The 1153433-nt window shown below is 44.3% G+C and overlaps 1 protein-coding gene across 9 annotated transcripts; it reads left to right on the top strand.

Moving 5' to 3' along the window:
* The first annotated feature begins 308057 nt into the window (after positions 1-308057).
* Positions 308058-900701, top strand: FBXL20 (F-box and leucine rich repeat protein 20). Of its 9 annotated transcripts, none has more exons than XM_073608330.1 (15): positions 308058-308278; positions 409530-409591; positions 409772-409826; positions 428656-428730; positions 428842-428936; positions 429020-429088; positions 435311-435406; positions 448673-448799; positions 629520-629594; positions 645549-645682; positions 646142-646202; positions 653190-653234; positions 679283-679339; positions 685363-685575; positions 720769-721460. In XM_073608330.1, exons 1-15 carry the CDS (start codon positions 308063-308065, stop codon positions 720880-720882), a joined length of 1494 nt encoding a protein of 497 aa, XP_073464431.1. In that variant the 5' UTR covers positions 308058-308062; the 3' UTR covers positions 720883-721460. The 9 variants fall into 9 exon arrangements, with proteins under 9 accessions (XP_073464431.1, XP_073464440.1, XP_073464436.1 ...); XM_073608335.1 differs by lacking the exon at positions 720769-721460 and adding an exon at positions 899798-900701 and having other exon boundaries at positions 308060-308278; XM_073608334.1 differs by lacking the exon at positions 720769-721460 and adding an exon at positions 801645-802046 and having other exon boundaries at positions 308060-308278.
* The last annotated feature ends 252732 nt before the right edge of the window (positions 900702-1153433 follow it).

Raw genomic sequence — 1153433 nt, 5'->3', positions numbered from 1 at the left:
GTCCCAGCATTATGACTCAGCCACTATTTCTAATATGGCAAATCCAGGGTCCCCAGAGTCTGTGTGTCCTGGGGGACCAGGACCCGAATCCACAGTAATACCACCTCAAGGGTCCCCAGGCCTACAGCTCACAAAGGACACCGTTCCCCCAAATGACAGGGCCCACGATCGACCGGCAAGAGGCTAGCAATCAGTCCCCTCCAAAAGTCTCTCTCCCGGCTAGGTCTGTCACATTTCTCCCCTTTCGGCAGGAGACTAACACAGGAGGAGACCCCAGACGGGTCGACTCCGAAGTTAGTCAGTAGTTCCAGTCCTCTAATGCCTGTACCCACACAGTACCCCAAACAAATTGTTCCAAACAAAGCATTACTCACCCAGCCAACCTCTGCCTTTCTCAGAGAACATAACTGCCGCTGGGGAGAGGCCTGGACTTGCCCTTCTCCCTGGAGTCCTTTCTACCGCTGGAGAGAAGACAGGGTGTCTGGGCTCACTCCGTCATGCTGTTGGGGATCTGGGCCGACTGCCCAGCATCCCTGGGGTATACAGGTGGAGACTGAAGTCCCATCCACCTTCACAGGAAATCCATCCTCTGTTAGTTGAGGGCAGAGGCCAGCAGTACTCGGCCCTGTTGCCAGCCCTTCTGCTGGAAACCCCACACCATCTGCTCCGGCTAACTGTTGGGGAGGGAGGCCGACTGCCCCGCCTCCCTGGAACTCTGTAGTTGTTGCCGGGGCTGGGCAGAGGTTGGTAGCACTCTGTCCTGTTGCCAGCACTTCTGCTGGGGACTCCGCATCCTCCGCTCCAGCTAACCGTTGGAGCAGGAGGCTGGCTTCCTCCACTCCCAAACTGTGTAGCTGCCATTGGGGAAGTGAGCCGGCTGCTTCCTTTTCCATTCCCTCATCTGGATGTTGGGACAATATGTCTGTGGTACTGTCTCCCAGGTGCACGGATCTTTGCTAGGGAGGAAAGACCACTTCCTCCACCCTGGCCAACTGTTGGGGAGGGACGACGAACACCTCCTCTCCCTTCTCCCCCTGTATCCTGATCTGCTGCTGGGAAGTGACCACCTCCTTCTCACCCTGAGCCTCCGGAACCGCCGCAGGTGTAGGGCAGAGATCTTGGACCCTCTGTCCAGTTGCCAGTGCTTCAGCTGGGGAAGTTCCTTGTAACTTCACAGATACTTCTGTTGGTGCTGGGCAGAGCACAGTGAAGTTTGGCCCTAATAACAGGTCTTCTTCTGCTGGAGGCTCCCCAGGTTGTTGTTCCTCAGCAGAAAAGTCTATCAAATCCCCTGTCTCTGCAACTGGTGTCTGGGGATAAAGGTTCACCATCTCCTGTCCCTGGAACCCAGAAGATGCTATCAATGCTGGGCAGAGGTTAGCAGAGCTCTGCCTTGTTGTCAGCACTTCAGCTTTGGGGATAGCGATCTCCAGATTTTCCACTGCTGATTCTCTGGCATTCTGCTGGACAGGCACATTCCTCCATCCAAGATCATTCAATGCAGAAACAGGTTCATCAAGGTCAGTCAGCACTTGCTGAATCCGCCAGAAGACCTCCGCCTCCATAGCTGTGGGGGCAGGTTGGCAAAACACACTGTTACTCTTCCACATTGTCAACTCTTCAGGCAGGATTTCAGAGTTGTCAACTGGTATTTCCTGATAGTCCCAGGCAAAGGGAGCCCCACCCTGCTGCTGAGCAGAGTCTAGCAGCTGTCTGTAGGCAATCTCAAGCTCCCATTCCTGAATGGCCAGAAACTCCAAATCTTCCTGTGCCCAGTGCACTTCTGAGACATTCAGTCTTCGCTCTCTGTGCGCCATTATTTCCTCCAAACGCCACTCCCAATCACTCCCAAAGTCAGGGTCCCCAGACAGCCTCCAGTATAACAATCCCAGGCCATCGTAGTCAAAGCCTTCCGTGGGGCTGTCATCCGCTGTCCACTGGCACACTTGGGCTACATACCACCGGAGGGCTCTGTAGCTCTTGTCCAACTGCATTTCTGCCCGGATCAGCCTACTTAACTCGGCTGTCCACTCCTGGTTCGGCTGTTTACCCAATAACAGCATTCGCACTTCATACTGCGACCAGTAACTTACATGGATGGAGGGGAGAACTTTTCCCTGGTTTCGCTGCTCATGGGCTAGCGCTTCCTTCCAGAGTTCGCAGCGGATAGAATCAAACCATCCTAGCAGGACCTGCTCTGATACTGGTCCTCTGTGCTGTATCTGCATCTCTCGCAACCTCCTTCTGAATTCCTCTTCCATGGTGGCTGGTATCTGTACCTGTCCTCTCCTGCTATCTGGACCTTGGATCCAGGTGATGGTTTGGATGTGTTCACGGCAAGGAAGCACGATCCCACCATTCCCTCCACGGCTCTAAAGTAAGTCTTTCAGCGTGGCTCTCCTGCAGGCTGGTTTGGAGTGTCCCAGTAACTGGAGAGCAAATCCCACAGCTGCCAACCAATGTAACGAGCCCCTGCTCACTCGATTCCACTCTCCCGACACTCCTCTGCGGCTATAGAATCAGATTGCAGTTCGCAACATCTGATGGTTCGGTCATCCGATGCTCCGGGACTAGAACTACAGCTATGTGCCGTCCTAATCCAGTTGTGTAGCTCAGAACAAACACCAGGCAGACTGTATGTAAGTTCAACCAGGAATCTCTTTTATTGAAAAATACAGGCTCTTTTATACAGTAAAAGAGGAGGTGTACACCTCCTGCTCATATTACTCTGAACATACACCTGTGACCAGAAACCTAATTAACATGGGCTAATTAACTAATCCCTTTAGACAGCCTAGATGACTCAGACATGACCTTTAGGCCAGACTGGCTGTCTTGTAGCTCAGAAAACCCAATCAACATTATCACAATAGCAGAGTTAATTAACACAAACAACAATGAGGATCTAATGACTCTTAGATCCCATACTAGAGACTTATTTACAATACACATTCTAGCAGGCAACAGACAGACAGGTGGCTGGAATTGACATCTGTATTTCTCCCAGCAAAGAGTATTTGTCCCAGCATTATGACTCAGCCACTATTTCTAATATGGCAAATCCAGGGTCCCCAGAGTCTGTGTGTCCTGGGGGACCAGGACCCGAATCCACAGTGATACCACCTCAAGGGTCCCCAGGCATACAGCTCACAAACAGCACCGTTCCCCCAAATGCAAGGGCCCATGATCGATCGGCAAGAGGCTAGCATTCAGTCCCCTCCAAAAGTCTCTCTCCCGGCTAGGTCTGTCACACCCACTTTCTCATTACACATGCATTTTGATTATCTAACCTATGTTTAAATACACAGATAACAATCTAACATCTTATTAATCACATAATAACAAATGAAATAACAAACTTGATGATGTATATTTGGTCATGCTAATGCCTAGAAGTGGAGATGAAATACATCCCCTGCGGATCCCCCAACATTGGGATCTTCATATAATATATCAAAATATTTTGTAATTATTTGTTCCTGGTAGGATCCATAGGGGGGAAACTCATTTTTGCGAATTTCCCCTTCTTTGCAATAGCTATAAATGTCCGCTTCCTTTTCTACCCCTCTATATATTTATCGTTCGGACTTTTGTCATAACTGTAAAAATGATTAAATACAATATATAGTATACTAATTGTTATAACTAGGGTTGTCCCGATACCGATACTAGTATCGGTATCGGCACCGATACCGAGCATTTGCCCAAGTACTTGTACTCGGGCAAATGCTCCCGATGCCTCCCCCGATACCTGGACTGTCAGCTGTGATCGGCGCGTGGGGGAGTTACAAGATTCTCCCCCAGCGGCTTTCACTAGCTTTAGTGACAGACAGCGGTGATCGCTCACAGCTGACTGTCACTGCATCCTCCTCCATGCCCCCTCCTTTCCTCTGTCCCTCTCAGCTGTCCCCTCCGTTCTGCTCTTATCTGTCCCCTCCGTTCTGCTCTTATCTGTCCCCTCCGTTCTGCTCTTATCTGTCCCCTCCGTTCTGCTCTTATCTGTCCCCTCCGTTCTCCCCCTCAGTTCCTCCGTCCTCCCCCTCCTCCTTCCTTTGTGTATGGATAGAGTCAGCTGACTCTGTCTATTCACATAACTGAAACATTGTAATCTTCTGTGATTACGATGTGTCAGTTTATGAATGGAGAGAAGCTGCGGTCTTCTCTCCATTCATTGTCAGTGCAGCTGACGCTGCAGAGAAAGGGACTGGGGATTCTCTATCCTCTGTCTCTTTCTCTGTCTCAAGGGGGAGATATCAGAGGTCTGTTAAGACCCCTGATATCTCACCAAAGCCCCCCAAAAGGGCTGATTAAAAAAAAAAAAAAAAAAAACAATAAAGAATAAAAGAAATATTATTGTAAAAAATAAAAATTGTAAAAAAAAAAAAATAACACACACATACAACGTTCACCCCCCCCCCCCCAAAAAAAAGCAAGCACTGTTAAAAAAAAAAAAAAAAAATGAAAAAAAAAACACTGTCACGTGACATTAAAAAAAAAGTATCGGTAATCGGTATCGGCGAGTACTTGAAAAAAAGTATCGGTACTTGTACTCGGTCCTAAAAAAGTGGTATCGGGACAACCCTAGTTATAACCATAATAATTTTCAGGTGTCTGCTTCCCTTCGCTTCCCCCCTGAGAGAGCATACCATTCTGTGACCACTTGTAAGCCTCACTGGCCATTTTGCTCCTTTGGGGTAAATATGAGGGCAGTTCCTTAGCGGGGTCCTGCCTTTTTGATGTATTTATAGAAATGTAAGAACCCCCTGAAGAAGACCAAAACCTTTAATGTCGAAATGCATTGGGGCTTTTCTTAACATTGGATGGTATAATCAAATACTGTGGGTGTCACAGAACGTCCCACACTCCGCTTGAGTGCTTCCGTCATATACCACTTCCTCCCAGTCTGTATACAGATATCAGATATTCCAACCTCTCTGAGCACAAAACAAGGCGACACTTGCTTGTTGCTAACATGAACTGTTTTATTTAGAATCAAAATTACAAGACTTTATATGCCATTGGAACCTCCTCTAACAATACAACTGTAACCTAATTAACATAATTAACATGAGCTAATTAACTAAAAAATTTACCCAGACCAGATGACAGACTTGTGGGCACTGAGCTTCACACAGTAGTATAAACACAATAGCTGGAGCTAATTACAATTAACAATACAAACAACAATCCCCCCCCCTCTTCAGCCTATTCATCAACAGTTCGTCTCCTAGCCAGTCCTGGAGGCTAATGTGATCAGCTCACTCAATTAACAGGTTGAGTTCAGAATCAACCAAACCAATAATAGTCTCTACATACATCCTGGGAGATATTGTGGACAAATATTACTGTCCCCTTTTAAGTAGTCCAAGATATATTTTCTCACTCACCCTGTGCCAGGATGGCACAGGGTGACTTAGACATAAGATGTTCCACGGGCCCTCCCGTCACAGTGGGTAAACACCCATTAATATACATTTTCAAATCATACCATAGGGCATTACCGTTTTTTCTTTCCCAACTCAAACGGTCTTGCATTGTATATACCAGAGCTCATATTTTAACTTTTGTATTTGATCAATGTCTAACTGTTTTCTGATAATAAAATTAGTGATTTTTTACAAACTTTTTTTTTTTTTTTAATTTTATTAACTTTTAAGACAAACAATACATATACAACTTAAAAACAACTATGGTGTACATCCGGTATGACATATACAACACATGGCATGGTATTACATTGTGCAAAGTGTCTCATTCTCAAGCTGACTCACAGTATATTGTTACCAATATATCCTTACATATTGCAGAAAAGACTTCCCGTCTATTCCTTATGGTGACACTAGTAGACTCTCAAAAGTTCATGATAACCACCCTTGTCATAGTACATTAAACATCAACCAGCTGTGTCTTCTTTATCTAGCCAAACACGCCAGACTCTATCGTATTTTGCCAGGCATCTTCTATTTGAATAGGTATCTTTATAAAGGGGAAGACTAGTATTTATCAGGCTTTTCCACTGTGTCAACGAAGGGGGGACAGTTTTCTTCCATTGCAGGGCAATGGATTTGCGGGCATAAAAGAGTAACAACCCAACCAATGTGCGTTGTGCTATCCTTGGTATGTGTGTTTCAATCAGTCCCAGAAGACAGACTTCCATTGCACAGGGTAGTGAAGTGGATGCAACCCTGTTTACCACTTCAAGTACCGCACTCCAGTATTGCTGGATTTGTGGACAATGCCAAAAAATGTGTGAAAAATCGCCTGGAGAGATTCCACATCTCCAACACTCCACCGTGCATGAAGGGTTCATTTTGGCAAGTCTATATGGGGTAAAATAAGCTCTATGAAATATTTTAAATTGTATAAGGCGGTCTCGCATAGAAACTAATGATCTAAATGGAAAATCCAAGACATCGTCCCAATCATCATTATCTAGCACGGGGATGTCACGCTGCCAGTTGGACCAAACCTTGTCAAGTGGTGGGAGAGACACATAGATCAAATGTTCGTATAGCTGTGAGGTGGGTTTTTCTGCACATTTCATTCTTAGTGTCTTCTCCAACCCAGATTGGACCATGGCACTGGAAGCGTGAGGGAATTGTGCGGCAAATGCATGTGACAGTTGGTGGTAGCGAAATTGGTAATGAGGTAGTAAATTATACATCAGAGAGAGCTGTGAAAATGAAAACAATGACATTTGTGGTGATATGTTAGAAAGGGCTTTTATACCATATTTGGTCCATGCATAAGGGTCAGGAAGTTTGTTCATATGGGGTAGGGTAGGGTTCAGCCATAACGGAGTATTAGGAGAGAACTTGTTTGCTTTATACTTTTCTATGGCCAGACCTGCCTGCCAAGCCCGCAGGGTGGTACACATTGAGGGAGTCAAGGGATACGGTGCACGAAGACCTCTGAATAGAAGTAATTGTAGAGCTTCTAACGCACCTAATATCGTCGCTTCTAGAACTGTGGATGCATTCGTTTTGTCAGGGTGGAACCACCAGGTCGCCGTCACCAGTTGAGTGGCTAAGAAATATTTGTAGCAATCAGGAAATACCATACCACCCTGCATTGTCGGCCGCATCAGGGTTGTTAAACGATATCTGGGTGGTGAGAGGCCCCATATAAAGGATGAGAATAATTGATTCAATTTATTGGAAAAGGACTTAGGTATCCACTGGGGGGAGTGGCGAAACAGATAAGTAAATTTAGGGATTACTTTCATTTTGAGGAGATTTACTCGTCCCCAAACTGAAAGAGGCAGGTTACTCCATGTTTTAAATTTCTTCTTTGTTTCTAAAAGCACTGGGGCTAAATTAAGTGAGATAAAATCCGTCGCTTGGGTGGAAATGTAGACCCCTAAGTATTTAAAGGTTTCTATCCACTGTAGGGAGCAATTTACGGAAGATGTAGTTTTAGCTGCTTGGTCAATTGGAAACAGTATGGACTTTGACCAGTTAACTCTTAATCCAGTGACATCTGCAAACTTGTTTAATATATCCAGAACTCCCTGCAAGGATGGACCTGCATCATTTAGAAACAGCAACATGTCATCCGCATAAAGGGCTAACCTCTCCTCCAGCAAACCAATACGAAGACCTCTTATATGCGGGGATGAAGGTAATGCTTCCGCCACAGGCTCAATTGCTAAGGCAAATAACGCTGGAGAGAGAGGACAGCCCTGCCTCGTTCCTCTTGTAAGTCTAAAGGGAGCCGACAAGCCACCCCCCAATCTCACCGATGAAGTGGGTCATTTGTATAATATCTGAAGCCATTCAATAAACAGCAGAGGAAATCCCATTCTGCGCAATGTTTCCCAAAGAAAAGGCCACTCCACTGTATCGAAAGCCTTTTCTATATCTAGTGAGGCTATAGTCCTGGAGCCCGTATTATGATGTTGGGTATGTATATTAGGATATAGTCTTCTGAGATTAACATCAGTGGATCTACGGGGCATAAAACCGGTTTGATCTGAATCAATCACTGATGGTAGTAGAGGATATAGACGTAGTGCAAGTAATTTGGTCAAAATTTTGAAATTATTATTTAAAAATGCAATGGGTCGGTATGAGGCGCAAGATGTTGGGTCCCTAGAAGGTTTGTATATTAAGGTTAAGTATGCATGATACATAGATTCAGGCAACTTTCCAGCTCTAAAACAGGTGTTATATAACTGGGCCAACAACGGTGCCAAAAGTTCCCCATGTGCTTTATAATCTATTGGAAGGCCATCTGGCCCTGGTGCCTTTCCAGTGGGAAACGATTGAATGGCATTGAGAATCTCCGGTACCGTAAACGGCCGAACCAAGGCCTCACGTTCCTGGTCCGAGAGCCAACCCAATGCCAAGGTATCTAAAAGGTCTTGCAGTTGTTCAGGCCGAAAATCAGAGGTCAGAGTAGAGAAGTACAACTTGTCATAAAAGGCATTGAATGTTTGTAGAAGGGAGATGTTGCTATCCCGCCATCTGGGGTCCTCAATGTGGAGACAAGTGTAAGTGGTTGGTCATTCTGTGCCAATAAGGCCAACAGGCGACCATTTTTATCACCCTGTTCAAAGGCTCTCTGCCTGCCCTTATGTGTGTCAAGTCGTGTGACCTCTGCCATATGTAAATTCAGCTCCCTCTGAGCCGCCATAAGCAGATCAAAGTGAGCTGGTGTAGGATCGGAGCTATATGTAGCTGTATTATTTATCACTGATTGTTGTAACTGTTGGGTTTCTATTTTTTGCTGCTTTTTTACATGAGCTATGGATGAAATGTAGTGGCCCCTCGTATACGCCTTGAATGCATCCCATGTAATTTCAGGGGAAGAAGACCCTTTGTTCTGTTCCCAGAATTCAGCTAAGAGGGGAGGTATTATTTCAGTTAGTTCTGGATGAGAGACCCAATGTGCTCCCAGCCTCCACAATGCAGCACTGCGAGATGCAGGAGAGCGGAGCTTTACTACTAATGGGCTGTGGTCGGATAAACCACTGGGCAGGTAAGATGCCTCCAGTACATCTGCCAACAGTGGGGTATTCTAGAAAGCCAGATCAATACGGGATGCGGTTTTGTGCAATGCGGAAAAACACGAATAGAGTCTGGTAGCAGGGTGTTTCTACCTCCAGATTTCCTCCAGACCAACTGCCTGGGCCCAGGCAGAAAGCTCCGTACAATGGTTTTTGGATGGAGCAGGTCTATCCAAATCCGGGGACATTATGGCATTAAAATCACCCATTATTAGAATTTTCCCAGGACTAAAAGGTGCAATTTTGTTAATAACCGCATACAATATTTCCTGCGAGAAAGGTGGGGGTATATACATGTTAATGACTATATATCTTTGCAACCAAAGTGTAAATACAACAATAACACATTTCCCTTGTGGGTCAGTACATACTTCCTCAATCATGCAAGGGAAGTTCTTATGTATGAGAATTGAAACTCCCTTTGCATAAGTAGAGTATGTGGCATGTATAGCCCTCTGTATCCAGGGTTTTTTTAATGTCAGGATTTTGCTGCCCATAAGATGGGTTTCTTGAAGAAGAATAAGTTGGGGTGATTGAGATTTTAGATATTGAAAAAGGAGAGCTTGTTTAAATTTAGATCCCAGACCCCTGACATTTCAAGAAAGAACAGTGAAGTGACCTGCAGAGGGGTTAGCCATCTAATATACACCGCATGATCCACTGAGGATAGGTGGGAAGCCGAATCAGAAAAGAGACCATGAGCAGCAATATCCTTAATAGAACATACCATGTATTAGCATCCGTTCTATGATATTCAGAGTCATACACCAAAAAGAAAACAACAAACGTGAAACAAAATTTTTTTGCAAACATTGCTAAACAACCCAGGCACAATGTGCCTTTCCTACTATGCCCCATCTCTCTTCCAAAAATCAGGGAGATGGAAGGGGATAGTTTTACCCCTAAACAAAACCTTTTTAGAACTGCAGTGGCAACCTCAAGTTGGTGCACTACACGTATATACTAGTCCAGAACTAATGACAAACCTCAGTCAGTCTTCTGCAATTGTGAGGTCTGGGAGGAGCGTGTTCAGATGTGGACGCAAACCACCCTCCAATAGCCCCACCAGTGAAAGCAGGCAAAAGTAATGGCCCTGGGATGAGATGAGGTAACCTGAGGGGGGGAAAGGAGGGGGGACCATCACAAAAAGGACTTTTGTCTTGCATATCCAGAAATTATTACGTCTGCCTTGTGAGACGAGCAGTCCGGCTCGATGTAATTGCCCAGAAAACTCCAAACAAAAAAAAGGGGCTGAAAGAAAAAGTGTAATGAAGAGAACAAATTAAAGGAAAAAAAAAACAAAAATTCCTTCTTCTCTTCTTTTCTCCTCTTCTCCTCTTAAAATAAAAGATGAATTTTTTGATAATCAGCAGGGGGGGGACCTTACGGGCCCTGTTGAAAACTTGGTTCTCGTTATGGCGAGTGCTTCTATTCAGTTGCAGCACAGATCCAGTCAGGAGAATTAAACTATAGTCCTCTCAGGTAAAAGGCCATACCAAATGAAGCATGTTCCATCAGAACTTGCAGGGCTATCCCTTACGACTGTCCAGCCAAGATAATGCTGACTCTGGGTCAGTAAAGAAATGGGCTGTATCACCATCAATCACCCGTAACTTGCTCGGGTACAGCAGGCTGAATTTCAAACCCCTTTCCCGGAGACGTCGTCTGGCTTCGGTGAATGAGCGGCGACGTTGCTGTATCTCTGGTGAATAATCTGGAAACAGCATAATCTTCCCATTGTTAAACTGTAAATCCTGCTTCATCCTGGCTGCCGCGAGTATCCTGTCCCAGTCCCTATAATTCAACAGTCGCAAAAGAAAAGGTCTCAGAGGGGCACCCGGGACTGGTGGTACAGGTGGCACCCTGTGTACCCTCTCAACCACGAAGGTAGGAGGCATGGCAGGCAAATCCAGCAAGGAAATCAAAAAGGTTTCTGCAAATTCAGCAGGCTTGGTACCTTCCACGCGTTCAGGGAGGCCTATTATACGGATATTATTTCTGCGAAGTCTATTTTCTGTGTCAATAGACTTGTCTTGCAGGGCTTTGACTTGTAGTTGTAGCGTGCGTAGGTCCCTGGAGTCTGATCTAGTGTCCTCTTCCAACTGAGAGATGCGGCCTTCCACCTCCGCAAACCGGGACCTAAATTTATCCAAGTCATGCCTGATCAGGCTGACATCAGTCACTAGGTGGTCTATTTTGACCATCACTGAGTCATTCCCGGCTTTTATGGCAGCCAGGAGCTCAGCATGGGATGTTGTCTGTGCTGCAGTTAGGTCGGAGGGGGTCTGAGTACTCACAGACATCGTGACTGCTGGAAGCCTCCTGTGTAATATGGCGGCCGACGACCGGGTGATTGCCGCGGAGGAAGAACGGAGGTTTCCCGGAGACGGCAGAGGAGCTCTCGGGTGCTGGCTTTCCTCTTTGGCCCCAGGATGCCGGAGAGGATCCGAAAGATTGGAGTTTTTGGCAGTGAAATAACTGTCAGGATAGAAGTAAGAGCGGAGCTCGGTCTCAGCACGTCTTCTTCCTCTTACATCCGGCCACGACCCTTGATTTTTTTACAAACTTTTTTGACTCATATTTGCTGCTAAAAAGCCCCATGGGGAATCTTCCACTTTTTTCAAATACTTTTATCAGGGTGTGCAGCCCTATCAGAGTCCTATATATGTGTCGTTCTATGTTATAAGTGTGTCCTAGGCAGTAATTCTAACTGTGGGGGGGAGGGGCTTCAACACACATGACAGCGATCACTGCTCTCGATGACAGAGATCAGTGATCTCTGTCATGTCACAAGGCAGAACAGGGTAATGCTTTGTTTACAAAAGCATTTCCCCATTCTACCTCCCGTGACACGATCGCGGGCACCCGGCGGACATCGAGCGGCACTGTGGTTGCGGCGGGCGCGCGCAACCGCAGTGCCGCTTGTTAAAGGGGATGTACCTGTACGCCCTTTTGCCCACCAGTGCCATTCTGCCAACGTAAATCGGCGTACGCTGGTCGGCAAGCGGTTAATGAGTGGCCACGAGTCTTGTTAAACTCCCTTCCACCAGGGTCACCAGTATGGTATTTGTATATTGAAATTATTATTCCCTCTCAAGCGTCTCTTCTCCAGAGAGAATAAGTTCAGCGCTCGCAACCTTTCCTCATAACTAATATCCTCCAGACCCTTTATTAGCTTTGTTGCCCTTCTTTGTACTCGCTCCATTTCCAGTACATCCTTCCTGAGGACTGGTGCCCAGAACTGGACAGCATACTCTAGATGCGGCCAGACCAGAGTCTTGTAGAGCGGGAGTGTGACAGACTCACCCGGGATAGAGGCTGTTGGAGGGGACTGAATGCAAGCCTCTTGCCGACCGATTATGGGCCCTGGCATTTGGGGGAACGGTGCTCTTTGTGAGCTGTATGCCTGGGGACTCTTGAGGTGGTATTACTGTGGATTCGGTCCTGGTCCCCCAGGACACACAGACTCTGGGGACCCTGTGTATGCCATATGGGAAATGGTGACTTGGAGGGTATGTCTTGGATTGCTTAAAATGGGGCAGTAATATTTATCCCCAATATCTCCCAGGATATATATGTAAAGACTATTATTGGTTTGTTTGATTCTGAACTCAACATGTTAATTGAGTGAGCTGATCACATTAGGCTCCAGGATTGGCTAGGAGACGAACAATCTACTCCTACTATAGTTGTTGATGACTAGGCTGAGGAGGGGGGAGAACACTGTTTGTATTGTTAATTGTAATTAGCTCCTGCTATTGTGAAAATGTCCTGTGGTTGTACTTATGATAATGTATAACGTACTGTGTGAAGCTCGGTGACCACAATTCTGGGCAAAAGGTCATGTTAGTAAACTAGCTCATGTTAATTAGGTTGATTAGGTTACAGATGTATTGTTAGAGTAATATGAGCAGGAGGTATGCACCTCCTCTTTTACTGTATAAAAGAGCCTGTATTCCTGTCAATAAAAGAGATTCCTGTTTGAACCTACATACAGCCTGCCTGGTGTTTGTTCTGAGCGATCACAACTGGATTCGATGGGCACATAGCTGTAGTTCGAATCCCGGAGCATTGGATGACTGAACCATCAGATGTTGCGATCTGCAATCTGATTCTATAGCCACAGAGGAGTGTCGGGAGAGTGGAACCGAGCGAGCAGGGGCTCGTTACATTGGTTGGCAGCTGTGGAATTTGCTCTCCAGTTACTGGGACACTCCAAACCAGCCTGCAGGAGAGCCACTCTGAAAGACTTAATTGAGATCTGGGAGGGACCGGTGGGATCATGCTTCCTTGACGTGAACACATCCAAGCCATCACCTGGATCCAAGGTCCAGATAGCAGGAGAGGAGAGGTACAGATACCAGCCACCATGGAAGAGGAATTCAGAAGGAGCTTGCGAGAGATGCAGATACAGCACAGAGGACCAGTATCAGAGCAGGTCCTGCTAGGATGGTTTGATTCTATCCGCTGCGAACTCTGGAAGGAACCGCTAGCCCGTGAGCAGCGAAACCAGGGAAAAGTTCTCCCCTCCATCCATGTAAGATACTGGTCGCAGTATGAAGTGAGAATGCTGTTATTGGGGGAACAGCCGAACCAGGAGTGGACAGCTGAGTTAACCGGCTGATCCGGGCAGAAATGCGGTTGGACGAGAGCTACAGAGCCCTCCAGTGGTATGTAGCCCAAGTGTGCCCGTGGACAGCGGATGACAGCCCCATGGAAGGCTTTGACTACGATGGCCTGGGATTGTTGTACTGGAGGCTGTCCAGGGACCCTGACTTTGGGAGTGATCGGGAGTGGCATTTGGAGGAAATAATGAAGCACAGAGCGAAGACTGAATGTCTCGGAAGTGCACTGGGCACAGGAAGATTTGGAGTTTCTGGCCGTTCAGGAATGGGAGCTTGCAGACAGCTGCTAGACTCTGCTCAGTAGCAGGGTGGGGCTCCCTTTGCCTGGGACTATCAGGAAATACCAGTTGACAACTCTGAAATCCAGGCTGAAGAGTTGACAATGTGGCAAAGTAACAGTGTGCTTTGCCAACTTGCCCCCGCAGCTATGGAGGCGGAGGTCTTATGGCGGATGCAGCAAGTGCTGACTGACCTTGATGAACCTGTTTCTGCATTGGATGATCTTGGATGGAGGAATGTGCCTGTCCAGCAGAATGCCAGAGAATCGGCAGTGGAAAATCTGGAGATCGCTATCCCCAAAGCTGAGGTGCTGACAATGGGGCAGAGCTCTGCCCAGCACTGATAGCATCTTCTGGGTTCCAGGGACAGGAGATGGTGAACATTTATCCCCAGACACCAGTTGCAGAGACAGGGGATTTGATAGACTTTTCTGCTGAGGAAGAACAACCTGATGAGCCTCCAGCAGAAGAGCTGGTATTAGGGCCAAACTTCACTGTGCTCTGCCCAGCACCAACAGCAGTATCTGTGGAGTTGCAACAAACTTCTCCAGCTGAAGATCTGCTAACTGAACAGAGGGTCCAAGACCTCTGCCCCACACTTTTAGCAACTCCAGAGACTGGGGATTTAATAGACGTTTCTGTAGAGGAGGAACCATAGACATGTCATCCAAGCAGCCAGATGAGGGAATGGAAAAGGAAGCAGCCGGCTCACCTCCCCAATGGCAACTACACAGTTTGGGAGTGGAGGGAGCCAGTCTCCTGCCCCAACGGTTAGCCGGAGCGGAGGATGCGGAGTCCCCAGCAGAAGTGCTGGCAACAGGGCAGAGTGCTACCAACCTCTGCCCAGCACTGGCAACAACTGTGGAGTTCCAGGGAGCTGGGGCAGTCGGCACCTCTCTCCAGCGACAAGCTGATGTAGTAAAACAGCTACTCCCAGCTGAATCACTGGCAACAGGGCAGAGCGCCGCTGGCCTCTGCCTGTCACCTACAGTGTCTCTACAGTTTCAAAAAGCTGGGGCGATCGACCCCTCTGCCCAGCAGCAGACCGAGCCCTGGAATGTTAAAAACCACCCAACTGAAGCGCTAGCAGCCGGACAGAGAGTAAATGACATCTGCCCCACACCTACTGAGGTCAACTATTCCTTGCAGCCAAGAAAGGAGATCATGCGGACAGACTATGTGAGTTCCCTCTGCCTGACTAACGCATGTCCAGACCAGGTGGAGGTCTGGGACATTGTTAGTCAACCTTTGATGGGGGAGAAATGTGACAGACTCACCCGGGATAGAGGCTGTTGGAGGGGACTGAATGCAGGCCTCTTGCTGACTGATTATGGGCCCTGGCATTTGGGGGAACAGTGCTCTTTGTGAGCTGTATGCCTGGGGACTCTTGAGGTGGTATTACTGTGGATTCGGGTCCTGGTCCCCCAGGACACACAGACTCTGGGGACCCTGTGTATGCCATATGGGAAATGGTGACTTGGAGGGTATGTCTTGGATTGCTTAAAATGGGACAGTAATATTTATCCCCAATATCTCCCAGGATATATATGTAAAGACTATTATTGGTTTGTTTGATTCTTAACTCAACATGTTAATTGAGTGAGCTGATCACAGTAGCCTCCAGGACTGGCTAGGAGACAAACAGTCTACTCCTACTATAATTGTTGATGACTAGGCTGAGGAGGGGGGAGAACACTGTTTGTATTGTTAATTGTAATTAGCTCCAACTATTGTGAAAATGTCCTGTGGTTGTACTTATGATAATGTATAATGTACTGTGTGAAGCTCGGTGACCACAAGTCTGGGCAAAAGGTCATGTTAGTAAACTAGCTCATGTTAATTAGGTTAATTAGGTTACAGGTGTATTGTAGAGTAATATGAGCAGGGGGTATGCACCTCCTCTTTTACTGTATAAAAGAGCCTGTCAGTAAAAGAGATTCCTGTTTGAACTTACATACAGCCTGCCTGGTGTTTGTTCTGAGCTATCACAAATGGATTCGATCGGCACATAGCTGTAGTTCGAATCCCAGAGCATTGGATGACCAAACAATCAGATGTTGCGATCTGCAATCTGAATCTATAGCCGCAGAGGAGTGTCGGGAGAGTGGAACTGAGTGAGCAGGGGCTCGTTACAGGGAGAATTATCATTTTATCTCTGGAATTAATCCCCTTTTTAATGCATGCCAATATTCTGTTTGCTTTGTTAGCAGCAGCTTGTCATTGCATGCCATTGCTGAGCCTATTATCTACTAGGACCCCCAGGTCCTTTTCCATCCTAGATTCCCCCAGAGGTTCTCCCCTAGTGTATAGATTGCATTCATATTTTTGCCACCCAAATGCATTATTTTACATTTTTCTACATTGAATCTCATTTGCTATGTATTTGCCCACCCCATTAATTTGTTCAGATCTTTTTGCAAGGTTTCCACATCCTGCGGAAAAGTTTTTGCCCTGCTTAGCTTAGTATCATCCACAAATACAGAGATTGAACTGTTTACCCCATGCTCCAGGTCGTTTATGAAAAAATTAAACAGGATTGGTCCCAGCACAGAACCCTGGGGGACCCCACTACCCACCCCTGACCATTCCGAGTACTCCCCATTTATCACCACCCTCTGAACTCGCCCTTGTAGTCAGTTTTCAATCCATGTACTCACGCTATGGTCCATGCTAACAGACCTTTTTTTGTACAGTAAACATTTATGGGGAACTGTGTCAAATGCTTTTGCAAAATCTAGATACACCACGTCTACTGGCCTTCCTTTATCTAGATGGCAACTCACCTCCTCATAGAAGGTTAAAGGGGTTGCTTTCAATCCATCCACTGCAGCCAATCAGCGACCAGGCTGAGCTGCAATGAAGATGACGAGGACGAGCAGCGAAGATTCGAGGCGTCAGGTAAGTAAAACGGGGGGGCTGGGGGCGGCGGTACTGTCAAAAGTTTTTTCACCTTAATGCATAGAATGCATTAAGGTGAAAAAATTTTTACCTTTACAACCCCTTTTAATAGATTGGTTTGGCAAGAATGATTCTTCATGAATCCATGCTGATTACTGCTAATGATACCGTTCTCATTACTAAAATCTTGTATATAGTCCCTTATCGTCCCCTCCAAGAGCTTACATACTATTGATGTTTTGCTAACTGGTCTGTAATTCCCAGGGATGTATTTTGGGCTCTTTTTATATATTGGTGCTACATAGGCTTTTCTCCAATCAGCTGGCACCATTCCAGTCAGTAGACTGTCAGTAAAAATTAGGAACAATGGTCTGGCAATTACTTGACTGAGTTCCTTAAGTAACCTCGGATGCAAGCCATCTGGTCCCGGTGATTTATTAATGTTAAGTTTCCCACGTCTAATTTTAATTCTGTCCTCTGTTAACCATGGATGTGCTTTCTGTGATGTGTCATGAGGATAAACACTGCAGTTGTGGTTACTGTAGCCCCTTGATTCCCTCGTGAAGACTGAGGAGAAGAATAAATTCAATACCTTCGCCATCTCCCCATCCTTTGTAACCAGATGTGGATAAGTAATATGAGAGTGAGAACGGCGCTGCCCTCTCCGTTGTTAGATAATGGGTACAGGTGTTATAAGTTACAAAGTAGTTTTATATAGCTAAATTATATATAAACTTCACCATCAACTATCATAATAGGGTCCCCAAGCAAAAAAACCCATATATTCGGGCAAACCCAAAAAACTCAAAACACCAGTGGTTTAGAGAATGGTAAATTAAGCTGTTAAAAATATGTCCCTCCAGCGAATAAGGATTGCTGCCACAATGAAATATGTGATAAATCGGTGGGAAAATAATATAGTGCACAATGCAGTAATTTGCGAGTGAAAAAATATAAATTGACCCCAAAGTTCAAAAGTATTGGGACAAGATGGCGCCCAAAAAATTTTTTTAAATGATAAGAATTATATGTGCATCCTGGTGTCAGTGGAATAACCGTGTTAACCTTTCCATAAGTGTGTGAAAAAATGATGAGTGAGATAGTGATTAGTCCCAATATTCAAAGGTATTGGGACAGTAAGGCGCTTGTAGTCCTAAGGATGTGTGAAACAAAATCAAAGTCAGATCACCCACTCCCTGTGCATTAAATACAATAAATAAAGAACAAATAACTATATAAATATAGAGATGACATATATAAAAGTAGATTCCAGTTATTCTTGCTTAAACCAGGTGATGGTTAAACTGCTAGAAGATATTTTATATATAGTCCACAAAATGGGTGTTGTAAGCAGATATGAGAACAAAGTGTAAAAGTTGATTATTTCACCCTATCGGGCTCACCACAGTGACTTCTGTGCGTTTAGTTCAGATGGTGACTTGAAGTGCTCACCCCCCAGTGCTACCCTACTCACCAGAGATAACCACCCCTGCAGGGGTACCGAGCGACAGAGTGGGTGCCCAGGGTCAGGTGATGATGACTCCAGTGATGCTGCCGTTCCTCTGCTCAATGCGGTCCTTACGGCTGTTCCACGGGAGATATGTACTTTGTATGTAACCTTGCTACTCCATCGGTATACCACCTTAAGCTGTTAGACTCTCCAGAGATGCAGATAAAAGAGAAACACAGAAAGGGGGCTTCCCTGGTGAAGTAAGTCAAGCTCATTTATTGCACATATCAAAAGAGTCCAAAAATACAAAAAACCATCCATAAAGTAAGTATGTCGGCAAGGTTTAAATAAAGGTCTTTATTTATTGTATTTAATGCACAGGGAGTGGGTGATCTGACTTTGATTTTGTTTCACACATCCTTAGGACTAGAAGCGCCTTACTGTCCCAATACCTTTGAATATTGGGACTAATCACTATCTCACTCATCATTTTTTCACACACTTATGGAAAGGTTAACACGGTTATTCCACTGACACCAGGATGCACATATAATTCTTATCATTTTAAAAAAAATTTTTGGGCGCCATCTTGTCCCAATACTTTTGAACTTTGGGGTCAATTTATATTTTTTCACTCGCAAATTACTGCATTGTGCACTATATTATTTTCCCACCGATTTATCACATATTTCATTGTGGCAGCAATCCTTATTCACTGGAGGGACATATTTTTAACAGCTTCATTTACCATTCTCTAAACCACTGGTGTTTTGAGTTTTTTGGGTTTGCCCGAATATATGGGTTTTTTTGTTTGGGGACCCTATTATGATAGTTGATGGTGAAGTTTATATATAGTTTATATATAATTTAGCTATATAAAACTACTTTGTAACTTATAACACCTGTACCCATTATCTAACAACGGAGAGGGCAGCGCCGTTCTCACTCTCATATTACTTATCCACTTATGCAATTAGACCCTTAGGGGTACTAATTAGAGATAGGCAGCAGCCCTCATACTGTCCTAAGCGCGGATTCATTTATCTATATCTTTGTAACCAGATGTCCTTCCTCATTCTTTATGGGGCCAATATGGTCTGTCCTCCTTTTTTTACTGTTTACATACTTAAAGAATTTCTTGGGATTTTTTTGCTCTCCTCCGCTATGTGTCTTTCATGTTCTATCTTAGCCGTCCTTATTGCACCCTTACATTTCTTGTTTAATTCTTTATAAAGTCTGAATGCTGATGATGATCCCTCAACCTTGTATTTTTTGAAGGCCTTCTCCATGAATTCCTTTCTTGTCCACAGGAACTGGCCAATCCAGGATAGCAGTAACCTTCTGAGGATCTATTTTGATACCTTCAACTGAGATAATTAGCTCAAGGAATTGTATACTCTTCCGTTCAAATTTGCACTTTTTGGTCTTGGCGTATATGCCGACCCCATACATACCTGACATGCTTGCGATGGGTGTCCACAGAAGAAGAGAAGATCAGAATATCATCTAGATATACTATGACAAACAGGTCTAGGCAGTCTCAGAAGATATCATTAATGAAATGTTGAAAATTGGCCGGGGCATTATACAATCCGAACGGCATCACAAGGCACTTGAAGTGCTCAAATCGGGTGCGAAAGGCCATCATCCTTTCATCTCCTTCCCTGATGCGGACCAGGTTGTAGGCCCCCCCGAAGGTCTAGTTAAGTCAAAATGGTTGCAGCTCTGAGTCTCTGAAATGATTCAGGCACCATCGTAAGAGGGTAGCGATTCTTAACCGTAATCTTGTTAAGCTTGCGATAGTCAACACAGGGCCATAGTGTGTGGTCCTTCTTTTCCACAAAGAAGATGCCTGTTCCTGCCAGAGAGGTGGATGGGCAGATCAATTCCTTTTTCAGGTTGCCATCAATATATTCTTTCAATGTACCCAACTCCAGCTCTGTTAGAGGGAAGATTCTCCCAAAAGTAACTTCGGCCCCTGGAAGGAGCTTGATCGGGCAGTCATAGCCCTGTGGGGAGGAAGATTCTCTGCTCCCTTTTTACTGAAAACATCCATGAAATCATGATACACTATGGGAACGGATTGGTGTATTTCCGAGTCAGAGTCCAGACACAGCAGAGATGGAGGGTCACTGGCAACTTCTTGTAGACAGAACTGATGACAGTACGATGAAGGAAATGTGATTTCCCTAGTGGCCCAGTTGATGTGTGGATTGTGGGCCTGCAATCAGGGCATGCCAAGGATGATGGGAAACAAAGGTGACGTAATGATATCCAGGTGTAACAGTTCTTGGTGAAGGTTGGCAATGATGGCAGGTAAAGGAATAGTTTCCTGAGTAACTGGTCCTGGCTTAATGGCAGACCCATCGGCGAAATGTGTCATTAGTCCCTGAGCCTTGGGTTGTAAAGGGATAAGGTGTTTTGCTGCAAAATATAAGTCCATGAAGCAGCTACAGGCTCCGGAGTCAATTATGGCAGAAATCTGGATATTCCTTCCTGGGAGCTGCAACAGAATGGGAAGAGTGAAGTGAGAAGAATTGTTTGGCATAGCACATGAGTGGTCAGCAGAAATTGATAAACACTTATGGAGCTTACGTAATGCCATGGCTCCCCACAGTACAGGCAGAAATTGTTCTGGGGACGACGTTTCCGCTCTTCAACTGTAAGTGAGGTACGCAGCAAGCCCAGCTGCATAGGTTTGGAAGTATCAGGAGTGGAGGCTGACGGCACCGGTGGAGCCAGATTTGAGAAGCTGGGGAATCGGGGTAACATCCAGGTGGGACAAGATTGTCCCGTTGCTCTTTCCGACCTTCATTCTCTCAAGCATCGGTCAATCTGTATGGACAGGTTAATGAGTGCATCCAGAGATTGGGGCACCCCTACTTGAGCCAACTCATCTTTAAGGGGGTCCGACAGTCCCATGCGAAACTGATATCGGAGGGCCGCATCATTACAATTGGTGTCAGAACTCCATCTTCTAAACTTAGCAACATAGTCTTCGGCCGCTCTGCGACCTTGCTGGAGTGTATGCAGTGCGGCTTCAGCGGTTGCAGTAAGCTGAGGGTCCCCGTATAGTTGGGACAAAACATCAAAGAAGGTGGTGAGATTTGTTAGTGATGCTGCTTTCTGTTCCAGAAGTTGGTGTGCCGAGGATTGATGCTCACCTTGTAACAAGATTACTTCTTGTAACAAGAATTTGCTGCGTTCTCCAGAAAACCTCTCAGGTATAGGGACACTAGGCTCAAGAGGTAGCATTACTACTGCATGCGTAGGGGGTGCACTGGCTGAGAAGGCAGAGGGATGTGGAGATCCCTGAGTTCCGGCCGGAGTTGACAGGGCTTGAACGCGTTCTTCAAATCGGTGTATCTCTTTTGTAGATTCTTGACGGCCTGTGTCAGGCCTGTCAGATGTTGGCAAAGTTCATCCATAGGGGAGGCTCCTCACTAGGGCTCAGACATTGCGGTCTGATACTGTTATGTACCTAGTAGATGAGCCCGATTATGCAGAGGAAGACCTCCCTTATGCCTCTGACTCAAGGCCCCTGATAGAGCAGACAGGGGCACAGGAGTGTAGAGTAGCACAGGTGTCTGGCAGGATCACTAGCAGGCAAGCTGGTCCGGACTTCCTGATGACATCATGGAGGCTGGTCAGTGAGATGAGAAGCTTGGGACAGCAGACTGGCTGAAGACGGGAGCAGGCTAGTATCCGGGTGCCACACACAGGAATGCAGAGAACAGCAGGCAGAGAGGATGTTCCCAGAGGACTGGAACACAGGAGAGTACAGACAAGCCGGGTCATACACGAGTGTTTTAATACTGGAAAAAATGCAGGAGCAGGGTCCTGGCACCTGCGATTGAGCACCAGCCCGCACAGCTCTTCTCACAGGGATTCTGGCACGGATTTCCTGACACACATCAAACAGATATGGGGATAGGGGACTCTCCTGCCTCAGTCCTCTATGCAATCTAATAGGGGCCAACAAGAGTCCATTTACCAGAAGACTTGAACTTGAGGATCCATATAGTATCTTTATCCATTTCCTAAAGACCTCTCCGAATCCAAGTTTCTTCAAGGCGATCTGCAAAAATGGCCACTCTATTGAGTCAAATGGCTGTATCCAGTGATGCCAGGACACTCGACTGAGGAGCAAACTCCATTAGTTGTATTATTATCTGTGTCCTTCTAATATTTATCGAGGTTGATTTCCCTGGCATGAAGCCTGTCTGGTTATTATGTATAATGGATAGCATTATTGTCTTCAGTCTTTCCGCTAAGATTTTGGCCAAAATTTTGTAGTCATTATTTAGAAGTGAGATTGGGCTATATAATGAACACTCATTACCATCTTTTCCTGGTTTTAAAATTAAAACTATTGTTGCGTCATCAATGGATTTTGGCATCTTCCGTCGCACTAAGGCACTGGAGTACACCACTGTTAACACCGGTACTATTATATCAAGATATTTTTTTAATAAACTTCCAGTGGTATTCCATCCGGGCCAGGAGATTTGCCAATTGCCATGGATTATATTGCATTTCTAACCTCATCTCTCTGTCCATCATCCTCATTTGTTCATCTGTAATTTTTGGACATTCTAAACCTCACAAATATTCCTCCATTCCTATATCTGTATTATTAACTGAAGAGGTAAACATTTTGACCTCTTCTATCCCACTCTTCATTTCTCCCTCCTCATTCCTCACTTTTAGGATTGTTGAGATGTTTGTTGTTTGGCTATGAAAGCCAACAACGCTCCTGGTTGATTACCCTGCTCATATTGCTGCTGACTGCGACATCAATTTTTACACTTTGCATTCGCTGTCAACTGCTCTTTATATTGATGTTTGCCCTCTGTGTATTAATTGTGGGGTTTTCTATATATTCCCTTATGCCTTAAATGTATCCCAGAAAACGCAGTCCCTCTGGCTACTCTAATGTGCCTCCAAGAACATTTCTAATTGATCAGGAATAAGATCATTGGGCCAATTTGAGGCAGCCAAAAGGGCTGAATCCTCCCAACCTGTCGCCTTCCCCTCGGGTACAATGAAAGTCCAAACAACAATGGTGAATGGTTCGAGATTCCACGCGCTAGGTATTCTACTGTAATAAAAAATGGCAAAACTTTGTCATTACCCATCAAAAGATCGATGCATGACAAATACCCTCTTCTGTTTGTGAACCAGGAATAATTTATTGTATATGGGTTTCTAGTCTTCCAAACATCTATTAACCCAACCTCTTCATCAAACCGTTTTAATGTACGTGTTCCCATTTTCCAGGTCTGAGTAGACATCCTATGCCTGTCCAAAGCGGGATCTAGCCACGAGTTGAAATCTCCCATATACGCAACAAATGCTTCTGGCTATTGTGCCATAAACAGAGTTGCCTCTCTCAATAATTTTTTTTTAAATATTATACATATTAAAAATATATATGTATTAAAAAAAAACACAGTGAGTTGCAGTATATTGATTTGTACTAGAGTCTCTTCCAGTCTTTATAGTGCAAAAAAAAAACACTCAGTTTCAGCATATCAATTTGTACTAGAGTCTCTTCCAGTCTTTTTAGTGAAGAAAAAACACACACTCACTTGCAGTATATCAATTTGTATTAGAGTTTCTTCCAGTCTTTAAGTGCAGAAGTGCAAAAAAAAAACAAAAAACACACTTAGTTGCAGTATATCAATTTGTACTAGAGTCTCTGCCAGACTTTTAGTGCAGAAAAAACACACTCAGTTACAGTATATCAATTTGTACTAGAGTCTCTTCCAGTCTTTTTAGTGCAGAAAAAAACAACTCAGTTACAGTATATCAATTTGTACTAGAGTCTCTGTCAGTCTTTTAGTGCAGAAAAAATCTCTTTTCATTGACGTTTCTCTAATCTCCTGCTGCTTAATTATCACTTGCTATATGTCCTGAGCCACTCCTGTGCCTGACTTGAGGTAGTAAAAAAACATAAACTTGCCTTTGTCCACTACCCTTAGACGGGAAGGGTATGCCATCGAGTGTATGATCTTTCTCTCCTGGAGTCTTCGCTTAACCTCATTAAAAGTTGCCCTCTGTTTCCTCTCTGGGAATATGATACTTTGGCTTTTTCATATTGAATTGTCCCCTTTTGCCTTGCCTTACGAAGTACCAGATCCCGATCTTTATAACTTAATAAATCTTACCAAGAGCAGTCTAGGGGGCGCACCAGACTTAGGGGGTATGGCGGGTAATCTATGCGCTCGCTCAATTGCAAATGCTGTGGAAAACTGCACCTGGAAACTGCGATTTTAGCCATTTTTCCACAAATCCCCCTGGATCCTGACCTTGCACCCTTTCAGGCAAGCCGACAATTTGGATAATTTTGCGCCGCATACAATTTTCTAAATCATCAACTTTTTGCTGGTACATTAAAATTTGTTTTTCACACATTGCCACTTTCTCAGATATTGGTGCCATTGTATCCTCTTGAGTAGATATCCTGATTTCAGCCTCTCCTATACGGTCCCGCATCTTTTGTATTTACCTGCTCAAGTGTCAGCTTTGCTTGTTTTTCCATCTGTTTTTCAGGTGTTTTTTTCAAGCTGTGTAGGATTGGGTTTCTGAGCTCCTTGTGGCAGCTGGGCCGTACTCCTTGGCTGCGACCTCCCTCTTGCTTCTTGGACTTGGCAAACTCCTTCAGTTGATCCTTCGGCGTCAATGTATGGTCCCCGGTACTCGCTGTCGGCTTTCTTGTCAGTGTATGCTGGCGGTTTTTACTCCCACTGCTCATATTGCGTGTATCATGCATGGAGTGTCCCTGTATCCATGCTGGCTGGATCAGGTAGGAAGGTGGGCTCTAAACAGGATACTGCCGAGAGTCTACATGCGGAGCACAGAGCTCACACTAGTCACCAGTGGTGGCTGGTGCTCAAAATTTTTGGGGGGGCGCAAACTGAAAAATTCTGAAAAAAAAAAACATCAATTGCAGCTACTGTGCCATCAAACGCAGCCACTGTGCCCATCATAAGCAGCCACTGTGCCCATCAAACGCAGCCCCTGTGCCCATCAAACGCAGCCACTCTGCCCATCGAATGCTGCCACTGTGCCCCATCAAATGCTGCCACTGTTCCATTGAATGCCACCACTGTGACCCCCCGCCCGCCGTCTGCCCGGCACTTACCCTGTCTTGGTAGGCAGCAGGTGATGGCGTAGAACGGTGTCCTCCATGCATCCCTTCCCGTCCTCTCCTCCTGATAGGCGTCCAATCACAGTGCCTGTCATTTCAGCCAATCAGGCGACTGTAACAGACCCGAGCACCTGATTGGCAGAGAGGCGGTTTAGTGTTTGGAAAGGGAATATTCATTCGCTGTTCTAACACACCTGGGTGAACTGCGAGCGCCAAGTATGGCACTCGCAGGTCACCTTTTTTGACGCCTATGGCTCTAATCAGGTGCTTCAAAAACACACCCTGCCACTGTAATTCAGGTGCCTGGTGCCCAAAAAGGGGCCGGGCACCTTAATAGGGGGTGGCAGTGGCGACCATGGATAGATTCATGCTATGCATGAATCTATCCATTGGTCATAGAGGGGGTGGCTGGAGAGAGGGGGCGGCACCCGTGCGCCCTCAATGGACCTTCCCTACTGACAGAATGGTGATCTGCCTTGTTTACATAGGCAGATCGCCGTTCTGCCTGTGTACCGAACGATCAGCGGGTGCTGGCAGACATTGGGTTGTAGAATCACAGCGGGAGCAAACCGCCACTGGCGCGCACTCGTGCCCAATACTCGGAAGTGCAGGATCACACATATATATATATTTATATGTAGCAATTAATCACGGTGGAGCTGCTGGTTTATAGCGGGCTGTTACCATCACCTTCGTTACCTCTATTTCACCAGAACCGGGTCTAGGGTCCCGTTGAGTTTAAAACCAGACAATGTAGGCACCGGACACTTGAGTATCTTTTCCAATGCTTTAATAAACGTAAATTGAAGGAAGTAGCAGGAAAGAGGTAGGAGGAGAGTTGCAGGGAAGTTTTTCTTAGTGTAGTATTAGGAATTGAAACTTGTAGATGAATATGCTCTCTCTGTAGAATTGAATCTTTGCCCGTCTGGATAGGTTTCTCACACTAACCTAGCAGCCAGTATGCAGCATGAACAAAAGTCTCTGCCACAGACTTGATTGGAACAAAACCCGTACGATCCTCTGCCACAGGATGTAATGGTTTACGATGAACAGCAAACACAGCACTAAAACCTTTAAGCCGACCCGGCAGTACTATGCGGTAGGATTACTTTAGGATGCGTCCTCAAACTGAGTCAGCAGGCCCCTCTCCAGACCAGCACTCTGCATGATCCTTCCATGACGGGTCCTCCCCTGGGATCTTCTCAGTTGTCCAGCTTCTTCCCGTTGGACAGACAGCCCAGGACCATTCCCACCCACATGCTGCAGCGACGTGGGCCTCCCGATCGGAGGACCACGAGGTAGTACTCTTAGCACATACCTGTCGGCCAGGAGGGCCAGCAGGTGGAACGAAAAGGAACCCTAAAACATGGCGTCTGTTCCATAAATACCCTCTCCCAGAATGCAACTCAGAGGACCGCCTCCACGAGTTATCCCCGGGACAGAGGAGCACTCATACGCTTCAACGTGTTGCCTTTCCAACACCAACCCATGGTGACAATGACACCCACAGGCACAGTGTGAAACTACATGCAACTCAGCCAAACTGGAACAGAGGCAAATCTGACTACGTATAACAGATAACCCACTATATTTACCTATAAGCAGTAGATTGAAAATCTACCAGCGCTACATATATACACACATATATATATATATATATATATATATATATATATATATATATATATATATATATATATATATACACACACAAGATCTTGCACAGTGCACCTGCCCTGTAAAACTAAAACTGCTATAAGGCGACCTGCTAGTGGATATAAAAATATTCTTTGCATTAAAATATATATATATTTTTTTTATTTTGTCACATTAAGTAACGAGAAAAGCATTGTGTAACAAGTGACTTGCAAATTATTGTACTGATTTTTTTTTTATTCATCATAAAATAAGGATCTCTTAGTAATACACCACTTTGATATTAAAAATAAATCTGAAATGTTATTCTGCTGCATGCTAAGCTCAGTGATAACCAGTGATAACCTGTAGATGTCACTGTTGCTGCCCACGGAGAATAGCAAGGCATGAGAAAGACTAAGGGGCTTATATATAGTAGACTTTATTGTTGCTGATAGCAACCAATCAGGTTATAATTGTCACCTCTGTAGTGGAGAAATTAAAATGGAATAAAGTTTCTTACTGGTTGTTATGGGTAACATGTAATGTCATCTTCAGCACACTTTCCATAGATGATCTCCTTCTTTTGCATACAGTATGCTCTATAACCAAAAACAGTGTCCACTGCTATGGGTTATAGCACTTTGCACATGGTAATTACTTACCTGATTCGCCCTGATTTAGAGTCGGGACACACTTATAGCACCCCCCTCCCCCCATTCTCTGCGGGAGGTCCGGCACTTACCTTGCTGTGGTGTCCTCTCCTCCTGCTGTGTCTCCTTCAGTGGACAGCAGCAGTGGTGGAGGAGTCCGCTTCTCATGCTTCCTCCACTCGGGCGCACTGGCACAGGGAAAACCGGAAGTGACATCGTAACTCAAATGTCAATCAAAGCACCCGACCGTAGTAATACATACTACGTGTGCTGGGTGGAAGTTGTTCAGCGCGATAGAATGCGCCGCAAGGTGGGACAAGAGCCTGCAAATGAAGCGCCTCATCTGCAATCTCGTGATTGCATAGACGTGGCGCTTCTCATAGTGCACTGTGTCCGGTGCCCGAAAAGGACCTTTTTTTTCTATTATTTTTTTTTAAAGGGCCATTTAAAAAATAAAAATACATTTTTTGTGACTGTACAAAATACGCCCCCTAATAAATTATTTTTCCAACCGATTGCTGAAGTGTTTGTCCCAGACCAAAATATTTGTGTGGACGAATCCCTTATCCACTTTACTGGCTGGCTGCAGTTCAAACAATATATTTCAAGTAAGAGGGCCAGAGTTGAAACTGAATAAACTATGTGATAGGGCCACTGGATATGTGTACACCTTCCGCGTGTATGAAGGCAAAGACTCCCAGCTCCAGCCCCCTAATTGCCCAACATATATTGGAACCAGTGGTAAAATTGTCTGGGACCTTGCATACCCCCTGTTCAAAAGGATATAATTTATATGTAGACAATTATTACAGCAGCTTGCCCCTTTATGTCACCTGTATTGTGAAAAAACCCTGGCCTGTGGTACCTTCAGAAAAAACAGGAATGACTTCCCACAGAATTTATTATGAAAAAGGCTACAAAGTGGGGAATCCGCATTTATGAGGAATGAGGAAGTGTTGGCCATGAAGTGGCGCAACAAGAAAGATGTTTACATGATGTCTACCATCTACAATGACACCTTGGTGGAGATTCAGACGCGGCCCCTTTGTAAAGCTGAACGTGTCCATGATTATAATCTGTTCATAGGGGGGATTTAAATTCTTTTTCATATAGCCATGTTTAATTTGTATGTCTGCTATCAAAAATCTGCCAAAAACCAACCCATCACCTACCTCAAATATATTGAAGACATTGTCACTGCCCTGGTTTACCAGCAAGGACCCACCCCAGGAAGCATTCGCTCTGATAGTGTGAGTCACCTTCATGAGCAACATTTTCCCTATAACATCCCCCCACAGAACCTGGAAGAAGACGCCAAAAGAGATGTCGTGTATGCAGCAGAGGAGGAGTTAGAAGAGATACCAACTATTATTGTCCCCAATGTCCATCCCAACCTGCCTTGTGTATCGGAGATTGCTTCAGAAGATATCACACATCCATAAGATATTAGTTCCCCTTATTTTTAACAGACTTCCCCATTTTAAATACCTGTTCGATTATTTGCCTGCTACCACATTTCTACTTTCCACGTTAACTGACCCTGGCCTGTTTACCGATGATGCCTTTGCCTGTCATTTTAAACCACGTTTCTGACTTCCACGTGCACTGACCTCGGCCTGTTAATTGACCATATTTTTTGCCTGCCACTTGGACTGATCTTTTGCCCTTCTACTTTCAGTACACAGGGGTCTCACATATGTGAGGGGCTTCAAAATAGCGCTCTGAGTAGTGAAAACCAGGTTTAGAGAGAGAGAGACAGTTTACCCAGAACAGGGTCTGGTGTCCGAAGGCTTCAAAGAGATTTGGGTGGGAGAAGCCTCTACCCCTGTCCCCCTGGCCACCTGGCCCTAAGCTTGATGGTCCTTCCTGCTGCCTGGACAATACTTTGGCTGCGCTGACCATATAGCTGCCTGTAATGACCCAGGACTTAATGGACCATGTTTCTTCCTGCTGCCTGGACCAATACTTTGGCTGTGTTGACCATATCTCTACCCGCTGAATCTACTTACTATGGACAATATTTCTGCCACTGCCTGCTACCCGGACCGATGCTTTGGCTGTGTTGACAGTATCTCTGTGTAGCGCTGACAATTTTTGTCTGTCTTTTTAATGTAATGTAAAAAGTATGGCAAATGCATTCTTTGGTATTTGGCGCCATCTAGTGGCTAAAATGTGAAATGGACTTCATTTTACATTCTGTTTCAAGTGCATAGAGGAATGTTATAGGAAGTGACTGTTTACATTTTACAAAGAACTGACCTACCCACAATGCCAAGTGACCTCCCATGGACACTCAGCACTGAACTGCATGCTGGATAGGTTATAAAAGGCCCCGCGTGGCCATTTTCTTTCTCTTGTTCCTGGGACACATGGCCTGCCAGCAGGGCTCTGTGGGTGTGTGTGTCCCACAGAGTTGCAGCCTACCCTGTGCGGAGCGGAACAGCAGCCTTTGATCCTGCCTTACATCACAGCATGCTGGAGCAGCAGTGTGATCGTTCCAGAGACCCTTGAAGGAGGTAACCAAGGACTCCAGGTCGTCTGTGAAAACGGAACAGCGTGACGGCGTGGCCGCAGACAACGAACTGAGATACTGTGGAGCGGAGGCATCCATCTGTCTGGACCTAGATTGGTGAGAGGGCTGATGCCCAGAATGTTTGTACCATACCTTTTCACACTTAGACTGTAGACACAGTGTTGCTGGGACCTGTAGTCCCACAGAGAAGATCTTGTTCAAAAGGACAGAGTTTGAACAGGCCTCAAGCCTACCCTTCACTGTACTACTGACACTGTGTTATTCAAAGCCAAATTGCACCGGAGGCAGTTGCAGGTGTATTGCACTACAAGAATAGTTCTAGCATTCGTTTTCCTTTGACCTTTGTTTGTTCAACTCATCAGATCAGATTACAATTGGTACCACACAAATAGCTAGCAGAAGACAGAAGACCGAAAAGACTGCATCTCTAGTCGTGAATACCTATTGGACTGTTGCATTACGTTTGTGTGACAGTGCAAATACTGTAATTACTATTTTATACCAATTCCAGTAAAAATACCTGGTTAAGTACAATTGGTGTGGAGTGTTGTTCCTTTTCTAGCAGGTGGAACATCGGATACCCAGGTAATAACAAAGGTATACTGTTATTATATTGTACATTGTGGGGTTATCCTTCATTATTATCTTCACACTAACACTGCACCACAGCTGTGTCAAGGGGACTGAGCCAAGTTATAGGGGGTGTGAAAGCAGAGTACAGGCCCAATCAAAATTTAGCAGCTCCTTCGGGGGTCCGTGCTACATCTGTGTAAGAATCCAGGGCGCCAACCCGCACTTGTGCAGAAGACTTGATGGAAAAGGGTAGGAAAATCCCCAGGAGGTGCACAAGAAGTGACCTCAAACTTCCCTATATAAGCCCAGCCCAGACACTGCCAAATTGCTGGATTATCTTCAGTCACCCCTTGTTCTTGTGCTAGTGTGTGATCTGTCTGAACCTGTTGTGATCTGGAAACCTATTTGACTACTTTTGATTGCTGCTTGCCATTGACCTCAGATTTGTACCTTAACCATTCTACTTCTTTGCCCCTTTTGTACTGCCAGATTGGAACCAACCCCGGCTTGGATTTTGTCCATTCTTCTTAGGGTTAACCCTTTTATGCTTTGTTGCCCAACTGGACTTGACCTCGGCTCGGATTTCGGACTAAGGCTTGCACGGTGCTCCGCACCCCTGGCACCCCTGCCACCCCTGCCACTTGGTGTTCACCAAGTCTCTGTCTCCATCTCCAGAGGCTTTAAGGACCCGGGGTACAAGAGAGGCCTCCCCACTACTTCGGTCTCATATCAGGTACGTGGCCCTCATGACAGGATAATCCAGCCATGTCTGACACTGAGGAGTGCTTCCGCATTCGAGGCCCTGTGCCAACAAGTAGCCTCTGTGCCTCAGGCCCTGACTTCCATACAAGAGAGGTACTTTCAACTGGAAGGTCAGCTGACTGCAATGGCCAATCCCTCAGTAATGAGCCCTGCAGAACCACCTGTTATGGCTATGGAGCAGCCCATCTCTACTCCAGCTCCTGAACCACGGGTTCCTATGCTCAAAAGCGTGCGCACGTGCGTGGTGTTTGGCGCCAATCTGCCTATTTAGGTTGCCTGCACACTCTGCTCATTGCTGTCTGATCATCAGCTCGAAGTATCCTTGCTCCTGTTACCTGTACTTGTGTTCCTGATCTCCTGACAACCCGGCTTGCTACTCGGATACTCCTGACTTCTGCCTGCACTTGATCTCGGCCTGTTTTTACTCTGCTACTGCTTGCTCCTCTGTACCTCGCTGCCCGTCTGTTGCCGAACCTTATTGTGTCCAGACCTGCCTGTCCTGCTCCAGCTCAGCACGTTACCAGGTTCCAGCCTGCCTACCTGCTGCTTGAAGATTATCTACCCTCCTGCATCTGGAACCTTACTACCAGGCTCTCATACCATTCTGCACTCCCGTGCCTCCTGTCTATTCTACCAGGGGCCACGACTTGGACACGTAAGGGAGACCACGCTCTGTGCAAGCGAACTCACTGGTCAGGTATGTAGAAGTCTGACAGTATCAGACAGCCATGACCAAGTCCGGGCAGGGGGCCTTCCCCATGGAGGAACTTTGTAGACACCTGGCGGGTCTCACCCAAGCGGTAAAAAGCCTACAGGAAGGCTACTCAAGACTGGAGGTACAAGTCCAGGTTCTGTCCTCTCCTCCCAATCCCCAGGGAGCATCTTCTGCCGGATTCTCACCTGCATCCTCAGTAGTGATGTTTCCTCCAGAGCCCAGAGTACCCACACCCGAGAGGTTTGCCGGAGAACGCAGTAAATACCGCGCCTTCTGCAAGGCTTGTGAACTCTATTTTGCTCTGCAACCTTCTCCTTGGAAGCAACTAAGGTGAGCTTTGTTACCTCCCTGTTGTCCGATGAGCCTCAAACCTGGGTCCACCGCCTTCTGGAGCAAAAGTCAGGATCCCTGTACAGTCTTTCACCCCACCTGGATGCTCCCTAAGGTTCCCAGCTCTTCTAGTCAGTTTCCTCCTACTCCTACCTCACCAGTCCTAGATGCTCCCGAACCTATGCAGATTGGTCTGCTCCGTCCCTCCCTCACTTGGAAGAAAAGCTGCGCAGGCGTGCCTGTATTGTGGAGAACCTGAGCAATATGTGAGGGCCTGCCCCAACAAGACACGTAAGTGCCTTCCAACTTCTGCTATGTGTGCACCTGTCTTGCCTAAATCCGGTACTCACCTTGCTCTTTCCATCACATTACTGCTTCCAGGAAGGAATATCCCAGTTTCAGCCATAATTGACTCCGGAGCATGCAGCTGCTTCATCGACCTGATCTTCGCTGCCAACCACTGCATTCCGCCCCAACCCAAGTCTCAAGGACTGCTGTACACCTTGCGAATGGCTCCACCCGGTTCCGTCACAGAGGACACCGTCCCTTTGCTGGCCATCATGGGCCCTCATCATCAGGAACTTCTACGTCTGGATGCCATCTTCTCCCCTCTCTTCCCTATCATCCTGGGAATGCCCTGGCTGCAGGCCCATAATCCCAGTATTAACTGGGCCACGGGGAAATTAACTTCCTTTCTGAGTATTGCCAGCAGCACTGCCTATGTGGAACATCTGTTAAAATCTCTCAACTCCTTTGCCTGGACTCAGACACGGAACTACATCGGTCTATTCCTGAACCTTATCAGGACTTTCTGGATGTGTTTAGCAAAAAGGGGACCCTTCCTCCACACAGGCCTTATGACTGCCCGATAGAACTTCTACCTGGAACAGAAGTCCCTTTTGGAAGAATCTTCCCATTAACTGAGCAGGAGCTAGACACACTAAAGGACTACATAGACGAAAACCTAAAAAAAGGGTTCATCCGCCCATCCACCTCTCCAGCCGGTGCTTTGATTTTCTTTGTTGAAAAGAAAGACCATTCCCTGCGTCCCTGCATTGACTACCAGGAGTTAAACAAGATAACCATTAAAAACCGTTATCCACTTCCTCTGGTGCCTGAACTTTTCCAAAGGCTAGGAACCGCAGTCATTTTCACTAAGCTAGACCTCTGCGGAGCTTATAACTTAATCCATATCCGAGAAGGGAACGAGTAGAAGACAGCCTTCCATACTCGATTTGGGCACTTTGAGTACCTTGTCATGCCCTTCAGTCTATGTAATGCACCAGCGACATTCCAGCACTGTCAACAACATTTTTCGTGATTACCTGGACCTGTACATCATAGTCTACCTTGACAACATCTTAGTCTTCTCTTCTTCACTAGCCGATCACCGCAGGCATGTCCGGAATGTTCTAACTCGACTCAGGCAACATTGACTTTATGTTAAGCCTGAAAAGTGCGAATTCAAACTCCAGTGCATTCAATTCTTGGGCTTAGTCCTTTCTGTCGAGGGCATCAAAATGGATCCCCAAAAGGTATCTGCCATCTTGGACTGGTCTGCGCCCACAGATAAAAAAAGGGGTACAGCGCTTTATTGGCTTTTCCAAATTCTACCCGAAGTTCATCAGAGGCTTTTCTGCGATAATTGCTCCCATCACCGAGCTGACCAGGCAAGGAACCCAATTCTGTTGGACTCCTAAGGCACAGTCAGCTTTTGAAAGACTTAAAGAACGGTTTACATCGGTTACCATCTTGAAACACCCTAACCCTGCTCTAACATTCGTTCTGGAAGTCGATGCCTCAGAAATTGCAGTGGGAGCGGTGCTTTCCCAGCGGCAAGGTGCCAAAGCCCTTCTCTATTCAGTGGCTTTTTTTTCACGCAAACTCTCAATGTCGGAAAGGAATTATGACGTGGGGGATCGGGAACTTTTGGCCATCAAGGCGGCTCTGGAAGAGTGGCGTTACCTACTGGAGGGTGCTGCACATCCCATTTTGGTCTATACCGACCACAAGAATTTGGAGTACTTGAGAACAGCCAAAAGACTAAGACCATGGCAGGCAAGATGGGCACTTTTTTTCTCCAGATTTCAATTCCACATTACTTACAGACCCGGTTCTAAAAATATCATACCAGATGCACTCTCCCGCATGTTAAATGACTCTGAGAAAACCTTACTGCTGGATACCATCCTTCCTTCTGGGAACTTTTTGCTTCTCCAAGGGGATCTCATCTCCTGGATAAGACAGGCCTCTATGGAAATGTCCCTGTCTGTGGAAACCAATGTAAAGGACGGCCTGTTTTGGCACAAGGACAAGATTGTGGTCCCTGAGGGCTTAAAGGTAGCTGTACTGGAGCTCTGCCACGACCATAAGTTGGCCGGACATTTTGGTGCTCTGAAGACTGCTGAGCTGGTACAGCATACATTCTGGTGGCCTCAATTGCTCAATGACTGTAAAAATTATGTAGAATCGTGCAGTACTTGTGCCCCAAGTAAGAATAGCCGGACGAGAGCTTGGGGCCTATTGAAACCCTTACCTGTCCCGGAAAGACCGTGGAAAATGATCTCTATGGACTTCTTTGTTGAAACTCCCTCTGTCAGAAGGCTTTTCCACTATCCTTGTTGTAGTGGACAGGTTGTCCAAAATGGCACACTTCCTGCCTATGAGAGGTACACCCTCGGCTATGGAGACGGCAAAGATATTTGTCAAGGAAATAGTAAGGTTACACGGGGTCCCAGCAAGTATTGTGTCCGATCGAGGTGTCCAGTTTACCTCTAGGTTCTGGAAGGCCCTCCGGGGCTCCCTTGAAATAGAATTGGCGTTCTCTTCGGCCTACCACCCCCAGACGAACGGGCAAACTGGGAGAACCAATCAGACTTTGGAACAATACCTCCGCTGCTTCTCCATCTTCTCTCAGGATGACTGGGTCTCTTTACTACCTGTTGCTGAGTTCTCCTACAATAATTCCCTGCATTCTGCCACCAAGCAAATGCTATTCTTTGACAACTATGGCTTCCACCTGTCCTTCCTACCCAGTTCAATACCTAAACTATGGATTTTTTTCTCAACTAATAAGACTTTTACAAGAAACCATGGCCAAGACTCAGGAGTATAACAAGAAAATCTTTGATAAGAAGAGGCGTGGAGAGCTTATCCTGGAACCTGGCAACCAAGTGTGGTTGTCCACAGTCAACTTGAAAATGGCCTGTTCCTCTAGGGAAGCTGGGCCCTAAATTCATAGGCCCTTTCCCAGTGAAGAGAAAGGTTTATGATGTCACCTATGAACTTGACCTGCCCGACTCTCTAAAGGTACATCCGGTCTTTCATGTGTCACTGCTGAAACCCGCTACTCCTAATTCCTTTGCTGGCCATAGTACCGGCCCACCTGAATCTTAATCAATAATGAAGAGGAATTTGATGTAGAAGCAATTCTGGATTGCAGGAAAAGGTGCAACCAGATCCAGTACCTTATTAAATGGAAGGGCTATGGTTCCGAAGACAACTCCTGGGAGTCCGAGTGCAATCTACATGCCAAGGAACTCTTACAGGCATTCAGGAACTCCCATGCCACCAACTGGGGATCCGGAATCTGCCCTTGAGGAGGGGGCACTGTCACAGAGGTTACCTTGATGGACGCGGTGCTGGCCACTCTGGTGCGTACCGGCGCGCGTTCCTGTGTGCGCTAGTGCTCACGCCCCTGTGGGCACTGGTGTGCATGGTCCTGTGGGCACTGGTGTGCGCGCTGGTGTTTGTGCTCGCCGGCGTGCGCACTTGCGTAGTGTTTGCCGCCAATCGGCCTATTTAGGTTGCCTGCACACTCTGCTCAGTGCTGTCTGATCATCAGCTCCCAGTGTCCTTGCTCCTGTTACCTGTACTTGTGTTCCTGATCTCCTGAGGACCCGGCTTGCTACTCAGATACTCCTGACTTCTGCCTGCACCTGATCTTGGCCTGTCTTGACTCCGCTGCTGCCTGCTCCTCTGTACCTCGCTGCCCATCTGTTGCAGAACCCTGCTTGTGTCCAGACCTGCCTGTCCTGCTCCTGCTCAGCACCTGTTACCTGTGTTCCAGCCTGCCTACCTGCTGCTTGAAAATTATCTACCTTCCTGCATCTGGAACCTTACTACCAGGCTCTCATACCGTTCTGCACTCCCGTGCCTCCTGTCTATTCTACCAGGGGCCGCGAGTCGGACACATAAGGGAGACCACCCTCTGCCCAAGTGGACTCACCGGTCAGGTACATAGAATTCTGACAGCTTTTCAGGGGTTCGCCACAAGTTCCGGGCTTTCAGGAATGCCTGTCGGCTAAGCTTTACCTTACAGCCTTCTCTTCAGAGGATACACAGGTCAGGTTCGTAGTAGCCTTACTTACAGAAGAACCTCAAGCATGGGCTCATCAGCTATTAGAAAGGGATCTATACTATGCAGTCCTATACTGCAATCACTGTCTTCTTTCTTCGATGCCATGGCAATCCTCTATGATGACCCACAACGAACCACCACGGCTGAAACAATGGTGAACTCTCTACAACAGGGTAAACGCCCTGTTGAGGACTACGAAATGGAATTCCGCAAGTGAGCTGCAGACACTGCATGGAATGACGCTGCCTTGCGCCATCAGTTTCGCTTGGGCCTGTCCGAGCCCCTCAAAGATGAATTAGCAAGAGTGGGGCTCCCTGATACTTTAGAACCTACAATTCAGTTGGCTATCCAACTTGATCGCAGACTCAGAGAACGTCGCAGGGAATGATCCGGTATGGCCCGTCCCACATGGATGCTCCCATGAGTACCCATGGCTGCACACCTGAGAACCCCTGAGACCCACGCATCAACCCCAATTCATGACGCAGAACTGATGCAACTCAGCTTAGTTCGTGCACCCCTCACATCCAATGAGCGACAACGCCGTTGCTTGAACAATCTTTACATCTCACTCTCTGCCTCTTTGCAGATACCTGGAAGGATAATCCGAGTAGCAGCCATTATTGACTCTGGGGCTTGCAGCTGCTTTATTGACATCCACTTCTCCAAAAAGTATGGAATCCCACTATGCAAGAAGCCCCAGCCATTTACCGTTCATCTGGCAGATGGCTCCACACCAGCCTCGGGTCCCATAACCCATGAGATCACCCTCATATTGGCCGTCACCGAAGCAGACCGATGGGAATATCTCCGGCTGGACGTGTTTAATTCCCCCATTTTTCTGGTTATTTTGGGGTTACTGTGGCTTCGACAGCACCAGCCACAGATTGATTGGTCCACTGAAGTTGTCTTTCAGCTCACCCTATTGCTTACACCACTGTTTCCCACAACAAGCCTGTTTGATGGTTCAACCCCTTTCCACAGATGACAACACTCTTCTCCCCCAGGTTTACATAGACTTTCTGGACATCTTCAACAAGAAGAGGGCTGATTCCCTGCCTCCTCACTGGCCGTATGATTGCCCCATTGAGCTTCTTCCTGGTTCTGCAATACCATTTGGGAGGATCTTCCCACTCTCTGAGCCTGAATTAGAAGTCCTCCGAAAATACATTGATGACAATCTTAGGAAAGGGTTCATCCGGCCCTCTACCTCTTCTGCTGGCGCTGGACTCTTCTTTGTGGAAAACAAGGACCATTCTTTAAGACCATGTATTGACTACAGAGAATTAAACAGTATCACAATCAAGAATCGATACCCGATGCCTCTAGTCCCTGAGCTCATTCAGAGGTCTTCTCAAAATTGGACCTATGGGGGGCCTACAATTTAATATGGATAAGAGAGGGCGATGAATGGAAAACGACATTTTGTACTAGGTTTGGCCATTTTGAGTATTTGGTCATGCTATTTGGGCTGTGTAGCGCCCCAGCAACTTTCCAACACTTGGTGAATGACATCTTTCGGGATTTTCTTGACCTCTTTATTATAGTGTACTTAAATGACATCCTTGTTTTTTCACCTTCCCTTGAGGCACATCACATCCACATGCGAAAAGTCCCTTTTCGCCTCCGAGCCCATACACTCTAGACCAAGCTTGAAAAATGTGAGTTTGAGAAAGATACAATACAATTCCTTGGCCTCATTATTTCGACTTCTGGCATCTCTATGGACCCCCAGAAGGTAACTGCAGTTCTTGAATGGCCAGTACCTTCGGACCTAAGAGCACCTAAGAGCATCCAGCGGTTCGTGAGATTCGCCAATTTTTATAGAGGATTCATCAAAGGCTTCTCGTCAATAATTTCACCTATCGCACAACTCACCAAGCAAAACAGCCATTTTCTGTGGTCCCCCTCAGTACAAACGACTTTTGACAAACTTAAGAAGCAATTCAGCTCTGCCCTGGTCCTTCGTCATCACAACCCAGTACTACCTTATGTTTTGGAGGTCAATGCTTCAGAGATTGCGGTTGGGGCAGTCTTTTCTCAGCGCCATGAAATCACAGCCATCTTGCATCCTATTGCCTTCTTTTCCAGGAAGTTGTCCCCAGCCAAAAGAAACTATGATGTAGGGGACTGGGAACTCCTTGCTATTAAACTGGCCTTGGAAGAATGGCGATATCCATTGGAAGGAGCCTCGCACCCTATGCTTGTCTACACTGATCATAGGAATTTGGAATACCTCCGTACAGCTAAACGTCTCAGACCTAGACAAGCCAGATGGGCTCTGTTCTTCCTCTTTTTCACCCGATTTCAAATGCATATCACGTACCGTCTGGGATCCAAGAATTGTAAACCTGATGCTCTATCCCGCATGTATCCCACATCAGATAACTCACCAACAACGGACGTGATACTCCCTGCCTATAATTTCTTCCTGCTTTTGGGTGACCTTTTGTCCAGGATAAAACTGGCCCCCTCTCTAGACCAACTGCCCTCAGGAGAAAATCTGCAAGAAAAGGACGGACTTTTCTTCCACGACCATGCTGTGTTTGTGCCCCTTCAACTGAGACTTCCTGTGCTCAAACTCTGCCATGACAAGTTAGCAGGGCATTTTGGGATGACCAAAACCACCAATCTGCTTTTGCAAACCTATTCGTGGTCTACCCTCAAGGCAGACTGCCACGCTTACGTCAATTCCTGCCTGGTATGCAATCACAGCAACACAGAAAAGAATAAATCATGGAGTCTCCTATGCTCCCTGCCTGTTCACTCCAGACCTTGGGAACAGATCAGCATGGATTACATAGTGAAGTTACCACCCTCTGATGAGTTTACATCCATATTTGTTGTTTTGGCCTGCTTTACAAAAACTCCTTTCCGCCCCAGAAACGGCTCAGGCTTTTATCAAGGAGGTCATACGCCTCCATGGGGTCCCCAGCAATATTGTATCAGATCGTGGTGTCCAATTCACCTCTAAATTCTGGAAGGAGCTCTGTCTTGCTCTAGACATCGAGAACCACTACTCTTCGGCCTACCACCCTCAGACCAATGGACAAACGGAACGCACAAACCAAACTCTTGAACAGTACCTTTGTTGCTTCTCCACCTTTGTCCAAGACAATTGGGCATCCCTACTTCGTTGTGCAGAATTTGCGTACAACAACGCAATACGTTCTACGCCAACCTGGGGTACCACCCTCATTTTTCTCCTGTCCTACCCGCTTCCGCTTCGGTCCTGGCTGTCTGGAACAGAGTGGAGTTTCTACACAACAAAGGATACCATGGCAAAGGCACAGGATTACAAGAGGATTACAAGACCATCTATGATCGAAGACAGCGGGGACCTGGATCTTCAACCGGGAGACAAGGTTTGGCTGTCTACCAGGCATTTAAAGTTGGCCTGTCCTTCCAAGAAATTGGGCCCTAAGTTCATTGGCACTTCCCTGTCCTGTTCCGATTCAACCCTGTTGTCTACAAACGCAAACTGCCCTCAACTTACTGGATCCACCCTGTCTTCCATGCCTTCCTCCTGAAGACCATGGCCTCGAACCCCTTTGGGGAATGCGGGTTCATCCTTTGCCTCCCTCTATGATTAAAGGGATTGAGGAGTGCTAGGTGGAGGCCATCCTGGACTGCCGTAGAAAGGGCCGCAGATGCCAATTTCTGGAGGGGTTACGGCCCTGAAGACAATTCCTGGGAACCCGAGTCACATATCCATGCTCCAGATCTTCTCAGGCAGTTCTTTCAGCGAGCTTTATCCCAGATGGGGTGTCCGGTGGCCGCCCCTTTGGGGGGGCTCTGTAAGAGCCCAGGGTGCCAACCCGCACTTGCGCAGAAGACTTGATAGAAAAGGGCAGGAAAATGCCCAGGACGTGCACAGGAAGTGACGTCAAACTGATGGAAAAAGGCGGAAAAATACCCAGGAGGCGCACAGGAAATGACATCAACATGATAGAAAAAGGTGGGAAAATCCCCAGGAGGTGCACAGGAAGTGACCTCAAACTTCCCTATATAAGCCCAGCCCAGACACTGCCAAATTGCTGGATTATCTTCGGTCCCCCCTTGTTCCTGTACTAGTGTGTGATCTGTCTGAACCTGTTGTGACCTGGAAACCTATTCGACTACTCTTGATTGCTGCTTGCCATTGACCTTGGATTTGTACCTTTTTTTTATAATAAACATTTTTTATTTATTTATTTTAAACATATTTAATTTTGCTTAAGTTTCACTTAATACAACTCTTATTTATAGCTTATATCTGTGTACAATTCAAGGTTTTACCATCAATACTAGGGATGAGCCGAACACCCCCCGGTTCGGTTCGCACCAGAACCTGCAAACGGACCGAAAATTTGCACGAACATTAGAACCCCATTGACGTCTATGGGACTCGAACATTCGAAATCAAAAGTGCTCATTTTAAAGGCTAATTTTCATGGTATTGTTCTAAAAAGGGTTTGGGGACCCGGGTCCTGCCCCAGGGGACATGTATCAATGCAAAAAAAAGTTGTAAAAACGGCCGTTTTTTCGGGAGCAATGATTTTAATGACACAACACTGCAACTTCTCACAGAAACTCTAGTTGGAACACAGGAACGAGCCCTGCTGCAAAGTATTGCATCAAAAATTGTAATTACATGCCCCTGTTGAACAGGGGCTGAAAAATTGGGCCTTAGGAACCAGTGCTGGTGCCACAACACTGCAACCCCTCACAGATACTTTAGTTGGAACGCAGGAACGAGCCCTGCTGCAAAGTATTGCATCAAAAATTGTAATTACACGCTCCTGTTAAACAGGGGCTGAAAAATTGGGCCTTAGGCACTGGTGGCGGCACCCAGAACCAAAAATGTTCTTAAAAGCTATCAGCGTGATCATTTAGGAGGAAGAGGATAATTACTCAGGATAGTTACTCAGTATCAGCATAGGCAGTCTTTGAAGGGATCTGAGATTTCAAAAAAAATTATTCGGTTACATCAGCATCAGGTGCTTGGTAGCTGGTGGTGATCCAAGACTGATTCATTTTTATGAAAGTCAGTCGATCGACCCAGTCGGTGGACAGACGCACCCTGTGATCGGTTACAAAGCCTCCAGCAGCACTGAATGTGGGTTCCGAAAGAACGCTGGATGCAGGACAGGCCAGTAGCTCAATTGCATACTGTGCAAGCTCTGGCCAGTGATCCATCCTCAAGACCCAGTAACCCAGGGGATTTTGGGTGGGAAAGGTGTCCAAGTCAGATCTTGCCCCTAGGTATTCCTGCACCATGTAAAACAGACGCTGGCAATGGTTGCTGGAACCGATCATACCTTGGGGCTGCGGACTAAAAAATTGTCTTAACGCATCGGTCAGATGGCCACCTTTTCCACCACTCCTTCTTTGACTGACCGAAGCCTTAGCAACACGTTGTCCAGAAACAGGAGTTTGTAACCTCCCAGTCTCTGGGAACGCGTTGCACAGACCTTTCTGCAAGGCCCCCTGAAGATGTTTCATCCTCTGCTCCGTCTGTGATGGCAAAATAAGGTCCACAACCTTACCCTTGTAACGTGGATCAAGGAGGGTTGCCAGCCAGTATTGGTCCTTCTCCTTGATACCACGAATACGAGGATCCTTACGCAGGCTTTGCAGGATCAGGGAGGCCATGTAGCGTAGGTTTGCTGAGGCATTCGGTCCGAAGTCCTCTGGGTCACTAAGGACGACATGGTCCGCAGCCACCTCCTCCCAGCCAAGTACAAGTCCATGTGTTTCTTGGGACTGATCCCTTAAAGACTGCTGCTGATGCTGAGTGCCAGGCTCCACCTCCATACTGACAAAATCCTCCTCCTCCTCCTCCTCCTCTTCCTGTGTGATCGGCGGGCACGCAGGAACAATGTCTGGATAAAGGGGGCCTTGAGAGCTAAGGAAGTCCTCCTCTTCCTGCCTCTTTTCTGCCTCAAGTGCCCTGTCCATTATTCCACGCAGCGTGTGCTCCAACAGGTGGACAAGGGGGACAGTGTCACTGATGCATGCACTGTCACTGCTCACCATCCTCGTGGCCTCCTCAAATGGTGACAGTACAGTGCATGCATCCCTGATCATGGCCCACTAGCGTGGGGAAAAAAAAAAGCTCCCCTGACCCTGTCCTGGTGCCATAGTCGCACAGGTACTCATTGATGGCCCTCTGCTGCGTGTGCAGCCGCTGCAGCATGGCCAACGTTGAGTTCCACCTGGTGGGCATGTCACAGATTAGGCGGTTCTTGGGCAGGTTAAACTCCTTTTGGAGGTCCGCCAGCCGAACACTGGCATTATATGACCGGCAGAAATGCACACAGACTTTCCTGGCCTGCCTCAGGACATCCTGTAAGCCCGGGTACCTGTCCAAGAACCGCTGCACCACCAAGTTAAGGACGTGAGCCAAACAGGGCACATGGGTCATTTGTCCCTGTCGGAGGGCAAAGAGGAGGTTGGTGCCATTGTCGCAAACCACCATTCCTGCCATAAGTTGGCGTGGCGTCAACCACCTCTGAACCTGCCCCTGCAGAGCTGACAGAACCTCTGCCCCAGTGTGGCTCCTGTCCCCCAAGCACACCAGCTCAAGCACCGCATGGCATCTTTTGCCCTGTGTACTTGCGTAGCCCCTTGAACGCCTACGGAGCACCGCTGGTTCCAAGGACAAAGCACAGGAAGAGGCCATGGAGGAAGAAGAAGAGGAGGGGGTGGAGGAGAGAGGTGTGTCACAATCAGTAGTGGCATTTTGGAGGCGTGGTTGCGGAACAACCTCCAACACTACTGCACCTTGTCCTGCATCCTTCCCAGCTGCCAGCAGGGTCACCCAATGCGCAGTGAAATTTAGGTAACGTCCCTGTCCATGCCTGCTGGACCATGAGTTAGCGGTAATATGCACCTTACCGCTGACCGCCCTGTCCAGCGAGGCATGGACATTGCCTTCCACATGCCGGTAGAGAGCCGGAATCGCCTTCCGTGAGAAAAAGTGGCGTTTGGGTACCTGCCACTGAGGAACTGCACATTCCACAAACTCACGGAAGGGGGCAGAGTTTACCAACTGAAAAGGCAGCAGTTGAAGTGCTAGCAATTTTGCCAAGCTAGCATTCAACCGCTAGGCATGTGGATGGCTGGGAGTGAACTTCTTTCGGCGGTGCAGCAGCTGGGGCAGGGAAATTTGCCTGGTACAATCTGACGTCAGTGTACCGAAAGCAGATTGCCCACAAGTACTTGGCTGTGACACACCTAATTCTACACCTTCATTCCTCTCAGTGCAGGTCTCAGAGAGGACTGAAGGTATAGTGGGGTTGGAGATCTCAGCTGATGAGGAGCAAGGAGAGGTCCTCTTTGTTCTTTGGTGTGGGTCTTTTAGATACACTTGCCAACGAACTGCATGGCAGGTCAACATATGTCTGGTCAAGCATGTGGTGCCCAAGCGGGAGATGTTTTGGCCACGCGAGATACGCTTGAGACATATTTTGCAAATAGCAGCGGTGCGATCTGATGCACTCGTCTCAAAAAAGGCCCACACCAAAGAACTTTTGGAATAACGCGAGACTGCAGCGCCCTGCACATGCGGAGCTTTGGGGTGTGATGCAGTCAGTGTGCTGCCCTTAGGCTGGCCCCTGGAGGGCATCCTGCCTCATTGGTGATGTGCCTCCTCCTCCTCCTCTCTCCTATCAGGCACCCACGTTGAGTCAGTGACCTCATCATCCCCTCCCTCCTCATCACTGGAGCAAACCTGGCAGTATGCTGCAGCAGGGAGAGCAAGACTGCCAAATTGCTGTCCTTCTTGGGCACCCCCTCTGTCCGTGCTCACGTTACTGCCTTCATCTAGCTCAGTATCATCATCAGAGCCTTCCAAACGCTGGGCATCCTCCTGGAGCATGTACCCAACACTGTGGTCAAACAGTTTGAGGGATTCCTCAGGAGGACATGGTGGGGCTAGGGAAGGAGTCACTGATGACATTGAGCCGAGGGAAGAGGCCGCTGCTTTGCCAGACAAAGTACCCTGAGCATGGGTGAGAGAGGCTGAGGACGGCTTGGTCATCCACTCGACCAAGTCTTCAGCATGTTGCGGCTCAACACGGCCAGCTGCCGAAAAAAGGCCAAGCGTGTCCCACGGCCACGTGCTGATGAGGATGCACCGTCTCCACGACCAGCACTGTTGCCTCTAGACACAGAGCCTGCTTGCCCTCTTTTCTTGGCTTGTGACTGTCTGCCTCTCCTTGTTGGCCTTCCAGACATACTAATGGCCTGTAGCTGCACTAAGCTGGGATATATATATATGTACTGATACTGCAGCTAGCAAAATCAACTGCCTGCCTGTAGTATGAGAACACCACCAACCTTCTACAGGTAGCTTTAGCTGAACACTGTGCAAAGCTCGCACTACACTAACTTGTAGCTTATTTAGCTGCCTGCGGTAGTAATAGGATCAGGAAAACACCACCAACCTTCTACAGGTAGCTTTAGGTGAACACTGTGCAGAGCTCGCACTACACTAACTTGTAGCTTATTTAGCTGCCTGCGGTAGTAATAGGATCAGGAAAACACCACCAACCTTCTACAGGTAGCTTTAGGTGAACACTGTGCAGAGCTCGCACTACACTAACTTGTAGCTTATTTAGCTGCCTGCGGTAGTAATAGGATCAGGAAAACACCACCAACCTTCTACAGGTAGCTTTAGGTGAACACTGTGCAGAGCTCGCACTACACTAACTTGTAGCTTATTTAGCTGCCTGCAGTAGTGATAGGATCAGGAAAACACCACCAACCTTCTACAGGTAGCTTTAGGTGAACACTGTGCAGAGCTCTCACTACACTAACTTGTAGCTTATTTAGCTGCCTTTGGTAGTGATAGGATCAGGAAAACACCACCAACCTTCTACAAGTAGCTTTAGGTGAACACTGTGCAGAGCTCGCCAAAAAATAACTTTTAGCTTATTTAGCTGCCTGCAGTAGTGATAGGATCAGGAAAACACCACCAACCTTCTACAGGTAGCTTTAGCTGAACACTGTGCAGAGCTCGCAAAAAAATAACTTGTAGGTTTAGCTGAACACTGTGAGGAGGAAGCACTACACTAACTTGTAGCTTTAGCTGAACACTGTGCAGAGGTCTCACTACACTAACATGTAGTTTTAGCTGAACACTGTGAGGAGGACGCACTACACTAACTTGTAGCTTTAGCTGAACACTGTGCAGAGGTCGCACTACACTAACTTGTAGTTTTAGCTGAACACTGTGAGGAGGACGCACTACACTAACTTGTAGCTTTAGCTGAACACTATGCAGAGGTCTCACTACACTAACTTGTAGTTTTAGCTGAACACTGTGAAGTGGACGCACTACACTAACTTGTAACTTTAGCTGAACACTGTGCAGAGGTCACACTACACTAACTTGTAGTTTTAGCTGAACACTGTGAGGAGAACGCACTACCCTAACTTGTAGCTTTAGCTGAACACTGTGCAGAGGTCACACTAAACTAACTTGTAGCTTTAGCTGAACACTGTGAGGAGGACGCACTACCCTAACTTGTAGCTTTAGCTGAACACTGTGCACTACACTAACTTGTAGTTTTAGCTGAACACTGTGAGGAGAATGCACTACCCTAACTTGTAGTTTTAGCTGAACACTGTGCAGAGGTCACACTAAACTAATTTGTAGCTTTAACTGAACACTGTGAGGAGGACGCACTACACTAACTGTAAATAGTCTAGCTGCCTGACTGTGGTACTAATAGGATCAAAAGAACACCAGCAATTTTCTTCAGGTAGCTGTAAATACTGTAACAAGACAAGCCTGCCTGTCAGTAGCTCGCACTACACTAACTTGTAGCTTATTTAGCTGCCTGCGGTAGTAATAGGATCAGGAAAACACCACCAACCTTCTACAGGTAGCTTTAGGTGAACACTGTGCAGAGCTCGCACTACACTAACTTGTAGCTTATTTAGCTGCCTGCAGTAGTGATAGGATCAGGAAAACACCACCAACCTTCTACAGGTAGCTTTAGGTGAACACTGTGCAGAGCTCGCACTACACTAACTTGTAGCTTATTTAGCTGCCTGCAGTAGTGATAGGATCAGGAAAACACCACCAACCTTCTACAAGTAGCTTTAGGTGAACACTGTGCAGAGCTCGCCAAAAAATAACTTGTAGCTTATTTAGCTGCCTGCAGTAGTGATAGGATCAGGAAAACACCACCAACCTTCTACAGGTAGCTTTAGCTGAACACTGTGCAGAGCTCGCCAAAAAATAACTTGTAGCTTATTTAGCTGCCTGCAGTAGTGATAGGATCAGGAAAACACCACCAACCTTCTACAGGTAGCTTTAGGTGAACACTGTGCAGAGCTCGCTCTACACTAACTTGTAGTTTATTTAGGTGCCTGCGGTAGTGATAGGATCAGGAAAACACCACCAACCTTCTACAAGTAGCTTTAGGTGAACACTGTGCAGAGCTCGCCAAAAAATAACTTGTAGCTTATTTAGCTGCCTGCAGTAGTGATAGGATCAGGAAAACACCACCAACCTTCTACAGGTAGCTTTAGCTGAACACTGTGCAGAGCTCGCCAAAAAATAACTTGTAGCTTATTTAGCTGCCTTTGGTAGTGATAGGATCAGGAAAACACCACCAACCTTCTACAGGTAGCTTTAGCTGAACACTGTGAGGAGGACGCACTACACTAACTTGTAGCTTTAGCTGAACACTATGCAGAGGATCAAAAGAACACCAGCAATTTTCTTCAGGTAGCTGTAAATACTGTAACAAGACAAGCCTGCCTGTCAGTAGCTCGCACTACACTAACTTGTAGCTTATTTAGCTGCCTGCGGTAGTAATAGGATCAGGAAAACACCACCAACCTTCTACAGGTAGCTTTAGGTGAACACTGTGCAGAGCTCGCACTACACTAACTTGTAGCTTATTTAGCTGCCTGCAGTAGTGATAGGATCAGGAAAACACCACCAACCTTCTACAGGTAGCTTTAGGTGAACACTGTGCAGAGCTCGCACTACACTAACTTGTAGCTTATTTAGCTGCCTGCAGTAGTGATAGGATCAGGAAAACACCACCAACCTTCTACAAGTAGCTTTAGGTGAACACTGTGCAGAGCTCGCCAAAAAATAACTTGTAGCTTATTTAGCTGCCTGCAGTAGTGATAGGATCAGGAAAACACCACCAACCTTCTACAGGTAGCTTTAGCTGAACACTGTGCAGAGCTCGCCAAAAAATAACTTGTAGCTTATTTAGCTGCCTGCAGTAGTGATAGGATCAGGAAAACACCACCAACCTTCTACAGGTAGCTTTAGGTGAACACTGTGCAGAGCTCGCTCTACACTAACTTGTAGTTTATTTAGGTGCCTGCGGTAGTGATAGGATCAGGAAAACACCACCAACCTTCTACAAGTAGCTTTAGGTGAACACTGTGCAGAGCTCGCCAAAAAATAACTTGTAGCTTATTTAGCTGCCTGCAGTAGTGATAGGATCAGGAAAACACCACCAACCTTCTACAGGTAGCTTTAGCTGAACACTGTGCAGAGCTCGCCAAAAAATAACTTGTAGCTTATTTAGCTGCCTTTGGTAGTGATAGGATCAGGAAAACACCACCAACCTTCTACAGGTAGCTTTAGCTGAACACTGTGAGGAGGACGCACTACACTAACTTGTAGCTTTAGCTGAACACTATGCAGAGGTCTCACTACACTAACTTGTAGTTTTAGCTGAACACTGTGAGGAGAATGCACTGCCCTAACTTGTAGCTTTAGCTGAACACTGTGCAGAGGTCACATTAAACTAACTTGTAGCTTTAGCTGAACACTGTGAGGAGGACGCACTACCCTAACTTGTAGCTTTAGCTGAGCACTGTGCACTACACTAACTTGTAGTTTTAGCTGAAGACTGTGAGGAGAACGCACTGCCCTAACTTGTAGCTTTAGCTGAACACTGTGCAGAGGTCACATTAAACTAACTTGTAGCTTTAGCTGAACACTGTAAGGAGGACGCACTACCCTAACTTGTAGCTTTAGCTGAGCACTGTGCACTACACTAACTTGTAGTTTTAGCTGAACACTGTGAGGAGAATGCACTACCCTAACTTGTAGTTTTAGCTGAACACTGTGCAGAGGTCACACTAAACTAACTTGTAGCTTTAACTGAACACTGTGAGGAGGACGCCCTACGCTAACTGTAAATAGTCTAGCTGCCTGACTGTGGTACTAATAGAATCAAAAGAACACCAGCAATTTTCTTCAGATAGCTGTAAATACTGAAACAAGACAAGCCTGCCTGGCAGTAGGAAGATAACAGGAACGGATCTAGCTAAACTGAATACAGTGTGTGTGTGTGTGTGTGTGTGTGTGTGTATATATATATATATATATATATATATATATATATATATGCAACACCTGGGATGCATATATATATATATATATATACACAATACACTGTAAGTGCAGCTAACTCACTGACTGTCCTGCCTAATCTAGCTAACTCAAATGAAATGACACTGTCTCTCTTTTTCTCTCTAAGCACGCCGGAACACACTACACAGGGCCGCCGAGCAGGCGCCCTTATATAGTGTGGGGCGTGTTCTAAACCCCCTGAGCCATAATTGGCCAAAGCCACCCTGGCTCTCTCTACCGACGGCGCTGTGATTGGCCAAGCATGCGGGTCATAGTGCATGCTTGGCCAATCATCAGCCAGCAATGCACTGCGATGCCGCAGTGAATTAAGGGCCGTGACGCGCCACACGAATTTGGCGCGAACGGCCCATATCGTTCGCAATTCAACGAACGATCGAACAGCCGATGTTCAAATCGAACATGCGTTCGATTCAAACACGAAGCTCATCCCTAATCAATACTTTATACATTATCATGAAAAGGAGAACATTTTTTTTTTAAATCCCCCCCCCCTTTGCAATCCCTCCTCTTCCCCTCCCTCCCCTCCCCTTCTTCCTCTCCATATTTTAAATGCCAAACACATCCCATCCCCCCCACTTCCCCTTAAAATAACTCTCCCCCCACCATTCATTTAAATTTAACCACACCACATCATAAAAATAAAAATCCCCAATCCAAATCACCACCACATAAATACTTTTCCCTTCACCCTTCCCTCCCCCACCCCAGTGGCTCTATACTTAACACTTTTACATCATTATATTCACATTACTTCAACAAGAGTCTACACCACCAAAGTACCTTTACCACTCCCCTCATTTATATTTAACCACTCCACCTGATTAATTCAATAATCCTTCCACCAAGTCCCCTCCACAAAAGTGCATACCCCCTTCATCCGTGTATTCCCCCCTCCCTCCATCCCTGTGCACCTCAAATATCTCCTGTGTTCTTAATCTCTTTCACTCTTCCACCATTGTCTTTATATTTAAATTCAGATTTCTTCTTAAGTATCACCATAACAAAAACACATTCTCCCTTTGTGCATACATTTGTCTCCCCCCTTCCCCTCTCCCTCCCTTGTATGAGGGGATGAAGAGAGGATGGAAGAGAAGAGAGAAAAAAAAAGGAAAAAAACAAAAACCCCCAAAACCATAATCAAGACCCCCTCCCAACAACACCCCCCCCCCCCTTTCCCTCCTCCTTCTCTCCAAAAAAAATAATCATTAAGGATAGTTGGATAGAGCGGGGACTTATCTCCCCATACTCCCCCACCCCTTCTACCCCAGGCACATCTTGGTAGGGCAAATGCTCCCCCCTCTTACTTTGAACAGAGCAGCACGGCAGTATCCAACATATCTATTCCCATCTATAATATCTCAGGTGAGTGATATCTCCATATTTCCCATATATCCTTAAATTCCTCACATTTGTCTTTAATCATATATACCCATTTTTCCGCTTCCATTATTGTATCTACTTCCTTTTTCCAGTCAAGCAATGTGGGGCAATTGGATTGCTTCCAATACCTTGGTATCAATACCTTTGCCGCATTGTGTGGAGTAATACTTTTTTTATATGTTTTATTCGAGGATGGCATTCCGTGGAACAAGAAGTGCATAACCAAGAATTCTATAGGTCTTAAAGTCAACCTCTTGATCCAAGGGGCCACTGCCTCCCAAAATTTTTTAATCTTAGGGCATGTCCACCATAAGTGGAGGAATGTACCCCTTTCCTCACATCCCCTCCAGCAGCATGCATCAGCTTTTGGAAACATTTGTGCTAAACGGGCTGGGGTAAGATACCATCTGGTCAAAAATTTATATGCCATCTCCTGGGGATGGGAACTTATTGAGGAGCTATGGGTTATTTTAATCATCTTTTGTATCTGTAAAGTTGAGAACCTCTGTCCTATTTCTCTTTCCCACTCCTTAATATAATAAGGTGTTGATATATTTTGAGTTTTAAGTATCAATCTATACATCTTAGATAGTAAATGCTTAGCTTACACCAAGATTCAAACGTGGTGGGGCAATTTAGGGGTCTAATCAGTGATTTCATTTTATTGTAAAAATCTGCTATTTGGAAATATCTCCAGGTGGACATTGGGATGTCTCCCCAGTTCAATATTAAATCCTTTAAGAGTACCAGTGTGCCCGATGGAGCTATCCTAGCACACGTTACCCCCGTCTCTACCCCAACCTTCTACATTTCTTCCATCCTCCCCCAGTTGGAACCATGGGAATCCTTCCATTGGTGCTAATGGGGATATTACAGGGGCGAACTTGCCGAGGGCATTTAACTTATCCCATACTAATAAGGTAGGTTTAGTTATTGGAGATGTCTATTCCGATAATCCCTTATTCCCAACTGGAATCCAGGGCGCTCCTTCTAAATTCCTGCCAGCTATTGTCTTCTCCAGATTTGCCCAAAGTTTGTTTGAGGAATCATGGCGCCAGTTCATTATTCGTACTAAGGCCATAGCCTTATAATACAGATTTATGTCTGGGAGTCCTAACCCTCCCTCCAATTTATGTCTCCTTAATATATCATATGACAACCTTGGGTGCTTATCTCCCCACACAAAGTTCGAAAGAACCCTTCTCAGCTGCCTAAAAAAGGATTGTGGGAGCTTCACAGGGACCGTGAATAAAATATAAATAATTTTCGGGAATACATTCATTTTGAGAGCATTCACTCTTCCAAACCAGGTCAGCAGGTGACCCTTCCAACTTTGCAAATCCCTTTGTATATTCGCTAACAACAGGCCGTAATTAAGATGATATAACTTCTTTAAATCTGCTGTAATATGTATCCCCAGGTATACAAATGAGTCTAAATTCCAAATAAAAGGGAAATTATGTTGGATGGAGGTCCTCATCCTAGTAGGGACATGGCTTGGCATCAAAACTGATTTTCCAAAATTTATCTTAAAATTGGACAAAACCCCAAATCTATCTATTTCCTGCATTAATTCTTCTAATGATTCTTGAGGTTTAGATAGATAAAATAAATGATTGTCCGCATATGCCGACACCTTGTGCTCCACTGCCCCAATGCGGATCCGTGTGACCCCCCCCTGTTCCTCCTAATCTTGCATAGAAAAGGCTCAAGGACCAAGGCGAATAACAATGGGGAAAGTGGGCACCCTTGTCTAGTCCCATTGCGAATATTAAAATAATCTGATAGCCCACCTTTACCTTAACCCTTGCTTTAAGGTTGTTATATAGTGCCAGAACCCAACCCATCATGCGTTCTCCTAGACCCACCTCCCTCAGGACCTCGGACATAAAGACCCAATTGACCCTATCAAATGCTTTCTCAGCATCCATTGACAGCACCACCCTTGGAATTTGCTCTGGTCCATTTTGGGCCCAATGTAATATCTGTAGAGCTCGGATTGTATTGTCTCTAGCTTCCCGGCCTTTTATAAACCCTGTTTGATCTAGGTGTACTATCTTTGCTATATGATCTTGCATTCTAAGGGCCAAAATTTTTGATAGGATCTTCATGTCCGAGTTCAGGAGGGAGATGGGCCTATAATTGGCACAAAACTGAGGATCCTTCCCCACCTTCGGGAGGACCGTCACATGAGCCATTAATGCTTTTGGGGCAAGGGGCTAGATGTTGTTATAGAATTGAAATAGTTGCATAAGGGATGTATTAAAACCAAGAGAAACTTTTTATAATATGCATTCGTAAAGTCGTCTGGGCCTGGACTTTTACCCGGTGGTAGTCCCTTTATTACTTTACCCAACTCCTCCACTGTAATTGGCTGTTCCATTTCCTCAAGGGCTGCAGTTGGAATAGCGAGTAATTCCGAGGCCCTTAGGTATTCTCGGATCTTATTCCGCACCCCTTCGTCCCCAGCTCCTGTTTAAATCGCATCTATATTATACAAAGATTTATAATAGCTTTGGAACTCAGCTGCTATTTTTTGGGTGTCAATTACTTGTTTATTATTTGCTATTAACTTATGGACATGCCTTGCCTCCTGTTTCTTTAATTGTCTCGCCAGCAACTTTCCCCCTTTACTACCCTGTTCATAAAAGCGGTGAGCATAATACCTTTGTTTATTTTTGACCTTCAGATCTAAACATCTAGTTAGGTTGAGTCTCAGTTCTCCCAACCTATTGGCGTCTTCTGGGTTCCGACTATTTTTATGTTTAATTTCTAATTTATGTGTTTCTTCTAAAAGATCCGTAATTTCCTTTTGTTTTTCCTTCCTAAGACGCGAGCCCTGTGCGATCATTTCCCCCCTAATAACCGCTTTATGCGCTTCCCACACTGACTGATTGGACACTTCACCTAGTATATTGGTTTCAAAGTACAATATCAGTTTATTATGTAGGGTTTCAAAAACCCTTTTATCGTCCATAATGGACTCATTTAATCGCCAGGTCCTTTCCTTCTTACTTACCCCACTCATTCGTAAGCTCAAAGCTATTGGGGCGTGATCAGATATCATAATTACTGAAGATTGCACAAGATGTAAATCAAATTTGTCAACCAAAAATAAGTCGATCTGTGAGTATTATGTATTCTCGAGTAATTGCTATAATCCTTTTCTCGGCTATGTAATGCCCTCCAACTATCCACTAGATGGAGAGATCTAATACTCTTTTTTAGATGTCTTTGGGCTCTAAAGGATAATGTTGTCTTACCTGATGAAGTGTCCATTTCAGGCTCCAATGTAAGAATAAAATCCCTCCCCCAGTACTAGAACACCTTCCCTAGTCCTCTCCAGTTTCTTCAATGTTTTCGATAAAAAATCTACCGTACAATTATTAGGGGCATAAATTGAAGCAAATGTATAGCACTGTCCATGTATTCTCCCCTTTACAAACAAAAAGCGACCCTCAGGATCCACCTCCACTTCCATAAGTGAAAATGGACATGACCTGTTAAAGGCTATTGTGACTCCTCTAGCTCCACGAATAGGAGAGGTCGAATGAAACCATTGGTTGAATGGAAAACAGGGCATACGGGGGGTGTCGACCCTACTGCGAAGTGCATCTCCTGGAGAAATATAATATCTGCTCCCAGGGTACGCAGTTCACACCAGAGACACCCCCTCTTGCTCGGAGCTCCCAGGCCCCTTACATTATATGATATTATCTTCACCTCTGCCATTCAATCCTGAGTATATATACTTTCCTGTGTCCACTGCCGTGCCACTCCATTCCAGGGGTTCCCCTTGTCATCTCCACTAAATATATCCGTTCCAAGAAAAAAGTGCCTGGGATGGAGAGAAGAAGCAGAAAAAAAAAAAAAAAAATTAAAAGGTGCAGGTTGCAGAGCAGCAGATGCAGGTCAGCAGATGCAGGTTTGCAGAGCAGCGGATGCAGGTCAGCAGATGCAGGTTTGCAGAGCAGCGGATGCAGGTCAGCAGATGCAGGTTTGCAGAGCAGCGGATGCAGGTCAGCAGATGCAGGTTTGCAGAGCAGCGGATGCAGGTCAGCAGATGCAGGTTGGCAGAGCAGCGGATGCAGGTCAGCAGATGCAGGTTGGCAGAGCAGCCGATGCAGGTCAGCAGGCAGAAGCGGAGTCAGACTAGCCGGGTCATACACATCCGGGAACACAGCAGAAATGGCAGGCAGAGAATAGTCAGAGTCCAGGCTGGGTCTTGGCATCAGGCAGGTAACAGAGCAGGGTCAAACGAGCCAAGGTCAGGATTGGAGACATAAGCAGGGTCAGGAAGCCGGGTCAACACAGGAACAGAGTACTGGTACAAATCAGGAACACAGGAAACAGATCAAACCGCAAGGGGCAGCACCATTGAGCATCTTTTATGGACTATTGGGCGCCAAAGCGCGTCTAACATGCGCGCATGCGCACATTCGTGTGCGAAGTCCGTGATATGCGCATAGGCGCACGCCTTCTGGAACGGGCAGTACGTCCCTGACAGTGCCCCCCCCCTTAAGGGCAACCTCCAGCTGCCCAAGAGAACTCTTTTCTGGGGGTGACTGCGGAAAAAGGCCTGAATTTATTCCTGAGCATGAATGTTCCATTGGGGTTCCCAGGAATTCTCTTCCAGACCGTAATCCTTCCATTTGATCAAGAATTGTAGCTGGTTCCTTCTTCTTCGGCAGTCTAAGACGGCCTCCACTTCAAATTCCTCATCTCCGTCAATGATTACAGGTTCAGGTGGTCTTGATCCTCTGGGAAGGGATCAGGCACTGTAGGTTTTAATAGTGAAACATGAAATACCGGGTGGATTTTCAAGGACTCCGGTAAGGCAAGTTCGTAGGTAACGTCATTTAATTTCCGTTTTACTGGGAAGGGACCAATCAGTTTGGGTGCCAATTTCCTTGCGGGGCAAGCCATCTTAAGATTGGTGGTGGATAACCATACTTGATCGCCTTGTTGCAGACATAATTCCCCTCTCGTCTTCCTGTCAAACATCCTCTTATTGGTTGCTTGTGCCCTGGTCATGGCTTCCTGCAATATCTTGCTATTATGAGTCAGGAAATCGACGGTACTCTTGACTGCCGGGACTGTTGAATCGGGGATGAGATCAGGTAGAAAGGTTGGATGGAACCCGTAATTGGCAAAGGATGGAGACTGACCTGTAGCTGAATGATTAGCATTATTAAAGGCAAATTCTGCCAGGGGTAGTAAAGATACCCAGTCATCTTGAACAAAGGAGGCGAAGCGTCCAAGATATAGCTTGAGCGTTTGATTCGTCCTTTCAGTTTGCCCATTGGTCTGAGGGTGATAGGACGAGGACATGGACAGTTCAATCTTCAAAGCCCTGCACAAAGCCCTCCAGAAGCGAGAGGTGAACTGCACCCCTCTGTCCGAACAATGTCCGCAGGAACCCCGTGTAGCCTTACTATCTCTTTAATGAAGACCTGGGCAGTTTCCATGGCAGAGGGTGTGCTCTTTAGTGGAAAAAAGTGGGCCATCTTTGATAAATGGTCAACCACGACAAAAATGGCTGAGTAACTTTCTGATGGGGGAAGTTCCACTACGAAATCCATGGCAATCATTTTCCAAGGACGGCCAGGGACTGGTAAGGGTCTGAGCAAACCCCAGGCCTTGCCTCTAGTGGTCTTGCTACAGATACAGGTAGCACAAAAGCTTTTATATTCCCTGCAGTTCTTCTCAAGATCCAGCCACCAAAACGTACGTTGGACTAGTTCCAGAGTCTTATGCATCCCGAAATGGCCTGCCAGGGGATGATCATGACACAAATTCAGCACTGTGACTCGGACCTCCTCAGGCACAAAGATCTTGTTATTTCTCCACAGTAGTCCATCCTTAAGTAGCAGAGTAACTCCAGGAGGGCCAGACACACCTGCAGAGGCTTGTTTCAAGCCGGACATGAGATCAGACTGCAAAAGTAAAAAGTTACCTTCCGATAGAATGGTGTCTGGGGCTGGTACTTCCTTCGGGTCATCAAACATGTGGGAAAGAGCATCCCTGTCTCCCTGTCCCCAACGTCATAGTTTTTCTTAGATGGGGTGAGCATCAAGTCCTTGAGACCCTGGCGTTGGGAGATGACAGCTCCAACCGCTGTCTCTGAGGCATCTACCTCTAGCAGATAAGGAAGTGCAGGATCAGGATGACTCAGAATAGGAGCCGATGTGAAAAGTCCTTTTAAGTTTGTGAAGGCGGCCTGTGCCTCGGGAGTCCAATGAAACCGGGCATTTTGCTTGGTCAGCTGCGTAATTAGGGAAATAATAGCAGAGAAGCCTTTGATGAATCTCCGATAAAAGTTTGCGAAGCCAACAAAGCACTGCACCCCTTTCTTGTCTGAAGGTGCAGGCCAATCCAGAATGGCTGAAACTTTCTGAGGGTCCATCTTGAATCCCTCTGTTGAGATCACGAGGCCAAGGAACTGGATACTCTGTCGCTCAAACTCACATTTTTCTGGTTTTGCGTATAGTCCATGTTGACGAAGGCGACAGAGTACATTCTTGACATGTTCTCGATGCTGCTCAAGAGAAGAAAGAAATATCGTCTAGATAGACAACTACATAAATATCCAGACAGTCTCTGAAAACGTCATTAATCAGGTGCTGAAATGTGGCAGTGGCGTTACATAACCCAAAAGGCATTACTAAGTATTCGTAATGGCCGAACCTAGTACAAAAAGCAGTCTTCCATACATCCCCTGCACGGATGCGGACCAAGTTGTAAGCCCCCCGCAGGTCTAATTTGGTAAACACAGAGGAAGTTCTAATGGGGCGTACACACGGTCGGACTTTTCAGCTACAAAAGTCCGACAGCCTGTCCGACAGACTTTCAACGGACTTTCGACGGACTTGCGGCGGACTTTCTAACGAACAGACTTGCCTACACACGATCACACAAAAGTCCGTCGAATTCTTACGTGATGACGTACACCGGACTAAAATAAGGAAGTTGATAGCCAGTAGCCAATAGCTGCCCTAGCGTGGGTTTTTGTCCGTCAGACTAGCATACAGACGAGCGGATTTTTCGACCGGACTCGAGTCCGTCGGAAAGATTTGAAGCATGTTTCAAATCTAAAGTCCGTCGGATTTGAGGCTGAAAAAGTCAGTTGAAAGTCCGGAGAAGCCCACACATGATCGGATTACCAGCCAGCTTTAGTCCGTCAGCGTCCGTTGGACTTTTGTAGACGAAAAGTCCGACCGTGTGTACGCGGCATAAGTCTTTGAAAGAGTTCAGGTACCAGGGGCAAAGGGTATCGGTTTTTAACCGTGATCTTATTCAACTCCCGATAGTCCACACAGGGCTGGAGAGAGTGGTCCTTCTTTTCTACAAAAAAGATTCCTGCTCCTGCTGGAGAGGTGGAAGGGCGAATGAATCCCCTTTTAAGATTCTCATCAACGTATTCCTTCAGTACCCCTAGTTCCCGTTCAGATAAGGGGAAGATGCGTCCGAAAGGGATCTCAGCACCGGGAAGAAGCTCGATTGGACAATCGTATGGACGATGCGGTGGAAGAACTTCGGCCCCACGTTTACTGAAAACGTCCAAGAACTCATGGTATTGTTTGGGCACAGAAGAGCATATCTCTGGATCTGGTTCCAGGCATAGCAAAGGACCAGAGGTGCTGGGACATGATGGCATGCAATGGTGCAGGCAGTAAAGTGACTGGAACTTAACACTTTCGGTTCCCCAATCGATCTGTGAAATGTGTGCCTGAAGCCAGGGTAGGCCCAGAATGACTGGAAACAAAGGAGATGAAATAGCATCCAAGCTTAATAGTTCCTTATGATCCATAGAGGTGATTACAGGCAAAAGAGGGGTGTCCTGGGTCACTACTCCAGACTTGATGCGGGACCCGTCTGCCAGGAAGATGGAAAGTCCCTGGGCCTTGGGTTGGAGAGGGATGCGTTGTTGAGCTGCAAAGTCTAAGTCGATAAAACAACTACATGCCCCTGAGTCGATTATATCAGTCACTGGTATTGTTCTTCCCGGTAATTGGAACAAGATGGGTAGGGCCAGGTGAGTGGCACTGGTAGAGGGAGATGCGTGGTTGGGAGAATAGGTAGTTCTGCTGCCACAAAGTCGTTCTTGGGCAGACAGGGAATGTTTCATTAGTCCAAGCTGCTTGGGTTTGATGGAAGCAGAAGTCTGGTTAAGAGATGCAGTCTTGACTGGAACTGGACTGGTGCAGATGGGATGCACGGAAGCTGGTATCCGGGGTAGCATCCAAGCTGGGCGGAGCTGCTGAGTGGATTTTTCTGCTCTGCGTTCCCGGAGTCGTCGGTCTATCTGGATGGATAATGAAATTAAAGTCTCTAGAGCATCAGGAATACCAACCTGGGCTAACTTGTCCTTCAAACTCCCAGACAGACCGAGACGGAACTGGTGTCAGAGGGCGGCTGCGCTCCAGCGCCTGAAATCGGTTACATAGTCCTTGACCGCTCGGCGACCTTGCTGGAGCGTGTGAAGGGCAGCCTCAGCGGTGGAAGTCTACTGGGAGTCGTCATAAAGTAGGGCCATGGCATCAAGGAGGGATGACAGAGTCCAGAGCCATATGGCGCACTTCAAGCAGGTTATGGGCCCAGGCCTGGGGCTCCCCCTGTAGCAAGGTGATAACAAAGCCTACTTTGGTAGTTTCAGATGAGGAAGTCCGAGGTAGCAATGAGAAATATAGTTCGCATGCGTTGCGAAACACCTGGAATTTGTTTTGATTCCCAGAGAACCTCTCAGGGACAGGCACCCTAGGCTCAGAAGGTGGGTCTGCCAAGATGGTCAGATCTTGTGTCCGCTTTTCCATTCGGACGAGGCTGTCTTGCAGGGTCTCCATGACCTGAGTGAGGGCTGTGAGAGTTTTACAGACAAAGTCCATAGGTGAAGTCCCTCCTGCAGGCTCAGACCTGGCGGTTTGATACTGTAACGTACCTGGGATGTGAGCCTGACGTGTGGAGGGAGACCTCCTGTACCTCCCTGACTCGGAGTCCACTGGAGTGGGAACAGTGGCAATAAGAGCACAGTGAGGTAAAGGTGCCTGAGTCCTTACTGCTTGCAGTGGTCTCCTCGCGTGGAAGCTGGAGTGACGCTTGCAGGTCAGCAGATGCAAGTTGCAGAGCAGCGGATGCAGGTTTGCAGAGCAGCGGATGCAGGTCAGCAGATGCAGGTTTGCAGAGCAGCGGATGCAGGTCAGCAGATGCAGGTTTGCAGAGCAGCGAATGCAGGTCAGCAGATGCAGGTTTGCAGAGCAGCGAATGCAGGTCAGCAGATGCAGGTTGGCAGAGCAGCAGATGCAGGTCAGCAGATGCAGGTTTGCAGAGCAGCGGATGCAGGTTGGCAGAGCAGCAGATGCAAGTCAGCAGGCAGAAGCGGAATCAGACTAGCCGGGTCATACACATCAGGGAACACAGCAGAAACGGCAGGCAGAGAATAGTCAGAGTCCAGGCTGGGTCTTGGCAACAGGCAATCAGGCAGGTAACAGAGCAGGGTCAAACGAGCCGAGGTCAGGATTGGAGACATAAGCAGGGTCAGGAAGCCAGGTCAACACAGGAACAGAGTACTGGTACAAATCAGGAACACAGGAAACAGAAACAGATCAAACCGCAAGGGGCAGCACCATTGAGCATCTTTTATGGACTATTGGGCGCCAAAGCGCGTCTAACGTGCGCGCATGCGCACATTCGTGTGTGAAGTCAGTGATTCGCGCATGCGCATAGGCGCATGCCTTCTGGAACGGGCAGTACATCCCTGACAGACAGCCTTCATGCTCTATCCTAGGATTTTTGCGGGCTGCATTCATAATTGCCTCTTTCAGTGTAAACTTGCAATTTACAAACAATATCTCGGGGTCTGTCCGTATTCTGACTGGCATAAGGCAGAGAGCGGTGTACTCTATCTATTTCAATAACATCTGGTGCTTGGGACCCCAATATTTGGCGAAACAGATCCGTCACTGTTTGAAGTCCATGGCCCCTTTTACCTCAGCTAGACCCCGTATGCGGATATTCTGCCTACAGTCTCTATTTTCCTGGTCATCCATTTGATCTAATAGGGAATTTTTTATTTTTCTTCATGATTCTTCACTGCTTCTTGAGTATCAACCACTGCTTGCTTAATATCATCTTGACTTGTCTCCATCTCCTCCATTCAATGTCCCAAAGCTATTTTGTCCTCTCTGAGCCCATCCACCATTTGCTTACAGGACAGTTCAACTGCAGAGATAAGTAGTTGTATATCATTTTTAGTAGGGAGGGATCTCAAATGTTCTTCTTTGTCCAGGTCTATGCTTGTTATTTCTGTTTGGGGTATCGCTTGATCTGTGGGGGGGGGGATTTGAGTCAGAGGCATCGATTGCTGTATCCGTGTCCCTGAGTCATCATCTCCCCTCAGGGTCAGTCCCTGGCTAATAAACACAGAGTCCCCGCCAGGGGTTTCACTCCCACATTCAGCCCCCGGAACATTCTCCCCCGGGACACCCCCGGGTCTCACCCCTCCACTTCCTCCTATATCTTGCCCCCACAGTCCACCGTCAAACTTGTTACCTGTTCCCGGGTATTCTTTATGGTTCAGTCCCGCCATCCAATGGCTATCCCTCTCAGAGAGGACTTCCCGTTCAGCCCTTTCCGGTCCGCACACCGCCAGGTCCTCTATAATTATTGGACTTCTCTGGCCATAACCCGGTGAACCCCCGCCTTTCAATGGCGTCTCCTCATCTTGCCTTTGTTTGTTTTGGAGATCAGCGAGACCGGGCTTTATCCCTCCATGCTCAGAAGCCCAACGGTCTGTCTTTCCTCGGTCCGCACTCTGTGGAGATAAATAAGCTCTCAGTCCACCTGTCTGTGCCTTCCCTTTATTAGGGGGCTGGGTGGTGGTACGCCGTTGTGTCGACATTCCCGGCTACGATCTCCCAGATGGGTGAGGGAAGGGGAAGCTATCACTGCAGCTCACTGCTCCTTGTGTCTCTCAGAGCCCGGAATTAGCCGCACGCTCACGCAGCGTGTCTTCTCTCCATACCACGCCCCCCCGGATTTGTACCTTAACCATTCTACTTCTTTGCCCCATTTGTACTCAGCTGCCAGATTGGAACCGACCCCGGCTTGGATCTCGACCATTCTTCTTCGGATGAACCCTTTTATGCTTCGTTGACCAACTGGACTTGACCTCGGCTCAGATCTCGGACTAAGGTTTGCACGGTGCTCCACACCCCTGGCACCCCTGCCACTCGGTGTCCACCAAGTCTCCGTCTCCATCTCCAGAGGCTTTAAGGACCTGAGGTGCAAGGGAGGCCTCGCCACTACTTAGGTCTCACATCAGGTACGTAGCCCTCGTGACACTCTGCTGTACTAACTATGGACAGTATTCCTGCCTGCTGCCTGGACAATTGCTTTTGCTGTCACTGACAACATCCTTGCCTGTTACCTGGATCAATGCTCTTCTCTGTGGACCACTGCACTACTAAAACCACAGGTAATCTTTTGTTATTTGATATATATATGCTATGTGTTAAAAATATGAAGGGCCTTCAAAAATGTAATCGGTAGTCAGAAAATTATATTTGTAATTTATGTTCCTAGAATGACTGGAGGTGCTACTTGGATGTTGGGCCACTGTATATGGCCAGGCTGTGTAAAAGTCTCACACACGGGGGGCATGGCCTGGAGCGGCATGAAGTAGGACGCTGTTGATCGGAGCTCCGCCGGCTTAGTATCCTGAATCGCTTATCCTGAGACCCTACCAACTCCACAACACCTGATTCTTGCTGCTGCTGTGTCCGGAACCTCCCTGGACCATGTCACCGCTAAAAAAAAACACAGAAGCGGCAGCTAAGCTGGATAAATAAAGACGCCAGGACAAGGACCCCCTGGAGCAAGATGGAAGCACCACGCTGGGTGAGGGAGCATCTGCAGGGGCTGATACAGTGAGAGTGCTGGAGGCCATTACAGTCTGCCAGGAAGCCATCCTGCCAAACCACTCTGATGGCCAAGGTCCGAGGAGGTAAAGGTTGATATCTCTCTGGTGAGGCAAGATTTCCAAAAGCTGAGGGAAAGAGTCACAGAAGCGGAGACTCGTCTGAGCAATATGGAGGATTCCCTCCCCCCTCTTCAAAACACCTCAGACTCCATGCAACTACAAGTTAATCAACTACTGCAGAAGCAAGACTAAATGGAAAACAGACTCAGTTGCAGTAACCTCAGGTTCATAGGTCTGCCTGAGGGAGTTGAGGGAATGAACCCCCCCTACATTTTTGGAACAGCTACTCTGCGACACATATGGTAAGGAGACATTTTCCCCCAAAATTGTCTTGAAAGGGCCCACCGCATGTCAGACCACCCCCAGTTGGCGCACCACCACGCACATTTATTGCAAAATTCCTCAATTACAGGGACAAAGATACTATCCTGCGCTTAAACAGAGAGAAGGGTAATATACCTTTTGGAAATAAAATGATCGCTGTGTTCCCTGACTTCTCAGCAGATGTACGACAACGCAAAAGCTTCACAGAAGCCAAATGGCGCCTCCGCATCAAAAATATTAAATATGCCATGCTGTTCCCTGCACGCCACAGGGTAGAAGGAGAAGACAGAGTATATTTCTTTAAAGATCCAGAAGCTGCTATTACTTGGCTTGAACAGAGAATAGCACCCAGATAAGTAACTTTATACATTTACTTTTTCTCACGTCTCGCAGTTCTGTTGAGTTTCCTCATTAATACATGGGCTATGACTATTTGGAGATGAGCTTTCCCTTTTTACACTCCCCCTCTTTTTTTATCCTGCTGGAATACCCTTTCAGCTCTTCACCTTCACCTTCACAATCGAAGAGATGCCATTTCACCTTTGAATCCCAGCATATTTGAAACACAGGATCACATCTTAATTGAACTCACAGTCACAAACACATGAAATATGTCTCTTACTTTACATCACAACCACCACCAGAGGTCACTGCTGCTTAACCACTTTAGCCCCGGAGCATTATGCTGCATAAGGACCAGAGGACTTTTTCCAATTTTGCGCTGCGTCACTTTAACTGCTAATTGCGCGGTCATGCAATGCTGTACCCAAACGAAATTTGCATCCTTTTCTTCCCACAAATAGAGCTTTCTTTTGATGGTATTTGATCACCTCTGCCGTTTTTATTTTTTGCGCTATAAACGGAAAAAGACCGAAAATTTTGAAAAAAATTATATTTTCTACTTTTTGTTATAAAAAAAATCCAATAAACTCAATTTTAGTCATACATTTAGGCCAAAATGTATTCAGCCACATGTCTTTGGTAAAAAAAATGTCAATAAGCGTATATTTATTGGTTTGCGCAAAAGTTATAGCGTCTACAAACTAGGGTACATTTTCTGGAATTTACACAGCTTTTAGTTTATGACTGCCTATGTCATTTCTTGAGGTGCTAAAATGACAGGGCAGTACAAAACCCCCCCAAATGACCCCATTTTGGAAAGTAGACACCCCAAGGAAATTGCTGAGAGGCACGTTGAACCCATTGAATATTTATTTTTTTTGTCCCAAGTGATTGAATAATGACAAAAAAAAAAAAATTACAAAAAGTTGTCACTAAATGATATATTGCTCACACAGGCCATGGGCCTATGTGGAATTGCACCCCAAAATACATTCAGCTGCTTCTCCTGAGTATGGGGATACCACATGTGTGGGACTTTTTGGGAGCCTAGCCACGTACGGGGCCCCGAAAACCAATCACCGCCTTCAGGATTTCTAAGGGCGTAAATTTTTGATTTCACTCCTCACTACCTATCACAGTTGTGAAGGCCATAAAATGCCCAGATGGCACAAATCCCCCCCAAATGACCCCATTTTGGAAAGTAGACACCCCAAGCTATTTGCTGAGAAGCATGTTGAGTCCATGGAATATTTTATATTTTGACACAAGTTGCGGGAAAGTGACACATTTTTTTTTTTTTTTGCACAAAGTTGTCACTAAATGATATATTGCTCACACAGGCCATGGGCATATGTGGAATTGCACCCCAAAATACATTTAGCTGCTTCTCCTGAGTATGGGGATACCACATGTGTGGGACTTTTTGGGAGCCTAGCTGCGTACGGGGCCCCGAAAACCAATCACCGCCTTAAGGATTTCTAAGGGTGTAAATTTTTGATTTCACTCTTCACTGCCTATCACAGTTTCAGAGTCCATGGAATGCCCAGGTGGCACAACCCCCCCCCCCCCCCAAATGACCCCATTTTGGAAAGTAGACACCCCAAGCTATTTGCTGAGAGGTCTGCAAAATACTCACTATACCTCTCAGCAAATAGCTTGGGGTGTCTACTTTCCAAAATGGGGTTACAGAGGAGGTCTTCTGCTAAAATTACTGCCCTCGATCTGACCTTCGCGGTGATACCTCACATGCATGGTGCAATTGCTGTTTACATTTGACGACAGACCGCTGCTTGCTCCTTAGCGCGAGAGCAGGGGGCGACAGGGGTGCTTTTTTTTTTTTTTTTTTTTTCTTTATTTTTTTTTGCTTTTTTATCTTATTTTTAAACTGTTCCTTTCATTTTTTTTTTATCATTTTTATTGTTATCTCAGGGAATGTAAATATCCAATATAATAGCAATAGGTAGTAACAGGTACTCTTTTTTGAAAAAATTGGGGTCTATTAGACCCTAGATCTCTCCTCTGCCCTCAAAGCATTTGACCACACCAAGATCGGTGTGATAAAATGCTTTCCCAATGGCGTTGTTTACATCTGGCGAAATCTAAGTCATGAAATGCTCGTAGCTTCCGGTTTCTTAGGCCATAGAGATGTTTGGAGCCACTCTGGTCTCTGATCAGCTCTATGGTCAGCTGGCTGAATCACCGGCTGCATTCTTAGGTTCCCTGTTGAGACAGGAGAGCCAGAGAAAAACACGGAAGACGGTGGGGGGGGCATTCCCTCCCACGGCTTGTAAAAGCAGTCTAGAGGCTAATTAGCCGCTAGGATTGCTTTTACATGAAAGCCGACCGCTGGCTGAAAAGAATGATACCAAGATGATACCTAAACCTGCAGGCATCATTCTGGTATAACCACTCAAAGTCGTGAATGGCATACCTGAAGACAAAAAAATGGTTAACAATAAAACACAGTAAACGGTAAAGTATAAAAAATTGCATACCTAAAAAGCAAACATGATAAAACATAATAACAATAAAACATTGCAGAATAGAATACAGTAAAAAAGAGCAGAACAATAGAGAGAGAATAGAGAGAGAGAGAACAAAAAACGACAACTATTTTTTTTTTATTTTATATATATATATATATATATTTTTTTTTACACTTTTTTTTGTAACTAACTTTTATAACTGTAACCGGTTCCAGGTTCGGGTCTCTCAAAATGCGATGGCATCTTGGGAGACCCTGTGAAAGTGTGTCCTAGTCTGTGCAATGCTGTACCCTACGCTAATACTCAACTAGTGAATGGTAGCGTTCAAAACATTCACCAATGCAAAGACCAGGATTGTCAGGACAGGAGGGACAATAATAGCGGGTGTCACGCCTATATCCGCGCTTGCTGCAGACACAACATCTTTTTTGGGGGGTTCGTTGGGTAGGGGTACTCAGGAGGACATAAAGAAAATGCCTCTCATGCAGCCGACTGCATTTGGTTGGGGATGTGAATGGGGGAAGTACGGGCGCTGCAGAAGTGTTCGGTTCCCAATTAGGATTGGCGAATGCAGCAGGAAGGGCATTATGGGCACGACGGGCCTGTGTTTGTCTTCTTGGTGGCAGCGGGACACTACTTGTGCTTGCCACCTCACCAACTTGAACTGCACTTATAGGACACGCCACGTCACCAAGTGTTACTGCAGTGCTGGTTTGACTACGACCGGGGTGTACTAGGCCACTGGTGCTTGCCAGTTCACCAAAACGCTACCAAAAAAACTGTTAGCGATCGCAGGGATCAGGCCTGACTCTGCGAACGCTGCAGTTATGCGTTTAGTGTTTTGTAAGTGTCAGTGATCGATCGATACTGCACTTGGGTGGGCTGGGCTGGGCTGGGCCGGGCGGAGGGGCAAAACGCAGGTGCTAGCAGGTATCTGGGCTGATCCCGCTAACACTGCGTTTTTGGGAACCCTAAACTGCTGGGGACACTAGTATAGATCTGATTGGATCAGATATTGATCCTTTCAGATACTATAGCACTAAGGGAGGCGTACGGTGCGTGAGTGGGTGTTAGTGGTACTGGCGCTAACCTGACCCTGCCTGGGGCTGGTGCTTGCCAGTTCACCAAAACGCTACCAAAAAAACTGTTAGCGATCGCAGGGATCAGGCCTGACTCTGCGAACGCTGCAGTTATGTGTTTAGTGTTTTGTAAGTGACAGTGATCGATTGATACTGCACTTGGGTGGGCTGGGCGGAGGGGCAAAACGCAGGCGCTAGCAGGTATCTGGGCTGATCCCACTAACACTGCCTTTTTGGGAACCCTAAACTGCTGGGGACGCTAGTATAGATCTGATCGGATCAGATATTGATCCGATCAGATACTATACCACTAAGGGAGGTGTACGGTGCATGCGTGGGTGTTAGCGGTACTGGCGCTAACCTGACGCTGCCTGGGGCTGGTGCTTGCCAGTTCACCAAAATGCTACCAAAAAAAATTGTTAGCGATCGCAGGGATCAGGCCTGACTCTGTGAACACTGCAGTTATGCATTTAATGTTTTGTAAGTGACAGTGATCGATCGATACTGCACTTGAGTGGGCTGGGCTGGGCCGGGCGGAGGGGCAAAACGCAGGTGCTAGCAGGTATCTGGGCTGATCCCGCTAACACTGCGTTTTTGGGAACCCTAAACTCCTGGGGACGCTAGTATAGATCTGATCAGATCAGATATTGATCCGTTCAGATACTATACCACTAAGGGAGGCGTATGCTGCTTGCATGGGTGTTAGCGGTACTGGCGCTAATCTGACGCTGCCTGGGGCGACGCATATCACCGCCGGGCGATCAGGGGGCTAAACCTTTATTCGGTAATAAACGGCGGGTGCCCTGACACTATAAAAAAGAAACGAACTAACCAGCGTCACCCGTAACGGTTATACGGTGATCAGTGGTGAAAGAGTTAACTAGGGGGCAATCAAGGTGTTAAAACATTTATTAGGTAGTATATGGGGGTCCCTGTCGCTATAAAACGCTGACGGTGAACCTAATTATTTACGTCCCTAACTAGCGTCACCAGCAACACTAATACAGCGATCAGAAAAATGATCGCTTAGCAACACTGGTGACGGGGGGTGATCAAGGGGTTAAAACTTTATTAGGGGGGGTTAGGGGGGTATTCTAGACCTAAAGGGGGCTAACAGTAACTGCCCTAACACAGTAATACCGAGCCGAGGAGAGATGACATCATTTCCTTTGCTGCTGTTTAGCATACAGCAGCAAAGGAATGATTTGATTGGCCGGCGGCGATCGCGAGGGGGGCCACGAACGGATGGTCTCCCCTTCATCTCTGATCGCCGCTGGTCAGAAGCGGACCACCTTGGGCACCGGGGGGGGGGGGGGGGGGGTCCGATTGGAGTCTATGTATTGGAGTCTATGTACGTGATTCTGCCTGCCCGTGCCATTCTGCCGACGTAAATCAGCGTGAGGCGGTCCTTAAGTGGTTAATATTTGCAATGATCCACAAAGGCCTGCCTTTCTTCAATTAACTAATGCATTCCCCTAATGCTATAGGGTCAGACTTTCTCTTTATCCTCTTCAAGTTATTTACCCAGGTTCCAGCTCTTCCTGGCAGAAGACAACAAACCACTGCAGAGCCCACCTTACCAAGTGGGCACAGTCCTACGATGTGTAACGTTAAACGGCGAAGTTTCGCCCCACCTGGAATGCTATGCAACCTGTGTTGGATGCTGGTTATCAGCAAGTTTTGTTATGTATCCTTCATATTCATCTACTACCTAGGCACGCAAGCACTAGCTGCTGCCACTGGTCTATTGACACCACGCTATGCTTTTTTTACAGGTTGGACATTTTTGAATAATTGTTGGCAGTTTGGGGTATATGACCGCACAAGTTGGGGATGATGCAGGGCGGGGAGGAGGGTTTCTAATTTCAAGTTGCTATGAGACACACTGCTATGCACAGATTACATACACATGGTACGATGAAAAACTTACTTTGTTGTTGAGACTTTTCTCTCCACAACTCACCCACCCACCGCAGAGATGTGGCGGAGGGTGGGAGGGGACCGGGAACCCTGGAGCTCCACAGTTTCCCCTTTTTGATTTATAGCCTCTTTAAAATTCCTCACTTGGAATGTCCAAGGCATGAGTGACATAATTAAGAGATCTCCTACATTCTCCCAGCTTAAAAAACTATATACCGACGTAATAGTTCTAGTAGAAATGCACGCAGAGGGCCAAATACAGAAGGCGCTTAAACGTCCCTGGATTGGCTGGGCTTACCACTCTGTACATACAACTCACTCACGAGGAGTCTCCATCCTCACAGCAAAAGCCACCCATTTGGAGCTCCAGGGTTCTGAGGTCTACCCATTGGGCAGGTATGTGTTTTTATATGCGGTTATTTATGGGGACCCAATATTGATACTTGCATTCTATGTACCTCTGCCATTTAATTCTACAATTTTTGCTGAGGGTTTTAGCTTTATGGCACTATACCCCTAAATACCAGCTGTCTGGCTGGGTGACTTTAACATCACTCTTAACCCTAGTCTAGATAAGCTATACAAGACCCCTCCAACACAACCCACACCTAGGACCACACAATTTGCCAGGCTAATTGCTGACTTTAATCTGGTGAACACATGGAGATCTACTAACCTCACAACCCAGGCATTCTCCTGCTTCTCCCCCTCGCATCACTCAATGTCCAGAATAGATTTTATTCTTATCTCCCAATAACTCCTACCCAGACTAAAGGCTGCGGGCTTCTCCCCAAGGTCACTTTCTGATCACAGCCCATATTGGGCCACATAACTGCCCTCCAGCTACGTGGCGACTAAACCCCTTCTGGTTGACATTGCTCCTGGAAGAAGACAACCTAACGATAGCTTGGGGACAATATTTCTCAGATAACGATGGAACTACCTCACTACCGGTAATATGGGGTGCCTTTAAGATACATGTGCGCTCTACCCTAATAACTAGAATTAACAGAATGAAAAGGACCTCTGAGACAGCCCTCACCCAGGCATCGGCTGATATGCAATCTTTGGAGAAAGCATTCATAGAGGAACCCACGGGCAACAGGGCAAACAACCTAAAAATAGGTTCTAAGGTAGTTGAGCAAATGCAGTATGAAAAGTCTAAGCGCAAATTAATCTTTCATAAGCAAAAATTATTTGAGCATGGGGAGAGAGTGGGGTAACTTTTGGCCTACCTAGTACATTGCGAGGAGAGACCACCGGTGGTCTGGAGGTGGACTGGTGACTGAGCCTAGTCAGGTAACGGCAATTTTCTGGGACTTTTTTTCAGCATTATATACAACCACAGTCTCAGACTATGTATCCTCCATGGACTAATTTCTCTCCAAGATTCACATACCTCAACTTACTGAGGAACAAGCGGCAGAATTAGAGGCACTACTAATGGCAGAGGAAATAGCCGAAGGCATAGCCAAATTTCCCCGTTCTAATGCCCCGTAAACACGGTCGAATTTTCCGATGGACATTGTCCAATCGGAGCGTGTTGTCGGAAATTCCGACCGTGTGTGGGCTCCATAGGACATTTTCCATCGGATTTTCCGACATACAAAGTTGGACAGCAGGAGATAAAATTTTCCGACAACAATTCCGACCGTGTGTGGCCTGTTCCGACGCACAAAGTGCCACGCATGCTCAGAAGAAATTCCGACACGGGACAGCTCGTTCTGGTAAACTTAGCGTTCGTAATGGATACAGCACTTTCGTCACGCTGCAATGTTCAAAATGGTTTAATACAGCGCACTCTCTTCTTCTTTATAATGTGACAAGAATTAAATCTTCTCACAAACTTCTTTCGTTACTATTTATCGGGATTCCCTCAATATATTTTGATTTCTCACATCTGACAACATATATTTTTTTTTTTTTTTTTTACTTTAATGTAGATTCTTTTTTTGTGTTTCTCTTTTTTAATTTTTTTTTTTTTTGGTGATTTTGATTTGTACTCCCGAAAATGTTTGTGTGTTTTTTGTGACAAGTTCCCACAACACCATTGATATGTTGTTCTATTTAATCTGTAGGAGATTGTTTGGTGTTGTTGTCCCTTGTTAATTTCACATTTTATGTTTTTATAAATGTACCTGAATCCTCACCAACAAACTGTCCTTTTTGGATGAAAACACACACAGGAGAGTAGAATTTACCTAAAAATATTTTATTAAGGGGTCACAACTATAAACAAAGAGGGAGGCAACGCTGTAGAAACTGCAGAAGTGGGCGAAGCCTTGGACCCCCAGAGCACACATCAATTATTTAAAAGCAAAATTGGTGGCCTGAGGAGTCCATATCTAAGGGAGGGCAGTCTGGTCCAGAAGTCCCAGAGATCCGGAAAGCAGCAGATGACATCTGTGTTCCCAGGCTGTGGTCATACGAGAGACTGCATCTTCTGTCAGACCAGACTGAACCCAGGGTCATCACTCTTTGGTCTTCCTTCCACGCCTCCTTCCAGCCTTTACAAGTAAAAAGGCGCAAAGCACAGTTACCTTGAAAGTAAAACCGATTAGTCCAGAAACTGAAAACTGTAAAAATGCATGTGTAAGTTCATGCATATATACTGGGAGTATATACAAGAGGTCAGTCAGGGCGGCCACCAAAGGAACCAAAAGCAGGGTCCAGCAAGCTAAAACAACAACAAGGAGAGGGGCGCCTCTGAGTATAAATCATAAATACATTTTATTAAAACAACAATATCCACTCACATGGAAGTTGCATTAGGGTCGGTTGGCTGGGCTGGAGAGATGCGGTGGAACTACAGGTCACAGCGGTTCCTGCAGGGCATGCCAGGTCCAAAGAGGATTAGTTCTTGCAGCCGGGTTCAGTCTCTTGCAGCGAACAGTCCAACACAAATCCTGCTGGGTTGGGAGCCAGGTTATGTCCCAGATGCACAGATAGGGGTTCCAGGGAAGGAAGGGAGAGATGTGTAGGACGCCAGAGCATCCGTTCAGCCGTGCTGCTGCTCACTGATAGAATGGTGTGAAGCCTCTAGGAAGGGAAAAGGCCGGCCGAACCGAAGATCTCAAACGAGGCTTGGAGAGCAAGTACAGCGTGGCGCCCGGTGATGACGTCACACGCATGCGACGCGTTTCAGAATAGGCTTGCCATTGGTGGACGAATGGCCGCATTCCTTTGTCAAGCATAGGGAGAGGAGGACACAGTGGGCTTATATAAGCTGAAAAGAGGGGGGGGGGGCCAGAAAGTCCTTGATTTGCATAAAAAATAGGTAATGGGCGGCATTAGATGGCAGGGGGGATAAAAACAAAAGGACCTTACAATGACATAGTGCAGAAAAAATAAAAAAGAGAATATATGTATATAATTTTACAACAGGGCTCCAGTTAAGACAAAACATTGTGAATAAAACCAGGTAAGGTAAGATAAATTTAGGAACAAGCATTTAAATCATCATGAGGAAATAAATCATAAGGTACAGTGCAATAAAATAGATCAAATAAATATAAATAAATATACAGTAAATACAATAGACTGCCATAAGATGTTATGTATAGAGAGTGGGAGATGACTGTCAAGGATAGGGGATTAATAGTTGTAGTCTGCACCGTCTGGCGTGCAATATGGAATAAAACAATGTAAATGTAATTAATAAATTATAAATTGATCCTGGGACTATGATTACAGAGAATATGGAAATAAACACTGATGGATTTTAGTATTTCAGGGTAAGTGGGGGGAGGGGGGGGGAGATATGTACATATATAAATGTGTGAGGGGGAGATGCACATGCACATATACATATATAAAAAAAAAAAAAAAAAAAAAGGGGGGGGTAAAAAAAAAGGGGGGGGGGTAAAAAAAGGGAAAAAAAAAGGGGGGGGTAAAAAAAAGGGGGAAAAAAAAACTGCAACTGAGACAAAATTTCATGGTAGCTGTAAAGTGGTAAGAGGAAAGGTTGTTAACGGACTGTGGATATCTCTATTCCTTCATTGAGGCCGCCAGGGGAGAGTACATCTAAACAGTATATCCAGAAAGTCTCTCTGGCGCAAAGCTTTTTGAACCGTTCAGCTTCTGACATGTGTTTAGGGATTTGTTCAATAACCCAAACAGACAGACCGGTGGTAGATTTGTTGTGACACTCGGCAAAGTGCCGAGGGACACTGTGTTTGTCCTTACCACCCTCAATGAGTCGTCGATGCTGGCCGAACCGCTGCCTGAGTGGGCAGATAGTTCGCCCAACATAGATTAACCCACAAGGGCACGTGAGGCCATACACTACAAAATTAGACGAGCAGTTATAGAATTGTTCCAATGTATAAATTCTGCCTTTAGATAGAAAAGATTTTTTGCCATGTTTCACAAACATACAAGTCTTGCAGCGGGCTTTCTTACACTGATACATGCCGACTAGTGGTATGAGGGTGGTGGGGTTGGAAATGGGCTTGTCGATGGGCAATTTACTTGGGGCAATCCTATTTTTGAGACTCGGAGCCTTTCGGTACGTGATTCTGGGTATAAGCAGAAGGGAGGTTTTCAGAAGTGGATCCTGTAGCAAAATGGACCAGTGTTTCTTTAGTATATTTTCCATTTTTTTGTACTGAAAATTGAAGGTAGTGATAAACCTAGTGGAATGATCTGTTATCTCTTTATCTTTTTTGGCAGGTTTGCCTTTAGCGTAATAGTTGCATGCTTGATCAACTAGATCTTTAGGATAGTCCTTGTCGGCGAACTTCTTTTTAAGTTGTATACTCATGGTGTCATGGTCGCTGTCTAGGGTGCAGTTCTGTCGTAGGCGGCAGAACTGACCTTTAGGTATGTTTTGTGTCCATTTTGGATAGTGGCAACTCCTATAGTGCAAATAGGAGTTGCCAGCGGTAGGTTTGATGTGGTTTTTTGCGATAATCATGTTGTCTAAATGACCCAGATCTAAATCTAAGAAGGCCAGATTAGTAGGATCGACAACGTGAGTGAAAGACAAGCCGTATGGATTGGAATTGCAATGTTGGACAAAAAGGGGAACTAGGTCGACAGGGCCATCCCAAATGATGATTATATCATCAATGTAGCGGCCAAAAAATACAATATTGGCACAGTGGGGGTTGTTTTGTGTAATAAAATTCTTTTCCCAATAACCCATCGCCAGGTTGGCGTAGGAGGGAGCGAAATTCGCTCCCATCGCAGTTCCCTTAGTTTGTAGGTAGAAGTCGCCATTGAAATCGAAATAGTTATGGGTGAGGCAAAAATCGGTTGCCTCCAAGATGAATGCAGCTTGTCTGGGGTTGATAAAGGGATCTTGTGCGAGAAAAAATTCTAGCGCAAGTAAACCAAAAGAGTGTGGGATTGAAGTGTAAAGTGATGTGACGTCCAGAGATAACCAGAGGTAAGATGGTTCCCACTTGTAAGATGCAAGTAGTTCCAACAAGTGTGAACCATCTCTGATATAGGACGGTAATTGTTTAACAATGGGCTGGAGATATAGGTCAATATATTGACTAAAACCGGTAGTAACACTCTCCATGGCAGCCACAATGGGCCTGCCAGGGGGAGAAGTGAGACTCTTGTGGATTTTAGGTAAGTGATAGAAATATGGGATCTGGTAAAAGTTTTTGGTGAAGAAAGAGGCTTCCGTTTTGTCGATCACTCCGCCATCAAGAGCTGATTTTACCAAAATGTTAACTTCAGCGGCAAATTCAATGGTGGAGTCCTTGGAAAGTTTTTTATATGTAGTCTCATCTGAGAGGAGTCTAAGGGCTTCGTTAATGTAATCTGTCTTGTTTTGCAGGACAATACCTACTTTTGCAGGACAATACCTACTTCAATTTTCAGTACAAAAAAATGGAAAATATACTAAAGAAACACTGGTCCATTTTGCTACAGGATCCACTTCTGAAAACCTCCCTTCCGCTTATACCCAGAATCACGTACCGAAAGGCTCCGAGTCTCAAAAATAGGATTGCCCCAAGTAAATTGCCCATCGACAAGCCCATTTCCAACCCCACCACCCTCATACCACTAGTCGGCATGTATCAGTGTAAGAAAGCCCGCTGCAAGACTTGTATGTTTGTGGAACATGGCAAAAAATCTTTTCTATCTAAAGGCAGAATTTATACATTGGAACAATTCTATAACTGCTCGTCTAATTTTGTAGTGTATGGCCTCACGTGCCCTTGTGGGTTAATCTATGTTGGGCGAACTATCTGCCCACTCAGGCAGCGGTTCGGCCAGCATCGACGACTCATTGAGGGTGGTAAGGACAAACACAGTGTCCCTCGGCACTTTGCCGAGTGTCACAACAAATCTACCACCGGTCTGTCTGTTTGGGTTATTGAACAAATCCCTAAACATATGTCAGAAGCTGAACGGTTCAAAAAGCTTTGCGCCAGAGAGACTTTCTGGATATACTGTTTAGATGTACTCTCCCCTGGCGGCCTCAATGAAGGAATAGAGATATCCACAGTCCTATAACAACCTTTCCTCTTACCACTTTACAGCTACCATGAAATTTTGTCTCAGTTGCAGTTTTTTTTTTTTTTTCCCTTTCCCCCCCCCTTTTTTTTTACCCCCCCCCTTTTTTTCCCCTTTTTTTACCCCCCTTTTTTTTACCCCCCCCCCTTTTTTTTTTCCATTTTTTTTTTTATATATGTATATGTGCATGTGCATCTCCCCCTCACACATTTATATATGTACATATCTCCCCTCCCCCTACTTACCCTGAAATACTAAAATCCATCAGTGTTTATTTCCATATTCTCTGTAATCATAGTCCCAGGATCAATTTATAATTTATTAATTAAATTTACATTGTTTTATTCCATATTGCACGCCAGACGGTGCAGACTACAACTATTAATCCCCTATCCTTGACAGTCATCTCCCACTCTCTATACATAACATCTTATGGCAGTCTATTGTATTTACTGTATATTTATTTATATTTATTTGATCTATTTTATTGCACTGTACCTTATGATTTATTTCCTCATGATGTTTTAAATGCTTGTTCCTGAATTTATCTTACCTCACCTGGTTTTATTCACAATGTTTTGTCTTAATTGGAGCCCTGTTGTAAAATTATATACATATATTCTCTTTTTTATTTTTTCTGCACTATGTCATTGTAAAGTCCTTTTGTTTTTATCCCCCTGCCATCTAATGCCGCCCATTACCTATTTTTTATGCAAATCACGGACTTTCCGGCCCCGCCCCCCCCTCTTTTCAGCTTATATAAGCCCACTGTGTCCTCCTCTCCCTATGCTTGACAAAGGAATGCGGCCATTCGTCCACCAATGGCAAGCCTATTCTGAAACGCGTCGCATGCGTGTGACGTCATCACCGGGCGCCACGCTGTACTTGCTCTCCAAGCCTCGTTTGAGATCTTCGGCTCGGCCGGCCTTTTCCCTTCCTAGAGGCTTCACACCATTCTATCAGTGAGCAGCAGCACGGCTGAACGGATGCTCTGGCGTCCTACACATCTCTCCCTTCCTTCCCTGGAACCCCTATCTGTGCATCTGGGACATAACCTGGCTCCCAACCCAGCAGGATTTGTGTTGGACTGTTCGCTGCAAGAGACTGAACCCAGTTGCAAGAACTAATCCTCTTTGGACCTGGCATGCCCTGCAGGAACCGCTGTGACCTGTAGTTCCACCGCATCTCTCCAGCCCAGCCAACCGACCCTAATGCAACTTCTCCAACTTCCATGTGAGTGGATATTGTTGTTTTAATAAAATGTATTTATGATTTATACTCAGAGGCGCCCCTCTCCTTGTTGTTCCTTCCAGCCTTTGGCTGTGGTGGTGGAGTTGTGGCAGCAGGAGGAGGAGAAGGAGGAGGATCGTCGATCTCAATGACATCCGTCTTGGGTGTCAGTTCCCCACTCAACCCCTTACGTAGGACTTTATAAATCAGGTCCTCAGAGATCTTGCCTTGGCCCTCCTGCATGCCCTGCAATTTGGTGGCAGCCATGCAGGCAAAGGCCTCTTCAGGACTGGGGAAGGCTCTGAGGGACGCAGAAGCCTCCTGGATCAGCCTGTATGCTGAATCCTGCACAGGACTGGGAGTGGCCTTCCTGGCCCTTTTGTATGGCAGGTGGAGGGGAGGAACCTGAGTCTCAGTCAGGCTGTGACTTGTCCCAGGCTTCTCTTGGCTGACACTAATCCCCGCCTCCTCCTGACTGCCACATTCCACAGCCTCCTCCTGGCTGAGGTCTTCCTGTGTATGAAAAAGGGACATAGTTTAAGTTTTTTTTTACATCAATCACACACAATTTTCACCTCCTGACTGCTGCAAATTCAATGTTAACAAATATAACAGACTATCCTTCTGAGCCCAGCATTTTGCATTCTTGTCCCAATTTTGGGTGCCCACTACTGTCTATTGATATGTAAAACACTTTTTTTAATCAGCAATTAATGATCAATAATAACATCTAGTAAACATCATTTATTTATTGCCCAGAAATCTGTAGAAGAATGCTATACCTGACTCCAGATGGGCTCCTCCACTTCTTCCTGGCTGGAAGGCCCAGGTTGGACATCGGAAGCCTCAGCTGGGGTGGAAGGAAGCGTGGAAGGAAGAGTGGAGAGGGATTCCCTGACTTCAGTGTGGTCTGACAGAAATCGCAGTCTCTCATAGTACCACAGCCTGGGGACATAAATGTCATCTGCTGCAGCTCCGGACCTCTTGGAATCCGTGACCTTCTTGCGCTCCCTCAGATATGTGCTCCTCAGGCCACCAATTTTAGCTTTTAAATAGGGGATGGTTGCTGTGGGGACCACCGGCTTCACCAACTCCAGCAGTTTCTCCAGCGCTGCCTGCCTCTTTTGTTTGTGGTTATAGTGGGGGTGTCTCACTTGCCACAGACAGGGCAGCTCCCTGTACTTGTCAATGAACAGGGGCAGGAAATTGTGGTCGTTGAACCCATCCATTTTCTCTGCAAGACACAACACAAGACAAACCCTAATGTCAGGCCAAACTCCCCTAATCTTGTTACAATATAGGCTTCAATTTCGAAGCAGTATAGGCGCAAGTTTAGATCCTACCTTCATTAGCACGATCGGCGTCTCCGATGCTCCTTCCTCCGCTCACAGATCGTACGTAAGACGCACGCGTTACGATTTATACACACTGCGCATGCGTATAACTCCGCCCGCCCCTGACGTTCTTTCTATTCTATTCCCCGCCCCTTTTCGTTCGGCGCAGTGGAGGAAGAGCACATGGCGGATAGACAGCAGGCTCGTGCTAATTACAGCAACGAGGAGGAGGAGGAGGAGGAGGAAAGGCCGGAGCCTGAAACGTCCCAATCCAGAAGGAGATTAAAGGACTCAAATATGTCCTTTGGGGAGATGTTGGAGATGGTGGACATCCTGAAGAAGGCCGACTATGATGGAAAGTATGGGCCTTACCCCAACCACAATCTCAGAAAGGCCAAGATCATGGCGAAAGTGGTCAGGAGTTTGCACCGGAAATTCGGGGTACGACGATCGAAAGATCAGCTCAGGAAGCGGTGGTCGGACCTGAAATTACGAGAACATGAGCAGTACAGAAAGATCTGGAGAGTGCTGCAAAAAAGTAAGTAGTTGTGCTGTGTTCCTATTGTTCTTGTGTTTATTACGTTCGTGCTGCTCCATATGCTTTTAGGAACTGTTGTACAGTTTAAAATGGCAACTTTCATGTTCATGGGCACATTATTCGTTCGGATCACACATTTTTATTTCGGACGATAAAATATCATTGTTTAGGCCATATGCATTTGGCCACCATTTTGACGCCCTATACTTGTCTTCAAAGAATTGGGTTGTGTAGATGGCTTTGTTACTAGAATGAAATGCAAACTAGATTGTGTGTAAGGAGAGGACACTCAGCAGCTGTTTTCACATCTGGACACTGGAGCACTAGTGTGGGACCCCAGAACACCCTTTTTATTAGGGGGGCCACACAGGTGCTCCAGTGTATACTATAGGGGGGGATACATCGGTGAAGCTTGTACCAAACAGGTAAAGTATTGCAGGTTGACAAAGGACACTAAAAAAGCTACATCTTGGAACTCGGCTAAAATAGACAATTGTACCCCACTTCCAAGCAATGTTTCATCTTTATAGTTCTGACATTAAATATCTGTGTGCTAATTATACCATTTTTGTTTTACATAGGGGAGAAAAGACTCGGAGGACACCCCTCATCCGAGGAGACCAGAGCCCCCCCCCCCTGGAAGAAGGGGAAATCCACCCAACACAAGATGAGCAGGAGGAAGAAGACGTGGTGGAACTAGTCACCACAACAGGTGAGTGTCTGCAACCACAGGCTCCGATAAGAGATGGATGGCGGCATTTTTTTTTTACCTAATTTATTTTGGGTTTCCTCTCTTTTTAGGTGATCGTGAGGTTGTGGATGAAGATCCTTTCACATCAGAAAGTGCCCAGATCGTGATCGGGGAGATCATGGGGTGTAATTTACAATTGGAAATCATCAAGCAAAACATCAATGACGTTATTCCAAAATATAAAAACATCATTGATGTTTTGGGGCGAGTTTAAAGCCCCTCCAAATCACTTTCTTCTTTTGTGTGCTACAATGTGCAAAATGTTTTTGAGATTTTTCCCAAAGCCAAATTTGGAGGATGCACACAGTGTGTCAACATGTGCTATCTGCCATCACGGGAGATCAATGGACGCGTTTTGGGGGTGCAACCCCTTCCTCAATAATAAATTAGTGGTGAGGAAGGGCTTTCTCCCCCAAAACACGTCCCTTCATCCCCCGTGATGGCAGATAGCACATGTTGACATTGTGAAATTTGTGTGCATCTTCCAAATTTGGCTTTTCCTGGGGTGATTTCCCCCCATCTGAACGCAATATCAAACACAGTTCCTAAATACTCATGTCTGATATTGCCTTCAAGTTCTACCAAATGTGAATTTTGTAAGATCAAGATTTGTGTCTTTCTTGTGTGTTTTACACAGGCCTGTTTTCTATAAAATGCACATTTGGATTTTGGATAATGACACCGCAAAAATTGTTATACAACAAACATGTCGGTTTGTCAGAAAAACCTTTGGTAAATGCACATGTGATTGTGCAGGTATTAAAAAGATTGCTCATCAAGAATGTGTGGATTATTGTCTCAACGCTACAACACTTTTGGGGTGATGTAATTGTTGTTTTATGAGAAAATGGGGGTAATTTCCTAAGGGCAAATCCACTTTGCACTACAAGTGCAGTTTCAGTGCAGTTGCAAGTGCACTTGTAGTGAAAAGTGTCTTTGCATTTAGTAAATAACAGCCAACAGTGCTTTGTATAAGGTTACACAATCACAACATTTTCTGGACTCCACACATTTCTGTCAGGGTCAGCTAAAACAAACACAAGCAGTAAATGTCCACAAAGAAGAGCCTGGGGGGAGATGCCTGTCGAGAACTTGAGGTCCTGCAGGCTTCTCCCTGTGGCCAAATACCGCAGGGTAGCGACGAGCCTCTGCTCCGGAGTGATGGCTTGCCTCATGCAGGTATCCTGCCTGCTGATATAGGGGGTCAGCGAAGCCAACAAACGGTGAAATACGGGGTCCGTCATCCTGAGAAAGTTCCTGAAATCATCAGGATTATTCTCACGGATCTCACGGAGCAAAGGCATATGAGAGAACTGGTCACGCTGAAGCAACCAATTTTTGGTCCATGAACTCCTCCTCACCCTGTTCATGGACTGGACTTGTGTCAAGGTCAGGACCCCAACACCAAGCCCCCGCACAGCACGAACTCTACGAGGAGTACGCATACGAAACATGGCTAGAAAACGGTCGGCTGCTCAGAACGAAGTAACAGAACGCACTGAAGAACAGCAAGGCCTGTGAAGAGCGACCTGAAAAACAGCAACGAGCGGGCAAGATCGCACAGAAAACTCCGATCCGAACTGACTGCACGCACTGAAGAGCAGATACAAACCCACAAGCACAAACTGAACGGCAGAAAACGATCTGAAAGCCACGAGTCTGAAAAAGTGCGAATCGTCTCTCACCAAACTTTTACTAACACGAGATTAGCAAAAGGAGCCCAAAGGGTGCCGCGCTTGGTTCTGAACCGGCCTTTTCTAGTCTCGTCGTACGTGGTGTACGTCACCGTGTTGTTGGCGATCGGAAATTCCGTCAACTTTGTGCGGCCGTGTGTAGGCAAAACAAGTTTGAGCCAACATCCGTCGGAAAAAATCCTAGGATTTTGTTGTCAGAATGTCCGAACAAAGTCCGACCGTGAAACTCATCCTATCCTTGATACAGGAGGATCATTCGGGAATGGAACACCTCATTCATTCTTAGGAGACTATTTATTAATCTTCAGACTTCACATGAAAATGTTGGTTCCAGAGTAGTGGTTGCATTGGACACAGCCAAGGCAGTCGACTCAGTCGAGTGACGCTACTTGTGGACTTGCCTAGCAAAATTTGGCCTTGGACCTAGATTTATAAAATGGGTGCAACTGCTATACCAAACTCCAGTAGCTAAAGTACTGGCAAACGGGTGGACGTCCAGTTTCCTCCTACCAGGGGCACAAGGATGCCCCCTGTCCCCATTGCTATATGCACTTGCAGCAGAACCATTGGCGATAGCGATACGCTCACATCCTGATGTAGTGGGACTGACAATAGGGCCTATAACTGAGAAAATCAGTACCTATGCAGGTGACACCCTACTATACCTAGATGCCTCAACCGAGTCTCTGCCCACTGCTCTGTCATTAATAGAATGATTTGGTACTTTTTTTGGAATCAATTGGGACAAGTCCCAAATACTACCACTGGACAGCTTCCCACCACCAAAAGACCAGGCTAGTTTACCCCTACAGAGAGTAGATCAAATTAAATATCTAGGAATACAAATCACCAAACCCCAGCAGACTACATTCCACTAAACGTAGTACCCCTTTTTGCAATGCTTAAGCATAAAACTCAATTGTGGGCCTGGCTACCCATAGGAGTGATGGGACGAATAAATCTAGTAAAAATGGTGCTACTGCCCAAAATGTTATATATGGTATGGCAATCACCGGTATATCTGGTACTTAGGCATTTCAAATCTTTTGTATGGGGAGACAGCAGGCATAAATTTCCTTGGAACAAATTAAAAAACCCTACAGATCTTGGCGGGATGGCTTTACCAGAATTCAACATGTACTATTTAGGTGCACAACTGTCACAGATATTCCACATAGACAAAATTGACAGGGCCAGATTAGTGACTTTCTTATGTCCTCAATGGTCGCGCTCAACAACAGATCCCTTTGTAACTGTTACGGGGGGAGCCGGAGGTGCGGAGAGATGGGGGGATCGTCACTCCCTACTTTACCATTACAGAAGCGTATGGGAAGTCGTTTCCGACAAGCTCAAAATACCACACCCACATGACTTCACCCCCCTATGGCATAATACAGCTCTCCCCGAGTTCCGCTCCATCCCAGATTTGAAGTTGTGGAGCTCCAGGGGAGAGTTTTACCTATCACACCTTAAGCACAATGGGCAACTAAAAACCTTTTGACAGATTGAAATCCAAGTATGAGTTACCAAACTGAATGTTCTTCAGATACTAACAAATTTGCCACGCTTTTAGAACACAATTCCCCTCTGGCAATCTCCAATTGGCCACTAATCCCCTCATGGAAGTGATTAAAAGCCCTGACCCAAAACAACTGATCTCTATCTTCTGTAATATGCTCTTACTCCCTCTATCCTGCACATCGGCGTATGCATTGAAAACCAGATGGGAGGGAGACATGGGACTTACGGAGGATGAGGAGTGGAGTGATGCTTTAGATACTTGTAAACTGGTATCCCAAACTATCTGACTGCCTGACCCACATATATTTATATATATATATATATATATATATATATATATATATATATACACACAGTATATATATATATATATATATATATATATATTACACAAGCATACCTCACACCACTTAGGATATCTAGATACAAACAAGATCAATCTGCCAGCTGCCCGATGTGCAACCAAGATACAGGGACGTTTTACCACTTAATATGGAGCTGTCCAAGAGCACAAGGTTTCTGGACCCAAATGGTACAGTTTTTGCATGATACAATGGGTTCCCCTCTAATGCTGCACCCCAAATAGTGTCTTGTGGGTATTTTCCCAGAGCCGGATATAGACATATTCACTAAAAGCTTCCTAACGAAACACTATTCTTTGCACGGAAAGTTATAGCCAGGCACTGGATGAGATCCAAGCCACCTGAATTTACTCATTGGATGGTAGAAGTCAATAATAGTCTACCTTATAAAAAACTTATGTACACACACAGAGGCTGCCCGTCCAAATATAACAAAATCTGGGACAGATGGCTACAGGCCCCTGAAACCTGTAGTTAACCATATAACCCTCTGCTACAGGCAATTGACCTCCCAAGGCCGTGGCTAATAACAGGAGGACATTGTGGGAAAGGAGAACATGTGTGTGTATAATGTATATAAATTATGCTACCTGAAATGACTTATGTGTGTCTCACGTTACTGTATGTTTTGTGATGGGATGTCTTATTGACATACCGGTTTGTAATATTTTCAACCGTATTTGATATTCACTTTGCATATACTTACTTTTGGGTTATCATTTTTTCTATGTACAAGCTATGTGTTAGAAATATCCTAAAAATTGACAACTTTGTTTTCAATCTCTTTTTATTATTTTTATACATACAAATACATATTCACAGCTTCTAAAATCTTTCAGAGTGACTGATTCTATATGTTAACTATAAGTTAAAACAATCTCTATATTCTATTCTTATACATAGGGTCACTTACATTATCTTCCTACCATTCATTCTTAACAACCACACCCCCCCCCCCCAAAAAAAAAATGTAATCAATCCCCTCCCTACGGGTGGTTCATTCCTTTCATAAATATTTAGATATCTTTGCCAATGACCTAAACTCTCCCCATTTTTTCAATTTTTTTAACATTTTGGATATTCATTTTCTCTTCCATCATTATCCTTGTCTCTATTTGCTGTATTTCACTAATTTCCCAAATCCATTCGGCTATTGTGGGACTATTAGCTTGTCGCCACTTTCGGGCTATTATCGTTTTGGCAGCTGTTATCATATGATGGTGGATATCTGTCTTGATCCCTTTTCTAGCTCCCGGAATAATATTCAGTATTGAGATTTTTACACTTTATTGTATCTCATGACCCAATATCTTCCAATATACTTAAAATATATAATTCCAGAACTCCTTCACCATAGAACAATTATGCCAAATACAGTCGGGGCGGGAAGTATTTAGACCCCCTTAAATTTTTCACTCTTTGTTATATTGCAGCCATTTGCTAAAATCGTTTAAGTTCATTTTTTTTCCTCAATGTACATGCAGAACCCCATGTTGACAGAAAAACACAGAATTGTTGACATTTTTGCAGATTTTTTTAAAAAAGAAGCCCTGACTTAAACCCAATTGAGCATCTCTGGAGAGACCTGGCTGTCCATCAATGTTTACCATCCAACCTGATAGAACTGGAGAGGATCTGCAAGAAGGAATGGCAGAGAATCCCCAAATCCAGGTGTGAAAAACTTGTTGCATCTTTCCCAAAAAGACTCATGGCTATATTAGATCAAAAGGGTGCTTCTACTAAATACTGAGCAAAGGGTCTGAATAATTAGGACCATGTGATATTTCAGTTTTTCTTTTTTAATAAATCTGCAAAAATGTCTACAATTCTGTGTTTTTCTGTCAATATGGGGTGCTGTGTGTACATTAATGAGGAAAAAAATGAACTTAAATGATTTTAGCAAATGACTGCAATATAACAAAGAGTGAAAAATGTAAGGGGGTCCGAATACTTTCCATCCCCAATGTATGTGTCATGGTCCCCCTTTCCTCAAGACATCTCCAACATATTTCTGAATTCTCTTCATTTATTTTATGCAATTCCACTGGAGTCCTATATCATCTTATAATAATTTTATAGTTCCTTTCTTGATTTCTTATCGCTATTGAGTTTTTATGTGCCAAGGAAAATGCCTTATCCCATTCTACCGATGGGATCAAGCTCCCCATTTCCCTCTCCCATTTTTTCATATATATCAGTTCATTTAACATTTCCATAGGGAGTAGGAGCTTATATATAAGTGATAAATTATGAGTCGGTCTTTGTTCCTTTATTAATAATTGTTCAAAAATGGTTAGTTGTCTCTCAACTAAGGAGGGTTGTATATTATTCCTAATATATGTGTCCAGTTGTTGATATTGCATCTATTTATGTTTATGTTCAGGTCCCAGTTCTGACAATTGTGAAATCTTGCCGTCCACTAGGATCTGGACTATCCTCACATTTTCAACTTTTTTCCATTTAAGAAAGTTTTTGATCCCTAATGCAGGAGGAAATTCTGGATTTGAGAATAATGGAGTCATTGGTCCTATCAATGTGGATAGATCTCCCCTACTTAAGATTTTATCCCATATCTTTAAAAGTGGATACCGTAAATAGTGGTAATTCTTTTTTCTCCGGTCTAAACTGGGGTTTAACCCAAGGAAGAGATTTAAGTTGCAATCCATGATCTCTTTTTCCAAATTTACCCATTGTTTATATTCCATATTATGGTACCAATCTATAATCCTATTTAACCTCTTCGCGCCCACGCTATAGCCGAAAGATGGCTGCAGCGCTGACGCTAATTGCCGGGAGGCCGTCCCTGGACGTCATCCTGTTTACTTTCGCAATGCGCGCTCCCGCGGGTGCGCATCGGGGAAGTTCTGTGCTGGCCGTGTCCCTTGGACACAGCCAGTCACAGATCGCTGAAAGCGGCCAATCATAGCGGCCGTTTTCAACGCGATCGGCGGTACCAATGAGAGTTGATCTCATATGTAAACATATGAGATCATCTCTCATCGCCGGCTCTCCCTCCTCACACAGAGACAGCGTGTGAGGAGGGAGAGCGAACCGCTGCAGTGGTAAGTATAAAAAAAAAACGAAAAAAGTGTCCCCACTGCCATCTGTCCCCACTGTCATGTCCCTGCCATCTGACCCCACTGCCATCTGTACCCAGTGACACGTATAAGTGCCATCTGTCATCAGTGCCACATATTAGTGCCATCTGCCATCAGTGCCACATATTAGTGCCATCTGTCCTCAGTGCCACCTGTCAGTGTCACGTGCCATCAGTGCCACGTATCAGTGCCATCTGTCATCAGTGCCACGTATTAGTGCCATCTGTCATCAGTGCCACGTATTAGTGCCATCTGTCATCAGTTCCACATATTAGTGCATCTGTCATCAGTGCCACGTATTAGTGCCATCTTTCATCAGTGCCACGGGTCATCAGTGCCACATATTAATGCCATCTGTCATCAGTGTCACGTGTCATCAGTGCCACGTATTAGTGCCATCTGTCAGTGCCACATATTAGTGCCATCTGTCATCAGTGCCACGTATTAGTGCCATCTGTCATCAGTGCCACGTATTAGTGTCATCTATCAGTGCCACATCAGTGTCATCAGTGCCACGTATCAGTGCCATCTGTCATTAGTGCCACATCAGTGTCATCAGTGGCACGTATCAGTGTCATCTGTCATCAGTGCCACGTCAGTGTCACGTGTCATTGTCCTGGTGCTCTAGGGCCTTCAAAAGTGTAATAGGTAGTCAACAAGTTAGATGTGTAATTTATGCTCCTAGAACACCTGATGGTGCTCCCTGCATGTTGGGCCTCTCTATGTGGCCAGGCTGTCTCACACAAGTGGTATCGTAATACTCAGGAGTAGCAGAATGTATTTTGGGGTGTTATTTGTGGTATATACATGCCATGTGAGAGAAATAACCTATTACAATGACATTTTTGTGGGGGGAAAAAAAAATCTTCATTTTGCAAAGATTTTCCAAAGAATTGTGGGAAAAAATGACAACATCAAAAAGCTCACTATGCATCTTACTAAATACCTACTTTCAAAAAAGGGTCATTTGGGTGGTATTTGTACTTTCCTGGCTTGTTCGGGTCGCAAGAAATGAGATGAGGCCACCAGTACATCAGGTGTGATCAATTTTTTATGATTTGCACCATAGTTTGTAGACTCTCTAACTTTCACAAAGACCAAATAATATCCACTAATTTGGGTTATTTTTACCAAAGATATGTAGCAGTATAAATTGTGGCCAAAATTTATGTTAAAATTAATAATTTGCAAAATTTTATCACAGAAACTAAGAAAAATGCGTTTGTTTTTCAAAATTTTCGGTCTTTTTTCATTTGTAGTGCAAAAAATAAAAAACCAAGAGGTGATCAAATACCACCAACAGAAAGCTCTATTTGTATGAAAAAAAGGACAAAAAATTCATTTGGGTACAGTATTACATGACTGAGTAATTGTCATTCAAAGTGTGAGAGCGCTGAAAGCTGAAAATTGGTCTGGGCAGGAGGGGGGTTTAAGTGCCCAGTTGTCAAGTGGTTAATAATGCTGCTTGTAAATATTTTGTGAAATCAGGTAAAGCGAGGCCTCCATTCTTTTTTGTGCTAATTAATACATCCCTTCTTATTCCTTGAATTCTATGAGCCCAAATAAAACTTCCTACAGTCTTACATAGCTGCTCCATTAAGTTACTTGGGAGTATCAGGGGTATAGCTTGGAACAAATTCAGCAATTTTGGTAATACATCCATTTTCACCGTATTAATTCTCCCCATCCACGAGTAGACCAATTTATCATATTTTGGAAGTAATTTTAAAATCTTATGTATCATTTTGGAATAATTGGGGAATAATTCAATTCCTGTAGTTTAGTCATATCAGTTGGGATATATATCCCAAGATATTTAATTGCCACTTTTTGCCATTTAAAAGAGAAATTTTTCTGAAGAAGTTCCTGATCATTATCTGGCAATGATATATTTAACATCTCCGACTTATCATAATTAACTTTAAAGTTACTTAAACTCCCAAATCTATTAAATTCCTTCACAAGATTTGGTATGGTCATTTTTGGGTTGGTGACATAGATTAATAAATCATCCGCGTATACCGACATGTACTCTTTTCCTTTAACTCTTATCCCTTGCATATCCCCATTGTTTTGGGTAGCTGTTGTTAAATACACGGAAGATAAAGGGCATCCTTGTCAGGTACCATTTGATATTTTAAGATAGTCTGAAAGTATGCCATTTGTTCTTTTTTGATCCTATATTGCATCTTAGATCCTATCCCAAGTTGGATTAAAGCTTCCCTCAGAAATCTCCATTCCACCCGGTCAAATGATTTCTTAGCATCGACCGATAGAAGACATGCTGGAATAGCTGCTTTTTGGGCATATTCTACTAATATACATGTTTTCATTGTATTATCCCTTACTTCCCTACCCATAGTGAAACCGGTTTGATCTAAATACATATGTGCGGGTAAAATAGTTGTGAATCTATTTGCAATAATCTTAGAATATAGATGTGAGTCTATTTTCAGAAGGGAAATTGGTTGGAAATTACCACATATCGTGTGATCCTTTTCTGATTTAGGGATCAGTACAATATGGGCTTCCATACTCTGTGGTGTAAATAATTGGCTGTCAAATATGGAATTAAATGTCCTTCTTAAGATAGGAATAAGTATTTCCTGAAATTTCTTTTAGAATCTTGCAGTATATCCGTCCGGGCCTGGGTTTTTGCCAAGGGCCAGGGCGGATATAACTTGCTGTAGTTCCTCTGCTGAAATATCCTTTTCTAGTTCTTCTATTGTTTCTTTAGATAAACTAGGTAATGCTGTTTCTCTCATATATTGGCGTATTTTCTCTAGATTATCTTTTTTACCTTTACTTTCTTGCTGCATTGATAAATTATAGAGCCTAGAGAAGTATGTATGGACTGTTTTAACAATTTCCCCAGGATCGTTTGCATTTTAATTATAGGGGTCAAAGGTTTCTGTTGTTTTTAAATTTCTCGTTAATACTTACCCTGGTTTATTCCCATACTGATAAAACAAAGTTCTAATTCTATCTCTTACTTGCAGGGATTGTTCATCCAACACTGTTTGTAGTTCAATTCGTTTATCACTTAATCTTATTTTATCCAATGGGTTAAGATTTTATTTATGCATATTTTCTAATTCAGAGATTTCTCCCATCAATTGCATTATTTTAAGCTCTCTCTCTTTTTTCAACCTAGCTCCATGTTTAATGAACAATCCCCGCAATACACATTTCAATGTTTCCCATTGTGTAGGGATTGATTTATTATCTATTTCATGGATTTGCAAGAATTCTTTTATTGTCTGCCGCACATGCTTTTCACATTTATCATCTTTAAGGAGGTTGTCATTTAATCTCCAAGACCTTTGGAGTTTTTTATGTTGGGACACTGCTAATTCCAGAAATCTTGGAGCATGGTCTGACCACAAAAAATTACCTATATCGGACAATGGCGTCATCATTAATCCTATTTGACTAACCAAGAAATAATCTATTCTATGATATGTATTGTGTATGTTCGAATAATATGAATAATTTTTCTCTGTCTGGTGCTGGACCCTCCATATGTCTATAATTTGATATTTCTCTAATAGTTGTTTAAATTCCTTTAATTGACCACTGTTTCTATTTATTCTATTTGATGTTGTGTCCAGTTTTGAGTCCATTACAAAATGAAAGTCTCCTCCAATTATTACCAGCCCCTCTATTTTCCCCATTGCCTCTGACAGCACTTGTATTCCCATCTTAATCTGACCATAATTTGGAAGGTAGAGATTAATAATTGTATATATTTTCCCATATATTGAAATTTCCAAGATTATGGATCTACCATCTCCACCCTTCCAAATTTGCAAAACTTGATGGGGCAAAGTCCTATGGATTGCAGTGGAAACACTTCATGATTTAGCGTATGGAAATGCATTGTGAATCCAGGTTGGATAAAAAAAAAAAAAAAATCTCACACGTTAACTTCTATCTGACTTATGTAGTCTATCGTACTGTGGTAAGGTCTCTATTGGGGGGGGGGGTGTTAGGGGCCACACTACCACCAACTGTACCACACAACATTTTAGGCTAGCCACCATCATACACGTATACTTCATTTATTTTATAAATCCCTTATTCAGAGAACATTATTGCCCGAATCTCCATTTATTCTGATTCCTAAGCCTATTATAGATCTAGGTTCCTAGGATTGAAAAATAGAAAAAAGAGTGAAGGGAGAGAGGGAGAAAAAAAAAGAAAAAAAAAAACCCTTCTGTGCCATGTGACCAATTCCTTAAGGAGAAAAGGGGGACCCCCCACCCTATTATAGTATCCCACCCTATCTATACCCCCCTTTCTCTGCATCTAAATGTGTGTGTGTGTGTGTGTGTGTATATATATATATATATATATATTTATATATATATGTGTGTATACTTATTTGTGTATCTATTGTGTCTAGAAAACAACACCAACAACAAATAAAAAAAAAAAAGGTGCTATACATATATGAGCTAGCTGGTTCAATTGAGTGATATATACTGTGATTTTCTCACCTCTATTAAAATGGTTACCTTTAAATTCTTATATGCGACTCCACTTTCCTCCCCTCCCCCCTAGAACCCCCCATTCCTCCCCCCTCCCTCCTTCCCCCAATATTATTGTCTTGATCTTTTCAATTTTAGTGTTCTTAAAGATTATTTTCACTCCTTTCTTCTGAACCTGGTCATTGATTCAAAGGATGTTCTAGGCCATTCTGGTAGTTCTATCTCCGGGAGTTGGAGCATTTTCAAAAATCTAGGTAGGTCCTCTATATCTCGATAGATTATTGTAGAGCCCTTATATTGCACCTGGAGTTGAAATAGGGAAATTCCATCTGTAATGAATGTCTCTTTTTTGAAGAAGCTCTAGGAGAGGCTTTAATGCTCTTCTCAGGGTTAGAGTATGTTTAGAAAGATCTTGATACAATATTAAATGTGCTCCTTCAAACTCTATGTTCTTCCCCTGTCGGGCTGCTGACATGATCTTTTCTTTTATTTGATAATAATGAATCCTACAGATTACATCTCTTGACTTTGTAGGATCAATTTTCCTATGCCCTATAGCTCTATGGGCTCGATCAAACATAATGTCCATAGTCTGTGGATTTTGCAGCAGAGTATTAAATATACTTCGTAGTGTTGGTATTAAATTCTCTGGACTCACACTTTAAGGAAGACCTCTCACTCTTTTATTGTTTCTTTTATTTCTATTTTCTAGATCATCCATAGTACATATAACATTTTTTATGCATTGATCTTGTTCTTGTATCTTAACTTCCGTTTGTGCCAATTTTTGCTCCATGATCTCTAATCTGGCGTCTATTGTTTGCACCTTTTCCTGCGTATTTTGTACAGATATTTTAAGATCTTGCATTTCTGTTTTATATAAGGATTCTAACCTATAAACTTATCGATCCATATCTTCCCTTGTGGGAAGAGAGCAGATGTATGCTTTCATATTCCAGTTTTCTTTTTCTATTTCCTTTATCTCCTCTGTCGATCGTATTATATTAATTGAAGAGCTATTCCTAAATTGACCCATTTCTTCCTCTGTTGTACTTGAGGTTATAGATGTTTCTGTTGTATTAGGCAGACCCTGTGTGGGTTGTAGTTGTTGAAAATATTCTTTAATGTCTGTGGTTTGAATTGATTGTGCCCCTGTAGTGTGTTTATTTGCTTCATTGATTGTTCCCTTTTTGTCTTTCTTCTTCCTCTGAGATTGAGGGGTTTTTGTTTTTTTCGGTACCATATCAAGACAAAACAGAACAAAACAATGAAAAAAAAAAGGGATCCAAAAAATCAATGCGCCAGATGTATTTAGCCGCAGTCACCCACAGTCAAATATTTGATAAAAGTTTATATCTAACACTAGTAGGAGTTTTTTCTTATTTCCTTCTCCCTTTCTATACTAGGGAGGATATTGATACAATCAGGAGATTTCTATTCAAAGAAATAACACATGCAGGTACCTACGCAATCATATATGCTTTAACATGTTCAATCCAGTTTTTCCTATTGATAACATGTCCCCATTTGATCATCAATGTAGGCAAATACCTGGGACTAGGTGTTGATTTTACTGCTCTAAAAAAAACTCTGTCTCTCACCAGGAATTTTCGGGCTTTCCTGATCCTCCACATAACACAAGTCTTACCGATCCAAGATAATCTATTCCAGGACCTCAGCTGCAGTGACGGGTCTCTGCCATAGGAGACTGGAGGGAGCCGTAAGGAGCCAAAAAAATTCTGAACATTCCGGCAGCTCCAGAAGCCATTAGCCACGCCGCCAAGCAGGGACGCTGACCTTCTCCACCCCAAGGCCACGGAAACAGCCGAAGGTACCTGAGAGTATACACGGGGCTCTGGCAGAGATCCAACTTTCAGGTCCTCCCACTCTCTCACTCAGCAGCATTCAGGGCAACATCCACAGTCCGTTCCGCACCAGAAAGCGGCACACGTCAGCAGACCCACACCAGCCAGCTCACCAAAGACCACTCCAGATTCAGGTATCGTCAGGTATCATCTGCTACAGCTTTCAGGAGCCTTTCAGGGGATACTGTTATCATCTAGTCACGGCAGTACTCCATACTGAGAGTTACAGCTTCACACAAGCATAGTCGCGGCTTCACCTGTTGATTGTGCGGCCATCTTGGCTAGCAACTCCTCCCCCCCAAATTGACAACTTTGTGTAAAAAAAAAAAAAAATCATGGCTGTTTTTTCTCATGGTCTCTTGGATAACATCAAAGATGAGATAGCAGGCCGAGACATACCCACTGAGCTGGAGAAGTTGATCACCTTTCCCTGTCTCATTGACTCCCAACTGGTGGTACTGAGTCTGCCAGTGAGGTAGAACCCATGCAGTTGGGCTTCACATGTCTCTCTGCGGATGAGAGGGCCTTTAAGAGGAGGGAGAGATTGTGCCTTTATTGTGGCCAGGCAGGTCACTTTTTGAAGTTTTCTCCTACCCGTCCCAGGAGATGCTTGCACCTGAGGTCCTGTAGGGCTGTGGTCATCAACCCTGTCCTCAGGGCCCACTAACAGGCCAGGTTTGAAAGATAACTGAAATACATCACAGGTGATATCATTTGCTGCTCAGTAATTGCAGTATTTTAGTCTGCATCTCTCTAAGGTAATACATAAAACCTGGCCTGTTGGTGGGCCCTGAGGACAGGGTTGATGACCACTGCTGTAGGGGACAGGCCTGTGTTGTTACGTCCCCAGTTATCCAGAAGGATAAGTCCCTGGTTCCGGTTACCCTTTCTTGGTCTGAGTCGTCCATCGAGATAGAGGCTCTAATCGACTCTGGGGCTGCAGGACTGTTCATAGATGGTGCCTTTGTGTCTAAGCATTCAATACCGCTGCAGGTTCGTGCCACTCCACTTGCTATTGAGGCCATTGACGAGAGACCTCTACAACCTGCCCATGTGACTCATGAGACTGCTCCGTTGACCATGGCCATAGGGGCTCTTCACCATGAGACAATTCAATTCCAAGTCATTTCCTCTCCTCATTTTCCAGAGGTTATTGGTTATCTTTGGTTACAGAGGCACACCCCTGTTTTGATTGGCTTTGTGCTGGGGTTCTTTCCTGGTCACCTCAATGTAGTAAAACATGTTTTCAGAAAGTGGCTAAAGTCTTGTGCATCTCTTCACTCTCCTCCCTGCTGGAGGACTATCACGATTTTAGCGATGTCTTTGACAAAGGTCAAGCTGGTAGTTTGCCTCAACACCGGTCACATGATTGCACAATTGACCTTCAACCTGGTGCCATACCCCCTCATGGCCACGCTTACCCTTTGTCTGTCTCGGAGGACAAAGCCATAGAGGAGTATATTGTAGGTGCACTCTCGAGGATTCATCCACAAATCCTTGTCTCCTGCTGGTGCTGGTGTCTTCTTTGTGAAGAAGAAAAGTGGTGAACTGAGACCTTGTAATGATTATAGCGGTCTCAATTGTTTCACGATTAAGAATGCTTATCCCATTCTGTTGATTACAGAGTTATTTGACCTCCTCAAGGGAGCAACGGTTTCAACAAAGATGGATTTGAGAGGGGAATACAATCTCGTGAAGATCAAGGAGGGGGATGAATGGAAAACTGCGTTTAATACCAGAACAGGTCATTATGAGTACCTTGTAATGCCGTTTGGCCTTTGCAACGCTCCAGCAGTTTTTCAGGAATGTAATCAACGATGTCCTCCGAGATTTGTTGCAGCTATGTGTGGTGGTATATCTCGACAATATCCTCATATTTTCCAATTCCCTAGAGAGCCACCACACAGATGTCTGTCGTGTGCTTCAGAGGCTGAGAGAAAATAACCTGTATTGTAAATTGGAGAAGTGCGTGTTCCATCGTGAACAGGTTAAATTCCTCAGTTATGTCATTTCTACTGCTGTTTCGATGGACCGAGAGAAACTTTCTGCAGTCCTACAGTGGCTCCAACCCATGGGTTTATGTCCACTGCAATGTTTTTTTGGCTTTGCCAATTATTATCGGAAGTTTATTTGTAACTTCTCGTCTCTGGTCAAACCCCTGACAGATATGACTAGAAAGGACAGTAACCCACAGAATTGGTCTTCGGATTCCATTAAAGGGGTTGTAAACCTTCGTGTTTTTTTCACCTTAATGCATCCTCTCCAGGAATCCTGCCGGGTTTGAAAGGGCACTCCATGCAGATATATTAAGCGTCTACACACCCCTAGACCATCAAATCCTTTCAGAACATTGGGAGCTCGTCATGGATCGTCATTTATGTCCGGTAAGTTGATTATATATTTATTTTCTCTTGCCGTGGCCTCTATTAGAGACCGATCCCCTTAAGGGACTAGTAATTTGTGTGATAATTGTATTAGACCTCGATAAAAGATTACTGTTTTGAGAAACAGTAAAGGAGGAACTCTGGGGGAGTTTCGGACTCTGAGAAGTCCTTAAGATATATTTATACAGTACTGTAATTATAAGAAGTCTGATAAAGTGTGCCGGACAAACCCGATCTCTTTTGCTTATCTTTCTGTCGCATAGATAGATAAGTATAATCTGTGTGTGTGTGGAATTTGTCAGGAGTTGCAAGGTAAGGCAACACCGTCCACTGTATTGCAATGGGAAAGATTAATGGAAAAACTGTGCCACCACCAGAAGTAGGGGAGACTTGTAAATGTTATGTTGCTCGTGTATGTGGGACTGATTATGTGTATGTTAACCATTGGGTAGACAATTTAGAAGTTCATGGTCAATGGTGGTTGATGCCACAGGACAGGTATTCACCCAAAACTAGGTACGGAGTAACATATGGTATTGAAGGCGCTACACAATAACCTTTACTGGCAGTAGGAGATGTTTTAGTAATGAAACCCATTGATATTGAGGACATTAACCGCATTATTAAACACTGTCCCAAACCCACTACGTCATCCGCAGGCGCAATAAGCTACTTAAAGAAAGCCTGTACTGGCAGGAATTATACACAAGAGGATAGAAGACTTATTATAGACACTTTAGTCAGTACTACCTCTCCTTGGGATTGGACGAAGGTGCCACTGCCCACCATAAACACCCTTGAACCCCCCCACTACAGCTGCTGCCCAGTATAAATTAAATACTGTTGACGGCCGGACCGCCATGTGGACAGAAATAGAAAGTGAAATGAAAAGAGCTTTCACAAATAAATCCTCACTGCCTACCGCAGTAGCCTGCAAACAAAAACCAGCGGAGTCTGTGTTAGAGTTCTGGAAAAGATTTCTAGAAGTCTGGACACAGGACGCCGGGCTCAGCACTCATGATGAGATGCATAGCCTTTTGATACAGACATATCTTAGCAATCTTGGCCCTAAATATGCACTCACAGTAAGACAACAGATATCAGACTGGGCCACTAGCACCATAGCTGATTTCCATAAAAAGTTGACAGAGAAAGATGCTGCAGGATGTTTTGACATCCCCAAGCAAACACCTGTGCAAACACATTACCAGAGTAATTTCCCAGGAAATCAAAATCAAAGGGGAAACTTTCAAAAAGAGAGGAGTTTACAAAGGGGGTTATAGAGGAAGGGGACAAGGACAAAGAGGGGAGTTCCAACAGAAACAGCCTAAAACAGGATGTTTTAATTTTGGAGACCCCGGACACTGGAAGGCACAGTGTCCTTACTATGAGAAGGAATTAACAAATTCCGGGCCCCCAGCTCCCCCACAACAACAGCAGAATTCACAGCAACATAATGTAAAATTTCCCTTCACCTGGCAACAGCAACAACAATGAAGCTACCCTGAAGGCAGTGTCCCAGCATTTCCCCTGTCTCTCACTCTTACCAAGAACAATCAATCATTTTGCTACATGTGAATGGAAAAATAATTCCTTTTTTACTTGACACTGGAGCCACATGCAGCACAATTAGGAAGGATTTTTATAGAGGAGAGGTCATAAATGCTGAGCCTTCAATGGGAATAAATGGTATACTGACCAAAACTTTTAAAACACCACCTCTTTCAATCATTGACCTGAATGGAGCGGGATCAGTGATTCAACATTGTTTCAGAGTAATACCTGGCTGTCCGGTGAGTCTCTTGGGTAGAGATTTGCTAGGAAAACTGGGAATTACAATGAAAGTCACAAAACAAGGAGGATAACATGTGGAATCTGACAGAATAAACATTCTCACCCTTTTCCCTTCCATTCTCGCACAGGAGAGTGAGATGGAGGAGGGAATAGAGGAGGCAGTTTGGGCAGAAAATTCACTGGATGTGGGATTTATCCCTTGCACACGTTACAAAGCCATCTTAAAACCGGGGGCCCAACCAGTATATCACAAACAATACCCAACAGCCAAAGAAAAAGAAGATGGGTTGCAGCCTATAGTGGAGGATTTCTTAAAAAAGGGGATTCTGAGAGAAATTATCTCTCCTTATATCACACCTATCAACCCAGTCAAAAAGTCGGATGGCAGTTATAGATTTGTACAGGATCTCAGGGCCATAAACAACCTAGTGGTACCAATTGCTCCAATAGTGCCTGATGTGCAGAGTAGTTTTCAGTGATTGATTTATCAAACTCATTTTTTTCTGTCCCTGTGGATGAGGAGACAGCCAATCTTTGCTTTCTGTTTTAAAAATCACCAACTAACATGGTGTAGAATGCCCCAGGGCTATATAGACTCCGCTACAGTCTATTCGATTGTTCTCCAAACTACTCTCAGAGCTTGGATACCAAGACACTGTTCAGTCCTGCTGCAGTATGCGGACGATCTCCTCCTCTGCAGCTCTAATCGGGTGGCCGCCCTGGTGGATGGGAGAGATCCTTTGAAATGTCTTTTTGAAAGTGGTCATAAAGTGTCAAAGAAAAAGTTACAATGGTGTTAGGAAACAGTTGAATACCTTGGTTTTGTACTCTCAAAAGGAGAAAGGAAAGTCAGTCACAAAAGAGCTGCTGCTCTTGTGGGTCTGCCCCGCCCACTTACTAAGAAAGACATGCTCACCTTTCTTGGTATGATTGGTTACTGCCGCCAATGGATACCTTACTGTTCCTACTATGACAATCTCCTGAGAGAAGCCATAGGCTCAGACATGCCTGTATAAAATGGTGAGATGAAATGTGCAATGCTTTTGTGTATTTAAAAAATGCAATGGTAACAGCTCCGGGATTAGGCCTCCCCGAATATGGCAAGATGTTTCATTTGTTTGCCAGGGACAATTGTACAACTTTGGCAGGTGTCCTCTCTCAGGAGCATGGAGGCAAATTGCACCCTATTGCTTTTTTCTCAAAGATGGTTCCGGTGCAGGTTCAAGGCATGCCTGCGTGTCTCAGAGCTCTGGCATCCTGTGCAATGGTGGTGAAAATGGCAACATCATTTACTTTGGGTCATGATACTACTTTACATACTACTCACAATGTGTCTATCCTGCTGAAAAACATACACACTCAGCACATGTCTGCTCAGAGGTTGAATGACTATGAAGTAATATTACTGTCAAACCCAAAACTACAGATTAAATATGCTTCTCCCACCACAGGACCAGCACCAATTTTAAACGCCCTTTTAGGATTAAAAGGAGAGCAGGATGATGTGCCACAACATGATTGTGTACACCTTATACACCAAGACACATCACCCAGGTCTGATTTATCTTCCACAGCTTTACCAGATACACAAAATGTTTTTGTAGATGGTTCCTGTTCCAGACCAAATGATCACACATACCATGAAGAGTATGCAGTTGTGCAACTTCCAGATGTCATACTTGAGGCCAAACCTATTCCATATCAATCAGCACAAGCTGCAGAGCTGATTGCACTCACTAGAGCATGCCAGCTTTTTGACGGTCAAGATGTAAACATTTACACTGACTCAAAATACGGGTATGGAGTGGTACATGACTTCGGTGTCATATGGAGTAGGCGGGCCTTCATTGCAGCATATGGAAAACACATCTCACATTTTTCTCTGGTAATGTCATTGCTAAAAGCTATAAAATTACCCAGAACACTGGCCATAATACATTGTAGAGCACACACGGGCTAACAGACAGAGATAGCCAAAGGAAATGCCCTGCCTGACCTAGCTGCTAAACAAGCTGCTACATCACAAAATGCACAGGTTCAAATGTCCATGATGGTACCGGAATTGCCCCCACTTGACCAAACAATCTCAGATCTCCAGAGTTATGCATCCAATTATGACTTAAGAGACTGAGATAGACAAGGTGTGCAGAAAGATCCAAAAACTGGACTTCTCTGCAAAGAGGGGAAACCATGTATACCAATGGCCAGTGCATCACTTTTCATTTCAAAGTACCATGGAATAGGACACAAAGGTTCAAAAGCTACTAGTGATCTGCTAAGCAAAGACTTTTACATTACAAAACTTTCATTTTTAACCCAAGATTTTGTATCCAGATGTATCACATGTATCAGGAACAACCCACACAAGGCAAAACATGAACACCTGATATATCCAACAACTCTATTCACACATTTGCAGATTGACTGACTTCACATGCCCAAACTAGGCAAAAGACAGGAATATCTTTTGGTAATTGTTGACATGTTTTCAAGATGGGTTGAACTTTTTGTGACCACAAAGGAAAACGCACAAACAGTAGTGAGAATCCTCTCTCAGGAAATTATTCCTCGATGGGGATACCCACTTCAAATAAACTCAGACAATGGCGGGGGGGGCGTGACCGGATGCTGAGGTGAGAGGTAGCTGCGTTCCTGGACCTCGCGCTCGCTCCCATGCCTGAGATGATCGAGGTGTAGGAAGGAGGAGAGAAGGAAGACGCCGGGAGAGAGAGAAAAAAACGGTGCTCGGGTACATTGGAACCTGGGACACAGGCGGTGAGCTTCCCTGTGGCTCTCCTGCGGAGGCTTACAAACAGCGTACACCTCGGTGAGAGTGAGGTGATGCTATCGCGGGATAGAACGGCCGTCCGTGAATTCCACAAGTGATCGGACAGACCCGCCTCCCAGCATGTCTAGGAGACGGGGGGAGGAGGCAGCCACACAGGAGGGAGCGGGGGTAGGAGTGAGTGCCCAGGCCCCACGTGGACCTAAGGAAAAGATAAGCCAAGCTGCTGCTGCTGCTACAAAGTTGGAGTGATATGCTCATTCGCCAAATCAGTCGCCCAAGAAGAGCTGGTAAGCAGGAGAAGCCACAGCATCCCCACTCAGTGGGGAGGAAAAGCCAAGGTTCAATGGCAGATGTGTCAATAAAGACAGCAACAAAAATGGGGAAATCAGCAACAGCATTAACGGTAACAACAGCACCAGTAACAACAGCACCAGCTGCTCCAGCAACAGTGGCATCCACAACCCCGGAGATTGTGCAAGCAGCATCCATAGGAGCAGAGGAAAGTATGTCTGTATTATCCCTGGCATCAGGGAAGGAACCGTCTTTGAAAGAGATTCTTATGGCAATCAACAACTGTAATTCATCTTTGAATGAATTATTTGATCAGCTTAAACATATTAGAGAAGATGTATTATTAGTAAGACATGATATACAGGAGGTATCCACACGAACAACAGCCCTTGAGGGGAGACTTAGTCAAATAGAAGATGATATAAACCCAATAAAACAAGAGGTCCAATTGATGCGAGAACAGCTAAATATGTGCATTCATAAAATAGATGAAATGGAAAATAGATCACGCAGGAAAAATGTAAGGGTACTAGGTCTCCCCGAGAAAAGTGAAGGTAACAACCCCACAGAATTTATGGAGACATGGCTTAAAGAAATGTTTGGCAGAGATTCTTTTATAAATTTTTTTGCTATTGAACATGCACACAGAATCCCTTTTAGGACACTGCCCTCGGGAAGCCAGTCCAGGCCCATGATTATTAAACTTCTGTATTTCAAAGATAAAGTCACCATTCTCCAAAAAGCAAGAATGATGAGGAACATACAGTATAATGGCGTAAGGATTTCATTATACCCGGACTTTTCCCCTGAATTACAGAAACAAAGAGCCAAATTCATAGAGTGTAAGCATAGATTGCAACATCTTAAAGTCAGTTATGCATTGATGTATCCAGTGAGCCTAAAAGTGACAGCCCTTGGGGGAACAAGATTTTTTAATACACCTGCAGAAGTGACACTATGGTTGGAAAAGAACGAAGGGAAGATACAGAGGGGTGAAGAGACATGAGGACGATCAGAATATGGAAGAATTTTTTCCCTCATTTACACCTGGACTTTCTTTTTTCCTGCTTTTTTTTTTTTCTCCTTTCTTTTTATATATTTGCACAGAAATAGGAGCGAGGGAGGGAAGGGGAAGGGAGACTCAGGGTAGAGTAGGAGGATGTATGGGTCCTTTTTTCTGTGAGGGGAATATCGGTGTATTATTTTCTTTTTTGTATTTTGTGCTAATGGAGACATTTGAAATATTTTAGACACCGGGGACTGATCTCCCCCTACCTAATCAAGATCACAATCCACAGAAAATTTTTTTGTAAGAGCTATCACTTTGGGGAAGAAATACGGTCATGTTAGAAGCCCTCAACACGGGCCCAAAGATGGGCAGAAAAGAGGTAGTAGGGGAGGTGGGAAGAGGAGGGAGTGGGGTGGTAAAAGTAGGGGGGTCAGTGGGATGGGGGAGGGGAGGGGAGTGAATTTAAGGTTGTAAGGGAAAATAGAGAAAAGTTTTGGTTTGGATTGGGCGTGAGTGGGGGGGGGGGGGGAGGTGTGAGTAAGAGATGTGAATCACGTATGGGTTGCAAGAATAAACATGGGAAAGGTTATAAGTTTACACAAGAGGGTAAAACACTAAAAACACTAAAAAGAAATTATAATACACAAGGGGAAGAGTATCTGAGAACATTAAACACGAAAATAAATTAAATAAATTTAAGGAATTATTCTGATGAGGGAAATAAAAGTGGGATAATAGAATGACAGGGATTGGAGATGAGAGCGGGAAGACCCTGGGTCAGTTTAGGAAAAGTAGGAATGTTAAGATATGTTCTTGGAACGTACGGGGGGTAAAGGACCTGTCTAAGAGATGAGCAATTTTCTCTGTGGCCAGTATGGATGGGTCTGGAATACTTTGCCAACAGGAGACGCACCTTGAGAAAGAAACAACTAATGTTTTAGAACATAAGAAATTTAGGGTGCAATATCATTCGACTCACACCTCCTATTCAAGGGGGGTGAGTATATTGATAGATTCCAGTGTGGTTTTTTCCTGTAGGCAAAGTAAAATAGATGAAAATGGAAGATATATTTTTCTTTTTTGTGTGATTGAAGATAGAGAATTCGTGCTAGCTAATGTATATATTCCTCCACCATTTAATACGGAAATCTTATGTGACTTGATGGGGTTTATCGTGGACAAGCCAGGAGTGTCTGTCATAGTGGCAGGAGATTTTAATATGACCATGAATAAAAACTTAGATAGGTTCCCGCAGAGGGCCTCTCCTAATGAAACATTTGGTGGCCCATTGTTCCGATTTTGTGACGAGACAGGGTTGGTGGATATATGGAGGAGGTGGCACCCCGAGGTAAAGCAATACTCCTGCCACTCTAGGACGCACTCTACCTTGTCAGGATTGACCTCTTATTGTGCAATGAGGAAGCCTTGAAAATAGTGGAGGAGGTAGATTACAAACCAAGGGGGATCTCAGATCACTCACCTTTTGTTTGTTCAATAAAAATAGGGGAGAATTATAGTAGGGGGGACTGGAAGGTGAACCCCTTTTGGCTGGAGATAATTGAGCCAGTCTGAAGGAGTTTTTAGAGTTAAATTCAGGAACCGCATCATTGGGAGTGATCTGGGATACCCTGAAAGCATATCTGCGAGGCGTACTGATACAAAAAAATGGATTTTTAATACAGCTTACCTGTAAAATCCTTTTCTTGAAGTACATCACGGGACACAGAGCACCATAATAATGACTAATTGGGTTATACGCTACCTTTAGGTGATTGGACACTGGCAACCAATAGTAAGACGGTTCTTCCCATATAACCCCTCCTATACAGGAAATACCTCAGTTTTGTAGCAAGCAATGACAATCCCAGAAAAGAGGGGAGGGACCTCTGTGTCCCGTGATGTACTTCAAAAAAAGGATTTTACAGGTAAGCTCTATTAAAAATCCATTTTTCTTTATCGTATATCACGGGACACAGAGCACCATAATAAAGACTAATTGGGATGTCCTAAAGCAATGCACCTGAGGAGGGGGGCACCATATCCCTAAGCCCAACGGACCATAGACTATAAAGCTGCCTGCAACACGCTGCGGCCAAAAACAGTCTCTTTTTGTGATCTAACATCCACCTGGTAAAACCTGGTGAACGTATTAACTGAAGACTAAGCAGCCGCTTTGCAAACCTGAGCCATAGACACCTGTTGGCGTACTGCCCATGATGCACTAACCCCTCTAGTGGAGTGTGCTTTTAAATGCCAAGGTGGAACCTTGTGCCTTAATCCATACGCCTGGATAATAGTCTGGCGAATCCACCTGTATATAGTTGAACTTGTTGCCAGCTGTCCTTTTTTAGGACCTTCCGGCAGGACAAAAAGGCATGTTTTCCGAAAAGAAGCTGACATCTTTAAATAAACTTTGATCGCCCTCACCACATCAAGCAAGTGAAGTGACCTTTCCTCCCTAGTTTTAGGGTTTGGAAAAAAGGAATGTAGAATGATATCCTGATTCAAATGAAATTTGGAAACTACCTATCCGCATGAGGGCGCATGACCACCCTGTCCTGATGAAGAATCAAAAAAGGTTCTTTGCAAGAAAGGGCGGCCAATTCTGACACCCTTCTAGCCGAAGTTATAGCCACCAAAAAAAAGAAAATTTCCTGGTTAATAGGACAAACGGAATATGCCCAATAGGTTCAAACGGTTGATACTGTAAGGCTGACAGGACCAAATTTAGGTCCCAGGGACATAAAGGCGGCTTAACCGGCGGCCTTAGGTGCGTAACTCCCTTAACAAAGGTTCGTACCAAGGAATGGGATGCAATTGGTCTTTGAAAAAATACAGATAAGGCCGAAATCTGTCCTCTAATTGTCCCTAAAGCCAGCTTCAAGTCTACTCCTGCTTGAAGAAAGGCCAGAACTCTTCTAATCGTATACCTACGAGGGTTCCACTTCCTTTCCTCACACCAAGAAATGTATGACTTCCAGACTCTATAATAGATAGCTCTAGAAACTGACTTCCTAGCGTTTATCAGAGTAGACAAGACTGAGCCCATGATACCACGGTCTTTCAATATTCTGATCTCAATAGCCATGCCATCAAATTCAGCAACCGTAAAGAAGGATGGAATATGGGTCCTTGAGACCCATATGTCTGCCAATTTCACAATCTCCGAGTACCAGGATCTCCGAGGCCACGTTGGGGCCACTAGGATCACTTGCTTTCGTTCCTCCTGTATTCTGCGTAGCAAGTGCGGCAGAATTTGGATCGAAGGGAAGGCATATATCAGAATACTGATCCCAAGGAACTACTAATGCATCTATCCCGACAGCAAGCGGATCCTTGGTCCTGGACACAAACTTGTCCAGTTTGGCATTGAATCTGGATGCCAGCAGATCCACATCTGGGGTCCCCCAGTGTTGACAGATCTGTAGAAAAACTTCGGTTGCAGGGACCATTCCCCTGGCAACAAATTCTGGCGACTTAGGAAGTCTGCCTGCCAATTGTCCACCCCCGGTATAAACACTGCCGAAAGAAACGGCACATGTTTTTCTGCCCAAGTTAATATGTAATTTACCTCTCTTTGAGCTGCCCGACTCCTGGTACCTCCCTCGTGATTGATATATGCCACTACCGTAGAGTTGTCGGACTGGACTCGGACATTGAGACCCCGTAACCTGGACGTCCAGAAATGCAGAGCCAGACGAGCTGCCCGAATCTCCAATAGATTGATGGGCAAGGTCCTTTCTGCCTGGGACCATATTCCCTGGACAGACGCCTCCTCCAGGCCTGCTCCCCAGCCGAGGCGACTGGCGTCTGTAGTTACCACCCTCCAGACTGCTGGTGGAAAAGATTTTCCTTTTCTCAAATTGCTGGTTTTTAACCACCAAGAGAGACTCCATTGTACCTGTGGGGATAGAACCATAGGATGATCCAAGGTCGAGCAGACCTGTCCCAGGCTTTCAGAATGCTGTTCTGGAACACCCTGGAGTGGAACTGTGCATATGGAATTGCATTGAAGGATGACACCATTTTGCCCAGCAACCTCATGCACAGCCGAATAGAAGGCCTTGGTTCTTTTTTCACCTTCTGGACGAGTTCCACTAAGGAAACGACCTTCAAGGGGGGTAAAAACACTCTTTCTTGGGCGGTGTCCAAGACCAGAACCAGATATACCAAGGCTTGGGTTGGACAAAGGGTTGACTTGTCCACATTTAGAATCCAACCCAGGCGTTGTAAAACCTGCACTGTTCTTGACCCATTTTGGATCAGGGTGGGGCAAGAGCAATCCCTCAAGAGAAGATCATCCAGATAACCTACCACGGAGATCTTCTGGGACCTTAGGGACGCCAATACCGGGGCCAGAATCTTTGTGAAAACCCTGGGGGCCGTGGCTTGACCGAATGGCAGTGCCACGAATTGAAAATGACAGCCCTCTACTGCGAAACGCAGAAACCTTTGATGTGGACCGAAGATCGGTACATGAAGGTATGCGTCCTTGATATCTATGGACTCTAAATAATCTTCTTTTCTCAGAGATTTTATTATTGAACGAACCGACTCCATACAGAAGGACCGGACGTTTACAAAAAAGTTGAGAGCCTTGAGGTCCAAAATGGGCCTTACTTCCCCATTTGGTTTCGGCACGGTAAAAAGGTTTGAGTAAAACCCCTTGAATCTTTCTTCATGCGGCACCTTGACAATTACCCCCTGCTTCAGCAGATGCTGCAAGGCTAGGAATAGGCATTTCCTTTTCTCTGGATCCGATGGGACCCTTGAGTACAGAAAACGGCTTGGAGGGATTTCCCGAAATTCTATTCTGTAATCCTGTGTTATAGTGGAAATAACCCATCTGTCTTGGACCAGATTTTCTCATGCTTCCAAAAACAGCCGAAGCCTGCCCCCCACCCGTGAGAGCGGGGGCGTCCCTTCATAAGGTTGACTTGGAGTTGGACTTGGCTGGCTTTTGGTTCCAGGGCTTCCTCTAACCCTGAGGTTTTTTAAAACCTGACGGCTGAGGCCATCGATACCACTTGGGGGAAGAAGGACTAGGTCCTGGAGCATTGGGAATTTTATAAGAGGGTTGCTTACCTCTCCTTTTAGTAGGGAGGAGGGCACTCTTTCCTCCAGAGATCTTTTGGATATATTTATCCAGATCTTCGCCAAACAAGCGTTCTCCATGGAATGGAAAAGCTGCAAGTAGCCTCTTGCATGGCGCCTCAGCAGACCAGTTCTTTGGCCACAAAACCCTGCCCATATGTACGGACAGTAACGCAAAACTAGACATCTGCTGAATTGAGTCTTTCAATGCGTCCACTGTAAAACATAAAGCATGAGGAAGCTCCGACAATTCCTCGGAAGGTTCCTCCTGACAAGGCAGATTTTTTATTAACCTTTTAAAAACGGTCTTTTAGGGATTGGCAAATCCCAATAGCTGCAACTGCTGGCTGAACTGCTGCACCAGCCACCACAAAGGAGGCTTTTAATAAGGACTCTAGCTTTTTATCGGCTGGATCCTTAAATACCTGGGCATTATCCACTGGGCAGGTTAAACTCTTATTCACTGAAGAAATGGCGGCGTCCACCAAATAGAGGATGCAAAGGGAACGCTTGGGAACCTTGCTGAGGTCACAAGGATCCCAAAGTAGAACAGGAGAGTCCAGACTCCTGAACCGGAGGTAACTTAAACCCAACTCGGGTTGTTGGATAAACAATTTTTGGGAATGGGAGGCTGAAATTGGCTTCTCCGAACCTGAGTCCTCAGCTGAGGATTCTTCAGCCTCTCCTTCTTCCAGGTCTTTTATGGCCACCTCCTCCAAATCCTCAGCCCACTCTGGTTCCAGATCACCTGGACTTATCTGGCTATAAGAGTCCTGGTGCTCTAGTAATTCTCCATTTGGCCCAGGCTCAGGGGAGGGAGATCTATTACGCTTCTTCCCTCCCTGTGTTACAGAAGTAATCATGCCAGCTATTTTGCCTTTAAGGCCTGCTAAGGCAGATGCCAAATCATCCTTTGTAACATAAGCCGAGGCAGGAATGGTGGCCACTATGCCTGACAAATGCAATGGCTCAGCCAGGCCAGATGCTGCACGTCTTTCAGGGGAGACTGAGGCTGCATCAGCATGGGGCTGGTCTCCTGTTTTCAAGGAAGGTAAAGCCTGCCTAGTAGTGAACTGAGCGCATGCATCTGCTGTGCCCAGGCACACGCGGCGCATCCCTGATACGCACAGCAGCGGCGCACGCCAATAGCACGCACGCTAGGAGCGCACGCACACAACGGCGGTGCGCATGCGCACGCCCGCCATAAGCGCGCGCCTTACTGGGCAATCTATAACTTTCCAGACACAAGCAAAGGCATTCCAGTGGCACAGAGGGAATATATATAATATATAAAAAATTCCCAAAGGGAGTACTCACCATCCCAAGCAGCAGGGCTTGTCTTATCAGGCCCAATCTTCCCACATCACGGCGGGTAGCGCCTCTGAGAACCTTCAAGGACCGGGTCCCCCATGCTTGGGAGCCACACCCTTGGACCTGTAAAGCACCCTTCTGGTTTACCTTGGGCAAGTTATGACCAGGAATACCATTTTAACAAGGGTCCAGCGCCACATAGGACACATTACAAGCAAAACCTTGCTCTTGAACCAAGGCTCGGGTACCATCCACTTTAGCTATCTTATGCCATCCGAATGGATCCGATTATAACATCCTCACTGGGACATTTATTTGAAGAATTTTGAAGATCTTCAACAGCCATGACCATCACCTTCAAGACACTGGCGAAAAAACTGAGGTATTTCCTGTATAGGAGGGGTTATATGGGAGGAACCGTCTTAGTATTGGTTGCCAGTGTCCAATCACCTAAAGGTAGCGTATAACCCAATGTCACGTACCTTACAGCAGAGCCCGAAATGATGAGGGTGGCCTCTTGCACGGTTCCGGTCCAAGCACCCCTGGTGGTGGGTACAGGGAGTGCGAGGGCAACGAAAGTGTGCAGGTGCCTGCAGGCAGCAGGCTGGAACTTGGAGATATAGGAACCTCTGCTAAGGAGATGTGAAAACTGATCACCAAACTTGTTCAGCGGGAGCCAGATCAGGATCAACTGCAGAATCAGGAACAGGCAGGAGTCGGCAACAGGCTGGCAGTGGGGTACCAAGTCAGAAGGCAAAACCGTAGTCAGGAACAGGCAGGGGTTGGCAACAGATGGGCAGCAGGGTACTGAATCAGGAGGCAGAGCCGTAATCATAAGTTCAAGCCAAGGTCAGTATTGCAGGTATAGGCAGGTTCAGCAGGCAGGGGAGATCCAAGAGAATGGTCAGAAGATAGCCGGGTTTTCAGGAACAAGGTCAATCAGGTAGAGTCACAAACAGGAACACAGGAACAAGCTGAAGACAATCCAGCACTGATGCTAGGCAGACTCTCTGTTTATATAGGGTGCTGTGTGCCAGGATTTGCGCCAGTGTACGTGCGTACACGCATTAGCACCTTAGCACATTGGCACATGCGCGTTAGCACATTAGCACCTTGGCACATTGGCACATGCACGTTAGCACATTAGCACTTTGGCACTCGCGGGCGCGCATGCGCGTTCGCATAGAGGTGCCATTGTGCATGCCCACCCTGGATCTTATTTGTCTCTGGCTATGGTTCCATGCATGCACATTAGCATTAGCAGAACGAGGATTGGCAGCTGCTGCACGGAGGTGGGTGCCCATTTGAGCCATCTTCTCTGGGTGGGAACGATGAAAGGCCTGTATCAGTCTCTGAGTATGGAGATTGGTCTCAGGTTCCCAGGAATTTTCCTCCGGGCCAAAACCTTTCCACTTGATCAGGTATTGGTCCTGCCCCTGTTGTTTCCTACAATCCAAGATGGCTTCATCCACCATTATAGCTTCTGGGGGTCCCACTTCACGATTCGGAAAGGGATTTGCTACGTCAGGCTTCAGTAGCGAAGCATGAAACACAGGGTGGATCCTAAATGAGTCAGCAAGTTTGAGTTCAAATGCTACCGGATTAATCTTCCTCTTAACTGGGAAGGGTCCCAAGTATCTGGGTCCCAGTTTCCTGGAAGGGCATGCCAGTTTCAGGTTTGCTGTTGAAAGCCACACACGGTCACCAGTTTTCAGGTCCAGTTCCCCCCTTCTTCTTTTATCAAAGAATCTTTTACTATTTTCCTGTGTCTTGGAGATGGTTTCTCTCAACACCTGATTGTTGGTAACAAGGAAGTTTAATCTATCCTGGACAGCTGGCAAAGGAGAGTCCGGCACTAGTGTTGGCAAAAAAGAGGGGTGGAACCCATAATTGAAAAAGAAGGGTGACTGGTCTGTGGTAGAGTGCGTGGAATTATTGAATACAAATTCTGCCAGGGGCAGTAGTGAGGCCCAATCTTCCTGGGTGAAGGAGGAAAAACAACGTAGATAGTGCTCCAACGTTTGGTTGGTACGTTCAGTCTGCCTGTTGGTCTGGGGGTGGTAGGCTGAGGAGAAACTGAGTTTGATACCCAGGGCTTCACACAATGCTTTCCAAAACTTTGACGTGAACTGTACCCCACGATCAGAAACAATGTCACCAGGAATTCCGTGAAGTCCAACAATTTCTTTAATGGCCGTCTCTGTTGCTGAGAAAAAAGAGAAGGGGGCAAGAGGAGGCCTCCTAAAAAAGATGGTCCGCTCAAGAACAAACTGTTGTGAACCTGAAAAAACTTTATTGTGTCAATTTACTAAATAGAAACATAATCCACTAACCATGTATATTTAAAAATAGGGCAAAGAAAGTCCTATTGTGTGCTGGTGGCCACCACAGACATTACACATACATCAAAATTTCATGCACTCCCACTCATCAAATTAATGTCACTGAAGACCCGGGTCTGTACAATTTTCATGGGATTCCAGAGCAAGGAGATGGCTTCATGAATAATAGACATTCGGTCCTTCTAGGATAAAGTGCAAGTGCTGGTGAAAAACAAGGGTCCCATACAGATGTGAGCCAATAACTGATTAGGCATATATGTGTGTCAACCGACAAGGAGAAAGGGGGGGGGAAGAGCGTCCTGATTGATTAGTGAACGACTGCAACTCCAAGGGGGGGAGGGGGAGGAATGGTGGAGAGGGAGCAGCCTCACATGTATAGCATTGAAGATAGACGGAGGATAGCCATAGATAAAGTGCCTCCTATATGTAAGGGTACATTTTTAGCTCACCGTCTGACGTCTTCAGTAAAGTCAAGGGCTGCTGATGACCGCACTCATGTGGGTAAAAGACACCTTCATGCGGCGTATAAGTTTATTGTAAACGTGAGCTGTTACTTCCAGGTATCCTCCAGCAAGATGTGCGGTGAGTCACAAGGTTCAAACATACTGACATTTCATACCTAGTAGATTAAGCAGTCATAGGGAACACTCAGAGTCAATGTTCACCACAAAGGCTCCGTCTGATGTCCAAGATCAGGTTGAGACAGTTAAAATGTTCACATCCAATTTCGGGAATATCCTTGTTGATGTGTGAAAGTCTGTGTGCCACCTGCACATAAGTCAGGTCATGACGTCTCTGTTGCTGATGGAGTCCCCATCATGGGGATAAAATGTGCCATCTTAGAAAGACGATCAACCACCACAAAGATGGACGAAAATCCTTCAGAAAGAGGAAGCTCAACAATGAAATCCATTGCAATCTTATCCCATGGTCTTTCAGGAATGGGCAGCGGTCTTAGTAACCCCCAAGCCTTGTTTTTACTGTTTTTATTCTTGAGGCAGGTTAAACAAGAACTAACGTAATCCCTGCAATCCTTTGCTAGATTGGGCCACCAGAAATGTCTTTGAACTAAGTCCATAGTCTTGTGTCCCCCGAAATGACCCGCCAAAGGATAGTCATGGCAGGCCTGTAGGATAGTAGTGCGCAGGTCCTGTGGTAGAAATATTTTATTTCCCTGCCAATAAAGCCCATCTCTTTCTTGCAGGTTCCTGCCTGGAGGTAAGGAAGTTTTCAGGGATGCCTGACGGATCTGCGATACAAAATCGGATTGGGTTAACAGAAAATTTCCAGCTTGCAGGATAGTATCTGGAGCTGATGAAACTTCGGTCTCTGTGAACATGCGGGATAACGCATCGGGTTTGACATTTTTGGACCCTGGCCGGTAAGTGATATGGAAGTTAAAGCGTGAAAAAAAAAGAGCCAATCTCGCTTGTCTGGGTCTGAGGCGTTTGGCAGTTCTGAGATATTCTAAATTTTTATGATCCGTGAAGATCAATATTGGGTGTGCTGCTCCCTCCAAGAGGTACCGCCACTCCTCCAAGGCTGATTTTATTGCCAACAGTTCTCGGTCCCCCACATCGTAATTCCTCTCCGATTACCCTAGTTTTTTGGAGAAGAAAGCCACGGGATGCATTAAAGACTTAGGTCCTTGACGCTGGGACAGGATGGTCCCTACAGCACTCTCAGAAGCATCCACTTCCAGAATGTACGGCAAAGCAGGATCAGGATGCTTTAATACTGGAGCGGAGGTAAATAGTCCTTTAGCTTTTCAAAAGCAGCTTGAGCTGCCTCAGTCCATTGGAAACGGTTTTGTTTCTTTGTGAGCTGTGTAATAGGTGCTATGATACCAGAAAAATTTTTGATACATTTTCTGTAGAAATTGGAAAACCCGATAAAACGTTGTACCCCTTTCTTGTCGGTTGGAGGTGGCCAGGACATTATAGCTGAGACTTTCTGAGGGTCCATTGCCACACCCCCAGTTGATATTACCAAGCCGAGAAAATGAATGGTCTGACGTTCAAATTCACATTTCTCGGCTTTAGCGTACAATCCGTTCTGTCTCAGTCTGTGGAGAACTTGCTTCACATGGCTACGGTGTAATTCTAGAGAAATTGAAAATATCAAAATGTCATCCAGATAAACAATCATGAATAAGTCTAGGAAGTCCCTGAAGATGTTATTAACAAAATGCTGAAAAGTGGCTGGTGCGTTACAAAGTCCGAATGGCATAACAAGATATTCGAAGTGACCAAAACGTGTCCGAAAAGCCGTCTTCCATTCATCCCCCTCACGGATTCTGATTAAGTTGTAGGCACCTCGTAAGTCTAGTTTTGTAAATATTTTTGCAGAACGGAGTCTCTGAAAAAGCTCTGGGATCAGAGGAAGAGGATAGCGATTTTTGACTGTTATTCTGGGCGAAGGGAATGATCTTTTTTCTCAACGAAAAATATTCCTGCGCCAGCTGGAGAAGAGGAGTGTCGGATGAACCCTTTCCTAAGATTCTCGTTGATGTATTCTTTAAGGACCAGGAGGGAAGATCCTTCCAAAAGGGATTTCTGCCCCAGGCAACAGGTCAATTGGGCAATCATAAACCCGGTGAGGAGGAAGGGTATCTGCCTTCTGTTTGTCGAACACGTCCAGGAAGTCATGGTATACAGATGGGACGAGTTTCCGGGTTTCAGATACGGATTTCAAGCAGCCGATGACTGGAACTACATTGTGGGAGGACTTGAGACAGTTCTGGAGGCAGTAGGAGGACTGGAAAATCACCTGGCCGGTAACCCAATTAATTTGGGGGTTATGGGCTTGCAGCCAGGGCATTCCCAGAATGATCGGGAATAATGGGGAGGAGATGACATCAAGGCATAACAGTTCTTGGTGATCTGGCAAAATGTCCGCGGACAAAGGTTGAGTTTCATGGGTAATAGGTCCTGATTTGATGCCTGACCCATCAGCTAGCTGTATGGAGAGTCGCTGTTGTTTGGGTTGCAGAGGAATGTTGTGCTGCTGGACGAAGGCATGGTCGATGAAGCAGCTGCAGGTGCCTGAGTCAATTATAGCCTGGACCCGGAGTGCCCCTTCTGGAAGCTGTAGTGAGACAGGAACAGCAATGTGAGCAGATCTGGTCAAAGTCAATACACAAGAATCGTAAGGAGGGGAGTCACACTTACGGATCTTGTTGGGGCACATGCTTGCATAGTGGCCAGCTCCCCCACAATACAGACAGAGGTTATTCTGACGACGACGCTGCTTCTCCTCTGGGGACAGCGGTGAGCGAAGCAGGCCTATCTGCATTGGCTCTGGGGCTTCAGTAGTGGCGGTAGGTAGTGAGGAAGCAGGAACAGATGGACTGCTAGGTACTTTGGGCAGCATCCACAGGGGACGAAATTGGCTGGTCCTCTCAGATCTTCATTCCCTTAAGCGACGATCGATCTGGATGGATAGTTGGATCAAATCTTCCAAAGCACTGGGGACCCCAACTCGAGCCAGCTCATCCTTAAGTGCTTCAGAGAGTCCTAGATGGAACTGGTAGCGGAGAGCGGCATCATTCCATTGTGTATCAGAACTCCACCGCTTAAAGTCAGTTACATAGTCCTCTACTGGCCTGCGCTCCTGCTGGAGGACGTAAAGGCTAGCTTCTGCCGTTGTGGTACGCTGGGGGTCATCATACAACTTAGCCATTTCATCCAGGAAAGAGTCCATGGAATTCAAAAAAAGGCTGGTTTGTTCCATCAAGCGGTGAGCCCATGTTTGGGGTTCACCCTGGAGTAGTGAGACGATGAACCCCACTTTAGTGCTTTCCAAAGAGAAGGTGCATGGTTGTAGCAGGAAGTATAACTGGCATGCATTCTTGAAGGCACAGAACTTGCTGCGATCTCCCGAGAATCTCTCAGGAGTAGGGACCCGAGGTTCTGGAGGTGGCACCACTACTGTGGGGACCGATGCTGATGTTGCAGGAGCAGAGGGTGGAGGTGCTGTGGCTGTCAGATGTGCTGAGGTGCCTGGAGATAGCGACTCTACTCTGTTCAAGTTGACGATAGCCATCTTGTAGGCCCTGGACTGCCTGGGTAAGGGCTGCGATCTGTTGGCACAGTGCTTCCATGGGTGAGGCCCCCTTTTCGGGCTCCATGTGGCTGGATTGTACTGTCACGTACCTTACAGCGGAGCCCGAAATGATGAGGGTGGCCTCTTGCACGGTTCCGGTCCAAGCACCCCTGGTGGTGGGTACAGGGAGTGCGAGGGCAACGAAAGGGTGCAGGTGCCTGCAGGCAGGAGGCTGGAACGTGGAGATATAGGAACCTCTGCTAAGGAGATGTGGAAACTGATCACCAAACTTGTTCAGCGGGAGCCAGATCAGGATCAACTGCAGAATCAGGAACAGGCAGGAGTCGGCAACAGGCTGGCAGCGGGGTACCAAGTCCGAAGGCAAAACCGTAGTCAGGAACAGGCAGGGGTTCTCAACAGACGGGCAGCAGGGTACTGAATCAGGAGGCAGAACCGTAATCATAAGTTCAAGCCAAGGTCAGTATTGCAGGTAGAGGCAGGTTCAGCAGGCAGGGGAGATCCAAGAGAATGGTCAGAAGATAGTCGGGTTTTCAGGAACAAGGTCAATCAGGTAGAGTCACAAACAGGAACACAGGAACAAGCTGAAGACAATCCAGCATTGATGCTAGGCAGACTCTCTGTTTATATAGGGTGCTGTGTGCCAGGATTCGTGCCAGCGTACGTGCGTAAGCGCATGGGCATTAGAACCTTAGCACATTGGCACATGCGCGTTAGAACATTAGCACCTTGGCACATTGGTGCATGCGCGTTAGCACATTAGCGCTTTGGCACTCGCGGGCGCGCGTTCGCATAGAGGTGCCATTGTGCATGCCCACCCTGGATCTTATTTGTCTCTGGCTATGGTTTCGTGCATGCACATTAGCATTAGCAGAACGAGGATTGGCAGCTGCTGCATGGAGGTGGGTGCTTGCTGTGTGAGTTCTCTGACACCCAATTAGTCATTATTATGGTGCTCTGTGTCCCGTGATGTATGATAAAGAAATAACGTATTCCAAAAGACAATCACAGGCTACAGAAGTCAGGGCGAGGGAGGAAGTGAGGGGAGTGGAAATGCGGTATGTGGAGACATCAATCCCTGATAGATATGACGAATGGGTGGCGAACCAAGAAGAATATAAAAGACTAGTCCTGGAGAAAATAGACAATAAAAAATGATTTCAGAGGCAGGCCTTCTTTGGTGAGGGAGAGCGAGTAGGGAGATATTTAGCTCTAATAGCTAAGGCAAATAGCCCTCCAGCTATCATACCAGCAATACAGGATAGGAAGGTAAAATTAGAAGGACCACACCAGAAATAGTAAACGAGTTTAAGAATTACTATAGTAGCATGTATAGTACATCACAGATAAATGTAGAAGGGGAAATGTGGGATTTTTTCCAAAAATTGAAAATACCCCCACTATCAAAGGAAGACAGGGAGGAATTGGAAGCTCCGTTGACACTTGAAGAATTATGTAAAGCAACAGCAGATATGGCAAATCAGAAAGCCCCTGGGCCAGATGGCTTGCCAATAGAAACTTATAAAAAATATGGGGATATATTATTACCCAAACTTCTACAGGTGTTTAATGGAGCTATAGGGGAAGGGAAACTCCCATCCTCCATGACAGAAGCAACAATAATTGTATTACCAAAGGAAGGGAAAAATCAAGTAGAGACAGCTTCATATAGGCCAATATCTCTTCTTTGTTCAGATGTTAAAATCCTCGCAAAAGTACTGGCAGCAAGATTGAATAAAATAACCGGTAAGGTAATACACCCGGACCAGACTGGCTTTATACCGGATAGATCCACGAGTCTAAATGTAAGGCGAGCTTATCTAAATATGCAGATCCTGGTAGAAAATGGAGGGAATAGAGTTATTCTATCGTTAGATGCAATCAAGGCTTTTGATAGCTTAGAATGGCATTAATTGTGGAAGGTTCTGGTGGAATTTCAGTTTGGACCGCAATTCATCCGTTGGATAAGATTATTATATGAGAGCCCCAAGGCCAAGGTAAGAATAAATGGGGAGTGTTCTGAGTGGTTCCAATTAGAGAGGGGAACGAGACAAGGGTTCCCTTTGTCCCCCTTGCTCTTTGCCCTAGCAAAGTGCCCTTTGGCCATTGCCTTAAGAGCATCCCAGGAGGTTCAGGGTTTCAAAAGGAAAATGGGAGAAGAAAAGGTCGCTATGTATGCAGACGACGTTTCGTTGTTCCTTGGGGACACACAATCCTCTTTGGAGGCTGCTATGAGACTGGTACAAGACTTTAGACATTTCTCTGGGTTGGCAATTAGTTGGGAAAAGTCTGCACTTTTGCCTATAGACCCCCTTACAGATTCACTCCTGCAACAGGTAACCCAAATAAGAGTGGTTAACCAAATGAGATATCTGGGTATTAATATGACCAAGGAACCAGGACAGTTTATAGCAGGAAATGTAGTCCCACTTATGGTAAAACTCAGGCAGAAGAGTAAGGTGTGGAGTTGCTTACCCCTCTCGGTGGCTGGTCGGATCAACCTAATTAAGATGGTGTGGATGCCGCAAATATTATACATAATACAGAATTCATCAGAATCCCAAAACTATACCTCTCACATGTGTACAGATAGAGACAGCGGCGCTAATATAAATTGTGTAAAATAATGGGTCGGAGCAGCATAATGCCTATGACCCTCTACTTATACATAAAAATAATAATAGTGTCATGAAAAAAATTCTTTTTATCATGAAAAAAATTTCTTTAACACCCAGTGAAAAGTGTCACTATAGATAATAAATTACAAGTAATGAATGATCAAGCTCAACAGTTGTTTTTCAATCTTCTTGTGTGAAAAATCTTCTACTCTTCCACCACACCACCATGATAGTAATACCACTCCCTCTGAAGAGCGCACTCACCAGATTGTATAGCCTCCCACTCTCGTGTTCAGCAAAACAGCAATTGAACCACACCTGGGTTGCATGTGATGAACCGTAAATCCAATCAAGCCAGCTCCATATGTGAAAAAATGAATAAAGTGCTCCACATAGCGTGATACCATTTTGACAGATTTATTCAAATCACTCCAAACACACTTCAATGGTTACACTCACTTTTAAACTGAAACATAAAAGCCTTTAAAAAAATCCACAGCAAGCACAGCAAGCAACAGGATCAGTGATCCAACGGTGAACCGCGGTCACAGCAGACCTGAAGTGTGAACTGGTGTATCTCTCACCCAACCAGGGGCAGATCCGGGGGGGGCAACGGGGCAATTGCACCCCTCGAGAAAATATTGCAGACTGAGGCTGAGCGCGCCCCGGGTAACCAGATCTGCGGCCATTCTAAACATGAATTATTGCTTAGAAACTTTGGGACTCCACTCTCCACCCCCTGTACCTCCCCCTGCAGTTTTTCAGCCTCTCTCCTGCAGGCTGCTGCTTGAGTGGGCGGGATGGGGAGGTGCCTTTTCCCCGAGATCACGCTCGTCTGGAAGAGGGAGATGTGTGCAGCTGCTGAGCAGAGAGAGCTGTGCGAAAGTTCCTGGAGGTGAGCTCTGCTGCCAGAACTACATTGTGGATTTGTTTACAGGCACCATTATGCTGAGTCTGCTGAGTTACTGCAGCTTATCATAGAGGTGCTGTTAGAGAACAAATGAGATCTTCATCTTCTTTTCATGACAAGTGAGAAATTGAACTCATTAAAAGATTATGACTGCCCCCTGGTGTATGCCCTCCTGATTCTCCCCCCCCAGTGTATCAGTGTATGCCCTCCTGATTCCCCCCCCCTCAGTTTATCAGTGTATGCCCTCCTGATTCTCTCCCCCCCTCAGTGTATCAGTGTATGCCCTCCTGATTCTCCCCCCCCGTGTATCAGTGTATGCTCTCCTGATTCTCCCCCCCCCCCAGTGTATCAGTGTATGCCCTCCTGATTATCCCCCCCCAGTGTATCAGTGTATGCCCTCCTGATTCTCCCCCCAGTGTATCAGTGTATGCCCTCCTGATTCTCCCCCCCCAGTGTATCAGTGTATGCCCTCCTGATTCCCCCCTCAGTGTATCAGTGTATGCCCTCCTGATTCTCCCCCCCGTGTATCAGTGTATGCCCTCCTGATTCCCCCCCAGTGTATCAGTGTATGCCCTCCTGATTCTCCCCCCCCAGTGTATCAGTGTATGCCCTCCTGATTCTCCCCCCCAGTGTATCAGTGTATGCCCTCCTGATCCCCCCTCCCAGTGTATCAGTGTATGCCCTCCTGATTCTCCCCCCCAGTGTATCAGTGTATGCCCTCCTGATCCCCCCTCCCAGTGTATCAGTGTATGCCCTCCTGATTCTCCCCCCCCCAGTGTATCAGTGTATGCCCTCCTGATTCTCCCCCCCAGTGTATCAATGTATTCCCTCCTGATTCCCCCCCCCCCCAGTGTATCAGTGGGGGGAATCATGTATGCCCTCCTGATCCCCCCCAGTATATGCCCCCCCATCCCCCCCAGCGTGTGCCCTACTGTTCCCTGCACACTGCCCTACAACCTACTGACCTCTGTACACCACCCTATATACTCCTGACCTCTGTACACCACCCTACATTCTACTGACCTCTGTACACCACCCTACATCCTACTGACCCCTGTACACCACCCTACATACTACTGACCTCTGTACACTGTATTATACTTTAAATTCAGTTCCGTAAGACCGTAACACCTTATTTTCTGGCAGTGCCCCTCCCGAGACTAGACTCTGGATCCGCCCCTGCACCCAACCTTCTAAGGCCCAGCCATCCGATCGGTGTAGTCCTCCTCAGACAGCGGCGTCTAATGTCAGTGCGATGGAATGCCGTGTAACCATGCCCAAGACCATGTTTCGTCGAAAAGACTTCTTCAAATGGGATTGGCTACACAGACGGTTCATCAATCCTTATATACTATCTATGATCAGTCAGGTGATCATCATCAGTCATTTGACCTCCTGCTCTGCACATGCTCACACTTCGTGTTCCCCTGACCGTGAAGCACAGGTACAAAGACTGAATAAATTATTGGATCACAAACATTTTTACGGTGTGTAGTTAAAATGCTGCGTCCATCATTACCATATATGACATATGTCATATCCTGACTTATAATCTACCACTAGTTACAGTGCTAATGTGGAAAAGCAACCAATAGAATAAAATAACAGATAATCACTGATGGCGAGGAAGATGTCTCGGAATCTTTAAAGAATTTGGAAAATCTTTTGGAGAAACAAGTTAAAACTTGGTGGGATATTTTCACGTTTGAACATTAAGCAAAGGAGAATCTCATTTTTAGAAGCCTGAGATGGGAGGTGTCCCCTCAGAATGGTCGTACTGAATAAGTATATGGATGAGTGGCTTGAGGTGATTTCTATTCATTGACCACTGATGATTAGGGATGAGCCGATCACCCCCCGGTTCGGTTCGCACCAGAACCTGCGAACGGACCGAAAATTCACACGAACGTTAGAACCCCATTGACGTCTATGGGACTCGAACGTTCAAAATCAAAAGTGCTCATTTTAAAGGCTAATTTGCATGGTATTGTCCTAAAAGGGTTAGGGGACCCGGGTCCTGCCCCAGGGGACATGTATCAATGCAAAAAAAACTTTTAAAAACGGCCGTTTTTTCGGGAGCAGTGATTTTAATGATGCTTAAAGTAAAAAAAAGTGAAATATTCCTTTAAATATCATACCTGGGGGGTGTCTATAGTATGCCTGTAAAGTGGCACGTGTTTCCCTTAGAACAGTCCCTGCACAAAATGTCATTTTTAAAGGAAAAAAAGTCATTTAAAATTGCTTGCGGCTTTAATGTAATGTCGGGTCCTGGCAATATGGATGAAAATCAGTGAGACAAACGGCATGGGTACTCCCCAGTCCATTACCAGGCCCTTTGGGTCTTGTATGGATATTTAGGGGAACCCCGCACCCAAATTAAAAAAGGAAACATCAGTATACAGGCTCTGTACTCTGAACAGCAGTATACAGGCGGTGCAAACAAGACAGGGACTGTAGGTTTGTTGTTAAGTAGAATCTGTTTGTAATTTTGAACTGGTACATTTTTAACGTGTTTAGCTCCAGCCAAAAAATCTATTTTAAGCTTTTTGGAAAACATAGGGAAGGGTTATCACGCATGTGACATTTGTTTTGCTGTCTGTGCTCCTCTTCAGTAGATTTCAGCTCACTTTTTGTCCCAATGACAAATGTTTTTTGAAAATGTGGGTTTTTTTGTGAAACAAGGATTGGTGATAAAGCATCAGTGGAAAGGAGAAATGTTTTTCCCATATTAACTCATACAGGAGAGCATTTCCCTTCCTAGGGGTAGATTTCATCTTACTTCCTGTTGTCTCCTTCCGTTTGCAAGTAGGAGTCTTTTGTAAGTTGGATGTTTGAAAGTAGGGGCCTGCCCTATATACTCAGCAGAAATTTGGGCCTTAGGTGTTGTTGTGGCCACAACACTGTAAGCCCTCACAGGGCCCTGCTGTGAAATATTAGATCAAGAATTGTAATTACATGCCCCTGTTGAACAGTGGCAGAAAAATTGGGCCTTTGGTGGTGGTGCTGGTGCCACAACACTGTAAGTCCTCACTCGCTCTTGGTGGGCGCAGAAACGGGCCCTGCTGTGAAATATTAGATCAAGAATTGTAATTACATGCCCCTGTTGAACAGGGGCTGAAAAATTGGGCCTTAGGCACTGGTGCTGGTGCCACAACACCGCAACCCCTCACAGATACTCTAGTTGAATGCAGGAACGAGCCCTGCTGCAAAGTATTGCATCAAAAATTGTAATTACACGCCCCTGTTAGGGGCTGAAAAATTGGGCCTTAGGCACTGGTGGCGGCGCCCAGAACCAAAAATATTCTTACAAGATATCAGCGTGATCATTGAGGAAGAGGATAATTACTCAGGAAAGTCACTCAGCATCAGCATAGGCAGTCTTTGAAGGGATCTGAGATTTCAAAAAAAATTATTCGGTTACATCAGTATCAGGTGCTTGGTAGCTGGTGATGATCCAAGACTGATTCATTTTTATGAAGGTCAGTCGATCGACCGAGTTGGTGGACAGATGCACCCTGTGATCAGCTACAAAGCCTCCAGCAGCACTGAATGTGCGTTCCAAAAGAATGCTGGATGCAGGACAGGTCAGTAGCTCAATTGCATACTGTGCAAGCTCTGCCCAGTGATCCATCCTCAAGACCCAGTAACTCAGAGGATTTTCAGTGGGAAAGGTGTCCAAGTCAGATCTTGCCCCTAGGTATTCCTGCACCATGTAAAACAGACGCTGCCGATGGTTGCTGGAACTGATCATACCTTGGGGCTGCAAACTAAAAAATTGTCTGAACGCATCGGTCAGACGGCCACCTTCTCCACCGCTCCTTCTTTGACGGACCGAAGCCTCAGCAACACGTTGTCCAGAAACAGGAGTTTTTTAACCTCCCAGTCTCTGGGAACGCGTTGCACAGACCTTTCTGCAAGGCCTCCCAATGTTTCATCCTCCGCTCCCTCTGCGACGGCAAGATAAGGTCCGCAACCTTACCCTTGTAACGTGGATCAAGGAGGATTGCCAGCCACTATTGGTCCTTCTCCTTGATACCACGAATACGAGGATCCTTACACAGGCTTTGCAGGATCAGGGAGGCCATGCAGTGTAGGTTTGCTGAGGCATTCGGTCCGGAGTCCTCTGGGTCACTAAGACGACATGGTCCGCAGCCACCTCCTCCCAGCCATGTACAAGTCCATGTGTTTCTTGGGACTGATCCCTTAAAGACTGCTGCTGATGCTGAGTGCCAGGCTCCACCTCCATACTGACACAATCCTCCTCCTCCTCCTTGTCCTCTTCCTGTGTGATCGGTGGGCACGCAGAAACACTGTCTGGATAAAGGGGGCCTTGAGAGCTAAGGAAGTCCTCCTCTTCCTGCCTCTGTTCTGCCTCAAGTGCCCTGTCCATTATTCCATGCAGTGTGTGCTCCAACAGGTGGACAAGGGGGACAGTGTCACTGATGCATGCACTGTCACTGCTCACCATCCTCGTGGCCTCCTCAAATGGTGACAGGACAGTGCATGCATCCCTGATCATAGCCCACTAGCGTGGGGAAAAAAAAACAAGCTTCCTTGACCCTGTCCTGGTGCCATAGTCGCACAGGTACTCATTGTTGGCCCTCTGCTGCATGTGCAGCCGCTGCAGCATGGCCAACGTTGAGTTCCACCTGGTGGGCATGTCACAAATTAGGCGATTCTTGGGCAGGTTAAACTCCTTTTGGAGCTCTGTCAGCTGAGCACAGGCATTATATGACTGGCGGAAATGCACACAGACTTTCCTGGCCTGCCTCAGGACATCCTGTAAGCCCGGGTACCTGCCCTAGAACCGCCGCACCACCTAGTTAAGGACGTGAGCCAAACAGGGCACATGGGTCATTTGTCCCTGTCGGAGGGCAGAGAGGAGGTTGGTGCCATTGTCGCAAACCACCATTCCTGCCTTAAGTTGGCGTGGCGTCAACCACCTCTGAACCTGCCCCTGCAGAGCTGACAGAACCTCTACCCCAGTGTGGCTCCTGTCCCCCAAGCACACCAGCTCAAGCACCGCATGGCATCTTTTGGCCTGCATACTTGCGTAGCCCCTTGAATGGCTACGGAGCACCGCTGGTTCCGAGGACAAAGCACAAGAGGCCATGGAGGAAGAAGAAGAGGAGGGGGTGGAGGAGAGAGGTGTGTCACAATCATTAGTAGTGGCATTTTGGAGGCGTGGTAGCGGAACAACCTCCAACACTACTGCACCTTGTCCTGCATCCTTCCCAGCTGCCAGCAGAGTCACCTAATGCGCGGTGAAACTTAGGTAACATCCCTGTCCATGCTGGACCATGAGTCAGCGGTAATATGCACCTTACCGCTGACCGCCCTGTCCAGCGAGGCATGGACATTGCCTTCCACATGCCAGTAGAGAGCCAGAATCGCCTTCCATGAGAAAAAGTGGCGTTTGGGTACCTGTCACTGAGGAACCGCACATTCCACAGACTCACGGAAGGGAGCAGAATCTACCAACTGAAAAGGCAGCAGTTGAAGTGCTAGCAATTTTGCCAAGCTAGCATTCAACCGCTGGGCATGTGGATGGCTGGAAGCGAACTTCTTTCGGCGATGCAGCAGCTGGGGCAGGGAAATTTGCCTGGTACAATCTGACGTCGGTGTACCGAAAGCAGATTGCCCACAAGTACTTGGCTGTGACACACCTAATTCTACACCTTCATTCCTCTCAGTGCAGGTCTCAGAGAGGACTGAAGGTATAGTGGGGTTGGAGATCTCAGCTGATGAGGAGCAAGGAGTGGTCCTCTTTGTTCTTTGGTGTGGGTCTTTTAGATACGCTTGCCAACGAACTGCATGGCGGGTCAACATATGTCTGGTTAAGCATGTGGTGCCCAAGCGGGAGATGTTTTGGCCACGCGAGATACGCTTGAGACATATGTTGCAAATAGCAGCGGTGCGATCTGATGCACTCGTCTCAAAAAAGGCCCACACCAAAGAACTTTTGGAATAAAGTGCAGAGACAGCAGCGCCCTGCACATGCGGAGCTTTGGGGTGTGATGCAGTCAGTGTGCTGCCCTTAGGCTGGCCCCTGGAGGGCATCCTGCCTCGTTGGTGATGTGCTTCCTCCTTCTCTCTCCTATCAGGCACCCACGTTGAGTCAGTGACCTCATCATCCCCTCCATCCTCATCACTGGAGCAAACCTGGCAGTATGCTGCAGCAGGGGGAGCATGACTGCCAGATTGCTGTCCTTCTTGGGCACCCCCTCTGTCCGTGCTCACGTTACTGCCTTCATCTAGCTCAGTATCATCATCAGAGCCTTCTAAATGCTGGGCATCCTCCTGGAGCATGTACCCAACACTGTGGTCAAACCGTTCGAGGGACTCCTCAGGAGAACATGGTGGGGCTAGGGAAGGAGTCACTGATGCCATTGAGCCGAGGTAAGAGGCCGCGTTGGCAGTTGCTTTGCCAAAGTACCCTGAGCATGGGTGAGAGAGGATGAGGAGGATGAGGACGGCTTGGTCATCCACTCGACCAAGTCTTCCGCATGTTGCTGCTCAGCACGGCCAGCTGCCGAAAAAAAAGGCCAAGCGTGTCCCACGGCCACGTGCTGATGAGGATGCACCGTCTCCACGACCAGGACTGTTGCCTCTAGACACAGAGCCTGCTTGCCCTCTTTTATTGGCTTGTGACTGTCTGCCTCTCCTTGTTGGCCTTCCAGACATACTAATGGCCTGTAGCTGCACTAAGCTGGGATATATATATATGTACTGATACTGCAGCTAGCAAAATCAACTGCCTGCCTGTAGTATGAGAACACCACCAACCTTCTACAGGTAGCTTTAGCTGAACACTGTGCAAAGCTCGCACTACACTAACTTGTAGCTTATTTAGCTGCCTGCGGTAGTAATAGGATCAGGAAAACACCACCAACCTTCTACAGGTAGCTTTAGCTGAACACTGTGCAGAGCTCGCACTACACTAACTTGTAGCTTTAGCTGAACACTGTGCAGAGGTCGCACTACACTAACTTGTAGTTTTAGCTGAACACTGTGAAGAGGACGCACTACACTAACTTGTAGCTTTAGCTGAACACTGTGCAGAGGTCTCACTACACTAACTTGTAGTTTAAGCTGAACACTGTGAGGAGGATGCACTACACTAACTTGTAGCTTTAGCTGAACACTGTGCACTACACTAACTTGTAGTTTTAGCTGAACACTGTGCAGAGGTCACACTAAACTAACTTGTAGCTTTAACTGAACACTGTGAGGAGGACGCACTACACTAACTGTAAATAGTCTAGCTTCCTGACTGTGGTACTAATAGGATCAAAAGAACACCAGCAATTTTCTTCAGGTAGCTGTAAATACTGTAACAAGACAAGCCTGCCTGTCAGTAGGAAGATAACAGGAACGGATCTAGCTAAACTGAATACAGTGTATATATATAGATACCGAGAGAGGTGGGAGGCTTGGCACTGGCGAATCTGAGTTACTACTTTTTGGCGGAGCAATTACAGTATATGAGGGGAAGTAATAGTACAGTAGTGGGGGCAGTGGAAGCAGATTCCTTTGGATCTAGGTGTCCAACAACCCAATTAATGGTGAGAATTTGGGAAACTGTCAGGACCATGTTGGGTTATGGTGGTTTTTCCAAATTTTCTCCTCTATGGAACAATAAAAGTTTAAGGAAACTTAAGGTAATGGGGAAAATAGTGGAATGGGATCGGAAGGGCATCCACTACCTAGCACAGATGTATAGGGCTGGTAGACTAAAATCATTCCAGGAAATAAGTGAAGAATATGAAATCTCAAACCGATTATTCTACAGATACCTACAAGTTAGGCATGCCCTAGATATGCAATTTAGAGGGAAAGTGCCAGAGCTGAGCGAAATGCCTTCTCTCAGGAAATTGGTTAATGTTAAAACATCTAAAGGATTAATATCCGAAGTGTATGAGTGTATAAGGGGAGCAGGACAGGAAGGAGAGGTGGAATACGGTAATAGGGTTAAGTGGGAGAAGGATGTTGGGCCGATAACGGAGGACCAGTGGAAACGGGTCCTGGCTTTGGGTCCTAAGGTCTCGCTTTCACCTTCACAGATTGTATCCCACCCCACCTGCAAAATTGTTTGTTTGGGAGAAGATCGAATGCAGAATGCCAAAGGTGTGGGGATGGAAGAGGCGATCTGATACATAAGGCTTGGGGATGCCCTAAGCTATATAGGTATTGGAGTGGAATAATAGGAAAAATAAATGTTGTGTTTGGAACACCATTGAATACAGAGGCTAAGGTGTGTCTTTTGGGCCTAATAGAAGAGGAAGGAATGTTGGGAGCCACACAGACTGCAGTAACTAGATGTTTGTTTCAAGGAAGGAAGCTGACTGCACATAAGTGGCAGGATAAAAAACCCCCGACAGTAACAGAATGGGTGCAGGTGATAAAGGACACGATTGAGAAAGAGAAATATATATACAAGAAGAGGGGGAATTATAAGGAATTTGTTAAAATATGGAAGCAATGGTTTGAGTAAGAGAGGAAGTTTGGTTGAGAGTGAAAGTTGTATGTAAGGATATGTGGGAAAGGGGAGGGGAGGGAGGAGGGATGGGATGATAAAAGAGAGAATATGGTTTGTTCTCTTGCCTCTTGTTGCTTTTTCCCTTTCCCTTTCTTTGGTTCTGTTGTTTTTGTATTTCACTTTGGGAAATGTACACCGACTAAATAATGTGATTTTTTTAAGATTGGAAAATATTTATATTCTCTCAATAAAAAAGTATTAAAGAAGGGGAAGAAAAGAAAAAAAAATTCAGACAATGGCCCTGCATTTGTGTCAAAAGTTTGCCAAGACCTTGTAAAAACCCTTAAAATAGACTGGAAATTTCACATTCCCTTCCATCCTCAAAGTTCAGGGATAGTAGAAAGAATGAACAGAACAATTTGCCAATTGGAAAAAGGTTCTCCCAGCAGTCCTGGCTAAAGTAAGGATGACTCCTTCTAAAACAACAGGGTATTCACCTTTTGAAGTCTTGATGGGTAGACCTTTCTCCACCCCAAGGGCCAGAGCACCTCTGATGATAGAAATGGGAGACTTAGACTTAATACAGGAAGAATATGTAAGAAAACTGGTTGAAACATTGGATACAGTTGAGAAAAATGTTGCTCGCACCTCTCCTTTTTCTTCACAGGATGCTACACACCCCTTTAAGGTGGGAGACATCGTGGTAGTCCAGCGGCTGAACAGAAATAAGAAGCAAGAGTATCCCTTTGGACCTCCTACCACGGTGATCTCAGTGACCAGAACAGCCATACTGGTGGACAACTGCCAATCCTGGATCCACGCCAGTCAGGTAAAAAAGGTCAACCAGGACCTTACAAAGCAAGACAAAGGCAAAGACAAAGTACAGAGAGGCGAAGCAGGTGAAACAAGTCCTCGAAACAGCGAGTGAAATAGGTGGTCAAGTCTCTGAAAAAAGATGACCTCGCTTATTTCACCACAGACTTCTGGCAAGAGATTCTGCTTCCCGATCTCTCTGGTGCTGTTCCTACCCACCCCACCTGGATCATCACTAACTGTATTTATCACCCAGAAGATTTGGGTGCGATCAAAAACATTTGTGGAAAAGAACACACCGACACAAACACTTCTGAAGTTAGAAGTAAAGGAAAAAGAGAAGTCAGAGATAGTTTTACTGATAAGATGCTACTGCTAAAGTTTAGGTATGCTTATGCCCAAAAGTCAGGATACAAAGAATGTTGCATATGTAGCAAATTACATCCTAGCACAGCCAGAATCCCTCTTTTGGCTGTACCTTTAAATATTTCCTCCTTCCTCAACGAGACGCCTCCTGTCTTCTTAACTAACATATCTACTCTGTACATAAACAACACTGTTACCTTTCTAATAGCAGGTAGAAGTCATTCCCCTGATTTGTGTTTTAATTTAGGGAATGAGACACAGACTAACCCCTCCACCTGCAGCAGGTCAATATTTAACATCTCCATGTGTGAATCCAAAGACTCTGCCCCTGCCTGCTCACTGTTTCAAGTATCTGACCCAGAGCTAAACCATACTTTGCATAAATTTTCCTCCCTCCCTGATAATGTAAGTGATATATTACACCAATTTATAATCGCAACACAGGACAAGTACACTCACGAGATTGTCACTAAGAAGCCATTTGCATTACGACAAAGTGTCTATGTATGTTGTGGAAAAGTGTGTTATCCCTGGGTGCCCCTCCATATTAAAGGATGGTGTTACCTTGCTTCCTTGGTACCTGTCATGGGAGTGGTAGGGTATGATAAAAGGGGACATCCCCTAGAGGCCCGTACACACCCTAGGTATCCCCTCAAACACCGCAGTAAAAGAGAACTGTTCTTTGGGAAAGATATGGCCTTGGCCTGGGCTTGGTTCCCTTCTTGGACAGGATGGGGTATAGACATGATGAAAAGGTTGGCATCTGGTGCTAGAAAGATGAAATAAGAGGAGTGGAGCAGAGAGAGAGAGCCCAGAAGCAATGAAGGTGCTTTATGTCAGCTCCTAACCTACTAAGAACCTGTTTATCATCGTGAGTTGGTAAGCACAATCTACAGCCACGGTGGTGGGGTTTTTTTCACTTCCCTCCCCCCTTTTTTTTTGGTTGTTTTTATGTGCACACCAGGGTGATTGGTATGTTCGTATGTCCATGTTTAGCATTTAACATACTACACTATGGCCAGTTTTTTTCTTGTGTTTGCTTCTCTCCTGCATTCATTGAGGGGATTTTGATCTGACCACGGACGGTGCTGATTGGTCCAATACCTCAGAGGCCCTGGCAAGGGTTTTTTGCCATCCGCTTATATCTTTGGATTTCTGGTAAGAGCAATCATAGCTCATTTGGAACAGCATCCACATTTATACTGAATACCTACTACTTTGGGAATTTGGACTTTTATTTACTGGACTTGTTTTCTATATTTTTGTTGGTGTTAGGTTACACTATTAACTTACCCAACATATATAACCTTTGTTTTAGCGCAGTTTATTTATTTTTAATTATTCAAGTATATTGGATGAGATAATGGAAAGGAATTCAGATGATATTGCTATGTTAAACATAGAAACTAGAGCAATTAGAAAACGGCTAGAACTACATGAGTTGGCTATAGAAAGCATGAGTGCAGCTCTCACAGGTTTATGTGAAATGACTGAGGACTACGAATGCTGCACCTGGATCTATAACACAAGTGTCGAAGTGCCTGACTACTATGATATTATTGCACAACACTGAAAGGAAGTAGGCCAACTCCAGCAGGAAGCTAGGGACATTGCTAAAACATGGAGCCCATTTGACAATGCAGGATTTGGACTTGGAGGTATATTTTCATGGTTGAAAGACATTGTCCTTATCATTGTGATACATATCTTTGCCCTGATTCTTTACCTCTTTTTAAAATGTTTCATTTGCATAATTGCACGCATCCAATCTCCTAAAATCATGGCCTGGTAAGGTCATACGTTTCCATCCCATATCTAAGAAGAGGAAGCAGAAAAAAGGGGGGGGACTTTAAATAAACCATATAGCAGCAAGAAAGTATTCGGTGGACAACAGAACTTTATTGGTATAGCAGGATATAACAGACAATACTAGAATCAGATAATTTGTATGCATGATAATGACAATGCAGATAATACTGGCAAAATGTCTCATAATATAGCCACTAATGGCAGTAATATAATTGATAAGAATGATACTATGTTCATTATTTTGCTTATTTTATAATGTAAATGTAAAGTTCTGTAGTTCACCATAGACAATTGGATAATATCAATGTAGAATTCAAGGTACTGCCTGCAGGACCTATGGCTTCACTGAACCTGTGCAGATACGGGTAAAAGAATAACTTGATGTAGATGGACAAAGACACAGCACCAAGAAGCTCTACGCCTTTCGTGGCACTGCGCCACTCGTCAGGAGCATGCACGTGATATTTCTACAATGAGGGTATAAAGGAGCAATAAGTATCTGCAAAAGCATAGACATATTAAGGTAAACAACCCCAACACCAGGATGTACTTACTGCCGTGAAGCAGTGGGTGGAGACCAGGAGCCGTCAGTTGGAACTGGCATCTCCGGCTAAATGGCACCCGTGTGTCTCTCCCATTAGCCCACGAGTATGGAGACCAACAAGCCATAACTATGAAGGCATCGTAGGCGCCGCACGTATAGCGTGGAGTGCGTGGCGCTGACGCGCAGGGACAGCGCATCCACCTCAACCAGGGCTCAGAGAGGCGGGGGTGGGCGGAGGCCCGCAAAGCGCATCACGGCTCCCGGGAGACTCCCCCTCACCCACCAGCATTGGCCACCTATTTTCACCTTCACCCTTCTCATTGTTGTTACTCGGTTTGTCAATCTTTTTTTCACTTCACTCCAGAGATGCCCCGTGGTTCCATGCCCACCCTGGCTGGCCTGTGTGTTTCACCTCCGCTGAGATTCCCACATCTGCTCCCGGTGAGAGATTGTTCCCAGAGGTCTGTGACACCCCAGCACCATATTACACAATAATTTCAACCACAACCAGTAAGTACATCCTGGTGTTGGGGTTGTTTACCTTAATATGTCTATGCTTTTGCAGATACTTATTGCTCCTTTATACTCTCATTGTAGAAATATCACGTGCATGCTCCTTACGAGTGTCACAGTGCCACGAAATGCATAGAGTTTCTTGGTGCCGTGTCTTTGTCCATCTACATCATGATTATCAAGTTATTCTTTTACCCACATCTGCACAGGTTCAGTGAAGCCATAGGTCCTGCAGGCAGTACCTTGAATTTTACATTGATATTATCCAATTCTCTATGGTGAACTACGGAACTTTTATATTTACAGTATGAGATAAGAATGATACTATGTTCATTATTTTGCTTATCAGTTTTATTACTGCCATTAGTGGCTCTATTATGAGACATTTTGCCAGTATTATCTGTATTGTCATTATCATGCATACCAATTATCTGATTCTAGTATTGTCTGTTGTATCCTGCTATACCAATAAAGTTCTGTTGTCCACCGAATACTTTCTTGCTGCCATATGGTTCATTTAAAGTCCCACCCCCCCTTTTTTTTTCTGCTTCCTCTTCATACATGGAGAATCACCAGGCAATCTATGCCACAATCCCAAAGAAGTACCAGAACACAGGATAGAATGTAGAGATCATCTTACATGATCTAAGAGTGGATTGAAGGAATATTAAGCTTTGCTCGCATCCATTTTAGGCATATATCTGTTCTCCATGCCATGAATAGCTATGCACACGTATTACTTTCTGTTAGTTTTGTTTTCCTGTAAATCATGTGATTTATTGTAAATGATGTAGCACACTAAGTTTTGTTTCAGTCACAAGACCTGTTATCTTTCCCTTGTATTTTGGGAAGTGCCTATATATACTCACACAGAAAGAATAAACGTCAGACCACTCTGAGAAAATGTACCTTGTACGTGTCTGAGTTTTTTAAGGGTGATCTCCAGGAATCCTGCTGGGTTTGAAAGGGCACTTTATGCAGATATATCGAGGGTCTACACACCCCTAGACCATCAAATCCTTACACTGGTCACATGTAAACACTGAGATGCCAGTAGTTGGCTCTCATCGCCTCACACTGATAGAGTGTGTGGCGAGGAGAGCCAATCAGATGCATCTCCTCCCTGGGAACATCAAGACATGTAATCAGGGCACTGCTCATCAGTGCCCTACATTTCCTGATAGAATTCCAGCAGTTTGTGAAAAGGTTAAAAGTTATGTTCAGATCGCAGGTCTGATCACTAATAAAGGGTTCTGAAACTTTAGAAACAAATATTATATTTTTGTTATCAATGGTAGAGCATGTCTGTACTTGAAAGGAATTGTTTTGCTCTTATTAAAAACGGTATAGTTAAATTTTTACAATAAATAGTAACTGCTGCTAAAATGCTAAAAGTGTTGGGGTGAGTATCCTACCTATGTGATGGCTTGTAAACAAGCCATCATTGTGTGGTGCATAGGTGATAATTCATACAAGTGAAAAAATTATTTATAAATACGTGTATCAAAAATGTTTGTATCAAAAATATTATTATGCGTGTAACAAAAGTGTTAGCAAAAGCTGAGGTGTCTCAAGTGTAAACAGTCCACCTAATAGGTGTAATGCGATAAAGTGCAACGTGCTCCTAAAATGCATACAAGAATCCCATATTCAATAATTATATGTGTATAGAGAATAATGCATATAGCTTGAAAAATGGCAGAAAAATAGAATCCAATATATAAACAATTGTGGCAATCAAAGCAAACAATTAATTAGGGAAAAAAATGTGGAAATAAAAATAGAAATCCCCAGCATATTGTGCATAAAAAATCCAAACAGGAAAAAATACAATTTTTTGTTTAGTGTGTAAAAAACAACAAGGATTTATGAAAAGTGAGTGTCCACAATCAAAAAGTCCTAAAAATGCGTCCTTCTGGTGAAGAAAAGCGTAGTCACAGCATTAACTGTTAATATCCCGTCCTTCACTGCACCCCCACTCGTGTTTGCACTCACCGGACTGCCTCACCCCTGCAGGGGTAAAAGGCATATACAGACAATCCTGCGATAGCGAAACCGGGAAGTGATCCTCCGTCCAGGGGTACTTTATCCTTATAGATAGACCCCAACGGGTCTAATGGGGCAACAGTGAACGACCAGCCTGTTGTTGAAGCTTTCCTCACAGCTTTCAAGGGATCACTGCAACTTTTGTCCGATCCTTGCAGTGATGCAGTGATTGCAGTGATCCCTTGAAAGTTGTGAGGAAAGCTTCAACAACAGGCTGGTCGTTCACTGTTGCCCCATTAGACCCGTTGGGGTCTATCTATAAGAATAAAGTACCCCTGGACGGAGGATCACTTCCCGGTTTCGCTATCGCAAGATTGTCTGCATATGCCTTTTACCCCTGCAGGGGTGAGGCAGTCCGGTGAGTGCAAACACGAGTGGGGGTGCAGTGAAGGACGGGATATTAACAGTTAATGCTGTGACTACGCTTTTCTTCACCAGAAGGACGCATTTTTAGGACTTTTTGATTGTGGACACTCACTTTTCATAAATCCTTGTTGTTTTTTACACACTAAACAAAAAATTTTATTTTTTCCTGTTTGGATATTTTATGCACATATGCTGGGGATTTCTATTTTTATTTCCACATTTTTTTCCCTAATTAATTGTTTGCTTTGATTGCCACAATTGTTTATATATTGGATTCTATTTTTCTGCCATTTTTCAAGCTATATGCATTATTCTCTATACACATATAATTATTGAATATGGGATTCTTGTATGCATTTTAGGAGCACGTTGCACTTTATCGCATTACACCTATTAGGTGGACTGTTTACACTTGAGACACCTCAGCTTTTGCTAACACTTTTGTTAACGCATAATAATATTTTTGATACAAACATTTTTAATACACGTAAATCATTTTTTCACTTGTATGAATATATCACCTATGCACACATAGTTGGACAGCGCCAATTCCCCTGCTTATAATAATTTTTTTACGTTTTGGATTTCACCCCAGTGATTTTCATTTATAGGGGGGCAGCAGTCTTTCATTGTTTCTACATTCCTAAGCGAGGAATTACTGTCATTTATTGTGTGGTGCATGTATGTTGTTTTACAACCAAACTACAATGGTGAAAACTGCATTTCTAAAACAACAAAAAAATATATTTTCTGTGTTTCTTAAGAAGTTCTTTTTTCAGATGCTCATTACGTTGTCCTCCCCTCTCCGTACTGAAGATGGTATGTTGTACCCGCTGTTGGATGCACAGCCACAGAAGCTCACAAACGAGCACTCATCTTCATTCCCTATCAACCTATTTGAGGTCCACTCCTTTTCACTCTCACAGAAGACAGAACTGTGGGAAAGAAGGGACTATGCATGCGTAGGTAGAGAATGAAGCAAGGTTTCACGCATCCAATGCTTGGTATATCTAGCCATCTGCAGGACGGAAATGGTAGGACAATATAATGAACATCTAAAGAAGTAAGCATTTATTTACAAAATGGATCACAACATGTTAATGTATTGAGGACACTGTAACGCATAGGGAGGTTTATGACAACAGTAAGTAAAGGTAAACTAGCCCTCTAAAATAATCTTACTGGACGTTTTTGGACATTTTTACAGCAGCTGTTTTTGGCTTCAGACTTTTTTTCTACAGTCAATAAACTTCCCATCATGTTATCCTATGTGTCCATGTACACATAGGCTGTTATCAGCAGTTTTTGGCTGGGGAGCGTTTTTTGGCCTTAAAAAAAAACCAAAACTTGTGGGTCTTGAGAGGAGTTTTTCAGCCGTTTTGAGCTGTAAAAACGCTCTAACGTCAAAAAACGCTGATAGACACCGATAAACACTCAAAAACTCGGCTCACCAGCATTTTTTTATGTTTTTGATCCATTGAAAAATAAGAATGTTAAAAAAAAAAAAAAAAAAAACGCTAACGCGAAAAAGCACTAAAAAATGATATTGCAAGAACATTACAAAACTTTGAAAAACTCACAGCACAGCTACTGGCGGTTTTATAATGTTATTTTAACGTCCAGTGTGCATGAGGCCTGAATCACTTGAATAGCATTATGCCGACAATGTTTTGGAGCTACATAGGACCAACTTTATCAAGGTGACCTTGATAAAGGGGTCCCAATGTGGCACATTGTTTGTATAATAGCCATTCAAGTAATTCAAGGCTTCTTACTTAATATTGCAAATTTCCAGGCTTGACCTTTATTAATGCTCACATTCTCCACCTATTCAAATATGCTAAAAGTGTTACTAAACCCAGGACCCCGTATTCACTATATCTTGTCTCCCACAGTAGACAGGGCATGGAAATGCAATTACCGTATTTATCGGCATATAACGCGCACAGGTGTATAACACGCACCTTCATTTTAGGAGGGAAGTTTCAGGAAAAAACTAACATTTTAAATAAAGAACTTTGAAGCAAAATAAGGATCAGTGCCCATCAATGCAGCCTCACCATTGCTCAGCTGCAGCCTGATCAATGCCCATCTGCAGCCTCACAATTGCCCATCAATGCAGCCAGATCAATGCCCATCTACAGCCTCACAATTGCCCATCTACAGCCTGATCAATGACCATATGCAGCTTCACCATTGCCATGAATGTAGCCTGATCAATGTCCATCTGTAGCCCCACCTCAGATTACTGCTGCCTCGGAGGGGACAGGGAGGGGGGGGGCGGGACGAGCGCGGTCAGATCACATACAGCGAGAATCTCCTGTTTATTCGGCGGCCTCTTTAATACAAAGCCCCGCCTCCTGGACTGGCTTCTATGATAGACAGAACACTGGTCCAATGCCGGCCCAGGAGACGGGACTTCCTATTACAGAGGCCGCTGAGTAAACAGGAGATTCTTGCTCATGGGCGTCCGCAGGTAGGGGCAAGGGGGGTCAAGTGCCCCCCCTGGAATCAGGGATCATATCTTAAATTCAGCAAAGTTGTGTTGCTATTGGGATGCGGGCAGCCCGCACCCGGGTGCCACCCACCAGTGGGGTGACATCATCAAGGTGCTGTCAAGCCCCCCCATCAGTTTAGTGTGACTTCAGCTCTTTTCCCTGCTCAGTGCAGCAGAGAACTCGGCGACGCTGTGACAGGAGAAAGGCGAGCTGCAGGCTGTCAGAGGTTTCCCCCACTCACCCCCCCTTTTTCCTGTCAGGGAGAAGAGACGACGGCTCTCACCAGTTCCCCGCCCAACTTCCTGCCTGCTCCATTCCTTCCCTATTGGCCATAACTGAGGGCCAATCAAAGGAGACTAGGAGTGGAGAGCATTATGGGACATGTAGTCCCAAAGATTGGCGGCCCCATTTTCCAGGAGGAGGAGGCTACAGCTCGATCAAGAGAGAGATTGACAGACTGCAGCCTGGAAAAAAGCTGAGGGAGAGAGCGCTACAGGACAAAGAATGAGGAGTGTGCTGGGCAGAAGCCAGAGAGAGAGCCACGCTGCCCAGTACCACCAGAGAGAGCAAGACTGAGCCACTACCAGGTTACAGACATGCTACACTACTGACCAGAGTGGCCGCTGGGGAACCCAGAGTGAGCGATCATCCAGCCGGAGGGATCAGCCATTATCCATTACTTATCCTAGGGACTGTAATACATCTGCAGTCTCTGACCATGATAAAGTGATAATGACATTGCCGAAAAGGGGCGGTGCATGGGTGACCCTAAAATGATGCCCCCCCCTGAAAAAAGTTCTGGGGACGCCCATGTTCTTGCTGTATGTAATCTGACGGCGCTCGTCCCGTAACCCTCCCCGTTCCCTCCTAGGTAGCCCAAATTGCAGTATCGGCGTATAACACGCACACACCATTTGCACCTGATTTTCAGGGTGAAAGTGCATGTTATACACCAATAAATACAGTATTTTAGTAAATATAAACTGCTAAATACCTTTTCTCGTCAGCAGTTAGAGAAGTCTTGTGACTTTTATCAGTGTCCAGCTGAGCACTGATTAAAGCTTGTAGGAGGAGTTTTCATTCTCCCCTGATTGTCCTCTGAGGCTGCAGGACCCCTCACCCTGTCTGGACAGTGCTGATGGGAGAGTGCATGTGATCAGCACAGGGCCAAAGAAAAAAAAACTCTCTAGCAATACACACTAAACTGAGCATGTGCTTGCCCCCAAGGCTCTGTTCTATCGGCAGATAGATTGGGGATTGTGGAAGAAGGGGAGGATCAGAGAAGGCAGGATCAAACAGCCTTTTTACACAATGCAGAGGATTAACTCCTTAGGTTCCAAAGTGAGTATACCAAGCATGCTTTACTGCATATACATACTGATTTTACTGTTTGGGTTTAGTAACACTATAAAGTGGTTGTAAACCTCAGACAGAAATATGATCAAAGCATATCCCTATATGGGGTGTACTTGTCTCAATTAAGAGCACTAAGTATAATTTCTATCTGCTGCCTCATTTCTCTATTATGAGCATGAATCACTTCTAACACGTTTTCCTGACACCAAAAAAAAAAACAGGTGACAGGAAAGGGATCTTCAGGTGATTGACAGCATCAGCTCTGTTCCTTTGTGCTGTGTGGTGGCGGGGGGGGGGCTTCTCTCCAATCAGCTCTCAGTGCTCTCCTCACTGAGCTCTTCAGTGTGTAACTTCAGCTGTCTGCCATCTCATTACAGAACTCTCAGATAAGCTTTAAAAATCAGCGCTTTGAATAGGTGTAGAGAAGAGAAGACTGCGGGTAGACAGGTACAACTTATGTAGGAGTAAGTGTCTGTGTTGTACAAATAGGGGATATATTTATGGCATTTTTAATTTTTTTTTTTTACTAGTAATAGCAGTGTGCAATGATTTTTAGCGGGACTGTGACATTGTGGCAGACAGATCGGACACTTTTGACACTTTTTGGGGACCAGTGACATTTATACAGCGATCAGTGCTTAAAATAGGGAAGGGGTTAACACTAGGGGGAAATCAAGGGGTTAAGTGTTCCCTAGGGTGATGTTTCTAACTATGTGGGAAAAGGACTGACTGGGAGTAGAGAGAGATCGCTGTTCCTGATCACTAGGAACAGCAGATTTCTCTCTCCTCCCCTGTCAGAATGGGGATCTGTTTGTTTACATTGACAGATCCCCATTCTGGCTCTCTGTGGAGCGATCGCGGGTGGCCACGCGCATCGGCTCCAGCGTCGCGCCTCCTATTGCTCTTAAAGCAGCTGCGGCGATTTGCGCAGCTGTGCCAACCTGCTGCAGTATAATGACGGCAGCTGGTTGGCAAGGGGTTAACCAAGCTTTTTAATAAAATGTAATTGACTGTCAATAAATAGACTAAATGTATAATGATATGAATGAATGGTTTAAAAAAACCCATGCTCGCTCCTTCTGTCTAAGTAGAGACATTGCCTATGATTAAAATGTGAGGGAAAAGGCTTCAAGAAGATCTCAAGCTTTTCCTCCCCAAAACAACAGATGCATTGTGCATGTAAATAAATTACAACTCCACTGTCAGTTTACCTTATTTAACAGTATACAGCAAGTTTTGTGTGTCTGTGATGTCACTCCTCCTCCTGGCTGAATTTCAAAGTTCTCTACTACATGTCCAATGATCATTTGAGCCTCTGTAGCTTCAGGGGGGCTATGGGAGTTACTTGTGTCAGTTCTGGGAATTAATGTGGGTAGTCCTAGGGTTACTGTGGGTTTTTCTGGACCTTCATGTGGATGGTGAAAGGTGTAAATGTATCATACCTCCTCCTGTATCATTCCTGTCTTGGAGCATGTCAAAGCGTAACGGAAAATTGAATACTCACCTTTCCGTAATTTTTCTTTCCTAGTGCCTACCCTTGGCAGCATACCAATGGTTGGTTGCTCCGCCCCCGGCCAACCCACAGGACCCCTTAACTTTATAAAAAAAGAGTTGTTCCCCCCTCAGGTATTCTTGCAACTAGTCCTCAGAACTTTAAAGATTATTGAAGGGAGGGTATGTTGTATGGGTAGGCAGAAAATTAATGAGATCTACAGTTGAAAGGTCTTTTTATCCCCATGTACTGCTTGTCACCATTTCAGGATTGATCCCCATATATGGTATGTCACTATTTCAGGATTGATCCCCATGTATGGTATGTCACCATTTCAGGATTCATCCCCATAAATGTGTAGCACCCTCTACCTAAAGGTAGGTGCTAGAATAGGATTTTTCTAGCTCAGGGCCCAAGTGCAGGTAAATTTAGCCAGGCCTGCACTTTAGGCTAGCCCTGGTTGTTTTGATTTGGGATTGGGAGTGTTCAGTGTAGTGGTGGGTGTGGCCATCTGCACTCTGACTCAGAGATGCCTCCCCTGCTTTCAGAGAGATGATTCTGGAAGAGAGGTTGGACTTGAGATCTGAGTGGCAGGCAGTTCATGTGAGGAGCCTTGACCAATTATCTTCTGGTATTGGCAGGGGACAGGCCTCCCATATAAACTGGGTTCACATGCTTCCAAGGAGGAGTCTGGAGTTCCAGGAAAGACAGCATGGAGTAGTGAGGTGCTGTTCTGGGCATCCCCATGCGGGGATGCAACGAGCGTGGAGGAGGGATGGAGGAACCGCAGAGAGGGAGTTTAAGATCTTTGTCTTAACAAAGTATCAGGCTGCTGTGGACGGGGAACACAGGACTTGAATGCTGGACAAGATCAATGCAGAAGAAGTAGCAGTAAAGCGGAAGAGAGTAGAGCAGCGTTCTGTGACCGGGGACACAGAATGGCCAAGTAACGAAAGGTCAGTGTACAGAACAAGAGAAGTTATCAAGAACAGTATAAAATGCTGTGGCCGGGGAACACAGCATTGATAGCAAAGGACTTTACTGTACTGTACATGGGGAACAGTAGTCCGCCTATTACTATGTGTCAGACCATCGGGGGGAGATACCATGCTACCTCTGGTCTGGTTAGCACATTGGTAATATCTTCCAAAGACTGTGTGGCTGTCTAACTCATTGATCCATCGAGGAGAGGTTGTGTTAGGCCTCTGGATCTTTGATTCCCAGAAACCATCACAGTCTGCAAGGTGGAATTATTCAGAGTGATTCTTCTTTGTCAAAGTTGGAAGTGAAGAAGTGGAGTTTCCACAGTTTGCTGAGAATACTAGATGTACAACAACTTTCAAGCCAAGGATATTCAGTATTGTCATGCAATATACCAAATGCTATGGGCATCTCATATCACCCCTTGTTTCCACCCAAATTCTATCCTGCAATAAAAGCAACAAAACCGTGCAAATGACTGTCTCTTGTCTTGTCCGAATGTGGGGAGCCTGGCAGCAGGGTGATTGGCAGATTGCTAAGTAACCAAATCAGCAGCCCTTACGAGGGTACCGCTACATACAGTCAGGTCCATAAATATTGGGACATGAACACAATTCTAATCTTTTTGGCTTTATACACCACCACAATGGATTTGAAATGAAACAAACAAGATGTGCTTTAACTGCAGACTTTCAGCTTTAATTTGAGCGTATTTACATCCAAATCAGGTGAACGGTGTAGGAATTAAAACTGTTTGTATATGTGCCTCCCACTTTTTAAGGGACCAAAAGTAATGGGACAATTGGCAGCTCAGCTGTTCCATGGCCAGGTGTGTGTTATTCCCTCATTATCCCATTTAAAAGGAGCAGATAAAAGGTCCAGAGTTCATTTTCTTTCCAATATTTTTATTGAATATAGCATATGGAAAATATACAATACATATTTCTTAAATATAAACGACAATGTAGAAGAGATTAAAGGAACAGAACTCGGCCAACATGGCCTACACACATTACATGTAGCAAAATGTAACCGTTTTACTGGTTGAGTATAACATCTCTACATCTGTCTGTCCTTATATTTTAGTTGCCCCAGAATCATTACCATATCACTTATGTGTTCCTTGTAGAGAGGGAGTGGCGCTGGGCGCCCACCCGTCCACCCCCTATGGGATCTACTCTGTGGACGTGAGGCCCCCAGCCCCCCCCCCACTTATAGGCAGCAATGTTACTATCGCTTCTTGACTCTTTGCAATATTGCGAGGGCAATAACACCAAGCAGGAAAACCTGCGTAAACTAACAAAAGTAAAGAGGGGAGAATTAAAGAGCAAGGGAGAGAAAGAAGATGAAAAGAAGAAGTGGGGGGAGAATTGGGGTTGAGTGCACCCCTAGGGATCTTCTCTGAGATCCATTAATTATCAAAGCCCACAGATAGGTATGTCAACCATGGTTCCCAAATCCTGTTGAAGGCCTGTTGTTTATCTGAAAGGATCGCCGACAGGCGTTCATTAATCATGATCCATGTCAGTTTAGCTTTTACCAGTTCAAATGGGATCAGAGGCTTTCTCCAGGATGTATTTTTTCGTGTACCGAGGCACTCCTTCCTTTGGACCTCCCAGTAGCGCCTGTTGTGGGGATTTGGTTAGGTTAACTTGGGTCAGTGAGTAGATAAAGTTATAGATACATATCCAAAACCGTCTAACTTTAAGACAGGTCCACCAGGTATGATATATTGTACCCTTCCGCCACACCCCCTAAAATACAGAGGGGATGCGCTGGGGATGTATGTAGCAATTCTCGCCGGAACCATATACCACCGTAATAAGACTTTATAATTCGCTTCTATTAGAGACGTATTTATATAACCTTTTGAGGCTAACTGAGCCGTATTAAACCATGTGTCTGTTTCCATCGTTACCTCCATATCTTGTTCCCACTTTTGCATATAAAATAATTTTTCTGTCTTAGAGGACAAAATACCATAGATTTTGGATATGTGACCCTTATTGGAGAGAACGTCATAATATCAGATTTGCGCTGTAGAGTTTTCAAGAAGTGTACTATCTGGAGGTAGTGATAGAATTCTATATTAGGTAACTGGTGTTTTTCTATAAGAGATTGTTTTGATGATATGCCTCTATGGTCACATAAATCAGCTATACGAATCAAGCCCTTGTTGGTCCACCATGATAATCTTTGAGGATTAAGACCCGGGGTGAAGTCTGAGTTGCCCGTTAATGGGGCTAAGGGAGCATGAGGTGAGCGGAAAGTAAAAGGTTTTTGTAATCTATCCCAGAAGCTTAATGAGAAAGATAACGTGGGGCACAAAATGGTAGGTCTGTCTTTCATATGGAGCCACAGCAAATGGCTAATCGGTTTTGTGGGGTATGGAGATGATTCCAGTTTCATCCAAGAAGGTTGAGGCAGTTCAGAATGGGCGCGAATTAGTTGGGCCAATTGGGCTGCCTCAAAATACCTGGCCAAATTTGGTACTCCCAACCCCCCTTTAAGTTTGGGGGTGTAGAGGGTTCGCTGATTCACCCTAGGTCTTGTATCTCCCCATATAAACTTCATGATCTTTTTCTGAAAAGCCTTTAGATCAGTCCTATGGATTGCTATTGGGAGGGTTCTGAACAAATACAACAGTCTTGGTAAGAGATTCATTTTAATGGAATACAGTCTGCCAAACCACGACGGAGGGCTTTTAGCCCATGATAATAGATCTGCTGATAGCTTCTTATAAAGAGGGGGGTAATTGGCCTGGTACAGAGTCTGTAGGTTGCAGGTTAGGAAAATTCCCAAATATGGGAGTTTATTTTGTTGCCATTTAAACTGAAACGATTTTTGGAGAAGTTGTACTGTCTGCGGTTCTAGAGTTAAATTTAGGGCTTCGGATTTGGAATGATTTATCGTGAGACCCGAGAACGCTGTGAAGCGCCTCAGGATTCGGTATAAATTAGGAAGGGATGTGATCGGAGAGGAAAGGAACATGAGGATATCATCGGCGAACAGAGAGCATTTCTGCTCCCCGTCTCCGCAGCATATGCCTTTTATGTCTTGGTGATTTCTAAGCTTTAGGGGTTCTAGTGCTAATATAAATAAAATAGGAGATAGGGGGCACCCTTGTCTCGTTCCCCTGTGCATATTGATTGTGTGAGATTTGTAGCCTTTTATCTGGATTTTGGCCGTGGGTGTGTTGTATAGTACTTGTAATATATTCAGAAAATGAGGCCCAAATCCATATCTTCTCAATGCGTAGTATATATACTCTCACGTTACCGAGTCGAAAGCCTTACAAAGGTCTAACGACAATATCATACCCTTCCGCGAACCTAAATTGTCCCAATTTGAGTTAAGTGCTGCAATGATATCTATTGCTCGTCGGGTTTGGTCCGGGGCCTGTCTATTGGAACAAATCCCACTTGATCGGGATGGATATATTTGGCAAGAAAAGAATTCATTCTGGTTGCCAAAACTTTGGTCATTAGTTTGAGGTCCACATTATTAAGCGAAATCGGGCGATAATTTGCAGGATCCTCATGATCCTTTCCTGGTTTAGGGATTACTTGAATGAGGGCCTCATTTTAATGTAAAGATAGGGGGTTGCCTTTCCGTATCGCATTAAAAAAGGAACACAAATGAGGAGTCAGTATGGCTGCAAATTTTCTATAATAGTGGCCCATAAAGCCGTCTGGGCCAGGTGCTTTTGTGGGGTTCAAACACTTAATGGCTGCCAGTATTTCTCCTTCAGTGAAGTCTATTTCCATTAATTCTGTGTGTTCCTGTTCTAATGTTGGCAAGGAAATGTCGTTGAAAAATTCCTCTGCCCGGTCCTTGGGAAATGGGGTTGGTTTATTATATAGGTCAGTGAAGAACTTTGAAAATTCTTGAAGTACCTCTTGGGGATTTTGAGTAATTTTCCCATCTCGAGTACGCAGTCTAGGCATTGCAGGGTTAAATGGTCACGGGGTTAGTTTTCTAGCTAAAAGTGTGGTAGGTTTGTCTCCCTTGGTATAATAACGATGTCTAGCCCAGCGTAGAAATTTCTCTGCTTTGTTTGTTAGACTAAGATTTAGTGCCATTCTAGCTGTGTCTATTTTATGTCGCAGATCAAGATGAGGGTTAGATTTTTGTTCCTGAACTATTTTATGTAGTTCATCTTCCTGTTGTTGGATTTTTTGTGCATCTTCCCTTTTTTTCCTAGAGGCCACTTGAATCAATTTGCCACGAATGGTGGCTTTATGTGCCGCCCAATTAATACTTGGGGACGTGTCGTTAGCTCGATTAACTGTAAAGTATTGTTGTATAGCCTTCTCAATCTCAGTGTATATAATGGGGTCATTGAGTAATGATGCGTTAAGTTGCCACATGGAGGGTTTTGGTCTTTTCCATAAGTCAGTTAGTGCCATTAGCACTAATGAGTGATCTGACCATGAGCCAGGTACTATTTTGACTGATTCAATTGAGGGTAAAAGTGAAGATTGTGTTAATAGATGGTCTATGCTCGAATACGTTTTATGGACCTGAGACTAATGGGTATAGTCTCTGGTAGAGGGATGGGAATCCCTCCAAGTATCTATGAGATCATAGGAATGTAGGATCCGGGCCAGTTTAACTCCCTGTTTGGGAGTATGTTTCAGGATAGGTTTATTTACATTGGTCCTGTCTACGGCTGGATCTAAGGAGACATTGCTGTCACCCCCCATTATCACTTGGCCTTGTATATGAGGCATCAGTGTTTGCAACATGGTTTCGAAAAAAAGTTACCTGACCCGTGTTGGGGGCGTAATATGAAATGAGAGTGACAGCACTGTCATTTACTTTCCCTACTACCATAACATACCTCCCCTCATTATCTCTAATGACTGTTGAGAGGGGAATGGTACCCTTTTTGCGATGCAAATCGCTACTCCTCTTTTTTTGTCTACCCCATTTGATAAATAAATCAAGGGAAACCTAGCATTCAGATGTTTGGGAGCTGAAGTGCGTGAAAAATGCGTTTCCTGAAGGAGCAGAAAATCTACATCCAGTTTATGGTAATCAAGTAAGGCTTTAGCACGCTTAGTGGGAGAATTTAGGCCTTGCACATTATGTGTTAATACCTTAGTGTTTGAAAGAGGCGACTGAGAGTTTAGCATTGTGGTCTGGCAGACTGTACTTGCCTGTTGTAGATGGTCATTCTGATTCTCGAGTAGGAGGTGTTTCGGTGGGCTTCTTCAAATTTCAGGTGTAGGGGTGCACTCAGGGATAAAGAGAAAAGGAAAGAAAAGAAAAAAAAGAAATCAATGTTGGGATAAGATGAACTGGACCATTGTCCACCCATCACCTCAGAAATAAAGTACATAAAAAACTGATTTATCAACATGAACATATTCGTAATGGTCCCGGAGACTATAGTCTCCTCTAAGTAGGGCGAGGTTGTCTCCATCTAAGCGATGAAGACAAGCTCGTCAAGAAGTGGCATGCGGTTTCGCCTCGGCACTTTCCGTATAAAACCTTGTAATGGTATAGAGGGGAGTCAGTTAAGTCCAGGTGGTTTAAACTATTACCATTCCTCAAGTCTAACTAAACAAAATAATATTTTTCTAGATTTAGCTTTAGATTGGGGGGTTCAGGGTTTACTATATCTAAGAAAACATTCTAGAAAACAACAAATAAACATAAATGAAACAGCTCTAAACTTTCTATATCAAGAGGGAGGTTTTACCCCTCCAGGATGTAGGCAGTCTCTTTGGCGTCCTGAAGACGAATAAAGCTAGCTAAGGTTAGCTAACAGAGCAAGATCTAGACTGCTAAAGGGAAAACCCATATGGGTTTACGGTGGTATCAAATAGTAGTATGTGGTGGATACTTCTCCTAAAAAAGTCAAAAGTAGAAAATTAGAAAAGAGGGGTTTCATCCCCAACTTCATCCATCCGGTCCAGCTGCTAGGTGTTGCCTTCTGGAAGAATATCGCTGGCGTTGTTGTTCCCAGAGGGGCGAGATTGGGCGATCCATTTCCTGTTGTGCCTTGGGGGCCGATGAGTCTCTGGATATCAAACCAAGACCCAAGAGGATATCTTCTCCATCCGGAAAATTTGCAAAGGTGTATGTTTTTCCCTTGAAGGAAAAAGACAGTCGAAACGGGAACGACCACCGATATTTGATTTGGTGATTAGTGAGCTGTGCCAATAATGGTTTCAGGGCCCGTCGTTTTTGGATAGTCATTTGCGAAATGTCCATGAAAATTTGTATCTGGTGGCCCAAGAGGTTAATATCGCCCCTAGCCCGGGCTGTAGACATTATTTGTTCCTTGATTCTATAGAAATGCGGATTAACTATGACATCTCTAGGAGGGCCATCTTGTCTTGGAGCCATCAAAGCTCGGTGTACTCTGTCAATTTCCATGTGCTGTGGGGAAATATCTGGAATCAAATCTTGCATGAGGGTATGTACTGCGTCTTCTAGATCAGTAACCGCCTCTGGTAGACCGCAGATTCGAAAATTATAGCGTCTGGATCTATTTTCCTGATCTTCAATTTTGGCGTTAGCTTGGTCTAATTGATCTTGCAATGAGGCTATCATACTTGAATTCTGATTTACCCTCCGCACTGTGCCATCCATTTTGGATCCAATGGTATCCAGTCTGTCACCTATATCATTAAAGTCATGTTTCATTTCTGCTGTAATTAATTGGCAAGCTTTTGTAAGTTCTTGCTGTAATAGTGCTGAGAAGCGAGCAAGGAGGACAGAATCCCCTGAATATGTTGCTGGAGGTGGTGGCTGTTGTTCACTTCCTATGCTATTTTGACTTAGTGCAAGCTCTGCTATTTCAGCCATGTTCCTCTCCATGGAGGAAGCAGGGGAATCCATTCCCCCCCCGATAAATTTGGGAGGGGGAGAGAGTGACCCATCTTTCTGCAGCCCTGTGATGTCCTCCTGTGACTGGGAGGAGAAGGGGTCTCGTTCTCTATCTAGGCCGGTAGCCGCAGTGTTGTGAGGAGAGAGTCTTTGTGCAGGGGGGCCCTGATGTCCTTGGGTCCCACTCACCTGCTTTGTAGTGTCTGCCTCTGTCCTCCGGCCCGACGCCATCTTGGATGGGGGAGTCCTTGCTTCAGCGTTCCCTGAACGGAACGAATAGCTGGAAGTCGGGGGTTTCTTTTTGGCTGTCCCCCCTCCTCTTGGTTCATAGTGCGGATCGCTCGAGGAATGGCGATGTGCGTGGCTTCCCTCTGGCTTATTCTGGCTAGAAAAGGCCGGCGGCGTGCGGAGCAGGTCAGAACATGTCCGCTCCCGTGCCCGCGCGCATGCGCACTCCTCCAGAGTTCATTTTAAGTGTGCTATTTGCATTTAGAATCTGTTGCTGTCAATTTCAATCTCAATATGAGATCCAAAGAGCTGTCACTATCAGTGAAGCAAGCCATCATTAGGCTGAAAAAACAAAACAAACCCATCAGAGAGATAGCAGAAACATTAGGTGTGGCCAAATCAACTGTTTGGAACATCCTTAAAAATAAAGAACGCACTGGTGAGCTCAGCAACACCAAAAGACCCAGAAGACCACGGAAAACAACTGTGCTGGATGAATGAAGAATTCTTTCCCTGGTGAAGAAAACACCCTTCACAACAGTTGGCCAGATTAAGAACACTCTCCAGGAGGTAGGTGTATGTATGTCAAAGTCAACAATCAAGAGAAGACTTCACCAGAGTGAATACAGAGGGTTCACCACAAGATGTAAACCATAGGTGAGCCTCAAAAACAGGAAGGCCAGATTAGAGTTTGCCAAACAACATCTAAAAAAGCCTTCACAGTTCTGGAACAACATCCTATGTACAGATGAGACCAAGATCAACTTGTACCAGAGTGATGGGAAGATAAGAGTATGGAGAAGGAAAGGAACTGCTCATGATCCAAAGCATACCACCTCATCAGTGAAGCATGGTGGTGGTAGTGTCATTGCGTGGGCATGTATGGCTGCCATTTCATGGAACTGGTTCTCTTGTATTTATTGATGATGTGACTGCTGACAAAAGCAGCAGGATGAATTCTGAAGTGTTTCGGGCAATATTATCTGCTCATATTCAGCAAAATGCTTCAGAACTCATTGGAGGGCGCTTCACAGTGCAGATGGACAATGACCCGAAGCATACTGCGAAAGCAAACAAAGAGTTTTTTAAGGGAAAGAAGTGGAATGTTATGCAATGGCCAAGTCAATCACCTGACCTGAATCCGAATGAGCATGCATTTCACTTGCTGAAGACAAAACTGAAGGGAAAATGCCCCAAGAACAAGCAGGAACTGAAGACAGTTGCAGTAGAGGCCGCAGAGCATCACCAGGGATGAAACCCAGCGTCTGGTGATGTCTATGCATTCCAGACTTCAGGCTGTAATTGACTGCAAAGGATTTGCAACCAAGTATAAAAATGTGAAAGTTTGATGGATGATTGTTAATCTGTCCCATTACTTTTGGTCCCTTAAAAAGTGGGAGGCACATATACAAACTGTTGTAATTCCTACACTGTTCACCTGATTACGATGTAAATACCCTCAAATTAAAGCTGAAAGTCTGTAGTTAAAGCACATCTTGTTCGTGTCATTTCAAATCCATTGCGGTGGTGTATAGAGCCAAAAAGATTAGAATTGTGTTGATGTCCTAATATTTATGGACCTGATTGTATGGTATGTCACTATTTCAGGATTGATCCCGATGTATGGTATGTCACCATTTCAGGACTGATCCCCATGTACTGCATGTCACCATTTCAGGTTTCATCCCCATGTATAGTATGTCACCATAACAGCATTGATCCCCATGTATTGTATGTCACCATTTCAGGATTGATCCACACGTACTGCATGATTGATCCCCATGTATGGTATGTCACCATTTCAGGATTTATCCCCATGTATGGTATATCACCATTTCAGTATTGATCCCCATGTATGGTATGTCACCACTTCAGGATTGATTCCCATGTATGGTATGTCACCATATCAGGATTAATACCCATGCACTGCATGTCACCGTTTCAGGATTGATCTCCATGTATGGTATGTCACCATTTCAGGATTGATCCCCACGTATGGTATGTAACCATGTCAGGAATGATCCACATGTACTGCACGATTGATCCACATGTATGGGATGTCACCATTTCAGGATTGATCCCATGTATGGTATGTCACAATTTCAGGATTGATCCCCATGTATGGTATGTCACCATTTCAGGATTGATCCCCATGTATGGTATGTTACCATTTCAGGATTGATCCACATGTACTGCATGATTGATCCCCATGTATGGTATGTCACTATTTCAGGATTGATCCCCATGTATGGTATGTCACCATGTCAGGATTGATCCACAAGCACTGCATATCACCATTTCAGGAATGATCCCCATGTATGGTATGTCACCATTTCAGGATTGATCCCCATGTATGGTATGTCACCATCACAAGATTGATGTCATGGTTATGCAGTAATCTTTCTCTGTCAGCTTACCTTCTCCTCTTGTGTTCAGACTAAGAGGCCAGCCACTCACACCTGGCTGGTTTTATAACCTCTCCTCTAAGCATGGCCCCACCCCAGGCCCTATCAGGGAACCCTATATTAACCTGTGCACTGCGAGCCAGCAGTGCTGATCAACCATTGTGTGTTAGCTTTTGTATGTACTTGCTGTGTTTCCTACGTCTGATTCCAGTTACTGACTTTGGCCTGTTCTCGACCTTCCCTGTCTGCTTGTGACCCTGACCTTTGGCGTGTCCCCGACTATCCCTGTTTGCCTGTGACCCTGAACCTTGGCATGAACTCTGTTGTCCTTGTCTGCTTGTGGCCCCGACCTTGGCTTATTCCCTTACTATCCCTATCCTCCTGTTGCCTACTGTGGGTGTGAGCTGGGGGACCCTGGGGGTCGTGACCTGGAGCCAGTTGCAGCCCAGTCCATCCTCACCACTAGAGTCTCTGGTGAACACTTGCTGGCTCTTAGACTCCGCCTCCCCAGTGAATCTTACGCTCTAACCCCGGTGGGATCCGTGTTGGCGTTCCAGCGGCCCTGCCTTCCTTACCACCCTGACTCCCATCCGCAGCATTCAGCCGTAGGGTCCACTACCATGCGGTGCACTCATGAGCCCAACGGTGTGCATCTGTCACCTAGCCTCAAGGTGACCTGACAATTGATCCCTGTGACAGGAGTCACTGTTGGGCGCAGGGTGACCAAGAAAAGAATGAACCCTGAGAATATGATTGGATTACTTAAAATGTTACAGTAATATTTGTCCACGATATCTCCAAGGATATATGTAAAGACTATTCTTGGTTTGTTTGATTCTGAACTCAACATGTTAGTTGAGAGAGCTGATCACATTGGCCTCTAGAACTGGGTAGGAGCTGGACAGTCTACTCCTACTATAGTCTGTTGCCTACTAGGCTGAGGAGGGGGAGAGATCATTGTTTGTATTGTCAATTGTAATTAGCTCCTGCTATTGTGAGAAGGTGTCCTGTGTTTATACTAACGTGTGAAGCTCGGTGACCACAAGTCTGTCCTAAAGGTCATGTCTCTGAGTCACCTAGTCTGGGTAAATGATTTAGTAAACTATATTAGTTAGGTTTCTGGTTCCAATTGTATTGTTATAGGGCGTACACACGGTCGGACTTTGTTCGGACATTCCGACAACAAAATCCTAGGATTTTTTCCGACGGATGTTGGCTCAAACTTGTTTTGCCTACACACGGTCGCACAAAGTTGTCGGAATTTCCGATCGACAACCACGCGGTCACATACACCACGTACGACGAGACTAGAAAAGGCCGGTTCAGAACCAAGCGCGGCACCCTTTGGGCTCCTTTTGCTAATCTCGTGTTAGTAAAAGTTTGGTGAGAGACGATTCGCGCTTTTTCAGACTCGTGGCTTTCAGATCGTTTTCTGCCGTTCAATTTGTGCTGGTTTTCAGGTCGCTCTTCACAGGCCTTGCTGTTCTTCAGTGCGTTCTGTTACTTCGTTCTGAGCAGCCGACCGTTTTCTAGCCATGTTTCGTATGCGTACTCCTTGTAGAGTTCGTGCTGTGCGGGGGCTTGGTGTTGGGGTCCTGACCTTGACACAAGTCCAGTCCATGAACAGGGTGGGGAGGAGTTCATGGACCAAGAATTGGTTGCTTCAGCGTGACCAGTTCTGTCATATGCCTTTGCTCCGTGAGATCCGTGAGAATAATCCTGATGATTTCAGGAACTTTCTAAGGATGACGGACCCCGTGTTTCACCGTTTGTTGGCTTCGCTGACCCCCTATATCAGCAGGCAGGATACCTGCATGAGGCAAGCCATCACTGCGGAGCAGAGGTTGGTCGCTACCCTGCGGTATTTGGCCACAGGGAGAAGCCTGCAGGACCTCAAGTTCTCGACAGGCATCTCCCCCCAGGCTCTTCTTTGTGGACATTTACTGCTTGTGTTTGTTTTAGCTGACCCTGACAGAAATGTGTGGAGTCCAGAAAATGTCGTGATTGTGTAACCTTATACAAAGCACTGTTGGCTGTTATTTACTAAATGCAAAGACACTTTTCACTACAAGTGCACTTGCAACTGCACTGAAACTGCACTTGTAGTGCAAAGAGGATTTGCCCTTAGGAAATTACCCCCATTTTCTCCTAAAACAACAATTACATCACGCCAAAAGTGTTGTAGCGTTGAGACAATAATCCACACATTCTTGATGAACAATCTTTTTAATACCTGCACAATCACATGTGCATTTACCAAAGGTTTTTCTGACAAACCAACATGTTTGTTGTATAACAATTTTTGTGGTGTCATTATCCAAAATCAAAATGTGCATTTTATAGAAAGCAGGCCTGTGTAAAACCAACAAGAAAGACACGAATCTTGATCTTACAAAGTTCACATTAGGTAGAACTTGAAGGCAATATCAGACATGAGTATTTAGGAACTGTGTTTGATATTGCGTTCAGATGGGGGGAAATCACCCCTGGAAAAGCCAAATTTGGAAGATGCACACAAATTTCACAATGTCAACATGTGCTATCTGCCATCACGGGGGATGAAGGGACGTGTTTTGGGGGAGAAAGCCCTTCCTCACCGCTACTTTATTATTGAGGAAGGTGTTGCACCCCCAAAACGCGTCCATTGATCTCCCGTGATGGCAGATAGCACATGTTGACACACTGTGTGCATCCTCCAAATTTGGCTTTGGGAAAAATCACAAAAACATTTCGCACATTGTAGCACACAAAAGAAGAAAGTGATTTGGAGGGGTTTTAAACTCGCCCCAAAACATCAATGATGTTTTTATATTTTGGAATAACATCATTGATGTTTTGCTTGATGTTTTCCAATTGTAAATTACACCCCATGATCTCCCCGATCAGGATCTGGGCACTTTCGGATGTGAAAGGATCTTCATCCACAACCTTACGATCACCTAAAAAGAGAGGAAACCCAAAATAAATTAGGTTTGCAAAAAAATGCCGCCATCCATCTCTTATCTGAGCCTGTGGTCGCAGACACTCACCTGTTGTGGTGACTAGTTCCACCACGTCTTCATCCTCCTGCTCAGCTTGTGTTGGGTGGATTTCCCCTTCTTCCAGAGGGGGGGGGGGCTCTGGTCTCCTCGGAAGAGGGGTGTCCTCCGAGTCTTTTCTCCCCTATGTAAAACAAAAATGGTATAATTAGCACACAGATATTTGATGGCAGAACTATAAAGATGAAACATTGCTTGGAAGTGGGGTACAATGATCTATTTTAGCAGAGTTCCAAGATGTAGCTTTTTTAGTGTCCTTTGTCAAGCTGCAAGACTTTACCTGTTTTGTACAAGCTTCACAGATGGAGACCCCCCTATAGTATACACTGGAGCACCAGTGTGGCCCCCCTAATAAAAATGGTGTTCTGGGGTCCCACTTTAGTGCTCCAGTGTCCAGATGTGAAAACAGTGTCCTCTCCTTACACAGAATCTAGTTTGCATTTCATTCTAGTAACAAACCCATCTACACAACCCAATTCTTTGAAGACAAGTATAGGGCGTCAAAATGGTGGCCAAATGCATATGCCCTAAACAATGGTATTTTATCGTCCGAAATAAAAATGTGTGATCCGAACGAATAATGTGCCCATGAACATGAAAGTTGCCATTTTAAACTGTACAACAGTTCCTAAAAGCACATGGAGCAGCACGAACGTAATAAACACAAAAAGAATAGGAACACAGCACAAATACTTACTTTTTTGCAGCACTCTCCGGATCTTTCTGTACTGCTCATGTTCTCGTAATTTCAGGTCCGACCACCGCTTCCTGAGCTGATCTTTCGATCGACGTACCCCGAATTTCCGGTGCAGACTCCTGACCACTTTCGCCATGATCTTGGCCTTTCGGACATTGTGGTTGGGGTAAGGCCCATACTTTCCATCATAGTCGGCCTTCTTCAGGATATCCACCATCTCCAACATCTCCCCAAAGGACATATTTGAGTCCTTTAATCTCCTTCTGGATCGGGACGTTTCAGGCTCCGGCCTTTCCTCCCCCTCCTCCTCCTCGTTGCTACAATTAGCACAATCCTGCTGTCTATCCGCCATGTGCTCTTCCCCCACTGCGCCGACCGAAAAGGGGCGGGGAAAAGACTAGAAAGAATGTCAGGGGCGGGCGGAGTTATACGCATGCGCAGTGTGTATAAATTGTAACGCGCGCGTCTTACTACGATCTGTGAGCGGAGGAAGGAGCATCGGAGACGCCGATCGTGCTAACGAAGGTAGGATCTAAACTTGCGCCTATACTGCTTCGAAATGGAAGCCTATATTGTAACAAGATTAGGGGAGTTTGGCCTGACATTAGGGTTTGTCTTGTGTTGTGTCTTGCAGAGAAAATGGATGGGTTCAACGACCACAATTTCCTGCCCCAGTTTATTGACAAGTACAGGGAGCTGCCCTGTCTGTGGCAAGTGAGACACCCCCACTATAATCACAAACAGAAGAGGCAGGCAGCGCTGGAGAAACTGCTGGAGTTGGTGAAGCCGGTGGTCCCCACAGCAACTATCCCTTATTTAAAAGCAAAAATTGGTGGCCTGAGGAGCACATATCTTAGGGAGCGCAAGAAGGTCACAGATTCCCAGAGATCCGGAGCTGCAGCAGATGACGTTTATGTCCCCAGGCTGTGGTACTATGAGAGACTGCGATTTCTGTCAGACCACACTGAAGTCAGGGAATCCCTCTCCACTCTTCCTTCCACCCTTCCTTCCATCCCAGCTGAGGCTTCTGATGTCCAACCTGGGCCTTCCAGCCAGGAAGAAGTGGAGGAGCCCATCTGGAGTCAGGTATAGCATTCTTCTACAGATTTCTGGGCAATAAAGAAATTATGTTTACTAGATGTTAGTATTGATCACTAATTGCTGATTAAAAAAAGTGTTTTACATATCAATAGACAGTAGTGGGCACCCAAAATTGGGACAAGAATGCAAAATGCTGGGCTCAGAATGATAGTCTGTTATATTTGTTAACATTCAATTTGCTGCAGTCAGGAGGTGAAAATTGTGTGTGATTGATGTAAAAATACTAAAACTATGTCCCTTTTTCATACACAGGAAGACCTCAGCCAGGAGGAGGCTGAGGAATGTGGCAGCCAGGAGGAGGCGGGGATTAGTGTCAGCCAGGAGGAGGCGGGGATTAGTGGCAGCCAGGAGGAGGTGGGGCTAAGTGTCAGCCAAGAGAAGCCTGGGACCAGTCGCAGCCTGACTGAGTCTCAGGTTCCTCCCCTCCGCCTGCCACATAAACGAGCCAGGAAGATGACTCCCAGTCCTGTGCAGGATTCAGCATACAGGCTGATCCAGGAGGCTTCGGCGTCCCTCAGAGCCTTCCCCAGTCCTGAAGAGGCCTTTGCCTGCATGGCTGCCACCAAATTGCTGGGCATGCAGGAGGGCCAACGCAAGATCTCTGAGGACCTGATTTATAAAGTCCTACGTAAGGGGGAGAGTGGGGAACTGACACACAAGACGGATGTCATTGAGATCGACGATCCTCCTCCTCCTCCTCCTGCTGCCACAACTCCACCACCACAGCCAAAGCCTGGAAGGAAGCGTGGAAGGAAGACCAAAGAGTGATTGCCCTGGGTTCAGTCTGGTCTGACAAAAGCTGCAGTCTCTCATATGACCACAGCCTGGGGACATAGATGTCATCTGCTGCTTTCCGGATCTCTGGGACTTCTGGACCAGACTGCCCTCCCTTAGATATGGACTCCTCAGGCCACCAATTTTGCTTTTAAATAATTGATGTCTGCCCTGGGGGTCCAAGGCTTCGCCCACTTCTGCAGTTTCTCCAGCGTTGCCTCCCTCTTTGTTTTTTTATAGTTGTGAGCCCTTAATAAAATTTTTTCGGTAAATTCTACTCTCCTGTGTGTGTTTTCATCCAAAAAGGACAGTTTGTTGGTGACGATTCAGGTACATTTCTAAAAACATAAAATGTGAAATTAACAAGGGACAACAACACCAAACAATCTCCTACAGATTAAATAGAACAACATATCAATGGTGTTGTGGGAACTTGTCACAAAAAACACACAAACATTTTTGGGAGTACAAATCAAAATCACCAAAAAAAAAAATTAAAAAAGAGAAACACAAAAAAAGAATCTACATTAAAGTCAAAAAAAAAAAAAAAAATATGTCAGATGTGAGAAATCAAAATATATTGAGGGAATCCCGATAAATAGTAACGAAATAAGTTTGTGAGAAGTGTGTGTGAATATGAACATCAAAACTACTTAATTCTTGTCACATTATAAAGAAGAAGAGAGTGCGCTGTATTAAACCATTTTGAACATTGCAGCGTGACGAAAGTGCTGTATCCATTGCGAACGCTAAGTTTACCAGAACGAGCTGTCCCGTGTCGGAATTTCTTCTGAGCATGCGTGGCACTTTGTGCGTCGGAACAGGCCACACACGGTCGGAATTGACGCGATCGGATTTTGTTGTCGGAAAATTTTATCTCCTGCTGTCCAACTTTGTGTGTCGGAAAATCCGATGGAAAATGTCCGATGGCGCCCACACACGGTCGGAATTTCCGACAACACGCTCCGATCAGACATTGTCCATCGGAAAATCCGACCGTGTGTACGGGGCATAAGAGTAATATGAGCAGGAGGGGAGAACCTCCTCTTTAACTGTATAGAAAGACATGTAATTTTGGTTCTAATAAAGAGTCTGATTCCTGTTTGAACCTCCGTACAGAGCCTCGTCTCGTACTTGGGGGGAAGAATTATTCGTATGGGTTTCTTGTTCGGCTGATTGGAGTGTTTCGGTAGCTACCTTTGTGTTCGAAAATGGGATGTCCTAAACGGCTTTAACCCCTTTCATACTCGGGGTATCATCACAATCCCCATATATAGTATGTCACCATTTCAGGATTAATGCACATGTACTGCATGATTGATCCCCATTTATGGTATGTCACCAAATCAGGATTGATCCCCATGCACTGCATGTCACCATTTCAGGATTGATCCCCATGTGTGGTATGTCACCATTTCAGGATTGATCCCCATGTATGGTATGTCACCATTTCAGATGGTGCACAGAGCAGATACAGCACAGAGGACCAGTATTAGAGCAGGTCCTGCTAGAATGGTTTGATTCTATCCGCTGCGAACTCTGGAAGGAAGCACTAGCCTGTGAGCAGCGAAACCAGGGAAAAGTTCTCCCCTCCATCCATGTAAGGTACTGGTCGCAGTATGAAGTGCGAATGCTGTTATTGGGGGAACAGCCGAACCAGGAGTGGACAGCCGAGTTAAGCAGGCTGATCCAGGCAGAAATGCGGTTGGGCGAGAGCTACAGAGCCCTCCAGTGGTATGTAGCCCAAGTGTGCCCATGGACAGCGGATGACAGCCCCACGGAAGGCTTTGACTACGATGGCCTGGGATTGTTGTACTGGAGGCTGTCCAGGGACCCTGACTTTGGGGGTGATCGGGAGTGGCGTTTGGAGGAAATAGTGGAGCACAGAGAGCGAAGACTGAATGTCTCAGAAGTGCACTGGGCACAGGAAGATTTGGAGTTTCTGGCCCTTCAGGAATGGGAGCTTGAGATGGCCTACAGACAGCTGCTAGACTCCGCTCAGCAGCAGGGTGGGGCTCCCTTTGCCTGGGACTATCAGGAAATACCAGTTGACAACTCTGAAATCCTGGCTGAAGAGTTGACAATGTGGTAGAGTAACAGTGTGCTTTGCCAACCTGGCCCCACAGTAACGGAGGCGGTGGTCTTATAGCAGATGCAGCAAGTACTGGCTGACCTTGATGATCCTGTTTCTGTGGATGATCTTGGATGGAGGAATGTGCCTGTCCAGCAGCATGCCAGAGAATCGGCAGTGGAAAATCTGAAGATTGCCGTCCCCAAACCTGAAGCTCTGCTAACCTCTGCCCAGCACTGATAGCATCTTCTGGGTTCCACGGAGAGGAGATGGTGAACCTTTATCCCCAGGCACCAGTTGCAGAGACAGGGGATTTGATAGACTTTTCTGCTGAGGAAGAACAACCTGGTGAGCCTCCAGCAGAAGAAGAGCTGTTATTAGGGTCAAACTTCACTTTGCTCTGCCCAGCATTGATAGCATCTTCTGGGTTCCACGGAGAGGAGATGGTGAACCTTTATCCCCAGACACCAGTTGCAGAGACAGGGGATTTGATAGACTTTTATGCTGAGGAAGAACAACCTGGTGAGCCTCCAGCAGAAGAAGAGCTGTTATTAGGGCCAAACTTCACTGTGCTCTGCCCAGCACCAACAGAAGTATCTGTGAAGTTACAAGGAACTTCCCCAGCTGAAGCGCTAGCAACCGGACAGAGGGTCCAAGATCTCTACCCTACACCTGCGGCGGTTCCAGGAGGCTCAGGGTGAGAAGGAGGTGGTCACTTCCCAGCAGCAGATCAGGATACAGGGGGAGAAGGGAGAGGAGGTGTTTGTCATCCCTCCCCAACAGTTGGCCAGGGTGGAGGAAGTGGTCTTTCCTCCCCAGCAAAGATCCGTGCACCTGGGAGACAGTACCACAGACATATCGTCCCAACATCCAAATGAGGGAATGGAAAAGGAAGCAGCCGGCTCACCTCCCCAATGGCAGCTACACAGTTTGGGAGTGGAGGAAGCCAGCCACCTGCCCCAACAGTTAGCCAGAGCAGATGGTGTGGGGTTTCCAGCAGAAGGGCCGGCAACAGGGCCGAATACTGCTGGACTCTGCCCTCAACTAACAGCGGATGGATTTCCTGTGAAGGTGGATGGGACTTCAGTCTCCACCTGTATACCCCAGGGATGCTAGGCAGTCGGCCCAGATCCCCAACAGCATGACGGAGTGAGCCCAGACACCCTGTCTTCTCTCCAGCGGCAGAAAGGACTCCAGGGAGAAGGGCCAGTCCAGGCATCTCCCCAGCGGCAGATATGTTCTCTGAGAGAGGCAGAGGTTGGCTGGGTGAGTAATGCTTTGTTTGGAACAATTTGTTTGGGGTACTGTGTGGGTACAGGCATTAGAGGACTGGAACTACTGACTAACTTCGGAGTCAACCCGTCTGGGGTCTCCTCCTGTGTTAGTCTCCTGCTGAAAGGGGAGAAATGTGACAGACCTAGCCGGGAGAGAGACTTTTGGAGGGGACTGAATGCTAGCCTCTTGCCGATCGATCGTGGGCCCTGGCATTTGGGGGAACGGTGCTCTTTGTGAGCTGTATGCCTGGGGACCCTTGAGGTGGTATTACTGTGGATTCGTGTCCTGGTCCCCCAGGACACACAGACTCTGGGGACCCTGGATTTGCCATATTAGAAATAGTGGATGATTCATAATGCTGGGACAAATACTGTTAGGAGATGCTGATGTCAATTCCAGCTGCCTGTCTGTCTGTTGCCTGCTAGAATGTGTATTGTAAATAAATCTCTAGTATGGGATCTAAGAGTCATTAGATCCCCATTGTTGTTTGTGTTAATTAACTCTGCTATTGTGTGAAGAAGAGTCTGTGTTGATTTGTGATAATGTTGATTGGGTTTTCTGAGCTACAAGACGGCCATTCTGGCCTAAAGGTCATGTCTGAGTCATCTAGGCTGTCTAAAGGGATTAGTTAATTAGCCCATGTTAATTAGGTTTCTGGTCACAGGTGTATGTTCAGAGTAATATGAGCCGGAGGTACGCACCTCCTCTTTTATTGTATAAAAGAGCCTGTATTTTTCAATAAAAGAGATTCCTGGCTGAACCTACATACAGCCTGCCTGGTGTTTGTTCTGAGCTACACAACTGGAGAAGAACGGCACATAGCTGTAGCTCTAGTCCCGGAGCATCGGATGCCCGAACCATCAGATGTTGCGATCTGCAATCTGATTCTACAGCCACAGAGGAGTGTCGGGAGAGTGGAACCGAGCGAGCAAGGGGCTCTTTACAGTATCGTCTGCAAATACAGAGATTGAACTGTTTATCCCATCCTCCAAGTCATTTATGAACAAATTAAATAGGATTGGTCCCAGCACAGAACCCTGGGGAACCCCACTACCCACTCCTGACCATTCCGAGTACTCCCCATTTATCACCATGCTCTGAACTTGCCCTTGTAGCCAGTTTTCAATCCATGTACTCACCCTATGGTCCATGCCAATGGACCTTATTTTGTACAGTCAACGTTTATGGGGAACTGTGTCAAATGCTTTTGCAAAATCCAGATACACCACGTCTACGGGCCTTCCTTTATCCAGCTGGCAACTCCCCTCCTCATAGAAGGGTAGTAGATTGGTTTGGCAAGAACGATTCTTCATGAATCCATGCTGATTACTGCTAATGATACCGTTCTCATTACTAAAATCTTGTATATAGTCCCTTATCATCCCCTCCAAGATTTTACATACTATTGATGTTAGGCTAACTGGTCTGTAATTCCCAGTGATGTATTTTGGGCCCTTTTTAAATATTGGTGCTACATTGGCTTTTCTCCAATCAGCTTGTACCATTCCATTCAGTAGACTGTCTGTAAAACTTAGGAACAATGGTCTGGCAATCACTTGACTGAGTTCCCTAAGTACCCTCGGATGCAAGCCATCTGGTCCTGGGGATTTATTAATGTTAAGTTTCTCAAGTCTAATTTTAATTCTGTCCTCTGTTAACCATGGAGGTGCTTCCTGTGATGTGTCAGGATAAACACTGCAGTTTTGGTTACTGAAGCCCCCCGATTCCCTTGTGAAGACTGAGGAGAAGAATAAATTCAATACCTTCGCCATCTCCCCATCCTTTGTAACCAGATGTCCTTCCTCATTCTTTATGGGGCCAATATGGTCTGTCTTCCCTTTTTTACTGTTTACATACTTAAATAATTTCTTGGGATTATTTTTGCTCTCCTCCGCTATGTGTCTTTCACGTTCTATCTTTGCCGTCCTAATTGCACCCTTACATTTCTTGTTGCATTGAATGCTAATGCCCCCAATACTGCCCTCTGGAATATGTTCCGTGCTGACTATCTCTACCTCTGGACCCTCCCCCCCATCACCTAGTTTAAAAACCCCTCTAACTTTTTGGCCATCTTCATTCCCAGCAGATCTGCACCCTGCTTATTTAGGTGCAGTCCGTCCCTTCTATAGTACCGGTTATCGACTGAGAAGTCGGCCCAGTCTTCCAGGAACCCAAACCCCTCCTTACTACACCAGCTCTTGTTTACTTCCCTATTCTCCCTCTACCTTTCTGGTGTGGCTCGATGTACCAGTAGTATTCCTGAGAATACTACCTTGGAGGTCCTTTTCCTCAATTTAGCTCCTAAGTCCCTAAAATCGTTCTTTAGGACACTCCATCTGCCTCTGACTTTGTCATTGGTGCCAACATGCACCATGACAGCTGGGTCTTCCCCAGCCCCTCCCAGTAATCTGTCCACCAGATCCGTGATGTGCCGAACCAGAGCGCCCGGTAGACAACATACTGTACTGCGCTTCAGGTCTTTGTTACAGATTGCCCTCTCTGTCCTTCTAAGAATTGAGTCCCCTACGACCAGAATCTATTTTTCCTTTCCCTTCCCTTCCCCCCACTCTCACTGGAGGAGTTCTTCCCCTGGCAGCTAGCAGAGTCCCTCGGCTCCAGCAGTGCTGGTCCCTGACTGGTTTCACCAATGTCACTCAATGGAGCATACTTATTGGGATGCTCCAGCCCTGGATCTGTCACCCATTTACTCTTTGCTAGTGCCTCTTTGTCTCCACCCGCCTCTGTGCTGGCCCCTTCCGGCACCTGTCGTGTACGTTCCTGGCTCTTCTTTAGTATGGAGGGACTTCTCAGTGCTGACAGTTGCTTCCCCAGATTCAGAACCTGGGCTTCCAGGGAAACAATGTGCTTACATTTTGCACAGCAGTATTCGCCCTCGATCGGATGATCAAGGAACGCATACATGGCGCAAGATGTACAAAGAGTCGCCTCCCCACACCCACCGGGCATCGTACCTATTAAATGTAATGAGGATTGGGGATTATACCCTGTCCAAATTACCTAACAGCTATCTTCCTGACACTAATACTCAAGACAATACACAGGTACTCACAAACCTACGTGCACTCGCAGAACTCTAGGAGACCTACGTGCACTCGCAGAACTACGTACACTCGCAGACCTACGTGTACCCGCAGACCTACGTGCACTCGCAGAACAGTCGCAGACCTACGTGCATTCACAGACCTACGTGCACTCGCAGACCACTCGCAGAACTACATGCACTCACAGACCTACGTGCACTCGCAGAACACTCGCAGACCTACGTGCACTTACAGACCTACGTGCACTCGCAGACCACTCGCAAAACTACGTGCACTCGCAGATCTACGTGCACTCCCAGATTACTCGCAAAACTATGTGCACTCGCAGAACTATGTGCACTCGCAGACCTACGTGCACTCACAGACCCACGTGCACACGCAGACCTACGTTCACTCGCAATACACAAGTATACAGTACACAAGTACTAACGATCCACACACACTACTCAGACAACACTCAGGTACTCACACTACACAGGTACAATAACCCCTGTTATAACCTCCTGTTTTAAACTCTGGTTTTAACTCACCACTTAGACCAGTTCAACTTGGACAGAGTTCCAACAGACTCAAAATGAGCAGGCTCACAATGAGTTCTACACAAGGTTATATAGGCCTCAAGCACCTGTGAGCAATTAACCACTCCCCTTAATTAGTAAGGATTTCAGGATTGATCCCCATGTATGGTATGTCACCATGTCAGGATTGATCCACATGTACTGCATGATTGATCCCCATGTATTGTATGACACCATATCAGGATTGATCCCCATGTATGGTATGTCACCATTTCAGAATTGATCCCCATGTATGGTATGTCACCATTTCAGGATTGATCCCCATATATGGTATGTCACCATGTCAGGATTGATCCACATGTACTGCATGACTGATCCCCATGTATTGTATGTCACCATATCAGGATTGATTCCCATGTATGGTATGTCACCATTTCAGGATTGATCCTCATGTACTGTATGTCACCATTGCAAGATTGATCCCCATGTATGGTATATCACCATTTCAGGATTGATTTCCATATATGGTATGTCACCATTTCAGGATTGATCCTGATGTATGGTATGTCACCATTTCAGGATTGATCCACATGAACTGCACGATTGATCCCCATGTACGGGAAGTCACCATTTCAGGATTGATCCAACGTATGGTATGTCACAATTTCAGGAATGATCCCCATGTATGGTATGTCACCATTTCAGGATTGATCCACATGTACTGCACGATTGATCCCCATGTATGGGATGTCACCATTTCAGGATTGATCACAATGTATGGTATGTTACCATTTCAAGATTGATTCCCATATATAGTATGTCACCATTTCAAGAATGATCCCTATTAGGGATGAGCCGAACACCCCCCGGTTCGGTTCGCACCAGAACCTGCGAACGAACCGAAAATTCGCACGAACATTAGAACCCCATTGACATCTATGGGACTCGAACGTTTGAACTCAAAAGTGCTCATTTTAAAGGCTAATTTTCATGGTATTGTCCTAAAAAGGGTTTGGGGACCCGGGTCCTGCCCCAGGGGACATGTATCAATGCAAAAAAAACTTTTAAAAACTACCGTTTTTTCGGGAGCAGTGATTTTAATGATGCTTAAAGTTAAAAAAAAGTTAAATATTCCTTTAAATATCGTACCTGGGGGGTGTCTATAGTATGCCTGTAAAGTGGCGCGTGCTTCCCGTGCTTAGAACATTCCCTGCACAAAATGTCATTTTTAAAGGAAAAAAAGTCATTTAAAACTGCTTGCGGCTTTAATGTAATGTCGGGTCCTGGCAATATGGATGAAAATCAGTGAGACGAACAGCATGGGTACCCCCCAGTCCATTACCAGGCCCTTTGGGTCTTGTATGGATATTAAGGGGAACCCCGCGCCTAAATTAAAAAAAGGAAAGGCGTGGGGCCACCAGGCCCTATATACTCTGAACAGCAGTATACAGGCGGTGCAAACAAGACAGGGACTGTAGGTTTGTTGTTAAGTAGAATCTGTTTGTAATTTTGAACTGGTACATTTTTAACGTGTTTAGCTCCAGCCAAAAGATCTACTTTAAGCTTTTTGGAAAACATAGGGAAGGGTTATCACCCCTGTGTCATTTGTTTTGCTGTCTGTGCTCCTCTTCAGAAGATTTCACCTCACTTTGTGTCCCAATGACAAATGTTTTTTGAAAATTTGGGGTTTTTTGTGAAACAAGGATTGGTGATAAAGCATCAGTGGGAAGGAGAAACGTTTTTTCCCATATTAACTCTTACAGGAGAGAATTTCCCTTCCTAGGGGTAGATTTCATCTCACTTCCTGTTGTCTCCTTCCGTTTGCAAGTAGGAGTCGTTTGTAAGTTGGATGTTTGAAAGTAGGGGCCTGCCCTATATACTCAGCAGAAATTTGGGCCTTAGGTGTTGTTGTGGCCACAACACTGTAAGCCCTCACAGGGCCCTGCTGTGAAATATTAGATCAAGAATTGTAATTACTTGCCCCTGTTGAACAGGGGCTGAAAAATTAGGCCTTAGGCACTAGTGCTGGTACCACAACACTGCAACCCCTCACAGATACTTTAGTTGGAATGCAGGAACGAGCCCTGCTGCAAATTATTGCATCAAAAATTGTAATTACACGCCCCTGTTAAACAGGGGCTGAAAAATGGGGCCTTAGGCACTGGTGCTGGTGCCACAACACTGCAACCCCTCACAGATACTCTAGTTGGAACGCAGAAATGAGCCCTACTGCAAAGTATTACATTAAAAATTGTAATTACACGCCCCTGTTAAACAGGGGCTGAAAAATTGGGCCTTAGGCACTGGTGGTGGCACCCAGAACCAACAATGTTCTTACAAGCTTACCAAGCATCAGGTGCTTGGTAGTTGGTGGTGATCCAAGACTGATTCATTTTTATGAAGGTCAGTCGATCGACCGAGTCAGTGGACAGACGCACCCTGTGATCGGTTACAAAGCCTCCAGCAGCACTGAATGTGCATTCCGAAAGAACGCTGGATGCAGGACAGGCCAGTAGCTCAATTGCATACTGTGCAAGCTCTGGCCAGTGATCCATCCTCAAGACCCAGTAACCCAGAGGATTTTCAGTGGGAAAGGTGTCCAAGTCAGATCTTGCCCCTATGTATTCCTGCACCATGTAAAACAGACGCTGACGATGGTTGCTGGAACCGATCATACCTTGGGGCTGCGGACCAAAAAATTGTCTGAACGCATCGGTCAGACGGCCACCTTCTCCACCGCTCCTTCTTTGACTGACCGAAGCCTCAGCAACACGTTGTCCAGAAACAGGAGTTTGTAACCTCCCAGTCTCTGGGAACGCGTTGCACAGACCTTTCTGCAAGGCCTCCCGAAGATGTTTCATCCTCTGCTCCCTCTGCGATGGCAAGATAAGGTCCGCAACCTTACCCTTGTAATGTGGATCAAGGAGGGTTGCCAGCCAGTATTGGTCCTTCTCCTTGATACCACAAATACGAGGATCCTTACGCAGGATTTGCAGGATCAGGGAGGCCATGCAAAGTAGGTTTGCTGAGGCATTCGGTGCGGAGTCCTCTGGGTCACTAAGGACGACATGGTCTGCAGCCACCTCCAAGTCCATGTGTTTCTTGGAACTGATCCCTTAAAGACTGCTGCTGATGCTGAGTGCCAGGCTCCACCTCCATACTGACACACCAGCTCAAGCACCGCATGGCATCTTTTGGCCTGAATACTTGCGTAGCCCCTTGAACGGCTACGGAGCACCGCTGGTTCTGAGGACAAAGCACAGGAAGAGGCCATGGAGGAAGAAGAAGAGGAGGGGGTGGAGGAGAGAGGTGTGTCACAATCATTAGTAGTGGCATTTTGGAGGCGTGGTGGCGGAACAACCTCCAACACTACTGCATCTTGTCCTGCATCCTTCCCAGCTGCCAGCAGAGTCACCCAATGCGCGGTGAAACTTAGGTAACGTCCCTGTCCATGCCTGCTGGATGATGATTCAGCGGTAATATGCACCTTACTGCTGACCGCCCTGTCCAATGAGGCCAAGACATTGCCTTCCACATGCCGGTAGAGAGCCGGAATCTCCTTCCGTGAGAAAAAGTGGCGTTTGTGTACCTGCCACTGAGGAACCGCACATTCCACAAACTCACGGAAGAGGGCAGAGTCCACCAACTGAAAAGGCAGCAGTTGAAGTGCTAGCAATTTTGCCAAGCTAGCATTCAACCGCTGGGCATGTGGATGGCTGGAAGTGAACAGCTGGGGCAGGGAAATTTGCCTGGTACAATCTGATGTCCGTGTACCGAAAGCAGATTGCCCACAAGTACTTGGCTGTGACACACCTAATTCTACACCTTTATTCCTCTCAGTTTAGGTCTCAGAGAGGACTGAAGGTATAGTGGGGTTGGAGATCTCAGCTGATGAGGAGCAAGGAGAGGTCCTCTTTGTTCTTTGGTGTGGGTCTTTTAGATACGCTTGCCAACGAACTGTATGGCAGGTCAACATATGTCTTGTCAACCATGTGGTGCCCAAGCGGGAGATGTTTTGGCCACGCGAGATACGCTTGAGACATATGTTGCAAATAGCAGCGGTGCGATCTGATGCACTCGTCTCAAGAAAGGCCCACACCAAAAAACTTTTGGAATAACTCACAGAGACAGCAGCGCCCTGCACATGCGGAGCTTTGGGGTGTGATGCAGTCAGTGTGCTGCCCTTAGGCTGGCCCCTGGAGGGCATCCTGCCTCATTGGTGATGTGCCTCCTCCTCCTCCTCTCTCCTATCAGGCACCCACGTTGAGTCAGTGACCTCATCACCCCCTCCCTCATCACTGGAGCAAACCTGGCAGTATGCTGCAGCAGGGGGAGCATGACTGCCAGATTGCTGTCCTTCTTGGGCACCCCCTCTGTCCGTGCTCACATTACTGCCTTCATCTAGCTCAGTATCATCATCAGAGCCTTCTAAATGCTGGGCATCCTCCTGGAGCATGTACCCAACACTGTGGTCAAACAGTTTGAGGGACTCCTCAGGAGAACATGGTGGGGCTAGGGAAGGAGTCACTGATGCCATTGAGCCGAGGTAAGAGGCCGCGTTGGCAGCTGCTTTGCCAGACAAAGTACCCTGAGCATGGGTGAGAGAGGATGAGGAGGATGAGGACAGCTTGGTCATCCACTCGACCAAGTCTTCCGCATGTTGCGGCTCAACACGACCAGCTGCCGAAAAAAAGGCCAAGCATGTCCCACGGCCACGTGCTGATGAGGATGCACCGTCTCCACGACCAGCACTGTTGCCTCTAGACAAAGAGACTGTTTGCCCTCTTTTATTGGCTTGTGACTGTCTGCCTCTCCTTGTTGGCCTTCCAGACATACTAATGACCTGTAGCTGCACTAAGCTGGGATATATATATATATATATGTATATATATACTGATACTGCAGCTAGTAAAATCAACTGCCTGCCTGTAGTATGAGAACACCACCAACCTTCTACAGGTAGCTTTAGCTGAACACTGTGCAGAGCTTGCAAAAAACTAACTTGTAGCTTATTTAGCTGCCTGCGGTAGTGATAGGATCAGGAAAACACCACCAACCTTCGACAGGTAGCTTTAGGTGAACACTGTGCAGAGCTCGCAAAAAACTAACTTGTAGCTTATTTAGCTGCCTGCGGTAGTGATAGGATCAGGAAAACCCCACCAACCTTCTACAGCTTTAGGTGAACACTGTGCAGAGGTCGCACTACATTAACTTGTAGTTTTAGCTGAACACTGTGAGGAGGACGCACTACACTAACTTGTAGCTTTAGCTGAACACTGTGCAGAGGTCGCACTACACTAACTTGTAGTTTTAGCTGAACACTGTGCAGAGGTCACACTAAACTAACTTGTAGCTTTAGCTGAACACTGTGCAGAGGTCGCACTACACTAACTTGTAGTTTTAGCTGAACACTGTGCAGAGGTCACACTAAACTAACTTGTAGCTTTAGCTGAACACTGTGAGGAGGACGCACTACCCTAACTTGTAGCTTTAGCTGAACACTGTGCAGAGGTCACACTAAACTAACTTGTAGCTTTAGCTGAACACTGAGGAGGACGCACTACACTAACTTGTAGTTTTAGCTGAACACTGTGAGGAGGATGCACTACACTAACTTGTAGCTTTAGCTTAACACTGTGAAGAGGTCACACTACACTAACTTGTAGTTTTAGCTGAACACTGTGAGGAGGACACACTACACTAACTTGTAGCTTTAGCTGAACACTGTGCAGAGGTCACACTACACTAACTTGTAGTTTTAGGTGAACACAGTAGGGGGATGCACTAAACTAACTTGTAGCTTTAGCTGAACACTGTGCAGAGGTCGCACTACACTAACTTGTATTTTAGCTGAACACTGTGAGGAGGACGCACTACACTAACTTGTAGCTTTAGCTGAACACTGTGCAGAGGTCGCACTACAATAACTTGTAGTTTTAGCTGAACACTGTGAGGAGGACGCACTACACCAACTTGTAGCTTTAGCTGAACACTGTGAGGAGGACGCACTACTCTAAATTGTAGCTTTAGCTGAACACTGTGCAGAGGTCACACTAAACTAACTTGTAGCTTTAACTAAACACTGTGAGGAGGACGCACTACACTAACTGTAAATAGTCTAGCTGCCTGACTGTGGTACTAATAGGATCAAAAGAACACCAGCAATTTTCTTCAGGTAGCTGGAAATACTGTAACAAGACAAGCCTGCCTGTCAGTAGGAAGATAACAGGAACGGATCTTGCTAAACTGAATACAATGTATATATATATATATATATATATATATACACAACACCTGGGATGCATATATATATACACAATACACTGTAAGTGCAGCTAACTCACTGACTGTTCTGCCTAATCTAACTAACTCAAATGAAATGACACTCTCTGTCTATCTAAGCACGCTGGAACACACTACACAGGGCCGCCGTGTAGGCGGCCTTATATAGTGTGGGGCATGTTCTAAACCCCCTGAGCCATAATTGGCCAAAGCCACCCTGGCTTTGGCCAATTACAGCTCTCTCTACTGACGGCACTGTGATTGGCCAAGCATGCGGGTCATAGTGCATGCTTGGCCAATCATCAGTCAGCAATGCACTGCGATGCCGCAGTGAATTATGGGCCGTGATGCGCCACACGAATTTGTCGCGAACAGCCTATAACGTTCGCAATTTGGCGAACGATCGAACAGCCGATGTTCGAGTCAAACATGGGTTTGACTCGAAAGCGAAGCTCATCCCTAATGGTATGTCACTATTTCAGGATTGATCCACATGTACTGCACGATTGATCCCCGTGTATGGGATGTCACCATTTCAGGATTGATCCAATGTATGGTATGTCACAATTTCAGGATTGATCACAGTGTATGGTATGTCATCATTTCAGGATTGATTCCCATAAATGGTATGTCACCATTTTAGGTTTGATCCCCATGTACTGAATGTCACCATTTCAGGATTGATCCCCATGTATGGTATGTCACCATTTCAGGATTGATCCCCATGTATGGTATGTCACCATGTCAGGATTGATCCCCATGTGTGGTATGTCACCATTTCAGGATTGATCCCCGTGTATGGTATGTCACCATTTCAGATGGTGCACAGAGCAGATACAGAAAGCGAAGCTCATCCCTAATGGTATGTCAATATTTCAGGATTGATCCACATGTACTGCACGATTGATCCCCGTGTATGGGATGTCACCATTTCAGGATTGATCCAATGTATGGTATGTCACAATTTCAGGATTGATCACAGTGTATGGTATGTCACCATTTCAGGATTGATTCCCATGTATGGTATGTCACCATTTTAGGATTGATCCCCATGTACTGCATGTCACCATTACAGGATTGATCCCCATGTATGGTATGCCACCATTTCAGGATTGATTCCCATGTATGGTATGTCACCATTTCAGGATTGATCCCCATGTATGACATATCACCATTTCTGGATTGACCCCCATGTATGTGTATCGCTGGTAGATTATTATCTACCGCTGATAGGTAAATTTAGTGGGTTGCTTATTATAGGAAGTTAGATTTGCCTCTGTTCTAGCTTGGCTGATGTTGCATGCAGTTCCGCATTGTGCCGGTGGGTGTCGTTGTCACCATCGGCAGGTGTTGGAAAAGCAACGTGTTGAAGCGAATGAGTGCTCCTCTGTCCCGGAGATAACTCGGTGGAGGTGGTCCTCCGAGTTGCATTCTGGAAGAGGGTATTTATGGGACAGACGCCATGTTTTAGGGTTCGTTTTCAGCTACCTGCTGGCCCTCCTGGCCGACAGGTATGCACTAGGAATACCACCTCGTGATCCTCCGTTCCAGAGGCCCGCGTCGCTGCGGCATGTGGGTGGGCCCAGAAGCCTGTCTGGGGCCTACCACAGCAGCGGAGAAATGGTCCTGAGCTGTCTTTCTTGAGTAAAGAAGCTGGACAACCGAGAAGATCCTAGGGGACTGGATAGTACTGCCGAGTTGGATTAAAGGTTCAAGTACTGTATCTGACTTTCACCACAAACCAATACATCCTGTGGCAGAGGATCCTATGGTTTTTATCCCAGATGTCTGTGGCAGAGACTTTTGTTCATGCTACATGCTGGCTGCTAGGTAAGTGAGAGATGTCTATCCAGACGGGCAAAGATTGAATCATACAAAAAGGGGGTACCATTCGATTGCAAGTGTTCAATTACAAAGAATATTTCTGAAGAAATACAACAGAAAGGTATTTGAGCTTCCCTGCAGCTTTCCTGCTACCTCTTTCCCGCTACTTCCCTTGTTTATTCTATTAATGCATTGGAAAACCTACTCAAGTGTTTGGTGCTTATATCGTCCAGAGGTAAACTCAACGGAACCCTAGACCCGGTGCCGGTGAAACAGAGGTATCGAGAGTGAAGGTAACAAGCCCGCTTAAACCAGCAGCTCCACCGAGAGTTATTGCTACATATGTTATGTCACCATGTCAGGACTGATCCACATGTACTGCATGATTGAACCCCATGTATTTTATGTCACCATATCAGGATTGATTCCCATGTATGGTATGTCACTATTTCAGGATTGATGCCCATGTACTGTATGTCACCATTGCAACATTGATCCCCATGTATGGTATGTCACCATTTCAGGATTGATCCCCATGTATGGTATGTCACCATTTCAGGATTGATCCCCATATATGGTATGTCACCATTTCAGGATTGATTCCGATGTATGTTATGTCACCATTTCAAGATTGATCCCCATGTACTGCATGATTGATCTCCATGTATGGTATGTCACCATTTCAGGATTGATCCCCATGTATGGTATGTCACCATTTCAGGATTGATCCCCATATATGGTATGTCACCATTTCAGGATTGATTCTGATGTATGTTATGTCACCATTTCAGGATTGATCCCCATGTACTGCATGATTGATCCCCATGTATGGTATGTCACCATTTCAGGATTGATCCCCATGTATGGTATGTCGCCATATCAGGATTGATCCTTGTGACGAGAGTCACTAATAGGGGCACAGGGTGAATGAGAACTCCACTATGATCTGTGCTAGTCAGACTCAATGCTGTATATATGTATATATAATGTGTGCTGTCTCATCCTGTTGTGGACTCTTTTCTGTGATGGTTGGAGTGTGACTGTATTCTATTGTGGCTGTGTGCCTCAACTATTATGGTTTTGCTGTGAGGAAAGAGGGAGGGGGGGTTCCTCCAGCAGCCCCCCTGTTAAGACTGTTTACTGATGAGAAGTAAGGCACACCTGGCCTGTGTGTCCATTGTTATTGGGCAGTTTAACTCGCCCTGTTTTCCAAGGGTGGGAGGGAAGTGTTTTGAAGTGGGATCTGTATAACATGTGTTTGAATAAAGATTCATTCCTGCTTGAACCTCAAGACAGAGCATCTTGTCTTGTATTTGGGGGAGAATTATTTGTATGGGTTCCTTGTTCGGCTGATGGAAGTGTTTCTTAGCTGCCTTTGTGTTTGGGTATGGAATGTCCTAAACGACTTTAACCCCGTTCATACTCGGGGTGTGGTTACAAGTGGTGGCAAGCAGCGGGATCATTCCCACAGCCCATAAGGACAGCTACAAGAGGGCACAGGCCAATGGAAGCACAGTATGAACGGCTAAAGCGCTCTACCCTCAAGGACTTAATGGAGAACCGGGGCCGACCAGCCAACAACTGTAAGAAGAGGGACATTATCGCATTACTGGTTGAAATGGATGGAGCCGAAAGACCCAACATAACCGAAAGGCACAGCGTAACAGACAGGACACCCAAAGAAGCAAGTTTTGATCGGGCTGTTAATATAATACTGGCACATTATGGTCCTAACTGGGGATGAGCTTCGAGTTCAAGTCGAGCTCATGTTCGACTCGAACATGGGCTGTTTGCAAGTTCGCCGAACAGCGAACAATTTAGGGTGTTCGTGGCAAATTGGGAGAGATCAAAAGTGCTAATTTTAAAGGCCTATAGTCATGGTATTGTCATAAAAAGTGTTTGGGGACCTGGGTCCTGCCCCAGGGGACATGGATCAATGCAAAAAAAAGTTTTAAAAACGGCCGTTTTTACAGGAGCAGTGATTTTAATAATGCTTAAAGTGAAACAATAAAAGTGTAATATCCCTTTAAATTTCATACCTGGGGGGTGTCTATAGTATGCCTGTAAAGGGGCGCATGTTTCCCGTGTTTAGAACAGTCTGACAGCAAAATGACATTTCAAAGGAAAAAAGTAATTTAAACTACTCGCGGCTATTAATGAATTGCCGGTCCGACAATACACATAGAAGTTCATTGATAAAATGGCATGGTAATTCCCCACAGGGGAACCCCAAACCAAAATTTAAAAAAAAAATGACGTGGGGGGTCCCCCTAAATTCCATACCAGGCCCTTCAGGTCTGGTATGGATATTAAGGGGAACCCCGGCCAAAATTTTTTTTTAAAAATGATGTGGGGTCCCCCTAAATTCCATACCAGGCCCTTCAGGTCTGGTATGGATATTAAGGGGAACCCCAGCCAAAATTAAAAAAAAAAATGCGGAGCGGCCCGAGGAGAAGAAGAGAAGAAGACACAGACGCCACGGAGGAAGATGCTGGACGAGAACACCGGAGGAAGAACCAGAAGAACCAGAAGAAGAAGATGGAGGAAGAAACTGAAGGAAGATAGAAGAAAGAAGAAAGAAGGAGCATTTAAATAAAGGAATTGTCAAAAACTGTCTCTTGTCATTTTTAACATTTTTGACAGTTTTTTAGTGAAATGTTAGGGGTACTTCTGCACCCCTTACCATTTCACACAGGGGGGAGGGCCGGGATCTGAGGGTCCCCTTGTTAAAGGGGGCTTCCAGATTGCGATAAGCTCCCCGCCCGCAGACCCCCACAACCACCGGCCAGGGTTGTGGGGATGAGGTCCTTGTCCTCATCAACATGGGGACAAGGTGTTTTGGGGGGCTACCCCAAAGCACCCTCCCAATGTTGAGGGCATGTGGCCTGGTATGGTTCAGGGGGGGCACTCTCTCGTCCCCCCCTCTTTTCCTGCGGCCTGCCAGGTTGCGTGCTTGGATAAGGGTCTGGTATGGATTTTTAGAGGGACCCACGCCATTTTTTTTTTTTAATTTTGGCGCAGGGGTTCCCCTTAAAATCCACACCAGACCTGAAGGGCCTGGTATGGAATTTAGGGGGACCCCCCACTTCATTTTTTTTTTTATTTTGGCCGGGGTTCCCCTTAATATCCATACCAGACCTGAAGGGCCTGGTATGGAATTTAGGGGGACCCCCCACGTCATTTTTTTTTTTTTTTTATTTTGGTTCGGGGTTCCCCTGTGGGGAATTCCTATGCCGTTTTTATCAATGAACTTCTATGTGTATTGTCGGACCGGCAATGCATTAATAGCCGCGAGTAGTTTTAAATGACTTTTTTTCCTTTGAACTGTCATTTTGCTGTCAGACTGTTCTAAACACGGGAAACATGCGCTCCTTTACAGGCATGAAATGCCAGGTACGAAATTTAAAGGGATATTACATTTTTATTTGTTTTATTTTATTTTATTTTATTTTTCACTTTAAGCATTATTAAAGTCACTGCTCCCGAAAAAACGGACGTTTTTAAAACTTTTTTTGCATTGATCCATGTCCCCTGGGGCAGGACCCAGGTCCCCAAACACTTTTTATGACAACAACTTGCATATGATATGACTGATTTCTGATTGAGACTCTAAAACAAAGTTAATACTGCAGCTGCAGGAACAGATTCACAGGACTCAATCACTGTGTTTAAAATGTCCGTTCAGTGAAAATTTATTATTACATGTTATTTTATACATAGATAAGAAAGGGGTGGTGTGAGATGTTATTAAAAACTAACAAATAGAAATATGTTATTAAAAGCTAACAAATAGAAATATATTATTAAAAACTAGCGAATAGAACAATTGCAAAAGTAAAACCTTGAGAAGGGAGGGGGAAGTAGAGAGTGTTTAGTAGGAGAAGTGTCTGTGTGTTAGGTGAAGGTTACAGAACACATTTCAACAGTGAGAATAAAATGGAGTCTCTTGTGCTTAAATGAACAGTACAGTGAATGTCCATGTCATTTCCCCACTTTTGTTTATTTGACACCATTCTTCTCCGCGTTACATTCAGCTGATTGCTGGTAACTCCTGTTACATTGGCGCATAGAGACGGCGTCCTGTTCAGCTCTCTCCTAGCTTTCTCACAATAATGGGTTCATCAGGGCTGGTGGTACATTTGTTGGTACAGCGGGTAGTCACACAGAGGCATAGCCTGATGAGGAAGTAAATAACAAATATGAGAAATAGGAACATCACAATGTAAGCGCCTAGTTTCTGTAACCATTTTGCTATGCCATATAAAAAATCACCAAAACCTCCTAAACCCTGAAAGGGATTCCATCCATCTTTAGCAATATCTTTGGCCTTATTCTGTAGTTCTCTTATCTTAGCAAGATGCCCTTTAATAATGTCCTCATTATCAGAAATGTATATACAACAGTCAGTGCGAAATACCTTACACATCCCACCCTGAGCTGCACTAAGATAATTTAGCGTTAATCTGTGCTCTAATACTACTTTTTTAAGCTGAGCCATTTCTTCATTTAATAAACCTATATCAGTGGTAGTAAGGTTAATAATCTCATCTACAATTCTAGTGTAATTATTTATTATTTTCATTGCTTCAATTCCCCATCTTGTCCAGGAAGGGAACCATGACCATGCCATGTCACCTTCAGTGAACAGCTCTCTTTTGAACACTAAAGGGTATTCTGGACTTTGATCTGGTCGCATTGTATCTTTGCGAACAGCCAAAGCAGGTACTAACTTCCCAATATAACATGTAACTGTAACATTAGTAGGAAGCCAGGCGTAAGCTTTATTTCCACATATATAATATAACCCTCTACGTATGGACGGTATGCCTGCTCCTAAAAAAACTGGAAGCAATAACATGGAATCTCAGGTAACCGATATTTTGACATATTGGGAACTGTGAGCAATTTGTACTATAAAGGGTTCTATTTGGTTCAGGATCTGGGATATAATAATATTGACCATAGTTTCCTCCATAAACTGTAATTTTTGCTCCGGTGCAATCTGAATTGGCCAACCTCGTACATTTTGTGTTAAACGAGCATGTAATGTTTAAACAAATCTGTGAAGTGTTTATCTGTTTTGAAACCATCAAAGTTACTGATCTGTGCTCATTAGCTGTGGAGACGATGTATGAGCCATTTATTCTGGTCCTGTTTAGATCAGTGAAATTGAGAGGCATTGCTATCATGGGTATTGTTCCTGTTTGGGGATGTAAGTGAGAACACACCCGGCAGTTACTAGCGTTGCTATGGGTTGCATACAATTTTAACATTTGGATGAAAGGGTTATTTTTCCATGTCTCAGTTCTCACAAACAACAAAAAGAAAAGAAACATTATCATCATTTTTTCAAAGGATATCATCACTTCAGGATTTTCTTGCAGTAACTGGCGTGAATCCAGGTGGGCTTTCCTTCCAACTTGACAGCAGAACCAGTTGTCAAAAGCACCAAATGTGGTCCGTCAAATTTTGGTTCTAGTGGCTTTCTGACATGTCGCTTGACCACCACCCAGTCACCTGGTTGGATTCTGTGAATACCTGAAACAGAATCTGGGTCGGGGATAGATTTATAAACACCTTCATGTATTTTATTCAATGTTCTTTGCAAAATCTGAACATATTCTAACAGATTAGACTGAGAAGCCTGCAGCTGTTGGGGAAAATATAGCCCTGTTTTGGGTGGCCCTCCAAATAAAATCTCATAGGAAGACAGCCCATGTGGTTGTTTATGGGTAGTTTGTACAGAATATAGGGCTAATGGCAAAGCTTCCACCCATCCTTTTCCTGTATCTGCTTTAAGTTTTGCACATCTGTTTTTCAAAATTCCATTAAGTCTCTCAACTTTACCACTACTTTGTGGATGATAAGGTGTATGGAAAGCTGGGCATCTGAATGTAGTCTATTTGAATTCTTTGGAAAGGGAAATCTGGCTTAGGAAAATGCTTTTGGGGAACATGGACAGGCCTCCCTGCATTGTAAAGAGAACAAGTGAAACACGAAGCACAAAACCTGGCTGCAAATGCACTAAATCCAGGTGCTATCCAATAGCAGTCAGTAAGTGCCACCATCGCGCCCTTAGCAAGATGACTGACGCCATGCGCCAATTGTGCTAAAACTGGGTACAAACTCCTGGGTAGACACCACCTGTTGTCAGCGCTCCACAGGCCCTGCTGATTTTGGGTAGCATTACATTTGATCCACTTATCCTTCTCTTCATCAGGGGCCTGGTTCTGCAACTGAATTAGAGTTTCTACATCCCACTGCTCTTGATGAGGGGAATCTGTCCCCGCTACCTGGGCGACCCCTACAGTGGGTGTGACTCCAAATGCCATGAGGGCAGCATCCTTTGCCGCTTGGTCCGCTAAAGCATTTCCTCTAGCTGTTATGTCATTTCCCCTTGCTTGCCCTTTTACCTTCAAGATGGCAACTTCTGCTGGTTTCTGAAAAGCCTAAAATAGCCGCTCTATGAGTTTTGCATGTCTCACTGGCTTCCCTGCACTAGTCAGAAAGTTCCGTGCTTTCCAGATAGGCCCAGAATCGTGGGCTATTCCAAATGCATATCTGCTGTCAGTGTAAATGTTTCCCCTTTGATTATCTAGGAGATGACATACTTTGACTACAGCACACAACTCCGCTTCCTGTGCTGACATCTGGGGTTTCAATGCTTCCTGATGTAAAATGGTGTCTGTAGTGGTTACAGCAAACCCTGTGTGTGGCTGACCATCATCAGTGTAAAATCTGGAACCATCTACGAATAAGTGTGTGTCACAGTCTGATAAAGGCTCATCTTTTGCTGGTGTGACAGAGGCCCTTTCTACCTCCATAAGAGCCATACAATCATGAGAAAAACTCTCAGGTTCTACATCAGTACCATTTGTTGCATCTTCCTCATCAATTATAGGAAGAAGAGTAGTCGGATTTAAAGTAACACATCGTTTGATTGTTAAATTCGATGGAGCAAAAAGAGCAGACTGGTACTTGTCAAATCTACTGGCAGACACATGTCTGGTATTTACTTGATTCATGATTTCCTGTACTGCATGTGCCACATACAGGATCAGAGCAGAATCTAGTACAAGCTCAGTTACTTTGTCTAGCAGCAAAATGCAGGCTGCTAAGGCTCGCATACAACTGGGGGAGCCTTTGATGGCAGGGTCTACTGAGGCTGTTACATACATCACAGGCCTCTGTTTGTCTCCATGTAGCTGGGTGAGTACACCTGCAGCAAATCCATTGACTTCATGACAGAACAACGAGAAAGTTTTAGTATAGTCAGGAAGTCCAATGGCGGGAGCTTCAGACAAAATTTTAATAAGCTCCTTCATCTGCAATTCATTGTCCCATGTGAGCTTGAAAGGGTTTCTTGTGGTAGCCTCATATAGAGGAGCCATAAGTTCTGATGCATTTGGAATCCAGTCCCTACAATATCCCACTAACCCCAGGAAGGCACGTAGTTGCCGAACATTTCTTGGCTTTTCAAAGTTTTGTAGAGTTTTAACTCGATCTGGGGTTAGGTGACGGATTCCATGTGAAATGCAGTGACCCAGGAAGATCACTTTCTCTTGGCAGTATTGTAGCTTATCTTTGCTTATCTTTGCTTTGTTGTTACTGTTATAGAGAAACATGAGAAGGCTTACTGTTTCTCTGCTACAAATGTCCTTTGTATCAGAACAAATAAGCAAATCGTCTATGTACTGAAGCAAAACTGTGTTTGGGTGTGAGGGGGACCATTGGTCCAATACTTGCTTTAACGCAGTATTATATTCAGAGGGGCTACTCACACAGCCTTGGGGCAATCTCTTCATGCTAACTTTTGGGCATCATGGGTAAATGAAAAAAGGTGCCAGCAATCTGGGTGCAGGGGCACCGAAAAGAAAGCATTTGCAATATCAATCACTGTAAAGCAGGTGCTGGAGGCAGGTATTCCACTTAGTAAAGTGCGGGGGTTAGGCACGATCGGGGTATCTGCCTCTATTATATTGTTAATGGCTCTCAAATCAGGCACCATGCTGTATGTCACCTGCCCACCCTTCTTGTCTGGCTTCTTTGCAATTGGGAACAGGGGTGTATTGACCTGGGACTTAATTGGTACAACAACCCGTGCTGCTTTCAGTTGAGTGATTTGATCCTTTATCCCCTCAGTCTGAGCAATACTCAGTGGGTGCTGTTTAATCTGTGGGAGATGGGCTCCTGGTTTAATTTTTATCATGACTGGGGTGCAATCCAGCAGACCTATATCATATTTGCTGGTGGCCCATAATTCAGCGGGAATCACTTTCAATTCTGGTGGAAATGGCGGAGTGGAGTCCTGGATTAAAAATACTCCACAGGCAGAATTTAAAACTTCTCCTGACAGACTACTGACCACTTGGACTCCTGTAGGAGTGTAGTCTATGTTTGCTAAAATTTGGTTCAAAATGTCAGCTCCCAAAAGATTGGTAGGAACTGTGTCTGAAACTAACACTTTAGTGACAATTTCTGTTTGCTGTCCTAGCCTGAGTTTAAGTGGCTTGGACTCAACCAAATCAGTAGAGGTCCCGGTTAGGCCAACACCAGAGATAATATTTGTAGATAATAATCCTGGAGGTAAGTCCTCTATATTAAAAACATTTCGGCTTGCACCAGTATCAATTAAACAGGTTAATTCTGTTTCTCCTCCAGGATAGGGGAGTTCTTGTAAAAATACTTTTACTCTGGCCTCGGGACCATTGTCTCCCCTATTTAACATGATTGATACTGGCATGCCATTTTCCTATGCCTGATCCACTGCTCTTGGCAGAGAACTGGGATCAGCATGAGGTGCCTCTAAGCTCTTTTCCAGTCTACGGTCAGGAAGATGGCAGAATTTGGCTATGTGTCCTTCCCCATCACAATTGTAGCATATAAGTGGTCCCCGATTGCCATGATTTCTGAAATTGCCTTTGCCTCTTCCTCTTCCTCTCTGCTTCCCCATGTACATAAACTTGGGTTTGCTATCTTTTTGGTTAATCCTGTTTTCTATGGATAACAGGATAGGCAGGACGTCTCGAATAGACATATTGCCTGCCTCAGGCCTTGCTGTGAACAACTTTTCTTTCAACTGGGGTATTAAACCATCAAGAAACCTTTGTTTCACCAGTTGTGTAGATGGACTTGCAGTTTCTCCCGCCTTCTCTTCCTCTATTTTAATGCCTGCTTCCTCAGCCATATCACTTAACCGCCTCCAATAAGCCCCTGCGACTTCCTCTTTCCCTTGCTTAGCATTCATAAATTCAGCATGTCTGGTTTGTCCATATATTTGGGGCAATTTTTCCTTCAATTTCTCACAAACCTCCCATCCACTAACCGTCTTACCTAGATTTTTGACGTCTACACCACATTCTTTAAGTATATAGCCAGACATGTTGCTTCCCATTGCTTTAATAAGAAGCTGATGAATGTCAGTAGCAGAAGCCTCATATGCTTCCTGTGCAGCACTAAGTTTGTTTGCAAACCCAATTGGATTCTTTCTAGGATCTCCCAATGCCTCTAATATGGTTCTCATATCTTGGGGACTAAAAGGTACATGCCATTTAATTTGAGACTTACTGTCAACAGCATCACCTTCAAAAACTAATTGGGTTCTGACAGGATAAACTGCAACAGATTGCTCTATGCCAGGGGCAGAAGGGCTGGCTTCTCCCTTCCTTCTCTCTTCATCTTGCTGCCACAATTTGGAAATTATGGTTTGCTCCGGAAGTTCAGACTCTATTTCTCTTTCTCTGGCCAAAGCCTTAAGTTCAGAGAGATCTAGTTTTGCATATGTGCCTTTTGATTTATGCCAATCATCTGTTTCTAGGATATGAGCCAAAATCCTCTTTGTAGGTTGATATGGGGCTGTTAAACCTCTGCTCTCTACTATATTGCATAGCTCATCTTTTGTGTGTTCCATGTAATCTAATTCTTTTGCTTTTGTGCGTGGACCCCTTAAAGCCAAACTGGCAGCCACATAAGGTGGGGGGTCCTCCTCTACAGAGTCTTCTGGCCAAACGTAGTAAATTTGGGCAGTACTTTTATTAAATATCTCCGTCAAGCCAGTTTGATTTGCTACTTTAGCTTCTGTCTCCCATGTGCAAGCTATTCTCCACGTTCCTTCACTGCACAGTAGTGGGCCATAATCGTGCAGAAAAGTTTGCCATACTTTTAAATCAAAAGTCCCTTCAGATTTTGAAGGTTTAGCTGTTCCCTTTGTCCATTCTACCCATTTATCTAGGGGCTCAGTATAGGCGGAACTGTACCTTCGGTTCATATATTCACTAGCGCTCATCTTGCGCTGGGCATTTTCTGAAGGCCTCTCTCCCTTCATTCCCTTAATTAATTTAATGCCCATAATGACTGGCCAGTCTTCTCTACTTGTGCCTATACCCTCTTGCCTCTAAAACAAATAGTACAGCAAATCTGCAGATTTACAAGAATAGTCTCCACTTATCTACATGGATAGAAGGGGTTTATGACAATAGACAAAACACTCATTAAGAGACCCTCCTCGTCTCTTCTCTTCTCTGTGAGTTTTATCTGACCCTACCATGCGCCTCTGACCCAGGTCCCCCACAAGGAGTCAACGCAGGGAACTGCAGAGGATTTTCCCTATCCACACACAGTCCAACCCGTGAAGGGGGACACATACACATTCACACACACACATTACCCAACCAGAAAGGTCCGAGAGTGGTCTGGTTTCCTTGAGAACCGACAGATAGGATACATAGGAAGAGGCAGAAATATAGCAAGCTTAAGGGCAGCTTACCTAGCCGGCATTTGAGGTCTGCGTTTCCCGATGACCCCGATCGAAGCGCGGTTCCTTCTGGAGACTCTGCCAAACTCCTGTTATGACTTGCCAAGCTCATATGACTGATTTCTGATTGGGACTCTAAAACAAAGTTAATACTGCAGCTGCAGGAACAGATTCACAGGACTCAATCACTGTGTTTAAAATGCCCGTTCAGTGAAAATTTATTATTACATGTTATTTTATACATAGATAAGAAAGGGGTGGTGTGAGATGTTATTAAAAACTAACAAATAGAAATATGTTATTAAAAGCTAACAAATAGAAATATATTATTAAAAACTAGCAAATAGAACAATTGCAAAAGTAAAACCTTGAGAAGGGAGGGGGGGAGTAGAGAGCATTTAGTAGGAGAAGTGTCTGTGTGTTAGGTGAAGGTTACAGAACACATTTCAACAGTGAGAACAAAATGGAGTCTCTTGTGCTTAAATGAACAGTACAGTGAATGTCCATGTCACATATAAGCCTTTAAAATTAGCACTTTTGATTATTCATGTTCGTGTCCCATAGACTTTAATTGTGTTCGCGTGTTCAAACAAATTTTTTGCCTGTTCGCATGTTCTGGTGCAAACCGAACAGGGGGGTGTTTGGCTCATCCCTAGTCCTAACCCTACAGCGGAGATCATAGACCGAGTTATGTGGATGCAACTTGGCTACAGCAAAGAGGCGCTGCAGCAGCAGAAGTCACAGCAGAACCAACTGAAAGGAGAAGAAAGGTACATTTTGCTGCTTTTAAAAATTTCATTAAAGCAGAAGGGGAGATTGATGAGTACCTTGCCGATTTTGAACGGCAATGTGCCCTACACCGGGTGCCCACAGAGGAATGGGTTACTATTTTGTCTGGGAAATTGTCCTGCCAGGCCAGTGAAGCATTCAGGGCCATCCCAGACAAGGAGATTATGAACTATGGGCTGGTAAAAGAAGCACTTTTGGCCAGGTATGCCGTCACACCAGAGGCATACCGAAGGCGGTTACGAGAGACGAGCAAGCAGACTGGAGACTCATATACTGAGTGGGCATGCCGCCTACACCGCACGGCATCCCAATGGTTCGCTGGATGCCAAGCAGTATCCGGGGAAGAGGTGCTGCAGCTGTTCCTGCTGGAGCACTTCTTTGACAAGCTGTCCCCAGGAGTCAGAGAGTGGGTCCAGGACCGAAAACCTTTCACCTTGCCTGAAGCAGCTCGCCTGGTGGACGAATACACAGACGCCCGCAAACTGGATAACCCTGTGGTCAAGACAACAGCTCGGGTGGATTATCGATCAGCGGCACCCACTCCAGTTGGCGCCTACCAACCACAGTCGTACCGCCCTGCAGCACCACCTCCAGCGGCCACTTATTCTCAGCAGTCCAGGTTCAACTCCCAGGCCTACTCACAACCCATCAGGTGTTTCGGGTGTTAACAGCTAGGGCACAAAAAGTCAGCCTGTTCATTGAATCCAGCCAGGCAGTCCCAGTCGTGGAGAAAGCCAGCAGGGGGGAGTCCCCGCACATCCATGCCTGCGGCTCACTGCGTTGAGGAGGAAGAACATTGGGGCGTCCTGCACGAGGCTGATCCAGTACAGGCAGCTAACCAGGACAACAGGCAGCAACACAGGCAGACTGTCCGGGTTAATGGAAAGGTAGCCAATGGCCTACGTGATACTGGCGCCACTATGACCCTACTATGGAAGAACCTCATCCCAGAGAGCCATCACACTGGAGACACTGTAGACGTAAGGGTTGCAGGAGGCACCATTTTCTGGCTACCCGTGTTCACCTAGATTGGGGGGTTGGTTCGGGGCATTTGAATGTGGGGGTGATGAAGGATTTACCAGCAGATGTATTACTGAGGAATGATTTGGCCCCCTTCGTTTCTGCTTGCACCCCGATGGGCCCCACTGAAGCCAACCCAGTGACTACCCGTGCCCAGACCTGTGCTGGTGGAACCGGCCCACTTGCTGCTGAGACCCAGGTAAGACTATCTTCCCCAACATGTCCCTTAGATCAGGCTTCCCTAGGCTGGGATACCAAAGAGGCATTCTTGAGGGAAACCTGGGAGGACCTGACCTTACACAAGTATAAGGCTAAGGCAGATACTTAGGAAAGGGAAATAGATGGGGAGATTTATGAATGGGTGGGGGATAGACTGTACAGGATCCCTAAGCCATCCCCGGGAAATAAAGCCCCCTTCGCAGAAACGACAGCTGGTGGTACCTAAGAAATACCAGCTGGAGATTCTGCGAATTGGGCATGATGTACCACTAGCAGGACATCTAGGGTCCCATTGCACAGCCCATAGAATTACACAGAATTTCTTCTGGCCCAATTTTAACCAGGATTTGCGACAGTACTGCAAAACGTGTGACACATGTCAACGGGTAGGTAAGCGGGGGGACCACCCTAAGGCCAGACTTATGTCCATGCCTATTATTGGGGAGCCCCTTTACCGCATAGCTGTTGACATTGTGGGTCCCTTGGCCAGGCCTAGTCCATCCAGGAAGAAGTATATTTGCACCGTGGTGGACTACGCCACCCGTTACCCAGAGGCTGTAAGAGGCAGTAACTATGTCCAACATTGAAGCAGAGACAGTAGCTGATGCCCTGGTTAAGCGGGAGGGGACCCCCATAGTGCCCTATGTTCTGGAACTCAGGGACCGCATGGAGCAACTGTCTCTTTTTTTTTTTTTTAATTCAATGCTTTTTATTCATATTCATACAAAATACATCATACATCATATTAAGCCATATACATATAACCTCTTAAAGTGGTGTTCCGGCCGAAATTGTACTTTTTAAATAAAAATACCCCTGTAATACACAAGCTTAATGTATTCTAGTAAAGTTAGTCTGTAAACTAAGGTCTGTTTTGTTAGTTTATAGCAGTAGTTTGTTATTTTATAAACTTACAACAGGCAGTGGCCATCTTAAGTGTGGGCATCTGAAGCCAGACTGTATTTCTTTCTGGATCTTATCCTTGCAGATCTCGCACATGCTCAGTGCAGCACAAGCAGTGTAATAGGTTTCAGGTCAGGTTTCCATAGCAACGGCAGTGTCAGAGGAAGTTGCCGCCCCTTCCCAGAAGGCATTGCAAACAGGAAATGATGCGATGGGCCGCGGCCAGGGAGGAGGAAGTGAAAAATGAATACAGCAGATATACAGTAGGTGCTGAGAAAAAAAATAAAAAAATATCCAATTCGTTTACAGTGCACAGTTTAGTGAGGGATGCTGAAGAGTTGTAAAAGTGGGTGGAACGCCACTTTAATAATAAAACCAACTCCTACACTACACGATGCATCTATCCGCCCTTCCGGGTATATTCTACTAATTTTCTTCCCCTTTTTTTTTTTACCCCCCTTTATAGCCCTGATAACAAACCCACTCTTCATCTTAATTACCTGCACGCATACTTTAACATAGAGCCTACACTTTACCCCGTCCTCTTTTCCTGCTATACTCTATCTAAGGTGATCCAGCTTCTCAATCCAGGGCCTCCAGATTTTTTTTAAATTCTTTTATATTCCCTTCTCTAATATACACTATCTTTTCCTTCCCTATTCTTTCTGATACTGTTCTAAACCAGTCCTCTACTGAGGGGGGTTTCTCTGCTTGCCATCTCTTTGCAATTTCCTTTCTTGCCTGATAGAGGCATCTCCGCACCGCTTTACTTTTCACCCTCCTGTTATCTAAATTCCCCACCACCCCCAAAATACATAATTTCGGGTCTATATTAAGCTTTAGATCGAAAACCTTATTTATGTTTTCAACTACTTCTGCCCAATAGCGAAATAGCCTGGGGCATTTTCATAACATATGTAACAAATCTCCTGTATTTTGACATCTGGGACATTCAGCATTTACCCTTTTCCCATATTTAAACAGTTTTTTAGGGGTATAATACGCCCTATGTAGGAGCAATAGATGCTAAAATGTCTGGGCCGGTGAAACCGAAACCTGGTGACCCCCCTCCAGAATCTCTTTCCATTGAGTATCCGATATTGTTCCCAGGTCCCTTTCCCATTCCCTCCTACACTTAAGCTTATCTGGACCTTCCCTACTGTTTTTGCATATATGTTGATAAAATTCTGCTATTAGCCCCCTTGAACCCTCATCGCTATTTTTTGGGGAATGTGGGATTGGCTCCAGTATGGACCCTGTTCTCCAAATTGGGCTTGCCATGCGTGTGATCTGTAAATAGTTAAAGTATGACTGATTCGGAATACCGAATTCCTCCTTTAACGCAGCAAAAGTTTTTAGCATATTACTGTTATATAATTGTTCTAATTTGATTATCCCCTTTAATTCCCAAGTTTTAATGTTACCTATCTGTAATAGTTCTTGCAAGTTCTTATTGTCCCAAAGGGGGCTACACCTCGCTTCCCCCTCCATACCCTTCATGCCCTTAATGAAGTTCCATACCTTTAACATTAATTTAACCGTGGGTGTCCTATAGATGAACGAGTTCGCCTCTAAAACCTCCGAAATTTACCTTGGAGCTCCAGCAATCATTATTTCTGTGTTGTTATTACCCATAGGACCGCTACCTGATCTCAAATGTTGCAGTTGGGTTGCCAGGAAATAATTACGAGGGTGTGGAACCGCCATACCCCCCTCGCAGGTCGCTAACTGCAATGTTTGTAGACTTATCCTGGAATGCCCTCCCTTCCATACCAACCCTCTAAACAACATATCTATTTTCTTAAACCATTTTCCATAGATCCATACTGGTGAATTGTGCAAGATATACAATAGCTGGGGCAGCCATAGCATTTTTAACAGGTTGCACCTACCCGTTACCGACAATGGAAGTCCCTTCCATATATCACTCTTTTTTCTAAATTTCTCCAGCAGCGGGGTCAGATTATTATTTAGAAAGTCATTCGGTTCTTTGGTTATCTGAATGCCTAGATATTTTGTTTTTTCCACAATTTTTAGTGTGGTTTTCTCCAAGAGGGTACCTTGCTTAACCGGATCTATTGGCAGTAAAACCGATTTCTCCCAGTTTATGGAGAGACCCGATATCCCCCCGAACTCTGCGAAGACGTCCATCACCTGACTAAGAGAACCCTCTGTATCTCCCAGGAAGATAAGTACGTCATCCGCATATAGTGCGATCCTCTCTTCCCCAGTACTTCTCCGGAAACCTTCCATACTCCTGTTTTGCCTTATAGCAGCAGCCACTGGTTCCATTGCCAAAGCAAAGATTAGAGGCGACAGGGGACACCCCTGTCTTGTACCTCTCTCCAAGTAAAACTCGCTCGAGAGTATATTATTACTTCTGACCTTTGCTTTAGGTTTGTTATATAGAATTTTTACACATTTACTAAACGAAGGACCAAACCCATATACCTGCAATATATGCCAAATAAATCCCCATTCCAAGCTATCAAATGCCTTTACTATATCTAGCAACACAACCGCTCTGGTGCCCGAGTTTTCTATTGGTATTTGAACATTCAAAAAGAACCTCCTTATAGTTTCACTTGTTGACCTCTGGGGAATAAACTCAGTTTGATCCGGATGGATCAACCTATGTATTATCCTTTGAAGTCTGGTAGCTAATATCTTTGTCAATATTTTTGCATCTGAACATAGCAAAGGAATAGGTCTGTAAGAAGCGGGTTCCAAGGGGTCCTTCCCTTCTTTAGGTAGTATTATTATTGTAGCCTCAGTCATTGACTCAGGCAATTTTCCTTCCTGGTACGCCCATTCAAATACCCTTAAAAGCTCCGGTAATAATATCTCCCCGTATTTCTTATAGATCTCCACAGGGAGGCCGTCTGGACCAGGGGACTTCTTATTAGCCAATGCCTTTACTGCTGTTCTAATCTCTTCTAATGTAATCGGGGCCTCCAGTGCCACAGTATCCAATCCTGACAGGGAGGGCAGCTTTATTTTCCTAAAAAAAACATCCATATCCACCCCATCCGCTGACCCCCGGGAATTGTATAGTTCCTCATAATATTTTTTAAATGTTTCATTAATTTTATCTGGCTGGGATGTAATCACCCCATCTTTAGTTCTAATAGCGGGAATCGTCGGGGGGGGGGAGAATCTGATTTAACAATATGGGCCAGTATCTTTCCCACTTTTTCCCCTTCTCCAAATATTATTTGTTTTTGAAATAGCCTCTTATTTTCAGAATTTCTAGTTATTACCTCTTTATATGTTAGCTGTTTTTTCTCCCATCCTTGATGATTCTCCAGGGTTGGTTCCTTCACAAGCTCCCTCTCTGCGGCTCGTAGCTCCTCCCTGGCCTTCTCTTCCCCTGCCATTGAGACTTTTTTTGATCTTGATACCTGCCGGATCATCAGACCCCGCAGATACGCCTTTAAGGCATCCCACATTACCCCTCTTACTGTGGAGTCTTCATTTACACTTATGAACTCCCTCAGCCTAGTTATAACTTCATTTGGGTCCGCAAATATCTCAAGCCAAATTGGGTTTAGTTTCCACGTACCACGTTGTTTATTTAACCCAGTACCCATCCTAACAGTCACCGATGAATGGTCTGATACCCCCCTAGGTTGATAAGTAATATCTCCAACCATATGAGCGGCTAGACCATTACCTAGTACAAGATCAATTCTTGAGAGAGAGGAGTAAGTGCCTAAATAACAAGAGAACTGTTGCACCCCTGGATTGCTCATTTTCCAGAGGTCCAGCAATCCTGCCTCTTTAAGAAACTGGCCCATTCGGATTCCATATACACCCTGACCCTTTTTTCCTGGGGGAAATCTATTTCTTTATTTATTGCCACATTAAAATCCCCTACAGCAATCACAGGTATATTCAGTTTGTCCACTAAAAACTCCAACAGACAATATAAAACCTCTAACTTAAAAGGTGGAGGGTTATAAATATTCGCTAATATGCATTCCCGATACCCAATTATACAATGCAAGAAAACGTACCTCCCCTCCGCATCTATATTGCAATGCCTACATGAGAACACAACCTCTTTCCCAATTAACACCGCCACCCCCCTTGAATAGGAGGTATATACCGCATGAAACTGATGCCCATATTTTCTGTTTCTTATTTGAGTTTTAGTGTCTCTTGTCAAGTGCGTCTCCTGCAGACAAGCAATATTCACTCTAAAGGTATCCAATATATCAAACACCAATGCTCTCTTAGATGGAGTACCCATCCCCCTAACATTCCATGAGCCTATCTTTACTCCCATTTACTAATACAATACCTCCCTTCACCCTGCAACGGAGCCTTTCAGCCTGCTTTCTGGAGACGCTCGGGACCAAAGGATTGCTACTGTGATCTCAGCTTGTTCACCACATCGCTATACTTCAGCTGCCTGCTTTGTTCCTAATTCCGCCGCTCCAGCCCGCACACCGAGCTCCACTTATGAATTCTTCCCAGCGCGGTTACCTCGTATGCTGCTGAACACACTGAAGTTCCCGCCTCCGTCAGACTCTGACATTTCCTTGTCCACACAGACGCTTCCATGTTTGGACTGGGGGCTGTGCTGAGCCAAATCGGGGAGGATGGAAGAGAACACCCTGTAGCATACCTGGGCAGAAAGCTATTACCCCGGGATGTGAGCTATACAGCAGTGGAGAAGGAGTGCTTGGCCCTGGTCTGGGCCCTTAAAAATTTGAACCCTTATTTGTACGGACAGGAATTTTCATTAGTCACCGACCACAACCCATTGGTCTGGCTTAACCAGGTCTCTGGAGACAATGGCAGGTTGCTGAGGTGGAGCTTAGCCCTGCAACCTTAAAATTTCACCATCAGCTACCGACCCGGTAAGCAAAATGGCAATGCTAATGGGTTGTCCCGGCAAACAGACGTCACTCCGGCCTCCTAGTTCCGGACATCCCCAAGTTGACCCGAGAAGGATCAAGCTGGGTCTGCCGGAGTGTCCCACAAGGAGGGAGCCATGTGACAGGAGTCACTAATAGGGGCACAGGGTGAATGAGAACCCCACTATGATCTGTGCTAGTCATACTCAATGCTGTATATATGTGTATATATAATGTGTGCTGTCTCATCCTGTTGTGGACTCTTTGCTGTGATGGTTGGGGTGTGACTGTATTCTATTGTCTATTGTGGCTGTCTGCCTTAACTATTATGGTTTTGCTGTGAGGAGAGGAAGAGGGGATTCCTCCAGTAGCCCCCCTGTTAAGACTGTTTTCTGATGAGAAGTTAAGCACACCTGGCCTGTGTGTCCATTGTCATTGGACAGTTTAACCTGCCCTGTTTTTCAAGGGTTGGGAGGGAAGTGTTTTGAAGTGGGATAAGCACACCTGGCCTGTGTGTCCATTGTCATTGGACAGTTTAACCTGCCCTGTTTTTCAAGGGTTGGGAGGGAAGTGTTTTGAAGTGGGATCTGTATAACATGTGTTTGAATAAAGATTCATTCCTGTATGAACCTCAAGACAGAGCATCTTGTCTCGTATTTGGGGTACAATTATTTGTATGGGTTCCTTGTTTGGCTGATGGAAGTGTTCGGTAGCTGCCTTTGTGTTTGGGTATGGAATATCCTAAATGACTTTAACCCCTTTCATATTCGGGGTGTCGTTACAATCCCCATATATGGTATGTCACCATTTCAGGATTGATCCCCATGTATGGTATGTCACCATTTCAGGATTGATCCACATGTACTGCACGATTGATCCCCATGTATGGGATGTCACGATTTCAGGATTGATCTAATGTATGGTATGTCACAATTTCAGGATTGATCCCCATGTATGATATGTCACCATTTCAGGATTGATTCCCATATATGGTATGTCACCATTTCAAGATTGATCCCCATGTATGGTATATCACAATTTCAGGATTGATCCCCATGTATGGTATGTCACCATTTCAGGATTAATCCCCATGTATGGTATGTCACCATATCAGGATTGATCCCCATGCACTGTATATCACCATTTTAGGACTGATCCCCATGTATGGTATGCCACCATTTCAGGATTTATTCCCATGTACAGTATGGTATGTCACCATTTCAGGATTGATCCCCATGTATGGTATGTCACCATTTCCGGATTGGAGATCATTAGAGAATAATTTGGAATGATGGACTTTATAGGCATAACACAAAAGATTAAAAAAGTTTAAATATTTATTACAAAAAATGTGATTAAAAAACATGTACATAGACTTACATATATCCACAAATAATACCTAGGAGCAAATTAAATACACTATCTACATATTAAATGTATGTTTAAACAAGGTATTCAATCATTTTACTTGTTCAATCATAACAGGTTTCAAAGGAGACAGTGTAAAAAATAGCTCCACTTGCTCTACATGTTACGCGTTCAGTAACGCTTCCTCAGGAGCTTTTGACATATTCTATGAACAAAAGAATAAACATAAGTTCATTGCATTCTACATTAAGAAAAAAAGGGGGAAAGAAAAATTACTGTATCATGTATCTATATATGGAGTATAATATTACCACCCCTGTGAAGTAAAGCAATTAAAAACATGTCTCTATATCATGGCTCCAGAAAAAGAAGAAGAAAATTAGAAGAAGAATTAGAAGAAGAAAAGGGAAGGGGCTGGAATATGAGATATGGGGACTATGGGGACAGATATATTATAAAGATGGTTGAAACAATGAGAGTAAGTTTGTCAATATAAAGTTGTCAAAAAATAGACATAGCCAGGTATTTACTTACATTTTCCACAAAGGGAAAGACAAAAGGGGAGTAATAAAGTAAAGTGGATGGGCTGTGCTGTCCTCAACCTCAATGGACGTCCACAAAAGAAGGTCCCCATATTGGATAATACGATCTATATATGTATACATATATAAATAATGTAAATTCAGTGCCATGTAGTTAATTGAATTTGAAAAAAAGGGGGGGGGGGGGGGGAATTGGAAACGGAAAAAGATTGTAAGAAAAACAAAATGTATAAATATAATAGTGATCATCTCACCCAGCAAATCCAAAGTTAGCCAGGTCCAGCAAGAAATTGGCAATAAATTTGTACCAGGGATAATAATATCATCCAATGCAGCCAGGTAAAAGCTGGATCAGTCTAAAGCATCCCAGAGCAGCATTAGTGGGATTGTTGTTGGTGTACTCTCTGACAGGTGCCTGTTAGAAGGATAATAATGAACAGACTACTCAGTGCTATAAGTAGAGTCAGAGACTAACTCTGATCAGTACACTTGCAGTGATAGTGTATAGGCGAACAGGGATGAAGTATTTACCTTAGACTTATATGGTTCAGGAACTTCCCACTTGGTGGCAGCACAGACGCTGAGTGTGGACAGCTGTGAGAGACGCCAGGACAGAGCGTCTCTTATATGTAATCGTTCCGGTAGTGACGTCAGTTCGTAAGTCGGAACTGACGTTCACATGACTGGCCAAAGTGCGCATGCGCTCGGCCTGGGGGACGCTAGCCCATATCCATGGAAGCGGGGAGCAAGCCCGATGTTGACACAGGCTTAAGGCGCATCAACAGGAAGGGAAATTTTTTTGGGACTGACGGCCAAAGGTTGTACCACAGCAGTGCCCAGCGGCCAAATAGTGCGCCACAGCGCTGAACTAGCCAAGAGGGGAGAAACAGGGAAAATAAAGACGAGCACCAGACAGTAGAAGTCAGAAAGGAAGCAAGCAGGGCAGCAGTCAAGGTAAAGCAGCTGGAAAAAGGGCATGAAAGCAAAACAAAACCAATTCAAAACCATTCACAGGGGACTGCATGGTAACATCATCAACAGAATTTGTATTTATAAAAATATAGCTAATTACAAAAAAAAGTAACATAAAATTCTGAAGAACTATCAATATAAATAGGAAGGGGGAGGGGGGAAAAGGAGGAGGAGGAATGAAAGAGAAAAGGGAATATGGAAATTGGGAAGATGAAAATTGTGATGAATGATGATGAATAAAATAATAATAGGAAAAAAGAACCATCATGCATAATTAATGTGATATTGTTTGCTGAACAATATATCGCTACAGAAAGGGCCTATAAGACTGTGTCTCATTGATACCTGGAGCGTTGGTAGCGTTTAGCCGCTCAATCCATAACGTTTCTTTTTGTAGGATTACCTTTTTCCAATTGACTCCATGGGGGTCCATCAGGATCACCACTAGGGCAATGAAAGAGGCACATGTCGCTTCAAAGCCATGATGAAGATCAAGATGTCTGCTGACCGGAGTCAGCATTTTGCCATTGGTTGAGAGATAAACATGATCTTTGATATGTTGCCAAAAGCATTGGGTTGTCATTCCAACATAGAAGACCCCGCATACACAGGACATTAAATAAACCACCCCCTGTGTATTGCAATCAGCTCTGAATTTGGGACAAAAAGATTCCCCATTGGGGAGTGTGAAGGGAATATCCTGGCATAACCAGGGGCAGAATTGACATTTGCCACATCTAAATGTGCCACCTGTATTAGCTCTAGAGCGAAGGGTTGGAGAGTAATGGCTAGATACAAGTCTGTCCCGCAGGGAACTAGCACGGCAAAAGGTGAGTTCTGGTCTAATACCTGCATGTTTTGACACAATAGAGTCTTGTTGTAGAATGTGCCAATGTTTCATGAGTAAGTCCCTGACGTCTTGATGTTGAGATGCGAATCATGTGATAATTCTCAGGGGTGGTTTAGTCTCAGATGTATGGTCCTTTTTGGGGAAAAGTAAGTCGTTTCTTGACTGTTTCAGGGCTTTGTTGTAGGCTTTCCGCAGAAGCGATTTAGTGTAACCCCTAGCCAATAGACTTGTACGGAGTAGTTTGGCTTCAGATATGAAATCCGCCAAGTGAGCACAGTTTTGACGCAAACGTATGTACTGTGCATACGGGATGCTACGAATTAGGGCTGCGGGATGAGCACTAGCTGCATGCAGCAGAGTGTTGTCCGCAGTTTCCTTACGGTAAAGACTGGTAGTCAGACAGTTGTCTTCGTCTTTGAAAATGGAAAGGTCCAAGAATGTGATCTTCTGAGCATTAAAGTTCAGAGTAAATCTTAAATTAAGGAATTTTGATTTAGCCTTTCAACAAAAGCTGTTAGCATGGTATGTGGACCTGTCTAAATCAGAAAGACATCATCTATGTAGCGCATACAGCACATCACTTGGTCGGTGTACAAAGAAAGTCCATCATCCGAAAAAATGTGCCGTTCCCACCCCCCAGGTACAGGTTAGCATAGGCCGGTGCGCAGCATGTGCCCATGGCCACTCCCTGTAACTGGAGGTAGTGGGAACCTTTGAAACAAAACCAGTTGTGGGTAATAACGAATTGTAAAAGAGTAAGGATAAACTCGTTGTATTTCCATTTTTTATGTGGCTCTTCATAAAGGAAGGTGCGAACCATTCCGAAGCCCTGCTCGTGAGGAATGCTTGAGTATAAGGACTCTACCTCCAGTGTCATGAGCAGGGCGTCAGGAGGGACCACCATTCCTTCAATCTTGGTCAGCAAGTCGAGTGTATCCCTGGTATAAGAGGATAGACTAGTAACATGGGGCATAAGTACTGAATCAATTAGTCTGCTGGCATTTTTTGTTAATGATCCAATTCACGATATAGTGGGCCTACCTGGGGGAAACGTGCAGTTTTTGTACACCTTGGGCAGTGAGTAGAACGTAGCTTCCTTTGGGTGTTTATTGTTAAGTTAGTCATAAGTTTCTTGATCAATGAGGCCTTGTTGATAGCCCTCGTTGATAATAGTTAGGTATTGAATTTTGAATGTTAGAATAAGTAAAGGGGAAATTGGCTGATACCAGTCCTTGTTGGACAGTAGATTGAAACACATTGTTTCAAAATTTGGTTTAGTCATAAGGACAACATTGCCTCCTTTATCTGATGCTTTGATCACCAGATCAGGATGTTGATTGAGTTTGGAAATGGCCTGTTTTTGGGCAGGTGTAAGATTGTCACTTTCAAAGACGACTTGCATACGTTTAATATCACTCACTACCACCACCAAGAAGGCCCAGATATGGGAATTGGTGGACAGGTCAGGAAATCTTTGTGACTTGAGTTTAAACTTTTTGGAGATGATGGAGTCAGTGCATGTTCTAGGTGTTGTTGTCGATGTGGGAGATTCCTATGATATAGCCTGTGCATTGGTGACTGTAGAATTCAATGTTTCATTGTTTTCTTCAAGTAAAAGCATCAAGTCCCGAAGGGCTCGAAATTCTGCCATCGTGTAGTGTTTGATACTTTCTGAAAATTCCCGTTCTTGTTTGGTTCTGACACCATCTTGATCAAACATGTATCTATATGTCAAACTTCGTACAAACATGTATATATCCTTTATCAGTTCATATTTGTCCAAGTTAGATGGACAGAAGCTTAACCCGAATTTTAAAACCTCCAATTCACAGTCTGAAAAGCAATAGGGCGTGAGATTCAATTCATCAAGTTCTAAGTTGGGGGTGGGTAAGGCTCCGCCATCTGAAAATTTGGAGGTAGCAGACTCGGTACTGTCAGATGGGAGTCCAATGCACTTTGTTTAGTGAACATTTGTATGGGGGTACATGGGACAGAATATGTCGGAGGTCCAGAGTTAGTCAAAGATAGAGAGGTAGATGCCGGAGAGGCAGAAGTTAGTGACGGATTGGGCAGGTGCATTTGAAGTGGTGTACTGGATGGAGTTGGGTCTGATGTTGGAGTTGTTTTGGGGATCTTGGGTATGTTCAAGATTTGGGCAGCCTGATGGGCCAACCCCCCCATATATTTTGTATGTGAACTGACCCCGCCACCACTGTGAGATCGATTTGCCGGTGTTTGTGTATGATTTCTAGAACTGGTCTCACCACTAGAGGGATGTTTCGAATGGGGTGTGTAGTGCCTACCACCATGGCCCCGCTTACGTGATCCTGAGTTGGTATTGTTGGATGCAGGTACTCCTCGTCTAGTGGGTAACTGTGAAGGGAGAATAGAAATAGATTAATCAGATTCAGTATCATCCTCTGTGAGATCAAAATAATTTCCCACATAGTGAGCCCTCGGGTTCTTTTTTGGTCCTCTTCCTTGATGGGGGTACTGCCACCGATATGCAAAGCCCTTCATAAAGGCCACTCTGTCTTTAGACATTTTATTTTGTTTTTTTTAAATAATGTCTTTTGTTATTCTGGTAATATAGTCTTTGATCTCTTGCCTACGTTTGGTATAAAGGGCATGTTCTTTAATCGAATCATTAGTTGATTGTAATAGTAAGATTTCTTGATCAAGACTATTCAATTATGATTGATATTGTGTAATTAATAGTTTCATCAACTCCATACTACAGTGTGTTAGGACCTTTTCCCATGATTTCTTGAAATCCTGCGTAAAGTTCTGAAAAGAGGGGTATTGACGGACTTGTAGCCCGATTGGGCTAATATTTTCCCGTACATATTGTTGTAAGAAATCAACATGCCAATGCAGATTGGACTTCTTTTTAAGTAGTCTTTTCATTTTTCCCATATATTGATTAATGTTAATCTCTGGTCCTGTATCTGCATTGACATTGGTGTGAATTTAATTCATGTAGCCCGTCCAGGCTGTACCTATAAAGTCCATGGTAACCGGCCACTGAAGGTATTGGCTAAAGACCAGGAGGAGAGAGAAAGAAAAAAAAAATTATTTATGCACCGTATCCACAGCGCCACTCTGTGGTGATACGAACTCTTTTAGAACCATTTCCGGATTGATCACCATATACTGCATGTCACCATTTCAGGATTGATGCCCATGTATGGTAAGTCACCATTTCAGGATTGATCCCCATGTACTGCATGTCACCATTTCAGGATTGATCCCCATGTATGGTATGTCACCATTTCAGGATTGATCCCCATGTACTGCATGTTACTATTACAGGATTGATCCCCATGTACTTCATGATTGATGCCCATGCATGGTATGTCACCATTTCAGGATGGATTCCCATGTATGGTATGTCAGCATTTCAGGATTGATCTCCATGTATGGTATGTCACCTTTTCAGGATTGATCCCCATGTACTGCATGTCACCATTTCAGGATTGATCCCCATGTATGGTATGCCACCATTTCGGGATTGATTCCAATGTATGGTATGTCACCATTTCAGGATTGATCCCCGTGTATGTTATGTCACCATTTCAGGATTGATTCCCATGTATGGTATGTCACCATGTCAGGATTAACCCCTGTGCACTGCATGTCACCATTTCAGGGTTGATTCCCATGTATGGTATGTCACCATTACAAGATTCATCCCCATGTATGGTATGTCACCATTTCAGGATTGATCCCTGTAATGACACCCCGAGTATGAAAGGGGTTAAAGTCGCTTAGGACGTTCTTTTCCCGAACACCAAGGCAGCTACCGAACACTCCGATCAGCCAAACAAGAAACCCATGCAAATAATTTTTATTGAAAGGAATACAGGCTCTTTTATACAGTAAAAGAGGAGGTGCATATCTCCTGCTCATATTACTCTGAACATACACCTGTGACCAGAAACCTAATTAACATGAGCTAATTAACTAATCCCTTTAGACAGCCTAGATGACTCAGACATGACCTTTAGGCCAGAATGACCGTCTTGTAACTCAATCAACATTATCACAAATCAACACAGAACTCTTCTTCACACAATAGCAAAGTTAATTAACACAAACAACAATGGGGATCTAATGACTCTTAGATCCCATACTAGACTTATTTACAATAAAAACATTCTAGCAGACAACAGACAGACAGGTGGCTGGAATTGACATCAGCATCTCCTAACAGTATTTGTCCCAGCATTATCAATCAGCCACTATTTCTAATATGGCAAATCCAGGGTCCCCAGTGTCTGTGTCTCTTGGGGGATATGGACGCGAATCGAAAGTAACACCACCTCAAGGGTTCCCCAGGCATACAGCTCACGAAGAGCACCATTCCGCCAAATGCCAGGGCCCATAATCGGTCGGTAAGAGGCTAGAATTCAGTCCCCTCCAAAAGCCTCTGTCAGGGCTAGGTCTGTCACATTTCTCCCTTTTCGGCAGGAGGAGACCCCAGACGGGTTGACTCAGAAGTTAGTCCATAGTTCCAGTCCCCCAATGCTGGTATCCACATAGTACCCCAAATAAATTGTCCCAAACAGAGCATTACTTACCCAGCCAACCTCTGCCTCTCTCAGAGAACATGCCTGCCACTGGGGAGAGGCCTGGACTGGCCCTTCTCCCTGGAGTCCTTTCAGCCGCTGGAGAGAAGACAGGTTGACTGGGCTAACTCCGTCATGCCTTTGGGGATCTGGGCCGACCGCCCAGCATCCCTGGGGTATGAGACTGAAGTCCCATCCACTACCACAGGAACTCCCTCTTCTGTTAGGTGAGGGCAGAGGCTTGAAGCACTCTGCTCTGTTGCCAGCTCTTCTGCTGGGTTGGTGGCATCATTCTGGGGTGCCATCTGCTGCTGGGAAGAGACAATCTCCTTCTCACCCTGGGCCTCCGGAACCGCCGCAGGTGTAGGGTCAGAGGTCTTGGACCCTCTGTCTGGTGGCCAGTGCTTCAGCTGGGGAAGTTCCTTGTAACTCCACAGATACTGCTGTTGGTGCTGGGGAGAGCACAGTGAAGTTTGGCCCTAATACCAGCTCTTCTGCTGGAGGCTCATCAGGTTGTTCTTCCTCAGCAGAAAAGTCTATCAAATCCCCTGTCTCTGCAACTGGTGTCTGGGGATAGAAGTTCATAATCTCATGTCCGTGGAACCCAGAAGATGCTATCAGTGCTGGGCAGAGGTTAGCAGAACTCTGCCCTGTTGTCAGCACTTCAGCTTTGGGGATGGCAATCTCCAGATTTTCCACTGCCGATTCTTCAGCCAGGATTTCGGAGTTGTCAACTGGTATTTCCTGATAGTCCCAGGCAAGGGAAGCCCCACCCTGCTGCTTAGCAGAGTCTAGCAGCTGTCTGTAGGCGATCTCCAGCTCCCATTCCTGAACGGCCAGAAAATCCAAATTTTCCTGTGCCCAGTGCCCTTCCGAGACATTCAGTCTTCGCTCTCTGTGCTCCCTTATTTCCTCCAAATGCCACTCCTGATCACTCCCAAAGTCAGGGTCCCTGGACAGCCTCCAATACAACAATCCCAGGCCATCATAGTCAAAGCCTTCCGTGGGGCTGTCATCCGCTGACCATGGGCACTCTTGGGCTACATACCACCGGAGGGCTCTGTAGCTCTCGTCCAACCACATCTCTACCTGGATCAGCCTGCTTAACTCAGCTGTCCACTAATGCTTCGGGTGTTCCCCCAATAACAGCATTCGTATGTCATGCTGCGACCAGTACCTTACATGGATGGAGGGGAGAACTTTTCCCTGGTGTCGCTGCTCACAAACTAGCGCTTCCTTCCAGAGTTTGCATCAGATAGAATCAGACCATCCCAGCAGGACCTGCTCTGATACTGGTCCTCTATGCTGTATGTGCATATCTCGCAACCTCCTTGTGAATTCTTCTTCCATGTTGGCTGTTATCTGTATCTCTCCTCTCCTTTCAGTTGGTGCTGATGTGACTTCTGCTGCTGCAGCACCTCTTTGCTGTAGCCAATCTGCATCCACAGCCGCTATAACTAGGTCTATGATCTCTGCTGTAGGGTTAGGACCATAATGTACCAGTCTTATTTTAACAGCCCGATCAAACCATGCCTCTTCGTGTGTCCTGTCTGTTATGCTGGGCCTTTTGGTTATGTTGGGTCTTTCGGCTCTATCCATTTCGACTAGTTAATGTGATAATGTCCCTCTTCTTATGGTTGTTGGCCAGTCGGCCCTGGTTCTCCAGTAAGTCCTTGAGGGAAGAGAGCTTTAGCCGTACATACTGCGTTTCCATTTTCCTGTGTCCTCTTGTAGCTGTCCTTTTGGGCTGTGGGAATGACCCCACTGCTGCCACCAGTTGTAACGACACCCCGAGTATGAAAGGGGTTAAAGTCGTTTAGGACGTTCCCTTCCCGAACACCAAGGCAGCTACCGAACACTCTGACCAGCCAAACAAGAAACCCATGCAAATAATTCTCCTTCAAAAGAGACGAGGCTCTGTATTGAGATCCAAACAGGAATTAATTTTTATTGAAAGGAATACAGGCTCTTTTATACAGTAAAAGAGGGGGTGCATACCTCCTGCTCATATTACTCTGAACATACACCTGTGACCAGAAACCTAATTAACATGAGCTAATTAAATAATCCCTTTAGACAGCCTAGATGACTCAGACATGACCTTAAGGCCAGACTGGCCGTCTTGTAGCTCAATCAACATTATCACAAATCAACACAGAACTCTTCTTCACACAATAGCAGAGTTAATTAACACAAACAACAATGGGGATCTAATGACTCTTAGATCCCATACTAGACTTATTTACAATAAAAACATTCTAGCAGACAACAGACAGACAGGTGGCTGGAATTGACATCAGCATCTCCTAACAGTATTTGTCCCAGCATTATGAATCGGCCACTATTTCTAATATGGCAAATCCGGGGTCCCCAGAATCTGTGTATCTTAGGGGGATATGGACGCGAATCTAAAGTAACGCCACCTCAAAGGTTCCCCAGGCATACAGCTCACAAAGAGCACCGTTCCGCCAAATGCCAAGGCCTATAATCGGTCGGTAAGAGGCTAGAATTCAGTCCCCTCCAAAAGCTTCTGTCCTGGCTAGGTCTGTCAAAATCCCAATGTATGGTATGTCACCATGTCAGGATTGATCCCCATGTATGGTATGTTACCATTTCAGGATTGATCCCCATGTATGGTATGTCACCATTTCAAGATTGATCCCCATGTATGGTATGTCACCGTTTCAGGATTGATCCCCATGTACTTAATTTCACAATTTCAGGATTGAACCCCATGTATAATATGTCACCATTTCAGGATTGATTCCCATGTATGGTATGTCACCATTTCAGGATTGATCCCCATGTACTGTATGTCACCATTTCAGGATTGATCCACATGTACTGCACAATTGATCCCTCATGTATGGGATATCACCATTTCAGGATTGATCCAATGTATGGTATGTCACAATTTCAGGATTGATCCCCATGTATGGTATGTCACCATTTCAGGATTGATTCCCATATATGGTAAGTCACCATTTCAGGATTTATCCCCATGTATGGTATATCACCATTTCGGGATTGATCCCCATATACTGCATGATTGATCCCTATGTATGGTATGTCACCATTTCAGGATTGATCCCCATGTATGGTATGTCACTATATTAGGATTGATCCCCATATATGGTATTTCACCATTTCAGGATTGATCCCCATGTATGGTATGTCACCATTTCAGGATTGATCCACACGTACTGCACGATTGATCCTCATGTATGGGATGTCACCATTTCAGGACTGATCCAATGTATGGTATGTCACAAATTCAGAATTGATCACAATGTATGGTAGGTCACCATTTCAGGACTGATTCCCATATATGGTATGTCACCATTTCAAGATTGATCCCCATGTATGGTATGTCACCATTTCAGGATTTATCCCCATGTATGGTATGTCACCATTTCAAGATTTTTTTTTTTCTTTTTTTTTTTTTTTTAACCCAAGTTTACATATACAGAAAGAAGAGAAAAAAAAAACACAACCCCTCCACTTCTCCCTCCCCCCTTCCTCCTCCCTCTACTCCCCCCAAATTCTGTGATCTCTCCCTCCCCTCCCTCCTTAACATTAATTATATTAATTTATTCCATCTCTTCCCCTTCAGTGTAAAAACGTGATTTAATTATGAAGTGCATTGAGTTAGGGTATAGGGTGAATTTCCCCCTTATTCTATTCATGACATTAAACACTGTGATTCATAATTATGTAAATTGTGTATGTGGAAGAAAAGAAAAAAAAAAGCAAAGTGAATTTCCCCTTTATTCTCCTTGTGTAATAAATCCTTTTAATTCGTAATTATATAATTCATGCATATGTGTTTGAAAATAGTGAAAAAGAAACGTTCCCTTCCCTTCAAAACTTCTAGTGCCCATGAGCTTATTAATGTGTAAGTGAAAAAAAAACCCCTGAGGGGAAAACCCCAAGAAGAAATGAAAAAGAGGGAGAGAAAAAAAAAAAAAAAACCCAAAACATATCCATATAATCATATATTACCTTACCCCCCTCCCTCTTGATTAGCATTAGAGAATCAGAGAGGACAAATCACTATTTAAATCTTTCCTTCAGGGCTAATCTTCTTCTTTTTTTTTTTTTAACTTCACGACTATACCACTTCTTCCTCCCTTACCCATTTATATTTCCCTCTTCTATTATCTCTTTATCACACTGTTCCCAGTTCACCCACGTCATTTCAAATTTCTTTTTTTGATTTTTCACCACATGTATCCACCTCTCCGCTCCCTTTATTATATTAACCTAATTTCTCCGCTCTATAACTGACGGTATCCGGTCCTGTCTCCAGTACTTCGGAATTAGTTTTTTTGCTGCGTTTATTAGGTGGGGGGTTATACTTTCTCTATACTTTTGGACAGGTCCGGGCTTTTCATGGAATAAGTATTGTATAGGCCCAAACTCCGGGGGGTCCGTTGTTGTTTTTTTAATCCAATGGGCCACTGATTCCCAAAATGGCTTAATTATTGGACATGTCCACCATAAGTGAAGAAAAGTTCCCCTCTGTCCACAACCCCTCCAACACCTATCATTGGAAGCTGAGGAGATTTGTGCTATTTTTACTGGTGTCTTGTACCACCTAGCTAGAAACTTATATGCCATTTCTTGCACCTTTGAGCTTATAGAGGTAGTAAATGTTAATGATATCATTCTATTCATTTGTCTATCTGTCCAAACTTGGCCCAGCTCCCTCTCCCATTCTCTTATAAAGTATGGGGGTTTCTTTTCTTGTTCCCTTATGATCATTCTATACATCCGAGATAACATATGCCCAGCTTCAGATCTCTGTGCACACTGTCTCTCGAATACAATAAGTGAATTTATGGGTCTTAATGATTTTGTTTTCTTAAGAAAGCTTGACATTTGACGATATTTCCATTCCGCCATTCTTATCTCCCCATATCTCAAAATCATCTCTTTCAATGACAATAGAGCTCCATTGGGGGCAAACTTACCACATCCAGTATTCCCATCTTGACCCCAGACCCCCAGACTTCCCATCTCCTCCCCCGGAGGGAACCAAGGGAATCCCTCCAGAGGAGCCATAGGGGAAGTCCGTGGGGCACATTTACCCTCTCTGTTCATTCTGTCCCATACTTCCAATGAGTTCAGGGTCATCGGAGATGTCCATTGTGACAGCCCCCTCAATGACCCTTGAATCCATGGAGCTCCTGCCAGATTTCAACCCGCCATCGACATTTCTGCCTGTACCCATGGTTTTCTCTTTAGATCATGTCACCAGTCCAGTATTCTAACTAGCGCCATGGCCTTATAATATGATGTTATATCCGGGAGTCCTAAGCCGCCCTCTACTCTGCTCCTTCTTAAGATATCATAAGCTAGTCTAGGTCTTTTATCACTCCACACAAAGGCCACAAACAGCCGGCGCATTTGTTTAAAGAGAGTCACTGGCAACCTGATTGGCACTGTTCGCAGAACATAAACTATTCTCGGCAATATGCTCATTTTTATAGCACTGATTCTCCTTTCCATTTCTTTAGCTCTTCAGTTATTTCTTTCAATAATGAGCCATAATTATGCTCAAACAATATTTCATAATCCGCGCTAATCTGTACCCCCAGGTATGCCAGCGACTCCTTATTCCATATAAATGGATACATCTCTTTCAGTGAACTCTCCATCTCCGCTGGGACATGACTAGGAAGGATGACTGATTTCTCAAAATTAATCCTGAAACCGGACACCCTTACAAATTTCTGTACTTCCACCATCAATGCGGCTATCGATGTCTGAGGAGCGGAGAGTAAGTCATCCACATATGCCGCTACTTTATGTTCCATATGACCTATATATGTCCCTGCTATTTCCTTGTTCTTTCTAATTCTGCGCAGAAGTGGTTCCATTACTATTGCAAATATCAAGGGGGACAGCGGGCACCCTTGCCTAGTGCCATTTTGTATGTTAAAACATTCAGATACTGTCCCATTAAACATGATTCTTGCTCTTGGTTTAGCATATAAGGACATAACCCAACCCAGCATTCTTTCCCCCAATCCTATCCTCCCCAGTACTTCTCTCATGAAGCCCCAGTTCACTCTGTCGAAGGCTTTTTCGGCATCCATCGACAGAGTGATTCCTGGGGCTCTATCCAGTCCGTATCGAATCCAGTGCAATACGTGGAGTGCACGGGTAGTATTGTCCCTTGCTTCCCGTCCCTTTATAAACCCCATTTGGTCTGGGTGCACCAGGTCTCTTACATCTTCCTGAAGTCTCAAGGCCAAGATCTTTGCCAGTATCTTGGTGTCGGAGTTCAGCAGAGAAATAGGCCTATAATTAGCGCATTTCTGAGGGTCTTTTCCCTCTTTTGGCAGAACCGTTATATACGCCAGTGATGCTTCTAAGGAGAGTGGACTTGCAGCGCCAATAGAGTTGAAATAATTACAAAGTGGGTATTTCTTATAGTATGAGTTTGTCAACCCATCCAGCCCTGGGCTTTTCCCCGTTGGCAGGGCTTCTATCACTTTGCCCAACTCTTCTACCATGACTGGGCGTTCCATATCTTTAGCGGTTTCTCTAGGTATTATGGGCATAGCGGCATTCTCAATATATTCATCTATCATATTCCTCCTTTGTCCCTCGCTTTCCCCTGCTTCGGGTGGTTCTGTTTTGGAGATATTATATAATACCTTATAGAATTTACCGAATTCTTTTGCTATGACCTTAGTGTCCTCTATTTTCCTACCTTGAACCAGTAAGCTATGCACGTGTCTAGAGTCCTGTTGTTTTTCAAGTTGTTTTGCCAGTAGCTTTCTGCTTTTATTTCCTTGTTCGTATTCTCTGTTTGCGAAAAACCTAATTTTGTTCTTCGCTCTATGTTCTAAGCATTGCTAAAGCTCTGCTCGTAGGCTCTCCAGACACCTACCATCTACTGGGTCAAGGTTTTTCTTATGCTTTACCTCTAGGGCACTGATCTTCTCTAGTAATTCATCTATTTCTTTTTTACTTTCCTTCTTTATATATGTACCAAAAGCAATTAAGTCCCCCCTCACAACTGCCTTGTGCGCTTCCCATACCACTTGATGTGATACTCCTTCTGTTTTATTTATTTCAAAATATTCCTTTATTTTAACACTTAATTTCTCCACTATGTCCTCCTTATCCAGCAATGACTCGTTCAGACGCCATGTTCGTTCCGCCCAGGCCATTTGAGTTGGTCGAAGGGTCAGAATTATTGGGGCGTGATCAGACATGGTTATTGGTTCAATTGTACTTGTGTTGACATTCCCCAAATAGAATTGATTCACCAAGAAAAGATCTAGCTGCGAATACATATTGTGTGTTTTAGAATAATAGCTAAAATCCCTGGTACCTGGGTGTAGGGCTCTCCAGGTATCCACAAGGTGTTGTGTGCATAAGATTTGTTTAACCCGCTTTATGGCTTTAAAAGACAGAGCAGTTCTACCCGTGGAGGTATCTATACTCGGTTCCAACACCATATTGAAATCTCCTCCTACCACTACACACCCTTCCTTAAATTCTTCCAATTTTCTAAATACTTTAACCAAAAAATTAGCAGTCCCATCATTGGGTGAATACACTGAAGCAAAGGTATATCGTCTCCCCTGCAACATGCCCTTTACGAACAAGTACCGACCTTCTGGGTCACTTTGCAAGGTCTCCATTATCCAAGGGCATGATTTCTTGAACGCAATTGTGACCCCTCTTCCCCTCGTTATTGGGGATACCGCATGATACCACTGATTCAGTATATTCTGGGGCAAGCTTGGGATTGAGCTACTCTTAAAGTGGGTCTCCTGCAGGAAAACAACATCAGCTCCCCAGTACTGCAGCTCAACCCATAAGCGCTCTCTTTTGATTGGTGAGCTCAAACCCCTCACATTGTACGACAGTATTTTCAAAGTGGCTGTCATTTTGTTTTATCTTCAGAGCCCCCGGCCCCTTGTCCTTGTTCTCTATCTTCTCCTCTGCCAATCCCACCCCCCCCTTCCACCCCCCCCCAATCATTCGATACTTCATTAAACACATACCCATACCTAGAAAAAAGAAAAACATAGAAAAAACAACAAATATACCACATATATATCATAAACCTAGATCTTACATACTTGCATACTACCCCCCCATGCCAAAAACCTCTCATTAGGGGTATATCTAAAAATCGGGTATGCAGCTTGCGTGCACCAACACCTCCTGCACGCCTGCTACCTCCCTTCCCTGCCTTCTGCAGGATTCTTCTCCCCTTTAATTGGGGCTGGCCTATTGACCTGCCTAAGGTCCACATTTTCCATTACACCCCCCCCCCTAATCCCCCCCTCCCAGGCATTACTCTAATGACCCCCTCTTGAGTGGAAAGGACCCGGGAACAGAAAAAAAAAAAAAGTCCTTTAAGTCCTTCTTTGGGCTATTCCCCTATTAACCCTTGCTGGTACTTCTTGCCACTTCTCTGCTCGTTGCATGGGGGGCCCTAGAAGATTTATTCTCCAATCCACAAAGTCCACCATCGGGAGGTCTAATTTTTCCACAAATACTTTTAAATCGTCCTTTGTTCGCAATGTTGCAGTTCTCCCATTCCTGGAGGCTGTTGGACTGAAGGGGAACCCCCACCTATATTTAATCTCAGCCTTCCGTAAACTTTCTAGCAGTGGGCGGACCGCCCCTCGCTTAAAGAGAGTCCTTTTCGATATATCTGGATACAGAGCTATGTTTGAACATTCAAATGTAATCCTAGGATTATCACGTGCCCTCTTCATTATACTCTCCTTCACTGCATATTTGTGAACTTTGCATATAACATCTCTAGGAACATCAGTTTTTGTTCTCTGGGGATGGACCCGGTTTATCCGGTCTATTTCTATGACATTAGGGGCTTAATCTCCCAGAATCTGTCCAAACACTTTTTGTACCGCTGGGGCTAATTCTGTCGCTGTAATTGACTCTTTCAGTCCCTTTATACGTATATTTTGACGTCTGTCCCTATTCTCGTACTCGTCCAGCTGGTCTCTGTATGCGTTTAATATTCTTCATATTTTTTCATGGACTCTTGAACCTCCATCACTGCCTGAATAGTAACTTCTTGTTCTTTTTCCATCCCCTCTACTCTGTGTCACAGGTCCCTGATGTCCTCTTTTAAGCTCGCTACTGCTTGCATGCAGGATTGTTAAACTGCGTTTATTAATTGCTGAATATAATTTTTAGTGGGGAGGGCCTTCAACAGAACCCAGATATCCCTTTCTGGATCCACACTCTGTCCATTCTGTCCCTGTGGGTTCCCTTCACCATCTTGGGGGCTCTCCTGGTCACAGTCCATGACTTGTCTATGCTGTGACCCACATCTTCCCATACCTCCTCCTGTTGTTCTTAGGTGTTCCTGACTATTACTTCGGTCCATACTGGGGATTGGGTCCTCTCCTTTTCTTCCTTTCATCATCTCCATGTCTATGGTCTGAGTCTCCTCTGGAGTCTGTCTATTATCCCCCCTTTGTGTCATTATGTCCAGGCTTTCAAGATTCAAGATTGATGCCCATGTACTGTATGTCACCATTGCAAGATTGATCCCCATGTATGGTATGTCACTATTTCAGGATTGATCCCCATGTATGGTATGTCACCATTGCAGGATTGATTCCTATATATGGTATGTCACCATTTCAGGATTGATCCCCATGTATGGTATGTCACCATTTCAGGATTGATCCACATGTACTGCACGATTGATCCCCATGTACGGGATGTCACCATTTCAGGATTGATCCAGTGTACTGCATGTCACCATTTCAGGATTGATCCCCATGTATGGTATGTCACCATTTCAGGATTGATCCCCATGTATGGTATGTCACCATTTCAGGATTGATCCCCACGTATGGTATGTCACCATTTCAGGATTGATCCCCATGTATGGTATGTCACCATTTCAGGATTGATCCCCATGTATGGTATGTCACCATTTCACGATTGATTCCCATGTACTGTAAGTCACCATTGCAAGATTGATCCCCATGTATGGTATGTCACCATTTCAGGATTGATGCCCATGTATAATGTACTGTGTGAAGCTCGGTGACCACAAGTCTGGGCAAAAGGTCATGTTAGATAATTAGCTCATGTTAATTAGGTTAGGTTTTAGTCATCCTGCTGTATATATTTGTGTGAGATCTCAAATAAAGAGTCAGTCCATGTTAGCAGTGAAACAAGTGTTGCCTTGTTTTGTGCTTATGAGCGGTTGGAATATCTGATATCTTTGTCCAGACTGGGAGGAAGTGGTATACTGACGGAATCACTCAAGCGGAGTGTGGGACGTTCCGTTAAATTGGTGGCAAGCAGCGGGACGCTTCCTGCAGTCTGGGACATCCAAGCTTCCACCTGTATCCAAGGTCCGGATAGCAGGAGAAGAGAGGAGAGGTACAGATACCAGCCGCCATGGAAGAGGAATTTGGAAGGAGGTTGCGAGAGATGCAGATACAGCACAGAGGACCAGTATCAGAGCAGGTCCTGCTGGGATGGTTTGTTTCTATCCGCTGTGAACTCTGGAAGGAAGCGCTAACCCGTGAGCAGCGACACCAGGGAAAAGTTTTCCCCTCCATTGAGGAAAGGTACTGGTCGCAGTATGGATTGCGGGTTCTGTTTTTGGGAGAAAAACAGAACAAGGAGCAGACAGCGGAAATAAGCAGGCTGGTCTGGACAGAGATGTGGCTGGATGAGAACTACAGAGCCCTCCGGTGGCATGTATCCCAAGCATGCCCTTGGATAGCAGATGACAGCCCAACGGAAGGCTTTGGCTACGGCGGCCTGGGACTGTTATATGTGAAGCTGACAGGGGACCCTAACTTTGGGAGTGATTTGGAGTGGACGAAATAATGGATTGCAGAGAACAGCTACTGAATGTCTCGGAAGTGCACTGGGCACTGGAAGATATAGAGTTTCTGGCCCTTCAGGAATGGGAGCTGGAGATCGCCTACAGACGGCTGCTAGACTCTGCTAAGCGCCACAGCTGGGCTCCCTTTGCCTGGGACTATCAGGAAATACCAGGTGACAACTCTGAAATCCTGGCTGAAGAGTCGGCAATGTGGCAGAGTAACAGTGTGCTTTGCCAACCTGCCCCCACAGCTAGGGAGGCGGAGGTCTTATGGCGGATGCAGCAAGTGCTGACTGAGCTTGATGATCCTGTTTCTGCATGGGATGATCTTGGATGGAGGAATGTGCCTGTCCAGCAGCATGCCAGAGAATCGGCAGTGGAAAATCTGAAGTTTGCCATCCCCAAACAAGAAGTGCTGACAACAGGTCAGAGCTCTGCTAACCTCTGCCCAGCACTGATAGCATCTTCTGGGTTCCATAGGCAGGAGATGGTGAACCTCTATCCCCAGACACCAGTTGCAGAGACAGGTTGATTTAATAGACTTTTCTGCTGAGGAAGAACAACCTGATGAGCCTCCAGCAGAAGAGCTGGTATTAGGGCCAAACTTCACTGTGCTCTGCCCAGCACCAACAGCAGTATCTGTGGAGTTACAACAAACTTCTCCAGCTGAAGATCTGGTAACTGAACAGAGGGTCCAAGACCTCTGACCCACACTTTTAGCAATTCCAGAGACTGGGGATTTAATAGTGTGACAGACTCACCTGGGATAGAGGCTTTTGGAGGGGACTGAATGCAAGCCTCTTGCGATTATGGGCCCTGGCATTTGGGGGAATGGTGCTCTTTTTGAGCTGCATGCCTGGGGACCCTTGAGGTAGTATTACTGTGGATTCGGGTCCTGGTCCTCCAGGACAAACAGACTCTGGGGACCCTGGATTTGCCATATTAGAAATAGTGGCTGATTCATAATGCTGGGACAAATACTGTCAGGAGATGCTGATGTCAATTCCAGCCACCTGTCTGTCTGTTGCCTGCTAGAATGTGTTTATTGTAAATAAGTCTAGTAGGGGATCTAAGAGTCATTAGATCCCCATTGTTGTTTGTGTTAATTAACTCTGCTATTGTGTGAAGAAGAGTTCTGTGTTGATTTGTGATAATGTTGATTGGGTTTTCTGAGCTACAAGATGGCCAGTCTGGCCTAAAGGTCATGACTGAGTCATCTAGGCTGTCTAAAGGGATTAGTTAATTAGCCCATGTTAATTAGGTTTCTGGTCACAGGTGTATGTTCAGAGTAATATGAGCAGGAGGTATGCACCTCCTCTTTTACTGTATAAAAAAGCCTGTATTCCTTTCAATAAAAGAGATCCCTGTTTGAACTTACATACAGCCTGCCTGGTGTTTGTTCTGAGCTATCACAATTGGATTCGAATGGCACATAGCTGTAGTTCAAATCCCGGAGCATCGGATGACTGAACCGTCAGACGTTGCGATCTGCACTCTGATTCTATAGCCGCAGAGGAGTGTTGGGAGAGTGGAATCGAGCGAGCAGGGGCTCGTTACATTGGCTGGCACTCCAAACCAGCCTGCAGGAGAGCCACTCTGAAAGACTTACTTGAGAGCCGGGAGGGACCGGTGGGATCGTGCTTCCTTGCCGTGAACACATCCCAACCATCACCTGGATCTAAGGTCCAGATAGCAGGAGAGGAGAGGTACAGATACCAGCCGCCATAGAAGAGGAATTCGGAAGGAGGTTGCGAGAGATGCAGATACAGCACAGAGAACCAGTATCAGAGCAGGTCCTGCTAGGATGGTTTGATTATATCCGCTGCAAACTCTGCAAGGAAGCACTAGCCCGTGAGCAGCGAAACCAGGGAAAAGTTCTCCCCTCCATCCATGTAAGGTACTGGTCGCAGTATGAAGTGCAAATGCTGTTATTGGGGGAACAGCCGAACCAGGAGTGGACAGCTGAGTTAAGCAGGCTGATCCGAGTAGAAATGCGGTTGGACAAAGCTACAGAGCCCTCCAGTGGTATGTAGCCCAAGTGTGCCCGTGGACAGCAGATGACAGCCCCACAGAAGGCTTTGACTACGATGCAAAATGACATTTCAAAGGAAAAAAAGTCATTTAAAACTAATCTCGGCTATTGCATTGCCGGTCCGACAATACACATAGAAGTTCATTGATAAAAACGGCACGGGAATTCCCCCCAGGGGAACCACGAACCAAAATTAAAATAAAAAAAAGACGGTGGGGGTCTCCCTAAATTCCATACCAGGCCCTTCAGGTCTGGTATGGATATTAAGGGGAACCCCGGCCAAAATTAAAAAAAAAAATGACGTGGGGGTTCCCCCTAAATTACATACCAGACCTGAGGGTCTCGTATGGATTTTAAGGGGAACCCCGCGCCAAAATAAAAAAAAAAATGGCGTGGGGTCCCCCCAAAATTCCATACCAGACCCTTATCCAAGCACGCAACCTGGCAGGCCGCAGGAAAAGAGGGGGGGATGAGAGAGCGGCACCCCCCTCCTGAACTGTACCAGGCCACATGCCCTCAACATTGGGAGGGTGCTTTGGGGTAGCCCCCAAAAACACCTTGTCCCCATGTTGATGAGGACAAGGGCCTCATCCCCACAACCCTGGCCGGTGGTTGTTGGGGTTTGCGGGCGGGGGGCTTATCGGAATCTGGAAGCCCCCTTTAACAAAGGGACCCCCAGATCCCGCCCCCCCGTGTGAAATGGTAAGGGGGTACAATTCCCTCAGGTCTGGTATGGAATTTAGGGGGACCCCCACGTCATTTTTTTTTTATTTTGGCCGGGGTTCCCCTTAATATCCATACCAGACCTGAAGGGCCTGGTATGGAATTTAGGGAGACCCCCACGTCATTTTTTTTTTAAATTTTGGTTCGGGGTTCCCCTGTGGGGAATTCCCATGCCGTTTTTATCAATAAACTTCTATGTGTATTGTCGGATAGGCAATGCAATAGCCACGAGTAGTTTTGAATGACTTTTTTCCTTTGAAATGTCGTTTTGCTGTCAGACTGTTCTAAACACGGGAAACATGTGCCCCTTTACAGGCATACTATAGACACCCCCCAGGTACGAAATTTAAAGGGATATTACACTTTTATTGTTTGACTTTAAGCATTATTAAAATCACTGCTCCCGAAAAAACGGCCGTTTTTAAAACTTTTTTTTGCATTGATACATGTCTCCTGGGGCAGGACCCAGGTCCCCAAACACTTTTTATGACAATAACTTGCATATAAGCATTTAAAATTAGCACTTTTGATTATTCATGTTCGTGTCTCATAGACTTTAACGGTGTTCGCGTGTTCGAACAAACTTTTTTTCCTGTTCGCATGTTCTGGTGCAAACCGAACAGGGGGGTGTTTAGCTCATCCCTATTCCCCACACCTGTAGCAGTTTCGGAGGCTCAGGGTGAGAAGGTGGCAATCACTTCCCAGCAGCAGATACAGGGGGAGAAGGGAGAGGAGGTGTGTGTTGTCCCTCCCCAACAGTTGGCCAGGGTGGAGGAAGCGGCCTTTCCTCCCCAGCAAAGATCCGTGCACCTGGGTGACAGTACCATAGACATGTCGTCCAAGCAGCCAGATGAGGGAATGGAAAAGGAAGCAGCTGGCTCACCTCCCCAATGGCAGCTACACAGTTTGGGAGTGGAGGAAGCCAGCCTCCTGCCCCAACAGTTAACCGGAGCGGAGGATGCGGAGTCCCCAGCAGAAGTCCTGGCAACAGGGCAGAGTGCTACCAACCTCTGCCCAGCACCGGCAACAACTGTGGAGTTCCAGGGAGCCAGGGCAGTCGGCCACTTTCTCCAGCGACAAGCTGATGTAGTAAAGCTGCTACTCCCAGCCTAATCACTGGCAACAGGGCAGAGCGCCGCTGGCCTCTGCCTAGCACCTACAGTGTCTCTACAGTTTCAGAAAGCTGGGGCGATCGGCCCCTCTGCCCAGCAGCAGACCGAGCCCCGGAATGTTAACCACCCAACTGAAGCGCTGGCAGCCGGACAGAGAGTAAATGACCTCTGCCCCACACCTACTAAGGTCAACTATTCCTTGCAGCCAAGAAAGGAGATCATGCGGACAGACTATGTGAGTTCACTCTGCCTGACTAACGCATGTCCAGACCAGGTGGAGGTCTGCGGCCTTGTTAGTCAACCTTTGATGGGGAGAAATGTGACAAACTCATCCGGGATAGAGGCTTTTGGAGGGGACTGAATGCAAGCCTCTTGCCGACTGATTTGGGGGAACAGTGCTCTTTGTGAGCTGTATGCCTGGGGACTCTTGAGGTGGTATTACTGTGGATTCGGGTCCTGGTCCCCCAGGACACACAGACTCTGGGGACCCTGTGTATGCCATATGGGAAATGGTGACTTGGAGGGTATGTCTTGGATTGCTTAAAATGAGACAGTAATATTTATCCCCAATATCTCCCAGGATATATATGTAAAGACTATTATTGGTTTGTTTGATTCTGAACTCAACATGTTAATTGAGTGAGCTGATCACATTAGCCTCCAGGACTGGCTAGGAGACGAACAGTCTACTCCTACTATAGTTGTTGATGACTAGGCTGAGGGGGGAGGGGGACACTGTTTGTATTGTTAATTGTAATTAGCTCCTGCTATTGTGAAAATGTCCTGTGGTTGTACTTATGAAAATGTATAATGTACTGTGTGAAGCTCGGTGACCACAAGTCTGGGCAAAAGGTTATGTTAGATAATTAGCTCATGTTAATTAGGTTAGGTTTTAGTCATCCTGCTGTATATATTTGTGTGAGATCTCAAATAAAGAGTCAGTCCATGTTAGCAGGGAAACAAGTGTCGCCTTGTTTTTTGCTTATGAGCGGTTGGAATATCTGATATCTGTGTCCAGACTGGGAGGAAGTGGTATACTGACAGAAGCACTCAAGCAGAGTATGGGACGTTCCGTTACAATCCCCATGTATGGTATGTCACCATTTCAGGATTGATCCCCATGTACTGCAGGATTGATCCCCATGTATGGTATGTCACCTTTTTTAGCATTGATCCCCATATATGGTATGTCACCATATCAGGCTTGATCCCCATATATGGTACGTCACCAATTCAGGATTGATCCCCATGTATGGTATGTCTACATTTTAGGATTGATTCCCATGTACTGTATGTCATCATTGCAAGATTGATCCCCATGTATGGTATGTCACCATTTCAGGATTGATCCCCATGTATGGTATGTCACCATTTCAGGATTGATGCCCATATATGGTATGTCACCATTTCAGGATTGATCCACATGTACTGCACGACTGATCCCCATGTACGGGATGTCACCATTTCAGGATTGATCCAATGTATGGTATGTCACAATTTCAGGATTGATCCCCATGTATAGTATGTCACCATTTCAGGATTGATTCCCGTATATGGTATGTCACCATTCCAAGATTGATCCCCATGTATGGTATGTCACCATTTCAGGATTGATCCCCATGTATGGCATGTCACCATATCAGGATTGATCCCCATATATGGGATGTCACCATTTCAGGATTGATCCCCATATATGCTATGTCACCATTTCAGGATTGATCCCCATGTATGGTATGTCACCATTTCAGGATTGATTCCCATGTACTGCATGTCACCATTTCAGGATTGATCCCAATGTATGGTATGTCACTATTTCAGGACTGATCCCCATGTATGGTATGACACCATATTAGGATTGATCCCCATGTATGGTATGTCACCATTTCAGGATTGATCCCCATGTATGGTATGTCACCATTTCAGGATTGATCCACAGGTACTGCACGATTGATCCTCATGTATGGGATGTCACCATTTCAGGATTGATCCAATGTATGGTATGTCACAACTTCAGAATTGATCACAATGTATGGTAGGTCACCATTTTAGGACTGATTCCCATATATGGTATGTCACCATTTCAAGATTGATCCCCATGTATGGTATGTCACCATTTCAGGATTTATCCCCATGTATGGTATGTCACCATTGCAAGATTGATCCCCATGTACGGTATGTCACTATTTCAGGATTGATCCCCATGTATGGTATGTCACCATTTCAAGATTGATCCCTATGTATGGTATGTCAGCATTACAGGATTGATTCCTATGTACTTTATGTTTGATCCCCATGTATGATATGCCAAGATTTCAGGATTGATCCCCATGTATGGTATGTCACCATTTCAGGATTGATCCCCATGTACTGCATGTCACCATTTCAGGATTGATCCCCATGTATGGTATGTCACTATTTCAGGACTGATCCCCATGTATGGTATGACACCATATTAGGATTGATCCCCATATATGGTATGTCACCATTTCAGGATTGATCCCCATGTATGGTATGTCACCATTTCAGGATTGATCCACAGGTACTGCACGATTGATCCTCATGTATGGGATGTCACCATTTCAGGATTGATCCAATGTATGGTATGTCACAACTTCAGAATTGATCACAATGTATGGTAGGTCACCATTTCAGGACTGACTCCCATATATGGTATGTCACCATTTCAAGATTGATCCCCATGTATGGTATGTCACCATTTCAGGATTTATGCCCATGTATGGTATGCCACCATTTCAAGATTGATGCCCATGTACTGTATGTCACCATTGCAAGATTGATCCCCATGTACGGTATGTCACTATTTCAGGATTGATCCCCATCTATGGTATGTCACCATTTCAGGATTGATTCCTATATATGGTATGTCACCATTTCAGGATTGATCCCGATGTATGGTATGTCACCATTTCAGGATTGATCCACATGTACTGCACGATTGATCCCCATGTACGGGATGTCACCATTTCAGGATTGATCCAATGTATGGTATGTAACAATTTCAGGATTGATTCCCATATATGGTATGTCACCATTTCAGGATTGATCCCCATGTACTGCACGTCACCATTTCAGGATTTATCCCCATGTATGGTATGTCACCATTTCACGATTGATCCCCATGTATGGTATGTCTAAAGAAACAAAGAATTTTGCCCGTGGGACTTTAAATGAAGTGTCCATGGTGATCACATATGAATAAAAAGAGTATAATAGTAACAAAATTTATTGGAATATATAACATCCAGTATAGATCATACACATAGGTGACAGTTACATAGAAACAACAACATGATAGAAAGGTCCAAAAAACATGACCATCATGACATAACATCAAAGTATAAAGAGTGCAGATATACATGATACATCTCTAACCCGACGCGTTTCGCGAGCTCTCCTCGCTTCATCAGGGGCTGATGTGTATATCTGATGTCTGTAATAACAAGTAAAGAGTATATTGAAGTATAATGTGTAATTGAACAATAACATGAAGTCAGAGCTAGTAATCCGATACCTACTTATCAGGTACTTGACCCCAAAGAGGGCGGCCCCAGGCAGGGGGCGGCGGGAATGCATCTCCCCCGGGAGCTGAGGGGGAGGAGACCACGACGCGGAGGTCCAGGATAAGGCACAGGGCAGGCATGGTAAATGCATGAAGAAAAGAAAGGAAAGATGGACCCGACTGGCACCCATAATAGTTGAAGAGCGTACCCACTGTAATAAAGTATAAACAAAAATATGTATATATCTAAGATAATGGCAATAGCCATATCCAAAAATGTATGCAATAATATGCTTGAGTATGGTGGGTACTGGGTGAACAGCAGGGCATAAAAAAGAAGAAAGAAGAAAGTAAAAACAGAACAAAAAACAGGAAAAAAGTAAAAATGATGTCAGCCCACGTGTAACCCATGAATCTAGCAGGGCAAACTCTCTATAATAAAATATATAGATGTAAATATATTAATTAATTGAGGTCTACTTAATCACCTGAAAGTCCTACGTAGCATGTATATAGTACTAAGGTACATGAATATGTGTATTTAAAGAATTTAAATGGTTAATGTCCCATTGTAATGAAAGTATAGCATAGTAGGCTAGGGTACAAGAGATACAGGAGTGTCCTGCAGAACATGGGGAAGTGTAATGTGAAGGGGAAGGAAGTGAGAAAGAAAGAGTGGGGGGGGAATGATGGAAGAAAAGGAAAAGGGGGAAAGAAAACAGAAACAAGAAAAGAAAGGAGAAAAGAAGAATGAGGGAAGTTAGCAGAGAAAGGGGACAAGAGAAAATGCAAAGGTGAAGTAGAAAGGGATACAAACAAACAGTGAAGTGAAAAGAATATTAAATATTGTATTAGGTGAGCAGAAATAAAGAAGTAGCAAGTGATGTATTCAAGGTGTACCTATAAATAATGGGTGCATTGGTGAAGTAACATGTATAGATATGGGTATAATAGTGATGCCTACCAGTATGGTCTCTCACCAGTGCACGAAAGGAGCCAAGCAAAGAGAAGACTGACATGCCAGAACCCCCGCCTAAATACCCGGACGTCCGCCGCTGTCTCCGCCCCCAACGTCATACAAACGTCGGTGGGGAGGAAGCCGCTCCCACCGCGCCCGCCAGCGTGCGGCGGAACACAGCAGAGGCATCCGCCCACCATCCGGATGTTGACAGTGCTACGGAAGTGGGGACATCGCAAATGCGGAAGTCTCTCACAGAAGCACCGGCATGACGCCGATGCACTGGTGGCTCCGCCCCTTCTGGGATGGAGAGGCGGAGACAGCAGGGGAAAGTAAACCCCATTTGTGCATCGCAGCTCCCGGGGGAAACGAACCGCCACCCCCAAGCCCGGAGCCACACACATGGAGCCAGATCCGCAAGCAGAGAAGGGGGGTCACCTATGAATAAACATGTCATATTGTAAATGGGTAGTCAAGTATATATGTATATTGATTAATGTATTCATAAACTGGATCTAGGAGCAGCAACAGATTGAGGGCATATGGTGTCTTCCACCTGGATTCAATAGAAAAAAGAGAAAGTCTGAGAGCTGCTCCCTAACATGAGACACCTCCATCCCTATATTGCATAAAGAAACAAAGAATTTTGCCCGTGGGACTTTAAATGAAGTGTCCATGGTGATCACATATGAATAAAAAGAGTATAATAGTAACAAAATTTATTGGAATATATAACATCCAGTATAGATCATACACATAGGTGACAGTTACATAGAAACAACAACATGATAGAAAGGTCCAAAAAACATGACCATCATGACATAACATCAAAGTATAAAGAGTGCAGATATACATGATACATCTCTAACCCGACGCGTTTCGCGAGCTCTCCTCGCTTCATCAGGGGCTGATGTGTATATCTGATGTCTGTAATAACAAGTAAAGAGTATATTGAAGTATAATGTGTAATTGAACAATAACATGAAGTCAGAGCTAGTAATCCGATACCTACTTGTCAGGTACTTGACCCCAAAGAGGGCGGCCCCAGGCAGGGGGCGGCGGGAATGCATCTCCCCCGGGAGCTGAGGGGGAGGAGACCACGACGCGGAGGTCCAGGATAAGGCACAGGGCAGGCATGGTAAATGCATGAAGAAAAGAAAGGAAAGATGGACCCGACTGGCACCCATAATAGTTGAAGAGCGTACCCACTGTAATAAAGTATAAACAAAAATATGTATATATCTAAGATAATGGCAATAGCCATATCCAAAAATGTATGCAATAATATGCTTGAGTATGGTGGGTACTGGGTGAACAGCAGGGCATAAAAAAGAAGAAAGAAGAAAGTAAAAACAGAACAAAAAACAGGAAAAAAGTAAAAATGATGTCAGCCCACGTGTAACCCATGAATCTAGCAGGGCAAACTCTCTATAATAAAATATATAGATGTAAATATATTAATTAATTGAGGTCTACTTAATCACCTGAAAGTCCTACGTAGCATGTATATAGTACTAAGGTACATGAATATGTGTATTTAAAGAATTTAAATGGTTAATGTCCCATTGTAATGAAAGTATAGCATAGTAGGCTAGGGTACAAGAGATACAGGAGTGTCCTGCAGAACATAGGGAAGTGTAATGTGAAGGGGAAGGAAGTGAGAAAGAAAGAGTGGGGGGGGAATGATGGAAGAAAAGGAAAAGGGGGAAAGAAAACAGAAACAAGAAAAGAAAGGAGAAAAGAAGAATGAGGGAAGTTAGCAGAGAAAGGGGACAAGAGAAAATGCAAAGGTGCATTTTTGCATTTTCTCTTGTCCCCTTTCTCTGCTAACTTCCCTCATTCTTCTTTTCTCCTTTCTTTTCTTGTTTCTGTTTTCTTTCCCCCTTTTCCTTTTCTTCCATCATTCCCCCCCCACTCTTTCTTTCTCACTTCCTTCCCCTTCACATTACACTTCCCCATGTTCTGCAGGACACTCCTGTATCTCTTGTACCCTAGCCTACTATGCTATACTTTCATTACAATGGGACATTAACCATTTAAATTCTTTAAATACACATATTCATGTACCTTAGTACTATATACATGCTACGTAGGACTTTCAGGTGATTAAGTAGACCTCAATTAATTAATATATTTACATCTATATATTTTATTATAGAGAGTTTGCCCTGCTAGATTCATGGGTTACACGTGGGCTGACATCATTTTTACTTTTTTCCTGTTTTTTGTTCTGTTTTTACTTTCTTCTTTCTTCTTTTTTATGCCCTGCTGTTCACCCAGTACCCACCATACTCAAGCATATTATTGCATACATTTTTGGATATGGCTATTGCCATTATCTTAGATATATACATATTTTTGTTTATACTTTATTACAGTGGGTACGCTCTTCAACTATTATGGGTGCCAGTCGGGTCCATCTTTCCTTTCTTTTCTTCATGCATTTACCATGCCTGCCCTGTGCCTTATCCTGGACCTCCGCGTCGTGGTCTCCTCCCCCTCAGCTCCCGGGGAGATGCATTCCCGCCGCCCCCTGCCTGGGGCCGCCCTCTTTGGGGTCAAGTACCTGACAAGTAGGTATCGGATTACTAGCTCTGACTTCATGTTATTGTTCAATTACACATTATACTTCAATATACTCTTTACTTGTTATTACAGACATCAGATATACACATCAGCCCCTGATGAAGCGAGGAGAGCTCGCGAAACGCGTCGGGTTAGAGATGTATCATGTATATCTGCACTCTTTATACTTTGATGTTATGTCATGATGGTCATGTTTTTTGGACCTTTCTATCATGTTGTTGTTTCTATGTAACTGTCACCTATGTGTATGATCTATACTGGATGTTATATATTCCAATAAATTTTGTTACTATTATACTCTTTTTATTCATATGTGATCACCATGGACACTTCATTTAAAGTCCCACGGGCAAAATTCTTTGTTTCTTTATGCAATATAGGGATGGAGGTGTCTCATGTTAGGGAGCAGCTCTCAGACTTTCTCTTTTTTCTATTGAATCCAGGTGGAAGACACCATATGCCCTCAATCTGTTGCTGCTCCTAGATCCAGTTTATGAATACATTAATCAATATACATATATACTTGACTACCCATTTACAATATGACATGTTTATTCATAGGTGACCCCCCTTCTCTGCTTGCGGACCTGGCTCCATGTGTGTGGCTCCGGGCTTGGGGGTGGCGGTTCGTTTCCCCCGGGAGCTGCGATGCACAAATGGGGTTTACTTTCCCCTGCTGTCTCCGCCTCTCCATCCCAGAAGGGGCGGAACCACCAGTGCATCGGCGTCATGCCGTGTGCTTCTGTGAGAGACTTCCGCATTTGCGATGTCCCCACTTCCGTAGCACTGTCAACATCCGGATGGTGGGCGGATGCCTCTGCTGTGTTCCGCCGCATGCTGGCGGGCGCGGTGGGAGCGGCTTCCTCCCCACCGACGTTTGTATGACGTTGGGGGCGGAGACAGCGGCGGACGTCCGGGTATTTAGGCGGGGGTTCTGGCATGGTCAGTCTTCTCTTTGCTTGGCTCCTTTCGTGCACTGGTGAGAGACCATACTGGTAGGCATCACTATTATACCCATATCTATACATGTTACTTCACCAATGCACCCATTATTTATAGGTACACCTTGAATACATCACTTGCTACTTCTTTATTTCTGCTCACCTAATACAATATTTAATATTCTTTTCACTTCACTGTTTGTTTGTATCCCTTTCCACTTCACCTTTGCATTTTCTCTTGTCCCCTTTCTCTGCTAACTTCCCTCATTCTTCTTTTCTCCTTTCTTTTCTTGTTTCTGTTTTCTTTCCCCCTTTTCCTTTTCTTCCATCATTCCCCCCCCACTCTTTCTTTCTCACTTCCTTCCCCTTCACATTACACTTCCCCATGTTCTGCAGGACACTCCTGTATCTCTTGTACCCTAGCCTACTATGCTATACTTTCATTACAATGGGACATTAACCATTTAAATTCTTTAAATACACATATTCATGTACCTTAGTACTATATACATGCTACGTAGGACTTTCAGGTGATTAAGTAGACCTCAATTAATTAATATATTTACATCTATATATTTTATTATAGAGAGTTTGCCCTGCTAGATTCATGGGTTACACGTGGGCTGACATCATTTTTACTTTTTTCCTGTTTTTTGTTCTGTTTTTACTTTCTTCTTTCTTCTTTTTTATGCCCTGCTGTTCACCCAGTACCCACCATACTCAAGCATATTATTGCATACATTTTTGGATATGGCTATTGCCATTATCTTAGATATATACATATTTTTGTTTATACTTTATTACAGTGGGTACGCTCTTCAACTATTATGGGTGCCAGTCGGGTCCATCTTTCCTTTCTTTTCTTCATGCATTTACCATGCCTGCCCTGTGCCTTATCCTGGACCTCCGCGTCGTGGTCTCCTCCCCCTCAGCTCCCGGGGGAGATGCATTCCCGCCGCCCCCTGCCTGGGGCCGCTCTCTTTGGGGTCAAGTACCTGACAAGTAGGTATCGGATTACTAGCTCTGACTTCATGTTATTGTTCAATTACACATTATACTTCAATATACTCTTTACTTGTTATTACAGACATCAGATATACACATCAGCCCCTGATGAAGCGAGGAGAGCTCGCGAAACGCGTCGGGTTAGAGATGTATCATGTATATCTGCACTCTTTATACTTTGATGTTATGTCATGATGGTCATGTTTTTTGGACCTTTCTATCATGTTGTTGTTTCTATGTAACTGTCACCTATGTGTATGATCTATACTGGATGTTATATATTCCAATAAATTTTGTTACTATTATACTCTTTTTATTCATATGTGATCACCATGGACACTTCATTTAAAGTCCCACGGGCAAAATTCTTTGTTTCTTTATGCAATATAGGGATGGAGGTGTCTCATGTTAGGGAGCAGCTCTCAGACTTTCTCTTTTTCCCATGTATGGTATGTCACCATTTCACGATTGATTCCCATGTACTGTAAGTCACCATTGCAAGATTGATCCCCATGTATGGTATGTCACCATTTCAGGATTGATCCCCATGTATGGTATGTCACCATTTCAGGATTGATGCCCATGTACTGTATGTCACTATTGCAAGATTGATCCCCATGTATGGTATGTCACCATTTCAGGATTGATCCTCATGTATGGTATGTCACCATTTCAGGATTTATTCCCATATCTGGTATGTCACCATTACAGGACTGATCCCTATCTATGTTCTTTATGTTTGATCCCCATGTATGGTATGCCAAGATTTCAGGATTGATCCCCATGTATGGTATGTCACCATTTTAGGATTGATCCCCATGTACTGCATGTCACCATTTCAGGACTAATCCACATGTATGGTATGTCACAATTTCAGAATTGATCACAATGTATGGTAGGTCACCATTTCAGGACTGATTCCCATATATGGTATGTCACCATTTCAAGATTGATCCCCTTGTATGGTATGTCACCATTTCAGGATTTATCCCCATGTATGGTATGTCACCATTTCAAGATTGATGGCCATGTACTGTATGTCACCATTGCAAGATTGATCCCCATGTACGGTATGTCACTATTTCAGGATTGATCCCCATGTGTGGTATGTCACCATTTCAGGATTGATTCCTATATATGTTATGTCACCATTTCAGGATTGATCCCGATGTATGGTATGTCACCATTTCAGGATTGATCCACATGTACTGCACGATTGATCCCCATGTACGGGATGTCACCATTTCAGGATTGATCCAACTATGGTATGTCACAATTTCAGGATTGATCCCCATGTATGGTATGTCACCATTTCAGGATTGATTCCCATATATGGTATGTCACCATTTCAGGATTGATCCCCATGTATGGCATGTCACCATTTCAGGATTGATCCCCATATATGGTATGTCACCATTTCAGGATTGATCCCCATGTACTGCATGTCACCATTTCAGGATTGATCCCCATGTATGGTATGTCACCATTTCACGATTGATCCACATGTATGGTATGTCACCATTTCACGATTGATTCCCATGTACTGTAAGTCACCATTGCAAGATTGATCCCCATGTATGGTATGTCACCATTTCAGGGTTGATGCCCATGTACTGTATGTCACCATTGCAAGATTTATCCCCATGTATGGTATGTCACTATTTTAGGATTGATCCCCATGTGTGGTATGTCACCATTTCAGGATTGATTCCCATATATGGTATGTCACCATTACAGGATTGATCCCTATCTATGTTCTTTATGTTTGATCCCCATGTATGGTATGCCAAGATTTCAGGATTGATCCCCATGTATGGTATGTCACCATTTCAGGATTGATCCCCATGTACTGCATGTCACCATTTCAGGATTGATCCCCATGTATGGTATGTCACTATTTCAGGATTGCTCCCCATGTGTGGTATGTCACCATTTCAGGATTGATCCCCATATATGGTATGTCACCATTTCAGGATTGATCCCCATGTATGGTATGTCACCATTTCAGGATTGATCCCCATGTACTGCATGTCACCATTTCAGGATTGATCCCCATGTATGGTATGTCACTATTTCAGGATTGCTCCCCATGTATGGTATGTCACCATATTAGGATTGATCCCCATATATGGTATGTCACCATTTCAGGATTTATCCCCATGTATGGTATGTCACCATTTCAGGATTTATCCCCATGTATGGTATGTCACCATTTCAAGATTGATGCCCATGTACTGTATGTCACCATTGCAAGATTGATCCCCATGTACGGTATGTCACTATTTCAGGATTGATCCCCATGTGTGGTATGTCACCATTTCAGGATTGATTCCTATATATGGCATGTCACCATTTCAGGATTGATCCCCATGTATGGTATGTCACCATTTCAGGATTGATCCACATGTACTGCACGATTGATCCCCATGTACGGGATGTCACCATTTCAGGATTGATCCAATGTATGGTATGTAACAATTTCAGGATTGATTCCCACATATGGTATGTCACCATTTCAAAATTGATCCCCATGTATGGTATGTCACCATTCCTGGACTAATGATGGAATTGTCTGTGAGTACTCTCACTGATAGAGTGAGGCTGTTGTATAATGTTTAATGTACTGACACATATGTTTTGTTTATGCTTATGTTGTAGTTTTACAAAGTTATTCGGGATAAAGAATACATACAGATCTGATGTCTCACGTTTCTTGACTTCTGAATTATTGTTAAGCTGTCTGACTAGTATTATACAACAGTTCAATAACGCGAAGCAGAACAATGCCCATGTACTGTATGTCACCATTTCAGGATTGATCCTAATGTATGGTATGTCACCATTTCAGGATTGATTCCCATATATGGTATGCCACCATTTCAGGATTGATCCCGATGTATGGTATGTCACCATTTCAGGATTGATCCACATGTACTGCACGATTGATCCCCATGTACGGGATGTCACCATTTCAGGATTGATCCAACGTATGGTATGTCACAATTTCAGGATTGATCCCCGTGTATGGTATGTAACCATTTCAGGATTGATTCCCATATATGGTATGTCACCATTTCAGGATTGATCCCCATATATGGTATGTCACCAATTCAGGATTGATCCCCATGTATGGTATGTCACCATTTCAGGATTGATCCACATGTTCTGCACGATTGACCCCCTTGTATGGGATGTCACCATTTCAGGATTGATCCAATGTATGGTATGTCACAATTTAAGGATTGATCACAATGTATGGTATGTCACCATTTTAGAATTGATTCCCAAAATTTGTATGTCACCATTTCAAGATTGATCCCCATGTATGGTATGTCACCATTTCAGGATTGATCCCCATGTACTGCATGTCCCCATTTCAGGATTAATCCCCATGTATGGTATGTCACCATTTCAGGATTGATCCCCATGTACTGCATGTAACCATTTCAGGATTGATACCCATGTATGGTATGTCACCATTTCAGGATTGATCCCCATGCATGGTATGCCACCATTTCAGGATTGATTCCAATGTATGGTATGTCACCGTTTCAGGATTGATCCCCATGTACTGCATGTGACCATTTCAGGATTGATTCAAATATATGGTATGTTACTATTTCAGGACTGATCCCAATTTATGGTATGTCACCATTTCAGGATTGATCCCCATGTACTGCATGATTGATCCCCATGTATTGTATGTCACCATATCATGACTGATTCCCATGTATGGTATGTCACTATTTCAGGATTGATCCCGATGTATGGTATGTCACCATTTCAGGATTGATCCACATGTACTGCATGAGTGATCCCCATGTACAGGATGTCACCATTTCTGGATTGATCCCCATGTATGTTATGTAACATGTCAGGATTGATCCACATGTACTGCATGATTGATCCCTGTGTATTGTATGTCACCATATCATGATTGATTCCCATGTATGGTATGTCACTATTTCAGGATTGATGCCCATGTACTGTATGTCACCATTACAACATTGATCCCCGTATATGGTATGTCACAATTTCAAGATTGATCTCCATGTGTGGTATGTTACCATTTCAGGATTTATCCCCATATATGGTATGTCACCGTTTCAGGATTGATCCCATGTACTGCATGATTGATCCCCATGTATGGTATGTCACCATTTCAGGATTGATCAACATGTATGGTATGTCACCATATCAGGATTGATGCCCACATATGGTATGTCACCATTTCAGGATTGATCCTGATGTATGGTATGTCACCATTTCAGGATTGATCCACATGTACTGCACGACTGATCCCCATGTATGGGATGTCACCATTTCAGGATTGATCCAATGTATGGTATGTCACAATTTCAGGATTGATGCCCACATATGGTATGTCACCATTTCAGGATTGATCCCGATGTATGGTATGTCACCATTTCAGGATTGATCCACATGTACTGCACGACTGATCCCCATGTATGGGATGTCACCATTTCAGGATTGATCCAATGTATGGTATGTCACAATTTCAGGATTGATCACAATGTATGGTATGTCACCATTTCAGGATTGATCTCCATGTACTGCATGTCACCATTTCAGGATTGATCCTCATGTATGGTATGCCACCATTTCAGGATTGATCCCCATGTATGGTATGTCACCATTTCAGGATTGATCCCCATGTACTGCATGTCACCATTTCATGACTAGGATAGCCAGATACCTTACTGTCCCCGCCAATATATGTATAATGCCTTATGCTACTACTAAATAATGACACTGACACTTGCTTGGATATAAATGGCCTTATTGGCCTTTATTAACAAAAAACAAAAACTGTAATCTTTTTATTTCAAATATTTCAAATAAAATAATAAACAATTTAAAATATTCAAAATATTTGATCTCGAAAATCCCAGTAATTTTGGTTGCTGGTCCCTGACGACCCCCTTTTACTTTTTGAGCCTGTAATCCCTTTTTGTTAGCATCTGTCCCCAGCCGCCAACTCACCTCGCGGACTCACTAACTGACCACAGACCCCCACAACTTATTACTCGTTGGTCCAAACTGACACTAGACCCCCGGAAAGACTCCATCCTGGGATGTGTCCCCAACGTTCTTTCAATACCTCATTTGTAATATATATATATATATATCCATATATATATATACTCCTGTCGCTAAGGACCCAACGCCACCGTGGCAAAAGTGTGACACCTTACACTTGTGCTCGCAGCCACACCAGCAACTCCCTCCTAATACCATCTTCCAAGCCCAATGCCCAAAGATCAATACCAACCGGGTTTAGATGAACACCATCCCCTCTCAAGTACATCCAACTGTCAACCTCCAGTTCCCAATGGCGTATCACGATTCCCCCATTCCGGGCATTTCATCTAAACATGCCCACCTCTTTGTTAACTTTTATACGTGCCTTGTTAAGTTTTTCCCATGAACGGACCCCCCTCCAAGACACCCGGGCTACTATATCAGACCATACAACAATCATGTCCGGAAAGGATGCCCTGAGCCTGAGAAAATACCATTGTATATCTTTTATGACCTGCCTCATGGGTCGAATGCCCAAGTCATTTCCTCCCACATGAAGGACCAATACGTCCGGAGACCTGTCCAACCTGGAAAAACGATGTACCTCTGGTACTACCTGTTGCCACAGCATACCCGGTACACCAATCCATCTAATAGTGCCCTCCTCCCTCTTAAGCCTAAGCTGTCTACCGTCAGGCCTGACGTCCGCCCTTCTTGCCCCCCAAAAAATATATGAATGTCCCAGTATCCAAATGAGACATCTTGGGGATCTGAAAAGACATAACAAAGAAAAATACCAGCGACAATCTAAACTTTAAGCCGCATAAACATAATTAACATGCACAGAATGGAGAATCACAACAAAAGTGGGCAAACATACAATTGATACCTGTTTGACTCCCATCTGCCTATCTTTTTGATTACATCCATAGGAAGTCCCCAGCGAGCCACCTCCGTGGCTGCCCCTATGCGGAAAGAGTGCCCTGCATATTCTCCCGGAGAGAGCCCACCCTCTTTTAAACACTTCCGAAGCACTGCTGTAAACTGAAATCTGGACAAGTACAATCCATCCCTGTGGATGAACAACGCACCCTCCCCTAGTGGTCGAATAGCCATGAACTGCCTCATGGCTGTCACTGGACAAAACTGGGTGTCCAGTCCCCTGAACAATTCTACTCTGACCCCCTTTCCTTCCAGGTCTGTTTTTGATCGCCTTATCCAGTTCGAACACTGCACATCACCTAACCTCAAACCTCCCACTACCCGTTTTGAAGGCGAAACTAGCTCACCGATCCTGAACGCCCCAAAAAACGCCATCATAAAGGTCGCCCGGAATAGCACCTGTTCGAAGTGTTCTGAACACACCTTCCCCAAATTTGCCATAATCGTCCCCAGCACTGCAAACGACACTGGGCGTCTGGAGTCCTTTTTGTGAGAACCTTTTCTATAACTCCTTAACGCCTTGTGAACCAAGAATGATTTTGTGAAGTCCCTTAGTCAGTACAATTGAAATAAAAAGGCTTAAGCCGCCATCTTCTTCCCCATAGAAGGCCCCGAGACCCCCTTAGAATAATTCTTCATTCAAATAAAACACAACACCCATGTTTGCATGTCTTCTGAGTCCTCTGACCCTCCTACCTCCTCCATCAAAGCCAACCACTCCTGCCACACTTTGCAATAGGCCTTCCATGTTCCTGCGCTGAAGGACTGCCGTATCAATCCTGCAGTGACCCCAACGCAATTCTCCACAATTCCGAAGGGCATGGTTCCCCTACCCGGTTCGCCTCCGGTGCCAGCTTGCGAAATTCTTGCCACTGGAAACGAGACAAAGCATCCGCTAACTTGTTGTCAACCCCAGGGATATGAAATGCGTAAATAAATGCGTTTATACGCAAACAACTGAGCACCAGGTGCCGTAACAATCTAATCAAGGGTGGGGAAGAAGCCGAGATGTTATTAATTGCCCCAACCACCCCCAAATTGTCACAATTGAACCGAACCTTTTTGTTACGCAATTCCTCACCCCACAATTCCACTGACAAAACAATGGGAAATAGTTCTAGCAGGACCAAGTTTAGAATGAAACCTGCCTCCCTCCAACTCTCCGGCCATGGACCCGCACTCCACTTACCTCGGCCGATCCTGCCCCATCTGTAAACAAGACCAAGTCAGCGTTGCTGACCGGTCCCACCTGCCACATAGAGCGCCCATTAAAAGATGCCAAAAAGGCATCCCACACTTTTAAATCTGCCTGCAGCTCTCTAGTCAATCTCATGAAGTGATTGGGAACCCTCACTCCGGCCGTGGCAGCCACCAACCACCTACAGAATATACGACCCATGGGAATGATCCTGCATGCAAAATTCAATTTTCCCAACAACGATTGCAATTCCTTCACCTCCCTACACAGGGCCACTAATTTGTCTTCTGGCAGTCTACATTCCATGGCCATTGAATCGATAGTGATGCCCAGAAAAATCAACTCTGATTTTGGTCCTGTCTTGTCCGCCGCCAACGGGATCCCAAATCTCCTAGCCAGGTGTTGTAAAGTCCCTAGCAACACTCCACAACAGCGGGAGTCTGGGGGGCCCACACACAAGAAATCATCCAGATAATGGATGACTGAATTAACCCCTGCAGCCTCCCTAACCGCCCATTCAACGAGCTAAACGCCTCAAATAGTGCGCAAGAAATTGAACAGCCCATAGGCAGGCAATGATCTACAATATACGACCCCTGCCAGCAACACCCCAACAGGTAAATGCTTTGGGGGTGTACCGGCAATAATCTGAATGCCGATTCCACATCAGTTTTTGCCATGACGGAGCCCCTGCCATATTTTCTAACCCAGGAGACAGCCGCATCGAAGGATGTATAGGTAACCGCACAGGCTTGCGGGTCAATACCATCGTATTGGCCCACCTTCTTCTTTGGAACAACTCCCAACGGGGAAACTATTAACCCTGGCAACGGCGGGGCAGGGAATGGGCCAGCCATGTGGCCTAGCGCCACCTCCTTAAACAACTTAGCTGACACCACCTCCGGATGGAGGAGTGCCGACCTCAAATTTTCAGCAACAGACGGAACCTCCCGCAACGAGCTAGGAATTCTAAAACCCTCCTTGAACCCTGTTTCTAATAAATGTGCTGCCACCCTATCAGGATACCTATTTAAGAAAGGCAGCATCCTTTCTAGTCTCACCGGCATCATCCCTTTTTCCAGCAATGTCCCCTGTGCGACCCTTTCCTTGTCTGAAACAGCGAACGAAGGGGTGTGCGCCACTGCATCCCGAGCATTCGTGCTTGTATCGACACGAGTTTCCAAACCGGCATGTACTTTTGTTGAACTGCCAGCATACCCCTTTCTTTTTCGGGGCCGGCGATCCAGCGGAGGAGGTGCCGCCGTCCCCCTGGAAAAAACGGGCTTGTAGCCCTGGAAGAAGTCATCAACTTCATCCAGAGACTAATATCCTTATGGTCCCATCTAATCGAGGGGTGAACGGCCTTCCGTTGACGAAATTGTTTGTCATACCGAAGCCATGCTAAACCCCCATACACCCTATGTGCTTCACTGATTGCCTCAAGGTAGCAAAATAATGCAGAGCAATTCTCGGGGGCTTTTTCCCTGATCACACTTGCGAAAATCGCAAATGCTTGCAACCAGTTTGTGAACGTGCGCGGAATGAGTCTGTACCTCCCCTTTTCCTCTTCTTTTTTACTCTCATCTGGCTTTACCCTGTCTAAGTTGAACTTCTCTAACGGGAGCAGGGAAAAAATTTCCACAAACTCATCTTTCCAAAATTTTTCCCTTACCTCTTTCTTCAAATGCGCCCCTAATGGTCCCTCGAAACATACGTAGACCTCGCACCTTGCTGAGGCACTCATCCATCAATCTGACACCACACGCCAGACGGATATATTTGTCTCACCAGAAGTGGAACGCTGGGACATTGATCCCTGGGCTATTTAGCCTAACAATAATGTTATTATTCAGCTGTTTGGTTCTATCCAACGGGAGCAAACAATAGGAATACGCCCCTATAGACTGTGCAAGTGCTATGTACCCGGAGAGCGCACTCAATGTCTGTGATGCCTACTGGTGGTGAGGCGTGCAGTGCTAATATGGACTTACCGGTCCTAATGTTCATTCTTGACATTGAATTTACCATATTGGAATTTATTTTTGAATGTAAAACTCTCTGAACCCTTGGCCCCTGAGGAAGGTATTGGAACACCTTATACCAGAAACGCGTCGGGCATTTGGGCATTCATGTTGTATTTTTGATGTTACTATAAATTCAATGGTGAATTTTTCATGTAGCACACGTTGTGCATCTTCGTCATATGTGTTATCTTATGTATTTTAATCCATTATATTACAGAATTTTTTTTATATACATTTGTTGAGTCGGTGGTCCATGTAAAGTTCCACTAAGGGGGCAATCAATCTTATTTCTACTACAAGGGATGGGACCACCATGCTCTATATGATATGATGGGAGCCTCCATTTTGTTGCTGCAACCGCTAATCACACTTTTTCCGCATCCTTATCCTGCGGCGTAGTTTTTGTAGTCTCTCCCACGCCGTCACTTCCAGTCTGCGCCTCTGCCACCACTGATGACGCCGTCCGTTGTGGAGGATCTGTAGCGATATAATATGTGTAGTAGTATAGTAGTATCGTGGGTATGATAATTAATTAGTAAGTACTGTATTTATTGGCGTATAACACTCACTTTTTCACCATGAAAATCGAGTGCAAATAGCGTGTGCGTGTTATACGCCAATACTTCAATTTCAGCTGCCTCGGAGGCAACGGGGGGGGGCGGGGCGCCATCAGATTACATACAGTGAGAATCTCCTGTTTACTTGGCGGCCTCTGTAATAGGAAGTCAATAGATGGCAATGGCGAGGCTGCTGCATTTATGGCAATGGCGAGGCTGCTGCATTTATGGCAATGGCGAGGCTGCTGCGTTGATGGCAATGGTGAGGCTGTATTGATGTGGACTAATAAGGCTGCATTGATGGCACTTGTGAGGCTGCTGGTGGGCATTAATCAGGCTGCATTGAGACAATGGTGAGGCTGCAGATGGGCACTGACCCCTATTTTGCTTCAAAGTTCCTTATTTAATATTTAAGTTTTTTCCTGAAACTTCCCTCTTAAAATGAATGTGCGTGTTATACGCCTGTGCGTGTTATATGCCGATAAATACGGTACTCTTCCGCAGCAACCCAATTCTTCCAGAGAGATGCACTTTATTGACTTCCAACACAGAACAAAGTCCAAAGTCCACAGATGACAAAAAATCTGACAGAGTATATAATTGAGTCCCATTTTTTCCTAGGTCTGTGCCTTCATAGTCATATACAGACAAAACTATACTGACTAAATGCCAGCTTGAATGTCCTCTCTGAAATACTAGTCCACTAGGAGGGAGTTTCTGCTAGGTCAACCCAAAATACTCTTTGATCTTATTGTTACCCCCTCAAGTCTAATTACCATCAATAAATACTTCTTCTATGGTTCTTTAAACAATGTACCCTTTGAAATGTTCAGTGAGGTTTACAGACCATACCTCACACACCTAGGTAGACTTGCATAAGATCAACACATCAAAGGGTCTTCAGCTGTTATATTAAAATTCAGTTGACTTGGACAATTCAACTGAACTTCTGGTCAACATGGCACTCCAATACAACATTATACATAAATCGGCCAACATATTACAACATATACCCCCACTTGGGTCGGTTCTAACTACTAGAACTGACCCATAAATTAAACAACAAAAATATTATGATTTAATGTACTGAATGCTTTACAATGGCTCATATAAAATGTGAAGTTGAAACTGGTTACATCTCTCTTCACCAGCCTCTAAAATATCCCCATGAAACAGTTATTAGATAATATAACTTTTAGACTATGACTGGAAAAGGATTTGGTAAACGTCAGTGGCCCATATAGTTGTCAGGCCTTATTATATCACATCAAGATCTTGAATATTGCACAAAGATGAGCTGATGTCACAGTCCATTCTTCGGTCTGACTTCCTCACATCTTTCACCATCTCACCGAAATTAACTTGGTATGCTCTGGGAGCTCCAATCCACATAAGTCCAGGATTCTCTCATCCCCAGGCTCAAGCTTTTCATTTTTAAAGATGCTTTTACACAAATATTCTACTTTCATCTTTATGGTAAGAAGAGCTATCAATGTACCAGCATTCACTTTCAAGGTCAAAAAGTCTGGATATGGCAGTAAAAACTGTGCTGCAAACTATTTCCTTGCACTTGACATTCATGAGTCCATCTTGCAAGCATTTTACAATTCACATCTGCTTCTTTCCATTTCCTATTTGAAAAATGATGACCGGGTTGTGTACCTGTCAAGCACCAGAATTTGTTGATTGCCAGCCACAATTTGCTTTTGTAATTTGCTGTAGGCCGACCCCTCATTGCCTTCAATAGAGCAGTTACTTGGATCATTCAGTCCATAATTCCACCTGAATGGTATACCAACATATACATATACCCCCAGACGATTTTTCAGATAGAGTCATCAGTGTTTATCAGATCTTCTATCCAGACAAAGTGGAAATTCTTGCCAGTATCCTCACCATGAAAGGTAGAAAGGTCTTTTTCATCCATATATGTCATAGCCTTTAGCATATTATAAACAACTGAATCAACAAAGTTTCAAATCATGACTAGAGTGATGAATTTCACTCACCCCTCTTATAAATTTAGGAAAACCACCCAACATACTATAATTTATGCTATGCCAAGCCATTGTGCAGCATCTCACCTTAGATGTCAAATATATTGATCAATAATAAGTAATATGTACAGATGTTATGAAAATTATTTTAGGTTTAAATGCTTCTCTTTGGTTTTAAGATAAAGTTCAAGAAATAAAACATAAATAAAATAAAAAATGAAAAGCAAAATATATCAGGAAAAGGGAGAAGAATTAAAAATTAGGGCGTTGAAGAAAAAAGAAAAAAAGGTCCATTGCTTGATGAATATTGAGAGTCCATGAATTCTTTATAGTTCCTTGTTGTCTATTCAGCATTTCTCCCATAATTCTCCCCCACTAGCCAGTAATTTCAGACTGTGCTTCTGCTATTCACATGCAAGCAAGTATCTCCAGACAATATCTGAAAAACAAAAAAACTCTCCAACAAAACTAATTAGCAAGGTCCTTAAACGTTGTTTGAAGTTAAAACAAAGCACTATTTACACGTTTACAGTTTGAAGCTAATTCACCCCCACTGCTAGAGAAGTGTCATTCAAAAACAGATCTGGAGAATGTACATCTTGTACCCCCTTCAACTGCTCTAATAATTTATCACGTTCCCCTCTCATCTTGTCATACTCAATCTTCAGGTGATCATATTTCTGTTTTAACTGAGAAAACAGTATCCAAGTCTTGGACCTTTTCTTATTATTATTTTGGTCAGATCTGTTTTTCATATTAATATCACCTATATTTGACCCAGTGTCTCCTCTCTGGGTGTTATCATAGGATATTATCTTCTGATCTTTATGTTCAGTATTTGTCCTAAACAATGTGGCTAAATCAATTTTGACAGCCTGCTCATTTGACTTTCTCCATAAATGGTCTGCTCTCAACAATATGTCTTTTAAATCATGAGGATTTGGGGTAACTAATAAAATATTGTGTTTGATATCTTCATGCAACACGTCTAGAAACATACTTATATCTATCAAGCCCCCACGCTCAAATGCAAGATTATTACCGACCAATAATTCCATAATAGTTGCTATCCTGTGTGACAATTCATAGGGAGATTAATTTTGCATTTGTTGGATCTTCCCATGAATAGTAACATCTGAACGTACACCATACAAAACACATAATAATTCCAGTAATACGTCCCCTGTCCTCAGAGGCTGAATACAGGTCTGTTTAATTCTCATCCAAAGACCACTTCCTAAAGAATGTTGCAAAACTCTTTCTAAGTCAGATGGGTTTAGATTGTACATATCTCTGACCTGCTGCACGTCACAAAACCATTTTAAAAATCTGTTTAAATCATGGTATGGAACCATTCCTATTTCTTTAAGAATTGCGTCTAATTCTTTTGGTTTCAAAGGCTTCATTACAAGCTGGACTTCACCTGTATTATTATTATTGTTATAAACTGTGGTAGTCACAGTGGGGGCAGTTGGTAATGAATTATCAGATTTAATATGAGGTTCTGTTTCATTTGATAGAAAGTTTGTGTCTGTATTTTGATTGCGGAATCCAAGATTTGATGCATATCTACATTCTTGAGATCTCTTCTCTAATTCCATAATTTTTAATTTTAATCTCTCATTTTCCTCTAATAATTCATCACAACATTTAGATTTCTCAAGCAAAGCTCCCCCAATGGTAACTGCATGCAATTTTAAATTTACTGTCTCAGTGTCTGATTGGTTTTGTAACCTCTCACAAACATTGTTGCTATTATCAACTGCCTTCTGTAACTGGGTAATTTCCTCAACCTTACCCTTCAAAGAACTTTCCATTGTTAAACAGCAAGATAATAAGCCCTGTATAATACAACCTTTTCTTTTACTTTCTGAAATTTTGCTATCAAAAAAATTTTTCTCTAAAAATTCCTTCATCATAGTCCACGTCTGCTTAAATTTTTCTGGAATTTCATAAGGACCGCCATGGCGCTTAATACATTTTAATACCCATCTGTTAACTTTATCAGAACTGACACTAGCTTCACACTGAGTAAGCATTTTGACTATATTACTAATAATTTAAAAAAAAGGAAATATTTTACTCACCGCATTAGTTACTCCTTCAGCTTCCAGTTCAGGTCTTCTGGACCTTTTTTTGTTGTTGTTTCCAGTCTCCAGAGAATAATTCTGGGGTTCCCAACTTGTTAAATTTTGTAGCTCAGACTCTCTTATTTCACAACCAGACATTAGAGTCACAGCACAGCTCTTGGTTCTTCATCAGACTTCTGTCCACCTCACGGGATTGTTGTCAAAACCGACTTCTGTTACTAAGTCCGAAAATGCTCTTCTGGTCACTTGAACAGCACCAATGTAGCGATATGATGTTTAAAAAACAGGTCAAGGCCCCAATGTAGCGATATAATATGTGTAGTAGTATAGTAGTATCGTGGGTATGATAATTGATTAGTAAGTACTCTTCCACAGCAACCCAATTCTTCCAGAGAGATGCACTTTGTTGACTTCCAACACAGAACAAAGTTCAAAGTCCACAGATGACAAAAAATCCGACAGAGTATATAATTGAGTCCCATTTTTTCCTAGGTCTGTGACTTCATAGTCATATACAGACAAAACTATACTGACTAAATGCCAGCTTGAATGTCCTCTCTGAAATACTAGTCCACTAGGAGGGAGTTTCTGCTAGGTCAACCCAAAATACTCTTTTATCTTATTGTTACCCCCTCAAGTCTAATTACCATCAATAAATACTTCTTCTATGGTCCTTTAAACAATGTACCCTTTGAAATGTTCAATTAGGTTTACAGACCATACCTCACACACCTAGGTAGACTTGCATAAGATCAACACATCAAAGGGTCTTCAGCTGTTTTATTAAAATTCAGTTGACTTGGACAATTCAACTGAATTTCTGGTCAACATGGCACTGCAATACAACATTATACATAAATTGGCCAACATATTACAACAGGATCCACCACTACCGGGGGCTCCCTAACACTTGTTGGTTGTGATATCCAGGGGCTAACTGGGGCTGAGGGCTGTGGAGCCCCATTCTCTAGACGGCGCAGTAGCTCCCGCACTGACTCCCACAAGCCCCCTTCCCACCTCAGTGTACCCTGCACATTACTCTCTACACTCACTCTACCCACTGAGGACAACATAGGTACATATGTAGTAGGATTAGAAACTTTTTCCTTACCAGGCTGCCTTATGTGAGAGGACCCACCAGCCGTCTGTCCTGACACCACCGCTGCCTCCTGAGGATCATCGCTCAGCTCTCCCTCCTCGCTGCTGCTGTCCGTCTGCGTCAACTGCCACTGTGCATCCTCAGTCCTTCTAGCACCTCTGTGTACTGCAGCCTGGGCGACCAGAGGGCTCAGTCCGCCATGAGTGCTGTGTGTTGTGATGACATCATCCCTTTTCTCTGCGTCCCGCGCACAGGCAATGTCCTGGCCAACCCTCCCAGGCCCTTCACTGAACCTGGAGGCGGGACCTCCTGACCAACAAACCTGAAGCTGACTGGCTGAACCTCCCCCACGAGGTAAGATGGCGCCGCCATGTGGCAAGCCACCAGCCGCATCCGAGGCAAGGCCGGCGCCCGACCAACCCTTCCTCCCTCGCTGGGTTGCCACCCCGACCGGAGCATCGCTGTAGGTGGCAGCCTGATGTCTCTGAGTCTGTACGCTCCTGGAGGGGATCGGCCTGGTGGCCTGTATTAAGTCCCCCCCTCTGGGACTATGCCGAGATCGGGAATTCCTACCAGGCCCCCCACCCACCGACTGAGGTGTCTGCTTCTCAGGGGGGCCTGAGAGGGTCCGACTAGGGCTCCCAAGCCTGCGATGAGTCCTGGGAGTGTTGTCGGGGCTTAGGCGCTCTGGAGGTCTGGACCTCCGAGCCCGTGCTGAAGCAGGCCTCGCTGTGGATGGGCCCTGCCCTACCCCCTGTAGTGTAGAGGCAATCTGGCTCTGTAGCCATTCTGTAACATGCATCTCCGCTGCCTCCCTAAGCTGTGTCAATAGCTGCTTCAACCCCATCATCTTTTTTCCTTCTTTTTCTAAGGAGCTCGTGGTGAACGTTCCTCCTGTCTAGCTAACCACGACTGCTGCTTCTGTTCCCCCTAGCTCCTGCAACAATTTTGCTCTCCTCCCATCTACCCTGCTCCACCAATCCAGTAAGTGCAGTTAATTTTTGAACCCCTCCTCTTATTAACTTGTTCTCTCCCTAAGCTCCTTGCACCCTGTCATGGATGTACTGCGCTTCCTTTTCAATACTGCTGTGTACATGTCTGGATTGATCTCCATGTATGGTATGCCACCATTTCAGGATTGATTCCAATGTATTGTATGTCACCATTTCAGGATTGATCCCCATGTATGGTATGTCACCATTTCAGGATTGATCCCTATGTACTGCATGTCACCATTTCAGGATTGATTCCCATGTATGGTATGTTACCATTTCAGGATTGATCCCCATGTATGGTATGTCACCATTTCAAGATTGATCCCCATGTATGGTATGTCACCATTTCAGGATTCATCCCCATGTATGTTATGTCACCATTTCAGGATTCATCCCCATGTATGGTATGTCACCATATCAGGATTCATCCCCATGTATAGTATGTCACCATTTCAGGATTGATCCTCATCTATGGTTTGTCACCATTTCAGGATTCATCCCCATGTATGGTATGTCACCATATCAGGATTCATCCCCATGTATAGTATGTCACCATTTCAGGATTGATCCTCATCTATGGTTTGTCACCATTTCAGGATTGATCCTCATCTATGGTATGCCACCATTTCAGGATTAATCCCCATGTATGGTATGTCACCTTTTCAGGATTGATCCCTGTGACAGACCTAGCTGGGAGAGAGACTTTTGGAGGGGACTGAATGCTAGCCTCTTGCCGATCGATCGTGGGCCCTGGCATTTGGGGGAACGGTCTTTGTGAGCTGTATGCCTGAGGACCCTTGAGGTGGTGTTACTTTGGATTCAGGTCCATATCCCCCCAAGAGACACAGACTCTGGGGACCCTGGATTTGCCATATTAGAAATAGTGGCTGATTCATAATACTGGGACAAATACTGTTAGGAGATGCTGATGTAAATGTCAGCCACCTGTCTGTCTGTTGCCTGCTAGAATGTGTTTATTGTAAATAAGTCTAGTATGGGATCTAAGAGTCATTAGATCCCCATTGTTGGTTGTGTTAATTAACTCTGCTATTGTGTGAAGAAGAGTTCTGTGTTGATTTGTGATAATGTTGATTGTGTTTTCTGAGCTACAAGATGGCCAGTCTGGCCTAAAGGTCATGACTGAGTCATGTAGGCTGTCTAAAGCGATTAGTTAATTAGCCCATGTTAATTAGGTTTCTGGTCACAGGTGCATGTTCAGAGTAATATGAGCAGGAGGTATGCACCTCCTCTTTTACTGTATAAAAGAGCCTGTATTCCTTTCAATAAAAGAGATCCCTGTTTGAACTTACATACAGCCTGCCTGGTGTTTGTTCTGAGCTATCACAACTAGATTCAAACAGCACATAGTTCAGCTGTAGTTCAAATGCCGGAGCATCGGATGACTGAATCATCAGACGTTGCAATCTGCAATCTGATTCAATAGCCGCAGAGGAGTGTTGGGCGAGTGGAACCGAGCGAGCAGGGGCTCATTACAATCCCCATGTACTTAATTTCACCATTTCAGGATTGATCCCCATGTATGGTATGTCACTATGTCAGGATAGATCCACATGTACTGCATGATTGATCCCCATGTATTGTATGTCAACATATCAGGATTGATTCCCATGTATGGTATGTCACCATTTCAGGATTGATCCCCATGCACTGTATGTCACCATTTCAGGATTGATTCCCATATATGGTATGTCACCATTTCAGGATTGATCTCGATGTATGGTATGTCACCATTTCAGGATTGATCCACATGTACTGCACGGTTGATCCCCATGTACGGGATGTCACCATTTCAGGATTGATCCAATGTATGGTATGTCACAATTTCAGGATTGATGCCCATGTATGGTATGTCACCATTTCAGGATTGATTCCCATATATGGTATGTCACCATTTCAGGATTGATCCCCATGTATGGTATGTCACCATTTCAGGATTGATCCCCATATACTGCATGATTGATCCCTATGTATGGTATGTCACCATATCAGGATTGATCCCCATATATGGTATGTCACCATTTCAGGATTGATCCCCTTGTATGGTATGTCACCATTTCAGCATTGATCCACATGTACTGCACGATTGATCCCCATGTATGGGATGTCACCATTTCAGGATTGATCCAATGTATGGTATGTCACAATTTCAGAATTGATCACAATGTATGGTATGTCACCATTTCAGGATTGATTCCCATATATGGTATGTCACTATTTCAAGATTGATCCCCATGTATATGTCACCATTTCAGGATTGATCCCCATCTACTGCATGTCACCATTTCAGGATTGATCCCTGTAACCACCCCGAGTATGAAAGGGGTTAAAGCCGTTTAGGACATTCCATTTTCGAACACAAATGCAGCTACCGAACACTCCGATCAGCCGAACAAGAACCCCATACGAATAATTCTTTCCCCCTCAAATACGTAACGAAGCTGTGTCTTGAGGGTCAAACAGGAATCAACTCCTTTATTTTCACACATGGACACAACAGATTAACTCAGATTAAAAAAAAAAAAAAAAAACTCAGAGACTCTTTCTCCCCACCCTTGGAAAACCGGGCAGGCCAAACTGTCCAATGACAATGGAAACACAGGTCAGGTGTGTCCAACGTCTCATCAGCACACAGTCTTATCAGCAAGAAGAGCTGCTGGAGGAATCCCCCCTCCCTCCATAGAAATACACATCCTGTGATCCAAGGCAGACAAACACAATAGAACAGTGGAATACAGCCCCACCCCAAACTAGCACAGCAAACAGTACACAACAGCATGAGACAACACACAATAGATACATGTAATGTATGAGCCCCTGCTCGCTCAGTTCCACTCTCCCGACACTACTCTGCTTCTATAGAATCAGATTGCAGATCGCAACGTCTGATGGTTTAGTCATCCGATGCTCCAGGACTAGAACTACAGCTATGTGCCATTCTAATCCAGATGTGTAGCTCAGAACAAACACCAGGCAGGCTGTATGTAAGTTTAACCAGGAATCTCTTTTATTGAAGAATACAGGCTCTTTTATACAGTAAAAGAGGAGGTGCATACCTCCGGCTCATATTACTCTGAACATACACCTGTGACCAGAAACCTAATTAACATGGGCTAATTAACTAATCCCTTTAGACAGCCTAGATGACTCAGACATAACCTTTAGGCCAGACTGGCCTTCTTGTAGCTCAGAAAACCCAATCAACATTATCACAAATCAACACAGACTCTTCTTCACACAATAGCAGAGGTAATTAACACAAACAACAATGGGGATCTAATGACTCTTAGATCCCATACTAGACTTACAATACACATTCTAGCAGGCAACAGACAGACAGGTGGCTGGAATTGACATCAGCATCTCCTAACAGTATTTGTCCCAGCATTATGAATCAGCCACTATTCCTAATATGGCAAATCCAGGGTCCCCAGAGTCTGTATGTTCTGGGGGACCAGGACCCGAATCCACAGTAATACCGCCTCAAGGGTCCCCAGGCATACAGCTCACAAAGAGCACCGTTCCCCCAAATGCCAGGGCCCACGATCGATCGGCAAGAGGCTAGCATTCAGTCCCCTCCAAAAGTCTCTCTCCGGGCTAGGTCTGTCACAATACACAACATTGTGAAGCAGTCACTATTTATAATATGGCACATACGGGGTTCCCAGAGTTTTGTGTTTTGGGGGGACATGGACTTGAATCCAAAATAACATTAGTTCAGGGTCCCCAGGCATACACCTCACAAAGAGTATTGTTCCCTTACAATCCAGGGCCCATAATCGAAAAGCAAGAGGTCTGCATTCAGTTCTCTCCAAAAGCCTCTGTCCCGGCTAGGTCTGTCACATTTCTCCCCTTTCGGCAGGAGGAGACTCCAGACGGGTTGACTCCGAAGTTAGTCAGTAGTTCCAGCCCCCCAATGCCGGTATCCACACATTACCCCAAATAAATTGTCCCAAACATAGCATTACTCACCCAGCCAACCTCTGCCTCTCTCAGAGAACATGCCCACCGCTGGGGAGAGGCCTGGACTGGCCCTTCACCCTGGAGTCCTTTCAGCCGCTGGAGAGAAGACAGGGTGACTGAGCTCACTCCATCATGCTGTTGGGGATCTGGGCCGACTGCCCAGCATCCCTGGGGTATACAAGTGGAGACTGAAGTCCCATCCACTTTTGGTAGGTGAAAATCCCCCAGTGCTTGCAAAGCATGGCTGCTATCCTCCTGTCCCAGTGCCACACCAATTTTTGGGGTTGTGTCAGTGAAGACCGAAGTCCCATCCACTACCACAGAAACTCACTCTTCTGTTAGGTGAAGGCAGAGGCTTACAGCACTCTGCTCTGTTGCCAGCTCTTCTGCTGGGTTGGTGGCATTATTCTGGGGTGCCATCTGCTGCTGGGAAGGGACCATCTCCTTCTCACCCTGGGCCTCCGGAACCGCCGCAGGTGTAGGGCAGAGGTCTTTGATCCTCTGTCCGGTGTGTAGCGCTTCAGCTGGGGAAGTTCTTTGTAACACCACAGATACTGCTGTTGGTGCTGGGCAGAGCACAGTGAAGTTTGGCCCTAATGAAGGCTCATCAGGTTGTTCTTCCTCAGCAGAAAAGTCTATCAAATCCCCTGTCTCTGCAATTCATGTCTGGGGATAGAAGTTCACAATCTCATGTCCGTGGAACCCAGAAGATGCTATCAGTGCTGGGCATAGGTCAGCAGAACTCTGCCCTGTTGTCAGCACTTCAGCTTTGGGGATGGCAGTCTCCAGATTTTCCACTGCTGATTCTTCAGCCAGGATTTCGGAGTTGTCAACTGGTATTTCCTGATAGTCCCAGGCAAAGGGAGCCCCACCCTGCTCCTGAGCAGAGTCTAGCAGCTGTCTGTAGGTGATCTCCAGCTCCCATTCCTGAACGGCCAGAAACTCCAAATCTTCCTGTGCCCTGTGCCCTTCTGAGACATTCAGTCTTCGCTCTCTGTGCTCCATTATTTCCTCTAAACGCCACTCCCGATCACTTCCAAAGTCAGGGACCCTGGACAGCCTCCAATATAAAAATCAAAGGCCATCATAGTCAAAGCCTTCCGTGGGGCTGTCATCTGCTGACCATGGGCACTCTTGAGCTTCATACCACCGGAGGGCTCTGTAGCTCTCGTCTAACCGCATCTCTGTCCAGATCAGCCTGCTTAACTCAGCTGTCCACTCCTGCTTCAGCTGTTCCCCCAATAACAGCATTCGTACTTCATACTGCGACTAGTACCTTACATGGATGAAGGGGAGAACTTTCCCCTGGTGTTGCTGCGCGAGAGCTAGCACTTCCTTCCAGAGTTCACAGTGGATAAAATCAGACCATCCCTGCAGGACCTGCTCTATTACTGGTCCTCTATGCTGTATCTGCATCTCACGGAAGGCGATTCTGGCTCTCTACCGGCATGTGGAAGGCATGTCCATGCCTCGCTGGACAGGGCGGTCAGCGGTAAGGTGCATATTACCGCTGACTCATGGTCAAGCAGGCATGGACAGGGATGTTACCTAAGTTTCACCGTGCATTGGGTGACTCTGCTGGCAGCTGGGAATGATGCAGGACAAGGTGCAGTAGTGTTGGAGGTTGTTCCGCCACCATGCCTCCAAAATGCCACTACTAATGATTGTGACACACCTCTCTCCTCCACCCCCTTCTCTTCTTCTTCCTCCATGGCCTCTTCCTGTGCTTTGTCCTCGGAACCAGCGGTGCTCCGTAGCTGATCAAGGGGCTACGCAAGTATGCAGGCCAAAATATGCCATGCAGTGCTTGAGCTGGTGTGCTTGGGGGACAGGAGCCACACTGGGGCAGAGGTTCTGTCAGCTCTGCAGGGGCAGGTTCAGAGGTGGTTGATGCCATGCCAACTTAAGGCAGGAATGGTGGTTTGCGACAATGGCACCAACCTCCTCTCTGCCCTCCGACAGGGACAAATGACCCATGTGCCCTGTTTGGCTCATGTCCTTAACTTGGTGGTGCGGCAGTTTTTGGGCAGGTACCCGGGCTTACAGGATGTCCTGAGGCAGGCCAGGAAAGTCTGTGTGCATTTCCGTCGGTCATATAATGCCAGTGCTCGGCTGGTAGACCTCCAAAAGGAGTTTAACCTGCCAAAGAACCGCCTAATCTGTGACATGCCCACCAGGTGGAACTCAACGTTGGCCATGCTGCAGCGGCTGCACACACAGCAGAGGGCCATCAATGAGTGCCTGTGCGACTATGGCACCAGGACAGGGTCAGGGAAGCTTGTTTTTTTTTCCCCACACCAGTGGGCCATGATCAGGGATGCATGCACTGTCCTGTCACCATTTGAGGTGGCCACGAGGATGGTGAGCAGTGACAGTGCATGCATCAGTGACACTGTCCCCCTTGTCCACCTGTTGGAGCACACGCTGCGTGGAATAATGGACAGGGCAATTGAGGCAGAACAGAGGCAGGAAGAGGAGGACTTCCTTAGCTCTCAAGGCCCCCTTTATCCAGACAGTGTTCCTGCATGCCCGCCGATCACACAGGAAGAGGACGAGGAGGATTGTGTCAGTATGGAGGTGGAGCCTGGCACTCAACATCAGCAGCAGTCTTTAATGGATCAGTCCCAAGAAACACATGGACTTGTACGTGGCTGGGAGGAGGTGGCTGCGGACCATGTCGTCCTTAGTGACCCAGAGGACTCCGGACCGAATGCCTCAGCAAACCTACGCTGCATGGCCTCCCTGATCCTGCAAAGCCTACGTAAGGATCCTCGTATTCGTGGTATCAAGGAGAAGGACCAATACTGGCTGGCAACCCTCCTTGATCCACGTTACAAGGGTAAGGTTGCGGACCTTATCTTGCCATCGCAGAGGGAGCAGTGGATGAAACATATTCGCGAGGCCTTGCAGAAAGGTCTGTGCAATGCGTTCCCAGAGACTGGGAGGTTACAAATTCCTGTTTCTGGACAACGTGTTACTGAGGCTTCGGTCAGTCAAAGAAGGAGCAGTGGAGAAGGTGGCCGTCTGACTGATGCATTCAGACAATTTTTTAGTCCGCAGCCCCAAGGTATGATCGGTTCCACAACCATCGCCAGCGTCTGTTTTACATGGTGCAGGAATACCTAGGGGCAAGATCTGACTTGGACACCTTTCCCACCGAAAATCCTCTGGGTTAGGGTCTTTTGGATGGATCACTGGCCAAAGCTAGCACAGTATGCAATTGAGCTACTGGCCTGTCCTGCATCCAGTGTTCTTTCAGAATGCACATTCAGTGCTGCTGGAAGCTTTGTAACCGATCACAGGGTGCGTCTGTCCACCGACTCAGTCGATCGTCTGACATTCATAAAAATGAATCAGTCTTGGAGCACCACCAGCTACCAAGCACCTGATGCTGATGTAACCGAATAATTTTTTATGAAATCTCAGATCCTTTCAAAGACTGCCTATGCTGATGCTGAGTGACTATCCTGAGTAATTATCCTCTTCCTCCTCAATGATCACGCCTAAGGCCCAATTTTTCAGCCCCTGTTTAACAGGGGCGTGTAATTACAATTTTTGATGCAATACTTTGCAGCAGGACTCGTTCCTGCGTTCCAACTAGAGTATCTGTGAGGGGTTGCAGTGTTGTGGCACCAGTGCCTAAGGCCCAATTTTTCAGCGCCTGTTCAACAGGGGCATGTAATTACAATTCCTGATCTAATATTTCACAGCAGGGCCCGTTTCTGCACCCACCAAGAGCGAGTGAGGACTTACAATGTTGGGGCACCAGCACTACCACCACACCAAAGGCCCAATTTTTCTGCCACTGTTCAACAGGGGCATGTAATTACAATTCTTGATCTAATATTTCACAGCAGGGCCCTGTGAGGGCTTACAGTGTTGTGGCCACAACAACACTTAAGGCCCAAATTTCTGCTGAGTATATAGGGCAGGCCCCTACTTTCAAACATCCAACTTACAAACGACTCCTACTTGCAAATGGAAGGAGACAACAGGAAGTGAGATGAAATCTACCCCTAGGAAGGGAAATTCTCTCCTGTAAGAGTTAATATGGGAAAAACATTTCTCCTTTCCACTGATGCTTTATCACCAATCCTTGTTAAACAAAAAACCCCAAATTTTCAAAAAACATTTGTCATTGGGACAAAAAGTGAGGTGAAATCTTCTGAAGGGGAGCACAGACAGCAAAACAAATGTCAGAGGGGTGATAACCCTTCCCTATGTTTTCCAAAAAGCTTAAAATAGATTTTTTGGCTGGAGCTAAACACGTTAAAAATGTACCAGTTCAAAATTACAAACAGATTCTACTTAACAACAAACCTACAGTCCCTGTCTTGTTTGCACCGCCTGTATACTGCTGTTCAGAGTACAGAGCCTGTATACTGATGTTTCCTTTTTTAATTTGGGTGCGGGGTTCCCCTTAATATCCATACAAGACCCAAAGGGCCTGGTAATGGACTGGGGGGTACCCATGCTGTTTGTCTCACTGATTTTCATCCATATTGCCAGGACCCGACATTACATTAAAGCCGCAAGCAGTTTTAAATGACTTTTTTTCCTTTAAAAATGACATTTTGTGCAGGGACTGTTCTAAGCACGGGAAACACGCGCCACTTTATAGGCATACTATAGACACCCCCCCAGGTACGATATTTAAAGGAATATTTCACTTTTTTTTTTTAACTTTAAGCATCATTAAAATCACTGCTCCCAAAAAAACGGCCGTTTTTAAAAGGTTTTTTTGCATTGTTACATGTCCCCTGGGGCAGGACCCGGGTCCCCAAACCCTTTTTAGGAAAAATGAGCACTTTTGATTTTGAACGTTCAAGTCCCATAGACGTCAATGGGGTTCTAACGTTCGTGTGAATTTTCGGTCCGTTCGCAGGTTCTGGTGCGAACCGAACCATGGGGTGTTCGGCTCATCCCTAATCCACATGTATGGTATGTCACCATATCAGGATTGATTCCCATATATGGTATGTCACCATTTCAGGATTGATCCCCATGTATGGTATGTCACCATTTCAGGATTGATCCACATGTACTGCATGATTGATCCCCATGTACGGGATGTCACCATTTCAGGATTGATCCAATGTATGGTATGTCACCATTTCAGGACTGATCCCCATGTACTGCAAGTCACCATTTTAGGATTGATCCCCATGTATGGCATGTCATCATTTTAAGATTGATCCCATGTATGGAATGTCTCCATTTCAGGATTGATCCCCATGTATGGTATGTCACCATTTCAGGATTGATCCTGATGTATGGTATGTCACCATTTCAGGATTGATCCCGATGTACTGCATGTCACCATTTCAGGATTGATCCCCATGTATGGTATGTCACCATTTCAGGATTGATCCCCATGTACTGCATGTCACCATTACAGGATTGATCCCCATGTATGGTATGCCACCATTTCAGGATTGATTCCAATGTATGGTATGTCACTGTTTCAGGATTGATCCCCATGTATGGTATGTCACCATTTCAGGATTGATCCCCATGTACTGCATGTCACCATTTCAGGATTGATCCTCATGTATGGTATGTCACCATGTCAGGATTCAACCCCATGTATGGTATGTCACCATTTCAGGATTCATCCCCATGTATGGTATGTCACCATTTCAGGATTCATCCCCATGTATGGCATGTCACCATATCAGGATTGATCCCCATGTATGGTATGTCAGCATTTCAGGGTTGATCATCATCTATGGTTTGTCACCATTTCAGGATTGATCCTCATCTATGGTATGCCACCATTTCAGGATTGATCCCTGTGACAGACTCCCCCGGGACAGAGGCTATTGGAAGGGATTGAATGTGAGCCTCTTGCCAACAGATTATGAGCCCTGGATTTTAAGGTAACAATACTCTGCAAGGTGAATTAGAAACCCAGTCTGATCTGTACTAATCAGACTCAATCATGTATATATGTATATATTGTATGTTGTCTCATTCTATTGTGGACTCTTTGCTGTGGTCATTTGGGTTGTGTGTCCCTGTAGAGGGAGGGGGGATTCCTACAGCAGCCGCCCTGCTGATAAGACTGATTCATAATGCTGGGACAAATACTGTTAGGAGATGCTGATGTCAATTCCAGCCACCTGTCTGTCTGTTGTCTGCTAGAATGTGTTTATTGTAAATAAGTCTAGTATGGGATCTAAGAGTCATTAGATCCCCATTGTTGTTTGTGTTAATTAACTCTGCTATTGTGTGAAGAAGAGTTCTGTGTTGATTTGTGATAATGTTGATTGTGTTTTCTGAGCTACAAGACGGCCAGTCTGGCCTAAAGGTCATGACTGAGTCATCTAGGCTGACTAAAGGGATTAGTTAATTAGCCCATGTTAATTAGGTTTCTGGTCACAGGTGTATGTTCAGAGTAATAAGAGCAGGAGGTATGCACCTCCTCTTTTACTGTATAAAAGAGCCTGTATTCCTTTCAATAAAAGAGATTCCCGTTTGAACTTACATACAGCCTGCCTGGTATTTGTTCTGAGCTATCACAACTGGATTAGAACGCACATAGCTGTAGTTCGAATCCCGGAGCATCGGATGACCGAACCATCAGACGTTGCAATCTGATTCAATAGCCACAGAGGAGTGTCGGGAGAGTGGAACCAAGCGAGCAGGGGCTCGTTACAATCCCCATGTATGGTATATCACCATTTCAGGATTGATCCCCATGTACTTCATTTCACCATTTAAGGATTGAACCCCATGTATAGTATGTCACCATTTCAGGATTGTTCCCCATGTATAGTATGTCACCATTTCAGGATTGATCCCCATGTGTTGTATGTCACCATATCAGGATTGATTCTCATGTATGGTATGTCACCATTTCAGGATTGATCCCCATGTACCGTATGTCACCATTGCAAGATTGATCCCCATGTACTGTATGTCACCATTGCAAGATTGATCCCCATGTATGGTATGTCACCATTTCAGGATTGATTCCGATGTATGGTATGTCCCCATTTCAGGATTCATTCCCAAATATGGTATGTCACCATTTCAGGATTGATCTCAATGTATGGTATGTCACTATTTCAGGATTGATCCACATGTACTACACGATTGACCCCCGTGTATGGGATGTCACCGTTTCAGGATTGATCCAATGTATGGTATGTCACAATTTCAGGATTGATCCCCATGTATGGTATGTCACCATTTCAGGATTGATTCCCATATATGGTATGTCACCATTTCAGGATTGATCCCCATGTATGGTATGTCACCATTTCAGGATTGGTCCCCATGTACTGCATGATTGATCCGCATGTATGGTATGTCACCATTCCCAGATTGATCCCAATGTATGGTATGTCACCATTTCAGGATTCAACCCCATGTATGGTATGTCACCATTTCAGGATTCATCCCCATGTATGGTATGTCACCATTTTAGGATTCATCCCCATGTATGGTATGTCACCATATCAGGATTGATCCCCATGTATGGTATGTCACCATTTCAGTATTGATCCTAATCTATGGCTTGTCATAATTTCAGGATTGATCCTCATCTATGGTATGTCACCATTTCAGGATTGATCCCCATGTATGGTATGTCACCATTTCAGGATTGATCCCCATGTATGGTATGTCACCATTTCAGGATTGATCCACATGTACTGCATGATTGATCCCCATGTACGGGATGTCACCATTTCAGGATTGATCCAATGTATGGTATGTCACCATTTCAGGACTGATCCCCATGTACTGCAAGTCACCATTTTAGGATTGATCCCCATGTATGGCATGTCATCATTTTAGGATTGATCCCATGTATGGAATGTCTCCATTTCAGGATTGATCCCCATGTATGGTATGTCACCATTTCAGGATTGATCCTGATGTATGGTATGTCACCATTTCAGGATTGATCCTGATGTATGGTATGTCACCATTTCAGGATTGATCCCGATGTACTGCATGTCACCATTTCAGGATTGATCCCCATGTATGGTATGTCACCATTTCAGGATTGATCCCCATGTACTGCATGTCACCATTACAGGATTGATCCCCATGTATGGTATGCCACCATTTCAGGATTGATTCCAATGTATGGTATGTCACTGTTTCAGGATTGATCCCCATGTATGGTATGTCACCATTTCAGGATTGATCCCCATGTACTGCATGTCACCATTTCAGGATTGATCCTCGTGTATGGTATGTCACCATGTCAGGATTCAACCCCATGTATGGTATGTCACCATTTCAGGATTCATCCCCATGTATGGTATGTCACCATTTCAGGATTCATCCCCATGTATGGCATGTCACCATATCAGGATTGATCCCCATGTATGGTATGTCAGCATTTCAGGGTTGATCATCATCTATGGTTTGTCACCATTTCAGGATTGATCCTCATCTATGGTATGCCACCATTTCAGGATTGATCCCCGTGACAGACTCCCCCGGGACAGAGGCTATTGGAAGGGATTGAATGTGAGCCTCTTGCCAACAGATTATGAGCCCTGGATTTTAAGGTAACAATACTCTGCAAGGTGAATTAGAAACCCAGTCTGATCTGTACTAATCAGACTCAATCATGTATATATGTATATATTGTATGTTGTCTCATTCTATTGTGGACTCTTTGCTGTGGTCATTTGGGTTGTGTGTCCCTGTAGAGGGAGGGGGGATTCCTACAGCAGCCGCCCTGCTGATAAGACTGATTCATAATGCTGGGACAAATACTGTTAGGAGATGCTGATGTCAATTCCAGCCACCTGTTTGTCTGTTGTCTGCTAGAATGTGTTTATTGTAAATAAGTCTAGTATGGGATCTAAGAGTCATTAGATCCCCATTGTTGTTTGTGTTAATTAACTCTGCTATTGTGTGAAGAAGAGTTCTGTGTTGATTTGTGATAATGTTGATTGTGTTTTCTGAGCTACAAGACGGCCAGTCTGGCCTAAAGGTCATGACTGAGTCATCTAGGCTGACTAAAGGGATTAGTTAATTAGCCCATGTTAATTAGGTTTCTGGTCACAGGTGTATGTTCAGAGTAATAAGAGCAGGAGGTATGCACCTCCTCTTTTACTGTATAAAAGAGCCTGTATTCCTTTCAATAAAAGAGATTCCTGTTTGAACTTACATACAGCCTGCCTGGTATTTGTTCTGAGCTATCACAACTGGATTAGAACGCACATAGCTGTAGTTCGAATCCCGGAGCATCGGATGACCGAACCATCAGACGTTGCAATCTGATTCAATAGCCACAGAGGAGTGTCGGGAGAGTGGAACCGAGCGAGCAGGGGCTCGTTACAATCCCCATGTATGGTATATCACCATTTCAGGATTGATCCCCATGTACTTCATTTCACCATTTAAGGATTGTTCCCCATGTATAGTATGTCACCATTTCAGGATTGATCCCCATGTGTTGTATGTCACCATATCAGGATTGATTCTCATGTATGGTATGTCACCATTTCAGGATTGATCCCCATGTACCGTATGTCACCATTGCAAGATTGATCCCCATGTACTGTATGTCACCATTGCAAGATTGATCCCCATGTATGGTATGTCACCATTTCAGGATTGATTCCGATGTATGGTATGTCCCCATTTCAGGATTCATTCCCAAATATGGTATGTCACCATTTCAGGATTGATCTCGATGTATGGTATGTCACTATTTCAGGATTGATCCACATGTACTACACGATTGACCCCCGTGTACGGGATGTCACCGTTTCAGGATTGATCCAATGTATGGTATGTCACAATTTCAGGATTGATCCCCATGTATGGTATGTCACCATTTCAGGATTGATTTCCATATATGGTATGTCACCATCTCCTTCTCACCCTGGGCCTCCGGAACCGCCGCAGGTGTAGGGCAGAGGTCTTTGATCCTCTGTCCGGTGTGTAGCGCTTCAGCTGGGGAAGTTCTTTGTAACACCACAGATACTGCTGTTGGTGCTGGGCAGAGCACAGTGAAGTTTGGCCCTAATGAAGGCTCATCAGGTTGTTCTTCCTCAGCAGAAAAGTCTATCAAATCCCCTGTCTCTGCAATTCATGTCTGGGGATAGAAGTTCACAATCTCATGTCCGTGGAACCCAGAAGATGCTATCAGTGCTGGGCATAGGTCAGCAGAACTCTGCCCTGTTGTCAGCACTTCAGCTTTGGGGATGGCAGTCTCCAGATTTTCCACTGCTGATTCTTCAGCCAGGATTTCGGAGTTGTCAACTGGTATTTCCTGATAGTCCCAGGCAAAGGGAGCCCCACCCTGCTCCTGAGCAGAGTCTAGCAGCTGTCTGTAGGTGATCTCCAGCTCCCATTCCTGAACGGCCAGAAACTCCAAATCTTCCTGTGCCCTGTGCCCTTCTGAGACATTCAGTCTTCGCTCTCTGTGCTCCATTATTTCCTCTAAACGCCACTCCCGATCACTTCCAAAGTCAGGGACCCTGGACAGCCTCCAATATAAAAATCAAAGGCCATCATAGTCAAAGCCTTCCGTGGGGCTGTCATCTGCTGACCATGGGCACTCTTGAGCTTCATACCACCGGAGGGCTCTGTAGCTCTCGTCTAACCGCATCTCTGTCCAGATCAGCCTGCTTAACTCAGCTGTCCACTCCTGCTTCAGCTGTTCCCCCAATAACAGCATTCGTACTTCATACTGCGACTAGTACCTTACATGGATGAAGGGGAGAACTTTCCCCTGGTGTTGCTGCGCGAGAGCTAGCACTTCCTTCCAGAGTTCACAGTGGATAAAATCAGACCATCCCTGCAGGACCTGCTCTATTACTGGTCCTCTATGCTGTATCTGCATCTCACGGAAGGCGATTCTGGCTCTCTACCGGCATGTGGAAGGCATGTCCATGCCTCGCTGGACAGGGCGGTCAGCGGTAAGGTGCATATTACCGCTGACTCATGGTCAAGCAGGCATGGACAGGGATGTTACCTAAGTTTCACCGTGCATTGGGTGACTCTGCTGGCAGCTGGGAATGATGCAGGACAAGGTGCAGTAGTGTTGGAGGTTGTTCCGCCACCATGCCTCCAAAATGCCACTACTAATGATTGTGACACACCTCTCTCCTCCACCCCCTTCTCTTCTTCTTCCTCCATGGCCTCTTCCTGTGCTTTGTCCTCGGAACCAGCGGTGCTCCGTAGCTGATCAAGGGGCTACGCAAGTATGCAGGCCAAAATATGCCATGCAGTGCTTGAGCTGGTGTGCTTGGGGGACAGGAGCCACACTGGGGCAGAGGTTCTGTCAGCTCTGCAGGGGCAGGTTCAGAGGTGGTTGATGCCATGCCAACTTAAGGCAGGAATGGTGGTTTGCGACAATGGCACCAACCTCCTCTCTGCCCTCCGACAGGGACAAATGACCCATGTGCCCTGTTTGGCTCATGTCCTTAACTTGGTGGTGCGGCAGTTTTTGGGCAGGTACCCGGGCTTACAGGATGTCCTGAGGCAGGCCAGGAAAGTCTGTGTGCATTTCCGTCGGTCATATAATGCCAGTGCTCGGCTGGTAGACCTCCAAAAGGAGTTTAACCTGCCAAAGAACCGCCTAATCTGTGACATGCCCACCAGGTGGAACTCAACGTTGGCCATGCTGCAGCGGCTGCACACACAGCAGAGGGCCATCAATGAGTGCCTGTGCGACTATGGCACCAGGACAGGGTCAGGGAAGCTTGTTTTTTTTTCCCCACACCAGTGGGCCATGATCAGGGATGCATGCACTGTCCTGTCACCATTTGAGGTGGCCACGAGGATGGTGAGCAGTGACAGTGCATGCATCAGTGACACTGTCCCCCTTGTCCACCTGTTGGAGCACACGCTGCGTGGAATAATGGACAGGGCAATTGAGGCAGAACAGAGGCAGGAAGAGGAGGACTTCCTTAGCTCTCAAGGCCCCCTTTATCCAGACAGTGTTCCTGCATGCCCGCCGATCACACAGGAAGAGGACGAGGAGGAGGAGGAGGAGGATTGTGTCAGTATGGAGGTGGAGCCTGGCACTCAACATCAGCAGCAGTCTTTAATGGATCAGTCCCAAGAAACACATGGACTTGTACGTGGCTGGGAGGAGGTGGCTGCGGACCATGTCGTCCTTAGTGACCCAGAGGACTCCGGACCGAATGCCTCAGCAAACCTACGCTGCATGGCCTCCCTGATCCTGCAAAGCCTACGTAAGGATCCTCGTATTCGTGGTATCAAGGAGAAGGACCAATACTGGCTGGCAACCCTCCTTGATCCACGTTACAAGGGTAAGGTTGCGGACCTTATCTTGCCATCGCAGAGGGAGCAGTGGATGAAACATATTCGCGAGGCCTTGCAGAAAGGTCTGTGCAATGCGTTCCCAGAGACTGGGAGGTTACAAATTCCTGTTTCTGGACAACGTGTTACTGAGGCTTCGGTCAGTCAAAGAAGGAGCAGTGGAGAAGGTGGCCGTCTGACTGATGCATTCAGACAATTTTTTAGTCCGCAGCCCCAAGGTATGATCGGTTCCACAACCATCGCCAGCGTCTGTTTTACATGGTGCAGGAATACCTAGGGGCAAGATCTGACTTGGACACCTTTCCCACCGAAAATCCTCTGGGTTAGGGTCTTGAGGATGGATCACTGGCCAAAGCTAGCACAGTATGCAATTGAGCTACTGGCCTGTCCTGCATCCAGTGTTCTTTCAGAATGCACATTCAGTGCTGCTGGAAGCTTTGTAACCGATCACAGGGTGCGTCTGTCCACCGACTCAGTCGATCGTCTGACATTCATAAAAATGAATCAGTCTTGGAGCACCACCAGCTACCAAGCACCTGATGCTGATGTAACCGAATAATTTTTTATGAAATCTCAGATCCTTTCAAAGACTGCCTATGCTGATGCTGAGTGACTATCCTGAGTAATTATCCTCTTCCTCCTCAATGATCACGCCTAAGGCCCAATTTTTCAGCCCCTGTTTAACAGGGGCGTGTAATTACAATTTTTGATGCAATACTTTGCAGCAGGACTCGTTCCTGCGTTCCAACTAGAGTATCTGTGAGGGGTTGCAGTGTTGTGGCACCAGTGCCTAAGGCCCAATTTTTCAGCGCCTGTTCAACAGGGGCATGTAATTACAATTCCTGATCTAATATTTCACAGCAGGGCCCGTTTCTGCACCCACCAAGAGCGAGTGAGGACTTACAATGTTGGGGCACCAGCACTACCACCACACCAAAGGCCCAATTTTTCTGCCACTGTTCAACAGGGGCATGTAATTACAATTCTTGATCTAATATTTCACAGCAGGGCCCTGTGAGGGCTTACAGTGTTGTGGCCACAACAACACTTAAGGCCCAAATTTCTGCTGAGTATATAGGGCAGGCCCCTACTTTCAAACATCCAACTTACAAACGACTCCTACTTGCAAATGGAAGGAGACAACAGGAAGTGAGATGAAATCTACCCCTAGGAAGGGAAATTCTCTCCTGTAAGAGTTAATATGGGAAAAACATTTCTCCTTTCCACTGATGCTTTATCACCAATCCTTGTTAAACAAAAAACCCCAAATTTTCAAAAAACATTTGTCATTGGGACAAAAAGTGAGGTGAAATCTTCTGAAGGGGAGCACAGACAGCAAAACAAATGTCAGAGGGGTGATAACCCTTCCCTATGTTTTCCAAAAAGCTTAAAATAGATTTTTTGGCTGGAGCTAAACACGTTAAAAATGTACCAGTTCAAAATTACAAACAGATTCTACTTAACAACAAACCTACAGTCCCTGTCTTGTTTGCACCGCCTGTATACTGCTGTTCAGAGTACAGAGCCTGTATACTGATGTTTCCTTTTTTAATTTGGGTGCGGGGTTCCCCTTAATATCCATACAAGACCCAAAGGGCCTGGTAATGGACTGGGGGGTACCCATGCTGTTTGTCTCACTGATTTTCATCCATATTGCCAGGACCCGACATTACATTAAAGCCGCAAGCAGTTTTAAATGACTTTTTTTCCTTTAAAAATGACATTTTGTGCAGGGACTGTTCTAAGCACGGGAAACACGCGCCACTTTATAGGCATACTATAGACACCCCCCCAGGTACGATATTTAAAGGAATATTTCACTTTTTTTTTTTAACTTTAAGCATCATTAAAATCACTGCTCCCAAAAAAACGGCCGTTTTTAAAAGGTTTTTTTGCATTGTTACATGTCCCCTGGGGCAGGACCCGGGTCCCCAAACCCTTTTTAGGAAAAATGAGCACTTTTGATTTTGAACGTTCAAGTCCCATAGACGTCAATGGGGTTCTAACGTTCGTGTGAATTTTCGGTCCGTTCGCAGGTTCTGGTGCGAACCGAACCATGGGGTGTTCGGCTCATCCCTAATCCACATGTATGGTATGTCACCATATCAGGATTGATTCCCATATATGGTATGTCACCATTTCAGGATTGATCCCCATGTATGGTATGTCACCATTTCAGGATTGATCCACATGTACTGCATGATTGATCCCCATGTACGGGATGTCACCATTTCAGGATTGATCCAATGTATGGTATGTCACCATTTCAGGACTGATCCCCATGTACTGCAAGTCACCATTTTAGGATTGATCCCCATGTATGGCATGTCATCATTTTAAGATTGATCCCATGTATGGAATGTCTCCATTTCAGGATTGATCCCCATGTATGGTATGTCACCATTTCAGGATTGATCCTGATGTATGGTATGTCACCATTTCAGGATTGATCCCGATGTACTGCATGTCACCATTTCAGGATTGATCCCCATGTATGGTATGTCACCATTTCAGGATTGATCCCCATGTACTGCATGTCACCATTACAGGATTGATCCCCATGTATGGTATGCCACCATTTCAGGATTGATTCCAATGTATGGTATGTCACTGTTTCAGGATTGATCCCCATGTATGGTATGTCACCATTTCAGGATTGATCCCCATGTACTGCATGTCACCATTTCAGGATTGATCCTCATGTATGGTATGTCACCATGTCAGGATTCAACCCCATGTATGGTATGTCACCATTTCAGGATTCATCCCCATGTATGGTATGTCACCATTTCAGGATTCATCCCCATGTATGGCATGTCACCATATCAGGATTGATCCCCATGTATGGTATGTCAGCATTTCAGGGTTGATCATCATCTATGGTTTGTCACCATTTCAGGATTGATCCTCATCTATGGTATGCCACCATTTCAGGATTGATCCCTGTGACAGACTCCCCCGGGACAGAGGCTATTGGAAGGGATTGAATGTGAGCCTCTTGCCAACAGATTATGAGCCCTGGATTTTAAGGTAACAATACTCTGCAAGGTGAATTAGAAACCCAGTCTGATCTGTACTAATCAGACTCAATCATGTATATATGTATATATTGTATGTTGTCTCATTCTATTGTGGACTCTTTGCTGTGGTCATTTGGGTTGTGTGTCCCTGTAGAGGGAGGGGGGATTCCTACAGCAGCCGCCCTGCTGATAAGACTGATTCATAATGCTGGGACAAATACTGTTAGGAGATGCTGATGTCAATTCCAGCCACCTGTCTGTCTGTTGTCTGCTAGAATGTGTTTATTGTAAATAAGTCTAGTATGGGATCTAAGAGTCATTAGATCCCCATTGTTGTTTGTGTTAATTAACTCTGCTATTGTGTGAAGAAGAGTTCTGTGTTGATTTGTGATAATGTTGATTGTGTTTTCTGAGCTACAAGACGGCCAGTCTGGCCTAAAGGTCATGACTGAGTCATCTAGGCTGACTAAAGGGATTAGTTAATTAGCCCATGTTAATTAGGTTTCTGGTCACAGGTGTATGTTCAGAGTAATAAGAGCAGGAGGTATGCACCTCCTCTTTTACTGTATAAAAGAGCCTGTATTCCTTTCAATAAAAGAGATTCCCGTTTGAACTTACATACAGCCTGCCTGGTATTTGTTCTGAGCTATCACAACTGGATTAGAACGCACATAGCTGTAGTTCGAATCCCGGAGCATCGGATGACCGAACCATCAGACGTTGCAATCTGATTCAATAGCCACAGAGGAGTGTCGGGAGAGTGGAACCAAGCGAGCAGGGGCTCGTTACAATCCCCATGTATGGTATATCACCATTTCAGGATTGATCCCCATGTACTTCATTTCACCATTTAAGGATTGAACCCCATGTATAGTATGTCACCATTTCAGGATTGTTCCCCATGTATAGTATGTCACCATTTCAGGATTGATCCCCATGTGTTGTATGTCACCATATCAGGATTGATTCTCATGTATGGTATGTCACCATTTCAGGATTGATCCCCATGTACCGTATGTCACCATTGCAAGATTGATCCCCATGTACTGTATGTCACCATTGCAAGATTGATCCCCATGTATGGTATGTCACCATTTCAGGATTGATTCCGATGTATGGTATGTCCCCATTTCAGGATTCATTCCCAAATATGGTATGTCACCATTTCAGGATTGATCTCAATGTATGGTATGTCACTATTTCAGGATTGATCCACATGTACTACACGATTGACCCCCGTGTATGGGATGTCACCGTTTCAGGATTGATCCAATGTATGGTATGTCACAATTTCAGGATTGATCCCCATGTATGGTATGTCACCATTTCAGGATTGATTCCCATATATGGTATGTCACCATTTCAGGATTGATCCCCATGTATGGTATGTCACCATTTCAGGATTGGTCCCCATGTACTGCATGATTGATCCGCATGTATGGTATGTCACCATTCCCAGATTGATCCCAATGTATGGTATGTCACCATTTCAGGATTCAACCCCATGTATGGTATGTCACCATTTCAGGATTCATCCCCATGTATGGTATGTCACCATTTTAGGATTCATCCCCATGTATGGTATGTCACCATATCAGGATTGATCCCCATGTATGGTATGTCACCATTTCAGTATTGATCCTAATCTATGGCTTGTCATAATTTCAGGATTGATCCTCATCTATGGTATGTCACCATTTCAGGATTGATCCCCATGTATGGTATGTCACCATTTCAGGATTGATCCCCATGTATGGTATGTCACCATTTCAGGATTGATCCACATGTACTGCATGATTGATCCCCATGTACGGGATGTCACCATTTCAGGATTGATCCAATGTATGGTATGTCACCATTTCAGGACTGATCCCCATGTACTGCAAGTCACCATTTTAGGATTGATCCCCATGTATGGCATGTCATCATTTTAGGATTGATCCCATGTATGGAATGTCTCCATTTCAGGATTGATCCCCATGTATGGTATGTCACCATTTCAGGATTGATCCTGATGTATGGTATGTCACCATTTCAGGATTGATCCTGATGTATGGTATGTCACCATTTCAGGATTGATCCCGATGTACTGCATGTCACCATTTCAGGATTGATCCCCATGTATGGTATGTCACCATTTCAGGATTGATCCCCATGTACTGCATGTCACCATTACAGGATTGATCCCCATGTATGGTATGCCACCATTTCAGGATTGATTCCAATGTATGGTATGTCACTGTTTCAGGATTGATCCCCATGTATGGTATGTCACCATTTCAGGATTGATCCCCATGTACTGCATGTCACCATTTCAGGATTGATCCTCGTGTATGGTATGTCACCATGTCAGGATTCAACCCCATGTATGGTATGTCACCATTTCAGGATTCATCCCCATGTATGGTATGTCACCATTTCAGGATTCATCCCCATGTATGGCATGTCACCATATCAGGATTGATCCCCATGTATGGTATGTCAGCATTTCAGGGTTGATCATCATCTATGGTTTGTCACCATTTCAGGATTGATCCTCATCTATGGTATGCCACCATTTCAGGATTGATCCCCGTGACAGACTCCCCCGGGACAGAGGCTATTGGAAGGGATTGAATGTGAGCCTCTTGCCAACAGATTATGAGCCCTGGATTTTAAGGTAACAATACTCTGCAAGGTGAATTAGAAACCCAGTCTGATCTGTACTAATCAGACTCAATCATGTATATATGTATATATTGTATGTTGTCTCATTCTATTGTGGACTCTTTGCTGTGGTCATTTGGGTTGTGTGTCCCTGTAGAGGGAGGGGGGATTCCTACAGCAGCCGCCCTGCTGATAAGACTGATTCATAATGCTGGGACAAATACTGTTAGGAGATGCTGATGTCAATTCCAGCCACCTGTTTGTCTGTTGTCTGCTAGAATGTGTTTATTGTAAATAAGTCTAGTATGGGATCTAAGAGTCATTAGATCCCCATTGTTGTTTGTGTTAATTAACTCTGCTATTGTGTGAAGAAGAGTTCTGTGTTGATTTGTGATAATGTTGATTGTGTTTTCTGAGCTACAAGACGGCCAGTCTGGCCTAAAGGTCATGACTGAGTCATCTAGGCTGACTAAAGGGATTAGTTAATTAGCCCATGTTAATTAGGTTTCTGGTCACAGGTGTATGTTCAGAGTAATAAGAGCAGGAGGTATGCACCTCCTCTTTTACTGTATAAAAGAGCCTGTATTCCTTTCAATAAAAGAGATTCCTGTTTGAACTTACATACAGCCTGCCTGGTATTTGTTCTGAGCTATCACAACTGGATTAGAACGCACATAGCTGTAGTTCGAATCCCGGAGCATCGGATGACCGAACCATCAGACGTTGCAATCTGATTCAATAGCCACAGAGGAGTGTCGGGAGAGTGGAACCGAGCGAGCAGGGGCTCGTTACAATCCCCATGTATGGTATATCACCATTTCAGGATTGATCCCCATGTACTTCATTTCACCATTTAAGGATTGTTCCCCATGTATAGTATGTCACCATTTCAGGATTGATCCCCATGTGTTGTATGTCACCATATCAGGATTGATTCTCATGTATGGTATGTCACCATTTCAGGATTGATCCCCATGTACCGTATGTCACCATTGCAAGATTGATCCCCATGTACTGTATGTCACCATTGCAAGATTGATCCCCATGTATGGTATGTCACCATTTCAGGATTGATTCCGATGTATGGTATGTCCCCATTTCAGGATTCATTCCCAAATATGGTATGTCACCATTTCAGGATTGATCTCGATGTATGGTATGTCACTATTTCAGGATTGATCCACATGTACTACACGATTGACCCCCGTGTACGGGATGTCACCGTTTCAGGATTGATCCAATGTATGGTATGTCACAATTTCAGGATTGATCCCCATGTATGGTATGTCACCATTTCAGGATTGATTTCCATATATGGTATGTCACCATTTCAGGATTGATCCCCATGTATGGTATGTCACCATTTCAGGATTGGTCCCCATGTACTGCATGATTGATCCGCATGTATGGTATGTCACCATTCCCAGATTGATCCCAATGTATGGTATGTCACCATTTCAGGATTCAACCCCATGTATGGTATGTCACCATTTCAGGATTCATCCCCATGTATGGTATGTCACCATTTTAGGATTCATCCCCATGTATGGTATGTCACCATATCAGGATTGATCCCCATGTATGGTATGTCACCATTTCAGTATTGATCCTCATCTATGGCTTGTCATAATTTCAGGATTGATCCTCATCTATGGTATGTCACCATTTCAGGATTGATCCCCATGTATGGTATGTCACCATTTCAGGATTGATCCCTATGTACTTCATTTCAACATTTCAGGATTGAACCCCATGTATAGTATGTCACCATTTCAGGATTGTTCCCCATGTATGGTATGTCACCATGTCAGGATTGATCCACATGTACTGCATGATTTATCCCCATGTATTGTATGTCACCATATCAGGATTGATTCCCATGTATGGTATGTCACCATTTCAGGATTGTTCCCCATGTTATGGTATGTCACCATTTCAGTATTGATTCCCATATATGGTATGTCACCATTTCAGGATTGATCCCTGTAACGAGCCCCTGCTTGCTTGGTTCCACTCTCCCGACACTCCTCTGTGGCTATTGAATCAGATTGCAGATCGTAACGTCTGATGGTTCGGTCATCTGATGCTCCTGGAATCGAACTACAGCTATGTGCCGTTGGAATCCAGTTGTGATAGCTCAGAACAAACACCAGGAAGGCTGTATGTATGGTTCAATACGTTTTTATTGTTTGTTTTCAATAAATATTTAAACAAAAAAAAGAAAAAGTATAGACAATGCCAGTTGCCTGACATGAGGTCTCCTGGTATACAAATACGATTTATACAAATGCTGAAATAGTGCAATCGAGTACATGTGCAAAGGTCACTTTAAATAAAGCTTTATGTTAAACCCCTAAACGTGTGTCTGTTGACATGTAAGAATTATTTACCCTGGTCTTGGGTGCCCCATTGGGAACCTGCTGCACCCAGAGGCTCAGGGAGTCTGGAAAGTTAAACTAGAACAAAAATTGTCAGGAGTATTTTCATTGACAAGATTCATGAACTCTTAACAAGTAGAGGGTGGAGAAACACCTTTTGAGGGAGAGGAAATCTTGTGAGGTGTATTGCATCTAAGGGAGATCATAGGAGACATTGAAGAAGAAGTTAAGAATAACAGGAAAGCAGAGAGGAGAATAAGTGTAGGATAGTTTGTAGAGGAATAGGAGGGAGGGGGAGGGGGTAGAGAGACAGCGAACCTCAGTCTATAGATATGACCATAGCCCCAGGCTATGGTCCTGCGGGTGTGACATTTTTATCTCTTAGGTGGAATTCTTCCCCAAGAGTCTCTGTTTGAGTTTATCTGACGTAGAGTAATTCCTCCAGATACTCCAGACAAAAGAAAACTTAGCTTGTTTGTCCAGGGCTTTGGCCTGCATTTCTTCCATGAGCATAATATTGTTTAACTCACTTACCCATTCTATTAGAGAGGGGGGCGTAGTGGTTTTCCAGTGCCTGGGTATAAGTTGCCTTCCTGCACTGATAAAGAATTTCAGTAGACTATTTTTTTGTGACTTGATGGTCCCGGGTAATATGGAGAGGAGAGACATAATGCCCGTCAACATTTTCGGACCTAGACCTAATTGGGAAAGGGTGGCTTGGAGAAAAGATCAGCTGACCCTATCAAAGGCCTTCTCTGCATCACAGGAGAGAAGGCAGGCCGGTATATGATGGCATTGAGCATATGTGATTAAGTGTATGGTCTTGGTGGTGTTGTCTCTGGCCTCTCGACCAGGAACAAAGCCCACCTGGTGTTTATGTATTGTTTGTGGTAGCAAAGGGGAGAGACGGTTTGCGAGGATCTTAGCGTACAGTTTTAGATCAATATTTAGAATGGATATCGGTCTGTAGTTGGGGCAGATGGAGGGGTCTTTACCAGATTTGGGGATGACAACTATTTGGGCTTGGAGTATAGAGGGAAGGCTGTATGTAAGATCAAACAGGAATCTCACTTTTATTGATGCACACAACACACTTTTATACACAGCAGTTTGAACACCCCCCCCCCCAACAACCACTTTCCTATTGGTCAATTGTAAAGTACACTCTAGTCTTCACTCAGGTCATCTTGTCCATGAAAATGAGGACTTGAAACAGGGTCAGCAGAGATTGGTCCGATAGCTTGAATAGGAGGACTCATATGTGTAATGACAGAGAGAAGCCCCAGGGGGTAATTAAAGTACATAAACAAATGGTCAAACACAGAACAATGCCTTCCTTCCAGACCATGGAGCGGTCTGGAGGGGGTTAGCCTTAAGAAAGGGCAGAAGACCCCCCACTGTGTAATAGAATCAAAGGAGAAATACTTCAGTATTCCAAGCTTCATGACAATCCAGTATTCCAAGGTTCATGACAATCCCGATGTATGGTATGTCACCATTTCAGGATTGATCCACATGTACTGCACGATTGATCCCCATCTACGGGATGTCACCATTTCAGGATTGATCCAATGTATGGTATGTCACAATTTCAGGATTGATCCCTATGTATGGTATGTCACCATTTCAGGATTGATTCCCATATATGTTATGTCACCATTTGAGAATTGATCCCCATGTATGGTATGTCACCATTTCAGGATTGATCCCCATGTATGGTATATCACCATTTATGGATTGATCCCCATGTATGGTGTGTCACCATGTCAGGATTGATCCACATGTACTGCATGATTGATCCCCATGTATTGTATGTCACCATATCAGGATTGATTCCCATGTATGGTATGTCACCATTTCAGGATTGATGCCCATGTACTGTATGTCACCATTACAAGATTGATCCCCATGTATGGTATGTCACCATTTCAGGATTGATGCCCATGTATGGTATGTCACCATTTCAGGATTGATTCCCATGTATGGTATGTCACCATTTCAGGATTGATTCCCATATATGGTATGTCACCATTTCAGGACTGATCCCGATGTATGGTATGTCACCATTTCAGGATTGATCCACATGTACTGCACGATTGATCACCATGTATGGGATGTCACCATTTCAGGATTGATCCAATGTATGGTATGTCACAAATTCAGGATTGATCCCCATGTACTGCATGTCACCATTTAAGGATTGATCCCCATGTATTTTATGTCACCATTACAGGATTGATCCCTATGTACTTCATAAATGATCCTCATGTATGATATGTCACCATTTCAGGATTGATTCCCATATATGGTATGTCACCATTTCAGGATTGATCTCCATGTACTGCATGTCACCATTTCAGGATTGATCCCCATGTATGGTATGTCACCATTTCAGGATTGATTCCCATATATGTTATGTCACCATTTGAGAATTGATCCCCATGTATGGTATGTCACCATTTCAGGATTGATCCCCATGTATGGTATATCACCATTTCTGGATTGATCCCCATGTATGGTATGTCACCATGTCAGGATTGATCCACATGTACTGCATGATTGATCCCCATGTATTGTATGTCACCATATTAGGATTGATTCCCATGTATGGTATGTCACCATTTCAGGATTGATGCCCATGTACTGTATGTCACCATTACAAGATTGATCCCCATGTATGGTATGTCACCATTTCAGGATTGATTCCCATGTATGGTATGTCACCATTTCAGAATTGATTCCCATGTATGGTATGTCACCATTTCAGGATTGATTCCCATATATGGTATGTCAGCATTTCAGGATTGATCCCGATGTATGGTATGTCATCATTTCAGGATTGATCCACATGTACTGCACGATTGATCCCCATGTATGGGATGTCACCATTTCAGGATTGATCCAATGTATAGTATGTCACAATTTCAGGATTGATCCCCATGTACTGCATGTCACAATTTCAGGATTGATCCCCATGTATTTTATGTCACCATTACAGGATTGATCCCTATGTACTTCATAATTGATCCCCATGTATGGTATGTCACCATTTCAGGATTGATCCCCATGTGTGGTATGTCACTATTTCAGGATTGATCCCCATGTACTGCATGTCACCATTTCAGGATTGATCCCCATGTATGGTATATCACCATTTCAGGATTGTTTCCCATGTATGGTATGTCACCATTTCAGGATTGATGCCCGTGTACTGTATGTCACCATTGCAAGATTGATCCTCATGTGTGCCATGTCACCATTTCAGGATTGATCCCCATGTATGGTATGTCACCATTGCAAGATTGATCCCAATGTATGGTATGTCACCATTTCAAGATTGATCCCGATGTATGGTATGTCATCATTTCAGGATTGATCCACATGTACTGCACGATTGATCCCCATGTACGGGATGTCACCATTTCAGGATTGATCCAATGTATGGTATGTCACAATTTCAGGATTGATCCCCATGTATGGTATGTCACCATTTCAGGATTGATTCCTGTAACAAGGGGTTAAATTCTGTGCTACATCTATTCATTGGTTCATTCATATATTTACCCTTTCAGATATGTGGTCAGTAAATGCAAGGATTAAAACACACAACACAAAGAATGTAATAAAAAGTTTTACTTAGCTTTGATTAAAGATGTATTACAGATGATACAATACTGGATAAATACAGCATATTTAAAGGCTAGGCTTTTAAAGGCTAGATGGAAGGCGCGAAAAAGCTGGTTTTATCTGGTACTAACAAAAGACTAGCCATAATGGTCCCGAGACAACGTGACCATCCGTGAGTGACCATCTGTGAGCTCAGAAACATACATATAAGTAATCACTTTAAAACTATTACTAAGTTTCTTGTAATTCAATAACTAGTTATATATGAATATAGACCCATACTACAATTCCCATATATGGTATGTCATCATTTCAGGATTGATTCCCATGTACTGTATGTCACCATTGCAAGATTGATCGCCATGTATGGTATGTCACCATTTCAGAATTGATCCAAATGTATGATATGTCACCATTTCAGGATTGATTCCCATATATGGTATGTCACCATTTCAGGATTGATACCCATGTATGGTATGTCACCATTTCAGGATTGATCCACATGTACTGCACGATTGATCCCCATGTACGGGATGTCACCATTTCAGGATTGATCCCCATGTATCATATGTCACCATATCAGGATTGATCCCCACATATGGTATGTCACCATTTCAGGATTGATCCACATGTACTGCATGATTGATCTCCATGTATGGTATGTCACCATTTCAGGATTGATCCCCATGTATGGTATGTCACCATATCAGGATTGATCCCTGTGCACTGCATGTCACCATTTCAGGATTGATCTCCATGTATGGTATGTCACCATTTCAGGATTGATTCCAATGTATGGTATGTCACCATTTCAGGATTGATCCCATGTATGGTATGTCACCACTTCAGGATTGCTCCCCATGTATGGTATGTCACCACTTCAGGATTGCTCCCCATGTATGATATGTCACCATTTCAGGATTGATCCCCATGTACTGCATGTCACCATTTCAGGATTGATCCCCATGTATGTTATGGCACCATTGCAAGATTGATCCCCATGTATGGTATGTCACCATTTCAGGAATGATCCCCATGTATGGTATATCACCATTTGAGGATTGCTCCCCATGTATGGTATGTCACCATTTCAGGATGGAGCCCCATGTATGGTATGTCACCATATCAGGATTGATCCCCATATATTGTATGTCACCATATCAGGATTGATCCCCATGTATGGTATGTCACCATTTCAGGATTGATCCCCATGTATGGTATGTCACCATTTTAGGATTGATCCCCATGTATTATATGTCACCATTTCAGGATGTATCCCCATGTATTGTATATCACCATTTCAGAATTCATCCCCATGTATGGTATGTCACATTTCAGGATTCATCCCCATGTATGATATGTCACCATTTCCGGATTTATCCCCATGTATGGTATGTCACCATTTCCGGATTGGTCCCCATGCATGGTATGTCACCATATCAGGATTGATCCCCATGTATGGTATGTCACCATATCAGGATTGTTCCCCATGTATTGCATGTCATCATTTCAGGATTGATGCTCATCTATGGTATGTCACCATTTCAGGATTGATCCCCATGTTTGATTAGTCACCATATCAGGATTGATCCCCATGTATTGTATGTCACCATTTCAGGATTGATCCTCATCTATGATATGTCACCATTTCAGGATTGATCCCCATGTCACCATTTCCGGATTTATCCCCATGTATGGTATGTCACCATTTCTGGATTAACCCCCATGTATTGTATGTCATCATTTTAGCATTGATGCTCATCTATGGTATGTCACCATTTCAGGATTGATCCCCATGTACTTCATGTCACCATTTTAGGATTGATCCCCATGCATAGTATGTCACCATTTCAGGATTGATCCGCATGTACTGCATGATTGATCCCCATGTATGGTATGTCACCATTTCAGGATTGATCCCCATGTACTGCATGTCACCATTTCAGGATTGATCCCCATGTATGTTATGGCACCATTGCAAGATTGATCCCCATGTATGGTAAAAACACAATATCCCCTGTCGCTCGGGAAAACAATCCTCTGAATTTCTCCTGCCGGAAGGAATACAAAGTATGTCTGGCGGAGTCAACGGATAGATATTATCAATTTGCAGGAAATACTAATTTCAGGAATGATCCCCATGTATGGTATGTCACCATTTCAAGATTGATCCCCATGTACTGTATGTCACCATTTCAGATTTGATCCCCATGTATGGTATGTCACAGTTTCAGGATTCATCCCCATGTATTGTATGTCACTATTTCTGGATTGATCCCTATGCATTGTATGTCACAATATCACGATTGATCCCCATGTACTGCATGTTACCATTTCAGGATAGATTCCCATGTACTCTGTAGTATGTCACCCTTTCAGGATTGATCCCCATGTATAGTATGTCACAATTTCAGCATTCATCCCCACGTATTGTATGTCACCATTTCAGGATTGATCCCCATGTATGGTATGTCACCATTTCAGGATTGATTCCCATGTATGGTATGTCACCATAACAAGATCGATCCCCATGTATGGTATGTCACTATATCAGGATCGATCCCCATGTATGATATGTCACCATTTCAGGATTGATCCCCATGTATTGTATGTCACCATTTCAGGATTGATCCCCATGTATGGTATGTCATCATAACAGGACTGATCCTCATGTATGGTATGTCACCATTTCAGGATTGATCCACATGTACTGCATGACTGATCCCCATGTATGGTATGTCATCATTTCAGGATTGATCCCCATGTACTGCATGTCACCATTTCAGGATTGATCCCCATGTATGGTATGTCACTATATCAAGATTGATCCCCATGTATGGTATGTCAATATTTCAGGATTTATCCAAATGTACTGCATGATTGATCCCCATGTATGGTATGTCACCAAATCAGGATTGATCCCCATGCACTGCATGTCACCATTTCAGAATTGATCCCCATGTATGGTATGTCACCATTTCATATCAAGATTGATCCCCATGTATGGTATGTCAATATTTCAGGATTTATCCAAATGTACTGCATGATTGATCCCCATGTATGGTATGTCACCAAATCAGGATTGATCCCCATGCACTGCATGTCACCATTTCAGAATTGATCCCCATGTATGGTATGTCACCATTTCATATCAAGATTGATCCCCATGTATGGTATGTCAATATTTCAGGATTTATCCAAATGTACTGCATGATTGATCCCCATGTATGGTATGTCACCAAATCAGGATTGATCCCCATGCACTGCATGTCACCATTTCAGAATTGATCCCCATGTATGGTATGTCACCATTTCAGGATTGATGCCCTTGTATGGTATGTCACCATTTCAGGATTGATCCCCATGTATGGTACATCACCATATCAGGATTGATCCCCATTTATGGTATATCACCATTTCAGGATTGATCCCCATGTATGGTATGTCACCATTTCAGGATTGATCCCCATGTATGGTGTCACGGAACATCCCACATTCCGCTTGAGTGCTTCCGTCATATACCATTTCCTCCCAGTCTGTATACAGATATCAGATATTCCAACCTCTCTGAGCACAAAACAAGGCGACACTTGCTTGTTGCTACCATGAACTCACTTTTTTTAGAATCAAAATTACAAGACTTTATATGCCGTTGGAACCTCCTCTAACAATACAACTGTAACCTAATTAACCTAATTAACATGAGCTAATTAACTAATCCTTTATACAGCCTAGGTGACTGAGACATGACCTATTGCCCAGACTGAGTTAATTATCACCGGACACCTTCTCACAATAGCAGCAGCTCCAATAGGAGTTGTCCCGTCTCCTACATTGTATAGAGGACAATGTGACCAGCTCATTCAATTAACAGGTTGAGTTCAGAATCAACCAAACCAATAATAGTCTCTACATACATCCTGGGAGATATTGTGGACAAATATTACTGTCCCATTTTAAGTAGTCCAAGATATATTTTCTCACTCACCCTGTGCCAGGATAGCACAGGGTGACTTAGACATAAGATGTATTCTGAGTTCCACGGGCCCTCCCGTCACATCTCTCCCCTTTCGGCAGAAGACTAACACAGGAGGAGACCCCAGACGGGTTGACTCCGAAGTTAGTAAGTAGCTCCAGTCCTCTAATGCCTGTACCCACACAGTACCCCAAATAAATTGTTCCAAACAAAGCATTACTCACCCAGCCAACCTCTGCCTCTCTCAGAGAACATATCTGCCGCTGGGGAGAGGCCTGGACTGGCCCTTCTCCCTGGAGTCCTTTCTGCCGCTGGAGAGAAGACAGGGTGACTGGGCTCACTCTGTCATGCTGTTGGGGATCTGGGCCCACTGCCCAGCATCCCTGGGGTATACAGGTGGAGACTGAAGTCCCATCCACCTTCACAGGAAATCCATCCTCTGTTAGTTGAGGGCAGAGTCCAGCAGTCCTCGGCTCTGTTGCCAGCCCTTCTGCTGGAAACCCCACACCATCTGCTCCGGCTAACTGTTGGGGAGGGAGGCCGACTGCCCCGCCTCCCTGGAACTCTGTAGTTGTTGCAGGTGCTGGGCAGAGTTTGGTAACACTCTGCCCTGTTGCCAGCACTTCTGCTGGGGACTCTGCATCCTCCACTCCGGCTAACCGTTGGGGCAGGAGGCTGGCTTCCTCCACTCCCAAACTGTGTAGCTGCCATTGGGGAGGTGAGCCAGCTGCTTCCTTTTCCATTCCCTCATCTGGTTACTTGGACGACATGTCTACGGTACTGTCTTCCAGGTGCACTGATCTTTGCTGGGGAGGGAAGGCCGCTTCCTCCACCCTGGCCAACTGTTGGGGAGGGACAACACACACCTCCTCTCCCTTCTCCCCCTGTATCTGCTGCTGGGAAGTGATTGCCACCTTCTCACCCATGACCTCCGAAACTGCCACAGGTGTGGGGCAGAGGTCTTGGACCCTCTGTCCGGTTGCCAGATCTTCAGCTGGAGAAGTTGGTTGTAACTCCACAGATACTGCTGTTGGTGCTGGGCAGAGCACAGTGAAGTTTGGCCCTAATACCAGCTCTTCTGTTGGAGGCTCATCAGGTTGTTCTTCCTCAGCAGAAAAGTCTATTAAATCCCCTATCTCTATAACTAGTGTCTGGGGATTGAGGTTCACCATCTCCTGTCCATGGAACCCAGAAGATGCTATCAGTGCTGGGCAGAGGTTAGCAGAGCTCTGCCCTGTTGTCAGCACTTCAGGTTTGGGGACGGCAATCTTCAGATTTTCCACTGCCGATTCTCTGGCATGGTGCTGAACGTGTTCTAGCAGTTTCCTGTATGCCCTTTCCAGATGCTGTTCCTTCCTTAGCAAATTGTCCAGATCAGGCTTGAGCTCTGAACCCCTGCAAGACCGAGCATAGCCTCTCTATATTCTCGCAGGTCCTCAAGGTCCGGCTCCCCTTCATCGCCAAACATAAAATGATCTGTAAGGCTCTCCCACAGCAATCCAGGGCCTCCAAAGTCATATCCCTCCGGAGAGCATTCTGTTGTCTCCCCTAAATATCCCTCCTCTGCGCGCCATTGCAGAGCCCGATAATGATTGTCCAGCTCTATCTCCTGCTGGACCAGCCTGTCCAACTCAGTCACCCATTGCTCCTGGGGCCGCTCTCCCAGGAATGCCGTCCGCAATGCCCGTTGGTCACTGGCCTGTTGCTCTTGGGTTGGAAAGCACTTGCCCTGTTTTATACCAGTGAGCTGGAGGGCTCCAGTCCAGAGCTCCACCCGAATCTGCTGCCTGAGCTCGTGGTATTCATCCTTAGACACAGTCCTGGTGTATGTTGAAAGGATGATCCGCAGCAGCCCCGGGAACTCTGATGCCAGGTCCATATCTCCGCTGGGGTGACTGAGGTCTGCTATCCTGATCTTGGATCCAGGTGGAGGTTTAGATTTCCCAGACTGCAGGAAGCTTTCCCGCTGCTTGCCACCAATGTCACGGAACGTCCCACACTCCGCTTGAGTGCTTCAGTCATGTACCACTTCCTCCCAGTCTGTATACAGATATCAGATATTCCAACCTCTCTGAGCACAAAACAAGGCGACACTTGCTTGTTGCTACCATGAACTCACTTTTTTTAGAATCAAAATTACAAGACTTTATATGCCGTTGGAACCTCCTCTAACAATACAACTGTAACCTAATTAACCTAATTAACATGAGCTAATTAACTAATCCTTTATACAGCCTAGGTGACTGAGACATGACCTATTGCCCAGACTGAGTTAATTATCACCGGACACCTTCTCACAATAGCAGCAGCTCCAATAGGAGTTGTCCCGTCTCCTACATTGTATAGAGGACAATGTGACCAGCTCATTCAATTAACAGGTTGAGTTCAGAATCAACCAAACCAATAATAGTCTCTACATACATCCTGGGAGATATTGTGGACAAATATTACTGTCCCATTTTAAGTAGTCCAAGATATATTTTCTCACTCACCCTGTGCCAGGATAGCACAGGGTGACTTAGACATAAGATGTATTCTGAGTTCCACGGGCCCTCCCGTCACATATGGTATGTCACCATTTCAGGATTGATCCCAATGTATGGTATGTCACCATTTCAAGATTGATCTCCATGTATGGTATGTCACCATTTCAAGATTGATCTCCATGTATGGTATGTCACCATTTCAGGTTTCATCCCCATGTAGGGTATTTCACCATTTCAGGATTGATCCCCATGTATCGTATGTCACCATATCAGGATTGATCCCCACATATGGTATGTCACCATTTCAGGATTGATCCACATGTACTGCATGTCACCATTTCAAGATTGATCCCCATGTATGGTATGCCACCATTTCAAGATTGATCCCCATGTACTTAATGTCACTTTTTTAGGATTCATCCCCATGTATGGTATTTCACCATTTCAGGATTTATCCCCATGTACGGTATATCACCATTTCAGGATTGATCTCCATGTACTTCATTTGACCATTTCAGGATTGAACCCCATGTATAGTATGTCACCATTTCAGGGTTGATCCCTATGTATGGTATGTCACCATAACAGGATTCATCCCCATGTATTGTATGTCACTATATCAGGATCGATCCCCATGTATTGTATGTCACAATATCAGGATTGATCCACATGTACTGCATGTCACCATTTCAAGATTGATCCCCATGTATGGTATGTCACCATTTCAAGATTGATTACCATGTACTATATATCAACATTTCAGGATTCATCCCCATGTATGGTATGTCACCATTTCAGGATTCATCCCCATGTATGGTATGTCACCATTTCTGGATTCATCCCCATGTAAGGTATGTCACCATTTCAGGATTCATCTCCATGTATTGTATGTCACCATATCAGGATTGATCCCCATGTACAGTATGTCACCATTTCAGGATTGATCCCTATGTACGGTATGTCACCATTTCAGGATTGATCCCCATGTACTGTATGTCACCATTTTTTTCAGGATTGAACCCCATGTACTGTATGTCACCATTTAAGGATTCATCCTCATGTATGGTATGTCACATTTTTAGGATTCATCCCCATGTATGGTATGTCACCATTTCAGGATTGATCCCCATGTATGGTATGTCAGCATTTCAGGATTGATCCCTGTAATGACACCCCGAATATGAAAGGGGTTAAAGTTGTTTAGGACATTCCATACCCAAACACAAAGGCAGCTACCGAACACTTCCGTCAGTCGAACCGAACCAGGAACCCATGCAAATAATTCTCCCCCCAAGTACGAGACAAGATGCTCTGTCTTGAGTTTCAAGCAGGAATGAATCTTTATTCAAACACATGTTATACAGATTCCACTTCGAAACATTTCCCCCCCACCCTTGGTAAACAGGGCGGGTTAAACTGTCCAATAACAATGGACACACAGGACAGGTGTGCTTAACTTCTCATCAGTAAACAGTCTTAACAGGGAGGATACTGGAGGAATCCCCCTCCCTCTTTCCTCACAGCAAGAACATAATAGTTGAGGCAGACAGCCACAATAGACAATAGAATACAGTCACACCCCAACCATCACAGCAAAGGGTCCACAACAGGATGAGACAGCACACATATATACATATATACAGCATTGAGTCTGACTAGCACAGATCACAGTGGGGTTCTCATTCACCCTGTGCCCCTATTAGTGACTCCCTCCTTGTGGAACACTCTGGCAGACCCGGCTTGATCCTTCTCGGGTCAACCTGGGGATGTCCAGAACTAGGAGGCCGGAGTGACGTGTTTGCCAGGACAACCCATAAGCATTCCCATTTTGCTTACCGGGTCGGTAGCTGATGGTGAAATTGTAAGGTTGCAGGGCTAAGCTTCACCGCAGCAACCTGCCATTGTCTCCTGAGACCCAGTTAAGCCAGACCAATGGGTTGTGGTTGGTGACTAATGAAAATTCCTGTCCATACAAATAAGGGTTCAACTTTTTAAGGGCCCAGACCAGGGCCAAGCACTCCTTCTCCACTGCCGCATAGCTCACTTCCCGGGGTAATAGCTTTCTGCTCAGGTATGCGACAGGGTGTTCTCTTCCATCCTTCCCAATTTGGTTCAGTGCAGCCCCCAGTCCAAACATGGAAGCGTCTGTGTGGACAAGGAAACGTTTGTTGGGTACTGGGGCAGCCAAGACAGGGGCATTTTCAAGTGCTTGCTTGAGGGCTAGAAACGCGGCTTCACAAGCTGGAGACCACAGGACCTGCCTAGGTAAATTCTTTTTCGTCTGGTCAGTCAGGGGATTGGCGATAGCACTACAATTAGGGACAAAACGTCGGTAGTACCCTGCAGTCCCCAAGAAGGCTAATACCTGGGTCTTAGTACGGGGTGTGGGCCAGTTAGCTACTGCCTCTACCTTGGCTGGCTCTGGTCTCTGGTTCCCACACCCTACTCAGTGTCCCAGGTACTGCACCTCCGCCATACCTAGATGGCACTTGTCTGGTTTCAAGGTCAGGCCTGCGGCCCAAATCTTGTCCTGAACCACCCCTACGTGAACCAGGTGGTCCTCCCAAGACCCACTGTAGATCGCAATGTCATCCAGGTATGCACATGCAAAATCCTGAAAACCATCGAGGAGCCTATCCACCATAAGTTGGAAGGTAGCCGGGGCATTTTTCATCCCGAATGGCATGACCTTAGACTGGTACAGGCCAAACGGGGTAACAAATGCCGACTTGCGGATAGCATCCTCGGCCAGGGGAATCTGCCAAATGCCCTTACACAGGTCTATTGTAGTTAAATAACGTCCCCTGGCTATACTATCTAGCAGTTTGTCTACCCTGGGCATCGGGTAGGCGTCAGTGGTGGTCTTCTCATTGAGTCGCCTGTAGTCCACGCAGAACAGGGTAGTTCCGTCTTTCTTAGGCACCAGGACTACAGGCGAGGCCCAAGGGCTGTCAGAGGGCTCAATGACTCCTAACTGAATCATCTCTTGTATCTCCTTCCACATTCCTTCTCAGGACTGCTTAAGGGATACGGTAGGGGGGCTATCGAAGGGGTGCTTGTCCAGGGGTCTCTACCTTATGCACAGCCAGGGTCGTGTAGCCCAGTTTTTGGGAAAAAGTCGCCTGTTTCTCCAACAGAAGCCGCTTGGCCTGTTCCTTCTTTGTGGGGCTTAACTGGTCCCCTAGCTGTACAAGGCTAATGAGGTCAGTCTGGGGGTCTCTCTCTAGTAAGTCAGGGAGGGCTAAACTTTCGGAGTCGTCCGCAGCAGGGGCACATACTGCAGCAACATCCTCCCGCCGTTCCTGATACTCCTTCAGCATGTTCATATGAAAGGTTCGCTGGTTTCTTTCATCTGCACAGCTGGCAATAACATAGGTAGTATCACATACCTGGGCTACTACTTTATATGGGCCCTGCCAAGATGCCTGCATCTTGCTGGTCTTCACAGGCTTGAGCACTAAGACCTTCTGCCCAACCTGGAACATACGCTGTCGGGCCCCCCGATTGTACCATCTCTTCTGTCTCCCCTGGGTCACCTGGAGATTCTCCCTTACCATTAGAGACAGTTGCTTCAATGCGGTCCCTGAGTTCCAGAACATAGGGCACTATGGGGGTCCCCTCCCGCTCTGTCTCTCCCTCCCAGTGTCCTCTAATGTGATCAGGGAGTCCACGGACCCTTCTCCCATAGAGTAACTCGAAGGGAGATAACCCAGTAGATTCCTGGGGTACCTCTCTGTACGCGAATAACAGGTGAGGCAGAAATTTCTCCCAGTCTCTGCAAGCGTCCGAAAAGGTCCTCAGCATTTGCTTGAGGGTCGCTTTAAAGTGCTCGCAGAGGCCATTAGTCTGGGGGTGGTAAGGTGAGCTCAGCAAGGGCTTAATATTGCACACCTTCCACAACTGCTGGGTGAGCACAGCGGTAAACTGGGTTCCCTGGTCAGAGAGAATCTCCTTAGGGAACCCCACTCTAGTAAATATCTTAACCAAGGCATCAGCTACTGTCTCTGCTTCAATGTTGGACATAGCTACTGCCTCTGGGTAACGGGTGGCATAGTCCACCACGGTGAGAATATACTTCTTCCTGGATGGACTAGGCCTGGCCAAGGGACCCACAATGTCAACAGCTATGCGGTAAAAGGGCTCCCCAATAATAGGCATGGACATAAGTCTGGCCTTAGGGTGGTCCCCCCGCTTACCCACCCGTTGACATATGTCACACGTTTTGCAGTACTGTCGCACATCCTGGTTAAAATTGGGCCAGAAGAAATTCTGTGTACTCCTATGGGTTGTGCGACGAGACCCTAGATGTCCTGCTAGTGGTACATCATGCCCGATTCGCAGAATCTCCAGCTGGTATTTCTTAGGTACCACCAGCTGTCGTTTCTGCGAAGGGGCTTTATTTCCCGGGGATGGCTTAGGGATCCTATACAGTGTATCCCTCACCCATTCATACAGTAAATCTCCCCATCTATTCACCTTTCCTGAGTATCTGCCTTAGCCCTATACTTGTGTAAAGTCGGGTCCTCCCGGGTTTCCCTCCCGAATGCCTTTGGGGTATCCCAGCCTAGGGGAGCCTGATCCAAGGTACATGTTGGGGAAGATAGTCTTACCTGGGTCTCAGCAGCAAGCGGGCTGGTTCCACCAGCACGGGTTGGCTTCAGCGGGGCCCATCGGGGCATAAGCAGAAACAAAGGGGGCCAAATCATTCCTCAGTAATACATCCACTGGAAAATCCTTCATCACCCCCACATTCACATGCCCCGAACCAACCCCCCCAATCCAGGTGAACACGGGCAACGGGTAGCCGGAAAACGGTGCCTTCTGTAACACTTACGGCTACAGTGTCTCCGATGTGTTGGCTCTCTGGGATAAGGTTCTTCCGTAATAGGGTAATGTTGGCGCCAGTATCACGTAGGCCATTGGCTACCTTTCCATTAACCCGGACAGTCTGCCTGTGTTGCTGCATGTTGTCCTGGTTAGCTGCTTGTACTGGATCAGCCTCGTGCAGGACACCCCAATGTTCTTCCTTCGCAACGCAGTGAGCCGCAGGCATGGATGTGCATGGATTCCCCCCTGCTGGCTTTCTCCACGACTGGGACTACCTGGCTGGATTCAACAGACAGTCTGGCTTTTTGTGCCCTAGCTGTTTACACCCGAAACACCTGATGGATTGTGAGTAATCCTGGGGGTTGAACCTGGGTTGCTGAGAATAAGTGGCCGCTGGAGGTGGTGCTGTAGGGCCGTACAACTGTGGTTGGTAGGCACCAGCTGGAGGGGGTGCCGCTGATTGATAATCCACCCAAGCTGTTGTCATGATCACAGGGTTATCCAGTTTGCGGGCGTCTGTGTATTCGTCCGACAGGCGAGCTGCTTCAGGCAAGGTGCAAGGTTTTCGGTCCCAGACCCACTTTCTGACTTTCGGGGACAGCTTGTCAAAGAAGTGCTCCAGCAGGAACAGCTGCAGCACCTCTTTGCCAGATACTGCTTGGCATCCAGCAACCCAGTGGGATGCCGTGCGGTGTAGGCAGCATGCCCACTCAGTATATGAGTCTCCAGTCTGCTTGCTCGTCTCTCTGAACCACCTCCAGTATGCCTCCGGTGTGACGGCATACCTGGCCAAAAGTGCTTCTTTTACCAGCCCATAGTAAATATTATCCTCATCTGGGATGGCCCTGAACGCTTCACTGGCCCGACCGGACAATTTCCCAGACAAAATGGTAACCCATTCCTCTGTGAGCAACCGGTGTAGGGCACATTGCCGTCCAAAATCATCAATCTCCCCTTCTGCTTCTATGAAATTTTTAAAAGCAGTAAAATGTACCTTTCTCCTTTCAGTTGGTGCTGCTGTGACTCCTGCTGCTGCAGCACCTCTTTGCTGTAGCCTATTTGCCTCCACAGCCGCTATAACTCGGTCTATGATCTCTGCTGTAGGGTTAGGGCCATAATGTGCCAGTCTTACAATAACAGCCTGATCAAAACTTGCCTCTTCGGGTGTCCTGTCTGTTATGCTAAGCCTTTCGGTTATGTTGGGTCTATCGGCTCTATCCATTTCGACTTGTTCCGCGATGGTGTCCCTCTTCTTACGGTTGTTGGCCGGTCAGCCCCGGTTCTCCAGTAAGTCCTTGAGGGAAGAGCGCTTTAGCCATTCATACTGTGCTTCCATTGGCCTGTGTCCTCTTGTAGCTGTCCTTCTGGGCTGTGGGAATGATCCCGCTGCTTGCCACCAGTTTTAACGACACCCCGAGATTGAAAGAGGTTAAAGTCGTTTAGGACATTCCATACACAAACGCAAAGGTAGCTACCGAACACTTCCGTCAGCCGAACCAGGAACCCATACAAATAATTCTCCCCCCAAGTAAGAGACAAAATGCTCTTGAGGTTCAAGCAGGAATGAATCTTTATTTAAACACGTTATACAGATCCCACTTCTAAACATTTCCCCCCACCCTTGCAAAACAGGGTAGGTTAAACTGTCCAATAACAATGGGCACACGGGCCAGGTGTGCTTAACTTCTCATCAGTAAACAGTAAGCCTTAACAAGGGGGATGCTGGTGGAATCCCCCCTCCCTCTTTCCTCAGAGCAAGACCATAATAGTTGAGGCAGACAGCCACAATAAATAATAGAATACAGTTACACTCAACCATCACAACAAAGAGTCCACAACAGGATGAGACAGCACACATTATATATACATATATACAGCATTGAGTCTGACTAGCACAGATCATAGTGGGGTTCTCATTCACCCTGTGCCCCTATTAGTGACTCCCGTCATAATCCCCATGTATGGTATGTCACCATTTCAGGATTGATCCCTATGTACTGCATGTAACCATTTCAGGATTGATCCCCATGTATGGTATGTCACCATTTCAAGATTGATCCCCATGAACTGTATGTCACAATTTCAGGATTCATCCCCATGTATGGTATGTCACCATTTCAGAATTCATCCCCATGTATGGTATGTCACCATTTCTGGATTCATCCCCATGTAAGGTATGTCACCATTTCAGGATTCATCCCCATGTACTATATGTCACCATATCAAGATTGATCCCCATGTACTTTATGTCACCATTTCAGAATTGATCCCCATGTACGGTATGTCACCATTTCAGAATTGATCCCCGTGCATGGTATGTCACCATTTCAGGATTGATGCCCATGTCACCATATCAGGACTGATCCCCATGTATGGTATGTCACCATTTCAAGATTGTACCCCATGTATAGTATGTCACCATTTCAGGACTGATCCCCAGGTACGGTATGTCACCATGTCAGGATTGATCCACATGTACTGCATGATTGATCCCCATGTATTGTATGTCACCATACCAGGATTGATTCCCATGTATGGTATGTCACCATTTGAGGATTGATCCCCATGTACTGCATGTCACCATTTCAGAATTCATCCCCATGTATGGTATGTCACCATTTCTGGATTCATCCCCATGTAAGGTATGTCACCATTTCAGGATTCATCCCCATGTACTATATGTCACCACATCAGGATTGATCCCCAAGTACGGTATGTCACCATTTCAGAATTGATCCCCATGTACGGTATGTCACCCTTTCAGAATTGATCCCCATGTATGGTATGTCACCATAACAGGATTGATCCCCATGTATGGTATGTCACCATTTCAGGATTGATCCTCATCTATGATATGTCACCATTTCAGGACTGATCCCCATGTCACCATTTCCGGATTTATCCCCATGTATGGTATGTCGCCATTTCTGGATTGATCCCCATGTATTTTATGTCATCATTTTAGCATTGATGCTCATCTATGGTATGTCACTATTTCAGGATTGATCCCTATGTATGGTATGTCACCATTTCAGGATTGATCCCTATGTATGGTATGTCACCATTTCAGGATTGATCCCCATGTATGGTATGTCACCATTTCAGGATTGATCCCCCTGTATGGTATGTCATCATTTCAGCATTGATCCCCATGTACTTCATGTCACTATTTCAGAATTGATCTCCATGCATAGTATGTCACCATTTCAGGATTGATCCACATGTACTGCATGATTGATCCCCATGTATGGTATGTCACCATTTCAGGATTGATCCCCATGTACTGCATGTCACCATTTCAGAATTCATCCCCATGTATGGTATGTCACCATTTCTGGATTCATCCCCATATAAGGTATGTCACCATTTCAGGATTCATCCCCATGTACTATATGTCACCATATCAGGATTGATCCCCATGTAAGGTATGTCACCATTTCAGAATTGATCCCCATGTATGGTATGTCACCATTTCAGAATTGATCCCCATGTATGGCATGTCACCATAACAAGATTGATCCCCATGTATTGTATGTCACCATTTCAGGATTGATCCTCATCTATGATATGTCACCATTTCTGGATTGATCCCCATGTATGGTATGTCACCATTTCTGGATTGATCCCCATGTATTGTATGTCATCATTTTAGCATTGATGCTCATCTATGGTATGTCACTATTTCAGGATTGATCCCTATGTATGGTATGTCACCATTTCAGGATTGATCCCCATGTATGGTATGTCACCATTTCAGGATTGATCCCCCTGTATGGTATGTCATCATTTCAGCATTGATCCCCATTTACTTCATGTCACCATTTCAGGATTGATCCCCATGCATAGTATGTCACCATTTCAGGATTGATCCCCATGTATGGTATGTCACCATTTCAGGATTGATCCCCATGTACTGCATGTCACCATTTCAGAATTCATCCCCATGTATGGTATGTCACCATTTCTGGATTCATCCCCATGTAAGGTATGTCACCATTTCAGGATTCATTCCCATGTACTATATGTCACCATATCAGGATTGATCCCCATGTACGGTATGCAGGGCCGGACTGGCCTACCGGGATACCGGGAGATTTCCCGGTAGGCTGCCTGAGTTGCGGCTGCAGTGCTCCCCTCCTGCTCCTGTGTGTCACGGAGCTGGCTGGATCTGTGTTCGGCGGCCGCGCTGTAACACGGTCCCGCCCCCCTAGACCGGCTTGTGTGATAGTGGATAGAATCAGTGTTCCGCCTATCACACGAGCCGGTCTAGGGGGGCGGGACCATGTTACAGCGCGGCCGCCGAACACAGATCCAGCCAGCTCCGTGACACACAGGATCAGGAGAGAGGGATCCAGTAGATGCCCGCCCGTACAGTCCGCCCTGTGTGCCTGTATAGAAGGATCGGCGGGGGGGCGCATATAGAGGAAATTAGCTTTCTATATTCCTCCATGCAGCCGCTGAATACTTGCAGGAGGGAGAGGAGGAGAATCAAGTATTCAGCGGCTGCATGGAGGAATATAGAAAGCTCATTTCCTCTATATGCGGCCCCCCGCCGATCCTCCTATCCAACTTCTTTTACTGACCCCCCCAGTTCTCTTTGTGCTCCCTGGCTCCCCCCCATGCTCTCCTCCCCTCACCACACTCTCCAGCCCCCCCCTCACAGTTCTCTCCACCCGTGTTTTTTCTGCCCCCCCTGCTCTCCAGCTCTCCCCATCCTACTCTAGCCACTATCTCAGTGCTCTTCACTCCCCCAGTGCTCTCCACCCATGTTCTTTCTTCCCCCCCCAGTGCTCTTCAGCTCTCCCCATCACACTCCAGCCCCCACCCCAGTGCTCTCCAGCCACCCATTCTCCGCACCCCTGTTTTCGGTCCCCCCTGGTGCTCTCAAGCTCCACCCATCGCTCTCCAGCCCCCCCCCCCGTGCTCTTTGCCCCCAGTGCTCTCCACCCCTGTTTTTTTTGGCTCCCCCTCCAGTGCTCTCAAGCTTCCCCCCAGCACTCTCCTCTCCCCACCCCTGTACTCTCCACTCCCCCCTGCATTTTGCCCCCACCCATGTGCTCTCCAACCCCCGCCAGTGCTCTCCAGTCCCCCGTGCTTTCCACCCCTGTTCTTTCTGGACCCCACTGGTGCTTTCAAGCTCCCCCCCATTGCTCTCCACTCCCCCCTGCTCTTTGTACCCCCCAGTGCTCTCCACCCCTGTTTTTCTGCCCCTCCCCCACTGGTGCTTTCAAGCTCCCCCATTGCTATCCACTCCCCCCTGCTCTTTGTACCCCCCAGTGCTCTCCACCCCTGTTTTCCTGCCCCTCCCCCACTGGTGCTTTCAAGCTCCCCCCATTGCTCTCCACTCCCCCCTGCTCTTTGTATCCCCCAGTGCTCTCCACCCCTGTTTTTCTGCCCCTCCCCCAGTGCTCTTTGCCACCCCACACTCTTAGCCCCCACAGTGCTCTCCACCTCTGTTCTTTTTGGACCCCCAGTGCTCTCAAGTGTCCCCCCCCCAGCGCCCTCCGCTCCCCATCCCTGTGATCTCCACTCCCCCCTGCTCTTTGCCCCCACCCATGTGCTCTCCAACCCCGCCAGTACTCTCTGCTCCCCCTTCTTTCCAGCTCCCACCCAGTGCTCTCCACTTCCCCAGGACCAGAGGACAGGCTGACTGGGACCAGAAAATGAGGATGGCTAAAGGTGCAGGTGGCCAGGGACCACTCCATCTCACAGCAAACAGATCCTCTGGAAGGAGGACTGTCCCCATCCAAAACGAGAACAGACCCTGCCTGCTGTTGGCCATCATGGATATCCTGCTGGCATGCAAGGTACCGTACCGAGCATCAACAACACACCTTCCCACAGACAGGGACTGCTGACTGGGCCATGGGGCACAGGAGGGGCTGCAATGATGGGCACAGTGAAGCTGCATTCCTGGGCACAGTGAGACTGCATTCACTGGCACAGTGAGACTGCATTTGATGGGCACAGTGAGGCTGCATTGATGGGCACAGTGAACCTGCATTGATGGGCACAGTAAGGCTGCATTGATGGGCACAGTAAGGCTGCATTGATGGGCACAGTGAGGCTGCATTTGATTGGTACTGATGAGGCTGCATTTGATTGGTACTGATGAGGCTGCATTTGATGGGCTCTGGTGAGGCTGCATTTGATGGGCACTGGTGAGGCTGCATTGAGCTCCTGTATCATGTCTGCAGTCTCTGACCATCTCCTGTATCATGTCTGCAGTCTCTGAGGGAGTCTGCAGAGGACTCAAGAGTGGGAGCACCGCCGGGACGGTGCACCTGAGAGGAGGTCAGTGACAGCACCGCTAGGCCAGTCTGAAGGGGGGGGTCACTGATGTAAGGGGGGAGTGAATACGATAATGTAAGGGGCACCGATATAAAGCACAGCCTTATATCAGTAACCCACCCCCCCTTACCTTAGTGTATTCTTTCTGCGGAAAGGTGGCTCCCCCCCCCTCCCACGTTCTGAGTTCCTGGGGTCCCCCTTGATGATTGATCACTTACCACTTTTAACTGGAATTTGCTTTTATTTATTTATATATATATATATATATATATATATATATATATATATATATATAAAGCCCTATGTGATTTCATATCTGTCTTATCTATATATAATACACTCTTCAAATGTGCATTTTATGGTTTTCCCTTTCATGAACAAGAAATCAATGACGTTATGCTGTTGCGGTGGTATAATAATGCTGTGGGGCTGGTATGAAATTTTTTCCAGGGCTGGATGTTATTCCCAGTCCGGCCCTGACGGTATGTCACCATTTCAGAATTGATCCCCATGTACGGTATGTCACCATTTCAGGATTGATTCACATGTACTGCATGACTGATCTCCATGTATGGTATGTCACCATTTCAGGATTGATCCCCATGTATGGTATGTCACCATATCAGGATTGATCCCTGTGCACTGCATGTCACCATTTCAGTATTGATCTCCATGTATGGTATGTCACCATTTCAGGATTGCTCCCCATGTATGATATGTCACCATTTCAGGATTGATCCCCATGTACTGCATGTCACCATTTCAGGATTGATCCCCATGTATGTTATGGCACCATTGCAAGATTGATCCCCATGTATGGTATGTCACCATTTCAGGAATGATCCCCATGTATGGTATATCACCATTTGAGGATTGATCCCCATGTATGGTATGTCACCATAACAGGATTGATCCCCATGTATGGTATGTCACCATTTCAGGATTGATTCACATGTACTGCATGACTGATCTCCATGTATGGTATGTCACCATTTCAGGATTGATCCCCATGTATGGTATGTCACCATATCAGGATTGATCCCTGTGCACTGCATGTCACCATTTCAGTATTGATCTCCATGTATGGTATGTCACCATTTCAGGATTGATTCCAATGTATGGTATGTCACCACTTCAGGATTGCTCCCCATGTATGATATGTCACCATTTCAGGATTGATCCCCATGTACTGCATGTCACCATTTCAGGATTGATCCCCATGTATGTTATGGCACCATTGCAAGATTGATCCCCATGTATGGTATGTCACCATTTCAGGAATGATCCCCATGTATGGTATATCACCATTTGAGGATTGATCCCCATGTATGGTATGTCACCATTTCAGGATGGAGCCCCATGTATGGTATGTCACCATATCAGGATTGATCCCCATGTATGGTATGTCACCATTTCAGGATTGATCCCCATGTATGGTATGTCACCATTTTAGGATTGATCCCCATGTACTGCATGTCACCATTTCAGGATTGATCTCCATGTATGGTATGTCACCATTTTAGGATTGATCCCCATGTATTGTATGTCACCATTTCAGGATTGATCCACATGTACTGCATGATTGATCCCCATGTATGGTATGTCACCATTTTTTCAGGATTGATCCCCATGTATGTTATGGCACCATTGCAAGATTGATCCCCATGTATGGTAAAAACACAATATCCCCTGTCACTCGGGAAAACAATCCTCTGAATTTCTCCAGCCCGAAGGAATACAAAGTATGTCTTGCGGAGTCAACCGATAGATATTATCAATTTGCAGGAAATATTAATTTCAGGAATGATCCCCATGTATGGTATGTCACCATTTCAAGATTGATCCCCATGTACTGTATGTCACCATTTCAGATTTGATCCCCATGTATGGTATGTTACAGTTTCAGGATTCATCCCCATGTATTGTATGTCACTATTTCTGGATTGATCCCTATGCATTGTATGTCACAATATCACGATTGGTCCCCATGTACTGCATGTTACCATTTCAGGATAGATTCCCATGTATTCTGTAGTATGTCACCATTTCAGGATTGATCCCCATGTATAGTATGTCACAATTTCAGCATTCATCCCCATGTATTGTATGTCACCATTTCAGGATTGATCCCCATGTATGGTATGTCACCATTTCAGGATTGATTCCCATGTATGGTATGTCACCATAACAAGATCGATCCCCATGTATGGTATGTCACTATATCAGGATCGATCCCCATGTATGATATGTCACCATTTCAGGATTGATCCCCATGTATTGTATGTCATCATTTCAGGATTGATCCCCATGTATTGTATGTCACCATAACAGGATTGATCCCCATTTACTGCATGTCACCATTTCAGGATTGATCCCCATGTACTGCATGCCACCATTTCAGGATTCATCCCCATGTATTGTATGTCACCATATCAGGATTCATCCCCATGTATGGTATGTCACCATTTCAGGATTGATCCCCATGTACTGCATGTCACCATTTCAGAATTCATCCCCATGTTTGGTATGTCACCATTTCTGGATTCATCCCCATGTAAGGTATGTCACCATTTCAGGATTCATCCCCATGTACTATAGGTCACCATATCAGGATTGATCCCCATGTAAGGTATGTCACCATTTCAGAATTGATCCCCATGTATGGTATGTCACCATTTCAGAATTGATCCCCATGTATGTTATGTCACCATAACAGGATTGATCCCCTTGTATGGTATGTCACCATTTCAGGATTGATCCTCATTTATGATATGTCACCATTTCAGGATTGATCCCCATGTCACCATTTCCGGATTTATCCCCATGTATGGTATGTCACCATTTCTGGATTGATCCCCATGTATTGTATGTCACCATTTTAGGATTGATCCCCATGTATTGTATGTCACCATTTCAGGATTGATCCACATGTACTGCATGATTGATCCCCATGTATGGTATGTCACCATTTTTTCAGAATTGATCCCCATGTATGTTATGGCACCATTGCAAGATTGATCCCCATGTATGGTAAAAACACAATATCCCCTGTCGCTCGGGAAAACAATCCTCTGAATTTCTCCAGCCCGAAGGAATACAAAGTATGTCTTGCGGAGTCAACGGATAGATATTATCAATTTGCAGGAAATATTAATTTCAGGAATGATCCCCATGTATGGTATGTCACCATTTCAGAATTGATCCCCATGTATGTTATGTCACCATAACAGGATTGATCCCCATGTATGGTATGTCACCATTTCAGGATTGATCCTCATCTATGATATGTCACCATTTCAGGATTGATCCCCATGTCACCATTTCCGGATTTATCCCCATGTATGGTATGTCACCATTTCTGGATTTATCCCCATGTATTATATGTCATCATTTTAGCATTGATGCTCATCTATGGTATGTCACTATTTCAGGATTGATCCCTATGTATGGTATGTCACCATTTCAGGATTGATCCCCATGTATGGTATGTCACCATTTCAGGATTGATCCCCATTTACTGCATGTCACCATTTCAGGATTGATCCTCATCTATGGTATGTCACCATTTCAGGATTGATCTCCATGTACTGCATGTCACCATTTCAGAATTCATCCCCATGTATGGTATGTCACCATTTCTGGATTCATCCCCATGTAAGGTATGTCACCATTTCAGGATTCATTCCCATGTACTATATGTCACCATATCAGGATTGATCCCCATGTACGGTATGTCACCATTTCAGAATTGATCCCCATGTACGGTATGTCACCATTTCAGAATTGATCCCCATGTATGGTATGTCACCATAACAGGATTGATCCCCATGTATGGTATGTCACCATTTCAGGATTGATCCACATGTACTGCATGACTGATCTCCATGTATGGTATGTCACCATTTTAAGGATTGATCCCCATGTATGGTATGTCACCATATCAGGATTGATCCCTGTGCACTGCATGTCACCATTTCAGGATTGATCTCCATGTATGGTATGTCACCATTTCAGGATTGATTCCAATGTATGGTATGTCACCACTTCAGGATTGCTCCCCATGTATGATATGTCACCATTTCAGGATTGATCCCCATGTACTGCATGTCACCATTTCAGGATTGATCCCCATGTATGTTATGGCACCATTGCAAGATTGATCCCCATGTATGGTATGTCATCATTTCAGGAATGATCCCCATGTATGGTACATCACCATTTGAGGATTGATCCCCATGTATGGTATGTCACCATTTCAGGATGGAGCCCCATGTATGGTATGTCACCATATCAGGATTGATCCCCATGTATGGTATGTCACCATTTCAGGATTGATCCCCATGTATGGTATGTCACCATTTTAGGATTGATCCCCATGTATTGTATGTCACCATTTCAGGATGTATGCCCATGTATTGTATATCACCATTTCAGAATTCATCCCCATGCATGGTATGTCACTATTTCAGGATTCATCCCCATGTATGATATGTCACCATTTCTGGATTTATCCCCATGTATGGTATGTCACCAATTCTGGATTGATCCCCATGTATGGTATGTCACCATATCAGGATTGATCCCCATGTATGGTATGTCACCATATCAGGATTGATCCCCATGTATTGTATGTCACCATTTCAGGATTGATCCCCATGTATTGTATTTCACCATAACAGGATTGATCCCCATTTACTGCATGTCACCAGTTCAGGATTGATCCCCATGTACTGCATGCCACCATTTCAGGATTCATCCCCATGTATTGTATGTCACCATATCAGGATTGATCCCCCATGTATGGCATGTCTCCATTTTCAGGTTTTTATCCCCATGTACGGTATGTCACCATTTCTGGATTGATCCCCATGTATGGTATGTCACCATAACAGGATTGATCCCCGTGTATGGTATGTCACCATTTCAGGATTGATCCCCATGTATGGTATGTCACCATTTCAGGATTGTTTCACATGTGTGGTATGTCACCATATCAGGATTGATCCCTCTGCACTGCATGTCACTATTTCAGGATAGATCTCCATGTATTGTTGTGAGTGTGGTATGGAATCTTAATAAAACATATCGGAATTTGAATTATGAAAGGGGTTGTAATGATTCATGTTTTTTCACCTTAATGCATCCTATAAAAATCGAAACTTTAGAGTCACTTTAAGATCTTAGTGTTTTGCTCAGTGCCTCCAACCTTACGGTAAAAATGTGAACTTTGTTCAGACAATCAGTAACATACCACAATAATTTTCTAAGTTCGTTAATCTATGGGGAATTCTTACCAATGCATAAATATCTCCCAATAAAATTAATAAGTAAATAGTTTTTATTAATTTACAAGTATAATTATACAATTTCATACAGAACCGGAATTTCTGGTGATTAATATTTCATACACCCTACCAAAGACATCAACACGGCAATAATACTATTTTCCTTAATATTTTGACAAATAACCCAAGGGTAGCCCTAATGACTTGTTAAAAAAATATTTGCGGTAATCGTGCCTTAATTTAAAAAAACACAATATCCCCTGTCGCTCTGGAAAACAATCCTCTGAATTTCTCCAGCTGAAAGGAATACAAAGTATGTCTTACGGAGTCAACAGATAGATATTATCAATTTGCAGGAAATATTAATTCAACATAGCTACCAGATTGAATGGGGTGATAAATAATTTCCCTGGGACCACAGTAGCCAAAATTGTTGTAATGCTGGTCTATACATAATTTTACCCAGGCATGGCTTCAATACACAGCCTAGACAAATAATGTCTGACAATGATTAATTGCAAAACTGCCCTACACACTGTACATGCTAAGGTTAAAACATAAACTGTAAAATACAATCCCTACAATTTTGAGAGGAAAAGGTTAATTAATATCCCTATGGTCTGTATCTTACCACAGTTTAAAAGGGGAAGATATCCAACAAATTACAAGTACATTCGATTAGTTCCAGTAGCAAAGTCCAGCAAGATGGGGAGTGGTCAATTATCAGCAGGCTTCTTGTTCGTCTAGGTAGTGTATCCGGCATGTGGGTCTGTGGTCCTGCCTGAATCATCTGTGTCTCCCCTTTTTTATAGTGCAAATTTTTGGATGGTTACCTCCCTAACTTCGTGTTGCTGCGTGGGTGAATCGAGGCTGTCTCTGCAAGTCTGTGTCTGCACATATACCAGTTTTCCAGTGATTGACCCTTTTAAGGGTCTTTTCAAGCCCCCTGGTGGACAGATCCCCTCGTTTGGCCATAGACTGGCAGGTCCACGGCCCGGGTCACCTCTCTCTGCTCGCCCATTCCTTTGGCTTTCCTCTGGCCAGAGGGCCATACCGGCTCTTCCTTTGTGTGGGACCTTTTCCTTCCCCCCTTGCCTTGAGGCCTGTTTCTTGTGATGATGCATTGGACTGCCCTGCGGAGTCGAAGGTTTCTTGAGCCAACAGTTGCAACGTTTATCTTTTAACACTGTTCTGGATATGATGTAAATTCAAGAGCCATACAGTCTTACGATGTTTTTACGTTCTGCGACAAATCGCATATACTCCTGATGAAGAAATAGCAATCCAGGCAAATTTTGAAATGCGTCTGATTTTTCTGTTGGGTTCACCTCCCATTCAGCAGATCTTTGCGGTTATTGTCTGTACAATTCCAATGTATTGCATTGTTTCTCATTTCCAGACTAGTATGTATCTGTATTCTATGTATGTGCTCACTATTTTATGATATTCCTTATTAAAAATTGACATTTTTTTATATTCTCCTCACACTTCATTTGCCATCTGCCCTGTTTAAAGTCCCACCCATAGGAATTTCTTTTTTCAATTTCCTCTCTAACTTCATGTTTATCATCTCTTGATTGGTTGGTTCCAAATATGGGAGGTAACTGCCCTGATTCTCCCCCGCCCATATGTGATCATGGTAAAGGTGTAATCAGAATGTTATTATAAAATGTGTTTTAACATGTTTCCTGTTAATGTAATATGGCGATTGCCGGCCTTTTTCTGCTCCCATCTGGTGTACCTTGCTGGCTATGAAATCTCTACCTAATCAAATATATTGAGATAGACAGAGATTTATAGAATTAAACATCACCTTTTAACCATAACAGTCTGGGGCCAGGTAAATCAACACTACTGAGGAGGCAACCTTGTTCTTGAAACAATGGGGCTTGTTAGATATGGACTTTCTTTGATCAAAGACTTTTGAGATCCAGACTTCAAGCCATCACTTCACCATTGTCGGCTGGGGTTGAGTTAAGCAGACACCATTGTCCAGGTTGCTGCTCGGTATATGAGAGTTTGCGTACAATCCCCCACCTCCAACCTGTGAGCATAATTCAATCAACATTTCCTCTGGGGGGGGGAACGCTACTCTGGTCTGGAATCTCCTTGACTGAGTATTCTATGAATTGTAAAAATGTTTATGTATCCCGACCATGACAAAATCCCCCTTTGCATTCCAGGTATGTAAGGGAAACGTACATGGAATTCACTCCATAACATGGCGATGATTAGATGTTTGTTTGTAGCCTCTACTGATAGGTGGCAACTTTGTAGGGATCCGGGGCCTTTTTCTGTCAGTCATTTCAGATGACTCCAGGTGCATTTTGGGGAATGAAGATTTCAGAGGAAGGTACTGGACGGGCGATGAGACCGGCCTGAGTTGGAAAGGACCCCCCTTTTGGTGCTCGGTCATTACTACTTCCAATCACTGGTTTGGATGGCGGCAGGGACCTCATTAGGCTCACGCATACTGCAAGTAAATAGACAGTTTGCGTATCACATAGATTTAGAAAGATATTGATATTCTGGTGAGTAGGGATGAGCTTCGAGTTCGAGTCGAACTCATGTTTGGCTCGAACATCGGCTGTTCGCAAGTTCGCCGAACAGCGAACAATTTGGGGTGTTCGCGGCAAATTCGAATGCATGGAACACCCTTTAAAAGTCTATGGGAGAAATCAAGTGCTAATTTTAAAGGCTTATATGCAAGTTATTGTCATAAAAAGTGTTTGGGGACCTGGGTCCTGCCCCAGGGAACATGGATCAATGCAAAAAAAAGTTTTAAAAACGGACGTTTTTTCAGGAGCAGTGATTTTAATAATGCTTAAAGTCAAACAATAAAAGTGTAATATCCCTTTAAATTTCGTAGCTGGGGGGTGTCTATAGTATGCCTGTAAAGGGGCACATGTTTCCCGTGTTTAGAACAGTCTGACAGCAAAATGACATTTCAAAGGAAAAAAAGTCATTTAAAACTACTCGCGGCTATTGCATTGCCGGTCCGACAATACACATAAAAGTTCATTGATAAAAACGGCATGGGAATTCCCCACAGGGGAACCCCAAACCAAAATTAAAAAAAAAAAAATGACGTGGGGGTCCCCCTAAATTCAATACCAGGCCCTTCAGGTCTGGTATGGATATTAAGGGAAACCCCGGCCAAAATTTAAAAAAAACGGCGTGTGGTCCCCCAAAAATCCATACCAGACCCGGAGAAGATGATGAAGAAGAGAAGAAGATGAAGAGAAGAGCGGGAGCCTCCCCCCATGCCATGGGTGCGGAGCGGCCAGAGGAGAAGAAGATAGAAGACGCCGCGGAGGAGATGCTGGACGAGAACACCGGAGGAAGAACCAGAAGAGCAAGAAGAAAATTAAAATAAAAAAAAAAAAATGACGTGGGGGTCCCCCTAAATTCAATACCAGGCCCTTCAGGTCTGGTATGGATATTAAGGGGAACCCCGGCCAAAATTAAAAAAAAACAGCGTGGGGTCCCCCCAAAAATCCATACCAGACCCGGAGAAGATGATGAAGAAGAGAAGAAGATGAAGAAGAGAAGAAGATGAAGAGAAGAGCGGGAGCCTCCGCCCATGCCATGGGTGCGGAGCGGCCAGAGGAGAAGAAGATAGAAGACGCCGCGGAGGAGATGCTGGACGAGAACACCGGAGGAAGAACCAGAAGAGCAAGAAGAAGTAGAAGAAGATGAAGGAAGATAGAAGAAAGAAGAAAGAAGAAGCATTTAAATAAAGGAATTGTCAAAAACTGTCTCTTGTCATTTTTAACATTTTTGACAGTTTTTTAGTGAAATGGTAGGGGTAAAAAGTACCCCCTTACCATTTCACACAGGGGGGGCAGGATCTGGGGGTCCCCTTGTTAAAGGGGGCTTCCAGATTCCGATAAGCCCCCCGCCCGCAAACCCCCACAACCACCGGCCAGGGTTGTGGGGATGAGGCCCTTGTCCTCATCAACATGGGGACAAGGTGTTTTGGGGGGCTACCCCAAAGCACCCTCCCAATGTTGAGGGCATGTGGCCTGGTACGGTTCAGGAGGGGGGGAGCCGCTCTCTCGTCCCCCCTCTTTTCCTGCGGCCTGCCAGGTTGCGTGCTCGGATAAGGGTCTGGTATGAATTTTTGGGGGGACCCCACGCCGTTTTTTTTTATTTTGGCGCGGGGTTCCCCTTAATATCCATACCAGACCTGAAGGGCCTGGTATGGAATTTAGGGGGACCCCCACGTCATTTTTTAAAAAAATTTTGGTCCGGGGTTCCCCTGTGGGGAATTCCCATGCCGTTTTTATCAATGAACTTTTATGTGTATTGTCGGACCGGCAATAGAGTAGTTTTAAATGACTTTTTTCCTTTGAAATGTCATTTTGCTGTCAGACTGTTCTAAACATGGGAAACATGCGCCCCTTTACAGGCATACTATAGACACCCCCCAGCTACAAAATTTAAAGGGATATTACACTTTTATTGTTTGACTTTAAGCATTATTAAAATCACTGCTCCTGAAAAAACGGCCGTTTTTAAAACTTTTTTTTGCATTGATCCATGTCCCCTGGGGCAGGACCCAGGTCCCCAAACACTTTTTATGACAATAACTTGCATATAAGCCTTTAAAATTAGCACTTTTGATTATTCATGTTCGTGTCCCATAGACTTTAACGGTGTTCGCGTGTTCGAATGAACTTTTTTCCTGTTCGCATGTTCTGGTGCAAACCGAACAGGGGGGTGTTCGGCTCATCCCTATTGGTGAGGTAACCTTTTTAATTGACCTTGAATTTAGAGGTCACCAATCATGACCTTTCGATCACCAGGGAGGGGTAGGAGGGTTAGTCCTCCAACAACTGTAATTGAGACTTGGGATGGCAAGCACGTAATTGATTGATATGCACCCATCTCTCACTGATTTCACCATTCCGTGGAATATGCAATTTATATACCACAGGGGGAGATCCTGTCAACAATGTTAAATGGACCTTTCCAGGATGGCAGGAATTTCTGTTTCTTTACCTGGTTCCTCGCGAAATTGTAGAGATATATCTTGTCCCCAATTTCATACTCCTTCTTGGTGGTCTTAAAGCGGAAGTGAACCCGCTGTTTTTTTTTTTTTTTCCCCTACACCTGTAAGGGAAAAGGCACAATGAGCTAGTATGCACCACATACTAGCTCATTATGAGATACTTACATTAGAACGAGGTGCCGGCATCTCACCCTGTCCACGCCGAGGGAGCTGACATTTCCCCTCGGCATGTCTTTCGGGTATCACGGCTCCGGCGCTGTGGGTGGCCGGAACCGCGATGTCGTCACTCCCACGCATGCGTGCGGGAGACTTCTGTCCGGCAAGCTCCGGAGTTTGCCGGGCTGTCAGCCGAGAATCCCCTGTGCGCATGCGCGGCTGCAGTCAGCGGCTCATTGCAAGGGGAATATCTCCTAAACCGTACAGGTTTAGGAGATTTTTTTTTACCTACAGGTAAGCCTTATTATAGGCTTACCTGTAGGTAAAAGTTTAAAAAAAAAGGTATACAACCGCTTTAAGATCATAATATGTCTTAGAGCTAGTTGCGGCTCTTTGAATATTTCTCTGTGCGAAGGAGAACGCATTTTGTAAGTGTTTCCGTAAATCTTCTATGTATTGGTGAGTTGTGGTGGCATTGACCAAATTATGGTCAGTGGTGCGGTATAAGAGGTGTTGGGGCAGGACCATCCGCCTTCTGGTCATGAGTTCAAAGGGTAACATTTTCGTGACATTTACATCCCAGTCCTTGCCTGTTTCCTTGCCAAATTTCTTGAGCATGTTTACAATTGTCTGATTGTACCGTTCTACTCCAACACTAGAGGTGGGCCGATAGGCGATGTGTAATTTCCTTTTTACGCCTCGAGGCGGAACAATCATGCAGCTCAGCAAGGCCCTGGGCCACTGGACTTTTCTTGTTCTGTTTGTATCGAATTTTCAGGGGCCACCCTTGAAAGGACAAAGTCCAAGCAGTGATGCGGCTTTTAGACACATTTCCATCCCTAATACGTTCATTCTGTAAATACTGTAAAGGCTGGTGTGCAGTCTCAACAATAATTCTTTCACCTTGAATATAACTGCGGAAATTCTGTAATGCCCAGTGTGACATACCTATCCGGGACAGAGGCTTTTGGAGGGGACTGAATGCCAGCCTCTTGCTGACCGATTATGGGCCCTGGCATTTGGGGTGCTCCTTGTGAGCTGTATGCCTGGGGACCCTGGAGGTGGCATTACTATAGATTCAGGTCCATGTCCCCCAAGACACACAGAATCTGGGGACCCTGGATTTTAAGGGAACAATACTCTTTGTGAGGTGAATGAGAAATCCAGTCTGATCTGTACTAATCGGACTCAATGCTATATACATGTATATATAATGTGTTCTTTCTCATTGTGTTGTGTACTACTTGCTGTGCTAGTTTGCGGTGGGGCTGTATTCCAATGTTCTATTGTGTCTGTCTGCCTTGGATCACAGGATGTGTATCTTTATGGAGGGAGGGGGGATACCTCCAGCAGCCCCCTGCTGATAAGACTGTGTACTGATGCAAAGTTTGAACACACCTGACCTGTGTGTCTATTGTCATTGGACGGTTTAACCCACCCTCTTTTCCAAGGGTGTGGGGAAAGAGTCTCTAAGTTATTTTATTTGTTGTGTCCATGTGTGAAAATAAATGAGTTGATTCCTGTTTGACCCTCAAGACAGAGACTTGTCTCTTATTTGGGGGGAAGAATTATTCGTATGGGGTTCTTGTTCGGAGTGTTCGTTAGCTGCCTGTGTGTTCGGAAATGGAATGTCCTAAACGGCTTTAACCCCTTTCATACTCGGAGTGTCGTTACAACTGGTGGCAAGCAGCGGGATGATTCTCACAGTCTCCTGCCAAAAGGGGATAGGCTTTTGGAGGGGACTGAATGCCAGCCTCTTGCCGACCGATTATGGTATATATGTATATATAATGTGTGCTGTCTCATTGTGTTGTGTACTATCTGCTGTGCTAGTTTGGGGTGGGGCTGTATTCCAATGTTCTATTGCGCCTGTCTGCCTTGGATCACAGGATGTGTATCTCTATGAAGGGAGGGGGAATTCCTCCAGCAGCCCCCTGCTGATAAGACTGTGTACTGATGAGAAGTTTGAACACACCTGACCTGTGTGTCTATTGTCATTGGACGGTTTAATCCTGCCTCTTTTCCAAGGGTGGGGGGAAAGAGTCATGGGCATGCTGTAGCATTAATCCTCTGAATTTAAGTGGTACTACCCATTGTTGGATACCCCCTTTTGACGTGCAGATCAACAATCTCTGATGCAGCATAAACTGGGATTTGGATTTAATTAATATACGTACATCTTCCTTGCCAGTATAATTTTCTTGAATAAGGGGATTCTGGTCATGGCGTTCTAAATGGTTGTAAAATAAGCCAATTATTGGGTCTTCCTTTTGGGCTGTGATTAAATCTTCAATTTAAGTGGTACTACCCATTGTTGGATACCCCCTTTTGACGTGCAGATCAACAATCTCTGATGCAGCATAAACTGGGATTTGGATTTAATTAATATACGTACATCTTCCTTGCCAGTATAATTTTCTTGAATAAGGGGATTCTGGTCATGGCGTTCTAAATGGTTGTAAAATAAGCCAATTATTGGGTCTTCCTTTTGGGCTGTGATTAAATCTTCACTTCATCTTCACTTAACCCGCCCTCTTTTCCAAGGGTGGGGGGAAAGACTCTCTGAGTTATCTTATCTGTTGTGTCCATGTGCGAAAATAATTGAGTTAATTCCTGTTTGACCCTCATATTTGGGTGGTAAGAATTATTCATATGGAGTTCTTCAGCTAATCGGAGTGTTCGGTAGCTGCCTTTGTGTTCGGAAATGGAATGTCCTAAACGGCTTTAACCCCTTTCATACTCGGGGTGTCGTTACACCCAGACAGTGGACAATAAAGCTTTTTCGCAGTCAGAAAAGTTAATCTTTACTGAGGACAATGTTTTACTGGCGTAGGCGATAATCTTACTGACATTCTCTTGTTTTTGGTAAAGAACGGAACTCATACTCACCTGCGTGTACCCTGTCTCAAGAAAAAAAGGTTTACCTCCTTCTGGATACGCAAGGCAGGGGGCCTGGGTGAGTCGTACTTTCACAGCGTCTGCTTGTTCCTTGCCCCATGACCATTCAGTGTCCTTCTTCAGCACATGAAGCAATGGTTTGCTAATCTCGGCGCAATTGTCGATGAACTTACGCGAATAGTTAACCATTCCTAGAAACAATCTTAATTCTTTAAGATTAGTAGGGACCTTACAGTTAAGTACTGCCTCAACCTCTTTCTTCTGGGGATTTAAACCTTCTGAGGTAACTTCATGGTCTAAGAAATTTACCTGGCCCAAGATATGTCGGAGTTCTGTAAGGTGCTTGGTCATATCAGTACTTTGGCATACGTCGATGACATCCTCATCAAATGTTCCTCGCTCTAAGGCATCTGGCATAGCCTTGTGCATGAAAACAGCAAATTCATAGCCAGAATTAATATAGCCGAAAGGCATACGCACCCAGCAGTACTGTTGCTTCCCAAAACTGAAGGCTAGTTTATACTGATCTTCTTCGCTGACTCTTATGGTCCAGTACCCCTGGGCACAGTCGAGAGGCAAGAATACCTGGGACCCTTGGAGTTGGGCAAGGCACGGGTCTATGTAGGGTATGGGCCAGTGGCGGCCCGTCCATAGGGGACGCCCGGGCACCGCCTCCCCTGCTGTGGTCACAAAAAAATAAAAATTTTTTTTTGAAACTGCCCCTTTAAGAAAAAAAAAAATAAAAAAAAAGTCCTTTAACCAAGTGCACTGTGTCTGGGTGCTGGACACAGTGCACTATGGGAAGCGCCACGTCAATGCAATCACCAGATTGCAGACGCGGTGCTTCATTGACGGGGTTTGGAGATGCTTTGCGGCGCAATCGATCGCGCCGACCAGCATCCGCCCGGCCGGGTGCTTTGTTCTCAGTGTGAGAACAAAGTCACTTCCGGCGGGCCACAAAAAGATGGCCGCCATGAGGACAAATCCCCGTGTGTTCAGTGGAGAGGGGAGGCCCCTCCCCTCTCCACTGAGCACACAGAGAAAACAAGAAGGGAATAGATGGGCCACAGCTGCTGGCTGGTCTGAACACGAGCAGAGGAGTTGGCCGGTGATCGGGACACATTACTGAAGCTGCTAGCAGGTAAGATTAAGCAACTTGTGTTGTGCTCTCAGACCTGCAGCAGCTGCCTGTGTAGTGGATCTGGGGAGGAGGAGGGGGAGTGCAGTGAAGGCTTGAGAGAGAAGCTTTTAGCACATTCCAGAGACAGTACATCTGGATGGGGCTGCTAGTGTTGCAGGTAGGGGAAGGGGCAGCCTGGCGCGCAGTGGATAATGCTATGTTATGCTAGTTGTTCAGGCTGTCCTCTCCTCTCATCCAGCTGCATTTACACCCAGTCTGAGAGCAGAGACCAGAACTTCTCCCTGGCAGGGGGGATCTGATCATACTGGATGGCATGGTGACATTGTGCTGGGAGGATAGGAGATGACAGCAGGAGGGGAAGATGAGCTTCCTTCACTGTACACTGATCTGTGATGGATCAGAACACTGACAGGCAGATCTACCATCTCCTGATCATTAAATATCTCCTTCCTCACTGCACCCATCCACCCCATTGATCCATCCATCTACCTCATCCATCCACCCCCCCCCACCCACCCCATCCATCCACCTCACTCATCCATCCACCCCACCACATCCATCCATCCACCCATCCCATCCATCCACCCCACCACATCCATCCACCCCATCCATCCACCCAGCCATCCATCCAGAAAAGCTTCCTTCACTGTACATTGATCTGTGATGGATCAGAACACTGACAGGCAGATCTACCATCTTCTGATCATTAAATATCTCCTTCCTCGCTGCACCCATCCATCCACCTATCCATCCCATCCACCCACCCAACTATCCATCCACCCACCCCATCATCCACCCACCCAACTATCCATCCACTTATCCATCCATCCACCCACCCACCCATCCATCCCATCATCCACCCAACTATCCATCCACCCACACACTTATCCATCCATCCACCCACCTATCCATCCATTCACCCACTTATCCACCCACCCCATCATCCACACACCTATCCATCCATCCACCCACCCACCTATCCATCCCATTCATCCACCTATCCATCCATCCACCCACCCACCTATCCATACACCAATCCGTCCATCCACCCACCCACCCACCCACCCACCTATCCGTCCACCCAGCCACTCACCTACCTGTACATCCATCCCTGCACACCCCTTCCTGCTGGTTGTGTATATCCTGGCTATCCATCCTCTTTCCTATATGAAAGCAGTTTATTTCTTGGTATTGCCCTAAAGCTGACCATACTCTGTCCACTCCCATTTTTTATCAGACCATACACAATACAGTCTGTGCAATCTCCTATAGATCTGCCATCTACCATGTAGTGCAAGAGCCCGCCTGGGGGGGTGCGAGTGAGAGGGCCAGATCCATTTTGTGCCCCCCCTAAAATTTTGACCACCAGCCGCCACTGGTATGGGCCATCCTGACATGTAGACATGTGTCGGAGATCAGCGCACAAACGCCACTGTCTGTTGGGTTTCAAAATCCCCAGGATGGGGTGGTTGTACGAGCTGTGAATGGGCCTAATTATTCCCCATTCGTGCAACTTCCTAATGATCTCGGCGAGAGACTCATAGGGGGCTAGCGGAAGTCTATACTGCTTTACAAATACTGGTGGGGCCTGAGGGTCGGTCTGGATTCTGGTTCTTAGACAATCGTAAGAATCCTGAGCAAAGATTTCCTGGAATTCAAAGAGAAGCTTGCGGAGCAATTGTCGCTCAAGATCATTGGTGCATGCATCGGCTAGGGCTATTATCTCCTCGACTATATCTTTGAATCCAGGAAAGCTTTCAGGTTGCCCTATCTCATAGGCCTCTAAAAGCCTGGTGGTCAGGTCATTGGGTATGCGATGTGTACTTCTCTCCCAGTCAGGTCCCATGGGGTACTCTTGTTCTTTGATTGGTTGATCAAAGACGAGAGACGTCTCTTCAATTCTACAGGTACCATCCTTAGAATCAAAGGGGTACATGGACTCTATAATGAACATACCCTCGGGTAAAGAATTGAATGATTTTTAAATTAATTTCTCCTCAGGTAAATATTCATCTGGTATGAGTCCAATCACTTGGTTGTTGACTCCAAACGTATAATACCCCGTCTCTACCGCAAGGCCGATAAGGGTGCCCTTGGTTAGGTTAAGGTCCTGATTTGAGAGGTTGTGGACGTAGATGAATATTATAGACTGATGTGTATTGATCAAAGGTGCGTGAGTAATTTTTATTCCCTCCTCCTGTATTCACTGGGAAAGGTATACTAATGCATCTGAACCCTTCAGTTTTTGTCCCTTTTTTTTAAATTTATAGGGAGTAGGAAATTTTTTTATGTCCCTGGGGATAATTTCTCAGGCTACCTGAATTTCAACAGCATAAGGCATATGTTGCTGCAATTTCAGGGCTGAGGTCATATCCTGGTATTCCTCGGGGGCCCCCTTTAGTCGACTCTATAAGCAGTCATTTATCAGGTCAATTTTGGTGGCAAAACGATGCAGTACGTCGTTGCCGAGGTAAATTTGGGATTGGGGATTATCCAGCACTATGAACACATGGGTGGTCTTATTACCTATAGTGATATTTAAAAGGCATCTAGGAAAACTTCCGGTTCCGGCGCCACATGAGGAGGAGGTAGGAACCCTCAGCTCCCGCCACACTCTCCGTCTAAACGGCCATAAAAGTCCAGCAAACGCCTTGGGGAGACCCCCCTTCCACCGGTGAACAGAGGAGACACATATGGATCGCTTTGTGGAGCGATCATATGCACGAGCGGCATCCTCCTCACTGACACAGACAGGAGGGACAGAGACAGGCGCAGCTGAAATGGCGGCCGTGATCTCTTCAGCGGAACAGCTGCAGCCGCCTCCACTGCCTACACAGCCATCCTCACAGAACCCCTCAGCCCCAGGAACAGTAGCCGCCGACCCTGCCTCTTCAGAAGGCATAGCCCAGGCAGTTGTAGCACTGCTGGGACCTACACTTGCTGCCACAGTAGACACAACAGTTAACAGAGGGCTGGAGCTGCTCCATATAGAAGTGCAGGCACAAGCACAGAGGGTTACAAACACAGAGGAACGGATCTCCTTTCTGGAAGATGAAGCTGTTGCTAAATCTGCTGCAGTAGCACGTATGAGCATTGCACACAGAGAGATTTGGGATAAACTTGATGATCTCGAAAATCGTTCGAGACTAAACAATTTAAGGATAATAGGACTCCCTGAGTCAATCATTACTCAACATCTAACAAACATATGTGCAAAGTCCATTCCCGAACAACTGGGCCTCCGCATACCATGCATAGTGGAAAGAGCGCATCGCATTAGACAATACTCGGAAACCCGTACCAAACCCCGACATGTTATTGTCAAATATTTGAACTATGCAGATAAGAATGCCATTATGCAAAAGTTTCGCTGCTCCCGCTCACTAACAGTAGATGGCGCAAAACTGCTATTGTTTGCGGATTACTCTGTTGAGGTCATGAATAAGCGCAAGGCATTTTCTCCAATATGCTCCATTTTGTACAACAATCAGCTCACATTCTCCTTGGCCTACCCGGCAACCCTCCGCGTTCAAACACATGATGGGGAACAACTCACTTTCGCCACGCCTGATGAAGCGGAAAAATTTGTCTCTACTCTAGGCACGGAAATGGAACATATCAACTCTACAGAGGACTATGCTACAACATCGATGATCCCTCCATCTTCATCCGCTAAGCCCCAACGTAGTGCAACCAAACCCCCATACAAGCGCATTCGTGTTACACAAAAAGAGGATCGTTCAGGACACCGCTGATGACCTACAAGGACCGGATGTTGTTACACTTATCTGGAAGACAGGTAGTATTACTCCCCCCACATGCTCCCTTTCTTCCTTACTTGCGTTATTTTTACTACTTCTATACCTTATATGCCTAAGCGAACTGCCGCAGTTAGTATTATAACATGCTGCTATGTTTAGGCACGGTTATGTTTGCTCAATGTTTGCTCGGTTAACCATGGATGTATGGCTTTGTAAAACTCGCACTGTTTACGAGTTTAGTTGTTTGACCACCACAGAGGCTTCAGTTACAGATCCGCTCCTCTGATTCCCCCTATTTCTAGTTCTAATTCACAGGATATAGTCCTATATTGGCGCCTCCCTCCTAGGTGTGGAGTCGATATGCTCCATTTAAAACCTCAGTCCTTATGACTTGCAATTTATTCACATCTCCTCCCCCATGCCCTTCTACCCCCCTCCCTCTGGCTTAACACCTGCAGCCAAGAGTGGAATGGGAGATTGATGGGAGCCATGAAAAGTAGTCGAACCTCATGTGGAAAAAAGTGAATCTTATAATCTATGTTAAAGATTTTTCCCATTTAACTTTTGCCAAGCTGTTTTTCTTTTTCCATAGCTATGTTTATTTATCGAATGTATTCACCTGTTCAATACTTGTAACCTCAGGAAACTTTAGTGACCTCCAGATTGCAGATGCATTGTCTGATTGGGGGCCTTATTACACACCCTCAACCCAATATACTTCTCAACATCAGACATGGCCTCTTCAACTGGTGAGAACCACTTAAAGTTTACTTCATGGAATGTCAAGGGGCTCCGCTCTCCATGCAAGCGGATGGCTATTCTTAGACATCTGAAGCGTCTTCGGACAGATGTGGCCCTACTACAGGAAACACACCTGTCTGCAGATGATCTAACCCGCTTACGTAAATTGTGGGTGGGTACGGTGTATGGATCACCTGCACTTGGCCGCAAAGCGGGTGCGGCTATCTTATTACATAAGAATTTAAAACACACGTTAAGGGATGTTAGGATTGACTCGACAGGCCGCAAAATGACCCTACACATGACTTTAAACACCAAACCAGTGGCTATCACTAACATCTATGCTCCTAACTCTCCAGACATCTCTTTTTTCCAAGACATGGTTCAATGGATACTCTCCGCTCCTGAAACACTGCACCTAGTAGGCGGGTATTTCAATTCGATCATGTTCACACTAGCAGACCGCACAAAAGACTCAACCCACCGAACACATAACTCCACACCGCAAACACCTGACTCTACTCTCCTGGCACAAGACGTTGCTTCCATGCAATATGTAGATACTTGGCGTCTGAATCACCCGACTGATAGGGAATATACTTTCTTCTCGCCCCCACATAACTCCTTTTCTCGCATCGATTACTTCTTTGCCTCCCCTACACTAATCAACACCTTATGCGAATCAGATATTTTAGACGCTAGGATATCTGATCATAGCCCCATTTCTATACACATGTCACAGGCCACACCTTCATCCCCCTCGCCCATATAGCGCTTTCCATCTTACTTGATGGACAACAAAGATTTTCGCCACACACTAAACACAGCTTGGAACGACTATATCTCCACTAATGGAGCTCATATTACCGAACCCAATCTCTTTTGGGAAGCTGGCAAAGCCTTCTTAAGAGGGACGATCATTTCCTATACCACACAATTTAAGAAACACACTAAACAGCAATACAGACAAGCTAGTGAAGCTTTACGTACAGCTCATGAATGCTTAACTTTAAATCGTACACTTGATAATATCCGAACGTGGAGACAAGCTAAGTGCACGTTTGATCTCTGGGCGGAACAACAGGAGGCGGCTAAAATGGCATACTCTAAATTGCATTTTCATAGGTATGGCAACAAGGCGGGCAAGCTACTGGCTAAACTATGTGCAGGACCGAGACGACCCACTCGCATCTCTACTTTGAGAAATGCGGATGGATCCCTAACTACATCTACTGATGAAATCAGCAATATAATCATGAAATATTACACAGACTTATATGCCGCTGACCAAACTGATCCAGCCACTACTGAAGCTCTCCTGTCTAAAGTACGTCTACCCAGACTTCAAACTGCACAATTAGAGGCACTCAATGCACCTATCACAACCGACGATATCCGGCGAACGATCAAAACTATGTCATCTAATAAAGCCCCAGGTCCTGACGGATACACGGCCGAATTTTATAAAATGACCAACGATTTTCTTCCCGACACCCTAAAACATGTATACGCAGCCATGTGGGATGGGGGACCATATCTTCCTACGGGGACGCAAGCCCACATCAAACTGATATCTAAAAAAGGGAAAGACCCCCAACTGCCAGGTTCTTACCGCCCAATCTCCCTAATAAATGTAGATGTCAAAATCCTCTCTAAAATCATTGCGTCACGCTTAGCCCATCTTCTCCCTTCATTACTACACCCAGCCCAATCAGGATTAGTTTCGGGTCGATCAGCCACTTTAAATATACGAAAAGTACTAATGGCGTTACACTACGCTAAAACACACCCTGATCAAGATGTCGCTATTATATCACTAGATGTCGAAAAAGCTTTCGACAGCATTAGTTTGTCCTGGCTGTTTCGAGTATTACAACAGTTTGGCTTCACAGGTCCTATCTTGAGTTTTCTTCAACAAATGTATGCATCTCCAACAGCGCGACTTGTCACTCCTGACTTCGTGTCAGACTCGATCCCTCTGACTAAGGGAACGAGACAGGGCTGCCCACTTTCCCCCTTACTTTTTAACTTAGCCATAGAGCCACTATCCAGAATACTCAACTCACACGATGGAGTCAGCGGGATCGAAATAGGAGACCAAGTTCTCAGATCCGCTTTATTTGCAGACAACATACTGTTGTTCTCCACTAATCCTCTTTCAGACTTTGACAGACTACGAGACCTCAAGTCAAATATACTCATCAGAGATACTATAGTTGCCTGGAGAAAAGTACGAAAATTATTGGGGCTCCCATCAAATATTTTGAGACATTTACCCATTCAAGGAAACCCTATGTTTCTCCCATCTACGATGCACAAAGCATTTGACCAATGGGGATCCAACGGCCTCACGAAAGTAGCCTCCATATACCAAGGCACATCGGGAGACTTCAAACCTTCCCGATCACTAGCAAGCGAATTTTCCCTACCATCAGCACACATCTTCTTTTACTATCAATTGATCGATTATTTGAAGTCCTGCTATGGGCCTAGATCTGATCCCTTCCAGAAATCTTTCATAGACACGGTTCTACAGCAAAATGACTACTCCATCACCAATTTATATTCCTACCTCATCCAACATCAATCAGCAAAATACCACCTCAAACCATTTAAAAAATGGTCTGTTATCCTAGGAGATGACGAATTGTCAGAAAAAATACTTGAAGGATACAGGCAAGTAAGCAAACTTACGATATCTGAAACGTGGCGGGAAACCCAATTCAAGATTATACACAGAGCCTACTACCCTTTTTACTTCACCAAGGACAATCTAAGTCAAATGAAATGCCCTTGGTGCTCTGAACCACGCCCCACCTTATTGCACCGTCTTTGGGAATGCACAGCCATAACCACATTCTGGAATTCTATCTTGGATCACATTGGCAAAATCAGTAAAGCACAAATCCCAAAGGATCAACTATTATGCCTATTTGGATACACGCCCCAATCATCCCCCCCAACAACCAGAGGACCTATAAATATTCCTCAATGGGCACATCTACTCCTTCTAGTGGCCCGCAGAATGATAATGAATCACTGGATTTCAACGACTCCACCTGCCCTACCCGAAGTGAAAAAAGCTATGATGTCACTTTTCTACATGGAACGGCTTGACACCATTACACTGAACTTTCGCTCTACTTCGCGTTTCTTCATGAGATGGCGTAAATATATAGAAGCCACGTTAACCCAGACAGATCTACAGGACGTCATGCGCCCATTCCGATACACGGACTGGTACCTGAAAAGAGATATCACAAACTCTCTGGGCAACCTTAAAATTCCTATTCAGACTGATCCCCACAACTTTCAATCACCATAATTCTTCACAAGGTCATTACAGCTCCTTGACTTCCATGTCTCCCATATCTCTGACACTGGTAACTCTCACAACATACATTGTTACTATTAGAGCATAATGCATCCATATAGGACATTGTTGTCTGCACTTTGCTTCCACTCCTGAGGTTATAAAGATACAAGCACCCATCGTACTATGAAAAGCGCTAGTTAGCTATTATTCTTTAGGTGAAAGTAATCCGCTTGGCATACCCCCCCCCTTTTTTTTTTTAATTTCTTGTTTACAGGTTAGCTTCTTTTTATTTCTACTTTATATATACTGAGAAATATGCATTTATATGTATGTATATGAGCTAACCTGCCTTGGCATTACTGCATTGTACATGTTTATACTATGTAAACCTCAAAAAAAAATTAAAAAAAAAAAAAAAGGCATCTAGCAATTGAGTTATGGTCCTCAGAGTCATCAAGGGCATCTGACATCCAATGTTGCTGAGGAGAGGAGAAACGGATCATTTCCATTTCGGGAAGGTGGTTAACAAGCCCATGGCTCACAAAGCTATGCTCTTGCTTTAAATCAATTTTGGCATATTTTGACCTATTAAGACCATTTATCCTGTTAGGGATAAATAGGTCGTTGCTAACCCTTTCCACTTCTGTCAGGAACTGGGCGTGATTTCCCTCTTTCTTAGTCTTATTTTCCTGATGGAAGGATATGGTCAGTACGTTATCCTGGAGTGAGATCTCTTTTATTTTATCACAGGGAATTTTAAAAATATGGTCCTCATCTCCTACTCCCAGGCCATGATTGTTAGGTTGGATAACCGTAACATCTGGGAACTGACTATTCCTGAAGTGGATTTCTAGTGAACCAGGCCTTTCTTCCACCAGGTGGCAGTGTCGTCGGGAATAGGGGGTTTTAAGTCTTTCATATTTAATCGGGAGTTGACTTGTTACCACATTACTTGATTCACACAGTCAACAATTGTGGTGAGCCTCTTAAGGAGATCCATTCCAATTATCATGTGATGGTGTGGGAGATTTGCAATAATAATAGGGTGCCTAATTTCCTTATTACCTAATTTGAGTTTAAGCCAGGCCCTAACCATGACTTGCAGTGGCTCTCCCCACACCCCGATTAGTGAGCAATCAAAGCTCCTAAGTTGTGGTTCGTTGGGCATTGAATTTATTACTTTAATAAATTGTACCTGTGACAGGATGGTGGCTTGGGATCCCGTGTCAATTAAACCTGAAATGGGATGATCACCGGCCTCACGTACTTTTACCGTAGTGAAATATCTTCCATCAGATTCAGTCAACTCACACATGAAATTAGCATGATTGAGGATCTGTGGGCTTTCCAATAATTAACAGTTGGTATTTATCTCACCGCATGTCACAGCTTCTTTGCGCTTATGATTACTGCAGGATGGCCTGCGAGGCCTACTCGAGACAGAAGCACACAGAGTAGGAGGCATCCCACCCGATTGGTCATTTACAATGACTCCCAGCGGCTCAGCTACATTAGAGGGGTTAGAAGGATACTGAAAAACAGGAGCAGAATTAACAATCCAACACTGATCCCCCCTGTTTAGGGGCATGTCAGGGGTATGGTGTGTGTCTCCTGTCATCGCCCCCAGGGTTGTCCCCTGCTGGAGGACTGTCTGGGGTTTTACGCATTCTGTGACCCTGGGTTGGTCACAGGAGCGACCCCTAAAAAATACGGGTTAGCAGATTTTCAGTTAATCAGGTGTATCATTTGTTCGCACATTCGAATAATCTGGGTCTCTGCTTGTTCAATTTGCCGGCCCATGGCACTTTGGGGATTTGCCCTATTTCGCCTGACCCGGTTGCGTTCAGGACGGGACTGCAGAGATGTATCAGACTCATCACCACTCCTCTGGTCTTGATGCTGAGGCCTTTCTCTTAGGGGTTCCTGTGGTCCCCTTTGATTTTGGGGAATTAGGGGAGCTACACCAACCCTGGGGCTACTGACATGTTCCTGATTAGGAGGTGACCTGCGATTATTGGGATTTTCATTAAAATTAGGGTCTCTTATGAAGTTGGGGTCTTGGTTAAAGTTGGGGTTTCTGTAGTAACCGGGGTGCCCATGGAAGTTGGGGTTTCTGTTAAAGTGGGAGTACCCCTGAAAGTTATGGTCTCTGTTAAAGCTTGGGTACCCTTGGAAGTTGGGGGTCTCTGTTAAAATTAAGGTTTCTGTCAGTTAGGGTTCCTGTAAAGTAGGGGTACCTATTAAAATTGGGACATTGATTCATATTTGAATGTTGGTTGTTCTGGGACCCTTGCGGATATCCCCTCTGACTGTTTCTGTGCCTGGGACCCCCCCACCCTCACTACCGTAACCTTGCAACCTCTGTCTGTCCTCCATCATCCGCTGCGGTGAAACTCCGGGAGGTCCCATGGGTTTCCCATCTCGGACTGCCTCAGCATATGATTTTCTCTCTGTTTGTAGACCAAGAGGTTGAGGGGTCACAGTGGTGGCTGCTACGGTTTTAGGGTCGGGTTTGGCTTCTCTTTTTACCCCACCTTTGCTAGATTGCTGGATTGAGTATAGATGATCACTCTCTCTGACTAACCAATCCAGGGAACGTTCCTTTTTAAAATCCCTTGCCAGCCCCAATTTTATATAAGCAGGTAAAGCTTCATAAAATAGTCTTAAATTCTGGCTAGTCCGGATTGGGGTCCTTTTCAGGCAGAAAGTAAGCGCTTCTCAATATGGCCAGAAATTCTGTGGGACACTGATTAGGGCCACATTTCAAATTGTAGGCCGCGGCTTTGGCAGCGGTGACAGTTTTGTAGGGTCCAAACTCCATTTGACACCTATGTTTAATCTCCCTCCATGACTGACCAAACAGAGCTTGTAATGAATCAAAGAATCGTCTGTACTTTTCTTCAAATATCCATGGTAGTAACTCAATCTTGGTACGATCGTCCTAAATGTCTAAGATTTTCAAGGTACGTTCGTATGTAACTAGATGGTCAGTGATGGTTGGGGATCCCTTCTTGGAAAAAACGGTTTCTTTTAAGAATGTTATCATTTTGGGGGCGTCATACCTTTTAACTGGGGTCCTAGGCTTCCTTTTCTGCCCATATGAAGCTCTTTCTACTTCCTCCTCTGTACACTCTGGGGAGTATTTTTGCAGCTTAGGGGGTGACCTGTATTCTGACCCTGTCTCATTGTGACTTACCCGTGTCCCCTGTAAATATGAATATTTCCTCTAAGACCCCTTACACACTGGGGCTCTTTAGCGCTAAAAATAGCGCCTGCAAAGCACCCTGAAAGAGCCACTGCTGTGTCTCCAATGTGAAAGCCCATGTGGAGCGGTACGCTGGCAGGATGGTAAAAAAAGTCCTGCTAGCAGCATCTTTGGAGCGGTGTATACACCTCACATATCCTCACTTCTTTTTTACACTGTTGGTGGACTTTAACTTGCTGGCTCCTGGTGGTGCCAATTCATCTTTTTGGACTTTTATCATTTATTTGGCATCACTTTTCACGTTTTGATATACACGTGTTTTGATTTATTTCATATATATATAATTTTTTTTGGTATATGTCTGTAGAATTTTCTCACACATTGGTTCACACCTTTGTATATTACATAGATGATATTTGGTTTCTCATATCACATGTAACCAAATGGTATATTAATATTTACTCACTGCATTTGACCTTAGATAGGTCACCTATGTTAGTATAATCCCTTTTTTTGAGTCTATAGCTCCACATTTTTTACATATTTTTTCAACTACCTGGGTCTAGAGGTGTGTTGACAGCTGTTCACTCACGTTTTTACGCAGCGCTGTTTTATTTATATTTTTTTATACACCGCTTCTTCACTGTTCCTGCCCATTGAAATTAATGGGGCAGCGCGGCTATACCGCCGGCATAGCCCTGCTGCAGTTTTAATCCTTTCTTGGCCGCTAGCGGGGGGTAAAAGCGCCCCACTAGCGGCCGAATAGCGCTGCTAAATTGGCGGCAAAGAGCCGCTAAAGATATCGGCGTTTTACCGCTGACGCCGCCCTGGTGTGAAAGGGGTCTTAGCGACTTCTGCTCATGGATTCATAGTCTACCTGGGACGTTAATTTTTCTATCCCTTCCTCAATTGCTCTCTGCTTGGATTTGAGTCTCTCAATTTCTGCCTCACTCTATCTCCAGCAGCAGAGTTTGCTTCAATAGGGCCTTTTCTCTCGTTTGTAACGTTCTATATCTTGTTTACATTTTTGATATTTCTCTTGCAGTTTTTTAAATAGGTGACGGGATTCTCCATATAAGGCCTGAGCATTTTGGATCTGGCCCACTAACTCTTCCTGGCCTTCTCTAGATTGTCTGAGTCTACCATCAGCCTGTTGGGTCCCGATTGACAGGGATTGTCTTCTCTTTTTTGTTATTTAAGGTGGGGAGGGTTTCCAATTCTTTCTTTAGGGCTGGCATTTGTTTGGCAACTTCATTACACAAAAACCATACGATCGGCAAGGACTCCATAACGAGATGATCTCGATTTTTTTGTCTTTTGCGCCAACAAAAGCCATAATCAGTTGGTAAACAGGGCCATCTTCAATAAAAAAAAAAGATCACTTAACCTCTGGGCCTGTTCTTTCTCCTCTTTGATAAACTTCTCCAAATTGCCTCCTAGGTCTAATCTCTTAGGAATGTATTTGATTACATCATAGTCAAGGACTCCGCTTAAGTTTTCCCGAGGCCCAGTAGCCTTTTTCAGGTTTGAGGTCACATAACAGGATTGATCCCCATGTATGATAGGTCACCATTTCAGGTTTGATCCCCACATACAGTACTACATGTCACCATTTCAGGATTGATCCCCATGTATGGTAGGTCACCATTTCAGGATTGATCCCCATATATGGTAGGCGACCATTTCAGGATTGATCCCCATATATGGTAGGCGACCATTACAGGACTGATCCCCATGTCTGGTAGGCGACCAGTTCAGGATTGATCCCCATGCACTGCATGTCACAATTTCAGGACTGATCCCCATGCACTGCATGTCACCATTTCAGGATTGATCCCCATGTATGGTAAGTCACCATAACAGGATTGATCCCGTTTATGGTAGATCACCATTTCAGGATTGATCTCCATATATGGTAGGTGACCATTTCAGGATTAATCCCTATGTATGTTAGGTCACCATTTAAGGATTGAGCCCTATGTATGTTAGGTCACCAGTTGTACTGCATGTCACCATAACAGGATTGATCCCCATGTACGGTAGGTCACCATAGCAGGATTGATCACCATGTATGGTAGGTCACCACTTCAGGAGTGACACCCATATATGGTGATTGAGAGTAATGGAGGGATATTTGTACAGTATATTATAGAGGGTAACTCCCTTGATGTTAAGGTGAATTGATACAGCTGCACCCCTTCTGGCAGCCACATGCCCAATTTGGGACTTATGACGTAGGCACGACTCTGTCCCTTTAAATCCCTGGCTCGACACGTCCTGATTCCCCCGGTAACGAAGTCACGTCTCAATGTTCCACAACACATTGAACGCCGCGCCTCCGGGAGCACGGACATACAGACTGGAAGGGCTCAGGCTCGGGGCTCGTGATCACCGGGCTGTCCCTGAAAATCCTGTAGGCCGGATGCCGGTGCCCAGTCAGTCCCCGCGGCTCCGATCAGCTGTCAGCTGCCGAGCTCCACCCCTTCTTCGTAGAGCAGCCAATCGCGGATGTCAATGCTGGCAGGTGCGGGTGTTATTGTTTTGGGCTAAAGTTAAAGGCCTCAGAGACTGGAGAAGATCTTGGGGTTCTGTCGCTCGAGTCCGGCTCACCCGGCAGCGAGAGCAGAGCGTCCACACTGTAAGATCCGGACACAGAGAGGGAGAAGAACCACCGCCTCCATGAGGAGAGAGATGAACGGGGTTAGCAAGAGCCGGTTTGAGGTTGGTGATGGTGGTGGTATAATGGCAGGGTGACGACAAGGCTCCCTAGTGGGGTAAACAGGGACCCTTTATAGGAGAGCTGTGGAAACTATGGTCTTCTGGTGACTCCATGTGAGGTCTGTGATGACGTGTAGCCTTACATGAAATGGGGAACATATATAACTGGTAATCTGTACTGGGCTCATTAGAAGTAAGGAGGGCACTATGGATGCAGCCTGGTTGCTGTGAGTACATAGTGTGTCAAAGCTGAATAGGTTTGTGTCAAGAGTGGGACAGTAATGTGTCCTAGTAAATTACAATGGGTTCAACAGTAGACTGGCCTTTGGAAGAACAGTAGTGAGCTGTGCCTGGGATGACAGGTATCTCTGCTTGGACAAAGGACTCTGATGAGCTCATTCTAGATCTGTTCCAGGTCTGCGGGGGCAGGGGGTCCGCTTGCCAGCAGAGAAGCTGCCTAAACATCAACAGGCAGATTTGTACCCACTTATCCGAGAAGTTACATGTGATTAGGGGCTCTGACCGGCCTTGAACCCAGGCAGTCTGTGTCCAGGGCTGATCGTTCATAGGTGATTGCTGCATAGCGAATACATTTGAGCAACTGGGATTAGCTGCGGGATCTGGCAGCCTCCCATTGCTTTCAGTAGGGGGTTACCCACAGCTAATTGTCAGGAACCGTGTTGGTATTCGCTCAAGTAAACTCTGTTGGGCAAAATTCCAAGTGTGAATGTGTCCTAAATCTTTAATTTTATTCTTGTATACCAACTTACTGCCCACCCTAGTGCACCATGAGCTGTAAATATCGTAATGATTAGTACCGGTCCCCCTGACACCTGAAAGTTTCCTGCATGTCAAAAAGTTTGAGAGAATTTGCTTTTATATATAATAGGGGTCCTTTAGAACACTGAAAAAAAAATAACACCTTATTAAATGAATGAATTAAAAAAATGCACTGGTTCAATACTTATTGCAAACCTCCAAAATCTGGATACATTCTCAATATACCAAGTAAACAGAAAATATACTAATGGAGTAAAAAGTAGTATTACAAAATTAATTGACGTAAGTCATTGGACTTAAAACAAACTTGTGTAGAACCATCAAAAATCATATTTTGCTATATAGTAAAATACTTATAAATGGCATAGTGGGATTTTTGCTACTCATTTAGCACCCTAAGGGCTAGTTTACACTTGTTTTTACCCCCCTAAAAGGCTCCCCCTTTTGCTGCAGAGGCAGCAGCTGGAGGTGTACAAATGCAGAAGCAGGAATTGTACCCACTGTTGTATTCAGCGGGTGATATTGCACACTGAGCCTGACCCAAGCAATGGGGCCTGCTGCCGCGTGCTGCTGCATTCTGGTTATAAGGTATTTAAAGCATTAAAACGGGTAGTGAGAAGGTGATATAATTCCCCCTCACCCCCTGTCAAATGCTTTCTGAAGAAAGAGAGCAAAGCCTGTGTAAAGGAGCGCTTATTTTTGGTTTATTTAGGTATTTTTGACTTGCTTGTTATCAAGGAGGCTACAGGATGTGTAATATGACTTTTATAAGCACAACTCTGTCTACCTGTGTTGGGATATATGTGATGCAGTCATCCTGTAACCAGAGCCTGCCAAGATCAGGCCCTCTTTTTTTACATGACTGCCATGCCTAGAATACATACTAGACTTGGATATAATTGTGACATCACCATGATCTGGATGTAGGATCTATGTCCAGCAGTTACAATATTTCAGTGGCTAATATCTTGCTCGCTACAGATTTCCACTGTGTTACACTTAGAGTGTATAGTGGCACTGATTGTTTCACAGATTTGTATATCTTCATTTATGCTTTAATCACTTCAGCTCGCACACCAGAGAAGGACCTGAACAATTTGAAAAAAATGCGCAATGACAATAAATTTGTCATTGCCTAAGAAAACAAATAATATATATATTTTTTTAATTCCTTAGGACAAACAAGGCTTTCTTTTGGTTACCTTGTCCTGCATAGATGAGTGTGTGTGTGACAATACTAAAAAACAAACAAAAAACCCACTTTGCTTAGTCCTCTTCCAGGACATGAGATGATCCTACCCTCTTACTGAAACACAAGCGGATAGTTTAAATAAAGGCTCCTCCCACCCTCTCATCACACTCATTAGATTCTGTTTCTTACCTTCCTGACTGGATGGCCAATAGGTCAGTGGCTCACCTCTGGTTCCAGATTCACTATGGCCTGCCTGTGCTAATACAGTGCTTTGAAAAAGTAATCATACCCCTTGAAATTTTCCAAATTTTGTCATGTTACAACATAAAAACGTAAATGTATTTTATTGGGATTTTATGTGATAGACCAACAAAAAGTGCCACATAATTGTGAAGTGGAAGGAAAATATTAAATGGTTTTCAAAATTTACAAATATGTGAAAAGTGTGGCGTGTATTTTTGTTTTCAGCCCCCCCTGAGTCGTTACTTTGTAGAACCACCTTTCGCTACAATTACAGCTGTAAGTCTTTTTGGTTATGTCTCTACCAGCTTTGCACATATGGAAACATTTATTTATTTTTTTTTTTGCCTATTCTGCTTTACAAAATAGCTCAAGCTCTGTCATTGGATGGAGAGCATCTGAGAACAGCATTTTCAAGTCTTGCCACAGATTCTCAACTGGATTTCGGTCTGGACTTTGAGTGGTCCATTCTAACACTTGAAAATGCTTTGATCTAAACCATTCCATTGTAGCTTTGGCTGTAAGTTTAGGGTCGGTGTCCTGCTGGAAGGTGAACCTCCAGCCCAGTCTCAAGTCTTTTGCAGACTCTAACAGGTTTTCTTGTAAGATCGCCCTGTATTTGGCTCCATCCATCTTCCCATCAACTCTGACCAGCTTCCCTGTCCCTGCTGAAGAAAAGCATCCCCACAACATGATGCTGCCACCACCATGTTTCACGGTGGGAACCGTGTGTTCAGGGTGATTTGCAGTGTTAGTTTTCCGCCACACATAGCATTTGCTTTTAGGCCAAAAAGTTCATCTGACCAGAGCACCTTTTTCCACATGTTTGCTGTGTCTCCCACAAGGAGTCTCATGGCTTTTTTTTTTTTTTTCTCCAACAGTGGCTTTCTTTTTGCCACTCTTCCATAAAGGCCAGATCTGTGAAGTGCGCGACTAATAGTTGTCTTGTGGACAGATTCTCCACCCACCTACAGCTCCTCCAGAGTTACCTTGGGCCTTTTTGGCTGCTTCTCTGATTAATGCTCTCCTTGCCCGGCCTGTCATTTTAGGTGGATAGCCATGTCTTGGTAGATTTGCAGTTGTGCCATACTTTTTCCATTTTTAGATGATGGATTGAATAGTGCTCCGTGAGGTGTTCAAAGCTTGGGATATTTTTTTTTTTTTTATAACCTAACCCTGCTTTAAACTTCTCCACAACTTTATCCCTGACCTGTCTTGTATGTTCCTTGGCCTTTATGATGCTGTTTGTTCACTAGAATCTCAAACAAATCTCATAGGGCTTCACAGAACAGCTGTATTTATACTGAGATAATATTACACACAGGTGGACTCTCTTCTAATAAGGTGACTTCTGAAGGCGGTTGGTTCCACTAGATTTTAGTTAGGGGTATCAGAGTAAAAGGGGCTGAATACAAATGCACATCACACTTTTCAGATATTTTAGTTGTAAAAAATTTTGAAAACCATTTATCATTTTTCTTCCACTTCACAATTATTTGACACTTTGTGTTGGTCTATCACATAAAATCCCAATAAAATACATTTGTTTTTGGTTGTAACATGACAAAATGTGGAAAATTTCAAGGGGGTATGAATACTTTTTCAAGGCACTGTAACTGGAGGTGGCCACCCTTAAAGTGGAAGTAAACTTCCATCTCCGAATTTTACATAATAGGTAAGCCTATGACGGGGCTTGCCTATAGGTAGTGTAAATTGCTCCTAAACATGCACCGTTAAGGGGATCTTTACTCTATATGCAGCCAGTGACATCACTGGCACACGCGCTTTGAAGGAACGGCCACCTGGGCCATTCCTTCAGAGCCTTGTACTGTAAACGGTGGCTCCCGCATGAGTGGGAGGGACGTCATTGCGGCTCCAGCCAGTCACAGAGCCGGAGCCTGCAAACCAGGACACAAGGCGGGTGAAGATGGGAGCACCTGCAGCTCTGTCATCTGAGTGCTGGAAGGGCTTCGTTTTGAGGTAAGTTTAACATACTGTGCTAGTATGCAACGCATACTAGTAACTTTATGAGATTACCTTGCAGGGTAAAAAAAAAAAAAAAATCAAGCGGTTTTGAAGCTCTTTAAGGCATGTTTCTTGCAATCAGGATTGCTAGCTGTTGTGAGCATTATGAAGGGTACGTCCTCCAGGGCTTTGTAGTGAAGCTTTCCAAGTTTCTAGCCAATTACACTGGCTGTTGTGGGTAGCAGGAGATTATATTTACAGCAGCTAAGTGCGGCATGGACCGGGGCATTGAGAGTTAATTTTACCCTTTTTTAATTTTTTTTTTTTTTTTTTTTTTATGAAAAGGTGAACTTATCATTTAATGGACTTTGAGTCAGAGGTTAGGTGGATAAGAAACCTCTTTAGCTTTCTTTATAAAGCAGATGGTAGTTCGCTCCCATCTTCAGTGGAGGCATACTCCACCTGTTCCTATGCATTGATCTACACAGAAAGAGCAGGGACATTGGAAGACCAAATCTGCAGGGATGCTACATAGTTTATTTAAGACACCATCAAACATAGATAGATAAATAAATAGCGTGGAGGTTCTTTCTCAGAAAGACCTGGTCCCTAGTCTTTGGTAGGAAAGTTGAACAAAGTGTTGTCCTGCCTTGAGGTATAAAGCTTTAATTGCTTATCCTCTTATGTTGCTGTCCTAAAAGATGATTTTGAAACTTTGCCATTTTTCTTGCCAGAAACAGTTTAGTAGTAGTTTAGGTATGCATATGGCGGGGCGATGATGGCACGATCTTTGTCTTGTCCAGACAGAGAACGGTTATCGCGAAAATGCAAAATTCTTTGTGAAGGCTGATTGTGCCCAGTGAGCGACCTCTTGTGTTCATTAAGCAGCAGGGCAGCTTCTTAGCATGGAACCGGAAGCCAGCAGCGATCACTGTAGTCGTGGTGCCCACTACAGAGATTTCTAGCTTCCACAGGCATCTTCCAGTTATGATGCATACATACTTAACATTGGTCCAAGCTGGCCCAATATAACTTTGCAGAAATATGCATACCTAAACTTCTGCATTAACTCCCTTTTTAAACTGCAGGATTGCATGGCCGGAGTCATGGCCTGTTTTCGGATACAGAGGGTGTCGATCATCCCATATTTAGACGATTTTCTGGTCTTTGCCCGAGACAGAGAGACCCTTGTTCAGGATCTACAGTTGATTTTACGGACCTTTCAGAAATTTGGAGTGGAAGATCTACCAGCAAAAGTCTTGCCTGGTGCCCTCCCAGAACATACCTTTTTTGGGTTATCTAAGAGACACTGTTGCCCAGAAGAGTTTTTTTCTTCCGGAAGAAAAGGTTTTAAAGATTCTTCTCTCCGTGCGGAGCTTCAGGTTGCTCCCGCAGGCCTCCCTTTGGCAGATCATGCAGTTATTGGGTTTGATTGCAGCCATCCCAGGGGTGCCTTGGGCCCAATTGCATTCCAGGCCCCTTCAGGTGTTTCTTCTGTGCCATTGGGATTGCAGAAAAAGCTCATTGGATCAGCTCGTTCAGCTTCCAAGAGGGGATATTCTCAATCTGTCCTGGTGGGAGCAGCGGGAACATCTGCAGGGAGGGAAGGACTGGGTGCAACATGCCTCGATAAATGACCACAGATGCCAGTCTGTGGGGCTGGGGTGCTCACTCAGCAGACTGGCAGGCCCAGGGAGCCTAGTTGCCGGAGGAGACATGCCACTCCTCGAATTTCAGAGAACTGTTAGCTGTGGGGAAGGCTTTAATGGCTCTGGAGGAGAGTGTCTATTCAAGATACCTGTTGATTCTCTCGGACAATGCCACAACCGTGGTGTACCTAAACAAGCAAGGGGGCACTCGCTCAGATACTCTTCTAGTGTTAACCCAGCAGATTCTGTCCTGGGTGGAGGACAATGTCACTTCAGGGCGGTACACATCAGTGGGACGGAGAACGTCCTGGTGGACTATCTGAGCAGGGTGAATGTCAGTAATAGCAGTTGGGAACGACATCAAGGCACGTTCCAGGAGATCGTGCTGAAGTAGGGTCTTCCCGCAGTGGATCTTTATACTTCTCAACAAAAACCTGCTGGCCGTCTTCTCACTGGAAAAAGAGAGTCCTTAGGGACAGATGCACTCTCCTTCCTGTGGGATTTCACTCTGGCCTACGCCTTCCCTCCATTTCCCCTCTTACCGCTAGTAATTTATTCAGGACCAAGCGGAAGTTATTTTGATTGCCCCTTTGTGGCCCAGGGGGAGTTGGTTCTCCTCACTGAGAGCCCTCTCAATAGATTACCCCCCCCCCCCCCCCCGGCCCCTGCTAAAACTGAAGAATCTTCTCCGTCAGGGGCTGGTGCTTCATCCAAACCCTCAGACCTTCCATTTGATGGCCTGGAGGCTGAGCGGTGCATCCTACAGTTAAAAGGGTGTTTAAGAGGGTTATTCAGACAATCCTGGACAGCCGTGAGTTAGTCACAAGGAAGATCTATGGGAAATTTGGAAAACTTTTTTGTTTCCTGGCAAAAGAAGGTAGGAATAGATTCTTTTTCTGCTCCCTAAGGGCAGCAAAAAAAGACTACGAGAATAAAGCTCTCTTTAAGAGGGCTGAAACAGAACACTTATAGTTAGTACAAAACTAGCTTTATTAGTACAAAAAATACCACAGCAAACTAAATTAACAAAAAATGAAGCACAGATAAATGGCTGACAGACTATTAAAAAATTGTACAACGTTGTCAAATTGTTAAAAACATAGGAAGCTGCGGCTGCATATCCCACACATGCACACTAGACACTAACCTAACCACTTGCATACACTGGTTAGAAAAATAAGGCTATTAGGAATGTAAGAATAGGCATAGAGATTCCTTGGTAAGGGCTCCAAATAATAAAGTCCATTAAATATAAGCCATATAGGTTAGGTGCTGGTTATTAGTATTAGGTGGGAGACTTGAGTGTACTGGTCCTGTTTGCATGAACATAACTATACAGCGGAGTCTATTAATGATCAAAACACAGACCATCAGCATAAATGGATAAACAGGCAATGTAGCAGTTGTAACAAGCAGCTTAAACAGCGGAGGAAAGAAGCAGAGGCAAACATAGCACTGAAATATTCAAAGTAGATATCAGTAGGGGGAGTGTTGTAGTGAATCAAGCAGGCATCCATATAATAGCTTCTAATTAGGATGTGGATACTCTCACCAACTGTGTAGGGTCCACCGTCTTCCTGCAACGTGACTCTACCCCTGACTGGATGGATGGATAGCGACTAAGAGCCTCGCTCTACATTAGCCAAAAAAGTATTCGACCAGGGAGGAAAACCTCCTCATAGTGTTTGTTGTCTCTGTATGTTTCAAAGTAGATCCGGAAGAAAGAAAACAAGCCATCAGCTGTTTGTTCCGTGCTGACACTCAAGTCAAGGAGCGCACGGCTTCCAGTGATGTGCTGATGTCACACCTGTTTATCCATTTATGCTGATGGCCTGTGTTCTGTTCCTTAATAGGCCCCGCTGTATGGTTATGTTCATGCAAACAGGACCAGTACACTCAAGTCACCCACCTACTAACCAGCACCTAACCTATATGGCTTATATTTAATGGACTTTATTATTTGGAGCCCTTAACAAAGAATCTCTATGCCTATTCTTACATTCCTAATAGCCTTATTTTTCTAACCAGTGTATGCAAGTGGTTATGTTGGTGTCTGGTGTGGCATATGCAGCTGCGGCTTCCTATGTTTTTAACAATTTGACAACGTTGTCCATTTTTTTTATAGTCTTTGTCAGCCATTTATCTGTGCTTCATTCTTTAATTTAGTTTGCTGTGGTATTTTTTTTGTATGCCTATCGGAACTGCATCCTACAAGATATCGTATGGGTGAATGCTATCTACAAACTCGCTAAACTTTTATATTTGTATTATTTAGTTTAGGTTGATCCAGGCAGTTTTTTTTCAGTTTTTATTTCTACCCTTAGGGCAGCAACCTGAACCCTATCTTTATTTTATAGAAAAAAGACTAGCTGAGAATCCTTTGATCAGGAGGTTCCTTTCAGCCAGATCTAGACGTAAACCCTGGGCTGTTAAACAGATTCCTCCCCGGGATCTGGCATTAGTGTTTAAAGTGGATGTAAACCCAATTTTTTTTTTTTTTTGTCATAACGTAGAGTATAAGATTTCCTATCATTTGAGCCCAGTCTTGCCACAAAGAGTTAATCCAGCTCTGAGCAATCCTCTTTTATTGTTCAGTGAGGTAAAACTTGACAGAGAGAAACTTTGTCAAATCTTCCCCCTTGCTGTGAGTGACAGGTGATTTTACATATCTCGTGCACTAGCCTAAGACATGCATTATTTTTTAATTCCCACCCCCACTCCTTTCTTCAGGAGCTCTGCAAGGATTGGCTGTTCCACACCTCAGCATGATTTGGCATGCTGAAGTCATGTGGTTACTTTCCTGTCTTTTCACTGGATGTTAGAGATCATAGCAGAAGTTCAGTATAAGGCCTCTTTCACACTGTAGCGGTTTGCAGGCGCTATTGCGCTAAAAATAGCGCCTGCAAACCGACCTGAAAGTGCCGCTGCTTTGTCTCCAATGTGAAAAACTTGAGGGCTTTCACATTGGAGCGGTGCGCTGGCAGGACGGTAAAAAAAAGTCCTGCTAGCAGCATCTTTGGAGTGGTGAAGGAGTGTGTATACCGCTCCTGCCCTTTGAAATCAATGGAACACCGCAGCAATACCGCCGGCAAAGCGCCTCTACAGAGGCACTTTGTGGTGGTTTTTAACACTTTCTTGGCTGCTAGCAGGGGGGGGTGTAAAACCGCCCCCCCCCCCCCCCCCCCCGCTAGCGACCGAATACCGACGGTAAAGCGTAGCGGCATTTTAACACCGCCCCCGCCCCAGTGTTCCAAATTTCACAGGTCTCAGGAGGTAGTTCTTTCTAGTTTTTGTACCTCTCCCAAGAATGCAGAAGAGGAAAGATTTAGTTTTTGGGACGTGAAAAGATGTCTTCTGCTTTATCTTGAAAGGTCTAGTGAGTTTAGGAGTTCCTCCCAACTCACACGGTCGGACTTTCCGACGGCAAATGTACAATCGGCTTTATCGGACTTTTTCCATCGTAGTTTCTGATACACAAAATGTTTAAATTACGAGATGGAAGCGCTCGGTCTGGTAAAACTAGCGTTCGTAATGGAGATAGCACATTCGTCACGCTGCAAATTTTTTCAATCTTTTAATGCAGCGCATTCTCTTCTTTATAATGCTAGAATAATGAAGTTGTTTTGCTGCTGATATTCACACAGAGTTCTCACAAAATGATTTTATTATTTCTTGTGATCTCCTGAATAATATTTATTTTTTTTCGTCCGATCTCCATATAATGTTTAGCATTTTTGTTTGTTTTTTTTATCAAGATCTCATTTTTATTTTTTTTTTATTTTTATAGTGATCTCTATAATATTATTTATTTTGTGTGTCAAGTTACCACAACGCCATTATTATCTTGTATTTTTTAACCTCGAGGTTGGTGTTGGTGTCCCTTGTTAATTTGACATTGTATTTTTGAAATGAACCTGCCTACTCACAAACAAACTGTGTCCTTTTTGAATTAAAACAGGCAAGTATTTCTTTAAAAAAAATAGCCATTTATTATGGGTCATAATAAAATAGAGGAAGGCAATGCTGGCGAAACTGGTGAAATTGGCGAAGCCTTTGTACCCCAGGGCACACATCAACTATTTGCCAGCCAAAATTGGTGGCCTGAGGAGTCCATAAAATAGTGAGCACAATCCGGTCCAGGACACCAAGAGATCAGGAACAGCAGCAGATGACATCTATGTCCCCAGGCTGTGGTCATACAACAGCCTGCATCTTTTGCCAGACCAGACTGAACCCAGGCCATCACTTTTTTTGTCTTCCTTACACGCTTATTTCCAGGTTGTGGTGTTGGAGGTGTGGCAGGAGGAGGAGGATGATCCAACTCCATAAAGGTGTGTTTTGGTTGTGAGTTGGCCCCCTCAATCCCTTATTTTGGGTGATCACCATAAGTTCCTCACACAAGAGGCCTTGGCCCTCCTCCATTTGCTGCATTTTGTATGCAGTCATGCATGAAAAGGCCTCTTGGAGAGTGGGGTTGGCTTTGAGGGCCTCATTAGCCTCCCTAATCAGCCTGAGCGCTGCCTCCTCCACGTTACTCCCCTTCGTGGCCCTTTTGGTTGGAAGGCAGAGGGGAGGAACCTGCGATTCTGTGAGGCTCCTACTGGGCACAGCCTCCTCCTGGCTGCCGCATTTCCCCCCCCCTCCTCCTGGCTGAGGCCTTCCTGTCTATGAAAAAGGGACATGGTTTTAGTTTATTGTTCATCAATAACACAATTTTCAGCTCATGACTGTTGCAAATTGAATGTTAACAAATAGAAAAGACTATCATTCTGACCCCAGCATTTTTCATTCTTGTCCCAAACCTTTTTGGCTACTACTGTCTATTGATATATAAAACTTTATTAAATCAGCAACTAGTGATCAATAATATCTATTTCACATTTATTTTATGACAAGAAATATGTAGAACAATGCTATGCCTGGCTCAAGCTGGGCTCCTCGCCTCAGCTGGGGTGGAAGGTAGGGTTGAGAGGGATTCCCTGACTTCAGTCTGGTCTGCCAGAAAATGAAGTCTGTCATAGTACCACAGCCTGGGGACATAAATGTCATCTGCTGCTGCTCCTGATCTCATGGATTTCTGGACCTTAGTACTCTCACGATTTTATATGTGCTCCTCAGGCCACCAATCTTTTTTTTTTTTTTTTTTTTTTAAATAGGAGCTGTCTGCTGTGGGAATCTGCCGCTACACCAACTCCAGCAGTTTCTCCGTCGCTGCTTGCCCCTCTATTTTGTTATTATAATGCGGGTGTTTCACCTGCCACAGACAGGGCAGCTCCCTGTATTTAGTGGGATCTGTGTTAGTATTCCAGTAGACCTGCTTCCTGAACCTCCCCAGGGTTCAATCCGCAGAAGTCAGTCCTAGGGTCCACTACTTTAGCGGTGCACTCCTGACTTCCACGGAGTGCATCTGTCACCTGGTCTTAGGTTACCTGGCAGTGGACATCTTGAAGAGGGCCGACCTATAGCATGGACCTTGCCTAAACCCAAATGTGAGAAAGGCCAAGATCATGACTAAAGTTGTGAAGAGTCTGTACAGGAATTTTGGGGTACGACGATCCAAGGAACAATTGAGGAAACGCTGGTCAGACCTGAAATTGAGGGAGCAGGATCAGTACAGAAGGATCAAGAGTTCTTCAAAAAAGTAAGTAGTTGTCATGTGTATTATTATTATTATTATCATGCTGCTCCATGTGCTTTTCTCTACTGTTGTACAGTTTAAAATGGCAACTTTCATGTTCATGGGCACAGTCATCGGTCATAGGAAACATCGTTCGTTCGCCCACTTATAAGATGTTTTGGGCAGATACAGGTTAACTGCATTTGTTCAGGCCTATTTGTATTAAAAGAAGTTTGTTGTCTAGATGGGTTTGTATCTAGAATGAAATGCAAACTAGATTCAGTGTAAGGAGAGGACACTCAGCAGCTGTTTACACATCTGGATGCAAGAGCACTAGTTTGGGACACCAGAACAAACTTTTTAGGGTGCCCCACACAGGTGCTCCCGTGGATACTAGGGGTGTCTCCATGTGTGAAAAATGTTTCATATTCCTATTTCTGCCATCAAATATCTGTGTGCTAATTATACCCTTTTTTTTGTGTTTTTTTTTATTCACATAGGGAAGAAATGACTCGGGACATCAGAGGACACCAGGGACCCCCCCACCTCCGAAAGAAGGGGAAATCCCAAAACCACAAGCAGAGGAGGGAGAGGTTAATGGAGTGGGCGAAATAGTCAGAATAGGTGAGTGTCTGAGACCACAGCTTTAGGTAATAGATGGATGCCTGCATATTTATAATACATGGTGTGTTTTTTAATTTTAGGTGATGTGAATGTTGTGGAAGAAGAATCTCATTTCACAAGTGAAAGTGCCCAGATCCTCATCGGGGAGATAATGGGGTGCAATTGTGATTTAGAAAATAAAAAGGAAAACCTTAATGATGATTAACAAAAAATGCAGAACATCATTGATGTTTTAGGCAGAATATAAAACACAATAAAACGGTCCAATTTATGTGTAATTTTGATTTTAAAAACAATTTTTAAAGTATTTTAAAAGCCAAACTTTGAAGATGCACACGGTGTGTCAATATGTGCTATCTGCCATCACGGTATATCAATGTACACGTTTTGTGGGTGCAACCCCTTCCTCAAAACCCAAGTAAGTGAGAGGAAGGGGTTCCAAAACACGTCCATTGATCACCCATGATGGGAGCTAGCACATGTTGACATTAGGCATGGGATCAGGAGGGAAATCCCCAGTTTGAATCACAATTTGTGTGCATCTTTAAAATTTGGCTTTTACAGGGTTGACATCACCCCATCTGATGAAGGCAAGATCGACACGGTTTGGACATACTAGTGTCTGATCTTGCCTTCACTTTATCAAAGTTGAACTTTGTAAGTTCCTGAGTTGTGTATGTTATGTTTTGAAGCATGCCTGTTTAACCAAAAAAAGGATATTTCTAATGTGACAAAAAAAAAAAAATGTTATACAACAAAGATGTTGGTTTGTTCAAAAACCCTTTTCTAACGCACATGTGAATGTGCTTTGAGTAAATTGTTTTCTACTCAACAATGTGTGGCTTCTTCTTTCAATGCGCAATAGCAATTTTTGTAGTAAGTTGGTCTTTACAGTAACAATGGTGGTTATTTACTAAAGGCAAATCCACTTTGCACTCCAAGTGCACTTTTGCAGTGCACTTGGAGTGCAAAGTGGAATTTCCTTTAGTAAATACCTCCCACAGTCCTTTATAATTTGCCACAATCAGGCCATTTTCGTGACTCCACAAATTTGAGTCATGTTGCTGAAAAAGATGAATATTTTTATCGGTAATGCATTACATACATTAACAAAAAACAAGGTGTGTGTAGCAGACCCACAACATAATAGTTCGCCGAAGAAGAGATTGTCACCTCATGTATCCGTTTAAAAAAAAAAAAAAAATTATTTTTCACATGTTTGTTAAACATTTTGTGGCATATCAATGGCCCCCCTGCCCGCAAAGTACTCTAGATACTTTTTACGAACTTCACGGGTGTTTTTGGGGGGGGGGCGCAAGCCAGGACGGCCAGCTTTAAGAGCCGTCAGGGTTGTTGTAGCCGGTAATAAGCCGGCCTCAGTCCCAACTGAGGCCACATAGTTAGATGCATTTTTTCTTAAGAACTTGTGCAATATGAAGCATGCCATAACAATATGATTGATTTTATAGTTACATGTTTATTGCAGCGAGGAATAGGCAGAACCGGCTGGCCATTATTCCAAAGGCATTTTCCACCACTCTTCTGGCTTTAGCCAGCTGGTAGTTAAAAACCCTCTGCTCCGGGGTGAGGGTCCTCATCGGGAACGGCTGCATCAGGTGTTCACCCAGAACAAATGCTTCATCTGCACCAAAAAGGAACGGGAGTCCTTCCATGTTCTCTTTAGCAGGTGGCAATCCCAAGCCACTATTCTGGAGCCGTCTATAAAATTCAGTCTGGGCGATGACCGACATCTGTCCATTCTTCCCCACATCCACATACAGGAACTCATATGTCGCCGACACCACCGCCAACATCACAATACTATTAAACCCCTTATAGTTATAATAGTATGATCCCGAGTTGGGACAATGTGGACATGCTTTCCATCTATTGCCCCTCCACAGTTGGGAAAGTCCCACCGCTGGGCAAACTGGGATGCCACAGTCTGCCAGTCCTGTGGCGTTGAAGGAAACTGTGGAGTCAAACAAGAAAAAATAAATTTAGTAATTTTGCACATAAACATTGCAAGCAGATTAGACACAAACATTCTTGGCCAAAATCACTATTAAACTTTTTTTGAAGGAGTATTTAAAGACAAAAATTTAAGGTCCACTTATCAGATTCCTCACCTCCCCTGATAGCCCATTGTACAAATTGTATTGGGGGGGGAGGAGATGTTTTGGACAGGTAACCCTTTCCACTTCATTGAGAGCTGAATGCATAAATAATGTGTGTTAATTTGGCCAGCCCCTCCTTAATTACACTATTGGCAGCCCACTGGACAGGTAAGAATTTGAATACACACTGTACAAATTGAAGCACATCTTTACATTCTGCAATTACTTATCAAGATAATAGGAGAACAAAACTTGAAACAGTACCATTTGAAAGTATTCAGGCAGGCCCTTTCACTACATGCTTTGGTAAATTCATCCATAAATATGACCACAAAAGAGGTAGGTATAGTGTGTATGGGTTTGGCAAAGTCAGCAGATAGAGGATTGGTATCGGTTGACTTAGCGTTTGGGGACCCCAAAAAAAAGCCTCTGACACTCTGCCTGAATTTAAGGACAACAATAACGTTTGTACACATTTTAGGGGTATTTAGGGTAAAGCACTACTATGGAGCTGACAAAATACACTAAGTGACTAGACTAGGTGTGTATTGGCCAAGGATAGCATGCTGGTGAGATTAGTGAAGGCAAATATGCATGAAGGACAAAAAAGGAAGTTTAAAAGCTTCCAGCATGCATGCGAACAAAGGGGACATTCACAGCATATTCCAAGCATGATAATTGGGGAATGATGAAAGAAATACAATACATTAGCAAACCTTAAATATAATATAATGTGATGTTAAAGGAGAAATCTTACCTTTTTTAATATAGTCCTTCTGCAGGACCTGAATGATGGCGGAACAGGTCTCTGGAATAATGATTCCCAGAGCCTGGGGGGAGATGACTGTTGAGAATTTCATGTCCTGCAGATTTCTCCCTGTCGCCAAGTACCGCAACGTGGCGACTAGCCTCTGTTCAGGAGTGATGGCTTGCTGCATGCAGGTGTCCTGCCTGCTAATATAACGGGACAGCAAAGCCAACAAACAGTGAAAAACGGGGTCCGTCATCCAGAGATAATTCAATAAATCGTCAGGATTATTCAAACGGATCTCCCACAACAAAGGCATGTGCGAGAATTGGTCACGCTGGAGTAACTAATTCTTTGTCCATGAACTCCTCCCCCACCCTGTTCAAGGACTGGGCTTGGGTCAAAGCAAGAACCCCAACACCAAGCCCCCGCACAGCATGAACTCTGCGACGAGTACGTAACCGCAACATGGCTTCAAAACAGTTGGCTGGTCAGAATGAACTAACAGAAAGCACTGAAAAACAGGCCTGAGAAGAGCGAGCTGAAAATCAGAAACGAGTGGACAAGAATGCATTGAAAATCAAATACGTACTATAAAAATATGCACTGAAAAACAAATGTGAATTGACTACACATACTATGCACGCGCGTATCGTCTCTCACCAAAATTCTACTAACACGAGATTAGCAGAAGGAGCCCAAAGGGTGGCGCACTTGGTAGTTAACTTCCCTTTTCAACAACATTGTGTGACCATGTGTATGCAAGACAAGTTTGAGCCAACATCTGTCGGAAAAAAAAAATATGGATTTCGTTGTCGGAATGTGCGACCGTGTGTACGGGGCATAATTGGTGTTCAGTGGCCCAAGAAGGGGACCAAAGCGTCTAGGAGTTCCATTGCCAGATGGATTATTGAAGCTATTTGTGAGGCGTACAAAGCATCAGGTTGCACCCCTCCTTTCAGAATTAGAGCTCATTCAATGAGATCCATGACCACATCATGGCCAGAAAGAGCGGCAGCATCATTGGAAGAATTTTCTAAAGCTGCTGTCTGGTCCTCCTCTCATGCGTTTAGTCCAGATGCTTTCTAGCCAGGACCTCTCCTTTTGGTAGGAAAGTGCTTCAGGCTGTTGTCCCTCCCCTAAGGTATAGAATCTTGCTTATCCTCTCAAGTAGCTGGCCTAGAAGATGAGGGGGGCAAAACCACCGTTGAACGTAACAGTATTTCCATGAATCTTCCAGGACAGCGTCTATATTCCCACTAGGGCTGAAACAACTAATCGATTAATCGACAGCTAATCGATTATGAAATTAGTTGTCAACTATTTTCATAATCGATTAATCGGCCAGCCGATTATTTGGCCTGCATACAGAATGCATTATTTGTTTACATATCAGGAAACACAGTGCAGCACACGTACAGCTCAGTACACCATCCATACATGTCAGGAAGTGCCTGAGAACTTGTGAATGTGAATGTGTGAGGAGCAATGCCTTATGGAACATGTAGTCCTGGGCAGGAATTGAGTGGGTCTAAAAGCAGAAGTTTTTTTACCTTGCTATAGGGGTACACTATACTATAATTTGCAGCTTGCTATTTATTGGGGCACTCTAAAGGAAGGAGGAGCCAGAGGCATCTGTGAGGGACCCCAGAAGAGAAGAATCGGGGCTGCTCTGTGCAAAACCATTACACAGAGCAGGTAAGTATACCATGTTTGTTTAAAAAAAAATTACTTTAAAGACTGTGCAGGGAAGATCAGCATCTGAACCCAGAGAAGGTGGAGGCTGATAGACTGGAGGTAATAGAAGGCATTACTATTACATTTAAAGTAAACTTTTACATGGAGGCAAGCCACATTACGTGGGAGCAGGGCACATTTCAAGGAGGCAGGGCACATTACGTGGGAGCAGGGCACATTACATGTGCCCCAGTGTGAATGGGGTCTAAATAAAAAATGTGATCTCTGAGTCTGATGATATTTACCAGATTCAACCTCCAATAGTATATACAGTATATCTCTTCTGTCTGTTATTCTCAGAGTGGATTAGAGATTTTGCTCCCTAATCATATAGTTGATTATTTATATTTACCACTGCATATAGATTTTGAAGAATAAATTGCCTTTTTTTTAAACTTTACATATTAAATTATACACCACACTTTTTTTAAGGTTATTATCCGATTAATCGATTAATCTAAACAATAATCGGCCAACTAATCGATTATGAAAATAATCGTTAGTTGCAGCCCTAATTCCCACCCTATTCTGTATTCACTGGTCGCTTTGTTTACCTGGTGGTGGTGTTTTTATGTGAGTTTCCTGTTTTTTTTTTTTTTTTTTTTTTTCTTTTCCTCTGCCGAGTGCACTTTTGGTGGAGGTTTACTTTATCTTCTTAACAACTGAGGGGCAGAGTAGAGGGAGGGGCCTTTTAAATTGTCTGATTTGTGTTTCCTGTGGAGGGCGGAGCCAATCATCTCTCAGGTTGCTGTCCTGGAGGATTCATGAAAATACCGGTAAGTCTAAAGGGAGTTTTTCCCTATTGCATTCTATGCAGTAAGGTAAAAATAACTTAACTTCTGCATGCAGCTCCCCTCCACAAACCCCCCCCCAAATACCTGAATTCGATCTTGATCCAGCACTGTGCATGAGAGCCAAGGATGTGTTGGCTCTTGTAATCATTGGATCAGATACAATAGCAGGTGCCATTGGCTCTCGCTGCTGTCAATCAGAGCCAGTGACAAGGGAGTGGGGGTGGGGCCAAGCTCTGCTCTGTGTGTCTTCTAGACACACACAGCAGGACTTGATAGTGAGCATGCCCCCCCCCCCCCCATGGCCTGCCTTGGTGGCAACCAGTGGGGGGAGGAGTGCTGGAAGAGGACACGAGAAGAGGAGGATTGAGGCTGCTCTGTGTAAGCCATTGCACAGATAAGTCTAACATGTTTGATATTTTATTAAAGTAAAACATGAACCCATAAAATCATGTTCCTTTGTATATCTCCTTTCTGAGCAGTCTTTATAAATACTGTAATAGCTGCTGTATTTACTTAGCAACTCCTGGCTGTCATATTGGTGGTGGGTGGGGGGTCTGACAGTGAGGCAGAAAGACATGGGACAAATGGATACATGTCCTGTATACTTCAATGAAAGGGTTGTGTAATTTTTTTTTTTTTTGATTGTGTTACATACAACAGTTACCTCTACCCCTTGTATCGTAAGCACATGGAGGGTAGAAAAGTGGGAGGGTTGTGCATGTATGCCAAGAATGATTTGATAGTGAACGTGAGCATGAGGGACAAAATTGCTAATGGGGCAAGGGTGGAGATGGGATCCTTGTGGCTAGTTTTAATGGGAAGAAACAAATGGAAAATGAATAGTGGGCGTATGCTACAGGCCCCCTAACCTGAAGGATGAGGAGGAGTCTCCTCTCCTGTCGCAGTTAGGAATGGTGGCAAGGCAGGACGATTTTATTATAATGGGGAACTTCAGTTATCCAGATATCGAGTGGCTTGTCATTTCTTAAAGAGGATCTTCACTGCTGGGCACCACAAACAAAAAACCTTATTCAATTCATTTTTAATATTCAAAGCAAACTCCCCCATTTATCTTGAGTACAGGCAAATGATTCATGTAGCATTTACTTCCTAGACTCCATCTGCCCTTATCTCAAGCGTGCATGCAGGAGAGTGTGCTTGGCTGAGAAAACCCCCTCTCCTTTCTTTTCTCCCCCTCCTGAAAACTCACCAGGAAGTGAAGAAATGTAAAAAAAAAAAAAAGTTAAACAAATATGCTATACTTTTCTATCTATTTACTAATGCTAGCACCATGAGTATTAAAAATGTTGCTTGGGAGAGTGAAGCTCCACTTTTAAATGTTTTGCAGGACAATTTCAAATTTCTAAACTACGCTCAGTACTACAAGGTATTAAATGATATAAAGTGAGGGAAAAAGTATTTGATCCCCTGCTGATTTTGTATGTTTGCCCACTGACGAACTTATCAGTCTATAATTTTAACGGTACATTTATTTTAACAGTGAGAGACAAAATTATCCAGAAGAATGCATTTAAAAAAAAAGTTATAAATGGATTTGAATTTTAATAAGTGAAATAAGTATTTGATCCCCTATCAATTAGCAAGGTTTCTGACTCTCAGGTGTCTTCTATACAGGCATTGAGCTGAGATTAGGAGCACTCCCTTAAAGGGAGTGCTCCTAATCTCAGCTTGTTACCTGTATAAAAGACACTTGTCCACAGAATCAATCAATCAGATTCCAATCTCTCCACCATGGTCAAGACCAAAGAGCTATCCAAGCATGTCAGGGACAAGATTGTAGACCTACACAAGGCTGAAATGGGCAACAAGACCATCGCCAATCTCCCTTGGTCTGGGGCTCCATGCAAGATCTCACCTCGTGGCGTTTCAATGATGATAATGGCGAGGAATCGGCCCAGAACTACAAGGGAGAATCTTGTCAATGATCTTGAGGCAGCTGGGACCATATTCACCAAGAAAACAATTAGTAACGCACTACGCCGTGAAGGACTGAAATCCTGCAGCGCCCTCAAGGTCCCCCTGCTCAAGAAAGCACATGTACAGGCCCGTCTGAAGCTTGCTAATGAAGATCTGAATGCTTCAGAGGAGAACTGGGTGAAAGTGTTGTGGTCCGATGACCAAAATCGAGCTCTTTGGCCTCAACTCACCATGTGTGTTAAATAAAAATAACTGTGCTGTATCCTATAAACCCTAAAAAAGGGGCAGCATTTCTGTTGTGAGATATACACAAAAGATAAAGCATTTGTCAAAAAACCATGAATCAGACCGAGACAGAAGTACAGTTAAATCACACTTGTTTAATAATAAAAGTAAATAGAACAAGCATAGCCAAAGTTCGGTAACTGGAACAGATAGTCAGACAAGCCAGGAAGCCAGGGAATAGTGTAGTGGAACAGCAAGCAGGATCTAGAGCCAGAAGGAATGTCAGCCAAGCAAGTCTTTTAACAGGAACACAAGAGATGGTCTCTGTGATGTTGACCAAGGCGAAAGGCAGAGATCATCTGGGCAGGATATCATCAACAGGTGAGTCACTGTGGAGAGATAGGAGCTGGCAATTAGCCGACAGCTGAGCGGCCAGCTCAGAGAAGGAAGGGCTGAGCCCAGCCCTGACAGCAATGAAATATGGGAGCTGCGCTCTTAAAAAAAAAAAAAAAAAAACTAATCAAGTGACAATATAACCTGTTGCATGATGAATATGGTTTAATCAATCCCAAAAGATTGCTATGAAACTTGGACAGATGAATCCTTCAAGGATAGTGCTGGTGAACAGTACATCATGTAAACGGGCACGAAATGTTTTAATTTTCTCAACATTCGCTTCTAAACTGATCATAACAACTGCATTGGGGATTTTTTTTCTTTGTTCACCTTGTTTCCAAGGCTTTCTCTCTCTTCCTGTTTCTCCCCTCCGTGGCGATATACGTAGTTTCCTGCAGCGCACTGGCTCCTGGGAGATGTGTGTCATGATTCCCAGGAGTCAGTGGGCATCGCCACCTCTCAGCATCGCTAGAATTTAAATGTGATTGTGATGGCAACTAGAGACGTATTCTGCGCTGCAACCTGTGTTTAATGCGTATGCGTGAGATCGAGAGGTGCATGCTGTGTAGCCAGCAGCACAATATCCCAGAAAAGTATCCTATTGGGCATCACGTGCCCACAAGTGAGATGGAAGCGTGCAACACAGCCAAAGCAAAGGTTAGTTTTATGTGGGTGGAACTCTTCTTTAATGTCCTCCTCGTGTAGATAATAGGGGAGGACTTCACTGGTCTCACGATTCGATTACGATTATCTTGTCAAGAATTCAATTTGATTCCGTGATGCATCACGATTACTGACGCGCTCCCACTTCCGCTTGGGCTGCCTAGGTGGCCCTTCCTCCCTGCAATCTTCTGGGACACATCACAGTTCCCAGAAGATTGCCTGGCTGTGCAGGACAGCGCAGTGAGACAGGCGCACCCGGCTGTGAAGCTGCAAGCTGTCACAGCCGGATGCCCACAGTAGTATTGCCAGCGCTGTGGACAGGCAGGGGAGAGAATGGAGGGTTTGGGTGGCCACGCCGCTGGATTGTGGGACAGGTGAGTGTCTTTTTATTAAAAGTCAGAAGATACACTTTTTTTTTTTTTTTTTGTAGCTGCTGACTTTTAATAAACAAAAAATTTACTAGGCGGCCCCTCCCTGCCAGCGATCTTCTGGGTCCCTGATGATTGGCTGGCCAATGGCAGGGCACAGTGCGGCTCGTGCAGTCTGCGCCCGGCTGTGAAGCCATAAGCTGTCACGGGCGGGTGTCACTGCCCACAGTAGATATGATGGCGCCGAGGAGAGGAGGGGGAGAGGAGCGAGGCTCCGTGCGGCCGCATCGATGGACCGTGGGACAGGTGAATGTCTGATTATTAAAAGTCAGCAGCTACACTTTTTGTAGCTGCTGACTTTTAATAAACTAAAAAATGGGTGGAACTCCACTTTACGTAGTACACTAATCCGGTGCACTGCAAGGTACAGGAATTCACACACACGGCTGCTGGGAGGTCAGGAGGGATTACAATCCACAACTGACAATCAGCCCTGTGAAGTTCCTGTACTACTGTCTCTGTGATGGCATTTCTCTGGGCTCCCTCGTTTGCACCTTCCAGCACACTAGGAGTTAACACAGTGGAATGTGCAAACTGGGGGGGGGGGGGGTGGAGAAATAATGTCAGCACAGAGCATGTGTAGGAGACGGTGTAAGTAGAATACAAACAAATTTGTCCTCTACATACTGGTGTTAAAATACCTGTGGTAAAAAATGCAGTTATAATCCATTCATTAAGTGCCCACCGCTGTATGTGCATTTTAAAATTTATGCAGCTTCATGTCTTATTTTTTAGTCTGTGTAGATAACTGTGTTTTTGTCAGAATGGCTTTTGTTAATAAATGCAATTGTAATCCATTAAGTGGTGACCGCTGTATGTGTTATTTTTTTAAAATATATGCATCTTCATACCTCCTCCTTTTTTTTTTTTTTTTTGTCTGTGTATAAAACTGTATAAGCCGCTCATGTGACTGCTCAGTCCGGCCCGCATCTCCTCTGTCTCATGTCTCTCTGTCTCTCCTGACGTCAGTGGGAGTTCTCAGCCCCGCCCACCAACTGTAGCTATCAGATCAGAAGAGAGGCGGGTGGGGCTGACGTCAGGAGATACTGAGAGGAGAGTGGCGGGCCGGACCGAGCAGTCACATGAGCGCTGGGATATACACAAACTAAAAACGAGGTATGAAGCTACATATATTTAAAAAAAAAAAAAAAACACATACAGCGATCACCACTTAATGGATTACAATTGCATTTAATAGCAAAAGCCATTTTGACAAAAATGCTCGGAGCACACTTCCGGGAGGGGCCGGGCAAGTCGGGATGACGTTACACCCAACATCGATTTTTTCGGGGTGCTTGCATCGGGGACCCCCGAATCGCAATGCAGCGATTTAAATTCCACACCCTTAGTAGATAACATATTCACACCGACATGCAAAGTGTACCACATGAAGTGCACGCTTACCAGTTTGCACAAGCTGACTCGCTTGCGGCTAATACCCAGCCAGGGCCTTGATCTCCAGGGATGGCAAATGGATAGCAAATCCACCCAGAAAGGCCCTCAAACACACACACTTTCAAGCGGATAATCTTTATTTTTAACAGGGGCTAAAAAGGGTCCAGGGTCCTCGCTCGATAATGGTGTTTACAGCAACCCAAAAAAGGAAAGGCTTGCCATAGGTAAAACCAGACTAATATTTAATGTGTAAAAACAGAAACCCTTACATCTAGGTAATGTACATCAAACATAGATAGTAAGCCAGCCGGCTGAGATAAAAACGCCCATCCTTCCGGGACGTTGAACAGCGTGGTGACTTCAGCATGTTGCTCCTTCAGACGCATTTCCTCACAACTCTGACATCATCCTGGGGCACGGGCGACGTTACTGCAATACATAACACCAAAGCCCTGCCTTGGTCTGAGCCGCCGGCGGTCGGCGCAGCATGCGCCATCTTTGAAAGGGGCACATTGCCAGTAACGGACAACTCTGTCACTAACGGTCTCTTTTAAAAGATCTAAATAAAAATGAAAGTACCTGGCTGGACGTGATCAAACTAGTGTGTACTATACAAACTATAGACCTATGCATCTATGCTCAAATTTAAAGGCGAAGTCCAGCCTGAGCTTTTTAGGCTGGGCTTCTCCTAATGGTCACAGGAGTGCAATTCGTTTTGCGCTCCTGTGACCCATTATTAGCGGAGAGCAGTCTGAAGTCCACTCTCCGCTGACGTAACTGCAATCAGTCGAGGCAGCGCGTCATCGCAACTTCAGAAGTCTGGATCCGCCAGCTGCCTTGACATGGCAGTCTCAGCTCTCAACGACCCGCTGAGACAGGCGCTCCCCTTCCATCCACAGCTCAGCGCTCCAATGAGCGGAGAGGAGAGCTGCTGACTGACATTTAGCAGCTTTTCTCTCGAGGATCTGTAAAATAAATAAATCCAAGACATCTCAAGCTTAGAAATGCTTCTTGTCAAGGAACTACCTCTCCAATGGGGACTATATTTGTCTATCCCCAAAAATATAGTGTTGGTAGGGTCTTTATTGTGTGCTGTTAATAATGTTTGGAGACAGAACGTAAAGCTCTTTCTGATTAATATTAATGTGCTAAACCTGTAGGGGGCACTTGGTCTTGCCCACATACTGCAGTCCACAAGGGCACTGCAATAAGATTACCCTCATGGTGGAGCATGTAATAAAGGGCTCTACAGTAATACCTTGGATTGCGAGTAATGCGGTTAACGAGCGTTTTGCAATACAAGCTATTTTTTTTAAAATCCTGACTCGGTTTGCGAGTGTTGTCTTGCAAAACGAGCTGGATTCAAGCCTCTGCGGTGTGCAGTACTGCATTTGGCCAGAGGTGCTGGGGCACCGGCGGCACTCGGAGCTGCTCGGATGCACTCGTAAATGCTCAGTTTCCGAGTGCATCCTAGCGGTCTCCAAGTATTTCATAGGCTCTCTGGCGCCCCGACACCTCTGGCCACATGTTGTACTGCAGGGCTCAAAATTTCAAGTCCTGAGCTACTAGCCAGTCCTCAAGGGTTACTTGCCACCAGTTGCCCCACCCCCTAATTCTGCCCCTAATCATGCCCTCATAAATTATCTCCTGATATGACAGTAAAATGTTTTAAGCAGAATTAAGTTATAAAAATAACTTTATCCGTACCCACCAATGCAGCCTGTGCCAACTATGCAGCCTTCCTGTGCAGGGGGCGGAGAGGAACAGGAGAGACGCCCGGATGATCAGAGCACAGTGCAGGGAACACCACGATAACCGCTTTCATTTCAATTGCTGTGTTCCCGCTCAACGTCATATACAGCCCCTGGCTGGGGAACTTTGACAGATCACCGTCTCGGGATTGAATGGGTGATCTGTTTATCAAAGTTCCGGGACCAGGAAGAGGGGCTGTATCTGACAGCGAGCAGCGGGGAACACGGCAATGTGAAATGAAAGCCGTTATCCTTGTGTTCCCTCCGCTGTGCTCTGTTCATCTGGAAGGCTCTCTCTTCCCCTCAGTGATAGCTGGGAGAAGGATTCCCATTCCACCCAAGCTGCCGGTGGTGCTCGCGCCCCCCCTCCCAGGCAGCCATAGCTCACCAGCCCTCAAAATCCACTCCCAAAATTCGAGCAGGCGAGTTTAAATTTTGAGGGTTGTTGTAGTGCATACAATAGAAGTCAATGTGAAACTCATTTATCTTCGTTTCCATTGACTTCTATGGGGAAACTTTCTTTGATATTAGAGTGCTTTTGGATTACAATAATTCTCCTGGAACAGATTATGCTCGTAATCCAAGGTTCCACTGTATCTTAAACTCAGCAGAAGTGCTACTGGAAGCAAAGCTATTTGTCCTCCTAATTTTACACCCATTTAGAGAACATACTTGACATTTTCTGCACTGATAATACCCAGTAAGGTCATAAAAGAAACTAGGTCTCTTTTAGTGGAGGATTCAAAACATTAGAGGCCAATCTGTCTCTCAGGGAGGGAGCGACTCTAAATAACACCTGAGGTTTGGCAGGTAAAATGGTATTCAAAACCCTATCATTGCCCAAAGTGTGCCAATGTTTATGTATAATATGTTTAATATTTCGATGTTGACTCGAAAGACTAGTAATGGTATTTTAAAGGGATAATCACTCCTCTGATCATGGGGGTGTGTTGTGTTTTTTGTTGTTTTTTTTTTTTTTTTTAATTACATTTTATGAAAGACATACAGTACAGGAGAGTGGCCTTGACACAACATCAGGCCACTCCAACGACCAACATGGCTGAAAAATACAGATAACAGCCGTACTAACATCTTCTGGCTAAACGCCAAACACTTCTTACCCTCCCACCCATAAGACTCATAGGATCTCAAGCTCTGTTATCCCGCCATTACACCTAAATTGTACCAAGCCTGCCACATCTTTTTAAAATTTTTCACACAGCCTCTGGATCGGTATATCGCCTACCTTCCATAGAATTAAAAGGATATTTGGTAGCGTTCTATGTGCTCTGGACGGGACCACCTCCTCCACCAGGCCCAACAGACACGCTCTAATTGATAGGGGAATTGGCACCATCAGAACCTCTGCTATGCAGGAAGTCACCCCATACCAAAAGGCTTTGATCTGGCGGCACTCCCAGAAGACATGGCTTGCGTGTGCTGGGGAAAAAGAGCATCGCCAGCAGTCCGCCGGAACAGATGGATAGATAGCAGACAGTCTAGCCAGTGTAAAATAAATTTTGTGCAAAAATTTGAAGGGTATCAGTCTATCCCTTGCAGAAACCAAATGTTGGAAGGGGTGGTCCCACATGTCATCCCACTCCCTTCCCTTGAATGTCTGATACCTCCACCTCACATTTTTTCCCTACATTTTGTTACCGCCGGTGGCCTCTTCTTAAACAGCTCTTTGTAGGTGCCAGATAGCATTTTGGAAAGGTTTTCTACCCTGAGCAAATCTTCCAAGGCAGAGGGGATTGACTCTATTCTCAAGTCCTTAAACTGAACCTGAAAGGCATGGTGGAGTTGCAAGAACCTGAAAAAAAAAAGTTAGGAAGTGAATGTCTAGCCTTGAGTTGGTCAAAAGTTAGTAGTTCCCCATCCACAGTAATATCTTTTAAGTAGCTTGATGCCTTTAGTCACCCATACAGTGGGATCTGAGTAGGAGTAAAAGTGGGGTAGTCTAGTGTTCATCCATAAAGGAGTTAATGGTGAGAAACCTAAGTAATGTGGGCACGCCAGCTTGACCGACTCATCCCACGCTTTGATAGTGGCTTTCATGGACATTGTAATGGGCAGGTCAGACTTGGGACCTCTATATAGGGCCAGTCTCAGGGACTCTTAAGACCCCAAATGGGCCGCCTCCAGTACTGTAGCTGAATCCCCATCATCGGGCATTAATCAGCGGCGTGCAAACACCATTTGGCTAGGTAGTATTTCCTCCAATCAGGTTAACACCAGCCCCCCTTGACCCCATGGTTCCTGTAACACCTTAAGCCCTATGCAGGGCGGTTTAGAGGCTCATAGGAACGAGCTAGTGATACTATCCAGTTTTTTAAAAAGGTATTTAGGGACCCACACTGGGGTATGCCTTAAGAAATATAGTATGACTGGGAGATCATCTTCAGTAGGTTTATCCTTCCTATAAGTGACAGGGGAAGCTTCTGCCAGGCCTGAGCTTTTTGTTTAAAGGAAGTGACCAGGGGCAACAAATTAAGTGACATGCAATCAGAACTCCTTGCTGTGATTTTAACTCCCAGATATTTAAGGGAAGAGACCTGCCGCTTCCTTAGCCCTGTCATCCAAGGGCAGGATGGAGGACTTATTTCAATTGACTTTTAGGCTGGATTCACACCTATGCATGTTGCTTTTGAGCGTTTTTGGAGGTTTTTTTTCATGCTTGACACGTTTTTGAGCAGCGTTTTTGTAGCGTTTTTGCGGCGTTTTTGCCGCGATTTGCGTTTTGCTTTTTTTTTTTTTTTTTTTTTTTTTACAGTCTTAAAAAAAAATTACAAAAAAAAAAAAAAATAAAAAAAAAAACGGCAAAAACGCACCAAAAACGCTGCAAAAACGGTGCACTTGCATTTTTGATGCTTGTCCATTGAAATCCATTACATGCAAAACGCTGCTTTTTGCATGAAAAAAAGTCCCCGACCCTTTCCAAAAACACAGAGATACAAAAAAGCATTGATGTGAACATGTTCCATAGGAACCCATGTTAAAAAATTCCCATGCATTTCTGCAAAATGCAAAATGCATCAAAAAACGCGCTAGTGTGAATGGAGCCTTAGGCCTGAAAAGGTGGTAAAATATTAATATTTTTAAGCGCCGCTCTTAGTGAATTTCCTGGATTTTTAAGGAACAGCAGGTCATCGGCATATAGAGCCAGGCATTCAATAATGTTTCCTACTCAAATACCTTCTACTTCCCTGGATGATCTGAGTATGACTGCCAGTGGCTCCATCATGAGGGCAAAGCGAAAGGGGGCACCCGTGCCTCGTGCCTCTACCCACTGAGAAGAAAAGAGAAATAGTCTCAGCCTAATTACCACTCTGGGTTTGCTATACAGTAAGGATATCCACTGCCTAAAGACCTGACCAAAACCATCACCTCCAAAACCCGAAGCATGAACTGCCAGTTGACTGAGTCAAACACCTTTTCTATGTAGATCAACACAATGATTCTGTTGGGTGACTCATCATTTGGAAATTGAAGGTGTGTAAAGAGTCTCCGTAGCTTTTTGTCTGTAGACTTGCCAGGCATAAAGCCCGTCTGGTCGATATTGACCAGGGAGAAAATAACCCCAGCAAGCCTATTGGCCAACACCTTTGTTAAGATTTTGAAATCCATGTTTAACAGAGCTAAGTGGTTGATATGATGAGCATTCTAGAGGGTCCTTACCAAGCTTTAATAATAGAATCATGTATGCATCTAGCATAGAGTCCAGAAGCCTATTCAACCTTAAGCATTGTGTCAAAAGTACATTGAGTCTAGGGGCCAACTCATCTGCGTAGCACTTGTAAAAGTCATCGGGGGAAACCTTCAGGCCCTGGAGCATTATGAGGAGGGAAGGAAGAAATGTCTGCCACTATCTCTTTAGCTGTGATCTTGTCATCTAAGGCTACCCGGGCTGCGTCAGACTACCTCTGGAGGGCTAGGCCCTCCAGGAGGGCATCCAAGGCCGTGGAATCAATTGCTGGAATAGGTGCATAGTGGGCGGAGAAGAAATCGGTGAACTCCGTCAGTATAGCAGAAGGTTCACTAACAAGATCCCCCACCCCTGCCCCTAATGATCGGGATATTGGTCATCTGATTATTGTCTGCCACCAGTCGTGCCAGCAACTTTCCATTTTTACCACCCTCCGAAAATAGAGTTCGCTCTATTGCCCTGTACACACGATCGGACATTGATCGGACATTCCGACAACAAAACCCATCAGATTTTTTCCGACGGATTTTGGGCCAAACTTGTCTTGCATACACATGGCCGCACAAAGTTGTCGGAAAATCCGTTCGTTCTGAACGCGGTGATGTAAAACGCATACGTCGGGACTATAAACAGGGCAGTAGCCAATAGCTTTTGTCTCTTTAATTTATTCTGAGCATTCTGAGTCGGATTTGTGTACACACGATCAGAATTTAAACGATTGGATTTTGTTGTCGGAAAATGTTATATCCTGCTCTCAAACTTTTTGTGTTGGAAATTCCGACGGAAAAAGTCCGATGGAGCCCACACACGATTGGAATTTCCGACAACACAATCTGATCGCACTTTTTCCATCGGAAAATCCGGCCGTGTGTACGGGGCATATGAGTTGCCTCTGTATGGGCTAGATTGGAGAAGTGTAGGGAAAGAAGACACCTGGCCTCCAGCAGAGATGAATAGGAAGTATCTGAAGGATGGTCGGTGTGTTCCTCTGCACTCTCCCTTTCTTTGTCTTGTAGCAGCTGGATCGCAGCATTATGAGCCACCCCCTCGGATTTGATGGCAGAGATGCACTCTCCTCGAACCACTGCATGAATGCATCCCATACCAGAGGGGGGTGGTCCGCAGACTTCTCATTAGTTGACCAATAAGAGGTGACTGAATCCTGTATGCGGGAGGACACCTGTTGTCAGATTTCCTTTCCAAGGCTGAGATGCTGAGATCGGCTCCCCTTGCAGCTGAGCGCAGTATACCCCTGAAGTTGGCACAGAGGGTATAATGCTCAAAGAAGCATGGGTTGCCAGCAGGATGTGCAGGACTTGAGCAGATGACCACATGCAGGCAATTTTGAGGAGGTGCTGGAAGCAGTCCTTAACCCCCCTGGCGGTATTCCCGAGTCTGGCTCGGGGTGGATTTTTAATACCAAAAGCGGTATCCCCGAGCCAGACTCGGGATCGCATCGCAGGATCCAGGAAGAGTTTACTTACCTTGTCCCCTGGTTCCTGCGATGCCTCTCCGCTATGATCGGCGAGCCGCTGTGTCTCGCTCGATTCACAGTGCCGAGCTCCGTTCCCTGCGAGCGTTGCGACGCATGGGGGCGGAGTTCGGCGGCAAATTCAAAAAGTGAAACACACAGTACAGACACAGTATACTGTAATCTTACAGATTACAGTACTGTATCAAATAATTACACACCCCCTTTGTCCCTAGTGGTCTGTCCAGTGTCCTGCATGCAGTTTTATATTGTAAATACTGTTCTTTCTGCCTGGAAACTGGAGATTGTCCATAGCAACCAAAACTGTCCCTTTACATCAAGAGTGGCTTTAGACCAGCTAGAAAACAGCGATAATAAAATAGAATCACTCGCAGAATTGAGCGATAGTGATTTGTGGGGAAATCTGTCACCAAACACTAAAAGTAACGAAAGCGACAATTCTGCAACTGAGCAAATTTCAGTGTTTTTGATTTGATTACATTATTGAATAATTTTTATTATTATTATTTGTTATTATTTATAGTTATTTATATTATAATTTTTTATTTCGTTTTTCAAACTTCATCATACCCGGGATGTCAACTAGACTCTTGTTTGGACATATTTAAGTGAATTATTCCTAACAATTACAGACCTACAATATAAAACGCCAAATTTATGTGCAAAATAATGGTACCGCTTTCAGCACCTAAAATCTGAAATAATCATACCGCCAGGGAGGTTAAGGAGTGTGGACAGGATACAGGGCGTAGGGTATCCAAGGAAGTTGGCAAAGGCCTGGCTGAGGATCCAACACCGATGATCATACACGGGTAGGTAGACTGGTGTAGGAAATGGCAAAGTCTCTAAGGCAGGCCAGGGTCACACACAAGTAGCAAAGATATTCAGATAGAAACATGTCCTTTAAACAGGCCAAGGTCATACACAGGCAAGCAGACAGGTTAGGCAGAAGAGTAGTCCTTAGAAGATCAGGGTAAGCCAAGGAACAATCCACGTTGCAGCGAGACAACAGGAAACTGGTGCAGGTTCAGGAACTCGGAGAGCTGAAGAAAATCCAGCAACTTGGGACAGACAGAGGCAGACTTATATAGGCCAGCAGGGGGAACCATCTGTCACATGATATGCCTATGGCGCCCATTTCTTCTTCTGGCAAGATTTCCAGTACTTCCACAGCCTATTCCCTGACACCTGCTCATTCTGCAATCAGCTTGGAGAAAGCCTCCCATCCTCCTCCCTGCCGGAAAGCTGAGAGAGAGAGACAGCGTTATGATCAGATATGCCCCCAGCCAGGTACTCAATCTCCTAGGTATAGGGTAAGAAGGTGGAATTGCTGAAGGCCAGATCTATCCTGGCCGACGAGCAATGGGATGCCGAGATGTGCAAGTAGGATTTACCTGAAGGGTTCCTTGATTGCCACAGCTCAGTCAGCCCAGTCGCCAAAGCCCAGGAGAGGAGATCAGCCAACCCCCCGCCCTCCCAGGATTCGATGAGTCCAAGGCATCCAAAATGGTATTGAAATGACCCATCAATATCAGTGGGAGATGAGGGAAGGGAGCCAGCTTAACAAAAAGGTCATACAGTAATTGAACATTGAATGGAGGGGGTAAGTATACATTCACCAGTAACAATTTTATAGTAACAAATATCCAAAACCACTGCCACATATCGCCCTAACCCCCCCCTCCCCCCCGGATCTGAGAACACATGGTGTATAGTACACGGAATAGCCTTACTGATGAGAATTGATACTCCTCTAGCAAAAGTGGAAAACGTAGCATGGAAGGCTAGAGATACTGGAACACTGAGGATCCCTTGAAACTGTTATTCAACCCTCTAACGTTCCAAGATACAATTTTTACATAACTAGCCATTCATGTGCATTTCAAAATCTTCGTACCAGGGTGCAATACCCTATATAATGTTCAAGTACTTTTAGAGAGATGGGAACAATGCCAAACATAGTCAGCACTAGATATCCAAGATGAGTGGTGAGCGGTGTTGAAACCATCCCCTCCCTGCCATTATACCAGAACCAAACTGGAAAAGAAAACAAGTCTGGTATGTAGCTTGATCCCGAACCAAAAATAGTGCTGGAAGTTTTAACCATAGAACCAACTGTTCGACAACTCAAGGTAATTTTTTTGTGTTTCCGCACGGAGCCCTATGTAGAAAAGGATCAAGGAACATAGTGATGACATAATGTTAACTGGAGAAAGAAATGAAAGCCGATGATCTCCTGGCGCCATCTACTGATGCTAAATAGGAATGACAACAGTTGTAAGTGAAAAAACAAAATGAATGATGAGATCTATGAATATAACACCAGCATGGAAGTCCAGGGAAAAGGCACAACAAATTGCTATAGCATGTAGGAGCCGGAATCTCCAGGGGCCATCTTGAAATAGCGAACAGCAAAACAAGGATTGCAGTGTAGATTTAAGGATCTCTGTCAAGCCACTCGCTGGCCTCAAGTGGGTTATCAAAGAGTTTAATAGCTGGGATAAAGCATACTGTATTGGATTGCTTTATCTCTCAACCTCTTCCTGACATCATTAAAGGAGCGCCTCTTTTTTTTGGGTTTCAGCTGAGTAATTGGGGAACAACATTACTCGAGTGTTCTCAAATTGCAGTTCCTGGTGTTTCCTAGATTCTGCCAGGATCATATCCCAGTCTCGATTAATTTAGGAACCTGACCAGAAAGGGCCTTGGGAATGTCCCAGGGGGACGCACACCTGTGGGAACTCTGAGCTCGTTCCACCACATAGGTGGGGGACAGGTCACCCAGTATCAGGATCTGTTTAAAAACTGATCTGCAAACGTGGTGGTCTTGGACCCCTCAGCCCCCTATGGTAGCCCCACCACCCACACATTATTCCTCCTCTGTCTGTCCTCAACATCATCTGCCCTGTGTTGGAGTGATCTTACCACCTCTTTTAGCTCAGCTAGCTGCGAGCCCTGCAAGTGGGATGCATCCTTCACTTCAGAGATTCTGTACTCCGCTGTAGTAAGCCTGCCATGGATTTTATCCAGGTCATGTCTTATAAGCGTGCATTCGGTGGCCAGGTGATCTATGCTCATCATCACCGCAGCCCTGCCAGCGTCCATAGCCTCCAGGATGGGTTTGGTGATGGCGTCTGGAGCAATCTCCAGCTCTGGAGAAGCAGATTGTGAAGCCTCCTGGACAAGATCCGCGGCAGCTGCTGCTTTCTCCATCCTCTGTGCCTGCTTTTTGGCGCTCTGTGATGTCTGCACAGTAGGCAAGATGACGGAGGCGAAGCCTTGTTCCGGGCCTCATGTGGAGCGGGTCTGGTGCTATGCTGGCTGGACTTGTTTCCCATTTTTGGGCACTGCCGTTTACATGTCCAGGATGTCCCCCACTCAGTCTGGTATCTCCAGGAACGAAAACATTGCAGAAAAGCTCCTAAAATCAGATGAGTTTCAGGAGAGTTGTGGAGCTCCAGAGAAACACTTGCTACCTTGTTCACATCCGGTCACGCCCCCCCATGGGGTTTTTCTTTTAAAGGGTCCACCCTGTTCATTTGTGTGACCTGAGCCAAGGTTTCACCCAAAGATTCAATGGCGTAGCCCTTCTCCAAAAATCTCTGGGTCAAATCTTCTTCCTATACTAAAAATTCATTATGCTCAGTACAATTGCGTTTAAGTCTCATATTGGCTCTTGGGGACTGACCTGAGCCAGGAAGCATGGTGGCAGCTATCCACCAGAATATAAGAATTTCCATCAGTAGGTTTTAAATGTGTAGAGGTGACAAATTTTTCACCCCCTGACAAAAATTTTGAGATCATGTTTGGAGGAGGAGGCATGCTGCCTATGACCCCAAGAACACCATCCCCACCATCAAACATGGAGGTGGAAACATTACGCTTTTGGGGCCTTTTTCTGCTAAGGAACAGGACATCTTCACCGCATTAAAGTAACAATGGACAGGGCCATGTACCATCAAATCTTGGCTGAGAACCTCCTTCCCCCAGCCAGAGCATTGAAAATGGGTCGTGTATGGGTATTCCAGCATGACAATGACCCAAAACACACGGGCAAGGAAACAAAGGAGTGGCTCAAGAAGCACATTTAAGGTCCTGGAGTGGCCTAGCCAGTCTCCAAACCTTAATCCCATAGAAAACAACATGTGGAGGGAGCTGAAGGTTCGCATCGCCAAACGTCAGCCCCGAAACCTTAATGACTTGGAGAGGATTTGCAAAGAGGTGTGGGACAAAATCCCTTCAGAGATGTGTGCAAACCTGGTGGCCAACTACAAGAAATGTCTGACCTCTGTGATTGCCAACAAGGGTTTTTCCACCAAGTACTAAGTCATGTTTTGCAAAGGTGTCAAATACTTATTTCATTCATTAAAATGCAAATCCATTTATAACTTTTTTTAAATGTGTTTTTCTGGATTTTTCTGTTATTCTGTCTCTTGCTGTCTAAATAAAACTACCATTAAAATTATAGATTTCTTTGTCAGTGGACAAACGTGCAAAAGCCAGCAGGGGATCAAATACTTTTTTCCCTCACTGTAACATTCTAGAAACAATGAACAGTGAGGGGGAAAAAAGGAATGCTTTAGGAACATATTGAAGAGGAGCTCCAGTCCCCCCCCCCCCAAAATTAAGTTAACAGCTACAATATTGGTAGCTGCTGAGTTTTAATATGAGGACACTTACCTTTCCAGGGATTCAGCGATTTCGGCACCCAAGCCGATTATTCAATGGCCTATGGGTGCAGGCGCTGGCATCTCCACTAAGGGAAACCGACAGTAAAGCCTTCAGGCTTCACAGCCGGTTTCCTACTGTGCATGCGTGCATCGCGCTGCACTTTGTGAGAAAAAGTGCCAAATGGCATTAGCTGATGTATTATAACGGGCAACAAATGTAAAAGAGCTGGGTGGCTACACAGTTAAACTCTGTGGCTAAACTTTACATAAAAAGGCATATAAAAGAGAAAATAAATGGTCTTTAACCACTTCCCACCCGGGTGGGCGCTTCCTCCTGAGTGGATGTTCAGAGACGTCCCTCAGAAGGAGCGTGATCACGCAGCCACGTGCCTGCGCAGCCACGCGATCCTGATGCACTTGCGTTACCCAGGAACACAACGCATCTCAGATCGTCAGGTGGGCTCTGTGATTGGCCCTCCTGATCACATGATGGCTGTGTCCAATCACAGCCGGCATGTGTTGTAATTAGAGAGCCCATTGCTAGGCGATCAGCTCTTCTCTCCTTACACAGAAGTTGTCAGTGAGGAGTGGGAGAGCGGATCGTTGCAGCCAACTGGTGATCTGTGAGTATGAGCTGTTTTTTTACAGCTTTTTACACACTGATAACCGGCCTAGTGTCGCCCCACAAATCCCACATTGTAAAAACATGATATGTCCCAGTAAAATCATCTGCACACATGTCTGTGATCATCTGCGCACATCTGTACATGACAGGGGCAGGCTGACAACTCATGGGGCCCCCGGGCAACAGGAGATCATGGGGCCCCCTGTAGCCACACCCACACAAAGCCCCACCCCCCAGCTTGCACTGCATGGATGCCTCAGTTCTGGTTTGAACCTGAGATAAACAGTGCACAGGGGGCAGCAGGGCAGAGCATTGGATGTCAAGTAAGCACAGTACACAGGGGGCAGCAGGGCAGAGCATGGGGGAACCATGGCAAAGTATAGAAGTCATCTTCTGTTAAAAAAAAAAAAAAGTATAGAAGTCAGCAGGTCATAGCTCAGGGGGTCAGGAGGGCACAATATGTGTGTGAGGAGGGCACTCTACATGGAGAGCACATTATGGGGCACACCAGGGAACATTACAGGTTGGGGGGGGGGGGCACAGTAGGACACATTAAATGGGGGGGGCAGCGGGCAACATTATAGGGCACATTACATGGGGGGGGCAGAGGGGCACAGCATGGAACATTACATGGGGCAAGGGGGCACATTATGGGGTACAGCAGAGTATATTACATAGGGGCATTAGGGCACATTATGGGGCACAACAGAGCACATTAGGAGGGATAAAATCTCATGAGGCATAGTAGGGCATATTACATAGGGGCAAGAGGATACATTATGGGGCACAGCAGGGGATATTACATGGAGCAAGAGGGCACATATAGGGCACAGTATGATGCACACAGAAGAACACATCATTGTGGCACACAGCAGGGCAGGCAGCAGGGCATGGGTACACACAGCAGGGCATGGGGCAGACAGCAGGGCATGGGGGCGCACACAGAGCATGGGGCAAACAGGCCATGGGGCACAGAGCAGGGTGTGGGGCACACATCAGGGCATGGGGGCACACATCAGGGCATGGGGGCAGACAGCAGGGCATGGAGGCACGGAGCAGGGCAAGGGGGCACAGATCATGGCATGAGGTAGACATCAGGGCATGGGGGCACAGAGCAGAACATGGGAGCAGACATCAGGGCATGGGGGCGCAGAGCATGGGGGCAGACATCAGGGCATGGGGGCAGACATCAGGGCATGGGAGCACAGATCAGGGCGAGAGGGCACAGATCAGGGCATGGGGGCAGACATCAGGGCATGGGGGCAGACATCAGGGCATGGGGGCAGACATCAGGGCATGGGGGCACAGAGCAGAGCATGGGGGCAGACAGGGCATAGGGGCACAGAGCAGGGCAAGAGGGCACAGATCATGGCATGGGGGCACAGAGCAGGGCAAGAGGGCACAGATCATGGCATGGGGTAAACAGCAGGGCCAGGGGGCACAGATCAGAGCATCGGGGCAAAGAGCAAGGCATGGGGGCATTGAGCAGGGCATAGGATAGACAGCAGGGCATGGGGGGGGCACAGAGCATGACATAGGGTAGACATCAGAGCATGGGGGCAGACAGGACAAAGGGGCACAGATCAGGGCATGGGGCAGACAGCAGGGCATGGGGGCAAACAGAGCATCGGGGCAAAGAGTAGGGCAAAGAGCAAGGCCGGGGGGGCACAGAGCAGGGCAAAGGGGCACAGAGCAGGGCATGGGGCAGACAGCAGGGCATGGGGGCACAGCAGGGCATGGGGGCACAGCAGGGCAAGGGGGCACAGATCAGGGCATGGGGGCATACAGCTTGGCATGGGGCAGACAGCAGGGCATGGGGGCACACATCAGAGCATCGTGGCAAAGAGCAAGGCATGGGGGTAGACGGCAGGGCATAGGGCAAAGAGCAAGGCATGGGGGTAGACGGCAGGGCATGGGGGCACAGAGCAGGGCATGGGGTAGACATCAGAGCATGGGGAAAGACATCAGGGCATGGAGGCACGGAGCATGGCATGGGGTAGACATCAGAGCATGGGGGCACAGAGCAGGGCATGGGGGCAGATAGGGCATGGGGCAGAGATCAGGGTATGGGGCAGCGTTCAGGACTTTGGGGCACAGGGCAGGATGCTGGGCATGTAGAGTGCCACAGAGCAGAATGCCTGGCACATAGAGGGGCACAGAGCCGGATGCTGGGCACATAGAGGGGCGCAGAGATAATAATTCTAGCACTAGCACTTATTCTCTAGATTCTCTGCTAAAAAATATATATATAATATTTGGGGGCTCTAAGTAATTTTTTATCAAAAAATACGGATTTTAACTTGTAAACACCAAATTTCAAAAATAGGCTTAGTCATGAAAGGGTTAATATGCCCCCCAATCCTAGCATGGATAAGCTCGGCACTAACATAGCCTCTGACTCTCCACCGTCCCGCTGGGCGGATGAATATGGCCTTGGTGATGTGTGGAGGTGGCGATATCCCAGAAAAAGGCAATATACCTGTCAGTCGGCCACATATGCCTCCTTCCCTAGAATAGACTTATTCTATGCTAGTGGCCCCCTACTCTCTCAGACCCAAGAGGTTAAAATCTTGCCACGTGGCATCTCTAATCACGCTCCCCTCCTCCTACAGCTCGACCCAGACTCACCGGTGGGCACTAGCCTCTGGTGACTCTCAGGTTTCTGGATAACAGATGAGCATGTTGCCCCTGAGGTTGCGGGAGAGATGGGCACCTACTTGTCACATAACAGGGGGACGCCCCCCCCCCCCGCCGTTGGTTTGGGATGCCTATAAGGCATATACATGAGGATAATATTGCACGATCATTAGCAAGGTTAGAAAGAATAATAGGTTTAAAATAAGTGAAGAAATAACGGGAAAAGGTATAGCGTATAACCCCTGGGATTGTCTGTTCCACGGGTCGGAGGGAGGGAAAAAGGGGTATAGGTCCTCTTTAACCCCAATATTGTTAAATTCTGCAAAAAATGTGATCCCAAAGAAGTGGCAGGAAATAGAGGGCCCAAAACCTAGAGATTGGATCAACAGAGTAAATGAAATGTACCTAATGGAAAAAGTAGAACTAGAAGCCCAAGTAGAAAGAAAACATGAGGATGAAAAGAGCAAGTGGGGTCCATGGGTGGCATTCAGGAAATCTAAACGATATGTGGAAGCAATGATACTGTAACGTCCAGATTATTGTTGGAAAAGGAGAGTATGAGAAGTGATGGATTGAGTGAAGAAGAGGAATGTCTGCAGAGGTGGGGAGGGGGAGGGGAGGAGGTGGGGTAAGGGTGGGAGTGGGGAACAAAAGGGAAGGTATCACTATGTAATTAAATCTGAATGTGTGTAATAGACATATGTTGTGGTAAGGTTTATAGAGCCCCATGTAATTAAAGGGGTGCAGGTTTTTGTACTTTTTTTATAAAAGAAAATAAAGAATTTAAAAAAAAAAAAGAAAGAATAATAGGTTTGCACTGGAAAAAGCAGAGAGACAAGCCCACATTCTAGAAACTAGCTATGTGACTACTAGAGACGCAGGGACATACGCAGCACTCCAAATGCTCCACAGAGAAATCTCAGTACTGAGAACTACTGCGACTCAGAAGCTTTTGCTGTTACAATTGCAGAGAATATTTGAGCAGGGGGAGAGATTGGGCAGATTATTGGCATGGCTGGCTAAAGAACGCTCCACTATAGTACACATTGCGAATATTAAAGCGGAGTTCCACACAAAAATGGAACTTCCGCTTTTCGGAACCCTCCCCCCCTCCGGTTTCACATTTGGCACCTTTCAGGGGGGAGGGGGGTGCAGATACCTGTCTAAGACAGGTATTTGCACCCACTTCCGGCATAAACTCCCATGGGAGTCTATGCCTCTTCCTGTCCCTCCGCACTGTCTCCTGGGAAACACACAGCTCCCAGGAGATAGCAGGGACCAGTTACTATGCGCAGCGCGACTCGCGCATGCGCAGTAGGGAACCGGGAAGTGAAGCTGCAACGCTTCACTTCCTGATTCCCCCACCTAGGATGGCGGCGGCAGCTGCCGAGAACCGAGCGGGTTCTCGGCGTCGTCTGCCGACATCGCTGGACCCTGGGACAGGTAAGTGGCCATTTATTAAAAGTCAGCAGCTGCAGTATTTGTAGCTGCTGGCTTTTAAATTTTTTTTTTTTTGGCGGTTTAGGTGGACCCCCGCTTTAAGGATGACCAGGGACACATACAGGCTGACCCTGTCCTGATTAATGCTAGATTCGCACAATATTATGAACAATTATACACGTCCAGGACAGACTATACACCAGAATCCTTACAAAACTTACTGGCCAATACTAGGTTAGACATACCTTAAAGAAGTGCAGCTGGCGATCTCATCGCTCCAACCTGCAAAAACCCCGGACCCAGATGGCCTACCGGCTGAATTCTATAAGACCAATAGTGAGTTCCTTGCCCCACAGTTACATGAACTTTTACTGTCCATGTTAGAGGATCAGTGCCTCCCCTCATCTATGTCAGAGGCAGTGATCATGGTGATCCCCAAACCAACTAAGGATCCAGAGCTCTGTGAGTCATATTGCCCCATTTCACTTCTTAATGTCGATGCCAAGATAATTACGAAAATTTTAGCAAATCGTCTTAATTTGGTCATCCTTTCCCTGGTTCATGGAGACCAAACGGGCTTCATGCCAGGTAAGGTCATAGACCTAAATCTATATCAGTTATTTACGAACGTATCCCACGCGGTGGCCACGGAATCTCCAGGAGTGGTTGCCTCTCTAGATGCCGAAAAGGCTTTCAACCCGGTCGAATGGGAGTTCCTTTGGCGAGTCTTAGAGAAGTTCAGCTTTGGCCCTGAATTCATCTCATGGATAAAACTAATGTACACCAACCCCACTGCTAGAGTCAGAAAAAATGGCACCCTCCCGCCCCCTTAAGTCTGCACAGGGGCACTAGACAGGGCTGCCCACTGTCTCCGGGACTATTTGCTCTGGCTATTGAACTTTTGGCCCTCCTCATTAGGTCATCTACAACAACGAGGGGGATAGAGGTGGGCCCGCTGAAGGAACAGATCTCCCTGTATGCGGATGATGCCCTCTATCTCCCTGACTCCTCGAGCTCCCTTAAAGCGGCCCTGTGGGTGATTGACCTGTTTGGGTCCTTCTCTGGTGTCCGTATTAACTGGACCAAATCCATACTTTTCCCGTTATCCCAGCCACTTCTCCTTCCACCTCCCTCCTCCCTCATATACCCCTGCAGTCGGTCACCAAATTCAGGTACTTAGGCATTGAAATACAGATCTCTCCTGCTACCTGGCAGATAACGTATACCCTATCCTACAACTCACACGGAGATGCCTGGCCTGAAAGTCTCTTCCCCTAACACCTGTGGGGAGGATCAACCTCCTCAAAATGACATTTCTCCCCAAATTGTATGTTTTTAGAAATACCCCAGTCCCCATTCCTAACTCTTTTTTTCCAAAAACTGGATCAAGTGCTTAATTTGGGCCAGCTTGACCCCCAGGGTGGCTAAGGCTATTTTACAACTCCCCCTGTCCTCATGCGGACTGGCATTGCTATGCTTCAAACAGTACTACTGGGCAGCGGTGATAGTGACGGTACATTGGTGGTTCACCCAATCACGACATAACCCCTCGGTTAATCTTAAGGCAGCCATCCTGGGGTCCTACTCGGCACTAAGTAATCTAGTGTTTAGGGGCCTGAAAGCACAAGCAGCAATGACCGTCCCCATGCACAGGACGACCAAGGTTTGGGTACAGTTGTCAGCTAAACTTAATCCACCTAATACGCTCTCTCCTTATACTCCGCTCTGGGGTAATCCTAGGCTACCACACCTCCTAGGGCTGCAGTGATGGTTGATTTTCTACAACTTTCTCCCATCTCCCGACTGCATCTCTGGAGCTCAACCACAGTGATCTTTGGGTTCTTCTTTACATCACTCACCAAGGCCCTTCTCCCCTGATAGCTCAGTTTGGCCGGATGGCCAGCTCTAGGAAGGGTTCTGGTCATCCCAAGCGTCTTCCATTTAAGGATTACGGTGGCCACTGTGCTGTTAGGAACCTTAAGTGCAGCAGAAATTTTTTTGTAACCTTGGCCAGATCTGTGCCTTGCCACAATTCTGTCCCTGAGCTCTTCAGGCAGTTTCTTTGACCTCATGATTCTCATGTGCTCTGACATGCACTGTGAGCTGTAAGGTCTTATATAGACAGGTGTGTGGCTTTCCTAAGCAAATTCAATCAGTATAATCAAACACAGCTTGACTCAAATGAAGGTGTAGAACCATCTCAAGAATGATCAGAAGAAATGGACAGCACCTGAGTTAAATATATGAGTGTCACAGCAAAGGGTCTGAATACTTAGGACCATGTGATATTTCAGTTTTTCTTTTTTAATAAATCTGCAAAAATGTCAACAATTGGGGTGCTGTGTGTACATTAATGAGGAAAAAAATGAACATAAATGATTTTAGCAAATGGCTGCAATATAACAAAGAGTGAAAAATTAAAGGGGGGTCTGAATACTTTCTGTCCCCACTGTATCCAACCCACTCTGACAGGTCTCCAAAATGCACTACTAAACTGGGCACATTCTTCCATGTAGTATGGTCTTGTCCCCTTTTTCAACAATTCTGGAGGGATGTGGTGCAGTGCAACCTAAACATTGGACTCGACCCTCTGGTCCTTTTACTTGGTATCTGTGACAATCTCACCACAAACACTCACAAAAGGCTACTAATTTTCTATGCCAGGAAGGCCATCTTAACTAAATGGAGGCAGCCTGAGCCCCCCACGGTTGCACAGTGGAGAGCTCTCATTGACTCTACCCTCCCGCTCTATAAGCTTACATATATGAGCCGCAAATGCCCTAAAAAACATGGGGTACCTGGCCAAAAGTTAAAAAACTCCACACACTACATCTTTTCTCAAACTGGCAGAGAGGCGGTCTCTGTGCGGGTCACCCCCCCCCCCCCCTCACCCCGCCAGGGAACCCCCTCAATCCTATTACTGCTAAAGTGTTTGATATAGGATAGGAATATTTGTAAATTCAAACTAACTTGTCTTTTGGATAAAGATAGCCCTCTCCTCTACAGCGAATGTATTCCTGATGTGATATACTAGGAAACGCATGTAAATAATCTTTTGACTACTATGCAATACATCTTAATGTAATCTCAGCTGCTATATATTGTTTTTTATGTTTATAATTGTATTTTGTATGGCAACTTCTCTCCCGTTGGAGATAAATAAAAACTTTTCTGTTAAAAAAAAAAAAGGGTGGCGATACATAGCATGTTCTCAGAATGGTCTGGAGTGGTCAGTGGGGTACCCCAAGGCTCTGTCCTTGGACCAATTCTATATCATTTATTCATAAATAGTTTGGTATAAATAATGCAATCTCAGTGTTTTTGCTGCTGATACAATGCTAAGCAGGGCAATAACTTCACAACAGGGTATAGAAACTTTACAGGAAGACCTCAATAAAATAAAGGGATTGGACACTACATGGAAAACGGGGGGCTAAAAATATGAAGTTAGTTACTTGGGTGGGGGAATTCAGGATGGAAAAAGACTTGGGGGACCTAGTATATCACAGGCTCAGCAATGGCATGCAATGCCATGCTACAGCAAGCAAGAGAAGACTATTTCTACCACTTTATAAAACCTGTCCGGTTGTATCTTGAGTATGCTATCCAGTTCTGGTCACCAGTCCCCAGGAAGGAATGCTGGAACTGCAGGGAGTCCAGAGAAGGGCAACAAAGCTAAAAAGGGGACTGGAGGACTTCAGTTACTAGGAATGACTACAAGCATTAAACTTATTCTCTCTGAATAAGAGGAGATATAATAGCAATATACAAATATCTCAATGGTGATTCTAGCATAAGGAGAAAACAATTCAGTCTCTGGGAGCTTAGGAAGACACGTGGTCACTCAATGAAGTTGGAGTTGAAGCGGTTTAACCTTAAAGGGGGGGGTAGGGGGTTCTTTACTGTCACAGCAGTAAGGTTGTAGAACTCCCTTCCACAATTGGTGGTGTCAGAAGGAAGTGTCAATAATAAAAAAAAAAAAAAAACTCCTAGATGGGCATCTTGGCAAATGCAATATATAGGGATATGGGAAATGGTTTAAAAGTAAATGCACCCACACCCACAGAGGTTGAACTGGATGGATTGGTGTCTTTTATATAACTCTACCAACTATGTAACTGTGATTGTGTGATGTGGTTGCAGCAAAATATACTCTTGTAAGAAGGAAGTATTAACAGCGCTAGTTCTCAGGTGGTCTGAGGTTAAAAAAGTGTAATGAGGTGGGCGGGCGTTCGGAGCTCCGACCAGCGGTGAGCCGATGCTGTGCATGTCAAGCTGTTTTAATATTTGTATTGTGTAAGCGCAATTGCTTAAGGGGGGATCTTTTGTGGGTTTATTGCAAATAAACAATTTTACACTATGGAGAGCCTCCCCTTCTATTTCTGTACATGATAATACATGATCTTGACTGAGGAGCACTGAGGGAATCTGGTGGTGGAGGAGCCGATCTGAAAGAGAAAAGGAGATGACAGGCTTGTCTTTGTCTTACCTCTGGTAAGCTCACATCCATAAGGGTTATTCACACGGTGATGGTCTAGTTACCCATGGATATGTGCACTCCAGAAGAATTATATTCCCTGATTGCGATTATATTCCTCTTTATGCAATGAACTACTTTTCATGTTATCTTTGTGTTTATGCAGCAGATATAATCAGTGTTCATACACTGTTCTGGTATTCTATGAACTATTGATTTGGGACTGCTGGTTCTTTTATACTGCATTGGACTCTTTATTTATATATATATATATATATATATATATAATTTTTATGATTACTAACCTCATGTCTATTCTCACTCACTCGTGAGTTTAGTGATATTACACCTTTTTAATCTCAGACCACCTGAGAACTAGCGCTGTTAATACTTTCTTCTTATAAGAGAGTATATTTTGCTGTATCATTGTGTTTTTATTTTTATAACAGCGGCTTGTAATTAGTCTAAGTGGATTCATTTCCATCCTTTACTATACCGTGAGCGCTTGGACCTGAGCTGCCTGGCAACTCTGGTATTTGCTTTTTTCATTGTGTGATGTGGTTATCTCAGTTATTCAGCTGATGTCATTTTTTTTTTTGTATATATGAGTGATGTACAAGACTAAAGATTTATCATTTAAAAAAATTAATCCTAATAAAACCAAAGTTCACCCTGCTCAATGTACCATGGTGTTTAATTAAGTTTTGGCTAATAAAGTTTTGAATGCAGCTTTTTGTTTTGCATATGCTGTATGTTTAATACATATATATGTGTTTAATATTACCCAATAAACCTAATCCCTGTCTATGAAATGGAGTAACTCTTGATAACTAGTCAAAATTCATAAATAGACTAAAACATGGTTGTCTTACTGTATAGCAGAACAATTCTATTTTAATAGTTGGAACCTAAGGCCCCTATCACACTGATACGCTTTTCCCTCACTAAACCACAACTGTAAGCATGCCAAAAACCAATACCAAAATCACTAATAAACGTTTTTCCCTTTAAATCCTATGGAACTCTCACATGCACTGCGGGTGTAGTGCATTTTGTGGAGTCCTGCATGCTGGATCTTTGGTGCTCATTGATTTCTATGGGAAACACACCTGCAATGCGTGGTGTTTGTTTTGTTTTTTGTTATGTTTTTTTGAGTCATATGTCCAAGTTTCTTGCATGCTAGGAATCAGGAATCCAGAAAGTGCACCAAAACCACAATTCTTTTTTTCAAAATGCATACCATGTTTTTAAGCGCACCAGTGTGAAAATGCCCTAGAACCTGGTACACACTGCATTTTTTGCATATTTTTTTAAATTTCCAAACCAGTGGGCTGAAGAAAAAAAACGTACAGCTCGCCATAGCAACACAAGTGATGTTGGTGTGGCAATCTCCGACTACGACAGAGGGACTTCGCCCTGCCCCCCAACTCAAGGGTACACTGATCTATTCTCACAGTAAGCTGGCTGCAAGTGCTGATCGGTTTCTGGTTTTCCAGCATGTCCCTTCTACTTCTTTTGGACAGACATTTGTACACACCGACCAAACTAGGCAATTTTTGGCCTGGTTTGTACCCAGCTTAATCCCTTGGTGCTGGCCAAACGCATATATGCAGCTTCTCGGTGCTAGGGTTCTTATCCCTGAGGGGCCGCATATTTGCATGAATTGCTGCAAAAACAACTGTGCCGAGAGTGCGTGCGCTGCATGCTCCCGGCACAGTTATCGCCTCACGACGGTCACGTGGTCTCAAGCCCCTCCTCCCTGCGTCATAAACCTATTAAAGGGCCAGAAGGCGCCAGGGCTAAGAGGTTACAGTGAAACTAGGGGCAAAATCAAAAATAACATATGACATGGGCTTAAAAGCATTAACAGCATTTTTTTTGTTTTTTGAGTCCCCCATCCCCCCTGTTACCTGGTGATCTGGTCATGTTGTAAAGCGCTGCGCAAACTGTTGGCACTATATAAATCCTGTATAATAATAATACTGTAATTTTATATTTTTGATCTTGGCAGTGGGAAGCCTTCAGCGATTCTCTTCTGTTTCACAGCTGACTCCACACTTCACATGTGTGAGATCGCACTGTGCTGACAGTCCCACAGCCTCCTGGGACATTTGTGGGTGAGGTGTGTGTGTGGGGGGGCAACTTCCGTAATTCTCTTCTAGCCGAGCATTGTGGGAACGAGTACCTGTTAAAAAAAAATGTTAGAGAATGGGGGGAGGCACATTAGCAGTGCTTTCACTTTTAAAGCAGAACTCCAGGAAAAAACTTTTTTCCATGTCCTTTTTGCAAATCTCCTACCTTCACCAACTATGCAATCCATGTTCTTCTGAGCTCTGTAGCAGCCTGATGATTCTGCAGAAAAGCTGTTACTGCCCAGTGATTTCCTGTTTGTAAGACCGCTGGCTGCTATTCCTCCTGTTTCCCCAGCCAGCGGTCTTGTCACTGCCCACCAGTAGTTCTAAAGCTGAGCAGGGATTTCTATTTCTGCCTTCCTGCTCACTGTTATGGGGCGGAGGGGGGTCTCACAGCCCCCGGTCTGTGCGGCCCATAGAGGTGGTTTTTCACACCTGGATTTGGGGATCCTCTGCCATTCCTCCTTGCAGATCCTCTATAGTTCTGTCAGGTTGGATGGTAAACGTTGGTGGACAGCCATTTTTAGGTCTCTCCAGAGATGCTCAATTGGGTTTAAGTCAAGGCTCTGGCTGGGCCATTCAACAACAGTCACGGAGTTGTTGTGAAGCCACTCCTTCATTATTTTAGCTATTTGCTTAGGGTCATTGTCTTGTTGGAAGGTAAACCTTCGGCCCAGTCTGAGGTCCTGAGCACTCTGGAGAAGGTTTTCGTCCAGGATATCCCTGTACTTGGCCGCATTCATCTTTCTTTCGATTGCAACCAGTCGTCCTGTTCCTGCAGCTGAAAAACACCCTCACAGCATGATGCTGCCACCACCATGCTTCACTGTTGGGACTGTATTGGACAGGTGATGAGCAGTGCCTGGTTTTCTCCACACATACCGCTTAGAATTAAGGCCAAAAAGTTCTATCTTGGTCTCATCAGACCAAAGAATCTTATTTCCCACCATCTTGGAGTCCTTCAGGTGTTTTTTTTAGCAAACTCCATGCGGGCTTTCGTGTGTCTTGCACTGAGGAGAGGCTTCTGTCGGGCCACTCTGCCATACAGCCCCGACTGGTGGAGGGCTGCAGTGATGGTTGACTTTCTACAACTTTCTCCCATTTCCCGATTGCATCTCTGGAGCTCAGCCACAGTGATCTTTGGGTTCTTCTTTACCTCTCTCACCAAGGCTCTTCTCCCACGATAGCTCAGTTTGGCCAGACGGCCAGCTCTAGGAAGGGTTCTGGTCATCCCAAATGTCTTCCATTTAAGGATTATGGAGGCCACTGTGCTCTTGGGAACCTTAAGTGCAGCAGAAATTTTTTTGTAACCTTGGCCAGATCTGTGCCTTGCCACAATTCTGTCTCTGAGCTCTTCAGGCAGTTCCTTTGACCTCATGATTCTCATTTGCTCTGACATGCACTGTGAGCTGTAAGGTCTTATATAGACAGGTGTGTGGCTTTCCTAATCAAGTCCAATCAGTATAATCAAACACAGCTGGACTCGAAGGTGTAGAACCGTCTCAAAGATGATCAGAAGAAATGGACAGTACCTGAGTTAAATATATGAGTGTCACAGCAAAGGGTCTGAATACTTAGGACCATGTGATATTTCAGTTTTTCTTTTTTAATAAGTCTGCAAAAATGTCAACAATTCTGTGTTTTTCTGTCAATATGGGGTGCTGTGTGTACATATGCAGCCTGCCTGTGTCTGGATGCAACCTCACCCGTGCCCGGATCAGAGCGGATATCTCCATGTGTCCTGGAGCTGTGAATTGAATTGCCCGGGACGCAGTAACAATGTCCCGCCTCCTGTGATCACGTTACACTGATTCAATGTCCTGCCATTGAATCAGAGTGTCGTCTGTCACAGCAGGCGGGACATTGTTACTGCGGGCCGTACAATTCATCTCCCTGACACACGGAGATCGCCGCTATGTGGGAGGGAGGAGGGAGGACTGTGGCGAGCCAGGAAGATGCCCCCCAATGGGTGGCACCAGGGGGCGGGGGCCCCACTCAGGTCCCGCCCCATTTTTGGCTCCGTGGCAATGTGCCGAAAACACAATTTTCGGCAGTTTATTTTCGGCCGCTGAAATTTCGGTGCATCCCTACTTGTGGTCACTGGTGTGACCGCACTGATGGGCACTGATAAGCTTCACTGGTGTGACCGCACTAATGGGCACCGATAAGCTGCACTGGTGTGACCTGCACTGATGGGCATAGATGAGACCACACTAATAGGTATAGATGAGACCACACTGGTGGGCACTGATGAGCTGCACTTATGAGCACACATGAGACTGCACTTATGGGCACAGATGAGTTTTTTTTTTCTCATGCCGACATTTACTTGTTATATTGCAATAATAAACCTTATTTATAGGTGATTTCTAAATGTGCAACCAAATAACCAAATTTTGCTCCAAACAAATCTTTGCTTAACTAATATTTACCACAATCTGTGACTATTTAAATGTGAAACAAAATAGATACAGATCACAAAATCTATTTATATTGTGAAACAAAATAGATACAGATCAAAGATCCGTATTAAGAAGGTCTCAAACAAATTATTATAGCAATAGTCCCATAATATAGTGAAATCATAAGTATCAGCCGTATTTCTTCTCAGTTTGAAGGAATATCAATGCTTTTTCATCCACAAATGTTTAAATTTGCCGCTTACCAGATACGTCGGATCTCAGATTAGAGATCTGATACGCCAGGTGCATTAGCCTGCCGGCACCGAGGGTCTCCACCTCCACTTCACTTAAGAAAGAAGGATATCCTTGTCAGGTTGTGATAGCCGGTAATCGCGGTACTCCTCAGCTAGGATCCACAGGTGAAGAGAGCAATAGTATCCTTAATAGGATTTTCCCTCCAGACACCGTCCTGACATTCAGTCCCTCAGCAGAGATAAAACAAAGGGAGATCTCATAGTGTAGATGTATTCAAAAAAGGGAGTTTTATTAAAAATTGTCACTCATATTCACAGCAGTCTGTCACGACAATAGTTCAAACCAAACTAACTGCAAAGGAAAAAAAGAACGTGATGGCATCACAGCCACTTGCTCCACCCGACGCATTTCCCCTAAACAGGCTTCCACTGGGAACGGAGACAACCCAGCAGTGCACCTTCATCATGTCTCCGTTCCCAGTGGAAGCCTGTTCTTTTTTTCCTTTGCAGTTAGTTTGGTTTGATCCTCTGCTGCCTTATGCTGAAATTAAAATAGCTGTTATCCGTTCTCTCTGTTCCTGTGGATTGCCGTGTTTTTGAAGTTTTCTCTGTTTGCTGTGAACTATTGCCGTGACAGACTGCTGTGAATATGAGTGACAATTTTTAATAAAACTCAATTTTTTGAATACATCTAGACTATGAGATCTCCCTTTGTTTTATCTCTGCTGAAGGACTGAAAGTCAGGACGGTGTCTGGAGGGAAAATCCTATTAAGGATACTATTGCTCTCTTCACCTGTGGATCCTAGTTGAGGAGTACCGCGATTACCGGCTATCACAACCTGACAAGGATATCCTTCTTTCTTAAGTGAAGCGGAGGTGGAGACCCTCGGTGCCGGCAGGCTAATGCACCTGGCGTATCAGATCTCTAATCTGAGATCCGACGTATCTGGTAAGCGGCAAATTTAAACATTTGTGGATGAAAAAGCATTGATATTCCTTCAAACTGAGAAGAAATACGGCTGATACTTATGATTTCACTATATTATGGGACTATTTCTATAATAATTTGTTTGAGACCTTAATACGGATCTTTGAACTGTATCTATTTTGTTTCACAATATAAATAGATCTTGCGATCTGTATCTATTTTGTTTCACATTTAAATAGTCACAGATTGTGGTAAATATTAGTTAAGCAAAGATTTGTTTGGAGCACAATTTGGTTATTTGGTTGCTTATTTAGAAATAACCTATAAATACGGTTTATTATTGCAATATCACTTGTGGATGCGCGCTTGTAATATTTTAGGATAGTTTTAGGGTCTTTTAGTATTTGGGGTTTTGCACAAGCAGCTGCACTGCAATTTTCTATATATTGGGTTAGCGCAAGGTGTTCTCACTGCTTGGACATTTTTCGACATTTACTTGTGCCACATGCTGATGTAAAGCAGCATGGCCCTGCTCTCTCTGTGGTGTGGCTAGGGATGTTCTCATACACCATACCGGCACTGAATGCTGTTAGAAAGATCTAAAAGCTGCATGAGGAGGAATATTTCTAATACTGAATTAATGCAGAGTACAGTGTGTATAATAATATATCATTATGGGCATGTGTCTACAGTTCAGTAATTATTACATAAAGCATGAAAGGGCAATATGTTCTCTCCTGTTGTGGCTGGAGGGGAGAGAACACACAAATGTTTTGCATTGTAAGGCTGTAACCTAACTACACTGATGTGTGTCACTGAGTGTTATGGCTTGCTGCCTGCAGAATGAGGGGCATGATTTATGTTGAAGTGGGCTTGTTCACATTTGCATGTACAGGCCTAGGTTCCCTCCCAAATTCCTTGCAATTTGCAAAGCATGAAGGGAAATGTAGTTTTATTACAGTGTAGAGGGAGAGGGGAAGATATGATGCAATCACTGTTCTAACAGCTCCTCCTTGGCAGAATACATGATGCATCTTTTGAATTACAGAGCTGACTTCCTGGAAATTCAATCAGACTTTTCTCTTCATTGGTAAGGCATTTCACAAATGTAATAACTGTTTAGTGTTTTGTGTAGGGGGGTGTACTAATGGGGGATTGTCACGGAACGTCCCTCACTCCGCTTGAGTGCTTCCGTCAGTATACCGCTTCCTAAGTTCTGGAACATGAGCCCAATGGATCTGGCTATAGGAACCCCCAAGAACTAGACAACACCAGTCTTGTGCCGCGTACACACGAGCGGACTTTCTATCCTACTTGGTCCGGCACACTTTCCGACGGACTTTGTCCGCCAGGTGCGCCGGACTTTAAAACGGACGGACTTGCCCACACACGCCGGGACTTTCTGGCGGGCTAAGTCCGCCCGTCTTTCCGACGGACTTTCGCCGGAGTTCCGGCGGACTTTCAGAATGAACGGACTTGCCCACACACGGACAAGTCCGTTCATTTTGAACGTGACTCAGGTGCGACGGGACTAGAAAAGGATGTCAATCTTGCCGCTTTTATCGGCGAGATTGACACCTTACTAGCCCCGTCGCGGGGCATACCAGGCCCTTAGGTCTGTTATGGATTATAAAGGGGAACCCCGCTACGCCGAAAAAACGGCGTGGGGTCCCCCTAAAATCCATACCAGACCCCGATCCGAGCACGCAGCCTGGCCGGTCAGGAAAGGGGGTGGGGACGAGCGAGCGCCCCCCCCCCCTCCTGAACCGTACCAGGCCGCATGCCCTCAACATGGGGGTGGGTGCTTTGGGGGAGGGGGGCGCCCTGCGCGCCCCCCCCCCCCCAAAGCACCTTGTCCCCATGTTGATGAGGACAAGGGCCTCTTCCCGACAACCCTGGCCGTTGGTTGTCGGGGTCTGCGGGCGGGGGGCTTATCGGAATCTGGGAGCCCCCTTTAATAAGGGGGCCCCCAGATCCCGGCCCCCCACCCTATGTAAATGAGTATGGGGTACATGGTACCCCTACCCATTTACCTAGGAAAAAAGTGTAAGTAATAAAACACACTACACAGGTTTTTAAAATATTTTATTAAACAGCTCCGGGGGGGATCTTCCTCCGGCTTCGGGGGTCTTCTTCCGGCTTCGGGGGTCCCTCCGCTTCATCTTCTCCCGGCGTCCGGTTGGTTCTTCTCCGCTCTCTTCTCCCGGTGTTCCTGTTCTTCGGCCGGCTCCTCTGCTGTCTTCAAGTAGCTCTCTTGCCAGCAGAGGTCCGGACTTCTGGGCTTCTGGGCTTCTCTTCCCCAGATGTTGACACGACGCTCTCTCCTGCTGGACTGCTCTCCGAGGGCTGCGTTGTGACTTATATAGGTGGAGACCCCGCCCCCTTTTGATGTCACAGTCCCTGGGCATGCTGGGACTGTGACGTTTTAGGGGGCGTGGTCACTGGGTGATGTTGACCACGCCCCCTAAAACGTCACAGTCCCAGCATGCCCAGGGACTGTGACATCAAAAGGGGGCGGGGTCTCCACCTATATAAGTCACAACGCAGCCCTCGGAGAGCAGTCCAGCAGGAGAGAGCGTCGTGTCAACATCTGGGGAAGAGAAGCCCAGAAGCCCAGAAGCCCAGAAGTCCGGACCTCTGCTGGCAAGAGAGCTACTTGAAGACAGCAGAGGAGCCGGCCGAAGAACAGGAACACCGGGAGAAGAGAGCGGAGAAGAACCAACCGGACGCCGGGAGAAGATGAAGCGGAGGGACCCCCGAAGCCGGAAGAAGACCCCCGAAGCCGGAGGAAGATCCCCCCCCGGAGCTGTTTAATAAAATATTTTAAAAACCTGTGTAGTGTGTTTTATTACTTACACTTTTTTCCTAGGTAAATGGGTAGGGGTACCATGTACCCCATACTCATTTACATAGGGTGGGGGGCCGGGATCTGGGGGCCCCCTTATTAAAGGGGGCTCCCAGATTCCGATAAGCCCCCGCCCGCAGACCCCGACAACCAACGGCCAGGGTTGTCGGGAAGAGGCCCTTGTCCTCATCAACATGGGGACAAGGTGCTTTGGGGGGGGGGGGCGCAGGGCGCCCCCCTCCCCCAAAGCACCCACCCCCATGTTAAGGGGATGCGGCCTGGTACGGTTCAGGAGGGGGGGGGGCGCTCGCTCGTCCCCACCCCCTTTCCTGACCGGCCAGGCTGCGTGCTCGGATCGGGGTCTGGTATGGATTTTAGGGGGACCCCACGCCGTTTTTTCGGCGTAGCGGGGTTCCCCTTTATAATCCATACCAGACCTAAGGGCCTGGTATGCCCCGCGCTCGCCGCAATAGGAAAATGTGTTTTTCCTATTGCAGCGAGCGTGAGATGCAATACCCTGCCCTCGTGTTGTATCTGGTCCGTCGGACCAGCCTACACACGAGCGGGCTTTCCGTCGGACCAGCACACACACGAGCGGACTTTCCGCCCGAAACTGAGTCCGGCGGAAAGATTTAGAACTTTCTTCAAATCTAGGTCCGGCGGGCTTTTGGGAAAAAGTCCGCCGGTGCCTACACACGGGCGGATTGTCCGGCACACTCTGGTCCGCCGGACCAAGTATGCCGGAAAGTCCGACCGTGTGTACGCGGCATTGGAGTACATCAGAACTAACTCTTTATTTGAGATCTCACACACATTTATACAGCAGGCTGACTCAAAGCTAACCTAATTAACATGAGCTAATTTACTAAAACATTTACCCAGACCAGATGACAGACTTGTGGGCACCAAGCTTCACACAGTAGTATAAACACAATAGCTGGAGCTAATTACAATTAACAATACAAACAACAATCTCCCCCCTCCTCAGCCTAGTCATCAACAGTTCATCTCCTAGACAGTGCTGGTGGCTAATGTGATCAGCTCACTCAACATAAACACAGGTAGTTGGAGTTGATGACACCAGCATCTCCTCACAGGATGTGTCCCAACAGTATAATTCAGTCTTATCATTCTAATATGGCATATAAAGGGTTCCCAGAGTCTGTGTGTTTTGGGGGGACATGGAGCTGAATCCAAAGTAACACCAACCCCAGGGTCCCCAGGCATACAGCTCACAGAGAGCACCATTCCCCCAAATGCTAGGGCTCATAATCGGTGGGCAAGAGGCTTGCGTTCAGTCCCCTCCAATAGCCTCTGTCCCGAGTGAGTCTGTCACAGGGATTTTTTGCAAATTCTGGAGTTCTGTTTTAAATGAAGGCCCACTTTAATCAGTACTAGCAAAAATTACTCATTCTCTTTTATTGTAAGTTTTATTTATCTCTCTCTGTTCTTATCTGTGACCCCCTCAACCAGTTGACTTCTTACTTCGCTGTGTTTAACAGGTTCGGCCTTTGTCCAGTTGAAAAAATTGAGATATGTTGTGCTCATTTATTAAAAGGAAGTTAAATAATTTACTTGAGCCCATGTCACTTTTATAGAGTAGCAGTCATCTTGTTTAAAGCTGAACTCCTGGCACAAACATTTTCACTGTGCTTTACATATCCTGTGCAGAGAGGAAAACTTTGAGATTGACCCAGATAACCCTCCCACTATAGACCGCCTACAGAAAACTGCAGAAGGGATGAATACAAGACCTATTGCCCTGCAAAAGGAGAGGTAGTGGCTGTGACCGGTCTTTATTACAGGAAGCTCCCGTAAAGAGGCAAAGCTGGATTACTGCACAGATCTTAAAAAAAAATCCACAACGCTCATCAAAATTTATGTGAGAATACACATGCCTCTTGTTATAAAACAATATTTGCTTATCTGGGAGTTCAGCTTTAACTCAAGCACCTCCATTCTTTACATTACCTTTAGGACATCTGTGAAAGAACCAGCTGGTTTTGTTTGCTCCCTAGGCCAAAACTTCTCAGTCATTTGCTGTAGTACTGAGTCTGTTGTTCATTGTGTGCTTGGATGCTGAAAACAGCACTTTAACCACATGCCGACCGGGCCATAGCCGAAAGATGGCTGCAGCGCGGTCGGCTGGTTCTGGGTGGACGTCCGTCGGACGTCATCGGGAACTCTCGCTCCCCAAGCGCCCAGTGGGGCGCGTGCACGATAGTGTCCATGCTCTCCGGGTTCACGGGACCCGGCGCAACACGGATCGTGGTAAAGGGCCAATGACAGCGGCCCTTTACCACGTGATTGCTCCCTCCAATGAGGGAGCAATCATAATGTCAACAAACTGGGGTCATGCAAAGGTCCCAGCTCTCTTCTCTCCTCACACCGATACAGAGTGAGAGGAGAGAAGAGATATCGAGTGACAAAACGACAGAAATAGTGAGTGAAAGTACTACAGTGCCACTACAGTGCTAAATTGTGCCCTACAGTGCCACCAGTGCCACTACACTTCCCATCAGTGCCACTACAGTACCCATCTGTGCCACCAGTGTCACTACACTACCCATCAGTGCCACTACAGTACCCATCTGTGCCACTAGTGCCACTACAGTACCCATCAGTGCCACTACAGTACCCATCAGTGCCACTACAGTGCTCATCTGTGCCATCAGTGCCACTATAGTGCTCATCAGTGCCCATCAGTGCCACCTCTGCCACTACAGTGCCCGTCTGTGCCGCCAGTGCCACACCAGTGCCCAGTGCCACTGCAGTGCTCATCTGTGCCACCAGTACCACATCTTGCCTGGTCAGTACCACATTAGTGCCAATACAGTGCTCATTTGTGCTATCAGTACCACATCAGCGTCACTAGAGTGCACGCCTGCACCACTACAGCGCTTATCTGCGCCACTACAACACTCATCAGTGCCACTACAGCGCTCATCGGTGCCACTACAGTACCCAATAGTGCACATCATTGCCCATAAGTGAGTGCTCATCAGTGCCACCATATCAGTGGATCCTCATCAGCACCCATCAGTGCTACCTTAGTGCACATCCATGCCAGATAATCAGTGCATCCTCAGTGTGGTGCATTAGTGTACATCAGTGCAACCTTATCAGTACCCATCAGTGCACCCTCATCAGTACCCATCAGTGCACCCTCATCAGAACCCAGCAGTGCAGCCTTTTCAGCACCCAGCAGTGCAGCCTCATTAGACCAGCCTCATCAGCACCCATCAGTGCAGCCATATCTGTCCAAGTGTCCCTCCCACAGCAGTTTGTCACCACAGCCCACAGTCACCAGTATGGTGAAAAATATTTTTTCCGCTGAGGAGGCATACCAACAGCTTGACTGATGAGAGCAGCGGGGAGCTCTCTGAGTCTGCATCTGATTCTGGTTCAGAATATGAACCCGTTGTTAGCAGTGGGTCTGATACAGAATCGGAGGAAGAGCAAAGTGTGCCTGTGAAACGAAGGCGCTCTGGCATGGAGCAGCAGGCTACCACAAGTAGTACTGTGGCATAAACCAGCAGCTCAGTGCCATCCACCAGAAATGCAGTGGCATCAACTAGCAGCTCAGTGCCATCCACCAGTAGCACAGTGCCATCCAGAAGTAATGAAGTACCACTGCAGCAAAGGCCAAGAACTAGCGGGGTGTCATCTCGGCCCCAAAGCGTTAGGACCCATGCCGGCCTTCCCTATGCCCTTGAAAACCCTCTGTGGCTTCCCCCTAATTCAGGAGTAGCAAACATCCCACCTTTCACCGCCCAGCCAGGTGTTCAGGTGAACACAGAGAATTTTGCCCCTATTGATTTTATTAATTTAATTTTTACCCAAGACCTATTGTCCTCCATCGTGGCTCAGTGCAACCTCTATGCACAACAATTTATAACAAGCAACCCTGGTTCAAGTTATGCCCATCCCTATGAGTGGAGAGCACTGACAGTGGAGGAATTTATTTATTATTAATTTATTTTTAGGGCTAACATTCATCCATTATGCGAAGATCAAGATACCTCATGATAATGCGTTTCCTCCATTACAATGACAACACCCAGTGCCCTCCCCGAAATGACCCATCACATGACAAATTATTTAAAATTCGGCCACTTCTAAATTTTTTCTCTGAGGAATTCCCCCAATTATTTATCCCCGACCAAAATATCTCCGTGGATGAGTCATTGGTCCACTTCACAGGCAGGCTTGGCTTCAAGCAGTTTATCCCCAGTAAAAGTGCTCGATATGGGGTTAAGCTCTACAAGCTATGTGACCGAGAAACTGGGTACATCTACGTATTCTGGGTGTACGAAGGGAAGGACACCCAACTGCATCCCCCTGAATGTCTGGAGTACATCAGAGCCAGCTTAAAGGTTGTTTGGGAGCTTGTATATCCACTCCTTGGAAAGGGTTACCACCTTTATGTGGATAATTATTATACAAGCTTGCCCCTCTTACGCAATTTTTACCACAAGGACACTCCAGCGTGTGGTACAGTGCAAGCCAATAGGAAGGGCTTCCCGCAAAGGCTCGTTACTGAAAGACTAGGACAAGGGGAGACAGCGTCTTTGAGGAATGAAGAGATATTGGCTCTCAGGTGGAGGGACAGACGAAACGTCCACATGCTCACTACGATCCACAATGACACCTACGTGGAAATCCCCAGAAGAAACGGCCCAATCCAGAAACCGAAATGTGTCCACGATTATAATTTGTTCATGGGGGGAGTCAACTTCAATGATCAGATGATCGAACACTACCTTCCCACAAGAAAAAGCCACTTTTGGTATAAAAAAAGTCTCCATATATCTTTTCAGTTTGGCCATTTACAATAGTTTTGTTGTTACCGTAAATCTACAGAAAGCCCCGTATCTTATCTTCAGTACCAAGAAGAAATTATCTCCGCCCTTTTGTACCCTGAAAGCGCACCAGAAAGCATTCGCTCGGATTCAGTGAACAGACTCCACGAACGCCACTTTCCTAGAAAAACTCCCTCACCATGAAACGGGCCGGAAACGTCAGAAGAGATGCCGGGTGTGCTCAAGAGGAGGAACTAGAAGAGACACCGTGTATTATTGTCCTGATTGTCCTTCCCAACCAGGCCTTTGTATTGATGAATGTTTTCGCCGTTACCATACTTCTCTACATTATTGGGGAAGTATGGTAAACGTAATTGTCATTTACCGCCACACCCCTTTATGCCACTGTACATACCGATGCCTTCTCCGAAACTGACCCTGGCCTGCTAAACGACCACGCTTCTGCCTAATGCTAAACCGTACCTACCTCTGCCTTCTCCAGAACTGACCCTGGCTTGCTAAATGCCCACGCTTCTGCCTAACACTAAACTGTACCTACCTCTGCCTGCTCTGGAACTGACCCTGGCCTGATATACGACCACGCTTCTGCCTAACGCTAAACTGTACCTACCTCTGCCTGCTCTGGAACTGACCCTGGACTGTTTGACCATGTTTTTTGCCTGCCTCACGGACTGGTCTTTTACTCTGCTACTGGAGCAGTGGGCTTCATAACACAGGTGTCTCACATATGTGAGGGGCTCCAGAATTGTTTTTCTAGATGAAGAAAACTAATTTTTTAGTTTTCTCATTCCCATATTAGGGTCTGGAGACTCGGAGGCTTCAAAGAGATTTGGGTGGGAGAAACCTCTACCCCTGTCCCCATTCTTTCCTGGACTGCTACTTGGACCATGTTCCTGCTTACTACCAGGACCAATATTTTGGCACTGCTGGCAATGTCTCTACTTGCACTGACCCTGGACTGTATATGGACAGTATCCCTGCCTGTACTGACTATGGACAATATTCCTGCCTGTTGAATGGATAATTCCATTCACTGTCGCTGACCACGTTCCTGCTTGGATCAGGGCTCCCCTCCTGTGGACAACCGCACTACTAAAACCACAGGTAATTTTTTGTTTACCCTTTGCTCACCAGAATGTACTTTAGGGTGTAATTCTTGGTTCATGCTATGTGTTAGAAATATGAAGGGCCTTCAAAAAATGTGATAGATAAGGAACTTGGATGTGTAATTTATGCTCCTAGAACGCCTGAATGTGCTACTTCAATTTTGGGCCTCTGTATGTGGCCAGGCTGTGTAAAAGTCTCACACATGTGGTGTCGCCATACTCAGGAGGAGTAGCAGAATATATTTTGGGGTGTCATTTTTGCTATGTACATGCTATGTGTTGGAAATATCTTAGAAATGGACAACTTTGTGTAAAAAAAAAAAAAAAATGCGTTTTCATTTTTTTCCCCACATTTTCCAAAAACTTCTGGAAAAACATGAACCGTTCAAAAAACTCATTATGCCTCATAGATTATACGTTGGGGTGTTTGCTTTCCAAACTGGGGTCACTTTGTGGGCGTTTCCATTGTCCTGGTGCTCCAGGGCCTTCAAAAGTGTAATAGGTGGTTGAGAGATTAGATATGCAATTTATGCTCCTAGAACGCCTGAATGTGCTACTTCAATGTTGGGCCTCTGTATGTGGCCGGGGTGTGTAAAAGTCTCACACATGTGGTATCGCTATGCTCAGGAGGAGTAGCAGAATATAATTTGGGGTGTCATTTGTGGAATGTACATACCATGTGAGAGAAATAACCTGTTATAATGACAATTTGGTGTGAAAAAAAAATAAAAATAAAAAAAACCTTAATATTGCAAAGAATTGTGGGAAAAAATGACAACTTCGAAAAACTCACCATGCCTCTTACTAAATACCTAGGAATGTCTACTTTCCAAAAAGGGGTCACTTTGTGGGTATTTGTACTTTCCTGGCTTGTAAGGGTCTCAAGAAATGAGATGCCTCAGTACGTCAGGTGTGATCAGATGTGATCAATTTTCAGTGATTGGCACCATAGCTTGTAGACGCTATAACTTTCAAACAGACTAAATAATATCCACTAATTTTTTTTTTTTTTACCAAAGATATGTAGCAGTATAAATTTTGGCCCAAATTTATGAAGAAAAATTACTTATTTGCAAAATTTTATAATACAAATGAAGAAAAATGCATTTTTTTTTTTTTACAAAATTTTCGGTCTTTTTTCTTTTTTTAGCATGGAAAATAAAAAACTCAGAGGTGATCAAATACCACCAAAAGAAAGCTCTATTTGTGTGAAGAAAGGACGAAAATTTCATATGGGTACAGTGTTGCATGACTGAGTAATTGTCATTCAAAGTGTGAGAGCACCGAAAGCTGAAAATTGGTCTGGTTAGGAAGGGGGTTTAAGTGCCCAGTGGTCAAGTGGTTAATAGAGAAGTGAGGGTTTTTTTTTTGCCCACTTATACTTGCCTAGGTGGATGCAGCATCGATCCGATGCTGCATCTGTCCCCGGCTGCCTCTACACTGAGAACCGAGCGATCGAACATCGCCGATGGCTCAGTTCTCACAGATCCTCGACTGAGCCCATGTCAACAAGCAGCTCTCCTCTCTGCTCCTCCACGCTCACTGGAGTGCTGAGCTGTGGAGGGGTGGGGAGCGGCCGTCTCAGTCTCTCAGCGACTCGCTGAGAGGCTGAGACAGGCATCAGTCCAGGCAGGCATCAGTCTGTTTCCAGTGACATCAGCAGAGAGTGGACCTTAGACCGCTCTCTGCTGAAAACGGGTCACAGGAGTGCAAAACGAATCACACTTCTGTGACCCTAAGAGTGCTTTCACACTCACAGCGGCCGGGCGTCAGCGGTAAAACAGCGCTGTTTTTAGCGCCGCTTTACCGCCGTTTTAGCTATTTTAACTCCCACTAGCGGCCGAAAAAGGGTTAAATCCGCCTGCAAACTGCCTCTGCAGCGGCGCTTTGCCGGTGGTATGGCAGCGCTGCCCCATTGTTTTCAATGGGCATGAGCGGTGTATTCACTGCTCCTACACCGCTGCAAAGAAGCTGCTGGCAGGACTTTTTGTGACGTCCTGCCAGCGCAGCGCCCCAGTGTGAAAGCACTCGGGCTTTCACATTGGGTTTGCAGCTGAGGCTTTTTACAGGCGCTATTTTTAGCGCTAAAGCGCCTGAAAAACGTCTCAGTGTGAAAGGGATCTTAGGGGAAGCCCAGCCTAACGAGCTCAGGCTAGACTTCTCCTTTTTAATAAGGCTAGTTCACATCTATGCTTTGCTGAAAAGCTCCTTGTAGTTAAAGTGGATGTAAACCCGAAATATTTTTTTTTTTTTTTTTTTATATCATACTGTAGAGTATAAGATTTGCTATCATTTGAGCCCAGTTTTGCCACACAGAGTTAATCCATCTCTGAGCAATCCTCTTTTATTGTTCAGTGAGACAATTCTTGACAAACTGAGGAAAACTTTGTCAAATCATCCCCCTTGCTGTGAGTGACAGGTGATTTACATCTCGTGCATTAGCCTAAGAGACATGCAGTATTTTTTAATTCCCTCCCCCACTCCTTTCTTCAGCAGCTCTGCAAGGATTGGCTGTTCCACGCCTCAGCATGATTTGGCATGCTGAAGTCATGTGGTTACTTTCCTGTCTTTTCAATGGATGTTGGAGATCATAGCAGAAGTTCAGCAGAAGTTAAATGTTAGAAATACACAGAGAAAATGCATATTGACAAGGGGAGTGTAGAGGTGGGCGGGGAGTCTACTGACATCACGACTCCGCCCACCGAGATCCAGACAACAGACTCACCCACAGAATATGCAGTTTTTCGGGTCTAATAACAGACAGAGGGGAGACATTTGACAGGTAAAGATACATGCAGGAGGCGTGTATATCCTTATAGATAACCCCTATGACAGTAGTTTAGAAAGGATGACATTGGGTTTACATCCACTTTAATTTGTGTGGTATACTGCAGTAAAAAAAAAAAGTGCAGATTCAATTTTTTTTGTATTAGGAGCCCATTGTAAATGAATGTGCTACTTTAAGGCAATACACATTTTCTTTTAACTTTTTATCTCTAAGCCTGTAGCAGCTTCACCAATGCGCATTGGAGTAAAATACGGAGATTCTAAAGCACAGAATCATGTAACAAGAAGTTTAAAGTCATAGTTCATCTTTACTAAAAAACTGCCTATGCCGGTAAGGGGTGCTTGTAGATAAAAACAAGCTGTACAGCTTTGACTTATAGCAAGGGATAATGCACTTGCTATAGGTGTATGCCATCTCATCTACATACCTCCTGAAGCCTGGCTGAAAAACCTCCAAGGTTGTCATACTCCTGGAGTGCCTTTTTGCTAAGGTGTTTCTAAGACACTTCCAGTTTTTACTGGGACCCCCCACCATCACCAGTGCAAGTTCTTTCTCTGATTCAAACCTTCTTACATGCATTCCCTTTCCCCAACGACAGTAGTTCTGTGACAGAAGAGGTAGTAGATAATGCACTGTGTGGGAAGAGCTTGCTCCTGCGATGGTAAGGGTGAGCAATAACAGCTGGAAGTTAGCAACAAGGCAGAATGATCCGTTCTCTTCCTAATAAATCTGGGAAAAAATAAAAAATTACATATGCAGTTTTTCACTAGTATTAACACAGCAATTTTTGGTATCATTTAATTTCAGTTTTATTACCATTATAGCTGGTATTTACCACTTCCTGTAGCTAGTCAAGCAGTTCAGCAAATATGTCAGGTAAAAATGTTTCTAAAGTCAATAATTTTTTTTCCTTAAAGGTCTTTTTAACACTGGGGCAGTTTTCAGGCGTTTTAGCGCTAGAAATGGTGACTGAAAACTGCCTCCCCTGCCACCCTAGTGTGAAAGCCCAAGTGCTTTCACACTGGGGCTGTGCGCTTGCAGGATGTTAGAAAAGGTCCTGCAAGCAGCATCTTTGGGGCGGTTTAGGAGCGATGTATACACCGCTCCCAGACTGCCCCTGCCCATTGGAACGGATGGGCAGCGCTTCCGAAGCGGCTGAAAACCGCTTCGGAAGCGCCAAGGGGGTTAAAAGTGCCCTGCTACCGTCTGAATAGTGGTGCCAAAGAGCCGCTATAACAGTGGTAAAGTGCCGCTAAAACGAGCAGAGCTTTACCGATAACGCTCAGGCGTCTGCAGTGTGAAAGCAGCCTAAATGAGAAGTACAGCCAATGCTCATTTGGCTGTACTTCTCCTGTGGATCATAGGAGTGCAGCTCGTTCTGCACTCCTGTGACCCATTTTCAGCAGACAGCAGGCTAAAGCCCACTGTCAGCTGACATCACAGAGCCGATGCTGCATTCACCAAGGTAAGTATGATTCTTAAAAAAAACAAAACTCGTAATCTTTTAATGCATCTCCTGCATTATGTTAAATATCTTACTACTTGCTGCTCCCTAGACACTTACCCGAGTTCTGTATATCGATCCAGCACTGTGCCTGGCTGCAGGTCTCCCCTCTCTTCCTGCTCTCTAAGGCTTCACTGAAAGCAGCAGAAGCCATAGGCTCCTGCTGCTGTCAGTCAAATCCTGTTAACAGAGAATAGGGGGCGGGGCCAAACATGGCTCAGAAGCGCACCTGCACAAGTTCCCCCATAGCACACAGCTTGCTTTTGGGGCACTCGGGAAAAGAGGAGGAACAGAGGGTGCCGGCTGGTGACTCCAAAAGAGGAAGTAAGGGGCCACAGTGCAATACCATTGCACCGAGCAGGTAAGTTGCACTGATTGGAATGGCAATAGTCTACGATTTGACCTGTCAAATCGCATGACAAATCACTCCAATGTGAACGAGGGCTTACGACCGCTTTACAGATTTGTCAGAAACCATATTACACTGTTGGGGGTGCTTACAATGGTCATCTTTTTTATTCATGTGACTTTTTATGCAAAAGAAAACAAAAACATGTAGTAGCTGTCTGAAATGTCACTCTCCCAATCAACATTGACTATTTTTAATCCTTCTGCTGGTAGCATTAGTAAATAGATGAAACCAAATGGGGACATAAGGGCTATTTTCGACCTAAAAGCTTTGAACCGTTATCTTACAGCTCTCACGGTTTAATTTCTCAAATACCTGGGCTGCATCATAAATTTCGAAAAGGCGCCTTGACACCTGTTTAGTCTCTGGAGTACTTAGGGCTGGTTCTAGATACGGGCTAGGCAAAAGTCTTTTTGCCGCAGAGAAAGAGCAATGCCTTGAAGATTCAGGTTCGGCAAGTAAGAGGCAGCAGCCACCCCTACATTTGGCTCTGCATGAGTCTTCTGGGGAGGATGGTGTCATCATTCGAGGCAGTTCCGTATGCCCATTTTCATTCCCGGTTTTTACAGCAGAACATTGTGTCGGCCTGGAACAAAAAGTTCTAGATTGTCGCATGCTTTTATCCCCTTGGGTGCGACTGAGTCTCAGCTGGTGGTTGAGAGATCAGAACCTGCAGAAGGGCAGGTCTTTTCTTGGGTGGGTTTGAAGGCTGTGACCATGGATGCCAGTCTCTCTGGCTGGGGGGGCAGTCCTGGAAGATTCCACAGTTCAGGGGATGTGGTCCAGGGCAGAGCAAGACTTGCCCATTATTATCCTAGAGTTGCCTGTGTTTGGTCCTAAGATTCTGGACAGTGGATCTACAGAGTAGATTCAATCCAACAATGCCACAGCGGTGGCTTATATCAACCACCAAGGCGGCACCAAGAGCCGGGTAGCCCAGGAGGAAGTGAGCCAGGCATTATTCTGGGCGGAGAAGCATGTGCCAGTACTATTGGCAGTATATATTCCGGGGGGGGGGGGGGGACTGGAAGGCGGATTATCTCAGCTGCCAGCAAATTCACTCGGGAGAATGGTCCCTTCACACAGAAGTGTTTCTGGAAATTTGCCAGCGATGGGGGATGCCAAATGTCGATCTATTGGCATCTAGGTTTGACAACAAACTGCAGCAGTTTGTGGCCAAGACAAGAGATCCACTGGCAATCGGGGTGGATGCTCTGGTAGTTCCCTAGGGCCAGTTTTCTCATTTATGCCTTTCACCTGATTCCACTCCTGCTGCATCTCTTGCGCAGAATTTGTGGAAAAAGGGGGATCGATCATTCTGGTGGCACCAGCCTGACCCAGGAAGGCCTGGTACCCCGAAATAGTAAGATTAGTGATAATCTACTGTCTCAAGGACCTATATTCCACCCTAAATTATGGTCGCTAAATTTGATGGCATGGCTAATGAGGCCAGGGTGCTAAGAGACGTGGCACCTCAGGATTGGTGGTGTCTTCTCTGGTGAATGTCAGGAAAGTGGTCACCAGGAGGATCTATCACAGGGTCTGGAAAGCCTACATTGGTTTGATGTGAAACCAGAGGAGATGGCATCCTGGGAAATATATGGTCGGAGGGAGAATCCTTTGTTTTCTGCAGTTTGGCGTAGAAATGAGGCTGGCCTTGGCAACAATTAGGGGGCAAATTTTGTTCTTATCTGTGTTCTTTTAGAGACCTTTAGCTTTACATTCATTGGTCCAGACTTTTTCACAGGATGTGACTTGTCTGGTCCCTCCTATCAGGGCACCTCTGTGTCCCTGGGACTTAAACCTTATTCTGTCGGTACTACAAAAAAGTATTTAGTCAACCACCAATTATGCAAGTTCTCCCACTTAAAAAGATGAGAGAGGCCTGTAATTGTCATCATAGATATACCTCAACTATGAGAGACAAAATGTGCAAAGAAATCTAGACAACCACATTGTTTGATTTGGAAAGAATTTATTTGAAAATTATGGTGGAAAATAAGTATTTTGTCAATATCAAAAGTTCATCTCAATACTTTGTTATATATCCTTTGTTGGCAATGACAGAGATCAAACATTTTCTGTAAGTCTTCACAAGGTTGTCACACACTGTTGCTGATGGGTTGGCCCATTCCTCAATGCAGAACTCCTCTAGAGCAGTGATGTTTTGGGGCTGTCGCTGGGCAACATGGACTTTCAACTCCCTCCAAAGGTTTTCTATGGGGTTGAGATCTGGAAACTGGCTAGGCCACTCCAGGATCTTGAAATGCTTCTTCCGAGGACACTCCTTCGTTGCCCGGGCAGTATGTTTGGGATCATTGTCATGCTGAAAGACCCAGCCACGTTTCATCTTCAATGCCCTTGCTGATGGGAGGAGGTTTGCACTCAAAATCTCACAATACATGGCCCCATTCATTCTTTCATATAAACGGATCAGTCCTGTTCCCTTTGCAGAGAAACAGTCCCAAAGCATCATGTTGCCACTCCCATGCTTCACAGTAGGTTGCAACTCAGCATTCTCTTTCCTCCAAACATGACGAGTTGTGTTTCTACCAAACAGTTCTACTTTGGTTTCATCTGACCATATGACATTCTCCCAATCCTCTTCTGGATCATCCAAATGCTCTCTAGCAAACCTCAGACAGGCCCGGACATGTACTGGCTTAAGCAGGGGGATACGTCTGGCACTTCAGGATCTGAGTCCCTGGCGGTGTAGTGCTTTACTGATAGTAGCCTTTGTTACATTGGTCCCAGCTCTCTGCAGGTCATTCACTAGGTCCCCCTGTGTGGTTCTGGGATTTTTGCTCACCATTCTTGTGATCATTTTGACCCCACGAGGTGAGATCTTGCGTGGAGCCCCAAATTGATCAAGATTATCAGTGGTCTTGTTTGTCTTCCATTTTCTATTGCTCCCACAGTTGATTTCTTCACACCAAGCTGCTTGCCTATTGCAGATTCAGTCTTCCCAGCCTGGTGCAGGTCTACAATTTTGTTTCTGGTGTCCTTCGACAGCTCTTTGGTCTTCACCATAGTGGAGTTTGGAGTTGTGACTGTTTGAGGTTGTGGACAGGTGTCTTTTATACTGATAACAAGTTCAAACAGGTGTCATTAATACAGGTAATGAGTGGAGGACAGAGGAGCCTCTTAACCGCTTGACATCCGGAGGACGTCATATTGCCCCGTACACATGGTCGGATTTTCCGATGGAAAATGTCCGATCGGAGCGTGTTGTCGGAAATTCCGACCGTGTGTAGGCTCCATCGGACATTTTCCATCGGATTTTCCGACACACAAAGTTGGAGAGCAGGAGATAAAATTTTCCGACAACAAAATCCGTTGTCGGAAATTCCGATCGTGTGTACACAAATCCGACGGACAAAGTGCCACGCATGCTCAGAATAAATAAAGAGATGAAAGCTATTGGCCACTGCCCCGTTTATAGTCCCGACGTACGTGTTTTACGTCACCGCGTATAGAACGATCGGATTTTCCGACAACTTGGTGTGACCGTGTGTATGCAAGACAAGTTTGAGCCAACATCCGTCGGAAAAAATCCTAGGATTTTGTTGTCGGAATGTCCGAACAAAGTCCGACCGTGTGTACGGGGCATATGACGTCCTCGACTTTCGGGGCTTATATCTGAATGATGTCTGAGGCTACAGACATCATTCAGATACCGGCATTTTCAGCCGGCGATTCCGTACACCATAAGAATGATCATAGCGGCTGTTCCGCCGCTTGATCGTTCTTACGGGCGGCGGGAGGGGACGTCCCCCCCCCTTCCGCCGCCCTCCGGTGCTACTACCGACTCACCTCAGCGATCGGTGAGTCGGATAGCGGATCCGCCGGCGCCGGATGTTCACCATAGAGATTTCCGGCGGACCAGATGGTCGCCGGAGTCTCTATGATCGTTCGGAGGCCGGGCGCGATGTTATGACGTCACGCCCGGCCTCTGCATTAAAAAAAACGGCGCCGCTTCGGCTGTGAAGCGGCGATCGTTTTTATTTTATTTTTTTTATTTTAGGCTTCCCAGCCTAGAGGTGAGCTGTGGGGTCTTATTGACCCCATATCTCACTGTAAAGAGGACTGATCGTGTCATATTCCTATTACAAGGGATGTTTACATTCCTTGTAATAGGAATAAAAGTGATAAAAAAAAAAAAAAAAATTTTAAAGTGTAAAAATAAAAATTTTTAAGTAAAATTAACAATAAAAAAAAAAAAAATTTTTTTAAAGCGCCCCTGTCCCCGTGAGCTCGCACGCAGAAGCGAACGCATACGTAAGTCCCGCCCACATATGAAAACGGTGTTCAAACCACACATGAGGTATCGCCGCGAACGTTAGAGCGAGAGCAATAATTTTGGCCCTAGACCTCCTCTGTAACTCAAAACATGTAACCAGTAAAAAATGTTAAAGCGTCGCCTATGGGGATTTTTAAGTACCAAAGTTTGGCGCCATTCCACGAGCGTGTGCAATTTTGAAGCGTGACATGTTAGGTATCTATTTACTCGGCGTAACTTCATCTTTCACACAATGCAAAAAAATTTGGCTAACTTTGCTGTTTTGTTTTTTTTTAAAGCATGAAACTGTTTTTTTTTCAAAAAAAAGCGTTTGAAAAATTGCTGCGCAAATACCGTGCAAGATAAAAAGTTGCAATGACCGCCATTGTATTCTCTAGGGTCTCTGCTAAAAAAACATATATAATGTTTGGGGGTTCTATCTAATTTTATAGCAAAGAAATGATGATTTTTGACATGTAGGAGCGAAGTGTCAGAAATGGCCTGGATGCGAAGTGGAAGATACAGGTCTGTGAGAGCCAGAAATCTTGCTTGTTTGTAGGTGACCAAATACTTATTTTCCACCATCATTTGCAAATAAATTCTTTCAAAAATCAGATAATGTGATTGTCTGGATTTGTTTCCACATTTTGTCTCTCATAGTTGAGGTATACCTATGATGACAATTACAGGCCTCTCATCATTTTATGTGGGAGAACTTGCACAATTGGTGGCTGACTAAATACTTTTTTGCCCCACTGTACCTCTCGCACCTGGCAAACAACATGCTTTTTGGCGATGTAACAGATTGCCCTGCCACCCGCATCTGTGTTTCTTTGCTTGTAACCCTTTCCCCATCCCTTAGTAGTATATATACAAGTGAGGCACCATGGACCTTATAGAATACACACGCCACACACTGTATTTACACAAAGATAAAAACAAAGTCATCATTCGACATAGATGCAGCATAGCGTAAAAAACCTGTATGCATAGATTACTCCATTCTCTCACCTACCACTCCAGCAACCCAGTGATTCTTCTTATGGATTTCACCACATGTCTCCAGTCACTCCAGCAACTACTGGGGGAATCGCTGGCGGCAGCTCTTGCTCTGTTTTTGCTGTGTAAGCGTTAATTTTTTTTTTAAAATTTAAATATAAAGAAAATAACCAATTAATTATGGAAAAGGGCCTCATTCACTTGGGTGCTTACACCTGTAGCCTATGATTGGACACAGCACGAGCCAATCAGCGGGTCTGACTGACATTGCGACCCACTGATCATTCAGTGCAGAGGTGGAACAGCGGTCTGCCTATGTAAACAAGGCAAACAGCTGATCTGTCAGTCAGCACCTCCCAGGACACACCTAACCCTTTGATTGCCCCTGGTATTAACACCTTCCCTGCCAGTGTCATTTATACTGTGACAGTGCTTTTTTTTTTTTTTTTTTTTTTTAGCGCTGATCACTGCATTGGTGTCACTGGTCCCCAAAAAGTGTCACTTAGTGTCCAGATTGTCTGCCGCAATGTCGCAGTCCTGCTAAAAATTGCTGAACGCCGCCATTACTAGTCAAAACAAAACAAAAAAAAAGTCCCTAAATCGATCCCATAGTTTGGTTTGCGCAAAAGTTATAGCGTCTACAATCAATATACGCTTATTGAGATTTTCTTTTTTTTGTTTTTCATTTGAGATATTTGAATAAAAAGTTGAACAGTTAACAGAGGGAGAAAAAGGCAACTGAAGGGGGAAGGCCCACTCTATACTGCAACATACGTAATAATAAAATAAAACATGTATGTGGGGAAAAAAAAAAAGAAACGTAGGAAAAAGCATGAGGTTAGCATGTGGATATAGACTATATGAGGTAATGTTCGCCAACCAGGTGCAATCCAGTTTGGGGAACATTTTCCTGAATAGCTCTATTCGTTCCAGGGAGGAATTATAAGTGGTATGCTCCCGAGAGTGGGACCATTGTTATATCATGTTGTGGAGATGTAGATTAATAATAGTTATCAGCTCTGGTATCCAGGAGCCAGTACTGCCATTGGTTCTCAAATTTGTCAATTTTCAAATGTGTTTTGGCAAAGAGATATTCCATGCCCGGGTGTTCATTGAGGATGCCAGTGACCACATATAGGGTTAGGTGGATGCGGTTTTCCATAATTGGGCAATGGAAAGTCAGGCAGCTATCAATATGTGCATGATTATGGGATGAAATTTTGAGGGCTAACTTGAAAGGTCTAGTTGGAAGAAAGCCATTTGCAGAGTAAGCATATTAGACACATTGGTAACATCTTGTATAAGGGTGGAAACGCTCCTCCAGAATGAAACAATGGAGGGACATTTCCACCAGATGTGAAACAGGTGACTGTCCATAGAACAGTTCCTCCAACATTTCCAGGATTGAGTTGGAAAAAAATGCAAGCTAGCTTTAGGCTAGGTTTCCACTATTGCGGCCTGAAAGTTGCGTGATTTTGCCGCAATTTTTGCCGAGATTTTGATGCAACTTTGCCTGTGTATTCTTGAGGTCTATGGACCTCAAGTCGCATCAAAGTGGGACCAAAGTAGTGCAGGGACTACTTTAAAGTCACGCAGATATGAACGGTACTCATTGGAAATCATGAGGTACGACTTGTCATGCGACTTTGCAGTCCCAAGTCGCATGACAAGTGCAAACTGAGCCTTACAGGGGTGAAATACAAATCTCTCAATGCCAGAGGAGAGGGGGAATCGACATGGGATATTCCACGGACCTTGTTGGAGGTTAAATTGAAAAAGGAACATATATCTTTAGTTAGGGTATTGTAGGTGATTGATATGATTGAGAGGATGTGGTGATTTCTTAGATAAATTAAAGTCATTTTTAGGGATGCCATAGCGATCTCAAATTTGATGGAAAAGAGTGGAGCTGATGCTGGTCATTTAGGTCACTCAATTTTTGGAGTCCAGCTGATAGCCAATGTTGTAAAGGAAGGTCTGGAGATAAGAGCTTTAATGCTTGGATTGGAAGTTGGATTCATGCCTGAGTGTGAAGTGCCGAGGAAGTTTGGTGTAGAACTTTTCATGTTGATATCGTTGCATTGGCAGTAGGGAGAAAGGAGTCAAGAAGGGTGGTATCCCGACCAGGTAGATGCTAGAGTTGAGGAGGGGTGTTCGTGAGAGCTGAAGCTTCAATTTGGATCCAGGTTGATGTGAAAACAGAGGACCACCATATTTTCATTTGGTCTAAGATTGTTGCTTTATAATACCATTTGAGATTAGGGACTCCTAAGTCCAGAATATGCTCTTTGGATGCTGTGTAATGAGGATTTGATTTGAGGTTTGCGTGCTGCCCATATGAACTGATTGAGGAGATGTTGTAGTTTGGAGAGGTCGGACTGCAGAATAGGTAGAGTCCTAAATAAATACAATATATGTGACAGGAGAAACATTTTGGCCAGGGCTTTACGCCCTGCCCAGGAGGACTTAACTGTAATGCCGCGTACACACGGTCGGACTTTTCGTCTACAAAAGTCCGACAGCCTGTCCGACAGACTTCCGACGTACCTTCGGCGGACTTGCGGCAGACTTTCTTACGAACGGACTTGCCTACACACGACCACACAAAAGTCCGACGGATTCGTACGTGATGACGTACACCGGACTAAAATAAGGAAGTTCATAGCCAGTAGCCAATAGCTGCCCTAGCATGGGTTTTTGTCCGTCGGACTAGCACACAGACGAGCGGATTTCGGGGTCCGTCGTACTTACGACGTAAAGATTTGAAGCATGTTTCAAATCTAAAGTCCGTCGGATTTGAGGCTAAAAAAGTCCGTTGAAAGTCCGGAGAAGCCCACACACGATCGGATTACCAGCCAGCTTTAGTCCGTCAGCGTCCGTTGGACTTTTGTAGACGAAAAGTCCGACCGTGTGTACGCGGCATAAGGAGCATTTTAGATACATCTTGGAGTTTCTGACCTAGTGAGGTGAAATTGGAGCGAAACAGCATAGCATATGGAGAGGTTAGGTGGATTCCTAAGTATGTCATCGACGAGCTGGGGGCCTAGGAAAAGGGGGATCCTTCAGTGATGGTGGTTTTAATATGCGGAGGGAGAGAAATGCCCAACACAGAGCTTTTAGAGTGATTCAGTTTGTACAGAGACAAATGTCTAAATTTCTCTAGGAGATCGCAAAATGGAGTAAGGGATTGTAAGGGGTCGTGAGCCATATGATTATATCATCGGCGTATAAGCCAATTTTGTGGGATTCTTGGCCAACTTTCAGTCCTGTGATGAGGGGGTGTGATTGTATAGCTTGGGCCAGGGGTTCAATCACAAGCGCAAAAATTAGGGGTGACGGGGCATCCCTGACAAGTCCCATTAGTTATGGGAAGGGGAGTTGATATTAGACTAAGATAGCGTGAAGAAAGGGGCCGTTGATGCCAAATTTCTGAAGTACAGATTCCAAATATCACCAGTGAACCCTGTCAAATGCCTTTTCTGCATCCAGGGAGATCAACAGAGAAGGCGTTTGGTTCTCTGCCCAGGGGATTAGGTCTATGAACTGGCGTGTCCCATCAGAAGCTTGTCTATGAGGTATGAAGCCTACCTGATCAGCATGAATGTGCATGGGCATAAATGCCGCTAGGCGGGTGGCTAGTAGTTTGGCATAGAGTTTGAGATCAGTATTTAAAAGAGAAAGTGATAGCTGGCAGGGTTGTGAGAGGGTTTGCCTGATTTGTGGATGGTAGTTATGACCGCTTCAAGAGATTGAGGAGATCTCACCAGTTGCTAGAAATTTATTAAAGGTATTACAGAGATGAGGTACAATTTGGTCTATGTATGTTTTGTAATATTAGTTTATGAAGCCGTCTGGCCCTGGTGCTTGTGAGACGGGAGACTTTTGATGGCTGCGATTATTTCTTAGTGTGTGAATGGTTGAGAAAGGGAATGTAATTGTACCGGAGTGATAGAAGAAAGCTGGAGTGAGGACAGGAAAAGTTGTATTTGCTGAAGAGTAGGTTGGGGTTTAGAGGGGGAAAGTTTTAAATTATACAGTTCGGGGTAAAAGGAACTGAAGCAATCAGCAATGTCCTTTTTGGATTCGTTAATTTGTGGCCCTGTTTGTCTAAGAAATAGACTTTTGGCCTGGGCAGCTCTACGTTTATATTGTTGGGCTAAGAACTTACCCGCCTTATTCCCCTGAGAGTACCAAGTAAGGCGGATGCTTCTGAGGTAGAAGTAATGGCCTCTTTGCAGATAGGAGGAAAGGTCAGTCCTTGGATTACAGAGTTCTACAATGTTAATGGTAAGGGTTCTCTTTTTTTCTTTTCCTGGGTGCCCAGCTTTAGGAATACTCCTCGTATGACAGACTTATGTGCATTCCAAGGAATTGCTGGATTGGAGACAGAGCCTATGTTAAAGGTAAAAAAATACTTCTATTTCTCATCGTACCTGTTCCTGACTCTCCAAGGTGCTGAGATTTGAGGCATTTAATCTCCACATAGTATGTCGGGGAGCGGCAGGGGAGGCAGTGATAGTGATGGAGACTGGTGTGTGATCGGAACATGTAATGATCCCAATCATGGATGCCTTGATTTTTTGCAGGAGAACCTTGGCGGTCAGGAACAGGAGTAAGATTTTTGAGTATGTGAGTAGAAGGAATAGTCCCTCTCGGTGCCGTGGAGACATCTCCAGGGATCATATAGGTCTTCGAGTGAAATTGGGGATGAGAGGGCTATGTTTTGTTTTGTGTTTGAAGAATCAATCTGAGGGTCTATGACCTCATTGAAGTCACCACAGATTACAATTTGGTCTTTGGGGTAATGCTGTATTTTTCTTAATATGGACTTATAAAAAGGTGTTTGAGTATTGGGGGCATATAGGTTAACAATGACGAGGGGGTGATTGTTGAATGGGGCTAATAATATCAGGAATCTGCCAGAAGGGTCCTGCTCAATATGGGAAATAGAAAAGGATACTGAGGAGAGAACCTCTATCATGACCCCTCTGACTTTTTTATCAGCTTGTGCATGAAAGCAATGTGGGAATAGTTTGTGAGAGCATTGGGGTGGTTTGGTTTCTGAGAAATGTGTCTCTTGGACACAGAGTATGTCCGCCTTCTAAATGATAGCTTCTCGCCATAGAAGCGAACACTTAAAGGAGCTGTTTGAGGGTTTTGATGTTTAAGGAGACCATTTTGAGGAACATATTGTGTTAGGGGTGTAGGTATTGGTACGGCACTGAGAAAAGAAGCCTCTCAACTCGGTTGCTAAGAAAGGGTGGGTGGGGGGGACAGAGAAGAAGAGTGGAGAAACAAAGGTGCTAATATGACACCATGAATTGCAATAATAAGTACGAGCTGGTCAGAGATCTCCGCACAAGTGTACAAGAACAATGTAAATTCAAATACTTTTTAAATCAACAAAATAACCTAGGTGTAGCTAATATGATAGAGAGCTAGTGGGTATCAATAGCGAACAAGAAGGTGTGCTTGGCACACAACAGCACTGGAGCATTGAGGGAGGATCAACAGTGACTCCACTTCTCCACTGCTATCATTAGGTGCAAGGGTCAAATCCAGCCTGAAGTACATGCCTCCTCAATGAGGGGAAATTAGGCGGCATGGCACGCTTAAGTCACGAAGGAGCTTGAGGTTCCTTGGAGTAGGAGATTTTGGAAGAAGTTTTTAGATTCTGTTTTGGTGGAGGCATATGTGAGATGACGCCCCAGTTGTGTAGCTGCTTTATTCCATCTTTTGGGGTCAGTATGGGGACCTATTAATTTTGGTTTGTTACCACCAGCTTAGTGGGGTAACCCCACCTGTAGGTAATTTTATTCTCAGTGAGAAGTGAGGTGAGTGGTGCAAAAGCTTTGCATGCCTGTGAGGTGGCAGCTGAGATGTCGTTGAATAACGATATTTTGTCGAAAGGTTCTGGTAGAGTGTGCAGGGATCTTGCAGCTCGCATGATATTTTCCTTGGTGTGAAAAAAATGGACACGTGCTAGGATATCTCGGGGAAGAGAGGCAGTCAGATGTTGCGAGATAAAACGAGAGGCGCCTCTAAGTGCAATATGTTTAAAACTTTTAATATCCCAAAGGGATTAAAAACACTTACAAGATCAATGTTAAAACGGTCTCATCATGAATGTGGTAAGGAGGTGTTCAGGCATCAGGTTTCATCCCAGTATGTATCTCTGAAGTTCCCGGGAATATCCAGTAGCGGTGTGAATCTGTCAGAAACCAATAATCAGGCTGAGACAGAAGTACAGTTAAATCACACTTATTTCATAATAATGAAAAGGTAAACAGAGTAAACGTAGTCAAAACATAGCCAGAGTTCTGGAACTGGAACGGATAGTCAGACAAGCCAAAACGTCAGGGAGCCAGAGATGAGCATAGTATTACAGCAAGCAGGATCTGGAGCTAGAAGGAATGTCAGCCAAGCAAGTCTTTAACAGGAACACAGGAGAGCGTCTCTAGAGATGTGACCAAGGCGAAGACAGAGATCGTCTGGGCTGGACGGCTTAAGTAGGCAGGACATTGAGGGTGAGTCACTATGGAGAGAAAGGAGCTGGCAATTAGCCGACAGCTGAGCGGCCAGCTTTGAGAAGGAAGGGCTGAGCCCAGCCCTGACAGTACCCCCTCCTCAATGACCCCTCCCCCTTGGAGGGCCACCAGGCTTGAGGGGAAACGCAGAGGAGGACAGGGGCATGTACATCCGAGGATGAGACCCAAGAGCGTTCCTCCGGACCGTACCCTTTCCATTGCACCAGGTACTGTATGAGTCCACGGAACCTACGGGAGTCAACAATGGACTATACTTCATACTCCTCATGGTTCTCAACCTGTACAGGGTGAGGATGAGGCACCGAGGTGGTAAAGCGGTTGCAGACCAAAGGTTTTAATAAGGAGACATGAAATAAATTTGCGATATGCATATTAGAAGGAAGGTCTAATGTGTAAGCCACTGGGTTAATCCTGCCAAGAATATGGAAAGGCCCAATAAACCGAGGTGCGAACGTCAGAGAGGGAACGTGAAGTCGGAGGTTGTGAGATGACAGCCAGACCCTGTCCCCAACCTGGTAGGAAGGCGTCTGCGGTCAGCATGGAGTCTGTACCTATCATTAGCATGTCACAAAGCCTCGTGGACTTGTGCCCAAGTGAACCAAAGAACACGGAGATGCTCTTCTAATGCAGGAATACTCTGCGGAACAAATGAGTCAGGCAACATGGCAGGTTGGAAACCATAGTTTGCCATAAACAGGGACAATCAGGAAGCAGAATTCAAGGCACTATTTTGAGCAAACTCCGCCCACGGTAACAGTTCTGACCAGTTGTTATGATGGTCAGAAATATAGCAACGTAGGAATTGCTCCAAGGACTGATTGGCTCGTTCTGTGGCCCCATTAGGCTGCAGGTGATTTGCAGAGGAGAAAGCAAGCTGAATTCCCAACTGTGCACAAAAGACTCGCCAGAATCGGGACACAAACTGACTACCCCTGTCCGAGACGATCACCTTGTGTAGCCCATGTAAGCAAAAGATCTCACGAGCAAAAATGGAAGCCAGTTCCTTAGAATTGGGCAACTTCTTAAGTGAAATACAATGAGACATTTTCGAGAACCGGTCTACCACCATAAGGATAACTGTGTTGCCCTGTGAGTTGGGTAACTCCACAATGAAATCCATAGACAGGTGGGTCCAGGGCCTCTCTCCATTGGGTATGGGTTGTAGGAGGCCCACTGGAAGGTGTCGTGGAGTCTTATGTCGCGTACACACGATTGGATTTTCCGACAATAAATGTTCGATGGGAGCTTGTTGTCAGAAATTCCGACCGTGTGTAGGCTCCATCGGACATTTTTTGTCGGAATTTCTGACAACAAAAATTGAGCTGGTTCTCAAATTTTCCGACAACAAAATCCGTTGTCGGAAATTCCGAGCGTGTGTACACAATTTCGACGCACAAAATTCCAAGCATGCTCTGAATCAAGTACAAGATGGAAGCGCTCGGTCTGGTAAAACTAGCGTTCGTAATGGAGATAGCACATTTGTCACGCTGCACATTTTTAAATCTTTCTCCTCTTCTTTATAATGCTAGAATAATGAAGTTGTTTTGCTGCTGATATTCACAAAGAGTTCTCACAAACTGATTTCTTTATTATTTCTTGTGATCTCATGAATAATATTTTTTATTTTTTTCGTCAGATCTCCATAATAATGTTTTGAATTTCTTTTTATAGTGATCTTTTTTTTTAATTTTTATGAAGATCTCCTTGTTGTTTTTTTTTTTTTTTTTTTTTTTTTTTTTATAGTGGTCTACTTTTTTTCCTCCTGTTTTTTTTTTTTTTAGATTTTTTTTTTCTATTGATCTCCATAATATTTTTTGTTGTTTTGTGTGTCAACCACAACACCATTATTAACTTGTATTTTTTAACCTCAAGGAGGTTGTTTGGTGTTGGTGCCCCTTGTTAATTTGTCTTTTTGAAATGTATCTGCCTACTCACAAACAAACTGTCCTTTTTGAAGTTAAACACATAGGTAAGTATTTGTGAATGAAAAATAGCCATTTATTATGGGTCATAACCAAATAAAGAGGAAGGCAACACTGGATAAACTGGTGAAATTGACGAAGCCTTTGTACCCCAGGGCACACATAGACTATTTTACAACCAAAATTGTTAGCATGAGGAGTCCATATAATAGTGAGCACAATCCGGTCCAGGACTCCCAGAGATCAGGAACAGCAGCAGACGACATATATGTCCCCAGGCTGTAGTCTTACAACAGCCTGCGTCTTTTGTCAGTCCAGACTGAACCCAGGCCATCACTCTCTTGTTTTCCTTACACACTTGCTTCCAGGCTGTGGCTCTGGTGTTCGAGTTGTGGCAGGAGGTGGAGGAGGACGATGGTCGAACTCACAAACCTGGCTTTGGTTTGTGAGTTTGCCCCTCAACCCCTTATTTAGGGCTTGTAAGACAACTTCCTCACAGAAGAGGTGTTGGCCCTCCTCCATTTGCTGCATTCTGCAGGCTGCCATGCAGGCATAGTCCTCTTGAATATTGGGGGGGGGGTTCTGAGGTCCTTTTTTTTTTTTAAGGCGGAGGGGAGGGACCTGGGATTTGGACAGGCTACTGGGCCTGGCCACTTCCTGGCTGCCACTTTCCACGGCCTCCTCCTGGCTGAAACTTTCCTGTGTATGAACAAGGGACATAGTTTTACTTTTTGGTTCATCAATCACACACAATTTTCAGCTCATGACTGTTGCAAATTGAATGTTAACAAATAGAAAAGACTATCATTCTGACCCCAGCATTTTTCATTCTTGTCCCAATCATTTGTAGCCACTACTGTCTATATATGATATGTAAAACACTGTTAAATCAGAAATTAGTGATTAATAATAACATCTAGTTAACATCATTAATTTTTTGCCAAGAAATATGTTGAACAGTGCTATACCTGGGTCAAGCTGGGCTCCTCCACATCTTCCTGGCTGGAAGGCCCAGGTTGGACATCGGAAGCCTCAGCTGGGGTTGAAGGAAGACTGGAGAGTGCTGGCCTGGGTTCCCTCTGGCCTGCCAGAAAATGCAGTCTGTCATAGTACCACAGCTTCCTTCATAAACGTCATCTGCTGCAGCTCCTGATCTCTGGGAATCCTGGACCTTCTTGCGCTTCCTATTATATGTGCTCCTCATGCCACCAATTGTGGCCTTCAAATAGTTGATGGTTGCCGTGGGGATCTGTGGCTTCATGAATTCCAACAATTGATCCAGCGCTGCCTGCCTCTTTCTTTTATTGTTATAAAAGGGGTGGTTTACCTGCTACAGGCAGGGCAGCTCCCTGTACATATCAATGAATATGGGAATGAAGTCCTGATTATTCAATAGATCCATTTTCTCAGCAAGACACAACACAAGACACACCCTAATGTCAGGCTAAACTCTCATAATCTTGTCCCAATATAGGCCTCAATCTATAAGCAGTATAGGCCCAAGTTAAATGTGTACCTTTTGTTATCGCGATCGGCGCTTCCGCTACTCCTTCCTCCACTCACAGATCGTACTTACGACACATGCTTGTTATGCTTTATATACACTGCGGATGCGTGAAACTCTGCCCGCCACTGACTTTCTATCTAGTATATTCCCTGCCCCTTCTCTTTCGGCGCAGTGGGAGAGCACGTGGCGAAGAAAGAACAAGTGCATGAAGACAGCAGCAGCAACGATGAAAGCCCGGAGCCACGAACATCCCGATCCCGGAAGAGATTTAAGGCCTCAAGTATGGCCTTTGTAGAGATGGTGGACATCTTCAAGAGGGCCGACTATTACGGGAAGCATGGACCTTACCCAAACCCAAATGTGAGAAAGGCCAAGATCATGACTAAAGTTTGTGAAAAGTCTGCCGAAGAATTTTGAGTTATGGTGATCCAAGAATCAACTGAGAAAACGCTGGTCAGACCTCAAATTGAGGGAGCAGGATCAGTATAGAAGAATCAAGAGAGTGCTGCAAAAAAAGTAAGTATTTTGTCGTGTGTTCCTATTATTATTATTACGTTCATGCCGCTCCATGGGCTTTTCTTTACTGTTGTACAGTTTAAAATGGCAAGTTTCAGGTTCGTGGGCACAGTAATCGTTCGTTGTAAACATTGTTCGTTCGTCCACTAATACAATGTTTTTTGCAGATGCAGGTTAACTACATTTGGTCATGCCTATTTGTATTAAAAGAAGTTTAGTACATTGTTGTCTAGATGGGTTTGTACTAGAATGAAATTCCTATGCATGCTCGGAAACAATTCAACGCATGCTCGGAAGCATTGAACTTCATTTTCTCGGCTCGTCGTAGTGTTGTACGTCAACGCGTTCTTGACGGTCGAAAGTTCAGAGAACTTTTGTGTGACCGTGTGTATGCAAGCCAAGCTTGAGCGGAATTCCGTTGAAAAAGCCATCGAAGTTTTTTCCAACGGAAAATCCGCTCGTGTGAATGCGGCATTACTCTGAGCGCACACTGAACAGGCAGCTACGAAGGGAGTTACATCAGCACGTAGACTAGGCCACCAGAATTGTTGGGAAATGGCCTAAAAGAGTTGATTCTTCCAAGGGTGGCCAGCAGCCTTGGGAGAATGGTAAGTCTGGAGCACGGCAGTACGGAGACTCTCTGGGACAAAGCAGCGGTCACAAGGTTTCTCAGGAGGAGCATGGACCTGAGTAGCAAGAACTTTGTTACCCAAAGGAGAAGTGAGACTGGTGTGAACCGTAGCCAGAATACGATCAGGAGAAATCACAGGAACCGGAACCGACTCCGTCTTGGAAGTGGAGGAAAATTGTCGTGACAGAGCGTCAGCCCTTAATATTCTTAGTACCGGGTAATAATGAAACAATGTAGTTGAAACTAGACAAGAAAAGAGCCCATTGCACCCTTCTGGGAGAGAGGCATGTAGCCTCAGACAAGAATGTGAGATTCTTATGTTCAGTAAGAATGAGAACTGGCACAGTGGTACCTTCAAGGAGTTGTCTCGTTTCTTTCAAGGCTAAAATGATCGCTAACAGCTCTCTGTCACCAATCTCGTAATTGCAATCTACAGGTGCCAATTTCTTGGAAAAGTAGCCACAAGGATGCATAGCACTCTGAGGTTGGAACGTTGACACAGAAGGGTGCCAACTTCAGTCTTAGAAGCATCAACCTCAAGGATAAAAGGTAACGTAGGATCAGGATGTGCCAACACAGGAGCAGAAGAAAAGGCAGCCTGGAGACTCTCAAAGGCTTTAATGGACTCCAGAGACCAACTCTGTGGGTTGCCATCCTTTCTGGTCATATCAGTCAGGGGCTTGACCAGAGACGAGAAGTTACGAATAACTTCCGATAATAGTTGGCAAAGCCAAGAAAACTCTGCAGAGGACGGGTTAAGGCCACTGTAGGACTTCTGAAAGTTTCTCTGGGTCCATCGAAAAACCAGCAGTGGAAATGACATAACCCTGGAATTTAACCTGTTCATGATGGAATTCGCACTTCTCCAATTTACAATAGAGATTATTCTCTTATTTTCTGAAGCACACGACAGACATCTGTGTGGTGGCTCTCCAGGGACATGGAAAATATGAAGATATCATCGAGATAAACCACCACACATAATTGCAACAAATCTCGGAGGACATCATTAATAAATTCCTGGAAAATTGCTGGGGCGTTACAAAGGCCAAAAGGCATTACAAGATACTCATAATGGGCTGTTCTGGTATTAAACACAGTTTTCCACTCGTCGACTCCTTAATCCTCACCACCAGATTGTATGCCCCTCTCAAATCAAGCTTTGTGAAAACTGTTGCTCCCTTGAGGCGGTCAAATAACTCCATAATCAACGGTGTCGGATAGACATTCTGTCAGGAAAGGTATCCCCTGCTGGTGGCACTGTCGGTTCTTTGGATCGCAGTACCGGTGTCCGCAAACGGGTGTCTCCTAGCAGTCTGGAGCTGTCAAAGGTTTCACCTGTTAGTGGCACTGTTAGATCTTTGGGCCGCAGTACTGGTGTCCACCAGCGGTAGTCTCCTGGCAGTGTGGAGCCGACATCATCTCCTGCGATCAGGCGTCACCTGAGGCTAATTGCAGGAGATGTGTACTTATACCCGGAAAGCACTCTCACACTTGCCTTGGTATTGTCCTTGAGCCCTGACCTGTACCTGTGATCCTCTGAATCTGAAACCTGAACTTGTACCTGTGATCTTCTGAACCTGAACTTGTTCCTGTCCCTGCCGCTCCTGTGATCCTGTTATCCTGTACCCCTGCCCTGCAGCCTGATCCCGTCCACCTTCTCCCTGTCCTGTCTTGCTCCTTGCCCCCATCTGTTGGATCTCCCGTGTATGACCCTGGCCTGGCTACGTTTACGATTTGGGTATTCCTTATCTGCTGTAAATATATTTAGTTTAGACTGTTATTATTTGTGGGTCAGGGTTTGGTTGGTTGATTGCTGTACACTAGTATTGGAGGTGCATTTAATCTGTATTCACTTATCTTTAATAAACTACATTATTTCACTTTACATGCGTTTGGTTCCCTCTGTGTTAGTCCACACGGTTCTGGTCACACCTGTTTATGACATATTCTTAATTGTAATAAAAAAATGCAGCGGGAAGTGAAATGAAAAAAAGGGGTGGGCTAACACTCCATGAATATATATGTTGTGTGTAATCGCAAATAGTTCAACGTAGTAATGATTGAACGACACAACAGATAAAGTGAACCAGTATACTCCAATGGTTGGAGGCAGTGTCCATAATAAAAGTCCATCAACATAAACAGTGTGATATTTTTAGTGATAAGAAGATATATACATATATATAGGTGATATTTAATCAGGTGAATGGTCTTCGTGTATTCAGAATCCACACGTGAGTAGAAGGGGTAAATGCGCTTACCAGACAGGGTGGACACGCTCACCGTACAGCGGAGTGTCCTTCAGGCATATGGATCAACTGATCCTAGAAGTGCATGCTGGGAAGCGCTGGTAATAGGTTCCAAAGGTCCCACCTGGGGCAACCGTGGATGTAGATGGTACTTCGATCACAAAGGATGGATGGATTCCTCTTCACAGCTAGCAGGCAGTTATCGCAGGATACAGCTCTCACCGCACCAAATATTGGTTCATATGGAGAAAGAAAAAGGTCTCAACATAGTGCATGAATCAATTGTATAAGGTTTATTGAAAACCACAAAAAGGAGAAAGTTTCCTTTGTAAACAGCAGATTCAAAAGGTAAAAAATCGTGATCACAAAGTGTTAAAAAGATAAAATCGCGTGGTAACAGGGCACAGACGGCTTCAGCGACCCGACATGTTTCGGACCATAGTCCTTCTACTGGGGCATACAACCTTGTGCCTGGTACCACGCTAACATATACAGCAGTAAAATAATGAGATGGCAGTCAGCTGTGTGTGCCGCTATTCGGCGGACACACCAGCCAATCAGAAGTGAAAAATGTGTTGGTGACAGTCGTCACAGCGCCAACCAATCAAAACCTATTGAGCGGAGTCATGTGTTCGCGTCCTTAGGGATGATATCAACGCGCAACGGCGGATGTGCTCCACGCCTCATTTCCATTATAGAAAGAGGCAGAACGAATAGTGTGGCAGAGGGTGAAATAACTCCACCTACATGCCAAAAATGGACGTGATTGCGCGCCGGAATAGAGCGCTCATATCCCCGCAGCTTCCTGTGTCAACGGAAGTGTGAATAAGACGCTGATAAGATGGTGATGATAAGAAAAACAGACAACTGAAATATATCCGTTCACAAATCTATAAAGGCGTTAACCTCCTAATGACTACGTATCAAGAAGAACAAAGATACCTAAAGGATCATAGAAAACTAAGAGTTTGACAAAAAAGTGAAAAAATATAAAAATGTATATATAATACAGAAAACAATTTTGATCTAGTGCTGGTATCCGTACACTGTAAACAATCAATAGACATTGTAATATGAATCCGTATAAGTACATATAAAGCATCCAATTACAGGTGAGTATATAAAGTCCTAAGGTCACTAGGGAGTCCCTAAAAACTTCCCATCGGGATATAAACAATATGTATGTGAAAAAAAAAGAAAAACATTTTTTCTTATATATGCATCTACAGGGTTGTGTCAAAAAATATTTTTGTATGAAAAAAGGGGAAAGAAAAGGAAAGAAAGGCCCTCAAATCTGGACGTGCATGATAATTGGCCCCTCGGTCCTCCAAGGTAGCCATGCCCTAAAAGTGCAAAAAAATGCATGTCTTGCCTGCCATATGGTTCCAGAAGTTCAAATGTAATCGCAAACCATAGGGTCACATGATAGGTAGGTAAAACATAGATGGCTAAAGCATCGACTCTAGCAGGGACAGGGAAATCGCTACTACTTAAGACTCATTTATAAACGCATTAATGTTCCATTCAACATAGGCCACTCCTAGAAATAATAATAGACTAAATGGGAAGGACCGCACCCCTAATCATCCTTCTAGAGGTGGCCACTCATACCCTAATAGAGGAAGAGGTATGATTCAGAGAGGCAAGGGTTCCTCCCATGGGAGGAATGAGAGCTATGGACATCCAGACTCTCATATATATACTAGATCACCTCAACGGGATCACTATGCAAGGAATCATTCCGAACCATACCAGACATTTCGTACCCCTATTCGCACTTACAATAGATTTTCTCCCCTCAGGGAAGAACCATATCAAAATCAATCCAATACCCATTATGCATACGTGGATAATGAATACAACCAATTTGATAGATCACCATACACTTATAACCATTCATACCCCAACCCTCCCCACAATGGGGATTTTCCCTGGGGACCCCAGGGCCCCAAACGAAGAGCAGACACAAACGAGGCTCCCAAGGGGGGTGGCGGGCCAGGAAAAAGAAAGCGATACTGAAATCTAGTGGTATTTTTAACTTGAGTCAGAAATCCTTTTCTAGTGCTGAACTTTATGTGTTGAATAAGGGTCTCAAGTTTGCCCCTTCTAAGAAATTGAACAAATTTGAGACTTTTATAGACATTCAGAAATTTAAAAGAAGACTTAACGTTCAAAGGCATTTTTTGGCAAATTCCATTGCTTTTGGAGCTACAAATAGCAGTACAGAAAGTAATGGAGTTGTTCTGCACTCTGGGTTAGCAAACCCTTCTTTATTTAACCCTCCCAATGTTACGGCCCCATCTATTAAAGTCTTTTTTGATTTGGTGCTAAAGATCTGGATATGCTACCTAATAAACGTGTCTTTGACCACCCTCACATTACAACTGGCCTAAAATCTCTCTGTGAACACAAGGACATCGTGATCCGCCCCACCGACAAAGGTGGGGCTCTGGTGATCCTTGACAAGAAAGACTATCACACTGAGATGTGTCACATTCTCAGTGACGATAAAACCTATATGGTTCTCCCTCGAGATCCCACTAGAGATTTCAAAAAATGTCTAACTGACTTTGTGGAACGTGGGTTCCGACAAGGAATTTTGAATAAAAAGGCAAAAGAGTATCTGGTTCTGGTAGGCCCCCTGATCCCAGTGATGTATTATCTCCCGAAAATACATAAAAACACCATGAAACCTCCTGGTAGACCTATCATAAGCGGGATCGACTCAATAACATCTAGAATCGGCCGCTATATTGATTTCTACCTTCAACCGCTTGTGTGTAATGTTCCATCATATCTGGATACAGGTGATACCATCCGTCGTTTAGAGTCCGTTGAATATCAGGATAACCTTATCCTTGTTACAGCAGATGTTACGTCATTATACACCTGTATCCCACATGCATTAGAATTAGCTGCTGTGAAACACTACCTAGCCACCAGCAAAAATATTCCACCTTTACAGCAATGTTATATCATGGAACTGCTTCGTTTTGCTACACAAACCAACTAATTTTGGTATAATAACCAATTTTTTTTTACAGAGGAAAGGCGTGGCAATGGGGGCTAAATTTGCCCCCAGCCTCACCAACCTTTTCATGGCACTATGGGAGGAGGATGTCGTCTATCCATCACAGCGACCTGAGTTGTGTTTATGGGCCAGGTACATAGACGACATCCTCCTCCTATGGAAAGGTGATGAGGAAACTCTCCATAAATTTATGGCTACTCTTAACAACAGTGATAGGGGTATTGTCCTCACATATGAGATGAGCACTGTCTACATTCATTTTTTAGACCTGGAAATTTCCATAGCTGACCGCCGTATTGTGACCACCACATTTTTCAAACCGACGGACAGAAATGGGTATATTTCCACGGATAGTTGCCATTATGGCCCTTGGCTTGATTCTGTTCCACGCAGCCAACTGTTACGAATCTGCAGAAATTGCACAAATTCTTCGGACTTTGTAAAGCAAGCCCAATTTTTAAAAGAACGTTTTGTTGAAAAAGGTTATCAACCATCACTCATAGCCCAAGAGATAACAAGGGTCTCCCATATTGACCGTGATACACTCACCACTGTGCGTCCCAAGTCAACCCCCAATGACAGGTTCAAATGGTCGCTGTTTACACAATTTTCAGTTCAACACAAGCAAATCAAGCTCATTTGGAACCGTCATTGGAATCTTTTGATAAATGATCCTATTTTAGGCCCGGTACTCCCGATTAATGCTGGTGTCACTTTCAGGGGAGCTCCATCTTTACGTAATCGCATTTCTCATAATGTGATTGAGGCCCCCACTAAACCATCCTTTTTTCCAGAATCTAAAGGCTTTTTTTCCGTGTACAAAGTGTAATGTATGTATGCACAATCTATGTGGACGAAAAAAATCCGAGACTTTCCAGTCCTCAGTCACCTCTACTATTTACAGTATGAGACACTTCACCACGTGTACCACTCGCTATGTAGTATATTTCATCACGTGTCCCTGTAACAAGCAATACGTGGGCCGTACTATAAGAGCGTTTAGTACACGTGTGAATGAACATATCACTTCTGTTAAATTGGGCCGCACAAATCACAGTGTCCCCCGCCATTTCTTACAATGCCATGAGAAAAACCCAAGGGGCACTAAGTTCCAAGTCATCGACAAATTTGTCCCACACTGGAGGGGGGGCCCATGCACTAGAGGAGTATCTAAACTTGAAACTTTCTGGATTTACCAGCTAAAAAGCTACTCCCCCTATGGGTTAAATGTTGAATGGGACATAAATACATTTATAAATAAGTCTTAAGTAGTAGCGATTTCCCTGTCCCTGCTAGAGTCGATGCTTTACCCATCTATGTTTTACCTACCTGTCATGTGACCCTATGGTTTGCGATTACATTTGAACTTCTGGAACCATATGGCAGGCAAGACATGCATTTTTTTGCACTTTTAGGGCATGGCTACCTTGGAGGACCCAGGGGCCAGTTATCATGCACGTCCAGATTTGAGGGCCTTTCTTTCCTTTTCTTTTTCCTTTCTTTCCCCTTTTTTCATACAAAAATATTTTTTGACACAACCCTGTAGATGCATATATAAAAAAAAGTTTTTCTTTTTTTTTTCACATACATATTGTTTTTATATCTCGATGGGAAGTTTTTAGGGACTCCCTAGTGACCTTAGGACTTTATATACTCACCAGTAATTGGATGCTTTATATGTACTTATACGGATTCATATTACAATGTCTATTGATTGTTTACAGTGTACGGATACCAGCACTAGATCAAAATTGTTTTCTGTATTATATATATATTTTTTCACACTTTTTTGTCAAACTCTTAGTTTTCTATGATCCTTTAGGTATCTTTGTTCTTCTTGATACGGAGTCATTAGGAGGTTAACGCCTTTATAGATTTGTGAACGGATATATTTCAGTTAATGTCTGTTTTTCTTATCATCACCATCTTATCAGCATCTTATTCACACTTTCGTCGACACAGGAAGCTGCGGGGATATGAGCGCTCTATTCTGGCGCGCAATGACGTCCATTTTTGGCATGTAGGTGGAGTTATTTCACCCTCTGCCACACTATTCATTCTGCCTCTTTCTATAATGGAAATGAGGCGTGGAGCACATCCGCCGATGCGCGATGATATCATCCCTAAGGACGCGAACACATGACTCCGCTCAAGATGATTTGATTGGTTGGCGCCGTCACATGTCCCTGTGACGACTGTCACCAACACATTGTTCACTTCTGATTGGCTGGTGTGTCCGCTGAATAGCGGCACACACAGCTGACTGCCATCTCATTATTTTACTGCTGTATATGTTAGCGTGGTACCAAGCACAAGGTTGTATGCCCCAGTAGAAGGACTATGGTCCGAAACATGTCGGGTCGCTGAAGCCGTCTGTGCCCTGTTACCATGCGATTTTATCTTTTTAACACTTTGTGATCACGATTTTTTACCTTTTGTATCTGCTGTTTACAAAGGAAGCTTTCTCCTTTTTGTGGTTTTCAATAAACCTTATACAATTGATTCATCCACTATGTGGAGACCTTTTTCTTTCTCCATATGAACCAATATTTGGTGCGGTGAGAGCTGTATCCTGCGATAACTGCCTGCTAGCTGTGAAGAGGAATCCATCCATCCGTTGGTGATCAAAGTACCATCTACATCCACGGTTGCCCCAGGTGGGACCTTTGGAACCTATTACCAGCGCTTCCCAGCACGCACTTCTAGGATTGGTTGATCCATATGCCTGAATGACACTCCGCCGTATGGTGAGCGTGTCCACCCTGTCTGGTAAGCGCATTTACCCCTTCTGCTCACGTGTGGATTCTGAATACACGAAGACCATTCACCTGATTGAATATCACATATATATATATATATATATATATATATATATATATATATATATATATATATATATATATATATATATATATATATATATATATATATACTGGAGAAAGATTTTTGAAGGGGCGGGACTTTGAGCGAAGCACACGGATGCAGTAAAGAAATGAATTAAGAAAAGGTTTATTGATTGAGTCAATTTTTTTAGAACATAGATTGAAAATACATTGCATATAGTATGTCATTGTTTCAAGATGAATCATCACATATAGATACATTATCATATTGTAAAACAGTATTTTACAGATACACAGGTCACGTAATAACATGATTAATTGTATTGTAGGAATACTCATAAAAGTAGCTAGCGCATTAAAGCGTCATTAGAAATAATAGTGGAGATAAGATAAGTAGAAAAATAATATTAAAAACTTGCATCTGGTAGTAGAAAATGTAAGGCAGTATTTTACAGTTGCACGGGTCACATAAGAGCGTGATTAATTGCAGTGTAGGTAATACTGAAATCAGTAAAAGGATGCACTAAAGCATCACATTAGGAAAAAAGGAGAAATGATACTTGGTGGAGAAGAACGGCCGTAGTGAATTCCTGGATGGGTGGTTGTAACGGTAGTTGTTAGCTCTACGCGTTTCGGGACCTTTAAGTCACTCGTCAGGAGCAAGACCGTAATAAACATCTGAGAAGATAAAAGTAATGGTAGGGACATTGTCATAATCAGAGAAATGGGTGGGAAAATGCAGGGAATGTGTATTTTTTGTGCAAAGTGACTGCGCACAGGGGTCACCGGCTGGTGCTTTCCTCTTCCCGTGCCGCCCTTGTCTTGTCCTGGAGCTGTGATGTGCACTGGGGACTTCCCTCCCTGATTGTCAGCTGGTCGGCGCCGTGAGACGCCTATTTATCAGCCGGCATGTTTAACCACCTGAGCAGCGGGGATTTCTGGTTGGCGCCATGGCTGGACACGCTGGGTTTGGCGGCCAGGCATCTGGTGTGTCCCCCGCTCCCCATTCTGCTTAGTAGCATGACGTTGGGGGCCGGTCTGGGTTGGCTATCACTGCTGGGGCTTCCCCCCTAACTGCCACCTGCACTTGCATCTTGTACTTTCCCCCTTATCACATCGTTTTCTTTGGCACATTGGCCCAATCTCACCTGCACCAGGTAATATAGCCTTCACCTTATATTTTCCATTTACCACATCCAGCCTTATCCCCCTCTCTCACCCCTCTCCCCCCCCTTGTCTTTTTTCTCTTTTTTCTCTCTTTTTTTCTCTCTTTCTTTTCTTTTCCTCATTTTTTATTTCTTTGTTCCCCCTAGCACTTTACCCCTTTAATTCACCCAGTTTCTCACTCTTTTCACTCTCTGCTCCACCTTATGTTTTCACTTGCACCCTCATCCCCTGTGCACCACATTCACTAGCCCTCCCCCCTCCAGTAGGTCCCTACATTGGGGCCTTTCAGTTTATTTCTTTTTCCTTCTTCCACCCATTCTCCATCCTCACTTCTCCACTTGTACCTTAGTGGATGTTGTCGCTGCGGGTTTATGCTGCCTGGACAGGTCCCCTCAGCTCTGGGACTGACATTAGTGGCCGGGTTGACTTGCACGGCTGTGCTCCCCCTCTGCGCAATCACACGCATGTAAGTAGTAAGGACAAATGCATGGATGTGAGAGGGGATGTTGCACATTCCCTGCATTTGCCCCCCCATTTCTCTGATTATGACAATGTCCCTACCATTACTTTTATCTTCTCAGATGTTTATTATGGTCTTGCTCCTGACGAGTGACTTAAAGGTCCCGAAACGCGTAGAGCTAACAATTACCGTTACAACCACCCATCCATGAATTCACTACTGCCGTTCTTCTCCACCAAGTATCATTTCTCCTTTTTTCCTAATGTGATGCTTTAATGCATCCTTTTACTGATTTCAGTATTACCTACACTGCAATTAATCACGCTCTTATGTGACCCGTGCAACTGTAAAATACTGCCTTACATTTTCTACTAGAGTCCAGATGCAAGTTTTTAATATTATTTTCCTACTTATCTTATCTCCACTATTATTTCTAATGACGCTTTAATGCGCTAGCTACTTTTATGAGTATTCCTACAATACAATTAATCATGTTATTACGTGACCTGTGTATCTGTAAAATACTGTTTTATAATATGATAATGTATCTATATGTGATGATTCATCTTGAAACCATGACATACTATATGCAATGTATTTTCAATCTATGTTCTAAAAAAATTGACTCAATCAATAAACCTTTTCTTAATTCATTTCTTTACTGCATCCGTGTGCTTCACTCAAAGTCCCGCCCCTTCAAAAATCTTTCCACAATACTTAACGGGATGGAGGATGGGATGTAGTCGGCCCCCATCCTCACTCAAAGTCCCACCTTTTCATCCCTTTATTCATATATATACATACATTCTTTCTTCTTATCACTAAAAATATCACACTGTTTATGTTGCTGAACTCTTATTATGGACACTGCCTCCAACCATTGGAGTATACTGGTTCACGTTATCTGTTGTATCGTTCAATCATTACGATGTTGAACTATTTGCTATTACACACAACATATATATTCATGGAGTGTTAGCCCACCCCTTTTTTTCATTTCACTTAGCGCTGCATTTATTTATTATAATTTTTGTTGTACGGTTATTACACTGGTGATGCTGGCTGCTATTATGTTCATATAAGTAATTTTATTTTTTTTAGTAGCGCAACGTTATTCTATTTTATATTCTTAATTGTGAAATGATTGAGACCCCTATAATCAATACAAGGTCTCAGTTCGACCACTCCTCTTCTTCACAAAGAAGAAACCAGCAAGAGACGAGGATTTGCGGATGAAACCTCGAGAGAGTGCGTCTGCAACATACTCCTGCATGGCCCTCTCCTCCAAGACCGACAAAGGGTAAACCCGGCCACGAGGGGGTATGGCACCAGGTTGAAGGTCAATTGCGCAATCATATGACCGGTGTGGAGGCAAACTACCGGCTTGACCTTTGTCAAAGACATAGCTAAAATCACGGTACTCCTCCGACAGGGAGGAGAGTGAAGAGGTGCACAGGACATTGGCTACCTTCAGGAAGCATGTCTTACTGCATTGTGGCGACCAGGAGAGAACCTCAGCATGGAGCCAATCAAAAGAGGGGTTGTGCCTCTGTAACCAATGATAACCAATAACAAACTGAAACTTAGGTGAGGAAATGACTTGGAATTGAATAATCTCATGGTGAAGAGCCCCTATGGCCATGAACAATGGAACAGTCTCATGAGTCACATGGGCAAGTCTGTAGAGGTGTCCCGTCAAGAGCCTCAATGGCAAGTGGAGTATCACGCAGCTGCAGCAGAATCAAGTGCTTCGATACAAAGGCAGCATCAATGAACAGGCCTGCAGCCCCTGATTCCATTAGAGCCTGTATCTCGACGGATGACTCAGCCCAAGAAAGGGTAACCGAAACCAGGGGCTTATCCTTCTGGATAACTGGGCTGAAACAACGCCACCTAAGGTCTGTCCGTGACAGGACCTCAAGGTTTGGGCATTCCCTGGACGGGTAGGACAAGACTTCAAATAGTGACCTGCCTGGCCACATCAAAGGCACAATCTCTCCCCCCTCCTAAGTGTTCTCTCATCCGCAGAGAGACACGTGAAGCCCAAGTGCATGGGTTCATCTTCACAGACCAACTCGGTACCAGGAGGCATGGGAGTTGAGGGTAGCAAGGGTGGGACAGCAAAGTTTGGAGACAAATGTACAGGAGGCTTCTGCAAGCACTCCTTAAAAGGAAGTCTTTCTCTGAGTCTGGAGTCAATGAGGATGGCAAACGTGATCAACTTCTCCAGCTCAGTGGGTATATCTCTGGCTGCTATCTCACCCTTGATGGTATCCGAGAGACCATGAGAAAAAGCAGCCACGAGGGCCTCATTGTTCCGAGCAACCTCTGCTGCCAGAGTAGGGAATTCAATTACGTAATTGGCAAGCGTACTCGTACTCTGTTTGATGGACATGAGGCACTTGGCAGCAGAAGCGGAGCGTGCGGGAACGTCAAATACCCTTTTAAAAGAAGCCACAAACTCTGGGTAACTCAAGACAACAGGTTTTTGCATCTCCCATAGAGGGTTTGCCCAGGCCAAGGCTCTCTCAGAAAGCAAAGATATCACGAAACCTACTTTGCTTCTGTCCCTGAAAAAAAGTCTGGGGCAGCATCTCAAAGTATATCTCAACCTGGTTGAGAAACCCTCTGCATTGGACTGTATCACCCCCAAATCGATGGGGAAGCGAAGCAGAACCAGACATACCTCTTTATAGAGGTAATACTCGAGGCGGGTGCCTGCATAGAGACTGGAGCAGCAGCAGGGATGGCCTGCAACACAGGTTGTACCCGAGCAGCCACAGTGGGAGATTCCAAGTGAGCCCTGCGACTCGGGAGCGTTTGTAACGCCATGGCAAACTGATCCATGCGGTGATCCTGCTCCTCCAATCTGGAAAAAATATTACCAACAAATGGATTGACTGCATCTTCTGAATTCATGGCCTTCGCCTACTTTTAGAAACCATGAAATCTGACAGACAGAAGTACAGTTAAATCACACTTGTTTAACCACCTCAATACCGGGGCCTATTCTGGCACTTCTCTCCTTCATGTAAAAAATCATCATTTTTTTGTTAGAAAATTACTCAGAACCCCCAAACTTATATTTTTTTTTAGTAGACACCCTAGAGAATAAAATGGCGGTCATTGCAACTTTTTATCTCGCATGGTATTTGCGCAATAATTTTTCAGACGTCAGATGTTTCATGAATTAAAAAATAACAAAACAGTCAAGTTAGCCAAATTTTTTTGTATAATGTGAAAGAAGATGTTACGCCGAGTAAATAGATACCTAACATGTCACGCTTCAAAATTGCGCACAATCATGGAATGGCGCCAAAATTCATAACTTAAAAATCTCCATAGGCGACGCTTAAAATTTATTACAGGTTACCAGTTTAGCGTTACAGAGGAGGTCTAGTGCTAGAATTGTTTCACACGCTCTAACACATGTGGCGATACCTTACATGTGTGGTGTGAGCGGCGTTTACATATGTGTGCGTTCGCTTCTGAGCGCGAGCTACCGGGGACAGGGGCGTTTTAAATTTTTTTTTTTATTTTACTTAACTTTTTTTATTTTTACACTTTTTTTTACATTTTATTTTTTTTTATCACTTTTATTCCTATTACAAGGAATGTAAACATCCCTTGTAATAGGAATCTATGTGACAGGTCCTCTTTATGGAGAGATGTGGGGTCAATAAGACCCCACATCTCTCTTCCAGGCTGGAAAGCATGAGATCGGGGAAAAAAATTCACTTAGTTTATTTTCCATGTACTTATGACGTCACGCCCGGGCCTCCGACGATCATAGAGATGACTGGTGACCATATGGTCACCAGTCATCTCTATCGTCCTCATCCGGCGCCGGACGATTCTTTCTCCGGGCCCTCGATGGCACGGGAGAGCCCGGAAAAGCACCGGATGGCGGCGGGAGGGGGGGACATCCCCTCACGTCTCCTATAAGAACGATCAAGTGGCGGAACTGCCGCTATGATCATTCTTATCATGCACAGAATCGCCGGCTGAAAAGAATGATATCTGAATGATGTCTGTAGCTACAGGTATCATTCAGATATACCCCCCAAAGTGAGGACGTTTATATACAATGGCCGGTTTTGAAGTGGCTAATAATATTAATAATAAAAAGGTAAACAGAGTAAACGTAGTCAAAACATAGCCAGAGTTCAGGAACCGGAATGGATAGTCAGACAAGCCAAAACGTCAGGGAGCCAGAGATGAGCGTAGTAGAACAACAAGCAGGATCTGGAGCCAGAAGGAATGTCAGCCAAGCAAGTCTTTAACAGGAACACAGGAGAGCATTTCTAGAGATGTGACCAGTGTGAAGGCAGACATCATCTGGGCTGGACGGCTTAAGTAGACAGGACTGACGAGCAGGATATAATCAACAGGTGAGTCACTGTGGAGATAAAGGAGCTGGCAATTAGCCGACAGCTGAGCGGCCAGCTTTGAGAAGGAAGGGCTGAGCCCAGCCCTGACGGAATCCCAAGGAGGCCAGCAGAGAGAAACTGCTCCTATGAGAACGCCAATAGTGCGGCCGCACAGCCAGGGACAGCTTGGACGGCAGATCCCAGAAGTGACATCAACAGGAAGGGGACTGAAAACCAGCGTGGACCACAACCGGAAGTGAGGTCATCAAGATGGGACGCGTTTGGGACCTACTGATTGGTTCCTTCTTCACATCACATCAATGACAGGATTAGGAAAGCAAAGCTTTTTATGTTCTGTGGGCGGGATATGGGCAGAACTATGGGCAGGAGTAAAAAGGCAGAGAACAATAATAATAATAGCCCAGGATTATAATGTAATCACCCAATGGTGATTGTACAAGGACGCACATTAAACAAATGAGACTAGACAAACGTATAGAGCGCAGGTTTCAAAATTTGTCTATGGCAATGGGCTTGTGGGTGTAAGATCTATGTTAAGACCTGTATTACATAATCAAACACATACGGTTACAACTGTAGATATACAAATACGGATGATGAGCATGAGAGGTAGTATGTGAAAAAATATAAATAAAAACAAAAATAATAATAGAATAGAAAATAAAATAAAAATAATAAAAAAATAAAAAGGAAAACATGCAGCATATGGTTATCCAGTGAAGGACATATATGAAAATGAACATGGCTGAGTATAAGTGTAAATATTAGTCAAAATCAGATAACCCATGTTTATCAACAATGTTGATCATGGAAGCATATACGTTAAAGTATGGTACCCATTTCAAAATCCTCGTTCAACCCTCCAGGGGTCAGCACGTTCAAAGAGAAAATCTAGAACTTTTCTATCTGGCAGAGTTTACGATAATGCTCCGCTGGGGGGACGTCTTTAGACATCGCCTCGATAACCGCTTGCCATTTGAATTTTATCTCCAATTAAGACAATCATCTGCCCAGTCTGCAACTCAGAGTGCGCTATATAAACATTTTGGTCGGTGCGTTCTTCTAAGCATGTGATTTTATCATGTATGTTGTTAATAGAGGCTCTAAAATCATGCTACAGCTCAGTCTGAAGTGAAAGGAGCATTTGCCTTTGGAGAATGTTCTGATGCTGGTTTTTCAGTGGTGGGGTATGCAGCCAGAGTCGGTGTGGGTGAAGAGTCTGCTGTGGGACTACAGGTCCCAGCCCCATAATGCATTTAATGGGAGGTTGCTTGGTAGGTCTGGGGATTCAGCCATCCTCTTCCCTTTCTCTCCTGGAGAAGGGTCTGGCTCACTAGGAGAGCTGCGGTTTCCTCCATTTCAATGGAGGGAGAGTTGGCTGCTGCATCTTAATCAGTCAGCCGCTCCAGGTCTCCTCTGTTGGTCGTCACCATCTTGGCTTTTATGCTGTGTGGGCTGCATGTAGAAGTAAAGTCGAGCTGGCGCGATCCCTTAGCCTTGGATCTCTTGCGGGACATAGCATAGTGAGTGCCCTGGATGTTCCCCTCCGGTCCAGAGGGCGGATGACCGCGCTGGAAAGGCTGGTGAAGCTGTTTTACGGTGTGGAGGAGCGGAGCTTGGGAGTTAAGCAGCCATCTTCTCCTGTGGCCAGACCACGCCCCCTGAAGTTTATTGGGATTTTTTTTTTTTTTTTTTTACCAAAAATATGTAGCAGAATATATATTGGCCTAAACTAATGAAGAAATTAGATTTTTTTTAAAACTTTTTTTATTAGATGTGTTTTATAGCAGAAAGTAAAAAATATTGTTTTTTTAATTCAAAATTGACAGTCTCTTTTTGTTTATAGCGCACAAAATAACCACAGAGGTGATCAAATACCACCAAAAGAAGGCTCTATTTGTGGGGAAAAAAGGACATCAATTTAATTTGGGTACAGCGTGGCATGACCGCAGTTGTCAGTTAAAGCAACGCAGTACCATATCGCAAAGAATGGCATGGTCAGGAAGTGAATAAAACCTTCTGGAGCTGAAGTGGTTAAATGAATACACAACCACCCACTCCCAACCAGGGAATATTGTGCAAGGAAAAAAATGGGTGAATTTAGTATGAATATTTACACAAACCTTTTGTTTACTGAGTGAAAAATAAGTCGTGCAGTAAAGCACTTTTCCCATTTTGTTTGACATTTTTTTGAATCTTCTTTGAAACCATTTTCAGTGGGCAATTCTCATTTAACCACTTCAGCCCCGGAAGGATTTACCCCCTTCCTGACCAGAGCACTTTTTACAATTTGGCACTGCGTTGCTTTAACTGCTAATTGCGCGGTCATGCAATGCTGTACCCAAACGAAATTTGCGTCCTTTTCTTCCCACAAATAGAGCTTTCTTTTGATGGTATTTGATCACCTCTGCCATTTTTATTTTTTGCGCTATAAACGGAAAAAGACCGAAAATTTTGAAAAAAAAAAATATTTTCTACTTTTTGTTATAAAAAAAATCCAATAAACTCAATTTTAGTCATACATTCAGGCCAAAATGTATTCGGCCACATGTCTTTCGTAAAAAAAATGTCAATAAGTGTATATTTATTGGTTTGCGCAAAAGTTATTGCGTCTACAAGCTAGGGTACATTTTCTGGAATTTACACAGCTTTTAGTTTATGACTGCCTATGTCATTTCTTGAGGTGCTAAAATGGCAGGGCAGTACAAAACCCCCCCAAATTACCCCATTTTGGAAAGTAGACACCCCAAGGAAATTGCTGAGAGGCATGTTGAGCTCATTGAATATTAATTTTTTTGTCCCAAGTGATTGAATAATGACAAAAAAAAAAAAAAAAAAATTACAAGAAGTTGTCACTAAATGATATATTGCTCACACAGGCCATGGGCATATGTGGAATTGCACCCCAAAATACATTTAGCTGCTTCTCCTGAGTATGGGGATACCACATGTGTGGGACTTTTTGGGAGCCTATCCGCGGACGGGGCCCCGAAAACCAATCTCTGCCTTCAGGATTTCTAAGGGTGTAAATTTTGATTTCACTCTTCACTGCCTATCACAGTTTCGGAGGCCATGGAATGCCCAGGTGGCACAAACCCCCCCCAAATGACCCCATTTTGGAAAGTAGACACCCCAAGCTATTTGCTGAGAGGCATGGTGAGTATTTTGCAGCTCTCATTTGTTTTTGAAAATGAAGAAAGACAAGAAAAAACATTTTTTTTTTTCTTTTTTCAATTTTCAAAACTTTGTGACAAAAAGTGAGGTTTGCAAAATACTCACTATACCTCTCAGCAAATAGCTTGGGGTGTCTGCTTTCCAAAATAGGGTCATTTGGGGGGGGGGGGGGTTGTGCCACCTGGGCATTCCATTGCCTCCAAAACTGTGATAGACAGTGAAGAGTGAAATTAAAATTTTACGCCCTTAGAAAGCCTGAAGGCGGTGCTTGGTTTTCGGGGTCCCATACACGGCTAGGCTCCCAAAAAGTCTCACATGTGGTATCCCCGTACTCAGGAGAAGTAACAGAATGTATTTTGGGGTGTAATTTCACATATTTCCATGGCATGTTTGAGCAATATATCATTTAGTGACAACTTTGTGCAAAAAAAAAAAAAAAAAATTTGTCTCTTTCCTGCAACTTGTGTCACAATATAAAATATTCCATGGACTCGACATACCTCTCAGCAAATAGCTTGGGGTGTCTACTTTCCAAAATGGAGTCATTTGGGGGGGTGTTGAACTGTCCTGGCATTTTATGCACAACATTTAGAAGCTTATGTCACACATCACCCACTCTTCTAACCACTTGAAGACAAAGCCCTTTCTGACACTTTTTGTTTACATGAAAAAATTATTTTTTTTTTTGCAAGAAAATTACTTTAAACCCCCAAACATTATATATATATTTTTAAAGCAAATGCCCTACAGATTAAAATGGTGGGTGTTTCATTTTTTTTTTTTCACACAGTATTTGCGCAGCGATTTTTCAAACGCATTTTTTGGGGAAAAAACACACTTTTTTTAAATTTTAATGCACTAAAACACACTATATTGCCCAAATGTTTGATGAAATAAAAAAGATGATCTTGGGCCGAGTACATGGATACCAAACATGACATGCTTTAAAATTGCGCACAAACGTGCAGTGGCAACAAAATAAATACATTTTTAAAAGCCTTTAAAAGCCTTTACAGGTTACCACTTTAGATTTACAGAGGAGGTCTACTGCTAAAATTACTGCCCTCGATCTGACCTTCGTGGTGATGCCTCACATGCATGGTGCAATTGCTGTTTACATTTGACGCCAAACCAACGCTTGCGTTCGCCTTAGAGCAAGAGCAGGGGGGGACAGGGGTGCTTTTTTTTTTTTTTTTTTTTTCTTCTTTATTTTTTTTTGCTTTTTTATCTTATTTTTAAACTGTTCCTTTCATTTTTTTTTTTTTTTTTAATCATTTTTTATTGTTATCTCAGGGAATGTAAATATCCCCTATGATAGCAATAGGTAGTGACAGGTACTCTTTTTTGAAAAATTTGGGGTCTATCAGACCTTAGATCTCTCCTCTGCCCTCAAAGCATCTGACCACACCAAGATCGGTGTGATAAAATGCTTTCCCAATTTCCCAATGGCGTTGTTTACATCCGGCGAAATCTAAGTCATGAAATGCTCGTAGCTTCCGGTTTCTTAGGCCATAGAGATGTTTGGAGCCACTCTGGTCTCTGATCAGCTCTATGGTCAGCTGGCTGAATCACCAGCTGCATTCTCAGGTTCCCTGTTGAGACAGGAGAGCCAGAGAAAAACACGGAAGACGGTGGGGGGGGGGGCATTCCCTCCCACTGCTTGTAAAAGCAGTCTAGAGGCTAATTAGCCGCTAGGATTGCTTTTACATGAAAGCCGACCGCTGGCTGAAAAGAATGATACCAAGATGATACCTAAACCTGCAGGCATCATTCTGGTATAACCACTCAAAGTCGTGAATGGCGTACCTGAAGACATAAAAATGGTTAACAATAAAACACAGTAAACGGTAAAGTATAAAAAATTGCATACCTGAAAAGCAAACATGATAAAACATAATAACAATAAAACATTGCAGAATAGAATACAGTAAAAAAGAGCAGAACAATAGAGAGAGAATAGAGAGAGAGAGAGAACAATAAAACAACAACTATTTTTTTTTTATTATATATATTTATTTATTTATTTTTTTTTTTTACACTTTTTTTTGTAACTGTAACTTTTATAACTGTAACCGATTCCAGGTTCGGGTCTCTCAAAATGCGATGGCATCTTGAGAGACCCTGTGAAAGTGTGTCTAGTCTGTGCAATGCTGTACCCTACGCTAATACTCAACTAGTGCATGGTAGCGTTCAAAACATTCACCAATGCAAAGACCAGGATTGTCAGGACAGGAGGGACAATAATAGCGGGTGTCACGCCTATATCCGTGCTTGCTGCAGACACAACATCTTTTTTGGGGGGGGTTAGTTGGGTAGGGGTACTCGGGAGGACATAAAGAAAATGCCTCTCATGCAGCCGACTGCATTTGGTTGGGGATGTGAATGGGGGAAGTACGGGCGCTGCAGAAGTGGTGGGTTCCCAATTAGGATTGGCGAATGCTGCAGGAAGGGCACTATGGGCACGACGAGCCTGTGTTTGTCTTCTTGGTGGCAGCGGGAAACTACTTGTGCTTGCCACCTCACCAGCTTGAACTGCACTTATGGGACTCGCCACGTCACCAAGTGTTACTGCAGTGCTGGTTTGACTACGACCGGGGTGTACTAGGCCGCTGGCGCTTGCCAGTTCACCAAAATGCTACCAAAAAAACTGTTAGCGATCGCAGGGATCAGGCCTGACTCTGCGAACGCTGCAGTTATGTGTTTAGTGTTTTGTAAGTGACAGTGATCGATCGATACTGCACTTGGGTGGGCTGGGCTGGGCCCGGCGGAGGGGCAAAACGCAGGTGCTAGCAGGTATCTGGGCTGATCCCGCTAACACTGCGTTTTTGGGAACCCTAAACTGCTGGGGACGCTAGTATAGATCTGATCGGATCAGATATTGATCCGTTCAGATACTACACCACTAAGGGAGGTGTACGGTGCGTGCCTGGGTATTAGCAGTACTGGCACTAACCTGACGCTGCCTGGGGCTGGTGCTTGCCAGTTCACCAAAATGCTACCAAAAAAAACTGTTAGCGATCGCAGGGATCAGGCCTGACTCTGCGAACGCTGCAGTTATGTGTTTAGTGTTTTGTAAGTGACAGTGATCGATCGATACTGCACTTGGGTGGGCTTGGCCTGGGCGGAGGGGCAAAACGCAGGTGCTAGCAGGTATCTGGGCTGATCCTGCTAACAATGCATTTTTGGGAACCCTAAACTGTTGGGGACGCTAGTACAGATCTGATCGGATCAGATACTATACCACTAAGGGAGGTGTATGCTGCGTGTGTGGGTGTTAGCGGTACTGGCGCTAATCTGACGCTGCCTGGGGCGACGCATATCACGGCCGGGCGATCAGGGGGCTAAACCTTTATTCGGTAATAAACGGCGGGTGTCCTGACACTATAAAAAAATTAACGAACTAACCAGCGTCACCTGTAACGGTTATACGGTGATCAGTGGTGAAAGGGTTAACTAGGGGGCAATCAAGGGGTTAAAACATTTATTAGGTAGTATATGGGGGTCCCCGACGCTATAAAACACTGACGGCGAACCTAAATATTTACCTCCCTAACTAGCGAGACCAGCGACACTAATACAGCGATCAGAAAAATGATCACTTAGCGACACTGGCGATGGGGGGTGATCAAGGGGTTAAAACTTTATTAGGGGGGGTTGGGGGGGTACCCTAGACCTAAAGGGGGCTAACAATAACCGCCACAAACTGACACCATGCAGTAATCAGAAAAAAAAAAAAAAACTGCTTGGTGTCAGTGAGACGGGGGGGGGGGTTTGGGGGATCGGGGGTGATCGGGGGGTAATCGGGGGGGATTGGGTGTGTAATGTATGCCTGGCATGTTCTACTGTGTTGTGCACTCACATTACAGTCTTCTCTCCTCGGCGCCGGAACGGAAAATGCCGAGCCGAGGAGAGATGACATAATTTCCTCTGCCTCTGTGTACAATACAGAGGCAGGGAAATGATTTGATTGGCCAGGAGCGATCGCGAGGGGGGGACCACGAATGGATGGCCTCCCCCTCACCACCGATCGCCGGGGAGGATTTGCCGACCGCCGCGGGCAGGCAAGGACATACCTGTAAGTCCTTTTGCCTGCCCGTGCCATTCTGCCGACATACATCGTCGTGTGGCGGTCGGCAACTGGTTAAAAATGTACAATGGTTATAAATGGAGTAAATGTGAAAATTAAATCTTGGCTGAAAAAATGGGTGATCCTTGCATGAAAATATTGCAAATAATTAATGGGAAGGCATGTGTTTGAGGAAGCCAACTTGGAAAGAATTTGAGCTTCCAGCCAAGAGTAGCAACAGATGTGACTGGTTAGCTTGAATGAAAACTACATACGTGTTCTGGGTCAGTCACTCAGTGTATTGAAACTACTAGATTTTTGCTATAGCCAGGCAACAAGTATTTTTAGGAGGATAGATGACCAGATCAGAACTTACTGATTATAAAATTAGTGGAAATCTCCCCAATATGGACTTAATATAGAACAATCTACACCTGGGAAAGGCCATAGCCCTTCTCTGCTCTCACCAAAATGAAATAAAATGTGTTGTCTGGAGTTGGGCTTTTATGAGGCAAGGTTTCCTATCACCGTATATGCACACACATGTTCTCTCATGATTACTGCTAGTTGCACCCATTTATATCCCAACAAACAACGAATTTCTCCTAATCCTATATTTGTTGAAGTGATCAGTGCAATATGAGGTAGTGGTTTATTATATATTGGAATTGACTTGTTCTCTCTTTTTCAGCAGCTCTCCAGTTTAGCTATGCAAAACTTTGTGTGTGCGCTCTATTTTTCACTTCACTTCCTTGTTTTCTTTATACCACCAGATGTTCTCAAACAACGATGAAGCTCTTATTAACAAGAAGCTTCCAAAGGAGCTGCTACTTAGGTGAGCACATTTGATATTCACAAATTTGTCATAAATTAATGTAATATATAGTTAAACTGGTGCAAAATCTATGTATCAGATGCATAATCTGTATATCCATTTAGTTTACTTCAGGCTGACCCAAGTCAGCTGTGGTTTGACACTTTAAAAGGTGATTCTTCTTTTTTTTTTTTGTCCTAGGATTTTCTCCTTCTTAGATGTTGTTACACTTTGTCGATGTGCTCAAGTCTCCAGGGTAAGTAAAGTGGGTTAACGACTATCTCTTCCAAAACACATTTTTCAAGTTTGTGCAGGTCTAAGGCGACTAACTGTCTCCAAAGCTCTTAGGCCTCATGAGTTAAAAAACAATTAGCTGCAAAGCCACTACCAACCAGAAAAAAGGGACTGTAAGAATGTGCTTTTAGCAGCTTTTTGCATGGGCGTTAATGCGCGTTTAGCCGCATTAGCTTTTAGCAGCGTTTCTCTGCCTCTATTGAAAATGAATGGTTCCCTGTGAAAGCCGTCTCCTGATCTGACTTTCAGTACATTGATTTGAATAGAAGTTGCATCCAAGTCAGATCATCTTGTGCTCTGAGGATCTTCAAGAGAAAACCCCATGCCAGAATTGCAAAAAAAAAAAAACGGCGTGGGGTCCCCCCTAAGATCAATACCAGGCCCTTTGAGTCTGGTATGGCTCTTGAAAGGAACCCCACGCCAAAATGGAAAAAGAAAACAGTGTGGGGTCCCCACTCAAGACCATACCAGACCCATGGGTGGTATGGATTTTGAGGGCAAACCCCGCGTCAAAAAAAAAAAAAAGTGTGGAGTCCCCCCAAAATCCATACCAGACCCTTATCCATGCATGCAGCCCATCAGGTCAAGAAAGGGGGGGAATTGGTAAGCCCCCCCGACCATACCAGGCCACATGCCCTCAACATGGGGGTGTGGATGCTTTGGGGCAGGAGGGCTTTGGGAACAAGGGCCTCTTCACGACAACCCTGGGCTATGGTTGTGGGGGTCTGCAGACAGGGGGGTTATCGTATCCCAGCCCCCCCATGTGAATGAGTATGGGGTACCTACCCATTCACCCAAAAAAGGCATTGTAGTTTGACAAGTCCCTTTTTTTTTTTTTAAATCTTCCTCCGGTCTTCTCCTGTGTTTTCCCATTCGGTCTTCTTCCTTCGGTCTTCTCCGCTGCTGTCTTTCCGTCATGTGACATCACAGGGATGGGAGTCTCATGGTGATGTAATCGGATGACCATGCCCCATGGCTATATAAAAACCAGCAGACAGCGGAGCTGGCACAAAGACGGGAGGACAGCGTTAGAGGAGTAGAAGACAGCAGTGAATGAATGAACTGAATCACCTCAAGGCGCTTGGTCCGTCCTATGTAGTCCAGCTTGTTAGAAGAGGTAGGTCTTGAGTTTTTTCCTGAAGGCCTGATGGTGGTCCTTGGACTGCGAATCTTTGTTCTCCCTTTGATTTGTAGCGGGATTTGGGGATGTGGAGGAGACTGTGATTAGGTAAGTAGCGTTTTATTTTCTCGCAGGTTTTGGATGAGTTGTAGGCTTGCAATCTGGTTTTTAGGTAGTCCGGTGTAGAGGGAGTTTGCAGTGGTGGAGAAGACCGGAAGAAGATCACATAGTTACATAGTTAGGTTGAAAAAAGACACAAGTCCATCCAGTTCAACCATAAAAACAAAAAAAAACATAAAAAAAAAATTGTACAATCCAATAGACCCAATTCTATACCCACAGTTGATCCAGAGCAAGGCGAAAAACCCCAGCAGAGCATACTCCAATTTGCTACAGCAGGGGAAAAAATTCCTTCCTGATCCCCCAAGAGGCAATCGGATTTTCCCTGGATCAACTTTACCTATAAATGCTAGTACCCAGTTATATTATGTACATTTAGGAAAGTATCCAGGCCTTAAAGCAATCTACTGAGCTGGCCAGAACCACCTCTGGCGGGAGTCTATTCCACATTTTCACAGCTCTTACTGTGAAGAAATTTTTCCGTATTTGGAGATGAAATCTCTTTTCCTCCAGTCGTAAAGTTTTTTTAAGATTTTTAATAAGGGACTTGTAAAAATCGTCTCTTGTTTTTATTTACACTACACTGCCTTTTTTGGGGTAAATGAGTAGAGGTACAATATACCCCATACGCCTTCACATAGGGAGGAGCCAGGATAAGGGGGGCCCCCCAGATTCCGATAAGCCCCCTGCCCGTAGACCTCCACAACCACGGTCTATGGTTGTCGGGGAAAAGGCCCTTGTCCCTATCAACATGTGGACAAGGTGCTTTCCGGGTAGGGGGGCACAGAGCCCCCCCTGCCCCAAAGCTCCCACACCCCCCATGTTGAGAACATGTGGCCTGGTATGGTCCAGGAGGGGGGCACTCACTCGTCTGGTATGGACTTTGGGGGGGACGTTAAATCGTAACGTTAAAAAATTCTTATTAGAGGAAAAAAAATGGCCTTTAAAAAATAATAAATTGGAGGGGGCATTGTCAGCATTCCAACACCACAAGACATGCAATAAGAAGTGTAAGAAGGAAATTGGGGCGGCTAAAAAAGACTACGAAAGACAGAAGGCAGAGGAGAGTAGAAAAAATCCCAGGGAATTTTTCAGATACAGTTTGGTCCATATACATTATCTCACAAAAGAGAGTACACCCCTCACATTTTTGTAAATATTTTATTATATCTTTTCATGTGACAACACTGAATTAATGACACTTTGCTACAATGTAAAGTAGTGAGTGTACAGCTTGTATAACGGTGTAAATTTGCTGTCCCCTCAAAGTAACTCAACACACAGCCATTAATGTCTAAACCGCTGGCAACAAAAAGTGTACACCCATAAGTGAAAATGTCCAAATTGGGACATTTTTCCTCCCCGGTGTTATGTGACTCGTTAGTGTTACGGTGTGAATGGGGAGCAGTTGTGTTCAATTTTGATGTTATCGCTCTCACTCTCTTATACTGGTCACTGGAAGTTCAACATGGCACTTCATGGCAAAGAACTCTCTGAGGATCTGAAATTGTTGCTCTACATAAAGATGGCCTAGGCTATAAGAAGTTTGCCAAGACCCTGAAACTAAGGTGCAGCACGGTGGCCAAGACCATACAGCGGTTTAACAGGACAGGTTCCACTCAGTACAGGCCTCGCCATGGTCGACCAAAGTAGTTGAGTGCATTGCTCAGCATCATATCCAGAGGTTGTCTTTGGGAAACAGATGCATGAGTGCTGCCAGCATTGCTGCAGAGGTTGAATGAGTGGGGGGTCAGCCTGTCAGTGCTCAGACCATACGCCATACTCTGCATCAAATTGGTCTGCATGGCTGTCGTCCCATCTTTAGAAGTTTCTTCTAAAGATGATGAACAAAAAAGCCTGCAAACTGTTTGCTGAAGACAGACTAAGGACATCGATTACTGGAATTATGTCCTGTGGTCTGATGAGACCAAGCTAAACTTTTTTGGTTCAGATGGTGTCAAGTGTGTGTGGCGGCAAACAGGTGAGGCAAGTGTGTCTTGCCTACAGTCAAGCAGGGTGGTAGGAGTGTCAGGGTCTGGGGCTGTATGAGTGCTGCCGCCACTGGGGAGATACAGTTCATTGAGGGAACCATGAATGCCAACATGTACTGTGACCTACTGAAGCAAAGCATGATCCCCCTCCCTTCAGAGACTGGGCCGCAGGGCAGTATTCCAACATAACAACCCCAAACACACCTCCAAGACGACCACTGCCTTGCTAAAGAAGCTGAGGGTAAAGGTTATGGACTGGCCAAGCATGTCTCCAGACCTAAACCCTATTGAACATCTGTGGGGCATCCTCAAACGGAAGGTGGAGGAGCGCAAGGTCTCTAACATCCACCAGCTCCATGATATCATCATGGAGGAGTGGAAGAGGACTCCAGTGGCAACCTGTGAAGCTCTGATGAACTCCATGCCCAAGAGGGTTAAGGCAGTACTGGAAAATAATGGTGGCCACACAAAATATTGACACTTTGGGCCCAATTTGGACATTTTCACTTGGGGTGTACTAATTTTGTTGCCAGCGGTTTAAACATTAATGGCTGTGTGAGTTATTTTGAGGGTGCAGCAAATTTACACTGTTATACAAGCTGTACACTCACTACTTTACATTGTAGCAAAGTGTAATTTCTTCAGTGTTGTCACATGAAAAGATATAATAAAATATTTACAAAAATGTAAGGGGTGTACTCAATTTTGTGAGATACTGTATTTGGACACAGGCACAATTTTAGTTTTTTTCAGGTATTTACCAAAACATATTCAAGCTAAGTTATATAATGGATATGGGCTGAAAGTGCACACTCTCATGTTTATTTTGAGGGTATGTACACCCAAATTGGAGGAAGGGTTTAGGAATTACAGCTCTTAAAAATAGCCATTCCCTCTTTTTCAATGTACCAAAAGTAATTGGACAATTGATTCAAAAGCTGTTTTCATGGCCAGGTGTGGGCTGCTCCTCTCTAATTATTCATCAATTAAGCAGTTAAAATGTCTGAAGTTGATTCTAAGTGTGGTATTTGCATATGGAATCTATTGCTGTGAACCTACATCATGTGTTCAAAGGAGCTGTCCATGCAAGTGAAACAGGCCATTGTAAGGCTTCAAAAATGAAACAAATTCATCAGAGAGATAGCAGCTACATTAGGATTGGTCAAATCAACAGTTTGGTACATTCTGAGGAAAGAAGAGCTCACTGGTGAGCTCAGCAACATAAAAGGCCTGGACGTCCCCAGAAGACAACAGTGGTAGATGATCGCAGGATCCTCTCTAAGTTAAAGAAAAACCCATTCACAACCTCCAGACAAGTGAAGGACACTCTCCAGGAGGTGGGCGTATCATTGTCAAAGTTTACAATCAAGAGAAGACTTCATGATAGCAAATACAGAGGGTTCACCACAAGGTGCAACCAGTTCATAAGCCTGAAGAATAGAAAAGCCAGATTAGACTTTGCTAAAAAATAATCTAAAAAAGCCAGACCAGTTCTGGAAAAGCTTTCTTTGGACGGATGAAACTAAGATTAATCTGTACAGAATGACGGGAAGAAAAAAGTGTGGAGAAGGCTTGGAACCGCTCATGACCCAAAGCACACAATGTCATCTGTAAAACATGGCGGAGACAGTGTGATGGCATGGGCATGCATGGCTTCCAGTGGCACTGGGTCATTGGTGTTTATTGATGATGTGACAGAAGGAGCCGAATGAGTTCTGCAGTGTTTAGAGATATACTGTCGGCCCAGATTCAGCCAAATGCAGCAAAGTTGATTGGACGGCGCTTCACAGTACAGATGGACAATCGTACAAAACACACTGCAAAAGCAACCCAGGAGCTTTTGAAGGAAAAGAAGTGGAATATTCTGCAATGGCTGAGTCAATCTCCTGATCTCAACTAAATTGAGCATGCATTTCACTTGCTGAAGGCAAAAGTAAAGGCAGAAAGACCCATGAAGAACAACTGAAGACAGCTGCAGTTCGTGCCTGGCAATGCATCAGAAAGGAGAAAACCCAGTCTTTGGTAATGTCCATGGGTTCTAGACTTCAGCAGTCATTGTCAATAAAGGATTCTCAAAAAAAATATAAAAAAATTAACATTTTATTTGTGATTATATTCATTTGTCCAATTACATTTGAGGCCCATGAGAAAGGGGGAACTGGGTATAAAGACTGTTGCAGTTCCTAAAATTTGTACTTGATATTTATGTTCAACTTCTTGAATTAAAGCTGAAACTCTGCACTTCTGTATTGTATTGTTTTGTTTATTTTATTCTGGTGGCATACAGAGCCAAAAGTATGAAAATTGTGAATGTGTCCAAATATATATGGACCTAACTATATTAACAGTAAAAAAGCAAAATCCGAGCACTTTCCCACATAAAAGACAATAAAGGGAGGATGGTTACAGATGACACAGTGAAGGTCACTGTACTAAATGCTTTCTCCTCTGTTTTTACATGGGAACAGGAGGGGTATAACTGACCACAACAGTATTGTTAGTAGCACATCACAGGACATACCCTCGTGGCTAACAGAGTCTGGAATCAAGGAAAGACTTGATAAGCTTAACACGAATAAATCACCAGGACCAGATGGCTTACACCCGAGAGTCCACAAAGAACTGTCGGGTTATAGCTAGACCATTGTTCCTAATCTTTGTGGACAGCATACTGACAGGAATTGTACCAGCTGATTGAAGAAAAGCCAATGTGGTACCAATATTCAAAAAAGGCAGAGACATATCCAAGAATTTGCTAATGAAAATAGTATCATTACTAGTAATCAGCATCGGTTTACGAAGGGTCGTTCTTGCCAGACCAATCTGTTAACATTCTACGAGGAAGTGAGCTGTCGTTTAGATGGGGGGAGCCTGTGGATGTGGTGTATCTAGATTTTGCAAAAGCATTCGATACAGTTCCCCAAAAAAAGCTTTATCTACAAGCTGAGGTCTGCAGGCATGGACCATAAGGTTTGTTCTTGGATAGAAAGCTGGTTACAGGGGAGCTTCCAAAGTGTAGTGATTAATAACGTGTACTCCGACTGGTCTGGAGTGGTAAGTGGGGTACCCCTAAGTTCTGTCTTGGGACCAATTCTGCTTAATTTATTCATAAATGATATAGAGAACGGGAAACGTAGCTCAATCTCGGTTTTTGCGTACGACACAAAATTGAACAGGGCAATAACTTCACATCAGGATATAGAAATTTTAAAGAAAGCTTTTAAAGACCTGAAGAAAATAATGGAGTGGGCAACTACATGGCAAATGAGGTCAATGTGGAGAAATGTAAGGTAATGCACATAGGGGGCTAAAAGCAAACTCCAACTACTCACTAGGGTGAAAACCTTTGGGGGAATCGAGGATCTAGAAAGATCTGGGGGTTCTAGTGGAAGACAGACTGAGCAATAGCATGCAATGTCAAGCTGCAGCTATAAAAGCTGGCAGAATAATAGCATGCATAAAAAGGGTATATACTCCAGAGATAAAACTATAATCCTGCCGATTTATAAAACTCTGGTCCGGCCATATCTGGAGTATTCCATCCAGTTCTGGTCACTAGTCCTTAGAAGGGATGTGCTACAGAGAGTCCAAAGAAGGTAACGATATTGATAAAGGGATTGTAGGACCTCAATTACGAGGAGCGACTACAACCACTGAATTTATTCTCGCTGGAGTTGAGATGCTTGAGAGGGGACATGATAGCGATCTTACTTTAACTGACAATTGTGCGGTCATGGGACGCTGGACCCAAATAAAATTGTCCTTTTTTTTCCCACAAATAAAGCTTTCTTTTGGTGGTATTTGATCACCTTTGCGGGTCTAATTTTTACACTATAAACAAAATAAAAAAAAAAGAGTGGCAATTTTGAAAAAAAAAAAAAAAAAATTTTTTTACTTTCTGCTATAATACATATACAATAAAAAAATTTAAAAAATCTAATTTCTTCATCAATTTAGGCCAATATGTATTTTGCTACATATTTTTGGTAAAAAAACCCCAATAAGCGTATATTGATTGGTTTGCACAAAAGTTTTATAGCGTCTACAAAATAGGGCATATTTTTATGTCATTTTTATTTTATTTATTTTTTACTTGTAATTGCGGCTATCAGCGGTTTTTAGCGGGATTGCAGCAGACAGATCGTACATCTAGCTGACTTTTTGACACTTTTTAGGGAACCATTGACATTATTACAGTGATTAGTGCTAAAAATATGCACTGATGCTATATAAATGACACTGGCATGGAAGGGGTTACCATCAGGGGCGATCAAAGGGTTAACAATGTTCCCTCAGTGGGTTTCTAACTGTGTGGGGGGATGGGCTCAATGTCTGACAGCACGGCGGTTTGCTTGTTTACATCGGCAGACCACCTTTCTGTCTCTGCGGGGAGTGATCGAGGCAATTTCTGCCAGGCCTGCTGGTTGGCTCCCTGTGTGACCAATAAGCGTGCGGTCGCAGCTCTAGCGGCGTGCGTGTGCCTCCCAGTGGCTATTGACAAAATCACATACAGGTACATGTTTTTGCACAATAGCGCCACCTTGCCACAGTATATGTATGGCAGGTGGTTGGGAAGTGGTTAAGGATCTTTGAGAATTATTAACTTAAAGTGGTTGTAAAGGCAGAAGGTTTTTTTCTTAATGCATTCTTTGCATTAAGATAAAAAATCTTCTGTGTGTGGCAGCTCCCCCTAATACTTACCTGAGCCCATCTCTATCCAGCAAAGTGCACAAATGCTTTGGCCGTTCGATCTCTCCCTCCTGATTGGCTGAGACATAGCAGTGGCGCCATTGGCTTCCGCTGGTGTCAATCAAAGTCAGCCAATCAGGAGAGAGAGGGGGCAGGGCTGAACCACGGCTCCTTGTCTGAATGGACACCTGGAGCTGCTGCTCGCCCGGGTGTCCCTATAGCAAGCTTCTTGCTGTGGGGGCACTGAACAGGAGGGAGGGGTCAGGAGCCCTGAAGAGGGACCCGAGAAGAGGAGGATCTGGGCTGCTCTGTGCAAAACCAACTGCATAGAGCAGGTAAGTATGACATGTTTGTTATTTTTAAAGATAAAAAAATTGAGACTTTAGTATCACTTTAATATTAAAAACAGCTACTCCTTTGCTGTCTAAGAATATATAAGTAGTATAACGTCCATAGTCTGGGCAAATGTACACTTTAAAAAGACCAACTGAAAACCATATTTTAAAGGCACTCTCGAGCCAAATCTTAGAAATAAAGGCTTGCACAGGAAGCAAAGCTATCTGTGTGGTGCTTCAGATTTCTATTCAGGAATTACTGTAATACACCTGCTCTTTTGTGGCGGTCTTAGAACATGCCTGCATGCTATGCTGAAACACTGTCTTACAGCCTGTATACATAAACAAGAGAAAAACAGAAAAGGCCATGGTTTATGCAGTTACAGGTAAACCTTTAATGATCAAAGTATAAAGAGCAGCAATGGTTGCTCTCACAGTACTGTGCAACAGTTTTAGGCAGGTGTGAAGAAATGCTGTATTGTAAGAATGTGTCACGTACCTAGTAAATGAGCCCGATATGCAGAGGGAGGCCTCTCTTACGCCCCTGACTCGCGCCCCCTGATAGAGTGAACAGGAGGCGCGGGAGTACAAGGTAGCACGAGTGCCTGGCAGGATCAACAACTGGAAGGTAGGCCTGGAGTTCTGGATGATGCTATAGCTGGGGGTCAGTAGAGTGGAGACAGCAGACTTGGCTAATGACTGGAACTGGCTTCTATCAGGAAGACACTCACAGGATACAGAGAGGAGGTTCCAGGGACTGGAACACAGGAAAGTCAGGCAGGCCGGGTCATACACAGACAGACAGTACTGGAACAGATGCAGGAGGCAGGAGCAGAGTCACTGGACAAGCCGGGTCGGTAACAGGTAGGCACGGATGGACCAGAGGATAAGGCAGGTGCAAGGTCGTGGACAGGCCGGGTCAGATGCAGGTGGATAGCAGCGGTAGTCACAGGGCAAGCCGGGTAATCACAGGAACAGATCAGATAAGCAAGTAACTCACAGGGAATGCTGTAGATCAGACAGCAGAGCTTTAGTGTAACAGCTGAGTTAAAATAGCCTACCTGGCACTGGGGATCGCGCGCTTACATACGAGCTTGCGCATAGGCACCCGCAATCGCACACCAGCTTGTATAGAACTACTGCTCCCAGCAAGCCTTTCCTGACATTGTCCCCCCCCCCCCCCAAAGGGCAGCCTCCGGATGCCCAACTGGGCCAATTTCCCAGGGTGGGACCTCCTTGAAGGATTGGATCAGTCTTGGCGTGGATATTACCTTCAGGTAATACCTTCACTCTTTTGGTCCATACCCCTTCCGTTTGATAAGAAATTGAACTTGGTTGTTTCTCCTTCTACAATCCATGATTGCTTCCACTTCGAAATTCTTCTTCCCCATTGATCACTACGGGTTCAGGAGGACCCATATCTTGTCCTAGGAAAGAGTTGGAAACAGCAGGTTTTTAATAAAGAGACATGAAAAACGGGGTGTACCCGAAATGAATCCGGCAGTTCCAGCTTGTAGGCCACCTCATTGTTCCTTCTTTTTACTGGAAAAGGACCCACAAACCTAGGGCCCAACTTTCTTGAAGGGTAAGCTAGCCTTAGGTTTACTGTGGACAGCCATACCTGGTCTCCAGGTTCCAGAATCAATTCTCCCCGTCTTTTCTTGTCAAAGGTCTCTTTGTTGAGTTCCTGTGCTTTAGTCATGTAGTATCTTGTAGTAAATTGTTATTGGTGCTGAAGAAGTTTACAGTCTTGAGAACAGCTGGCACAGAACATTCTGGAATGAAATTAGGCAGGAATTATGGATGGCACCTATAGTTGGCAAAGAAAGGGTTTTTTTTTTTGGTGGAGTGGGTAGAGTTGTTGTAAGCAAACTCAGCTAACGGTAGCAGGGAGATCCAGTCGTCTTGAGAAAGGGAAGAAAAACAACATAGGTAATGTTTGAGGGTCTGGTTGGTCCTCTCCGTCTGCCCGTTTTGTCTATGGATGGTAGGCTGAGGAAAATGATGATTCGATGCCAGGGGATTTGCATAATGCTTTCCAGAACCTGGAGGTGAACTGTATTTCCCTGTCTAAGCAGATGTTAGCCAGCACTCCGTGAAAGTTTAACAATTTCCCTGATGAAGACTTGCGCTGTTTTGGGGGCTAAAGCTGTTCCTTTCACTGGAATGAAGTGTGCCATCTTGGACAGCTAGTCCATCAACACGAAGATGGGGGTATGACCCTCTGCGGGAGGAAGTTCTACAATGAAGTCCATGGATATCAGTTTCCAAGGCCTATCTGGAACAGGTAATGGTTTAAGCATGCCCCAGGCCTTGGTTCTATTACTCTTGCTTCGGATACAGGTGGTGCAAGATTCCACATATTTTTTACAGTCTTTTGCTACTTGAGGCCACCAGAATGTGTGTTGTACCAGATAAGATGTCTTGGATGTGCCAAAGTGCCTGGCTAACATATGGTCATGACAGAGTTCAAGTATGGTGACCTGGAGACTCTCAGGTATGAAGATTTTGTCATCGTGCCAAAACAGGCCATCTTTTGCTAGCAACTTTGCTTCAGGGGAGGGGGAACTTCAACGGAAGCCTGTTTGACTCGGCATAGTAGATCTTCTAGTATTAAAAGAAAAATTTCTGCGGGCAGAATGGTATCTGGGGATACAGTTGTTTTAGAGTCATTGAACATGCGAGACAAGGCGTCTGGTTTTTTGTTCTTCAGGACGGGCCGGTAGGTGACATGGAAGGAGAATCTGGAAAAGAATAATGCCCACCTGGCTTGACGTGGCCTTAATCTTTGCAGTTCTCAGGTATTCCAGATTCTTATGGTCAGTATAAATTATAATCAGGTGAGCTGCCCCTTCCAACAGATATCGCCACTCCTCCAGTGCGGCTTTTATCGCCATCAGTTCTCGGTCCTCCACGTTATAGTTCCTCTCAATGGCAGATAGCTTATGGGAGAAGAAGGCAATGGGGAACAGAAGAGCCTTGGATCCCTGCACCGACAGCAACTTCAGAAGCATCAACTTCCAGAACAAATGGTAAGGTAGAGTCAGGGTGTTTTAACACGGAAGAAAAGGTGAACAGTCTTTTGAGGGCATCAAAGGCAACTTGAGCCTCAAGAGTCCAGTGGAACTGGATTCCCTGCTTGGTCAACTGCGTAATGGGGGAGATGATGGCTGAGAACCCTTTAATGAACTTCCGGTAAAAGTTTGCAAATCCCACGAACCATTGAATCCCCTTCTTGTCTGCAGGGACTGGCCATTCTAAGATAGCGGAAATCTTTTGGGGATCCATCTTAATGCCCTCCATTTGAGATAATAAGTCTCAGAAATTGTATACTTTGCTGTTCAAATTTGCATTTTTCAGGTTTGGGGTATAGGCCTTGCTGCTGGAGCCGACCCAACACACATTTGACATGTTTGCGATGACTGTCAATGGAGGAAGAGAAATTTAGAATGTCATCCAGGTAGACAATGACAAACAGGTCTAGGTAGTCTCGGAAAATATAATTGATAACGTTTTGGAAGGGGGCAGGGGCATTGCATAGTCCGAATGGCATCACCAGGTATTCGAAAAGTCTGAATCGGGTGCGAAAAGCTGTCTTCCATTCGTCGCTTTTCCTGATGGGGACCCCCGAAGGTCAAGTTTGGTAAAGATGACAGCAGCCCCAAGTCTCTGAAATAATTTGGGTACTAAAGGGAGAGGATAGCGATTCTTAATGGTGATTTTATTAAGTTTGCGATAATCAATACAATAAAGATGCACAATCCCAAAAAACTCAAACAAAAAAAGCACACAAGTGTCAGCATGCGCTCAACTAAACCAATTAGCTCAAATAGGTGCAAATATGCAAAAACGTACAAAGTGAAAATATACTCCAAAAAAGTGCAAAATTCAATGTGGACAATCGGGAAGAACTTTTCAGCAAGACAAACGTCTTTTCTGTTCATCAAATAGAGAAAAAATCAGCGCCGCTTACCAGATGTGATGGATCTCAAATTATAGAGATTGGATAGACACACACAGGAAGGATCACTTGGCCACAGGCGTTCGCATCCACAGGCTTCTCCAACAACAGGATCCCTCCTCCAGCATGCTGTCTTTGCTCTGTTTACACACTCCTCTTGGAGCCTTCTAATGCCATACGTTCCTCCCCAGGATGTGTTTATAAAATGGAAAGAAGAGGCTTCATGGTGCAGTACTCCAGTTTAAAAGATAAAAAATTATGAGCACTGACATCCAAAATAAAAAACGGTATTCAGTGTGTTCTAAATCCAGCCGCGGCTCATGCCAGCCCACTGGTGCGCAGTGACGTCAAGATCTGTAGCTCCGCCCGACGCCATACAAAGCTTCGACTGGGAAAGGAGGCTGCGTCTGGACGTCACACACCACGCTATTTATACACAGACAGGAGAGACGCCGTAACCACCATTATGCGCTACCTCCTGGCATGTCATTAGATATATGCTGAACATATTGTTACCAATTATTTTTTTAAAGATGATCATGGGTTTATGCAGCAAAGTATAGTAAACCATCACTTATATATGATATATAAGAACATGTCATACATTAAAAAATGCATGTAATAAAAAGGCATATAATAAAAAGGACAGGCCAACATACATATCCTTGCCTTCAACTATTGTACACTGGAATCATTTATACATACAAATAAGGGGAACAATATACATATAACTATAAAACAACATATGAAAAAAACATGCATTTGTCCAGCCCCTATAGGTATTGAGGGTGAGTATGTTATACTTAAAATGAACCCATATAAATAAAAATGTATATGACAGCAACATATGAATTACACTTAAAAATAATGCAAGCTGCAAACAACATTCACAAATTATGCATATAGGAATATGTTTTCTTTTTGCGTGTAATTCTACGCAGAATAGCGCACATTTATTTTTCGGCTCACATTTTTGCACACTGAATCTATTTGATTTTGTGCATGCCTTGTGTGCAAGTGTAGAGGTACAATGCTTGTTTTCAACATAGTTCTTCCTTGATATTCCTATATGCATAATTTGTGAATGCTGTGTTTGCAGCTTGCATTTCTTTATGTGTAATTCATATGTTGCTGTCATATACATTTTTTATTTATATGGGTTCATTTTAAGTAATTATTACATTTTTTTGGATGGAGGTAATCCCGGTCTGTTGGGAGTTGCTTATATGGTGGTACGATAAATGTATCTTCCCTTTCTCTAAATATAACATACTCACCCTCAGTACATATAGGGGGTGGACAAATGCATGTTTTTTTCATATGTTGTTTTATAGTTATATGTATATTGTTCCCCTTATTTGTATGTATAAATGATTCCAGTGTACAATAGTTGAAGGCAAAGATATGTATGTTGGCCTGTCCTTTTTATTATATGCCTTTTTATTACATGCATTTTTTAATGTATGACATGTTCTTATATATCATATATAAGTGATGGTTTACTATATTTTGCTGCATAAACCTATGTTCATTTAAAAAAAAATAATTGGTAACAATATGTTCAGTGTATATCTAATGACACGCCAGGAAGTAGCGCATAATGGCAGTTCTGGTGTCTCTCCTGTCTGTCTATAAATAGCGTGGTGTGTGATGTCCAGACGCAGCCTCCTTTCCCAGTCTAAGCCTTGTATGGGGAAATGCGTTGGGCGGAGCTACAGATCTTGACATCACTGCGCACCAGCAGGCTGGCATGAGCCGCGGCTAGTTTTAGAACACACTGAATACCGTTTCTTATTTTGGATGTCAGTGCTCATGATTTTTTAAGAATGAATATCTTTTAAACTGGAGTACTGCACCATGAAGCCTTTTCTTTCCATTTTATAAACACATCCCGGGGAGGAACCTATGGCATTAGAAGGCTCAGAGAGGCGTGTGTACACAGAGCAAAGATCGCTGCTGGAGGAGGGATCCTGTTGTTTGAGAAGCCTGTGGATGTGAACGCCTGTTGCCAAGTGATCCTTCCTGTGTGTGTCTATCCGATCTCTATAATTTGAGATTGATCACATCTGGTAAGCGGCGATGTTTTTTTCTCTATTTGATGAACAGAAAAAATGTTTGTCTTGCTGAAAAGTTCGTCCTGATTGTCCACATTGAATTTTGCACTTTTTTGGACTATATTTTCCCTTTGTATGTTTTTGCATATTTGCACCTGTTTGAGCTCATTGGTTTAGTTGAGCGCATGCTGGGGCTTTTGTGTGTTTTTTTAGTTTGAGTTTTTTGGGATTGCGCATCTTTATTGGATACACACGTTTATGGACGGAATGTTTAAGTTTTAGATGCAGCACCTTTTTTTGTACACTTGTATCTTATATATATATATATATATATATATATATATATATATATATATATATATATATATATATATATATATATATATATATATATATATATATATATATATATATTCTTGTTTTGATTTATATCTACACACATTTTCATTTGTTTATTGGGTTTAGCGCAGATATCCTGCTATACATATCGATAATCAGCACAAGGCCGTAGAGTGTGGTCCTTCTTTTCCACGAAGAAGATGCCAGCTCCTGCTGGAGATGTGGATGGGCGGATGAACCCCTTCTTTAGATTGTCATCAATGTATTCTTTGAGTGTACCCAGCTCTAGTTCAGTTAGAGGGAAAATTCTTCCAAAAGGCACCTCAGCCCCTGGAAGGAGTTTAATAGGACAGTCATAGACTTGGTAGGGAGGAAGAGTCTCTGCACCCTTTTTTACTGAAGACATCCAAGAAGTCGTGGTATGCCACAGGGATTGATTGGCGAACCTCAGAGTCCAGACACATCAAAGAGTAAGAGTTATTGTCAACTTCTTGAAGGCAGTGTTGATGGTAGTAAGGAGAAGGGAAGGTGACTTCTCTGGTGGCCCAGTTGATGTGAGGGTTTTGGGCCTGTAGCCAGGGCATGCCAAGAATAACTGGAAACAGTGGTGACATGATGATATCTGACACAACAGTTCTTCGTGGAGATTGGCAATGGTGGCTGGTAGAGGCGTTGTCTCCTGTGTGACAGGACCCGACTTGATGGCAGACCCATCGGCTAGATGTACTAAAAGTCCTTGAGCCTTGGGCAATAAAGGGATCAAATGTTTACCTGCGAAGGTAGAGTCCATGAAGCAGCTACATGCTCCTGAATCAATGATGGCAGATACCTGGATGTTCCTTCCGGGGAGCTGCAACAGAACGGGGAGAGCAAAGTGAGAAGAAGTGTTGGTTACAGCAAGAGTGCGGTCAGCAGAAATTGAGAGGCACTTACGGAGCTTGGCCGGACAGGATCTCACATAGTGCCCAAGGTTCCCCACAGTACATGCACAGGTTGTTCAGACTATGTCGTTGGCGTTCCTCTCCCACGTAGCACGCACAACTGCTTAGATTCGGATGTGTCAGGAGCGGGAGCTGACTGCACCGGTGGAGCTGTGTTGAAGAAGCTGGGAACTCTTGGCAACATCCAGGTAGGACGAGGTTGACCCGTGGCCTTTTCAGATCTGCACTCTTGCAGACGTTGGTCAATCTGTATAGCCAGATTAATGAGTGCATCTAGAGTTTGGGGCACCCCAACCTGGGCTAGTTCGTCCTTTAGTGGGTCTGACAGTCCCATACGAAACTGGTAGCAGAGGGCAGCATCATTCCAGATGGTGTCAGCACTCCAACGTCTAAATTCTGCAACATAGTCCTCTGCTGCCCTGCGACCTTGCTGTAACGTATGAAGTGCGTTTTCCGCAGTTGCAGATAGCTGTGGATCTACATAAAGTTGAGCCATAACATCGAAGATCGTGGTCAGGTTAGTCAGTTCTGCTTCCTTTTGTTCAAGAAGGCGGTGTGCCCAAGACTGTAGCAGGGAAATCACAAAGCCCACTTTGGTAGCCTCTAAGGAAAAGGTGCGTGGCTGCAGGGCAAAGTAAAGTTCATAGGAGTTACGGAAGGCCCTCCCGAGAACCTTTCAGGTGTGGGTACATGAGGTTCAGGGGGTAGCATCACTACTGCAGGTGGAGCAGATGCGCCGGCTGAGGCATGTGGAGACCCATGGGTTGCAGCAGGAGATGAAAGTGCTTGAACACGTCCTTCCAAGCGGGTATAGCCCTCCTGTAGGCTCTTGACAGCCTGTGTCATGCCTGCTAGATGTAAACAAAGTTTATCCATCGGAGAGGCTCCCTGCTCGGGCTCAGACATGGCTGTCTGATACTGCAACGTACCTAGTAGATGAGCCTGATAGGCAGAGGGAGGCCTCTCTTACGCCCCTGACTCGTGGCCCCTGATAGAGTGAACAGGAGGCACGGGAGTGCAAGGTAGCACAAATGCCTGGCAGGATCAACAGCTGAAAGGTAGGTCTGGAGTTCCGGATGATTCTGTAGCTGGGGGTCAGAAGACTGAAGACAGGAGACTTGGCTGAAGACTGGAACAGGCTGGTATCAGGAAGACATTCACAGGATGCACAGAGGTTGTTCCAGGGACTGGAACACAGGAAGGTCAGGCAGGCCAGGTCATACACAGACAGTACTGGATGCATGCATGCACGGATGGACCAGAGGATAAGGCAGGTGCAAGGTCGTGGACAGGCCGGGGTCAGATGCAGGCGGATAGCAGAGGTAGTCACAGGGCAAGCCGGGTAATCATAGGAACAGATTAGATAAGCAAGTAACTCACAGGGGACGCTGTAGATTGCAATTGCACACCAGCTTGTGTAGAACTACTGCTCCCAGCAAGCCTTTCCTGACAGAATGCTTTCAATAATATATAATGTAATTAGTTATTTTTATCAATTTATAAAATGCAAAGTGAGCGAACAGAAGAAAATTATAAATCAAATCAATATTTGGTGTGACTACCCTTTTGGCTTCAAACCAGCATAATTCTTCTAGGTACACTTGCACATAGTTTTTGAAGGTTGGTTGTTCAAAACATCTTGGAGAACTAACCCCAGATCTTCTGTGGTTGTAGGCTGCCTCAAATTATTCTGTCTCTTCATGTAATTCCAGATAGCCCCAAACTTGCAAAGAACCTCCACCATGCTTCAATGTTACCTGCAGACATTTCCAGGATGTTTGGAGTCGTTCTGCTGCAGAATACATTTGGGGCAAGTCACACATCTCCCTATTGGTATGGCATGATGAATATGTATCTGCTTATATTTCTCAGTATTGAGGACACCATTGATCAGGCAACTTTAAGGACCATAGATGCAATGGTCAGCCAAGGAAACTTAATGCAGCATCATACTTACTCTCCTTCGACATTGGAGGATTTCCAGCAGTGCCATCAGCACAGATCTGGTGGAATCCAGTGGGACCCAGATACATCCATCTACTGTCTGGAGATACCTGGCCAGAAGTGGTCCTCATGGAAGATCACTGACATGGAAACCAGGCTAAGTGACTCCACTATGCACAAAATCATAGGAACTGAGGTGCAGAAAAGTGGCAGCAGGTGTGCTGGACTGATGAATTGAATGGCTGGAGAGTGGCACATGGAGAGTGTCTGCAGGCAACATGGAAGCATGGTGGAGGTTCCTTGCAAGTTTGGGGCTGTCTAGGATTACATGAAGAAACAGAAGAATTTGAGGCAGCCTACATCCACAGAAGGTCTGTGGTTAGTTCTCCAAGGTGTTTGGAACAACCTACTGCATGTGTTCCTTCAAAGACTGTGTGTAAGTGTACCTAGAACTGACGCTGTTTTAAAGGCAAAAGGTGGTCACACCAAATATTGAATTGATTTGGATTCCTTTTCTGTTCACTTACTTTACATTTTGTTGATAATAGTATTAACACTTCTATTTCTGAAAGCAGTCCTAATTTACAGCATTTTTTTCACACCTGCCCAACATTTTTGCAGAGTACTGTATTTCATAAAATAAAAGCGCCTTGAATGCAGCTCCATCTTGCTAAAGTTGTATAGCCGCTCACATCAGGGTCAGTGATGTCCGGTGGCTGCTAAGCATGATGTTTGTATCTCTCACGAAAGGCTGACCGGCTGAAGGGAGGCAGGTAATTCAGCTCCATACTGGGCTTAGCTGCACACTAGAGACTGCTTGAGACGATGCTTGAGAAAGAGGGCCATGCCCTTGAAACATGTTGCCACGTCCACCCAACAGTAAAAGTGATCAGTATGAGCCCAGTAACAGCAGTCTCTGATGTGCAGCTGAGCCCAGTGTGGAGCTGAATTGCCTGCCTACCTTCAGCCTGCAGTGATAGATTCAAACTTCACTACAGAGGCAAGTGGAAAGAGCAGTAAATGCTGGTGCTGGTTTCATCAGTAGGATAAAGGGGATGTTAGTTCATCATTAGATCTAGCTATAGACTGTCATGTCGGTGGATACCCCAACCACTAATTGTAGTGGGTACAGGTGGGGAGATCACATGTTTGAGGGTAGTAGGCATTTGCGCTTATTAATTTTTTTTCTTTCACCTCCAAGTACAGACAAAATAATCACTTGTTTTATAGGCATTTTGCCTTGTTTTGACACCTAGTTGCGCTATAACTTGATCAGTACATCACTTGATGTTTTCAGGCTTGGAACGTCCTTGCTCTTGATGGCAGCAATTGGCAGAGAATCGACTTATTTGACTTTCAAAGGGATATTGAGGTAGCTATGTTTTCATTATATCTTAATCTGTACTTTGGTTAGTTGTCTAGCACTGACTTCCAATTTACTACTCTTAGTAAGTCCTCCATGTGAAATCTTCTCTTTTTCCAGGGCCGAGTAGTAGAGAATATATCCAAAAGATGTGGCGGGTTTTTACGCAAACTAAGTTTACGTGGATGCCTGGGTGTGGGAGATAATGCTCTCAGGTCTGCCTTTTATTTATTTTTTTTGTCATAATTTTTACTGTCCTAGTTTACGTCCGTTTAACTGTGTTCTGTGTCTTCTGCAGAACCTTTGCTCAAAACTGTAGGAATATTGAAGTTTTAAACCTGAATGGCTGCACCAAAATCACTGACACGTGAGTAGTCTGTGTGGGCAAAGGTGGATAATGGTGTTTCATCATATTGTTTATAGCAAAATGTGCCCTTTCAGGTGTTTAGCTGTTTAATGTTCTATGTCTCTTCCCCTACCTTAAAGTATTGTGGTAATCTAAAGATGCTACAGTGGCTGCCCAAATTTCATGGGCATCTAATGTCTACAGTTAACTATAATTTGTATGCTAAGTGTCACGGAACGTCCCATGCTCCACTTGAGTGCTTCCGTCAGTATACCACTTCCTTGTAGTCTGGATACAGATATCAGATATTCCAACCGCTCCCAAGCATAAAACAAGACGAGACTTGCTTAGTTGCTAACATGGACTAACTCTTTATTTGAGATCTCACACAAATATATATACAGCAGGGTGACTAAAACCTAACCTAATTAACATGAGCTAATTATCTAACATGACCTTTTGCCCAGACTTGTGGTCACCAAGCTTCACACAGTACATTATACATTATCATAAGTACAACCACAGGACATTTTCACAATAGCAGGAGCTAATTACAATTAACAATACAAACAGTGTTCTCACCCCCTCCTCAGCCTAGTCATCAACAACTATAGTAGGAGTAGACTGTTTGTCTCCTAGCCAGTCCTGGAGGCTAATGTGATCAGCTCACTCAATTAACATGTTGAGTTCAGAATCAAACAAACCAATAATAGTCTTTACATATATATCCTTGGAGATATTGGGGATAAATATTACTGTCCCATTTTAAGCAATCCAAGATATATTTTCTCACTCACACTGTGCCAGGATAGCACAGGGTGACTTAGACATAAGAGGTGTATGGGGAGCTGAAACAAGGGCATCCCCTACTTTCCAAAGGATTCTGAGTTCCACAGGCCCTCCCGTCACACTAAGTTTCAGTTGCACTCAGCCATTTTAGGTTTGATTGGCTGACGTTTACTAATGATTGAAGCAGACAATGTGAGGTCAATTTTAGATCAGTTGCAAATCAGCCAGTTTAGCAAAGACCAGACAAATTTTGTATCATCTATGGCCATTCCCCCTCATAAGAAGTTGATCTAATGATTAGCTTCTCTCGATCGGGAATGTTTTAAATTTTTCACTTAATGCATGCAGCCGATCGGCTGCAGCACTGGTCAGTGTATTCTGACAGTGGAGACTGCTCCACTTCAATATACAATAGCACAGTGAGGCAGATTCCTCCATCCAACTTAATTGTGTGGATGAGGGAATCAGTTTATCTTTTTTGATCAGCCCGCTATGGCCAGCTTTAGCAGTCCATATTCATAATAGACACAGGATAACTTGAGCAGAGATTAAAACAATAGGCCCGTTTAAAGGGAATAAGCAAAAGAAATAGTAGAAATAGTAATACATGAAACAACAACTGTGTATACAGTGGTGAATAAGGTTAAAAACCTTAATAGACCGCGCACCCTGGACCAATTACAATATGATATAATACAAAATTAATACAAAGAGCAGCCCGTAGTGAGACCAAAGATCTAATATGTGAAAAATAAATTAAATAAATATTTCCATACCGCGCTCATATAGACATGTGCAAATCAATAAATACAATGTAAAGTCCATAAACCACCCCCAAAATTCCTCAATCAGGTGAAAGTGAAGTGTTCTTGTTTCTGTGAAGAATAAAGTGCCGCCTTGCACCGATTAATGGACAAACATCCTACTCACCAAACCGACATGACACCCATTACAGGTAGTCAAGTAAGCATGGATGACAAAGAGATGTGTATCCTCCAATGGAAACGGCCCCAAATCAAAGATCCGCCAACGAAGGTTTGATCATGTGTCAAAGAAACGAGAGAACTCCTCATGGTGTAGCTTAGAACTATTTGTTTATTCAAAAAAGTATGCACTTAAAGTTAGGTAAACTTTCAAAAGCCCATGGAACAGAGCAGGCACGCCGATCACATTCACAATTCTGGATAGCGGGAACTCGCATTGCGCACCAAGCTCCGCTCTATAAAAAAGTTTTGAAGCTTCTTTGGGGCAAATGCTGTGTGTAAGGCAGCCCATTCAGGTGGATGGGCTGCCCTATGTGTGATCCAAAACGCCTCCCCACCTCGCTAGAAAATAAGTAAATAAAACCCACGTGTTGGAATACGAGTTCCCACTATGCAGAGATGTGAACGGGGCTTGACAGCTGAGTGTTTCTGTCCACTTCCTCCTATATACTTGTATAAAGATGGCCATACACTATGCAGTCTGATTGTATATTGTGTATTAAGTGAGAAGGGTGATCACTGATTGATTTCATTTCATTTAAAAAACATGCAGCTGGGAGTGGGTGGGTGCATGATGCATGGTGTGTGCTAATGAGGTCAGCTGGTCAACTCCTTCGTGTGTCCTGACCTAAAGTTTGTTCAGGAAATAAGACAGAAGCAATAGATATGTTTGGAAACGTGGATGGAGGGCAGTAGGGTAAGTGTCTGTAGATTTTATAGAAAGCTTTAATATTTTTGCAAAAAAAGTACATAAATGCTATATTTGTGCATACATAGGGGAGCTGGAATTTAGAAAAAAAAAAAGAAACTTGGCCTTTATTGTTTGACCAAAAGGGGCCACCTGAAGTGATCTAGCAGGGGTTCATTTTCTGACTAAAGTTCCACTTTAAGAGCAAAGCCTCTTTCTATATACTGCTGTCTGTGAAGGAGCAGGGGTTGCTCAAACATGGAAAATTTTGAAAAAAATGCATGTGGTGCACCAATATTAAAGTACTACTCCATACTGGTGCACGTGGTGCACCAATATGGAGTAGTACTTTAATATATTTTGGACTTACAGTCAGGTTCATAAATATTGGGACATCGACACAATTCTAATCTTTTTAGCTCTATACACCACCACAATGGAGGTGAAGCAAACAAGATGTGCTTTAACTGCAGACTTTCGGCTTTAATTTGAGGGCATTTACATGCAAATCAGGTGAACGGTGTAGGAATTACAACAGTTTGTATATGTGCCTCCCACTTTTTAAGGGACCAAAAGTAATGGGACAATTGGCTGCTCAGCTGTTCCATGGCCAGGTGTGTGTTATTCCCTCATTATCAATTTACAAGGAGCAGATAAAAGGTCCAGAGTTCATTTTAAGTGAGCTATTTGCATTTGGAATCTGTTGCTGTCAACTCCGAATATGAGATCCAAAGAGCTGTCACTATCAGTGAAGCAAGCCATCATTAGGCTGAAAAAACAAAACAAACCCATCAGAGAGATAGCAAAAACATTAGGTGTGGCCAAATCAACTGTTTAGAACATCCTTAAAAAGAAAGAATGCACTGGTGAGCTCAGCAACACCAAAAGACCCGGAAGACCACGGAAAACAACCGTGGATGACTAAAGAATTCTTTCCCTGGTGAAGAAAACACCCATCACAACAGTTGGCCAGATTAAGAACACTCTCCAGGAGGTAGGTGTATGTGTGTCAAAATCAACAATCAAGAGAAGACTTCACCAGAGTGAATACAGAGGGTTCACCACAAGATGTAAACCATGGTGGGCCTCAAAAACAGGAAGGCCAGATTAGAGTTTGCCAAACATAAAAAAAAACCTTCACAGTTCTGGAACAACATCCTATGGACAGATGAGACCAAGATCAACTTGTACCAGAGTGATGGGAAGAGAAGAGTATGGAGAAGGAAAGGAAAGGTCTTGGCGTGGGCATGTATGGCTGCCAATGGAACTGGTTCTCTTGTATTTATTGATGATGTGACTGCTGACAAAAGCAGTAGGATGAATTCTGAAGTGTTTCGGGCAATATTATCTGCTTATATTCAGCAAAATGCTTCAGAACTCATTGGACAGTGCTTCACAGTGCAGATGGACAATGACCCGAAGCATACTGCGAAAACAACCAAAGAGTTTTTTAAGGGACAGAAGTGGAATGTTATGCAATGGCCAAGTCAATCACCTGACCTGAATCCGATTGAGCATACATTTCACTTGCTGAAGACAAAACTGAAGGGATATTGCCCCAAGAACGAGCAGGAAGTGAAGACATTTGCAGTAGAGGCCTGGCAGAGCATCACCAGGGATGAAACCCAGCGTTCCAGACTTCAGGCTGTAATTGACTGCAAAGGCTTTGCAACCAAGTATTAAAAAGTGAAAGTTTGATGGATGATTGTTAATCTGTCCCATTACTTTTAGTCCCTTAAAAAGTGGGAGGCACATATACAAACTGTTGTAATTCCTTCACCGTTCACCTGATTTGGATGTAAATACCCTCAAATTAAAGCTGAAAGTCTGCAGTTAAAGCACATCTTGTTTGTTTTATTTCAAATCCATTGTGGTGGTGTATAGAGCCAAAAAGATTAGAATTGTGTTGATTTCCCAATATTTATAGACCTGACTGTACCAAAAACCAAAATTTGCACTCACAAACCAATCAGGAGGATTGTGTATAGTTTTTACTTGGATTCTGATATGCATTGTTTCCCATTTTGTATATATAGTGCATCCGGAAAATATTCACAGTGCTTCACTTTTTATTACATTTTGTTATGTTACAGCCTTATTCCAAAGTGAATTAAATTCATTATTTTCCTACAAACAATACCTCATAATGAAAACGTGAAAGAAGCTTGTTTGAAATCTTTACAAATATATTAACAATAAAAAAACTAAACAAATCACATGTACATAAGTATTCACGGCCTTTGCTCAATACTTTGTTAAAACAACTTTGGCGCCAATTACCTCCAACTTTTTGAGTATGATGCTACAAGCTTGGCACACCTATTTTTGGGCAATTTCTTCCATTCTTCATTGCAGGACCAATCAAGCTTCATCAGGTTGGATGGGGAGCGTCGGTGCACAGCCATTTTAAGATCTCTCCAGAGATGTTCAGTCAGTCTGGGCTCTGGCTGGACCACTCAAGGACATTCACAGAGTTGTCCTGTAGCTACTCCTTTGTTATCTTGGCTGTGTGCTTAGGGTCCTGTTGGAAGATGAGGTCCAGAATGCTCTGGAGCAGGATTTCATCAAGGGTGTCTCTGTACATTGCTGTATTCATCTTTTCTTCAACCCTGACTAGTCTCCCAGTTCCTGACGCTGAAAAAAATCCCCACAGCACGATGCTGCCACCTTCATGCTTCACTGTAGGGATGGTATTGGCCAGGTGATGAGCGGTGCCTGGTTTCCTCCGGACATGACGCTTGCCGTTCAGACAAAGAGTTCAGTCTTTGTTTCATCAGACCAGAGAAGTTTGTTTTACCTTTTACTGAGGAGTGGCTTCTGTCTAGCCGCTCTACCATACAGGCCTGAGTGGTGGAGTTCTGCAGAGATGGTCGTTCTTCTGAAAGGTTCTCCTCTCTCCCCTGGAGCACTGTCAGAGTGACCATTGGGTTCTTGGTCACCCCCCTAAGGCCCTTCTCCCCTGAACACTCAGTTTGGCTGGGCGCCACGCTCCAGAAAGAGTCCTGGTGGTTACAAACTTCTTCCATTCACAAATGATGGAGGCCACTGTGCTGATTGGCATTTTCAATGCTGCAGAAAATTTTTTTGTACCCTTTCCCCAGATCTGTTCCTTGATACTATCCTGTCTCGGAGGTCTACAGACGCTTCCATGAACTTCATGGCTTGGTTTGTGCTCAGGCATGCACTGTTAACTGTGGGCCCTTATATAGACAGGTGTGTGCCTTTCCAAATCATGTCCAATCAACTGAATTTAGCACAGGTGGACTCCAAGTTGTAGAACCATCTCAAGGATAATCAGTGGAAACAGGATGCACCTAAGCTCAATTTTGAGTGTTATGGCAAAACAAAGGCTGTGACAACTTCTGTACGTGTGTTTTTTTTTTTTTTTTTTTTAGTTTTTTTTTTTTAATACATTTGCAAAGATTTCAAACCAACTTCTTTTATGTTGTCATTATGGGGTATAGTTTGTAGAATTTTGAGGAAAATAATGAATATAATCTATTGTGGATTAAAGCTATAACATAACAAAATGTGGAAAAAGTGAAAAGCTGTGAATACTTTCTGGATGCACTGTACATGGCTCTCTTCCAATGAGTATAATTGGGAGCCTAAACTTTGTATAGCTGGCTGAAGTTTGGCTTGAAACCATATTGAGTAAATTTTGCATTTAATAAGGCCCATGTGAGTTTGTTTGGCTATATCTGAACCAGTGTCTAATGTGTAGAAGCCTTTGTTATGGGACGTGCAACATTGTGAGCCATTACATGTCTGTCCTCCTTACAGAACCTCGTCTAGCCTCAGTAAATTTTGTTGTAAACTCAGACATTTGGACTTGGCATCATGCACCTCCATTACTAACTTGTCCCTAAAGGCTCTCAGGTGAGATTTGTGATCATGTTTCTCTTTCAGTATCATGAAACTTAAAGTGGATGTAAACCCGAAATTTTTTTTTTTTTAATCATACTGTAGAGTATAAGATTTGCTATCATATGAGCCTAGTCTTGCCACACAGAGTTAATCCATCCCTGAGCAATCCCTTTTTATTGTTCAGTGAATAATTCTTGACAAACGGAGAAAAACTTTGTCAAATACTCCCCTTGCTATGAGTGACAGGTGATTTACATCTCATGCATTAGCCTACGAGACATGCAGTATTTTTTAATTCCCTCCCCCACTCCTTTCTTCAGCAGCTCTGCAAGGATTGGCTGTTCCACACCTCAGCATGATTTGGCATGCTGAAGTCATGTGGTTACTTTCCTGTCTTTTCAATGGATGTTAGAGATCATAGCAGAAGTTCAGCAGAAGTTCATTGTTAGAAATACACAGAGAAAATAAATATTGACAAGGGGAGTGTAGAGGTGGGCGGGCATCTACTGACATCACGACTCCACCCACCGAGCTCCAGACAACAGACCCACTCACAGAATCTGCAGTTTTTCAGGTCTAATAACAGACAGAGGGGAGACATTTGATAGGTAAAGATACATGCAGGAGGCGTGTATATCCTTATAGATAACCCCTATGGCAGTAATTTAGAAAGGATGACATTGGGTTTACATCCACTTTAAGTACAATTGTTGTGTATGTTAATATATGTGTAGGCTGCTTGGGGTCAGACATGGCAAGTAAAAAAAAAAAAAAAAAAAAAAAATGTTTCCAGAAAATCTGGCTTGACTCAAGTATCATGACTGCATCTATTTTGTTGACAGGATACGGGTGAAAGGGTCCCAGTTACAAAATGTTTTTTGAAATTTGGGGATTCATTTAGCAACACACCATGTTTGAAGTGTATGTCAAGCCAAAAACGTGTTGGAGAGATCTGTATGTTTTTTATTTTTTATTTTGCCCAAGTATACATTGTAACCAGGTGCTTAAAGTTTATGGGCAGCCAAAGCTTTTTTTTCTCACTTTTTGGATAGAATGGGGAAGCATTAGAACTCCTGCTATGTTTTTACTGCAATCCTGGGCTTCGTTAGAGAAATTTCCCCTCAGCTCCTGTTTTGCTGACAATGTTTTCACTAGACAGGAAATTAGGAAAAATATGCTATAGGGACAAAGACTGGAATAAAAATCTGACAGTGGTTCTTTCCTTTCCCCACTAAAGAAAAGTGTTTTTCTCCAGTCGCCTGTCCCGGACAGCACAGGAGACACAGGCTCCACCTCTGGAGGCAGGAAATACTAAAATTCCAGGAAGCACTTAAAGAGAGGCCAGGCATCCCCACTCTTCAGTATTTTGTGTTTCCTCCACCAGAGGAGGAGGTTGTGTTGGAAATATACTCCTGTCCCCAGAGCGAGGAGTGCTGTTTGGGGTGGGCAGATACCTGTGAATGCAGGAGAGGGGTCGACAAGGCCCTGGGCCCCCCCGGTGGGGCCGCGACAAGAGGCTGCATTCCGGCACCTTTTTCCTCCCTACAGCTCAGGGTGAGCTTGTATGTCCACCGTGAGTTTCTCTTGCCGGAGCCGAACCAGAAGCCAATGCTGGGCTGGTGAGAGCAGGTGGTGGGCGGGTGCTGGCTCTGAGTTCCGACCCAAGGAGCGCAGGAGGAGGGGTGGGGCTTCCGGCACATCACTTCTGGGTCCTGCGGGGAGCATGGATGCCAGCAACAGCAGGAAGAGGCCAGCAGGAGTCAAGATGCTGCAGGAAGAGGAGCAGCATGCTGTTGCAGAACCAGCAGCGGAACCATGTGGCAGTGGTGATGGCCCAGCTCAGGTAGGAAGACAACAGGGGTTTGATTCTACCTGGTTTGGGGGGGGGGGTGAGTTTTCCTGGGAGCGGGTATGCTTGGGCTCCCTCCCCTTGTTAATGGCTGGACCCAGGCTAAGGAGCTTTGAAGTCCAAAGAGGGTTCGGGCTGTTGTGGAACACAGGGGTGATTTGGTGATGGTGCACTTATGGTGGATCAGATCCCACTGACAGGGTTTTTTTGTGTTTGCCGCTTCTCGATTTTACAGACTCATCCCAAAGACCCAAGAAAGTCAGGTGGGGGGGGGGGATGCCCATCCTGTTCTGTTAAGTTTAAAGAGCACTGGAACAAGCTGCTTTGCAGGTCATGTATTGACAAACTGGCATGCAAAGAGTCGGCGGGGATCTGCAAGAATTTGATTTCAGGCGTTAAAAAAGAAATGTCTGCAATTAAGTCTATGTTTTCAGGCCTTAAAGCCCTGAACCAGCCAGCAGAAGTACCCCTTGTTTCCACCCCAGAGGAGGGTGACGAAACAGGAGAGGAGGATCCAGATTCTTTGGAGGAGCTGAGTGAGGCTGCTTCGTCCAAGGATGCTCTGGTTAAGGAAAGAAAAAGATCCTGGACGACCGCACACCAAAGAAGGCATCTTTATTGATATGAAGAAATATGAAGAAATCCAAATGCAGTCACCTCATGTACAGGGAGGAACAGGAAAAATAGCTACCATGTTTCACGCCCCATCATGGCGCTTATTCATAGCTGAATGATTAAAGTTTGATCATGGGTATATATAGGGACTTCAGGTTTTGATAGCCAATCCAGAGATGGTCTCAAATGGAGACCTGCCCACATAATTAAATTCTAGAACGACACCCAAGAGGGAGACATCTGGGATGTGAAGTTGAATTTGAAATCAAAGATTGAAGAAAAGATAATATGACAATATAATAATGCCTATAAAGGTCCACCAAACTAGAAAAGTTTATTAAGTGAACCAATGCGTATATATATATATATATATATATATATATATATATATATATATATATATATATATATATATGCGCTAGACACATGATTATTTTCAATGTTTGCATTATTCAACTTCTCCCATTGTGTACATCCATAACCTTGGGATAAAGACCATGATAAATACTAAAACAATATTAAACAATAACAAAATACAAAGTAACAACACTAATTTTCAAATTGTAAATGATAAATAATCTCAAAGGAAAACGGTGTATAAATGATGATAAACAAAATTAGTAAAAATGTAAAACATGCTGGAACCATACAAAATCGCAAAATAACATATACATGAAATTGATGTGGAAATACCAATAATCCTATTCCCAGCACTATCAATAATGTCTTAGTAACTGCATATATATATATGCAGTTATATATATTCTGCATATATATAAGTTATATATATGCAGAAATATATAAACCTAATTACATTTGAAAATTGTGTTGCTAAAACCTTAATTTTCGTTACAAATGATTATGTATAAATCATTATTCCCACATAAATCCATGCACTCAAGAAAAACGCAAGCCCCATTCAACGACATCTGGAATCCCTTCATATTGGATTCATAAACAAAAATATATCTCAAATTTGCAACAAACGGCCAAGAAAAAAAGAGAAGAAAAAGACAGAAAATCGTCATCCGATGGGGAAGCATTTAAATGGTGCATGGAAAAGGTGGGAAAATAAAGAGGGACCCTAAAGGAGTTACGTGAACATCTTTTTAATAGACTAGCTATATGTGCTAAATAATGTAACCTTCAGATGGTGGTCCAAAATTCATAGAGATCTATAAATATTACCTGGATGGCTATGCAAGGAACAGTAAACAAAGAGCAATGATCTCGTTGTATCTGTGATTGCTATGGGAAAGGTGGCCACGCTACTGATTTTTTCAGTTGAATCTCAAAGAACCCTAGAAAATCAAAAGATATTGTGTGGGCAGGTGTGTAGGAGACATAGGGGCTAATCCACCAAAACTAGAGAGAGCAAATCCGGCGCAGCCGTGCACGTCAGCCAATCAGCTTCCAACTTCAGCTTGTTCTGCCAAGCTTTGACATTAAAACCTAGAAGCCGACCGGCTTCCACGCAAAGCTGCACCAGAATCCGCACTCCCCAGCCCCAGCAAATAAACCCCATAGTCTCTCTATACTTGGTGCAATAACATGATTAAGATGATAATTTTGTTACAAAAACGATAATTTAAACTTCCAAGCTCTAAGTAGATCACAAAGAGCAATGGATCACCAAAAATGTATAAAATCGCAAAAAAAAACCACTTAAAAAATCACAAAAACGCACAAATCGCAAAAAGTCACAACATCAAAAAATATCGCAAAAAAATCAAAAAACATCGAAAAAAACATGGAAAAATACAAAATTGATAGCAAATCGGAAGAACAAAGAACAAAAAATTTAAGTGAGAGATGGCCACTGACAAATAAATATAAACCAGGGAGCATTACGTCATATACTGAATAAATTTAGGCTAAGGTATCAAGATAGACACACATGTATGTGAAATATTGTGGGAGTCAATACTGACCTAAATCAATCAATATGTTGTTTGGATTAAATTGGGGATACACATGGGCATAACACGGTACATATCTATTAATAAAAGGGATAATGGGACACATGCTCTGGTTAAGGGATCAAAATGGCCTAGATACAAGCTCTCACTCGAGGAGGTAGATGCCTTGTTAGGCATGATTTATGAATTGCTGAAGATCAAGAAGGAGCAGGTTTCCCTGTCTCTGCATGATCCAATGTACCAGACCTTGAAGGAAGGTAAGGGCAGGATTTTCCCAGTACATAGCGCGTTTTCAGAATCCATCAGGAAAGAAAAGGTGGATCCTGAGAAAAAAATGTTTTCCCCCAAAAGCCTCAAGAGGAGGTTTCCTTTATAGTGAGAATCCCGCTTGTTTATGGAATATGGTCCCTAAACTAGCTTTCTCACAAGTCTCTAAATCAGTGGACCTTGCGTTTAAAGACATGGGGGTTTTAAGAGAGCCCATGGATAAAAGGATGGAGGTGTTGCTTAAACCGTCATTGGAGATGGTCATGGCCAACCTTAAACTGGCGATTGCTACCATAGTCATGGCACACAACCTGGAGGTCTGGTTAGACCAATTACAGGCCCATCTAGAAAGGAGGACCTCATGGAAAGAAATATTAGACTAGCTCCCTACGTTGCAGAAAGCCTGTTAAATTGTTGGCTGAAGTAGCAGCCTTGGTGAACTCTTGCGGCATCCCTTTTGAAGGAGATTTTTTGTTTCGTCCAGATCTGGAAAAAGTTTTGGACCGAACCACTGGTAAAAAGAAATCTATCCCGATCAAAAATGCTCTCAAAGGGTGCATTTGCATGCTTCCAAATAGTCAAGGAAACTGTGCGGAAAGGGGAAGCAAAAAGGAAGTACCCCTTTTTCCTCTCCTAAAAAAATAAATAAATAAACCCCGATATTCCAGTGGGAGGAAGACTGGGGCTCTTCCTTCTGCAGTGGAAAAAGGTTGCCCCAAATTTTTTTCGTCCTGAGGATCATCAGAGGAGGGTGATCAGTTACAGTTCAGCGACAGTCTGCCCTAAAGAACCTTTTGTAAGCTCCCCTCCCAGGGACCCTCAGAAGGCTTCAGCCCTCTTGTCTCAGATAGGCGTCTTGATAGACCAGCAGGTGCTTGTCCCTGTCCCACCGCAGGAGATAAATCAAGGGTTCTATGCACACGTCTTTGTTGTCCGAAAACCCTCAGGCAAGTTCCGGCCTGATCCTGAACTTAAAACCCTTAACCAAGGGAGTGGTTTCCAAGAAGTTTCGGATGGAAACAATCTTCACAACAAAAACCATTTTGCCTCCAAACTGCTTTATGCCCTCCCTCGATTTAAGGGACACATACTTGCATATCCCGATTCACGATAATTTGCAAAAGTTCTTTGAGGGTCGCAATCAGGTGGGGGACGACTGTTCGCCACCTTCAGTTCTGAGCCTTGCCATTCGGCCTTTCCTCATCCCCAAGGATTTTTACGAAAGTCCTGGTTACTAGACCCGCTGAGTTTGAAAGGAATCTCAGTCGTCCCGTACTTGGATGTCCCATACTTGGACGACCTTTTATTCTTTGCCCCCAGTAAGCTCCAGCTGCAAAGGGATTTGCAGATGAAGGTCCCTTTCCTAGAAGACCCGGGGTGGCTCATAAACAGAGAAAAATGGAATCTGACCCCTTCTGAAGATCTGTGCTACTTAGGTTTAAGGGTGAATTCCATAACACAGAAAGAGTACCTCCAGAGAGGAAAAGATAAGGAAGGCAGTGGAAAAGGCTGCTTACCTTCAGAGCAACCTTCCACTTTTCATCAGAACAGGCATGTCGGGGTTAGGCCTCCTGGCAGCAACAATCCCGACAGTGCCCTGGGCAAGGGCCCATTTCAGATGTCCCCACACCGACATTCTAAAAAATTGGGACGGAAGTCAACAAGCCTTGGACAAGACCTTTCGTTTATCCCAAAGGGCAAAGAGGTCCCTAACCTGGGGATGGGAGGCCCCTGGGAGTCCAAAGTGGCCCATGGGGTCCTGGTCCAGGGAGAAATCTCAAAGGTAGGCCAATTGGAGAGAATTAAAGGCTATTTAGGAAGCCCTGAGAGCATTTGCCAAGAAGGTAAGGGGTCACCACATCCAGATCCTTTCCGGCAGTGTGGTGGCGGTCTTCTACATGAACAAACGGGGGGGACATGTTGTCCATCCCTAATACGCTTGGCAAGCACGATTTTTGCTTGGGCCGAGATCAACCTGGGGTCAGTTTCAGCAGTTCACTCAAATGGGGGGACAACCGTCTGGCAGATTATTTGAGTCGTCCTCAGGTTCGCGAGTCAGAATGGTCTCTGAATCGGGAGGATTTTCAGATAACCACAAAGATAGGGGGCCTTCTGCAGGTGGACCTTTTTGCCAACAAGTCCAATACCACAATTCCAACATACTTTTCGTTAGGAATGGACGAGTTGGCCAAAGAGGTGGATGCCTTGGCTCAGACTTGGGCATTCCGTCTGTGTTCTGTCTTTCCCCCATTCAAGCTTATTCCCCTGGTCATAAGAAAATTTGCTTAGGAAAACACCTCGATGATTTTAGTAGTGCCATATTGGCCGAACAGTGTTTTTGATTTTCCACTCTGCTTCGCCTATCGAAGGAACCTCCCCTCAAGCTTCCGCAGAGGGAGGATAAACTATCCTAGGGCCCAGTATATTTTCCAAAAAGTCAAAATTTTAAAGCTGGCCGCCTGGTACCCGAGGAAAGCATCCTGAAGTCTTAGGGGCTTTAGTATAAGGTTGTGAGCACAATGTTATCTAGTAGATAGAAAGTTACACAGGCCATTTATTTTAAGTTCTGGAATTTTTTTTGTTCTTGGCTAGAAACAAAGAAGGTGTCAATGGGTATTCCGGCCATCCTGGAGTTTTTACAGGATGAAGCGGACCGGAGTTTAGCCATTAGTATGCTAAAAGTACAAGTGGAAGCCGCTCCCCACCCCTCCACAGCTCAGCGCTCCAGTGAGTGTAGCGTAGAGCTGCACGATTCTGTCTAAAATGAGAATCGCAATTTTTTTGCTTAGAAGATAGATCACGATTCTCTCGCGATTCTCTCTAATCTTTCACATTAAACAAAAAAATTGGGCTAACTTTACTGTTTCATTTTTTTTTTTTTTTTTATTCATTGAAGTGTATTTTTCCTAAAAAATTGCGTTTGAAAGACCACTGTGCAAATACAGTGTGACATAAAATATTGCAACAATTGCCATTTTATTCCGTAGGGTCTCTGCTAAAAAATATATATATAATGTTTAGGGGTTCCAAGTAATTTTCTAGCAAAAAAAAAAAAAGGATTTTAACTGTAGGAAACACGTGTCAGAAAAAGGTTTAGAACACAGAAATTTAAACACAGAAGTTTTATCCCTTTGATCTAAGATGGAAAAGTTACAATGTTGTTAAAAACTTGGCAGATTGCCAGAGTGAGCAGAGAACTCTCTATACTTGTTACATGAAAGAATCGGGGAAACTCTGCAATACGGATTCTCAGGGTGGTTGAATTGAGATTGCGATCTTTTAACAATTAATTGTGCAGCACTAGTGTGAAGGCGCAGAGCAGGAGAGCTGCTAATTGACAGTCAGCAGCTCTCTCAGGGAGCTGAGAGAACCGAGCCATCGGCGGTGTTCGATGGCTCGGTTCTCAATGCAGAGACGCCGGGGGACAGATGCTGCATCCACCTAGGTAAGTATGATTAGGGAAAAAATCCCAAACTCCTACTTCTCCTTTTACAGAGCCGTACCTATAAATCTTTGAGGATAGACTGGTGATGCGCACTGATCTGGGGTTATTGCCGAAGGTGTCTTTGAAGTACCACAGGTCTCAGGAAATCGTCCTACCCCCCTTCTGTGTGCCCCAAGCAAATCTGAAAGAGTTCCACCACCTGGATGCGAGGGCTTGCTTCTTGCAGTATCTAGAGGTAGCCAGTGGCATTAGGAAACCGAATGCCCTATTCATTTTACATTCCGGTAACAGGATAGATTTGCAAGCCTCAAAGAATATGATCGCCCACTGGATTAAGCAGGCGATCGTGAAATCCTGCAAAGTCTCAAATAAGGTATGTCCTTTTTTTCCCCCATAACTCACTCTATTTGGGCACTGTCAGCTTCATGGGCAGAGAGAGCTTGGGCCACACCTGAGCAGATCTGTCAAGCAGCAACATGGTCAAGCTACTCGACTTCCATAAAACATTACAGGTTGGATCTTCTCTTGGCGCAAGATCAGGCGTTTGGGGGAAAAGTGCTTCAGGCAGTAGTTCCACCAAACCCCCCCCCCCCCCCCCCCGCAATCTGGTAAATTCTCACTGATCCTCTCCTGTGCTGTCCTGTACAGACGCCTGTAGAAAACCAGAGTGTTGGACTTAGCAATAACTCTGTTTCTAGGAGTCGTCCAGGACAGCAGGGATTCCCTCCCTAAAAGGCTGTTATAATAGTGGATGACTATGTGTTTTGTGTTCAAGAAGTGTTCCGAGGAGATACTCATATGTTATACTGAATAATGGGGATGCCTGTCCTCCCTTTTAACGTGCTTCCTTGAATTTTTGTGTTTCCTGCCTCTGGAGATGGAGCCTGTCTCTCCTGTGCTCTCCCAAATGACTCCTAGAAACAGAGTTACCGATAAGTCTATACGTTTTTTTTTTCTGTCTGTGTTGCCTTTGGAAACTTCCCTGCACTTCCTATCTGGTAAAACATTGTCAGGAGAGCAAGAAGTGAGCCCCGGATAACAGTAAAAATCTGATAAAGGTCACTAATCCTTCCTACTATATCCAAAATGATCCAAAACTGGCTGGACATGCACTTGCATATAACCTATATGTATAGGCAAAATAAAAAGAAAACCTATTCAGTATGAATCTCGAATACATGCACATATCCCTGTGTTTTCCCTATTTAAAAGCCTAAAAGTAGAAAAAATATGTGTTGATTCTTCCAGAAGTGCAGTGAGCAGCTATCTCCATGTGCTTTCTGCCTGTTCTGCACTGAAATCTCCGCTAGTGCTATCAACCTTGCGCAATTCACTTTTGTGGACTATCAAACACCTCCCTCCTATGTTATAGACTCACATAGTGGGGGTGTTCTCTAGTTCTAACCAACTTCCTGTTCTAGGGTGACATTGCTGCTCCTCCATAAATACAGTACAGTGAGTGTTGTCACCTCAATAAAGGAGAAAAAAATCTGGGAAAAATTAAGAAAACAAAGCAGCGACCACATATAAGGAATAGTAATCTGCAAGAAATTAAAATTTCGTCCAACACTTTAAAGCCTTGTTTATGCAGGTGTCAGGGAGGAGGTAAAAACAGGTGGTTAAGGCACAGTTTTACCACCCCCTCAAAATATAACCTGCATCCAGAGGGGCTTTTACACATACCACAATCATGATATTTTGTGGCCACAGCTAATTTAACTTGGCTTGTCAGGTTTGACAGGCAGCACTGCCTATCAAACTTGCCCATAGAAGTCAATACATCCACACACCAAGCAAGCCTGCCCCAAATGCTTGGCTTTCAGTTGTGGTGCAGTGTTTTGAATAAAATATCCAAATTGGGTTGTAAAAAGTACCAGATGCTCTGCAATACTCGTGGTATGCACAAGTAAAGGGAAGTGTATGGAAGGCAGTGAGCTGGGATTGTGGATCTGTATACTGTCACTTTGATATAAGTTTCCCATATTGCCTTTGAATGCTTTTCCACAATTTCACTTTCGCTTCTTGTGTAGAACATATTCTAGAAGCTTAGCCCAAGAACCAAATGTCTGGGTTCATTTCAGTGGCAAGCTGGCAGGAAATCTGGTGCTCAAATCCCCGTACACACGATCCGAAAATCGTACGAAAAATGCTGCATTCGAATCGATCGTACGATAATCGGATCGTTAGTACAGAGCTTTCAAGGGCCAATCAGGACAGTTCAACTGATATTATTCTATCGGACATGCATGGAAATATTTTTCGTACGATGCCAGATTGTATGATTTTCGTTTAAGCAGTACAGCTGTTGTTCGAAAATTCAATAAAAATGCATTGCAACACATGACATCGCCTCCAAATTTTTATTGTGTCGTACAGGAAATTTTGTGAGTTTAGTAAACTCATCAGATTTGACGTGAGATTAGCATGCAAAAAAAAGGACGATCAGTTATCCAATAATCGGATCCTGTGTACGGGGCATAAGGGCCCTGTTCACATCTGAGTACGATGTTACTGAATGCACTAAAAACGCAGAACACATATTTGAGTGCCATTCTTTGTTAATGGGTGCCACTAAAGAAACGGGTGATTTGTTGCACGACAAAACTCCCAAAAACATTGAATAGCAAAATCATGCCATTCAAAAATGTGCCAAAGCACAGGAGCTACTTTGGAACATGTTTGGAGCATAGGGAAGCCCAGTCACTTAGATGTCACGCCAAAAATTCAAAAAAAAACTGCCAAAAAACTCTATGCTCTTGCATAAAAATTATTTGATCCCCTGATGATTTTGTACGTTTGCCCACCGACAAAGAAATGATCAGTCTGTAATTTTAATGGTAGGTTTATTTTAACAGTAAGAGACAGAATAGCAACAAAATATCCAGAAAACGCATTTCAAAAAAAGTTATAAATTGATTTGGCAAAGAAAGAATTTCTATCAAGAAACATGGGATTTTTGTAGGGAGAAAGTACGTCTATTCACAGTAGGTACTAACAAATCAAGTGTTAAAAAAGTTGATTTTTATTGAATTACAAAAAAGAAAAAACAGAAAAAGGATATACACAACAATTGTCAATATAAATAGACATCAAGTAAGACCATCCAGTAATGTGTTCAAATTCTATTCATGCCTGTCAGCCAACATGTTTCGCAAAAGAAAAATTGCTTCATCAGGGCATAGATCGGCATCATTGGTTCATTTAAACTATAAGAACAACAGATAGATATACTAGAGTTAGAGTTGTATGGTGGTCATATACATGCAGATGTCATGAGGAACATATAACCATTGGTCTAAACATTTAATCTGGTAATCTCACCTACTGGTATAAGTCTGAGGTTAAAAGCATACTCCACCATTGCCAGGCATCGTCCGTTGTGCCAGCTGGTGCAAATACTCCATTGATTTGCAATATAATGAGTGAAATAAGTATTTGACCCCTTCACAAAACATAACTTCGTACTTGGTGGCAAAACCCTTGTTGGCAGTCAGGTCAGACGTTTCTTGTAGTTGGCCACCAGGTTTGCACACATCTCTGGAGGGATTTTGTCCCACTCCTCTTTGCAGATCCTCTCCAAGTCATTAAGGTTTTAAGGCTGACATTTGGTAACTCGAACCTTCAGCTCCCTCCACATATTTTCTATGGGATTAAGATCTGGAGACTGGCTAGGCCACTCTAGGTCCTTTTTAATGTGCTTCTTCTTGAGCCTCTCCTTTGTTGCCTTGGCTGTGTGTTTTGGGTCATTGTCATGCTGGAATAGCCATCCACAACCCATTTTCAATGCCCTGGTTGAGGGAAGGAGGTTCTCGCCCAAGATTTGATGGTACATGGCCCTGTCCATGCTCCTTTTGAAGTTGTCCTGGACCCTTAGCAGAAAAACACCCCAAGTATAATGTTTCCGCTTCCTTGTTTGATGGTGTTCTTGGGGTCATTCCTCCTTTTCCTCCAAACACAGCCAGTTGAGGTCATGCCAAAGAGCTAGATTATTGGTCTCATCTGACCACAACTCTTTCACCCGCTTCTCCTCTAAGTCATTCAGATGTTCATTAACAAACTTCAGATGGGCCTGTACATGTGCAGGGGGACCTTGCGGGTGCTGCAGGATTTACGGAGTAGTATGTTACCAATTGTTGTCTTGGTGACTATGGTCCCAGCTGCCTTGAGATCATTGACAAGATTCTCCCGTGTAGTTCTGGGCTGATTCCCCAACGTTCTCATGATCATTGAAACTCCACGAGGTGAGATCTTTCATAGAGCCCCAGACCAAGGGAGCGTGACAGTTATTTTATGTTTCTTCCATTTGCGAATAATTGCACCAACTGTTGTCACCCTCTCACCAAGCTGCTTGGCGATGGTCTTTGTAGTCCATTCCAGCCTTGTATAGGTCTACAATCTTGTCCCTGACATCCTTGGACAGCTCTTTGGTCTTGGCAATGGTGGAGAGATTGGAATCTGATTGTTTCTGTGGACAAGTGCTCTTTTATACAGGTAACAAGCTGCGATTAGGAGCACTCCCTTTAAGAGAGTGCTCCCAATCTCAGCTCATTGCCTGTATCGAAGACACCTGGAAGCCAGAAATCTTGCTGATTGATAGGGGTCAAATACTTATTTCACTCATTCAAATGCAAATCAATTTAAAACTTTTTTGAGATGTGTTTTCCTGGATATTTTTGTTATTCTGTCTCTCACTGTTAAAATAAAATTACCATTAAAATTATAGACTGATTATTTCTTTGTCAGTTGGCAAACGTACAAAATCAGCAGGGGGTCAAATACTTTTTTCCCTCACTGTAGGCTACCATTGAGGGCCTCTGAGAATGCTAGTTACGAAGTTATTCTGTTGATTAATTACTTCACTAGTTTGAGTCACTGAGATAGAACAAGGATACAGATCAGGTGTTCTGAATTTCCTGGCTGGGTGTGTATCAAATGTATTGAAACCAGAGAGATACAGTCAAAAAGCATTTTCAGATGGAGGTCCAGCTTCTGTATTTCTCTTATTGTGTGTTTTCTTAAAAATAATGCATCTGATAGTATTTGTAAGTTAAGTAATTTGAGTCATAATAACATTGTAAGACCCAGACCTTGTTTTTTCCAAATGCCCTACAAAAATAGCCGAAATGTGTGTTTCTGATAAATGGAAGGGTTTCTAATCAACATCCCTTCTCTGTGCATGACAGTGAGGGCTGCCCCCTCCTGGAGCAACTGAACATCTCATGGTGTGATCAGATCAGCAAGGACGGGATCCAGGCTCTGGTAAAGGGCTGCGGTGGGCTGCGGTGCCTGTCCCTCAAGGGCTGCACTCAGGTATGCTAGATTTCTTGTACCCTGTAACTGAATCAAGACTAATAGAAATAAGTGTTATGAGCTGCATATCTAACCAGTGTATAAATGTCTATTATTATTTCACATGTTTACTGTTTTATAGATTAAAGCTGAACTGTAGCCATATAGAAGATTGCAGGGCTTTATTTGTTTGTTCTTAAAATATGTCATCCCTGTGCTAAGACTGAACATGGTGCACTTTTGGCAAACTTTTATTTAAATCTCCTCAATAGCCACAAAGGCTTTAAATTCACTTTGTATGCACAAAATTCCTTTGCGTACCCAGATAATGCCTTGTATATGTAATGATGACATCCTCACTAAGCTGCACATAGCTCCTGCAAAGAACACAGTTGTGGGAGGGACTCAGCAGGTCTTCCTCTACAGCAGGGGTGTCCAACCTTTTGAGCTTCCTGGGCAACATTGGAAGAAGAGGAATTGTCTTGGGCCACACTCAAAATATACTAACAAAAAGGATAAACGGTAAAAAGCAGTGTTGCGCTACTCAATACTGTGAACCAAATAATCATCTAAAGCACATAAAATAATTTTTTTTTTTTAAATCCATAGTTGCTTATATTCACAGAAATATAAGCAAATCAAATTAATATTAGACACTACAATCAGTCCCAAGTGGATATATTCTATAATGTATTAAATCAATAAGAGTCTGCTGTGATTATACATCCATTCATCACGTAAAGATCAGTCTTTAATTACGTGCTCCACCATAAATCATATTGCTCCACCACCAATAGGAATGCCCGCTCACCTGGATCCTGGACCTATGCAAATGAACAGGACATTGATTACTCCATTCTTCCACCGGGCTTTTGAATAGCAGCAGATCCCCTTTAAATGAATGGCATTAGACTCGCCACTTATTTTCCAAGCAACTCACAAAGGAAAGAAGAGGAGGCCTCCAATAGTGTAGTACTTTTTAGTAGTTAAAAGTTTAAAATACACCAACCGCAGTAAAAATGCACTCACATTCTATACTTGAGTCTAAGCCCCAGCCTGCTTCTGCACCAAAGCCCCTGATGGTGGGGATGGACTTGCAGCAAGCTGGAACCAGTTCAGGGCCCCCAGGTAAGCCCAGCTGAGGATGCAGAGACCACATACATGTGCAGAGTACAAGCAGCAGGAGACAACAGGAAAACCAGCAGACAGGCCAAGGTCAGGGTGGGTAGCGAACAAGCATAGATGGTAATTGAAGGTCGGTGCACAGGATACACATAAGACAAGCGTCTGGGAGCTCAGAGAACTGTGACATTGCTCAGACAATGTGGGTAACACTGAGCTTGTCTTATATAGGCAAGCAAAATAGGAGGCGGGCCAGAAAGTAATAAAAACCCACAGGATAGCAGGCAACACCCATAGGTGAGCACAGACAAGCCACACATGTGAAAGGAATCTGGGTAGAGAAGCAGCGCAGCAAGGAGGTAAGAATACACGAGCAGAAAACTTGTGACACTGTAAACATGAAATTAAATAAAGACCCTATTTTTTTAACGTATATTACGGGACACAGAGCAACCATAATAATGACTAATATGGGTTATACGCCACCTACTGGTGGATGGACACTGGCTGATAGGCAAACAGGAAGTCCTCCCCTATATAACCCCTCCTACACAGGAAGGATCTCCGTTTTTTCGCCAGTGTCTGTAAGGTGAAATGGTCACTGATGTGATACATGTGCTCTTGGAGCATACTTTGAGGTCTGGATGGTTCTATTTAGCATCACGATCTTCATTCGGATCCATTTGGAAAAGCTGTCAGCCAAAATGGATGGTACCCGAGCCTCATTGGAAGGAGAGAAGATTCCTCTGGGTTTTGCCTGTAATGCAGCCTCATGACGCTGGACCCTGCATATTGGAACCCTGTGCAGTGTTTGTGCTGACCAAGGTGCTTTCCTGCAGGATGCTATACAGGTCCAGGGGAGTGGACCCCACGTTAATGGGGACCCAGTCCCTGAAAGTCTTTTATGACAAAGCTCGCCGTGATGGGTGAAGATTGGACTCCTGTTATGTTCAGAGTCCTGCAGCAGGAATAATAAGTCTGCATTTGTTTGCAGTTTCTCTTTATAAAAATACATAGTTACATAGTAAGTGAGGTTGAAAAAAGACACAAGTCCATCAAGTCCAACCCATGTGTGTGATTATAAAAGATCTGTCTGGTGTTCTCTAAGTAGCCCTAGGGGCAGTGTGCTGTTTAAAACATGCTCTGTGTACTTCTTAGGAGTATGGGCTGATGTTTCTCCTCCAGCCACTAGAGGGCGCAGGGGCCTTTTTCTATATAGGCAGGAAGTGAAGGGGAGGCAAAGTGCGCGGCAGATTCAGCTGGCCTCTTCAGGCATAACAGCAGCTAATGGATACTAGTGAAGTGTGAGTACTTACTATGGGAGAACTGTGTGGCCAGACAAGTCATGATTATATACTGCATACTTACTGCTTAATCCGGGGGGCCTGTACAACTGTAAGTCGATACACCCCCAGCAGTGCACTTTAACAACTTCCATACTGCGCGCATTCCAGCACTCCTCTCCTACATGTAAAAATCATCATTTCTTTTGCTAGAAAATTACTCAGAACCCCCAAACATTATATATTTTTTTAGCAGACACCCTTGGGCAGTGATGGAGAACCTTGGCACCCCAGATGTTTTGGAACTACATTTGCCATGATGCTCAACTACACTGCAGAGTGCATGAGCATCATGGGAAATGTAGTTTCAAAACATCTGGGGTGCCAAGGTTTGCCATCACTACCCTAGGGAATAAAATGGGAGTCATTGCAACTTTTTATGTCGCACGTTATTTGCGCAGTAATTTTTTATTTTTTTGTAAATTACTTTTTATTGAGTTTCATGAAATACAAACAACAATAACCCGCATATAGCGGAAACAACCGCTGGTTACAGAGAAAAGAACATACCAGTGTAGAACAACAAAAGGCACAGAAAAACAAAAATAACAGCGGTGAAAAAAAAAAATATAACACAACCCTAGTATAGCTTGTGCCTACACAGATATGTACATTGTCGTTCCCTATCTGCAGGAGGTGCGCTTCATAGCAATTTAGTGCAGTAACCCCTTGCCCAATACTACAGGAGAGTGTCTGCTAATGCGGTCCCTCTTCTTCCCTAATCCCTCCACCTGGAGAAACTATAGTCTTTAAGCATATGAACCCCCCCCCTCCACCAAGAAGACCCTTACATTAACCTTGATTTAGCCAGTACTCCTCCATCACTCTAGAAACATTTTCTTCCCAGCTCTGTAGTACATAGTACATACCAGGGTCAGTGGCTGTACCTGTTTATGAAGTTAATCCGATACTGTGTCTACAGACTCCATCGAACCCCCCCCTCCCCCCCCAGGCTTTGTTGTCAAACTTGGCCAAAGACCCTCTGCTCAGATAGGTAGCTTTGTAAAATGGTACTGCTTTATTGACCAGAGATTTCCACGACTCCAAAGATGGCCAAGCATACTTCAATGGACAGGGAAATCGAAATAGAAGTGACTGACCTAATACAGTGTGCTATAGCTTGCCAGTATGGTTTAATATGGGGACAATCCCAAAATATGTGCATGAAATTTGCCATAGGTGTTGAGCACCTCCAGCATAAAGACATAAAAACATTTTTGCTAATCTAGCTGGGGTAAGGTATATTCTATGTAAGAATTTATATTATATTAATATCTGGTAGAAACTAGGTATTGAAATGCAGTCCCCCACATGTCATCCCAGTCATCTTTGTCCAGCCCTGGGGCCACCGCCTCCCAAGCCTGTCTGCAGGGTTCCATCAATAGGACCGTTTCTTGGAAGAGGTCCTTGTATAAACTAGAGACTGGTTCAGCTAAGGAGTCACTGCACGTCAGTAGTTCTAGGTCACTAGGTTCACGGTCCAGAGGCTCCCTTCCAAATTGAGAATAGAACGCATGTCTCAGTTGCATGTATTTAAAGAAGTGTGAGTTGGGAAGGGTGTAACGTTCCTTTAGTTCGTTGAATGACATGAGGATGCCATTTAGTACAATATGATGTAAAGTTTTAACTCCATAGTCCAAACTACAGGGTCCGGGTATTCATACAAGTGCATCAAACTGGGATTTCTCCACAGCGGTAGATTGGGGGAAAACCTGTTCAAACCAGATGGCCTCAATCCCTGAGTCGCATTCCATGCCCTAATCCCGGAGCACATAGAGGGAGTCAGGGAATACAGAGACTTCAAAACCCTGTAGACTAACTGTGAGAGTGTCTCATATAAGCCCACACAAGCAGCCTCCAGGGACACCGAGGCATCATCTGGTGGAGAGGTCAACCAGTGGTGGGCTACTGTTAATTGGCCAGCTAGGAAATATTTATAGAAGTTAGGTACCGCAAGGCCCCCTTCCCCCCATAGCTGCTGAAGTATGGCCAGTTTAAGGCGGGGCGTTCCCCCCCCCCCCCCGCCACAAAAAGGAGGAGAGCATACCATCTATTGATTTAAAAAGTGACTTTGGGATCCATACTGGAGAATTTCTGAGGACATATAGTAGTAGGGGAAGAATTTTCATTTTTATCAGTTTTATCTTCCCAATGAGGGACAAGGGAAGGTTTTTCCAGGCGTGGAGCTTTTTAAATAGAATACCAAGCAGAGGTGAGACATTAAGACTAATGAAGTCAGTCACAGAGTTTGTAATTAAGAGCCCCAGATACTTAATCTGCATCACCCACTCTAGGAGATTATTGGGATCTGCCTGTCTGGGTATTGGATGGGACCGTAAGGGAAGTATTTTAGACTTTGTCCAACTAACCTTTAGGCCAAAGACCACCGTAACTTCGCCCAGGAGTGACATTGCTGCCTGTAGAGACGGTCCAGTGTCCTTAATAAACAATACTAGGTCATCTATGTAAAGGACCGTGGTTTGTCAGGGTACCCACAGTGATCCCCTGTATCTGGAAGAAAGCAGTGTAATCGCACGGAGTTCCATTACCAATACAAATAGTCCTGGTGAGAGTGGACACCCCTGTCTGGTGCCCCTGAACACTTTAAAGTCATCCGCCACCCCGCCATTAAGACGGAGGGCCACTACCGGATCGTCATACAGCAGCAATATCCATTTAAGGAAGGTGGGGCCAAACCCCATGCAGTGCAAAACCTGAGTCATGTACCCCCAGTCTATGGAATCAAAAGCCTTTTCCAGGTCAAAAAACACCAGGGCCCCCCCAGACGACCCCCCAGCCTCCAACTGGGTACGCGTATACACTCTCCGAAGATTATTATTTGTTGCCGCCTTGGGCATGAACCCAGTCTGATCTGGTGATATTAAGTGGTGTATTATTTTCATTAACCTATTGGCAAGAATTTTGGTAAGAATTTTGAGGTCCATATTGAACAATGCTATAGGCTTATAAGATGAGCAATAGAGAGGGTCTTTGTCAGGTTTAGGTAGTAACACCACATGAGCCTCATAAAAGGAAGTAGGTAATATACCAGTTTCTAAATAGCCCCATAGAGTTGCGAAGGTCTGGGGGATAAGAGCTCCACATATTGTTTGTACCATTCTGCGGGAATCCCATCAGGGCCCGGCGATTTGGCATTGGGAAAGGAGGCAACAGCAGTCACCAATTCTTTGTCAGTAAAAGGTGCGTCCAGGCTGGCCGCCACCTCAGCAGGCAACACCGGGATTCGGAGAGTCCAGCAGATCCACCAAAGCCTGATGGTCATACGATGGGACAGGAAAGTATAGGTCCGAGTAGTACGAGACAAATGTCTGCTTGATGCTCTCCCCATCTCTCACAAGAGAGCCCTCTGGTGAGTAAACACAAGGGATCGCCGTATGCACCCAAGCATCAGCAGTCAGATAAGCTAGTAGCTTCCCATTTTTGTCCCCTTTTCAAACAATTTTTCAGCTCTGGTTTTAAAATTGCATTTGGTAAGACTTTGTAAGTGTACCAATAGTGCCCTTCTGACCATCTGCAACTCAGACAGGGAGGAAGGAGAGGGTGTGTCCGCATGGGTTACACATTGTATTTCATGAGCTTGAAGCTCTTCAGATGTGGAGTTTTTCTCAGCCCTGGCAGCCTTGATGGCCGATACATACATCCCCCGGGTGGACACCTTAAACGCATCCCACACAACAGGTCTGTCTGCCACGCTCTCATTATGATCCCAGTACTCATTTTAAATGTGGTGAGACCAAGGCTCCCACTGAGGACTCCGCCACCCAACCAGGATACAACCTTCACACTCTACTACACCTACCCGAGGTAAGATTCAGCATAACCTGTAGAGGGGTATGATCGGAAATCCCCCCCCCCCGGCCAAGTAGGAAATCTCTGTAACCTGGGGCAGCAAAGCTGGATTGGCAAAGGCCAGGTCAATATGAGTGGAGGAAGTGCTGACGTGGGAAAGGTAGGAGTAACCTCCCCCCTCAGGATGTTTTCACCACCAACCACACGTCCTCCAAAGTCGCCAAATCACCACCCAGTGTCCAAGATCCAGGTTCTGCACCCGGGACGGGTTAGATGTGTCCAGGGCATAGTCCAGAATGTTGTTGAAATCATCAGCCACAAGCAATTTCAGTGGGCCAAAAGTGGCGACCCTCTCCAGGACTGTATACAGCACATCACTCTTGAAAGGGGGTGGGACATATATATTAGCTATTGCCAATAGCTGGGATTCAACATCTATTATCACTATCACATAACGCCCCTGAGGATCTATAACCACATATTCTATTGAACAGGTCAGCTTCTTGTGAATTAAAATAGCTACACATATAGCATACGAGGAGTGAGTGGAATGTATAGCTCTCTAAATCCAATTCCTGTTTAGAGAGAGTACTCTACTCCCAGTTAAATGCGTATCCTACAAGAGGACAACATGAGGATTCTGGGCTTTAAGGTACTGAAGAAACAATGATCTCTTAAATTTAGAGTTTAATCCACAGATGTTCCAAGAGAGGACTTTGAGCTCACTCATAAAGTAACAATCTATAGAGCATGGGGGCAGCATAAATACAGTAAAGAAGGGGGGTCAGAGGGGTAGGACCTGGATGCAGAGAGCCACAAATCACCATAGAGCAGCATAATAGCAGTATAAATTGTACTAGGCAAATAAGCCCATTAGCAAAATTTCTCAGGGCAAAACACAATTGCAGAAAAAGATTGGAGAAATAAAAAAACGAAAAAAGTAAAATAGTCAGAAAAATAATAAACCAATGCAAGAACCCAATGCCCCGTTTGCTCCAGGCGCAAAGAACGAAAATGGGAAAAAAATGCCGGATAAACTTTAGTCCCAAAAACCCAGAAAACATTAGTGGATTGTTTCGAGAGTCCATCCACTCAGTAAGGGGTCGTGAAGACTTACAGGGGTGGCAAAGCATCCAGCAATAGTGCCTTAGGTTCCTGCAGTTAACGGATAGATAGTCCCAAACTCTTTAACACTAGCCACTTGCTAGAGAAAGCATCTGTCATAGAGGAACAGGTTGCAGCCAGACAATTGCAGCAGCATGGACAACAACTCCGAGCACACAGCATTAGGTGAGGGATACCAACCAGTCGACCGCATCTGCAGGGGATTCAAAGAATTTTGTGTCGTGAGCTCCACCCTACGCAGCGTTTTGTCGATTAGGAACGTCGTCAGGGGCTCCCCTGACGACGTTCCTATTGGACAAAACGCCACGTAGGGTGGAGCTCTGACGTCCCGACACTGTAACGTGCCGACTGCGGCCATCTTTGTGGTTGGAAACATCTGCTATCCATGACGAATTGCAACTTTTGATATGCCTGTTTTTATTTCTCAAAATGTGAGTGCCCTGGCTTCTTATAAGAAATAAATTTACCTTGGTTTTAAATACTACACCATGAGGAGTTGCTTTCTTGTATCCTATGCATGTACCTATAAATTACCATTGAGTGGACTACAAGATCCAGCCTTCTATGATCCAATTGAAGTGGTTCCATGAGCGCTGTGGATGTATCATGCTTGTTTGACCACCTGTAATTCAGTGGTCCATTTTCTTTGGTAAGAGGCCCGGTGTGTTGATGTTCGGTGAAGGATAATCTCATGTTCACCTTAATGTATCTCTGTCTGCACCGTGGGTGGTTGCAGTATTTCCCCTGAACAAAGACTCTGTTTTAACACTATGGACTCTTATTTTATAATTTGATGCTTCTAGCGCTGCATATACTTAACCTTTATGCTTTTTATTGTCACCATACAATTTGTGTCAGCTGCTTTATTGTTGTTAGCGCAGTGATTAATTTTGAATTTATCATTTAGATATCACCACTGAAACCGAGGACGCCATATGACGGCCTGCGGTATGGAAGTGGTTAAAGTGTTGTGTCTCCATAATACTGTACATTTGGCACAAAAATAGGAGGCCTGGTGCAATTGAACAGGCGCATACGTACAAACTTCAAAATAATGTGCATTTGGTCTGCAGGAGCTTACTTTTAGGCTGATCTGAAGCAGAAAAAGGCTGCATGACATGCATATGTGCTAAACCTAGTAAAAACTATAACTAAATGCAGTTGGGCAGGTGCAGCATAGTGTAAATGCTTGCAAACTTGTTGCCCAAATGTTTGTTTGAATAAACACGTTTTACATAGATGTTGCATACATTCATGTAGCATAAGCACATGTTGGAAGAACATGTGCATCGGTGAACTTGAAGGAGTTGTGTCTCCAGAATTGCATGCATTGGGTCTGCAAGAGCTTAGTTTTGGGCTCCTTTTCACACTTGCCACAACTTTTTTAATGCGATTTTCAACAACAGGAAGCAGTGCCTGTGTAATCTTGAGGTCTATGGACCTCAAGTCATGTCAAGGTCGGACCAGGGTAATGCAGGGGCTACTTTGAAGTCGCTGCGTTTTGAAGACGCACAGATGTGAAAGGTACTCATTGGAAATCATGGGTTACGACTTGTCAGGCAACCTTGCAGTCCCAAGTTGCAGGACGGGTCGCACAGGTGTGGAAGAGGCCTTAGGCTGTTGAAGCAGCATAGAGGCTGCATTGGATGCCTATGTACTTGGCTAATCCTGACTATAACTAGTATGGACCAGGTGCAGTTGAGCAGGTGCAGCATAGTATACATGTTTCATAATGCTTGTTTATTTGCATAGGCACATGTTTGTATAGACACGTGCTTGCTTGCTTGAATAAAAACAAGCTTGCATAGGCACATGTTTGCAGAGGGCCCCAGCCCGCCCGCCCCATGGCCCCCGTGCCCGCCCCATGGCCCCCGTACCCGCTTGCCGAGCAGCGCCCAGCATGCAGCACCCCAAGACTGGCTGCGACAGCGCTTTTGCGTGGAAGCGTGTTGCGTAGATGCAGGTTTTTATAAGCATGTGTTTGTATAGACCTGTGGGCATAAGTGTATACGTGTTTGCGTAGAATGCATGTTTGCATAGACGCATGTTGCATAGATACGTGTTGCATAATATATGTTGCATAAACATGTTTCATAAACGCATGTCTCCATGGGCACGTATTGCGTAAGTGCGTGTTTGCATGGACACGCCTTTCATGTTTTGCCTAAACGTGCAAGCTTCTGTAAATGCATGTCTTCATAAATGAATATTGCTTAAAGGAGTTGCAAAGCTTCGTGTTTTTGCATTAAGGTGAAAAAACACCTTGCACTCTCCGCCCCCCCCCCGAGCCCCCGTTTTACTTACCTGAGCCCCGAATGTCCGTGGGCGCAAACACGCGTTGCTTTCCAATAGCTCCCGTGGGCTCCTCATAGGATGATTGATAGCAGTGCAGCCATTGGCTCCCGTGGCTGTCAATTAAATCAGCTGTGGCCGCCGACTGTATCACACAGGAGCGTGCCCGCAAACTAACCCTCTTGGGGGAGCGTTTCCCAGAGGGGGGTTGGCTCTTGCGGGGAGAAGCCGAGACAGCTGCCGAGGGACCCCAGAAGACGAGGATCGGGCCACTCTGTGCAAAACGAACTGTACAGTGGAGGTAAGTATGACATGTTTGTTATTTAAAAATCAAAAACAAACTTATACAACCCCTTTAAACGCAGGCTGCCATATTTTCATATGAACTGCATACATATTTGCTTAGTTGCCTTAAACTGCATATATATGATCTTATCTACATTAAACTGTATACATATGTGCTTATTTGCCTAGGACTACATACATATGTTTTTTTTTTTTTTCTTATTTGCCTAGGACTACATACATATATTATTGGTCTAGGGATACATACATATATGCTTATTGCCTTGAGCTGCATACATAGATACATAAATGGCAAGAATACTTGTATAAATGCATGTTTGCATCGCTGGGTACCTGCATACTTGCATATCTACGGGGTTGTATAGCGGTAATCAAGAAAAATGATTGCGCTATCTTGTAAAAATCTAAGGACAAAGCAGCTACATATGAATGTGACAAAAATTCATAAATAGGAAGCGAGTAGAAATGTAGCGCTAATGAAAACAGTGCAAAAAACTGTGTAAAAATGTGAAAAACATATGGAAAAACATATGAATGAAAAATGCAATAAACAAGTAAATAAGTCCCAATACAATAAATAGCGAGTGATAAATCTCAAGTGGGTCAGTCCCAAAGGGTGGTGAATAAACCACAAGTGAAAAATAATTCATATGGGGGCCAAGAGCACATCAGACTGAGAATTTCTTCATACAAGGAGTCAGGAACACCAGGTATAATGTTGACAGCAGATATCACAGAATGTCAGTGGATGTCAGCGACACCAGATCAAACGAGCCTGAATAGCGGAAATCCCGATGTAACAGGAATGGTTCGAAGTGTCCTGGAGTAGTCAGCAAAAAGACTGGAACAGACACCGGTGTCATCGGGGGTCAGTACTTCTCCAATACAGTTACCACAGGAGAGCCGGCCCTTGGGCCAATGATGGCCGGATGGATGGATCAAGCGGGCTCATGATGAACATATGTACATAGTTACATAGTAGGTGAGGTTGAAAAAAGACACAAGTCCATCAAGTCCAACCTATGTGTGTGATTATGTGTCAGTATTACATTATATATCCCTGTATGTTGTGGTCATTCAGATGCTTATCTAATAGTTTCTTGAAGCTATCAATGCTCCCCGCTGAGACCACCGCCTGTGGAAGGGAATTCCACATCCTTGCCGCTTTTACAGTAAAGAACCCTCTACGTAGTTTAAGGTTAAACCTCTTTTCTTCTAATTTTAATGAGTGGCCACGAGTCTTGTTAAACTCTCCTCTGTGAAAAAGTTTTATCCCTATTGTGGGGTCACCAGTACGGTAATGTAAAAAAGAAGGCGGCTCCGTATGGTGCATATCTGGTGCAAATCAAAAACAAATCAGTTGTTTATTTTCATAAAAACCAGCATACAATAAAATTGTGATCAGAAAGAGTTAGTCAGGTAGACTAACATTGTCTAGGCCTGCATCCTTGTGGTACTAGGCCTGCATCCGTGTTAGTTTGTCTAATACAGTCACTTTATTATGTATTTGTTAGACTAGCTAAATAACTTAGAAGCTAAATAACTAAATAACTTAGAAGCCTGGTTAGTACTTGAAAGGGAGACTGCCCAGGTTTCCCTCCTAAGTGAGGGAGGCATCTGAGGTTGCTGTGTTTGAGAGTATAAGATTTTAGAGCAGTCTCTGAGGTGGTTCGCTCCTTCCTTAGTCGGGTCAGTCTTTGCCTTGCGTTGGCTCTTGGAGCAAAAGTTATGGGCTTGTTATTGTAAAATAATTAAACAATTAAATTGTAGCAGCTTCAAAACTGAATAGGGACATGAGATCTAGCTTTAGATCTCAATCTGCTGGGCACCCTTCTGTTTCAGATAGGCTCAGTCTGTTCAGTGATTACCTCTCTGCAAGAGGTAGATTGCGGGGCCCATAATCATCAGGAAACACACCACTTCATGTGCTGGGTTGTTTCCAGCCTCAAAAAGATTTCTTTAATTGCAGTGGAAAGTAATCTGTTTTCTTTTTTGTGACCATCCTTCGGGCTGGCCACAGCTTCTGAGGTTCACAAAGCTCCTAGCTCCGGTGCTGGACTTGCTATAGACGCAGGGGGTGTCAATCTCAGTATACCACAATAACCTTTGCTCAGAAAGCAGTTGGTCCAGATTTTCCTTCGATTCATTTTTTATGTACAATCCTACTCCAGGTCTCGGAGAGGATCATTCTCTCTGTCTGGAACTTAAAGATCCAGGCATTGGATTGCTGGAGGGCTCTGTTCCCGGGGTGTTGCACAGCTAAGGATTGGTGATTAATGGTTTGGAATCTAGAAAGGTTGAATTCTTCCTTTCATTAGAAGATAATAACCACTGATGCCAGTTTCTCCATTTGGTTTGAGGGTGGCTACAGTTCAGTGGACTTGGTCTCACCAGGAGAGAATACTGCCCATAAATATCTTGGAGCTTTTGGCTAGTACACCTTGCTCTGGATTATGGTATAAACGAGTTGTTTCTATCTGGAAAAGCCTCTGCGGGGGCATATATGTCTACCACCAGGGCGGCACCAGGAGTCATGCGGCTCAGGAAGGTGAACCGCGTTCTGTCTGGGGCAGCACAAGTGCTGTCTCTATCATCAGTGCATATTCCAGGTATAGAATAGTGGCAGGGGGAGCTCTGCAGGTTAATCTACCAGATTCCAAGTTCTACAACAAGTTGGGTCAGGTTGTGTCCGGGACGCGGGTCCCACTGGCAATAGGGGTAGATGCACTGGTAACGCCTTGTGGATCGGTTGTCCCTTATTTGACGCTTTCCCTCTGTTTCAATTTCTGTCACATCTTTTGCAAAGAATCCGGAAGGGGGTAACACTGATAATAATGTTAGCTGAATTAGCCCAGGAGGGCTTAGTACACTGGCATAGCGAGTCTTGCGGGGGTCACTCTTTGGACACTCCAAGTCCAGCAGGACCTAATGGTCTTGAGTCCTGTATCTCAGCACTGTTGAGCCCCTGGAAGCCAGCTTCAGGAAACTTCAGTTACAGGACTTGGAAATATTTTTTATATACTAAATATTTGATCCAAGATGCCTGTAACTTCCACAATCCTCCCACAGGCATCCAGGAAAAAAAATAAGAGGCGCTTTAAAAAAGTGTCCAAGTGCCTTTAACACAATAATGGTGTGACCCTCTGCATGTGTACTACACACTCACACAAAGTAAAATCTTGCTCTGAACAGATCTACAAATTGAAAAGTATATATGTACATAAACAAACTATATAAGTGTTCAAGTGTCTTTAGCACAATGCTGGTGTGACCCTCTTAATGTGTATTTAAACACTCACACAAAGTGTACTCTTACCATAAACATATATGACAATACATCTCCAGTGAAATATTTTGTGCAATCACTTCATACCATGCTGCACATGCACAAAAACATATCTTCAAAATAAATCAGTCCAAAAAAAACATGACATCACTCATGATAAAAAAGTGTCCAAAAGGGTAGTAATAAATCTTGATAAAGACAAAGGTGATTCTGTGTCTCTTCCACCTCTCCCCTCGTGAGCAGTGCTTCCACTCCCTCAAGAATTACGCTCACCGACTTGTTTTGCCAGCACTTTCATGCAAGGCAATAATCGCTTGTTTACCACACACACAAGGGTAATTGGATCAATCGTTGTTCCACAGTGAATGTTTTAAATAAGGTCCACGTGAAAGAAATAATATGTGCTCCAATAGTGTAAACCAGTATAACACATTTATTAAAAACACTGCAATCTTCTATCAATACACTCACATTTAAAACGATAAAAATCAGCCAAAGTAAAGTGCAGATCACATCAAGCTCAATTCAGTGAAACCAAATATAACAAGCGGTCACGGCGGACCCGAGCTCCCAATCTCACCCCTCCCTTGATTGTCCTCCGTTCCTCCGTTCCTCCGTGTAAACAATAATCCTCTCCTTCAGTGTGGCTAACAGCGCTATGCGTCACGTCTCACAGCCACGCCCCCGACATGTTTCGTCATAGGTTGACTTAATCATGGGATAGGCTGTGCCTCCTGCCACTCATCCCTTACATGCATTCCTCATTTCCGCCCATTAGCCGGCTCATCGCGCATGCGCACATCTCGGGTCCCCGTTGTATGAATTACGCTGAGAACTCCGGTGCACAACACACTGGGGATCGGGCATTTTAATAGTATGGACTGGCTAATTACAAAGAATATCCTATTCAGTGAGGTGTAATGTAGACATAACTTATATTTCAACCGATCGCTGCATGTCATATCACATATTGTAAGCAGCGTTACCACACAGCATAAAGCACTGTCATTCACTTTGGGTACCGCTCTCAAACTGCTCACTGGATATCTGTGCTGTTCACACAAATATATATATCTACATGGTGAGAATCTCCCTATCTTAGTAGGCTGGATAAAATCTACCAATCATTCCTTCTAGGTATGAACCACCAACATATCTATATGTATACACATACCATGGGCATTATTCATATATGTATGTGCATACCTAGTAGATAATTGGACTATTAAAAATAAAATATTAAAATAGCTTTAAACTAGTAATATAAAAAAATGGATATTCTTATATATGTACCTACCAACTAATAAGCATGTTAAATTTATATAAATATAAAATTAATAATTAATTTTTATTCAGAATAAAAATTGATAAGAAGGGCAACTCCATATACGTCCATCCCCACCCCACCTTTTCTAATCAAGTGTGGGAAATCATTTCTAATAAATAACAATCTTAATACCAGGACATGTATCTAATCTCTTGGCAGATACATCTTCCTCTTAGGCACTCAAGACGTGTAGCTTTTACATAACTAAAATACTAGATGTTCTCAGAATCTGTATAATTAAAAATCATTGATAAAACAGTTCAAATCTAGTTCTATATTTAACCCCCTCAGGGTCAGACTCCTCAATAAAAATATCCACCAAGTTTCCCTTTGGGTTAGATTCCTAACTCTATTGGATCCCCTCCACGATGGGTGAATCACATCTATCCCACAAAACTGTAGTAGAGAGGGGTCCTGTTTATGTTTTTCCTTAAAATGTAGAGAAACGCTATGGTATTTGTAACCATTCTTTATATTGGTTAGGTGTTCTGAGATTCTAATCCTTAAGAGCCTCTTCGTTCTCCCCACATATAATAGGCCACATGGACACCACATTAGATATACAACATGTGAGGAGTTGCAGGTGCTAAATTCCTTGATGTCAAAGGACTCGCCTTCCCTATTGGTTACACTCGTTATTCCTCTGTGACTTACTTTCACAGTTCCGCAGCAAATGCATCTCCTGCAGCAGTAAAAGCCCCTAAAGTCCAATCTCAGGTCATTTTGCCCTGGCGGGTCCAATATTTTCTTGACCACATGGTCACCGAAACTCAGGGCCCTTCTGTATATGAACTTTGGATGACTAGGTAGCACTTCTCCCAGGTGCCTATCTCTGCGCAAAATGTGCCAATATTTCCTAAAAATGCCTTCGATATCCTTATATTGGCAGTGATATCCAGAAATAAACCCAAACTGATGTTGGTTATCATTTACTACAGTTTCCTTTTTATTAAGACATTGTTCCCTAGGCATTTCTGCTACTTCCTGAATGACCCCATTCAATTCATCTTCCCCATAACCTTTTTGTATAAATTTGTTTTTTAGGACCCCAGCCTGCTCAAAAAAATCTTCTAACTGTGTACAGTTCCGGCGTACACGCAACATTTGTCCCTGCGGGATATTTCTTATCCATGCTGGGTGGTGGCCGCTTCTTATTGATAAATAGCTGTTGCGATCCGTTGGTTTAAAAAATACCTTTGTTTTTAATCCATTCCCTTCTCTTATTATCGTGACATCCAAGAAATTTACCGAGTGGTTACTAATTTGATGCTCTAATTTAATATTATTATTATTAGCATTAAGTTCGTGTATAAATTCAATAGCAGATTCCTCTGTGCCCTCCCAAATGAATAGGAGGTCATCTATGAACCTCCGATAAAATAATAATTGAGGTCTCCTCTGACTAAATACTTTTTTGTCCTCCCACTCAGCCATAAATAGGTTGGCAAGGCTGGGAGCATATTTAGCTGGGAGCATATTGCCACGCCAACCTGCTGAGAATAGAACCGATCATTGCACCAAAAATAATTATGGGACATGCAGAAGTCCAATACATGTCCCAAAAAACATTTCTGGACCACCGGGATGTCATCCCTTTTGCTCAATGCCCAATTAAGGGCCAAAGCAGCATCCTCATGTTGTATAATGGTATATAAGGAGGCTACGTCAGCCGTTACCAAATATCCCATTGATGGAGTTTCTAATTGAACATCATTGAGCAAAGATAATAGATCTCCAGTGTCCTTCAGATATCCTCTGGTGGCTTTAACACTTGGCTGGAGGAATTTATCCAAGTATTCCCCTAATCTGGCAGTTACAGAGCCAACCCCATTGACAATGGGGCGAGGTGGTGGGCACTGTGCATTTTTATGCACCTTTGGCAGGGTATAAATAATTGGAATCCTGCAGGCACTCGGGACCAGATATCTCTTCTCTTTCAGGTTTAAAGGGGTTGTAAAGGTGTTTTTTTTTTTTTTTAAAAATAACAAACATGTTATACTTACCTTCACTGTGCAGCTCGTTCTGCACAGAGTGGCCCCGAACCTGGTCTTCTGGGGTCCCTCGGCGGCTGTTTCAGCTCCTCCCCGCAAGCATTTACCACCTTCATGCGAGCTCCCTCGCACGGTGGTGAGTGCTTGCGGGCGCGCTCCCGTGATACAGCCGGCGGCTATAGCCGCTCGCTGTATCACTCGGCCCCGCCCCCCGGCGCGCCGCGTCATCGGATGTGATTGACAGCAGCGCGAGCCAATGGCTGCGCTGCTTTCAATCCATCCACTGCAGCCAATCAGCGACCAGGCTGAGCTGCAATGAAGCTGCCGAGGACGAGGAGCGAAGATTCGAGGCGTCAGGTAAGTAAAACGGGGGGGCTGGGGGCGGCGGTACTGTCAAAAGTTTTTTCACCTTAATGCATAGAATGCATTAAGGTGAAAAAATTTTTACCTTTACAACCCCTTTAATGCATCCATTTTATAGCCCCATTCCACCAAGGCTGATAGCTGTACTCTATATGTTTCAGTGGGGTCAGAGGATAACTTCCTATAGGTAGAACTGTCCCCTACCAGCTCCAAAAGCTGGTTGATATAGAATGACTTATCCAGTAATACCACCCCTTGGGTCTAAAATGTGCCCCAAAAAAGGAAATGAATAAGTTTGATGTCTATATAGACACACATAAATTCATTAGATCCATGAACATCAAAAAATATTTTCTAAGCCATCCAGTGGTGTCCACGATGAAAGCTGTGGTACCAACCAACAAAATGGAAACAGGGTTAAAGAATAAGTCTATTTTTAATCCCCAGAACCCAAGCATTTTATAGAAGTATTCAAGAGCTTGGTACTAAATGACATTGAGAAGCTGGCCCCACGTAAGGGAGTGAATCCCCAGTACATCATGGAAGGGATTAAATCCTTGGAAGAAAAGAAGGACCTTATAATACGACCTGCTGATAAGGGTGGAGGGGTGGTATTACTGGATAAGTCATTCTATCCCAACCAGCTTTTGGAGCTGGTAGGGGACAGTTCTACCTATAGGAAGTTATCCTCTGACCCCACTGAAACATATAGAGTACAGCTATCAGCCTTGGTGGAATGGGGCTATAAAATGGATGCATTAAACCTGAAAGAGAAGAGATATCTGGTCCCGAGTGCCTGCAGGATTCCAATTATTTATACCCTGCCAAAGGTGCATAAAAATGCACAGTGCCCACCACCTCGCCCCATTGTCAATGGGATTGGCTCTGTAACTGCCAGATTAGGGGAATATTTGGATAAATTCCTCCAGCCAAGTGTTAAAGCCACCAGAGCATATCTGAAGGACACTGGAGATCTATTATCTTTGCTCAATGATGTTCAATTAGAAACTCCATCAATGGGATATTTGGTAACAGCTGACGTAGCCTCCTTATATACCATTATACAACATGAGCATGCTGCTTTGGCCCTTAATTGGGCATTGAGCAAAAGGGATGACATCCCGGTGGTCCAGAAATGTTTTTTGGGACATGTATTGGACTTTTGCATGTCCCATAATTATTTTTGGTGCAATGATCGGTTCTATTCTCAGCAGGTTGGCGTGGCAATGGGAGCTAAATATGCTCCCTGCCTCGCCAACCTATTTATGGCTGAGTGGGAGGACAGAAAAGTATTTAGTCAGAGGAGACTTCAATTATTATTTTATCGGAGGTTCATAGATGACCTCCTATTCATTTGGGAGGGCACAGAGGAATATGCTATTGAATTTATACACGAAATTAATGCTAATAATAATAATATTAAATTAGAGCATCAAATTAGTAACCACTCGGTAAATTTCTTGGATGTCACGATAATAAGAGAAGGGAATGGATTAAAAACAAAGGTATTTTTTAAACCAACGGATCGCAACAGCTATTTATCAATAAGAAGCGGCCACCACCCAGCATGGATAAGAAATATCCCGAAGGGACAAATGTTGCGTGTACGGCGGAACTGTACACAGTTAGAAGATTTCTTTGAGCAGGCTGGGGTCCTAAAAAACAAATTTATACAAAAAGGTTATGGGGAAGATGAATTGAATGGGGTCATTCAGGAAGTACCAGAAATGCCTAGGGAACAATGTCTTAATAAAAAGGAAACTGTAGTAAATGATAACCAACATCAGTTTGGGTTTATTTCTGGATATCACTGCCAATATAAGGATATCGAAGGCATTTTTAGGAAATATTGGCACATTTTGCGCAGAGATAGGCACCTGGGAGAAGTGCTACCTAGTCATCCAAAGTTCATATACAGAAGGGCCCTGAGTTTCGGTGACCATGTGGTCAAGAAAATATTGGACCCGCCAGGGCAAAATGACCTGAGATTGGACTTTAGGGGCTTTTACTGCTGCAGGAGATGCATTTGCTGCAGAACTGTGAAAGTAACAGAGGAATAACGAGTGTAACCAATCGGGAAGGCGAGTCCTTTGACATCAAGGAATTTAGCACCTGCAACTCCTCACATGTTGTATATCTAATGTGGTGCCCATGTGGCCTATTATATGTGGGGAGAACGAAGAGGCTCTTAAGGATTAGAATCTCAGAACACCTAACCAATATAAAGAAAGGTTACAAATACCATAGTGTTTCTCTACATTTTAAGGAAAAACATCAACAGGACCCCTCTCTACTACAGTTTTGTGGGATAGATGTGATTCACCCATCGTGGAGGGGATCCAATAGCGTTAGGAATCTATCCCAAAGGGAAACTCGGTGGATATTTTTATTGAAGAGTCTGACCCCGAGGGGGTTAAATATAGAACTAGATTTGAACTGTTTTATCAATGATTTTTAATTATACAGATTCTGAGAACGTCTGGTATTTTAGTTATGTAAAAGCTATACGTCTTGAGTGCCTAAGAGGAAGATGTATCTGCCGAGAGATTAGATACATGTCCTGGTATTAAGATTAATTGTTATTTATTAGAAATGATTTCCACGCTTGATTAGAAAAGGTGGGGTGGGGCTGGACGTATATGGAGTTGCCCTTCTTATCAATTTTTATTCTGAATAAAAATTAATTATTAATTTTATTTCGAATTTTATATTTATATAAATTTAACATGCTTATTAGTTAGTAGGTACATATATAAGAATATCCATTTTTTTTATATTACTAGTTTAAAGCTATTTTAATATTTTATTTTTAATAGTCCAATTATCTACTAGGTATGCACATACATACTGTATATGAATAATGCCCATGGTATGTGTATACATATAGATATGTTGGTGGTTCATACCTAGAAGGAATGATTGGTAGATTTTATCCAGCCTACTAAGATAGGGAGATTCTCACCATGTAGATATATATATTTGTGTGAACAGCACAGATATCCAGTGAGCAGTTTGAGAGCGGTACCCACAGTGAATGACAGTGCTTTATGCTGTGTGGTAACGCTGCTTACAATATGTGATATGACATGCAGCGATCGGTTGAAATATAAGTTATGTCTACATTACACCTCACTGAATAGGATATTCTTTGTAATTAGCCAGTCCATACTATTAACCACTTGCCGACCGCCTAATGCATATATACGGCGGCAGAATGGCACGGGTAGGCAGAATCACGTACCTGTACGTGATCTGCCTCCCGCGGGTGGGGGGTCCGATCGGACCCCCCCCCCCCCGGTGCCATAGGCGGTCGGCTCTCGTTCGCGGGCGATGAGAGGTGAGGGGGAGGCCATCCATTGTTGGCCACCCCCTCCCGATCGCTCCCGGCGAATGAAAACGCTTCCTTTCCCTCTGTAATGTAAACAGAGGGAAAGGAAGTGATGTTATCCCTCCTCGAGCCGGTCTTTTCGTCCCGGCGCAGAGGAGAGAAGACATCCAAGTAAGTGCACCAACACTACACTTACAGTAGAACACGCAGGCACACTTTTCACCCCCCTGTCGCCCCCCGATCACCCCCCTGTGTACCCCCTGTCACTCTGACACCAATAGCAGTTTTTTTTTTTTGCATTGGTGTCAGTTTGTGTCAGTTACAAGTGTTAGGGCAGTTAGGTTAGCCCCCTTTAGGTCTAGGGTACCCCCTTTAGGTCCAGGGTACCCCCCTAACCCCCCCTAATAAAAGTTAACCCCTTGATTACCCCCCGTCGCCAGTGTCGCTAAGCGATCGTTTTTCTGATCGCTGTATTAGTGACACAGGTGACGCTAGTTAGGGAGGTAAGTATATAGGTTCGCTGTCAGTGTTTTATAGCGACAGGGACCCCCATATACTACCTGTTAAAGGTTTTAACCCCTTGATTGCCCCCTAGTTAACCCTTTCACCAGCGATCACCGTATAAGTGTTAGGGGTGACGCTGGTTAGCTAGTTTGTTTTTTGTAGTTTATTATAGTTTATTACAGTTTATTATAGTTTATTATAGTTTTAGGGCACCCGCCGTTTATTACCTTATAAAGGTTTAACCCCCTAATTGCCCGGCGGTGATATAAGTTTTTAGGATCTGATAAGGTCTGCGTCGCCCCAGGCAGCGTCAGGTTAGCGCCAGTACCGCTAAAACCCACGCACGCAGCATACACCTCCCTTAGTGCTATAGTATCTGAACGGATCAATATCTGATCCGATCAGATCTATACTCCCCAGCAGTTTAGGGTTCCCTGAAACACAGTGTTAGCGGGATCAGCCCAGATACCTGCTAGCACCTGCGTTTTGCCCCTTGGCCCAGCCCAGCCCACCCAAGTGCAGTATCGATCGATAACTGACACTTACAAAACACTAAGCACACATAACTGCAGCGTTCGCAGAGTCAGGCCTGATCCCTGCGATCGCTAACAGTTTTTTGGTAGCGTTTTGAATCAGTCGATAACAGTCAGGAGCTTTTTTGCCTGTGAGTCTCACTAGTGTACCCCTAAATTTAGAGGCCAAAATGGCAAATCGAAGGTACACTAGTGAAGAGGCCTACACGTTTCTGAGTATGACAGATAGTGAAGAGGAAGTCACTCATCTGTCAAGTTCAGGCTCAGAATACGAACCTGTAGAGGACAGCGGCTCCATGACAGATAGCTCTGACGACGGAGTTGTGGTCCCTGCTAGGGTCAGGCGTACCAGACCCCGAACGTCTTCTGTCCTTGAAGTGCAAGAACCGCAGGGCTCTCGTATGGAGCAGAGAAGTACTAGTGCCGCTACTCCTTCTGGTGAACTGGCAAGCACCAGCGGCCTAGTACACCCTGGTCGTACATCCAGCACTGCAGTATCACGTGGTGACGTGGCGAGTCCCATAAGTGCAGTTCAAGCTGGCGAAGTGGCAAGCACAAGTAGCGTCCCGCTGCCACCAAGAAGACGAACACAGGCCCGTCGTGCCCATAGTGCCCTTCCTGCTGCATTCGCCAATCCGAATTGGGAACCCACCACTTCTGCAGCACCCGTACTTCCCCCTTTCACTGGCCAACCCGGAATTCAGGTGGAAACAGTTGACTTTACGCCACTGGATTTTTATTCGCTGTTTTTCACCGAAGATCTCTATAGATCTATTGTGGACCAAAGCAATTTGTACGCTGGTCAACACATCGCCACTATTCCCCAGTCCTCCCTTGCCAGAGATTGGAGACCAATTACGGTCTCTGAATTTAAGATCTTTCTGGGCCTTTCCCTCCTCATGGGCATAACCAAAAAGAGTGAGTTGCGGTCATATTAGTCCACTGACCCAATTCACCATATGCCCGTGTTCTCTGCCTCCATGACCAGGGCACGATACGAGCAGATTTTGCGGTTCATGCACTTCAACGACAATGAACTCTGTCGTCCTCGTGGAGACCCTGCATACGATCGGCCCCTCGAGCAGATTTTGCGGTTCATGCACTTCAACGACAATGAACTCTGTCGTCCTCGTGGAGACCCTGCATACAAAATTCGGCCCCTCGTAAACCACTTCAACCAACGTTTTGCAGACTTGTTTACCCCCCATCAAGTTGTCTGCGTTGATGAGTCCCTGATTAAGTTTTCTGGCCGCTTGTCCTTCAAACAGTACCTTCCCAGCAAGCGTGCCAGATACGGGGTCAAGATGTATAAGCTCTGTGACAGGGCCACAGGCTATACATGTAGATTTATGGTTTACGAGGGCAAAGATAGTCACGTAGAGCCGATAAACTGCCCTGACTACATAGGAAGCGCTGGCAAGATAGTGTGGGACTTGGTGTCACCCTTATTCGGAAAGGGGTACCACTTGTACGTGGACAATTATTATACGAGCGTGCCACTTTTTAGTCACTTGTTTGATCATCAGATTGGAGCATGTGGCACCGTGCGACCTAATCGCCGGGGCTTTCCCCAGCGGCTTGTAGAGTCCCGTCTTAGGCTGGGGGAGAGAGCCTGCTTGCAGTATAATAATTTGCTCGCTATGAAGTGGAGGGACAATAAGAATGTTTTCGTTCTTACCTCCCTTCATGCAGACACGACGACCCAAATTACTACGGCAACTGGTGTTGTGGAGAAACCCCTCTGTGTCCACGAATACAACCTTAATATGGGAGGGGTGGACCTCAACGACCAGTTGTTGGCGCCGTACCTAGTTGCCCGTAAGGCCAGACGCTGGTACAAAAAAGTGTCTGTTTATTTATTTCAATTGGCTTTGCTGAATGCTCATGTGCTATACAGAGCTTCAGGACGGACTGGATCCTTCCTTAAATTCCAGGAAGAGATCGTCAGAGCCCTTCTGTTTCCAGATGGTGCTCCACCTCAACTTCCCAATCCAAATGCAGTAAGCCGGCTGCATGGGAGGCATTTTCCTTATGTCCTCCAGAGTACCCCTACCCAACGAGCCCCCCAAAAAAGATGTCGTGTCTGCAGCAAGCGCGGATTTAGGCGTGACACCCGGTATTGTTGTCCCTCCTGTCCTGACAATCCTGGTCTATGCATTGGTGAATGTTTTGAACGCTACCATACACTAGTGGAGTATTAGCGTAGGGTTCAGCACGGCACAGACTAGGCACACTAACACAGGGTCTCCCAAGATGCCATCGCATTTTAATAAAAAAACCAAAAATAGTTGTCGTTTTATTGTTCTCTCTCTCTATTCTCTCTCTATTGTTCTGCATTCTGTACTGCAATGTTTTATTGTTATGTTTTTATCATGCTTGCTTTATAGGTATGCAATTTTTTTATACTTTGTTTTTTTATTGTTAACCACTTTTTTGTTTTCAGGTACGCCATTCAGCTGCAGAGCGGATTTATTTATCTTGACAGCAACAGCGTTTGCTCCCACGATATATAAAGCCGTGACTCCAGCGCTGTCGGAGGTGATTTCACCACCACAGTTACATACTTCAGCATATATGCCGAAGCGTGGGGGCAGCAGTGGGTGGAGGAGCAATTTGCTCCTGCCTTTTGCGGGAGGATGCCCCCATGCTTCGGCATATATATATTTTAGGTAGGCACAGGTTGCGTTAAATGTTTTATTTTTTACTATGTTTTTTTTTGTATTTGCTTTGCAGGTATGGTAAGTATTACTGTTATACTGTAATGTTACTTTGTTTTTTTGTTAACCATCATTTGCTTAGCAGGTACGCCATTCAGTTGCAGCGCGGATTTATTTATCTTGACAGCAACAGCTTTTGCTCCCACGATATATAAAGCCGTGACTCCAGCGCTGTCGGAGGTGATTTCACCACCACAGTTACATACTTCAGCATATATGCCGAAGCGTGGGGGCAGCAGTGGGTGGAGGAGCAATTTGCTCCTGCCTTTTGCGGGAGGATGCCCCCATGCTTCGGCATATATAAATGGTGCATGTATGCCCATCATTAGAAGTGGGTGGATGAAGGGAGGTATTCTAATGGTGGGCATACCCACCGATCAATATCTTTTTTTCGTTCAGCCCACAGGCTGCATGAAAAAAAAGTTTACAATACAAGGACCAGCAACGTACTGGTATGTTGCTGGACTTTGAGTGGTTATACCAGAATGATGCCTGCAGGTTTAGGTATCATCTTGGTATCATTCTTATCAGCCAGCGGTCGGCTTTCATGTAAAAGCAATCCTAGCGGCTAATTAGCCTCTAGACTGCTTTTACAAGCAGTGGGAGGGATTCCCCCCCCCCCACCGTCTTCCATGTTTTTCTCTGGCTCTCCTGGCCCAACAGGGAACCTGAGAATGCAGCCGGTGATTCGGCCAGCTGACCATAGAGCTGATCAGAGACCAGAATGGCTCCAATCATCTCTATGGCCTAAGAAACCGGAAGCTACAAGCATTTCATGACTTAGATTTCGCCGGATGTAAACAGCGCCATTGGGAAATTGGGAAAGCATTTTATCACACCGATCTTGGTGTGGTCAGATGCTTTGAGGGCAGAGGAGAGATCTAGGGTCTAATAGACCCCAATTTTTTCAAAAAAGAGTACCTGTCACTACCTATTGCTATCATAGGGGATATTTACATTCCCTGAGATAACAATAAAAATGATAAAAAAAAAATAAAAATGAAAGGAACAGTTTAAAAATAAGAAAAAAAATTAAAAAATTAATAAAGAAAAAAAAAAAAAAAAAAAAAAGCACCCCTGTCCCCCCCTGCTCTCTCGCGCAAAGGCGAACGCAAGCGTCGGTCTGGCGTCAAATGTAAACAGCAATTGCCCCATGCATGTGAGGTATCACCACGAAGGTCAGATCGAGGGCAGTAATTTTAGCAGTAGACCTCCTCTGTAAATCTAAAGTGGTAACCTGTAAAGGCTTTTAAAGGCTTTTAAAAATGTATTTAGTTTGTCGCCACTGCACGTTTGTGCGCAACTTTAAAGCATGTCATGTTTGGTATCCATGTACTCGGCCTAAGATCATCTTTTTTATTTCATCAAACATTTGGGCAATATAGTGTGTTTTAGTGCATTAAAATTTTAAAAAGTGTATTTTTTCCCCAAAAAATGCGTTTGAAAAATCGCTGCGCAAATACTGTGTGAATAAAAAAAATGAAACACCCACCATTTTAATCTGTAGGGCATTTGCTTTAAAAAAATATATAATGTTTGGGGGTTCAAAGTAATTTTCTTGCAAAAAAAAAAAATAATTTTTTCATGTAAACAAAAAGTGTCAGAAAGGGCTTTGTCTTCAAGTGGTTAGAAGAGTGGGTGATGTGTGACATAAGCTTCTAAATGTTGTGCATAAAATGCCAGGACAGTTCAAAACCCCCCCAAATGACCCCATTTTGGAAAGTAGACACCCCAAGCTATTTGCTGAGAGGCATGTCGAGTCCATGGAATATTTTATATTGTGACACAAGTTGCGGGAAAAAGACAATTTTTTTTTTTTTTTTTTTGCACAAAGTTGTCACTAAATGATATATTGCTCAAACATGCCATGGAAATATGTGAAATTACACCCCAAAATGCATTCTGTTGCTTCTCCTGAGTACGGGGATACCACATGTGTGAGACTTTTTGGGAGCCTAGCCGCGTACGGTACCCCGAAAACCAAGCACCGCCTTCAGGCTTTCTAAGGGCGTAAATTTTTGATTTCACTCTTCACTGCCTATCACAGTTTCGGAGGCCATGGAATGCCCAGATGGCACAAACCCCCCCCAAATGACCCCATTTTGGAAAATAGACACCCAAAGCTATTTGCTGAGAGGTATAGTGAGTATTTTGCAGACCTCACTTTTTGTCACAAACTTTTGAAATTTGAAAAAAGAAAAAAAAAATATGTTTTTCTTGTCTTTCTTCATTTTCAAAAACAAATGAGAGCTGCAAAATACTCACCATGCCTCTCAGCAAATAGCTTGGGATGTCTACTTTCCAAAATGGGGTCATTTTGGGGGGTTTTGTGCTATCTTGGCATTTTATGGCCTTCAAAACTGTGATGGGTAGTGAGGAGTGAAATCAAAAATTAACGCTCTTAGAAATCCTGAAGGCGGTGATTGGATTTTGGGGCCCCGTATGAAGCTAGGCACCCAAAAAGTGCCACTCATGTGGTATCCCCGTACTCAGGAGAAGCAGCAGAATGTATTTTGGGGTGTAATTCCACATATGCCCATGGCATGTTTGAGCAATATATCATTTAGTGACAACTTTGTGCAAAAAAAAAAAAAAAAAATTGTCACTTTCCCGCAACTTGTGTCAAAAAATACAATATTCCATGGACTCAACATGCCTCTCAGCAAATAGCTTGGGGTGTCTACTTTCCAAAATGGGGTCATTTGGGGGGGTTTTGTGCCATCTGGGCATTTTATGGCCTTCAAAAATGTGATGGGTAGTGAGGAGTGAAATCACAACTTTACGCCCTTAGAAATCCTGAAGGCGGTGCTGGGTTTTCGGGGCCCCGTACGCGGCTAGGCTCCCAAAAAGTCCCACACATGTGGTATCCCCGTACTCAGGAGAATCAGCAGAATGTATTTTGGGGTGCAATTCCACATATGCCCATGGCCTGTGTGAGCAATATATCATTTAGTGACAACTTTGTGCAAAAAAAAAAAAAATTGTCACTTTCCTGCAACTTGTGTCAAAAAATAAAATATTCCATGGACTCAACATGCCTCTCAGCAAATAGCTTGGGGTGTCTACTTTCCAAAATGGGGTCATTTGGGGGGGTTTTGTGCCATCTTGGCATTTTATGGCCTTCAAAACTGTGATAGGTAGTGAGGAGTGAAATCAAAAATGTATGCCCTTAGAAATCCTGAAGGCGGTGCTTGGTTTTCGGGGCTCCGTACGCGGCTAGGCTCCCAAAAAGTCCCACACATGTGGTATCCCCGTACTCAGGAGAAGCAGCAGAATGTATTTTGGGGTGTAATTCCACATATGCCCATGGCATGTTTGAGCAATATATCATTTTGTGACAACTTTGTGCAAAAAAAAAAAAAAAAAATTGTCACTTTCCCGCAACTTGTGTCAAAATATAAAATATTCCATGGACTCAACATGCCTCTCAGCAAATAGCTTGGGGTGTCTACTTTCCAAAATGGGGTCATTTGGGGGGGTTTTGTGCCATCTTGGCATTTTATGGCCTTCAAAACTGTGATAGGTAGTGAGGAGTGAAATCAAAAATGTATGCCCTTTGAAATCCTGAAGGCGGTGCTTGGTTTTCGGGACCCCGTACGCGGCTAGGCTCCCAAAAAGTCCCACACATGTGGTATCCCCGTACTCAGGAGAAGCAGCTAAATGTATTTTGGGGTGCAATTCCACATATGCGCATGGCCTGTGTGAGCAATATATCATTTAGTGACAACTTTTTGTAATTTTTTTTTTTTTTTTGTCATTATTCAATCACTTGGGACAAAAAAAAAAATATTCAATGGGTTCAACATGCCTCTCAGCAATTTCCTTGGGGTGTCTACTTTCCAAAATGGGGTCATTTGGGGGGGTTTTGTACTGCCCTGCCATTTTAGCACCTCATGAAATGACATAGGCAGTCATAAAATAAAAGCTGTGTAAATTCCAGAAAATGTACCCTAGTTTGTAGACGCTATAACTTTTGCGCAAACCAATAAATATACGCTTATTGACATTTTTTTTTACCAAAGACATGTGGCCGAATACATTTTGACCTAAATGTATGACTAAAATTGAGTTTATTGGATTTTTTTTATAACAAAAAGTAGAAACTATCATTTTTTTTCAAAATTTTCGGTCTTTTTCCGTTTATAGCGCAAAAAATAAAAACGGCAGAGGTGATCAAATACCATCAAAAGAAAGCTCTATTTGTGGGAAGAAAAGGACGCAAATTTCGTTTGGGTACAGCATTGCATGACCGCGCAATTAGCAGTTAAAGCGACGCAGTGCCGAATTGTAAAAAGTGCTCTGGTCAGGAAGGGGGTAAAACCTTCCGGGGCTGAAGTGGTTAAAATGCCCGATCCCTAGTGTGTTGTGCACCGGAGTTCTCAGCGTAATTCATACAACGGGGACCCGAGATGTGCGCATGCGCGATGAGCCGGCTAATGGGTGGAAACGAGGAATGCATATAAGGGATGAGTGGCAGGAGGCACAGCCTATCCCATGATTAAGTCAACCTATGACGAAACATGTCGGGGGCGTGGCTGTGAGACGTGATGCGTAGCGCTGTTAGCCACACTGAAGGAGAGGATTATTGTTTACACGGAGGAACGGAGGACAATCAAGGGAGGGGTGAGATTGGGAGCTCGGCACCAGCCCACCTCGGGTCCGCCGTGACCGCTTGTTATATTTGGTTTCACTGAATTGAGCTTGATGTGATCTGCACTTTACTTTGGCTGATTTTTATCGTTTAAATGTGAGTGTATTGATAGAAGATTGCAGTGTTTTTAATAAATGTGTTATACTGGTTTACACTATTGGAGCACATATTATTTCTTTCATGTGGACCTTATTTAAAACATTCACTGTGGAACAACGATTGATCCAATTACCCTTGTGTGTGGTAAACAAGCGATTATAGCCTTGCATGAAAGTGCTGGCAAAACAAGTCGGTGAGTGTAATTCTTGAGGGAGTGGAAGCACTGCTCACGAGGGGAGAGGTGGAAGAGACACAGAATCACCTTTGTCTTTATCAAGATTTATTACTACCCTTTTGGACACTTTTTTATCACGAGTGATGTCATGTTTTTTTTGGACTGATTTATTTTGAAGATATGTTTTTGTGCATGTGCAACATGGTATGAAGTGATTGCACAAAATATTTCACTGGAGATGTATTGTCATATATGTTTATGGTAAGAGTACACTTTGTGTGAGTGTTTAAATACACATTAAGAGGGTCACACCAGCATTGTGCTAAAGACACTTGAACACTTATATAGTTTGTTTATGTACATATATACTTTTCAGTTTGTAGATCTGTTCAGAGCAAGATTTTACTTTGTGTGAGTGTGTAGTACACATGCAGAGGGTCACACCATTATTGTGTTAAAGGCACTTGGACACTTTTTTAAAGCGCCTCTTATTTTTTTTCCTGGATGCCTGTGGGAGGATTGTGGAAGTTACAGGCATCTTGGATCAAATATTTAGTATATACATTATAATTTAAAGGGGCGGCTCTACACTGTTTTTGGGGAGTAATTTCACCACGTAGTTTATTATATTCACATATAGTTTGTGGATTATAGGGGGCGCGGTGGAGGTATTCTTTGTTTGAAAGGCGGTTTATCATTCAGAATACCATAATATATTATGGAAATATTTTTTGTCTGGGGTCTGAGTTCATCCCTATAAATTTTTTTCCAGAGGCTGTTGTTTCCCACTCCTTGATTCATACTTCATATAGCGTGTAACGTGCACAGTCCCACCTGTCAGGCCATTCTTGTGTCCTTGGGACTTGAATTTGATCTTGACTGTCCTTGCAGGGGCCACTTTTTGAACCAATTGGGGGATTGGTCCTTTATCTCGCAAAGTGGCTTCTTTGGTGGCTATGACTTCACTAGGTGGAGTGTCAGAGTTGGCGGCTCTTTCATGCAAGGAGCTGTTCTTGGTCTCACATCATGATAAGGTGATGTTGCGTCCTCATCCATTTTTTGCCTAGAATGGTGTGTAGTTTTCACTTGAATCAAGACAATGTCTTGCCTTCTTTTCTAATCCTCAGTTGGCAGGAGTTAGATCACTGCATACTCTGGAGGTAGTTCTGGCGGTCAGAATTACTTGATTTGTTGGTACAGGTCAGGAATTCTGGTTTGTGCTGCCAGAAGAGCCCAGAATGGGCAGGAGGCATCCAAGTTAACTATTTTCATTGGATTTGCCAGTTAATTATTCAAGCCTATGGCTTGAAAAGGCAAGGCCCCCCACCCCTTTTTGTGTTTCAAAGCGCTCCCTACCAGGTGTGTGGGGGGCATCTTAGGCCATCAGGTGTCAGTGGCTCAGGACTTTAAAAACCACTTGCCAACCGCCGCATGTACATATACGTCCTAAGTTTGGCGGCGGATATCGTTGTTATGGCAGCAGCTAGCTGCCATAACCCCGGTATCCCCATTTTTGGCCGGCGGTCGGCTACAAGATAAAAGTGGTCTCTATGGCGGATTCGCCGCAAGATCACTTTTTATCGGTGGCGGGAGAGGGCCCACCCCCTCCCACCGCAATCCGGTTCTCTCCGCCGCTTACCATAGCCGTTGGCAGCAGCGGAGGCGATCGCATCCTTTTCCCTAGCTGTGCATGGAGACGAGTGAGAGGAAGATGGCGCCTACCCGTCTTCATGACACTGCAGGGCGGAAGCAACGTCAAAACGTCACTTCCGCCCATACGTCTTTTTCAATGTCATTTTTTTTAAATGACTTTTTTTTCTTTAAATTGCATTTTAGTGTAAATATGAGATCTGAGGTCTTTTTGACCCCAGATCTCATATTTAAGAGGACCTGTCATGCTTTTTTCTATTACAAGGGATGTTTACATTAATAGTAATAGGAATAAAAGTGATACAATTTTTTTTTTTTTTTAAAACAGTGTAAAAATAAATAAAATCATGTAAAATAAATAAGAAAAAAATAAAAATAAATTTAAAACCCCCCCGTCCCGACGAGCTCGCGCGCAGAAGCGAACGCATACGTGAGTAGCGCCCTCATATGAAAACGGTGGTCAAACCACACATGTGAGGTATCGCCGCGATCGTTAGAGCGAGAGCAATAATTCTAGCCCTAGACCTCCTCTGCAACGCAAAACATGCAACCTGTAGAATCTTTTAAACGTCGCCTATGGAGATTTTTGAGGGTAAAAGTTTGACGCCATTCCACGAGCGGGCGCAATTTTGAAGCGTGACATGTTGGGTATCAATTTACTCGGCGTAACATTATCTTTCACAATATAAAAAAATTTGGGCTAACTTTACTGCTGTCTTATTTTTTTATTCAAAAAAGTGATTTTTTTTTCCAAAAAAAAGCGTGCTTGTAAGACCGCTGCGCAAATACGGTGTGGAAAAAAAGTATTACAATGACCGGCGTTTTATTCTCTAGGCTGTTAGAAAAAAACAATATGTAATGTTTGTGGGTTCTAAGTAATTTTCTAGCAAAAAAAATGTTTTTTGTTTTTTTAAACATGTAAACACCTAAATTCCAAAACGAGACTGGTCCTTAAGTGGTTAAGGCCATTACATTATCTTTTGGTCATACATTCACAGCATTTTACCAGATAGATATCAAAGCCACAGAGGACACTGCTTTGGCCGCAGTATGTTTTGGGCGGCAGAAGGAGTCCTTCTCAGGTGACAGTTTCTGTGATTGTGTCTCCCTCCCCTCAAGTGCATTGCTTTAGGACATCCCATATAGTCATTATTATGGTTGTTCTGTGTCCAGTGATGTACGGTAAAGAAAATAGGATTTTTTTCATCATACTTACCTGTAAAATCCTTTTCTTGGAGTACATAACGGGACACAGAGGTCCCTCCCATCTTTTTTGGCATATTCATTGCTTTGCTACAAAACTGAGGTCTTTCCTGTGTAGGAGGGGTTATATAGGGGAGGACTTCTTTTTTGACTATCAGCCAGTGTCCATCCACCAGTAGGTGGCGACTAACCCATATAGTCATTATTATAGTTGCTCTGTGTCCCGTGATGTACTCCAAGAAAGGGATTTTACAGATAAGTATGACGAAAAAATCCTATTTTTGTGTGGTAAATCAATACAGGGCTTATCCAGTCACTGTTCACTAATCAAATTACTCATGACTCAACTATCACTAGATCCCAGTTATGGGCAGGTTTCCTTCACTTTACTGTATTGATGTATAGCTTAAAACTCTATTTTAGTTAAAAAAACAGCAGACTGAACACCATGTTTGCAGAGCAATCGTAGAGAACATATGAGGCAGAGACTAAATCAACTGAAAAAGTCTGTACAGAAATATAGATGACCTTTAAGTGTCCTTGCCACCAAACTTTGGCCTAATGTTGTAACGTCAATTAGCAAATGTGTGCACATTTATGAACTGAATAATTTAGGCTGAATTGCTTTACACCTCTTAGTGATTCATAACCTACTAGTATGGATTATTGACAATCAACATATTAGCTGAAGATCTTGATTTTTTTATTTTTGTCAGATAACATTCACAGCTAAAAATATATGAACCTTTTAGAGGAGCTAGTACTAAAGTACTTTAGGCTAGGTACACGCGGGCCGAAAACGGTAGACTTTGCAGCCCTTTTGTACAGCTTCTTGTACAACAGAAGCCAGTCTCACTACCTGCTTCTGTCAAACAAGCATGCTGGAAAACCAGCATCTGATTGGCTACAAGCACTGATCACAATTTGTTGATCCAAGATAGGAATAAGGACTGTAAATCAAATAATGATATTCCCTTGATAATGAACTATAGTGTCCAACATGAACAGGTGGAGAACATTATTAAAAAATATTGGCCCCTGTTAAAAGCTGACAAAACTCTTCATAGTGTCTTGCCTGATCGACCCCATTTTACATAAAGACGAGTGCCAACACTAAGAGATTTAGTGACAAAAAATATCCCGGAAACCCCTTAAAAGGATAACAGAACTGTCATTTTTTCAAGGAAAGGGATTTTTTCCCTGTAAGAAATGTTTTGCTTGTCAAAACACTAATTTTAATGGACAAAAATGCACTAATTTTAAATCAACTAGCACTAATAAAGAATATGAAATCAAAGATGTTATCTCTTGTAGAACCGAAGGTGTAGTGTATATCCTGCAATGTTCATGTTTGCTACAATACATAGGTAGAACAAAAAGGCTAATGTGGAAGCATATTAGGGAGCATGTACAAAATATCAGGAAGGCTTTTCCTAAACATAGTGTCTCTAGACATTTCGTGACACACCATAACCGAGACCCCACATGTCTAAAATTTTAGGCCATCGAGAGATATAAACCGCACTGGAGGGGCTCGAATAAAATAAGGGAACTAAGCAAAAACAAATCCAGATGGATATTCGAGATGGGTACTCTCTCGCCGAGGGGTTTAAACATTGATTTTGATGTTAATTGTTTTATATCAGATTATTAGCTTTTGGGGGCTTTATGATTCTGTTGATGTAGTTTGCATATATATATCCTAATTTTAACTGTTACTTTCTTTTTTAGTAAGCATATTTGTTTGCAGCTTGTTGTTTCTAATAACTACATATTAGTCCCAATTGAATCCGAATTTATCTGGTTTTTGGCACAATCATGGAATGATACTTATTAAGGTTATTAAGTTTGGATATTTGGGTCTAATTATACTTTTAATATTATTATTGTATTATAATGGCATGTATGTCTATTTTATTTGTAATCTTAATTTTAATTCTGTTTTTATGACTGTTTTTGCTGTAGCATACTTAGTCATAACTAATGAGCGCCCTGGTACTACAGAGTAGTGATGTGCAATATTAGTAACCACTACTTGAGGGAGTTCATTTTTTAGTATTGGTCTATGTTATTTTGTGTCAGATTTGTTTTAATTTTTTAATCAAATAATTTAATCAATTTACCGTATATACTCGAGTATAAGCCGAGTTTTTCAACACGTTTTTTTGTGCTGAAAGTGCCCCTCTCGACTTATACTCGAGTCAAGCACTTTTCTGGTGCAAAGAATGAAATTTTTCGAACCGACTTTGGGGCCCCGTATCTCGGGACCACTTGGTGCTAGGAATGCCAAATTTGGTGTACAAACCCAGCATTACAACATATCCAAAGCTGGGGTTCCTATCACCAAGTGGCCCCGAGATATGGGGCCCCAAAGTCGGTTCGGAAAATGTCATTCTCTGCTGCAGAAAAATGCTTGACATTTTCTGAACTGAATTTGGGGTTCCGTATCTCGGGGCCACCTTGTTCTAGGAATCCCAAATGTGGTGTGCAAACCCAGTGGACCTAGCACTACAACATATCCAAAGCTGGGGTTCCTATCACCAAGTGGCCCCGATATATGAGGCCCCAAATTCGGTTCGGAAAATGTCATTCTCTGCTGCAGAAAAGTGCTTGACATTTTCCAAACTGACTTTGGGGCCTCGTATCTCGGGGCCACTTGGTGCTAGGAGTAGTAGTGCTAGTTCCACTGGGTTTGCACACCAAATTTGGGGTTCCTAGCACCAAGTGGCCCCCGAGATACGGGGGCCCCAAAAGACGGTCAACTGTGTCCATCTGCAGCAATGTCATTTCGGGACCCTTTGGGTTCAGAGATCCCAAATTTTGGCTGCAGCTAGGGGGCATCTAGGAACCCTTAACTACCGAGTTTAAAGATGGGGGGACCTATGGCTGCAAATGGGCACAGTGAGGCTGCAAATGGGCATTGTTGACCCTCTTTTCCACTTACAGTATCTGCGCATTTCTCACCCTAGGCTTATACTCGAGTCAATAAGTTTTCCCAGTTTTTTGTGGTAAAATTAGGTGCCTCGGCTTATATTCGGGTCGACTTATACTCGAGTATATACAGTATGTTATTAAAATCATGTGGCGATTGCTGTGTATGTAAATTTACATTTGTTAAGCATAAAAGGAAGCAATATGATGACCCGATCAGTAACCGCTGTCACTATGGTAACCAAGGTGCCATTAGATATAAAATGGAGACTATGGTGTCTTAGGGATATCCTTGAGAAAGTCACATGGTCTGTGGAGCCAGTGACGAGCACTGCTGTTACGAGATACGAGTACGACTTTTCTAGTCTCTGATTACCATCCTCTGCTTTTCATTTGTTCATTGCACAATGATACTTTTTGTTTACTTTGCATGATTCATCTGGTTGCTGAGATCGCTACAAATTGAAACAAAGCACAAGTCATATATATATTTGAGAAATGTAATTCTGAAGGCACCGATGAACGAAGTGATTATCATCAAGCAATTTAACCCCTGCATCTTGTATAATCAATGAACTGTTGGGTTAAATAGTATTTGTGTTAGAAGATTATTTTTCTACTTTATTCATATTATTGGTACTATTCTTCCTACTCATCTTAATATGAATTGTTCATTGAAATATTAGCTCATGAGCGCCAACACTTGTACACGTATAATTTTACACATATTGGTTTTTGGTTTAGTGCATTGTTTATCACTTGAATTTATTTATTTACTACTTGAATTTTTATCACATGCGATTTCATGCTAATCTATTCATGTATGTCTTTGATGGTATTATTCATTGAATCCATGTACGCATATTTATATATAACTAATGTGTTTTTTCACATGCTATTTTTATGCGATTTTTTTAATGCAATTTTATGCACTATTATGGTTTGTTGGCTATACCTATTGAACCAGCTCAATATATTTATTTGAGGGGAGCTGTGCACCGATTGTTACTTTAGTAGAGCGCATCAATAATTTATTTTTCTTTATTTACCATTGGGGTGTCTGAACACTTATGATTGATAGCAGCTTTATTTTATTTTAAAATTTCAATCACTTTCATATATCTTATTTCTATTTAATACTCATTGGGTAGTTAATTTCAGCGCTTGAGTTTTTCACATTTCAAGCACTGATCACTGTTTTCTGACAGTTCCCGTCAGAACACAATAGCTCTGTGGGGAGATCGCCGCACTAATTATCAGATGTGTTAGTACGGCGATCTGTAAGTTTTATTTTGTTCCGCTCGCTGGGTTGAGCGAAAACAAACTTCCTATGTGTACCCAGCATCAGGCGGTGCGATTTACCTTAAAGCAAAAAACGTGTTTAGGGAATTTTTAAAGCACCCATGAGATTGTTTATTGCTATCAGTGTAGAGAGATTCACCTTTTCAATGAGTCATATACAAAACACAGAAAAGTAAGGGGGTTTTTGGGACTTTAAATGAGACATGCAGCTGGGAAGGTGACACAACATGGTAATAATATGAATGTCTGATAGTTGCACCATAAATGCGACCGCATTGTGTTGCATAGTAATAATTACATAAACGGTAAGTTATAATAAATCCAGGAAACTTTATTCCATAGTAAGGTATATATTATTGAAACATCATAAAGCAACATAATGGCATAGCAGCCTATTATGGTCGATATGGTACCATAGTAAGAATTCATCAGACTAATATTTGCATATGACTGCATCGTAATATTTATAATGTCTGGTGAATGGACCACATTAATGACCACATAGCTTGCATGTATACAGAATAAGAGAGTATGACATATGAAATAAATGTTCCCTAAGTATGAACCAACATAACAAGATGACCCATCAACATAGCAGCACAATGTGGAGCGCAACGGTGAGGTAGCAATAATTCAATTTTGAAGTTGTGTGTCTTCACAGTAAAATAGTAACATAGCAGTTGGTGGAATCCAAGCGGCGTAATCTGATAGAAGTGTAGGGGGGGCTGTTAATGTGAATAGCATCTAAGAGCTCTACGCGTTTCATGGATCTTTCCAATCTTCAGGAGCAGATGCAATGTAAAATGTCTATAAAAGATATTAAAGATATTAAGGAAATTCTCAGGGGCTGATCACAGGGCAGGTAAAAAAAAAAAAAAAAAAAAAAAAAAAAACCTGTTGTAACATGATCCCAAAGTAGTAATGATAGCCAAAAACCATAAAGGATTACTTACAAGGAACCTATGTAGGTGGGTGGAAGGCCCCGAGGGTGTGAGCCTGTCAGGGATAGAGATCAAGCAATCCCGGGAGCTGAGGTGGTACCTAGAGGGCGACTTTGTAAAGAATTGTTGAAAGTGAAAATCACATCTTCAAGTTTTAAAAGGATAAGAAAAATTAAAAGTGACTATAAAAAGAAAGCAATATGGAGTGGAATAATAGAGATTGAGAAAGTGTATGTGAATACCAGACTAAACCATGAGGTATAGCGGTTGCAGTAGTGAAGGAAAAAACAGAGGGACAAGTGAAAAATATACCAATAAGTGATAGAGTGATAGCCAAACAGGGAGAATATAATCAGAAAAATTAGAGTTGCATATATGTGCCTGTGCCATAGGAAAGCGTGTAACCACAATAGTGGAGGCCAGAAGAGGCCATAGTGTTACCTGAGATTCCCAGAACACCAAAATGCCGACAAAGTGGCCACCGGTAGGGGGTGTATTAGCAGGAAATGTGTGTCCACTTAGGTGGAAAAAATACAGATTAGAGCGCCGCCGGTAGGTAACCACCAACGCCACGTGGGCGGCTAAAATAAAGAAGGGTAACAGCTGTCGGAGCCGAGCCAAGCCAGCCCGCAGCTGGCGCTTCTTATAGACGCTTGGATGGACGGCACACAGTGTCGACGTGATGGCGTCATAACGACGTCACACGCAGGACACTGGGAGCGTGGCGTCGATGCGTGATGGGAAGTCCGCCCCAGCCCCCACATGACAGGGGAGGGGGAGGGCTCCCAGCACACATCGCAACTCCCGGGATTGCGAGCCCCGGCAAACAACCCACCCAAAGGCCGACCACACCCCCCACACAAGGTATTGTCCGCAGGGAAGTAAAAACGAGTCAATGGTAATCTAGGTATTAAATGAATACCTGTCTCTGGGAAGAAGCCTCCAAGAGGGAAGAGAATTATAGCGAAAAGTATTGAGTTATACAGGTACTAATGATGGAAGATACCAAAATAATAAACGTTATGATAAAACCTACCATCCTATCCACAGTAAAATTGGAAACCTTACTGAAAAAGTAAAAGCCTAAATAGCACTTACACTGAATGCCACCAATAACAGTAAAAAATTATAAAAGGTAGCGTGCATGTCTCCATCCCTAATATTTTGAAAAAAGAAAAACTAACTAAATGGGACTTTAAATTAGGACATTTCAAAAATGTACCTCCATCCCCAAAATGCATATACAAAACACAGAAAAGTAAGGGGGTTTTTGGGACTTTAAATGAGACATGCAGCTGGGAAGGTGACACAACATGGTAATAATATGAATGTCTGATAGTTGCACCATAAATGCGACCGCATTGTGTTGCATAGTAATAATTACATAAACGGTAAGTTATAATAAATCCAGGAAACTTTATTCCATAGTAAGGTATATATTATTGAAACATCATAAAGCAACATAATGGCATAGCAGCCTATTATGGTCGATATGGTACCATAGTAAGAATTCATCAGACTAATATTTGCATATGACTGCATCGTAATATTTATAATGTCTGGTGAATGGACCACCTTACTTTTCTGTGTTTTGTATATGCATTTTGGGGATGGAGGTACATTTTTGAAATGTCCTCATTTAAAGTCCCATTTAGTTAGTTTTTCTTTTTTCAATGAGTCAGACATTTCATAGACTCTAAACCCAGGCGCTGTCTCTGTCTTTAATTTTGCAGCTTTGAGTTCAGCCATTCTGCATGGTGGAAACTGCCAGACTTGGACTCCCATGCAAAAAAAAAAAAAAAAAAAAAAAGGAGCAATCTACCTTCCCTTTGCTACTCCAGTACTTTTTTTAACCTGCAGGAGTTTAAAGCAAAGTGCTTTTTTAGCTAAAAGTCATGCAATTTTTAGCCATTTAATTGTAGATCTGAACTAAACCATAACAAGGTCAATAATTGGTGCATACATTGTAGTGACAGAATGTTAATACATATTTGCCACTACTACACCAAGTATGCGCACCCTTTTGGATTATCCCAAAGATGCTAAGATGCATGAGCAGTGGAATCACCATTTTAATGGAGACCAGCGCCAGCTTCATCCATATCTGGCCACTATTTTGGAATTCCTCTTCCCACATATTCCCCCCTGCCTCTCTCAGCTGACTTTAGACTGCTAAATTTGGCAAACTTCCAAACATACTGTTGGCAGGCAATGTCTGTGCAAGGGCAGAGAATGAGGGATCAAGGGTGAGAGGGTTACCCAAATTCCTTTATCGGGCAGAGAGGAATCTGTATGCGGCTCCCCTTGCATTATATCTCCTGGGGGTCAGTTGGTTCCATGTGGCTCTGATTCCCTCCACATATCTGGTCTCTGCACCTACCTCCTAGGGCACTTTTCTTCAGTGTCGAGGGATGAATTTTAATCTGATATCCCTCTTTTTGACGAGCTTGAAGAGGAACTGCTGGTGGAAGGTTAATCAAATATTACGGAGGAGGGGAATGCTAAAATATACACTTCTAATGAATCTACTCTTGAAGAATCCCAGAGTCATTTCAGAGCTTTCCCCCTTTGCACTTTATGCCTTCATATGTTTCTTTGAATCTGCAAGGAAGAACCGTTCTCATTTATTTATTTTTTTTAGACTCTCAATCACCTGTTATCACATTGAGTGATTTCTTCGGGTCTGAAGGATGAAAAGTTTTGCAGATTTTATGCAAACCTCTAATGCCCTGTACACACGGTCCTATTTTCCGATGGAAAAAGTGCGATCGGAGCTTGTTGTCGGAAATTCCGATCGTGTGTGGGCTCCATCTGACTTTTTCCGTCGGAACTTCCGACACACAAGGTTTGAGAGCATGATATAAAATTTTCAAACAACAAAATCCGATCTTTTAAATTTCGATCGTGTGTACACAAATCCGACGCACAAAGTGCCACGCATGCTCAGAATAAATTAAGAGACGAAAGCTATTGGCTACTGTCCCGTTTATAGTCCCGACGTACGTGTTTTACGTCACCGCGTTCAGAACGATCGGATTTTCCAACAACTTTGTGCGGCCGTGTGTATGCAAGACAAGTTTGGCCCAAAATCCGTTGGAAAAAATCTGATGGATTTTGTTGTCGGAATGTCCGATCAATGTCCGATCGTGTGTACAGGGCATTAGAGCCCTTTCACACTGCCAGCGCCCGGGTGTGGGCAGTAAAGCATCGCTAGTTTTAGCGTCACTTTACCGTCATTTTTGCGGCGCTTTTCGCGGGGCACTTTTAAACCCTGCTAGTGGCCGAATAAAGGGCTAAAAGCGCCCGCAAAGCACCACTGCTGAGGTGCTTCGGCGGCGCTGCCCATTGCTTTCAATGGGCAGTGGTGCTTTAGGAGCGGTGTATACACCGCTCCTAAAGTGCCTCAAAGGAGCTGCTTGCAGGACTTTTTTTGACGTCCTGCAAGCGTCCCAGTGTGAAAGCACTCGGGCTTTCACACTGAGATTGCAGATGAAGCTTTTTTCAGGCGCCTTACAGGCGCTATTTTTAGCGCTAAATCGCCTGAAAAACGTCTCCAGTGTGAAAGGGGTCTTATGGTTGTCAACGTCTGTCCCATCCTAGATCTCAAAAAAACTCAAGTTTCTCATTGTATGCACTGTATTGTGATATCTTGTTTGGTATAGTGATAGACTACGTATTTTTATATATGCAATTTGAAAAGATTCTTTATGTAGAATCATTTTTATTTAAAATTACATTTTTATATTTGCTATGTATTCATAAATTTGTATACATGTGGAGGTTTTTATTTGCAATTAATAATTTGATGTTTATTTGTCAAAATGATATACAGTAAATCCATTACAGATCTGCTGGTGTATTACACTGGCGATCGGGATTGTACTGAGGACGCGGATTGCTGACTCTAAGTTAAAAATGCATGATGAGAGGTAAAGCTGCATGATTCTGGCTAAAATGAGAATCACAATTTTTTTGCTTAGAAGATAGATCACGATTCTCTCGGCGTAACATCATCTTTCACATTAAAACTAAAAAAAATGGGGCTAACTTTACTGTTTCGTTTTTTTTTTTATTCATCGAAGTGTATTATTTCCCCAAAAAATTGCATTTAAAAGACCGCTGGGCAAATACAGTGTGACATAAAATATTGCAGCAATTGCCATTTGGGTCTCTGCTAAAATATATATAATGTTTGGTGGTTCCAAGTAATTTTCTAGCAAAAAATATTGATTTTAACTTAAGAAACAAGTGTCAGAAAAAGATTTAGACTTTAAGCATGATGCATGATGGGACTGTGACGTAATAAGGGGCGGGGTCACCGGGTAACATCACCCAGTGACCACGCCCCATCCCTATATAAATCGTTGCGGACCGCACTTGCAGCATTACAGTGGGAGGGAGCATTGTGTCAACATCGGAAGAAGAGAAGAGGGAAGAATACGGCGGAGAAGACCGGGCCACCGCTAGCAAAAGAGCCGGCAAAAGGGCAGAAGATAGCGGAGGAGCCCGGCAGAAGATACCGGAGAGCGGGAGAAGAACCGGAGAGCGCGGAGAAGGAAGAGACCGCGGAAAAGAAGGAAGAGACCCCCGAAGTCGGAAGAAGACCCCTGAAGCTGCCTAATAAATTACTTTAAAAACCTGTCTAGTGTTTTTTTTTTTTATTGACACTTTTTTTTTCCTAGGTGAATGGGTAGGGGTACGATGTACCCCATACTCATTCACATAGGGTGGGGCGCCGGGATCTGGGGGCCCCCTTATTAAAGGGGGCTCCGAGATTCCTATAAGCCCCCCACCCGCAGACCCCGACAACCAATGGCCAGGGTTGTCGGGAAGAGGCCCTTGTCCACATCAACATGGGGACAAGGTGCTTTGGGGTGGGGGGGCCACAGGGCGCCCCCCTGCCTCAAAGCACCCACCCCCCCATGTTGAGGACATGTGTCCTGGTATGGTTCAGGAGGGGGGGGCACTCGCTCTTCCCCACCCCCTTTACTGACCGGCCGGGCTGCATGCTTGGATAAGGGTCTGGTATGGATTTGGGGGGGCCCCCATGCCGTTTTTTCGGCGTAGGGGGTTCCCCTTAAAATCTATACCAGACCACAGGGCCTGGTATGCTCTTGGAGGGGGAACCTATGCCGGTTTTTTATTTAAAATTTGGCGCGGAGTTCCCCCTCAAGATCATCTGAACACAAGTCGCATGCCAAAGTCAGGTCATGCGAGACGGCGATCCGACTTTGATCCGACTTCAATGATAGTCAGTGGGCTGAAGTAGGATCAAAGTCGGACCAAAGTAGTACAGGGAGCATTTTCAAAGTCGGACCGACTTGTGTCGGAACAGTTAGGACGGCTCCCATAGGGAAACATTGTTTTTCACACGTCATGCGATGTGAGCTCCCAATGTCGGAGCGTTTGTCGCACTAGTGTGAACCCAGCCTAAATTGAACAAGCTGAAGTTAGAAGCTGATTAGTTACTATTCACAGCTGCACCAGTTTCTGTGTGCACAGTTTTAGTATATCTCTCCCTATGTGAATTAAAGTTTTCGTAGAGCTGAATGTGTCTGCAGGTAGATGAGTAGTCCATCTCAGGGACGAGCAGGAAAAGATGGCTATATGTGCATATGCAAGGGGGCAGCGAGAACAAGCGTAATCACCCTAGAACAGGGTCTGGGAACAGCAGAAAAAAAGCTTTCATTTGAGGGATAAAACAAAGAAAGAGAGAGAGAGAGAGAAGGTGCATTTTAGTTATATTAAGGCTACTTTCACACTGGGGCGGGCGGGTGTCGGCGGTAAAGCGGCGCTATTTTTTGCTCGGCTTCACCGTCGTTTTAGCGGCACTATTCGGCCGCTAGCGGTCATTGTTTTCAATGGGCGGGGCGTTCTAGGAGTGGTGTATACACCGCGTCTATAGCGCTGCAAAGATGCTGTTTGCAGGACTTTTTTTTACCGTCCTGCAAGCACACTGCTCCAGTGTGAAAGCACTTGGGCTTTCACACTGGAGAGACAGGAAAGGCTCTTTACAGGGGCTATGCAGGCGCTATGTAGGCGCTATTTTTAGCGCTGTAGTGCCTGCAAAGCGCCTCAGTGTGAAAGTAGCTTAAGACATATTGCATTTATTTTATTTTTATAAATGTATCTTTCATTTATAATATGCAACATATGGCTTTAGCATACTAACGAAGGCACCAACAGGAAAACTTTTGTTTTCCTTGAGAAGCAGAAGACAATCTTGTAAATAACTAAAACTTCTTAATACAGCTATACTATGGCCGTATTAATGCCATGTTTTTCACACAAAATATATATTTTACTGGGCAGTGTCATTTCTTGCAACGTTGCCTTAATCTGGTGCTGAATGCGCTTTTACTACACAGTTGTGTTGGATTTCCATCTTTATACATTTGGATGATATATGTTAAATCCACATGGCCTCTCCTAACTCTCTCTCTCTCTCTGAATTACTTATTGTTGCTCTGCTAATTCAGTAGGACATGCGTGTGTCCCTCCAATATTGCTATAATAAGCGGTTTACAGTTTATCATATTTCATCTTTATCATATAGCTTTAACTTCATGTGTGTGGAGGACTAAGTGCTGATCTATTTGTCATCATTGTGCCCAATATACTGTATATATGCACGATAAGGCGTGCGACTTATGTCACTGAACATTTTGGAGTGTGCCTCTACGGATGCATATGATCTACACATCTAGTGATGAGCATAACATCCCAGAAGTCCATTCAAATTGGCATTGTTCTTTTTGATCCAGAGGGCCGGATGCAGCAGTTGAAAGGAACTCTGCCGTGTGTAGGCCCGGTTGATCTGTTTGCTGCTGTGGCCCAATCATCCACACTGGACGTGTGTGTGTGTGTGTGTTTACAGTGGGGGCGGAAAGTATTCAGACCCCCTTAAAATTTTCACTCTTTGTTATATTGCAGCCATTTGTTAAAATCATTTAGTTTAATTTTTTTCCTCATTAATGTACACACAGCACCCCATATTGACAGAAAAACAGAGAATTGTTGACATTTTTGCAGATTTATTAAGAAAGAAAAACTGAAATGTCACATGGTCCTAAGCATTCAGACCCTTTGCTCAGTATTTAGTAGAAGCACCCTTTTGATCTAATGCAGCCATGAGTCTTTTTGGGAAAGATGCAACAAGTTTTTCACACCTGGATTTGGGGATCCTCTGCCATTCCTCCTTGCAGATCCTCTCCAGTTCTGTCAGGCTGGATGGTAAACGTTGGTGGACAGCCATTTTTAGGTCTCTCCAGAGATGCTCAATTGGATTGACATGATGTGCTGATCAGTGCACCGCTCCGGCCAATGGTAAAATCAGCTGTATCGCTTTATGTTACGTTCCACCTGCTGTATTACCCTACTACGGGTGATTTCCTTAATTGACTGTGTACACATCCTAGTATTGAAGCTGCTACTGTCACAAGTTAGTGCTACGGAAACTATACGGAACTATCTCTCCACACCTGCACTTTATACTATCTCCAATTTCAATTTGGTTAAACAACCTATGATCAAGTGTGTCTACCATCATAAGACTATATCAGTCGTCCCTATTGACAAATTTTCCTTGATCACTTGGCGACTTGAAGTTTGGCGAGAGATGATTCGTGCTTTTCCGATCGTTACTGGTCTTCAGTTTGTGCTTGTGGGTTCGTATTTGGTTTTCAGTGCTTGCCCCCCCCAAAGCGCACGCGAGGTCCGTATAAAATATATGGAGTACTTTGCAGGTAGGGGGGCCATTGATATGCCAGAAAATGTTTAATAAACATTTTAAAAATAAATATTTTTTGTTAACCACTTCAATACCAGGCACTTTCGCCCCTTCCTGCCCAGGACAATTTTCAGCTTTTAGCACTGTCACAATTTGAATAATTGCGCGGTTATGTAACACTGTACCCAAACAAAATTTTTATAATTTTCTTCCCACAAATAGAGCTTTCTTTTGGTGGTATTTGGTCACCTCTGGGGTTTTTATTTTTTGATAAACAAACTAAAAAAGACCAACATTTTTGAAAAAAAAAGTTTTTCTTAGTTTTTGTCATAAAATGTTGTTTTCCCCTTCACTGACGGGCACTGATGAGGTGGCACTGATGGGCACTGATGAGTTGGCACTGATAAGGTGGCACTGATTTGTAGAATTGATGGGCACTGATAGGCGGAACTGATGTGCAGCACTGATGTGCACCAATAGGCGGCACTGATGGGCACTGACAGGCCGCACTGATGGGCACTGACGCGCGGCTGTGATGGGCACTGACAGGCGGCACTGATTGGCACTGATAGATGGTATTGATTGGCACTGACAGGTGTCACTGATGGGCAGCACTGATGATGAGGTACTGATGTGTTACTGCTGGGCACTGTTTGGCACTGTGGTGGGCACTGTTTGGCACTGTGGTGGGCACTTTTTTTTATTGGGGGAATGCTGGGCAGGGGAATGATTGGTAGTGTATTTTTGCACATCTGAGGGGGCTGTGCTGATAATCAATGTGCTGATTATCAGCACAGACCCCCCTCCCTGACAGGGAGAGCTGCCGATCGGCTCCGATCAGCTCTCCCTGTCAGCGCGAACCAAGGAATGCCATTTACTGGCACTTCCTGGTTCACGCTGTGATCAGCTGTGATTGGTCACAGCTGATCACATGGTAAGCCTCTGACAGAGCCTCTGACAGACTGACGTGCCGCACTCGCGATCGCCGCACTGCGTGCCGCCACGGGCGCACGCTGGCATGTTATCCTGCTGGACGTCATATGACGCCCAGTCAGGATAACAGAACCACTTCCCGGCTGTCATTCTGATATAGGCCGGGCGGGAAGTGGTTAAACTGAAATAACATTTCCTTTGATTTACTGCTTGTGTTTCTTTTAGTTGTCTCCTAGGTTCCCCAATGGGCTTTTTTTTTTTTGGCCGTTTTCTTCAATTGTAAAGCATGAGGTGGCAATATCTTCATTGTCATGGTTATGCAGTAATCTTTCTCTGTCAGTTTACCTCTTCTCATGTGTTCAGACTAAGAGGCCAGCCACTCTCACCTGGCTGTTTTTATAACCTCTCCTCTAAGCATGGCTCCACCCCAGGCCCTATACATATTTGTATTTTGTTCTCTTGGTATTGTCTACTCTTTTTTTCCCTTTTCTAGTAGTCTTGCACAGTTGTAAACCAGAGCTCATGTTTTAACTTCTGTATAGTGTTGTCCATTTGTCCTTTGTCCAATTAAAAATAAAAATATTTTATCTTATACAATATACTTTTTGTGACTCTCAAATTGCTGCTTGAAAACCCCACTGGGAACTTCCTGCTTTTTTGAGATTTACTATTTAGGGGTGTGCAGTTTCTCAGACTCCACTTATGTGTCATATCATGCTATAGTTCTATCAGGGAACCCTATATTAACCTGTGCACTGCAAGCCAGCGGTGCTGATCAACCATTGTGTATTCATTGTGTGTTTGGCTTCCTGTTTCCTGCTTGCCGTGTGCTCTTCGTTTGTCTCTGTTACTGACCTTGGCGTGTTCCCGACTATTCCTGTCTGCTCGTGACCCTGACCTTTTGGCGTGTCCCCGACTATCCCTGTTTGCCAGTGACCCTGAACCTTTGGCGTGTACTCTGTTATTCCTGTCTGCTAGTCGCCCTGACCTCTGCCTTATTCCTTTACTATACTTGTTGTTCCAGCCTGCTGGTTCCTTCTCCTGTAGTCTACCGTGAGCGTGAGCTGTGAGACCCTAGGGGCCGCGACCTGGAGCCAGGCTGCAGCACAGTTCATCCTCACCAGTAGAGGCTCTGGTGAACACCTGCTGGCTCTTAGACTCTGCACCCTGGGTAATCTATGCTCTAGCTCCCACTGGGATCTGTATTAGTGATCCAGTAGACCTGCTTCCTGAACCTCCCTGGGTACTATCCGCAGCAGTCAGTCCTAGGTCCACTATCTTAACGGTGCACTGCCAACTCATACGGGGAGTGCATCTGTCACCTGGTCTCAGGTGACCTGACAGCAAACTATCATTATGTTGTGGGTCTGCTATGCACACACCTTGTTTTTGTTGTTAATGTATGTATGTATTACTTTTAAAAATATACATCATTTTCAGCACCATTAATGAATTTTGCAGAGTCACGAAAATGGCATGATTGTGGCAAATTATAAAGCACTGTGGGAGTTATTTACTAAAGGCAAATCCACTTTGCAGTACAAGTGCACTGCAAAGTGGATTTGCCTTTAGTAAATAACCCCCATTTCAGTGTAAACACCAGTCCAAAAAATGATATTGAGCATTAAAAGAACAAGCCACACATTGTTGATTAGAAAACGTTTTACTCTGTGCACATTCACATGGGCGTTAGAAAATGGTTTTTGAACAAACCAACATATTTTAGTAATAACATTTTTTTGTTTTTGACAGTACAAATAGCCTTTTTTTGTGTTGAAACAGGCATGTTTAAAACCATAAAGCAATACACAACTCAGGAACTTACAAAGTTCAACTTTGACAAAGTGAAGGCAATATCAGACATTAGTATGTCCAAACTGTGTTGATATTGCCTTCATCAGATGGGGTGATGTCACTCCTGTGAAAGCCAAATTTTGAAGATGCACACAAATTGAGAGTCAAAATGGGGATTTCCCTCCTGATCCCATGCCTAATGTCAACATGTGCTAGCTCCCATCATGGGGGATCAGTGGAGGTTTTTCAGGGGTGCAACCCCTTCCTCTCATCTACTTTATTTGCAAGGAAGGGGTTGCACCCCCAAAATGCGTACCTTCATACCCCATAATTGCAAATAGCACATGTTGACACACTGTGCATCTTCAAAATTTGGCTTTCTAAGAAATATTTAAAATGTGTGAAAATAATAAAAATAAAAACAAACTAGAAGAATTTTAGGGTTTTTTAGATTCTGCCTCTAACATCAGTGATGTTTTTGAGTCTTTTTCCACATCATTGATGTCTTCCTTGATCTTCTGTAAATCACGATTGCACACCCTAATCCCTGATGAGGACGTGTGCACTTGCACTTGTGAAATGCAAATCTTTTTCCACAACTTCCACATCACCTAAAATTAAAAAACACACCATGTATTATAAATATGCAGGCATACATCTATTACCTGAAGCTGTGGTCTCAGACACTCACCTGTTGTGGTCACTATTTCGCCCACTTCATAAACCTTTCCTTCCTCCACATCTTCTGGTTGTGGTGTGGGGATTTGCTTTTCTTTCGGAAATTATGTCCCGAGTCTTTTCTCCCCTATGTGAATAAAGAAAAGGTATACTTAGCACACAGATATTTGAGGCCAGAAATGGTAATATGAAACATTGCTTGGAAGTGTCATACCATTGTCTTTTTTGGCAGAGTTCCAAGCTGAAGACATTTATTTTTTTCCCTTTCTAAAGCTGAAATACTTACCTTTTTTGTACAATTTTCACACATGGAGACACCCCTAGTATCCACTGAAGCACCTGTGTGGGACACCCTAAAAAGTTTGTTGTGGTGTCCCACACTAATGCTCCTGAGTCCAGATGTGTAAACAGCTGCTGAGTGTTCTCTACTTACACTGAATCAAGTTTGCATTTCATTCTAGTACAAACCCATCTAGACAACCATGTCATAAACTTCTTTTAATTCAAATAGGCCTGAACAAATGTAGTTAACCTGTATCTGCCAAAAACATTGTATTAGTGGGCGAACGAACGATGTTTACTATAGTTACATAGTAGGTGAGGTTGAAAAAAGACACAAGTCCATCAAGTCCAACCTATGTGTGTGATTATATGTCAGTATTACATTGTATATCCCTGTATGTTGTGGTCATTCAGGTGCCTTTCTAATAGTTTCTTGAAACTATCGATGCCCCCCACTGAGACCACAGCCTGTGGAAGGGAATTCCACATCCCTGCCGCTCTTACAGTAAAGAACCCTCTATGTAGTTTAAGGTTAAACCTCTTTTCTTCTAATTTTAATGAGTGGCCACCAGTCTTGTTAAACTCTCTTCTGTGTAAAAGTTTTATTCCTATTGTGGGGTCAACAGTACAGTATTTGTATATTGAAATCATATCCCCTCTCAAGCGTCTCTTCTCCAGAGAGAATAAGTTCAGTGCTCGCAACCTTTCCTCATTATATGCTTTGTTAGCAGCAGCTTGGCATTGCATGCCATTGCTGAGCCTATCATCTACTAGGACCCCCAGGTCCTTTTCCATCCTAGATTCCCCCAGAGGTTCTCCCCCCAGTGTATAGATTGCATTCATATTTTTTGCCACCCAAATGCATTATTTTACATTTTTCTACATTGAACCTCATTTGCTATGTTGTTGCCCACCCCATTAATTTGTTCAGATCTTTTTGCAAGTTTTCCACATCCTGTGGAGAAGTTATGGCCCTGCTTGGCTTAGTATCATCTGCAAATACAGAGATTGAACTGTTTACCCCATCCTCCAGGTCGTTTCTGAGTAAATTAAACAGGATTGGTCCCAGCACAGAACCCTGGGGGACCCCACTACCCACCTCTGACCATTCCGAGTACTCCCCATTTATCACCACCCTCTAAACTCGCCCTTGTAGCCAGTTTTCAATCAATGTACTCACCCTATGGTCCATGCCAACAGACCTTATTTTGTACAGTAAACATTTATGGGGAACTGTGTCAAATGCTTTTGCAAAATCCAGATACACCACGTCTACGGGCCTTCCTTTATCTAGCTGGCAACTCACCTCCTCATAGAAGGTTAGTAGATTGGTTTGGCAAGAACGATTCTTCATGAATCCATGCTAATTACTTCTAATGATACCGTTCTTATTACTAAAATCTTGTATATAGTCCCCCCTCCAAGAGTTTACATACTGTTGATGTTTGGCTAACTGGTCTCCCCAGGGATGTATTTTGGGCCCTTTTAAATATTGGTGCTACATTGGCTTTTCTCCAATCAACTGGTACCATTCCAGTCAGTAGACTGTAAAAATTAGGAACAACGGTCTGGCAATCACTTGACTAAGTTCCCTAAGTACCCTCAGGTGCAAGCCATCTGGTCCCGGTGATTTATTATTGTTAAGTTTTTCAAGTCTAATTTTAATTCTGTCCTCTGTTAACCATGAAGGTGCTTCCTGTGATGTGTCATGAGGATAAACACTGCAGTTTTGGTTACTGAAGCCCCCCGATTCCCACGTGAAGACTGAGGAGAAGAATAAATGCAATACCTTCGCCATCTCCCCATCCTTTGTAACCAGATGTTCTTTCTCATTCTTTATAGGGCCAATATGGTCTGTCCTCCCTTTTTACTGTTTACATAAAGAATTTCTTGGGATTTTTTTGCTCTCTTTGGTCTCCTCCGCTATGTGTCTTTCATGTTCTATCTTAGCCGTCCTTATTGCACCCTTACATTTCTTGTTGCATTCTTTATAAAGTCTAAATGCTGATGATGATCCCTCAACCTTGTATTTTTTGAAGGCCTTCTCCTTTGCTTTTATATGGATTTTTACATTGGAGTTAAGCCATCTAGGACTTTTGTTCGCTCTTTTAAATTTATTACCCAATGGGATGCATTGGCTAATGCCCTTATTTAATATGCTCTTTTTTTTTTTGTAATCTTTATTTTTATTTTATATAATAAGAAAAAGAACAAACTTACATATAGTCTATGGTCATTCTTACCACAGAACATTGCATTTTTTCCAGTGCAGACCAATATGTTGATACAAAAACAAGATGTATAACAAGTTGTAATACGTAGGGGTAAGGGAGGAAGGGGAAAGGGGGGAGGGATTAAATCATCTCCGAACTTTATTACATTGCTAAACAGTCATATTGAGTCCTAAGAGGGGGGTCCCGCCGCAACGGCTTGGCCGGACCCATCCCCCTCAGCCCTCCATTTTGGTATTGGAGGGGGGGGCCTCATTTTTTATTCAGTGCCCCCGGATGCCCACTGGGCGGATTCCCCAGAAGGGGGGCCGTAGGCCTCCAACTAACCTTCGCCTAAGGGGAGCGCCCCCTGGGCATCCACCGGGCCAGTGCGGACACAAAGGTGCCTACGTTACCAGGCAGAGCCCCTGACCAATACGTCTAAACAAGTAACCACTCTAATATTAATAAAGGAGATATAACACTTATCTGTAATCACTAACGACGCATAGCGTCTCATATTAGCCTACAGCTATATACCTTGTGAACCATGCATTAGGAAAGAAAAGGTCGACACCCCATGCAATCAATAGGGCGCTAAAACATTCCACTCAGGTACGCACATCACCGCCAACAGGCCTCCTTAGCTTCAAGGAGGGCTCCGCTAACTCCAACAGCGCGACATCTATGCTAGAGGACACTGGATTAGTATCGATGGTGAATCCCCGCCACTGAGCCCAAATACCATCAAAGCGCTCACTCCTATCCTTGCACCTCGCCACCCACTCCTCCGCCTCTCTGATATCCTCCACCTTCTGTAGCCATTCTTTTAAGGTAGGGACCTGTGGACGCTTCCAATAGAGAGGTATAAGCCTTTTAGCGGCATTTAGTAGATGAGGAAGGGCGCTTTTTTTGTAGTGGCTTAGAGGGAGGGCGGGGAGGTGCAAGAGGAAATGCCCAGGGGAGAACGGGATCTCAATCTGCAGGGCATTTTTAATGGTAGTCTGTACTTCCATCCAGAAAGACCTAATCACTGGGCATTCCCACCATACATGAAGAAGGGTGCCTTTCTGATCGCAACCTCGCCAGCATCGATCAGAAACCGAGGGGTATATACGTGCTATGGCAGCTGGTACCCGGTACCAGCGAGTTAGAAGCTTGTAGTTTGTTTCCTGCGTTCTAGATTCTATGGAGCTAGAGTGTGCTAGTTTATACATGTGTAGACGTTGTTCTGGCGTGAACTCCACCCCTAGGTCTCGTTCCCATTCCCTTATGAAAGCTGGCTTACCAGCGGTGGGAACTGAGCCCAGTAGCCTGTATAGCTCAGAAATCAAATGAGGAGTTGGCTCTTCTTCTATGAAAAGACTTTCTAATGTGGTGATGGTGTCTAGCCCTCTCATCGGGGTCCCCTCTGTTGCAATAAAGTGTTGGAGTTGCTGGTGTCTCCACCAGTCCATAGGGAATCTGCCGTGGCTATTCCGCAAGGCGTCTAGGGGTATCAGCTTGCCCTTATCCACAAATTTACCGTAACTATAATTGCCGTCGGACACCCACGCACCGAAAAAGGTTCTCTGCTCCCCAGGAGGGAACCACTTATATCCCCCTAGAGGTGCCAATGGGGAGCCCGGGGGCACCAGAGCATACAGGGCATTTGTGCGGTCCCAGACTCGCAGGATGTGATTGGTTAGCGGTGAGGTCGTCTGTGAAAGTCCTCTGTGTTCACGGGACAGCCAGGGTGCGTATGACAAGTCCCGGCCTGCTAAGCTCTTCTCCAAGGAGACCCACAGTTTTGAACCCCCGTGGTGACGCCAGTTAAGGATATGTTGGATCGCAATGGCTCTATAGTATCGTCGTATATCCGGGAGGCCCAAGCCACCCATTTCTTTGGCCTTCTGTAGCAAAGACACCGCCAGTCTTGGTTTTTTACCATGCCAAATGAAATTAATCATTAGGCTTTGAAGCTGAGCGAAAAAGCTCCTGGGGAGGGTAACTGGCAGCATCTGTAAATAAAAGAGCACCCTAGGAAGGATGTTCATCTTGAGTATGTTAAGTCTGCCTAGCCATGTGAAGGAGGTCTTGGTCCAATTCTGTAAGTCTCTACGCACCATGCTCAAAAGGGTGGGAAAATTAGCCGAATAAATAGTGTCAAATCGATTTGTAAGTTGGATACCCAAGTACTTAATAGACGTTTTAGCCCAGCTAAATGGGAAAGCTTGTTGCAAGCCAGTAGCCATTTTTATAGGGATGGTAATGGGCAGAATTTCGGATTTCGAAAAGTTTATTTTAAAGTTTGACACATGACCGAAACTTTTTAGTTCCCTCATAAGGTTTGGCAATGACACTAAGGGCTGGGTCAAATGAAAGAGCACGTCGTCGGCATAGGCCGATAGTTTGTGTTCCGTAGACCCTACTGTTACCCCCCTAATATCAGTGTTTGCCCGTATTGTTCGAAGCAGAGGCTCCAAAGCCAGAGCGAACAGTAGGGGGGAGAGGGGACACCCCTGCCTCGTGCCATTCCGTATGGGGAATCCCAAGGATAGATGGCCGTTCACTTTGACCTTCGCACTGGGGGTCGAGTAAAGCGCCATGATCCATCTCAGCATATGAGGGCCCAGTCCCCAAGCCTCCAGAACCGCCTTAAGGTATGACCAATCAATCCTGTCAAAGGCCTTTTCGGCATCTGTGGACAGAATAAGGTAGGGGGTGGAGTTCTTATGGGAACATGCCCATTGTATGAGCTGTATGGCCCGGATGGAATTGTCCCTAGCTTCTCTACCTGAAATAAATCCCGTTTGATCGGGGTGAATAAAGGAGGGCAGGATGTGTTTAAGTCGATTTGCCACAATCTTAGCAAAAATTTTTATGTCGACGTTAAGTAGCGATATTGGTCGATAGCTTTGTGGGAGAGTGGGGTCCTTGCCCTCTTTCGGCAGCACTGTGATGTGGGCCAGTAAAGCCTCAGGGGGAATCTGGTGATTTGTGGCCAAAGAGTTAAAATACCTGCACATATGATTTTGTAGCAGGGGGAGAAACTTTGCATAATATGCTTTGGAGTATCCATCCGGGCCAGGGCTCTTCCCGTTAGGTAGGGCCTTCACTGTTGAAATAATCTCCTGAGGGGAAATGGGGGAATCAAGGTCTAGCTGCTGCTCTGGCGTCAGGGAGGGGAGTCCAGCTGCGGCGAGGTATTCGCCAATCGCTTTTAGTTTTGCTGATCGTCCTGTGTGTGAGATGTCCTTATCTAGGTGGTATAATTCTGCATAATAATCTCTAAAGATTGAGGCAATCCCAGAGGAGTGTAATGTAGCTGTACCGTCCGGGGACCGGAGCGAGTGTACGTGGGCTGTCCCTCTTCTCTTCCGAAGCGCTCTAGCTAGCATTCTGCCGCATTTGTTTCCCTGTTCGTAGTATTTATGTGAAAGATGGCGTAATTGTCTGCGCACGCGACGGTCGAGGAGGCGAGAAAACAACTCCCTCAGTTCAGTCAGCCTTTCGCGGGCGTTAGTCTCCCCCTGACGTTTGTGTTTAAGTTCCTCTTCCTGCAGAGCTGTCAGCACCCTCTTGAAGTCTATCTGTCTTTCCCTTTTGAGTTTGGAACCCAGGGAGATCAATTCACCCCTGAGTACCGCCTTATGGCTTTCCCACACCACTCCGTCTGCCATTTCCCCGGACACATTCTCCGCAAAATAGTGTGTGATGGTCTCGGAGACCTTAGCTACCACTGAGGCGTCGTCCAGGAGGTTTTCGTTGAGCCTCCAGGACCAGGCCCTCCGTGTTTCGTCTGGAACCCGTATCACGGCCCATATTGGAGCATGATCTGAAATAGTGATGTTGCCTATTTCAGCTGACTGCAGCAATTCAAGGGTGTCATGGTCCACACACATAAGGTCTATGCGTGTATAAACGTCATGCACCCCCGAGTAGTAGCTGTAGTCCCTCTCAGATGCATGAAGAGCTCTCCACGTGTCTATAAGGAGGCTATTCTGCAGTGACTTGCGAAAATGCTTGAGGAAGGCTTGGGAGTGAGTGGGGCGGCCATGGGATGTGTCAACGAGCGGGTCCGGGCTCACGTTAAAATCCCCTCCAAGAATTAGGTGACCCTCCCTGAATTCGTTCAATTTATCTAGCACAGAATCAATAAAGGAGAGTTGTTGGGCATTGGGTGCGTAGAGAGTCGCAAATGTAAATTTTTTGTTGGCCAAGACCCCCTTCACAAAGACGTATCTGCCCTGTGAGTCGGCCTGAGTCTCTGAAGGTTGGAATGGGCATGACTTATGGAATGCGATGGCTGTACCTCGTGATTTGGCGACTGGGGAGTTGCTAAAAAACCATTGGGTGTATAGGTGCGTGGGTATCTTTGGAAGGGACTGTTCCCTGAAGTGAGTCTCCTGCAGGAAAACCACCTGGGCCCCCAGTCTCTTAAGTTCCAGCCATAGCCTGTTGCGCTTATGTGGAGAGCAGAGCCCCCTGACATTGTAGGATAGTACCTTTAGTGACGGCGCACCTGACGTAGATGATTGCTGATCGTTCACACCTCCTCCGATTTCCCCATGCATGGCCCAGTCGGCCAAAAGGCAACCTGCAGATCAAAGCAATAGATGGTTAGCTTTAGAGAGTGATCTAAAACACAAAATAATATCAAGGGGGAAGTTGGGAGGAGGGGAGGGAGAGGCTAGAGAGGGGTGGGAGGTGGAAGGAAGGGGGGCCTTGGAGAGGGTTAGGTGGGGAAGTGGAAGGGATAGGGAGGGAAAAGGCGGGACAGGGATATGGATAAGGAGAAGAAAACAAAAACAACAATAGTCTACAGAGCTCGCCCGGGAGGGGGGTATCAACCCAATAACCGCCCGGGTGAAGACTCGGAGTCCCACAAGGGACTGTCACCTAGTAAGGTGAGGCCTAGGTGGGGTACGTGGGAGACCACCAAGGAGACGATTAGCCCATCCTTCCATCCAGTCCATTCCGACACATAAACAGGGTGGGAAACAAAAAAATTGTGCAAAACAAAAAAAGGGGGGGTAAACAGTACGTCTCAACAAGAGAAAAGAGGAGATTGTGGAACCCGGACTCCCCAAAAGTGCAAAAACAAAAAAGAAGAGGGGAGGACAAGGCGGCCAGGCTAGGAGCTGGACCACGGACCCCCTAGTCCATCATGTTGCTTATGGTTCTTGTAGTAGAAAGGTAGTGCAAAGGGCCTACTGTGAGATGCCTCACAGGAGTAGGTAGAATGTAACAGCAGCGCGTCCGTTAGGCCCAGAGCCCTGACTGAAATGCCAATGATGGAGAGGGGATTCCGCCTAAAAAATTAGGAAAAGCGAAAAGGGTGGCAATGGCTCATTTAGTCACTGGTTGTGAAAGTGCCCAGACGTGGGCCCTCCATTTGCCTGTTGTGGCCCCGGGACCGCCTGTTTCCTGCCGCCTGGATCCATGGTTGAGGTAGCTGAGGTTTTGGGATGTCCGGGGTGGTGCGCCAATCCGGGAAGTCTACAGGGTTAAGCTCCAAGGTATGTAGGAAGCGGGGGAGGTCATCCTTTGTGCGTAGTATAGCCCAACGGCCATTTTTGGAAGCCTTTAGGCTGAATGGGAAGCCCCAGCGGTATGTGAGGCCTGCCGCTTGGATTTCCGTTAGAAGTGGACGAAGGGCCCGCCGCTGCATTAGGGTACGCCGTGAGAGGTCCTGGTAAAAGGACAGTTGTGCTCCATCAAAGTCAAAGACTGGTCTGTTGCGCATTTTTTGCATTATGCGATCCTTCAATGTAAATTTGTGTAGCTTGCAGATCACATCTCTGGGGTTGTCAGGGTCCTCTGATGGGGGCCGAAGTGCCCTGTGAGCTCTGTCTATCTCAATCGGCACCGACGGAGGCAAACTCAGGATTTCACGGAACACTCCCTGTAAGGTGGGGACAATGTCCTTAGGTGCAGTAGCTTCTGGGAGGCCTCGTATGCGAATATTCGCCCGCCTGCTGCGGTTCTCCATGTCGTCTAACTGGCACAAAAGAGCCTCAATTTGATGACTGTGTGTGACGGTCTGCTCTCTAAGCTGGGAGATGGCGGGTATAGAATCATCGAATTTCTGCTCCAAAGTCTCTACCCTGTGACCCAGCTCAGTGGTATCAGATTGTAATTGTTCAATATCTTGCCTGAAGGCCCTCTCAATCCTGCTTGTAAAGCGCTCTAGGTCCTCCTTAGTAGGGAGAGACCATAAATGCTGCCTGATGTCTCTGTCCTCAGTCAAAGCTGCCAGGTGTGTGTCCCTGTCCTGTGATGATGTGGAGCGAGGGGATGCAGGGGGGATGGAGTCGCTTACCAGCCTGGGAGAGGAGATAGGAGATAGAGCTGGAGGCGCTGGCTGAATCTCCTGTTGCTGCAGCGTGGCCGTTCGTTCCGGCGCCATCTTGGATTTCCCCCTCTGCTGACGGGGGGTGTCTAGAAGAAAGGAATCCAGCGGTCCCTGACCGTTTGGGTGGGCTTTTTTCGGCTGGGAAGAAGCCCGCCGCCGCTGTGACATACCCTGTGTGGAAATCGGGGGGTAATCACCCCTGTAGCTGCTAATTATGCTGCGGACTGGACGGAGCTCGGGCTCAGCACGTCCTCACTCCTCCATAGTCAGGCCACGCCCCCCATTTAATATGCTCTTAAAGCAAACCCATCTTTCCTCCGTGTTCTTTGTTCCTAAGATTTTATCCCAGTTTATGCCTTCTAGCAAGGTTCGTAATTTAGGGAAGTTGGCTCTTTTGAAATTCAGTGTCTTTGTATTCCCTTTATGTTTCCTATTTGTGTGATTTATACTGAAAGAATTGACCTGTGATTGCTGTTACCTAAATTGCCCCGTATTTCCACCTCCATGATAAGGTCTGTATTGTTGGTAATCAATAGATCCAGTAATGCTTTATTTCTGGTTGGTGCGTCTACCATCTGACCCATAAAATTGTCCTGCAAGACATTAAGGAACTGGGGAGCCTTAGATGAATGCGCGGTTCCCTCTGCCCAGTCTATGTCTGGATAATTAAAATCCTCCATTATGATAACACTTCCCATCCTTGCTACTAATCCAAATTGAGATAGGAGGTCTGTCTCCACTTCCTCCCTCAGGTTAGGGAGCCTGTAGCATACTCCCAGTATTATTTTCTCCTTAGCTTCATCCCTTTGGAGCTCTACCCATAGGGATTCCACCTCCTCCCTAGATTCCTTAGTGATGTCATCTCTCACATTCCCTTGTACATTATTCTTGATATATAGGCATACTACTCCCCCTTTTTACCCTCTATATCCTTGCGATAAAGGGTATACCCTTGAATGTTTGCCAGCCAATCATGAGAGCTGTTGAACCAGGTGTCTGAATTTCCCACAAAATCCAAATCCTCCTCGTACAACAGTATCTCTAGTTCACCCATCTTGTCCGCCAGGCTCCTGGCATTGGTGAACATGCCACGTAGTTTAGACCGGTCGTATATTATCCTCGTATTGGGTGTTCCGAGATTGCAACTAGGACTTGCTACTATACTTACCTTTGGGTTTTTGTGCTTTGGTCAACCTACCACCTACCACTATGAACTATTGCTGTGCCCAGGAACCTGAAAGTTGCCATTTTAAACTGTACAACAGTAAAGAAAAGCACACAGAGCAGAATGCAAGTAATAATAATAATAGGAACACACGACAACTACTTACTCTTTTGAAGAATTCTCTTGAGCTTTCTGTACTGATCCTGCTCCCTCAATTTCAGGTCTGACCAGCGTTTCCTCAATTGATCCTTGGATTGTCGTACCCCAAAATTACTGTGCAGACTTTTCACAACTTTAGCCATGATCTTGGCCTTTCTGACATTTGAGTTTGGGTAAGGTCCACGCTTCCCATCATAGTCAGCCCTCTTCAAGATGTCCACCATCTCCACCATCTCTATAAAGGACATATTTGAGGCTTTAAATCTCATCCGGGATCGGGACGTTCGTGGCTCCGGGCTTTCGTTGTTGCTGCTCTCCTCTGCATGCACTTGCTCTTTCTCCGCCATGTGCTCTCCCACTGCGCCGAAAGACAAGGGGCGGGCGGAGTTTCATGCATTTGCAGTGTATATAAAGCATAACACGCATGCGTCGTACATATGATCTTTGAGAGGAGGAAGGAGTATCGGAAGCGCCGATCGTTAGAGCGAAGGTACAATTTTAACTTGGTGCTTCAGTGGCCTATACTGCTTATAGATAGAGGCCTATATTCTGACAAGATTAGTAGAGTTTAGCCTGACGTTAGGGTTTGTCTTGTGTTGTGTTTTGCAGAGGAAATGGATCTATTCAATGATGAGAACTTTATCCCCATATTCATTGATATGTACAGGGAGCTGCCCTGTCTGCGGCAGATAAAGCACCCCTTTTATAACAATAAAACAGGAAGGCAGCGCTGCATCAATTGCTGGAATTTGTGAAGCCGGTGATCCCCACGTCAGACATCCCCTATTTGAAGGCCCTAATTGGTGGCATGAGGAGCACTTATAATAGGGAGCGCAAGAAGGTCCAGGATTCCCAGAGATCAGGAGCTGCAGCAGATGACATTTATGTACCCAGGCTGTGGTACTATGACAGACTGCATTTTCTGTCAGGCCAGACTGAACCCAGGCAAGCACTCTCCAGTCTTCCTTCAAGGCTTCCTTCCAGCTCAGCTGAGGCTTACAACGTCCAACCTGGGCCTTCCAGCCAGGAAGAAGTGGAGGAGCCCAGCTTGAGCCAGGTATAATAGCATTGTTTAACACGTTCTAGTCAAATAAATAATGATGTTAACTAGATGTTGTTATTGATCAGTAATGTCTGATTTTACATATCATATAATATATATAAACATACAAATGATTGGGACAAGAATGAAAAATGCTGGGGTCAGAATGATAGTCTTTTCTATTTATTATCATTCAATGTGCAACAGTCATGAGCTGAAAATTGTGTGTGATTGATGAACTAAAACTAAAACTATGTCCCTTTTTCATACACAGGAAAGTGGCAGCCAGGAGGTGACCGGGCCCAGTAGCCTGCCCGAAACCCAGGTCCCTCCCCTCCGCCTTCCAAAAAAAGTCCCAGGAAGAGAAGTAACCTGGAGGAGGCAGCACTTGGCCTATTTCGGAAGGCTACTGGGGCCCTCAGAATCCCCCTCAATAATCAAGACGACTATGCCTACATGGCAGCCTGCAAAATGCAGGAAATGGAGGAGGGTCAACGCCTCTTATGTGAGGGAGTTATCTTACAAGCCCTAAATAAGGGGTTGAGGGGCGAACTCACAAGCCAAAGCCATGTTTGTGAGTTCAACCATGGTCCTCCTCCACCTCCTGCCACAACTACAACACCAGAGCCACAGCCTGGAAGCAAGCGTGGAAGGAAGACAAGAAAGTGATGGCCTGGGTTCAGTCTGGTCTGACAAAAGACGCAGGCGGTGGTATGACCACAGCCTGGAGACAGATATGTCATCTGCTGCTGTTCAGGATCTCTTGTAGTCCTGGACCGGATTGTGCTCACTATTATAAGGACTCCAGGTCACCAATTTTGACTGTAAAATAATTGATGTGTGCCCTGGGGTACGAAGGCTTCGCAAATTTCACCAGTTTCTCCAGCGTTGCCTTCCTCTTTATTTTGTTATGACCCATAATAAATGGCTATTTATTTTTCACAAATACTTGCCTATATGTTTTACTTCAAAAAGGACAGTTTGTGAGTAGGCAGGTACATTTCAAAAATACAATGTCAGATTAACAAAGGATACCAACACCAACCTCCTTGAGGTTAAAAAATACAAGATAATAATGGTGTAGTGGTAACTTGGCACAAAACGAAAGAGAAAAAATTATGGAGATCACTATAAAAAAAAATAATAAAAGAAATAGGAGATCTGGATAAAAAATAAATAAATAAAAACAAAACTTCAAAACATTATTATGGAGATCTGACGAAAAAAAAAAAAATATTCATGAGATCACGAATAATAATAAAGAAATCAGTTTGTCAGAACTCTGTGTTGAATATCAGCAGTAAGGATAAGCTCTGGCGTGTTCGCACACTCCATGTGCCGAACCCGCCAGGAAGTTGGCACCGCGCTGTGCTAATCACAGGCAGTGAGGCATTTCCCGATCTCTGCAGCCGCATATCGGGAAAATGTCTCACTGCCTGTGATTAGCGCAGCGCCGTGCCGACTTCCTGGCGGGCTCGGCACGTGGAGTGTGTGAACACGCCGGAGCTCATCCTTAATCAGCAGCAAAACAACTTCATTATTCTAGCATTATAAAGAAGAAGAGAATGTGCTGCATTAAAAGATTTAAAAATTTGCAGTGTGACAAATGTGCTATCTCCATTACAAACGCTAGTTTTACCAGAATGAGCGCTTCCGTCTCGTACTTGATTCAGAGCATGCGTGGAACATCGGAATTCTGTACACACGATCGGAATTCACAAGAACGGATTTTGTTGTCGGAAAATTTGACATCCAGATCTCAAATTTTGTTTGTCGGAAATTCCGACGGAAAATGTCCGATGGAACCTACACATGGTCGGAATTTCCGACAACAAGCTCCCATCGAACACACATATATATATATATATATATATATATATATATATATATATATGCAATATCTAGATGTATTGGGGTTCCAGCATTCATTAAAGGCTAAGTTCACTCTTTGAAAAAAATAAATAAAATAAATGCCAATATTTTTTGCAGGTAGAAAAATATGAATGAATGATGCAGCTGTGCTGGAGGAGCCCTGCGCAGCTGCGCTGATTTTAACTACTTGCCGACTTCCCCATAGCTCATCTACTGCTAAAGGGCAGCCGCACTGTGCAGAATCGCGTATATACAGTATAAGTGATTCTGCATTTCTGGGTTTTTGGCGTGAGGGCACGTCACCAGCGACTCGCTCCTGCTGTGGTTTTACACAGCAGGAGCTGATCAGTGGGTCCCGTGGACCCGATGTCCGCCGGCACCCGCTGATCGTTCAGTACGCTGGCAGAATGGCAGTTTGCCTATGTAAACAAGGCAGATTGCCGTTCTGTCCGTGCCGAAGGAATGGATCCTCTGTTTCTGTAAAGTAGAAACACTGATCCATGCCTTTCACTAGTAAAAGTACCTCCCCCACTACACTAAAACATTAACAGTTAACCCTTTGATCTTCCCTGATGTTAACCCCTTCCCTGCCAGTGTCATTAGTACAGTGACAATGCATATTTGTACCGATCACTGTACTAATGTAATGTCACTGGTCCCCAAAAAAGTGTCATGTGTCCGATTTGTCCGCCATAATATCACAGTCGATCTCCGCCATTACTAGTAAAAAACCAATCAATATGCGGTTATTGGGATTTTCTTTAGCAAAAATATGTAGCAGAATACATATTTGTCTAAATTGATGAAGACATTTTTTTATTGTATGTATTTTATAGCAGAAAGTAAAAAATCTATTGTTGTTTTTTTTTTTTTTTTTCAAAATTGTCAGTCGTTTTTTGTTTATTGCACAAAAAATGAAAGGCCCCTTTCACACTGGGGCTGTGCGGGCGCCGGGGGTAAAACGGCTCTATTTTTAGCGCCTCTTTACCGTCATTTTAGCGGCGCTATTCGCCCGCTAGCGGCTGAAAAAGGGTTAAAACTGTCCGCAAAGCGCCGCTCCAGCAGCGCTATGCCGGCGTTATAGCGCGCTGGCGGTGTATACACCGCTCCTTCACCGCACCAAAGGTGCTGCTAGCAGGACTTTTTTTCACCGTCCTGCCAGCGCACCGCTCCAGTGTGAAAGCCCTCAGGGCTTTCACATTGGAGAGACTGCAGTAGCTGTTTCAGGGCGCTTTGCAGGCGCTATTTTTAGCGCTGTAGCACCTGCAAAGCGCCCCAGTTTGAAAGGGGTCTTAAGCCGAGTGGTTGCATATATGTGGCACTGTTAAAAAACAAATAAAATCAAGAAACACCGCGCTTGCTCTGTCAAAGCAGCTCACACACAAAAAGGAAATTTGTAAGAAATATGGATATAAATAGTGTAGCGCTAATATTGAACAGAATCTCAAAAAGCATAATATCCAACTATGACCACCATAGATCTAACAAGTACTACCATAGAGGTTTCAGATGAATGTATATTCACCTCTAAGGAAATCTAAAAACCAATAAAAGCTCAGATTCCAATGGTGATGTCTGTACATTCCATAGCTAAATCAAATGGGACAGTAGGCAGAAAAACAACAAAGAGAATATATATATGGCCATTTGATTCATAACTCTATATATTCTAAATGGTACTGGAAAGAGTCTCTATAAGTGTCTAATTTATATAGAAGCTGTAGAAGTCCAAAATGGGTGATGATATCCCCACGTCACATAGAATAAAAAGAGATGGTAGACACTGATGGAGGCTTACCGGAACCGTTGGACTCACAGAGATATATATCCCTTGAGTCAGAAAAGCTTGTGTTGCCACCGGGCAATATAGTGAGATGTCACGCTAGACCAATACGGAATCCGGATGCTGTGTCCAAAGATCCTATCAGACTTCTTCCGTGCTTGACCAAATTTCGTAGTGGCTCATAGAAAGTAAAAAAGGGGGCCACATAGTGTAATACCGTTTAAAAGAAATAAAATTTATTGTGGTAGAAAACTTACATGTTCCATGATAAAAAAAAGCGCTTGAATTAAAATTAATGGCAGGCAGTGGAGTCTCCTGACGCGTTTCGTCTCATTAGACTTCCTCTGGGGTACTCTACCACCGCTGCCATACTTACTTATATACCCACCAAGACCCCCTTTGATGAGAATCCGGCATGTGCCCCTTGTTTACTCGCACTTCCGGGTGTCGCCAAAATGGCGGCCCCGCGTGCGTTCCAAGCCTCTTTCTGATGGCTTCTATGCGTTCCAATCATCTCTTGTGGGGAAATGGGGAACCAAAATGTCAATTTGTTGTTAAAATATTAAATCATATGAACAATAAATGCCGCCGGTGCTGGAAAAAAGTAAGAAATAGTACTCTATTATGGAGAAAGACAACCGGATCACCATCCGGAAGTGGTTAAAGCCGGATGCCCACTCGTCATGACACGTTCGAACTCTGCTTCCGCCCATATGAAGCGCAAGCCAGGTGGCCGTTCGCCGTATGCGTGTCACGCCTCAGTGTGGCGGACGGCGTGGCGCGATGTCGTCATTGACAGTCCGCTCCTCAACGCATGCGTACCTCGTCTCAATATGACGGAGAACGCAATGTCGTCATTGGCGGTACCCTTTAACAACACGCGTACCATTTGTATAGTGGTGTTCTATTTATAGAATGCATGATATGTATTTAAGGTGATAACAAAAAATTTGTGTTAAATCAAAAAAAGGGTTTTTTTGCTATAGGACTAATCCTAATCTAGCATAAAGGTGTGGCTATCGAAATAAAAGTGCAAAAAGAAAAAGAAAGAATTTGATAATGAAATCATACACTAACAAATGGTAATGTGTCAACATTATCCAAAACACATGTATACGATATACCTAAATGTGTACACTACGTTGAAATATCAATAACATCAGCCCCGTGGATGCGATTGATATGTGCGATGTGAATTAAGAGAAGTGGGCTAAGATTTTCAAACAATGGAATGATGTTATACATAAAACATCTCCCCGACTCTTGTTTAATTTAATTTATAGGTCATAAATAAGGGTGTGTGAATGAGCCATGTGCAATGTGAACTAAGGGAGGAATTTGGGGCCAATGGACTAATATTAAATATGCAACCATCTCCCAGATTTATAAGTCTTAAATATGTGAATGTAGCAATCCTGTAAATTGTGAGAACACAGAAAAAAGGGGGGGGGGGGGAGGGTTATAGGCCCAAGACGGATTCTCAGTAGGGGGTCCATATTACACAATTAATTACACCCAAGAATTATAAAATATACATCCAAAAAGAATATATTTCGTGTGAATTATACACCCAAAAGTATTTGTACATAAATATAGATAATCGTACATGTAGTCTATGATCATCAACTCACACGTATTAACAAACCTTGAAGTTAATTAATATTTCAAAAAATAAATAGAATATAAGCCATTCCCTATCATCTAGAATATAATCTAATTGGAGCTTCCCTATCCTCTAAAATATAATCTAATTGGAACCTTAATTGTGACTGGCCTTGCATCCAGAGCTAGATATAGTCGTGTTCATTCTACGACTCATTGATAAAGGCGTTGATGTCTAGATCCACATTCATACCCCTTGGATGTAAAGACTGTAACTCATGGATCCAGAACGTTTCCAAACGAGAAACGCCTCTAGTTAACGCCCCACCTCTCCATGGGGGGGTATATTTATCGATTATCATAAATAGTGAGCCGGTGGGGTCACTATTATGAACCTCTTTATAGTGTCTCGGGACACTATGTTTTGAGTCTCGACTTTTGATGAGGCTGATGTGTTCACTCACTCTTTTCGTAAAGGTCCTAGTTGTGCGACCTACATATTGTTTGCCACATGGGCAAACAATTAAGTACACGACATATCTAGTGTTGCATGTGCAAAAAGGTTTAACAGTATACCTCTTCCCTGTGGTTGTCGACACAAATTCAGTTAATTTTCTTTTTATTGGTATGTTGTGTCGACACACAACACACTTTTTGCAGGGGTAAAACCCCGTCCAGTCGTGAAAGAAAGAAGGACGTGATGGAGGATTAATAATGTTGGGTGCTACTCGTCCCTGTAGGGATGGTGCTCCTCTAAAGATGATCCTGGCTTGTTCTGGCAATATTTTTCCCAAGACATTGTCCTGTTTCAGTACTCCCCAATGTTTTCTTATGATACTCTTAAGTTGTTTATGTTGTATTGAGTATGTAGTTGACAATGCCCATTTATAAGTGGTATCTGGGTCTCTTTCGTGTTTAGTTAATAGAAGAGTGTTTCTATCTATGTTGGTCACTCTCCGAAGCTCGGTATCAAGATCTACTTGGTTGTACCCTTTATCTAAGAATCTCTGTTTTAAGACTTCAGCTTGTGAGATAAACGTATCCACATCAGTACAATTCCTACGAAGCCTTAAAAATTGGCTCCGAGGCACTGCGTTGAGCCAGGAGCTGTGATGACAACTGTCTCTGGGGATAAAACTGTTCCGGTCTGTTGACTTAAAGTAGGTATTAAACTTAAATTGACCGTCTACAATTTTGATCTCTAAATCTAAAAAATGTATCCCCGTTTTGCTGGCTTCATAGGTAAGGGAGATCCCTCTGTTATTCGCATTCAGATCCTCAAAAAAGTTGGCTAGAGTTTCAAAGGTGCCACTCCATAGGAGGAGGATGTCGTCTATATATCTTGCCCACAACACCAATGATGTGGTGTGGTGGGCATAGACGACATCCTCCTCCCACTTGGCCATAAAGAGGTTCGCAAGGCTTGGAGCAAACTTTGCTCCCATGGCTACACCGCCACACAGAAGTCGATGTATTTACCGATCCGTGAAGTTATGGAATTAATGCCACTCACGATGGGTCTACCTGGAGGGCAGATCGGATTCTTGTGGATCTTTGGCAAAAAGTAAATAGTGGGAATTCTGGGTGCTTTAGGTATCATGAATGCTTTTTCTTTTTTGTTTAGGATTCCACAATTATATCCCTTATTTACCAATTTCACCAGTTGTTTTTTATATGTATTGGTGGGATTGTTGGTAAGTTCCGTATAAGTACCTGGTTCATTCAGGATCCGGTACATTTCCTCCTCGTATTTATCTTTATCTAATATCACTATACCCCCTCCTTTGTCTGCCGGGCGGACGACTATATTTTTCCGTGCGCACAAAGACTGCAACCCCTTTTTTGATATTGGGGGATGTCTCATGCGTTTCTCGGGTAATTTAGGAAGGTCTTCCAATATCAGATCTCTAAAGATCTTAACAGCAGGTGCCATGGGGACAGGGGGGGGCAAACAGAGAAGGATTGGAGAGTCCAGAATGTACAGTCCCTGAAGTGGCTGCTGGGTAATCAGTCCTCGTAGGGTTGGTGACAAGATATCTCTGTATGTTTATTTTGCGTATATATTTATGAACATCTATGTATGTGTGAAATTTATTCAGTTTATTTGGTGGGGCATACTTCAAACCTTTGTCTAATACTGATATTTCTCCCTGAGATAGTGGCTGGGTACTCAAATTGAATATACCTTGCCCTGCTATACTTTTTTTCTCTTTCCTCCTCTGTAATTTCCTACCTCCCCGACATCCTCTCTTTGGTCTGGACCTCGTTTTCTGGGGTAGCGGTCTTCGTGAAAACCCTGGTTGTTATAGGGGTTGGGACCATGTGTGTATGAGTAATCTCTATAGTCACCCTCTCTGTCTCTAGAGCTATGTAAGTCTCTAAGAGGTGAGTACCGGTTATGGGTGGGGAGTGGAGACGGAGGATAGTGGTAATATGAATTTTCCCTATAGTTGGGATCATGCCATGTCCCTTGTCCTTCCACAGGGCGACGGGACGGCTGATCCTCATAGCCCTGGCGAGGTGGACTGTCGTATTCACGACGAAAATGAACATCTTGACGTTGATTATTACCTCTAAAGTTGCCTCTACCTCTCCGTTTGCCCCTAAAGTTACCCCTACCTCCCGAGGGTCGTCTGGGGGTTTGTAGACTGAAATGTCGTATTCTAGATTGTGATGAGTATGATACCCGTCTTTGTCTTTCCTGGCTTCTAGATATTCGACCCCCATTTGAACTGGGTGGAGGGGCTCGGGCAGTTGAGGTTCCCTGTGTGTGTACTGGCAGATTGACTTCCATATCATTAATTGAGGATTCCGTGGAGGAGGCAGTCTTAAATAATTTCTGCCAGTTGAAGACATTATTTGTTTTATAGTCTCCAATATCTCTAGAGTATTTTTTCTGTTTTTTGTATTTTTGTTCTCTGTCTTCCTTCTCCAGATGATTTAGAAGATTGGAAGACAGTGAACTATATTCTTGAGAATTTTTATGTATGGATAGCTTCTCTTTTAGTTCCTTAATCTCTCTGTCCAGGGAGAGGAGTCTACTGGTTTTTTTAGAAATCAGGACATTCAGAAAATTGATACCCACATCATTAAAGTATTTGAACCATGATTCCACGTCAGTTTCGCCCTGTTGGGGTTGTACTTCCCAACGTAGACTTCTAGGTACCATCCCTTCTGAAATATATTGCTGTAAAAAGACTAAATCCCATTGAAGGTGAAGTTCGGTTGTCATGACATTCTTCAACCTCATAAATAAACCTCCTATCCCTGTCTCAATACCAGTAGCCGTAAAGACTCCCTCCGTGTTAACCTTGTGAGAGGCTCGATAATCAAACACATCCATTTTGAGGGAAGGATGTTATATAAAAAATAAACAAAACAGCAACAGTGTATATTACAACACAGAAAGAGGAGCAGCAGCAGTGTATGTTCCAATATAACCACAGTGAAAACGAATAAAATCAAGAAACACCGCGCTTGCTCTGTCAAAGCAGCTCACACACAAAAAGGAAATTTGTAAGAAATATGGATATAAATAGTGTAGCGCTAATATTGAACAGAATCTCAAAAAGCATAATATCCAACTATGACCACCATAGATCTAACAAGTACTACCATAGAGGTTTCAGATGAATGTATATTCACCTCTAAGGAAATCTAAAAACCAATAAAAGCTCAGATTCCAATGGTGATGTCTGTACATTCCATAGCTAAATCAAATGGGACAGTAGGCAGAAAAACAACAAAGAGAATATATATATGGCCATTTGATTCATAACTCTATATATTCTAAATGGTACTGGAAAGAGTCTCTATAAGTGTCTAATTTATATAGAAGCTGTAGAAGTCCAAAATGGGTGATGATATCCCCACGTCACATAGAATAAAAAGAGATGGTAGACACTGATGGAGGCTTACCGGAACCGTTGGACTCACAGAGATATATATCCCTTGAGTCAGAAAAGCTTGTGTTGCCACCGGGCAATATAGTGAGATGTCACGCTAGACCAATACGGAATCCGGATGCTGTGTCCAAAGATCCTATCAGACTTCTTCCGTGCTTGACCAAATTTCGTAGTGGCTCATAGAAAGTAAAAAAGGGGGCCACATAGTGTAATACCGTTTAAAAGAAATAAAATTTATTGTGGTAGAAAACTTACATGTTCCATGATAAAAAAAGCGCTTGAATTAAAATTAATGGCAGGCAGTGGAGTCTCCCGACGCGTTTCGTCTCATTAGACTTCCTCTGGGGTACTCTACCACCGCTGCCATACTTACTTATATACCCACCAAGACCCCCTTTGATGAGAATCCGGCATGTGCCCCTTGTTTACTCGCACTTCCGGGTGTCGCCAAAATGGCGGCCCCGCGTGCGTTCCAAGCCTCTTTCTGATGGCTTCTATGCGTTCCAATCATCTCTTGTGGGGAAATGGGGAACCAAAATGTCAATTTGTTGTTAAAATATTAAATCATATGAACAATAAATGCCGCCGGTGCTGGAAAAAAGTAAGAAATAGTACTCTATTATGGAGAAAGACAACCGGATCACCATCCGGAAGTGGTTAAAGCCGGATGCCCACTCGTCATGACACGTTCGAACTCTGCTTCCGCCCATATGAAGCGCAAGCCAGACGGCCGTTCGCCGTATGCGTGTCACGCCTCAGTGTGGCGGACGGCGTGGCGCGATGTCGTCATTGACAGTCCGCTCCTCAACGCATGCGTACCTCGTCTCAATATGACGGAGAACGCAATGTCGTCATTGGCGGTACCCTTTAACAACACGCGTACCATTTGTATAGTGGTGTTCTATTTATAGAATGCATGATATGTATTTAAGGTGATAACAAAAAATTTGTGTTAAATCAAAAAAAGGGTTTTTTTGCTATAGGACTAATCCTAATCTAGCATAAAGGTGTGGCTATCGAAATAAAAGTGCAAAAAGAAAAAGAAAGAATTTGATAATGAAATCATACACTAACAAATGGTAATGTGTCAACATTATCCAAAACACATGTATACGATATACCTAAATGTGTACACTACGTTGAAATATCAATAACATCAGCCCCGTGGATGCGATTGATATGTGCGATGTGAATTAAGAGAAGTGGGCTAAGATTTTCAAACAATGGAATGATGTTATACATAAAACATCTCCCCGACTCTTGTTTAATTTAATTTATAGGTCATAAATAAGGGTGTGTGAATGAGCCATGTGCAATGTGAACTAAGGGAGGAATGTGAACTAAGGGAGGAATTTGGGGCCAATGGACTAATATTAAATATGCAACCATCTCCCAGATTTATAAGTCTTAAATATGTGAATGTAGCAATCCTGTAAATTGTGAGAACACAGAAAAAAGGGGGGGGGGGGGAGGGTTATAGGCCCAAGACGGATTCTCAGTAGGGGGTCCATATTACACAATTAATTACACCCAAGAATTATAAAATATACATCCAAAAAGAATATATTTCGTGTGAATTATACACCCAAAAGTATTTGTACATAAATATAGATAATCGTACATGTAGTCTATGATCATCAACTCACACGTATTAACAAACCTTGAAGTTAATTAATATTTCAAAAAATAAATAGAATATAAGCCATTCCCTATCATCTATAATATAATCTAATTGGAGCTTCCCTATCCTCTAAAATATAATCTAATTGGAACTTCATTGTGACTGGCCTTGCATCCAGAGCTAGATATAGTCGTGTTCATTCTACGACTCATTGATAAAGGCGTTGATGTCTAGATCCACATTCATACCCCTTGGATGTAAAGACTGTAACTCATGGATCCAGAACGTTTCCAAACGAGAAACGCCTCTAGTTAACGCCCCACCTCTCCATGGGGGGGTATATTTATCGATTATCATAAATAGTGAGCCGGTGGGGTCACTATTATGAACCTCTTTATAGTGTCTCGGGACACTATGTTTTGAGTCTCGACTTTTGATGAGGCTGATGTGTTCACTCTTTTCGTAAAGGTCCTAGTTGTGCGACCTACATATTGTTTGCCACATGGGCAAACAATTAAGTACACGACATATCTAGTGTTGCATGTGCAAAAAGGTTTAACAGTATACCTCTTCCCTGTGGTTGTCGACACAAATTCAGTTAATTTTCTTTTTATTGGTATGTTGTGTCGACACAACTTTCCATTTAGAATATATAGAGTTATGAATCAAATGGCCATATATATATTCTCTTTGTTGTTTTTCTGCCTACTGTCCCATTTGATTTAGCTATGGAATGTACAGACATCACCATTGGAATCTGAGCTTTTATTGGTTTTTAGATTTCCTTAGAGGTGAATATACATTCATCTGAAACCTCTATGGTAGTACTTGTTAGATCTATGGTGGTCATAGTTGGATATTATGCTTTTTGAGATTCTGTTCAATATTAGCGCTACACTGTTAAAAAACAAAAAAGAGAAAGACTTACCATGCTAAGAGCACGCTCCCTGCATGCTCCCAGTACAGTAGCCGGCGCATACCGGAAAACTCCCAATGCATGCTTGTGATCGGGAGCTTTCCAATTATTTGGCTGCTGTGACAGCCAATCACAGCAGTCACATGCCTCTGCCTCCTGGCTTTTTAACTCTTAAAGGACTGGGAGGCAGTCGACGCAAAGAGGTTAAGCCAATTCCCTTTAGGCATTGTTTGTGTCTGATTAAATCAAGCAGGATTGTATTATTTTATTACATTGTTTCAGTACAATCTTTTATTGGCGTTTTCTGTGATCTTCTTTGGAGAGTAACTCAGTAGTCCATTTTTGTGTTTTGTAATTTTGTGTTCAACATAACTTTATGTATTCTGGGGGTTATAATTCTTTTTCTCTTCATATTTTTACATATATATTTTTTTAAATATCAAACAGGTTATTTATTAAAGATAACAAAGTTAAATACAAATACAGTCTGGCAGCATTAAAAAATATAAAGGAAAAAAGAACCCTTTCCACAACAGCATTTCACCAAGCATTAGCATAAAGAAAAGACAGAAATGTCTAGTATTGTAACATCAATGAGCACATTATTAGCACATATATTCCCTCAGTTGAGTGTATGCTGGGTATATCCTTTGAGTCAAACCAAAATATCTGTCAACTAGGTATGTTCACGACCATGTATGGGTCATGTTGGGTGACCAGGGCACTGGAGTAGCTACATCTGTACAAGATCATGCGGACTGAGGCCAGGGGTGTCCAACCATGGCGCCCATAATCTTTCAAATTTTCCCGGGCATCCCCTATGTTGGTAGACATACCTTTCAAATATAAGGGAATTTCCCATTAGAGGTGTGCATCTTCACTGGTTTCACGATTCGATTACGATTATTCTATCAACGATTCGAATCTGCGATGCTTCACGATTACTGACCATGGTTTTCATCAAAATTCAAGCAGTCAGAAGAACTCACTTTTTTTTTTATTTTATCTGTTAAAAATAAATGCACTCCCTGCATGTAGCAAAGTCTGAGCATAGCAGACAACAACAGTATTTATTTAATACTAAATGGCATCAAATTGCTTTGAGAGGGTTCGTATCGGTGGCATATTATTTTTCATTGGTCTGTGTATAAAAATGTAGCAGAGTGTCCCAGCAATACAAACATCCATGTCACCAGATTAAAAAGGGGAATAGCTTAGACTGAGGAATTTTTTCCTGATGTTTACTGCCAAAACGTTACAGTGTGCTTAATGCACAATTTTTTTTCAAAGAACAAATGATATTGCACATATTTTTAAGTGGGCACAGAAGATGGCTGGCAAGCGGCAGCAAGGCAGACACAGGAGGAGAGACGGAGTGTCGGGATGACGTCAGGAGAGGCAGGTGTGTGGGGAGGATGTACAGTATACAGGTGTGTGTGGGGGAGGGGGGGTTACAGTATACAGGTGGGGGAGGGGTCTGTACAGTTTACAGCTGTGTGTGTGTGGGGGTGTACAGTATACAGGTGTATGGGGGGTGGGGTATGCAGTATACAGGTGGGGAGGGAGGAGAGTACAGTATTCAGGTGCATGTGGGAAGGGGGAGTACTGTACACAGGTGGGGGGTGCAATATACAGGTGTGGGGGCATGTACAGTATACAGGTGTGTGGGGGGGAAGTGTGTGGGGGGAGGGGTGTACAGTATACAGGTGGGGGATGGCACAGGGGGTGTACAAATACACCTCCCCTAGGCACAGTCAGTATGCAGACAGCTGTGTAGAGAAGTCAGTGTCCTCCTGGCAGTGGTCCGCTCTCTCTCTCTCTCTCTTTCACACGCAGCGGACGATCAGTATGATGAGTATGGGGCGCCATCCCGGCTCCTCACATCACCAGACACTGACCCTGCTCTCCTCCATACACTTCGCCCTCTTTCTGACTCGGGAACGCCCAACCCCACCTCCTCCGCGAGGTCATGCAACTCCGCTTCTCAGAGTTCCTCATTCATCTTCTCTCCTAATCCAGACAGAACAGGACTCAGATTGCCTTTTGAGGAGTTACTCATGATCTGAGGGAACCGCGACAGAGGGGGGTGAATCTGAATGAGGGGGACAGGAGGATGTCAGGAGAGGCATGGCGTGCCATCATGATTCAGCTCATCTGCATTGATGCAGAATTGCACAAAGCTGAATTGCGATGCATCAATGCGCTGATTATTTTCAACACCCCTATTTCCCATGTGCGTCACCCATAACTGATGTGAGTTGGGGTTTTGGCAACTTCCAGGGCATAAGAATTGTCTTCTGGGCCTGGAAAAGGGCTCGGTTAAATGCCACCTGCGTGGGTTCCTCCTAGGATAAATATCGCTTAACCACGTCCCATCTGGGCCAATTCTGGCACTTCGCTCCTACATGTAAAAATCATAATTTTTTTCTATAGAAAATTACTCAGAACCCCCAAACATTATATATGTTTTATTTTTTTTTTTTAGCAGAGACCCTAGGGAATAAAATGGGGGTTAAAAAGGTATCTAGCCAGGCTAGAGTTCAGTAACCAGATCAGGTAATCAGCCAAGCCAGAGTTCAGTAACAAGATCGGGTAATCAGCCAGGCCAGAAGTCAGGGATCCAAGTAGAGGAACAGCAAGCAGGATAAGGAGCCAGAAGGGATGTCAGTAAAGCCAGTCTTCAAACAGGAACGCAGGAGATGGTTTCTTGTGATGTGACCAAGGCGAAGGCAGGAATGAAGTGAGCTGGAGATCTTTAAGTAGGCAAGTCTGACGAGCAGATCCACAACAGCTGGTTAACTGTGGAGAGAGATAAGAGCTGGCAATTTGGCGACAGCTGAGCGGCCAGCTCAGAGAAGGAAGGGCTGAGCCAGCCCTGACAGTACCCCCCCTCCTCAACGACCCCTCCTCCTCGGAGGGCCACTGGGCTTGAGGGGAAAATGTCTATGGAAATTACGGAGGAGGGCAGGAGCATGTACGTCCGAGGATGAGACCCAGGAGCGTTCCTCCAGACCGTACCCCATCCAATGTACCAGGTACTATATGCGCCCATGGAACCTACGGGAGTCAACAATGGATTGTACCTCATGCTCCTCATGGTTCTCAACCTGTATAGGGTGAGGACGTGGCACCGAGGTGGTAAAGCGGTTGCAGACCAACAGTTTCAATAAGGAGACATGAAACACATTTGAGATGCGCATACTAGGAGGAAGGTCCAACGCGTAAGCCACTGGGCTAATCCTGTGAAGGATATGGAAAGGCCCAATAAACCGAGGTGTGAACTTCAGTGAGGGAATACGAAGTTGGAAGTTGCGAGATGACAGCCAAACCCTGTCCCCAAAAGAGTCAGGCAACATGGAAGGTTGGAAACCATAATTCGCCATAAAAGGAGACAATCGGGAAGCAGAATTCAAGGCACTGTTGTGAGCAAACTCTGCCCATGGTAATAGGTCTGACCAGTTGTTGTGTTGGTCAGAAATATAGCAACGTAGGAATTTCTCCAAGGACTGATTGGCTCGTTCTCCGGCCCCATTAGACTGCGGGTGATATGCAGAGGAGAAAGCAAGCCGAATTCCCAGCTGTGCACAAAAGGCTTGCCAGAACCGGGACACAAACTGACTACCCCTGTCCGAGACAATCGCCTTGGGTAGCCCATGTAAGCGAAAGATCTCCCGAGCAAAAATGGAAGCCAGTTCCTTAGAAGTGGGCAACTTCTTAAGTGGAATACAATGACACATCTTTGAGAACCGGTCAACCACCATGAGGATAACTGTGTTGCCTTGGGAGTTGGGCAACTCCACAATGAAATTCATAAACAGGTGGGTCCAGGGCCTCTCTCCATTGGGTATGGGTTGTAGGAAGCCCACTGGAAGGGTTCGTGGAGTCTTAGCACACACGGAACAGGCAGCTACGAAGGCAGTTACATCAGCACATAGACTAGGCCACCAGAATTGTTGGGAAATGGCCCAAACGAGTTGATTCTTACCAGGGTGGCCAGCTGCCTTGGGAGAATGGTAAGTCTGGAGCATAGCAGTACGGAGACACTCTGGGACAAAGCAGCTGTCACAAGGTTTCTCAGGAGGAGCATCGACCTGAGCAGCAAGAATTTTGTCACCCAAAGGAGAAGTAAGACTGGTGCGAACCATAGCCAGAATACGATCAGGAGGAATCATAGGAACCGGAACTGACTCTAACTTTGAAGTGGAGGAAAATTGTCGTGACAATGCGTCAGCCCTTACATTCTTAGTACCGGGTAAGAATGAGACAATGTAATTAAAACTTGACAAGAAAAGAGCCCTTCGTGCTTTCTGGGAGAGAGGCGTTTAGCCTCAGACAAGAATGTGAGATTCTTATGGTCAGTAAGAATGAGAACCGGCACAGTGGTACCTTCGAGGAGATGTCTCCATTCTTTCAGGGCTAAAATGATTGCCAACAGCTCTGTCACCAATCTCGTAATTGCACTCGGCAGGTTACAATTTCTTGGAAAAGTATCCACAAGGGTGCATAGCACTCTCAGAGGTAGGACTTTGAGACAGAAGGGCACCAACAACAGTCTCAGAAGCATCAACCTCAAGTAAAAAAGGTAACGTAGGATCAGGATGTGCCAACACAGGAGCAGAAACAAAGGCAACCTTGAGACTTTCAAAGGCCTTAATGGACTCCAGAGACCAACTCTGTGGGTTACCATTCTTTCTGGTCATATCGGTCAGGGGCTTGACCAGAGACGAGCAGTTACGAATAAACCTCCGATAACAGTTGGCAAAACCCAGGAAACGCTGCAGAGGACGTTCCCCACGGGTCGAGGCCACTGTAGGACTGCTGAAAGTTTCTCTGGGTCCATCGAAAAACCAGCAGTGGAAATGACAGCCCAGGAATTTAACCTGTTCCCGATGGAACTCGCACCTATCCAGTTTACAAAAGAGATTGTTCTCTCTTAATTTCTGAAGCACATGACAGACATCTGTGTGGTGGCTCTCCAGGGACTTGGAAAATATGAGGATATCATCGAGATAAACCACCACACATAATTGCAACAAATCTCGGAGGACATCGTTAATAAATTCCTGGAAAATTGCCGGGGCGTTACAAAGGCCAAAAGGCATTACAAGATACTCATAATGGCCTGTTCTGGTATTAAACGCAGTTTTCCACTCATCGCCCTCCTTAATCCTCACGAAATTGTATGCCCCTCTCAGATCAAGCTTAGTGAAAACCGTTGCTCCCTTGAGGCGGTCAAATAACTCCGTAATCAAGGCATTCTTAATCGTGAAATGATTGAGACCCCCTATAATCAATACAAGGTCTCAGTTTACCGCTCCTCTTCTTCACAAAGAAGAAACCAGCACCAGCAGGAGACAAGGATTTGCGGATGCAACATACACCTCCATGGCTTTATCCTCCAAGACCGACAAAGGGTAAATCCGGCCACGAGGGGGAGTGGCACCAGGTTGAAGATCAATTGCGCAATCATACGGCCTGTGTGGAGGCAAACTACCGGCTTGAACTTTGTCAAAGACATTGCTAAAATCACGGTACTCCTCTGGCAGGGAGGGGAGTGAAGAGGTACACAGGACCTTGGCTACCTTCCGGAAGCATGTTTCACTGCATTGTGGTGACCAGGAGAGAACCTCAACACGGAGCCAATCAAAAGAGGGGTTGTGCCTCTGTAACCAAGGATAACCAATAACCAGCGGAAACTTAGGGGAGGAAATCACTTGGAATTGGATTATCTCATGGTGAAGAGCCCCTACAGCCATGGACAATGGAACCGTCTCATGAGTCACATGGGCAGGCTGTAGAGGTCTCCTGTCAAGAGCCTCTATGGCAAATGGAGTGTCATGCAGCTGCAGTGCAATCGAGTGCTTTGATACAAAGGCGACATCAATGAACAGGCCTGCAGCCCCAGAGTCCATTAGAGAGCCTGTATCTCGATAGACGACTTAGCCCAAGAAAGGGTGACCGAAACCAGTGGCTTATCCTTCTGGATATCTGGGGACGACACAACACCATCTAAGGTCTGTCCATGACAGGACCTCAAGGTTCGGGTGTTCCCAGGAAGGGTAGGACAAGACTTAAAAAAGTGACCTGCCTGGCCACAATAAAGGCACAATCTCTCCCTCCTCCTAAAGGCTCTCTCATCCGCAGAGAGACACGTGAAGCCCAAGTGCATGGGTTCATCTTCACTGACCAACTCGGTACCAGGAGGCATGGGAGGTGAGGGAGGCATGGGTGGGACTGAAAAGCTCGGAGGCAAGCGTACAGGAGGCTTCCGCAAGAGCTCCTTAAAAGAAAGTCTTTCTCTGAGTCTGGAGTCAATGAGGATGGCAAACGAGATCAAGCTCTCCAGCTCAGTGGGTATATCTCGGGCTGCTATCTCATCCTTGATGGAATCCGAGAGACCATGAGAAAAAGCAGCCACGGGGGGCTCATTGTTCCAAGCAACCTCTGCTGCCAGAGTACGGAACTCAACGGCGTAGTTGGCAACAGTTCTCGTCCTCTGTTTAATGGACATGAGGCAATTGGCAGCAGAAGCGGAGTGTGCGGGAACGTCAAATACCCTTTTAAAGGAGGCCACAAACTCAGGGTAACTCAAGACAACAGGTTTTTGCATCTCCCATAGAGGGTTAGACCAGGCCAAGGCTCTCTCAGAAAGCAAAAATATCATGAACCCTACTTTGCTTCTGTCCGTGGGAAACGCCTGGGGCAGCATCTCAAAGTATATCTCAACTTGGTTGAGAAACCCTCTGCATTGAACTGGGGAAGAGGGGCCGAACCAGACATACCTCTTACAGAGGTAATACTCAAGGCGAGTGCCTTCACAGAGACTGGTGCAGCAGCAGGGATGGCCTGCAACTCAGGTTGTACCGGAGCAGCCACAGTGGGGGATTCCAGGTGAGCCGTGCAACTCAGGAGCTTTTGTAACCCCATGGCAAACTGATCCATGCGGCGATCTTGCTCATCCAATCTGGAAAAAATATTACCAACAAGTGGATTGACTATATCTTCTGAAATCATGGCCTTCGCCTACTGTCAGAAACCATGAACCAGGCAGAGACAGAAGTACAGTAAAATCACACTTGTTTATTAATAAAAATAAAAAGGTAAATAGAGTAAGCTTTGTCAAAGCATAGCCAGAGTTCAGTAACCAGATCAGGTAGTCAGCCAAGTCAGAGTTCAATAACCAGATCAGGTAATCAAACAAGCCAGAGTTCAGTAACCAGATCGGGTAATCAGCCAGGCCAGAAGTCAGGGATCCAAGTAGGGGAACAACAAGTAGGATAAGGAGCCAAAAGGGATGTCAGCAAAGCCAGTCTTTAAACAGGAACGCAGGAGATGGTTTCTTGTGATGTGACCAAGGCGAAGGCAGGAATGAAGTGAGCTGGAGATCTTTAAGTAGGTGGGACTGACGAGCAGATCCACAACAGCTGGTTAACCGTGGAGAGAGATAAGAGCTGGCAATTTGGCGACAGCTGAGCGGCCAGCTCAGAGAAGGAAGGGCTGAGCCAGCCCTGACTGTACCCCCCTCCTCAACGACCCCTCCCCCTCGGAGGGCCACTGGGCTTGAGGGGAAAATGTCTATGGAAATCACGGAGGAGGGAAGGAGCATGTACCTCCGAGGATGAGACCCAGGAGCGTTCCTCCAGACCGTACCCCATCCAATGTACCGACAGCTGAGCGGCCAGCTCAGAGAAGGAAGGGCTGATGCAGCCCTGACACACTCATTACTTTACATTGTAGCAAAGTGTAATTTTTTCAGTCTTGTCACATGAAAAGTTATATTAAAATATTTACAAAAATATGAGGGGTGTACTCACTTATATCTGTATGTGTGTGTGTGTGTGTATATATGTATGTATATATATATATATATATATATATATATATATATATATATATATATATAAACATACAGTTGTGCTCATAAGTTTATATACCCTGGCAGAATTTATGATTTCTTGACCATTTTTCAGAGAATATGAATGATAACACAAAAACATTTCTTTCACTCATGGTTAGTGTTTGGGTGAAGCCATTTATTATCAGTCAACTGTGTTTACTCTTCATAATGGCAACAGAAACTACCCAAATGACCCTGATCAAAAGTTTTTACATACCCTGGTGATTTTGGCCTCATAACATGCACACAAGTTGAAACAAAGGGGTTTTAATGGCTATTAACCATCTCAATACAGTGCATTTTCACCCCCTTCCTGCCCAAGCCATTTTTCAGCTTTCAGCGCTGTCACTCTTTGAATGACAATTGCGCGGTCATACAACACTATACCCAAATGAAATTTTTACTATTTTTTCCCCACAAATAGAGCTTTCTTTTGGTGGTATTTGATCATCTGCGGTTTTTATTTTTTGCGCTATAAACAAAAGAAGAGGGACAAGTTTGAAAAAAAACACTATTTTTTACTTTTTGCTATAATAAATATCCATTTTTTTTTTTAAACAAATTTTTTCCTCAGTTTAGGCTAATATGTATTCTACATATTTTTGGTAAAAAAAATCGCAATAAGCGTATATTGATTGGTTTGCGCAAAAGTTATAGCATCTACAGAATAGGGGATAGATTTATAGCATTTTATTAATTCATTTTTTTTTTTACTAGTATCGGCGGCGATCTGCGATTTTTATCGTGACTGCGATATTGTGGCGGACACATCAGACACTTTTGACACATTTTTGGGACCATTCACATTTATACAGCGATCCGTGCTGTAAAAGTGCACTGATTACTGTATAAATGTGACTGGCATGGAAGGGGTTAACACTAGGGGGTGATCGAGGGGTTAACTGTGTTCCTAGGGAATGTTTCTAACTGAAGGGGGAGGGGACTCACAAGGGGAGGAGACTGATCGGAGTTGCTCTATACTGAGAACACACATCGGTCTCCTCTCCTCTCTGACAGGACGTGGATCTGTGTGTTTACACACACAGATCCACATCCTGCCGTGTTACCGGGCATTCGCGTGTGCCTGGCGGACATTGCGGCCGACAGGCACGCGCATCGGGTGTCCAGTGACACGGCGGGTGCACGCGATTGCCGCCTGTGGCGCACGCGTGCCCCCTGGTGGGTAGGGAAGGCGAGGGCGTCATATGACGCCCTCCCAGAATTAGAGCCGCGCCGCCTGGCCGTCATATGACATTCGGCGGGCGGCAAGCTGTTAAAGGTAACCATCCTCACCTGTGATTGGTTTGCTTGTAATTAGTGTGTGTGTATAAAAGGTCAATGCGTTTCTGGACTCCTGACAGGCCGTTGCATCTTTCATCCAGTGCTGCACTTACGTTTCTGGATTCTGAGGGGAATGCAAAATAATTGTCAAAGGATCTGCGGGAAAAGGTAGTTGAACTGTATAAAACAGGAAAGGGATATAAAAATATAAAAGATATCCAAGGAATTGAGAATGCCAATCAGCAGTGTTCAAACTCTAATCAAGAAGTGGAAAATGAGGGGTTCTGTTGAAACCAAACCATGGTTAGGTAGACCAACTGAAATTTCAGCCACAACTGCCAGGAAAATTGTTCGAGATGGAAAGAAAAACCCACAAATAACTTCAGGTGAAATACAGGACTCTCTGAAAACATGTGGTGTTGCTGTTTGAAGATGCACAATAAGGATGCACTTGAAGAAAGATGGGCTGCATGGTCGAGAGTTTGCAGTCATCAGCGAGGAAGCTGCGCGTGGGATGTACTTGGACATTCCAACATGACAATGATTCAAAACACAAGGCCAAGTCGACCTGTCATTGGCTACAGCAAAATAAAGTGAAGGTTCTGGAGTGGCCATCTTAGTCTCCTGACCTCAATATCATTGAGCCACTCTGGGGAGATCTCAGTCGTGCAGTTCATGCAAGACAGCCCAAGAATTTACAGGAACTGGAAGCTTTTTGCCAAAAGGAATGGGCAGCTTTACCATCTGAGAAGATAAAGCGCCTCATCCACAAATACCACAAAAGACTTCAAGCTGTCATTGATGTTAAAGGGGGCAATACACTGTATTAAGAACTGGGGTATGTAAGCTTTTGATCATGGTCATTTGGGTAGTTTCTGTTACCATTATGATTTAAAAAGAGTAAACACAGTTGATTGATAATAAATTACTTCGGCCAAACACCAACCATGAGTGAAAGGAAAGATTCTTTTTCATACATCATGGGACACAGAGTTAGGCTAATATTCATTACCTGCTGGGCTATACTTCATCTCCAGGTGAATGGACACTGGTAGACCAAAGGTCTTTAGACGGGAAGTGATCCGCATATAACCCCTCCCATACAGGAAGTACTTCAGTTTTTTACCAGTGTCTGCAAGGTGAATGGCACGGTTGTTTGAGCTCTCTGTGCTCCAGGTCTCTAGTCCCACAAACGGTTCTTAAATGAATCAAGGGATTGACCAATCGGATCCATTTGACACAGACTTTATATGCTTAGATAAATGGTACCCGAGCCTCGCAAAGAAGACTCAAGTTCCTGCAAGGTTTTGCCTGTAATGCGGCCTCTGGGCACTGGACCCTGTGACGTGGAATCCTGGACACCACAGCGCTAGGGCATTCCTGCAGGGTGCTGTACAGGTCTAAGGGAGTGGACCCCAAACATGAAAAGGGTACCCAGTCCTTCAAGGTCCTCAAGTGACAGGAACCCGCTGTGAAGGGTGAAGATTGGGCTCTTAGTTCCTAACCTGCCCTGCGCCTGGACGGTTAAGTGAAACCCCTTTATTTAATATTGTGGGGTGTCCCAGTGATTGTAACAATCAGTCAAGCTAGCTAGAGGTTGGACACCTATGTGCGGTGACCAAACGGGGAGTTTTGGGCTAGCTGTGGGCATTTGAAAAGTGTACTTTTTTTGCTTGTGTCTGGCTGTTTTCGCCTTGGTTCGCCATGGCGCACATGCATTCGCTGGGCTCAGCAGTTTGGCGGCCATGGCGCACGTGGCTTCGCCGCACATGCGCCGTAGCCTTTATCTGGGCGCACAAAGATTTGCGTCATACAGGAATACATCCACACCCGTTTGCCGAGACTGCGCACGTAAGTGCTTACGCATGCACAGAACGTTCCGGTGGACAGCCAGCTTATTTAAGCTGTGTATGCCAAGCATGTGGTGCTTCCAGAAGGCAGTTGTGGGACACAGAGCAGGCTCTGAACCAGGCATTTGCAGCGGTTCATTTTCTCTTTACCCGGGTCACCAGGTGTTGCTTGGCAGGCTAAAGGTGCTTAGCAGGATTGTTGCATAGGGGCTTGGTGAGCTATATTAAAGGGTCTCCCTTCTGAGGTGTTTTAATACTACACCCAGGTACTCCCTTTCTGTGGCTAGTAAATGTCTTCAAAAAAGAGGAGCGGGACTAACACTAAAGGGCACACCTATGTCATCCAGTAGTTCCTGATGAACCTAGTCGTATCCCTAGTGTTGTATCCCCTGAAGGACCAGAGGCTTCCGGGCAATCTGAGCCGCTGCGCCTATCTGGGATTGTGCCTACAGTCAATGCTGCTGCTTCACCCTTTATCACTAAGGATGACCTGTCCTCAGCCCTAGCCGTGTTAGGAGCACAGGATTGTTGGCATGATTGCCTCCATCCCGCAGGGTGGCAAGAAGCGTGACAGATCCCCCTCCCCAGAGCCTCCTAGTCTGGAGCAGGAATGGGTTGAGGATGGAGAAGAGCTTAAAGCTCAGGATTCTGTGGATGGCCTGGCGGATAAGTCTGCTTCCGCGCAATCTGGACAAGAAGATATCCAGTTGATGTCTGTCTCCCAATCACAGAGGTTTTTGAGCCTGACTCTTACCAAAATGGTTCGTTCTGCCTTTAAGTTGCCTCTGGCAGAGGTTACTGAGCCTCCCTGGTCCTCTTTGGGATCCCTGAGGTCTCTTCAGGCCACACAGGCCCTTACACCCTCTGTTGGAATGGGCGGTGTTTGCTGATTGGGAACATCCTGACAGGATTTTTGTTCCTCCTATGAGGTTTTCCCTTTTATATCCCGTGGATGAAAAGTTTGTTAAGAAGTGGAGCATGCCAGCCGTAGATTCAGCAGCCTCTTCCTTAAACAAGAACTTGACTTGTCTGGTAGATAACGCACAGGGCTTGAAAGACCGTTGACAAGAAATTGGAGTCATTATTAAAGGCTTCTTTTTCTTTGACCAGTTCAGCTATTCAGCCAGCTGTTGCAGCAATTGGTATCTGCCAGTCCGTAAAGGATCAGATCAGATGGCCGGACAGGCCTAACCAGGAGGATGATCTGCCTGAAAATAAGGCAGATATTCCTCAAGCGCTGTGTTTTGCTGTTGGCGCCCTAAAGGATTCAATACAGCAGGTTTCTCGTTTGGCGCTTTTGTCTGTACATACTGTGCAGACTTTTGTGGCTTAAGAACTGGTCAGCCGACCTTCCTTGTAAAAAGTTATTGTCAGGTTTCCCCTTTCAGGGGGAATGTTTATTTGGTGATCACTTGGACAAATATATCCAAAAGATTTCCGGAAGGAAGAGTTCTCTACTTCCTGTGAAAAGCACCAGGCATCCCTCCTTTAAAACCTCAGGGACTGCTTCCTCAAATGTCTCAGCACCAAGGCAGTTCCGCCGCCAACAGAGCGCTAGGGCCAGGGGCAAAAGCCGCAAGGTCAGGGCCAGAAAAAGCCCTGGGTCCAAAATTCTTCTAAACCCAGTACCAAGCCCTCCTTTTAAGGGGACACCCCCACTCTATCGGGTGGGGGTAAGGCTGCTGCACTTTGCGGACATTTGGAGTTGTTCAATAGAATAGTTCAGGACGAGTGGGTCACCTCAACTATATCCCACGGTTACAAGGTGGAGTTGCGCGGGGGTTCCCCCCCAGAAGTTTTTAAGATCCAACGTTCCCTCGGATCCTCCAAAAAAAGACTTATTGCTTCAGGCACTACATCATCTGTTGCATCAAGGAGTGATTGTACAGGTTCCTGTACCCGAAAGGGGTGCAGGGTTTTACTCAAACCTATTTATGGTTAAAAAAAACAAACGGGGGCACAAGGCCCATTTTGGCCCTAAGATCCTTGAACCAGTATCTACTGATCCAGTCCTTTCAGTTGGAGTCTGTCCGCTCAGTAGTAGCCTCACTCCAGATGGGAGACTTTCTAGCCTCCATCGATATAAAGGACGCGTATTTACATGTAGCCATCTTTCAACCTCATCAGAGGTTCCTGTGATTTGCAGTAGAGGAATGTCATTTTCAGTTTGTGACTCTACCCTTCGGGCTTGCTACAGCTCCCCAGGTGTTCACAAAGGTCCTAGCACCAGTACTGGGTCTTTTAAGGGCCCAAGGGATCCTGGTGCTCGGGTATCTGGACGACCTCCTGCTCAAAGATCACTCACTACAGGCTCTAGAACAGAGAATAACATGCACAGAGTGGTATTTGGAAAGCTTAGGCTGGATCATAAATACCGAAAAGTCAACCTTGAGACCAGCTCAAAGTCTAAAGTATTTAGGCCTGATCCTAGATACGGTCCAAGTAAGAGTATTCTTGCCACCCGCAAGGATCTTTGCCCTGAAGAATCAGGTGCGTCAGATAAGGAAGACACCAGACAACCCACCATTCGGCTCTGTATGAGTCTTCTAGGGAGGATGGTATCCTCCTTTGAGGCGGTGCCCTATGCCAAGTTCCATTCCAGGCCTCTACAACCAGACATCTTGTTGGCTTGGAACAGGAGAACAGGGAGGACAAGCCCTGGATTATCTAATGTTCTTATCTCCTCGGGCACGCTTAAGCTTAAACTGGTGGTTGCAGTATCAGAACCTGCGAAAGGGAAGATTCTTCCTCCCGGTAACTTGGAGAGTACTGGCTACAGATGCCAGTCTCTCAGGCTGGGGAGTGACCCTAGAGGGGCTCACAGCTCAAGGAAAACGGTCAAGGATAGAACAGATCCTGCCCATCAACGTCCTGGAATTACGGGCAGTTCTACTGGCCCTACGGCCATGGACAGTGGAGCTTCAGGACTGCCTTATCAGGGTTCAGTCTGACAATGCCACTGCAGTGGCCTGTATAAATCACCACGGCTGAACCAGGAGTCATTCAGCTCTGAAGGAGGTGAACCACATACTAGCCTGGGCAGAGGGACATGTGCCGATTCTATCGGCAGTCCATATCCCGGGAGTAGAGAACTGGAAGGCAGATAATCTCAGCCGCCAGCAAATCTGTCGGAGGGAATGGTCCCTACACCCAGGAGTGTTCCAGGAAATTTGCCAACATTGGGGATGGCCAGAGGTCAACCTACTGGCATCCTGGTTCAACCACAAGCTACAGCAGTTTGTGTCCCGAACAAGAGATCCTCTGGCAATCGGAGCAGATGCTCTCGTAGTTCCATGGAGCAAGTACTCCCTGTTTATGCTTTCCCCCTCCGATCCCTCTCCTTCCACATTTGTTGTGCAGGATTCGGAGAGAGGGAGTTCCAGTCATTCTGGTGGCACCAGCCTGGCCCAGAAGGCTCTGGTTCCCGGAGATTGTGAGACTAACAATAGACGGGCCATGGACGCTTCCACAGCGTCCTGATCTACTGTCTTAAGGTCCTATATTCCACCCCAATTTACACTCTCTAAATTTGACGGCATGGCTATTGAAGCCAGGGTGTTAAAGGACCGTGGCATCTCGGGACCAGTGGTGTCTACCCTAGTGAATGCTAGAAAAGCTATCACTAGGAAGATCTATCATAAGGTCTGGAAGACTTATATTGCTTGGTGTGAAGCCAAAAAATGGTATCCTCGGAAATATGAGATTGGGAGAATTCTCTCTTTTCTAAAGTCAGCTGTGGAAATCAAATTGGCTTTGAGTACAGAGGTCAAGTTTCGGCCCTATCAGTATTCTTCCAAAGGCCTTTAGCCTCCCATTCACTGGTCCGAACCTTTATGCAGGGGGAAACTCGCTTGCTTGCCCCCATTAGGTCACTTATGTGTCCTTGGGTTTTGAAATTGGTGCTGTCTGTGTTTCCGAAACAACCATTTGAACCTATTAAGGAAATTCCATTAGACTTGCTGTCACGCAAGCTAGCCTTCCTGATGGCTATCACCTCGGCTAGAAGGGTGTCGGAGTTAGCGGGCCTTTCATGCAGGGAACCGTACTTAATCCTTCACCATGACAGGGTCGTGTAACGACCTGTTCCATCCTTTTTGCCAAAAGTGGCGTCGGCCTTTCATTTAAATCAGGACATTATTTTTCCTTCTTTTTTTCTCTCAGCCTCGTTCGGCCTAAGAGAGACGTCTGCATTCTTCGGACGTTGTTCGGGCAGTCAAGGTTTATTTGTCTAGATCTGCAGAAATCCGAGGATCAGACTCCTTTTTTGTTTTACCAAGGGGACCCAAGAAGAGGCAGGGAACTTCCAAAGCTTCCATTGTTAATTGGGTCCGTCAATTGGGCATTCAGGCCTATGATTTGAAACGTAAGGCTCATTCTACCAGGGGTGTAGGAACCTCCTGGGCTTTTTGCCATCAGGTATCTGTGGCTCAGATTTGTAAGGCTGCTACCTGGTCTTCAGTGCATACTAGTGTCCAGGATGTTATTCATTGCAATTAATGCAGTGGGAATAGATTTGATATCTGTTTGCCAACCTCATAACTAGGAAAATACAGTTTTCGGGCTTATTTGGCGAATCGGGAAGCTCAAAAACTGATCCGGCGCTGGACACAGAGATGAGCGAAGGAAAGCTCTCCTCTGCTCATCTCTATGGCCTAGGAGGACCGGAGCAACATCATGATGTCACTTCTAGTTCCGGCCACATGTGAACAAAGTGCTTTTATTTTTTTCAAAAAATTTCGTTTTTTTATTACATTTTTTTTTTATTTTTTGCTTTTTAGGCTAGAGGAGAGATTTGGGTTCTTTTAGACCCCAGATCTTTCCATAAAGAGGACCTGTCATGCTGTATTGTTATCGCAAGGGATTTCCTTTCCTTGCGATAGCAATAAAAGTGATCAAAATATATATATTTTTTAAAGGGACACTGTAAAAATAAAAATATTGTAATAAAATAAATATATATATTTTTTAAAGTGCCCCATCCCTATGTGCTCGCGCGCAATGGTGAACGCCAAACGTAGATTATGCCCACATATGTAAACAGTGTTCGCACCACACGTGAGGTATTGCCGTGAACGTCTGAGCGAGAGCAATAATTCTAGCACTGGACCTCCTCTGTAACTCCAAACTGATAACCTGTAGAAATTTTTAAAGCGTCGCCTATAAAGATTTTTAAGTACTGTAGTTCCAATGCTATTCCACGAGTGCACACAATTTTCAAGAATGGCGTTAGGTATCTATCTACTCGTAACATCTTTCAAATTATACAAAAAATTGGGGTTTATTTTTGTTATTTTATCTGATTAAAGTGTATTTTTCCAAAGAAATTGCATTCGAAAAACCGCTGCGCAAAAACCATGTGACATGAAAAAATTGCAATGACCGGCATTTTATTCTCTTGGGTCTCAGCTAAAAAAAATATATAATGTTTGAGGGTTCTAAGTAATTTTTTTTAGCAAAAAATACAGATTTTTACTTGTAAACAAGTGTCAGAAAAAGACCTGATCAGCAAGTGGATATTTTCTACCATTTACGCTGTGATTATCTGTTCTAAAAACATGACTGAGGTGCTAACCCTTCCCACTTTTATCCAAAGCAAATGAAAAATAGTAAGACTATCTCAGAGAAATCTCTCTATAAAATGTAAATATTGCAGCAGAAGCTGGCTTTTTTGTTTTATCTTCTAACAGGCTATTTTCACCTTGTGATTTTTTTTTCCCTGGTGTTCTGCTTTAATCATTTTAATATTCCCTACTCTGTTTGGGGAAAATAAATTGTACATTACAGGAGACAGGCTGGATATTCATAGACCCTGGGTTATAGGCTGTTACCTTCAGGTGACTGGGTACTAGCAAGGCTTTTGCACATGCCACCATGGGTGTTCCCACTATAACTCTTCCCCACTCTCTTAGACCTCAGTTTTTGCTAGTGTCCTGTAGGAGATGGACCTCCTCTCCCTTATGGAGAAGTTTCTACACTTAGTGTCACTAAACCCACATCATAAATAAAAAATTATCAATAAATGGTCTATTACATGCTGTTCATACTCCCTCAGTAACTATGGGATTTGGTTTATGTATTCTGCAAAAAAAAAAAAGGTTGATCCTTACTGTTCTCTATCTCCCCCTTCTGTCTAAGTTTCCTGTGTAGCTAGGAATTTTGCAGAGCAGTGTTGGCAGCTCTGCACTTGCTCTGTTTACAGTGAGTTTCTATGCCGAACATTTAATCACATCTGGGAAGCCCTTGTGACTGTAGAGTCTTACATGTGGGTGTATACACAGTGGTAAACGACAGCCCACTCCTTCCCTCCATACCAACTACACACAAGGGGGGCAGGATATTATATGTAGATTGATGGAGGTTTCACCTCCCTGGTAGTCTAAGATTCAAGCTGGAAGGGTGTGACACAGCCTGTGACTGGCTGAAATCCGCCAACACCATGTTATTGCCAAAAATAAGAAAGATTTGATTTCAAATATACAGTATCTCACAAACGTGAGTACACCCCTGACATTTGTGTAAATATTTTATTATATCTTTTCATGTCAGCACTGAAGAAATGACACTTTGCTACAATGTAATGTAGTGAGTGTACAGCTTGTATAACAGTGTAAATTTGCTGTCTCCTCAAAATAACTCAACACACAGCCATTAATGTCTAAACCGCTGGCAACAAAAGTGAGTACACCCCTAAGTGAAAATGTCCACATTGGGCCCAATTAGCCATTTTCCCTCCCCGATGTCATATGACTCGTTAGTGTTTCAAAGTCTCAGGTGTGAATAGGGAGCAGGTGTATTAAATTTGGTGTTATCGCTCTCACTCTCTCATACTGGTCACTGGTAGTTCAACATGGCACCTCATGTCAAAGAACTCTCTGAGGATCTGAAAAAAAGAAGTGTTGCTCAACATAAAGTTGGCCTAGGCTATAAGAAGATTGGCAAGACCCTGAAACTGAGCTGCAGCACGGTGGCCAAGACCATACAATGGTATAACAGGACAGGTTCCACTCAGAACAGGCCTCGCCATGGTCAACCATAGACGCTGAATGCACGTGCTCAGCGTCATATCCAGAGGCTGTCTTTGGGAAATAGACGTATGAGTGCTGCCAGCATTGCTGCAGAGGTGTGGGGGGTCAGCCTGTCAGTGCTCAGACCATACGCCGCACGCTGCATCAAATTAGTCTGCATGGCTGTCGTCCCAGAAGGAAGCCTCTTCTAAAGATATTTTGCTGAAGACAAGCAGACTAAGGACATGGATTACTGGAACCATGTCCTGTGGTCTGTTGAGACCAAGAACAATTGATTTAGTTCAGATGGTGCCAGGCATGTGTGGCAGCAACCAGGTGAGGAGTACAGAGACAAGTGCCTGCAGTCAAGCAATGGTGGTGGGAGTCTCATGGTCTGGGACTGCATGAGTGGTGCCGGCACTGGGGAGCTACAATTCATTGAGGGAACCATGAATGCCAACATGTACTGTGACACACTGAAGCAGAGCATGATCCCCTCCCTTTGGAGACTGGGCCGCAGGGCAGTATTCCAACATAACGACCCCAAACACACCTCCAAGATAACCACTGCCTTGCTAAAGAAGCTGAGGGTAAAGGTGAAGCACTGGCCAAGCATGTCTCCAGACCTAAACCCTATCGAACATCTGTGGGGCATCCTCAAACGGAAGGTGGAGGAGCGCAAGGTCTCTAACATCCACCAGCTCCGTGATGTCATCATGGAGGAGTGGAAGAGGACTTCAGTGGCAACGTGTGAAGCTCTGGTGAACTCCATGCCCAAGAGGGTTAAGGCAGTGCTGGAAAATAATGGTGGCCACACAAAATATTGACACTTTGGGCCCAATTTGGATATTTTCACTTAGGGGTGTACTCACTTTTGTTACCAGTGGTTTAGACATCATCAGCTGTGTGTTGAGTTATTTTGAGGGAACAACAAATCTACAAGCTGTACACTCACTACTCTACATTGTAGCAAAGTGCCATTTCTTCAGTGTTGTCACTTGAAAAGATATTATAAAATATTTACAAAAATATGAGGGGTGTACTCACTTTTGTGAGATACTGTATATTTGTATGACAATTTAAAACAGTTTATTGATAGATATATGTGTTTCGTATCACTTTAACTAGGTGTTATATACTTCAGATTCTTCAATCAACCTCCTCAATGCCTTCTACTACATCAATAGAATCAGTGCATCCAAATCAGTGCAACCTTGGTAAAACCTTGGGAACAGTACCCAGACCCCAGGTGTGGGGACAGCCTGTAATTTTTCGCCATGGATTCTGCATGGACGCTCGCCATGGAACCTAGTTAACAGCAGGGTGCTATACAGGTCTTGGGCCATGATCGTTCTTCTGGTTCCCAGACCCTGATGACTCTTATAGGATATGCCCACTGATGGTCAAAGCCTTGACCCATACATAGTAACAGTTAGGTTGAAAAAGACACAAGTCCATCTATTTCAACAAATTACGGGGGGGGGAATCATACAATCTAATATACACAATCATATATCCACAGTTGATTCAGAGGAAGGCAAAAATCCCCAGCAAAGCATGATGCAATTTGCTCCAGCAAGGGAAAAATTCCTTTCTGATCCCCCCAGAAGCAATTGGATATTCCCTGGATCAACTTTACCTATAAATGTTGGTATCCAGTATTATTATGTACATTTAGGAAAGAATCCAGGCCTTTTTTAAAGCAAGCTAGCCATAACCAGCTCTTAAGGGAGTCTATTCCACATTTTCACAGCTCTTACTGTGAAGAAACCTTTCCTTATTTGGAAATCAAATCTATTTTCCTCCAGACGTAACACAGGGACTACCAGCATGGAAAGGTAAGACAGGTCTGATAACAGGAGGAACCTGCCCTACATTTTCACACTACTGGTCCCCATGGGCTTGGGACATCTGTGCCCCAGAGGAATTCAAACTGTAATCTACACCCCCCTCACTCTTAGGAGTGAGTATGCCCCTTCTTAGAGGAGAGGGCTTTGTGGCAGATTGGGTGAGCTTTGTGTTTGTTTTGCACCGAAAGGAAGGGTGGGATTTTGGCTTTTAAGATGAAGCCTGAGGAGAGTGGTGTGGTGTTCTGCATTTTGAGGAGTTAGAAACCCCTCCGAGGGGGGTTTTGAATGCCTCCACTGTGGGAAATGGACCTTTCCTCCTGTAAAATATTTTATTATAGGTACTTATCTAGCACCATCAGTTTACATACGTATTGTACATTCACATCAATCCCTGCCCTTAAGAAGCTAACAATCTAAGGTCCCTAACTCATATTAATACATACAAGGGCCAATAAATTTAAGTTAAATTTAACAAATACATCCTCCTTCAAAGAGCATACGTGTGAGGCATTTTTTACAGGATGCGTCAGCTGACCAGGCTTGCAGCTGAAGCTCATTTTCATCATCATATATTCCACATTCTATTTGTCCACAAAATGAGGGGATACTTTTTTAGACTTTGAGGGCCTTTTAGTACCCATAGGTGCCAAGTGCGACTATACCAAGGCTTTTGCGCACAGCAGAAATTAGTGTATATACATTGGCAAGCATATTGTGTGAAGCCGTAGCATCAAGTGTATGAGAGACTGGGGGTGAGAAATCTTCTGCAGCCTTCTCTAACACTACCTTTGCGTCTTCTACAAAGCTTTTCACATCTACCTCTAATATAAGAAGTTTTACGCTGCCGACTCAGCCAGAGAAGATGGAAGTAGAGAAGAAGCCTGGCACTTTTGGGCTCTGGACAGTGATGGCTGAACAAAGGCTGTTTAAATAGGTAGAATTGGATACAGATAATGGTGTTAAAATAGGGTCCTGCTCCAGTGCAAGGGAAGCAGTGCAGTTTGAGTGCTTTGTAAGCCACCAGCAGAGCAAATGTTTACCTTGCTTCAGTTCCCTTGGACCTGTTTTTAACCATTGCTATCAGTGAGGGTATTCCTCTGTGGGGTACTCATGGGGCAGGGTAGCGAAATGGGGGTAATCATGCCTGAACAGGGATACACGGCAACTCGGGTGTAGTGGCTTAGGGACAACTCTGTGAATGTCCTCGAGTGACCCAGCCAGAACTCTGACTTGAACCCTATTGAACATCTTAAAAATGGCTGTCCTCCGACTGTCCCCATTTAACCTGACTGAGCTTGAGAGGATATGCAAATAAGAATGGCAGAAAATGCCCCAATCCACGTGTGCAAAGCTTGTGTCATTCCCAAAAAGACTTCAGGCTGTGTAATTGCTGCCAAAGGTGCTTTAACAAAGTACTGCTTAAAGGATCTGAATACTTATGTACATGTAATATTTCATTTTTAAAAAAATAAATTTACAGACCTTTCTGAAAAAAAAAATGTTTTCGCTTTGTCATTAAAAATCTACTGAGCGTAGATTTTTATTAGAAAAAAAAAAAAGAATTTTAAACAAATGTATTATCCGGTTATAGCATAAAAAAATTGAAAAAGTGAAGAGGGTCTGAATACTTCATGAATGCTCTGTACTTGTATGTTTTCAGTCATGAATAGTAATCACACTGTATATATGGTACGGTTTTCTTAGGAAACACGGCACTATATATATGTTTTTGTTTAAAGTCCACAGATAACGATTTTTGAAAGGGTTAATCTAGTGTGGTGCCTAGCAGCTGAGAGTGGTGGTTTTCTGGATTGAGGCACATTGTACTATATTTCACTATTCCAAGAGCCCAGGATAACAACTACTAATCTTGTGGTTTAAAGCCTGGTCAGCTGACTGCCTTTGCAGACACCTCACACCTCACACCTTTGCCTTTTGAAGGAGGAAGTCCTTTTTGTGAGACACTTGGCCAATTCATCAAAGATAATATAATTACCTGTGCTAGTTCAGAAAATAAAGGCTGCTAGTAATAAGGAATGATATATGTACAGTAGGTAAAGAAAAGAATCACCCCCCCCCCCCTTTTTTTTTTAAATAATAACATTTTGCTGCTTTGCAGCCTGAAATTAAGACAGACACAGTTTTTTGTCAGAAAAAAACAAAAAAGACAAAAACAGAGTTGCAAAAAGGATCACCCTTCGTGTCAGTATTTTGTTGAACCACCTTTTGCTTTAATTACAGCCTTTAGTCTGTTGAGATATGTCCTCTACTACCTTTGCACATCTAGATTTTGCAATATTTGTGTTGTGAAAGGTTGAATGGTTGCTCTTGTGACGTCACATAGGTGAGTAGATACAGCACACAACTCAGAGTGACTGTACCATAATGAAACTTTATTTCGTCTGCACTGCATTTATAGTGGTGGGTTACATAAGCAATATGGAACAATGGCCTTCTTCAAGTCATAAAATCAATGTTTCATAAGACATGCATTGGTCATATCACAATCCTTATGATACATTACAATCCGTTCATAAATGACGGGTCTTCATAGAGTTATGTAGAGGGGAAGACCTTACGTAAGCTATACAGTAGTTGGTCTCTTCACAAACTTGTATGATGCTTAACCTGTCTAAACATTGAATGATGAATTAACCATACAAATTACCTTATGAATAGCCATACAAAATAGGTCACATAGACAAATCACAAGATAGTCATGTTTCTAAAGATATCTTTAAGAAACATCTAACATCTTTAAGAAACATCAAACTAGATGAAAGGCCTTCAGTTGGACTGACTATTAGATATAATATTATATGTATACTACTTTAATCACAGTTTATTGGAACTGTACCTAACCGCTTCAGCCCCGGAAGATTTTACCCCCTCCCTGACCAGAGCATTTTTTGCTATTCGGCACTGCGTCGCTTTAACTGACAATTGCGCGGTCGTGCAACGTGGCTCTCAAACAAAATTGACGTCCTTTTTTTCCCACAAATAGAGCTTTCTTTTGGTGGTATTTGATCGCCTCTGCGATTTTTATTTTTTGCGCTATAAACAAAATAAGAGCGACAATTTTGAAAAAAACACATTATTTTTTACATTTTGCTATAATAAATATCCCCCAAAAATATATAAAAAAACATTTTTTTTCCTCAGTTTAGGCCGATCATATTCTTCTACATAAGAAATAATAAACAAAAGCGTTTATTGATTGGTTTCCGCAAAAGCTATAGCGTTTACTAAATAGGGGATAGTTTTATGGCATTTTTATTAATAATTTTTTTTTTTTACTAGTAATGGCAGCGATCAGCGATTTTTATTGTGACTGCGACGTTATGGCGGACATGTCGGACATTTTTGACACATTTTTGGGACCATTGTCATTTATACAGCGATCAGTGTGATTAAAAATGCACTGATTACTGTGTAAATGACACTGGCAGTGAAGGGGTTAACACTAGGGGGTGGGGAGGGGTTAAGTGTGTCCTGGGGGAGTGATTCTAACTGTCAGGGGGATGGGCTGTGTGTGTCATTACGCTGATCACAGCTCCCAATGACAGGGAGCTGTGATCAGTGACACTTGTCACTAGACAGAACGGGGAGATGCTGTTTTCATCAGCATCTCCCCGTTCGTCCTCTCCGTGAGGCGATCGCGGGTATCCCCGTGGCGATCGAGTCCGCGGGACCCGCGACCCGACTCACGGAGCTCCCGGCCGGCGCATCGGCGGAGGCGGCGCTCACGCAATGGAACGGCGGGGAATTCAAATGGATGTACAGGTACGCCCATTTGCCCAGCCGTGCCATTCTGCCGACGTTCATCGGCGTGCGCCGGTCGGGAACCGGTTAACCTATATCTATAATTCCTTTACAACTTCCCCTCTTCTGTAACTTTAGAACATATCTCTTGCGACAGTTTTTTCATGAAGATATTCGATTATCTTGCAGCCGTTCTGGAGGGGGGCATTTTAAGAACAACGAAACATTCTGAATTAGGAGTAATAAACATAACATGAGTTTTCCTTGAAGTGCATTTCTTAATTATGCATAAGCAGATTCTGATTAACAGGTAAATCAACAATAGTAGCAATAAAAACATAAAAATGTAGACTCCTATTTTCTGAAACCAAGAAACAAACCAATTTTATGGAGGATTTATGGAGGAGTCATTTATATCAAATGTCTTAGATACTTCTACTGTAATTCCAGTTGGGCACTTTGTATTTTTATCATTATCATTATTACCCAGTATTTTATAACATACATCTTGCCTTCCATGTTTACCTGCTACAAAAATAGCTTCACTCATTTTAGCACATGTAACATTATACCAGCTACTAAAGTTACATGATATTACTCCTATTCCCATGCCCCACCAATTACTATACACTCTTGTATTTCAATGATTAAACGGTTATTAAGGGGGGCTGTATGATTAACAGTTATATTGTAGAGTACAGCTACTGCCATCTGTGCTGGTGTGGTATGGCCCAGAGGAGGGCTTGAGCAGACCCAACAGTTAGTCCTATTGGCCCTTTGGGCTACCTTCAAGTGCATTTTCCATAACTTGTTAGTATGTATTAGTTTACTTGTAACACACCAATTGAGTAAGAAGATACACAACACACATGTTATGATTGCATTTGCTTTTTGCAAGGAATGTCATGTATCCATGTCGATTTTCCTTCCAATTTCACTGATATATTATTGGTCAGGAGAACTTGAAAAGGGCCTTCAAAATATGGTTCCAACTTCTTTCTGGAGTGTTTCCTTGTCACTATCTTATCACCTGGTTGCAAAACATGAAGATCTGAAGGAAATTGGGATCAAGTAATGATAAGGTGATACACCTTATTATGGGTTTTGTTTAATCCCTCTGCAAAGCTTTTACATATCCAGTTAAGTTTGAATGTAGAGCTTGTAGCTGCTGTGGAAAGTACAGACCCAACCTAGGTTTGCTCCCAAACAATATTTTATAAGAAATTAACCGTGTGGTCTCCTTGGAGCCATGCAAACAGAGTAAAGGCCTATTGGCAAGCATCCAGTTCATGGTTTCCCAGTGTCCGCCATTAACTTTGAGATGGTATTCTTAAATACTCCATTTAATATCTCTACCTTACCACTACTTTGTGGATTATATGCGGTCACTTTCTATCACCTTAAAAATGGAATATCTACAAATTATCTTACTTTTTGGCTGTTGTCTTGGCTGTAGCTTTACTGACTGGCCACGCTTCAGGCCATCCCCAGAAGAGATCTGCACAAACAAGTGCATACTCAAAGTTGGCCTACCTTTGGCATCTGAATGTTATCTATCTGAATCCTTTGAAATGGGTATTTTGGTACTGGAGTGTGCTTCTGTGGAACTTGTGCAGGCTTTCCTGGGTTGTACAAGGCACAGGTGAGACATGAGGCACAAAACTTGAAAGCATAAGTGCTGAACCCAGGGGCAATCCAACACTCCTCTACCAAAGCTGTCATAACTGCCTTAGATTAATGACCGGGAACGTGACTTACCTTGGCCATCATGGGGAAGAGGGCTTTTGGTAAACCCCACCTGGTCTCAGCCATCCACAGGCCCTGACTGTCTGATTAGTCCATGTGTCCTTCTCCCATGTAGGTGCCTAGGTTTGCATTTGTACCAAGGCATCCACATTGAATTGCTCCGTCCAGTTGACAGTAGCTGAGCCAGTCGCCACTCTCAACAATATGGGCTCCATGGCCTCTAAGGTCCCATGCAGTAGCAAGGGCATACAATTCAGCTTTTTGAGCTGATACATTTGGGCCTAAAGCCTGTCGGAACAAGATCTCATGTTTGGTTGTCACTGCAAAACCTGAATGCGGTTTAGCATCCTCAGTGAAATATCAAGAGACATCTACAAAAAGATTATGGTCAGCATTTGGTATAGGAGTTTCACTCACAGGACTAAAGGCCACACTTTCACTTTCCATTGTACACAATCATGTTCTTCAACACTTTGGTTATCAGAGTTAATGTCACCATCATCAATTTTCTCCTCCTTTCCCTCAGTTCTCTCATCAGTAGGGAGCAAGGTAGCAGGATTTAAAAAAAGTACAATGTTTGGTGGTGAGGAGAGGGTAATTGGGCAACTTCAGGTTTAGGTAATTGCGTAGCAGACAAGTGCTTGGTCTGGGTCTTATTTAAAATCTCTTGAACAACAAAGTAAAGCCTAGTGCACACTAGTAGGTTTTTTTTTCATTCAACCCAGCAGGGCTCAATGAAAAAAAAACCTGACGACTCAGGAGGAGCCGCTGTACTAACTATCCAACATTAGTACAGCAATCTCCCCTGCTGATCTATTGTGTTCTGACAGGCGCATGGCCTCCCCACTAGAACACTCCGGTCAGCGCTCTCAGCCATTGGCTGCGAGCAGTGATTGGGAGGTGAACGACTGCAGTACACACGGGCCGAATGTGCGTACTAGGCTTAAGTGGTGAATCCAACACAATATCAGCAACCTTTGTTAACAATGCACAGGCTGCTTCTGCTCTAACACATCTTGGAGACTCCCTGATGACTGGATCTAACCGAGTAGAGCCATACATCAGAGGTCTACAGTTTCCTTCTAAACATAGATCAGTTGTTAAAGACATGACACAAACTGTCAGGAACTGGTGTGACTAGAAATATGTGGACTGCCACAGAGAATATCAGGCACAAGTAAAGTGTAAAATAATATGATGTATTTAAAAATAAGTGAATAACACAAATGTAAACGCACCTCCAATGTACTAAAACTGTGTAAATCAAACCAGATAACCAAACAATAGTGACACACAATGAACGATTGCCCAAATCAAGTATATACAGGAAACGGGATAAACAAATCGTAGTCGTAACAGAGCCAGGGTCATCCACGGGAGATCAAGCAGAGGGAGCTGGGAACAAGACAGGACAGGGAGAGGAAAAACTGGGGACAGAGCATGCAGGTAGGAAGGGATCAAGCTGCAGGGTCGGGATCAGGATACAGAATCGCATGTCAGGGGCACACAAAGTCAACACCAAGGCAGTGAGGAAGAGCATGGACTGGGTTTAAATACACTTCCTGCAACCAGCAGGTGATGACTGTTTGCATGAGACGATGTGAGCTTATGGCTGCTGAGGGACACCCACTGGTGGACACTGGAACTGCAGCCTATAGATCTGGGAGCCTCAGTGCCACCAGCAGGTGAACCCTTTCCTGACACGAACATAGCATACAACAAGATGAGCATACAGTACATTACATGCATTAAGTCTTTGAACCCTTTTCTTTCTTAACTGTTTTTGAACATTGCGCTTTCTTCCTGATAACAGACAGTTGAGTACTGTCTGTGATACTTTTTTTATTTGCACCAATATTCAATTTTTCCTAGCAGTACTGATTCACAAAAGTTTTAGCAGAATGTAAAGGGGGGGGGATTGGCAGTCACAGAAGGGGTCGAAAAACTGTTGGATAATGAGTGAAGAAACCCATATCTAAATTCGGGCTTTTATCTTTTGTGTCAAATAGAACGATCATTCTTCGTTCAAAAGTCTTCCTTTCCTGACTAGTTTTGAAATCTCCTTTAAGAACCAAGACATTGAGGTCTTCAATAGTGTGGTCCTGTTGTGAGAAATGATGTCCCACAGGTGTGCTGAACTCCTCTTCTTAATGTTCCTTAGTGGTATGTCTGTGCAAATTTATCCTCACTTGCAAATTCTGTCCTGTTTCACCGACATAAGACCCTTTGCTACATCTTTTGCATTGGATGAGGTATATGACATTACCAGAGGTACAGCTGTATGATCCTGTGATATTGAAGGTCCCTTTTTCTGTGTGTGTGTGACACTTTGAGATTGATTTGGTTGCACAGTTTGCAGTGTTTTTTATTGCAGGGTTTGCTTCCGTTATTTGTAACTTGTAATCAGAATAATATTTCCTGCTTATTACTTTATGTCTGAGGTTGGGAGGTTATCCGAATGCCAGTATTGGGGGTCGCTGGAATATTTCTTTCAGAGATTCATCCTCTGTTATGATGGGTTGTAAAGCTTTGATTATCTTTTTTATCCCTTCTAGTGCTGGATTGTATGTGGTTACTAGAGGTACATGTTTTTTTTTTTCTCTTTGTATTGGAGGAGATGTTCTCTTCGGGTTTTCAAGGCCTTTTTTATGCTGCTGTTGATGGTTTTGTCCTTTTAACTTTTTTTATGGAAGGAGTCTGCTAGTGTTCTGAGACGTTTATCTCTGTCTTCTTGGTCTGAACATATTCTGTGCTATCTGATGACCTGGCTGTGTATGATGGCCCATTTAGTGTGTTGGGGATTGTAACGAGCCCCTTGCTCGCTCGGTTCCACTCTCCCGACACTCCTCTGCAGCTATTGAATCAGATTGCAACGTCTGATGGTTCGGTCATCCAATGCCCCGGGATTAGAACCTTCAGCTATGTGCCGTTCTAACCCAGTTGTGATAGCTCAGAACAAACACCAGGCAGGCTGTATGTAAGTTCAAACAGGAATCTCTTTTATTGCAATATACAGGCTCTTTTATACACTAAAAGTGGAGGTGCATACCTCCAGCTCATATTACTTTAACAATACACCTGTAACCTAATTAACCTAATTAACATGGGCTAATTAACTAATCCCTTTAGACAGCCTAGATGACTCAGACATGACCTTTAGGCCAGACTGGCCGTCTTGTAGTTCAGAAAATCCAATCAACATTATCACAATAGCAGAGTTATTTAAACACAAACAACAATGGGGATCTAATGACTCTTAGATCCCATACTAGAGACTTATTTACAATACACATTCTAGCAGACAACAGACAGACAGGTGCTGGAATTTACAGCAGCATCTCCTAACAGTATCTGTCCCAGCATTATGAATCAGCCACTATTTCCAATATGGCAAATCCAGGGTCCCCAGAGTCTGTGTGTCCTGGGGGACCAGGATCCGAATCCACAGTAATACCACCTCAAGGGTCCCCAGGCATACAGCTCACAAAGAGCACCGTTCCCCCAAATGCAAGGGCCCACAATCGAACGGCAAGAGGCTAGCATACAGTCCCCTCCAAAAGTCTCTCTCCCGGCTAGGTCTGTCACAGGGGTGAAAACTGGAACCATGGAGATGGTTGCATCGGTCAGATGGTTTCCTGTATATCGAAGTGTGAAGCTTGTCGTCCCTGATGTATACTGTGGTGTCTAGGAAGTTGACGTGTATTTGAATAATCCATTATTAGTTTGATGGGTGAAAAATGTTAATGAGTAAAATGTTTTAGATTTTCTCCACCTTCTGTCCATATGATAAAAATATAATCGATATATCTTTATGGTTTTTGTTGTATGCTGTTCAAGAATTTGTCTTCCAGGTCAGCCATAAATAAGTTTGCATATTGGGGTGCCATTTTAATTCCCATCGCAGTACCCATACACTGAAGATGAATGTCATTGTTGAAGGCAAATGAGCTGTGTAACATCCTCAGTGGTTTGGTTAGGATGATAAGTATCTGTGACATACAGCCAACCCATCATTGTGAGGGATGTTACTGTACAGAGATTCTTTTTTTTTTTTTTTTTTTTTTTTTTAAACAGATACATTTTTATTGACACTTTAGAAAGTCTCTTACAAAAACGAAAAACGGAAAAAAAACACAAAATAAGAGCAAAAGTAGTTGAGGTACAATACAGAATCTGTACTTCATACTTCTGCCACCATGAGCAGCAAACCCAAATAAAATAACTGTAGCTTATCAAATACATACATTAATATGTACAGAGATTCTACAGCCATAGTGACTAGAAGTGTATTTGGTAGTAATTGCTATATATTGTTGAGCTTGTTAAGAAAATCAGTCATGTCTTGCAGGAAACTAGCAGTATTTGTAACTAATGGTTTTAACATTTTCTACAAGGCCTGAGATTTGTTCAGTAATTGTATTTATTAGGGCTGAAACAACTAATCGATTAATCGACAACTAATCGATTATTAAATTAATCGATTACTATTTTCATAATCGATTAATCGGCCAGTAACATAACAGGGTTAAAAAAACTAAAATGAGCCCTTTATAATACAAAAAGAGCAAATAATGGCTACTGTAACAAGGCTTTTTTCAGCCGCTGCATATTTGGAAAGGTCAGGGACTTTTTTTTTTTTAACACAAAACGGTGCTTTTTTTGTTCAATACACTTTAATGGAGAAGCTGCAGAAAAACATGTAATGCGTTTTTGCAGCAATTTGTGTTTTTTAATCTGCCCAACAACAAATTGTCCAAAAAAAATACAAAATCATGCGCGCAAAAAATCAAAACGCACAGCAAAAAGCACTGCAGAAACAGATCAAAAGCAAACTGCATAGGTGTGTACTGAGCCTTATGCTGGCCACACGGATCAATTTTCAGACGAGAATATTCAGATGAAAAATCTTTGTACATTCACTGAATGAAAGAATTTTTCATTTCATGAAATTTTCACTTGTTTTTAACATTTCTGTTTTTAAAATGAATGTAACTTCTGAACGAAAACCACATCCACTGTCTGAAAATTCCTTTCACCAAGAAGTTTTCTATTATTTCCAAATTTTCCCATCACTGTGGTTGAAAATTAATGTCGATTTGACCTCACTAACGATTAGAAAATTGAACAAACGTTCTTAAAATGACATTTTTTTTAAGAAAGATATTGTTTGTTTTATGAAAATAAAAAAAAATTTGATTTGAGTCTGATGATATTTACCAGATTCACCCTTTAATATACTGTTAGAGGATATACACTGTATATACTATCTCTCCTCTAATAGTATATAGAGTATATCTCTTCTGTCTGTTATTCTCAGAGTGGATTAGATATTTTGCTCCCTAACCATATAGTTGGTTATTTACATTTACTACTGCATAGAGATATTTAAGAATAAATTGCCTTTTTTTAAACTTTACATATTAACTAAATTATACACCACACTTTTTTTAAAGGTTATTAACCAATTAATTGAAATAATAATCGGCCAACTAATCGATTATAAAAATAATCGTTAGTTGCAGCCCTAGTATTTATACCTGTTATGATGGGTTGTGGATCTTGGGCAGCATGTAGAAGTCCCCAATTTCTGGACTATCCGAAAATGCATTAATAAGTTCTGAATGTAGGTGGGTTGGTAGCGTTTTGATAAGACCTTTTAATTGCTTAGTAAAATCCTGGGTCGGATCATAATCCAGTTTTTTTTTTTTTTACAGTAGGTAGCATTTGCCAGCTGCCTATGGCCCTCATGTATATATTTGTTTGTCACTCATACCATAAGGTCTACGGATTAAAAATGCTTGTGCAAATACACTGAACTCTCCTTATGCAGAAGGACTTTGCAGATGTACCCGCAAAAGATTAATACTATAGCTCACACTATACATCATCATCTAAATAAAAAGGGGACGCTATGGTAGGAGACCCAGGAGGACCCCACTGCTGACACAGAAACATAAAAAAGCCAGATTGTAGTTTGCCAAAATTTACCTGAGGAAGCCAAAATGTGCTGTGGACAGACAAAACAAAATTTCAGCTTTTTGGTAAAGCCCATCATTCTACTGTTTTGAGAAAAATAAATGAGGCCTTTAAAAAATACAGCCCCTACAGTCAAATATGGTGGAGGTTCACTGATGTTTTGTGGTTGCGTTGCTGTTTCAGGCACTGAATGTCTTGACAGTCTGCATGGTATTATGAAATCTAAAGACTACCAGAATTCTGGGGTGCAATGTAGGGCCCAGTGTCAGAAAGTTGGATCTCCACCAGAGTTAGCAGGGCTTACAGCAGGACAATAACCCAAAGCACGTGTTAAAAAGCACCCAGAAATGGTTTAAGAAAAAAGCGCCGGAGAGTACTGAACCGTCCAACAATGAGTCCAGATCTAAATCCAATAGATCACCTGTGGAGAGATCTAAAAACAGCATTTGGAAAAAGGAACCCTTCCAATCTGAGAGACCTGGAGCAGTTGGCAAAAGAAGAGTGGTCCAAAATTCTAGTAGAGAGGTGTAAGTAACTCATTGATGGATACAGGAAATTGAGGGTGCCAATAGTTTTGTCCAGTCTATTTTTGGAATTTTGTGGGGAATGCCTAAACATTTGTGATTGCAACATTTTTCTGGGCGGAGTGGTGCATTATCTGACCAATGCAGGGATGCCAATCTTTTTGGCCATGACTGTAATTCAGACAACACAACATAATTTCCATGGATCTCACAATTGGCTAACCTAAAGACAAATTCTAGACACTATTGATATCAATATGTTTTCTCTAATAACTCTCTCTAATAAAATCTCTCTTTTGGAAGTTTGACATTTTTATGAAAACCCATCTCTTTCCAGTTTTAATTGCTTATTCTTTACCTTAATACATTGGAATGGGACCCATGATCTAGGCTTTTCATGCTTATTATGCCTAGGCCATAATCTCCAAAGTACTAAGTACACCTCGATATCACATCTCATTGTCCTATTTTAATTTTGTTTCACTAGCTTTCCTTCCAGAAGAGGACAAACAAAATCTTGCAATGTGGACAAATAATCCACATGTGTAACATTTTATCCTCCCTGGAGTGGTGGAGTGTCTCTTAACAAAAGACTTTGTTTTTTACTTACAAGTAGAGACAGTTTTAAAAGTGCTCCTACCATAAAGTCTGTATACCTACTTGAACGATATATTGTGGGTATCTTCTTCTTTAGGGCTGTACAAAACTAAGCTCCACCCCCAACTCTGATATATCATCTTCCTTTATTCCACATTGTTCCATAATGGACCTTGCCATTGCCTCTCCAACAGCAAGCTTTAAAATAGTAGCACAATCCTTGGCAGAAGCCTTATATGCTCCCTGCATGATACTAAGCTTTTTTGCAAAGCCCCGGGGGTCTTTCTTAAGGTCTGGCAATTTTTCTAATATCGACCTGATCTCACTATGGGAGAATGGGACATGCCACCTTACGCTTCATCAATAGAAGTCCTATTGCAACGAAACAAGTCGGGCAAAGGCAAAGTTTCCTATTGTCATGTTTGGATTGAGCCCCTTGTTTTGGCTGATGACGTTTTTTCTTTCAATCTAATGGCATGTCAGTGCATTACTTGAATAAAACCCAATTTTAAGGATTTACACAGTTTATCTCTTTGCTGATACATTCCACTGGATACTACGATCTGAAACCAGAGGAGTATCATTTTCCATGTGACAGTTGGATGATCCCTTCTGCTCTTTGTATGCTAGGGAACAACCGTGGATGGAGCAAATGAGATTTATGAGCCCCTTTGGACCACCCATGATAGGTGGTCGAAACTCTCTGGTAAGAGTTCATCCTAACGGTGGTGGTGGTGGTCTATTCATGTGGTGGAGGAGCTGAGTGAATTAGAACTTCTGCATACATTCATACTGTGAAGGCATTTCATTGGTGCCGTTTGAAGACACATGGACTGATTTGCATTTTTTATTTTCAAGCGCAACACATGTGTGTGTGTGTGTGTGTATATATGTATATATATATATATATATATATATATATATATATACACAGTGGGGACTGAAAGTATTCAGACCCCCTTTAATTTTTCACTCTGTGTTATATTGTAGCCATTTTTTTGGGAAAGATGCAACTAGTTTTTCACACCTGGATTTGGGGATCTTCTGCCATTCTTCCTTGCAGATCCTCTCCAGTTCTGTCAGGTTGGATGGTAAACATTGGTGGACAACCATTTTTAGGTCTCTCCAGAGATGCTCAATTGGGTTTAAGTCAGGGCTCTGGCTGGGCCATTCAAGAACAGTCACGGAATTGTTGTGAAGCCACTCCTTCATTATTTTAGCTGTGTGCTTAGGGTCATTGTCTTGTTGGAAGGTAAACCTTCGGCCCAGTCTGAGGTCCTGAGCACTCTGGAGAAGGTTTCGTCCAGGATATCCCCGTACTTGGCCGCCTTCATCTTTCCCTTGATTGCAACCAGTCGTCCTGTCCCTGCAGCTGAAAAACACCCCCACAGCATGATACTGCCACCACCATGCTTCACTGTTGGGACTGTATTGGACAGGTGATGAGCAGTGCCTGGTTTTCTCCACACATACCACTTAGAATTAAGGCCAAAAAGTTCTATCTTGGTCTCATCAGACCAGAGAATCTTATTTCTCACCATCTTGGAGTCCTTCAGGTGTTTTTTTTAGCAAACTCCATGTGGGCTTTCATGTGTCTTGCACTGAGGAGAGGCTTCCGTCGGGCCACTCTGCCATAAAGCCCTGACTGGTGGAGGGCTGCAGTGATGGTTGACTTTCTACAACTTTCTCCCATCTCCCGACTGCATCTCTAGAGCTCAGCCACAGTGATCTTTGGGTTCTTCTTTGCCACTCTCACCAAGGCTCTTCTCCCATGATAGCTCAGTTTGGCCGGACGGCCAGCTCTAGGAAGGGTTCTGGTCGTCCCAAACGTCTTCCATTTAAGGATTATGGAGGCCACTGTGCTGTTAGGAACCTTAAGTGCAGCAGAAATTTTTTGTAACCTTGGTCAGATCTGTGCCTTGCCACAATTCTGTCTCTGAGCTCTTCACGCAGTTCCTTTGACCTCATGATTCTCATTTGCTCTGACATGCACTGTGAGGTGTAAGGTCTTATACAGACAGGTGTGTGGCTTTCCTAATCAAGTCCAATCAGTATAATCAAACACAGCTGGACTCAAATGAAGCTATAGAACCATCTCAAGGATGATCAGAAGAAATGGACAGCACCTGAGTTAAATATATGAGTGTCACAGCAAAGGGTCTGAATACTTAGGGCCATGTGATATTTCAGTTTTTCTTTTTTAATAAATATGCAAAAATGTCAAATTCAGTGTTTTTCTGTCAATATGGGGTGCTGTGTGTACATTAATGAGGAAAAAAATGAACTTAAATGATTTTAGCAAATGGCTGCAATATAACAAAGAGTGAAAAATTTAGGGGGGGTCTGAATACTTTCCATCCCCACTGTGTGTGTGTGTGTGTGTGTGTGTATATATATATATATATATATATATATATATATATATATATATACACACATACTGTATGCTTAAGTGGGCAAGTCTTAGAACTACTCACCTGTTCATTCATCTCCAGCTGCGGGCATTCTACATCTTCCATGTCTCGTGCTTGCCATAACCTAGTAATGAACTCCTCCCTTCCTCCTGTGGCATCCAGTTTTCTTTATATACACACTTCTCTTAAGCCCTTTTCACTCAACAAAACAGCTCTGCCTTGTTTATAATCAGCCCTTTCTTGCAGATCTATCAGCATTGGTTTTGTTGCTTGAGGGGGGCACTGTATTTTTCTATGCGCAACCTGACATTGCAAACCCTTCAGATTGATATTTGTTTTTTACTGTCTAAGGCTGATTCAGGATGTCCTTCCACCTTAGTACCCCTTTTAGTGAGGGCAGCTGCAAAAGGTGCAAGGTGTTCATCATCTGGAAAAATGCTTTTAACAGGCTAGGCATAGAAAGTAGTTGCCTTTTTAGGATTAAACATTTCAGGAAATCCTTTTCCTTCCTTTATCTGAATTTCCTTTAACCATGTCTGAGTTTGTCTCCAACTACCATAACTGTGGTCCATAATCTTGTATAAACTGCTCCCTCCATAATACATCAAAGATTCTTTCTATTCTGATTCGCCAATTACAGTATCTCACAAAAGTGAGTACACCCCTCAGATTTTTGTAACTATTTTATTATATATTTTCATGTGACAACACTGAAGGAAATGACACTTTGCTACAATGTAAAGTAGTGAGTGTACAGCTTGTATAACAGTGTAAATTTGCTGTCCCCTCAAAATAACTCCACACAGCCATTAATGTCTAAACCACTGGCAACAAAAGTGAGTACACCCCTAAGTGAAAATGTCCAAATTGGGCCCAAAGTGTCAATATTTTGTGTGGCCACCATTATTTTCCAGCACTGCCTTAGCCCTCTTGGGCATGGAGTTCACAAGAACTTCACAGGTTGCCACAGGAGTCCTCCTCCACTCCTCCATGATGACATTATGGAGCTGGAGAAGGTTAGACACCTTGCGCTCCTCCACCTTCCATTTAAGGATGCCCCACAGATGCTCAATAGGGTTTAAGTCTGGAGACATGCTTGGCCAGTACAACACCTTTACCCTCAGCTTCTTTAGCAAGGCAGTGGTCAGCTTGGAGGTGTGTTTGGGGTTATCATGTTGAAATACTGCCCTGTGGCCCAATCTTTGGAGCGAGGGGATCATGCTCTGCTTCAGTATGTCACAGTACATGTTGGCATTCATGGTTCCCTCAGTGAACTGTAGCTCCCCATTGCCGACAGCACTCATGCAGCCCCAGACCATGACACTCCACCACCATGCTTGACTGTAGGCAAGACACAGTTGTCTTTGTACTCCTCACCTGGTTGACACCACACACGCTTGACACCATCTGAACCCAATAAGTTTATCTTGGTCTCATCAGACCACAGGACTTGGTTCCAGTAATCCTTAGTCTGCTTGTCTTCAGCAAACTGTGGGCATTCTTGTACATCATCTTTAGAAGAGACTTCCTTCTGAGATGACAGCCATGCAGACCAACTTAATGCAATGTGCGGCATATGGTCTGAGCAGTGACAGGCTGACCCCCCACCCCTTCAACTTCTGCAGCAATGCTGTCAGCACTCATATGTCTATTTTCCAAAGACAGCCTCTGGATGTGATGCTGAGCACATGCACTCAGCTTCTTTGGTCGACCATGGCGAGCCTGTTCTGAGTGGAACCTGTCCTGTTAAACCGCTGTATGGTCTTGGCCACCGTGCTGCAGCTCAGTTTCAGGGTCTTAGCAACCTTCTTATAGCCTAGGCCATCTTTATGTAGAGCAGTTTTTTTTTTCAGATCCTCAGAGAGTTCTTTACCATGAGGTGCCATGTTGAACTTCCAGTGACCAGTATGAGAGAGTAAGAGTGATAACACCAAATTTAACACACCTGCTCCGCATTCACACCTGAGACCTTGTAACACTAATGAGTCACATGACATGGGGGGAGGGAAAATGGCTAATTGGGCCCAGTGTGGACATTTACACTTTGGGATGTACTCACTTTTGTTGCCAGCGGTTTAGACATTAATGGCTGTGTGTTGAGTTATTTTGAGGGGACAGCAAATTTACACTGTTATACAAGCTATACACTCACTACTTTACATTGTAGCAAAGTGTCATTTCTTCAGTGTTGTCACATAAAAAGATATAATAAAATATTTACAGAAATGGGGTGTACTCACTTTTGTGGGATACTGTACATGAAGTGACCCTAGCAAAGGCCCTGAACCATCAGGAAATACAGCATAAGTTTTAGTTAACGTAAAGTCCCGGGGCGGCCTTGTCGGAACGCCCTTCAATAACAAAATCAGCAGTTGTAGTGTTAGATACAGTGGGGACGGAAAGTATTCAGACCCCCTTAAATTTTTCACTCTTTGTTATATTGCAGCCATTTGCTAAAATCATTTTAGTTCATTTTTTTCCTCATTAATGTACACACAGCACCCCATATTGACAGAAAAACACAGAATTGTTGACATTTTTGCATTTTTGACAATATGTGGTGCTGTGTGTACATTAATGAGGAAAAAAATGAACTTAAATGATTTTCGCAAATGGCTGCAATATAACAAAGAGTGAAAAATTTAAGGGGGTCTGAATACTTTCCATCCCCACTGTAAATACAAAAGTATAATCATTCTCTTTGCTCCTCCCAAGATCTCCTGCTCTCTAAGAGCCCTTTCACACTGGGGCGGTTTGCAGGCGCTATTGCGCTAATAATAGCGCCTGCAAACCGACCCGAAAGTGCCGCTACTTTCATTCCAGTGTGAAAGCCCCGAGGGCTTTCACACTGGAGCGATGCGCTGGCAGGACGGTAAAAAAAGTCCTGCTAGCAGCATCTTCGTAGCGGTGAAGAAGCGGTATGTATACCGCTCCTTTACCGCTCCTGCCCATACCGACGGTAAAATGGCGCTAATAATAGCGGCGTTTTACCGCCGACACCACCCTCGCCCCAGTGTGAAAGGGCTCTAACTCCCTTGTCACCTCATCCCATACTCGCTTTCAAGACTTCTCCAGAGCCTCTCCCATCCTCTGGAATGCTCTACCCCAATCTGTCTGACTTTCTCCTACTTTGTCCACTTTCAGATGAGCCCTGAAAACTCATCTCTTCAGAGAAGCCTATCTGGCCCCCACCTAACAACTGTACATTTATTTTCTCCATCAGCACATCCCCCATAGTTATTATCTCTTGACCTTCCCTTTTAGATTGTAAGCTCTAAGGAGCAGGGCCCTCTAATTCCTACTGTATTAAAGTGTATTGTATTTGTACGGTCTACCCTCAAGTTGTTAAGTGCTGCGTAAGCTGTTGGCACTATATAAATCCTGTATGATAATAATAAAAAATAAAAAGTATGCATGAAAGTGAATACAAATAAATACAGTACAAATTAATAGTTTGATTTTTATGAGCACGAACACACCCGTTAATTAAGGCACCACATCCCAATTATAGACAGTAAAAAGGCAAACAAAAAGTGGGACTTTGAAGGTGCGAATGATTTGAAAATGATATAAAATATAGTATAAAAAATTAATTTATTTTGATGAACAAAATAAGAATTCATACATTTAAAAAGGGGAAAAAGGAGATACAGTGTTGACTAGTACACTAATAAATGATTGCAACATTAGAGCAATGATGAATTTCCCAATATGTTTCGCCCATAAAACGGGCTTCCTCAGGGGATGCTGGTCATGTGCAGCGTACAATGCCTTAAATCAAGAAACAGATCATTTAAGTATATTATAGAAATTCATAATTACATATTTCAATATCTAAAAAGGTGATTATATATATATATATATATATATATATATATATATATATATGCAACTGCGTCACACATGTCAGGATATCAACGCTTACCTATATCTCCTAAACATAAAGGAGAAACCAAAAACTGCTGGGATAGCTGTCTGTTTGCTGCTAAGAGAGACCCATGCGCTAACAGTGGCCGCAGATGGTAAAAAGAGGCCAGCTGAAAAAATAAACAAACAATAGTAGTGACCAAAATGTTTAGGGGAACAGTGGAGATTCCTTGCAAACCCGTGGGGGACAAGATGCTTACATAAAATCTACTTAAACCAATGGGTACAGCAGCTGGCTAAATGCCAGGGGCCACACACCATCATATCATTGGGTAGAAAATATCTAGTGGACATAAAGCCGTTTAGAATATAGCCGGCTGTGAACTATCAGCAGGCAAAGATCTTGCAAAATCTTCAATGAGCAAAAAAGCAAGACATGTAATCCCCAATATAAAGAGACGCCATTAAGCTGTCCACAGTTACCTGAATAGAGTAATATACGTGCATGTGTCCCCTGGTTCGCGCAGCATCTATATGCTGCAGGGAGCGGCTTTTTATACCATACATCCGGTGTTAAACAGCGGATGCGGACGAAATAACTGAGCTGCACATGCGCGAACCTCGTCGCAAATGCTTACTCTGCCAATACTATCAGGTCCTAGGTCCGGATGGATAGGTAAGAGTAGCGCTCCCTCTGTGTGTAGAGGGAGGGGAATTCCTCCAGTCAAAGTGAAAGCAGGAAATCCAAGCAAACAAGGTGACATGCAAAGGAAGCACAGTGGATCGAGTGTCCAACTGCAATAGGGGACACCCTGGGCGATCGTATGGCCACCCAAATGCGCTAGATATCTTAGGCAAACGAAACAGCGGGAAGGCAGGATGGTCAGCTGGATAAAAAAACTTTAGGATACTGTGAGCAGCCATAGACAGGGTCACACAGCTGCATTTACAAACTATATTTTTTTGTGTCAATGAAAAATAGACAAAATAGAAAAATAATAATATAATCAATAAGAAAAAAGCAAAAGTCTAAAAATCAAAAAACACAATATGTATACAAATGTGTATAAATAAATTGAATCAAAAGAATAAGTACAATTTCATGATTATAACAATTAATAACCCATTCATAGATTAATTACATAGAAACATTATTTTTCATATTTAGATATCTAGACATAAAAATTAGAAGTCTGAAAAACTTATGAAACGGGAGGAGAATCATCGGGAGGGGGGGGGACAATTAATCCAAATGACGAAGACTGAAGGGGGAAGGCGAAGAGGAGGAAGGAGAAGGGACGGGGGCAGAAAGGGAAGGAGAAAAACAGGGAAATTATGGGGGTAAGGAGTGGGAAAAGAGGGAAAGGGGAAGAAAGAAAAAAGGGGAAGAGAAGGGAGAATTGTAAAAAAAGGGGACGTGAGTGACAAGATAAAAGACAGTGAAAAAATGACTGGAATAGGGATGTTAGAGAAACGGTTTAAAACTAAGCATTTCATTTAACCCCGGATAAACCATAGCTTACAACAGAAAAATCCAACGTGCCTCCAGTTGCAGAAGTTTTTGATCAATGCTACCTCCTCTCACATTGGGAGGAATATGTTGAAGGGCTATAAATTTGATGGTATTCAAATCAAAGCCATGAAAAAGTCCTACATGCCGACTTATTGGCGTTTCCATTTTACGTTTTTTATGAGTGAAACATGGTCATTTTTTCTCTTGTGAAAGGGACGTTTTGTTTTACCAATATAAAAGCACTTACATGTGCACTGCATAAGATATGGGGTCTGGCATGTCACCCTATATTTAATCCTTTGAAATTGTCCATTTGGTAGTATGTATTCTTTATGATTCGGCATAAATCGACATTTATCACATTTATTACAAGAGAATGTGCCAGGAAATTGGCTAGGGAATGTGGGAATTTTATAGTGACTTTTAGTTAGACAATCCTTTAGAGACTTCACCTGTCTGTATGTAATTACGGATGTTTTTCTATATTTTTATTGGTAATTGGGTCAGCTAACAGAAGTGGCCAATATTTTTCAATAATTTGTCTCACTTGTTTATGTTGTTTAGTATAAGATGTAATTATTCTAACAGTCTGTGAGGTATCCTTAGTTTTTTTCTTATGAATTAAAGTGTGTCTGACATGAGCTTTGGCTCTATAGAAAGCTTTCTTGAGGATACTATGAGTGTATCCTCTCTCTCGCAAACGGCCATACAAAAGATTTGCTTCGTTCTGAAAGTCATCATCTCTACTGCAGTTGCGTCGCAGTCTTAGATATTGACTATACGGGATACTATTGATTAAGGGCCTAGGATGAGAACTAGATGCATGCAGCAATGCATTGCTTGCTGATGGTTTCCTGTATAGGTTGGTACCCAGGGAGCCATCAGGTTCCTCAAAGATTTGAATGTCAAGGAAATTGACTGTTTTCTGGTTACAGGACATGGCGAACTTGAGATTGTAAGTATTGACATTAATGATAGTCATAAATTCCATTAGTTCATCCTGGGAGCCTGACCATATCAGTAGTATGTCATCTATGTAGCGATGGAAAGTCACTATGCAGTCAAGATATCTCTGAATGTCCACTCTAGAAAATAAATGCCTCTCCCACCCCCCCAGGTACAGGTTTGCGTACGATGGGGCACATTGAGTCCCCATCGCAACCCCCTGCACCTGGAGGTAGTGGGAGGGGCCAGGCGTGAAGCCCGGGATCCCTCTCCAGCGATGCGGACCTACGATGGGACCGCATCCCAGCCCTCCTCGAGCTCCACATGATCCCTTCACCCCAGGCACCTTTGTAAGCTGCAGACGCGATTGACAGCTCCGATCTCAGGAGCCGGCGGTAAGTCTACTACCCGCTGCTGTGTGCAGCACGGGGCGCGTTCCCGATCCTAGGCTGAGAAGCCGTCCAGGAGGTTGGCGGAGGTAGAGGCGTCCAATCCATCACCATAGAGACGGAGAAGCGAAAGGGTGAGTCGGGGAGCACACGCGCGCAGCATGACAAGCTCTGAGAAGGACAAGTTACGCTGTTGAATAGGAGAAAAGATCACAGTAAGGACCTGTCATAGTTACATAGTTAGTCAGGTTGAAAAAAGACACAAGTCCATCCATGTCTATGCAAATGATTCACAGGTTGAGCCACAGGAGCCATAGGACATGCAGTGAGCAAGGATCCCCACACACACCATACTTGAAAAACTGGAAAGGCAAGTAACCCGCTCACTAATGTTATACAAGCATAAGAAAAATTCCCTGCTGTTTGAGAGACTGGGAGAGTTACTTGCCTACTGAAATATAGGATTTTCCTTGTTTTTTTTTTGTTTTTTTTTTCAACACACATGCAACACACATTTTGTTCCGGTTACATGAATATATGAACGATGAAAAGTTAAAGTAGAGCCTACTCAGGATGTAGATAATATAATCTGCTGTGGAAAAAATATGTAAACTGAGATTCGCGGATGTGTTGAAGGAATACTATCTAACAAGGACTGACTAGGTTAACCAGGATATTATAGGTACTTGCAGCACTTACCTCTGTAGGCTGCTGTGGGACCTTTCTGTGCAATCTATAACGGTAAACAAAAGGATAGAATCTGTTTTTTGTTTTTTTTTTGTTTTTTTTTTTGGCAGGCTGGGTTTATCTTTCATCTACACTTTATATTTGCACAGACTTAAATTAAATTAGCAATACTGAGTAATAAAAAATAATACTGAGAGGGGAATCCTTGTACATGTCCACTAACCGGGAAGCGGAGACTGTCGCATAGGTTTAAACTGAAGCGGTTGAGAGGACAAGAAAGAGAGGACAAGAAAGAGTTCCTACCGGGAAAGGACGATCCATGATTGTACAGATCACTACTCCGATGGAGGGTCGAAAACAGAGAATCCTTAGAACTAAGAAAGAATGACTAGTGTAAACATAATTTCGTATAATGTTTGTGGCCTTAATTCCCCCATAAAGAGCGCCAATATTATGGCGAATTAAAATATCTTAAAGCAGAGGTGGTATTGTTACTGGAGACTCATTTATCCCAGGGCAAGAATCAAAAAATTTTTTCAAAAGATTTCCCAGTATGGTTTTATAGGGATTCGCCTGTAAGCCGCGCGAAAGGAGTTGCCATAGGGTTTGCCAGGGGGGTAAGGTTCGATCTGGAAGAAAGAAAGACCGACCCGGAAGGGTGGTATCTATTTTTGAGGGGGAAACTAAACGGAACTGAATACTCACTGGCAAACATTTATGGCCCCAATAAAAACCCAAATAGATATCTCCAGGGGATTCTGACTGAGTTTTTGCAATTTAAGAAAGGGATGGCCATTATGGCTGGTGACTTTAACCTTTGTCTAGAACCAGGAAAGGACACTACGTCGCAAGCACGGGGGACGGGTATGGCAGGAATGAATAGAGTGAAACAGAAACTGCATCAGTGTCAACTCGTAGATGCATGGAGGGCGCAGCATACCAACTCAAGAGACTATACATTCCACTCCCACGTGCATGGAACATATTCTAGGCTAGATTTTTTTTTTATTGAGCATAGATGGCTGGAGGCAGTAACTAGTACTAATATCGGAATTATGACCTTCTCAGATCATGCGCCCATGAGTTTACAACTGAATATAGGGGAGTTACAAAAAAGAGTAATATATGGAGGTTAAACGAAGATCTACTAAACGATAAAGAAGTAGGAAAGCTTATAAAAGAAGAAATAGGACTGTATTTTAAGATGAATGAATCAGCAGAGATATCAGAAGCCACTGTTTGGGAGGCCCATAAAGCCTATATAAGGGGTATATTTATTAAAGGGGGTCGTAAAAAAAAAAAAAATCTAAACAGGATAAAATACAGTGGGGACGGAAAGTATTCAGACCCCCTTAAATTTTTCACTCTTTGTTATATTGCAGCCATTTGCTAAAATTATTTAAGTTCATTTTTTTTCCTCATTAATGTACACACAGCACCCCATATTGACAGAAAAACGCAGAATTGTTGACATTTTTGCAGATTTATTAAAAAAGAAAAACTGAAATATCACATGGTCATAAGTATTCAGACCCTTTGCTCAGTATTTAGTAGAAGCACCCTTTTGATCTAATACAGCCATGAGTCTTTTTGGGAAAGATGCAACAAGTTTTTCACACCTGGATTTGGGGATCCTCTGCCATTCCTCCTTGCAGATCCTCTCCAGTTCTGTCAGGTTGGATGGTAAACGTTGGTGGACAGCCATTTTTAGGTCTTTCCAGAGATGCTCAATTTGGCTTAAGTCAGGGCTCTGGCTGGGCCATTCAAGAACAGTCACAGAGTTGTTGTGAAGCCACTCCTTTGTTATTTTAGCTGTATGCTTAGGGTCATTGTCTTGTTGGAAAGTAAACCTTCGGCCCAGTCTTAGGTCCTGAGCACTCTGGAGAAGGTTTTCGTCCAGGATATCCCTGTACTTGGCCGCATTCATCTTTCCCTCAATTGCAACCAGTCGTCCTGTCTCTGCAGCTGAAAAACACCCCCACAGCATGATGCTGCCACCACCATGCTTCACTGTTGGGACTGTATTGGACAGGTGATGAGCAGTGCCTGGTTTTCTCCACACATACAGCTTAGAATTAGGGCCAAAAAGAGAATCTTATTTCTCACCATCTTGGAGTCCTTCAGGTATTTTTTTTAGCAAACTCCATGCCGGCTTTCATGTGTCTTGCACTGAGGAGAGGCTTCCGTCAGGCCACTCTGCCATAAAGCCCCGACTGGTGGAGGGCTGCAGTGATGGTTGACTTTCTACAACTTTCTCCCATCTCCCGACTGCATCTCTGGAGCTCAGCCACAGTGATCTTGGGGCTCTTCTTTACCTCTCTCACCAAGGCTCTTCACCCCCGATAGCTCAGTTTGGCCGGACAGCCAGTTCTAGGAAGGGTTCTGGTCATCCCAAACGTCTTCCATTTAAGGATTATGGAGGCCACGGTGCTCTTAGAAACCTTAAGTGCAGCAGAAATTTTTTGTAACATTGGCCAGATCTGTGCCTTGCCACAATTCTGTCTCTGAGCTCTTCAGGCAGTTCCTTTGACCTCATGATTCTCATTTGCTCTGACATGCACTGTGAGCTGTAAAGGTCTTATATAGACAGGTGTGTGGCTTTCCTAATCAAGTCCGATCAGTGTAATCAAACACAGCTGGACTCAAATGAAGGTGTAGAAGCATCTCAAGGATGATCAGAAGAAATGGACAGCACCTGAGCTAAATATATGAGTGTCACAGCAAAGGGTCTGAATACTTAGGACCATGTGATATTTCAGTTTTTTCTTTTTTAATAAATATGCAAAAATGTCAAAAATTCTGTATTTTTCTGTCAATATGGGGTGCTGTGTGTACATTAATGAGGAAAAAAATGAACTTAAATGATTTTAGCAAATGGCTGCTATATAACAAAGAGTGAAAAATTTAAGGGGGTCTGAATACTTTCCGTCCCCACTGTAGCTTTAACAAAAGAAATTTATGACCTAGAGCAGCTCCATAAGTCAACTGGGAAAGGGGAGGTGCTATTAAAACTTTATCACAAAAGAGAGGCAATGAGAGATCTAATAGAACAAGAGGCACGAGCGACATACAATTTAATCAAGAAAGAAAGGTATCGGGGGCAGGAGGCGGAGCCTAGCGGAGCAGACATGCATTGTTAGAGCTCCACACCGCTTAGGAGAGGAGAGAAGGACAAAGCGGAGCCTGCAGGCTCAAAAGGTATCCATTTGAACCTTTTTGCCCCAGGGAACAAACTGTGAAAGTTTGGGCAGGAAATATGGTACTGCGAGGAAACCGTGACAGAAATAAAAATCACCTCACAAAGAGCTCACAGGCACTCACTGCAGCTGAAGCAGCTCCAGTCACCTCACAAGATACAGCATCAGGGCGCTCTCACAGACAGAAAATGTCACAGCAAGACTCTCCATTTGAGTCAGATACAGAACAAATCCTCTCACAAACTTCTCCACAAGCCTCCTCAGCATCCCCAGTAATATTATTACAATTTGAAAAGATGCTTCATAAGGCTTTAAAACAAACCTCAGACCAAATAACAAAAAGCCTAACCAAAGAAATAAGAGAGCTGGGAAACCGCACCGCAGCCTTAGAAATAAAAATGGATGAAATTGAAATTACAACCCAAGAAAATATAACAGAATTGGAACAATTAAAAAAAGAGAATTTAATACTTCAAACTAAGGTCGAAGATTACGAAAATAGAGCCAGACGTTCAAACTTGCGCATAAGGGGAATACCTGAAACTGTGACAGACCTGCAATCTACTATTACTGCTCTATTACAAGAACTAAAGCCAGATATCCCTATTGAACGTTTAGAACTGGACAGAGTACACAGAGCCCTCACAGCCAAAAAGAAAGATGGACCCCCACGTGATATAATCACAAAATTTCATTATTACAGAACGAAAGAACAAATACTAATTGCTGCAAGAGAAAAAAAGGAACTTAATTTTCAAGGACACAATTATCAAATTTTTGCTGACCTATCCCAACTTACTATTACTAAAAGACGATCCATGAAACCCCAACTAATGGAACTGCAACGCCACAACATTATGTATCAATGGGGCTTCCCCTTTTCAGTCAGATTTAACTACCAAGGTACAATTTACAGAAGCAGATCAGCAGACGAACTACAACAAACCCTTTTAAAATTAAATCTGAGAGAACCCACAAGCAGCAACACTCCCACACGCAGAAGAATGGCATCATCTTCACCTTCAGGCAGCACCCAGAAAATTTCAGAACAAAATGGGAATCATCATTCTCACAAAAGAGGCCGTTATGCCACATCATCCATGGACCAAGAAGATTCAATGGACTGACATCCTAATTCCTGATATATCTTCATTTATTATACTAAGAGATGGTTCTCTATAAAAAACCTGTATTTATAGCTGAATGTAACTGCATTCTGATAGTCACACACTGTGTGGGATCGTGTTACATTCCAGTTATATTTCTTATTACTTCTGATTCATATAGCCTTAGAATATATAAGTGAAATAAGGAAGTCTTGTTCAGTTATATATTATCAGATAATAACAATAGATTTATTACTTTTTAGGACAAATATGTTCAATAATCCAGAAGTAATGGAAGCTTTTTCTTTATTTTCTTAAAACAAATATATTATTACCTAACTAGTTCCTAGAATTATGTTTTTGTTTATTCTAATCTGAAGCAATACAACCTCAATTTTATGAGTTAACATTTCTAAACAGTTGCATATGAATAAAATATGTAATTGTTTACTCTAAAAGGGTTAAAATCCCAAAATAATTCAAACTATCTTCATCAATACCAATGTTATTAACAGTACCTTTCTAACTGAATTATTTAGCCTAGGGCAAAACTAACCATATACAACCACCCTGGAATAAATAATTTCAACAAAAACTATATTCTGCACTCCAATTAATGAAACATAATTTTGATGTCTTTTGACATAGCACTTCTCTCCTGTAAGCGGAAGATCCCTGTACCCCCATTAGCCCTCCTCATTCTCCCAACCATATTATGTGGGAGTGTGACGAAGGCACTTATTCCCCTGAGAGAGATATTTATTCTCTTTCACGGGTAAATTGTGATTACTTGCAAAAAATAATTTATACAATGTATCATCTAATCTCATATGTTTTTTGTTTACTCTTTACTCCAGAATTCACTGGTTTCTTTTCTATCTTTTCATCTCTTCAGTCCACACAGGTTGATCTGCGCAGTCAGCTCTGCATAACAAAAAGTAAGTCAAAACTATTTGATCTGTTGCCATGGCACCACTGAATATACTCTCCCTGAATGTTCAGGGAATAAATGTCCCTCAAAAAAGGACCAAAGCCTTCCGTACTTTCCATAACAAGAAGGCTCACATAGTATGCCTCCAAGAAACACACTTCACCAAAGATTCTACTCCAAAATATATTTCTCCTTTTTATCAACAAATTTACACGGCTTCTGCCTGTACCAAGCAAAGGGGAACTCTAATTGCATTTCACCAATCCACACCATTCACCTTATCATCAGAAATTAAAGACCCAGAAGGTAGATACCTGATACTCATGGGTTATATAATGGATACAGCAATCACGGTGATTTCCTACTACGCTCCTAACAAACAACCTACACCATTCCTCTCACATATATTACAAGTGATTAATACACACAAAATAGTAACAGTGATAATGTGTGGGGATTCGAACCAGGTCCTCCTCCCATTTCTAGATAAATCACCTTTTACACCATCCAAAATAACCTCTAGATTACCTTTTTCTCAACTTCTTTCCAAATACAATCTGGTAGATTCATGGAGAGAAAGTAACCCAATGAAAAAGAAATTCACTTATTTCTCACACCCTCATCAAACCTTCACCAGAATAGATCATATTTTTCTAACAATAGGAATGATACCAGAAATTATTGCATCAGATATAATTCCGATTCCGTGGTCTGACCATAATGCAGTATACACTACTATAGCCTCAGCCATACCAAAAGCGCATGACCCAACGTGGTACTTACCGGACATAATGCTCAAACACCCACTACATCAGATGGCCATTGAACAAGCTTTAAAGGAATACATATCAATTAATAATACAACAGACATCTCCCCAATAACACTGTGGGAAGCTCATAAGCCTGTCTTGCGTGGTACAATACAAAGACAAATGGCACTATTTAAACGGGAACGCAAAAATCTAGCAAAAAAACTAGAACTCAATTTTAATGCAGCCTACATATCATTCCAAGATAATACATCTCGGAGTACAAAATCTCATCTGGAAAAATCTAGATTGGAATACGATCTATTTCTCACTGAGTCAGTTGATAAATCCCTCAAACGCTCCAAACACAATTTCTACATGAATACAAACAAACCAGGTACATATTTGGCTCGGGCATTAAATTCAACTAACAAATCTTTCAAACCAATACGTTTGAAATTACCAAAAAATGTTTATACTTGTAATCCAGTTAAAATAGTCCATAAATTTCACTTACATCTCGCAACTTTATACAAGACAAACAATGAATTTAATCCTACAGAGGCTGAATCCTTCTTCTCAAAAATAACCTTACCTGAGTTATCTCAGAATCAAAAAAGCAGTTTGGATGAGCCTATAACTATAGATGAAGTTGCTAACGCCATAAAAGACCTAAAACTTAACAAAAGACCAGGCCCAGACGGCTACTCGGCTTTATACTATAAAACATTCTCAGAAATACTCTCTCCCATTCTCACTGAAACTTTTAACAAACTTCTAGATGGACATTCTTTTCGGCAAGAAACACTAATGGCAATTGTTTGTATGATCCCAAAACCCCTTTCTGATGATACTTCCTGTGTGAATTATCGGCCTATCTCTCTGTTAAACCTTGATATTAATTTATTAGCAAAAATAATAGCAAAACGCCTCAATAGCATTATAGGAAAATTAATACATAGAGATCAAGTAGGCTTCATGCCAAATAGACAGGCAGGCGATAATATACGCAGGGCAGTGTTATTGGCACATATTGCTAAAAAACGGAAAATCCCTTTATGTTTTCTATCTCTCGATATTAAGAGGGCATTTGACACAGTATCCTGGCAATATATGCAATATTCATTACAAAAATGGGGTTTTGGACCCCACTTTTTAACATGGATCAAAGCATTATATAATAAACCCAAAGCCTATATAAAATATGCTGGATACAAATCTGATGCCTTTAATATCGAAAGAGGTACCCGACAGGGTTGCCCATTATCTCCCTTATTATTTGCCCTTATACTAGAACCCATGGCCCAATACATCAGAACAAACCAAACTATAACTAACATTGAAGTAGGAGGTATCACACACAAATTATGTATATTTGCAGACGATATATTACTTTTTCTATCATCACCACAGGTCTCTGGTCCTAACTTAATACCAGCTCTTGATGTATTTGCAGCCCTATCCGGCCTTATGATTAATCCCAAAAAATGCCTAGTGCTTAATATTTCACTCACAAACATGGAGTTGATCCCGGCTAGGGCTGCACTCCCATTCACATGGGCAGAAAAATCAATCCCATATCTTGGAATTCATTTAACAGCATCTCATTCTGACTTATTCTCAACCAATTATCCTCCTGTATTAAGACAGATCACAAATCTAATAAAACAATGGTCGCAACTTCCTTTAACCTGGATAGGGAAGATTAATGCAATCAAAATGACTATTCTACCCAAATTGCTCTATCTATTCAGAGTCCTCCCTATTCCAATTCCTTCCTATTTTTTGAGAATAGTACAAAAAAGAGTAACTTCGTTTATATGGGGCTCTTCTAAACCACGTATACCTATACACACACTACATCTTCCCAAAAATAAAGGAGGCCTGGGATACCCTAATTTTACTAACTACTACAGAGCAGCACATTTGGCCAGTCTGTCCAAATACCATGCAAAACAGGAAATCCCATTATGGGTATTTATAGAGGCTTCAGAAAATGACCCTCTTAATATCAAACTTATTATGGCTTGATCCTAAAGACCGCTTTAAAATTCATAATCCCATAACTAAACACTTCTTATCTCTCTGGAATAAACTAAAAACCAAATATCAGTTACAATCTCCACACAATCCTCTCCTTTCTTTTATCAGAAATCCGGCCTTTTATCCGGCATGGATCTACCCAAATTCTTTTAAAGCTTGGACAACATCAGGCATTCAGACACTAAATGACTTCATAGCATCTAAATCATTCCTTTCATTCCCATCGCTTAGAGAAAAATATGATCTACCAAACTCTGAGATATTTAGATATCTCCAAATCAAAAATTTCTATACACCATTCCTAAAGGGGGATACACCATTATCCCAATTATCCATTTTTGAATCAATCTGTACAAAAGATCCATTTGCTAAAGGTACAATTTTATCACTTTATAATCAATTATATGGAGTACCAAATCTTAATAGACCCTCTTACGTTCAGAGGTGGGAGGAGGACCTGGGACGAACTTTAGAAGACACGGACTGGTCTAACATATGGCTCACATCTAAGTCATCTTCACCCAACATCTTAGCACTGGAGACAAATTATAAAGTCCTAACTCGCTGATACCTTGTACCCGCTAGAGTGGCAAAATATTCACCTAATACCTCAGCTCTTTGTTTTCGAGGATGCCCAGAAATAGGCACACATTTACACATATGGTGGACGTGCCCAGTAATCCAAACCTTCTGGAAGGAAGTCTTCGTGATTGCATCTAAAATATTTAAAAAAATAATACAACCAGATCCTTATATAACTTTACTTAATCTAAAACCGGAATGGTTAACACTCTCTCAATTCAAACTTATGATCCAACTAACAACGGCTGCAAAACAAACAGTGGCCAAGGCATGGAAATCTCCTACATTGGTACTAGCAGAAACAATTCACAGAATGAATAATACAATGTCCCATGCTAAGATGGTAGCCATCGATCAAAATCAAATTCCAAAATTTGAAAAACTTTGGCATCCTTGGATAAAACAACAGTTCCTGTCAAACTTCAATGACTCTGTCCTGTTGCCATGGTAGCAGATTAAATGACTTACAGAGACACCCATTCTAAGGCTTCAAAGAGAACTAAAAAGAATAATAAACTGACGAGCTGGACAACCTTGTGGACCATACCTGTGCCTTTCTACCCTTTTTCTTCTTTCTCTTTCCTTTTCTCCACCTTATGATTAAAGCTCATTATCAGAATTTATTTGACCTATATACACTCTACCTGTAAACAATATGTATAGTAGGTATAAATCATTTAAATACCTACAAAAGTAACTAAGGAAATGATATATATCTTTAATTTAGGTTTATGTGAACCCAATGTTTAATATTTGAAATTTCATGATATTTACCTATATAAACCCTACTGTAAAACAATGAGCTTACTTTATAGATCCTTGTAAACTTACTTTATGTATCTTTATAATATTGTATACTCAATAAACTTCTTTTGACAAGGAAAGAAAGGTATCTAGCGGGGAACAAACCTGGGAAGTTCCTCGCAAAGGTATTAAAAAAAAAGAAAACTGGCAACTATATCGAAAAAATAAAGACAGCGATGGTAGACATGAGATATAGTGTTATGGAAATGATTAAGAGCTCCAATCGAGCCCAAGGTTATCTGCTGCTGTCTCTAATTTGAAAAGTGTGGATATGCATGCATATAAAAGTAAACACTCTGAGACACGCTCAGCACCGTTGCTTGTTACACTTCTAATTTATTCAAGGCGGTGTTAATGTTTTATACACACAAATACGTCATTGCTATGTTAGTCTAATAGGTACATCTCATTGGTTAAGATAGAAAAAGAAAATGGAGAATGTTCATAACGAGGTCTGGCTGATCTTTGGTTTTATCTTGTTCCGCGTTCTTCTGATGTGTGGGATGTAGGGGGTACCCGCCATCTTGAGAAAATATGGGAACAGAGCAAACCTGTATACTTATATAATGAGTAAGGAGAAAAATATGTATGCACATAAGAAAATAGACATTTTCAGATTACTATTATTATTATCTACATCACATTCCTTCACAATCCCCCCTAAAATGACTATTTTCTCTTTTCTGTCCCTAATACTAAAGGTCCCACTTTGGCCTGGCCCTTCTCCTCAGCAACTCTTTTAGGCTGTATATAGAATTGGGCAGCAACTGTTCACTTCCCTCCTCGATACAGCTGGAGAGGTGCAGTCAGGCGCTATCTATCCCTATAACCCTATAGGATTGTGAGATTTTGGACAGGGAGTGACTGTAGAGGAGTGAACGGTTTGTCATCTTCCATCATAAGGAGGTCCTCTTCTTCTTGGTGGAGAATTGTAGGTGTGCTATTGTCTACAGCCTTGCTCATTAACTTTTTATGAAAGGTAGAATACAGCATACAATCAGGGCTAAAAGAACCAGGATTATTAATACTGTTACCCGTATCTGGACGAGCACCTTCTGCCACCCACTCATCCAGCTAAAATATTGGTCCCATGGGTCTGTGATACCTGAGTTCTTCTTCAACTCCAGTGACAGATCTTCTAATTTCTTTATAGCTAAAGTAACCTTACCATTTGGCCCAGTATTATCAGGAATGTATGTACAACAGGTTCCCGTTTTTTCCTATGATTTTACAAAACACCTCCTTTCCCAACTAGCACCATGTCTAAGGCCATCAGGTCCTGGAATGTCATGTAGGAAGTGGGGGCTAACTGGTCAGCAATTCCCTGGAGGGCATCTTTAGTGTAATTTACAAATCTCTGTTGGTTATAATATGTGTAGTGTCAGGTCACCTAGAGGCTGGGTGACAGATGCACTGTCGGGATCAGGAGTGCACCGCAAGGTAGTGGACCCTACGGCTGACTGCTGCGGATTGAACCCTGAGAGGTTCGGGAAGCAGGTCTACTGGATCACTGACACAGATCCCACTGGGAGCTAGAGCATAGATTCCCCAGGGCGCGGAGTCTAAGAGCCAGCAGGTGTTCACCGGAGCCTCTAGTGGTGAGGATGGACTGCGCTGCAGTCTGGCTCCAGGTCGCGGCCCCCAGGGTCTCACAGCTCACGCTCACGGTAGACTACAGGAGAAGAGGAAGGAGGCAGCAGGCTGGAACATCAGGGTCACAGGCAAACAGGGATGGTCGGGAACAGGCTAAAGTTGGTAACAGGAATCAGATGTAGGAAACACAGCAAGTACACACAGAGGCTAACACACAGTGGTTGATCAGCACTGCTGGCTTGCAGTGCACAGGTTAATATAGGGTTCCCCGATAGGGCCTGGGGTGGGGCCATGCTTATAGGAGAGGTTACAAAAGCAATCAGGTGAGGGTCAGCTGGTCTCTAGAGATGAACACATGGAGACAGGTATGCTGATTGACAAACTCTATTGCATAACCATGACATGTAGTTAATCCAATCTACATTCTTGCTGACAGTTGTTATGGGGATCAAAGACTCAAAACCAGCTTTTACCTGATCCCTGGCTTTAAACTCATCAGGGACCCCCCTTGTAACCCCTATGACATGTATGTATACATGAGGATCAAAGCTTCCGGAGAGAGCTGCTCGCTTCCTCCTCTGACTGTGTGCTGGGTCAGTGTATGTATCAGGGGTGTCTTTGGTTAGGATATGGGGCTTTCTATTTTCATCTTCCTTTTTTTTTTTCTAATGCACTCTGTGGTCGCCCAGTCTGGCCCTGTGTTCCAACCCACTGGCCCCCACAGAAACCACAACTCTGTCCCCAGTAACTGTCTGTGTGGCATACATATATGTCCTTACCGTCAGGGATATCACTGTACCAATGGCATCACCATGAAGGGTCAAACGGACAAGGTACTATGTCACAGTAATCTAAGGTAAAGGTGGTCACATGTGTACCTGAAGAGTTACACTAAAACGTAATTATGTTATCATTTTTGTGATGGCCACTTCCTGGGCCCCTCCCCCCTAGATCAAACAGAAAAAGGATATGCAGCACCCGAAAACACGCTCTCCTGCAGTGATAAGCGTGCATTCAGGTGTTTTTCCTGGCCAACTTGACTGAGGTGGCTGTGGTCACCAAAACTTGGAATGGACCATCATAACTTGGCTCAAGGATCTCCAGACAGTAGTTGGTGTGTTCCTGTATCTAATTCAGGATCTGGAATGGAAGAAAACACCTGGACATGCATTCAGGTTAATTCTCGTGATAAAATGGTAAAATGGTTACATAATTAGTCAACACATCAGACTGTAACTGTAACTGTTGTGGAAAGTAACAACCAAGTCTGGGAGCTGAACCAAACAAAATTTCATAAGGGGATAGGGCATGTTTCCCCTGGGGGTGTGTCTGACACTGAACAGGGCAATGGGCTAACTGTCTGGCCAACTCATGTTAGTCTCTTGGGCCATCTTTAACATCCTGTTTTTAGTGTCCCATTCATCCTTTCTACCTTCCCGCTACTTTGAGGGTGGTATGGGATGTGTAGTGCCAACTGAACCCCCAGTGCTGCCCAAATCTCTTTAGTAAGGGTTGTTGTTAGGGCTGGTCCCTGATCTCTCAATATCACCTCTGGGACCCCAAATCTACATACTATCTCACTCAGTAGTTTCTTAGCTGTGGTCCTGGCAGTCATGACCACTTCCACTAGGGCGTATTCGAATCTGCCACTTCTTGGCACTTGAGAATGATCAATTTACATCCTCTGGAATGGGGTATAGGGCTTTTGCCAGGTGCTTCTTCTGTGCTTCTTCTGTGCATCCTGGGTTACATTTGGTGCAGATAATGCATGATCTGTAGAAGTTGTCGGTCAGTGGAGTAACTCTTGGTGCAACACTTGTTGATAAGAGAGTTCATAAAAGTCTTTGTCAAGTGGGCAGCTCCATGTGCCCATTGCACCACAGCTGGGTACATACTCCTGGGTAGACAAGGCTTCTTGTTGCACTCGAATAGTCCATTTCTGAGAGTTGCTCCTCTCCGTTTCCAGCTTTCCTTCTTATCCGGACTTGTTGTTTCCTGTAGTTCTTTTAGATAAACTCTGTCCACTGGGAAAGTCTGTAAGGTAAGCACGGGGTGGTCTTCTTCTACCACCCTGCTGTCCACTTCCGTGGACCACCAGCTGTCTGTTTGGCAGCTGAATTGGCTAGATGATTGCCTCGAGCTTCCTTTGAGTTCATTTTGTCGTGTGCTTTACTCAGAATAGTCACTTGGGTTGGGAGAAGCAAGGCATCAATCAAGTTTTCACGCTCTGCCTCCTGTGCAGACATCACCGGTGGTAAGACTTCAGCTTGTAGAACAGTGTTTTCAGTGGTGACCGCGTGTCCTGTGTGGTCATGGGGTGACAAGTCAAGGCTCTACTCCTCCTCCCTTCCCCCCTCGAGAAGTGGAAGAAGGGTGGTAGGGTTCAGTGTTTGACAACTTAATAGAGTAATGCTGTCCAGTAGGAGGGAACACAGGAGTCTCAAGTGTCTGGTAGTGGACAAGTGTTTCGGCTGGATCTTGGTTGGATATGGCAACAACGTCATGGGGAGCAAGCAGAACAAGGCAGTGTCCGAGGACCAAGTTCAAAGTTTTGTCAAGCAAGGCTTGTATAGCAAATCCAGCTCGCAGACACAATAGGCCTCCTCTTGCTACCGCATCCAGCCGACGGGAATAATATCCTACGGGGCGTAGGCTGATGCCGTGTGATTGGGTGAGTACACCTGCAGCATGTCCCAGACGTTCGGATACAAAGAACTTGAGCGTTTTGCCGTAGGCTGGGAGCCCTAACGCCGGGGGTGGCGCACTTAAAGGCTTCAAACTTTAGATATTTCTTCAGGAGACATCTGGAAGGGTCTGATTGCAGAGCATCAGTAGGAAGGCTTCTGGAATCCATACTCTGCACTAGGAAATTAGTCCAAGGAGGGCATGAAGGGATTTCTGACCTTGTGGCAGTGGGATGTCAGAGATTACTTGCACCCTGTCTTCAGTGGGGTGTCGTGTCCCATGGGACAAACAGTGTCCAAGGAAAATGACAGGTGTTGAGCACCATTGCAATTTGGGCTTTGAGGCTCTGCAGCCCTGGTTGGCAAGATAGCACAACAGGCTTTCTGAGGTGACTTCAACAGGGGGTAAGTCAGCTGCACAAAGGAGAAGGTCATCAACATGTTGGAAGAGAATCACTTCCGGCTGTTCCTCTTGTCATGTGTCAAGGATGATAGCCATAGTTTTTGCAGACTGGCTTGGAAAGTTCTGTACCCCTTGTGGCACAACTGTTTAGGTATGTTTCCGTTTCTTTCCGTGGATGAATGCAAAAAGGTACCAGCAGGAGGGGTGAGGGTGGACACTGAAGAAAACGTTTGTAAGGTCCACCTCTGTGAGGTATTTTGCAGTCAAAGGCATCCACAGCAGGTACCTGGTTCTCCTTTAGGGGTTCTCTTCTTGGGGTTATTGTGGTTTCCGGGGCAATGATGCGCCCTCTTTTAACTTGACTGAAACTGGTGTCACCTTTAAGTGACCGTTGTCTTCCGGTCCTGTGGACCATAGGCACGCAGGGATTCTGTCAAGTACTTCCTGCAGTATTGAACTTGAAGTTTTTTCTTCATTAAGTGTCATCAGGAGAGGCAGAGAACACAAGGCAGATGAGTCTTCTAAAGATAGGGGAGTATGTAACTTCATCCCCCCTTCAGGCGTGTCCTGATTGAGGCCTGTAGTCTGGACAACACATCAGCTCCTAGTAGATTCAAGGGACATGTTGAGGACACCACAAATCTGGCAAGCAAATCAGGAAGTGGACTGGAGCGGGGCACCCCATCCATTCCTATGCAGGAAACATCAATAGTGGAAAGGAAAGAACTATTAGGCAGGTTCACCGCCCTCAACACACTTTTGGCTGCACCCCTGTCAATGAGGAAAGTGGTAGGTTTTTCGTCTGGGACATCTTGGGGCTCTGCATTCTTTTCTGAAGTGACCCCGTTTCCCACAGTTGTAACAGGTGATCCTTTCCCTGGTATTGGGCAGTGGTGGTGGACTAGTGTAGGCGGGATCTTCGTCATGGGTTACCATGAGGGGCGTTGGTTTTTTACCTTTTTGATTTTCTATACCTCTGGTCACCAACAATAGATCAGACATTTTCACTGAATGGTATTCAGGGCGGGCCACCATCAGGCCTTTTCTGATATCCTCTCTGAGCCCTGAAACAAAAGCAGTTGATAACATGTGTGTGTGTGCCTTTATGAGTCTAGCATGATACTTCTTCACAAAGTAACTATAGACCTGTTAGTTTAACTTCTATAGTCGGGAAGATACTGGAGCGTTTAATAAAAGACCACATAGACGAGTTCTTGCTGGAAAAAAACATTTTAAGCAACAGACAGCATGGGTTCATGAAAGACAGAAGTTGTCAGACAAACCTGATTTCTTTTTATGAAGAGGTAAGTAAAACCTTGGACAGAGGGGTGGCTGTGGACGTGGTTTATTTGGATTTTGCAAAAGCGTTTGATACAGTTCCGCACACACGGCTCATGTGTAAGTTAAAGTCTACAGGCTTGGAAATATCAGTTTGTAAATGGATAGAAAACTGGCTAAAAGACAGAATTCAGAGAGTAGTGGTTAATGATTCTTACTCTGAATGGTCTAAGGTTATCAGTGGTGTACCCCAAGGTTCAGTGCTGGGACCCTTACTCTTTAATATCTTTATAAATGATATTGGATCTGGGATCAAAAGTAACATTTCTGTCTTTGCAGATGACACCAAGCTATGCAGTGGAATAACGTCCTTACAGGATGTCTCCAATTTACAAGCTGACCTCAATGCTCTGTCTAATTGGGCGACTATGTGGCAGATGAGGTTTAATGTTGAGAAATGTAAAGTTATGCACTTGGGGGCTAAGAATATGCATGCATCATACATGCTAGGGGGAGTACAACTGGGGGAATCTGTAGTGGAGAAGGATCTGGGGGTTTTGGTAGATCATAAGCTCAATAATAGCATGCAATGCCAAGCTGCGGTTTCCAAAGCGAGCAAAGTTCTTTCTTGTATTAAGAGAGGTATGGACTCCAGAGAGAGAGATATCATTTTGCCCCTGTTCAAATCATTAGTAAGACCTCATCTGGAATATGCAGTTCAGTTTTGGACACCAGTTCTCAAAAAGGATATCGGGGAACTGGAGAAAGTGCAGAGAAGGGCAACCAAACTGATAAGAGGCATGGGGGAGCTCAGCTATGAGGAAAGATTAGAGGAACTGAATTTGTTCACTCTTGAGAAGAGGAGAATAAGGGGGGATATGATCAACATGTTTAAATATATAAGGGGTCCATATAGTGAACTTGGTGTTGAGTTATTCACTTTACGGTCAACACAGAGGACAAGGGGGCACTCTTTACGACTGGAGGAAAAGAGATTTCATCTCCAAATACGGAAAGGTTTCTTCACAGTAAGAGCTGTGAAAATCTGGAATAGACTCCCTCCAGAGGTGGTTCTGGCCAGCTCAGTAGATTGCTTTAAGAAAGGCCTGGATACTTTCCTAAATGTACATAATATAACTGGGTACTGACATTTATAGGTAAAGTTGATCCAGGGAAAATCCGATTGCCTCTCTGGGATCAGGAAGGAATTTTTTCCCCTGCTGTAGCAAATTGGAGCATGCTCTGCTGGGGTTTTTTGCCTTCCTCTGGATCAACTGTGGGTATAGTATTGGGTATATTGGATTGTACGTTTTTTTTTTTTTTTTTTTTTTTTTTTTTTATATGGTTGGACTGGATGGACTTGTGTCTTTTTTCAACCTGACTAACTATGTAACTATGTAACTCCCCTTTATCTTGGGTAATATCTTGGATTGTGGTCTTCTGATCCGTCAACTTCTCCTTTGCCCAGTCGTGGAGTTGTGCACAGAACTCCACGCCTGAGGTGTAGGAAGTGGCACTTGTCAGGCAGGCATCATTGAAGGCCATCTGCATGACTGGCCAAAAGACATATCCTGCTTTGATTTGGCATAGGCTGATCAAGTCTCTCCAGGCAGCTGAGTAAGTTTCTTGTATCTGCACTATCCTGTGGTAGAAGGGAATTGGCTGCTTCTCTGGGTCAGGCAGACTTGTCACTAAGGCCGCTGCTTGTGATAGAGTAAAAGCGACATACATCACTGGTGCCCCTTCTGGTAACCGAGACTGTTGTTGGGGCAGGGGCTGGCAAGGGGCACTGTTCTTTACGGTTGCCAGCATGTGTTTGAGATCCTCTCGGAACTGTGAGTCCGGAGCCGGATTGGGGGTTAAATCAGTGGGTGGCCTTGCTGCCTGCTGTTGGGCTTCCCACTGACGCTTCTTCATCATTAACATATCCGGCCTGGGAATGTGATGCTCCCGTATTGGGGAAGACAGGTGTGTGGTATGAACCATCTTGGTTTAAAACAGGGAGGGCTGGGTACAGGCTGTTTAAGCTTACTGGGTGTACCAAGATGGCCGCCGGCAGGAAGTGCACTGGACTGGGTAGAAAGTGAAGGCATGGGTGCACTAAGATGGCCGCCGGGCTGAGTTGTCACAGTGGGTTGTGCTTGGGTGGTGAGAAAGGAGTGGTTGTTAGACGGAGGGCAGTGCTGTCCCTCCCCTCCTTTGTTTCAAGTTCCAACATGTCATCAGCTCTGTGATACACATACATAATACAATCGCCATCTTTCTTAACTTCCTTTATCCAATTTTCTTTATCACACAGGATTTTTCTCCCTGTTTCTTCAGCAACATAACTTTCGCCACTTCTTTCAACTTTGTTAACTATTTCAACATCTTCTTCTTTGCAATATCACTTTCTTTACAATATCACTTTCTGTTTCTCGGCTAACGGCTTGAGAGGGGAATACATACAACCAAGGAGTTAATATTTTTCTCAGCGTTCTTTATCAAAAATTCCTTCGGTGGGGGCACTTAAGACTAATGTACGGTTAATCTCAGAACAAGAACAAACACATCAGGGGTAATAGGGAGCAACGTAGCAAACAGTAAATCACAAATACAATCACGACAGGACATTACACCTGCCACTCTTCGAACTGCAAAATTTCAGCAGGCTAAGATAACCACAAGGGCAGACCACCCTGCAAAAATAAACCCGTTTTATAGACGTTTGCCACAAGGGAAACCATCTCATTCCAGAGAACGATAGCTCATCTGGAGATGAGACCACACATTCACACATGTAGCACTTTAGACTGCAAAGCCAGCAGCTAAAATAGTAATCCGTCTATAAACGTTTGCTACAAGGGAAACCATCTCATTAAAGAGACCACACATTCACACATGTAGCACCCTTAGACTGCTGAGTTTCGTAGCCCAAAGAATGGCAGACAGTGAACAAATACAGTCAGCAGAAACCCATCAGCAGGTTCGTTAAAACAACCTCAGGCGAGGAAATACCTGCCTCTAAGACAGTCTCAGCATACCGACAGAATCCAGCCGTCAACCGAAAGATAAGAGAGTCGTACAGTGGTAAGAATATAAATCAAACTCACCGGTACTGTTAGGGCTGCGCAAACCCCACTCTCATCAATCAGTTAACGCCCGAATGCTTGTCGCGGTATAACTTCGACTGTAGCCTGAGGTCCCGGGTTTCGGCACCATCTGTTATGGAAATGATCAAGAGCTCCAATCGAGCCCAAGGTTATCTGCTGCTGTCTCTAATTTGAAAAGTGTGGATATGCATGCATATAAAAGTAAACACTCTGAGACACGCTCAGCACCGTTACTTGTTACACTTCTAATTTATTCAAGGCGGTGTTAATGTTTTATACACACAAATACGTCATTGCTATGTTAGTCTAATAGGTACATCTCATTGGTTAAGATAGAAAAAGAAAATGGAGAATGTTCATAACGAGGTCTGGCTGATCTTTGGTTTTATCTTGTTCCGCGTTCTTCTGATGTGTGGGATGTAGGGGGTACCCGCCATCTTGAGAAAATATAGGAACAGAGCAAACCTGTATACTTATATAATGAGTAAGGAGAAAAATATGTATGCACATAAGAAAATAGACATTTTCAGATTACTATTATTATTATCTACATCACATTCCTTCACAATAGAACCAGAGAAATCGCCAAAACCTTCCAAGACTACTATGGGGAGTTATATTCAATTAATAAGAAGAATACACTAGCAGAGGTTGAGAAAAAATGTGATAAAATAAAAGCTTTCCTAAAAGATCTAGTATTAACTAAAATATCAGAAGACAAATGTAGCGATCTAGAGGCCCCTATAACAGAAGATGAGATAAAAAAAACATTAAAAGAAATACCGGTTGGTAAAAGCCCTGGGCCTGATGGCATGACTATACTATAAAAAGTTCCAAGTCCTATTAATCCCTAAACTTTGCTCTTATATGAATGGGATAGGAGTAAAATGGGATAAGGGGAAAGAGGCGTTGGGGGCCATTATGTAAATAAATAAATCCGCGCTTAGGACGATATACGAGCTGCAGCCTCTCCCTAATTAGTTCCCCAGAGGGCCTAATTGCATAGATAGAATAGGTGGTCTTGGAGAAAAGTGGCGCTGCCCTATTATACAATAAGATATTAGATGGTGGATAAATTGCAACCTATATACATTAAAGTAGGTGCTTACAGGGGCTACCCCCTTTATGTGCCTAAAAATGGTCAACCTCGACCAATGACCGTTTATATGTAAAACCAAAAAGCAAGTGAAAACTAAGGGTTAACCCCTATCACCCCAGTATAAAAAAGTGCTTCATATATTCAGATTAACATAAATAATGTAAAAGTTACAATAGATTCAATTATAAATTAAATAAATAAAGAATTAACCCCAGAATTCAAAAGTATTGTGACACTATGGCATCCTTTAAAGTGCAAAAATTTTTCTTTTTGGGTATAGAAATGTGTGTAATAAAGTGTCAGTGCCAGAGGTTACATATATATTGTGAAAGTGAAAATTAATTCGGTACCATATATAATTATTAAATTAGAAATCACCCCAAAGTTCAAAACTATTGTGACAATATGGCGCCCAATCAGGGGCAACCTCCCTCTAAAAGTGACAAATTGTGTCTAATAAATATAAAGTGTCAGTGCCAAAAGTCTTTTTTGTTATAGTTCCCAAGGGAATTAATGGTAAACCTCAAATTGAAATTACATTGAGATACAACATATAGCAGGTCACATGAGTAAAACCTTATATTATAAATATTAGCAGATGGATAAGTTTCTCAAAATATGTTGTCCATTTAAAACCAAAAAGATGGCTTTAGCCGGATGGTGTAGATAGCAGAGTTCGGTGAATATGCAGTTATCAACCTCAGGAACATAAAGCAGTGACTTCTGTGTGTATTTCAAACGGTGACTTGAAGTGCTCACCCCCCGTGCTGCCCCACTCACCAGAAAGAAACACCCCTACAGGGGTACCGAGCGATAGAGTGGGTGCCTTAGGGATGGGTATTGGTCACTCCGATCCTGCTGCTGTTCCTCTGATCTGTGTGGCCCCTCCAATGGTTACAGGTTAGGCTGTGCATTCCAAAAACCAGGCTCCTCCACCGCTTGCCAACTAATAACTGTTAAACTCTCCAGTCCACCCAGAGAAAGAAAAAACAGGGGCTTCCTTCGTGAAGTATGTCCAGTTTATTGGTGCATATACAATACCAGAGTCCATACACATAAATAAGAAGATAAAATCTAATGACAGGCAGCGCTTTATGCAAGGATGGGACCAGGAACGGGATACGAGCGTGCGTCCCACCTTGCGTTCCAGCGTACCACTTCCGGGTATGACGTGTGAGCGTGACTCCGACTTACGCGTTTCGTCATAGGACGTTTTCAAAGACGGTGTCGACGCCTACGCTTCACACTTTAATATAGTCACACGGCTACCACATCTCCTCCCCAAATTATGGTAATATCGCTCGGGGGGTGGGGGTATGATAGAGCCGCTGAGCCTTCCTTGTACACAGCAGTATTCCATACAGAGCCTATACAATACCAAACGATATCCAACCTATTACAATCCTTCAACTATCAGTTATCTCTCTTAGTATTTCCAGTTGATACAGCCACTTATTTAAGGACTAATTACATTGGACAATGTCCGAAAGTTATTTATGTGGTAGTATTATAGATAAATTTCACATATCCTGGATATTTCAATAGGTTAGATCCAAAACATTAAAAATTAAAGGATTAATTATAGGTTAAATATTGATTTTATTACCATAAGGTAAAAATAACCATAAAAATGAAAATGAAAAAATAAATCAAAAAAATAAAAATAAATTATAAAAATATTAATGTAATAAAAATATATATAATAAAAATATAATAAAAATTGCAATTTATTATGAAAAATACGAAAACTTAATTAAAAGTTAAAAATGTATGTATGGGAGGACATTTTACTGTATTAAAAATATAAAAAAGTATGAAATATATAATATATAGAAAATAAAAAATACAGAGGTGGTGATGATTTTAAGTATATAACTAATTGCCATTTACCCATAGCAGTCTAGAGGGGATATATTCAAAAATAGTAAGGTATACTATTTCTGATACCAGGTGCAGTAATACCTATATATCAGTGGGAACAAGATTATCTAGATGGGAGGGGCATTACAGATTAAGGTGTTTAAAACATCCAATTGTCAGTACGTATATACCTTAATATGTATTTGTGACTATTTTATGGGTTGGCTATATAGCAATTTAAGTCTATGTCCAAGTTGAGTCCTTTCGGAGCAAGGGAACCTAGCCGGTAAATCCAGCTGGTTTCATTCCTGGAAATTAAAGTTTCTCTATTTCCCCCACGCCAATGTTCCTGTACTGAATCAATCCCATAGAAGGTGAGTACACTAGGATCCCTGTGGTGTACCTCGTCGAAATGTCAGCCCTGGGCCTGATGGCATGACTATACTATAAAAAGTTCCAAGTCCTATTAATCCCTAAACTTTGCTCTTATATGAATGGGATAGGAGTAAAATGGGATAAGAGGAAAGAGGCGTTGGGGGCCATTATAACCATCATCCTGAAAGAAGGTAAAGATAGCACACTTTGCTCCAGTTATAGGCCCATCTCATTATTAAATACGGATATGAAATTATTCGCGAAAGTTTTGGCTGGGAGACTAAAAAACATGACATGGTACACCCAGATCAGGTCGAGTTTATCCCTGGTATGGAAGGAAGGGATAACGCCATCAGAACACTCTGATAGCTAGTGGAGCCCCAGGGCTACTCTTGTCAATAGATGCTGAAAAAGCTTTCGACGGGGTAGACTGGGGCTTCATGCAGAGCACACTGGAGGAGATAGGACTTGGGCCGAATATATATCCAGATGGATAAAGGCACTACAGACCTACAGCGAGGGTTAAGGTAAACTGAATACTCTCGGAGCCGTTCGAAATGTGTAACGGCACAAGACAGGGGTGCCCACTTTCCCCCCTATTATTCGTGCTAGCGCTCGAACCCCTCTTAACAAAAATAAGGCAGAACCCGGATATTAGGGGAATAGAAGTTGGGGAAGAGGTCCATAAACTGGCGGCCTTCACGGATGATATTTTATTTTATATAACCTGCCCGAGGATTACCCTACCAAATCTGCTTACAACCCTAAAAGAGTACGGAGAAATATCGAACTTTAAGATAAACCCTGCTAAATCAGAAACACTAGAAATGAATAAAGGCAAAAAAGGGGACGTATCTTTCCAAAAGGATTTCCCATTCGTGTGGGGGAAAAAAAGAACTTAAGTACCTAGGAGTCAAGATAACTACATCAAGAGGGTCATTATACCAGTCTAATTTTGTGCCACTCCTCAATGAGATTAAAGAGGAGCTGAACAGAATTACAAGAGAACAGTTATCATGGGGGGAAGAGTGATTATATTTAAGATGGCAATCCTACCCAAAATCGTGTATAAGATGCAAATGCTTCTAATCCCACTTCCACAGGCTTACTTGAAAACATTGCACACACTATATTTAAAGTTTATTTGGAGAGGGAAAAAAACACATATTAGTTTTGCACAATTAGAAAAAGAAAAGGAGAAGGGGGGGTGGGGGGCTCCGGATATTAGAGGTTATCATGAGGCAATTATTTTATCACGATTAATAGAATGGGCAAAAAATAATAAGGAAAAGCGCTGGGTGAAAATGGACAGCACGATTAGTAAAGTAAAAATGGGAAAAATAATATGGATCCCTCCACAATTCAGAAAACTGAGCACAGATACATATGATGTCACCAGACATGCACTAAAAAAGTGGGATAACTTGCACAAAAGGGAGAAATGAGAGTATAATTCACCTTTAACCCCATTGAAAGACACAGAATACTTCGCACCAGGGATGGAAATATTGTCTGGAAAATGGATCTTACAAGAGGACGTACAATTAAAGGATGTGATGGAACAGGGTAAAATTTGCACATATCAGGAACTAAAAAATAAAGGGGAACTTATAGTAATAGATCGATGGCGGTACAATCAATTAAACTATTTTATTGAAACCCTCCCTCAACCCATTAGATCAGATACAAATTTACGCCCCCTGGAGAAATTGTGTGTGGATAAAGCAGAGAAGAGGGGGATCTCTAAGATTTATAGAGTGCTAATGGAATTAAAGGGGGTTGAAATACCGCCATTTATTAAGAAGTGGGAGTTGGAATTGGGTATACAACTTAAAGAACCAGAGATTGGTAAGTTATTGAAGCTGATACATGCAACAACTGTTAACTATAGGACACTCGAGCTAAATTACAAGCGTTTAGCTAGGTGGTACATTACCCCAGATAGAGCACATAAGTACCAGAGGGAAACATCGCAATACTGTTGGCGGGGATGTAAAGAGATTTGGCCAACAGCGCATATCTGGTAGCATTGCCCGGAAATCAAAAAATATTGGGGGGAGATTAGGCAAATTATTAGTGAAATAACCAACATTGGTGTTCCAGACGATCCTTGGGGACGTTTATTTCACAGGATTAAAATGCCAACTAGGGTATATTTGAGAACATTACTACCACAACTTTTGAACGCAGCTAAAAGCCTCATTCCTAGATTCTGGCATGCAAGAAAGAGACCTATGTTGCAGGATTGGTTTAATGAAATAAACTAAATTCAAAACCTTGAATATTTGAGGTTTAGTGAGGAGATGGGATTGGAAGAGTGCGAAGAGAAATGGAGGGATTGGGCAGAGTACAAATGTTCAATAAGGTGTGCTGAGGTGATGGGAATTTAGAACAAAAAGGAGATATGGCCCCAAAGTAGTTAGGCAGTAGGAGGTTAAAGAAATGGAGAAAAAAAAAAGTAGACTAGTACCGGTAGGGACAAAGGAGAGGGGAGGGTGGGCAGGGGAGATGGGAGAGTCGTGGGGAGGAGGGAGGGGTGGGCACACTGGGGTTTTATAGATTCAATGTATATTAATTGTAATAGGAGATATGCTTTAATATAAAAAAAAAAGCCACAATGATGTGTAAAAGAGACGGGATGAAATTGAACTGTTAAGTTGAAAATATGTCCCTCGGAAAATGTTCACTGATGTGGTTAAAAAAAAAATATATATAAGGCTGCTGGCATTTTCGGTCAGACAGCCACATCCTGAAATAAAAGGACAACCAGGGGATTTGTTAAGGGTTTGTGAACTTTAGGCAAAGCGAAGAATGTTGGAACCCTCGGTTCCTGGGTGTTGAGGAAATTCAAAGTTTGTTTATCAATTAGACCGTTGGCAAAGGCTTTTGTAATGATGTTTCTGTATTCCCTACAGCAAGCCTCAATGACTGTCTGTGAGATAGGCTTGTACCACTCACGGTTTTGAAGAATACGTAGACACATATCTTCATAGTTGACACGATCCATGACTACCAAATTCCCACCTTTGTCGGCAGATTTGATTGTTAGTTCCTTATTATTTTGCAAGGATAACACAGCCTTCCTCAATTGTGGAGATGAGTTGTCCGAGATTCTTACCTGACAACTTATCTCCTCAACTTCCTTGGTAATCTGTTGCACAAAAACCCAAATATTTGGATTAATTCCCAAAGTGGGAAAGCTCCTAGATTTTGGTTTAAATAGCTGAGGAGGGGGAAAGCATCTATTGGAGGAAGGTACTTGAATCGATAATGGGGGGTCGAATGGCAAGTCAATAATATCACCATTCTCCTCCCATAAATCCATAAGGTCTTGTATAGCTTGTATTTCTCTAATGGTAAGATCATTGTCACCAGTAGAGGTAGATACATGGGCAATTTGGGCTGGTTTGTGATACAGGATTTTGAACATTAAATGTCGAGCAAAGAGGTGAATGTCCTTAATGAGAGCGAAACGATCAACATTAGCATCCAGGCAAAATGTGAGACCAAACTGAAAGACTTTGGATTCATCTGTCGTCAAATTATAAGACGAGAGATTGAGAATAGTAAACTGTCTGCCCTGTTCTAGGGCGGTGTCACAAAAGTTTACCGATTTACCGGATTTTAGTGTTCCGGTGTGCTTAGGGGTAAAAAAAATAGATGCCACCTTGGGATCAGCTTTCACGTTTGAAGATGAGGTAGAGTCACTTACCTTTGCTGTCATTACATTCGGAGCTAACAAACAGCAAACAGGCAGCTATCCCGGCAGTTTTTGGTTTCTCCTTTATGTTTAGGAGATATAGGCAAGTGTTGATATCCTGACATGTGAAACGCAGTTGCATATATATATATATATATAAATCACCTTTTTGGATATTGAAATATGTATTTATGAATTTCTATAATATACTTAAATTATCTGTTTCTTGATTTAAGGCATTGTACGCTGCACATGACCAGTTTTATGGGCGAAATATGTTGGGAAATTCATCATTGCTGTAATGTTGCAATCATTTATTAGTGTACTAGTCATCACTGTATCTCCTTTTTCCTTTTTCCCCTTTTTAAATGTATGAATTCTTATTTTGTTCATCAAAATAAATGAAATTTTTATACTATATTTAATATCATTTTCAAATCATTCGCACCTTCAAAGTCCCACTTTTTGTTTGCCTTTTTACTACAAATTAATAGTCTGTGTAAACTCCATGTAAATTCATCAAAGACATCGCAGGTGGGGATGTTCTTCCACAGCAGGAGATTTCAAAACCACTCTCTTCAGAAGTCTCTACCTCTTCAAAATGCAGAGCACCTTATTGTTCTACCCAGGCTTCAACTTCAAAACCTAAGTTCAGCCCTTTCTTTCGGGGGTAAGACTTGGCCTACAAAGACCAACAAGTCTTCCTCAAGAACGTCTTTCCAATGAAGGCCCTCCATCCATTCTTAAGAGTGGGGAACTTCTGTTATAGTTTGCTTCTCTCTGGGTTACAGACCTCCCAAACCTGTGGTTTCAAAGGGGTACAAAATAGAGTTCAAAACTCTACCCCCTTACTGCTATCTTCTCTCAAATCAAAATATGCCCAAGGACCTTCAGATTTGCAGAATGCCCTAAATCTTCTCTTGTCCCAGAAAGTAGTTGTACCAGTACCCCCACAGGTCATGTTTAAAGTATTCTATTCAAACTTGTTCACGGCACCAAAGCTCAGTGGGGAGTATTTGTTTTATCCTGCACCTAAAATCAAATGCTTTTCATGGAATTTCCAAGCTCAGTTATTGTCTCTCTGATGAGACAAAGGGAATACTTAGTATCTATAAACATCCAAGATGCCTACCTACATATTCCCTTTTTTCTATCTCATCAGTGCTTTCTTTATTCACATCTAGTTTGTCTTTTGGCCTATCCTCTACTCCCAGAGTATTCACAAACATCCTAGCACCTCTTCTTGCCCTTCTGAGTACTAAGGTCATCCAGGTCACAGGTTGCCTTCTTCTGAAGGACTCCTCTCATCAAGCTATCTGCAAATGTCCACAGGACTATTCAGATACTCCAGGCTTTCGGTTGGGTGATCCACTTCCTTCAAGGCTGTTCTATTCATTCAAGGCTTTTCCAGCACAATTTCTTGTGTACCTGGAACAAACGTGTTTCTTCTCTTGACCTACCCATGCTGTTGTCCAGCGAAGCAAGGACTTCCCAAACAAATTGAAAAACTTCTCATCACAGGAAAGTGATAACAACAGATGTCAGTCTTTTGGGGGAGAAGTGTTACAGTCCCAGTGACATGGTCATCAGTGAAAGCCAAGCTCCCCATCACAGCCTGGAGCTCAGAATTATTGCTGTGCAACATGGGTCTGCGTCATGGATCCCCTTTCTGGAAGACTAACCGATCAGGGTGCAAGCAGACAATGCCACGGCTGTAGCCTACTTTAACAACCAAGGGGCACCAGGAGCATGCAGCCTTGAAGGAAGCAAGCCAGATCATCCCATGGATAGGCTCACTGTCCAGCAATCTCTGCTGTCTACATTTTGGGATTACCTCAGATGTCACCATCTGCATCAAGGGAATGGGCCCTCCAACATCTTCAGCCTGAAATGTCAGGGATGAAAACCCTGGGCATAAATATCCTGGCCTCCAGATTTGACAAGTTACCTCTGTATGGGGCCAGGACCAAGAATCCTCTGACACTAGCATTGGTTGCCTTGATAATCCCCAGGCCTCACTTTAGGCTAATTATGCCTTCCCTCCAGTGTGAATTCTACCTTGTGTGCACCACAATAAAGAGCAAAAAAAAAAAAAGAAGCAGGTGATTCTCATTGCACTAAACTAGTACAGAAGAACCCGATACACAGACAATCTCAGACTATTAGGAGACAGCCCATGGCTTCTCCCCAACAAGCCTGACCGGCTGTCTCAGGCCCTTCTTATTTTAATCCTGCTCAGTCACTAGCTTTAACGGCTTTAACTCCTACTTCTCCTGATAAAGTCAATCTAAAAAAAATGTGAGGCCACCTTTTTCAAAAATTTCTGGCCTCACTCTGCCTTGGCAAAACTTTTTTTCAAGGTATATCTCGGATCAGGCCCCCCTTTCCTTGGAACCTTAACGTGATTCTTTTTGCATATAGTCCACCCTCCCTTCTATTCATGGGTTTCTTTGTTTGCTACAAAACTAAGGACTTGTGAAGTGAGGTTGGGTTATAGGCAAGGCACCCAGGGGGCATGTCAGTAAAAGCTTTGCCCCGTGTTCAGTCACATGAAGGTACCAGCCTGTAACCCAATGTCCATAAATATTCAGCTTGTGTCCTGTACTGTACTCCAAGATTTTGGAATGTAGAGGTAAGTCAAAGTACCTAATTTTTTCTTCTGTTTTGTTTTAGAGAGGGATTAGAACACCTTTCAAATTTTTATTGCTGTCTTGGCATCCTTTAGGGAGATTCACCCTCTCTTTTTGTCCTGATTTTCCATTATCACCAAAAATGAATGGGAAAGAAAATCCTTTTTTTTGGGTTGCCACCAGAGCAGGAATAGATGTGAATTCTTTCAATGGGGACACGAATTCTGGTAACAACAAAGTATTCCCTCGCTTTGGATTTCCTCTCTCTCCTCATGTTTTGACTATGGGACAGGAAGTAAAGTGAAATTCCTCTAGTTAGAGGGCAAAAAAACACTTACCGGCGTTATAACCCTATTTTTTCTCTCTCCAGAATAGGTAAAATGCTTTGCCTTTAGTTATACTTTTAAATACAGTTTATTTTTTGCAGATGCAACAGCTCTCAGAACACAAAACAAGCATACCCCACTTTGTGTACACTCGCAAGCACGGACACATTGGCGTCTATAGAAAATCTTGGTTAGCTTGACATGGCATTGCTCCCAGTTTTTACATTGGCGTCTATGGGAAATCTTTGTCAGCTTAACATGGCACTGCTCCCGGGTTATCCGATTTTGGGGAAGGCCAGCTTGCCTAGGTAATTTGTAAATAATGCAGGGGTAAATGGTGTAGCGCTAATTTAGATACAAGGATTTTGAATTGCATAAAAGTATAAACCAAACAATTGTTCATATCACCATATGTCCAGAAGAGATATTAAAGAAATTCTCTAGTACACATCTATTGTATAAAAAAGTCTGAAGAATAATAAAGGTCCCATATAGATGGTAGTATTATACACCATGTGGATAGCAGATTGAAGGGAGTGTCACAGAAATGTTAAATCCCCCATATGTAAGCAATGCAGGCTTACCGGAACTGCTGGACTCATAGAGACATACGTCCCTGAGTCAGTAATGCTTGTATTGCCAACAGACAATGGAGTGGGGTCTCCCCGCAGACTGATGTGGGATCTAGATGTTGTTTCTAGGACTCTAGGCAGAACTCTTCCATATATAACTCAATCTCGTGGTAGCCCATAAAAGGTAAAAGAAAAGGGCCGCATAGTGTAATAACGTTTTTAAAAGAAATTTATTTAAAGGAAAAACACTTACATTCTCTGTGTTAAAAAAGCGCTTGTAGTAAAATTGTGGCAGGCAGTGGAGTCTCCCGACGCATTTCGTCTACTCAGACTTCATCTGGGGTACTTGCCTAGGTAATCAGTTATGCCTGTAAATGACTATTGCAATGCAGTACATTCATTGAGAAGTGAAAAAGGGTATTGCTTCACTTTAAGTACATTTTTGTTTTACATACATGCTCTGGTTCCATTGTGTATCTAAAAGTGGGGTATGCCTGTAGCTTATAGCCTCGCTCTGGCAAAAAATTATCCATGATTGGGCATGGCATCATTAGTGTAAAATAAACCACTAACAAAGTAACAAACATGTGGTAAATGTGTAGGAGAGGAAACTATTTAGTGAACGTGTTCATAAATTGCTAAAAGGAAATATAAATTTACAAACAATATATAATTACAATTCCTTCAATGGCAAAATTACAAATAATTGAGGATAGTCTTCTTTTTATTTGAAGCTCAACTTATACCAATGTCTACGTGAGGGAATCTGCCTAATTGACATATACTTAAAGGGCAGCAATTGAGGATTAGGACACGTAGATTGTAAAGAACAGGAATACTTCTTCCTGTATTAGGCAGTGCAACTCACTAATCTGCTTGTTTCTGAAAATACAATTTACAAGGTTTTAATGATTTTGGAAAGCTGTTAATTCATCAGTATTATGGAGTAAGTACAGCTCTAAATTGCTTTTATACAAAAACTAGTTGGTAAGGAATAATGAAAGCACACAGCACCACCGCTTCATCCCCCCCCCCCTCCTTTTGTGACAATCAGAAGCTGATTTGCATTGAAGGCAGTGCCCATAGGTAAATGGTAAAATGTATAATCTGTGGGCAAGACTTCAATGACTGTATGTAAAATTACTAAAATAATTGTCTATTGATTGTACCGAGTAGTCACAGTGTTCATAGTTAGTCTGGTCGAAAAACGACACAAGTCCATCTAGTTCAACCAATAAAAGGGAAGAAAAAAAAGGAATGATATAATCCTATACCCACAGCTGAGTAAGGCAAAAAAAAAAAACAGCAAAGCATTATCCAATTTGCTCTAGCAGGGGAAAAAATGTCTTCCTGATCCAGCACGAGGCAATCTGATATTCCCTGGATCAACTTTACCTATAAATGTTAGTATCCAGTTATATTATGTACATTTAGGAAAAAAAATATTTTTTAACTACTTCTGGACCGCCCAACGCACATTTACTGTGGCAGGGTAGCCCGGCTGCGCGAAACAATGTACCTGTACGTTGTTCGGCGCTCCCTGGTCTAGGTTGCTCGTGCTTGCCGCTGGCGACCCACTCCCATTGTGATTGGACATAGCAGGAGCCAATCAGCGGGCCCGGTTGCCGCGATGGCCGCCGGCCACCCGTGATTGTTCGGGGGAATGGCAGAACGGCGGTCTGCCTATGTAAACCAGGCAGATCATCGTTCTGTCAGACAGAAAGAGAGAGATCTGTGATTTCTACTAATCAGGAACACCGTTTTCTCTCTTTGTCAAGTGTCAGCATCCCTCACACAGTTAGAAAGCACACATAGGGAACACAGTTAACCCTTTGATTGCCCCTAATGTTAACCCCTTCCCTGCCAGTGTCATTTATACTGTGACAGTGCATTTTTTTAGCACTGATCACTGTATTGGTGTCACTGGTCCCCAAAAAGTGTCACTTGGTGTCCACATTGTCCCCCGCAATGTCGCAGTCCCACTAAAAATCGCTGGTCGTCGCCATTACTAGTAAAAAAAAAAATTAACAGTCCTTAAATCTATCCCACAGTTTGTAGACGCAATAACTTTTGCGTAAACCAATAAATATACGCTAATTGGGATTTTTTTTTACCAAAAATATGTAGCAGGATACAAAAAATTGATGAAGAAATTCAATTTTTTTTACATATTTTTACATATATAAAATATATATTTTCCATATTTTTATTGGATATGTTTTATAGCATGAAGTTAAAAAAATATATATATTTTTAAATTGTTGCTCTTTTTTTTTTGTTTATAGCGCAAACAATAAAAAATGCAGAGGTGATCAAATACCACCAAAAGAAAGCTCTATTTGTGGGAAAGGATATCGATTTGTGTTTGGCTTACAATGTTGCATGACTGCGCAATTGTCAGTTAAAGTAACGCAGTGCCGTATCACAAAAAATGGCCTGGTCATTAAGGGGATAAATCCTTCCAGGGCTGAAGTGGTTAAAGCAATCTACTGAGCTGGACAGAACCAGCTCTTGAGGGAGTCTGTTCCACATTTTCACAGTTCTTGCTGTGAAGAAACCTTTCCTTATTTGAAGATTATATCTCTTTTCCTCCAGACATAAAGAGTGCCCCCTTGTCCTCTGTGATGACCTTAAAGTGAATAACTCAGCATCGAGTTCACTATATGGACCACTTATGTATATATACATGTTAATCATATACCCCCTCTCTTCTCAAGAGAGAATAAATTCAGTTCCTCTAATCTTTCCTCATAGCTGAGCTCCTCCATGCCTCTTATCAGTTTGGTTGCCCTTCTCTGCACTTTCTCCAGCTCCCCAATATCCTTTTTGAGAACTGGTGCCCAAAACTGAACTGCATATTCCAGATGAGGTCTTGCTAATGATTTGTTCGAGGGTAAAATGATATCTCTCTCTGGAGTCTATTCATACCACTCTTAACCACTTTAACCGGTTCCCGACCGGCTCCTGTACATTTACGCTGGCAGAATGGCATGGCTGTGCAAAGTAACATACCCGTACGTTACTTTGAATTTGCCGCAATGTGCACCGCCGGCACGCGCATGCCGCGATCTCCGTGAGTCGGGTCGCGGGTCCCGCGGACTCGATCGCCACGGGCATACCCGCGATCGCCTCACGGAGAGGACGAACGGGGAGATGCCGTTGTAAACAGCATCTCCCCGTTCTGCCTAGTGACAAGTGTCACTCGATCTCTGCTCCCTGTCATCGGAGCAGAGATCAGTGACGTCACGCACCAGCCCATCCCCCTGACAGTTAGAAATCACTCCCCTAGGACACACTTAACCCCTCCCCGCCCCCTAGTGGTTAACCCCTTCACTGCCAGCGTCATTTATACAGGAATCAATGCATTTTTATAGCACTGATTGCTGTATAAATGACAATGGTCCCAAAAATGTGTCAAAAATGTCCGACACGTCCGCCATAACGTCGCAGTCACAATAAAAATCGCTGATCGCCGCCATTATTAGTAAAAAAAAAATTAATAATAAAAATGCCATAAAACTATCCCCTATTTTGTAAACGCTATAACTTTTGCACAAACAAATCAATAAACGCTTATTGCGATTTTTTTTTTACCGAAAATATGTAGAAGAATACGGATCGGCCTAAACTGAGGAAAAAAAAATGTTTTTTTATATATTTTTATTATAGCAAAATGTAAAAAATAATGCGTTTTTTTCAAAATTGTCGCTATTATTTTGTTTATGGCGCAAAAAATAAAAATTGCAGAGATGATTAAATACCACCAAAAGAAAGCTCTATTTGTGGGAAAAAAAGGATGTCAATTTTGTTTCGGAGCCACGTCGCACGACTGCGCAATTGTCAGTTAAAGCGGCGCAGTGCCGAATCGCAAAAAACGCTCTGGTCAGGAAGGGGGTAAATCCTTCCGTGGCTGAAGTGGTTAATACCTGGCACTTTTATCCCCTTCCTGCCTAGGCCAATTCTCAGCATTCATCGCTGTCACACTTGAATGACAATTGCGCAGTCATACAACACTGTACCCATAAGTAATTTTTATCATTTTTTTCACACAAATAGTTTTTTTTTGGTGGTATTTAATCACCATTGGGTTTTTTATTTTTTGCTACATAAATAATAAAAGATTGAATATTTTGAAAAAATAAATAAAGGTCAAAATGTATTCTGCTACATTTCTTTGGTGAAAATAACCCAAATCATTGTATATTATTTTGTCTGTAGGAACGTTAGTCCACAAACTATGGTGTATATATATATTGATCAATCCTGATGTACTCACGACCTATCTAATTTCTTGAGGCCCAAAAGAGCCAGGACAGTACAAATACCCCCAAATTACCCTTTTTGGAAAGTAGACCGTGAAAGGTATTTAGTAAGAAGCAGGATGAGTTTTTTGAAGTTGTAATTTTTTGTCACAATTTTTTAGAAATATAATGCCGCGTACACACGGTTGTACTTTTCAGCTACAAAAGTCCGACAGCCCGTCCGACAGACTTTCGTCAGACTTTCGGCGGACTTTCAACAGACTTTCTAACGACCGGACTTACCTACACACGATCACACAAAAGTCCGACAGATTCGTACGTGATGACGCACACCGGACTAAAATAAGGAAGTTGATAGCCAGTAGCCAATAGCTGCCCCAGCGTTGTTTTTTGTCCGTCGGACTAGCATACAGACGACCGGATTTCTGGGTCCAGCGGAGTTTCGACGTAAAGATTTGTAGCATGTTCCAAATCTAAAGTCCATCAGATTTGCGGCTGGAAAAGTCAGCTGAAAAGTCTGGGGAAGCCCACACACGATCGGATTATCCGCCGGACTTGGTCCGTCGGCGTCTGTCGGCGTCCGTCGGACTTTTGTAGCCGAAAAGTCCGACCGTGTGTACGCGGCATAAGAATTTTTTTTTTAACATGCTGTCACCAGTGCAGTACAGCACTCTCATATAATGGGTGTGGGTGATCAGGGACACTTTTTTTTTTTAGGATTTTGTTTCTAACACAATGACCAGGGCAATACAGTGTACTACTCTAGGAAAGTGATCAAGATTTTTTAATCACATTATGATTGTTTATGCCAGTGATATTCACTGGTATAAGCGGTCATTTTTACTCAGTGAAGCTGCTGTGATTATCTGTGATTGGCCAAATCACATGGTACAGATGGGCTGGGCTTGGCCCTGTCTGTACCATGTAATCACTGTGACCAATCATAATTGTATACAATGGATGGCATGAAAGGAAGCCATCCTTTGTTTACAACTGTCATGTGATCTGCTGTGATTGATCACATGGTACTGGCAGCAGGCCGGTAAAGTGAGCAGTCATCGGCTGTGTCCGGTGGATACAGCCAATGACAGATCACATGGTCGTCAGTTTACTATACGCCGGGCTGGAAGGTGTTGAAACAAAGGATTTTTCTCGCTTGGCAGTACATGCCATTATTAGGCTTATGATCTACCAGAACACCCAGATCCCTCTCCACCATTGTTTCCCCAGTTGTACTCCACCTAGTATGTATGATGCATACATATTCTTAGCCCCCTAGTGCATAACTTTACATTTATCAACATTAACCCTCATTTGCCACATTTGTTCCTTTTAGTTATAAATAGGAGATGGATATAACTGAAAATCCTCAGCACCACATCCCAAAAAGATACTAAAAAAGTCTAACCAAAAACAAATAGTGTGCATGATTTTTAAGGCACCTATGTATCTACCCTCATGAAGAAAATCACACCATCAATAAAATTCACAATTTTTTTTTTTTTTAATTCTATGTATGTATATATACATATAAAACAAATATCGTTATTGCTGCTTCCAATTTGCAGAGTATAACTTAGCACATTGTGATTCAGTTTTTAGTAGACACATATGACTGATTAGCAAACAAGACAGAAAAAGAAAAAGAAAGAGAAAAAAAAAAAAAAAACAAAAACCCCAAATACAAAAATTTCCCTATGGCATTATTTAGGTTCTCTCGCTCTTCCCCCCCCCCCCCCCACCCCCCATAATGACCCATCCTGCTCTCCAAGCGCATATCCGTACTCCCTGGTGCAGACCAGAAGAGACCATGAATTCCATTTTTTATTAAATTTCTCCACCTTACCCTGTGTAATCGCAATGCCTTTTTCCATGGCGTATATATCTGCTACTTTTTTTAACCATAGTGAGATCGAGGGGGGTGATTCTTGCTTCCAAATGGCCGGGATACAGGCCTTTGCCGCATTCAAAAGATGGGCCACCAGAGAATTCCGATATGTACACTTTGAGAGGTCCGAAAGATGAAGAAGACATCTTGCTGGGTCGGACCCTGGGTCATACTCTGTTAATTGTCTTACAGTATCTCGTACTTTAGACCAGAAATCTACTAACTTTCGACATGACCAAAAGATGTGGAGCATATTACCCTCTGATTCTCCACATCGCCAGCATTTATTTGTCCGCTCTGGATACATTTTTTGTAGTAATAATGGAACTTTATACCACCTTGTAAGAATTTTGTAGCATAACTCTTGGTATTTGCTGGCAGTTGAGGAGTAATGAGCAAAACTCTCTTTGGAGAGTAATGTCCAGATCTCTTTCCCATTTCGAAAGAAATCTTGGGACAAAGTCTTCAGGGGGATCTATTAATATTTTATATACTTCCGATACTCCATGTGCAGAAGGCTCTTCCAAAAGGCATACATTTTCTAATGGTGTATTTAAGCGGTCTGATCTTTCCCCCCTATTAAGGGAGGTTAGGAAATGTGTAAGCTGTTGCATCGGCCATGGATCCAGTGGCGGACAGAACAGCGATTGCATTTCCGACCTTGTCTTTAACCTTGATGCTTCAAGAAAATCCCCTAATCGAAATCTGCCATGGCACATAATTTGCTTAAAACGGCTGTCTGTGTAGCCAGAGGGAAATAGTGGATCTCCCAACACAGTATGGAGCCGAGTGATTTCCCCGCCAAATCTTGAGAAAAAGTGGCTCTTTTGGATTACTTTTAAAGTTGCCCCTATCAAAGGGTGATGTCTTAAATTTCCAAGAGTTTTAAGTTGTAGCCATGGCAGACATTGAAGAGGAATCTCCGTACATGATTGTTCAATCGCTATCCAGGTTTTGTGTCCCTCGTCTTTGCACCAAGCAAGTACCCTAGCAAGGTGTACTGCTTTGTAGAATCTTATCAGGTCGGGAAAAGCCACACCTCCTCTAGCCTTTGGCATAGCCAGTAAATTGAAAGATAGACGCAGATGCTTTTTTTCCCAAATAAATTTAATAAAAATACTACGTATTTATTTCAGAAAGGACTCTGGGATAGCTATTGGCAGAGTCTGAAGGAGGTATAGTAACCTTGGAAGAATATTCATTTTAAGAATGGCATTCCTACCCATCCATGTATAGGGGCCTTTATTCCATCTTTCCAAATCAGATGAAAATTCCCGTATTAACGGTGGAAAATTTGCTTGGAAGACTTTGTCTATTGAGGAAGTCAATTTGACTCCTATATATTTCAGAGATGAAGCTACCCAGGGGAAGGAAAACAACGATTGAAGAGCCTGTGCTCATGCTGTTGGCAACATAATGTTTAATATCTCTGATTTTTGAGTATTAATTTTAAAATTAGAGATTAAGCTATAGCGATTAAACTTATTTACAAGGTTTGGTAACGTGGTTTCTGGTGAGGTGTTGAAAAACAATATGTCGTCTGCATACGCCGCAGTCTTGTGCTCAGTTTTGTCGATTGAGCAATCGATATTTTTGTCGAACATGTCGCAGAAATGGTTCGAGGGTTAATATGAATATCATTGGGGACAAAGGGCATCCCTGTCTAGTACCATTGCCCATGTTAAAGTATGAGGAGGTTACCTCATTAATTCTTACCGCCGCAGATGGAACAGAGTATATAGCCTCTATCCATTTACCAAATGCTTTCCCAACTCCAATATGGGTCAAGGTCTCCTTCAGAAATGTCCAATCCACCCTGTCAAAGGCTTTCTCAGCATCAGACGATAGTAGACATAGTGGTATTTTATGAGAATGAGCCAGATGAATAATATCTAAAGCCCTAGTGGTATTATCTTTAGCCTCTTTGGTAGGCATAAAGCCTACCTGATCAGGGTGGATGACAGTCTGAAGGAGAGGTTGTAATCTTGTAGCTAATATCCTTGTGAAAATTTTCAAATCGACATTTATTAATGAGATCGGTCTATAGCTCTTACATTGAGTGAGGTCCTTGCCCTCCTTAGGAATGACTGCAATATGTGCCCTAAGAGTGTCAGTCGGTAAGGGTCAATCTTCTAGGAGGGAATTAAATGCTTTTGTAAATCTTGGACCTAAAATGGGAGCAAATACCTCGTAATAGACTACTGTAAACCCATCTGGGCAGGGAGCTTTATGTGGCTTTAACGTACTGATTGCGTTCATATATTCGTCAATTGATATCGGCACATTTAGTGCATCCGAGTCGTCGTCGAAGATTGATGGTAAACCTGAGGAGGCAAGGTACTCTCGAATTAATTGTTGCTTTTGTGCCGTTTGGTCTGACGGGGTATTTGTCTGTAAGTTATATAATGACTGGTAATATTTTCGAAAAACCTCTGCGATTTTATTAGATTCGAAGAAACGGTTCCCTCCGTCAGTCTATATGTGGGACATAGTTTCTACGAGAGTTTTCCCTAAGTGAATGTGCCAGGAGTTTGCCTGATTTGTTCCCTTGTTCGTAGTGTACATTTCTAGCTCTCGCTGTCTGTATACTGGCCTCCTGTTTCATCAAAGAAGAGAGTTTTTCCCGCTGTATCCTGAGATCTACTGCTATGGTTTGTGAAAGTGATTTTTTATGTTTAGTCTCTAACTCTGCTACCAATTTTAATTGATCCTGAAACACTTTGTTTTTTTTACTTATTTCCGTTGCCTTTTTAATCAATATACCTCGCATAACGCATTTATCTGTTTCCCATAGAAAGAGTGGGGAGATTTCTTCTGAGTCATTTTCATTAAAGATTCTAGTCAGTTCGCTAGAAAGCTCGTTCCGAAGTTGGCCTTCTTGTAGTAGAGATTCATTAAGTTTCCATGTCCATGGTCTGTTAGCCGGCTTAGACAGCTGAAGATCTAAAGACACCGGAACATGATCTGATACCGTTAATGTCCCGATGGTCGAGTTGACCACCGCTGGTAGTAAAGATTGAGATATTAACACGTAATCGATTCTAGAGTAACTATTGTGTGGCGCCGAATAGAAAGTGTAGTCGTGTTCGGCTGGATGCTGGACTCTCCAAACATCTACAAGTCGCATAGATTGTATTGTATATTTTTTTATTCGTCTAAGATACTGATAGGATAGATGTGTAGCGGATTTAGAAACGTCCAGTAAAGGATCAAGGGCCACATTCAAATCTCCACCCAGTATCAGCTCACCCTCCACAAAAACCTGTAGATTATTAAGAATTCCATTAAGACAACTCAAATTTGCCTGGTTCGGTAAATAGATGGACGCCAAAGTAACTCGACGGCCAGCTAAGTCGCCTTTAAGAAAAAGGTATCGTCCTTCCGGATCGCTCATCTGGTCGGCATAGGACCATGGAACCGTCCCAGAAAGCAAGATACTCGCCCAATATGGGAAAGAAGAGAGAGCGAGAGAGAAAAAAATAAAAAAATAAAAAACCACAAAAAAAAAACCCAACACACCAAAAACACAAAATTGAATACACAACAAACTACTAATAGGGCTCTAATTGAGCCTGCGATCTCCTCCTAGAATAGTCCGGGAGGAGATAGCACTGGGAGGCAAAAAAATTCCTATGTAGAGGAGCTGGAGAGCGACACCAATAGTGGGGATCGTTCGGATCACATTAACATATATATAGCACGTGTGATTCTTTATCCTAATATCCACAGCTTAGGTTTCATATCAAATCACGTATTCCATGCCCATCTTAAGAGGAAAAAAAAAAAAACCCCACACAGCTCCTGTATATTTATAACTTATACTCCATTTACATTATCTGTTATTACCCATGCCTACCCCATCCCCCCTCCCCTCCCCCCAGACATCTCCCACCCCCAGTATTCTTATTTCTGTAAAGTAACTTTCCACAGTGCCTGCTCTTCATAGTACAGCATTTAAATAGTATCAAGCGGCCCCCGCTGCCTCCACCTCCCCCCTCCCACCTACATGGGGGCAGTGAAAAAAAAAGGGGGGGAAGGGGGGAATGGGAACCGGGGGGACAGAGGAAGGGGATGTGGGGCAGGGAGATTCTAACACCCAGTTCTATTCCGGTCTAACACTGGAGGCTCTGTTCACACCAATGCATTTTTTGATGCATTTTGCATTTTGCAGAAATGCATGGGAAATTTTTAACATGGGTTCCTATGGAACATGTTCACATCAATGCTTCTTTGTACCTCTGCATTTTTGGGAAGGGTCTGGGACTTTTTTTCATGCAAAATGCAGCATTTTGCATGTAATTCAATAGACAAGCATCAAAAACGCAAGTACAGCGTCTTCACAGCGCCCCCGTGGTGCCCCGCCGTGCCCCGCGCCTTTCCCTTTCTTCCTTTTATGCCCCGTACACACGGTCGGATTTTCCGATGGAAAATGTCCGATCGGAGCGTGTTGTCGGAAATTCCGACCGTGTGTGGGCTCCATCGGACATTTTCCATCGGATTTTCCGACACACAAAGTTGGACAGCAGGAGATAAAATTTTCCGACAACAAAATCCGTTGTCGGAAATTCCGATCGTGTGTACACAAATCCGACGGACAAAGTGCCACGCATGCTCAGAATAAATAAAGAGATGAAAGCTATTGGCCACTGCCCCGTTTAAAGTCCCGACGTACGTGTTTTACGTCACCGCGTTTAGAACGATCGGATTTTCCGATAACTTTGTGCGACCGTGTGTAGACAAAACAAGTTTGAGCCAACATCCGTCGGAAAAAATCCTAGGATTTTGTTGTCGGAATGTCCGAACAAAGTCCGACCGTGTGTACGCCCTATTACACTGTATACAGTATAATAGAAAACTGGAAAAAAAAAAACGCAGAACGCGGCAAAAACGCTGCAAAAGTGCTGCTCAAAAACGCGGCAAGCACCACAAAAAACACTGCAGAAACGCTCAAAAGCAACATGCATAGATGTGAATCGAGCCTTAGACATCTATAATGCTCATATAAACAGATAAATAAAGAATTAGCAAATCAGTACTTTGTCAAAGCATTATTTAGAAGTCTTTCCTATTTGTAGAGAATAGAATATCTGATAAATTAAGTACAATCATGCTATATCAAGCCAGTTTCAGTGTCAGTCCAGTCATGAAGCAGAAGCAGAAAATTCAAAATGTTTTGTTAGAAAAAATGTCAGTTAAAAAGAATCAGAATCCTGATAAAACATTGATAATGACGTCTACAATGTCTGTAATTAACACCCTGAGCACCCTGCTCACATAGATCATAGTACATAATATTAAGCAAAAAAAGTACAAAATCATAAATATCAGATTTGCGTTACATTAGGGAGGTATGGGTGCTGTATCCCAACACATTTCACAAACTAGGCTTCCTCAGGGGATCATAGGGTGCAACTGATAAGAGATAAAAACTATAATCACAACAATCTAAGTTTACATAATTTTTGTACATACATCAAAAAGCTACTATACAATCAATGTCTTATGATACAAAAGTGAACCATACAGATCAAAAAAGAGAAAAGGGGGAAGAAAGGGGGAAGAAAAGGGGATGCGCTGTTGAAAATGTGGGGAGAATGGCCCAAGGACAAGACCGCTCGAGTAGAGGCACAAAATGTAGGCCTCAGCAACACACAGGAAGGTAGCTGTAGGGGAGGTATGAGCAACACCCGAAAGATCCTAAACAGGTAAAAAATATAGATGTTGCTAGAAAATGGCATATCCACAATGGGGCTGCCATGAAAAAAAGAAAAACAAAAAACAAACAGAAATCTAAAAATAAAAAAAGCATCCCCATATACAGTATGTAAAAAGTAATCCAACCTTTAAAGGATAAGTTCACTTTTTTGAAAAAAATAATAAATGCACATTTTTTTGCAGGTAAAAAAATGCATTTATTATTTTTTGTTGCAGGAACCTGTAAAGCATTGCACCAGCGATCACCAAAGTGAAATGCAGGTCTCCTGCAGATCTGTTAGTGTATTGGCTTGCTCATACATAGTACGATCTGACAGGAAGACTCCATGAACTACCACAGCGCCATGGTAGTTCACTCAAAACTACAAGCCAACAGCCGTAAAGGCTGCCGGACCTTGTAGTTTTCCATTCACAGAGGACTGTGGATGAGTGACACGACCAGATGGGTGGAGCCCCGCTCGTCCACATTTTTTAAAATTGTGAATATGGGTGTAACATGTTATGAAAGGTGAACTTATTCTTTATTCATGCAGAGTTCACTACTGCTGACATATACAGTCAGGTCCATAAATATTGGGACGTCGACACAATTCTACCACACTGGATTTGAAATGAAACTAACAAGATGTGATTTAACTGCAGACTTTCAGCTTTAATTTGAAGGTATTTACATCCAAATCAGGTGAATGGTGTAGGAATTACAACAGTTTGTATATATGTGCCTCCCACTTTTTAAGGGACCAAAAGTAATAGGGCAATTGGCTGCTTGGCTGTTCCATGGCCAGGTGTGTGTTATTCCCTCATTATCCCATTTACAAGGAACAGATAAAAGGTCCAGAGTTCATTTCAAGTGTGCTATTTGCATTTGGAATCTGTTGCTGTCAACTCTCAATATGAAATCCAAAGAGCTGTCACTATCAGTGAAGCAAGCCATCATTAGGCTGAAAAAAACAAAACAAACCCATCAGAGAGATAGCAAAAACATTAGGTGTGGCCAAATCAACTGTTTGGAACATCCTTAAAAAGAAAGAACGCACCGGTGAGCTCAGCAACACCAAAAGACCCGGAAGACCACGGAAAACAACTGTGGTGGATGACCGAAGAATTCTTTCCCTGGTGAAGAAAACACCCATCACAACAGTTGGCCAGATCAAGAACACTCTCCGGGAGGTAGGTGTATGTGTGTCAAAGTCAACAATCAAGAGAAGACTTCACCAGAGTGAATACAGAGGGTTCTCCACAAAATGTAAACCATTGGTGAGCCTCAAAAACAGGAAGGCCAGATTAGAGTTTGCCAAACAACATCTAAAATAGCCTTCACAGTTCTGGAACAACATTCTATGGACAGATGAGACCAAGATCAACTTGTACCAGAGTGATGGGAAGAGAAGAGTATGGAGAAGGAAAGGAACTGCTCATGATCCAAAGCATACCACCTCATCAGTGAAGCATGGTGGTGGTAGTGTCATGGCGTGGGCATGTATGGCTGCCAATGGAACTGGTTCTCTTGTATTTATTAATGATGTGACTGCTGGCAAAAGCAGCAGGATGAATTCTGAAGTGTTTCGGGCAATATTATCTGCTCATATTCAGCAAAATGCTTCAGAATTCATTGGACGGCGCTTCACAGTGCAGATTGACAATGACCCGAAGCATACTGCGAAAGCAACTAAAGAGTTTTATAGGGAAAGAAGTGGAATATTATGCAATGGCCAAGTCAATCACTTGACCTGAATCCTATTAGGCATGCATTTCACTTGCTGAAGACAAAACTGAAGGGAAAATGCCCCAAGAACAAGCAGGAACTGAAGACAATTGCAGTAGAGGCCTGGCAGAGCATCACCAGGGATTAAACCCAGCGTCTGGTGATGTCTATGCGTTCCAGATTTCAGGCTGTAAATAACTGCAAAGGATTTGCAACCAAGTTTTAAAAAGTGAAAGTTTGATGGATGATTGTTAATCTGTCCCATTACTTTTGGTCCCTTAAAAAGTGGGAGGCACATATACAAACTGTTGTAATTCCTACACCGTTCATCTGATTTGGATGTAAATACACTCAAAGTAAAGCTGAAAGTCTGCAGTTAAAGCCCATCTTGTTCATTTCATTTCAAATCCATTGTGGTGGTGTATAGAGCCAAAAAGATTAGAATTGTGTCGATGTCCCAATATTTATGGACCTGACTTTATTTATGATTAACCTCTTTTAACCACTTGACCACTGGGCACTTAAACCCCCTTCCTAACCAGACCAATTTTCAGCTTTTGGTGCTCTCACATTTTGAATGACAATTACTCAGTCATGCAACACTGTATCTATATGAAATTTTTGTCCTTTTTTTCACACAAATGGAGCTTTCTTTTGGTGGTATTTAATCACCACTGGGTTCTTTATTTTTTGCGCCGTAAAAGAAAAAAGACCGAAAAATCTGTAAAAAAAATACATTTTTCTTCATTTCTGTTATAATATTTTGCAAATTAGTAATTTTTCTTCATATATTTTGGCCAAAATTTAAATTGCTACATATCTTTGGTAAAATTAACCCAAATCGGTGGATATTATTTGGTCTTTGTGAAAGTTATAGAGTCCAAAAGCTATGGTGCGAATATCTGAAAATTGATCACACCTGAAGTACTGACGGCCTATCTAATTTCTTGAGACCCTAACATTCCAGAAAAGTACAAATACCCCCCAAATGACCCCTTTTTGGAAAGAAGACATTCCAAGGTATTTAGAAAGATGCATGGTGAGTTTTTTGAAGTTGTCATTTTTTCCCACAATTCTTTGCAAAATCAAGGTTTTTTTTTTTACTTTTTTTTTCCCACAAAATTGTCATATTAGCAGGTTATTTCTCACACACCGCATATGCATAGCACAAATTACACCCCAAAACACATTTTGCTATTACTCCCGAGTACGGCGATACCACATGGGTGAGACTTTTACACAGCGTGGCCACATACAGAGGCCCAACATGCAGGGGAGCACCTTCAGGCGTTCTGGAGCACCCAGGCCAATTCTGACATTTCTCTCCTACATGTAAAAATCATAATTTATTAGCTAGAAAATTACATAGAACCCCAAAACATTATATATGTTTTTTTAGCAAAGACCCTAGAGAATACAATGGCGGTCGTTGCAACTTTTTATCTCGCACGGTATTTGCGCAGCAATTTTTTAAACGCGTTTTTTTTGGAAAAAAAACTGTTTTGTGCTTTACAAAAACCAAAACAGTAAAGTTAGCCTAATGTTTTTGCATAATGTGAAAGATGAAGTTACGCCAAGTAAATAGATACCCAACATGTCACCTTTCAAAATTGCACGCGCTTGTGGAATGGCGCCAAACTTTGCTACTCAAAAATCCCCATAGGCGACGCTTTAAAATTTTTTACTGGTTACATGTTTTGAGTTACAGAGGAGGTCTAGGGCCAAAATTATTGCTCTCGCTCTACCGATCGCAGCGATACCTCACATGTGTGGTTTGAACACCGTTTTCATATCTGGGCGGGACTTACGTATGCGTTCGCTTCTGCATGCGAGCACACAGGGACAGGGGCGCTTTAAAAAATTTTTTTTATTTTTATTGTTCATTTTACTTTATTTATTTTAGTTTGATGCTTTTTTCCAAAAAAAAAAAATTTTACCACTTTTATTCCTATTACAAGGAATGTAAACATCCTTGTAATAGGAATATGGCATGACAGGTCCTCTTTACAGTGAGATATGGGGTCAATAAGACCCCACATCTCACCTCTAGGCTGGGAAGCCTGAAATAAAATAAAAAAAACGATCCTGGCTTCGATCGTAGCGGTGAGTCGGTAGAAGCGTGGGAGGGGGGGGGGACATCCCCTCTCGCCTCCTGTAAGAACGATCAAGTAGTGGAACAGCCGCTATGATCATTCCTATGGTGTAGGGAATCGCCGGCTGAAAAAGCTGATATCTGAATGATGCCTGTAGCTGCACCCATCATTCAGATATCCCCGCACAAAGTCAAGGACATTGTATGACGGCCGGCGGGCGGGAAGTGGTTAAAACGCTTTTTTTTTTTTTAACACAAAGTTGTCCATTTATACAATATTTCTACCACATAACATGTACATACCAAAAATGACACCCCAAAATAGATTCTCCTACTCCTCCTGAGAACGGCGATACCACATGTGTGAGACTTCCACAGCCTGGCCACATACAGAGGGCGAGTACAGCTGAGCATGGCTCAGCATGGCGGGGTATGGCGGGGTATTGCGGAGTATGGCGGGGTATTGTGGGGTATGGCGGAGTATGGCGGAGTATGGCGGGGGCATGGCAGAGTATGGCGGGGGCATGGCAGAGTATGGCGGGGGCATGGCAGAGTATGGCGGGGGCATGGCAGAGTATGGCGGGGGCATGGCAGAGTATTGTGGGGGCATTGCAGAGTATTGCACAGCATTGCAGAGTATTGTGGGGGTATTGCAGAGTATTGCACAGCATTGCAGAGTAGTGAGGGATGGCTGAGCATGGATGGATGGATGTCTCTGTGCAGCGCTGTGGGCACTACACATACAGCCCACAGCGCTGCAGACATCCATCCATCCCCCTCCCCGCTCACTGTGTACCGATCGGTACACAGGAGGGGAGGAGAGGAACCAGCGTCATCAGATGACGCCGGTCTGTTTACATGTGATCGCGCCGTCATTTGACGGCGCGATCACATGGTAAACGGCCGCGATCAGCGGCCATTTACCGGGATCCGTGATGCGCCGGGTCCTCTGGACCCGGCGGTCACGGATGTGTTCGGGTGCGCGCCCCAGGGGGCGCGCGAGAGGGGAATTCCGGGAGGACGTCATATGACGTCCTCCCAGAGTTATCCAACCGCCCTGCAGCCGTCATTCGGCTATGGGACGGTTGGTAAGTGGTTAAGAGCTTACAATCAATAACCAGAAATACCTAAAAGATAAATAAAAAAAACATGGAATACCATCCAAAATAGTGGGAACCAAATGCCTATCAAGTCTTCCAGACAGACCCAGAGTGTACATATTGTATATAAGCTTACCATAATAACAGTTATGTAGTGTCTTCCCAGCAAACAGTGTCCATTGCATCCACAAATCAGGGGATTAAATGTAGTTGCAATTATCAATGTTTTATCAGGATTCTATTTCTTTTTAACTGATATTTCTTAATAAAAAACTGTGGACGTTATTGATGTTGTAGTTTTCTTCCTGAGGGTGGATACGTAGACACCTTAAAATCCTGCACACAGAGCAGGTTATAATCCTAACTAATCTGGGTTATGCGCCACCTATAGGTTAATAAACACTGGCAGCTCAATCAAACAGGAAGTCCTCCCCTATATAACCCCTCCTATATAGGAAGTACCTCGTTTTTTTTGCCAGTGTCTTGTAAGGTGGTGGTCACTGATGTGCTGAATGTGCTTTTGGAGCATACTTGGTGGCCCAGTACGGTTCTGCTGAGAATCATGGACTTCAATCTGATGCATTCGAAAAGCTGTCAGCCAAAATGGATTGTACCCGAGTCTTGTTAGAGAGGAGAGAAGAATCTTCGAGGTGTGTCTGTAATGCAGCCTTGTGGCGTTGGACCCTGCGTAATGGAACCCTGTGCAGTGTTTGTTCTGACCTTGGTGCTTTCCAGCAGGGTGCTGTACAGGTCCAGGGGAGTGGACCCCAGATTAAGGGGGGACCGAGTCCTTGAAGGTCTTTTATGACAGAGCTCGCTGTGATGGGTAAAAGTTTGACTCCTGTTGTGATTCAGAGTCCTGCGGTGAGAATGGTTACTTTTTTTGTGCATTTGCAGTATTCTTATGAGAGAGATCTGACTGTCTGGTGATTCTTCTGGTTGCCACGGGGGGAACTGTGCTGTTTGGTCTGGTCGGTCGTTCTGTGTGTGTGTCTCAGGAGTATTGGGCTGCAGTTTCTCATCCAGCCACTAGAGGGTGCTCGGTATAGCCTACTCCTGTGCAGTGTAGGCAGGAAGTAGAATGGCGGCCATTTTTTATGTTTTAAATCACATGTGGGCTGAAGGATCAGCGAGGCTTTTAGAGACACAGAACAGCCTAAGGCTAGATAATGAGGTGTGAGTGCTTCCTATGGGAGAACTGCGTAACCAGACAGGACAGGATTATATACTGCATCGATGCATCATTTGCATAAAGGTATATTTATATACTTGCTGCTTAATACCAGGGGGCTTGTACAACTGTTGATGATATACCACTGCATGGGTATCAGTTGTGTCTCCCAGAGTATTGTGCATTTGATCTGCAGAAACTTACATTTAGGCTGCACTGAAGCAGCATAGAGGCTGCATTCAGGCTGCGTTGGATGAATATGTGCTTGACTAGTCCTGTAGAACTAGTATGGGACCAAGTGCAGTTGGAGGATAATATGACATTCTAACATGCATACTTGTATTATTGTAAATTGCATACCTACGTGTGTATGGCATAAACTGCATATGTACCTAAGTATTTGAATTAAGCTGCATACTTGCATGTGTATTTGTATTGAACTGCATACATACATACATACTTATTTGCATCAAACTGCATACATACATGCATATTTGCATTGAACCACATACAGTATCTCACAAAAGTGAGTACACCCCTCACATTTTTGTAAATATTTTATTATATCTTTTCATGTGACAACACCAAAGAAATGACACTTTGCTACAATGTAAAGTAGTGAGTGTACAGCTTGTATAACAGTGTAAATTTGCTGTCCCCTCAAAATAACTCAACACACAGCCATTAACCACTTCAGCCCCAGAAGGTTTTACCCCCTTCCTGACCAGAGCACTTTTTACAATTTGGCACTGCGTCGCTTTAACTGCTAATTGCGCGGTCATGCAATGTTGTACCCAAACAAAATTTGCGTCCTTTTTTTTCCCACAGAGCTTTCTTTTGATGGTATTTGATCACCTCTGCGGTTTTTATTTTTTGCACTATAAACGGAAAAAGACTGAAAATTTTGAAAAAAAAAATGATATTTTCTACTTTTTTGTTATAAAAAAAATCCAATGAACTTGTTTTTAGTCATACATTTAGGCCAAAATGTATTCAGCCACATGTCTTTGGTAAAAAAAAAAAAGTCAATAGGCGTATATTTATTGGTTTGCGCAAAAGTCTACAAACTACATTTTCTAGAATTTACACAGCTTTTAGTTTATGACTGCCTATCTCATTTCTTGAGGTACTAAAATGGCAGGGCAGTACATTGACCCAATTTTGGAAAGTAGACACCCCAAGGAAATTGCTGAGAGGCATGTTGAGCCCATTGAATATTTAATTTTTTTGTCCCAAGTGATTGAATAATTACAAAAAAATATATATATTTTACAAAAAGTTGTCACTAAATGATATATTGCTCACACATGCCATGGTTATATGTGGAATTGCACCCCAAAATACATTCTGGTGCTTCTCCTGAGTACGGGGATACCACACGTGTGGGACTTTTTGGGAGCCTAGTCGCGTACGGGCCCCGAAAACCAAGCACCGCCTTCAGGATTTCTAAGGTCGTAAATTTTTGATTTCACACCCCCCCCCCAAATGACCCCATTTTGGAAAGTAGACACCCCAAGCTATTTGCTGAGAGGCATGTTGAGTCCATGGAATATTTTATATTTTGCCACAAGTTGCAGGAAAATTACAAACTTTTTTTTTTTTTGCACAAAGTTGTCACTAAATGATATATTGCTCACACATGCCATGGGCATATGTGGAATTACACCCCAAAATACATTCTGCTGCTTCTCCTGAGTACGGGGATACCACATGTGTGGGACTTTTTGGGAGCCTAGCTGCGTACGGGACCCCGAAAACCAATCACCGCCTTCAGGATTTCTAAGGGCGTAAATTTTTGATTTCACTTCTCACTACCTATCACAGTTTCGAAGGCCATAAAATGCCAAGATGGCACAAACCCCCCAAATGACACCATTTTGGAAAGTAGACACCCCAAGCTATTTGCTGAGAGGCATGGTGAGTATTTTGCAGCTCTCATTTGTTTTTGAAAATGAAGAAAGAAATGAAAAATGTATTTTTTTTTCTTTTTTCAATTTTCAAAACTTTGTGACAAAAAGCGAGGTCTGCAAAATATTCACCATACCTCTCAGCAAATTGCTTGGGGTGTCTTCTTTCCAAAATGGGGTCATTTGGGGGGGGGGGGGGTTGTGCCATCTGGGCATTCCATGGCCTCCGAAACTGTGAGGAGTGAAATCAAAAATTTACACCCTTAGAAACCTTGAAGGTGGTGCTTGGTTTTTGGGGTCCCGTACGCGGCTAGGCTCCCAAAAAGTCTCACACGTGGCATCCCCGTACTCAGGAGAAGCAACAGAATGTATTTTGGGGTGTAATTTCACATATGCCCATGGCATGTTTGAGCAATATATCATTTAGTGACAACTTTGGCAAAAAAAAAAAAACTTTTGCCTTTTTCCCGCAACTTGTGTCACAATATAAAATATTCCATGGACTCGGCATGCCACCTTTAGGAGATCCCTGAAAACTCATTTATTCAGGGAAGCCTATCCCACACTCACCTAACTGTCCCCAAGCCACCCCCATCAAATCATTCTCTGCAGCTATTACCTTTTGTACCACCACCCCCTCCCTTTAGAATGTAAGCTCTACGAGCAGGGCCCTCCTGTACCTTTTGTATTGAACTGTACTGTAATTGTGTTGTCCCCCCTATACATTGTAAAGCGCTGCGTAACCTGTTGGCACTATATAAATAGTGAATAATAATAATAAAAGCCTTTAAAAGCCTTTACACGTTACCACTTTAGATTTACAGAGGAGATCTACTGCTAAAATTACTGCCCTCGATCTGACCTTCGTGGTGATACCTCACATGCATGGTGCAATTGCTGTTTACATTTGACGCCAGACTGACGCTTGCGTTCGCCTTTGCGCGAGACCGGGGGGGGACAGGGGTGCTTTTTTTTTTTTTTCTTTATTATTTTTTTGCTTTTTTTATCTTATTTTTAAACTGTTCCTTTTCATTTTTTTTTTTTAATCATTTTTATTGTTATCTCAGGGAATGTAAATATCCACTATGATAGCAATAGGTAGTGACAGGTACTCTTTTTTGAAAAAATTGGGGTCTATTAGACCCTAGATCTCTCCTCTGCCCTCAAAGCATCTGACCACAGCAAGATCGGTGTGATAAAATGCTTTCCCAATTTCCCAATGGCACTGTTTACATCCGGCGAAATCATGAAATGCTCGTAGCTTCCAGTTTCTTAGGCCATAAAGATGATTGGAGCCATTCTGGTCTCTAAACAGATCTGTGGTCAGCTGGCCGAGTCACCGGCTACATTCTCGGGTTCCCTGTTGGGACAAGAGAGCCAAAGAAAACCATGGAAGACGGTGGGGGGGGGGCATTCCCTCCCACTGCTTGTAAAAGCAGTCTAGAGGCCAATTAGCTGCTAGGATTGCTTTTACATGAAAGCCGACCGCTGGCTGAAAAGAATGATACCAACATGATACCTAAACCTGCAGGCATCATTCTGGTATAACCACTCAGAGTCCAGCAACATACCAGTATGTTGCTGGTCCTTGTTGGGCATATATTGTAATCTTTTTTTTTTTTCTTTTTTTTTACAAACGATTTTATTGAAAGCACAACAAAAACAAAAACATAGCAGTTACAATTAGCTATTGTTACAATAATACAAACATAGTATGGTGGGGGGGTCTTACATAGGGTGCTGATACATTTATGAGAAGCTAAGCATATACTCCTATTAAAAACACATTCAAAAGAAAAAGAAAAGTATAAAATAAAGAAAAGAAAAACGATCAAGTTTCCTTTTTGTTAGATCAGACAGCTATGTTGAAACATTACAAAAGACCTAATGGTAATTTGATCTCCCACCCGGCTGAAGTCTTACAGGCTTTTTCTAAATTTTACTCTGACCTACTCTCACCACCCACCTCTCCCACAGATTCGGCCCTTAAGTCATGGCTTGATGACTTGCCCCTCCCTGCCCTCTCGAGAGAACAACTAGAGGAAATGAACGCCTCATGCTCTGATTCTGAACTCGTTAATATCATTAAATCCTTAAAACCTTCAAAAACTCCTGGCCCAGATGGTTATTCAGCCTCGTATTATAAAAAATTTCAAGGCATTTTAATCCCACATCTAAAATCTCTTTTCAACTATATCCTAAAAGGCAATCTCTTCCCTGATGATATGCTTCTGGCCAATATGTCCCTGATCCCTAAACCAAACAAGGATCACTCCCTACCCCAAAATTACAGACCAATTTCGGTCATTAATACAGACCTAAAGATCTTTGGACGCTTACTAGCAGACAGACTTTCTAAAATTATCACAACCCTAATTTCCTGAGACCAAACGGGCTTTATCCTGACCAGACAAATTACAGATAACATTAGACTGGCTTCTAACATTATACAAGACGCAGATTTACACTCCAATAAAGTATTTCTACTAAGCCTCGATATCCATAAGGCATTTGATAGTGTGCTTTGGCCTTACATGAAGTGGACGCTGGGAAAATTTGGCTTTGCAGGGGCCTTTCTTCACGGGTTCAGAGCATTGTATCACCACCCACGCACACGTATTAAACTTCCCGGTTGCAACTCTGACTATTTCACGCTAGGAAGGGGAACCAGACAAGGCTGCCCCCTTTCACCGCTCTTATTTGCCCTCACCATTGAGCCCCTAGCGCACTGCATTAGCATTGACCCCAACATCAGAGGGTATAGAAAGGGTGATCAGGAATTAAAACTCAGTCTGTATGCGGACGATGTTCTCTTGTTCCTGTCTGACCCGATAGTATCCCTGCCAAATCTCACCAATACCTTACACATATTCCACGAAATCTCAGGTTTAGGGGTTAACCTCTCAAAATGTGCCGCCTTACCAATAAATTTTCCTCCAGACATCATCTCATCGATCCATTCTCACTTTGGATTCTCAATAGAGTGCCAATCCTTACCCTATCTAGGCATAAAATTAGCCCCCACGTTTCTTAAAATGTATAACGCTAATTACCCCCCTGCATTCACCCGCATTAAACAATTGCTACACTCTTGGAACTCATACCATATTACATTTCTAGGAAGGATTCAAGCGGTGAAAATGTCCATTCTCCCTAAACTCTTATTTTTTTTTAGGGCCCTCCCACATTACGTCTCCTGGCTGACGATTGAAAGAATATTTTGTTTGGCAAAACAAAAAACCCAGATTAGGCAGAAAAATGATTTACAGGCCCAGAGATAGAGGTGGCCTGGGCCTCCCAAACCTCTGGCTATAGTTTCTCGCTGCTAGATCGCTGCAGATGGCACAATGGCACACTCCCTCACATAGTACCCCCTGGATAAGATTTGAGAGAGCCTCAATAACACCATTTCTTCTGCAGGGCCTACTGTGGACCACCTCGGTTAGCTCTAGGGAGATCTCTAGTTTAAATATTGTCGTAGGGCAATCTCTTCACCTTTGAGCCTTGTATAAGAAAAGACTTGCATTGCTACCCTCCAATCCCAGATTAGCTACCTATCTTGGGGACCCTTTATTCAAACCTGCTTTTCCATCTCCTGGAGCATTTGCTCTGTGGATATCTAAAGACCTGGTCACACTTGATTCCCTTAAAAAGATGTGGGGGGGTTGAATCGACTGGAGGTTACTACAAGAGTGGGAGGACAACCAAACGGGCACCGCTGTGCGCCGGCACAGCGGGAAGTTTACATGTTGCTAAAGGGTGCTTTCAGGAGAACCTTTGATGAAAATAAAAAAAATGAAGTAAAAGTACTAGGACAAAGGACAGCTGCAGGGGGATAAAGGGACCAGTTCGGAGAAGAGATAAGCTGCAGTTCTACCCCTGCAAAAGTCCAGTTTGCTCCTGAGCCGTCACAGAAAGTCCTTTAAACTGCTATAATTAACGATGAACCGAGGGCTAATTCATTTAGCCGAGGGCTAATTCAACCGTTCCCTGAGGTCTTGCCTTTGTCTCCTGCGATCTCTCTGCTTCGAAGGGGTCGACTATATGGCTGAAGGGCGTGGGGTGGAGGGCATCCTGGGTAGATCCTCTTTTGCCATAAGACCTAGTTTGACTAGACGTTCTTTCCCCTCCTGTATGGTGACAACTGTATGTGTTGTTCCGCGATGTGGGACTTGAAGTTTGAACGGGAAACCCCATCTGTAATTGATATTAGCCTCTTGAAGAGGGACGGTGATCTCTTTAAACTTTCTACGTTTTTCCATAGTGGCAGGCGATATATCCGGAAATATTTGAATCCTCGTGCCATCCAGTACAATATTAGGGGTATTGCGGGAAGCCCTAAGAATCTCCTCCTTGATCAAAAAGTCCTTAAGGCACAGTATTATGTCTCTGGGAGGCTTATCTTCTGGAGGTTTAGGGCACAGGGCCCTGTGAATGTGGTCGCAAGTAAAATCAGATACCGGGGAGGCAGGCAGTAGAGACTGGAACAACTTTTGGACGGCAGGGGTTAATTCTGTGACCATCTCCGGAATCCCTCTGATCCTCAAATTGTTCCTACTGTTTCTGTTATCTAAGTCCTCTAAATGGGATTGTAGTTGTGAAACCGATTCAGTGAGAGCCTCATGATCCCTGCGGAGGTCTGTATATGCGAGTTGCAGCTCATCATGTTTGGTCTCTAACAGATCTGTCCTGCCTCCCAGCACTGCAATCTCCTGCTGCAGAGTATTAGTGGACTTGAAAAACTCAGTCTGAAATTTTTCAGCTATTTTAGAGTACATAGCAGCTAAGCTGTCGTCCAGGTCTGCTTTGTTAAGCTGCGCTGAGTACTCACCGTCCCCAGATGAGTGTGCAGGAGAAGCCGTTGTGTTGTTGAGGCCTGTGCGTGCTGTGAGTCGACGCCATCTTGGCCTTTCCCCTCCATCTCCCGGACTCCGAGGAGGTAGTGGGTTATGGACTTTTGCGCTGGTTTCCTGCGACGAGACTTAGTGGACGGCATGCACTGATCTTTCCCCCGGGGTTGCAGGATGTTTTTGGGTCTGAATCTCTGGATTTTAGCCCCGGAGAAGGCGATGAAGATCCCGCTGTGCACGGAGCTCCGCTCAGTTGCTTCCATCCAGCTTCGCGCCGCGCATGTGCCCCTGTAATCTTTTTTTTCATGCAGTCTGTGGGCTGAACGAAAAAAAGAGATTGATCAGGGGGTATGCCCACCATTAGAATACCTCCCTTCATCCACCCACTTCTAATGATGGGCATACATGCACCATTTATATATGCCGAAGCATGGGGGCATCCACCCGCAAAAGGTAGGAGCAAATTGCTCCTCCACCCCTGCTGCCCCCATGCTTCGGCATATATGCTCTTTTTTTTAGCTGTGGTGGTGAAATCACCTCCGACAGCACTGGAGTCACGGCTTTATGTATCATGGGAGCAAACACTGTTGCTGTCAAGATAAATAAATCCGCGCTGCAGCTGAATGGAGTACCTGAAAACAAAAAAATGGTTAACAATAAAACACAGTAAAGTATAAAATAAATTACATACCTGAAAAGCAAACATGATAAAACATAATAACAATAAAACATTGCAGAATAGAATACAGTAAAAAAGAGCAGAACAATAGAGAGAGAACAATAAAACGACAACTATTTTTGTTTTTTTATTTTATATTTTTTTGTGTATTTTTTTTTTTACACTTTTTTTGTAACTGTAACCGGTTCCAGGTTCGGGTCTCTCAAAATGCGATGGCATCTTGGGAGACCCTGTGAAAGTGTGCCTAGTCTGTGCAATGCTGTACCCTACGCTAAAACTCAACTAGTGTATGGTAGCGCTCAAAACATTCACCAATGCAAAGACCAGGATTGTCAGGACAGGAGGGACAATAATAGCGGGTGTCATACCTATATCCGCGCTTTCTACAGACATGACATTTTCTTTGGGGGGCTCGTTGGGTAGGGGTACTCGGGAGGACATAAGGAAAATGCCTCTCATGCAGCCGGCTTACTGCATTTGGTTGGGTAAGGTGAGGTGGAGCACCGTCTGGAAACAGAAGGGCTCTGACGATCTCTTCCTGGAATTTAAGGAAGGTTCCAGTCCGTCCTGAAGCTCTGTATAGCACATGAGCGTTCAGCAAAGCCAATTGAAATAAGTATACAGACACTTTTTTATACCAGCGTCTGGCCTTACGGGCAACTAGGTACGGTGCCAACAACTGGTCATGGGGGCCACCCCTCCCATATTTTGGTTATATTCGTGGACACAGAGGGGTTTCCCCACAACACTAGTCGCTGTAGTAATTTGGACAGTCGTGTCTGCATGAAGCGAGGTAAGAATGAAAACATTCTTATTATCCCTCCACTTCATAGCGAGCAAGTTATTACACTTCAAGCAGGCTCTCTCGGCGATTAGATCGCACGGTGCCACATGCTCCAATCTGATGATCAAACTAGTGACTAAAAAGTGGCACGCTCGTGTATTATTGTCCAAGTACAAGTGGTACCCCCATTCCAAATAAGGGTGACACCAAGTCCCACACAATTTTGCCAGCGATTCCTATGTAGTCAGGGAAGTTTGTCTGTTTAAATGACAAGCGGCCAGAAAACTTAATCAGGGACTCATCAACGCAAACAACTTGATGGGGAGTAAACAAGTCTGCAAAATGTTGGTTGAAGTGGTTTACGAGGGGACAAATTTTGTAGAGCCGATCGTATCCGGGGTCTCCACAAGGACAACAGAGTTTATTGTCATTGAAGTGCATGAACCGCAAAATCTGCTCGTATCGTGCCCTGGCCATGGAAGCATGGAGAATACGGGCATATGGTGAATTGGGTCAGTGGACCAATATGACCGCAACTCACTCTTTTTGTTTATGCCCGTGAGGAGGGATAGGCCCAGAAAGATCCTAAATTTGGAAACCGTAATTGGTTTCCAATCTCTGGCAAGGGAGGAATGGGGAATAGTGGCGATGTGTTGACCAGCGTACAAATTGCTTTGGTCCACAATAGATCTATAGAGATCTTCAGTGAAAAACAGCGAATAAAAATCAAGTGACGTAAAATCAACTGTTTTCACCTGAATGCCGGGTTGGCCAGTGAATGGGAGACGTACGGGTGCTGCAGAAGTGGTGGGTTCCCAATTAGGATTGGCGAATGCAGCAGGAAGGGCACTACGGGCCTGTGTTTGTTTTCTTGGTGGCAGCGGGACACTACTTGTGCTTGCCACCTCGCCAGCTTGAACTGCACTTATGGGACTCGCCACGTCACCAAGTGTTACTGCAGTGCTGGATGTACGACCAGGGTGTACTAGGCCGCTGGTGCTTGCCAGTTCACCAGAAGGAATAGCAGCGCTAGTACTTTTCTGCTCAATAGGAGAGCCCTGCGGTTCTTGCACCTCAACAGCAGAAGAAGATTGGGGTCTGATACTCCTGACATTGGCAGGGACCACAACTCCGTCGTCAGAGCTATCTGTCATGGAGCCGCTGCTGTCTACAGGTTCGTATTCTGAGCCTGAATCTGACAGATGAGTGACTTCCTCTTCACTGTCTGTCATGCTCAGAAACGTGTAGGCCTCTTCACTATTGTGCCTTGGATTTACCATTTTGGGCTCTAAATTTAGTGGTACGGTAGTGAGACTCACAGGTAAAAAAGCTCCTGACTGTTAGCGACTGTATCAAAACGCTACCAAAAAAACTGTTAGCGATCGCAGAAATCAGGCCTGACTCTGCGAACGCTAAAGTTATATGTTTAGTGTTTTGTAAGTGACAGTGATCAATCGATACTGCACTTGGGTGGGCTGGGCTGGGCGGAGGGGCAAAACGCAGGTGCTAGCAGGTATCGAGGCTGATCCCACTAACACTGCGTTTTTGGGAACCCTAAACTGCTGGGGACGCTAGTATATATCTGATCAGATCGGATATTGATCCGTTCAGATACTATACCACTAAGGGAGATGTATGCTGCGTGCGTGGGTGTTAGCAGTACTGGCACTAACCTGACGCTGCCTGGGGCGACACAGACCCTATCTGACCCTAAAACCTCACTTACAGCGGGGACGGGAAGCATTCAGACCCCCTTAAATTTGTCACTCTTTGTTATATTGCAGCCATTTGCTAAAATCATTTAAGTTCATTTTTTTCCTCATTAATGTATACACAGCACCCCATATTGACAGAAAAACACAGAATTGTTGACATTTTTGCAGATTTATTAAAAAAGAAAAACTGAAATATCACATGGTCCTAAGTATTCAGACCCTTTGCTGTGACACTCATATATTTAACTCAGGTGCTGTCCATTTCTTCTGATCATCCTTGAGATGGTTCTACAGCTTCATTTGAGTCCAGCTGTGTTTGATTATACTGATTGAACTTGCTTAGGAAAGCCACACACCTGTCTATATAAGACCTTACAGCTCACAGTGCATGTCAGAGCACATGAGAATCATGAGGTCAAAGGAACTGCCGGAAAAGCTCAGAGACAGAATTGTGGCAAGGCACAGACCTGGCCAAGGTTACAAAATAATTTTTGCTGTACTTAAGGTTCCTAAGAGCATGGTGGCCTCCATAATCCTTAAATGGAAGACGTTTGGGACGACCAGAACCCTTCCTAGAGCTGGCCGTCCGGCCAAACTGAGCTATCATGGGAGAAGAGCCTTGGTGAGAGAGGTAAAGAAGAACCCACAGATCACTGTGGCTGAGCTCCAGAGATGCAGTCAGGAGATGGGAGAAAGTTGTAGAAAGTCAACCATCACTGCAGCCCTCCACCAGTCGGGGCATTATGGCAGAGTGGCACGACAGAAGCCTCTCCTCAGTGCAAGACACATGAAAGCCCACATGGAGTTTGCTAAAAAAACACCTGAAGGACTCCAAGTTGGTGAGAAATAAGATTCTCTGGTCTGATGAGACCAAGATATAACTTTTTGGCCTTAATTCTAAGCAGTATGTGTGGAGAAAACCAGGCACTGCTCATCACCCGTCCAATACAGTCCCAACAGTGAAGCATGATGGTGGTAGCAGCATGCTGTGGGGGTGTTTTTCAGCTGCAGGGACAGGACGACTGGTTGCAATTGAGGGAAAGAGGAATGCGGCCAAGTACGGGGATATCCTGGACAAAAACCTTCTCCAGAGTGTTTAGGACCTCAGACTGGGCCGAAGGTTTACCTTCCAACAAGAAAAAACAAACTAACCAGCGTCACCCGTAACAGTTACACGGTGATCACTGGTGAAAGGGTTAACTAGGGGGCAATCAGGGGGTTAAAACCTTTACTATGTAGTATATGGGGGGTTCCTGGCGCTATAAAAACCTGACGGCAAACCTAAATACTAACTAGCGTCACCTGTGACACTTATGCCCTGTACACACGGTCGGACATGGATCGGACATTCCGACAACAAAATCCATGGATTTTTTCCAACGGATGTTGGCTCAAACTTGTCTTGCATACACACGGTCACACATAGTTGTCGGAAAATCTGATCGTCCTGAACGAGGTGATATAAAACACGTACGTCGGGACTATAAACGGGGCAGTAGCCAATAGCTTTCATCTCTTAATTTATTCTGAGCATGCATGGCACTTTGTGTGTCGGATTTGTGTACACACGATCGGATTTTCCGACAACGGATTTTGTTGTCGGAAAATTTCATAGCAAGCTCTCAAACTTTGTGTGTCGGAAATTCCTATGGAAAATGTGTGATGGAGCCCACACACAGTCGGAATTTCCGACAACAAGGTCCTATCACACATTTTCCATTGGAAAATCCTATCGTGTATACAGGGCATAATACAGCGATCAGATAAACGATCGGTTAGTGATACTGGCGACGGGGGGTGATCAAGGGGTTAAAACTTTATTAGGGGGGGTTAGGGGGTACCCTAGACCTAAAGGGGCCTACCACTAACTGCCCTACCACTTATAACTGTTACAAATGACACCAATGCAATAATCAGTAAAAAAAAAACTGCTATTGGTGTCACTGTGACAGGGGGTGCAGGGGGGGGATTGGGGGGTGAAAAGTGTGCCTAGAGTGTTCTACTGTACGTGTAGTGTTTGGTGCACTTACTTGATGTCTTCTCTCCTCGGAAGCTGAAACAAAAAAAGGCTTCACGAGGTGTGATGACATCACTTCCTCTGCCGCTGTTTACATTACAGCAGCAGAGGTAGATTGTCATTTGCCAGGAGCGATTGTGAGGGGGTGGCCATGAATCAGTGGCCTCCCCCTCAGCTCGGATTGCTCCTGACGCTAATCCGACCACCGCAGGCACCGGGGGGGTCCGATCGGACCCCCCGTCCGTGGGCAGACAGGGACGTATAGGTAAGCCCTTATGCCTGCCCGTGCCATTGTGCCGATGTACATCAGTGTGCGGCGGTCCGCAACTGGTTAAAGAGAAAGTAAACCCTCAGCAAAAAAACGAAAAAACAAAAAACCCTGCAATACAAAGGCATAATTAGCTAGTATGCATAGCATACTAGCTAATTATGTATTACTTACCTCAGATCGAAGCCCCTGCATCGGTCCACGTCTCCCCCTCTGACCGCCGACATGTTGTCCCGGAGTGACTTCCGGGTATCGCGGCTCCGGTGCAGTGATTACCCGGAGCCGCCATGATGTCACTCTGCGCATGCGCGCGGTAACAGCACAGTACAACTGAAGCAACGGCATATAGCACCATTCCTTCAGTTGTCTTAAGTTGTTTTAAGACAACTGAAGTTGTCTCAGTTGTCTTGTTTGTGATCGCATGACGTCGACACATGCAAATACAGGGATATCACCTAAACCTTGCAGGTTTAGGAGATATCCTTGTTAGCTACAGGTAAGCCTTAATATAGGCTTACCTGTAACATAAAGTTGTAAGCAAGGGTTTACAACCACTTTAATGTCTAAACCACTGGCAACAAAATTCAGTACACCCCTAAGTGGAAAAGTCAAAATTGGGCCCAATTAGCCATTTTCCCTCCCCAGTGTCATGTGACTCGTGTGAATGGGGAGCAGGTGTGGTAAATTTGGTATTATCGCTCTCACTCTCTCATACTGGTCACTAGAAGTTCAAAATGGCACCTCATGGCAAAGAACTCTCTGAAGATCTGAAAAAAAGAATTGTTGCTTTACATAAAGATGGCCCTAGGCTCTAATGCCGCGTACACACGGTCAGACTTTTCGACCGGACTGGTCCAACGGACAATCTGATCGTGTGTGGGCTCCACCGGACCTTTAGCGGACTTTTCCAGTCGCAAATCTGATGGACTTTAGATTTGCAACTTGCTTCAAATCTTTACGTCGTAACTCCTCCGGACCCAGAAATCCGCTCGTCTGTATGCTAGTCCGATGGACAAAAACCGATGCTAGGGCAGCTGTTGGCTAGTGGCTATCAACTTCCTTATTTTAGTCTGGTGTACATCATCACGTACGAATCCGTCAGACTTTTTAGTGATCGTATGTAGTTAAGTCAGTTTGTTAGAAAGTCCACCGCAAGTCCGCCAAAAGTCCGTTGAAAGTCTGTCAGACGGGCTGTCGGACTTTTGTAGCCAAAAAGTCCGACCATGTGTACGCGGCATAAGAAGATTTCCAAGACCCAGAAAATGAGCTGCAGCATGGTGGCCAAGACCATACAGCGGTTTAACAGGACAGGTCCCACTCAGAACAGGCCTCTCCATGGTCGACCAAAGAAGTTGAGTGCACATGCTCAGCATCATATCCAGAGGTTGTCTTTGGGAAATAGACGTATGAGTGCTGCCAGCATTGCTGCAGAGGTTGAAGGGGTGGGGGGTCAGCCTGTCGGTCCTAAGACCATATGCCACACACTGCATCAAATTGGTCTGCATAGCTGTCATCCCAGAAGAAGCATCTTCTAAAGGTGATGCACAAGAAAGCCTGCAAACAGTTTTCTAAAGACAAGCAGAATAAGGACATGGATTACTGGAACCATGTCCTGTGGTCTGATAAGACCAAGATAAACTTATTTGGTTTAGATGTTGTAAAGCGTGTTTGGCAGCAACCAGGTGAGTAGTACAAAGACAAGTGTGTCTTGCCTACAGTTAAGCATGGTGGTGGGAGTGTCATGGTCTGGGGCTGCATAAGTGCTGCTGGCACTGGGGAGCTACAGTTCATTGAGGGAACCATGAATGCCAACATGTACTGTGACATACTGAAGCAGAGCATGATTCCCTCTGTTTGGAGACTGGGCCGCAGGTCAGTATTCCATCATGATAACGACCCCAAACACACTTCCAAGACGACCACTGCCTTGCTAAAGAAGCTGAGGGTAAAGGTGATGGACTGGCCAAGCATGTCTCCAGACCTAAACCCTATTGAGCATCTGTGGTGCATCCTCAAACGGAAGGTGGATGAGCGCAAGGTCTCTAACATCCACCAGTTCCGTGATGTTGTTATGGAGGAGTGGAAGAGGACTCCAGTGGCAACCTATGAAGCTCTGATGAACTCCATACCCAAGAGGGTTAAGGCAGTGTTGGAAAATAATGGTGGCCACACAAAATATTGCCACTTTGGGCCCAATTTGAACATTTTTCCTTTAGAGGTGTACTCACTTTTGTTGCCAGTGGTTTAGACATTAATGGCTGTGTGAGTTATTTTGAGGGGACAGCAAATTTACACTGTTATACAAGCTGTACATTCACTACTTTACATTGTAGCAAAGTGTCATTTCTTTAGTGTTGTCACATGAAAAGATATAATAAAATATTTACAAAAATATGAGGGGTGTACTCACTTTTGTGAGATACTGTACATGCGTATTTGCATGGAACTGCATACATACATGTGTATTTGCATTGAATTGCATACATACATGCGTATTTGCAAGGAACTGCATACATACATGCTTAATCGGTTCCCAACCATGTCACACAGATATACTGCGGCACAATGGCTCTCCTGGGCGAAATCCCGTACGGGTATGTCCTACCATTTTTCGGCCATCAGAGGGCACACACCCACTGCACGGCGGGGGACCTGATACGCGTGGCCGGCGGGCACGAGTGCCAGCGCGGGGATTTGTGTGTGTAAGCACACACATTCCTGCGCTGTCAGAGGAGAGGAGCCCTATCGTTTGTTCCTAAGTAGGAAAAACGATATGTCTCCTCTCCTTGTCACTCTCATCCCCATACAGTTAGAACACAATGAGGGAACACACAGTTAACCCCTTGATCGCCCCCTAGTTTTAACCCCTTCCTTTCCAGTGACATTTACACAGTAATCAGTGCATTTTTATAGCACTGATCGCTGTTAAAAATGTTAGTGGTCCCACAAAAGTGTCAAAAGTCTCTGGCCTGCCCGTCGCAATGTAGCAATAACGCTAAAAATCACAAATCACCGCCATTACTAGTAAAAAAAATAATAAAAATGCCATAAATCTTTCCCATAGTTTGCAGACACTATAACGTTTGCGCAACCAATCAATATAAGCTTATTGCTATTTTTTTTACCAAAAATATGTAGAAGAATATATATTGGCCTAAACTGATGAAGAGTTTTTTTTTTTTTTTTTTTTTAAATTGGGGGACATTTATTATAGCAAAAAGTAAAAAATATTGTTGGGTTTTTTTTTTTTTCAAAATTGTCGTTTTTTTTTTTTTTGTTTATAGCGCAAAAAATAAAAACTGCAGAGGTGATCAAATACCACCAAAAGAAAGCTCTATTTGTTGGGGAAAAAAGGACGCAAATTTAATTTGGGTACAGCGTCGAATGACTGCGCAATTGTCATTTAAAGCAACGCAGTGCCAAATTGTAAAAAGTGCTCTGGTCAGGAAGGGGGTAAAACCTTCTGGGGCTGAAGTGGTTAAATTTGAACTGCATACTTTCATGCGTATTTGCATTGAACTGCATACCTACATGCGTATTTGCATTGTACTGCTAGTACCGGGTTGGACCCCTTTTTGCCTTCAGAACTGCATTAATTCTTTGTGGCATAGATTCAACAAGATGCTGGAAACATTCCTCAGAGATTTTGGTCCATATTGACATGATAGCACCACGCAGTTGCTGCAGATTTGTCGGCTGCACATAAATGATGCAAATCTCACATTCCACCACATCGCAAAGGTGCTCTATTGGATTGAGATCAGGTAACTTGGGGACATTGGAGTCCAGTGAACTCATTGTTATGTTCAAGAAACCATTTTGAGATGATTTGAGCTTTGTGACATGGTGATTATCCTGCTGGAAGTAGCCATTAGAAGATGGGTACTCTGTAGTCCCAAAGAGATGGACATGGTCAGAAACAATACCCGGGTAGGCTGTGGCCTTTAAACGATGCTAAATTGGTACTAAGGGACCCAGTGTATGCCAAGAAAATATCCCCCACAGCATTACACACCACCACCTGCCTGAAACGTTGATACAAGGCGTAATGGATCCATGCTTTCATGTTTACACCAAATTCTGGCCCTACCATCTGAATGCCGCAGCTGCAATGGAGACTTGTCATACCAAGCAACATTTTTCCAATCTTATATTGTCCAATTTTGGTGAGCCTGTGCAAATTGTATCCTCTGTTTCCTATTCTTAGCTGACAGGAATGGCACCCGGTGTGGTCTACTGCTGTTCTAGCCCATATGATTCAGGGTTCGATGTGTTGTGCGTTCAGAGATGGTATTCTGCATACCTTTGTTGTAACAAGTGATTATTTGAGTTACTGTTGTCTTTCTATCATCTCGAACCAGTCTGCCCATTCTCCTCTGACTTTTTGTCCACACAACTGCCGCTCACTGGATATCTTCTCTTTTTGGACCATTCTCTTTAAACCTAATAAAGTGGCTGGTGAGTGTATATGCTTGCTTGTATTGAACTGCATATTTACATATGTATTTACATTGATTTCCATACTTGTATAAACTGCATATGTGCATGAACCGAGAAAATACATACTTCTATACCTGCATACCTGGGTATCTACATAACGGCATACCTGGGTACCTACGTGGTTACATAGAGGTAGACCAACATGGTTTTGGGCCTGCTTCCCTGGGGGACTGCGTATTAGACTACATTATTTAACTGTTACACAAGTTAAATGGCTCCACAATGAAAAGGCAGCCAGGGGAGGCAGGTGCACCGCCCTCAGGTCCAGTGATCTGGCAGTGCTAGCATCTCCTGATGGACCAGTGGTTATCAGGTATATCTCAGCCACTGTGGTGTTTGGCATTGAAGTGATTCTTGACGCATTAAAATGCCATTAGGAGAATTTAGCAGTGGCATTGACAGTTGCAATGGACTGCGGCAGCATCACCCTTAACACGCCTGATCTTGGTGCCTAAGCAGAATCGAGTCTGGTTAGTACTTGGATGGGAGACTGCCCAGGAATACCAGGTTGCTTTAAGCTTTTCTCTTAAGCTTTTCTCCTCCAGAGTGAGGGAGGAATCTGAGGCTGCTATGTTTTGAGAGTATCTCAGACAGGATCTATGGGCAGTCTCTGAGGTGGTTCGCTCCATCTTTAGCCTGCCGAAACCTGGTAGGTTAAGGGTTAAGTGCGCCTCTTGATGGCCTCTCTGCAAGAGGTAGATTTCAGGTGTCCATAGACATCAATGATGCATCTCTTCATGTGCCAGTTTTTCCAGGCTCATCAAAGATTTCTGCGATTTTGCAGTAAAAAAAAATCGCCATTTTTGTTTTGTGACACTGCCCTTCAGGCTGGCTACAGCTCCTGAGGGTTCACAAAGCTCCTAGCCCCAAGGCTGGACTTGCTCACATAGAGGGTATCAACCGCAGGCTACCTTAACGATCTTATACTCAGGGAGCAGTCGGTTCCAGATTTAAAGACGGTTCTCCACATGCAGTTCTACTCCAGGTCTTTTGTAAAGTAATATTCTCTCTGTCTAGAACATCAAGGTCCAAGCATTGGATTGCCAGAGGGCTCTGTCTCTGGAGCGTTGCAGAGCTCAAATTGCAGGTTGATTGTTTGGAATCTGGAGAAGGGGAAATTTTTTCATCCAGTGATATGGAAGATAAACACTGATGCCAGTCTCTCCAGTTGGGGGGCTGGTTTGGAGGCAGCTACAATTCAGGGAACTTGTTTTCCAACAGGAGAGAATCAATATCTTGGAACTTCGTGCAGTACATCTTGTGGATTATTGGACAAACCCGTTGCACAGGTTTGTGGTCAGTGTTCAGTCCGACAGTGCCACTGCAGTGGCATATATTAACCACCAGGGTGACACCAGGAATCGTGCGGCTCAGAAAGGTGAACCACATTCTGTCTGGGGCAGAACAGCATGTGCCATCTCTGTCGCCAGTATGTATTCTGGGTATAAAAAACTAGCAGGGTTTTTTTCCCAGTTGTCAGCGACTAATACTGGGACAGTGGTCCCTGTATCCCGAGACATTCAGCATTGGGGAACTCTGCAGGTGGATCTACTGGATTCCACTGGCAATAGAGGTAGATGCACTGGTAACACCTTAGGGACCAGTTCTCCCTAATCTTTCCCCTGATTTAACTACTGCCGCATCTTTTGCGAAGAATCCGGGAGTTGGGATTGGTACACCAACATGGTGAATCTGGCAGTGGACGCTCCTTGGATACTTCCGGTCTGGCCAGAGCTATGGTCTTGGGTTCTGTTATCTCCACACTGTTAAGCGCCAGGAGGGGGCTTCAGGGAGCTTCCATTACAGGACTTGGAATTCTCATATGCTGGGTGTGAAGTCAGGATGTGGCACCCGCACAAATATGTGAGTGGGAGATTTTTCCTTTCTCCAATCGGGAGGGGAAATTAATTGGCCTTAAAGTGGTCCTTAACCCACTATATAATATGATCATGCCATCCTCTGTTATATAACGCTATGTGCCCCTTGCTGTATAAAAAAAAATGCCCATTATACCGTATATCAGAGTGGCTCACGTGACTCCTCGGCTCTCTCCTCTCTTTGGCTGACAGCTATGGTAGGCGGCATTGAGTACTGCTGCTGACGTCAGCCGGGGAGGAGAGAGATCCAAGGAGTCACGTGAGCGCCGGGAGCCGCTCTGATATATGGTATAATCTGCATCTTTTATTTTTTTTATACCGCACAGGCACAGTGGCACATAGCGTTATATAACAGAGGGGATGGCATGATCATAGCATAGATTTGATTGCACAAGGAGAGGTGGATCGTGGAGTGAACAAATGATAATCTCAAATGCAATGTAAATGTACCTGCAAGAATGCTGCATTTTGCCCATCTATACAAGCCCTGAGGATCAACCTAAAACATTTTGTAAGCATTATATTATGTAGTGGCCCATTTGCCGCCCAAAGCATATGCCAGCCCATGGTTCTCCCTTTCTAATAGATACGTTTAAGCAGCATTTTAAACACTGATGGTGCAACTTTAACTAGTGATAATGGATGCAGAATTTCGGCAACCCTTTCTCTAGAGAAGTGTTGCCAGCAATAGAACTGCCCATGTGACATGGTCCAAAAAATATGTTTTATTGAAATCTTTAGTTCCCTCTATCCCTCTTATGTGGTAACATGAATATGGTTCATGGGTGTAAGTAAGCAACAGTTCTCCACTGCATTGCCAACATATATTTTGACGTGCCCATTTGATTACAGGGCTGTTTTGTGGGAAATATATGTCCTTTGGTATGCAAGGGGCCTTGATTAAGTGTGCTCTTGTTAAAGTGAAGCGATCACAAATCTAAGCAGTTAAAACTGAGTGATGAGAGAAAAAAAATGAATCATTGGAAGAAACTGTCAGACAAACCAGATTTAAAAATGCTTATTAAGATTTAAAGATATAAGCAACTAAAGTTATACATAAATCTTGACTTTTCCTCTAAAGTTGAACTTTGCCACATCCCTTTTAACCATCTTGATCTTGCTGTTGGTCATTAGGCTGCTAGTTGCTGTAAAGTGGTTTGTAAACCTCAGATATGAAATACGAATAAAGCATATCCCTCTATATTGTATACTTATTTCAATTTAGAGCTCTAATTATCATTTCTGTCTGCTGCTTCGTTCCTCTGCTACCAGCATGAATCAATTCCTATAAGTTTTTCTAGCACTAAAAGAAAAACATACAGCTTATGATTGACAGCCTAAGCTCTGTTCTTGAGTGCTGTGTGAAAGGGAAGGGGGTGGGTGTACCTTACCTCCAATCAGCTCTCAGAGCTCTCCTCACTGAGTGTAACTTTAGCTTTCCTCTTTTCTGAAAGCTCAGACACACTTTATAATTTCTGAACTTTGAATGACTGTAGAGAAGAGAATATTGCAGATAAACAGGTATAACTTATGTAGGGTGATTTGTTTAATCTCTGTGAATCACCTGAGGCCAGCCACTTCACTGGGTATACTGTATGTGAGGATTTACAGCCACTTTAAAAGACTAATAGAGGAATGCAGAAAACTTGATATTTACATATAAAGTCAGCTATATACCAATATTTCTGTTATCTACTGATCATTGTGTGGTTTTCACTGAAAGTACATTCTGTTTATTATATATTGTTTCCTTGCTAGGAAATTCCTTGAATTTTTTCATAATTAGAAATGTACCTGTAACTAATATACGGAGATTGACATGCAAATTTCTTACTATCGGTATCTCCTTGCCCTATAGTTGGAAGACGAGGCGCTTAAATATATTGGATCACACTGTCCAGAACTTGTCACGTTAAATCTACAGGCGTGTTCCGTAAGTTTTATATTTTGTTACTTACCTCAAAAATGGGGCATGATCATTGACTTAGAAATGTAATTGGTAAAATATTTGTTTTCTTTTGCTATCTTGTAGTGAATAGACAAAGCACAGCTGTTGATTGATTGCCATGGTTCTAGTTCAGTGCCAAACATTGGTAGGACTACAGTCAATTCTGTCATCAGCTAGAGAATAGCTAAAATGTATTTTTCGTTGATCCATAGACTCCCTCTTGCTGCCCAACAGGATCTGTCACTAGCAATTTCATTTCAGCAGTGTTCAGGCGGCAGTGGAGTGTTTTCCACCAGTGATATTAGAAGTTGTATGTCAGTCAGTTTTACCTGACTGGGTGTAACCGGGAAAAGAAGTCCTACTATAGCTACACACACTTCTAGTTGTCACTACTGCATTGTAACCATTGCAACCAAACATCAGTAAGTTGTTTTCTGTGCAAACTTGCTTTATTAGTCTACCTAACATAAAGTCCACTTTCTACAAATAATAATAAATACACATATATTTCCAGGAAAAATATGCATTTGTTTTTTTGAAAAGCTTTTGATCCAAATCAGTGGATCAAATAGAGAAATGCAAGCCTCCTGCAACTTTCTCCAGCTCTCTGTTCGTACCAAGGTGTGGGCTTTCAGTTACAGAGCTGGAGGAAGTGTCCATGGAATTTGAGTGCAGTGACTAGCACATCCCTGTTCCATTGAAATTCCATCTGCTGGGGTGGAAGACATGACTTGTAGTTCATGCATTTACAAATCTCTGTGAATGAATGATGCAGCTGTGTGGGCAGAGCCTTGCACTGCTACAGAAATTTCAAAAGTGCCAGCGGCTGCAGGGGAGATCCCTTGCCTGTCATTACAGGGTAAGGCCAGTTTGGGGTGGTCCCTTTTGCATCACATTACATGTTACACCCTAAATACTGGTGTGACATAGTGAAAATAGTGGAGTTAACCTTCAATGGATAACTGTGTTCATATAACAAAAACTCTGTGCTATTAAGACCACAGGTTTAATTTAACTTTAAATAGTTTGTTTGGACCAAATATTTGGCCTGCTGAACCAGCCTGTAAAAAGCAATTGGAGCTTTTGCAATTTGTTGGTTAACATCTGTTCGGTGAACATCTAGACTCCTTTTTATTAAGGAAGTCACTAGTGGAAAGAGCACGCTTTTGCCAAAAGAAATCCTTCTCTTCTGGGTTTAGAAAAAATTCCTTTCGTCCCTTCCAGACGTCTTCCTCCTAGTCTAAGCCCAGCACCTCCTTTTGCTGCAAGCTCTGGACTCCCAAGCCAGTTTAGCCTGGCTCCAAGCCCCCCTTTCAGTGATGAGACAAACCCACTTCAAGTTGGGGGACATCTGTCGGCATTCACAGTCGCCTGGATTCAAGACATTCTGAATCTCTGAGTCAGGGATATGCTCCACAGGGGGTACAGACTGAAGTTTCGCTCTCTCCCTCTTTCCTGATTTATTCCTTTAAATCTGCCTTCTCTGCAGCCGCTGAAGCATTTGCATGCTGCTTTTCAGAAATTGTTCACCTCACTGGTAATTATTTCTGTGCCTGCAGGGGAAGAGGTTTTTCTCCAACCTGTTCACAGTTCTGAAAGTCAAGGGCAGCATTCTTGCTCTCCTGGTTCTGAAGTGCCTGAATGTCTTCTTTAGGATCCAAAAGATTTGTATGGAATCAGCCAGGTCACTCATTGCATACCTGCAACAGGGGGATTTGTTTTTACGTTTTGCGGTAGGAGACTGTCGTTTTCTGTTTGTGACCATGCCATTTGGCTTGTCCTCTACTCCTTGGGTCTTCACAGAAGTCTTGGCCCCTGTTCTGCCTCCTTTTTGCTCTCAGGGTGTCCACATTGTGGACTACCTGCGATTCAAGAATCATTCAATCTAGGCTTTGAATACCACCATGCAGGAAATTGCAAAAAGCAGGGGGCTGAGGTTAATACACCAAGCAATACCAAGCAAAAAACACCTTGATTAAAAGTAGCACACTTTCATGTCAAAAATCACCAATCCACCAGTGGATAGTAACACAGCAGGTTGACACACCAGAGCGGATCAGCTGAAGGTACACAGAGGCAATGAATGGCTGCCAGGCATGCAGCAGCAAGGGCTCCAAAGCTCCAGCAGGTAATTAGGAGAGAAAGAAAAACACACAAACAAGAGCGCTGTTGGTAGGTGGTCAATAGTACTAAAGCATAGTTAATAAGTTTAGCTGGATAGACTGATATATGTTTCTATATAAATAGTTAATGAAATAAGGCATGTATCCACAGGGTCCATAAAAAAAGGTTTATTGAGCACATAATGAAATGGCTCTTAAAAATAAATGATGCTGTGATAAAAAGCTCACTGTGACATGAAAGATGACAGTAATAGCATACCAGTCTTAGGCACCAGGAGAATCGCTGGATTAACAGATGACTCCAAGGAGCAGGTGGAGAGATGATTTTCAGTGTGGAAAGGTTGTACAGCAGATTCCAACAAACTTGTGCGCAGGAAGGGACGCACGGTCAGACAGGAAATGACCTCACAGAAACGGCAAAAGGCTGGGAGGATGACACCATGCTCACAGGAAGGAGGCTTGAACCACAAGCAAAACAGTTGCAATGTCTTGCCGCTTTTTCAAAGTCACCTAGTAACCAGAAAGGAGAATATTTATACAGGCTAACAGGAAATTATGTCAAGAGGGCTTGGAACTACTTAATTAACCACTTCCCACCCACATGCATCATTCAGATATCTTTTTTTTTTTCAGCAGACGATTCCCTGCAAAGTAAAAGCACTCATAGCGCCTGTTTAGCCACTTGACTGCTTTTACAGGCTGCGGGAGGAAATCTTCGCCTCCCACCCCCCTTTGGTGCTTCTTCTGGCTCGCCTGTGAAATCGGGGAGCCGGAGAATGAAGCCGCCAGCTGCAGTGGTTTACCATAGAGCTGACCGCGGACCAGATTATCCCCAGCCATCTCTATGACCTTCGGAGGCCAGAAGCGATATGATGTCACTTCCGGTGCCGACAGATGTAAACACTGCCGTTCTTTTGCTGGGAAGCCTGAGATCATATTGATTATAAGGGGAGTACCACGCCAAAATTAAAAAAAAAACAAAAAACCGCGTGGGTGTCCCCCCCCCCCCCAATCCATGTCAGACCCTTATCCGAGTATGCAGCCCAGAAAAGGGGGGGGGACGAGCCATACCAGGCAACATACCAGGCAACATACCATCAACATGGGGGTGCTTTGGGGCACCTTGTTGATGAGGATGAGGGCCTCTTCCCCACAACCCTGAGTGGTGGTTGTAGGGGTCTGCGGGCAGGGGGCTTATTGGAATCTGGGAGCCCCCTTTAGCAAGGTGGCACCCAGATCCTGCCCCCCCCAATGTAAATGAGTATGGGGTACATTTTACCCCTACTCATTCACCCAAAAAAAGTGTGAAAAATAAATAAAAACACAGTTTTTTAAAATTCCTTTATTAAAAATAAAAAACAATGTCCCTCGATTTACATACATTGTCAATCACTACGCCTGCCGGACACGAAAAAAGCTCTGCCTGTGACAAAGGCTAACTGCTGACTGCGTGCTCTGCCACCTGACAGGTCCTAAATGGGTGGAGCCACCTGGTGATGTCACCTGGCGGCACTGCAACCTTGTGACGTCACCGACAGGTGCATGCTGGGTCGGTAGTGTCGCATAGAGGGTGGTGCCACCAGGTGATGTTACTAAGTGTCCCCGCCCCTTACCTATTTAAGAGCTGTCAGATGGTGGAACAGGCAGCAGTCAGCAGGTAGCCTTTGTTGCAGGCAGAGTTTTTTTTTTCCGAGGTGCGGCGGGCTTTGTGCTTGATGATGGATCTACGTCGGGGGACAATGTTTTTTTTATTTTTAATAAAGGAATGCTCAAAAAAATGTTTTTGTTTTTTTTTTGTTTTATTTCGTTTTGACACTTTTTTTTTTTTTTTGGTGAATGAATAGGGGAACAATGTACCCCATACTCATTCACATGGAGGGGGTGGGATATTGTTTAAGGGGGCTTCCAGATTCCGATAAGCCTCCTGCCTGCGAACCCCCACAATCACCGCCCAACGTTGTGGGGAAGAGGCCCTTGTCCCCTTCAACATGGGGACAAGGTGCTTTGGGGCGGGGGGTAGCCCCCCCCACCCAAGGCACCTTGTCCCCATGTTGAGGGCATGTGGCCTGACAGGCTGCATGCTCAGATAAGGGCCGGGTATAATAATAATTTAGAGAATACAGGAATTTAAAAATATGAGCTCCGGTTTCACATATAACAAGACATATTGGGTACATGTGCAAATCGAGCAAATAAGTTATCACATGGTTGATTACAGGGAGTGTATGTATACTACCACTCCAAACAATATCACTTATGATTATGATAGTGCTTGCCAATGATAGAGAAGAACCCAATGCATTTCGACGTTTATAAGGTCATTGTCTTCCTCAGGGGGTCCTTTAAGCTCTGTAAGGGCATCAAAGAAAAAGTGATCATATATTCTTTATATGTTGTTTGGTATAAATATTTCATGATAATCACTTGATATTTACCCTTGGTGCCATGTATACTCATTTAACTTAATCTTAAAAGCAATGGAAGAACCAAAAGAGTCCCCCACTTCTGATGCTGGACTCCGTTACACCGTCATCCCTGCCTACGCGTCAAAGGAAAACAAGGCTGACCCATGGGGCTTACGAATGGTCACAGATGGGTGGCTCTCCTCCACAGATGGAGGGGGAAGCAGGAAAAAACAGGACACCTATAAATTTATCATAATAAAGGAGTGGATTTTGGGGGGGACCCACACCTTTTTTTTTTATAATGGTGTGGGGTTTTTTTGTTTTGTTTTTTTTTTTCATTCAGCTGTCAGCAGGCAAGTCTGCTGACAGCTAATGACTTATCAGTTGTTAAGGACACGGCGGCCGGCCTACCGGCCAGCTTCTTAACAATCGGCAGCTATTCACTGTGTGCCTGGCGGGCTAACATCCTGCTGAGCGCCCCAAAAATTTGGGTGTTCGGCCAACACCTAAACGGACACTTGGCCCGAACACTTCGCCCAACTCTACTGGTAACATTTCTAAACTGCAATACTAGAATGCTCGGCAAAAAAAATGTTGCAAATACAAATGTTTAGGCATTCTCATGTTTATTTCTTTTGTTTGTATTGGTATGTCACAAAAAAGTGGAGAGACAAAGAGCCTGACACATTTCATGCAAAACTCCAAAAATGGACTGGACAAAATCATTGGCACATTCTCAAAATTAAAACAAAGGTGTATAATTAAGGCCTATAATACACCGCTCAGCGCCAAAGAAAATAATTACTGCTCCTGGTTACCAAGATGGGTAATAACAGAACCTGTGTAAAAAAACCCCGAAACACCCAATTAGTTTATACAAACAAATGGATGGGGACTTAACTAAGCAGCCGTTTAAAACAATAGAATACAAAAATAGTATAAAAAAACGTATAAACAGTCAAATAGTAAACTATGACAGTCAAACAGCGCTAATGTTGAGCAAAATATAAATAAATATGTGGCCAACTTCACAAAAAAGTCCTTAGGAGCAGTGAAGAATAATACAGTGGTTCAGAGAGTGTTCATAGGTGATCCTAAAGAATGTCACAGTGTGCACCTTCCACCGGTCAATCCAATTCCACCATGTGAGAACACAATCCCCTCAGGGGGTTAAACTCACCAGAGCTAAAAGATAAACAAGCCTCCAAGGGAAGAAAGCCTCTGAGCCATAAACTGCAAATAGCACAGTTCCAGGAGATTACCAGCTGATAAGGGCTCTAAGAAGAATCATAAACAGAAGAGAGCACACATATCCTAATCTCGTTTATTGATAAAAACCCATCTCACCCCAAAACCCCCATACATATATACGTACAACAATAAAGCAGTCAATAGAGCATTGAAAGTGTAAGCGCTGTGCACTTCACCGTAAAGCCATCCGATAGTTCCGCTTGTGTAACCAAGGAGCGATGGCACTCACTTCCTTGTTCCGGATCCAACAGCGGTGGAGCGCACAGGTCACTTCCGGCGTCGTGTAGGTCACGCTCTGACGCGTTTCGTCATATCCTGACTTCAACAAAGGACATGCCTCCACGACAAACAGACAGGCTTATATTTTCCCGCCCCAGACCCCCATAGCCAATCAGAGCGCATTCAGCATGACGACAGGCTCAAGTTGCTACGGTTAAAGTAAACAATGATGGCATCCTACAGGAGGAGGAGAGACACAAAAAGCCCCACTGCACTGTTTACATAAGAACAGCAAATATATCCAAAATATATCCAAAATGACAGATAATACAGAGGCTGAGATGGTTATAAACCAACCCTCCATACCGTCCCATGACCTCAAATGTTCAATCATACATCATTATGTTGTATTATACAGTACATGATATATTCTTAATCATAATGTCATTGACACAATCATACTAGATCTTGGTGTGACTATAATACTAAAATTAAGCCAATAAGATAAAAGACATAATGATTTCTAAGAACCTCTTACGAATTAAAAGAAAAAAACATATATATAAAAACATATATAAAAACATACATGCAAAATACATATATAAAATGTATATAAAAATGTTATAAAAAATCATTGTGTAAACATTACTCGGATGATACCCCTTTCTATGTATTATGCATAGTTAGTAGTCACTTATGAAGCAGTTGATGTCTAGGTTGACATTTAACCCCTTTGGTGATAAAGTGTCTACCAAAAAAATCCATTGGGTCTCTCTCTTGGATAGGTCCCTAACCAGATTAGAGCCCCTCCACTCTGGTTTTAAATGATCTATGCCCCAAAATTTCAGACCAGAGGGGTCCTGATTGTGCATCAATTTAAAATGGAGTGATACATTGTGGTCTTTAAAACCTATTTTTATATTAGCTATATGCTCTGCAATTCTGATTTTCAGAAGTCTCTTAGTGCGTCCTATGTAAATGAGACCACACGGACATTGCAGAGCATAGACCACATATGAAGTGTTGCGTGTAATAAATTCTTTGGTAAATTCTTTATTATTAGAAGTTGATATAAATCTCTCAAGGGCCCTCAATGGCCTATTTACTTCCCTGCAAGCCCGACATTTCCTGCAACAGAAAAAGCCATCTCTATCCCAGAAGGTAGAGGGCCTAGCAGGAGGATCTAGCACTTTCCTTACTATTTTATCAGCAAAGCTCAACGACTTTCTGTAAATAAACCCTGGTTTACAGGGTAATACTGAATGCAACGCCTTGTCCATAAGTAGAACGTGCCAGTGGGTGGCAAAGATATCTTCCACCTCTCTGTATTGAGAATGAAAACCCGAAATGAAGCTCCACTCTTGACTTTCTCTCTTCGGGATAGGGCGAACTTCCTCCAAAAAGACATCCCTAGGTAGCATAGCCAACTCCTGAATGATGGAATCCAACGCCTCTTCATAATAACCTTTTTCAATAAATTTCTTCTTTATAATTTGAGCTTGTGATATGAAATCTGCTTTGTTAGAACAGTTCCTTTTCACCCTAGTGATTTGCCCCTTAGGAATATTTTTTAACTACATAGGGTGATGGCCACTATTAATGGGCAGGTAACTATTAGAATCAGTAGGCTTGAAGTACACTTTAGTTCCCAATTTAGTTCCCTATTATACAAAAGATATATTGATGACCTGTTTTTTTATTTGGGAGGGTTCAATTGACACTTTGCAGGAATTCTTAAGTGAATTAAATTCCAATACGAATAATATTAAGTTGACTAGTGAAAGTGACATACATTTTTTAGATGTCAGTATTTTTAGACATGGGATAGGTTGGGAACTAAAGTGTACTTCAAGCCTACTGCTCATTAATAGTGGCCATACCCCTTATGTGGTTAAAAAATATTCCTAAGGGGCTCCTTGGTTACACAGACGGAACTATCGGATGGCGTAAGCGGTGAAGTGCACAGCGCTTACACTTTCAGTGCTCTATTGACTGCTTTATTGTTGTACATATATATGTATGGGGGTTTTGTGGTGAGATGGGTTTTTATCAGTAACTGAGATTACGCTATGTGTGCTCTCTTCTGTTTATGATTCTTCTTGGAGCCCTTATCATCTGGTAATCTCCTGGAACAGTGCTGTTTGCAGTTTATAGCTCAGAGGCTTTCTTCCTTTTGGAGGCTTGTTTATCTTTTAGCTCTGGTGAGTTTAACCCCCTGAGGGGAGTGTGTTCTCACATGGTGGAATTGGATTGACCGGTGGAAGGTGCACACTGTGATATTCTTTAGGATCACCTATGAACACTCTCTGAACCGCTGTATAATTCTTCACTGCTTCTAAGGACTTTTTTGTGAAGTTGGCCACATATTTATATTTTGCTCAACATTAGCGCTGTTTGTAGTATATGACTGGCACAGTTTACTATTTGACTGTTTATACATTCTCAAAATTGTAAAATAATTGCATTCCAAGTTTGTGATGCTCCTGTAATTTGTAAATAAACTCACCTGTATCAATTAACAGGTGCTGACAATATAGAAATTACACTGGCAACCAGTTAAAATGGTGAAAAATGTACTCAACCATTCAGTTGTGTCTCTGTGTGCAACACGGAGCATGGAAAAGAGAAAGAGCAGCAAAGAATTGTCTGAGGATTTGAGAACAAAAATTGAGGAAAGGCATGGACAATCTCAAGATTACAAATCCATCCATCTCCAAATCTTTATTTATTTATTTTGAGATTTAAAAAAAAAAGTTTAGGATTAGGGATTTACTTAGGCGCCACTGGGGGGGCCCAGGAGGCAAGAGGGAGCTAGTGGTTCTGAGGGTCACCAAAGAATGAACTGACCAAGGTACTTCATGTATAGAAGCGTGAGTCGCTGTGTGAATCTCCAGGTTGGGGATAAAGATGTGGTCAATTCTGGTGTACGTTTTGTACGATGCAGAATAGTGAGTGAAGTCCTTGGCTGTGGGATTTAGTTCCCTCCAGGAGTCAATTAGGCCCATATCGTGCAGAAGACGGGCTATACTGAGGCTCTGTTTAGGTGGTTTTTTGAGGTGGGGTCTGTCTTGAGAAGATTTGTCTAGCATATGGTCAAATGTGATGTTGGAATCACCCCCTAAAATTGTTCTGCCTTCCAGATGTGGAGAAAGGGTTGATAGCATGGAGACGAAGAAGCCTGCTTGGCCCAGGTTATGGGCATAGTAGGAGATGATGGAGTACTTTACCCCCTCAATGAGCCCTTTGACGAGTATATATCTGCCATCAGTGTCTTTGACCGTGTGTGTGTGAACGAATGGGATTCTTTTCGCAAGGAGTATGGCCACCCCCCTTTTTTTGTAGTTTGCATTTGTCAGTTAAAAAGTGGGGAAGCTACGGTGGAGGAAGGAAGGGGTATAGCTGGCGGGGAAATGGGTTTCCTGAAGTAGGACAATATCAAGGCTTCTGGCATGGTAACTTTGAAATGCCTTCTGGCATTTAGAGGGCGAGTTAAGCCCCTGTGTATTATGTGAAGCTATCTTTAACGATAAATGGTGGTGATTCGATTCAGCCATGGGCACTAGGGGTGGATAGCGAGAATGTATGAAGGGAGCTTACCTCTGCCTTTGCAGAGCGGGTATTATCTTTTGAGGAGTTGGTCATCTGATGGAGCCCAGGTTGTAGATCGAAGGGAGTTCTCCGTGAAGGTTCCTGGGAGATGAAGAAGAGGTAGGTAGGGGATTGGGAAGGAGACATGGGGGAAGTAGAAAGAGAGACAGAAGAGGATGGAATAGAGAGTGTGAGATGAAAATAATTTAGTGCAAGAAATGAGAACAAGACAATAATATGCAAAGTCAGATATTATAGCTGCAGGACTGGCAAGCCGAGTCCTAGTCCAAGTCCACCGTTAAGGGTGAACTCGAAGAGGGTACAACCTCAAAAAGGGTTGTCTACCTGGTGTCACCAGAGGGGGGTTAGTCCCTCTGCGTCACAACAGAGAGGGTGGCATGTTGGGCCGCTCCGGCCGTCAGGTCCCCCTATGGGGAAATGAATTACTGTGGGACCGACACAGGGATAGGAATGATGAGGAGCGCTCTGGTGCGAGGCAACAATTGGCAACCATAAAGAAACCGTATATTAACTGGAGAGAACAGGGATCTCTGCAGGGGGAGGGAGGGAAGGGTGGTAGACATAACATTAGGGGAAAGGTGGCTCAAAGAGCATAACTTAGTGCAAAAAATCCGTTATTGTAAGGCAGAGTCCATCCCAGCTGTGGTGGGCGGCCAGAACAAAGTTAGGTGTCCCAGTTTGCCATTGAGTGGGCTAAAGGGGCCTAACATATAGCGGGTAAAGGCCTTACAAGAACGTCAACAGCCAGATTTGTGTAGGGCTACCCACTACACACACGAGCGGGATGAACATCCCTTCCAAAAAATAGGAATAACACCTTCCGTCCGGGAGTAAAGAGAAAGTCGCTCATCTTGGAGGGTGAGAGTCTCAGTGTCTTTGTTAGTTGTTTGTTCCACAGCGGGGTCAGAGGGCTGCCTGGAGGGGGTCGCTTGGTGGAGCCTGACTTGGCTGCCGGATGCATAGGAGCTAGTTCCTGGGAGATCAGTCCTAGTTGCAGCAGCAAACATTCGCCATCATGAAAATTGGTGAATCCATATGATTTGTCTCTAAAATGGAACTGGAGGCGGAAAGGGAATGACCAACGGTACTTGATGGAATTCTGTGTGAGAATTTCCAGAAGAGGTTTGAGGGATCTCCGCTTCTGGACGGTGGTAGGGGAAATATCCGCAAAAATTTGGATCTTGTTTCCTTAAAAAGGAGAGGTTGTCCAAGTTGCGGATTTTTCTCGTAACATCCTCTTCAACGCCGTAGTAATGGGGTTTGACTACAATGTCCCTCGGGAGGCCATCTTGACGAGGGCACTGTAGGGCTCTGTGTGCTCTGTCAAGTTTGAGTCTATGTCCCTGGATGTCCGGTATAAGTTCCTTAATGAAGAGTTTGACAGTGCTGGGTATGTCCGTGACCGATTCAGGGATCCCTGTTATACGGAAATTGTATCTCCTGCTTCTGTTTTCCAAATCATCTAATTTTGCTAGTGCAGATTCCAGTTGGTCTTGTAATGTTTGGATGCAGGCGGTGTTTTGGTTAGTGCGAGCGGCCAGCATTTCAAAGAAGCTCTGAAGTAGTTGCTGCATGGCAGGGGTCTGGATTGGCTGCATAGTGGAGGATTGCTGGGAGCCGGCCAGGCCCGGGGGGAGAGCAGCATGGGGGTGTGGAGGAGATCCCCTAATGTCCTGTTTATTAAGGATTTGGTGGAGGCTGGGGAGATCCCTTAGGGGGTGCAGGTACTCACAGGTGTTGCCAGCAAGGTGTTCTGCTGCTGGTATGGGGATGGAGGGTCCGCAGTGGAGTCTGGATCCTCCATGCCATCTCGTGTGGGCGCAGCGGCTGCCATTTTGGAAGATGCAGGGGCCGCCAAGTTAAAATCCAGCTGGCGGCTCACTTCGCTCTTTTGTGAGCCACTCGGCATGCGGATTGGTGCCTGGGTCTTCCGGGAGGCGAGGGGGTCGTTTTCGGGAGGGTCCCGTTCAGTCTGTAAGCTCAGGGGGCTGCAAAGAGCCGGAGCGGTGCGGAGCTCTCGGTTAGAGCTTCTTCCCGGCAGTCCCGCGCATGCGCACCTCTCTCTCCAGAGATCCTAATGTTCATGTGTCCACTGTGCACAACATTGTTATAGTTTACTGTAGCTAATAGGCATGGACAATAGAGAAAAATTCAAATACTGCAACGAAGAATTGTTGGAATGGTGGAAAAGAACTTTGATCAACTTCCAGACAATTTCAAGCTGACCTTTAGGCACAGGGTACAACTGCATCAGCTCGCACTATATGTCGCCATCTGAATGAAAAGGGACGCTATGGTAGGAGACCCAGGAGGACCCCACCGCTGACACAGAAACATAAAAAAGCCAGATTGGAGTTTGCCAAAACTTACCCGAGGAAGCCAAAATCCTTTTGGGAGAATGTGCTGTGGACAGACTAAACAAAATTACAGCTTTTTGGTAAAGCCCATCATTCTACTGTTTTCAGAAAAAGAAATGAGGCCTTTAAAGAAAAGAATCCAGTCCATACAGTCAAACATTGTGGAGGTTCACTGGTGTTTTGTGGTTGCTTTGCTGCGTCAGATACTGGATGTCTTGACCGTGTGCATGGCATTATGAAATCTGAAGACTACTAAAGAATTCTGGGGTGCAATGTGTAGAGCCCAGAAAGTTGGGTCTCGGTCAGAGGTCATGGGTCTTACAGCAGGACAATGACACCTCTATACTATCTGCTAGAGCCTTGGAGCCCTTGCTGCCGTATGTCTGTTAGCCATCCATTGCCTTTGTGTACTTTCAGCGGGTCTCAGCTGGTTTCAGCTCTGGTGTCTCAACCTGCTGTGTTGCTATCCACTGGTGGATTGGTGATTTTTGACCTGCAAGTGTGCTGTTTTTAATAAAGGTCTGCTTTGCTTGGTATTAACCTCAGCACCCTGCTTTTTGCGATTTCCTGCTTTTTGAGGTGATCCTGCCCACATCTTACGGGAGCTGCAGAAGTTAACCACATTCCATTCATCCATCCACTCTTCATTCATCCATTTTTCATCCACCCCTCTAACATTCATCTACTATTGTTATAATTGATGTTATGCCACAGACTCTCAGTGTGTTTATTCATGGACTAATTTTCATTACATTGAACAGAGGAGCGCTGGATGTTTTGTGTCATTCTTACACGTTTCTTTTTGTTTTTGTGAATACCAACATGCAACTGACTGCAGACTCTGCAGAATTTCAGGTGCATCCTAAATCCTTGGAAGTCTGTATTGGATCAAACTTACACTCTGCAATACTTATACTAATACTGATTCTGGACATGTCCCGGACCCAGGTCTTTTTTTAGTTGGGAAAAGATTACGACCCTTCACTCTTGAGCTCAGTTGCTCCTATCCAGATGTCACCTCCCAAGTACTCGAGGGTTCTAGTAATGGTAGCCTTATGCGAAGCAGTATCTTATGGCCATTTCCAGTCCAGGCCGCTGCAACTCCACATCCTGTTTAAGTGGGACAAGCAGACTCTGTCAGTTTCTGGACAAAACCATGCGTCATGTCTCCTTCTGCCCGCCTCACCCTGACTTGGCAGATCTCCAATCTGACGTTTGAGTGCGAGAAGTAATTTCTCCTATTGACTTTAAGGCTCCATGCACACTGGACTTAAAAAAACCTCTGTTCTCTTGGGAGTAAAAAATGCTCATATAGAGTCTAGGCGAGTTTAGAAAAGTTTTAAGTTTTTTCTGCCTGTGAACTTCAATCAGGAACGCAAACCAGAAGAGTTTTTTTTTCTGCCTCTAAACGTTAAACTCAAAAGATGCCTCTTAACGTCCTAATGTGCATGGACACGTAGAATAACATCCAGCTGCTTCTACAGGCAGAACACAACTCCAGGAGAAGCAACGTTTTTTTTAAGCAAGTGTGCATGGAGCCTAAAGATTCTTACCACGGATGCAAGTCTGTCAGGATGCAGAGGAAGTCCTTTGAATGTTGGTGGTTCAGGGCAGCATGTCTAAACTTTTTTTTTTTTTTTTTTTTAGTCTGTTCTGTACACTTTCAAGGCACCCCATTCCAAAAATGTAAATAAAAAACTAAACTAATAGTTTTACATGACACACACGTAGTACACCCAACATTAGAGGGGATTTATTCTTCCAAAGCACATCCACCTTTGCACACTGGTACTCCCTCAGGTTTTTCTCCATCTCTCAGCTAATGTAACCCCAGTGCTAAGGAGAGGGGCAGGGGAGGGGCAAACAAGGATGCTGTGTAGGCACCCATAGTCCTTATCAACAGATGATGTCATTGGTTGTTAGGTCGCTGGTGGCTGGAAGGTTGTATTGGTGCACAATGAAAACCTGTGGTTTGTATACAATTTTTGGGCAATTTTTTTAGGCGATTTATCAAGGCACCCTGGTTGAAAAAGACTGGTTTAGGGGACCTGATCAGCAGAGAAATCCAAACTTCCAATAATAATTTTGGAGCTCAGAGCTATTTGGCTGTCTTCCCACCACTGGACGTCTCCACTTTAGGGACTTCAAATGTGGGTTCATTCAGACAATGCCACAGACATGGCCTACATCAACCATCAAGGAAGCACAAGAGACACAAGAAATCGAGCCGCCTAAAAGGAAGTGGAAAAGATTCTGATCTGGGCAGAGCACCATGTTCCATCCCTGACCGCAGTACACATTCCAGGCATTAAAATTGTTAGGCTAACTTCCTCAGCCATCAGAATCTGGTTCAAGGTAAGTGTTTTACAGGATCTTTGCTGTAGGTTGGGACACTGGAAGTGGTTTTATTAGTAACCAGGTTCAGCAACAGACTGAACAGGTTCATAGCCAGGTCCGGAGATCCTCAAGCTTTCCCAGTAGATGCTCTGGTGTCTTTGTGGGATCAGTTTTGCCTGATCAGTGATTTTATTCACTGAATCTCATTCCACAACCTTACCACAGGATCAAGTGGGGGAGGGGCATTTCAGTGATTCTTGTGGCATCAAACTAGACGGTTTGGTACTCAGTCACATTTACTTTTGACAGACTCCCCTTTACCTCTTCCGGGTTGCATAGACTTTCTGTCTTAATGCCTGATTTATCATCCTGCTTCTCAGTCACTGGCTTTGCTCATATGACTGTTGAAGCCCAGGTCTTTGGGGACAGAGATTTATCAGAGGCTTACTTTGCATGGTGCGAGCAGTGTTTCATCCTAAGAAGATACTCTGTGGTACATATCCTGGCTTTTCTCCAGTTGGGTCTATATCAGCATCTAGTCTTGAGTACCCTTAGGCTGGGTTCACACTGGACATTGCAGTGGCTCACAGCAGGAGTCCGGGGCATCAACATTCACCGCTTCAGGTCTGATTTCAGCCAGAAATTTTGGCTGAATTTAGACCTGAAACGGACCAAAAGATGCACATGGCTCCTGTGCAATTAACTCCGGAGTCACTGCCGAGATGTGTGAATCGGCTCCATAGAGAGCTGGTCACAATCTCTTGCTATGCGTATTGGATGCGGGGAAACCTGCATCCAATTTGCAGTAGTGTGAACCCAGCCTCAAGGGACAAAGTTTGGCATTGGCTGTCTTCTTCAAGCATCCCTTCCGTCTCTCAATCCCTGGTGAAGGCCAGGAAGGAAGTTGCTTATTTAGCTCCTCCTAGACATTCGCTGGTGACACCTTGAGATCTCATTCTGGTACTTGCAGCTCTTCAAAAGCCCCCCCCCTATTAAACTTGCATGTGATATGTCCTTAGCTGGGTTTAGTCACAAGGTGCTTTTTCTTGTCGCCGTCACTTCTGCTAGGCGATTATCGTAGTTGGCAGCGTTATCTTGTTAGTAACCTTTACTGGTGTTGTACAAGGATAAGATTGCCCTGAGACCTAAGACTTCCTTTATGTCCAAGGTGGTCTCCTCCTTTCACCTTAAAGCCTAGCTCCACACTTATTATCCCTAAGCTGGGCCAAACATACCATTTCCTGCACTAACAGGGAGTGCTGTATGTATGCGCTGTGTTCCAGCAGTGGGATGGGGACTTCCCGTCCCACTCACTGTACAAAATAGTCATGCTGAGCACTGCTCAGCCATTCACAGGTACCTTTGTATTTTATGAATGAATACAAAGCTTCCTTTGGCTGAGACGGAGAGGTGGACGGATGATGTCCCCTATTTTTGTCAGTCAGATTTCAGTTGTTATTTTTTATTTGTCATAAATTAAAGTATAGTGTAAATAGACTTTCAGTGTTTTATCAATGGGGAAAAAAGATAGTGTGCATGGATTGTGGCACCTTTATTTCTTGAGTATATCTTACAACCTTTGTTCATCTTGCAAATATGCAGCTTGCCTTGTTCTCTTTGATATTGGTTTTGTTCCAGCAGCAGATAACGGATGATGGCCTCATCACAATTTGCCGTGGATGTCACAAGCTGCAGTCTCTGTGCGCCTCTGGCTGTTCCAACATCACAGACTCTATTCTTAATGCACTGGGACAGAACTGCCCCCGACTCAGGTAACAAATGAGGTTGTATATAAAAGAATGGCTAATTTTACACAAATGGGTAGAAGCAATCTCCCTAAAGGTTATTACACATCTCTCTAAAATGTCTCTCTAGTCCTCTGTATTCAATGCAGCATCATAACACAAAAGTAACTTGCATATTCTAGAAACCAATGTCTACAGTATATACATTTTAAATACAGGTAGAGGATGACTACTGGATTCACCACATTGATGAGAAAAGAGTAGATATACAGCCTCTCCAGTGAGTGAGTCAATGTCTCATGCCTTCTGAAACCAACTGGCTTAAGCAGAAGGCTCAAACTGTACTGTATACATTTAAAGTTGGCAAAGGGACTGAGGCATTCACTTAAATGCTTGTAAAAGTGTAATTTACCCAAATGCATATTTTAAAGAATTTTTATTTGAGAAGTCATAAATGTCCATTTTTTTTTTTTTTTTTACTTGCAGAATTCTTGAAGTAGCTCGATGTTCACAGCTGACAGATCTAGGATTCACCACTCTGGCTAAGGTAAGGCAGGTTGCATTTGTGTTTGCTCCATTTTCCTGTATGTTTTTATTTTTGTAAATGGCTCCATGTGGGAGGATGAGGCAAGGAGGAACCAAATCTAAAGTATTTGCATTTCTGCAGCAATAGATCTACAGTGGTAGAAGAAAACATAGGGCTTAAATGTCACAAAAAAATGTTCTTATTCACCAAATATAATTCATACACATCTACTACTTAATGGCCCAGCAGCCTAATTTTAATGAAATTGTTTCTTACTGTGTTTTTCTGCCTCCTTATTAACGTCCTTCGTGAGTTTCCAAAACCTCCCCTTGTCCTCTCACTTGTTTTTGTTTGGAACAAGCAGTGTGTTAGTTGCAGTCATTTGCACTGCTATTTGCACGCTGCAAACCCTATAGTTCACAGTCCATAGTCCTTCATCCACCTCGGGAGTGGCTGTGTTCCTACATACAGTGGGACCATGGAGAAGGAACATGACCTGTTACCCGCTAACAGGTCATCAGATTACAGCAGCAAAAAAGATTTAGACTCAGTTTCCACTAGTGCAACTCCAAAGTCGCACGATTTAGAGTGCGACTTTGATCCGACTTTACACTCTCTGGATCAAAGTCGCTGCAACTTTAACCACTTCAGCCCCGGAAGAATTTACCCCCTTCCTGACCAGTGCATATTTTGCGATTCGGCACTGCGTCGCTTTAACTGACAATTGCGCGGTCGTGCGATGTGGCTCCCAAACAAAATTTGACGTCCTTTTTTTCCCACAAATAGAGCTTTCTTTTGGTGGTATTTGATCACCATCTGCAGTTTTTATTTTTTGCGTTATAAACAAAAAAAATAGCGACAATTTTGAAAAAACGCATTATTTTTTATTATTTACACATCGGACATTTTTGACACATTTTTGGGACCATTGTCATTTATACAGCAATCAGTGCTATACAAATGCACTGATTCCTGTGTAAATGACACTGGCAGTGAAGGGGTTAACCACTAGGGGGCTAGGGAGGGGTTAAGTATGTCCTGGGGAGTGTTACTAACTGTGGGGGGGCGTGGCTACATGTGACACGTCACTGATCTCTGCTCCCAATCACAGGGAGCAGAGATCAGTGACACTGTCACTAGGCAGAACGGGGAGATGCTTGTTTACTTTAGCATCTCTCCATTCGTCCTCTCCGTGAGGCGATCGCGGGTATTCCCGCGGCGATCGAGTCCGCGTGACCCGCGACCCGACTCACGAAGCTCCCGGCAGGCCTGCACGCAATGGCACGGGCAAATTCAAAGGGACGTACGGGTACGCCCATTTGCCCAGCCGTGCCATTCTGCCGACGTACATCATCGTGCGCCAGTCGGGAACCGGTTAAGCCGCATAGATTGGAACGGGTGCCATTGAAATCAATGGGCTGTGACTTGTCATGCGACTTTGTGTCCAAAGTCCCATGACATGTCACACTAGTGGAAATGAAGCCTGAAAGAAAGCTGGCAGCAATAGAGGAGTTAGAGTTAGGAATATAGTTACATACTGTAGTTAGGTTGAAAAAAGACACAAGTCCATCTAGTTCAACCAAAAAAATACACAGTCCTCTTCCACAGTCAGTGGTTTCAGCGGGGAGCATTGATAATTTCAAAAAACTATTAGGCACCTGAACAACAACATACAGGGATTTACAATGTAATACTGACATAAAATCACACATATAGGTTTGACTTGATGGACTTGTGTCTTTTTTCAACCTCGCCTACTATGTAACTATACCCACAGTTGATCCAGAGGAAGGCGAAAAAACCCCAGCAAAGCATGATCCAATTTGCTATAGCAGGGGAAAAAATTCCTTCCTGATCCCCCGAGAGGCAATCTGATTTTCCCTGGATCAACTATTCCCTATAAATGTCAGTACACAGTTATATTATGTACATTTAGGAAAGAATCCAGGCTTTTTTTTAAAGCAATCTACTGAGCTGGCCAGAACCACCTCTGGAGGGAGCCCATTCCACATTTTTACAGCTCTTACTGTGAAGAAACCTTTCCGTATTTGGAGCTGGAATCTTTTTTCCTCTAAACTTAAAGAGTGCCCCCTTGTCCTCTGTGATGACCGTAAAGTGAATAACTCAACACCAAGTTCACTATATGGACCACTTATGTATTTGTACATGTTGATCATATCCCCCCTTAATCACCCTACTGGAAGGAATAAATTCAGTTCCTTTAATCTTTCCTCATAGCTGAGGTCCTCCATGCCTCTTATCAGTTTGGTTGCCCTTCTCTGTACTTTCTCCAGTTCCCCGATATCCTTTTTGAGAACTGGTGCCCAAAACTGAACTGCATATTCCAGATGAGGTCTTACTAATGATTTGTACAAGGTCAAAATGATATCTCTATCTCTGGAGTCCATACCTCTCTTAATACAAGAAAGGACTTTGGAAAACGCAGCCTGGCATTGCATGCTATTATTGAGCTTATGTTCTACCAAAACCCCCAGATCCTTCTCAACTATTGATTCTCCTAATTATTCCCCCCCTAGTATGTATGATGCATGCATATTCTTAACCCCCAAGTGCATAACTTTACATTTATCAACATTAAACCTCATTTGCCACTTAGTTGCTCAAATAGACATTGCATTGAGGTTGGCTTGTAAATTGGAGACATTCTGTAAGGACTTTATTCCATTGCATAGCTTAGTGTCATCTGCAAAGACAGAAATGGTAATTTTAATCCCAGACCCTATATCATTTATAAAGATATTAAAAAGTAAGGGTCTCAACACTGAACCTTGGGGTACACCACTGATAACCTTAGACCATTAAGACATACATACATATTTTATTTTATAAACCATACTTTAGTTTCACTCTAAGGTAACTGGTTTTAAAATCACAGACAGTAATAATGACTAAAATGTTTAACTGTAAGTGCATAGAAAAATACAAAAGATTTCAAAAAGAAATTTAGAAAAGTTATTTGGCTCCCCACCTACCCCAGGAACAGTTTTGGTATCATAACTAATGATTAAAGTGATTTGTAAAGTTTATGTTTTTAATAAATAACAAACAAGTGGGACATGGGGATCGTTAACTCAGTGATAGATGCATTTTTGTGCAGCGAGTCCACATCAGACAGGCATCTATAGTTAAGGGCCTGGTAGCCTGCGTTTATTCAACAGAAAACAGAACAAAAGTCCACTCACCAATCCCACGCAAGTGTTTAAATGTCATTCAGACATAACTGAAAATGCTGGTCCACCTGGCTACTCTTCAGCAGCACTGCTGCTATAGATACTGGTCCCTCAAACCACCAGCTTTTCCAGGCCCACAGTTTTGGATGCACACAGCTTTGGGCTCCTTAAATGCACACAGCTTCAAGCCCTTCGATGCACACAGCTTTGGGCTCCTTGGACGCACACAGCATCTATCCTCACCTAGAGATTCTCTTAATAGTAACCACTACTCCAACTCCACCTTCTTCAACCTTCTGCTCTCACCAGCCCCTCGTTATATGGGCTGTGTGTACCTGGGCACACACTGCTGGCTATCCTCCAGACACAGGGTTGGAGATCCTGTCCCACCCAAGACTCTTAGGGATCTCCAAACTACAGAGTCCCATCCGGCAGTAGCAAAATCTGGAGGAAACTGCCAGAGCAGTTTTCTCCATTACGAATCTACCCTCTGTAGTCTTGCAATCCACAGATATGAAAACTCTGTGTCCCTTTTACATCCAATTTCATAGGGACAGAGCATCGCTCTGCCACATACCCCCCTCCTTGTTTCGATCCGGAGGGAGGAACACCTGCACCCACCATTGCAGTTGGAACACCTCTGTGCTGGCTGTCAGCCACGTAGGCCCAACCCTTTTTCCGTGTGTGCTTCCAGATACGTCCCACCCTGGATCTTAACGGGGTCCTTTAGTTCCTTATCCTCTTCCTTCCCCCTCTTCTCTTGGGGTCGCTGGACTTACTCTCTTTTCTTGGGGGAACGCTGCCTTCTCTGATCCTACCTTTCAACTTACGGACATCAGTATTAACCTTCCCCACAGGTCTTTCAGGTTCAACGTTTCTCTGGTTAACCACGGCAATCCAATCTTTGTTTGCAGTACGAACCATTGGTAGATCATATATTTCAGTGTCATATTTTCCAACACAATCAATGCTGTCTTCTACATCCCTTCATCAGCTGCTCTAGAATGCTCCACAGGAACCTGGGATTCACTAGCCAAAACATCACTTGTGTTATTTCTATACATATCCCCTTGGGATGATACATCATCTGACAAGGCAGGCTGTAATACATGCTTTTGCCCTACCTGCTCGGGCGGCGCTACGGACACAGACAGCTCTGCATTTCAGGTTTTACAGGCTGAATTAACCCCTTGCCAACTCGGTTACACTTAGGTTTGTGGGGCTGCACCCCTCACTGTGTGACTCAGTCCCCCCTTGTTCCACCAGCGTAGCACCAGAGCCATCCTGGAAAGCCTCTGGCTCCAACACATTGAGACCCCATGAGACTTCCATGGACAATCCTGTGCTTCTGGTTGTCATGGGACATATCCTACTCCCATCATTGGTAGTGAACACATTACCAACATTTTCAGACACGACATTACAAGAAACACATTTTTCAATGTCATTATCCCTAATAACATCACATTTGCCAACAGTAACACTTTTATCGGCATAACCATCAGAATTTTCATTACGTGTAGACAACTGCTACTTTTGTGGGTTGTCTATTACCCACCATAGCCTGTGAGCGACTCCTCACAGCATCCTCTATCTTTAAAGGGGCACTCTTTCCTACATGGGCAACTCCATAGCTGACCTGGGAAACTCTCTGCTCTGTCACTGCGAGCTCTTTGGAAGTTTCCCTGGGCAACTCTGCAGCACCTGTCACTAGGGAACAAGGCATAAGGACATTATTGGTCACCCCTAGTTTAACTTCTCCAGCACTCTGCTGGATTATAGCAGGCACATACATAGTCCCCAAGTCTTTTTGAATCCTTAACCTTGCTGCAGGTTGAGCTTCGACCTGTGTCTCCTCACTACTCGGGGTAGCACACTGCAGCAAGTCCATTTGCACACCTTCTGCAGACCTCCGATCTGGACACCTTTCCACTTCACTCTGATCGGTCCCACAAACTGCAACAGTCTTACCATATCCTGCAGCAAGTAACTTTAGCTTCAGTTGAGTGCGCTGACTCTCAGCGGCATCCACACAAGCTACTGCCTCTTTGTGGCCAAAGGGTGACAGTTCCACCTTTCCAGACCCATCAGCGCTGTTCCAGAACCTTGGGCAAGTAAAGATCCCATGCCCCACTTGACCACACTCCAAGCACGGTACTGGATGCTGAATTTTAATTTCATGGCATCTCCTCAATGCCTGGCTCTCTGTTGCAACAGGATACCACTCTCGAGGGCTCCACTGGTCATGACCATCAGCAGACAGACTCCTTGGATCCCCAACATCCCTGCTGGCCTAGACGTTGCTTCCACGGTAGACCATAGTCCTCTTTTCCACACACCATTGTCCACCTGGCTTCCTGTTGCCAGGTACAACCTCTTTCACTTCCCCTTTAACCGGGGGTGACGTGATTAATTTACCCCAGGTTACAGCAGTTTCACACTCGGATGAGTTCTCTGGTGTGGCTGGGGCATGGGGTGAAATACCCTCTAGCCATAGAAGCCTTTCCCTGGCTTCAGCAAGGATTGCCACCTTTTCCTGTTTTGACCGTGCCATCCTTGCGGTCTTGCACACAGCAACTGGTAACAGTTCATAGCAGAGAAAAAAAAATGTTTGATTCTCCTTTCACAGGTACACAACCTGCATGGAACACAGTCCATCAAACAAACTCCTGCACAATGCTGTTCGCCTGGCTGCCACATACAGCTAGCAGCAGTTCCTGATGCAACTCGCCACTGGAGCAGAGACCCGGATTTCACAGTCTATATGCCCGCATTCTCCACCACTTGTGACATGGGGGATCGTTAACTCAGTGATAGATGCATTTTTGTGCAGTGAGTCCACAACAGACAGGCATCTATAGTTAAGGGCCTGGTAGCCCACGTTTATTCAACAGAAAAAGAGAACAAAAGTCCACTCAGGAATCTCACGCAGGGGATGATATTACTACCTAAACATTTTTTTTACCTTAAAGCGGTGTTAAACCCAAAAGCAAACATTTATTATATTGCAGCTTACCAATTCATAAGATATGATGGCTGCATTTGTTTTCTTTTTTAGGCTTTCCTACTATTTTCACCTCTGGCCAGCAATTCTGCTGTTTTTCAATTACAAGCTGTCCTGGAGACGTAGAGGTTAGAGGGTTGAGGCAAACCATTTACAACTGACAGGGGGGCTTACAATAACCAACTTTTATTTATTTATGTAATTTTTTTATTCAAAATGTAAAAAAGGGTTTTCTAATGTATAATTGCTTATAAAGTGTGAACTGGAGTTTGGCTTCAATTTGTTATTGTATCTAAATCTGCTAGTACATCTAACACTCACTTTCCCCCAAGCTGACAATACTGCTGTCCAAATGTGTCTCTGTGCTCCTTCATCCAGAGTGGAGGCACTCTAATATAGGAGGAATGTTACTGGCCAGATCACCAGGTGAAAACTGAGGGAGAAATGATCCTTAAAAAAAAGAAAACTAATGCAGTCACCAGATCTAAGGATTGGTAAGCTGCAATATAACACATTTTTGGTTTTGGGTTTAATACCGCTTTAATGCAGGGAATGCATTGAGGTAAAATAGGTATACACTTTAGAACCACTTTAAAGTATTTGCAAAAAAATATGACCATAGTTCTGAAAGCTAATATTTGATTGGTTGTTAGAGGCAACAGTCTTAAGAGCACAAGTAATGGTGGGAAACGCCACCACATTTACTTTTTCCCTGTGACTCTGCAAGTGATACAGTTTGATTATGACCTTTGCTGCACTTTGTTACCTAAATTTGTGTCCATTAACTCTGTCTTCTTATTGTCCACTCTGTAGAATTGCCATGAGCTGGAAAAGATGGATTTGGAGGAATGTGTACAGGTGAGTTCAGATGCCTTGCAAGTCACCTTGTAAAATTGTGGGTCTCCACCAGACCACCTTTTGTCTGAAAATAGCACATAGAGGCTATTTACGTAGGATGCATAGGGAACTCCCCTGCACATTGAAACCTTTACTGACATTGAACCAATTATTATTATTTAGATTTTATATAGCGCCAACAGTTTGCGTAGCATTTTACAAAATGGAGAAAGACAGTACAGTTACTACAATTTAATACAAGAGGAATTGGGGGGCCCTGCTCATTCGATCTAAAAGGAAAGGTGAAGTGATACAAAAGGTAATAACTGTGGGGCATAACCTAATAGAGAAAGCAAAAAAGACAGTTTATTAGTTAGAGGCAGGATAGGCCTCACTGACGAGATGGGTTTTTAGGAATCACCTAAAGGAGGATAGAGTAGGAGATAGACAGATTTGGGTAAGGAGTTCCAGTGGATGGGGGAGACCCTAAAGAAGTCCTGGAAGCGAGTATGGGAGGAGGTGACACGGGAGCTAGAGAGCAGGGGGTTTCAGGAGGAGCGAAAATAGCAATTTGTATTTTGAGGTTACTGATGTAGCTGGGGGCAGAGTTGTGAATGGCTTTGTAGGTTGTTAGTATTTTGAATTTTATTCATTTGAAATTCAATGGCATTCACCTGTAAATCCAGTCACATTTACCGTATTTGCAGTTAGATGAATATACATCGGGAGCCTGCAGCCGTTGGTGAACAGCAATTGAATCTTGCTAGCAATTTTGCTGGCAATAGCTCTCCATGGTTCTGAAAATATGTATGTTATACATGTTTTACACACTTTGTTTATGCGCTGTTTGAGCACTAGAAGAGTTAATTTTGTCATTTTGGTTTTTATTTATACAAATGAGCAAAAAAAAAAAGAAAACAGTGTGCCCCCCCTACTAGCACACAGCAGGAATATGGACTGGTATCCCAAGAGCAAAAAAACTTCCCCTTTTATGTTCATACCAGCCCATGTGCCATTCAGTCCTGGGGGGGGGGTGCTTTAATAGAAGTTTCCCCAAAAGACAGACTGCTCTTTTGAAAACCCGGTTACCGTCGTACCCCTCTTTGAGATCCCACTGCTGGATAACTTCAGCATAGCTGGAAACTTTTTTATGGGGAATGAGAATTTTGTCTATTTTTATTGTTAAGATTTAAAAAACAATGTAACAGTGAAAGTGCTTAAACTGTATTAAGGGCTCATTCACATGGGGGCTATTTACTTTTTGCACTAGCACTGGGCTGCGTGCAGGCAGCCTATATAAAGTGAGTGAATGAACATCGGCTGTACAGACCCACACAGCCAAGTTTGACCGTTACACAAGGATGGGTGAATAAACCCTACACACAGGTTCAGACACTCCACAGACAATCATTACATCTTAAAGTGTTACTAAACCCTTTAATGTATAAAGGATGCATCCACACCCCCGCAGCACACACAACCCATACAGTTGTATGCAAAAGTTTAGGAACCCCTGACAATTACTATATTTATTAAACCTGCAATATGTTACTAAAGACTTTATCAATACACTGTATACACTCGCAGTGTTTCTGGTTTGGAGCTGTGTGAACGTGAATGAGCATGTCACTTACATGTAACTCCTTAAATTACTGATTAATAATGCATTTTGTGTTGTACATATCATGTTCTATATCGATATTGCATCATGCTGTGTTGTTTGAAATACATTTTTATTAAGTTTGCAAGGTTTTTTTTTTGGGGGGACTGTACATGTCAAGAGTGCCAATCAGCGCTGGCTAGACAGAGGGTCGGGGGTCAGGCACCATCACTATCCACGTCAGAAGAGAGTGAAGTTTCCTCATACAAGAACCGTCTGCGTTCGGCAGAAGGTACACGTGACCGTTGTATACCGATAGTCTAAAAAGTTATATAGCGGATTTATTTTAAAGAATTAACAGCATATACAGTTGTATGCAAAAGTTTAGGAACCCCTGATAATTTCCATGATTGTCATTTATAAATATTTTGGTGTTTGGATCAGCAATTTCATTTTGATCTATCAAATAACTGAAGGACACAGTAATATTTCAGTAGTGAAATGAGGTTTATTGGATTAACAGAAAATGCGCAATATGCATCAAAAGGAAATTAGACAGGTGCATAAATTTGGGCACCCTTGTCATTTTGTTGATTTGAATACCTGTAACTACTTACGGTAGCACTGATTAATTGGAACACACAATTGGTTTGGTGAGATCATTAAGCCTTGAACTTCATAGACAGGTGCTTCCAATCATGAGAAAAGGTATTTAAGGTGGCCAATTGCAAGTTGTTGTTCTCTTTGACTCTCCTCTGAAGAATGGCAACATGGGGGCCTCAAAACAACTCTCAAATAACCTGAAAACAAAGATTGTTCTACATTATGGTTTAGGGGAAGGCTACAAAAAGTTATTGCAGAGATATAAGCTGTCAGTGTCCACTGTGAGGAACATAGTGAGGACATGGAAGACCACAGGCACAGTTCTTTTTAAGGCCAGAAGTGGCAGGACACATAAAATATTGGAGAGGCAAAGGCGAAGGATGGTGAGAACGGTCAAAAACAGCCCACGGACCATATCCAAAGACCTACAACATCAACTTGCTGCAGATGGTGTCACTGTGCATCCTTCAACAATTCAGCGCACTTTGCACAGGGAGAAGATGTATGGGAGAGTGATGCGAAAGAAGCCTTTTCTGCACACACGCCACAAACGGAGTCGCTTGAGGTATGCAAATGCACATTTGGACAAGCCAGCTTCATTTTAGAATAAGGTGCTGTGGACTGATGAAACAAAGATTGAGTTATTTGGTCATAACAAAGGGCATTATGCATTGTGGCAAAAGAACACAGCATTCCAAGAAAAACACTTGCTACCCACAGTAAAATTTGGTGGAGGTTCCATCATGCTGTGGGGCTGTGTGGCCAGTAGACATGTGCACATTGAAAGATTTAGTTTTCATCCGAAAAATAAATTTATTTAGTTACTCCCGAAATTCGTTTTTATATGTTTTGTTTTTAGTTAAAAATTGCATTCGTCCGAAAATCCAAATTAATTAAGGTCGAATCTGTCATTCAACGGAGCAGCTAAACTGTGCGACGCCGTATAGTTTAGCTGCTCCATCGAATCTTCTTAGAACTTTCACTACACACAATAAGCCAAAGATTCGACGTTTGTATGTTTTTCGCTGCTTTGTCGAATCGTCATCGTTCATGTTGAATGTATATAGTTCAAACAGAAAATGGACTGGTGATAGTGATCACTGATCAGACAGGTAACAAGATAGGGTATATAGAATCTCAATCTATAATATGGAATCTATGATAATTAATCCCCCCGCCCCCCACAACACGGGCAGCCTCTGAGGCTATCACAACACTAGCATCACTAGTATCACTATCAAGTTCACAACACTAAAACAATAGCAGCAGATTATTATGAAAAAGTTAAGTTGACCTGTAGCTTTCTTCACTATTGTTCTGCTGCTGTGCTTATGGTTAATTGCTAAATAATTCAGGTTCTCTGACAACGGACCAGCTAAGACTGACTGTCTTCTGAAATGATTCAGTGTGTGTGTCTCTCTCTGCTAGCAAATCGTAAATGAAAGTAAGTTGGTTGTGTACTTAGTTCTAGCTATTTTACTTCTCCTCCTCTTTGGTTACAATCAGCCAATAACATTCATCATCATCATTATTTTTATTTTACTACCCCCACCCAATTCCAGCAGCGATCTTTTCTCCCCTATGTCGAATCTTTTCTCTCTATGTTGAATCTCTTCTCTCTATGTTGAATCTCTTCTCTCTATGTTGAATCTCTTCTCTCTATGTCGAATCTCTTCTCTCTATGTCGAATCTCTTCTCTCTATGTCGAATCTCTTCTCTCTATGTCGAATCTCTTCTCTCTATTTAGAATAATCTTGGACTAATAGAGTTAAGGTTAGGCACATTCGACCACAGGTTTGATGGACACAGATTGTTATTGTCAGCATCATGTCGAATCTCCTATCTATATTGAACTGTTGTAGCAACGAAAACGAAAATAAAGCATTTGTTTATGTCGGATCTTTCGTTTTTCGGATTCTGCACTTTCATTATCGTTTGTTAAAACGATAATGAAAATACCTGAAATTCGACCGAAAATGCATTCGGACAAAAACAAATGCACATGTCTAGTGGCCAGTGCCGGTACTGGGAATCTGATTAAGGTTGAGGGTCGCATGGATTCCACTCAATATCAGCAGATTCTAGAGAATAATGTTGAGGAATCAGTCACAAAGTTGAAGTTACGCCGGGGCTGGATATTTCAACAAGACAACGACCCAAAACAATGCTCAAAATCTACTCGGGTATTTATGCAGAGGAACAAGTACAATGTTCTGGAATGGCCATCCCAGTCCCCAGACCTGAATATCATTGAACATCTGTGGGGTGATTTGTAGCGGGCTGTCCATGCTCGGCAACCATCAAACCTAACTGAACTGGAGATGTTTTGTAAGGAGGAATGGTCCAAAATACATTCATCCAGAATCCAGACGCTCATTAGAGGCTATAGGAAGCATCTAGAGGCTGTTATTTCTGTTAAAGGAGGCTCTACTAAATATTGATGTGATTTTTCTGTTGGGGTGCCCAAATTTATGCACCTGTCTAATTTTGTTTTGATGCATATAGCGCATTTTCTATTAATCCAATAAACCTAATTTCACTACTTAAATATTATTGTGTCCTTCAGTTATTTGATAGATCAAAATGAAATTGCTGATCCAAAAACCAAAATATTTATAAATGACAATCATGGAAATTATCAGGGGTTCCTAAACTTTTGCATACAACTGTATATGTTGTTAATTCTTTAAAATAAATCCGCTATATACCTTTTTAGACTATTGGTATACAACGGTCACGTGTACCTTCTGCTGAACGCAGACGGTTCTTGTAGGAGGAAACTTCACTCTCTTCTGACGTGGATAGTGATGGTGCCTGACCCCCAACCCTCTGTCTAGCCAGCGCTGATTGGCACTCTTGACATGTACAGTCCCCCCCCCAAAAAAAAACCTTGCAAACTTAATAAAAATGTATTTCAAACAACACAGCATGATGCAATATCGATATAGAACATGATATGTAAGTGACATGCTCATTCACGTTCACACGGCTCCAATCCAGAAACACTGTGAGTGTATACAGTGTATTGATATAGTCTTTAGTAACATATTGCAGGTTTGATAAATATAGTTTTAGACTGTGATTAGGTAATAATTTATTAATTAAATTATTTTTTAGATGTTACGAGTTTAGCAAATATTTATTTTAACCAATACAATTATTTATTTATTTTAATTATAGAATATTTATTATATGTGGTGTGTGTATATATATATATGTGTGTATGTGTAATATATATATATATATATATATATATATATATACACACACACACACACACACACACACACACACACACACACACACACACACACACACACAGTGGGGACGGAAAGTATTCAGACCCCCCTTAAATTTTTTACTTCGTTATATTGCAGCCATTTGCTAAAATCATTTAAGTTCAATTTTTTCTCATTAATGTACACACAGCACCCCATATTGGCAGAAAAACATTGACATTTTTGCAGGTTTATTAAAAAAGAAAAACTGAAATATCACATGGTCCTAAGTATTCAGACCCTTTGCTGTGACACTCATATTTAACTCAGGTGCTGTCCATTTCTTCTGATCGTCCTTGAGATGGTTCTACACCTACTGATTGGACTTGATTAGGAAAGCCACACACCTGTCTATATAAGACCTTACAGCTCACAGTGCATGTCAGAGCAAATGAGAATCATGAGGTCAAAGGAACTGCCTCAAGAGCTCAGAGACAGAATTGTGGCAAGGCACAGATCTGGCCAAGGTTACAAAAAAATTTCTGCTGCACTTAAGGTTCCTAAGAGCACAGTGGCCTCTATAATCCTTAAATGGAAGACGTTTGGGACGACCAGAACCCTTCCTAGAGCTGGCCCTCCGGCCAAACTGAGCTATCGGGGGAGAAGAGCCTTGGTGAGAGAGGTAAAGAAAAACCCAAAGATTACTGTGGCTGAGCTCCAGAGATGCAGTCGGGAGATGGGAGAAAGTTGTGCAAAGTCAACCATCACTGCAGCCCTCCACCAGTCGGGGCTTTATGGCGGAGTGGCCCGACGGAAGCCTCTCCTCAGTGCAAGACACATGAAAGCCCACATGGAGTTTGCTTAAAAACACCTGAAGGACTCCAAGATGCTGAGAAATAAGATTCTCTGGTCAGATGAGAACAAGATAGAACTTCTTTGGCCTTAATTCTAAGCGGTATGTGTGGATAAAACCAGGCACTGCTGAAGCATGGTGGTGGCAGCATCATGCTGTGGGGTTGTTTTTCAACTACAGGGACAGGACGACTGGTTGCAATCGAGGGAAGGATGAATGCGGCCAAGTACAGGGATATCCTGGACGAAAACCTTCTCCAGAGTGCTCAGGACCTCAGACTGGGCCAAAGGTTTACCTTCCAACAAGACAATGACCCTAAGCACACAGCTAAAATAACGAAGGAGTGGCTTCACAACAACTTTGTGACTGTTCTTGAATGGCTCAGCCAGAGCCCTGACTTAAACCCAATTGAGCATCTCTGGAGAGACCTAAAAATGGCTGTCCACCAACGTTTACCATCCAACCTGACAGAGCTGGAGAGGATCTGCAAGGAGGAATGGCAGAGGATCCCCAAATCCAGGTGTGAAAAACTTGTTGCATCTTTCCCAAGAAGACTCGTGGCTATTAGATCAAAAGAGTGCTTCTACTAAATACTGAGCAAAGGGTCTGAATACTAGGACCATGTAATATTTAAGTTTTTCTTTTTTAATAAATCTGCAAAAATGTCAACAATTCTGCGTTTTTATGTCACTATGGGTGCTGTGTGTACATTAATGAGGAAAAAAAATGAAAAATGATTTTAGCAAATGGCTGCAATATAACAAAGAGTGAAAAATTTAAGGGGGTCTGAATACTTTCCGTCCCCACTGTGTATGTGTGTATATATATATATATATATATATATATATATATATATATATATATATATATATATATATATATATATATATATTCTCACAAAAGTGAGTATACCCCCTCACATTTTTGTAAATATTTTATTATACCTTTTCATGTGACAACAGTGAAGAAATGACACTTTGCTACAATGTAAAGTAGTGAGTGTACAACTTGTATAACAGTGTAAATTTGCTGTGCCCTCAAAATAACAACACACAGCCATTAATGTCTAAACCGCTGACAACAAAAGTGAGTACACCCCTAAGTGAGAGTGTCCAAATTGGGCCCAAAGTGTCAATATTTTGTGTGGCCACTATTATTTTCCAGCACTGCCTTAACCCTCTTGGGCATGGCATTCACCAGAGCTTCACAGGTTGCCACTGGAGTCCTCTTCCACTCCTCTATATAGTTACATAGTTGGTTACATAGTTAGTCAGGTTGAAAAAAGACACAAGTCCATCCAGTTCAACCATAAAAAAACAAAACAAAAAAAAAAAAAAATCGTACAATCCAATATACCCAATTCTATACCCACAGTTGATCCAGAGGAAGGCAAAAAACCCCAGCAGAGCATGCTCCAATTTGCTACAGCAGGAGAAAAAATTCCTTCCTGATCCCCCAAGAGGCAATCGGATTTTCCCTGGATCAACTTTACCTATAAATGCTAGTACCCAGTTATATTATGTACATTTAGGAAAGTATCCGGGCCTTTCTTAAAGCAATCTACTGAGCTGGCCAGAACCACCTCTGGCAGGAGTCTATTCCACATTTTCACAGCTCTTACTGTGAAGAAACCTTTCCATATTTGGAGATGAAATCTCTTTTCCTCCAGTCGTAAAGAGTGCCCCCTTGTCCTCTGTGTTGACCGTAAAGTGAATAACTCAACACCAAGTTCACTATATGGACCCCTTATATATTTGAACATGTTGATCATATCCCCCCTTATTCTCCTCTTCTCATGAGTGAATAAATTCAGTTCCTCTAATCTTTCCTCATAGCTGAGCTCCCCCATGCCTCTTATCAGTTTGGTTGCCCTTCTCTGCACTTTCTCCAGTTCCCCGATATCCTTTTTGAGAACTGGTGCCCAAAACTGAACTGCATATTCCAGATGAGGTCTTACTAATGATTTGAACAGGGCCAAAATGATGTCCCTCTCTCTAGAATCCATACCTCTCTTAATACAAGAAAGGATTTTGCTCTCTTTGGAAATCGTAGCTTGGCATTGCATGATATTATTGAGCTTATGATCTACCAAAACCCCCAGATCCTTCTCCACTACGGATTCCCCCAGTTGTACTCCCCCTAGTATGTATGATGCATGCATATTCTTAGCCCCCAAGTGCATAACTTTACATTTCTCAACATTAAACCTCATCTGCCACATAGACGCCCAATCAGACAGTGCATTGAGGTCAGCTTGTAAATTGGAGACATCCTGTAAGGACGTTATTCCACTGCATAGCTTGGTGTCATCTGCAAAGACAGAAATGTTACTTTTGATCCCAGACCCAATATCATTTATAAAGATATTAAAGAGTAAGGGTCCCAGCACTGAACCTTGGGGTACACCACTGATAACCCTAGACCATTCAGAGTAAGAATCATTAACCACTACTCTCTGAATTCTGTCTTTTAGCCAGTTTTCTATCTATTTACAAACTGATATTTCCAAGCCTGTAGACTTTAACTTACACATGAGCCGTGTGTGCGGAACTGTATCGAACGCTTTTGCCAAATCCAAGTAGACCACGTCCACAGCCACCCCTCTGTCCAAGGTTTTACTTACCTCCTCATAAAAAGAAATCAGGTTTGTCTGACTTCTGTCTTTCATGAATCTATGCTGTCTGTTGCTTAAAATGTTTTTTTCCAGCAAGAACTCGTCTATGTGGTCTTTTATTAAATGCTCCAGTATCTTCCCGACTATAGAAGTTAAACTAACAGGTCTATAGTTACTTGGTAAAGACTTTGATCCCTTTTTAAATATAGGCACCACGTTCCCCTGCGCCAATCCAGTGGTACTATTCCCGTCATTTATGAGTCCCTAACAATTAGATACAATGGCTTTGAAATTACAGAGCTCAATTCTTTTAGGATCCGTGGGTGGATGCCATCAGGTCCAGGTGCTTTATCCACCTTTATTCTGTATAAATATTTCTGGACCATATCACTTTTGAGCCATTGTGGATCATTCGGGGCTGTGTCAATACCACCCTCATTATGGACATGAGCTCCCCCATGCTCTTTTGTATACACAGAGCTGAAGAAAGTATTTAATAAATTAACCTTCTCTTTGTCCCCAGTCACCCACTGGGGGGTAAAGGGCCTACATGCTCAGACCTGACCTTTTTACTATTAATATATTTGAAGAATTTTTTGGGGTTTGTCCTACTATTTTTTGCGATCTGTCGTTCATTTTGAATTTTTGCATCCTTGATTTCCTTTTTACATATTCTAATCATATTCCATGATGACATCATGGAGCTGGTGGATGTTATAGACCTTGCGCTCCTCCATCTTCCGTTTCGGAACGCCCCACAGATGCTCAATAGGGTTTAGATCTGGAGACATGCTTGACCAGTCCATCACCTTTACCCTCAGCTACTTTAGCAAGGCAGTGGTCATCTTGGAGGTGTGTTTGGGGTCGTTATCATGATGGAATACTGCCCTGCGGCCCAGTCTCTGAAGGGAGGGGATCATGCTCTGCTTCGGTATGTCACAGTACATGTTGGCATTCATGGTTCCCTTAAATAACTGTAGCTCCCCAGTGCCGACAGCACTCATGCAGCCCCAGACCATGACACTCCCACCACCATGCTTGACTATAGGTAAGACACACTTGTCTTTTTACTGCTCACCTGGTTGCGCCACACGCGCTTGACATCATCTGAACCAAATAAGTTTATCTTGGTCTCATCAGACCACAGGACATGGTTCCAGTAATCCATGTCCTTAGTCTGCTTGTCTTCAACAAACTGTTTGTGGGCTTTCTTGTGCATCGTCTTTAGAAGACTTCCTTCTGGGACGACAGCCATGCAGACCAATTTGATGCAGTGTGCGGCGTATGGTCTCAGCACTGACAGGCTGACCCCCCCACCCCTTCAGCCTCTGCAGCAATGCTGGCAGCACTCATATATTTTCTATTTCCCAAAGACAACCTCTGGTCGACCATGGCGAGGCTTGTTCTGAGTGGAATTTGTCCTGTTAAACTGCTGTGTGGTCTTGGCCACCGTGCTGCAGCTCAGTTTCAGGGTCTTGGCAATCTTCTTATAGCCTGGGCCATCTTTATGTAGAGCAACAATTCTTTTTTTCAGATCCTCAGACAGTTCTTTGCCATGAGGTGCCATATTGAAATTCCAGTGACCAGTATGAGTGAGTGAGGGCGATAAAACCAAATTTAACACACCTGTTCCCCATTCACACCTGAGACCTTGTAACACTAACGAGTCACATGACACTGGGAGGGAAAATGTCTAATTGGGCCCAATTTGGACATTTTCACTTAGGGGTGTACTCAATTTTGTTGCCAGCGGTTTAGACATTAATGGCTGTGTGTTGAGTTATTTTAAGGGGATTTTACATTGTAGAAAAGTGACATTTCTTCAGTGCTGTCACATGAAAATATATAATAAAATATTTACAAAAATGTGAGCGGTGTACTCACTTTTGTGACATACTGTGTGTGTGTGTATGTGTATATGTGTGTGTATATATATATATATATATATATATATATATATATGTATATGTATGTGTGTGTGTGTGCGTGCATGTGTGTATGTATATATGTACAGTGGATATAAAAAATATACTCACCCCTGTTAAAATCTCAGGTTTCTGTGATGTAAACAACTGAGACAAAGCTAAATAATTTCAGAACATTTTCCACCTGTAATGTGACCTATAAACTGTACAACTCAGTTGAACAACAAACTTAAATCTTTTAGGTGAAGGGAAGTAAAAATAAAAATAATATGGTTGCATAAGTGTGCACACCCTTAAACTAATACTTTGTTGAAGCACCTCTTGATTTTATTACAGCACTCCGTCTTTTTGGGTATGAGTATCAGCATGGCACATCTTGACTTGGCAATATTTGCCCACTCTTCTTTGCAAAAACACTCCAAATCTGTCAGATTGTGGGGGGAGCTTCTCTGCACAGCCCTCTTCAGATCACCCCACAGATTTTCAATCGGATTCAGGTCTGGGCTCTGGCTGGGCCATTCCAAAACTTAAATCTTCTTCTGGTGAAGCCATTCCTTTGTTGATTTGCATGTATGCTTTGGGTCGTCATGTATGCTTTTCGTCATGCCGAAAGATGAAAATCCTCTTCATGTTCAGCTTTCTAACAGAAACCTGAAGGTTTTGTGCCAATATTGACTGGTATTTGGAACTGTTCATAATTCCCTCTACCTTAACTAAGGCCCCTGTTCCAGCTGAAAAAAAACAGCCCCAAAGCATGATGCTGCCACCCCCATGCTTCACTGTGGGTATGGTGTTCTTTTGGTGATATGCAGTGTTGTTTTTGTGCCAAACATATCTTTTGGAATTATAACCAAAAAGTTCAACCTTGGTTTCATCAGACCATAATACATTTCCCACATGCTTTTGGGAGACTTCAGATGTGTTTTTGCAAAATTTAGCCAGGCTTGGATGTTTTACTTTGTAAGAAAAGGCTGCGTCTTGCCACTCTACCCCATAGCCCAGACATATGAAGAATACAGGAGATTGTTGTCACATGTACCGCACAGCCAGTACTTGCCAGATATTCCTTCAGCTCCTTTAATGTTGCTGTAGGCTTCTTGGCAGCCTCCCTGACCATTTTTCTTCTTGTCTTTTCATCAATTTTGGAGAAACGTCCAGTTCTTGGTAATGTCACTGTTGTGCCATATAGTCTCTACTTGATGATAACTGTCTTCATTGTGTTTCCATGATATGTCAGTAGAACTAAAAGCATGATGGCACAAAAACCAGCTGAGTAAACATAGACATATGGATAAATGACAGGAAATATGAATGTCAATTCAGATAAAAATAGTTCCAGTTCCAATTCCGATTACACTGGCGGCTGCAACCGTGAGAGTGGAAGCAGACCTCTAAAAGATAAAATGGGACAAGGACAAGGTGCGCCAGACTCAGTGCAGTATTAAAGTGTTCATTTAATAAGACAAGACAAGTCAAATGGCTACTCACAATAGTAAAAGTGTTATCAGGCACATGGATGAAGGATCCAGGGGTCAGGGACACTCTGTGGTCCGAGCTGCTGTCCAGGTAGTAACAGGCTGGCTTGGTCACAATGTATGTGGGAGGTAAGCCGCTGTAAGATGCAGTGGCAATGGAGTGGCGGTGGAGCCTCCGTGGAAGTCCGGGACACAAAAAATGTCAGTACGTTGAAGTTGTCTGTGGATTAACGGCAACCGGAACCCGTTTCAGCGTGGACCGCAAGTTACATATATCATTGGCCAATCAGATGACGCGTTTCACAGACTCCACTGTTTCATCAGATCTTGCTGGCCAACCAGAGAATCTGGTATATATAGAGCCAAGGGGATTTATATGAAAATAAAAATAAATGAAATAAAATAGAAAAAAATAATAAAGATAATCTTCTATGAAGCAGTTCACATCTAATTCCACGTTCATCCCTTGAGGTCTCATCGTATTTAATCTAAATATCCAATAGGTTTCATTCTATGATCACGCTCTACGTAAATTCATGTTTCTCCAGTCCTGTCAATAGCATAAAATTTGAGGTGTCGTGGGTCTCTTTTATGTACATCCCTAAAGTGCTTTGAGACACTGTGGTGTTTGTATTCCTTTTTAATGTTTCTCACATGTTCTCCTATTCGAACAGACAGGGCTCTTGTTGTTCTACCTACATACTGCAGCCCACAACTACACTCCAGTATGTAGGTGACATGTGTACTACCACATGTTATGAGCTTATCAATTTTAAATTCCTGTTTTGTTGCGTAGGATTGAAATACTGTAATTTTCCTATCTACCTTATTTGCAAGCCTGCATGGTTTGCATTTTCCACATCTATAAAAACCTTTAAGCTTGAAAAAAGTTGTCATTTTTTTGGTGGGTCAGGTACATTTTTTACAATCACGTCCCTTATTCTCTTTGCTCTTCTGTAGATAAATGTTGGATTTGATGGGAGGATTTTGCTCGTGTGGGTCATTGCAGATTATCGGCCAATTATTTTTCACAATCCCTTCTAATATCTTGTATTGACTATTAAATCCTGTGACAAATGGGACCTTATCCTTAACTTTATTTGACCTATTCTTACTCTGTAATAAATCATTCTTATCTAGATGCCCTACTTGCTCTCTTATGCATTTCAACTCTTCCCCGTCATAGCCTTTATCCACAAACCTTCCTATTAGAATCCTTGTTTGTTCTTGGTAGTCTGTCATCAAATCACAGCTTCGCTTAATTCTGATAAATTGTCCTTGGGTATTGCTCTCTTCCACTGCGGGTGGTGGCAGCTACTGAACGGAATATATCCGTTTCTATCGGTTTCCTTAAAGTGTGTTCTAGTATTTAGTCTATACATAACAACAAAGGGGGACCCCTAGTGGTGGACTTTTCAGGCACATGTAGCAATCATAAAAGAGGTATACTTAGTACAAATATAATTTTATTGAATTAACATAATAAAATATAACAACAATTATAACATCTATTGTTTAGGAATGTAAATCCATCAGTATTACAATCGTGTATATACAGAGTTTTAAAGCAGTACTTTTTCACCCGACACATTTCGGAGTCAATTAAACTCCTTCCTCAGGGGTAGTGTATGCTTTAAATAGTTATTAAACACTGTATTGGCTGACTTGACATTCCATAAAAATTGTGATTAAAAACAGCGACAGTGACAAGGTCTGTCTGACAAGTATGTTCTTGATTCCAAATTGAACAAACATCTATGTGTTGGAGATGATGTAAACAGGTAGAAGTGTTTTTTTTTTTTTTACTCCACCAAGAGTATATATATGTTGTTCTCTTCAAAAAGAAAAGAAAAGCCCAGGAAATGTGGGCGTAAACTAAATGCTTGAGGCTCCACTGAGGCCGAGAGGCAGATCCTGAAGGTGGCTCAAAAGTTGATGTTCATAGGTGTATATATTGATAGATGACATGAGAGTGAATCGGATCAAGTAGCTGTTCATCCCGCAGCGTGTGCATCCTCCTAGTATTTAGTCTATCTCTATTCTTAAATATCTCCAGGTCCAAAAAATGTATGGTCTCATGATATACATTCACTGTGAATTTGATACCATACTGGTTCGCACCTCTGTGCAGAACAAATTCATTTAATTTCTCCTGACTGCCTTCCCAGACGATCTTCTTCCCACTTATTCAGGAAAATGTTGGCCACACTTGGGGCATATTTATTCTCCATAAATCTAAATAAAAAAGATTTATAGATGATATCCTGATCACTTTTCATTTTTATTTCAGTATTGTTTTTTGGTGCATGGGTCTGTGATCTGGCTTTTTATTATATTTTGTTTATTTTTTATTTTTTTTTATAAATGTGTATTTAAAGATGATATATGGTTTTAAAACAGGATATTGCAGGTTTTAAATAGACTGGGAATTGTAAAATTGTAAAAGTGATTCAGCTGTGTGCATGGGGTAACCCGGTATATAGCTAGAAGGTGCCCATATAATATTTAAAATGCAGGACACAGAGCAGGAAGGCAATGATTTTGGCCAGCAGGGACATAAACAGCAATTAACAGCAATAGATATCCATAGGGAAAGTGGGCATAGGATCCAGTAGTCAAAATGGCGTATTGAGTACTTCCGGTATTGCGGCATGGCCATCTCCGGCTGTTTGGTACGTAGATTGGATATTATATGATTAGAGGTGGTATAAAGGGGAGGACGGGCATTGATACAGCAGCTTCCTGATGACGCAAACTGTATTGCGAAAAGCGTAGAAGCTGCTGGGAAATTTTCTCGTCACTTCCGGCCTAACGAAAGTGAGGCTTGGAACGCACGCCACTGTTAGGAGACACAGGGATAGAGTGGGAGATAGATCGAGACTCCCCTCCCCATATACACGGCTGGATCAGCTTGGTGCCGGCTTAGAGGCACTATAACATGTGAGTTTAACTGTGTGTGTTTTTTAACTTTTTTAATAAAATAGATATATACTACGCTATGATGGCTTTCCATATGTCTTTATGAGAACTAGTAGAGCAAGAGGCATTAGTATACTGCTTGGGAGGGCGGCTGCTGGATCCATCAAAAACTGAGTGGTTATCCTAAACAAATGAACCAAAGGCGCATATTTTGATATATCTGGTGAGTGGCCATTACACTAGGTGGTGGTGAAGTCACGTTAAGTGGTGGAAGTTGAAGCACTAATTATTGAGACGGAACGTTATTATTGCACAGGAGTGATCACTCACTGAGGACATTCATTGTACTGTGGTGTACACATATATGTTGAGGACATTGGTTGTACTGTGTTGCACACATATATGTTGATAATTTGAGATCTAATGGATAGAGAGTAATATTGGCACATAATATTTTTTTGGTTTATATTTTTTTATTTTTTTTTTTTGATATTTGGCACTTTCACTTTTGTAATGATCAGCTGCTGGCAATGCTGCAAGGTATTCTCAACGGTGGTATTGTTATAAGGATAATGATGTGGTGTTAAAACTTGGACACACATATAGATTAATAGTCGGCACAGAATAGCACAAGATATATATATATTTTTTTCATATATATGTCTTAAGAGTGGTAATATATTTTTTACAGAAGTTAGCGCAATCCATTCACCAAACAATGATTTATCTTTGTCTCCTTTTTTTTTACATCACAGAAACCTGACATTTTAACACGGGTGTGTAGACTTTTCTATCCACTGTATATATCTTTTTTTTCTTCCGATTAAATAAATATTTAATATATTTGCGTTTGTGTGTGTATGTATTTATATATACAGTGGGGAAAATAATTACTTGATCCCCTGCAGATTTTGTAAGTTTGTTCACTTACAAAGAGAAATGAAGGGTCTATAATTCTTATCATAGGTGTATTTAAAACGATAGAGGCAGAATATCAACCAAAAATCCAGAAAAAACACGATACAAATGTTATAAATTGAGTTGCAGTTCAGTGAGTAAAATAAGTTTTTGATCCCCAAGCAAAACATGACTTAGTACTCGGTGGAGAAACCCTTGCTGGCAAGCACAGAGGTAAGACGTTTCTTGTAGATGGTTACCAGGTTTGCACACATCTCAGCAGAGATTTTGGTCCACTCTTCTTTACAGATCTTTTCTGAATCTTCAAGGTTTCTTGGCTATCGCTTGGCAATTCGAAGTTTCAGCTTCCTACATAAATTTTCTATAGGATTAAGGTCTGGAGACTGGCTATGCTACTCCATGACTTTTAATATGCTTCTTCTTGAGCCACTCCTTTGTTGCCTTGATGGTATGTGTTGGGTCATTGTCATGCTGGAAGACCCATCTTCAGTGTTCTGGCTGAAGGAAAAAGGTTCTCATCCAAGATTTTACAATACATGGCCCCATCCATTGGCCCCTCAATGCGGCAAAGTCGGAAGAGAAACCGCCCCAAAGCATAATGTTTTCACCTCCGTGCTTGACTGTAGCGATAGTGTTCTTAGGGTCATAGTCAGCATTTTTCTTCCTCCAAACCCGGCGAGTCAAGTTAATGCCAAAGAGCTTGATTTGGTCTCATCTGACCACAGCATTTTCTCCCAATCCTTCTCTGAATCATGTAGATCAGGGATCCTCAAACTACGGCCCTCCAACTGTTGCAGAACTACATTTCCTATGAGGCATTGTAAAACTCTGACATTCACAGACATGACTAGGCATGATAGAAATTGAAGTTCCTGAACAACTGGAGGGCCGCAGTTTGAAGACCCCTGATGTAGATGTTCATTGGCTAACCTCAGATGGGCCTGTACATGTGTCTGCTTGAGGAGGGGGACTTTGTATTACTAATGGTTTGTTTGGTGACTGTGGTCCCAGCTATCTTGAGATCATTCACAAGCTCCTCCTGCGTAGTTATGGGCTGATCCCTCACTTTTCTCATGATCAACCTTACCACATGAGGCGAAATCTTGCATGGATCTCCAGACAGAGGGTGATTGATCGTTATTTTGTTTTTCTTTCATTTGTGAATAATCACTTCAACAGTTGTCTTCTCCTCACCAAGCGTCTTGCTGATGGTCTTGTAGCCCATTCCAGCCTCGTGCAGGTCTAAAGTCTTGTCCCTGACATCCTTTGACAGACTTTGGTCTTGCTCATGATTGTGAGGTTTGAATGGAAGAAAGAGATTCTGTGGGCATGTGTCTTTTATACACATAACGAGTTGTCATTAGAAACACCTTCTTACATTAACAGGACCAATCTGTCTACCACATGAGCCAGAATTATTGTTGATTAGTAGAAGATCAAATTCCTTTTTTTACTCACTAAACTGCAACTCAATTTATAACATTTTTATCATGTGTTTTTTGTATTTTTAGTTGATATTCTGTCTCTATTATTTAAAATACCCCTATGGTAAAAAATTATAGACCCTTAATTTCTTTGTATGAGGGCAAACTTACAAAATCTGCAGGGAATCAAATACTTATTTTCCCCACTGTATATAACTATGATGCCAGGTGTGATGTGCCAGGTGTGATAAGGATGACAGGTGGTGGGGTGTTAGCAAGGTAGCAGTGAGATGCCAAGTGTGATGAAGATAAAGATGACTGGAGGTAGGGTGTTAGTCAGGCGGCAGTGGGGTGCCAGGTGTGATGAGGATGATAGGTAGTAGGGTTTTAGCAAGGTGGCAGTGGGGTGCCAGGTGTGATGAGGATGACAAAGGGGTAGGGTGTTAACAAGGTGGCAGTGGGGTGCCAGGTGTGATGAGGATGACTGAAGGTAGGGTGTTAGCAAGGTGACAGTGTGGTACCTAGTGTGATGAGGATGACTGGAGGTAGGGTTGTTAGCAAGGTGGCAGTGGGGTGCCAGATGGGATGGACATCATAGCTGATTGCTGCATGTGTAATATAGAACACTGCAGTAGCATGTACAGTAGTGTTATCTTGTTTATGGGAATCACTGCCTCTTGAAATCCACTAAAGCCTGTATCCACATACTTTTATTAGAAGCGGATCATCCATCAATCAAGATGTGACATCCCACCCACTGTGTTCTTTTTCAGTTACTGGGCATGGAGGAAGAGGGAGGGACTGGGCTGTCATTTAGGATCTGTATATACGCCCAAATGTGTAATGTCAATAACACATGTCCTGACTAGCCCCGATCAAACAGGAAATGTTCTCTCCAGCAATAGAGACCAAACTGAGCATGTGCAGCCTGACTCCACTCACTGTGTCTTATCCAGACTTGGCCAGGGGACAATGCAGAAAGGGGAGGCTCTGTGCATACATGACCAAACAGCCTTTTTACACAATGCAGAGGATTAATCCCTTAGTTTCCACAGTGAGTATAACAAGCATGCTATTCTGCATATACACTTTAAGTAGAAAAGCTCCCCCGCAGCTGTGCAAATTTCAAATTGGGAGCAGTGTGGGAAGCCACTGCATCCCAGTTGGCATCAGTGGGGTGTGGGTAAACATGGTCCTCACACAGGGAACCCATTTATGTGCCTTTAGTTAATGTTTACCAGACTAGGTTGCTGTCCAAGATGTCTCAATTTGTTCCTCCATAGATGTCTTTCATCAGACCTGAAGGAGAGAAAATTATATTGTGTAGATGGGCTTAATAATTTTTTTTTTTTAATTTTAGTTGATGGTTTGCATGGCTCACAGATTTAAAGTGTATGTACATCCTAACAACAAACATATTTATTGTTCTGTGGTCTGTTACCCTAACACTTCATATTCCTGATATAGTGAGGGAAAAAAGTATTTGATCCCCTGCTGATTTTCTTAGGGGAGCTGACAAAGAAATGATCAGTCTTTAATTTTAATGGTGGGTTTATTTCAGCAGTGTGAGACAGAATAACAACAAAAAAACCCAGAAAACGCATTTCAAAACAGTTATAAATTGATTTGCATGTTAATGCAGTGCATTTTGATTTTTAATGCATTTTAACTACTTACACTTGCACTTGCACTTACACCCCCTTCCTGCCCAAGTCAATTTTCAGCTTTTAGCGCTGTCACTGTTTAAATGACAATTGTGCGGTCATGCTACACTGTACCCAAACAGAATTTTTATCATTTTGTTCCCACAAATGGAGCTGCGTTTTTTAGTTTTTGCTAAACAAATAAAAAAAGACCTAAAATTTTTTGGGAAAAAAAAAGTTTTTCTTTTGTTTCTGTTATAAAATTTTGTAACTAAGTTTTCTCCTTCACTGATGGGCATTGATAAGGCGGCACCAATGAGGCGGCACTGATGGGTGGCACTGATATGCAGCACTGATGGGCATTGATAGGCAGCACTGATGGGCACCGATAGGCGACACTGGGCACTGAAAGGCTGCACTGATGGGTAGTTATGGGTGGCATTGATAGGCGGCACTGATTGGCGGCACTAATACGTGGCACTGATGGGCACTGATATGCAGCACTGATAGATGGCATTGATAGGCATCACTGATGGCACTGGCAGGCATTGGGGATGGGCACTGATTGGCAGCTGCCTGGGCACTGATTGGCATTTCCCTGGTTGTCTAGGGTGGCATACCTGGTGGTCCAGTGTGGTGGCAATTCCTGGTGGTCCTGGCGGCATCCTGGTGGTCCTGGGCGGGCATCCAAGGGGGGGCTGCGCTGATAAACGGCTCCTACCCACTCCAACGGCAACACCCTTGACCTTGCCTTCTCCTACCTATGCACTCCGTGCAACCTTTCCAACAATCCACTCCCACTCTCTGATCACCACCTTATTAGTTTTGCTCTCTCCTTGTCTTCCACCTCTTCTCCCTCCAACCGCCTAACGGTTACCCGTAGAAACCTTCGCCACCTCAACCCTTCTCTTCTCTACTCTGCTACTGATCACCTCTATGACAAAATCTCACCTCTGTCCTGCCCCAACCAAGCTACTTTCATCTACAACAGCTCACTGTCTTCCTCCCTAGACAAGCTTTCCCCCCTCACTACACGCAGAATTAGGCCCCGACTGCTACAACCCTGGCAAACAGATGACACCAGAAGTCTCAGAAAACGTAGCCGCGCTCTTGAGCGCCTGTGGCATAAGACTAAGACCCAGGAAGACTTCACACAATATAAATCTGCCCTCCTAAAATACTACTCCTGCCTTCACACTGCCAAACAGACCTACTTTATCACACTCATTAACACCTTCTCATCCAGTCCACGTCAACTCTTCTCTACCTTCAATACTCTACTCTGTCCTCCACTGCCTCCACCCACCAACTCACTCACTGCCCAGGAGATTGCCAATCACTTCAAAACTAAGATTGATACAATTCATGAGGAGATCACCAATGCGCAAAAACCTCCCCCATGCAACACCCCATGTCCACAGATACAATCATTACTTCCCTCATTCAACCCTGTTACTATTACTGAGGTTGCTAAACTTTTATCTAGCACCCATCTAACCACTTGCCCCCTGGATCCTGTTCCCTCGCAAATGCTACGCTCACCCTCTGACTCGATTTTACACTCTCTAACTCACATTTTCAACCTCTCCCTCTCCTGTGGCATCTTCCCAAACTCTCTAAAACATGCGCTAGTCATCCCCATTCTAAAAAAGCCCTCACTGGATCCCACCAATCTCAACAACTTACGTCCAATCTCCTTACTCTCCTTCTCCTCCAAACTTCTTGAAAGACTGGTCTACAACCGACTAAGCGACCATCTGACCATGAATAAACTTCTAGATCCCCTCCAGTCCGGTTTTCGCCCTCAACACTCCACGGAAACTGCTCTCCTTAAACTCTCAAATGACCTACTAATGGCTAAAGCCAATGGACACTATTCTGTACTACTTCTCTTGGATCTCTCTGCTGCCTTTGATACAATGGACCACCCCCTCCTCCTCAAAAAACTCCACTCCTTTGGTCTCCGTGACTGTACTCTTCGCTGGTTCTCATCCTACCTATCACACCGCTCCTTCAGTGTCACTTACAACTCTACTTCCTCCTCTCCTCTTCCTTTTTCCGTTGGGGTCCCCCAAGGTTCTGTTCTTGGACCTCTCCTTTTCTCAATCTACACCACCTCCTTGGGTCAGTTGATTGCCTCCCATGGCTTTCAATATCATCTCTACGCTGATGACACCCAAATCTATCTCTCCACCCCCCAGCTCTCTCCATCTGTCTCCTCACGCATTACCAACTTACTAGCAGACATATCAGTCTGGATGTCACATCACTTCCTCAAACTCAACCTATCCAAAACCGAGCTCATGATATTTCCTCCCTCAGGTGCCACTTCCCCTGCTTTCCCTGTCAATATCAACGGCTCAACTATCAACCCATCTCCCCACGCCAGGGTCCTAGGTGTAATCCTGGACTCTGAACTAACCTTTCGACCCCACATTCTATCACTATCCAAAGCTTGCCGCCTCAATCTCCGCAACATCTCCAAGATACGCCCCTTCCTAACCAAGGTCACCACAAAGCTTCTAATCCACTACCTGGTCATCTCCCGCCTCGACTACTGCAACTCCCTCCTCATTGGTTTACCTCTAAATTGGCTATCCCCACTTCAGTCCATCATGAACGCTGCTGCCAGGCTCATCCACCACACAAACTGCTCAGCGTCTGCTACACCCCTCTGCCAATCCCTCCATTGGCTGCCACTCAGTCACCGAATTAAATTCAAGATACTAACTATAACTTACAAAGCCATACACAACCTGGCCCCCAGTTACATCTCTAACCTAGTCACAAAATACCAACCTAATCGTTCTCTTCGCTCCTCCCAAGACCTCCTGATCTCAAACTCCCTTGTCACCTCATCCCATGCTCGCCTTCAGGACTTCTCCAGAGCCTCCCCCATCCTCTGGAATGCTCTACCCCAATCCGTCCGATTTTCTCCTACTTTATTCACTTTCAGACGATCCCTGAAAACTCATCTCTTCAGAGAAGCCTATCTGGCCCCCACCTAACAACTGTACATTTATCTTCTCAATCAGCACATCACCTATAGTTATTACCTCTTGTATCTTTTGACCTTCCCTCTTAGATTGTAAGCTCTAAGGAGCAGGGCCCTCTGATTCCTACTGTATCAAAGTGTATTGTATTTGTACTGTCTACCCTCAAGTTGTATAGAGATACGTAAACTGTTGGCGCTATATAAATCCTGTATAATAATAATAATAATAATAATAATAATAAACAATCAGCACAGACCCCCCCTGTCAGGAGAGCAGCTGATCGGCTCTCGTCTACTCGCATCTGTCAGGTGCGAGCGAGGAAAAGCCAATCAAAGGCTCTTCCTGTTTACATCGTGATCAGCCGTGATTGGACACAGCTGATCACGTGGTAAAGAGCCTCCGTCAGAGGCCCTTTACCGAGATTGGTGTAGCGTTGTGTCAGACTGACACACCACACCACCGATCGCCACGATGCGCGCCCCCACAGGCGTGCAAGAGCGGTCATTCTGGAGGGCCGTCATATGACGTCCACCAAGAACGAGAGCAGTGCCGCCCAGCCATCATTTGACAGCTGGCGGGCGGGAAGTGGTTTAATGAGTGAAATAAGTATTTGACCCCTTCGCAAAATATGTCTTGGTACTTGGTGGCAAAATCCTTGTTGGCAATTACAGAGGTCAAATGTTTCTTGTAGTTGGCCACCAGGTTTGCACACATTTCAGAAGGGATTTTGTCCCACTCCTCTTTGCAAAACCTCTCCAAGTCATTAAGGTTTTGAGGCTGACATTTGGTAATTTGAACCTTAGCCCTAGCTCCCTCTACATATTTTCTATGGAATTAAGGTCTGGAGACTGGCTAGGCCCCTCCAGGACCTTAATGTGCTTCTTCGTGAGCCACACCTTTGTTGCCTTAGCCGTGTATTCCCTGGCTGAGGGAAGGAAGTTCTCACCCAAGATTTGACGGTACATGGCCCCGTACATTGTCCCTTTGAAGCTGTGAAGTTGTCCTGTCCCCTTAGCAGAAAAACACCCCCAAAGCATAATGTTTCCACCTCCATGTTTCACGGTGGGGATGGTGTTCCTGGGATCATAGGCAGCATTCCTCCTCCTCCTCCAAACACGGCAAATTGAGTTGATGCCAAAGAGCTGGATTTTAGTCTCATCTGACCACAACACTTTCTCACAGTTCTCCACCGAATCATTCAGATGTTCATTAGCAAACTCACCGTTCTCATAATCTTTGAAACTCAGTGAGGTGAGATCTTGCATGGAGCCCCAGACCAAGGGAGAGTGACAGTTATTTTGTGTTTTTCATTTGCAAATAATCACACCAACTGTTGTCACCCTCTAACCAAGCTGCTTGTTGATGGTCTTGTAGCCCATTCCAGCCTTGTGTAGGTCTGCAATCTTGTCCCTGACATCCTTGGACAGCTCTTTGGTCTTGGCCATGGTGGAGAGATTGGAATGTGATTGCTTCTGTGGACAGGTGCCTTTTTATACAGGTAACAAGCTGAGATTAGGAGCAGCCCCTTTAAGAGAGTGCTCCTGATCTCAGCTCGTTATCTGTATGGAAGAGGCCTGGGAGCCAGAAATTTTACTGATTGATAGGGGGTCAAATACCGTATTTATAGGCGTATAACACGCGCCGGCGTATAACACGCACCGCAAGTTTAGGAGAGAATTTTAAGGAAAAAAAACTTACATTAAAATGCCCATCAATGCAGCCTTGTTAGTGTCATTGCAGCCTTTTCAGTGTCAGTGCAGCCTTGCCCCAGTGTCCATTGCAGCCTTGTCAGTGCAGCTTTGCCCCAGTGCAGTCTTGTCAGTGCAGCCTTGTCAGTGCAGCTTTGCCCCAGTGCAGTCTTGTCAGTGCAGCTTTGCCCCAGTGCAGTCTTGTCAGTGCAGCTTTGCCCCAGTGCAGTCTTGTCGGTGCAGCTTTGCCCCAGTGCAGCCTTGTCAGTGCAGCCTTGTCAGTGCAGCTTTGTCCCAGTGGTCAGTGCAGCCTTGCCCCAGTGGTCAGTGCAGCCTTGCCCCAGTGGTCAGTGCAGCCTTGCCCCCAGTGTCCATGCTTGGACAGATCGCCGCCGACATACACATAGCATGTAGTTTTAAATATGGCACCGTGGAGTTCGGAGGGACTCGGCAGAGCTGAACGAACGCCGCAGAGATACACATAGTCGAGTGTACTCGGCTCTTTCCGGCGCCGCTCACAGTCCCGCCCAGTCCCGCCCTATGATGGACATAACACAGGTCCAATGGCGGGACTGGGCGTGACTGTGAGCGGCGCCAGAAAGAGCCGAGAACACTCGACTGTGTATCTCGGCTCCGCCCAGTCACTGTGATTTCGGCGGCGCTTGTTCAGCTCCGCCGAGTCCCTCCGAACTCCATGGCACCATATTTAAAACTACATGCTATGTGAATGTCTGCGGCAATCGCCGCTGATGGATCACAATTAGCGGGGATCGGCGTATAACACGCACCCACGATTTTCCCCTGATTTTAAGGGGAAAAAAGTGCGTGTTATACGCTGATAAATACAGTACTTATTTCACTCATTAAAATGCAAATCAATTTATAACTTTTTTGAAAAGCATTTTCTGGATATTTTTATTATTGTTATTATTTATTGTTGTTCTGTCTCTCTCTAAACCTACCATTAAAATTATAGACTGATCATTTCTTTGTCAGTGGGCAAATGTAAAAAATCAGCAGGGGATCAAATTCTTTTTTCCTTCACTGTATGTGCCTGCTGTACCATGTACATGTATTAGAAAGTATCCTGTTCTCTTTGTATTGCTTCCTTTTTGTGAAATCCCTGGTGATCCTGCTAGTCCCCTTGCTTTCCTGATAAAAACTGACCACACTAAGCATGAGAGCACACCATGCATGGTCAGTTCTCTAGCTTTGCTATCCTGCTCTCCTCCAATGATCAGACTTGTCCTGACATGCCCCTGCTGCACAGCCATTCACTGGGAAGCTCAATGTGCTACTGCTTCTCCTCCCCCAGTTCTTATGCAGCTGATAACAGAGGAAATGTGATCACTTATAAAAAAGGGGAAAAGGGTATTTAGAATGTTATTTTTTATATCTATACACAAATGTTTTGCCTTTCATTTCTATTTTAAACTGAATGGGTCGTTTTTACAAGGTGATTTTTTGCAATCACTTTAGATGTAAAATTAAAAGGTGTTTTGCTATAAATGCTTGATAAGTGCAAAAATCAACTGATCCTGCAAGAAATCTTGTCAGCCATTTAAACTTCATGTGTTCTCTGCCTGTACTGACATTCTTACAAGTTGTGTTGTTCCCAAATATCTCCGAAGACTACAAACACCTCTCCCCCCTACTCCGCTGTGTCTTAGAGAAGAGGGGTAGGTATTTGGTAGCTCTGTCCTAGTGTGACAGCGGTGCTACTTCATTGATAACTAAAGGTGAGTGAATGTTGTCATCCTAGGACAGGAATCATTTTATTGGCAGGATCACCTGGAAGCCTGCCTGGAAGAGAAAACGAATGCAGCCAACACATCTAATGATTGATGAACTGCAATGTTACATTTTTGTTCTTGGGCTCGTGGGCTTAGATTTACTCAAAACAAAACAAAAAATCACTGTCGTATTTTGACAACATATGTTTAATATTGTGAGGTTTGGTTTCATAAAGGTTTACATATACAGTATATTCTGTGTGTGAAAAAACAAAGCTTCAGAGATGTATACATAAATTAGTAGAAAAGGTATTGTGGCATAATAAAGAAAAACGATTAAAATTGAGAAGTTATGTGATCCAAACACTTGTAGTTCTGAGTGCCATTTCAGATATCGGGGGTTTAGATTTGGCAAATACATCACTACATTATCATTCATTCACCTTTGTTTCTGTTGCAGATTACAGATAGCACTCTTATCCAGCTCTCCATACACTGTCCAAGGCTGCAAGTGTTGGTGAGTGTTTCTTTGTGTGGAAGGGGTGATGTGCAGTTTTTATTTAAATTCTTTGAGGTTTATTGGCACAATAGAATCAAAGAAACTGGTGCAGAAAATGTATTTGATTATAACAGTAGAAAATATGAAAATTATGGCCAACAAAACAGTAATGATTGTTGGATGACCAAATGTGAAAAAAAGTAGTGTATTTTTTGGATAGTGTAGATGACTTAGTTGCTATTCCTGTTAGGAAGGTTTTCCCTCACTTTTTGTCCTGGCGTCATTAACCTCCGTTCACCAGTACGACTTGTCATGCATGCGATTTAACAGTTCCAAATCCCATGACAAGTCACACCCCATTGCCGGCAATGGGAACCGTTCATATATATGAAAAAGGTTCCTGCGCTACTTTTTACCAATTTCGTTGTGACTTGCATAGACTTCTGTTATAGGAAGTCGCAATCCACAATGAAATCGACAGTGCAAATCGCTGCAGTAATGTGATTTCAAAGCCGCACTGGTGCAAACCAAGTCACAAAAGCAGGGAATAAGTTGGAATCTTCTGAACAGGTTGGCAATGAAAATAAAATGTTCCATGTTGAAGATATTTTCTTCATGCCCTTACCAGTGACAGCAGCCACCAGTACAGAAAGTATGACATTCCTAAAATTGGCAGACAGCAATAAAGATCGGGTACAAATTTAACTTTTGCCATACATTATCCAAAACGACAAAAAAAAAGCATGCAGTTCACATTAATTTGGATGGCATGGAAAGAATTGATGACCTGATTTTAGCTGCTTTTTTACTTTTAAAGCCATGCTGGAAAAAGGTTCATGTTTTCTCTTGACAGTTATCTCTTCTAGGTAATTATCACAACTCTTGCAGTAAAGAAGCAACTTTGTTATGGCATGGAAGAATAGTTTTAGAACAAATGCGATAGGAAGACTATGAAGGAGACATTGCCACGTTGTTTAGGGCAAAGTGACAGTGTCTGTGTAAAGCTCACCTCTTCGGTGCTTCTCCATTGCTCCTTGTCACATCTGCTACCAAAATACCTTGAGGTGCCAGGCATTGGACTGTAAAGGTAGTGATATCACCCTATTCATGCTTGGGCCCAGGTACAACATCACTGAAGGAAGTTACATAGGTTAAAAAAAGGCACAAGTCCTCTAGGTAAAACAATAGAAAAAATAAATAAATAGAAAGCCTCCATATACAGAATACTATACCCAAAGTTGAAACCGAGGCAAAAAAAACTATAACACATTGTCCAATTTACTCCAACAGGGGATAAATTCCTTCTTGATCCCCAAAAGGATGATTCCCGAATCAACAATCTCTTTTGTTATTACTTATAAATCTTAACCACCTGCTGCCCGCTAACTGTACATTTACTGCTAGCAGACAGCACAGGCAGGTACTGCTATGTACAGAGTGTACTTACTGGCATGCGCGTGTCCCCTGCTGACCTGTGCTGTGATTGGACACAGCACGGGTTTGTCAGCGGGTTACAGCCAATCATTTGGGCTGTATACCTGCTGATCGACTGTGACCAATCAGAGCACAGATTTGTGTGTTTGTAAACACAGGCTCTGGCTGGATTTCTCCCTGCTATTCAGAACTGAACGCAAGGAGAGAAACCCAGCCAGAACTGTGAGTAAAAGCAGCACACATACATTTGAATACACTTGTTAGGCACAAAGTTAATCCCTTGATTGCCCTTCTGATCACCCCTGTCACCCAGCCAGTGCCATTAGTACAATTTCAATGTACAGTATTATCACTGCATTAGTGTTACTAGTGATGTCCGTGGCAGTGTCCCTCCGAGCCAGTGTCAGCACCAGTTTGCCACTATCACTGATTACCACCATATACATAGTGTCTGCATTGATCAGTATCTTGATCATGATCAGAACTACAGCCGTGGCCAAACGTTTTGAGAATGACACAAATCTTAATTTTCACAAAGTATGCTGCTTTAGTGTTTTTGTCAGATGTTACTATGGTATACTGAAGTATAATTACAAGCATTTCATAGGCAACAAAGACTTTTATTGATAATTACATTTGGTTTATGCAAAGAGTCAATATTTGCAGTGTTGACCTTTCTTTTTTCAAGACCTCTGTAATCCGCTCTGGCATGCTGTCAATCAACTTCTGGGCCACATCCTGACTGAAGGATATTGACCACAAGTTCATAATGGGATTAAAATCTGGGTAGTTTCCTGGCCATGGACCCAAAATGTTGATATTTTGTTCCCCAAGCCACTTAGTTATCAATTTTGCCTTATGGCAAAGTGCTCCATCATGCTGGAAAAGGCATTGCTCATCACCAAACTGTTCTTGGATGGTTGGGAAAAGTTGCTCTCATAGGATGTTTTTGTACCATTCTTTATTCATGGCTGTGTTTTTAGGCGAAATTGTGAGTGAGCCCACTCCTTTGACTGAGAAGCAACCCCACACATGAATGGTCTCAGGAAGCTTTACTGTTGGCATGACACAGGACTGAGATGGTACCGCTCACCTTTTGTTCTCTGGACAAGGTTTTTTCTGAATGCCCCAAAAAATCGGAAAGGGTATTTATCAGAGAAAATGACTTTACCCCAATCCTCAGCAGTTTAATCCCTGCACCTTTTACAGAATATCAGTCTGTCCCTGATTTTTTTTTTTCCTACCAGAAGTCTTTGCCTCACTGTGCATGCAGATGCACTCACACCTGCCTGATTCTATTCCTGAGCAATCTCTGCACTGGTTGTGCCCCATTCCAGCAGCTGAATCAACTGTAGGAGACAGTCCTGGCACTTGCTGGACTTTCTTGGGTGCCCTGAAGCCTTCTTCACAAATGCAGTGAAAATGCTTTTGTTTTTTATGGGATTAAGTTCATTTTCATGGCAAAGAAGCGGCTTTGCAATTAATTGCAATTTATCTGATCACTCTTTATAACATTCTGGAGTATATGCAAATTGCCATCATAAAAACTGAGACAGCAGACTTCGTGAAAATGAATATGTGTCATTCACAAAACTTTTGGCCACGGCTGTATACTAGGTTCTTAAATAGTATAGTGTCCCCAAAAATGCAGCATTAGCTGGATCAGTCCCTGATCACTGCCAGTGCTTGCGACATGTAGCAGAATACATTTTTGCCTACATTTATGAAGAAACTTGATTTTTATTGCATATGCTTTAACAAAATCTATTTATTTTTATTTTGTTTTTCCAAATTTTTGGCCTTTTTTCGTTTATATAATAAAAATAAAAAAAAAAAACAGTTGTAACCAAACGAAAACTCTATTTGTGTAAATAAACAAAAGATACATTTCATTTGTATACAGTGTTGCATGACCAAGCAATTTCCAGTTAAAGTAGCCCGGTGCTGAATAGCAAAAAATGCCAGGGTCATAAAAGGGGTAAAACCTCCCGGAGACAAGTGGTTAATATCCAGTTATATTGTGTCTAGCTCAAAACTATTTACTGAATCTAAGTTACTTGCTCCCCTAAGAGATGGCTTGCACCTGTTTTATTTGGAGTTCTAAACTCAGAGAATATTGCAGTTGGATTAAAATAGTTTTCATTTTAGCTGCAGTATTCTCAGACTTTTAGTTGAGAAGCCTCTAAAAACATAGTTGCATAGTTGGTAAGGTTGAAAAAAGTCCATTCAGTTCAACCTGTGGTGTGTGAGTGTGCTTGTTTATGTCAATAGTACATTGTATATCCCTGTATGTTGTGATCGTTAAGGTACCCATCTAGTAATTTTTTTAAATATCCCATCCCAAATACACCACTCCCACTCTCCAATCCCTAGATGGGCTCACTAGGGCATGACCACAACTTTCTCTTTAACCACTTTAGAGATATATTTCTTATTCATTACCTTTATAAAGTATTTTTATTTTTTTTCATATAAAAAGGATGTTGAGGCACAGCCAAGACAAATCCCTTGTTGAAAATCTAAGGTTTGGACATAAGGAAATATGTTGAATTAGTGCTGGCTCATTGGATATGTATATAATGGGTAGGGGTGGGTACCATAATTCTGATAGAATATGAAAGAGGGGGCGGGTTAACTAAGGCTACTCCATTGTTTTTGCCCAGTAACACCAGTATTGTAGATGGACTATCTCTGTACCCAGTAAATGGACGCATGCAGATATGTTAAAAGTATACATTTATTAAGAAAATTATTTAAAATAAGACACAATGGAGGAAGTGACAAAATTATAAAAGGTAACACATTAACGGTTATATATTCTGAAACCCATCAGGAAAGTGGGAGCAAAGTGATGCGTGTAGGAGCAGATCCTCGACTAGTTTTGCGACGATTGTCGCTTCTTCAGGAGGTATTACCCAAAGCATCTAAAATAAACAGATACAGTCTCATAGTTACATAGAAAAGAGTATTAAATCGCTTAATTAGAACTATCAAATAAAGTTGGGTTGATGGAATGTAGTAGACAGTAGTGTAACTCACCAATGAAGGCCCCGTGAGGGCTCTAAGACGGCTATTGAGACACCACAGGCGGGTGTCCCCCCCCCCCCCGGGCGGACACAGGAGGCAAAAATGTGGTATTAGCTGAAATAGGATACAAAGGTTCTAAATAGAATGATAAGTATGTAGTGGGAACCACTCTTGTGCATACACATCGAGGTGGGAACCGGGATAGGAAGAGGGAGAGAAGGGGAAGGGAGGAAAGAATTGGGAAAGTGACATGGGAGGAAAGAGGGAGGGGGAGGAGAAGAAAAGGGGAGGGGGAGGGGGGGAAGAGGGGGGAGAGGGGAGGGAAGGGGGGGGAAAGAGGGAGAGTTGGAGAGGCAGGAGGAAGCAGGGTAGAACAGTGGGTGCACAGGGGGTTACACTGAAAAAGTACCCACCCTGTGGTGTCCTTATTGGATTTTAACACCCGGGAATGGCAACACTGGTAATTCAACTCAGTTGAGAAAGAGGTGTGGAAGAAGGGGGTAAGCCTGGTAGCAACAGTTTCTTATTTTAGTAAGATAATAGCCCGGTGGATCTGTAGAGAATATACAGCACTGGAGTAAATGTATAGTTCAGGTATAAAAAAATAAAGAAAAAAAAAGAAAATCCACCACATACTTATCATTCTATTTAGAACCTTTGTATCCTATTTCAGCCAATATCACGTTTTTGCCTCCTGTGTTCCGCCCGGGGTGGGACACCCGCCTGTGGTGTCTCAATAGCCGTCTCTTAGGGCCCTCACAGGGCCTTCATTGGTGAGTTAGACAACTGTCTACTACATTCCATCAACCCTTCTTTATAAGATAGTTCTAATTAAGCGATTTAATAATAATTTGTTCTCTTTTCTATGTAACTATTGGACTATATCTGTTTATTTTCGATGCTTTGGGTAATACTCCTGAAGAAGCGACAATCAAGGAATCGAGGATCTGCTCCTACATGCATCTTTTTGCTCCCACTTACCTGATGGGTTTCAGAATATATAACCGTTAATGTGTTACCTTTTATAATTTTGTCACATACTCCATTGTATCTATTTTTAAATAATATTCTTAATAAATGTATACTTTTTAACATATCTGCATGCGTCCGTTTACTGGGTACCGAGATAGTCCATCTACAATACTGGTGTTACTGGGCAATAACAATGGAGTAGCCTTAGTTAACCTGCCTCCTCCTTCATAAGGAAATATACCATCAAATAGATCACGCAATGTAACATTTTCTTATTTTTGGTGACTACAAAATGTAACGTCTTGTTATAAGGATGCTGACTTCTTACCATATTTGAGAATACTTGTCTGCTTTCAACCTGTTACTATGAAACAAAAAAGTATTTAAAAATGTAAATGTAAACCTGGCCTTTTGTTTTGAAGCTTGAAGTGTTAGCCAAGACACTTCAAGCCTCAAGCATAAATTCTAGCATCAAACCTACAGGAAATAATTTCTGTTGCTCATGGCTCCATTCCAGTCAGCAAAATGGTGGCTGGAGTCAGATCAGTTGTCTCATTGCTCCATTATTTATCACCTAAGAGCATCCTTTTTCTATTTTCTCTATACAGAGCCTTTCCCATTGCGAGTTGATCACAGATGATGGTATCCGCCACCTGGGCAATGGTGCTTGTGCCCATGATCGTCTTGAAGTTATCGAATTAGATAATTGTCCTCTCATCACTGATGCATCATTGGAGCACTTAAAAAGTTGCCAGAGTCTTGAGCGTATTGAATTGTACGACTGCCAACAGATCACACGGGCTGGCATCAAAAGACTCCGGGTAGGGAGCAAGCTCTGCAAATCCTCTGTCATAAAAGTGGTGAATTGAAAATATATCTGCAGGGCTGGATCAACACATGGCTGTTATGTGGGATGTTCTATAATCAATCAGCTTTCAATGAAGAAAAGATTTTAAAAAATGTAGAGAATATAAATTTGACCAGTTCTCCTGCACACACTGTTTCAATTCTTTCCCAGTTTTGAGCAAACAAATGGTTGGAATTAGCATATAAATCATTTGAAAACAATGCACTGCAAATCAATTTGCACTGGATTTTTGTTTTGCTCACTTTAAATTGAAAAAATTCAAAATATGAGTGGCCTTGCTGTTAGGACTCTCCTTCACACATGCAGCAATACCCTGTATTTTAAGCTGCATTTATACAGTATTTTTAAAAAGCCCCATAACTACACTTTAATGCCTGCTGTGACGGAACACCTGGCACCCAGCCTGGGTGCTTCTGCCAAACAGTGCCTCCTGCCCTCCAAATCGTTTCAGCAGACCGAGAGCTAATACCAGCCCTTTTACCCCAAACATCGTACACAGACAAGATTTTGAGGTAGAACCAAAGGAATGACTGTTTATTGAACAGAAATATAGGTTTGTATACACTTCAATAGGTCAGTCACCACATAAACAATAAAAACAAATATTTACCCAAAACATCACACAATGGTTTAGTTAACAAGGTAGAGTTGGCACAAGGCTAATCCCATCATAGGCACCTCCAAGAGTTAGCTAAATTAGCCAACAGGCAGAAACAATAGGTGACTCAAATAACTCAATTAATAATGGGAATGCACACCTAGGAGGCACATAATGGGAGAGACACACTTAATGAACACATACCACCTTAATAAACAGACTATAGCAGGAGACCCCCAGCAACAGGTTGCTTGAGTTGATTATATTAACATCTGCTCCAAGTCTCACAGTCTAAAGCAGTCAATGCTGGCTTGGACATAGAGGCCCAAAATATGTATCTTGGTCCACCAGTTCCCAGAGCCTGTGTGTTTTGGGGAGACATGGACTTGATTCCAAGGTAAAATTACTCCAATCGTCCCCCAGGCAGACACCTCCCAAAGAATGGAGCCCCCCAAAACGCCTGGGCCCATAGTCAGGAGGCAAGAGGCTAGCCTACAGTCCCCTTCAAAAGCCCCTGTCCTGGCTGGGTCTGTCACACCTGCCATAAATATTACATTGGGTACCACACGGTGCAGTACACACAGGTGTGTTAGGTTGAGTTAAATATTAAGCAGCATGTTGCTTTCATGAGTCATCGATGCTTATCAGCTGCCTCCATTAATTTAATTGGTAATGCACCATAAATGCACCTTTAGCATTTACAGCATGCTGTTGAAGCATTTATAAAGTGTTAGCCAGGCACTGAGGAAGAGGCAGTAGAGGTTCCTATATCCTACAATGCACCGGGAAAATATAAAGAAAAAGGACAGAGCAGCTCCAGCCACTTTATCTTTGTACAGAGCAGCCGTGTGATAACAGCATTTGCTTCTGTGTGCATAAAGCCAGCCAGCAACACTGTCAGAAAGGGGCAGTGGCATTGAGAATTATTATTAGTGGCAAAGCTTTTTGTGTCAGCAAAGTGTTGGTGCCAGCAAGTTTCAGTGCCTACAAGTGACCATGACAAACTTTCCATGATCATCTTGAGCTGGACCAGGCCAAGTGTCAAAAGAGATCAAAGTATACAATTCCATCTCACAGAGAAATCACAAATTGCCTGCTATCACACCACAACCTAAACACACCTCAAAGCAGATGATTTCCTCTACATCACTTTCCCTTTAAGCAGTAACTATAGGCATTTAAAGCGGGTTCCCATTTAAAAAAAAAAATTAAAAGTCAGCAGCTACAAATACTGCAGCTGCTGACTTTCAATTGGACACTTACCTGTCCCAGGGTCCAGCAATGCAGGGGATCGAAGCCCCACTCGTCCCCACCCCCGCTCGTCGGCGCCGGCATTTCAACTGTTCACATGTGAGGTATCACTGTAAACATCATATTAACCGCTTGCCGACCAGCCGCCGCAGTTGTACTGCGGCAACATGGCTCGGCTGCGGGAATCGCCATCATGTTACGTCGGTTCCACTAGTGGCGCACGCCCCCTGTTTGCCCACGGAGCCGATGCGAGTGCCCGGCAGTCGCAATCACCGCCGGGCTCCCACGATCACTCAGGGCACATGGAGAACCGGGATCTCTGTGAGTAAACACAGAGATCCCGATTCTCTGAGGGGAGAAGTGACAGATTGTCTGTTCATACAGAGTATGAACAGCGATCTATCTCTTCCCCCACACAGTCCCCTCCCCCCTTCAGTTAGAATACACACTAGGGAACACAACCCCTTGATCGATATTTTGTAGACGCTATAACTTTTGCGCAAACCAATCAATATACTCTTATTGCGTTTTTTTTTTTGTTTTTTTTTACCAAAACTATGTAGAATACATATCGGCCTAAACTGAGGAAAAAAAATGTTTCTTTTATATATTTTTGGGGGATATTTATTATAGCAAAAAGTAAAAAATAATGCATTTCTTTTCAAAATTGTTGCTCTTTTTTTGTTTATAGCGCAAAAAATAAAAACCGCAGAGGTGATCAAATACCACCAAAAGAAAGCTCTATTTGTGGGAAAAAAAGGACGTCAATTTTGTTTGGGTACAATATTGCACGACCGCGCAATTGTTGGTTAAAGCGGCACAGTGCCGAATCGCAAAAAGTGCTCTGGTCAGGACGGGGGTAAAATCTTCCGGGGCTGAAGCAGTTAGGAGCCATTATTCTAGCCCCAGGCCTCCTGTTTAACTCTAAACCGGTAACCTGTAAAAGCTTTTAAAGCATTGCCTATGGATAATTTATTGTACCCTAGTTTGTCAAAATTCCACGGATGCAATTTTAAAGAGTCACATGTTTGGTATCTATTTACTCAGTGTAACATTATCTTTTATATTTTACCAAACAATTGGGTATTATATTGTGTTTGTGTGCAATAAAATTCATTAGAGTGTGTATTCTTCTGAAAATTTGCACTTGAAAAATGGCAGCACAATTATCGTGTGCCGTAAAAAATTGCACCAGCCACGATTTAATTCTCCAGGGCCCCTGCTTAGAAAAATATATAATGTTTGGGGTTTCTAAGTAGTTTTCTAGCAAAAAATGCTATTTTTTTTTTTTTTTTACATGTATATGGGAAATGTCAGTAGGCCTGAAACAACACCGACATAATCGATTATGAAAACAGTTTGCAACCTGCATAAAGAATGCACTATTTTTTTACATATCATAAACACACAACACACACACAGCTTGGTACACCATCCATACATGTCAGGAGGTACCAAAGAACTTGTGAATGTGTGAGGAGTAATTCCCTCGTGGGACATGTAGTCCTGGGCAGGAGAAGGAAGTGAGTGAGGCAGAAGCATTTTTACCTTGCCATAGGGGCACTCTATACTATACTTTGTGGCTTGCTATAGGGGCACTCTGAAGGCAGGAAGAGCCGGAAGCACCAGTGGGGGACTCCAGAAGAAGAGAATCAGGGCTGCTCTGTGCAAAACCATTGCACACAGAAGGCAAGCATGACAAGTTTGTTGTTTAACCACTAAAGGACCGGGTCTATATTTCAGACTGTGTTTACAAGTTAAAATCTTTTTTTTTTTGCTAGAAAATTATATAATGTTTGGGGGTTCTAACACCCTAGAGAATAAAATGGTGGTCGTTGCAATACTTTGTCACACCATATTTGCGCAGCGGTCTTACAAGCGCACTTTTTTTTTAAAAAAAAGAACACTTTTTTTAATTAAAAAATAAGACAACAGTAAAGTTAGCCCAAATTTTTTGTATATTGTGAAAGATAATGTTACGCCGAGTAAATTGATACTCAGCATGTCACACTTCAAAATTGCGCCCGCTTGTGGAATGACGACAAACTTTTACCCTTAAAAATCTTCATAGACAATGTTTAAAAATTTCTACAGGTTACCAGTTTTGAGCTACAGAGGAGGTCTAGTGCTAGAATTATTGTCCTCAGTCTAACGATCGCGACACTGTCTTTTAAAAAAAACATTTGCGTCACTTTTATTCCTATTACAAGGAATGTAAACATCCCTTGTAATAGAAAAAAAGCATGACAGGACCTCTTAAATATGAGATCTGGGGTCAAAAAGACCTCAGATCTCAATTTTACACTAAAATGCAATTAAAAAAAAAATGTAATTTGAAAAAAATAAAATAAAATATCTTCTTTAAGAGCATTGGGCGGAAGGGACGTTTGACGTCGCTTCCGCCAGTCAGTGCTATGGAGCCGAATGGGGGCCATCTTTCCCTCACTTGGCTCCAGGCGGTTCTCAAAGATGTGTCATTGTATTCCACTTAAGAAGTTGCCCACTTCTAAGGAACTGGCTTCCATTTTTGCTCGGGAGATCTTTCGCTTACATGGGTTACCCAAGGTGATTGTCTCAGACAGGGGTAGTCAGTTTGTCTCTCGGTTCTGGCGAGCCTTTTGTGCACAGTAGGGAATTCAGCTTCCTTTCTCCTCTGTGTATCACCCGCAGTCTAATGGGGCCACAGAACGAGCCAATCAGTCCTTGGAGCAATTCTTACGTTGCTATATTTCTGACCATCATAACAACTGGTCAGACCTATTACTGTGCAGAGTTTGCTCACAACAGTGCCTTGAGTTCTGCTTCCCGATTGTCCCCGTTTATGGCGAATTATGGTTTCCAACCTACCATGTTGCCTGACTTGTTTGTTCTGCAGAGTATTCCTGCGTTAGAGAAGCACCTTCGTGGTCTTCGTTCCACTTGGGCACAAGTTCAGGAGGCTTTGCAACATGCTAACAATAGGTATAGACTCCATGCTGACTGCAGACGCCTGCCTGCACCTTCCTACCAGGTTGGGGACAGAGTCTGGCTGTCGTCTCGCAGCCTCCGACTTCATAGTTACATAGTTACATAGTTACATAGTAGGTGAGGTTGAAAAAAGACACAAGTCCATCAAGTCCAACCTATGTGTGTGATTATGTGTCAGTATTACATTACATATCCCTGTATGTTGCGGTCATTCAGGTGATTATCTAATAGTTTCTTGAAGCTATCAATGCTCCCCGCCTGTGGAAGGGAATTCCACATCCTTGCAGCTCTTACAGTAAAGAACCCTCTACGTAGTTTAAGGTTAAACCTCTTTTCTTCTAATTGTAATGAGTGGCCACGAGTCTTATTAAACTCTCTTCTGCAAAAAAGTTTTATCCCTATTGTGGGGTCACCAGTACAGTATTTGTAAATTGAAATCATATCCCCTCTCAAGCGTCTCTTCTCCAGAGAGAATAAGTTCAGTGCTCGCAACCTTTCCTCATAACTAAGATCCTCCAGACCCTTTATTAGCTTTATTGCCCTTCTTTGTACTCGCTCCATTTCCAGTACGTCCCTCCTGAGGACTGGTGCCCAGAACTGGACAGCATACTCCAGGTGCGGCCGGACCAGAGTCTTGTAGAGCGGGAGAATTATCGTTTTATCTCTGGAGTTAATCCCCCTTTTAATGCATGCCAATATTCTGTTTGCTTTATTAGCAGCAGCTTGGCATTGCATGCCATTGCTGAGCCTATCATCTACTAGGACCCCCAGGTCCTTTTCCATCCTAGATTCCCCCAGAGGTTCTCCCCCCAGTGTATAGATTGCATTCATATTTTTGCCACCCAAATGCATTATTTTACATTTTTCTACATTGAACCTCATTTGCCATGTAGTCGCCCACCCCATTAATTTGTTCAGGTCTTTTTGCAAGATTTCCACATCCTGCGGAGAAGTTATTGCCCTGCTTAGCTTAGTATCGTCTGCAAATACAGAGATTGAACTGTTTATCCCATCCTCCAGGTCGTTTATGAACAAATTAAATAGAATTGGTCCCAGCACAGAACCCTGGGGAACCCCACTACCCACCCCTGACCATTCTGAGTACTCCCCATTTATCACCACCCTCTGAACTCGCCCTTGTAGCCAGTTTTCAATCCATGTACTCACCCTATGGTCCATGCCAACGCACCTTATTTTGTACAGTAAACGTTTATGGGGAACTGTGTCAAATGCTTTTGCAAAATCCAGATACACCACGTCTACGGGCCTTCCTTTATCTAGATGGCAACTCACCTCCTCATAGAAGGTTAATAGATTGGTTTGGCAAGAACGATTCTTCATGAATCCATGCTGATTACTGCTAATGATATCATTCTTATTACTAAAATCTTGTATATAGTCCCTTATCATCCCCCACTTCGTGTTCCTTCTTTGAAGTTTGAGCCTTGGTTTATAGGACCTTTCCGTATCCTTTGCAGGATTAACCCAGTGGCTTACACCTTGGACCTTCCTCCTAGTATATGCATCTCAAATGTGTTTCATGTCTCCTTAATGAAACCTTTTGTCTGCAATCGCTTTACCACCTCGGTGCCATGTCCTTACCCTATACAGGTTGAGAACCATGAGGAGTATGAAGTACAATCCATTGTTGACTCCCGTAGGCTCCGTGGGCGCATACAGTACCTGGTGCATTGGAAGGGGTACGGTCCGGAGGAATGCTCTTGGGTCTCATCCTCGGACGTAGATGCCCCTGTCCTCCTCCGTGATTTCCATAGACATTTTCCCCTCAAGCCTGGTGGTCCTCCACGGGGGAGGGGTCGTTTAGGAGGGGGTACTGTCAGGGCCGGGCTCAGCCCTTCCTTTTCTGAGCTGGCCACTCAGCTGTCGGCTAATTGCCAGCTCCCATCTCTCTCCACAGTTACCCAGCTGTTGTTGATTCTGCTTGTCAGTCCCGCCTACTTAAAGCCGTCCAGCTCACTTGATCTCTGCCTTCACCTTTGTCAACATCACAGAGACTTTCTCCTGCGTTCCTGTTAAAGACTTGCTCGGCTGACGTTCCTTCTGGCTCCTTATCCTGCTTGCTGTACTACTACGTTTATCTCGGTTACTGAACTCTGGCTTGTTTTGACTACGCTTACTCTGTTTACCTTATTATTATTATTATTATTATTATTATTATTATTAAATAAGTGTGATTTAACTTTACTTCTGTCTCGGTCTGATTCATGGTTCCTGATACATTTAAAGTAAGCGTTTACCAGTATTGTGCATTATATTTGAAATTATTATATCAAATAAGTCCTTTAGTACTACTATAATCACGTGAAGACCAGTCCTATTCTGACACTCTGAAAATTACTTAGAACCTCCAAACATTATATATTTTTTTAGCAGAGGCCCTAGAGAATAAATTGGTTGTTGCAATTTTTTAAGACACATGGTATTTGCGCAGTGGTTTTTCAAAGGCAGTTTTTTTGGAAAAAATAAACTTTCATTTTAATGTAAAAAAAAATACAATGTATAACTCAATTTTTTGGTAAAATATAAATATGGTGTTACGCCGAATAAACAGATACCTAACATGTCATTCTTTAATATTGCGCACACTCATGGAATGGCGAAAAACTACCATACTTAAGCACTTCAGCCCCGGAAGATTTGGCTGCTCAATGACCAGGCCATTTTTTGCGATACGGCACTGCGTCGCTTTAACTGACAGTTGCACGGTCATGCAGTGCTGTACCCAAACAAAATTGATGTCCTTTTCTGACAATTAGAACTTTCTTTTGGTGATATTTGATCACCTCTGCGGTTTTTATTTTTTGCGCTATAAAAAAAGAAGAGCAACAATTTTGAAAAAAACACTATCTTTTACATTTTGCTATAATCAATATCCCGAATTTAAAAAAAAAATATATATATATTTTTTTCTCAGTTTAGGCTGATATGTATTCTTCTACATATTTTTGGTAAAAACATCAAAATAAGCGTAATATTGATTGGTTTGCGCAAAAGTTATAGCAAAATAGGGGATAGATTTATGGCATTTTTATTATTATTATTTTTTTTTTTTTTATTAGCAATGGCAGTGATCTAGACTAGACCACGGTGGTATTATAAAAACAGAAGAAACAAAAAGAAAAACACCAAAAATGTGAACGAGGAGGTGTATATAAAAAAAAAAGGAAAAAGAACAACACAGCCTGAAAATATAGGCCAAATATAAACTAGTGTCATTAAGAATCAACCCTGTGGAGAGAGTAAAGAATGTGTCTCTGGAAATCTATAATCATCCCTGAAGTCTGTGTGAGACTTATCTTGTTCCCACCGGGAGCATCCACATGGAGTGTATCACCACCCAAGTTCCAAGATTCCCCGGATCCCTATATAAGGGGTACCAAGGTTCAACTATACGTATTGACCAAGTACAGTTCCTAGAATAGATGTCGCCCATTAAGTTAATCACGACACGAGCAATGTAGCAGCCCACATTTGTTGCAGTTAATGTAAGTGTTGTCAGGGCGTAAGTTTGCTCAATCTAGGTTGTTTCTGCGCTGAAAAGATACGTCAACTGCGTGGTCTCTAGCCAGATGAAAAAGTTGTACCCTGAGTTAAACAGGTTAAGTACCGTAATGGTCAAGTATAAATTCTCTTGTGGTGTTAGGCTGTTGGTGTTAAACCTGATGGGGGATAGGTTGCGGATAGTAAGTTCCGAGACCAATTATGGGTGCTGCTGGGAGCTGATGAATTAGACTTCAGGGATGTAGGCGTAATACTTTACTCCGCTGTTTGGGACCCGTGAGGGGTCTGTCGCCCATTCAGGGTTCCCGAGTTTTGTCCGCCGCCGCGGCCATGTTTCATCCATTTGGGAAGCTGCTTCTCTGGTGTGGAGGGTGGAGAAGTGTGGGAGCTTCTGGTAAGGGGTGGTAGAGCAAATTCTTGGTACCATTCAGGCAATTCTACTCTTTCCACACCTAGGCCTTCACAGAAATCTGGTAAGTCAGATGGCGAGCGCAGGATATGTTGTTTTCCCGCCAGAGTTACCACCAAAGCAAATGGGAAGCGCCACGTGTAACATAGGTCATGCTCCCTGAGTTTGTCCAGGAGGGGGCGCAATGCTCTGCGGTTTTTTAAGGTATTTTGGGAGAGGTCCTGGAAGAGCATGATATGTTCACCATTAAAGACAATGTTGTCATTCCTGCGTGCCTTTCTCATGATGTCTTCTTTAAGTGGATAACTCTGAAGGCAGAAAATAATGTCCAAAAGGGGGGCCGTGTCCGGGCCTCTAGCTCTAAGGGCTCTGTGGGCTCTCACAAACTCTATATCTGTATCTTCCTTTCTTTCCAGCAGGGAGTTGAAAACTCTCTACAGTGCAGGGATGATCTGATCAGAGTCCACCGTCTCAGGGATCCCCCCACCCTGATATTATTCATTATTCCTCCTCCCCCGGTTGTCTAAGTCCTCTAAATGCCTGTTCATTTCTATAAACTGTAAGGCATGCGAGTCTGTGACCTTCTCCAATCTATTCAGCGCTCTGTCCCTGTGCCTGCCTGTGGCTTCTACAGTCGCCATCTTGTCAGTCAGTACTAAGTGGTTTGACTTCAGGTGATGGCAGCTGAAAATGTTGATTTTATGTCGGCAGCGAATCCAGACATGTCCGCATATGTGAGGGGTTTGCTGGAACTATTGCGTCCCCTACCTGGTTCCTCGACTGCTGATTGCGAGTCCTCGCTGAAGTCCTCCTCGTCCTGTAGGGCCCGGGCCATCTTGAGGCCTGCACCACTGCCTCGCGGTGCTAGCTGTGCTTTGAGCAGTTCGGAGATGCTCCTGGCAGTGGAGGAGGCTGCGGAGTTACGGCGGGATCTGGAGTGGGGTGTCTGAAGGGTCAGTTTACCCATCTCCGGGTCTGCGCTCATGGGTTGTCTGACTGCAGGCTGTGTCGTTCCCGGAGCTCCTCTAGAACGTGTTTCAATCCCGGTCACTTGCCAAGCCACTCCCCAAATTATTATTTTTTATGCCATTCTTTAAAAAAAAAGCAGTGTTTACATCTGCCTAACCGGAAGTGACGCATGACGTCACTTACTGCCTCCTAGACTACAGAGGTGGCAGGGGATGAAAAGAGTCCAGACCAGCTCTTTGATAACCCGACGGCACCGCCAGATTGGATACCAGGCTCCCCAATCCCAATGGAGAGCCCAAAAGAAACGGCAGTGGGAGGGGGGCGGTGTTCCCTCCCGCCGCCTGTAAAAGCAATCCAGCGACTAATCAACCGCTAGGATTTATTTTGAATAAAAAAGCATTGGTGGCTGTAGTGTGCCAAGAAAATATACCCGACACCATTACACCATCAGCCTGAACTGTTGATACAAGGCAGGATGGATCCATGCTTTTATGTTGTTTACGCCAAATTCTGACCCTACCATCTGAATGTCGCAACGTTTTGTCAATCTTCTATTGTCCAATTTTGGTGATACTGTGCAAATTGTAGCCTCAATTTCCTGTTCCTAACTAACAGGAGTGGCACCTAGTGTGGTTTGCTGCTGCTGTTGCCCATCTGCTTCAAGGTTCGATGTATTGTGCGTTCAGAGATGGTATTCTGCATACCTTGGTTGTAACGAGTAGTTATTGGAGTTAGTGTTGCCTTTCTATCATCTCGGACCAGTCTGCCCATTCTCCTCTGACATCAGCAAGCATTTTCGTCCACACAGCTACCGCTCACTGGATATTTTCTCTTTTTCTGACCATGCTCTGTAAACCCTAGAGATGGTTGTGCATAAAAATCCCAGTAGATCAGCAGTTTTTGAAATACTCAGACCAGCCCGTCCCGTCTGGCACCAACAACCATGCCACGTTCAAAGTCACTTAAAAGAGAAGTATGGGTTTCCTTTTTTTTCCTTAATCCTAATCCTTAAGAATTGCTAGTATCTACAAATCTTTCCTGCCCTCTGAGAAGTGCACCGTTTCTGTTAAAATAGAGTTAATTACCTGTGGGAGGGTTTACAGACTTTCTTGAAGGGTCATACCGACAATGGGAAGTCTGAATCCACACCCTTTCCTGTCATCTGTGTGATTGACATCAGCTCTGGGCTCTTTGCTTCACACAACACACAGAGCTCCCCCCCTCCTTCCTCCCTGTTACAGACAGACTGATCTCCGCACACATTCAGGAAAGCAGCAGTCATTAGTGAGTGTAGAAGTCAGTGATAGTGCTCTGTACAGTGTATTATATTCTACTTTCCTGCTAAAATTATAATGCAAAGAATACATGTTTAAAGTAAAATACAACACTGGCTTTTGTCAGCATTTCCTGCGTTTACTGTAAAACAATTAGAATATTGTGACTTCATCATTTTTTACTGGCTGTTCAGATTGTTCTATGTGATTGAGGTCATGGAGCCTTCCATGTACATATGCTGGTTTCAAACTGCTAGGAGTACAAGGGGTGGGGGTGATGGGACTGTATAGGAGTACAGGGGATGGGGATTACGGGACTGTATTGGAGTACTGGGGATGGGGATTACGGGACTGTATTGGAGTACTGGGGATGGGGATGATGGGACTGTATAGGAGGACAGGGGGTGGGGATGACGGGACTATAGGAGTACAGGGGGTGGGGATGACGGAACTGTATAGGAGTACAGGGGATGGGGATGACAGGACTGTATAGGAGTACAGGGGATGGGGGACAGGGATTACATCAGTGGCAGAGGGATGGTGTTGGTGGGCGGGGTGGGTTCAGTGAGAGAGGGATGATTTGTATGTACAATAAAAAACGGGACTCTGGGGAAATATCTGGGGTCACTTTAGATGTGGGGGAGTTGTCAGTCTCCCTCTCCTATGCACTGTACACATGTATGCCCTCTACAAATAGCACTGTGTTCATTTCAGAGAACACATGAAGCAGGTTACTATGCTCCTTACCATGTCTCCTCTTCTGATATAACACAGTGCTGTGTTGAAAGCTTACCTGTGTTCATTGCTGGACATGCTGGAGAAGTGTTCAGTGACTCTCCCCCCTCCCCCAAATGGCTGAAGGAGATGCTGATGAAGACTTTGAATGAGTGGGGGAGGAGGGAATTCAGGGGGCACAGGAACATCAAAGCCCAGGAGAGAGGTGTTGGAGTCTTGCAGAGGAGAGCTTGCAGATAACAGCCAGAGAAAGGTGAGGAACACTTCACTGCTTGTGTCACGCTGTCTCTGCTTCCGGGTTATAGCTGGGGACATGCTGCCATTGAAACAGAGGCACGCGTGAAGAACGTGCTCATTCTGGATAGCAGCCTGGGTGTGCACCTCTAAACCAATCATTCCCACATGTCCAAGAGAGGAAGGGAGTGAAGGAGGGGCTGGATTGTGGAGCTGTATCCACCCCCTGTAAACTTGAACTCAGAGAGAACCGTTAGAGGCTGCTTCTGGACTCTTCAAAGAACTATTCTACAAAAACTAGGGCTGAGGAAAGAAAGGAATGCAATGCAGGTATGAGGGTAGCATGTACTACCTATTTTTGCATTCCCATACTTCTCCTTTAAATCACCACGTCTAGATGCCTAAATGCATTGTGTTGCTGCCATGTGATTGGCTATATACAGTGGGGACAGAAAATATTTAGACCCTTTTAAATTTTTCACTCTTTGTCATATTGCAGCCATTTGCTAAAATCATTTAAGTTCATTTTTTCCCTCATTAATGTACACACAGCACCCAATATTGACAGAAAAACACAGAATTGTTGACATTTTTGCAGATTTATTGAAAAAGAAAAGCTGAAATATCACATGGTCCTAAGTATTCAGACCCTTTGCTGTGACACTCATATATTTAACTCAGGTGCTGTCCATTTCTTCTGAGATGGTTCTACACCTTCATTTGAGTCCAGCTGTGTTTGATTATACTGATTGGACTTGATTAGGAAAGCCACACACCTGTCTATATAAGACCTTACAGCTCACAGTGCATGTCAGAGCAAATGAGAATCATGAGGTCAAAGGAACTGCCTGAAGAGCTCAGAGACAGAATTGTGGCAAGGCACAGATCTGGCCAAGGTTACAAAAAAATTCTGCTGCACTTAAGGTTCCTAAGAGCACAGTGGCCGCCATAATCCTTAAATGGAAGACGTTTGGGATGACCAGAACCCTTCCTAGAGCTGGCCGTCTGGCCAAACTGAGCTATCAGGGGAGAAGAGCCTTGGTGAGAGAGGTAAAGAAGAACCCAAAGATCACTGTGGCTGAACTCCAGAGATGCAGTCGGGAGATTGGAGAAAGTTGTAGAAAGTCAACCATCACTGTAGCCCTCCTCCAGTCGGGGCTTTATGGCAGCCTCTCCTCAGTGCAAGACACATGTAAGCCCGCATGGAGTTTGCTAAAAAACACCTGAAGGACTCCAAGATGGTGAGAAATAAGATTCTTTGGTCTGATGAGACCAAGATAGAACTTTTTGGCCTTAATTCTAAGCGGTATGTGTGGAGAAAACCAGGGATATCCTGGACGAAAACCTTCTTCAGAGTGCTCAGGACCTCAGACTGGGCCGAAGGTTTACCTTCCAACGAGACAATGACCCTAAGCACACAGCTAAAAAAAACGAAGGATCGGCTTCACAACAACTCATTGACTGTTCTTGAATGGCCCAGCCAGAGCCCTGACTTAAACCAAATTGAGCATCTCTGGAGAGACCTAAAAATGGCTGTCCACCAACATTTACCATCCAACCTGACAAAACTGGAGAGGATCTGCAAGGAGGAGTGGCAGAGGATCCCCAAATCCAGGTGTGAAAAACTTGTTGCATCTTTCCCAAAAAGACTCATGGCTGTATTAGATCAAAAGGGTGCTTCTACTAAATACTGAGAAAAGGGTCTGAATACTTAGGACCATGTGATATTTCAGTTTTTCTTTTTTAATCTGCAAAAAATATCAACAATTCTGTGTGTTTCTGTCAATATGGGGTCCTGTGTGTACATTAACGAGGAAAAAAACAAACTTAAATATTTTTAGCAAATGGCTGCAATATAACAAAGATTGAAAAATTTAAGGGGGTCTCATCTCTTCCTCCAAATATAGTGTTTCCATTGTGCTCCACACTTCCCTTCCAAATCCACAAAATTGAAAAGTCATTCCGTCCTTGTGATAGAGAAAAAAAAAACCCTTAGCCTGTACAAAAAAATTCTGTTTAGGAGGCTATTAAGCCAATTCAAATCACCCTTAAGCATCAACCTTAATATCCCAAAAAAAAAAAATAGTGAGAACTATATGAGGCTTCTATGAGCCATACATCCTTCATAATCAGTGAGTAAATATGCCCTCTTCCCTTTACTATATCTATTCAAACTATCCCTTCTCTTCTGTGCCCCCCTTCCTCCCTAAGTGCTCTATCCCTTCCCATTTCCCCACCTCTTATCCCTTCCCCGTATTCAACCCCAGGTGAAAGGTGAAAAAAAAAACTAATAAGGGAGAAGAGGAGAACCCCCCCCCCTCCCGGGACACCCACGATCGAACCCAGAGACCACACTGCTCTTTACAGCGTTGTTCTATCTAATCTCTTTCAAGCAGCGCACCCATCCTGCCCAGGTTTCAATGTTTTTATCTTTCTTGTCTTTTGCTGCATGCACCCATCTTTCGGCCTCCATTATTAAGTTAACCTCTTTCTTCCAGTCCGCCAAGGTTGGACTTCTAGTTTGCTTCCATAGCCTAGGTATTAATGATTTGGCAGCATTTAGTAAGTGTGGAATAACACTATTCTTATAAGCTCTAACAGACATTGAAGTTCCATGAAACAAAAAGTTCCAGGGCGTCACCTCTATTGGTCCGGGGGATAACCTTTCAACCCAAGAAGCGATTGCTTCCCAGAACACCTTAATCTTAGGGCAAGACCACCATAGGTGGAGAAAGGTGCCTTCCTGTCCGCACCCTCTCCAACATCTGGCGTCTGCCGTCGGGAACCTCTTTGCTATCTTAACTGGGGTCCAATACCACCTAGTCAAAAATTTATATGACATTTCTTGAATCTGAGAGCTTATAGACGTAGAGTGCGTCAAATTAAATAGTTTATTAATTTGTGCTGTGGTAAGATTATGACCTAGTTCTCCTTCCCATTCTCTAATAAAGTATGGAACTGTTCGATTTTGTGTCATGAGAATCAGTCTATACATCTGTGACATCAAGTGTCTTTCAGTGGGTATATTTACACACATGGATTCAAAAGCAGTAAGAGAACTCACTGGTCTCATCCCGGGTTTCAGACCCTTGAAAAAGCACCCCAATTGATGGTATCTCCACTCCTCCATAGGTATCCTCCCCATTTTCGATGTCAAATCTCGCAGGGGGGTTAATGTTCCATGAGGGGCAAATTTGCCACATGTCGTATCCCCATCCCTCCCCCAGGCTCCAAAAAAATCCCACCTCCTCCCCTGGAGGAAACCATGGGTACCCCTCCAATGGGGTCAGAGGGGATATCCGAGGAGCATAGTCTCCTGATTGATTTAATTTATCCCAAATTAAGAGTGTGCTCTTTGTTAATGGTGACCTCCATTTTGAGAGAGCCCTGTCTGTACTCGGAATCCACGGGATTCCGGCCAGCTTCCTGCCTGCCATTATCTGCTCTATGGAGACCCATATTTTCTTTGTGGAGTCGTGGCACCAGTTCAGGATCCGCACTAAAGACATTGCTCTATAATATAAAGCTACATCTGGTAGTCCCATTCCTCCTTCCAATTTGCCTCTACGCAAAACATCATACGCCAATCTGGGATGTTTATCACTCCATACAAATGCTTACTTAAGGTTTTTAAAAAACTTTGTGGGAGTGTATTTGGCACTGTGTGAAAAATATAAATTATTTTGGGTAGTACTCTCATCTTTATGGCGCTGACCCTTCCAAACCATGTTAATAACCGGCCCCTCCATTTCTGCAGGTCCCCTATTACCCCCTTCATTAAGGAACCATAGTTTAAATCATACAGTAGTTTAGGATCTGCTGTGATATGTCAAAGAGTTTTTGTTCCAAATAAAGGGATAAGAATTTAGCAAAATCGTTTTCATTCCCAAGGGGACATGACTAGGTAACAGTACAGACTTTTCAAAATTTATTTTGAAGTTAGTTAAGTCTCCGAACTTAGAGACCTCTGCCATCAAAGCCAGTAGTGGTGTCTGTGGTGATGAAAGATAGAATAATAAGTCGTCGGCATATGCCGAGATTTTATATTCAACTGATCCGACCCGTACCCCCTGAATTTCAATGTTTCCCCTCACTTTGCAAAGAAATGGTTCTAATATCATAGCGAACAACAACGGGGATAATGGACACCCTTGTCTTGTGCCATTATGTATTTGTAAATAATCCGACAGTGTGCCATTTACTTTGACTCTCGTTCTCAGTTTCGCATATAATGCTGCAACCCAGCCCATCATATCCCCCTTAGCACCTCCGTCATGAATCCCCAGTTTACCCTGTCAAACGCCTTTTCGGCATCCATTGACAATATCACTCTTGGGGCCTTGTCAGGGCCGTGTTGCATCCAATGAAGGATGTGTAATGCCCGAATGGTATTATCTCTGGCCTCACGGCCCTTCATAAATCCCGTCTGATCAGAGTGAACTAGTTTCACTATATGATCCTGTAACCGAAGAGCCAAAATTTTTGCTAAAACCTTAGTGTCTGAGTTTAACAAGGAGATGGGTCTGTAGTTCGCGCACTGCTGAGTATCTTTCACTGGTTTATGAAGTATCGTTATGTATGCCAACAAGGCCTCTGGAGGTAATGGATTGGAGGCATTAATTGAATTAAAATAGCTACAAAATGGGCCTCCTAATCTGGTAATAAATTTATTATAATATGAATTGGTGAACCCATCTGGTCCTGGGCTTTTACCTTTTGACAGACTCGATATTACTTCGTTTAATTCATTAATAGAAATTGGTCTATCTAATTCCTCGATTACCGTGGGCAGCAGCAAGGGCAGCGCTGAATTTTCTATATACTCTCGAATTTCTAATTTACGCTGTTCTCCCGTCGCATTTGGCGAAACAGTATGAATATTATATAAAGCCTTATAAAATTTGTGAAATTCTGCCGCAATGGCTTGAGATTCCACTATCTTTTTATTTTGGACTATTAGGCTATGCACATGCCTGGATTCTTGCTGTTTTTTAAGCTGCCTAGCAAGTAGCCGACCACATTTATTGCCCTGCTCATAAAACCGATGCGCATAGTATCTATGCTTGTTTTTAGCTTTGCGGTCTAGGAATTGTGCTAAGTTATGTCTCAAGTCCTCCAATTGTTGGGAATCTGCTGGGTCCAAGTGCCTTTTATGTTTGTTTCTAATTCATTAATCTCTTTCAATAAATCTACTATTTCTTTTTGTTTCTCTTTTTTAATCCGTGAATAACTTTTTTTAATTAAAAAAATAAGACAACAGTAAAGTTAGCCTAATTTTTTTTTTATACTGTGAAAGATAATGTTACGCCGAGTAAATTGATACCCAACATGTCACGCTTTAAAATTGCACCCGCACGTGGAATGGCGACAAAATTTTACCCTTCAAAATCTCCTTTAAGAGCTATGGGCGTAAGTGACGTCACTTCTGCCCTGTAATGGTATGACCATCTTCCCCTCTCCCGCCGCCGATAAAAGTGATCTCTTGGCGAATCTGCCACAGAGACCACTATTATCGGAAACCGGACCGCCCACTGAAGAAGAGGATACCTGGGTTACGGCAGCTAGCTTCTGCTATAACAGAGATATCCCTCTTCAAACAGCCGCTGTATATCGGCGTGAGGCGGTCCGGAAGTGGTTAACCACTTGCCGACCAGCGGATGCCGATTTACGTCGGCAGAATGGCACTGGTAGGCAAAAGGGCATACAGGTACGTCCCCTTTAAGAAGCAGTGTTGCATGCGCGCCACCGGAGGCGCGGTCTCCGAGACCATGGCTCCTGTGGACTCGATGTCCGCCGGGTGCCCGCGATCGTGTCACAGAGAGGTAGAACAGGGAGATGCTTTTGTAAACAAAGCATTTCCCCGTTCTGCCTTGTGACAGGACAGAGCCCCCTCAGGCCCAGCCCCCTCACAGTTAGGAATCACTCCCTAGGACACACTTAACCCCTTCACCGTCCCCTAGTGGTTAACCCCTTCACTTCCAGTTTCATTTACACAGTAATCAATGCATTTTTATAGCACTGATCGCTTTATAAATGACAATGGTCCCAAAATAGTGTCAAAAGTGTCTGATCTGTCCGCCATAATGTCGCAGTCCCGATAAAAATCGCAGATCTCCGCCATTGCTAATGAAAAAAAATTAAAAATAAAAATGCCATAAAACTATCCCCTATTTTGTAGACGCTATAAATTTTGCGCAAACCAATCAATATATGCTTATTGTGATTTTTTTTTTTACCAAAAATATGTAGAAGAGTACATATCAGCCTAAACTGAGGAAATATTTTTTTTATATATTTTTGGGGGATGTTAATTATAGCATAGTAAAAAATATTACGTTTTTTTCAAAATTGTCGCTATTTTTTTGTTTATAGCGCAAAAAATAATACCTGCAGAGGCGATCAAATACCACCAAAAGAAAGCTCTATTTGTGGGAAAAAAAGGACGTAAATTTTGTTTGGGTACAATGTCGCACGACCGTGCAATTGTCAGTTAAAGCGACGCGGTGCCGAATCTCAAAAAGTGCTCTGGTCAGGAAGGGGGTAAAGTCCTACAGGGCTGAAGTGGTTAAAAGAGGCATATCTAAAGTATGCAGGCATCCGGGTAAAGCTGTCCACATAGACTGCCCACAGGACGCTGAGGCAATCTCCACTGAACAAATTTTTTTGACAGCTTCAAACTGGCATTTAAAAATGCAGTTTTGTCGTGTTTGCATGCCGCGTTTGCGTCTAGGAGCGTTTATTTAAGATAACATCATAGGACCCTCCCAAACCCAAAAAACAGTATTATTTAACTATTTCAGCCATTCTGTGAGACCAGAGTGAGTAGCAGCAGCTGGGAGAGCAGCAGTGTACTTGTATCTACCTCAATTTCAGTGCTTTTACTATGGATCCCATAATGAGCATATGTGAGGAAAAAATGCACATTTTTTTTGCATCTGAAACAACGGAAACTTCGGCATCTGAACTAATTTTTTTTGCCTTCAAAGAAAAGCCTATAATCGCAACTGCCTAAAAACGACGTTAAACTAACCTGTGTACATGTACACATAAGATAACATTTGATAAGTTCAGGGGCAGCTGAAAAAAGCAGCCTCTGAACGTCCATTTACCAGCAGCAGTGTACATGAGGCCTTAGAGGCGCCTCTCTTCTCTTATGCCGTGTACACACGAGTGGACTTTCGACGGACTGAACTCCGAAGCACTTTTTGACGGAGTTCCGACTCAGCGGACTTGCCTACACATGATCACACCAAAGTCCGACTGATTCGAACGTGATGACGTATGACCGGACTAGGATAATGAAGTTCATAGCCAGTAGCCAATAGTTGCCCTTGCGTTGTTGTTCGTCCATCGGACAAGCATACAAACGAACGGATTTTTCAACCAGACTCAAGTCCATTGGAAAGATTTGAAACATGATCTATTTCTAAAGTCCGTCTGATTTTTATACAGCAAAGGTCCAATGAAGCCCACACACGATTGAGTTGTCTGGCGGATTCGTACCGTCGGACCTTTGCTGTCGAAAAGTCCGGTCGTGTGTACACGGCATTATACTCCGTTGTGACATAACGCTACTTGTATATCAAGACATCACTTGTATATCAAGTCAAAGTTTATTAAAATTGTTTGATTATCTTGCAAAGCGCTTTCAAACCAAGGTTTTACTGCATACCGTATCTCACAAAAGTGAGTACACCCCTCACATTTTTGTAAATTTTTTATTATATCTGAAGAAATGACACTGCTACAATGTAAAGTAGTGAGTGTACAGCTTGTATAACAATGTAAATTTGCAGTTCTCTCAAAATAACTCAACACTCAGCCATTAACCACTTAAGGACCGAGCCTCTTTCTGAGATTTGTTGTTTACAAGTTAAAAACATATTTTTTTTGCTAGAAAATTACTTAGAACCCCAAACATCATATATATATATATATATATATATATATATATATATATATATATATATATATATATATATATATATATATAATTTTTTTTTTTTTTTTCTAACACCCTAGAGGAGTGGTCATCAACCCTGTCCTCAGGGCCCACTAACAGGCCAGGTTTTATGTTTTACCTTGGGGAGATGCATACTAGAATACTGCAATCACTAAGCAGCAAATGATATCACCTGTGATGTATTTCAGTTATCTTGCAAACCTGGCCTGTTAGTGGGCCCTGAGGACAGGGTTGATGACCACTGCCCTAGAGAATAAAATTACGGTCTTTGCAATACTTTCTGTCACACTGTATTTGCGCAGCGGTCTTACCAGGGCACTTTTTTTAATTAAAAAATAAGACAACAGTAAGTTAGCCCATTTTTTTATTGTGAAAGATAATGTTACGCCGAGTACATTGATACCCAACATGTCACGCTTCAAAATTGTGCCCGCTCGTGGAATAGCGACAAACTTTTACCCTTAAAAATTCTACAGGTTGCATGTTTTGAATTACAGAGGAGGTCTAGGACTATCATTATTTCTCTCGCTCTACCGATCGTGGCGATACCTCACATGTGTGGTTTGAACACCATTTTCATATGCGGGCGCAACTCATATATGCGTTCACTTCTGCACACGAGCTCATCGGGACGAGGCGCATTTTGAAAAAAAAATTTTTTCTTAACAGTTCTTTTAAAAAAAAGTTGTGTCACTTTTATTCCTATTACAAGGAATGTAAACATCCCTAATAGAAAAAAAAGCATGACAGGACCTCTTAAATATGAGATCTGGGGTCAAAAAGACCTCAGATCTCATATTTACACTAAAATGCAATAAAAAACAAAACAAAGATTTTGTCATTTGGAAATTTACATTTTTTTTTAAAATGGCCCTTTTAAGAGCTATGGACGGAAGTGACGTTTTGATGTCTCTTCTGCCCTGCAATGATAAGGAGACGGGTGGAGCCATCTTCCCCCCACTTGTTTCCATGCCTAGCATGAAGAAGGATACGATCGCCTCCACCACTACTGACGGCTCCGGTAAGCGGCGGAGGGCACCGGAGCGCTGCGGGAAGGGGGGCCCCTCTCCTGCCACCGATAAAAGTTATCTTGCGGCGAATCCGCCACAGAGACCACTTTTATCTGAAAGCTGACCGCCCGCTGAAGAAGAGGATAGCGGGGTTATGGCAGTTAGATGCTGCCATAACAACGATATTCCTCTTTAAAGTAGCGACGTATAACGACGGCGGGCTGTGTCTAAACCGCTGGCAGCAAAAGTGAAAATGTCCAAGTTGGGGCCAATTAGCCATTTTCCCTCCCCGGTGTCATGCGAGACTCGTTAGTTTTACAGGGTCTCAGGTGTGAATGGGAGCAGGTGTATTAAATTTGCTGTTATTGCTCTCACTCTCTCATACTGGTCACTGGAAGTTCAACATGACACCTCATGGCAAAGAACTCTCTGAGGATCTGAAAAAAAGAATTGTTGCTCTACATGAAGATGGCCTAGGCTATAAGAAGATTGCCAAGACCCTGAAACTGAGTTGCAGCACGGTGGCCATACAGACCATACAGTGGTTTAACAGGACAGGTTCCATTCAGAACAGGCCTCGCCATGGTCAATCAAAGAAGTTGAGTGCACGTGCTCAGCGTCATATCCAGAGGTTGTCTTTAGGAAATAAACGTATGAGTGCTGCCAGCATTGCTGCAGAGGTTGAAGCGGTGGGGGGTCAGCCTGTCAGTGCTCAGACCCGACGCTGCACACTGCATCAAATTGGTCTGCATGGCTGTCGTCCCAGAAGGAAGATGATGCACAAGAAACCCCGCAAACAGTTAGCTAAAGGCAAGCAGACTAAGGACATGGATTAATGGAACCATGTCCTGTGGTCTGATGAGACCAAGATAAACTTATTTGGTTCAGATGGTGTCAAGCATGTATGGCGGCAACCGGGTGAGGAGTACAAAGTGTGTCTTGCCTACAGTCAAGCATGGTGGTGGAAGTGTCATGGTCTGGGGCTGCATGAGTGCTGTCGGCACTTGGGAGCTACAGAACCATGAATGCCAACATGTACTGTGACATACTGAAGCAGAGCATGATCCCCTCCCTTCGGAGACTGGGCCACAGGGCTGTATTCCAACATAACGACCCCAAACACACCTCCAAGATGGCCACTGCCTTGCTAAAGAAGCTGAGGGTAAAGGTGATGGACTGGCCAAGCATGTCTCCAGACCTAAACCCTATTGAGCATCTGTGGGGCATCCTCAAATGGAAGGTGCAGGAGCGCAAGGTCTCTAACATCCACCAGCTCTGTGATGTCGTCATGGAGGAGTGGAAGAGGACTCCAGTGGCAACCTGTGAAGCTCTGGTGAACTCCATGCCCAAGAGGGTTAAGGCAGTGCTGGAAAATAAGGGTGGCCACACAAAATATTGACACTTTGGGCCCGATTTGGACATTTTCACATTTGTACTCACTTTTGTTGCCAGCGGTTTAGACATTAATGGCTGTGTGTTGAGTTGTTTTGAAGGGTCAACAAATTTACACTGTTATACAAGCTGTACACTAGGGTGTTTCATTTTCTAATGGAAAAAAATAAACTGTAACATTTTTGCAGAGTTTGCTTACGCCCCGAGTCTGAGTGATGTAAAAGATATATATGCTAAATTTCAAGAAGATTGGATAATATTTAGAGGTTGCACACTTTGATCTGTTTTGTAAAAGTAGGAAAAAATATGATTTTTAAATGTTAATTACTTTTATTGGGAAGACTAGAAATAACAAACTTAAAATACTATTAAAACTATACACTAAGATTAATAGGTAATATGATAGACAAAACATGTTGAACGATGCAATCCCTTGTTTTGTTTGCTTGGCGCTTTTTTCTGTGATGCTCGACTACGCTCAACAAGAATTGTTTTTGTTGTTCATCCCTGACCGATTCGTTATACTTTTTTATCAGAGCAGTTCCTCTTTCTGCAGTATCATTGACAACCTTAAGAGCGTTCACATGGCTTCTTAGAGAATCACTGCAGTATTCTGTCACGTCGTGGATCCCAAACAATTTAAAGAACGTCTTTGTTTTATTAGTAACAAAATGGCTCAGATCTTTTAGTTCAAAAACCATGTTTTTACCTTCTAATCGTTTCACTTCCTTTTTCTTTGCAGGTATGGTTTCTAAATTTTTAGTCATATTCTCCTTAACAGCCTGAGTAATACGTTCGTCCAAAAAAGCCAATCCTATGTTTGTTTCTGACAGATACCAAAGGTGTCTCTTAGCAACTGTGAGAGCACATTTTTTGACGTCTGCATCTGGGTAAGTGCTCAAAAGCTGTATCATATCCAAATCATTCTTTGGAGCCCATCGACTTACAACTGCCACATGCCAAAGCGAAACCTATATGAGGCTGACAAAATGTGCAACCCGTTTCATTCCTCCCAATTGTCGTTGAGGAATTGTCAGAAACCGTGAACCAGACCGAGACAGAAGTACAGTAAAATCACACTGGTTTATTAAAAATAAAAAGGTAAATAGAGTAAGCATAGTCAAAGCATAGCCAGAGTCCAGTAACCGGATCGGGTAGTCAGCCAAGCCAGAGTTCAGTAACCAGATCGGGTAATCAGCCAAGCCAGAGTTCAGTAACCAGATCGGGTAATCAGCCAAGCCAGAGTTCAGTAACCAGATCGGGTAATCAGCCTGGCCAGAAGTCAGGGATCCAAGTAGAGGAACAGCAAGCAGGATAAGTAGCCAGAAGGGATGTCAGCAAAGCCAGTCTTTAAACAGGAACGCAGGAGATGGTTTCTTGTGATGTGACCAAGGCGAAGGCAGGAATTAAGTGAGCTGGAGATCTTTCAGTAGGCGGGACTGACGAGCAGATCCACAACAGCTGGTTAACTGTGGAGAGAGGTGAGAGCTGGCAATTAGCCGACAGCTGAGCAGCCAGCTCAGAGAAGGAAGGGCTGAGCCAGCCCTGTCAGTACCCCCCTCCTCAGTGACCCCTCCCCCCCGGAGGACCACCGGGAAAACTTCTATGGAAATCACGGAGGAGGGCAGGAGCATGTACGTCCGAGGATGAGACCCAGGAGCGTTCCTCCGGACCATACCCCTTCCAATGCACCAGGTACTGTATGTGCCCACGGAACCTACGGGAGTCAACAATGGATTGTACCTCATATTCCTCATGGTTCTCAACCTCTATAGGGTGAGGACATGGCACCGAGGTGGTAAAGCGGTTGCAGACCAGCGGTTTCAATAAGGAGACATGAAACACATTTGAGATGCGCATACTAGGAGGCAGGTCCAACACGTAAGCCACTGGGTTAATCCTGCAAAGGATACGGAAAGGCCCAATAAACCGAGGTGCAAACTTCAGTGAGGGAAAATGTGAATGATTCCGCGCAAAGGAAGAGAATTTTAACCAAATGAATAAAAAAGGAAAAAAAGGAAACAAAAAAGAACTGCCTCTACTAATTACTACCACCAGGTGGAGTATATGATTGAGAAGAAAATGAAGTAGATATGGCGCCGTTCAATACCTGTGTTAAAAGACTCCCAACTAAATAAATAAATTAGTGAATATGTAAGTGTTGGTGCAATTGACTTTACAGTGTCCTATTGACCAAAGGAAATACACATATGATATGTTACCAAACTGTTATAAATAAAGTAATTTCCTGTGCTGATATACTAAAATCAATGAATTCCCACAAAAAAATTACTATAAAACATTACCTGATTCCATTGTGATTTAAAGTGCTTTAGTGCAAAACTTTGTAAATTAAATTGCAAATCTAAATGTGAAAGTAAAACTACAAATAAAGAATATAATATTACCGATATGTTTGCTCCCTGCATCCTTCGAGGATGCAGGGAGCAAACATACATATGAGGTCCATTCTCTGCATGGTGACTGGTGCTGTATGCTGGAGTTTACTCGTGGGATTCCTATTTATGGAGGAGGGCTTGGAGGTCTTTGCTCTTTTGAAAGAGGATTATTTTGACTCCCTGTGAAGTTGATCAATCTGTGGAGTAGGATCGTTGGGGCCATAGCCTATACATTTAAGATTGGCAACTATTAACACACCAGCAATATCCAGCCCTCAGATTGCTGCACAGTGGCAGATACTGTGAATGCTCCATACCCCAAGAAGGGGGGAAGTTCCGGTGAGTGCGGCCACAATAAGAGCACCAAAAGAGCACGCATGCTGTGATCACTTTTATAAAACGGACTATATTATTTTTCACCAGCACAGAAGCACCTTATCCTTTGGATACCAAAAAGATTTTAGGACTGCACATATATATATATTTGTAGTTTTACTTTTACATTTAGATTTGCAATTTAATCCACAAAGTTTTGCACTAAAGTACTTTAAATCACAATGGAATCATGTAATGTTTTATAGTAATTTTTAGTGGGAAATCATTGATTTTAGTATATCAGCAGAGGAAATTACTATATGTATAACAGTTTGGTAACATATCATATGTGTATTTCCTTTGGTCAATAGGACACTGTAAAGTCAATTGCACCAACACTTACATATTCAGTGAGGGAACACTAAGTCGGAGGTTGCGAGATGACAGCCAGACCCTGTCCCCAACCTGGTAGAAAGGCGCAGGCAGGCGTCTGTGGTCAGCATGGATTCTGTACCTATCATTAGCATGACATAAAGCCTCCTGGACTTGTGCCCAAGTGGAACGAAAACCACGGAGATGCTCCTCTAGCGCAGGAATACTCTGCGGAACAAACGAGTCAAACAACATGGAAGGTTGGAAACCATAATTCTCCATAAACGGAGACAATCGGAAAGCAGAATTCAAGGCACTGTTGTGAGCAAACTCTGCCCATGGTAATAGGTCTGACCAGTTGTTGTGATGGTCAGAAATATAGCAACGTAGGAATTGCTCCAAGGACTGATTGGCTCGTTCTTAATTCCCAGCTGTGCACAAAAGGCTCGCCAGAACCAGGACACAAACTGACTACCCCTGTCTGAGACAGTCACCGTGGGTAGCCCATTGAGTAGCACCTTGGGAGCAAAAATGGAAGACCGTTCCTTAGAAGTGGGCAGCTTTTTAAGTGGAATACAATGACACATCTTTGAGAACCGGTCAACCACCATAAGGGTAACCGTGTTTCCTTGGGAGTTGGACAATTCCACAATGAAATCCATAGACAGTTGGGTCCAGGGCCTCTCTCCATTGGGTAGGGGTTGTAGGAGGCCCACTAGAAGGTGTCGTAGAGTCTTACTCTGAGCACACACAGAACAGGCAGCTATGAAGGCAGTTACATCAGCACGTAGACTAGGCCACCAGAATTGTTGGGAAATGGCCCAAACGAGTTGATTCTTACCAGGGTGGCCAGCTGCCTTAGGAGAATGGTAAGCCTGGAGCACGGCAGTACAGAGACACTCTGGGACAAAGCAGCGGTCACAAGGTTTCTCAGGAGGAGCATCGACCTGAGCAGCAAGAATGTTGTCACCCAAATGAGAAGTAAGACTGGTGCAAACTGTAGCCAGAATAAGATCAGGAAGAATCATAGGAACCGGAACCAACTCCAGCTTGGAAGTGGAGGAAAATTGTCGTGACAAGGCGTTAGCCCTTACATTCTTAGTACCGGGTAAGAATGAGACAATGTAATTGAAACTTGACAAGAAAAGAGCCCATCGCGCCCTTCTGGGAGAGAGGCGTTTAGCCTCAGACAAGAATGTGAGATTCTTATGGTCAGTAAGAATGAGAACTGGCACAGTGGTACCTTCGAGCAGATGTCTCCATTCTTTCAGGGCTAAAATGATGTCACCAATCTCGTAATTGCACTCGGCAGGTAACAGTTTCTTGGAAAAGTAGCCACAAGGATGCAGAGCACTCTCAGAGGTAGGATGTTGAGACAGAAGGGCGCCAACACCAGTCTCAGAAGCATCAACCTCAAGGATAAATTGTAACATAGGATCAGGATGTGCCAACACAGGACCAGAAACAAAGGCAGCCTTGAGACTTTCAAAGGCCTTAATGGACTCCGGAGACCAACTCTGTGGGTTACAGTTCTTTCTGGTCTTATCGGTCAGGGACTTGACCAGAGACGAGAAGTTACGAATAAACTTCTGATAATAGTTGGCAAAACCCAGGAAACACTGCAGAGTACGTAACCCCACGGTTCAAAGCCACTGTAGGATTGCCGAAAGTTTCTCTGGGTCCATCCAAAAACCAGCAGTGGAAATGACAGGAATTTAACCTGTTCCCGATGGAACTCACACTTCTCCAGTTTACAATAGAGATTGTTCTCTCTTAATTTCTGAAGCACACGACAGACATCTGTGTGGTGGCTCTCCAGGGACTTGAAAAATATGAGGATATCATCGAGATAAACCACCACACATAACTGTAACAAATCTCGGAGGACATTGTAAATAATTTCCTGAAAAACTGCCGGGGCGTTACAAAGGCCAAAAGGCATTACAAGATACTCATAATAGCCTGTTCTGGTATTAAACGCAGTTTTCCACTCGTCGCCCTCCTTACCCTCACGATATTGTAAGCCCCGCTCAGATCAAGCTTAGTGAAAACCGTTGCTCCCTTGAGGCGGTCAAACAACTCTGTAATCAACGGGATCGGGTAGGCATTCTTAAATACAATACAAGGTCTCAGTTCACTGCTCTTCTTCTTTACAAAGAAGAAACCAGCACCAGCAGGAGACGAGTATTTACGGGTGAAACGCCAAGAAAGTGCATCTGCAACATACTCCTCCATGGCTTTATCCTCCAAGACCGACAAAGGGTAAACCCGGCCACAATGGGGAGTGGCAGCAAGTTGAAGGTCAATTGCGCAATCATACGGTCGGTGTGGAGGCAAACTACCGGCTTGACCTTTGTCAAAGACATCGCTAAAATCACGGTACTCCTCTGGCAGGGAGGAGAGTGAAGAGGTACACAGGACCTTGGCTACCTTCCGGAAGCAGGTCTTACTGCATTGTGGTGACCAGGAGAGAATCTCAGCATGGAGCCAATCAAAAGAGAGGTTGTGCCTCTGTAACCAAAGATAACCAATAACCAGCGGAAACTTAGGAGAGGAAATCACTTGGAATGGGATTATCTCATGGTGAAGAGCCCCTACGGCCAAGGACAACGGAACTGTCTCATGAGTCACATGGGCAGGCTGTAGAGGTTTCCCGTCAAGAGCCTCAATGGCAAGTGGAGTGTCATGCAGCTGCAGTGGAATCGAGTGCTTTGATACAAAGGCAGCATCAATGAACAGGCCTGCAGCCCCAGAGTCAATTAGAGCCTGTATCTCGATAGACGACTTAGCCCAAGAAAGGGTGACCAAAACCAGTGGCTTATCCTTCTGGATAACTGGGGACGACACAACACCACCTAAGGTCTGTCCATGACAGGACCTCAAGGTTCAGGTGTTCCCAGGATGGGTAGGACAAGACTTCAAAAAGTGACCTGCCTGGCCACAATAAAGGCACAGTCTCTCCCTCCTCCTAAAGGCTCTCTCATCCACAGAGAGACACGTGAAGCCCAAGTGCATGGGTTCATCTTCACTGACAGACTCGGTACCAGGAGGCATGGGAGGTAAGGGAGGCACGGGTGGGACTGCAAAGCTCGGAGGCAAACATACAGGAGGCTTCCGCAAGCGATCCTTAAAAGAAAGTCTTTCTCTGAGTCTGTAGTCAATGAGGATGGCAAACGAGATCAAGCTCTCCAGCTCAGTGGGTATATCTCGGGCTGCTATCTCATCCTTGATGAAACCCTAGAGACCATGAGAAAAAGCAGCCACGAGGGCCTCATTGTTCCAAGCAACCTCTGCTGCCAGAGTACGAAACTCAATGCAACAGTTCTCGTTGTCTGTTTGATGGACATGAGGCACTTGGCAGCAGAAGCAGAGCATGCGGGAACGTCAAATACCCTTTTAAAGGAGGCCACAAACTCAGGGTAACACAAGACAACAGGTTTTTGCATCTCCCATAGAGGGTTAGCCCAGGCCAAGGCTCTCTCAGAAAGCAAAGATATCACAAACCCTACTTTGCTTCTGTCCGTGGGAAACGCCTGGGACAGCATCTCAAAGTATATCTCAACTTGGTTGAGAAACCCTCTGCATTGAACTGGATCGCCCCCAAATCGCTGGGGAAGCGGAGCGGAACCAGACATACCTCTTAAAGAGGTAATACACAAGGCGGGTGCCTGCACAGAGACTGGCGCAGCAGCAGGGATGGCCTGCAACTCAGGTTGTACCAGAGCAGCCACAGTGGTGAGGTGAGCCGTGCCACTCAGGAGCGTTTGTAACGCCATGGCAAACTGATCCATGCTGTGATCTTGCTCATCCAATCTGGAAAAAATATTACCAACAAGTGGATTGACTGTATCTTCTGAATTCATGGCCTTCGCCTACTGTCAGAAACCATGAACCAGACAGAGACAGAAGTACAGTAAAATAACACTTGTTTATTAATACAAATAAAAAGGTAAATAGAGTAGGCGTAGTCAAAGCATAGCCAGAGTCCAGTAACCAGATCGGGTAGTCAGCCAAGCCAGAGTTCAGTAACCAGATCGGGTAATCAGCCAGGCCAGAAGTCAGGGATCCAAGTAGAGGAACAGCAAGCAGGATATGGAGCCAGAAGGGATGTCAGCAAAGCCAGCCTTTAAACAGGAATGCAGGAGATGGTTTCTTGTGTTATGACCAAGGCAAAGGCAGGAATGAAGTGAGCTGGAAATCTTTAAGTAGGCTGGACTGACGAGCAGATCCACAACAGTTGGTTAACTTTGGAGAGAGATGAGAGCTGGCAATTAGCCAACAGCTGAGCAGCCAGCTCAGAGAAGGAAGGGCTGAGCCAGCCCTGTCAGTGCCCCCCTCTTCAATGACCCCTCCCCCCCGGAGGACCACCGGGCTTGAGGGTAAAACTTCTATGGAAATCACGGAGGAGGGCAGGAGCATGTACGTCCGAGGATGAGACCCAGGAGCGTTCCTCCGGACCGTACCCCTTCCAATGCACCAGGTACTGCATTTGCTCACGGAACCTACGGGAGTCATCAATGGATTGTACCTCATACTCCTCATGGTTCTCAACCTGTATAGGGTGAGGACGTGGCACCGAGGTGCTAAAACGGTTGCAGACCAACGGTTTCAATAAGGAGACATGAAACACATTTGAGATGCGCATACTAGGAGACTGGTCCAACACGTAAGCCACTGAGTTAATCCTGCAAAGGATATGGAAAGGCCCAATAAACCGAGGTGCGAACTTCAGTGAGGGAACACTAAGACACTAAGTCGGAGGTTGCGAGATGACAGCCAGACCTGTCCCCAACCTGGTAGGAAGGCGCAGGCAGGCGTCTGTGGTCAGCATGGATTCTGTACCTATCATTAGCATGACATGTAGCCTCCTGGACAGATCCACAACAGCTCTTTAGCGGTGGAGAGAGATGAGAGCTGGCAATTAGCCAACAGCTGAGTGGCCAGCTCAGTGAAGGAAGGGCTGAGCCAGCCCTGACAGGAATATTCAACTGTTTAGTGAAGAGGACAAATTTAAGTGCATATATTGCCTTTGCCATCCACCTTGCTTGATGCAGTGCCCCTGGGATCCTGAAACTGAAGTAGTTTTTAGACCAACCTCCTAGGTACAGGAGTGAGAGTTGTAATAACTCTGTGTAGTCTTCTCTTGGATGACTTCCGTCTTTTAGGACATTTTGGATGTAGTTAACCATTTTCACTCGTTCTTCTATAAAGCCTTGAATGGGACTTTATTCATCCAGTATTGTTGTATATGACTTCTTATCAAGTGAAGCCCACAGACTTTGCTTTGATAAAAGTGATCAATGTGTGCAACCCCGAAATATTATCCAATCTTCTTGAAATCTGGCATATATATCTTTTACATCACTGAGACTCGGGGCGTAAGCAAAGTCATATGAAAATCACGTCTTTGAAAAAATGAAACACCGTAATGTACACTCACTACTTTACATGTAGCAAAGCATAATTTCTTCAGTGTTGTCACATGAAAAGATATAAAAAAAATTTACAAAAATGTGAGGGGTGTACTCAATGTTGTGAGATACTGTATATGTACAGTGGATATAAAAAGTCTACACACCCCTGTTAAAATGAGGCTTATTGTTGATAAATGTAAAATTATGCACTTGGGTGCTAAGAATATGCATGCATCATTCATACTAGGGGAGTACAATTAGGGGAATCAGTGGTGGAGAAGGATCTGGGGGTTTTGGTAGATCATAAGCTTAATAATAGCATGCAATGCCAAGCTGCAGTTTTCAAAGCGAGCAAAGTCCTTTCTTGTGTAAAGAGAGGTATGGACTCCAGAGAAAGATATAGAATTTTGCCCCTGTACAAATCATTAGTAAGACCTCATCTGGAATATCCAATTTAGTTTTGGGTACCATTCTCAAAAAGGGAAAATCCAATTACCTCTCGGGGGATCAGGAAGGATTTTTTTCCCCTGCTAGAGCAAATTGGATCATGCTTTTCTGGGTTTGTTTGGCCTTCCTCTGGATCAACTGTGGGTATAGGATTGTATTTTTTTTTTTTTTTGGTTGAACTAGATTGTCTTGTGTCTTTTTTCAACCTTACTAACTATGTAACTATGTAAATGTCAGATTTCTGTGATGTAAAAAAAATGAGACAAAGATAAATCATTTCAGAACTTTTTCCGTCTTTAATGTGACCTATAAACTATACAACTCAGAACAACAAACTGAAATCTCTTAGGTGGAGGGAAGTAAAAATAAAATAATATGGTTGCATAAGTGTGCACACCCTTGAACTAATACTTTGTTGAAGCATCTTTTGATTGTATTACTGCACTCTTTTTGAGTATGAGTCAGCATGGCACATCTTGACTTGGCAATATTTGCACACTCTTCTTTGCAAAAACACTCCAAATCTGTCAGATTGTGAGGGCATCTCCTATGCACAGCCCCCTTCAGATCACCCCACAGATTTTCTGGTACAATTTTTTTTTATTGAAATATATGAAAAGCAAAAAATAGCTAAGGTGATCCCACACAGGGGATATGAGCAGTAAGCGTATCATTGTACAGCTTAAGGATACACATTAAAAACATGTTTTGTAGAACGAACTGTCGAACAACAATAATCTTCTGGCTGAGACCGGGGGTCAACTTAGGGTGGTTGAGCTAAATTGCTCAGGGGTTGTGGTGTGGAACTGCCCACAAAATTTTGAAAGGCAAAGCTTGGACTGAACTCATACGAACAAACTGGGGGGGGAAGAGACAAGACAAAACACACAAAAAGGAAGGGAAAAAACTGGGGGGGGGGGCAAGGGGGTAGGCCACGTGGCAGGGGAGGGAAACGGGAGAAGAGAAGGAAAGATGGGGAAAGGAAAACGAAGTGGGAAAGACAAAAGGTTCCTCCAGGCCAGGGGGGAAGAGAAGATCAGTTAAAAGAGGCCTAGGCTGGTCGGATGCAAAATAGAAAAGCGTAGAACCACCATGGGCTCCACACCTTAAGAAATTTGGCGTGGGAGTTGTGGAGGAAACTAGACATCTTCTCATTAATCATGAGAGTCGTTTAGATGCTCCTCACCTCTGCAAACGAGACAGCCGGCCCCTTCCAGGCCCTTGCTATTGCACGCTTCGCAGCCATAAACAAATAGGTGGTCAATTTCCACCCTACAGATTTTCAATCGGATTCAGGTCTGGGCTCTGGCTGGGCCATTCCAAAACTTTAATATTCTTCTGGTGAAGCCATTCCTTTGTTGATTTTGGATGTATGCTTTGGGTCATTGTCATGGTAAAAGATGAAGTTCCTCTTCATGTTCATCTTTCTAGCAGAAGCCTGAAGGTTTTGTGCCAATATTGACTGGTATTTGGAACTGTTCATAATTCCCTCTAAGGCCCCTGTTCCAGCTGAAGAAAAACAGCCCCAAAGCATGATGCTGCCACCACCATGCTTCACTGTGGGTATGGTGTTCTTTTGGTGATGTGCAGTGCTCTTTTTGCGACAGAAATAAATTTTAAAATTATGGCCAAAAAGTTCAACCTTGGTTTCATTAGACTGTAACACATTTTCCCGCATGTTTTGGGAGACTTCAGATGCGTTTTTGCAAAATCTAGCCAGGCTTGGATGTTATTCTTGGTAAGAAAAGGCTTCGGTCTTGCCACTCTACCCCAGAGCCCAGACATATGAAGAATACAGGAGATTGTTGTCACATGTTCTACACAGCCAGTACTTGCCAGATATTCCTGCAGCTCCTTTAACCACTTCCATACTGGGCCTATTCTGGCACTCCTCTCCTACATGTAAAAATCAATTTTTTTGCTAGAAAATTACTCAGAACCCCCAAACATTATATATTTTTTTTTAGCAGACACCCTAGGGAATAAAATGGCGGTCATTGCAACTTTTTATGTCGCACGGTATTTGCGCAACAATTTTGGAAAAAAAAAAACAGTTTCATGAATTAAACAAAACAGTAAAGTTAGCCCAATTTTTTTGTATAATGTGAAAGATGATGTTACGCCGAGTAAATAGATACCCAACATGTCACGTTTTTAAATTGCGCACACTCATGGAATGGCGCCAAATTTGAAAATCTTCATATGGCATAAGTCCATACACGTGGGGACGGGGGCGCTTTAAATTTTTTTTTTTTTATTATTATTGTTTATTTTACCTCATTTTTTTATTTTTTACACTTTCTCTTTACATTTTTATTTTTTTTTATCACTTTTATTCCTATTACAAGGAATGTAAACATCCCTTGTAATAGGAATAGTGTGTGACAGGTCCTCTTTATGGAGAGATATGGGGTCTATAAGACTCCACATCTCTCCTCCAGGCTGGAAAGCATGAGATCAAAAAAAAAAATGTACGATCCCATGCTTTCCAGCCGCGGCTTTGTTTACAACCGCGGCCTGTACGTGATGTCATAACGTCGCGCCCGGGCCTCTGACGGTCATAGAGATGACTGGTGACCATATGGTCACCGGAAATCCTTATGCTTGTCATCTGGTGGCGGATTCTTTCTCCAGGTCCCTGATGGCACGGGAGAGCCCGGAGGGTGGTGGGAGGGGGTGTGTCCCCTACTGTTGCCTGTAAGAACAATCAAGCGGCGGAACTGCAGCTATGATCTTTCTTACGGTGCAAAGAATCGCGGGCTCTAAAAGATGATACCTGAATGATGTCTATAGCTACAGGCATCATTTAGATATCCCCACTGAAAGTCAAAGACGTCATATGACGTCCTTGGGCTGGAAGTGGTTAATGTTGCTGTAGGCCTCTTGGCAGCCTCCCTGACCAGTTTTCTTCTCATCTTTTCATCAATTTTGGAGGGACGTCCAGTTGTTGGTAATGTCACTGTTGTGCCATTTTTTCTCCATTTGATGATAAATGTCTTCACTGTGTTCCATGGTTATCTAATGCCTTGGAAATTCTTTTATACCATTATCCTGACTGATACCTTTTAACAATGAGATCTCTCTGATGCTTTGGAAGCTGTCTGCAGACCATGGCTTTTGCTGTAAGATGCGACTAAGAAAATGTCAGGAAAGACCTACTAGAGCAGCTGAACTTTATTTGGGGTTAATCAGAGGCACTTTAAATAATGGCAGGTGTGTACTGACTCCTATTTAACATGAGTTTGACTGTGATTGCTTAATTCTTAACACAGCTACATCCCCAGTTATAAGAGGGTATATTTTATTTTTATTTCCCGCCCCTAAAAGATTTCAGTTTGTTTTTCAATTGAGTTGTGTGTGTGTGTGTGTATGTATATGTGTGTGTGTGTATATATATATATATATATATATATATAATTAGTGTGAGGGTAAAAAAGTGTTTACTCATTTTATTTGCTGACAAAGAAATGATCAGTCTATAATTTTATATTTTTGGTAAAAAATAAAAACAATAAGTGTATATTGATTGGTTTGTGCAAAAGTTATAGCGTGTACAAAATAGGGAATAAATTTATGCCACTTTTATTTTTATTTTTTACTAGTAATGGCGGTGATCAGTGATTTTTAGCGGGAATGCGACATTGCGGCAGACAGATTGGACACCTAGCTGACATTTTTGACACTTTTTTGGGAACCAATGACATTATTAGTGATCAGTGCTAAAAATATGCAAGAACATAAAGCGGCGCCTTCTAAGCGTAGCAATAGATTAAAATTTTTTAATGATGAGGTAAGTAAATGGCAGATACACTCACAAACGGTGGGAGAGATTGGGCATGTCACATTGTCACATAATAGTCATCCGCTCTGTCCAGGAAGGGTGGCGGCTGTTTGACGGAATGGGCTGCAGTGTCTGTGTGCTATCCCTCGTGTGGCACAGCGGCAGTGGATCCAGCGCCTTGGTGGTGTCCGGGGTTGGAGATCGGTGAACACAGGAAGGCAGCGTGATGCAGCAATGACGTCACTACCGAGTACAGGACCAGCAGGGAGGTGCGTGCGTTCGAAGCATGCGTGCTTCTTTCTCAGGCTTTAATGGGGGCCATCTTTGAAGTGGTATATAACACTGAGCTCGGTGCTACCTGATAGGTTAAATGGGTAGCCATGGATACAAAAGGAAACCACGGCTAAGGGTAGTACAATAGGACATACCAGGATGCATTAGCAATAACAAGTAGTGAAAAAAATTACTCAAATGACTTAAAATTGTTAAAATTCATAACTGAAACACAACTACAAATGTCACAATGTTGGAAAAAAATGTCACAATGTTGGGAACATATAAAAAGAACAATCGTAGGAAAAAGAAATCGATCGATCGATAAATAAAACCAATGTATATGGTAGAAATACCAACATACATCCGCAAAGTGTATGGAAATGAGAATGTGATATATATGTGAATAAAGAAAACTATATAACTCACAAGATATGAGAATGTGTGTATATCTATCTATATATATATAGATATATATATATATATATATATATATATATCTATATATATATAGATATATATATAGATATATATATATATATATATCTATATATATATATATATATCTATATATAGATATATAACTAAAAAAGTGTATTGGAAAACCTCATATCAAGGGAATTAGATAAATAATTAAAAGATTATTAGAAAAAAAAATATTAGAAAAAAATAAAAATAGTAGGAAAAAAATTATAATAAATAAAATGGATAAAAATGATAAACATGGATTAAGGAATATGAAGGATACATAAATGCACATTAGTACAATGATCACATAATATGTGTGTGTGTTATGTACTTTATAATGTGTTTGGTGAAGGGAAAACATAATATTGGAAATATATATTAAATATATATTGGTGTGTACCAACAGCTAGATTGAATGACAATTGGGGGGGGGCAATGATGGTAGTGGTAGTGGTATGGAGGCTGTTAGATGTAATTACAATAGGATATTTATTTCAATTCCCTTGTTTAAGCCCCTAGGCGAGAGGCTATCCAAAGTAAAAATCCAATATTCTCCCTTTCACACAACCTCTTGTAACGTTTTGCTTTTGGTAGATGTTAAGAGATAGCCTCTAGGACCCAAACCCGAAGTCCTTGGGTGGATTGTTGGTGAAATTCTTTAAAGTGTCTTGCGACACTATATTTGTCTAAACCTTTTTCTACAAAATTACGACGTTCCCCAAACCTTCTGCAAAGGGTCCGGATGGTGCGGCCTACATAGAATAGTCCACACGGGCATGTCAGGCAATATACAACATACTCAGAAGAACATGTGTAAAAATCTGGTATGGTATATTGCTTACCTTTGCACATAAATTATTTTTGTCTGTGTGTGACGTGTTTACACGTAAAACACAAAGGTTTCTTACACTGGTACATTCCCTTGATGTTAAAGAATGTCAGGGAGGCACTATGGGTAGGTCTTGATTGTTTCACTTTGCTGGGCGCTATTTTGGCCTTGATATTTTTCACTCTTCTGTAAGTGACCATCGGTCGGTCTGAAAGTGTGGATCCTCACTCAAAATGGGCCAGTGTTTTGCCAGAATCCTTTCCATTTTTCTAAATTGACTATTAAATTGTGTAACAAAAAGGACTTATATATACACGTATATTGTCATCTGTTCTCATGGTTCGGTCACTCCTAACTTCAGTATGAAAGTAGTGTTGAAAGGCTCCTTCCACAATGTCATCTGGATAGCCCTTATCTTTAAACTTTATTTTGAGTGTTTGACCATGGATGGTATAATTCTGCATCCGAGTGCAGTTGTGCCTTAACCTACAAAACTGACTTTTAGGAATGTTTTTCACCCAATGTGGGTGATGGCAACTCCCATAGTGCAAGAAGGAGTTGCCCGACGTGGGTTTCGTGTAATTCTGGGCACAAATTATGTCGTCATGGAACAATTTTAAATCCAAAAAGGCAAGTTTTTTGTCATCAGCGACTGCAGTGAACGACAGGCCCGTGTCATTAGTGTTACAGTATTGCAGAAATGTTGGTATGAGAGTATCTGGCCCATCCCAAAAGGATGACTACATCATCGATGTAGCGACCGTAATATGCCATGTGGGTGACATACGGGTTGTTTTGCCAAATATGGAATTGTTCCCAGTAACCCATAGTGAGGTTTGCGTAACTGGGGGCAAAATTGGCCCCCATAGCTGTGCCTCGGGTTCTGGATGTAAAAGCCACCATTAGCTTAAATTTAATTGTGGGTCAGACAATATTCGAGCATTTCCAAGAGAAAAAGTACCTGCCGATTGTTGAGTAATGGGTCATCATTAAGATAGTATTGTGTGGCCTACATTGTGAGGAATAGAAGTATAAAGGGAGACCACTTCTAATGAGAGTCAACGATATGACGGTTCCCATTGATAGTGTTGTAGTATATTAAGAAGTTGTATGCCATCTTTGATGGCATATAAAAATATGCACTGACATTGTCCTAATGACACTGGCAGGGAAGGGGTTAACATCAGGGGCGATCAAGGGGTTAACTGTGTTCCCTCAGTGTGTTTCTAACTGTATGGGGAGGTGGGCTGCCTGGGACAACACACAGATCTGTCTTCCTGCATAGCAGAAAGACAAGATCCTGTGTCATCCCCTGTCAGAACGGAGATCTGCCTTGTTTACTTCGGCAGATCGCCGTTCTGTCTCTGCAGGAAACGATCGTGGGCGGCCAGTGGACATCGAGTCTGCCGGACCCGCTGATTGGCTTCCCCGCTGGCAAATCGGCGCGCGTGCCCACTGAACCTCGTGCACGAACTGACTTACACCTATGACGATTCATGCAGCCGAGCCAGCTTGCCGCAGTATAACTGCGGTCGCTGGTTGGCAAGAGGTTAATGTCCAAATACTGCAGCTACTGACATTTAATATTAGGACACTTACCTGTCCAGGGAGCCTGCGATGTCGGCACCCCAGTCTATGTTCGGGTCGGGGTCCGCCGCCATCCCTGGTAAGGGAACCCTACTGCGCATGCGCGAAGCGCGCTGCACTTTCTAATTGGCCTGGCGGCGGCGTCTCCAGAAGTTTGGAAGGGCACCTGTCAAAAATGGGTATCCGTCCCCCCCCCCCTCCCCCTGAAAGGTGCCAAAAGTGGCACCGGAGGGGGGAGGAGATGGATAAGCAGAAATTTCACTTTTGAGTGGAACTCCGCTTTAAGGATTTAGAGAACATCTGTAAAGAAGAGTGGACCAAAATCCCTCCTGAGATGTGTGCAAACCTGGTAACCAACCACAGGAAACGTCTTACCTCTGTGCTTGCCAACAAGGGTTTCTCCACCAAGTACTAAGGGTTTCTCCACCGCTCTGATGTCCTTTAAAAAGGCCACACCGCTTCTGCCAGAATCGATCAGCCAGGAAACTATCAGGAGGAGAGCCGGCCGGATCACACTGAGGGCAGATCTCCCGCAGTGACACGGCACACTCCAGCCTCCTGGACCAGCATTGGACCAGTGTGCTGTATATTAGAGTAGCCGGTCCAGGAGGTGGGACTTCATTTGACATTGGCCGGCTATTCGTATAGAAGCCATGTCTGAGCGGTAGATCCTGCCGCCAGATCCTCCAGACAGTTTCCTCCCAATTCACCCGATTCCTCCTTGCTGCACTTATGGGCACTGACAGGCTGCATTGATGGGCACTGACAGGCTGCATTGATGGGCACTGATAGGCTGCACTTATGAGCAATGATAGGCTGCACTGATGGACAATGATAGGCTGCACTGATGGGCAATGATAGGCTGCACCGATGGGCACGGATAGACTGCACAGATGGGCTGCACTGATGGGCAATGATAAGATGCACTGATGGGCAATGATAGGCTGCATTGATGGCCACTAATAAGGCTGCACTGTTGAGGGGGCACTGATAGGCTGCACTGATGACCACTGATGAGCGGAACTAATAAACTGCACTGAAAAGGCAGATTGGCACTAGTAGGCGGCGATGATGGGTACTGATAAACTCCACTGATGGGCACTAATAAGGCTGCACTGATAAGGCAGCACTGATATGCTATACTGATGAGGCTGCACTGATGGACACTGATAAGGCAGCACTGGTAAGCTGCACTGATAAGCACTAATAGGCTGCACTGATGGCCACTGATGAGGCTGTGTTTAGGGGCAGACTTAGTTGCGGGGCAGGGTAGGGGTTGAGTGGGGCAACTGATGGCAAGTAACTCCTAAGGCCTGGCTATTGGCTCAGGACTTGATATTTTGAGCCCTGCTTTAGACTATATTTTTATTAACGATATAGGGTGTACATTTTGGGGAGCTACCGCCTCCTTCCTTCTTAATGATAAGATAAGATGATAAAGCGGATAAAATTTCAGAAGGAAACGCACAGAGGACGCAGCAGCGTTGAAAGTCATTTGCATATGTGGGGAGAGTGAGGATGAGAAGAGCTTGGAATATTTGCCTGAGAAGCCATCAGGGCCTGGGGCTATTATTAGGGAGGAAGAAAACAATTTTCTATAATTCGGTGGTTGTGAAAGGTTTGTTAAGGTCCTGCAATTAGGCATCTGACAGTTTAGGTAGGGTGATGTTACTGAGAAAGTCAGAGATTAGAGTAGAGTTCAGATGGTTGGGACATTTTTTGGGTCATTACACAAATTATACAGGGAGCTATAGAATGTGCCAAATGCGTTAGGGATATCCTTGGGTTATTGTAATTTGCCCCCATGGATGAAATGCTTAATGAAGGGGATTCTTTGTTTTGCCTCTCTCTGTTTAAGTTGGATGCCAATAATTTGCCCACCTTATTGCCATCGGCAGAAATGTAAGACCCGAGTTTATGTAGCTTTTTGGCCGGCTGGGTCGAGAGGAAGGTGCGTAGTTTCTAGCTTGGGATAATTGGTAGCTTGTAGCGAGATTAGGCTTTTTCTTATTTTCCACCTCGAGCCTCTCTATAGTGCCTAGAAGTGAGTCTAGCTGTTGCGTCCTCTGGTGCTTTGCTTGAGCGCCAAGTTTTAGCAAAACCCCCCTGATGTAGGCCTTGTCGGTGTTCAGTGTGGGGAAGGGATCCATGACGGAGGGCACATTATGCTCAAAGTATTCTTGTATTTGGTAATTTTATATATTTGGAATTAGCAGTGTTAGACATTAGGAAGACATGGTTGTGCCACATGTTTATGCCCCCGTGACACTTCCCCCCCCCACACACACAGATTGATATAGGGGCGTGGTCCGACCGCGTGATGGTGTGGATATCAGAAGATATGACGTCCTGGAGTAGAAGCTTGTCCAGCAAGAATAAGTCTATCCTCGAGTATGAGCAGTGGGGTTTGGAGAAAAAAGAAAAGACCAGTTCTGTGGAGTGCTGGCATCTCCAGATGTCAAAAAAGGGGAATGGTCTTGAGAAAGTTGCCCAGTGTAGAAGGTCGTGTGCGCGTTGTAGGGGGGCCCAATATGTCCAAAGAGCCACCTGGAACCGCATTGAGTAAAAAAAAAGTCCCCACAGATTAACAAATTACCCTTTCTCTTCTTCTGGATCTACTTCCAGAGCTTGTGGAGGAATGAGATTTGTCGTGTTGGGTGCATAAATGTTTACTATGGTGTAGATGGCATTGTTGATGTCGCACACCAAGATGATAAATCTGCCCTGGTCATCCATGGTGACATTGAGTGGTTTGAAGTGGACAGTATCTTTTATGGCAATTAAAACCTCTCTCTTCTGTATTGCATTAGCAAAGTATACATTGGGGAATCGCTTGTGGGTTTAGGATGGAGTGTTCTGAACAAAATGCGTTTCTTAAAGACATAAGACATCGCATTGAAGCTTAGTGAAGTCATTCCATAGAGAGTGCCTTTTGTTCAACGCAATGTCTATATAGCAAGAGGTGGGTGGGATGGTTCAAGGTGCTCGTATGTGTTGCCGCAATTCAGTCTGAGGATGTGATGTAGACTGAGGTTTGTTCCAAAAGTAGGTGCTTAAACAGAGAACGTTAGAAAGATAGTTAATTCAGTCATAGGCATAATCTGTGAAAATAGTCTCTCATAAAAAGAAAACTGAAACGTGCAGTAAACCACGACTAACTGGGGTTAATCAGCAAAGGCCCGTATTCAGGGCAACCATCAGGGCTAGTGTAGATGTTTTGTTGCCAGGGGAGACGTTTCAAATGATCATCTCTTCCTGATGGTCAGATCTCTTCCAGCTTGCGTCATCCTGTCTGTGATTATGGTTAGGGTGGCCTCTTTGGGGCAGAGGTTCCAGAATGTTCCATTGATGTAGCAGGGACAGACCCTCTTCAAGGGATCGGATATTGTATTGTTTTTCTTCCCTGGTTACCACTAGTTTCACCGGGTGTCCCTATTTGTATGCAATGTTATGGTTTTGCAGGGGTTTAGTGATGGTAGCTAAGTTCTTGCATTTATTCATTGTGTACTGTATGAGATCCACAAAGAAGGATAGCCTGGCCTACTGCTTGGGGAGTGTTGTAGGATTTCTGGTAGCCCAAAGGAATCTATCTTTTATGTGATAGAAGTAGATTTGAACAATCATGTCTCAGACATTGTCTGGCAGGTTGTGATCAAGAAGTAGCTCGGATGGTGGGGCCTCCAGTAAGAGGTCAGACATGAGCTTTGTGAAGAAATCCTTTAATGCCACAGGTTTAACAGATTGTGGTATGCCCTTGATTTTAATTTTATTTCTGCGTGAGCGATCTTCCAAATCAGCCAATTTGGCCTTCATCCACTCCATGTACTTCTCCCGCTCACTGTGCGCATCGACCAGCTCATTGAAGTTGTATGTAAATTCCCCCATCTTACATTCTAAGTGTAAGACCTGATCATCCAATAGATGTATGTCTGCCTTAAATTGGTGGTCTAGCTTGAAGATATCAGCATGAATGGAGCTTTGTAGGAAAACCAGCATTTTTTTTAAAGTAGTTTCTAGCACTGGTTGGTTTGTGGTAGGAAAAGCAGCAATGGAGTTCTCTAAGGCTGTGCTCCCAATGGAAGGTGTGCGTGACAGGCTCACTTCAGTGTGTTGGTTATGCTCGGTGTTCCATCTGGGCCTGGATTTCACTGGGCTGATGGATGTGGATGAGGTTGGAGAGCAAAAATGAGTCCTGGCTTGGGCTTGCAGGTGTCGTCCTCTGACTCTGGCAGGCTCTCCCTCTCCTCCTGTCTCACCACTGCAGCTCGTGGGGCCACTCCCGGCGCCATCTTGGTTGCGCGCACGGGCCAGCTTAGGGAAGAAATCTGTCATTTCCTGGAAGATCCACCTGTCCTTCCTCCGTTTAGACATCTCCCCTGATGTCGCTGGACTTATGTGGAGCAGATGTGTCTGTCAGGCAAAATCTACTCCTGCTGATTGCCCTGTGGAGCCTCTGTGGACCGGAGCTCCGTAGAGGTTCAGCGTGTCGCCATCTAGAACAACATCCGGCCACTTTTTTTGTTATAGGTTTTTATCTGATTAATCAGCCAATTAATCGTTTATGAAACTAATCAATCGTCGCAGCCCTAAATGTCAGATTTGGCCCTGCTTTTGAAGTCGTTAAGGTGGTTACATAAGATAATTTAACCATTCCAGCCATTTATGGTTGGGTAGGGGAGCATTCTTGAATCTGTTGATTTACTCCTATGCCACCTGCTAGAGGAAAAACTGTCTGCAGTTTGATTTTATTCAGTTTGATTAATGTGGGGACAACATAAGCTCCCAGGGGGATAGGTACAAAGTTGGAAACTATAGCATATCCTATTGTGAACGTATCTAGATATATGAAAAAGCCAGGGATTCTGCCCACCAGACTCCACCTATAGCTAGAATATCATTTTTTGAGTTGACTGAATCATTAGAATTTGGTTACTGTGCTCTTTCTGTTGCTTGTTTTCTGCAATTACTTGTCAAATACATTTTGAGTTTTAGCTTTACAGGTCTCCCACTAATTAAATATCTTCTATTCCCTTTGTTTTTCTTTCAGACACATCTCCCTAACATTAAAGTCCATGCCTACTTTGCTCCAGTCACACCACCTCCCTCCGTGGGGGGCAGCAGGCAGCGATTCTGCAGATGCTGTGCCATCCTATGAGAAGAGACTTACATCTGGACTCCCTCACCATTCGTGTGTGGGGTTCCAGCTGGACTCATTTGGAAGAGAATGCGCCAGCTTACTGTGGTCATGGTGGGGGGAGAGGAGACTTTCCTCCTTAATGTGAGAGCGCACACGCCCTTTGCACTTTGGGCGGGGTCTAGCAACACAGATTTTTTCAGTTTTTCCTTTTGCATTACCCAGGATGGTTGTGGGAGAAAAACAGATTTTTGAAGGGGAGCAGAACCAACAACACTCCAGGATTTTGTCCCAAAACTTTGGAAGGGAGGAGTTTCAAAATGTAGATTTTTGGAAACATAATCTCCTGCATTTTGGCATCTGATTAGAGGTTGATACGGTTATCCTTTGCTGTGGTTCCAGAGGAGTTTGTGGACAGAGGAGCAGGGACTTCTGTTTCATTTAAGGACCTAAAAAGGTATACCAGCTGCACCTCCGTTTTCTACTTTAATCCCTGGTACTGCATTAGGGAAACAGCAGCAAGGGTAGCCCCAGCACCCTTCTCTCCCTTTACCCCCTGGCTGGTGATATCTTGGACTTTCCACAGTGACATAATGCATTCCCCCACAGATGGAACAGAAAAACTGAAATGTTACAAATAATGGATTATATAAATAAATATATATATATATATATATATATATATATATATATATATATATATATATGTGTATGTATGTGTGGTCTATATGTTTAACATATATATATATATATATATATATATATATATATATACACACACACATACTTTGTACTATATAATTTTAATGATATTACAGGGTGATCCCTCCTCACGTTCGCGTGGATGTGATAATGATGCCAATTACATGAGTAAAAATGGAAAAAAATTGTCTAGAGTCTGGTTACTAAGATATAGAAGTTTGTCTTTGTTAAGAGGTATGTATCTGTGTGTTCAGTTTATAAGAATTTCAAATTTTTAGTATAAGTTAAATCCTGATTAAGTAATTAATATAACAAGCACAGTGGATGAGGGTAGTTTTTGGCAGCTAAGTGTTCTATGTTCATTTTTTTAACCCGAAGTTCCAACTTTTAAGGGACCCTGTCACCAACCTAAAAAATACAGACAAACGCACAGACAAATATTTTTAATTTTAAATGCTTGCTTGCATTGTTTTTTCCTTCTATAAATTTTTTTTTCTTTTTATCCACTTGAAATGTGCCTTTGAACTTTCTAGAACATGACTACCCTTGCACATCATAGCCCTTTCTACTTCTAAGCATGTCTTAACTGCACTCTGTACTGGTTCCCAGCAGTAGACTCCGGGCTTTTGGATGCCTACACAAGGGAGGCTTTTACAGGTAAATAAACAGGCATAAAATATGTTAAATTCACATAAAATGTTCTGGAAAGATTTGTGTTGAAATTAATGATCCAGCAACAGGGTCTCTCTAAGACCCCATACACACTATTAGATTTGCTGCAGATTTTTGTCTTCAGATTTACCATATAATATGAGGTCAAACCTTAAGAGTTTCAATTCGTATGCAATCAGGCAGGCCCTTGCACTACATGGTTTTGGTAAATCTGAAGACAAAAATCTGCAGAAAATCTAATAGTGTGTATGGGGCTTAAGTGTGTTTAAATTTTTTTTTTTTTTTTTAAAGTGAACTTTTTCAACTTTTAAAAAAAGATTTTTGCAAGCAATCCTTACCTGCTTCTGTTAGAGACAAATGAATGTAGGCCTTGGCATGACCTGTCTAACTATAAAGCTGATGTAATAGTTTGCCTTCAGTGTAACATGTAGATTAGGAATAGAAAAAAGAGAGAAAAACTGCGCTATATGGTATTGGGATATGACAAAAAATTGGTGAAATAAAGCAGCAATTCTAACAATAAAACACAGATTGTTAATAAAAATTAAAAAGAAAAAAGAATTGCGCTAAATAAGTGAAAAGTGTTACACGAATTAAGCAGTGACAAAATTTGAAAAACACAATTTTGTGCACAAAATGAATGTGAATGGAGATAAATAAACCCTCGTGACAGCTACTTATAGTCCAAAAAAATATGTAAATCTTAAACTGCAGTGAAAGAGGTAGCCCTAAACCACCAATATACAAATAAAAGTCCAAGTGATTGATAAATATTCATCTGTTAAAACGGGAAGGAATCCACCACCAAGAACAGAAGGGGTCACTCCTTACCGAAAGGCCACGATCCCCCGCTACAGAGGAATATAGCTCACAGATACACATTAGCACTGGCAACAGGAACCCACATCAGCATCCACTAGGGGTCATCACAACGTCAGCAGTGAACTTGTGAAGGGGGCGTACCCTTTTGTTATCTTGAAGAAATCAAACAGGGATTTCTTCAAGATAACAAAAGGGTACGCCCCCTTCATGAGTTCACTGCTGACGTTGTGATGATCCCTAGTGGATGCTGATGTGGGTTCCTGTTTCCAGTGCTAATGTGTATCTGCGAGCTATGATCCTCTGTAGCGGGGGATCGTGGCCTTTCGGTAAGGAGTGACCCCTTCTGTTCTTGGTGGTGGATTCCTTCCCATTTTTTCAAAGATGAATATTTGTCAATCACTTGGACTTTTATTTGTATATTGGTGGTTTAGGGCCACCTCTTTCACTGCAGTTTAAGATTTATATATGTTTAAGATTTATATATTTTTTTGGACTATAAGTAGCTGTCACGAGGGTTTATTTATCTCCATTCACATTCATTTTGTGCACAAAATTGTGTTTTTCAAATTTTGTCACTGCTTAATTCATGTAACACTTTTCACTTATTTAGCGCGATTTTTTTTTCTTTTTAACATGTAGATTAGTCTCTGTGTTGTAAAATGAAAAGCAGCAGCCTTTAGCTAGGCATAGACAGATCAAAATTCAGCTGTTCAGCAGGGTCAGGCTGAATTTTGATCTGTGTGTGGCCCTGCGTGTTCAACGAAAGTCGATGTAGGGCACATGGGAAAACGTTTTTTGGTTTTCTTTTTAAGTTTTTGATGATTGGCTGCAGCCACTGATTAGTGTATTTTGACAGCAGCAAAAGCCAGTGATGGGGGGAGGTCTTCTATCCATCTTGTTTGTGGGGCCACTGATTAGTGTATTTTGACAGCAGCAAAAGCCAGTGATGGGGGGAGGTCTTCTATCCATCTTGTTTGTGGGGATGGAGGAAAGCCTTAGCATCACTTTGTGACCAAGAATCCAGAACTACTGTTGTAAGATAAGTCACCTGCCAAGCCAAAAGTAAGCCGTTCCATGTGTATTGATCTTGTGCACAAGCAACAGCCTACTGGGAGGTATAATCCGGTTAGAAATTTTCTGACTCCCAATATTGTTTCCCCCTATGATGAGAGGGGATTGCATCATCTGCCTATGCTGTTTTTCCTCACTACACTGCTCTGCCTTCACTAAACATCAATGTTCATATTTGAGGATCAATCAGTGGATTTGGTTATAACACCCCATAAATACATAAAATAAATCAAACGCAAAAAGTGCAAACATTTTTAAAGGATAAGTTGACCTTTGCAAAAAAATAATAAATGCACATTTTTTGTAGGTAAAAAAATGTGCATTTGTTATTTTTTTACTATGAGGCTGCAAAGCATTGCACCAGCAATCAGTAGATCGTGGGTGCAATGCAGGGCTTTTGCAGACAGTTTGTGTAAGATGTCTACTTGTACCTTGTACGAGCAGGCAATTACACACTGAAAGAAAGACTCAATGAACTACCTAGAAAGTTTAACAGCACACTGGTAATTCATTGAGAACTACAAGCCGACAGCCACAAAGGCTGTCGTTACTACTTGTTTCCGCTTTCACGGAAGTCTGGAAATGAATGACACGGCCGGGTGGGTGGAGCCCTGCGGAGTCACGTTTTTTTTAATTGTGACAGCAAGAGGAGGAAGAAGATCGGGAGGATGCGGGGGGGGGGGGGTGCTGCATCTGTAACATGTTACAGTGGTAATAGAAAAGAATCACCCACCTTTAAAATAATCACATCTGTTGCTTTGCAGCCTGAAATGAAGACTGACACAGTTTTTGTTTTATCGGAGGGTTGCAAGAAAAAAGCCACTCCTCAAAAAAAGGAGACACTAAAATTGATTTATTTGGCCTCAACACCAAATTACATGTCTGGCAGAAATCCAATACAGCTCACCATCCAAATAACACCATTCTTACAGTAAAGCACGGAGGTGGTAATATTCTGTTATGGGGGTGTTTCTCTGCAGCAGGGCCTGGAGCACTTGTCAGGATAGAAGAAAAATGGATGGGGCAAAATATGGGGCAAAATACCGTCAAATTCCTAAAGGAAATTGGATAAAGTGTGGAGAAGTTGGTTAAATAGTGCCTCGTTGCCTAGATGCCCAATTTTGTATATTGAATGTTTATTATATCTCTTTTACCTCAGTGGTACAAACAATTGGGGACAGCCTCCAGGGCATTATTTCACCTTGGACTGATCCTGGTTGATTGACCCACTTCATGGGATACATGTGTTAACTATTATCTGTGCACAGTGCGAGCCATACACATTAACTGGAATTTATCTTGTCAGTTGCTCCACTTAACAGTGCTACTTTTGTTATGCTTTTTGTCTGAGTACTGTGTGCCCTCTGGTTTTGTGCCACCATAGGTTTATTTACCTTTCTTAAAAACCTTCAATAAACAGAAATTAAAAAAAAAAAAAAAATTCTTGAGAAAAATCTACTGCCCTCTACCAGAAAGTTGTCAATGGGAAGGTGGTGTACAGTGAGGTAAAAAAGTATTTGATCCCCTGCTGATTTTGTACATTTGCCAACTGACAAAGAAATGATCAGTCTATAATTTTTATGGTAGGTTTATTTTAACAGTGAGAGACAGAGTAACAACAAAAACGTCCAGAAAAACACATTTCAAAAAAGTTATAAATTGATTTGCATTTTAGTGAGTGAAATAAGTATTTTAACCCTTCGCAAAACATGACTTAGTACTTGGTGGCAAAGCCCTTGTTGGCAATCACAGAGGACCAGCATTTCTTTTTGTTGGCCACCAGGTTTGCACACATCTCAGGAGGGATTTTATCCCACTCCTCTTTGCAGATCCTCTCCAAGTCATTAAGGTTTCGAGGTTGACATTTGGTAACTCAAGTCTTCAGCTCCCTCCACATATTTTCTATGGGATTAAAGTCTGGAGACTGGCTAGGCCACTCCAGGACTTTAATCTTCTTCTTCTTGAGCCACTCCTTTGTTGCCTTGGCCATGTGTTTTGGTTCATTGTCATGCTGGAATACCCATCCACGACCCATTTTCAATGCCCTGGCTGAGGGAAGGAGGTGCTTATTTAAGATTTGACAAGACATGGCCCCCGTCCATTGTCCACTGTCCTGTCCCCTTAATAGAAAAACACCGCCAAAGCATAATTTTTCCACCTCCATGTTTGACGGTGGGGATGGTGTTCTTGGGGTCATAGGCAGCATTCCTCCTCCTCCAAACACGGTGAGTTGAGTTGATGCCAAAGAGCTCGATTTTGGTCTCATCTGACCACAACACTTTCACCCAGTTCTCCTCTGAATCATTCAAACCTTCATTAGCAAACTTCAGACATGCCTGTACATGTGCTTTCTTGAGCAGGGGAACCTTGTGGGCACTTCAGGATTTCAGTCCTTCACGGCGTAGTGTGTTAACAATTGTATTCTTAGGGACTATGGTTCCATCTGCCTTGAGATCATTGACAAGATTCTCCCGTGTAGTTCTGGGCTGATTACTCATGATCATTGAAACTCCACGAGGTGAGATCTTGCATGGAGCCCCAGACCGAGGGAGATTGACTGTTATTTTGTGTTTCTTCCATTTGCAAATAATCGCACCAACTGTTGTCACCCTCTCACCAAGCTGCTTGGTGATGGTCTTGTAGCCCATTCCAGCCTTGTGTAGATCTACAATCTTGGCCCTGACATCCTTGGACAGCTCTTTGGTCTTGGCCATGGTGGAGAGATCGGAACCTGATTGATTGCTTCTGTGGTCGGGTGTCTTTTATACAGTTAACAAGCTAAGATTAGGAACACTTCATTTAAGAGAGTGGTTCTAATCTCAGCTTGTTACCTGTATAGAAGACACCTGGGAGCCAGAAATCTGTCTGATTGATAGCGGATTACTTACTTATTTCACGCATTCAAATGCAACTCAATTTATAACTTTTTTGAAATGCCTTTTTTCTGGATATTTTTGTTGTTATTCTATCTCTCACTGTTAAAATAAACCTACCATTAAAATGATAGACTGATCATTTCTTTGCCAGTGGGCAAACTTTCAAAATCAGCAGAGGATCAAATACTTTTTTCCCTCACTGTACCTTCCAACATGACAATGGCCCAAACCACACAGCATAAATGACAACACAGGTTGAAGGCCAAAAAGGTGAATGTCCTTGCATGGCCTAATCAGAGCCCAGACTTAAACCCCATTAAAAATCTGTGGAATGACTTGACGACTGCAGTCCACAAACTGTCACCATCAAATTTAACCACTTAAGGACCAGCCTCGTTTTGGAATTTAGGTGTTTACATGTTTAAAACAGTTTTTTTTGCTAGAAAATTACTTAGAACCCCCAAACATTATATATTTTTTTTCTAACACCCTAGAGAATAAAATGGCAGTCATTACAATACTTTTTTTTTACACCGTATTTGCGCAGCGGTCTTACAAGCGCACTTATTTTGGAAAAAAAAATAACTTTTTTGAATAAAAAATAAGACAACAGTAAAGTTAGCCCATTTTTTTTTTTATATTGTGAAAGATAATGTTATGCCGAGTAAATTGATACCCAACATGTCACGCTTCAAAATTGCGCCCGCTCATTGAATGGCGTCAAACTTTTACCCTCAAAAATCTCCATAGGCGACGTTTAAAAAATTCTACAGGTTGCATGTTTTGCGATACCTCACATGTGTGGTTTGACCACCGTTTTCATATGCGGTCGCTACTCACGTATGCGTTCGCTTCTGCACACGAGCTCGTCGGGACAGGGGGTTTTAAAAAAAATTTTTTTTTTATTTTTCTTATTTATTTTACATGATTTTATTTGTTTTTACACTGTTTTTAAAAAAAATGTGTCACTTTTATTCCTATTACAAGGAATGTAAACATCCCTTGTAATAGAAAAAAGCATGACAGGACCTCTTAAATATGAGATCTGGGGTCAAAAAAAACCTCAGATCTCATATTTACACTAAAATGCAATAAAAAATAAAAAGTCATTTAAAAAAAAGAGATTGAAAAAAATGTGCCTTTAAGACGTATGGGCGGAAGTGACGTTTTGACGTCGCTTCCGCCCTGCAGTTTCATGGAGACGAGTGGGCACCATCTTCCCCTCACTCGTCTCCAGGCACAGCAAGGAGAGAGACGCGATTGCCTCCGCCGCTACCGACGGCTCCGATAAGCGGCGGAGGTTATCAGATCGCGGCAGGAGGGGGGCCCTCTCCCGCCATCGATAAAAGTGATCTTGCGGCAAATCCGCCGCAGAGACCACTTTTATCTGAAAGCTGACCGCCGCACGAAAACGGGGATACCGGGGTTATGGCAGCTAGCTGCTGCCATAACAGCGATATCTGCCACCAAACTTAGGACGTACATCGGAGTGCGGCGGTCGGCAAGTGGTTAACTGAACTTCTGTTCTGCAAAGAAGAGTGGGCAAATATTGCAAAGTTAGTAGAGACATATCCCAACAGACTAAAGGCAGTAATTAAAGCAAAAGGCGATTCAACAAAATACTGACACAAGGGGATGAGCCTTTTTCTAACTCAGTGATTCCGTTTTTGATTTTTTTATGACATGTTGGTGTTATATCTTTCATTTGGATGTTATAAGTTGCACTGAGTAAATACAGCTGGATAAAACAAAAACTGCCGGTCTTCATTTCAGGCTGCAAAGCAACAAAATGTGATTATTTTAAAGGGGGGGTGATTTTTTTCTATACCCACTGTACATGTTATCGGTGTAACATGTTACCAAAAGTGAACGTATTATTTTAAATTGATCAAATACGTAAACCTTTTAATGCTGATATAACAATTATATTGTTGTGGATTATTTAAAGCTTCTCTTTATAAGCAAATCATTCCATGTGCTAATAAGCACAATCCGTAGCTTTCTTGTATAATGCCGGGAAAAGCGAGCTTAAATATCTCCAAGTAACACAGACACAGACGCTGATATCACGTTGAGGATGAGCAGCTCATTTTATTTATACTGTAAACATGAATAACAAAAGAAGATGGTGGCTCCGGAATCAGCCACTTGTATTCTTTCAAAAGAACCAATCGCACACATGTATATATTCAAATAGAATTCCAGTAGTGACGTGTGCAGATAGTCGTGTGTAGAGCCATGCCGCAAGCGTCTTGTGAGACACAAAGTGTCAAACCATGTCTAGACCTGATCGGGGTTGGTGAACATTTCCCTTCTAGCTGTTCCTGCCATTCCTACCTTCTCTTGTGCCATCAGATCCTCACGATCGGCCGTGACGAGTTTCACCCGAACGCATGAACCTCTTGCATTAGGGGGAATTACCTTTTAAGCTGTAGACCCGCATGAATACCAAACTAAAGTTGAAGCACACTTGTGGGCTACCTAGTTGTCCCGATACCCAAACTGGCAAGAACCAGAGCTATTGTTAAAACTATAACTAATTTTACCCTCTAGAAATGTATCGTTAAGTTCTATTGACAAGTGTCTGGAGTTTTTTTTACTAGTTTATCAAAACTCCTCATACCAATATGAACATCATATATAGCATGTACCGCTGTCATCGCTGGGGTATTAAAGCTTGTTGGAGATTTAGAGTAGACCCAGCAATTGGTCCTGTTCGCTTTCTTAGCTAGTTGGAAAATACACCAAGCTAAAAATATAAACAAAGATACTCCTCATCCTTTGGTGTAGTTGAGCAGCTTCTTGCAGTGGCTGGCGTGGATCCAGTTGTCTCATTCCTCAAGCTTCTTTACAATGACCCAGTATTGTGTCAGGGTCCAGGAGGGACTCATGAACCCTGTGGTGGACCTTTTGAAATTCACGTTACAGTGACTGCACCTACCCCATCAGCTGAGAATGTAGGTGACAGCTGCTGAGGAAAGTACAACCCTGCTTTTGGCTGACCTCCAAACAAACCTCCATATGGCGATAACCCAGACATGTGGGAACTCAATGACTGTGGTCACTGTATTTTACCATCTGAGGTGTAAAACCTGGAACCATTGACAAAAAGGTTCTTCATCTGGGATGGGAGCCTCCTTCACCAGACTGCTAGTTGCTGATTCAAATTCCATCAAAGAAAGACAGTCGTAGAACATGTGTCATCCTACTAGGTCACAAACTTGGTTAGAATTAGAGCGGTTAGTATTATTAGTTTGTCATTCTTACCATTATCCCCCCATTTTCTTCCTCATTACAAATCGGAGGAAGAGACGCAGGGTTTAGAGTGATGCAGAACAAAAACAATGAAACAGCCAATTATACTTTTACCCTCTTTTAGGTGTGTGTATTTATGCATGTGTACAGCTAGCTACATACACCTTCAGAAACTCACTGAACCTGAAAAGATACTTATAAACAAAAATTATTACTCTATCCTTCATCTTTAACCTGCAAAGAAAGGCAACCAATACAATATTCCTGTACATTGGTAAATTGGCACTGACATTCCCCAAAACCGACAACTAAACCTTCTGTAACTCGTACAAACGATCGAACATTCCGACAACAAACTCCATCACTAGCCATCACTCCCGAGCAGAGGCTAGTCGCCACGTTGCAGTACTTGGCGATGGGGTGAAGTCTGCAGGACATCAAGTTCTCGACAGGCATCTCCCCCCAGGCTCTGGGGATCATTATTCCAGAGACCTGTTCTGCCATCATACAAGTCCTGCAGAAGGACTATATTAAGGTAAGTTTTCTCCTTTAACATCACATTATATGTATTTAATGTTTGCTAATGTATTGTATTTCTTTCATCATTCCCTAATTACCATGATTGTAATACGCTGTGAATGTCCTCTTTGTCCTCATGCATGCTGTAAGTTTTTAATGCTCCTTTTTTGTCCTTCATGCATATTTGCCTTCACTAACCTCCCCAGCATGCTATCCTGGGCCCATATACACCTAGCCTAGTCACTTAACAATGTATTTTGTCAGCTCCATAGTAGTGCTTTACCCCAAACACCCCCTAAAATCTGTACAAATGTTATTTGTGTGCTTAAATTCATGCAGAGTACCAGACGTTTTTTTTTTGGGTCCCAAAATCATTTGGAACCCTCCCTCCCCCCAACCGCTAAGTCAACCAATACCAATACTCTATCTGCTGACCCATACACACTATACCTACCTCTTTTCTGGTCATATTTATGGATGAATTCCCCAAAGCATGTAGTGAAAGGGCCTGCCTGAATACTTTCAAATGGTACTGTTTAAAGTTTTTTTCTCCTGTTATCTTGATAGGTAATTGCAGAATGTAAAAATGTGCTTCAATTAGGACAGTGTGTATTTATATTTTTGTATTATGACACTTCTTACCTGTCCAGTGGGCTGCCAATAGTGTAAGTAAGGAGGGGTTGGCCAAAGTAAAACACATTATGTATGCATTCAGCTCTCAATGAAGAGAGGGTTACCTGTCCAAAACACCCCCCTTAAAATTTTTACAATGGGCCATCAAAGGGGGGGAGAAAGCTGATAAGTGGACCTTATACTTTTGTCTTTAAATACTCCTTCAAATAAATGTTATACTGATGTTGGCCAAGAATGTTTGTGTCTAATCTGCTTGCAGTGTTTATGTGCAAAATGACAAATTTTTCTTTCTTGTTTGACTCCACAGTTTCCTTCAACGCCACAGAAATGGCAGACTGTGGCATCCCACTTTGCTGATTGTTGGGACTTTCCCAACTGTGGAGGGGCATTTGATGGGAAACACGTCCACATAGTCCCACCCCCCAACTCGGGGTCATACTATTATAACTATAAGGGGTTTAATAGTATTGTGATGTTGGTGGTGGTGTCGGCGACATATGAGTTCCTCTATGTGGACGTGGGGAAGAATGGCCGGATGTCGGATGGTGGAGTCATCGCCCAGACCGAGTTCTACAGGCATCTCCAGAGTGGTGGCTTGGGATTTCCACCTCCGGAATAGAACGTGGAAGGACTCCCGTTTGTGTTTGTTGCTGATGAAGCATTTGGGCTGGGTGAATACCTGATGCGGCCGTTCCCGATGAGGACCCTCACCCCGGAGCAGAGGGTTTTTAATTGCCGGCTGGCCAGAGCCAGAAGAGTGGTGGAGAACGCTTTAATGGCAGGCTGGTTCCACCTATTCCTCACTACAATTAATATGGTGGAATATAAACTTAATCACATAATAATTGCTTGCTGCATTTTACATAACTTTTTGCGCAAAAATGCAGCAAACTATGTGGCCTCAGTTGGGCCTGAGGCTGGATTATTACCAGATCCAACACTGACAGCTGTTGAAGCTGGCCGTCCTGGCTTGCCCCCCCAAAGTGCTAGTGAAGTTCGCCAAAAGTATCTAGAGTACTTTGCGGGTAGGGGGGCCATTGATATGCCACCAAATGTCTTGAGACATTTTTTAAATAAATATCTTTTTGAAACATAACTAATATTTCATTTGATTTACTGCCTTTTTGGCCTTTTTCTTCAATAGTGCAAACATAATTTATTTGGTACATGAGTTGACAATCTCTTCTTCAGCGAAATATTATTATGTGGGTCTGCTACACACACACCTCTTGTTTTTGTTGTTAATGTCTGTAATGCATTAATGATAAAATATTCATCATTTTCAGCACCATGAATAAGATTTGTGGATTCACAAAAATGGGCTGATTGTGGCAAATTATAAACCACTGTGGGTGTTAGTTACGAAAGGCAAATCCACTTTGCAATACAAGTACACTGCAAAAGTGCACTTGAAACTGCACTGAAAGTGCACTTGTAGTGCTAAGAGGATTTGCCTTTAGTAAATAACCCAAATTGACACTGTAAACACCAACTTACTCCAAAAACTGCTATTGAACATTGAAAGAAGAAGCCACACATTGTTGAGTAGAAAACATTTTACTCAAAGCACACTCACATGTGTGTTTAGAAAAGGGTTTTTGAACAAACCAACATCTTTGGTGTTTAACATTTTTTTTGTCACATTAGAAATAGGCATGTTTCAAAACATAACATACATAACTCAGGAACTTACAAAGTTTAACTTTGATAAATTGAAGGCAGTATGAGACATTAGTATGTCCAAACTGTGTTGATGTTGCCTTCATCAGATGGGGTGATGTCACCCCTATCAAATTTTGAAGATGCACACAAATTGTTATTCTAAATGGGGATTTCCCTCCTGATCCCATGCCTAATGTCAACATGTGCTAGCTCCCATCATGGGAGATCAATGGACGTGTTTTGGGGGTACAACCCCTTCCTCTCTACTTGAGTTGCAAGGAAGGAGTTGCACCCACAAAACGCGTACATTGATATCCCGTGATGGCAGATAGCACATGTTGACACACTGTGTGCATCTTCAAAATTTGGCTTTTAAAATACTTTCAAACTTGTTTATAAAAGCAAAAATATACGCTAAAACGGTAACATTTTTAGATTCTCCCTAAAACATCAATGATGATCTACATTTTTTTTGAACATCATTGATGTTTTCCTTTATATTTTCTAAATCACGATTGCACCCCATTATCTCCCCGATGAGGATCTGGGCACTTTTACTTGTGAAATGAGATTCTTCTTCCACAACATCCACATCACCTAAGAGAAAAAAAACACACCATGTATTATAAATATGCAGGCATCCAGTGTCATACAATTGTCTGTTTTGGCAGAGATCCAAGCTTAAGACATTTTTAGTTCCTTTCTAAAGCTGGAATACTTACCTTTTTTGTACAAGTTTCACACATGGAGACACCCCTAGTATCCACTGGAGCACCTGTGTGGGACAACCTAAAAAGTTTGTTCTGGTGTCCCACACTAGTGTTCCTGCGTCCAGATGTGTAAACAGCTGCTGAGTATCCTCTCCTTACACTGAATCAAGTTTGCATTTCATTCTAGTTACAAACCCATCTAGACAACAATGTCATAAACTTCTTTGAATACAAATAGGCATGACCAAATGTAGTTAACCTGCATCTGCCAAAAACATCGTATTAGTGGGCGAACGAACAATGTTTCCTATGAACGATTATTGTGCCCACTAACATGAAAGTTGCCATTTTAAACTGTACAACAGTAAATTAAAGCACATGGAACAGCATGCAAGTAATACTAATAATAGAAACACATGACACAGACAAATACATACTTTTTAGAAGCAGTTTCCGGATCTTTCTGTACTGATCGTGCTCCCTCAATTTGAGATCTGAGTATCATTTCCTCAGTTGATCCTTGGATCGTCATACCCCAAAATTTTGCAGACTTTTCACAACTTTAGCCATGATCTTGGCCTTTCTGCCATTTGGGTTTGGGTAAGGTCCATGCTTCCCGTCATGATCTGCCCTCTTCAAGATGTCCACCATCTCTACAAAGGACATACTTGAGGCCTTAAATCTCCCCCGGGATCAGAACGTCTGTGGCTCCAGCCTTTCCTCGTTGCTGCTCTCCTCTGCATGCACCTGTCTCCTCTATGTTCTCTACCCACTGCACCGAAAGAGAAGGGGCGGGAAATACACTAGAATGAACATCAGGGGCGGGCAGAGTTTCACACAGTGTATATAAAGCGTAACACGCGTGTGGCGTACGTACGATCTGTGAGTGAGCGGAGGACGGAGTTGCGGAAGCGACGATCGTTATAACGAAGGTACAATTTTAACTTGGTGCATCAGTGGCCTATACTGCTTATAGATTGAGGCCTATATTTGGTCAAGATTAAGAGAGTTTCGCCTGACATTAGGGTTTGTCTTGTGTTGTGTCTTGCAGAGAAAATGGATGGGTTCAAAGACCACAGCTTCCTCCCAATATTCATAGATAAGTACAGGGAGCTGCCCTGTCTGTGGCAGGTCAAATACCCGCATTACAATAACAAAATAAAGAGGCAGGCAGCGCTGGAGAAACTGCTGGAGTTGGTGAAGCCACAGATCCCACAGCAGACATCAACTATTTAAAAAAAAAATTGGTGGCCTGAGGAGCACATATAATCGTGAGCGTACTAAGGTCCAGAAATCCATGAGATCAGGAGCAGCAGCAGATGACATTTATGTCTCCAGGCTGTGGTACTATGACAGACTTCATTTTCTGGCAGACCAGACTGAAGTCAGGGAATCCCTCTCAACCCTTCCTTCCACTCTTCCTTACACGCTTCCTTCCACCCCAGCTGAGGCTTCTGATGCCCACCCTGGGCCTTCTAGCCAGGAATAGATGCTATTATTGATCACTAATTGCTGATTTAATAAAGTGTTTTACATATCAATAGACAGTAGTAGCCAAAAAGGTTTGGGACAAAAATGAAAAATGCTCGGGTCAGAATGAGTCTTTTTTATTTGTTAACATTCAATTTGTTCAATTTGCAACAGTCATGAGCTGAAAGTTGTGTGTGATTGATGACCAAAAAAATAAATCTATGTCCCTTTTTCGTACACAGGAAAGCCTCAGCCAGGAGGAGGCTGTGGAATGTGGCAGCCAGGAGGAGGTTGTGGAATGTGGCAGCCAGGAGGAGGCAGGGGTTAGTGGCAGCCAGGAGGTGGCAGGGGTAAGTGGCAGCCAGGAGGTGGCGGGGCCCAGTAGCCTGACACAATCTCAGGTCCCTCCCCCTTCCACAAAAAAGGGCCAGGAAGGGGAGTAATGTGGAGGAGGTAGCTCTCAGGCTGATTAGGGAGGCTAATGCTGCATTAGAACCCCCCCTTAATCCTCAAGAGGCCTTTGCCTCCATGGCAGCCTGCAAAATCCAGGACTTGGAGGAGGGCCAATGCCTCGTGTTTGAGGAAATCATTTTTAATAAGGGGTTGAGGGGCCAACTCACACCCAAAACCCACCTGTGTGAGTTGGACCATCCTCCTCAACCTCCTGCCACACCTCCAACACCACAGCCACATCCTGAAAGCAAGCGTGTAAGGAAGACAAGAAAGTGATGGCCTAGGTTCAGTCTGGTCTGGCAAAAGATGCAGGCTGTTGTATGACCATAGCCTGGGGACATAGAGGTCATCTGCTGCTGTTCCTGATCTCTCGGAGTCCTGGACCGGATTGTGTTCACTATTATATGGACTCCTCAAGCCACCAATTTTGGCTGACAAATATTTGTATGCCCTGGGGTACAAAGGCTTCGCCAATTTCAGCAGTTTCTCCAGCGTTGCCTTTATTTTGTTGTGACCCATAATAATTGGATATTTTACTATGTGTTTTACTTCAAAAAGGACAGTTTGTGAGTAGGCAGGTACATTTCCAAAATATAATGTCAAATTAACAAGGGACACCAACACCAAACAACCTCATTGAGATTAAAAAATACAAGATAATAATGGTGTTGTGGTAACTTGACACACAAAACGAGAAAAAATATCAGGGAGATCACTAAAAAAACAAAAAAAAACAGGAGATCTTGATTAAAACCCCCCACCCCCCCCCAAAAAAATCACTATAAAAACAAAAAATTATTCTGGAGATCTGACAAAAAAAAAATTATATTCGGGAGTTCACAAGAAATAATAAAGAAATCAGTTTGTGAGAACTCTGTGTGAATATCAGCAGCAAAACAACTTCATTCTTCTAGCATTCTAAAGAAGAAGAGAATGTGCTGCATTAAACTATTTTTAAAAATTGCAGCGTGACAAATGTGCGATCTCCATTACGAACGGTAGTTTTACCAGACCGTCTCGTAATTTATTCCGAGCATGCGTGGCACTTTGTGCGTCAGAATTGTGTACACACAATTGGAATTTACGCAAACGGATTTTGTTGTCGGAAAATTTGAGAACCAGATCTCAAATTTTGTGCGGCGGAAATTCCGATGGAAAATGTCTGATGGAGCCTACACAAGGCTCCCATCGAACATTTTCCATCAGAAAATCCGAGCGTGTGTACGAGGCTTAAGTTTCACGTTCCTAAAAAAATGAAAAAAAAAAAAAAAAAAAGGAGGGCTGCCATGGTGGGTTCTAACATATTCATGTTACTACATACAAACAATGAGAAGACTAAGACATGAGACAAACATTTAGATACAAATGTGAGGGAGATATTTTATAGTTTCCAAAATAAAAAACAAAAACAACCAGACGGAATACTGCCTTCACTCTTTTAGCAATAGAAAAAAATACAATGGGAAAAACACGAGAGCAGCTCCAAACCTTGCATGGGCCAGCCACACAAAGTTCAAAAACAGGCATGAGAATTTTAATCACACAAGCGTGTACTACACATCCATCAACCCACTCATCATTACAGATTTCTGAAGCCACAGCCGAGCTACTTCCAAGGTATTTTTATTCTGGGGTCTCCGTACCTTCAGACATCTAAAGTACTTTCCAAAGGAATACACCTTACTGCCCCCTCTGACCATATATGCCAATCTTTAAGGGGTCTCATGTCTGGAGCCCCAAACCCAGTCCTCATGTACTGTGCAGCTGTCTGACTGGTGTGGGGCCTAATTTTTTTCCTCCAACGCATGGATGGCACATTGCCCATGATGATTCGAATTGCTTATGAATGTGTCCCTGCATCCAGGGCACCCTCGCAATAACTTTCGGAGCACTACTGCCTACTTTTACAGTACTGGCACCCGGCGTTCTCCGATTATTATACACGGCCTCACGGTATGCTAGAATCTACTCCTCATATTTACGTGCTCTCCAACCGATTATCGGCAGCCCTATAAATGTATTTTTCAGACAAACAAAGCACCATGAAATCCTCCACTATTCAAAACAATATTATGGCTTCTCTCTGTACCTAGATGTTACGACAATAACGTGGCAGCCTCCCGTTTACTCTCTACCCAAAACTGTATTACAGTATAAAACTTATTTCCATCGTCCTTCCAAACACAAGTCCCTTTGCCCCAAGCTCCTCCCAACAACTTCCTGTTTATACATCACATATCAATGGACAGGAATCGGGAGGGGAGGCCTAGCTTCCCTGAACTTCATATTACACAAAAAAATAACTATGGCTACCCCCTCTGGATTTTTTCAACATTTCTAAAAAACCTTTTGTCCAGGAAAGGGTTGAATAATCCCCCCATTTTGCAAATGGGAGGGAATCCCCCTCGACTTCCATATCCCCTGGGCAGTCAGACCACTGAAACTCCTGCAAAATGACTCAACCTCACTAAACGATGAAACCTGGCTCAAAAAGAGAGCAATTCCACCCAAAACACAGCAGACACGAAATGGTAGTTGCAACAAATGAAATTCGGGCCACAACCACATGGTAGCTGAAATTTGGACTACAGCAAACTGGCCGACAAAAACCTGGGCCACGACCACATGGTAGATGAAATCTAAACTACAGCAAAATGGACGATGAAAGCCGGGCCACGATCACATGGTGGCATTAACACATGAAATGTAGTTGCTGATCCCGCCAAAACCAGCACAAACTGTGATTTCTTCACTAGAAAACCAAAATTTCTCCCCACAAAAACTGACTACACAATTGAGGCACACAAATGAACACTTAACCGAAGACAAACACTTTAGGCCACATCGTCTAGGGCCCATAGGAGGCTTAAAACACAGGCTCTCCAATCAAGCAACACATCCGAAAACGCCAAAGTTACATAAAACACAAAATAACACGGCTCAAACATACACTCTTGTTCCCAAAGAAAGGTCATATACTTAATTCTGACATCAGACATGCATGATCTTTTCATCTCAAAACAATAGAGCTCCCCCATGCTATGGTTCAGAAACCTGAGACCATCCATTACTGCTGTAAAGGATGTCCCAGCAATGCATGGCCGCCCTTCCCCCCTCAGCCACATGGCCACTTGAATATGCGTCAGCCATTTTCGAAAGCAACTTCAAACACAAAATTTACTAAATAATTTGTAGGTGAAAAATATTATTACATTTATAGGGACATGTGTCTTGTATCAGTTAAACAATATACACAACTGGCTTGGTACATAGGTAATACATAGGTAATAATCACAATTCATACATTTCTTTTTCTCATATACATCACAAACTTATTACACAACATACAGTTACTTATCAGCCTGCTCAGTCACACACAGCATTCACGTTAGGTATGTATTAAATGGGACCTATAGAGGATTTAAATATAGGTGCTCCCCAAATAATAGACCTACTTACAATGACAAAAATATATCCTACAGTTAAAGTCCCGCCATTATACAGAAAGCGACAAAAAAAAACAAAAGGTTCTTTTGCCTAGCAGAACTTACCCCATACAGCGGAGAAATCAAAACCCTGAACACAGAACAGCAAAAATGTTCAAAAAACTTGAAGTATGGTTGTCTTACCATAGGCCTGCCTTTGCTGGTTTGGTTCTAGATCCTCATTCCCCCATTGAGGTCCGCTGGATAAGAAAGTTCTGTTGGCTCTGAAATCTATGACCCACCATCTGTTCTAGATTATGTAAAGCTTCTCTTTATAAGCAAATAATGCCATATGCTAATAAGCACAATCATAGCTTTCTTGTATAATGCTGGGAAAAGCGCGCTTAAATATCTCCAAGTAACACAGATGCTGGTATCCCGTTGAGCTTAGCAGACCATCCTCCCTAGGATAAGCAGCTCCTTTTATTTATACTGTAAACATGAATAAAAAAGGAAGGTGGTGGCTTCAGAATCAGCCAACCAGACACTTGTATTATTTCAAAAGAACCTATTACACACATGTATATATTCAAATAGAATTCCAGTAGTGACGTGTGCAGATGGTCGTGTGCAGAGTCATGCGGCAAGCGTCTTGTGAGAGACACAGTCTCTCACAATTTGAACAATACTTACATGGCTCTGAACACGACCATGTGCACATTTCCACTGCTACCAATGACACGAGCCATACTCCATCATAGATCAGTGGGCCATAATTTTGTATGGTTATGCTATGGTTCCCATGTACGCAGATCCGCTTACTAGGAGCGTTAATGCAGTTGCCATGGTGGCCAGCCTCACCAAGAGCATCCAAGAGCAAACAGATCTACCGTGTCCATGGGAAGGTTTCCGCAGCCAACGGTCTTGCACCAACGTCTGTATGTGCAAACACGCTCGCATGAGCATATTACAGCAAAACTGACACTGGGGGACACCTGATAACATACATTAATAAAAATTTCCACAACAATATTAAAAAAAATTTGTGTGTGTATGTATATATATATATATATATATATATATATATATATATATATATATATAAAATACTTTAACCCCTGTGAAAATTGTGTCCATACGAATAGAAAACTCTTGTATGCATAAACAAAAAGTGTCCTTTTACTCCATACTGAGAATTGAGCACCACTGTGTAATAAACATAACAATTTTACTCTGTGATCTGTCACCGATGTCTGTAAGGAATAACGCGCCAAATATGTTTGACCGTTAACAGCAAAGGTGTAAAACACACTGGATAATGTAATCAATAGTGATGTGCCCTTCACAAGTCCTTCTTCATCTTCCTCTTTTCTTCCATTAATCCTCAGCATAACCAACATAGGCAAGAAAACTCACAAAAGTGTATTATCACAATAAAAACTTTAATTATTTAAAATAATATTTAATATACAGTGGGGACGGAAAGTATTCAGACCCCCTTACATTTTTTACTCTTTGTTATATTGCAGCTATTTGCTAAAATAATTTAAGTTCATTTTTTTCCTCATTAATGTACACACAGCCCCATATTGACAGAAAAACACAGAACTGTTGACAATTTTGCAGATTTATTAAAAAAGAAAAACTGAAATATCACATGGCCCTAAGTATTCAGACCATTTGCTGTGACACTCATATATTTAACTCAGGTGCTGTCCATTTCGTCTGATCATCCTTGAGATGGTTCTACACCTTCATTTTAGTCCAGCTGTGTTTGATTATACTGATTGGACTTGATTAAGAAAGCCACACACCTGTCTATATAAGACCTTACAGCTCACAGTGCATGTCAGAGCAAATGAGAATCATGAGGTCAAAGGAACTGCCTGAAGAGCTCAGACAGAATTGTGGCAAGGCACAGATCTGGCCAAGGTTACAAAAAAATTCTGCTGCACTTGAGGTTCCTAAGAGCACAGTGGCCTCCATAATCCTTAAATGGAAGACGTTTGGGATGACCAGAACCCTTCCTAGAGCTGGCCGTCCATCCAAACTGAGCTATCAGGGGAGAAGAGCCTTGGTGAGAGAGGTAAAGAAGAACCCAAAGATGTGGCTGAGCTCCAGAGATGCAGTCGGGAGATGGGAGAAAGTAGTAGAAAGTCAACCATCACTGCAGCCCTCCACCAGTCAGGGCTTTATGGCAGAGTGGCCCAACGGAAGCCTCTCCTCAGTGCAAGACACATGAAAGCCCACATGGAGTTTGCTAAAAAACACCTGAAGGACTCCAAGATGGTGAGAAATAAGATTCTTTGGTCTGATGAGACCAAGATAGAACTTTTTGGCCTTAATTCTAAGTGGTATGTGTGGAGAAAACCAGGCACTGCTCATCATCTGTCCAATACAGTCCCAACAGTGAAGCATGGTGGTAGCAGCATCATGCTGTGGGGGTGTTTTTCAGCGGCAGGGACAGGACGACTGGTTGCAATCGAGGGAAAGATGAATGCGGCCAAGTACAGGGATATCCAGGACGAAAACCTTCTCCAGAGTGCTCAGGACCTCAGACTGGGCCGAAGGATTACCTTCCAACAAGACAATGACCCTAAGCACACAGCTAAAATAACGAAGGAGTGGCTTCACAACAACTCCGTGACTGTTCTTGAATGGCCCAGCCAGAGCCCTGACTTAAACCAAATTGAGCATCTCTGGAGAGACCTAAAAATGGCTGTCCACCAGGATCTGCAAGGAGGAATAGCAGAGGATCTACTAAATACTGAGCAAAGGGTCTAAATACATAGGTCCATGTGATATTTCAGTTTTTCTTTTTTAATAAATCTGCAAAAATGTCAACAATTCTGTGTTTTTCTGTCAATATGGGGTGCTGTGTGTACATTCATGAGGAAAAAAAATGAACTTAAATGCTTTTAGCAAATGGCTGCAATATAACAAAGAATTTAAGGGGGTCTGAATACTTTCCGTCCCCACTGTATTTTAAAATCGACTTACAAAAAAGGTGCTTGAATACATTTGCTGCAATTTATGCTCCGAATACAGGGACAGTTAATTTTCTTGCCAAAATATTGAAGATGCTGGAGAAATTTAGGGAAGGGTGTTTGATTTTGGGTTGAGATTTTAATATTGTGCTGGACCCAGGTCTGGACACAACATCAGGGAAAACGTCCCTATCCTTCAGAGCCCTAAAACATTTAAAACAACTTTTACGCTCCCAACATCTGGTTGATAGCTGGCGGGTAACACATAACGGAGTTAAGGATTATAGGTATTAACCTAAAACAAATAAAATGTACTCGCGTATAGATGTATTTATGGTTGATCAATTCTATTTAGAAAAGGTCCGAAATTGTACCATTGAGTCTTTAACTATCTCAGATCATGCCCCAATAACGTTAACACTCTCTCCGATCCAGGCAGGCTACATAGAACGAACTTGGCGATTGAACGAATCAATGTTAGATAACAAAAGGATAGCCGAAAAATTATTAGTTAAAATAAGGGACTACTTTGAGAGGAATAGGCCAGGTGAGGTGTCATACCAGTCAGTGTGGGAGGCCCATAAATCGGTCATAAGAGGAGAATTATTAGCTTATGGTTCTTATATTAAGAAAGAAAGAAGGAAGTGACAGAGTTATTAGGGAAAATTAATGCACTGGAGATTAAACATAAAAAAACATTAAAAAACTTAGATCCCTTAGATATCCAACAATTAGGGAACCTTCGAGCAGAACTTGCACAATGCCTAGATCGAAAAATCAATAATAAATATAGATACTTTGCTCATAGGCTCTATGAGCAAGGGAATAAATGCGGGCGATTGCTGGCTAAACAACTTAAAGCAACAAGAATCTAGACATGTCCATAACCTATTAATACGTAACAGAAAGGTAGTGGAAACACAGGCCATAGCGATAGAATTTCAGAGATTCTACGAAACCTTATATAATATCCAGACACCTGAGTCCGTGCAATTAGAAGATAGGGAGGACCAAAGAAGGGAAGAAATACGAGAGTACATTAGGGAATCATTAATGCCGACCCTATCGGAGACAATTATAGCAGAAATGGAACATCCAATCACAGTAGAAGAGTTGAGCAGAGCAATAAAAGCCTTACCAACAGGGAAAAGTCCTGGTCCGGACGGTCTGACAAATATTTATTATAAACATTTTTCCTCGGAGCTGATAAAACCGCTATGCAACTATTTCAACTCAATTAATGCAGTTAACCCATTGCCTGCAGAAGCCCTGTTGGCATACATTACTGTATTCCCTAAGGAAGGGAAAGATCCTCAGTGTTGTCCCCCATATCTGCTAAGCCTGTTTTGACCCCCCTGAATAAGGGCGGTCACAGGCTTTCTGGTAAGCCATTTATTCGGTGGTGGGCAACATTGAATATTGAAGATGTATCCCTGATATCTACATTGCATCAAATACACTGTTTTGGACTTTTGTGTCTTCATAAGTTTTTTTATACAGGATTTTTTCTAACTCATTTTAATTCATATGTTCACGTTTTAAGAAATACTTTATAATATATATATATATATGTCACCATTTTGATATATTGATTTTGAATAACCACTTACACCACTTTAATAATTGGTTTATCAAATTTCACTACTTACTTCACATGTCCAGCGCTGCACTCTCTATATTATATTTTGTTTTTTGTGCCCTTATATCGGGGTTATAGTGCACAGCAGCAGGAATCTTTTTCATTTTTTCACATTTTTTTTATGCACCTAGCGCAATTTCTTTTTCTTTAACTTTTGTTGTGCCAACTATAGGCCTATTTCTCTGCTCAACTCGGATACTAAACTGCTCGCCAAAATTACAGCTCTGAGATTGCAGGAACACATCAGGGATTTGGTGCCCCCTGACCAGACAGGCTTTGTGAAAGGACGTGAGGCAAGGGATAATACCATCCGGGCACTTCACCTGCTCCACTGGATGCAACATGGCCCAGAGAAAGCCCCAAAGATCGTACTATCGATGGATGCTGAAAAAGCCTTCGATAGGGTGAACTGGGGCTTTATGAATGAAGTCTTGAGGGGGGTGGGTCTGGGTGACCGTATGATGGGATGGATAATGGCTCTCTATGCGGACACAAGAGCAAGGGTCAAAGTAAATGGTACAATATCGGACTATCTTAATATACGAAATGGAACAAGGCAGGGTTGCCCACTCTCTCCATTAATATTTGCTATAATATTAGAGCCATTTCTATGTAGGATCAGAAGCAATGGGGAGATATCGGGGATATGTATTGGGGATGTGGAACATAAAGTATCGGCCTAGGCTGATGATTTACTACTCTACCTCTCGACACATCAGACATCCTTAATAGCTCTCACGCAGGAAGTGGACAAATATGGTCATTTATCTAACTTTAAAATTAATTATGAAAAATCAATACTCCTTCCCAGCCATGTCCCCCAAGAGATGGCGAGGATGCTGAGGAGGGAGTACCCCTTTGTATGGAAAAAGGACTCCCTGTTCTATTTGGGGGTACATATTACTTCGGATCAAAAAATGTTATATGACCTTAATTATGCTTCCCTAATGGCAGGGTTAAAGGGGGACATAAAGAAATGGACAGGACAATATCTAACATGGTTCGGAAGAGTGAGTGCCATTAAAATGTGTATACTACCTAGAATTATCTACATGTTACACACAGCTCTGATTAAATTACCAGGAACCTTTTTTAAACAGATACGGAAGGCTTTTGTAGCATTTGTGTGGAATAGTAAACGACCAAGCTTGACTTATGACATCTTGCATAGAAGCAAGGCAGATGGAGGAATGGGGCTGCCTGATATATTAGTATATTATAAGGCAATGTCGCTGGTCCAAATCTTGAATTGGTGCCACGACTCCTCTAGTAAAATGTGGGTCCCACTAGAAAAAGCCATGGCAGGGAGGAACTTAGCAGCAGCCCCTTGGATCCCGAGTATAGCAAGAGGACTCTCGAAATGGACGTCTCCCCTGACTTGGAACGCTTTGTCAATATGGGATAATTTGAATAAAATAGGAGAGTACTCCCACCAGGTGTCCCCCTTAGCTCCACTGGAATGATTCCCATGGTTTCCACCGGGGGAGGGAGGGGGATTCCTGGGGGCATGGGGGAGGGGTGGAGATGTCACATGTGGCAAATTCGCCCCGTGGGGAATCCTAGCAACCTACCCGGAGCTGGTTACAGCTCTAGGGGATATACCCATATCAGGATGGAAATACAATCAAATGACTAGCTTCTTTAAAAAGATGAAACCCTCACTAAGATCATTAGACCCTTGGGGCGGTTTGCAGGCGTTATTGCGCTAAAAATACCGCCTGCAAACCGACCCAAAACAGCCGCTGCTGTTTGTTCAGTGTGAAAGCCCTAGGGCTTTCACACTGAAGCGGTGCGCTGGCAGGAGAAGAAAAAAACTCCTGCAAGCCGCATCTTTGGAGCGGTGAAGGAGCGGTGTATTCACCGCTCCTAAACCGCTCCTGCCCATTGAAATCAATGGGGCAGCGCGGCTATACCGCAGCAATAGCCGCTCTATGCGAGTGGTTTTAACCCTTTTTCGGCCGCCAGCGGGGGTTAAAACCGCACTGCTAGCGGTCGAATACAGCCGCAAAAACGACGGTAAAACAGCGCTAAAAATAGCGCTGTTTTACCGCCGATGCCCCCACCGCTCCAGTGTGAAAGGGGCCTAAAACTCTATTACTGTGTTTGAGAGCCAGTGTGTGCGCCTGGGGGAAGCTAGACATCTGCTGTCTCAGATGTACAGTCTGATACTCGGTGCCCAAAAGAGTACTGCCCCATACTTTATTAGGGAATGGGAAAGAGAACTAAATAAGGATCTGTCAGATGAACAAATTAAAAAAATGATTAAATCAACTTATTTAACATCCATAATTTCGTATGTTCAGGAAATGGCCTATAAATTTTTGACAAGGTGGTACAGGACACCAGTAAGACTAAATAAGATGTACCCAGCGGCAGATGCCTGGTGTTGGAGAGGGTGTGAACAAAGGGGTACATTTCTCCATCTGTGGTGGGAATGCCCAAGGATCAAAGCATTTTGGGTAGTAGTCACACCATGGATTGAGAGGTTGACCCCTAGGCCTATGGAGTTTACACCTCTGGACTTCTTATTGCACGGAATATCCAGCTCAATCAAAGCTTATAGGAAGAGCATTACACCACACCTATTGCATGCAGCTAAATTATTAATCCCCAGATTTTGGAAACAGATTGCTTGTTCAACACTAGAAGATTGGAAAAAGGAGGTTAACCGGATAATGGAAGCCGAAAGGTGGATTCATGTAGTGAGGGACAAAAAAGGGGAATTTGAAAAGATATGGGCAGGTTGGATACAGTGTGCACATGAGATTGACAAGGGAATGGAAAGGTAAGGGTGGTAATGGCTTTATAAGGTCCCTAGCACAGCCGCCTATGGTTCTAGCCATAAAGGAATAAAGAATGGAATTATGAACCATGACTAGGACAGATTTATGCTGGGTTTGTGTTTTTTTTTTTTTTTTTCTTCCCCCCTCCTCCTCTATCTCTGGCCCTCCTGCCAATTTTTTTTGGTGTGGGGTGAGATGCCTGTCCCTAATGAGGGGAGAAAGAGAGAGAGATAGAGAGAGGGAGTTATGTGGAGGTGGTGAGGGGGGCATGGAATGGGGGGGTGGAGGGTTTGGCACTCGAAGGGGGGGGGAGTAGTGGGTTGCGAAGTTTTTTTTTTTCACATGGTATAAGTTTTATTTTAACCATGGCCACTAGTGGCCTCTTACTGTATATTATATAAGGTTGGGTAAACACATGGAAGTTGTTTCCTTTTTTTTTTTGAGTTGAGGAACCTGGCCATGAAGGCCGAAATACACAATTATGGATAATCAATACTTAATCACATGGCACATTTGGGTTTTTTTTTCTTTTTTTTTGTGTTTGAAGTGTCACTCAGGGTTGAGGAATTAGGCCATATAGGCCGATATACACAATCATGGATAACCAATACTTAATCACATGGCACAATTTTTATTATTACAATTTTTTTGGCACAGAAGGGCACAGCAGGAGAATACATGACTTAAAATGGAAGGAACGGAGTGTGAAGGGACAGAGCAGACCTACCCCATGGCAGGAAGGGAGGGGGGGGGAGAAATAGATAATTTTTTTTTTTGGGGGGGGGGTTAGTATAAATGGTTAATTGCTGACAAGAGAGAACTGTAATTAGCTTCTTCTTCTTTATGTTTATTTCTGTTTTTGTGTAAACTATGGAATGCAAGAATGTATAATATTGAACTGTAAAGATGAATTTATAATGGAAAAGTAAAAAAATTTCATTATAAAAAAAAAAAAGGTGCTCGAATAACACTTCCAGGAACAGCGTTTACAAATCAGCAGATTGCTTGGCCTTCACCCTGTACTGCACCAATCTTTAACAGCTACCCTCCTATGACAGATTCGCAACCATGGTAATGACTGCTGGAGGGAAACACAGAACAGATACAGTGTACACATCTGCAGAGTCTCTCACATGTCTATGTCAGTTGTGCTGGAGATTAATGAAAGAAAAGATGAGGATGAAAGAAAACTTCTGTAAGACATGTTGCTATTGATTACAATATCCAGTGTATTTTAGACCCTTCCTGTTAAAGGTCATATACATCTAGTGAGTTGTTTAGAGATACTGGTGTTGGGTCACGGAGTGAATTGTTATGTTCGTTACATGGTGGTGCTTAATTCAGAGTGTGGAGTAAAAAGGACACTAAATTGGGCACTTTGTTATGCATATAAGAGACTCTGGTTATATATGTAGGAGTTTTCTATCCATATGGACACTTTTCACAAGGGTTAAAGTTTTATTATTCTATATAAAAACACCAATGTTGGTATTTTTTATGTAATTGTTATATCAGTATTATTTACAGGTTTATGTAGTAGATATTTTTTTTAAAACCTTTAATAATTTAATAATTTTTTTCTCACAATTTATTTATACCAGTGGAAAATATCTTACCAAAGACGAACTTCCTATTGCAGGTGATGGCTATAGTTTTCCTTCCAATTCTATCAATAAGCCACGTACATAAGCAGGAATATGGGAATCCTCAGATGTTGTGTGTAAATTGTAGTATTACTGTGGTTGCAAAGAAGACACATTTGGATTTCTTGGTAGTTTAAAAAACACATCATCACTTGCTGCTGATAAACATGAGGTCAAAGGAACTGCCTTTGTAACCTTGGCCAGATCTGTGCCTTGCCACAATTCTGTCTCTGAGCTCTTCAGACAGTTCTACTTAAAAATTTAATGTTAGTTTTTACATGTTGTAATTTTTTAATGACAGTAGAGTTTTCTATTAAAGTATTATTGTTTTCAAGATGTCCTCATCACACGTACAATTCCCAGCCAGACATTTTTCACAGGCATAAGTTTAGGCATATTCCATAATGTGTAATGTTCCAAATGTTCCAAACTCATGCATGAGAGCTGTCATATGGAATAATGTGCTGATAATCATTTCTATGGCAGCACCCAGCACATATGAGTGTGAGTTTGAAAGTACGCACACAGATGTATGTGGAAGAATGAAAATAATAGTTTCTGTTCTTGGCTGCTCTTCTTTAGTATGCCATATGCGAGCAGATGTGATATGATGCAGTGGAGTTTTGTTCTGTTTAGGCTGTGTTATGATGTTGTAATGGAGTGGACATGGACCATTATAATGGGATGTTAGACGATAGGTTGCATAGAGTTCAATAAGGGTCCTTGCAGACCTGGACACTAGGCTAGAGCAGAAGACATGGTTCCTCCCTGTGGGCTATACCACTTTGGATCCCTAATTATCCCTGGCCCAAGGATAAGCTTGAGTTTGTTCTGAACCTGGAAGGAAGCTATCGGTGCCCCACCAATAATCTGTGGGCAAGGTGATGCCCCACCCCCCAGCTGCACATACACAAAGGGGTGTGGGGATGCTTAGACATCATTGACCTAATATGGCCACAAACATCCCTGCTCTTTTGTGTGTCAGCTGTAAGGTGGGGAATCCTCTGCCTGCAGCTGATTGATTCATCGTTTTCTTCCAGTTTCAGATTGAACCCAAGTTCATACCTCGCCTGCTCATCTACCTCAGGAAGAGCAAAGGTGTGATGCTGCAGCTGTCCTTCATCGGCTCTAAGTCCGAGAACTGAGCGATCACATGACCACTGATTGCTCGGTTCTGTGTCTGCTTAGAGCAGACCCAAAACCCACATAACCCACAGGAGAAGTATGGGCATGAAAAGTTTTGGCAATACTACTCTTTTAACCCTGTCTGTATTGTGCAGACAGATAATCGTTTTCAGTTGTAATTAGAGTTGAACACTTTTGATTAAAGGTTTAGCAGATTGTCTTCTTGTTCAAAAATCAGTCATGACACCTTCTCCTAAGAAAAAGCTACAGTGGGTATAGAAAAGAATCGCTCCCCTTTAAAATAATCACATTTTGTTGCTTTGCAGGCCGAAATGAAGACCGACACAGCTTTTTTGTTGTTTTATCAAGCTGCAGCATCTATAACATGCAAGTGAAAGATATAACACCAACATGTCAGAAAACAATAAAAAAACAAAAAAAAAAACAGAATCACTGAGTTGGAAAAACAATCACCACCTTGTGTCAGTATTTTGTTGAACCACCTTTTGCTTCAAATACAGCCTTTAGTCTGTTGGGATATATCTCTACTAACTTTGCACATCTAGACTTTGCAATATTTGCCCACTCTTCTTTACAGAACTGCTCTTGTTCATTTAAATTTGATGGTGACAATTTGTGGACTAGAGTCTTTACGTCATTCCACAGATTCAGTGGGGTTTAAATTTGGGCTCTGACTAGGCCATGCAAGGACATTCACCTTTTTGTCCTTCAACCACTGTGTGGTCTTTTTGCTGTGTGCTTTGGACCATTGTCATGTTGGAAGGTAAACATTCTCCCCATTGCCAACTTTCTGGCAGAGGGCAGCCTATTTCCCCTTAGAATCTGACAGTATTTGGTCCCATCCATTTTTGTTTCTGTCCTAACAGGTGCTCCAGTCCCTGCTGCAGAGAATCACCCCAACACAGGATATTACCACCTATACTGTAGGCTGTAGGAATTGTGTTATTTGGATGATGAGCTGTATTGGATTTCCGCCAGACATATCGTTTGGTGTTGAATTTTAGTAATTTTTAGTTCAATTTTAGTCTCATCTGACCATAACACCTTTTTCCATGTGGCCTTGTAATCTTCAAGGTGCGTTTTAGCAAAGCCCAGTCATGACTGCATATGGCCTTTCTGGAGGAGTGGCTTTTTTGTTGAGAATTTTTTGTGCAGAATTTGTTGTCACATGTACACAAAAACTCTTTGTCATATTTACCTGCCACTGCTTCAGAGTTACTGTAGGCCTTTTGGTAGCCTGTCTGACCAGTTTCCTCTTGGCTCTTTCATTCAGTTTGGGCGAAGTCCTGATCCAGGAAGGGTCTGTGTTGTAACAAATACCTTCCACTTCTTAATAATAGACTTCACTGTGCTTTTAGGTATTGATATAGTCTGTGACATTTTTTTGTATCCATCTCCTGACTGTGTCTGTCTTCATTTCAGGCTGCAAAGCAACAAAATGTGATTATTTTTTTTTTTGGGGGGGGGAGATGATTCATTTCTAGACCCACTGTAAAAGATAAGGGGACACCTAACCTATAACTCTACCCTACACTGTGAGGCCTCACAGAAGCAGCATATGCAGATCGGTGCAACTTGGTAGAACCATGGAAACTGTATCTGTATTCCATACTATGGGGACAGCTTGTAATGTTGCTTCTGGTACTATATATTTGACACTTGATGCAACACGTTGAGCTAGCTGTAGGGTGCTATACAGGTCCAGGGGCATGGTCCTTCACAATGGAACCCAGTTGCTGAAGACCTTTTCAGGGACATACCCACCATGATGAGCGAAACCTGGACTTTATTTCCATTCCAACACCATAGACAGGTAAGATGGTCACCCGGTATTTCTGATTGATTCTTTGTAAAACAGGGCTTTGTTTGCAATGTATTCACTTCACAGTGTAAACTTTTCAAATGTGGCGCTAAAATCCAAACGCTCCAAGTTTAGTCTTATGTAGATGACCAAGTGTTACATAACACCACTGGTCATACACTTTACGACCACTTCCACCTAGAACCCTTATAAAGTATTTAGGAGGCTAGGGAGGATAAACAGATTAAAAATGATCATTTTGCCAAAATGTATATATGTATTTCAAATGATCTCAATAACACTACCTCAGGAATACTTCAGGAAATTAAGATCCATAGTGCTAAAATACATATGGGCACATAAACGTCCTAGAATCTCATATGCGACGCTTGTAAAAGAAAAAAAGACGGGGGCTAGCAGTACCTGATTTTAAGAAATATTACCAATCAAATACTATATCACAGATAACAGATTGGATACACAAGATGGAAGGGAAAAGCTGGGTAGATATTGAGATGTCACAAAGCAAAGTAGATTTAGGGAAGATGGTGTGGATACCACGGCAATATCGAGAATTAGCCAGCAGCACAAATCCATTGACCAAGAACGCTTTTAGGATATGGGATGGACTGGGTAGATTATATCACTGGGAACATAATGCACCTTTAATTTCTTTATTGGACACTTATTACTTTAAAGTGTTTGTTAAGGCATTATTAAAAGTCTATGCCAGCCGCTCTATTAGAAGCTGGCATAGCACACTGTGTATGTTGTATTTAAAAATGAGTGCTGTAAATACTGAATATCAGCTGTCTTCAGTCCGGTCTCATCACTCACGGACGATTTCCAGCTCTGATAGATGTCTTCTGTGGGAGGGGCCGTGATCTCCCTCTGACGTCAGAGGGAGATCACGTGGCTGCTCGTCTCCTCCGCAGAAGCCTCCCATCAGAGCTGGAAAGCGGCCACGAGTCACGTGACCAGCCTGAAGACAGTTGATATTCAGTATTTACAGTGCTCATTTTTAATACAACATAGACAGTGTGCTATGCCAGCCTCTAATAGAGAGACTGGCAGTGACAGATTTTATATTTTAAAATTAAAATAATGGTGGGGGGCGGGGCCAGAGACAGACAGAGAGGGTGCTGACAGGGAGGAAGAAGGGGGTGAGGGGGGAGAGAGGAGAGCAGAGAGCGGGCAGCCTATCACAGAGGGAGCCACTTTGACCACGGTGATCAGGGCAGAGCTGCCCTGGTTATCATGGTCTGTTTAGAGAGGGCATACAGGAAGTGGTAGGTTTAGGGTTTTTTTTTTTTTTTTACAGTTTAGAGGGGGGCATTATACATAGCACAAGTGCTGTGCTGTGTAATCTGGTTTAAGGGACCAGAATCTAGTTTTTTTTTGGGGGGGTTAACAAACGCTTTAAGCCAGGGAAGGAGAATTACATATACTTCACTAGATGGGCAAAAAAAAGAGGAAATGTTATTGCAGGATGTGTTGAAATGGAATAGAATATGCACGTTTACTGAAATTACACAAAAGTGGGGAAATATGCCTTTTGATAGATGGAGGTACACACAACTACAGCAATTTACACAAACTTTACCACAGCCACTATGGGCAAAAGGGACCACGAGGTTAATAGAGAAGCTGTTTTAGTTCCCCTTTGTGTTTAAAGCAAAGTATATCCAAAATATATAAAATACTGGTAAAGGAAATAGAACCCAAATATCCACCTTTTTGGGAAATCTTCTTCAAGCAACACTAACACAATGGAGATATGCTATAAATTACTAGAAAGATGGTATGTGACCCCGCAGAGGTTCAGATCGGATGTCCTCCCAACATGTTGGAGGGGAAGTGACGCCCCGGGGACGTTCGTGCACCTGTGGTGGGAATGCGCAAAAATCCAGCCTTATTGGGAGGGAATTATTAGGGTGAACACATTCAGATGGACCCCGTAAATGCCGGTTCCATGACATGGAATAAAATGTCGCTCAGTACAAGAATCTCCTAGTTCCACACTTATTAAACGCAGCCAAAAGCCTGATTCCAAGACGGTGGAGAAGCCCTGAAGTGCCGACTATGAAGGAGTGAGTTGCAAAGGTGGAATGGTTGAGATCGATAGAGGAAATGATACATATAGTAGAAGATTCCCTAGAGGCATATTTCATCATATGGGGTAATGGCTGGAGTTCAAAAAATCTTTAGAATATATGATCATGGTAGATGTCTAAGGGGGGGCAAGTGAAATAAGGGAGAGCAAAGAATAAAAAGAGAGAGGACTGTATAACATGACTTGAATGAGGGAAGAACTGCTCCAGAGGGACAGAGGGGATGGGGGAGAGAGCAGGGCTCTGTCAGGGCTGGGGAGAGAGAGAGGAAGAGATTTAATGATTATGGGTTGTAGTGTTTTTTTTTGGGGGGGGGGATATGGGAAATGTATTTGTTGTAATGAAATGATGCAATGCGTAAGCTGAAGGGCAGATATGTTTATCTGCTTTGTAATTTCTGTGTTTTTCTATGACTTGAATAATAATAAAAAGATAATATACAATAAAGTATTTAGGAGCTTCCTCCCGCCCTTTCGCCACAATGGGTTTGCTGCGGGATGGTCTACACCTGGGTTTTTGTGTAAGCCTTCTGGAAACACTTACCCCATCTCCCTTACTCTTCTCCATGAGTAAACCACAGGGGAATTCCCTCACTTGCAGCGATGGTAGTGTCAGAGAACTCACATAGCTAACGCCCGTGCAGCAGTGGCTAATTCCCGTTCCGCTAATGCCAATGCGCATGCGCGGTGTCCCAGACAGAGGCGAGCGAGATCCAGAGTGAGCATGCGCACTGGCGCATTCATATGAGCGTGGCGTTAGTGCACACACGCACCCATCAATCCCGGCGCACGGCGCCCTATATAAACGGAGACTCTGCCTGGTGCCAGTGCTGGATCGTCTTCAGCTTGTCCGTGTGTTCCTGATTGCTGTTCTTACCTGCTGACCTTGCTCCTGAAAACCCGGCTTCCTTGACTTCTCTCCTGGATCACCCTTGCCTGTTCATCTGCCTCTGCTCACGATACAAACCTTTGCTTGGATTTATGACTACAGCTCAGCTTCTTGATTGTGTACCTCACTGCCAGCCTGTTGCCAACCTCTGCCTGTCCCTGACTATGATTCTGCCTCCTGATTGTGTACCTCACTGCCAGCCAGTTGCCAACCTTTGCCTGTTTCTGACGCTGCAGTTGATCCTGAATCTGTACTTACCTGCCTGGCTCCCGCTGAACAAACCTGGTGATCAGTTTCCACACCTTCTCCAGAGAGGTTCCTAGTTACATAGTTAGTAAGGTTGAATAAAGACACCAGTTCAGCCTGAGCGAGTGTGGGTGCGTGTCTACAATTATCCCTATTTTTATCTAAGGTACCCATATAGCGCTGTGTCAATTTTTACGCAGCGCTCCACACATATATCGCACACTCACATTTGTCCCTACCCTCAAGGAGCCCACAATTCAAGGTCCCTAACATTCATATACTAGGGCCAATTTTGGACAGAAGCCAATTAACCTACCAGCATGTCTTTGGAGTGTGGGAGGAAACCGGAGTACCCGGAGGAAACCCATGCAGGCACAGGGAGAACATGCAAACTCCAGGCAGGTAGTGTCATGGTTTGGATTTGAACCAGCGACCCTTCTTACTACTAGGTGAGAGTGCTACTCACTACACCACTGTGCTCCTGTATCGCCAAGCTTCAGCCTTCTGCCTGCAGGCACCTGCACCCTTTCGTTGCCCTAGCACTACCTGTCTCTACTACCAGGGGTGTTTGGACTGGAGCCGTGCAAGAGGCCACCCTCAGCATTTCGGGCTCCGCTGTAAGGTACCTGACAGATAGTGACCAGTAGAAAAGGAGCCAATTCTTAACAGGCAAACATTCACTCTGCCAAAGTCCCGCACAACACTGAAGTTTAAAGTGATGAATCATCCCTTGTACCAGAGCAACACCTGGTTGCAACACCTGTCTTGCCCTCTGATTCTAGCTCTATTTCAGGCAGGCAACAACAAAAGCAAAGTTTTCTGCCTCCATGTCACAATTCCTCTGGCACTTTATGGACTTAATTCAGCCATCTCTGTCTAATGCTCAAATGCCCCCCCTCTTCTACTCCGGTTCTCAACTGGTGTTGGACCCTAATACGCTGGTCCTACAGAATGCAAAATCAGAGAGGAATGAAGAGTAATGGGTTACTACACCTGATATATAACACATTAATGGTACAAATCCATACTCCCTTATATATTACTTCTATACTAGCTAAAAGATTATCCCAGATATGTAACAAGTTAACTGTATCTCTTTCTTCTTTCTACCTAGGGGGTTTATTCCTTTCTATATTACCTATCTATGTAAACTCTACTAACCTTTGCCGGCATTTGTTTTTATTCCACACGTCCAGACTTTTCAGAGTTCTGGAAGCAACACAGCCACACACAAGAGCATGGTGAATGGTCACTTGTTTTAATTCCACTCTTCGGGGTCTTAAATACAGTATACAAAACAGGATATGACCGGCCTATATTTCCTTTCTATATACAATGAACAATAGACCTATGCATAATAGGAAACAGTCCTCCACGATAATAGTCAACAAGAAACCATTATCAATAGACGTATACGTAAAGGAAACAGATGTATATACAGTATCTCACAAAAGTGAGTACACCCCTCACATTTTTTGTAAATATTTTATTATATCTTTTCATGTGACAACACTGAAGAAATGACACTTTGCTACAATGTAAAGTAGTGAGTGTACAGCTTGTATAATGGTGTAAATTTGCTGTCCCCTCAAAATAACTCAACACGCAGCCATTAATGTCTAAACCGCTGCCAACAAAATAACTTAATGGAGTTCACCAGAGCTTCACAGGTTCCCCTTAAGTCTTCTTCCACTCCTCCATGACAACATCACGGAGCTGGTGTATGTGGGAGACATTACGTTCCTCCACCCTCCATTTGAGGATGCCCCACAGATGCGCAATAGGGTTTAGGTCTTAATGATAAAATCAGCCTGGGTAACACTGATAGGTAAAACGATCATAACATCTGGATAAGACACAATAACGCAGATTGGAACCACCACCCGACCGGTTTCATCACAAGGAGGACTTCTTCTGGGGCATAGGTATCCAATCCTGTCATCGCTGTAAATAGCCTTATGCGTCTATTCAAGCCTCATTCTCACTTCCAAGTCCCACAGTTCATCATGCAAGCCAAGCCTCACTCCCGCTGACCGGGAGAGACACGCCACATGTTAATACCAATCACAGGTACCGCAGAATTTCTCAGCCAGCTAGTCCTAAACGACAGATAAGAGACCCCAATAGAGAGAATTCAGCCAAATCCGGTCAGTTCATTTATCACTCCATATCCCTATTAGCTTTAAGTCAGACAGGACATGAGATCTGGCTATTACAATATCATAAACTAGATATGTTTTGATGTATATTTATAACCACATCAACAAAAAAATATATATATATATATATATATATATATATATATATATATATATATATAAACAAATCTTAAAGGAAATATAAATTAGTAAAAATGTATTATAAGAACACAGGTTTAGGAGTTATCTAAAAAACAATTGACATCCCAATCTACGTTTAACCCATGAGGAATGTAACTTTTAAGAAGGTAAATCTATTTAGTTTCCATTTTAGGCAGTTCTCTGACCTTAAAGGCCGGCGAATGATCTGCCGTTTTTCGGATCGTTAGTATCGTGCTTTCGACAACTGATTTCGGTTTTTCATCTGACAAAAGCTGGATGTGCAGACTGTTAAATTTTTGTCGTACGTGAACTCAACGTCCGGTTTTCGTTTAATGTTACGGTTTTTGTACGAAAAAAAATCATAAGAGCAACACTACGTATGCTCAGAAACTAAAGAATACTTACAAAACTAATCAACACATTACGTCACTTCTGAAGCTGTTTTGTGTCATACGAGAATTTTCGTATGGTGAGTAACCTCTTCACTTTCGACATGAGACTAGCATGCAAAAAAAAAAACGGACGAACGGTCGTCTGAAAATCTGATTGTGTGTACAAGGCTTTAGGCTCCCCCTCCAGTGGGAAACAATGATCTATTTCCATAAAGAGGGTTCCCGCTGGTTCTCTACCATGGACAAGATCATAGTGTCTAGAGACACTATGATTTTTGTATCCTTTACTGATCTGTTCATTTAATCTGACATTTAACGCACGAGTGGTACGGCCCACATATTGCAACCCGCACAGGCACTAGAGTAAATAAACTACGTGCGTAGTACTACAGGTAATGAAAGGTTTTACTGTAAAAGTTTTGGAAGTGACATTCAAAGAAAATTCGAACATTCTCCTTATTCGACTTTTATTAAGGTTATAGACCTGACATCTGCCACACTTGTATTAACCTGTAAGATTATGGAAAAAAAGACGGTCTGGGAGGGGGATCAAAGATATTTTGTGCAACTTTATCTTTCAAAGAGAGAACACCCCTATAGATGACTCGGAGTTTAGGTGGAAGCAAAGGGCCAAGAATCCTGTGATTTTGCAAAATATGCCAATGTTTACACATTATGTTTTGAATGACCCGATGTGTGGAAAAGGACGTAATGAGGGAAAATAATATTGGATTGCTATTTGCATCTCCGGAGTTCTTCACTTCATCACTCAATAGCAACCTTCTATCAGTGTCTCCAACTTGGGTTAGGAACTGCCAGTCCACCCGCATTTTTGGGATGTTGAAGAGTCTCCAATTTCATACGAGAGGTTTTATTCCGCCATATTAAATGCCTAAATATACTATTAATCTTTAGTAAAAATACGTAAAGGTATCCAGATTGGAGCATTATGTAAAAGATACAAAAGCTGGGGACCCATATCATCTTAATTAGATTAATACAGCCTATTAAGGAGAGAGGGAGTTTATTCCAATTTTGCTTTGGTCTTGGAATCTAGTGAGTAGTGGAAGTATGTTATCTACAATAAACAACTGAGGGAATCAGAAATAACTATCCCCAAGTATTTTATAGAAGACACAACCCTGAGCTGAGAAAGTCAGGATGGTAGTGGGTTCTTGGGAAGATCTAAGGGCATCAACATGGACTTCTCCCAATTTATCCTTAACCCGGAAAACCTACCAAACTCCTTAACATATCTCATTACTGCCGGTAAAGATGAACTGATATTAGCCAGAAAAAGAAGATCATCTGAATGTAATGATACCTTTTCCTCCATATCTCCCCTAATCAGACCAGTAACATCAGATGAGGCCCGCATAAGACAAGCCAAGGGCTCTATAGCTAGTGCAAAGAGCAGGTGGGACCATCGGCACCCCTGCCTAGTGCCCTGGCAAAGTCTGAAACTAGAAGATTGGCGGCCGTTAACCCTAATTAATGCCATAGGAGCTGCATATAACAACCGTACCCATTGGCAAAAATTAGAACCAAGCTGGAATTTTTCCAGAATGGCCTATAGGTAACCTATAGGCCACACTATCGAAGGCCTTTATTGCATCCAGTGCCAGAAAGACAAGATTTGGATAGCCCAGGGCCGGAACCTGCATATTTAAGTATGCAGGTCTAACTTTAACTGCTGTTCACATGTTGGGCATAAATCCTATCAGATCTGAGTGAATAATATGTTTAATAACCTTATTTAATCTGGTAGCGAGTACTTTGGTAAGAATTTTAACTGTAGACAGTAGGGAAAATGGTCTATAGGATTCAGGATGTAACAGATTTTTTTTCTTTTTTAGGTATAACTATTATAACGCAGTGACCCACACTGTCTGGAAGCTGACCTATATGGAAGGCCTCATTTAGTGTATTAAGAAGGGCATGAAGCTAATCCTTTTTTATAGACCTCTATAGGGAGACCGTCAGTCCCTGGAGCTTTGGAATTAGAAAAACTAGCCACTGCACTCTCCAATTCCAATAGAGTAAGTGGGGCATTGAGGGTCTCTCCCTCTTCAACTGAAAGGGCCGTGAGATTAATGGTAGCCAGATAAATAGATAACTCGGCTAATGTATAGTCTGCCCTAGAAGTATATGGATCCTGATAATAGGACTTAAAGGTGGATACAATTAGACTAGTCTGGTTAATAACCTCCCCATCTCCATTCATTAAGGCCAAAACGTGTGGAGTTGGATTGAGACCTTACTATCCGAGCCAACAGTCTACCATTTGTCTCTCCCTCTGCCCAACTATGTCTCTTCTGATAAAAGAGTTTATTCCTCGCCCTGGATTCCAACAGTTCTTTCAGCCGTTTTTGAGATAAAAGCCATTCCTGTTAGGCATCAGGAGAGGGAGCCTGGATATATAAGGCTTCCGCTGCAGAGGTATCAGCCTTTGCAAGTTCAAGCTCTCTACGGGAAGCAGTTTTGATGACACTAATTATTTGGATCAACAGTCCCTGAAGATAGGCCTTGAGAGCATCCCATACAACCCGTATGGGAGCAGAGCCCAAATTAAGAGACCAGAAATCCATAATGTGAGCAGCAATAGCATCCTCTTTGGGAAATAGTTCAAGCCAAAAGGGTTCAGCCGCCATGACATATTGGACACCCGATGCCCTGATGTTAAGGTGACTATTAGAGGGGAGTGATCTGAAATTCCTCGAGGTTCTATACTAGCATCTACTAAGCATGGTATAAGATTTGCCGAACACAGAGCTAAATCAATTATGGATAATGAATTGTGTGTTTTAGAAAAGCATGTATAAGCACATTCTTCAGGATGTAAACTCCTCCACATGTCGCAGAGCCCTAATTCCCTGCATAGTCTTCCAAGAGGGGAAAGATGTTCAGAGGTCATTGACCTTGGAGCTGGGCTTCAGATCAATTACATTGTTGAAATCTCCAAGTACCAATATTGGCACCTGGGGAGAGGCCCCTGCAAAGGAAATAAGCTGATGAAGTATTTCTGGATTATATGGAGATGGTATGTATATATATATATATATATATATATATAGCAGCCAGAATTAACTCAAGTTTATCCAACTTACATTGTAAAAAAATATATTTGCCATTTACGTCTACCAAAGTCTTACTGCATGAGAACACTATGCCAGTATAGACTAAAACAGAGACCCCCCCTTGAATGGGAGGTAAAGACTGAATGATATGCTTCTCAAACAGAACAACGTTTCAAAAATCTAGTCACATTGCATGTGGCATGTGTCTCCTGCAGACAGACGAGGGCAGGGCGAAAAGAGGAAATATAGTGAAAGATTGTCTTTTTAAAGCGTTATTCACTCCCCTAACATTCCAAGAAAAAATTCTAATTGATTGATTTACAATAAGTACAAAAGTAAAATTAAACCAATAGCCAACCAACTCGCACTAAATACAATAATAGATAACACATAGGTATAAAAGATAATAAATACTCCAAGGAACCCCCCCAAAAAAGAGAAAAAAAAACACACAACAGTTCCCCCCTGGAGAAAGCCACCTAAAAGAAAAAAAAAACATCCACCCCCCGATCACCCCCCAGTTAACCCTTTCACCCCCTGTCACTCAGTGCAGTGTTCAGATTTTTTTGATCACTGTACTGGTATCATTAGTGACACTAATCAGTGTTGGGGTAATTAGTGGTAGGCCCAGATAGGTTTAGAGACCCCCCCAATAAAGGTTTAATCCCTTGATCACCCCCTGTCACCAGTGATCACTGAATAAGTGTCCCGGGGGACGCTGGTTAGCTAGATTTTTATTGATAGCGTCAGGGCACCCGCCATATATTATCCAATAAAGGTTTAACCCCCTGATCACCCGGTGGGTGACATCAGTTTAAGGGTTTTAGAGTCAGTCAGGGTCTGCGTCGCCCCAGACAACGTCAGATTAGTGCCAGTAGAGCTAACACCCACGCACGCACCATACACCTCCCTTAGTAGTATAGTGTCTCAACAGTATCTGTTCTGATCAGAACTATATTAGCGTCCCCAATATTTAGAGTTCCCAAAAAATGCAGTGTTAGTGGGATCAGCCCAGAAACCTGCTAGCACCTGCATTTAGCCCCTCCACCCAGCCCAGCCCACCCAAGTGCAGTATCAATCGATCACTGTCACTTACAAAAACACAACACAGATAACTGCAGCATTCGCAGAGTCAGGCCTGATCCCTGCGAACGCTAAGTTTTTTTGGTAGCGTTTGGAATCAGTCGCTGACAGGTGCTTTTTTTCTTGTGAGTCTCACTACTGTACCAGTAAATTTAGAGACCAAAATGTCAAATCGAAGGTACAGTAGTGAAGAAGCTTACACGTTTATGAGCATGACAGACAGTGAAGAGGAAGTCACTCATCTGTCAGATTCAGGCTCAGAAATTTAACCTGTAGACAGCAGCGGAACCCTGACATATAGTTCTGACGACGGAGTTGTGGTCCCTGCCAAGGTCAGGCATACCAGACCCCATTCTTCTGCTGTCGTTGAGGTGCAAGAACCGTAGGTCCCTCGTATGGAGCAGAGAGCCAGTACTAGTGCTGCTCATCCTTCTGGTGAACTGGCAAGCACCAGCAGCCTAGTACATCCTGGTAGTACATCCAGCACTGCAGTATCAGGTGGTGACGTGGCAAGTCCCATAAGTGCAGTTCAAGCTGGCGAGGTGGCTACCACGAGTAGTGTCCCGCTGCCACCAAGAAGTAGACAAAGACAGGCCCACCACTTCTGCAGCAACCGTACTTCCCCCATTCACTGGCCAACCTGGAATTCAGGTAGAAGCAGTTGATTTTACGTCACTTGATTTTTATTCGCTGTTTTTCACTGAAGATCTCTATAGATGTATTGTGGACCAAAGCAATTTATATGCTGGTCAATTCATCACCACTAATCCCCAGCTGACCTTTGCCAGAGAACGGAAACCAATTACGGTTTCCGAATGTAAGTCCTTCCTGGGCCTATCCCTCCTCATGGGTATAACTAAAAAGAGTGAGTTGCGGTCATATTGGTCCGCTGACCCAATTCACCACATTCCTGTGTTCTCTGCCTCCAGGACATGATACGAGCAGATCTTGCGGTTCATGCACTTCAATGACAATGAACTCTGTCGTTCTCGGGGTGACCCTGGATTCGATCGGCTCTACAAAATTCAGCCCCTCGTAAACCAGCCAACAGTTTGCTGCCTTATTTACTCCCGATTAAGTTGTCTGCGTTTGATGAGTCCCTGATTATGTTTTCTGGCCGCTTGTCTATCAAACAATATCTTCCTAGCAAGCGTGCCAGATATGGGTTCAAGATGTATAAGCTCTGTGACAGGACAACAGGCCATACATATAGTTTTATGGTTTACAAGGGAAAAGATAGTCACGTAGAGCCAGAGAACTGCCCAGACTACTTAGGGAGTGCTGGTAAGATTGTGTGGGACTTGGTGTCACCCTTATTCGGAAAGGGGTACCACTTGTACGTGGACAATTATTACATGAGCGTGCCACTTTTTAGTCACCTTTTTGATTATGGTATTGGCGCATGTGGCTTCCCCCAACAGCTTGTAAAATCCCGACTTAGACGGGGGAGAGAGCCTGATTGATGTGTAATAATTTGTTGGCAGTGAAGTGGAGGGATTCACAAAATGTTTTCGTTCTGTCCTCCCTTCACACAGATACGACAGTCCGAATTCCTATGGTGATTGGTGTTGTGGAGAAACCCCTCTGTGTCCACGAATACAACCTTAACATGGAAGGGGTGGACCTCAACGACCAGTTGTAGGCGCCGTACCTAATTGCCGTAAGGCCAGATGCTGGTCCAAAAAAGTGTCTGTATAGTTATTTCAATTGGCTCTGCTGAACGCTTTTGTGCTATACAAAGCTTCAGAACAGTTTGCTTATTTCCAAAAAAAATAACAAACTCCTGTGCATAGATAGAGAAATTAAAGAGTTAAAAGATAAACTCTCAGTCCATAAAAACTCTCTGGATTATAATACTCTGTCCTCCAATCTCCAGAGCCATCTTGAGAAGGAGGACTGTGATCAAAAACACAAAAAACAGAAAAAATACTCCAGAGAAGTGGGTGACTATAGAACCAATATGGTGTTTGCTTGGCAAAAACTTTATATAGCTACCCCTCCTATGGAAGTGGCCCCAAACACCACAGAAGGTAATACTCAGATGGGCGTTCCACCTTTATCATCAACCATGGTGGCACAACCTAATTCTAAAACAAGGGACTCCCGTGGTCGCGATACCTTTAGGAGGAGGGAGAAACATGATGATGTACCTTACCTCTCTCAGCAGAGGTTGCATCATGTGAACCCATAGGAACCCTAATAGGGGGAGAGGTAACCATAGGGGTAATACAAGAGGAAGAGGTAACTCCAGGGGCAATGTATATCATTCGGAAGCCTGCACATATCAGAACTACAATAACCAGTCCTACCCTTCCCCATCAAGAAGGTATGAGACACGCTCAGACGTGTATCATAGAGATAGATTACATTATCGTTACCCCTCCCCAGTCCCTACGTACAATCGCTATACACCCCTGAGAGAGATGTATAGCCCGGAACGTAGGAGAGAAAACTATGACCAATCTCCATATACACATAATTCCAATCACCGTGAAAATCAGGGTATTCACGAGGACCGACGCACAAGAAAGCGAGGTCCAGATCTAAGAGAGGCTGCAGAGGGGGGAGGAGAGTACAAATGAGAAAAGAGAAGAAGAACATAACTGGTCAGGGTGTGTTTAATTTAAGTTCACAGACACTTACAGAAGCAGAATTATCTGTGTTAGACAAAGGTCTTAAATACGCTCCACCGAAAAAACTGGATACATTTCATACCTTTATTGACATTCACAAATATATACGCAAGGTCAATATTCAGAGATATCTGGTTTCCAACCCCGTACGTACAGACTTTCCTGTTGCCACTTCAGGAACGGTCCATTCAGCTCTGACTAATCCCTCCCTTTTCTCTCCCCCCATTCCTATAGCCCCAGCAGTAAAAATGTATAGAGACCTTGTCCTCAGTGACCTCTCTAAATTACCAGTTAAATACATTCGTCATTCTCCATTTTCAAAAGATGGATTAGAATCCTTATGTGCACGTAAAAATTTAGTGGTTCGTCCTGCGGATAAGGGCGGTGGGATAGTGGTTCTAGACAAGAATCAATATGAAGAGGAGATGTTTAGAATCTTAAACGAACCAGGTACATACCAGACACTCCCCAATAATCCCACCAACCTATATAAAAAAACAGTTACAAAAACTTATTTTAAAGGGTTATGATTTAAAAATTTTAAGTAAAAAGGAAAAGGCCTTTTTGGTCCCGACGGCACCTAGAATCCCTACAATATATTATTTACCTAAAATCCACAAAAATCCAGTGTGTCCCCCCGGGAGACCTATTGTTAGCGGCATCAATTCCGTCACGGCAAGAATAGGTAAATATATAGACTTCTACCTACAACCGTTGGTTAAACAAACACCTTCGTACTTAAAAGATACCGGCTCTACTATTAGACTTCTTGAAAGTATTGATATACAGGAAGGCTATATTATGGCCACAGCTGACGTGGCATCATTATACACCTGTATGCTGCATGAAAAAGGGTTAGAAGCAGTGAAACATTTTCTGAACCATGAACACTCCCTTGCACCCTTCCAACGCAACTATTTGATAGAACTATTGGAGTTTGCAACCAAACACAATTATTTTTGGTTCAACCAGGGCTACTACCTTCAACAGCGGGGAGTGGCCATGGGTGCTAAGTTCGCACCTAGTCTTGCGAACTTGTTTATGGCCAAGTGGGAGGAGGATGTCATCTATGCCCAGGACACCACGTCACTGGTTCTATGGGCTAGATACATAGACGACATCCTCCTCCTATGGAATGGCACATCAGACACACTCAAACAGTTTTTTGAAAGTTTAAATTCCAACGACAGGGGTATTTCTCTAACGTATGAAGCCAGCAAAACCAAGATTCATTTTTTTGGACTTAGAGATTGAAATAGTGGGAAAAAAAGTTTAGATTCAATACGTATTTCAAACCCACTGATCGCAATGGCTTCATCCCTGTAAATAGTTGCCATCACAGATCTTGGCTGAGTGCAGTCCCGCGGAGCCAATTTTTAAGGCTCCGCAGGAACTGTACAGATACCGATGTATTTACCGTACAAGCAGGTGTCTTGAAACAAAAATTTGTTGATAAAGGTTACGACAAAGCTAGTTTGGATCATGAGATCCAGACAGCCATGAACATCGAGAGGAAAACCCTGCTTGAAATAAAGCCAAAGAAGGATCCTGACGAAAAGCTTAAATGGGCCATGTTGACATCTTTTTCAATCCAGCATAAACAAATCCAAAATATTGTGAAGAAACATTGGGAGGTGTTGAGACAGGACAACATTTTGGGTAAACTTTTACCAGGGGAAGCCAAAGTCATATTTAGGGGAGCACCTTCTTTACAGGGCCAGATAGCCCCCAATGTGACGTGCAGTACAAGATACGTAGTGTACCTCATTACTTGCCCGTGCCGCAAACAATACATAGGGTGTACCACTAGAACATTCACTACGAGAGTAGGGGAACATATAGCCCTAATCAAGGGTAGAGACCCCAAACACACAGTACCCAGACACTACAAACAATTTCACAATAGTAACCCTGCTGGGTCACAATTTATTATCATAGACAAGTATGTCCCACTGTGGAGGGGGGGAGCCAGAGTCAGAGGGGTATCTCGTCTGGAAATGTTCTGGGCACATGAATTACAGACTTTTTCCCACAGGGCATGAACGTAGAGGTAGATATCAATGCCTTTATAGATGAATCATAAGCGATAGGTGTGGGTATTATTTTTGTTTTTTATTTTTCATTTTATTCTGTACATCTCTGTTTACATAGCTTGTTTTGAAGAAAACTACAGTATTCTTACGGTTTATAAATTGTATATGCAAATACGTATATATATTTTTATTTTTATTGTATACAATTTTTATAGTTTGTCTTGGAAAAACTAGGATAGTCTCATTGTTTTTAAATTGTATATGTAAATCGTTACTTTAGGGGATATAGGACCTGTTGTATATACGTGCATTAGATTGATAGCTCTAAGGTGTCACAGATTAAGAGAATCCATCTCCTAAGATTGCTCATAATCATTATCTGGGAACTTTTGATGACTTATTTTGTTGATACATATGGACACTAACAAAATAAATAACAATAAAACATTTCCGTTTAGGATAACTCTTCTGTGATTTAAATTCCCATCCATTGCGTACACTTCATCACTATTTCCGGTTTATGGGATGACCATTTTGGTTAGACCCACCCTTTTCCTTGTTTACAAGGTTTGGCTATCATCATGTGATCTTCCGTAGCAGCCAGGTGATAGCGTGTAAGTGACGTTGCGGTGTGCGTGGCGACGTGGTGGTGACGTCGCGCTGCGCGCATGCGCACTGCGTAGCATATGGTGGAACGCAGGATGATTTGAATTCCGCAGGACACTCCGCTCGCTGTTGGCTTACGCTACAGCAAGTGGTCGGCGGAAATACATTATGATTGAAACACATGAATACCTCTAGACCAGGAAGTTTTGCCTGGGTTTAATAATGGGAGTGGAACGCACGGTAACGAGGCTTGGAACGCACGCGGGTCTGCCATTTTGGCCGAACCCGGAAGTGCAGATGACGATAATTTAGGAGCTGGATTCTCATTACAGGGGTCTCAGTGCTTATATAAAGGAGTCTGGCTGCAGTGGGCAAGTACCCCAGACGAAGTCCTATGTGACTCCACTGCCGCCATTTTAGTACATACAAGCGCTTGATTACTTCTTAAATGTAAGTGTTTTTCTTTTTTAATAAAGTTTATAATTTTACGGAATTACACTATATGGCCCCTTTTTTATTCTATGTGGGGCACGTTCGAGGACGTTTTTAACTTCCACATGGAGAAAGCACCCCGGTGAAGCATCCCCAGGATCTCTTCTCCAGTGTATCATTGGGATCTCCTCTCCAGTGCTAGTGGGCAGCTTTTAAGTCTGTTTGACTCATCCAGTATACGCTGTTTTGGGTCCCAACCTTCTGGTAAGCCTCCATTCATATGGGTGGTGGTATCTGCACAAGTGTGGTTTTTCACGATAAATCCCTGAGAAGGCCTCCAAGACCGTTTATCTTCTTTTGGTTTTTATCATCCATACCATTGCCATTGGGCAATAAATGCTTGCGTTGACCTATGTAGCATATGCTATTTTTAGGTCCAAAATCCATGGTACGCCTTCATTATTTTGGGGACTGTCTGATCACTATTTTAGTTATATATTCACGTGGTGATTTAATTATTTTTTCACAAAAAGATGGACTTTGATTTATTGATAAATGGACATTTATGAGAATTTTATACACTGATATTCAAATTTGTTATTCCACTTATTCATTATTTATAGCGCTGCACTTATTTATATATTTTATGGTTTACAGCAAAAATTCTATTTGCAGTGTTAGCGGCTTATACTTTTGAGTTAGCGCAAAGTTATTTTGTTTTTTCTGTAAAAGCTTCAGAACAAACTGGATCCTTCCTAAAATTCCAGGAAGAAATCATCACAGCCCTTCTGTTTCCAGATGGTGCTATGGCCCACCTTCCCAACGCAAGTGCAGTGAGCTGGCTGCATGAGAGGCATTTTCTGTATGTCCTCCCTTGTACCCCTACCCAAAGAACACCCCAAAGAAGATGTCATGTCTGCAGAAAACGTGGATTTAGGCGTGACACCCGCTATTATTGTCCCTCCTGTCCTGACCAACCTGGTCTCTGCATCAGTGACTGTTTCAAACGCTACCACACACTAGTTGAGTATTAGCGTAGGGTACAGCACCACACAGTCCTAGGCACACATACACAGGGTCTCGAAAGATGTGATGGCCATCACATTTTGAGCGACCCTAATCTGCAACGTTCAGTTTACAGTTTTTATAAAAGTGAAAAAAAAAAACACAAAAAAATAAAAAAGCCAAAAATAGTTGTGGTTTTATTTTTTTATAACGTCTTTTGAGAAACAGTTCTTGCTCCTCATGCTTAACCACTTCAGCGCCGGACCATTATGCTGCCTAAGGACCAGAGGACTTTTTCCAATTTGGCACTGCGTCGCTTTAACTGCTAATTGCGCGGTCATGCAATGCTGTACCCAAACGAAATTTGCGTCCTTTTCTTTCCACAAATAGAGCTTTCTTTTGATGGTATTTGATCACCTCTGCGGCTTTTATTTTTTGCGCTATAAATGGAAAAAGACCGAAAATTTTGAAAAAAAGTGATATTTTCTACTTTTTGTTATAAAAAAATCCAATAAACTCAATTTTAGTTATACATTTAGGCCAAAATGTATTCGGCCACATGTCTTTGGTAAAAAAAATGTCAATAAGCGTATATTTATTGGTTTGCGCAAAAGTTATAGCGTCTACAAGCTAGGGTACATTTTCTGGAATTTACACAGCTTTTAGTTTATGACTGCCTATGTCATTTCTTGAGGTGCTAAAATGGCAGGGCAGTACAAACCCCCCCCCAAATGACCCCATTTTGGAAAGTAGACACCCCAAGGAAATTGCTGAGAGGCATGTTGAGCCCATTGAATATTATTTTTTTTTGTCCCAAGTGATTGAATAATGACAAAAAAAAATTACAAAAAGTTGTCACTATATGATATATTGCTCACACAGGCCATGGGCATATGTGGAATTGCACCCCAAAATACATTCAGCTGCTTCTCCTGAGTACGGGGATACCTCATGTGTGGGACTTTTTGGGAGCCTAGCCGCGTACGGGGCCCCGAAAACCAATCACCGCCTTCAGGATTTCTAAGGGCGTAAATTTTTGATTTCACTCCTCACTACCTATCACAGTTTTGAAGGCCATAAAATGCCCAGATGGCACAAACCCCCCCCAAATGACCCCATTTTGAAAAGTAGACACCCCAAGCTATTTGCTGAGAGGCATGTTGAGTCCATGGAATATTTTATATTTTGACACAAGTTGCAGGAAAGTGACAAATTTTTTTTTTTTTGCACAAAGTTGTCACTAAATGATATATTGCTCACACAGGTCATGGGCATATGTGGAATTGCACCCCAAAATACATTTAGCTGCTTCTCCTGAGTATGGGGATACCACATGTGTGGGACTTTTTGGGAGCCTAGCTGCGTATGGGGCCCCGAAAACCAATCACCGCCTTCAGGATTTCTAAGGGTGTAAATTCTTGATTTCACTCTTCACTGCCTATCACAGTTTCGGAGGCCATGGAATGCCCAGGTGGCACAAAACCCCCCCCCAAATGACCCCATTTTGGAAAGTAGACACCCCAAGCTATTTGCTGAGAGGCATGGTGAGTATTTTGCAGCTCCCATTTGTTTTTGAAAATGAAGAAAGACAAGAATAAACTTTTTTTTTTTCTTTTTTCAATTTTCAAAACTTTGTGACAAAAATTGAGGTCTGCAAAATACTCACTATACCTCTCAGCAAATAGCTTGGGGTGTCTACTTTCCAAAATGGGGTCATTTGGGGGGGTTTGTGCCACCTGGGCATTACATGGCCTCCGAAACTATGATAGACAGTGAAGAGTGAAATCAAAAATTTACGCTCTTAGAAAGCCTGAAGGCAGTGCTTAGTTTTCGGGGTCCCGTACGCGGCTAGGCTCCCAAAAAGTCTCACACATGTGGTATCCCCGTACTCAGGAGAAGCAACAGAATGTATTTTGGGGTGTAATTTCACATATTCCATGGCATGTTTGAGCAATATATCATTTAGTGACAACTTTGTGCAAAAAAAAAAAAAATTTGTCTCTTTCCCGCAACTTGTGTCACAATATAAAATATTCCATGGACTCGACATGACTCTCAGCAAATAGCTTGGGGTATCTACTTTCCAAAATGGGGTCATTTGGGGGGGTTTTGAACTGTCCTGGCATTTTATGCACAACATTTAGAAGCTTATGTCACACATCACCCACTCTTCTAACCACTTGAAGACAAAGCCCTTTCTGACACTTTTTGTTTACATGAAAAAATTATTTTTTTTTGCAAGAAAATTACTTTGAACCCCCAAACATTATATATTTTTTTAAAGAAAATGCCCTACAGATTAAAATGGTGGGTGTTTTCATTTTTTTTTTCACACAGTATTTGTGCAGCGATTTTTCAAATGCATTTTTTGGGGAAAAAACACACTTTTTTAAATTTAATGCACTAAAACACACTATATTGCCCAAATGTTTGATGAAATAAAAAAGATGATCTTAGGCCGAGTACATGGATACCAAACATGACATGTTTTAAAATTGCGCACAAACGTGCAGTGGCGACAAACTAAATACATTTTTAAAAAGCCTTTAAAAGCCTTTACAGGTTACCACTTTAGATTTACAGAGGAGGTCTACTGCTAAAATTACTGCCCTCGATCTGACGTTCACGGTGACACCTCACATGCATGGTGCAATTGCTGTTTACATTTGATGCCAGACCGACGCTTGCATTCGCCTTTGCGCGAGAGCAGGGGGGGGACGGGTGCTTTTTTTTTTTTTTTTTTTTTTTTTTTTATTATTTTTTTGCTTTTTTATCTTATTTTTAAACTGTTCCTTTCGTTTTTTTTTTTTAATCATTTTTATTGTTATCTCAGGGAATGTAAATATCCCCCATGATAGCAATAGGTAGTGACAGGTACTCTTTTTTGAAAAAATTGGGGTCTATTAGACCCTAGATCTCTCCTCTGCCCTCAAAGCATCTGACCACACCAAGATCAGTGTGATAAAATGCTTTCCCAATGGCGCTGTTTACATCCGGCGAAATCTAAGTCATGAAATGCTCGTAGCTTCCGGTTTCTTAGGCCATAGAGATGTTTGGAGCCGCTCTGGTCTCTGATCAGCTCTATGGTCATCTGGCTGAATCACCGGCTGCATTCTCAGGTTCCCTGTTGAGACAGGAGAGCCAAAGAAAAACACGGAAGACGGTGGTGGGGGGGCATTCCCTCCCACTGCTTGTAAAAGCAGTCTAGAGGATAATTAGCCACTAGGATTGCTTTTACATGAAAGCCGACCGCTGGCTGAAAAGAATGATACCTAAACCTGCAGGCATCATTCTGGTATAACCACTCAAAGTCGTGAATGGCGTACCTGAAGACAAAAAAATGGTTAACAATAAAACACAGTAAACGGTAAATTATAAAAAATTGCATACCTGAAAAGCAAACATGATAAAACATAATAACAATAAAACATTGCAGAATAGAATACAATAAAAAAGAGCAGAACAATAGAGAGAGAGAGAACAATAAAACGACAACTATTTTTTTTATTTGATATTTTTTTTTTTTTTTTACACTTTTTTTTGTAACTAACTTTTATAACTGTAACCGGTTCCAGGTTTGGGTCTCTCAAAATGTGATGGCATCTTGGGAGACCCTGTGAAAGTGTGCCTAGTCTGTGCAGTGCTGTATCCTAAGCTAATACTCAACTAGTGAATGGTAGCGTTCAAAACATTCACCAATGCAAAGACAAGGATTGTCAGGACAGGAGGGACAATAACAGCGGGTGTCACGCCTATATCCGCGCTTGCTGCAGACACAACATCTTTTTTGGGGGGGTTCGCTGGGTAGTGGTACTCGGGAGGACATAAAGAAAATGCCTCTCATGCAGCCGACTGCATTTGGTTGGGGATGTGAATGGGGGAAGTACGGGCGCTGCAGAAGTGGTGGGTTCCCAATTAGGATTGGCGAATGCAGCAGGAAGGGCGTTATGGGCAGGACGGGCCTGTGTTTGTCTTCTTCTTGGTGGCAGTGGGACACTACTTGTGCTTGCCACCTCACCAGCTTGAACTGCATTTATGGGACTCGCCACGTCACCAAGTGTTACTGCAGTGCTGGTTTGACTATGACTGGGGTGTACTAGGCCGCTGGTGCTTGCCAGTTAACCAAAACGCTACCAAAAAAACTGTTAGCGATCGCAGGGATCAGGCCTGACTCTGCGAACGCTGCAGTTATGCGTTTAGTGTTATGTAAGTGACAGTGATCGATCGATACTGCACTTGGGTGGGCTGGGCCGGGCGGAAGGGAAAACGCAGGTGCTAGCAGGTATCTGGGCTGATTCCACTAACACTGCGTTTTTGGGAACCCTAAAATGCTGGGGACGCAAGTATAGATCTGATCGGATCAGATATTGATCCGTTCAGATACTATACCACTAAGGGAGGTGTATGCTGCATGCGTGGGTGTTAGCGGTACTGGCGCTAACCTGACGCTGCTTGGGGCTGGTGCTTGCCAGTTCACCAAAACGCTACCAAAAAAACTGTTAGGGATCGCAGGGATCAGGCCTGACTCTGCGAACGCTGCAGTTATGCGTTTAGTGTTTTGTAAGTGACAGTGATCGATCGATACTGCACTTGGGTGGGCTGGGCTGGGCTGGGCCGGGCGGAGGGGCAAAACGCAGGTGCCAGCAGGTATCTGGGCTGATCCCGCTAACACTGTGTTTTTGGGATCCCTAAACTGCTGGGGACGCTATTATAGATCTGATCGGATCAGATATTGATTAGTACAGATACTATACCACTAAGGGAGGTGTATGCTGCGTGCGTGGGTGTTAGCGGTACTGGCGCTAATCTGACTCTGCCTGGGGCGACGCATATCACCGCCAGGCGATCAGGGGGCTAAACCTTTATTCGGTAATAAACGGCAGGTGCCCTGACACTATAAAAAATAAACGAACTAACCAGCGTCACCCGTAACACTTATATGGTGATCAGTGGTGAAAGGGTTAACTAGGGGGCAATCAAGGGGTTAAAACATTTATTAGGTAGTATATGGGGGTCCCTGTCGCTATAAAACGCTGACGGCGAACCTAAATGTTTACGTCCCTAACTAGCGTCACCAGCGACGATAATACAGCGATCAGAAAAATGATCGCTTAGCGACACTGGCGACAGGGGGTGATCAAGGGGTTAAAACTTTATTAGGGGGGTACCCTAGACCTAAAGGGGGCTAACCCTAACTGCCCTACCACAGTAACTGTCACAAACTGACACCATGCAGTAATCAGAAAAAAAAACAAAAAACTGCTTGGTGTCAGTGTGACGGGGGGGAGGGGTGATTGAGGGGTGATCGGGGGGCGATCGGGGGGGATCGGGGGTGTTTTGTGTGCCTGGCATGTTCTACTGAGTGTGTGTGTTTGTGCACTCACATTGATGTCTTCTCTCCTCGGCGCCGGAACGGAAAATACCGAGCCGAGGAGAGATGACATCATTTCCTTTGCTGCTGTTTAGCATACAGCAGCAAAGGAATGTTCTGATTGGCCGGCGGCGATCGCGAGGGGGGGCCACGAATGGATGGCCTCCCCCTCACCTCTGATCGCCGGGGGACAAAAGAGGACCGCCTTGGGCACCGGGGGGGTCCGATAGGACCCCCCACCCGCGGGAGGCAGATCACGTGTATGTACGTGATTCTGCCTGCCCGTGCCGCCTTGCCGACGTACATCGGCATGAGGCGGTCCTTAAGTGGTTAACCGCTTCAGCCCCAGAAGATTTTAACCCCTTCCTGACCAGAGCGATTTTTGCGATTCGGCACTGCGTCATTTTAACTGACAGTTGCACGGTCTACGACGTTGCACCCAAACAAAATTTACGTCCTTTTTTTCCCCACAAATAGAGGTTACTTTTGGTGGTATTTGATCACCTCTGCGGTTTTTATTTTTTGCGCTATAAACAAAAAAAGAGCGACAATTTTGAAAAAAACGCATTATTTTTTTACTTTTTGCTATAATAAATATCCCCCCAAAATATATAAAAAAAACATTTTTTTCCTCAGTTTAGGCCGATATGTATTCTTCTACATATTTTTGGTAAAAAAAAAATCGCAATAAGCGTATATTGATTGGTTTGCGCAAAAGTTATAACGTCTACAAAATAGGGGATAGTTTTATTGCATTTTTATTATTAATTTTAGTAATGGCGGCGATCTGCGATTTTTATCGGGACTGCGACATTATGGCGGACGCATCGGACATTTTTTACATTAGTTTGGGACCATTGTCATTTATACAGCAATCAGTGCTATAAAAATGCATTGATTAGTGTGTAAATGACACTAAGGGGTTAACCACTAGGGGCGGTGAAGGAGTTAAGTGTGTCCTAAGGAGTGAATCTAACTGTGGGGGGGAGGGGCTTCAACACACAGGACAGTGATCACTGCTCTTGATGACAGAGAGCAGTGATCTCTGTCCTGTCACTAGGCAGAACGGGGAAATGCTTTATTTACCAAAGCATTTCCCTGTTCTACCTCTCCGTGACACGATCGCGGGCACCTGGGACTCACGGTCATGGAGACCACGGCGGGTGCATGCCGCTGGCGCCCACAACACCGCTTCTTAAAGGGGACGCACCTGTACGCCCTTTTGCCCACCGGTGCCATTCTGCCGACGTAAATCTGCGTGCGCTGGTCGGCAAGCGGTTAAACATTATTTAACTAACTGTATTGCACTTGGTTGGTTGTGATCTTGTGTGATGTTTGCATGTTATTTGTAATAGAATAATTTAAACATGTTCTATGAAAATTGAGCTTTCACAACTTTGTGACAAGAAAATAAAAATGTTTTATTTGTTTCATAATGTCTTTTGAGTTACAGTTCTTCATAATTATAAAGAAACGGTAATAATTTTTTATTGGTCTAAAAAAAACCTGTCACATGACACTAAAAATAGGTATCAGTAATTGGTATCGGCAAGTACTTGAGGAAGAGTAACGGTATTCATACTTAGTCTTAAAAAACTGGTATCGGTGTATCCCTAGTAAAAAGCAGCACATAATACATACATTAACACTTTAACCCCTTGATTACCCCAAGATTTTAACCCCTTCAGTATTATCTCTAATCACTGTATTAGTGTCACTGGTGATCTCAGTGTCAGTCAGTTCCCATCCAGTGTCAGTTAGTATCATATTGGCCGCCGCACTATCACAGTCCCATTATAAATCGCTGATTACCACCATTACTAGTATAAAAAATATATATTAAAATTCCAGTATATATACCATATAGTTACATAGTTAGTCAGGTTGAAAAAAGACACAAGTCCATCTAGTTCAACCAAAAAAAACAATTAGTAATAATACAATCCCCCATAGTACCATAGTTTGTAAATGCTATAACTTTCACACAAACCAGTCAATATTTTTTTTTTTTACCAAATATATGTAGCAGAATACATTTTGACCTAAATTTATGACTTAGGCCGCGTACACACGAGCGGAATTTCCAACAGAAAGAGCCCGATGGGAGCTTTTCATTGTATATTCCAACCGTGTGTATGCCCCATCGGACTTTTTCAGTCGAAAATTCAGACAGACTTAGATAGAGAACATATTCTATATTTTTCCAACTGAACAAATTACTATTGGAAAAAACGCGCGTCTGTATGCTGTTCCGACGCACCAAAAACGACGCACGCTCTGAAGCAAGTATGAGACGGAAGCTATTGGCTACTGGCTATCGAACTTCCGTTTTCTAGTCCCATCGTACGTGTTGTACGTCACAGCATTCTGGACGGTCAGAATTTGGTGTGGCCGCATGTATGCAAGACAGCTTAAGCGCAATTCCGTCAGAACTCCGTCGGAAAAACCTTCAGAGTTTATTCCAACGGCAAAAACGGTCGTGTGTACAGGGCATACATTTAATTTTTTTTATTTCTGTTATTGGATATGTTTTATAGCAGAAAGTGAAAAATATTGATTATTTTTTTCAAAAATGTTGGTCTTTTTTTGTTCAGTAAAAAAGAAAAAACAGTGATGATCAAATACCCCCCAAAAAAATTCTATTTGTGTGAAAAAAAATGATATAAATTTTGTTTGGGTGCAACATTGCATGACCGCGCAATTACCAGTTAAAGTAGCGCAGTGCTAAATAGCAAAAAATGGTCTGTTCATGAAGGGAGTAAAACCTTCCAGAGTTTAAGTGGTTAATACTGCTTTAACTTCTTTAAAAAGTCTGTACATTTATCTACAATATATTTGAGAATCTATGAACAGGTATTAGAAGCCCACAGTGAGACATAACCCATATCACATACATCAAAGTGTTTTGGGTTCACTTTTTCTATTTGCTATGCAAACAGCCACTTGTGTGAGTGTAAACATTTTAATACACACGGTATGAAAGGATACATATTGTATCACAACACAAACCTGTGTCACAGTATCAGACTAGCTTCCACCGCCACAGACAGGTTTTCTCTCCCTGAAACGTGTGCTCTGGTCATCTTTGTCAAAAGTAGCAACACTCTTTGCCATTTGTGGGTAGGCTGGGATTGATTTATTAAAGACAGGTAGGCTATTCACATTGCAAGGAAATTTTCCCTTACCTAGTTTATAAAGTTGAGGAAAGACACAGGTTCATCCAGTTCAACCTACAGTATGTTGTGTGTGTGTGTACATGTGTGTAAATTATTTTCTGCAACAATTCACATAGCTCTGTATACTTCCTGAGAAAGACATATAAAGGTTTTTTTTTTTTCAAGTTGTCAAAACTCTCAACTAGAACCACTTCTTGGGGCAGGAAGTTACATATTTGTACTGCTCTAATAGTAAAGAACCCCTTCCGGAATCTAAGCAGGGTTGGATTTAGGGAGGTGCTGGGGTGGCCTCTGCTCCCCCCCTGCAGATTTTACTTACCCCCCTCCCAGGTCTCTGAGACCAACGCATCCACTGAGCTACTCCCAGATCCTTCCACCACAGTGGTTGGTTGCTCGGACTTCCGGTGTCCTAAAATACAATCCCAACCTCTGCCTGTTGCAGAAATGTATGGGGCACTCTGATGGAGGCATTTAATGTAAAGGGGCACTCTAGCATGGACTTCTGGTTTAAGCCCTTGTGAGGGCTCCTGATGTATTGGGGGACTCTGTTGAGCATTTCTGGTGTAAGCGAGAACTCTGATAGGGACACCTGATATAAGGAGGCACAAGTTCTGTTTAATCATTGTAATCTAATGACTGAAAGTTTTGTTGGACGTTACTTCTGGGTCATGAACAGGGAACACTGCTCTATAACAAAACAGAAGTCAGTGACTCACACACAGTCACAGGTGTGTGCAGCCTATTGCATTAGGGTGTGCACCCCAAAACTCAAACACATGTGTGGATATATATCCATTGTTTTTTGCATTCTAGTCTCATATTGAAAATGAAGAGGTTACTCAACTTACCAAAATTCTCGTACGACAGACTACAACTTCGGAAGTGATGTAATGTGTTGAATTATTTTGTAATGTATACTTTTGTTTCTGAGCATGTGTAATCTTGCTCTTCAGATACAGAAAACTGTACTTATAATTACAAGTTGTACAAAAATTGTACAAAAATTGGACGTTATTGTCCACGTATGATAACATTTTTATAGCTTGCACCTATGGTTTTTGTAAAAAAAACAGTTGGAATCGGCTGTCGAAAGCACTGTACTAACATCAGAAAATTAACCAATTGTGCCTCATACAGCAATTTTCAGACAATTCTCCTATTGTGTGTACGGGTGTCAGGGACATGCCAGTGCCTTTCAGGGGAATATGCGTGCGCGCATGCATGGATGCATGGACACAGCAGGATTCTCTCACTGGCGGGTGCCTGCTGATTGTCATTACTGTTATCGACCCGGGCTGCCTGACTTTGCTATCTTCTTGTGACCCATTGCCGAACTCCTGTTTGCCTGACTACTCTGTGATTATCCATTTGCTATATCTGCCTGATCTCCTGCCAATCCGGACTGTCTGACTCTGCCTTTGCCTGTGCCTTGTATTGCTGCTTTCTGGCCTTCTCATCCAGCTCCAGGTGCTGCTGCTTCAATACCTCCTACCTGCCTGCCTGCTGATCCTCTTCTGCCTGCCAGCATTTGCAGCTCAGCCATTCCTGAAAGATCTCTACTCAGCTTCTGTGCCGGCCTCTGCAAGAACCTTCACCAGGCACTCCTACCCACTGTGCTCATGAGACCACTGTTCTCACTCCAGTGGCTCCTGAACCAGCGTTGTAAGAGAGGTCTTCTCCTACCAGTCGGGCTCAACCACCAGGTACCTAAAACGGGCCTTAAGGCTTTCAAACATGCACCCTGCGGTTGAAGAAACAGCAATCGAATAGATTCCACCTTTCACACTAAACAGCATAGATTGAGGAATGTCTGCTCTCGACTATTGTATTGGATGCGATTCCTGCTGCACCGGACAATATTTGAGCCACATATGGCCAGCTTAAAGGAGACGTCCAGTCAAAGGTCGTTTGGCTGTACTTCTCCTATGGATCACAGGAGTGCGTTTTCAGCAGAGAGCGGACTAAAGTCCGCTCTCTGCTGACGACATGGAAATTAGTCCAGGCACCGCATCCAGGCAAGCCACTGAGAGTTTGAGACGGCCATTCTGCCCCCTCCACAGCTCAGCGTTCCAATTAACGCAGAGGGAGAAGAGCAAAGAGCTGTGACTGACAGTCTACAGCTCTCTGCTCACAGAGCTGTGAAAACCGAGAGATTGGCAATGTTTGATCACTCGGTTTTCAGTGCAGAGGCGACGGGGGGACAGATGCAGCATCCACCTAGGTCAGTATGAATCTAAAAGAAAAAAAGGGAACCCATACTTCTCTTTTAAGAGCATTTTTTTTATCAAGTACAGACAAATACTTGTTGAATTTACCAGAAATGCAGTGTCCTTGTCTGGTCCTGTAAATTCCTGTTTGTTTAAAGGACAGCACAAACAATGTTATCTTTCTTTTGTAAAAAGAGTTGCATCAATCTACCGTGTAAAGAAGATGAATAAAAAAAAGTGCAACCCGGAGAGAAAAGAATGGACCAGGGTTGACTCGGCATGACTAAGAGAGGAACAGGTCATAGAAGGTTTAAAATATGTAGTTACTGGTATGGGGTGTAGCTCTTACCTGATTGAAGGCTGAAGATCGGATGGGCAGGGTGGAGGCGCAAGGGTGGTCTATTGCAAGGGTTGCTGGGTGTCACGGAACGTCCCACACTCCGCTTGAGTGCTTCCGTCATATACCACTTCCTCCCAGTCTGTATACAGATATCCCAACCTCTCTGAGCACAAACAAGGCGACATTTGCTTGTTGCTACCAAGAACTGACTTTATTCAGAACCAGAATACAGTCTTATATACACAGGAGAAGATTACTCTAACAATACAAACGTAACCTAATTAACATGAGCTAATTATCTAATCCTTTATACAGCCTAGGTGATTGAGACATGACCTTTCGCCCAGACTTGTGGTCACCGAGCTTCACACAGTTATATCAACACAATGGCAGTCATCCCATCTCCTACATTGTATAGAGGACAATGTCATTAGCTCATTCAATTAACATAAACACAGGTTGATGACACCAGCATCTCCTCACAGGATGTGTCCCAACAGAATGAATCAGTCTTATCAGCAGGGGGCTGCTGGAGGAACCCCCCCCCTCCCTCTTCAGGGACGCAGATCCACAGAAAGGAGTCCCCAACAGAATCAAACAACCAACAATATATACATATATACACGACTGAGTCCGATTAATACAGTTCAAACCGGACCTCCAATTCACCCCACAAAGAGCACCGTTCCATTGAAAATCCAGGGCCCATAATCAAAAGGCAACAGGCTTGCATACAGTCCTCTCCAACAGCCTCTGTCCCGGCTAGGTCTGTGACATTTCTCCCCTTTCGGCAGGAGACTAACACAGGAGGAGACCCCAGACGGGTTGACTCCGAAGTTAGTCCATAGTTCCAGTCCTCTACTGCCTGTACCCACACAGTACCCCAAACAAATTGTTCCAAACAGAGTATTACTCACCCAGCCAACCTCTGCCTCTCTCAGAGAACATATCTGCCGCTGGGGAGAGGCCTGGACTGGCTCTTCTCCCTGGAATCCTTTCTGCCGCTGGAGAGGAGACAGGGTGACTGGGCTCACTCTGTCATGCTGTTGGGGATCGGGGCCCACTGCCCAGCATCCCTGGGGTATACAGGTGGAGACTGAAGTCCCATCCACCTTCACAGGAAATCCATCCTCTGTTAGTTGAGGGCAGAGTCCAGCAGTCCTCGGCCCTGTTGCCAGCCCTTCTGCTGGAAACCCCACACCATCTGTTCCGGCTAACTGTTGGAGAGGGAGGCCGACTGCCCCGCCTCCCTGGAACTCTGTAGTTGTTGCCGGTGCTGGGCAGAGGTTGGTAGCACTCTGCCCTGTTGCCAGCACTTCTGCTGGGGACTCCGCATCCTCTGCTCCGGCTAACTGTTGGGGCAGGAGGCTGGCTTCCTCCACTCCCAAACTGTGTAGCTGCCATTAGGGAGGTGAGCCGGCTGCTTCCTTTTCCATTCCCTCATCTGGCTGCTGGGACGACATGTCGATGGTACTGTCTCCTAGGTACACGGATCTTTGCTGGGGAGGAAAGCCCACTTCCTCCACCCTGGCCAACTGTTGGGGAGGGACAACACACACCTCCTCTCCCTTCTCCCCCTGTATCTGCTGCTGGGAAGTGATTGCCATCTTCTCAGCCTGAGCCTCCACAATTGCTGCAGGTGTGGGGCAGAGGTCCCTCTGTCCGGTTGCCAGCACTTCTGCTGGGGCTTTGCCAGGTGGTTCCTCCTCTACAGAAACGTCTATTAAATCCCCAGTCTCTGGAATTGGTAAAAGTGTGGGACAGAGGTCTTGGACCCTCTGTTCAGTTACCAGATCTTCAGCTGGAGAAGTTTGTTTTAACTCCATAGATGCTGCTGGCAGAAAATCACATGTCCCTGTCAGTGTTGTGGGAGAAAGGCCGACTACCTCTTCTCTCAAGAAGGCCGAAGCCACTGTTGGTGCTGGGCAGAACACAGTGAACTTTGGCCCTGATAGCAGCTCTTCTGCTGGAGGCTCATCAGGTTGTTCTTCCTCAGCAGAAAAGTCTATTAAATCCCCCGTCTCTGCAATTGGTATCTGGGGATGGAGGTTCACCATCTCCTGTCCATGGAATCCAGAAGATGCTATCAGTGCTGAGCAGAGCGCAATGAAGTTTGGCCCTAATCCCAACTCTTCTGCTGGGGGCTCACCCGATGGTTCTTCCTCAGCAGAAAAGTCTATCAAATCCCCTGTCTCTGCAACTGGTGTCTGAGGATGGAGGTTCACCATCTCCTGTCCATGGAACCCAGAAGATGTTATCAGTGCTGGGCAGAGGTTAGCAGAGCTCTGCCCTGTTGTCAGCACTTCAGCTTTGGGGATGGCAATCTCCAGATTTTCCACTGCAGATTCTCTGGCATGCTGCTGGACAGGCACATTCCTCCATCCAAGATCATCCCATGCAGAAACAGGATCATCAAGGTCAGTCAGCACTTGCTGCATCCGCCATAAGACCTCCGCCTCCATAGCTGTGGGGGCAAGTTGGCAAAGCACACTATTGCTCTGCCACATTGCCGACTCTTCAGCCAGGATTTCAGGGTTGTCAGCTGGTATTTCCTGATAGTCCCAGGCAAAGGGAGCCCAGCCCTGGCACTGAGCAATGTCTAGCAGCCGTCTGTAGGCGATCTCTAGCTCCCATTCCTGAACGGCCAGAAACTCCAAATCTTCCTGTGCCCAGTGCACTTCCGAAATGTTCAGTAGCCCTTCTCTGAAATCCATGATTTCGTCCACCCGCCGCTCCAAATCACTCCCAAAGTTAGGGTCCCCTGTCAGCTTCACAAACAACAGTCCCAAGCCGCCGTAGCTTAAGCCTTCCGTTGGGCTGTCATCCGCTATCCAGGGACATGCTTGGGATACATGCCACCGGAGGGCTCTGTAGCTCTCATCCAGCTTTATCTCTGCCCAGACCAGCCTGCTTAATTCAGCTGTCTGCTTCTTGTGTGGTTTTTCTCCCAAAAACCGCACCCGCAGTCCGTACTGCGACCAGTACCTTTCCTCGATGGAGGGGAGAACTTTTCCCTGGTGTCGCTGCTCACGGGCTAGCGCTTCCTTCCAGAGTTTGCAGCGAATAGAATCACACCATCCCAGCAGGACCTGCTCCGATACTGGTCCTCTGTGCTGTATCTGCATCTCTCGCAACCTCCTTCTGAATTCCTCATCCATGGCAGCTGGTATCTGTACCTCTCCTCTCCTGCTATCTGGACCTTGGATCCAGATGGAAGTTTGGATGTCCCAGACTGTAGGAAGCTTTCCCGCTGCTGCCACCATTGTCACGGAACGTCCCACACTCCGCTTGAGTGCTTCCGTCATATACCACTTCCTCCCAGTCTGTATACAGATATCCCAACCTCTCTGAGCACAAACAAGGCGACACTTGCTTGTTGCTACCAAGAACTGACTTTATTCAGAACCAGAATACAGTCTTATATACACAGGAGAAGATTACTCTAACAATACAAACGTAACCTAATTAACATGAGCTAATTATCTAAACCTTTATACAGCCTAGGTGACTGAGACATGACCTTTCGCCCAAACTTGTGGTCACCGAGCTTCACACAGTTATATCAACATAATGGCAGTCGTCCCGTCTCCTAAATTGTATAGAGGACAATGTCATTAGCTCATTCAATTAACATAAACACAGGTTGATGACACCAGCATCTCCTCACAGGATGTGTCCCAACAGAATGAATCAGTCTTATCAGCAGGGGGCTGCTGGAGGAACCCCCCCTCCCTCTTCAGGGACACAGATCCACAGCAAGGAGTCCCCAACAGAATCAAACAACCAACAATATATACATATATACACAACTGAGTCCGATTAATACAGTTCAAACCGGACCTCCAATTCACCCCACAAAGAGCACCGTTCCATTGAAAATCCAGGGCCCATAATCAAAAGGCAACAGGCTTGCATACAGTCCTCTCCAACAGCCTCTGTCCCGGCTAGGTCTGTGACACTGGGTATTCATTCTGGAAAGTTCAGATGAAGAGGAAACTTCTCCCTGCTGTCCCCCTGCGGACAAATAGAATTGGGATGAGTGACCTGGAGGCTTTGTGGGACTGGGTCAGGGCCGAGGCTGTGACTAGGGGTCCACAGTGGCTCCAGCAGCACCTGATGGGCGTGCTAGGGGGGTCTGGGGTTGACCCCTTTCCTGCTTCTCTCCCAGCTCACAAACTTGCCAGAAGAATTTGTCCCCCTGAGTGCATGAGCCCCTCCAGTGTCTCCTGCTGGGTTGCATGCCTCAGCCTCCAGTATGAGGCCTGGGAGGAATCCCCATCACTGGAGGGGAGGACACGCAGCGCTCATCCTCCCCATCTTTACAGATTTTGAAGGTAGCAGCTGGCCCTGCTGCTGAGGAGCCAAGCACGGGGTCAGTTCAGTGTAGGAACCATTCAGCAGTGGGCAGCCATGAGTGTCCTGTCCCCTTGGCTGCTAGGGAGACTAACCTGAGGTTGGGAGGCCACTGGGAGCAGATGCTGCCCATCCCCCCTTTTCACCACAGAGCTGCATGTACCCGGAGCTTTCAGCTCCCTCTTTGAAGCCAGTGAGAGAGGCTTAGCGGGGAAGAGAACAGCTACTGGCAGCAGAAGGGAACTGGCACCCTCTGCTGTTTCTCCACGCCGCTGCAGATTTCCAGATCCCAGATCCAAGGGCAGTGTGACAGATATGCAAGGGAGTGGCTGCACACCCTTAAAGGGCCAGAGTCCCCCTTCCATGGCTCGGGGCACAAGAGGGTCTGGCAACTCTCTACCATTTCCTACTGCGGCTGAGGCAGATGAAGATGCTTCGGGGCACCAAGGCCCAGAGTCTCCGGGAAAGCAGGGCACCTGTGGCAGCACCTCAATGGGAGTCATTGTGCGAATCTAGTGAGGTCTCCAGTGACGGGCGATCTATGCACGTGTGCCCTGCCCTGCAGAGCCAGTTGGGGTCTGGACGTTTGGCTGATCGTGGTTCAGGGTGGAAGCAACCTGGTAAAACCAGCTCTTTTGGAGGGTGTGGCCTGGAGAGCAATGAAGTAGGTCACATGTAGTGTGAGCTCCGCTGACCCATACTCCTTTTTCACATCCTGCCTGCATCCTGTTCGTTTGTTGCAATACTCTACACCCGGGGATCTATCTATTCCTCCGCTGTCTCTGGAGCCTGCCAGCCCGCTAGAACGTCACCTGAGGTTGCTGTTGTGAGGCTTTCCGGTCCTGCATCTGCCCTAGGACAGGCCACGGCTTCAACCTGGTTCCTGAAGTGGCAGCCATCTTGCTCCACCCGGTGGCAGCCCCAGCAAGCTCTTCTGGCCTCCCGGACCACCCAAAGCTCACTCCTCTCCTGGAACAGCCTCCAGACTGCCTGAGCCCGCTACCACACCCTATATCTGCCTTAGGACAGGCCGCGGCATCTGCCTACCTCCCAGAGCAGTGGCCATCTTGCTCCACCCGGCGGTGGCCTTGGTAAGCTCTCCTGGCCTCCCTGACTGTCCTGTAATCTATCCCCTCTTGGAACGACCTCCGGGCTGCCCAGGGCCGCTGCCAAAGCGCATCCACATCCTGCATCTGCTTTGGGGACGGAACATTGCTCCCGCCTAAATCCCGGAGTGGCGGCCATCTTGCTCCACCTGGTGATGGCCTAGTAATCCACACTCCGGAGCAGTGAGGGAACGTCTCCACAAAAAGGACTTCCGAGGCGGTGGAAAAGCTGGCGAATACCGCCATCAAGATCAAGACCCGCAGGCCAAAGATGGCGAACGCATGTGCTCCACAGTGGACCATCAGGGCGCAGACACAGCTAAGGTCTTGGATGCCATTGCGACGCTGCAGGGGATACTCACCGCCAAAATAGATGAGGTCAAGATTGACATCTCCCTGCTGCGCCAGGACCCATCCAAGGTAAAAGGCAGGGTCACCGAGGCCGAGACACGCATCGGAGCGGCAGAGGACATCCTGCACCCCCTGAGCCACACCACGGAGGACCTGTAGCGCCAGATCCACCAGCTACACGCTCACCAGGATGATATGGAGAACCGTTTGAGACGCTGCAACCTCTGGTTCATCGGTTTACCTGAAAAGGCTGAAGGTACCAACCCTGCTGAATACTTGGAATCCCTCTTGATTCAACATTTTGGAAGAGAGGCATTTTCTGTTATGTTTGCAGTGGGTTGGGCGCACCACATCCCAGCTAAACCTCCACCTGCGGGAGCCCCCCCAGGACCTTTATTGCCAAGTTTCTTAACTTTAGAGACAGAGATAAAATCCTTCGGCTGACCAAAGAGAAAGGTAACATCACCATGGGCAACGGCCATGTCGCAGTGTTCCCTGACTTCTCTAATGAAGTCCAAAGAAAGCATGCACAGTTCCAAGATTTTAAGAGGCGGTTCAGGGTGGTACACCTTAAATATGCCATGTTGTTCCCGGCCAGATTGAGAGTGGAGGAGGATGGCAGAGCCCTATTTTTTGAGGACCAGAAGGTGGCAGCACACTGGTTGGATCAACGTGGACGTCCGGATGGATGAACGGGTACACGGCCTGTTAGTGTGTTGTCATTGTCAGAAGATGGCAGGTCCCTCTTTTCTTCTAAGTGTCCCCTCCACTGTGGGGGGGTATTCTCATCTCACCATTTGCTTTTTTGCACAAAAGCTCTTCCCTTTTTTGCTCCCCCCCATCTTTATAACCCATGCATTACTGAATATGAGATTGGAGACTCCCCTTCTTGAGGTTAGGGGGCTCGATCCTTATACTCCCCTGGGGGGGAGGAACTCAGTTTGTTGATACTCCTGGACACTCTGCTTTAGGCCTGGAGCTACTTCCATTTTCATGGAGATACCATAGGGCTGAGGCCCCAAAACTTTAGTACACCAGGATGACTGTGTATCCTTGCAGCGAGAGTCTCACTCAGAGAAAGAGACACATAAGAAATGCCTTGTGCCCTAACCTTGCTTCACACAGTGAATAATCGCCCCCGTTATGTTTGCAACCCCTTTTTTCCTATTTTGAACTTTCCTGCTCATCATATTCTAAGTACTGTACCTCCAGCTAACATTGATGACTGGAAGCTGATTCATGTAAAGGTTGCAAGGGAATGTATGCTTCCACCAAGTTGGGGAGGTGAGAAGGGAAGAAAAATGCCGGATCCCTTGATCAGAGCATTGGGAATGTTAGCACCGTTGTGCACTTGTTATTTACTTGGAATGTTTTTAAACAAGCACTTATCGCATATGTAACATGTTTGTTTAGTTACATGATGGCTGTGTTGTCTGTTTGGGGGGGGGGGGGGGGTGCTGCCCTGCCAATCCATATGCAATCTCTGTGCCAATGAACACCATGGCGGACATTAAATTTATGATGTGGGATGTGCGGGGCATGTGGGATAAGATTAAAAGGACAGCCGTGTTACAATATTTGAAAGGTCAGAAGGTAGATATTGTCGCATTGGTGGAAACTCATGTCACAGGCCACTTGAAGCGTCCTTGGGTGGGGTGGGCCTACCACAGTACCCACACAAATATGTCTAGAGGGGTAACGGTGATAATAGCGAAATCTACTCCTTTTAAAGTTGGTCTCCGTAGTGTCAGATCGGCAGGGTAGGTACCTCTTTCTGCATGCATATAATTATAAAAAACCCGCAAGCGAAAAGCTAGCGAGTAAAAGAGGAAAGGGTTGGGAATTTGAATGAAGCCAAAGGTTTGCAAGCCGACACAAAAGTGGTGGGTAAATAAGCTTTTTAATAGTTATATACAAACAATGGTACCGAACAATGTCTGGTTAACACTTGGCAAGATATGTTAAGATGAGTAATAGCACTGATAAACAAAGATCAGCATGAAGATTACTAACATCAAATGTCAAGACAGGTAAAGCAGATAATAACACTGGTACAAACATCATTGTTAGGTAAAACCAAGGGACCACCAGTGTCAGAATGGGTAAACAATTATTGCACAGTAATGCCTGCCTGATTTCTGGCCTCAAAATTCCTGTTAAAAGAAACAGTCCGTGCTAGTTATATCCCCCCTCCATACAGGTCGGACGTGGTTACAGAGGGCCTTGCATTTATAGCACTGTACCCATCCATACCAGTAGTGTGGATGGGGGATTTTAATCACACGATGACTCCATCCATGGACCGCCCAGTGCAGGCTGAACCCAGACTTGGTGAACCACTGCATACTAGGCTGTACCATACACTGACTGAATTTGCGCTTATTGACGTCTGGAGACATGCTAACCCCACGACTAGAGCATACACTTGCCACTCAGTAAGCCATACTACCATGTCCAGGATAGACTTCATACTTGTTTCCAGGGCCCTTCTGCCAAAGGTCACGGGCTCAGGATTTGCTCCCAGGATCCTGTTGAACCACTCTCCGTGCTGGCTGACGGCGTCCTTGCGGGTAGCCTCTCCCACCAAGCGTTGGCGACTAAACCCTCACTGGCTATCCCTTCTTACAGACCATGACTCCATTGCCAGGGAGCTGCTCTTCTTTTTGGAAGGGATTCAGGGACCCCCTGCCCTTACCACACACTGGGACAACTTTAAAACTCATGCCCGTAGAATATTGTCCTCCAGAATAAATAGGCTAAAACGAGAGTCTACCACTATACTTCAACTCACATCTGACAAACTGCGGGACTTAGAAGAGGCCTGTAGCTCCAGCCCAACCCTTGAAAACCTGGACAGAGTGGAATTGCAGACCCGCCTAATCACACAACTGCACACAGAGAAGGCTAAACAGCGTGGGGTTTTTTTTGCAGGCAGAGGGTGTATGAACAGCGAGAAAGGGCTGGGAGACTGTTGGCCTTTCTGGCTCACATGAACGATAAGCCCCCAGTCGTGGTATCGCTTACTGACCCAGACGGACGCAGTATAACAGACCCAGGACCAGTGGCATCTCAATTTAGGCAACTCTATGGCAACGTAGACAAATCCCAGAACATGTACACGCGAAGGGAGATTCGCTCTTATTTATCTTCCATACAGTTCCCCCAGCTAAATCGAGAGCAAGTTGAGCTTCTTGATGCACCTATTACAGCACATGACATTGCGGAAGTGATCTCACAGCTAGCGAAATCTAAAGCTCCAGGGATGGACAGACTGCCTCTGGAATTTTATACAACTTACTCAGATATTTTGGTCCCCAAGCTAAAGGCCTTATACCAGTCTATTTTTGATCAGAACTCACTCCCTGAGTCTATACAGGAAGCCCAAATCATAGTTCTTCCCAAACCAGGAAAAGACCCGCACTACCCTGAATCCTACAGGCCTATCTCACTTCTGCAGGTAGATATCAAAATCTTAGCTAAAATCCTGGCCTCTAGGTTAAACACTGCTATCTTAACTTTAACTTATACGGACCAAACGGGCTTTATGTCGGGGAAAAACACAGCCATGAACATCAGGCGACTGTACATGAATATCCAAGCCCGACATGATAACTCAGGAACGAGGGTGGCGGTGGCATTAGATACAGCTAAGGCCTTTGATTCCGTAGAATGGCCATATTTGTGGGAATGTCTGCATAACTATGGTTTTGGGTCACACTTCATAAAATGAGTACAGCTCCTATATCAGACACCCAGGGTGAGAATTTTTGTGAATGGATGGCTCTCGGAGCAGTTTCCATTAGAGAGGGGTACCCGACAAGGGTTTCCCCTCTCCCCCTTACTGTATGCGCTGGCTGCTGAACCACTGGCCATTGCCATCAGAGCATACCCTGATATTCAAGGTCTGCCCTGAGGCCCCACAGTTGACAAAATATGAATGTATGCCAATGACACCATATTATACCTAGCGGACCAGGGACCATCACTCCAAGCTGCGTTAAGACTTATTGAACAAGTGGGGGGATACTCGGGCCTGCGTATAAATTGGGACAAGTCTCAGATTCTTCCAATCAATGTGTTTCCTCCCCCTTTCACAAACCCTCCGCTACCACTCGCTAGGGTATCCAAGATTAAATACTTGGGTGTGCAGGTAACTAGGGACCTGGTTGACTACACACCCCTGAATGTAGCTCCTCTGTTTGACTTACTAAAAAGCAAAATGCAGACGTGGTCTAGATTGCCATTGGGGGTGATGGGGTGCCTAAATTTAATAAAAATGATCATACTGCCCAAGATTCTATATCTGGTGTGGCATGCCCCCGTATACATTCCCTTAAAACTCTTTAAGCAGGTGGAAGCTATTCTAAAATTGTTTGTCTGCGGTAATAGTAGACACAAAGTAGCTAGGCAAATCTTAAAAAACCCCACAGATATGGGGGGTGTATCCCTCCTGGACCTACGGGATTACTACCTAGCCTCGCAACTATCCCACATGTACCACTTCCACGCGTTGGAAATGCAGCGCTACAGATCCCTGACATATACACCCGTTCAGGCTATCCTTCCAGGTCCCACTGCGCGGTACAATTCGGGCATCCAAAGGATAAAGGAAATATCTCTTAAAAAGCAGAATGTGGGAAAATTTCATTCTCACACCCCATTGTGGCTTAATAGTCATATGCCAGAACTGGAAACAATTCCAGGCTCGATAGTTTGAGCTAGACTTGGAATACTGTATCTTCATCAGGTCTTGTCCACCTCCAGGCTCAAGCAGTTCCAGACCCTTAAAGAGGAGTTTTCCCTCCTGCACCAACTAGCGTTTAAATACCTGCAGCTCCGTCACGCACTTAGAACTCAGCTACTGGGCCTAGATGTAGGGATGGAGCCCCCCCTGTGCTGAATATAGTTTTGGGAGATGATCCCTCCAAGCTTATATCACATATGTATTACATAATCAGACAACGGGGTGCAGCTGCTATTTCTCACAAGGCCAAAACGGTATGGGAACAGGACGTAGGACCCATAAATGACGATGACTGAGATGAGATTTTAGAGGGAACCAAGACAGTGTCTCCCAAGCTGTCCGATAGACTGGCACAACTATATATAGTACACAAAGCCTACCTGACGCCGGTGAGATTGGCAAAGTTCCAGCCCACGCCGGATCCGACGTGTCGCTTATACAGGGCTGACCCAGGCTCTTTTTACCATCTCATATGGAGCTGCCCTCATGTCCAGACGTATTGGATGCAGGTTGTCCATTTCCTCCATGATAATATGGGATCCCCTGTGGTGCTGGACCCTAAGTTATGTATTTTGGGGCTACTGCCAGATGTAGAGGTGGACAAACATCACACAATATTCATTTTTGAAACATTATTCCTAGCACGTAAAGTGGTAGCTCAGAGATGGATGCAGAACGTGCCCCCCACACTTCAGTTATAGAAAAAAGCAGTTTTTGATTTGATATGAGATTTGTATTGCGCCGAATGCGCTCCGTTAGGAGCGCATCTAGGCGCACCAAGACCCTAAGATCAAGCGAGATTTCCAAAAGAACGTTAAAAAAGGAGCCTAGGGTGCCCAATAGGAAAGAGGTAGAGTAAAAACAGAGAAGAACCGGGGAGGGGTGGGTGGGGCTAACCCTCCAGATGGGGGGAGGAAAAATGAGCATACAAAATCCATGTTTTTGTATGATTTCTATTCTTCATCAGATTATCCGTAGGCCTGGATAAAGAGGAAGGTTTTTAAACCCTTCCTGAAACTCAGGAGCGAGGGTAAGGACTTTAGAGACGCTGGAAGGGAGTTCCACAGCTCATTGCCCTTTGTAACCAGGCATCTGTTACCAGTAAATTTTAGTCTGCTGATTGTCTGTTTTGTGAGAAGTAAGTTGGCCGATCGGAGTGGTCTTGACGGTACATGGTGAGGGGCCCATTCAGACAAATAAATTGGGCCCAGTTTCCGGTGTGCCCTATACATATAGCACATTGCCTTGAATAGTACTCGCTTGGCGATAGGGAGCCAGTGCAGTTTTTCCAGCACGGGAGAGATGTGGTTTGTTCTGGCGCATCCGGAGACCAGGCGAACAGCTTGATTCTGAATTGTGTGCAATTTTTTTTGCCACTTCAATGGAAGTCCAAGAAAAAATATGTTGGAGCAATCCAACCGGGAATGCACAAGGCCCTGTACAAGAGTTAGCCGGTTTTCGTGCGAAAATAGATCTTTAATTTTCCGGAGTCTCTGTATATAAAAGTTGGAGTTTTTGATACAGAGTTTTGCATGAGGTATAAATGATAGGCAGGGATCAAAGATGATACCTAGGTTCCTGACCTGTTTTGCCAGCGTTGGGATGGAGCAGAATGAAGTGAGCCAGGCCAAGAGAAAATTGGTGGTTGATTGAGGACCCACCAGCATCGCCTCTGTCTTTTCTTCATTGAGGCCTAGCTTGTTGTCGGCCATCCATTTTTGTATGTGAAGGAGACCATTTCTCAGTTGTAGGTGCATATTTGGCCCATTGTCAGCATCAGCCAAGATCTGCGTGTCATCTGCGTAGATCTGGCATGCTAATTTGTGTGTAGCAATAATGTCAGTAAGTGGGCGCATATAGCAGTTGAATAGCAGGGGTGACAATGCCGAGCCCTGCGGGACTCCATAGAGATGTGGTTCCATTGGTGAGCTGCAAGCGTTCATCCGCACTTGATGGGTCCTATCTGTGAGAAAGGAGTTGATCCAACGGAGGACAGTGCCACTACATCCAAAAAGGTATTCCATGCAATCTCCCAGGATTTGATGGTCGATAGTGTCAAAGGCTGCGGAAAGGTCGAGTAGCACCAAGGCTGCCGACCCCCCCGCATCCTTTACCCTTAACAGGCGTTCGCGTATGTCGAGTGCGGACAGTTCAGTGCTACGTCCCCGCCTAAATCCTGACTGGGAGTCATGGAACAGGTCGTTACCCTCAAAGAAGCTTTGCATTTGTTGAAAGACGACCTGCTCCAGGATATTTGCCAGAAAGGGAAGATGAGATATAGGTCTGAAATTAGTAAGCAGAGAAGGGTCGAGTGTGCTCTTCTTCAACAAGGGGGAGACAATGGCATGCTTCAGTCGTGTTGGAACGGCCCCTATTTTTAAAGATAGATTCACTATCCTTGTAATTTCTGGGGCCAATGTATCTACATTTTTTTTCATAAACCTTGCGGGACAGATGTCATTCGGAGAGCTTGACGGTTTAAGCTTAGACATAATATTGGATATCTCTGCCACTGAAGTGGATGCAAATGAGCTAAAAGCTGGAGGAGCTCTTATTGGTGCTGGAGGGTCAAAGTCATCAGGAAAGATTTTGTCCTGGTTATAGATTTTTTAAAATTTTTCCCCAAAGGAAGACTGAAGCGCAGAGCATAATTCCATAGATGGGACAATCTTAGAATAAATTTTTTTCGGTTCAAATATGTCCCTAACCAATGAGAATAATTCCTGAGGCTTGTTTGAGGCTTGCATTATTTGATCGTTATAATAGGACCTTTTATAGCGTTTTACAGCCTTTGTGTAGCCTCGACAATAGACCCGATTTTGTCCCGGGGCAGTTTTGACTTAAGCCACTTTCTTTTCAATATTCGTCTTTTATTCTTAAGTAAGTTGAGACTAGGGGCGTACCAAGGGCTTGACTTAGAAAGTCTTGGGCGCCTATTTACTGTTGTCAATGGGGCCAGGTCGTCCAGACTTGCCTTGATTCTTAACTCAAATTCATCTAGGGATCTTTCCAGCCTTTCAATCTCGGTTTCTAAAGCCGGAATTCCAATTTCTCTCTCTTCATTTATTAGGAGTGGCTGTCCCTGATGGTAGTCGTAGCATGTTTTAAAGTCTTCGACTGTTATATTTTTTAGTTTCCGAAATGGAGCAGATTTAGTCATACAATTTCCTTTGGGGATTTTTATTGGTGCAAAATCCAAGAGGTTAAAGGTAATCAGACTATGGTCTGACCATCCCACCTCATGTGCTATGACATTGAAAGCTTCCGTGCCATGAGTAAAAAGGGCATCTAGCATATGGCCCTTTATGTTTGTGATTATGGTGGATGCCAGGGTAAAGTGGAGGCCATCTAGATCACCTATGAGATCCTGGGAGTCACAGCTTGTGTCATCCTCCAGCCACATATTCATGTCTCCCTGGAGGATGACACAATTCGATTGTAGACACAGGGACATCATTAGTTCAACTAAGTCAGCATGGAAAGTACCTGCTGGACCAGGCGGACGATAGACAGTGGCTAATACAAATGAAGAGGAGTCACTTACTTTACACCTCATTACTAGGTGTTCAAATGAACTAAACTCAGGTGTTTTTAGCTCAATGCAATCCAAACAGTCATCATGAATCACACAAACCCCCCCTCCCCTCTTGTATTCTCTATTTTTAACTAAAATCTTAAAATTTCGGGGAAGTAATTCTTCTAAAACTGACTTATAATTCACATTAAACCAAGTCTCTGTGATTCCTAAAATGTGAAATTTCTCTGACTCTAGCATGTCAAAAATTTCCAAACAATGCTTAGTGGCTGAGCGGGCATTAATGAAGGCGGCCCTTAAAGTCTCAAAGGTAGATGATTTCGCCGATGTACTTTTCAGCAGTTTGTCCTTTTTTTATGTTCCCGGGGGCACCAGATTTTATTTTCGATGCAGTTAAGTTGAATGTCTCTTAAAATTGCAGTGGGGGCGCCATGATGTTTATAGCAAGTCCCGGTGGTGAGGGGGCGTGGCCAAGTCGCACGTCATGTCGCACTGGTTGCCAGGCAGCGGGACGCTGGATGGACTGGCTACGCTATGCAGAGCAGCAAGGTAAAATCAGTTAACACAGTCTTTAGAGGAGAGTTCAACAGTGCATCAGCAAGCAGGTGGAAGCTGTTAACACAGTCTTGAGAAACTGATCTACGCACACAGGGGATCTACACAAAAATATTCCAAGATCTGGGACAGATGGTTGGAGGATGGGGAAACCTGTGTATAACTGTTCCATACCCAGTGCAAAGTTCCCCTGTACCTGTGGCACACTTTGTTTATAGGTTGGATTAAATTGCCACCTGATTCAATGCACTTGTGAATATATGTATGCACACCATGTAACATTCTTGCATATTTAATTTCGCTGTCATAATATGTAACTAACCTTCTATGGCTATATGTACCTGAATGGCTTGTAAAATGTGCTTTATATCAATAAAGTTGTTTTTTTCCAAGTAAAAAAAAAAAAATGACGACTTAGACCAAACAAGATGGTGGTATTGTCTAATTTTGTCTCTTCTTTATTCTTTAATCTTTTTTTTTTTATTCCGTTTGTTTTGGCTTCTATGTTAAAGCCTCCCGTTTGTACTTACCCGTTTATAGAAGTTCCAACCTTATTTAGACTTTAATCGAATGATAAATCTTACGCATTCACTGACAAGTACTATGTAAGCATATCTAAGCCATAAAAGTTCTGAAGTATTTGAACATATTGTGAATGACAACTCTACTATTGTCAATACTTGAATGATGTCAATGCTTGTTGTGCCTTGTCAAATGTGAAATTTTAATAATAAATAATTGAAAACCATCTCTTTCATTACTTCTCCAGTGTAGGGTGTCAGGGGTTAGTGTGCGAGGTCAGGATGGAGTACTTGGTGGGGTAATGCAGGTCTTGCTGTCGGGACCATTGGAGGTGCATGGACTTCTTGCCCCACTATAGGGTCAGTATGGGCATGGGCCCCCGCTGCGGCCACGGTTGGTTTAGGGTGGGAGGTTTCCATCCTACTTCATTCTGTCTCACCAGCGGTGGTTGGCTCCATCTTAGGCTATGGTTACGGAGTGTGCATTGCAGACTGAGAGGGCTAGTGGCTCAGATTCGCACAAGGCCAAGGAGTCGGCCCTTTGGGGGTCCATCTTAAGCAAGAAGTACAGAAAAAGGATCTGGTGGGGTGAATATGTGGAAATATTCTCCCTCTTGCCCTTGGAAAAATGTAATATAGAGAAAGGGAAAACAGACGAGAGCAAGGAGGAGGAGGAGGAGAAGCATGGCTGGGGGCTCATCCCCTGAACTTTTTCCAGTTGGCTTCAGGCCTTTGCTATCTTGACGAGCGTCATAGGTGAGAAGGCACCAGAGAATTGTTCTCCGCTCTTTTGTTATTTGGATGCCATTGGAGAGGCCCATAGGGTCTACAGGGGTACAGCTTGGCCTTGCTGTGACGAGCAGTTCCTTGTGGCCTCACCTGCATTGGGATCATAGGGATATTGGGCTTTACATGAAGCTCATGGCCCAGGCGAGGGCCCCAGGACAACAGTTGGAGTTCGGCTGGACAGTTGGCCACACACAAAAAAGGCTGCTGTTGGCAGTTTAACGAGGGAACATGCTGTTTTGGCACAACCTGTCGTTTCCCCCACGAGTGCTCCATTTGTGGGGGCTCACACAGTTATGCCCAATGCTTTAACAAAAGGAAAGTCACAACCCAGTAAGTCCACTACAAAAAGAGAGGACACCAGTAAACCTTCCTGCGATGCTGCCGTACCTAAGGGAGGTGGCAGTTTTCCTTGCCAATGGCTTTTGCATTGCTTGTTCCTTACTTGTGACTCGTTCTTCGTTGCTGAAGAATTTAAAATTAATCATTTGTTTATGTCAAATTGGCTAAAGAGAAATGGACAGGATGGCTGGCCCTTTCAATTAACTACCCATTCCTTTTTTACATGTGTGGTAGTTTCAACAAAGGAACCAAACTAATTTTGGCTGATACATCATTTGTCATACCCTAAGGGAGATTCGGTAAATGATGCAATTGTGTCTGACTTGACTTTGGTGTCTTACAGGTCTTTTGGTACGGCAGTCAGTTGGGTTCATCATTATGGCCCGGGGGGGGGGGGGGGGGGGCATTGCTGGTGAAGACTGATATCAAATCTGTTTTTCATCTCTTGCCCCAGTACATCCGGAAAGCCATCCGGGTTGTTTTTGGGTTGGTCAGTTTTTTTTAAATTGATAGTTGTCTTCCAATGGGCTGTTCCATCTCTTGCTCCTATTTTGAGACATTCAGTACCTTTTGTAGAATGGGTGGTGCGGAAGGAATCGCAGGTATGATCGGTTCTTTTTTTACCTTGACAACTTTCTTTGTATTGGCCCCCCAGATTCCAAGGTTTGCTTGGTCTATTTATGTAATTTGGAATGCGTTGCACGATAGTTTGGGATTTCTCTGACACCCGAGAAAACCGAAGGTCCTTCTACAGAGATGTAAATTCTTGGTTATCATCATTGCCACGCGAGTGATGGAGTGTTGCTTGCTGCCTGACAAATTGGAGGATCTGCGGCTGATGGTCGGTGAGGCTAGGAAGGCTAGGAAAGATAGGCTAAAACAGTTGCTGTCTTTGTTGGGTAAGCTTAACTTCAGCTGCTGCATCATACCTATAGGATGCATTTTCTGATGTCGCGTCAGTGCTGCTAGTTCAGGAGTGAAATTTTTGCATAATTACATTCAGCTTTCATGTGAGCATAAGGCTGATTTGCTGGTTTGGGACGAGTTGCTGGCCTCTTATAACGAGAGGTCTTTGTGGATGGCTTTGGTTGTGTATGCTTTCAACATTGACCTGTATACTGATGCTGCGGGCAGCTTTGGTTGTGGGGCATAATGTCAAGGGGAGCGGTGCACAGCGGAATGGCCTGCGGTGTGGTGAGTTGCAGGGTTTTTTGAGCAGCTTGGTATTGTTGGAGCTTTTCCCGATTGTGGTAGCTGTGGATATTTGGGGTTCCAAGTGTCAGGATCACCAGGTTTGCTTTCATTGTTCTAACTTGGGGGTGGTAGATGTAGTGTCTAGTCTGTCTGCCTTTTCTCCACCGGTGATACGCTTGCTATATTACCTTGTTCTTAATTGTTTAAGTTTGAATTGTTTTGTGCAAGCTGTACATGTCCCAGGTGTGCACAATTCATTGTTGATGCTTTGTCACGTTTGCAGGAGGGACAGGTTCCAGAGGCTGGCACCTGCAGCGGAGCAGCGAGGGGTTCCTTCTCACGATCGTCTGTGGAGGCTGCCATTGGAATAGGAGGTGCCTTATTACGACGCTCCGTGAGTGAGGGTACATAGGCGGTGTACTGTTGTTGTTGCACTTTATTGGAATAGAGTTCACCTTGGGCACGTCTGTATCCACAATGAACAAGAGGTTGGCTGCTTTAGCTTTTCTTTTCAAGTTCAAAAAACAAAATAAGTGTAGCGCTAGGAAGAGGTCAGAAAATGGATTAACAGTTCGAAGTTCGTGTGTTTAAAAGAACATCCCTGGAGGGAATTTGAAAAGTCCTCTGGAACAAATCTCAACAAGAGTGTAAATCATCTGTGGAGAGAGCCCACACACCACCAATAGAAGTGAAAAGGCTTACCGGACTCGGTGGACCCAACAAGGCATACGCCAGGTAGAGTCAATCAGGCTTAGGTGGTGCTGGACTACAGTTGGCCCAGACGGGCAAAGTTGGAGTGGCTACCACGTGGCTGTGTTCCTCAAACGTAATCGGGCCCAAAGATATGAAGTGCGGCACCCATAAATCGTATCCCTCAGATCAGCGTTAGAACCAGCAATTATGCTCTCCCATTTAGGCTGGTCTCCCCCAGGGCTGTGGCAGCTATTGTTTGAAAACAGAACTTTCTTTTCAAGTTGCATGGCCTGCGTGATGTTAGTAAAAGACTTTATGGTATAGCAGGCCATGAAGGGGTTTAGGCATGGGCACGTGCAACCGGATACTAGGTGCCCGGTGTTTGATTTGCTGCAGGAGCTGGTGGGGATATTGCTTAAGCTTTGCTCCTCCCTCTTACGAGGTGCAGCTATTTTCAGCAGCTTTTGCCCTAGCTTTTTTTTGGTGGCGTTGCGAATTAGGGAGTTTGTGAGCAAGAACAAAGGCGGTGTGGGTATGTTGCTGTATTCGGATATACATGTCGCTGGTGACAGTATCTGGCTCCATATCAGCTGGTCAAAAACTACTCAGGGAAAGGGATGACTGTGACATTGTTCAAAGTTCTTCCGGTGACTGTGCTGGTTCTTGCTGTGCAACAGTTTGTAGAGGTAAGGGGAGCTGTGCAGGGGTCTTTGTTGTGGCATATGGAAGGCTCATCATTGTTGCATTTTCAGTTTGTGGCAGTCCTCAAGCGTTGTCTGGCAGAGACAGGCAGAACGATTTCCCAGTTTAATACTTATTCCTTCCGAGTGGGGATAACGGAGGCAGCTCGATGGAGTTTGAGTCCTCAGGTAGTGAAACATATAGGGAGGCGGAAGTCAGACCGTTTTAAAATTCATGTCTGCCGACACCTGCTATATGTTGTCCATTGTTATTTCCCTGTTTTCTGTTTTTCTTTTGTTTTCTGTTTTGTTTTATTTTGCAGGCTTCCCTCAGGGCCTTCTGTGGAACTTGGGAGACTCTTCTATTTTTGGTGGGGGTGATGCAGGCAGACACTCGTCCTGAAGGGAGACAACTTGACATTCAAGCCCCTGATGTTTTGGTGCTCCATGTAGGGGGAAATGACATGGTGGCAAGGGCTATGAGGGATCTGATGAGAGATTTCAAATTGGACATATTACGTTTGATGAGAGAATTCCCTGGTGTTGTCATTATATGGTCAGACATTGTAGCCAGATGGGTATGGCATCATGCTCGCTACATTGAGTGTCTGAATAAAGCCAGAATTAAGGTGGACAGGTAGAAAGTTTTTGTAGCTCGATTCGGAGGCATTGTGGTCCGGCATCTGGAATTGGAGGATCAGACCGTCTACTACTGGAGGGACGATGGTGTTTGCCTTAACGCTGTGGTCACAGATGTCTGGTTTTTGGGCCTACAGGAGGGAGTGCAGAGGGCACTGCGGGTGTGGAGGGACTCGCTTGAGTGAGGTGTCACTCAGGCTCACGTGGCGGGTCTGGGGGTCTTTAGGGGGCCAGTGGTTAACAATATTGATAAAAAAAATTTGGGGCCCATCTAGGGTATGGCGCCTCCATTTGGTTGGTTTTTGGTGGTCCTCCCAGGAGCTAGGTCCCCTGGGGGGAAAATCGATGAATGTGTGAGTCGTAATGTCTTTGAGCCAGTTGGGGCACAGCTGAAGACATGGGCGATTTATAGTCATAAAGTGTGCCTTTAGGACACCCAAAGACTTCCTTCTGGTTGCATTGTGGAATTTGCATGGTTAAAATGGTTGAAATTGTTTTACTTAATGTTATTTATTAATTTGTTAGTAAAAGGGCTACTGTGGCCATTTAAACCCATGTCACTCAGTTTTTGGTGTCTTTATTGAAAAAAAGGTTTAAGGACCGAGGTTAATAAACCTAGCACAACACTACTGCCAAGTGGTCCAGATAAGACTTGATTCCAATAAAAGTCAGGTAAACAAAAGTAAGCAGAAGGGCAAGCTACAGACAAAAGTGTATCCTACTATGGGGAAGGGCAAGATGGCGCCCGACTCCCCTGAACATGATGACACTACGAGACTCTTGGCAGGTGAACCAGCCTCCCCCTCAAATAGCTTCCAGCAGTTTCCCACAGATCTGGTAAGCCCTGCTGTGACTAACCCAGAGGAGATGCTCTCCAAATTCCGTTCCATAGTGAGGGATGAGATAAATGCACCTTCCCGTAAACTTTCCTCTGAGCTCATGAGGAGTCTTAAAGAGCTAGGCCACTGTACAAATCAGCTGGAGCACAGGATGGATTTAACTACCACTGTGCTGGAAGGCCATGAGGATGAGGTGGATAAAATTAATGTGGAACTGGACAGTTTGCCTGATAAATTAGTGGACCTCCTGACAGCAAACATAGTGATGTTGCCAAAACCCGACCGAGACCACTCCTCCTGGGCCAACTTCAGACCTATTTCCCTTATCAACATTGATATGAACATTCTTACTAAAATTCTGGCCAATCGTCTAAATTCATTTCTCCCCCGTTTGATTAAAAAGGACCAGGTTGGGTTTGTGCCCCATAGAGAGGCTGGGGATGCCATTAGACGAATTATAAAATTGCAACAACTTGCCCATAGCCGTTCATTGGAAACAATGCTTTTATCATTGGATGTGAACAAAGCATTTGACACTTTGTCGTGGCCTTACCTTATGTCGGTACTCCGGCACTATGGGTTTGGTGCTTCCTTTTTGAGTTGGTTGACGGCATTATACGACGCCCCCCAAGCCAAAATTAGATATTATGGATTTGAATCATCTCTCTTCCCAATCTGGAGGGGTACTCGTCAGGGATGTCCACTTTCGCCACTTCTTTTTGTCCTGGCCCTGGAGCCTTTGGCTGAGGCGATCTGTTCACACCCAGATGTAAAGGGTATTGAAGATGCTGGATCTGCTCACAAGATCTCATTATTCGTGGACGACATTCTGCTAACCCTGACCACGCCTAGAGTTTCCCTGCCTAAGTTATTATCCCTTTTAAGTACTTTTGCGTCCATTTCAGGTCTACATGTTAACCCTAATAAGTCTAAGGCTATGTCGGTGAATCTTTCTCCTCCCGAATTATTTGCCTTAAAAGAGTCTTTTCCTTTTCAGTGGCTCCCCTCTTTGCTTTACTTAGGGGTTCGACTTACCCCTAAATTTGACGGGCTATATCAGGCTAATTTCCCCCCTCTCTTTAGGAAACTGACAGATATGCTCTCTTCCTGGTCTCACCTCCCATTATCCTGGTTGGGCAGGATTGCTGCGGTACGTATGTCTTATCTTCCGAAATTACTATATTATTTCAGGGTACTGCCGGTCTTGATTCCTTCACATATGTTACATATTCATCAAAGTAAACTTTTGAAATTTATATGGGGCTCAGTTCGCCCCCGAATCAACAAACGGGTCTTATACGCCCGGAGGATTAATGGGGGACTTTCGGTTCACAATTTACAGGCATACTATACCGCAGCAACCATAGCCCCATTATCCCATCTCCATGATACATATCAACTACCTTTATGGGCCGCTATAGACCTGGTGGACTCCCATCCTATTCCTCTGTCATCATTACCCTGGCTCCCTCCTATACATCGCCCGACTAGACTCGGACCATGCTTGACCCATTCTCTCCACCTGTGGGACTCTATAAAATTTTCAGCGGGTTTAATATCCCCTCATTTATCCCTACTTAGCCTTATACATTGTCAGCTATTTCCTCCCGGCTGCGACAATCCTAAGCAATTCTCCTGGTGGACTGAGAGTGGTTTCACGGATATTCATTCTCTGTTCACCCCCATGAGAATATTGACTTTTGAATCTCTTAGATCTTCCCATGATATTCCTCTACGAGAACATTACAGCTACCTACAAATTAAGCACTTCCTCCACCAACTGATAAAATCCCAACCTACCCCATATACTTTGACCCCTTTTGAAAGCATATGTAGGGCAGGACCCCATTCCCCAGGAATAAGTTCTTTGCTCTATTCCTCAATCATTTCCTATAGGAGACCCCCAGTACGATCCTATCATTTACAATGGGAGAAGGATTTGGGAAGGCAAATAGATCCAGAGGATTGACAGATCATGACGATAAACCTCTCCAAAAGTTCCAAAAATGTCCTTATATTGGAAAATGCCTATAAGGTGTTCTATAGATGGTACTATACACCTGCTAGGTTGGTCCGTTTTATTCCATCCTATTCTCCTCTCTGCTTTTGGGGCTGCTCACAAGACGGAACAATGGCTCATATTTGGTGGACATGTCCCAGGGTCTGCAGATTATGCGTCCGGGTCTATACTCTTCTTCGCAACATACTTCACACTAACCTTAAAAGAGACCCCTATGAAGCCCTTCTTTGTAAACTGATCCCAGAACTGCTCTGACATGAGCGCCTACTGGCCCTACACCTTTTCACTGCCACTAAGCTGACCATTGCGAGAGCCTGGAAGTCCCCGGTGCTTAGTTTCGAAGCAGTCAAGCATCGCATAAACGATATCACGATCAACGAGAAATTAACTGCTCTCGCTTCAGACACCCACAGTAAATTTCTCAGGGTATGGCAGCCATGGATAACGTACTCCCAAACTTCCAGGTTCGACAATAGACTTCTCTCAATTTAAAGGACTCCCGCTGCACCCCCCGCTGGATTCTTCTCTTCTCTCCCCTTTTCCTCTTTACTCTTTTTCCTTCTTCCCTTTCTATTCCTTTCACTTTTCTTTCTTGTTTTTTTTTTACGCTTCAGTTTTTGTTATATTATAATTATATTTTTTTTTTTGTACAAAATGGTTACAATGGTTTTACAACACCATTGATGTATAGTACATTTGCATATATAAGCAGCCTCTCTATTTTTTGATTGTACTGTTTTGTACTCAACTCGTTTATCTGACGATACTAAACTAAGCAGGGTAATGACTTCTCTGCAGGACGTGGAAACCTTGCAAAAAGACCTGAACAAATTAATGGGGTGGGCGACTACATGGCAAATGAGGTTCAATGTAGAAAAATGTAAAATAATGCATTTGGGTGGCAAAAATATGAATGCAATCTATACACTGGGGGGAGAACCTCTGGGGGAATCTAGGATGGTAAAGGACCTGGGGGTCCTAGTAGATGATCGGCTCAGCAATGGCATGCAATGCCAAGCTGCTGCTAACAAAGCAAACAGAATATTGGCATGCATTAAAAGGGGGATCAACTCCAGAGATAAAACGATAATTCTCCCGCTCTACAAGACTCTGGTCCGGCCGCACCTAGAGTATGTGGTCCAGTTCTGGGCACCAGTCCTCAGGAAGGATGTACTGGAAATGGAGCGAGTACAAAGAAGGGCAACAAAGCTAATAAAGGGTCTGGAGGATCTTAGTTATGAGGAAAGGTTGCAAGCACTGAACTTATTCTCTCTGGAGAAGAGACGCTTGAGAGGGGATATGATTTCAATTTACAAATACCGGACTGGTGACCCCACAATAGGGTTAAAACTTTTTCGCAGAAGAGAGTTTAACAAGACTCGTGGCCACTCATTAAAATTAGAAGAAAAGAGGTTTAACCTTAAACTACGTAGAGGGTTCTTTACTGTAAGAGTGGCAAGGATGTGGAATTCCCTTCCACAGGCGGTGGTCTCAGCGGGGAGCATTGATAGCTTCAAGAAACTATTAGATAAGCACCTGAATGACTGCAACATACAGGGATATACAATGTAATACTGACACATAATCACACACATAGGTTGGACTTGATGGACTTGTGTCTTTTTTCAACCTCACCTACTATGTAACTATGTAACTATGTAACTATGTATCTGATCTGCCTTGGTCGTATTTCACCATGCACCATAATCTGGAGCACCGAGTGCTCCAACACGAGGACTTTAATTAACCTTACATGGTTCTGGTGATGTTTCTAATGTTCTAATCGCATCCCTCTGCTGGGATATTTTTCTGTATGCTGCGTTTAAAGTAACCATCTAATTGTTAACGCAACCTGTTGAATTTAATTGTTTTGCAAATAAAATACTTTGTAAAAGAAAAGTCAGGTAAACAATCGAAAAGTAGCTAATGCAGGGGTCCAAGAATGCTCCCTTCATCCTGGCTTGATTGACAACAATGTGAATGGACTAGAAGTGAACTGGGCCTTTAATATTATTTTTTCAGTGTGATTGCAAGCACATGCCTTGTCAGTAGCTAGTTTAGCAACCTGCTGAATCTGGACCTCTTAGCAGTGGTGTGATACTTTGCTACATTACACTGCAAGCCGCCATGGATACTGTGGAGATCCTCTTTCGTGCCTACCCAGAAACCAAATCATTCACTTCAACATCAATACTTTAACCACTTGCCCACTGGACACATGCCCCCTTCCTAACCAGGCCAATTTTCAACTTTCAGCGTTCTCATGCTTTGAATGACAATTACTCGGTCATGCAACACTGTACCCATATAACATTTTTGCACTTTTTTCACACAAATAGTTTTATTTTTGTGGTATTTAATCACTGCTGGGTTTTGAATTTTTTGCACTATAAATAAGAAAAGACAGAAAATTTTGTAAAAAAAAATGCATTTTTCTTTGTTTCTGTTATAAAATTTAGCAAATTAGTAATTTTTCTTCATAAATTTTGACCACAATTTATACTGTTACATTTCTGTTGATGGCCTATCTCATTTCTTGAGTCACTAATAAGCCAGGAAAACATGAATACCCCCCAAATGACCCCTTTTTGGAAAGTAGACAGTCCAAGGTATTTAGTAAGAGGCATGGTGAGTTTTTTAAAGTTGTAATTTTTTCCCACAATTCTTTGCAAAATGAAGATTTTTTTTCTCTCACATGGCATATGCATACTTGCAACTACACCCCAAAACACATTCTGCTACTTTTCCTGAGTATGGCAATACCATATGTGCAGTGGCGGCCTGTCCATAGGGGCACCTGGGCGCCCCCCCCCCCCCCCCTCCTGTAGTCACAAAAAAAAATTCAAAAAAAATTTTTTTTAAACGGCCCCTTAACCAGTTACCAACCAGCCCATAGCCAAATGACGGCTAAAGGGTGGTTGGATAACTCTGGTAGCACGTACTATGACATGATCCCAGAAAGCAGCTCCCGCGCGCCCCCCCGGGGCGCGCACATGGGAACATCCGTGACCACCGGGTCCTCTCTAAAGGACCCGGCGCATCACGGTAAATGGCCGCTAATCACGGATTGATCACATGTAAACAAACCGGTGTCATGTCAAGCCGGTTCCTCTCTTCCCTCTCTGTACCGATCGGTACAGAGGGGAAGGGATCGGATGGCAGCAGCGCTATGGGCTGGATGTGTAGTGCCCACAGCAATGCTCTGTGACATGTGCAGTCACATCCATGGATCCATCCATCCATGCTCCTCAATACCCTGCACTACTCTGCAATGCCCCGCAATACTCTGCAATACTCTGCAATACTCTGCAATGCCCCGCAATACTCTCCAATACTCTGCCATACCCTGCAATACTCAGCAATACTCTGCAATGCCCTGCAATACCCCGCAATACTCTGCAATACCCCGCAATACTCTGCAATACCCTGCAATACTCTGCAATGCCCTGCAATACTCTGCAATACCCCGCAATAGCCTGCAATACTCTGCCATACCCCGCAATACTCCGCAATACCTTCCAATACCCCGCAATACTCTGCAATACCCTGCAATACTCCTCAATAATCTGCCATACCCCGCCATACTCTGCAATACCCAGCCATACTCTGCCATATCCAGCCATGCTCTGCAAAACCCAGCCATACTCTGCCATACCCAGCCATACTCTGCAATACCCCGCAATACCCCGAAATACCCTGCAATAATCTGTCATACCCTGCCATACTCTGCAATACCCAGCCATACTCTGCCATACCCAGCCATACTCTGCAATACTCAGTTATACCCAGCCATACTTTGCCATACCCAGCCATGCTCAGCCATGCTCAGCCTTACTCTGCCATGCTCAGCCTTACTCTGCCATGCTCAGCCATACTCTGCCATGCTCAGCCATACTCGGCTGTACTCGGCCTCTGTATGTGGCCAGGCTGTGGAAGTCTCACACATGTGGTATCGCCGTACTCAGGAGGAGTAGGAGAATCTATTTTGGGGTGTCATTTTTGGTATGTACATGCTATGTGTTCGAGAAATATTGTATAAATGGACAACTTTGTGTTAAAAAAAAATGCGTTTTAACCACTTCCCTCCCACCGGCCGTCATACGACGTCCTTGACTTTGTGTGGAGATATCTGAATGATGCCTGCAGCTACAGGCATCATTCAGATATCAGCTTTTTCAGCCAGCGATTCCCTACCCCATAAGAATGATCATAGCGCCTGTTACACTGCTTGATCATTCTTACGGGAGGCGAGAGGGGACACCCCCCCTCCCGCCGCCCTCAGGTGCTTCTACCGACTCACCGCTACGATCGAAGCCAGGATTTTTTAATTTTTTTTTTATTTCAGGCTTCCCAGCCTAGAGGTGAGATGTGGGGTCTTATTGACCCCATATCTCACTGTAAAGAGGATCTGTCATGCCATATTACTATTACAAGAATGTTTACATTCCTTGTAATAGGAATAAAAGTGATCAAAAAATTTATTTTTTGGACAAAAGCGTCAAACTAAAATAAAGTAAAATGAACAATAAAAAAAAAAATAAAATTTTTTTGTCCCCGTGTGCTCGCATGCAGAAGCGAACGCATACCTAAGTCCCGCCCACATATGAAAATGGTGTTCAAACCACACATGTAAGGTATCGCTGTGATCGGTAGAGCAAAAGCAATAATTTTGGCCCTAGATCTCCTCTGTAACTCAAAACATGCAACCAGTAAAAAATTTTAAAGTGTCGCCTAGGGATTTTTAAGTCTTGCGGCTTCACTTCCTGGTTCCTTACTGCGCATGCGCGAGTCGCGCTGCGCGTCCTCTCTGGTCCCTGCTGTGTTCTGTGTCTCACAGAATACAGCGGTGGAGGACAGTGTAGGCGCCGGAAGTGGCGTAGGTCACCGCAAGTGCAGCGGTGATCTATGCCAGGAAGTGGGAGCAAATACCTGTATTAGACAGTGTAACGAGCCCCTTGCTCGCTCGGTTCCACTCTTCCGACACTCCTCTGCAGCTATTGAATCAGATTGCAACGTCTGATGGTTCAGTCATCCAATGCTCCGGGACTAGAACTTCAGATATGTGCCGTTCTAAACCAGTTGTGTAGCTCAGAACAAACACCAGGCAGGCTGTATGTAAGTTCAACCAGGAATCTCTTTTATTGGAAAATACTGCCTTTTATACCCTAAAAGTGGAGGTGCAGACCTGCTCATATTACTCTAACAATACAGCTGTAACCTAATTAACCTAATTAACATGAGCTAATTAACTAATCCCTTTAGACAGCCTAGGTGACTCAGACATGACCGTTAGGCCAGACTGGCCGTCTTGTAGTTCAGAAAATCCAATTAACATTATCACAATCAACATAGACTCTTCTTCACACAATAGCAGAGTTAATTAACACAAATAACAATGGGGATCTAATGACTCTTAGATCCCATAGTAGACTTATTTACAATATACATTTTAGCAGACAATAGACAGACAGGTGTTGGAATTTACATCAGCATCTCCTAACAGTATCTGTCCCAGCATTATGAATCAGCCACTATTCCAATATGGCAAATCCAGGGTCCCCAGACATACAGCTCACAAAGAGCACCATTCCCCCAAATGCAAGGGCCCCCGATCGATTGGCAAGAGGCTAGCATACAGTCCCCTCCTAAAGTCTCTTTCCCGGCTAGGTCTGTCACATTTCTCCCCTTTTGGCAGGAGACTAACACAGAAGGAGACCCCAGACGGGTTGACTCCGAAGTTAGTCAGTAGTTCCAGTCCTCTAATGCCTGTACCCACAGAGTACCCGAAACAAATTGTTCCAAACAAAGTATTACTCGCCCAGCCAACCTCTGCCTCTCTCAGAGAACATATCTGCCGCTGGGGAGAGGCCTGGACTGGCCCTTCTCCCTGGAGTCCTTTCTGCCGCTGGAGAGAATACAGGGTGTCTGGGCTCACTCCGTCATGCTGTTGTGGATCTGGGCCGACTGCCCAGCATCCCTGGGGTATACAGGTGGAGACTGAAGTCCCATCCACCTTCACAGGACATCCATCCTCTGTTAGTTGAGGGCAGAGTCCAGCAGTACTCGGCCCTGTTGCCAGCCCTTCTGCTGGAAACCCCACACCATCTGCTCCGGCTAACTGTTGGGGAGGGATGACGAACACCTCCTCTCCCTTCTCCCCCTGTATCCTGATCTGCTGCTGGGACGTGACTACCTCCTTCTCACCCTGAGCCTCCGGAACCGCCGCAGGTGTAGGGCAGAGATCTTGGACCCTCTGTCCAGTTGCCAGCGCTTCAGCTGGGGAAGTTCCTTGTGACTTCACAGATACTTCTGTTGGTGCTGGGCAGAGCATAGTGAAGTTTGGCCCTAATAACAGCTCTTCTTCTGCTGGAGGCTCACCAGGTTGTTCTTCCTCAGCAGAAAAGTCTATCAAATCCCCTGTCTCTGCAACTGGTGTCTGGGGATAAAGCTTCACCATCTCCTCTCCATGGAACCCAGAAGATGCTATCAGTGCTGGGCAGAGGTTAGCAGAGCTCTGCCCTGTTGTCAGCACTTCAGGTTTGGGGACGGCAATCTTCAGATTTTCCACTGCCGATTCTCTGGCATTCTGCTGGACAGGCACATTCCTCCTTCCAAGATCATCCAATGCAGAAACAGGTTCATCAAGGTCAGTCAGCACTTGCTGCATCCGCCATAAGACCTCCGCCTCCATAGCTGCGGGTGCAGGTTGGCAAAGCACACCGTTACTCTGCCACATTGTCAACTCTTCAGCCAGGATTTCAGAGTTGTCAACTGGTATTTCCTGATAGTCCCAGGCAAAGGGAGCACCACCCTGCTGCTGAGCAGAGTCTAACAGCTGTTTGTAGGCGATCTCCAAATCCTATTCCTGAACGGCCAGAAACTCAAAATCTTCCAGTGCCCAGTGCACTTCTGAGACATTCAGTCTCCGCTCTCTGTGCTCCATTATTTCCTTCAAACGCCACTCCCGATCCGGTCAAATGTCAGGGTCCCTGGAGAGCCTCCAGTATAACAATCCCAGGCCATCGTAGTCAAAGCCTTCCGTGGGGCTGTCATCTGCTGTCCATGGGCACACTTGGGCTACATACCACTGGAGGGCTCTGTAGCTCTCGTCTAACCGCATTTCTGCCCGGATCAGCCTGCTTAACTCGGCTGTCCACTCCTGGTTCGGCTGTTCCCCCAAAAACAGCATTCGCACTTCATACTGCGACCAGTACCTCACATGGATGGAGGGGAGAACTTTTCCCTGGTGTCGCTGCTCACGGGCTAGCACTTCCTTCCAGAGCTCACAGCGGACAGAATCAAACCATCCTAGCAGGACCTGCTCTGATACTGGTCCTCTGTGCTGTATCTCCTCTCGCAACCTCCTTCTGAATTCCTCATCCATGGTGATGGTTTGGATGTGTTCACGGCAAGGAAGCATGATCCCACCATTCCCTCCACGGCTTTTAAGTAAGTCTTTCAGCGTGGCTCTCCTACAGGCTGGTTTGGAGTGTCCCAGTAACTGGAGAGCAAATCCCACGGCTGCCAACCAATGTAACGAGCCCCTTGCTCGCTCGGTTCCACTCTCCCGACACTCCTCTGCAGCTATTGAATCAGATTGCAACGTCTGATGGTTCGGTCATCCAATGCTCCGGGATTAGAACTTCAGCTATGTGCCGTTCTAACCCAGTTGTGTAGCTCAGAACAAACACCAGGCAGGCTGTATGTAAGTTCAACCAGGAATCTCTTTTATTGGAAAATACAGGCTTTTATACCCTAAAAGTGGAGGTGCAGACCTGCTCATATTACACTAACAATACAGCTGTAACCTAATTAACCTAATTAACATGAGCTAATTAACTAATCCCTTTAGACAGCCTAGGTGACTCAGACATGACCGTTAGGCCAGACTGGCCATCTTGTAGTTCAGAAAATCCAATCAACATTATCACAATCAACATAGACTCTTCTTCACACAATAGCAGAGTTAATTAACACAAATAACAATGGGGATCTAATGACTTTTAGATCCCATAGTAGACTTATTTACAATATACATTTTAGCAGACAATAGACAGACAGGTGTTGGAATTTACATCAGCATCTCCTAACAGTATCTGTCCCAGCATTATGAATCAGCCACTATTCCAATATGGCAAATCCAGGGTCCCCAGACATACAGCTCACAAAGAGCACCATTCCCCCAAATGCAAGGGCCCCAATCGATTGGCAAGAGGCTAGCATACAGTCCCCTCCTAAAGTCTCTTTCCCGGCTAGGTCTGTCACAGACAGGTATCTGCTCCCTCCTCCCCCCTGAAAGGTGCCAAATGTGACACCGGAGGGGGGGGGAATCCAAAAAGTGGAAGTTCCATTTTTGGGTGAAACTCCACTTTAAGTAGAAAAATGTAGTTTATTAAACAGTAAAAACAATTTGCACTGGAATGATAACAATTGCTTGTATACAGAATCACCACATTGCATTATTGAAATTCTCTTGGTTTCACCCGACGGGGCAGTCCGGCACCATCGAAATCTCATTTACCTGTGCAATATCAGTGCATAGTGACAAGATCAACTAGTATAAGCAGGAAAACTTGGAGACACAGTTCTTTCTATGTGTTTTGTTTTTAATAGTCCTATGGAATGTTTCACTTGTGACACCACTACGATATACGCAAGTCTGTTCAAACACATTTAAATTAGACATATACTTTATTACTATTTATTATTATTCTGTATTCAATCTGATTTTATGCAGTCACTATATAGTAGATATATGACTGACCTCCTCATAACACCCCTGAAGAAAGAGACATTGAGACTTTGAAACGCATCGTGTAAAACCAAGAGAATAGTACAATCAATGTGGTGATTCTGTATACAAGCAATTATTATCATTCCAGTGCAAATTGTTTTTACTCTGTTTAATAAACTATATTTTTCTACTTAATCTACTATGTTAGTGCCTTGAAAGTCCACTTGGGGGGGGGCGTGGCCTGACTCTGCATGGCGTAGGATGCATATTCCCGGAGCTCCCACGAGTAATCCTGTTTAACGGCTAATCTTTCGAATCTACAACAAGATATTGCTCCCAAACTGTCTCAGAGGACGCCCGCTGCCTCTTGTGGTCATGTCTCCCACAAAAAGCCAAAAATCAGCTGCAGCCAAGCTGGTACAGTATCGCCGACAGGAAGGTGAGGAGGGAGAGGATGATGGTGGCGCTGAGAAGGCGGGAGGAGAGCGGGGAGCAGGGGACACAGACAGGCTGCTGGAAGCTATTACTCTGTGCCGCACTTCCCTCACCGCACAGATCAAGGAAGTCAAAATGGACATTTCATTAATAAGACAAGACTTCCAGAAACTTTGTGAGCGGGTCAGAGAAACTGAGACCCGCATAAGTGAAGTGGAAGACGCCCTCCCACCATTACAGGCTGATTCAGAACACGTGCAATGAAAGATTAACCAGATCCTCACCAAACAGGACGAAATGGAGAATCGCCTTAGAAGATGCAACATCCGCCTCATCGGTCTCCCAGAGGGGGCAGAGGGTTGGGACCCCACAACATTCCTAGAGCAGCTATTAATCACCACTTATGGACGGGAAGCCTTCTCCCCCATAATGGTGGTTGAAAGAGCCCACCGCATACCAGCGAGACCCCCCCCCCCGCAAGGAGCCCCCCCTCGCACCTTTATCGCAAAACTGCTTAACTACAAAGATAGGGATGCCGCCCTGAGATTGGCGAGAGAGAGGGGAAACATCCCTATTGGCAATATCAAGGTCGCAATTTTCCCCGACTTTTCTGCGGAGATACAGAAAAAGCGCCAGGGATTTATGGAGGCTAAACGACAACTGCGCACTCACCACCTAAAATACTCCATGTTATTCCCAGCGCGACTGCGAGTGGAGAGCGGAGGGAAGGTACTATTTTTTGAAGACCCACGCGAGGTCATTACCTGGTTGAAACGTAAAGAGGCACCTGACAGAAGGGAATAGCGGAGCGCCAGAAGAGCCATACGGTGAGCTAATGTCTCCCCCTCTTTTTTCCTTTGCCGCCGGACTAGCCAGTTATACCCTATGGCACACTGTCTGAAGGGCTCATTAGACAGCAACGTTACAAGGACAATTTCCATATTCACTGTTATGAAGCCAGAGTTGCAGACAGGAAAACCTTTTGAAGGTCGGCTAGGAAACTGCCTAATCCTCTGAAATGTGAGTTCAAACTATTGATTTTTTTTTTTATTCCCTTCGAGGGGGTTGTTCTTTCCTGCACTTCTTTGTTGATAACTTTTTCCGGGGTTATGGGATCAGGTTGATTCTGCGAAACGCACACGTAGTGCAGCGAATTTTTGCCCCACTATCCGCTGGGAACCACCACCATGCATATAGAAGGGGGAACTGGGATGTTTCACAGTTGAGTATTAACTCCTCCTCAAGACAGACGTCCTGGCACCCCTTCGTACAGAAGAGATTGGTCTGACAAAAGGGCCCACCTCGACGGATGAAACTAATATGTGTGTTTTTGTTTTTTTCCTCTTATTATGTTTTTTTCAATCCACCGATACTGACTTTCCCAGTCGGAAGTTCTCAGTTGTTAAGGGACTATATCCACACCAGTTGGGGAAGGTGCAGGGTAGGGGGGGGGGAATGTTATTAGGGGTAAACTTAACGGTTATTGTTATGTGGACACAGGTCTCTATTAAACAAGGTATAATTTTGAACAGGTACGGACATATTATGTCACATACACAATCAGTAATGTTATTTATGTGTGGGAGGGTATCGATGAGCTGGTTCATGGGGAACTTGGGTACTGCTTTACCCGACATGTACAATAATACAGATAACCTAATATGGCGTCGGTAAAATTTCTTACTTGGAACGTGCGGGGCCTGCGTGAGCAGATAAAACTCACAGCAGCCTTTACGGTCCTTAAGAAACAAAGGGCTGACGTGGTGGTGTTGGTGGAGCCACATGTGGAAGGCAGACTACAGATGGCCCTACGATTTCCGTGGATTGGATGGGCGTTTCACTCGGTGCACATATCCCATTCTCGGGGAGTGTCAGTGCTCATAGCAAAATCAGTACAATTTGAATTATATGAAGTCTGCACTGACCCGCAGGGAAGATATGTGTTCCTATCCACTAAATTATATGGAGAACCATTTCTTTTTTTTTTTTTTCCATAAAGATTTTCTTTTTATTAAAGATAATGCAGGACATAACAGAAGTAACGGTACATAGGAGTACGTCTCCAACCAAAATGTTTACACAATACAAGCAGTCACATATCGCCTACTTTTTCAAGTCCTCCACATATATAGGTCACCTTAATGCATTCGTAAATCGTATGGTTTAATATGTTAAGGTCTCAACCTATCTGCACGTCTATATCACAACAAGTTGGAGTCGATATATTCTAACTGTGGCTCACTATCTGTATGTCTGAACCTAAGCGAGGGGTGAACTGGGGAGTCAACCATCCGGTCGGCTCTCCACTCCAAACCCCCCGCATGTTGGAATTCCTCTAGGAAAGGGAAAAAAAGGGGGGGGGGAAGCGAGGAAAAGGAGGAGAAGGGGGGATAAGAAGGAGAGAGACAAAGAAAGACTGGGGGGGGATAGGGAAAGGTGAGGGAGACTGAGGAGAGGGGGTGGGAAAACCACCAGCTACCCTTTCCATCTGCTCCTCTCAGCTTACTTTTAGTTTGGTAATGCCTCTGGCTATAGTCTTAATAAAACCAGATCAAATACAGCGCCTTAGCCACTATCGCTCACTAGACTTTGATATTCCGAGGACTTGCGGAATGTAAACCATGATTCCCAGATCGCCGTGTATGTGGTGATCTTATCTTGGGTGGTATATATCAGCTCCTCTATCCCTGCAATGTGGTTAATTCGGGCAGCTCATTCTTTCATTGATGGAATCGAGATGGATTTCCAGTGGACTGGTAGGCATAGCCTAGCCGCGTTTATCATATGCATTGCCACTGATTTATAATATCTTTTCTTGCTTATTTTGGAGTGGTGCAGAAGGTACTGTGCTGGAGTGAATTCCAGGGGGAGCGAAGAGACCGTAGTCGTTACCTCATGCACCCTTCGCCAGTATGTTTGAATCCGAGGGCAGTCCCACCATATATGCATGAAGGTACCCCTTTCTTGACCACATCTCCAACAACGGTCGGAGACCAAGGGTATGAACTTATAAAGCAAGTCCGGTGTTTTGTACCACCGGGTCTTGATCTTATAGCCATTTTCCTGAGTATGGACATTCAGTGATCCCTTGTGAATATATAAATGAATGCGCTCCCAACTGGCTTCCGAAATTTCAATATTTAGGCGTGTCTCCCAGAAATCATGTTCTGATTGCAAGACAGTACTTGAGTCCTGGAACATGGAGGTGTACAGTATAGATATCACATGCCGCTGCGGCGAGGGACCTGAACAGAGCGACTCGAAAACTGTCGCAGTTTTTGAAAATTTTTCCCTAGACTTTGAGTTATCTAAGTAGTGTTTGAGCTGTAAATAAGCCCAAAATGGGAAAGACTTGGTCAATGAAATGGCCGCTAGCTCTTTCTGGCTGAGGAACCTACCTGTCACGTACCTGGTAGGTGGAGCCCGGAATGCAGGGAACCGCCTCTCGTATACCTCCGACTCGGGAACCCCTGGTAGTGATGACAGGGGCTCGGGAGTGCGAAGGGGCACAAGTGCCTGACTGGAAGGCTGGAGCAGAGAGCTGAACCAGGTAGTCAGCTGGGAGGTGTCCTGTAGTCCAGCAGCATGATGTAGACAGCAGGGAGGTGTCTTGTAGTCCAGCAGCAGGATGTAGACAGCAGGGAGGTGTCTTGTAGTCCAGCAGCAGGATGTAGACAGCAGGGAGGTGTCTTGTAGTCCAGCAGCAGGATGTAGACAGCAGGGAGGTGCTTTGTAGTCCAGCACCAGGATGTAGACAGCTGGGAGGTGTCTTGTAGTCCAGCAGCAGGATGTAGACAGCTGGGAGGTGTCTTGTAGTCCAGCAGCAGGAGGTAGACAGCAGGGTACAGGCAAGCTGGGTCAAACACAGACGGGCAGATCAGGTACAGAAGGTAAATCCGGGAGAGTAGTCAAAGTCCAAAAGCTGAGATCAGGGCAGGCAGAAACAGAGTAGTCAAAGTCCAAAAGCCAGGATCAGGGCAGGCAGCAAACAGAGTAGTCAGGAACAGTCCAACAGGTATCAGGTAGCAAATGCAAGTAACAGGGCACAAGGGGTCTTCAGGAACGCTGTAGACCGGACAGCAAGGCAGCAGTGGAACAGTCCTCTTTAAATAGCCCCTTTGGCGCCAAGTGCTGTCACAGGGCGCCGCTATTGGCGCTATTGCGCATGCACGTTCGCGCTAATGGCGCTATTGCGCATGCGCGTACGCACATTAGCGCTATTGGCGCTATTGCGCGCGCGCGAGCGCCGGATGGCGCTTCTGTGCACAGGCATTCCTTTAAACTTTAGTTTGCTGGGATATTTGCAAGAGGGCTTTTCCTGACACTACCCTTGATGAAAAAATGTTTGGCCTGCATATCTGCATACGGCCATTCCGCCGACAAGTAGGTCTTAGCCATCCCTGGAGCAATGTCCGGATTACTCTTAATGGGTGTAAGAGCACATTCTTTGGCCGAAATCGCATGTGCCTTGCAAGCCCTATCAAAAGCACGTAGTGTTGCGTTGATGAGAGGGTGGGAAAGTATATCAGGTGGTATATGTTTTGTATCCAACCACGGAACTGTGCCAAGCTCGGCTCCAACAATTGACTGCTCCAGTAGTACCCATCCCTTACACCGAGTGTGGACTTTCCAATCCACTATACGGTTTAAATGAGTAGCCCAATAATATCTCTGAAAGTCAGGAAGCCCTATATCACCACCCGCTTTAGGTAGCACCATTTTCGTCCACTTAATTCGCGCCCCCCTGGTTCCCCAAAGGAAGGACCTACACCTCTTTTTGTAAACCATGAAGAAAGAGGGTGGTAAGCAAATTGGGATAGTCTGCATTTTATATAAAATGCGAGGGAGTACCGTCATTTTTATGATGGAAGCACGACCAAACCAGGAGATAGCGGGCATATTCCACCTGTTAAGGTCTAGTTGTAGGTATCTTAGTTCTGACAAAAAGTTTTTATCGTAGAGATCCGCTAGCCTACTGGGTAACTGAATGCCCAGGTAGGTGATGGCGTCTGTTTTCCAAGTAAAAGGAAAATTCCTCTGGCATTGTTGCACAATTTGCGGAGCTAGAGTAATATTCAGTGCGAATGATTTTGAAAAGTTAATTTTCAAATTGGATATAAGACGGAATTGTTCTAGAACCTGCATCAAGTTTGGTAAGGACGTCAGGGGAGATGTAAGAAAAAGCAGGACATCGTCTGCAAAGGCTGCAATTTTATATTCCCGCCCACGGACCTCAATGCCCTTTATGTTTGAGTTCAAGCGAATGCAGCGCAAGAGCGGTTCCAGAGTAAGAATATATAGTAAGGGAGAGAGGGGACAGCCTTGCCTGGTCCCATTATGGACGGAGAAGGCCTATGACAAGTGGCCATTGACCCGGACCCTAGCGGAGAACCATTTCTTATTATGGCCTTTTATGTTCCCCCCCATTCTCTCTATCAATCATTATGGAAGGGCTATCATTCATGGTTAAACACCCTACAATACAGGCTGTCTGGCTGGGGGATTTTAACGCCACCTTAAATACATCCCTTGATAGCCTTAGACCCTCTTCATTAACCACAGGGCAGACTGGAAGTACTAAATTCTCTAAACTCATTTCTTCCATTCATTTAATAGATACCTGGAGACATAAGTTCCCGCAAGTACGTGAGTACTCTTGCTTTTCTACCACTCACAACACTATGTCCCGTATTGACCTTATTCTTGTATCCCAACAACTCACACCTAGACTGCTAGAAGCGAAGTTTGGCCCCAGACTGTTGTCAGACCATAGCTCATATTCAGTGGTAATTAGCAAACCCCCCTGGCGATTGAATCCATTTTGGCTGTCTTTATTGCAAGAGGAAGATACAATTACCACTGTGTGGGAACAGTTCTTTACGGAAAATGACCACTCTGCCTCTGTTCAGGCAGTGTGGGACTCATTTAAGTTACATGTACGTGCGACCTTAACCTCCCGCATAAACAGGATAAAGGCAGACTCCACAGCAGCCTTTGACAAGGCGGTAGCGGAACTCTCATCCTTAGAGCAAGCTTATGTAACTGACCCCTCTTCATCAAATGTTAATGCCTTTAAACTACAGGAGAGAGTAGTGTCCCAACTACAATATGAAAAAGCCAGGCAGAAATTATTCTTCTCTAAACAGAAACAATTCGAGCATGGGGAGAAGGCCGGTAGACTCCTTGCTTATCTAGCGCATAGTGAAGACAGACCCCCAGTTGTCATTACTTTACATGGTCATGGGGGACAACAGATTACAGACCCTTCTACTATAACCTCCAAATTTTGAGAATTCTTTAATAATCTATACACCTCTACAGTCTCGGGGGATACGACAAACATGGATCAATTTCTTGACAAAGTCTCACTCCCCCAACTCTCAGAAGATCAGATCGATCTTCTTGAAGCATCCCTTACCTCAGATGAAATAGCAATTGCTATTGCAAGTTTTGCCAGATCCAAAGCCCCTGGATCAGATGGCTTACCAATCGAATTCTACTCCCAATTCAGTGAATTACTTATACCGAAACTATTAACCCTGTACAATAATCTTTTTGAAACCCTAATATTGCCACCTTCTATGAGAGAAGCTACAATAGTCCTAATACCCAAACCAGGCAAAGATCCAGGATACCCAGAATCATATCGTCCTATATCCTTATTGCAAGTAGACATCAAAATACTAGCTAAACTACTCTCCCTGCGCTTAAATCAAGTAGTACTCTCTCTAATACATACAGACCAGGCGGGGTTCATGCCAGGCCGTAAAACTTCCTTCAACCTTAGAAAATTATTCATTACTTTACAGGCCACACATGACAATGTGGGGACTCGGGTGGTGGTGACATTAGACACAGCCAAAGCGTTCGATTCGGTAGAATGGAGATATCTGTGGAGGTGCCTGGAGGGATACGGCTTTGGGCCCAAGTTCATTAGATGGGTTCAATTACTGTACCAACACCCAAAAGCCAGGGTGGTGGCGAATGGCTACCCGTCTCAGATGTTTGACCTCAACAAGGGCACGAGACAGGGCTGCCCGCTATCCCCACTCTTATACGCATTAGCTGCAGAACCCCTTGCTGTGTCCATCCGCGCAAATCCAGAGATCAGAGGGCTGACAGTTAGACATTTAACGGAAAAAATTAGTCTCTACGCAGATGATACTTTGCTTTATTTGGCTGACTCAGGTTCCTCCCTTCACAATGCCCTTCAAACGATTGAGGGATTTGGGATGTTCTCCGGTCTGAAGATTAATTGGGAGAAGTCTCAGATTCTGCCGATTGACAGCTTTCCACCCACAGAGGAACAGACCAACTTGCCGCTTCAGAGAGTGGCCTTAATCAAATACCTGGGTATCCAAATATCTAGATCCCCGTCAGACTATATAGCTCTTAATATCGAACCACTGTTTTCCCTAGTTAAATCTAAAATACACGCTTGGTCCCGCCTGCCCCTGGGAGTGTGGGGTCGTATCAATTTAATAAAGATGATATTATTATCCAAAGTACTGTATATTCTATGGCACTCCCCTGTATACATTCCCATCAAGTATTTCAAATTGTTGGAGGCTCTCCTCAAACCCTTCGTGTGGGGTAATAATAGACACAAATTTTCATGGCAGGCACTTAAAAATTCAACTGACATGGGTGGCACTGCCCTTCCGGACTTTAATAACTATTATATCGCATCACAATTATCCCAGCTTTTTCATATCCACAAATCAGACAAAGATCGTTTCCTAACCCTCCTATGCCCTAGCTGGGCACAAAGCACTGGGGACCCTATAACTGCTATATCAGTAGGAGCAGAGAATATGATATTGAGGGAATACAGACAGTCCTTACTCTTTCAATATAGGCATATATGGGACATAGCATCGACCAAATTAGACATACCATCATACAATGACTATGCACCGCTCTGGCACAACAAACATTTACAGGAATTTTACCACATTCAGAACATAGAAATATGGGCCTCGAGGGGTATATACTACTTACACCACTTGGTCACTCACGGGACTTTTAAAACCTTTGAGGTACTTAAGGAAGAATTTACACTTCCAAACAATGTGTTCTATTGCTTCCTCCAGATTCGCCACGCAGCACAGACGCAGTTCTCACAATCTTTGCCGCAACCCACCCCCAATCCCATTATAGCAATGATTAAAAACACAGACCCCAAAAAGCTTATATCATGCTTCTATAACATGCTTTCCACACCTATTTCGTCCAAAATGGCCTACGCCTTAAAACCCAGATGGGAGGGAGATGTGGGAACGATGGAGGATGAGGAATGGGAAGAGGCCTTAGAAACCTGCAAGAATGTGTCCCCCAAACTCTCAGACAGACTGTCCCAAATATACATATTTCACCGAGCATATCTTACCCCTCTCAGAATAGCGAGATATAAAAGGAATCAGCCTACTACATGCCCGATGTGTAATACTACAACGGGGACTTTTTTCCATCTTATATGGTCATGTCCCAAAATACAGGAATATTGGAAACAAATAGTGACCTTCTTACACGATCCGAAGTCGTGCCTACTTGGGATATTTCCTGATGTTATCGAAAAATTCACAAAAGCATTCCTACAAGAAACCTTGTTCTCAGCCAGAAAAATAATTGCTAGAAAATGGATGAGACTTGAACCCCCTAGAATGGAAAAGGGATATCAATATAACTCTGCCATACAAAAAATTCCTATATATTAATAGAGGCTGCCCAGATAAATATGACAAAATTTGGGACAGATGGCTACAAGAATTTGAAACCTGTACATGAGAGATGTAATCATAGATATGAGACATATTGTATGAAAATATTACACATCCTGCTAAACAGCTTGTAACACATCTCCGCATAAATAAGTGCCTACCATACATGTAATGATTTGTATCTGTGATGTAACTGCCGTATATGCTGTGTGTGTCACCGCAAATGTGTTGTTCCTTTTTTTTTCTCCTACATGTGATATGTGTACCTGTGACTAATAAAACCCTTTTGGAAAGAAAAAAAAAAAAAAGTCCACTTAGGGGTTATCTTCTTGTTCTACTATTAGGGCACTGTAGTGGCACTGATGAGCACTCACTGATGGCACTGCAGGGCACTGATGCCATTGTAGGTCACTGATGAGCACTGATAAGCACTCACTGATGTGCACTCTAGGGCACTAATAAGCACTCACTGACAGGCACTGTAGGGAACTGATGAGCACTGTAATGGCACCATAGGGCACTGACGAGCACTGTAGTGGCAACGTAGGACACTGATGAGCACCGTAGTAGCACTGATGGCACTGTAGGGGCACTATAGGGGCACTGATTAGCACATCATTCGGCTATAGTGCAGTCAAGTGGTTAAAGTGTTACTAAAATTAATTTTTCTAGTAAAGTAAATGTGATACTTACCTGCTCTGTGCAGTAGCATTGCACAGAGTGGCCCCAAACCTCTTCTCCTTTTGTCCTCCACTGGCGCTTTCCGCTCCCTATCTTCTGTGTCTGCCCATTATGGTTTTGAGAGGCTCGTATTATCACATCTTAAGGCAAGCATGCCTGTTGATCTGGATAAGTATCAGTTTGCCTATCGTGCAAATAGATGCACAGACGATGCAATTGCTATTGCATTGCATGTTGCCTTGACACATCTTGAGCACTTAAACACATATGTTAGGATGTTATTCATTGATTTTAGCTCTGCATTTAACACAGTAGTCCCTGACAAATTAGTGAAAAAGTTAAAAGTTTTGGGCCTATGTCCATTGCTGCGCTCATGGATTATGGATTTTCTAACAAACAGGCCACAAATGGTGAGAATAGGAGATCAGGTGTCTAACACTATTATTTTGAATACAGGGGTACCACAGGGATGTGTGTTAAGTCCGGCCCTGTTTACATTGTTCACGCACGACTACTCCCATACATGCGTCTAACACTATAGTGAAGTTTGCTGATGACACCACTTTAATGGGACTCATACAAGATAATGATGAGACCGCTTATAGGCAGAAAATTCAACATTTGGTTGAGTGGTGTAGAAAAAATGATTTAATACTCAATACGGCAAAAAACTAAAGAAATAATAGTGGATTATAGGAGATCAAGAAAGATCAATCATTGCCCGGTTTATATAGGTGGTGAGGAGGTGGAAAGGGTGGACACTATTACATTTTTGGGAGTGCATATTACAAGGGAGTTGTCATGGTCTCAAAATACTTTGTTTTTAGTGATAAGAGCGCAGCAGAGACTGTTTTTCCTTTGGAGACTGAAGCAGGCTGGATTGCCCTTAAGGCTTCTGGTCAATTTCTATCATTGTACCATTGAGAGTATTCTTCTCCACTGCGCTGTAGTGTGGTATGCCAGCTGCAGGGCGGAGGATAAGAAGTGTCTGTTTCGTGTGGTGAAAACAGCACAGCGGATCATAGAAACAGAGCTACCGAATTTGGACACAGCATATGCCAGCCGATTAAAAAAACGGGCAAAAGCTATTAGTATTGATCCAACCCACCCAGGTTATAGTGTCTTTGGCCCATTGCCATCAGGGAAAAGATACAGAACACTTAAAACGCACACTAATCGCTTAAATTATAGTTTTTTCCCTAGGGCATCATTTTATGTGGTATCCTAATATTCTTTTATTTATTTAAGTGTAAATAACATCTTATATTTTGATATATTTAAATAGATATGTGGGCATGTGCTAGGAGTATGTATGTGTGGTTTTGTTGAAAACTGTTTTATTGCTGCTGTAAAGAGTACCCGGAAAAATGTTGTTGTATGTATACAATGACAATAAAGTATATCTATCTATAGCAAGCAATGGGGGCAGATGTGCAGGCTTGCTCCTGATCTGGGTTGTGTGTGTGTCTATAAACACACATAGCATGGCTCGCCCCCCCCCCCCCCCCCCCCCTCACTTGAGCCAATGGCTCCCGATGCCGCCTCTCGGGCACAGCTATGTATCAAGATCTGGATCTTAAGTATTTAGGGGAGGCTGGGGGGTACTACACTTGGAAGGTTTTTTACCTAATGCAGAGAATGCATTAAGGTAAAAAAAAAATAAAAACGTTATTCTTTACAACCACTTTAACATAGCAAAAGCATTGAGATAACCCTATGGGTCCAACGCTTTTTCAACTTTCCTCAAATAAAGATGAAAAAAACAGGCTGTGTGACAATAATGGCTCCTTCCACCTATCCCATGGAAAAGTGAAAGTTGACAAAAATGAACCGGGAATTTAGATTTTTTGCAGCATTACCAGTTAAAAAAATAACGGGAAAAACACGAAAAAAGATAAAGTAATCTATAAGCTGCAATATATTAAATATTTAGTTTTTGGGTTTATATATACTTTAGAGGGAACCTGTATTTTGCACCTAATAGACAAAGTAACAGGTTTGCTGCAAAGCAGGAACTACAAGGTGGCTAAAAATACCTTCTCTGTCACAACTCATAGTATTGTGTACCTTTATGACACTTTGGTTTTGGTCTAGGGTCCCCAAACTGGCTTAGTTCAGCTGGAACTTGCATTCACCTTTCTTTGTTCGGTCTGTGAGATATTTGTAGACACTTTGTAACAATAGGCATATTTTGATGTGTTCTGCTGTCCCTCCATTACTAATGTGTATGTATAAAACCTCTTTTTTTTATAGTGCAGTGCTCATTGATCGATGATTTCAAAGATTTCACTCTAACTTTACTATAGCACAGTGTTTAGTGATTAATTTAGTGATCAATCACTACCTGAGATCCCCTTTATAAGAGATGATTGGTGGTGATTAACCACTGAACTTCTTTCACCATTTGGACTGTTTCACCCCTTACCTGCCAGGCCATTTTTCATCATTCAGCTCTGTCACACTTTGAATGATAACTAATCAGTCATGTAACACTGTATCCACATTATTTTATATCATTTTTTGAGACAGGTAGAGCTTTATTTTGGTAATACTTCATCACCACTTTTTTTGTAATTGTTTTGCTAAAAAAGACCAAAAATGTAGAATTTTTTTTTCTTATTTTCTGTTTTAAAAAAAAGCATTTCAAACAAATCTTTCTTCACGAATTTAGGTCAAAATGTATTCTGATACATTTCTTTGTTGAAAATAAATAATAAATAGGTTTATATTATTTAGTCTGTGTGTCAGTTTGTAGGCTGTATAACAATCATGTATACACAGGGCTGATCCTGGGCAGGTGCACGGGGTGCACCTCAGCCAGGTGCCGCAGAGGTGGGGACGCCGAAGCGCAAGAGGCCTCCCCTCCCTCCTCTCCTTGTCTGTGTCACACACACAGTAGTTTCGCTAGGGGGAGCAAGTTTATTCCTTGCCCCCACACTGGGGGCCAGGGGGTCACATGCGGCAGCATGCAGCGGCTAGGAGCTTTCTCTCTCTGTCACCTGTGTCATCTCCCACACATGATGCTGCAGCCCAGCGCACACAGTACAAGACAGCATAGAGAGAACCGAGCGGAGGGAGGATTTGTCCACCTAGGCACTGATGATGGAGAGCTAAGCTGACTCAGAGGCTTTGCCCAGCCCCGGATCCAGGGTCCTGCTGCCATCTCAGGGTGGGAGATCGTGGCGTTCTTGGTATGCCCTGCCACTAGGCCTGTGTTGAAGTCAGGACCTGAAAGGAGGAGAGGACTCGGGAGGCAGAAGATCAGGCCACTAGGTGACTGCCAGGAGGAGAGGTGAATGAGCCATCACACAGAGGCTGAGCAAAGTCCTTAGTGGGGTGACTGGGGGTATTTGTGAAGTGTGTGGGGGGGTATTTGTGGAGTGTGGGGGGTAATGTTGGGGGTTAATGGTGTATCTGCTGACACCAGTGTTGAGGGTTAATAGTGTGTCCGCTGAAACCGGTGTTGGGGGGTTAATAGTGTGCCCGCTGACACCAGTGCTGGAGGTTAATAGTGTGTCCCCTGACACCAGTGATGGGGGTTAATAGTGCATCTGCTGACACCAGTGATGGGGTTAATAGTGCCCCGCTGACACCAGTGATGGGGGTTAATAGTGCGTTCACTGAGACCAGTGCTAGGGGTTAATGGTGCGTCCGCTGACAGCAGTGATGGGGGTTAATAGTGTTTCCACTGACACCAGTGATGGGGGTTAATGGTGGGTCCACTGAAACCAGTGATGGGGGTTATTAGTGCGTCCACTGACACCAGTGCTGGGGGTTAATAGCGCGTCCGCTGAGACCAGTGTTGGGGGTTAATAGTACGTCCGCTAAGACCAGTGCAGGGGGTTAATGGTGCGTCTGCTGAGACCAGTGTTGGGGGTTAATGGTGCGTCCGCTGAGTCCAGTGATGGGGGAATCTATCATCACCTGTTCCTGGTGTGGTTAATTCTGTCCAACTTTACTACACCGGCTTTGAGAATGTCCAATTTTCTGGGACCAAATACGGAGATATATCTACAGAATTACATCAATACATATTCCCAAAAACACGACAACTTGACTATTTTATCATTTAATTGATATTTAATTATAATTTTATTTATATTATTTTTCATGTGGCTCTTATGAGCATTTTTCTATATATGCCATGCTAAAGCAATCTTAATACTATGGTGCATTACCTTAATATACTATTCCTCCATGCTTTGAGACTAAACATAGCAATTCCTTCAAAACCAGATAATATTTTGGTCCCCAAATCTTTTGAAACATTATAAAGAACTTATATTGGTAGCTTATTATCATAGCTTCTTCTTTGTAACCTTATTATAATTTTTATTTTATTTTCTGTTTGATTATATTATTTTGTATATTCTTGACAAACAATAAAAACTACATAAATAATGTAATGGTCATCTTTGTACGTGGTACAGGAGATTATAGCATAGTGTAGCTTCACCTACAGGAGTCCCTGTTTGTAAAAGATAAGCAGGTCTAATCTACTGGTAAATGGCTGCCCTTATAGAACAATGCTGTGCTCACAGGCCAGGAGGTACAGGAGGCTGAACAAAGTGTGACAAAAGAGTACCTTTGGTAAGATGGGTAGGACTGGTGTCTCACAGGAACGTAGTCAGTGGGATGTGCAGAAGGGTCAGTACTGGTGCCAGGAAGAGACATGGTATAAAAACAGGCTTGCAGGCAGGAAAATGGTTGATAAACAGGCCAGGGTCAGTAGAGGATTGGTTCAGGCAGTAAGCAAAAATGTGGTCTGTAAACAGGGCGGGGTCAGTTCAGGTGGCAGGCAGAGATGTTAGTGTGCAAACAAAGGATCAGTCCAGTTGGCAAGCAGAAACATGGTCGATAAAGGCTGGGGTCACTTTAGGTGGAAGGCGGGGATGTGGTTGGTATGCTGGTAAAGGATCAGTCCAGACAGAAGAATGGTCAATTAACAGGCCAGGGTCAGTTCAGGCTTCAGGCAGAGATGTGGTCAATATGCAGGCAAAGGGTCGGCTGCAGGTATAAACATGGTTAAGAAAACATGAAAATTGTGAGTACGCTGGACATCGGATACAGGCAAAATGCAGGTAGTCAGACATAGGAGAAGCACTGTCACCACACCTTAAATACTTAAATAATATTGCAGTGAGTTACGGTAGTGACAGAAGCAGTCTACTATGCAGGGGCCAGGTTGTGAGGGACATTGGGGACAATAGTAACATGTGTATACAACTTCACCTCGTATCTGGCATGTTTACTGGGGCTATACTGTTTGATGCCCAGACTGTCTTTAAGATAGATGAGGGCCTCATTGTTATGTACCTAACTATGGAGCCCAAGATTATGAAGATGGCCTCTTGTACAATTCTTGTCCAAGCAGTCCTGGTGGTGGAGATAGGGACTGCTAGGGCAGTGGAAGGGGGCAGGTGCCAAGAAGTTGGTTCAGCAAACTTGAACTTGAAGATGTTGGGTTGGGTGAGCAAAAGCAAGGAGTTAGGTCACAAGCTGAGTTTGGTAACAGCCAGGCAGGTAGTTATAGATACAGATCAAAATCAGAATCCAGGTCAGTGACAACAACGTGCTGGTAGCGAGGTACAAAAAATCAGCAGGCAGTCAAAGGTCTAGGCATGGATCAGTAGCAGATATAACAGGCAAGGGGAATCCCAACTGAAGTGTCAGCTACAACCTGGTCAGTAGCAAGATGAGCAGGTTTTCAGGAGTACAGAGCTGAAGACAATCCAGCAATAAGTCTATGTAGACCTCAGGTTTAAATAGGCTGCTGGGCGTCAGGATCTGTGGGCGCACCCATGCCTGCACATAAGAGCTGTGGCACGTGCATGACTGTACACATACGTATTCTTGTCAAATTCCTATGCTCACAGGAATGTGCACATCCCTGCATATGTATGTGAAAATCAGTACAAGGTTCCTGACACTAATCAATGCAGATATTTTTATTGGGAGTATAAATCTAAGAAAATTTTGGGGAAAGAAATTGATAAGTGACCTAACTTTGTAAAGCTTGCCATATGTGAGGTGACTTCAGGCAGGGCACAGGGAATTGTCACTATAATGCAGGAACCTTACAATCATTGTATAGCATGTCCTGGTCATAACAGAGGTATACAATGGCATATATTAAATGTGGTGTGTGGACCAATAGGAGTGCACTTCATCTTTTTATTGTGAGTCTCATATTTAGGCTAAGGCCAAGAAAGATTTTAAATCCATCAACTCTTATGGGCTTCTATTCAAATGGACAGGCAGGAAAGGAATTGGGATTATTGGTAATGTGCTGCTGGGCATAAAGACTTCATTGGTCCACAAATGAATTGAATAAAGCTTTAGTGAAAAATGAATTAAAAAAACTGAACTGGTGTAAAATTTTCAGCTTCTACCTGAATGCCTGGTGATGATAGGTGCCGAGAAATAAGAGGGATACCATAAAGGATTTAAAAGTGAGTCTGAGACACTCGCATGGACCCAAATCATTCATGGCTAATGTAACACCCTATTTCTTGTGCTTGGCCTCTTATCTTAATGTACTGTGCTGCTGCTGGTGCCCACCACTTCACCAGGATGTATTGCACTGCTGGTGGTTGCCAGCTGTTGTTCAGTATGCCTGATTCTTTTTGTAGGGACCCTTTTATCCTCGGAATTGAAGATTATTACTGAACTGCTGGTCTCCACTAGGGAGACCCCCGGTTCGGTTCGCACCAGAACATACCGAACAGGCAAAAAAATCAGCAGAACACACGAACACTCTTAAAGTCTATGGGACACGAACATGAATAATCAAAAGTGCTCATTTTAAAGGCTTATATGCAAGTTATTGTCATAAAAAGTGTTTGGGGACACGGGTCCTGCCCCAGGGGGCATGTATCAATGCAAAAAAAAAGTTTTAAAAACGGCCCTCTCTGACGCCACGGGGAAGCCATTGGAAAGTCCCGTGCGTCAGAGGGGGGCGGGGTCACCCAGGTACGTCACTGTGTGGCCCCGCCTGTCACCTGCAAGGACGCGTCAGACGGCAGGTGCCTCTCATGGAGGCAGATCGGAGGCAGCTTGCAGGTTTTTTTTTTATTTTTCGGTCGGCGGAGCGAGAGAAGAAGATGAATGGACTTTGTGGGACATTTTTATTTTTTTATTTTTTAATAAAGGACTTGTCCCAAAGTGTGTCTTGTGTTTTTTTTTTAATTTTAACATTTTTTTTGTGAAATGGTATGGGTACAATGTACCCATTATCATTTCAAACGGGGGGTGGGATCTGGGGGCCCCCTTGTTAAAGGGGGCTTCCAGATTCTGATAAGCCCCCCGCCCGCAGAATCCCACAACCACCGGGCAAGGGTTGTGGGGATCAGGCCCTTGTCCCCATCAACATGGGGACAAGGTGCTTTGGGGGGCTACCCCAAAGCACCCTCCCCATGTTGAGGGCATGTGGCCTGGTACGGTTCAGGAAGGGGGGGCGATCTCTTGTCCCCCCCTCTTTTCCTGTGGCCTGCCAGGTTGCGTGCTCGGATTAGGGTCTGGTGTGGATTATTTGGGGGACCCCCACGCCATTTCTTTTTAAACTTTGGCGCAGGGTTCCCCTTAAAACTCATACCAGACCTGAAGGGTCTGGTATGGATTTTGAGGGGGACCCCTACGCCATTTTTTAAAAACAATTTGGTGCAGGGTTCCCCTTAATATCCACACCAGACCTGAAGGGCCTGGTATGGAATTTGGGGGGACCCCCATGCAATTTTTAAAAAAAATTTTGGTTCGGGGTTCCCCTTAATATACCAGACCCAAAGGGCCTGGTAATGGACTGTGGGGGATCTCATGCCGTTTTTTTCAATGACTTTTATCTGTATTACCAGGACCGACAATTCATTATAGCCAGTAGTAGTAAAATTGTTTCATTTTAAGCATTATTAAAATCACTGCTCCCGAAAAAACGAACTTTTTTTTAAAACTTTTTTTGCATTGATACATGTCCCCTGGGGCAGGACCCAGGTCCCCAAACACTTTTTATGACAATACCATGCATATAAGCCTTTAAAATTAGCACTTTTGATTTCTCCCATAGACAATTCATTATAGCCGCGAGTAGTTTTAAGTTACTTTTTTTTCCTTTAGAAATGTCATATTGTGCAGGGACTGTTCTAAACACAGGAAAAATGTGCCACTTTACAGGCATACTATAGACACCCCCCAGGTACGAAATTTAAAGGAATATTTCACTTTTATTGTTTCACTTTAAGCATTATTAAAATCGCTGCTCCCGAAAAAACGGCTGTTTTTAAAAAAAAAATTTCATTGATACATGTCTCCTGGGGCAGGACCCGGGTCCCCAAACACTTTTTATGACAATAACTTGCATATAAGCCTTTAAAATGAACATTTTTGATTTTTCATGTTAATGTCCCATAGACTTTAACGGTGTTCCAAATTTTCCCCGAGCACCGCATATAAACTTATGCTCGGGCCGAACCGTTTGCCCATCACTAGTCTCCACAGCTTCATTCTAAATCCAAATCTGACAGTGAGAGCTCCTCCCTGCTACTCTCATATCTTATGCTCAGAATCAGAATCTTGTGAACCTTTTTTGGATATGGCATTCAGGACACTGCTTCTGGCTGGTGATCAGGTTATGCTGGCTCTGGTGACACTGTACTGGTGATCCGGAACACGGTTGCTGAAACTGGTACAGATGTTCAATTATCAAGTGAACAATGAGCAGTCCAGAGAGTACAATATCTGCAAATGAAAATGGTGTAATATTCCATGACCAGTGTAGATAAGATGCACACCTTCCCTTTTAATGACTGCCACCATTTATTATGCTCCAACCTTAAATCCCATTTAACCTTACCTATAATGACGAAACCACACTTTGTTGGAGTAAAACTGGCCATAGCAGCCTTTTTATTAACAAATATAAAAAATATATATATATATATATATATATATATATATAATCATTTTAACCATAACAAAACTCAAATATCAGTTTCTCCCCCTGGTGGTCTTTGACGGCACTTCCCAACATAACTCAGTTCCACTTCTACACTGCGGGCCTTTTACCGTATTAGGCCTACGGCCGCAATAACACCATCCCAAAGACAGCTCGTTACCCGCAGTGTCACCATTACCATCTTCAGCTAACCCGTGTTAACTGTACACACCAAGGGTTCCCATACCCACTAAGTCCCTACACTTCCATCTCATGGGTTAGTTACCACCATCAAAGACCACCACCACTGCCACTTGTCCGCTGCCATGACGTGTCCTGCCACCACCTTTAAATAAATAACAGTTAAAGAAAAACAAAAAACACAGGGAGGTCGGGTGTGAAACTTCTCTCCCTAAAACTCTCCCTGCAGTGTTGTCCAGGACACCCCTCCTGCCCCATAAATAAACGAAACCCCTCCCCTCTCCACACTTTCTATCCAATCCTCCGATCACCATCTTTCCTAACAACTTTACTTTTAACCCTTGCTGTACCCTTATCACCCCTGTCATGCTGGCCCTCTTCTAGCTCCTTTGCAATCCTCTCGCTCCAGGCCTCTCTTGACCAGTGTAGATAAGATGCACACCTTCTCTTTTAATGACTGCCGCCATATATATATATATAACATTTTAACCATAACAAAACTCAAATATCAGTTTCTCCCCCCGGTGGTCTTTGATGGCACTTCCCAACATAACTCAGTTCCACTTCTATACTGCGGGCCTTTTACCGTATTAGGCCTACGGCCGTGATAACACCAGCCCAAAGACACCTCGTTACCCGCAGTGTCACCATTACCATCTTCAGCTAACCCGTGTTAACTGTACACACCAAGGGGGCCCATACCCACTGAGTCCCCCACATTTCCATCTCATGGGTTAGTTACCACCATCAAGGACCACCACCACCGCCACCGCTAACAAGGGTGACCCCCTTACCCTTGGGAGCCCCTCCACACTCTCAGTGCCCTCTGAATCCCCTCCTCCAACCCCAGGGACCAGAGATCAATTCCTACCTCGGACAGGTGAACCCCGTCCCCTCGCAGGTAAAGCCCAACATCCTTCTCCAACTCCCAGTGGCGGACCAAAAACCTCAGTTTCGAATCACGAATTGGCCCACCCTTTTGTTTACCTTAATACGGGCCTTGTTTAAGCGGTCCACAGACCTTGCCAACCTCCAAGTTGTCCTGGCCACAATATGGGACCAAATGATCAACATCTTAGGGAAGGAAGTTCTCAAGCGTAAGAAATCAATCTTAACATCCTTGATGAGCTCCCGGATGGGACGACCCCCCCAGGTCGTTACCACCGACGTGAAGCACCAACACATCAGGCGGTCTGTCCAGGCGCGCAAAATGCTGCACCTCAGGCAATACCCTAGCGCACTGCATTCCTGGCCTACCTATCCAGCGGATGCATGCCTCAGCCCTTGAAATCCCCAATTGCCTTCCATTAGGTCTCATGTCTGCCCGCCTTGCCCCCCAAAACAAATAAGAGTGGCCCAATATCCAGACGAGACCCCTCTGGATTCCATCTGAAAGAGAGGAAGAAAAACCACAGATAACCAAGGTAACATAACAGCTAACCACCCCACCCCGTAACCTTTGAGCAATCCCCTTAATCACCAATCCTCCCTTTCCACTTCAATCAGTGGGCCGCTCTCTACTCGACCACCAAGTGTGGCCGAATGTAAGTACGAAATCTCCGTGACTCCCAACGGCCAATACGCTTAACAGCATCTTCGTCCAACCCACATCGAACAGCCTCTGTGGCCGCTCCAATGCGGAAGGAGTGCGAAGCATACTGCGTGCAATCCAGACCCGCAGCCTTCAAGCATTTTCTGAAAACTGCCACGAACTGAAATTTGGACAAAGGTGATCCATCATTGTGGATTAACAACACCCCATCCACTACCGTCCGAACTCCCAGGAAGTCACTCACTGCTCTCACTGGGCACACCGGAGAGTCCGGCAACTGATATAGCTGCACCTTCACCCCCTTGCCACCTTGGTCCGTCTTGGACCTTCTCAGCAATACCTCAACACTAACCCCCGTGAATGCCACGTCCTGTGCTCTCAAACCCTCCCGGAATCCCCCTAGAAGGGCTAACCAGCTCGCTTATCTCGGAAAGCACCAAAAAAGGCAAGCGAAAACGATGCCCGAAATAGGGACACCTCGTACGCCGACGTGCATACTGTACCCAACTGATCCAATAACACTCGCAGGTTGCCAAAAGTCACTGGCCTCCTAACATCCCTACATTTTTGTGACCGACGGTAGCCTTTCATTGCTTGTCGAACACAAAAATCCTTTGTATAATCCGCCCCACCCTGTAACTTGAACAAAAATGCCAGACCTGCGAGCTTACGGTCCATCGCTGAAACCGACACCCCTTGCTCCAGATTCCTGGAAACAAAATAGATGACTAGCAACCTTACCTCCACAGCTACTGGGTCCACTCCAACCTGCCTGACCAGCGCCCACCCTTCGTTCCAGACCTTCTCGTAAGCCCCCCACGTGGACCAACTTACCGATCCCCTTATCCATCTTGTGAGGGCTCCAAAGCGATCAACCACAGCCATCGGGAACACTGAACACCCTGCCGTTCTGCTGTCGGAGCCAAATCCCGAAATTTGTCCCACTGGAAACAAGACAAGGCATCAGCCAACGTGTTATCCACCCCCGGGAGATGCACCGCATACACAAGGATATTCAGCTGTAGGCAACGCAGCACCAAGTGCCGCAGCAGCTGAACGACAGGTTGTGACGACGCTGAGATGCGGTTAATGACTTGCACCACTCGTAGATTGTCACAATTCAATCTGACCTTTGAATCCCTGAACGACTCACCCCATATTTTGACTGCCAGCACCACTGGAAACAGCTCCAGCAGCACCAGGTTTTTACAGAAGCCAGCCTCCTCCCACTCCCTGGGCCAAGGCTCCGTGCTCCATCACCCTTGATAGAACGCTCAGTACCCCGTAGACCCGGCTGCATCCGTGAACAGCTCCAAATCGCAGTTACTCACTGGGCTGGCCATCCACAACGATTTACCATTGTAGTTTGACAAGAAGGTATCCCACACCTTCAAGTCTGCCGATGCTCCCGCGTGATATGAATGAAATGAGTGGGAGACCTGACCCCCGCTGTGGCTGCCGACAGCCATCGGCAGAACACCCTGCCCATGGGAATGATGCGACATGCAAAATTCAGCTTACCCAACAATGACTGTAGCTTCCTAAGCTGAATCTTGCGCAGCTCCAGGATCGCCCGAATCTCCCCCTTAAGAGACACCAACTTATCCTCCGGTAATCGACACTCCATAGCTTCTAAATCGATGACTATACCCAAGAAGCTAAGAGCGGTAGTCGGGCCCTCAGTCTTATCGCCAGCTAGCGGGATACCAAATGTACCCGCTGTATGCTGCAAGGTGGATAACAGTACCGAACACACATTTGACAATCGGGGTCCTATACAGAGGAAGTCGTCCAGGTATTGAATTATAGAATTCAATCCCGAAACATCCCGGGCCACCCACTCCACAAAGGAGCTGAAGGTTTCAAACAATGCACATGAGATTGAGCAGCCCATGGGCAAGCAACGATCTACGTAGAACTCACCCTGCCAGCAACACCCCAACAACCAAAAACTGTCAGGATGGACAGGGAGCAGGCGGAAGGCCGATTCGATGTCCGCTTTCGCCATCAGCGAGCCCTTACCACATCGGCGCACCCATCCCACAGCCGCATCGAAGGACATGTATGACACCGTGCAAGCATCCGGGTTGATCGCATCATTGACTGATCCCCCTTTGGGAATGATAAATCTGTATCAGCTCCTTTTTGGAAACCACTCCTAGAGGGGAAACCACCAAATTCGGCATAGGCCGCTCCTGAAACGGCCCGGCCATGCGACCCAATGCCACTTCCTTCCCCAATTTCTTCCCCACCACCCCGGGGTGAAGCAATGCCGATCGCAAATTCCTCACAACCGGTGGGATGACAGCCAATGAACTAGGGATTCTGAAACCCTCCAAGAATCGCTGCCGCAAAAGCCGAGCAGCCGCCCGGTCCGGATACCTATTTAGGAAAGGCTGCATCCTTCCCACCCTCACTGGTGTCCTCCCTTTTGTTACCAAGCTCTCTGGGGCAACCCTTCCCCTTTTTAAAACAGCGGGATCCAGAATGAGATCCACTGCAACCTGAGCACTCGTGTTTGAAGCGACAGGCGCCTCCAAACTTACACGTTCCGTCATTATATTGCCAGCAGACACCCCATTTTTTGGAGGCCGGCTGTCGGGGGGAAGATGGACCACTGCCCCCCCCCCACCCCTGGAAAAAACTGGTTTGGGGCCCGCGCAGAGGACATTATCTTCAGAGGCTAATATCCTTATGGTCCCAGCTCAGGGAGGGACGTACCACACTGCGTTGCCGGAACTGCTCATCGTACCTGAGCCACGCCATACCCCCGTACACTCTGTACCTCTCCTATCGTGTCCATGTAGCAAAACAGCGCCAAACAATGTTCGGGGTTCCTCTCACCTATCACGCTCGCCATAATGGCAAATGCTTGCAGCCAGTTGGAAAACGCGCGCATGTTCAGCCTGTAACGCCGTTTCTCCTCATCTTCCTTTTTGCTATCATCTGGCTTCACCCTATCCAGGTTAAACTTCTCCAAAGGCAATAGGGAAAAAATCTCCACGTACTCACCCTTCACGATCTTCTCCCTGACCTCTGACTTCAGATGTGACCCCAGCGGCCCCTCGAAGCAGACATATAACTCGCATTTCATTGCATCCGCAATGCAAACCACATCCGTCTTGCCTCCAGTTTCTTGTGCTGCCCCCGCTTTTTCCCCTGCCACTGTCGCCACCGTCGTAGATGTGGAGGACACTGGCAGGGGCACCGTCTCAGTGGGCCCATCCGCCACCGCAACAACAGGGGTGGGCAACCCCGCCGCCCCAACCCCCCAGCCCAAGGGCGATACTTCACCTGGCGGCACCCACATTGACGCTTGCGGCGCTTGCCCGCTCCTGCCCAGTACAAACCGCTGTACCAGGTCCCGCAAGCCCCCCAACAACGCCTGCAATTGTGCGTCGGGCCCCCCAGAGGCGGGCACCGGGCCTGCCAGGGGTCGCCTACTGTGGACGATAGAGACTGCGGCCCACCCATTGTGGTCCCTGACCCCACCACAGCAGCTACCCCCAACAACCCCTGTAATGCATTTGTGATAGATATAGATGACCCCGAAAGTGACTTACCGGGCCGACCAGGGGTTGTCCCTGCTGCCGCTGTTCCCGAATCTGATGGCACCGGACGCTCCTGCTTCTCGTCTGCCTCCGTTAGACTCAGACTTTCAGACTCTCCCTCAGACCGATCACTGGGCGATTGCAGGGGCTCTGTGTCATCCATCCCCGGAGGTGAGGGCCTGGACGCTGCCGTCTCCTGACCGCGCTGGCCACGCCTCCCGTCACTGGCTCTGCCCCCCTGATTTTGCCATCTTCTGGACACATGGCTGCTGGGCTGCCCACTCCTCCTGGAAGGGGTGCATCTCCGGGCCTCCGAGCCACCGGCCGTTACTGTCAATCTCCCTCGCTGAGACCTCCCCCTGGCTGCAGAAGCAACCGAGGGAGTGTCCGTAGAGGCACGCTGACCTCGCCGAGCGGGCGGGGGGAGACGCTGTCTCGCGCCGAGGCCCCGCCCACCGAGCTCCGCCGATGACGAGGATTCCGTCCAGGTCCCACTGGGGCGGAAACTGGGTGCCGTTTCACCGGTGGGCCTGACGGGTCCCGCTCGGGGGGCTCCTAACGTGGGGGAGGCTCTTGGTGAAAAATGCTCCGGAGGCCGCGACCTCCGGGCGAGTGGGAGGTCCTGTCCCCTTACCTCCGCTCCTGCCTGGCCACCGAGGAGCGCAGCCACCTGGCTGTGGAGTCATTCAGGGCCATGGTTGGTAGTGGCCGCCCGTAGCTGGGCTAACAAGCTCTTGACGTCGGCCATTACACGCTGCTCAGGGCTGTAAACTTCTCTTCCTAAAACTCTCCCTGCAGTGTTGCCCGGGACACCCCTCCTGCCCCCTAAATAAACTAAACCGCTCCCCTCTCCACACTTTCTATCCAATCCCCCACTCACTACCTTTCCTAACAACTTTACTTTTAACCCTTGCTGTACCCTTATCAACCCTGTCATGCCAGCCCTCTGCTTCTGCTTCTCTTAATATTGTGACACAGATTAAGTCCAAAGTGATTCCCCTGATGAAGTCACATGGGTGTGACGCTACGCGTTGGGACAGACAGGCACACCAGACGTGATGTCGGTATATGAGCTCGCTGCTCGTGGATTTTATGTTTCTTATTCTAAGTGCTATGTGAGTACATCAGCTGTCGTTTATTTGAATAAAGTACCTTGGTTTTACAATATTACACTATCTGGGACCCCTTCTTTCCTTCCATATACCATATGGGTAAGCCCGGGAGGGACTCCCAGAATATATATCCGCTCCAAAGAAGCATATATAATATGTAGCGGTGCCCTCGTGGGGTCACAACGTGCTCTCGCATCCACACATTTCACCCTGCTGGTCAGACATCTATTTTGGCACACTTTCCCAGACAATGAACAGCCTCTTGCTTGTTTTTGTTGTTTTTTTTAGAGGATTAAACTTGGATGTCCACGCCATGTAGAAAGCTGGACATATTTGTGCTCCATGGGCGCGATCGCCCGCTGTGGTTGCCATAGGTGACGACACTTTTTTTACTGTCACTATATTGCAGAATAGGATGCAAGTGTCCACCCCAGCATGGGTTAGGGTGACTGGGTAGCAGGAACAACAATACTGACGATCCTGGCCGGTTGCTATTGACAACAGCACTTGTAAAAGCTGAATTGCAGGCAAACACACAGTCTTTTTCCCTGTTTGAATCCTCTATGTAACTAGACAAGCAAAGTCTCCCCTCTTCTGCTTTGCTAGGGGCGACAGCCAGCAGGTTAACTGTGAAGGTGGATCTTGGTGGGTCCTCCAAAATGTAGCGGTGCCCTCGTGGGGTCACTACGTGTTCTAGCATCCACACATTTCACCCTGCTGGTCAGACATCCATTTTGGCACACTTTCCCAGACAATGAATAGTCTCTTGCTTGTTTTTTTTTTTTTTTTTTTTTAGGGGATTAAACTTGGATGGGGAAAAGGGACATGGGATGCCCAGATAATGAATACTTCTCAATGAAATCAATGTTGGTTGAGTCTAGATTTGACAGTCTCTTCCTCTACACATCTCCTCCAGCCCATTACTTGAGATCACTTGCCTCACTTCACTGTCCAAATCTAGGTTCCTGTCACCGTTAGCACATGGCTAGGCCTCACTCTGAATAAGTCCTAACATTTTCCCAATAGCCCTTTACAGGCAGGGGTCTGCAGTCCCCTTTGTGGTAGCAACTGTTTCAGTTAAGAAGAATAGATGTGCTAACTGACACTTGGTGGACTACTGATCCCAGCACGTCCAATGCAAATTCTGCCAGCCCTCGTGGCTGCAACGACTTGACTCCAAAACAACACCACAGTCTCTCCCTCTGGCTCCACATCCACATCCTAGCATTTCTCTCCCAGAGCTTCACACTGTGCTTCTCACTCAACGACCCCGGCATGGATCCCTCCTGAATGACTTTCCTGGCAGTGCTCCCAACTGTCCTCTTCCTGGACACCTCTCAATGACCGCGTAGAGAGAGGCTCCCTCCCAGTTCCCGAGCTCCAGGCCTGAGCTCACCCCCCCAGAATGGGGGTTCCCTCAGACCCCGACAGTGTAACACTCCATCATTCAGTTCTTCCACCCGACAACTCCTCCCACAGCAGGCTGACCATGGCTATATATAGGAGGCCTGCCAATCCTAGTTGGGGATTGGTCAGGGCTCCCACATACACCCAATGTCACTCCAGCTCTCTGCCCTGCCTCTTTTCCAGAACCTTCTGAAAACCAGAGGAGGCACCCAAGAGCTGAAGCACCTGTCAGTCACCTGCTGCTACACTAAACAACTCCCCTGCCCCCAGATCAAAACAAACAGGGCTAGCTCACAGCCTAAAATTTAGGCCTGCCTAAATGTACCTGCGCTGACAGTACAAAACAAAACCACTACTCTAGCACCTACCTACCTAAGGTAGAGGGTGCTACAAATATATCCAACCCGGTGGGAATCAGCTACCAGGAGAATAAGGCCCCTTAGAGGAAGTCAGTTGTATCTATTCACAGAAGCCCACAGTGAGATTGATTACATCATCCAGGATCACCAATATTAACCTCATATGCTGTTACCTTACAGCAGTAAGATGAGAGGCCACCCTGCAACTTAGGTGTCACCACACAGTAAAGAAAAGGCACCCACTTTTTTCTGCACGGAGTTAAAGAGGAAATTCACAACTTTACTCACTTCCCTCTAGCACTGTCAGCACTGTCACTTTGGACCTAATCTGTGTCACATTATTATGGTATATTGCACCATTGTCATTTGCAGATACAGAAAGCACTTGTATATCAAAGCAAATTTCCCCATAAGAAAGAATGGAAACTCAAATGATTCTTTCCACAACCATTTATTCATAAATCCTTCAGTTTATAGTCCATATAGAAAAATTATAGCAATGTGATAGGTTGTGTGTAACCATAAAATGTCCATCCACAAAATGGCAGCCTCCACAAGGGGATTAGAAGCAAAATCCAGCAGGAGCTACAAAGTATAAAAGAAAAGAGAGGCACCTCTAAATGTAGCAATATGGTTACATTAAATGAAGGTACAACATTTAGCAACTCACATGGTTAATGATTTAAAACAGGCACATGTAAGTATGCAGGCATCCGTGGTAAAGCGGTCCACATAGACCATCCCCCACACCGCCGGCTCTCACTGCTGTCAGTCTGCAATCATGACCGGGAAGACTACCCTGCAGTAGAGTGGTCTGAAAAGTGAGGCTTGAACCCTGGATGCCTGCATATGTAGATGTGCCTGTTTTAATCATCAACCATGTGAGTTTATAAATGTTGTACCTTCATTAAATGTAACCATATTACTACACTTATGCCGCGTACACACGGTCGGACTTTTCGTCTACAAAAGTCCGACAGCCTGTCCGACATACTTCCGACGTACCTTCGGCGGACTTGCGGCAGACTTTCTTACGAACGGACTTGCCTACACACGACCACACAAAAGTACGACAGCCTAGTACGCGGTGACGTACACCAAGTCCGACGAGACTATAAAACGGAAGTTCAATAGCCCGTACGACACCCTTTGGGCTCCTTCTGCTAATCTCGTGTTTATCTCGTGTTAGTAGAAGTTTGGTGAGAGACGATTCGCGCTTGTGAGACTCGTATTTTTCAGTTCGTTTTAACTGTTGTTCAGTCTGTGCTTGTGAGGTTTGTATCTGCTTTTCAGTGCGTTTGGTCAGTTGGCATTGAGAAATCTTTGTTTTATTGGCCGCTCGTTCCTGATTTTCAGGTCGCTCTTCACAGGCCTTGCTGTTCTTCAGTGCGTTCTGTTTAGTGCGTTCTGACCAGCCGACCGTTTTGAAACCATGTTACCTGTACGTACTCGTCGTCGAGCTCGTGCATTGTATGTGCTTGGTGCTGTAGTTTATTCTTCAGCCCAAGACCAGTCCATGAACAGGGCGAGGAGGAGTTCATGGACCAAGAATTGGTTGCTTCAGCGTGACCAGTTCTGTCACATGCCTTTGCTCCGTGAGATCCGTGAGAATAATCCTGAGGATTTCAGGAACTTTCTCCGGATGACGGACCCCGTTTTTGACCGTTTGTTGGCTTTGCTGACCCCCTATATCAGCAGGCAGGATACCTGCATGAGGCAAGCCATCACTCCGGAGCAGAGGCTGGTCGCTACCTTGCGGTATTTGGCCACAGGGAGAAGCCTGCAGGACCTTAAGTTCTCGACAGGCATCTCCCCCCAGGCTCTGGGGATCATTATCCCAGAGACCTGTTCTGCCATCATCCAGGTCCTGCAGAAGGACTATATTAAGGTAAGATATTTTTCTTTTATTAGCATCACATGTTCTTTTATGTAATCTTTTCTTTGATAATGTAATGTATTTCTTGCTTCAAACACTACTTACCATCATTGCAATATAGTGTGAATGTCCCCTTTTTATCCTCACACATGCTGGATTTTTTTCCTGTTATTTTTTGTCATGCATGTATATTTTCCTTCAATAACCTCCCCAGCATGAAGTGATGGGAACATATCCACCTAGTCTACTCATTTTGAATGTATTTTGTTTGAGTGTATTTAGTTGCTTATAATTAGCAATTAGCTAGATTTCCCACCCCCCCCCCCCCCCCCCCACCTAAACTCACTCCAAATAGTGTGCTGCTAAATAGCAATTATCTAGATTTCACAACCCCCCCCCCACCCTCGTAAAAATTAGCTTGAATGTTCTGTGGTGTTGATTTGTCTAAAGCAAATATATGTTGCACTTTGCAAAATGCATGTGCACTCTACAGGTGCATTTGTTCCAGTGCTTTAGTAAATGAGCAGAAGCTCTGCTGATTTCCATCATCAAATCATATGCAAGCCTCAAAGTGTTTTCATTAATTGCCCTTGCATGTGATTGTGTACTCCTTGCAACATGAATGCCTTTTTACATTACCTCATTTACTGTAAGCTGGTTAGCAACTGCACCTGCAGAGTGCGACAACTGCAGTCTTGTAGCCTTTTTAGTCCCTAAATTCCTGCGTGTCCTAAAAGTAATCTTTTTTAGGGATTTCACAACCCCCTAAAATGTAATCAATGTTCCATCAGAGGGGGTGAGCAATCTGATAAGTGTGCCTTTCCATATTAGTTATTCCAGAAGAATTAAATTATTGAATGTTATACTGATGCTGGGGAATAATGTTTTTAATTGTCTAATTTTCTTGCAATGTTAGCTTCCAAATTAATTGATTTTGGTTTTCTTGTTTGATTCCCCAGTTTCCTTCAACGCCACAGGAATGGCAGACTGTGGCATCCCATTTTGCCAGCCGTTGGGACTTTCCCAATTGTGGAGGGGCTATAGATGGGAAACATGTCCACATTGTGCCACCACCCCATTCGGGGTCATACTATTTTAATTATAAGGGGTTCCACAGTATTGTTTTAATGGCGGTGGTGTCGGCACACTATGATTTTTTATATGTGGACGTGGGGAAGAATGGCCGGATGTCGGATGGAGGAGTATTTGCCCAGACGGAGTTCTGCCAGCGTCTCCAGAGTGGTGGCCTGGGATTGCCACCTGATGCGGATAACGTGGAAGGACTCCCCTTTGTCTTCATTGCCGATGAAGCCTTCGCTCTCAGCAAGCACCTCATGAGGCCATTCCCCCAAAGAACCCTCACCCCGGAGAGGAGGGTTTTTAATTTCCGGCTGGCCAGAGCTAGAAGAGTGGTTGAGAATGCGTTTGGAATTCTGGCCAGCCGGTTCCGCCTGTTTCAAACAGCCATTAATTTGGCGGAATACAAACTTAATTTTATCATTTTATCGTGCTGCATTCTGCACAACTTTTTAAACAAACATTCTCAGAATTATATAGGCACAGTTGGGCCTGAGGCCGGACAAATAGATGCCAACCTTACGGGCCTAGATACTGTCCGTACTGGCTTGGCCCCCCAAAGTGCCCGTCAAGTTAGACAGCAATATGTTAATTATTTTATGGGTAGGGGGGCCATTGCAATGGGCCAGGATATTTTAATTTTTTACAATAAAAAAAATATTGATGAAATCTTGCATTATATTTATTGCTTGCCTTTCTTTTGGGCTGTCTCCTAGGTTATGGTCGAGCAGTTGTAGTGCCAACTGTATTTAAATTTTAAATGTTTAAATAAGCTCCATTGCCACTGTAAACAACTTTTTTACAATTATAACCAAACTGATACTGAGCCTTGAAATAACAAACCACACATTTATTTAATTCCTATAAGGAGATGTTTTTATTAATGGTTGTTATGCATTCAGTTCTGCATTTAGTATAAAATGTTCATAGACAAAAATATAATGATATCTTAATAATGTAGAAAAATATAATTATATTTAAATATTTCTACCTAATCCACAAAAAAATATTTTTGGCTTTTTGATTTTCGCAAACAGGCTTTTTTTTTTTTTTTTTTTTGTTTTTTGGAAAATCAAGTTTTGTTTTTTTTTTTGTTTTTTTTTAAATCAAGTTTTATTTTTTTTTTTGTTTTTTTAAAATCAAGTTTTATTTTTTTTTTGGTTTTTTAAAATCAAGTTTTGTTATTTTTTTTGTTTTTTTAAAATCAAGTTTTATTTTTTTTTTTGGTTTTTTAAAATCAAGTTTTTTTATTTTTTTTGTTTTTTTGAAAATCAAGTTTTGTTATTTTTTTTGGTTTTTTAAAATCAAGTTTTATTTTTTTTGGTTTTTTAAAATCAAGTTTTTTTTTTTTTTTTTGGTTTTTGAGAAAATCAAGTTTTATTTTTTTGTGGATTTTTTATGTATTTTCGAGAAACAGCCCTCCTTTTTTAAATTAGGTTAAACAGCCATTTATGTTCAGCCAAAAAAATAAAGAAAAGGCCCAGAATGGGGTCAGCAAAACAGGAAATGAAGGACATGATTGATGTTTTGGGGTTTCAAAAAGGGCATTTAGATTCGACCCAAAACATCAATCATGTCCTTCATTTCCTGCTGCATACGATCTAGCCGATTACGCATTTCATCCATGTCCTTATTCCAGGCCATTATTTGACCAATTAGCCGTTGGGCACTTTCTGAGGTGAAATAGTCACTTCTTGTACCTAAAATGGAATGAAACCAAAAAATGTCTTTAGAAATATGCACACATACATAGTTTACCTTACCATAATAAAGCTGTTGTCTCAGACACTGACCTGGTGGGGTGCCCATGTAGCATAATTCCTCCACATCCTCGGGGGTGGCGCTGTTGCTTGAATCAAGCACAACAAGATCCCCTAAAATAGAGTAGAAAAATTACATTAAACAAAAGGCAGCCATGCATAGATTACCGTAAGCTGGTGTGTCAGACACTCACCTGGTGGGGTGCCCATGTCGCCCACCTCTCCTTCCTCCACATCCTCAGTGGGGCTTGGGCTGATTTCCCAATCATGTTTGGCTTGGGGTGGACTGTCTTCTTTTTGGCTGAGTGATTTTTCCCCTATGTGAAACAAAAAATTATTTAATCTACTTAGCACACAGATATTTTAGTACATAGTAATTTTCCAACATTTGTAGTGAAGTGGTTTGTGTAGAGTTCCTATTTTACCTCAATATTTAAAATTATAAAGACATATCGGATAGATAGATATCTAGATATCAATATCTCAAAATATAGTTAATAATCTTTTGATCTCTCTCTCTCTCTATATCTGGAACAAAATCTATAAATATCTAACTAAATGTAAAGAAAAAAAAAAAGATAACTTAAAATATTCAAAAAGAATGTTTTACATTTCTATATCTATCTATCTACCTATCTCTATATTTCTCTCTCTATATATATTTCTCTCTCTCTCTCTCTCTCTCTATATATATATCTCTCTCTATATATATCTCTATATATATCTCTATATATCTATATATATATATATATATATATATATATATATATATATATCTTTATCTATATATATCTATATATCTATATCTATCTATATCTATATATCTATATCTTATATATATATATATATATATATATATATATATATATATATATATATATATATATAGATAGATCTATCTATAGATATGTAACGAGGTTTATTAAAAGATCGTTTAAAACGATGAACAAAAAAATCGTATAGGAAGGAAAAGCACATGGAGCAGTATACAAGGTAATAAACACAAGAGAAAAACACGACAAGTACTTACTTTTTTTAAGAACTTTCCGGATACGTCTGTATTGATCCGGCTCCCTGAGTTTCAGGTCAGACCATCTTTTTCGAAGTTGATCCTTGGAGCGCTGGACCCCAAAAGATGCCTGCAAAGTGTCCACGACCTTCGCCATTATTTTGGCCTTGCGCAAATTTGGCCGTGCGTACGGCCCATACTTCCCATCATAGTCGTCTTTGTGAAGAATGGCCACCATCTCCACCATCTCTTTAAAACTCATATTAGAGGCCTTAAATCTAGGCCTCACAGATTTTGTTGACGTTCCAGCCTCCGGGCTGTCTCCACTACCTGAGGTCGTCAACATGTCAGGTGTCTCCGCCATTATTTACTCCACTACGCGCCGTAACAAAAAATGGGCGGAGAACATGAGTTAAAATCGAACGTCAGGGGCGGGCGACGCAGGCGGAGTTTCACACATGCGTAGTGTGTAAAGAGGGCCCTTGCGCACGTGTCGTACGTACGTTCTGTGCGTCGAATTAGGGGGCGGAGAACATGAGTTAATTTCGAACGTCAGGGGCGGGCGACGCAGGCGGAGTTTCACACATGCGTAGTGTGTAAAGAGGGCCCTTGCGCACGTGTCGTACGTACGTTCTGTGCGTCGAATTAGGGGGCGGAGAACATGAGTTAATTTCGAACGTCAGGGGCGGGCGACGCAGGCGGAGTTTCACACATGCGTAGTGTGTAAAGAGGGCCCTTGCGCACGTGTCGTACGTACGTTCTGTGCGTCGAATTAGGGGGCGGAGAACATGAGTTAATTTCGAACGTCAGGGGCGGGCGACGCAGGCGGAGTTTCACACATGCGTAGTGTGTAAAGAGGGCCCTTGCGCACGTGTTGTACGTACGTTCTGTGCGTCGAATTAGGGGGCGGAGAACATGAGTTAATTTCGAACGTCAGGGGCGGGCGATGCAGGCGGAGTTTCACACATGCGTAGTGTGTAAAGAGGGCCCTTGCGCACGTGTCGTACGTACGTTCTGTGCGTCGAATTAGGGGGCGGAGAACATGAGTTAATTTCGAACGTCAGGGGCGGGCGACGCAGGCGGAGTTTCACACATGCGTAGTGTGTAAAGAGGGCCCTTGCGCACGTGTTGTACATACGTTCTGTGCGTCGAATTAGGGGGCGGAGAACATGAGTTAATTTCGAACGTCAGGGGCGGGCGACGCAGGCGGAGTTTCACACATGCGTAGTGTGTAAAGAGGGCCCTTGCGCACGTGTCATACGTACGTTCTGTGCGTAGGTGATAGTGGACCAGGACGTTACAAAACGAAGGTAATTTTAGATATATTTTTTTTTTGGGTTTTATGGTCATGACTTTGTAGCAAGCGGCCTATATGGCTTGATAGATTGATGAGGCCTACATAGGGAGAAGATGATGAGGGGTTAGCAGAAACCTATAATAAAAGTGTTTTTTGTCTTGTGACTTCATCTTTTCCAGATATAATGAATCCCCTATTTAAGGATCCAGAGTTCCTTACAGCTTTTATTTCTAAATATCGAGAGATGAGGAATTTGTGGGAGGTGAAACACCCTCAGTATTATGCAAAGCATGTGAGGAAGTCAACGCTGGAGAGACTTCTGTCCTTTGACCAGGCGACCATCCCGGAAGCAACAATGGAGACATTGCTCAAGAAAATTGGGGTCTTGAGGAACATGTATAAGAGGGAGCATAAGAAGATCCAGGAATCAAGGAGATCAGGAGCATCAGCAGATGATGTTTATGTACCCAGGCTGTGGTACTACAATCAACTCCGTTTTCTTGATGACCAGAATGAAGCCAGGCCATCACTTTCAACCCTTCCCTCCACCCTTCCCTCCACCCCAGCAGAGGCTGATGAGGAGCAAGCTGGGTCTTCCATCCTGGATGAACCAGATATGACCATCTGGAGTCAGGTAAATTATTTTAACAAATATTTACTGTACTAATATTAATGATGTTAACTGGATGTTATAATTGTCTAAAATAATTTTGCACTCAAAATTGTGTATACATATCAATTGACAGTAGTGGCTAAATATGTTTGGCACCTGCTTGAAATAATTAGGGTGTCTGATTAGACTCTTTTATTAAAGAGATGTATTCACATTGAATTTGCTATTCATGAGAAGCAACTGTGTTGATGAACCCAAAAAAATATACTAAAACTATTGTCCTTTTTTTATACACAGGATAAGTCCATCCAGGAGGAATGTGGGGAAAGTGGCAGGCAGGAGGAGACCGGGCCCATGGACAGCCTGGAGGAGGCCGGATTCACCATCATCCTGGAGGAGGCTGGGCCCAGTGTCAGGCAGGAGGTGGCTGCTCCCAGTGAGGTGGCTGCTCCCAGTGAGGTGGCTGGGCCAAGTGAGGTGGCTGGGCCAAGTGAGGTGGCTGGGCCCAGTAGGAGCCTGACCGAATCCCAAGTGCCTCCCCTCCACCTTCCCAAAAAAAGGGCCAGGAAGGGGATGGTCACACAGGACGCATCCCTGCGCCTCATGCAAGAGGCCACCCGTTTTTTAAGGAGCCCCCCCGAAGCGGAAGAATCCTATGGCTGCTACTTAGCCAGCAGGCTTCTTCAGATGGATTGGGAGCAGCGCCTCATTTGTGAGCGCCTATTTGGGGAAACAATCCATAAGGGGCTGCAGGGCACGCTAACACAAAACACCCAACTACATGAGGCAGCCCCCCCTCCTCCTCCTCCTCCTCCTCCTCCTCCTGCCACAACTGAAACACCACAGCCACAGCCTCCAAAGAAGGCTACAGGGAAGGCTGCAGGGCAGAGTGGAGGAAAGGCTGCAGGGAAGAGAAGAAAGTGATGACCTGGGTTCAGTCTGGTCTGACAGAAGACGCAGGCTGTTATAGGACCACAGTCTGGGGACATCTAGATCATCTGCTGGTGCTGTTGATCTCTGGGATTCTTGGACCAGATTGTGCTCCCTCTTATATGGACTCCGCAAGATCCCAATTTTCTTGTACACCGACTTTTGCCAGCGTTGACTTCCTCTTTATTTTATTTTGACCATGAATAAATGGATCTTTTTTGAGTTTAGCAAAAGACTTTATGTGTTTTCTTTTAAATCATTGATTTTACACACAATGTTAAATTAACAAGGGACAACAATCTCATTGAGTTTGAAAAAAACACACCAAAAATACATTACTAATGTTAATAATGTTCAAGTGGTAAGTCTTGAAAATAAAAAAATTGACATAACCAAAAACGGTGCTTTGGGTTAACTTTATCTAAAAACTAAAAAATAATCACTATAAAAAAAAAATAGAATAATGGGTTCTTTGTGGTAACTTTACAAACCTAAAAAAAAAAAAAAAAAAAGGGGAAAAAGTATTATTAGTATGGAAACATTGTTTTTAAAATGCATACTATATCATTCATGAGATCAAAGAGAAAAAGAATCCAGAAATCAGTTTGGGAGAACTCTGATTATGAACAGCAAAACACCTTCGTTCTTTAGAGCATTCGTAAAGAAGAAATAAAATGCGCTGCATTCAACGATCACAGATTTGGCAGCGTGATGAATGTGCTACCTACAATACGAACACTAGTTTTACTAGACCGAGTGCTTCCGTTTAGTTTTTGCTTATGAGCATGCGTCGTTTTTTTGTCCGTCGGACTAGCATACAGACGAGCGGACTTCGGGGTCCGTCGTAGTTACGATGTAAAGATTTGAAGCATGTTTCAAATCTAAAGTCCGTCGGATTTGAGGCTAAAAAAGTCCGTTGAAAGTCCGGAGAAGCCCACACACGATCGGATTACCAGCCAGCTTTAGTCCGTCAGCGTCCGTTGGACTTTTGTAGACGAAAAGTCCGACCGTGTGTACGCGGCATTAGAGGCAGCCTCTCTCTTCTCCTCTCTTAGTTGTAACTTGACGCTACTTGTATATCGAGTCAAAATTTATTGAAAAATGTTGCTTGTCTTGCAAAACGCTCTCAAACCAAGTTACTCTCAAATCAAGGTTTTACTGTATTGCACTCTCTGGACTTTTCATTGTTCACTTGATAATTGATTTACTGTCATGCTGATCTGTTCAACACTATGCACAGTGCTTCATTTGTTTATTTATATGTTTTGATTGGTTTTATACACATGTTTTGATTTTTTTACTTGTAACAGCGCAGCACCATACACCTCATTATTTTTACTTTTTTACGGATTGACCATTTCGGTGATTGCAGCAGTTTGCTCCCATATTCATATTTATTTTTGATAGCACAGGAATACTACTTTATCTTGGTACAGATGTTGCTGGCTGCATTGGTGACACTGCTATTGGTGTTACTGTCTGTACTGGGGCTATTGGGACAGAAGTTGCTGGCTGCACTGGTGACACTGTACTTGTGTGACACTGATCATGTACTGGTGTGTCACTGTGTTCAGGTACAGATGTTGCTGGCTGCACTGGTGGCATTGTACTGGTGTGATGGTGATCGGATACAGAAGTTGCTGGCTGCACTGGTGACACTGGGACAGGTCTTGCTAGCTACACTGGTGACACTGGGACAAGTGTGGCTAGCTATCAATGACACAGTGGATGGCAGCACTGGTGTGTGACAGTTTACATTGGTGTGGCAAGCAATTCGGCACTGTAGATGGCTGCACTGGTATGTAACAGTGTTTTTTCACAGTAAAAGCCACAGTAATCACAGTTTGGCTCTTTCTCCTCTCATTCCTTGCAGCCTTTGTTTGCCTTTTGTGATCGCTGTGATTGGTCACAGCAGCTTTCCACAGGGAACATGTAGAGACCTAAAGACATATGCTAGTATGTTATATAATGAAGTCTGGACTAGCTTCCAGTGCCCACACAGCTCTGAGTGGTGCTGTAGTGGTCATGACATGTGTATAATGATGACTCAACAGTCACATGGGGTGCCAACATTTAGATTACACTCCATTTAAAGTGCAGGAGAGGAGGCAACTGGTGGTCCAAATAATCTAATGCTGTAGCTGGGACACAGACAAGAAGCCAGTGAATGGCCGGATCAACCAGGTTTTTATGAAAGTAATATTAAAGATTCACCTTTTTTTCCCCTAAAAATAAACATTTTATTCTTACCTGCTCTGTGCAATGGTTTTGCACAAAGCAGCCCCGATCCTCCTCTTCTCGGGTCCCCCTACGGTGCTCCTGGCTCCTCTACCCCACAGCTCTGAACCAAGATTGGCTCAGGTAAGTATTTGGGGGGGGGGGTTGGGGAGAAGCTGCATCTAAAAGGTTTTTTTTACCTGGCCTAGGTGTGTTTTGTGATGTGGGTTGGGAGTGAATTAGAGCAGCTCTGGGTGACTCACAGGTGGCGTCACCAGTACCTCCCACTTCTTTCCAGAATGTTTTGGAAAGAGAGGTGGGAGGGGAGGTGCAGCCGCCTGGGGTATTCTAGGGAGCCCTGACCAATCCCCAAATTGGATTGGCAGGGGGCAGGCCTCCTTAAATACCTAGGGTCAGCCCAGCTGGGGAGGAGTTGGATCGGGTGGAAGATGGAGATGGATTGTTAGGCTGTTGGGGCTTTTGAGGAAGCTCCCCAGTCTGGGGGGTGACCTTGGGCCTGGGCTTGGGTGCGGATGGGACCCTCTCACAACCCACAGAGGTGTCCTGGACAGAAGAAGCAAGAGAGGACAGTGGGAGAACACTGCAGGGCAAGTCTCCAGGAGTTCCACAGAGGCAGCCAGGAGGGCTGGTGAGTGAGCGCACCATCGGGAGGACTGGGAGGCATGCCTGAGAGGATTGAGATGCAGCAGTCTGGGATGGGTCCAGAGCCAGTCTGGAGGATAGTGGTGTCACAGGCAGTGGTGTGAGGCAGCTGCAGCCAGGAGGGCTGACGGTGCCTGAAGAGGTGGTACTGGGAGCAGTAGCCACAGGGACAGCTAGCACTGGGACTGTTCTAAATTTTTTGCTACACCATAGGGGTCCGCGATTCTTGCCTGTAAAGGGCATCTGCTTTAGGCCTGGCTGAGCCAGTGTCAGGTCTACCAAATCAGCGCTAGCTAGTCTGGAGAGTGAAATAAAGGAAGTGATGTGGAGGAGAGGGGGGGGGGGTGATGATCTGACAGGACGGGATGTGCCAGAGGAGAAGAGGACTGTATATACTGTGATGTATATAGAAGTCCCAACGTTTGACTTTAATTACCTGGACATCTCATAAGTTCCCCATCCCTATCCAAGTTCATTTCCCCTCAATAAAAATACAAAAAAGCAAGTGCAAGGACTCTTTCATGTCTCTGAATGCCTGAAATTGTGTGCCTGGCTGGGCAGGGTGACAGACGGACCACAACACTCAGCAGCTCCTACGGGGGCACCTCTAAATGCAGATAATTTATTAAGCTAAAAAAAAAAAACTTTAGCCTTTAGATCCACTTTAATATATTTATAAAATGAATGTGCAAATGATTAAGGGAACATGTATAAAATGCAATACTATATTTAAACACATTAACCAACATTTTGAGTTTAATGACACTTTAATATACCTCTATTATAATACATTTTTTAACCACTTGCCGACCGCCTAACGCAGATATACTGCAGCAGAATGGCATGGGCAGGCAAAATCTAGACATCCAAGTAAGTGCACCAACACTACACATTACAGTAGAACACTCTAGGCACACTTTTCACCCCCCAATCACCCCCCTGCACCCCCTGTCACAGTGACACCAATAGCAATTTTTTTTTTTTTTTTTACTGATTACTGCATTGGTGTCATTTGTGACCGTTATAAGTGGTAGGGCAGTTAGTGGTAGGCCCCTTTCGGTCTAGGGTACCCCCTAATAAAGGTTTAACCCCGTGACCCCCCCCCGTCACCAGTGTCACTAAGCGATCGTTTTTCGGATCGCTGTATTAGTATCACAGGTGAAGCTAGTTAGGGAGGTAAGTATTTAGGTTCGCTGTCAGCGTTTTATAGCGTCAGGGACCCCCATATACTACCTAGTAAAGGTTTTAACCCCCTGATTGCCCCCTAGTTAACCCTTTCACCAGTGATCACCGTATAACTGTTACAGGTGACGCTGGTTAGTTTACTTTTTATAGTGTCAGGGCACCCGCCGTTTATTACCTACTAAAGGTTTAACCTCCTGATCACCCGGCGGGTGATACAAGTTAGGTTTTAGGGTCAGATAGGGTCTGCGTCGCCCCAGGCAGCGGCAGGTTAGTGCCAGTACCTCTAACACCCACGCACGCAGCATACACCTCCCTTAGTGGTATAGTATCTGAACGGATCAATATCTGATCTGATTAGATCTATACTAGCGTCCCCAGCAGTTTAGGGTTCCCAAAAACGCAGTGTTAGCGGGATCAGCCCAGATAACTGCTAGCACCTGCATTTTGCTCCTCCGCCCAGCCCAGCCCAGCCCACCCAAGTGCAGTATCGATCGATCAATGTCACTTACAAAACACTAAACACACATAACTGCAGCATTCGCAGAGTCAGGCCTGATCCCTGCGATCGCTAACAGTTTTTTTGGTAGCGTTTTGATACAGTCGCTAACAGTCAGGAGCTTTTTTACCTGTGAGTCTCACTAGTGTACCACTAAATTTAGAGCCCAAAATGGCAAATCGAAGGTACACTAATGAAGAGCCCTACACGTTTCTTAGCATGACAGATAGTGAAGAGGAAGTCACTCATCTGTCAGATTCAGGCTCAGAATTTGATCCTGTAGAGGACAGCGGCTCCATGACAGATAGCTCTGACGATGGAGTTGTGGTCCCTGCCAAGGTCAGGTGTACCAGACCCCGAACTTCTTCTTCTGACGTTGATGTGCAAGAACCGCAGGTCTCTTGTATGGAGCAGAGCAGTACTAGCGCCACTATTTCTTCTGGTGAACTGGCAAGCACCAGCGGCCTAGTACACCCTGGTCGTAGTCAATCCAGCACTGCAGTATCACGTGGTGACGTGGCGAGTCCCATAAGTGCAGTTCAAGCTGGTGAGGTGGCAAGCACAAGTAGTGTCCCACTGCCACCAAGAAGACAAACACAGGCCCGTCGTGCCCATAGTGCCCTTCCTGCTGCATTCGCCAATCCTAATAGGGAACCCACCACTTCTGCAGCACCCGTACTTCCCCCATTCACTGGCCAACCCAGCATTCAGGTGGAAACAGTTGACTTTACGTCACTTGATTTTTATTCGCTGTTTTTCACCAAAGATCTTTATAGATCTATTGTGGACCAAAGCAATTTGTACGCTGGTCAACACATCGCCACTATTGCCCAGTCCTCCCTTGCCAGAGATTGGAGACCAATAACGGTTTACGAATGTAATCTCTTTCTGGGCCTTTGCCTCAACATGGGCAGATCTAAAAAGAGTGAGTTGCGGTCATATTGGTCCACTGACCCAATTCACCATATGCCATTGTTCTCTGCCTCCATGACCAGAGCACGATACAAGCAGATCTTGCGGTTCATGCACTTCAATGACAATGAACTCTGCCGTCCTCGTGGAGACCCTGGATACGATTAGCTCTACAAAATTCGGCCCCTCGTAAACCATTTCAACCAACATTTTGCAGACTTGTTTACTCCCCATCAAGTTGTCTGCGTTGACGAGTCCCTGATTAAGTTTTCTGGCTGTTTGTCATTCAAACAGTACCTTCCCAGCATGCGTGCCAGATACGGGGTCAAGATGTATAAGCTCTGTGACAGGGCCACAGGCAATACATGTAGTTTTATGGTTTACGAGGGAAAAGAGAGCCACGTAGAGCCGACAAACTGCCCCAACTACATAGGAAGTGCTGGCAAGATTGTGTGGGACTTGGTGTCACCCTTATTTGGAAAGGGGTACCACTTATATGTGGACAAATATTACACGACCGTGCCACTTTTTAGTCACTTGTTTGATCAGCAGATTGGAGCATGTGGTACCATGCGACCTAATTGCCGGGGCTTTCCCCAGCGGCTTGTAGATTCCCATCTTAGGCTGGGGGAGAGAGCCTGCTTCAAGTGTAATAACTTGCTCGCTATGGAGTGGAGGGATAATAAGAATGTTTTCGTTCTTACCTCCCTTCATGCAGACACGACGGTCCAAATTACTACGGCGACTGGTGTTGTGGAGAAACCCCTCCGTGTCCACGAATATAACCAAAATATGGGAGGGGTGAACCTCAATGAGCAGTTGGCGCCGTACCTAATTGCCCGTAAGGCCAGACGCTGGTACAAGAAAGTGTCTGTTTATTTATTTTAACTGGCTTTGCTGAACGCTCATGTGCTATACAGAGCTTCAGGATGGACTGGATCCTTCCTTAAATTCCAGGAAGAGATCATCAGAGCCCTTCTGTTTCCAGACGGTGCTCCACCTCACCCTCCCCAACCAAATGCAGTAAGCCGGCTGCATGAGAGGCATTTTCTTTATGTCCTCCCGAGTACTCCTACCCAACGAACCCCCCAAAAAAGATGTGTCTGCAGCAAGCGCGGATATAGGGGCGGCACAGTGGTGTAGTGGGTAGCACTCTCGCCTAGCAGTAAGAAGGGTCACTGGTTCGAATCCTGACCATGACACTACCTGCCTGGAGTTTGCATGTTCTCCCTGTGTCTGCGTGGGTTTCCTCCGGGCACTCCGGTTTCCTCTCACACTCCAAAGACATGCTGGTAGGTTAATTGGATCCTGTCTAAATTGGCCCTAGTATGTATGAATGTGAGTTAGGGACCTTAGATTGTAAGCTCCTTGAGGGTGTAGGGACTGATGTGAATGTATAATGTATATGTAAAGCTCTGCGTAAATTGACGGCGCTATATAAGTACCTGAAATAAATAATTATTAAAATAAATATAGGCGTGACACCCGCTATTATTGTCCCTCCTGTCCTGACAATCCTGGTCTTTGTATTGGTGAATGTTTTGAACACTACCATACACTAGTTGAGTATTAGTGTAGAGTACAGCACTGCACAGACTAGGCACACTTTCACAGGGTCTCCCAAGATGCCATCGCATTTTGAGAGACCCGAACCTGGAACCGGTTACAGTTACAAAAGTTACAGTTACAAAAAAAGTGTAAAAAAAAACACAAAAAAATAAAAAACAAAAATAGTTGTCGTTTTATTGTTCTCTCTCTATTCTCTCTCTATTGTTCTGCTCTTTTTTACTGTATTCTATTCTGCAATGTTTTATTGTTATTATGTTTTATCATGTTTGCTTTATAGGTATGCATTTTTTCTATACTTTACTGTTTACTGTGTTTTATTGTTAACCATTTTTTTGTTTTCAGGTACGCCATTCAGCTGCAGCGCGGATTTATCTATCTTGACAGCAAAAGCGTTTGCTCCCACGATACATAAAGCCGTGACTCCAGCGCTGTAGGAGGTGATTTCACCACCACAGTTAAAAAAAAAGAGCATATGCCGAAGCATGGGGGCAGCAGGGGTGGAGGAGCTATTTGCTCCTACCTTTTGGGGCGGATGCCCCCATGCTTCGGCATATATAAACGGTGCATATATGCCCATCATTAGAAGTGGGTGAATAAAGGGAGGTATTCTAATGGGTGGGCATACCCACCGATCAATCTCTTTTTTTCGTACAGCCCACAGGCTGCATGAAAAAAAGTTTACAATATATGCCAAACAAGGACCAGCAACATACTGGTATGTTGCTGGACTTTGAGTGGTTATACCAGAATGATGCCTGCAGGTTTAGGTATCATCTTGGTATCATTCTTTTCAGCCAGCGGTCGGCTTTCATGTAAAAGCAATCCTAGCATCTAATTAGCTTCTAGACTGCTTTTACAAGCAGTGGGAGGGAATGTCCCCCCCCCACTGTCTTCCATGTTTTTCTCTGGCTCTCCTGTCCCAACAGGGAACCTGAGAATGCAGCCGGTGATTCGGCCAGCTAACCATAGAGCTGATCAGAGACCAGAATGGCTCCAATTATCTCTATGGCCTAAGAAACCGGAAGCTACGAGCATTTTATGACTTAGATTTCGCTGGATGTAAACAGAGCCATTGGGAAAGTGGGAAAGCATTTTATCACTCCGATCTTGGTGTGGTCAGATGCTTTGAGGGCAGAGGAGAGATCTAGGGTCTAATAGACCCCAATTTTTTCAAAAAAGAGTACCTGTCACTACCTATTGTTGTTGTTTACATTCCCTGAGATAACAATAAAAATGATTAAAAAAAAAACTAAAGGAACAGTTTAAAAATAAGAAAAAAAAGCAAAAAAAATTTTTAAAAAAGCACCCCTGTCCCCCCCTGCTCTCGCACAAAGGCGAACGCAAGCGTCGGTCTGGCGTCAAATGTAAACAGCAATTGCACCATGCATGTGAGGTATCACCGTGAAGGTCAGATCGAGGGCAGTAATTTTAGCAGTAGACCTCCTCTGTAAATCTAAAGTGGTAACCTGTAAAGGCTTTTAAAGGCTTTTAAAAATGTATTCAGTTTGTCGCCACTGCACGTTTGTGCACAATTTTAAAGCATGTCGTGTTTGGTATCCATGTACTCGGTCTAAGATCATCTTTTTATTTCATCAAACATTTGGGCAATATAGTGTGTTTTAGTGCATTAACATTTTAAAAAGTGTGTTTTTTCCCAAAAAAAGCGTTTGAAAAATTGCTGCTCAAATACTGTGTGAAAAAAAAATTAAACACCCACCATTTTAATCTGTAGGGCCTTTGCTTTAAAAAAATATATAATGTTTGGGGGTTCAAAGTAATTTTCTTGCAAAAAAAATAATTTTTTCATGTAAACAAAAAGTGTCATAAAGTGGTTAGAAGAGTGGGTGATGTGTGACATAAGCTTCTAAATGTTGTGCATAAAATGCCAGGACAGTTCAAAACCCCCCCAAATGACCCCATTTTGGAAAGTAGACACCCCAAGCTATTTGCTGAGAGGCATGTCGAGTCCATGGAATATTTTATATTGTGACACAAGTTGCGAGAAAAAGACAATTTTTTTTTTTTTTTGCAAAAAGTTGTCACTAAATGATATATTGCTCAAACATGCCATGGGAATATGTGAAATTACACCCCAAAATACATTCTGTTGCTTCTCCTGAGTACGGGGATACCACATGCGTGAGACTTTTTGGGAGCCTAGCCGCGTACGGGACCCCGAAAACCAAGCACCGCCTTCAGGCTTTCTAAGGGTGTAAATTTTTGATTTCATTCTTCACTGCCTATCACAGTTTCGGAGGCCATGGAATGCCCAGGTGGCACAAACCCCCCCAAATGACCCCATTTTGGAAAGTAGACACCCAAAGCTATTTGCTGAGAGGTATAGTGAGTATTTTGCACACCTCACTTTTTGTCACAAAGTTTTGAAAAAAGAAAAAAAAAACATTTTTCTTGTCTTTCTTCATTTTCAAAAACAAATGAGAGCTGCAAAATACTCACCATGCCTCTCAGCATATAGCTTGGGGTGTCTACTTTCCAAAATGGGGTCATTTGCGGGGTTTTGTGCTATTTTGGCATTTTATGGCCTTCGAAACTGTGATAGGTAGTGAGGAGTGAAATCAAAAATTTACGCCCTTAGAAATCCGGAAGGCGTGATTGGTTTTTGGGGCCCCATATGCAGCTAGGTTCCCAAAAAGTCTCACACATTTTATATCCCCGTACTCAGGAGAAGCAGCAGAATGTATTTTGGGGTCTAATTCCACATATGCCCATGGCATTTTTGAGCAATATATCATTTAGTGACAACTTTGTGCAAAAAAAAAAAAAAAAAAAGTTTGTCACTTCCCCGCAACTTGTGGCAAAATATAAAATATTCTATGGACTCAACATGCCTCTCAGCAAATAGCTTGGGGTGTCTACTTTCCAAAATGGGGTCATTTGGGGGGGGGGGGGGTTGTGCCATCTGGGCATTTTATGGCCTTCAAAACTGTGATAGGTAGTGAGGAGTGAATTCAAAAATTTACGTCCTTAGAAATCCTGAAGGCGGTGCTTGGTTTTCGGGCCCCGTACGCGGCTAGGTTTCCAAAAAGTCCCACACATGTGGTATCCTCATACTCAGGAGAATCAGCAGAATGTATTTTGGGGTGCAATTCCACATATGCCCATGGCCTGTGTGAGCAATATATCATTTAGTGACAACTTTGTGCAAAAAAAAAAAAAAGTTTGTCATTTTCCTGCAACTTCTGGCAAAATATAAAATATTCCATGGACTCAACATGCCTCTCAGCAAATAGCTTGGGGTGTCTACTTTCCAAAATGGGGTCATTTAGGGGGGTTGTGCCATCTGGGCATTTTATGGCCTTCAAAACTGTGATAGGTAGTGAGGAGTGAAATAAAAAATTTACGCCCTTAGAAATCCTGAAGGCGGTGCTTGGTTTTCCGGGCCCTGTACGTGGCTAGGCTCCAAAAATGTCCCACACATGTGATATCCCCATACTCAGGAGAAGCAGCTAAATGTATTTTGGGGTGCAATTTCACATATAACCATGGCATGTGTGAGCAATATATCATTTAGTGACAACTTTTTGTAAATTTTTTTTTTATTATTATTCAATCACTTGGGACATAAAAATGTAATATTTGATGAGTCATAAACTAAAAGCTGTGTAAATTCCAGAAAATGTACCCTAGTTTGTAGATGCTATGACTTTTGCGAAAACCAATAAATATATGCTTATTGACATTTTTTTTACCAAAGACATGTGACCGAATACATTTTGGCCTAAATGTATGACTAAAATTGAGTTTATTGGATATATTATTTTGTACCAAAAAGTAGAAAATATCATTTTTTTTCAATATTTTCGGTCTTTTTCCGTTTATAGCGCAAATAATAAAAACCGCAGAGGTGATCAAATACCATAAAAAGAAAGCTCTATTTGTGGGAAAAAAAGGACGCAAATTTCGTTTGGGTACAGTATTGCATAACCGCACAATTAGCAGTTAAAGCGACGCAGTGCCAAATAGTAAAAAGTGCTCTGGTCAGGAAGGGGGTAAATCCTTCCGGGGCTGAAGTGGTTAAGTAACCTCACCTTATTAGGCAAGCCCTTTCATAAATATCCCTTTAACAACACAATTAAGTATTGCACATTCCAGCACCCAGTAAGATTAAGATTAGCTAGGGTAAACAGAGACTTTCTAAATATACACATTTTAGGACACTACTAAAGCCAACACAAAACAAATTGTGTGCTGTGTGGTTACATAGATATGTAGTGGTACCCCTGTGAGGGCTTCTGATTGACTCTACACCCCACTGACTACCCCGACTCTGCAGATCCTCTCTTACATCTGACACCTTGGGTTCCATTCTGCAATGTGATGTTAGCAATGAGAAACTCACACAATATCACTGAACCACTCAGAAAAGTTTACTAAAATAAGTAATGGAACACAATGAAAAGCATGAATAAACACAAGTTATAACAATTGTTATTTATTTATTTATTTATTTATTTTTTGCCACATCAGTTAACTTTATCCAGAGACTGCTTTCAGAGTGATACTCATATATGTCTCTAATCCAGTCACATCATTGTGGCCTTTCGAGTTTTTTTTTTTTTTTCCTTTTTTTTTTTTTAAAGTAATGTGTTACAATATGCGTTTCAGTGTGAAAATAGTAACAGTAGTGCCGAACTACAAATCGCATACCTTATACCTCAAAGCCAGTTGACCACATATCCTATTATTACTATACATATTTATGTATTATTGCATTTCTCTTAATTGAGCCCACCCCCCCGCCCCCCTGTGACCCTCCCTTATTGGACCCCCATAATTCCAAGGCACACCCAATGGACAGCATCGGTTCTGTGCATTGTTCTCGCTTGTCTCTAAGCTGCTCCTAACTCAGCCGCACCTCATTAATAAGGAGGCAAGTACTCTCAGCGCTAGAGTAGCACTGGTTGCGGGCATGGCATTGCTTGGACCCACAAGTTCCACAATCTCACAAACTTATTGTAATTGCCTGACCTAATGTAGAATGTCCTTTCGCTCCACACTGTGGAGTTGACGGTTCCAATCCAATCTTCCGGGGTCGGGGGGGTTCTTGATTGCCAAGACTGTGCTATTAGTTTTCTGGCTTGAAACAAGCATCTTGCTACCGCTACCGCTGTGCTCCTGTCTCTCAGCCCATTATTAACATGTCCCAGCACACAGGTCTTGGGATCAAGCTCTAAGTTGATTTTAAACGTGGTATTTATTTTCTTTAAAATCTTGGACCAATACCTGACTAGTTTTGGACACCTCCATACCATATGAATTAAGTCGCCTGTTCTTCTGCATCTAGGGCACTCGTCGTTAATTCTGCGGCCAAACATAAAAAGCTTTTTTGGTGTGTAGTAAGATCTGTGCAACAGCATCAGGTGGGAGGCTTTTTGTGAGGGTGAGACCGACACCTCTGGTCCAAGTTCCAGGATCCTTTTCCACTGCGTGTCCGTTATCTCCCCCACATCGGCCGCCCATCTGTCCCTGCCCCCGGGGAAGCCTACCTGCATGTTTATTCGCTTTATTAATTGGGTATATATCTCTGAGATTAACCCCTTAGAGGTCTCTGATTTAATTATTGTTTGTAGTAGTGGGATCCTGCACCATGTGGGGGGTTGCCTACCGAGCTGCTTGCTCAAGGCATGCCTAATCTGTAGATAGCTATAGAATACACGATTTGGCAACCCGTGCTCATGCCTCAGTTCCTCAAAGGATTTCAGGGTATCCCCCACATATAGCTGTATCAGCCGGCTTATCCCACACCTTTCCCACAACTTGTTCCTGTCGACAGATAGTAATTCCTGCAAGTTCTTATTATTCCAGATTGGTGAGTATTCTGAGGTTCCTTTATACCCCATTATTCGCTTAGTTGTCTGCCAAACCCTAGTAATCATTTTAAGTGTCGGGATCTCTCCTTGTAGTGAATCTGCCTCCAGTGCTTCCACTAGTGAACTATGTGGGCTTCCCTGTAAGATAATTTGAGCACTCTTACTTCCCCCTCCATCAATGACGCATCCGCCAAGTTGTTGTAACTGGGCTGCCAGAAAATAGGTAGACGGATGGGGAACCCCCAGTCCCCCCTCCGTGACGGGGCACTGCAGTTTTTGTAGACCTCTCCTGGGCTGCCCTTTTTTTCATATTAATTCCCTGAAAAGGGATTGAATTCTTTGAAACCACTTCTCCCCAATCCAAACTGGGGAGTTGTGGAGCAGGTATAACAACTGAGGCAACCATACCATTTTAATCAGGTTGGCCCGACCCGCCACAGATAAGGGGAGTCTACTCCAGATATCAGATTTTTTTTTAAATTTTGCTAGGAGGGGGACCAAGTTGTCCTCAATGAACGCACTGGGGTCCTTGGATAACACAACGCCAAGATACTTCATTTTCTCCATTACATTCAGTTGGGGCAAGCTCATCAAAATAGGATTGGCCAATGGATCAACCGGCAGGAGCGATGATTTCTCCCAATTGATGGTCAATCCTGAAAACTTTCCAAAGTCCTCCACTAGATGCATCACTTTCTCCAGTGAAGAAGTCGTGTCCCCCAGGAAAAATAGGACATCGTCCGCAAAAAGCGCTATTCGCTCTTCCTCCCCTTTTCTGTGAAATCCCTGCATTTCGGATGATGATCTCACCACTCCCGCCAGTGGCTCCATGGCCAAAACAAACAGCAAAGGAGACAAGGGGCACCCCTGTCTCGTCCCTCTTTCGAGGGGGAAGCTTTCTGAGTAATCATTATTTATCTTGAGTCTTGCCCTTGGATGATTATATAGGATTTTTAACCAGCTGATAAATACGGGGCCAAATCCAAACCTCTCTAGCACCCACCAGAGATATTCCCATTCCAGGCTATCGAAGGCCTTGGCGGTATCCAAAGACAGTATAGCTCTAGACCCTACATTCTCTGTTGGTACCTGGAGGTTCAAATAAGACCTTCTGATATTAGTACTGGTAGACCGACGGGGGATAAACCCCGATTGGTCTGGATGCACAAGTTTTGCAATACATTTGTTTAATCTGGATGCCAGCACCCTTGCAACAATCTTGGCATCTGAACACAGTAATGATATCGGTCTGTATGAGGTGACTTCCAGTTGGTCTTTCCCCTCTTTTGGTATCACTATTATATCAGCCTCTGACATTGATGAGGGCAGCCTCCCATGCTTGATCGACTGCTCCAGTACTTTTAAGAGCTCCGGGAGCAGCACCTCCCCGTACTTTCTATAAATCTCCAGTGGCAATCCATCCGGACCTGGAGATTTCTGGCCTGACAGCTCCACGACAGCCTTTTGCAACTCCTCCAGGGTCAGAGGAGACTCCATCTCGCTCCTGTCCCTTTCCGAAAGCACGGGCAGATCTACCCCTTCTAGAAACCCGTCCATATCGCGCCGGTCCGACCCCCGGCGCGACCTGTACAGGTCCCTATAGAACGCAGAGAAAGTCTCTAAGACCTCGGCGGGATCGGAAGTGATCTCTCCAGCCGTTGTCTTAATTGAGAAAATGGCCGATGGAGATAGATTAGACTTAGTTATAAGTGCAAGCATCCGGCCTACTTTCTCCCCTTCACCAAAATAATTTTGTTTCTGGAAAAGTCTTTTGTTCTCTACTCTTCTATTAATTACTTCTCTGTACTCTTGTTGTCTGTTAAGCCAAATCTCCTGTTTTTCAGGGGTTGGGTCCGCCACGTATTGCGCTTCTGATTCCATGGCTTCCCTACTAGCCCTCACCTCCCATTCCCTTGACGTTTTCTTTACTATGGCAACCTGCTGGTGTAATAGTCCCCTAAGGAACGCTTTTAGGGTATCCCACACTACCCCCGCTGGTGCTGTACCTGAGTTAAATGTTACAAACTCTTTTAATTTAGGGGTTACTTCTGCTGGGCTGCTTATTAAATCCAACCAAAGTGGCTTTATTGTCCACCTTTTCTGGCCAGGTCTAGTGTTTAGGTTCAGGGTCAAGGTCAAGGGAGAGTGATCTGAGATTCCCCTCGGCTTATACTCTATGTTCCCTATTAATTGCAGTGCTTCACTGTTACCTACTGCCATATCTATGCGCGAGAGAGTAGAGTATGACCCTGAATAACAGGAGTACTGCCGGGTGTTTGGATTGTGAGATCTCCATAGGTCGCACCACCCAAATTCTTCCAGAAGTTGGCCTAGGCGCCCCTCTGATAATCTCTCCGCACGATTCACAGGCAGAAACCGATCCATTTTATTATCCAAAACTGCATTAAAAGCCCCAACTAATATTATCGGTACGTCTACCTTACTGTCCACAAACTCCAACAGATCCAAAATGGTCTCTGCTTTAAACGGAGGCGGGATATAAATATTTGCTATCACCAGAGGCTTATTTTCCACAACACAACTCAAAAAGACATAGCGTCCCAGCGCATCTATTCTGGCTTCCCTGCAGGAAAATGAGATACCTCTCCCCACCAATATGCTCACCCCTCTTGAATACGAGGTGTAGACTGAGTGATACTGTTCTTGAAATTTGTGGTTCCGAACGTGTGATTTGGTATCGTTGGTGAGATGAGTTTCCTGCAGACAAGCCAGTTCAACGCCATAAGCTTCCATCGCCAAGAACACTGCTGCCCTTTTGGCCGGATCGCCCATGCCCCTAATGTTCCAGGAACCTATCTTTAGTGTTTTAAAAGGCGTCTAACAGAAATGGAGAATAAAAGAGAAGAAGAGAAAAAAAAAAAGAAAAACAGGAATAACAAAGAAAGAAAAAAAAAAAGAAAAAAAAAAGAAAAAAAAAAGAAAATGCCCAAAAAGGAGAGGCAATTCATTCGTGCATTAGTGAATACAAAACTTGCCAACTCTGTGGTTGTGTTAACCAGAAAAGAAAAAAAAAAAAAAAAGAAAAAAAGAAGAGTGGGGAAGGGCAAGGGGCCCCCGCATCCAGGGACCTTTCCCTCCCCCTTCTGCATTTCCTAGCTGCAAATACAAGTCGCGTGTGCCATTATACTTTACTTTTATAAACCCCCCCCTCCTAACTGTGTGTGCCTTACGTACGCCCCATTGCCCAACCCTATATCTCACTGTAAGCCCCCTCCCCCCCCTTCAACTTCATCCCCCTCCTCACCACCCTTATTAGTGACCCCCCCTCCTGCCTAATTAGGCTAGCCCTAGGGGCTGCACTTATGACCTTTTTTCTCCCTCCCAGCCATTCTAGAAATAACTCCCCTCTCATATACTGGAAAAATGCATTGTGACTCACTACCACACTCTTTCCCCCCTCCCCCCCTCCCACAGCCCTCTTCCAAGCCCTCAAAGCAACACTTAAGACATACATAACTGGTGAAATCACATCATTTGTCCGTGCTTCCATCTATCACGCCCCCCCCCTCCCCCCTCCCCCATGTCATCTGCCAATTGCTGTGAGGAAAACAACAGATAGAAAAAAATAAATAAATAAATAAAATAGAAAATAAAAAAAGATACATTTTCCTCCTTTCCTTTCCAAGTTTAACTAGCCTTATTCAACCCCTAGCTCTGCAGGTCCATTTTGTTATCTTCCAGCCATTTTGTTGCCCCTGTTGTTGTGTCAAAGAAATGGGTAGTCCCTAGGGCAGTGATACGTAGCCGTGCAGGATACAGCAGGGCATATTCTATTTTGTAATTCCGTAGGTTACGCTTAATGTCCCTAAATTCAGCCCTTCGTTTCTGGAGGTCTGGGGAGTAATCGGGGAAAAATAAGATCTTGGCTCCGTTGTGCAGAATATCCCCCAGCTCTCTGGCCCTAACCATCAATGTTACCTTATCTCTATAGTTGAAAAGCTTCATGATTATTGGTCTGGGATATCCCCCTGATGGTGGGGCCCTAGTTGGCACTCTTTAGCAAAAAGGTGAGAGAAGGTTTCCGTCCCGAATATTCCCCTGAGCCACTTCTCCAAAAACTCCTCGGGGTGGGGACCCTCACACCGCTCCGGTAGGCCTACCACCCTCACGTTGTTCCTGCGGGACCTGTTTTCCATTTCCTCCATTTTAGCTTTATGTAGACCCATCTGCGTTTTTAATGCCTTAAGCTCTTGCTTCAGTGGGGTTAAATCGTCCTCAACCTGACTCACTCTCTCCTCCAGTGTAGTTGTTCTGGCAATAGTCCTTTGCAGTTCTTGGCTTACTATGATTAACTCTTCCTTTAGCCCTGTCAGCTGGTCACACAGGTCGCTTAGGGAGGCCTTACAGGAGTTGACAGCGCATAGAACATCTTTCAGTGTGGGTTCAGCTTCTACTGGTGCGTTTTGCACAGCGGCATTATTAGTTGCTAATCCCGTGGGCTAGCCCGCAGAGCTTTTGCTGCTCGCCGTTTTTATTGTGTGCATTACCGCTGGTCCTTTTCCTAGACTCTTCCTGTCCCCTGAACCTCCCGCTTGTGATCTGTCCTGCTGCTGCTGCTGAGTGCTTTTAGATGGAGATGAGGTAGAGGGGTGCGCAAATTTTTCCAGTTTGGCCACTGCTGCAGCTGCTGCCTGGTTCCCCTTCTCTTTTGAAGTACGGGTCATTTGGGAGCTAGTATTCTCCTGTTGTTGCAACTCCTCTCCCTTTTTCCTAGTCATGACTTATTGTATGAGCCAGAGGGATATATAAGAGGGTTTAACCACGTGTGGAGTTAAAACTCTACCACTTTTTTTTTTTTTTTCCTTCCTCTCTTCCCCTCCCCCCCTCCACCTCACTCTTCCCTCAGTATTGTCTCAGACCCAGTAATGTCCTTCTAATTTGTAGCTGCTGCTAGGATAATTGACCAACCTAATATAGCAGGTATTTCAGCACTATTAAGATTTTTTATTATGGCGATAGGTTAGGGTCTGTCTTATTGATACAGCCCTCCACCAGCCGTCAGGAAGTATATTCTCCCTAATTAAGACAGGTCGCTGTGTAACAGTATGTCAGGCTGCCTGAGCCTCCACCCCCCCTGTCCGTGGCGGTAATCCGACCCTCGGGGAGAGGGGAGAGACAGTCCGCTTTTTGAATAACCACAGTAGCTGGTACCTTAGTGCTGCCAGCCGACTGGGCAGCACAGGGACGCTCCTAGTGATGGCTCCTTTTACTGTTAACACACGCCGTCCCCGCCACCTCCTCCCGCTAGTGCCGAAGCCGTTGCCCAGGTAACCGTTCAAGCAGAGAGCCCGACCCTCTCCTCCCTGCTCCGAGGGCTCGGATCCACGTCCTCTCCCGGGCGGCTGCGCTGCCCCTCCGGCGTCACACTCCGGCACGGGCAGAGACAGGGGAGCCAGGCAGCTGAGCAGACGCCAAGTTCTGCAGGGGGAGAAAGCTCATCCAGCCAGATCAAATCGCCGGGTTGATTCAGGTGAACACGGAGGCATCGGGCTGGGGGAAGTTCACACACACCTCCTCTCACTCCAGCATCCGGTCACGCCCCCCAATCCAGCATAACAATTGTTATTACTTAATGCACATATACAGAACTTACAACCTTATAATCGCTTTTAGGAGTATATGTGAACAGGTGCACAGAGGGATAAGTACTCAATATCTTTAAACATATATTAAATACCTTCCCACTGAGGCCTCAACACACAGACCAAAATGCAGTATGTATTCTTTACATTCAAGAACACAGTGTAAAGTCTAGCATACACTCAATGGCTCCCCCCAGGCTATAATTCAAAGTTCAACTTATAAGTAGAGCAGCAATGCTTGGTAAAAGAGGAAGATGATGAAAGTTCTTTCAACTCCGGATATCTTCAACTAGTCTGATGTTTACACTGCAGTATTTGTAATCCACAAAGACAAAGGAAAATAAATGACTGTAGAACAAAAGATATGCTGATGACTGCTTAACTAAAGAAAAATCACCACTTGTAGATTCCTCCTTACATGTGAGTGCAATACAGTACTAACCTTACAGCACAGGGGAGAAAAACAAGGCCCCAAAGTACAGCTGTATAATACCTGTAAAGAAGTAGATTCACCTCCGTGGAACTACAAGTCTCACCAGCAGTCTGTAAAAAGAACTCACTCAGCAATACTGTACTCTCTACTGGAATGCCCACTCACCACAATGGACTCCAATGGCTGTGAGGCTCCGTCCAGAATCCCCTCCTGGTGTCTCCATCTGGTGAAAATGGCACCGCCATGCCATGCTTCCACTCCTGGTGAACTGAAGTGCAGGTGGCTTCCAGTTTCTCTGAAACACAGGCCGGTCCGCTTGCTAGGATGGCAAGGCTGTACTCCGAGATCCCTCATAGGCGGGCGTACCGGATCTCCGCTGCATAGGCCGCAGTCTCTCACTCTTGGTCACACACAGACCTCCAGCAGGTGTTGAATGGCGTCCAGAGAGGCTGAAAGCAGGCCACAAAAAGTTTGAAAAAGGCCTCTCGCACTACTTAAAAGCAGTAAACTAAACCAATAAAAAGTACAAGTAAAAGTGCAGCAAAATCAATAAGTGTATCACATAACACTAAACAATCAAGGTGAATAAACTGATTTCGCACAAATTGTAATGAAATGTTCTAAATAGATCGCCCCAAATGGGATATGGGATAGAATAAAATGTAAAAATATTATAAAAACGTGTATTTAAACCATCTATCTGAAGTTACAATTAATAATATACAAAATTACACGTATAGGTCATATATTCTCAATCATGCCGTGTATATTCCAAATGTGTCCTTATATAAACTCATGTGAAAATAGTTGTGTACCACCATGTGTGAAGGAAAAATAAAAAAATAAAAAATAAAATTCAAAATATCAAAAATCTAAATAAAATAATAATATAAGTGTCAATAAATGTCCAAAACCTCCTAAAGTGAACAAAAAGTGATGAAGTTCTGTGGCTGTTAGGATTGATGGAGATGATTATCCATACGTGATCCTGCTGTGGCTTCTTCAATATTAAAGTCTCCCTGAACTCTCACCTCAATGTTATAGATAGCAGGCAATCACCATCTGGGATCTCCACTGGCCTCCCTGGGTAGTAGATGTGGCCTCCCTGGGTAGTAGATGTGGCAGTGCTCCTCCTATGGGTACAGCGGTATGCTCCTAGATCACAGTGGTATGGAGGGGTGCCTCAATGTGAGATAGGGGACAAAAAAAGATGTAGCCTCCAATAGTGTAATATGTCAGGGCTAAAAACGTCTTTATTAAAGCATAGTAAAGTGGACTCTTACACAGAGAGTTCTGGGAGACTTTAATATTGAAGAAGCCACAGCAGGATCATGTATGGATAATCATCTCCATCAATCCTAACAGCCACAGAACTTCATCACTTTTTATTCACTTTAGGATGTTTTGGACATTTATTGACACTTACCGTATTTATCGGCGTATAACACGCGCCGGCGTATAACACGCACCCAAGTTAAGGAGGGAATTTTAAGGAAAAAAACTTTTAGGAGTAAAGTTTAAGGAAGAAAAACTTACATTAAAATGCCCATCAATGCAGCGTTATCGGTGTCCATCTGCAGCCTTGTCAGTGTCAGTGCAGCCTTGCCCCAGTGTCCATTGCAGCCTTGTCAGTGCAGCCTTGTCAGTGCAGCTTTGCCCCAGTGCAGAATTGTCAGTGCAGCCTTGCCCCAGTGTCCAGTGCAGCTTTGCCCCAGTGCAGCCTTGTCAGTGCAGATATGTCAGTGCAGCCATGTCAGTGCAGCCTTGTCAGTGCAGCTTTTCTCCAGTGCAGCCTTGCCCCAGTGCAGCTTTGCCCCCATGCAGCCTTGCCCCAGTGCAGCCTTGCCCCCCCGTGCAGCCTTGCCCCCCCATGCAGCCTTGCCCCCGTGCAGCTTTGTGGGATCGCCGCGATCCCTGCCGTCATACACAGCCCTGTGTAAATTTAAATATGGCGCCGAGACTGCAGGGACTCGGCGGAGCGCTGATACACATAGCCGAGAGTCCTCGGGTTTTCTTGGCGCCGCTTACAGTCCCGCCCAGTTACGCCCTATGGGCGGGACTGTAAGCGGCGCCGAGAAAGCCCGAGGACTCTCGGCTATGTGTAGCTCCGCTCCGCCGAGTCCCTGCAGTCTCGGCGCCGTATTTGAATTGCCACACGGCTGTGTATGTCGGCGCCGCGATCGCTCCGATCACACACAATTGGGGGGGGATCGGCCTATAACACGCACCCACGATTTTCCCCTGATTTTCAGGGGAAAAAAGTGCGTGTTATATGCCGATAAATACGGTATATTATTATTTTATTTAGATTTTTGATATTTTGAATTTTATTTTTTGATTTTTGTTTTTCCTTCACACAAGGTGGTACACACCTATTTTCACATGAGTTTATATAAGGACATATTTGGAATATACACGGCATGATTGAGAATATATGACCTATACATGTAATTTAGTATATTATACATTATCATTTCAGATAGATGGTTTAATTACACGTTTTTATAATTTTTAAAAATTTTATTCTATATATCCCATTTGGGATGATTTATTTAGAACATTTCATTACAATTTGCGCGAAATCACTTTATTCACCTTGAAAGCAGGCCACGCCTGTCCTTTTATCACTCCCCCCAGCAGGCAGTTCTGCGCGCTTTGCATTGTCTGTCATGTAGTTCAGGGCTGATCCAGCTAACAGAGTTACTTCCTCCTCCAAACTATATCTCCCACAATACTTTGCTGAAAAATCTTAACAGAGCCCAGCAGCCACTAGAGGGAGACAAACTTATTTGAAACAACAAACTGTTCAACTATAATAACTATAGTAGCAAACCCTTGGCTACACATTCCCCCCATTTGAACTCTTTGGTCCCCAAGATATGAAGATTACCCACTTCAGCTTGCTGAAAAGGAAAGAAAGAATTATTAAGAATTTTTTTTCCACTAACCACAATCCACATCTAGCAAATACTGACACACTTCTGGGTTTCTTTGGAACCATCTATACATACTATCTGTCAGGGTGCTGACAGCAGGAGAAGGTCTTTAGGACCCAGCATCTGTCAAGGCACCAACAACAGGAGAAGGGCTCTAGGGCCCAGCGTCCCCAGCAGCACATCACATGGTCTTTATAAGGAAGTGTATCGGTGCAGTATTGAAGTTGCTGACTGATCTCTGCTTGTTACCTGTGTTCCTGTGATTCCTTGCTTCTGTGTTCCTAGTGTCTGACCCGCCTTGTTCCCAACCTGTATGCCTGTCTCCAGTTCCTGACCCCGGCTCGTCTCACTGCTACCCTCTGCATGCTTCTCATGTTTGACCCGGCTTCCACCTGACTACGTCTGCTCTGCTTTGGTTCTGATCTCGACTTGTGTTGACTACTCTATTATCTCAGTGACTTTACAGACCTGTCTCACCTCACAGGCGCCACCTGCCTACAGACTCTGTTAATCTCATTGGCAGCATTCCTGGGCTTTCTGCAAGCAACTTCACAGGCGACCTGTGCTACTTTGTGCCCAACTCCTGCTGTCTCACCTTCAGGAGAGTCCGGAACTTAGCTGCAAGGGAAGCCCTCTCTCCATTGGCCTCCAGCACCTGGTACGTGATAGTATCAGTCAGCCATTATGTCTGAGGCCGAGAAAGGTGTTTCTGTGCTGGAAGCGCTGTGCCAACAGATGACACCCTTAACACAAGCCGTCAAAAACCTGCAAGATGGATACTTCCAGCTCGAGGGACGTCTCCAAAGCCTCACTACTTCAATGGCTCCAGCCGAACCTGACCCAGCCACAAGCTCCGCCTCCACAACAGCACCCTCCAGTTCAGCTGCTGCTGCTCCACCTGCTGTGTTACTGCCTCTCCCAGAACCCAGAGTCCCCATTTCAGAACGTTTCTCCGAGGACAGACGAAGATTCAGGGCCTTTAAGAATGCCTGCAAACTTTACTTCGCCCTGCAACCTAGGACTTTTGCACTTGAGACCATCCGAGTGGGGTTCATCACCTGTCTCATATCTCATGAACCTTAATCCTGGGCTCATAACCTGCTTGAAAAGAGGGATGAGGTGGAAAACTCAGTCACCACATTCTTTGAAGCCATGGCAGTGTTATATGACGACCCGCAGAAAACTGCCACTGCCGAATCAGCTCTTCATTCCCTTGTGCAAGGCAGATGAGCAGTGGAAGACTACGTCAGAGAGTTCCATAGGTGGGCAGCTGATACAGGTTGGAATGATGCAGCCCTAAGATTCCAATTCTGCCTAGGCCTGTCCGAAACCCTCAAGGATGAGTTAGCCAGGTCTGAGGCTCCCGCTACACTTGAGGCTCTCATTCAAGTTTCTATTCAGTTGGACGGGTGCCTGTGGGAGTAGCACTCCAAGCAATCCCAGAACCTTAGGACGACTTGGGTACTACCCAAAGTCCTGGCTCCAGCTGTCCCTGGCTCCATTCCTCCAATACATCCGATGAAGAGCCTATGCAGATAGGTCTACTCCGACCCTCTTTGAGCCCAGAAGAAAGGGAATGTAGGCGACTAAACAACCTATGCATCTATTGTGGAGCTGCAGGCCACTTCCTACGTAACTGTCCCATTCGGCCATGTAGGTCCAGGCACCTATATCCCTCATACCTCCAGCTATCTGGGACTGTGTCTTCTCATGTAATTTTTCCTATCTCTTTGAGGGGGCTGGAAAGGAGGTCAAATTACGGGCAATCGTTGACTCAGGAGCATGCAGCTGCTTCTTAGATATTAACCTTGCAAAAGACTTACATATTCCTCTCCTTTTCAAGAAAAGAAGACTGGACATACACCTTGCTGATGGCACTCCACCTAGCTCAGGGCCTGTTACTCAAGAGACTGTCCCCATTCTTGCAACCTCAGACACTGGTCATCGGGAATTACTCCGCTTTGATATTATCAGATCTCCCATTTTCCCAGTCATCCTGGGGATACCTTGGCTGCAGGCCCATAACACATCAATCAGCTGGTCCAAAGGGAAGGTCACCTTTTCCTCCAGCTACTGTCGCCAACACTGTGGCGTTCCCATACAAGTCAACCCCCCTGTGTGCCTAACCATTCAACCTTCAACAGATACCAGTCAGCTCGTTCCCTCAGCTTACCACGACTTCCTTGACGTCTTCGACAAACAGAAAGCTGATACCCTGCCTCCGCACATGCCTTACGACTGCCCCATTGAGTTGCTTCCTGGAGCAGAGATTCCTTTTGGGCGCATCTTCCCGTTATCCGAGGTTGAGTTGGAAGCTCTCAGGCAATATATTGATGAGAACCTGGCCAAGGGTTTCATTCGTCCCTCCTCCTCACCAGCAGGATCAGGCCTTTTCTTCATTGAGAATGATTACTTCCTCTGGCCATGTATTGACTACAGGGAGCTCAACAAGATCACTGTCAAAAAACAGGTACCCTCTTCCCCTCATTCCAGAGTTGTTCCAGAGGTTTCGAGCAGCCCGAGTGTTCACTAAGCTAGACTTGAGAGTGGCCTACAACCCGGTCCGCATTAGAGAGGGGGACGAATGGAAGACGGCTTTCCGAACCCGCTTCGGTCATTTTGAGTATCTCGTGATGCCCTTTGGGTTATGTAACGCCCACGCAACGTTCCAACACCTCGTGAACGATATCTTCAGAGAGTACCTTGACCTGTTTCTGATCATTTACCTGGATGACATTTTGATCTTCTCAGCCTCACTTGAACTGCACCGGGACCACGTCAAGAAAGTACTAAACACCCTACGAAGTCATAACTTAGATGCTAAAGCAGAAAAGTGCGAATTCGAGAAGCAGTCCATGCAGTTCTTAGGGCTCATAATCTCCACTGAGGGGATTTCAATGGACCCCAAAAGGTCTCAGCAATCCTTGAATGGCCTGCACCCTCTGATAGAAAGGGAGTTCAAAAATGTGTTGACTTCGCCAACTTCTACCGGAGGTTTATCAAAGGCTTTTCGACCATTATCTCCCCAATAACCCAGCTTACTTGCCTTCAAACCCGTTTCCTCTGGAACCAGGAAGCCCAGGCAGCCTTTGAATGACTGAAGATCTTGTTTACCTCTGCTCCAGTATTGCAACACTCGGACCCAGCACTTCCTTTCGTTCTGGAAGTTGATGCTTTCGAAATAGCTACAGGAGCTGTTCTCTCCCAGCGTCTGGGCCCAAAGGCCTTGCTACACCTAGTAGCCTTCTGCTCCAAAAAATTAAGCCAAGCCGAGAATTATGATGTAGGCGACCGAGAACTGCTGCCAACTAAAGTAGCATTTGAAGAGTGGAGGTATCTGTTGGAAGGCACTACTCACCCAGTCATGATCTTTACTGACCATAAGAACTTAGAATATTTGAGATCCGCTAAGCGCCTAAGGCCCCGTCAGGCCAGATGGGCCTTATTTTTTTCAAGATTTAACTTCCATTTGACATACAGACCCGGATCTAAGAATGGGAAGGCAGATGCCCTATCCCGGATGTTCCCTGAATCTACTGAACCTGCTCCCCCTAGCACCATTCTCTCTGCCCAGAACTTTTTGTTTATTCTGCCCAGCTTGAGATCGACTATTGAACAGGCCTCTGTATCTTGCCCTGAAACAGAGCATGCTTCTCTAAGGAGACAGGATGGATTACTCTGGCATCAAGATAAGGTATTCATACCCCAGGAGGCAAGGCTTCCAGTTCTCAAAACATTCCATGACAACCAACTAGCTGGCCAATTTGGAGTACGTAAAAATAGTGAGTTCATCCACCAGTTCTTCTGGTGGCCCAACCTTGATCGAGACTGCAGAACCTGTTAGAATGTTACATGTTAGAACCTGCATGGTGTGCCTTCGCAGCAAAGGTGACAAGACTAAGCCCTGAGGATTATTGAGATCCTTAAATGTCACTAACTGTCCATGGGAGATGATTTCCATGGACTTTATTGTTGATCTTCCACCCTCTGAAGGATTCAATACCAACTGGTGGATCGCCTGTCAAAGATGGCCCATTTCTTGCCCATGGTAGGCACACCTTCAGCCACAGAAACAGTTCATCAGAAATCGTGAGACTCCATGGTCTACCCAGCAACATTGTCTCAGATCGAGGGGTACAGTTTACCTCTAGATTCTGGAGGGCTCTTTGTAAAGCCCTGAGTGTGGAACTCTGCCTTTCTTTGGCCTACCACCCCCAGAGTAACGGGCAAACCGAGCATACAAATCAAACCTTGGAGCAGTACGTTGCTTCTCAGCTTTTTCCCAATACAATTGGACTTCCCTGCTTCCATTGGCAGAGTTCGCCTATAACAACTCGCTACACTCTGCTAACAACCAGTCCCCATTCTGGGCCAACTATGGATTCCACCCTTTGCATATACTTGAGACTATACCCGAATCAGCAGTTCCTGCCGTACAGGACAGACTTGCCTTCATACAACAGAATTACCTATCCCTCCAAGAATTTATACAAAAGGCTCAGTCCAACTATAAAAGGTTCTTTGACAGGAAGCAAAGAGGGAATCTCTTCCTTAAAGTTGGTGATGAACTATATCTATCAACAGCCAACCTAAAGTTACCGTGCCCTTCGAAGAAGTTGGGGCTGAGATATATTGGCCCTTTTCCCATTAAGTGTGTAATAAATCCAGTGGCCTTCGAGTTATCTCTGCCTGAATCATACAAGATCCACCCAGTCTTTCATGCCTCTCTCCTCAAGCTGGCCATTCCGGATCCTTTTCCAGGTAGAGTGGAACCACCTCCACCATCGGTAACTGTTGAAGGGGAAACTGAATACGAAGTGAAATCTATTCTAGATTGCAGAAAACAAGATAGGCAGATCCAATACTTAATCAAGTGGAAAGGATATCCACCCGAAGAAAGCTCCTGGAAACCCGAAGCCAAATTTACATGCCCCCAGATTCCTCCGAGAGTTTCGTGACAAATACCCAGAGAAAATTGCCCAAATGGGCATCCGGAGGCTGCCTGTAGGGGGGGCATTATCAGGGCGCTGACAGCAGGGGAAGGTCTTTAGGACCCAGTATCTGTCAAGGCACCAACTACAGGAGAAGGGCTCTAGGACCCAGCGTCCCCAGCAGCACATCACATGGGCCTTTATAAGGCTGGATTCACACCTATGCATTTTTAGTGCTTTTTGCATTTTGCAGATTTGCACTACAGTCCATTTAACATGGTTTCCTATGGAACACGTTCTGTAGTGCAAATCTGCAAAATGCAAAAAGCACTAAAAATGCATAGGTGTGAATCCAGCCTAAGGAAGTGTATCAGTGCTTGAAGTTGCTGACTGATCTTAGCTTGTTACCTGTGTTCCTGTGATTCCTTGCTCCCGTGTTCCTAGTGTCTGATCTGGCTTGTTCCTGACCTGTCTGCCTGTCTCCAGCTCCTGACCCTGGCTCGTCTCACTGATACCCTCTGCCTGCTTCTCATGTTTGACCCAGCTTCCACCTGACTACGTCTGCTCTGCTTTAAACCTGGTTCTGATCTCGGCTTGTGTTGACTACTCTATTATCTCAGTGACTTTACAGACCTGTCTCACCTCACAGGTGCCACTTGCCTGCAGACTCTGTTCATTTCATCAGCAGCAGCATTCCTAGGCTTTCTGGAAGCATCTTCACAGGTGACCTGTGCTAATTTTGTGCCCAACTCCTCCTGTCTCACCTTCAGGGGAGTCCGGAACTTAGCTGCAAGGGAAGCCCTCTCTCCATTGGCCTCCAGTACCTGGTACGTGATACTATCAGTTAGTTCAAAATCAGTCTTTGAACAGGCCAGGGCAATTGCTGTGTCCCACCCATTGGTGTCAGAGGTTAGAGCAGAGTCGCCCCCTACCCAATTAACAGTGGGAGGTGTAGCATCAGGAAACAAAATAAGTGTAGCGCTAATATAAATGACCATAGAATGTCTAGCATAAAGACAATTGAGTTGTAAGGAAATAAGTGTACATCAAATTAATGAGTCCATCAAAAACATCCAAACAGTGTCGATTATTGTCCGACAGAAGAACACCATAGGACACAGATCTTCATCCCCAGCAAAAGTGACATCACACTCAAATTCACCGTAGAAAATAGTGTTGGAGATAGGACAGTCCTTCACCTATAAAACAAATGCCTCTTACCAGCTCCCTTGATCTCTGGTCAGGAGATCAAATACGCCTTTTGGCTTATAACCCAGCCACAGTCTCAAATTGGGATGGATGTAAAGTCAGATCAAGTCCTCCTATTTGTCTTAAATGACCCACAAACAGCTTGTCCAATGGTCAGTCATATAAAAGAGAAAAGGGGCCACCACAACACTAACACGCAGTCCCGGAAGCTACGGGCGTTTGCAGAGAGAGAGCCGGCCGGCTCGTATATCCATTATTGCCTGAAACATTTCGTATACATGTGAGTGCATTACTGTTTTTATAAATAAAATCTTATACGTTTTTACACTATGGGAGCCCCTTTTCTCTTTTATATGACTGACCATTGGACAAGCTGTTTGTGGGTCATTTAAGACAAATAGGAGGACTTGATCTGACTTTACATCCATCCCAATTTGAGACTGTGGCTGGGTTATAAGCCAAAAGGCGTATTTGATCTCCTGACCAGAGATCAAGGGAGCTGGTAAGAGGCAGTTGTTTTATAGGTGAAGGACTGTCCTATCTCCAACACTATTTTCTACGGTGAATTTGAGTGTGATGTCACTTTTGCTGGGGATGAAGATCTGTGTCCTATGGTGTTCTTCTGTCGGACAACAATCGACACTGTTTGGATGTTTTTGATGGACTCATTAATTTGATGTACACTTATTTCCTTACAACTTAAGTTTATTTAGCGCGGTTTCTTTTATTTTAACATTTTGTATTGTGGGTATCTCACATTTTTGCAACCGCAGCTTACTATTCAATCTATGGTATAGACAGCAGATCAATTAATGTATGTCATATTTACCCTTTCTGACAGCGCTGTATTTTTTTATATATAAAGACAATTGAGTCTATAAACTGGTAAACCTCTAAAAATAGAATAGGAAAAAGTCCTCCATGAATATATAACTCATAAAAAATTATGAAAAATAATAGTCCATTAGTAGGTGTGTGACTTCATATGTGAAGCGTATCAATGTGCACGTGACATCTGGAGTGAAGGGAACACCACCACCAACAATAGGGAGGCTTACCAGATCAATTGGACCCAAAGAAACATACGCTTGGTTGGGTCAAACAGGCTTAGGTGGTGAACAGCTGATGGAGATCCGTGGACCGGTGTGTCCCTCGGGGTGATGCCCAAATTGGATGGTAATTACAATGGGTGAAAAGGAAAAAAGGAAGGCCACATAGTGTAAATCCATAAAAATATGTACAAAATTTATTGAAAAAATAGGAAATACACTCACATGTAAATCGATAAAAAACAGCGCTATAAGGTGAAATGGTGGCAGTGGGGTCCTACCCGACACGTTTCGTCCCCTTGGACATCGTCGGGGGGGGTCCCCCACTGCAACCAGCAAGGTTTATATAAGCAATGTGACCACACAAATGAGAATCATCTCCACAATGCGTTCGACATGCACCTAGTGTCACTTCCGGTAACCAGGCAAAATAGCCGCTAGGCGTGCGTTCCACGCCTCACTATAAGGCCCATTGCAAGCACCGGAAGTGTCTCTAGTGGGATCGGTGATATTTATATATAAAAGATGTTCTACGTGCCCGCCTATCAAAACATCGCTCCGCGCCTAGTACAAAACCACCAATAGTATAAAAGCAGCACTAATAAACTTTGTTCTAATGATCAGCAGCTACTTAAAAAATAGATTACAATTAAAAGCAATATGATATTTTTATAAAATGAAATAGAAAGTCTTTCAATATTGCAGCAGCGCTTAATGTCCAGATCGCCAGGACACTTTTTCATATATAGTCCCTTGTAAGGGACTATATATGAAAAAGTGTCCCGGCGATCTGGACATTAAGCGCTGCTGCAATACTGAAATACTTTTTATTTCATTTTATTAAAATATCATATTGCTTTTAATTGGGATCGGTGATATGTCCACAAATTAATCATATTACACATTACACATACACGAAGGTGTAGCATCAGGAGCTGATCTGCGAATGGTATGAATAAGTTCTTCAGAGCTCTCTCCCAGTGTGTCATAAGTGAGTCTCTTGGGAGGGTGCACATCCCGCCTTAAATGCATTGGCGAACACGTTCCAGCAGTCTGTGTCAAATCTTTGGTTGTTTCAGTAGCACTAATCTGAACATCCAATTCCGGAGAAAGGTTTTCACTTGCCGTTTCAGAAGATGATGAAGGTTCACCAACATCAGAGATTGGTAACTATTCATTAGAGAAGTCTATCAGGTCCCTAGTATCTTGTTCGGGGACAACTCCTTCGGCCTTGGGTCTGTTCACCCCCTCAAGAGGTTGCAATGTCTTGATCTCTGACCCAAGGTACCTACGAATCATCTTATTTGTCTCCATTGGCTGTTGAGGTACCATCTTGGCTGTTTCTTTTGGCCATTGGGGTACCATCTTAGCTGTTTCTTTTTGCCGCGGTGGCAATGCTCTATAAGCTTCCATCCTTTTTTCCATCCTCTTCAAAGGGCTGGCTATTGAGCTGTCTTCAGCAGACCACAACCAGAAATGCACATTTACCATCTCATCCTCCTCCTCCTCTTCTTCTTCAATCCTCCTTCTTCCTGGTGAGGACACTGGACTAGAAACTTCAGAAAACACATAATCTTCTCCAAACTCCTCGTCTTCTTCGCCCGTCATATCAGCCGCAGTCAACATTTCCTTTTTTGAGCGTGTGCGAGGTGGAGTTGGCTTTGGGGAACGCTGTAGAGGAGCTTGAGGCACCCTCACTGCATCCGATAGTGGTAACAAGTGATTCCTGTGCCATATTTTCAATGGTCCCTTCTCTCCATCAAGTCTAATCTGATAAACGGGCAAGCCAGGGAGCTGTTTACACACAATGTAGGGCTGTGGCCTCTAACGATCCGCCAGCTTATTCCTAGATTTTTCAGTAACACTCGGTCACCCGGTTGCAAGTCCTGGATCTTTACTCTTAAATCAAAGTTTCGTTTATTCCAAGATTCTCTGGTAGAAGCATGCTCCATAGCTTTCTCATAGGCTTTTCATAAGCTCTTCCATAATCTGTTCACATAACCCTTATGTGATGTTTAAGGGGTGTCATCAAGGAAGGTGCCAAAAGCTAGGTCAGCAGGAATATAAGCCTCTCTCCCAAACATGAGGCGATAGGGGGGGTAACCAGTAGCATCACTCTCTGTGCTATTGTAAACATGCACCAGTGCTGCTATATGATTACCCTAATGCCGTTTCTTTTCTGGGGTTAGAGTTCCCAACATGTTTAGCAAAGTCCAATTGAATTTTTCAGGTTGAGGGTCTCCTTGAGGATTATACAGTGTAGTACGAGACTTCTTGATACCCAATAGGGCACACAGGTGATGGATTAGTCGAATCTCAAAGTCTCTTCCTTGGTCTGAATGGTTTTGTAAGGGTAGCCCATAGTGCATGAAAAACTTCTCCGCCAGCACCTTAGCCACAGTGCTGGCCTTCTGATCTTTAGTAGGATAAGCCTGTGCATAGCAGGTGAAGTGACCGGTCACAACCAAGATGCTGTTTCTTCCACCTGCATCGGGTCCCAGGCACAGAAAGTCAATGCAAACCAGATCTAACGGCTCCTGACTCTGTAAGTGACCCATTGGGGTGGACCCAACTGGCAAAGTTTTCCGCTGGATACAAGTCAGACAAGAGTGACAGTATCTCTCTACCTCTCCTCTCAAATTGGGCCAATAAAATCTATCTCTAATCAAGCGAAATGTCCTTTCTGTTTCCAAGTGGCCATGGTCCTCAAGTAACAACATTAGGACAGTAGGACAATGTTTTTCCAGGAGGAACAGCTGCCACCTCTCCTCCTTGTCTCCAGATGGGCAACGCCTGTATAACACTCCATCTCTGATTTGCAACCGGTCCCACTCTCTGTGCAGAGTCTTTGCTCCCTTTATGGGGCTTTTCAGTAACAGTCCAGGATTCTGCTTATTCAAAGCCTGCAGTACCAAATGACCCAATGGGTCCTGCTCTTGGTCTCTCTTCAAATCTCTCTTTGTCAGTTGAGGTAGGCTGTCAGACTTGTGCGTAGCAGACAGGTGAGCCCGATGTAGCAGGGGGAGGCCTCCCTTACGTATCTGGTTACCGGCCCCTGGTAGTATGGACAGGAGGCACGGGAGCACAGAGTGGTATGAGAGCCTGGCGGGTAGCTGCAGGAAGATCCCAGTTAAGATGGTTATGGAGATCACCAGTCAACTGGAGCACAGGCAGTGGGTGCAGAGCAGGAGTGGAGCGGGTTGGTCGGTCACAGGCAGAGGTCGGCAGCAGGCGGGCAACGCAGTACAGAGGAGCAGGCAGATTCGTAGTCAGGACGGTCCGGGATCAGTGGCAGGCAGCAAACAAGGAGAAACAGAGACAGGCCGGTGGTCAGGAGATCGGAACCAAACAGGAAACAGGAAGCAGGAACACAGGAAGCTGAAGATCGGACAGCACCGAGCCCCCTGTGCAGATGGCCTAAATAGGCAGGTTGGCGCCAAACACCGGGCGCGCGCGCCTGCCGACGCGCGCCGACGCGCCGCGATGCCCACCAACAGCGCATCTGCCCAAGGGAACTCTCTGACAGTGCCCCCCCCCTCAAGGGCAGCCTCCGGATGTCCAACTGTGCCAATTTGGAAGCGTGGGTACTCCTAAAAGACCTCAGAAGCTCTTCGGCATGTAAGTTGCCCTCTGGCTCCCAGGAGTTATCCTCTGGTCCGTACCCCCTCCATTTGATCAAATACTGCAACTGGTTGCGTCTTTTCCTGCAATCCAGAATAGCTTCCACCTCGAATTCTTCCTTGCTATCGACAATTATGGGTTCTGGTGGGTCAGTACTTCGACCAGCAAAAGTGTTGGGTACAACAGGTTTCAGCAATGAAATGTGAAAGACCGGATGAATCTTCAGGGTACTAGGTAGATTGAGTTCATAGGCCACATTGTTAATCCTCTTCTTGACTGCGAACGGACCCAAGAATTTGGGGCCCAATTTCCTTGAAGGGCAGGCCATTCTTATATTGGTCGTGGATAACCAAACCTGGTTGCCAGGTTCCAGGATGAGCTCTCCCCGCCTCTTCCTGTCAAACATCTTTTTATTATACTCTTGGGTCTTAGCCATGGTATCCTGCAAGAGCTTGTTGTTACAAAGAAAGAAGTCCATGGTCTCAGAGACCGCAGGGATCGCACATTCAGGTAAAGACCTGGGCAGAAAGGACGGGTGGAATCCGTAATTGGCAAAAAACGGTGTTTGCTTAATGGCCGAATGTAGAGAGTTGTTATAGGAGAACTCAGCGATTGGCAGCAGAGAGACCCAGTTGTCCTGAGAGAAAGATGAAAAACAACGGAGGTATTGCTCCAAAGTTTGATTAGTTCTCTCCGTCTGCCCATTAGTCTGGGGATGATAAGCGGAGGAGAGTGCCAGCTCGATTTCCAGGGAGTTACAGAGAGCCTTCCAGAACCGTGAGGTGAACTGAACACCACGATCAGATATGATGTTCGATGGGACTCCGTGCAACCTGACAATCTCTTTAATGAAGACCCTTGCTGTCTCCATGGCCGAAGGTGTGCCCTTCATTGGCAGGAAGTGAGCCATCTTGGTTAACCTGTCTACGACGACAAAGATGGTAGAGAAACCCTCTGACTGGGGAAGCTCTACAATGAAATCCATTGATATCATCTTCCACGGTCTTTCTGGGACGGGTAATGGCTTTAACAGACCCCAGGCTCTAGTCCGGCTATTCTTGTTCCGGGCACAGGTGGTACAAGATTCTACATAGCTCTTGCAGTCGTTCACTAACAAAGGCCACCAAAATGTGCGCTGCACTAACTCCATTGTCTTCAGCACACCGAAATGTCCAGCCATCTTATGATCATGGCAGAGCTCCAGCACTGCCACCCTCAAATCTTCAGGGACTACGATTTTACCCTTGTGCCAAAAAAGACCATCCTGGGCCCTCACCAGCTCTCCGGAACTTGGGGTCCAATTTAAAGAAGCTTGTTTTATGCGGGATAATAGATCCACTTGAAGCAAAAGAAAATTTCCGGATGAAAGAATGGTGTCCGGATGCTCAGGTTTGCCAGAATCAGGGAACATACGAGAAAGAGCATCCGGCTTGGTATTCTTGGAACCAGGTCTGTACGTTATATGAAACTGAAATCTGGAGAAGAATAGAGCCCATCTTGCTTGTCGGGGTTTCAGTCTTTTGGCAGTTCGGAGATACTCCAGATTTTTGTGGTCCGTATAGACCAGGATAGGGTGTGCTGCACCCTCCAGTAGATAACGCCACTCCTCCAAAGCGGATTTAATGGCCAGAAGCTCCCGATCGCCAACATCATAATTTCTCTCCGCTGAAGAGAGTTTGCGGGAGAAAAAGGCCACTGGGTAGAGAAGGGCCTTTGGGCCTTGCCGTTGGGACAGAACAGCTCCGACTGCGACCTCCGAAGCGTCCACTTCAAGGACGAATGGTAGAGCAGGATCCGGGTGTTTTAAAATTGAGGCGGATGTGAACAGCTCCTTGAGTTTTTCGAAGGCAGATTGTGCCTCAAGGGACCACTGGAATCGATTCCCTTGTCTGGTTATTTCGGTGATGGGGGCAATTATTGTAGAGAAGCCCCTAATGAACTTCCTGTAAAAGTTCGAGAAGCCGATGAACCTTTGAACCCCTTTTTTATCGGAGGGAGCGGGCCACTCCAGAATGGCAGATACTTTCTGCGGATCCATTTTTATACCATCAACAGAAATGATTAGGCCTAAAAACTGGATGCTTTGAAGTTCGAATTGGCATTTTTCTGGTTTAGCATAAAGTCCATGCTGCCTGAGACGAGCTAACACATTTCCGACATGCCTGCGATGATCTGAGACTGAGGAGGAAAAGATCAGGATATCATCTAGGTAGACAATAACATAAAGATCCAGAAAGTCACGGAAGATGTTGGAACGTAGCAGGTGCGTTGCACAGACCGAAGGGCATGACAAGGTATTCGTAATGTCCAAATCTGGTGCGAAAGGCTGTCTTCCACTCATCTCCTTCTCGAATGCGGATCAGGTTGTAGGCACCACGGAGATCTAGCTTGGTAAAGATTACTGCGGATCCTAATCTCTGGAAGAGTTCGGGCACTAAGGGTAGCGGGTAACGGTTCTTGATTGTTACTTTGTTCAATTCCCGATAATCGATACAAGGACGCAAGGAATGGTCCTTTTTCTCCACAAAGAATATGCCAGCCCCGGCCGGAGAGGTAGAAGGGCGGATAAACCCTTTCTTCAGGTTCTCGTCGATATATATTTTTAGAGTATCCAGCTCCTGCTCTGTCAGTGGGAAAATCCTTCCAAAGGGAACTTCTGCTCCAGGTAATAGCTCGATTGGGCAATCGTAAGGCCTGTGAGGAGGTAAGGCCTCTGCTCCTTTTTTGCTAAAGACGTCCAAAAAGTCCCAATAGGGTGCAGGGACCACCTGTTGAAGCTCGGATTCGGTGTCTAAACAGAGTAATTGGGTAGACTCAGCAGAATTTGTATGTAAGCAGTGTTGTCGGCAGTAATGAGACAAGAACTTGACTTCTCCACTGGACCAGTCAATGCTGGGGTTATGGGCCTGTAACCATGGCATCCCCAATATGATGGGAAAAAGGGGAGAGGAGATGGCATCCAGGCGCAGAAGTTCTTGATGGTTAGGGCCCATGGTGGCCAACAAAGGAATGGTTTCCTGCGTGACAGGGCCGGAGCGAAGAGAGGAGCCATCTGCGAGATGTACCGAGAGTCCCCGGACTTTGGACTGAAGAGGAATGTGATGGTTGGCAGCGAAGGTCAGATCAATAAAACAGCTGCAGGCTCCTGAATCAATGATGACTGTAGCTGGAATAATCTTTCCTGGAAGCTGTAGGGTGATAGACAGAGCAAGATGATTAACAGGTTTAGAGAAAGCAGGTGCACAAATTGAAGAGATGGGCAGCGACTTAAGCGACTTACGTGTCTTATTTGGGCAAGACCTCACGAAGTGTCCAGGCTCCCCACAGTACATGCAGAGATTGTTAACTCTTCGGCGTTGGCGTTCTTCTGGATCGAGAGAAGGGCGGAATAGCCCGAGTTGCATTGGTTCGGAGGTGTCAGGAACTGATGTGGCCGGTGCCGGGAAGGACTGGCTGGGAGAGCTTGGAACCTTGGGTAGCATCCAGGTAGGGCGGAATTGGCTGGTAGACCTCTCGGAGCGACGCTCTCTGAGGCGTCGGTCGATCTGAATAGCCAGATTGATGAGTTCATCCAAGGTTTGGGGTACACCGACCCGTGCTAACTCATCCTTCAAGGGATCAGACAACCCCATGCGGAATTGATAACGTAAAGCCGCATCATTCCAACCAGTGTCGGAACTCCACCGCCTAAACTCCACCACATAGTCCTCTGCGGCTCTACGCCCCTGTTGAAGGGCGTGCAGGGCGGCTTCGGCAGTCGCTGTTACCTGAGGATCCTCATACAACTGGGACATGACGGTAAAAAAGGCATCAAGGTTGTCCAGTGCTCCAGACTTCTGTTCCAGGAGGCGGTGAGCCCAGGTCTGTGGTTCACCAGACAAGAGGGAGATCACAAAGCCCACCTTGGTCGCCTCCAAGGAAAAAGTGCGAGGTTGCAGGGCGAAGTATAGCTCGCAGGCATTGCGGAAGGCACGAAATTTACTGCGGTCCCCAGCAAATCTTTCGGGTACGGGTACCTTAGGCTCTGGAGGTAGCATAACTACTGAGGGCGCAGATGGCGCTCCGGCCGATGAAGCAGCTTGTGGATGGGTTGGAGCTGACAGGACCTGGACTTGTTCTTCCAGCCTTGTGTAGCCTTCCTGGAGGCTCTTCACAGCTTGCGTGGGACCCGCCAGGTGTCTACACAGTTCCTCCATGGGGGAGGTTCCCTGCTCGGGCTCGGACATGGCTGTCCGATACTGTCAGACTTGTGCGTAGCAGACAGGTGAGCCCGATGTAGCAGGGGGAGGCCTCCCTTACGTATCTGGTTACCGGCCCCTGGTAGTATGGACAGGAGGCACGGGAGCACAGAGTGGTATGAGAGCCTGGCAGGTAGCTGCAGGAAGATCCCGGTTAAGATGGTTATGGAGATCACCAGTCAACTGGAGCACAGGCAGTGGGTGCAGAGCAGGAGTGGAGCGGGTTGGTCGGTCACAGGCAGAGGTCAGCAGCAGGCGGGCAACGCAGTACAGAGGAGCAGGCAGATTCGTAGTCAGGACGGTCCGGGATCAGTGGCAGGCAGCAAACAAGGAGAAACAGAGACAGGCCGGTGGTCAGGAGATCGGAACCAAACAGGAAACAGGAAGCAGGAAGCAGGAACACAGGAAGCTGAAGATCGGACAGCACCGAGCCCCCTGTGCAGATGGCCTAAATAGGCAGGTTGGCGCCAAACACCGGGCGCGCGCGCGCGCCGACGCGCCGCGATGCCCACCAACAGCGCATCTGCCCAAGGGAACTCTCTGACATAGGCCTTCTCTCACCTGTGTCAATCCACAGTAGGGTCTTGCTATCCCAGATGGGTGAACCCCAATGTATTTAGCAGCCACTCCTCTTTTCATCTTCTGGTCCAGGCCTTGACACAAGGCTTGCATTCCATCAGTTACATAAGTCCATCCCTCTGGGTCTTCCTCCTTCCTATGAGGCCTGCGGGACAAAGCATCCGCATCTCGGTTCCCAACTCCGGGCCGGCATCCAGTTTTGCCGAGGTTGAGATGTAAGTTAAGGGATTGTTGTCAGCCTTGACAATGAACTCAGCTCCATACAAAAAGTCTCTCAACTTATCCACCACAGTCCACTTGAGTGCCAAAAATTCCAATTTGTGGACGGGGTAATTCTTCTCCAATGGGGTAAGGCTCCTACTCACACAGGCACCGGTCTCAATCCTCCATTTTGTTCCTGATACAGTACTCCTTCCAATCCTTCTCTACTAGCATCCACATGTAACTCATAGGGCAGGCCAGGGTCAGCGTAGGCCAAAACTGGGGCCTCTGTGAGACTCTTCTTCAACTGCCAAAACGCTTTTTCACATGGAGAGGACCATTGGCTTTGGACAGACTCCCCATTCTTGCGAGCACTACTCTTCTTGGGTCTGACTCCATCTTCTCCTTCTCCCGTGACCACTTGCAACAGCTCATTAAGGGGCCGAGCAATCCTAGTGAAGTTGGCCACAAATCGTCGGTAATAGGAGCAGAATCCCAGGAAAGACCTCAACTCAGTTACATTTCTTGGTCTGGGCCAGGTGGTGACAGCCTCCAGCTTTTGTGGATCTGTGGCGACTATTCCTGCAGAGACAACATGACCCAAATAGGTGACAGAGGTTCTGCAGAACTGGCATTTTTCATGGAGGCGGGAGAATACCTTTTCTAGTCAAGTTTCGTGCTTTTCCAGTGTCTTCCCAAACACAATGATGTCATCCAAATACACCAGTATTTCTATGAGATTCATGTCTCCTACTGTCCTTTCCATCAAACTTGAAAGGTTGCAGGAGCCCCCGACAAGCCCTGAGGCATCCAACTGAACTCGTAGAATCCTAACGAGCATATGAATGCCGTCTTCTCCTGGTCTTCCGGGTGCATGGGAATCTGATAATACCCGCTTTTCAAGTCAAGCACACTAAACCACTTAGCTCCAGTAAGGCACTGCAAAGCATCTTAGATACGGGGTGTGGTGTATTGGTCCGGGATGATGCGCCTATTCAGCGACTGGTAGTCGATACACATGCGTAACGACCCATTTTTCTTCCTTACTACCACAATGGGGGATGCATAGGGACTCCAAGATTCTTGAATGACTCCTGACCTTTTCAACTCTGCCAGCTGCTCTCTTAAGTCTTCCAGGTTACTGAGAGGTATTCTCCTGGCCTGCTCTCGGAAGGGTTTGTCTTCCTGAAGCCGAATTCTATGTTGGGCACTTGCACATCCCACATCAAAATTGTCTTTGGAAAACAGCTTCTCACATCTCATCAGTTGAGACTTCATCCTTTTCTGCCAGGCAGGGGACAAGACCTCCACACATCACTGAAACTCCATCTGTAACTGTTGGCCATTCTTCAAATTCTTGGCTTCTTCGGGAAGTATAGAGGTGGCGGCACTCACCTGCCCCACCAGCATACATGCTCCCAGCGTAATAGGCTGATCAGTCACATTCTTCAAGTGGATGGGCACTTTCCTTCCTGTTCTAGAAAGGTCTCGGGTAGGAACCAGCTCAGGGACCATTTCTAGTCCAGCCGCTGTGGCTTGCTCATCCGTCTCCAGCACTACAAAGGGGCCCGGTTGGTTCCAAGTCAACTTTATGGTGGCCTTCACATTAGCAGCTTCCCCTGGCTGTAGTACCCTCTCTTTGGTCTCCAACTTCCACAACCGCCTCTTTTCTTTAAGGAGAGCCTCCTCTTCTCTCACCAACCCCATCAGCTCGGGGTAAGAAGGGGCCTCTCGGGTACCCTTCAAAAGCAATCGGAGCACAATAGGATGGTTTGGCCTGGCTCCGTGTAGGATCTGATCCAATCGGACTCTGTCCGCCCTTCCGGGGGTCGATACCTTTTTTTAAGATGATCTGGTAAAGGATTTGATCCACCTGGGCAATATATATATAGAGACAACTTCTCTCCCCTCCACTGGTGAGTATGCTCAAACTTGTACATCAGATCAGGTAGCTTCTCTACCCTTCCATAAACTGCATAGAGAGCATTGATAAAGTCCATGGCCTCACAATCCGGTTTCCCCCTCTTTAAGTTTCTGATGACATCCGCTGCTGGACTGCAGAGACTCTCACTGATGCGCTGTCTTTCCACTGTTCCCGACACATTCCAATCCTCTATGGCTTGCATAGCCTGATCCATCCAGCTATCAAATTCTTCTTCCTCATCTGATCTGGGGACCCGGCCTGAGAAGGTCGGTAACCTCTGATATCCCTGATTGGTGGACTTGTTGTGACTCTGTATCAGGCTGTCAACTAGGCGACTCATGTCTAGATAGAATGAGGCAGGAGACATCCCCACCATTGGGCTTCCTGCTGCTGGACTAGTTGCAATTAGACTACCGGCAGTTGGACTACCTGCAACAGGGCTCCCTGGTGGTGACCCAGGGGATTTCTCGCCAGTCTCCTGCGGCAACTGTGCTGGGATCACATGGCCATCCAGGACTTCGGCTAGGCTCACAACCTTCTTCTGAAACTCCACCAGAATACTCACTTTCCATCCTAGAAGGACATAGGTACAATCTTCCTCCAAGTCATGTTTCAGGTCCAAAAGGTAGGACCCCTTTCTGGGACAGCCTTTCTCATCAACTGCCATACCTTTCAATCAAACCACCAGACTCCTGGTAGCCTCAGAACCGTAGTTTGTTCCAACCGACTCCCATACTCCTGGCTCCACTCTGTGGCAGTGGCTGTGTCCATGGCTTCTTCCACCCTGGAGGCATCAACTGATCTGCTTGGGTACCCTAGATGGGATATCTCGGTGGGACCTTCAAATGTAGCGGTACCCCTGTAGGGGCTGCTGATTGACTCTATACCCCACTGACTACCTCCGTTCCATTCTGCAATGTGACGTTAGCAATGAGAAACTCACATAAATTTACTGAACCACTCAGAAAAGTTTACTAAAATAAGTAATGGAACACAATGAAAAGCATGAATAAACACAAGCTATAATTCACAATTGTTATTACTTAATGCACATAAACAGAACTTACAACCTTATAATCGCTTTAAGAAGTATATGTGAACAGTAGGGATGAGCCAAACCCCCCCCCCGGTTCGGTTCGCACCAGAACTTGCGAACAGACCAAAACATTGCACGAACGTTAGAACCTCATTGAAGTCTATAGGACTCGAATGTTCGAAATCAAAAGTGCTCATTTTAAAGGCAAATTTGCATGGTATTGTCCTAAAAAGTGTTTGGGGACCCGGGTCCTGCCCCAGGGCACATGTATCAATGCAAAAAAAAGTTTTAAAAACGGACGTTTTTTCGGGAGCAGTGATTTTAATAATGCTTAAAGTTAAACAATAAAAGTGTAATATTCCTTTGAATTTCGTACCTGGGGGGTGTCTATAGTAAAGGGGCGCATGTTTCCCGTGTTTAGAACAGTCTGACAGCAAAATGACATTTCAAAGGAAAAAAAGTCATTTAAAACTACTCGCGGCTATTAATGAATTGCCGGTCCGACAATACACATAAAAGATCATTGATAAAAACTGCATGGGATTTCCCCACAGGGGAACCCCGAACCAAAATTTTAAAAAAAAACTGGCGTGGGGGTCCCCCTAAATTCTATACCAGGCCCTTCAAGTCTGGTATGGATATTAAGGGGAACCCTGCGCCAAAATTTTTTTAAAAATTGGCGTGGGGTCCCCCAAAAGTCCATACCAGACCCTTATCTGAGTACGCAACCTGGCAGGATGCAGGAAAAGAGGGGGGGACGAAAGAGCGCCCCCCTCTGAACCGTACCAGGCCACATGCCCTCAACATTGGGAGGGTGCTTTGGGGTAGCCCACCAAAGCACCTTGTCCCCATGTTGATGAGGACAAGGGCCTCATCCCCACAACCCTTGGCCGGTGGTTGTGGGGGTCTGCGGGCGGGGGGCTTATCGGAATCTGGAAGCCCCCTTTAACAAGGGGACCACTCGATCGCGGTCCCCCCGTGTGAAATGGTAAGGCCTACCATTTCACAAAAAAACTGTCAAAAATGTTAAAAATGACAAGAGACAGTTTTTGACAATTCCTTTATTTAAAGTCTTCTTTTTTCCATCTTCTATCTTCTTTCTTCTATCTTCCTTCGGTTTCTTCCTCCATCTTCTTCTTCCTCCAATCCTCTGCTTCTTTCTCCGGTGTTCTCGTCTGGCATCTCCCTCCGCGGCATCTTCTTCTCTTCATCTTCTTATCTTCATCTTCTTCTCTTCATCTTCTTCTCTTCATCTTATTTTCGGGCCACTCCGCATCCATGATTGGATGGGAGGTTCCCGCTGTGTGATGCTTCTCTCTTCATCTTTTTCTCTTCATCTTTTTCTCTTCATCTTTTTCTCTTCATCTTTTTCTCTTCATCTTCTTGTCTTCATCTTCTTTTCACGCCGCTCCGCATCCATGATGGCATGGAGGGAGGCTCCCGCTGTGTGTCGCTTCTCCTCTTCTGACAGTTCTTAAATAACTGGGGGCGGAGCCACCCGGTGATCCCGCCCCTCTCTGACGCACAGGGACTTGACGGGGACTTCCCTGTGGTATTCCCCGTGACGTCAGAGGATGCGGAGTGGCCCGAAAAGAAGATGAAGACAAGAAGTTGAAGACAAGACAACGAAGAGAAAAAGATGAAGAGAGAAGCGTCACACAGCGGGAGCCTTCCATCCAATCATGGATGCGGAGCGACCCGAAAAGAAGATGAAGAGAAGAAGATGAAGATAAGAAGATGAAGAGAAGAAGAAGAAGATAACGCAGAGGGAGATGCCGGACGAGAACACCGGAGAAAGAAGCAGAGGATCGGAGGAAGAAGAAGATGGAGGAAGAAACCGAAGGAAGATAGAAACAAGAAGAAAGAAGATAGAAGATGGAAAAAAGAAGATTTTAAATAAAGGAATTGTCAAAAACTGTTTCTTGTCATTTTTAACATCTTTGACAGTTTTTTTGTGAAATGGTACCTTACCATTTCACACGGGGGGGGGCGGGATCTGGGGGTCCCCTTGTTAAAGGGGGCTTCCAGATTCTGATAAGCCCGCAGAGCCCCACAACCACCGGCCAAGGGTTGTGGGCATTAGGCCCTTGTCCTCATCAACATGGGGACAAGGTGCTTTGGTGGGCTACCCTAAAGCACCCTCCCAATGTTGAGGGCATGTGGCCTGGTACAGTTCAGGAGGGGGGGCGCTCTCTCGTCCCCCCCCAGCTGTATGATGCCTGTGAAGAAGTAGATTCACCTCTGTGGAAGTACAAGTCTCACCAGCAGTCTGTAAAAAGAATTTACTCAGCAATGGGGCAGGTGCCCTCTCACCACAATGGACTCCAATGACTGTGAGGCTCCGTCCAGAATCCCCTCCAGGTGTCTCCATCTGGTGAAAATGGTGCCGCCACACCATGCTGCAACTCCCAGTGGACTGAAGTGCAGGTGGCTTCCAGTTGCTCTGAAGCGCAGACCGGTCCGCTTGCTAGGATGGCAAGGCTGTACTCTGAGATCCCTCAGAGGCGGGCGATCCATCCACTGCATAGACCACAGTCTCTCGCTCCTGGTCACACACAGACCTCCTGCTGGCAGGTGATGAATGGCATCCAAAGAGGCTGAAAGCAGGCCATGCCTGTCCTTTTATTACTCCCCCCAGCAGGCAGTTCTGTGCGCTTTGCATTGTCTGTCATGTAGTTCAGGGCTGATCCAGCTAACAGAGTCACTTCCTCCTCCAAACTATATCTCCCACAATACTTTGCTGAAAAATCCTAACAGAGCCCAGCAGCCACTAGAGGGAGCCAAACTCATTTGAAACAACAACAAACTGTTTAATAATAATAATAATAATAATAATAATAATAATAATAATATAACTAATAACTATAGCAGCAAACCCTTGGATGGGCAAATCTGCTATACCAGCATTTGTGGAATATTTTGGTATACTTTTAGGCACACGATTATTCAAATGGAAAAGGCCATAGTTAGCAGTAGATTCTTTTTTTTTAACATAAAGTTTATTTATTTTTAACAAACAAACAAGAGATAAATCAAATTATAACACCTTTAGACAGATGTTGTACAGTAATAGGGTGTACAGTATTGAGTCAAGTGAGTATAGTGACAGTGATATACAATAAGGTTGTGTCCATTGAGTGTATTAAGCATTGAATGGAACATAAAAAACAAAGGGAAAACCATGGGGGGGGGGGGGGGTTGATGGTCCGAGCCCATAGTACCATTCAGAGCATATCTTCTCAATGGTCAGAACTGGCGTAAGTGAGGGATCGGAAGTTAGGGGAGAGGTAGACACCTGGGATTAAAGGGGTATATACGTGGGGAGGTCCTCTAGTTTCTACTCAAGGGTCAGGTGTCTAGCTTTCACCCAGGCCACTCAGATTTTATCAAATTTCTTCGGGCAATTCCTTCCTAAATATGTTAGTTTATAGAGGGGTAATGCTGCATTAATGAGGGAAAGCCAAAGTTGTTTAGTGGGGGGTTGAGCCTGGTTCCAGTGGAGGAGGATGGCCTTCCTAGCGTATAATGCAGTGTAAAAGACAAACAATTTTTTCCTCTGGGGGGCCTCAAGAAAGTCACAGATGCCCAAAAGTAGGGGAATAGGACTGTTCGGGACATTAAGCTTTCCTATAGATTAATATCATCCAGGACGACACTCCAGAAACCTTCTACTTTTGGACAGGTCCAAACTAAATGGAAGAAATCTGCATTATCCGAGCCGCATTTAGGACACACTGCTGATCTGTTAGGGTAGATTTTTGAGCATAAGTAGGGATATGCATATCTGCGGGGACCCTCTCCCCCTGTCCCCCCAACCGGCACCGACAGGGCGGGCAAATAGGCCCGGGTCCAGGAGCAGATCGGGCGGGGCAGGCAACTACTCTCAGGTATTGCGGCATAGGCCCTGGCACCCGGTCTCGCCATCGCCCCTAGGCACTCCACCCGGGCAGTTAATAATGTCCATCATGCTAGCCAGAGGCTAATGTTAAGGGCCATCCGATAGTCCTGTGAGTGGTAGACCGGAGCAGCCCTGTGGATGTGTCCACAAGGCATCCAGGTTACAGCGCTAGTCAAAAGGTAGCTCCAGCCAGCAGCGTGCACAGGAGGACCCATCGAATCAGTTAGCTGCGGGGAGGTGGGGACTCCACCCATTCCCTTCAGTCACAAGCAAGCATGGTCAGGTGTCCTACATCCCACGGCCCTAGGGTCAATACCTCTTGCCAGGTGCCTGTAAAGGTGCCAGGTTCACCGAAAGGGGAATAAACAGGGGAGGGGGACCGCTTGTCATAAACCAGTTGTGACCAGAACTGTGTGACTGCGACAAAGTGAACCAGACATAAATAGGTGAAAGTAAGTTTATTAAAGTAAATGCATATAAATGTGAACACACCACCAATACAAACAGAGTGAACAAACCAAACAGTGATAATAAACAACCAGCATATGTTGCAAAAGGGAGTACCAGAATCGTAGTCAAGCCAGGCTAGGGTCATAAACAGGAGATCAGTAGATTGGGGGCCAGGAGTAAACAGACAGGGAACAAGATGGAAGGGATCATTATGCAGGGCAAAGAGCCAGGGATACAGGAACTGATACAACAGGTACGGTGTCAGGGAAAATCTAAGCTTCTCCCTATAAGCATATAATTTCTTTGTGTTTAAAAGCACAAAAGGCTCTCTTATATAATGCCAGTAAAGCGCGCCTTTCTTTCTCTCCAAGTAACACAAACAGACGTTGGTATCACCTCAAGCTCAGTATAAAATCCTGAGCAAAATAGCCAAGTGGCTTTTATTTATACTAAACGCATAACAAAAGAGGCTGCTGACTTCAGAAACAGCCAATCAGACATTTGTATTCATTCAAAAGAGCCAATGACACACATGCATATAATCAAATAAAAATGCAGTAGTGACGTGTGCAGACGGAGGTGTGCAAAACCATGCAGCAAGCACATGGCTTTGAACACAACCGTGTGCACCCTCCCACTGCTACCAGTGATGCGAACCATACTATACCATGGCCCAGTGGGCCCTAATTTTGTATGGTTATACTATGGTTCCCATAGTACGCAAACTTGTTTACTTAGGAGTTGAAATGTGGTCGCCATGGAGTGGCCAGGTCCTTGGAGAAACATAAACAGACATCCTTAGAAAAGCAAACAGATCCGCTGTGTCCACGGGAAGGTTTCCGCATCCAATGGTCTTCCACCAGCGTCTGTATGTGCGAATACCCTCACATGAGAGTATTGCAGCAAAATTGACACGGGGGGACATCTGACAACATACATAAATAAAATTTTCCACAACAGCTCCTCCTCTTTGTCATATCCTCCCATGTGTCCCTCGATGAATCTTGATCTTCTTCTTACACGTGTAAATGTATCAGTCCTTACAGTCCATATGAGTCCTTGACTTGTAGATTCTGTTTTTCAGGAGGAATGACTTACACGACATGGTGAGCTGTAGTAATCGCTGGTCGGTCTGGGATCCTCTGTGTCTTGTACGTGGGCTGGGCTTCGGGGCGTCTCATCTCAGTAAGGAAGATGTGGTCATCTGCTCGGGCTATGGTCACGCGTTCAATCAGGCAACAGGAACACCTCATCACGACATATAGAAGGAATAGAAATAAAAACAACATGAGTATATATACCCCTACTTCCTTCAAACATGATCCGATGGAAAATAAAAAATCCCCCAAGTTTCCCAAATCCTTAAAAGGATTCCAACCTTCACCAGCTATAGCTCTGGCTTTGCCTTGCAGGGATCTAACCTTATCCATATGGGCCTTAACTTTGTCATTGGTATCCTCAATCCAGGTATAACAATCTTTAGTTATGAATTCCCAAAAAATCCCCTTGGACTGTGGGAACTTCCTTGTAGCTTCAACAGTTACATGAAACATTCCATCCTCAATGGATGAGAAATTGTTCAATCGTTTCATAAGCTCAAGCTCCCACCGTGTACAAGCAATTCCCTTCTAGCTGTCCCTGCCATTCTTACCTTCTCTCTCACCATCAGATCCTCATGATCGGCTGTGACATAAGATGCTGGGACGAGTTTCACCAGCACACATGAACATCTTGCCTTACGGGAATGACCTTATAAGCTGTAGATCTGCATTAATACCAAACTACAGTTGAAGCACACTTGTGGGCTACCTAGTTATCCCGATACCAAAGCTGGCAAGAACCAGAGCTATTGTTAAAATTATAATTAATTTTATCCTCTAGAAATGTATAGTTAAATTCTATTGACAAGTGTCTGATTGGATTTTACTAGTTTGTCAAAAACTCCTCACACCAATATGAACGTCACATATAGCATGTACCGCCGTCATCGCTGGGGCACTAGTAGACCCGACCATGTGTCCTGTTCGCTTTCTTAGCTAGTTGGGAAATACACTTTAAAAATATGAATAAACAAAGATATTCCTCATCCTTTTGGTGTAGTTGAGCAGCTTCTTGCAGTGGCTGGCCTGGTCTTGTCCCTCAAACTTCTTTACAATGACCCAGTCACCTGGTTGGAAAGAATGTAAACTGGTTATTGTGTCAGGGTCCAGGGGGGACTTGTGAACCCTGTGGTGGACCTTTTGAAATTCATGTTACAGTGATTGCACCTACCCCATCAGCTGAGAATGTAGGTGACAGCTAATGAGGAAAGTACAACTCTGGTTTTGGTTGACCTCCAAACAAACCTCATATGACAATAACCCAGACATTGGGACTGTGGTAACTGCATAACCTGTGTGTGGCTTACTATCTGGGGTGTAATACCTGGAACCAGTGACAAAAAGGTTCTTTGCATCTGGGATGGGAGCCTACTTCACCAGACTGCTGCTTGCTGATTCAAATTCCATCAAAGAAAGACAGTCTTGGCACAAACTTGGTTAGAATTAGAGCGGTTAGTATTGGTTTAAAAATGTGTCATTACCACCACTCTCATCCCCCCTTTTCTTCCCTCCTCATTACAAGCTGGAGGAAGACATGCAGGGTTTAGAATGGTGCAGAACAAAACAGTGAAATAGCCTATGATACTTTTACCTTCTTATACACCTGTACACACACTTCCAGAAACTCTTTGGACCTGAAAAGATACTTATAAACAAAAGTTATTACTCTATCCTTCAAAGAATGGTAAACAATACAACATTCGTGTACATTTGTAAATTGTCACTTGACATTCCACAAAACCGATAATAACTAAACCCTCTGTAAATCTTACTTTCACGTTTTTACTTAAAATACAACAGCCGTGACACGCAAGAGGGCTGTCGCGGTAGGTTCAAACATGTTAATACATACAAACATTGAAAAGAGACAAACATTTAGATACAAATGTGGGGGGAGATATTTCATAGTTCCCAAAAACGAAAATGAAAAAAATTGAAAACGACCAGATGGAATGCTACCTTCACTCTTTTAGCGATAGAAAAAGAATACAATTTGAAAAGCACAAGAACATTTTGAAATCTTTGCATGGACCAGCCACACAAAGTTCAAAAACAGGCCTGTGTATTTTTAATCACACAAACGTGTACTACGCATCCATCAACTCACTCAACTTTACAGATTTCTGAAGTCGCAGCTGAACTACTTCCAAGGTATTTTTATTCTGGGGTCTCGTACCTCCAGACATCAAAAGTACCTTCCAAAGGAATACACCTTACTGTAACTCTCTCCATATCTGACAATCTTTAATGTCCGGAGCCCCAAACCCAGATCTCATGTGAGGTGCAGCTGTCTGACTGGTGTGGAGCCTCATTTTTTTCTCCAACACATGGACGGCACATTACCCATGACGATTCAAATCGCTTTTTTGTCGAACTCTGCGTCCAGAGAACCCTGTGCTTTATTTTCGGAGCAATTATGGTTTGTACCCTTATCACCATAATCGACCCGCGCATTCCGATTATCATACACGGCCTGAGCGAGGCTGTTAGCGTACTACTCCTCACATTTACATACTCTACAACCGGTTATCGGCAGCCCTATAAATGTGTTGTCAGACAAACTACAAAGCACCATGAAATCCTCCACTATTCAAAACAATATTATGGCTTCTATCTGTACCTCGATATTACAACAATAACTTGGATGCCTCCTGTTTGCTCTCTACCCAAAACTGTATTACAGTATAAACCTTAATTTAATTTAAAAATAAAAATGATTTCGTCCTTCCAAACACAAGTCAAAAGACCCAAAGCCCCTCCCATCAACTTCCTGTTGCACACCTGAGTAGGAAGAGGGAGGGGGAGGGAAAGCCTTGAATAGCTTCATATTTTGTCTATCAAGACCCCATATTGCAAATGGGAGGGAATCCCCCTTGACTCACATATCCCCTGGGAAGTCAAACCACAAGTTTTGAGACCGAAATACCACACAACAGTGTAACAAAAGCCAAAAACTGAAACTCCTGCAAAAAGACGGCTGAAGGAGTTCAACCAAAGTCTTTTCCCTTCCACTGCAAGCCACAACAAAATGGTGCCATTAACACATGAAATTTAGTTGTTGATCCCACCAAAATCGAGATTTCTTCACTAGAAACATAAAAACATAAACTTCTTTAAAACAACTGGAATAAAAACCTAAATGATTCTACTGGAAATGGAATTCAGTACAAAACCAGAGATATTTCGGTCAAGACTAAAATCAGCAGAAACAAAAAGTCAGTTGCAGCAATCGAAAATCAGTCCACGGCAAAATGGTGAATGTAACCCGGACTACAGAAAAATGGCTAGTGAAAAATGAAAAATATAGGCATATTTAACTAAACAATATTGGGTGGCAAAGTGGTGTAGTGGTTAGCATCCCCGCCCAGCAGCAAAAAGGGCCGTTGGCTTGAATTACAACCATGATACCACCCGCCCGGTCTCTGCATGTTCTCCCTGCGCCTGCGTGGGTCTCCTCCGGGCACTCCGGTTTCCTCCCACACTCCAAAGACATGCTGGCATACTGATTGGTCTCCGTCCAAAATTGGCCCTAGTACATGAATGCAAACGAGGGACCCCGGACTGAGGGCTCCCCAAGGGTAGGGCATGCGATGCACGTGTGGAGCCCTGCGCAAACCGATGGCGCTATATGGGTATCTTAAACAAATATGAGCATGTCAATGAGACACAATGCACAGGGACAACAGCAGACACACACCCACACTCACTCAGGCTGAACTGGATAGACTGGTGTCTCCACCCAACCCCACCAACCATGCAATTATGTAATATATTCAAAAATGCCAACGTTACATAAAACATGAAATAACGCGCTTTAAACATACACTCTTGTTCTCAAATACAAAACAAACTTTTGTTCTGAAAGTTGGAAAGACAATGGGTACACAGGACCATCAACAATACTGGTTGCCCCTCCCCCATTCATCCACATGGTCAATTACATATGCAGCAGCCATCTTAGCACATGGTGTCAGCCTGTTCATTCATACACACAACATACAGTTACACAGCCTTCTCAGTCACACACAACATTCACTTTAGGTTTGTATTAAATGGGACCTATAGAGGATTTAAATATAGGTGCTTCCCCAATTAATAGACCTACTTACAATGACAAAAGTATAACCTACAATAAAAATCCTGTCATTATACAGAAAGCGACAAAAAAAAACATAAGGTTCTTTGCCTGGTAGATCTTACCTCAACAGCAAAAATGTTCAAAAAACTTGAAGTATGGTTGTCTTACCCAATGGCGACCCTAGGGGGGGGGGCCAGAGGGGGCCCTGACCCCCCCAACATTATGCTGGGCCCCACCATGTGCCCCCCCCCCAAAAAATTTTTTTTTTTTTTTTTTTAATTTTTTTTTTTTTTTACAAAAAGGCAATTTATTTTTGTTTGTATTCATATCGGATGTGCCGCATCTTACTCGGGCCACGGCTGGGGTAACACAGTCTCTATTGAGAGGGAGAACGTCCCCAGTCAGCTCCTGCGGGTGATTCCTCCCCCCTCCCTCTGCTCGCTGACACTGCATAATGCGAGCGCTCACACAACCACGGCCGCCCGATCTGCTCCTTCCCCTGCATCCTCATTGGCAGGGAGAAGAGCGAGTTGCAGGAAGGACTCCACCAAGACTCTCAGTCACTGAAAAAACAGACTGATTTCTCCCATCCTTAGGACAGGAGAACCAGCCTGTAAATTCCAAGAGATTCCAGACCAGCACAGTCAATAGCAGGGGCAGGACAGCAAGAGGAGGCTAGGGAACCCCACAGTGGCACAATACCAGGGCCCGGAGGCAAGACAACCCTTGCAACCCTGATAGTTCTCCCACTGCTTTGGATCCTTATATTTTCTTGGTATGCTGGTGACATATATCGCTTGTTTTCTGCACCCTGGGGGGCCCCAATACAGTAGGAAGGGAGCTCTCTGCAGAACATGTGAAAGAGCCGTTGTGGGGTCGTAGTAAAGGGGTAAAGGGCCCCAGGATAGATGGATATATCTATCTATATATATATTTTTTTTTTGCATTTTATATTGCCCCCCTATTTTTGTCCCTGTCCCCCCATGTGCCCCCCCTTAATATGAAAGCTGGAGACGCCACTGGTCTTACCATAGGCCAACCTTTACTGGTCAGGTTCTGGAGGTCTCTTCCCCCTCAAGGTCCACTGAATTAGGAAGATCTGTTGGCTTCCTTTCTGGCCCGCCATTAATGTCAGGGAAAATCTAAGCTTCTCCCAATAAGCATATAATTTCTTTGCGCTTAAAAGTACAAAAAGCTCTCTTATATAATGCCGGGAAAGCGTGCCTTTCTTTCTCTCCAAGTAACACAGACGTTGATATCACCTCAAGCTCAGTATAAAATCCTGAGTAAAATAGTCAAGTGGGTTTTATTTATACTAAACACATGGATAACAAAAGAGGCTGACATCAGACATTTATATTCATTCAAAAGAGCCAATGACACACATGCATATAATCAAATAGAAATGCAGTAGTGACGTGTGCAGATGGTGGTGTGCAAAACCATGCAGCAAGCACATGGCTTTGAACACAACCATGTGCACACTACCACTGCTACCAGTGATGCGAACCATACTATACCATGGCCCAGTGGGCCATAATTTTGTATGGTTATACTATGGTTCCCAAAGTACGCAAACTTGTTTACTTAGGAGTTGAAATGTGGTCGCCATGGAGTGGCCAGGTCCTTGGAGATACATAAACAGACATCCTTAAAAAAGCAAACAGATCCGCCGTGTCCACGGGAAGGTTTCCGCTTCCAATGGTCTTCCACCAGCGTCTGTATGTGCGAATACCCTCACATGAGAGTATTGCAGCAAAACTGACACTGGGGGGATCTGACAACATACATAAATAAAATTTTCCACAACAACGGGATACAGGAATCAGGGTTCAGAAACAGGATACCAGGTAAACAGGCTGCAGGTCAGGGCTCAAGGACAATACCAGGGCAAGGTGTGTGTGCACTTGCTGGGTATTTATACTATAGCTGCTATCAAAGTTAGGTGAAGCCTGATTGCAGAAGGTAATACCTGCTCCACACTGCCAGGATCCCTCCGCTGGTGGATGCCAGTACTGCGGTCCAAAGATGACATAATACCAGCAGAGAAAAGCTCTTCTGACAGCTCCAAACTGCCAGGAGACACCTGCTGGTGGGCCTTAGTACTGCACACCAAATGATCGATATTACCAGCGGAGGGAACCTTTCCTGACAGGACCTCTGGATGCTCCAACCAGCCGTTGCCTGGGAAAGTCACATCAGGTTGGGCAATAAGTATGTTAAGCTGAATAGCAGGCGCAGGAACCTCAAGCGGAGTAGCAGGCACATCGACATGGGCGGCAGGCACAGTATTCTGGGCAGCCGGCACAGGCACATCAAGCGGGGCAGCAGGTATGGGCACATTAAGCTGGGCAGCAGGCACAGGGACATCAAGCTGAGCAGCAGGCACAGGCACATCAAGCTGTGCAGCAGGCACAGGCACATCAAGTGGGGCAACAGGCACATCAAGCGGGGCGACAGGCACATCAAGCAGGGCAGCAGGCACATCAAGCTGGGCAGCAGGCACATCAAGCTGGGCAGCGGGCACAGGCACAACAAGCTGGGCAGTGGGCACGGGCACATCAAGTGGGCAGTGGGCACTTCAAGCTGGGCAGTGGGCATGGGCACTTCAAGCTGGGCAGTGGGTATGGGCACTTCAAGCTGGGCAGCAGGCACGGGCACATCAAGCTGGGCAGCAGGCACAGGCACATAAAGCGGGGCAGCAGGCACAGGCACATCAAGCGGGGCAGCAGGCACAGGCACATCAAGCGGAGCAGCAGGCACATCAAGCTGGGCAGCAGGCACATCAAGCTGGGCAGCGGGCACAACAAGCTGAGCAGTGGGCATGGGCACATCAAGCTGGACAGCAGGCACAGGCACATCAAGCTGGGCAGTGGGCACTTCAAGCTGGGCAGGGGGCACGGGCACGGGCACTTCAAGCTGGGCAGTGGGTATGGGCACTTCAAGCTAGGCAGCAGGCACAGGCACATCAAGCTGGGCAGCAGGCACGGGCACATCAAGCTGGGCAGCAGGCACAGGCACATCAAGCGAGGCAGCAGGCACAGGTACATCAAACGGAGCAGCAGGCACATCAAGCTGGGCAGCTGGCACGGGCACTTCAAGCTGGGCAGCAGGCACGGGCACTTCAAGCTCGGCAGCAGGCACGGGCACTTCACACTGGGCAGCAGACAGGAACACATCAGGCTGGGCAGCGGACAGAAGCTCATCAGGCTGGGTAGTACACAATGGCACATCAGGCTGGGCAGCAGACAGGGACACATCAGGCTGGGCAGCCAACAGATGCCCATCAGGCTGGGCAGCAGACAGGAACACATTAGGCTGGGCAGCAGCAGGAACACATCAGGCTGGGCAGCAGACAGGAACTCAGGCTGGGCAGCAGACAGGAACACATCAGGCTGGGCAGCAGACAGGAACACATCAGGCTGGGCAACAGACAGGAACTCATCAGGCTGGGCAGCAGACAGGAACACATCAGGCTGGGCAGCAGACAGAAGCTCATCAGGCTGGGTAGCAGACAGTGGCATATCAGGCTGGGCAGCAGACAGTAGCACATCAGGCTGGGCAGCAGACAGTAGCACATCAGGCTGGGCAGCAGACAGTGGCACATCAGTCTGGGCAGCAGACAGTAGCACATCAGGCTGGGTAGCAGACAGAGACTCATCAGGCTGGGCAGCAGACAGAGGCTCATCAGGCTGGGCAGCAGACAGGAACACATCTGGCTGGGCAGCAGATAGGGACACATCAGGCTGGGCAGCAGATAGGGACACATCAGGCTGGGTAGCAGACAGATGCTCATCAGACTGGGCAACAGACAGGAACACATCAGGCTGGGCAGCAAACAGGAACACATCAGGCTGGGCAGCGGACAGAGGCTCATCAGGCTGGGTAGCAGACAGTGGCACATCAGGCTGGGCAGCAGACAGGGACACGTCAGGCTGAGCAGCCAACAGAGGCCCATCAGGCTGGGCAGCAGACAGGAACACATTAGGCTGGGCAGCGGCAGGAACACATCAGGCTGGGCAGCAGACAGGAACTCAGGCTGGGCAGCAGACAGGAACACATCAGGCTGGGCAGCAGATAGGGACACATCAGGCTGGGCAGCAGACAGATGCTCATCAGACTGGGCAGCAGACAGGAACACATCAGGCTGGGCAGCAGACAGGAACACATCAGGCTGGGCAGCAGACAGGAACACATCAGGCTGGGCAGCAGACAGAGGCTCATCAGGCTGGGCAGCAGACAGTGGCACATCAGGCTGGGCAGCAGACAGCGGCACATCAGGCTGGGCAGCAGACAGTAGCACATCAGGCTGGGCAGCAGACAGTGGCACATCAGGCTGGGCAGCAGACAGTAGCACATCAGGCTGGGCAGCAGACAGAGGCTCATCAGGCTGGGCAGCAGACAGAGGCTCATCAGGATGGGCAGCAGACAGAGGCTCATCAGGCTGGGCAGCAGACAGGAACACATCAGGCTGGGCAGCAGATAGGGACACATCAGGCTGGGCAGCAGATAGGGACACATCAGGCTGGGCAGCAGACAGATGCTCATCAGACTGGGCAACAGACAGGAACACATCAGGCTGGGCAGCAGACAGGAACACATCAGGCTGGGCAGCAGACAGAAACACATCAGGCTGGGAAGCAGACTACACATCAGGCTGGGCAGCAGACAGGAACACATCAGGCTGGGCAGCAGACAGAGGCTCATCAGGCTGGGCAGCAGACAGAGGCTCATCAGACTGGGAAGCAGACAGGAACGCATCAGACTGGGCAGCAGACAAGAACTTATCTGGCTGGGCAGCAGACAGGAACACATCATGCTGGGCAGCAGACAGGAACACATCAGGCTGGGCAGCAGACAGGAACTCAGGCTGGGCAGCAGACAGAAACACAGGCTGGGCAGCAGACAGGAACACATCAGGCTGGGCAGCAGGCTCCGCAGGCCAGGAAATTGGCAACGCACCCTCAGACCGGGAAACGGGCATCGCAACCTCAGACCAGGAAACAGACCCCGGAACTTCAGGCTGGAACGCTGGCTCTGGTTCTTCAGACTGGAACGCTGGCTCTGACTCTTCAGACTGGAACGCTGGATCTGGCTCTTCAGACTGGAACACTGGCTCTGGCTCTTCAGACTGGAACGCTGGCTCTGGCTCTTCAGACTGGAATGCTGGCTCTGGCTCTTCAGACTGGAACGCTGGCTCTGGCTCTTCAGACTGGAACGCTGGCTCTGGCTCTTCAGACTGGAACGCTGGCTCTGGCTCTTTAGAGTGGAACGCTGGCTCTTCAGACGGGAACGCTGGCTCTGGCTCTTCAGACGAGAACGCTGGCTCTGGCTCTTCAGACTGGAATGCTGACTTTGGCTCTTTGGGCTGGAACACGGGCTAGAATTGGTGGGTGTGGAGGCAGGTTGGGTTAATGGCAGGATCATTTTGGTCGGGAAAAACTTTCGTTTTTTCTTTGGCTTAGCCACTGAAGCTCTGTAGGTGAGGGGTGCAGCAGACTTGAAAGGAGGATTGGGATATGGCAGAGAAGAGGTAACAGTAGCTGGTGGAAGTTCTTGTGGGTTTGTAGGCGGCTGAGAAGAGGCAGGTGGGTTGAATGCAGGATAGGTACAGGGAGCAGAGACCGGATATGAGTATTTGGTTGGGAGCAGCGTATACTGGGCTGCAACTGAGGTTGACATGGGTGATAGGGAAACATACATTTGGGTAGGCTGGTGTCTGATGGCAGAGGTGGTTTGTTTGGCTGGGGCTGATTGCACCATGTCAGACCATGCTGAAAGTATAGGTTGTACAAGCTGTGGTTTTAAATCTCCCTATCTAACAAAAGACTGAGCAGACACAATGCACTCAGCAATCACCTGTGAGGAACAGGCTGAGTAGTGCTCACAAAAATCGTCGGGATCATCTTCTAAAAGCCATACTAGGGTTACAACCTGATTCATATTAAAAGGAGGAGAGAAATCATCATGGCCCTCTGGAATATAGGGCAGGACCAGCTCAGTACAGATCTTGATCACAGGCTGCACCTCCCCAAACAATATATAACCCTCATCGACCAGGGAGTGAGCCAAATGTATAGTTGAAAACAACTGGTCACTAGACCATCCTTTCAAAGCCTGGCAGCAATAATCACCACTTTTAGGTGCCAGCAGAGAAAAATAACCTCATCGGCATTCTTGTTTGCAACCAGGCTAATCAAAATGGTTCCCCTGTGCAGCCACTTCCGGTCAGGGTTGGCCCTGGTATTCTGTCATAAACCAGATGTGACCAGAACTGTGTGACTGCGACAGAGTGAACCAGACATAAATAGGTGAAAGTAAGTTTATTAAAGTAAATGCATATAAATGTGAACACACCACCAATACAGAGTGAACAAACCAAACAACCAAACAGTGATAATAAACCATCAGGCTGGGCAGCATACAGAGGCTCATCAGGCTGGGCAGCAGACAGGAACACATCAGGCTGGGCACCAGACAGAGGCTCGTCAGGCTGGGCAGCAGACAGAGGCTCATCAGGCTGGGCAGCAGACAGAGGCTCATCAGGCTGAGCAGCAGACAGAGGCTCATCAGGCTGGGCAGCAGACAGAGGCTCATCAGGCTGGGCAGCAGACAGGAACACATCAGGCTGGGCACCAGACAGAGGCTCGTCAGGCTGGGCAGCAGACAGAGGCTCATCAGGCTGGGCAGCAGACAGAGGCTCATCAGGCTGGGCAGCAGACATAGGCTCATCAGGCTGGGCAGCAGACAGGAACACATCAGACTGGGCAGCATATAGGGACACATCAGGCTGGGCAGCAGACAGGAACACATCAGGCTGGGCAGCAGACAGTGGCACATCAGGCTGGGCAACAGACAGTATAGCACATCAGGCTGGGCAGCAGACAGTGGCACATCAGGCTGGGCAGCAGACAGTAGCACATCAGGCTGGGCAGCAGACAGTGGCACATCAGGCTGGGCAGCAGACAGGAACACATCATGCTGGGCAGCAGACAGGAACACATCAGGCTGGGCAGCAGACAGATGCTCATCAGACTGGGCAGCAGACAGTGGCACATCAGGCTGGGCAGCAGACAGGAACACATCATGCTGGGCAGCAGACAGGAACACATCAGGCTGGGCAGCAGACAGATGCTCATCAGACTGGGCAGCAGACAGGAACACATCAGGCTGGGCAGCAGACAGGAACACATCAGGCTGGGCAGCAGACAGGAACTCATCAGGCTGGGCAGCAGACAGGAACACATCAGGCTGGGCAGCAGACAGGAACACATCAGGCTGGGCAGCAGACAGAGGCTCATCAGGCTGGGCAGCAGACAGTGGCACATCAGGCTGGGCAGCAGACAGTAGCACATCAGGCTGGGCAGCAGACAGTGGCACATCAGGCTGGGCAGCAGACAGGAACCCATCATGCTGGGCAGCAGACAGGAACACATCAGGCTGGGCAGCAGACAGGAACTCAGGCTGAGCAGCAGTCAGAAACACAGGCTGGGCAGCAGACAGGAACACATCAGGCTGGGCAGCAGGCTCCGCAGGCCAGGAAACGGGCAAGGCACCCTCAGACCGGAAACGGGCATTGCAACCTCAGACCGGGAAACAGACCCCGGAACTTCAGGCTGGAACGCTGGCTCTGGTTCTTCAGACTGGAACGCTGGCTCTGGCTCTTCAGACTGGAACGCTGGATCTGGCTCTTCAGACTGGAACGCTGGCTCTGGCTCTTCAGACTGGTACGCTGGCTCTGGCTCTTCAGACTGGAACACTGGCTCTTCAGACGGGAACGTTGGCTCTGGCTCTTCAGACGAGAATGCTGGCTCTGGCTCTTCAGACTGGAACGCTGGCTCTGGGTCTTCGGGCTGGAACGCTGGCTCTTCGGGCTGGAATGCTGGCTCTGGCTCTTCGGGCTGGAACGCTGGCTCTGGCTTCTCGGGCTGGAACGCTGACTTTGGCTCTTCAGACTGGAATGCTGGCTCTGGCTCTTTGGGCTGGAACGCTGGCTCTGGCTCTTTGGGCTGAAACGCTGGCTCTGGCTCTTCGGGCTGAAACGCTGGCTCTGGCTCCTTGGGCTGGAACACTGGCATGGCGGGCTGGAACACTGGCACGGCAGGCTGGAACACTGGCACGGCGGGCTGGAATTGGTGGGTGTGGAGGCAGGTTGGGTTAATGGCAGGATCGTTACGGTTGGGAAAAACTTTCATTTTTCTTTGGCTTAGCCACTGAAGCTCTGTAGGTAAGGGGTGCAGCAGACTTGAAAGGAGGATTGGGATATGGCAGAGAAGAGGTAACAGTAGCTGGGGGAAGTTCTTGTGGGTTTGTAGGCGGCTGAGAAGAGGCAGGTGGGTTGAATGCAGGATAGGTACAGGGAGCAGAGACCGGATATGAGTATTTGGTTGGGAGCAGCATATACTGGGCTGCAACTGAGGTTGACATGGGTGATAGGGAAACATACATTTGGGTAGGCTGGTGTCTGATGGCAGAGGTGGTTTGTTTGGCTGGGGCTGATTGCACCATGTCAGACCATGCTGAAAGTATAGGTTGTACAAGCAGTGGTTTTAAATCTCCCTGTCTAACAAAAGACTGAGCAGACACAATGCACTCAGCAATCACCTGTGAGGAACAGGCTGAGTAGTGCTCACAAAAATCGGCGGGATGATCTTCAAAAAGCCATACTAGGGTTACAACCTGATTCATATTAAAAGGAGGAGTGAAATCATCATGGCCCTCTAGAATACAGGGCAGGACCAGCTCAGTACAGATCTTGATCAAAGGCTGCACCTTCCCAAACAATATATAACCCTGATTGACCAGGGAGTGAGCCAAACGTATAGTTGCAAACAACTGGTCACTGGACCATCCTTTCAAAGCCTGCCAGCAATAATCACCACTTTCAGGTGCCAGCAGAGAAAAATAAATAACCTCATCTGCATTCTTGTTTGCAACCAGATTAATCAAAATGGTTCCCCTGTGCAGCCACTTCTGGTCAGGGATGGCCCTGGTATTCTGTCATAAACCAGATGTGACCAGTCAAGCCAGGCTAGGGTCAAAGTGTAACGAATAATTCTGCGCTGCCTAAAGAAGAAGCAGCTAACACAGTAAATTGGATAATGCACTAAGGATGGAAGCAAAAAGTGTAGCGCTAGTATATGAAAAGTAAAACCATAACAAATATCAGAAAAAAGGGGGATGAAACCCAATACTTGATAATAAAAAAATATATAATTAGAAATATGTAAGAATAAAAATAATAATATTAAATGTGTGAATGTCTATAAATTCCAAATGCAATAAACCCAGTGACTGGTGATAGACATCCAAACAAAATCCAAGTAAATGCAAGTGAAAAATGAATATGAAATCCAAGTGAAAAATAAATACTTATGAAACACGCCAATTGAAGACCTTGCCAAATGTTAATGGAACGGGCAGGGGAACTACAAAACAAATAATGTTTTAATTGTTTTGTTTGTGTGTCTTGCCTCCTATTTGGCACTTGCGGGATCTCTATCAGCCCCTCTGCCTAATGTGGTGGTGATAATGACATTTTGCGCATACTGTCAACTGATTTGTGGAACGCATGCTTCCTACCGGAAACAGTATCTTATCAGTACATCACACACTGTTCATAATGAGGGGTGGAACGCACACCGGTTGGCCATTTTGCCTGAAAACTGGAAGTAATACTATATCCATGGGAAACACATTGGGGACTTGACTCTTAACTTTGAGGTCACATTATCTATATATACTTTGACGGCTGCAGTGGAGTGATCCCCCAGACGATGTCCAAGGAGATGAAACGTGTCGGTAAGGACTCCACTGCCGCCATTTTATATACCAAAAGCGCTGTTTTATCTGCTAAAATGTGAGTTTTTTCACTTTCAATAAATTTTATTGCATATTTTTACGGATTCACGCTATGAGGCCCTTTCTGTTCTCCTCATTTTAAACCCACCTGCTATATCCATGTACACCGGGTCACTACTTCTATGAGACACACCATTCTGAGGACGGCCGTGAGTTCCTGTTGGAGTTTCCAGAGGATTCCATGTTTGTTTACATTGGTTGGCCACACAGCACAAGCCTGTTTGACCCACTGAACGTTGATATGCCCCTGTAGATGAACGTTTGTCCGAAACATGTCGGGTTGCTGATTGCTGTTACCCTGTTACCACGCTAACCACTTTTTATCTGACTTGTGATCACTTGTTCAACTTTTTTACCTGATGCTTGTGAAACATCTGCTTTATTGTTGATGGTTTCAAATAAACCTGCTTTTATTGGTTCATGCACCATGTGGAGATTCCCTTTTTTTCCTTATGTGGATGCTTTATGACGTGGTGAGAACTACATCTCTTTGGCCACCTGTGTACTGGGAGAGGGGAATCCATTTATCTACCCACCTGATGAATCACGGTCCATCCCGCTCCTGAAGTTGTTTTGGATGCACTTATCGGTATCTTCCATTGGCAAGTTCCAGCGAGTCTTCAGCGAACACCCTTAGGATTATTTGGATCCGTAAGCTCGTATGACACCCCGCCGTACGGTGAGAGTGTCCATCCCTTCTGGTAAGCGCATTTACCCCACCACTCCTATATGAAATCTGAATGCATGAGGATTATTCACCAGATGTAGCAACATATACTGGATTCCCTCTTTGCCATATACTACATAGTGTTGCTGTTACAGATTTTTTTACTTATGGACTATATTTTGGCTTTATAACTTTAATTTGATTATATATCACCACACACGTGCCTGATGAACATACATATTTATGAAAGGCGACACATACCAGTTATGAAAGGTGACATATTTTTGTATGCACTGAACACATGTTAGTTTTTCCCTTGTAATATAGAGTTTTTGTCATAGATTCTATTCTGTTGTACAAGTCTTACCATGTTTTTTTAATTATTACCACACTCTTAGTGATGAGTAGGGATGAGCCGAACACCCCCCGGTTCGGTTCGCACCAGAAACTGCGAACGGACCGAAAGTTTGCACGAACGTTAGAACCCCATTGACGTCTATGGGACTCGAACGTTCGAAATCAAAAGTGCTCATTTTAAAGGCTAATTTGCATGGTATTGTCCTAAAAAGGGTTTGGGGACCCGGGTCCTACCCCAGGGGACATGTATCAATGCAAAAAAAACGTTTAAAAACGTCCGTTTTTTCGGGAGCAGTGATTTTAATGATGCTTAAAGTAAAAAAAAAAAAGTGAAATATTCCTTTAAATATCGTACCTGGGGGGTGTCTATAGTATGCCTGTAAAGTGGCGCGTGTTTCCCGTGTTTAGAACAGTCCCTGCACCAAATGTCATTTTTAAAGGAAAAAATCTCATTTAAAACTGCTTGCGGGTTTTTTTTTTTAACAACAAGGTTGGTCTTTATTAAAAAAGAAATGGTATACAATATAGAACAGATCAGAACAGTGAGTGGCCACAAAATAATACACACATGGCTTACAGAAGAACAATTACATAAAGATCACATCATAAGCAATTTAACTGGTTCGTATCAGTGATGATAAGTAAAATAAAAAAAACAAAAAAATGGGGAGGGGGGGGGGGGGAGGCAGGGAAGGTGGGAGGGAAATGGGAAGAAGGAAACCGGAGAGGGGGGAGGGGGGGGGGGAAAGGGGAGACCATCAATAACACCATACTACTTGTAGCAAAGAAATGGTAACACCTATGTAATCAAGACCTCATCCAGGGTCCGTCCAAGGACGCCACACTCTCGTAAACTTCTGAGGGCATCCTCTGTTTATAAAGGTTAATTTGTACAAAGGTAGGACAGCATTAACTGCATTTTCCCACGCCTTTACCGTAGGAGAGCAATGAGAATTCCATTTCAATACAATACCCTTCTTGGCATAAAATAGTAGCAATGATATCAACAACTTGGTATATCTAGGTCTCTGGTCATCATCGTGTATTCCTAACAGAGCCAATTCTGGGGTCAATGGGAGCTCGAGTTGTAGACGAGCATTGATACCTTCCATTATTGCGGACCAGTAGAACGATAACCTGGGACAGGACCAAAACATATGTATGTATGAGCCATCCTGTGATCTACATCTGGGACATTCTGGGGATCTTTCAGGGTATATTCTGTGCAGCCTCTGAGGCGTGAGATATGTCCTATGGAAAAACTTGGCTTGTACCAATTTGTCCCTAGAGGATATCACCAGTTTAAAACTTTCCTCAAAACTCTCCTCATAGGACTCCCTATCCAGGGTAGGGATATCAGCTCCCCATCTAGACCAAAGTACCTCCATCTTGGGAGAGTCTTTCTTAATGAGAGTGAAGTATAGCGCAGACAAAGGCTTGGACAGAGTCTCCTGGGCCAACAAGTCCTCAACCACATCAGATTTGAGGTCTGGCGGGGTCGGGAACTGTGCACGGAAGGCGTGTCTCAACTGGTGGTACCGGAACAGCATCCATCGAGGAAGGCCGTACAATCCAGCCAATTCTGAAAAGGAACGGATAGAACCGGCTACCACAATATCTTTTAGCAATTTAATGTCATACCGAGCCCAAACCTGTGGATCCGGGATTGTCCGGAAGTGTGGGAGGGAAGGGTTTCCCCACAAGGGACAAAAGGGCGACCATCTACCCGGAGAAATGAACCTCCGTCTAGCCAGGCCCCACACCGCCAAAGTAGTTTTGGTAGGGATCGGCAAGGAGGGGTATGCTGAGGCTCCCTGATAGATCAAATTACCTCATTCCTTGAGAGACCCTACAACAGTCGCCTCAAGGCAGACTGCAGCATTGGCTTTAGATTGTTCCAACCACCATCTGACCGTGACCAATATGGCCGCCCAGTAGTAGACCAGCAGGTTGGGCAACGCCAACCCACCAAAGTCCACCGGGAGCTGCAGAGTTGACCTAGCTAGTCGAGGGGAGGAGCCCCTCCATAAAAAGGAACCAATACAACTGTCCAGCTCCCGAAAAAGGGAACGAGGCAGCAGCACCGGGCAGTTCCTGAGCAAATAAATACATTTGGGGAGATAAATCATCTTGAGAACATTAATATGTCCTAGTAGATTAAGGGGTAGGTTGGCCCACCTAGAGCAGTGTTCTTTAAGGCGTGATACCACTGGTTGAATATTAAGGCGTTTGAAGGACTGGGGATCTCTTGCCACCCTAATTCCCAAATACATAAATTCATCCACCCATCTCAATGACGACTGAACCGCGGATTGTCTGGCCTGCGCATCAATAGGGAACAAAACAGATTTGCTCCAGTTGATCCGGATCCCAGAAAATCTTCCAAATTCGTTGAAGGCCGCTAGCGCAGCTTGTAGGGAAGGGCCAGCGTCTTGCAGGTACAGCAGAGTATCGTCTGCATATAACAATATTTTCTCCTCCAGAGAGCCAACCCCGAGTCCTTTAATATTATCAGATTCCCTGACCAGAACCGCCAGGGGCTCCAAGGCCAGAGCAAAGAGACTTGGGGACAGAGGGCAGCCCTGCCAGGTTCCCCTCTGGAGGAGAAAGAAATCTGAGAGGGTGTTATTAACCCTTATCCTTGCTCTAGGGGCTCTATATAACAACTCTAGCCAATGTAAAAATCTAGGTCCAACTCCAAATCTCCTCAACACCTCCCATAGGTACTCCCACTCTACGGAGTCAAAAGCCTTCTCCGCGTCCAGAGAGGCTATGACTCTTGAACCTGCATTATGATGGTGAGTGGCCAAATTAAGAAATAAACGACAGATATTGATATCTGTGCCCTTACCCGGCATGAACCCGGTTTGATCTACATGAACAAGGTCTTCTATCACCCTACTGAGCCTGAGTGCAAGAATTTTCGCCAATAACTTGGCATCAGCGTTGATCAGGGAAATAGGCCTGTAGGAGGCACATTCTTCCGGGTCCTTACCAGGCTTGGGCACCAATACCACTATCGCCTCAGACCATGACTCCGGAAGAGAGTCCAGGTCAAGGGACTGATGCAGTAATGAGGTGAACTTAGGGGCCAAAAATTCTTGGTAAGTAGAGTAAAATTCAATAGGAATACCATCCGGTCCTGGTGATTTACCTGCCTGCATACATCCCAATGCTTCCTGCACTTCTTCAAGTGAGATATCTCTATCTAGGTCCTCGCTTTTTGCTGTTACCAGAGAAGGGAGTGGGATCAGGTTAAGATATTCTATGAGTTCAGAGGTGAGGAAAGTTGCCCTGGAAGAATATAGTGTCTGGTAAAATGTCAGAAATCTAGCATTTATATCCACTGAATCGGTCAAAATGCGACCATCCAGATCCCTTACTCTGCCAATGTGGGTCACGGGGTGTTGTCCCTTAGCCAGCCAAGCCAATAGCCTCCCGTTTTTGTCTCCAAATTCAAACACCCGCTGGGCACTATCGAGCATAGCCTTTTTAGTAAGGTCAACCCTGAGTAGGGACAATTCCCTCAGGGTATCCTGCCAGGGGACATAGGTTCCCTGATTAGGAGCTCTTACATATTCAGCCTCCCTTAACCGTGCCTGCTCCTCTAGATGCCTCAGAGACTGCACAGACCTCCGCTTCTTGGCGGCAATACGCACCATATATGATCCCCTAAGCCATGATTTGAGGGTGTCCCAAACCACTAAAGGTCCAGCTGAGCCTGTATTCCCATTCCAAAAATTGCATAGTTCCTCCGGCATCTCCTCCTGTATATCTGGGTCCATGATCCAATATTTGGACAGCCTCCAAGTTCTGACACCCACCTCTTCAGAGAGCCTAAATGTAACAGACATCGGAGCATGATCCGAAATACCACGTGAGAGGATCTCCGTAGAGATCACTCTCCGTAGTAAGGCCTCTGAGGCAAAAATCAGGTCAATGCGGGACAATGTCCGGTAAGTGGTAGACAGGCATGTGTATTCCCTGTCAGAGGCGTGAAAATGACGCCAAACGTCTGTCATGTGAAATGTGGAAGCCCAGCAAGATAACCCCAGCTGTGGAGAGCCAGAAGCATGGAGTCTGTCCATAGTTGGAGAGGGAGCCATATTAAAATCCCCAAGAAAAAGTACATTTTCAACATTATAAAGTGTAACCTGCTGCATCAGCACATGAAGCACCTCTATATCAGCGGGGGGAGGCAGGTACAGACCCACAATCACCACCGGAACTTCCGAAAGCAGGGAGTGAAGAAGTACATACCTACCCCCCGAGTCGATTTTAACATCCATGAGCTGAAAAGGCAGGGATCTGTGCACCAATACTGTAACATCTCTAGCGTGGTTAGAATAGGGTGCGTGGTAGTGAGCACCCACCCAGGCATGTTTTAAACTCAGAATACGGGAACCCATCAGATGCGTCTCCAAAAGAACACACACCTGTGGGCGGAGCTTCTTCAAATAATTGAGTACCAGCGAGCGCTTTATAGCGGAATTAAGCCCCCGCACGTTCCACGCCACCACTAAACATGTAGCCATAAGTAGAAGCATTGTAATGTCTGTACCAGGCCCGCGAACAGAGGCAACACGAGCCAGAGCAGCCAAAAAGTACCGCCCCCGCCCGCGGCCCCCCCGCAAGCCCGTGACAGGCCACCCAGATAAGCACAGCCATAAGGGCCTATTACACATTTCTCCTTCTTTAACATCAAAAGACCAACACTGAATACATACTTAAAGTAAAACCATAGCACCCAATACAGGCAAACAAGTGCCAACCTCCCCCTCCCCCCACCCCTTGCGCCCCGGAACAGTGAGGCACACCTATATCCCAAAAAACCCATAGTCCGGGGATATAGTCAACATAATGGGGTCGTGCTACCGGGAACAGTTGTTATTCCATTCCCATTAGTAGGGAGTCTAGACGTGAGGTTACACTGGGAGACTCAACCCCGAGCCATGGAGTAGTATAATTGAAAAATGAAAAGCAAAAAAGAAAAACCAGAAAATCACCTGCCTAAGCAGGGGCACATACTTAAGTAACTGCATCACTCTATCCCTCATTAAATATACAGGCGTATCAGTGCATATACTGCTAGGAAGGGCAAGACAGGGGTAGATAGAAGCCGCCAGTCAAAGTCACAAAGCGGGTCTGTGTCTAAAAGCACAAGTCCCCTCCACACCTCAGCAAATACTTGTGTAAGGCAGTCCCGAGACAGAATGGGTGATACACCTCCCGACCATTTCTCCTCTGTCACCCCACAGCAGCTGTGTCTAGATAGATAGAAAGTTAAAGGTGCAGAAGGAATGTGCACGGATCACATATATTTCAGCAGCGGGCCAAAAAAGGGGGAAAAAAAAAATTAAAATTAGACATAACCAAAAAGGAGAAAAAGTGTCGCGGCCGATTACAGCCACATAGCAACTAAGCGACAAAAAAGTCCTCCTCGCGCCCTACGGCGGCAGGGTCTCCAGCCAGGCGGCCGCATCCTTGGGATTAGTGAAGAAGCGGATCGACTCACCATCCACCACCCGAAGCTTTGCAGGAAACAAGATGCTATACTTTACTCCTCTTCTCCTCAGGCCAGCTTTAACTGCTTCAAACGAACGTCGCTGCCGCTGGGTTTCCATGGTATAGTCCGGGAACAGGAGAAGTTTTACATTCCGGTACGGTAGTTTGCCCGCAGCCCGTGAGGCCCTCAGCAGTTCATCTCTATCACGGAAGTTTAATAGCCGCAGAATAAGAGTGCGGGGGGGTGCTCCTTCAGGACCGGGTCTAGGCGGAACACGGTGCGCCCTCTCAACCGCAAAGTAAGGGGAGAGCTGTGCAGCTGGAAGCAAAGTACGCAGCAAGTCCTCCACAAATAGGGCCGGTGACTTCCCCTCCACGCCTTCTGGGAGACCCACTATACGTAAGTTATTCTGCCGGCTGCGGTTCTCGGCGTCCTCCGCTCGGTATTCAAGAGCCTTAACCTTCGTCTGGAGGTTGCGGATTGAAGCTGCATGGTCTGTGACCGTGTCTTCCACCGTGCCCACCCGCCTCTCAGCCTCCGCCACTCTGGACCTGATTTTATCGAAGTCCTGCCTCAGCAAGCCTACATCTAGCTGAACCTCCTCAATTTTAGAAGCCAGGGCAGATTGGCAAGTGGTAACAGCCGCTTGACACGACGTTATAGCTGCCATGATCTCAGATATGCCCGGGTTAGTAGCTAGGGGATCCTCCTCATGGTCTGTCTGCGACGCCATATTAGAATGGCGCGCAGGAGGGCCCGGGGAACAGGAGACCGGGCTGCTGTCTTCTGGAATATTTGGGGGGAATTTTAGTTTCTTACCCTGCTTTTGTATGCCAGGAGTTCTGGAAGGCATCCAGTTACTAGGGGAGTCTCGATACCGCTCGGTTTTTCAATATACGGATGATAATATAAGCTATACTCCAGGAGCTCTTAGGAAACACGTCCACTCAGTCCGCCATGCTGGCCACGCCCCCTGCATGCGGGTTTAATGTAATCTCGAGTCCTGGCAATATGGATGAAAATTAGTGAGACAAACGGCATGGGTACCCCCCAGTCCATTACCAGGCCCTTTGGGTCTTGTATGGATATTAAGGGGAACCCCGCACCCAAAGTAAAATAAGGAAAGGGCCTTAACCTTCGTCTGGAGGGTGCGGATTGAAGCTGCATGGTCTGTGACCGTGTCTTCCACCGTGCCCACCCGCCTCTCAGCCTCCGCCACTCTGGACCTGATTTTATCGAAGTCCTGCCTCAGCAAGCCTACATCTAGCTGAACCTCCTCAATTTTAGAAGCCAGGGCAGATTGGCAAGTGGTAACAGCCGCTTGACACGACGTTATAGCTGCCATGATCTCAGATATGCCCGGGTTAGTAGCTAGGGGATCCTCCTCATGGTCTGTCTGCGACGCCATATTAGAATGGCGCGCAGGAGGGCCTGGGGAACAGGAGACCGGGCTGCTGTCTTCTGGAATATTTGGGGGGAATTTTAGTTTCTTACCCCGCTTTTGTATGCCAGGAGGTCTGGAAGGCATCCAGTTACTAGGGGAGTCTCGATACCGCTCGGTTTTTCAATATACGGATGATAGTATAAGCTATACTCCAGGAGCTCTTAGGAAACACGTCCACTCAGTCCGCCATGCTGGCCACGCCCCCTGCATGCGGGTTTAATGTAATGTCGAGTCCTGGCAATATGGATGAAAATTAGTGAGACAAACGGCATGGGTACCCCCCAGTCCATTACCAGGCCCTTTGGGTCTTGTATGGATATTAAGGGGAACCCCGCACCCAAATTAAAATAAGGAAAGGTGTGGGGCCACCAGGCCCTATATACTCTGAACAGCAGTATACAGGCGGTGCAAACAAGACAGGGACTGTAGGTTTGTTGTTAAGTAGAATCTGTTTGTCATTTTGAATGGGTACATTTTTAACGTGTTTAGCTCCAGCCAAAATATCTTTTTTAAGCTTTTAGGAAAACATAGGGAAGGGTTATCACCCCTGTGACATTTGTTTTGCTGTCTTTCCTCTTCTTTAGAAGATTTCACCTCACTTTTTGTCCCAATGACAAATGTTTTTTGAGAATTTGGGTTTTTTTGTGGAACAAGGATTGGAAAGCATCAGTGGAAAGGAGAAATGTTTTTCCCATATTAACTCTTACAGGAGAGAATTTCCCTTCCTAGGGGTAGATTTCATCTCACTTCCTGTTGTCTCCTTCCGTTTGCAAGTAGGAGTCGTTTGTAAGTTAGATGTTTGAAAGTAGGGGCCTGCCCTATATACTCAGCAGAAATTTGGGCCTTAGGTGTTGTTGTGGCCAGAACAACGTAAGCCCTCACAGGGCCCTGCTGTGAAATATTAGATCAAGAATTGTAATTACATGCCCCTGTTTAACAGGGGCAGAAAAACTGGGCCTTTGGTGGTGGTGCTGGTGCCACAACACTGTAAGTCCTCACTCGCTCTTGGTGGGTGCAGAAATGGGCCCTGCTGTGAAATATTAGATCAAGAATTGTAATTACATGCCCCTGTTGAACAGGGGCAGAAAAATTGGGCCTTTGGTGGTGGTGGTGGTGGTGCTGGTACCACAACACTGCAACCCCTCACAGACACTCTAGTTGGAACGCAGGAACGAGCCCTGCTGCAAAGTATTGCATCAAAAATTGTAATTACACGCCCCTGTTAAACAGGGGCAGAAAAATTGGGCCTTAGGCACTGGTGCTGGTGCCATAACACTGCAACCCCTCACAGACACTCTAGTTGGAACGCAGGAACGAGCCCTGCTGCAAAGTATTGCATCAAAAATTGTAATTACACGCCCCTGTTAAACAGGGGCAGAAAAATTGAGCCTTAGGCACTGGTGCTGGTGCCACAACACTGCAACCCCTCACAGACACTCTAGTTGGAACGCAGGAACGAGCCCTGCTGCAAAGTATTGCATCAAAAATTGTAATTACACGCCCCTGTTAAACAGGGGCTGAAAAATTGTGCCTTAGGCACTGGTGGTGGCGCCCAGAACCAAAAATGTTCTTACAAGCTATCAGCGTGATGATTGAGGAGGAAGAGGATAATTACTCAGGGATAGTCACTCAGCATCAGCATAGGCAGTCTTTGAAGGGATCTGAGATTTCAAAAAAAAATTATTCGGTTACATCAGCATCAGGTGCTTGGTAGCTGGTGGTGATCCAAGACTGATTCATTTTTATGAAGGTCAGTCGATCGACCGAGTCAGTGGACAGACGCACCCTGTGATCGGTTACCACGCCTCCAGCAGCACTGAATGTGCGTTCCGAAAGAACGCTGGATGCAGGACAGGCCAGTAGCTCAATTGCATACTGTGCAAGCTCTGGCCAGTGATCCATCCTCAAGACCCAGTAACCCAGAGGATTTTCGGTGGGAAAGGTGTCCAAGTCTGATCTTGCCCCTAGGTATTCCTGCACCATGTAAAACAGACGCTGGCGATGGTTGCTGGAACCGATCATACCTTGGGGCTGCGGACCAATTGTCTGAACGCATCGGTCAGACGGCCACCTTCTCCACCGCTCCTTCTTTGACTGACCGAAGCCTCAGCAACACGTTGTCCAGAAACAGGAGTTTGTAACCTCCCAGTCTCTGGGAACACGTTGCACAGACCATTCTGCAAGGCCTCCCAAAGATGTTTCATCCTCTGCTCCCTCTGCGATGGCAAGATAAGGTCCGCAACCTTACCCTTGTAACGTGGATCAAGGAGGGTTGCCAGCCAGTATTGGTCCTTCTCCTTGATACCACGAATACGAGGATCCTTACGCAGGCTTTGCAGGATCAGGGAGGCCATGCAGCGTAGGTTTGCTGAGGCATTCAGTCCGGAGTCCTCTGGGTCACTAAGGACGACATGGTCCGCAGCCACCTCCTCCCAGCCACATACAAGTCCATGTGTTTCTTGGGACTGATCTTAAGACTGCTGCTGATGCTGAGTGCCAGGCTCCACCTCCATACTGACACAATCTTCCTCCTCCTCCTCCTCCTCCTCTTCCTGTGTGATCGGCGGGCACGCAGGAACACTGTCTGGATAAAGGGGGCCCTGAGAGCTAAGGAAGTCCTCCTCTTCCTGCCTCTGTTCTGCCTCAAGTGCCCTGTCCATTATTTCACGCAGCGTGTGCTCCAACAGGTGGACAAGGGGGACAGTGTCACTGATGCATGCACTGTCACTGCTCACCATCCTCGTGGCCTCCTCAAATGGTGACAGGACAGTGCATGCATCCCTGATCATGGCCCACTGGCGTGGGGAAAAAAAAACAAGCTCCCCTGACCCTGTCCTGGTGCCATAGTCGCACAGGTACTCATTGATGGCCCTCTGCTGCGTGTGCAGCCGCTGCAGCATGGCCAACGTTGAGTTCCACCTGGTGGGCATGTCACAGATTAGGCGGTTCTTGGGCAGGTTAAACTCCTTTTGGAGGTCCGTCAGCCGAGCACTGGCATTATATGACCGGCGGAAATGCACACAGACTTTCCTGGCCTGCCTCAGGACATCCTGTAAGCCCGGGTACCTGCCCAAGAACCGCTGCACCACCAAGTTAAGGACGTGAGCCAAACAGGGCACATGGGTCATTTGTCCCTGTCGGAGGGCAGAGAGGAGGTTGGTGCCATTGTCGCAAACCACCATTCCTGCCTTAAGTTGGCGTGGCGTCAACCACCTCTGAACCTGCCCCTGCAGAGCTGACAGAACCTCTGCCCCAGTGTGGCTCCTGTCCCCCAAGCACACCAGCTCAAGCACCGCATGGCATCTTTTGGCCTGCGTACTTGCGTAGCCCCTTGAACGGCTACGGAGCACCGCTGGTTCCGAGGACAAAGAACAGGAAGAGGCCATGGAGGAAGAAGAAGAGGAGGGGGTGGAGGAGAGAGGTGTGTCACAATCATTAGCATTTTGGAGGCGTGGTGGCGGAACAACCTCCAACACTACTGCACCTTGTCCTGCATCCTTCCCAGCTGCCAGCAGAGTCACCCCATGCACCGTGAAACTTAGGTAACGTCCCTGTCCATGCCTGCTGGACCATGAGTCAACGGTAATATGCACCTTACCGCTGACCGCCCTGTCCAGCGAGGCATGGACATTGCTTTCCACATGCCGGTAGAGAGCCGGAATCGCCTTCCGTGAGAAAAAGTGGCGTTTGGGTACCTGCCACTGAGGAACCGCACATTCCACAAACTCACAGAAGGGGGCAGAGTCTACCAACTGAAAAGGCAGCAGTTGAAGTGCTAGCAATTTTGCCAAGCTAGCATTCAACCGCTGGGCATGTGGATGGCTGGGAGCAAACTTCTTTCGGCGGTGCAGCAGCTGGGGCAGGGAAATTTGCCTGGTACAATCTGACGTCGGTGTACCAAAAGCAGATTGCCCACAAGTACTTGGCTGTGACACACCTAATTCTACACCTTCATTCCTCTCAGTGCAGGTCTCAGAGAGGACTGAAGGTATAGTGGGGTTGGAAATCTCAGCTGATGAGGAGCAAGGAGAGGTCCTCTTTGTTCTTTGGTGTGGGTCTTTTAGATACGCTTGCCAATGAACTGCATGGCAGGTCAACATATGTCTGGTCAAGCATGTGGTACCCAAGCGGGAGATGCTTTGGCCACGCGAGATACGCTTGAGACATATGTTGCAAATAGCAGCGGTGCGATCTGATGCACTTGTCTCAAAAAAGGCCCACACCAAAGAACTTTTTGAATAACGTGCAGAGACTGCAGCGCCCTGCACATGTGGAGCTTTGGGGTGTGATGCAGTCAATGTGCTGCCCTTAGGCTGGCCCCTGGAGGGCATCCTGCCTCGTTGGTGATGTGCCGCCTCCTCCTCCTCCTCCTCTCTCCTATCAGGCACCCACGTTGAGTCATTGACCTCATCATCCCCTCCCTCCTCATCACTGGAGCAAACCTGGCAGTATGCTGCAGCAGGGGGAGCATGACTGCCAGATTGCTGTCCTTCTTGGGCACCCCCTCTGTCCGTGCTCATGTTACTGCCTTCATCGAGCTCAGTATCATCATCAGAGCCTTCCAAACGCTGGGCATCCTCCTGGAGCATGTACCCAACACTGTGGTCAAACAGTTCGAGGGACTCCTCAGGAGGACATGGTGGGGCTAGGGAAAGAGTCACTGATGACATTGAGCCGAGGGAAGAGGCCGCTGCTTTGCCAGACAAAGTACCCTGAGCATGGGTGAGAGAGGATGAGGAGGATGAGGATGGCTTGGTCATCCACTCGACCAAGTCTTCCGCATGTTGCGGCTCAACACGGCCAGCTGCCGAAAAAAAGGCCAAGCGTGTCCCACGGCCACATGCTGATGAGGATGCACCGTCTCCACGACCAGCACTAGACACAGCCTGCTTGCCCTCTCTTATTGGCTTGTGACTGTCTGCCTCTCCTTCTTGGCCTTCCAGACATACTAATGGCCTGTAGCTGCACTAAGCTGGGATATATATATATATATATATATATATATATATATATATATATGTATGTACTGATACTGCAGCTAGCAAAACCAACTGCCTGCCTGTAGTATGAGAACACCACCAACCTTCTACAGGTAGCTTTAGCTGAACACTGTGAGGTGGACACACCCCACTAACTTGTAGGTTTAGCTGAACACTGTGAACAGGACGCACCCCACTAACTTGTAGGTTTAGCTGAACACTGTGAACAGGACACACCCCACTAACTTGTAGGTTTAGCTGAACACTGTGAGCAGGATGCACCCCACTAACTTGTAGGTTTAGCTGAACACTGTGAGCAGGACACACTGCACTAACTGTAAATAGTCTAGCTGCCTGACTGTGGTACTAATAGGATCAAAAGAACACCAGTAATTTTCTTCAGGTAGCTGTATATACTATAACAAGACAAGCCTGCCTGTCAGTAAGAAGATAACAGGAACGGATCTAGCTGAACACTGTGAGCAGGACGCACTGCACTAAACTTGTAGGTTTAGCTGAACACTGTGAGCAGGACGCATTGCACTAACTGTAAATAGTCTAGCTGCCTGACTGTGGTACTAATAGGATCAAAAGAACACCAGTAATTTTCTTCAGGTAGCTGTATATACTGTAACAAGACAAGCCTGCCTGTCAGTAAGAAGATAACAGGAACGGATCTAGCTGAACACTGTGAGCAGGACGCACCCCACTAACTTGTAGGTTTAGCTGAACACTGTGAGCAGGACGCACCCCACTAACTTGTAGGTTTAGCTGAACACTGTGAGGTGGACGCACCACACTAACTTGTAGGTTTAGCTGAACACTGTGAGCAGGACGCACCCCACTAACTTGTAGGTTTAGCTGAACACTGTGATCAGGACGCACCCCACTAACTTGTAGGTTTAGCTGAACACTGTGAGCAGGACGCATCCCACTAACTTGTAGGTTTAGCTGAATACTGTAAGCAGGACACACCGCACTAACTTGTAGGTTTAGCTGAACACTGTGAGCAGGACGCACTGCACTAACTGTAAATAGTCTAGCTGCCTGACTGTGGTACTAATAGGATCAAAAAAACACCAGTAATTTTCTTCAGGTAGCTGTATATACTGTAACAAGACAAGCCTGTCTGTCAGTAAGAAGATAACAGGAACGGATCTAGCTGAACACTGTGAGCAGGACGCACCCCACTAACTTGTAGGTTTAGCTTAACACTGTGAGCAGGACGCACCCCACTAACTTGTAGGTTTAGCTGAACACTGTGATCAGAACGCACCCCACTAACTTGTAGGTTTAGCTGAACACTGTGAGCAGGACGCACCCCACTAACTTGTAGGTTTAGCTGAACACTGTGAGCAGGACGGACCGCACTAACTTGTAGGTTTAGCTGAACACTCTGAGCAGGACGCACCCCACTAACTTGTAGGTTTAGCTGAACACTGTGAGGTGGACGCACCACACTAACTTGTAGGTTTAGCTGAACACTGTGAGCAGGACGCACCCCACTAACTTGTAGGTTTAGCTGAACACTGTGAGCAGGACGCACTGCACTAACTGTAAATAGTCTAGCTGCCTGACTGTGGTACTAATAGGATCAAAAGAACACCAGTAATTTTCTTCAGGTAGCTGTATATACTGTAACAAGACAAGCCTGCCTGTCAGTAAGAAGATAACAGGAACGGATCTAGCTGAACACTGTGAGCAGGACGCACCCCACTAACTTGTAGGTTTAGCTGAACACTGTGAGCAGGACGCACCCCACTAAGTTGTAGGTTTAGCTGAACACTGTGAGGTGGACGCACCACAATAACTTGTAGGTTTAGCTGAACACTGTGAGCAGGACGCACCCCACTAACTTGTAGGTTTAGCTGAACACTGTGATCAGGACGCACCCCACTAACTTGTAGGTTTAGCTGAACACTGTGAGCAGGACGCACCCCACTAACTTGTAGGTTTAGCTGAACACTGTGAGCAGGACGCACCGCACTAACTTGTAGGTTTAGCTGAACACTGTGAGCAGGACGCACCCCACTAACTTGTAGTTTTAGCTGAACACTGTGAGCAGGACGCACTGCACTAACTGTAAATAGTCTAGCTGCCTGACTGCGGTACTAATAGGATCAAAAGAACACCAGCAATTTTCTTCAGGTAGCTGTATATACTGTAACAAGACAAGCCTGCCTGTCAGTAAGAAGATAACAGGAACGGATCTAGCTGAACACTGTGAGCAGGACGCACTGCACTAACTTGTAGGTTTAGCTGAACACTGTGAGGTGGATGCACCCCACTAGCTGAACACTGTGAGCAGGACGCACTGCACTAACTGCAAATAGTCTAGCTGCCTGACTGTGGTACTAATAGGATCAAAAAAACACCAGTAATTTTCTTCAGGTAGCTGTATATACTGTAACAAGACAAGCCTGTCTGTCAGTAAGAAGATAACAGGAACGGATCTAGCTGAACACTGTGAGCAGGACGCACCCCACTAACTTGTAGGTTTAGCTTAACACTGTGAGCAGGACGCACCCCACTAACTTGTAGGTTTAGCTGAACACTGTGATCAGGACGCACCCCACTAACTTGTAGGTTTAGCTGAACACTGTGAGCAGGACGCACCCCACTAACTTGTAGGTTTAGCTGAACACTGTGAGCAGGACGGACCGCACTAACTTGTAGGTTTAGCTGAACACTGTGAGCAGGACGCACCCCACTAACTTGTAGGTTTAGCTGAACACCGTGAGCAGGACGCACCCCACTAACTTGTAGTTTTAGCTGAACACTGTGAGCAGGACGCACTGCACTAACTGTAAATAGTCTAGCTGCCTGACTGTGGTACTAATAGGATCAAAAGAACACAAGCAATTTTCTTCAGGTAGCTGTATATACTGTAACAAGACAAGCCTGCCTGTCAGTAAGAAGATAGCAGGAACGGATCTAGCTGAACACTGTGAGCAGGACGCACTGTGATGGGAGGGCCCGTGGAACTCAGAATACATCTTATGTCTAAGTCACCCTGTGCCATCCTGGCACAGGGTGAGTGAGAAAATATATCTTGGACTACTTAAAATGGGACAGTAATATTTGTCCACAATATGTCCCAGGATGTATGTAGAGACTATTATTGGTTTGGTTGATTCTGAACGCAACCTGTTAATTGAATGAGCTGATCACATTGTCCTCTATACAATGTAGGAGACGGGACGACTCCTATTGGAGCTCATGTTAATTAGGTTAATTAGGTTTTGTTTGTATTGTTAATTGTAATTAGCTCCAGCTATTGTGTTTATACTACTGTGTGAAGCTCGGTGCCCACAAGTCTGGGCGAAAGGTCATGTCTCAGTCACCTAGGCTGTATAAAGGATTAAATAATTAGCTCATGTTAATTAGGTTACGTTTGTATTGTTAGAGTAATCTTCTCCTGTGTGTATAAGACTGTATTCTGGTTCTGAATAAAGTGAGTTCATGTTAGCAACAAGCAAGTGTCGCCTTGTTTGTGCTCAGAGAGGTTGGGATATCTGTATACAGACTGGGAGGAAGTGGTATATGACGGAAGCACTCAAGCGGAGTGTGGGACATTCCGTGACATTGGTGGCAAGCAGCGGGAAAGCTTCCTGCAGTCTGGGACATCCAAACTTCCATCTGGATCCAAGGTCCAGATAGCAGGAGAGGAGAGGTACAGATACCAGCCGCCATGGATGAGGAACTCAGAAGGAGGTTGCGAGAGATGCAGATACAGCACAGAGGACCAGTATCAGAGCAGGTCCTGCTGGGATGGTGTGATTCTATTCGCTGCAAACTCTGGAAGGAAGCGCTAGCCCGTGAGCAGCGACACCAGGGAAAAGTTTTCCCCTCCATCGAGGAAAGGTACTGGTCGCAGTACGGACTGCGGGTGCGGTTTTTGGGAGAAAAACCACACAAGAAGCAGACAGCTGAATTAAGCAGGCTGGTCTGGGCAGAGATAAAGCTGGATGAGAGCTACAGAGCCCTCCGGTGGCATGTATCACAAGCATGTCCCTGGATAGCGGATGACAGCCCAACGGAAGGCTTAAGCTACGGCGGCTTGGGACTGTTGTATGTGAAGCTGACAGGGGACTCTAACTTTTGGGATTGATTTGGAGTGGCGGTTGGACGAAATCATGGATTTCAGAGAAGGGCTACTGAACATTTCGGAAGTGCACTGGGCACAGGAAGATTTGGAGTTTCTGGCCATTCAGGAATGGGAGCTAGAGATCGCCTACAGACGGCTGCTAGACATTGCTCAGTGCCAGGGCTGGGCTCCCTTTGCCTGGGACTATCAGGAAATACCAGCTGACAACCCTGAAATCCTGGCTGAAGAGTCGGCAATGTGGCAATAGTGTGCTTTGCCAACCTGCCCCCACAGCTAGGGAGGTCTTAATGCGGATGCAGCAAGTGCTGACTGACCTTGATGATCCTGTTTCTGCATGGGATGATCTTGGATGGAGGAATGTGCCTGTCCAGCAGCATGCCAGAGAATCTGCAGTGGAAAATCTGGAGATTGCCATCCCCAAACCTGAAGTGCTGACAACAGGGCAGAGCTCTGCTAACCTCTGCCCAGCACTGATAGCATCTTCTGGATTCCATGGACAGGAGATGGTGAACCTCCATCCCCAGACACCAGTTGCAGAGACAGGGGATTTGATAGACTTTTCTGCTGAGGAAGAACCATCGGGTGAGCCCCCAGCAGAAGAGTTGGGATTAGGGCCAAACTTAATTGCGCTCTGCTCAGCACTGATGGCATCTTCTGAGTTCCACGGACAGGAGATGGTGAACCTCTATCCACAGACACCAGTTATAGAGGTAGGGGATTTAATAGACTTTTCTGCTGAGGAAGAACAACCTGATGAGCCTCCAGCAGAAGAGCTGCTATTGGGGCCAAACTTCACTGTGCTCTGCCCCGCACCAACAGCAGTATCTGTGGAGTTACAGGGAACTTCCCCAGTTGAAGCACCGGCAACCGGGCAGAGTGCTACCAACCTCTGGCCATCACCGGCAACAACTACAGAGTTCCAGGGAGGCGGGTCAGTCGGCCTCCCTCCCCAACAGGTAGCCGGAGCAGATGGTGTGGGGTTTCCAGCAGAAGGGCTGGCAACAGGGCCGAGTACTGCTGGACTCTGCCCTCAACTAACAGAGGATGGATTTCCTGTGAAGGTGGATGGGACTTCAGTCTCCACCTGTATACCCCAGGGATGCTGGGCAGTTGGCTCAGATCCCCAACAGCATGACAGAGTGAGCCCAGTCCCCCTGTCTTCTCTCCAGCGGCAGAAAGGACTCCAGGGAGAAGGGCCAGTCCAGGCCTCTCCCCAGCGGCAGATATGTTCTCTGAGAGAGGCAGAGGTTGGCTGGGTGAGTAATGCTTTGTTTGGAACAATTTATTTGGGGTACTGTGTGGGTACAAGCAGTAGAGGACTGGAACTACTTACTAACTTCGGAGTCAACCCGTAGGCTGTATAAAGGATTAGATAATTAGCTCATGTTAATTAGGTTACAGTTGTATTGTTAGAGGAGGTTCCAACGGCATATAAAGTCTTGTAATTTTGATTCTAAATAAAGTTAGTCCTGATTTACTCCAAGACTGGTGTTGTCTAGTTCTTGGGGGTTCCTATAGCCAGATACATTGGACTCGTGTTCCAGAACTTAGGAAGCGGTATACTGACGGAAGCACTCAAGCGGAGTGTGGGACGTTCCGTGACAAACTGTAAATAGTCTGTGGTACTATTTACAGTTTGGTACTAATAGGATCAAAAGAACACCAGTAATTTTCTTCAGGTAGCTGTAAATACTGTAAGACAAGCCTGCCTGTCAGTAGGAAGATAACAAGAACGGATCTAGCTAAACTGAATACAGTGTATATATATTTATATGCAACACCTGGGATGCATATATATACACAATACACTGTAAGTGCAGCTAACTGACTGACTGTTCTGCCTAATCTATCTAACTCAAATCAAATGTCACTGTCTGTCTCTCTCTCTTTCTCAATGAACGCCGGAACACACACTACACAGGGCCGCCGTGTAGGCGGCCTTATATAGTGTGGGGCGTGTACTAAATCCCCTGAGCCATAATTGGCCAAAACCTCCTTGGCTTTGGCCAATTATGGCTCTCTGTTCAGGCGGCGCTGTGATTGGCCAAGCATGCGGGTCATAGTGCATGCTTGGCCAATCATCAGCCAGCAATGCACTGCGATGCCGCAGTGAATTATGGGCCGTGACGCGCCACACGAATTTGGCGCGAACGGCCCATATCGTTCGCAATTCGGCGAACGGGTGAAGAGACGATGTTCAAGTCGAACATGGGTTCGACTCGAACACGAAGCTCATCCCTAGTGATGAGTACACATATTACTTTTGAAAGGTGATATATTTTTGTATTCACTGAACGCATGTTAAATGTCACTTAGCGCTGCATTTATATATTTCTCACATTTACTATATGGTTATTATACTGGTGATGCTGGCTGCTGACTTATCCTAAATATAAAAAATAGAATTTTTTTTAGTAGCGCAACAATACCCCCCCTTTTTTCAGTTATGATTTTAGCATTCTCATGGCGTAACTCTCCCGTCTTCATTGCATCCCTCAGGACAAGATCACTATCACGAAAGTTTAACAATCGGAAGTTGAAGGTTCTCGACGGCGCTCCAGGTGGACGCCTGACCGATGGCATCCTGTGTGTTCGTTCGATTGTGAAGTAGGGGGAGAAGGCAGCCTGCGGCAGGAGCATGCATAGCAGTTGTTCGGTTTAGGCCGCTGGATCCTGGCCCTCAACCCCCTCCGGGAGACCCACCAGGCGAAGGTTATTTCTCCAAAATAAAACAAGAAAAATCTGCTGCGCCAACCAAATAAACAAATGAACAACAAGCAGCCAACACCACCAATTAGACTAATTGTAAAGATGTATATAAGAACGAAAAAGTGTAGTGCTATAATGTGTCAATCAACAACAATAAAAAGTATATTGAGTAACATACCTAGTGTATATCAGATGCTAGATCCTGCTAGACTTCGCAGAAAAACAGTGGACTTGTTAAAATCTTATGTACAAAAGAAAAACACTACTAGTGACATATCCTATGTGATAAACAGTGTGAATTATGTGTGCATCATAAAGCTAAACCCAAACCCTCAAATCGAACACAAGCATGTATGGTAGAAATTGGGGTGGGGATAAGTGGCAGGTCCCTGGGGTTTTGGACAGTTCATTAAATCAGGCGGAGAAATCCTGGAGCACAGACGTAAATCTCATAGTAGCATCAATTTCTATCCCCGATAGACTCTTCCAATATTCAACCAGGTAAAAGAGTAATGTAAAATGCCCTTACCGGACGTGGTGGACTCACAAGCCGTTGGCGGTGAGTCATACGAGCTTGCACCGTTAAGTACGGTAAGGCGACAGCTGTTCTTGGTCCACAACAGAAGGATCCTGGAAGGGTCCCCAATCCTGAGCGATACCCCGGATTCATCCTCCAGCAATCACTTGGGTCTCAGGCAATTGAGACAGGGGGAACAGGAGAAAGAAGGCTCCACATAGTGTAAATTCCGGATGACCAGGAAATTTTATTGTATAAAAGATTCCAATAAAAATTCAAGTAAAAGCAAAGTTCATACAAACGTAAAAGGATGTGTTTAGCGCAGTAGACAGATGGTTTAAGGTAGCGTCCTACACCCGACGCGTTTCGTCTGCAAAGACATCAACTGGGTTATTTCTCCGATTCCTATTTTCCTGGTCCTCCGCTCGGGATTCCATTGCTTTCATTTTAACTTGCAGGGTACGGAGGGAGTCGCTATGTGCGCGGATCGTGTCTTCCGTGTCTTTTACCCTCCATTCTGCCTCAGAGAGTCTGTCACGGTATTTATCCATCTGCATTTGCATTTGCTCTATCTTCACCATTAGTGTGGTCTGGCAGCCCATGATGGCTTGCATGAGGGCAGTAAACTGTTTGTTCCCCATAGGAGATGGCTCCAACTACTCAGTTTGGGACGCCATGTTGGAGAGGTATGACACACGTGGGCCCCGGGGAGACGGAGGGGTTTTCTGAGCCAATTGCCGCTTGCGTTGCAAACCGGAGTTCCCCATTTTCATGCCTGGTGATAAACAGCTCCACTTCAATAAGCTAGCAGTAATATAGATCCTTAAAAGCCAGATAATTAGCCATCCAGATGCGGAGCTCCAGTCACACATGTCCGCCTAGGTCGCCATCTTGACCACGCCCCCATAGTAGATGTTCAAAAAGACTATGTCACCAATTTATAAAAGAAATGCAGATAAAAGCATAGAAAATGCAACAATTTAAACTGCTTACTTGCAGTGTTTTGCTTTCAATAAACCATTTTTATTCACATGCAATGTGCCCTTGAACCTGATAGGAAATTTGGCTACTTCAAGACAGTCAATTCTCTAGCAAAAAAACCTTTCCTCCTCACTCTTGCATGTCATCTACCAAAAAAACTTTCTGTATTGCAGACTTTACTGGTACCAGAGAGATGGTCACAAACATATATATAAAAATCTTTTAAAAAGTGTGGTCTGGATATGGCTGTGTGAAGTCGCACCCTGTATGAGCTCCTGGCCTCCCCCTGCCCATCTTGGCATTATTAACTGCTTAATACTGGCATGTTATCGGCAAAATGACACAGGACTAGATCAACCTGGGCGACCCATTCCAGTGCCTCCAAAAGGTTATATACACCATTTTTTCTCGCATTACCGGAGACTCTCCCCAGGAGTTAGGGTGGCAGCTCCACGTGGCTTCCCTCAGTAGGCCCCGGCCTCATGCACACAGCTTCCTTCTCCAAGTCCCTCTACGGCCTCTGACTACTTACCAGAATCACCGGCGGCGTCCAGTTGTCTGACTCCCTACATCTATCGGGTGCGAATCACTTCGATCAGGACATCCGGGTCCTACTGCAAGCCCTCCCCACCAAAATGGACATTGAGGCCCTAATCCTCCGGTTGGAGGAGACGCACTGCCAAGATATCCAGGAGGTCAGAGAGGATGTTCAATCACTCTCAAACAGGGTGTCCATGGGGGGCAGGGTCATCTTTAATATTGATTAGACCCTGGGCAAACATTTTCTTGGCCCCCCCTGCCCCCCCCCGCCATGCAATTTCATTCTCCGCCTGCTCTGAGAGCAGACACACTCAAAATCAGTTTACTACAGCAGATAGGGCAGTGATTGCGATTAGTTGCTAGAGGTTACTGCACACATTACGGCTCACTGATTAGTTGCTAGAGGTTACAGCACATAATTTCGGCCTGCTGATTGGTTTCTAGAAGTTACTGAACATCCTTAGCGCTCATTGATTGATTGCTAGAGGTTATTGCACATCCTTACCACTCATTGATTGGTTCATAGAGGTACTACACATTATTATTGCTCACTGATTGGTTGCTAGATACTGTGCATCATTACTGCTAACTGGTTGCTAGAGATTACTGCACAAAGTTATTGCTCACTAATTGGTTGCTAGAGGTAACTGCACATCATTACCACTCACAAAGTGGTTGCTAGAGGTTACAGCACATCATTACGGCTCACTGATTGGTTGCTAGAGGTTATAGCACATCATTATGGCTCACTGGTTGCTGAAGGTTACAGCACATCATCTCCTCACTGCCTGCACACCATGGACTTGGAAGGTGAGAAGTAACTGGACACAATTAACTCTTTCATTGCTGGCAGATGAGATCCCAGTTGGAAGTGCATAAATAACCCTTTCAGATCTGTGTTGGACGTGTATGATCAACCATTTCTTTGCTAGCAGAACCCTAGTGGAAATGCATGATATTTCCAGCAGGGATCTTCTAGTATTGAAAGGGTTATCAAGTGATTCCCCTGGAATCTACTATCTCCACTCGATTGACCAACTTGGGTACAACCAGCCTGCAGGATTTTACATGGGATTATTGCTAGCAGCTGCTATATCAAGCGGATTGCGAGCACACAGACAACCCGCAGCTGCACCTCTTCCCTGTCATAGCACAACCTACCAGAGGCCCGTAGTGGCACATACAGCTACACTGATGACAGGGAAGCCACATAGGCCCCCATAGCTAGATATTATGCCTATGGCGGGCTCAAGGGGCAGCTGCTTTGGGCCCCATAAAGATCACTGGGCCCAGGGCAGCTGCTCCTTTTGCCCTGCCTTAAAGACGGCCTTGCACAAGGAGGCTTCTCTGTCCACTTGACAGCATTGGAAACCTTCCGGGACTCCCACATGGATACAGCTAAAGCACTACAGTTGCACCTCGAGGATATAGAGAATCAGAGCCGCTGTAATAACCTGCAGCTCCAAGGTCTCCCGGAGGCCACAGACTACCAAAACCATATTCCACAAGATCATGGACATCCCTCCGATATTGTTGGAGCTAGACAGAGTTCACAGGGCCTTAGGCCCTAGATCACCCGATCCCAAGAAGGCGCGAGATGTAGTATGTAGACTGTACTGCTACACACAGAAAGAAATGATTCTACGCATGGCGTGGGAACACTGCAATGTGGATTTTGACTGGGCCCCAAACAAGATCCTGCTGATCTTTCCAGAGCAACGTGCTACATCACAGAGCTACATCTCCTGCGGCCTGTCCTGGAGCTGGGAGGCAACAAAGATGCACCTGCCACTGGGGCTACCCACTAGCAGTCACATTCTGGAAGGCTACAGCATCCTTCACTCTACACACCAGCGGAATTGCTGGCCTTGTTCTTCTTCCTAGAAACAGATCCAATCCAGGTTCCTAATTGGCTTCTATTCATCCCACGCCCTACCGTCAGATCTAGCCTTTCTGTGCACCGAGGTCCCTTACAGTATTGCCCGCAGAGAACCAGGAGAAGATCCCGGGTGCCCTCTCTGGAACGGTCACGTGAGTCCTAAACAGCTAATACTTTCTCTGATTTCCCCTGATGTGGCCTATGCCTATCGCTAGTTCGAATTGTACATGGTCCTTATGGCTGTTTCAGTGCGGGGCCTACATCTGTGCACCATCCTCCCTCCCTGGCCCTCATCATCATTCCGGTCCCGCTCCTACTTTCCGGTAATCCCGTCTCCTCTGCCAAGGAGGGTCTCCAATCCTCTAGTTCAATGGACCCTTCCTGTGATTTATTTGCAAGAACAACTTAAGGTACTATGTCTTACAGTGTGCTTTTTGTACTAGTCCCATGGACTGCACCTGTGGCTGGAGCTTCCTAGATGCTCTAACCTGTACTCCCTTCCTCTACCCTCACTCTGAGGACCTATCGTAGGGTCAGTTTTTGTAGATGGTGTGAACTGTTTACCCTTCTCTCACTTGGATGCCTGCAGGCCCTCTGGTATACCCCTGCCACCTGTACCTATTATTAGACGATCTGGTGAGGAGCTATGTCCTCTAATGTTTCCTCTCTGCTACCAAAGTAGGGATGTTTCCTTGCCTACTGTGGGGACACCTGAATCGCAAGCTATATATGTTAATACTTGCACCTAATGTTCCTTAGGATATGCCATATATAGTTACATAGTTACATAGTTAGTCAGGTTGAAAAAAGACACAAGTCCATCCAGTTCAACCTTAAAAACAATAAATAAATAAATAAAATAAAATAAAACATATCGTACAATCCAATATACCCAATTGTATACCTTCAGTTGATCCAGAGGAAGGCAAAAAACCCCAGCAGAGCATGCTCCAATTTGCTACAGCAGGGGGAAAAATTCCTTCCTGATCCCCCAAGAGGCAATTGGATTTTCCCTGGATCAACTTTACCTATAAATGTTAGTACCCAGTTATATTATGTACATTTAGGAAAGTATCCAGGCCTTTCTTAAAGCAATCTACTGAGCTGGCTAGAACCACCTCTGTCGGGAGTCTATTCCACATTTTCACAGCTCTTACTGTGAAGAAACCTTTGCGTATTTGGAGATGAAATCTCTTTTCATCTAGACGTAAAGAGTGCCCCCGTGTCATCTGGGTTGACCGTAAAGAGAATAACTCAACACCAAGATCACTATATGGACCCCTTATACTGTATATTTGAACATGTTGATCATATCCCCCCTTATTCTCCTCTTCTCAAGAGTGAATAAATTCAGTTCCTCTAATCTTTCCTCATAGCTGAGCTCCTCCATGCCTCTTATCAGTTTGGTTGCCCTTCTCTGCACTTTCTCCAGTTCCCCGATATCCTTTTTGAAAACTGGTGCCCAAAACTGAACTGCATATTCCAGATGAGGTCTTACTAATGATTTGTAGAGGGGCAAAATTATATCTCTCTCTCTAGAGTCCATACCTCTCTTAATACAAGAAAGGACTTTGCTCGCTTTGGAAACGCAGCTTGGCATTGCATGCTATTATTGAGCTTATGATCTACCAAAACCCCCAGATATATATGATATATATATATATATATCTATATATAGATATATATATCTATATATATAGGTATATATATAGATATATATATCTATATCTATATATAGATATATATATCTATATATAGATATAGATATATATATCTATATATATGTATAGCTGTAGGACTGTCTTATTATATGAAGGACTAAGTGCCTTAATGTTTACTCTCTTATGGAGATATAAAAAATGTTTATACAGGGGGACTATGACGGTAGGAGCTCTAGAACCATGGCTGCTGCAAACAGCTCCATCTACTGGCCCCTGGCCCTGCAGAGGGAGGTTGTATTACCCTCCCGGTGTACGGAACTGTGTTGAGGTCGCTCCTGACTTGCCACATCAAGGCCTGACATGTGACCTACCCAAATGCATGGAGGGGGCGGGACCCTGGGAACAGAGGGGATCGCCCTGTACCTATCCTTGGGAGGGGTGAGGTAGATCTCACCTTGCACTGTACCCATACATACCGTGGTCCGCACGCAGTCAGACAGAGCAATCACTCTTTGTGCAGGGGGGCTGCCTGGTTGGGGCTGACCACGGTGGACCCGTGGACCTCTCTTCACTATTTGCCAGCGATGGGGGCCATCTTTTATTGCATTAGGATATACCCATCCCACTGTTCATGGCAAGGGCACTCATGTATACATCATGCCATCTTCAGGGGAGATAACAGGACCACCATAGACCCTCAAGGGGACTCATCCTCAATTTCTGTTTAGTTTTTACCTTATATCAGTACCTGTTTTGTTGCTGTTTGCATGTTATTGTGTTGTGCTGATTGCTTATCATAGCCATAGCAGGTTGGGAGTTCTCTTCCTGGCTTGGTCTAACCACTCTCCCACATAGGATTGCGCTCAATTCCCAGTCGTTTACTGGTGAGCGTCTTAGCAATATTTTGCTACAAATCTTAGCATAGATTGAGGCTGCTTTCTGTATTTGCGGCCTCCTAGTTCTTTAAACTGTTCACTCTATTCTACTATTCTACTACTCCTCTCTCTTTTGCTTTACTTCTTTACTTATCTAAGCCACCTTCCCTATCATACCTTTGATTCCCCCCGCTTCCCGTGTACCCTTCCTTCCCACCCCTCCACCCTCTTTGTGATCCTGTATCATGGATGTACTCAGAGTGATCTCAGTCAATGCTAAAGGACTTAACATCCCTGAAAAAAAAAAGGATGTTCTTACAAGACTTGCACCGTCTTAAGGCGGATATCGCTTTTGTTCAGGAAACACACTTTAGAGATGACAAACTACCTGTACTCAGGAACAAGTTCTTTCCTACGACATACCATTCTACGTACCCGGTAGCTAAGGCTCGGGGAGTCTCTATCCTACTGTCAGGGAAGGTGCCTTGATACAGTTACTGATCCTGGTGGTCGATTTCTATTCCTGAAAGGCATCAAGATGACATTGGCAAACTTCTATGTCCCCAATAGTTAGCAAGACCTTTTCATATGTCGGTACATTGAAAAACTCCTTGAGTTTGCTGAAGGCCAACACTTTCTTGGAGGAGATTTTAATACCCCTCTTATCCCATCTGAAGATACCTCTTCAGAGTCTTCCTCGATTCCTCCTGGCTCCCGGAAACATATTGCAAAATCCCTCCACAATGCACAATTAGTAGATGTTTGTTTCATTCTGGCGAACAAGACTATACATTTTACTCTCCACCTCATAAACTATATTCACGTATAGACTACTTTCTGATTCCACATGCCCAACTACACATGTTCCGTGACACCTCCATACATAGGTTCTAATACTTGGTGGGATCACATCCCGGTGATCTTGTCCTATGCTCTCACTGATGCTTTCACAACAAAGAATAGATTGTGGAGGCTGAATGAGAGCCTTCTACAAGACCAGGAAGTGCTGACAGATATCACTAAAGAATTGGGCTATTACTTCCATACTAACGACACCTCTGACTGCTACACAGGAATCGTTTGGGAAGCCCACAAGGCGGTCATATTGGGAGTGTTCACCAAACACGGCTCTCGGCTCAAACGGCAACGTACGCTACAATTAACCTCCCTTTTACCAGACTTGCATGCTGTAGAAGGCCGTCATAAACATGCCCCGTCACAACTTTTGCTATCACTAATGGGATAGTGATATATATATCTATATGTATAGATATAGATATATATATATATATATATATATATATATATATATATATATATATATATATACGCATATAAAAATGATATATATATATACATATATGGAGAATATAGAACAATATACATAAGAAAGATATTTAAAATGGAGTTAAAATAAATACATCATAAAAAATTCATATATAGTATCATATATAGTATCACAAAAATGGGCTAAAAAAGGTGTATATATATATATATATATATATATATATATATATATATATATATATATATATATATATACATTTCCAACTTCAAATAAATTAAACTGGGTACATATACATATACATATATGGGTACATATACAATACATGCATATGGCATATAATGGGCATAAAAACATGTGGATTCAGCCTAATATTCCACTTGTTTATTTAGAATATATATGGAAACAATAAACACGGAGTGCAGTCGTGCTTCCATAAGTATATCACAGCAATAATTTATCAGTAAACCATTTAGCTATAAATGGCAGACATGTGGAAGGGAATGGGGGGGGGAAGGGGGGGAGAAGGGGGGGTAAGGGGGGGGAGAAAGGGAGAGAAAGGAGGGGGGGAATATCTGGAGGTGACGTCATATTACACATCTATAGCATTTTTACTTAGCACCCACATTAGATGTATATATATATGTAGAACATCATAAGGAACAGAGTGGATGTTGAAAAAACAAAAATGAAACCTAAAATAATGCAAGTGAAAAATGGAGAATTAAAAAGATATAAATAGCGTAAACAAAATTCAACATATTTATATAATAGTGTTAACTTCGATTTCTTCATTCAGGCCATAAGGCGACATGCTGTTTAACCACTTCAGCCCCAGAAGAATTTACCCCCTTCCCGACCAGTGCGTTTTTTGCGAGTCGGCACTGCTTCGCTTTAACTGACAATTGCGCGGTCGTGCGACATGGCTCCCAAACAAAATTGATGTCCTTTTTTCCCCACAAATAGAGCTTTCTTTTGGTGGTATTTGATCACCTCTGCGGTTTTTATTTTGTGCGCTATAAGCAAAAAAATAGCGACAATTTTGAAAAAAACGCATTATTTTTTACTTTTTGCTATATTATATATCCCCCAAAAATATATAAAAAAACAATTTTTTTCCTCAGTTTAGGCCGATACGTATTCTTCTACATATTTTTGGTAAAAAGCGATTATTGATCGGTTTGCGCAAAAGTTATAGCGTTTACAAAATAGGGGATTGTTTTATGGCATTTTTATTATTAATTTTTTTTTTTTAATGGTGGCGATCAGCGATTTTTATCATGTCTGCGACATTATGGCAGACACATCGGACATTTTTGACACATTTTTGGGTCCATTGTCATTAATACAGCAATCAGTGCTATACAAATCCACTGATTCCTGTGTGAATGACACTGGCAGTGAAGGGGTTAACCACTAGGTGGCAGTGTAGGGGTTAAGTGTGTCCGAGGGGCGTGTTTCTAACTGTGAGGGGCATGGCTGTGTGTGACACGTCACTGATCTCTGCTCCGATGACAGGGAGCAGAGATCGGTGACACTGTCACTAGGCAGAATGGGGAGATGCTTGTTTACATTAGCATCTCCCTGTTCTTCATCCCCGTGAGGCGAGTATCCCCGTGGCGATCGAGTCCGCGGGACCCGCGACCCAACTCACAGGGCTTGCCGCGGGCGCGTGTGCCTGCTGGCCACCTCTTAAAGGGGAACATACAGGTACGTGATCCTGCCTGTATGAGCCCTTCTGCCGATGTATATCGTCATGAGGTGGTCGGCAAGCGGTTAAAGAATAAATCCAATAAGTCTCTTGTTTACATAAACATGCAAATCTCTTGGCTGGGACATATTTATCAGGTATGGATTCAATGACCCATACTTGGAGGCCGGCAATCTCTTTTTGATGGTGAGTAGCAAAATGGCGCACAACACTATATGTAGGGTTACAAGCCTGGACAGCTCGACGGTGCTCTCCAAATCCGGCACGTAGGGCCCTAATGGTCCTACCAATGTATAAAAGTCCACAAGGACAGGATATGCAGTAAACTACATATGTAGTGGGACAATTATAAAAAGAGCTTAAGGTGAAGGTCTTGCCATTGATCATGAAAGATTTTTTGCCATGTGTGACATGTGAGCACGCACGTGAGGCATAAAGCTTTTTTGCAGCGAAACATCCCTATGAGTGGGATAAGCGTTAATTTTCAGAGCCTATTATGGTTATTACTTTACTGAGATTTGATTTTGCTGGGAGGAATTTTACTCTTGATATTTGGTGCCCTATTGTAAGCAAATTTGGGTTTATCAGGTAAGGATATAGATAGATGTGGATCTTGAGTAAGAATAGACCAGTGTTTTTTGAAAATACTTTCCATTCTTTATAACTAGCATGAAATTGTGTAATGTATTAAGTAACTGGTTCTGAAGTGTGTTTGTTGGAGGTGGGCAGGCTTTCAATCTGATACGAGGTACAGGCCTCTTCGATGAGATCGTTAGGGTAGCCTTTGTCAAGGAACTTTCTCTTGAGTGCAATACTCTGGGATATGTAATTGTCCAACTTCTTACAGTTCCGCCTTAGACGATGGAATTGGCTTTTGGGCACATTTTTTACCCACCTAGGGTGATGACAGATCGAATGATGTAAAAAGGAGTTGCCAGCTGTCGGTTTGGTATAATTCTTGGCTGTGATGGTACTGTCAGAATGGAAAAGTTCTAGATCTAGAAAACATAAGGAGTCAGAGTCCATGACTGAGCTGAATGAAAGGCCAAAGATGTTGGTGTTACAATATATGACAAAATCATTGACAGAACTCGCTGGACCATCCCAAATGATTATGTCATCAATATATCAGCCGTAGAAGACCAGGTGTGCTGAAAAGGGGTTGTCAGCCCCAACATACCTGGTCTCCACAGCCCCATAGTTAAGTTGGCGTAGCTGGGGGCAAAATTAGCCCCCATAGCTGTACCCTGTTTTTGTATGTAGAAATCGCCATCAAAATAAAATAATTATGCTCCAAACAAAACTGGGTGGCTATAAGCATAAATGCAATTTGCTGTGTGTTAAGGGTGGAATCATTGTTTAAAAAAATGAGCTACAGCCTGCAGACTTTGTGTGGTATTGAGGTGTATAAAGAACACATGTCCAAAGATACCCACAAATAAGTTGGTTCCCAGGTGTACGGGATTAGCTGTTCTATCAGGTGGGAGCCATCTCGGATATATGAAGGAAGTGCCTGAGCTAATGGCTGGAGAAATTAGTCTATATACAGAGAGTAGCTGGTAGTTATACTGTCCATAGAAGCAACTATTGGGCGACCTGGCGGGTTATTAGTATCTTTATGAATTTTGGGTAGATGGTACAGATATGGTACTTGAAAAAAGGATTTCCTGAAAAACGCTGCCTCAGTTTTGCTCAAGACACCCTCTGTCATGGCTTAAGCCACTATGGCATTACATTCTTCAATAAATTTGGGTAATGCCCTGTACACACGACCGGTTTTGCCGCCGGAATAAACTGCGAAGGTTTCTCAGACAGAACTCCGATGGAATTCCATTCAAACGGTCTTTCCTACACACTGTCAAATCAAAGTCTGACCAAAGTCCAACCGTCAAGAACACGGTGACGTACAACACGTACAACGGGACTAGAAAAAAGAAGTTCAATAGCCAGTAGCCAATAGCTTCTGTCTCGTACTTGCTTCAGAGCATGCGTTGTTTTTGGTCCGTCGGAACAGCATGTAGACGAGCGGTTTTCTGATAGGAATTGGTTCCGTTGGAAATATTTAGAACATGTTCTATTTTTAGGTCCGTCAGAATAAGTTGGTTCCCAGGTATACAGGATTAGCTGTTCTATCAGGTGGGAGCCATCTCAGATGTATGAAGGAAGTGCCTGGCACACTGATAAGAATATTGTTTTCATCCATAATAATTACTTCCTAAATGATGTGACATATTGATATCTTTAAGTGTATTTTAGTTTTTATCCTGTTCATTATATCTGTTCTGATGTTATTTATGGTGACCTCCAATTTATGTAAATTATTATGGTCCGATGTCCATGTAGTAATATAACGTGACGTTTCCTATGGACATTTCCCTATCCCCTCCCCTTTGCTCTATATATACCAGATTCTCTGGTTGGCCAGCTAGATCTGATGAAACAGTGGAGACTGTGAAACGTGTCATCTGATTGGCCAACGATATATGTCACTTCCGGTCCTCGTAGCTTGCGGTCCACGCTGAAACGCATTTCCGGTTCCGGGTTACGGTTGCCGTTCTTCCACAGACAACTTCAGCGTATTGGCATTTTTTGTGTCCACGAAGGCTCCACCGCCACTCCATCACCACTGCATCCTCCAGCAGCTTACCTCCCACATACACTGTGACCAAGCCAGCCTGTTACTTCCTGGACAGCAGCTTGGACCACAGAGTGACCCTGACCCCTTGATCCTTCATCCATGTGCCTGATAACACTTTTACTATTGTGAGTAGCCATTTGGCTTGTCTTGTCTTATTGAATGAACACTTTAATACTGCACTGAGTCTGGCGCACCTTGTCCTTGTCTCATTTTATCTTTTAGAGTTGTGCTTCCACTCTCAGGGTTGCAGCCGCCAGTGTAATCGGAATTGGAACTGGAACTATTTTTATCTGAATTGACATTCATATTTCCTGTCATTTATCCATATTTCTATGTTTGCTCAGCTGTTTTTTGCGGCATCATCCTCTTTTTTCTACTGATATGCCTGTGAAGCTTTTTTGATGTGCTGCTCAACCACTGCTTGTATAACCATTTTAGAATTTATTTACCATCATCAATATAGTCACTTGCCACCACTTACGTTGACCTTGGATTGTAGGTTTTCTATATTAGGAAATCACCTGTTTATCTTTTAGAGATGGATATTATTGATCAAAATACAAGTATGATGTGCTTGATGAGTTTTACACCGTGTTCCTACCTTATTATTTTTGCCCCAAAACTCATTCTCGCGCATGGTCTGATACTAAGTTCAAAGACGCATACACGAGGATGAGACTTTTAGAAGACCTCACTTATTCTGCCAATCACCTTTGGTGGAATTGTTTTTTCCTAAAACAATATTTTCAGTTTAAGATCTCCCCCCGAGGACTCCGGGTCCTCAAGGGGTGTTCCTTTCTGGATACGGACTTGCGCACAGAGTGGGAGGAAGTTGCGGTGTTTTGTACCCAGAAATGGATCAAAATTCTTATCAGTCATAGAGACCAACACTATTGTATCCTCCGTCAAAAGATCGAGAGTCACATCACTAGCTTACATTTAGCTCATCCCCTTTTGCCCATAGACTGGCTTAGAACGTTTAAAATTAATACAAAAAAAAGTGAAGATTCCACGATCCAAAACAAATTGGGTACATTTCGTAGAGATTTAGATGACTATACCCATAAAAGAGTCTTCAACTGGAAAAGAAAAAGAGATTCTACCCACTCCTCCCCTCCCCCACTTATCCCTTTGTCTTCCCTTTCCCATCTGAATATTCACTCTGATACCGCCACACTTGATCACCCCACCTCCTGTTCTTTAGCTTCTGCCCCAGTTAATACTGTCCCAATATCTTCTAGAACATTATCCATTCAGCCTAAGGATAAAAAATTTGCTACACCTTGTTCTGCCACTATAGTCAATACGCCCATACCATCATCACCCACATTGCCACCTATCATTGAACCAGCCAATTCTGACAACCAGCCCAATACTTCCTCATCATGCCACCAGGACCATGTCCTACCTGATTCCATTCCTCCAAATGCCTCCATGATTATGTTTGGAGCTTCTCCATCTTCCATCCCCTTGCCTTTTTTTTTAGTACCGACCCCCCTCCTCAGCCCAATAACAGCGAAAACAAAAAGAAAACACGTAGAGGAGGCAGAAGAGGGGGGAACACAAATCTTGATCTATCCCGCCCAGACAAGCTTTGGAAACTATAAAAATTTACAATTTGTTCTCTCTAAAACTAAACAAGCAAGAACTTTCATTATTGTCCAGAGGTCTTAATTTCGCTCCCACCACTTACCCCAATTTATTTACCACGTTTAAAGACCTAAACAAATTCATTAGGAACCTGACTCTAAAAAGGCACTTCAATATGAAGGCCCATAATACTACTAACTCTGATGCCACTTCTTCAGAGGATCAGTCATGTATGATAGATACCTCTCTTGACCAACAAGCCATTCGAGATCTTTGTGATCTTTGGAATGCAGACGAAGAAGATGACCTTGTTGTCTGGTCCCAATATTCCCACACCACTCCATCCACTATACACACCTCGTTCAGACCCAAATTCATCTTTTACCCCACCCAGTCCAAAGGCCCATATTTGTCCACCTTTTACCAGGTAGTCTATAAAGAACTTACTGACCTCTGTTCTTCTGAGTCCTCCCGATCACACTACTCCATGAACAATCTTAGTCCTTTGGAACATTCAGACCTCAAATCTCTGAGCACCAACTCAGACTCTGTGACAATTGCAGTCACATCCAGCCATCCATCCATCCATGCTCAGCAATCCCTCAATGCTCAGCCATAATCTGTAATATCCTGCAATACCCTGCAATACCCTGCAATACTCCGCAATACCCTGCAATACCCTGCAATACTCTGCAATACCCTGCCATACCCTGCCATACCCTGCAATACCCTGCCATACCCTGCCATACCCAGCAATACTCTGCAATACCCTGCAATACCCTGCCATACCCTGCCATACTCTGCAATACCCTGCCATACTCTGCAATACTCTGCCATACTCTGCAATACTCTTCCATACCCTGCAATACTCTGCCATACCCAGCCACACTCTGCAATACCCAGCCATACTCTGCAATACTCGGTGATATCCAGCCATACTCTGCCATACCCAGCCATACTCTGCAATACTCGGCAATACCCTACCATACTCTGCCATACCCTGCCATACCCTGCAATACTCTGCAATACCCTGCCATACCCTGCCCTACTCTGCAATACCCTGCCATACTCTGCAATACTCTGCCATACTCTGCAATACTCTGCCATACCCTGCAATACTCTGCCATACCCAGCCATACTCTGCAATACCCAGCCATACTCTGCAATACTCTGTGATACCCAGCCATACTCTGCCATACCCAGCCATACTCTGCAATACTCGGCGATACCCTGCAATATTCTGCCATACTCAACCATGCTCAGGCATACTCGGCCATGCTCTGCTATGCTCTGCCATACTTGGCTGTTCTCGGCCTCTGTACGTGGCCAGGCTGTGGAAGTCTCACACATGTGCTGATAGCGGCCGTTTACCACGTGATCGCTCCGTCAAATGATGGAGCGATCACTTGTAAACAAACCGGCGTCATGTCATGACGCCGGTTCCTCTCTCCCCTCTGTGTACCGATCGGTACAACGTGAGAGGAGAGGGGGAGAGATTGGATGGCAGCAGCGCTTTGGGCTGGATCTGTAGTGCCCACAGCGCTGCTCTGTGACAATTGCAGTCACATCCAGCCATCCATCCATCAATGCTCAGCCATCCCTCCATGCTCAGCCATACTCTGTAATATCCTGCAATACCCTGCAATACTCCACAATACCCTGCAATACTCCGCAATACTCCACAATATCCTGCAATACCCCGCAATACTCTGCAATACTCTGCAATACCCTGCCATACTCTGCCATACCCTGCAATACCCTGCCATACCCTGCAATACCCTGCCATACCCTGCCATACCCAGCAATACTCTGCAATACCCTGCAATACCCTGCAATACCCTGCCATACTCTGCCATAACCTGCGATATCCTGCCATACCCTGCAATACCCTGCAATACTCTGCAATACCCTGACATACTCTGCCATACCCTGCCATATCCTGCAATACCCTGCAATACCCTGCAATACTCCGCAATACCCTGCAATACTCCACAATACTCTGCAATACTCTGCAATACCCTGCCATACTCTGCCATACCCTGCAATACCCTGCCATACCCTGCCATACCCTGCCATACCCTGCCATACCCAGCAATACTCTGCAATACCCTGCAATACCCTGCAATACCCTGCCATACTCTGCCATAACCTGCGATACCCTGCAATACCCTGCAATACCCTGCAATACTCTGCAATACCCTGCAATACCCTGACATACTCTGCCATACCCTGCCATATCCTGCAATACCCTGCAATACCCTGCAATACTCCGCAATACCCTGCAATACTCCACAATACCCTGCAATACCCCGCAATACTCTGCAATACTCTGCAATACCCTGCCATACTCTGCCATACCCTGCCATACCCTGCAATATCCTGCCATACCCTGCCATACCCAGCAATACTCTGCAATACCCTGCAATACCCTGCCATACCCTGCCATACCCTGCCATAAACTGCCATATCCTGCCATACCCTGCAATACCCTGCAATACTCTGCAATACCCTGCAATACCCTGACATACTATGCCATACCCTGCCATACCCTGCCATACTCTGCAATACCCTGCCATACTCTGCAATACTCTGCCATACCTTGCAATACTCTGCCATACCTTGCAATACTCTGCCATACCCAGCCATACTCTGCAATACCCAGCCATACTCTTCAATACTCGTTGATACCCAGCCTTACTCTGCCATACCCAGCCATACTCTGCAATAAGACAACAACAATTTCCCAGCACCAGTATGTAGACACCCGGGGAGCTAAACTATAATATATAGTAGCTAAGAGGGGGAATAAGATACCAGTGCAGCTGGAACAACCATAACTGATGGATATGGATAAACAGCAAAACCAAAACACAATTAGTGCGGATAGTTCTGGATATCAGAAAATCAGACTGCAACAGCCAAACATGTAAACTGAATAATGTGAATAATTTAATAAAAGCAGTTCATAGAAAAATCAGTTCATAAAAACAGTCCTATATATCCACAGTACTTGGAAGAAAAACTTGGAAACATATGGTGAAGTGACAAGCTGTCCAGGGAGCAACAAGGGTCAAAACAGGAGAGCCATCCGACTGTACCATCACAAGCTATAACAGGATGGAGGGAAAGGGGGGTAGTGGTGAAACCCAAGTAGGACTTTGATAAAGCGCTGAGGCGTGAAACGCGTCGTCAAGGCAACTCTTTTTATAGTGGTTAGGTCTTGTTATGTGTCTTTGTGACTATCCATCCATCTCTGGGACCCCCACACAGCCCAGCATTGGTAAATATACCAAATAGTAAGCAGCTAACACAGAAGTAAGCAGCTAACACAGCCAGTAGGATATGTGCATATATGTGCATTTAAAGGAGTAAACAAAATAAGTGTAGCGCTAAAACAACCCTAGATGTCCAATGTAAAAATGTAAATGGTACAGTCCAGGAACCAATAAATCTCTAGGTATAGATTGAACAAAAATATCCATATAGTTCATATAGAGTATGGTCCATACACATTGCGTGTTTTCATGTATGGAACATATCAATAAATGCGTGATATCTGGAGTGAGGGAAACACCACCACCGACAATAAAAAGGCTTACCAGATCGATTGGACTCGAAACAGATGTACGTCTGGTCGGGTCAAACAGGCTTGGGTGGTGAACCACTGTAGGAGATCCAGAAAAGTTGAACAGGTGGGGGTCTTTGAGATGAAACCCTGGACCGGTGTATCCCTCAAGATGATGTCAAAAAGCGGGTGGTGATAACGATAGGTGGGAAGGAAAAAGGAAAGGCCACATAGTGTAAATACATAAAATTATGTAGCAAATTTATTAAACACCAGGAAATACACTCACATGTAAATCTTGAAAACAGCGCTGTAAATTGTACAAATGGCGGCAGTGGGGTCCTACCCAACGCGTTTCGTCCTCTTAGATGTCGTATGGGGGGTCCCCCCACTGCAGCCAACCAAGTATATATAGATAGTATATCCACACTAATGAGAATCGACTCTACAATGCGTACATCTGGTGTCAAATGCCACTTCCGGTAAGCGGACAAGATGGCCGCTGGGCGTGCTTTCCACGCCTCACTTCCGGCCCCTTGAGGGAACAGGAAATGTGCTTGCTGTGATCAATAGTATGTTGATTTTGTTAAATGTTGCTTAATTGTGAATGAAATTATCATAAGTGTAAAGTATCTAAATAAAAGATGGGAGAAATATGAAATAAAATACAATGAAAATCATTGTGAATACGGAAGCTGCTCCCGGAGCTTATGCGCTCCAAGGGGACTCAGCATTCCGTGGTGCGCGTGCGCCTTAACCATAACGGAGTGGGATGTGTCCCACTCGCTCACTTGTGCGTTCCAAGGAAACTCTGCGTTCTGCAGTGCACATGCGCCCCGACCACAGCAGAGAGGGGTGTGTCCCAGCCATTCAACAGGGAGGCCGTCCCTCTCGCTGTGTCAGTATAGATAGAATAGGATGCACATAGTCGACGGCATGTCACCAATGACAAGTGCCGTGGCGACATGTGTTTAATCCGGAGGTCACGTGCTGGACCTCTGGCCAACTGGAAGCAGGGAGCCAGCACAGTGTGTGCTCCGGAAATGGGTACAATGACCCCACACACAGTGGTTACATGCAAATGTGAAAAACATGCAAATGTTCTATTGATCTCAGCTTCTCATATTCTCATGAATATCTAAACGTAAACCAAGGAGACCATGTTTTGTGGTGTCTCTCAATCGCATCGTTGGACTGAGCGATCGTTTCCTCCATGTCTCGAATATCAGTAACCTTGTGTAGCCATTCTTTAATGGAAGGCACATGTGTAGATTTCCAATAGAGAGGTATAAGGGTTTTGGCTGCATTCAATAAGTGCTTAGATAGAGACCTCTTGTATTTTGGAAGTGAAAAATTGTTGACATGGAGCAAACAACCCGCCGCGTCCAACTCCAACGAGGTTTCCGTAATTTGGCGTATAACCTCTGACCAATATTGTACTATCTCCGGGCATTGCCACCATATGTGAAAAAGAGTGCCTTTATCTTTCTTGCAACACCAACAAAGTTCTGAGGATTGAGGATACCATTTATGCAGTTTAGTGGGGGTAGCATACCATTGTGTAAGCAATTTATATCCAGTTTCCTGCATTCTGGTGCTCAATGAGCATTTATGTGCTAAAATACATGCCTTTTGCCATTGTCGGTCAGACAACTTTACCTTGAGTTCCCTATTCCAGTGCTCTCTGAATCTGTCCACGGCCGGCTGTTTTGTGTCCTGTAGCCAGGTATAAGCCAGTGAAGTTGCCTTCCGAATTTCCGCTCCCTCCAGACACACTGACTCCACCTCTGTCAATTGTCTTGCGAAATGTTTCTTTCTGTGAGTGTTATTGACATAGCTACGTAATTGAAAATAGGTCCAGAGCGGTAAGCCCTGGGTGTATCCTTCATTTTTCAGTATAGCATAGTCTAAGATCTGATCATTTTTGAAGCAGTGTTTAGCGAGTAGGGGTGAATCAGCATCTAGTGCTTGTAGTGAACGATTTTACAGTCTCAGGGGGAAGTCAGGGTTGTTTCGGAGTGGGGTGAGGGGACTTAAGGGTGTGGAAAGGTCTGTTTTTTTTGTCAAGTAGTGAAAGATCGACAAGGTAGCATTCAGCAGAGGGTGTTGTTTCATAACCGGTGGGTATCTAGTCCATGGTATCCAAGGAGAAAATTTTAAAGGGATTGGGCTCAGGGCATTTTCTAGGAGTACCCAGTCTTTGAGGTTCTGGTGGCAGTGCCAGTCAATAATCCTCGTAATATGGGATGCATGATAATATTTCCTATAGTCAGGTAGGCCCATTCCCCTTTGTCTTTAGGTCTAGTTATAAGATCAAACCTGATCTGTGGGCGTTTATGTGCCCACACAAAACCAAGCTGGATCTATTGCAGTTTCCGAAAAAAACTTTGTGGTATTTTAATGGGTAGGGTTCTAAAAAGATAAAGGATTCTAGGTAATATTGACATTTTACAAATAGCAGCTCTACCAAACCATGAGAAGTTTCTGGTGTGCCAGGATGGTAATTCTTTTCCTATGGTTTTCAAAAGGGGTGGGAAGTTTCTTTCAAATATCTGGTAGAGTTGGGGAGTTAGCCAAACACCCAAATACTTGAGTGCCGAGGCCACCCATTTGAAGGAGCTGTGTAGATGAGCGCCTTCATTTATTTTCTCGGGTAGAGTGATATTCATTGCCTCTGATTGTGTATAATTAATTTTTAGATATGAGATATACCCATAAATTGAGAATTCCTTCATTAATGTGGGGATTGAAGTGAGAGGTTCCGTCAGAAAAAATAATAAATCATCAGCGTAGGCTGCTATTTTAAATTCTGTATTATTGATGTTAAATCCCTGGATATCTTGCGTGGCCACCACCTTCCTGATAAAGGGTTCAAGTGATAAAATAAAAAGGAGTGGGGAAAATGGGCAGCCTTGTCTAGTGCCGTTGGTAATGGTTACCGTATTAGACAGAGAACTGTTTATTCTTAATTTGGCTGAAGGATTCTGATATAACGCGGACGTCCAATTCATCATGTGTTTACCAAAGCCAACATACCGGCATGTTGCCAGCATGAAGTCCCAAGCTACTCGATCGAAGGCCTTCTCCGCGTCCGTAGACAAGAGAAAGCCCTTGATCTTTCGCATTCTGGCAGCGTGAATTAAATTTAATGATTTTGTGATGTTATCCTTTGCTTCCCTACCGGGCATGAAACCTGCCTGTTCCGGACCAATAAGAGTATGAAGTAGGGGCTTAAGTCTGTTGGCTAATATTTTAGTTAAAAGTTTAACATCCAGATTTAGCAATGAGATTGGCCTATAGCTAGAGCATTGTGTAGGATCTTTATTTGGCTTAGGTATGACTGTTAAGTGTGCTAGAAGAAATGTTGGAGGTATGTCTCTAGGTGTGGAGAAAGAATTTAATGCTTTCGTCAGGGGGTTTGTCAGGATTGCCATAAAGGTTTTGTAATAGATAGATGTAAATCCATCTGGGCCCGGACTTTTCCCCGTCTTTAAATCTTTGATTGCTAATTGTATTTCTGTATTGTCAATGGGTTGTTCCAGGGTCTAAATATCTGTTTCAGATAGTTTAGGGAGTTTAGAGGAGGTTAAATAATCGTACATGATTTGCGACCTGTTCCCTTTCAGCTCTGCCGGTTTATGTGGAGCGGGTAAATTATACAGGTTTGAATAGTAGTCATGGAAGTGTTGAGCGATCAGCTCGTCAGATAGATCTAAAGTCCCTTTTTTGTTTTGTATTCCCAGAATTTTATTATGATGTCAAGGTCCTCTCAGGGCTCTAGCAAAAAATTTGCCAGTTTTGTCCCCATATTCATAGTATATCTTTTTCCTAAAGAATAGGAAGCGTTTAGCTGTAGCGTCTACTAGTTGCTGTAGGGTCTTCCTGGTTTCCAACAATTGAGCTGCCGATCGTGTTGTTAGTGACTGTTTATGTTGGGATTCTAAGTTTGAGATTTTATCTGTCAATTTTGTAATCTCTTTTTCCTTATCTCTCTTCCGCTGAGCCCCCATCCTCATTAACTCTCCCCTGACAGAACATTTATGGGCCTCCCAGATCATCAAGGGATCCATTCCTGGGGTTTCATTATGGATGAAAAAAATCTTTCAAATGTGATGTAATTTTTGGTAACAACACAGGGTCTGTCAGAAGTGAGGAATTCAACCTCCAATTTGGGGCCTTAGTAGAGGAAAAACCTGGGTCCAGCGAAAGAGAGACAGGAGCGTGATCCGATATAGATTGGATGCCTATGTTTGTTTCTGCGACTGTGTGTAGGTCTTTGCATGATATGAAGATTTAGTCTATTCGTGAATATCTTGCATGTGGGGCAGAATAGTAGGTATAATCTCTCCCTTCTGGGTGCACATAGCGCCAAGTGTCAATTAGATGTAAGGAATTCAGCAGCGTTTTTAGGCTTTTCAGAATTCGGTAGGTTATATATGATTTGCCGGAGGATGTGTCTATCAGAGGATTCAAAGGGAGATTAAAATCTCCTCCTAAGATTATACGTCCCGAATAAAAACCCTCAAGCTCCTTCATCATTTTCCTACAGAAGGTTAAGTGTGATGTATTTGGGAAGTATATATTGGCCAAAGTTGTTGGAATACCATTGTGTTTCCCTTTGATTAGGAGATATTTCCCTTCTGGGTCTGCTAGTTTGTCAGTCAGTTCAAAGTTGGCGTCCTTGCTAATCAATATGGAGACCCCTTTAGATTTAGTCAGGGTATTTGTAGAGTGGTGAGCCTCAATAAAATAGGAGTCAGTGAGCCTGGGTATGTTGTTTGTTTTAAAGTGTGTTTCCTGTATGAATGCGAAATGAGGCCTACCTTTCTTTAGCTCCCTCAAAAGGGTCGAACGCTTCTCAGGTATATTCAGACCTCTGATGTTATGAGAGACCACTGTGAGGTTGCGACCCAATGATGAGTAAGCCATTATCCAACCGCGGACAGATCCAGAGAGCGGAACCCTGTAGGAAGCACTGGTCAAAGAACACGTGAATACTCTTGAATATATTTCTGAGGAACAATTATATGAAAATAAACAGCCACTACTAAAAGAGAAAAGAATAGAAAAGGAGAGAATAGCAGCAAGAATATTGTAAGTCATTTATTTTCACCTTTGAAATAGATAAACTATCGTGAAGGTCTTATGTAGTACCTTCTCCAGTGGCCAAAGACCTACTGGAAGGCACTTTGCGGGGGAAGTGGGAGGTATCAACCGATACGGATGATAGGTCCGAAAGCTCACTACTCTGCAATGGGAATAGACTCACTTAATGGGAATAGGAGGAATAGGAGGCCCGCAGCCTCGTCATGTAGCTTATCAATGGGGTATAATTAATTAAGCCACTCTGCATCTCGACTTGGAGAAACAAAAAATGCATAAACAGAAATAAAAACAAAAACAACCACACTATTAAATAATGAGGAGGTGACATTGTAGATAGAGGGTACTATTGGCGTCTGAGGGTGGGTTTATTACCATCTCCCCTCCTAATCGGTGTTCGACGATTGGGACATAGCCAGGGCACTGGGGAGTCCCGTTTTCCTAACTACTCATCTTCCCTGTGGGAACATTACCAATTACTTGGCATTCCAAACCAGTATTCATTATAAAGGCATATATAACAAAAACTGTATAATAAAGTTCTGAACTCGTGAACCAGTTTAAAGAAAAAAGAAATGTTAGGTTTCACCCAAAAATCAGCAGGAACAAACCAGTCACTACAGACAGGCATATAACCAGCCATGGAAGTCAGCTTTTGATGCCCAGGTTCAGCTAGTTTCCTTCCCCTGGATCCATTGTGTAGTGAAAAGGTACAAAGATCAACTCCATCCTGTATCTCCGTCTATGTGGAGGGGGTCCTCAAGACATAACCCACAAAGTCCCAGGCTGAAGTTTGTGCCAGCGCAAATTTTAAATCAGTTGTTCTGTAGGCTGAGTAAGGAGTGAATGACAAAAGTTCAGTTTCCACACTGATTTGTAATGTATCCCGATATTCGATCAAAATTCAAATAAAACTTGTAGGAGAAAAAACAGCAAACCAAAAGAAAAATGATCATGTAATCGGAAAACAGGACGTTGCAGGAGACATCAGTTGCTTCCCAAAGTAATATGGCAATTATGTCTTTGAATAAAGGGTGGAGAGACTGTTACAACAACCTCTATGCATCCTCCAGAATTCCGGATCTATGAGCCTTTGGAGTCCCAGAAAGTGAGCTTCCCTGTCTGCCCTGCTTCATCTTCTTAGATGGGTTTGCTTTAAGAGCATATTAAATAAGGGCATTAGCCAATGTATCCCATTGGGTAATAAATTTAAAAGAGCGAACAAACATCCTGGATGGCTTAACTCCAATGTAAAAATGCATATAAAAGCAAAGGAGAAGGCCTTCAAAAAATACAAGGTTGAGGGATCATCCACAGCATTCAGAATTTATAAAGAATGCAATAAGAAATGTAAGGGTGCAATTAGGATGGCTAAGATAGAACATGAAAGACACATAGCGGAGGAGAGCAAAAAAAATCCCAAGAAATTCTTTAAGTATGTTAACAGTAAAAAAGGGAGGACAGACCATATTGGCCCCATAAAGAATGAGGAAGGACATCTGGTTACAAAGGATGGGGAGATGGCAGAGGTATTGAATTTATTCTTCTCCTCAGTCTTCACGAGTGAATCGGGGGGCTTCAGTAACCAAAACTGCAGTGTTTATCCTCATGACACAACACAGGAAGCACCTACATGGTTAACAGAGGACGGAATTAAAATTAGACTTGAGAAACTTAACATTAATAAATCACCGGGACCAGATGGCTTGCATCCGAGGGTACTTAGGGAACTCAGTCAGGTGATTGCCAGACCGTTGTTCCTAATTTTTACAGACAGTCTATTGACTGGAATGGTACCAGCTGATTGGAGAAAAGCCAATGTAGCACCAATATTTAAAAAGGGCACAAAAAACATCCCTGGGAATTACAGACCAGTTAGCCTAACATCAATAGTATGTAAACTCTTGGAGGGGATGATAAGGGACTATATACAAGATTTTAGTAATAAGAATGATATCATTAGCAGTAATCAGCATGGATTCATGAAGAATCGTTCTTGCCAAACCAATCTATTAACCTTCTATGAGGAGGTGAGTTGCCATCTAGATAAAGGAAGGCCCGTAGACGTGGTGTATCTGGATTTTGCAAAAGCATTTGACACAGTTCCCCATAAACGTTTACTGTACAAAATAAGGTGCGTTGGCATGGACCATAGGGTGAGTACATGGATTGAAAACTGGCTACAAGGGCGTGTTCAGAGGGTGGTGATAAATGGGGAGTACTCAGAATGGTCAGGGGTGGGTAGTGGGGTCCCCCAGGGTTCTGTGCTGGGACCAATCCTATTTAATTTGTTCATAAACGACCTGGAGGATGGGATAAACAGTTCCATCTCTGTATTTGCAGACGATACTAAGCTAAGCAGGGCAATAACTTCTCCGCAGGATGTGGAAATCTTGCAAAAAGACCTGAACAAATTAATGGGGTGGGCGACTACATGGCAAATGAGGTTCAATGTAGAAAAATGTAAAATAATGCATTTGGGTGGCAAAAATATGAATGCAATCTATACACTGGGGGGAGAACCTCTGGGGGAATCTAGGATGGAAAAGGACTTGGGGGTCCTAGTGGATGATAGGCTCAGCAATGGCATGCAATGCCAAGCTGCTGCTAATAAAGCAAACAGAATATTGGCATGCATTAAAAGGGGGATCAACTGCAGAGATAAAACAATAATTCTCCCGCTCTACAAGACTCTGGTCCGGCCGCACCTGGAGTATGCTGTCCAGTTCTGGGCACCAGTCCTCAGGAGGGACGTACTGGAAATGGAGCGAGTACAAAGAAGGGCAACAAAGCTAATAAAGGGTCTGGAGGATCTTAGTTATGAGGAAAGGTTGCGAGCACTGAACTTATTCTCTCTGGAGAAGAGACGCTTGAGAGGGGATATGATTTCAATTTACAAATACTGTACTGGTGACCCCACAATAGGGATAAAACTTTTTCGCAGAAGAGAGTTTAATAAGACTCGTGGCCACTCATTACAATTAGAAGAAAAGAGGTTTAACCTTAAACTACGTAGAGGGTTCTTTACTGTAAGAGCGGCAAGGATGTGGAATTCCCTTCCACAGGCGGTGGTCTCAGCGGGGAGCATTGATAGCTTCAAGAAACTATTAGATAATCACCTGAATGACCGCAATATACAGGGATATGTAATGTAATACTGACACATAATCACACACATAGGTTGGACTTGATGGACTTGTGTCTTTTTTCAACCTCACCTACTATGTAACTATATGTAAGATTGACGCTTGTCAGGGGAGGCAAATGGTGTGCAGGGAGGACTCCTGACCATAGGAGGAGGGAGAAGAAATTCTCGGTACCAGTCCGGAAGTTCAACCTCACCTAATTGTAAGGAATCGCAAAACTCTGGGAGGTCTTCTGGAGAACGTAAAGAATGCTGTCTGCCATTGTGCGTCACAAGTAAGCCGAACGGAAAGCGCCATGTATATCGTAAATCTTTCTCAGGAAGCTTATCTAGGAGGGGTCTCAGAGCCCTGCGATTTTTCTAAGTTATTTGAGACAAGTCCTGAAATAGCATTATTACTTCGCCATTGAACACAATTTGATCATTGCGGCGTGCCTTTTGCATAATCTCTTCCTTCAGTGCAAAGCTCTGTAAGCAACATATAATGTCACGAGGAGGCATGTTATCTGGGCCTCTTGCTCTTAGAGCCCTGTGTGCTCTCACAAATTCTATGTCAGTGTCCTCAGGCCGTTCCAGTAAGCTATTAAATACTCTTTGAAGGGCAGGTGTGATTTGATCGTTATCTACCGTCTCACGGATCCCTCAAACTCGTATATCGCTCCTTCTTCCCCCATTATCAAGGTCCTCCAGGTGTCTATTCATTTCTATAAAATGACTGGAGTGTGAAGAGGTAACCTTTTCAAGCCTGCAAATCGCTTTCTCCCTCTGTTTTCTAGCAGCCTCGGCCAAGGCCATTTTCTCAGTAAGCACCAGCAGATTGGATTTGAGATCAGTGATTGCTGCTGAAAATGTGGATTTAATGTCTGCTGCGAACAAGGACATATCAGCATATGTGAGGGGGTGATTGGAGTGTGAGGCTGGGAATCTTCGCTGTAATCCTCCTCTGTGTGAGTCGGCGCCATCTTGGCTCCGGCCACGTTGCTCCTGGTCAGTGATTGATTCCGGAATATGTCTGAAATATTCCTGCCCTGGGATGCCGTCGACGAACGGCGGGATCGGGTGTGTGGTGTCTTGTTATTCTGCCTGCTCATTATCGAGAGCCGAAGTGCCAAGTGGCGGGCTTAAGGCTGCAGGTCTGCCGGAGCTCCTCTAACAAGCGGCCATATCCGTCGAGCGCCAAGCCACGCCCCCAAGTACCAAGGTATTGACTACAGAGAAACTCTCTGTCCTGGATAAGGGACTCAAATTTGCCCCTCCAAAAAAACTGGACAGATTTGGTACTTTTATTGATATTCATAAGTACATACGTAAGCTGAATGTCCAGCGCTACCTCATCTTCAATCCCTATAGGAGCGGAGGTAGTGCTGCTACATCCAGAACGGTCCATTCCGGTTTGTCTAACCCTTCATTGTTTAATCCACCAGTTCCCGTAGCACCTGCTATAAGTATATTTAAGGACCTCGTCCTCAAAGACTTGGCATAACTCCCAGAGAAACGCACACACCACCATCCTTTGTCAAGCACGGGCCTCAGATCCCTGTGTTTACAGAAGGACCTAGTTATTCTCCCGGCTGACAAGGGTGGTGGGATCGTCATCTTAGACAAGAAAGATTACGAAGCTGAGATGTACAGAATTCTCAATGAACCAGACACTTACCAAATATTACCTAACAACCCTACTTCCTTATACAAGAGACAGTTGTCTGATATAGTGAAAAAGGGGTATGAACAAAAACTTTAAAAATAGAAAGGAGAGAGATTTTTTGGTGCCTTTGGCACCTAGAGTTCCAACTATCTACTACCTGCCTAAGGTACATAAGAACCCAGTGCAACCCCCCGGCCGACCTATTGTCACCTCACTGATAGGCAGGTACATTGATTTTTACCTCCAACCTCTAGTTAGACATATGCCGTCCTATTTGAAAGAAACAGAAGCCACTAACTGCCTATTGGAGGGTTTGGAGGTACAGGATGACTACATCATCACTACGGCGGATGTTGCATCTCTGTACACGTGCATACCGCAGGAAAAGGGCATAGAAGCTGTCCACTATTTTTTAGAAAAAGAACCCGGTATTGCTTCTTTCTAACGCTCCTTTATTATGGAATTGTTGGAATTCGCCACCAAGTGAAGCTATTTTTGGTTTAATCAACAGTACTTCCTCCAGCTACGTGGCGTGGCTATGGGCGCTAAATTTGCCTCTAGCCTCGCTAATCTCTTCATGGCGAAGTGGGAGGAGGATGTCGTCTATACCAACAGAGACCCTGCCCTCATTGTGTGAGGAAGGTACATCGACGACATCCTCGTCCTATGGAGAGGCAGTGTTGAATCACTTGATTTGTTCTTTCAACAACTGAACAACAATGATAGAGGCATATCTCTATCCTATGTAGTCAGCAGAGATAGGATCAATTTTCTAGATCTAGAAATTAGAATATGAAACGGACGGTTCCAGTTTCAGACGTATTTCAAACCCATGGATCGCAATGGCTTTATACCGACAGATAGCTGTCACCAACGATCCTGGCTGGACTCCATTCCGCTGAGTCAATTTCTTAGGCTACGTAGAAACTGCTCTGACATTAATACCTTTAAGACACAGTCTGACCTTCTAAAAACCACATTTTTGGATAAAGACTATGATTCCCATTTAGTTGAACGTGAGTTCCAACATGCCCTTGAGACAAATAGGGAGTCATTAATAGAGGAGAGACCCAAAAATAAACAAGGAGATACTTTTAGGTGGTCTATGCTAACTTCATTTTCCATCCAACATAAGCAAGTTAGAGCCATCCTTTCCAAACATTGGGATATCCTCAAAAGCGATCGAGTTCTGAGTACAGCTCTGCCGGACCAAGCAAAGGTTATCTTCAGGGGAGCCCCTACCTTACAGAGTAAAATAGCTCCAAATATCACCAACCCCCCCATACGCCAGCCTTTATTCCATGAGATGGAAGGTTTTTACTCATGTAGAAAATGTACAGTGTGCCAACACAACTCTGGAATAGGACGAAAAACGGTGTCTTTTACGTCTTCGGTTACCCACAAACAATACTCCATCAAACAGTTTTGTACCTGTACCACCAGCTATATTGTATATTTGATCACCTGCCATTGCGGGAAACAATATGTGGGCCGTACCATCCGCTCTTTTTCAGTTAGAGTAGCTGAGCACATAGCTCTTATTAAGAGCGGAGACACCAAGCATACTGTCCCTAGGCATTATAAGCTACACCACAATCGCGTAATTAAGGGGACACAATTTGTGGTGATCGACAGGTATGTTCCCCCCTGGAGAGGCGGCGCCATGACCAGAGGGGTGTCTCGTTTAGAGACCTTCTGGATCCATGAGCTCCGCACACATTTTCCACTGGGTATGAATGTGGAGCTAGACATCAATGCCTTTATAAATAGAGCATGATGTCCTGTTCCAACAACTCCTTTCAGCTTCTCTCTCCATTTAATTTTAATTGTAGCTTTTGTTTTTAGTTTTTTACATGCACTTGTTTGTATTTGTGCATAGATTTTAATGATTATTTTCACGTACATGTACCACATGCATGTGTTTCATTGTATCACGCATGTATTTAGCCATAGGTACGTTTTTATAAGTATAGTACACATGTGTTTGGCCATATGCATGGCTGTCATGAGTTGACATGTTGATATTAATTTGCTTATTGTATAGCCAGTCCACTCTACATGTGTATATCCATATAATATCCCATGTTCACACTATTCCACCTGTACATAGGTGTATAAGTTCACTTCACGTGTGAACATTGGTATGCAACTGTACACACACACAATATCATCACCTTACATACATTTGTACGCACATTTTTGTTTATCTGTTTATATACAGCATGCACTTTCATGTATTTGCATATTCCTTACCCACAAGAGGGACAACACATATATATTGCTTTGTGATTATATTTTTCACATTTTTTTTGTTTTTCACATTTGCATGTAACCACCGTGTGTGGGGTCATTGTACCCATTTCCGGAGCACACACTGTGCTGGCTCCCTGCTTCCAGTTGGCCAGAGGTCCAGCACGTGACCTCCGGATTAAACACACGTCGCCACGGCACTTGTCATTGGTGATGTGCCGTCGACTATGTGCATCCTATTCTATCTATACTGACACAGCGAGAGGGACAGCCTCCCTGTTGAGTGGCTGGGACGCGCCTCTCTCTGCTGTGGTCGGGGCGCATGCGTGAGCGAGTGGGACACATCCCACTCCGTTATGGTTAAGGCGCACGCGCACCACGGAATTCTGAGTCCCCTTGGAGCGCATAAGCTCCGGGAGCAGCTTCTGTATTCACATTGATTTTCATTGTATTTTATTTCATATTTCTCCCATCTTTTATTTAGATACTTTACACTTATGATAATTTCATTCACAATTAAGCAACATTTAACAAAATCAACATACTATTGATCACAGCAAGCACACTTCCTGTTCCCTCAAGGGGCCGGAAGTGAGGCGTGGAAAGCACGCCCAGCGGCCATCTTGTCCGCTTACCGGAGGTGGCATTTGACACCGGATGTACGCATTGTAGAGTCGATTCTCATTAGTGTGGATATACTATCTATATATACTTGGTTGGCTGCAGTGGGGGGACCCCCCAGGCGACGTCTAAGAGGACGAAACGCGTTGGGTAGGACCCCACTGTGGCTATTTGTACAATTTACAGCGCTGTTTTCAAGATTTACATGTGAGTGTATTTCCTGGTTTTTAATAAATTTGCTACATAATTTTATGGATTTACACTATGTGGCCTTTCCTTTTTCCTTCCCACCTATCGTTATCACCACCCGCTTTTTGACATCATCTTGAGGGATACACCGGTCCAGGGTTTCATTTCAAAGACCCCCACCTGTTCAACTTTTCTGGATCTCCTACAGTGGTTCACCACCCAAGCCTGTTTGACCCGACCAGACGTACGTCTGTTTCGGGTCCAATCAATCTGGTAAGCCTTTTTATTGTCGGTGGTGGTGTTTCCCTCACGCCAGATGTCACGCATTTATTGATATATTCCATACATGCAGTCATGCAATGTTTATGGACCATACTCTATATGAACTATATGGATATTTTTGTTCAATCTATACCTAGAGATTTATTGGTTCCTGGACTGTACCATTTCCATTTTTACATTGGACATCTAGGGTTGTTTTAGCGCTACACTTATTTTGTTGACATTTGACATTTACCATCCTTTTTGCTGATTTTTTAATTCCTTTTTTGTATTATACACTGCACAGCTGTATCCTTTGAGTGACAACATCCAGGATACAGGCGATTTAGCTCTGAGGGGACACGCATCCGTACGTGAGCGGCATAGTGTCTGAACAGCTGACACGCTAGCGGCTCTCACCAGTGAAGCCGAGTCCTTCCTCCTCCGAACGGCATTCCAGCGGGGCTGACGTCATCACCCACTGTCAAACGAAGTCTTGGCTCTCCCTTCTTGCGGCAAGCGGCTGTGTCTCTCTACGCCGTACATGTGGAGCGGCATCCGGAGTCGGTGAGTCATCCCTTCAGGGCACGCACCCCACGTCCAGCGGGAATTCTGCAAGTCGCCGGAGTATTTTACCACACTTGGGTTTCACCACCACCCCCCTTTCCCTCCATCCTGTTACAGCTTGTGATGGTACAGTCGGATGGCTCTCCTGTTTTGACCCTTGTTGCTCCCTGGGCAGCTTGTCACTTCACCATATGTTTCCAAGTTTTTCTTCCAAGTACTGTGGATCTATAGGACTGTTTTTATGAACTGCTTTTTCTATGAACTGCTTTTATTAAATTATTCACATTATTCAGTTTACACGTTTGGCTGTTGCAGTCTGATTTTTTGATATCCAGAGCGCTGGACTAATTGTGTTTTGGTTATACTCTGCAATACCCAGCCATAGTCTGCAATACTTGGTGATACCCTGCAATATTATGCCATACTCAACCATGCTCAGCCATACTCGGCCATGCTCTGCCATGCTCTGCCATACTTGGCTGTACTCGGCCTCTGTATGTGGCCAGGCTGTGGAAGTCTCACACATGTGGTATCGCCTTACTCAGGAGGAGTAGGAGAATATATTTTGGGGTGTCATTTTTGGTATGTACATGCTATGTGTTAGAAATATTGTATAAATGGACAACTTTGTGTTAAAAAAAAAAATGCGTTTTAACCACTTCCCGCCTGCCGTCATATCTTGATCTTTGTGTGGGGATATCATATTTTAACCACTTCCCGCAATTCTCCACACCATAAGAATGATTATAGTGGCTGTTCTGCTGTGCGATCATTCTTGCAGGAGGCGAGAGGGGGCGTCCCCCCCCTCCCGCCGCCCTCCGGTGCTTCTACTAACTCACCGCTGTGATCAAAGCCAGAATCGTTTTTTTTTTTTATTATTTCAGGCTTCCCAGCCTAGAGGTGAGATGTGGAGTCTTATTGATCCCATATCTCACAGTAAAGAGGACCTGTCATGCCATAATCCTATTACAAGGGATGTTTACATTCCTTGTAATAGGAATAAAAGATTTTAAAAAATTAATTTTTTGGAAAAAAGTGTCAAACTAAACTAAATAAAGTAAAATGAACAATAAAAAAAAAAAAAAAAAAAAAAATTTAAAGCACCCCTGTCCCCGTTTGCTCGCATGCAGAAGCGTACGCATATGTAAGTCCCACCCACATATGAAAACGTTGTTCAAACCACACATGTGAGGTATTGCTGCGAATGTTAGAGCGAGAGCAATAATTTTGGCCCTAGACCTCCTCTGTAACTCAAAACATGTAACCAGTAAAAAATTTTATCACGTCGCCGATGTGGATTTTTAACCACTTGCCGACCGCTGCACGACTATATACGTCCGCAGAATGGCACGGGCAGGCAAAAGGACGTGTATGTACGTCCTTGCCTGCCCGCGGGTGGGGGGTCCGATCGGACCCCCCCCCCGGTGCCTGCGGCGGTCGGCAAATCTTCCCCGGCGATCGGCGATTTCTGATTACTGTATTGGTGTCAGTTTGTGACAGTTACAGTGTCAGGGCAGTGAGTGTTAGGCCCCCTGTAGGTCTAGGGTACCCCCCTAACCCCCCCTAATAAAGTTTTAACCCCTTGATCACCCCCTGTCACCAGTGTCGCTAAGCGATCATTTTTCTGATCGCTGTATTAGTGTCGCTGGTGACGCTAGTTAGGGACGTAAATATTTAGGTTCGCCGTCAGCGTTTTATAGCGACAGGGACCCCCATATACTACCTAATAAATGTTTTAACCCCTTGATTGCCCCCTAGTTAACCCTTTCACCACTGATCACCGTATAACTGTTACGGGTGACGCTGGTTAGTTTGTTTATTTTTTATAGTGTCAGGGCACCCGCCGTTTATTACCGAATAAAGATTTAGCCCCCTGATCACCCGACGGTGATATGCGTCGCCCCAGGCAGCGTCAGATTAGCGCCAGTACCGCTAACACCCACGCACGCAGCATACGCCTCCCTTAGTGGTATAGTATCTGTACAGATCAATATCTGATCCAATCAGATCTATACTAGCGTCCCCAGCAGTTTAGGGTTCCCAAAAACACAGTGTTAGCGGGATCAGCCCAGATACCCGCTAGCACCTGCATTTTGCCCCTCCGCCCAGCTCGGCCCAGCCCACCCAAGTGCAGTATCGATCGATCACTGTCACTTACAAAACACTAAACGCATAACTGCAGCGTTCGCAGAGTCAGGCCTGATCCCTGCGATCACTAACAGTTTTTTTGGTAGCATTTTGGTGAAATGGCAAGCACCAGCCCCAGGCAGCGTCAGGTTAGGGCCAGTACCGCTAACACCCACGCACGCACCGTACACCTCCCTTAGTGGTATAGTATCTGAACGGATCAATATCTGATCCGATCAGATCTATACTAGCGTCCCCAGCAGTTTAGGGTTCCCAAAAACGCAGTGTTAGCGGGATCAACCCAGATACCTGCTAGCACCTGTGTTTTGCCCCTCCGCCCGGCCCAGCCCAGCCCACCCAAGTGCAGTATCGATCGATCACTGTCACTTACAAAACACTAAACGCATAACTGCAGCGTTCGCAGAGTCAGGCCTGATCCCTGCGATCGCTAATGCCGCGTACACACGGTCGGACTTTTCGTCTACAAAAGTCCGACAGCCTGTCCGACAGACTTCCGGCGGACTTTCGGCGGACTTGCAGCAGACTTTCTAACGAACGGACTTGCCTACACACGACCACACAAAAGTCCGACGGATTCGTACGTGATGACGTACACCGGACTAAAATAAGGAAGTTCATAGCCAGTAGCCAATAGCTGCCCTAGCATGGGTTTTTGTCCGTCGGACTAGCACACAGACGAGCGGATTTCGGGGTCCGTCGTAGTTACGACGTAAAGATTTGAAGCATGTTTCAAATCTAAAGTCCGTCGGATTTGAGGCTGAAAAAGTCTGCTGAAAGTCCGGAGAAGCCCACACACGATCGGATTACCAGCCAGCTTTAGTCCGTCGGCGTCCGTTGGACTTTTGTAGACGAAAAGTCCGACCGTGTGTACGCGGCATAACAGTTTTTTTTGGTAGCGTTTTGGTGAACTGGCAAGCACCAGCCCCAGGCAGCGTCAGGTTAGTGCCAGTAGCGCTAACACCCACGCACGCACCGTACACCTCCCTTAGTGGTATAGTATCTGAACTGATCAATATCTGATCCGATCAGATCTATACTGGCGTCCCCAGCAGTTTAGGGTTCCCAAAAACGCAGTGTCAGCGGGATCAGCCCAGATACCTGCTAGCACCTGCGTTTTGCCCCTCCGCCCGGCCCAGCCCAGCCCACACAAGTGCAGTATCGATCGATCACTGTCACTTACAAAACACTAAATGCATAACTGCAGCGTTCGCAGAGTCAGGCCTGATCCCTGCGATCGTTAACAGTTTTTTTGGTAGCGTTTTGGTGAACTGGCAAGCGCCAGCGGCCTAGTACACCCCGGTCGTAGTCAAACCAGCACTGCAGTAACACTTGGTGACGTGGCGAGTCCCATAAGTGCAGTTCAAGCTGGTGAGGTGGCAAGCACAAATAGTGTCCCGCTGCCACCAAGAAGACAAACACAGGCCCGTCATGCCCATAGTGCCCTTCCTGCTGCATTCGCCAATCCTAATTGGGAACCCACCACTTCTGCAGCGCCCGTACTTCCCCCATTCACATCCCCAACCAAATGCAGTCGGCTGCATGAGAGGCATTTTTATGTCCTCCCGAGTACCCCTACCCAACGAACCCCCCCAAAAAAGATGTTGTGTCTGCAGCAAGCGCGGATATAGGCGTGACACCCGCTATTATTGTCCCTCCTGTCCTGACAATCCTGGTCTTTGCATTGGTGAATGTTTTGAACGCTACCATTCACTAGTTGAGTATTAGCGTAGGGTACAGCATTGCACAGACTAGGCACACTTTCACAGGGTCTCCCAAGATGCCATCGCATTTTGAGAGACCCGAACCTGGAACCGGTTACAGTTATAAAAGTTACAGTTACAAAAAAAGTGTAAAAAAAAAAAAAAAAAAAAAAAACACAAACAAAAATATAAAATAAAAAATAATAGTTGTAGTTTTATTGTTCTCTCTCTATTCTCTCTCTCTCTCTCTATTCTCTCTATTGTTCTGCTCTTTTTTACTGTATTCTATTCTGCAATGTTTTATTGTTATTATGTTTTATCATGTTTGCTTTTCAGGTCTGCAATTTTTTATACTTTACCGTTTACTGTGCTTTATTGTTAACCATATTTTTGTCTTCAGGTACAGCATTCACGACTTTGAGTGGTTATACCAGAATGATGCCTGCAGGTTTAGGTATCATCTTGGTATCATTCTTTTCAGCCAGCGGTCGGCTTTCATGTAAAAGCAATCCTAGCGGCTAATTAGCCTCTAGACTGCTTTTACAAGCAGTGGGAGAGAATGCCCCCCCCCACCGTCTTCCGTGTTTTTCTCTGGCTCTCCTGTCTCAACAGGGAACCTGAGAATGCAGCCGGTGATTCAGCCAGCTGACCATAGAGCTGATCAGAGACCAGAGTGGCTCCAAACATCTCTATGGCCTAAGAAACCGGAAGCTACGAGCATTTTATGACTTAGATTTCGCCGGATGTAAATAGCGCCATTGGGAAATTGGGAAAGCATTTTATCATACCGATCTTGGTGTGGTCAGATGCTTTGAGGGCAGAGGAGAAATCTAGGGTCTAATAGACCCCAATTTTTTCAAAAAAGAGTACCTGTCACTACCTATTGCTATCATAGGGGATATTTACATTCCCTGAGATAACAATAAAAATGATTAAAAAAAAAAAAAAAAATGAAAGGAACAGTTTTAAAATAAGATAAAAAAGCAAAAAAATAATAAAGAAAAAAAAAAAAAAAAAAAAAAAAAAAGCACCCCTGTCCCCCCTGCTCTCGCGCTAAGGCGAACGCAAGCGTCGGTCTGGCGTCAAATGTAAACAGCAATTGCACCATGCATGTGAGGTATCACCGCGACGGTCAGATCGAGGGCAGTAATTTTAGCAGTAGACCTCCTCTGTAAATCTAAAGTGGTAACCTGTAAAGGCTTTTAAAGGCTTTTAAAAATGTATTTATTTTGTTGTCACTGCACGTTTGTGCGCAATTGTAAAGCATGTCATGTTTGGTATCCATGTACTCGGCCTAAGATCATCTTTTTTATTTCATCAAACATTTGGGCAATATAGTGTGTTTTAGTGCATTAAAATTTTAAAAAGTGTGTTTTTTCCCCAAAAAATGCGTTTGAAAAATCGCTGCGCAAATACTGTGTGAAAAAAATAAATAAAACACCCACCATTTTAATCTGTAGGGCATTTGCTTTAAAAAAATATATAATGTGTGGGGGTTCAAAGTAATTTTCTTGCAAAAAAAAATAATTTTTTCATGTAATCAAAAAGTGTCAGAAAGGGCTTTGTCTTCAAGTGGTTAGAAGAGTGGGTGATGTGTGACATAAGCTTCTAAATGTTGTGCATAAAATGCCAGGACAGTTCAAACCCCCCCAAATGACCCCATTTTGGAAAGTAGACACCCCAAGCTATTTGCTGAGAGGCATGTCGAGTCCATGGAATATTTTATATTGTGACACAAGTTGCGGGAAAGAGACAAATTATTATTTTTTTTTTTTTTTTTTTTGCACAAAGTTGTCACTAAATTATATATTGCTCAAACATGCCATGGGAATATGTGAAATTACACCCCAAAATACATTCTGCTGCTTCTCCTGAGTACGGGGATACCACATGTGTGAGACTTTTTGGGAGCCTAGCCACGTATGGGACCCCGAAAACCAAGCACCGCCTTCAGGCTTTCTAAGGGCGTAAATTTTTGATTTCACTCTTCACTGCCTATCACAGTCTCGGAGGCCATGGAATGCCCAGGTGGCACAAACCCCCCCCAAATGACCCCATTTTGGAAAGTAGACACCCCAAGCTATTTGCTGAGAGGTATAGTGAGTATTTTGCAGACCTCACTTTTTGTCACAAAGTTTTGAAAATTAAAAAAAGAAAAAAAAAATTTTTTTTTTTTGTCTTTCTTCATTTTCAAAAACAAATGAGAGCTGCAAAATACTCACCATGCCTCTCAGCAAATAGCTTGGGGTGTCTACTTTCCAAAATGGGGTCATTTGGGGGGGGTTTGTGCCACCTGGGCATTCCATGGCCTCCGAAACTGTGATAGGCAGTGAAGAGTGAAATCAAAAATGTACACCCTTAGAAATCCTGAAGGCGGTGCTTGGTTTTCGGGGTCCCGTACGCGGCTAGGCTCCTAAAAAGTCCCACACATGTGGTATCCCCGTACTCAAGAGAAGCAGCAGAATGTATTTTGGGGTGCAATTCCACATATGCCCATGACCTGTGTGAGCAATATATCATTTAGTGACAACTTTGTGCAAAAAAAAAAAAAAAAAAAAAAATAAATTGTCACTTTCCCGCAACTTGTGTCAAAATATAAAATATTCCATGGACTCAACATGCCTGTCAGCAAATAGCTTGGGGTGTCTACTTTCCAAAATGGGGTCATTTGGGGGGGGTTTGTGCCATCTGGGCATTTTATGGCCTTCAAAACTGTGATAGGTAGTGAGGAGTAAAATAAAAAATGTACGCCCTTAGAAATCCTGAAGGCAGTGATTGGTTTTCGGGGCCCCCAAAAAGTCCCACACATGTGGTATCCCCATACTCAGGAGAAGCAGCTAAATGTATTTTGGGGTGCAATTCCACATATGTCCATGGCCTGTGTGAGCAATATATCATTTAGTGACAACTTTTTGTAATTTTTTTTTTTTTTTTTTTTTTTTCATTATTCAATCACTTGGGACAAAAAAAATGAATATTCAATGGGCTCAACATGCCTCTCAGCAATTTCCTTGGGGTGTCTACTTTCCAAAATGGGGTCATTTGTGGGGGTTTTGTACTGCCCTGTCATTTTAGCACCTCAAGAAATGACATAGGCAGTCATAAATTAAAGGCTGTGTAAATTCCAGAAAATGTACCCTAGTTTGTAGGTGCTATAACTTTTGCGCAAACCAATAAATATACACTTATTGACATTTTTTTTACCAAAGACATGTGGCCAAATACATTTTGGCCTAAATGTATGACTAAAATTGAGTTTATTGGATTTTTTTTAGAACAAAAAGTAGAAAATATCATTTTTTTTCAAAATTTTCGGTCTTTTTCCGTGTATAGCGCAAAAAATAAAAACGGCAGAGGTGATCAAATACCATCAAAAGAAAGCTCTATTTGTGGGAAGAAAAGGACGCAAATTTCGTTTGGTTATAGCATTGCATGACCGCGCAATTAGCAGTTAAAGCGACGCAGTGCCAAATTGTAAAAAGTGCTCTGGTCAGGAAGGGGGTAAATCCTTCCGGGGCTGAAGTGGTTAAGTAGTGAAGTTTGGCAACATAACATGAGCATGTGCAATTTTGAAGGGTGACATATTAGGTATCTATTTACTCGGCGTAACTTCATCTTTCACATTATGCAAAAACATTGGGCTAACTTTACTGGTTTGTTTTTTTTTAAAGCCCAAAACTGTTTTTTTTCCCAAAAAAAAAGTGTTCGAAAAATTGCTGCCCAAATACCGTGCGAGATAAAAAGTTGCAACGACCGCCATTGTATTCTGTAGGGTCTTGCTAAAAAAACATATATAATGTTTTGGGGATCTATGTAATTTTCTATAATAAATAAATGATGATTTTTACATGTAGGAGAGAAATGTCAGAATTGGCCTGGGTGCTCCAGAACGCCTGAAGGTGCTCCCTGCATGTTGGGCCTTTGTATGTGGCCACGCTGTGTAAAAGTCTCACACATGTGGTATTGCCATACTCGGGATTAAAAAAAAAAAGGAAAAAAAATCTTGATTTTTCAAAAAATTGTGGGAAAAAAATGACAACTTCAAAAAATTCACCATGCATCTTTCTAAATACCTTGGAATGTCTTATTTCCAAAAAGGGGTCATTTGGAGGGTATTTGTACTTTTCTGGCATATTAGGGTCTCAAAAAAATAGATAGGCCGTCAGTACTTCAGGTGTGATCAATTTTCAGATATTCGCACCATAGCTTGTGGACTCTATAACTTTCACAAAGACCAAGTACTATACAACAATTTGTACTTATTTTTACCAAAGATATGTAGCAGTATAAATTTTGGCCAAAATGTATGAAGAAAAATTACTAATTTGCTAAATTTTATAACAGAAACAAAGAAAAATTCATTTTTTTACAGAATTTTCAGTCTTTTTTCTTTTATAGCTCAAAAAAATAAAAAAACCCAACGGTGATTAAATAGAAAGCTCTATTTGTGTGAAAAAAAGGACAAAAATTGGTCCGGTTAGGAAGGGGGTTTAAGTGCCCAGGGGTCAAGTGGTTAAACAATGATTCCACCCTTAACACACAGCAAATTGAATTTATCCTTATAGCCACCCAGTTTTGTTTGGAGCATAATTATTTTACTTTTGATGGTGATTTCTACCTACAAAAACAGGGTACAGCTATGGGGGCTAATTTTGCCCCCAGCTACGCCAACTTAACTATGGGGCTGTGGGAGACCAGGTATGTTGGGGCTGACAACCCCTTTTCAGCACACCTGGTCTTCTAGGACCGATATATTGGTGACATTATAATCATTTGGTATGGTCCAGCGAGTTCCGTCAATGATTTTGTGACATATTGTAACACCAACACCTTTGGCCTTTCATTCAGATCAGTCATGGACCCAGACTCCTTATGTTTTCTAGATCTAGAACTTTTCCATTCTGACAGTACCATCACAGCCAAGAATTATACCAAACCGACAGCTGGTAACTCCTTTTTACACCATTCGAGCTGTCATCACCCTAGGTGGGTAAAAAATGTGCCCAAAAGCCAATTCCATCGTCTAAGGCGGAACTGTACGAGGTTGGACGATTACACATCCCAGAGTATTGCACTCAAGAGAAAGTTCCTTGACAAAAGCTACCCTAATGATCTCATTGAAGAGGCCTGTACCTCGTATCAGATTGAAAGCCTGCCCACATTCAACAAACACACTTCAGAAGCAGTTACTCGATACATTACAGTTTCATACTAGTTATAAAAAAATGGAAAGTATTTTCAAAAAACACTGGTCTATTCTTACTCAAGATCCACATCTATCTATGTCCTTACCTGATAAACCCAAATTTGCTTACCATAGGGCACCAAATATCAAGAGTAAAATTGCTCCCAGCAAAATCAAATCTCAGGGAAGTAAAAACCATAATAGGCTCAGACAATTAACTCTTATCCCACTCATAGGGATGTTTTGCTGCAAAAAAAGCTTTATGCCTCACGTGCTCACATTTCTATTACTATCCCCCCTTTTTCCCCCCTTCTCTCCGTTTCCCCCCCTTTCCCCCCCTTTCCCCCCTCCTATCCCCCCTTCTCCCTCCTCCCTCCATCTCCCCTACCCATTTCCTTCCACATGTCTGCCATTTATAGCTACGTGGTTTACTGATAAATTATTGCTGTGATATACTTATGGAAGCATGACTGCACTCCGTGTTTATTGTTTCCATATATATTCTAAACAAGTGGAATATTAGGCTGAATCTACATGTGTTTATGCCCATTATATGCCATACGCATGTATTGTATATGTACCCATCTATATATATATATGTAGCACTAACTCTTGGTGGAGCTGCTGGTTTAAAGTGGGCTGTTACCTTCACTCTCGATACCTCTGTTTCACCAGCACCGGGTCTAGGGTCCTGTTGAGTTTACCTCTGGATGATATAAGCACCAAACACTTGAGTATATTTTCCAATGCTTTCATGAACAAGTAATAAAGGAAGTAGCAGGAAAGAGGGAGAAGGAAAGTTGCAGGGAAGCTCAAATACCTTTCCTTAGTATTCTTTAGAACATTCTTTGGAATTGAACACTTGTAGTTGAATGCACTCCCCTTGTGGGATTCAATCTTGGCCTGCCTGGATAGGCCTCTCTCACTTGCCTAGCAGCCAGTACGCAGCACGAACAAAAGTCTCTGCCACAGACTTGTTTGGAATAAAACCCATACGATCCTCTGCCACAGGATGTATTGGTTTGCAATGAATGTCAGACACAGTACTTGAACCTTTAAGCCAACCCGGCAGTACTATGCAGTAAGATTACTTCAGGATACGTCCTCCAACCGAGTCACCAGGCCCCTCTCCAGACCAGCACTACGCATGATCCTTCTATGATGGGTCCTCCCCTGGGATCTCCTCGGTTGTCCAGCTTCTTCACCCAGGATAGACAGCTCAGGACCATTCCTCTGCTGCTGTGGTAGGCCCCAGACAGGCTTCTGGGCCCACCCACACGCTGCAGCGACGTGGGCCTCCGGAACGGAGGACCGCGAGGTGGTACTCTTAACGCATACCTGTCGGCCAGGAGGGCCAGCAGGTGGCTGAAAACGAACCCCTAAACATGGCGTCTGTCCCATAAATACCCTCTCCCAGAATGCAACTCGGAGGACCACCTCCACCGAGTTGTCTCCAGGACAGTGGAGCACTCATACGCTTCAACACGTTGCCTTTCCAACACCAGCCCATGGTGACAACGAAACCCACCGCCACAGTGTGGAACTACACGCATCTCAGCCAAGCTGGAACAGAGGCAAATCTAACTTCCTCTAACAATTAACCCACAAGATTTACCTATCGGCGGTAGATTAAAAATCTACCAGCGCTACATATATATATATATATATATATTGATTATATTTTATAATATATATGGCCCAGACCTCACATATAGATACGTTGGCTTTTTATGCCAGATCACACACCAGGTGTAGTACCACTACACTTTATTGCCCAGTTTAATTTATTTGACATTGGAGTATATATATATATATATATATATATATATATATATATATACACACACACACACCTTTTTTAGCCGTTTTTTGTGATACTATATATGAATTTTTTATGATGTATTTATTTTAACTCCATTTTAAATATCTTTCTTATGTATATTGTTCTATATTCTCCATATATGTGTGTATATATATACCGTATATACTCGAGTATAAGTCGAATTTTTCAGCCCTTTTTTTTGGGCTGAAAGTGTCCCCTTCGAATTATACTTGAGTCATCGCCATCTGTCTGCATGATCAGCGTGTCATGCAGGCAGACGGCGGCCGGCGTGTGATGATAGTGTTCGGCGGCTATTCCAGCATTCAAAAGCCGCGCCTCCTGCTCGTCTGTGATAGGCTGAACAGCTGTCAGTGTACAGCCTATCATGGACATTCTCTCATCCTCGTCCGTGGTATGAGAATGAGAGAATGTCCGTGATAGGCAGTCAGTGGTCAGCCTATCACAGACGAGGAGGAGGCGTGGCTTTTGAACTGTGGAATGGCCGCCGAACACTATCATCACACGCCGGCCGCCGTTTGGGGATGGAGATCGCCACAGGGAGGCTGGAGATCACCACAGGGAGGCTGGAGATCACCACAGGGAGGCTGCACAGGACACAGGTAGGCTGCACATTCACACAGGACACATGCACACAGGACATGTACAGGACACATGCACACAGGGACACAGGGACACAGGACACATGTACAGGACACACATGTACAGGACACAGGACACATGCATAGGGTACAGGTAGGCTGCACAGAACACAGGGAGGCAGGCAGCTGCAGATAGGCATTGTTGACCCTCTGCATTTCTCACCCTCGTCTTATAGTCGGGTCAATACATTTTTCCCAGTTTTTTGTGGTAAATTAGGGGCCTCGACTTATACTCGGAACGACTTATACTCGAGTATATATGGTATATATATATATATATATATATATATATATATATATATATATATATATATATATATATTTTTATAACATATTCCCCTTATTACTCTTATAATATTCCTATAATCAATTCTAGGATTATATACATTATTTTACTATTTGCCACTTTTTATGGCACACTGATAAGTATATTGTTTTCATCAATAATAATTACTTCCTAAATTATGTAATATATTGATATCTTATTGATATCTAAGTGTATTTTAGTTTTTATCCTGTTCATTATATCTGTTCTGATGTTATTTATGGTGACCTCCGATTAATGCAAATTATTATGGTCCGATGTCCATGTAGTAATATAGTGTGATGTTTCCTATGGACATTTCCCTATCCCCTCCCCTTTGCTCTATATATACCAGATTCTCTGGTTGGTCAGCTAGATCTGATGAAACAGGTCCTCGTAGCTTGTGGTCCACGCTGAAATGTACTTCCGGTTCCGGGTTACGGTTGCCATTCTACCACAGACAACTTCAGTGTATTGCATTTTTTGTGTCCCGGACTTCCACGAAGGCTCCACCGCCACTCCATCGCCACTGCATCCTCCAGCAGCTTACCTCCCACTTACATTGTGACCAAACCAGCCTGTTACTACCTGGACAGGCGCTCGGACCACAGAGTGACCCTGACCCCCTGGATCCTTCATCCATGTGCCTGATAACACTTTTACTATTGTGAGTAGCCATGTGGCTTGTCTTGTCTTATTAAATGAACACTTTAATACTGCACTGAGTCTGGCGCACCTTATCCTTGTCTCAAACAGCACGGAGGCCTGGCAATGCCGGACTAACATACATACTACCACACAACACACTTGGGTAGGCTCATTGACTGGTGCCGACACCAAGACACCAAGCCTAAAGTGAAATACCCCTTCAGAGAGCATCTTGGTGGTATGAATCGCTGCCCACTACTATGAGACGCCACCCCCTCATTGGCCCCACCACGCATCTATGCGCTCACCTCTTCCCCTAAGCCTCTCTTATCTCTTGGAATTCGCCTTTATTCCCCATATTGGGAAACCCACTGTTCATGCCTGGAACCCGCGACGTAATCTTCCAAAATTTGTACACATTAGGCCACTTTCAAGCCTCTCATTTTCTGATTACAGGGAGATGGCTGTCGATGCTAGCGCTCACGGTACATTTTGGTTAGATTTTTGGAGAGAGTTTCAGCTTTGACATTTCTTAAAATCCATACCGCCACCCAGTGATTTTGATCAACCTCTCACAACCCTTGAAGAGTACTGTTCGAACACCGGAGTCCTACGGCACGTACTCTCCCTTACCTACAACTTGTTGATCAGACCCCCAGAAAACTATCAACTCCCAGGTCTAATCAATTGGAACGGGATCTAGACTGTCAATTCAACCCATACCAAAGACACCATATTCTTCGGTTCATAAACAAATCTTCTATCTGTACAAGAATACAAGAGACTCATTTTAAAATCCTGTCAAGGTGGTATCGTACCCCATCACAATTACACAAATTCTTCTCCTCAATGTCAGACCGTTGCTGGCGATGCCAGGAGCAGCAAGGAACACTCTAATGCCCTGTACACGCGGTTGGACATTGATCGGACATTCCGACAACAAAATCCGATTTTTTCCGACGGATGTTGGCCCAAACTTGTCTTGCATACACACGGTCACACAAAGTTATCGTAAAATTTGATCGTTCTGAACGCAGTGACGTAAAACACGTACGACAGGACTATAAACGGGGCAGTAGCCAATAACTTTCATCTCCTAATTTATTCTGAGCATGCGTGGCACTTTGTGCATCGGATTTGTGTACACACAATCGGAATTTCCGACAGCGGATTTTGTTGTCGGAAAATTTTATAGAAAGCTCTCAAACTTTGTGTGTCGGAAATTCCGATGGAAAATATGTGATCGAGCCCACACACGGTCGGAATTTCCAACAACAAGGTCCTATCACACATTTTCTGTCGGAAAATCTGACCGTGTGTACAGGGCATTACACATTTTCTGGTCATGCCCTAAACTCTCAAACTTTTGAACAATTGTCCGTCAAGTCATACAGAAATGTATGAAGCGTCCTAATCCGGACGACCTGACCTTCTTTCTCCTTCATACCTCTGCTATTTTGGAGAAAATCTATAAGAAATCTGTTAACCGCCATCTTCTTGACGTTGCCAAGGCATGTATCCCTCTTTATGCACGTAAGTAGAAAAAAGTCCATATAGACAAAGATCCAATACTCAAAGCAGCGCTCCAATCAAATAGATGAAGTATGACCAGCATTCACATGTAAAGACATATGAGAAATCGGTAGTATGTTGATAAGTGATGAGACAGTTCAATTGATATGTGAAGGATTCTAATGATTGATAGGCATATACCATCCACCAGAGTCCACACCACGTGAAACACACTCCCCTAGGGGTTCACACTCACCGAAGGTATGTAATTCAGAAGCCTTGAACACACCAGGTGTCTCCCGTTTGGTCCAGTTATCTCAAACAGCTCATCGCCCAGGATGGTTTAGTCATGTAAAAAAAGGCTCCACATAGCGTGATAACATTTTAACAGTTTATTCAAGATGACCACCCCCTTAAAACCACACTTTTACAATCGGTGTGGAATGCAGTCTGCCACCCACCGCATCCACTGCGTTGAAAGTATCTGGTTGTTCCTTCCTGGTAGTGACATGCACACTGACGTCATTTTCGGTTGCTGTAAGGTCATGATCTGACGCGTCATCATGACTTCAACAGAGAGCATAACCAAATCTGCTGACTTTGCCAAACCCATATGTAACGAGCCCCTTGCTCGCTCGGTTCCACTCTCCCGACACTCCTCTGCGGCTATAGAATCAGTCTGCAGATCGCAACATCTGATGGTTCGGTCATCCGATGCTCCGGGACTAGAACTACAGCTCTGTGCCATTCTAGTCCAGTTGTGATAGCTCAGAACAAACACCAGGCAGGCTGTATGTAAGTTCAAACAGGAATCTCTCTTTATTGACAGGAATACAGTGTTATTTATACAATAAAAGAGGAGGTGCAGACCTCCTGCTCATATTACTCTAACAATACAGCTGTAACCTAATTAACCTAATTAACATGAGCTAATTAACTAATCCCTTTCGACAGCCTAGATGACTCAGACATGACCTTTAGGCCAGACTGGCCGTCTTGTAGTTCAGAAAACACAATCAACATAGACTCTTCTTCACACAATAGCAGAGTTAATTAACACAAACAACAATGAGGATCTAATGACTCTTAGATCCCATACTAGAGACTTATTTACAATACACATTCTAGCAGGCAACAGACAGACAGGTGCTGGAATTGATGACATTAGCATTTAACAGTAGGAGTCCCAACGGTATGAATCAGTCACTATTCCAATATGGCAAATCCAGGGTCCCCAGAGTCTGTGTGTCCTGGGGGACCAGGACCCGAATCCACAGTAGTACCACCTCAAGGGTCCCCAGGCATACAGGTCACAAAGAGCACCGTTACGCCAAATGCCAGGGCCCACGATCGATCGGCAAGAGGCTAGCATACAGTCCCCTCCAAAAGTCTCTCTCCCGGCTAGGTCTGTCACACCATACACACTATCCCTCTTTTGTGTTTAAATTTCTGTATAAATTCACCCAACCATGTAGGGCAAGGGCCTGCCTGATTACCTACAAATTGTAACGTAGACAGTTTTTGTCTCCTATTATATTGATAGGTATATTCAGAATGCCAAAATCTGCTGCAATTTGGACAGTGTGGATACATATTTTTAGATTATGACACTTCTTACGTGTCCACTGGGCTGCCAATAGTGTAAGTAAGGAGGGACTGGCTAAAGTATCCCATATTATTTATGCAAACAGCTCTCATGGAAGTGGAGAGGGTTACCTGTCCAAAACATGTACCCATCTCCCCCCCCCCCCACCCTAAAATTTTGCTAATGGGCCACCATAGGGGGAGATGAATCAGATAAATTGACTGTACCCTTTTGTCTTTAAATACTGTTTTGTGTTTGTGTCAAATGTTTGTGTCAAATCTGCTTGCAATGTTATGTGCAGAAGTAGTCATTTTTTGTTTCTTTTTTTAATCCACAGTTTCCTTCCAACCCACAGCAATGGCAGGACGTTTCAGCCCAGTTCCTCCATCAGTGGGATTTTCCCAACTGTGGTGGTGCTATTGTTGGCAAGCATGTCCGGATTGTCCCACCACCCAATTCTGGCTCATATTATTTTAATTATAAGGGCTTTTGCAGCATAGTCATGCTAGCTGTAGTGTCTGCCAACTATGAGTTTTTTTATCTGGATGTTGGGAAGAATGGCCGCAACTCTGATGGAGGAGTGATTATGCAGACAGAGTTCTACTGTAGAAGCGGCTCCAGAATGGCACCTTAAACTTGCCACCTGCTGAGGAGAATGTTGAAGGCACTCTACAAGATCAGCCATGTGGTCCTGTGCTGTTGTATTTTACATAATTTTTTAAGGAGGAATGCGACTAGCTACTTTTTTTTTTCTTTCTTTTTTTTTGCCACATGAGCAAAATATTTATCCGGGAATCATGTTTCATTTTTAACTTTCAAACATTGTCCCTTCACTTCTTCACATCATAGTGGCAACTTTTATCCTTGTTTTGCAAAAACTTTAACAACATAGGAAGTACCCTTTTAGTGAGGTCTTTCCTGCCGATAACTCACCCCACCTCCCACCCTATCCCCACCCCCTCCCCACCCCTATCACCCCCACTGTATTCCCTTCCCCTCTGCCACTCCTTGTCCTTGCTCCTCCTATCTTCCCAGCTAATCCCTCATCACCCTCTGCGCCGTTTACCACAATCTGACCTGTTCCTCCACCCTGCGCTAGGAACCCCATATCTCAGCTGCTCTTAGGGAATTCGTTGATTTTATTGAACCATTCTCTCATCTTTGGTCTTCCTTTCCTATACCAGTGCAAGGGTATAAAACTCTTAGCCGCATCGATGAGCTGTGGTACTAATGTTTTCAAATATGTCTTGCTGGGTGTTTCGCTCTTATGAAATAAGCATTCCCACGGATCATCCTGGATAACCCTGTTGGTGATCTCTTTTATTATCTCCCTTACTTCCCCCCAGAATTTTCTAATTTCCGGGCATTGCCACCAAATGTGCGCTGTTGACCCTATTTCGTTACATCCCCTCCAGCAAAATTGTGAGATTTCCTTTTGGCATTTATGTTCACGATCAGGTGTTATGTACATTCTCGCCAAACACTTGAAGTTCAACTCCAATATTTTAGAGTTAACAAACGTAGCACTCGTAATCCTCAGGATCTGCCAGGCTTCAGGGTCTGTGATCCTGCAGTCCAGCTCCTCCTCCCACTTCCTCATATATGCTGGTACAACCGTGTTCCTTAGCTCCACTAGGACTTTATAGGTCCTAGAAACCCCCCCCCCCTCCTTTTTTTATCTGTACAGATTTTCTCCAGCGGACGTAGATACTACCGACCTAATTAGCTGTGGGAGTGAGGCTATAAAGTGGCACAATTGGTTGTATCGCCATGGGTCTATGACGAGCAAACTATCACTGTCTTTAAGTTCCTGGAATGTGCATATTTTTTCCTGGTTCATCACGTCTTTAAGTTGAACGTTATCCTCCAGTATCCACTTTCCAAACCACTCCTCCTTCCCCGGTGCAAAGTAATCTGAATCCTTAAGTGGGATTAGGGGTGAATTGTACCCCCATCCCTCCCTTTTGTGCAATGAATCCTATATTTTGAGTGCGTGTCTAGTGATGTGCTGTGTTCCGGTGCTAAGTTTTCTTAAGTGGGGTGGGATCCATACTATCTTGTTTAACAAACTATCACTGATTGTGTTTTCCATTTTTACCCAGAGTTTATCTTTGTTATTGGTCACCCAATCAATTACCCGTGCTAAGGTGATTGCCTCATAATACTTTCTAATGTCTGGTGCTCCCCACCCTCCCTTACCCTTTTCTTTAGTTAACTGTGCAAAATTTAAGCAAGGTTTTTTCCCTCTCCAGATAAATTTTAAAAACATTGTATGTAAACTCCTGAGGAATGCCTGTGGAAGTGCCACCGGGAGCATCTGCATTTTGTATGTGATTTTAGGTAATATTACCATTTTATAAATATTAATTCTTCCGGCCCAGGATAACTGTCCATGTGATATTCTATTTAGCTCTTGCTTTATTTCATTTAAAAGGGACATAAAGTTCACCTGGAATAGGGCCTCTTTGGTTGTAGTTATTTTTACCCCTAAATATTTGAGTTCTTTTTTATCCCAAATAAATGGGAAGCATTTTTGGTATGCCTTATCTCTGAGTTTACCCCCATTGATATCCAATGCCTCTGATTTAGTCGGGTTAACCCTAAAATTAGAGAGCTTACCATAATCTTTTAGCGTGGAGATGATATTCGGAAGGGATATCCTCGGACGCGTGACGTATAACATAATGTCGTCCACATAGGCGGCCAGTTTGTACTCTTCTATGCCGATCCTACACCCGCTAATGTCTGGGTTTAGCCTGATCCTGGAAAGTAATGGTTCAAGTGCCAATATGAAGAGTAACGGGGAGAGTGGACACCCCTGTCTCGTGCCATTGAACATTTCAAATGGCTCAGAGAGTAAGCCGTTAATCTTCACTCTCGCTGTTGGTCGGGAGTATAACTCCTTTATCCAACCTAGGGCTCTTTGCCTTGTTCCTATCTCCTCAAGGGTACACATCATGAAGCCCCAGTCTACTCTGTTAAATGCTTTTTCAGCATCTATAGACAGAAGTAGACCTGGGGCTCCACTCTCTTTGATTTTCTGTGTGACTAAGAGCATTTTTATACTATTATCGCATCCCTCTCTACCCGGATTGAACCCAACCTGGTCAGGGTGTATGATCTTTTTGATAATTTATCCCAGTCAGTCCGCCAGCACTTTTGCGAATAATTTCGTGTCCACATTTACTAGTGTAGCACTAACTCACGGTGGAGCTGCTGGTTTAAGCAGGTCTGTTACCTTCACCTTGCTTCCCTTTGTTTCACCGGCACCGGGTCTAGGGGTTCCTCTGGACAACACACGCACCAACACTGGAGTACGTTTTCAATGTTTTATTGAACAAACAAACTTTAGGAAGTAGCAGGAAAGAGGCGGAAAAGGAAACTTTCAGGAGAAACTCAAATATCTTCTTATAGAATCTTAGCGACAAATGTCCTGGTAGAATTCAGATAACTAGGTGGAATATGCTCCCCTTGTGGGACACACTCCTTGCTCGTCTGGATAGGCCTCTCTCACCGGTCTAGCAGCCAGTACGCAGCACGAATCAAAAGTCTCTGCCACAGACTCGTTTGGGGGGTAAATCCGCACGATCCTCTGCCACAGGATGTATCAGATTTTCTCTGCAGTGAAAGTCAGTCACAGTGCCTGAACCTTTAAACCGAACCGGCAACACTATGCTGTATAGTTACTTCTTTTGGATACGTCCTTCGACCGAGTCACCAGGCCCCTCTATAGACCAGCATGCTGCGGGATCTCTCCAAGACGGGTCCTCCCCTGGGATCTCCTCGGCCGTCTAGCTTCGTCACACAGGACCGACAGCTCAGGACCATTCCTCGGCCGCGGTGGTAGGCCCCAGACAAGCCTCTGGGCCCACCCCTGTGCCGCTGTATTGTGGGCCTCCCGATCGGAGGACCACGAGGTAGCTCCTTAACGCATACCTGTCGGCCAGGAGGGCCAGCAGGTGTTTGTAAAAAAACCCCTAGAACATGGCGTCTGTCCCATAAATACCCTCTTCCCAGAATGAAACTCGGAGGACCACCTCCACCGAGCTTGTCTCCGAGACAGAGGAGCATCCATACACTTTGAAACGTTGCCTTTCCAACACTGACCAGTGGTAACAGCGACACCCACTGGTCAGCACGGAAGCACACACAACGTCAGCCAAGCTGGAACAGAGGCGAACTTTTAACCTTCCTAACACACTATTTACTAAATTTACCTAACCTGCGGTAGATTGTAAATCTACCAGCGCTACATACTCCCCCACTACAATAGATGTTGTCCCCAACGTCTGTCCCGACACAGTAACAGTAACTTTCAAGCCTGAGAGTAGCATTTGAGTTTCTCATAACTTTAGAGAGAGAAAGGACAGTTTAAAGACATTATGAGACTCATATCTTATAAAACATTATGTTCACAGCCGCGAACAAAACCACAATATAATTTTACACATCCTCACTAACTAGCTGAAAAGCCTCCCAGCTATACATATGATCCGATGATCCCTGAAAAGGAAACATATTTAAACACACATATATACATCCTGCGCAACACCAGGAGCAAAGCCTCATTTAAAATGAGACTCTCTTCCTATTATTTATATTAGAAAAAAATATATACTTTTGAAGTCCATCCCTGCATAAGAACCTTTTTTGTAAAAGAAATCCGGCTAGCAAACAGAAGTCCTTGGATTTAAGCACAGAACAGGATCTGTAGATCTTGACCACACAGATCTCTTTACCCTGTCGCTATCTAACTAGGTAACTTCAAAGTGATAGTGTCCATATTTACCAGTAAAACCGAGGATCTGGTAAAGTCACATATTTTCCATCTTTATCCACAGTGGTAATAAAATACACAGCATTGTCCTTTCCCGGTCTGCAGATTACCACTGTATCAGCATAGATATGCCGACCATAGTTCCAATGTACAAAGCAAACGTTCTTCCATCCGGGCAGAACATTCAGTCTTTCTAAAGGGCTTAGGCACAGACAAGTAGTCCCAAATAGCGTCACTATACCAAAGCTCCCGATTAGCTTCAATCTCCCGCATGACATCCTGAGGCACATAGGGGAACTCCAATCCATACTCTGCAGCCACACGCTTGTTTAACATCCTTTGCAAGCAAGCAAGTTTTGGCAAAGGTCTGTCTCTCCCCATACCAGGCGGTACACAGGAATCTAATGACTTTTTCACCATAGACCCAGCCGGTGTCTGTAGCAAATCAATAACTTTTGACAAAGTCCCAGCAACGGCACTGTGCGTCTCCACACAGGGTGACGTCTTCCCAGAACCCATGGCAGTCCATTCAGGAAGGGTCATTGTGGAGGCAACATCCTCGCCTTGTAACCACAATAGCTCTTGCGACATGGTTTCAAACAAGTCATCATCCCCGGAAAGATCCGACATGGATTGTATTTCCGAGTCCCTTAATTCTTCCGCTGGCAAATATTGATTTACAGTCCCCAACAGTGGCTTACCCATCCCAGGCGTAGACTCTGGTAGCTCCGGCTCAGGTAACCTCTGGGGTAGGCCTCGACCACGGCCGCGGGAAGCCTTCACATAGCCCACCTTCTTCTGAGTAGGTACTACAGGAACAGGCGTAGTGGACTCAGAAATCAAAGTAATGTCTCCTGATGAGACGGCAGCAACAGTGTCTCTTTCTGAAACATTTTCAGTAGCAACAGGCAAAGTAGCGGCCCGTCGCTCTCTCTCTGCAGCGGTAGCAGCTTCCACTGTAGCGATACCTGTCACCCAATCCATCCGATAGGCACGGGGTGGCATAGTAGATGGCTCCACCACAAACAAGTACTCTCCACACTGCGGACATCGGCCGAATGGACGAAGATGCACGGCCAATCCTCCACATCGATGGCAGGTCATGCCCAGTCCCTCAACATCTCCCGAGGTATACAGGACAAACTTCCCCTGCGGCTTCATTCGAACTACAGTATCCATGAGCAGAGTTCCAGATTGCACAGTATTCATCACGGTGCTTGCAGGGAACACTCTGGGTCCCACAACCGATTGCAACGCCGGAAAAGATATGGCCACACTCCGATCCTTCAGCACGATCATGAGGCCTCTCTTCTCCTCTGGTGCCAAGCACACTACACGTGTCCCACGCGGTAGCAAGTAGGGTAACTTCTCCCACTTGTTCTTTCAGTCACGTAGCTCCTGGGCCTCTTCTGGCACCCAGCGTCTATGCACTCAAAAGCAAAGTCCTGCAGTTTAACCTTTCCTCTTCCTGAAAAGATTTTTTTCTCAAAGTCCAGCTCTCTCTGTAAATTCCCGGTAAAACACTCCACTGGATTGCAACAATTGTCGGTCAACAAATCCCAGATGACGCCCCCACATGTAGCACTAACTCACGGTGGAGCTGCTGGTTTAGGCGGGTCTGTTACCTCCACCTTGCTTCCCTGGGTTTCACCGGCACCGGGTCTAGGGGTTCCGTTGAGTTTACCTCTGGACGACACACGCACCAACACTGGAGTACGTTTTCAATGCTTTATTGAACAAACAAACTTTAGGAAGTAGCAGGAAAGAGGCGGAAAAGGAAACTTTCTGGAGAAACTCAAATATTTTCTTATAGAATCTTAGCGACAAATGTCCTGGTAGAATTCAGATAACTAGGTGGAATGTGCTCCCCTTGTGGGACACACTCCTTGCTCGTCTGGATAGGCCTCTCTTACCGGTCTAGCAGCCAGTACGCAGCACGAATCAAAAGTCTCTGCCACAGACTCGTTTGGGGGGTAAATCCGCACGATCCTCTGCCACAGGATGTATCAGATTTTCTCTGCAGTGAAAGTCAGTCACAGTGCCTGAACCTTTAAACCGAACCGGCAACACTATGCTGTATAGTTACTTCTTTTGGATACGTCCTTCGACCGAGTCACCAGGCCCCTCTATAGACCAGCATGCTGCGGGATCTCTCCAAGACGGGTCCTCCCCTGGGATCTCCTCGGCCGTCTAGCTTCGTCACACAGGACCGACAGCTCAGGACCATTCCTCGGCCGCGGTGGTAGGCCCCAGACAAGCCTCTGGGCCCACCCCTGTGCCGCTGTATTGTGGGCCTCCCGATCGGAGGACCACGAGGTAGCTCCTTAACGCATACCTGTCGGCCAGGAGGGCCAGCAGGTGTTTGTAAAAAAACCCCTAGAACATGGCGTCTGTCCCATAAATACCCTCTTCCCAGAATGAAACTCGGAGGACCACCTCCACCGAGCTTGTCTCCGAGACAGAGGAGCATCCATACACTTTGAAACGTTGCCTTTCCAACACTGACCAGTGGTAACAGCGACACCCACTGGTCAGCACGGAAGCACACACAACGTCAGCCAAGCTGGAACAGAGGCGAACTTTTAACCTTCCTAACACACTATTTACTAAATTTACCTAACCTGCGGTAGATTGTAAATCTACCAGCGCTACATACTCCCCCACTACAATAGATGTTGTCCCCAACGTCTGTCCCGACACAGTAACAGTAACTTTCAAGCCTGAGAGTAGCATTTGAGTTTCTCATAACTTTAGAGAGAGAAAGGACAGTTTAAAGACATTATGAGACTCATATCTTATAAAACATTATGTTCACAGCCGCGAACAAAACCACAATATAATTTTACACATCCTCACTAACTAGCTGAAAAGCCTCCCAGCTATACATATGATCCGATGATCCCTGAAAAGGAAACATATTTAAACACACATATATACATCCTGCGCAACACCAGGAGCAAAGCCTCATTTAAAATGAGACTCTCTTCCTATTATTTATATTAGAAAAAAATATATACTTTTGAAGTCCATCCCTGCATAAGAACCTTTTTTGTAAAAGAAATCCGGCTAGCAAACAGAAGTCCTTGGATTTAAGCACAGAACAGGATCTGTAGATCTTGACCACACAGATCTCTTTACCCTGTCGCTATCTAACTAGGTAACTTCAAAGTGATAGTGTCCATATTTACCAGTAAAACCGAGGATCTGGTAAAGTCACATATTTTCCATCTTTATCCACAGTGGTAATAAAATACACAGCATTGTCCTTTCCCGGTCTGCAGATTACCACTGTATCAGCATAGATATGCCGACCATAGTTCCAATGTACAAAGCAAACGTTCTTCCATCCGGGCAGAACATTCAGTCTTTCTAAAGGGCTTAGGCACAGACAAGTAGTCCCAAATAGCGTCACTATACCAAAGCTCCCGATTAGCTTCAATCTCCCGCATGACATCCTGAGGCACATAGGGGAACTCCAATCCATACTCTGCAGCCACACGCTTGTTTAACATCCTTTGCAAGCAAGCAAGTTTTGGCAAAGGTCTGTCTCTCCCCATACCAGGCGGTACACAGGAATCTAATGACTTTTTCACCATAGACCCAGCCGGTGTCTGTAGCAAATCAATAACTTTTGACAAAGTCCCAGCAACGGCACTGTGCGTCTCCACACAGGGTGACGTCTTCCCAGAACCCATGGCAGTCCATTCAGGAAGGGTCATTGTGGAGGCAACATCCTCGCCTTGTGACCACAATAGCTCTTGCGACATGGTTTCAAACAAGTCATCATCCCCGGAAAGATCCGACATGGATTGTATTTCCGAGTCCCTTAATTCTTCCGCTGGCAAATATTGATTTACAGTCCCCAACAGTGGCTTACCCATCCCAGGCGTAGACTCTGGTAGCTCCGGCTCAGGTAACCTCTGGGGTAGGCCTCGACCACGGCCGCGGGAAGCCTTCACATAGCCCACCTTCTTCTGAGTAGGTACTACAGGAACAGGCGTAGTGGACTCAGAAATCAAAGTAATGTCTCCTGATGAGACGGTAGCAACAGTGTCTCTTTCTGAAACATTTTCAGTAGCAACAGGCAAAGTAGCGGCCCGTCGCTCTCTCTCTGCAGCGGTAGCAGCTTCCACTGTAGCGATACCTGTCACCCAATCCATCCGATAGGCACGGGGTGGCATAGTAGATGGCTCCACCACAAACAAGTACTCTCCACACTGCGGACATCGGCCGAATGGACGAAGATGCACGGCCAATCCTCCACATCGATGGCAGGTCATGCCCAGTCCCTCAACATCTCCCGAGGTATACAGGACAAACTTCCCCTGCGGCTTCATTCGAACTACAGTATCCATGAGCAGAGTTCCAGATTGCACAGTATTCATCACGGTGCTTGCAGGGAACACTCTGGGTCCCACAACCGATTGCAACGCCGGAAAAGATATGGCCACACTCCGATCCTTCAGCACGATCATGAGGCCTCTCTTCTCCTCTGGTGCCAAGCACACTACACGTGTCCCACGCGGTAGCAAGTAGGGTAACTTCTCCCACTTGTTCTTTCAGTCACGTAGCTCCTGGGCCTCTTCTGGCACCCAGCGTCTATGCACTCAAAAGCAAAGTCCTGCAGTTTAACCTTTCCTCTTCCTGAAAAGATTTTTTTCTCAAAGTCCAGCTCTCTCTGTAAATTCCCGGTAAAACACTCCACTGGATTGCAACAATTGTCGGTCAACAAATCCCAGATGACGCCCCCACATGTAGCACTAACTCACGGTGGAGCTGCTGGTTTAGGCGGGTCTGTTACCTCCACCTTGCTTCCCTGGGTTTCACCGGCACCGGGTCTAGGGGTTCCGTTGAGTTTACCTCTGGACGACACACGCACCAACACTGGAGTACGTTTTCAATGCTTTATTGAACAAACAAACTTTAGGAAGTAGCAGGAAAGAGGCGGAAAAGGAAACTTTCTGGAGAAACTCAAATATTTTCTTATAGAATCTTAGCGACAAATGTCCTGGTAGAATTCAGATAACTAGGTGGAATGTGCTCCCCTTGTGGGACACACTCCTTGCTCGTCTGGATAGGCCTCTCTTACCGGTCTAGCAGCCAGTACGCAGCACGAATCAAAAGTCTCTGCCACAGACTCGTTTGGGGGATAAATCCGCACGATCCTCTGCCACAGGATGTATCAGATTTTCTCTGCAGTGAAAGTCAGTCACAGTGCCTGAACCTTTAAGCCGAACCGGCAACACTATGCTGTATAGTTACTTCTTTTGGATACGTCCTTCGACCGAGTCACCAGGCTCTATAGACCAGCACGCTGCGTGATCTCTCCAAGACGGGTCCTCCCCTGGGATCTCCTCGGCCGTCTAGCTTCGTCACACAGGACCGACAGCTCAGGACCATTCCTCGGCCGCAGTGGTAGGCCCCAGACAAGCCTCTGGGCCCACCCCTGTGCTGATGTATCATGGTCCTCCCGATCGGAGGACCACGAGGTAGCTCCTTAACGCATACCTGTTGGCCAGGAGGGCCAGCAGGTGGTTGTAAAAAAAACCCTAGAACATGGCGTCTGTCCCATAAATACCCTCTTCCCAGAATGCAACTCGGAGGACCACCTCCACCGAGCTTGTCTCCGAGACAGAGGAGCATCTATACACTTTGAACCGTTGCCTTTCCAACACTGACCAGTGGTAACAGCGACACCCACCAGTCAGCAGGAAAGCACACACAACGTCAGCCAACCTGGAACAGAGGCGAACTTTTAACCTTCCTAACACACTATTTACTAAATTTACCTAACCTGCGGCAGATTGTAAATCTACCAGCGCTACACTAGCGAGATAGGTCTATAGCTGCAGCACTGTGTACTGTCTTTACCCTCTTTGAGGATAATAGCTATATTAGCCTCCAAAGCTTCTCTTCTCATTTCCCCTTTGTCCCCTATTTCATTCATATAAGCACACAAGTTAGGGATTAAATAATCCTGATATTTTTATAGTAGAGAACTGTCAACCCATCCGGGCCGGGGCTCTTGCCAACTGGCGTTTCCTTAAGGGCTCTTCTTACCTCCTCCTCTGTTATGGGGGCCTCTAAAATATGTTGGTCAATTTCCGGGATTTTGGGCATACCACTTTCTTTAAGGTAACTTTTGATTTCCACTTTTTTTTTCCCTCCCTTCCTGTGTGTCCTTTTTATTGATGGCGTACAACTCCCCGTAGTAGTTCCGGAAAATTTCCGCAATCTCGCTGTCTTTGAATCTGATGTCGCCTGCCTTTGTTTTTATTTTATGAATATAGTTGGAGGATTTTTTCTTCCTCAGGGCTTTAGCCAATAATCTCCCTGGTCTATTACCACCTATGTATCTTTCTTTTTTCATGAGGTTGTAAGTTTTTCGGGTTTCCTGTTCTATTAGGGACCGCAAGGCCTCTCTCCTCCTTAGTAGACTCAATAATACCTCCCTGTCCCCCGTTTTCTTATGTAGTTGTTCGAGATCGAAGATTTCTTGATTGAGAATGACTTTGTCTTTCTCCCTTCTTTTCTTTACCTCGGATCCCACCATCAAGAAGATCCCCCTGTGACAGACCTAGCCGGAAAAGAGACTTTTGGAGGGGACTGTATGCAAGCCTCTTGCCGATCGATCGGGGGCCCTTGCATTTGGGGAACGGTGCTCTTTGTGAGCTGTATGCCTGGGGATTTGCCATATTGGAATAGTGGCTGATTCATAATGCTTGGACAGATACTGTTAGGAGAGGCAGATGTAAATTCCAACACCTGTCTGTCTATTGTCTGCTGAAAATGTGTATTGTAAATAAGTCTACTATGGGATCTAAGAGTCATTAGATCCCCATTGTTATTTGTGTTAATTAACCCGGCTATTGTGTGAAGAAGAGTCTATGTTGATTGTGCTAATGTTGATTGGATTTTCTGAACTACAAGATGGCCAGTCTGGCCTAACGGTCATGTCTGAGTCATCTAGGTTGTCTAAAGGGATTAGTTAATTAGCTCATGTTAATTAGGTTAATTAGGTTACAGCTGTATTGTTAGAGTAATATGAGCAGGAGGTCTGCACCTACACTTTGAGTGTATAAAAGCCTGTATTTTGTCAATAAAGAGATTCCTGTTTGAACTTACATACAGCCTGCCTGGTGTTTGTTCTGAGCTATCACAACTGGGTTAGAACGGCACAGCTGAAGTTTTAATCCCGGAGCATTGGACGACCGAATCATCAGACGTTGCAATCTGATTCTATAGCTGCAGAGGAGTGTCGGGAGAGTGGAACCGAGCGAGCAAGGGGCTCGTTACATTGGTTGGCGGCGGTGGGATTTGCTCTCCAGTTACTGGGACACTCCAAACCAGCCTGCAGGAGAGCCACGCTGAAAGACTTACTTGAGAACCGTGGAGGGAATGGTGGGATCGTGCTTCCTTGCCGTGAACACATCCAAACCATCACCTGGATCCAAGGTAGCAGGATAGCAGGAGAGGAGAAATACCAGCCATCATGGATGAGGAATTCAGAAGGAGGTTGCGAGAGGAGATACAGCACAGAGGACCAGTATCAGAGCAGGTCCTGCTAGGATGGTTTGATTCTGTCCGCTGTGAGCTCTGGAAGGAAGCGCTAGCCCGTGAGCAGCGACACCAGGGAAAAGTTCTCCCCTCCGTCCATGTGAGGTACTGGTCGCAGTATGAAGTGCGAATGCTGTTTTGGGGGGAACAGCCGAACCAGGAGTGGACAGCCGAGTTAAGCAGGCTGATCCGGGCAGAAATGCGGTTGGACAAGAGCTACAGAGCCCTCCAGTGGTATGTAGCCCAAGTGTGCCCATGGACAGCGGATGACAGCCCCACGGAAGGCTTTGACTATGATGGCCTGGGATTGTTATACTGGAGGCTATCCAGGGACCCTGACTTTGGAAGTGATCGGGAGTGGCATTTAGAGGAAATAATGAAGCACAGAGAGCGGAGACTGTATGTCTCAGAAGTGCACTGGGCACTGGAAGATTTGGAGTTTCTGGCCGTTCAGGAATGGGAGTTGGAGATCGCCTACAAACAGCTGTTAGACTCTGCTCAGCAGCAGGGTGGTGCTCCCTTTGCCTGGGACTATCATGAAATGCCAGTTGACAACTCTGAAATCCTGGCTGAAGAGTTGACAATGTGGCAGAGTAACGGTGTACTTTGCCAACCTGGCCCCGCAGCTATGGAGGCGGAGGTCTTATGGTGGATGCAGCAAGTGCTGACTGACCTTGATAAACCTGTTTCTGCATTGGATGATCTTGGATGGAGGAATGTGCCTGTCCAGCAGAATGCCAGAGAATCGGCAGTGGAAAATCTGAAGATTGCCGTCCCCAAACCTGAAGTGCTGACAACAGGGCAGAGCTCTGCTAACCTCTGCCCAGCACTGATAGCATCTTCTGGGTTCCACGGAGAGGAGATGGTGAACCTTTATCCCCAGACACCAGTTGCAGAGACAGGGGATTTGATAGACTTTTCTGCTGAGGAAGAACAACCTGGTGAGCCTCCAGCAGAAGAAGAGCTGTTATTAGGCCAAACTTCACTGTGCTCTGCCCAGCACTGATAGCATCTTCTGGGTTCCAGGGACAGGAGATGGTGAACCTTTATCCCCAGACACCAGTTGCAGAGACAGGGGATTTGATAGACTTTTCTGCTGAGGAAGAACAACCTGGTGAACCTCCAGCAGAAGAGGAGCTGTTATTAGGGCCAAACTTCACTATGCTCTGACCAGCACCAACAGAAGTATCTGTGAAGTTACAAGGAACTTCCCTAGCTTAAGCGCTGGCAACCGGACAGAGGGTCCAAGATCTCTGCCCTACACCTGCGGCGGTTCCGGAGGCTCAGGGTGAGAAGGAGGTGGTCACTTCCCAGCAGCAGATCAGGATACAGGGGGAGAAGGGAGAGGAGGTGTTCGTCGTCCCTCCCCAACAGTTAGCCGGAGCAGATGGTGTGGGGTTTCCAGCAGAAGGGCTGGCAACAGGGCCGAGTACTGCTGGACTCTGCCCTCAACTAACAGAGGATGGATGTTCTGTGAAGGTGGATGGGACTTCGGTCTCCACCTGTATACCCCAGGGATGCTGGACAGTCGGCCCAGATCCCCAACAGCATGACGGAGTGAGCCCAGACACCCTGTCTTCTCTCCAGCGGCAGAAAGGACTCCAGGGAGAAGGGCCAGTCCAGGCCTCTCCCCAGCGGCAGATATGTTCTCTGAGAGAGGCAGAGGTTGGCTGGGTGAGTAATACTTTGTTTGGAACAATTTGTTTGGGGTACTGTGTGGGTACAGGCATTAGAGGACTAGAACTACTGACTAACTTCGGAGTCAACCCGTCTGGGGTCTCCTCCTGTGTTAGTCTCCTGCCAAAAGGGGAGAAATGTGACAGACCTAGCCGGGAAAGAGACTTTTGGAGGGGACTGTATGCAAGCCTCTTGCCGATCGATTGGGGCCCTTGCATTTGGGGGAACAGTGCTCTTTGTGAGCTGTATGCCTGGGGACCCTGGATTTGCCATATTGGAATAGTGGCTGATTCATAATGCTGGGACAGATACTGTTAGGAGAGGCTGATGAAAATTCCAACACCTGTCTGTCTATTGTCTGCTGAAAATGTGTATTGTAAATAAGTCTACTATGGGATCTAAGAGTCATTAGATCCCCATTGTTATTTGTGTTAATTAACTCGGCTTTTGTGTGAAGAAGAGTCTATGTTGATTGTGCTAATGTTGATTGGATTTTCTGAACTACAAGACAGCCAGTCTGGCCTAACGGTCATGTCTGAGTCATCTAGGCTGTCTAAAGAGATTAGTTAATTAGCTCATGTTAATTAGGTTAATTAGGTTACAGCTGTATTGTTAGAGTAATATGAGCAGGAGGTCTGCACCTACACTTTGAGTGTATAAAAGCCTGTATTTTGTCAATAAAGAGAGTCCTGTTTGAACTTACATACAGCCTGCCTGGTGTTTGTTCTGAGCTATCACAACTGGACTAGAACGGCACAGAGCTGTAGTTCTAATCCCGGAGCATTGGATGACCGAACCATCAGACGTTGCAATCTGATTCAATAGCTGCAGAGGAGTGTCGGGAGAGTGGAACCGAGCGAGCAAGGGGCTTGTTACACCCCTTGATATAGGCTTTGTGGGCCTCTCAAAGTATAGCTTCTGATGTCTCGCCCAGTACGTTCGTTTTAAAGAAAAATTCCAGCTCCTCTTTGATGCGTTTATCTATTATTCTATTGTGGAGGAGGTCCTCATCGAGTCTCCAACTCTTAACCCCCATTTTGCGTTTACCTATTTTCAGCTGTAGGCTTATTGGGGCGTGATCAGAAAAAGTAATTGTGCCAATGTCCGTACCCATGACCTCCTCCAGGAGACGATGCTCCAAGAGGAAGAAATCTAATCTGGAGTATGTCGCGTGTACGGGGGAGTAGAAAGTGTAGTCTCTTAGATCGTGATGTTGCGTCCTCCAAACGTCTACCAATTGACTTTGTCGCAGCTTCTTTTTAAGTTTGTTCAGCCACATCCCACCAGTCCGCCGCGCACACGACGTACAGTCTTTATTTGGTTCTAAACACAAGTTGAAGTCCCCTGCTATTATCGCCCCCCCCCCCGCCTGAATTCCTCAAACTTTGCGAGGATTCCCAGTAAGTACCTTTAAGAGTTTTTATTTGGGCCGTATACATTCGCCAGTGAGCATGCTGACCCATTTAGTTTGCCTCTTAAGAACAGGTATTGCCCCTCTGGGTCGACCAGCCTCTCCTCTAATATAAATGATACATGCTTAGCGAAACTTATCGCCACTCCTTTAGCACCCCTAATCGGGGAATCACCATAATACCAGGTTGGGTATTCTCTGGAATGGATGCTCTGATTCTTACCCAGGAAGAAGTGCGTCTCCTGTAATAGAGCAACATCGGTTTTCAGTAATCTTAGTTCGCCCAGAATGTTTCCACGTTTAGTGGGAGAGTTGAGGCCCCTTACGTTATATGAGATAATATTTAGGCTATTCGTCATCTTTCTTTTTTATCTAAGACAAAAGGTGAATGTCCCTTCCAGTTTGGCCCAAGGAGTGGTAGACAGTGGAATGCCGACTTACTTTTTGCCCCCGCGGTTTTCCCCGGACTTTCTTTATTACTGTCGTTTACCATGTATTTTCTAATTGTTCCCGGGCTTGCACTTAATTTAGGCGGGATTGCGATGGCTCCTTTCGTTGATTTACCTCTCATTTTTCTTTCTTTCTCTTTTTCTTTTCCTTCCCCCTCTTTCTTCTCTAAATACACTTTCGTCCAAAAGGGGCGAGTCTGCTTCTGTGGAGATTTAAGACTGAGAACCAAATATGGACAACAGTCCGAGCGTCCACACTCTTAAACACAGTATATGCTCACTTCTGTGTAGAGACAGGGGGATTGGCCGGTCTTATTAGACCTAGCGGGGTTGGTGAATAGTGGCTCACCAGTGATGCCGCCTAGTTCTGTAGGTCTGTAATGTTTCCTGGCTAGTGTAAAGTATAGGAGGTCCAGAGCTGTCAACACTAAGTCAGTTGTTGCTACAAATCCCTGGGAATTACCTACTATAGAGTTATATAGAGTAAAACACGGCATGCGAAAGTCCCCAGCCACGTTGCATTGTGTTGCCTTAACCCACACCCTTAGATAGAGAAAACAGCAGGGACCAATAGAGTTGTTATCATCAGTTCAGTATCTTAATATAGAGTATCTAGTTACCACTCTTACTTCATTTGTTGAGCCAAGTGGAATAGAGCTGTAACGTGCAGTGTCTTGTGGGTCATAGGAGTCTAAGAAGTCTAAACAGTCACTTACCCCACAGATGGAATTAGACAAAACACAGGCTTACTGATATCTCATCCTCTGGAGCTTTTCTCTGCACCTTCCTGTCATCCCGCGGCTTCCACTTCACCCAGACAGGCACTGGGCCCCATAAGCGTAAAGTTTCTTGAGGATTCTTGCGGATAGCTAGCGGGACTGCCTCTCCAGCGCCGGGCACCGCAAGCTCCGTATTCTATCCCTGGACTCGGCAGGGTTTACACAAGCCTGCATGTATCCACATAGGAGAGTTCGGTACGCTCACTGCCGCTGCAGAGATCCGCTCAGCGTAGCCGCTCTAAGTACATGCGGTCTGAGCACACCGATCTCAAAGCTCATACCAGTGACTAGCTACTTTACCTCACTACCAAGTGACGTGGACCCTGCAGTGGCAGGCCCAGCTCGGCTGTCTGTGGGCGTGCTGACGGCTCTTGAAAATGCCCGTGCTGGATTGCCCTCACAAATTGCCAGAGATGGACGGCAGAAATACCTTGATTATTTTGTGGGTAGAGGAGCAGTGGCTTGGCAGCAAATTTCAAATTTCCAGATCATAAACACTTATTTCATTCGAAATACTGTTGTCTGTGTCTCTTATCTGTCTAATACAGTAGGTGACCGCGATATTGTGTCAATCTCGCTTCATTTATCACCGCTGGCTCACTGATCAGGAAAGGAAAACGTTTATCCTTTCGCGATGAGCAACAGGCAGTGCTGACAGCTGTCTGGTATGAATAATGAGGGGGAACGCCACGCCAAATTTTAAATGAAAAAAACGGCGTGGGTTCCCCCTCAGGGGCATACCAGGCCCTTAGGTCTGGTATGGATTGTAAGGGGAACCCCCTACGCCGAAACATCGGCGTGGGGGACCCACTAAATCCATACCAGACCCTTATCCGAGCATGCAGCCCGGCCAGTGAGGAAAGGGGGTGGGGACGAGCAAGCGCCCCCCTCTTGAACGTACCAGGCTGCATGCCCTCAACATGGGGGGGTGGGTGCTTTGGGGGAGGGGACACCCTCCCCCAAAGCACCTTGTCCCCATGTTGATGAGGACAAGGGCCTCTTCCCGACAACCCTGGCCGTTGGTTGTCAGGGTCTGCGGGCGGGGGGCTTATCGGAATCCAGGAGCCCCCTTTAATAAGGGGGCCCCCAGATCCAGGCCCCCAACCCTATGTGAATGAGTATGGGGTAAATGCCGCCAGTAGGGATGAGCCAAACACCCCCCGGTTCGGTTCGCACCAGAACCTGCGAACGGACCGAAAATTTGCACGAACATTAGAACCCCATTGAAGTCTATGGGACTCGAACGTTCGAAATCAAAAGTGCTAATTTTAAAGGCTAATTTGCATGGTATTGTCCTAAAAAGGGTTTGGGGACCCGGGTCCTGATGTCCCAGGGGACATCAATGCAAAAAAAAGTTTTAAAAACGTCCGTCTTTTCGAGAGCAGTGATTTTAATGATGCTTAAAGTGAAAAAAAAGTGAAATATTCCTTTAAATATCTGTACCTGGGGGGTGTCTATAGTATGCCTGTAAAGTGGAGCGTGTTTCCCGTGCTTAGAACAGTCCCTGCACAAAATGACATTTTTAAAGTAATAAAAGTCATTTAAAACTGCTTACGGCTTTAATGTAATGCCCGGTCCTGGTAATATGGATGAAAATCAATGAGACAAATGGCATGAGTACCCCCCCCCCCCCCCCAGTCCATTACCAGGCCCTTTGGGTCTTGTATGGATATTAAGGGGAACCCCGCACCCAAATTAAAAAAAAGGAAAGGCATGGGGCCCCAGGCCCTCTGAACAGCAGTATACAGGCGGTGCAAGCAAGACAGGCACTGTAGGTTTGTTGTTAAGTATAATCTGTTTATAATTTTGAACTGGTACATTTTTAAAGTGTAGCTCCAGCCAAAAAATCTATTTTTAAGCTTTTTTGGAAACCATAGGGAAGGGTTATCACCCCTGCGACATTTGTTTTGCTGTCTGTGCACCTCTTCAGAAGATTTTACCTCACTTTCTGTCCCAATGACAAATGTTTTTTGACAATTTGGGGTTTTTAGTGAAACAAGGATTGGTGATAAAATCCGTGGAAAGGAGACACGTTTTTCCCATATTAACTCTTACAGGAGAGAATTCCCCTTCCTTCCTAGGGGTAGATTTCATCTCACTTCCTGTTGTCTCCTTCCGTTTGCAAGTAGGAGTCGTTTGTAAGTTGGATGTTTGAAAGTAGGGGCCTGACCTATATACTCTGTAGAAATTGGGGCCTTAGGTGTTGGTGTTGACACAATACTGTAAGCCCACACAGTTACTCTTGGTGGGCACAGGAACGGGCTCTGCTGTGAAATATTAGATCAAGAATTATAATTACATGCCCCTGTTGAACAGGGTCAGAAAAATTGGGCCTTTGGTGGTGGGGGTGCTGGTGCCACAACACTGTAAGTCCTCACAGTTACTCTTGGTGGGCGCAGAAACGGGCCCTGCTGTGAATATTAGATCAAGAATTGTAATTACATGCACCTGTTGAACAGGGGCAGAAAAGTTGGGCCTTTGGTGGTGGTGGTGTTGCCACAACACTGTAAGTCCTCACAGTTACTCTTGGTGGGAGCTGGAATGGCCCTGCTGTGAAATATTAGATCAAGAACTGTAATGACATGCACCTGTTGAACAGGGGCACAAAAATTGGGCCTTTGGTGGTGGTGGTGCTGGTGCCACAACACTGTAAGTCCTCACAGTTACTCTTGGTGGGCGCAGAAATGGGCCCTGCTGTGAAATATTAGATCAAGAATTGTAATTACATGTCCCTGTTGAACAGGGGCAGAAAAATTGTGCCTTAGGCACTGGTGCCACAACACTGCAACCCCTCACAGATACTCTAGTTGGAGCGCAGGAATGAGCCCTCCTGCAAAATATTGCATCAAAAATTGTAATTACACGCTCCTGTTAAACAGGGACTGAAAAATTGGGCCTTAGGCACTGGTGCTGGTGCCACAACACTGCAACCCCTCACAGATACTGTAGTTTGAGCGCAGGAACGAGCCCTGCTGCAAAGTATTGCATCAAAAATTGTAATTACACGCCCCTGTTAATCAGGGGCTGAAAAATTGGGCCTTAGGCACTGGTGCTGGTGCCACAACACTGCAACCCCTCACAAATAGTCTAGTTAAGTGCAATAACGAACCCTCCTTGCAAAATATTACATCAAAAATTGTAATTACACGCCCCTTTTAAACAGGGGCTGAAAAATTGGGCCTTAGCCACTGGTGGAGGCGCCCAGAACCAAAAATATTCTTACAAGCTATCAGCATGATCATTGAGGAGGAAGAGGATAGTCACTCAGCATAACAGGATAGTCACTCAGCATCAGCATAGGCAGTCTTGAAGGGATTTGACATTTCAACAAAAATTATTTGGTTACATCAGCATCAGGTGCTTGGTAGCTGGTGGTGATCCAAGACTGATTCATTTTTATGAAGGTCAGTCGATCGACCGAGTCGGTGGACAGGCGCACCCTGTGATCGGTTACAAAACCTCCAGCAGCACTGAATGTGCATTCCGAAAGAACGCTGGATGCAGGACAGACCAGTAGCTCAATTGCATACTGTGCAAGCTCTGGCCAGTGAACCATCTTCAAGACAAAGTAACCCAGAGGATTTTCGGTGGGAAAGGTGTCCAAGTCTGATCTTGCCCCTAGGTATTCCTGCACTATGTGAATCAGACGCTGGCAATGGTTGCTGGAACCGATCATACCTTGGGGCTGCGGACTAAAAAATTGTCTGAACACATCGGTCAGATGGCCACCTTCTCCACCGCTCCTTCTTTGACTGACCGAAGCCTCAGCAACACGTTGTCCAGGAACAGGAGTTTGTAACCTCCCAGTCTCTGGGAACGCGTTGCACAGGCCTCCCGAAGATGTTCATCCTCTGCTCCCTCTGCGACGGCAAGATAAGGTCCGCAACCTTACCCTTGTAATGTAGATCAAGGAGGGTTGCCAGCCAGTATTGATCCCTCTCCTTGATACCACGAATACGAGGATCCTTCCTCAGGCTTTGCAGGATTAGGGAGGCCATGCAGCGTAGGTTTGCTGAGGCATTCGGTCCGGAGTCCTCTGGGTCACTAATGATGACATGATCCGCAGCCACCTCCTCCCAGCCACGTACAAGTCCATGGGTTTCTTGGAACTGTAAATGATCCCTTAAAGACTGCTGCTGATGCTGAGTGCCAGGCTCCACCTCCATGCTGACACAATCCTCCTCTTCCTCCTCCTCCTCCTCCTCCTCGTCCTCTTCCTGTGTGATCAGCGGGCACGCAGGAACACTGTCTGGATAAAGGGGGCCGTAAAGGCTAAGGAAGTCCTCCTCTTCCTGCCTCTGTTCTGCACCACCAAGTTAAGGACGTGAGCCAAACAGGGCACATGGGTCAGTTGTCCCTGTCGGAGGGCGGAGAGGAGGTTGGTGCCATTGTCGCAAACCACCATACCTGCCTTAAGCTGGCATGGTGTCAACCACCTCTGAACCTGCCCCTGCAGAGCTGACAGAATCTCTGCCCCAATGTGGCTCCTGTCCCCCAAGCACACCAGCTCAAGCACCGCATGGCATCTTTTGGCCTGCGTGCTTGCGTAGCCCCTTGAACGCCTATGGAGCACCGCTGGTTCCGAAGTCAAATCAGCACAGGAAGAGACCATGGAGGAAGAAGAAGAGGAGGGGGTGGAGGAGAGACGTGTGCCAGAACCACCACTAGTAGTATTTTGGAGGCGTGGTGGCAGAACAACCGCCAACACTACTGCACCCTGTCCTGCATCCTTCCCAGCTGCCAGAAGAGTCACCTAGTGCGTGGTGAAAGATAGGTAACGTCCCTGTCCATGCCTGCTGGACCATAAGTCAGCAGTAATATGCACCTTACCACTGACCGCCCTGTCCAGCGAGGCCAAGACATTGCCTTCCACATGCTGGTAGAGAGCCGGAATCGCCTTCCGTGAGAAAAAGTGGCGTTTGGGAACCTGCCACTAAGGAACCGCACATTCCACAAACTCATGGAAGGGGGCAGAGTCTACCAACTGAAAAGGTAGCAGTTGAAGTGCTAGCAATTTAGCCAAGCTAGCATTCAACCGCTGGGCATGTGGATGGCTGGGAGCGAAATTCTTTCGGCAGTACAGCAGCAAATTGAAAGTACTGAAACTAACAGTCTATACAATCATGGACACCAAAATTGGGATTTTCCCCAGACCCAACCAGGGTACAAAAAGATTGGTAGAACTAAGAGAGGAACTAGAGGGGGGAGGCGCATTAAGTCCAAAAAGACCAAGGACATAGATGGTACCGGGATTTTCAACCTTAGTTCCCAAACTTTGACCGACTCTGAGGTTAGAGTTCTGGACAAGGGTTTAAAATTCGCCCCACCCCGGAATATCAACAAGTTCCAAACTTATATGGACATCCATAAACACGTTAGAAAACTTAACATCCAAAGATATATGGCTTCAAACCCCATTAATCCCTCAAGAATTTCAAGTGATGGTTTCTCCCACTCAGGTTTGTCTAATGCATCCCTGTTTAACCCTCCTGGCCATTTATCCCCTTCACTCAAAGTCTTTAGGGATTTGGCCCTCAGGGAACTGGAAGAAATGGATGTAAAGTTGGTGAGAAATAATAAGGATATACAGCTGGGTATAGAATCTCTGTGTAGTAATAAACAGTTGGTTATCCGCCCTGCGGACAAAGGGGGTGGGATAGTCATCCTGAACAAAAGCAATTATATGCAGGAAATGTACCGCATTCTGGATGACGACACCACCTATACCCGATTGCCATCTAACCCTAATGCTTCCTACAAAACCGAATTGGAACTCCTGGTTACCAGGGGTTTCAGTCTCGGAATTTTGAACAAAAAAGAAAGGTCTTTTTTGGTCCCTAGGGCACCTAGGGTACCAATAATTTATTATTTACCGAAGATACATAAGAGCCTTGTTTGCCCCCCGGGACGTCCCATAGTTAGTGGGATTGATTCCATCATGTCCCGGGTGGGCAAATATATTGATTTCTACTTGCAGCCTCTGGTGCGTACCATGAGGTCCTACGTTAAGGACACTCGGGATGTCATCAATCTTCTCTCCAACCTCACACCGAGGGAGGGGATGATATTGGTGACGGCCGATGTCACCTCCTTATATACGGTCATCCCCCACCGACTAGGTTTAGAGGCCGTGTCCGAACATCTGTATCGACTGTCCAATCTCCCTGAGGAACAAATTCAATTTATCATGTCATTATTGGAGTTTGCAGCGACCCATAACTTTTTTTGGTTCAATGGAAATTATTATCGCCAAGACAGAGGAGTTGCCATGGGGGCCAAATACGCCCCTAGTTTGGCAAATCTCTTCATGTCCAGGTGGGAGGAGGATGTCGTCTATGCCCAGCCAAGGCCACAGGTGGCCTTGTGGGTTCACTATATAGACGACATCCTCCTCCTATGGGATGGCACTGCTTCAGATTTGTCCGATTACATGGGCTTCCTTAATAGCAATGATAGGGGCATTCAGCTCAATTATGAAGCCAGCCCTGACCAGATCAATTTTTTGGATCTCACTATTTCCATTACTAATAACAAATTTATTACCTCCACATACTTCAAACCGACCGACAGAAACTCCTTTATCCCCCATGATAGCTGTCACCACGCTTCATGGCTTAAGTCTGTACCTAAGAGCCAATTTCTCCGACTTAAACGGAATTGTTCGGATGATGCCACCTTTCATACTCAAGCACAAATTTTAACTCAGAGGTTTGTAGCTAAGGGCTACTCCCCTGATTTTGTTGCTATTACACTGGATCAGGTTGATAAAGTGGAGCGCAAGGATCTGCTGATCGAGCGTGTCAGGAATCCGATTGATGCCCCTTCCCGCTGTCCCTTTATCACTGACTTTACTTGCCAGCATTTTAAAGTCAAACGCATTATAAATAAATATTGGCACATTCTCAAAAACGACAGGGTATTGACATCCATCTTGACAGATAAACCTCAAGTAGTGTTTAGGGGGGCACCGTCACTCAAGGACAAAATAGCACCCAACATTTTTGACCCTCCCACTTCTAGACCCACTTTCTTTTCCGAACTGACCGGATACTTCCAATGCAGGAGATGTCAGGTTTGTTCCCTAAATGGGTGCAGGAGTAGAAGATCTGTGAATTTCTCCTCTACCTGTGCACGGAAATCCTTTACCATCGAGCCCTTTATTACATGTTCCACCCCGGGGGTCGTCTACTTGCTGCAGTGCCCTTGTGGCCTGCAGTATGTGGGCCGGACCAAAAGACCCCTACAGGTGCGACTAAACTAGCACATTAATAATATTAGGAGAGGATTTACTAAGCACTCTGTATCAAAGCATTACCCGACTGCTCATGGTAGAGACCCCACAGGTACCATATTTTTGGGGATTGATAAATTTAAGCCCCACTGGAGGGGTAGCGTTCTGGTTCGAAGTATCTCCAGATTAGAGATGGCCTGGGTTCATAAATTAAAGACCTACACCCCTTTTGGCCTCAACATTGATGTTGATGTCAATTCTTTTATAGACAACTCTTAGGGAATGTTGGTGAACTAGGCTTATTTTCTTCCCATTTTTCTGTATACCTCCAGGGAATCCTATTGGTTGTTTGATAGGCCATTATGGTCTTTGACTGTATTAGCTGTTTGGATGTATTGGCGCTCTTGGGTACACATTTGAATCTCTGTACTAGGTGAGCCTTTTTGCCTCAGGGAGATAATCTAATAATTTTATGAATCTTATTATTAATCCTTTTTTTCGACTACCAATTTTTCAGAACATTAATTACTCTGGAGAGGGTAATTTCATGGACACACTCCAGGCATGTGGAGGCTGGGAGTAAGGGTTTACCATTTGTTTGGGTGACCCATGAAAGCTAGTCCGGATTTTTTATATTTTATTTTTCATATTTATTTTATATTTTATTCATATAATTTATTATATATCCTCATTAACATTTTTTAATTATTTAGGACCGAAATGTTTTCAGCTAATAAAAGTTATTCATAATTTTTTTTTAAGGTTTTTATCATTCAAAATCAGTTCCGGGTTTAAATATCTGGACCTCTTTGAATTCGTTTTTTTCTGTCTTTTTTAATGACCAGCCACGGAGTGCACATTAATGGCGCTTTTGCTGTAGTACACACTTAATTTTTTACCAGCTATAACCATCCTTTCATAGGACTGCATCTAATAAGACACTAGTTGCAGCGTTTTCTATGTTGAAAATATTTTTTGAATTAACAACCCTTTGCTTTACTAACGTTGGGTTTTGGTTTAAATGCTTGGATAGTAACTTATGTGTAGTGTTGTCATGTTTAGAACGCCCTTCACGGACATAGTCTTCTGTGTTTGCCCTCTTTGTTTCCCTCAGGCAAGATGGCGCGCTTATTTCCTCTTTAGCAATGACGATATTTTTGTGTGTATATAAGCGGTGGGTCAGGACGTGGCTCGTATCCCGTGACCACGTCCTGTTGTGACGAAACGACGTACGGAGGAGGAGCCACGCCCCAACGACACCGCGATTTGAATACCCGTAAGGAACGGGTTGTTTTGGAGCCGGCTTTTTTCCTGTATACGCTCATTTACCACTGACGTCTGTAAGTGCATCTCTGATCTTGCTATTTAATAAATCTAAGGTTTTACGCTATGTGGAGCTGTTTATTTCTTTTTTGGTGACCTATCCCAACCATCCTGGTGCGGTCGGCTGAGGAGGTTTTTGCATACTGGATGACATCTAGTGCCTGTTACACAGATCCCCGGCTGGGGTTGCAGCCATCCGCCCACTAAGGTCTCCTATTATTTAGAGACCAACATCTTTTGGTAAGAGGCAGCAGTTTTTGAAGGTGGAGGTTCATCAACGCACCCTATTCACTGCAGCAAGATTGTTAATATTCACCTGTCACTTTTCTTATTCAGCCTTTTGGATTATTACCAATTTTGCTTTATGTACTGTTATTAGGGACATTATTTGCTCTTTGAAGATTTGTTTTTTCAATTCACATGTATTTTTTATGTTTTTTTGAGATATTCATGTTTCACAGTGACGCTAGTCTGTCACATTTTCACTAGAGTGTCTTGAGGCATCTATTTGCCACTTTATCACGTTTCAACACTGCTCATGCTCACTGCTCATGTATTCACATTTTGTGTAGACATAGGAGCAATTCTTGTGTTCCACTAATTTAATTTTAATTTTTAGGCACAGTGATTATCACTTATATGCATATATCCCTCTAGGCTAGAGACATTCGACTCTGGCCTTTTTCACTTTTAAGCGCGACTTTTCTTAATTTACAGATGATGGGGCAGAGAAATTTGCCTGGTACAATCTGACGTCCGTGTACCGATAGCAGATTGCCCCCAAGTACTTGGCTGTGACACACCTAATTCTACACCTTCATTCCGCTCAGTGCAGGTCTCAGAGAGGACTGAAGGTATAGTGGGGTTGGAGATCCCAGCTGATGAGGAGCAAGGAGAGGTCCTCTTTGTTCTTTGGTGTGGGTATTTTAGGTACGCTTACCAACGAACTGCATGGCAGGTCAACATATGTCTGGTCAAGCATGTGGTGCCCAAGTGGGAGATGTTTTGGCCACGAGAGATACGCTTGAGACATACTCTACTCCTCCTCCTCCTGCTCTTTCCTATCAGGCACCCACGTGGAGTCAGTGACCTCATCATCCCTTCCCTCCTCATCACTGGAGCAAAGATGGCAGTATGCTGCAGCTGGGGGAACATGACTGCCAGATTGCTGTCCTTCTTGGGCACCCTCTCACTATGGGTTCCTCTAGCTGGGTACCATCATCAGAGCCTTCAAAACACTGGGCATCCTCCTGGAGCATGTACCCAACATTGTGGTCAAACTGTTCGGGGGACTCCTCGGGAGGACATGGTGGGGCTAGGGAAGGAGTGACTGATGCCATTGAGCCGAGGGAAGAGACCACGTTGGCAGCTGCTTTGCCAGACAAAGTACCCTGAGCCTCGGTGAGAGAGGATGAGGAGGATGAGGACGGCTTGGTCATCCACTCTACCAAGTCTTCCGCATGTTGCGGCTTAACACGTCCAGCTGCCAAAAAAAAGGACAAGCGTGTCCCACGGCCACGTGCTGATGAGGATGCACCATCTCCACGACCAGCACTATAACCTCTAGACACAGAGCCTGCTTGCCCTCTTTTATTGGCTTGTGACTGTCTGCCTCTCCTTGTTGGCCTTCCAGACATATTAATGGCCTGCAATGAGATGTAGCTGCACAAAGCTGGGATGTATATATATACTGATACTGCAGCTAGCAGAATCAACTGCTTGCCTGTAGTATTATTAGTATAAGAACAACAGCAATTGTCTTCAGGTAGCTTTAGGTGCACACTGTGCAGAGGATGCAGTACATTAATACTGTAGCAGCCTGCCTGTGGTATTAATAGGATCAGAAGAACACCACTAATTTTGTTTAGGTAGCTTTAGGTGCACACTGTGCAGAGGACACAGTGCACTAACTGTAAATACTGTAGCTGCCTGCCTGTGGTATTAATAGGAGCAGAACAACAGCAATTGTCTCCAGGTAGCTTTACGTGCACACTGTGCAGAGGATGCAGTACACTAACTGTAAATACTGTAGCTGCCTGCCTGTGGTATTAATAGGATCAGAGAAACACCACCAATTTTGTTCAGGTAGCTTTAGGTGCACACTGTGCAGAGGACACAGTACACTAACTGTAAATACTGTAGCTGCCTGCTGTGGTATTAATATAGGAATAGAAGAACACTACCAATTTTCTTCAGGTAAAATTTAGGTGCACACTGTGCAGAGGACACAGTGCACTAACTGTAAATACTGTAGCTGCCTGCCTGTGGTATTAATAGGAGCAGAACAACAGCAATTGTCTCCAGGTAGCTTTAGGTGCACACTGTGCAGAGGACGCAGTACACTAACTATAAATACTGTAGTTGCCTGCCTGTGGTATTAATATAGGAATAGAAGAGCACCACCAATTTTATTCAGGTAGCATTAGGTGCACACTCTGCAGAGGACGCATTACACTAACTTTAAATACTGTAGCTGCCTGCCTGTGGTATTAATATAGGAATAGAAGAACACCACCAATTTTCTTCAGATAGCATTAGGTGCACACTGTGCAGAGGACACACTACACTAACTGTAAATACTGTAGCTGCCTGCCTGTGGTATTAATAGGAGCAGAAGAACACCACTAATTTTCTTCAGGTAGCTTTAGGTGCACACTGTGCAGGGGATGCACTACACTAAATTGTAAATACTGCAGCTGCCTGCGGTACTGTACTAATAGGATCAGAAGAACACCACTCATTTTCTTCAGGTAGCTTTAGGTGCACACTGTGCAGAGGACGCACTACACTAACTTGTAAATACTGCAGCTGCCTGCGGTACTGTACTAATAGGATCAGAAGAACAGCACTCATTTTCTTCAGGTAGCTTTAGGTGCACACTGTGCAGAGGATGCATTACACTAACTTGTAAATACTACAGCTGCCTGTGGTACTGTACTAATAGGATCAGAAGAACACCACTAATTTTCTTCAGGTAGCTTTAGGTGCACACTGTGCAGAGGATTCACTACACTAACTTGTAAATACTGCAGCTGCCTGCGGTACTGTACTAATAGGATCAGAAGAACACCACTAATTTTCTTCAGGTAGCCTTAGGTGCACACTGTGCAGAGGATGCACTACACTAACTTGTAAATACTGCAGCTGCCTGCGGTACTGTACTAATAGGATCAGAAGAACACTAATCTTCTTCAGGTAGCTTTAGGTGCACACTGTGCAGAGGACGCATAACACTAACTGCAAATACTGTAACTGCCTGCCTGTGGTATTAATAAGAGCAGAACAACAGCAATTGTCTTCAGGTAGCTTTAGGTGCACACCGTGCAGAAGACGCAGTACACTAACTGTAAATACTGTAGCTGCCTGCCTGTGGTATTAATAGGAACAGAACAACATCAATTTTCTTCAGGTAGCTTTAGGTGAACACTGTGCAGAGGACGCAGTACACTAATGCCCCGTACACACGGTCGGATTTTCCGATGGAAAATGTCCGATCGGAGCGTGTTGTCAGAAATTCCGACCGTGTGTGGGCTCCATCGGACATTTTCCATCGGATTTTCCGACACACAAAGTTGGAGAGCAGGAGATAAAATTTTCCGACAACAAAATCCGATCGCGTCAATTACCGTGTGTGGCCTGTTCCGACGCACAAAGTGGCACGCATGCTCAGAAGAAATTCTAAGACGGAACAGCTAGTTCTGGTAAACTTAGCGTTCGCAATGGATACAGCACTTTCGTCACGCTGCAATGTTAAAAATGGTTTAATACAGCGCACTCTCTTCTTCTTTATAATGTGACAAGAATTAAGTAGTTTTGCTGCTCATATTCACACACACTTCTCACAAAGTTTTATTTGTGTTTTTTTATTTGGATTCCCTGAATATATTGTTATTAGTTGTCACATCTGACAGAATTTTTTTTTTTTATTTAATTTTTTTTGGGATTTTAAGCCTTTTTTTTATTTAATGTTTGGATTTTTTCAAAGGCTGATCTTTGTTCAATGTTATTTTTATTTTTAATACAGAATATTTTTGTGTGTGTTTTGTGTGTGAAGTTACCCCAACACCATTGATATCTTTTATTATTTAATCTCAAGGAGATTGTTTGTTGTTGGTGTCCCTTGTTCATTTCACATTGTATATTTGAAATGTACCTGAATCCTCACAAAAAAACTGTCCTTTTTGAAGTAAAACACATAGGAGAGTATAATTCAAAACAAAAATCCTTTATTAAGGTATCAGAACCAAACAAAGAGGAAGGCAACACTGGCTCAACATGAGAAATTAGCGAAGCCTGGGACCCCCACGGCAGACATCAATTCTTGAACATCAAAATTGGTGGCCTGAGGAGTCCATATGTAAGGGAGGGCAGTCTGGTCCAGAATTCGCAGAGATTCGGATAGCAGCAGATGACATCTGTGTCCCCAGGCTGTGGTACCACAAGAGGCTGCATTTTTTGGCCGACCAGACTGGATCCAGGGTCCTCACTTTCTGGTCTTCCTTTCACGCTTCATTCCCGGCCGTGGCTGTGCAGTTGGAGATGTGGCAGGAGGAGGAGTAGGACCTGGAGGAGGACTGTGAGGACCTGGAGGAGAGGGAGGACGAGGAGGAGGACCTACAGGAGGAGGAGGAGGACCATCGCAAAGGTGTGTCTGAGCTGTCATTTGGCCCCTCATACCTTTGTTAAGAGCCTCCAATATGAGCGCCTCACACAAGACTTGTTGGCCCTCCTCCATCCTCTGCATTTTATATGCAATGACGGCAGCAATGTCCTCCTCTACGGTCTGTCGTGCTCCCAGGACCTCTGTAGCCCTCCAAAAGAGTCCTCTGGTAGCCTCCTCTAGGGCACTCCTCCTACTGCCACTTTCTCTTTTCAGGGGGGGTGGAGGGACCTGCAGATCAGCCAGCCTGCTCGGCCCGGCCACCTCCTGGCTGAGACTTCCCTGTGTATGAAAAAGGGACATGGTTTTAGTTGTTGCTTCATCAATCACAATCCTAAATTAGTACTCCCAACTAACATCTAGTTAACATCATTGATTGTACAAGCAGAAATATTTAGAGGAATGCTATACCTGGCTCAATCTGGGCTCCTCCACATGCGGCCTGGAAGGCCCAGGTTGGGCGTCAGAAGCCTCAGCCGGGGGGGAAGGAAGCGTGGAAGGAAGACTGGAGAGGGATGGCCTGGGTTCAGTCTGGCCTGCCAGAAAATGCAGCCTGTCGTAGTACAACATCCTGGGGACATAGATGTCATCTGCTGCTCCGGATCTCTGTGAATCCAGGACTTTCTTGCGCTCCCTTAGATATGTGCTCCTCAGGCCACCAATTAATATCTTTAAATAGGTGATGTCTGCCGTGGGGATCACCTGCTTCACAATTTCACACAATTGCACCAGTGCTGCCTTCCTCTTTGGTTCTTGAAATGGGGGTGGTTAATCTCCCACAGACAGGGCAGCTCCCTTAAGATATCTATGAATGCTGACATGAAGTCATTGTCTTTCACTAAGATATCCATGTTCACTGCAAGACACAACACAAGACAAAGCCTAATGTCAGACAAAACTCTCCTAATCTTGTTACAATATAGGCTTCAATGTAGAAGCAGTATAGGCACAAGTTTGTCTCTTACCTTCGTTCTTACGATCGGCGCGTCCAATGCTCCTTCCTCCGCTCACAGATCGTACGTAATACGCACGCGTGTTACGCTTTATACACACTGCGCATGCGTGTAACTCCACCTGTCCCTGACGTTCTTTCTAGTCTATTCCCCGCCCCTTTTCGTTCGGCGCAGTGGGTGAAGAGCACATGGTGGAGTTAGAGCAGGTGTGTGCTAATTATAGCAACAAGGAGGAGGAGGAGGAAAGCCCGGCTCCGGACACGTCCCGATCCAGAAGGAGACGTTTTAAGGCCACAAATATGTCCTTTGGGGAGATGTTGGAGATGGTCGACATCATGAAGAAGTCCGACTATGACGGAAAGTATGGGCCTTACCCCAACCCCAACATCAGAAAGGCAAAGATCATGGCGAAAGTGGTCAAAAGCCTTCACAAGAATTTCGGGGTACGAAGATCGAAAGATCAGCTCAGGAAGCGGTGGTCGGACCTGAAGTTAAGAGAGCCAGAGCAGTACCGAAAGATCCGGAGAGTGCTGCAAAAAAGTAAGTAGTTGTGCTGTGTTCCTATTCTTTCTGTCTTTATTCCGTTCGTGCTGCTCCATATGCTTTTCTTAATTTTACAGTTTAAAAGGGCAACTTTAATGTTCATGGGCCCATTATTCGTTCGTATCAAACATTTTTCTTTCGGCCTCTAAAACACCATTGTTTAGGCCATTTTCCCACATTTTTTTTGGGCCTACTTGGATGCCAAATATTTGTTTGTGTAGATGGGTTTGTTACTAGAATGAAATGCCAACTAGATTGTGTGTAAGGAGAGGACACTGAGCAGCTGTTTTCACATCTGGACACTGATGCACTAGTGTGGGACACCAGAACACCATTTTTATTAGGGGGCCACACAGGTGCTCCAGTGTATACTATAGGGGGGGTCTCCATCTGTGAAGCTTGTACTAAACAGGTAAAGTATTGCAGCTTGACAAAGGCCAATAAAAAAAATACATCTTGGAACTCGGCTAAAATAGACAATTGTACCCCACTTCCAAGCAATGTTTCCTATTTCTAGTTCTGCCATCAAATATCTGTGTGCTAATTATACCATTTTTGTTTTACATAGGGGAGAAAAGACTCGGAGGACACCCCTCATCCGAGGAGACCAGAGACCCCCCACCTCTGGAAGAAGCTGAAATACCACCAACCCAAGCTGAGCAGGAGGAAGAAGAAGATGTGGTGGAGATTGGCACCACAACAGGTGAGTGTCTGCGACCACAGGCTCAGGTAAACGAGATGGATGGTGGCAGATTTTTGAGACCTGTTTTTGTTTTGTTTCTCTCTTTTTAGGTGATCGTGATGTTGTGGATCCAGAACGTTTCACATCAGAAAGTGCCCAGATCCTGATCGGGGAGATCATGGGGTGTAATGCCGAACTGCAAAACATACAGCAAAAAATCAATGATGTTATTAAAAAAAATAATAACATCATTGATGTTTTGGGGCGAATTTAAATCCCCACAAATTTGGGGGATGCAAACAGTGTGCCAACATGTGCTATCTGCCATCACGGGAGATCAATGGACGTGTTTTGGGGGTGCAACCCCTTCCTCAATTATAAAGTAGCATTGAGGAAGGGCTTGCTCCCCCAAAACACGTCCCTTGATCCCCCTGATGGCAGATAGCACATGTTGACATTCGTAAATTGGTGTGCATCTTCCAAATTTGGCTTTTCCAGGGGTGATTTCCCACCATCTGAACGCTATATCAAACCCAGTTCCTAAATACTGATGTCTGATATAGCCTTCAGGTTTTACCTAATGTGAACTTTGTAAGTTCAAGTTTTTTGGCTTTCTTGTTGGTTTTACACAGGCCTGTTTTATCTGAAATGGACATTTCGATTTTTGATAATGCTACTGCAAATTGTTATACAACAAACATGTTGGTTTGTTTTAAAAACCTTTGGTAAATGCACATGTGATTGTGCAGGTATAAAAAAGTTGCTTACTCAAGAATGTGTGGATTATTGTCTCAACACTACAATGCAACACTTTTGGGGTGATGTAATTGCTGTTTTCTGCAAAAATGGGTGTTATTACCTAAGGGCACATCCTCTTGGCACTACAAGTGCAGTTTCAGTGCAGTTGCAAGTGCACTTGTAGTGAAATGTGTTTTTGCATTTAGGAAATAACAGCCAACAGTGCTTTGTATAAGGTTACACAATCACGACATTTTCTGGACTCAACACATTTCTGTCAGGGTCAGCTAAAACAAACACAAGCAGTAAATGTCCACCAAGAATTTCTTTTTTTTTATTATAAAAAGGCTTCACAGATTGTCTGGCATATTGATAGCCCCCCTACCCGCAAAGAACTCCAGGTAGCGTAACCGGACATCACGGGCACTCAGGGAGGGCAAGCCAGGACGGCCACTTTCAAGCGCCGTCAGTGTGGTTTGATGTAGGATTCCGGCCTCAGGCCCAACTGAGCCAGCATAGTTGGCCGAATGTTTCCTTAAAAAGTTATGGAGAACACAGCACGCCAGTATAATATGGTTCAGTTTATACTCCGCCATATGGATGGGTGTCAGAAATAGTCAGAACCGGCTGGCCAGGATTCCAAATGTGTTCTCCACCACTCTTCGGGCTTTGGCCAGCCGGTAATTAAAAACCCTCTGTTCCGGGATGAGGGTCCTCATTGGGAATGGCCGCATCAGGTGGTCCCCCAGCGCAAACGCTTCATCAGCAACGAACACAAATGGGAGTCCTTCCACATTGTCCTCTGGAGCTGGCAAGTCCAAGCTGCCATTCTGGAGACGCCTGTAGAACTCCGTCTGGGCGATGACTCCACCATCGGACATCCGGCCATTCTTCCCCCAGTCCACATACAAGAAGTCGTAATTAGCCGACACCACCGCCAACATCACTTTATTATTAAACCCCTTGTAATTATAATAGTACGACCCCGAGTTGGGTGGTGGGACGATGTGGATGTGTTTCCCATCAATTGCCCCTCCGCAGTTAGGAAAAACCCACCACTCGGCAAAGTGGGAGGCCACAGTCTGCCATTCCTGTGGCGTGGAAGGAAACTGTTGATGAAAAAACAATAAACATTACTATTTTTACTCTGAAACATGGCAAGCAGATTATACACAAACATTATGGGGCAACCTCCAGATAGCATTTACTAAGGGGAATTTAACAACGCCAAAGTATAAGGTACACCTATCATATTCCCCCTCCCACCCCTCATGGGCCATTTCTAACATTATAGGGGGTGTGTGTAAATCTTGGACAGGTAACCCTCTTCACTTCATTGAGAGATGAATGCCTATATAATGGGTATTACTTTGAGCAGCCCCTCCTTAGTTACACTATTGGCAGACCACTGGACAGCTAAGAAGTGTCATAATACAAAGATATAAATACACACTGTACACATTTGAGGACATCTGGACATTCTGCTATTACCTATCAAGATAATAATAGGATACAAAAACTTTAAACAGTACCATTGGAAAGTATACAGGCAGGCCCTTGCACTACATGCTTTGGGGAATTCATCCATAAATCTGACCACAAAAGAGATGGGTATAGTGTGTATGGGTTTGGCAAAGTCAGCAGATAGATGATTGAGGATAGATAGAGAATTGGGATCAGCTGACTTAGCAGTTGGGGGAGGGAAGGTTACTAAAAATTATTTGGGGATACCACAAAAAAAAGCCTCTGGCACTCTGCCTGAATTTAAATCAAAAATAACATTTCCAAACATTTTAGGGGGTGTTTGGGGTAAAGCACTACTATGGAGCTGATAAAATACATTGTTAAGTGACTACATGAGGTGAATATAGGGCCAGGAGACACCATGCTGGGGAGGTTAGTGAAGGGCAAATATGTATGAAGGACCTAAAATAATAATTACATAAAAATCCAGCATGCATGAGGACAAAGGGGACATTCACAGCATATTACAATCATGGTAATTAGGGAATGAGGAAAGAAATACAATATATTAGCAAACATTCAATACAATAAAATGTGATATAAAAGGATAAAAATCTTACCTTCATATACTCCTTCTGCAGGACCTGGATGATGGCAGAACAGGTCTCTGGGATAATGATACCCAGAGCCTGGGGGGAGATTCCTGTCGAGAACTTCAAGTCCTGCAGGCTTCTCCCTGTCGCCAAATACCGCAGGGTAGCGACCAACCTCTGCTCCGGAGTGATGGCTTGCCTCATGCAGGTATCCTGCCTGCTGATATAGGGGGTCAGCAAAGCCAACAAACGGTGAAACACGGGGTCCATCATCCGGAGAAAGTTCCTGAAATCATCAGGATTATTCTCACGGATCTCACGGAGCAAAGGCATATGAGAGAACTGGTCACGCTGAAGCAACCAATTCTTGGTCCATGAACTCCTCCCCACCCTGTTCATGGACTGGACTTGTGTCAAGGTCAGGACCCCAACACCAAGCCCCCGCACAGCACAAACTCTACGAGGAGTACGCATACGAAACATGGCTAGAAAATGGTCGGCTGCTCAGAACGAAGTAACAGAACGCACTGAAGAACAGCAAGGCCTGTGAAGAGCGACCTGAAAAACAATAACGAGCGGGCAAGATCGCACAGGAAACTCCGATACGAACTGACTGCACGCACTGAAGAGCAGATACAAACCCACAAGCACAAACTGAACGGAAGAAAACGATCTGAAAGCCACGAGACTGAAAAAGCGCGAATCGTCTCTCACCAAACTTTTACTAACACGAGTTTAGCAAAAGGAGTCCAAAGGGTGCTGCGCTTGGTTCTGAACCGGCCTTTTCTAGTCTCGTCGTACGTGGTGTACGTGACCGCGTGGTTGGCGATCGGAAATTCCGACAACTTTGTGCGACCGTGTGTAGACAAAAAAAGTTTGAGCCAACATCCATCGGAAAAAATCCTAGGATTTTGTTGTCGGAATGTCCAAACAAAGTCCGACCGTGTGTATGCCCTATAACTGTAAATACTGTAGCTGCCTGCCTGTGGTATTAATAGGATAAGAACACCACCAATTTTATTCAGGTAGCTTTAGGTGCACACTGTGCAGAGGACACAGTACACTAACTGTAAATACTGTAGCTGCCTGCCTGTGGTATTAATATAGGATCAGAAGAACACCACCAATTTTATTCAGGTAGCTTTAGGTGTACACTGTGCAGAGGACGCAGTACACTAACTGTAAATACTGTAGTTGCCTGCCTGTGGTATTATTAGTATCAGAAGAACACCACTAATTTTCTGCCTGTGGTATTAATAGGATCAGAAGAACAACACTAATTTTCTTCAGGTAGTTTGAGGTGCACACTTTGCAGGGGACGCACTACACTAAATTGTAAATACTGCAGCTGCCTGCGGTACTGTACTAATAGGATCAGAAGAACACTAATTTTTTTCAGGTAGCTTTAGGTGCACATTGTGCAGAGGATGCAGTACACTAACTGTAACTACTGTAACTGCCTGTCTGTGGTATTAATAGGATCAGAAGAAAACCACCAATTTTATTCAGGTAGCTTTAGGTGCACACTGTGCAGAGGATGCAGTACACTAACTTTAAATACTGTAGCTGCTTGCCTGTGGTATTAATATAGGATTAGAAGACACCACCAATTTTATTCAGGTAACTTTAGGTGTACACTGTGCAGAGGATGCAGTACACCAACTGTAAATGCTGTAGCTGCCTGCCTGTGGTATTAATATAGGAATAGAAGAACACCACCAATTTTCTTCAGATAGCATTAGGTGCGCACTGTGCAGAGGACACAGTACACTAACCGTAAGTACTGTAGCTGCCTGCCTGTGGTATTCATATAGGATCAGAAGAACACCACCAATTTTATTCAGGTAACTTTAGGTGCACACTGTGCAGAGGACACAGTACACTATCTGAAAATACTGTAGCTGCCTGCCTGTGGTATTAATATAGGATCAGAAGAACACCACCAATTTTGTTCAGGTAGCTTTAGGTGCACACTGTGCAGAGGATGCAGTACACTAACTGTAAATACTGTAGCTGCCTGCCTGTGGTATTAATATAGGAATAGAAGAACACCACCAATTTTCTTCAGATAGCATTAGGTGCACACTGTGCAGAGGACACAGTACACTAACTGTAAATACTGTAGCTGCCTGCTTGTGGTATTCATATAGGATCAGAAGAACACCACCAATTTCTTTAGGTGCACACTGTGCAGAGGACGCACTAAACTAACTGTAAATACTGTAGCTTCCTGCCTGTGGTATTAATAGGATCAGAAGAACACCACTAATTTTCTTCAGGTAGTTTGAGGTGCACACTTTGCAGGGGACGCACTACACTAAATTGTAAATACTGCAGCTACCTGCGGTACTGTACTAATAGGATCAGAAGAACACCACTAATTTTCTTCAGGTAGTTTTAGGTGCACACTGTGCAGAGGACGCACTAAACTAACTTGTAAACACTGCAGCTGCCTGTGGTACTGTACTAATAGGATCAGAAGAACACCACTAATTTTCTTTAGGTAGCTTTAGGTGCACACTGTGCAGAGGACGCAGTACACTAACTTGTAAATACTACAACTGCCTGTGGTAGTGTACTAATAGGATCAGAAGAACACCACTAAATTTCTTCAGGTAGATTTAGGTGCACACTGTGCAGAGGATGCACTACACTAACTTGTAAATAGTGCAGCTGCCTGCGGTACTATACTAATAGGATCAGAAGAACACTAATTTTCTTTAGGTAGCTTTAGGTGCACACTGCGCAGAGGACGCAGTACACTAATTGTAAATACTGTAACTGCCTGCCTGTGATATTAATAGGAACAGAACAACAGCAATTGTCTTCAGGTAGCTTTTGGTGCACACTGTGCAGAGGACACAGTACACTAACTGTAAATACTGTAGCTGCCTGCCTCTGCTATTAATAGGATCAGAAGAACACCACCAATTTTATTCACTTAGCTTTAGGTGCACACTGTGCAGAGGATACAGTACACTAACTGTAAATACTGTAGCTGCCTACCTGTGGTATTAATAGGAGCAGAAAAACATCAATTTTCTTCAGGTAGCTTTAGGTGCACACTGTGCAGAGGACGCAGTACACTAACTGTAAATACCGTAGCTGCCTGCTTGTGGTTTTAATAGGATCAGAAGAACAGCACTAATTTTCTTTAGGTAGCTTTAGGTGCACACTGTGCAGGGGACGCAGTACACTAAATTGTAAATCCTGCAGCTGTCTGCGGTACTGTACTAATAGGATCAGAAGAACACCACTAATTTTCTTCAGGTAGCTTTAGGTGCACACTGTGCAGAGGATGCCCTACACTAACTTGTAAATACTGCAGCTGCCTACGGTACTGTACTAATAGGATCAGAACAACACCACTAATTTTCTTCAGGTAGCTTTAGGTGCTCACTGTGCAGGGGACGCACTGCACTAACTTGTAAATACTGCAGCATCCTGTGGTACTGTACTAATAGGATCAGAAGAACATCACTAATTTTGTTTATGTAGCTTTAGGTGCACACTGTGCAGAGGATGCATTAAACTAACTTGTAAATACTACAGCTGCCTGCGGTACTGTACTAATAGGATCAGAAGAACACTAATTTTCTTCAGGTAGCTTTAGGTGCACATTGTGCAGAGGACGCAGTACACTAACTGTAAATAGTGTAACTGCCTGCCTGTGGTATTAATAGGATCAGAAGAACACCACCAATTTTATTCAGGTAGCTTTAGGTGCACACTGTGCAGAGGACGCAGTACACTAACTTTAAATACTGTAGCTGCCTGCCTGTGGTATTAATATAGGATTAGAAGAACCCCACTAATTTTGTTTAGGTAGCTTTGGGTGCACACTGTGCAGAGGATAAAGTGCACTAACTGTAAATACTGTAGTTGCCTGCCTGTGGTATTAATAGGAGCAGAGCAATAGCAATTGTCTCCAGGTAGCTTTAGGTGCACACTGTGCAGAGGATGCACTACACTAACTGTAAATACTGTAGCTGCCTGCCTGTGGTATTAATATAGGATCAGAAGAACACCACCAATTTCATTCAGGTAGTTTTAGGTGCACACTGTACAGAGGACACACTACACTAACTGTAAATACTGTAGTTGCCTCCCTGTGGTATTAATAGGATCAGAAGAACACCACTTATTTTCTTCAGGTAGCTTTAGGTGCACACTGTGCAGAGGATGCACCACAGTAACTTCTGAATACTGCAGCTGCCTGCAGTACTGTACTAATAGGATCAGTAGAACACCACTAATTTTCTTCAGGTAGCTTTAATTGCACACTGTCCAGAGGACGCACTACACTAATTTATAAATACTACAACTGCCTGTGGTACTGTACTAATAGGATCAGAAGAACACGACTTATTTTCTTCAGGTAGATTTAGGTGCACACTGTGCAGAGGATGCACTACACTAACTTGTAAATACTGCAGCTGCCTGTGGTACTATACTAATGGGATCAGAAGAACATCACTAATTTTGTTTAGGTAGCTTTAGGTGCACACTGTGCAGAGGACGCATTAAACTAACTTGTAAATACTACAGCTGCCTGCGGTACTGTACTAATAGGATCAGAAGAACACTAATTTTCTTCAGGTAGCATTAGGTGCACACTGTGCAGGGGACACAGTACACTAACTGTGAATACTGTAGCTGCCTGCCTGTGGTATTAATATAGGATGAGAAGAACACCACTAATTTTGTTTAGGTAGCTTTGGGTGCACACTGTGCAGAGGATACAGTACACCAACTGTAAATACTGTAGCTGCCTGCCTGTGGTATTAATATAGGAATAGAAGAACACCACCAATATTCTTCAGGTAGCTTTAGGTGCACACTGTGCAGAGGATGCACTACACTAACTGTAAATACTGTAGCTTCCTGCCTGTAGTATCAATAGAATCAGAAGAACACCACTAATTTTCTTCAGGTAGCTTTAGGTGCACACTGTGCAGAGGACACAGTACACCAACTGTAAATACTGTAGCTGCCTGCCTGTGGTATTAATATAGGAATAGAAGAACACCACCAATATTCTTCAGGTAGCTTTAGGTGCACACTGTGCAGAGGACACAGTATACTAACTGTAAATACTGTAGCTGTCTGCCTGTGGTATTAATATAGGATCAGAAGAACACCACCAATTTCATTCAGGTAGTTTTAGGTGCACACTGTACAGAGGACACACTACACTAACTGTAAATACTGTAGTTGCCTGCCTGTGGTATTAATAGTATCAGAAGAACACCACTAATTTTCTTCAGGTAACTTTAGGTGCACCTCGTGCAGTGTACGCACTACACTAACTTATAAATAATGCAGTTGCCTGCGGTACTGTACTAATAGGATCAGAAGAACACCACTAATTTTCTTCAGGTAGCTTTAATTGCACACTGTGCAGAGGACGCACTACACTAATTTATAAATATTACAACTGCCTGTGGTACTGTACTAATATGATCAGAAGAACACAACTTATTTTCTTCAGGTAGATTTAGGTGCACACTGTGCAGAGGATGCACTACACTAACTTGTAAATAATGCAGCTGCCTGTGGTACTGTACTAATGGGATCAGAAGAACATCACTAATTTTGTTTAGGTAGCTTTAGGTGCACACTGTGCAGAGGACGCATTAAACTAACTTGTAAATACTACAGCTGCCTGCGGTACTGTACTAATAGAATCAGAAGAACACTAATTTTCTTCAGGTAGCTTTAGGTGCACACTGTGCAGAGGACGCAGTACACTAACTGTAAATACTGTAACTGCCTGCCTGTGGTATTAATAGGAGCAGAACAACAGCAATTGTCTTCAGGTAGCTTTATCTGCACACTGTGCAGAGGACGCAGTACACTAACTGTAAATACTATAGCTGCCTGCCTGTGGTATTAATAGGATCAGAAGAACACCACCAATTTTATTCAGGTAGCTTTAGGTGCATACTGTGCAGAGGACACAGTAAACTAACTGTATATACTGTAGCTGCCTGCTTGTGGTATTAATAGGAGCAGAACAACATCAATTTTCTTCAGGTAGCTTTAGGTGCACACTGTGCAGAGGACGCACTACAATAACTTGTAAATACTGCAGCATCCTGTGGTACTGTACTAATATGATCAGAAGAACATCACTAATTTTGTTTAGGTAGCTTTAGGTGCACACTGTGCAGAGGATGCATTAAACTAACTTGTAAATACTACAGCTGCCTGCGGTACTGTACTAATAGGATCAGAAGAACACTAATTTTCTTCAGGTAGCTTTAGGTGCACATTGTGCAGAGGACGCAGTACACTAACTGTAAATAGTGTAACTGCCTGCCCGTGGTATTAATAGGATCAGAAGAACACCACCAATTTTATTCAGGTAGCTTTAGGTGCACACTGTGCAGAGGACGCAGTACACTAACTTTAAATACTGTAGCTGCCTGCCTGTGGTATTAATATAGGATTAGAAGAACACCACTAATTTTGTTTAGGTAGCTTTGGGTGCACACTGTGCAGAGGATAAAGTGCACTAACTGTAAATACTGTAGTTGCCTGCCTGTGGTATTAATAGGAGCAGAGCAATAGCAATTGTCTCCAGGTAGCTTTAGGTGCACACTGTGCAGAGGATGCACTACACTAACTGTAAATACTGTAGCTGCCTGCCTGTAGTATTAATAGAATCAGAAGAACACCACTAATTTTCTTCAGGTAGCTTTAGGTGCACACTGTGCAGAGGACACAGTACACCAACTGTAAATACTGTAGCTGCCTGCCTGTGGTATTAATACAGGAATAGAAGAACACCACCAATATTCTTCAGGTAGCTTTAGGTGCACACTGTGCAGAGGACACAGTATACTAACTGTAAATACTGTAACTGTCTGCCTGTGGTATTAATATAGGATCAGAAGAAAACCGCCAATTTCATTCAGGTAGTTTTAGGTGCACACTGTACAGAGGACACACTACACTAACTGTAAATACTGTAGTTGCCTGCCTGTGGTATTAATAGGATCAGAAGAACACCACTAATTTTCTTCAGGTAGCTTTAGGTGCACCTTGTGCAGGGAACGCACTACACTAAATTGTAAATACTGCAGCTGCCTGCGGAACTGTACTAATAGGATCAGAAGAACACCACTTATTTTCTTCAGGTAGCTTTAGGTGCACACTGTGCAGAGGACGCACCACAGTATCTTCTGAATACTGCAGCTGCTTGCGGTACTGTACTAATAGGATCAGAAGAACACCACTAATTTTCTTCAGGTAGCTTTAATTGCACACTGTGCAGAGGACGCACTACACTAATTTATAAATACTACAACTGCCTGTGGTACTGTACTAATAGGATCAGAAGAACACAAATTATTTTCTTCAGGTAGATTTAGGTGCACACTGTGCAGAGGATGCACTACACTAACTTGTAAATACTGCAGCTGCCTGTGGTACTGTACTAATGGGATCAGAAGAACATCACTAATTTTGTTTAGGTAGCTTTAGGTGCACACTGTGCAGAGGACGCATTAAACTAACTTGTAAATACTACAGCTGCCTGCGGTACTGTACTAATAGGATCAGAAGAACACTAATTTTCTTCAGGTAGCATTAGGTGCACACTGTGCAGAGGACACAGTACACTAACTGTGAATACTGTAGCTGTGTAGCTGCCTGCCTGTGGTATTAATATAGGATCAGAAGAACACCACTAATTTTGTTTAGGTAGCTTTGGGTGCACACTGTGCAGAGGATACAGTGCACTAACTGTATATACTGTAGTTGACTGCCTGTGGTATTAATAGGAGCGGAGCAATAGCAATTGTCTCCAGGTTGCTTTAGGTGCACACTGTGCAGAGGATGCACTACACTAACTGTAAATACTGTAGCTGCCTGCCTGTAGTATTAATAGAATCAGAAGAACACCACTAATTTTCTTCAGGTAGCTTTAGGTGCACACTGTGCAGAGGACACAGTACACCAACTGTAAATACTGTAGCTGCCTGCCTGTGGTATTAATATAGGAATAGAAGAACACCACCAATATTCTTCAGGTAGCTTTAGGTGCACACTGTGCAGAGGACACAGTATACTAACTGTAAATACTGTAGCTGTCTGCCTGTGGTATTAATATAGGATCAGAACACCACCAATTTCAATCAGGTAGTTTTAGGTGCACACTGTACAGAGGACACACTACACTAACTGTAAATACTGTAGTTGCCTGCCTGTGGTATTAATAGGATCAGAAGAACACCACTAATTTTCTTCAGGTAACTTCAGGTGCACCTCGTGCAGGGGACGCACTACACTAAATTGTAAATACTGCAGCTGCCTGCGGAACTGTACTAATAGGATCAGAAGAACACCACTTATTTTCTTCAGGTAGCTTTAGGTGCACACTGTGCAGAGGACGCACTACACTAACTTCTAAATACTGCAGTTGCCTGCGGTACTGTACTAATAGGATCAGAAGAACACCACTAATTTTCTTCAGGTAGCTTTAATTGCACACTGTGCAGAGGACGCACTACACTAATTTATAAATACTACAACTGCCTGTGGTACTGTACTAATAGGATTAGAAGAACACGACTTATTTTCTTCAGGTAGATTTAGGTGCACACTGTGCAGAGGATGCACTACACTAACTTGTAAATACTGCAGCTGCCTGTGGTACTGTACTAATGGGATCAGAAGAACATCACTAATTTTGTTTAGGTAGCTTTAGGTGCACACTGTGCAGAGGACGCATTAAACTAACTTGTAAATACTACATCTGCCTGCGGTACTGTACTAATAGGATCAGAAGAACACTAATTTTCTTCAAGTAGCTTTAGGTGCACACTGTGCAGGGGACGCAGTACACTAGCTGTAAATACTGTAACTGCCTGCCTGTGGTATTAATAGGAGCAGAACAACAGCAATTGTCTTCAGGTAGCTTTATGTGCACACTGTGCAGAGGACGCAGTGCACTAACTGTAAATACTATAGCTGCCTGCCTGTGGTATTAATAGGATCAGAGGAACACCACCAATTTTATTCAGGTAGCTTTAGGTGCATACTGTGCAGAGGACACAGTAAACTAACTGTATATACTGTAGCTGCCTGCTTGTGGTATTAATAGGAGCAGAACAACATCAATTTTCTTCAGGTAGCTTTAGGTGCACACTGTGCAGAGAACGCAGTACATTAACTGTAAATACTGTATCTACCTGCCTGTGGTATTAATAGGATCAGACGAACACCACTAATTTTCTTCATGTAGCTTGAGGTGCACACTGTGCAGGGGACGCACTACACTAAATTGAAAATACTGCAGCTGCCTGCGGTACTGTACTAATAGGATCAGAAGAACACCACTAATTTTCTTCAGGTAGCTTTAGGTGCACACTGTGCAGAGGACACAGTACACTAACTGTAAATACTGTAGCTGCCTGCCTGTGGTATTAATATAGGATCAGTAGAACACCACCAATTTTATTTAGGTAGCTTTAGGTGCACACTGTGCAGAGGACACAGTACACTAACTGTAAATACTGTAGCTGCCTGCCTGTGGTATTAATATAGGATCAGAAGAACACCACCAATTTTATGCAGGTAGCTTTAGGTGCACACTGTGCAGAGGACGCAGTACACTAACTGTAAATACTGTATCTGCCTGCCTGTGGTATTTATATAGGAATATAAGAACACCACCAATTTTCTTCAGATAGCATTAGGTGCACACTGTGCAGAGAACACAGTACACTAACTGTAAATACTGTAGCTGCCTGCCTGTGGTATTCATATAGGATCAGAAGAACACCACCAATTTCTTCAGGTGCATACTGTACAGAGGACACAGTACACTTACTGTAAATACTGTAGCTGCCTGCCTGTGGTATTAATAGGAGCAGAACAACAGCAATTGTATTTAGGTAGCTTTAGGTGCACACTGTGCAGAGGACGCACTAAACTAACTGTAAATACTGTAGCTGCCTGCCTGTGGTATTAATAGGATCAGATGAACACCACTAATTTTATTCAGGTAGCTTTAGGTGCACACTGTGCAGGGGACGTACTACACTAAATTGTAAATACTATAGCTGCCTGCGGTACTGTACTAATAGGATCAGAAGAACACCACTAATTTTCTTCGGGTAGCTTTAGGTGCACACTGTGCAGAGGACACACTACACTAACTGTAAATACTGTAGCTGCCTGCCTGTGGTATTAATAAAATCAGAAGAACACCACTAATTTTCTTCAGGTAGCTTTAGGTGCACACTGTGCAGGGGACGCAGTACACTAAATTGTAAATACTGCCCCTGTCTCCTGTACTGTACTAATAGGATCAGAAGCACACCACTCATTTTCTTCAGGTTGCTTTATGTGCACACTGTGCAGAGGACGTACTACACTAACTTGTAAATACTGCAGCTGTCTGCGGTACTGGACTAATAGGATCAGAAGAACATCACTCATTTTGTTTAGGTAGCTTTAGGTGCACACTGTGCAGAGGACGCATTAAACTAACTTGTAAATACTACAGCTGCCTGTGGTACTGTACTAATAGGATCAGAAGAACACCACTAATTTTCTTCAGGTAGCCTTAGGTGCACACTGTGCAGAGGACGCACTACACTAACTTGTAAATACTGCAGCTGCCTGCGGTACTATACTAATAGGATCAGAAGAACACCACTAATTTTCTTCAGGTAGCCTTAGGTGCACACTGTGCAGAGGATGCACTACACTAACTTGTAAATACTGCAGCTGCCTGCGGTACTGTACTAATAGGATCAGAAGAACACTAATCTTCTTCAGGTAGCTTTAGGTGCACACTGTGCAGAGGACGCATAACACTAACTGCAAATACTGTAACTGCCTGCCTGTGGTATTAATAAGAGCAGAACAACAGCAATTGTCTTCAGGTAGCTTTAGGTGCACACCGTGCAGAAGACGCAGTACACTAACTGTAAATACTGTAGCTGCCTGCCTGTGGTATTAATAGGAACAGAACAACATCAATTTTCTTCAGGTAGCTTTAGGTGAACACTGTGCAGAGGACGCAGTACACTAATGCCCCGTACACACGGTCGGATTTTCCGATGGAAAATGTCCGATCGGAGCGTGTTGTCAGAAATTCCGACCGTGTGTGGGCTCCATCGGACATTTTCCATCGGATTTTCCGACACACAAAGTTGGAGAGCAGGAGATAAAATTTTCCGACAACAAAATCCGATCGCGTCAATTACCGTGTGTGGCCTGTTCCGACGCACAAAGTGGCACGCATGCTCAGAAGAAATTCTAAGACGGAACAGCTAGTTCTGGTAAACTTAGCGTTCGCAATGGATACAGCACTTTCGTCACGCTGCAATGTTAAAAATGGTTTAATACAGCGCACTCTCTTCTTCTTTATAATGTGACAAGAATTAAGTAGTTTTGCTGCTCATATTCACACACACTTCTCACAAAGTTTTATTTGTGTTTTTTTATTTGGATTCCCTGAATATATTGTTATTAGTTGTCACATCTGACAGAATTTTTTTTTTTTATTTAATTTTTTTTGGGATTTTAAGCCTTTTTTTTATTTAATGTTTGGATTTTTTCAAAGGCTGATCTTTGTTCAATGTTATTTTTATTTTTAATACAGAATATTTTTGTGTGTGTTTTGTGTGTGAAGTTACCCCAACACCATTGATATCTTTTATTATTTAATCTCAAGGAGATTGTTTGTTGTTGGTGTCCCTTGTTCATTTCACATTGTATATTTGAAATGTACCTGAATCCTCACAAAAAAACTGTCCTTTTTGAAGTAAAACACATAGGAGAGTATAATTCAAAACAAAAATCCTTTATTAAGGTATCAGAACCAAACAAAGAGGAAGGCAACACTGGCTCAACATGAGAAATTAGCGAAGCCTGGGACCCCCACGGCAGACATCAATTCTTGAACATCAAAATTGGTGGCCTGAGGAGTCCATATGTAAGGGAGGGCAGTCTGGTCCAGAATTCGCAGAGATTCGGATAGCAGCAGATGACATCTGTGTCCCCAGGCTGTGGTACCACAAGAGGCTGCATTTTTTGGCCGACCAGACTGGATCCAGGGTCCTCACTTTCTGGTCTTCCTTTCACGCTTCATTCCCGGCCGTGGCTGTGCAGTTGGAGATGTGGCAGGAGGAGGAGTAGGACCTGGAGGAGGACTGTGAGGACCTGGAGGAGAGGGAGGACGAGGAGGAGGACCTACAGGAGGAGGAGGAGGACCATCGCAAAGGTGTGTCTGAGCTGTCATTTGGCCCCTCATACCTTTGTTAAGAGCCTCCAATATGAGCGCCTCACACAAGACTTGTTGGCCCTCCTCCATCCTCTGCATTTTATATGCAATGACGGCAGCAATGTCCTCCTCTACGGTCTGTCGTGCTCCCAGGACCTCTGTAGCCCTCCAAAAGAGTCCTCTGGTAGCCTCCTCTAGGGCACTCCTCCTACTGCCACTTTCTCTTTTCAGGGGGGGTGGAGGGACCTGCAGATCAGCCAGCCTGCTCGGCCCGGCCACCTCCTGGCTGAGACTTCCCTGTGTATGAAAAAGGGACATGGTTTTAGTTGTTGCTTCATCAATCACAATCCTAAATTAGTACTCCCAACTAACATCTAGTTAACATCATTGATTGTACAAGCAGAAATATTTAGAGGAATGCTATACCTGGCTCAATCTGGGCTCCTCCACATGCGGCCTGGAAGGCCCAGGTTGGGCTTCAGAAGCCTCAGCCGGGGGGGAAGGAAGCGTGGAAGGAAGACTGGAGAGGGATGGCCTGGGTTCAGTCTGGCCTGCCAGAAAATGCAGCCTGTCGTAGTACAACATCCTGGGGACATAGATGTCATCTGCTGCTCCGGATCTCTGTGAATCCAGGACTTTCTTGCGCTCCCTTAGATATGTGCTCCTCAGGCCACCAATTAATATCTTTAAATAGGTGATGTCTGCCGTGGGGATCACCTGCTTCACAATTTCACACAATTGCACCAGTGCTGCCTTCCTCTTTGGTTCTTGAAATGGGGGTGGTTAATCTCCCACAGACAGGGCAGCTCCCTTAAGATATCTATGAATGCTGACATGAAGTCATTGTCTTTCACTAAGATATCCATGTTCACTGCAAGACACAACACAAGACAAAGCCTAATGTCAGACAAAACTCTCCTAATCTTGTTACAATATAGGCTTCAATGTAGAAGCAGTATAGGTACAAGTTTGTCTCTTACCTTCGTTCTTACGATCGGCGCGTCCAATGCTCCTTCCTCCGCTCACAGATCGTACGTAATACGCACGCGTGTTACGCTTTATACACACTGCGCATGCGTGTAACTCCACCTGTCCCTGACGTTCTTTCTAGTCTATTCCCCGCCCCTTTTCGTTCGGCGCAGTGGGTGAAGAGCACATGGTGGAGTTAGAGCAGGTGTGTGCTAATTATAGCAACAAGGAGGAGGAGGAGGAAAGCCCGGCTCCGGACACGTCCCGATCCAGAAGGAGACGTTTTAAGGCCACAAATATGTCCTTTGGGGAGATGTTGGAGATGGTCGACATCATGAAGAAGTCCGACTATGACGGAAAGTATGGGCCTTACCCCAACCCCAACATCAGAAAGGCAAAGATCATGGCGAAAGTGGTCAAAAGCCTTCACAAGAATTTCGGGGTACGAAGATCGAAAGATCAGCTCAGGAAGCGGTGGTCGGACCTGAAGTTAAGAGAGCCAGAGCAGTACCGAAAGATCCGGAGAGTGCTGCAAAAAAGTAAGTAGTTGTGCTGTGTTCCTATTCTTTCTGTCTTTATTCCGTTCGTGCTGCTCCATATGCTTTTCTTAATTTTACAGTTTAAAAGGGCAACTTTAATGTTCATGGGCCCATTATTCGTTCGTATCAAACATTTTTCTTTCGGCCTCTAAAACACCATTGTTTAGGCCATTTTCCCACATTTTTTTTGGGCCTACTTGGATGCCAAATATTTGTTTGTGTAGATGGGTTTGTTACTAGAATGAAATGCCAACTAGATTGTGTGTAAGGAGAGGACACTGAGCAGCTGTTTTCACATCTGGACACTGATGCACTAGTGTGGGACACCAGAACACCATTTTTATTAGGGGGCCACACAGGTGCTCCAGTGTATACTATAGGGGGGGTCTCCATCTGTGAAGCTTGTACTAAACAGGTAAAGTATTGCAGCTTGACAAAGGCCAATAAAAAAAATACATCTTGGAACTCGGCTAAAATAGACAATTGTACCCCACTTCCAAGCAATGTTTCCTATTTCTAGTTCTGCCATCAAATATCTGTGTGCTAATTATACCATTTTTGTTTTACATAGGGGAGAAAAGACTCGGAGGACACCCCTCATCCGAGGAGACCAGAGACCCCCCACCTCTGGAAGAAGCTGAAATACCACCAACCCAAGCTGAGCAGGAGGAAGAAGAAGATGTGGTGGAGATTGGCACCACAACAGGTGAGTGTCTGCGACCACAGGCTCAGGTAAACGAGATGGATGGTGGCAGATTTTTGAGACCTGTTTTTGTTTTGTTTCTCTCTTTTTAGGTGATCGTGATGTTGTGGATCCAGAACGTTTCACATCAGAAAGTGCCCAGATCCTGATCGGGGAGATCATGGGGTGTAATGCCGAACTGCAAAACATACAGCAAAAAATCAATGATGTTATTAAAAAAAATAATAACATCATTGATGTTTTGGGGCGAATTTAAATCCCCACAAATTTGGGGGATGCAAACAGTGTGCCAACATGTGCTATCTGCCATCACGGGAGATCAATGGACGTGTTTTGGGGGTGCAACCCCTTCCTCAATTATAAAGTAGCGTTGAGGAAGGGCTTGCTCCCCCAAAACACGTCCCTTGATCCCCCCTGATGGCAGATAGCACATGTTGACATTCGTAAATTGGTGTGCATCTTCCAAATTTGGCTTTTCCAGGGGTGATTTCCCACCATCTGAACGCTATATCAAACCCAGTTCCTAAATACTGATGTCTGATATAGCCTTCAGGTTTTACCTAATGTGAACTTTGTAAGTTCAAGTTTTTTGGCTTTCTTGTTGGTTTTACACAGGCCTGTTTTATCTGAAATGGACATTTCGATTTTTGATAATGCTACTGCAAATTGTTATACAACAAACATGTTGGTTTGTTTTAAAAACCTTTGGTAAATGCACATGTGATTGTGCAGGTATAAAAAAGTTGCTTACTCAAGAATGTGTGGATTATTGTCTCAACACTACAATGCAACACTTTTGGGGTGATGTAATTGCTGTTTTCTGCAAAAATGGGTGTTATTACCTAAGGGCACATCCTCTTGGCACTACAAGTGCAGTTTCAGTGCAGTTGCAAGTGCACTTGTAGTGAAATGTGTTTTTGCATTTAGGAAATAACAGCCAACAGTGCTTTGTATAAGGTTACACAATCACGACATTTTCTGGACTCAACACATTTCTGTCAGGGTCAGCTAAAACAAACACAAGCAGTAAATGTCCACCAAGAATTTCTTTTTTTTTATTATAAAAAGGCTTCACAGATTGTCTGGCATATTGATAGCCCCCCTACCCGCAAAGAACTCCAGGTAGCGTAACCGGACATCACGGGCACTCAGGGAGGGCAAGCCAGGACGGCCACTTTCAAGCGCCGTCAGTGTGGTTTGATGTAGGATTCCGGCCTCAGGCCCAACTGAGCCAGCATAGTTGGCCGAATGTTTCCTTAAAAAGTTATGGAGAACACAGCACGCCAGTATAATATGGTTCAGTTTATACTCCGCCATATGGATGGGTGTCAGAAATAGTCAGAACCGGCTGGCCAGGATTCCAAATGTGTTCTCCACCACTCTTCGGGCTTTGGCCAGCCGGTAATTAAAAACCCTCTGTTCCGGGATGAGGGTCCTCATTGGGAATGGCCGCATCAGGTGGTCCCCCAGCGCAAACGCTTCATCAGCAACGAACACAAATGGGAGTCCTTCCACATTGTCCTCTGGAGCTGGCAAGTCCAAGCTGCCATTCTGGAGACGCCTGTAGAACTCCGTCTGGGCGATGACTCCACCATCGGACATCCGGCCATTCTTCCCCCCGTCCACATACAAGAAGTCGTAATTAGCCGACACCACCGCCAACATCACTTTATTATTAAACCCCTTGTAATTATAATAGTACGACCCCGAGTTGGGTGGTGGGACGATGTGGACGTGTTTCCCATCAATTGCCCCTCCGCAGTTAGGAAAAACCCACCACTCGGCAAAGTGGGAGGCCACAGTCTGCCATTCCTGTGGCGTGGAAGGAAACTGTTGATGAAAAAACAATAAACATTACTATTTTTACTCTGAAACATGGCAAGCAGATTATACACAAACATTATGGGGCAACCTCCAGATAGCATTTACTAAGGGGAATTTAACAACGCCAAAGTATAAGGTACACCTATCATATTCCCCCTCCCACCCCTCATGGGCCATTTCTAACATTATAGGGGGTGTGTGTAAATCTTGGACAGGTAACCCTCTTCACTTCATTGAGAGATGAATGCCTACATAATGGGTATTACTTTGAGCAGCCCCTCCTTAGTTACACTATTGGCAGACCACTGGACAGCTAAGAAGTGTCATAATACAAAGATATAAATACACACTGTACACATTTGAGGACATCTGGACATTCTGCTATTACCTATCAAGATAATAATAGGATACAAAAACTTTAAACAGTACCATTGGAAAGTATACAGGCAGGCCCTTGCACTACATGCTTTGGGGAATTCATCCATAAATCTGACCACAAAAGAGATGGGTATAGTGTGTATGGGTTTGGCAAAGTCAGCAGATAGATGATTGAGGATAGATAGAGAATTGGGATCAGCTGACTTAGCAGTTGGGGGAGGGAAGGTTACTAAAAATTATTTGGGGATACCACAAAAAAAAGCCTCTGGCACTCTGCCTGAATTTAAATCAAAAATAACATTTCCAAACATTTTAGGGGGTGTTTGGGGTAAAGCACTACTATGGAGCTGATAAAATACATTGTTAAGTGACTACATGAGGTGAATATAGGGCCAGGAGACACCATGCTGGGGAGGTTAGTGAAGGGCAAATATGTATGAAGGACCTAAAATAATAATTACATAAAAATCCAGCATGCATGAGGACAAAGGGGACATTCACAGCATATTACAATCATGGTAATTAGGGAATGAGGAAAGAAATACAATATATTAGCAAACATTCAATACAATAAAATGTGATATAAAAGGATAAAAATCTTACCTTCATATACTCCTTCTGCAGGACCTGGATGATGGCAGAACAGGTCTCTGGGATAATGATACCCAGAGCCTGGGGGGAGATTCCTGTCGAGAACTTCAAGTCCTGCAGGCTTCTCCCTGTCGCCAAATACCGCAGGGTAGCGACCAACCTCTGCTCCGGAGTGATGGCTTGCCTCATGCAGGTATCCTGCCTGCTGATATAGGGGGTCAGCGAAGCCAACAAACGGTGAAACACGGGGTCCGTCATCCGGAGAAAGTTCCTGAAATCATCAGGATTATTCTCACGGATCTCACGGAGCAAAGGCATATGAGAGAACTGGTCACGCTGAAGCAACCAATTCTTGGTCCATGAACTCCTCCCCACCCTGTTCATGGACTGGACTTGTGTCAAGGTCAGGACCCCAACACCAAGCCCCCGCACAGCACAAACTCTACGAGGAGTACGCATACGAAACATGGCTAGAAAATGGTCGGCTGCTCAGAACGAAGTAACAGAACGCACTGAAGAACAGCAAGGCCTGTGAAGAGCGACCTGAAAAACAATAACGAGCGGGCAAGATCGCACAGGAAACTCCGATACGAACTGACTGCACGCACTGAAGAGCAGATACAAACCCACAAGCACAAACTGAACGGCAGAAAACGATCTGAAAGCCATGAGACTGAAAAAGCGCGAATCGTCTCTCACCAAACTTTTACTAACACGAGTTTAGCAAAAGGAGTCCAAAGGGTGCTGCGCTTGGTTCTGAACCGGCCTTTTCTAGTCTCGTCGTACGTGGTGTACGTGACCGCATGGTTGGCGATCGGAAATTCCGACAACTTTGTGCGACCGTGTGTAGACAAAAAAAGTTTGAGCCAACATCCATCGGAAAAAATCCTAGGATTTTGTTGTCGGAATGTCCGAACAAAGTCCGACCGTGTGTATGCCCTATAACTGTAAATACTGTAGCTGCCTGCCTGTGGTATTAATAGGATAAGAACACCACCAATTTTATTCAGGTAGCTTTAGGTGCACACTGTGCAGAGGACACAGTACACTAACTGTAAATACTGTAGCTGCCTGCCTGTGGTATTAATATAGGATCAGAAGAACACCACCAATTTTATTCAGGTAGCTTTAGGTGTACACTGTGCAGAGGACGCAGTACACTAACTGTAAATGCTGTAGCTGCCTGCCCGTGGTATTAATATAGGAATAGAAGAACACCACCAATTTTCTTCAGATAGCATTAGGTGCACACTGTGCAGAGGACGCAGTACACTAACTGTAAATACTGTAGCTGCCTGCCTGTGGTATTCATATAGGAACAGAAGAACACCACCAATTTTATTCAGGTAGCTTTAAGTGCACACTGTGCAGAGGACACAGTACACTAACTGTAAATACTGTAGCTGCCCGCCTGTGGTAATAATATAGGATCAGAAGAACACCACCAATTTTATTCAGCTAACTTTAGGTGAATACTGTGCAGAGGATGCAGTACACTACCTGTAAATACTGTAGCTGCCTGCATGTGGTATTAATATAGAAATAGAAGAACATCACCAATTTTATTCAGATAGCATTAGGTGAACACTGTGCAGAGGACACAGTACACTAACTGTAAATACTGTAGCTGCCTGCCTGTGGTATTAATAGGAGCAGAACAGCAGCAAATGTCTCCAGGTAGCTTTAGGTGCACACTGTGCAGAGGACGCACTAAACTAACTTTAAATACTGTAGCTGCCTGCCTGTGGTATTAATAGGATCAGAAGAACACACTAATTTTCTTCAGGAAGCTTTAGTTGCACACTGTGCAGCGGACGCACTACACTAAATTGTAAATACTGCAGCTGCCTGCGGTACTGTACTAATAGGATCAGAAGAACACCACTAATTTTCTTCAGGTAGGTTTATGTGCACACTGTGCAGAGGACGCTCTACGCTAACTGTAAATACTGTAGCTGCCTGCCTGTGGTATTAAAAGGATCAAAAGAACACCACTAATTTACTTCAGGTAGCTTTAGGTGCACACTGTGCAGGGTACACACTACACTAAATTGTAAATACTGTAGCTGTCTGTAGTACTGTACTACTAGGATCAGAAGAACACCACTAATTTTGTTCAGGTAGCTTTAGGTGCATAATGTGCAGAGGACACAGTGCACTAACTGTAAATTCTGTAGCTGCCTGCATGTGGTATTAATAGGAGCAGAACAACAGCAATTGTCTCCAGGTAGCTTTAGGTGCACACTGTGCAGAGGACGCAGTCCACTAACTGTAAATACTGTAGCTGCTTGCCTGTGGTATTAATATAGGAATAGAAGAGCACCACCAATTTTCTTAAGGTAGAACTAGGTACACACTGTGCAGAGGACACAGTACACTAACTGTAAATACTGTAGCTGCCTGCCTGTGGTATTAATATAGGATCAGAAGAACACCAACAATTTTATTCAGGTAGCTTTAGGTGCACACTGTGCAGAGGATGCAGTACACTAACTTTAAATACTGTAGCTGCCTGCCTGTGGTATTAATATAGGATTAGAAGAACACCACCAATTTTATTCAGGTAACTTTAGGTGCACACTGTGCAGAGGTCGCAGTACACTATCTGAAAATACTGTAGCTGCCTGCCTGTGGTATTAATATAGGATCAGAAGAACACCACCAATTTTGTTCAGGTAGCTTTAGGTGCACACTGTGCAGAGGACGCAGTACACTAACTGTAAATACTGTAGATGCCTGCATGTGGTATTAATATAGGAATAGAAGAACACCACCGATTTTCTTAAGATAGCATTAAGTTCACACTGTGCAGAGGACACAGTACACTAACTGTAAGTACTGTAGCTACCTGCTTGTGGTATTCATATAGGATCAGAAGAACACCACCAATTTCTTTAGGTGCATACTGTACAGAGGACACAGTACACTAACTGTAAATACTGTAGCTGCCTGCCTGTGGTATTAATAGGAGCAGAACAACTGCAATTGTATTCAGGTAGCTTTAGGTGCACACTGTGCAGAGGACGCACTAAACTAACCGTAAATATTGTAGCTTCCTGCCTGTGGTATTAATAGGATCAGAAGAACAACACTAATTTTCTTCAGGTAGTTTGAGGTGCACACTTTGCAGGGGACGCACTACACTAAATTGTAAATACTGCAGCTGCCTGCGGTACTGTACTAATAGGATCAGAAGAACACTAATTTTTTTCAGGTAGCTTTAGGTGCACATTGTGCAGAGGATGCAGTACACTAACTGTAACTACTGTAACTGCCTGTCTGTGGTATTAATAGGATCAGAAGAAAACCACCAATTTTATTTAGGTAGCTTTAGGTGCACACTGTGCAGAGGACACAGTACACTATCTGAAAATACTGTAGCTGCCTGCCTGTGGTATTAATATAGGATTAGAAGACACCACCAATTTTATTCAGGTAACTTTAGGTGTACACTGTGCAGAGGATGCAGTACACCAACTGTAAATGCTGTAGCTGCCTGCCTGTGGTATTAATATAGGAATAGAAGAACACCACCAATTTTCTTCAGATAGCATTAGGTGCGCACTGTGCAGAGGACACAGTACACTAACCGTAAGTACTGTAGCTGCCTGCCTGTGGTATTCATATAGGATCAGAAGAACACCACCAATTTTATTCAGGTAACTTTAGGTGCACACTGTGCAGAGGACACAGTACACTATCTGAAAATACTGTAGCTGCCTGCCTGTGGTATTAATATAGGATCAGAAGAACACCACCAATTTTGTTCAGGTAGCTTTAGGTGCACACTGTGCAGAGGATGCAGTACACTAACTGTAAATACTGTAGCTGCCTGCCTGTGGTATTAATATAGGAATAGAAGAACACCACCAATTTTCTTCAGATAGCATTAGGTGCACACTGTGCAGAGGACACAGTACACTAACTGTAAATACTGTAGCTGCCTGCTTGTGGTATTCATATAGGATCAGAAGAACACCACCAATTTCTTTAGGTGCACACTGTGCAGAGGACGCACTAAACTAACTGTAAATACTGTAGCTTCCTGCCTGTGGTATTAATAGGATCAGAAGAACACCACTAATTTTCTTCAGGTAGTTTGAGGTGCACACTTTGCAGGGGACGCACTACACTAAATTGTAAATACTGCAGCTACCTGCGGTACTGTACTAATAGGATCAGAAGAACACCACTAATTTTCTTCAGGTAGTTTTAGGTGCACACTGTGCAGAGGACGCACTAAACTAACTTGTAAACACTGCAGCTGCCTGTGGTACTGTACTAATAGGATCAGAAGAACACCACTAATTTTCTTTAGGTAGCTTTAGGTGCACACTGTGCAGAGGACGCAGTACACTAACTTGTAAATACTACAACTGCCTGTGGTAGTGTACTAATAGGATCAGAAGAACACCACTAAATTTCTTCAGGTAGATTTAGGTGCACACTGTGCAGAGGATGCACTACACTAACTTGTAAATAGTGCAGCTGCCTGCGGTACTATACTAATAGGATCAGAAGAACACTAATTTTCTTTAGGTAGCTTTAGGTGCACACTGCGCAGAGGACGCAGTACACTAATTGTAAATACTGTAACTGCCTGCCTGTGATATTAATAGGAACAGAACAACAGCAATTGTCTTCAGGTAGCTTTTGGTGCACACTGTGCAGAGGACACAGTACACTAACTGTAAATACTGTAGCTGCCTGCCTCTGCTATTAATAGGATCAGAAGAACACCACCAATTTTATTCACTTAGCTTTAGGTGCACACTGTGCAGAGGATACAGTACACTAACTGTAAATACTGTAGCTGCCTACCTGTGGTATTAATAGGAGCAGAAAAACATCAATTTTCTTCAGGTAGCTTTAGGTGCACACTGTGCAGAGGACGCAGTACACTAACTGTAAATACCGTAGCTGCCTGCTTGTGGTTTTAATAGGATCAGAAGAACAGCACTAATTTTCTTTAGGTAGCTTTAGGTGCACACTGTGCAGGGGACGCAGTACACTAAATTGTAAATCCTGCAGCTGTCTGCGGTACTGTACTAATAGGATCAGAAGAACACCACTAATTTTCTTCAGGTAGCTTTAGGTGCACACTGTGCAGAGGAAGCCCTACACTAACTTGTAAATACTGCAGCTGCCTACGGTACTGTACTAATAGGATCAGAACAACACCACTAATTTTCTTCAGGTAGCTTTAGGTGCTCACTGTGCAGGGGACGCACTGCACTAACTTGTAAATACTGCAGCATCCTGTGGTACTGTACTAATAGGATCAGAAGAACATCACTAATTTTGTTTATGTAGCTTTAGGTGCACACTGTGCAGAGGATGCATTAAACTAACTTGTAAATACTACAGCTGCCTGCGGTACTGTACTAATAGGATCAGAAGAACACTAATTTTCTTCAGGTAGCTTTAGGTGCACATTGTGCAGAGGACGCAGTACACTAACTGTAAATAGTGTAACTGCCTGCCTGTGGTATTAATAGGATCAGAAGAACACCACCAATTTTATTCAGGTAGCTTTAGGTGCACACTGTGCAGAGGACGCAGTACACTAACTTTAAATACTGTAGCTGCCTGCCTGTGGTATTAATATAGGATTAGAAGAACACCACTAATTTTGTTTAGGTAGCTTTGGGTGCACACTGTGCAGAGGATAAAGTGCACTAACTGTAAATACTGTAGTTGCCTGCCTGTGGTATTAATAGGAGCAGAGCAATAGCAATTGTCTCCAGGTAGCTTTAGGTGCACACTGTGCAGAGGATGCACTACACTAACTGTAAATACTGTAGCTGCCTGCCTGTAGTATTAATAGAATCAGAAGAACACCACTAATTTTCTTCAGGTAGCTTTAGGTGCACACTGTGCAGAGGACACAGTACACCAACTGTAAATACTGTAGCTGCCTACCTGTGGTATTAATATAGGAATAGAAGAACACCACCAATATTCTTCAGGTAGCTTTAGGTGCACACTGTGCAGAGGACACAGTATACTAACTGTAAATACTGTAGCTGTCTGCCTGTGGTATTAATATAGGATCAGAAGAACACCACCAATTTCATTCAGGTAGTTTTAGGTGCACACTGTACAGAGGACACACTACACTAACTGTAAATACTGTAGTTGCCTCCCTGTGGTATTAATAGGATCAGAAGAACACCACTTATTTTCTTCAGGTAGCTTTAGGTGCACACTGTGCAGAGGATGCACCACAGTAACTTCTGAATACTGCAGCTGCCTGCAGTACTGTACTAATAGGATCAGTAGAACACCACTAATTTTCTTCAGGTAGCTTTAATTGCACACTGTCCAGAGGACGCACTACACTAATTTATAAATACTACAACTGCCTGTGGTACTGTACTAATAGGATCAGAAGAACACGACTTATTTTCTTCAGGTAGATTTAGGTGCACACTGTGCAGAGGATGCACTACACTAACTTGTAAATACTGCAGCTGCCTGTGGTACTATACTAATGGGATCAGAAGAACATCACTAATTTTGTTTAGGTAGCTTTAGGTGCACACTGTGCAGAGGACGCATTAAACTAACTTGTAAATACTACAGCTGCCTGCGGTACTGTACTAATAGGATCAGAAGAACACTAATTTTCTTCAGGTAGCATTAGGTGCACACTGTGCAGAGGACACAGTACACTCACTGTAAATACTGTAGCTGCCTGCCTGTGGTATTAATATAGAAATAGAAGAACACCACCAATTTTCTTCAGGTAGCATTAGGTGCACACTGTGCAGAGGACACAGTACACTAACTGTAAATACTGTAGCTGCCTGCCTGTGGTATTCATATAGGATCAGAAGAACATCACCAATTTCTTTAGGTGCATGCTGTACAGAGGACACAGTACACTATCTGTAAATACTGTAGCTGCCTGCCTGTGGTGTTAATAGGAACAGAACAATAGCAATTGTATTAAGGTAGCTTTAGGTGCAAACTGTGCAGAGGACGCACTAAACTAACTGTAAATACTGTAGCTTCCTGCCTGTGGTATTAATAGGATCAGACGAACACCACTAATTTTCTTCAGGTAGCTTGAGGTGCACACTGTGCAGGGAACGCGCTACACGAAATTGTAAATACTGCAGCTGCCTGCGGTACTGTACTAATAGGATCAGAAGAACACCACTAATTTTCTTCAGGTAGATTTAGGTGCACACTGTGCAGAGGACGCACTAAACTAACTTGTAAATACTGCAGCTGACTGCGGTACTGTACTAATAGGATCAGAAGGACACCACTAATTTTCTTCAGGTAGCTTTAGGTGCACACTGTGCAGAGGACGCACTACACTAACTTGTAAATACTACAACTGCCTGTGGTACTGTACTAATAGGATCAGAAGAACACCACTAATTTTCTTCAGGTAGATTTAGGTGCACACTGTGCAGAGGACGCACTACACTAACTTGTAAATAGTGCAGCTCCCTGTGGTACTATACTAATAGGATCAGAAGAACACTAATTTTCTTCAGGTAGCTTTAGGTGCACACTGTGCAGAGGACGCAGTTCACTAACTGTAAATACTGTAACTGCCTGCCTGTGATATTAATAGGAGCAGAACAACAGCAATTGTCTTCAGGTAGCTTTTGGTGCACATTGTGCAGAGGACACAGTACATTAACTGTAAATACTGTAGCTGCCTGCCTGTGCTATTAATAGGATCAGATGAACACCACCAATTTTAATCACTTAGCTTTAGGTGCACACTGTGCAGAGGATACAGTACACTAACTGTAAATACTGTATCTGCCTACCTGTGGTATTAATAGGAGCAGAACAACATCAATTTTCTTCAGGTAGCTTTAGGTGCACACTGTGTAGAGGACGCAGTACACTAACTGTAAATACCGTAGCTGCCTGCTTGTGATTTTAATAGGATCAGAAGAACACCACCAATTTTATTCAGGTAGCTTTAGGTGCACAGTGTGCAGAGGACACAGTACACTAACTGTAAATACTGTAGATGCCTGCCTGTGGTATTAATATAGGATCAGAAGAACACCACCAATTTTATTCAGGTAACTTTAGGTGCACACTGTGCAGAAGACGCAGTACACTAACTGTAAATACTGTAGCTGCCTGCCTGTGGTATTAATATAGGAATAGAAGAACACCACCAATTTTCTTCAGGTAGCATTAGGTGCACACTGTGCAGAGGACACAGTACACTAACTGTGAATACTGTAGCTGCCTGCCTGTGGTATTAATATAGGATCAGAAGAACACACTAATTTTGTTTAGGTAGCTTTGGGTGCACACTGTGCAGAGGATACAGTGCACTAACTGTAAATACTGTAGTTGCCTTCCTGTGGTATTAATAGGAGCAGAACAATAGCAATTGTCTCAGGTAGCTTTAGGTGCACACTGTGCAGAGGATGCACTACACTAACTGTAAATACTGTAGCTGCCTGCCTGTAGTATTAATAGAATCAGAAGAACACCACTAATTTTCTTCAGGTAGCTTTAGGTGCACACTGTGCAGAGGACACAGTACACCAACTGTAAATACTGTAGCTGCCTGCCTGTGGAATTAATATAGGAATAGAAGAACACCACCAATATTCTTCAGGTAGCTTTAGGTGCAAATTGTGCAGAGGACACAGTATACTAACTGTAAATACTGTAGCTGTCTGCCTGTGGTATTAATATAGGATCAGAAGAACACCACCAATTTCATTCAGGTAGTTTTAGGTGCACACTGTACAGAGGACACACTACACTAACTGTAAATACTGTAGTTGCCTGCCTGTGGTATTAATAGGATCAGAAGAACACCACTAATTTTCTTCAGGTAGCTTTAGGTGCACCTTGTGCAGGGGACGCACTACACTAAATTGTAAATACTGCAGCTGCTTGCGGAACTGTACTAATAGGATCAGAAGAACACCACTTATTTTCTTCAAGTAGCTTTAATTGCACACTGTGCAGAGGACGCACTACACTAATTTATAAATACTACAACTGCCTGTGGTACTGTACTAATAGGATCAGAAGAACACTACTTATTTTCTTCAGGTAGATTTAGGTGCACACATAGTTACATAGTTACATAGTAGGTGAGGTTGAAAAAAGACACAAGTCCATCAAGTCCAACCTATGTGTGTAATTATGTGTCAGGATTACATTACATATCCCTGTATGTTGCGGTCATTCAGGTGATTATCTAATAGTTTCTTGAAGCTATCAATGCTCCCCGCTGAGACCACCGCCTGTGGAAGGGAATTCCACATCCTTGCCGCTCTTACAGTAAAGAACCCTCTACGTAGTTTAAGGTTAAACCTCTTTTCTTCTAATTTTAATGAGTGGCCACGAGTCTTATTAAACTCTCTTCTGCGAAAAAGTTTTATCCCTATTGTGGGGTCACCAGGACAGTATTTGTAAATTGAAATCATATCCCCTCTCAAGCATCTCTTCTCCAGAGAGAGTAAGTTCAGTGCTCGCAACCTTTCCTCATAACTAAGATCCTCCAGACCCTTTATTAGCTTTGTTGCCCTTCTTTGTACTCACTCCATTTCCAGTACATCCCTCCTGAGGACTGGTGCCCAGGACTGGACAGCATACTCCAGGTGCGGCCGGACCAGAGTCTTGTAGAGCGGGAGAATTATCGTTTTATCTCTGGAGTTGATCCCCCTTTTAATGCATGCCAATATTCTGTTTGCTTTATTAGCAGCAGCTTGGCATTGCATGCCACTGCTGAGCTTATCATCTACTAGGACCCCCAGGTCCTTTTCCATCCTAGATTCCCCCAGAGGTTCTCCCCCCAGTGTATAGATTGCATTCATATTTTTGCCACCCAAATGCATTATTTTACATTTTTCTACATTGAACCTCATTTGCCATGTAGTCGCCCACCCCATTAATTTGGTTAGGTCTTTTTGCAAGATTTCCACATCCTGCGGAGAAGTTATTGCCCTGCTTAGCTTAGTATCGTCTGCAAATACAGAGATTGAACTGTTTATCCCATCCTCCAGGTCGTTTATGAACAAATTAAATAGGATTGGTCCCAGCACGGAACCCTGGGGAACCCCACTACCCACCCCTGACCATTCTGAGTACTCCCCATTTATCACCACCCTCTGAACACGCCCTTGTAGCCAGTTTTCAATCCATGTACTCACCCTATGGTCCATGCCAACGCACCTTGTTTTGTACAGTAAACGTTTATGGGGAACTGTGTCAAATGCTTTTGCAAAATCCAGATACACCACGTCTACGGGCCTTCCTTTATCTAGATGGCAACTCACCTCCTCATAGAAGGTTAATAGATTGGTTTGGCAAGAACGATTCTTCATGAATCCATGCTGATTACTGCTAATGATATCATTCTTATTACTAAAATCTTGTATATAGTCCCTTATCATCCCCTCCAAGAGTTTACATACTATTGATGTTAGGCTAACTGGTCTGTAATTCCCAGGGATGTTTTTTGGGCCCTTTTTAAATATTGGTGCAACATTGGCTTTTCTCCAATCAGCTGGTACCATTCCAGTCAATAGACTGTCTGTAAAAATTAGGAACAACGGTCTGGCAATCACCTGACTGAGTTCCCTAAGTACCCTCGGATGCAAGCCATCTGGTCCCGGTGATTTATTAATGTTAAGTTTCTCAAGTCTAATTTTAATTCCGTCCTCTGTTAACCATGTAGGTGCTTCCTGTGTTGTGTCATGAGGATAAACACTGCAGTTTTGGTTACTGAAGCCCCCCGATTCACTCGTGAAGACTGAGGAGAAGAATAAATTCAATACCTTTGCCATCTCCCCATCCTTTGTAACCAGATGTCCTTCCTCATTCATTATGGGGCCAATATGGTCTGTCCTCCCTTTTTTACTGTTTACATACTTAAAGAATTTCTTGGGATTTTTTTTGCTCTCCTCCGCTATGTGTCTTTCATGTTCTATCTTAGCCGTCCTAATTGCACCCTTACATTTCTTATTGCATTCTTTATAAATTCTGAATGCTGAGGATGATCCCTCAACCTTGTATTTTTTGAAGGCCTTCTCCTTTGCTTTTATATGCATTTTTACATTGGAGTTAAGCCATCCAGGATGTTTGTTCGCTCTTTTAAATTTATTACCCAATGGGATACATTGGCTAATGCCCTTATTTAATATGCTCTTAAAGCAAACCCATCTCTCCTCCGTATTCTTTGTTCCTAATATTTTATCCCAATTTATGCCTTTTAGCAAGGTTTGTAGTTTAGGGAAGTTGGCTCTTTTGAAATTCAGTGTCTTTGTGTTCCCTTCATGTTTCCTATTTGTATGATTTATAACGAAACTAATTGACCTGTGATCGCTGTTACCTAAATTGCCCCGTATTTCCACATCTGTGATCAGGTCTGTATTGTTGGTAATCAGTAGATCTAGTAATGTTTTATTTCTAGTTGGTGCGTCTACCATCTGACCCATAAAATTGTCCTGCAAGACATTAAGGAACTGGCGAGCCTTAAATGAATGCGCGGTTCCCTCCGCCCAGTCTATGTCTGGATAATTAAAATCCCCCATTATGATAACACTTCCCATCCTTGCTGCTAATCCAATTTGTGATAGGAGATCCGTCTCCACTTCCTCCCTCAGGTTAGGGGGCCTATAGCATACTCCCAGTATTATTTTCCCCTTAGCTTCATCCCTTTGGAGCTCTACCCATAAAGATTCCACCTCCTCCCTAGCCCCTTCAGTGATGTCATCTCTCACATTCACTTGTACATTATTCTTGATATATAGGCATACCCCTCCCCCTTTTTTACCCTCTCTATCCTTGCGGTATAGGGTATACCCTTGAATGTTTGCCAGCCAATCATGAGAGCTGTTGAACCAGGTCTCTGAAATTCCCAAAAAATCCAAATCCTCCTTGTACAACAGTATCTCTAGTTCACCCATCTTGTCCGCCATGCTCCTGGCATTAGTGAACATGCCACATAGTTTAGACCGGTCGCATATTGTCTTAGTATTGGGTGTTTCAAGATTGCAACTAGGACTTGCTACTATACTCACCTTGTGTTTTTGTGCTTTGGTTAACCTACTACTAATGCCCCCAATACTACCCTCTGGAATATCTTCCGCGCTGGCTATCACTGTCTCTGGACCCTCCCCCCCATTGCCTAGTATAAAAACCCCTCTAACTTTTTGGCCATCTTCATTCCCAGCAGATCTGCACCCTCCTCATTTAGGTGCAGTCCGTCCCTTCTATAGTACCGGTTACCGACTGAGAAGTCGGCCCAGTCCTCCAGGAACCCAAACCTCTCCTTACTACACCAGCTCTTCAGCCACTTGTTTACTTCCCTAATCTCCCTCTGCCTTTCTGGTGTGGCTCAATGTACCGGTAGTATTCCTGAGAACACTACCTTGGAGGTCCTTTTCCTCAATTTAGCTCCTAAGTCCCTAAAATCGTTCTTTAGGACACTCCATCTGCCTCTGACTTTGTCATTGGTGCCAACGTGCACCATGACAGCCGGGTCTTCCCCAGCCCCTCCCAGTAATCTGTCCACAAGATCCGTGATGTGCCGAACCCGAGCGCCCGGTAGACAACATACTGTTCGGCGCTTCAGGTATTGGTTACAGATTACCCTCTCTGTCCTTCTAAGTATTGAGTCCCCTACCACCAGAATCTGTCTTTCCTTTCCCTTTGCTGCCCCCCCACTCTCACTGGAGGAGTTCTTCCCCTTGCAGCTAGGAGAGTCTGTGCAGTGGACGCACTTGTGCAGGGGACGCACTACACTAAATTGTAAATACTGCAGCTGCCTGCGGAACTGTACTAATAGGATCAGAAGAACACCACTTATTTTCTTCAGGTAGCTTTAGGTGCACACTGTGCAGAGGACGCACTACACTAACTTCTGAATACTGCAGCTGCCTGCGGTACTGTACTAATAGGATCAGAAGAACACCACTAATTTTCTTCAGGTAGCTTTAATTGCACACGGTGCAGAGGACGCACTGCACTAATTTATAAATACTACAACTGCCTGTGGTACTGTACTAATAGGATCAGAAGAACACGACTTATTTTCTTCAGGTAGATTTAGGTGCACACTGTGCAGAGGATGCACTACACTAACTTGTAAATACTGCAGCTGCCTGTGGTACTGTACTAATGGGATCAGAAGAACATCACTAATTTTGTTTAGGTAGCTTTAGGTGCACACTGTGCAGAGGACGCATTAAACTAACTTGTAAATACTACAGCTGCCTGCGGTACTGTACTAATAGGATCAGAAGAACACTAATTTTCTTCAGGTAGCATTAGGTGCACACTGTGCAGAGGACACAGTACACTAACTGTGAATACTGTAGCTGCCTGCCTGTGGTATTAATATAGGATCAGAAGAACACCACTAATTTTGTTTAGGTAGCTTTGGGTGCACACTGTGCAGAGGATACAGTGCACTAACTGTAAATACTGCAGTTGCCTGCCTGTGGTATTAATAGGAGCAGAGCAATAGCAATTGTCTCCAGGTAGCTTTAGGTGCACACTGTGCAGAGGATGCACTACACTAACTGTAAATACTGTAGCTGCCTGCCTGTAGTATTAATAGAATCAGAAGAACACCACTAATTTTCTTCAGGTAGCTTTAGGTGCACACTGTGCAGAGGACACAGTACACCAACTGTAAATACTGTAGCTGCCTGCCTGTGGTATTAATATAGGAATAGAAGAACACCACCAATATTCTTCAGGTAGCTTTAGGTGCACACTGTGCAGAGGACACAGTATACTAACTGAAAATACTGTAGCTGTCTGCCTGTGGCATTAATATAGGATCAGAAGAACACCACCAATTTCATTCAGGTAGTTTTAGGTGCACACTGTACAGAGGACACACTACACTAACTGTAAATACTGTAGTTGCCTGCCTGTGGTATTAATAGGATCAGAAGAGCACCACTAATTTTCTTCAGGTAGCTTTAGGTGCACCTCGTGCAGGGGACGCACTACACTAAATTGTAAATACTGTAGCTGCCTGCGGAACTGTACTAATAGGATCAGAAGAACGCCACTTATTTTCTTCAGGTAGCTTTAGGTGCACACTGTGCAGAGGACGCACTACACTAACTTCTAAATACTGCAGCTGCCTGCGGTATTGTACTAATAGGATCAGAAGAACACCACTAATTTTCTTCAGATAGCTTTAATTGCACATTGTGCAGAGGATGCACTACACTAATTTATAAATACTACAACTGCCTGTGGTACTGTACTAATAGGATCAGAAGAACACGACTTATTTTCTTCAGGTAGATTTAGGTGCACACTGTGCAGAGGATGCACTACACTAACTTGTAAATACTGCAGCTGCCTGTGGTACTGTACTAATGGGATCAGAAGAACATCACTAATTTTGTTTAGGTAGCTTTAGGTGCACACTGTGCAGAGGACGCATTAAACTAACTTGTAAATACTACAGCTGCCGGCGGTACTGTACTAATAGGATCAGAAGAACACTAATTTTCTTCAGGTAGCTTTAGGTGCACACTGTGCAGAGGAAGCAGTACACTAACTGTAAATACTGTAACTGCCTGCCTGTGGTATTAATAGGAGCAGAAGAACAGCAATTGTCTTCAGGTAGCTTTAGGTGCACACTGTGAAGAGGACGCAGTACATTAACTGTAAATACTATAGCTGCCTGCCTGTGGTATTAATAGGATCAGAAGAACACCACCAATTTTATTCAGGTAGCTTTAGGTGCATACTGTGCAGAGGACACAGTAAACTAACTGTATATACTGTAGCTGCCTGCTTGTGTTATTAATAGGAGCAGAACAACATCAATTTTCTTCAGGTAGCTTTAGGTGCACACTGTGCAGAGAACGGAGTACATTAACTGTAAATACTGTATCTGCCTGCCTGTGGTATTAATAGGATCAGACGAACACCACTAATTTTCTTCATGTAGCTTGAGGTGCACACTGTGCAGGGGACGTACTACACTAAATTGAAAATACTGCTGCTGCCTGCGGTACTGTACTAATAGGATCAGAAGAACACCACAAATTTTCCTCAAGTAGCTTTAGGTGCACACTGTGCAGAGGACACAGTACACTAACTGTAAATACTGTAGCTGCCTGCCTGTGGTATTAATATAGGATCAGAAGAACACCACCAATTTTATTCAGGTAGCTTTAGGTTTACACTGTGCAGAGGACGCAGTACACTAACTGTAAATGCTGTAGCTGCCTGCCTGTGGTATTAATATAGGAATAGAAGAACACCACCAATTTTCTTCAGATAGCATTAGGTGCACACTGTGCAAAGGACACAGTACACTAACTGTAAATACTGTAGCTGCCTGCCTGTGGTATTCATATAGGATCAGAACAACACCACTAATTTTATTCAGGTAGCTTTAAGTGCACACTGTGCAGAGGACACAGTACACTAACTGTAAATACTGTAGCTGCCTGCCTGTGGTATTAATATAGGATCAGAAGAACACCACCAATTTTATTCAGGTAGCTTTAGGTGCACACTGTGCAGAGGACGCAGTACACTAACTGTAAATACTGTACCTGCCTGCCTGTGGTATTAATATAGGAATATAAGAACACCACCAATTTTCTTCAGATAGCATTAGGTGCACACTGTGCAGAGAACACAGTACACTAACTCTAAATACTGTAGCTGCCTGCCTGTGGTATTCATATAGGATCAGAAGAACACCACCAATTTCTTCAGGTGCATACTGTACAGAGGACACAGTACACTTACTGTAAATACTGTAGCTGCCTGCCTGTGGTATTAATAGGATCAGATGAACACCACTAATTTTCTTCAGGTAGCTTTAGGTGCACACTGTGCAGGGGACGCACTACACTAAATTGTAAATACTGCAGCTGCCTGCGGTACTGTACTAATAGGATCAGAAGAACAGCACTAATTTTCTTCAGGTAGCTTTAGGTGCACACTGTGCAAAGGACACACTACACTAACTGTAAATACTGTAGCTGCCTGCCTGTGGTATTAATAAAATCAGAAGAACACCACTAATTTTCTTCAGGTAGCTTTAGGTGCACACTGTGCAGGGGACGCAGTTCACTAAATTGTAAATACTGCAGCTGTCTCCGGTACTGTATTAATAGGATCAGAAGCACACCACTAATTTTCTTCAGGTCGCTTTATGTGTACACTGTGCAGAGGATGCACTACACTAACTTGTAAATACTGCAGCTGCCTGCGGTACTGGACTAATAGGATCAGAAGAACATCACTCATTTTGTTTAGGTAGCTTTAGGTGCACACTGTGCAGAGGACGCATTAAACTAACTTGTAAATACTACAGCTGCCTGTGGTACTGTACTAATAGGATCAGAAGAATACCACTAATTTTCTTTAGGTAGCCTTAGGTGCACACTGTGCAGAGGACGCACTACACTATCTTGTAAATAGTGCAGCTGCCTGTGGTACTATACTAATAGGATCAGAAGAACACTAATTTTCTTCACGTAGCTTTAGGTGCACACTGTGCAGAGGACACAGTACACTAACTGTAAATACTGTAGCTGCCTGCCTGTGGTATTAATAGGAGCAGAACAACATCAATTTTCTTCAGGTAGCTTTAGGTGCACACTGTGCAGAGGACGCAGTACACTAACTGTAAATACTGTACCTGCCTGCTTGTGTTTTTAATAGGATCAGAAGAACACCACCAATTTTATTCAGGTAACTTTAGGTGCACAGTGTGCAGAGGACACAGTACACTCACTGTAAATACTGTAGCTGCCTGCCTGTGGTATTAATATAGGATCAGAAGAACACCACCAATTTCATTCAGGTAGCTTTAGGTGCACACTGTGCAGAGGACGCAGTACACTAACTGTAAATACTGTAGCTGCCATCCTGTGGTATTAATATAGGAATAGATGAACACCACCAATTTTCTTCAGGTAGCATTAGGTGCACACTGTGCAGAGGACACAGTACACTAACTGTAAATACTGTAGCTGCCTGCCTGTGGTATTAATATAGGATCAGAAGAATACCACTAATTTTCTTCAGGTAGCTTTAGGTGCACACTGTGCAGAGGACACAGTGCACTAACTGTAAATACTGTAGCTGCCTGCCTGTGGTATTAATAGGAGCAGAACAATAGCAATTGTCTCCAGGTAGCTTTAGTTGCACACTGTGCAGAGGACGCACTACACTAACTGTAAATGCTGTAGCTGCCTGCCTGTAGTATTAATAGGATCATAAGAACACCACTAATTTTCTTCAGGTAGCTTTAGGTGCACATTGTGCAGAGGACACAGTACACTAACTGTAAATACTGTAGCTGTCTGCCTGTGGTATTAATATAGGATCAGAACACCACCAATTTCATTCAGGTAGCTTTAGGTGCACACTGTGAAGAGGACACAGTATACCAACTGTAAATACTGTAGCTGCCTTCCTGTGGTATTAATAGGAGCAGAAGAACACCACTAATTTTCTTCAGGTAGCTTTAGGTGCACACTGTGCAGAGGACACAGTACACTAACTGTACATACTGCAGCTTCCTGCCTGTGTTATTAATAGGAGCAGAACAGCAATTGTCTCCAGGTAACTTTAGGTGCACACTGTGCAGAGGACACACTACACTAACTGTAAATACTGTAGTTACCTGCCTGTGGTATTAATAGGATCAGAAGAACACCACTAATTTTCTTTAGGTAGCTTTAGGTGCACCTTGTGCAGGGGACGCACTACACCAAATTGTAAATACTGCTGCTGCCTGCGGAACTGTACTAATAGGATCAGAAGAACACCACTAATTCTCTTCAGGTAGCTTTAGGTGCACACTGTGCAGAGGACGCACTACACTAACTGTAAATACTACAGCTGCCTGTGGTACTGTACTAATAGGATCAGAAGAACACCACTAATTTTCTTCAGGTAGCTTTAGGTGCACACTGTGCAGAGGACGCACTACACTAACTTGTAAATACTGCAGCTGCCTGCGGTACTGTACAAATAGGATCAGAAGAACACCACTTATTTTGTTTGGGTAGCTTTAGGTACACACTGTGCAGAGAACACAGTACACTAACTGTAAATACTGTAGCTGCCTGCCTGTGGTATTAATAGGAGTAGAGCAACAGCAATTGTCTCCAGGTAGCTTTAGGTGCACACTGTGCAGAGGATGTACTACACTAACTGTAAATGCTGTAGCTGCCTGCCTGTGGTATTAATATGATCAGAAGAACACCACTTATTTTCTTCAGGTAGCTTTAGGTGCACACTGTGTAGAGGACACAGTACACTAACTGTAAATACTGTAGCTGCCTGCCTGTGGTATTAATAGGAGCAGAACAACAGCAATTGTCTCCAGGTAGCTTTAGGTGCACACTGTGCAGAGGACGCACTACACTAACTGTAAATACTGTAGCTGCCTGCCTGTGGTATTAATAGGATCAGAAGAACATCACTAATTTTTTTTAGGTAGCTTTAGGTGCACACTATGCAGAGGACGACTAATTTATAAATACTGCAGCTGCCTGCGGTACTGTACTAATAGGATCAGAAGATTACCACTAATTTTCTTCAGGTAGCTTTAGGTGTGCACTTTGCAGAGGACACACTACACTAACTTGTAAATACTGCAGCTGCCTGTGGTACTGTACTAATAGGATCAGAAGAACACTAATTTTCTTCAGGTAGCTTTAGGTGCACACTGTGCAGATGACGCACTACACTAACTGTAAATAATGTAGCTGCCTGCCTGTGGTATTAATAGGAGCAGAACAATAGCAATTGTCTGCAGGTAGCTTTAGGTGCACACTGTGCAGAGTACACAGTACACTAACTGTAAATACTGTAGCTGCCTGCCTGTGGTATTAATATAGGAATAGAAGAACACCACTAATATTCTTCAGTTAGCTTTAGGTGCACACTGTGCAGAGGACACAGTACACTAACTGTAAATACTGTAGCTGTCTGCCTGTGGTATTAATATAGGATCAGAAGAACAACAGCAATTGTCTCCAGGTAGCTTTAGGGCACACTGTGCAGAGGATGCACTACACTAACTGTAAATACTGTAGCTGCCTGCCTGTGGTATTAATAGGAGCAGAAGAACACCACTAATTTTCTTCAGGTAGCTTTAGGTGCACACTGTGCAGAGGACACAGTACACTAACTGTACATACTGCAGCTGCCTGCCTGTGGTATTAATAGGAGCAGAACAGCAATTGTCTCCAGGTAACTTTAGGTGCACACTGTGCAGAGGACACACTACACTAACTGTAAATACTGTAGTTGCCTGCCTGTGGTATTAATAGGATCAGAAGAACACCACTAATTTTCTTCAGGTAGCTTTAGGTGCACCTTGTGCAGGGGACGCACTACACTAAATTGTAAATACTACAGCTACCTGCGGAACTGTACTAATAGGATCAGAAGAACACCACTTATTTTCTTCAGGTAGCTTTAGGTGCACACTGTGCAGAGAACGCACTACACTAACTTGTAAATACTGCAGCTGCCTGCATTACTGTACTAATAGGATCAGAAGAACACCACTAATTCTCTTCAGGTAGCTTTAGGTGCACACTGTGCAGAGGACGCACTATACTAACTGTAAATACTACAGCTGCCTGTGGTACTGTACTAATAGGATCAGAAGAACACCACTAATTTTCTTCAGGTAGCTTTAGGTGCACACTGTGCAGAGGATGCACTACACTAACTTGTAAATACTGCAGCTGCCTGCGGTACTGTACAAATAGGATCAGAAGAACACCACTTATTTTTTTTAGGTTGCTTTTGGTTCACACTGTGCAGAGAACACAGTGCACTAACTGTAAATACTGTAGCTGCCGGCCTGTGGTATTAATAGGAGCAGAACAACAGCAATTGTCTCCAGGTAGCTTTAGGTGCACACTGTGCGGAGGACGCACTACATTAACCGTAAATACTGTAGCTGCCTGCCTGTGGTATTAATAGGATCAGAAGAACATCACTAATTTTGTTTAGGTAGCTTTAGGTGCACACTATGCAGAGGACGACTAACTTGTAAATACTGCAGCTGCCTGCGGTACTGTACTAATAGGATCAGAAGATTACCACTAATTTTCTTCAGGTAGCTTTAGGTGCTTACTGTGCAGAGGACACACTACACTAACTTGTAAATACTGCAGCTGCCTGCGGTACTGTGCTAATAGGATCAGAAGAACACTAATTTTCTTCAGGTAGCTTTAGGTGCACACTGTGCAGATGACGCACTACACTAACTGTAAATACTGTAGCTAATAGGACTAATAGGATCAAAAGAACACCAGCAATTTTCTTCAGGTAGCTGTAAATACTGTAAAAACACCTGCCTGTCTGTCAGTAGTAGGAAGAGAATAACAGGAACAGATCTAGCTAAACTGAATACAGTGTATATATATATATATATATATATATATACATATACAACACCTAGGATGTATATATATATACACAATACACTGTAAGTGCAGCTAACTGACTCGCCTGCCTACTCTGTCTAACTTATATCAAATGACACTGTCTCTCTGTCTATCTATCTTTATCTCAACGCCGGAACACACTACACAGGGCCGCCGTGTAGGCGGCCTTATATAGTGTGGGGCGTGTACTAAACGCCCTAAGCCATAATTGGCCAAAGCTACCCTGGCTTTGGCCAATTATGGCTCTCTGTATAGACGGCGCTGTGATTGGTCAAGCATGTGGGTCATAGTGCATGCTTGGCCAATCATCAGCCAGCAATGCACTGCGATGCCGTAGTGAATTATGGGCCCTGATGCGCCACTCGAATTTGGCGCGAACGGCCCATATCGTTTGGAATTCGGCGAATGACCAAAAAGGCAATATTCGAGTCGAACATGCGTTTGATTTGAACACGAAGCTCATCCCTAGCCACCAGCAAAACTCCGATGAGAGCTTTCGGTCGGAAAATGCGACCGTGTATATGCTCCATCGGACTTTTGCTGGCGGAATTCCAGCCAGCAAAATATCGAGGACAGGTTCTCAATTTTTCGGTCGGAGAAAGTTCCTAGCCGAAAATGTATCTGTATGCAATTCCGACGCGCCAAAAATTACGCATGCTCAGAATCAAGTACAAAACGGAAGCGCTTGGTCTGGTAAAACTACCATTCATAATGGAGCTAGCACATTCATCACGCTGTAAATTTTTGGATCTTTTAATGCAGCACATTCTTTTGTTCTTTATAATGCTAGAAGAATGAAGTTGTTTTGCTGCTGATATTCACACAGAGTTCTCACAAACTTATTTCTTTATTATGATCTCCTGAATAATATTTTTTGTTTTTAAAGCCAGATCTCCATAATAATGTTTAGAATTATTTTTTATAGTCATCTTTTTTATTTTTAATCAAGATCTGTTTTTTGGATTATTTTTAAATTAGTTTCTAGGGATCTCTTTAATTTTAGTTTTTGGTGTGTCAAGTTTCCACAACAACATTATTATCTTGTATTTTTATAAAGTTCAAGGAGGTTGGTTGTTGTCCCTTGTTAATTAGACATTGTATTTTGAAAATGTACCTGCCTACTCACAAACAAACTGTCCTTTTTGAAGAAAAACACATAGGCAAGTATTTTCATATTAAAAAAAAAAAACATTTATTCTGGCTAATAATAACAAAATAAAGAGGAAGGCAACGCTGGAGAAACTGCTTGAATTTGCGAAGCCTTGTACCCCAGGGCATACATCAACTCTTGGTAAATTAAAATTGGTAGCCTGGGAAGTCCATATAATAGGGAGCACAATCTGGTCCTGGACTCCCAGAGATCACGAACAGCAGCAGATGACATATATGTCCCCAGGCTGTGGTACTATCACAGCCTGCATCTTCTGTCAGACCAGACTGAACACAACCATCACTTTCTTGTCTTCCTTGCAGCCTTCCCTCCATGCTTCCCTGCAGCCTTCCTTGGAGGCTGTGGCTCTGGAGGTGGACTTGTGGCAGGAGGAGGAGGAGGATGGGCGAGTGCAACTAAGTGCATTTTATCACTAATTTGGCCACTCAGCCCCTTTTGAATGGCTTCAAAAATAATTTTCTCACACTTGAGGCTTTGGCCCTCTGCCATTTGCTGCAATTTTTTAGCTACAAAGCAGCCATAGGCCTCTTCAGCATCGGGGGGGGGCTTTTCAGGGCTGCATTAGCCTCCTTAATGAGGCCCAGTGCTGCCTCCTCCACGTTACTCTCCTTTCTGGCCCTTTTTGTTGGAAGGCGGAGGGGAGGCACCTGGGATTGGGTGAGGCTACTGGGCCCGGCCACCTCCTGGCTGCCACTTACCCCCGCCACTCCCTTTCATAAACCAGATGTGACCAGAACTGTGTGACTGCGACAGAGTGAACCAGACATAAATAGGTGAAAGTAAGTTTATTAAGGAAAATGCATATGTGAACACACCACAAATACAGAGTGAACAACCAAACAAACAGTGATATTAAACCAACCAGCATATGTAGCAAGAGGGAGTACCAGAATCGTAGTCAAGCCAGGCCAAGGTCATAAACAGGAGATCAGAGATCAGTAGCTGGGAAGGGAAATAAACAGAACAAGAGAGGATGGATGGATCACAGGAGGGACGGGTCAGGTACAAGGCTCAGGGTTCAGGGTCCAGGGTTCTGGTAACAGACAGGAAACAGGATCAACAGGTTCCAGGAATCAGGGTTCAGGCTTCAGGTTCAGGAATGAGGAATCAGAAATCAGGAATAACAGGATGCAGGTCAGGGCTCAAGGAACAATACGAGGGCAACATGAGTGTGCACTTGCCGGCTATTTATACTGCAGCTCTGCTAATTAAGGTCAAGTGACAACTGTCTGCAGAGGGGAATACCTGCTCCATACTGCCAGGATTCCACCCCGCTGGTGGACGCCAGTACTGCGGCCCAAAGGTGACAGAATACTTGCAGGAAAAAGCTCTTCTGACAGCTCCAAACTGCCAGGAGACACCTGCTGGTGGACCTCCGTACTGCACGCCAAATGATCGATATTACCAGCGGAGGAGACCTTTCCTGACACTCCCTGTGTGCCAAATTCCAGAGCCTCATCCTGGCTGAGATCTTCCTGTGTATGAAAAAGATTGAAAAAACGAAATTTCCTGTAGGTGGGACTTTGAATAGGGCAGATGGCAAATGAAGTATGAAAAGAATGTAAAAAATATATATGATTTTATTAACCAGTTGCTGACCGCCTAACGCAGATATACTGCAGCAGAATGGCACGGGCAGGCAAAATCACGTACCTGGTATGTGATCTGCCTCCTGCGGGCGGGGGGGCCCGATCGGACCCCCCCTGGTGCCCGAGGCGGTCGGCTTCTGTCTGGGAGCGATGAGAGGTGAGGGGGAGGCCATCCATTCGTGGCCCCCCCCGCGATCGCTCCCAGCCAATCAGATTGTTCCTCTGCTGCTGTATAGTAAACAGCAGCAGAGGAAATGATGTCATCTCTCCTCAGATCGGAACTTTCCGTTCCAGCGCCGTGGAGAGAAGACATCCGAGTGAGTGCACAAACACACACACACACGCACAGTAGAACATGCCAGGCACACATTACACCCCCGATCACCCCCCTGATCCCCCCTGATCACCCCCAATCACCCCCCGATCCCCCCTGATCACCCCCCAATCACCCCCCCGTCACACTGACACCAAGCAGTTTTTTTTTCTGATGACTGCATTGGTGTCAGTTTGTGACAGTTAGTGTGGTAGGGCAGTTAATGTTAGCCCCCTTTAGGTCTAGGGTACCCCCTAACCCCCCTCTAATAAAGTTTTAACCCCTTGATCACCCCCCGTCGCCAGTGTCACTAAGCAATCATTTTTCTGATCGCTGTATTAGTGTCACTGGTGACGCTAGTTAGGGAGGTAAATATTTAGGTTCGCCGTCAGCGTTTTATAGCGTCAGGGACCCCCATATACTACCTAATAAAGGTTTTAACCCCTTGATTGCCCCCTAGTTAACCCTTTCACCAGTGATCTCTGTATAACTGTTACAGATGACGCTGGTTAGTTCGTTTATTTTTTATAGTGTCAGGGCACCCGCCGTTTATTACCGAATAAAGGTTTAGCCCCCTAATCGCCCGGTGGTGATATAACTTAGGTTTTAGGGTCAGATAGGGTCTGCGTCGCCCCAGGCAGCGTCAGGTTAGCTCCAGTACCGCTAACACCCACGCACGCACCATACACCTCCCTTAGTGGTATAATATCTGAACGGATCAATATCTGATCCGATCAGATCTATACTAGTGTCCCCAGCAGTTTAGGGTTCCCAAAAACGCAGTGTTAGCGGGATCAGCCCAGATACCTGCTAGCACCTGCGTTTTGCTCCTCCGCCCGACCCAGCCCACCCAAGTGCAGTATCGATCGATCACTGTCACTTACAAAACACTAAACACACATAACTACAGCGTTCGCAGAGTCAGGCCTGATCCCTGCGATCGCTAACAGTTTTTTTGGTAGTGTTTTGGTGAACTGGCAAGCCCCAGCCCCAGGCAGCGTCAGGTTAGTGCCAGTAGCGATAACACCCATGCATGCACCGTACACCTCCCTTAGTGGCATAGTATCTGAACAGATCAATATCTGATCCGATCAGATCTATACTAGTGTCCCCAGCAGCTTAGGGTTCCCAAAAACGCAGTGTTAGCAGGATCAGCCCAGATACCTGCTAGCACCTGCGTTTTGCCTTTCCGCCCGGCCCAGCCCACCCAAGTGCAGTATAGATCGATCACTGTCACTTACAAAACACTAAACACACATAACTGCAGCGTTCGCAGAGTCAGGCCTGATCCCTACGATCGCTAACAGTTTTTTTGGTAGCATTTTGGTGAACTGGCAAGCACCAGCCCAAGGCAGCGTCAGGTTAGTGCCAGTAGCGATAACACCCACGCACGCACCATACACCTCCCTTAGTGGCATAGTATCTGAACGGATCAATATCTGATCCGATCAGATCTATACTAGTGTCCCCAGCAGTTTAGGGTTCCCAAAAACGCAGTGTTAGGGGGATCAGCCCAGATACCTGCTAGCACCTGCGTTTTGCCCTTCCGCCCGGCCCAGCCCACCCAAGTGCAGTATCGATCGATCACTGTCACTTACAAAACACTAAACACATAACTGCAGCGTTTGCAGAGTCAGGCCTGATCCCTGCGATCGCTAACAGTTTTTTGGTAGCGTTTTGGTGAACTGGCAAGCACCAGCGGCCTAGTACACCGCGGTCACAGTCAAACCAGCACTGCAGTAACACTTGGTGATGTGGCGAGTCCCATAAGTGCAGTTCAAGCTGGTGAGGTGGTAAGCACAAGTAGTGTCCCACTGCCACCAAGAAGAAGACAAACACAGGCCCGTCGTGCCCAAAATGCCCTTCCTGCTGCATTCGCCAATCCTAATAACTGGGAACCCACCACTTCTGCAGCGCCCGTACTTCCCCCATTCCATAGTTGCCAACATTGTAAAAAAAAATGTGGGACACTTTTGTGGCTGTAGGCGGAGCCGTACAATAATTAGGGGCGGGGCATTCGTTTGTAGGCGTGGCCTAGGGAAAACGAACAAGTGCAGCGCGCGAAGCGCGACGTGGCAAAAACGGGCGTAGTTTACATGAAATAGTGGGCGTGGCTTAAATGGGCGTGGCTCAAGGGGGTGTGGTTAGAGTCTGAGATGAATGAGGGATGGAGAGGCGAGGTGAAAAATGGGCGTGGTTTATGCGAAATAGTGGGCGTGGCTTAAATGGGCGCGGCTCAAGGGGGTGTGATTAGAGTCTGAGATGAATGAGGGATGGAGAGGCGTGGTGAAAAATGGGCGTGGTTTATGTGAAATAATGGGCGTGGCTTAAATGGGCGTGGCTCAATGGGGTGTGGTTAGAGTCTGAGATGAATGAGGGATGGAGAGGGAAAGGGGGAGAGAGGGAAAGGGGGAGAGGGGGAAAGGGGGAGAGGGGGAAAGGGGGAGAGGGGGAGAGGGGGAGAGGGGGAAAAGGGGGAGAGGGAGAGGGAAATGACGGGACAGCAGCCCCAGATCCTACACAATAAAAATATGTGTATTCTAGAAAGTTTAACAATCAGCAGATAAAGATACTCCAAGCACCTGGTGTTAGCACTTCAATCATCCCGGCACCATGATTGTTATCATTCAACTCACCATAATGCAGAATCAGTGGGATCCCTGAGCGTGTCACTAGCCACGTCGCCTGCCACCAGCCGTTGGTCCTTGCGTCAGATGTCCCAGCAGAGTCCGTCCTTGCATCAGGTGTCCCAGCAGAGTCCGTCCTCACATCAGGTGTCCCCGGCAGAGCTCCCCCTCACATCAGGTGTCCCCGGCAGAGCCCCCCCTCACATCAGGTGTCCCCGGCAGAGCTCCCCCTCACATCAGGTGTCACCGGCAGAGCCCCCCTCACATCAGGTGTCCCCGGTGGAGCCCCCCTCACATCAGGTGTCCCCGGCAGAGCTCCCCCTCACATCAGGTGTCCCCAGCGGAGCTCCCTCTCACATCAGGTGTCCCCGGCAGAGCTCCCCCTCACATCAGGTGTCCCCAGCGGAGCTCCCCCTCACATCAGGTGTCCCCGGCAGAGCTCCCCCTCACATCAGGTGTCCCCGGCAGAGCCCCCCTCACATCAGGTGTCCCCGGCAGAGCTCCCCCTCACATCAGGTGTCCCCGGCAGAGCTCCCCCTCACATCAGGTGTACCCGGCAGAGCTCCCCCTCACATCAGGTGTCCCCGGCAGAGCTCCCCCTCACATCAGGTGTCCCCGGCAGAGCCCCCCCCTCACATTAGGTGTCCCCAGTGGAGCTCCCCCTCACATCAGGTGTCCCGGGCAGAGCTCCCCCTCACATTAGGTGTCCCCAGTGGAGCTCCCCCTCACATCAGGTGTCCCCGGCAGAGCTCCCCCTCACATCAGGTTTTCCCGGCAGAGCTCACCCTCACATCAGGGGTCCTCAGCGGAGCTCCCCCTCACATCAGGTGTCCCCGGCAGAGCTCCCCCTCACATCAGGTGTCCCCGGCAGAGCTCCCCCTCACATCAGGTGTCCCCGGCAGAGCCCTCCCTCACATCAGGTGTCCCCAGTGGAGCCCCTCTCACATCAGGTGTCCCCGGCAGAGCTCCCCCTCACATCAGGTGTCCCCAGTGGAGCCCCCCTCACATCAGGTGTCCCCAGTGGACCCCCCCACATCAGGTGTCCCCAGTGGAGCCCCCCTCACATCAGGTGTCCCCGGCAGAGCTCCCCCTCACATCAGGTGTCCCCAGCGGAGCTCCCCCTCACATCAGGTGTCCCCGGCAGAGCTCCCCCTCACATCAGGTGTCCCCAGCGGAGCTCCCCCTCACATCAGGTGTCCCCAGCAGAGCTCCCCCTCACATCAGGTGTCCCCAGCGGAGCTCCCCCTCACATCAGGTGTCCCCAGCAGAGCTCCCCCTCACATCAGGTGTCCCCGGCAGAGCTCCCCCTCACATCAGGTGTCCCCGGCAGAGCCCCCCCTCACATCAGGTGTCCCCGGCAGAGCTCCCCCTCACATCAGGTGTCCCCGGCAGAGCTCCCCTTCACATCAGGTGTCCCCAGTGGAGCCCCCTCACATCAGGTGTCCCCGACAGAGCCCCCCTCACATCAGGTGTCCCCAGTGGAGCTCCCCATCACATCAGATTCCCACAGCGGTGCGCCCCCCCTACCTGAGGCTCAGAGGTGTCCTAGTAGACAGATTGTCTGCCGACCGCATGGCTAGAACCCTCGCCCCTTTCCATAACAGACTTGCAGCGGGGCGGGGGGTAGGCAGGGCAAGGCGGAGCGGGGCAGAGGGTGGGCGGCGACGCAGGAGCTCCATCTAGCCCCCCCAGCCGTCTTCCTGATCTTCGATAAAATGGCGTCCAGCGGAGACAATGTCTCCATCGGCCGCAGACCCCTAGCGGCGGCGGAGAAAATCCGTGAAAAACCGGATTTCTCGGGACATTTACCGGGATGCCATAAATTCGGGAATGGCGTCTAAGTCCCGGGAATGTCCCGGGAAATCCGGGACAGTTGGCAACTATGCCATTCACATCCACAACCAAATGCAGTCGGCTGCATGAGAGGCATTTTCTTTATGTCCTCCCGAGTACCCCTACCCAACGACCCCCCCAAAAAAGATGTCGTGTCTGCAGCAACCGTGGATATAGGCGTGACACCCGCTATTATTTTCCCTCCTGTCCTGACAATCCTGGTCTTTGCATTGGTGAATGTTTTGAACGCTACCATTCACTAGTTGAGTATTAGCATAGCGTACAGCATTGCACAGACTAGGCACACTTTCACAGGGTCTCCCAAGATGCCATTGCATTTTGAGAGACCCGAACCTGGAACCGGTTACAGTTATAAAAGTTACAGTTACAAAAAAAGTGTAAAAAAAAAAAAAAACACAAAAAAACATATAACATAAAAAAAAATAGTTGTCGTTTTATTGTTCTCTCTTTCTCTATTCTCTCTCTATTGTTCTGCTCTTTTTTACTGTATTCTATTCTGCAATGTTTTATTGTTATTATGTTTTATCACGTTTGCTTTTCAGGTATGCAATTTTTTATACTCTACCGTTTACTGTGTTTTATTGTTAACCATTTTTTTGTCTTCAGGTACGCCATTTACGACTTTGAGCGGTTATACCAGAATGATGCCTGCAGGTTTAGATATCATCTTGGTATCATTCTTTTCAGCCAGCGGTCGGCTTTCATGTAAAAGCAATCCTAGCAGCTAATTAGCCTCTAGACTGCTTTTACAAGCAGTGGGAGGGAATGCCGTGTTTTTCTCTGGCTCTCCTGTCTCAACAGGGAACCTGAGAATGCAGCCGGTGATTCAGCCAGAGACGGTGACCATAGAGCTGATCAGAGACCAGAGTGACTCCAAACATCTCTATGGCCTAAGAAACTGGAAGCTACGAGCATTTTATGACTTAGATTTCGCCGGATGTAAACAGCGCCATTGGGAAATTGGGAAAGCATTTTATCACACCGATCTTGGTGTGGTCAGATGCTTTGAGGGCAGAGGAGAGATCTAGGGTCTAATAGACCCCAATTTTTTCAAAAAAGAGTACCTGTCACTACCTATTGCTATCATAGGGGATATTTACGTTCCCTGAGATAACAATATAAATTATTAAAAACAAAAAAAAATGAAAGGAACGGTTTAAAAATAAGATAAAAAAGCAAAAAAAATAATAAAGAAAAAAAAAGCACCCCTGTCCCCCCCTAAGGCGAACAAAAGCGTCGGTCTGGCGTCAAATGTAAACAGCAATTGCACCATGCATGTGAAGTATCACCGCGAAGGTCAGATCGAGGGCAGTAATTTTAGCAGTAGACCTCCTCTGTAAATCTAGTGGTAACATGTAAAGGCTTTTAAAAATGTATTTAGTTTGTCGCCACTGCACGTTTGTGCGCAATTTTAAAGCATGTCATGTTTGGTATCGATGTACTCGGCCTAAGATCATCTTTTTTATTTCATCAAACATTTGGGCAATATAGTGTTTTTTTAGTGCATTAAAATTTTAAAAAGTGTGTTTTTTCCCAAAAAAATGCGTTTGAAAAATCGCTGCGCAAATACTGTGTGAAAAAAAAAATGAAATACCCACCATTTTAATCTGTAGGGCATTTGCTTTAAAAAAAAATATATAATGTTTGGGGGTTCAAAGTAATTTTCTTGCAAAAAAAAAATAATTTTTTCATGTAAACAAAAAGTGTCAGAAAGGGCTTTGTCTTCAAGTGGTTAGAAGAGTGGGTGATGTGTGACATAAGCTTCTAAATGTTGTGCATAAAATGCCAGGACAGTTCAAAACCCTCCAAATGACCCCATTTTGGAAAGTAGACACCCCAAGCTATTTGCTGAGAGGCATGTCGAGTCCATGGAATATTTTATATTGTGACACAAGTTGCGGGAAAAAGACAATTTTTTTTTTTTTTTTTTTGCACAAAGTTGTCACTAAATGATATATTGCTCAAACATGCCATGGAAATATGTGAAATTACACCCCAAAATACATTCTGTTGCTTCTCCTGAGTACGGGGATACCACATGTGTGAGACTTTTTGGGAGCCTAGCCGCGTACGGGACCCCGAAAATTTATTTTTTTTTGATTTCACTCTTCACTGCCTATCACAGTTTCGGAGGCCATGGAATGCCCAGGTGGCACAAACCCCCCCCCCAAATTACCCTATTTTGGAAAGTAGACACCCCAAGCTATTTGCTGAGAGGTATAGTGAGTATTTTTCAGACCTTTTGGGGGGGGGGGGGTTGTGTCACCTGGGCATTCCATGGCCTCCGAAACTGTGATAGGCAGTGAAGAGTGAAATCAAAAATTTACGCCCTTAGAAATCCTGAAGGCGGTGATTGGTTTTCGGGGCCCCGTACGCGGCTAGGCTCCCAAAAAGTCCCACACATGTAGTATCCCCATACTCAGGAGAAGCAGCTAAATGTATTTTGGGGTGCAATTCCACATATGCCCATGGCCTGTGTGAGCAATATATCATTTAGTGACAAATTTTTGTAAATTTTTTTTTTTTGTCATTATTCAATCACTTGGGACAAAAAAATTAATATTCAATGGGCTCAACATGCCTCTCAGCAATGTCTACTTTCCAAAATGGGGTCATTTTGGGGGGTTTTGTACTGCCCTGCCATTTTAGCACCTCAAGAAATGACATAGGCAGTCATAAACTAAAAGCTGTGTAAATTCCAGAAAATGTACCCTAGTTTGTAGACGCTATAACTTTTGCGCAAACCAATGAATATACGCTTATTGACATTTTTTTTACCAAAGACATGTGGCCAAATACATTTTGGCCTAAATGTATGACTAAAATTGAGTTTATTGGATTTTTTTATAGCAAAAAGTAGAAAATATCATTTTTTTCTAAATTTTTGGTCTTTTTCCGTTTATAGCGCAAAAAATAAAAACCGCAGAGGTGATCAAATACCATCAAAAGAAAGCTCTATTTGTGGGAAGAAAAGGACACAAATTTCGTTTGGGTACAGCATTGCATGACCGCGCAATTAGCAGTTAAAGCGACGCAGTGCCAAATTGTAAAAAAGTGCTCTGGTCAGGAAGGGGGTAAATCCTTCCGGGCCTGAAGTGGTTAAGAGAAATTTTCTAAAATATTTAGCACATAAACAGTACACATGTCAATGTCTAAATAATGTTCTGGAGATAACTGGTCATACAGTAACAGTTCAATTTGTACAGATAGTGACAGCAGAAGTCTGTTGAGTTGAGAGTGAACGCAACAGAGATACCCAACGCATTTCAAAATTGCTATTTCTTCATCAGGGGTGTATGCGATTTATCGCAGAACGCAAAGAACGTAAAAAAGTAAATATACATACATTCTCTTTTCCTTCTTATATACAACCATAGTATTACCTGTTTAAACATTTAACAGTATAGAGTTGATCACTGCTTAACCTCACACTGACTAGCATCACCATACACACCCCTAGTGGGCTGATAATGCAGCTATATTTGTCTGTTGAATACTTTATAAAACATCTAGATATGTTTAGTAAACATTGTTCAAACAAGAAGGGGAGCGGAGGGGGTGGGACTTTTATTAGTTATCTTATGTAGCATCAACTTCAATTATTTTCTTATTATTCATCCCCATGCTGATGCGGGTTTGGTTGATGTGACTGCTACAGGCGTCCGCTTTCCTCCTCCCGGGGGCCGTGACGCGCATCACGGGCTTCCGCCCCCCTCCTTGCTCCCTGTATGCCGGGGGGGACGGGCGCGCTGTCATGCGCGTCGGCGTCATGCTTCCCATGCAGTGCGTGTGACGCTCTAGGCGTCATCACGCACTCGCTGGTTGATTCCACACTCGTGAGCAATGGGGGAGCTATGCAATTACCGTCTGGCCGGATTTCCGATCAGCGGTGCTTGCCCTCCCCCAATTCCATGCCACGCAGCATGACGGTGGTGGGTGGAGCCTTGACGGCACCTATATGGGCGCCCTGCCGGAAGGTTTTGACACTCGAGGCTCTGTGGATACCACACTCCACACCCATCTCTTCTTAGCGACGGGTCTTCCACTCCTTTCAGGTATGCACCCATTCATACCCTTCATCACTAGTCACCTTGTCCTCACTCCCCCACTGTCCCCAGCGGGCCCCTTTCCACACCGATCCCTGTTCATGTGCACACTTTCTATGGCTGGCTTGTTGTTTCCTCCCTCACCCATTTCCTTTCCATCCGGTCTCACATTTCCTTTTTTGGCAGTCTCTCCACCGGTTTTATTCCATTCCCTTTCTTCACTTCGGCACAGCCTTCTGCCCTCTCTCTCTCCTCCCCCCTTTTATCTTCATCCCACCTCCAATTTTTGTCATTCCCTCACTTCTATCCACTAATTTTCACCCATTCACAGTGATTCCTCGTGGTTTCATGCCTTCCCCATTGACGGCCTGTGTTAGGGGTTTCCGTTGGCCCGTCCACTGCGGCTCCCGGTTGGAGGGTATTCCGGATGCCTTGGCGGCCCACATTATTCCATTACCCTACAGACCTTAACCAGTAAGTATGCACTGACATGCTGCTGGTGATGTCATTTTACCTCTATCCATCATTGATTATCTTTATATCCAACTTTTAGACTACCACGTGCATGCTCCTGACGAGTGGCGCTCAGCCACGAAACGCGTAGAGCTACATGATGCCGTGTCTTCACCTATTCTCTACCTGGTTCAAGTTTTTATACAATCATCACCTTTACAGGCTTAGTGAGGCCATAGGCCCTGCAGGTTTTACCTTATATTTATTATTTTACCCTATCATGTTTGTGGAACTTTGGAATTTTTCATTGAATCACCACGCTTTTCAATTGGTATCCTGTTATCAATTTATTGTGTACTGTTTTTTACCTGTACCTTGACATCAATGGTTATGTTTCAAGATACGTATATTATCCTCTTAATGTTGTTATCATGTATCAACAATCTTTGTACATTTATATTGTAACAATAAAATTCCTCTCTTCCACATAATTACCATCATCTCGCTTTCATGTGCTTCATTCAAAGTCCCACCCCCTCCGCTCCCCTTCTTGTTTGACTAATAGGGATGGAAACTTGTGACCCTACCGGGCCACGGTTTCATTTAAAGTCCCATAGGGATGGAAATACATAATCTTACCAGATTTAGGCTTCCCAAAAGTCCCTATAATCCCCTTCTCTCTTTTGTAGTAATATATTTAGGGATGGAAGCACATGTTTAAGCCCCACTGCAATTACCCCTCAAAAACTCCCCCTGCCACCAATGATCCTATGTTGAGCCCCTCCTGTGTTTTAATATAGTTTATCTTTTGTTAATTGTTATCTATAGTATTCTTATTAGTTATCTTATGTAGCATCAACTTCAATTATTTTCTTATTATTCATCCCCATGCTGATGCGGGTTTGGTTGATGTGACTGCTACAGGCGTCCGCTTTCCTCCTCCCGGGGGCCGTGACGCGCATCACGGGCTTCCGCCCCCCTCCTTGCTCCCTGTATGCCGGGGGGGACGGGCGCGCTGTCATGCGCGTCGGCGTCATGCTTCCCATGCAGTGCGTGTGACGCTCTAGGCGTCATCACGCACTCGCTGGTTGATTCCACACTCGTGAGCAATGGGGGAGCTATGCAATTACCGTCTGGCCGGATTTCCGATCAGCGGTGCTTGCCCTCCCCCAATTCCATGCCACGCAGCATGACGGTGGTGGGTGGAGCCTTGACGGCACCTATATGGGCGCCCTGCCGGAAGGTTTTGACACTCGAGGCTCTGTGGATACCACACTCCACACCCATCTCTTCTTAGCGACGGGTCTTCCACTCCTTTCAGGTATGCACCCATTCATACCCTTCATCACTAGTCACCTTGTCCTCACTCCCCCACTGTCCCCAGCGGGCCCCTTTCCACACCGATCCCTGTTCATGTGCACACTTTCTATGGCTGGCTTGTTGTTTCCTCCCTCACCCATTTCCTTTCCATCCGGTCTCACATTTCCTTTTTTGGCAGTCTCTCCACCGGTTTTATTCCATTCCCTTTCTTCACTTCGGCACAGCCTTCTGCCCTCTCTCTCTCCTCCCCCCTTTTATCTTCATCCCACCTCCAATTTTTGTCATTCCCTCACTTCTATCCACTAATTTTCACCCATTCACAGTGATTCCTCGTGGTTTCATGCCTTCCCCATTGACGGCCTGTGTTAGGGGTTTCCGTTGGCCCGTCCACTGCGGCTCCCGGTTGGAGGGTATTCCGGATGCCTTGGCGGCCCACATTATTCCATTACCCTACAGACCTTAACCAGTAAGTATGCACTGACATGCTGCTGGTGATGTCATTTTACCTCTATCCATCATTGATTATCTTTATATCCAACTTTTAGACTACCACGTGCATGCTCCTGACGAGTGGCGCTCAGCCACGAAACGCGTAGAGCTACATGATGCCGTGTCTTCACCTATTCTCTACCTGGTTCAAGTTTTTATACAATCATCACCTTTACAGGCTTAGTGAGGCCATAGGCCCTGCAGGTTTTACCTTATATTTATTATTTTACCCTATCATGTTTGTGGAACTTTGGAATTTTTCATTGAATCACCACGCTTTTCAATTGGTATCCTGTTATCAATTTATTGTGTACTGTTTTTTACCTGTACCTTGACATCAATGGTTATGTTTCAAGATACGTATATTATCCTCTTAATGTTGTTATCATGTATCAACAATCTTTGTACATTTATATTGTAACAATAAAATTCCTCTCTTCCACATAATTACCATCATCTCGCTTTCATGTGCTTCATTCAAAGTCCCACCCCCTCCGCTCCCCTTCTTGTTTGACTAATAGGGATGGAAACTTGTGACCCTACCGGGCCACGGTTTCATTTAAAGTCCCATAGGGATGGAAATACATAATCTTACCAGATTTAGGCTTCCCAAAAGTCCCTATAATCCCCTTCTCTCTTTTGTAGTAATATATTTAGGGATGGAAGCACATGTTTAAGCCCCACTGCAATTACCCCTCAAAAACTCCCCCTGCCACCAATGATCCTATGTTGAGCCCCTCCTGTGTTTTAATATAGTTTATCTTTTGTTAATTGTTATCTATAGTATTCTTATTAGTTATCTTATGTAGCATCAACTTCAATTATTTTCTTATTATTCATCCCCATGCTGATGCGGGTTTGGTTGATGTGACTGCTACAGGCGTCCGCTTTCCTCCTCCCGGGGGCCGTGACGCGCATCACGGGCTTCCGCCCCCCTCCTTGCTCCCTGTATGCCGGGGGGGACGGGCGCGCTGTCATGCGCGTCGGCGTCATGCTTCCCATGCAGTGCGTGTGACGCTCTAGGCGTCATCACGCACTCGCTGGTTGATTCCACACTCGTGAGCAATGGGGGAGCTATGCAATTACCGTCTGGCCGGATTTCCGATCAGCGGTGCTTGCCCTCCCCCAATTCCATGCCACGCAGCATGACGGTGGTGGGTGGAGCCTTGACGGCACCTATATGGGCGCCCTGCCGGAAGGTTTTGACACTCGAGGCTCTGTGGATACCACACTCCACACCCATCTCTTCTTAGCGACGGGTCTTCCACTCCTTTCAGGTATGCACCCATTCATACCCTTCATCACTAGTCACCTTGTCCTCACTCCCCCACTGTCCCCAGCGGGCCCCTTTCCACACCGATCCCTGTTCATGTGCACACTTTCTATGGCTGGCTTGTTGTTTCCTCCCTCACCCATTTCCTTTCCATCCGGTCTCACATTTCCTTTTTTGGCAGTCTCTCCACCGGTTTTATTCCATTCCCTTTCTTCACTTCGGCACAGCCTTCTGCCCTCTCTCTCTCCTCCCCCCTTTTATCTTCATCCCACCTCCAATTTTTGTCATTCCCTCACTTCTATCCACTAATTTTCACCCATTCACAGTGATTCCTCGTGGTTTCATGCCTTCCCCATTGACGGCCTGTGTTAGGGGTTTCCGTTGGCCCGTCCACTGCGGCTCCCGGTTGGAGGGTATTCCGGATGCCTTGGCGGCCCACATTATTCCATTACCCTACAGACCTTAACCAGTAAGTATGCACTGACATGCTGCTGGTGATGTCATTTTACCTCTATCCATCATTGATTATCTTTATATCCAACTTTTAGACTACCACGTGCATGCTCCTGACGAGTGGCGCTCAGCCACGAAACGCGTAGAGCTACATGATGCCGTGTCTTCACCTATTCTCTACCTGGTTCAAGTTTTTATACAATCATCACCTTTACAGGCTTAGTGAGGCCATAGGCCCTGCAGGTTTTACCTTATATTTATTATTTTACCCTATCATGTTTGTGGAACTTTGGAATTTTTCATTGAATCACCACGCTTTTCAATTGGTATCCTGTTATCAATTTATTGTGTACTGTTTTTTACCTGTACCTTGACATCAATGGTTATGTTTCAAGATACGTATATTATCCTCTTAATGTTGTTATCATGTATCAACAATCTTTGTACATTTATATTGTAACAATAAAATTCCTCTCTTCCACATAATTACCATCATCTCGCTTTCATGTGCTTCATTCAAAGTCCCACCCCCTCCGCTCCCCTTCTTGTTTGACTAATAGGGATGGAAACTTGTGACCCTACCGGGCCACGGTTTCATTTAAAGTCCCATAGGGATGGAAATACATAATCTTACCAGATTTAGGCTTCCCAAAAGTCCCTATAATCCCCTTCTCTCTTTTGTAGTAAACATTGTTAACAACTTCTCATTAAACACATACCTTTGCATAAATGTATGCATCAATGTCTATATATATTTTATATTCTAGCTCTCACTGATGTAACTTTATAAATCTATGCAATATTAACTGATGTGTTTTTTGTAGAATCTACACGTGATCACATTGTGCCATTCTCAAAGGCCCTGACGAAGTGGCCTCGTCCGTGAAACGCGTAGGCAATAACTCTGTTAAAATCGGGGATTTGCACACCCTGAATCCATTTCAACCGTATTAACTGTAATGTATTAACTGTTTTTATACTGAATAAAATAAAATAATGTATTTTTTCATTAATTGTTTTTCATCTATCTATACTTCTTAGAAGCACAATTAAAGTCCCATTCAGTTCTATATACCTTTTTAGGAACACATTTGCATATATTTACGGGATGGTGCCTCTATAGAAGGGATGGTATTTTCGCGCTCGCCCCACCCGGATATATAAACTTTTTGTTTAATCATTCATTTGTTATCAACAACAACATCTAGTTAACAACAATCATTTTTGGACAGTAAATATGTTAAAAAAATACTATACCTGGCTCCAGTTGGGCTCCTCACCTTCTTCCAGGATGGAAGGCCCAGGTTGGTCCTCGGAAACCTCAGCTGGGGTTGAGTGATGGGTTGAGGGAAGGGTTGAGGGAAGGCTGGATGGAAGTGTAGAAAGTGATTCCCTGACTTCCATCTGGTCTTCCAGAAACCGCATCCTGTTGTAGTACCACAGACTGGGTGCATACATGTCTTCTGCTGCTACTCCTGATCTCATGGAAGCCTGGACCTTATTAAGCTCCTTCCTATACGTGCTTCTCAAGCTACCAATTTTCCTCTCCACAAAATCGATGTCTGCATTGGGGACCTGCGTCTTCACAAATTGCAGCAGCTTCTCCAGGAATGTCTTCCTAGCTGTTTTTTTGCGATATAACAGGTTTTTAACCTCCCACAAATTATGCATATCCCTGTATTTGCTGCAAGACAAAATACAAGACAAAAACACTAATATCAGGCTAAACTCTTCTAATCTTATCTCAATATAGGCCTCAATCTCGAATCAGTATAGGCCACTGATGTCCCAAGGTAAAATGTTACCTTCGTTAGAACGTTCGGCGCTTCCGGTCCTCCTTCCTACGCACACAGAACGTAGGTACGACACACGCGTTAGCTTTATATACACTGCGCATGCATGAAACTCCACCTGCGTTGCCCGCCCCTGACGTTCTTTCTAGAATATTCCCCGCCCCGTCTCTTTTGGCACAGTGGGAGATGAATATGGCGGAGACACAGCAGGTGCATAATAGCAGTAACGAGGAGGAGGAAAGCCCTCAGCCCGAAACGTCCCGATCCCGGAGGAGAAGATTTAAGGCTTCAAATATGGCCTTTGTAGAGATGGTGGAGATGGTGGACATATTGAAGAAGGCCGACTATGATGGGAAGTATGGACCATACCTAAACCCAAATGTGAGAAAGGCCAAGATCATGACTAAAGTTGTGAAGAGTCTGCACAGGAATTTTGGGGTACGAAGATCCAAGGAGCAATTGAGGAAACGCTGGTCAGACTTGAAATTGAGAGAGCAGGATCAGTACAGAAGGATCAAGAAAGTGCTTATAAAAAGTAAGTACTTGTCATGTGTTCTGATTAGTATTATTACTTGCATGCTGCGCCATGTGCTTTTCTTTACTGTTGTACAGTTTAAAATGGCAACTTTCAGGCTCCGGGGCACAGTTATCGTTCATAGTAAACATCGTTCGTTCACCAACTAAATACGATGTTTTAGGTAGATACAAGGTTAACTACATTTGGTAATGCTAATTTGTATTAAAAGAAGTTTAGGACATTGTTGTCTATATGTGTTAGTAACTAGAATGAATAGCAAACTTGATTCAGTGTAATGTAAGGAGAGGACACTCAGCAGCTGTTTACACATCTGGACTCAGGAGCACTAGTGTGGGACACAAGAACAAACTTTTTAGAGTGTCCCACACAGGTGCTCCAGTGGATACTAGGGGTGTCTCAATGTGTGAAAATTGTACAAAAAAGGTAAGTATTCCAGCTTTGTTAAGGGAATGATTAACCACTTCAATACCAGACACTTTCGCCCCTTCCCGCCAAGGACAATTTTCAGGTTTCAGCGCTGTCGCACTTTGAATGATACTTGCGCTGTCATGCTACACTGTACCCAAACAAAATTTTTATCATTTTGTTCCCATAAATAGAGCTTTCTTTTGGTGCTATTTGATCACCTCTGTGGTTTTTATTTTTTGCTAAACAAACTAAAAAAGAACAACATTTTTGAGAAAAAAAGTTTTTCTTAGTTTCGGTTATAAAATTTTGTTTTCTCCTGAGCTGGCACTGATAAGGTGGCACTGATGAGGATGCACTGATATGTAGAATTAATGGGCACTGATAGGCGGCACTGATATGCAGCACTGATATGCAGCACTGATGGGCACCAATAGGTGGCACTGATATGCAGCATTGATGGGCACCAATAGATGGCACTGACTGGTGGCACTGATGGGCACTGACTGGTGGAACTGATGGGAACTGACTGGCGGCACTGATGGGCACTGACAGGCAGCTGTGATGGGCACTGACAGGCGGCACTGATTGGCAGATAGGCAGTACTGATTGGCACTGACAGGTGGCACTGATGGGCAGCAATGATGTTGAGGTACTGACAGGTTTTACTGCTGGGAACTGAGATGGGCACTGACTGGCACTGTGGTGGACACTCATTAGCACTGATATGGGCACTGATTGGCACTTCGATGGGCACTGTGAGCTGTGTTTTAATTGGGGCACTGACTGACAGCTGAGGGGGCACATCTGAGGTGTTGTGGCACATCTGAGGGGACTGTGCTGATAATCAATGTGCTGATTATCAGCACAGACCCCCCTCTGACAGGGAGAGCCGCTGATTGGTTCCGATCGGCTCTCCCTGTCAGTGCGAACCGAGAAATGCCGTTTTCCGGCACTTCCTGGTTCTCACAATGATCAGCTGTGATTGGTCACAGCTGATCACATTGTAAGAAGCCTCTGACAGAGGCTTCTTATCACGATCGGAGATGCGGGGTGTCAGACTGATACACCGCACTTGCGATAACTGTGCTGCGCGTGCCGGCATGTTATCCTGCTGGACGTCATATGACGCCCACTCAAGATAACACAACCACTTCCCGGACATCATTCTGCATACAGCGGGCGGGAAGTGGTTAATGACTTCAACTTGGAACTCTGCCCAAACAGACAATTATACCCCACTTCCAAGCAATGTTTCACATTCATATTTCTGGTCACACATATCTGTATGCTAAGTATACATTTTGTTTCATTCTCATAGGGGAGAAAAGACTCGGGACATCGGAGGACAACAGGAACCCCCCACCTCCTGAAGAAGGGGAACAGAGAACACAACCTCAGGATGTGGAGGAAGGAGAGGTGGTGGAGATAGTCACCACAACAGGTGAGTGTCTGACACCACAGATTCAGGTAATAGATGTATGCCTGCATATTTATAATACATGGTGTGTATTTTTTTCTTTTAGGTGATGTGCATGTTGTGGAAGAACAATCTACTCATTTCATGACTGACAGTGCACAAAGGCTAATCCAGGACATAATGTGGTGTAGTCGGGATTTAGACCTCATCAAGGAAAAAACCAAGGAGATTGAACAAAGAATGAAGAACATGATTGATGTATTAGGGAGAATCTAAATCAAAAAAATATTACACCCTTTTTAATTTTTTTCGAAGAACATTTAAATAACCTTTTTATACATTTTAAAAGCCAAATTTGTAAGATGCACACGGTGTGTCAACATGTGCTATCTGCCATCAGGGGATTTCAATGTACACGTTTTGTGGGTGCAACCCCTTCCTCCCAACTCTAGTATGTGAGAGGAAGGGGTTGCACCCCCAAAACATGTCCATTGATCCCCCATGATGGGAGATAGCACATGTTGACATTAGGCATGGGATCAGGAGGAAATCCCCATTTTTACTCCCAATTTGTGTGCAGCTTCTAAATTTGGCTTTTGCAGGGGGACATCATCCCATCTGATGAAGGCAAGATCAAGACATTTTTGACACTATAATGTCTGATATTACCTTTAGTTTTTCAATGTTGAACTTTGTAAGTTCCTGAGTTGTGTATGTTATGTTTTAAAACATGCCTGTTTATGTACCAAAATAATATTTTCAAGGTAAAAAATTATAAAACAAAGATGTTATTTTTCTAACAAAAAAGGTTTGTAAAAGATTTTATACTCAACAATGTGTGGCTTTTCTTTCAATGCTCAATACCACTTTTTGTATTAGGTTGGTGTCTACACTGACAATGGATGTTATTTAATAATGGAAAAACCACTTAGCACTACAAGTGCACTAGGAGACAGATAAAAGAAACCCAAGCAGTAAATCAAATTCAAGATTTTATCATATAATTTTTTTTTATTGTGCAAATATTTAAAAATTTGCTGGCATAGCAATGGCCCCCCTACCTACCTAAAATATTCCACATATTTTTTACGCACTTCACGGGCGCTTTTAGGGGGAAAGCCAGGACGGCCAGCTTCCAGGGCTGTCATTGTTGGTTCATGAAGTCCGGCCTCAGGCCCAACTGAGGCTTCATTATTAGTAGCATTTCTCTTTAAAAAGTTGTGCAAAATGCAGCATGCTAACACAATGTGGTTAAGTTTGTACTCCGCCATATTTATAGCCATTAGAAATAGGTGGAACCGGCTCGCCATTATCCCAAAGGTGTTCTCCATGACTCTTCTGGCTCTGGCCAGCCGGCAATTAAAAACCCTCTTCTCTGGGGTGAGGGTCCTCTGGGGGAATGGCCTCATCATGTGATCACCCAGACCAAACACTTCATCAGCAATAAAAACAAACAGGAGTCCTTCCATGTTCTCTTCCGCAGGTGGCAATCCCAAGTCACCACTCTGGAGACATGTGTAGAACTCAGTCTGGGCAAAGACTCCACCATCCGACATCCGGCCATTCTTCCCCACGTCCACAAAGAGAAACTCATATGTCTCTGACACCACCGCCATCAACATGATACTATTGAAGCCCTGCTCCAGCAGAAACACAACAGGGATTGTGTCACTGATGCATGCACTGTCACTACTCACCATCCTTGTGGCCTCCTCAAATAGGGACAATACAGTGCCTGCATCCTTAATGATCAGCCATTGGTGTGGGGAAAAAAAAGCCGAGGCGGCCTGAGCCTGTCGCCGGGCCGTACTGGCACTGATACTTGTTGACAGCTCTCTGCTGCATGTATAGCCGCTGCAGCATTCCCAAAGTTGAGTTCCACCTGATGTCATAAATCAGACGATTTATGGGCAGATGGAATTCCTGCTGAATTTCAGCCAACTGAGCACTGGCTGTGTATGACCGCCTGAAATGGCTACATACTCTTCTGGCCTGTTTTAGTACATCTTGCAACCCTGGGTATGTACTTACGAAATGCTGCACCACCAAATTGAGGACATGTGCCAGGCATGGCACATGTGTCAACTTTCCCTATCTAAGGACGGACAGGAGGTTTGAGCCATTATCGGACACCACCATTCCTGGCTCCAGCTGGTGTTTTGTAAACCACCTCTGGGCCTGTCCCTGCAGAGCTGCAAGAATCTCTGCTCCGGTGTGGTTCCTGTCCCCTAAACACACCAGCTGAAGCACTGCATGGCACCTTTTAGACTGGCTCTGGGAATAGCCCTTTGAATGCTTAGGGGGAACCTAATGTTCATAGGACAATTCTGTAGAGGAGGGCATGGAGGTGGCAGAGGAGGAGGAAGGGGTAGAGTGCACAGGTCTGGCATCATCGCCACCAGTTGTATGGAGATGTGGGGGCACAACAAGCTGCAGCACCGAGCCCTGTCCTTCATCCTTTTGAGTTGCAAGCAGTGTTACCCAGTGTGCTGTGAATGAAATATATCGTCTCTGCCCATGCTTGCTAGACCATGTGTCAGCAGTAAGGTGGATTTTACGGCTGACTGCCTTGCACAACGATGCCAGAACATTCCCTTCCACGTGATGGTAGAGAGGTGGAACGGCCTTGAAAAGTAGTATTAACTGGGAACCTGCCATTGTGGTACAGCACATTGTAGTGAATTCACAGTAGGGGCAGAATCCACCAGGCTGAAAGGCAGAAGTTAGAGAGCTAACAGATTTGACAAGCTTGCATTCAGACACTGGGCATGTGGGTGGCAGGGACTGTATTTTTTTTTCCGCTGCAGCAGATGAGGCAGAGAAATTTGCCGGCTACAGTCTACAGCTGGTGGTGTGCTGCTGGCAGATGTGCTGCTAGGACCTGGGACACCCTGTACTATACTATCCCTGTCAGTGGAGGCTGCTGAAAAGGTAAAAAGGTAAATTGAGCACCGAATAGCCTGGGAAACTCGAGCATCGGCCACCAAGGAGAGAGTTCAGGTGTTACCTTGGTTCTGGCTGAGCCGGGTCACACACCACACCTTCAGTCCTGACCTATTCGGTGCTCAATTTAAGCTCCTTCTCAATACTAGCTGTGGATAACCATCTTCCTTTTTGGATCAAGGCCCTGGTTGGGTATTTAGCCGCAGGCTCCTAAAAGCTTACCTTCTGGTAAGCACACAATTCATGTGGTGGAGGTGCCATGTCATCAGGAAAACCCACTTTTATGTGCTATATATGGACTGTTCATTTATCATTTATGTTGTTTGTGTATAATAATTTATACACAACCATTGATTTGGACTATTTTATTTTTTATTTCACTTTTTTATTTCGCATCTTTTATTCACGGTTTTTTTTTCAGCGCTGCTACTTTGTATTACTTATGACTATACAGTGCTCTGTGCCCTGATTGGCTGAAGCTTTCACTGCTTTAGCCAATCAGGGCTTGCAATGCACTGTTCAGTGCCGCAATGCACTGTGGTCAGTTCGGGGGGCCGAACAAACGCCGAACAACCGAACAAAGAAAGTTCGACCCAAACTTATGCTCGGGCTGAACCGTTCGCCCATCCCTACTTTTAGTGCCTTCATGTTGAAAGAAGATTAAAAAATTTGTTACAAAAATAAAGAAATGGCCAAAGACATGACCAAATAAGAATGTTCCTCTTTTGAATACCAAGTCATACAAAGATTTTAGATAACCTTATATATAATTCTCTAGAGCTACATATACAGACAGCTAATTTACACATATACATATTGGTTAGATACAAATTTTGCTTACTTTTTTTATGATCTGATGTATGTACTCCATCTGGTCTTGCTCACGGTGTTTGAGATCAGACCATCGTTTTCTGATTTGATCCTTTGATCGTTCCCCCGAAAAATCACTCTGCAAAATGGTGATGACCTTCTCCAAAATGCTGTCTATTCGGCTGTTGGGCCTTTCGTAATTGTGCAGCTTGCAGTCATAGTTGTGCTTCTCTAGGATGTGCACCATCTCCACCATCTCATCCTTGCTCATGGGGGTTGCTTTATGCCTCCTATGAGCTCCACCACTGCGGGGCTGTCTGTAATCTCCCGAATCCGCCATGTTGTACCTCCCGAATGTTCGCAGTGTGTGTCACATGCAGAAGAGAGATCATCACGCCCCAGCGTCATGACGCACTGAGAGCGGAGTTTCAAGCATGCACAGTGTATATAAAGCCATAACGCACGGTCAATGGAACGGCCGTAGGAACGACCGTAGGAATGATCACCAACACACAAAAGGAGCCAGAAAACAAAGGGACCATTGGAAATTGGGGCATAGGTGGTTAGTGGCCTATACTGATTAGATTGAGGCCTAGATTGGGAGCAGCTTTTGAGTTAAGCCAGACATTATATTTTGTCTTGTGTTCTGTCTTGCAGGCATCATATCATTTATCATGATACCTATCTTTGCTCCCAGCTGATGGTGGCTTGCATGTGGATTTTGTGAACACAAGTGGAATTTTTGAACTAAAGTGGGAGAGTTAATAACCAGGAGCTGTGCTTTTGACTGCTTCTGCTTGCAAGTGTTGTTTTAGGGGTTTTTATTTATTTTTACATTTTTTTTCCTTTGCTATCAGTTTTTAAAATACTTTTTTTTTTTTTTTTTTTTTCTGACACTTTTTAAACATACTTTTTTTTTTTTTTTCTGCTAATTAAGGGGAGTGGTTAATTGTTCCCAGGTGTATAAAAGTGTCTACACACACTCCCCTGGAGCTTGCTCCCAGCTGATGGTGGCTTGCATGTGGATTTTGTGAACACAAGTGGAATTTTTGAACTAAAGTGGGAGAGTTAATAACCAGGAGTTGAAAACAGGAGTTTAAACAGAAGTCTTCAAATCTGTAAGTAACATCTTAAACTTCCCTTAAGTAATTGTATTGTAACTGGGAAATGAGTGCTAGCAGGGTTGAAGGTTTTGCTCAGTGCACAGTGTGCCACATGTATGCAAAATTGGTGCAACAGCTCCAGGATGCATACCGCTGTGACAGATGTGAGCAGGTTGCCCTTCTGGAAGCTCGCATTAGAGATCTGGAGGAGCAAGTTGCAACACTGGGCAGAAAGGACAACCTTGAAGGGGACCACTGAGCAGGTGGTCAGTAGGGTTGATGTGGGGGGTGGAGGGGCAAGTCAGGATTATCAGATAGGAAGATGGGTTAATGTAGTTAGAGGGAGTGGAAGGGGCTCGCAGAATAGGAAGGCCAGTCCTGTGTTTGTGCATCAAAACAAATTTGCCAAGTTGGGTGAAGATGTGGAGGTGGCAAACACAGAGGTGGCAGCCCTAGATGTCACTGCTATCCCTAACAGCCGGGAGAGCAGCCCATCTAGTAAAGGTGGTGAGGGGAGTGCAGGTAGGCCTAGACAGTTGGTGGTTATAGGGGATTCTATAATCAGAAGGACTGATAGAATAATTTGTCGCCAGGATCGCCTCAACCGAATGGTTTGCTGTCTCCCTGGTGCTAGGGTTCGGCATGTGGTGGACCGGGTGGATAAATTACTGGGAGGGGCTGGGCATGACCCAGCTGTCTTGGTCCACGTTGGAACCAATGACAGTATACATGGAAGGTGGAGGCTCCTTAAGAATCAATTTAAAGAACTAGGCTGCAAGTTGAAGGGAAGGACCTCCAAGGTGATATTCTCTGAAATATTGCCTGTGCCATGCGCAACACAGGAAAGGCAGTGGGTGATTAGAGAGCTGAATGCATGGCTCAAGACCTGGTGTAGGGAGGAGGGATTTGGGTTTCTAGAGCACTGGGCTGACTTTTCATTTGGGTGCAACCTATATGCTAAAGACGGTTTGCACTTGAATGGAAGGGGGTCTGCTGTGCTGGGGGAGAGGTTTATAGGAAGGCTGGAGGAGTATTTAAACTAGGATTGAGGGGGGAGGGTGAACTAGAATTACATCAAGAAGACAGGTCAGTTAGGGGTCAGACATTAATGGAGGGTGGAATGGGGACAGATGGGGGGAGGGTTATGGCAGGTGTCAAGAAATTTCCCATGTTGCAAACAGCCATTGGAAACTGTAGTGCCATTTGTACTACTAAAAAATATATGAAAAACACCAGACCAAAATGTAATAATGCATTAAAGTGTTTGTTCACCAATGCCAGAAGTCTGCCAAGCAAAATAGGTGAGTTGGAAGCTCTGGTGCATGAAGTGAACTATGATGTAATCGGTATTACTGAAACTTGGCTTCAATCCTCACATGACTGGGCTATTAATATTCCTGGCTATGCACTCTTTCGGAGAGACAGGGTAAAAAGGAAAGGTGGCGGGGTCTGTCTCTATGTGAGAAGTGATCTCAAAGCAAGTGTGAAAGAGGACCTGATTGATGGAGAGTGTGATGAGTCTGAAGCATTATGGGTGGAACTACATATAGATGGGCGTAGTTCAAAGTTAATCATTGGAGTTTGTTATAGACCACCCAATGTTAACGAGGAGGTGGAGACTCAGCTCCTTGCACAGATGGAAAGGGCTGCAAGGGCTGGGACAGTGATAATAATGGGAGATTTTAACTACCCAGAAATTGACTGGAGTAATGGCACTGCTGGGACAGTTAAAGGGCAAAAATTTATAAACCTAGTACAGGACAATTTTATGGTCCAGTTTATTGAGGCCCCAACTAGGAATGAAGCTCTGTTGGACCTGGTAATCTCAAACCATGCAGAGCTTATTACTAATGTGCAGATAAAGGAACACCTGGGTAGCAGTGACCATAACATGATTTCATTTGATGTTAGCTGTAAACAAGAAATACATAAGGGAAAGATAAAAACACTTAACTTCAAGAGAGCAAATTTTCCAAGGATGAGGGCTGCTCTCGAGGACTTAGACTGGGAGGGAATATTGGCAGCGATAAACATAGAACAGAAATGGGAATTCTTCAAAAAGACTGTTTGGGACCTCACTGCAAAGTATATTCCCATGGGCAATAAGTTTAAAAGGCTAAAAAGAAAACCTATGTGGCTCACGGTCAAAGTTAGAAAAGCTATAAACAATAAGAAAAGAGCTTTTAAAAAATATAAAAATGAAGGAACACTAGTGTCATTTAAATGCTACAAAGAATTTAACAGAATATGTAAAAAGGAAATCAAGGGTGCAAAAATTCAAAATGAACGAGAGATCGCAAAAAATAGTAGGACAAACCCCAAAAAATTCTTCAAATATATTAATAGTAAAAAGGTCAGGTCTGAGCATGTAGGCCCTTTACAAAATAATCTAGAGTGGGTGACTGGGGACAAGGAGAAGGCTAATTTATTAAATACTTTCTTCAGCTCTGTATATACAAAAGAGCATGGGGAAGCTCATGTCCATAAGGGGGGTGGTATTGACACAGCCCCCAATGATCCACAATGGCTCAAAAGGGATATGGTCCAGAAATATTTAGACAGAATAAAGGTGGATAAAGCACCTGGACCTGATGGCATCCACCCACGGATCCTAAAAGAATTGAGCTCTGTAATTTCAAAGCCATTGTATCTAATTTTTAGGGACTCATTAATGACGGGAATAGTACCGCTGGATTGGCGCAGGGCAAACGTGGTGCCTATATTTAAAAAGGGATCAAAGTCTTTACCAAGTAACTATAGACCTGTTAGTTTAACTTCTATAGTTGGGAAGATACTGGAGTGTTTAATAAAAGACCACATAGACGAGTTCTTGCTGGAAAAAAACATTTTAAGCAACAGACAGCATGGGTTCATGAAAGACAGAAGTTGTCAGACAAACCTGATTTCTTTTTATGAAGAGGTAAGTAAAACCTTGGACAGAGGGGTGGCTGTGGACGTGGTTTATTTGGATTTTGCAAAAGCGTTTGATACAGTTCCGCACACACGGCTCATGTGTAAGTTAAAGTCTACAGGCTTGGAAATATCAGTTTGTAAATGGATAGAAAACTGGCTAAAAGACAGAATTCAGAGAGTAGTGGTTAATGATTCTTACTCTGAATGGTCTAAGGTTATCAGTGGTGTACCCCAAGGTTCAGTGCTGGGACCCTTACTCTTTAATATCTTTATAAATGATATTGGATCTGGGATCAAAAGTAACATTTCTGTCTTTGCAGATGACACCAAGCTATGCAGTGGAATAACGTCCTTACAGGATGTCTCCAATTTACAAGCTGACCTCAATGCTCTGTCTAATTGGGCGACTATGTGGCAGATGAGGTTTAATGTTGAGAAATGTAAAGTTATGCACTTGGGGGCTAAGAATATGCATGCATCATACATGCTAGGGGGAGTACAACTGGGGGAATCTGTAGTGGAGAAGGATCTGGGGGTTTTGGTAGATCATAAGCTCAATAATAGCATGCAATGCCAAGCTGCGGTTTCCAAAGCGAGCAAAGTTCTTTCTTGTATTAAGAGAGGTATGGACTCCAGAGAGAGAGATATCATTTTGCCCCTGTTCAAATCATTAGTAAGACCTCATCTGGAATATGCAGTTCAGTTTTGGACACCAGTTCTCAAAAAGGATATCGGGGAACTGGAGAAAGTGCAGAGAAGGGCAACCAAACTGATAAGAGGCATGGGGGAGCTCAGCTATGAGGAAAGATTAGAGGAACTGAATTTGTTCACTCTTGAGAAGAGGAGAATAAGGGGGGATATGATCAACATGTTTAAATATATAAGGGGTCCATATAGTGAACTTGGTGTTGAGTTATTCACTTTACGGTCAACACAGAGGACAAGGGGGCACTCTTTACGACTGGAGGAAAAGAGATTTCATCTCCAAATACGGAAAGGTTTCTTCACAGTAAGAGCTGTGAAAATGTGGAATAGACTCCCTCCAGAGGTGGTTCTGGCCAGCTCAGTAGATTGCTTTAAGAAAGGCCTGGATACTTTCCTAAATGTACATAATATAACTGGGTACTGACATTTATAGGTAAAGTTGATCCAGGGAAAATCCGATTGCCTCTCTGGGATCAGGAAGGAATTTTTTCCCTTGCTGTAGCAAATTGGAGCATGCTCTGCTGGGGTTTTTTGCCTTCCTCTGGATCAACTGTGGGTATAGTATTGGGTATATTGGATTGTACGTTTTTTTTTTTTTTTTTTTTTTTTTATGGTTGGACTGGATGGACTTGTGTCTTTTTTCAACCTGACTAACTATGTAACTATGTAACTATGACGGATACATTTACTGCGCCTGATTTTTAGCCCTAATTCATTGACCTGTAATGTGAGCTGTCTGTCTCTGGAAGGTCAAGAGTCAAGACTACTCAAATAAAATCTTGAGAAAGGCAGCATTCGAGAAACTGCTTGAGTTGGTGAAGCCAGTGTACCCCCAGGGCAGACATCAACTATGTCAAGACAAAAACATTAAACTTGAGGAGTACTTTTAAAAGTGAGCTCAACAAAGTCATCGACTCACAGAGATCTGGAGCATCAGCAGATTACATATGTCCCCAGGCTGTGGTATTACCACAGCCTGCGGTTTTTGTCTAACCAGACAGAACCCAGGCCATCGCTGTCTACACGCCCTTCGACATCTGCTGAGGCCACAACTCCAGAGGTCCACACAGGTCCTGCTGCACAGGATGAAGATGTGGAGGAGCCCAGGTATAGCATTGTTGAACATATTTGTATCCAAAAATACAATGATGCTAACTAGACGTTATTGTTAAAATATTTCTGCCTTAACAAAGTGGTTTCCTTATCAATAGACAGTAGTGACCAAAAATTATTTATACAAGAATAAAAAATGTTGGGCTCAGAATGATAGTCTTTTCTATTTGTCCACATTTAATTAGCAACAGTGAGGAGATCAAAATTCTGTGATTGATGACCAAACCCTAAAAAAGAAACGTTTTTTATTGAGTACAGAATAATGGTACAGTACATTATATCATGGCACAAGAGAAATACAGAATATCCGAGTCATCATGTGTCATGGTTATGCAGTAATCTTTGTCAGCTTACCTCCTTCATGTGTTCACCTTTAGAGGCCAGCCACTCTCACCTGACTGCTTATATAATCTTCCCTCAGCATAGCTCCACCTCAGCCTCTTATTAGGAACACTATATTAACTTGTGCATTGCAAGCCAACCTTGCTGATCAACCATTGTGTGTTTAGCTTTCGTGTGCTACTTGCTACGTCTCCTACGTCTGATTCCAGTTACCGATCTTGGCCTGTTCTTGACTATCCCTGCCTGCTTGTGACCCTGACCTTTGGCATGTTCTATGTTTATCCTTGTCTGCTAGTCGCCCTGACCTTTGGCATGTTCTATGTTTATCCTTGTCTGCTAGTCGCCCCGACCTTGGCTTATCCCTTACTGTGACGGATCCTATCCCACACTCCACTGAGTGCCTCCGTCAATAACACCGCTTACTCCAGTATGACCATCAGACAGATATAATATTATAGCTGCAGTAAATACAAGTCTAGTCGATAATAGCTTGTAGAATCTTGACTGCTTTATTGGACAGAACACAGCCTTTTTATACACATTTAACACAAGGGGTTAGATAACGAGGTAGGGCTGACTCATGGACACTCCCCCCTCCCCTCTAGCAAAAACTTAAAAGACAATAATATAATTAACATGTTAATTAACACAACACTTAAGGCAGACCTGGTGACCAGACAGTTCGTCTCTGCAGGTTAATGTGATCAGCTCTTTCAAGAATCATGTATTGGGCAAGTTCAAAAAAAAATAAAAGATTAATATAGAAATACCAAATAACAGGGTGAATGTGGACAGAAAAAGGTCCTTGCAGCCAGTGTCCGCAACAGTGCCCCCCCCTGTCCCATAGTCCGGCAGACCCAACTAGATCCACCACGGGTCAGCTTGGGGCTGTCCGGGAGAGTTTTATAGTTCCGTTTGCCGGGAAAGTCCATCAGCATTCCCATTCTGCTTTCCTGGCCGATACTGTATGGTAAAATTGTAGGGCTGCAGTGCCAAGCTCCATCGTAACAAACGTCCATTATCCCCGGAGACCCGATTAAGCCAGATTAATGGATTGTGGTCGGTGAGCACCGTAAAAGATCGTCCGTAGAGATAAGGTTGGAATTTCTTGAGAGCCCACACCAGCGCCAAACACTCCTTCTCCACGGCTGCATAACCGACTTCCCTGGGTAGCAGCTTCCGACTGTTGTAGGCCACTGGGTGCTCACCGCCATCAGGTCCTACTTGGCTCAGTACTGCCCCCAGACCGAATGTAGAGGCATCTGTGTGGACACAAAAACGTTTGGTTGGGTCAGGGGCAGCTAGAACAGGAGCTGAAGTTAGTGCATTCTTTAATTGTTGGAAGGCAGCTTCACACTCGGGGGACCACAGTACCTGTCGGGGAAGGTGCTTCTTAGTCAGGTCTGTCAGGGGCTTAGCAATGGAACTATATTGCGGGACAAATTTCCTATAGTACCCAGCTGTGCCGAGGAACGCCAGGACCTGGGTTTTAGTACGGGGGGTTGGCCACTTGGCAACGGCCTCAATCTTAGCAGGCTCAGGGGTGACAGGTCTTACCTGGGTCCCGTCCTCGAGGGAGCGCACCTCCATCCGGGCTTGCTGGCGGGTGGTAACAGGATAGGCTTCCGGGGATACATCCAGGGAGAAGGCTGAATTTAAACGTCCCAAATCGTTGCCCAACAAAACCTCTGCAGGTAAGTTCTGCATTATTCCCACTTCCACTTCTTTGGCCCCCGAACCCCAATCAAGGTGAACCCTGGCAGTGGGGACCCGCATAACATTTCCCCCGGCCACCCGCACAGCCACAGACCGTCCCGTCTGCTCTGCCGGGTTTATCATTCGGGACTGTATCAGGGTAATAGTAGCTCCCGTGTCCCGCAGTCCCTGGGCAGCCCGACCATTAATCCACACGGCTTGTCGATGGTGCAAACGATTATCTGTAGTGGCAGCTTGCACAGGGTCTGCCTCATGTAGAATTCCAATATTCTCCTCGCTTGGGTAAGTCACATCATCTCTCTCCAGACAGTGTGCAGCAGCCCGGGCAGGTCCAAGGGGCCTGTTGTTCCGCGCGTCCTGGGAAACATTCTGCGGACAATACCTCCTAACATGCCCTGATTGGTTGCATCTGTAGCAGAGGTCCCCTTTTCCTCGTGAAGATGGTAGCTGAGTGGGTCCGGGGATTGACGGCTGGTGTGGAGGGGCAACGCTCCGTGGAATGTTGGGGACAGGCCGAGCTGGGGTCTTAGGCTCTGGTTGTACAGTCCGCCTTGAATCCACGTATTGGTCAGCTAGGGTGGCAGCTTCATCTACTGTGACTGGCCGCCGATCCTTTACCCAGTCTCTAACTTCATGTGGGGTATGATCATAGAATTGTTCCAGGAGGATTAGCTGGAGCGCATCTGCCATGGTAACAGCTTGGCGCCCGGTCATCCAACTCTCCGCTGCTCGGGTCATTTGATGAGCCCATTCTGTGTAAGGCTCTCTCTCCTTTCGGCGGAGGTTGCGAAACCTCAAACGGTGTGCCTCTGGAGTAATGCCGAAGCGAGTCAATAGTCTTTCTTTTACCCGGTCATAGTCCTGGCTGATCTCATCAGGGACATTATTGTACGCCTCTGCAGCCCTTCCTGTGAGACGGCTGACCAGGAGCGTGACCCAATCTGCTTTATTGACACCTTGGAGACCGCATTGACGCTCAAACATTTGCAGGTAAACATCCATCTCATCTTCACCATCTTGAAACATGCGGAAGGCGGCATAGGGTATCTTTTTGCGGGCCGCTGGAGCTTCCCGGTTGAACATAACTGACGCTCCTTGGTCCCGCTGGAGTTCAGCCATTCGCAGCTGGGACACCTCTGTTAACACTTGACTGATAACCTCCTGCGGGGGGTGAGTACCATACAAGGCCAGTCGCCACTGGATGTCACGCTGGAACTTTGCCGCCTCTGAGGTATCTGCTGGTGGGTTACTGGCCTGGTCAATCTCCATTAGTTCGGTGATGAGAGTCGCTTTGGATTTGTTGCTGGAGACTTTTCCACGGGCTTCCAAGAGATCCTTCAAGGTGCTGCGCTTGAGTCTGGCGTAGTGATGTTCCATCTGCTGTTAGGAGCAGGGGGTCCCGGTGGTGATTTGGGTGTGCCTAGGCAAGAGGAGCATCCCAGAGCTTGCCACCAATTGTGACGGATCCTATCCCACACTCCACTGAGTGCCTCCGTCAATAACACCGCTTACTCCAGTATGACCATCAGACAGATATAATATTATAGCTGCAGTAAATACAAGTCTAGTCGATAATAGCTTGTAGAATCTTGACTGCTTTATTGGACAGAACACAGCCTTTTTATACACATTTAACACAAGGGGTTAGATAACGAGGTAGGGCTGACTCATGGACACTCCCCCCTCCCCTCTAGCAAAAACTTAAAAGACAATAATATAATTAACATGTTAATTAACACAACACTTAAGGCAGACCTGGTGACCAGACAGTTCGTCTCTGCAGGTTAATGTGATCAGCTCTTTCAAGAATCATGTATTGGGCAAGTTCAAAAAAAAATAAAAGATTAATATAGAAATACCAAATAACAGGGTGAATGTGGACAGAAAAAGGTCCTTGCAGCCAGTGTCCGCGACACTTACTATCCTTGTTGTTCCAGCCTGCTGCTTCCTTCCTCTTTCTCCTGTAGTCTACCGTGAGCGTGAGCTGTGAGACCCTGGGGGCCGCGACCTGGAGCCAGACTGCAGCACAGTCCATCCTCACCACTAGAGGCTCTGGTAAACACCTGCTGGCTCTTAGACTCCACGCCCTGGGTAATCTATGCTCTAGCTCCCAGTGGGATCTGTGTTGATGCTCCAGTGGACCTGCTTCTTGAACCTCCTAGAGTTCAATCCACAGCAGTCAGTCCTAGGGTCCACTAGGTGCACTCCTGACTTCTAGTTTTCAGTTGTGTTATTGGCAACAATGGGGATTTCCAATGGTAAGCTATAAGCCAGTATATGGAAACACAAATTGTAAGCACTAGTCTTAAGTGATGAGTGGTTACACCTGTGATTGAGATGAATAATAGACAATTCGGGAGGGTAAGTTTTATGTTGTTATTTGAAATTCTGGAGGAAAATTTTTCAAGTTGCTTCCACATTCCCAAAAAATGTGTGAAAAAGATCCAGTGGACATGCAGTCTCTGAAGCATGTTTGGGGGACTGAAGGAAAAATAGAGTGGAGTTTTACTGGAGTATAATACCATCTTGTAAATACGGTACCTTTATTGCAGTTTCTCTAATTGTGATTGATCTAGTGCATCTGAGTAGGTTGTTGATACAATCAGACCATTTTTCTGGAGGGAGTGAGATATTGCATTCTTGCTCCCATTTGTGCATGTAGGGTAATTTCTCCTGGCCATCTGTATTGATTAAGTTTAAATATATTTCAGATATTAAGCCTGATCCTCTTGGAGATTTGGAACAAATATTTTCATAAAATGTGGGTGATGTAATGTCTGATAATGGAAAATGTGAGTTGTAGAAGTCTCTGATCTGGAGGAATCTTCTAAGTTCAGTGTTGGGATTGTTTTCTTTTTTTAATGCACAATAAAAAAAATGGGTTGAATAATACTTGGCTATGTGTTTTACTTCGAATGACAGTTTGGGAGTAGTGCAGTACTTTTTCAAAAATGCAATGTAAAATTAACAAGGGACACCAACATAGTTGTATCTTTGATATTAAAAACTACGGGATAATAGTGCTGTGGTAACTTGGCCAAAAAAAACAAAAAAACAAGCATAATAATATTATTCTTGATATCACTAGAAAAATAAAGCCTTTGAAAATATGTTTGGCAGAACTCCATCAGTATCACCAGCTAAGCAGCTTCATTATTATCCCATTAAAGAAGAAGAGAATGTGCGCTGCATTTCGAGATTTCATAATTTGCCATGTCACAAATGTTAATTCTCCATTGCTAATGCTAGTTTACAAGACCGACCGCTAAGGATGAGCATCAAAGGGAAGGTCCTAGTTCTAAAGTACCTAAAAAACAGGGTGACTCTGTAGGTACTTGATAACAGTTTGTGCCAACGTCCCCAAAAATGTAATTGTAAACATGTGAAGACTAAAAAATGGGACTTTAAGGACACAACGGTATTAAACTACAAAAAAGTAGGTATGATTTTTTGAGATTTTTTTAACAAAGTACAAAAAACAGAAAACAAACATAAGAGTTTAAAAAACAAGTTTGACTAGACATGGAACCTAATTGTATACACCATATGGATCCTATCCTGCAAGCTCTCGTGAAATCTCTTGTATCTAAAAGTAGACAATCCAAACACTCATTCCAAATGGAAAAGAATAACCTTCCCCAGACAAAAGGTGATGGAAGAATGTGGAGCTGTGATTGAAGAAAAGCTGCAGGTCTGGTAGTCCAAGGTGAGGTGCTCTCTAATTGCTCAACATGTTTCACGTTAACAAAAACGCTTCTTCAGGAGCTAGAGGTTCAATTATGTATGGTAGTTGTGGATGCTGTCAGTGAAACAGGTAATCAGTTGATCGCAAAATGACCAGTAGTAATTGTATCTGACTTGAATCAGAAAGGCAGCGGTCAGAGCCAAGAACCTCCCAGGTGCATGTAACATCGGATAGTCGTGGGTAGGAGGAATAGCTTTTGTGGGCTATAATTCCAGAGGCAGATGAGAGGAGGTTCGGGGGTACACTGCTCAGTTAGACCAGTGCCTTATCCATCAAAGTCAAGTGCATTGCGTAAAAATATTTTCTGAGTATATGGTAAATTATCTCTTTTGCTTAAGGCCCAATTGAGGGCTAATAAGGCGTCATTGTGTTTGATAACCGTGTATAACGAGGACACGTCAGCTGTTACCAGATACATCTCTGTATTATTAGTTACCTTCACATTCTCCAAAAGTTGCAAAAAATTCTTATGCCGCGTACACATGAGCGGAATGTCCGACAGAAAAAGTCAGACGGACGCTTTTCATCGTCTATTCCGTGTGTATGCCTCATCGGACTTTTTTTTTCAAAAATTCTGACGGACCCAGAAATGGAACATGTCCTAAATATTTCTGACGGAACAAATTCCTGTCTTGAAAACCACTCGTCTGTATGCTGTTCCGACGGACCAAAAACAACGCATGCTCCCAAGCAAGTATGAGACGGAAGCGCTCGGTGTGGTAAAACTAGCATTCGTATTACAGCTAGCACATTCCTAATGCTGTTAATTCTGTGATCTTTTAATGCAGCGCATTCTTTTCTCCTTTATAATGTTAGAAGTATGAAGTTGTTTTGCTGCTCATATTCACACAGAGTTCTCACAAACTTATTTCTTCATTATTTATCCTCATCTCGTGAATAATATTTTATTTTTTAAAAGCCCGATCTCCATAATAATGTTTACAATTGATTCTTATACTCATCTTTCATCAAGATTTATTTTACGATTAGTTAAACATTTTTTTTCTAGTGATCTCCATATAATTTGTTTTTTTTGTGTGTGTCAAGTTACCACAATAACATTATTATCTTGTATTTTTTAGTAACCTCAAGGAGGTTGGTGTCCCTTGTTAATTTGACATTGTCTTTTAGAAATGTACCTGCCTACTCACAAACAAACTATCCTTTTTAAAGAAAAACACATAGGAAAGTATTTCTTGAAAATAAAATATCCATTTATTCTGGGTAACAAAATAAAGAGGAAGTCAACGCTGGAGTAACCTTTGGAATTTTGGCCCCCAGGGTACACATCAAGTCTGTGGAAAAGAAAAATGGAAGCTTGAGGAGTCCATATAATAGGGAGCACAATCTGGTCCTGGAATCCCAGAGATCAGGCCAGCAGCAGATGACATATTTGTCCCCAGGCTGTGGTACTACACCAGCCTGCATCTTCTGTCAGACCAGACTGAAACTAGGCCATCACTTTCTTCTCTTTGCTGCAACATTCCCTCCACACTGCCCTGCAGGCTTCCCTGCAGCCTTCCCTGCAGCCTTCCTTGGAGGCTGTGGCTCTGGTGGTGGACTTGTGGCAGGAGGAGGAGGAGGATGGGCTTGCTCATATATGTTGATGTTCTCAGTCAGCTGGCCCCTCAACCCCTTCTGAAGGGCATCAAAAATAATTCTCTCACAGAGGAGGCATTGGCCCTTCTCCGATTCCAGCAACCTGGTGGCTAGATAGCAGCCATAGAGCCATAGGTCTCTTCAGCTTTGTGGGGGCTCCTGAGGAAATCGCTGGCTTCCCTAATGAGGCCCAGTGCTGCCTCCTCCATCATTGTCCCCTCTCTGGGCCTTTTGGTGGTAAGGCAGAGGGGAGGCACCTGGGATTGTGTGAGGTTCCTACTGGGCCCAGCCACCTCCTGGCTGCCACTGGGCACGGCCTCCTCCTGGCTGCCACTGGGCACGGCCTCCTCCTGGGTGACGCTTTCCAGACTTTCCTCCTGGCTGAGGTCATCCTGTGTATAAAAAAGGGACATAGTTGTAGTTTTTGCTTCATCAATCACACACAATCTCATGACTTGCAAATTGAATGTTAATAAATAGAAAAGACTATCATTCTGACCCCAGCATTTTTCAAGCTGGTCACCAACATTTTTGGCCACTACTGTCTAGTGATATGTATATGTAGCACTTACCCCCGAAGGAGCTGCTGGTTTTTATTGGGCCTGTACTCTGCTCTTACACCCCCAATACTTGTCTCAATCCCCTTGACACAGCTATGGTGCAGTGTTGGTGTGAAGCTAGCAATAAAGGATAATCACACAATGTAACATAAAACGATAGTGTACCTTTACCATTACCTTGGTATCTGTTGTTCCACCTGTAGTTAAAAGGAACAACGCTTCACACCAATTGTAATTAACCAGAATGTGTTCTTTACTGGAACTGGCATAAAAAAACAATGATTATAATGTTATATCGTCACATAGACGTAATGCGACAGCATAGTGGGTATTTGGTATTCACAACAATTTTAACATATAAGGAACTCTTGGATGACCCTTGCAAACGCGTCTCCAAGTGGGACCAATGCTCAGAATGACAATGTCTTGACTCTGAGTATCTTCCCACTTTCAGCATGCCGCAATAAACACAGCAATGCAAAGTTATCCACCCAGCACGACACAATTGCTAAGGAGCTCCACCTGCTTTTTAATACAGTCCTTCCTTATAGTGATTGAATGCAAGGCCTTGCAATAAAAGATGTAGTCTTTAGTCTTCTGTCTTCTGCTAGCTATTGTATTGTAATCCAAGAGGTTTAACAGACAAAGGATAGTGTAGAGTAATTGTTGTAACTGTTCTTGTGGTATATCACTTAAAACTGCTTCCGGTGTAGTTGTCTCTTAACGCTGCAGTGTCAGTTCTCAGCGGAGTATAGACTTGAGGCCTGCTTAAACTCAGTCTAATAAGATCAGACCTCTTCCGTGGAACTGCAGGTTCCAGCGATTCTGATGTATGGGTCTAAGTGTATAAAAGTGCGTTAAGAATTATGGGCGGCAGCCCTCTCACCAAATTAGGCCTGGAAGAGTAGGAAACCTCTGTTCCGGTTGTCTCTGTCCTGCTTATAGCCAAAACCATCACACAGCTTCTGTTCCGCCAGATGACCGGGACCCTCCTATGGCTCCGTCAGGTGTCTCTGGATCCTTCCTGACCTGGTCACACTGTCTCTGCAGCACACAGATGTAAAACAGAGACACTGATCGTTCCGCTCTGCAGTTGGAGTAGGCCGCGCTCTCTGGAACACTTCCTCCGTGGTCCCGACAGGCAGGCCACGTGTCCAGAAGAGAAAGAAAATGTCTGCGATCCTCTTTTTTTTTTTATCCTACCCAGCATGCACTTCAGTCACTCAGTGTTCATGGGTAGGTGAGAGGGCATTATGGGTAGGTCAGTCTTCCCACAAAGTAAACATTAAGTCACTTCCTGTCATGCTCTGTGAATTCTTGAGTGTGAAATTAAAAACGTCTATTCACATTTTTCACCACTGGGGGGAGCCAAATAACAATATATGCATTGTCTATACCTTCACATTACATTGCTTTAGTAGACAAAAATACCAGCGCTACATATACATAATTTCTTGTATAAAATCATTGATTTGTAAGCAATTCTAATATCTAGTTAACATCATTAATATTAGGGCAATAAATATGTCTACAAATAATACACATGACTCCAGCTGGGCGCATCCACTTCTTCCAGGATGGAAGGCCCAGGTTGTTCCTCGTCAGCCTCTGCTGGGGTTGAGGGAACGGTGGAGGGAAATCTGCAGGGAATGGTAGAAAGTGATTCCCTGGCTTCAGTCTGTCCAGAAACCGAAGTTTGTTGAAGTAAAACAGTTTGGGTACATACACTTTCGCTGCTGATGCTACTGATCTGAGGGATTTCTTAATTTTAATATGCTCCTTCCTATACATGTTCCTCAAGATCCCAATTTTAGTTTCCATAAACTTGATGTTTGCATTGGGGACCCGAGTCTTCACAAATTCCAGAAGTTGCTCCAGTGATGAACTCCTAGCTGGTTTATTATAATATAAGCTGTGTTTCACCTCCCACAAATTCCTCAACTCCCTGTATCTGTCTATGAAACTGACCATGAATTCTGGCTCCTTAAAGGGATTCATCTTTGCTGTAAGACAATACACAAGACAAAAACACTAATATCAGCCTAAACTCTCATTATCTTATCCCAATATAGGCTTCAATCTTGAAGCAGTATAGGCCACTGTGATAGGCCAAGTTCAAATTTTACCTTCGTTTAGCACGCTCCCCACTTCCGTTCGGTCGCCCCCACACACACACACAGATCGTACGTACAACACATGCGTGTTAGCTTTATATACACTGCGCATGCATGAAACTCCGCCCGCGTTGTCCACCCCTGACGTTCTTTTTTAAAGAATATTCCCTGCCCCTTCTCTCTTCGGTGCTCAGTAGAAGCAACATGGCAGAGACTCAGGTGGTTGTTAATTTTTCAACTAGCGAGGAGGAAAGCCTGGAGTCCCAAACGTCCGGATCCAGGAGAAGGAGATTTAAGGTGACCAACATGGCCTTTGAAGAAATGGTGGAGATGGTGGACATCTTGTGGAGGGAGGATTATGATGGGAAACATGGGCCGTACACCCATCCCAATTTGCGCAAGGACCAAATCATGACAACAGTCGTGAACACTCTGGAGCAGAATTTTGGGGTATGATGCTCCAAAGACCAATTAAGGAAACGCTAGTCCGACCTTAAACTGAGGGAGCCGGATCAGTATCGAAGAATAAAGAAGGTGCTTCAAAAAAGTAAGTACTTGTCGTGTGTTCCTATTATGATTATCAACTTGCATGCTGCTCCATGTGCTTTTCTTTACTGTTGTACGTTTTCAAATAGCTACTTTCATGTTCGCGGGGACAGTAATCATTCGTAAGAAACATTGTTCGTTTGCAAATAAATACGATGTATTTAGCTGATACAGGGTTTTAACTACATTTTGGTCATGCTAATTTGTCTTATTAAAAGAAGTTTAGGACATTGTTGTCTAGATGTCTTTGAAACCTGCTAACTTGATTCAGTGGAATGTAAGGAGTGGACATTCAGCAGCTGTTTACACATCTGGACTCAGGAGCACTAGTGTGGGACACCGGAGCACATTTTTTAGGGTAACCCACACAGGTGCTCCAGTGGATACTTGGGGTGTCTCCATCTGTGAAACTTGGGCAAAAAAGATAAGTATTCCAGCTTGGTTAAAAGGAAATTAATCATATCTTCAACTTAGATCTCTGCCCAAACAAACAATTGTACACCACTTCAAAGCAATGTTTCATATTCCTATTTCTGGACTCAAATATCTGTGTGCTAAGTATACCTTTTTGTTTCATTCTCATAGGGCAGAAAAGACTCATACAGCACTCAGAAGACACCAGGGACCCCCGACATTGCCAACCAGATTGGCAAATTAGCCCAAGCCCCCCCCGAGGATCTGGAGGAAGGAGAGGTGGAGGAAGTGGGTGAGATGGGCACCCGAACAGGTGAGTGTCTGACACCCCATCTTCAGGTAATCTATGTATGCCTGCATATTTCTAAATACATGTTTTTTAACCAATTTTTAGGTGATGTGCTGGTTGGAAGAGGAAGCGGCGGAACCTTTCACTAGGGCCAGCGCCCAAAGCCTCATCCAGGAAATAATGAAATGGAATGGGGAAATTGACTATATTTAAAATCAACTTAACATTATGGAACAGCAAAGGAAGAACATGATAGGTGTGTTGGGGAGAATCTAAAGTTCTCCCTAATCACATCCTGTTTTTTAATTTTTTTTAGATTCCCCAAAAAAGTTTGTTATTGTACATTTTTAAAGCCAAATTTTGAAGATGCACACGGTGTGTCAACATGTGCTATCTGCCATCAGGGGATCTCAATGAACGCATTTTGTGGGTGCAACCCATTCCTCGTAACTCTAGTAGGTGAGAGGAAGGGGTTGCACCCCCAAAACACATCCATTGATCCCCCATGATGGGAAATAGCACATGTTGACATTACCCATTTGGACTCCCAAGTTGTGTGCATCTTCAAAATTTGGCTTTTACAGGGGTGACATCACCCCATCTGATGAAAGCAATATCAAGACATTTTTGACACTATAATGTCTGATATTGCCTTCAGTTTTTATACGTTGAACTTTGTAAATTCCAGAGTTGTGTATGTTATGTTTTAAAACATGCCTGTTTGTAAAAAAAAAAAAAAAATTTTTTAAATATTTTATAAACACACATGTGAATGTGCACAGAGTAAAAATTATGAAAAACAACAATGTGTGGCTTCTTCTTTCAATGCTCAATACCAGTTTTGTAAGTCATTTTGTGTTTACGGTGACAATGGGGCTTATTTACTAAAGGAAAATCCAATTGGCACTACAAGTGCAATAAGAGAACCTAGGAGACAGCCAAAAAGAAAAGCAAGCAATAAAGAAATTTCAAGATTTTATCTGATCATTTTTTTTATTAAAAAGTTTGTAGTCCACCATATGGATTGCTGTCAGAAACAGGAGGAACCGGCTGGCCATTATCCCGAAGGCATTCTCAACAACTCTCCTCACTCTGGCCAGTCGGTAGTTAAAAACTCTCCTCTCCGGGGTGAGGGTCCTTTGGGGGAATGGCCTCATCAGGTGCTCGCCCAGACCAAAGGCTTCATCTGCAAGAAAGACGAAGGGGAGTCCTTCCACGTTATCCGCATCAGGTGGCAATGCCAGGCCACCACTCTGGAGACGCTGGTAAAACTCTGTCTGGGCGAAGACTCCTCCATCCGGCCATTCTTCCCCACATCCACATACAGGAATTCATATTGTGCCGACACCACCGCCATTAACACTACACTATTAAGCCCCTTATAGTCATAATAGTAAGACCCCGAATGGGGTGTGGCACAATGTGGACATGCTTCCCATCTATAGCCCCTCCACAGTTGGGAAAGTCCTAACGGTCAGCAAAATGAGAGGCCACAGCCTGCCATTCCTGTGGCGTTGAAGGAAACTGTTGACACGTATGCCCTGTGTCGAAGACGCGTAGGGGAGGGGCCAGGACGGAGTGTTAGGCAGCAGCAGCTGTCGGTGCTGGGACGGACTCCATACCCTCACTGATACAACCATATTATATGTGTGTTCAGAGTGGTGCACTGATGCACCTGTAAAATGTGAGTACCCCCCTTTTGGGGGAGAGTTTTTTATCTATCCTTGGAATAAACATCTTAAACGATATCTCACTATACGGTCCCCTTCCTTTTTTCCTGTTTATTGTATGAACCCGTGCTGGAGCCTGTAATCCTGTGATCCACATAGAGCCCAGGGTGGCTCAAAAGCATTTCCTGACTTTGTCTAGCGACTCAGTCATATCCCCTAAGGTGAGCGTATTACCTTGGGGGGGTCACTTTTGTTTCACCATCGCATGCTGTGGCACGTGGATTTTAAGCACGTTTGAATACATCATCACTGAAGATCACTTATCAGTACTTCTTTGAAGGACTTTTTGTTCAATATATATTTATTTACTTCATGATGGCCTATTAGGCATATGCATTGTGGGACACTTAGCACTTTTTGGTTGGCACATGTCGCTCTTTAGCATTTGTTTGCACTTATGAATTATATTTGAAGCAAAAGTAATTATTGATTATATTATTATTATTATTATTATTATTATTATTATCATTAGTATTATTACTTTATATGCTAAATGCGCTGTTTATTTGTGCACATTATGTTTATTTATTTTATGCGATATAGTATATAAGTGTGGCAGATACCTCTGTACTGATTTGTATATGTACTATATCTTTGTGTGCCGGGATAGGGGCACGTTTAGCACACTCTAGCGCATCATTATATTTTTTATTTATTAAATACATATAATGTGATGTTAAAGGAGAAAACTTACCTTAATATAGTCCTTCTGCAGGACCTGAATGATGGCAGAACAGGTCTCTGGAATAATGATCCCCAGAACCTGGGGGTGATGCCTGTTGAGAACTTGAGGTCCTGCAGGCTTCTCCCAGTTGCCAAGTACCGCAAGGTGGTGACTAACCTCTGCTCCAGAGTGATGGCTTGCCTCATGCAGGTATCCTGCCTGCTGATATGAGGGGTCAGCAAAGCCAACAGACGGTGAAAAACGGGGTCCGTCATCCTGAGATAATACCCTGAAATCATCAGGATTATTCTCACAGATCTCACAAAGCAAAGGCATGTGCGAGAATTGGTCACGCTGGAGTAACCAATTCTTGGTCCATGAACTCCTCCCCACCCTGTTCATGGACTGGGCTTGGGTCAAAAGAATGAACCCAAACACCAAGCCCCCACACAGCACAAACTCTACGATGAGTATGTACACGCAACATGGCTTCAAAATGGTCGGCTGGGCAGAACAAACTTTTAACAGAATGCACTGAAGAACAGCAATGCCTGTGAAAAGCGAGCTGAAAATCAGCAACGAGCGGAGAAGAACGCACTGACAAACCAGATATGAACTGACTACATGCACTGAAAACCAGATACAAACCCACAAGCACAAACTTAACAGCAGTAAAACAATCTGAAAAAGCTGGAGTTTGAAAAGCGCGAATTGTCTCTAACCAAACTTCTACTAACACAAGGTAAACACGAGATTAGCAGAAGGAGCCCAAAGGGTGGCGCAGTGGCTATTACACTTCCTTTTTCTAGTCCCGTCGTACGTGCTGTACATTTCCGCGTTCTGGACGTTCTGGACTTTCGTCGGACTTTGGTTTGACCATGTGTAGGCAAGACCGCTTGAATGGAATTCCGTCGGAGTTCCTTCGGAGAAACCTTCGGAGTTTATTCTGACGGCAAAACCGGTCATGTGTACAGGGCATAAGTGTCCTTCAGGTAAGCCTTTGTTTCAAATACACTACACTGATCCAAATACATCAAGGTTACTGCCCCAACCTTGATGTAACAGACGCAATACCAACTTAGTTAACTTAATTTATTTGATTGATCGCTGCTTTGAGTATTGGAACTTTGTCTATATGGACTATGGACTTTTTTTACTTACGTGTATATTTCTGTTTTATTTAGCGGCTGCTTTTATGTACATAGATTTGTATCATATATGTGTTCTATATATCGGTATATGTTTTTTTGGGAACTTAATTTTTCCTGAGCGCTGAGCGGTGCAATTAGGCCTTTTAGACACTGAGATTAATACTGTTTTACTATTTTCTCAGCAGCTATGGATGCTTTGAAGTTTCTAACTAATAGACATAAAGATTTTAATAATCTATTCACAGTGAATGAGTAAACTACAAATCAAGTCAATTACAATTGTGGCCTTGGGTAATGCTCTAGAGAAACAAGTTAGGACTTGGTGGGACATATTTACTATAGAACATGGGCCAGCACAAAGGTACTCAGAATAAAAGAGACAACACAATATCATAATTTAAACATATTTATTAAGTGGAATTATATGGCCACAGTGTTATCCATGGGGGCTAAATTGAACATTACAAATTTAAATAAATATAAAGCCACCTTGGCTGAAATACATTTAGACCAAAATAAGTGGTGTCACGGTGAGCACCACCAATTTTATTAGTTATATACTCATAGGTATCAATTCCCGAAATTTCTGGATCTGTGAACGAGACAAAGCGTTGGCAATCTTATTTCGTACACCAGCTATGTGTTCAGCCTTCAACCAAATATTATAACGCATACAGTGAAGGACAACAAAACGTAGCAGCTTAATCACAGGTTCAGATTTGGAGGATAACATATTACAGCAAAGAAAACACCTTTGTTATCAGTGTGAACTTTGATTCTACGATTCGTAAAAACATCCTTCCAAATCACCAAAGAAACTATGACCGGGAATAATTCCAGAAGGACGAGGTTCTGAAGCACATCCTTCTGCAGCCATTCCTCGTGCCATTTGCTAGCGCACCAATGACCATTCAGAAATGCACCAAAGCCCGACGACCCGGCCGCGTCTGTAAAGAATTCTAGTTGATTGTTATCAGAAAATTCTTGCTGCCATATTGCAGAACTGTTAAAATTGCACAGAAAGGCATCCCAGATCCTAAGATCATCCTTAATACCCTTGGAAATACGAATATGGGAATAAGGGTTATTAAGACCCCTAATGGCCAGGGAGAACCTGCAAGAGAATACTCTAGCCATAGGAATAATTCTAGCTGTAAAAGCAAAAAGACCCAGTAACGATTGAGCCTCTTTCAGAAGGACCTTCCTCCCCAATATGGCTCCTCCCCACAAGATCAACGATCTCATTTTCAGAATCTTTGACAATGGGAGTCTAAACTCCATAGAAGCTGAATCTATGGTAATTTCAAGAAATTCGATAGAAGTAGCTGGAAGGACTGTTTTTTCATGTGCAAGAGGAATGCCAAAGTCTTTGCACAAATGGAAAAACATCTGTAGGGATTCTAAACAGGCAGGGGAGCCATATGGGCCAATAAATAAAAAATCATCCAGATAATGGAGGAAACCTCCTTGGGGTAACATTTCCGACAAAACCCAGTGTAAAAAGGTGGAGAATGCTTCGAAGTAAAAACAAGACAATGAGAACCCCATGGGCAAACATTTGTCAAAGTAAAATTGGCCCATAAATTGAAAACCTAAAGAGTTGAAACCTCTAAGGGATAAGAAAGGTGGTGTATCATATGATAACACCCACTTTCCTTTTTAGGAACTATACCTAGCGGAGAAAGACGAAAATCTCAAAATAGAGGAAAAGGAAAGGGGCCTGCAATCTTGCCATCCGCCTGTTCCTTGGAGATTTTATCCTGAACCACCTAAGCATATGTATTAGCAGATTTCAAATTTTTGACCATAGTGTAACCCACTCGCTTAAAGGATGGAACCAAGAAAAACCTTCAATTAGCAGAGCCGCCATCCTACGATCGGGGTAACGCTCTAACCATGGAAGCATTTTTGCTAGCTTCACTGGAGTCAGTGCCTTTCCCATAAGTGTCTCTGGGAAGCAGCTGAAAAGAGGACGCCGCAAATTTACGAAAACACCTACTGGCCGCGTGGTTCCCATTACAATGGGAGCATTTGTGCTTATACTTGCAATTTGTTAGGAATCTGCATTGACCTTCATTAAAGGCAAAGCAAAAGCCTTTCTGAAACGTATTTTGAGGACTAGATGTCAATCTAGGAGTGAACTGGTGTCTAGGTGGTAACATAAGATTTAACCATAAACTCACATCTTTTGACCCCCAATGTAATGAGTGGTGAACTGCTAATTTTTGACGGAAATTCTCGTCGTATGTGTACCATGCAGTTCCTTCAAAATGACGAAAAGCCTCCGCAATTATATCCACATGCTGGAATAAACCTGAACATTTGCCAGGGAAGCGTTCCCCCATTACTGCTGCATAAATACAAAAGGCCTGTAGCCAGTTATGGAAGGTTTTAGGGATAGCCCTCCTCCTATCCTCCTCGGACCTATCGCCTGTTTGCTTGTCTGTTTTGGACAAAAATTCCTTTGCAGCAGGTAAAAGTGATAATATATCCAGAAATTCGCCCCTCCAAATTTTTTCTTTCACCACCTTAGGCAAATGAAAGCCTAATGGTGACAAAACACATGGCAGGGGCTCTTTAAAGGAGGATTCCACGACCGTTAAAGCTGAAGGTCTAAGAGGTAAGGGAGGTTTAACCAGTAATGAAGGGTTAATAACCTTAGATTGTGTTATCATTTCTTTATCTTCATCGTGTAAAACAGGTTCACACAAACCTTGCCAAACTGAACCAACATCATTCATAAATTCTGAGCATTGCATATTATCTACAGCACCATAGGAATGTGCCCCTGAATGTAATATATCCATGCCATCATAAACCGTATCATCAGCACCAGGGACCTGTGCCCTCTGATATTTCTTAGCAGCAGCACCACTCAGCTGCATATCATGCTCTGCACCAGTAACCTGTGCCCCTGAAGATTCACCACTATTCATTCTTTGTAATTGTAAAGTATCACATGCACCAGAAACCTGTGCTCCTTTTGTTTTCATAACATTGTTAGCACCACTAGTGTGTGCTCCCTTGAATCTTTGTAACACTGTAGATAATGAATCAACTAAACAGGAAAATTCAGACACATGAGGTAACATGTATTTCTCACCCTCAGTAACTGCTGCTGTATGCTCACTTGCTTCAGCTGAAGGTGGAGTAGCGCTGCTCTTCCTCTCATGAGGTGCACTCTGTGATACCATACCGCCGGCTCCCTCCCAGCCTGTCGGGCGAGGAGAAGCAGCTGGTCTAATACACTTCCTCTTTCTACCTGGCTGACATCTCGTCCCGCCCCCGACCGGGGCCGGCTTCTCCTTCGCTTCAAGGGGTGTGGACGAAGGCAGAGACAAGTCACTCTCCTCCAGGCATCGTATCAGCCATTCCTCACCGCCTTCACTCTCCGCTTTCTCTAACAGGTGGCGTAGGAGAGACTCGCGGTTGCTAGGCGAACGGCGCTTCATGCTGCAGGGAGTTCCGCTGCTGTCTGGTCCAACGGTCAGTGAGAATACCTCAGCAGTCCTTTTTATAGGTTTTCTCCAAGCGGGCCTTAAAGACCCGATTTGACCAATCAGCTGCTCCGTTTTTGCACCAATCCCATAGCTGTTGCTGCCCAGGGATATTGCAGCAACCCTTGGAAACCTGTAATATAGAACAAAGCAGGATACTGCAGATCTCCTTTGAGCTATCCCATGGTGGTCCAGCATATTGCTGTGACCTTTTATTATCTTAAAGAGAAAATTATAGTACGTAGTTTAAGATGGGAGGTCCCTCAGAATAGCCTTAATGACCCAGAATCGTTGTAAGATGGTTGGAAATCTTTAATGGAGTTGGTTTAAAGCTGCAAGAGCTTGTATTGCAAAGGAAAAAGAAAAAGATGGTAAAATTGGAAAGCAGGATCACTAATCTGCAGCAGCAGCTTGACCCCATTAACGAATCTCAACAAGTCATAAATTTTAATAATTGTATTAGGAAGAGATTAGAGAAGATCGATAGGGACATACAAAAGAAAAAATAAAGAAATTTCATCTGGATCTTGGAAATTTTAAATCTAATTCTATTTATCTATGGCAACAGACATTAAATCCCATTAATACTAATGACAACAGGAGTGATCAAATGTTGACTCATACAGTAAGGCCTCAGATTCCCCAAACTCCAGTACAAATTTTTTTTTGCAATAAGGAAAATGGCAGATCCTCCTGTCCTCCACTGTATGATCTGCGGCCAAATAGAAGAGGGAGATATCAAAGGGGACAAGCAAGAGGTAGAGGCGGCCCCCAGGAGATCCCAAAGCCCTTTGTTTATGACAATACCTATCAGGTACCAGTGTCACATAGATTTGAGCCATTGTGGAATCATAGAGAAAGGAATTTCCCCCAAACACCACATCCTTTTTTAGGGGGAGGAAGGGGTTTTCAGAGGAGGGGTCGAGGTTACCCACCCAGGAGGGGGAGACTATTTGTTCACCCCCAAATAGGCCCCAATCACAGGGAACTCCAATGGCAGGAACAACCCTATTGGTAGCGGGGCAATGTGCAACAGCAGGGCCCATCAGTGAGAGAAGAAATAGGGGTTGTAGGGCAGGACACAGGGTCCAAAAAAAGAAGGAGAGAGACCGAGTAGGTGGTATATCCCCTTTACTAATGTGGAATTATCTGCTAAAGAAACTAATATTTTACATCTGGGACTTAAATGTGGTTTGAAGAGATCAATTTGCAAGTTTGATGTGTACATAGATGTACATAAATACACAAGGAAATTAAATATAAAAAAATAATAATTATTAAATAAGAGCCCCCATCTGACTAATATTGAAAATAACACATCCAGAGCAGTGGATAGTGGATTGCGTAAAAAAACTTTGTTCAATCCTCCAAACACTGCAACTTAACATCTGGAAGTATTTAAAAGTCTGGTTTTGCGTGATCTAGAACAAGTGGTGCCTAATCAAAATGTCAACCCAAGGTATGTACAAGAAGGGATTGAGAAGCTGGAAAAAAGGAGAGATATAATTGCGATGCCCCGTACACACGGTCGGATTTTCCGATGGAAAATGTCCGATCGGAGCGTGTTGTCGGAAATTCCGACCGTGTATGGGCTCCATCGGACATTTTCCATCGGATTTTCCGACACACAAAGTTGGAGAGCAGGAGATAAAATTTTCCAACAACAAAATCCGATCGCGTCAATTCCGACCGTGTGTGGCCTGTTCCGACGCACAAAGTGCCATGCATGCTCAGAAGAAATTCCGACACGGAACAGCTCGGTCGGGTAAACTTGCGTTCGCAATGGATACAGCACTTTCGTCATGCTGCAATGTTAAAAATGTTTTAATACAGCGCACTTTCTTCTTTTTTATAATGTGACAAGAATGAAGTAGTTTTGCTGCTCATATTCACACAGACTTCTCACAAACATTTTTTTTTGTTTTTTTATTGGGATTCCCTGAATATATTGTTATTTGTCACATCTGACAGAATGTTTTTTTTTTGTTTTGGTTTTTTTTTGTTTTTTAAGCCATATTTGGTTTAGATTTTATGTTTGTATTTTTTCCAAGGCTGATCTTTGTTTAATGTTGTTTTTAGTTTGACTCCAGAATATTTTTGTGTGTGTTTTGTGTGTCAAGTTACCACAACACCATTGATATTTTTTATTATTTAATCTCAAGGAGATTGTTTGTTGTTGGTGTCCCTTGTTAATTTCACATTGTATTTTGGAAATGTACCTGAATCCTCACAAACCAACTGTCCTTTTTGAAGTAAAACACACATAGGCAAGTATAATTCCAACAAAAATTCCTTTATTAAGGGCTCAGAACCAAACAAGGAGGGAGGCAACACTGGATCAACATGAGAAATTAGCGAAGCCTGGGACCCCCACGGCAGACATCAATTCTTGAACATTAAAATTGGTGGCCTGAGGAATGTAAGGGAGGGCAGTCTGGTCCAGAAGTCCCAGAGATCCGGAAAGCAGCAGATGACATCTGTGTCCCCAGGCTGTGGTACCACAAGAGGCTGCATCTTTTGGACGACCGGACTGGATCCAGGGTCATCACTTTCTGGTCTTCCTTCTACGCTTCATTCCGGGCTGTGGCTGTGCTGTTGGAGATGTGGCAGGAGGAGGAGTAGGACCTGGAGGAGGAGGAGGACTGGGAGGACCTGGAGGAGGAGGAGGAGAAGGAGGAGGAGGAGGAGGACCTGCAGGAGGAGGAGGAGGACCATCTGTGAGTCTGAGATGTAATTTGGCCCCTCATACCTTTATTAAGAGCCTCCAATATGAGCGACTCACACATGAGTTGTTGTCCCTCCTCCATCCTCTGCATTTTAGAGGCAATGAGGGCAGCAATGTCCTCCTCCACTGTGTGTGGTGCTCCCAGGGCCTCTGTAGCCCTCCAAAAGAGACCTATGGCAGCCTCCTCTAGGGCACTCCTCCTCCTGCCACTTTCTCTTTTCCAGGTGTTGGGGAGGGACCGGCATATCAGGCAGGCGGCTCGGCCCAGCCACCTCCTGGCTGAGACTTCCCTGTGTATGAAAAAAGGACATGGTTTTAGTTTTTGCATCATCAATCACAATCCTAAATTAGTACTCCAAACTAACATCTAGTTAACATCATTGATTGGACAACCAGCAATATTTAGAGGAATGCTATACCTGGCTCAAGCTGGGCTCCTCCACATGTTGTTGCCTGGAAGGCCCAGGTTGGGCGTCAGAAGCCTCAGCCGGGGGGGAAGGAAGCGTGGAAGGAAGACTGGAGAGGGATGACCTGGGTTCAGTCTGGCCTGCCAGAAAATGCAGCCTGTCATAGTACCACATCCTGGGGACATAGATGTCATCTGCTGCTCCAGATCTCTGCGAATCCTGGACTTTCTGGCGCTCCCTTACATATGTACTCCTCAGGCCACCAAGTAAGATCTTCAAAAATGTGTCTGCCGTGGGGATCACCTGCTTCACAATTTCCAACAATTTATCCAGTGCTGCCTTCCTCTTTGTTTGGTTCTTGTAATGTGGGTTGTTGATCTCCCACAGACATGGCAGATCCCTTAACATATCAATGAATAGTGACATGAAGTCATTATCTTTTAATAAGATATCCATGTTCACTGCAAGACACAACACAAGACAAAGCCTAATGTCAGACAAAACTCTCCTAATCTTGTTACAATATAGGCCTCAATCTAGAAGCAGTATAGGCACAAGTTTGTCTCTTACCTTCGTTCTTACTATCGGCACGTCCAATGCTCCTTCCTCCGCTCACAGATCGTACGTACTACGCACGGGTGTTACGCTTTATACACACTGCGTGTAACTCCGCCCGCCCCTGACGTTCTTTCTAGTCTATTCCCCGCCCCTTTTCGTTCGGCGCAGTGGGTGAAGAGCACATGGCGGAGTCAGAGCGGGTGCGTGCTAATTATAGCAACGAGGAGGAGGAGGAGGAAAGCCCGGATCCGGACACGTCCCGATCCAGAAGGAGACGATTTAAGGCCACAAATATGTCCTTTGGGGAGATGTTGGAGATGGTGGACATCATGAAGAAGGCCGACTATGACGGGAAGTATGGGCCTTACCCCAACCCCAATATCAGAAAGGCCAAGATCATGGCGAAAGTGATCAAAAGTCTGCACAGGAATTTTGGGGTACGACGATCGAAAGATCAGCTCAGGAAGCGGTGGTCGGACCTAAAATTAAGAGAGCCCGAGCAGTACCGAAAGATCCGGAGAGTGCTGCAAAAAAGTAAGAAGTTGTGCTGTGTTCCTATTCTTTTTGTCTTTATTACGTTCGTGCTGCTCCATATGCTTTTCTTAATTGTACAGTTTCAAATGTCAATTTTAATGTTCATGGGCCCATTATTCGCTCGTATCAAACATTTTTTTTTCGCCCTCTAAAACACCATTGTTTAGGCCATATGCATTTTCCTACATTTTTTAGGGCCTACTTGGATGCAAAATATTTGGTTGTGTAGATGGGTTTGTTACTAGAATGAAAAGCAAACTAGATTCTGTGTAAGGAGAGGACACTCAACAGCTGTTTTCACATCTGGACACTGGAGCACTAGTGTGGGACACAAGAACACCATTTTTATTAGGGGGGGCACACAGGTGCTCCAGTGTATACTATAGGGGGGTCTCCATGTGTGAAGCTTGTACTAAACAGGTAAAGTATTGCAGGTTGACAAAGGACAATAAAAAAGCGACATCTTTGAACTCTGCTAAAATTAACAATTGTACCCCTCTTCCAAGCAATGTTTCCTATTTATAGTTCTGCCATCAAATCACTGTGTGCTAATTATACCCTTTTTGTTTTACATAGGGGAGAAAAGACTCGGAGGACACCCCTCATCCGAGGAGACCAGAGACCCCCCACCTGTGGAAGAAGGTGAAATACCCCCAACCCAAGTGGAGCAGGAGGAGGAAGAAGATGTGGTTGAAATAGGCACCACAACAGGTGAGTGTCTGCGACCACAGACTCAGGTAAGAGATGGATGCTGGCAGATTTTTGATACCTGTTTTTGTTTGTTTTCTCTCTTTTTAGGTGATCGTGTTGTTAGGGATCGAGATCCGTTCACATCAGAAAGTGCCCAGATGCTGATCGGGGAGATCATGGGGTGTAATTTAGAATTGGAGAACCTCAAGTCAAAAATCAATGATGTGATTAAAAAAAATAATAACATCATTGATGTTTTGGGGCGAATTTAATACCCCACAAAATCACTTTGGTTTGGTACAATGTTTAAAATATTTTTGAAATGTTTCGAAAAGCCAAATTTGGAGGATGCACACAGTGTGCCAACATGTGCTATCTGCCATCACGGGAGATCAATGGACGCGTTTTGGGGGTGCAACCCCTTCCTCAATAATAAAGTAGCGGTGAGGAAGGGCTTGCTCCCCCAAAACACGTCCCTTGATCCCCCGTGATGGCAGGTCGCACATGTTGACATTCGTAAATTGGTGGGCATCTTCCAAATTTGGCTTTTCAAGGGGTGATTTGACCCCATCTGAATGCAATATCAAACACAGTTCCTAAATACTCATGTCTGATATTGCCTTCAGCTTTTACCATATGTGAACTTTGTAAGTTCAAGTTTTTTGTCTTTCTTGTTGGTTTTACAGAGGCCTGTTTTATCGTAAATGGACATTTCTATTTTTGATAATGCCACCCCAAAAATTGTTATACAACAAACATGTTGGTTTGTTCTAAAAACCGTTTCTAAATGCACATGTGATTGTGCAGGTATTAAAAAGTTTGTTAATCAAGAATGTGTGGATTATTGTCTCAACGCGACAACATTTTGTGGTGATGTAATTGCTGTTTTCGTAAAAAATGGTGGTTATTTCCTAAGGGCAAATCCTCTTTGCACTACAAGAGCATTTTCATTGCAGTTTCAAGAGCACTTGTAGTATAAAAAGTGTATACGCCTTTAGTAAATAACAGCCAACATTGCTTTGTATAAGGTTACACAATCACACCATTTTCAGGACTACACACATTGCTGTCAGGGTCAGCTAAAACAAACACAAGCAGTAAATGTCCACAAAGAATTTCTTTTTTTTTTTTTAATTGGAAAAAGGCTTCACAAATTTGAAGGCATATTGATGGCCCCCCTACCTGCAAAGAACTCCAGGTATCGTAACCGGACATCACGGGCACTCAGGGAGGGCAAGCCAGGATGGCCGCTTTCAAGCGCCGTCAGTGTTTCAGTTATCACTCCGGCCTCAGGCTCAACTGAGCCAGCATAGTTGGCCAAATGTTTCCTTAAAAAGTTATCGAGAATACAGCACGCCAGTATAATATGGTTCAGTTTATACTCCGCCATATGGATAGGTGTCAGAAATAGGCGGAACCGGCTGGCCAGGATTCCAAATGTGTTCTTCACCACTCTTCGGGCTCTGGCCAGCCGGTAATTAAAAACCCTCTGTTCTGGGGTGAGGGTCCTCATCGAGAATGGCCGCATCAGGTGGTCCCCCAGCGCAAAGGCTTCATCAGCAACGAACATGAATGGGAGTCCTTCCACATTGTCCTCTGGAGCTGGCAAGTCCAAGCTGCCATTCTGGAGACACCTGTAGAACTCCGTCTGGGTGATGACTCCACCATCGGACATCCGGCCATTCTTCCCCACATCCACATACAAGAAGTCGTAATTAGCCGACACCACCGCCAACATCACAATACTATTGAACCCCTTATAGTTGAAATAGTACGACCCCGAGTTGGGTGGTGGGATGTTTCCCATCAATTGCCCCTCCGCAGTTAGGAAAGTCCCACCGCTGGGCAAAGTGGGAGGCTACAGTCTGCCATTCCTGTGGCGTGGAAGGAAACTGTTGAGGAAAACAAAAATAAATTAATATTTTTGCACAGAAACATGGCAAGCAGATTAGGCACAAACATTCTGGGGCAACCTCCAGATAGCATTTATTAAGAGGAATTTAACAACACCAAAGTATAAGGTACACCTATCATATTCCCCCTCCCCCCCTCTCATGGGCCATTTCGAACATTATGGGGGGTGTGGAAATCTTGGACAGGTAACCCTCTTCTCTTCATTGAGAGATGAATGCCTAAATACAGGGTATTACTTGGAACAGCCCCTCAGTTACACTATTGGCAGCCCACTGGACAGGTAAGAAGTGTCCGAATACAAAGATATAAATACACATTGTACACATTTGAGCACATTTGAACATTCTGCTATTACCTGACTCAAGATAATAATAGCATCTTAAAAATTCAAACAGTACCATTGGAATATATACAGGCAGGCCCTTGCACTACATGCTTTGGGGAATTCATCCATAAATCAGAGCACAAAAGAGATGGGTATAGTGTGTATGGGTTTGGCAACGTCAGCAGATAGATGATTGAGGATAGAGAATTGGGATCAGCTGACTTAGCAGTTGGGGGAGGGAGGGTTACTAAAAATGATTTGGGGACACCACAGAAAAAAAGCCTCTGCCACTCTGCCTGAATTTAAAGCTCAAATAACATTTACAAACATTTTAGGGGGTGTTTGGGGTAAAGCACTACTATGGAGCTGATAAAATACATTGTTAAGTGACTACATGAGGTGAATATAGGGCCAGGAGAGAACATGCTGGAGAGGTTAGTGAAGGACAATCTGTATGAAGGACCTAAAAAATTCATTACATAAAAATCCAGCATGCATGAGGACAAAGGGGACATTCACAGCATATTACAATCATGGTAATTAGGGAATGAGGAAAGAAATACAATATATTAGCAAACATTAAATACAATAAAATGTGAGATTAAAGGATAAAAATCTTACCTTCATATACTCCTTCTGCAGGACCTGTATGATGGCAGAACAGGTCTCTGGGATGATGATACCCAGAGCCTGGGGGGAGATGCCTGTCGAGAACTTCAAGTCCTGCAGGCTTTTCCCTGTCGCCAAATACCACAGGGTAGCGACCAACCTCTGCTCCGGAGTGATGGCTTGCCTCATGCAGGTATCCTGCCTGCTAATATAAGGGGTCAGCGAAGCCAACAAATGGTGAAATACGGGGTCCGTCATCCTGAGAAAGTTCCTGAAATCGTCAGGATTATTCTCACGGATCTCACGGAGCAAAGGCATATGAGAGAACTGGTCACGCTGAAGCAACCAATTCTTGGTCCATGAACTCCTCCCCACCCTGTTCATGGACTGGACTTGTGTCAAGGTCAGGACCCCAACACCAAGCCCCCGCACAGCACGAACTCTACGAGGAGTACGTATACGCAACATGGCTAGAAAACGGTCGGCTGCTCAGAACGAAGTAACAGAACGCACTGAAGAACAGCAAGGCCTGTGAAGAGCGACCTGAAAAACAGTAACGAACGAACAAGAACACAATGACTAATTAAAGTCACGTGGAACTTGCTTGCACGCACTGAAGAGCAGATACAAACCCACAAGCACAAACTGAACGGCAGAAAACGATCTGAAAGCCACGAGTCTGAAAAAGCGCGAATCGTCTCTCACCAAACTTTTACTAACACGAGATTAGCAAAAGGAGCCCAAAGGGTGCCGCGCTTGGTTCTGAACTGGCCTTTTCTAGTCTCGTCGTACGTGCTTGACGTCACCGCGTTGTTGGCGATCGGAAATTCCGACAACTTTGTGCGACCGTGTGTACGCAAAACAAGTTTGAGCCAACATCCTTCTGAAAAAATCCTAGGATTTTGTTGTCGGAATGTCCGAACAAAGTCCGACCGTGTGTACGGGGCATAAGGCCCGCAGATAAAGGGGACGGGGTGGTGATTTTATCTAAGGAATTCTATAAAGGGCAGTTAACAGAAATGTTGTCAGACGATGAGACTTATCAAAAGTTGGATAGAGATCTACCCCGCAGTACAGAGAGGAATTAAGTATTTTGGTAGAGTCAGGTCACCAATCCGGAGTGCTGACAGGTAAAGAAAGGAAATATTTAGCACCAAGTAGTTGTTGTATACCAATATCCAATGGGGGCTGCATGCAACCTGTCCTTTCCCCCAGCATTGGTGTCAGCGGACGCACTATTAACCCCCAGCACTGGTGTCAGCGGAAGCAATATTAACCCCCAGCACTAGTGTCAGCAGACGCAATATTAACCCCCAGCACTGGTGTCTGCGGACGCAATATTAACCCCCAGCACTGGTGTCAGTGGACGCAATATTAACCCCCAGCACTGGTGTCAGTGGACGCAATATTAACCCCCACCACTGGTGTCAGTGGACACAATATTAACCCCCAGCACTGGTGTCAACGGACGCAAAATTAACCCTCAACACTGGTATCAGCGGGTGCAATATTAACCCCCAGCACTGGTGTCAATATTAAACCCCAGCATTACCCCCTACACTCCACAAATCCCCCCCCACACTCCACTTCAGAAATATCCCCCCCTTACACTCCACAAATACCACCCCCCCCACACACACACACAATCCACAAATACCCCCTCTTCACAAATTTCAACCCCAGTCACACAACTAAGGACTTTGCTCAGCCTCTGTGTGATGGCTCACTTACCTCTCCTCCTGGCAGTCAGCTGGTGGCCTGATCCTCTGCCTCCCGAGTCCTCTTCTCCTGTCAGGTCCTGGCTTCATCACAGGCCTAGTGGCAGGGCACCCTGAGAACGCCACAATCTTCTTCCCTGAGGTGGCAGCAGGACCCTGGATCCAGGGCCAGTGTTCTGTCGAAGTGCCTGCTATCGAATAGTGCCTGGGACGAACTGCGCATGCGCCGTACGTAATAGCACAATAGCTGATTTTACGATCAGCTGTTGTGTCGGCGAGACGGCGCCTGCGCACAATAGCCAAATGAAGACATTTTTCAGTCAGATTGTGCCTCCTGCTGCTGAGGCACGTTCATGTAGGTGAGGGGCGGAATTTAACATGAAGGGTGTGGATGTTTTCAATGATGGCCAGTGCTGCAAGTGCTGCAAAGATGGGGGCAGAATTTTTAACGATGCCCAAACAAATCTGCTAAACAAATCTTTATCTGCTATTCTTCCTTTAAAATTCTGCCCCCATTTTTGCAGCAGTGGCCAACCTTAAAAACATCCGCCCCTTCATGTTAGATCAGCACTGGCCTTCAATGAAAACATCCGCCCCTTCATATTAAATTCCGCCCCTCACCTACATGAACGTGCCTCGGCACAATCTGACTGAAAAATGTCTTCAGTCGGCTATTGTGCGCAGGCGCTGTCTCGCTGACACAACAGCTGATCGTAAAATCAGCTGTTGTGGTATTACGTCCAGGTGTTCTGTCGAGAAAAGCCCCCAATAGTGCCGGGGCTGAAGGGCTCATGCGCAACACATGCACTGTACGTAACATTACAACAGCTGATTTTACCATCAGCTGTTGTGATGGCGAGACGGCGCAGGTACACAATAGCCAACAGAATCTTTTTTTTGTCAGATTGTGCTCCACGCACCCCTGAGCTCCCGTGGCAAGTTCATGTCCCTGATGGGTGGATTTCTACACATTTTGGGTGGATTTATGGGCACTGGTCATCTAATTCCTCCCCAAAGTGCCCATAAATCCACCCACAAGAAATGTAGAAATCTGCCCATCATAAAGTTTTGCAGCACTGGCCATGTAATTTCGCCCCCCAAGTGCCCATAAATCTGCCCACATGGACAGGAACTTGCCACGGGAGCGCGGAGCACAATCTGACAGAAAAAAAAAATTCTGTCGGCTATTGTGCGCCTGTGCCATCTCGCTGTCACAACAGCTGATGGTAAAATCAGCTGATGGTAAAATCAGCTGTTGTGATGTTATGTATGGTGCATGTGCCTTCAGCCCGGGCACTTCGATGGGGGCCTTTCTCGACAGAACAGGTGGGAGGGGCGATGGGCGGTTCCTCCCTCCACTCTGCTCTCCTGTGTTGTGCGCACTGGGCTGCAGCAGCAGAGGGAGGATCAGAGAGAGAAAGCTCTCAGCCGCTGCCACCCACCCAGGATCGGCCCTGCCTGTGGGCCATTTGTAACAGGTCCGCAGGCTGCAAATGGCCCATGGGCTGGTACTTTGAGACCCCTGATTTACACTCTTCCTAAAATACATAAAGACCCAGTCAACCCTCCAGCCAAACCTATAGTTAACGGTATTGGGTGTGTTACATCAATGTTGGGGCAGTATTTGGATCAGTTTCTCCAGAGTAGTGTACTTGAAACAAAGGCTTACCTGAAGGACACTAATACACATGGTCGGAATTTCGGCCTGCAAAAGACCGATGAGATTTTTTCGTCGGAAAATGCGACCGTGTGTATGCTCCATCTGACTTTTGCTGGCGGAATTCCAGACAGCAAAAGGTTGAGAGTATGCTCTAATTTTTTCGGTCGGGAAAAGTTCCTATCCGAAAATGTGACTGTCTGTGGCAATTCCGACACGCAAAATCCCTACGCATGCTCGGAAACAATTTGACGCATGCTCGGAAGCATTGAACGTCATTTTTTCGGCTCGTCATAGTGTTGTACGTCACCGCGTTCTTGACTGTCATAATTTCAGCAAACTTTTGCGTGACCGTGTGTATGCAAGGCATACTGGAGCGGAATCCTGTCAGAAAAGCTGTCATATCTTTTTCCGACGAGAAAACTGATTGTGTGTACGCGGCATAAGAATTTTTTGCAACTTTTAGAGAATGTGGAGGTAACTAATAATACAGAGATGTATCTGGTAACAGCTGACGTGTCCTCTTTATACACGGTTATCCAACACGATGACGCCTTATTAGCCCTCAATTGGACCTTAAGCAAAAGAGATGATTTACCATATACTCAGAAAATATTTTTTACGCAATGCACTTGACTTTTGTCTTTCTCATAATTATTTTTGGTTTGATAGCCAGTTCTTCTCCCAGAAAAGAGGGGTCACTATGGGCGCAAAATTTGCACCCAGTATTGCAAACCTCTTTATGGGAGAATAGGAGGACAAATTTGTATTTGGAAATAAGAGGAAAGAACTGGTCTTTTACAGATGGTTCATAGATGACCTATTCTTTATATGGGAAGGGTTGGAGGCATCATTATGTGAGTTTATCGACTATCTAAACACAAATAATAATAACAACATCAAGTTATCTAGTCAATGGAGTAAGGATCAGATCGATTTCCTGGATGTAAATGTATACAGACACAATAACTGTTTGGAGACAAAGGTCTATTTTAAACCCACTGATCGGAACAGTTATCTTCCTTTGCAGAGTGGACACCATCCCCTCTGGCTGAGGAACATACCGAAAGGACAAATTATGAGGGTTAAAAGGAACTGTTCAATCACAAGCAACTTTCTCATCCAGTCCCAGATTATTAAAAGCAGGTTTGTATAAAAGGGTTACAACCCTCAGCAGTTAGACCAGCCTTTCTCAACCTTTTTAACACAGAGGAACCCTTGAAATAGTTCTCCAGTCTTGGGGAACCCCTGCTAAAAATTAGAAATCTACAACTCATGATACATTAGTGTGATGGTCAGTGAGAAGAATGGTCCTTACATTTGTGGTCATTGGGAAGAATTAGCTCCTTACAGATAGCTAAAAAGATCAATGGTGTCGGTGGGAACCGAGAGGCAGAAATGGCCCAATGCTGAAGGAACCCCTAGCAACCTCTGGAGGAACCCTAGGGTTCCACGGAACCCTGGTTGAGAATCACTGAATTAGAATCTTTGGTAGAGGAAGTGTCTATGCTCCCCAGAGAAGTCATTTTGAGAGATGGAATACCCCGAAATAATGATAATAGCCATGAATGGGGCCTTATATAAGGATTCCATTCACAGTATAAAGAGGTGGAAGCAATTTTCAATCAACACTGGCATATATTGTGTCTGGACAAAACATTAAAACCAGTACTTCCAGCTGCCCCTACATTTATATATAGGAAGGCTCCCAGTTTTGGTGATAGAGTGGGGAAGAAAATTCTGCACTCGCCCACCAGACCTCCATCCTTTTGGGACCGTGATGACTTTTTTGCATGTAGAAAATGTAAAGCATGTAGAGAGGTCACCAGGCCAATGAGACGATTGGAGAGTTTCACTTCACCTTCTAATGGTAGAGAATTAAAAATTTGTGAATTCATTACATGTAATACTACTCATGTAGTTTACGCTTTAGAATGTCCATGTGGGCTGATGTACATTGGGCGCACAAAGAGGTTACTAAGAATTAGGATTGCAGAGCATGTTCAAAACATAAAATTAGGTTTTAGCGATCATAGTGTTTCGTTACACTTTCAGATGTTCCACAATCAGGATCCGTCCAGTCTGAAATTTTGGGGTGTAGACCATATTAAATCAGCTCGGAGAGGTTCATTAACAATTTTAATATAGTAAGAGAATTATCAAAGCGCAAAACGAAATGGATCTTTCTCTCTGATACCCTTGCGCCCAAAGGGTTAAATGTGGCACTTGATATTAACTGTTTTATCAGTGATATATAGGTTTTATTTATGAATTTCATGTTTTTTTTTTTTAACGGTTGTTTTATTAAATGAATAATTTACCAATGTTGGAGTTAGTATAATCAACAATCCCTCGATCTTCTCTTTTCTTATAGTTATTATGTATATTTTTTACATTTTAGACTTGATTTATTCTGGTTTGTCATTGCATTCTTATTGCAATTATATTACATATGTTTCACTTGCTGGGAGATATTCATGATTGAGCTTTACTAGATAGTATCTGGGTTTGCAAGTATGTCAGTTTGCTAGAAATTTAGACTTGGATTGATTTATTCTAGTTTGTTATTACATTTATATTACATATATTACAAATGTTTCACTTGCTGATATATATTTGGTATTAGTTAAGCTATAATATTTCTCATATTGGAGTTTACATTGTTATTTCATGTGAACAATTTTATTAATTCTATTAATTTTAATCAGATGAAAATTTAAATGCATTATTTGTTCAGATTATATAACCATACAGGGCAAACTCTTGTATTGCCAGGAGATATCCATCATTGAGCTTTACTAGGTAGTATCTAGGTTTGCTAGTATGTCAGTTTGCTTTAAATGAAATGTAGGATGAACAGGCCAGCTGTTTGTATTGAATGAGTCCCCCTGTGATTGTGATTCCATTAACGAGCAGTGTTGCAAAGTAAGGCGGTGATTACTGGGGGTTAGAAAAAATGCTGGGTAATCCTATAAATGCTGGGACGTCGCGCCGTTTGGTTATGCTCTCTGTTGAAGTCGCATCAGAGCATTACCTTACGGCGACCAGAAGTGACGTGTGTACTTTCAACGCAATGGATGCGGTGGATGGCAGATGGCATTCCATACTGATTGGTGATAACACACAGTTTGATTAATCAACCGAATGTCTGTTACAATTTATGTTGTGTAAGTGGTCAAAAAGGGGGGGAGTTTGGGACTTTAAATAAGGCACATTATATGTACCTCCATCCCGAGTACGTAACCAAAAAAAAGGGGGGGGGGGATGTGGGACTTTAAATGAGGCAATTGACTTGTGGAGGTAGAGTAGTTGGTAAACATTATTTATTTGTAACAATAATATAAAACAGATAAAAAAAATATTTTCATATATCTGCACATACACATGGCATAAATGTAATAGATACATATGTCAACTTGGCAGCACATAAGAGATAGTAAGTAATAATAGAGTATAATACAAGGTATTTCCTATTAATAGGCATTGGTAACCTATATGCAACAGAGCTGCTGTAAGATAGATGCACATACACATGAGTGGTTACATACTACTCAATGAAAGATATATATGGGCCACTGAATAGGTTGTAAGCCAGGCTTGACTGAGCGCCCCATGGAAACTCGACGCGTTTCATGGCTATCTGCCATTCATCAGGACTCAGGAGTTGGGAACAGAAGTAAACTGTAAATACAAATGGATATGTAATATTAATTAATATGTCCTACCCCTTTAAGGGGAGGAAAGACCTCATGGGGAGAAAGAAATCTATACTCACAGGTCGGCTATGACACTGTACTTGGCTGGCAGCGAGAAAGATAGGACCCCAAATGGTTGTCTGTTCCGGAGCTGAGGCAAGGGACCACACCCCAGCCAGGAAACCACCCACATGGCATGCCCGACTGCCACAACACATTACACCAGTGTGGGGAGGATTGCAAATATGGTGTTCTGGAAAAAATATATGTAAAAAAATGTGAAAAACATATGTGAGAAAAATATAAAAGGTGAAAAAAATTTGAAAAGTGAAAAAACATAAGTGTAAGTGAGAAAAAAAAAAAAATATATATATGATGATATGTGTATATTCTAATGAATGTTATGTGTGTATAAATATACATACACAATGGTACTTGGGTGTATTAAATGTGTAAAAAAAAAAAGGCTAAAAAAAAAGAAAAAGAAAAAAATTTGTGCATACCTTACGTGTATGTGTTGCCTCTCTGGTGTCAAACACATAGTGAAATGGTAAGGCAATCAAGCTCACCTGCTTAAGTAATCCAGGTATGGGGCTGGTCCCCGATCAACGTCATGCACAACGTCGAATGAGAATCGGAGTTGGCAGTGAAATCCACCACTGGCGCAAGCACCAAAGTGGAGCCCCGCCAATCCCATCTCAGGTGTGAGATGGACCAAGGACGTCCCGGTATTGCGGCATCAAAGGACGCCACAAACAGGTCGTATCATGACGCCGATGCACAGGAGGGCCCCCCTGCCAATATCTCAAAAGAGACTCAGAAGGGAAGCACTGCTGCGCATCGCAGCTCCGGAATCAAGACAGGAAAAAGGGGCACCCCCATCCCCGACCAGCCTCAGTGCAGATAGAGTCATATAGAACAACAGAGTCCCAGTAGAAAAATTATTTTTAATATATAAATAATTAGAAAAAATGGGCATGTTATCGATATTGCATATGTCATTATTATATGTTATATAAACGTATTGTTGATCAAATTGAATTATACTTATAGTACAATGTCAGGTATACTGCCAAGTGCTGTAGACATGTCATAATAAATGTCACGAGTGTGTGGACCCTATATAAGGTACACTACCAACCAAAACAGACCTCACACATGGACAGCAGAGAAACACTGCCAATGCAAAAAAATCAATTGATCTCCATCCCTATTTTTATAAATCAAAAAGGGGGTGGTCGTCTTGAATAAACTGTTAAAACGGTATCACGCTATGTGGAGCCTTATTTTACACAAATAAACCATCCTGGGCGATGAGCTGTTTGGGATAACTGGACCAAATGGGAGAAACCTGTTCAAGGCTTTTGAATTACATCCCTTTGGTGAGTGTGAACCTCTGGGGGAGTGTGTTTAACGTGGTGTGGACTCTGGTGGATGGTATATGCCTATCAATCGTTAAGTAGAATCCTGCTGCTTTTATGTACTTGTGTCATATACATCATATACGGTCAGGTTCATAAATATTGGGACATCAACACAATTCTAATCTTTTTGGCTCTATACACCACCACACTGGATTTGAAATGAAATGAACAAGATGTGTTTTAACTGCAGACTTTCAGCTTTAATTTGAGGGTATTTACATCCAAATCAGGTGACTGGTTTAGGAATTAAAACAGTTCGTATATGTGCCTTCCACTTTTTAAGGGACCAAAAGTAATGGGACAATTGTCTGCTCAGCTGTTCCATGGCCTGGTGTGTGTTATTCCCTCATTATCCCATTTACAAGGAGCAGATAAAAGGTCCAGAGTTCATTTCAAGCATGCTATTTGCATTTGGAATCTGTTGCTGTCAACTCTCAATATGAGATCCAAAGAGCTGTCACTATCAGGGAAGCAAGCCATCATTAGGCTGAAAAAAAAGACATAGCAAAAACATTAGGTGTGGCCAGATCAACTGTTTGGAACATCCTTAAAAAGAAAGAATGCACAGGTGAGCTCAGCAACACCAAAAGACCCGGAAGACCACGGAGAACAACTGTGGTGGATGACCGAAGAATTCTTTCCTTGGTGAAGAAAACACCCTTCACAACAGTTGGCCAGATCAAGAACACTCTCCAGGAGGTAGGTGTATGTGTGTCAAAGTCAATAATCAAGAGAAGACTTCACCAGAGTGAATACAGAGGGTTACCAAACAACATCTAAAAAAGCCTTCACAGTTCTGGAACAACATCCTATGGACAGATGAGACCAAGATTAACTTGTACCAGAGTGATGGGAAGAGAAGAGTATGGAGAAGGAAAGGAACTGCTCATGAGCCAAAGCATACCACCTCATCAGTGAAGCATGGTGGTGGTAGTATCATGGCGTGGGCATGTATGGCTGCCAATGGAACTGGTTCTCTTGTATTTATTGATGATGTGACTGCTGACAAAAGCAGCAGGATGAATTCTGAAGTGTTTTGGGCAATATTATCTGCTCATATTCAGCAAAATGCTATTGGACGGCGCTTCACAGTGCAGATGGACAATGACCCGAAGCATACTGCAAAAGCAACCAAAGAGTTTTTTAAGGGAAAGAAATGGAATGTTATGCAATGGCCAAGTCAAGCACCTGACCTGAATCCGATTGAGCATGCATTTCACTTGCTGAAGACAAAACCGAAGGGAAAATGCCCCAAGAACAAGCAGGAACTGAAGACAGTTGCAGTAGAGGCCTGGCAGAGCATCACCAGGGATGAAACCCAACGTTTGGTGATGTCTATGCGTTCCAGACTTCAGGCTGTAATTGACTGCAAAGGATTTGCAACCAAGTATTAAAAAGTGAAAGTTTGATGGATGATTGTTAATCTGTCCCATTATTTTTGGTCCCTTAAAAAGTGGGAGGCACATATACAAACTGTTGTAATTCCTACACCGTTCACCTGATTTATAAATACCCTCAAATTAAAGCTGAAAGTCTGCAGCTAAAGCACATCTTGTTTGTTTAATTTCAAATCCATTGTGGTGGTGTATAGAGCCAAAAAGATTAGAATTGTGTCAATGTCCCAATATTTATGGACCTGACTGTACATCATATACATCACATATATATATATATATATTGTACAGGACGCCAGGGTTGGGTCCTGGACGGGTGCTATATAGCACCAGTATTTGGGTTGTGGTCCCTTTAAGGGAGTCGCAGTAGTGTTCAGGTGGTCACCCAGAATGGGTGAGGAATTCCGGGAGTAGAGTCAATCAGGAGAGGACTGACTCGCAGTCCTCTCTATCTTAATAGAGAGTTATTTGGGAGCTCATAAAAGACAGGAAGTAGTGAAGAGGTGGTGGTGAGGAGGAGTAGGTGATTGCACCTGCCGTGGTGAGCTGAGAACCTGTTGGAGGCTGCTAAAGATTCGATGAGGACTCCCAAAACTCTGGGGCGGAGACCCGTCTACAAAACTGTATGTGTCTTTCCTTTAATTTGCTTTGTGCTGAAGATAAGTGGACTTTGTTTTATATTTTTGACCTGTGTGCTGAAGAAAGCCTTATTTTTGATTTGCTTACAAATAAAAGTCTTTTTGTTTCAAGTTTAAATGGTTTATGCACTTAATCCTGTGGAGCTATCATTCCCCAAAGTTTACAACTGGTGTCTTGGATGCTGGCAAAAGTGCATTTGCAGCCGCAAAAACTGTTTAAAACCAAAAACTGACATTTAAAGAGACAGTGTACAAATGGTATGTCTTGGGTAAAGTCAGCTCAGACGCTGCAAGCAGCAGGTAAAGACATGGAGGAGGTCATCAGGGCTTTGGCACAAGCCACCGTGACCCAGCAGCAAGCTTCAGCAGATGCAAACCGTCGCCATGAGGAAACTATGGCTCAGCAGCAGCGGGCCCTGGCACAGGCTGTATCTGCACAACAGGAAAGCACACGGTTGCTAGCCACCCAGTTTACTGCTCAGCAGGAGTCCGCTCAAGCACAGGTGACTGCCTTACAGGAGGCAGTACAGCGGCTGGCTCAGGGACGAGAACAAGCGGTCGTCGCCACTGGCAACCAAGTGTCTATGAGGGCTAGCCATTTCTTACAAAAACTGACACCCAGCGATGACGTAGAGGCCTTTCTCACTACCTTTGAGAGGATAGCGGAGAGAGAGGGGTGGACCCGTGATCAATGGACCAGCATTATCTCCCCTTTCCTCACCGGTGACCCGCAAAAGGCCTATTTTGACCTCCCAACTGAGCACATCAGCGATTGAGTGTCTGAAGGCAGAGATCCTGCCCGCCTAGGAGTGACCACAGCCGTCCGGGCTCAGAGGGTGCATCGCTGCTAGTACAGAACTGACTGACCACCCAGGTCCCAAATGCATGAACTGGTGCAGATGGTTAAAAAATGGCTGCAGCCAGAAAAGTTGTCAGGCCCACAAATGGTGGAATGGGTGGTGATGGACTGGTACCTGTGGTCCCTGCCAGATGACCTACAGCGCTGGGTAAGCCATGGAGACCCTGCAACCGCTGACCAGCTGGTTGAGTTGGTTGAAAGGTACACTGTAGTGGAGGACCTGCTTGGGCCTGCCAAGCATCGGAACCCACACCAAGGGCAACCAGACCGGCCACAGCACCTAGGAGAGAAGCCCTGCCAGATGTTGGAACCCGCAAACCTGCGTCATCTTCTGCAGAACCTCGAAGGTTGATTCCTGTCCCAAGGATGGGAGACCTACAATGTTGGCGATGTCAGTCCTGTAGGCATAGCCTGGCACAATGCCCACTTCAGGAGAAGCCCATGGAATGCGAGACTGGTCGAAGAAGCTCCTTCTATGTGCAAAGAGTGTGTGCCACTCATCTTGATCTGGTGGCAGGAAGGTTTGAGTGTGAAGTGTGGGTAAACCACCTTCCTGCCAGGGCTCTACTGGACTCCAGTAGCATGGTAACACTTGTACATGCCAGTGTGATTGGGAGCCTTGGCCCAGTAAGACTCTACGCGTTGTGTGTAACCATGGGGACACCAGGTCCCGATGACTGTTGCTTATGGCCGTACCTCAGTAACACAAGAGGTTGGGGTGGTAAGAGCTTAATACATGATATCATAGTAGGCTGGGACTGTCCACTATTCCTCGAACTGTGGAACCAGGTACAGATGGGGCTGCCAGGACAGCCAGGAGAACTGGGGACACTGGACCTGGAAGGGACAGAGTCTGAGGGGTCTGGGCCTGAAACCCCCACAACACACTCCTCTAATATGGAGATACCCGTCACTGATAATGAAATTGTAGAGAATGTTAATTTGGATGATAATGTTTCAGGTCTCAAAACCGAGTTGACCTCTGAGGAGGGGGAGTCTTCCCATTACACGTTATGCTGGGGGAGGACGATGAGGAGCTCTCCCCGTTGCAGTTCCAGGTTGAGGAGGGTGAAGGGGAAACATCCTCAAGGCCAGTGCACCCAGACCTGGATGTGTCCAGGGGTGCATTTGGCACCGGCCAACTGCAGGATCCTACCTTGGTCAATGCACGAGAGCAGGTTTCTGTGGTTGATGGGGTCTCACAAATACCAGGGGCAGATCAGAGGTTTCCTCATTTTGCATTGAAGGGGGACTTGGTTTATCGAGTGGCTGAAAGCCGAGGGGAAACTGTAGAGCAGTTGCTGTTTCCCCAACCGTATAGGCGGATGCTCCTTGATCTAGCCCACAACGATGCACTGGGAGGACACTTGGGGGCAGAGAAAACAGAGGTCAGGATAACCGACCGGTTTTACTGGCCAGGGGTGAAGGCCGAGGTTAAAAGATATTGTGCATCTTGTCCCATTTGCCAGTTAACTGTCCCAGTGCCCCACTATAGAAACCCTCTGATACCCTTGCCAATTAGTGAGGTTCCATTCGAGCGGATCGCTATGGATCTCGTGGGACCCCTGGTAAAGTCGGCAAGGGGGCACCAATATATATTAGTCATCCTAGACTACGCAACTTAGTATCCAGAAGCAGTCCCTTTGGAGGAAAACTTCCTCTAAGGCCATTTCCCGGGAATTATTTCAAATGTTTTCATGAACTGGGTTCCTCAAAGAGATACTGACGGACCAGGGCACCCCTTTTATGTCAAAGGTGATGGCGGACTTGTGCAAACTATTTCAGATTAAGCAGTTGCGGACGTCCGTCTATCACCCGCAGACCGATGGCCTAGTTGAGAGGTTTAATAAAACTCTAAAGTCCATGTTAAAAAGAGTGGTCCAGAAAGACGGGAAGGATTGGGATATGTTACTCCCTGCCCTCTTGTTTGCCATCCGGGAGGTTCCACAAGCGTCCACGGGCTTCTCACCATTTGAGCTAGTGTATGGACGAAGGCCCCGGGGGTTGCTCGATCTAGTAAAGGAAACGTGGGTAAGTGAGTCCTCACCGCACAAAACCGTGGTAGAGCATATCGCTCAAATGCGAGAGAGGGTGGCTAAGGTGATGCCGATGGTGAAGGAGCACATGCAGAAGGCTCAGGACTGCCAAAGAAGGGTGTATAACCGGTCGGCTAAAATTAGACATTTTCAAGTAGGAGACCAGGTGGCTGTCCTAATACCTACAGTGGAGAGCAAGTTCTTGGCCAAGTGGCAAGGTCCGTTTGTGGTAGTAGAAAAAGTGGGTGAGGTGAACTACAAGATACACCAGCCAGGGAAAAGAAAACCATTCCAGATCTATCACGTAAGTTTGTTGAAACCCTGGAGAGACAGAGAACAAGTATTCTTGGTGGTAGCGGTACAGTCAGGGGACCATGCAGGGATCGACCTGGTGCAGGTTGCTGCTACCCTAACTAGGCCCATGCTCGTAGCTCTGGATTTTGCTAAAGATTTTGTAGTACAGACAGATGATTTAAGTGAAGGATTAGGAGCAGTCCTGTCTCAAGAGGTCAATGGGGAAGAGCACCCCATAGTTTTTCTGAGTAGGAAACTGACGGCAGCGGAGAGAAACTACGCTGTGGTGGAGCAGGAGTGTCTGGCCATCAAGTGGGCCTTGGACTCTCTGCGATATTTTCTCCTAGGTAGGAGGTTTCGCTTGGTGTCAGACCATGTCCCATTGACCTGGATGAGACAGAACAAGCACACCAATGCCAGGGTAACAAGGTGGTTCCTTTCTCTCCAGGAGTTCAATTTCGTGGTAGAGCACAGACCCAGGAGACAGCATCAGAACGCCGATGCCCTCTCCCGAGTCCATTGTATGATGTCGAGTGGTGCCTCCAACACCTCCGTGTTGAACAAGGGGGGGGTATGTACAGGACGCCAGGGTTAGGTCCTGGACGGGTGCTATATAGCACCAGTATTTGGGTTGTGGTCCCTTTAAGGGAGTCGCAGTAGTGTTCAGGGGGTCACCCAGAATGTATCTTAATAGAGAGTTATTTGGGACCCGGAATTTGGGAGGCTCTGAAGTGATATTCAGATGGCAAAGAGCCTCCTCCCCTGACCACAGGGATTCAGCACACAGGGGGTTAAAGGCCTCCAGGAAACAGCTCATAAAAGACAGGAAGTAGTGAAGAGGTGGTGGTGAGGAGGAGTATGTGATTGCACCTGCCGTGGTGAGCTGAGAACCTGTTGGAGGCTGCTAAAGATTCAATAAGGACTCGTAAAACTCTGGGGCGAAGACCCGTCTACAAAATTGTATGTGTCTTTCCTTTAATTCGCTTTGTGCTGAAAATAAGCGGACTTTATTTTATGCTGAAGATAAACGGACTTTGTTTTATATTTTTGACCTGTGTGCTGAAGAAAGCCTTATTTTTGATTTGCTTACAAATAAAAGCCTTTTTGTTTCAAGTTTAAACGGTTTATGCACTTAATCCCATGGAGCTATCATTCCCCAAAGTTTACTATAATATATATATATATATATATATATATATATATATATATATATATATATATATATAAAATATATAATGTGTGTGTATATGTATATATGTGTGTATATGTATATGTGTGTGTTCTATTTATGTTTTTTGGGGAACTTTATTTTTCCTGAGCGGTGCAATTAGTGCAATTAGGCCTTTTAAACACAGAGATTAATAATGTATCCCTCTTTGCTGGAAATCTCCACGAACACCGACCATTGGCCTCTGGCTTAGAAAAGTAGATGACATCAACAAAATGTAAGACCTTGTCCTTTCATCCAGGCACCAAAATGAATGGTACTCCAAAACTTTGAATTTACGGAACTTGTCTTCTCTGATGAGGGACAAGCTCTCCTGGATAGTGATACTGCTGATTAAATTGCTCTTGACTCTCTCCTATGAGACGCAATTACTTAACATTATATTTCCTGGACACTCTGCGGATTTATGCCCATTGATTCCCTTCCCCATTGTCTCCCATTTCTCCCCCCCCCTCCCATTTCCTTTCAATCATTCTTCTCACTAGTTTTGATCCTTTCTTCCTCTAATTCTTCTTCATCCTCTGACAGATATATATCTCTGCTCCTTTTGATTAAGAAATAAAAAAAAATTGAAAGAGGCGCGACTCATGGAATATTCCCTTATTCAGGCATTCCATGTGCGAACATACCCTCATCTGGGCATGGATAATATATTGAATGTGGTTGGGTTATAGGCCAGGACTGTACAGTGCAGTCTGGACTCGAGTGATACCCAGGTTTTCCATCTTCATTCCCTTCTGTGATGTCATACAGTGATGTACCGTATTGTATTATATATGCTTTTGTATCTTTATTACGTTCATTTTGTGAGTCCTGTCTTTTGATTAAATAAAAGATCTGAAAAAAAAATATATATATATATTTTAAAAGCATAGAAAATAATTCTATAGTGTGATGTAAGCCATATTAATGAAATGCCACCAATAATCCTTGCTGTTTGATCCAAAGGGTTAACGCGTTTCACAACCTGCTTCCTCAGGACCTCCTTAGCTTATTAGCAAAGAAATGGCCTACTCAAAAAGAAAAACAGACATAGACAACATATCGTGTAATACTGAGTCTTAGTAAATTATTAAGCATATTCTGTCAAACATAGGCATTACATTAAAAGTATAGCTTTAGGATGGCGAAAGGACATGCTCAGTGGATATAAACCTGTGTGTGTGTGTGTCTGCGTGCTCTGATAAGGGTCTGGTATGGATTTTTGGGGGGACCCCACGCCATTTTTAAAAAAATTTTGGCACGGGGTTCCCCTTAAAAACCATACCAGACCTGAAGGGCCTGGTATGGAATTTAGGGGGACTCCCACGTCATTTTTTTTTTTTTTATTTTGGTTCGGGGTTCCCCTGAGGGGAATTCCCATGCCGTTTTTATCAATGAACTTTTATGTGTATTGTCGGACTGGCAATTCATTAATAGCCGCAAGTAGTTTTAAATGGCTTTTTTCCTTTGAAATGTCATTTTGCTGTCAGACTGTTCTAAACACGGGAAACATGTGCCCCTTTACAGGCATACTATAGACACCCAGAAAATATATAGTGTAGCGCTATGCGTGTAAATAATAAAAGATATGAAAACAGAAAGTTATCTCTCTCTCAATGGCCAGCAAATAAACAAGGAATACTTAAAAATTAAATAAAAAGTGACTCAATACAAAAAGTGCACTATATGTTACAAAATAACATGTAAAATATAATAATTACAATACACCAGTGAAGAGTGAAAAAACAAGACCAAATTATAAATGGATAAAAAATCAACCGAAAAAGTCCATAAATGTTTAGAAAATGTGTTCCTGATAAAAGACAAAAACCACCACCAAAAGTCTCTGAGGGTTAACTGGTGAAAACAACAATGGAAAACTTCTGGTAGGTGAAAAGGTAGAACATCAAATGAAATGAGACGTCTGAGTATATGACAGGACCATCACCAGAGCATCTGAGGAGGGGAAGCAGGGGACTTGAAAAGACATACGTCTTACAAGTCTCAAAAAGCTTATTTAGCCGCCAGGGCTGGCAAGATGGATCGTCGGGTATCCACAACTTCAAATAGGGGGGAAGGGAAGATCTGTCACAGCTTCAACCGTCCAGACGTTTCAGCAGGCCAACCGGATGTTTTTTTAAAAACCATGAGAGAAATAAAGCTCACATGGCATGATATCGTTTAAAAAGCATGCATTTATTAGAATAATCAAAAGGGAACACTCACATGATATAAGATCGTAAACAGCTCAAATTGTATCAAACGCGGTGATCATAGGGGGTCCACCCAACATGTTTCGGCTAACGAGCCTTCATCTGGGGTGTGGAACCCCCCTATCCCACCGCTATTTAAACTAGAAATGACCCCCACTGGGAGTGTCACAACCCAGGAAGTGACCGACTGACGTCACTTCCGGTTCTCGAATTAGTATTAGTGCATATAAAATATACCACATAAACAATGCAGTGAGCGGTATTTATACCGCTGACCCTAAATTTATGAATCAGAAATAAACAAAAATTTTACATAAGTAGTGGTAGCGTTATGGCCGGCCGATCCGGAAGTGCTCAGGATACAAACCAAGCCTCCTTATCGGCACGGCCAGATCGCATAGGACAGAGTGCCCTCGCGCTCCGCCCACTAGACTCGGCCGGACACTGAGGCCGTGCGCAATAGCGGGACTCACAGAAGGAAGTCCGCCAGCGCACCAATCCTCATTTTCAGCCGATAGATCCTATAGGTCGGGGCGCCGTCACACCCCGCCCCCGGATCTTACGTCCTTTGCTTATGTGAAGAACGCGGCCAGCCTCCGTCACTTGCGAAGCCAAGCCAAGCAAAGCCAAGCCTCTCGTCCACGTCAGCGGCATGTATACTTCCTGCGTGGAGGGCCGCGATGGGATAGAGAGGACCGGAACTAGGTCCCGGTGCTCTAGCAGTGAAAACAGTGTCAGCAGAGGTGGTATAAATGAGAATTAAACAAAAATCAAATGCCATAGATCCGAAGATCCGGCAAAGATACAAAATAATAATAGAATGTTAGGTAAGGGCAAAAGACCTAACAGGATGTTAGTTAAAAACGTTTTTTTTAAAAGGTATGAATAGAAAGTGACACTACCAATGAGGGACATCCCTTACATCCTATATATTACAACACATATAAGGGAAACTAGCAGTGACAATCTTTCAGAAGGGGGAACATCTACCACATTAGAGATATAAAAACTAATGAAAAATGACAAAATATATAAGGTGTTAATAACCAAGAATCTCTAACTGGCAATGATACGCCCTTGTAGATGTATGCAGAAAAATTCATCCAGAAAATGCAAAAATGGAATAAAAATAAAGTAAAAATAAGGAGGATCATGAATGTAGTAACTATGCCTGATTAATAAATGAATTGATGTCCCACTCTACGTTGATACCTTGCGGAAAGTGGGAACCCAACTCATAAATCCAGTAGGTCTCCAACCTGGAGACCCCCCTAAGTGTTGACCCACCCCGCCAGGGAGCCACGTATTTGTCAATGATGAGGAACTGGGTGCCCTCAGGGTTTCGATCATGGAATTCCCTGTAATGACGGGGCACAGTGTGCTTGGTACTACCTGCCTTAATAAGATTGATATGCTCGGAGACTCTTGTAGTGAACGACCTAATCGTCCGTCCCACATACTGTTTGCCACAAGGGCAAGTCAAGAGGTAGACTACCCCCGTCATGGCACATGTGCAAAACTGCTTTATCTTGTAGGTACGACCGTTCACCCTAGAGGAAAAGGTGTAACTAGTACGTCTACCACTGGTATTATACTGACAGACTAAGCATTTTTTACAAGGGTGGAACCCTATCAGGTTGTGAAAAAAGGAAGGTTTAGTTGGAGGATTGACCACATTAGGTGCCAACTTATTACGGAGGGATGAAGCTCCCTTAAAAACTACCTTAGGGATTCCGGGCAGTCTAGGGCCCAGGATCTTATCAGTTTTTAAAACATCCCAATGGTGTTCAAAAATTCTTCTGATGTGTTTGTGTTGAATGGAGAAAGATGTCATAAAGGACCATTTAAAGTCCTCATTTGCTTGTTTAGGTTTGTCCTCTAAGAGTAATTGGCGATCAACTAAACTAGCATTATCTATCTCCTTGTCTAGGTCTAAAGGTTTATATCCCTTTTCTAGAAACCTATTTTTCAGAGACGCTGCTTGGGTCTTAAAGGTGTTGAGATCACTACAGTTCCTGCGTAGTCGCAGGAACTGGCTCTTGGGGACTGATCTGATCCAAGGGACATGGTGGCAGCTATCGGTAGGGATATATCCATTCCGATCGGTGGATTTAACCAGTTACCAACCGGCCCATAGCCGAATGATGGCTGCAGGGCGGTTGGATAACTCTGGGTGGACGTACTATGACGTCCTCCCAGAATTCCCCTCTCGCGCGCCCCCTGGGGTGCGCACCCGAACACATCCGTGACCGCCGGGTCCAGGGGACCCGGCGCATCACGGATCCCGGTAAATGGCCGCTGATCGCGGCCGTTTACCATGTGATCGCGCCGTCAAATGATCGGTACACAGTGAGCGGGGAGGGGGATGGATGGATGTCTGCAGCGCTGTGGGCTGTATGTGTAGTGCCCACAGCGCTGCACAGAGACATCCATCCATCCATGCTCAGCCATCCCTCACTACTAATGCTGTGCAATACTCTGCAATACCCCCACAATACTCTGAAATACCCCCACAATACTCTGCAATGCTGTGCAATACTCTGCAATACCCCCACAATACTCTGCAATACCCCCACAATACCCCACAATACTCTGCAATGCTGTGCAATACTCTGCAATGCCCCCACAATACTCTGCAATGCTGTGCAATACTCTGCAATGCTGTGCAATACTCTGCAATACCCCCACAATACTCTGCAATGCTGTGCAATACTCTGCAATACCCCCACAATACTCTGCAATGCTGTGCAATACTCTGCAATGCCCCCACAATACTCTGCAATGCTGTGCAATACTCTGCAATGCTGTGCAATACTCTGCAATACCCCCACAATACTCTGCAATGCTGTGCAATACTCTGCAATGCCCCCACAATACTCTGCAATGCCCCCGCCATACTCTGCCATGCCCCCGCCATACTCTGCCATGCCCCCGCCATACCCCGCCATACTCCGCAATACCCCGCCATACTCCGCCATACACCGCCATACTCCGCCATACACCGCCATACCCCGCCATACCCCGCCATACTCCGCAATACCCCGCCATACCCCGCCATACCCCGCCATACTCCGCCATACTCCGCCATACTCCGCAATACCCCACCATACTCCGCAATACCCTGCCATACCCTGCCATACTCCGCAATACCCCGCCATACTCCGCAATACCCCGCCATACCCTGCCATGCTGAGCCATGCTCAGCTGTACTCGCCCTCTGTATGTGGCCAGGCTGTGGAAGTCTCACACATGGGGTATCGCCGTACTCAGGAGGAGCAGGAGAATCTATTTTGGGGTGTCATTTTTGGCATGTACATGTTATGTGGTAGAAATATTGTATAAATGGACAACTTTGTGTTAAAAAAAAAAAAAAGCGTTTTAACCACTTCCCGCCCGCCGGCCGTCATACAACGTCCTTGACTTTGTGCGGAGATATCTGAATGATGGTTGCAGCTACAGGCATCATTCAGATATCAGCTTTTTCAGCCGGCGATTCCCTACACCATGAGAATGATCATAGCGGCTGTTCCACTGCTTGATCGTTCTTATGGGAGGCGAGAGGGGACGTCCCCCCTTCCCGCCGCCTTGCGGTGCTTCTACCGACTCACCGCTACGATCGAAGCCAGGATCTTTTTTTTTTTTTTTTAATTTCAGGCTTCCCAACCTAGAGGTGAGATGTAGGGTCTTATTTACCCCATATCTCACTGTAAAGAGGACCTGTCATGCCATATTCCTATTACAAGGATGTTTATATTCCTTGTAATAGGAATAAAAGTGGTCAAAATTTTTTTTTTTTGGAAAAAAGCATCAAACTAAAATAAATAAAGTAAAATGAACAATAAAAAAAAAAAAAAGTTTTTAAAGCACCCCTGTCCCTGTGTGCTCGCATGCAGAAGCGAACGCATACGTAAGTCCCACCCACATATGAAAACGGTGTTCAAACCACACATGTGAGGTATCGCTGCGATCGGTAGAGTGAGAGCAATAATTGTGGCCCTAGACCTCCTCTGTAACTCAAAACATGTAACCAGTAAAAAATTTTAAAGCGTCGCCTATGGGGATTTTTGAGTAGCAAAGTTTGGCGCCATTCCACAAGCGCGAGCAATTTTGAAGGGTGACATGTTGGGTATCTATTTACTCGGCGTAACTTCATCTTTCACAATATGCAAAAACATTGGGCTAACTTTACTGTTTTGGTTTTTGTAAAGCACAAAACAGTTATTTTTCCAAAAAAATGCGTTAAAAAAATTGCTGCGCAAATACTGTGCAAGATAAAAAGTTGCAACGACCGCCATTGTATTCTCTAGGGTCTTTGCTAAAAAAACATATATAATGTTTTGGGGTTCTAAGTAATTTTCTAGCTAATAAATGATGATTTTTACATGTAGGAGAGAAATGTCAGAATTGGCCTGGGTGCTCCAGAACGCCTGAAGGTGCTCCCCTGCATGTTGGGCCTCTGTATGTGGCCACGCTGTGTAAAAGTCTCACACATGTGGTATCACCATACTCGGGAGTAATAGCAGAATGTGTTTTGTGGTGTAATTTGTGGTATGCATATGCGGTCTGTGAGAAATACCCTGCTAATATGACAATTTTGTGGGAAAAAAAAAAGTAAAAAAAAAACCTTGATTTTGCAAAGAATTGTGGGAAAAAATGACAACTTCAAAAAACTTACCATGCATCTTTCTAAATACCTTGGAATGTCTTCTTTCCAAAAAGGGGTCATTTGGGGGGTATTTGTACTTTTCTGGCATGTTAGGGTCTCAAGAAATGAGATAGGCCGTCAGTACTTCAGGTGTGATCAATTTTCAGATATTCACACCATAGCTTTTGGACTCTATAACTTTCAAATAGACCAAATAATATCCACCAATTTGGGTTATTTTTACCAAAGATATGTAGCGGTATAAATTTTGGCCAAAATATATGAAGAAAAATTACTAATTTGCAAAATATTATAACAGAAATGAAGAAAAATGTATTTTTTTACAGATTTTTCTGTCTTTTTTCTTTTACGGCGCAAAAAATAAAGAACCCAGCAGTGATTAAATACCACCAAAAGAAAGCTCTATTTGTGTGAAAAAAAGGACAAAAATTTCATAAAGATACAGTGTTGCATGACTGAGTAATTGTCATTCAAAATGTGAGAGCACCAAAAGCTGAAAATTGGTCTGGTTAGGAAGGGGGTTTAAGTGCCCAGTTGGCAAGTGGTTAAAATAAGTACTAAATACAAATTGACCTTCACTTCTATCAATAACCAGGTCCAAAAAATGGACAGAGCTTACACTTGCCTCAAAGGACAAAACAATATTCCTATCATTAACATTAAGGGTCGTAAAAAAATCCACCAAATCATCTTGGCTCCCAGTCCATAGGAGAAGGATGTCGTCTATGTACCGCGCCCACAACAAAAGGTGTGGGCACTGCATGGCATAGACGACATCCTCCTCCCATTTGGCCATAAATAAATTGGCCAGACTGGGAGCGAACTTCGCTCCCATCGCGACACCCTTGTGTTGACGGTAGAATCTCCCATCGAACCAGAAGTAATTGTGCTGTGTTGCAAACTCAATTAGTTCGATGATGTAGTCCACCTGGGGGGAGGCGAGGGAAGCATCTCTATCAAGAAAACACTTGACTGCATCGATACCTCTACTTTGTGGGATGCAAGTGTAGAGAGATGCAACGTCCGCAGTTGCCATGATCAGGTCGCCTGAATGGGAAACCTTAGAGAGTAATTTGATCACATCTTTGGTGTCCTTTAAATAGGACGGCATCTTGGTAACTGATGGCTGAAGAAAATAATCAATATATTTCCCAATTTTTGAGGTGACTGAGTCGATGCCACTAATTATTGGCCGACCTGGAGGATTTTTTTTTTTTTTTACGACCCTTAATGTTAATGATAGGAATATTGTTTTGTCCTTTGAGGCAAGTGTAACCTCTGTCCATTTTTTGGACCTGGTTATTGATAGAAGTGAAGGTCAATTTGTATTTAGTACTTATTTTAAATCCACCGATCGGAATGGATATATCCCTACTGATAGCTGCCACCATGTCCCTTGGATCAGATCAGTCCCCAAGAGCCAGTTCCTGCGACTACGCAGGAACTGTAGTGATCTCAACACCTTTAAGACCCAAGCAGCGTCTCTGAAAAATAGGTTTCTAGAAAAGGGATATAAACCTTAAGACCTAGACAAGGAGATAGATAATGCTAGTTTAGTTGATCGCCAATTACTCTTAGAGGACAAACCTAAACAAGCAAATGAGGACTTTAAATGGTCCTTTATGACATCTTTCTCCATTCAACACAAACACATCAGAAGAATTTTTGAACACCATTGGGATGTTTTAAAAACTGATAAGATCCTGGGCCCTAGACTGCCCGGAATCCCTAAGGTAGTTTTTAAGGGAGCTCCATCCCTCCGTAATAAGTTGGCACCTAATGTGGTCAATCCTCCAACTAAACCTTCCTTTTTTCACAACCTGATAGGGTTCCACCCTTGTAAAAAATGCTTAGTCTGTCAGTATAATACCAGTGGTAGACATACTAGTTACACCTTTTCCTCTAGGGTGAACGGTCGTACCTACAAGATAAAGCAGTTTTGCACATGTGCCACGACGGGGGTAGTCTACCTCTTGACTTGCCCTTGTGGCAAACAGTATGTGGGACGGACGATTAGGTCGTTCACTACAAGAGTCTCCGAGCATATCAATCTTATTAAGGCAGGTAGTACCAAGCACACTGTGCCCCGTCATTACAGGGAATTCCATGATCAAAACCCTGAGGGCACCCAGTTCCTCATCATTGACAAATACGTGGCTCCCTGGCGGGGTGGGTCAACACTTAGGGGAGTCTCCAGGTTGGAGACCTACTGGATTTATGAGTTGGGTTCCCACTTTCCGCAAGGTATCAATGTAGAGTGGGACATCAATTCATTTATTAATCAGGCATAGTTACTACATTCGTGATCCTCCTTATTTTTACTTTATTTTTATTCCATTTTTGCATTTTCTGGATGAATTTTTCTGCATACATCTACAAGGGCGTATCATTGCCAGTTAGAGATTCTTGGTTATTAACACCTTATATATTTTGTCATTTTTCATTAGTTTTTATATCTCTAATGTGGTAGATGTTCCCCCTTCTGAAAGATTGTCACTGCTAGTTTCCCTTATATGTGTTGTAATATATAGGATGTAAGGGATGTCCCTCATTGGTAGTGTCACTTTCTATTCATACCTTTTAAAAAAAACGTTTTTAACTAACATCCTGTTAGGTCTTTTGCCCTTACCTAACATTCTATTATTATTTTGTATCTTTGCCGGATCTTCGGATCTATGGCATTTGATTTTTGTTTAATTCTCATTTATACCACCTCTGCTGACACTGTTTTCACTGCTAGAGCACCGGGACCTAGTTCCGGTCCTCTCTATCCCATCGCGGCCCTCCACGCAGGAAGTATACATGCCGCTGACGTGGACGAGAGGCTTGGCTTTGCTATTGGAACGTGGGCGGGCCGCAAGTGACGGAGGCTGGCCGCGTTCTTCACATAAGGAAAGGACGTAAGATCCGGGGGCGGGGTGTGACGGCGCCCCGACCTATAGGATCTATCGGCTGAAAATGAGGCTTGGTGCACTGGCGGACTTCCTTCTGTGAGTCCCGCTATTGCGCACGGCCTCAGTGTCTGGCCGAGTCTAGTGGGCGGAGCGCGAGGGCGCTCTGTCCTATGCGATCTGGCCACGCCGATAAGGAGGCTTGTTTTGCATCCTGAGCACTTCCGGATCGGCCGGCCATAACGCTACCACTACTTATGTTAAATTTTCGTTTATTTCTGATTCATAAATTTAGGGTCAGCGGTATAAATACCGCTCACTGCATTGTTTATGTGGTATATTTTATATGCACTAATACTAATTCGAGAACCGGAAGTGACGTCAGTCGGTCACTTCCTTGGTTGTGACACTCCCAGTGGGGGTCATTTCTAGTTTAAATAGCGGTGGGATAGGGGGTTCCACACCCCAGATGAAGGCTCGTTAGCCGAAACATGTTGGGTGGACCCCCTATGATCACCGCGTTTGATACAATTTGAGCTGTTTACGATCTTATATCATGTGAGTGTTCCCTTTTTATTATTCTAATAAATGCATGCTTTTTAAACGATATCATGCCATGTGAGCTTTATTTCTCTCATGGTTTTTAAAAAAACATCCGGTTGGCCTGCTGAAACGTCTGGACGGTTGAAGCTGTGACAGATCTTCCCTTCCCCCCTATTTGAAGTTGTGGATACCCGACGATCCATCTTGCCAGCCCTGGCGGCTAAATAAGCTTTTTGAGACTTGTAAGACGTATGTCTTTTCAAGTCCCCTGCTTCCCCTCCTCAGATGCTCTGGTGATGGTCCTGTCATATACTCAGACGTCTCATTTCATTTGATGTTCTACCTTTTCACCTACCAGAAGTTTTCCATTGTTGTTTTCACCAGTTAACCCTCAGAGACTTTTGGTGGTGGTTTTTGTCTTTTATCAGGAACACATTTTCTAAACATTTATGGACTTTTTCGGTTGATTTTTTATCCATTTATAATTTGGTCTTGTTTTTTCACTCTTCACTGGTGTATTGTAATTATTATATTTTACATGTTATTTTGTAACATATAGTGCACTTTTTGTATTGAGTCACTTTTTATTTAATTTTTAAGTATTCCTTGTTTATTTGCTGGCCATTGAGAGATGGCTCGAGCCTAACTTTCTGTTTTCATATCTTTTATTATTTACACGCATAGCGCTACACTATATATTTTCTGATTAATTTACTTCTACCTATGTCTTAGAGGCGTGTTAGCCGCTTATTGTGTAACCATCTTTATAACACCATTGGAGCAGCGCTGTACTTATTCCCCATTGATTCCAATACTATAGACACCCCCCAGGTATGAAATTTAAAGGGATATTACACTTTTTTGTTTCACGTTAAGCATTATTAAAATCACTGCTCCCGAAAAAACGGCTGTTTTTAAAACTTTTTTTGCATTGATCCTTGTCCCCTGGGGCAGGACCTAGGTCCCCAAATACTTTTTATGACAATAAATTGCATATAAGCCTTTAAAATTAGCACTTTTGTTTATTCATGTTCGTGTCCCATAGACTTTAACGGTGTTTGCGTGTTCGAACAAATTTTTCGCCTGTTCGCAAGTTCTGGTGCAAACCGAACAGGGGGGTGTTCGGCTCATCCCTAGTATTGGCATATTCGGGAGGAGTAGCAAAATGTATTTTGGGGTGTAATTGGAAGTATGCTTATGCTGTGTGTGAAAAATAACTTGTTATTATGACAATTTTGTGAAAAAAAAAATTCTTAATTTTCCCAAGAATTGTGGGGAAAAAATGACAACTTCAAAAAACTCACCATGCCTCTTACTAAATACCTTTTAATTGTCTACTTTTCAAAAAGGGGTAATTTGGGGGGTATTTGTAATTGTCTAACATTTCAGGGCCTCAAGAAATGAGATGGGTCGTCAGTACATCAGGTATGATCAATTTTCAAAGATTTGCACCATAGCGTAGACTCTATAAGTTTTACACAGACCAAATAATACACACTAATTTGGGTTATTTTTACCAAAGAGAGTAATAGCAGTATAAATTTTGGCCCAGGTAAATGAACAAAAATGACTTATTTGCAAAATTGTATCACAGAAACTAAAAGTTTTTTTTTTTTTTCAAAATGTTCGCTCTTTTTTCACTTATGTCGCAAAAAATAAAAAACCCAGTGGTGATTAAATACCACCAAAAGAAAGCTCTATTTGTATGAAAAAAAAATGATAAAAATGTTGTTTGGGTACAGTTTTGCATGAGTGAGAGTGCTGAAAGCTGAAAATTGATCTGGGCAGGAAGGGTGTGTAAGTGCCCTGTATTGAAGTGGTTAAAGGGACATTTTATTTTTTAATTTTTTTCAAATGACATTTTTATTTTTTATTTTTTTTTATTGCATTTTAGTGTGACTATTAAAATATGGACACTTACCTGTCCCGGGCGCCCGTGATGTCAGCATCCGAAGCCGATCTGTCGCGCGGCTCGGGTGCTGCCGCCGCCATCTTCGGTAAGGGAATCAGGAAGTGAAGCCCTGCGGCTTCACTTCCTGATTCCCTACTGCGCATGCGCGACTCACGCTGCGCGTTCCTACTGGTCCCTGCTGTCTCCTGGGACCCATGTGTCTCCCAGAAGACAGCGGGGGGACGGGAAGTGGCGTAGATACCCGCGGGTGGCGCAGGTATCTTTGCCTGGAGTGGGAGCAAAATACCTGTATTAGACAGATATCTCCCCCCCTCCCCCCTGAAAGGTACCAAATGTGACACCGAAGGGGGGGAGGATTCCAAAAAGCGGAAGTTCCATCTTAGTGTGGAACTCCGCTTTAAAAATTGTGCCTGTGGGGTGTCTATAATATGCCTGTAAAGTGGCTCATTTTTCACGTGTTTAGAACAGTACCACAGCAAAATGACATTTCTAAAGGAAAAATTGTCATTTAAAACTGATCGCGGCTGTAAAGAATTATCGGGTCTCAGCAATATAGATACAACATTGAAAAAAAGAGCATGGGATCCTCCTCCCAGTCCATTACCAGGGCCTTGGGGTCTGGTATGAATATTAAGGGGAACCCCGAACCAAAATTTAAAAAAAAAATTGCGTGGGGGTCCCCCTAAAATTCATACCAGGCCCTTCAGGTCTGGTATGGATTTTAAGGGGAACCCTGTGCCAAAATTTTTTAAAAAATGGCGTAGGGGTCCTCCTCAAAATCCATACCAGACCCTTATCCGAGCACGCAACCTGGCAGGCCGCAGGAAAAGGAGGGGGGACAAGAGAGCGCCCCCCCCTCGTGAACCATACCAGGCCACATGCCCTCAACATGGGGAGGGTGCTTTGGGGTAGCCCTCCAAAGCACCTTGTCCCCATATTGATGGGGACAAGGGCCTCATCCCCGCAACCCTTGCCCGGTGGTTGTGGGGGTCTGCGGGTGGGGACTTATCGGAATCTGGAAGACCCCTTTAACAAGGGGACCCCCCAGATCCCGGCCTCCCCCTGTGTGAAATGGTAACGGGGTACCATTTCACAAAAAAAGTGTCAAAATGTTAAAAAAAAAAACAAGACACAGCTTGGGACAAGTCCTTTATTAAAAAATAAATGTCCATTCATCTTCTATCTCCCCGCGATGGACCAACTAAAGAAAAAAAATCCGCACCAATCCGCCTCAATAGGAGGGTGGCCCCGTCCCCCTCTGATGCCAAGAAAAAGCCATGGGGAAGTCCCCGTGCGTCAGAGGGGGGCAGGGTCACCCGGGGACACCACCAGGTGGCCCCGCCATCAGTTATATAAGAACTGTCAAAAGCGATGAAGCGTCACACTGCGGGAGCCTCCCATGGATCGGTGGCGGATTTTTTTTTTTCTTTTTCAGTCCATCGCTGGGAGATAAAAGAAGATGAATGGACATCGTGGGACATATTTTTTTTTTTTAATAAAGTACTTGTCGCAAGCTGTGTCTTTTTTTTTTTTACATTCTGACACTTTTGTTGTGAAATGGTAGGGATACATTTGTACCCGTTACCATTTTACACGGGGGGAGGCCGGGATCTGGGGGTCTCCTTGTTAAAGGGGGCTTCCAGATTCTGATAAGCCCCCCACCCGCAGACCCCCACAACCACCAGGCAAGGTTTGCAGGGATGAGGCTCTTGTCCCCATCAACACTCCCCATGTTGAGGGCATGTGGCCTGGTACGGTTCAGGAGGGGAAGTGGCGCTCTCTCATCCCCCCCTCTTTTCCTGCAGCCTGCCAGTATGCGTGCTCGGATAAGGGTCTGGTATGGATTTTGAGGGGGACCCCTATGCCATTTTTTTTTAATTCTGGCACAGGGTTCCCCTTAAAATCCATACCAGACCTGAAGGGTCTGGTATGGATTTTGGGGGGGACCCCTACACCATTTTATTAAAAATGGCGCAGGGCTCCCCTATATTTCCATATCAGACCCGAAGGGCCTGGCATGGATTTTAGGGGGACCCCCACGCAATTTTTTTAAAAAAAATTTTGGTTCGGGGTTCCCCTTAATATTCATACCGAAAAAAGTAATGAACCACAAAGAGAAAAAATTAGATTCTCAAAGTTGTTGCCAACATCCCGAATTGTGTTTATAGAAGGAACCCTCAAAAAAGGTATGAGGGAACACTTGTACCCCCCCGGTACTTGGGACTTTAAAGGCGAACAGTCAAAGATTATAAAACCATATTGTTTATTTAGAAAAGATTATTTTTTTTAAAAAAGGGGAAATAATCAGTAAAAACATGATAACAATCTGTACATAATAGTCATATATATATATATATATATATATATATATATATATATATATATATATATATATATATATATACACATATATATATATACACATATATATATCAGAGTTTGCATATAATCAATATTCTATAAATTCCAAACTGAATCCAGATTTCTCCATAAGCCTAAGATGTTTCCGAATGCTGTCCCTTCTTCAGAGGCATTTTTATAGGAGAGAAAAATTGGTATATTCAGTATTAATGTAAAAAGAAGTGTATATAAATATATGCAAAAAATATTTTCCTTGAAGATTTTGAATAGATCTCTGCTACCAACTGTCCATCAGAAAGATGGTGGTCCCTGCCTGGGCCCAGAAGAGCCCACACAAAGGTCCCGTAGAAGGACGGCACAGTGGTGTAGTGGATAGCACTTTCACCTAGCAGTAAGAAGGGTCGCTGGTTCGAATCCCAACCACGACACTACCTGCTTGGAGTTTGCATGTTCTCCCTGTGCCTGCGTGGGTTTCCTCCGGGTACTCCGGTTTCCTCCCACACCCCAAAGACATGCTGGTAGGTTAATTGGATCCTGTCTAAATTGTCCCTAGTATGTATGAATGTGAGTTAGGGACTTTAGATTGTAAGCTCCTTGAGGGTAGGGACTGATGTGAATGAACAATGTATATGTAAAGCACTGCGTAAATTGACAGCTCTATATAAGTACCTTAAATAAATAAATAAGGACAGCCACCACAGTGTAGGCACCAGACCTAATCAGATGAACAACGCCCTGGCCATTCTGTTCCTAAAGGTCCCTTACGGGTACGCTGTGGGCTCTACTGGACCTTTGTGTGGGCTCTTCTGGGCACAGGCGGGGACCACCATCTTTCTGATGGACAGTTGGTAGTGGAGATCTATTCAAAATCTTCAAGGAAAATATTTTTTGCATATACCGTATTTATCGCACTTTTATAACAAGCACTTTTTTCCCCTTAAAATCAGGGGAAAATCGCGGGTGCGTGTTATACGCCGATCCCCTGCGATCCTAAAGCTGCCAGATGTAAAAAATCGCAGACCGCGATTTGAAAATGGCGCCGCCGGCGCCGAAATACACAGAGCCGGTCCTCGGCTCTTCTCGGCCACTTTCGGCTTCACTCGGGCGCCGCCCGAACCTAGCCGAGTGTACTCGGCTAGGTTCGGATAGCTCCGCTCACAGTCACGCCCATCCCGGGCGGAACTACGAGTGGAGCTGAAAGTGAACGAGAGCCGCCGAGAAGAGCCGAGGACCGGCTCTGTGTATTTCGGCGCCGGCGGCGCCATTTTCAAATCGCGGTTGGCGATTTTGAAGCCCAGTATGGCAGGGGATCGAAGGCTGCACTGGAGCAAGGCTGCACTGGGGAAGGCTGCACTGACAAGGCTGCACTGGGGCAAGGCTGCACTGGGGAAGGCTGCACTGACAAGGCTGCACTGGGGAAGGCTGCACTGACAAGGCTGCACTAACAAGGCTGCACTGGGGAAGGCTGCACTGACAAGGCTGCATTGGGGCAAGGCTGCACTGACAAGGCTGCACTGGGGCAAGGCTGCACTGAGAAGGCTGCAATGATGGGCATTTAAATGTAAGTTTTTTTCCCTTCAACTTCCCTCCTAAAAGTTTTTTTTTTCCTTAAAATTCCCTCCTAAACTTGGGGTGCGTGTTATACGCCGATAAATACACTTTATATTTATATATATTTATATACACTTCTTTTTACATTAATACTGAATATACCCATTTTTCTCTCCTAAAAAAAACGCCTCTGAAGAAGGGACAGCGTCCTGAAACATGTTAGGCTTATGGAGAAATCTGGATTCAGTTTGGAATTCCTAGAATATTGATTATATGCAAACTGTGATATATATGTGACTGTTATGTACAGATTATTATCATGTTTTTACTGATTATTTCCCCCTTTTTTTTTTTTAAATAATTTTTCTAAATAAACAATATGGTTTTATAATCTTTGACTGTTCGCCTTTAAAGTCCCAAGTACCGGGGGGTACAAGTGTTCCCTCTTACCTTTTTTGAGGGTTCCTTCTATTAATTTTCATACCAGACCCAAAGAGCCTGGTAATGGACTGGGGGGGATCCCATGCTCTTTTTTGTTTTCAATGAGTTGTATCCATATTGCCGAGACCCGACAATTCATTACAGCCGCGATCAGTTTTAAATGACAATTTTTCCTTTAGAAATGTAATTTTGCTGTGGTACTGTTCTAAACCTGTGAAAAATGCACCACTTTACAGGCATACTATAGACACCCCCCAGGCATGATATTTAAAGGAATATTTAATTTTTATTGTTTCACTTTAATCATTAAAAAAATCACTGCTCCCGAAAAAACGGCCGTTTTTAACCTCCCAGGTGGTATGATTATTTCAGATTTTTGCGTCTCAAAGTGGTACAATTATTTTGCATATAAATTTGGCGTTTTATATTGTAGGTCTGTAATTCTTAGCAATAACACACTTATATCTGTCCACCAAGAGTCTAGTAGATATCCCGGGTATGATGAAGTTTGAAACACAAAATCATAAATTATAATATAATAAATAAATATAAATAATTAAAACAAATAATAATATAATAGTAATAAAATTAATTTCCCCACAATTCACTATCGCTCAAGTCTGCAAGTGTTCTCATTTATTATTGCTGTTTTCTAGCTGGTCTAAAGCCACTTTTGATGTAAAGGGACACTTTTTGGTTGCTATGGACAATCTCAAGTTTCCAGGCAGAAAGAACAGTATATATAATATAAAACTGCATGCAGGGCATGGGCCAAAGCACTGGGGACAGAAGGGAAGTAAAATGATTTCATACAGTACTGTAATCTGTAAGATTACAGTACTGTATGTGTTATGATTTTGACATTTTTTTTAATTTGCCGCCAAGCTCCGCCCCATGCGTCGAGACGCTTGCAGGGAATGGAGCCTGGCACAGAGAGGCTTCGGGCAGAGGACAGAGCTCGCAGACAGTGCGGGGGGACATCGCAGGATCCTGGGGACAAGGTAAGTATACCGCTCCAGGATCCTAACATGTAATCCCGATTGTGGCTCAGGGTTACCGCTAATGGTGCTAAAATTTAACCCCGAGCCACATTCAGGAATACCGTCAGGGAGGCTAAAAAAATGTTTTGCATTGATACATGTCCCCTGGGGCAGGACCCAGGTCCCCAAACACCTTTTATGACAATAACTTGCATATAAGCTTTTAAAATGAGCACTTTTGATTTTTCATGTTAGTGTCCCATAGAATTTAATGGTGTTCTGGCGGCTTTCGAATTTGCCCCGAATACCCCATATTGTTTGGTGTTCGCAGAACATCCGAACAACCAAAGTTCGGTCTGAACTTATGCTCGGGCTGAACCGTTCGCCCATCCCTACAAGGCATGTTTACAGGAATAAAAGTGACACATTTTTTTTTTAAAAGAACAGTATGAAAAAATGAAAAAAATAAATAAAAAGTAAAAAAAAAAGTTTTAAACGCGCCCAGTCCCGCCGAGCTTGCGTGCAGAAGCGAACGCATACGTATATGCAGATATGAAAACGGTGTTCAAACCACACATGTGAGGTATCGTCGTGAGAGCAATACTTCTAGCCCTAGACCTCCTCTGTAGCTCAAAGCATGCAACTTGTAGAATTTTTTAAACGTTGCCTATGGAGATTTTTAAGGGTAAAAGTTTGTCGCCATTCCACGAGCGGGCGCAATTTTGAAGCGTGACATGTTGGGTATAAATTTGTTCGGCGTAACATTATCTTTCACAATATAAAAAAAAAAAAAAAATGAGCTAACTTTACTGTTTTTTTTTTTTTTATTAAAAAAGTGTATTTTTTTCCAAAAAAAGTGCGCTTGTAAGACAGCTGCACAAATACGGTGTGAAATAAAGTATTGCAACAACCGCCATTTCATTTTCTAGCGTGTTGGAACCCCCAAACATTATATATATATATATATATATATATATATATATATATATATATATATATATATATATATATATGTATGTATATATATATATATATATATATATATATATATATATATATATATATATATATGTATGTATATATGTGTATATATATATATATATATATATATATATGTATATATATATATATATATATATATATATATAATTTTCTAGCAAAAAAAAAATGTTTTTAACTTGTAAACACCAAATCTCAGAAAGAGGCTCGGTCCTTAAGTGGATAAGTAATGACATGTCTGTGTCTCTGCTCGGCTCTTACACTGGATGCAGTTCTCAATCTCACCCATGATGTTGTGTACCCCCGTGCCTCTGATCTTGCCCTGCATAGTTACTTTCACTTTGTGCGCTATACTGTTGCTCCTCTGCCTCCTGTGAAATTCTTCACCCTCTGCGCATGTTCTGGCTCCCGAGAAGACAGAGAAGAGGTCGGGCGCTTGCGCAAGCGCAGAGGGTGAAGAATTTAGCAGAAGGCGGAGGGACAGTGCAGACAGGAGGTTGGCAAGTCAGGGACGCGTTCTACCTGTCACCTGCCAGTGATCGACAGGTAGCCCGCGATCGACAGGTTGACGACCCCCCCCCACCAGCGTAGAGGGTTCTTTACTTTCAGAGTGGTAAGGATGTGGAATTCTTTTTCACAAGCAGTGGTATCAGCAGGGAGGGAGTGTCAATAGTTTTGAACACAACATACAGGGATATACAATGTACTATTGACATTAACACAAGCACGCACGCACACACACCACAGGATGAACTGGATAGACTGGTGTCTTTTTTTTCAACCTCACCAACTATGTAATCTGCACTGGTCAAAATGACAGCTGAAATGTGATTTGTTGATTAAAGTTCTTTTTGTACTCTAGATGCATGAGAGTCCAATATTTCAAATACACTATTTAATTTTTTTCTATAGGTACTAGGTGTATCTAAAAAGTTTGGTGAATGGTCCGATATCTCATCTACAACATGGGCCATGTGCACGCACATAACTATCCAGAAAAATTTTGAGAAGCACCACCTGGCGTGGAGTACACGTGACCGTCAGGGTAAACCCACTGCGGGCAGTCGAACATAGTCAGTGTGAAAAGTAGGGTCACAGTGCAATGGAGCAACAAGTGAACATCGAATTCTGCTACAAATTGGGGAAAACGGCAACAGATACACATGAAATGTTGGTACAAGTGTATGGGATGGAAGCTGTAAGCAGATAGTGTGTTTATGACTAATTCAAACGCTTTCTCAACGGGAAGGAAACGACTGAGGATGAGCCACCTTTGGGTCGGCCGTCGACAAGCAGAACCCCAGACATGATCGAGCTAGTGCAACAAATGCTGGCACGCGATCGGCAACTGACTCTACGATTGATGGAGGAGGAATTGGGCATCATCAAGGACATGGTAACAGCGATTCTGCAATTGAGTCCTAAAGAGGCAGTTGCTGACAGTTTCCAGAAGCTTTATGAACATTGCCAAAAGTGTGTTATGAAAAATGGTGATTATTTTATAGGCCAGTAAAGGTAATTTGTATCTTCTGTTTTGTTTGTTTTTTGATACCATTCACCAAACCTTTTAGACACACCTTGTATACTTGTTGTGTGGCTCTATGATTACAACTTTAATATTTCCTTTTGTGTTACACATTAGAACATATGCAAGTTTACTGTAGCCACACACTTACACAAAATATTTTGATTGCTATGGACACTACGGTCAGTACTTTGTTCCTTATTAGGGATGAGCCGAACACCCCCCTGTTCGGTTCGCACCAGAACATGCGAACAGGAAAAAAGTTCGTTCGAACATGCGAACACCGTTAAAGTCTATGGGACACGAACATGAATAATCAAAAGTGCTAATTTTCAAGGCTTATATGCAAGTTATTGTCATAAAAAGTGTTTGGGGACCTGGGTCCTGCCCCAGGGGACATGGATCAATGCAAAAAAAAGTTTTAAAAACGGCCGTTTTTTCAGGAGCAGTGATTTTAATAATGCTTAAAGTCAAACAATAAAAGTGTAATATCCCTTTAAATTTCGTACCTGGGGGGTGTCTATAGTGTGCCTGTAAAGGGGCGCATGTTTCCTGTGTTTAGAACAGTCTGACAGCAAAATGACATTTTGAAGGAAAAAACTCATTTAAAACTACTCGCGTCTATTGCATTGCCGACAATACACATAGAAGTTCATTGATAAAAACGGCATGGGAATTCCCCAAAGGGGAACCCCGAACCAAAATTAAAAAAAAAAAATGACGTGGGGGTCCCCCTAAATTCCATACCAGGCCCTTCAGGTCTGGTATGGATATTAAGGGGAACCCCGGCCAAAATTAAAAAAAAAAAATGACGTGGGGTTCCCCCTAAATTCCATACCAGACCCTTCAGGTCTGGTATGGATTTTAAGGGGAACCCCGCGCCAAAAAAAAAAAAAAAAACGGCGTGGGGTCCCCCCAAAAATCCATACCAGACCCTTATCCGAGCACGCAACCTGGCAGGCCGCAGGAAAAGAGGGGGGGACTAGAGTGCGGCCCCCCCTCCCTCCTGAACCGTACCAGGCCACATGCCCTCAACATTGGGAGGGTGCTTTGGGGTAGCCCCCCAAAACACCTTGTCCCCATGTTGATGAGGACAAGGGCCTCATCCCCACAACCCTGGCCGGTGGTTGTGGGGGTCTGCGGGCGGGGGGCTTATCGGAATCTGGAAGCCCCCTTTAACAAGGTGACCCCCAGATCCCGGCCCCCCCCCTGTGTGAAATGGTAAGGGGGTACATAAGTACCCCTACCATTTCACGAAAAAAGTGTCAAAAATGTTAAAAATGACAAGAGACAGTTTTTGACAATTCCTTTATTTAAATGCTTCTTCTTTCTTCTATCTTCCTTCATCTTCTGGTTCTTCTGGCTCTTCTGGTTCTTCTGGTTCTTCCTCCGGCGTTCTCGTCCAGCATCTCCTCCGCGGCGTCTTCTGTCTTCTTCTCCTCGGGCCGCTCCGCACCCATGGCATGGGGGGGAGGCTCCCGCTCTTCTCTTCTTCTCTTCTTCTTTTCTTCTTTTCTTCCTTTCTTCTCTTCTTCTCTTCTTCTCTTCTTCTTCATTTTCTTCTCCGGGCCGCTCCGCAATCCATGCTGGCATGGAGGGAGGCTCCCGCTGTGTGACGGCGCTCCTCGTCTGACAGTTCTTAAATAACGGGGGGGCGGGGCCACCCGGTGACCCCGCCCCCCTCTGACGCACGGTGACTTGACGGGACTTCCCTGTGACGTCACGGGGAATGCCACAGGGAAGTCCCGTCAAGTCACCGTGCGTCAGAGGGGGGCGGGGTCACCGGGTGGCCCCGCCCCCCGTTATTTAAGAACTGTCAGGCGAGGAGCGCCGTCACACAGCGGGAGCCTCCCTCCATGCCAGCATGGATTGCGGAGCGGCCCGGAGAAGAAAATGAAGAAGAAGAGAAGAAGAGAAGAAAAGAAGAAAAGAAGAAAAGAAGAAGAGAAGAAGAGAAGAGCGGGAGCCTCCCCCCCATGCCATGGGTGCGGAGCGGCCCGAGGAGAAGAAGACAGAAGACGCCGCGGAGGAGATGCTGGACGAGAACGCCGGAGGAAGAACCAGAAGAACCAGAAGAGCCAGAAGAACCAGAAGATGAAGCAAGATAGAAGAAAGAAGAAGCATTTAAATAAAGGAATTGTCAAAAACTGTCTCTTGTCATTTTTAACATTTTTGACACTTTTTTCGTGAAATGGTAGGGGTACTTATGTACCCCCTTACCATTTCACACAGGGGGGGGGCCGGGATCTGGGGGTCACCTTGTTAAAGGGGGCTTCCAGATTCCGATAAGCCCCCCGCCCGCAGACCCCCACAACCACCGGCCAGGGTTGTGGGGATGAGGCCCTTGTCCTCATCAACATGGGGACAAGGTGTTTTCGGGGGCTACCCCAAAGCACCCTCCCAATGTTGAGGGCATGTGGCCTGGTATGGTTCAGGAGGGAGGGGGGGCCGCACTCTTGTCCCCCCCTCTTTTCCTGCGGCCTGCCAGGTTGCGTGCTCGGATAAGGGTCTGGTATGGATTTTTGGGGGGACCCCACGCCGTTTTTTTTTTTTTTTTTTGGCGCGGGGTTCCCCTTAAAATCCATACCAGACCTGAAGGGTCTGGTATGGAATTTAGGGGGAACCCCACGTCATTTTTTTTTTTAAATTTTGGCCGGGGTTCCCCTTAATATCCATACCAGACCTGAAGGGCCTGGTATGGAATTTAGGGGGACCCCCACGTCATTTTTTTTTTTAATTTTGGTTCGGGGTTCCCCTTTGGGGAATTCCCATGCCGTTTTTATCAATGAACTTCTATGTGTATTGTCGGCAATGCAATAGCCGCGGGTAGTTTTAAATGAGTTTTTTCCTTCAAAATGTCATTTTGCTGTCAGACTGTTCTAAACACAGGAAACATGCGCCCCTTTACAGGCACACTATAGACACCCCCCAGGTACGAAATTTAAAGGGATATTACACTTTTATTGATTGACTTTAAGTATTATTAAAATCACTGCTCCTGAAAAAACGGCCGTTTTTAAAACTTTTTTTTGCATTGATCCATGTCCCCTGGGGCAGGACCCAGGTCCCCAAACACTTTTTATGACAATAACTTGCATATTAGCCTTTAAAATTAGCACTTTTGATTTCTCCCATAGACTTTTAAAGGGTGTTCCGCGGCATTCGAATTTGCCGCGAACACCCCAAATTGTTCGCTGTTCGGTGAACTTGCGAACAGCCAATGTTCGAGTCGAACATGAGTTCGACTCGAACTCGAAGCTCATCCCTATTCCTTATATTGAATAAAGCTGAACATAGACATTTTTGCATGGTTGGGCATGCATGCATGATCCTCTTCTGAGCTAGTTACTTCCCTAAACATAAGAGCATGTTATGTACCTCCCATAATCATTACGCCATCATCCAATCTGGCCAAAAACGTCTGCATGGGGGGGGGGGGGGTTGTCAACTAATGTCTATGAGCACCTTTAGCCTGAATACTTGATTCTGTGCTGCAAGAATCTCAGCTTACAGTAAACAGTTCAAGCTGCATGTAGGTGTGTACAGTGTACACAGCACAGCGGGCGTGGTGTTGGTCACAGTCCTGATTCTCATGTTTACAGACAAACACTGATCACAGATCAGTTGTTCCTCACCACGCTGCTGTACTGTACATGACGTCCTGATTTTTGGAAAACTATTGTGTAATCTATGGTAAGATTACTGAGACATAAAATGACTGTTTTTATGTTTCCAAAATGAAGTTTTCTTTTTTCTTGGCAGTCTACAAAGGCTACACTGTTTATTTAAAGGCCCGTTAACCATTAACCAGAGTTCACATACTAGCTTTTAAGTCTCTATTAGCACTATTGTGTATTTTACATTAACATACCCCCCCCCCCCCCCCCAACTGTCCCTCATTTGGAGGGACTTTCCTCTTTTTGAACCAATCCCTTTTGACCCTCTTTCCTTCTCAGTTGTCCTTTATTTCGGCAGATGTATAGGCCTTTATAATAATTGCAAAACCTAACTACCAAAAGTGTTATACTACACCAGGGGTAGGCAACCTTAGAGAGGTGGAGATCTACCTGAACAACATGGGAGGAATCAAAGATCATCGAGCACAGGGTCCGGTTGTTAGTGAGATAATCTAGCAAGGCCATTAAAAAATCTTAATTCTTTATTTAAGATTTTTTTTAGTTATACACAGTTCTGACAACACGAAATTGAGAGTTTGACATTAAAAGAAAATTAAAAGGAACCATCTTGCATTTTGACAAAATAAAATAAAAGCTGTCAAAAGTAAGACAGTTTTGAAGAAAACACAGAAAAATATAATACAAATGATGTAAAAATATGAACTTATACTAGCTTTGTAGTTTCAGTGTGAAACTTGTCATTCACCTTGATTTCCCTTTTTTTTTTTTTTTTATTTGTTTTTAATAAAGTTTATGTTTGAAAATGTTGGCTCACAGGAGGTATGTGGAGGCAAAGAAGGCCTTTACTTGCAGAACAACTTGAAACCAAAAGGGGATACTTTTCCTTTGGAACTGCAGGCTAGTAATTTTTTGGATCGGCAAAACTTTGCTAGAAATAAGTTTGAGCTCAACCGCAGATTGATCTTTGTGGAATTATTTTTCTATTGCAGCAGACAACTCTTTAACGTTTACATTAGAAAATGAAAATTGTACAAATTGACAGGAGGGTTCGATCTCCAAGAAATCACTGAAACATTTTTCAAAGTCCTCTTTGACCCTACGTTCACACCCATGTGCTTTTTGGTGCGTTTTGCAACTTGCAGAAATGCACTACAGTCCATTTAACATGTTTTCTCTGGTACACATTCACATCTATGTGTTTTTCATTCTATGTGTTTTTGGACAGGGTCAGGGACTTTTTTCCCTGACCCTTACATGCGTTTTGCATGTAATAGACTTCAATGGAATCGCACCAGGAATGCAAGTGTTGTGTTTTTGATGCATTGTGTGTTTTTTTCTTTTCCCCTTTTAAAAACACTGTATATAGCTGGTTGCTAAGGAGCGGGCCGGGAAGCCGGACGCTGTGTCCTTGACAACTGATGAGTCATCAGCTGTCAAAAGAAAATGGTGTGGGGTGCCCCCCCAAATCCATACCAGACCCTTATCCGAGCATGCAGCCCCGCAGGTCAGGAAAGGGAGGGGACCAGCGACCGCCCCCCTCCTAAACCATACTAGGCTGCATGCCCTCAGCACGGGGAGGGGGGGTTCTTTGGGGTAGGGGAATGAGTAGGGGTACATTGTACCCCTACTCATTCACCAAAAAAGTGTCACATAGAAAAAAAACACACACAGTTTTTGACAATTCCTTTATTAAAAATCAAAAAATAATGTCTCCCAGTGTAAATCCATCACCATTCACGCCATCTGCCGCACGGCCAAACCCCCCCAAAAAAAGAGCTCTGCACTTGTCGAAGGTTAACCACCGACTGCCTGTTCATCCGCCTGACAGTTCTTAAATATGTAAGGGGTGGGGCCACCCGGTGATGTCCCTGGGTGGCCCCACCCTTTGTGATGTCAAAGACCAGTGAATGCTGGGTTGTTTCATGCTTGGTCAACTCATTGGTTGTTTTTAAAGGGGAAAAAAAACACAAAATGCATGGAAACTACATGCAAAAAATGCACCAAAAATGTGGGTTTAAAAAGGCAAAACACACCGCAAAACATGCCTGAAAAACGCATCAACCACAACTGCATAGATGTGAACCTAGACTAAGTGGAGAAATTACATTCAGAACACCAAGCTTTTCCAGACCTAAGAAAGTATGCCAACTGGATGTACTGATTGAGCCTTTGTTCTACACGCTTACATAGCTTGTTTTTTACATCTTTCTGGTAAGCAGATTGACAAGCACCTGGGTGTGCTGTGCTTTTCTCCTGCACACTGAAGTTTTGGTGGAGGTTTCAGCTCAGCTCTGCCCTTCATTGATCTATATGGACTATCTTATTTTATTTAGCGCTGCATTTATGACCTTTTGTACCTACGTTTGATGAATCAACAAACCATGCTGGCTGCTTATTTTACTCATTAATATTTAAGTTAGCGCTGATATTTGGTTACCGTTTTATTATATATCTAATGAAAACTAAAGATTATTAAAATAAATGTTTTATTATAAATATATGTAAAAATAGGTTGCATGATTACAAAAGGTCAATAGAATAATTGAAAATTACACAGAATATTAAAAAAGTGCATACATGAAAAAATCAAAGAACAAGAATCGGAGAAGGTGATACATAACACTACCCGATACAATCACCACAGACGGGAAACCGTGGTGTCGAGTAGTGAAATTTCAACGCGTTTCAACATGCTTAATTCAGAGAAAAAGTCTTCTTCAGGGAAATGTATCACAGTCTAAATGCAATCAAAAACAGCAATATTATAGGCTGTGTAAAATTGTGTATGTATCTCGCATATTGCGACTCACAATCTACTCACATCCTCCCAATGCACTTCAAGGGTTAGTTAAATCTCCCGTGTCAGGGCGAGAGGTCCCGGTTCTCCATGAGTTAACAGTGTCCAAAATCCTCTACAGGACGGCTGGATATATAATTGCAATACAAATATTGGCGTTCCAGCATCAAATATTGGATGTCTGTGTATAACAGGGTAAGAAGGTGAAAACGTAAGGACAGAGACCTAGTGGGGAAGCAAGGGGGGTAGTAGAAAGGGGCCCCCTTTTTTTTCTCTATGCTAGTATTGAGGTGTAAGATAAGTAACTTACTTTGAACAAGAAGTATAGGTCAGATACGTCCGGAGCAATCCGCATACCCTGGTCTCCCTCTGCGGTACAGAGGGAAGGAGTGGCGCCATGTGCCGTCCCTGGCGTCCTTATATATGGTGTGGGCGGGGATAGGCCGCCGAGTCAGCCTATGGCGCTGCGAGCCTGGAATCACCGCCGACAGGAAAGTCCAACGTCGTCACACCGCGCGTTCCCATAGCAACGGCTGCCACCGCTGGCATCGCGCATGCGCGCCACGGCGGCGTGCATCACAGGAACGCACAGCAGACTGAATGGGCCGGCCGCCATCATAGAAAGGGGCCGTGCCCATAGTTGGAGAGCCTGCAGTGAGGTGTCACTGAGCCAGCCAGACATTGCGGCGCAGCTGGCGTGGTGTCCACACTGCAGGAAGGAGGAAATCCCCCCACCACAGGGATGGAAAATTTACCCATGGAACCGCCAATCGGGATGGTTAATGCTGGTCGGCGGGACGGCAAAGAGGGGGTGGACGCTGGAATAATGGGGTTTCAACCAGGGGCCTGTGACACCAAGAGGGCCATCCCCCTGATCCACCCAGGACATCCAGGGTGGAAAAAGGGGGGGAAGAGGCCAGGACTAGTAACCACCAACACAGGGGGCCCCACTCGAAGCGCATTTAGAGCATTGGGGTAGATTGCCGCGGCGAAAATAGAGTCACCGTGGCCCCCCTGTGCCGGGTAGGGACAGGACAAAGAGGGTAAATACCCTTCCCACAGGGAAAACCCCGGGGACAGGACACTCCACCCCCACATCGGGCAACCCAGAAATGCATGAGGGATGAAGTAGATGTGAGATCAAAACAAACTACTTCTTGGTGGCCCTGATTGACACCAAGAGATAAAATGTAGCAATAAAGTCATTCAATGAAATAAAAAAACAGTCAATTGAAAAACAGTAGTAAATCTCATAACATCATCCCGAGTTGGCCCAGGAAGCATAGGCCAAATCAGGTGGCGACGAGACAGCAAAAAACCACATTCATGTATAAGTATAACAAATATCTAAATATATATGAGAAAACCCCATTGGGTGATAGATCTCATATCTCAATTCCAATGAACGAACCAAGGGTTCGCATGGGATACCCCGTGAGGAGAAAGGTCAGAGCGATAGGGGGGGGTTTGAAACTAGGGACATGGAAAAAGACAAAGGAGACAAAAAATTACCTTTAGTCAGTTTTGCCCGAACTAAAGCAATCCAAGAAGGGCCTTAAGCTCTCTGTTTCATTTAAACTGGGGGGGGGGGTGGCCTTAAGACACCTGATCCAGCGCATTGCTTGCTGGAGCAGGATCTTGTTCCAGTCACCCCCCCAATTGGTATGTGGAGTCTTTTCAGTACTGTAAAATTGACTTTGGGCATTCTATAGTTGTGTTGTCTGGCTACATGTCTTCCTAACGGAAGATAGAGATTACCAATGCCCATACTGTGCATGTGTTTTTCAACTCTTTTGCCAAATTCTTGTCGGGTTTTCCCGACATAGAAGGCCCCACATTGGCATTGCATCAAGTACACAACTCCCTGTGTTCTGCAATTGGAAAAATTACGTAGTTGAAAGTTTCTTCCATTAGGTAATAATATCTTGGTCCTCCTTCCAATAACTCCACACTGTGAACAAGACCCACATGGGTATGTACCCCAAGTTTTACAAGGGTCTCTTCTTGCATTGCCCCTGTATTCACTTTGTGTGAGCATGTTCCCAATGGAGCCTGCTTATTTGTACGTGATTTGGGGTCTAGAAGTAATCAGCCTACCCACGATCGGATCCTCCATGAGAATTGACCAATGCTTGGAGATGATCTTCCTTATTTTGTTGTGTTCATTGGAGAATCTCATGATGATTCTAGTTTTGAAGATTAAACTCTGTCTATCTGTGTTTTTAACTCGATTAAATGCCTTTTGAGGGCTGATTTCGTGTACCCTCTATCCATTAATCTGATGGTCAATTCATCGGATTCTCGTTGGAAGTCTTCATATGTGCTGCAATTCCTTTTCAGCCTCAGAAACTGGCTAAATGGGATGGACTTTTTCAGTGGCTCTGGGTGGAAGCTGTCTGCATGTAGCAGTGTGTTACCAGCCGTCTCTTTCCTATACAGCCTGCTTGAGAGTCTTCTGATGTGATCTTTTGAAATGGTGATATCCAGAAAGTTGACCTCTCTAGAATCATATGTCATGGTGAAAAAAAGATTAAGGCTGTTTTGATTCATGCAACCCAGGCAGTCTCTGAGTTCACTCTCTGGGCCGTCCCAGATGATGAATATGTCATCAATGTATCTTTTCCACGTGCAGATGTGGCAAGAGTACATAGACGATTTTTCTCCAAGTAGTAAGTCCTTCTCCCACTCCCCCAGGTACAGGTTAGCATATGAAGGTGCATAGCAAGTCCCCATAGCCACCCCCTGTACCTGGAGGTAGTGGGAGCCCCTGAATAAAAAGGTGTTGTGTTTCAAAATGAATTCCAACATCCGAAGCACAAAAGTGTTGAATTTCTAGTCCGTGGTGGCCCGTTGCCTCAGGACCCGTTCAACGGCAGCGATTCCTGCATCGTGTGGAATGCTATTGTAGAGTGATTTTACATCGATGGTGACCAATAGAGTGGAATCAGGGATGACCAGGTTGTCTAGAATTTGTAAAAGATGTATCGTGTCTCTAGTATAAGAAGGTAGATCCATCACGTGGGGTCTGAGATGATGATCTATGATTTGACTGATGCCTTCCGTGATAGAGCCATTGCCGGAGATGATTGGCCTCCCAGGTGGGTCATCCAATTTTTTGTGCACCTTCGGCAAGGCATAAAATGTAGGTAAACAGGGATGCCGTGTTCGTATAAATTCCCATATATTCCTATTGATGGCGCCCTCATCGAGGGATTCATCAACCAGGCATAGGAATTCCCGATTAAATCTTTCCATTACTGACGGGGAGATTTTTTTGAAAAACATTTGGTATTGTTGAGTATCTTGAGGCACATCTTTTCATCATTTTCATTGTCCATCAGGGCAATGTTTCCCCCTTTGTCGGATGCCTTAATCGTGACGTCCATATAATTTTTGAGGGTTTTCAGTGCGTGTCGAAGTTCCGGGCTGAGATTATTTCTGGTCGTTAATCTATCTAATTTCTCAATTTCTCTGGTGGTCTGTTTCACAAATAAAGCTATTGCAGGGTTAAGGTTAAGAGGTGAAAACTTGTGTGATTTCTTTTTAAATTTTTTGTCCGGGTATCTAGTAGATTTATCGACCTCTTCTTCTACCTCCTTCTCATCACTCTCTTCATTTCCTAGTTCTTCCTCCCAGAAGTCTTCCAAGACATTATTCTCTTGTAATAATAAATTCAAATCTCTTAGGGCTTTGAAGTCAGCTGCTTTCAAGTTGGGTGCCAATTCTGGTTCAGTAATTGTTTGTTTGGTATAGAGACTTTTGAGCAACAGCTTCCTAGTGAATAGGTGAATATCCTTGATGGTCTCAAAACTATCCATGCCCTGATTAGGGCAGAAGGATAGACCCAAAGATAATACCTCTCGTTCGGCCGTTGTTAAGGAATGTGAGGAAAGATTGATGACATTCAGTCTTCCTTTCGAATTG

The sequence above is a fragment of the Aquarana catesbeiana genome, linkage group LG12 (genome assembly GCF_042186555.1).
Source record: "Aquarana catesbeiana isolate 2022-GZ linkage group LG12, ASM4218655v1, whole genome shotgun sequence".
Taxonomy (NCBI): domain Eukaryota; kingdom Metazoa; phylum Chordata; class Amphibia; order Anura; family Ranidae; genus Aquarana; species Aquarana catesbeiana.
Note: the sequence above shows the minus strand (reverse complement) of the source record. Positions and strands in the feature narration are given on the sequence as shown.

Bases quoted from the DNA above. Each gene is read 5' to 3' on its own strand.
- FBXL20 (XM_073608330.1), top strand. From the start codon at position 308,063: ATGTTCCACAACACATTGAACGCCGCGCCTCCGGGAGCACGGACATAC. The intron at 646,203-653,189 runs GTAAGGCAGGTT...TCCACTCTGTAG, and splicing joins GATTCACCACTCTGGCTAAG to AATTGCCATGAGCTGGAAAA. The intron at 679,340-685,362 runs GTGAGTGTTTCT...TTCTCTATACAG, and splicing joins GTCCAAGGCTGCAAGTGTTG to AGCCTTTCCCATTGCGAGTT.